This window comes from Bombus terrestris, chromosome 9, assembly GCF_910591885.1.
Source record: "Bombus terrestris chromosome 9, iyBomTerr1.2, whole genome shotgun sequence".
NCBI classification, from domain to species: domain Eukaryota; kingdom Metazoa; phylum Arthropoda; class Insecta; order Hymenoptera; family Apidae; genus Bombus; species Bombus terrestris.
In genome coordinates, this window is record NC_063277.1 from 8564871 (window position 1) to 9493171 (window position 928301).

The 928301-nt window shown below is 34.3% G+C and overlaps 6 protein-coding genes and 2 long non-coding RNA genes across 21 annotated transcripts; 4 read left to right on the forward strand and 4 right to left on the reverse strand.

Moving 5' to 3' along the window:
- Positions 1 to 11828: 11828 nt before the first annotated feature.
- Positions 11829 to 613486, reverse strand: LOC100645758 (autophagy-related protein 16-1). 3 transcript variants are annotated; one of them, XR_007225207.1, is made up of 14 exons: positions 613027 to 613486; positions 612586 to 612844; positions 612322 to 612484; positions 612111 to 612199; positions 609620 to 609673; positions 608919 to 609057; positions 606655 to 606760; positions 605051 to 605193; positions 48952 to 49072; positions 40884 to 41063; positions 39504 to 39588; positions 38940 to 39086; positions 25879 to 26050; positions 15403 to 15573 (listed from the first exon to the last, which is right to left on the reverse strand). XR_007225207.1 is itself a non-coding variant. In XM_020864349.2 (13 exons), exons 1-13 carry the CDS (start codon positions 613154 to 613156, stop codon positions 15477 to 15479), a joined length of 1713 nt encoding a protein of 570 aa, XP_020720008.1. In that variant the 5' UTR covers positions 613157 to 613486; the 3' UTR covers positions 11829 to 15476. The 3 variants fall into 3 exon arrangements, 2 of the variants coding, with proteins under 2 accessions (XP_020720008.1, XP_003397625.1); XM_020864349.2 differs by lacking the exon at positions 25879 to 26050 and having other exon boundaries at positions 11829 to 15573; XM_003397577.4 differs by lacking the exons at positions 25879 to 26050; positions 609620 to 609673 and having other exon boundaries at positions 11829 to 15573; positions 613027 to 613485.
- LOC100645878 lies at positions 242460 to 340282 on the forward strand. The gene is made up of 6 exons (XM_003397578.4): positions 242460 to 243060; positions 244870 to 245267; positions 272060 to 272261; positions 318847 to 319183; positions 321284 to 321949; positions 334555 to 340282. The coding sequence occupies exons 2-6, from the start codon at positions 244901 to 244903 to the stop codon at positions 335116 to 335118; spliced, it is 2136 nt and encodes a 711-aa protein (XP_003397626.1). The 5' UTR covers positions 242460 to 243060; positions 244870 to 244900; the 3' UTR covers positions 335119 to 340282.
- On the forward strand, positions 397473 to 398512 carry LOC125385679. Its single transcript, XR_007225208.1, has 2 exons — positions 397473 to 397639; positions 397735 to 398512. It is a non-coding gene; the product is annotated as an uncharacterized LOC125385679 (long non-coding RNA).
- Positions 613487 to 617853: 4367 nt separating the features above from the next.
- On the forward strand, positions 617854 to 884630 carry LOC100645564 (peripheral plasma membrane protein CASK). 10 transcript variants are annotated; one of them, XM_048408639.1, is made up of 22 exons: positions 617854 to 618681; positions 640312 to 640424; positions 642452 to 642557; positions 647031 to 647108; positions 652380 to 652555; positions 660452 to 660523; positions 666870 to 667045; positions 667196 to 667318; positions 669039 to 669228; positions 669738 to 669859; positions 671247 to 671426; positions 848553 to 848744; positions 849433 to 849597; positions 851181 to 851255; positions 867201 to 867230; positions 871530 to 871767; positions 874548 to 874604; positions 878776 to 878895; positions 879485 to 879601; positions 879915 to 880022; positions 880093 to 880268; positions 881118 to 884630. In XM_048408639.1, exons 1-22 carry the CDS (start codon positions 618623 to 618625, stop codon positions 881295 to 881297), a joined length of 2853 nt encoding a protein of 950 aa, XP_048264596.1. In that variant the 5' UTR covers positions 617854 to 618622; the 3' UTR covers positions 881298 to 884630. The 10 variants fall into 10 exon arrangements, with proteins under 10 accessions (XP_048264596.1, XP_048264593.1, XP_048264594.1 ...); XM_048408636.1 differs by lacking the exon at positions 660452 to 660523 and adding an exon at positions 661941 to 662027; XM_048408637.1 differs by lacking the exon at positions 660452 to 660523 and adding an exon at positions 661941 to 662027 and having other exon boundaries at positions 851181 to 851249.
- LOC125385641 lies at positions 669747 to 670936 on the reverse strand. The gene is made up of 3 exons (XR_007225129.1): positions 670677 to 670936; positions 670290 to 670585; positions 669747 to 669885 (listed from the first exon to the last, which is right to left on the reverse strand). It is a non-coding gene; the product is annotated as an uncharacterized LOC125385641 (long non-coding RNA).
- Positions 768050 to 769560, forward strand: LOC125384617. Its single transcript, XM_048408647.1, has 2 exons — positions 768050 to 768114; positions 768249 to 769560. The coding sequence occupies exon 2, from the start codon at positions 768312 to 768314 to the stop codon at positions 769350 to 769352; it is 1041 nt and encodes a 346-aa protein (XP_048264604.1). The 5' UTR covers positions 768050 to 768114; positions 768249 to 768311; the 3' UTR covers positions 769353 to 769560.
- On the reverse strand, positions 884538 to 892169 carry LOC100645452 (apolipoprotein D). Of its 2 annotated transcripts, XM_012311800.3 has the most exons (5): positions 891685 to 892169; positions 888294 to 888522; positions 886430 to 886601; positions 885711 to 885898; positions 884538 to 885628 (listed from the first exon to the last, which is right to left on the reverse strand). In XM_012311800.3, exons 1-4 carry the CDS (start codon positions 891841 to 891843, stop codon positions 885739 to 885741), a joined length of 720 nt encoding a protein of 239 aa, XP_012167190.1. In that variant the 5' UTR covers positions 891844 to 892169; the 3' UTR covers positions 884538 to 885628; positions 885711 to 885738. The 2 variants fall into 2 exon arrangements, with proteins under 2 accessions (XP_012167190.1, XP_003397622.1); XM_003397574.4 differs by having other exon boundaries at positions 884538 to 885898.
- A 2412-nt stretch (positions 892170 to 894581) lies between these two features.
- On the reverse strand, positions 894582 to 898707 carry LOC100648680 (probable DNA double-strand break repair Rad50 ATPase). Of its 2 annotated transcripts, none has more exons than XM_003397681.4 (7): positions 896874 to 898707; positions 896671 to 896779; positions 895673 to 896592; positions 895390 to 895592; positions 895073 to 895329; positions 894856 to 895014; positions 894582 to 894767 (listed from the first exon to the last, which is right to left on the reverse strand). In XM_003397681.4, the coding sequence occupies exons 1-7, from the start codon at positions 898367 to 898369 to the stop codon at positions 894678 to 894680; spliced, it is 3234 nt and encodes a 1077-aa protein (XP_003397729.2). In that variant the 5' UTR covers positions 898370 to 898707; the 3' UTR covers positions 894582 to 894677. The 2 variants fall into 2 exon arrangements, with proteins under 2 accessions (XP_003397729.2, XP_012167191.2); XM_012311801.3 differs by having other exon boundaries at positions 894852 to 895014.
- Positions 898708 to 928301: the final 29594 nt, after the last annotated feature.

Below are 928301 nucleotides of genomic sequence, written 5' to 3' on the forward strand. Positions count from 1 at the left end.
GGGATGTTAAGTTTCTCGAGAATGGGGGTGAAATACCAAGGGTAACGATAAATGGTTATAACGAATGCGTGTTCTTAAGAATTTAACGATTTGAAAATTAAGACTCACAAAATCCAATACTCACGATGATATATACCCACTCCCTATGTTAGATATCATGACACAAAAGTTTATTGATTATACATAATAAAATAAGATTTTGGTTGTGCATATTTATCGATTATAGCAATTTAAACATTCGTATTATTGTATTCTTTATGATATTTTATATTAGCTACTCTATTGTATTCTTTTTTTATAATATATTTTATATGTTGTTATGTAATTATGTGGCGCTTGTTCATTCGAAATTTTCAACGGGAAGAGAATTGTTCAAAGAATTCTGATTGTTACCACGTGGCCATTAATTCATTATTTTTGTCCAACTCTTGTAAATAATAGTTTTCACACATTCTTTCTTATTGTACTTTGTGCGTTACGTTATTCGAATCCAAACTTCAATTTGATTAATTCCTTTCTTAGTAATCTAGTACACATTTCATTGCTCTGGCGTATTAGTCAGAACACGCATTGACTATAACCATAGCCCTATTCGTATTGTAATTCTTGAGATTTGGATAGACTGACAGCGACGCATCATACATGGACATTTTGATCTATTGCTTCCGTTTATTTGTCAAGCGTATAGTAATCCTTGGAACGTGAAAATGAATGGGTCACGTACAGTGGAGATGTGATGTTTCATGTCTCTTTTTTTTTCAATTAGTACTGGAATATAGGTTTTAATGTTCTTATTTTTTGGGTATATAACAGGGGTTTGTTTTAATTGATATTTAAGAAGCAGCTATCACAATTGCGTTAGATAAAATTTGATTTTACGCAAATATAGTTTAAAATACATTTGTCACGTTATATATCTCTTATCTTTGTGAAATGAATTCTTTTTCAGTTTACTTTTTTGACAAGCTTCGATAACCTTTATAATCATATTGATTTTAACGTAATTTCTCGATGATCTGGTTAGTAAAACCGAAATTAGCTATTCAGAGCGAAATTACTAGGATAGATAGAAAATAGGAAAATATTGTACGCATCTTGCATTAAACGATCTTCAATTCTATAAGATAAAGCTAAACTTGGAGCTACATTTAAACATTATCTTAAATCTAATTATCGTTTGTCACGTCTGGAGCATAATTCGTGTGGGAACACGCAATGTTCGGACTTCCTTGCAGAACCGTTATGTGAATCTCACACGTCGTGGTATGTTTTATTTAAGTGATAACGTATGTAGGAAAATTTGATAATTTTCTACCAAACAAATAAAGTATACTTTGTGATAGATGTTTATTAGAATTACCAAATTTATCATCAAAATTTTTAACTTGATAATTATTTAAAACGCGCGAGAAAAATATGTAAGATATAATAATATCTTGTGAAATATATAAAATCTTCAAATTTATCAACAGTATCAAAATGTATATTAGGTGCACAAAATGCTCTTCATCACTTCCGAACATTTATACTCTCTCGCTTGAATGGATTGTTGTGCTGAATCAAGTCAACATCCGTATATAAGTTACGCCACAAATGTTGCTCATCAAGACGTTTCAAGATTATTTACGAGTACATTATCATGTTCTCAAGTCAAAGGTCATAAATTAAAAATCATAGAATTGCATTTAAAACAAACAGGTATCTTGAAAAATCAAAGTTAACTCTATCTATATATAAAAATATTTTGTCCACTATAAATGACGTACCACCCATGACCACGAAAGTTTCAGCAAATACTTTTTCGATATCGAAAAGCTTAAAATGTGGCAAGACGTTATGAAATTTCATAAAATTTATCATTGCTATGTTCGTTATATATTTTTCGAGATATCGATTCTGGATGTGTATTGTACGTATACTGTGAGTCCCTGGCTGTCTTTTTAAGGTAAGATGTTGATAGAATTTCTATCAAACTTGAAACTCTGAAACACGCTCGTACTTTTCCATCTCACCTCATTATTGTGCTGGATACAAACCGAGCAATCCGATTTAACCATGACAGAAGACAAAACAAATTACACGCTTACAGAGAAAGTTTACTAATATTATTTGCTTCGCTGATGTAGGATTTTTTTTGCAGAACATCAATCGGTTTCTTTAGAAAATTTATGGCGTAACTATTATAAGTAGATGCTGCATAAGATCAGCCTGCGGCCCTTAAACGTCTTTCAAGGAGGTAGATACGAATCGCCAGTTGAAGGTTCTTATTAACAAGCTGATCTACCTTCACTTCCACAAAAGAATATCTCGCAGCGCAGTTCGGTGAATTTTAAATCTCCTACCACCGATTGAACATTTGTATCTTGGATTTATATTGATACACAGTGGCTACTTTTTTAAATTTCGTCTGAATTACTGCTCTTCATTTAACGAGAAATTTTTCTACCGATATTGCTCATCTTTATTCAACAATCCTAGCAATTCAACGATCCTACGAGTCATTTGAAGCCACATTGATCGACTCTATATGTTGAAAATTTAATTCTAAAAATAATTTTTATAAATCGGGAACTTTGGAAATAAATATTCTATATATATAATATGCGTTCGAAATATTGTACGATATAGACTGATGTTATTTTACTTTCGATACTTGTCAACATTTTCGTACTGTATTTGTATAATATTTTATTGAAAATAATATTATGCGTCAGTGATTTTTAAAAGGAGAGAGATACGGGAATTTTTGTTAGCTCACATGATGCCAGAAAAGTGAAAACGTGTGCTCGATGGCGCGTTAAGAACAGCGACGTGAATTGCGTTTATAATGTCAACGTGACTTCTTCTCTATTTTCTCAACCAAGAATTTCAACGTGTTTTTTCCACAGCATCTTTAATTTGCTTGTTTAACGTTGAATACAATTCCAGATCTCGATCTGGAACAGCAAAAATTCTTTTTCATTTTTCAACGCAACCTAATTATGAATAATTGAGATTCAGAAAAAACGAGAAATTATTATCATAAAATCTATTTTCAGTTGTGACATGTATCACTAATATTTCCTCATTTTCAAAAATATCGCGGATATAGGTCAAACAGTTTGTCTAAAAATTTTAATCGAATAAAAGCGAATATTACAAACTGGTCATAAATATCAATTCATTACTATTTCAATTCATTTTCTATTTAATTTCAAGAATAGATATTTTTGTGTAATTAATTACAAATAAATAGGTTGGTTGATGCTCTTTAAGAAACGTATAATTAGTGAACACAATTATTATGTTCATTAAGCTCAGATGAATAACGCAAGATGACATCTGAACGGCCTTCAACTGCAATGCATATATTGTAGCATATCACATCTAATTAATCCGTGTTTGCCGATCATCATCGACAGATCACTGATTATAGATAACATGGTATTCAACTAAAGTGCATATGAAAATGAGAACAACATTTAACGATTCCTCTAGTTATTATAGATTAATGTATGCGATCAGTAGAAATTCTTCGAAAAAAATTGTAAAATATAATTGAATTTTAAATTAGAGACATTATATAACTTATTACTACGTAAAATTATTTATTTCCTTGAAATTAACACAGCAATGTACAATATTGTTAGATTGGTACAATTTTTAAATAAAATGCTAAACATTTATAGATTTATTAAAACAATTCAGATACTATTCGTTTAACTGTATGATTTAATTATAGTTCAGTATAGAAATATCGTACAAATTAATTTGCAATGTGTAAAAATTATTATAAAATAAAACGAAATAAAAAACCACAGAGAAGAGAAATAAACCTCAATAAAAAGAAAAGGATAATTATAATTTGTTTGATTCTTGTATCTATATTATTTCCAAGAGATTAATTACGATTAAAATATTATTTTGCTCGTAAAGTTAATTACAAATACATGCAAACATAAGAGAGTAAATAGTATATTCATGAGATTCTATAGACGCAGTGAGCGAACTATCATCAACTCGTAAGAATTCAATCTGTCACTTGCATTTCCTTTTTTCTACACTCAGGTTAAAAAAGTGAAAGATACTTATCTCTGGCTGATTTGGGAAAATCGTGATCATCGTGATAATCGTTCTCCACTTATCCGACTGGTTTGGCATAAATGAGTTAAGCTGATCTAAAAGAAATTTGGCAATCACGATCATATCATTTAAGAAGAAACAACTGTATATCACAAACAGTTAAGTTAATTAAGACCGGATGGATGAGTCATGTTCGAGTAAGTGACCTGGATTCAAGACAGGGTATTAGTCGAATCGAAGTATGATTGACGTTTACACGGCAATAGCATTTCATATGTAGCTATCTACATTTTATATTTTAAGTAGTATCATTGATCTTGTGTAAGATTTTCATAAGCTTATGTTACAAGAAGTTACCAATTAGTATAATATTTACTTATATCACATAATTGCGAAGAGCTTTTAAAAGGGTCCACAAGACAAAGTAGCGAATTGAATAAATTTTGAGGAAGCTTCAGTTCTAGTTTTTTAAATCTGATCGTGTTTAAAATGATATAGTTTTATGATGAGGTTTCTGAAGAGTTTTGTTCTCCTAGATTAAATGAAAACTGTTGTTTTAAAAAAATCAAGAAAAACTTCATAATATTTTAACTATTTGACTAAAAAATATCTCCACCACCTATAAATTTGTTCTGTTCTGGGAAAGCTTCTCGATTATTAACAGCATATATTTTAGAAATAGTACAAGTAATAAAACATATTATTTTATTATTAAGACTGTGTCTTTCGAAGTTCTTGTGAGGGGATATTATCTCAATTCTCATTACGACTATCATCTCGTCCTTTCTATTTGGCGCGTGAATAATTCTCTAGGAAGTGAGAATTACACTGTTAAGAAGTTACTTCGTTCCATTGTTTCAACTTCTTATTTAATCTAACGTTTTAAAATCATTTTCAAATCTCATAGACATTGAATATTATTCAAACTAATGTTTGAAACCAAGTTTCCAATTAAATTCTGACAAACATTGTTATTATTTCATAACTTCTCTGTGAACTATATGCTTCATAATTATATAGGGTTATGCCACCCTTATTTCACGTGTTATTAATTTATCTGTACATATGTATAATTGGTTTATTCCTATATAATATTTCTCGCGTTAACATAAATTTGATTAATTCTTTATCCATACTTTAGATTCACTAGAATTGTATTATAGGTCAGATCTGCTAAATATTATAAATTTATCTTCTTCTTAAAATTATGGCTATTAACAGGTTATATATTATAAAATAATAATAGTTTTGGTTTCATTGTTAAATTACTATAAAATGTTCATTTGCGCTAATAAAATACATTGAACATAATATATTAATACAAAATTTTAAATCCTCCTGCGTGTATTAAATACGGGAATGCGAACGATCATTGGTTAACTTATGAAATATTTTTGATATAAATTTCAACTAAAATTTATTCCGTTTAATTCTTTTATTCGACAATATTACTCGTATTTACGCGAGTTTTACTTCAAAAGTAAATGGATGATCCTGAAATACAGTTCGGCTATACTTGGTTACATAAACTAAATTTTAGGACGACCATGTTGGTCATATTAATTGCATGTTGAAACATTTCTTAAGGACGACTTCATCAAGAAAGGAAAAAAGGTAATTTTCTTTTGATAAAAATGTCAATATCGCGACACTGTTGATTTTAAACTCGAGTTATTTTTGAAAGACGAAGTTATTTGCGTTTTGTTATTTCAATTATACTAATTTATGTAAATCTTATATAAACGAGACCTTCGCGTATTTCAAATGCATTACACATTTTTATCATCCAATGATTACTTAAAACCGATTGGATTTAGTTTTTATTATCTCTCCGTAAATTATTTTTAGATATAGTTTAGTGATAAATTTTCATAACTGAAGGTGACAAAAGATTATTTCAGAATCTAGTGTCTCCAGTTGACAAATTTTGCAAACAAACAGGCTTATATTTCAAGAAGCTCAAATAATTAATGTCACCATGGAAACAAAATATGCTCGTTGAGCACAACACGATCTGTCGCCCACTAAAATATACTGCTTCGTTAACTTGTCTAGCAGACGTGCATAAAAAATATGAATTTCATTATTAACTAGTATTTTATATGTAGAAAAGGCACTTTAAAATCAAATCGATAATCTCAAATAAATCAAATCGTAAACCTAATAATGTGTGGCATTTTATGCAATACTCAATTAAAAATGTGGTTAAGATTTGTTTGTACAAATCATATCTTTTAAATAAAATAAATTATGTTAATTTATAAGATTAGGTTTATATGATTAGATTAGATGTATATTACAGTAATTAGATGTAATTTCATCCTTCATTTATTTCAATTATTTTGTCTGAACAGGAATGTATGGAGAGGTAGTTTAAAATGCAAATTTTATCTAGTAAGCCTATATTCATCTTACACAAATTAGGTTCAAGTGCGTTAAAAAAAGTTGTGATTGAAAAATCGAAACGTATAATGGAGTTCTAAGTGCAATAAATGCGTGTGTCATAGGATACTTCACCTTTTTATTTTTTAAAACTAATAATAAATTCACAAGCTCTGAAAGCATGAAATGCAACTTTTATCGTGCACTTTCCAACGATATTTCGCGTCGTATTAAACATGCTTCAAATAAATAACTGAACTGTTCTACATACGGACACATTTGATAATGTTATGTTGCCAGTACTCAAAATACTGATCATTTAATTCGTAATATTTCAACGGTAATTAAAAAATTTCCATAAAAATGTGTAAAACTCTTGTATTTTATAAAACCATACTCGTAACATGGATTACAAACCCGGCTTAATAAGAGCAGATTATATAATACGAGTACGTGAATTTGTAATAAAATTTAATTTAAATTCTAACTTCACTTTACTTCTACTCAGATCGAAGGTAGTTAAATATACATTATATTATATTTCAATACTACAATATGTTACGTCCGGAACACACAAAAGAACTACGTGAGATCTTTGTCGGCAAAGTTTATAGCACGTTCCTGTCGACGTCAAGGAATTAACAGAAACGGACATAATATCTTACGATATTTTGCAAGCTTTACTCTCTTTTTCATTCTTCAAAAATAACTATAAGCAACGAAAGTCTATCACAATAAATTGTTGTGAATCGTTGATGCTGAAATGGATAATTATTTTCCAGGAGCTATCGAACGTATCTTTTCCATCAAAAATATTTTTAATTTACATGATAATATTCGCTTTAATATCATTGTTCGTTATGTTGCCTATTATTTGCGCTAATTTTTCTTAAAACGAACCAGTAATATCATTTATAATTTGACAATTAAATTTTAAATAATTCAATGAACACAATGTATGCGCCACTAGTAGCGAACACACTAATTGACCGTATATTTTCCAATTTAATGAATGTATAATAAGCTATTTATTTTCCTTCAATTTAACAAATATATGGAACACTATTTAGTTTCTAGCAATCTAATAAACAATTTCCTAAACCAAATATTTCCAAATAAAGACCTAAATATTCGAACAAACTGAAATATTCAGTGACGACGTATTTACAGTTTATGCAGAGAAATTCCTGCTAAATCCAGTAGGAAGGAATCTTTTGCAAGAACACCCAAAGAGACACGTTCAGTCAAAATATCGAAGCAAAGGAGTTTGTACTTCCGTGTGATGGAACGCGAAAGCATTTCGGATCTCACAGAAGCTGATTCTATATCAGTGGACAAACATCGTGCTTAAACTTGCTCACGAGTCTCCTACCTGGCCCTGACGACCGACGTTTCCGTCGGATTTTCCGATAATGTTCGCAACCCCTCTGCCTCGAGACGAGACGAGGCTACTTGGATCTCACGAAGCTACGCCAAAGTGTGAGTCGCTCTTCTGATTCCTTTATACGGACCCTCTTTGCGTTTGAATTCCTAATCTCTTGCTCATTACGTTGGCGGCAAACTACCGCGAGCTGGAAGCGACATATAGACTTCGTGCAACAATAATCATGTTGTGGCATCTTTCTTCAGCAGTGTCACTCTGTATATTAAATATAATAAAATTACGGAGCACGTTTAATCACACGAAGATAGTATCAAGGGAAGTGGAAAATCAAGCTGATGTCGTTAAGTCTTTATAAAGTGTGTGAAGGGAAATAGAAAATGAAGTGTAGAAACGTACAGTGCTACATGTTGGTATAATAGGTGGTAAAAGTGAAAAACGTGGAGGTTGAGGTTTTCATATAATTTCTAACTTGTGTGCTTTCTGAATGGAAAATCTTTTGTTTTATTGGATTATACAGCTGTGAAATAATAAATATAATTTTTATAGGCAATACTGAAAGAGTTTTGACTTAATTTGTATTATAGGACCAAAAAAAATCTTTTTTCTTTTCAAATTCTCTATGTCTTATATTTTAAAGACCTACATATATATTAAAGGGAATCTCAAAGATAGTTATATATATATATCTCATCCTTCCTAGATCCATATTCAATCCCTTTAAACAAGGTGAAGTGATGCTTTAATAGCATAATGCAAAACTAACTTACACTTAATGTAGAACTAACGCGGTTCTAATCTTAACCCAACTCAAATCCAACTCATCATACTGTATAGTAAGTTTAAGCCAGCCTACATAGTATATACTTTGACTACAGCCAGCTTAACACATGCCTGTAAGAGTACAAGTCACCGTATCTACGTTCAGTAGTGTAGATCAACGATAATTCCAGTCAAATATCAATTTTCAAATTATCTTATCATAATCAGCTTTTATTCCTCCAAATTTCATCAATTCTTGTGTATCTTATACGATTATAATTCAATATAAGGAAACTACAAGCGAATCCAATCGTTCTCTTTTAAAAAAATAAGCAAGATTTAATCTTTAGTGTGATGGAATCGAATATTGAAACGAGAAGGGTATTTATTAACTCATCCCGTTATTATAGATTAATGTAGTTTAATGTAAGCAATTAGCAGAGATTCTTCGAAGAAAATTATGAAAATTCAGTGTATATTAAATTAAGGATATTGTACATCTTTTATTACTACAGACAGAAATATTTTTATTAGTCGTTCAAATGCTCGCTAAAATAGCTAAAAAGTTTTTTACCTTCCTTATGACCCCGAATATTGATATATGTGTTTTATGTATATTTTAAGATTTCCTTTTGTTAACTTTTAAATCTCCTCTGCAATTTTGAATAGGAGATAATATTTTTAAGTCTATATATCAAATTATATAATGATATTTTCTTTCTATTTTAACTTGTTTCCCAGGTAGATATTTATCGCAACAAAAGTATCTTTGCATTTATGTATCTTTTCTATTTGGCGCGATAGTAAAATTTGAATAAAACAATAAGTATTCTTTTCGGATATTTAATATATTATCCGTATTACGTACGGCCAAACACTTAAAGGATGCGTTACGAAGAAACGAGGTGCAATCTTTTGTCCGAATTCTTTCGATTCGAACTGTTTCGCCGAAGATTTACAATTGATTATAGTGTTTAGCCGGTAAACCACGGGAATCGAAGCTGGTATGCACTTTTGCGTACTCGTGTATCCTTTCGTGTGTATACACGGAGGGAAGCGAGGGCGAGAGAAAAATTTCGGTGGCCCCAGATGCGGCCGACCGATCGAACTTTAACGTCGTTTGCAAGCGGCTTCCCCTGGCCGCGGCGCCGCATTCTCACGTTCCATTGCGAAACTGTCGAAACTGTCGAATCGCGGACAAAGGGCGTATAATGCGAAAGTTAGAAACAGAGAGACGGTGAACGGTGCATGCGCAAGAGGACGCGCATTGCTCGCGCGATACGACACAGCGGAAGTTCTTCGACCGTATAATATTCCACGTACGAGTTGTCACTTCGCGACCGCATTTCAGTGACTAATGAGCGCTTTCGAAAGCACGTTAGGTACTGTCAGATACACGCTCTGTTATATCGTGGACCTCTGTGAAGGGATCTTGATACATGCGCACGTACGAGTACACACATCCTCAAGAGCGAGTACGCGATTTCTCCGTGTGTAGACTTATCATCCTTTTCGGCGAATACATACACGTACGTGCCGAAAGGGAATGATGGCATCGAGGACACGTATGTGTCGCCATTCTCTAGAGTGGAGTTAATTAAAAAGTAATGGACTGGTTTGACGAGGTGCGATTTTTAGGAACTTACGTTATGAGCGAAAAATTGAAGGTACTTCGGTGGAAAATATTTCTGGGCATGAATCTGTGGAAGACAATCTTATGATTTAGATTTCACGATAAAGATATTGGGATGTGGATTATTTACGTTTTTATCTGTTCGCAACTTTTTAAGATTTTTCTGCATATAAAAAGATACATAATAATATGAGATGGGATATGTGTAGGATATATTATGATCAGACTTTTATAAGAATTATTTCTAATTTTAAACGTAAAAAGATGTATTTTGATGTTTTTATACTTTGTAGTTTATTAATTTTAATGATCTGTATGTAATAAAACATTAATTTATTCTTTTTAATACTTCGTATATAATGAAACATCAGTTTGTTGAATTCGTATAAAGGAGTTTTGCATGTTATTCAGTACAGGAAGCATTATCAAAGAATTATTACAAATATGTATATCTTATTTCTTATAATATATATATATATTTATTTATTTATCATTACATATATATTATTTATTATAAATATGAAATATCTTTACATGAACATTTTTACGGATTTCTTACAATGTACAACGATACAACTCAGGTAGAATTAAGATAAATAATTATCACGTATTTAATAAATATTTAAAAAGGGCATTTCATTCATCGATATTATAATCATTGACCAATATATTTAGAAAGAACATTTTGTTACACACTTGATTCGATATTATGTTTGTTTAAACCGTATTTAAATAAAATTGAAGTTATGCTTCTAGAGATGCTCCGTGACATGGATTTTCGAAGTTTTATAATTTGTAAAAAATATCCCTTTGTTAAAAAACACGAGGGGGGAAACTACGCCGACTACAAACGACGGTCTATTTAAAATGTTGGTTGCTTATTTTGAAAGGGCGGGGAGGAAGGAGAGGAAAAAGACAAAAGATAAAGTATGATGCGGCTTGTCTCTTTAGTATGAAAGAACCTTTCATTTCGTGGTAAATCAAAGTTTTCTCGGAGTACAGATGGTGCATTTGGAATTTTTTAAAAGAAACAAGGAATGCGCTGCGCGCTCGGATCTTTGCTACTTATCCATAAACATCTTCAAATAAAAACTCTTTCCGCGAATCTTTGTCGTTCGTAACAAAGGAACCTTTTTCGCGCTGTGCAAATACCAAGTTGAGAAAGAATTGTATAAAATTCAGGCACGAAACCGCAATATTTCTAGAACTGTGTATTATTACTGAAATTAATATACATATACTTCGACATAGGGATTAGAATCCTTCTGCATGATAATATTCGCAAAAATTAACAGATTTTATAATTTTTCACCACATATTATAGGACAGTTCACTTGTAACAAGGTAATTTATTTAATACAATAACATAGGCAATCTATAAAATTTACTTGGAAAATTCCATTCATTTTATTATCAAACTCGTTGCTGTAAGGGTATTCACTGATACTTGCTATCTGTAACTTGCGGTTCATAACATTTTGCTAATTTAATTAGTAATAGATTGTGCGTGAAAGCTCAGGAAATTTTAATAATTTTAATGTAAAACCATTTATTTCATAATTTATCATCTAATATGGAGAATACGGATTTAATTAAAAATGCAACACATTTTAAAAAATACAAGAAGAAAACGTTTAATATATATAATATAATATATTGCGAGCAGTGTATACATTGTTTCCGCAGAAGTTGGTGTAGAAGAAAATGTGAATAATAATAACAGAATACATGTATGTCACTGTATTGCTTGTACAATAGGAAAAGAATTATGTAACAAGTTGGACGCAATTATAATAATTTGCTTCAACAACAGACTTACTTGAAAAATCAAACGTTATAAACGATGTAACCATTTGATGCTCATCGGTTTATCTCTATAGAAAAATATTAGCGGAGCAAACCGTTTGATCGATATTATTCTATGAACTATACACTTTTGAGATCAATGAGGTGGTTAATCAAAGCAGCAAACGTAATCGATGCTATTATATAAAATTTCAATTAGGTAAACCGATGAAATTATGAACAGTCACATCGAAATTAATCATATGTTCGAGTAGAGTAGCAACTTACAGTTTGCAAAACTTAAACGTTAGAAAATAATATCATGATGTATTGGTTATCTGTATAATAAAGAAGTACTAATAGTAATAATTCAATGCATATTATACCAAAATCTATATGTAACATCTAACTTATCCGCAGAATCTATTATTTTTTTCACTGTGTTAATATAGACTTATACTAAACAATGATCAAAGGACTCTGAGAAAAGAAAAATATTTAAAAACAGGTGAAAATATTTTAAACTGGTGAAACATGAAATAAGAGAGGAAAGAAATTTGTTATCGCGTTCGCGGTTTATTATATCAATGTCTCGTTTACTTGTGTATTCGAATTAACAAAAATACGTATCAAAAATATGAAAAGCTATACACGTTGGCATTTCGCATTTTACTGGCAAACTTTCCTTACAATTTATGACTCATAAATTCTTATAGTTACGCTATAGAAGCCCTTAGAGGCTAAATTATACTTAGAGCCCTTCGATCTTGGCCCTGTATACTCCTAAAAAGCATTCACTTACAAATCTTACAGCTATTGTGCAATTTACGGTCGCGACCAATTTCAAATTGTTGTGCACGAACTAAGGAGCAATAAGTAAACGCGTAAAATTGTGACACAAAAAGAGTGTTCGTAGTTGAAACGAAAACCACAAAAATACAATGTATGAGTCACTTCACGTGAAATTACATATATTTATTCCTTTTCAATTTTTTTTTTTTTATTTTTTATTGATAGAGTTCAGACTATAATTTGTATAAAATTCTATAAGTCTAGATAAAGCTTTCACGCTTAAAATGCAGTTTAAAATATAGCCTCTTACCAAACATTAAATTACCATGTAAAATTCCTATAATGTAGGAATAACATTATGATAAATATTTTTTATTGAACACAAGCTTTTTCTTCGTAGTACGATAGATTTAATTCAATATGTTCAGACTATATTTATAACTTTTTTAATGAATTTTCTGCAAAATTAAATAAAAATCTATAAAATTAAGATTAAAATTAAGGTTAAAAATACATAAGTAATAAGGTTTTGGATTAATTGAAAATTTCAGGAGAAAGAACTTTGTTCGAAGTAAGATAAGGTACCGTGCATATTTATTGTATTCATCTGGTTTCGAGATAGCTTGCTATTAAGTTCATGCTTTGAGAACAATTTTCAGATCGTTAAAGAAGAAACACGGAAAGCTTAAAAATCGTATACTAAATGGAAATACCAGAGAAAATCCACATTGTTAAATCGAGCCATTAACGAAAAAAGAATCAAAAACAGATAAAAAAAATTCATGGATCGATAAGAGATAATTCTGAATGATAAAAGTTTGTACTTAAAATTTTCAAATTGCAATACATAAGAAGCATTTTTTTTATCGATATCAGTCTATTTGCTTCATTTGATCTTTAAACCTAACACGTTACTTTAAGCTACGAAGTTGGAGCATTGAATAAACTATACAATTAAGTAGATTATTAACAAGTATTGCGAGTTTTTATATATTTTATGTGAAATGACTCATACAAATCAATAGATTCTTCACCATTATAATAAATCCGACGATTGAGACAAACGTAATATTGTTCGATACATTATCATCGATCGAATAAAAATTATATAATGTAATATACTCAGTATCAATATTAGAACTTTATTGTGCTTCTTCACTTAATGAGTACATCCTCTTTCATCCTACATCAGACTTACGATAAAAACGTTCGAAATTCGCTGACATTGGAGAACTTCGAGAAGACTCGATTTCACGGTTGCTTCGTCAATTAACAAGCTTCTTCTGTGACTTCACTTACAATGAGACTTTTTTAATTTTCTCTACTTGAAAAGAGAGATAGAGAAGGAGGAAGAGTGAGAGTGTATTGCACGTGACCTGTGATTAGTCATGAAGGCAAGATCGACTATAGACTATAGAAATCGACTATAGAAATTAAGCTGAAGTAAGAATTAACCGAGTAACAGTTTTCGTAATGAAAATAGCCCGACTAAAATATTAGATCTATGCATATGATATGTTTTCGTTTCGAAGCTCGAATATTTTCTAACTAACAATATCTATTAAATTTTGTTATGTCGTTGATTAAATCTGTCAGAAGCCAAACTAATCAACTTCATTTTTTAACAATTTCTCAATTTCATTACATAAGTACACGATTAATGTTCAATTCTGAAGAAACAAACGGCGTTCTTATAACTTCACTTGTTGCAAGAAGATGGCATAAATAATACTAAATTTTAAGATAAATTTAAAAAGTAATATTTTTAACGTTTCTCTACTTCTCTACTGATGAGATTGATCAACGTGGCACCTTGATTTGATGACTCAATTGGCGACCGCGTCAAAGAAAAATATACTGGTGATAGACTACGTGTATTGAGCATTAGAAAGATTTATAATAAAAACACTGAAACTTTAGTACTGTTACAGACATGACGCTTATGTTTATTCAAAATAACGAAAATTTGATCCCTGACAATCTTTCTAAATTTAAAACAATGAAATCAACTAATCACTGGGAAAGTGCATCAAGTCGCGTGAAACTTGCGTTGATTAAATAACATGTTTTGAACAAGTAATACGCGACTAGAATTGCATTTGATAAAACGAAATTTCGCATGCAGTAACTTAACAGAAACAGGAAAGAAACAACCGTGTTTTATCGTTTCTCGAAAACGTGATCCAACTTGAGCGATCGCGTCTGCCGGCACAGACGATTGAAACGCGAAAAATAGTCCTTTACAAGTAAAAGGAGTGTATCTAGCGAATCTTAAAGAGGATAACTACGATAATTTGTTCAATTTGTTGAAGAAAGGGCGACGGTCGTGGCGCGCGGGTATTACCCTAAAAAAGGAAATCTTTACAACCTTGGAGGGGCAACAATCAGGGCAGTTTTATGTACAATAATCTCTACCGTGGCTGAAATTTGCTTCATCGCCGGTAGCATCGCTTTGTACAATCTCAAAATGGTACTCTTTACAGCCTGCGCGCCCAAACCTACACCGTTGATTTTTAGTATCCTGCACACGCCGGATCGTGTCCTTTGTGATATTCCTCCTCTATGGCGCGTAAAGCTTGCATCTACATTTTTCAATTCCACAAACGTCCGTCTCGGCACAAAAGAACGCGCTGACCTTCGTACGTGAAACAATCGTCTATCCCGGGATTGTTTGTCCCGTTAAACATGGTCGCCCCAGACTGTCACCGTTTTTGCTTTGTCCACCGATGCGAGGTAGGCACCGTGCGGATGCCAAGAAACTGCTGTCACCACAGTTCTGAAAGACATAGTGTAACAGATTGATTAGATCAACGCAACTTTTTTGCAATTCGTCGTACATGACGGCTGCAATTTAGAGATTTCCGGATTTTACAATAGATTAAAGTCGGCGGAATTAGTAGCTTGTTTCTAAATTTAAAAACTTATATATATATATGTATATAGCCGGTGATAAAAATAAGTGGACATATAGTGGAATTAGATAATTATCAATGAAGTTTCGTTAAAAGCGTCTTGTTTATGCAAAAATATAAATATTAATTTCATTTACTTATTAAACGATCTCTATAAGAATATATGAGAAATAGACTTAAGTATATAATACTAGTAGTAGTTTTATTAAACTTCATTGATACTTCTATTACCTGTTCATTTATTTTTATCTCCGACTGTAATTCACAATATTAACAGTAAGGTTATCTGATTAAAGGTGCTGGAAAGTTGACAACGAGGTAAGAAGAATCACAAAGATTACACGAAACAACATGCAATGTATTAACTGACTGCTCCGAGGCGAGCGTCATTTTGAGGTCAATTGTGGATCTCAGATTGCGTTTTCAGATCGTAATAGCCTGATCGAATCGCTGCGACCACCGGCTAACTGTTATAAAAGAACACCGGTTTCCCATGACTGGTATATATCGGTAAGCGAACTGCGCACACGTTTCTCACTCGTCTGGTGAATTCCCTGTCTCTGGAGGCAGGAAAGCACACGCAAATATGTCCGACGTGGTTGATTCGAGTTGGCCACGGCATCCTTTGCGGTGCCGGTCATACCGTTTTCTCTGTTTTCTCGTTTCTATTGTTTTTGCGCGGTAGCATGCGGTAAATATGTGTTAGAGGATTGTCGTGGCTCCGTTCGTTTCATTCGCCGCTGTGAATCGACATAATGCGGTGAAGGACACGGTCTTAATTAGGATGACTGAATATCATTGTCTTTCACCAGTCTTGTCTCGTCAAATGAGAGAAAATGGAGAAACAGGCCGCTCGGATACCACGATATTCACAGGTAGATCTTCGCCTAATATGGATTTTTATCTGTTTACTGGTGAACTAGTTTGAAGATGCTGCTAATGATTATCGATAAATTACTTAGTAGATGATGATGAATTAATTAGTGTCGGTTTATGTTGAATATTTTCTGAAATAAACAAGAAATACTCTAACATTTTTAACTTAGAAGTTAAGAAATTGGAAGAAATTTTACCTCATTGTAAGTAATTTTATTTAGTTTATACAACAATAGAATCGAGCATAATGCATTTGTTTCATTATTATATAACATTATATGATTTTATTTATGTTATTTACATACGTATTTGAGCTTTTTTATTACCAGATACGTTCGAATTTCGAATATATCGTCGTCGAATTTAATTTCGTGGAAATGTTTCGTACTGGGGAAGTAACTTAAATACGAGACTTTAGTTCGTCGTTACTGCAGCCAAGTGTTACGCATATACATAAATGTTAGAACCTAACTGTTTCCCTTTTTCCACAGATTTAAAGCAAATGCCATTCTTAAGTAGACATAAGGCATGAAACTTGAATGTATTTCCTGCAACTTTTTTATTGTTAAATCCAATTTTTAAATGTACTGTCTGCTACAGCTCATCGTATTCTAAATTCACATGGAACATTATTAACTTGTTAGAATTTCCAAAGATGCAATCTGCCCTGAACAATAATTCTTATTAATCAACTTATACCAAGATTGTATTAGAATCTATTTTGTAATCCGTTCGATAACAATCTGTAGTGTTACATATATATTATAAAATCATATAAATATATATTGTATATATTATAATATTTACAAACATATATTATACAGTTAAAAAGAGTTCACTTAAAACCTTCTATTTTAGTTTTTGCGTTTCTTGATTCCTAAAACTCTATAAAATCCAAATCTCGAAATCAGCGAATGTCGATCATTTACCACAAAGAGAGCGCATTTTCTTTTGTCACATTTTTACGTTCCTACATATATCCTGCCAAAAACCTCTATCACATCATAAAACGAAAAAAGATATATCATTCCGTTGAATGAAAGAATAAACGTAACATTCACATCTCGAGAATACCGCCTATAAAGATATTATTACCGCAATACGATACTTTTCTCTTTGTGTATCTTTTGTTAAAGAAAAACTTTTGTTCTTGGAACCGCTAAGTTACGGAAGCATTAAAGCGACAACGGACCACCCTATACGCGAAAATCAACGATGACGTGCACCGCTTTCGCTAAAGATTTCATTTGAATGTGGAAATACACAGTGGCGCGTAATTTTCTGGTCCGAGCGGCTTTGCCCATGCAGCAAAAGGTCTATAAAACCTGAATTCCCGAGGGTGATTCACGGGGCTCCGTAGAATCGTAAAAGGGTGTTTCTATGCGAGGACAAACGTGCTGAAAATGACATACCTTTTGCGTCTCGAGTAAAACTTCGCCCGGAGATAGTGCGTCGAGAAACGGGTATAAAATGTCTGTATATTTGGAATACTATAAAGGTCAAGTACAAACGGAGAGAATGATGTGCTAAAGGCAAATTGGATTCGTAAAAGTATGATTAAAAAATTTATATGTCGATTGAGAAACTTTCTGGGAAAAATTTATGGTGGATATAAACGAACATTACAAAAGAAGAACGTGATAGATAAATTTTTCTTAATTTTCTGATATTAATGTCGCTGTATGATTAAACAAAAAAATTGTTAATATGACGTAATTCAAAGAAGAAATTAACTTGTAAGATTCACAGATATGTTAATTTATTGCCTTCAATATTACATAGTAGAAAAAGAATTATGTATCATAAATACCGAAAATATTCAAAGTAAATTCATATTTTTATAAATATACCTGATTGAAAGAAATGAAATCTAGAGAAAAGACTAAATATTATAGAGCGTACTACACTTTGGACATTTTACATATTTTTGTAAATTATGTGTAGTCTATGCATTTTTCACTTTCAAATTTCCCATAAATGCATAAAAATTTGCAGTGTAGTCATGATCTTTTACTCTGAACAATGATTAAGTTGTCGTATACATATATAAACCTACGAAACTATAGTCAAAGTAAAAATTTCGAGTTCAGTTGCTGACAACGTTCTGCATACTAAACCAGGTCACTTGCAATATGATGGATTGATGCTGCACCCTAGAAAAACTGACCAAGAGAAAAACATTCCAGTGTTATTTTTTGACATCCATATCATTTTTGCTTGTACTTATACGCTCTTATATTTCATTTATATTGTACGCAGCTGGCGAAAAGTTAATGATATTTATACATGTACTTCGAGTACTTCAAGTACTTCGTACTTTATAGTTAGAAGCTGTCATTTCTCAATCAACATTGATTTTGATTTTGATGAAATTATGATAAAGACTCTTCGACGGATATTGACATTGTAAAATAAATAAGTATTCTGATATTGCAATCATCGTTTAATTAATTTATCGATAATCCACATAATTTTATTTTTCGTTTACAACATTGCGTAATTTTATAGTCATAACAAAGAAGTTTATTAATTTCTTAGTAGACTTTAGATACATGTTAAATGCATATGCGAGCATGAATATACGCTTATATTCTTAAACATAAATATGCAGAAAATGCAAAATACACAACACACATTTTTATAATCTTCCTAGTCGAAAAACGAGTTAAAATTTAGATTTCCCTTGTCTATTTGCATTCTATAAAAATATGCATTTGCATGAACATGCGCTTGGTTCTAAATAGAAAGACAAAACGAAAATGTAGAATACCATTTTTTTTCACTTGAAACTTCATTTTTGAATAAATCGATATCGAAGTCACATCGAGTGCTGGCGTTTACGCGCGGACTCACTTATGCTTCGATCAGATATCGTTATAACTTACTTGTATTGGTGCTCGTAATCACATATCAAAGAATGAAAGATGAACAATAAAAGTTCTCTATTAATGCAAAAATCGTTGGGAATAACTCTCATTTCTCTACCAAAGTAATTGCGTCCTGCATACTATGCTCGTACGATTGCTTCCAAAAGTATTCTGTATTTTCATATTCCACGTATAATCATCTTCTTTCGAATTATACTCAGCAGTTCGGTGACATCATACATGGAAATATTAAATTAAATATTAATAATTTAATATTTAATTTAATATAATTTGTTACTTATTAAATTCGATTTGTATGAATTATGAAATTCCATGTAATAAAACGACGCCCTTACTAATTATTTATGGTATATGAATATTTTCTGTTGATACTGTAATCCACCTAATATTGGATAGCTTATGAAACGTGTACACATAAGCTAGAAATGCATAGTTGATGAAAATAGAAATTTACATTAAATAAAAAATAGAACAAGATACTAGACTTTGCATTTTATATTTCTAGGAACATATAAATCAATTGGTTCAAATGGGAGCATTTAAAGTTCCAGTGCTTTTGCTACAGAAATAGCGTACTTATTTTCTTTTCTAGTGTCTAATTAGGACATTAATTTCTATGTTATGGATAGCACAGTTAAATTTATGGAATCTTGTTTCCACATAAACTAGGATATTAAACATTCGCTCTTTGAATAAAAATGAAGTTTTATAACATTTCTTGCTTTTCCATCTTCTAATTAGTACATTAAGTGTTACATTATTTCAAATTGTGCATTAACACGTAGTATTTGCCGATCTATAGTGTCTGTAGTGAGAATAAAAAATGATACTCTTTCGAACATGGTCTTGCTACATGCGGCTATACTTTACGCGAATATTCACGTTTATCCGAGAGCGAAATAAAGAAAGAAACGTCGGTGATGCACATGTATGCATCGATAGTAAAAACAAGTAAATCCGGGCGAAAAATTGCGGATTAAGTAGAGGGCCAATAATTAAAGAAGTAAAATCGCTAAAAACCGCTAGAAATGTTTAATAAGTTTCAATGTAAGATAGATAGGTGGCAAATAGTTGATCCTACAAACGAGAAAAAAGAAAGAAGCAAATCGATTGTACATGGACGCTTGATAGATATACCTATGAGTAAGTAAACTTTGTTTCTGACAAGAAGGCGGATTCATATGGGAGGAAACAACAATGTCGAAGAGAGAAAAAGTGTTGGAGGAGAAACGTGCGTCGCGACGACCGCCCGTCGTGCACGGCGACCGCCGTCGTTACCGCAGGCAGTGCTACCATCCACGACAACCAGCAACGACAACCAACCACGACAACAACGATATTTTTCGAAGTGTCTCGGTTCCCTATCCAAGATACCTTTACGAAACCAGCTACCTACGTGGTGTGTATTGCGAGTGTGATAAAGGAGACCTATCCATTTTTGCCGAAGGAGTGTGGAAATAAGCTTTCTCGAACGACGTTTCCAACCGTTACTTTGCCTCTATGGCTGCCCCCTTTGTTTCTCTTTTCCTTTCATTGCATTGCATTTCGTTTGGTCGCCTATTTTTCCCCACCCACTTTCTATGGTGAGTGTGCTAGTGTTTAACCGAGAAAAAAATGGCTGGGAGAAACGCAAAAAAGATTGGTTAACCGAAGAGAAGGAAAAAGCCAAGTAATATCATCACAATTATTCAATCGACTCAGTTTAATTTCGCCAAGTGTTATTCTATAATTGCGCCTGTTTTTTAGGAAACTTCGCTAGTTATTTGCATTAGGATAAGAGAAAAGGAAAGCAAGACATTAATTAATTCTTTTATAATCTTTTTTCTTCTCTGGTACTATTTCTGGGTTTTTCTTTTATAAATTTTTTGATGATTTACTCGTAACAATAATGAATAAAATTTGTCTAATGTACTTAGTTCTGTTCCGACAATAACAACAACCAATCTTATCTTGATAGTGAAGTTTGCCTTATCTTTTAGTGATTGTTGAATAATTAAGAAAAAAATTCGATTTGTTAAGGATCAATGTGTAAACGTCGATAGACGATATTTTATAAAAACCAGTGTCAAATAATTGTAGGAGAATGAGGAAGGGAAGTGGTAAGTGAAACGTATTCGCTAGGAGAGCAACCAAGGATTTCAGATTTCAGCTTGGGGCAATGGATTATGCGGAGCGCAAGGATTGTAAGAAAGAGGATATTGTTGCCGGGGGATCACTTAAGGAAAGAAGAGCATCGGAAGAGCAGCGTCGCCTATTTTGTAGCATAAGTGCGCCTCATTTATCCGGCGGAACGCGAAATAATTAACAAAATTGCAGAGAATATTGTGACTTAGAGCTTCGAGTAAAAAATTCTAATTTACATAGTATAATATGAATTTATTATAAACACAAGTAGTTCTTTCCAATGTGTATTTAATATAGTGAAAAGCATAATATGGTACTATTTCAAGAAGTACACAGACGACTACGTTTTGGTTGTAGAAATGCAGTTTTTTTTTAGGAATTCTTTTATATTCGAGCGTATTGTCAAACTTTTATTCAGAACATTTTTTCTCAGATCATCGAGAGTGTCTAAAAAATCATGGCTTATCATTACACAAAAGGACTAAATATGCCACCACAGTTCACTGTAGTTAGAAATTCCGTACTGTAATTTGCATAAAAGAACTATATATTTATTATTATTCAGACACTAAAGACCTGTTACGATACAAAAGTGTAATACATAATCTAATGATCTGAAAACGCTGATAACATATTCATCTATTCGCTAAAACTTGTATCATAAATTTGGTTCTTACACAAAAACATAAGTATACAGGATACCGATAATATCCAGTTTCCCAACAGCTTTTTCATCGAAAATCTCTATAAATGTTATAAATCATAATAATTAACGAGCGAAAGCACCTATCTCTTCACGTTTCGGTATTTATAATTATTTTTAATTTTCATATTATAGGAACGATGAGTTATCACCAGTGGCTAACACCAAATTCATATGCAACCGCCAATTATTAAGTCGGCTGATTTACGCGCAACGTGTCGAGACGTGTATTAAAATGAATGATTGAAAAATATGATTTATCGCGCAGAAAGATTATCGAAACATTGTTTTATAAGTATTAAAGGCGAAGCAGGTTGACAGGCAGGAGCTGGTCAATTTACTCTTTGGCAATGCGTCTTTTATCATACTTAGCAGCTCCTTTGTAATATGTCAGTGCAAAATGATGAGCACCACCTGTTGACACAGTCGACGTAGGCGATGCCTTAAGGCGATAAATTTGCAGCACCGGCAAAATGAGAATCTTAACGCACCTAACCGTAAGATATAATCTTTCATTGCGCAGCAACATGTTGACGCGTTCGCACAATGTATTTTAGATTTTTATGAAAACACTGCATCTTAATATTTTTCAGTGTATTATATCATTAATGGCGGAATTGATCCAATTTGAAAATTATTCGAGTATTAATAAAGTAATACTGATTATCAATTTGTTTTTCAACGAATAATACAACTTTTAACACTCTAAGAAAAACCTTAGCATAAAATGATTGGTTCTCAATATTACTATGTAAATTTCATTTCTTGTTTCTAACTCTAAACTCAAAAAACATGTATATTATTTACCGTAATATAAAAAATAAATACGATGATTATATTAAATGGCTACAAATAAATTTACCTTGAAATGTAGAATAATATTCGTAATAAGTATATATGCCTATTTTATGTTATAAGATAAAGGACACCGTTTTATAGGCAGTAATTTATAAAAAGGAATCAATTTCACGATTCTATTTATGCACGTAATTCATCTACACTAGTACGTTGCCATTTAATCAGGATGAAAATGTTTGTTACATTATATGTGTATCACCGTGTTTATATAAGCTAAATGAGCTACGGTTATGTAGGCGGACAAAAAGCGCATAATTTCAAACATGATTCTGCTTCTACTAACAAATACACGGGGCGAAATTGGGATATTGTTGTACGGTATTAATGTTAGAAAAATTAGATATACACGTTTCATAGGTTTCGGTATCCTATTTAGAAAAATAGAAAATTTTGTCACAATTTAACTTTGAAGATGAATATAAAGATAATAATGAAATTAGAAATCTGTATTTAATTATTAACATTTGAAGTTCCCTTACGAATAACGTATTATTACTTAAAGTTAATTATTATCACTTCTTTTGTATTCATTCTGGTGTAAATTATCATTTAAATACTTTTTGCGATTTTATTTTTCGTCGCAAATATAAAAATACATATAATTATAATTAAATACATATAATTGTGTCGTATAATTATCGTATTTGGTAAAAGATACGGTATAAGAAATAACTACAAATTTCGAGATTAACCAACAAAGATGTCTTTGCAAATCGTATCGTAGTAAACATTCATGCTTAACTGAATGTGGAGCGTAAAGCGTTGCAGGGTTAACTACCTTTACGTCAGAATTAATTGATTCGGAAAGCTGTTGGATGCACGCCACAAATGAGTTTACAATGAATTTCAGCTTGATACGTTCTGTCATTTTAAGCAATTCAGTGATCAAAGATCTCGTATGATCGTAGCGGACACTTGCTTCAGTTTATCAATTAAAAAAATACCAAATAAAATTTATTTATATGTACATATCCAAAAAATTTTTTCGTAATAGCTTCCATTATCATTATACATTTTTGCTGTAAAAGTAAAGAATCTTAATTTATCTCGTTTAACTCGTAACTTGTACTTTCTTATCTTAATGATATAAACTTCACGAATTTTATAATCGGAAATCTTTAATATTCAATTTAAAAGTTGTATTTTGCGTTGTTCAAGAAATTCGTTATCTGCACTTTAAATATAACAAAATTATTTTAATCAGAAGCAATTATTTTGTGAAATAACTATTTTCAACATATTCTTTCACGTTTTCATCCACAACACGTAGATATATATCCTTCCATTAATACCAATTTACCAACGTCACGCCAAGAATAGCGATGTTATAGCATAACGAACTCTGCAATGTTTCATGCATTGAGTCATGAATCTCATTCTCGAGTGCTTCGTTTGATTTTCTTAAAACTTTCTTTTCTCTTTTCTATCAAATAATTCAAATTTTTCTTTGCTTTTTACTGTATACAATCTTTTTACAAAGAGAGATTGGCATGTCAACATATCCTTTGGTGAAAGTTAAGCGCTTCCTATTATTCAAATCGCTAATGACTGCTTTTCCTAATGGCGTACAGCTATGCAAATTTGCTTCCTTTAATCTACGGGCTACTGATTTTAAGAACATGCTTAAATCAAGCCTTTCAATTACCTGGTGACGTGTAATGGTAGGTTTATGTCGACAGTTCCTTACAATTCGTTTATCATTCTTTTTGTCGCATATACGATTTAGAACTAATGAAACGTATCTTGCTTCAAATTTTTTTTAAAACAAATTTTAATGTTTTATATTTTTCAGTACCATTTATATTATCAACCATTTTAAATCGCCAACTAATTTGTAGTATAAACTTTCGTCGTTTTTATCTGTTTAACGTGATTATGCATAATAATGGTCGAAAATATGTAACATTAAATTATCATCGAAAGATAAAGTTCGTTTTATCTGTCAGATAGATTGAAAGCGTCAAATAAAGATTATTCAAAAACAATATAATCTATTCCTATTCACTTATTTCGAATTACTACAATCGCTACGAAAATAATTTTCACATGCGTTTCACATTCACTTATTTTCTAATGAAACTTTCATCAATCATGTTCTACATTTTCTTCTGGTATTATCGAATTTTTAGAAGCTACATAAAAATACTATAAAATTCAATACGTTTAATATTAACTAATTGGCATATAAATGCCACAATAAAAACAATAGTACGTAAATGTTTTTTATAATACTCACTGTATATAAGAACCAGTAAATGCGCCAAATGCGTACATATATCAATAAGAAGATAAAACACGCGGGGCATCTGCATGATTCTATTATATGTCCGGCATGCAACGCAATCAAGGGAGCGGTGTAGAAAATCGAGTAAATCTAGCGTCGTATTGAAGCAAAGAAACGAACAGACCCGCGAACATCCGCGGAAGAGTTTGAATAGCGCGATGGCGATTACTTTCTCCGGTGTATTTAGCGGCGGAGTCACGGAAGTGAGCGATCGCGGGGAGCAATTCATAGACGCGTAGGAGTCGCGACAATTCTGCAAGGAATTCCGTCGGTTATCGAGACAATCGTGTATCTCTGCCATCAATCTACGTGGCCGCGAGCGACGCGTATCTGAATGCTTGCTCGGCCACGAACAGTGGCGCCTAATGGCGCGCTCATTGACGTACAGTTCCCGGTGACTCTACGGGCTGCAGGGTACGAGAATGACAATACGTACGATGATTAGATCGGCGTCGTTCTCACGGCAAATGACGCGAAACGTCGCCACAAACACTATCGTCGTAAAGAAGCAACGCCTGTGACACGTCATTGCGCTCGTAAGCAGCTTTCACAGGCTCCTCTTTTGTACCTTCGTTGCATACGCGAATGCGTACACGGCTCGGATAAACCTGTATGTGAAAGGCGGCTCATTATTATTACAGATATGTAGATTTATCGAATTATAAAATCGCTAGGTTTTTCGAGATACGACCGATAAGCGCGAACAGGATGTTCCTGTTTGGTGTCAAAGCGCCTTATCGACCAGATATATTGATAATCAACATCTTTTCCAGTATTCAGGATTCGCGGAAGCATTTCTGAGAGTGTTTCTCAGAAATTATTTCACCCGCAGGTTTATTATTATGTGTGGCTGCTGGTAGTAGTATAGGAATCTGATGAAATCAGAGAGTAGAGATACAGTGGATTATAAATGGTGTACTAGGAAGTATCTTTATGATTTAGATGTTTGCGGTTTTTCTAGTAAATGATGTGAAAATATTTTAAAAGAACGTTATATGTACATTTTACCGGTTATTCTCTATTTTGTTATTTAATTGGATATAATGTAATCCACTTGTCTGCATAATGTACTGTATGATGTAATCTAATCTATTTGTCGTTCTGCATTTATATACAATTTTTAATCAATTACAAGATTTCTTCTTTATATTCTGGAATTCGGATGCGTGAAGATATTTCTTCGCATACTTACAAGAAACTTTCATATTGTATTTCGATGCAGTAGATATTTCAATTAAACCACTATACAATTTAAAATGTATGCAATAATTCCACAATATACAAATGAAATCAAACATGGAAGCGCCGAATAACACGATTAAAACAAAGATTTCAATATCAATAAAAATTTAACGATTTATAATGAAAAGATTAAAATTGTCCTACTTATAAACGAAATAATATACAAATGTTGCGATTAAATCTATAATAAACGTAGCTATACACGGTACCTTAAGCAATGTATGTATCTGTGTGTTTAAGCGCTTTAGGTAGCGCTGTAACAGGAAAATCTGGAAGCACGAGGCAAACGTATACACGTTGCCATAAACGATCAAACGAAACGATCGTGACAATGAATTTCGCTGTAACACAAATTCTCTTACTTAACCCATGTTCGCGTTACGGTTACGAGTTCATATTTGATTCGAATTCACGCTTGGTCCCCCGAACGTTTTCTCGAGTGTATTGAACATACAGTTTTAGTAAACGGCAGCGAAATTCCACGCGGTTCTCCGTTAAAGTTTCGCACCGCTTGTGCGAAATTCTGCTTCACTTTCACCACCTATGTAAGGCTTCCTGGGTACATCAGCGGTAGTTGGGTGCAACGTTGAATCCCGTGAATACTTATACTCAAGATCGATGTGCTGCATCCTCGCACGGTGCTCCATTATTCCTACGTTAGAGTTAGTTCACCAGCGGTGGCAAGCAAACTTCCTGCTTTTTTTACCGTGCCCCTTTTTAATTCTTAACGTACGATACATGCTAAAAGGTCTATTTCCGTTCGGCAACCATCTATCTCCTTTTTCTAGTTTTATGCAAGGGGAGGAGAAGAAAAAAGAAATCAAAGCTGCAAATGGGACGGCTTGATAGAAGGAATGAGAGAAATTGAAGCAAATAAATTGCATAGGTACATTGAAGAACATTCCGGAAACGAAATTACTCTGTAAAATAAAACTCCATTTGTTGGAACAAGATTGTGATTAATGTCCGATTGACTGAATTTCTGCTTTGAATTCACGTATCTGAACGTGGCTTCTATTACGTGAACGAAAAATGATAGACAATGAGATAACTACAATACGTGAATTTCTATCATACGAACTCCAATAATATAAGCCATTTGACTCTCGAAAATTTTAGAATAAAATCAATAAATTTAGACTATAACATTTATGATTACACAGTTTTTAATATATCAAAATAGTAACGTACTTTATATACGTCTGACGTGTATTTAAAATAATTACAGAATGCTTGGAATTGATGACAGAACGATCTAGACTTTTTCTAGAGCTCCTATCTAGATCAATATTTCTTAGGAACAAAAAATTAAAGAATGAGGGAAATTCAATCATTAGACGAGCTTAGAGAGTTAACAGGAAGCGGAGATAAATCTATCGGTTAATAAAACTTCCTACTTGATTATTAAGTGCAACGACGTGCATCGGAAGGAGAGATTTATGCTAATCTGATAGGAATATAATATGAGGATATTGCATCGAATATGATAGAAATTAACTTGCCGTGATAGAGATAAGCATGTAAGAGTAGCCTTTTAACAGCTTTTTGTTTCGAAAAGCCCAAAATTAAGGTAAATTATAACGTGAAAAAGGGCCCCTTGGCGTTACTTCGGATGCAGCTGGTGCGTAACTTTCATCGATTTATGATGGTTGGAAGTCTCTACGTGAAAGATAAGTGAAATATATGTACCAGTACTTATGTACATACTAATAAATTTGCGGTGTCTATTAAGTATTAATATAAATAAATTTTCTGCAAGTTAATTATTTTATCAGTATGACAAATAAGTAGCAGCTTGTCTATATTTAGTTCAAAACAGATACTTCTGGAGGATAGCTAGAATTTCAGGAGAACTGTAACAGCTGTTTATATGGATTTAAAGCTGCTTAGTTATAGTATTTCCAGATTAAGGTACTCTTGAGCAACGTTATCCGATTAGAAAACTCTTGCGTAATGCAACTAATATTAGGGAAATTTTGCTAATTATTAAGTTATTAATTAACAAAGATAATGAATTTATAACACTTCTGACAAAATTTTTTTGAAATTACAGGCCAGATGACTGTTCCATCCGACGAAAATTTTTAAAGCTACTTGTGTAATAAAGTTTACTAGTAGCCAACTCTCAATTACTATTATTAGAGATATTTTACTACAAACGCTATCAATGATATTTATAGTAGCAACAAGTAATAAAAGTGAGGTTTACAAATTACGTGCTAATTGATTGTTTTATTCGATACAAAATTGTGAAAATGCTATATGTACAATAGAAGTCTCTAATAATCATCAATATTATTAATTAATAAATTATTGTGTAAGAATTCACTGATGTCTTTAATTAATAAATTGTTGTAAACAGAGACATCGACATCCACAGATCCCAGACATCCACCACATCTTCTCCTGTAAAGTTTATTGTCATACAATGGCCTAAAATATCTAATCATAAATACGACCACGTTATGAAAGATGCGCAACGACCTATTTAAAAAATATTAAACTGATGCCAGTAACCGCAAGAGAAAAGATCTATACTCGGTTGATAGAGAGGTTTTATCGAAAGCTGATCATCAATAGAAAAATATAACGAGCAAAAAGGAAAAGGGAGGATTGTTAAGGGTATGAAAGGGAGGGAAATACGAAGGAACGGGGGTGGAAGAGAAGGCACGAGGTTGAACTGACATGTATATCCGTACCAGCTGCCAGCTCCTGGCACGGAGGGACCTAGGAATGGGAAAAACAGATAAAGAGCTCACCGGTGCTTGCCTTTCCGAAGATACGACGAAGATAAATGACATAATATCGTGCCGGACTGGCCGATCATTGCCCCAGAAACGAAATCGAGTTAAGCGAAAAGAGTGTTACGGGGCAATTGATCTCTGACGATGCTTCGTTACGCTGGGCGACAATGAAATCCGTCTGATACTCATCAGGGAATGCCAGGAAGATTGCTTTCCTGGCTGATTCAAACGGTTAGGATACACGTGTACGGTACATGTATCGACACATTCAGCCAATATAATGTAATCCTTTTTTTCTTCATCCGACATGTTTACCGTCTATCTTCCATCTTCACTGTCCTGAAGGAAGAACTGCTGAGTATTCATTACGCCTTTTGGTCGCCGTATTCACTGACGGTTGTGTTTAATTCCTTGGTGATATTGATTCCTTACTTACAATTACTTGGGCACTGTCGATAAACGGAACGATAAAATATACGCCATTCGAAGAACTAACTTCACGAATCAAGCTAACCATCTGGATAAGGAAATACTTACTTTTGTAACAACAGCGTTACAATGATCACTGGACATCGTCATATTTCACAAAGAAGCATAATAATAATCGATCGGAGAAATTTATGAATACATCAACTAATTACTGTTGTTGAGTTTACGACATCTGTAAATATTTACTCGGCACGGTCGTAAACCATCGCCATAAATCATTGCCCCGTCTCGCTACCGCGACTTTCAGCATTATCGGCAGCATGCTTATTAAAGGACCAGCGGTTGAATAAGAGAGCAACGAGCGTTAAGGCGACTCACGGTATTTAGGTGTCCGGTGGTATATTATATCTGTATAATTAGGAAAACCTAATAATTTCGGCATGGCTAGGGGTACTCGATTAATACGAGGTCTAATATTAAACTGTTGATCGCAACCTCTACCTACCAATCAGAGAGGACTGTCTCAAAGTGGACAAGTTTCCAGAAACGGTATCAACCAGAATCTTGAATTTGCCTTATTAGGAAATTTTTGCAATTTGTTAAATTCATTCCGGCCACCGTATATTAAAGCAGTCTCAAGTTTTTAGTTACCTTGATGCATAGTCTATAACGTTTAACTTTGTAATTACTCGCTGCTGCGTGTGCTTGGATAATATATTATATACATACTTTTTTTTTTACGCATTCGTAGTTGAAGTATGGTATGCATAGCTTGCTGGAACGAAAAATATCAGGTTATCCCAGCGATATAACTTGCAAGAATCTTGAAATCGCTACTTAGATTTCTCCACTTATCACGAAGCCAGTTTATGTATGGAAGCACCTAATTTTCGTCTTCCGTTGATTTATCGTTTACCACTTATGATTTTGTTTTATCCTTGTAATCGCGGATTTATTCGAATATTTCAGGATGAATTATTGACTGGTATATTTAAGTAGAATTTTTCTGCTGTGGAGGTTAGATCTTCTTCGTTTCTTCTTCGTTCCTTCTTCTAGTATCTTCTTCGTTTATTTTGAATGAAATGAGATATTAACTTCTCTTTATTTATCTGAGACTGCTTTTATTCTGTATAGGTAAGCAGTTGTTGTGAAAAACGTTTTTCACAAATGGAAGTGAATGATATAAAAATAAATATATTCTCGGATGAGAATTATTTTATTAAATGTTCAAAATGATGTACCTGCATTTATAAAATCTTTCATGAATTTTTAATATCTAATAATAGATATTGATGGTATAAGCAAAATACACAGGTATTTTTTTTCCATTCGTTTCTTTATTATAGAAACAATAATCATTGTATTGTGTTCTATATAATGTCATAAGAACCACAGACTGTTCTTTTACTTGCTTTAGAAACTATTTATGTTATGCACTGTTTAATAGCAGCTGTTACTATATACGTACGACAAGGTATGATAATTATTTTCCTGATTATTACAAACGTTAAAGCTGCTCGATTCTGATAGACCTTGCTTACTAGGTACGAGTTAATTTCAAATAACGCACTAAAAATGAAAAATAGTTATTAACGTGCTATAAAGGTGGGGTTACTAGCATTATATCATCCCATATCGCACTGCTTATAGTAAATAGTTCATTTTATCATTTTCAGTGGGTATATGCGAAATGTACTCACGAATGCGTTATAAATATGCAAAACCATAGCCTTTGGCAATAATAACGGTAGAGGTATAAAGTAAATCTTCAGATAATGTTGCTGGCAAAGATTGAGATAGGAATTATTTACTTTATATTCATCTACTCTTCTTACACGTGTGGACATTTATGTATTAGAAATATTTCACGAGATATTTTAACATCGTTTGGTATTAAATATTTTCATTTGATTTATCGTTTCTGGTACTAGTTTTAGTTGGCAATCCACGCTTTAGAATTCCAATGACAAATGTGTATGTAATCTATCATGATTCATTAGCTGTTATAGGAGGTGTTTCTAGCGCTTCATGCCAAGGCCGATAAGTATTTGTTACTTATCCTTTATTCCAAAATCTTACGATCAACAAAGCACTATGAAACAATAATAGTTCCTGTTTAAAGAAAGAGTACAGAATTTAACCAAGAGCTGCAAGGGACTACCATAAACACGTATTGTTTACAGGTATAAACGATAAAAAGAGGTAAAAGTGCCCCATCTTTGTAGTCGAAGGACCGTGGTTGATACCAACACACGCGACGCGGGTTGTCGCAAGAGTATAGGAAAGAAGACACAAAATACTTGCAAAAACCCATGAAATACACTAATCGAACTACTTCCTTAGGGGTCCAGTTATACCCTCTAACTATCGCGGTGAGCCATCCACTCGTAAAGTACAAGACAAAATCGCCATAAATGCGTGCGTGACTGAAATATGGCGCAGTAATGTTTATGAGATGCTGTTACTTGTCAGTTACCGCTGAAAAGAATAATAACCCGTGCTGTTACCACGCCTGGCTACGCACTTATTTATTAATAACAAGTTACACAAATCAAGGTATCGCTGGCTTCGCGGCGGAATGATAGCCTTTATTCCCGCTGCTCTTCGTGCACGTGGGAAAACCATTGTGCTTTGGTTTGAGCACATCCTTCCATTTTCCGCATTCTGGTTGCTCGAGTTAACGACGTTTCGGGTTATTTTGCTTATCTATACTTTGCGTTAGCGCGTCCTTAGCTACGCGATTGATGCGATTTTTCTTCGATGGAACCAGTTATCACAAACCGCGTGTTAGCCGCGCCTAAGCGAGTTGCTTTATTTGAAATGTAAATAAGGATGTTATCAATTTTAGATCATTGATTATCGCACAGAACAAATTTCGATCGAACGGGAACGCGGCTATTGGTCTTTTTCTTTTTTTCAAAAACTTTTTACGTGTCCGATTTTATTGATGTAACAGTGAATGTATTCCGACAGAATTCGATAATTAAAAGATGAATGAGAATGGTTGTGAGACATTAGGTACTTTAATTTGTCTGAATTCTTCATTCCGATCATTATGGGAAATTATACGCGATTTAATTTGCTTAAATTACAAACATCCATATAACTCTTTATTAATAGCGAGGTACGTAGTGAGGTAGTAAGTTATGATACGAATTTAATTAGAAGAACATTATTGGCGTCGACTTATATTGTATTTATTACATCGCTTTATAGTTCATAAATTACTTAATTTAAAGCAGAAAGTCCTATTAATAATACTATGCACGTAAATTGTATTGGATCAAAAGATGGAAGTTGAATTATTTATTAATGTCGAGAAAATCGAAGATTGTACTATACCATAGTTAATTATATAAAACACTTAAGTATTAATGAAAACAGTCTCGGTGTATATCAAGGAAATTTTCAATTACAAAAGTATCTTAACAAAAACTCATGATCTTTTAAAGTCTTATACAGGGTATTTTATGTAGCTTTTTTCCCCTCTACATTTGAATATTTTACTACCGTGACACTTTACGCGTTTTTCTCCTTTATGACGTTACATCATTTTGCATAATATATCCTATGTTCTTCACCAGGAATTACCAACAATCGATGTTTTAATTTCATAACTTTAAGAATAACTCATTATATTTTAAGATCTACGAGATTTGAATAGGATGCCTGAGGGCTGCCCGACTAGCTTCTCGATTTCCTTGACAAGGAAAGCGAAATCGAGAAAGCTCGTTTTACTCTTGTAAAGCTTGTTTTACTCGAGTAAATCTTGTACAGCACTGCTTTAAATATATCTCTTACGAAACAGAAAATAATATTATGTTGATCTTCTATTATTATCTTCTCAGTAAAGATAATTTCGTAGTTCGTTTTATAGGTAAAGATTTTAAATAATGAATTAAAAAATATAGATAAATGTTTTTAATTAATGGAATTACTACGAGTCAAAAAATTTCCCAGAAAATATATAAAAGCTAAACTCAATAATAAATATTCGAAGATTAATTAACAGATTAGATAACGAAACTAAATAAATGTTAATTCCAGAATATAAAATTCACAGAAAAATATTATATTAACCCTAAACAACATCAAGTATTCCAAAATAACAGCTGCTATAAACGCGAATGTTCCTTTTCCAAACTAGGCTACATACTAAGAAGTAGAACGTTCAGCGAGAACACAGGAGGCAGTCTTGAATAACGAAGGAAAGGTTTTATATCTAACCATAACCCCTTGGTCTTTTATCAGGACTGGTTCGCTTGGTATTTTTCCTATCTCGGCGAGGCAAGCCAGATAGCCGACAAATAAGAAGAGTATCGCTCGCAGTAATCTGTTAACTTTGAATCTAACATGCAGTTACATATCCATTGCAAGGATGGTTTGCGTGTTATAGGATTTCGCGAAACGGCCGAATCTCACGCGTTATCCGTGATAGATACGACTACGTGTATCTGACTATCGAGAGCGCGCATTAAATACAGGATTGTAGAATCTTTGCGGAGCGTACGCGAAGCTTCGACGCGGACGAAGGAGACGGGAGGCGATTGTAAAAGGGCGAGGCGCTTATTAAGTTAGTGCCGGGGATTCCTGAGCGCGCGAGTACGCGCCACAACGTATGAATTACACGATCCAGCTTCGTACGTCCGACGATCATGAGAGAAAACGCGCAGGGAGGAGAATACGACAGAGAACGAAGGTGATGAGGACGACTGGAGGAGAAATGACGACGAAAGATGACGCTTCGACCGACCCCAGTCGCGGCCGCGCTTCGTCTATAGTGAAAGTAATAACAGTGAAACGTGCGCATACACCGGCAAAATCACGCACGCAGACCAACTCACTGGACCAGCTTCTACGTGACTGGTACTTAAGCTATTTTTCGATACGACCGGTACTTAGGTGCACGCCGGACTACACAACCGCCCGCTGGGCTCTCCCATAGAAACCACCACCGAAGATCTCCTAGCGTCCTTGGGAAGCTCGAGGAGGCCGAGGACGAAGCGGTCAACGACTAAGAAAGGGGAAGGAAGGAACGGATAATTGTAGAACGGGCCTCGCGATATATCTACCGTGAAATTCGAGTGAAAACGATCACACATGCGCGCCACCACTGAAGAAGAAGCGGATAGTCCGCTTTCGTTTTTCTCATAGTCCCCTTTCCTCTTCCTTATCGTGACTTTGTCTCGATGTTACATGTAAGGATTGTAGGATATGTGGTGGATGATGTTACGATATCGGCGGAGATTGTTTATAATTTTTTAGATTGAACCTGTTTAATAGACCGACAGAAAAAGCAAAGACATAATGGCAATGGACAGGAGGAATACGAAAGGAGAATTTCCTGTAGTGGATTATTTAATTGCGATCAGGCTATGTTTGAGACTATAAGTATAATTCGTTGAAATCTGAGTAAGTTAAAAGTTTTTTGTAGTATTTGCGCTATTAAATCTATTAAAAAACAAAGCATATTTACGAAACGCAATTGCAAATTTAATAATATTGTCAATATCTTTGTGTAGAAGCAAAAAGCTGCTATTTTATCAATAATATTCGTCTATACAATTATAATAGAGTGGCTACAAAAAGTATTCGCACACCATTGTATCTATTATAGCCTTCACATATCAATTTCGATTATGTTCAAGTATATTAAATTTCATATCACTCAATGGTATCTTCATATATACGTAAACATGAAAGAGCATGATAGAAAACCACTTCATTGGAAAATAAGGATACAAATGCAATATGTCATTATTTGATAAATAATTAACCCACACCTCCTATATTTTATACAACACATTTTTTGTTTTCAATCTCACGTACAAATTGTGGTACGGTGACTCCCTTATCACGCATATTTTATTATACGAAAAATGAATGTTCGTTCGATGCGACAGTTTGAATTGCGGGAGCCGACACGATGGCTTGAAGAAGTTGCTGGCATCCAAGCTACCGTATAAATTTGCGATATCGCGATGTATCCCCCATATATATGTGTGTGTGTGTGTGTGTGTGGTGTGTGTGCGCGCGCGCGCATGTGTGTACACGTATATACATATACATATAATAATATATAAAAATACTATGTGCACAGAGGGTCTAACGTAAAATGGGCGGGGAGTGTCCGCAGATATACATGTAAGTAGAGAAGTTGGAGAAGGAAATCGGGTCACGCCGAGATATTTTTCCGCGTCTTTCCACTTTACTAGGCGAAGGTTAGGGGATGTAAGCGTTCGAACGTGTATGCGCGTTCTGGACTAAAGAACATACATACACAATTTCCCTCATCGGCGATACGTATGCAAAGCACTGGAAGGTGCTTGCAATAATTATGAACGGTTTGGTGATTCTGCACGCAAGCTTAACGCGCATTCGAGTCGGGACGATCAGAACCGTTAGAGAAAAATGAGAAAAAGACAATTAAAAGGAGCTGAAGAATGATGCTATATACACGCCTTGATAGCTTCGAATAGAATGATTACGTGAAAATGATTTTTAGTTGAACGTTAATGTGATTTTAGGGCTTGCTTATTCAAATACTCTGCGTCTCATAAAAGAATTATGAAACCAATCTAAAATTTCCAATTAAACGTGTAAAGATTATATTATTATAACACATTTTTCACGAGAGATACTGTAACTAGTAGTGACAGCTTCAATAGAATTTCTTCTTCTTCAGTGGAGTTGTCAGTTTCTTGCACCGAAATTAAGACTAGACAAATGAAAATCTCTAAATACAGGTTTATTTATCAAGAAGCATACAAATAACGAAGATTATAAATTCAATATACGTAATATTCATTTACTATCTGTATCAGTTTGTGGATTTAAATTTGGACTAAGATTTTGACATCACAAGTCATTTTTCGGTATATGTTTTTGAACTAATGAAGAAACATCTTCTAATTTTGTTTTCATCTAATAGGTAACATCTTCTCTATAGACAATAAAAAGATAGCCGAACTTTTTTTTAGGCGAAAATTTGAAAAACATAAATCAGTACTGATGCTGCATTTTAGGAACTAAGTGATTTTTACATCTGGAAAACTACATTATCTCGACAATCAAAGGTGTCTTATTTTTGTAATTAGCAATGCGAGATATACGTAGTTAGAATTACTACTACATGAAAATCCAATCTTTGCAAAAAAAAAAAAGGAAAATAAAAAAGAAAATAGAGGCTCTTGCACCGAACCCTTCGATTCTTATGCAGTTACAGGTTCAAGATATTAGATCTAATAAGTTCATGACTCTCTGTTATGTAGAGTTCACAGCTTTGGTACTACATCCACTTCTCAGAATACCAATAGGCAATTAATTTAAAACATCGAATAAAATTTAATCTAAATAGTTACGAGTCAACAGTGTAGAAAATGGTGGAAAATTCAGACGTAATTTGCGAAGGTCCACAGCTTAAGGACTGGTTTAGTAGAACCGATCGATCGACAATAATTTTAGCGGCAAATTGTGTAACGGTATCGATACCAGTGCATGGCCTCCCGTAAAATAAACGCGCGATTATTTCTTAGTATGTTTAAATAACGTATGGAGGCGATTTACGAGTTTTCTGCTTCCAGAATGTAGTTTCTAGCATCTTCAAGTTGTCTTTATTACAACCATAAATTGGGTGCTATATAGAGTAGACTTACCAAAATCGTACCACTTAAAATATATTACGCTGTATCGCCCATTTAGTGTTAATTTTTATGCAAGCTAATGTTGGAAATTAGAGTTTAATGGTTGAAGATCCTGCTATTATATATGTTTAACTTCTTCCTAAGAGCGAATTAATTTTTTGCGAACAACCAATTTTCTAAAACTATTGATATTCAAACACGTGTTAAAAATATGTAGTTTGTGCTAAGAATATTATGCAAATAATAAATACAAAAATTATTCAGTACCTAAGAATTAATAAATATTAATATTTTTAATATTCCCTTACTATATCTAATAGTTTGAAATAAATGATGAAATATTTCATTTAGAAAGAGAAATGGCGAATATAATACTACCTATATTTTATAATACTAGTTTAATACTAATTATCCAAATAACTCAAGACTGAAAGTAGCCATTTAGTTGTTGTTGCCGAATTAACTTTTTGTACCGATAATATGAAAATTTATAAATTTTTCTTCGAGATAAGCTTTTGAAACAGTTATCTATCTTATACAGGAAACGGTAAATAGAGTAATGAATAAGATGGTGTAGAAACACAGTTGGTATGATTAATCGTAAACCTAAGTTCATTCGATTAAACCAAACACAATGAAATTAATGTAAGTGATTATACCGTACAGTTTGAATTGGTAGCATGAATCACCAATCGTTGCTTCAGGTCTGTGTTTGGTTAATACAAACGTACTTGTACGATTCAATTAGGTTCATTTCTGATTACGCGATTTGATATGAATGGTTGTAATCAATATAGGATTGTTACGGAATACTAATATTCTCAATGATACTGACTTCAGTTTTTAGTATATTTTAATATTACAGAAAAAAGGTACAAAACTATTTCTAAAGTTTATGAAGGTATCGTCAGAATTTTTCAAATAGTTCACATATTCACACAATACAGAGTGAAAAATACTTATTCAATATTCTATTACGTACGATGAGTGAGTTTAATTAACAAATTTTCTGACAAACGAATATCCACCATTCTAATATTCGTAATACAAGTATAAATAATGAGTATATAGTATAAACAGCGAAAAAAAGAGTGTTTTACATATTCCCATAAATTTCAATCACCTAAATTTTTATAACAAAATTGTAAATTTGACTGAACATGCATATCACTGTATTTCATGAATTATTAATTGAAAGATTTTATTTTGCTTAAAAATCGAACGGTACCGCATAAAATCATTAAATATTCTGTTACTTTGAAGTTATTGTATTTAATTGTATATTATTGCTTTTGTAACAGTTATGAATAATATAACTGAATTATTTTACAGCGTAATACTATTAAATAATTTCAAGTGAGGAATTAAAAAGAGATGCAACTAGATTTGAGTTAGTAGCATTGATTAGTCATTACTAATTATGTAGGAAAGTTACTTACGAATGGTTTTTCAGCACAGTTTCAATCATATTGGTAGTGACTGACCAAATGAAAACAGATCCATCCGAAGAACCAACAGCTATGTATTGGCCATCTGGACTGAAAGTTGCTCTCGTCCAATCAAAGCCGACTTTAAACCCATCAGCACTAAAAAATAAAGTAACGCACGTAATTAATTTCCTGTTCCATTCGGAAAGATACTTTAATGCATCGATTTCATCGAAATTAAATGTTTGTTGGAATGTATTTGTGATATTTGCGCACCAGAATATTATTAGATATTAGTGTATGTACGATATTACATTACTTTGCACATAACTATTAAATTGAATAGTTATCAATGAAACGTAAAAGGAATCAAACATTAAAATCTTTGAAATTCTATGAAACCGAATAAAAAATGTAAAATATATTTAACTGAAGATGCTTTGGTTCGAGTCTTGATAACTCAAATTATGTAAAATTGTACAAAATCGAACATGTAACAGGCCCGTTTCTCTACTTCTGCATTCCACTCTGTAAGTCGTGTAATGTTAAATAGATCCATAATAAAATTATACTCACCTAAATGATCCAATGATCTTCTTCATTCGTAAATCAATGAGTTTTAACGTATCGTCTCTGACACAGCTCAGAAGGTAATTTGCATCTGGAAACAAGCAGGTGCCGCTATTTGAATTTGCATGTCGTTAATGTTAAAGTTAAATTGGTTGTGCTAATACGGTTAGCAATACAACAGCTTGTCTATTCTGTTTGAATAAACATAATCGCTGATTATGTTCTGATTGCATTTACTTCATGCCGTGGTGAAGTTTCCGCGGTGTTGCTCTATTATTCTAATGGCGACAAAAAGAAGAAGTACGTAAGGAGAGGAAAAAATACGTTTACTACGGCTTGAAATGCACTGAGATGCTAAGTAAATAATTCCTTTTCGAGACGCATAAATCTTATGGGGAGGCGTTCGAGGAAGGTTTCATTGTGAATCTACCGACCACATTTCCTAAGAAATGGTACATTATACTTTAATGGAAGTATACATAATGTATTACGTTGAATGATAAAGGAAAACCATTAAACTGGCGCGATGTAATCGAGCAGAATTCTACAGTCTCTGGCAATATCGTTTCATTCGTGTTCTATTCCCGCTTTGCCGAAATTAATGAAACGCGAGCTGCATATTCCCAAAGAATTCTTTAATAAGTATGACAACGTAACAGATGTTTCTGGATATGAATATTTCAAATGTCATCATAGAGTATTCAGTGTTCATAGAACAGACAATTCTCAAGTATTCCCTCAACTAAAACTGTAACCGCACTCAGTTTCCTTAGAACATTTTACATTTAGTCAAAGTAAATTGTGCATGATTGCTTGTAGCTTTTTACCAATCAAGTAATTTCATTATTCAAAATTTATAAGAATCATTGTCAATTCTAGAATTAAGAAGTTTTTGGAATAGAATTGTCACAGTTTCTTTATTAATTTCAAATTTCTTTTAAAGTAATTTATGACAAAGTATTTTAAAAATTGGTTAGATAAAATAGATGCCTCTAACCTTTCTTGGATTTTATTCATGGGTCTTTTTTCAAATTTAAGCTTATATAAGAAAATCACACGAATATTCCAATTACGTATTTATGGTGTTAAATAATGATGTTTGGATATTTTTAGAAACCTTGTAAATGTTTGATGTGCATAATTCAGAAGGCTGGTATCCTTCTCAATGAAAAAAAATCTAACGAATTCGATTAAAATAGTCGCGTGATTATCAAGTAAAAAATATACTATATCTTTTCGGTGACTAATTAATAGCGAAATAATCACCGACTAAGCGTTAACAATAACAACGACGTTCGCTTCGTAGAAGCAATTTCAGGAATTAGGGGTGATAATTGCATGACAGGAAAGGAAAAATTATACGAAGTATCTGGGAAGGAAACTTACCACGAGATAAATCTAGCGACGTCACTTTCCCTTCCAATAAAATATCGTTCGAACTGGACTCGGCTCTGGTGTCCCAAAATCTAATTCTCTGATCGAAATGGCCACTAATTATAGTAGAACCAGCACCATCAGAAGTTACAAGATCGTTACAACTGGAACCCGCAAACTTTGTCTCTATACCTGTAAAACAAAATTCAACTTACATCAAGTATCTATATCGAAAATAAATTTTGTAAAACGTTTATTTGCTAGAAGTATTTTATTAGATTAATTATTCATATAAAAAAAAACTATTACACATATGATACACATTCGAATAACAATTTAACAACTGTACCTATGAATATTTACTAGACGATGACTTTTACTATTTTGTGAATCTATATTTGTGATTTTGTACGTTTCGTATTTTATTTAGAAGAATTAATGATTAAAAATTTGATTTTGCAATATTTGCTGCATATGTATATACATTGTAACGTATACTACAATACCCTAGAAAGAATAGACGCAATCGTTTCTACATCTGAAATTTCAATCAGATCGTGTATTTCTGTATTCACATAAAATCTGCTTACGTCGGTACACCTAAGTTGACGGGTATGATGCATCGCCATGAAGTAATTGGACCCAGTAATTCCATCTTCACAGGAAGCACAGTGCCTCAAGCGATATCAATAACCGACGCGACGTATCGTCGCGGTAAGTTCGACAAGCCAATTGATCGGCTAGTAAATCATCTTTGATTTAATATAGATCACCATTGACAACGTAAAACGGGCATTTCTATGTAAAATTTGCAATCGTACGAATGAACAGTTTGGGCATGGTCAGCTGTTTAACTTTATTCGTGATTTCCCTGTTCCAAACCCAATAATTGACCACTGAATTCTCGAATAATCTTTATCATAAGAGTTTATTATAGATATTTAAATGCAAATTTAGGTAAATTTTTTAAAAGAACGTATCGATGTCGTAAGTATAACACAATATATGTAAATACTTTGCTTATTTTCTTTGCCATATTTACTTTGAATTTTCCTATGCAAAATAAAAAAAGAATAGTAAATTTGAAAATATGTGTAGAAATACGTATATAAATTAATTAAGAGAAAAAGATGCAAAGAATAACTATACGTCGTAATAATAATAATAAGTATTAGATATTATATCCAAGAAAATATGGTATAATATAAAACTAGTACAATTAACAGTAGCAATTACATTTCCTTTGAGACATAGTGTTCAATTCATATAACAAATTTATTGAATATAAAAGTAATTTATAATCTCAATTGATTCTTTGATAACCTGCAATAGAAATTAGCTTATCTTATGTTTATTTTACTTCCTCCAGTGATATATAATTATAATTTACTTTGATAAAATCAACTGAACTCTAAATTCTTATTATTCAGTTACAGCATTCGCTGATGCGTAAGTATTAATTGCACGTTCGTATACATTTACACGAAGTTTATAGACACATTTTATGCCCTTTGTATCCGTTTCCTCCGTTACACGTTACAAACAGCAACAGTTTCCGGATTCGAGCAACTGAAGTACAGTCTAAAGTACCTAAGCGTTTCTCGTCGTCGATTCACTTTTCCTGCTGCTACCCGTATTAGCTGAGAAGGGTTCTCAATGGATTACAGTTAACTATAAACGCGAGTTTCCGAGCGCTTTCAATCTCGCGAACACGCTCTCTTTTGTGAGTTTTTGAGGCTAATCTACATTTCTAACGACTTGTGTCAAGCAATTCATCTGCCATAAAAGCATACATATGGCATAAAATGATTTCCAAGAATGAGTAATGGATCTTTCAGATATAACCATGAGCGAATCGCAAAAAGTTATTAAAACAGGAAACAAATTACTGTCTGCCGGCTAATGACGCCATTTATTATTATTCATCAATCGTCATTTATTAGAATATCTACGATAACTTAACTTAAAAATTAACGAGAACGAATTAATGAGTTTTAGTTTTTGTAAATAAAGATAGAATGATATAAATTTGCTATATAAATTTAAAGATAATATTGAGGAACCAGTAAGTTTCGAAATTGGTACTTTAAATAATGAATGAGCATTCCTAGAATTCCCTAACAGAGAAGATATAAAAAGTTGAGCACAGAATATACGATACAAAACTTGAATCCCTTATTTACACGAAATTACATTAGTCTCCGACTTTATGGTATATCAAATATTCTGAATGGAACAATTATTATAATCCATTTACCCATTATCCCAAAATTATTTAAGGCGAGGAAGATAAGAAAATGATACCACTTTAAGTGATAAATCTTCATCTCTCTTCCCAGATATTCTGGCTCTGCTAACTATTTGCTGTTTATAAACAGGAATACTCCAATTAAAATGGAAGAAACGCAGCAGTTGTACCCGTAAGCCGATGCAGCTGCGAAACATTAACAAAACGATAGGAAGAGTAGCGAAGAGGGATAGGTAATAATCCGATAGAAAACAGCTGATCCACTTTAAGCATCGGTTTTTGTCTTAAAGCGTCCTGGCTAAACAATAATTCACGCTTAAACGCGCTTTCAGCAACGCCGTTCTCCATTGTCCGCTCCTTGCGTAGCGAGATTTATTTGCGCTAAACTTTTGTACACCTCTTCCACCGTCGTCCGCCTTTCTGTGATAGCACCGGGCTTGGTTTTCACTATTTTGCCCGTCGGACCGCGTTCACAACAAAAGCGTGAGAACCCTGAACCAAAATGAATGTCCGGCTTGTGTCTGTGTGTATCAACCTGCCCCCGGTTCTTCTATCTCCGCCTATGTGAAATTAACTTGGATTTAACTCGTGAAAGCGTACAAATTTCGGCGAACGGTTCAAGTGTGTCCTACTGGATTTACTAAACCAGCTTTATATTTATACGTGTAAAGAATATATACGACAGAAAAGAAGAAAAAGGGGAACGTCGAATTGGAAGAGAAAAAAGAAGAGCCCGCGCTAGTACGCTTGCGCTGTTTTAGAAAAAAAAAAAAAAAAAAAAGGATTGAAGTTTCGCCTTTCCGCGTTTAGATTCATCGAGTGCTCGTATCCGCTTGGGACAACTTAGCAAAAGAACTCTACTTTTTGCGTTGAACGAGTACACGATCCTCCGTTCCAGTATCGCTGTACAGAGTGATTTCAGAATGACTGGGATTATCTGCAGAGTTTGAAAGTACACAGAGACAGCGGTCGTTGGACAAACGTGTACGTAATATGAGTGATATTCGCAGATTTGAGGAAAGATATAATAAGTCATAAAAAATAAAATAATAATAAAATAAGTAAAAATAAAATAATAAAATTCGATGAGTATTCAAATATTTTTACGAGCCGCGGTGTATTAAATCGAACTCGAGATCGAATTTGGGAATTGATATTCCAGAAATCGTGATCTCGCTCGTGTCAGTTTTATCGCATTGCCTCGATTCACCTTTATCGTAAAAAATTATTCATTCCTCCGTTATGCAATCTCACCGAAACACCTTATATTTCCAGGGAAATTATGTGGAATAGGATTTTTATTATCGGATTGATGATTTAGAAAGGGATAAGCCGATTATTTACAACCGTTCGAAACCGATCGTATCCCGAAAAAGAAATACAGATCGTAGCTGAAGATTCAGCGACGGTATATAGCTAGACCCTTGCACGTTTTCAAGCCGCGATCTTTACGTGATAAGCGGTGCTTTGAAGAAAGGGGCAAAAGTGATAATTTAGTGGCGGGGTGAAAGTGGCTATTCGCCGCCGCGAAGTACAGAGTAGGTGAGACTCTTTCAGCAAATAGAGGCGACTTTAAAGGGTACGAAAAGTAAATTGAACGAGGTGAATGGACATGATCAACCGATATGAAACGCGAACCAACGAAAGGCATGAATAGTTTGCAAATGTATGCAGGATTTACAATTCGATCCCTATGGACGGTTGACTAATCTCATGAAACCATATCATTCGAGGAACTCCGTTCGAGATATCGATTTACACTCTGGTCAACATTGCTACAGAGGTAGCCGAAGTTGTGGGTGATGTGCGGCCCCCAATGGTAGGTGGAGTTCTATTGACAAAGGATACACGATGTAGCCTGCCGTGGATGATAGTACACCGGTCGTATTAATTTGCAAGATTCGACTGAAGGATCATAGCGAAATTTACCCACAGTTGCCGAGATTGTTGCCACACAACCTGCCGACAGAGAACTTGTAGGTAAATAATCGAAAAGAGACTTAACTGTTACTGTGGAATACTCTATCCGTTATAAACATTATAATTTCGTTCTAAAATTAATTGCATGACGTAAAGTCTCGTCAACAATGGCTCGCAAAAATATTCGGACACCTGCAGAAACTTTTTATGAATATATTACGTGTTATACAAAATTATCCTTATACATAATGAGACAGAATTATCACGGTTGTGTTGGTAAGGTTTGAAACAAATCTGAAAACCAACATAGAAGCCACAGAGATCACGAAACAATGTAAAGAGATAAATGTATAAAAATTGTTTTAAAAATGAAATCTTTCGTGGAGTAGAAATAAAGAAGAATATGTAATCTCTTAAAACTTTGCAATGGGAAGATATATCAAATCGAGAGATAAGAGGTGATATTTAATAAAGAAAAAAAAATAAAAGGAATCATGTATTGAAAGCATTATTGAGCAGAATATTTCTCACCTAAACGGCTGACAATCGCCGCGTGTACACGAATTGATATTATAGATAGAAACTAACGGTTTTATTTCTATGCGATGGTGTTTTCTAAAATACTTCCGATATTTTTTAGCCATTGTAGGTAAATATTTGAATAATAAATATATTACGGCGAAGCATTTTCGTCGTTGCACCGCGGATATATTTCATAGTGATCCTCAATGAACGTGACGGGATCATAGCTTTTCACTATTCTCTTAATCGTTTTCTTTTTTTTTTTTTCTTGAACCGATAAAAAATTGTATTACTATCTTCTTTTGCAGAGATTTTATCTGAATATAGGAAAATTAGTGACCGTACAGTAAAGTATGCAATTCCTCTTTTTTGCAAATAAATTATACAAAAGTATCCACATAAACTTATGCACGCATCCAATACAATATCGTAAATTGTAATCATTTATACAAATTTGAATCTAGAACATGTATAAAACTTGACGTGGATGTTCGTATTTTTACAGCATCAAAAATCACGCAAATTTTTGTTACCTGATTACGTTGCTTTCATTCTTTAGAACAAAATATCAGGGAAAATTCAAAACCTCCTCGTTGCTTTAGGTGGAGAATAAAACATGAATATTAAAAATATTACGTGACGCTTCTTTTTAATACAGTTCGAAAGAAAAAAGAAGAAAATAAAAATCAAATTTCCTTGCCAACAACGACACGTATTATACATCTTCGTTAACGGTCTGTATACAAGCAATTTGCATTTCATTAAAATTTTCGCGCTAAAATATTCAGTTTAAGACACTAGGCGATTCGCCAAATAATCTATTCAAAAAACTTTGCAAACTTTTATATTAAAAGCGGTGGAACAGAATTAAGGCTGTCTCGTTACAAGCTGATCTAAATTAAATTTCTTCTTGTCGGAACTTCCGTTTAATCGTTCGTCCCATCTACCTTGAAAATGGGCGCATTCATCTCGCATGAATTTACCAATTTCTTATCGAGTCCTTTTTATCGAAAAACATCATCCGTTAGAGCCGTCACTGATCAAGAACAAAAGCTCGTCTCCCGACAAGAAAACTGCAGGTTGAAGCAACTTCGAAAAGATTTCGCTAACTGCTGATAAGAACGTTATCGTCTTAATTAATCTCACGAAGTGACGACGCAACGAAAGATCACTTTTATTCGATCCTTTTACGAACCAGTCATCTTCCAACCGAATATATTAAAAATCCTTAAGAAGATCTCAAAGTTCGAGCATTAAATTATAATCAGTGACGAACTACAAGCGAAATAAAAATAATATGACTCGACAACTATTATGGTCATTGTGGTGAAGTTTATATTTGCTTAAAAGCGTGTAAAAGTGTTTAATGAGATGGAAGATCGAAAAATACTTTTATGTAACAACTGAACATTAAGTTTATATTAGGTCTAGAAAAAATGTTTTGTATTTTTAATTCCACACTTTATGTATTTTATGAACAAAATGTATCGTCATTCCTAAAAGTTGAAATATTTCCAGTTGCTGGAGTATTCTCTGGTAACGTCAATAACTTTCTTTCCATTTTTCGACCGTTTTTGATTCAGTAATGTTTGTTGTTTCTGAACCTCGAACTTCTTGCAGTCACCGATACGTAGCCTGTGGACATTTTGGCTTAGAGCCAACGTCTCGTTTGAGAAATCTTTGGTATCACTTCTTACACGTGACATTGTTACTACTTGCAGGAATAAAATAATCTTAGCAGTATCAATAACATTTTTATGTATTTTTCACTATTTTTTGATTTTAAGTAATACCTGTAACCATAATGCTAGGCGCAAATCACGCTATAAATTAAATAAGAGCATTATAGACACGCTAAATGAAGCTCTTTTTATATTCAATAGGATTTTTTATTTTTTTACGTGAAATAATCTTTCTTTTATGTATCATAATCGGGCAAAGTTATCGCGCAACATCGTCGACGCTATTTTAGATTCCTCTATTACGACAACGTTATGCCTCCTGATGATTCGAATTAGGCGTGTAATGGCTTTACGGGCGCTCGTAAATAAGGGAAAGCAACGAGAAGATGCCAAGAATCGAATATAAAGGTGCAAGGAAATTGAACTACCCACTTGCAAAGAATTTTTTATATTAGTAACCTATTATATTAATATAACGAGACATTGTAATCTATTAAAACACGTAGAATTAATTCATTGTATCAATTTATCCATAGATTATTTAGGAATATTTTAAAATAATTCAATGTTATTATATACCTAAACTGAAAGTAACATTTCACTTTTATATAAAATATAAATATTAAAAATTATTAGATTACCTTATATATTCATAAACCATAAATTTAGACGCAAATACGTGGATACAGCAACTAGTACAAATTGTTATCTTGAGGATACTTTAAAACGCGTGTGATTAGAATATTAAACCGTAGAAGAATTTCAAACGAAAACAATGATAATAGTAGCTCTACATTCGCTCGTATTAATTTCACGCTTTAATGGTTGAAGAACGTATATGTATATATATAATGTTCAATTCTTTGACCTGTTCCACTTGTAGTGCCTTATTTTTATTCTACTACGGATTAAACTAATAAGATCTAGTTCACGTATCGATAACGAGGCAATATCGCAGTACTTCAAATGTAAAAAAAGAAAAAATACATAACTATTTAAGAAAGAAAATACGCAATTACGTAAAGAAAAAAAAAGAGACAAGCATTCATGGAGATACTACATGTTATAATTGTAATCGTAAAAATGAACTAGTTTCTTCAAATTACTACAAGATATTTCCACCTATCCATAGTTCTATCTACAGGTAGAACTATTTAACTAATTTAACTAATTGATAATATAAATAATGTATATAAGAACTAACTAAATATTAGTATATTATACGAATTATAATATAAATAATATAATTAATAGAGTGCACCCTATTAATTAATTCTATTGTCATTTATAGACTCTGTAATACGAGATAACAAATAATGGATTAAGCAATTCATCTCATGTTTCTACGCAAACCTACAACACAGTGATTGATTTTACAGTCATTAGTAAACTCTGTAACAGTCGTTCAATTTTCTTAAAACAATTCGTCCACGTACAGTACAGTTAAGGGTGGCCTCAAACTTATGGCTCGTAATAGGCGTACATACGAAGAGGCAGAGTCGCGCACCTTTTATTGTCCCACGACGCTAGTAAGTATATTAGCATTATTCATGACTAATGGCAATAATGAGGAGCGTGATTACCGGTAATGTCGTACATTATTTTCTGTCTATAGCGCAACAACGTTCTGGTTACGGTTAAGGATAAGAGTGCGCCAGTATACTGTGTACGCTAAACGCTTGCTATTTGTTTGGCACTGGTTACTTACACGCTTTGCTACGCAGGTCCCAAATTTTTAGGGTACGATCGTAACTGCCAGTAACTACTTTTGAAGGCTCGCCAAGAAACTTCGCCGCCATCACCTTCCCACAGTGGCCCGTTAGAGTGTGCTGAAACAGAAATGGGAATGTCGTTTTGGAACATTTACCAACTCGTTCCGCGTGATAATAGGATCATTTGTAATCTACGTGACGTATTAAAAATGATTCGTAGCAATTGGATGCTTGGATTCTACTGGCGAGCATATTGCTGTGGTTCTGAACTGTGAAAAGTTCTCTTGATAGCATGAATTATGAAAAGTTATCTATTAAATTCTGTAAAGGTACTTCTTTCAACATGGAATACTTGTAATTCTATGATTACGAAATTTTTATGTCGAAAAACTCGTAGCTTTTTCATATTAATGGTTTGATAAATCTATTAAATGCCAGCTTTTTTATATATATAAAACTTCTATATAATTCTATAGATTAGAATTCTCTTAATTCATTTTCTATTATGAGTCAGATTTTAGATTTTTTGTAGATTACATTTTACATAACATTCTTCAATTAAACTCACTTAAAACATATTTTTCGTTAATCGTTTGATTTAAAAAGGATCTTTATATTTGGGGATTGATACTACGAAATTTGTACAAATCTGTATGTAGAATACGTTGCTTATTAATATATGTGTTGCTTTATATAACTGCACAATAAATGAAAGTAAGATACAAAATGCAATTAAACTTAAATTTTGTGTAATTTTATTTCACGTGAAATAAGAAACATATATAAGTTATCGAAACTGTAATGTGAAATAGTTATGGTATGCACTGTATGCAAGGTACGATGTAATTTGTGTTGCAACCGAAGAGGTTTACAGTGTATACCAGGTTTCCTTTTCGAGGAAATTGAGTTTGAAAATCTTCTGAGTACATGCGACAAAGATGCCTCGGTGATTCTACATGTATGTCACTATTAGGCTTCGATGTAATATACTCTACACTCTGCCTGCATCAAGCTGATACATGTTAACAAGGAAAGCTATGAGTGATCAATTAATAAAGTCAATAATTTCTTAACGTGCTGGAATATGTTGTTAGGTACTAGGAATATAATGCATCGCTAACGTACTAAGAAATAATACAGATTATAAGGCCTATCACATTTATTAACTAAATAAAATAAGTAATTAAATAAAATCAAATAGAAATAGTATGAAATTAATAAATATGAATGAAACATATAAATTTTTTCTGCTAAAATAAATTGAATTTCTAGCTAGGATCGCGTTATTGACACAGATAGATATTTTGTATGTATTCTCAACATTTTACTGAATTCTATTTACACGTTAAAAAAATAAAACAAATATAGCATGTATATCGATTTCTGGAATTATATTAGAAGAGTGTGTGTAACTGAAATACGATCATTTTTATCAATATTAGAAAATTGGCTAATGTAAATATAATTGTTATAAGATTCTAATAATTAGTTGCTTCAGTTTAGATTTATTAGAATGAATGCAATAATAACCATCGTAATTCATAGTTTAGTCAATATAGACATTTATAACTTAAATAACAAAAATATATACGTATTTAAACGAAACGATAATATATAATACGAAAAAGTAATGCGAATATGGTTACAATATTTCAATTGTTAGTATATCCACGTCAACCTCAATTACCCAGTTACGTGACTTTGATTAAATCAATGAATACGCTTTGAAGTTACGTGTCAATATTCATATTAATTTCGGTTAGTATCCTAAAACATGATCTAAATGCAAAACGTATTGATCATTTTAATTTCAATATATTATTATCGCTTATTCCCTTGCATCGTAGAATGAAATATGTATTGAGGTATTTAAATGACGTGATGTGAATTTTCATTGTAAATTTTACTATATTATAATGCACCCAGATTGCTAGTAACATTGCTAAAGCAATCTTGAAAAAATTTTCATAGAATCACGACGCATCGTATTAAGAACCGGTATTTATAGATAACCAGTTTATAATGAGAGAAAATTATTATAACTACGGATAATATATATTTTATGCATTCAAATCTAGATGGCCTATATGTCTATATTTATATATATATATATTTCGTTTTACATAAATAGTACAGTACAAAATGGTGTACATAATTAACTTAATCTCATGAGAAATAGCCTCTCCGATAACTCAATTACGAAAATAGAATATTTTGACATTATCGATATATTAACGTTTATGAAATAATTAAAATGTAATAATAATACTAATGCATAATAATTTGGTAATTATGTTTATCAGTAATCACTATATAATCAATTCGTTCCTGTAAGTAAGAAATATCCCGGATATGAATGAATTATAAACACCAATTATTAATTCATTTTAGTCATAAATGTAATCAAATTAAATTGCTTGTTACTTTACTCGTGAGATACGATATATGTACATAACACTTTCATTTATATTATGACATTAATATATATTTTATATTACAACACTAAATTTTTCCAATCATCAAGAAGTAAATAATAAAATATCTTAATACACTAATTAATAACTCTAAATAGTACACTGAAAATATTTTTTAAAAAATTGAAAAAGATCAAGACATTAAAAGATAATACGTAAAGTGTTGTGTAAAATGTGGTACAACAATAGAGGGAGAAGCTTCCTCGAGTAAAATTCAGACAAAAATAGAATTGAGAATTTCTTCATGTACATAGTATACTATTTTAAGGAGTTGGAGAATGTGGAAGAAAAATGTTTATTTCAATCTGCTATTCTATAAAATATATCAACCCTGTGTCAAAAATCTTTTCACGCAATTCTGAATGAGTTTTCAAGTTCTTATGCATTCATTTCCCCGTCAATTTCTATTCTGATGTCTGACCATAATTGCCGTGACTAGTATTGACGCTTACCGGTTATATGTACCCCTTTCAGAAGCCAAATTGACTAATTTCACATTTTCTAAGTTTCACAACTTCAATATCTGGATACGTGACTAGTCTCGAGCTTTTCAAAAAAAGCAAATGATTTATTTCTATAAGCTTACTAGTTTTAAGAAAATGATAAACAAGGATAAATTCTAAGGGAATTATTACATTCAACGCAGTTTTCTTTACTCTTTAATTTATGAATCTAATAGATACAGCTCATATTATGTATTATAATCACATCCTTTCAAATAGCATATTCTAAAAAGTATCCAATTTATCGAACATGCATAATTGTAAAACGATCTCTAAGTTATCAAAGCGTACGCTTTACGAAAGCACTTTACTTTTTTCTCGCGTACTTTCATCCCACAGAACAGGTTATCCAGAACTTCCGATCGAGATAGATGCGTGAATTATAAATATAGTTTGCTCACTAATTCATTCGAGAACTTTGTCATCGTCCAATAAAAATGTCACCGTGTAAAAGTCGCGACAACGGTCGGCCACTATTTTCCATTGACGCCTCTAAACAATAAAAGAGCGAGATATACAGGCTAATAAAGTTATCCGACACACATGACCTGTCCTCTCTGCTTCGCCGTTTAATGGTGAAGAATTCAAGCGTAACGTCGACAAGGGAAACACGAACAACTCGAGGGCTGTTTCAGGGTACGGGGAGCCATGAAAAAGAAGAGTTCGCCAATTTTAAGGTACACGGGCGTTAGGAGCTCTTGAAAAATGTCCTAATGTAAATTAATGGGCCAGAAGTTTAGCCAGAAGGGCTGTAACTTGAAAGAAACACAGGTAGGAGGGCACTGGCACCCACCTACGTTATACGAGTCAAGAAAAGAACTTTTTCCACGGAAGGAGGGCAAAGGGAAAAGAGAGAGCGAACCGAAAGTATACTATAATCCCACGTCTCGAGAAGTTGGTCGAAAGTGCAGAGGTGAGTTCCCCGTTTCTTACAGGAGCATCAAACGATCCACTGGATTCTCTCTTCCGATTGTATCTTCCGCTCAATCAGATCCGAATTTACGATTGCACGCCCTTTTGCGATGTTTATCAGATTCAAATTTCTTTTATCGTCTTTCTTCTTCGATAGTGAATCAAATAGGCAAATTTTGAGGTAATCTCGAAAAAATCCAGAGTAGAAATTTATTGTCTTAGAAATTGACTGGTTCACTTTAAATTTTTCTGGAGATATATAAATTACATTTCTCAATGTATGGTTATGCAAAAGGTACAAAAAAATGAGAAACACATTAGGTAGACACTAAGATAAATAGAGATCTTAATTAATCGTGCATCACAATTATATCTGCAACAATGATTACGAAGCCATAAAATAAATTATTTTAAAAATAATCTTAGAATTTGTTTATAATTTATAAATACTTTGCAACCTGCATCAAGAAACATCTTTCTTGAAAAGAAGAAAATTTGACATAGGTATATACAAGTTTCAAAAAATATATTAATCTCATAGTAAGCTTATTGGTATATTTAGTGAAATCAGAGGATCGCGTGAAAGTCGCTAAAATTCAAAATGGCAATAAAAAATTTAAAGGACATACAAATTTATACACGTGCTTGCTTTTTTTAACATTTTTGAATAATAGAAAAAGACACAGTATAGTATAGGTACAAACAGTACAAGCAAAGAAGATATCAGTAATGTTCCGTATTAAACTAGTTGCTGAAGACACAAGTTCTACAAATAAAGAACTAAACGTAACTTTGTTTCAAACCCAAGAAAAACCACTAGAAAAGGTAAAATAAAATGCCGATTTCACGGTAAAACCACTGGTCTGCGAGAGGTTAACTTTATATATAAGAACATTACATGGCTTTTTCCAATCGCACGATTCAACGTTCGAAGTGATTTTCCTCTAAGAAAATCACAGGGCATCGGTGCAACGATTTGCCAACTGCTTTTATCGTTGCAGTTTTAACTTTAGTTCAATTCTTTTCCTGCACTGTGCATAAACATGAAAGAAGCGAAGAGGTATTCAAGCATATTGCATTCGAGTATTCTTCGCGTTTCTGTTTTGTTCATGTAGCAACAATACCTGTGTGACTTATACAACATTTCCATGTAACAATTAAAATACTTTTTATTTAATAATATTCTATCAACAGAAAGCAAGTGTCCAAATATTTTCGAGCGACGGTATACGTAAACTCCCTCTCTTTCTCTTCTTTACGCCTGAAAACACGAAATCACACGTTATACATCGTTCTTGGAAGATACAGACCAAGATTCACGAAATGTAGGTGATATCGTCTTTTTACGGCGAGCTTGAAACGGCAATGGAAGACGTGTACCAGATGCATCGTTGCAATAAAGGCATAAACTCTTTCGTAGAGTTCTGTCGGAGAGTGAACCGCCGGCAAGATTCGAAGCAGAAAGAGGAATACTGCGAAAGAGAAATAGATGGACCTTCTGAGTTGTACGAAGGTTCAATTAAAGTCGGTAAAAACAGCAAAGAAGAACCTGGTAACCTTCCTGGAAGTAACTAGCGACCTCAGTTTTACAACCAGTACGTTGTCTTCGTTTTTAAAGCCCACAACCGCGAGTTGTATTCGTGTTTTGCCACTGTAGGCACCTTTCAGGTTCTTCTTTTACATATAAAAGTACGTGTATACAAAGGTAATTATAGCGACAAATTGCTATTGTTGAGTAAACTTTGCACTTCATTTTCCTTTCTCTAAGATCGTGTTATTTAGACAATTGATGCTATGAATGCGTATTACAAATAAAATCCATGTTTTGCATTGCTGAATATATCATCGATATATTAGAAAAATGAATGATTCAATCAAGAAATTTAGAATTATTAGAATAATAATCAGTTGTATATAGAGACAGATCTGACAACTATTATTAGACTAACTATTATTCAGATGATATTAGTGAAGGAAGAATTTTTCTTTGTTGGTGTTTTGTATTAGTTTGACCAAGCAGTTTTTCGTTTATTTTAAATAAAGCTCCAATTTTTATGTATAAAAGGAAAACTCTGTTATACGATATATTAATTATTTTTTCCCACCATCTTTTATCATCTATCCAATAGATATGAATATTGTGTAATTTGTATATTTTGTATATTGTGCTTAGTTTTACTGAAGGAGATTAAGAAAATTACATTTCATACTTCGAATAAATCAAAGTAATATGATACGCAACAATGAATCAATTTCTTTATGGTTTAGGATTCATATCTTTAGGGATAATAAAGAAGATATTGTAGCACACAAATATGAAGACAAAAATGACATCGTACATTGTGAAACTAAATGAAAATAGAATTTTTTTTTATCTATTTCCTAACGACGATTCCCTTGCAATGGTTTATATTCCTAAATTTATACAATTTCTACAACATGTAAAAATTTCTGTAATATATAATTTCACCTTAATTTTACTAAAAATGTTTGGTTGGATGATATGAAATGCGATTTTTAAACTACTCTATCATTACAAGCTTGTTTATATTATGCTTTACTCTAATTATAAACATTATTGGTACTGATGTTCAAATTTAACATTTTGCGTACATAATAATATTATAAACTGGCGTAAATTGTGCATGTCGCCATTTAATATATGTATAGCATTAAAACTATCTCATAATTAAAATAGATATAAAGTTTCCATAATTTCCAAAATGTTATTGATTATGGAACAATTTCTCTTTTCATTCTACCAGCTATTTGATATAAATATATGAAACATATAAATACGAATTATAGTGAAATGTTTATAAAAATAACAAAATGTTGTCCGAACTAATTTATTATAACTTTGGCAATTATCATTGAAATAAATCATCCATGTCACAATTATTATTACTCTCACTTTAGAAAACCTTCTCGTACTTTATATAATACTTCTAAATAAAAATGATCAACTGTACTTTCATCGGTAATCAAAAAAGAAATCTAAACAACCTCACCAATTAACATAACACAAGATTTTCCACTAGAAATCGCAAGAAATCTACTGAGAAACAGATAGCGAAACGTAACTCAGCCGACTACGGGAATGCGTTAAGGATGTAACCGAATCCATTCTAGTTTTCCCAAAGCAAAAATATGCTTTACTCGACTGCACGGTTTTATCGTATCATGTATCGATTCACGTAAATCGGCTGTTGTTAGCTGCAAAACAAACATCGGCAACTTCCGCGGAAAACATCTCAGGTAAGACACGAAGGTTATATATGCGTTGCTCTAAGCAAAGTTTACACATACTGGAATACTAGGCAGGCGAGCGCCAAGCGACGGTTCTATAGCGTTCTCATCGTTTTTCACTGCCACTTCGTTAGTACAGCACGGCACAGAGTGTTTCCGCGAAGCGGAATTCCGCCGCCTTAACGTCCTATCCCATAATTACATCCAACTTGGCCGATGGTTTGGGTTTGATTGGCCGAAGGTTGTCGTAGCCACGCTCGATACTTGATGAGAAGACCGAAGGAGGAAGAATCGTGGCCGCTTGGCCGCGTGCAAAAAGATCCGATGTACACGTGACTTAGTGCGCCATCATGAAATGTCGACCAACGACACGAGATATCGCCGTTTTATTGGTTTTCCCGGCCGAAGATTATAGCATGTTAACCTGTTACATGGACTTTTACGCGGCAAAAACCGCCCGCTATAAAGTGACACCGTATAAACCGACAAGTGAATGGTGAATAGCGCACATAGTCAACTGGAAAATCAAATTAATTAGAGGGCAAGAGATGGGGTGGGGATCAAATTAATAACAGGATCGATAAATTTCCGTATGCGCGCGCGGTTATAGATATAATACATCCTACGAATTACTAAACATGACGTTTTAAAACACTTTATGCGCCGTAAATATTAGTGAAAAGATATTCGTACAGGTAATTATTCCAGACGTTTATACTGCAAATGTTAAATATCTGTTTGATAATTTATTGGATTTGTTGGCGTATGTGTTTCGGATTTTATTCAGTGTGTAATTTGGTATAAAAGGAAGAACGAGTCAATTTATTTATTTGATATATGTTTTTAAAAATTTTATTGAGAAAGGTTGAAAAAATTTGACGTATGCGTGCGTGCATATCGATATGTTGCTATTAATTGCATATATAATCACATATATCATGGATTTATTGCATTTAATATATAATTTGCAGGACTTTATGTTTAATGTATGTAAAAGAGGATTTATAGTTTGGCATTTGATGTTTGATAGAACAAAATCGAAATATCTTTGAAATTTTCTGGTACTGGATGGTAATACTGACTATTTGGCATTCTTGTATATACTAACTATTCTCATCGTATCCTCTCCTGCTAAGCCATGGTAGCAGAATCAATATTGACAACTGATTTCGATATAACATGATTACATTTCAACATAATGTATTGATTAATTATAATATTATACTAAACAAATTCAGATATTCCAAATCAGAGTATAATAGTATGTGCATATAAAATCATTTCATTTAATCATAGCTTTGTTTACCATTTCTTTATCAATTTCTATTTTCTCACATCCCTGAGTATTCGCATAAAACTAAATCATAAAATAAAAGTAAAATAGATGAATATTTAAAACAGCATCTAGATCAATCAGAATACCTTTTATAGTATTAACGAAGTCGTTACTAACCTAAGATTTATAAAACCAACATGAAGAGGAGCAAATCCCAACACAACGCAAACGTACATAATCAATAACTCAATTGTTCACTTATTAATTAAGCTGTCCTGTGTTAACGATACAATGATATATGCTTCATAATAATATCGTTTCGTCCAAAAGATCTATTAAGCCGTTATAATGTGGACTAGAAGGGGTTATATACAGCGGATTAACAGGGAACGTCATCTAGCAGCGTGTCCCTCCATAAAGCGATAAAATATGAACATTATTTCGAACATGTCTCAATATCCATTATCCCAAAATTTCTAAAATTTGCATTTACCACTTTATTGCACTTTCAAGCTCCTCAAAAATATTGCAATAAAAATCCCTATACTGACATTATTATCATTTGTATTTATGTATGCTGGATCCTTAAGCAAATAATATATTATACATCGAAAATCGTCGTTTCGTGAAAACCAGCTGGATCTATTGATGCACGTGAAACAGCCGCATGATAAAAAAGAAAGAATAAAGAAATCCAACTATACGTAACATAAAGATAAGTAAGTACTTGTTGGATGCTTTTATCGAAGACTATTTGGGTGCGACCCAGGTATTCAACTGCTTGACTACATCTTCAACATCTTTAGTTGCAGCCTAGCATCTATATTTTCAGAACTGTACTGGGAACACATGAAAAGCCATTTCCCTCCTTTACCACTCTTTCTTGACAGTTTTGTTTCCTATCTCTTTTCAACGATTCGATATTGGCCACTGGTCGTATTTTTCATCGAGATTATGGACGTTATATATTCGAAAAATAAGAGAGGATATCATGAAAAGGCAATAAATTACGGTTGTCGGGTAAACATTCCCGTTTAATTAATCCCATTAACGGACCGCCATTTACCGAAATTGAGACATCCCGTTCGTCCCAATTGGATTATCATAACGGAATTTTAATAAAAGCGTTACTGTTATAATTGCTGTAGTGAAGCGTGGATCCTTGAACGAAGCGATCTTAATAAATAGGTTAAATAAGGAACAAAGGATGCTTAGGCACAAGTGGATTTTTTACGATAGACCTAGAACAATGCTACTGCATTTCGCGAGCGTCCTTAAATAAAATTTCAACATTTTAAATATTACTTGCTTTTACCCAAACACTTGTTTCCAGTCATCTTTCGACATTTTCGGAAAATATACCTGCAACATATTGCTTTGTTTAAAGGAAAGAAATGAGAAATTATTTCAAAATACAGTTATTTCAAATACTAAAATTTTATCATGAACTCCACGCTTGAGAAATTCAACGGCGTTATTCTACTTGTAACCATCTTAAAAAATGTCCCCTTTGAAATGAACTTGAAATGACAAAATGATGAAATGATTCAACTTTTCCTTCGATAAACTCTTTTTACTATATCGGAAATAATAATAAGAAATAAGAATTAAATACTCTAAAGTTCATTTATATGCCCGTAGATAAATTATTTACTTTTACAATTTCGTACAGGCGCCACAGTGTCATTTTAGAACTAAAATCAGAAATGTTTTGTTAGATCTTCGTGTTAGATGAGAGTACAGCGTGGAGCTTGAGCCTAAACCAACATTACATCATTCTATGTCAGGCAAAAGTGATTTGTCCCATGTTTCATACGGTACGCGTGAAAAACACATCCTGAACTCACGTATGATTAAGCCTTAAATTACGCACGACTGCAATTATTCCCGGTAGTTTATGGTTGTAGTCGACGAATTCAGATGAAATGACTCTTTGATCTTCGTAATAACATAAATGGCTATAAGATGTAGCCCGGAGCGTAAGAGTCGGAGAATGTGAACTAATGTCGTTGCTGGTATTTTCTGGTCTCTGGTCGTTGCTGGTTTCGTAAATTGAATTGTGCATTAAATGTATTACTTAAATGTATTGCTTTGTGCGTGTCATTGCAATATAGTTAAAACGATGGACAAAAACTTCTCACTGTGATGAAAGTATAATTCTATTATAAAAATGAAACATAAATAAAATGCAGGTATCATTATTGCATTTATACTTCCACATATTTTTATATTTTTGCTACAGTATTATTACAGATACATTGAGATTAAATCATCATTTAATAGATTGAATTAAATAATTTTGTGTAACCGAATTGTTTACGATATCATTAGTGAATAAATTCTAGTCGAGCGCGAAATTCAAGTTATTTTCTTTTGTGAGTTTCAACTTAACTATTCTAAAGTGGAAGTTACTCTTAATATTAACAACGAACGTTTAATTTATTACTGATATTTCAAATATTAATTCATTTTCTAAAATCTAAGATAATGATATTCTACGAGAATAGTGCAGGAAATATTGTATCTCGATAGTAAAAGTATCAATCCCAACGATACGATATTTAAGCTGGCGAACTTAGTACAGTGAAAAGCAAAAGTTCAAATAATGAAAATAAACATTTACGTTTCTCGTGCTTTAGGTAACAAACAATTATTTACTCAATATATTTACTTATTTTATTCAATATAAATATTTGAAAATAGAGAACGTGGGAAACTAACCAAACTTGAGAATTTATTGTGAATATGAAATTTATAGTAACCATTTGATCACTGGCATCAGGCCACACGTTGCTTGGCGAACATGTCTCTCACGCATCAATGGAAACAAACGCTTACCGTTTCGTAGAAAACTTCGGCGAAGTACAAGGCGTAACGGAATCTTACGTGCTAAATATAGAGATGTCAACTAAACTCAGGGATGCTATGAACAGTTAGAAACAGAATGCATGATGTAAATACTGTTCTACTTAACATGTAAATACTGTTTTATCTATATATCGTAAATTAGGAAATTAACTCTATATGTATGCTTAGAAACGTGTGTGACGTGCGCTTGTTAAAAATACAAAAGAGGAAATTTAATCTACACACTAGAGAAACGACTTTTAGAGTGGCCTGAGACTATCAATATACAGGGTATCTATTTTACCTCGATACAGTTAAAGATATTTCACTGTATCGAGATAGAATAGACACCCTGTATATTGTCAATATTTCAAGGTTCTCAACTAAAAGGATCAATATCTATTGTCAATACACTATTGCCAATATTTATTGACATATCGAATTTACGTTTAGAACTTTCAAATATTGACGATATTATTGATTGTCAGAGGGAAATTGACATTCAATTACATCAATACTTCACATTAATTCATTTTACAGACATGACATTATGCACGCGCTTATTTATCAAGCTGTAGTTACTTCCAATCTTTCTAATTTTTTTGAGAATTACATCCTTTATAACATTTTATTTCTGTTTTTATATGTTACAAGCGAAACTTAAATGGAATATCTCTATATATTTATGTGTGTAACATAGTGTGCAACATTATAGGAGGAATTCATCGATCTATGTTCTATTAGTGTTTCAAGATCATTTAAAGTTTCCCTTCGTTAAACGGCTACAAGAGTTTCCATACTTTGAAACTTCGTAACTTCAAAATGAACTTCAAGTCTTGCAAGACGTTTCACTCGCTACCAGAGTACGGATGTGGTTTCAACATGATGATGCATCTGGTCATAACGACCGCAGGGTTCGAGAAACGCTGAACAACATGTTTTCTGGTCGTTGGATAGGAAGAGGACGTAGAATATCCTTTCCGAGATTCCCAGATTTCATGTTTTTACATTTTTTTTCTTGTGGCGTTTTGTAAAACATAAAGTTCGCTGAGAAAAATCTGCTGCTCGGATCACTGATGTCTGCCAACAAATTACCAGAAAAAGTTTCGAAGAGGTAGAACTATCAGTCAAGGACGAAAGGTAGCACCGCATTGATGCTGAAGGTCATTCAAGAGGAAAAACATCGGATGCATCGAATATTTTCTGGACGGTTTTTCACGATGAAATTGGCATTATTAGTTAGATTTTGTAAATTTAACATGTTTGTTACAAAGTTACAAGTTATCGGCATTAATAATTTCATAATAAAGCAATGAAAGTTTTACAAATAAATTTTACGAATTAACATAATTGATAATTGATCACTCTGTTAATGACTTTAACTTCTAACAAAAATCATTCATCTCTCAAGCTGTGTACAAATTTTGCACATGAAAGTTTAAAATGGGATAGCCTGTACGAAATTTATCAAAATTATCGATACTGTTTATTAATTAAGTTTGCGTTCGAAATCTGCTTTGAAAACAACTAGAGGATATGAGGATGAGAGAAACATATCGACGTAAGGTAGTACTTAAAATAATGGCTTAAAATAGATTAAGGCAATTCTCCAGCTTCGAAGCTATCTTTTTCTATTTCTCATAATTTCGATAGGATACTTTCGAGACGAATTGTTATTGCCCGGGGTAAAATTGGAGATTTACAATTAATTTGAAAACATGAAGATGCTCGTATCTATTAATTTCCCGATGTTGCAAAAACGTTGACCTTTGATATAGAGATAAATTGTAGGTTACGGAAAATATAATTATAGAGAGAAATGTCCATAATCGGAATTTTTCTTTTATTTATCATGGACTTGTACATTTCTAGCATCATTCACATCAGTTAAAACTTTCAGCTGGTTTTCAAAGTTTATTGGAATTCTTCGGGCTTGGTAAACATTTTCGCATTTTTCAGGCGTTTGAGTTCCCAAACGATACGCGGAGAAGACGTAAAATTTTAATCTCTCGTTCCAAAGGGCATAAAGTGTTCCGAGTGCACGGCTAATCACACTAAATCGCAAGACATGTTGGTTTTTTTTTCTTTTTACATAACGATCGCAATGAAGGTTCGCCTTGCGAACTTAAATCAAATTCGCTATATTATCATGGCGATTTCAACGTCAGGAGAGGAAAAAAAGGCAAGATTCGCGATGGCGTCTCTGTCAGTGGTACGTGTTCAAGTAGAACAGAGCGCATCGACACTCTCGTTTCGCCGTAGGTATTGCGTTAAAGGAGAGCGTTCATTGGAGAACCAGCGCGGTTCTCCTGTCGATATTCCTCCTAATTATTGGGTCCGGTGCCTATCGAAGACCCCAGGGACGTCATTTCGATGCGGCTGTTATCGGGAAAGCTGGCAGACGACCGTGAACATGACAAAGAAAATAAGAAGGTTGTCTAGGTAAATCTAAGCACTTGTTATTTAGTAGGAACCTCCAGCTTTGAGACGCGCCGGTACTCCAGAAGCGTGCGAGCCAAAGAAAGAAGAGTCCAACTCGAGGAAGAAGATGCTGAAGGTGGCGGAGAAGCAATAGAAGAGGAAGAGAAAGGAAACTGGATGGAGAGAGAGAGAAAGAGAGAGAGAGAGAGAGAGAGAGAAGAACCGGAGGAGGAAGCACTGGGAGGCACTTTACTAGGTGTACGTATACTGGGTGTTTCCTACCATAGAAAGTATCATAATACCATTACGATTCATAGAAATACGAAAAACAATTGTGCAAATGTATACGTCAAATATTAAGATATATAATATACTTTATATACTTTGAATTTTTATGTATTTTAAAATGTGGACGTTATAAAATCGAAATTTAGATTGTTACTTAATACTTATGTCATTTATAAATATGTATATTTATATACATCAAGTATATGTATGTATGTATATACATATTCAATATAGGTTTCTAATTACAATTTGCACGTGTCAACAATTTGTTCGGGAAATCGGACAAGCTATTACTTGAAAATAAAATAAAATAAAATAAAAACACACACGTGAATTAATACGAATCTCTTTCCTTTGTTACAATAAAAAAGTGCATTTGTAATTTACTTACTTGAGCTAATATGTAATTAGGATGTACTTATCTTGGTATTACCTTGGTACTTAGTTTACCTTGGTATTAAAGTTATAGGTAGATATGAAATAAACGAAACTCTATTTGTGCATCTACTGGAACGAAATCTTTCTTAGTGTCTGATTACATGATCTTCTGCCGACTGAATCTATTTATTTGAATATGAAGGAAAAACCATGGATAGTAAAGTGAATTAATGAATTTCTATCATATGAATTGTCTGTCTAATGACTTTATTCATATAACTGAACTACTAGAAATTATTTTACTATCCCAATAACAACTTCAACAACCGTACTTACTGTCTGATTAAATGAATTTTTGCGGACTGAATTCACTTATCTTAATATGAGCTCCTATTATATGAATGAAAATTCTTATTACAGAAACTGTTTATCCCCCTAATGAATTCACATAAATGAACTTCCAAAATGTAACTGAATTATGTATCTTTACTTGCCTTACTACTGTCCAATACAATCTAGCTCTATTAATATCCATTTAACTATTACTCTTCTTGCAATGACAGTTTCAACATACTTAGTGTCTGACCAAATGAACTTCTATCGACTGAATTTTCTTCTCTGAGCATACACTTCTACTATACGAACGAGAATTCTTATTGTACAAACCGTTTATCTAGCGAATGACTTCCAGAATGTAACTGAAACACCATGTATCTCCATCTGTACTGCTACTGTCCAATACTTTCTAACTCTATTAGTATCCATTTAACCATTACTCGCCTCTCAATGACTGTATATCCGTCCTGTACGAACACCATGCAATGTAAACAAACGGCAGTTTTTATGCTCGGTCATGGTACGCTTAAGCGATGCAGAGCATGACAGGAATAGCTGGCACGTATGAGGATACACCCTGTAGATCGTGGGCGCCTAGGCAGCGAGAGCAACGTCGACTGAATGGTAGGCTAGTACCTCCCATACGTACTTACGTTACGTACGTACGTACATACGTAGATCATGGTTGCGTTAGTAACATCGCTAACGTAGATACGTACGTGCGGGCTGAGCACAGCGCCGAAGGAGGTTCGTTGACCGCCTGTGAGACTTCTCTCTTGCTTTATCGCTCTATCTGTCGTACTGTCTCTCTCCGTCGTCGTCTATCCACCTTCCTTCCGTCTTCCTTTCTCCGTCAAGACTTCACCGCGACCTTGGCGATTCAATGCCCGCACCAGATAACTCCCCTTTCCAGATAATAGATTATTTCATACGTGTAACTAGTCGTTGGTAGCAGCCTCTCTCCTCCTCCCCTCCTCACCTCCAACACAACTCCTTCCAACGTGTATCGACTACTCTCTTTCGCTTTCTCCTTTCCCCTCTCGGCGGTTCTTCCTGATAACTCGCTTGCTGAACCGCGCGAACGAGCGACCAATGCTCAAGCATATAATACTATAATACTATACACACTCGATATGTACGTATACAGAAAACGACCTAAAAAGAAACTCTGGTATATTTTGGAGAAAAAATTACACGATTTCTTTTTTTTCGAGATTTTTGTTACTGCTCAAGACGTTGACACGAGTGTGTCGTCTGCTTTTTTTACTAAATATTTTATGTCGTCCTCGCATCTTTATAAAATAAAAGAAGAATATGTAAAAAAAAGAATGCCACGGCAATAGTTACTTGATGTCTTGAATCACTGAGTTTTTGACAAACTCGTTTGTTTAAATAATAATTCCCGATCAAGCTGTATGCCAAAAAGTTTCCGATGAAAAGATTATATGGTGAAAGATTGTATGATTATATGTCGCTCTTGAGGACAGAAAGTGAAATTTCAATAGTAGCAAAAACATTAAGAAAGAATTTTAATCGTCGAGTACGTGTGATTATAGTAATTAGACTCGCGTTTGGTGTAGACAATTTTTGTTGTGAACTTTTAATATACGCCTCTTCTGAGTATATAATGAAGGATTTAAAAGACATTTGAATTTTTGTTTCATTTGGCTGAAAATATTATTCTCGCTGTTCGTGTAGATTAGTACTTGTCTTATACAGGTTGAAGGAGCTCCCGCCAAGTGTTGTGATGCCTGTTAAGCTAACTTCTAATTAAGTGCGACGAGAACTGTTAAAGCAAGTTCAAGTTGCAGCTAAGCGCTATGAACACTATTAAACTATATACCAAAATCAAGCCCAATTTCTATTAAATAATATGTACGTAGCTATAAAATAATAATTTTGGCAGTCGTTCTTCGTTTCAATTAGAAGTAGAATAATTAACAGTATTTGATGGAAAATCGAATTAAATAAATAGGTATAAATTAAATAATTAAAAAATAATTGCAATTTAATTCTGTATATGTACGTAGATTAATATGTACACGAAAAATAATTATATTCTAAATGTTGCAGATGTCAACTAAATTTCGCTCATATTCATATTTGCCAATTTTAAATATGATATAATCTCAAGACCACAATCTACATCAAGTACCATAAATAATTTATACGTGGTTACTTGTTAGCGAAATAGTAAATGTATTGCGCGAAGAATCAGGTTCTATTTAAAACTGAGTGAGCGTGCCGAACACATTAATATCGTTATCGGATGTAACACGATTAAACGACTGGTTTACATTTTTTTCAATTCGAACGAGTTTTTGATTAGTTTTCCGTGTATTGTCGGACACCTCGATTAAGAAACTGAATGAGAAACGCATTTAGCCTCTGGTTTCTTATAAGGATTGGAAACAGGAATCTCTTGATTTACAGAAATAGAAGATTCAAGTTTATGATTCTAATGAGAGTTAAACGTTTATGTATACATTGGAAATGTGGATAAGAGAAACCTTGTCGTTTCTCCACATTTGGACACCTTCCCACGGTACGGTTAAGATAGGAATTATATTCAAATATTTAATATAACTTCTATCTTATTTAAAATTTATTAAATATTACTATTTACTTAAAACTAACTATTAATATTTACTTAAAAATAGAGATTATATCTTGAAAGACAAATAATTAAAAGAATTTAGAGAGTTTGTTATTAAGAAAATTGTGCTACGCTTTTCTCTAAATATAATTCATTTTGGAGGCATAAAGATTTCCACTGAAATGAAGATATCAAGAAGTAAAATATGTATCTTAGGACATTTTAATCAAGGACGGTAGTATCCTTCTTACATCTCTTACTTTCTTTTTCTTTTACTTTTCTCCTGTGGGATCTCGATTATGTCGACGTTTATCCGTCAAAAGTTATTCTGTCTAACTGGAAATAGCTGACGCCAATCGCTTGCATCAGGAATTTTTCATCATCGTTCGAACGTTCCACATGTGTAAAGAAGAATTCGACTTTCGTTATTTGTAGCTGATATTACTATGTTTCATATGTTATCGGATGTTTACGGCATTTTCAGATCGGCCATACGAGTGTATTAGATTTTCTATGTAGCTATGACGATCAAGCTGTTGTAAAATGTTATACTCTTTTCTCAGATTGAGTTATTATATTTCACGTTCTACAATTTCATTTCTATTGTTAATTGTTTATATTAACGGTTATTTATATTGTGATTTTGTAGGAAGAATTATTACATCGAATGAAATTGCTCAACATGCCAATATGTAAATTCCAATGTCACACTCTTCCAATTTGAATTACGCCACTTCTCTCATTCCGGTTAATGGTACGCATTAAGAGAAATATGTTTATAGTGTGCGTAAAGTTCTAATGAATTTGAATCTACAATTTCATGATTTAGTTCTCTGTTAATATATTTATAACAGTTATATCTCATAATCATATCAAATATCACATAATGGTATTTCTAATATAGATAATATATTATATAATAATATAATAATAAACCCTAAAATTTGTAAAGTTTGGTCTTATATAATATATATATTTTAAACAGATCAAAGTCATCGCATCAATAACTGAATACCTATAGAAATAAAATTTCTGTAACAGACTATGAGAATAGCTGATACCTAGTCGCTCGAGGAAAGAATTTTTCATCTTCCTCGAATACCTACGATTATACACATTTTTTAAATATGTCACATTATTGACTGTTTATGTATTATATATTATTATGTGTTATGTACTATTTATAATTTATTAAACTACTTATAAGCTAACAAACAAAAAGATGAACTAATTTATACTATTATGACTTAAGTCAAATGGCAGTATAACATTTCGTTGAATCAATAATTTTTTCAAATATATCCACTAAAATGTAGTTATATCTATCAAGACGAATGCGATTACGTAAGATGTTGGAAATTTAAGGAACTATTTATTCTTAAGTTAAATGTTACTCGAGACATTCCTCGATTCTATGCTAAAGGCGCTTCTAATTGTCTCGTCTGCGCAAACTTTGTATATGTCCGACACCTTTTACACTGTTGTTACGCTTCCGTGAATGCATTGCCTGCAAACTTATCGTGAAAACATCAAGACTAGACAAAGATATATAAACGAAATTTCCTGACGTGTCGCGTTTAATTATCTATCTTCTTCGTTAAAATTCTGGCAATGTTAGCATTTTTTATCACGTTAAGAAGGAAATAGATTTATTATATTATAAAAAGGAAATAAAATTGGATTGCATTTTTGTGTTTGTTATCGTAAACTTGATCCTGTTGATAAGATGGAATTATCCAAAGACGTATCAATTAGTTGATTAATTTAGTTATTTCAATTTCTTTACTCGATAATTAATAAAATGGAAGCATACATTAAAAGATTTGTTCCTTTATGAAAGGAAAATTATGAAAATAAAATATTCCTATTTCACTTTTAGCAAACAAAAACGGTTTATGGTATTCTGAGAAGATGTCAAACATGAAACTGAAACGAGAAATCATTCGTATCAATAAGAATATTTTCATATTTTATTCGCACTTGGAATATTTTTTAATGCTAGAAAAATATAACTGGATAGAAGATAATCGAAAGAATGTGGGGTTAAAAGTAATAAAATAATAAAAACTAAATCCTATAATAATAAAAGAAGAGTCCATGATAAACTATGTAGATAAAAAGAAGTAACGCTGATTGTCAGCGAACCGTGAATGTATTGCTTCAAGTGTAATATAATTACCCGATAATGCAGTTATACGTGGGTTTCAGGAGTCCACCGAAGTGTAACCATAATGTGCTATCCGTGGTCACAAATTGATTGTAAAACGTTTCCCGGGGTTTACGATAACTGTAAAGTGGTGGTCATTGTTTGGTAAATAAAAGCAGAATGGTTATGTAGCCTTGTGGTAATTGTCGCCACTTATTACATTGCTACGTGTTCGAAAAGGAAGTAATAAGACTTACGTGATTTGTAGCAAATTCTTTACGTAAAAGCAAAACGACCACCTTATACGGCGGAGAAAAAAAGCGGAGCAAAGCTTCGCTTCCACGTAATGCAGTCCATTCATATTATGCAAACGGTATGAATCGAACAGAGCTGAATAAAATTGACGTAAGATATCTTATTCCATCTTACTTTAGCCACGTAATGTATCGAAATGTATTCGTCGGAGAAAGATATTTCGTAGATATTTCCAAGGAAACTAATATCGAATATAAACATGGAATAATTCATCATTGAGAGCAAAGAAAATTGACGAGCTAAACTGGCCGCTTTATGTAAGAAATTCGAATGCACGATATGACATGAATCTACGTATATTTTCTTCGTACCATATTATAGTTGCTGACGAAAATATTCGAACGTTTGTCCAAACATTTTACAAACATATTATATGTGTTACACGAAACATCTTACGATTTTAATAATACCCAATTATATAAATGATATAACTAACTTTTCTTTTAACATAATAATATTTAACCATTGTCTTCTATGTCACTTTTGAAATATATGCGCTACGTCTTAAAAAATGAAAAAATGCTAAATAAGGGTTTTAATTAAGAAAAAGAGAGGGGAAGGGGTACGTAGATAGTTTCGGCCCCGTTTCATTGATCGTCACGTAACTGGCGGTGTAGACGACGGTCTGGAGGCGGCAGTCTCGCGGAAACCACACACCAAAGCCATGATCGCCTGCGGGGAAAACGTGGCAACGCGGAAAAACACGGTACAAGGAACCCGTGTGCAGTGTGCACCGACCTTAATGCAAATTCAGTGGCGGCGCTCTTTCTGTCTTCTTCATTCTCTATCTCTCTCTCTCTTTCTCTCTTTCTTTTCGTCATGCATCCTCTCGTTAGCCGATAGTACGAAACTGATCGCGCTGCAGGAACGAGACTACACGAGGATGAGAACGCGATTGAACGTCCGGAGTCACGGAGTTTCTTTCAACTCCTTCCGCCTCTTCCTTTTTCCGGCTTGCGTACATTCCTTGCGAATGTTCGCGCGAACGTCCTTGCCATACCGGCCGTTCATTCCTTTCTAGCAAGCATCACGATTGTGCCTTCATTTGTTTAATACCAAAACAGAAGCAGCACTCCGACCATTTTATTATTTTCATTGTTCATTCTGATAATTATGTGACTAGTAACTTTGTGCAAATTTTACCGTTTATCTTCAGCCTCCTTTTTTAGGAAACTTTATACTGTCTACAAAATCAATCGAGAGAGTTTGGAAAATTAATATACTTTTCATTATTTTATTAAGAAAACGATAAGTTTAACAATTTTTCCTTATGTCGTAAATATTTTGGAAAAAGGAGCTAAACTGCATAGGTAGTTTCTTAAGAAGTAAATTTTGTAAGCAATGCTTATTATGAACGTGTTTTATTACAATTTGTAGAAATTTTAAGTTTAGTCTTAATTACTCGAAATGTCTCAATTACATTCGAAATTTGACATGAAATTTATTAAGCGATATATTTAACTTTTACTTTAATCATGTCATATAGAGATGATTGTTTCTATGGTTATTCGGTTTGCAAATATATTTATAGTTAATACTTCCAGTTACATATCTGGATGACTGATCAGACATGATTTATGTTATTTTGAATTATTAAACTCGTTATGCAGAGATGCTGTACGCGAGATAGCAGAATGTAGCAAAGCTGGATGTTTGTAAAAAGAGATTTAAATTTAGCATCGCGTTTTCCCTTTCGGGCAGATAAATATATTTATATCTTCAGCTCGATAGTTTAACCTTGTTTAAGAATATTGAACGTATTACTATTGCTTAGTATATGTAAATACTTTATCTCACCTATATTTGACAATATACATATTATATAATATCCTATAGAATTAGCAACTTATTACTATAAATATCGTAATAAATATATATTTATTAACGTAACTATATATTTGCAAAAAGAATACTTTCATAATCAAATTACTTCAACAAATTAAAGTACCATACCATCATAGTGCTATATATTAAAAGCAGATTGTTCGATTCACTTCTCTTTTATTTCAAGAAAACGCGATGTTTCTGCCTTTAGTATCCTTCCTCGCGTCGGTTCATTAAACAGAGATTTATTTATTTACGCAACAGCTCATGAAGGTAGTAAAAGCATAAAAACATGACGATTCGTGCATTACCTAAATCAGATTTTCGCGCATCGCGAGAAAGTCTTTTCAATTTATTTTCCCCGATTATTATCTCATCGGATATTCTCCTCGGCTTGAATAAATTGTGAAACTTAATTGGACACCCTCGAATAATAATATCCTACGATTAATTATGCATTGAGTCGTCTCGTATACCTTCGTACGTGTACGCGAAATTATTCAGCAAATCGTCCAACCAACGAACAAATGCTTGTCCAGCCAGAGTGGAAATTGGCTCGAACCAGTTTTAATGATGAGTGCACACTGTTCTGCTGGTAATTTAGCATTCATAGAGTGGGAGCACAGGGAGTGTTCGTCCCTGGTAAGTCTTGAATTTTCGAAAAATGGATTTTCGTTGTTTCAAGCTGAACGATATCGGGCGTGTTTATAAAACACTTTTCTATTAACCATATAATGTTAATTGATTCGGTGATGCATATTTGTTGATAATGGCGATCCATCAATCAACCAGTACTTGATATATCTAGCGTAGTTTATGTAGAAAAAGTGCGTTCACTTTTCAAATTTGATGAAATGCACGAAGAAGGGAAAAACAGGTAGAAAATAGTTAATTGAGCGAATAATGGAAGAAGCTGCTCAATAGGTCGCAATGTTCGATGTGAAAACGGTGTGTAACGCGTGGAATTACTTGCGGAAGATTATGCTCGTTCCTTTCGACGCTAGTAACGAGTGCAGGTGCGTGACGATGCCTATGACTCTTGAAATTAGCTTCCTGATCTTTAGAATTTCATGAAGAGTTTCGAGCCGAGATGATTGTTCAGGTGGATGTCGCATAAAATACAATTATGAAGGAATGAAAAAGATGAAAATGATGCGAGATTATGGAACACGGTAATTTGATACGGTCAAAAAGCATTGAAAAGTTTATTAAGTGTGTAATTGACTCACTGAATGAGTTCAACGTGAAATGTCACGATATTACAGAATTTTTAACACGATGCAGAAAATAGTCCTTGAAAACTATTAATTGATTAGTTATCTAAGTTTGGAAAATTTTCTAAATTTCAAAATAAAACGGAGGAAACGAGCAAATAATTTATTATTTTTTAGTAAGTACTTTTCATTCCAAGTAACCGTAAAATTAATTATAATATCTCGCAATAGTATTTTCAGATGAATATCGCAGTTTATTACAACTGAATAGGGAATAAAATACAAATTTTGTTGCAGATATGTGGCAAATTGAATAAAATATTCGACTAATTGCGTTCCATACAAATAAGGAAGTAACATTCGCGTCTGCCTTATATAATAATAATAGCGCCATTCCCTATTGTTCTAGCACATAATTTAACACGAGTAACTATCACATGCTATTAAAAGAATTATACCATGTGAAGAACCTAGATGACCTTGATTTCTTCTCGGCGCCTATCTGGTGAATGAAAATAAATTCATGTGGCGCTTCATTATAAATGGATGTAGTTGTTGAGATATTACAAGTATGCACTTTTTAAATATTTATATATATGTAGGTACGACTATTACTAGAGAAAAGAAATTTATAAAGCGTTTGTAAAGCGTTTATAATCAGTTACAAAGTTTAATACTCATGATGATCTTAATAATATTTATAAATATTTTGTTTTGATTGTATTTATGATCACTTTTGGAACACGATATATAGACAATATTCTAAAATTAAATACTTGATTGGCACCAAATAGCTGCATACGATTTAACTTATATGTTAACAGACAAGCTATTAATTTTACGCGTCTGACTTCAACTGTCTAATACTACTTACGCTCTCCAGGTCTCAGAATTCCATCGTAGTTTTTCGTATTTAAACACACTTGTCTGTTTTTAAAATCATCCATGTAATTTCACATACCAAAGTATATACACTAACAATTGAAAACAACTATCTTCAGTTCAAACCTAACTACCTAATCATTTAACGTAAAACAATCACTGTGACCTTAAAGCTACCTCGATTTCACCAATCATCTCATATTCTTCGTAACCTAACAATAAGAAATAATGGAAGACACACGCTTAAACCAAGTACATCGTAACATGAAACGTGGTGAAGATGAAAAAAATGTCGAAGGAAATTATGACGCAAATAGAGAATGCAAATACGCTGCGGTTGAATATGGTTGTTTGAAACCAGCCTGTTCCTTCCGCAAACGGACAAGCTGTTCTCAGCGTCGTGTACAATGGTTGCGGCGTTTCGGTATCAGAGAGGCATGAAATTCTTCGCAGGGAAAAAAAAGTTTCGTTCCCGTTTGAAGTTTTGTTTCCGTACGGGATGCAAAATACGAGGCACGAGGCGAATAGATATTTCGTTCTACGGGAATGTCTCACTTCTAAGGAGCGGCCAGACAAAGATGCAAACCGTTTCCAATCGAAGAAACGTTAGAACACACTCTTCTAGGAAAACAAGGAACAAAACGCGGATTGTTTAGGAACATATAGGTAAAAGAATATCTATGCTGACCGATTTAGACAAACCAATAACAACGCGCTTTGTAAACGATGCTCTTATTGTTTACTGTTATTGTTTACTCTTACTGCTTACTCTTATTGTTACTGTATATGGAAACTGATAAGCTTTGTATATCTAATATCCTGATATGATTGTTTTAATGCTTCACAATATTGGTGCCATAGAGGTGCATGCGCATGTAGAATTTGAATCGGTGATTCTTAGAAAATGTACGCTTGCATTTTAAATATATCTTGCAACTTCTACATCTCTAAATAATCTACGTATACGTCTACAAATTGGTTTCAAAATTTACCAATGTAATCGCAATAATCGTCTCTTACTAACAATGAAATTTCAAAATGTTTCATATCGTTATACTTAATGCATACGTAAAAAGTTTGTACAAGAGTTCAACCACTTTCATAAACCACTGTATATAATATATACAAATGTAACATGTTAATAACTTCCGCAAAATATCTCCATTTGTCACTCGGAACGGTCAACTGTAATTTGTATATCGGAACAACGCGAGACCGATTTAGATATATATATTCTTATTGTTCGCATCTCTCGGTAGTGACGTTCATATTCCTCGACACAATGGCGGCAACGTGCCAGCAGACACAGTCAAATAACCGTCCTAAACGCGGCTACGAATAACTGTTTTGCATTTCGGAACGCTCGCAGACTTTACGGCTTCGAAGGCTGCTCGTAAGTTTACATCGGCATGCAGTGCCTCTCCCTTCTTTCGATCTTGCAAGAAATTGCTCATGTAACAATTCGATAACCCGTCAAATAGGGTCAATGGTGTAACCGCGGCCTTATACACGTGCCGTTACTCTTCGGCTACCGTTTTCGTTCAGCAAAACCAGTCCCTGTCTTGAAAAGACACTGGGTCAATGCCTGTGACTAATGGGTCAGAGGTCATGTGACTCGCACGTTCGCAGATACCATTTGATCCTTTTTTCTGGGCCTCTAGCTCATTTTCTACGCAGAATAAAGGCAGTTTGTGCTACATATTTCGATACGCTTCTGTGAGAAATAATACGTCGACTCTAAGGTAATATAAGATATTTGCGACAAAAGTGTGAATTATGCATGCTTACGGGATTTTAGAGGAGTACAGGTTCGTTTTGAGAATTTTAATAAGGCTTGATGCTCTTGGTCGTAGTTCGCCTAGCCTCGATTCTATTTGCGTGATTTTTACGCGGAAAAATCTGTTACTCTCGTAACTGTCGTTAACTAGTTTATGTGATTGGGTGGAAAAGTATATCAGTGGAAACATTCTTCAAATAGTTTTGGTAGAAACGAATGAGTGAATAGAGATATTAATTGTAAAGTAGTTGATACAATTGAAGAATTATAATTATTATTCTAAAGCCGTTTTCCAATTCAATTTGTAACATGTAAATCATTACCAAGTACAAGATAACCAGAATGTAAAATTACGACACTTGTTGCACGTTTAGGTACATGGTTAGAAAACCACAAACCGCTTTATGACTGAAAGTCTATGTGAGAATAAATGGGAAATATTTTTAATTGAAGGCAACACTTCTTTCTCCTTTTTTCTGAGGGAAGTATTAACTGAAGATTATTAACATTAAAAACCTACTTTAAATATTTTGATGGTAAAATAAAATACCACCAATAAAAGAACAATAAAAGAAAAACCAATAGTTCCTTTACAATAGTGTATTTAAATACAAAATACGATTGGTATTAAATATCAAAACTAAAAATAAGAAGGTTTATAAAATTCACACATTCTATGATCTCCTATGATTTCCTATCTAATTAGTGAATCCCCTTATTTTCATTTAATATCAGAATATTCGATTCTAAAAATTAAATGCCTCTATTGTTTGGCCATTTATTCTGTCACGCGTAATCATTAACGTACGTGCTGAAGCCGGGACAATTACCGCAAATTGCTAGGTTACCTGATACCTGACACAACGTTCGATGAAGTCCCACGTGAGACTAGACAGAAGACTATGCTCTCGTGGGACGGGAACCAGACGAAAATATATAATTTGCATTCAATGTCGAAGGTATTTATACTCACCTCTGTACAATATGTGTGCATAAAAATTGCTATGACGCTATTAACAGCGGCACGAAGGCCTATAAGTAACTATTCTATTCCTATAGCTCTAGAAGCTACCTGGAGGCAAGGCTTTATTAAGATTTTAGTCAAGGTCACATTGTTTGGTACGCTTTGATTTACTGCTCCTATCGATGAAGAATGGAGCAGTCCACCTACGGTATCGTGTGTAACGAGCCAGTGGATTCTGAAGAAGACGCAACGAATAAATTCAACAGAACCAACTGGAACGATGCCTTGGTTAACTGGTTTCCTGCACTCTGTCTGAATTTCTAATATCTTAACCAACTTCCGCCAGATTACGAAGAGATTAGACTAATTAGGACGAAACGATGTGTGGAAACACGATTTGTCTCGACCAGTTCACAAATAGAAATTTTATTGCAATAAGATTGATACATTGTCGAGTTGCAGCGTGATTTATTAATGCTACTATGGTTTTCGAATTTCTAGATCCTAATCTCATTCTTGTTTCAATAAGCAAACATCCAAGGAACAACTTTTTTACATATTTAATACAAGATGCATATCAAGAACAATTCTGTATTTTTCGTATATCCTGAAACATAAAAAATTCCCGGACAATAAAAGGAACACAATCGACTCTAAGATGTCCCAGAAAACGGAGTAGAGTTAAGACCAGAAATTTTAAGAAGAGAAATCTGCTCTTCGCCCATACGAATGCTATACTTAAATGCTACTACAGTTGAAATGAACCTCGTATAAGGTTCCGAACGCCCAATAAAGAAGAAAGATAGACGAAAAGTGATAGAAGACGGGAATCGAAAAGATGTGAAGGTTCTTGAAACGATGGTTCGATGTGCCGCTTCGGAGACTACAGATCTACGATATTGGCTACCCCTGGTACGCTGCTGTTCCTGCGGTCTCTGTCGCATCGAAGGTTGCAAGACCCTTGCTCCTACCAGCCAGGAAATGCTTGTTGAGAAATTGATTTGTCATTACTCCGTGTGTAAAGCGGAGCTATTGCGCTTCGCCGATATCATGGAACGTATTCATGAAACCTAGCACTACACACGGCCAGAATGCTCAGGGATTTTTAAGAGTTATGTCTCCGGGATATGTACGACTGTGTTATGTACGCGTGTGTACGTACATGCGTATGTTGATCGTACACGCCGTCTATGTACATACAGGAACCAGCGTGGCGAACTGTCTTTCCCTTTCTCTCTCACTCCGTCGCGTTCGAACGAGCAACACACGAGGGCCAAGTAGTTCGCCTACAAAGCACGTGATAAATCGATGCCATTGAAGCTTGATGCGGGAACGGAATAAGAATGTACCATGAGGCTCAGATTATTCTCGAGATTCCTTTCACGAGGAGGCAGGGCTCCTCGTATTCGCTCCCAGGAAAACGCAGTTCGGGAAGCGAGATTTTACGAGGATTATCGCACACAGGGTTCATTATACTTGAACGCGCTTGCTACTTTATCCGCACCTAGGATATACGAAGCTCGCGTGGAACCTTATTCCAGCCTCGCGTTCATTGCGTGCATGTCACTCGGTTCAATCTATCGACCTACAGGAATTTATTATTGCCACTGCTCCGTACTTCAATCATTCTTAACGTTCGGCTGGTAAAAACAGGATCGTTCAGCAGCAGGAAATATTACGACAATGATACGTTCGGTATCGTGAGACGCACGGGTTCAACTTAATATTAGACGGAGATAGTGAATAGCGGGTCATCGAGATATACCATGAAACAAACTATTGCACAGTCTTAGAAGTTCAGTACGGACGATTTGTATAAACTGACCTAGTTCGAGGATCCAGAACCTGCTGAGCAATGCCTTCTTACGAGCAGTGCTTCTTGTTTAACTGACAAATGTCTTTTTCATGCTTAGATATGTGCTATTTGGATTGTAAGATGGTTTTAGACGAATGTTGCAACTAAGAAATTTCTTGTCGGTGCTCAAATCGAAATTTAATTGTGGGAATGTCTACAATAGGTTACTGTGAATTCGTGTAAAAGTATTCTACTCGTTAATGCTACAAGGTTTACACGATTTGTAAAAGCAGCGAGTATGAGTTTTTATAAACATATAAATAATTGTAAGAATGTAATTCAACGTAATTGTTGCTTAAAAAGTAACCAATGTACATATTACAACGAATACTTTGCAGAAATCTATAACACAAATTAGAGACACGAAAAAGAATTTGTATCATTCAGTGCTACCATCATATGATCAGTAAAATCTGATACTATGTAAATGAAATAGAGTGCTTGATAAAAAAAACGCTCTTTTATCACAATAAAAGCTATACACATCTCTATCTTCATTATATGATTTTATACAAGCTTCTCCTATCGTTGTAGAAGGGAAGGATGCCTCGATTTGGCAATAGAAAAAATTTTTGAAAACTTGATTTGGAAGCGTCGTATACGAAAGAAAGAAGTACGGGATCGTAGAAGAATGAGACATTAATGAAAAAGTAGCATCATCCGCTACTTAGCCGGGCAGAATTTAGTCGGTGTAAATAAGGAAACGAGCGGCTCGACTCTCCGTAACGGAACTGCGTTAGTCATCGGTGAATTCGCCGACGAATGAGCCCACGCATACCCGAACGAGGCTACAAATTCTTCAAAGTGGCGGCGCACTTTAAGATGACGATAAGACTGGTTTAAAAATATTCTGCATAGCTTGGTAACGAAGCGTCTCCGCCGACAAGCGTGAACTCATCGCGAAAAATCACCACGTAGTACCAGCTTTGCGTGCACGTTAATAGGCAGATACTAATTCTTTTTTTTCCTCCGGTTGGTTCGAGTACACCTTTCAAGGTGTAGCATACTAGCGGTGCGTTCTTGATGTTCAGATAAATCTGGCGACACACAGATAAGATCTATCAAGGATAGGGGAAGGGAGTTATGCGGATTTTTCCACGAGGGGTTACAGCTTGAATGTCCGCTTTCCTCTGGCTTCTATCTCGGTGGGCTTATCAAGGAGACACCGTGTTTGCTGGCACCGGAACTGATGAGGTCTTTAGCTGCCGCTCTTGCTTGATGGATGAAGGGGTTTACGCTGCGCCTGTAAACCTTCCCTTTCATAAAGATCCATAAGCAGGATTACAAACAGACTCAATTAGGCTGCAACGCTCAGCGAGACATGGTCAAGATGCGAAAAAACCGTAAGAGATTACGTTTTTTTTATGAGCTCGCGATCCAGAATATCGCTTCTTCGACGAGATAAGGATCGACTTCTGATAGGTGTTGCATCGCTAGTCCTCGCGCCAGTAAAACGAACACATTATATTTGCGAACTATTATATTTGCGTTGAATTTTTATGCATTTTATGCATTTATAATATATCTGAACGTGTGCAATAGCATTAAATGCACATAATACGAACAAATACATAAAATATCCAAAGTATAAATAGTGCTATTTATATAATACTTGATACATAAACAAGTTTCCACCAAGGTTCTGAGTTTTTAATCATATTCTGAAGAATATGAATCTTGCATAAATATCAGCAGTCTATTCATCAACCCCATAGATTGAAAGTATTACAAAGTGGGTAAGAGATCGAAATTCAGGAAGGAGGAGAAAAAGAATGAAAAAGGGGGAAAGGGAGGAAAGTTAGAAGCGTATGATGTGATCGGTAAAGCCGGATGAAAATAAAAGATCCCAAACAAGCTTTATAAGCTGTAACGTAACGCGGTCACTAATCGCTTTTCACCTGTCGTAAAGTTAGAACGGCACTGAGGTAATTTATCGAGAGCACCAGTAAACGTGTAATTACTCATAAACAGCGGCTTTGTGACGAGTTCCATGGAAGGTTGCCTTTCTCTTTTAGTTTGCTTCGTAGCTAGTCACGTTCTACCCGTTGCAATTTGACAAGTGTCGAAAACGCGAAAACACAAAAGCATTCGAGCCAAGTTGTAATCGGATCGATACAAGAGAACAAGTGTACAGCGTTAGGTAGATACCTCGGTTGATTCGAGCTGTTATGGTTAATTATTCACACGGAAATTGTCACGCTGGTATCGCGCGCACCTGCGTTCTTTCTCATTTTCGAAATTCACGGTGTTTGCGAAATAGAAATTGGAAACCGACCGGCCGTGCGATCTTTGTGAAATTACAAATATAATAAATAAATGTGTGAATGCTGTTAATGCAAATTATTAACTTTTTCACTATGGCGTGTTACGTATATAACGAATTATTAATTAAATGATAAATGTATTTGCCTGTGGTAAAACTGGCTCTAATTTTACCGTACCATGTCGTATTCTACGAAAATAACGGAGGATATTGCTGTTATGTATATGTATGTTTCCATAATTGTTTCCATAATTAATAATAGGTAAAGAAGGTTTTTCTTCAAAACTCAGAAACATTCGGCCTTGAAACGATGAACTATTATTACACGTGAAATTCACAAATTCTGAATCAAGATCCAATGATAATGAACTTCCCATTTAATTATTTAAAACATCTTAATTCTCTTTAATCTGTGGCTATACAGAAATGATAAGTCTGCGAGAAGTGTTTATGGATATATTAAATGTAGGTTCTAGTTAAAAAAATATTGATTACACATCACAAACCACCAGGAAACTTGTAGATTTGACATAAACTATCGTTTAAAGCCCTATATTTCGTCGCGTTTAAAGCGTTCTAAATATGCGCCTGTGTGATGCTAGCGCATTTAGCGCTGGAATAGTTACCACGGTTTTGAATAGCTGCTATTAAATCGTGATACCAAACGTTTATATCCTGCTTTTACTGTTCCGCTTATTTTTTTACAGTTCCTAATCCTGGTAAACTTTTGGTACTTAAAATTATTTTAGAACCATTTATTTATTCTAAATTATATTCATCTTCGATGTCATTAACGTAATCGCTTCGATATTTCAATTAACGTTCATGAAATCGAAACACTTGTAAAGAATGAAAATGTTGTTGTAACTGTTATAAACAGGATCGGTTTTCGTTTATATCGGGTCTGTTTCACTACCTTTTTGAGGATCGCTTTCATATTGGCTCGATTCTCGTATCGTTTCTCCGACAACCGAAACCGCTATTGCCTGAGCCGTATTATTATTTACGACTGTAAGGGCATTTACAAGCACAAAATCCCGTTTCTAAGCCGAAGGATATTAGAAAAGGAAACGTTTCTTGTGTCGTTCTTTGCCACATGATTACTTCGGTTCTTTGTATTTATACTACTCGCGTCTGTTATTTATAGCAGCACCTGATCACTTAATTTATACTGCGTGACTAATTATGTATGAATTGTTCGTTTAGCCTAGTAAAGTTGCTAATACAATATTTATAAAAATCTCAATCGGAAAAGTAAAAAATATATGGAATATTCAATCAAGATTAAGAATACAAGAAGAGGAAAGAATACTCAAAATCCTTAAGTACAGACGTCCTCATTCTGATCCATTATCACAAACGTGTTGCCATGCAGAGATTATTTACTTGTTGATTTCATTTATCAAATCGTTATATCATAAAAGTGAATCTAACGTACTTATTTTACTTAGTAATGTGCATATGTTTCCCTGTAAAAATATTTTACGATTGAAGGCATTCAAAATTTACTTCATAATCTACATCTTCATTTCAATTCTCTAGAATTCTTACCGAAAGTAACGATTATATAAAATTTCAAAAATCGCAATCAATATTAAGATAATGTTTCATCCTCGGCGAAACATTTGTTGGATTATAAAATTACTTTATAGAAACTCACGACAATACACGCGTATATTTCCAACACGTAAAACAGCAATCATGCAAAAGTGTCTTTTTCTCTTTTTCCTTTTTTTGTTTCTTTTTTTTTTTTTTTAATCGGTTTTTGACAATTTCACGAGATCAATGGACACTGGTGTACGTCAAAGCTGAATAAAACTATTACATCGGATTCCGGCTGCTTTTTGTTGAATTACGCAGATAGGACGTATCAAGCAGGCGCTATATAAATGTACATAAAGCTTTGGTTCGGCAACATCAAAAACGTACGCGTCCACGCGAAAAGCGAACAGTGTTAGTACTACCCGACAAATCAATACTACACTCGGACAACACAATAGGCAAGTGTCACTGTATCGATAGTATGTGCCATGTGCCAACAAACTAATGAAAACAGGGCAGCCGGTTGTTGTACGAAAGTTAATGATGTTATAAACACCGCCGGCTTCAAAAGGCCTTGTTAGTCGACGGTTACTTTTTTTCTGCTGGTCCATTTTCTTTTTTTTTCTCGTTTTTATTTTCGTTCTTTTATTCCTATTCTAGTGGACAAATTTGATCGTCTGCACGTAAATATTGTCCCTCGCGTCGTTGTAAAGGGGAGCCGGGATCTGGGGTCTCGAATGTAAACTGGCCGAAAGAAATTCTATCGTCTTTCGATTTGTTTGGAAAAGAGTGGGCGTGTGCGATGGCTATTGTATCCCTTCGACTGTTCGCAATCAAGTGCCAGAAAATACAGAGGAATTGTAAATAGGGTTGACATAGTACCCACGATTGCAATACGGCTTTAACGGAAATCGGAAATCGGAAATCGAAAATGTTCGCTTCGTTTGAAATGAGATCTTTAATTTTATGTACATTGTGTTTTGAATATGTATTTTAATATTAAACAGATAATTGATAATACATATTTAAGAATATATAGCTGTCACTATAACAAGCTTAGAATGGAAGTAATTTTTGTATAGTGCTAGTAGCAGTTTCTGATAATTGGGAAAATATATTAAGCGTGAATATTTAAATACTTTGTGCAATATGATAAATTGTTGTATAACGACTCTAAGTTATAAGTAACGCGTACATATGCTTTTAACAAAGAATTAGTCGATATTTGCGACGCAGCGAAGGGATTAATATTATTAGCGTTTCATTGTAATTGTCTTAATCTTCCACCGAGGCTTAACCACTGAACGTAACAAAGCAACCCACATCTGATGTTCCATGTATTGTGATGTTTTAGAGAAAGAAGACGTGTTAATGATGACATTTCATTTTGTAATTATCGTTATTTAATATACTTGTGACAATTTTATAACGCCTGTAATTTTTGTTTCATAACTTTTTTATGGCTTCGTGGCTTTCATAAAGTAATAAAGATTCAACGACGATGATAAGTGAAATAAAATTCTATAATATCCTATCTTTGCCAAGTTTAAAAAGTGAAATCGTATAATTCAACAGAATGATACGAACGTGATTCAGAGAATATGTAAATCAGAAATGACCCAGGCATCATCATCCAGGAGCTTGTACGAAACATATTTATGATACGTTATAAGAAAATGGATTGTCACGATACAGGTGACTAATTGACTATGACTATGTCATCAACGTGCATTAACATGTCCATAAACAATTTTTCTCCTATAGAACGAGAGAAACTTTTCATATCCTTATTTTCGACGTAATTAATATAGAAAGAAAAGTTCGTATGTTGCCACTTGTTAACGCAATAATTGGCATTACTGTTCGCTGATGAGTGTTGTTCACTAGCCGACCTGGTATTATATTTATTACCAGGAAAGAAGAACATTTACGAGATACATATAGTACATCCTGTTAAAAGTGCACTAATGCATTATATCGCTGCTTCGTATTATAATACACCGTTTTAATAAAAGCTTTTCCCCATACGATTTCCAATTTTTTTACGGAATCAATGTGCTAATTATACGATTCGTGTCGACTGGTTAACGGTACTGTATCGGAGTAAAACAGCACTAAGTTAATTATAATATTGAGTCATACTTCTGACACATCAAGTTGCTCGAAACGAACCATATTGCTTATTTGTATAAGTATCGTATGTTCTTAATTGAGCTAAATAATCATATTTAGAATTGTGAATTTTTATTTAAATTTATATGAAAATGACAAGAGAGAAACACGATGAGTGCATTTTTATTAATTTTCTAATTTTTATGTCTTTTTGTCGTAAATAAAAATGAAAAGATCCTGTTAAATGTAAAAATGTAAGCCCCTTGAAAATAGCTTTTAATTAAAAGATTTGTTTTATTCTTGAAATTTTCAATATTGCGAACAGAATTTTACTTTGAACATTTTTTATATATTTTTGAATGTTATATGAATTTTCTAAAGATCCACAATCTAATTATACTAACAGCGAAAAATTTTATTCAACAGCACTGCTCAAAACAAACGAGTATTTCCCAGTCGTGAGAAATAAATGAAGGGGTTCAGACACTCATGGTAGATCTATGTGATTCGCTGATGAATTACTTGTTAAACAGTTTTAATATATAAATAGCATGTACTTTAATTAAAGCAGGAAATAGTTTCTATGAGAAAATTGCAGTTCATTTAGATTCATTCCGGTATTTATGTTGCATTTTAACATCATTCAAGTCGTTTTCTCTTTAACTAACAATGAAACGCTTGTTTAGTAGAACTTAATCAACATGTAATATATTCACCACTCAGTCAGTCATCGCTTAATATATTCAAATTGGGATGTAATTACTATTTAACCAGTCGGTCAATTATCTTATGTTGAGAGTTAATTATTTCATACTCGGGTTTCAATTCTATATTCAATAGTTTACATAGTATTTACTGTATGCACCGTTACGTCATGTAGTATACTGAATTATATTCCTAAATTGTTAATTATTTCCCATATATATCATGATAGATATCTTCGCATTTTATGTGCTGCTATCAAGAAAACAAATAAACAGGGAATATACTACGCACCACTATAAAAATATCTTAATGATGCGATGGCATCCTGAATTTTATGAAAGGAGTTTTATTCTATTTTGCAATTTTCACTTTCGTTTACAAATAACTTGTTCGGATTGTAATACATCGTTATAAGGCGAATTTATGGATATATGTATAAAGAATTCTATTTAAATAGATAAGTATAATACTATAATATAATAAATATAATATTCTACATAAATAAGTGTTTTTCAGTTACATATATGGTGACGCAGACAACATTAGAAATTACGATTTTTTTCTTATTACCATTCACCTTTCAAGATTATCAATTTATTTCACCCTATGCGAATTTCGCTTTAACATTATCGTCCTGTAACAATATCATCGCTGCAAGAAATCATTTTTCTACTCTTCAACTCGTATTGAATAAGAGCAAAACATTCAATTCCACTTGTTTGTTAGGTTTCTAATTTAAAAAGAATGCGCGGCTATGAACTAGCACTGTTACTGAAAAAGTCTTATAGACCTTAAGGATAAAAAAGAATTTTGCATATAAGAAAATGCAGAATTCAAAGAATACGACATCTTTCTCCAAGTACAACGACGTATGTATATTTAGGAGATGGAAAAAGAACAGATAAGGCTATATTGTACAATAATAGCTATGAACAGGTTCATGATGAGTGCAAGTACGCTGAGAATATTCGACTTTTTAATTTCTACGTATATAATTTGCCAATTTTTACAAAGCATCTCGGTTACTTGATTTAATACTACGTCGCAGCATTTGCATAGCACTTTTTCATGGAATTTTATATTATCCAAGGTGAAACGGGCAATGGCGTGCAAGGGGTTCTATCTAGAATGTTATATGGTGTTTTCTCTGAAAATTATTAAACATAGGAGCAAAATGTTGTCTCGTATGTAAGATTTACCGAGGTCTTTTACATGAAAAGTAGGGTGCTGCCAGCCAAGAAAGGATAAAATGGAAATACCCTTTTCAGTTTTTTTTTCTCAGTGATATGACACATAAATCAATACTTAAAGTATGTGATAATGAATATCGTTGTCCAACCGATAATTAGGTTCCAATGGTATGAAACAAAAATTACGCAATGCTTGAATAAATTACGCACCGTATTATAATAACATTGAAATTTGCAGTTACAAAGATAGTATACCATCCGATTCTGAACCTTTTCTTATTATTCTATCTTTAACATTTCAAAATTGAAAAACTCTGAACTTCAATTATTTTCTTTGTACTATTTGCTTCTCTTCGTTTAATTTAAGATCCAGTCGTTATTTCATAACGACCTGCAGAGTGTATAACTTTACTTAAAACGTTAAAAGCACGAGGAATTTTAAATACGTACTTCAAAATATCTTGAAAAATGGAAAAATGCTAAACAGAACATTTTAACCAAGGAGTGCAGTATTCCTCTCGATACCTCATTTGCATACCATCAGTTAGATAAATAGCAGCATAAATGTGATCGACAAGAAACAAATTACGATTATAAATGTCAGCCACTATCGTTAATCGGACTACTCGCTTTATGATGAAAATGTGATTGTGGGTTTGAGCGATAATTGCGTCAAAGTGCGTAACGAACTGTCACCAAGTTGTAATCGGTTGCTTATAGGATTCCAGCGGTGACATCAGAGCCCCGTTGGCTTTTTGCTGGAAACACTCGAGCTGGGTAACAATGCGAGACATTTATCTCCGACAGGTCGCGTTGCAAATTGCAGAACGTCCCTTCTAGTTGGTTTCAGAATGAGTCCTCTGGTCGTTAAACCGTACGTACATTTGTTACGCGCACCCTTAACAACGCGTTCATACATTTCCGCGTTCTAACCAGCCCCGCTTTATGCGATTATAGTCACAGTTATTCGTACGGTGTCGATTCGCGAATCGTTTGCGCTACCAATTTACATACGTACCAACATATCCTATTAAACGCCATAGTAAGTTTCAACGTACGTATACATTCGGACATATTGAACGTAGTTTGATATGCGGATAATAGAATAACAATTCTTTTCTGTATATGACGTGCTTGTCTTTCTAAGTCCATGCAAAAGCTCCATATCATACGATTACTTAGATGCAGTACTTACAAAGAATACGTATAACATTGTATTTATTGTAGACTTATCATACCAATCAATTAGTCCGTATGAAATTTCATATCATTTAATAATATTTCTTCATACGGATACAAAAATTTGATATGTAAATAAATTGTAGAAGCTGATAAAGGAAGAAAAGAAAGAAGTCTCATTGGAAAGTAAGGATATGTACGAATATTTTTTGTAGTCACTGCATGAAGATTATTTACACGAATTGGATAAAATTCGTGATTGCTTACGTGATCTGATCCTGATCTAAGACCCAGTGAATGTTTGGGGTCAATTCATACAATATAATTGAAGAATTGCATATGAAATATGCACGCTGTAATATATATAGAAAATATACTATAATATAGAAAAATAACAAACATAAATATAATCAAGAACATAGTAATATGAATGTCTAAAGAGATGTAGGCCACGAATATTTTGAAATGTACGTACTATGCACACTTGATTATTTTTGATAGGATGAAAATAAATGAACAGAGCAAAAGATAAATTTTCATTGAATATTACGACAAGTACTGTACATTTAATATTTTATATATTTTACCGTAGTATATACACTCAGTGCATGTTTGCACCTTTAAATTTCCCATAAATCCAAAAACATTTCCGAAACAATCAGTTTCGTAAAACAGAGATAAACGAGTTTTATGAGTCTAACAAATGAAATACAGTTTATAATCGTTTTAATCTGAACTAGTTAACATTTATGAATGTATTTCCCATTTCCCTAGGCATCAAATAAAATCACTGATACACTAGCGCATTTGTCATATCGCAATATTTATTTAGATTATCTACGCCTACGCATACGCGCGTGTGTGCTTTGATACGATTACAGCTACTTGTCATCTATGGTTGCAGCGCTGCACGAATAAGCAATCTACAGTCTACAGCCCGAGGGATTCCGCCGACGAATATATTAACCATATCGAGAAATAAGGTTTCTGATTTATTTGATATCCACTGATTCTTAACAATTGCACGAATCGTGCTCAGAATATAAAGAATATTTAAATTTATTTAAATACCTTATAATAAAAGTACCATTTTTGTATGTAAATCATCAGAAAATTAATGTTATTGGACAGTGAAGATTGGTGCACGTTAAATGCAACTTCTAACATCGCATAAAAAGAAGAAACTTCTTCAAGTAAGTGTTCTTTAGAAAATGTTTACAGCTTCGTAGAAAATGCTGTAACATTTGCCCCGTTTTATCGGAAGACTTATGACACTTTAGTTTTGTCTTTAGTACATTATTCACAACGTGCAATAGTGAATCTACAAAGATATGCTAACAATTTCTTCGTTCCTCACTGTTGACTTTGCATCACACCTTGTGTGAGACATTTTGTTATAAATTTCTAAAATTTAGAACTTTATTGTCCGTAGTGGAAATTTAAAAACAATGTGGCTCTTAGCTTGTAATATATATAACAGCTTCTCTGATTTTAATTATTTTATAGAAATATTTATAGAAGTGAACACTATTATATGTATAACAGTAACAAATATTTTCAAATTGAAATTCATTTTTCATTAGGTTTACAGTCTGTTTAATTTGACTTAACTGATATAATGAATTACTATGGTAAGGCAATTGCAAATTATGAATAAGATCCAGCTGCTATATTGTTTAATATAATTATTTATTGTCTTCTTCAATTCTACAATTGAAGTAGTTTGGGCTCAATGTATTTGTAACCAATTTTTAATGTATTTAGAACTAATTTATAATTAATGATAAAAATGCTTGTATTATTTTGTTTTCTGAACACTCATTTCTTCACCAGTACAAGTAAAGGATGTTTCAAATTCCAACATTGATTTTCCAATTTGTCTCATAAAAATTGAAAGTAACAATGATTACTGGATATTGTTCAGAAATTTGGCAATATCTCAAATGCCGTTATGACAATTAACAGTAAAATGCAGAACTCTTGAATCGGAAAAGAAAACGTTACGATTGACTAGTTTAACATGTCTCGAGCAAAAATAATAAAACAAAATATCAACACCCGTAATAGACTGCTTAACCACATTTCTGGTATCCTTAAAATAGTGTGTGAATATTCTAATATAATATACCGTAACATTTCTAAGCGAAACGTGCAGCCATTACTCTTGAACGTGGGTGCAAGAAAAGTTGGTGCAATAAGGAAATATCCAATAACGCCAACCCACACGTTCCACTAAGATTTTGTAAGAGCAAATTCTGAATTTTTCTATGCTCACCAATAAATACTATACAAGGCAACCATGATTCGTTAAAAATTGGACTTTATGCAATAATCAATAAAGTAAAATGTTAAATCCATGCGCATTATAAAAAGCAATGATCGATGCTTAAAAGTTAGATTTTATGAGATAAACGACAAAATAGAATTTTAACTGCATGCAATAATTATTCGAAAGATTTGTACTCGTTATATCTGATGAAGATGAAAGCGATCTTTCATGTAGTTGTATAGGATGTATTTAATTCTACTAGAAACTATCTCGTATCGTATCTTCCATCTTTTTAGCGTCTCTGATTACGTGATCTTCTGATGAAGGATATAACTAAATCAATCTTAGATAATTGCATTGCGTAAGAATTGTTTACTCCCTTTAAATTAGTAGACAAAGCTGAACCTACAGTTATCTAAGTGTCATCTCCAGAAATAAGAACAAAATTGGAGTAGAAGTATCAGCATTTTTCATCAGACATACTTTCCATTAATTTCTCTATATACATATAATATAATAAATATCAATTCTATCCTGGATGAAAGTAGCATATTATCTATCATATTGGCATATAAAATATCGTCTTAATTTATCAACGTTTAAATACATTTTGATTTAGCTCATAATTTCCTCCCAATATAAGTATCAATAAGCTGACATGAGTTTTCGTGTTATTAATTTTTCTTAACCAATAACATTGTATTTTAAAGAGAGTATAATTCTCATTTTATTTACAATCATTCACAGCAATATTAAACCAATAATCATAATTATAGTTCATCATTATAATTATAATTACAGTAATGAAGGATTCAGCTATAGCGTCATCGGTGTAAAATTAAAGAATCATATTGGTTAATGATTATATCCAATATATTTTTCCACGTTTCCATAGACAATACACGCAACTAATAACCCGTAATCCTACGTAAATTTCCATAAACTCATTTTACCCTCAAAGCATTCAAATTGCATTGCTTCTCCCAATATCTTATCCCAAAGGAATATCCACAAACAACGCACTCTCCTGGCAGCCCACCATGCGACATAAATTTTAATAAACCTATCAGCTAACTTCATTCGCCTCACACTGAAAGGATTCGAATCGTATTACTTGTCTTAAGCTCTGCGAAATTAATCGTAGTCCCTAAGAAGAGACTGGCTGCTAATAGAAATGCCCGTTAGAATGTTGGCTACGACGTGAAGCGTAACCAGTTCGAAACGCCGGAACGGAATCAAACGAACGCGCTGGCTACAAGTCCGAACTATTACGCTGTTCGCTTATATCTTGATAGCCTCTGTTACTTAACACATGGTTGTATCTTTAAAACGATGACGCGAATCTCATTGCTCCACATGTTCTCTGTGTGCTTGTTCCTCGATGACAGTTCCCAGGACTATTAAGTCGCTTGAACCTTCAAGGGGGGAAGGGATAATATCCAGCAGCCAAGAGCAGCACGATTTGCAAACGGTCAAGAGATCCATGACAATTCCTTGACGAGTGTGAGTCAAGTTCGTGGTAGCCAAGATTCAACGCGCATGAAAAGCTTCCGAACAGGTTGCTCGGACAAGATCCACTTGACGTTTTCCTGAACGTTTAACGTTAGCGCGATGTGTGCGCAGCCGCGAAGTAGCTCGAAGATTTATGGCATCCGTTTTACTACATTTTAATGCGGTATATACGCCGGGCTTAAAGAACGGGATCACGTTCGCCGGCAATCATTTGCGATATTATTTTACCCGATGATAATATCGGGACGCGCGGCGAATACGAGTATGGCAATTCATTCGACGTATTCTGCGTGTTACGCCATCTACGACCCATCCAGATCGCATCGAAACGTAATTATAGAATAGGAATGAGAAAGGATAAGACGTTCGTCAGCGTGTTTATGGTCAGAAGGCTCTCTCTCCCTCTCTCTCTCTTTCTCTTCCTTCCTTTGAGTGAGATACTTTGATATGATAAAGTACTATCGTGCGTTTTGGAAATTAACCCGCGAAGATTACCCGTGGAGAACAATTATATATTATAGATAATGTTGCGAACACGGAGGATATAATTGCCATGAGTTCTTTGACAGTTGATTGTTTCGTTACTTGTGAAAAGAATTTTTCAATTTAAATCTTGTGCTGATGGTATCTGTTCTTAATCTTAATAGCTCGTGTAATTTCTCTGTCTTCGTCGGATACGTTTATTAATACCGGAGAGAGAATATAATTAGAAGATACCTTGCAGAACTTGTACAATAAATAGGAGAATCAATTATTACTATCACGCAAGGAGTTTAAGGAAAGTAGTACAACTACAACTTTTTTTCAAAGACAAGGTAATTACAGGCGACGATATGTGATATAAGGTATTTACGATATCTACAAGATTTCATGAATTTACATGCTATTAAGACAACGTGTCTTGATATTTCGAGGCATACTATTAAAATTTACCATTACCATAGTTTTCTAAGATTAAATATTTTATCCTACTACTTTTCCACTAAAATCCTCATTTGAGAACTGCATACGAAAATTATATCAACTTCTTCTACTTCGAAAGTTGTCGACCGGGAAGTAATGCAAATACGTAGTTCGGCAAACGAAGTCGATGCTCAAGTCGTAAGCTTGTTAGGATCAACTTCCACGCGTTTAACTGGACAGAGAAAACTGGAATGATTATGGAAGATAAAGCAGTATTACATTGTAATAAATCAATCACGAGAAAACGTTCGTAATGCAGCCTATAGAAGTTCTATAATACACCCTGCGAGAGAACGATAAACCGGTGCGTATCGATTAAACTTTAGTGCAACTAATTGTAAATAATTGAACTATTAAGTTGAGTTATAAATAACTTCCACTGTGACTAAAGGAAATTTGTATTCTTGGAGAAACTTATGTGGCACATTGCAGGTAATATTTTTTCTATTTCTGTAATAAATACATGTTCGCAATTTTCTGGTCACTGATCTGAAGCTAATCAGCGTGTTTCAAGTGTGATTTCGAATTAAAAATAGTGGAAAACTTGAAAGTGAACACGTTCGTATGAGTCTCGGGGTATTCAAACAAGAGATTAACGACGACTGAAAAAGACATTTTAACGTGTATGATTAGGTGACGACATAATAACATCGGACAATGCGTAAATGGTTTTTAAAGTTTCATTCAAGAAATTTCAAAGATAAACTGGAATAAGATCATTTACTAGACACAACTGTAATTGCCAGTATAATAAAATGATAACGAATTCCAAATGAACGACAGAAAATAAATAAGACTCTAAATAACTGGTATCAAATACAACAAATAAATTTTTTCTATTGTTTATAAAATACAAATAGGTATTGATAATTGCATTAGTTATGATAACACTTACGATGTGAAATTTATACAAAAAGAATTAAGCTAAATCATTATTTAACCAAAACTTTCAATGACATGAAATTAAACGTTAAAAGAACATTATAATTAATGCAAAGTTTTAATACAACGTCATAAATGATACAATATAGAAGCTGTATATCCAATGAATGAATGCACATTCTTTGTCTAAGCGTCACTGTTTTCATCTTTTTAAAATGGGAAATTGCAGTGGCTACCAGGGAGATACTAATACAGATACTAATGGAAGAGATGTATCCTTGTAATTTGTAAAATTGAACGAAAATAAACCTGAAATCGTAACACGTACCTACATCCAGAAATTGGAATGAGTGCAGCAAAAACTTGAGGAAAGACGTTGTGCGCATATCAATTGCAAGGATGTGGTTCCATTGCATGATAATGCGCGACCGCATGTAGCAAAACTCACACGGCAATTGAATGGTCAGTTTTATCACATTCACCATATCCGCTGAACATCGTCTCTATAGATTACGATCTTCGTGTAAGGTTAAAAAATGCGTTAAATGGGAAAAAATTATAAAACACGAGAAAACATGGTATAGCAAGTTCTTTATAATTGCACAGAATGCATACAATGTGCAAGAATATATAAGATAATCAAAGTAGAGTACTCGTTTGAATATTTAATAGGTAAAACAAATTCCTACTTAAATTTTGTTTCTTTAATTGTGCCAATAAATATCCACAATTAAATTATAACAAATTAGTAAGAAGAAGAATAAAAATGAAAGTTATTTATGGTTCAAAAATTTGAAATTATTAATAGCGCTCGAAAGGACGTAGAAATTAAAAATTGACACTGTGTGTCATAAGTATGTTATGTTAACTGTAATTAAAGAAATAGTGAACCGTACATCATAATCTTCGAGTACCGTATTATCGCACTATTACATATTCCGACGTCTACGAACCATTTACCCAAAGTGCACGAGAAACTAACGGCAACGAAAACGGGTTGAAAGTAAATTTTAATTTCAAGTGCAATATTAAAGCAAGAAACGTGAAACGTTGTTTAGCTACAGCAAAAAAGAAAGGAAACCTCCTATTGGATATCCTCTTTAAGGATCTCTCTTATTTAGTCATTTTGCTATCTATGAAAATAATGACGACCATCAAACACCATTAAACAACAGGAAACAAAAACCAAATAACACAATAAAATTATAATTCCTATTCTTTTAAAGCACGTTATTTTCGTCAAGTGTTCCGGAAGCTCGAATTAAAAAGCGAAAAAAGCTTAATTTTCATTACATCAGATGTTTATACTAACTAACTATGTAATTGGCAATTATACGAGGTAAATTGAATCCGATAGAACGATCTTCAATGCTAAAAAATAGACGAGCTGCAAATGACTTTTATTGTTTCGCACGCGAATATGGCTACAAAAGGAATTTCAGCTGCTGATGAGGAAAATAATTGAAAAAATAATTAGTATCCGCTGACATGAGGAAGCGAGACGACGGGGATGATAAGTTGAGCGAGGCGTGTGAGGAACCAGCAATATTTAGCGTCCAAAGACCTTAAAAGCGAAGGCGGGCAAGGCCAGGAACCCAAAAGGCTCATTCCGCGAAACCGCGGAAGCGCAGTGCCGGTGAACGTACTTGAAATCACACGTTGAGTTGCCCGAATCGCGGGGGCCTTCCTCCCTTTAGTATCCCCTCCAGAGTATCGTTTCTTCTCCCCCCTCTACCTATCCAGGCAAACACACCACTATCTCCTCTTCTCCTTCTCCCTTTCCAGGACGTCCCGTCGCACTAATAATTCGTGAGTACGTTGCGGTGATGTTGAGCATTCCACCTGCCAACAGCAACCGGGCACATCCCCCCACCTGGTGGTACCGGCAGGAAAAGTGGCCGCACGCCTTGCAATCCCAGCATTTCTGTGTTGGTTGTGGCCGTGAACGGGGCTCAAGTCCAAGGGCACGCGAGGGAAAGAGCGAGAAAGCGAGAGAAAGAAGGAGAGATAGCAAAAGAGACAAATGAAGAAAGAGTAAAAGAGAGAAAGCCATTCGAGTGCTACGACAGTCTATCTCGCGTACGAGATCCACCACGTCTTGTCGTCGATCTACCCTGGTTCCATCAGCCAACCGTCCCAGTCAACGACACTCGACCAAGGTACGTAATTTCTCACGAATGACAGTTCCCTTGCCGTTTAGATCCTACCGCTCTAATTTATCGCTGTATTTCACGCGCGTTCGTTATTTTATTGTCACCGTCAAGTAGAGTCACGACAGAGTCAATCGCCCGCGACAGACACCCAGAGTTCAGTAGGTAGAGAAGATGAACAAGTGATCCTTTTAATTTCGTTCGATCGGGAGATTCGGTCTAGGGAATCGAATCTACCCTTTCCTCGGATGTAGCGCGAATGAAAAAAGCTGGTGATTTATCTCGCAGTCGACGTTCAAAGAAGCGTGGATTGAAAATTCCCATGAGAGAAGTGACGGTTTGTCGCGCGTTGAGGACCTCCTCATAGATCGTCGCGTCGCAAAACGTCGCCCCAGCGATGCTAGGGAAGTGCCTGTACCGAATGAAAACGATTCGAGGCTGTTGGGAGGTATCGAGCACCGGCAGAAATTCTAAATCGGATCCTTTCGAGAGGTTTGGCCCCTGCTGGTCCTCTTTTTTTCAATTAAACGCGAAAACTCTACTACTACCACCACTATCACCAGCCTGATCGGGCCAACCTGGCCTCAAATTTTTCCATTTCGCGTTTTCACGTCTCGCCGATTGCTGGACGAGGCATCTATCCCTCCATCCCAATCGCTCGGATCGTATTCCGACGAACCGCGCTGTATTCTCAATAAAATCGATAAGTCCAATCCGCGACGGTTATACCTATCCACTCTACGTATTGCGAATGGCGGCAAAACAATTTTCCACCTGGATGATTTCGCCCACTCGGAGGGAATTTTCGGTTCTTCCCTTGGTGCGCCTGCACACGCCGGATTTGGAATAATTGATCGCTGCGAGGAACGGAAGTGCGTACACACATGTACGACGTGTAAGACATTATCCTCATACTGGCGCGGACAGCTCTGTTCTCTTGTGCTTTCAATCAAAAAGCGTATTACCTTGTTACGACATCGTGGTGTAAATGAAAGGACTGCCGTTGACTAGATGTCGGTTGATTTCTACGATTGCCACGGTATACCACTCGAAAGGCAAGCAAAAAGGAAGCTCTTCGCAGCAGTTTGCTAGAAGGTGCTGGTGATTCGTTTCGAACCGTAAAAGGGTGGCCGCTCGATTGTTTTTGTGCTACACCTAGAGACGTAATTCGCTTCTATCTTTTTGACGGATGATCTCCCTCATTGTATTCTTATTTATGTTGAGATATAAATAAAATAATTTTCAAATAACAACACCGAAATCAGTATGTGCAATATATAAATAGGATTGTTGATAGGACATTAGGAAACAGGAATACCTAAGTGTTTCAAGGAGCGCGCGTTCGGTGTTCGGTATTCAGTAGCCGCGATCTTCCACACACTGATATTCAATTCCTGGTTGCGCGGTGGTATTTACGAGAAAATCGGTTCCTGTAATTACCCTAATGAATGGCAACAAAGGCAAGATCCTTATACCAAGCGATATTATGTTCTCTCTTGCATAGTCGGTCTTTCTTCTTCTTGTTCCTTTTTGGTCTAGCTGCAAACCTCGCGGCACTAAGACCGTTTCCTTCGCCATTACATTGTGGCGAACTGTTCGACTAACTTTGAAATAATTAGTCCGGATAATGAAGTTCAGCTGCACAATGGCCTTAGCTGCAGAGGGTAATGAGATTCACCCGCCGTCCCCCTGCTCGCAACTCCTCCGTTTTCGTGCGATATTGATTACTTAAAGCCCTTCAATGGTTTTACAAGAAGCTTAAGGGATAGGCGAATCAATCTTATCATCCTTGAGTGGAAACTACATCATTTCGCACCTCTCTCTGTACGTGACATGCCAGCGGTAATTCAGTCGTTAATTAAATACGAAGAAAGAAGCCAAGTCGCGTTGAGTGGCTCCGGCCGCGTCTTCATCAACAAAGTCACCTTTTAAGACTGACTAGCATAATTACTTCGCTCTTAGATTTATCATCGCTATCAATATTTCTTCGCGATTACACATCATGTGAAACTAAATCTTTGGACAGCTTCCAGTAACTGTCTCTTCGTGTCAGTTTGCATCATAATATAGCGTTTTCATTCGGAGAAATGAACTCGCAATCTTTTAAACAGTGTATAATGTATATATCGTTTTATAACACAGGAATAGTGTATCTGAGTAATCGTACGAAATTCAGTGAAACAGGTTGTGAAACAGACCGTGAAACGTGTTAAACAAAGCGCACGTTATATGTATGTCGCGATCATATTTCCCGTCTCTCTTTCTTTCTTTCTCTCTCTTCTCTCTCTTTCACACACACACTGTTCTAGTCGAAAGGAAATAGACGCTTAATGAATGAGAACATTTAATTTGCGAAAAGAGAGTAAACAAGTGTGGCGCATTTAAACTGGTCGTTCTGTACGAATTGTGTAGCTAATTGAGCGAGGGCGGAAGCAAACGTTGTTCGTACACTGTTCCAGAGATAACTGTTATCGATAACGTTCATCGCAGTGCTTAGGAGGATGATACTCCTCGCCGGTGGCGAGCGATTCTTGCGATTCGATATAAGGAAGACATTTTTTTCTTCTAACTTGAAGAACGATTTGCTCTCATTAAAATACGACGGAGTTGGAATTATACGTTCTCTTTTTTTTCAATAGAAGTGTCTTAATTTCAAATAGCAATAACTACTTTGAAGTAGTCATAATGAGCATTTTATCCCTTTGCTTTGTTTAATTGTTCAATGAATTTTCTTGAAAGTAGAAAAAAAAATGCAACAATCTCATCAGTAGCATTATTAAAATAATTGCTTTGATGCGCCGTGTTAAATAATAAAATAGTCTTATCGTTATTTATAAGAAAAATCTTTATCTGTGACGCGATACTCACGCTCTGATTCCATCGCTCATCGAAGAAAAATACAAGAAAGTGCCTTTCATTTATCTTTTAAGATAAAATATTTATAGACTTATTAGAAATCCTTTTTACTTTCATGTTTTCGGCCATGTAGACAGTCGACGTTAAAAAACGGCCCATTTTTATCAATTTGGCGTACGAGAAATATTCTATGATATGTAGTATTAATAGCTTTGCTCCACTTGCCTGTTCAATCGAATGCGAATAAAAAAAGTCAATCGACGCGATATGTTACGACTAGACTCGCAGTAACCGGAAAACATAATATTATCGTCGATAAACTTTTTATCAAATGAGTCAATGATGATTTTCTTCTGCTAGCAGTTACTTAAAAATACAAGGTACTAAAAGGATCTTGAGCGTAGGAAAATTTAATGAAATTTAACTTAACGAAGGGAAAAATCGTTCTAGTCCGGGAACATTCCAATTCGTTGGCTAATCGAGCAAAAGGGAAGAATTCAACTCAACGAATACTTGCGGTCCATTGTTTCAAGGTACTATGGCTATCGACAAAATTTGTTATTACAATAGCAATTTACTGAAATGATTAACGATTTATATAACTTCATAATTTTTAATTATAGTCGTGTATTTTATAATCACAATCTTCAATCACGATCGTTCATATTCACAGTCTTCTTGTAGTTCAAAGCAGTCCTCGAATAGAGTATTAAATCCAGGTATAATTATTACATAATAATTATTTTTAATATTTCTAATATTCATATGATTTGAAATCCTACAACTTGATCGGTTCTACGATGATAATTTTAGCAAGACATAAAGCAGACTTCCATAAGCACCAATCATTCAGAATCATTTATGAGTCGTAACAGTTTATTTGAAACAATCTTCTGCTATTTCTATTTCTTGAAACTTCTAAACTCTAGTCTATGATAAATCTGTAACTAAGCAGATAGTAAGCTACGCGAACTATAAATATTGTAGCTAAATCTTCAACGTGACAATTCAGAATGATGCACTGGCCGATTTGAGAGTGCATCAATAAAATATTAACGAGTACTGCGATATTACTTCCTCGCGAAAAAACATGCATCTAGCAGAAGGGTCGAACGTCACGTAATATTAACGCTGTGGCTAACAAGCCGTATAAATTGCGAACAAGACTAGTTTCCTTCGATGGCTTCGTAGAGTTCGTAAAGACCAGTGAAATCAATCTTATCGCCCTTGACCGGATGCAAACCCGCTGGTGACCTTAGAAACAGCGTAAGCTCCTAACAAGAGTGACATGATTGAAAATGATACAACAGGTTTCCTCCATTAATTTATTTGAAACTTGGTTTGATACGATAGAGTCTTGAAATAACGTTGCAGTATTGAAATGCTGCCATGCGTAATGGCAGTAATGGCTAATATTAAGTGGATATTAAATTTTTTAATTTCACTAGAATTTCTTATGATCATAGTAGAGAATGAAATAGATAAAATTGCGGTGGCTCTATATTTTCAAATCGTTCGAAGTATTAGTAGCATTTATAGATAGAAACCTGAAATTAAATTTAATTCTTCGAGGCAGATTCCCCTTTTAACAACGATATCAATAATGTAATAATATGGACTGCAGATTTACTGAAAGTTGAAAAAGTAGGTTAAGCATAATTTTCAGAATAGAATACCTATGTAATTTTATTCATCAAATTCAGGTACCAGCGATGTCAGAAAAATTATAATGATTTAGTAACTTTTTTAAAAGTTACTTTAGGACACGTTGTCCCATTAGTCTCCAAAGAGTTAAATTCACCTAGACATCCTTTTAGTATTATTTCTGAAATATTTCATTTTCACATATCGAGCACTAACATTGTAACCATTAATAAATTTCCTTAAAATAAATTTTATATAAAAATAAGAGACGATACAGATCAATGATAAATAAATTTTATCATAGATAACAAACGATGCTTTTAATTTTCGAATTGGAAGTTTTACTTTACACATTACGACAAACATCTAACGAGAATACACACTGCTCTATGAGCATAGTTCATCAGTGTAAAATTACTTTCGCGTACACAGTAATTGACTTTCCAAATATCGCAACGAATGTATACGGAATTATAGTAATCCCTGTTTCGCATGGTAAATTACAGTTGCTTTGAAATTAAATGTGATTGCATACGGATCGAACACGCGCAGCTAGGTGTTACTGAAGCGTAAAATGAAACATCCCTTGATGGCGAGGAACGAAACCATAGATACTTCTGGTTTGGCCGTCCTTGAGCTAGTAATCCGTCAGTGAAGTTTTGCTGGCAGGGGAACATCGAGAAACTTAGCAGTGACATAATCTGCAATCTGCAATGTTGCAGATATTCTCTTTCGGCACTGTTGAGTAATTGAACTAGTTTCCGGAGATAAGGCATTTGCCTGCGAGCTAGACGAGTTACTGGCTAGGATAATGAAACACTAAAGATATTTTTAAAGAAAGTTAGGGGCGTTTAGTATCTAGAGGCTAACGCACAGGATGCTCTCTTGGCGGATTTCAAGACACAAATCATTCTCTAACTATAATGAAAGATAGCATGTGAATATAGAGAGTTTATGTTGCTGGTTCGACTTCTTGCTTAGTATTTATTCAGAGAAGAAGATACATTTTATGATGTATGGTTGATTAAAGATAGATATGTTCGAAAAATATAAATGAATAAATAAGTTCCTATTATATCAAAATGATAATTAATCCTCTATATGCGTGATACAATAATCGATTTTAATAATGAAAATTAATCTTTATTCCAATTATAAATCTGATGTAGAGCCACGCTATACTGAATCACAGCATCAATTTCATGATTGAAATTTCTACGGTGAAATTATTATTACATAAGTATAAGTGTATATTGCCAGTTGTAAAAACGCTTTGCTTCAGTTGAACGTCAAAAAGCATTTGCTAAATAGACCTTGAACCAAGAACATAAATCTTCATATCATAAAATATTTTTCTCGTTTCTCGACTTTAAAACCGTTCTTAAAGTGCATGCATTTGAGAAAACATATCATATATTAATATTGACCCCTGGTTTATGTCAGTGGAAGTAATTAAGTGACTTTTATAATGTGTCGTAATTAGGGTTAGGATCTACAAGTAGGAATTGAACGTGTCAATTAAAGCTAGAACGATATATGCTTGTCAACTTGTGCACGATGCTGTGACTTTCATGAGATATACGATGCAGTAAATTAAATACTTGGTTGTGCGTAACCGAAGACATGCAATCACTTCGACTCGTTTTCGCGTTCGATCGATGAAAATTTATTGGTTAATTAGATGTACGGTACTGAAAGAACTATTTTCCTCGCTCAATCGGCGAATAGTGTTGGCTTTTAGTTCAATATTTATTACTCTTTAATGGATTTTATAGTTAGCTGTTAACGTCCGTTGAATTTGAATTAGCATCGAATTAATAACCAGCGTAACCTGCAACTATGCGCTTAGAATGTTAATTCTCCGAGCCTATAAAATTGAGAAAAAAGATTTTGATCTAGATAACCTGAATAGAAATATATATCTATTTTATGAAATATTTAACGCGTTCGATCAAATATGTCCATAAAATACATAAAATATTTCGCTCAATCAAACAGAGAGACTCTGTTGAATTAAATAATAATAATAGACAATCTTCCAAACGTTCTAGATCTTATTCTATTTTCCATTGGATTATTTCGCTGAAACTCGAACCACGTGTTGAATGTTCCAAGGGAAGGGACGTGGAATAGTCGGAAAAGGAGATGCTAAAAAGAATTTTTTGTTTTTTCATAAAGCTCTGTGTAGAACATCGGTGGTCTTGCACAAATTTACACACAAAGGAACGCGTTTGTATTCGATAGAAGGCATTAGCGTGCGGGAACGCGTGCGCGTGAATGCGTGCATTTGATTCCACGAATCCCAACGTACGATTAAGGCACCGTATCTTTTAAGTATTCGTTCTTAATGAGGTAACGAATGCTGCCAATTAATCGTTTTAACGCTGTAAGTCTACTACTGATATGCTCGCATTCCTGTGAACCAGAGATTGTTGATATAACAGAATGTAAGATAGTATATGTACAGTGTATACACGATAATTTCCCTGGGAACTAATACTGGATATCTTACGTTTTAGAATCAAAAAGAGAAACAAGTGTTTAACGAACATTAAGCCGATGTACTCTATAATTCCTTTTGTATTGTCTCGTTGTAATTGAGTCATTTTTTTTAATAGGTTAATATAACAAAGCGTATACGAGGAATTCTATACAGTTGGAATAAATTGTAGCTTTAGAATAGTTAGAAACGAAAGAGAATATGTTAAATGTCGTAGAATAAATATATTCTATAATTAATTTTTACGCGCTGGTGCATGATTTACATCTTCTTCTGCAATTTCTGCTCGTGTGTTTCGTATATATTAATAATAGGATGGAACATTTTTGTTTTTTAACATTTTTAAATCAACACTGTTTTATTAATAAATAATCGTAGAAAAAGCTTAAGTTACGTATTGAGTAATATGAAGGAAAGAATGGACATCTTCTGTATCGCTTAAACAAGAGGAGAAAGTTTACGTGGACACTGAAATAAGAGCTTATAAACATTTAGATCGACTATCGAGCACAATGATCTGAAATTACACTGAAAGAATGAGTCAAAAAGAAATCTGATGAACGCATTGTTTGTTTCTGAAACTCGATCTTCCGCAAACACAGCTTCCAAGGAAAGATGTCCAATAAAATGTAAAAATACTTCTGTACCCTTGGAATCGAGCGTCACCAGCCAGCTGAGAGGATTATAACCGCCTCGCTGTTATAACGGTACAACCATATGCGTACATATATACCTACTACAAGGATTCAGCTCCGAGCGAAATCGGAATAATATTCTTGGAACTCCTAGCAAATTTTCGCGCCACCTCGAACTCGTTTCTACGGAAGGAAGTGACCGTGTTCATTCGGTTACGAACTGCTAAGAAGCCGTAAAACTTCTTGGCTAAGAAACTTCTCATTAAGACGCGGAGAAGTAAAGAATTAACTCGATTACGATTGGTCACTCGAGTCGTTTTTCTCGAGTAGTCGAGAACGACGAGCCAAGAGAATTATATTTATCTGACTTGTTATGATTTCTATCAAGACATGTGCGATAATTTTAATTATTTTACTGTTGTTTAAAAATTCAATAAAGATATATATTAATACTTATAACATTTTTATGCACAAATTATTTTGCTACAAACTTGATCAGATTTTATTCGTCATAAGATTCTAACTAGTTGAATATCGTTATCTTACAAACAACTTAGTTCAACGAGATCAAACGAATTATTTTGAAATGATATTTCTTTCTTAGATAACATCTTCCAATAAGATAACGTTCAAGCTTGTTCTGCGAACTGTAGTACTGTCGAGTAAAGTGTGATTCTCCATAAAAAAAAAAAAAGAAAAAGAAATGTAAAGAATAAATGTTTCTAATGAGACTTCGTGTTTCAGAGAATCAATTTTGAAAACAACAGGTATAACTATGTATTTAACTCTGATATGAACATGCTGATACATATTTTTACATCGATAAAAATCCAGTAAGGTGATACATAATAAATTACAACGTCAACCATGCGTATAAAGGTAACCAAGAACTCCAAGGCCAATTCACTACCTGTTAGAAATGAAGTGCGTTGTACAAGATACGTTTTCGAAATCGATCTTCTGGAAGACGAAGACTTGTTTAAAAAATCTTATTCTTCACTTTCGACTTAATATCTTATAGGGGGTTACACCTATGTGTTTAATATGTTCATTATGGACTTTTTCGATCTCAACTAGCACGTACTTCAACGATATGTACGATAATGGCGATCTGAATGTAAAAGCCAGATTAAAAGTCATAAAATTTAGAAGGGAACTTTAAAACGATTCAAGCTTTTAGTACTAAAAATTATTTATGGTAGCATATAGTGCGTATAAAGTGTAATGTTAATTATTTGTACGTAAATTAGATCAATTTTTAAGACACCACAACGCTAGATCTACTATACTTAAATATAAACGACGTTACATTTCGACCTAAAGTCGTTCAAAGTGAACTGGAATAATCTAAAATGTACTTCTTCCTTCCCAATTACCGATAATGACATTATCTCAAAAATTTGTAATTATTCATCTTTCGTGCCCTCTTCAATCAAATTATATCCTTCGACATTTCTGCATGGTTTATTGCGAGTCACGGTTACAACGATTCAATTAAACGTGACCGTAATTGGATTAAACACATGGAACGGCGCCGTACGTCTCTCGTATCATTTTTACACAATCCGAGCTATATTTTTAGTTCGATATCTGCCCGATCTAATTAAGTCTCTGTTAAAATGAAATGCACGAAGATTGTCGATGGCTCCTTATGCGCGAACGATTTCATACTCTCTCTTTCTCTCTCTCTCTCTCTTTCTCGTTGCTTAGTGCTCTCGTTGATGGCTCAAACAGGTACTTCTCCATACCTTCTGACATCCGAGACAGATGATGGGAACGCGTTTGAACACGACCTTGCGGCAAGGAGAAGCCAACGATCCCGCAAACAGGCACTGGCTGTCGCTTCAATTTTCACGGAGTTTCGCGACTCCGCTAAAGCTGCTTTTTACCGCAGCGGTTTCTCATCAACTGCATTCTTTGATGCAACATCATTAAACTTCGTAATTTCGCTTCTCCATATCACCACAAATAATTGTTTTCCACCGGCTTCGCGCGGTTATTCTCTAACGATTAAGGTTACCGCTCGTGTAAAATTTCATTTAAATGCTTGTAACGCCAGAACACTATAATTGTATAAATAGAACGCCAGCTCAGACATCTTTGTGTAAGGCTTAAGTACATGGACATTGTTTTCATAGTTGATTGAAGGAAGCACGTTTCTCACTTTTACTTAGAAGAGTTGATCTAAGCTAGTTTGTAGCAATTAGTTCATCACTTAGTTTCATCGCCCTACGATGAAGTGCTGGCATATTTGATCGTAGATTAAATTGCATAAAATAAATTCGAAAATGAACTTGCACTACACACTCAAATTTCTGTCCCATGCTCCGCATGAATATATATAAACGTGTATAGTCAAGCCGCATTATAGAAATGCAATTTTATTTCTATCTATTGTAGCCGCGATTTTAGTAAATAGAAAATACAAATCAAGTGGTGAATTCAAAGATAAAATGATTTTCGAAGGAAAATAATTCGAACAACTTTGATGCGAAACATTAATTAAAACCATTTCCATGCTGACAAGCATAAAGGATAAGATTTTTCACGCACGTATTTCTTAAATAAAAGTATTCTTTACTGTCATACTCTATTAACTACACGAATTGTGCAGTATTGGATAAGAATAGCGTTATCGAAGTACAACAACATCATCAAAACATCAAATATTTAAATTAATAATATAGGAACACTTTTAAACAAATAACTATATTAAGAATTATTAGATCGCAACTCGTCGATGAGTATCACGATTGCCGAGCGGTATAATGGATCGCTTCGAATATCGATTACCATATCGATGAGCCAATGAGTTCTCTTGTATTACAAGATAATCACGGCACTGGCGTCATTCAGCTGAGAATTGTGGCATCGCGAAGCGCGGATGCGGCAACTCGTCGTACAAGTCGCTCAATTAGAAGACCACACGAAAGAGAACACACTCCCCCTTGGTTACCCTTATCTCTTAGTTGGAACTCTCTCCTCGTGCTTCTTCGGTTGTCTGTCTCCTTCTCCTACCCAGACTGAAATTCTGATAAGGATAGCGGCGGCCGGGGATGGAGAACGCAGCCACTTCCGCTTCTAGATCATTGTTTGCGAACGGTTAATAGCCCCCTGGGTACTCCTACCCGACCACTAGAAGTCTGGTCGCTCTCATGAAAGCGCAAATCATCTTCCATCTCTATTCTTCGACGCTGTTCTCTTCTATCTCTGTCTAGATACGCCAGTTTCCCTTCTTTTCACCTCTCTTGGTGTCTCTAGCTGTCTTTTTCCTTTATTCCTCCTCTTTCTTTGCCCCCCCCCCCACCAATGTTTCCAGTGATCGTCTCCTTTCTTTTTCTTTCTGCCTCTTCCTTACACGGTCTTCCTTCTCTCAATTTCCTTTCTTGCTTCCTTCTTAGTGTTCTCCGTTTCGGTTCCCTCGAAAAATTATGCGCTCTGGGAGGTGAACATCCGTTTTACATGAGACCAACAACGTACACGATGCGTGTTTCGCCCCTCTCCGCGTGTGATTGTGCGCGTGGACCTCGTGCGTGTACCACCACTGTTTTCCCTTCGAAAACGTATTGCTCACGCGCCGACACCACCGTTCACAGCGAGAACGTAATTGAAGACTTCGGGCTAGAATGGGAGTGCCACGTGGACGAGCGAAATTAATTGCCGTTGGCACCGTTACACCTATAGATCGTAGATGGCTCACCGTGAACCATGTGTATCGGCACGCTTCTCGGAAACAGAATAAAGGATTCCTTCGTGGTTCGTTGGATTCGCCAGATTCGCTGTGTTTTCATTTGTATCGATCGATATCTTGCATCAGATTTAGGGGTCGTGGAACGCCTCGATGGTTTTATTGTATATAAACCATTGAATTCATGACTTTTTCGAATGGTATAAAACACTTAAAAATTGGTGATTTATATGTCACGAAGGTATAGAAGGTTAATTTTGATAAAAAAAAACTTTTTTCGATTGTTACAAATTTTCAACTAGTGAAAAAAGTTTATTGCCAGATAATTTGAATAATTCGAAAGAGTGCTGAATATCGAGTAAAATGTCGAATATAAATGAAGTATATTTGTGAAAATATATGGATTTAAAAATCTATGGAATTAAATGGCTCTTCTGTACAATGTTCGTAGAAACTCCATTCGACGGTTGTTTTAATTTTCTTCGTACTTTCGATTCCTTTCAGAAAGTTTTCCAAATTTCCTCCCTTTTTTACATACTTAGTGTAGAATACCTTGCGAAAAGTTTCAAGAAAATTGATCAAAAGTAATTTTCATTGCATTTGTCAGCACTGGCGCGAATACATTTCCAAGAGAAAAGCATACCGGTAGTTTGCAAGTTTAAAGCGAAAAATTTGCATTCAACGGGTCACCACTAGTTTCGCAAGGTCATACGGTACTAACCTGATCGAGTCGAGAAATTAATGTCAACCACTTTTGAACGACGTCCTGACTGGTTTGGGACAAGCAACTACGTGATCTCCGGAAGAATTAAAATTCAGTATATAATTGCAGTGGAATGGAGTAAAAAGATGTATTCGATAGTTCATAAATAATTCAGCAAAGGTACGTGTATTTTATCAAGTTCACGATTAAAGTTAATTCCATGTCGAGAAATTCGATATAACGATACTATTTAGGGATAGCGATAAAAACTATAATTTTAGATATTTTTCTTTCAACATAACAAGATCTCACGAGGTTCTCCAATTAATTACATACGAAATTTAGTTTAGCTTAAGAATGCATTCTATATATACATATATACATATTTATGAAAGTATGATCCCTATGAGAAAAATCATCATTAAATGTAGAGCAAATACTAAAACAGGCGAAAAGATCGTTCTGATAAATTACTACATTTATTGTTTTGCATAAATCTACATGAATTCAATTTGACTGTGAAACGCTCGTGCATAGATCATCAAATATAATATGAAACATTACAAACTTCACTTTTAAATTTTACCATATACAATGCAATTATTATCATTTATTTTCTATGAAATTTCACATTATCTGTATTTGCGATCAGTAATGCGAGAAATCTTAACGATACAGAAATATTTCCTTTTTCTTTTTAAAATTTTAAACATCATCAAATAATATTGCAAATTAACTAAACTATCAGTTTTTCTGTCAATGTTAATAGAAACAAGGAATTGAAATATACAATAAATCTATTACTTGAACTGCAAGTTACGCCTACATATAATAGCACTATCTACAAGTGATAAAAATTAATAACACGGAATGTCTCGAGAAACGGTCTATCGATCTCTTTGCATAAATTAAAAAAACGCAAATACGTGCACGTATTCTCGTTCAATATACTTCTCGACTTGGTTAACGGTGCAAATGACTAACACCCAGCATCGGATTAGTTAATTCCATCATCTACGTGCGTGGGACTCGGTGCTTGTCTTCGAAAGGATTAACGGTTACGCGTCTTGATCGAGGAAAAAAAAAAGAAGAAAAAAGGCGGATTGAACGAGGAAATGATATTCGTTTCGATGTTCGATCGAAGGAGCACGCATTCACTCAGCGAAACGTTAAATGAACGGCACACGTCCGTTTAAAAATAATTGGCCAACCCTGGAGGCGTTCTACGACGATCACTGATACATGTATCATGGCCAGGAAGTAGTAACAGCCCCCGAAGCAGCGTTTGAACCGGCTGGACTTCCCCGAAATCGGCGATCGACCAGAGTACAGGGTGTTCCTGTTCAACCTTGCTGAACGATTATCTCCGATACCGTTGATTGTTCAAGGAACTGCCTCGGATCGTTTCCACGAGGAGGCATCGCATCGTCGCGATAACGCGACTTTGTTCTTGAATGATGAGACTTCTGGGATCCTAAACTTGTCCCCTTTGTTCCGATGAAGCTTTATCTGACCGCGTTCGAGCGAACTTCCTCCGTAACATGCAAAGTGTTTTCCAAGTTGTTTAAAGTGGAATTCCGAAAACGTGCTCGAACCACTTTTGTTTCCACGCTGATAGCTCGCAAGTGGTTCTTCGCATTTCTATTTCGAGCCACTGGTGATTCCATGAATCGTTTATCATTGTGAATTTAAGTAAACTAAAGGGACTTATGGTTTTATTAAGAGTTATACGTCATTATTTCTTTTCTGTTGAGAAATTTTATTCCGCAAGTTCCATTGCGAAGGAAATGATAATCGCGACGAATAACTTTAACAGAATAGTCAACGGGTTTCAAAACTATACGATCTTTGAAATAATACACTCTGCATACTTTTATACGATGAATCTGGCTTTCACGATGGTTTTGAGAAAATTGTATACGACGATTGCTATATCTAAAAAAAGATTGCTGGGACTACGGAGACGCGAGGTTAATTGGAACAACTTAACGAAGAATGAATTTGTGGGAAATAAACGAAATTGCCGAAAAAACGGCCGTTTGATACAAGAGATAACAGACGTATAAAACAAGGTATCTGATGCTGGTATACGATCGAATTAATTAAGTAATTACACGGCTTGAAATACATGTTCTCGACTTCCTGTATAACCGAAATGCTGATCTCCAGCTGTTTTACGTGGATTGCGACATCTTCGATCGCGATAATTGGGAGAACAATGTCCGGAAGCGCGCTTAATCAGAATCAAAAGTAGCTGGTACGTATTACTGGATAACGGTAGACATTAATTTGAAAGTCTGACTCGAACCGGAATGATCCGCGTATACGAAAGCAGGCAGGAAGCAAAGATGTAGATAAAGAGAATCAAAGCCACGAGATAACTGACGATCATGCTACATTTGGCTATACAACTACCCTAATTAGGTTTTATTCTCTTTGCTTCTGATGTTTCAAATGTTATTACTGTTAGTGACGCTTGAAAATCATTTTATAATATAGAATTGCAGGCAAAGTTTAAGAATAAAAAAATTATTGAATTACTTATATGATAATATCAATCGATATAAAATATTTTACAATGTATTGATATCTTCTCGTGAGTTTAATTCAATGTACAGAAATAGAAGACGAATTAAAAATTAGATTAAATTCAGAAAAGAAAGAGAAGAACAGAAAAGAAAGAAGATGCATATACGACAATTAATTAATATTTCTTTGTTCGACTTTATATCTAGGCGTTGTGTTACTTATAATTAGATACTGTTGTACTGCTAATATTTTTAACAATATACGTATAGATAACATGTGTCATTATATGCAACAAATTTTATAAAATAATTTATTGTCAACCTTATTTATAGTTATCGCTATCACATTTAATATGTGTTAATATTATAACATTAGTACTAACGAAGTTAGTTACTGGCAACTAATTTACTCTTAACCTTCAAAGATCAAAAAATAAGCTTGAAGCTAAAAAATTCTATATTTACTTTGGTTCAACTTTTAAGTTGAACTAATCGTTTGTAGTGTATCATAGTGGAAAATTTTTTTTTCTACCATAAAAAACCGTGTGACGAGACAAATTCAACCATGTGTGATAACATGGCGTTAAAAAAGCCAACAAAAATAACCTTCTATTATTGCAAAACTTCTATCTCTAGTTTCTGTATGGCGAAAACTAGAATCAATATTTTCTCCAAACATTTCGATTTTTATAGTTACAATGTACATTTTCGTTATTGACCAATCCACTTAACCTTCTCTATAGGTTATTTTCTTACATTTCACATGCCCAAACTAAGCCCATTTGTGCCCAAATCTAACTTTTTCACTATCTTACGTTCTCAAAAACACTAAAAAATATTGTGTGATATTTATCAACATTTTTCCCACGTTGTATAATCGTTCATTAAGTCGAATGTTTGAAACTTTTTCCAATAGGAATAAAGATTCGGAGGGAAAGAATTCAAGTATGAAATTTCTCTTAGGCCGTAAACAACCCAGTTTACCCATGGAGGATTAATTTTAATAAAAATGTACTGTTAGCTTTTACGATTATGACTCGTACGATCAAAGCACTATTCATTTCCTTCGTCTTCTCTTTTCCTCTTCGCTTCAGTTATAAATATAAGATAGTCTTGCAGATGTATAACGTAACAAATGCAACACAATGTAATTACAAAACAATGGCACGCTTTGGGTGGTACACTAGGCTTACTAATCTTTCCGGTAATGCGAGCAGAAAGAATGGAATCGACGTTTCTTATGGAATTCCCTTGAGGGTTCGACGATGTGGACGATGCAAGGCGTCGTACAACCACATGTACTTACGCGATCTACCGCTAACGAGCATGTAATATTTACATCAGCTGCAATAAACGAAGGTTGTTCACATCTCCTTCGCGTAATCGAGAGGCGAGAGTCCCGTAACAAGGTGCCGGACTTTGCTCATGCTTCTCAGCTATGGAAACGTATGTGCACGTTGTTTTTTCTTCTTCGCCTCTCCGATACCATCGTATTACCATTATTAACGCTATGCTACGTCGAACAATAAATTTCGTAAGGAAATATTTGTATCTGTGATGAATAACGAAGGAACATTCATCATTTTGAAAAATTATTATTTTCATCTTCTGTATTCTATGGTATCATAAGATTTGGAAGATAGATATAATACATATAATAGATAAATTTGTTCGTTTTCCGGTGTTATGATTATTTCAATATTTGGAACACTTTAGCAAGCAGAATCAAAAAATACACGTATTAGAATTTTCTGATAAAAGGTAAAATGTAACGATAGTTCTTTTAAGAAACAAATGTGAATAAATCTATAGATACTTGTAGATACTTTATATTTCTTAATAGATTCGTTGTTATAAAAAAATGCTTACTTCTTCTTACTATATCCTTTTTGATCAAAGATATCTCTAGTTTCAATAGTACTATTTGCTTTGAAATAGCAATATCATTTCAGAGAAATGTCTTTTTATTTGCTCCATAGACGAGGAATCAAACGTAAGTCGAAAAGGTTGAAGATAAGAATTTCTCAAATAGCGAAACAATTTCGTAGGATTTCATACCTACGACTACCAATTTTGTTGTAGTATATTATCTTATAGAAATCAATTTTATCTTATCAACATATTTCATGATACATCAATGTAGCAATAATAAGATTAAAAATCATAGTATATCCTTTAAACCGTAATTTTGTAATCTTTAACCTTGAACTTTGAACAAGCTCGTGTACACATGTTATAATATAAATTTCCATGTAATTTTATAATTTTCCTGGAAAATTCACAGGAAGGCAGTAGGAGTTTTTCTTGCGGTCAGGACCCGGGTTTGATGAGAAGTAACTGTTAATTTGAACCTTTTTAATTTTTATATCTCGGGGATCTCCGACATTTCCAAAGAACGTAGACACGTATCTAATAATCTACAACGCAGTTGTTTCGCTACGTCTGGAACATGGATTACGCATTAGAAATCCTTAGTAGAATATGCGGTTTTATTCCAGGGAGTGTAGTGGAAATCTGTTCGTCTTGACCTTTATCGTAGAATGAACATCTCTCCGGTATTTTATCATGATTATATGCCTGAAGGGTGTGGGAATTTAGAGATTTATAAATTACGGGAATTCGTTACAAAAGCTGATAATATTGACGGTGGGTGGATAGTAAATCTGTTTCTTGTAAAAATGGTTAACATTCTGAATCAAAATCTGCGATCCTTATCTATCTTTACGTTTGCGTGTTATACAATTTTTAGAATAAATACGATATAATAAAAGTAAAGCGAAATATAATAAAAGAAAAAGAGTATAAAAATATTAAGAATTAATTATAAAAGTAAATGTCCAACTGTTTTGTTTAAAATATCGCTTTCAACAAATTTGGAGCATTTCATATCTCCTCTTTATATAGTTCATTTGGTTAATTTAAATTTATATTCAACAACAGCTAAGTTAAGCTTAAATAACGATTTTTATATTGGTGCATCTATGTACTTTTAATGAGTTTCATAAAAAACGCTATTAATTCAATACACATTTTTAAAACAAGTAATCAAGAATGACTATAATTCCGATCTGACAGTTCGTTCTCAATACACATTTGACTAACGTGCGTGTATTATAATGCGGCGATGTGATGTGGCTTTCAATTTGTTTAATGGAAGGATAAAACTGCTCGATGGACGTCAAATTGGATTTTATAAGAGATGGGAGGAGCGATATTTATTTTCACGCCTCCTGGTATTTGCTTCATTTCTCGCGCTTCAGGAGAATGTATAAAAGTGGCTAACGCAATGAATTTCGACTTGAATATTCGTTCTAACGAGAAGTGAAATATTAATTAATATCATAAAATTGATTTTTCATACCAGCGATGAAGCAAAGACATTTGTGTGGACTTTCCTTAAAAAGCGTTAATGTATAATAAACAAATATCGAACGATAACGTGAGGTACCGTAGCTCGCAAAAATATTTACACGTTTATAGAGACTTTTCATCAATATATCATGTGTATATAAAACACTTTGAATTTTTATTTTCACTGTAACGAGACAGAATTATCATAATTATATTGATGACGTTGGAAACGAATCCGGAAATGTGCATATACAAAAGCTTCTAGATCTTTGTTGTAAACATACAATTTGTAGAAATCGTGAAATAGTGAATTATTCATTCGTATTAAGAATCTACGATATTTCGTAAGATCACTCTGAGTATTAATTATATATATATACAATAATATATATTTGAGATTACGTTTCATTCACTACATGATATGCATTAATTTTTCACGAATCGTATTTCATTATAGTACCAACGAAATGTTGAACAATTTTTTATAACACAAGTAGTAGATATGCATATATATGTTCTATGGCAAATGTTCAAATACCTTTTGCGAGTCACTGTATCATGTCAAAGATCGAATTTATTGATGTACTTCAAGTATAGTTCGATTTTGAAGAATATCGAAATAAAGTGCCGTACCGTACCGTGCGAATAGCTAGCGAGAAGAATTATCTACAGTTTTCCCTCATAACCATGGGACACGAGATTACTTGAAAACCAAGTTCTTCGATGGCGTCGTAAATGTCAGAAAACATTCTTCCTCGAGCCAGCTGCAAGAAACGTAATTCGAACGCTTAGCAGATTGAAAGCTGTTACGCTGATACGATGAAGTACTTCTTTGGAATACGTTTTTGTCCTACACAAAGTTTCCACACTTTTCTCTTAAACGCTTGGAAACTGAAGTATCGAGCAAGGAAGCTGGATAATACAGAATCAAATACCTGGAAATACTTGACTTACATTAATACCGTTGCTGGACGTTCTCAAGCGAGCTATAAGGTAGATTGAATGAAATTTCTTGGAACGGAAATGATTTCTTTTTTTAATACGTATGAAGCCACATTTTCCGGTATTAAAATTGCGCTATTTCGTGTATTAAGCTTCGCTTAAATACGATTTCCTTCAATACGATTTCCTCCAAGTTTCTGTAATGATTTATGTTGCACTTTGTAGCAGCTTGTAATTTTTGCATGAAAAGGTTAGCAAATCTCTTACGTTGATTTTTCCTTCCTCCTCCATCATTTTATTTATTCGCAAGTACGAAAACTGGAAAAACTGAACAAGGAATTTCGCATGAATTAAACGATATATAAATGATGATTTTGTTATTTTATGATGCAAAATACATCTTATATGTACCAAGTAGAGACAATTGCTCGTTAAAGACAAATATGCAAAACGCGTACCAAACCACTTCATTCGAACAAGATAATGACTGTTTGGTGGCCATCTGTAGAACTTACTCATTACAGTTTCTCACAACCTGAGGCTACAATTACAGCAGAAACATATTGCAAAATAGATGAAACGCATGTACAATTAATGACGAAACGGTTCTACATATGTTCTGCACATTCTATGAATAATCATTTATTTCAAACGTTGGCTTGTTAACAAAGGTTATCAACTTATAAAATTGTCAGGTTGTTTCAGAAGTAGTATGAATTTTGCAAAAAAATAATAACGATAAACTCATTCAATAGATCGTGTTAGGTCAGCATATAAATCTCTGATGTTCTCTCCACAGAGAATTCCGAACTGTAATCTTCCTTTTTTATATAAATTAGGGAAACCTTGTTTGTTATTTAGTAAACATAGATAGATAGATATAATAGATATAATAGATTATCAAATATTTAGAAGCCTGTATAAGAAAAAATTAACCTCTTTGTAACAGGACAAAGAAATTTTCCCAAAGATATATATAAAAAGAAGATAACAAAATATTTCGTAAAAACTAACAGTCTTCGTTACTATTTTACGAAAGAGAATCTGTATTATTTATAACATGACCTATTACAACACACTGCAACTTAATCGTGAGAACTGGGTCGCATACAAAATCGATTCAAGAACGTAAAACATCTTACGAAGAGATTTCTCGAAAATCCTGATAATATCAAGCGTATCGGTGGTTTTCTTCTGATCTGTTAAGTGTCGCGAATTGCAAATCACTGGCATGGAAGGACGAATAGGATTGAAATGCCTGAAGGTACACTGAGCGTCTCTTCCGGGAGGCAGCAGTCGACCGAAGAGGATTACAAATGACGTTTAGAGTTTGGAAGCGAACAGTACCTCTCGGGTAATCTACAAGATATTTCGTGTTCTGCCGTGATAGTTGGAAAAGTATCAGATTTTAATGTCCTATTTAATTTACGTACCTAGAACATACGGCGAGTAAAGATATTCCCAATGTATTACATTCCAGTTGATGCAGGAATTCTTTTGTGCCTGTAGATAGCGCGTAAATCATTCGGACATGCCAGAGTTAAACGTGAAATTTTCTTCCAATCAGGCCAGTTGCCAGGTTTCCGGCACGTAATTAAAGACACTCGAATCGCTACTTGGCGATAACGAGACAGCGAAGAAAAGTAGGCGGATAGCGAGCTGGACAGCTTTGAGGACCGTGACTAACAACTTCATAGATGAATATCACGTTCAATTTCAAATTAGTCTTGCAATTAAATTCTTACGACATAGTTTACGACATTTCTTAAGTACCATCTTAAAGATATTTCTTACACAAAGTTATCAAACGTATGGTTTCATGTATGGTCATAATTCCTCTTTCAAGTTAATTATTGAAAATTTGCGTTTGTCTGAAATTACTTATCTTCAAAACTATTTTCCCTTAATATTTGCAATATTTTATCATTTGACACGATTTCAAAGTAAATAAAAATGATGAAAATTAAATATCTATTTACGAGTGTAAATAACTTTCTCATACATAGCGGACCGAAAGTTTTAAAATACTGGAACAATAAAATATCAAATTTAACCAATATGACCGTGACAGTCGTGTCTCGTTACAGTACTGATAAAATTTCAAAATATTTTATATAGCACATACAATATGACCATAGAAGCGTTCAATGCTAAGCGTTGAAATACTTTCGTGAGCCAGTGCAGGTGTGTTTAATATTATTAGAGTCTGAGCGATATCCAAGAGGCTAAAGATAAAATGTCAAATATTTACGAAAGACCGGCATTCGAAACTGCAGCCACAGTTAAGTGAAGCTTGAAAATGAAATTTCAAGTGGATGTTACTCAGGTGGTCCCGTTACTCCCCCGTAAAGGAGTCGACGCGACAGTTTCAGAGGCACAAGTGGAAGCAAACGCCAGCCAGTATATTATACACATCTTTTTAACCTTCGCGCTCGGTTTCTACGCTTTGCAAATATTCAAATGACTCCGCTAATGGTCTCCCTTTCCAGCCATGTGCTTGGATCTTGCATCAAAGTGGCACAACGTGGAGCAACCGTTCCAAAAGGAACATGCATCTTCCCTTGACCCACCCAATGCAACTTCTGGAACCCAAAAATTACGGGCTAACGGAAAGTCTCCAACCATCTGGGGTTCCTTCTCTCGTCTTCTTTTTTCTTATTCTTTCTCTTCTTCCTCTTCTCCTTCTTTCATTCATTCTCTTCTTCGTTGTATCTCGAGTAGCCCCATTCTTTTACATTGGTCGTTGACTTCTCTGAGGGTCGATATACGAAATCAGTTGGGAGCCAGTTTTTACGTATCTTAAATTACATCGTTACCGCAAGACCTTTATGGATACTCGATATATGATACTCCTTTCGGCTCCTGTTTCATTCAGCAAAGCCAATATGGCGTGAAGTGTCCGTGTAATTCGGTTGTTTCGGGCAATTGTAGTAGACGTTGTACATAAAGTTTCTGAGGTAGTACTTGAGTTGGTAGACGTTTATTTGGTACAGAAAATCAATAGAAAAGTTTTATTGGATTTACGAGATAATACTTGTAATGTAAGAATGTTTGGAATGTTACGTGTTCATTTGATATTCTGATTAAAAATTTAATTTACCTCTGATATTTTTTTACTAGTAGGATTGCGAGAATATAGTATGCAAATTTGATTATATGGTCTAGAATTTTTCTGAACAAACAATCAGAGAATACTTCTTCAAGTAATTTGTTATATGCGTTTCTTGTTAATGATCTCAATATACTAAAGGCTGTTAAAGTTTCTCCACTTTATCAATTCAATTTTAAGTATATAATGTCCTAGTATAATAACTCCGTAACTTTTTACCATACTGTTCTCGCAATCATATATCTTATAATCCATTCTAAACTTCTTGATCTACATAGACATTGAAAAATTTCTTCGCGAGGTACATACATGAAGATATATTCAATACAAATTATTACAACACAAAAGATTCAACGTGTAACATTACTGAAATATATTTTCATTTCACGAATACAATTTCAAAATCAAGTCACTGTACATATAGGAAACATGGTAAGAAGTTCGATCCATTTGCGAGCGAATTTCAAACTAAACAATATAGTAGACCTATATTAAATAGGCTGTACAGTGTTGAAACGTTTGCTCTTCGCCGCATCACGGTCTCCCGGTACATGTAAAGTCCAGTAGCTAGTCGTGGAACACTTGTACCACCAAGAAAGCGAAATTTTGCGAAAGTGCACGCAACATGGCAGCTGCTGGGTAACAGTCAAACTTGCTCTAGGCCATTTAACGAAGTCGTCGAACTCTCCGTAGGAGTTCTATCGCTGGCAGCTTTGCACGAGAATACACCAACGCAGCGGTCCTTGGTATCGTGCGATAAGAATAACAATCGAATCGCGTTAGAGAAATGTAAAACGGGAAACTACCCACGCAAAAGCGGACAAAGTTGCCTCATGATTTCTCCGCTTGAGTCAGCGGAACGTCCGTCAATTTTTCTGTCGAAGAAAAGAAAGAACAAAGAAAATGATTATCAAACGCACGCATTCCATACAATTGTAATGCTCGTAAACTCTGCTTCGTTAAATCTTCCGTATAATCTTCAATTAGAGATTCTAGGCCGATGCTGCTCTCTCTCTCTCTCTGTCTCTCTGTGGATGAAGAGATAGGGCAAAAACTGGTCGATAAAAAGCGCTGCGGGCAATTTGCAAGATTAAGCAACGACGTCTACTCTCGTAGGCGTTTTTACAAACTTTTACTGTCACTATCATTCGCATACACTTTGGATGTATATAGAATTGCGTATAAAAACGCGAATATATCTTTTTTAACGTATACATCATAAATGATGAATTCGTAAAATCAAATTATCTTTGTGGTAATTGATAAGTCGAATTAATAATTGAGAATATTTCGGATGATACACAATACACTTATGTATAACAAAAAGTATTGAATGTCCATAATACAACAGCAATGCGATGTGTTATGGTCATCAAAAAATTACTTTCAATACTTTTTCGATGAACATATTTATTTACATAGTACATAATTAATTTGATTTTACAGATTTATCATATATGATGCATACATTATGCTACAAAATGAACTTTTATCATACTTTAATTCAACTTACATTTTATTACATGTAATTTAATGTCACATTTATTGAACTTTATACACCATTCCGTATCATATCTACATATTACGTTATAATGATATTCATTTACATATTATTGAACGGAATACACTTAGCTAAGAATTTTTCGCTGTGGAATATTGTTAAAATTCTAATTTCCATTTCAAGTTGTCAGTGCTCGTGCTCGTGCTCTTATATCTTTATCTTAAACAAGTTCCTTAACATCCAATTATATATAAGAGAAAACTTAATTTTTCTCGCTTTATTTAATAATTTTTCTTAAAATTTGTTTTGTAATTAACACGAACACCGAAGTATAACTCACCAACCAATTAAAGAGTAATTCTATGAATAATAATTCTCGTCCGTGCAATTTTTCGTTTTTAACCATGAAGCAGAAAACATTCGCAAGAAAAGAAAGAAATATTCGCATGAAGCCCGAGGGACGTGGCGCGGGAACAGGTGGCGAGGGAGTAAAAATGACTTTAGCAATTAACCGGGAACGTGACTGTTTCCTTGCTAATACGTTCGAAAGCTGGGCAAAGTGTTTTCGGGGGCAGGGGCGGTTTCCCTCCCATCGTTTACCGCGCACAAACAGGGAAACGTACAAAATTCTGCGCAGAGTTCAGGATACAAGCGTACGGTGAAAATAAAGGCGGGAGGGAAACGCTTGCGTTCGGTCCCGTTATGCAGTCTCTCTGGTACACACCGAAAATGGTTCTGCTTCAGTTGCCACTAAAACGATGGGAATTTCGCGTTACACGCGGCCAACGGCCAGATGAAAGGAGAAAGAGCGAAGCTGCTTCTGCGGTAACAGCAGTTACAGCGGTAATTTTACTTTACGCCGGGGCAATAAATGCGCTCCGCTCACGCACGCTTCCGCGATACCTGTGCCTTTCTTTCTCTCTTTTCCGCGGCGTCTGCCCTCATACCTCTTGCTACCTGTTCCTTAAAGTCCAGCGCCTATGGCGTGGCACGAGCCTTGAAAAAAGAATCAAAGAAAATCGACGATATACATCACAACTTGCCTCGTATTGCTCGCGTAAGATCTTTATTAGCGCGCTCATCGCGAATCGCGTTTCACTTCACTGCCCTGATTAAACGGTTCCCCTTGATAGGAGAGATTCGCGTTTTATTGGATGAATTTTCAAGCCGCCTGAGCACTGCTTACCTATTTACTTATATATCCAGTCGAATGGAAAGAAGACCCTTTAAACCGTGAAAAGGAAATCCTGTTGAAGGAGAGTTCCGAGGTGAGAGTAAAATGTTACGAGAATAGCTGTAAGTGTGGAAGATACGTAAGAATGTTTAGAGTGAGTTTCAGATATCTCTAGTGAGTCAACAGTTTGATTATTTAATGTAGAACGTTTTTGTGGATACATTATGTGCGTTGTACTAAATGTTTTGGAATTTCATTAACACTGCAATGAGGCACAACCGTTGTAACTATATTGGTAAAATTTGAATTAGATGTAGAAATGTACATAACAGTTACAAGACATTTTGTTGTAAACGTAATATTAATTTCGTTATTTACGGAAATCTTAATGTTACTTTGCGAGCACACATGTACACGCATGTATAGAAATGTTCAAACAAAGAAAGTATCCTGTTACTTTGATTTTTACATTCACCCTTACTGTCGAATATAAAAGATTATATTATTAAAACCATATTTACTGGTATCATATTATATCTTCCCCTTTGCTTCTTATATTGCATTGAAAAGCACTAACAAGGATTCACAAAATTTTTTGTTCTCACGACAGCAGAAAAATATGAATGAATTCTCTCAAATACGTTTCTGAGCGAAATATAAGAATAAATATTTGATATATTTAGCGTGATCCACGCGAAGCCAGCAATGAGTTATATTTCACGACGAACGGTTACTATTTTATGGAGAAGCAAGTGTCCATCGATTGTGCCCATCCGCCCTATCAATGTACAACCGCGAATTTCCAATTGCTTGCTGCCACTGGAATTAATTTACACGACTTTCGGTAAACTGAATCGCATAGGTCTCTCGTAATGAGAATGTGGATTGGTTCGGGCACTTGAAATTCTCCAACGTGTATATAATTAACCATTCGAATAGGAACAAAGAGACCATGTCACGAACTACTAGTTTTGTGGTTCACACAAGAGTCCTCTTGTAGTAAAGGAAATCTGGTTTTCGATACCATCGATTGCTTATACCAAATCGTAACACAATTAAGCAAATCTATTATGTTATTCGATGTGAGGCGAATCATTGATTGTACGTGATGTGCTAGTCTGCATAATTTAATGTTAATGTCAATTATGAGCGCTACCTTGACAGAATAACAGACGACCATATATGCTATTGCTATTAGTTGCTACACATAATAGGCAAGACAGAAATGTTCCGAGTATTGAAATCGAAATTAGATACATTAAATATTATATTTGATCTATAATTATAATTATATATTAATCATATATAATTATATGTTAGATAGTATATACTATCTATATCTATTAAACAAATTATGTAATATTTTAGTAATATACTAAACATTTAAATATATCAATAAATATTCTGTTCACATATATATGTAAATCGTGATTACTGAATTTGTAAAATTTATAAATTCACACATATACACACACAATATGAATAAATTGTATATAATATCCTCCGATATTAATTACTTACAATTCGATTGTAATTTGGATATATATAGAAATCATTACAACATTATCAAATTTTAAAGTTCGAGTATACATAAATTCATAATACCGAATTTCTTCAATCAGCTATATTAACGCAACGACATTAAAATCATTAAACAATAAATTCTTTTAGTCAATAGGATACATCAATTAATAATATTAATTAATTAATTATCAATTTTAGATAATTAAGCATCGTATTAATATTATACAAACTTTCATTGTGAACGCTTTTATTCAATTAATTTTACTACTAATACTTCGTTTCGATACGATTCTCTAGCGAATTCAATTAAATATGCGTTAATGACGCGATAGTTGCACTATCACTGTCGCTATCAGGATATCCGATCGTTTTCAGCATACGACCGCTTGACAGCACATAATTGTTCATCACATGAATGGGAAATAGATGTGTCAATCTCCTCAAGAATAGAAACCCCAAATCTGATCACTGGCATACAATAGTGCGATAGACAAATCGAAACATAACCGATATGTGTCAATATCTAGATTATTGGAAATTATATACAGTTAGCAAGATAACTAGACGATTAGTCAATTGAAACTGATATGATTTATCTAATACTTAAAACGATTAATTAATTAATCAGTTGTTAAATACGTAATTTGATTATTACATACAATCGTACTAAATATCTTCGACATTGCATTGACATATATTGTATTAAATGTCCATTACAGACTATGATATATATATATATAACACCATATATAATATTAGATATATACACTATGTATAATACACTATATATACAATACATAGATATATAAATAGAATACACTATATGTAATAATAGATTACATATGACGCATCAAATATAGTCAATTTAAATTACAAGCATTCGATGCATTTATTTGAAATGTATAAAAGTCGGAATACATGGTAACGATCCGTAACAGATCACAAGGAACTCCATTATTCTTAATATTCCCACCATCAATACATCAGAAGCTAATAAGACTAAGTTGTTAAAACGATAGCTACAGGCGACAAGAGTACTAAATCATTTTTACGATTCACTTTACGATTTGCCGATCATAATGTTTCAACAGGTAATTTTATAGAACCGTTAGACCTAAATTAGATATTAATAGAGGTAATGTACCAAAGATCCGCACAGTGACCACAACACGAACACCTTAAACTAAACTGTGTCATTCCTCAGCCCATTGACTTTGCTGCTCCATATCTAGCACTAATTAAATACCTTGCACTGGTCGATATACATACTGGTGACTATTATGAGATATAGTATAGTAGTTCCTCGATTAATCCATTCCAGTTACTGATGAAAAATTTGAATATGCAAACATTTACGAAGTACATATAGAATGTAAAAGTGTACATAATATCCAAAATAGAATACTGATTAGAATATCGGAAGCCTTGAATAAATCTTTATTTAACTCTAAGGTATTTTCCTTTTAACAATGAACGTAATAATATGACAGTACAGACTATAATACACTCAAATTTGAATTAAAAAATATATATGCATATATGTATATATACATTATACACACATATAGAGTCAAAGAATAATTTTTACATGATATTCATTCGTCATAATTTTACTGACATCGCCGAGACCTACATATTGGAATGTAGGATTCCATTTAAAATAACCATTTGTAGTGGTGCCAGGAAAATTATAATAAGCCAGTAATCTTTCTGTAAGTTCACTTGGAACGCATTATCCTATTAGTCTCGAAAGCATTGATTCGTATTCCATTTTCCCCATCATACTAACAGAGAAACAAAATTGTACAAGCATTCGTAACTTATCGATAAATCTTCCACCATAACTCCCATTTAACCATAAAAATGAATAAACCTTTAAACTTTTGCGTATTTGCTCCAGTTATCGTTACTGTTCGAAGCTAAAAAACAAACTCTGAAAACGTTATTTCTTCCGAACAAGGTGGTCAGGACGGAATCAAGCGGTGATGACGCGTAATTGCTTTTGCGGGTAAACAACCACGGTAGAGTTTCATCGAGCAAACCCTGAACACTCTTAGCGGGATGCTGGAAAGCGGAGAAAGGCGAGAGGGATAGTCCAGAAGGCGCGGCGTAACTCTCGGGCGCGCGTATCAAACTTTGTTTTGTCACGGGAGGAGTCGTTTGCCGCACGCCGACGTAACTTATCCCCGTGTTTACTAAACGCAGTTACGTCCTGACTCCACTACCTAGTGCACCCTCGTAGTCTCTTCCTCCACCCTCTTTTCTTCCTACCTCTATTTCTGTTTCCTGCTCATCTAGAATCTCTCTTTAGCTGTGTCTCGAACTGCCTACCGGCGGGTACAGTGGCTGCAGGATAAGCGCGCGCGCGCCTTTTCACCAGCCGCACAGGGGCACTTTATCCAGGGTGCACACGCCATTAATTCCCTCCCTCCATCCATTCTCCACCTAGTTCGCGTTTCTCGTGTGAGCGCAGAAATTTCAGATGTCTCTTTGTGAAATGGTGTATCCAGAACGTTCCTCCATTTACTCGGTTCTATCCACGGCGCCGCTGTCGACACCGCGTAGACAAGTGTGCTTGGAAATGGGGCGGGGTGCGGAAAAGGGAAGCTCGAGGAATGGGGGATGGTAGGCAAAGTGCTAGGACGTTTCGCGGCGCGTTTCGTGGGTACCGAAAGAAAAAGCCATGCCCGTGGAGAACGCGGCTAAATGACGAACAGAGAACCCAGAAACCAGACAAACGTTTCCACGGATGAACGTTTTTTTTCGGCTACTTTGATCTTTGTATTATTTCTGGCAGCTACTCGAAACGGTCCCTGTAATTGGTTGAAAGGTCTGTTGTTGGCGTGAACATTAGTACGATGATGTATAGGTAACTGCAAAGGTTAAAGATGCATTTGTAGAAGAATCGTCTTACAGAAGATACAATTTAAATTGTAAGCTGATATTTGCTATGTTGGTCGTAAGAGTAATTGAACGAAGTTTTTGGTTGATATAGTTCGTTCCTAGATTGTGAATGATATGTTTTCATAAATGCAAGTTCATTCGTAGATTGAGTATATATATTTTCCTCTCTAGAGATTGCTAATTAAACACATTACACGGATCCACATCGGATTCACCCCAAATATGTAATACAATGTGAAATAAGAAAGTGGAAATGTTTTTTAAAAGGTTTTAAATTGAGAATTTTTATCAAATATATGTACTTAAGATGATTGTCTGTTGGTATGAGAGTTAGATTGAATTTGAATAAATTGAAAAAAATGAATAAAATTTATGTGCATAGGAAACATCTACGAAGAAAGTGTATTACTTCTTGTAGACTTCAATATTCCCTTTGTTTAGTTTAAATGATTTATAATCTATGAAAATTGATATTTAATTAAAGTTTGCAATTAAGACATCTCGCGAAGTAATGTTTCGAAATCGTTAAAGCATGATGATAAGTTGGGTATTAGATAATTACAAATCAATCAGCATTTAGAAGTATTGAAAGCATTTAAGCTTTCAATTAATCATCAATTACTCGTCAGTTACTCGTCAGCTACTTGTCAGTCATGCGGAAACCTTAGAAGCAACCAGCTTTCTAACAGTTCGCCGAATTAATTACCAGTCAATTATTAGATTGAATCAAGTTGTTAATGTCTATATCAATAAGCAGATCAAACAAACGTTTTAATCAATTTAATATATAATTCAGATGTTTGTAATATGGTGTGGGGAAAATGTATTTATTAAAATTCATTTTAACGTTATTAATGATTTCTCATTTAAATTATATTACCCCATGAATTAGTAACAAGTGTGTTTTTAATTGGATATGGATTTGAATATGATATTTGATGATCATATGGTATATGCTATATTTGAATATAGAGCATCTAATTTTGTAACATGATAAACATGTTCTACATACAAAATTCTACATACAAAAATGTCGCAATGATAATAATTCGAACACAATTTCATAAGTTTATATCTAATATTCAATTCTCATCTAATATTCAGTAGTTGACAATTCATTTTTGATATCCATCAAATACAGCCTATATAGATATGGATGCCTGTTATTTCAGTAACCACAAACATACAGCGAGAACATTTAATTCCATCAATTACGAATATTAACGATCTCAATACATTTTCCTAAAACCTTTTAAACTGTCAACAGAAACTACTAATAAAAAATCAGATTCACGACTCAAGAAGTTCGATAAGGCACCTTATTATACACACACCTTAAGACGTTCAATAAATGACCAGTTCAATACCTCAACCAGGAAATCAGTCTTCATAGTTAATGCTTAACGCGTTAATTGCCAATAAATTTCCCGGAATCGTAATAACGAAAATCTACATGATCGAACGAACAGTTGACTCGGAGCAAGCGTATTGAATTGATTTTGAACGTGCCGTATTAAAACCACCACCGACTCATTTCTCAAGCAGCATCCCGCGTGCTAATGCAAAACGTAATTTATACACCGTCTGTGACACGAGATAAATAATTCCCAGCGAGTTTATTTGGCATGCGTTATTCGAATACATGAGCAGTTCACGCTGAAAAACGAATTGAAATCACTTAGCACGCACAGAGATTATGCAAGTGGGAAAAATTTGTTTTCAAACGAAGGTTAGTCGCCTTATCGTATCGCCTCTTGCGACAGTGTGAAGCTCGCTAGGAAGGAAAAATAGAGAAAATTCGGTTTACAAAACAGGAAGCTAGACCACGTTATAACACGGCATGTACCGTTTGCAAAACCGGCTTAATACGAGTTGCAGTACGGGTTATTTTTTCAAGTAAATGGAGTTTTGCACAGCGAATTATGCATACATGTCTTTTGATCGGCATTTAGATCCAGTTCATGAGTTGCCGGTGTTTTTCTTGGTCAAGGTTCGTGGGTCCCATTACATTAACGAATCCGTATTAAAATTCACGACTTACGTGTACTTACGTATACGGGGCTAATGGTATTATCGTGGAAAAATATTCGATAAAGTAAGCTTTACACAGTTATTTAAAACGCCTGGTTTTATCTTTCTATGCGTGGATAATGCAGGTGCATTTTAGTAATACTTTAGTAATTATGTGAAGTATTCATTTTTACAAGTTCATCTTAAATTTTTATTAGAAATATTATCGTTTCGTTAGATTTATCTGATATTTTAAACAACTAGTTAAGAGCAAAAATTCTATTTGTTTTTGTTGAAACACGCATTTAAATCTTATTATTTAATTAATACAACATTCAGAATAACATTATATACAGATAAATATGATAGAGTAATTATACGCGTAATCATCGTTACAAAACTCATAATAATATACACGTTACTCAAATAACCGGTATCTGTAATCTAAAATTTCATTCGGTTCGATAGCTTGTCTCACGAAAGTTTCTCCTAGGCTTAACACGCGAGGCAACATCTGCTTTGGTAGAAAATTCATCGTAAATTGTAGCACCACCGTGCTTCTATCCTTTCCACGTTTTCACAAGGGGGATTCAACGACAACACGCAAAGAGATCGCGTGCGAATTACAAGCCGCTATAATGCTTTGCGGTGTAAATCCTAGGGCGAGCATTGGCTAGTCGTTCAGCTCGTTCGTCCATCCGTATGTACGTTTAACGGGTTATCATCGGGAGCCCTCGTAATTCCGTGGCTGGTGTGACAGCTCAATGTACCACAAATAGGGCCCACCTAGGAGGAGGAGGATCGTCATCCATATTCAGCGTGTTGAGGATTCCGTAACGTGGAACGCGGCTATCGCGTCAGCACGATGTCACGCCGATTCAGATTTCACCGTAACGACGTTGCTACGTAGCGTGAAAATCGGCATGCGTCAACCCACGACATCTATTTTCGTCTCATCAGCCAATTCATGCGATTCTCCACGCTACTTGGTTATTTAATTACACCGTTACATTGTCCTGTTCCACGATCATCATTTAACGGGTATTGATAGTTAAGATTGATTAGAAACAGCTAACAACCGGTATCTACTACTGGAATGTACCGGTTGTCGATGTTCCTGGACACAGGTGCATAGAAAAGTAATTCCTGTAATTTGTGGACGGCGAATGTTTATGCAAATGTCTACTTTTATGAATGCAAGTAAAAACATGGAAAATGTTGTTTACCTACTGAATATCATAACAAGCATTCCTTTTTGAATATTTTATATATCTTTACGTGTTACACACATTCCATGCAATTTCACATCTTTACATTTCCCATAAATGTATGCATAAACGTATGCGATCTAGTTATGTGATTGATAATATAGAGTATTGATAAATAGTATATTTTTATTTGGTATGTAAATTCCGGGAATTAAGTCGAAGGAAAATTTTTTTAGTTTTCTAGTATTTCGAATATAAAGATTCTTATTCAATTTATATTCAGCAAACATATAATTTTCTGTATCCTTAAAAAATCCTATAATTAAATAGCAGTATTTAAGGATGTTCTTTAAGCGTCGTACGTATGGTATATCGATAACGAAATCGATTGTTTCCCAAACGCGCAACGGAGATACAAATGATCCAAACATCCAAAAGATGTCAAACGATCGAAGCGATGGTTTGAATAGTCGCATACACAAAAGGAGGACGAATTTGCCGCGAATGGTGTGAACAGTTTGGCCTGCGAGGAACGCCGACAGAGAGCTGTGAATCATCCCGCGGGCAAATAAGGTTGCAACGCGCATCCCGGTTCGCGATGCCCACGCGCCATACTATTCGTCCCACATACTGAACGAAATAACAGTACCGTTGTTTCGAGATCAAAGATTTTCGCGTTCGAATGAGGCAACGGCATTGAGAAACTCGTCTAAATGGTGAGAAATCGGTCGGTATCGCGAGCACTTAGCCGTTATAACGCCGCGATAATTGAGATATTCGAAGATATCGTGTGTGTTCGAACAACAATAGAACCTTGCAACGTGTTATTTTCCAAGCGATTTGTATGCGGTGATTGCATCGCGCGGTTCATCCTGTGCGCGACATCCTGCATGTCGCAATTCCGTCTACACCCGATTGATTGATTTAATATCAAATACGCGGACGTATCAGACGCGTCTCATTTTCTATGCGCGATTTGACCTTTCAGCTGCCTGTTAATAATTGTCTTTCGATGAAGTTTACTGACTTGTCTACCAGTCTTCAACGCCCATTCATACGTCCCACGATTGGAGCATCGTAAGCGAATATGTATATAGAATCCATATATATAGTATTTAAGAGACAGATTGGCACACTATGACTGGCCAAGTATAGCGAATTGCAGGTAGATCGTGTCAATGTCTAAGGAAAGCATCGATAAGAATTTGACAAGATTCGGTAACTTTCTTTTAAAGACCTTTCAATTTAAATCAGTCTCGCAGTTCGCTAATAAGTTCATAAGTTTGTACTTTACGTATTGTTGAAGATGACTGATAGAGGAACGAGTGGATGAATTTGTAATAGAAAAATATATTGAAATAAATAAAGGTATAAGTATCCAGATCCTCGCTCTTATAATGTTACAATACAATAGAAGCGATATAGAGCACGTTCATATATTTATAGCAAAGGACGTTAAGAAGAAAGTTAACCTTGTAACTCTAGCTGAAGGCAACAAGAAACAGCAATAGGAATCTACTTATAGCTCTTTTGTTTCTAGTCCTTGTAAGCCAAAACATAATTTATATTCAAGGGCACAATAATATGCACCTCTGCTTATTTCGAATTTTTTTGTTTCACTAAATTCTATTTTCTTCGTAACAGCGGCCTCCAGGTCACTAATATACAAAAGTAAAGATGTAGAGGTATAATTTAAAAGTCAAAAGTATCATTTACATAAGTTCTTATAATTTCATTCTCCCTTAATAATCCTATCGAATCTTTTCATAATTACAAACGCAAACGCTAGTGTCCTATCATCTCTGTCATAATAATATTAATTAATGTCATTTATTATTTGCTACCTCTGTAATACTACTATCAAATACATTCTTCCTCCTTTACAATTCATTTACACGAGCCAAAGACTCTTCCTTAAGGAGGGGAAGCCTCATTCCGACAAGCATCGAACGGTTGGAAGAATGTTAAAACCATGATGAGCGGTATCGATGGTAGGAAGCATATTGCAGCGTGACTTCCGGTAACGCATGGTGACACAGGGATGCAAGGGAATAAATTCCGCGGAACGCCATACTTAATCGAGCCGACGACAGGGCACAAGGGGATAATTGTACACGTCCGCGAATGTTCGCAATACGGTATACGAACGATTGTTCCCGGAACCCGATCTTGCGTCACCGGGATACTATCTTCCCGCACCGTGAACGATAAACTCTTTCACCTCCTCCCTTTTCCGTAGCTCCTCTCCCAGCCGAGACTTCGGTTCTCACGTAGAAGAGGAATTCACCAAGACGAATGCTCGACTACCGGACTGCAAGGGTTCTCGTGGAACGGCTAAGCCTCCAACCCGGTAATTAATGGCCGACTATTATAGTCTTTAATATCGCGCGCATGAAGTTCGCGCGTACGGTTTTCTGTTACAGCGAAACGTGCTGTGGGTTTTCGTAGCCGGCCACGCGATCAAACCGGTATCCATGTAACGAAACCATTTGTTAAAGGCGCTTACCACAGATTTTCGTTAATGCCAGGCTATTGTCAGAGTTAAAAAATATTCGTCTACTTCGATCTTCCTAAAGCAGATTTACTGGGGCTGTTAAAACGCGATTAGAAACGTTTCGATAGCACTTTAGCGGAAATTGTTCTATTCCGCGTAGTCGTAGAGGTCAGTTTCTCGGTGAATCGTACAATGGTTTTTATCGAAGGATCAAATTATTAGATTTAAGGTTTGTAGAATTATTAAAGGAATAGTGTTATTTTGAATCATGTGTTTAATCGCAAGTACACGGGACAAAGTAGTATAGCGAAAATAATTGCTACTTTTCATAATATAGTAATAGTATTGAGTTCTATGATGTGTTTACTATATCATTACGTTTTATTAATTGGTTTAAAGGAAAGATATAAGACATCAAATTTTTTACCTACAATTTTCCTAACTAAGAAGTTAAAATACTACTATGAAGTGTTCTATTTCTATTATATATTAACGAAGACGATCATTTAACAAAATGAATCTTGAAGTGACAAAGAAAGCGATCTAAACAACGATTGATAGTCTCCTCTACAAGGGAAAGATCCCAAATATATTTAGTTATTAGGTTTTTATATCTTGAAATAGCCGGACCTTAGTCCCTCTAACTATGACACATTTTCGTCACGCAATATTTCCCGCTATATCGCGCTATTATTTCTGATTTGTCGTCTCCCCGTCGATTATGACATTTAAATAATTCACCGCTTTCGATGCCACTGTCGGCGTTCAGCGGCGTCGAATTAATGAGATAGCCGTCGGGCGAACGACTAGAATAAATTCGAAATCACGGGCATGCGTAATAGATCGTATTTCCACGGGAACACCATGGGAACGTAGCTCGTGACAAGGGTGAACTCTCATAAAGCAAATTCGCCTTGACATTCCCGGATTTATGAAGATTTCCAAAGTATCTCGTAAAAAGTGTTTACTACGGGCAAGAATTCCAACGACCGCCGCTTACGAGAAAGTCGTGCACAAGCTTCCTCTCGGGTCGTAGGCTCGGTATCCTGGTACCAGAAGAGGAGAGGTCGATGCCCCAGGAAAATCTCGTGAGTCGCAAATCCTTCCGAGCGTCCGCGAACCGACGTCAGCGAGCGTGAAACGTCGTTAATCACGGTAGGATTCGGTATCGAGTTTCATCCCCCGCCCCCAGTCGCTATACTCCCAGCCACTATTCTGCGTTTTGAGTGTACTAGCTCGTTCCACTCGCTCACGAGCAAAGTATCAAAAGTTGAAACACGCTTTCTCGATGAGTTTCTCGCTCGTGCTCGAAATAGGTCTGGCTGGGGCTGTTTAAAGAACGTTCTAACTCCAACCTGATCGTTCGTTCCTCACGAAAGGGGATTCTATTGCAGGTAAAATATTTAGACGAGACTTATGCTGGTATTGAGATCTCTTTTTAAGAATGAATATGGCATAAATGTTTCGATGATGCGATCGTTTTATCGTATATTCGGGAGCAATGAAGATTTGTCACGTGCAACTAACCAGACAAATTATATTTGAAAATTTATCTCGTCATTTGAAACAATTCTGCTTCTTTCCATAAATGTAACTTATGCCAGACACAATGCGAGTATGTGTTTCGTTTAGATGACATTTCTAGAAAGATTGCTTTCGAGATTGGAAAATTGTTAGCGTTTTTAAAATCCATTATAGAGCGTAATATTATATATAAATGCGTAATATTATATATAAATATATTATATATATATATATATATATATATATATATATATATATATATATATATATATATATTGATGAGATATGTACATATTGATAGTATGGAAATATGTATTTAAAGAAAATATCTCATAAGCATCATCAAATTATTGGAAATTATAATATTACCATGATTGCTCGTTTACTGAAACGATCGGCACGTTAATTTATCTTTATTGATAATGTGAATAGCAGACGCATTAATAATTGACAAAAATAATTGTTAATATCGTCAGGAAAAGGCTTCACAGCGGAGGGTAGCTTAAATGCAGTATTTCACGTGATTACAATTACGTTGCGGTTCGAATTACTGTTCAGAAGTGTGATAATATTTTGTGTAAATAGTTATTATTATAATTTTTATGGAAAATAAAAATTTCAGTGTATATATGTGATCAGTAGAATATAGACATTTACGCAAATTGATATTTTCATTAATATAACTAACAAAATAGAACCTAAATGTTCACTGAACTCTAAATATTATTGTGACGAATATTTTACTTTGGATATTTTACATATTTTAGCATATTACGTAAATTTTGTATTTTTCTCATTTTTGCCCATATAAATTTTGCATAAATGCATAAATATTCGTAGTCTAGTGATTAGTTTATGTTATTTTAGCATATTTCATACATTGTATATTTTCTACGTTCTTATACATTTTTCCACATTTAAATATCACTTTTACAATATATGAGATATTTAAAAAATATTAACAAACTAGCAATCAATTTATATTATTTTTCTAATAAAAACAGATCTGCCTTCATAGTTATTGAGCAATTAATATTACTAACTTTCCAGCCCGACGTAAAAGTAATTTCTAACGAGATAAAGAACTGGATCAATATTGTAATTTCGAAATGCAATAAAACCAAAAGACGAATAGTAGATATTATATGTGTCATCAAAGTGGTCGTTGTGAAATATATAGGTTTATTAGATATGCATTGGACGTCATGTAGCACATGCACATCTGATAATTCATTTTTCAAAATAGTAGACCAAATAGAAATGTTATTTCCGGAAATATATCATTTCCTTTTTATACAGATAAGTGTAAGAGCAACGTTCAAATCTGATAATATGATTCCAATACGATTCAGCCGTTCAATCTTGTTTCGTACTTTAAATAGTGCGTGAAATCGTTTAATCGATTATGTTTAAATTCACGAATATTAACCGATAACGTCCGTGACGTTTCAGTCGACTGATTCCATCTCAAAAATTAGAACATTGAATTTTCTCTAGTCAATCTGTTTTGTTATGTTTAAACAGTAAACGACTCACAAACTTTTATTTTGTCACATTACTTAATAAACATAGTCGTTGAGCATGTTAGAATTATGGAATTTTACGTTAAAGTGAATTGAACAGATTGAGAAGATGATCATATGGAAATAATATAAGATAAAGCTTAATTCTCGTTATTTAGGAAAATTTATATAATAAATTTACATACGCAATTTTTAAGAGAATAATTTTATTGTAACATATTAATTAACTCATTTGATATCTTTTAATTCCACATAAAAGTTTATTAATTATCAATAGAATATGGATTTTTGCACGTTTATCAGATAACTTTGAAAATGTACAAAATGCTCATAATATGCAAAAGTATATAAAATATGAAAAATAAAATACTTATTATAATTTAGTGAACGAAACAAATTTCTGCTCAGGTTCCACTTTTCTAACGATAATATCAATTTACTAATACCCATATAGTTATATTTAACAAAGTTATTGCTTTAAAATTGCTTTCCTTTTTAACAAAATTTTCGATATCCGTTCGATCATAAAATAAGGTTGTTGACTGAATGGAACGTCGTTAATAACGCGAGGAACGAGATTTCGGATAACTGAGTGACACGCGAATGACACGCGCAGGAATTACATTGCACCTATTACGGTATGCCGCCGCAGGGTGCACGTGTTAGTTTCACGTTGTTTTGCTATGCGATACATTGCATCTGTGTTCTGGATATTCTGGCAAGTTTCGTTAATACAAGCGTATGCGTACGCGATCGAATACGCAGGCCATGTGATTCTGTTTTCACAGAAAGAACCATCCATCATGGTTAGCTTGAATCACAATACAAATAATAAACTTTCATCATGATAATCGCTAACGGCGAAGAGCAAAGTTTTACTAACGAAAGAGGTGAGACGCCGCCCTTGAGTTTCTCTGTGCACCGCCGAGTCAAAGGTCTCCGCCTTGAATAACGTCTAATTGGCCGCGCCGGGAATGCACTGTTCCAAATAGTGGTCTGACCCCTTGTGCCAATTCTACTTCCGTTCAAGCGGTCTGCTGTCGAAAATCAGCCGAAACTTTCCTATTCGTCGTCAATTATTCGTACATCAGCTAAGCAACTGTAAAAATTAATCGTACTCTTCAATGAAAGATGCAACTCGCAGCTTCCTTACGATCTAGTTACTGTTTGCCACAATGAAACTAATTAGTAGAATATCAAAGTTTGCGATGTAGTTTCTTTTCCGAACAAAGTTAGTCTATTGGGAAAATCAGTTTCAAAAGGTTTGTGATTACCTGTATAAATACTTCATTAGTTATTTCTTCTTTTAAAACAGTTCGATGATTCTAAACGTGTTAGTAATTTACTAAACTTCAAACGTGCTTTCTGATAACCGCTTAGAAGACTAGGCTCAAGGAATCAGAACTCCAAGGTTCTTTTTACAAACAATAGGTTTCATCACTTATTTATTAAAATATTTATATCGATTTATTGTATAACCTACGCTATGCTCATACGAATAAATCTCTCATCCTTTGATATACATACTTTTCCAACGCCACTATACCGTTACATAAACAACATAATCGACTATCACTTTCGTAACATCTCTGCCACGTCGAACTTTCTCGTCTTTATTACTCCACAAGCGACCAAATCGATGTTTAAAATGTTCGATCACGTCTTCCACTTTTTGCTAGCTTTCTGTTACTTCGTACTACTTGCTCCTTCGTCTATATAAATATGTCAACTGTCTATTTTAAGCTGTAAAATAAGAGCAATATATTTTCACTTTAAACGATTTCTTCCAAGTCCCGATTTTTTCTCGAGACTCGTTTGAAACGTTCCATCATCTATAGAATTTTACGTGGTCGATGCATTGTCTCTTGGCCGTTATCTCCTGTCGAGTGTGCCAGTGTATGTGTACGTACGTGTTGTCGCAAGATTCAGGTTCACAGACGATGACTACGCCCCGAAGACACTGTCGGAGCAGACAACCAGTCAGACAGCGGCGTAATAAATTGCTACCGTATTAATGACGCTCCCGCGCACCGACAGCCGAGGTTAGGTCATGACATCCTTTCGGCCTCTGTTAGCTCATGTGCACCGCTGTACCGTACCGCTGTCTTGCGGCCGCCTCTTCCCCAAGATTGACCACCAAGTGATTATCATCAGCTTGCTACGAAGCATATTGCTATCATTATCGCCTTAATATTCACCGTACGAAGCCATTTTCTGCTACAATGAATTTATTTTAGAGACTGCCTTACACCTTCACGAGTCATAAACGAGATGACACGTGGTGTTTAGCCGGTATTCACTTCCGTGACCGTGACGATCAATTTGATTTAAAGGGACTGAATAAACCGTGCATGGTGTAAACTATATATTAAGCACTTTGCAAGGGAACGAGCCTTGATATTTAATGGATGAAGAATTCCTTGAAACTGGGATAACGTGTTTTCGTTTAAGAAATAGAAAATGGGAGTGAAGTTATTGTTTTTTGTCACCTTTTCAATACGTAAATTGAACTTTTCAACTTTTTAAGATTTCATAGATCTATTTTACTTTATTACGGATGATTACGATTCTGATTTAACGAAGATAGAGATTACGTTTCGTTATTTTTAATAACAAGAAACATTGAATACAGATTATGTTTGATAACATAAATTGGCTGAAGGAAAATTGCAAAATAAATATTGATTCAATTAACTGCCCTAATATATTTATACCTCAACTTGATCAAATAATTAAAAATGTTGATAAGGAAAAAAAATGATATTTTTACGTATACATCGTGAAAACTGGAAAATTCCTGTCTCGATTATTCTTTTCTTGAAACATCGCGGTAAGAAGATTGAACTACGATTGAAAACACAGGTCGGATAACTCAAAGACGGATACACTGTATGAGGTTCGAATCAGGAAGAAAGATGATCGGATGGCAGCCTGGTGTGCTCATGCGGCGGTCGGTTTCGAGTCGATAAAAGATCGAGAAGAATCATTTAATTCTTCGCGGAGGCTCGGCCTGGGCGTACGTGATTTGTGTTCAAAGCAAAGGCCGTTCGTCATTGCAGGCACCGTTACGTCCCACGGGCTCTCGTGGCTCGAAAAGTCAAAGTTAAATTTAACGAGCTTAACCGATAACTCTTGCTCCGATCTCTGGCTCTCATTGCCTCCCTGTGTGTACCGGTACGGCTCTCTTCTCGTAGGTATCACGTGGAAATAGATGCCAGCGGCGAAGGCCCGCATCGCATCGCGTGTATCAAGCCATATGCCGTGGAGATTCGAACAGTGATCCTGTGTGTCAGTCGGCATATCAAATCGGGGCTGCATGTGTTTCTATTCCCAGGCGACGTTGCGTCTGTCGCTTGGAGGCTCCGCGCGCATTTAGTTTACCGGTCGCATGTAAACTCAGTGAAACGAGACAGCAGATAACGCGAGAATAGAAGGCAGAGAGCAGCCGCACCAGACTACGAGAGAAACATAGATATAGTTATACAGAGTGTGCCAGTAATCACGATGTAATTTGCAAGAGGCTGATATTACGTGGAAAAATAAATCGAAAATATGAAATAACATTTTTTTTCATACGGTTCTTCGTTCCTGATAAGATTTCATTTGAAAATTTTTCTTAGTATATGTAAATTTGCAATTCAATTAGTAGAAGCTTATTCTACACGCGAAAACGAGGCAAACGCGCAGAACGAACATTTTTCGTCTAAGGCCAGAGTTTTGGAGAAAGTAGAGGTAAAACGTGTTAAACACTGGCACGTATGTACTTGCCAAATGTTGAAATTGAATTTTCACCAAAATAAAGAGCCTTATAGAAAAATTGTATTCTACATTTTTGGTTTATTTTAACGCGTAGAATAATTTTCTGTTGATTTCATTTTATTTAAACCTGGCAAATTTTCTAGGTCGTTTATCTCGAAAACGAAACGTCACACGAAAAAATCTTGCTCTATATCTTCGACTTGTCCTTTCATAGACGATTGTCATTTTGTTGATCATATGGCGTTTACTCGGACACCTTATATGTATAGAAACCTCCATAACTGCGTGGTGTCTCGTCGGTTGTGTTCTGAATCCCACATGTAGCTTCGTCCCCGAACGAACAATGATATTACGGTTATTTTTCAAAGGCTGTACTGCCACCACTGACCCGCTATTACTGCAGATGCAATTCATTACGCGGCACTGCGCTAAAGTGTATAGTATTACGGTATGATTGATCGCGCCGCGTGATCCGCGGAACTGCCACGTCCCATCTGTCACCAATAAATATCCAATTTCATGTTGCAATGATATATAAGACGCTTTAACGTGAAGTTTTTCCTCCTGGCTTGTAATAGGATCATTTATTAAGGAAATTGGTCGTGGGCGATGTTGGTCCGCCCGATCTTCTTTACAACCTTTTAGTACTCGTCACGTCTTTGCCTTGGCCGGATGACGATGAGTTACCAGCTAGACGTGCCTTCGCTTCGCGTGGCTCCGTAACACACGAGCCGCTAAGTTTTTCTTCTTCGGGGGAAGGAAGTTGGTTCGGTGTTTCCCTCGTCGCGGTCTATAGACGACGACGAGGTTGGGTATAAAAGCACACACCATTTTTCACGGCTTTAGTCAACGCAAAACGAGTGGATTCTTTCGAAGGCGTGGCGTATGTGGTGGCTCCATGCGAGCAACTTGTCGATATGTCACGTTTGCCTCGGAATAAAACTGCCTGGGAAAACTATTTTCGACTTTACCGTTTCACTAGGCTACTCAGCTGGTATTCGATTCGCCGGAGGAACGTTACTCCTTTTGATCTTTAGCCTTATCCCCCGAACTACTGCAGCAGCCCTGTAATCTCCGTTTGCGGTTTCCTGTGCGCTGGGAACATTAGTTATCGCTTGTCGAAAGAAGAAAATATCAGCTTAGAAGTTTAGAGGAATTCAAATTTAAAATGTTTGAAATGGTAAATAATTATTTTCAATTCGTTTCGTGTTGCTTAACACGTTGACTGTCACAGTGGTCGTTGGTGATGCATGTTTGTTATTAAATGTTTTTAGTAAGTTCATTCGCTTGTCATTTTTGGAATTCATAAAGAAAGACGATAGTAAATTAGGTAGTCAAAAAATTGTACACTTATTACGCCAAATTTTACATATTTTTAGATATTTGGTTTTAATCGTTTTAATTAGTTTACAGTTGCATCAACCACTATGATAGGTTATCAATGACTTGGTTGATGTTAAAGGTTGAGTTTTATAATTGTGGGAGAGGATTGGTTTATCTAAAACGTTCTGACAGTCATAGAGTTTAATTACGAACAATAATTTATTTTTTTATAGAAAGTATGATCTAGCAAAGTAGATGCACGGAATAATGACTTTTTCAGTAGAAGATTCTCACTTTCACTTCTCTATTTCACCATTGCAAAATTCAATTAATAAACGCAATTAACGATACGCACAAATATATGCGGGCATAGTGACAAAGAAATTAAACGAAGCATACTCAGCGTAACTGATAAACATTGCATCTTATGCGAATATTGTGCACATGGCTAAATATGTTTGTTTGACGCTTCATACGTGTAAAGTAGTTGGACGACTTAATTCAAGTTCTTTCGATGCTGTTACACATACTTCGTATCAAATACGCGCATGCAATCTTCGACTAATCTTGACTAATAACATGGGCGTTAACGAACCAGTCACGCAAACAGAAAGGAAAATATAATTACATTTTTCTTGAAAATATCTCTCCGAGGCGATTATATGTTTTCTACGTAACTTCGGGTGCTTTGCACGAAATTATAGCGATAATAAAAGAACGTGTTAATTGCTTTTGCTATTCTACCATAATATTTCAACGATTAGAAAATCCACGGACATATATAAAGTTCAGATCTGGGAATTTGGTTTTTGCGATGATGAAACGAAACAGATGCTCGAGAGATCGATACTCAAAGGAAAGAACGTAGAACCGTAGATTTGTTTCGCTTTTATACCTCGTGTACTCGAACAAGTTGATGAAGAAGGCCAGTAAAAACTTCCAATCGTTGATCTTTGTTTGTTGCGTCCAGGCTCGAGTTTCCTGCGCTTCATGAACATTCTAACAATACCGTTCCGATGAATATCGAGAAATATGCAGGTAATTCTCAAGCGGAACATTAACCGAAGAACAGAAACTATAATCGTTATCCTTAGTCGAATAGTTTCAGCAAACCTGAATTCCAAATTACTTTTTGAAAGTCTTATTATGGAAAACTATTTCCATTGTATATTTTGTGTATATTGAAATATCTATTCTAATTATTAATTGGTGTCCTTTGGTAATTTTCGTAAATTCTCATTAGAGATGCATTTTATCTTTTAATCTTTAACTGGATTTATAGCGTTGGATTCGTTTTTGGGATTTATTTAGGGATCTATTTAGGGACTTCGTCAATTTATTTAGGGTTCTTTTTTTAAAATCACTTTAGAGCATTCGCTATAACAAGTAATAGAATGAAAACATTTTCCACAGCAATAAATATTAAACAATTAAAAATATTAGAGAAACGGGAATAAATATCAAAGAGTTCAAAAGAAATGGCCATGAACAATAATTTTTTCTCGCATCGTACTTGATCTCCGAGACTTCAATTAAATTTGTATTACGTACACCTGATAGATTTTAAATGATATCGTAAAATAACTAATACAAGTAAAAAAGGGAAAAATGGATATAATAAGTACGAGTACCAACGAGCACTCAATCGAACGTAACTAAAATCAATAACGTAATAACGAGGCGTAAAACTGTAATAATACTAAATACGAAACGTGAATAATAATAACAACGCATCAAGAAGATCGTTTCCAACATTTAAAATGCATTTCGCGTCGGTTGAAATAAAATGTGTCCCGCCATTTTTATCTGGTTCGCTTAAGAGGATATACATAGTCACAGTATAAAGCCGAGATTCAAAATAAGGATAGAAAAAAGCAAGAGCAGAGAGGAAAGAGAATGGTAGTTGTTAAATGAATAATACCGGAAGAATTGAAGTGTATAAGAGTACGACGCACGATTCTATTGAGTATAATTCTTGGCGATTGCGTCATTAACTCTGCAAGTAGAGGAAGGAACTGGTAAGAAAAGGAAGAAAAATGGGGATACACTGCGGATATTCCTTCGTAAAGAGCGAAATGTGCTACATAGTAAAACTGTTACAATGCACGGGATTATTTATCGGCTGATACAAATGAACTGTATATTGTACATTTGGGAAACAGCGCAAGTATGACTAAAACGCGTGTTTTTCAAATCTGTTACGTTTTAAAAGTTGTTACGTTTGTCAGGATTATCGCTTTCGATCTCTATTTTCTACATTTCAACGATATTTCAATTTTTAACGAAATATTTGCAACTGTAGGATCGAAAGACATTTTAGTTTCGAGTTATATAACAGTTTGTAACGTAAATTTTTTGGTAAAAAATATAAAATAGTTTCTATTATATGAAAAAAGCATGTCGAAAACGATTGGATAAAGCACACATATTGCGTTCGAGGATTATGCATAGGTATGGAGATGAAAATTGTGTGAAATGAAATATTCATGTTACAAGTGGAAATCCAGTTGAAATGTTACTATCATTTAATAATTAGTGAAAGTCACTTACTTGCTGCAAGTTTATTAAAGTATCATATGTATGTATCAGGAATGCGACTAAAATATTTCTTGAAAATTCTCGAGATATCTTGACTGTTTAAGAATTTAATATCTCGTTCGTCGTAATCTAATCGCTTATTTTTAGTTACTTATTCAGGCTATAACTGGCATCTAAGAATTTGCCGTATAAATGATCCAAAACTGTTTGTCAGAAAGTGTGTTATCGTTTAACTAGCTCGTATTTAACAATACATTACAACGTAACATAGTATTTGCAACTATACGTAGAAAATAAATATGAGCACAAAGTATTCAACGTAACGTCCAATTTCTTTATGTTATTTAGGTTTGATTTAAAAACAACGAGCTCCTACATCTTCATATTTTTGATACAGATTACTGGAATGAATTAATACTATAAATTCACATTCAGCAAGATTATAGCCCACTCCCATTTTCCTTCCAATAAGTCATATTATTCCTGTATATAGATTATACCCATCCGAGAATCGAAGGAACGTAGCAATATTATCTCGTGCTTTTCGACTGTGGAGCCTCTTAAACATCCGCAGCGTGCACGCTTATTACGTTATATCTATGTGCAATAATATAGAATTATCTATTGATTTAGTGAATGAGGGGGTGAAGGGAAACTGGTAGAGGCCTGGGGGATGACAGTGGCGTTGGCGACGGCGGGAGGGGCGTAGTTTAGAACTGGTATGCGCAGGAGAGCGCCGCCTTGAATGCGAGATTCAAAATTATCGCGACGATTCGGAACAGTTAGGTTCGTCTACCGGTCGAGAATGGCGCGCGAGAGAGAAGCGAAGAAAACGGAACTGCTTCACCCAGCAAATGTATGCGCACTCGCAGAGATAACACGAACGCGAGGAGCCCCTCTCTTTCTCTTCGTTTCAGCAACCACACACGCTCTTCCTTCACCTCTTTCCTTTTCGTTGGCATTAACGTGCTGATGCGGTCTCAAGCTTAGGTTAAGAGTAGAGGTTAACTCCAGTGTCCATCTTTCGCTCTACACGATGGATAATTCAGCGTAACTTAACCGTGTCTGCGAGCGGCAAAAGAAACGGCGACGGCGCTGTTAAATTGTTGCAGAATGACGACGGTCGGCTAGTTTATCTCCCGTTTCCATTGTCTCCGGGAATGTCGGTAAAGGTTCTTGTTCCGGGAGATTTTGCCTACCGAAAAAGATCGAATCCGCGTTGTATCGTAGAGCAGCATTAGTGTCCGCCCATGGAAATTGTTTATTCATCCTGAGGAAACTAGCTGGCAATAGCGTGCTGGCTTGTCGGTTTACTCTTACCACGTTCTAAAGGCTTTTAAAACCTCTGCTAGGAAAGATAAACGCTAGTTAAAGGCGAATTTACAATGGCTCACTTTGGTTGTACAATGTCGTTTATTCAACAGAATTGAAACAATGAAATTGAAAGGCGAGTATTTACACGTTTAAATTTCACATTTCCTCGCGAGAGAGCTCTCGAATATTTAGGTCGAATAAAAGTGACTTTACCTCGTTTCTCGATATGCTGATTTCTGTGTGTTTTAGTTCCGATTTTTGTTTTACAAATTCTAATGTTTTTTTGGACAACTTGTTAAATAATGGAATTTGCTTTTATCTACATTTATGTTATTCTCATTGCCTTTGGGAATGATTTTCTAGTAAGTCACATTTAAAAGCTTGAACCGAATTACATGTTTTCAGAGATTATGGAATTTAAGTTTTCTTTCATCTTTGAGACATTTTCCGTGTATTAATTTAGTAATAACAATGCAAGTAAATTCCCTGAAATTAAAACCGGCAAACAACAATAGGTTCGAAAAGTATTTTAATCTTTCCTCTATGTTCAAATCGTAGTTGGATTTACTTCAACAGCAACATAAATAACATGCATATCCAAGCCCAATAATTTTCTTCTTTATTCTATCCACGTTGCGGATAATGATAAATCCAAAATCGAAGAAAGTAATAAAACGCTATCTACATATTGTTACGTCATTCAAGATCCTCGTAATAAGCACTTTTCATACAGCTAGTAGTCGGAACAGAAATAAATCCTGACATCGGTGATGTTATCCACGAGTCGTTGGGGAATTATAATGATTGGCTTGTCTACTTCGTGGTAGCTTGTCTCTATTGTCTTCTTGAATGTCAGAAAACACATAGGTTTACAGGGCTTCAGTTTCGCGAAGATAACGATCGATGTTAAACTATGACAATAGAATCGAAGCCTGTAGGGGTTTATTGAAATTATTACATTGGAATAAAAATTTTATTACGATTGTATCGATCGTGGTCGATAAGACCAAGTAAGAAATACTGAAATGGCATAGTTGATTCGAAACTTTCAGCCATTCGTTAGCATCTAAGTTCTTCCTACATGGCGTCCTAGCTCCATGGAAAAAAATTGTTCGACCCTTCGTGATACTCCATCATGGGTGGTCTACCGATTCCGATAGCGATCTCCTTTAACGGTAATCTATACTTCAAGAAGCTGCATTACTAGCGGGAAGATAGTTATCTCATTCGATGAATATTGCCAATGATCCCAATATATCAATTGAAAACAGTTTTCTTAATTTCCACAGTTCTGTACGTGACTATAAAGCGTAGGTGTAATGATAATTTTTTTTTAATTCACTTAGTCAATTCAATAAAAATATACGTATTATACATGCATGTATGTAAATTAATTTGTAATACTAATTGTATGAATAGATTAGATTTTCTAGTAATCAACTATTAGATTACCATAAGGATTGAATATAAATCATATATTGTTTCTTGCATTTTTGTCTCAATATCTAAAATTTTTTCTTTTTTAACCAGTCACGTCAGTTATACGATATATCCATTTGTTTCGCAGCTTGAAGGTAAACGTAAATTTATCTGAAAGTGTCTGTTTTATGCGATTGGTAGCGAATGTATTATTACAACACATTCTGTTCTCTTCAAACATTTGTATCTAGTTACGCAAAGAAAATTGTTTTCGCTGTAACAACGGTAAAAACGTCGAAAGACTAACTGTATGCGATAAAAAAAAAACTCTCTTTTCTGACTTACTGAAGAATTGCTAAAACCCATCTCCCCTTTTGGCAGGAAAGATGAATTAGTGTACTAATGAAAGTAAAAGCTTAGGAAGAGGGAGAGATGGTAAAAAAAAATAAATGGTTTGAGCAAGGGGAGGATGCTATTAAAAACCAATTGTCAATCAATGCCTCGTCAGTAGCTGGTAAGCAATAGATAAATGAAGATTTTGTATGATATATGATGTCTCTATTCGCTAAAAGCGTTTTTAATCCACCATTTCTCAATGTACAGTTGTATCATTGTTGCGTACGTGTTATTCAAGTTATTTTCCAATCGTTTTCATTACCTTTCTTTATCTTGCCGTTTTCTTGCTCGTTCCATCGTGATTTACCTTCTCAACTTGTCTACTTTCTTCGTTCTTGTTATCTATCGTTTTATCTCACCCGTTTTCACAGTTGACTCGGTATAAAAGTCAATATTTGTCCTCAGATCCTTTTGGTGGTCACGATGTTCTCTGATTTCGCTCATGAAAATTGCTCGGACTGACCTCTTTGAAAAACACGCGCAAATCCTAGGCGCAGCTGCGGCCGAAAGCCTCTCCATTTGACACAAGCGTCAATACTGAAACATTAATGCTTGTACGGCACACGATACGACTCTGTGATGACTACTTGAAAAAGCAGATCCTTTGCTAGACGTTTTCATTAAATTTCCTTCCAAAGAGAATACATATTGACGTATGATAAAATTAAATAATGATGGAAAAGGTCACTTTTCATCTCTGCTTTCCTACACGGAGCTTCGAATGCGCTTTATACATAAATAAGACGTTTCTAATTCAGTTTGGAATCTTATGATTTCTAAAATTAAGAAAAGAATATCGTACAAAATCTCTGTCTCTAAAAGTTTTACATATTTTTAAATTACCGTCTATCCGTATCTTGGTGTTTACCCAAAAATACACAAAATGTGCCCACGATGCTCAAATATATATTAAATATTCAAATTATAGTGCTTCTTATAGTATTTAGTAAGTGAAGCAAATTTCCGTGTAATTTATATTTCTTTAGACGTGTGTTCACAAAAATATAAAAATACATACACAAATGTAAAGCTATAAAGATATAAAAAAGTAAAAGCATAGGAAATTGTAAAGAATTCGCAGTCCATTAATGAGAAGAGGAACAGTGGGCAATAAAGTGGAACTAGAGAGCTGAAAGTGTCGATCGAAACGTGCAGATGAAATAAGTATAGAGGGATACCGTTAGACGAAACCATGGCCTATCTCTTGACGTTTTCTATCATAAATTAGAATATCTCTCTGATCGACCACGAAGGACAGTATTTTCCAATAGGAAGCTGTCCAACCCCTTGAATCATTTGTTACATCGAAAATATAATTCTATGTAGCAAAAAGCGATGGACAACAAAGCAATGGAGGGCAGCAGAAGAGATACTAATCGAAATGTCGTACAAACGGAATGGAACCGATTTACTGTTATTCGAAGACCAGACGTGGTTCTATTTCACATGTCAGAATAAGGTTATATCGGTTTATCTAGACCTCGACATTCTTTGATAAGACCCGCATTAAATCTCGCTCGTGGATTCGTTCGCTCTCTATTCCAGGTTCCTAATACCTTCTTACTGGACTTTGCGGAGGATTCGCGGACTCAAAGCGGGGGAGCTCACGAGAGATCATGATAATTATTACGTTCGAGTTAACTGTGCTCTCCCTCTCTTCGATTGATTACTTTCTTCGATAGCTCGATAAACCTCTAATCATAACTGAACTGGAATTTGCACTCGTCAAATACAATACGTTGTAGTTGTTATTAAAGAATATCATATTAAATTAGCTAAGTGCACATTACTTAATTAAGTGTAACATTTTCTGTCGTCTGTATCTGTGTTGATTTTTCGAAATTATTATTGTTATTTAAATATAAAGTATCTAAGTTAGTAATTATGAATAAGTTAATATCCAATAAATAGTTGTTGAATTTATGATGTCTAAGTCTACCGTAATAGAAATTGCAGAAATACTGCTAGAAATAGAGTCTAGATAAAAATGTATCATCTTGTACATTTTTATATTCTTATAATCATTATAGACGTTTATTTCTCTCTATAACTGTATAGAAAATAAAATATGTTTCTTTCAACAAGGCAATCAAAATAATATAAGACAATTTATATATGTATATGTATACAATTGTTTAGATCCAGCTTTTTCTACACTTAAACAGTTATAGTCATTTATATGTACAACTGTTTATTTCATCATCACGCAATTACATAATGTTATTACATATATCAGTTATCAAGGACTTTTACTTTATTCTATACAAACGTGCAGAGAATAAATATGACGCGAAGATCTATTCGCGGAATTACATTACCCGGTCATCTTTTTTAATGCCTTTTAAGTCTGGGAACTTGCTTCTGAACGTTCTTGTATATATGTAACAGTCTATTAGAACGTACAACGAGAACAGAGAGATGCTGTCTAAGATGGTCGATTTATACTCTTGTGCTCAGAGTCTCGAGTAACGGACTGCAAAAGATAATTATTTTGGTGCCAAGGGTTCATCGTATATAATTGAGAACGTGGGTAAACACTTAAGTGACTTTACTTCAATTTTCCTCGTATATTCTTGCGGTGTACCTCATCATGTGCGCGGCGATCATGTGCCGTTTGACGACGATCATGATTCCGTTGATATCCGCTATTTCGAATTCACTTACATGAACCGGCAAAAATCGCAATACCAGCGGTATAATTTGAGGAACTAACACGGAAGTATAAATTCTGGTCCATTATTCAACTCGACACGTTATGGACTTTTTCTTTCGACAAAAACTGTTCTGAAGATTCCAAAATTATGGTTCCAGTAAACGTAGACTATATATACTTTAGTGTATGACTAGTCGGAATTTTAAAATTCTTTTTGTTCCAGAGAATTTATTCTGGAATTTTATAAGCTCCTCTTTTATACATTAAACTTGCGTTCTATGCTACGTGAAATGAAGTTATTTCAGAGAAAATAAGTGAAACAATGATGATATTAATGAATAGGTATCATTGATCATATACATGAGACTTTCTAAGCGTGTATTTATTAAAGCTGGCAATAGGACAATTACGTAGTCATTTAACTGCGTTTATTTCACATGGACACTTTTGCTCGTGCAAATGCCGGAATAATGACTAAAATGACTGCGTCACGGAAATGATAATAAAGGGAATTAATCTTTGTCATAGGAACGACCATGGTTTTCCGATGTCCTCGCTGTGTTATACTATTGCCGTAAAAGCCGGTTTAATGGTAGTTAAATCGTAATCTAGTGTGATGATATTATACTTCGGTAAATGTTTATCTCAAAAATGAAATTCGACAATAATATTAACGAACGCAGTTTAATCGTAAATTCAAAATTTGTATACATAATTTCGTGAATTTTATTCGACTTCAAAAAAAGACAATTATCTATATAACAATACGGTAATACTATTTCACAGCATTATACTTTTTCTTCTGAGCGTTATTGTTCCTCAGAAAACGTTTAATCAAAAAATCATGTTATCCAATTAATCAGTTATTAGATATTATGTATATATGTTATCAATTACGCACCTCTCGTCTCGATAATATTTCTCAAACATATTCCTCGTGTAAACACGAAGAAAATAACAGTTTTACTAGAGGTGAATAAATATTTGAATACGTTGCTTTCTCTAACACATTTGACCTATTTATTATTTAAGTCTATCTTTTCTGCAGTTTCCGAACAACAAAACAGTTCATATTTAATACGATACTCTAATACACGTATTGTACGTTCGAAAAAGGCCAATTGTTCAGGTTTCGTGCCATAACTTGATCAAAACGATCGACTCATTGTTCACGAAGAGGACCATATAGCTACTCGTAATTGCTATTGGCCCCGTTGTGTACATTCAGGTCGGGTCATAGGCGACGACAACACAAGGAGCAAGAGGTGAACGAGGAGGGTTGGCGGGGAGTTGCCGTAGGAGTGTGACCACGTATAGATACGACACAACGGTATAGATACGAGGTAACGGGAGGAAATTAGAGGTTGGACAGTGATCTCCGGGTCAGTACCATGCGACACTCCTGAGAGACCTCCACTCTCCTCTATGATATCGCTCGATTCTAATTAGGCGAACAGTATCGACATCACGTTAAGGAAATTAAAACTTTCGACAACACTCTAATCAAGATCGGTATACGCATATAATTCTTGTTTATCCAGTTAGTCCGGTTTACTTAGCTAGAGAAATTTCTCTTACTGGCCCACGCCTTTATCGATTCAGTTATACTTCATGAATATTATCCATATATATTAAGATTATTCCTCGCGCACTCAAGGAGCATTGGTTTGCATTTTCCGTATAAATAATCCTGATAATCTGGCTCCTCCTACTCGTAGGAACTAATCTCTACCAGCGAACTTGTTTATCGATTTGATAGCCTCGTAAACCAAGCGGCAAAGTTTCTCGTGGGACCAAACGTAACTACCAGGGTACCGTGGACGGTTCCAATCTGGCATGTACCGTTAAACCCGACGACGTTTGCCGAGTCAAGTCAGTTCGGTGCATACCGTGCGCTGCTATGCGCAAAAACGACAGGCGAGCTCCTTTCGCAGGTAGACCGGTTGCCTCGCGGCCTCAGATTCGTGACAAGAAAGTGGGACGCGTGAAATATGCGTCTGGTTAAAGCAGGCGCCAAAATAACACATAATACCTCGAAGCTTACATCCTAACCGGAAGGGGAGCTTGAACGTCGTAGTAAATAGCAGCGACGGAGATATGCGCACACGTAACTGGCTAGTTCGAATAAATAACACTATCTCCATATATGCTCTCCCATGTATGCATTTCGTGACAAATTTATCCTAACGAATATAGAGGCAGGGCGACGAAAGGAAACTAAGAAATATCGCGTTATCTAACGATCAACGGAAATCCAAGACGGCGTTTAAATGGCTGCGCAAAGAACGATCTCGATAAATGTCGTTACCATCTAGTTCCATTACCCGATTTATTGTCCCGCTGATTCAAACCCGCCACACTAAGATCGCCCGTATACGATAGAGAACATTATTAAATCAGCTGTATAATTATTTGTCACCCTGATAACGCCCGTCAGATAAATCCGGTTGGATACGTTTTCCACCATGTTCCATACACAGCCTCCGACAACATACGATTCATTTTCTAGTTTGGCCGAACCTCAACGTACGCGTAACAAACCCGATTTCATCGGTTGGATCGAAAAGGTCCTCGACCTTCATGACCTATACCCCATCGTAGTTGCAGCACGATACCTCCCACGCTCGGCATCAAAGAGCTTTCATCATCATCAAATATATCTGTCTCGTAAATTGCACGGTTGCGCAATAAATTTCATAGGATTTTTTCGACAACAAACATTACGAAAGCCTGCTCAATCTATCTATTCGACAGACTGGAATACCGATGTAATAACCGGCCCACTGTAATGTCTATTTAATTTACGATTTAAACGTTAATAACCCCGAATCGTTCGTTTGATATTTCCAATATCTTTTTTTAAAAAAAACTTGGTTTCGTGCGCGATATTCGTTTCAAACGTAACCTTTTGAAGTACGAGGTCACCGTGACATCGTTAGTTTTCTCTAGACCTTAACAGTTACGCCAGATATTTCATTAAGTACAGTAAAAAAAATTTCTTTAATCGGATATGTATAATTACACGTGTATACGTGTACACGATTGATTTATAGTAGATGATTATTTTCATAATTATCAACACTGAGGTAACTGCGATGTTTCTTATGAAACTTGATCATACATGATTGTATATTTCCAGCTATTTTTGAGGAATCAGTTTATCCGCCATTCTATTCCAAGATTTGCTTTCAAAATCTGTGAATTCATTTATATTCTCCACTCAACGCATGACATTCATAAGTAGGATGTGGCATTAGTCAGACCTACATTTCGTAACTCAATGGAAAAGTAATAAAAACTAAAATACAACATTCATGTCAGCAGCATTACCTAAATAATTGAATCGTCGTACCATATGAGTCATTAGTAGTAATTCTGCTACGACACAAATAACAGTAAATTACAAATCTCTATGCTGTTACTATGCATACTTGTTAAATTGGAGACAGCATTTTAGATAACTTTAAGCAATTTCTTCGCGTCTATAATGAGCCACATAAGCAGGAAAACGGAAATCATCATGGCGAATAGAGTTCGCCAAGAAGTCAATAAACCAACAATAGCGAACATTCAATTTGTCACATTCAAAAGTGGGACTCCCAAAAGGCAAGAAGCCAGAAAAAGCACGCAAAAGAATACCAGATATCTTCTCAAAGAGAATTTCCTATTTCTGCTCGTCGCTTTTACAGCTCCCACAGCAATTATAATAAACCACATCAACGTTCCGTCATTACAGTGCAAAGGTATTTTACATGTATATGGTCATTGGTGAACCGCAAGTGCAACGGGCTCGTTAACCTACTCGATAACGCTCACTAGCCTAAATGTCTAACTTTGGTTTGTCCCGTCTGACGAACTCTCGAGATCCCCTGGCTGAAACTGCTTTTCGCAAAGACCGTTACAGAAAGCGCGTACGAGTTGGCATACGAGCGAAACCACACGAGCCCACCTGTGCATTGGCCAAGTCAGCTTACAAGCACGTGGATCGTCACGGCGCCGTACAGTGGCTCGCGAAAGTATTTTGACACTTATCATAAACAAACTATATGTCCATATTACGTTCGACATTTATAAAATGTTGACATTTCATTAAAACTTTAACATTAATTTCATTAACACTGTAGCTATGACTGTGACAAGGTTATCGTGACTGCTTTGGTAATTCACGTATATAGAAATTACAAGGTAGTTGTTACAAACATATATTTAAAAAAATTAGTACATAACAGGAACAGCTATCTTAAGCATATAATAAGTGTCAAAGATCATTCCGAATATTAAGGATATTTACGAAATATTAGTTTCAAATTTTAAAACACACGATACACCTATTCATAAAATGTATCTACAAGTGTTCGAATACTTTTTTCACCAACTGTATTTCCATTCTGCGTTTCGTTTAAGTGTAACGAAGTGATCTCTATTGGCGTTAACCAGCTCCCACCCTCGCTTCCTCTTTTCCGCATGTACACGCGTGCGTGTCCATCGCGTACAACGATGACTCTCTCTCTCTCTCTCTCTCTCCCTCCCTCTCTCTCTCTCTTCTTGTCGCGCTCTTGTCCCTTTCCCCTGGCCTCTTTATTGTTCCAGGTACACGCTACTCAGCTGGCAATTTATGTAGGCTACTTATGCAACGGCTCGAGCTGGTTATCGGCTAGGTCAACGAATACGGGCATTGCTTGCACGCGGCAATCGCATACCAAGCCTGACCGCAACCTATATACTGCCCTCTCGGCGACTAATTAATATTTTTACAACCGGCTCGCCGTGACGCTACCGATCGATAAATCCTTCTCGATAAAGATCCGAGTTACAGGGATAAGAGGATACTTACTCGGGAGTTATTTCGACTCGATCGTTCGATCTGCGAGCGACAATGCAACTGATTACTCTTCCGTTTAGTAAGTTAAGCAGCTGGACGAGGCGAAACCGTTGTTATCGATGCTAGAGTGTGGACTCTGGTGTTTCCGTGAGAGAGTCGGGTCACTCGTAGAATTCTTGAAATTTATGACATTTGTCCGATTAAATATACATTAAAATTGATCGCTACGTTAATCGAAATCAATGCATATTTGTTACCTTTCCACTGATTCTCAGAATTTATGTCTGGCTAATGACACATTCCGCTTACAAACATCGCATATGTACCTGTCGCTCGTTGTTAGGAAATATACAGATTACTGAAATACGTATTAATGAAAAAGCTTGAAAATGATTTCTTACAAAAAAAAGATTGGAAGCCGATAATAGAAACTGAACGAAATCGTTTCATTCTTATTCGAAAGGTTCGTTCAATGTTAACATTTACAAAATATTACTCTAGAAACAAAATTATTCAACTATCCAAACAGCGTATGTCATGATTGCTTGGAATAACCAAGATTCTCTTCTATCTACTTGTTTTCCTATAATAATCATCTGCAACAGTATCTTGTAGAGGCAGCAGTGAATTTCAAGCTGAATTTCTTCTCTCTTGACATAAAAGCACCCGAAGCTTCAAGTCTAAAGTACATAGGGAGCATCTAACTTCTGCAAAATTTGAAATGTTGTTGAAGTATGCGTGTTTGGAAGACTGGGTCGGGCGACAGGCATTTTTGAATTCCATACGCGTCGCTGCACAGTTTCGTGACCGCCGTAGGGGCCTTCGTTCGCGAAATCGCAGGGAATGGGCACAGTTATGACCGGTCGTCTAGGTCGTTAGTTTGGTCGCGGGGAAATCAGAGCCCCGGACGATAAAACGTGAGGAAATTCGGGCGAATATTCGGTAGAGACGTGACTCGAGCAGGAAGGTTAATAGGAACTGCCGCACGTAGCTCATTCTACGGTTGCAGCAGGTGCATATTATTCACGTCTTGGCCGGATAGATCTCGCGCAAATTCATAAAGCAATCCTTTGTACGGATACTTCTGCGAGGTTCGGTGCTCTTTATGGAAATTTCCCGGGATGGTGGCTGCCTTATGAACAAGTCCAGAGGAAACCGTAATCGGTAGAGGTGAAACGACCGAGGGGACAGTCGACAGAGAAAGATAAAGAGAACTATTTCTAAAATTTTTCAAGAAAGACTTAAAATATTGTCGACCGCCTTCCGTGAAAAATTCTTTCCTCCATTTTATTTCTCTTCCTACTTTCTTTCACTTCTATATTTCTTTATTATTTTCTTTCGTTCTTTGAGTTTACCTCCCACGTGTCGAAGAATTCTTCATCGAGCGTTAACAGCGCTAAAGAGCGAGGGCGGCAAAAAATTGTTAACGATCTCCTTCGGAACAATCGATGGTTTAATCGAGTACAGTTTCACGGCCATTAATGATCGGCTAGCGAGGTAAAGTCGAGATCGGTTCCGCATCTTTTCCATCCTGTCGTTGCGAAGACATTCCCTGTTCTGTTGAAAAATCCACTCCCCATTCTTCTCTCCCCCTGGCCATTCTTTTCTAAACGATGACGTAACCAGAAGCTTGTTCGCCGGAGGAATTTAGTTTTACTCGGGACAAGTTGCCAAGACGTCCCACTAATTTTACGATCAACCGCCAACGTATACTTTGGCCGACAGTGTTGAGTCCGCAGCAGGTACAAAGCAGGTACCTAACAGTGTACTTTGCCCGATAACGATACTAAGACGCTTCCAAGGGATCACGTGACGTTAATTATCTTCGAAGTAGTTGCAAACTGTGGTAACGCAATAGAGTAGGGTTCGTGAATACTTTGTGTACCGGATCGTTCAATATTCTTTTGACTGTCTCTTTCCAAGGAAAATTGTTTTCTATCAAAGTTCCGGGTTGATGAGTGATGAAATCATGATGAAATCAAACTCGTTATCACTTGGCAACTAAAGAATAGGTTATCTCTGCATAATTTAGCAAACACCTAAGCGACTGCTATCGTTCGTTTTGTGGTTGAAACTAACGAAATATCGCATAAACTCGAGACGCAAGGCTATTTTTGATTCGCCAACAGCGTATTTCTTTCTATGACTGCAATGAATCCGAAAGTAGCGATAGACCGTGTTTGAAACAGAAGAAAATTTCTTCCTGTTCGATACTACCGGTCAGACATACGTCCCAATATACGAGCCACTTACCAGAGAACCACGTATGCGCATTCCTGCCTTTAGCGAGATAGGGATACATGCACAGTGTCTTTAATATGCGACAGACAAGTTGACCTCGCCCTTTTCGTGGCGGTACTTGTTTCAGACTATTATCCAAGTACGTAGCTACGTAGCAGCTACCTACTCCGCGGTTACTGCCAGAGAATTTATAATAACCAAGCTATGGAGTTACCACGAGACCGTGCCACGCTCATCGTCGCGAACAGCCACGTCGTGTGCCATCTTTGACCATATTCTATATCCAACATGCTGTACCGACAAATATACGCGATCCATTCGAATGACAAGGTGCTAACTTCGAACAGGAATTAGAAAAACACAAAGCTAGTATAACTAGAAATCATAAGTAGATGCAGAAGATTCTTTGTAAGATTCGCGAATTATTCGGTGGTATATCCTTAAATGGATCTTGATAATATCGTTTATTGATAAGTGGATGTAACGTTAGGACTAAAGTTGTTCAGTTTCCTTTATTCGATGTAGGAGATAATTCTTTGTAGCTCAAGCAATTTATATTTTGTTCTGAGTGGCTTGTACCAAATAAGTTGGTTCGATAATCTGCTCGTAATTTCGGTTTATTATATTTCTATTGCTTATTGATGTTGTAATCATTAATATATCTACAAGTTAAATTATAACATAAAAGAATAAACTTTATATATATTGGAATGGAAAAGAATTAAGCTACGGATTGATATAGGTCTGCAAATAAAATTATCGTCTTTAGTAACAATGATTACACATTCGTTACATATTTCACAGATTTAGTGCTACATTCATTAAAAATTACGCTTTTTATTTTACCTGACCTCTTTTAATTCGTAATATCCTTGATATCCTTTTAATCGAAGATGCTCAAGAATGGATCACGATTAGCGCCTATAGGCGACTTATAAATGCACAGAAATGGAATTTATATTGGACAATATCCATAAAAAGCATCGACTAGATATTAAAAATAAAATTAATAGAGGATACAGATTCGGCCATCACTGTCAACATAAATTACCACATCACGCAATTCAGTATTAAGAAAACAATTCTACGGAATATTATTTCGGTTTTAGTGCATGTTAACCAGCAAAATACATAATAAATCCGGATAATAAATGGATAATAAGTGCTAGTAAAGCCGATAGTTATAGCCAGACTATTGGTAGCGTCTATTCTGTTCAGCACATGATCGAGCAGACGGTAGGTAAGAAGGATTATAGCAAAATCAGATAATCCAAGAGGAAGCAGAGATTGGAAGAAAACATTAATGCAAAGCACCATTGACGGTGTGAAACTACGATGAAAACGATAATACGAAGGCGACTCATGCTAGGATTAGATGCTGATGGATTCTATAACCTCGGTCGTTTATTCGGCTATTCAAGAACTGGCCGTCTCTTCTGAACATATGTCATATAGCAAACGACGTTGTAAGTTCCTCCGGTGCACTTTGTGCTATAAACCATGCTCCATAATACTCTTTTCACTATTCTCTCTTTTCTTCGTTGGATTATCTGCGCGACGCGGCCGGTTTAGCAGCTGGTCTAGCTACTCTTACTGCTCTGTTACTCTTACTGCTATGAGCCACTGAATCTCTATTAGATAGGTCTGTCAACATGTTATATTTCAAGTGACGATGCAGATACTTAGAAAACTCTCGATCTATATTTGTAACCCATTTTCAATATCCTTCTTTCTTCTATTTGTACGTCTTCGTATTCTATAACATTGCTTGTGAGACTGGGAAGTATTCTTCAGACGTCGTGACTCATTAAAATTATTTGTAGATTTTATTACCTTGAAGTATAATTGTTTATTTCTTGATGATTGAACGATTAGATTCTGTAGATATTTATTGTTTTTCTATCTGTTTCTGTATGAAGTGATTATTGAAAATATTTATTACCTTGTGTTGACGTAATAAATGAGCATCAATTAAATGACATAATCGCATTGTGCGGCAAGACGACTGTCAGCCATCTGCCGGTTCGATAATCAAGACGAATGCGTATTCGTTGTCATGGAAGATTCTCCTATGATGCATGTCCTCTGATGAATCTGAGGCAAGCCCTTTGTAAATTGCTCATTGTGGTACGCAAGTCTATTAGTATGAAAGTATTACAACGTAATTTATGAATTGTCGTAGTCATATTTTATCTCATAAAACTAATTTTCCTTATGAATATTAATTTCTATATCTTATATTACTTACGTAGATAGTCTTACTTAGTAGCAATTCTAAAAATTATGTACCTACTATATAAATCATAATGAATCGTATCGAAAACTGAACCATTGTATGAGAAATATTCAATTTTGCTAAAATAAATTCAATTTATAATCATCGAACAGTATGTAAACATTCCATTATGATAGTTATATGGAATATAAATATAAAAAATGATCGATTAAATAGAAATAAAATAATGAAATAAACAGTGAAGAATCGAATATATTGATCGTAATTGCCAATCCATGAATGCGTAAAGCTTCTATAAAATTCACTACAGATAACGTTTCTAATAATAATAATAACAATAACAATAATAATAATAACTTCTAAAATACGTTAGAAAATTTTTAGAGAAAAATGTACCTATCAAACGAACAGAATCTTCACACGATTAAAATCTGATAATTGGTTGTCGCAAATTGCTACTTTGTCCAATGACACTCCGCGTGTGTATATCACCCTAAACATTATCTTCTGAGCTTAGGGACGAAAATCAGATTAGAACGGTAGTTGGACGATTTAATTAAAGGATCGAATGGCAGTAAAGTCGAAACAGACTCTTGACCTCGCGGCTGAGTGTTGGAACGACCAGACAGGGGCAAAAGCGTTGGCGTCTGCGCAAAGAGGAACAAATCGGCGGCAGTTGAAACAGTTGCACGCAGCAAGCTAGACAAATATGTGTATCTACGTATCTACGTATCTCCGTTGGAAATGCCCATTATCGGCAGATTAAACGGTACAATTTCAGATCTCGAGTGGTACTTGAGCCTCGATTCGCCGATTTATGTCGACTGTCGTATTAAACGATCGTACCGAGCTCTACGCAGTATCGTCTGTGACCGATGAAAAACCGAAGGATCGTTTCGATGAAATCGTATACACCGGGACCAGTAAATGCCTAATCGATCCTAAAGAAGAAAAAAGGCAAACAAGAAAGGACGAAAGAGGTGGGAAACACCGGAAGCATTGCTTTTACGATCCTTTTCAGTCGCATTAGTCACATGACAGCATGTTACACACTGTACGCTGGCTAATTATTAATGTTACGGTTATTACCGCTGCATTCGCCGCGGTTATGAGCCATAAAATAACGTTTTATCGATACGCAGAACGTGTTTCACAGGAATAGTTGATTGATCCTCTTACCGCTTTTAAATGCCGGCGACCCATGCCTAATGAAAAGTAACGTGTTTAGCAGGATACGTTGCATCAAAATTGAAAAAATATACATCTAGATATTAATAATCCATCACTTTGGTTTAATTGATTTTAGTTTCTAGCTGATCGACATATTGATTTGTCAATGAAGTAGAAACGTTAAAGATATATGTAGCAGAATTTCTGGATATTTCCAAAATGTATATATATTGAATCTTTCTGTAGCTTTGAGATATTTGGAAATAACTATTTTTGTATATAAAATATACAATTTTTGATAAATTATTGGTATAACCTCTGAATTTTTTCTATAGAACGATTTATATATAAGTGCTTCTAAAAAGTCACACACCAAGCAATATACTGCAGAGTTAAAGTTTATAATCAAAAACGGAGATAATTTATAAAGCAATTAGTTCAAATATAACAATAAATAGGACGTTTTGTTTTACTCTTCATGCGGACATCATACAACACCGAGTATACATTAATCGAGGAAACTATAATTGAATTTGAAAGATATTGCGAAAGGCTATAATAACTTTTACACACTTAATATTAATCTTACTCAGGTCATACGTGCAATATTTCCACGTGTAACACTTTCGCCAAGACAAATAATTAACTTTTGTCTAATCTCTCAATATTCCAAACTAATGTTGAAACCAAACTTACCTCATAAACGAAATCATCCATAGAAGCATACTGTAATCATTTAAAATAACAGTACAAGCCATAACAGTACTCGAAACACCATGCGTTATTTCACTGCTAAATTTGTTAAAAATTCCGCTATGAATTTCATCCACGCCTTTCAATTACCGTCGTCATTACGTGATTTACGATTCGAGTATTAAAATAACGAAGCGATTTCTCAATCAACGCCAGAATTATAAAATCAACATTAACCTCTGTTGTTTAAGAAATTACTACGTAATGCTATCACGCCATAATATTCGTACAATGAACGACCCGAATCTTTTTCGGCCATTGTGCCCGAGTCGTTCGATTTAAAAGTTTCACGCTGATAGATGTTATTAGCTGGAGGTCCGTGTTCATCCATTACCAGCTTTCATAGACGGAAATTTATTCGTCATCTCTACCTTCTTGACTCGGTCTCTCGCAAGCTCCGCTACTTGGAATATGAGAGCCACGTATAGTCGCACCTTCTTACAGGCAGGGCAAGAGAAAAACCTGGAATTAATATTTCTTTCTGCGCCCCCACCCTACCCACCCCTATCCACTCTTTTCCTCTTCGCTCGTTTTCTAAGGCGGATTCTCCGAGAAACTGTGAAAAGAATTTAAATTCCGTAGCCTGACTTCTTATAACGGCTGGTACGAAGGCTATGTGTCATATTAAAAAGTTCAGCGGAGGTCTTCCGCTGACGTTTATTTCTTAGACCCGGTGATAATACGACGCCAGAATTTTCATGGCTTTATCGCTGGTTTGACTTGGCCAGGTGTCTAACCAACCGCGAGATTATAATTCATGTAAAACCATCGAAGATACCTAGATTCGTGAGACTCGTTATTAGATCGTTATAAGATGCAGTGGATACTATTTATTCCTTAATCCGACCGTGAAACAATAACTCGCTTTCCTTTCCTTCGTAGTATACGCAGTGGAAAGGAGATCACAAGGAAAGGATTTAAACAGACTATGACGAGTGAAAATGGTTTCACTATTGTTGTGTCATAATTCAATCTTGCTATACACAGTGTGTCGAGTTTAGCTATGAATAGCCAATGTATCAAAAAATATGAATCAAACGAAATATTCTTAATAAAAATTGTACGATATCGATGATATCGATGTAAAGCTATCCAAAGAACGGAGATTCAAAGCAATTTTTCGATATTTCCAGCAGAAAATAAAAGAATTGTTAAATAAAATATAGACATTTTCTTAACACACACCACAACTAAGAAAACCTATCAATTCATTATGTTCCTGTCCTTTGAATCAACTTTACGACACGTCAATAATTCAAACCCGATATCTATTTTACCTACACACTTAACATCTATCATCGTTACATGATTCCTTCCAAGTTCTGGTCTATCAATTAATCACGTAATACAATTTATTGGAGATAGATAATTCACTTGTATTTGGATCTAACGTAGAACAGATTAAAATAAATGTTCTTCTTGTTGCATCGCAACACGTGTAGATAAGACTAGTTAATGCAACTAGAACACACTTCAAATAGACGTGATCGCTGGGAGGTAGTAGCGATTTTCATGGGGCTGATGCACGCATACCATTTCAATATTCACAAGCGTTTCGCGTCTCGCGTGCGATATTGCTAACTGTATTGCACGTGTCATTATAGTAGCACTAATAACTTACTGTAATGGTATTACGTGCCGTTCGGTATATTACTTGGAATGTCTTTATGCGAGAGCTATCCGCATGAAACGAGGTGTATGATCTATTCTTCGAATAAATCGATCCTCAAATAGACGGATATATCCAAGACATATTGAACACTTTACCATTAGAATCTGAAATTTCAAACCAGTGTGGTTTTATTTATGGAGCCATCTGAAATCAATGGCTTCAAAAGAATGAAAGTTATGTTACAAGTACAGCGATCAATTTTAGAAAAGTTACTGTAGTAGAGTTGTTCGAAATATACACCATGTATTTCGTCATTCTTGTTACATTATCTCATGATTTTACTTTCTTCAGAAATATACTTGTTCTATTAATTTAATATCATTTTTAATTGGAATATTTTTGTGTCTGTTTCAGAACTGGTTCAGAAGAGCCAACTATTGCGTTAATATTGGTAAGTAAACTATTTTATGTTTGATCGAAATTAATTTGTAATTGAATGATCATTACCAATAAACTAACGATAATTAGTTTAACGAAGCTAATAATATACGAATATTATGAAATATACTTTAAAATAAATGACAAATGCTAATGATAAACGCTATGCAAGCGTGAAAATAATAAATATTCATACGTTGCTAATGCATCGATCATTATTTGTCTTCTAAATTATTTGCGTTTTAATATTGTGCATAACTTATTGATAATTCATAACCTATTTCTTCAAAATAGACAGTTATTAAAGATAACAATGCAAATCATCTGTCTTTTATAAAAAAATCATATTTATTATTACAAAAATTATAATCGCAAAAACACGTCTCAACCACAGAATAAAATAAACATATCACATCATTGTTAGATATATAGCGGCACATGAGTCAATGGAAGATTTGAATCGGGAGAGACTCATATTGTTGTGCTTTGGAGTGTCAACATTGTGTTTGATTCGCTAGGTTCAAAGGTAAACGAACTCCTGACAAAACATTATCGCCGTTATTTATGATCGTCAACCGGAGTAACATTTGTACTTTTTACAATACCGCTCTATACAAATAGGCGAACATGCTCTCTAGGACAATCATTATAGCGGATCAATATAGCGAGTCATACAGTCGAATAGCGTAGAGTTGATCGGTAGCATTGAGCGAGCGACGATTTCGACCGTCATATACTATCTCTGTACTTGTATTTAAAGTGATTTTAATATACACTGACTATTACAATTTCTAATAAACCAACCAACACGTATAATAATAAACCAGCTCAGGTATAAAACTAAAATTAACCGAAGAACGAAATTAATTCAAATTCTTGAAATTTTTAGTTACATCACTATAATTTTTAGCTTTTCATATATTTGTTATCTCTGTTCCTTTCAGATGCAATTATTAAAGTTGAAAAATTTAATATCAGTACCCTGTAACGTTTCGTCGTAAAGATAAATGATAAAGAAGGCTCGTAATAAGCAGTTGGTGGTTTCTTCAATCTACGACTCTTCTTTGTTCTCTGTCGTGTCAACGCGAACTTACATCTTCTTTTCTCAAAATAAAGAAACGCTTTATCGCGACAGTAACTAAAGGGAATTTCTGTCATCCGGTGCGACATCTTGACATATGACTCCTTAAAGTTTACTCGCACGAAAGTGCAGTTTAGATTTCTCTCCCGACGCGAAGTCTCCTGACAGTCGTTGCAGTCCTTTCACCCGAACGGATTCACGTTATTCATTTTCTCATTCAATGGCTTTATACATTTGACAACCTATCGTCCACAAACTGTCAATAGCCATAAACCGAAGTATTTCAAATGGCCAAGTGAATGAAACCAATAAAATGATGTGTTAATATCTTCATCCCAATAAAAATTCATGAAAAAATATATATTAATATTTCTTTTTTCTTCAACCATTTAGTTTAGAATATATATGCATATTATAGCCATTGAACAATCAAAATCATATTTTAAATATTCAAATGTTTCTATACATCACTAATTTATTCTACGGACAACAGATCTTACAAAGCGGATTGTTATATTTAATATAATAAATATATTATAATTCAATTAAATTGACATTCAATTAGAATTGTTCTTTAACGTACAATGACTGACAAAAGAGTTTAAAATCGATACTCATGTAACTTTAGGAATGCTGGTAATCTTCATACTAAATATTTTTGTCATGTTAATAACGTTTAATTATTCTAAGATGTATATTATATCTGTTGACAAATAAATTCATTTTTGATAGTAAAATAAAATTATCTTATAAAGTGACTAGGCACGTACATTTCTAAGGATATTCTATAAGATTTGCTATAATTTTTTCCGCTATCTATTCTTCTAATAGTCTCTAACACTTGCCACCACTAGTGTGACTATTTCACTGACGAATTAAATTGCTTGCAGCGTAAAGTAGCGGAGATGTTAGATTGGTTTGATTTCAAGATACGCAAGGAGCTAATGATTCAGACGTTTCAACGATAAACCAAGTTATAGGACATGTAGCGTGTATAAATGCCACGTAAGCGTGCCACGCACGCTTCGATTGGCCCGAGTCGATACACGAGGAATTGTCAATTTGCTCCTTTTAATGAGGATTCAACTCGATTATGTAGGATGGGTCCGTTCCGCGAATGTAATCGATTTATTTGATCGTTGATCGAGTTTCCAGAATAATTACGCCACTGACAATTAGATATCAACCATGTATTAACGAATCATCAGCTTCTCTGGCTTTTGTTCGAGTAAAACGAAAACTTTTCTGCCTGCCACCGTTTAATGACGATTCGATGAAGTATCACATAAAACATGGACAACATTGTATGTGTATACGAGTTAAAATTAAATAGTCTAATTTAAATCTCATTTAAACTATAGTAACTACTTATGATCACAATTATACCAGTTAGAAGCTAAATACCAAAAAAGTGTTAGTATAATTCCAGTAAGAGTGCTGTTTATACTAATAAATCTGAAAATGATGTCCATTAGCGATGGTACGTTGTCTGAAAAGAGCAATCGCGGATTGCGATGGTGTTTCGATTATTGCCAGAGTAATAACAACGTAAGCTCTAATTATTTGATCCATTATGTCTTCTAGAATGATAGGTTATTGTCGGTAAACATCTTCTTTTAAATTTTCCCCGCAGAAAGAAGTCTAATAGTCTCAGATCTGGTACTTGCCATAATATACGTCCATTACGTCCGATCCAATCATAAACACGTGATTTGATAAACGTAACAGTACATTCAACGTTTACCAACCTAACGCTTCATGAAGCTGTGATAAATCGAATAATTAGAGCTCGTGCTGTTATTACGCGAGAAATAATCGAAAGAGCATCACGATTCTCGTTTTACACGATCTATTAACCACGATGAAAAATCATCTAGAACTCTTAATAACGTGAACAGCAAGTTCTCTCTTCATCTTAACACGGTTTTGAAGTTCGATCATCTCTTTTACAAGTGAAATTATCACATTCATATTTTTCACATATACATAAATTTTCCTTTTATTCTGTATTGATACTAAATCGAGTAAATTTTTTCGCATGACTTAAAATTACATACGTTTACTCATGATTGGCTAATAAATTAGTCTTTAAAAGGAATTATCGCCTATAAAATTAGAACAATAGATCACTAGTTATAGCCGTGATAATCGATGGTAAGAATAGATACCGAGAGATAAATTCCTCGGAGATATTACTTTATAAAAGTGAAATTAAATATTCAATTGATACACCGATACGTGTTCACGGTAAATATTCTTCTTTCGTGTTTCGTGATGCGATCGAAACGTCAATATATGCTCGATTACGTTCGTAATAATGCAGGCAATTAAATTATATTTACTTTCAATTTATATCGTTTACAGTTCAACCGACTCCCGGCAATCAAACTTGTCCTGTACCTCAATTACCCCGCGTTTGGCAGCTGCTGTACAAGTGCGTTCGTTAAACAGTGATTACCATGCAGCATATGTATGTTAATAATAAAAGTAAAACATTAATTTGAATGATGGCTGTACCTACGTTTATCCGTAAGATCGTAAATCAGTGATAACGGCATCACCTGCGAATAAATTTTTATCCTCCTATTTAGCAATTAATTGTAAATTATAACTGTCATAAATTTTCCTTTTGTACAGTCTATAGCAACACGTTAAACCAGTTGTTATTGGTCTTTTATGCTTTTTATTAAAAGCTGATAAAATCATTAAAAGATACTTATTATATTATATTTAGATGCTCCCGATTATTGAACTGAAATATACATTTATAGCATTCATAGAATATATAAGAAATACGATAATTGGTAAATGAAAATTCTGCACCCTTTATAAAATTGTACATATTAATACGTTTAAAATATTATAGAGATATATGGCAAGATTCGTACGACCACATTTTATTACATTAAATTCTAATTAACTATACAACGTACAAAACGTAAGCAACAATTATTTTCTATTTGAAGTATAACTGTTTCGTTCATAAAACGTACACAGCTGTATCGTGAAGGAAAAATCAACTTAATATCTGATTCATTCCCAGAAAGTTTCCATTTCGTATCACTAATGGACACATTATACCTTGAAAATGGCTCTTCGATTTAATTTCTAATTACTGTCGCGACCATTAGTCGAAATAATCATTAGCTTATCGGTGTCATTCGTAACTGCCACGCTGTAGCGCTCAACATTCTCGTTTGCACCACTGCTCGAAGAAGAGTTAGAGACGATTATAACGCGAGAGTTTAATGTTATACCAACTAGCATACGGCAGCTGTACATATACATATATAGAGGTAGAATAAGATAAGAGAAATGAGGGCAGGAGGATTGGCTGGTTAGCGAATAAGGGTAGAAAAAATCGTAGAAGAAAACGAAACAAAATCGGAACAGTGGTAAGAAAAAGATGGACGTGGAGAAGCGGTTCTGAACATCTCGTTTCCACCTGGTCAAAGATATCTCGAGTGGCTGTGTAACGCGGTAGGACGGCACGTAATTAACGCCTCATGTAGATGGTATCGTGTTGTGGACGATCCGCGTGACGACCAGTGATGTACGGTCTCAGTGCTGTAATGGAATATTATTATCGGTCAGCATCAACTCGTTGAGGTTGAATTAGCGACGGCGAAGGTACGTTGTTGGCAACGAAACGACGCTTCGAATTGCCTGATCCGAGTAAACTGACCAACGACGATAGCCGATGGTCCGTCGATGCAGCCGTGCGTTGCAAGCTACCACGCAACAGTGAATGGTTCCTTGGAAGTTAACCGCCAGAGACAAGCCAATTCATCTCGGAACTTTCGCTGTCCAGGTGCTCGATCATCCAGCAAGCGAGCGAAATACTGCATTCTGGAGATAGCTAGACTCGCGGAAGTGACTAAGGGATGAAGAATCTTAACGGGACTAGCGAGCGTGCCGATCCGTTCCAACAGAAAACAGGATTACTCCCGTGAGATATTGAATTTGGCGTGCACTGGGCGAAATGATGCACGACATTGAACCACTCGATGAGCAGAGGAGGGGCAGGGGGTCTTTGAGAGAAGAAAGTTTCCGATTAAGAAACTAGGAAATTATCAAACTTTGTTTTGACGAACTTCATTCTATCAGATCGATCTGCTTACCTTGTTATGCAGTTCTTTTTTCATCTTTCTTTCTTTCTTCATTTTTTTTTTTTTTTTTTAAACGAGCCTCAAGTTTCAAACTTAATTACGGACCCCGGCGCGACAGTAATTTCAAAACAATTTAACAAGCTCGCCTTGAAAACTTTATCTAGGACAATCGGCATAAAGGGCTCGGTATTGCCCAGCTTCTGGAGTTCCATGGCGAAGACGTTCGACGACGCGACGAAGACAATGGCTGAGCAGAAGATCGTTCTCCTCCCTCGAGAGAAACGAGGAATGAGAAAACGGCGGAAAGATCCGAGGCAGCCATTGTGCGAAAACTCGCTGTCGAACTTTGTTGACTTCTTAAAAAGTCGTAAAAGACGGGCCGAAGGTTCTGTCCACAACTGACGAGGATGTCCTTTCCGACACCCATCCACGTTGCCTGGAAAATTGACGTCGAGGACGTTTTTCCAGCCTCGTTTTTGTCACGTTGTCCGATACGCTTTAACGTACCCCCATTCCTCCTGTTTCCGCTGTCTTCTTTCATCCAACCGGTCTCCATCTTTTATTACGATTGCCTCTTCGAGCATGATTGATAGGTTTGCATCTAAACGCGTTTCTTAGCTCCAACAAATTGATTACCTAGACGAGCTCCACGGTTTTCTTTCTTTCTTCGACCGATAATCCGAACTTGAAATCCCGCCTTCGTGATTTATACGAAGATTTAGCTACTTCGCACACCGAGATACCATTTTCTTGAAACATTCTAGATATATTCCTGCTCCGATTCTTATGTGTCCTTTTTAGGTTGAATAGTTTTAGTTCCTCTTTTATTAGATTTTACAATCTTCCTTGAGGTATATATATAACTTCTCATAAAATTCGAAGATATTATTTGAATGTATTAATAATAAAGAATAATGCAATGCATGCTGCTTAAACTTATTTCATATTTAGATTGATTGCAAATAATTGCAACAGAATTATACTCGTCTTTAAGTCACGTTGCTTAAATTTATTTATAAAGAGGTTTGCAAGATTTAAATATAAGATTAGAGACTTATCTAATATAAATATTTGAAAAATTACTAAGAAAATTACACGTTATACGCTCAATACGGAACAATATTTTTAAGGATCAGAACTTGTTCACCACAGTTTCCTTATAAGAAAACGATACTCTTATTTCTACTGCGGACAATTACGAGACTTTAAAACCAGAAAATCAGAACACTTTCTCCCACCGCGATAAAATTTCAAGCGTCTAAAATTTCAAAGATCGAGCTCGATGTTATCTTTTACTCATCATCGCTCAAAGAGAAGTTCGTTCGACTAACGGTTTCGTATAGAGATTGTAGCGTGTCGAAAGCAGAAACGGCATCACGCCAGGGCGAAATTACAGAGAAGTGCCGTTGGATGCACAGCGAAGAGGAACTGCGACAAATCCAATTTTACTGCGATCAGTGCACGGTACTGTAGCGGAATTTCGAGAAGCATAGACGATTTGCATCGTTGGTCACCATTGCGGATAAGTGTTGCGGTCAATGGATGATCGTCAGAACGCTTTTGATTAGCACGAACGAAAGTGAAGAAGTTCTAATCTGTGGTCGACGCACGTCAGCCAATTAGAGTTCGTCGCGGATAGCTCATCGAAGTTAGATTGCCAAGACTCTCTGGCAAACTTAATGAGGAGATTTATATGATTTCCACGTCGAATAATCCTGTTTCGCCTCGGATCGCGTCTCTTCCGGATGGAATTCCAAATCGTAAGCCAAAACGTGAGAGATATCTTCCTTTGAAAGGAACTAGACTTCATTGAATCCCTGTTTGTTTCTTCAATTGTTATCTCTTGCGATTAAAAATTAAAAGAATTTCAGCTATGATAAGCTATTCTAATTGCTATAATATATATTCAGCTATAATTCCATTTTTCAACAATTTCTATTATTTCGAGTAAATAAATAGATATTCAATTTTTGAGATTCAAGTTGCTCTTTAAATATGAATTCATATGAGTTTGATATCGATGTCAACTAATTTTCTTTGAATATTATGGCCCTCCTTTATCTAGATCATTTAACTGTTACCCAATCTGAATTCACTCTATTATAAAACCAAAAATCATTTTACGTATTTTTATAGCGTCTTGTAGTCTATAATTCACAATTCATCATTTATATATAAATAAAGCTTGGTCCTTTTCGCAACTCAAGTATTATATTATCCTTTAAAGTGGGGCTGTCTTATTGCTGTTAACCATTCAATTCTTAAAGTCTGCACCATATTAAAAATACATCGAATATTATATTTATTCCTTAATCTTGCTCTTTTGATAATTTCACCTCTAAATGTTTTTGCATATATCTTCCAGTATATGCCAAACTACTAAACTAAACTTATATTGTACTGAACTATTCGCTTCCTCTGTGACGAGAAAATAGTGGCTTAGAAAGTTCGACGCTGCTATCACTGATTGTTTGAACGCGCGAACAAAATGCTCACAGGCTCTTCGTACAATATAGCAGGATTGTCGCTTTGTTTATAATTATTCAGCCTAAATATGTATGACTGAGTGCACGTCGCTTTCACGTGAGTGGTTATGCGCTCGTGCCTCGCTGAATATTTATACCTCGCATAGATATCCAGGCCGCAAGACGGAAGATGAAGCGAATCGAAACGGAATAGCGAATGGCTCGGAAGAATTCTATCATCATGGCCCGTTGTATCAAAACGAAATAAAGAGGAATCCTTTAAGGTGAATAGAGCAATCTTTTATTTCCTTGCTCGGCTTGCCTGTTTTCCCTCTCGATACGATCAGGATCAAACAGACGAGAGGATCCTTTATTGCAAAGAAAGGAGAAATTAATCCGAAAGGAGAAGGAAGCAGAGCATAACCGTTTATCTTTTATTGGCCGGGTACTCGTCAAACGAGAATAGTCAACGCAATTTTGGGGCCGAAATATTACGAAGGCTAAAAGTTATTTCCCTCTACAAAGCTCTTTGACTCGGCACACAATAACTGTTCCTCAGAACGCTTTATTGTCGTATTATCTAGCCTTCGAGAAGTTTATCCCTGTTAGAAGTTTCCTCGTGAAAAATTAGCATTATTGAGACTTGTCCTCTAATTGCTCTGCTCTCTTCGAAAGTAACCGAGTGTCTGATCCCAATCTAGCCAAAGTTGACACGAAGCATGTAATTATCCGTTCCCTCGAGGTGTTCATCCTCTAACCACGTTTTATCGAGTCTACGGGGATACGGTATCTCTCAAGATCGAAATGAAAAGATTTAACGTGCTCCAGGGGCAAGGAAAAGACCAATGAAACGACCTCACCGAGGCGAGAAGAGACCCAACGTTGCAGACGAAACGAAACGAAAGGAGAAGAACTACTTGCATTCCTTCACGCTTATTGGTTTCATCAGATTGCTTTGCTTCTATTAGGTGATGTTTATACGTATACCACGTACCGCCGACACGTTCTCTAATACCCGAAAGAATATCAAACAAATGGAACAGTGCGCTTATTTTACGTTCTGTCATTTTATTTTACTTCAAAGCCTTGCAGAAATCTATATATTCCTTTCGCTGATACTCGATCTCCATTATGTAACAGAGACATCAGTCTGCGTTAATATTTATAAATTCGTCATCTTGGACAAGTAGACCTCATATTCCTGTGTTTGCAGACCATAAATAGAACCGTAGACAGAACTATAGACACGTATTGCGTAACATGTTTCAAACGTATTATCTTAGCTTTATCGTAGTTCAATATTTTCTAATAGTAACTGGTAACAGTTCGAATCGAGAGAAAATTCTGGCTCATCCGTTAATATCGGCTACTGTTTACACAGTATAGTATGAACAATCGCTAGTGGCTACTCTATGACGTCGATGCTGCATGGAAGGAAAGAAAAAGAGGGCTAGCACGGGATAAAGAGGGTGGACATTGGATATCGCCCCGGGGTACAGCTAACAAACCTCAAAATGTAATAAAAGCCAGATTCTCGGTATATGAGTATGGGTCAGTGTAGGTGTGTTTTCCTTAGCAATATCCAAGCAACATCGTTCGTCCACGTTCTGATCCCAGAAATAAGTATCATATTCGATACCTACGAAAGAGGAGGACGGTTAAGAAATGAAAATCTGTCAAAGACACAATGAAACGTTGCATAGGTAAATGTATAGTCGTGCACCAACAGTTACTTTCGAAAGTATCGTATCGTAGGAGTTGACAGTCAGATACTTAAGTAGATTCAGTCTGCAGAAGACCGACACTAACTGGAATAAATTTGTTCCGATAAATGGAATTCTACCGCATAAAATTTTCTCCTATGCTTGGAAATTATGTACGTACATTTTTCTTCTTCGCTTAAAGATTGTGTATGTACAATACATATTTAGATTATATAAAAATTGGAAACATCTTGTACCATCAAATATTATCTCAGAAGTAGCGGGATTTTTAGAAAGCTGAGTGTGAAGTTTAAAATCTGTCTTATTATAGCGATAATAAAATTTCAAAATTTTCGATGATAGACATCCAAATACTTTCGTGAGCCACAGTACAGCAACCTTAGATGATTGTATAGATGTCTATTACATACAGAGGCACATATGTACGTGCGTATGTTTGCGTGGCAATTTAGAGACATTCGTTCTCGTTATTGATCACCATCCATCCTGTGGCCAAGGGTTTTCGAGAAAGGGTACGTTGACTGACGGGGAAAGGGAGGAGTAAACGTCCATTGTACCGTGGTCAGCCGCCGGAATATTACTGGCAAAACTGCCTACTGAGTTTACTCTTTGCCTATGGAGGCCGATCGATAACTACAATCTGCGGTCACCGTTAACGACGAAGGTCAATACTGACAACGAACACGAGTTACAACAATGACGAGGCACGGGACCCGCAATGATGACACCCATGAACTCGACGAGTATAATAATCCGTAAATTACGCGTTTAACAGGCTGTCGTCATCACGCGAACATTTCACCGAGATTTTACATGGCTCACGTACCTGCCTGCATTTCTTGTTTCATGTCCTTCATTCACGCGTCAACACGTGACTAGCCTTCATTTCTTTTCTACTGCTTTTTTTATGTTTACGCTCGTTTTCTTACTTTTGAATATTTTTGCCAACTTTTTGGATTTCGGAAACTATTAGAGTAAACAATAACATTATTCGAATTAATTAGGTACGAATATATAATTCAGTGACGAAAATTATGTTCATATGTCAATATGAAAGATGACAATAAATTATACTTTGCCTTTTAATCTGCTTTTTCAACGATGATGCTTTGAATGATGTAAAGTATTTCTTTTCTTTTATGAAATGTCAAATTATATCTAATAATGAACTCAAAGTGACGAGGCGATTAAACAATAATATATTAATACGCAGAAAATGTATTACAAGTATATGTAGAATATTGGTTTTCCATTATTGCCTTTATATTCCATTATTTTCTATTATCAAATAATATTATTCGAATAAGAAGTGTTCAAATAATAAAGATTCGGTTATTCCTTTCTTGTATATAATTTTTCCGCGGATCTGCTCAGGATTAGCTAATCATTCAGGTTTCCAAAATGATTTTATTTTAATCATTTACCGTGAGTAATTTTATTCGCATAAAGCTATCAGTATGAAGAACGGCTCATATGATCCAAACTCGAATGTCCGGAGCGGAAGTATAACATTCGTACACGTGGATAGAGGAGAGACCGATAACGAAGCTTCAACACTTTAAAACTTTAGTAAAGTTACGTTGACTCGAAAATTCGAGATCATCGTCGGAATATTCGTGGCTAATGTGTTAGGGAATGAGATGATCATCTCGAGAACGTGCGCATGAAATTCTAATACAGAATGATATTACAAACTTTTGCAACTAATTTACGCGTCTTCGATCATCATTATACGATCATAGAACAAGAGTGAATTTTCATCTAAAACGCAAAGTCCATAATTTTGTCTTGCTTCATGTTCTTAAATACTCATCCAAGATTTATGAAAGAAGAGACATTTTCAAGAATGGCTTCAGGTTATGTTCCATTCTTTTATGAAGAACGTCGCGTTGTCTGCGCAAACAAGTCTTGAATAGCATGGTGCAGCATTGTGCCCTCTACGACGCTTCATCGGTCTTGTTTTCGTGTACTTACAATTGTAATACAGCGTAGACCATTACCATATAATTATCAGTATTAGCAAGTTCACAAAGAGACGCATCATCGCGTTTTCGTTGCATACGCACTTTGCATAGTATTTCCGCGCAGTAGAAATATGGAAGAAAAAGCGGATATAATATTTCAACGAAGGGTATCAATAATTTAAAAAGATAAGTTATCACACACAACCAGTGATTATTGAGGAATATTAAAATGCACGTACATATCGTATTTATATTTAAAAAAAATTAAATTTTATGTATCAAATTAAACGTACGAATCTATTTATTTTATATGATAAGAATGTTGCAAAATAACAAATATGAAATTGTTGCAAAAAATTCTCAAAAACCTAATCTAAACCTATCGTATAACGAACTGAAACTACGTAAAAGATATTATCCTACAGATTTTCTTCTTTACAATATTCAACGAGCTACTTTTTACGAATTCAGTTATTTTTATTTATCAAAAATATTAGTAAATATTAAACGATATGAAATATTATATGATTAAAATACTTAGGGTGTACCGAGAAATAATATTCCGAGGAAAAAAAGTTAATTGCACCAACTTGGTGTCTAATGAATCACGTTCCACACGTTATACATTACAGCTCCTTCAGAAAGTTGCCGAAGGAATTTCAGATACATTGAACAGTTAAGTTCTTCGACCGACTGGAACCGGTAGGAAGTCGTTCATATGGATCCAAGTACGTTGTAATTACGAGTCGGACCAGTAAACAGGATCTTGCTCAGCTTTGTGGAAAGGTGGTTTCAGGTAATGAGAGGAGGCTTTTATTCGAGAAAATGCACATGTTACGTAAGAATACGTTTCAAGTTCTAAGCAGGTGTTAGTTCGGCATAAACGTTGCTCTTACGATCAGTTCTAAATAAATCCATCGTTCTCCCCGGTGAATCGTAACCATCCACCGCAAGGATATTTCCGACAGAACGATCGTAAACGATGTACGAGCAAGATTCCTGAGCCAGAGTCGAACGAGTTTCAATATAGTCAGCCTCGCGGAAAAATACTGAAACCTATATTGTTAATCAGGCAAAAATTTCCGCGGTTACGCTGGCACGAACGAAGAGAGAAGAGCTTTGGACAAGTGCCAATCTAGCATCAAGGCGCATAGCCGCAGCCAAGAGCTGCCACGGACGAATTGGTACATGATGCTTTCACAGGCCAGGTCGTCGAAATCGCGTATTTTTTATTTTTTCTACCCCGTTCTTTCGAAATCCATGCGCGCGAACTATGTTGAATTACTCGTGTTTCCTCGACCAAAGAAAAAGAAGAAAAACGATCCTTTGAATATGGCACCAAGGGTTCTTCCGCGAAGAAGAAAATTTCCAACACTCCGCGAAGTTGAAATCTCCAACTACGGTAGAATTTCATTTATTTGAATCCATTGGGAACGAACAGTTCATGTAACTGGAGTTCATATAATATAATAGAAAGTCACTGATTCTTTCTCCTACTAGCGATTCTTTGTTCATATAACAGGAATTCAGATTTAAATAAGCAGATTCAGACATCAGGAGTTCGTTCAATCAGACGGCAACTAAAATTTCTTACCAATGAATAGAGTCTTATTATACTTGCAATCTTTCGTTCATATAATAGAAGCTCGCGTTTAAATAAGTAGACTCAGAAAGTAGTAGAACGTTTAGTCAGACATTAACTAAAAATTTCTCCCCATAAATGAAGTTCTACCATGTAAGTATACTTTCGCCTCTTCGCTCTCCCGTCTGTCGTTCTACCGTTTCCTTCCGAACAACGGGATTTTGATTAAAAGAGGGAAGGCAGCGGCAACTGAGGGTAGCGTATATTGCTATACCTAGCCATGAAACAATGTTGCTGTCGCGATTTTCCGTGTTCGATTAGCAAAGTCTCTCGTGCTTGGAGCTTGAAAGGTAAACGAGGGCCTCCTATATACCTATCTCTGTATGCATCATCCGTTAGAAACCGCGACGCCGAGGTGAAAAGAGAATAGGATAAAACGATGGAAGAAGAAGGTCGAGGAAGGAGATCCTGGAGCCCTTCGGGAAGAAAGTGAAATACGTTACGATCTGTCTTAAGCCTCTCTTCCGCGGACGATACGTCGTGACTGCTCTCAATAATAGGACTCTCTTCGTGGCGCGGCAGCGGGTGGAATATAATACCAGCAAGCAGGTAGAGTGAGGGAAACATAAGATCGTCAAGGAACGAAGAGGGAGCTGGAAGAAGGAAGAGAGAAAGACGGAGGAACAGGAGATGAGACGAAGCTTTCCTCTGGGTACCGTTATTTCGCCAAGGTTCTTATTTACCTTTCTTTCCTTCTTGCCGTTCTTCCTTCTCTACACATCGTATATTTTCGGGGCGGAGGGCTCGATACCGACCCAACCACTTCGTGATCCACTGATCAACCTCGCGACGAGTCGTGAAACCTGGTCTTCCGGCGACTCACGTGGATGGAACGAGGATGCTTCGTGCCGTGCATACCGCGACTGCCCTTTGAACGATCTCACCACGTAACCTAATGAAAGCACTTCCGAAACTATTAGCTTATCCCAGAAGTAATGGCACATACGCGTAAGATAACTCACGGAAGTACTTCAATGCTTAGCATAGAACATTTTTACGTATATACTTATGTGTATTATATGAAACATTTTGAAATTTCATTGGCAGTACGATGAGTAGGGTTTTTATACGTTTGTGGGAAATTTTGAATGTGCAAATATGTGCAACAGAATGCATTTTGGAAACAAAGTATTTATACAACAGTCTACGTATCAACGAAGTCTCAGTATCTGAGCGAATAAACTTCAGTTATTGAATCTGTTTACCCTAAACTCTTATCATATGAACAAAAATCATACGTGGCAGATACAATCAGTGTGTAGATAGTTGTACGAACTGTCTGTTGTCCGATAGGTGCAAATATATGGAGTTTTACTGTAAACACTTTTTTATAAAGTTACATTCAAATAACGAACGCAGATCGAAATACGAGTTTCCACAACATTCGGGTATTGTATTTTGAAATGGGAGTTTAAGCAATTTAAACAATCGCTATTTCTAACAATAAACAATCTAAGTAAACATCACGCAAATATATAGAGCAGAGACGATGGTTTTTAGTCTGGAATACAAAATCTATATTTCAATTTATGTCCAATATTTGCTTATAACTTCGAAAAACGATTGCAACAAATATTTAAGTGACAGCTTTTCTTTATTTTCATTTGTAAATTACGCTCCTGTAGTTATAAAAACATTTCTACAATCGAGAACATCCTGTATAATTTTTTTTACGATCAGGTATACGGAACCGCGCGAGCCAACGGAACTTCTGATGAAACGACACTTTTTGCAGATTTTCAAGGTTTCGCACTTTTTCTTTCTTCCTCTCTCTCCCTCCCTCTTTGCCTCTTTCTCTTTCTCATTCCAGCTCATCCTTTTATGTTTAAAAACTCGTCTTGATCGAGTATGTAGCTAACAAGTTTCTGACTCGACAGTTTACCGTATCTGTCTGCACAGCTAACGAGGACAACCTAACAGCTCATGATTCTTGTTTCCTGTCTTACTTCGAACTATCATCGACCATGCAACACTCCCTCTATCCGGTGAATTTATGTAATTCTGCAAACGGTGTCTCGTTACGAGGCACGTGTAGGAAAGCTGACACGAAGGCGACGTTATAGCCACGTCGAGCCGATAGTTTCGGGCCAGTTCGATGTAGATATTGCTCGATAAATAGTCAGTGTATCCGCGACACGCGAAACACATAAACAACCGGACATGTCACCGCCACGAACACGTGAAATTGATCGTCACTTCGCGCCGCAAAATGTGAAACGCAGACCCTGTTGGTGCATCTCACGTCAAAATTAATAATGGCGATGGTTGAATTTCAAGAACGACGGATTATAGTACACATCCGAGCGTGTACGTTTGTGGTCTGAAGCGAAGGCCACGCCTAATCAAAGCTAAGAGCTTTGGTGCCCAGGATATTTCGAGGTAAAGTGGCTTTGATTCTATAACATAGATGCGCGGTGTTTCTGTTCTATGGGAATAATAATCCGATGAAGACTGACTTTGGTAGAATTTTATTGAGAGAAAATTCTAAACAGTACTGTTGAATCCCACGTTGTTCGAATGAATTCTTACAGAACCATATTTTTCTTTCTTTCTTTTAGAAATTAATCCTCTTTTTATATATTAATAGGCTTTTGTTCATGAATAGGCTCTTGATCTAAAGATGTGGGTAGAAAGGATTAATAGAAAAAGAGTGTTTGAAGAAGCGAATTTTTAGAGTTCTATTGCATGATGATTTCATTATTAGTGGGAGAAGGTTTATTGAACTAGAAGTATTCTCTTATTATGTCAGAGTGATGTAAGTATTTCACAATTGTACATTTCCGTCTTTTAATAATGGTAACTATCCATTCTTCTGTACTGTGTGTGTGTGTTTTTTTTTTAATGATGAAACTGCACTTTTACTCTTCTCAAGTTCCTTGGTTGTCTCCTTTAGTCGTTGCAATTAGCAATACGCGTTTCCGTCTCCGTGTCATTAAACTGCCATATGCTATACAAACGGTCCCAGGTAGATTCAAAGAGAATAATCTAAGTAAATACAACGTACGGATAATTGAGTGTTCCAATTGTGAGATGTTTGTATAACGGCATATCGTATAAGAAAGATTCTACTGCATTATCTTCGGAATAATTAACGTGGCACTTAAAATTCATCTACAGTTATCCTAAATTTTTCATGTTCTCAAATTTATTTTGCGATATTATTTATTTAGCGTTTGATATATTTTTACTTGTTACGATATAATGGCTGCTCTTACTTACATACAACCATACTTCATTATGCTCGTAATAAATCAATTTTACTTATATTAATATTTCTCATCTTTTCATCGAAACTACATCATTTTCGTTCTTTGAATATCATCTATCTGGAAAATATTCTTGCGATCGAAGTAGATCAGGTAATTCGAAAGATAAAAAGAACCAGACCGGACAATTATCATAAAAAGTATTATAAAAATATTCTATTACGATTCTCTTTTTATCGCTACTATTAAGGATAAATAATACTATAAATAATAAGGATAAAAATCAAGAAAATTGATAATTTAAAAAAGAATTTCAACCACGTTAAATGCTGTTCAATACTAATATGATAAACGAATGTGACTATTGCCTGATGCTAGGTGTTGTCTGATAGGTCCTTCCGGAGAACTTCCCTGTGCCAACGTGAAATGTCTCTTTTCGTCAGTTACAGTTCAAGGTTCACCGCGTGGCAAGGGAAACGTGTATATAATACCGAATTCGGTACACGAGCATGGGCGGAGTGAGATCGTAGATTCAACGAGTAACTAGCGCGCAGCTGGCGAGCCTTGCAAATTCACGATATTCGCGAATCGACGGAAGTTACCACGTATGTTCGGAAGGCGGGTTGGTTTAGGGGCACTTTGAACCAATGCCGAGGCTCTTGCCAAGCTCAGAGCCCAGCTTCCTCACTTCCATTCGACTCACGGTGAGGTTATTTCGGAATGGGAAAATTATTTCCCTCGGCATACAGGAACCTCCCTTGACGGGAGGAACAGCCGCAACTGATCTCGATGCCGCGTATTTCCGCTATATTTTAAATATGCCACGAGATCGGACCGAACGATACGCGTTCCAAACTTCCCACTGCCAAGTAGTCGGCTGGCTGCTTTACGCAACTGCTTCGACAAGTCGACAAGTATTGATCGTAGTTAAAATCGTAAAATAAATCTGATATCAGAGATATTAAGTAACATTTTGATGTCTATATTGTACTCAAAATTGATTTTGGTGTAGCTCTTTGCTAAAGCAGATGATATCTTTTAACTTGACGTGCATATTTAATATTCGCAGTTTGTTTACTTTTCTCGAGTCATGTCATTTTCTACTGTTATTGACTCGCAATCGATGCAAGGTAAAAGTCAATCAAATACTTTAGATTTTAAATTTTCACGGTGATTAAACGACATATTTATGATCCTTAGGGTTCCAATTGTGTTGTTAGTATTAGTTGTTAGTAGTTAGACGCAACTGATAACACGATTGAAACTCGAAAAATCATAAATATGTTAATATAATATGTTCTTTTAAGGGTCCGTCACAAGCAGAACACCACAAATCTTCCCTCTTCGTGTTACGTTGTCGATGAATGAAATTTTACACGAGGCAAACTTGACGGGTTGTATATCTCAATTACACAACAAGTTACTCTCGATGTAATTACAGAGAGTTAGGAGGGAAGGGAGAGGATACATTCGCAGAGGTACGGGAATGAAGGCGATGCGATGACGGTAATAGGAGGGTGGATGGAAAATCTAATTTTAAAGATGCTTGGCTGATGCGGCTCGGCACTTTAACGGCACTGCCTATGTGTCCCGGTAATATAATAATATTAAATTATGTCCCGACGCTTTGTACGCTTTACGAGTTACGCTAATATCAGGGTGATTAACGTGCGTGCCATACCCTAATATGACGTACGAAATTCCACAGGATCGCCAGAGCATAAAATCCCATAAGACGTATCAAAATTTTGAATCATTTAACTTGATACTCTGCTTTTGCGGTAATCGTAAAGTGTTCGAGGAATATTTATAGACTCGATTCTGTTCATCAGAACGAGGGAAAAGATCGATGTACAAAAAAGTCATTCGAGTCTTACTTTTCAAGTCGTAAACAATTTTATTTTACGCTAGAAATATACTTCAGAGAGAAATCTCATTTTTGGTGTTTCTTATTTTAATATCTATGAACCAACAAAAAATCACATAGGATGTGAATAGTATTTTGGCTGTCAGAATGTGAAATAACCATTGGCGTTAGTATCGATTACTGTTGTCCATGGAAATAGAAAAAAAGGTTTGGCAGCCACTGTGAAATAGAAATTTTATAATTTTTGTCTAATTTGAAAGATAAACTTCAGACGATATTCCTGTACATGAACTTTTTTCGTAATTTTCGTGCTCAGAATTGATCCTATAAATACACCGAGGGTATTTTGTAACAAACTATATATCCTTATATAGAATATATTAGCGTGAATGTTTTTTTCTTTTCATAAATGGAAGCGTATAAAGCTTACTCGTTCGCAAGATTTTTACTGCTTATTACTTGAGTTTCGGATATTCGCATAACAGAGCCACCGCCCGTTAAACCTCATCCCTTTTACCCAACGTTGGATCGGAGCATAAATTTCACTTTACCCAGGAATTCCTGATTTCGTCCCACGATCTTCAGGATAGTGGGTATCTCGCCTGATTAATGGATGGCTGATGGACGTTTTACGAGGTATTGGTTCTCGTGGATCCTCGTGGATTCGGAGGAAATCGATTGATCCTCTCATAGACGAATATTGGTAAAATAGAATCAATTTCAATAGCCAATCAATAATTTTCAGTGAATCGTAAACGGTTGAGAGAAAGGAATTATTAAACCTTTAAAAGCGAAGCTGTCAAATATATTACTATACCACTGTACATGAGCTTCTTCCAGAAGACAAATTCATTAAATCGATTAATGATCAAATGATTAATTACTATCAAAAAGCAAACGAATACATCGTCTATGAACTTGTACAATTTTACTCGTCGTTCATAGATTCTCTATTTTGATCCGAATGATAATGCCTATGGATCGCGGCTTCGAATGAAGAAACGTGCACGAAAACGAAAACGAGTACGTAACGCGCGATGCTCACAGTGAAAGGGAGGAAAGAGAGTGGTAGATCCGCGTTACTGGGTAATCTACTTTGAGACTGAAATATAGAACATAAAGTTCAGGCTGTATCAAAGACCAGGTGCGAAAATTTAATGCGCCGGTAAATTAGCATACTAACGAGGACAGTAGAAAAGTGGGAGGGAAAGGAACGGGCATATCCAAACCCTTGCCTATCACGTGCCGGCTAGGTCGGTGGAGCAGCTTTCCCTGTGATAGTAATCAAGCAAAATATTGTAGCAACGGCCGCAGGCACTTCTGTCGAGGTTCTTGACTCTCCTCCCGACTGTATCCCAGGTCCGTTGTACTGGTACCTTGGGAGATTATCGGACTTCTTTCTCTGCTTCTCCCTTCCTAACTTATCTTGCAGTATCCGTCCCCCACCTTCTTCTTCCGCTTCTTCGTCTTCCTCTCTCCATCTCTCCTTATTCTCTTTCTTATTCGCTTCATCTTTATTCTTTCTATGCTTTGGTCATGAATAAGTCGATACTTTCGTTACTTATGAGAGCGAGTACCGCGAAAGAGTGGATCTATGGACAAAGTAAATGAGACGAAGAAGGGCAGATTGGAAGAAAGATTAATAAGGAAGGGATTAAGAGACAGAACGAAAGAATGTAACGAGGGGAAGGGTAGAAATGGTGAAAGAGGAAGCGAACGAGGAGAAGGCTAGGTAGTTATACGATTCTATGGCACCACACTAACCGGAGTATGGACCAACCCATGGCTAAAAGTTGGGAGAAACTTCCTAATGTATGTAGGAGAGTCGGACGGGCGGTGGCTTGCATCCATTCTACGACCGGCCAGTCCAGGTCGTGACCTGCCAACTCTCCCTTCCTTCCAATCCTTACTTGCTTGCTTCAGATCTCCCTTGAATTTCAACGTCTCTTCTATACCCTTTATGTATTTCCTTCCCACTTTACCTCGATTCGGTATCGATATGCGCGTCCAACCGTACGTGTATCCAATTGCTAACCCCCTAACCTTCTTTTACTACATTCCTCGAATATAGTATTCTCGTGATGTTTAGTCATTTGAGAGACGTAAGGAAAATTAAGGAAATCTTTGATAAGGTAGATGTGGACCATTTTCTACAGTTGAATTAATATTATTAGCGAAAGTACTAGCGCGAAATTACAAGTTTCCGTATTAGTAAATACATTTGGATAACAGTAATAAGTTTGCTAATAGCATAAAGAAAATTTTACACGTAAATTAAAAAAATTACAGTTTATAGTTTTTAGAAGGTAATCACCTTATTTGACAAAAAATTATGAAACTGTAAATTATAAAAAGAATTGCAGAGCTTATAACCTACAATTTGTAACCTGTTAATTTATTAATGTCGTTAGTCAGATATCATCGGTAAATTATTGTGCAGGTCACTAATGTTTTTTTCAAACTGCACATCTTACGAGCACTGTTCGTGAATGTGTATACTAATGAGTATGCGCCTTTAAATCATTAACTTGGTATAAATACGCGTGTTCATTTATACGTTTTGCATATATACGTATTTAAACGGGATCCACTTGGTTTTTGTGCTACACATGAAACCAAAGAAATGCAGTTTAAGTAAGGTAAGGAAGATGCAAATTAAATGGCGTTCTTATTCTTGGCAATTCCTTCCTATCGATTCTATTGGATCTGAGCACGTGTTTAGTCTGCACTAAGTTTTTGCCTCCGCTAATTAGCTAATAACGAACCTGCTTATTTTATCTCGTATTTCTTCATTTTCCTTATGAGAAAAATATGTGACAGCAGGATACACGAGCAATGAGATCCTCGTGATGCTAGTTATCAAGTCCTGAATAATAGAAGGCCCATTACTTCTAACGTGTTAAGAGTTCTGATGATTTATACATGTGGATATTCTCAGTCTGTGTAATATTCGCGGCGACTTATCGACAAGTCTCGTATGATAATATCGAACGATTAGATTACTTGACAAGCAAGTGTTACAAAGCAGCAAAGATCGCGAAATTCAAATCCTTGCTTCTGATTTGTCTCGATTTATTCGAGATCTTCGTTGCGCTTCAACATTTGTCTCGGAGCTGTTATTTATGCATGTATTTCTCCCGAGCGACCGCAAACGCCTAATCGATCGTAGTTTGTTCGAAAAATATTTTAGGAGCATATATATCTGAGAAGTAATTTCTATCAAAAGTTATTTTTATGTGTCTCAAAATAATCCTAGAATAATACTTAGAAGTTATTATGGAAGTGATTTTTCATATTATGTCATTAAAATATATTTTGTTCCATATCGATATTATTCAATAAATTAGAATGTACATTTCGATGGTATTTCTGATTACCGATAAAATATTAAGAAAAAAAGAGAATGGTACATTGGTTATAATGTTACAGCAATATACCAAAGAGACCTTTTTTTGGTAGTTACTAGAACAACAGAAACTATAAGGGTTTTTCAAATGTTCTTTAAATATTCTTATCCTATTTAAAAAACGAACATAATTACATTTTAAATATAGAGGAGGTACATATCATTTAATTTTCTCTTATGACATATTTTTTTATCTTTAACCATTTTACGTGCTGTTTTAGCTCCGCCTAATTGCGTGAGTGTTCTTTATATTTAAATAAGTAAAAGTATTTATAGTTCGTATTCCATTTGATTTAATTTTTATTTGTGATTTATTTGGTTGATTAAATGCGATAAAAATACGGAAGGAACGGAGAAAAAAATAATAAGAGGAAGAAGTGAGGAACCTTTTAGTGGTCTACTTCTATTTCCATTCTTGGTATGCAAGAATTTTTCTCCTAAGAAATTCAGTTAGGAGAGAAAAATTCGAACTCGAGAGGAAATTTTCAGGTTTCACAGTTCTACGATTCTTTTATTTGTCTTCTTTATAGCATTTCGAACGTACGATTTCAAATCATTATCTAGACGCAAAAACTTTATTACGACTTTTGTTAGTCTCACTTTTTTCCGCTTTATTTATTCCACATTTCGTTTCACTTGTTTTAAATAAAACCTTTTATTCTGTATACGATTATCGACGATATCAACGATTTAGTCACGTTCTTTCGAGCTACGCACATTGCTTGAAAAAATATGGAACGTTCAAAAAATTTTGGTGTAACAATATGTAGCCGTAAAAAAGCTCCTAACGAATCGCGATGAATGAAAGAGTCTTTTGTTCTCGGATACAATAAAGGTTGCAATAAAAGTTATACATGATATACGAGCTCGTATAATTAAATTTAATAAAATTATGGTTTTGAAAGAAACCACCCTGCGATCAAAATTCCAGTTGCTAATAAAATTAGTATTAGCATTAAGCTGATAAAAAGTAAATGAATAAATAAATCTCGTTTGGTACGTATTCTATTAAAATATTGTAATTAATTATTCAACGCAGTCTTCCATAATAATGTTTTTACTTGCTTTATCGATGCACGTTTAATACCTATAAGAACATGAAACTAACTTTGCATATAAAAAGGAATTGTTGACTAGTCCTAAAAACTTTCAACTTAGTGAATACAGCATCCTGTATCGTAGAAAATAACCAACTAAATTTCTGTTCGCGATATTGTATCGACATCATCCGGTAAAAAACATTTCCTTTATACACTCATTAATAAATTTATGCACGTTATTTCATTGCTCTCTTTCATTTTACACGAGTAACAGTAAAAACCGCATAGTTGAGTGATCGCAAAACGCAAATGCGTTTTCAAAAGATCTCAATTGCTCGCCATAGGCCTCGTAACATTCGTTGAATACGTGTATAAAAACTAAATTCTACATAAATGTTTCCCATCTGTCGCGGTGCTTTTCTTTCTCGCGGTCTTACGGAAAGAGGGATAAAGGCGAGAAGTGAAACGACGACGAACTTTCCGTAGCCTTTATCCCCGTTTCTTATTGGACTCTCAGGTGCAAAAACTTGTACGGACTGGTACGTGTATTTCTGCTAAACATGAAAATATCCAGCTAGTTACATGCTGTTACAACAAATCGAAAAATTCTTACGTGTTCCGAAGCCTGTATCTCTCTCATCCGTACGTGTCAAACTAAATGCACCACTTACCTGCAACAAAAAGGAAATATGCAATTTAGCGTACTTTTAAAATAATTTACATGATTAACATTTTTTAGCTTTTCACTACATATCCGGGGTAAAACCCATCATATTTTATATTTATCTAATACATTACATATTTATTACATTTATTATTCGTTTATTATTGACCACAAAGATGAACTTTTATAACGTTATATTTTATTTAAAAAAGCGTTTTTAGCGAAATATGAAATAAATTTAATATAATGATAATCAGAAAATTTAACTCTATATGTCTAGAATGAATATCATTTTTATCATCATTAGAGTAAAATATGAAATAATGTCAGAATTTTAAACATATTTGATACAATGATATTTTAAAGTACATTTATGACAATATTAAGGATAAAACTAACGTATAAAACATATAGCAAGTATAACAATTTAAGATGAAAAGGAAGGGAATAGCGGTTATAGAAATGATTTACAACAAAAATTCGAAAGTAGGAAAATATCGCATTAAATTATTTCCATATCGTGAGATTTACAAAATTCGCGATTTACATCCTATTGTTGTTTCGACGCTAAATATTCGATTTAATTTTAATGTTAAACCGGGTACATTTCATAATCTCTCTTACAAAAGTAGTACTACAAAAAAGAAAATTCGAAACTACGCGTAATACAAGATAATTATGTAAATCCTTTATACTGGCAATTACTTCATGCATCAAATGGCAGGAAGGTTGTAACAGACTCATAACTCGATAAATATATTATGAAATTTTTTAAGCGGATTTCCAACTTTTCTCTGCAATTCTTCAAGTTTTTATAAATGCTGCGCGACACAGCCAGTGAAGGGTAATCGAATTTCTCGAGGTAAAACACAGAACCGGCGTCTGAAAACTGCGAGAGCGTAAACAAAATACTTTGCAAATAACGCAATAAGTAGCGGAGTATGTTGGAGAGTTAAATGAACCGACCTGAGAAACGTGCGAAGGGAGACAAATAAAAGAGACAGATGTGAAAAAGGCTGAAGCTCTGTTTGCCGTGTCAAAAATCAACACAAATTGAAATCACCGGCGCCCTGTGTTGACTGGAGAAAATCGACTTTATCCGTCTTGAGCTACCAGATTTTTCCACCATCTATCGTATTTTCCAGATTGGCCATTCGATGAGAAAAAAAGCGAGTCACTTTGAAATACGAAAAAGGTTTAAGAAAATTTCACATCAATGTCACGCTGGAAAGAGTATAACATTCCGCACAAAAAAAGAAAGACCATAGTATATAAAAAAGTTTATTCTCTACGAAAGAAGAAAATAAATCGAAACAGAAATCCTTTGTAGATGTTTCTGAAAAGTCAAAAGTAAATTTAATTGGATGCTCTTGATGAAATCTCGTTCACAACCATTATTAAGATTGCACGCGATGTTCATGCAACAAAGCACATAAACAGAAGTAATTAAATTCTCTTGTAATTTGGAAGGAATTATTTTCAAGAAGAGTAATTAAATTCTTTCTTAATTTCGAGAAAATTATTTTGGACAGCCAAACGATGGGAGAGAGAATGGAAGCACGGCTCGTCTTTTAAATAACGAAACAGAAAAGTTAAAGATCTGATCCTAAGATAATATCTTGCAATAATATTCTTAACAATTTGTTTAATTCTACATGATTTCAGCACGTATACATTATACTTTATTAAATTTTAAATAACTTCCATATCTACAATGATCAAATTTCCTACTTCGTTTACTTCAAGATATTATGTAGCAGCGAAACTGGTCATTCAAAGACTACACGTATTCTAAAAACTAATTACACAGGAAACTAAGAATAAAGTTAAACATCGAATTGAACGATAAACTTGGTGCATCCAGACAGGTTTGAAATTCTATTACGAAATATATTGTATCTTTCTTTTAACTAGATTATCGATCGACAATCCATTACTTCATTTCCAAAAAAAAAACAATGTCAACGTATAACGGAAAAATTTTTCATTTGCTATTCATTAGATTCGGTAAGCTTTTATTAAGAGAAACCATTTCATTTATAATCGTTCGTTTTTGTTACGTAACGTACAAGGTGTTGGTTCCTGTGCTCACTCATTATGTGTTTGGTGTGACGTAACCTTGACTGAAGATTGAAAATCTCGGATCGGGACTCTAATTGACTCTGCTCAGTGAAGAGGAAACGGAGAGCTCGAAGGGGAACGCTAGGTTTCAGGAATTGCTACCGGATGACGAAGCAAGCTTCTCCCCTTTCCCTAAATCAATAACCCTCCCCCTCGATCTTCGAGAAGATCTCGGCTAGATTACGTTTAACTTACGTGGATGATACGCGTAACGTGTACATCGTCCTCATTGCATCGCTGCTTCAATTAGAATTTGTTCCGTGTCGCGTCCTTCTGAATCATTCATGGATCAACATCGAAAAGCGATACAGAGGAAATCGCGGTGCATATAGAAGGGAATAAAAATCGATCAGATATACAGATGAATATTTACTAAGTATCCGGATTTCCATTTGCCACAAATTGAAGAAATTCTGTAAATACTTAGTTTAGTCGTAAATTACAAGCGTAGTGTTGTGACAGATATGTATATTAGGTGGTTGTAAAAAGTAGGATTTAAGCAAAATTTTAATGATGAAGAAAAAGATTCAAGATTGTTATTTGAAGTAATCGTTCTTTGCTTTGATACAAATTTGAAAATGACGTGATTAATCATTAGGACATGGACGGTATTTAAGGATATATGAATAGCTTCAAATTAGCGTATTTCTAACACGAATCCTTGATACAACATTTTCTAAATCACTCCTGTATTTTGCTATTTCGACGAATTTGTTATAAACTTTGATACCATAGACAAACGTATTCGACATTTTTCATAATTTCGATCATTGTTAGTGCAAGTACTTTAGACGTTATCATTTAAAAAATTGTCTATTTATTTCTACCAGAAAACATCTAATAGAATTGTAATATATAGCAGGACTACATACATAAAAAAGAATTATAGAGAAATAATTTATTGAAACAGTCGCTTTATACAGCTATTAAATAAGAAATATCTACAGTTTCTAATAGCTTGAAATAGATATACTTCTCTCGCAGTCAAGCAAGTAACAAAACACATAGATGTAGGGATTTCTCAAATTCTGTTTAATTGCAAACTGACTTCAAGAAACTTCAACAAGCAAAGTCCAAGTGTACTACCCAAGCTATCTTCAGTTCTGCTTACCCGCATCTCTCAACCCTCATCTTCTTGAAAACGTTCGTTGTCCAAAAAAATACAGATGGTACTTCCATATAACCTACTATCACCCTTAAACTTCTTAAACTTTCCTATAACCCAATATCTCCAGCACATTTCTTTATCCAATTGATATCGATATTATCGATTTCAACAGCAACGGGAGAAAGATTTATCAGTGTTAATTCTTACCCTAGAGCGTTATTTGCCTGAAGGGTAGCCTGTGACAGGTATAAATGACAACTTAGTAACGAGGCGGAAGCAAACAATATCGTTTAACGTTGCCGGTGTTTTCATCGAGGCGATCTTTGCGACCTTGGATGGTCGAGAATCGCATGGTTGATAATTAAAAGAGGCAGCGGGAGGTTCTAGGCGGCAGCATATTGATGGGGAAATTTCCCAGCGTGTAAAGCTGCCACGACTTCGGTATCCTCTCCCTTCGATTTCTAATCTGACCGGCGTAATGTCGTCCGTAATTAATACAAGTTGTAATCCCTGGCAGCATTCCGGTTTTGCGCCGGACAAGATATTAGTTGTGCCGTAGTTGTGCCGCAGTTGCACCACCAGGCAACCCGCCTGCACATAGATAGAGATCGGCATTAGAGGTAGCCTAGACCTCCAACTATCTTACTCGTTCCGTGCTTCGCTCTCCCAGCCCTCTCTTCGTTTCCTGTTACAGTTAATGGAAATTCAACAGCGGCACGGCTTCCTAGTTTGTGCAGTTTTCCTATTCAAGTGGAACGTTTTCGATGTTTTTCTCTGCTACAAGAACCGACACGACGTTGACATCTTGTTTTGAAAGAATACTTTGATCCTGAACGATACAGACGTATTCCGGTATCGTTATCGTTCGCGGTTTAGAAGAAAAAAGACTGGTTTAATAGAGATATAAAACATGAAATTCGTTGTCGGATATGGCAGCGCTGAACGGTTTTCGAATCGCTGGGAACATGAACCTTTAACATTTTCATGTGGTTGTTTTACGAGACAACTCTTCCTATGAATTTCCTATTTTTTGATTATATCGTTTCTTTATTTAAAGACCTTATATTGTACCTTCTAATGTATATCATATCAATGATAGCCGAATGTAACCGATCTATGTCAAATAAATATCTCTTAAATTGACTTTTAATGTACAAGAGAAATTCATGGTTTAGGAATAATCCGACTGATAGGTTAGTTGGGAAATATAGAATATGACGTAGAAATATATTGTGACAATTTTCTGTGTAATTTACGTGTAAACCTTATATGTATTGGAGTATGAATATATAGTTTAATAATAATCCTACATTTGACAATAACTAAAATTTACTCCTGTAGACTGACTAATAAATGTATATAATAATTTATTTTTCGTTTCGACTGGAATATATATATATAATGCTTATACAGATCGATGATAGATGTCTTAAAAAATGTTATCGCGATTATTTTCGCATTTCAGCGCAACGGCATAAAATTCTGAAAAGATGTATAAATACAAACCGATGCAAACCATACAAAATAAATAACTAGAAACTGAACTTCATTTAATGAAATTCGTCGTATACGATCATTTATCAAGCCCGTGCTCGTTTTTATTTGAGAATTTTCTACATTTAACAAAACATACGTAAAAATTGAACAGCGTGTAAAAAATTCATAACATCGTTATATTCTCGAAATAAATTTCGAACAACCAAAAGTTATATCTCGAACGTTCGAATATGTATCGTGAAATTCCATCGAAATTCAAATTTTCGGGCGCAGAAACTATTCTTTGTCGATCTACGTGTGTGTAAGTTGGAGTGAGAATACGATTTCGAAATTTCTATCAAACATGGGGCATGTGTGTGCGTGCCTCGGTAGATTAAGTTAAGCGTAGGGATGACGCACGCGATGACATCTCGGTGTTTTCCGTCTGAAATGCACTTCCGGCCTACGTGCCTGACTATCCGCTAGTTAAGAAAGCTTTATGGAAATATTCGTAATTTTCTCACGTAGCCGAGCATACGTTGCTCGACATAACTAAATCTATTTCCATGCATGAATATGGATGGGCTTTGTTTATGATTCAGTAGAGCCGTTTTCAGCCGAGGGATAATGGATTTGCTATTGGAATTTTTTTTCGAATGAGTATTTTCTCTGCCTGATATTTAACGGCGATTAAACGAAATATTTTGCACTCCAGTGCGTTTGCAATTAGTCTGTTTTATTTGTCGCTCTTATGCTTTTTATACCATTCGACGGAAACCTCAAGATAATGAGATATAATAGAAATCTTAATATGAACATAAATCGTCGTCATAAAAACACGTGGTAGATAGCAATGCCTGAAGAACGGAAATTTTTAACGTTTAAATCATGATAGAATTGTTTCGTCGTGAAGGACAGTTTCTTTTGTTACAGCTCATAATATGGAAAAATTGAAGTTTTATTGCGTGAATAAGGTAGACTATTCATAACATGAATACATTTGTGTGCGAACAGATTTTATTTTAAGTAAACTTTATTTAAGGACGACCACGAGTTTTGACGACACGACAGAATTTTAAATAAACAGAGTCATAAGACATACTACAAGCCACTGCTGTTTTCATAGAAAATATACTTCATACAAGTAAAGAATCTGTTTTTCTGACATGAAGAATATTCTTCACATTTTCTATACGAACTATATAATAGACTGACAAATTGATTATGTTGTACTAATACATTGATGATTGTTTTACAAACATCCTTATACGAAGAAACGTTTATTTGAAAAACAAACTCTGTTATTGTATATTGATGTATTTTATAGATTGTAACACACATTAGGTTCTTGATCTAGATCGCAACATAATTTATATAAATTTTTATTTGAAACTGTCGAACTTGTCAGATTCATCATTTTGTTAAAAATATCGGATTTTGTGTATGTCTTGTTTGAAATTTCGTTTCACAAAATCTAGAATAGAAATATTTTTCGAAAAAAGGTGATAGAAATATCGCATTTTTCTACTACAAGTATTTCGATTTGAAAGAAAGAGTATCTGCATTAAAAAGGAAAGGCTAATATTTTAAATCATGGTATTTTACTTGTAACTGTAATAATTACTATAAAAATGAAAATCACGATTCTCAGCCTATTTTGTCGGCCGTTCAAACACGTGTCAATCCCTACAACGAAAATTCATTACATTTGCGGTAGCCGGGGAATGAAATTATTCGATGGGCAGATAAATACGAGGGGAACCACCATGAACGCCGTAGGCTTAAAGAAATTATCCCTCCCCATGCCGCGCAATGACTAAGGTCGATCCCGCTGTGGTTTTACGCGTTAACGTTTGGCAGCGTGAATCATTTTTCTCGAGTGTGGCAACGATAAATTTCTCTTCGCAATTTTCGTGCCGAATTCGATACCACGATAATCTTGTTCGCGGTCAGCAGTGGCGTTGCAGACCCGTTGCAAAAAGCATCCCGCATCTTCCACCCGACGAGCCCGTACGATACTTTTTGCCGTAAACTTTTCCCTTTCTTAACCACATAGAATTCTTCATATAACAGGTATACGAAGAGAGAAAGAGGCTACCTAGAGCACAGAAGTAGATTTATCAAGTAACTTCTCCTTGATACGCGTAGAACTAGGGTATGTTAGATGGGAAGACGAACAGTCTTCGTAAAACCATCAACGACTCGCCAGAATGTAATCTGCTAGTCACTCCTATTCTGGCTTTTCTCCCGCGAAAAAAGATCTTTCCAGTTCGTATCGTGACAATCGTTTTATTCCCTGATGGAAAGTGGCGAGTTAGACGACGTTCAAGGGATGCGATCGCTGCTGAGGTTGAAATTCAATTTTGCACTGTCATGTCGGCTAGAGTGTCCGACCTGACAAGCAACACCGGTCCGTGTAAGTTCTAGTACGCCGATGTAGTCGAACGTTTTCGACGTAAATCTTTTCACGCTGCATACTGTAGTTTTTACAATTTTTTTTTTTTTTTTTTTGAGACTGTAGAGATTACACAGCATACGTTTACATTCTTTTTCTATATTGTAAAACTTCGTTTTGTTATATTATATTTTATAATCTTCGTATGGATTGTAGATTTAAATAATTAAATGCACAAAATTCCTGGAAGATCGTTTTAACTTTAGAAAACGTTCCAATAATTTTCATTTTACAACTTTTACGAAACATCGTAGTTTGAAATCTATCGTTCATTCTACTATTTTACGATAGTGATAACAACCCATGGGCATAGATAATTTAAATATTTAAACGCACAGAGTTCTAAAGAATTTTCTTAGAAAGGATGAGAAGGATCTACTAGATAATTTTTTCTACGATAGCCATTTGCTCCATACAATAAATACGTCTATCTTATAGCAGCAATACCAGCAATCTTGATTTCGCGGTATATGAAAATAACTGTAAGTCACACGATACAAATTACGTGTACGGTATGCAGTTGGTTACTCTAACGCTAAAATAGTAGTCCAATTTGCGATCAAAAATCGCGACAATCTCTGTGTCTGATTGAGCACACCGCAGGAGGCAGCGTCGATCTGGTCCAGCGATCTATCTAATACTCCCGAGCATCGCCTGACATTCGCGGTTTTTCAGAAGTCCGGTGCTTCTCTTGGATTCCTTTTTATCCCTATAGCTCCGTAGCCATCGTCTATCTGAGGCCGTGATCGGCGACTCGATGTTGTTGGAGGCTAGTGCCGCAAACGAGGAAGATGGAAAGGCGTAGGGAGGTCGATAGATAAAAGGACGAAGGGAGAAAGAAGAAAGAAAAGAGCAGCCGCGATAGAGAAGAGGGAGGGGGAAGAGGAAGGAAAAATCCACGGCAAAATAGCGTGGCTGTTATGGCCGCGGCACGAACTGTCACCCGTTTCCGCGTGTTTCTTACTCGCCGCGTTCCACAACTCCTTTATCCTCGGTGGCGACACGGCACTCGCTGTGTGTGCTCTTGCTGATGCTTCTCGCTACACACTTGCTGCTTTCTTCTTCCCTCCCCTTATCTTCCACTACCGCCCTCTCGTCCACCCCTTGTCGTTTCCTCCTTTTATCTCTCTATAGTCGTATGATGAACAACAATCGAGGCATAGTCGCATGGAATACGCCGTGGAAGCGTGTCCCATTGATCTACGAGCGAGACCACGCGCGTTCTCTCGACCACCATCGGATACTCTTCGTGGCTGATGCTATATGCTCACGTGCATACGTGGCCGCACACCGCGTGCACGCGCGCTCCTGCGTGCAGGTGAATACAGGAAGAGGCCAGATATGAAAGCTGCGTGCCATAACGCACGCATGTTGCATCTACCTGCCTTATTACCACAACTTCCCCTCTCTCCCCGTTCAAATTTGTGCGCAACATGTGCTTTATGATGTACTGGTTCAAAGACCGCGACCTGTTCTTTCGCGGTATTTAATCCGTTAAGGACCAAGCAATACCATAAATGTTTCAATTTCCTTATAGTTTGTAAGCTTATAGAATCTGGGTAGAAGTGATGGCGATGAAAAAGATAAGTAACCAATGCTCGGTATTCCCTCCCATGGATATAGCGTTAAAAAATGGAATTTAAGAAAATAAAGTAATAATTAGAAACGTTGGTAATGAAATGTGTTAACGCAATGTTGAACCTTGCAATTAGTGGGTTAAACGAATGTCTAGCTATGGGATTAGAAAGAAGTTGCGAAGCAGAACATAATCTCTTTATGTAAAGTAGAATTTGAGGTCGACAGTATTTGATTAAAATCTGTGTATTTAGATGGAAGATTATAGATACAAGGAGAATCACTAGTCCCAATTATGTGATAAATTAAGATAATCCACGTTTTAGCATCTTTTAGTTAGAATGATGAATGTTAAATTAATGTACAAGTTTAGCATTCACTCGGTAGCCTTCAAATAATTCGAATACAAGAAAAACTGAGTAAACGGATGAAAGGATTTGTGTAAAAAGGGCAATGAGACGTTGCATTCCTCGTTTTATCATTTCATCTGTTAGATTACTCGTAATCGAATTGTGGAATTACAGTTAGTAGACACAAAATCTCTAAACGGATTTTGAAACATCGTTTCAAATATCTCGAATATTCCATGGAAAACTGTTCTAAATCACGTAAATTTTAATTAAAAAGATACGAAATTAGATCTGACTTCTTTATTTTCTATCAAGATAGACCTGCTACATCCCATTTGAAACATGCCGTACGCGCTATAAGCGGAATAAGACGTTCGTAATTTTATTGACGTCGGTAAGATCAGAAGCACATATTAACATTCGTATACATTTCAGTACGTTGCGTTCAACGCGATAAGAATGAAAATCGTGTTCTAGATCAAGGCGTTAGAGCAGGAGCTGGATCCCGAACGGATGAAATCAGCTGAAATAACGAGGCACTAAAAATACTTGGATATTCTTTCACAGTTGAATGCTCGCGCGCATCTTCCCTAACACTGATAGAATAAAACTGATACGAGCCGAGGTAGGATTCAAACTAGCCCAGAGGTTCTTCTATTATCCAGTAAACAACCTTGTTGAAAGAATGGCTAGCGGCTCGTGAAGCGACTGTTCCCCACCCTAACCTAGACCATAAGCATGGTCAACCGATTATTATCGCTTTGGTTATATTCTTCGAGTATACAGTGCATCTTCGAGACTATCGAAGGTAGCCGGAAGGTAACTCCTTAAGTCCAAAGAGAGCCTTTGGAATCCTTTCGTTTCTACTTCGGTACCGATTCGATCTCACACGGTCTATCTCTAGCTTGTTTTACTGTTGCAACGCGACAAGAACTCGTTGCCCCGTTCGGCTCGATTCGCCCTTACGTTATCTGTCTCATTTTCCTCTCAAACAGTTCACGGCCATCTTCGGGTATCAGTGTCGGGTTCGTGAACCTTCGCTCGAGCTTGCTTTGGTACCAAAGTGAATGGAATGCGGACTAATACCGATCATCCGCCATCCATGTTTCCTCCAATAGATAGTTTTTTTTTTTTTATTTTACGACAAACAACTGAATATCGTACAATTGGAAATTTTTATTTAATTGGAATTGGAGTTGTTCGAATTTAAAGAACGAATAGGGAAGAGACGTTAAATTCCTATCGTTTTTTTTATTTTACAGGGAAAAAATTTTTAGCACAATTTTTCTTTTAAATCCTGATTTTAATTTACAACAATTTAATTTATTCTATCACGTTGGCCGACCTGAAAATTTGATCCTATTAATTTTTGTTTCATTTGGAAATGACATAAAGTAAAACGCGTTCTCTGCTACTAACCGATTTCTCCAGCCATTTTTCGAGCTTCATTCCAAAATGTAAAAGTTAATTCGAAACATTGCTCTGTATGTATAATAGCTTGAATCTATGAAATCCAAATTTTTCGGAGCTTTGACTGGAATTTAATTAATCTTCGTATGTATGTACCTTCCGAGCGATATCTGGTACGTGTTTCACTGTACATTTAACATTAAAAATATTCATTTCCACATCATTGCAATTGCATATTAGCAATTTGTATGTTCATAATACTTATTCCTCTTTTAACCCTTTGCTCAAGCTTTTATTTCGTTCCATTGATTGCATTAGTAATAAAATAGATTATTTTATATCAAAACATAATAGAAATAGACCACTGTTCATTAGTAGACTGCAAATTTTTATGTAAATTTATGTCTTTATAGATATAAATAAAGCAATGGGGATACTAAATAATGATTTGTTTTACCAACTAAATATAACAAGTATTTTGTGTATTTTATATACTTTTGCACATTATGTATATTCTGCACATTTTTGTGCCTTTAATAATATGAACATTCTTGTAAGTTACAAAAATGTATTACTATAGCCAAATTACAGCAGCCTTTGAATTTATCTTGTTAAATGTGGCTCAATTCCAATAAAATTTCAAATATAGAACCACAAAGTAATTATTAATATTACTCCTCGTATATTTCAAATATCATAAGAAGGGAACAAACATCGAATATTTACAGACAAATGAAATATTCTCCCCAAATTCGCTTCTCGAAACGGACTCGTCTTTTCGAAGGAAAATGCTTCATTTGAAAGGTAGATGTAATTTAAAGTATTTAATAATCGCCGATAAATATGACAATAGCGGGGATACCAACCTAACTGGTATCTTGTGTTGATGAAAAAGGAAAGAGGAAACGAACAAAAGTTGTTCTCTAGATGGGCTTTCAAAGCAGAAGGTGGGAACGATGGCAAGAGGGAGGGCGGCTCTTCTTATTGAAAGAGGAAATAATACTCTGCTACAAGATAACCGCATTACCCCTCTGTTCCTTTGGGTTCGCTATTCGCCTCCGTCGATCCACCATCCCCTTGCTTGACACGCTGCAAGCTACGACGACGAATACTAATTTGAAAGCGGAGACCACTAACCACGCCACCCCCGGAGGAATTCCCGTGATATCGAGTTCGATTGACAAATAAAATATGTGTGACGTGGGTCGACCGGAGAAAAGTATCTTTTCGTTTTACGAGAACACGTTCCTGTCCGAGTAACGTGATACTGGCCACATTTCTCCGTCGGAATGGTTATGATCTTCTTGGAAAATCTTTTCCCATTTTGATGTAAACTGGTTTCGAATTGTTTCGAATGATGATACTCTTAAGAACGTTGTGATTTTTGATAAATTCAATTTATACGTTTAATTTGAAATTATTTTTTTTTTTTATTTAGTAATAAATTGAAACAAGTTAAGAAAAGGACTAATTATAAGGAATTAATCGGATTCTACGATATTTTCTGCGATATAGTATAATCTTGAATTGTGATTGAATTTTGAAATAAAATCGTACCATTTCTTACTATGTATAAATGAAGTTATGAAACATCGATTCGGATATCTTCCTTCTTGCGAATATCAAAAATATTCATAAATGTATTATATATTTATATCAAATTTTTACGACTGGAATTATATTTTCTACGAGCTGAACTTTTGAAATTATTTGCTACGAACTAAGCAGAGAAATAAAAATATTCAGAAAATATGGAGGGTAACGTCATGTAACTTTTAACGAAACGTGACGTTGATCGTGTTTCACGTACGCGAAATCGTTATAATCTTCGCGCGAAATCCTTTACCATTTTTACGTAAGTTGGAAGGGAATGTGCACGCTACGGAACTTTTCCCAGCAGCCTTGTTATTTCTCCGATTCCTCCTATGGTATAACGTAGATCATTCCACGTTCGTGGAAAAATATGACGAAAGATTTTCTATTCTTTCTGAATGAATATTATCGGATTCGCCCCGTGAAATAGAAAACTAATGGGATTTGCATCGAATACGACGATGTAAAATGTGGTCAAGAATAAAACTAAAGTGTGATGTAATAAGAGGAAAGGTACAATGGAAAATTGATTCCTTTCAGTGGTGGATTTATTACGTTACCTTTATCGACTCTTTATTAGAGTGGAAGGAAACTGGAATATTTCAATAGACGACGTGGCCAATGTATACAATGAAATAACATTAAACTTATCAAATACAGAAATATTCTTCATATAAATGTGATTTGGTTGTATAAAAAAGCAATAGGGGATAAAATAAGAAATATTTGCTACTAGAAGGTGAAAATCGGTCAGAGTAAATGTTTATAAAAAGATTTAGAAAATATTGTTGTGGCTTCAGTTATTTAAATGTCGATAAAAATATTCTTGAATTTGATTAATATTTCATTGATGGATTTTTCTGTGAATTACTAAGATTATTAAAAATTAATCAAACGTTAACCAAGAATTAATTAAAACTCAGTGAAAAATAATTAAAAGTATCAAAGACTTTTGTTACTCTACTCTTTCGTCGTAATGACATTTCCAATATGAATACAAAATCAACAATAAAAACAGGAGAAATAAACCCTTAAAAGCGTCAGCAATTTTGTAAACGGAAGTAATACACGGAATTGACAGTTTGTAGCAAGATCAGTCAAACACAGGGTTAGTTAAATGCACGCGGTGAATTCAGTGAGCTCGCAAAATTCATTTTCATGAACATGAAGCTTTATACAAAATACGTGTATTTCAGTTTTTTGATTTATCGCTATACCAGAAACCAAGCCCTGCCCCATTCTAACATTCACCCGACCTCAATCTATATATTGTGTAACACACACTGTTGCAGGAAGTTTTGCAAAATTATTTAGTTCAAAATAGAAAACGTTTATCAGACAAACTGAGTGATAATATGCAATAACTAATAAACGTTGACTCGTAAAATTTCATTTTTATCGATATCAAGTTAGTTAGAAAATCCATCATAATCCGAATAGTTTTCAAGCTTGGTAAAACGAGAATCACTTTAACATTAAAGTTTCATTGAACGCGCCTTAGTTTAATAATAATGATAATGCAAATGCAAGACATGGCTTCGCAATTATGTACGTACGAGTTAGCAAGGAAGAACAAGAGTCCGTTCTAACATGCAAAATGATCATCTTCTAAGGCTCATGATAGAATTATACTTTCCAGCTCATGTAATACCACCATGCGAAGGATCATCGAGCCGTTTCATGTGGCAAGAGGTTAAGGGGCAACAATTTTGCCTGCGCGTTGTACCGCGGCGTATTATCGCGCTGCTATCGCGTATCCTTTTGATAAACGCGAATGGTGAATTCAGTCGTTACTAAGAAGCTAAGATCCTGCCGGTTTGCACGCGTGTGTGTAATTTTCTTATTCCATCGTCTGTTGCTTCCTCGTTTGTCCTTTTCGCTTTTCCTCGTGGCGCGCTGTGCTTCCTTTTCGAGAAATGTTCCTGACCGTAACTACCGGCCACGATGAATCGTTATATCGTGTATCGAAATACTCTTCGATTATGGTTGCAGCCGTAGATTGATCGGTGGCTATCTCGTGTCCTAACTAAAACGACGAAAACGAGGGAGAGAACGGGGATTTAAGTTGAAGGTGAACGTAACGAGGAAGAAGACGAAACTGAAGGTGAAGGTGAAGTCTCGGAGAAAGGAAGGTGAAGGTGAAGGTGAAGGTGAAGTCAAGGACGAACGACTAAGATGAAAGCAAAAGTAGAACAAGGATGGACAACGAAGCGTTTTCCATAAGGGACATCGATCGCGGCTCGCGAATACCAAGTCACGATTCGAGAAGAGCGATTGTCTTGAATATCGAGGACAGTCTTCAGTTGCTTCGTAGCTTCAGAACGGAATTACGGAACGGATATGAGACACAGGAGCAATACGATACGCAGTTACGTTTTCATCGTTGAGACACGTTTCGAGTATATAGTAAAATCCATTGTGAAAATACCAATCTTTGTTAACAAAGTCTGCACGTATCTCAGTCAATTGAGTAAAGATTTAACGCTACAGTGAAGAAGTTTGAGTATCTCTAGCGAATTCATCGCCGGCAGACCAAGATGTCTGAAGGTGTAGGTTTCTTCCTTTTTATCTCTCTGTTGCCTTCCTCGCTGAACTGTTCTTTCATATAATCGATGTATTAATCAAGCAGGCAAAGGCTCAGGTTAAGCGAGAACATAGAGAAACGGTATCCAACTAGTTGGAAAGGGTCAAGTATATCATAAACACCGTACGGGAGTAAGTTGATCTCGACGCGAGGGATGCTAGCTAGTTGTCGGGATAAACTACTGCGCCGATCGTCCGATGAGGCTTATCCGAAAGCATCTGTACGACAAATAATAATAAGCCTGGGTTATTAACGTGCCGCGTGCATCGTTGAAGCGAAGATCACACGAAAGATGCCGGCGATAAAGATTATTGGCTCGAGGAACGTATTATCATACTCGAAGAAGATCGTAGCCAAGCAACGATGCTGGCCGACTCTCGGTGTAGCGGAACCTATGTAGAAGAGAAGACAGTGTTGCGAGAGAAGAACAGAACTGAGCGCGCCCGCGCGCACACTCACCGAGGGGGTGAGACAAAGTGTATAGAGAGGGATCCATAATGGCGAAGCTTGGTCCATGGATCTCGTGGTAGGGACCACGTAGAACAGCAAGAGGCACGTAGAAAGACAGCACGGACAATGAGAGAAGAAGAAAAGTGGAGAACACGTTTGAAGAAGAGAATGGGACAGTATCGAAAGGGTGATGAGGGTGGGGGAGAAACAGGACAACGGCGGGCGCGGGCAGGTTTATAGAGAGGATTTAGATGCGAACGAACGAACGGTTCGAGGCATTGTTCGATATAAGACACGACTTCATTAAGCATTCAAGTAATGTTCAAACATTGTACATTGAATTGTACTTGCGTCCCCGTGGCCTCCTGGCCCTCTCTGTCCTTCTCTTCTCCTCGATATACAGCTACCCTCCCTTCTCCCCCGATACCGACGACTTCGGTTTTGCCCCGGCGTCTACGAACATTGTCCACCCAGGCCAGCTATGTATTGCTAAGTGCAGGCACAGCATACAATGAGAATATCGTCCTGGTGGAACTCGTGATGCCGCAATATCGAATAATGTATAACTATATCACCAGTCAAAGAAGGCGGAGCGAAGAGCAGGCCAGCAAACAGACGATGAAATGAAGAGAACCAGTGAAACAAGAAAGGGTTACGAGAACGGATATAAAGACGAAGAAGGCAACGTCGTTCCGTTGATACGATTCAACCATAGTGTGTCGGCAGGACCTAGATAATCCGATACATCTGGACTACGCGCACATGGAATACTTCACCGCATAAGCGAGACCCCTGTGGTCTCAGAGATTACCGGTTAGAGTGCCGTGATTCTTACGCTGTTTGATTCGTGGCAAACAAAAGAGCCGCCTCTTCTTGATGCCGCCGCTTTTTCTTTTTTTCGATTCGAATGCTATCGACATCTTGGATATTTAACGAAATTCGTTCGTCTCTTGACTCGTTATTGATTTCCTATAGGAAGCTTTCGTGTTTATATCAGGTGAATCTTTGCGATTCTTCTTTGGTGCAATAAAATTATACTGAAATAGAAGAACTGACCGTGTGATTTGCGAGAAAAGAATGCGAGAGTAATATCTTTGGATTCGTAAGGATGAAGGGAGGTTGTAATAATGAAATTAGAAAACGATTGGTAAACGATTGACAGAGAATTCTTATGCTCTTAAACTGTACACATAATTATAACAGTATTTCTGTTTCAAAGGAGTATAGCTTTTATCATAACTTGAGCTTGCTATTAATTTGCGATTATTGATTATAATAGTTTTGTTCAGTTTTATGGGATATAACATATTCTGGAATTTGAAAAATTTGAGGTATATAGGATCCACGAGCTTCATTCAATTTGGAATACTGAAATTATGTAACCGATAAAAGCTATTTTACAGAAAAGGGCCGCAAGTTATTTCGAATAGTACTCTATAGATTTTATGAGGATATAAAGTTGCTTCAGGGGCCATGGTTCTTGCTACGACAGCATTTTATGTTCTACATTCTTGATAAGACGCGTACCTTTTACATTCGGCTACAGTTTCAATCCGATTGCTTGTCGGCTAGCGATCGCAAATTCGAAAGAAAATTGTATACCGAATTTACCGTGGTGCTAATAGAATTTAAGATGTCGCTATTCGCGAACAATACTAAAAATATAAATTCTTAATAAAAGCAATATAATGTTGAAGACAATACTGAACATTCGTTTCGCTGAAAAACATAAAAAAGAAATTTGCAGCTTTTAAACTTAGAATATTTTGTTTCAAACACAAAACAATCTCATCATATTTTTGTTGAAACATATACGCGAAAATTGCCAAGTGAATTTATATAAATTGCAGCTTTTCTTTTGGTGCGTAGGCTGCATACTCGATATGCATGACTAAAATTAAACTCGCCGTTGAATTAACATTTTTTCTTCAACTATCTCACCTGTTTTTAAAAATACCATCCGATAATTTGAACGTGGAAAATTGAATATTCCCTCGCGCGACTTTACATGGCCTGTTCGTTTTCTTCGTGCGGTAATTTAACGAAATTACAGTCGAAATCCTTTCGCGCGAAATAATGCAGGACGCCAGCCACAGGGGCTGTCTTAACAACGAAGATGTATAACGTTGCCAAGGGAAACAATGACGATGTGGTTTACTGCGGCGTACGCGGAAAATTTTCACGATCCCAGGAAGGAGATCATTCCGGCTATCAGCACAGGGTTGAACACAAGGAGAGCTTGGAACATGCCAACAGCCTAGACTCTCCCTCTCTTTCTCTCTCTCTCTCTCTCTCCCTCTCTACATGCTGCCACAATGCTAACTTCAATGTAAGCCAGGTGTATTGAGTTTAAACGCGTTTTGCGTAATTGAAGGCGCACACACCGGTATGGAAACGTTTTGCCAGGAGAAACGGTAATAATATCTGTCTTGCGAAGAATTGTGACTGCAATTTTCGACTACCCAGAGCTCGGCCATCCCCCTTTTTCCTTTCCCCTACGGAAGAGCTACGCTTTTCTGCTTTCATCCGCGCGCGAGCTCAGCCTCCGAGCACCAGCAGGTCGTCGTGCCGGAGAAAATAAAAAATATCACGCCTCCGCGAACGTAACACGAACCTTAATGGCATTGTTAACATAATTCTCGCGCACGAGCTCGCGCATAACTTACCAGCTGCGCGGGCTACGACGAATTATTTCGGGGAAGATACCCCGTGACGGCTGAAATACATCACGCGACGTAACACCTTCGAAATGCTTTTATTCTCGACTATGCCATCCTACTTATCACAGTGAGATCATGATTTAATGGAATTCCTGGAATTGACATTCACGTGCTCTACGAAATTCCTGGAATCTACGTTCTAATCTAAGTTCTAACTAAATGTCTGTTCGAAAATTCCAATGTCTTCTAAAATCTCGAAGAAGCATTAGAGATTATCATGACTAGATTCTTCAGAAGATTTAAAAGATTGTACTTGGATTTTTAAGTCGATAAACAGGATCAATGTAATTCGATCCATGTGGTCGACATTCATGTATCAAGACGTTTTATTTGTCTTTTACCGTTCAAAACGTGTTTCAACGTGTGAAAGTACAATTAGGGCAGCTATCACACTATGCAATTATGTGTATAATATGAGCTAGTACGTTGTAAAGCGCGATGAGTATTTTCAGAATATTATAACGTCTACCATATAATTTTGGGTTAATAATCATAACGGAGAATTGATTCTTACTATTTGTTACATGAAGTGTCGAGATTACGCTTTGCAATATTCTGGTCGCTAATACTCAAATACCGTAAGCGGAAGATTAACAGGTTTTTTTAACATTTTGCGGTCGTAAAGTTTAAAACATTAATCTCTGTTTTAAATATCTTGTTACAGCATAAAGTTTTGGCCCATCTTCTTTTTTAATGTATGCTAATTATCCTATGACCGAGGTACTAGTCTCACATAAAAATTCGATTTCCTTTTATTGTTGTAGCACATATGTGTACGGCACATAAATCAACGAAAGATTCGAATCTAGAGAGACTTATATGGTTGTGTCTTGGAGCGTCAACGTTGTTTCAAAGGTAAACGAACCCCGGACAAAACATTATCGTCGTTATTTGTAATCGTCAACCAGAGCTACATTTGAACTTTTTACAATACCGCCGGTCGATACAAATAGACGAACGTGCTTTCTAGGACGGATTATTATATTCAGACAGTCGAATAGCGAGCGTAGAGTTGAGCAGTAGCATTGAGCGAGCGACAATTAGGACCGGCATACACTTTGTACTGGTATTTAAAGTGATATTAATATACATTGACTATTACAATTTTATCACTCGTCTCTTTAATAAACCAAGACGTATAATAAATCATCACAGATAATTCGTTTATTTCACTTACTTTATTGGCTAATTTAAAGATGGTTAATTATTGTGAACTAATTCTTCGTTTATTTATATGCCAATTATCGAAATCCAATCATCGTCCTGACTATGTGACAATTATATAGTCATAATAAAAAAAGTCTTCTTTCCAGAATTGCATACTTCTCAGAAGTAATAACAATACGTTGTTATACTCAATCAAGTCCTCTCTAGGTTTCCTATTACAGCAACAGATTTTGTAGATATTATCGTTTTAATATTAATATCGACTATTGTTTATAATCACTTCATTCTCTAGAATCGTCAATCACTTTTCAGAGTCTTACGGTACTTCATCTTTTTCAATACTTTTCTTGAGACTATTCATTTCTTGTCTCTTTTCGATGTATCATCTTTACTATATCCTTGACTACCTCGTAAAAGGCGTAAAGACCTCGCTAAAAGAATATGAACTTACACCATAGCGCTATATTAATAAACGCCATATTACGCTAGAACTGCGAATATCATGCAGTCTGCAGTATAACAAAATTTGTAATTTTCCTCAGTTTCATATCACTACAGGGATTAAATAAAATAAATGCAAAACTGTAAGACCAAACTTTTGCTGTCCTTTTGCAACAAAATAATTTTACATGGATACCTAATTTCGATCTATAATTATTACAGCTCCAATCGCTCGTTATTGGAGGATGCTTAATTATCAAAACGGAAATACGTTCTCCGATACAACGAAAGAAGACGTGAAAACAAAAACTAGTTTCTCCATGTACGCATCACCTCCATTTCCATACCTATCCATACGTTCCATTTTTGCATGACAGTAGTTAAAAACAGCTCTCAACGGAAGCATTTTCACGGCACCTTGTAAACGACATATCGTCGTATTAAATAAAGTATTTCTTTCATCTTTTTCATATTAATTCCACGTTGATGCGTCTATAAAAGTTATTCGTCGATCGCCCGAGGCTATACACCGCGCACAGTATCGAAGAAACACGAGACGAGAAAAAGATCTTTGGTTCGATACGACAAAAGATATTGAAGACTTTTAAATGAAGTCTTCACTTGTCAAGGCTAGTTCGTACGTAGAATGGCCGTCTTTATCCTTATTATGATCGTAAATTCACAGTCGTAACTAACCGCTGATTATTTTCATTAATGAGTTCTGGAAGTAATAATAAATCCGGTTCTGAATAGCCGGTAATACCCGCGCTATTGCCTGGTCATTTAATAAGACATTTCTTACCTCGAATAACTTTTCTACGTTTCTCTTACGCACATTTCGCTCGTAATAATATCTCGCGTAGCGAATTGTGCTTCATCCGCGGCATCGTTCATCGAACTTCGACGTAACATCTACTGTTCCACCAGGCTTAAGTTCATTATCATCTTCCTTTAATGGGATCAGCCTACGATAAACTGGATTTAGGCTACTGCCTGATAGTTTCGACATGAACATATCTGCGAAATTGAATTACACTATACGTCTATTTCTGTATCCCCCATTCTTTTTAATTTTATTCCTTTTAATCTAATTAAATTTCAAGTGTTTGTATTCACATAGATTTGAAATTTTAAAGGAAAATTTAATTTAAGTCGTTCCGTGTATTAGAATTGGCGTTTTAGGTTTTATATGGATTGAAATTTTTTATACAAATTCATATTTCGAATAGAACTAAAGAAGTGCAACTGATGTAAGCAAAGACTCGTTCATCCTCTAAATACTATAACAAGATATTGTATTTACTTTGGTAACTGTATAAATAAAGTTCTAAAAATCCGTAATATAAAATATCAACTTCTCAAATGAAACTTCAACAGCATACTACTACTATACTATAGATATACTATAGATAGATAGTACTATAAATATTACGTGTAGTTATCTAATCAAAGTAATTTTCACATGATTTATTACAGTTCCTCAAAGACTAGCTAGTTCAATTATTTTAGATTTACTAGACTTATCAGTTGTTTGATTATATTAAACCTATTATATTTCGAAGAGCTCATACATAGTTACAGAATCATTTGAAAAACAATATTTCATATAGGCTAATCTAATAATCAGATATATGGTAGCTATTTGAATACAAGATAAAATTACAATCAAAACGATTGTGGAAAAAATCTTTCATAACAATCCATATCGGATGTATATGCTAAACCTTATAAAGTAGACGGGTATTACATGAAAATAGCGTGTTAGCATACAACATTGTAGATAATGAAAATAGGATCGACAACAAACGAGACAAGTGAATTCTAATTTTTAATACACGATATTTCTTATACATAAGAAGGGATATAAATGAACTAGGATGAAGCTAATTTCTTGTGGGTAAAGTAATAAATAAGAAACTGGTAATTCCACTTATGTAATAGTAATAAAAATATATTTAACCTTCGCGGAACGTACAATCATCGCTATGAGGAAACCAGATGTTTTACAAGTGATTCTGAATAGATTAAATATTTTATAATTATAATAACATCGCCACAAAGGAAAAAACACGTGTGTAACAGCACGCGAGACAAAGACGGTAAAACGATAAAAAAAAGTAATTTAGCGGCACATGATACGTCGAAAAGGCGTACACGGTATTCGTCTATTATTACCTGCGCTCTTTTAAGGCGTCATCAGCTGGCAATAAAAAGATTCTACGACCGACTAACGCGGCTACATCTAGCTGTAGACTTAGCTATAATTCCGTATAAGGCTTTCGTGCGATTAACAGTTCGAGAATGCGGTGTATATATACGTTTATACAGAAGTGAAGGCATATGTAGTGTACAAAGGGACGTAATTATCGTTAAACTGTTCGAACACATAACAAGACACCTGGTTTCTTTCGTGTAATTGAAATTCCACGTGAATCCAGAAGCGTATGTACATTACCTCGGATATGGAATAAATTAGTACTTGTGTTTATTAATTGTTATATCATAGGTTCAATAATATATGACACGTTCTCGCGTTGTGATCTGATTAAATTGTATTATGGATGATTTAACACCAGCATTAACTGGTTATGCTGAAGAAACGATATTGCATTGAGCGATATTATGATTTAGTTAAGTGTTATTCATTTTTATTTGATATAAGATTAATGTAGTAATAGTCGTGTAACATAATTTGAGTATGATCCTTATTAGAAACCTTGATTATTTTTAAATGAGAAAGCGAGGATGGTAGGTAGAATTCAATTAAATAAACCATTTTAAAAAATCAATCAAATACAGATAGAAACCAATCAGATAAATAATTGACCTTTGCCCTGTGAAGTTAGCACTGACGATATTTTATCCTGAAATTCGTGTGAATTGTTTTTAACATTTTATAAAGATGATACTCATATCAAATTTATAGAAAGCAATTTAAACTTGTATTTAAAAATTGTTTCGAAAGTATAACGAAATATCAAAGACACAACAAGCAAGTAAAACATTTGCTGTATCGATGGTCGAATACAAAATGCAAAGCTACGTACATGATGAAATAATAGTTTTGGTTTACGTATAATAATACTGATCTTTAAAAAAGATTATTTCACGAGCGTTAAAGGAATAGTTATTATCAAAATGTAAATTAATGAACATTCGATTTATATCTTTAGCGTATTTACGCATAACAAAAGAAGCGTTTGCTAAAAAATTTGCTCTAAAACATAGCTGAAATCTATCTCCTTTGCTCGTTGCCTGCTAGGGCAACTCATTCTAGCAGAGAATTGGGAGAAATTTCAGCGCACAAGTCGTGCATATTAAATTTCAAGCGGACGTTGCAGACTGAAGCTAGTACCTTGCAATGTGCAGAATGTCAAACAAATCCTGATTTCATCAAAAACCGATATCGGTCTATCTGACCGTCCACTGGCATTGCGAATTTTGCCGCGCGATGGTCATCTCGTGTGTTGTTCCGCCCTAAATACACGAACGATGGAACAAAAACCAGATACCATAGGTTGTCGAATGGACAGCTAGCAAACTAGCCGAAAATGTGAAATCATTGTTACCGTATAATTCACACCGTCACGGCCACCATGGACCTTATTTCTTCCGACTTTTCCCCGAATCTCGGTTTTCTCTGAATACTTAACCAATTTTTTTCGAGACACTCCTTCGTATTCAGATAACAACACGTATCATTGTAACGTTGAAAATAAAATTATATCTTTAAAAACAAAGATATCATAGAAAAGATATTTTCGTATTTAATATTGTATATTTTTTAAATGATTTAACTCTGAAACGGGCGAATTTTCGCTTTCAACAACGAAATTTGTTCCATGCGATGCTCAGATTATTTCAATAGTTTCTGACGGGTTTATGAACAGTAATTAACATTATTTTACTGAAAGTTTGTTCTGCCCGACTTGTTTAACTCGCACGTCCTATGAAAACACGGAACTATTATACAGACCTAACCATACCATAGTATATCCACTGTTTATTATAAAATTTGCTTCTTCATTTTGATTATTTTGATAATACTGTATAATTTCTGATTCAACTATAAATTTCATGAAGATTAGAAAAATATCCAAACATTTCACTTCCATTACATTAGAAGCCTCAATATTCAATGGTACCATATTTGATATTTATTTCATATAATACGTATTATTAAATATTCTGTAATTTATATATACATTTTCAGACTGGTTTCGAATTCGATCAATATAATTCTTACTTGATCCTTATTTAATCCTTAATTCAACCAATAAATAGTAACCATTCAAATACTATCGTGGGTCAGTGCAAGATTATATAAGGTCAAAGGTTTATTAAAGATCAAAGAATGTATCGCACAAGATTAGCCGAACGATTATAATAAATTTCATTTCTTCCCATAAATAATAAACCAAAAGAAATACCTTAGTGTACAACCGAATAAGATATAATCTCACATAACTGTACTCGCACGAAGATACACATCGCGTTCGATTCAACGATTGCGACATCGGCAAAACTCTCGTTGGCAGAGTTTGAGAGACGTAAGGAGAGGATAATTTCATCGACAGGACGAACTTGTTTAAAATCGATGCGTGACACGACGGTATTTACATGCTTTCCATGTTTCACCTTTACACACCAGCCCGCTTAATCGAGATCACGTCAAGCTATAATTTCGTTTACGTCTATTCATCCATCATCTTGCCAGTGGCTGATCGTGACTTGCCAACGCTATGTATGCTATCGCGGTACCGCGAGTCGGCAAATATGCGAATGAACCTAAGCAATTGATTGAGTTACGTCACGCGTCATTGGCCGCGTATTTATGTAGGAAAGAGCGATGCGTCATTTTGACAGACTCCCTGATACACAGTTTAACACCTTAGTGAATGCTGCGTATCGGAAGAATGCAGGTAGCGTGGTTACCTCAGCCATTGGATTCGCTCGTAGTGAAGAATTCACGATTTTCAGATAAAGGTGAAACCGTCGGTGAAATTGCAACGTTATTTTCCGATCCCGTGAACGCATTCTTTAACTATAGTTTATCGGATATATCCTTTTAGAGTAAAAAGTAGAGTAGAGTTGAAAAATGAAGGGTTATAAAGATGTTAATTACTGATGTTATTATTATGATGTGATTATTATTACTGATATTGATCTGGGAAGTTTTGAGAAAAGAGTATATGAATTAAGAATTAATAATTTTTCATTGTATCATTGTCTATGTAAAATTGCAATTCAATTTGTTTGTATACATTTATATAGAGTATACATTTAGTGATATAGATGTTACATCAATATTGAGAATAATGATTAACGTGCCAATAATAATTATGTATACATTAATATCATGTATATAATAATGTATATATTAATTTATTATATTTCTAAAATTGTGAAAGAAAAGATCGTTGAAGATGTTTATTAATAGCATTAGATATTTATCAAATGCTTTTTATATTTAAATCTGCGTTATATTTTGAGCTACAATTTAAATTGAGATATTTAGATAACATCAAACTAATTCGAATTTTGTACATGAAATCTACGTCTAACAATCATTCTACTTACGAATCTTCATTTCGTTGTATGTCTATATTGTTTTGGAAATATTAATTTTTGTCCAAAATTATTTTGAATGCTTCATGAAATTTAGTGCTATAGGTATAGCAATTACAAAATAACGATTATTATCGGCTAGAAGTTGTACGAAGAAAAGAAGTAAACTAAGGAATGAAATTGGTAGTTTCTAAATGGGTCTCATTGTGAGAAGTCGATACAACAGCGCAAGTCTTGAGACTTGATAGTCTAAAGGAACTTGATTAGTTCAGAAACAGTTCGATCGTATATAACATCGATCTGAGGAAGTTTGTTCTCAGCGCTGATGAAGCTATTGCGCATTGTTGTATATATGTATAACGGAGAGGAATCTTGGAGTAACGCGTGTTAACGAGCCGTACGGATGTCACACCATAGGACTGTGTACCAACTTCTAATGTTCCGTATGAACATATACGTGTTCTCTACATGCAACTAAGAGAACAAGCCTAGGCACAGTACAACAATGATTAACTAAGCAAGAGGCTGCAATTCATAGAGAAATGGCAAACAGTGAGAAAGCATCTTTTTGTTGAATAATGGTTTAAATGGATGAATGCCATTTCTCACAAAGAAACACTTTATGTAGCTATCAAGATATAAACATATTTTATATCTTGTTTCATCTACAGAAACTAATTTATATGACTCTAAATTTTTAAGTTTTACTTTATTCATCTATCACTATATTCTTGTAGTATCCAAGCATGCACAGTAATATAATAAATGAAAACACAGAAGATTATCTAAATCAATATCTTCTCTTAAAGCTAGGTCCATTTCTTTTAATACAGAATTCTTTAGTGTGAAATTTTTCATTCTTTTAATATGCAAATGACAGCTAGAAGTTATATATTATATAAATATTACAATTCTAAGATATTCTAAAGAAATATTCAAATTACATTTTCTAAATAATCGTTATCAAATAGTTTCCATTATTAATATATAGGAACGACAAAGTATTCGCCAGTAGCATGATATATTAAAAAATGATCCATGAAGATACTACTTTTCTAGCACTCCAGGAGGGAAAACATATTACTCTCGTATAAACAGAGAGAGAGGAAACTTCTGAAAAGTAGCTAACGTCATATTCATAAAAGTCGATGTAATCTCTTATCCGTAGCCAAACTTTTATATAGGTGCAGCATAATCTGCTGACGATCGTGTACATCGGAACGAGGTATTTGGTGCCTCAACCGTATAAGTTGTATGTAAACACACCTGCATACTTTAGAGGCGATAGCTGATTGGATAAGAAGCTATAATCCAAGATTATGGGTATGATGCAACTTTAGTATAGAAAGGATAATGCATCTTTCTTCATTTCCCACATTAGGATAAGGAAATGAAGCAAATTAATGAAGTCGCCAAAATTATCGAAGCCTATCTGAATCTATAAACATACGAGTACATAATTACATTTTTTCTCACATTAGTTACCTTACCATTAGTAGTCGTGTTGATATGAAATTGTATTTTGCTACCATATTATAGTTTCCCATTTTCTTGATTTCGTGATAGAAGAACAAAATTTAATCTTGAATTAATTTTTGAAGTATACAATACATTTTAAAACTTGAGGTAGAAAATTCGAAATTGGAGGTTATTGTTATTCTTCCTACAGTCCATGACGATGGCGATTAAATAAACAGTACTTTTAACTGTTAAGTCAATTTATGATAATTTGGTCAATTGCTTAATCGATTTACATAGAAGCTCACTTAGTTGACTTATCTACACTGTGACACTTGAGTACAAAACCGGTAAGCATAAAACCCGATGTTATACCGAGAACAAACGTTGGTCAATGAAATGATGCCTACAATATTAATTAAATCAGACGCCAAGAAAATTATTCTTTTATTTCAGACACGGTTATATAAACAGGTCCGGACACTTGCTAGGGAAAAACATGCGAAGTTATTAATTAAAAAATATTTTAAATACTCTTGTGGCAATAATTCCTTACAACATAAAATTTCGCACTTATATCTCTTTGCTACTACTGTATTAGAGTTTATTATTAAATTCATAAGTTTTTATCTTTCTTAATTTAAAAAATATGCAACATTTCGTTTTACTAACAGGATTTATTATAATTATTTTAGTAATGAAAAATCTGAATAAAAGAATGACTATCTCGTCAATTTTAATTACTCGAAATAAACCACAGTTTGTCATGTGACCAACCACGTCTTACTTCGGTCGCCATCTTGATTTTCTTCAATTCTCTCTGTGGACACTTTCGTCTGTGCTTTCGGTATATATGTATGTATCCAGACTATTCCAGACCTGCTTATATGACCGTGATTTCCAACCTTACCTTATCGAAATACAGCAACTACAGTTGTCAACCCTGTCGTGAACGCTTCTATCGCGAAACCTAATCCAACAGCTAATGTCAATGCCCAGACGTGAACGGGGTAGGAGAACGTGAGAGAACCTGATGAGCCTCCGTCAGAACATCCCCTCCTCAGAAGATAATGTAAATACTCTACCTCGTCTTTATCTTCACATTATCTTCGTGTCTCTCCAAAGATCTTCACTGGGCACTGTTCTCTGATACAAAATCACGTCTATCATGGCACATTCGGAACCAATGCACACTACGGATTCACGTAAATGCGAACGTGGGCAGTCTGCTCATTAACTTTTCGTACACGAACGACACATTATACGGCTAATAAAAACAATACGATGCGCGATATATCCGTACTACAAGAATGCGTATATGAGAAAACGATGAGATTAATTCCGTTCGTCACGAACACACGCGTCACGCATTCAACCAAAACAAGGAGTAGCTCCCAACTCCGCGCCGCGGCGCATCGCTTCATCGACCGTTCTATCGATTATTGACATTGTGAACTGCATCGCAGACGAAATCGATATTCCTTTAGCACCCGATGCGCATCCTTGCCGCGCAGTCGAACTTTTGGCGGTTACAATTGAATTTCTATAGCCGCTTTGAATTTATCAAAAAATATTAAACATAACGTTTATAAACAATTTTTTATGAGAGGAATGGATTACGATCGATTAATTTTTTATTTTATTTTTGACTTTCATAAAATTTCATCAAATTATCAACTGCTTTTAAGAGATCTACAGTTTTTATTTTCTAATAATATGCCGTATTAAAATTCTCCTACTTAATAATGGGGCGAAAATCAACAAAAATGTAATAATAATAAAAATGTAATTAATAATTAAAAAATGTAAATCTTTATGAACAAAACTAAAAAAATGAAATCTGAAGATTAGTTACATCTAGTAAGTATAACAATAAGTAATCCACCTTTGATATTTTATATCCGAATTTCTATCTCTACACATTATATGCATTTTATAGAGTTTTTCATTGTTAAATTTCATAAAAATGTGAACACATCCGCAGTCTAATTATAGTAACGAGATCACTTGATGTTAATATCAAGAAAAATCAGTTACGATCGTATTAATCCAGAAAACCAATTTTTCCCTTCAGGGAGGAAAGATTGATTCGTAGCTGTAGTACCGAAAGTAGTATGCTACTCTTACTAGGTGAAAGTATTCTTTACTGTCCATTAATGTTCTTCCTCTCCGGTGAAAAACACGTTTCCTTAGGGAGTGTAAAGTGCAGGCAGGTCGGTACAACACGATTTCCATCGACGACACGGCAGAATGCACGTCGATAGGATCGCGCGATAACGCATACGGAATTCCACACGCCAGTTTACACGCGGTCGGGGAAAAACTTTTATCTAGCCGGAACGTGCGGAGGAAACGAACCCAGTTCACCATCCAAGCGACAGTTACTCGAGCTAGCGCCATTTCTCCAACTTTATACCGAACTTTCCACGAAATTATTTCCCTGATAAAAGTTTTCCAGGGTGTCACTGGAATCAAGGCCGATGTATAACCGGATATTACGCCCCTAAAAAGTCGCGTGAAGCGGTACTTACTGTTGAAGGTGATGAAAATGTTGCACGGAAGTTACGCCGCCGCTTTCATACTCGCTATTGACGCGAGGTGATATAACCCGTAATACCCCGTGAATGATCAAATCAAAAACAAAAGGAAGGAAATAATGATTCGACGTACATAGATACGACGTAAAAGACCGATGTTACAAACGGCCGTATGATCAATCACATTACGAGCATCGACTTCCTGCGAGGCATAGTTAACTCTACCGTGAAACGAGTTTTTACCTATTCGCCTTATATCAGACACAGTTTTTCACCGACTATGCTACGCAGTTCTTCTATTGTTGCATATTCATCATTCTTGACACTTACGGCTTTTATATTCGCGAAACGAGGCTACATTTTCTTTCCTCATGGAATATCGTTGTCGAGCTACTGAGAGTGACGTTACTTAACATTTCTTTAAGGGAAACCCCGTAGTAACACTCCGTGTACCAAGTGTTTCTACGCTGAGGGAGGTAAAATTGTAGAAAGTGTTCGAGATTAAAGGTAAATAATGAGAAAAAAACCGGAAATAGATCAACAAAATTTGATGCTTTTAGTGGAAAAATAAATAACGATTAAAGCTACATTTCGTTCCTTTTCGAAGAGTAGTGGTTTACTGGCGAGGAAGTTAAGAAAACGACGGGGTTATCGTTTAAACGGAATTAGAATTTCGAATGAATAAAGACGTTATTATGCAGCGGCGTGGTTAAGTGTTTCATCGCGGACGAAATATCGCGAACTTCGCTGACCGCCTTTTAGATGAGCCGGATGAAATATACTTGGCCCGTTGTGGGCGGCGGCCGACTCTCAAAGTTCCCCAGAAATTGCGTTAAACGTCTTCAGCAATTTCGCCAAGTGCTTTTATCCGCTGACAAGTGAATCACGGTTCAAGGAATTGTATAACGCTCGCATTTTGTTGGTTATACGATTTAAAATATACCATTCGCAGCAGTTTTTCCATTAATATTTTCTTCTGTTCTTTATAAGACTTGAAGTGGTATGATTTATAATAAGATTAGGACCATTTTTATTTTTTGGAAGATAAAGTATCTATTCTATTTGTTTCTAAACTTCTACTACCTGTACATGGAGATTCAGACAGAATGTAACTTACAACTTAGATCATATTCACCTTACTTTTTACAATAGCAAATATCCTGTTGTAAATTTTGGAAGGAACTTTCCAAAGATCTGAATAAATTCTTGACCACTCCTATAACAATGGACCTCTGTTCTTCTTTTAAAAATACAACGCATCTTGACGATATAATGGAAGAGAGGACATGAGGTCATAAAATGTTCAACAGTACATCGAGATACCACGTTGGGAATAGCCGCGAGATTCTCAAACAGAATTCATCAATAAACAATAAGTGACTTCTTCAATTGTGAACATTGGTTAAGTAAATAAACTTTCGTGGACCTTGTAAATTCATTTAAGCTCAAAGTTTATGCCAACTGAATGAACATTGCTAGAACCAATACCATCATGGTGAAAAGACCCGCATCTACCCATGAAACGTAACTTGGTTGATATCGTTGACACTGCAAATTGGTGTGGGTGACTCGTTCAAAGCCGCAGCCACTAAAGATAAAGCTAATTTTTCGATTCCAACCAACTCGTATCGTTGCAGGTGTTTGTACGATTCTCTTATCAGTGTCCTAACAAAAACGCACGGACAAAGACACGCGTCTCCATAGGAATTGTGAGTTTCAGTGTGGTCTTCTTTGAGTTCTCAATGTAAGCATTATATGTATAGCAACATAGGTGCCTTTTATTCTATATTTATAACAAAAATTATAAAATTCATGTCATTAGTAATATTAAAACTAAATAAAGTGATCAAAATGATCATTCGTAACGTATCATAAATTTAATATGCTGCACTTTTGGGGATTTGAATGAGTTTTTATGAAGAATACGGATAACTAGTTTAGTACAAAGTAGTTCTAATGTTAATTATTAATCCCTATTATGGGGTCCTGGAATACCTTTCAATTGTCACACTTTCGTTTTGAAATAACACATGACGCAAAATTTCATCAATCTGCAATTACATTGAACGTTGTAATTAATAAGCTGTAAATTAAGATTCAAATTTTCATATTGAAATACCTCAAAAACCCATCAGCTTCCACCTTCATTACAATTTTACAATAATTCCCAATAGCAACACCAAATCGTTCCCCAATTGATCCTCAACATAAGAAGCCACCTGATGTTTCGCGATTAATAACACGAAACTCCTCCGTGCTTATGGCGTACGCAAACAGCTGCATTCCTTTTTGCCATGGGACAAGGGGATATAAATGACTGTCGAAAATTCATGATAAACGCGAGGTCAGTTCTCCGTTCGAAACTTCGCTAGCAAAACGATAGTCCTCCCAGCCTATGTATACGTACAGTGGGTTCGCATAAAGTTTGCGCAATTGTGGAAACGGCTGACGTAATTTATGTGGATACAGGGCTCGCGGTTATATGATATTGTATAAGTACGGTGGGGAGAGTACGTATATGTACATTACGCCCATTAATTTTCGTCCAAGCTGGTTCGTAGCAGCGCGTCAGAAACAGCAATGTAGTCGTGAACCGCGAAAAAAGTTGCTCGATTAAACCGGATCCCACGGTATTCCCTCAAACCCTCGGCTGGATTAACAGCTTTGTTATTATCACTTGGTCGGTCACCGACTTTTTTTCCCGTTAACAGATTACGTATGAACTTTTTGATTTGCACACACCCGAAGACATTTATCCGATAATATGTATCCCGAGATATTAACGCTTGAATTACGGGGTTAAATCCGTTTAGCAGCCCTAGTATCCAATTTTCAACCAGGGGAGAAGGTATGCCGTTAAATTAACGCGATGTCGCCAATATGTTTCGCTTAACAATGCTTTTATTTTTATCTTTCCGAATGAAACTTCATTTGAAACAGATTACGCTGTAAGCTTATTACTTGGGCCAACGATTGTGATTGTTAAACATAGGTTTTATCGATTTCGTTGAGTGTCCGCGATGAACTAAATAGTAAGGTTATTATTTTTTTCACCATATTTATTATATTTATTATATTATTAAATTATTAAAACGGGAGGCTTCAAACAAATCGATTTTATTCTACGCTTTTTACTTATTTTTTCATATAGCTTGTTAGCTGTTCATTCGTATCCAATTGGGAATTACGTAATCACGTTGGCGCATATTACACTTAACTTTTCATATTCGATTTTGTCTGGAATGAAACCCCAAAAGAAAAAATTTGATTCTACGTTTTCAGCTTATTTTACCAGGTAGAGAAACTTTTTACCTAGAGAAATTTTTTATTTTCCAACTAAAAGTTATGTAATCAAGTTTGAATGTGTTTGATAAATTTTCAAATTTGATCTGCTTGAAACCGAAGCTTTCGATAGAAACGTTTTATTCCATATGTGTACAGGATAATTTTTCGTCTGATCGAAGCACGCATCTTGCGATATTTTTTGTAGCTAGTATAATATTTATGAATTTTATCAGCTTTTACTCTTACCTTAGGTTTTCAAAAACTTCTGTACTTCGTAAAAGAACGAACTATGTAAAACGATATTAATCAATTTAATCTAAATTTCAGTTGTTACCATCGTATTCGTAGATCCGTGGAAGCGAGAAGTGATAAATAATTCAACTGTCTCCCAGTATAACAACGTACTTTAGATAAATCACCCCAGATAAACACTCCTGCTATCAGATGTATCGCCGTACCTGTTCCCCTAAAAGAATTATATCCCTTCAGTATCTTAATCTGCTGGTCGTTCTGTCAACATTTAGATATCTATTCGCTACTTAATAGCGATTAAAAAATATTACACGGATCAATGTATCGACTTGTAACGTGAAAAATAGGTGTTTGCCTACGGGTAGTTTCCTAACGTAAACAAAGATTCTTATCTTTCCCAACCAAAGTAACGAAAAGCTGCTTCTCATGCTTACTAATAGATGTGTTTACATCGTAAAGATAACTTAAACAAAATAACTTTTTGAAACAGTATCGTGTATTTCTAACACTGAACATAAGAAATTAAGAGATAAATGTGTCAAGTTAAGCTGGATTACGTTAAATCCTGAATACATAATTTTTACGTTTGGTAATAGACAGCAGACGTAGGTATGAGCCACTCAGAAGCTAGATCGATAAACTCTAAAACGTTATTTTTTGAAAATTATGATTTAGTTTTTTCTATGCTATTTCGAACAAAGACAATAAGAGCCTTAAAATTTTTTAAATAACTTTTCCATTATACTGTAACACATAGATCAGCGTTTCCAAAAAATTATATATATCACTACTTTGCACGAAATTATCAAAAAATACATGAAACAATCCGATCCCACGTAAGAATATCTAGATACTGAGAGTTGCTAAAGGTCAAGCAACTAGGAAGATAAATTCCTCGAAGACCGAGCAGAATGTTCGATATAAAATGAAGTATGCAGTAGAAAGTGCTTCTATATCAACTTAAAGACACGAACGTCTTGCGCGTTACAACTCAATACATGGGCCAAGAAGGCAAGCTTGCTATACACGCGCGAACGGCGCTCGTTTCCCGAAACAAGGGTCTAGCTGGTATTGAGTTACGTTCGCGAGACCGCCACGCGAAACAATCCAGATATTTTATCGAACCATCCAAGTATATCACCAGGCTGCTTCGTGTACATTTCTATCCTTCGAAGGATTTCTAAGGTCGCCACCATTATACGTTCAACGCGGGCGTTTACGCGGTTACATCGACCGGAAACCCCAGTGTTCAATGCACGCGTACAGGAACACAAGCTAGGAAAAGGGGACAGAAGAGGGGGAGACGCCTATTGTACTTAACGTGGATGCAGATACCGCTTGTACAGGTGGACATAATCTCTAGTGCGACTGTAGAGCCTTCAGACCTCGAATGCCTATCGTAATCCGCGTTTCAGATCAGCCTTACCAAAGCACGATCAACTTGGAAAAATGTATGGACTCTCTATGAACTATGTTCTGTCGTACCGGTCTTTGCTTCTTTTCTTTGACTTCGATACAAGCTTTAGAATTGAGTATTTTTCTGATATTATTTAACCTCGATAAATATTACGTGTGGTGATTCCTGAAAGTATTTGAAAACTTAGAACAGAAAGCCTTTATGATTTTTTTTTTTTTTTTTGTATGTTCAAAACTAATTTTAAAAGTTACAAGACATTTGCTACGAAGAAAAACTATTTTTTATTTCCAACGTAAAGTTACATTCGATTATTATTTCTTAATATAGTATCTGCACGAATTTGTCATGAAATAATTTATAAATTGAGACTTCAAAGAATTTGCGGTTAGAAAATTGAGTATTCGTGTCATGGATCACGGAAACAACGTTGAAACCTGCTTTATGTAGATACAGATACACGTTAATATGCGGGTGTGACATAGTTTAATAGGTCAAACGCCTTTTTCTCGCATTCTCCGTCTTATCCGATGCTAACTAATATCGTATTTCCGGTATTCCAACGCCGCGATCTACATACCGCAGAGTACCGGTTGGGACTCTGGGAAACCGGTCGATCGTGCCTTTTATTGCCTTTATCCCTCTTTTTCTCAGCTATTCGCGGCATAACCTTAACCTTGAATTAGCTTGATACATTTTTTTTCTTCTTCTTTATACTGTGTATAATTTACGTTCGTTACGGAGTCATTGAAAAATTGCTACGTTCGCGAGTAAAGCAAATGGATACATGGACTTTGTAAATGCCGCTTCATCAGCTACTACGAGTCGGAATGGTCGTTTGAAATTCTCAAATAACAATTTACATTTTTCAAAGCGATGAAAGGATTAAAAAGTTTTAAAAATATAAGAACTTTTCTCTTATTGATTTATTTTCTTATTTATGTTCTACAGCAAGTATAAAATTACACCTAATTCCAGAAGAAAGTTCTATGCTCATTACACACTTTTTACCTCCATCACTAGGTAGCATAAACTCATAAACTTTAGGACCTTTATATTTTAGCACCAAATATAAAACTTTTTTCATCTCGTTCCTTGAAGAAGCTGGAGTAACATTTCAACAAAACATCAAAGTGAACTACACTCCGAAATATCTGACACCTATAGATCACTCGAAACCAAAGTTTCTTCGAACTAATGTCTATACTCTGAATCGTCTGCTGTGATTTATACCTTGGATCATTTAACGAGAAAGTTTGTCATAGTAAAAATTTACGGGTACGGTATACGGAAACACAGTGGAAAAGAGAGAGAGAGAGAGAGAGAGAGAGAGAGAGTGTGTGTGTGTGTGTGTGTGTGTGTGTGTAGATTTTTCGTGGCCGATATGTTCCTAGCAGACTTCGCATACTAACTGCAGAGTTAACGATCGCGGATCGATATCTGGTTTGAACGGCGAGACTTTACGACGCCGGGGCCGCGAAATTCGAGGGACCGAGTACGATTTTTGCCTCGGCCCGCGCTGTTTAATGCGAACGCCCCGTAAATCTTCCTTTCGCGAACGTACGAAACCTGTTTTGCATGCGCACGTCCGGTAACGATGTTGTCCATGCAAACACAATCATTGATGCAAGAAGAACGCATCGAATAGATTACACGTAACTTGCGGCAACGTAAATCATCGGGGCCAGCGCTAAGGCAGACGCGAAACGATGGATCCTGAAAATGACAATGAGTCGCGTCCGCAGCGTAAATCAGAACCGCGTTGATTTATCACCAGCTGCCTGCATCCGCGCAGTTTTAAATCCCACATTATAAAAGAAAATTATCATCGAAGCGATTTTCCGAGGAAATTATGCAAATTTACTATCGGCTTCGCGCGCACGACGATGTTCCGGGTTAATGGAAAAGGAATGACGTCATCAATGACGCAGCCTTTTGATGCTATTAATCGATGACTTTGTTGTGGTAGTTGGGACATATATGATATATTTATCATATGTCTATTTAGCTGAGAGCTTTGACTTTGAAAAAAATGTAGGTATTTGACAATTTTTCCGAAAAATGGAAAATCTTCCGAGGAATTGGTTTTAATGATATTTATTTTTGAAGCGATATTTATTTATTTTGATATTTATAATGATATTTAAACGAAGTACACTTACATTTAAAATGTGTTATTGCGTGAATGCGTAAGAAAATGAAAAACTTGATATGCAAAAGAAGTATATCAAAGGTTAAAAGCAGAAATTATAAAATATTCTAACCAGAGGATGCTTGACATATCAAAAGCAAGTATTACAGTATAATATTTTATAGTTTCTACTGTTAATTTTTAATATTTCTCTTTTCGTATCAAGTTCTTAATTTTCTTTTAAGTAACAAACAAAAAGCTAAGAAATCTCGTATCTGATGAATTTATGAGATAACATTTCTTAAAATTGTGTATACAAGTATTTCGCTGTTGTGGAAAAGAAGAAAAATTTTCATCTGATAACCGGGGCAACGTAATCGAGTTTGAAGAACAAAGTACAAAAGATAATGTAACACAGCCATTATTGAACAAGGACGTAAACGACTCCGCAGGAAATTTTCTTCAACAATTTTAAGAATGCTTTTACCGTGTCTGTTAAGGTATCTGAACTATTTCAATTGAAACTTACAATTCCGCCGAAGTTACGAAGTGAAACAACACAAATGTTCATTTTACATAGGCGAAGTTTTACAATTCGAGAAACTGAGACTTTCCATGAGAGCATCAATCTTTAAGGACATCTCGCGCTTTAAAACGTTTAAGGGAAGAGTAATCTAAATAACAATCCAATTGTTGTAATCATATAAAATGAAGAAGAACTTATTCCTTCTTGTAATCTTAATATTCTTATGCCCCAATCTTAATTTAATTGCAACAAATTAAAAAATTGTTTGATTCGCAATAAGTCAAATTTTCAAATCAATCGTCGATAATTCTTTCAAATTTTTCTCAAATTTAAGGACTCTTTTAACGATAAAATAGCATGATTGAGTAACAAAACTGTGGCAAAGAACGAAGAGCGAGGTTAAAATTTCGTTTCTCTTTTTCAATAAAATCGATCTACCTTGAAAATATGATTAAAACGTTAACTTCACGCGTGCTGGATACAAGCTTCTCCTTTTTGCACGAGCAAGTACCAGCAGATCGACATCGGGGACGGCCAAGCCGGGATTTAAGAGCGGATCGCCGTGGTTTTTCATGCAAACGATAGCTTGCGCACGTCCAGCCGCCACGCGAGGCATGATTTCTTTGGCCGACGCATTCGTCAACGTCGCACGGCCGAGTCGCAGAAATTTAACCCGCTCGAGAAATGGACGGCTTTGTGGCGTGCTATTCACGGCCAGACTATATCCACAGCACAAAACGTGGTCCATGAAAAGCTTCGATTTGTATCCCCGTCGTATAACCACCTGATCAGGTTATCCTTCCTTCGGAATTTTTATAAAAATTCGAACTTCCATTTCATGATTTGTTATCGCAATTCTGTATATTTTATATACTCTATATATCTCACTTATTCTATATAATCCTTATATCCTACGTATCCTATACACTTTACATGGATGATGTAATATTTTAAATCAATATACGACGTTTTGAATAAAAGATAGTGAAATAGTGGATTTGGAAAGGGTAGTTTTTTTTTAATTTTATCTTCATTTAAAAGATGCTTAAATGCAAAATGATATAATTTAAAGTACCACGAAAAAGTGCTGAATTTGTTATTTAAAAATGTAGAATTGCAGTTTCGCTCGTGCGCATGTTTGCTCATATAGTAGCCAATTTAAATATTTTAATCTGAAATCTATTTAGAAAACTGAAAAATTATATGTTTTTGTAAAATCTTTTATTGTATTCTGGCGATTCGATTTGGAATTAATCGCAATATTTTCGTAACGTATTATGTCCCTTCTCATCTCTTCATTATTTAACCAAACCTTACAATTATTTTTCCAATTAAACTATTATTCTCAACTGTGATGTTTTTAAAACATTTTCCTCATTTCCCTCTCAAAGAGAATACACCATAACTTTAAAATAAATTACTAAATATCTACTAATATTTCCTAGACGCCGAATTAAAAACTTACAATTTTGGACAACTGTTAGGAATTCTTTAATTTAGCATCAAATTGAATATTATTCTTTTAGTCGTTCATTATATCTACAAAGCATACGCTATAAAATATATGTAGATGGGGAATTTAAATGCATTAAATGCGTAAGTCTTCCTATCACAAAGTAGGATTTAATTCCTGATGTAGAGGGTATTTAAAAAAAGTTCCGGGTGAATTACACATAAAAATGATGTAATAAAAATCTGGCGTTTAAACGTAATTGTTTAAAAGTGAATATAGTTACAATTTATGAAAATATGTGTATCTTACACGTGCCATAACGTAAATCATCTCTTGTGGCAAGGATTCGTGTGCATTCGCTAAATAAATTACCACGGCTTTATACATGAATATTTAATCACCATTATCATTTATTCCACCGGTGCAGGATTCGCTACCATGAAAAAAACTTCCGTCAAACTCGATAAATTAACTAAACTCGCCGACTAAACGTTGATATCCTGACCCCCGCGAAACTTCCAACATCGTTTTCAGCATAAATGGTTGCACGCCCTCCGACGAAAGAGTAAATTTCTCGTTTCGCTCGCGTTCACCTGGTTATTTCGTTAAACCAATACGTTCGCACAGTTTTATCTTCGCACAAATTTTTAATCATATTATACTTGGATTAATTCTGTACCTCTATGCTGTTATGTTCATTGAGCCATATGCTGAAACGGTTTTTCACAATAATAATTATTTAGAGATATATATAATACCATTCTAAGATTTTATTGAAAATTTGTTTAAATCATTGTATAGTGATCAGAGAAAGTATTGATACACGTCCTTATTATCCAATTAAGCGTTCCTTTATCAGGTTCTACATTTTTTTCAAACCATCAAATTCTAATTGTTATATGAAAGTACTATTAATTCATACGTACTTTAATATAAGTGATGTTATACAGTTCTCATATTTGTAAAATAAAGAAATATTCAGTTAAAATACAGGTACTAACAAGATATATGGAAATATTTTCCTCATTTTGATATCTTCATTTATTTTATGTACTGTTCTTCAAAGTTTCGAATATAGTAGTAATAAGTTACTAATATATTCATTCTTTAAATAACTCGACAATTGGTGACTGAATGCGCAAATACTTTTCCGATCTACAGATATAAAGAAAAATTAAGTATCTGACAAAAGATGGTACTTTTATACAACAATAGAAACATCTCCACTTGTATAACCACCAATATAATTATTATAACGCAATTAATTTTGGAAGCTCACATGAGATAATTAGACATTGACAAGATCGAAAGACATCAAAGCTTTTTAACCAGATGATTTAAAGGGAAAATGGAAAGCGAAGGGGAAAGGGAAAAAATATAATAAGAATAAAGCTCTCATATGTGCGCAGACACATTAGTCCCCGCCTAAACCCTCGGAAGCCGGTCTAGTGGTCGTTCCTTGCGTCGGGTTTAATTTTATTCCGTTGAGCGAGAAAAGCGTCGCTCAGACGAGGGAAAAAGAAGGAAAAACATAGGAAACGAGGGTGGCCGGCCTCGTTCTCGGTGGTTTCGTTCCTTGCCGCTGTCACTGGCTCTAAAGGACGAATTAGATTACCTCCGACTCGATTAAACCGGCGTCATTCGAGGCTCGCCCAAGATAATCTCGGACGTTGCCTCGCCGTGGTTCGTGTTGTCGACACGTTCCACAGGAATCCGTGATTTTCGTGCGCGTATTACTAGCCAGCAACTTTTACGAAACCGTAATACCGCAGCGAAAACTATTCCTCGAAATAATTATCCGCGGATAATTATCAACAAGCAAGTTCTCTTGCGAAATATAAAATGCCGTATAATGAACGATAATTTTAATGCAACTTCTGCGTTCTTTCTCTCTCTCTTTCTCTCACTTTGTGATAAATTTATTCAACGCGAAATTTCGGTACGTGACGTTCAACGATTCCCCGGTTTCCAACCCGAGTTAAATATTTGTCGAATTCTTACAATTGAATGTCTGTGATTAGCATTTAATGTGCTCACAGACACGTTACGAGGGAATCTCATGAAATATATCTTCGATAGCGGATTTTGAACTTCGAAGAGAGAAAAATTAGGGATATATTTTATAATTTAACTCGTGGGCTGGATGTGATATAGTTTTTAAACTCCTCTTGAATTATCTATTTGTTCAATGATAAGCGGATCATTCATTTTTGAAAATCTTTTAAGGAAATAACATACTATAATTATAATTTGCGTCATAGTGTATATAATGTATTGCAAAGTAATTGCCTGAATATGCAGATGTAATATTACATTGGTCGTTATTTTTAAATTATCGTAACGTAAGTATAAGAAAAAAGGAACAATTTAGTATCCGAGAATAACCGTTGACAGCCCTGCATTAACTCGTTGAATGAATGTAATCAAAAGGGTTGTAACAGGAAGTATAGTGAGAATTAATAGCCTGAAAAAATTATAATTATTAATCCGACCTGTTAGCAATATAGTGCACTTACAAGATCTCGTAACAATAAAATTAATCGTATATCTTAGAAACAATTCATTAGTACCATAACGAAAGTAACAACCATCATAGATATAATTAAACGCCCAACGTTTAACAAATTAATTTTTCAACATTTATTAACGTTTTCCTAGTAGGATATTATAGATATATTTTTAACTAATGTAAGAACAGCTATATTCCCTTATTACGAATTTATTTGCATGACTGATTATTAATTATTGACTATTAGTTAGAAGCGATTGAACTCGGCCTGTATTAATGAAAGTACATAATGCCAGTTCGAATGCACGTCGACGTGTTTATATGATCGCTATTAAAGGATTTAAACGTAAGACCAGAATATTTAGGAGCTCAAATAGCTGTATAAATTTCTTGTAATAATTTAGAGTATTTTAATTTCGTTAAAAAAATGTTCCTCTTTTTATGTAAATATTCCTGTATTATTATAACTAATTGAAAGTAAATGTAAATAAAAGATTCTGGATATTCCATTTAATTTGCTGACAAGAACATGTCACAAGAGTGAGGTTGGTATCTATCATAAATCAATATTTTTTTACAAAATCGAGAGAAAAACAAACGAAAACGTTATTTCAAACAGTGCCAATGTCAACTACGATATTCATGCAAATATTCAATATTAAAATTTCGTAAACTCAGATCGATCTAGATTCACAGAAAAAGATTCATTCGTATAGAATATCTTAATTTTTCATAGTTTTAATTATGATTTGGTAAGCAAACTCCACAATACCTCTAGTATTTTTTGAATGTGTAGAGCAAAATAGAGCAACATTTTGTAATCATAATTTTACACCGAAAATATCACATACATATTTCTACATACACTTCGCATAACATATTAACGGGAGGAAAACGGTACCTTAATGAAACGATTCCTTTCACTTCTATCACTCTCGGTTTTCTCCACTCTCTCCTTTCTCCCGTTCGCTGTATACAAAACTATTAGTAATCAAAAACTTTCCTAGCTCACACTCTCATCTCAAGCTACATTTAAAAGCCCGTCATTCCCATAGAGATATTACACATCTAAAATATTGAAATTCTACGTGAAATACTCCTATATGATTTAATGTTTACATGTCACATATATTTTAAGAAAATAAATTCTTTAAGTTTGCCGTGCATACGAAATTTCTACAGAGACAGAATTCCAGCTCGGATAATGTACTTCGTTAGAGTGTTTTATCGCGCCAGGTTGGCGCGCGCGTGCTCGTAGATAGAAGGAAAAAATTCATACAAGAGAAGAGAGCCGGTGTAACGGTAAACTGGAGTGTAGCAATAGCAATCGAGATTCGACGGTACGTGGAATCACGCGATGCTATAACTTGTATACGCGTCGCGTATCTCGATTCTTAAATCGTGGTTGTTTTCCGTAGCCTAGGTTTCTCGAAGCCTCGAGCCAAGGGGGTTGTGCGTTATATCGTGCCGAATTGCGGTGTCTCGGCGATACGACGGTACTCTGCGTTTGTGTATGTATGTGTGTGTCTGTATGTTGGAGAAATCCCATGAAATAGGTGCGCACACACCGGTGGTACACGGTGTTGCAGAAGAGGGGAGCGATGCGACGCGGTACAGCGCGGCAGTAAACGTTAATTGAATGCGCTAATTCACTCTCTAATCTTGTGTAACCGTATTTACGCGTAATTGCAAAATACACGGCCGCGATATTGCCTCGCGGGGCGTGGTGCACTTCTGCGAGCTCGCGAAGGTCGTCGCATACAGAACCGGGATTTTCAGCCACCTACGGGAATATTAATTTACAGAGAGGAAGAGAAAGGGAGGGAGAGAGAGAGAGAGAGAAAGTTCGTTGGGACGCCGTGGCAAATACCTATAGCCGAATATCAAGCACGTAACGCGACGTACCGCGCTGGTCCCTGTACTCTCATTCCGAGTATGGCACTGGCGCGCACGAAACGTTCCCGTAATTACGTTCACCTACCAGAGGAGTTGCTGCTGGAAAATGGGCCGCTATACCGTTTGCAAAAACATTATTTACTGTTTGTTAGCGTAATCTGCGAACGATTCGCTAAGTAAACCGACGTTTTCCCTTATTGTTTTCCTGATATCTACGGTCTACTTCATTTCCTTCCTTCTCTTGAAAGATTGCTTTTTGAAATAGAACGTGGGACACTGTTTTTTGGGAATCATATCTTTTGCACGCGTTGAATGTCGAAAGCGTTTGATAACGTCTTTTGCGTTGGCGATTTGTTCGAGGTAATTTCCAAATTGCGATCGTTTTATAAATATAGTCGATAAGAATACAAGTTTATCTTATTTTCGTTAATAACGCTTTCTCTTTTAGAACCACAGAGTTAAAAGATAGAATTCGGTAACGTAAATTAATCGAGAAATAGGAAACGTAAATATTAGAAACAACTTTATCGAGCTGAATGCAAATCCGACTAACTTCCAAGTTATCCAACATTCTGCGGATATTTCACAGTATCTCTCTCGGAAGTAGATGAAACGGAAACAAGGTAAAAAGCGAAACGTGACTCTTGTATGCCGATAACGAGAGCAAACCTTATTCTCTCGAAATTGTTCTCATTGTATGCTCGTAACAAGTTTATGTCTATACCAGCGATTTTAACATTAAAATCGGTCTCTAAATGAAAATTGGAGCTCCTAATTTTTCCCGTTTAATGGACCTGTCGTTCGAGGAGTCTCGTTTCTCTCGAAATAGAAGTCATGGCTCTGCCAAGAGAAATCCAACTATTAACACTTCCACTCCGATTTCCCGTATATGCTAAACGACAAAGAAGGAATCAACGTTCGTTGGAGAGGAGAGAATCCGAAATAAACGAACAGACGAGCAAGAAAGGCTGATTAATACTCGAGGTATTGTTTTATGGAAATTTCCAGCAGCACTGGACACTTTTTATTCATCAGCTCTGCAGTCGTGTAACCCATTAGAGGCAAACCCGTGCTGCATTGTCATGCTAAGACACTGATTTTCTTTTACTCCTGATTACCTGCCTTAAATCTTGGGCCAGGTAGGCGGGTTGACCAAGGAGAAACTTGTGCTTTTTCTCCGCCGAAGGCCGGTTGGAACGAGTCAACCTCTTAGGACGGGATCCTTTGACTTAATTACGGACGAACAAAGCCGAGGAAATCACGCGGAGTTTGTAGAAAAAAAAAAAAAAAAGAAAAGGAGGAATTCCTACGAATTGCATCGGCAATCCTGCTCGCGTAACGAAATTACGAGATGGTCGTTTGCATTCGCACGAGTCGCTGATGGGCGTCCCGCGTTGAATTACGTAATTTCCTAATACGGTCAGAGGAGAAGTACAAAGAACGATCCATGGACCCTGAAATGGAATAGAATAGGAAAGGAACGGAATAGAATAGAACACGGAATACAATGAATATATAAAGTAGATCCGCGAACACCGAGTGTTATAGCCGGGACTAAAAGTAGCTCTACGAGAAGGTAAATCGTTATCCACGTGTATATACAGGTTTTTACTCGGTGGATCTCTTGCGTGCGGTGCCCATTAGCGTGACATATCACATTAAAACACCGGTCCTCTTTTTGCCTTCGATACCCGTGTGCAAAGTAGAACGCCGCCAGGTTTTTACGATTCCATAATGTGTAGAAAATTCGTAGGCATGAGCCAACGAACCGCGAGAGCAATGAACCATGGAGAAATTGATTTTACGTCGTTAAACCCTGATGAAGAATCGAACCACGGCTTAATGGTCGTTGAACTCGAAATAAATTAAAAATACTGTTAGTTTCTGCTTGAAAAAATAATTCGCCGACCACCAAACTGCGTACCTTTAATACGAATCGAGAGTGCACGAGACGAACGGTTTGATGAATACGTTTATATACTTCGGCATAAATATCTGGCCAATAACATTTGCAAACTATGTAGTTTTTTTTAATGAACAGGCTATTTCTTTGGCAAATATTGCTTTGCAATTGCTCGTGCACATTAGCTCGATGCAATTATCGATCTTCTTAATTGTAAGACAGTAATTTGTTTTCTAATTTGCTGGATTTATAGTGGAGTCTTATGTAACTTAGCATGATTGATTAGAGAACTTCGTTCACAATGACTAGGATATAGAAAAATAACAAACATTTTAATAGATGGAATAATTGGAGGTAAATTATGCTCTTCATTTTTTTAAGTAAAATAAATAAACAATAGGTTTTGCAATGTTTAATATCTTGAACAAACCTGGCATAGAAATAGCGTGTTAATAAGATACGATATCTTTTATGGATCAAATAAATGACATTTATACGTATAAGAAATTTTATTAAAAGAGTTGAATATGTAATACGATATTTTAATCCGTATTCGTTAGAAACCGATGTATTTATAAAATGATCCAATTTTAACAAATTGTTTTCGATTAAAACATCTGCCATTTATTCAATACTATTCAACATTCATTCAATATAATATTATCACATATTATCACACATTCGTTCAATATACTATTTTAATACTCAATTTTGAACCTCATTAATGCAACACCTATACCAATAAAATTCCAAATTACCAATTCACGTTCGAACTTAATTAAATAATTCAATCTATACCATAAAATAATCTCTATCTTCTTATTACGTTATCTTGTTTGTTACCACGAACGAATTTCTATATAATGTCAAGAGTTCCAATTCCCACCCTAAAGAGACGTAGCACCTCGTGACGACTTACAAGCTCATCCCTCCTCCAATACGCGTTTGTTGTCACGTAATGTTGACGGACGTTCGAATGGATGCTAATCTTGGTTCGTGGCCGGAGCAACGAAAGTAACAACGTCTCTCGAAAGTAAACGCGTACAAGGAACGATCTGTCTCCGTGGTAGGCGCAATAAAACTTTCGAGAATGATACATCGGGGTTTCAGCGGCAATGAGAATTATTCGCACGTGAGCGTGTGAACGTGCCTCCGTGGAACACGTGCATAGACGCGGTCTGTTGTTGGTCGACGTGAAAATATCATTTCCGTTCGGAGGAACTCTGCAGGATCTGTCTCTATTACTCGTAGTAACACAGGGTACGTTGAACGTGGTTGCCGGTATGCATTCTATCATATGCCACTGCGTATACGAGTGGATCATACGCGTAACCGTTTAAATTGCCGTGTTCTTAACCTTTTATCGTATCGTTCGTGCGTGTTAATTAATAATCTGCGAATACGACGAATGGTTCGGTTTGGTATGCGCGTTCCATTGATTTTGTCTCGAATTACTCTTCCTGGAATGTTGATGATCCTTTCTCTACCCTCGGGATCGTTGTAGGGAGTAGTGATTTTAATTGGCGGTCTGATAATTAACATTCTCAAAACACGATTTCGAAAGTTATTTCGAGTACGGCACGAAGTTCTTATCGGCTTAGTTTCTTTATTGGCAATCATAATTCCTATTTCTTTAATACTCTAAATTTAGCCGGGACCAGATACACATTTGGCGCAGGCCAATGAACCTATCCCGCCCATTGCGTGGCATCGTAATTTTTCTCCAACTCTTCTTTTTTCCACTACCCGCGCCAGCTCCGTTACAGGGCCGTACCCGTCTCATGGGATATTATCGATTTAACGACGGTGAATCTGCTCGACTTCCTTATTACAGATGGTTTCGAGACTCTCGAGCGTGCCTCGTTCCCGTATTCCGAGGAAACTATGATTGCGTACGCCTATTTTTTATAGTCGCGCCAACGATACCGTCGACCACTTAATGACAGCGTGAATCGCGTCGTATCGCATACGAAATGGATTTCCTTCGTTTCTGTACGACTCCGCGAAGTACACTTATCACCGTGCTACATCCAATTTAAATCATCCGAGGGCTATAGAACAGTGGAGACCACCAAAGTAACAAGGCTGTTTTATCATATCATTAAATTTAACGATTCCTTTAAACCTTCAAACATGATTACTTCCATAAATATTTTTTTAACAAAACAAAACAATTATGGAACAAGAATTTTTATAGAAGTCTTTAAGATCTTTATCGGGGATGCTAGAAATTAATCAGACATAAGGATGTTGAGGATCCAAATGAAAATGGTTCGAATTTCGCACGATAAATTTCGAATAACATTATAAAGACTTGGTAATTATTTTTATGGAGGCGATTAGATAAAGACTCGATATTTTCCAAAGAAGATTGTGTCCAGAAGACAAACGTCCACGCAGTAAAGTTTTATCGCGCGCTTTCGACTTGTTTTACCGTGAAGAATCGATTCCAGTTAGTTCGCTCACGCGAGTAGTATAACTTTTATTATACGCTTGAAAAATCTTCAACAGTCTCTCTTTCTTTTCCTTTTCTTTTTCTTTTCTTATCTATACCTACGCATTATGAAGCGGTGCTGATAGAAACAACGCCAAGGCCCTCTCTCGTTTAGTTTTAACGATTACTGACCGCCTAACTAGTTTTTCCAATATCCTGTATTATTAGGAATTTACATATTTATGTGCATGTAAAGCGGCCGCTTCTAGCATGTGATTTCATTCGGAGTCCTTTAATATAAACTTCAATGGCGGTTTCGCGTGATACATCTACAGGTTCTCGAGCGGAAAGTAACGGGCAAAGGGGACGGCTGCCTTGTTTACTATTATCATAAATACGATCTAGTAACTTCTTCCTGTCTTCTACGTCCGTGCGTTGCGAATCAATTTCCTTGGCGAAATCTTTAAAACGCGGCTGTAATGAAAGATCACCCTCGGTTCCCTCAATCGATAGGTTCCGAAACCTTGCAACGTTAAGCGGTACACTGGCCTATATTTAAGAATGCTTCGTAAAATCGAACGACGTACTATTGTCGTTAGAATCTTTTTGCGCGATTGCACGATTACCACTACTCGCTTTGAGACTAATGAGACAATACGTTTCAAAGTAATGTTGGGAAAGATTGGTAAATCGTTATATTTTTTGCGACATTACTGAAACCTATCTGAACAAATAGTTGCGTTTTTCAAACGGAAAGAAAAGTAACAATATTACAGATACTGTTTCTAAAATTTACCTTGGAATTTACCATCATTTAACAGTGAAAACAATTCCTCACAATATTAGAATAAAATAATTCCTCATAAAATTAGAATATTCCTCAGAATGGATTATCAATTGTGTACATATATAATGAAATTAAGAAATTGCTAAAAAATAAAGTTGATCGATCTGGCTTCTCAGAGATTTGATTAATAACATTTACATAAACTTATCGTGGTAGTAGAATCACGCGAAAACAAACTGCAATGTTATAGACCGATGTCTAGAAAGACCGAGAAAACGTTGGCAACGCGATCCTGCAACTCTGACATTCTAATGACGGTCGTTTTCTGTTGGCGAAAAATTTCACGTAGCGCCGATTAGCTGCCGCAAATATATTGTGCGTAACGCCATTGCCTTATACGCGAACGTAATTAGCCGCTCTTACAGCGGGACTGTCGCTAATGAAGGGTACCCGCACGCATTCACCGAGGCTACCGTGTACCCAACGATGAGTAATCCCCGCTTGTGTCTCGTTGACTGATCGTTATGACTCGGCTAACGACAGACACTGTTTCCTTTTCTTTTTCTTCCTTAACGAACGAGAAATCGACTAAGAGGAGAAAGACGAATAGGCGAACGAACGAACGTTCTAAAGAGGCAACGTACGTCCCTGGGAAACGTTTAACCCCGCGACAACGATAGAACCGATCGTGTCCGCATACCAGTCGAATTGACGGGGCCAGAGAGACGATGATAGACGATCGATCGTAGAGCTTTAATCACCGTCAGCGAATCTGTTCGTGCGGGAAGGGATCGTTCGTTCTGCTTGGCCACGAAGAAAGGGAGAGCCGAACATACCATAGATGTATCTGCGCACGCAAAGAAGATCGACGATCGCCCCGGGTCTGTGTTTCACTTATCTGAACCACGGTTGCACCGTATCGGAATTACACGCGTGATCTTCTTATTTCCCGCTGATGAAATTTGAATTATGATAAGAGATTACGGCAAAAGCCGTCGCGTATATATAGCAGGAGATAGCGAACACGATAAAAATGTCTCTCCATCGTCGCGGTGCTAAAGCGCCCGTGTACACGTGCTTCGAATACCGTAACGTTACCTTGAGTGCCCAACAATCCCGTCTCCACCCGATTCTTACCTCAATCCTTTCGTGCTCTATCTTGTTCGGTTAATCGGACCGTCTACATAAATTGGATTATCGCGAATTCTTCGATTAGCTATCGCACGGTCTGCACCTTAGACACGAATCGTCGACGCGCCGTTGTCGCGATTGCACCAAAGTGGATTCTTTAAAATCTTCGTGCATATAGTACGCTTAAATTATTATGGATATAATATCGTGCCGACTAACGGATTGCCTCCAAGCTTTTGATTATTTATTATTAACATTGAACAGTTTTGGATTTCAGATCTTTTTAATCGCGCAAGTACTGTTGAGCTCTTATGCATTTTAAATTAACATATAAAGCTATAGAAAATGCATACATCACAATGATTTTCATTATTTCAAATAGCGATAGTTCCATTTGCTCTTACTTTTCTTTCTTTCTTTAGTACAATTTATTTTATGAAAGAAATGTATCAAAGTAATATAACTTCTGTATCACGGAATTACCAGTAATACGTAAATTACTTTACTTCGTAGGGAAAGTAGAAATATTTGCCATTTGTGGATATGATACACAAGATCATACCAACGATTTAACTAGTTTCGCGAAAGTGGAGCGCGATAAGAACGAAGAATGGTAGGAATTCTTATTTCTTTCCAACCTTCAATTATCGTAAACGATAATGGGCACACCCGTGGGAATTTCAGCGTGAACGAAGATCTACGATTTCGTGGAGGTCTACCCAGTTTGGATAGAGCTTCGAGGTATGTTCACAGAAATAGGAAGTAACAACGCTACGGAAAACGACAGTAAACTGTAGATTTCCAGGCTGCATTCCGAGCTCTAGCATAACGAGTAATTGCATTTTCCTGGAAGTTCCATATTTTCCTGAGATACTCTACAAACATTCTTATCAAATATCTTTTCCCTTATTTAGAATAGGTTCGAGAAGATTATAGCGTTTTAGATAGTTGATTTATTACATATAGGAGAATCATTTGTTACTTATTTTTGAAAAATACTGTCTTCAGTTTCATCGAACGTACACTTATCGAATTAAGCAATTCAAAGTACATAGGGACTTCATTGGACAGATAAATATCTGTATTCAAATGCTAAGATCAGTTGATAGTCAGCCAATTATATCTACCATCATTTCGTCGTTATAGTAAAAGTTATCGATTAAACGTTGATTGCAAAAGTTTATCAAAAGAAATATAATATTGTTTAACGAAATACTAATTCGTATATAATACTAAACGTATTGTACAATATCTTTACATTTTTTCGAAATATCGTTTCAAACATTTTAAACCTTTCAGAACAGATACACACAGAAAATCATATTCTTAAATTAACATTCATTGTAAAACATTATCGGATTGTTTATACGAAGTATCAAATGCAAATAACATTTTATTATATATTAATATTTGAACACGAGAAGATGCACTGACAAACAAGGTACAATTTCGAAAGAGTGTCAAGGAGATAAAACTTAAACGCCCATTAAAAGTCGGGAGGAAAAGAAAGCTCTGCACTACGAGGCTTCTAGAAATTTATTTGGAAGGGAGCAAAATTACTGTTTGCGGTTTATGCAGATGAGCAAACACGGCCAGATTTACTTCCGCGTGACATCGTCGAGACGACTATCATCACGCAAAATTACACGGAGATATTTATATGGCAAATAGCTGCTTCGTCAATGTTCTTTCTCGCGAAGCGAAAGCTGCGAGAGAGGAAAAAGCAAGATTGCACGCCCCCGTTGGCAAAAGAGCCAAGTGCGGAGTGTACTTCCCCCGTGTCTAAGGACGAGAGATTCTGTTCGTGCTTATCGAGTAAAATTGAGTGGGTCGACGGAGAGTTACGGAAGGAAAAAGGAGAATTAATAAATTATTCAGTTCTCGGGCACGTTCGAACGTACTTGTCTCTTCTGGAATATTTGCCACTGACGCGCAATCGCAATGATCAAATGGAAGAGATAATAATTTCATCGTCGTTTCCCGCTAAAAGTGTATAACAATGAAACGTTTCGCGTAAAATATTCTAGGATGATTCGAATAATTAATTGCGACAATTAATTTAAATGACGATAGTTCAGGTGTGGTTTAATTTTAATTTCGTCAAATCAGCTGACAAACTTTTAAAGATGGAGGAAGAAAAATGGTAATGATGTATGACGATAAAATCATTTTTTAATATTTTTGCAGTTACAGTATTTTGTTTTAGTTATTTAAAATTATCTATTCATGCATTTTTTAATTACTTATTTCCCTTTCGAATGTTCAAAGTTATTACATTTTTTTAGAAACAACAAAAAGATCGATAATTTTGTCGAAATTATATAACGATAAAAGAATAAAGATTGAATTTATTTCGATAATAATTTATTTCACAAAATCGCAGATTATTATTCAGCTATTCCAATGACCTGAATCAAAGTACATAATGCTATAGCACCAGCGCATATCATCTATCAACACTCTCAATTCCCTCACAAATTTCTAACTCTATCTAACTACAGAAACTATTTCTATGTGAAATCTGTGAGTCAGATACGCACGTACTATCTCCGTGGGTATTAAAGCCAACAATTTTCCATTAGGTCGGACATATGTATGAATGTTGTAGGATCAAATAGATTCTACGGCATACACTATAATATATTAACACCGCTAATAGAGCTTTTCACAGTACGGATGCATTATTATTCAATCATTAACTGTGCGCCAATTTGACGTATAGCTACGCAACGCGTGTCACGTATTATTTGTTCAACCAGGATACGTCTAGAATTACGCTCGACTCCTGCGGATTTTTGTGGGATCGCGATGTGATTGATGCCGGTTATTAAAACGAACCTCAGTTATAACTAATAGTATTATAAAAGATCTACGGTTAATCCGTTATTTACGTCCATGTCATTTTCTGTTCGCGCAGATTTTCGTCGAGCTACGTTTTTCTTTTTTTCATTCGTTTTGTAATTTGCATCGCTGTGTGTGATATGCATATGGACAAGATTTGATACCATGCATTAATAAGTTGGAAATCACTGTTATTAACTACCCATAATAATTTTTAATAAATATTCAGAAATCTGTGTACACCAAACGTTGCATCCAGTTATTTGTGTTATACGTATACACACATACCTGTATGTATGTATGTAGTCGTGTTTTTAATAGCCTACAAATATCCTCAAGTAGTTTAATAAAAGAGGGAATGCGTCACCAATATTAACATGCAAATGAGATAAATTATTGTTTTCGAATTTATAATAGTACTTATATTACATATTATAAAATCCACTATTATATATCTGTATTAGTATGTAAGCATCAATGTCAAAACGTCATAGAAGATGCAATTTGCAATTTCATCGTCAAAATGGCAGTAGTCATTAATGCGCTTATGGAATATTGTTTCTATTTGGGAGCTAAAAGTTGTTTTCGAATACAGCACAAATCGTAGAATAATTTATGACCTAATTGCATCATTTAAAATTCTTATGCAGCAATCATTTTTGCATATGAACCAGTTACCAATTTCATGTTTCACGAAGTACCCGGTATATAAGTAATAAAACATTTGTTTTTAAATTTATTTGATGAGTTATATATTTAATAAATAACTTTGTAATTATTCTTTGCATTTTAATTTATGCAAGTATTGGAGTTGATCAACATGAGTTTTGTACTATCATGTGTAAAATCTAAAATACTATAACAGAGTTTATAAACTTCATCGACGTTGCGAAACTAACATCAAAGAAATCTGTTCTGTAAAATACTGATTGGCACTACATCGTTATTTCGCAATTCCTGGAGCGACTACTTCTTTTATCATAAATATAAAATATCTTCATTTATTTATCTCAATCCATAAATATAAGAAAAGCACCAAACACCAACCGAATAAATTAACCAATGTTATTAAATAATTTCGAATCTCACATATAATGTTTCGCATAAATCTTTGTAATAATTCATCATCACATCTTCATTTACTTAAAGAAAGAAGAAAAGAGAAACTTAGCTAAATTAGCTAACCCACACATACATAACATTTGTCATCTGGTAGCCTAAAACTTTTAATTAAAAGAATCGGCGAGTGCAACAAACAATCTACAAGTAATCCAAAGTCGTTGAGTTAAGAAACCCTCCCTTTAACGGTACACGGATCTTAAAGCAATAAGGTTCTACTAGAACCGCAACTGTTACTCTCGTCTCAGCAACACGAGTCAGGGAAAAGTTTCCAAAGAGACGAACGTGGCAGACATAGGCGGCAGGGGGTCGATTCTCTCCGAAGACTCCGAGCAACCACTGCTTAACTAAAGGATGGAAGTAGTGACTGAGTGGTAAATCGAGCGTAGGGAACGTAGGTTCTGCACGATCGAGAAAGTGTCCCTAGTTGTAGGATAGGGTATTGATAGTGGTGGTGGTGGTTGTCGTCGTCTTTCTCGACGAGATTTACGTTCGACGATCCGGCAGGCTTCCAGCAGGTTATCGATTGTACGCAAGGTGACTTAATTGTCGCCCTCGTCTTCCTGTCGTTCATTTCTTCGTACACTGTGTGGTTTTATTCCACGCTATATCCTTTAATTATGTTCTTACTGTGATTTCGCGAAACGGGACGGTGGAATAACCGTTTGAAACGTCGTGGGTGAACAGGAAGGAATTTTAAGACGAAGAAACGAGTGCAATCGCATAAAAGGACTTGGGCTATATTGTTTCTACTACAGAGGCTTTATCCCGTGATCAACGCTTTCCTGGAGCAAGCTAGTGGCTAGCGTGGTAAACCCACGCGGTGTTGTGCAAGCACGAAGCTGATGAACGCGGAAAGCAACGGTAATGACAATCAGAGAACGGTAGTCCCATTATACGCGGTTAACTCACTAGACACGCAAGTGTCTCACGACCTTGTGCGAACACCTTCCTCTGCTCGTTTTTCATACCACTTTTCTTATCGTTTCTGTATTTGTGCCGTATCGAACATAAGTCGTGTTCCTAAGTTATAGAAGATCGCACATTATGGTTTTTAGTCGTTCTGATGAACCGTTGGCACTTTAACCTGCACCAGTCTTTCGTAAATCATTGCGCACATATGTTGTGGCTCTTTAACCTGTTAACCGAGTCATCCTCTTAACAAGAAATTTCTATAATCGTAGAACTGAAAGATACAAAGAAAAGTTAGTTTTGGCAAATATGGTATGATTTATTTACAACAAAAATGAAATAATATATTTAGAAGAATAACTTCTTAAATAAAGAAATTTTATATTAATATCCAATAAATTGAGCTTTCCAATGACGAGTTATTATTAAAAAGTTTAGGGTCATTCGTTTAACGACGAGGAGATATAAATATTTTAGATATGAAAAAAAAATCAACAATATTGGGGATGATCCTAAGCCCTTGAACGATAGTATATAATATGCGTACATTACGCGTATATTACGCGTATATTATATATATATGTGTGTGTGTAAGAAACAGCATGCTTCAACATACTAAAATAGTATTCACTAGTGGCGGAGCCTCGTTAAAAGATAACGTCACAATTTTTCCGAGCAACACGTCACATCATTACGATAAAACTCCATCATTTGAATCAAACATTCGATAATGCAGAAGGGTAGCGATCCATATATAGACTGGCAACGTGTTACACGTTCGTACAGTTACACAAACTAACGAACGCGTCTCTGTCCGTTCAGAAGCACTCAGTACTCACACAGGTGAGCGCCATAGACACATCGAATGGCAGCATCAAAGAAAACTTATCCAACGATGGCGAATACATGATCCACATATCGGATCGAAAGAGTCGCCTACCAGCGACTCGTCGAAAAAGAGACAAAGAGTACGGTAGAGAGAAGTGGACGAGGCGAAAAATAAAGAAGTTATGAGAAGGCAGTAGCAGTAGGTACGCGGTGTCTAACCTTTATGCAAATAAACCGTTCTCGCGGCCGATAGAGACTCGAGCTTACGGATCGTAATGCCGTTCCGTGGCCCGTGACAAGATCTTTTATCGCGATTAAACGCACGAGTCGCAACACGCCACCTCTCCTGTACCGTCGCGATAACAGCCACTGATTCTTCGAGAGACAGTAAAACCAGAAAAGCTACGACAGGCCATATAGCTTGAGTAGGACAACGAAAGAGGCCTACAGAGTAAGGTGGTTCTTCTTCTTCGTCTTCTTCTACTCGAGAGTAAAGGAGGCTAGGGTGAAGCTACGATGTTGGACCACTATCAATCTCGCCATGACACTCTCGTGGTGGAGGACGCGTGAGGGATCGTGCTAGGGACAAGAGAAGCACACTGTAGGGTAAGGGGATGACTCGATGTAATACGACCAAAGTTTAATTACCACATTACTTTGGTACGCTTTATCCATCGTATCCCCGTCCGCTCATCCTTCTTCCACCAAATCCATCAGCAGTCAGGACGGCTGATTGCGAAATACACGGGGATCGTGTACAAGCAAATAGCCTCTTCTCGAAATTCTATACACTATTTTCCTTGAACTTCATCCTTCGGCTCAATCATCCCACCACCTTGACGCGTTCGTGATCGCGGGACTACGTGCAACGCCAAGGTAACCGCTTCTTTTCTCTGTCCCTATCGTTCGCCACTGTTCCATCTAATGGCCGCAGTCCAGCTTTATTTCGTTCCAGCCAATCCCCTCCTAAGTGTCTCTCTCTAACAGTATCCGTGAACGTGTAGCATCTATAGATGGTAGTGGGTAGCCACTTAGAGGCGCGGAGCGTAACCACGCATAAACCAGTTTCCTGGTTATCCGACTCCTCGCATTTTCCTGGTCGACGCACAGCGTGTCGAACCCGCACGGAACGTACCATTAACGGAGGCTCTGCTCGATTCCGCTGCGATCGCCGATCACCAGCAGCAACCTGGAAACCGGTGGTGTGCCGATGCCGCTGCTTAAAGGCCTTTGCTATCGTTTTAAAACGACCACTTCTAGACCACGTCCACGTCATGATACCGAGCATCGAATAATTACGTAACGAGCTATACCTTCGTCTTCTGACCGTGTTACACCCTATACGTACGATACCTGTGACGTTTAGAAGAAGAGGAAGACATTATCCCGTTCGATTGGTATGCAATCGATACGATAACGAATATTCCTAGAGAAACTAACTATTTTATATATTTAGAAAAAACCAAGTGGATTAGAATAATCTGTACCGTGCTTTTGTAGGATGATGATGTACTTGATGTAAAATGGTTATATATTTAGAATTCTGAATGACTATGATAATCGGTTTTCATGGAGTACTTGCCGTCGTTGGCAGAATTAACTTCCTATGTATTATACATGGACTGTATACGTGGCTGATCAACAATGGACGTATCTACTTACGCTACCGCTCCAGAGTATCCGGGCGCTTTACACGAATAGAATTGCTTGCTATTAAAAAGGAAAAAGTTAAATAGTTCCCTTCTAGTGCCAAAAGTTTGCAGATATTCTAAAATTGGTAGTTTTTGAGATACATAACTATTTTAGTAAAACCATTATACTAATAACAACAATGAATGCTAATAACTTTACTGAATGACGTTCGACCAAAGTTTTCTAGGTCATCCACTCGGTCACCTCCAAATTTTCCTAAATATCATAAAACGCGCAATACCTTTTTTCGTATTCTAAAAGTTATACACAGTCGAAGGAGTTTTACAATCGTAACGCGTCATATTTTTCGAGGACAACGGCGGCGCGGTTAAATTGACCTTGCGACCCGTAAGTTCGTGAAAGGAGGACGGATTCACGAGAACAAGTGGTCGCAAGAACGTTGTTAAACGAGAATAAAAGTTTCAGAAGGGATCGGCAAAGAAGAGTCACGAGTTAACTTTGTTTCTCGGCATCTCGTAGACGGGATTGGATGATAACGTTTAGCAATTTAACGTCGACTTAGAGCAATAAAGAGGGCGAGAGAGAAAGAAAGAGAGAGAGAGAGTGCTCACGTCTCTTTCTCCCTTTCACACGGATAAAGTGGTACGAATTAAATCAGCATGGAAGACTTTCTTTACGACGCGGGTAACATCCATAAATTTCGAGAGATCAGAGAGCCGAAGAGCGTATATCGCGGACAAGATATTCGAGTACACTCTTATAACCTTCTGCATAACTTTGAGAATCCGCTTGACCGAGAACCAGTATCGAGAACGGCCTTACGCCGTTATGCGATAAGTCGCGTGCCCGTTAAACGTTCGCACCAGTGATTCGTACGTTTCGTTTGTTGCACGTTCGCTTGTTTGGAATCACGGTTACGCTGCATGGTCGACAGTAAATTAAATCACGCGAACTAATGAATTAAAAGCGGCCGAATTAAGTTACATAACATAATTCAACGTAACGAACAATGATCCCCAACGAGCTTAAGTATTACTGCTAATCTGCTTTTCAACGTGGATTTTATGATGCCGCGTTGATAAGCGTGTAACGTGATACACGTTCGATATTCCAATGATTCTTACATTTCCATGCCATTGAATTACATAACAGACAGAGGAATCGTAAGTAATTTACTTACTTTCTAGTTGAAACATAAGTTAACAAAGTAATTATTGTCGAGCCAATTAATACAGGAATAACTTTTGCTAAAAGAGATATTAAGGAAGGAATTTTAGGAATTTAGTATATTGGTGGGATTTCGTGGAAGGATATTTTCATCTGCCGATACTCGTCGTAAAAATAAATCAATGACAATATATATATATATATACATTTAAATATTGTAACTTTTATAAGATAGAGACAAACATTGTAAAGTTACTGGGGAATTTTGTTCTTTTTTATCATTTAATATCGTTTAATTGTTTGTTGTCATTTATAACGTTAAAATAGTTACACTAAAAGATTTAAAAAATTAAAAGACCTTCCTATATATGTGAGAATATATCAACGAAAGTCTTTAAGCACGATAATACAAAAATACTAAATGTACAATATTAAAAAGATGTCTACTTAATATAATTTTTAACTATACATTCATAACTTCTTTTCAAACAATTTTCTTCCTGGATAACTCGAAATACATGTATAGAATCACAGAAAAAAATCGACATGTAGTAGGTGGGAAAGATTTTTAATTGGCTCACTCTAAAGTCATTACGAGAATGTAACAGTACAATTTCCATCCGGAATTACTGTCGTCTATTCAATTCAGTTAGTTCAAGGTATCACAGTACATATTGGTCGATACAGTCTGTTTTGTGGTCACTAAAATAATCCGATCGTATTAGCGACTGGCGCGAATATCAATTGGACTACTGCTTTGTACGCTCCTAACCTCTTTACATAGTCAAGTATTATTACGGTATCTTATTTACTCGACTGATATTGGATCGCATAAGAGAAACTTCAAGTAACTAGCAGTAATGCGGAAACATATCGCATTACGAAGAAATCTAGTGGCAACTGAAATTCATAACTTGAGAAATAACGTATCGTATAAGGGGCAGGTGAAACTACAAAATCTAAATACGTTTCTTATGTTCCTCACTGGCCTAAAATTCTCAATAAAATGCAAAAGGAACTATGATATTAGCTCATCCCATAAGTAGATGTGTTTTTCTGCGAGTTGAAACAATGTAGTTAGTGTTAAAGTTTTATAAAACTAGAATAAGGAATTAATAGAGAATAACTAAGAAAAGGTAAAGAACTATGAAAAGTGTATTATTTTATTTTCAATTTTTTATTCTCATCTAGTATTCGAAAACCAACGACCCCATAATATTACCGGTTTGACAAACGTTTTCAGACAGGAATCTTATACCATTCACTTTCTATAATATTTAAAATTTTAATATAACATTAAATCAATGCAATCTAACGTCCTCGTTCGACTCGTTTTACAAGTTCAGCTTCTGGTTAGACTAGTTTATCTAAATATATGAATAAACAAACCACGATGAAGCTGTTCGAATTACGGTTTAGTTACACATTAATTATATTAATAGTACCATATACAGACCAATATGGAATTTACGATTCATAATTAGGGGTTATGTCTAACTATCTATTTTGTAAACTTAGTTATACGACTAATTACTCCAACGTTAACCAGAATTTAAAATGTTTACAAATGAAGTCTACGATGATAAAGTACCTATTTTCGGTATTATTCTTTCAAACGCGTAACGTTCGCACCTTTATTGGATATTTGTGATTGAAGTTAAATACTTAGAAATCTGTAATTACTTATCAACTACATAGCCTCATCGATAACCTTTACATTAAGTTGAGAAATCATCGTTAATCACGAATATACGATAAACGACGATAAACCTACCTATGTCTATTATTATTTGTTTCAAAATGCAAATAAACGGAGATGTATACGAATTTTATTGAATATTAATGTCGAGCGATCAGAATTTCATCGTTTTGATCGATTGTCAACTGGAGGGATGAAACCTCGGTAAATATAACGATCGAAAGGCATAAACCAAACATGTTACGTAAAAGAGAGCAATTAAATGGGATGGCCGGAACGTGCGGCGTGGCTTTATTAGAAACGAGTCCGCAAGACACGCATCAGCGGATGAAACGATACGGCCAGGGGGCCATTGGGTCGATCGGTACTCAAGGGCGGACGAATAGCGGCCGCTCGTAAATCGACGAAGACAACGAAGACGACAAAACGGTCGTTTCCTTGCGAAATTCCGCGGCGGAAGATTGTCGATTGCGATTGAACCCGATGAGACATCCAGGCACCGTTATTCCAGCATGGTGACGCGATGGTATAGGCACCTGGTACGAGTGCTACGCGTCTCTCTTTCCATCGTTTGCGCGTTCATTCTCTTTCCACTCTTTCTCACCGGCTCGATGTTCGTTTCGCTTCTTCCACGTCGAACAGCCTCTAAGCACCGCGTGAATCGACCGAGTGTACGTACAGAGGGACACCGACGCGACGCCCGCTTAGGTCGCACTGTTCACACGTGCACCCGATTTTGCTCTCTTTGGGATCTCCTGCTTTTCCTGTTCCCCACCTTTCTTCTGCATCTTCCTACATTCTTCATCCGTTCTCGCCGCGGCGCCGCCGTGTGTACACTCGTCGTCATAATTATCATTAATTCGGTACGCAAATTCTGGGTTAGCTGTCGGCTAATCACATATTATGATCCACTTTTTGCTCCAATTGATTCGAATAAAGAATCCTTTCGCATATCTGTCCACAGTCTTATAATATCCATTATACACTTAATTGGACATTGCGCGATTTAATTATCTTTCCCGTTAGTACGTTCCCTGTTACATAGTTTGATATACCTACCTAGTTTTCAATATAGTTTTCATAGTAAAATCGTACGTATTTCGTGTTTCATGGAAATCTTAAATCACCTATCGTTTTATTAATCGAAATAAATAAAAGAAATTTTCCTCTCCTCGTAGCCATCATTAGTCAGACGTTGATCTTGAAAAAAACCGTAATACTACGTCAATGGCCGTTAACGTGTTAATTCAGGATGCGAAGAATCGTTGTGTACAAAATACACCGTATAACAAAATTACATAATTACTTTACACGGTAATTCAGAGTACTCGGTGAAGCTATGCGTGCAACGTTTCATGTAAAACACCGGTAGACATTTCAATAAATTTTCCACATTCACAATTGTCCACGTTCATGTAGCGTTCTCACGACTGGTACCCCTGGTTGTCCTCGTACTAATCCTACCGGATTCTGTTGCTCATTAATGTCATTCGCAATCACTGGTTCGCGAGAGTGTCGCCAAAGCAAAGTGCATTCGCGTGTACAAAATGAACCCTTACATTGCATTAGACGGCGAATTATTGTAACTTGTTCGGGGGGTATTTTCACAGTTTACAATATTGAAATTCGAAGGTGCAACGAAATAAATTTCATGGGTGTCCAGAGGCTACGAGTTACGTCAGAGCCAGGTCCCGAAAAACCGTTGCTTTCCGACTAAGAATAGAATTTCACCCGATCGCCTGGAAATACCTACGTGAACGAAATCGAGGTCTATCGGTACGTCGACCGGGGTCGAGGGGGGAGAAGAGAGTTAGAGTCGCGATCCCGATAAGAATACGAGGAAATAGCGGAATGGGGGAAGAATTCGGGTGGAGGCAATGGACACGCGAGAAAGGGAAGGAGAGAAAGAGGTTGGCTTGTTTTCAATGGTGTCGAAGCCTACGATCGAATTGTGCGTACCGTTCTGTCCTCCTTAGTCGGCAGCGGTCCCAGTGCCCCCTCCCCCTTCTCCTGTTCGGTCGAGGAAGAGTCGTGCGCCGCGGCTCAGCCAGGTGTACCCAGTGCCTAAGAGCCAGCCGGTCGACGTCGTTATACCCTGCAGCGCGGTGCTCGCGAGGTCCGTATTATCATTGCAAACCGTCGTTTAATTTCTTACGAGGTGGTAACGCGCGCGGCTCGATCTCGATAAATTAATCTTAAACGTTGGACGAATTTCTGTGATTTCGTTCGATTTTTTGGTGCATTCACCAGCGCGCGTTCTCCTATTGTGACCCCCGGGAACAACCAATCATTCTTCTCCACCGCCTTCGTCGTCGTCGATGTTTCTTGCATCGATTTCATCCTCGTGAAAAACGTCCTTGTGGTATTCCAAAGGAAAGAAGCGAAATACAAGAAACGCCGTTTGGCCTTTTGCCGACTGCTTCGAATTCGATATCGAGACGCGGAAGCGTTATCGATAATCTCGACAGGTATGTGCAACCCACGAATCACCGCGAATGGAAGCGTTTCGGTGTATCGAGCAAGTGCATCGGTGTAATTATTTCAACGTGTCGGGGCAAAATATTGTGCACGAATGGTTCGTTGTATTTGAACGTGGCCGTTCGTTCTACGGGTGCGATCGGAATTTTCGCAACTTTTTGCCACTTAAGCTTTTTCGTCCGTTTCGTTGAGCCACGCACGCGCGCGCGCGCCAATCTCGCGGACGCACGCGTTTGGTCGGCGATGTCGAAACCAAACTAATTGTTATTTAGTTTCGCATGACAAAAAACAACGCGATTGCAACAGAGGTGCGTAAAAACACGCCGTTATTTACGTACCTTTTTCCCGCGGTTGAAGCTACGTGTTTTGATAGAAAGAGGGATAGCCATATGAACGACACAGCTTCGAGAGATACAAATATTGCTGGAGAAACAATTTGTACCGTTGATCTTCAATTTCTGTGATGTAAAGATGGGAATGTGTACGGAAGAAAAGAATTGCTTGACTGAACTTCGTACATCTTCAGTGAAACTCGCGAATCCAGAAGCATTCGTAAAGTTTGAAATACGCGAGGAGTCTTACATTTTTGATTTTATGTTACTTAAAATAGATTAAAATGGACGTATAAGTTATTGGTTTAAACATTCGATCGTATATAATACAATTTTTTAAATTGAGATAAATAATATCGTTTTATATTAAAAAAGGTTACGTATATACCAAAAATAAATAATACTGTTCTATATATAAAATTATATATATTTATATCAAAATGAAAAATATGAATATCTGTCACTTAGGAAACCTTAAAGATCGTGTGAATCTTTCATGGTAACAAAATTTCAAAATTGGTATGACAGAAAAGATCACTTTCACGTAACAAACACCTGCTGATTACCGCCAATTGATAAAAATAGAAGTGTTCAACAACTTCCTGTTTTCAAATCATAGACTATACAGCATCTATTTCGCCATTTTAATCTTGTTAGTATGCAAATAAAACATATAACAACGCGATGAGAAAGAATTGTCGTTAATTTTACGTTACAAGATTTCTATAGAGTGCTTGGAAAACAGGTTGAACAAGTTGAAAAACGGATGCAAAGTGTCGAGACAAATTGAGATTCTTATAGATTCCAATAATGGTCTCTAACCTCATACCAGATTCTATTTTAAAGACTAGTTTATATTTAAACACCAATAACTCAGTACTTACTAGCTTAAGAATAAACTAGATAATTAATTTTCTCCTCCAATATCAAATATATTCTTCCTATAAATAGAAATTCAATATAAAATCCACTTTAAAGATGATTTAAAAAGTTATAAATTAATACCAGGACTACTAAATTATATAAAATGCACCAGATTATATAGGAATCTATAATCGTGGCCATAATCGTAATCATAAATTAACATAAGAACTACTAAATTGTCTAAAATACTCTACCTTACGTAGTAATACATAATCGTAACTTTTTATCCTTCCGACAACGATCGATGCATTAACGACTTATAAATGAGCACCTCAGAAGTCACACCGATCAACACCGCTTCCTATCAATTCCTCGACTTCATTACATATGTGTATGCGACCAACGTCTCATTCTCAAGGAGAACATGATTTTTGTGTATCTAAATGAGCATTCTATCATTGTCTTTCTCTACCTCTTTTAATTTGACGAGTTGATCAGTGCAGCCTGTGAATGGCTGAAACGACAAAAAAGCAAAGAAAAACAGGTATCTTCTGCGAAAGGAATTGGATCGATGAAGTAATCGTGTGTTTTTTCTGTTTACAGTTAAAGATTGCGAAACAGGTGGAGCGTCACGATGACAAGACTCATCACGGCGTTGTTGGTGCTGCAGGCTATCGCGAGGTTGGGTCGCGTGGCAGCCGCGGAGTCGACGCACGCGGCTGACCAGCAGCCAGTTCCTTCTGCGGTCCCATCGGGACTTTCTGGGCCAGATTACACCGGTCCATCTGCCGGTTCCGACGAGTGTGACCCAGAAATGGTGGGCTTCGAGCTGGTGACTGGGTACGTGTTCACCGCACCCACGAACATGCTCGAGTCCATACCGGGAACTCTGATGCTCACCGATTGCTTGGAGACCTGTCAAGCGAACGATTCCTGCCAGGCGGTCAACTACGAGACGGGTCTGTGCGTTCTGTTCAGCTCGAACGCCGACAGCAATCCAGGTAAGATTGAATCGTTATCGTATCGCCTCGCGTGGATGTTCCGTGTCGTGAAACTCGATCAACGCGCGATATCCTGTAAGACTGCAAACGTACCATGGGTCAAAAGACTAAAGCGTATAGCGTAGAGCCAGAACGATCAGTCTTTTTCCCGATTCGTCGACGTTGAACGGTGCCACGCATCCGCCGATCCTACATATATGTATGTTCCTGGACGAATAAGGGAATTCCACGAAGCGTGGAAGCGTACCGCAGAATGATTAAATGCCTAGAGACGATGGATAAAATAGACGTGTGTCTTTTCGTACGAGCCAGCCATCGCCGCTTTTATGCGGGACGTGAGCCGCCTCTCTGAGGACGTAACGGGTTTCCAGACGATATTCGGACGGTTGACGGCTATTTGCTTGTTCGATTGTGAAGAAAGTATGCGCTGAGGTAGGTCGGACCAAGATTGAGGTCAGCCTATGAATACGCTCGTACAATTGCTCTTATATCATCGAACCTCCATTTACCTTCAATTTTCGTGAACGGTACCCTCGTTTCTTTCCTATTTATACAGGGCTTTGTAGCTAATTTTTTTAGTTAATGGTGTAGAGCTTAGCAACACGTCAGATGTAAAATTATATGTTATTGAAATCTCGTTTGTCTCTAATCTTTGCGAAGATTATCTTTGTTTCGTTCGTATTGCAGCTTTTCAGTTGATCGTAAAGAGATTAAGAATGCATTTTAAATGTAAAATTTCGTTACATCAAAATACGATTTATCTTTAATTTTTATAAATGTCGACTTTACTTCGTTTCTATAGAACATTTTTAGTTAATTGTAAAGAAGCAAGGAATGTGTCTACCATGTTTCGTATTATCGAAATTCCGTTGGCCTTTAATTTGTGAAGGTCAGCTTTGTTTCATCTGTTTTATACAATCATGGAAAAGTTGTATGTAATACAACTTGGGGAAATGGGACAAGAAGAAAGAGAAACGTTTATTTATAATTGGCTTATCGGAAAACGTCGTAAGAGCGATGGTTCAAGTAAGAAGTTGCGTAGTTGTACTGTTGCTGTAATATCGTATTATAAATTTTAATATTGAAGTTTGAAATGTAAAGACCAATTAGAAATAATGGATCGTTACGATGGAATATTTTTTCTCAATTCTGAAATTGAGAATCCTCTAATTAGTCGTTACTGAGTGGAATTTTTTAGCTTTTACCGGAAACAAGTTGAAAGAATTCGCGTTTAACGTATAACGTATAAAATGTATAAAAATTTGGTTTATTAAATTCATTAGAGAAACGGCATTGTATATAAACGTGATTGAAATGATATTTAATAAGACTAATGGTTCTCAATTATCTTACCAGTTATATAATTACTAATTATGCATATAATCGTATGAATATTACGAATGAGTATTTTGAATGTATAAATCGTATGAATTCATGAAATATTGAAGGAATTAACAAATTTTCGTCCAGTGGTGGAATTAAAAAAAAATGGTAGGATTGCAAATCGGAAGAATTTATGCCTAAATGCTTAGCAAATCTGCAATTTAATCATGTTATTCGTTTGATAGAATTTTCTGATTCGTATTTCATTTTTCAAACGTACATATATATTCGGTCGTTATTAATCGTCCATTTCGCGGATTATACGTCCAGGTATCGCGTAATCCATGTTTGTCGATAGAATCGCAATATCCCACGTATCGATTTTGTACGCGCTGAAAAATCCACAAGCTTTTGAGCCCCTGGCTAACATCGGAAAGCATGCCCATTTTCCAAAATATCGTTGACTCGATGAACATTAAGCACATTTTCTCTTGAGGGAAAATTTGTCTTATTTTTACGGATTTAGATTACAAGATATTTTCGGCCAATTGCTTAAAAATAGTAAAGAAAAGAATTATACGCAAATTGTAGTACACTTAAAAAAAATATTTACCTTCCTTTTTCCATTATATTTTTTCGTATTTTACTTCGTGTAAATTATCTATTTTTTTCTTTCTTTTTAATTAATTTGCTTTAATTAACTTGACACTATAAGGAAATGTTACTTGACTATTTTTCTTTGCTTTGACTTCTTAATTATTTTTAAAAACTATTACTTTCCTTTCGTAGCATGAGAAATAAGATCTAACTTCAATGGCCGTAGAAAAATCATTTTTGATTATAAAATTTATGAACTAACGTTATAAATAATCCAAGTGAATTGACAATTAAAATAATGAAAATGCAATTATTGTTAAATGTAAATATACCAAGATATTGAATTAATGTGAAGTTAAATCAAAGTTAAAGTAAAATTCCATTTGGCAAAATTTATCAGAGCATCGAATACTTTCTCAGTTACACCAGTTTCCCCAAAATTATAATTTTAAATCGAAATACAAAAAGTTCCGCCAGGGGAAATATCGGAACAAAATTTTGCAGGTGGTAAATGTGACGCAAAATGTGTTAAATTCCGTGTGCTCTCGGTGATATTTGTACGTTTGAACACTTGACAACCACGGAATGGTATTGCCTGGAATATATATAGCCGGGAAGACACTTCGTCTCTGTAGAATCCCCCAGGTTAAAGAATTTGATTGAGCCACGTCGATTGAAAATCACCTTACGTGCTATCTGTCTTCGATTCCCCTCGATCTTATTTAAATTCTTGTAAAGTACGAAGCAACGTTCGCACTCCGCGGCACAGTTGATTTTTCTACAAAACGTTCGAGCGAAAAATCGAGAGCCAGGCGAAGGAGATTTGTCAAGCACTCCTCGACCTACTCCTTCGTCGCGAGGCGTCGAACCGAAGACAGTTTTAAGCCATTCCACGGAAGAGCGTCGCTCGGATTACGTGTTAAAGTTTCACTGTGTGTAGTCGCTCATTTTTACTGCCTCTTCCTTTTTCTCTCTCTCTCCCTCCTTCCCTCTCTCTCGCTCCCTGCTCTTTTTCGTCCCGTTTGAACGAGTTTTTCGTGTGAAAAAAACCGGCAGCGCGAATTTCTGCGCTACGCCGTCAATTCGCGCGTCGATTGCGCGTTGTGCACAGTTTCAAAAAGCAAAAGAAAACATCAGAGAGAGAGAGAGAGAGAGAGAGAGAGAAAGTCGACGTGGAAAAAAAAGAGCGGAGAGAATATTATTTTCACGACTGCTCTCGAACGGATGGAACTGAAGCTGAAACGCTCTAAAATATCTCGACAAAAGGGAAAAAAAATCGAGTGCTCAACAGCTGAAATTCGTTGCTTCGCGCGACCAAGTATTAGATTATATCGTCATCGAGGAGACTAGAATTGAAGCAAATTTACCAGGCAACCGATGTAAATACGGATCAAACTTTAAAACTTCTTGAATTTGATTAAACCGAAGGGCAGATTAACTCTCGCTAAAAGTTATAGTGGAAAGTTTGATCCCCGTTGGTTGGTAACATCTATTAAAAATACAATTTGCTTAAAAGTCGCGGCGGTTGTCGTTAATGTAATCAAAGATGCATCTACTTACAAAGTAAAATGTTAAAACGTGAGGCTTTGTAAAGAATATTTAAACACTTGAATTAAAGTCATGTTTTTCAAGGTATAATTAAAATAAATGATAATAAAAGACAGCAAGTAATAAATTTTAGCTTCTAAAATTATGGAAACACTTGTATGTATACGTATATGGATCAGCTTTCTCTGAATCCCTAAACTCATTTTTGTCATTTCTTACTGCAACCTCAATTTCAAGGCAATTCATAGGAATATTTTTTGCAGTACTTTAATTGCAAAAAGCCAGGAAGCCATAAATCGCATAAACCAGAATTACCAAGTGAGCGACATCAAATAAATCATACATTCAGCATTCAATATTATAATCCATTCATTTCGACGTTCATCCTAACTATACTAGTGCGAAGATGTGTGTATTACGTGTAACATTTCTCAACTGAGTTTAGAAAATTACGTGCACATTACCTAGCTCGAAGGCGGAGATTAAGATGTCATTAATATTCATACGATGAATAATATGAAAAGTGTGAAGTCAACGTATGATATGATAATGCAAAGTAGGACGTTAGAATAATTTTATATGAAACGCATAAGAGAAATAGGAATATTTTTCGAAATCATAAATTATATTTACACGGAAATGGAAATACATATAAATAAAATAACATGAGGAACTTAGGAGGAAATATTGTTTATGTGAGAGTAAAACATTATCACTGTATACACAAAGAAACGGAGCAAGGCATAAAGTTTTATTTCCCCTTTCGCAAGATAGAACTGTTTAATATTTGATACGCTTTCCCTTACATTTATTTAGACATAAGATTGTTTCAATTATGATTCAACGTGAATATATTTTTGATTCTTTTTCCCTCATTTCGCTTAGTGTTGTAAATTAAATTTCTGAAGAATCTTTAAAGGAAAATGATAAATTACATTTCATATCTTTTAAGCTACTTTCATATATTCATTGTGTATATTACATATGGCTATTACTTTGAATCCAATAAATTTTAATATAATGATATTTCGATAATTCGATAATTTAATAATTTCGATAGTTCCATATAATTCAATTTTCACGAGAAGAATGCCTTGATATCTGAAGAACTTGCCTTGATATCGTAGATATAATAAATGGAACATAAAACGAAATACCTATATACCGTACATATAATTCATTTCATAGTACCGTATGCTGCTTTCTCTTTAATGATTTAATGATTTGAATAAGAAGCAATAAACAGTGATATATGAGCAATGTATGAAATAATCGATATCTATATCGAAATTATTGTATTTTAATACTTTCTATGTCGTGGATTTATTCAGAAGCAGTATAAACTAAAATTAACTTCATGAGGGCATTATCAACAAAAAAAAAAAAAAGGAGTAATTCCTAACTCATATCAGATTCTTTCTTCTTCTTTCCATTCTAATACGAATTTATTCCTCTTCCAATATCGGACTACAGTAACATAATAATATGTTCTGTAATCCGCTCATATTTTAAAAAACAAGACAAGATAGTTTAAGTACGGTTATAAAATAAATATGAAATCTTAGCCCATCTTATAAAATCATATACATATTACGATAAGTCTCAATAATATCGAGAAAATAATTAGAGAGAATTTATTAAAACGATCTCCGATTATTTAAGAAAAAGTTAAAACAGATTACATAAAATTCATCTACTATACTGATCATACTTTAAGTGTTACTTCACTTTACATCAAAAAGCATGGATTTCATTAATGATAGGGCGAAGAACACGATGCTAAACACTTAACGGGTTAACGATTGCTCGATGTAACAAGCAAAATTCCCGGTAGCATTAACAATGAACCGCGAAAGAGGTTTTCATTAACGAGGCAATCTTACTAGTCGAGTGTTGCGCTGGATACATTTTCATCGACTGTCATGAACGAAAAAAAAGTTGTTACAACAATAGCCTGTAACGATCACATGCATTGTCAGGTAGCTTCACCGCGCCGGTTTCTCATGAATAATGGATACTGCTATAAGTAAGTGTAATGAGAAATGCACTAATTGAATCTTCCGGGGTGTAATTAATATAAACTATGCGTCCGTGGTTGGCCGACCTGTAAGCATTAATTAAATAGTAAATGAGTTAGGTACAACAACAGAAAAACGGCGTTATTCCGTGAAGAATTCCTTTGACTACTTGTTAGCATTTTCTATAATGATTACCTATTCATTGAGAGAAAAGAAATGCTCCTATTTATTACATCATTTATAACCTTTACAGTTGATGACTAACTACTAAGCCTTACACCTTTTTTTCTTCTATCTTGAAATTTATAATATCTCCGGATACAGGAAGTTTCCATTGGTCCCAATACGATCTACGAATATACAATTGAATTTGAACAATCGGCTGAAAAGAGTGGAGCACTTTTACAACAATGAAAACCAATTTCCTGCCGTTCCGTGTCGCGCGAATTCTCCTGGAAACGCGGCCGTGAATTCGGTATTTCGTAAGGAGGAGAATTATTCAAGAAGCCTCCTTTCGCGCGATCGTTCCCGCTGAAATACATAAATTTCCTACGAGTTGTGATAAACGCATGGCTCGTGCTTGCGAAAACATCGAGAAAATAGATCGGTGGATTGAACAAACGAATGATCCGCTCGTTTTATTCATTCGCAATCAGTTTTCACACGGGGGTCCGAAAACAACGTTAGCGAACTGGAGCGAGTTCGACTAAAAAAAGAAAAAAAAAAAAATACTATTTCACGGCAATCTATTTCCATTAGCATTGCCCTCTCCCCGAAAGGAATGGGATATTCTTTGTTCACGGATCAGGAATATTTCTCCATTCCGAATCGAGAATTCTATTCGAGAGTACGTTATTGTTAATTTCTGATCTCTTCAAATTCTAAAAACTTGCTTGTCTCTGAGCTATTATAGTCAGCTTATTCTTCTTTTGGCTATTTCTATAAGCGTTCTGTATTTTTAATCTCATAAAATTGTAGAAACTTCCTAACCAATTTTCGTTATTTATACTTTTTGGTCATTTTTACACTTTCTAAAATTATACTTTCCACCCATTAAAACGTCTACTTATTTTCATCAGCCGAGATAGTTATAATTCTTTAGTATAGTATTATTTCTCTGAGATTAGAATCGAATTGTAATCGAAAGGAAATGTAAATGCATACTACGCATATTATAAATCGATCACGGAGCTTCGTCGATAAATGATAATTTGAGAGGGAGGCGGGTAGATTCAGTGGACGATTATTTCGTAAGCACAGAATCAATTATCGACGATCTTTGCGTAACGAGGGCAGAAATTGACCATGCGCCGATCGTTGTTTCGTAATTAACGAAATGAAACGGAGGGAATATCTTCGTCGGCCTTACGCGTGTTTTTTGCCTCGGGACGATATCAGAAAAATTAAATCTCGAGGCACGCACATAATGATGATGACTACGAGTAAAAAGTTAGTACGGTGAGATTACAGGGACGGCGGGTGAAGCGAAGTCAAATAGGAGACGAGCAATAAACATGCAAAAGGTTCGAAGTGCCTCGCTCATTGGCGATCATTTACCTCAAACTTCTCGACTTCTCCAGTTGACATGCAGATATACTGCTTGTGACAGTTTGACGTCTACAAACTACATTTTTCCTCCTTTTAACATATCTGTTCTCTCCGCCTATTTCCTATGTCCCCATCTCTCTCTTTCTCTCCGTCTGTCATTCTCTCTAATTTCTACCTGTTTCTTTCCATTTTATTCTTTTACTTTTCATTCGATGGCATCTCGACAGTCGATGAAGCTCGAACGCGTACGAATTTACAGGCTAATTGCGTCACTTTGAGCGAGCACCGTAAAATCGGTCGCGTCAAGCGTGCTTGCCTCCACGGTATTTTCAAGCGATCAAGGAAAAAAGCAAAGAAACGGGAGAAGGAAAGTAAAAAACAAGAGGAAGAAGCATTCGAACGGTTTAAGATCGGCCAATCGGCCAGCGTGGTCTCGACGCCTCAAGGATGCAACTGACATGGTTACGCCTTGATGACTTCCTGATTCGGTGGCTTCTTGTAACAATGATCCACAAATAAAATGTCGTCTCCTAGCGGTGTCGCTGCTACGATCGAACGATCTTAACGCTTTTTGGTCTCTACGCTCGTTGCTTCTGTCATTGTTCAAAAGTACTGTGAGAAATCATAGTCGATACCTTTAGGGGTAATAAGACTTAAAATTCAAGAAATCTAGATTTATCACTTTGTCAATACAAAAATTTCTCCAAAGATTTGAAGTAAAAGATCTTTCCTACGTAACGCTACGATTCTAAACTAAGTTCAGAAACGCATGAAGCATCGATGAGGAAACAAAGATAAATATAATGAACTATAGCGTACAGAAGAAAAGAAGCACGAAAAGTACATACCATAAAAACGACAAAAATCTTTCTACAATTGAAGCTACAATTTCAAACCAAATTCAAGAATGCATAAGGCAGATGATGAGGAGACAAAGATAAATATAATGAATTATAAGACGTAAGGTAAAGGAAGCACGAAGTGTACTTCAATAAAGGGCCTCGCATAATTCTTGTTCCGTTTAAAGAGCGCTAGATCTAAAGTTACAAGCATTATTCATACTCGTGATACAACGAGTAGGTAAGATGTATGTACGATGATAAGAGACGAAGGCTCCATCGTACACATGGAAATTCCACGTAACATTTCGCCAGCGGGGGAACCAGCTTCTTCGTCAGAGAGGTTTTGCACGTTGAATATTTGTTTCTGTTCAAACGGGACCAGCGGTAGGTTCGCAGACTCCGTGTAACCGTGGTTCATGATCGACGATGGGACAATGACGACACAAGCGGCCCGCGTCACGATCACGAAATTTCTGTACCCGGACTCCGTTACTCGATGATAGGATCGTCTTACCAGCAACCTAACTGCTGTCTACTTTCCCATTTCTCCTCATTCGTCTATAAGCCGTCTCTCTACTCGCCACTATCGAAGAACCATTTACAGAATAGAGTATCTAGTATCGAGCACTGTTCGGTAATTAGTCTTCGGATAATGTATTCTAAGTAGCACGTGACCAGGCCAGTCAAACGATCTCTCCTTCCTTCTTTCGCCTGCAGTTACTCTTATTTCGCTATGCGCCGTTCAAAGTGGATTCGTGATGGATTTATTTGCGAAATTAATCTCTCAGCTTCTGGATACGATGTGCCTAGAGGTAGATTTTATTCGAATAACGTAGTTTTTCCTTTGGCTGGAATCGTGGCAAATGAACTATTTAAAAGTAAAGTATACGTTCGCTTGAAGTTAAGTTATTAAGGGATATAAAACTGAATTATATAGGAAAACTGAGCGTGATCTACGTGAGATTGAGACTCTTTCTTTTTTGGTAGTTTTTCTGCTTCCCTATAAAATAATTTAATCCGGCATGCGAAATCAAGGATATGTGTATATTGAGTTCTTTAGAAAATTCGTATTAACATTTGAGAAAAACTTGAAGATCGCATATTGTGTGTGTATGCGCGCGCGTGTGTGTGTGCGTCATAAAATTAATATTTTAGTGACTAATATGTAGAATGATATAAATTGTTTTAATGAAGAAAGAATCTTTAATTATCTTCCCTTTTCTGATCTCTTCTTTTTTAATTACGAATTCCTCCGAGTAGTTTTTGCAGGCTCTTAGAACATCTAATTTCTAGACATTAAGAAAGCTTTGTAAAAACTAAAATGATTGATATTGGGACTAGACTCTATCCGGTGAATGGAATGTCAGCCTTTATTATTTCCTTTTAATAAGCTGTTAACGACTTTAAATTACTTATTACCTACGAGACACGACAATATATTTTATCATTTATACACGTCTATATATTTTGTGGAAAATATTTTATTAATATAAATATAGCGGCATATGAGTAAACGGTAGATTCGAATCGGAAGAGACTCATATTGTTGTGCCTTGGAGTGCCAACATTGTTTTAGTTTGCTAGGTTCAAAGGTAAACGAACTCCGGACAAAACATTATCGCCGCTATTTGTAATCGTGAACCGGAGTTACATTTAAACTTTCTATAACAACACCGGTCGATATAAATAGACGGGCAATCATTATAGCGAGTCATACAGTCGAATAACGAGAGTGGAATTGAACAGTAGCATTGAGCGTACGAGCGATATACTGTCTCTGTACTTGTACTTGAAGTGATTTTAATATAATCAACAATTACGATTTTATCACTCGTCTGTTTAATAAACCAACAGATATAATTCACCTCATCAAAGTATTTTTCGTCCAACTTATGATTTAGAAATTATAGATAAAAACTTCATCAAGTAATAAAATAATGATACAAGATTTTACAATTACAGCTACCAGTTTTACATTGTCTTTTACAAACAAATTTAATCGTTGTAATATCATCTTGTCTTGATTAGCACACACATGTCTTGTTAAAAATAACCGAATGTCCAGATAGCTTCGAAAAATGTATCCAACTATAATTTCACTCTGGTATTGAATTTGTTACCACTTTCTCGCCTTTTTTAAAGTATTAGATATTACGTAAGGTAAAGATATTACAATCTCCAAATATGTCATAGAGATATCACACACATAGTAGCACATAAAGTGCAGATACACTGCAGTTATTCCGAAACATTATCGAAAGAAGGATATACATAGATGGGCATACATTATCGATACGTTTGCAGACCGATTTCTTACACTTTAGCAGCGCGTTCTAGCGCAATCAGTATTCAGAATTCCAGCGTTTTCTTTGTGGTTGATTCTCTTCACTGGGGCGTGCAAGTCTCGACAAAAGAGACAAAGGGGAGGCTCTGGTACAAGTCTTTCGAGGCACACAGTTGCTTCGTGAATATACGTATGTATAGTATGTATGTATATCCACTCGACACTCTTGAGCTTGCCAGCGAGTCATTTTTCACTCTTATCGGTCGGTGTCTTTATTTAAACGCGAATCGAGAGAGACTTTGGGTATAGGGAAGCTCGTAGAGAAAAAGAAAGAGAGAGAGAGAGAGAGAGAGAATGATAAAGAAAATCGCGACAATATCGTCGTCGAAACTTTCCCAACGATGTAGGTGGGATAAGTAGCTCGGACGAAGTGGGGGCTGGTCCCATCGAGTAAAAAGTTTTCCTCGCGCGTTTTGATGGAAAGTCGTGCAACTAACTGGGCCGATACCAAGTTAGCGCTCCTGGTGTCCGAGAGATTTAAACTTTGTTGTTGCATACTTTGGATATAAAGAGGTTATAGTGCGCTCTGGGCGAAGCCGCGAAGCTGAAACCGGAAACTGAAAAAGAAGGGCGGAGGGACCGACGCCCGTGGGAAATTGTTTATCAAACGTTTCGAGGCTGCCACACTTTGAATAAATAAAACTATCCGGTTGAAACCAAGTCGCGCGATATACTGTCCTTCTACTACGAGTAAAATTAATTTTACGATTTCCACAGAAACTGCCTCAAGTCACAGAGGGATAGTCTTGGCCTGTGTAGTTTAGGATCGTTATTTGGAAAATTGAAACCAACGATCTCGATTTCCAGGCGGGATACCACATGCATAAAATATTCCATGATTCGACTTGGCTTGGTTTCAGCTTTTAGCATTACCAGCTTCGAAACGTATGCGCCACGGTTAAATTCTAACTGCTGATCAAAGAGGATTATAAGCTTAAGTCAGTTTGCCTTGCAACAAACGAGGTTGACAACACCGGCAAAGGTCGGCTACGGAATCCGATAGAATTCCAAAGCTGGCTGCCGCTATCTCGTACCCGCTACCGGGTGAAACCAGAGAAAAATATAGGAACATCAAGAGAGATGGAAATGGAAGAAATGAAAAACTGTGAGAAATTGTAGCTTGAGATGATAAAGTAATATGAGTCAGTAGCATTCCAACGAATTCCTATGATATTGCGTACCATCGTTTTATTTCAATTCCTGTAATTTCATATGAGATACGCACGCGACATAGGAATGTTCAAACATATAATTAAACTTTCTCAGTCAGAATTAATTAAGTGAAATCGGTGTCACTATGGTTTATTTAAACCTGGCCTATTAGCTAAAAACGTTTATGTCCCTATAATAACGTTAGTACTTCTTTTAGTCGCATTATTCGTTCGTGTCATTCAACTGTTCGAAAAAGAAGTTTCAAGGATCCCCTAATTGCGGTTACGAGCGTTATCCGTATTAAACAACAAATTGTTTCATCTTGCTACGGATTGGATATTATCCGATAGAATGCATTCCAGAGCTGCAACCACACAGAACGAAAGCTCGGAAGGAATCACAGAAGCGTTAACGAAAGATCAAGGAAATGATTTCACGATCTGATTGTCCGGTTATTTACTGTCACTCGCTACGTTACGTCGGGTTATTCACCATCGAACCATCCTTGGATAACGGGGCCTGGCCGCATTCCAACGTCTGTGGCGGCGTTGCAACGCCATAACGCCGCACGTGCATAACGCTAGGGCCCCGATGCATAATAACGATTTTCAAAGGAAACGAAAAAACCGCACGAAGCCAACCGAAAGCATTTGCTGGCCGATATTAATATTTTTATGCGTGTCATCGAGCCACTATTTTACGCAATGATCGCAAGGGAGCTACCTTTTCATCCTTTGATAAGGATTTCTCATTCTGGAATAGATGAAACCCATTAGAAAGTAACGACGATCAATATTATACGGGTCTGCAACGACACGGCTAAAATGATTTTAAAATGGAAAAGATTGCTTTCAGCTATTTCCGTCTACGGCCACGTTGGTCAACTGGGTATCCAGAGTAGGGTTTCAAACGGACAATATTACCGTCGCAATTGCGTTGTAAAAATATTACGGCTTTTTATGCGATAAAATATCGTCGTGTAACCGAGAGCAGAGTTATTATTTTGCGCGAAACCGAGTCAAAGTCAAGTGGCTTGGTACATTTTTGGCTGTGAGCTTCAGCTTAATGAATTTTAGGTCGCTCTTGGATGTCTGGCGGACGTTGAATGAGTAAAACAAACGGTTACACGAGACTTTTGTCATGATTATACACATATATCTCGTCAATTTATAGCTGTTTGTACATCGAGGAAAATTTCATTTAGAATTGGATAATAATATTACTTTTCATTGTGGTGAAAAATATGCTCGATTGAAATAGCAGACAGTATACCACTGCTATGAATAATGCAATACGTGGCTTCTACGAGCCGCATTGTTTAACTTCATCCACCGAAGAATAGAGAGAAGCGATGACGAAAAATTTATAAAAATTAAAGTATCAATTCGCAATTAAAATTACCAATAGTAAGGTGATAATAGTACTTTGATTGATTTTTCACTAAAAAAATTCCCAAGCTGAATACATTTTCTTATCCCTCGGATTCTGTGGAAGACCTAGTAATTGCAAACTTTTGGCCAACAGTATGTGAACTAAAAGTTGATAAAGTGAGCGTAGTTTATGATACGTTGACATTTTATCTCTACTATTTTGTTGACTACTCTTGGTTGAATTTTTTAACGACACATCTGGTTGTTGAATCAAAGCAAGTTGCACAAATTTCCAAATTTATTATCTGCGAACACGCATTGTAACAGTTGCCGCATTCTTGAAATTGTCGTTTCGCCTAAGGTTAATTGCACAACACGGATGCCGTAGTCGAAGGGTGAGCTTCACGCGATGCGACATGCATGCAGGATCGTTTACGGTGGGCGCAGCCATCGGTATAACCGCGAAGTCGCGGCTCGGCGCCGCCAGCAGACTACTGTGACAAATTACACATAATTCACGAGTCAATTTCACACACGGTTGTCCTGCCAGGAGAGACAGCGCCGTTGAATACGAGCGTGCCAGGTTAATTCGAGGAACGAACGACTTGAACCGTGAACAGAAGTAAACACGCCAGCAACGATGATACGTGCAGATCTTCGTAACGAATGATTGGTTGCTTTGACGGGCGATAACGGTCGCTCTACGCAAATTGCTTGGTTTATTCTAATTCTAAGAAACAGGTGTCTTCGACAAATTGTATCGGTAATTCATATCGGTAATACCAGAAGTGGTATTCAAGGAAGAAACATGAAATATGAACTGCGATATTGAGCTATCTAAGAAATTCTTGCTGATTTTTATTGGTTGCATTTGAATACGTGGAAGTAAATGAAAGTCTATGAATACGATATATGGGATTCCTGTATCGTAGATATATTCAAATAGATGTTTAAAATTGGTATTTTTTTTATGTAATCCATAAATAAAACAAAACCTACTCTTGATAAATATTTGTTATTTTGCTATACAGTGATGATGTAATAATTGGAAAATAAAGATTATCTTTTCATTTTTAGCTGGAAAATGAGCAAGATTTATTAGTAAAATTATACATATTTCAAACGGATATGACACACTTAGGCAGATATTTTGTGACTGACTGCATACATAGTCTAAAGAGATTCGTTACAGTTGGTTAATTTCTCTGGACGTGATAATGTCTCAAACATAGAGAGAGATCAAATGTATCTCTGACGTTTGGAGTAGCTCATTCAATTGTATTGATTTTCCTGAATATGTTCATATAAATGAAAATAGGTGAAAACATATGAAATTCATATAACAATTTTAATTTAACAAATTTAATTATCTTCTCATATATCCTTTAAAACGAGGTTCGTTATAATTGGTTGATCTTTCTAGCAGCTATAGTAAATATATTAATGGCGAAGAGAGAAAATATTTAACGTTTTAGTGTTTGTGTAAACAATAGGAATAAAATATCAAATGTGATTTGAACCATCAAAGATCTTTATAAAGACAAAATCATTCCATGTTTCCTAGCTATAATTTCTATCTATCCTTGAAATCGGAAATTTAGTATAATTTAATAAATTATGCAAAAATATAACATATCAAGTTACCGTTAAATGTGTGTAGAAAGATCCGTTACTCGTCCCGAGATCGTCCAAATTTATGGCAAACTTATGTTATTAATTCGATATTGGATTGTAGCAACGTGTTTCACCTTATATATACAGTAGGCACATCAGGTGTTTAATAAACGTGTTTAATATGAATAGTAATTAACGAAGTATCTAACTGTACCGTATTTTAAGAAATTATCATGAAGGGATAGATCGATATCAGCATAAATCGAAGAAATAATAATTGCTTCTTGAATCTTACTAAACATGAGAATATTTATAAATATTATATTTACATCAATGCTTATCAACTTTACGATAAATTGTACTTACACTGTACCTATTTATACGTACAGTATACTAACGGATGAATAGGAATTAAAATTGAGATTAGTTTAATTAACTTTGTTGGTCATAAATGTATTTCTACTAAAGTTTCCTTTTGGATCCTACGTGGAAGAAATATCCATAGAATACAAGATTCTTCCGTGATAGCGTAACTGGTATGGAGTTATAACTTATAGCTTATGTAGCTCATCACGTGTCACCATTATCACATGCCATAGATTAGTACGTAATATAAGAGCTCCGGTAATACACATACGCTGTACTGTATTTAAATACCGGCTCTTAAGGAATAATAAATCCTTCGTGCTACCGTTACTCAAATCGTAAGAGGCAAGGTATTAGTTGAACCGTTTATTAGAGATTCAACTGTAAATGTAATTATTCAAACATCTCCAGTCTTCAGTCTAGATTGGTATCGTTGTGTCGCAGGTGAACCGGAACAGTTTAGGTTACGTTATATAATTTGCTGTGTACTTTGTTTTAATTCGTATTTCATATTTTATGTGGCACGGACTATCAATGATATTTATCGTGCAACATATAGAATACAAGTTAAAATGAAATATTTTAAAGCTAAATAGTGTGACTTAAATTTAGTCCAAACTATAGTTGATTATGATTAGATAACAACAAGTGGAGATTAAGATAATCGATAAGATTCAGCCACGAGTATATTCGTTCACAACTCTGCTGATCAAATTTTCCTTTCTTATTATATTAGTTAATGATGATAAATGATTTTATATAGCATTTGTTCATTATCCACATGTAATATATAACTTCTACATACATTCTCGCATGTATTTCAAATTATACAAACATAACGATCGTATCTCATCACGATAACCATTAAAATTTCAAAAGATTCCGTATAACGCACATAATATATCCACAAGAATTTTCCATAATAATAGTTCAAATATTTTCCGAGGCTACATTCCGTTACGAACCCAAATATCCCTCGGCAAACATGTGAAACCACCATTCTTTTACCCCCCATACAAGCTAAAACCTCTGAACATTCCACTTGTCGACGTCAAGGTATCGTTTTACTAGCATCGAGTCCACAAGACCGAGTTCAAAAACCTTAGCGATTAATACGGGCTGAGTCTGTTTTCGTGTGTCCAACGACAACGAACGCAGAGCATTGCGTGTCGAGTGATCGCGTCAGCGTTGAATACCGAAAGAGTGTACACAGTGGATTTGAAATAGCCGTGGGAAGTACCGTGGGTCCGATGCCTTTCGAATACTAAATACCCCCGGCAGTCGACTACACTTGGTACACGTAGGGAAAAGGTGGCAGGTAGCCTGCTCGATCGCTCGGAACCAAAGCGTTAAAGCGTTCGTTGTCGCAATACGGGTGCCCGCGCCTCTAGACACGCGCGTGTGCGTGCAAACGCGTGTATCGTCTCGCGGTTGTGGCCGCGGATATCCAGGTAAGTAAGGCATACGTAAGCGAATACCTTCCGTGTACGCTTACATCGCGGTAGTATATGTTCACGGTGTCGTCAAACGACCAGCCACGAATGCCACAACATAAACAGAGAGAGATAGAAAGAGAGAGAAAGGTTGAGATCATTCGTGTCCACCGGAATTTATGGGGTCCGTTCGAACAGCACCGCTACAGCTTGCTGCTGAATTTGCATAGAGTCGAACGCTAATAGTCGGAGATAACCGAGCCAGGAAGAGACACCTCCGACGATCGCCGGGGACGACGCCTTCGTGCCACGCGAACTTGTGTCGACAATCTTGACGAATGAATTTTGATTCTTCTTTTCAGAATATTGTTTCTCCCTTCTTTAATATATATTAATACGTTGAGTGCGGATGACTCAATGTCATCGACATTTAACATGCGAAGAAAACAAATTTCCCGGAGCTTTATTATGTAAAACTTTGACGATGAAATAAAAGCATGAAGAATATGAATATCGGTAGTAGTTTTATGGTATCTTCGATAAGAAATAAAAAATTGTTCAGAGAAATAGGTATTGAGCTGTAGGTATAGAAATAATATTAATATAGACTCTTAGCTATTGATATAGGTGTGGTTCTGCCACACTAGGATTAAGCAACTTCGATTAAGATTGAATTTTGCTGTGGTAGTGTTTTGAATAACGACTGATTGATATGTAGGTACGGGTGGTTAATAGTGGTTTAAATATTCGAATAGTACTTATGTCAAGTTGTAGTAGGGAGACTGAGTGGAAACTTGTTGCATTGAATATGTAGTAAACTAAGTGGAAAGCTAGTTAATGTTGATGCGTATCATTGCTTAATTTGAGCTTGGTTAATTACATCTTTCTTAGGCTTAATTCGTATTTGTAGTTTGAACTCATCTAATATGCATTTGAAATATTTAAAGAATATAAATATAAAATATATATACAGGAATATAAGTGAAGTAAAATAAAGTTTTTAAAAAATCAAAGATTTAAACAATATAAATAATTGATTTAGTTAATTCTATAACAAAGAATTGGATATTAAGGTGGAAGAATAAAGATCGGCTATTATCGAAATAACAATAATATATAGTTATAATACATAATTAAAATAAAAAGATTCTACTAAAAGAGTACTAATACTTCACAGAATTATAATCTATTAAAGAATTCATTAATATAATTCGTTAATATGTATTTATGGATACACAAATTATAATAAGGAAAAGATTTTTAAAGAATAAAATACGTATCTAAATCGTCTTTATTGAATTAGAATCTAAAAGAATAGATGTCTCCATTATTTAGATGGACAGACCCTCGTTCTGTTTATGGTTTCAGAATCTACAAACGACATACATCGAAGTCGTTTAGTCATCGTGCTCGGAGCAACTTCTCTGTAAGCTTCCGAATCGATTAATACCAATGTTGCATAGTCATTCGTAGTTCAAAGGTTACTGCTGGTCGTGAAGGTATAACCAGTAGTCATTGACTTCGTCATACCTGACCATTCGACTATTTATCTCATCTTACAGCTACCTGAGGTAGCCAATTGTGTTCGATAAAGCGTATTAAAGTCCTACACGTTGGAACTACCAAGTGGAGAATTACGTGTAGGAAGATCGTTCTTTAAAGGATTTTACCAACACATCATTACACGCTGAGATCGATGTATGCAAATACTGAACAGTTTAAAGATACTATAGAAGAGAGTGTAAAGCGTTTTCAGTGTTGAATTACCATAAGATAAGATCTCTGTTCAGAGATTGATGAAAATACGGGTGTTCAATAATTGTTTTATTGTTGAGATATACTTTTATTCTTTTAAATCGAGGGAAGATTATCAGATTAAATTTTTCTTAAATGCACAAAAAGAAAAGGTGTATTTACACATATGCTTAGAATTCGCTGTAGAATACCAAATGCGATTTAAATTTTGTTCAAGCCATTTTGTAGTCTTATCCTTTTTTTTAGTTCAAACAGTAGAGATTTCATAATAATAAACATTTTTAGTTCAAGAAATAACATTCTTCGCAATCGATTCATAGAATTAGAAAAAGAGATTAGAATAAAAAAGAAATTTAATCTCAGTTAAAATCACAATATTCAGACAATTCCAGTTTTGTCACATTATACAACGCTATATTTCGTATTACATAAATTCCTTTAAACATTACTAGCAATCTCAAAGTCATTACGCGTTAATTCCTCCAAGAATCTACTATCAGATCCATAGATTGACAGCGCCCAACCTTATGTATACATAATCAGTGGTCTTCATCGTCTATCCTCAACAGTAATATGCTCATGGCTTCCATTAAGCGATCTAGACAATCTATTCCACGGCTGATTTTCTCCTACGAGTAAAAAGTGTATCGAAAGGTAAAATCACAAGGTTACAAGCATATTGAATAGACAGGGCGTGCGTGCTCGAAGTGCGAACAGTTTCCGGCGAAGCAACGAAAGTAATTACGTTATTGGAACCGCTCCTCTGTTCAGTCGTGCAGATCTGGTCGCGTGCTCGTGACTCAGCTAGTACGTGGTGTTGTGCTTGAACGGCACCGGTTTGCATAGGTTGTGCTTTGTCTCTCTCTTTCTCTCTCTCTCTCTCTCTCTCTCCTTCTATCTCTCTCCATAGACCCAGCTAGGCGTGGTTTCGTGTATTAAATTCTTGCTGCGCCTGATGGGGTGCACGGTGCATGCACGCAAATTAGAAACATACCATCACAGATACACGGTCTGCGCCCTCGTGAAGCGTACTCGTTCTGACGACATTACGCGGCCTGAAAAAGTGACGAGCCAGTCCGCTGCGAGCTTCTGCCTTCAGCTCGCGTCGCGCTTACGTATTTACGACAATTATACAACAGCGAAATGCATATTTTCGTGTCTGAGGCAAGATGGTTCCCGTTGAAGGGGTGCGCGTGTTATCGCGTCCTCGTTGCGCCCGACAGCTTTACGTCGCGGTAACTTTGTTACGATTATCGTGGCTAGACTCTGCCTGAAAGGATGCTCATTTCATTTGCCGAGGAATTGGTTGAACTAGAAGGAACACGTGCTTGGAATATTGTATTCTCTGCGGCTGCGGACCACGCAGTCCCGTTTCGTGACACGTTTTAGGGAAGGTATTGCTACATTCAGCTAATTGTACTCACGTTTGGTGAAAATATTAAGGCGCGTTGGAAGTACACACTGAAATTTTGGATAAATAATTGCAGGAGATATGTTTACATTTATGAAATGTCCATTTTTCATTCGAAATGGTTGGCTTATTTTTTAGACTTATTTTTCAGATTAAAAAGTATATACATTTGGAATTTTAAAAATGTATTTTAAGTAAATCCATCAAACAGCAATTAAAGCATACAGAATTGTATAAAGATTTCGTTGTTGAAGAATTTGCTGAAATGCACATTCTGTGTTTATAATATGAGATCAACATATGTAAGAAATATACATTCAGAAATATATATATCGCATTCTTTTCTTATTACTTGTTTCCTTTCCAGTAACAATATTATTACAATAAATTAGTACCGGCAACAATACCAACATCTCGGTATCTTTATATTACAGAATGAAATAATTATAATACATTTATTGATAGGGAGAGAAACAATATTTCCAAAATGCTTCGAACGTTTCGAAATAATTCAACAGAATACGTAATGCAGCACGAAGGGCGAATGTCGCGACATTTTTGAAAGTAAAATTTCGAAGACACGCGGCTCTGGACGCATTATCCCCTGGCGTGTCACAGGGTGAAAAGAAAAAACAGCAAGGACGATGGAAAAGTGGAAAAAGAGAAGTGGTCGTGACGAGGAGGACAAGCACGACAGCCGAAGAATGTTAAAAGTACGAATGCATTCAATTCCTCGAATTGCATCACTGTCTGCCGAGCAGACAAGAAGGCGGAGAAAAAGAGAGCCTCTATCGAGTGCAAAGGGCGATTGAAAATGTTGGCGCTGATTCAACGAGAAGACTTTTCTTATTCAGACTTTGTATACATGCTAAACTTCAGCGTACGCTTCGTATTCGCTGTACGGACAAATTTGAACGAAGCAAAATATTCTATTCGAACATTAATCAATAGATGAATAACTATAACGAGACGATGCTAGACAAACAAAAAAATGGTCTTCGTTCTTCTTCAGATTCTTATAATTCAGGCGATTTAAGTTTAATTAATTTGATATCATACTATCAATATGAATACGTTATATATCTTCGAGTCGTTACGCTGAGTCAAATTACTTGTATTGAAAAATAATAAAATGTCACTTATCTGAAATTATAGGGGTACAAACTAGTTTATATAATAATGTATCCAGATATGCAATTAGAGTTCATATAATGAGAATTTGTTGCTTTCTTTCATTGCATTAGATTTTTCGTCCATTTAATAGGAGTTCACGTCCAGATAGAGGCGAGTAGATTTAGACGGTAGAAACTCATTTAATCAGACACTAACTAAAGCTTCGTTCCAATAAATGGAGTCCCACCGTAGCTTGAGACCACTTTAGTGATGTGCACCTATTATTTTACTTGACTTGAAATATCCTTCCTAATTTTAAGTTGAGGTTCTTTCAACTGACTTGACTTGAGAGAATTAACAGCTGCTATGTAAAGAAATGTTATTTCTAGTCTCATACTTGATATTACTTCCTTGATCTAGATCAACTTTTGTTATCTAGTTTGTATTAAGTCCTGTTCAAATTAATCAAATTGTTCAAATTCGAATAATTTATTATCGAGTAGTATCATTCGCACAATTCTGCAAGTTACTTCGTTTGAATTGAAGTCATGTAAATATCAAGCGAATATCGATGCCTGAAACGACATCAAACGAAAAGACGGGTGTCGCTTAAATTTACACGAACAAGAACTAAAGTTGAATTGGAGGAACTTAATTAATCCGAAGAGGCTCTAAACGGTTGATTGTTAATTAATATTAGAGTGAATTTCATTGAATATGTGAAAGCTGATGGCAAACAGTTTGGACAAAAATATTCAACACAAAGTACCAATACGAAATAAAATAAAACTCCTGCACGTATATTATATCGGTTTATTAATCGCCGGTTTATCGGTTTATTAAAGAAATGAAGAAAAACCGAGTTATTTCGATTGCGATTCTTTTGCAATCGTTTGCTCGGTCCGATTATTTGTCGTTTCTTCGTTTTATGGAGGCTGCGTCAACTCGTGAAAGCCAGTACAATTGCGCAACGTCCGGTTGGTGGCTACTTGAAAAACTGTGACTTTACACGGCACGTTAAACCCGCGTAACGACCGGCCACAATTATGCGCTGGGAAACGAACGTACAAGTACACGGCACAATCTTATTGCGGGTGGTCCGGCAACCATCGTTACCTTAAAAAAAAACTTATAGAAATGAAACTGTACATGAAAATTTGTGTAATGACAGCAGCCAAGATAAAAAAGGTTTTACTATAACAACGAATCTGCACTCTACACACGTGCTTATAGAAAATAATAATTATTAAGGAATTATAAATTGTAAGTGAAATGAAACTAGATTGGGGAAAAGTCTAATGCAAATGAGAGGCTTGCGTGACTTTATGCGCACTGATTTCTTCTCGAAAGTATTCGTACGAGTGCACTCTACTCTTAAACAATAACGTATTCTGTTCTGTGTAATATATCACGAACATGATACGTAACATTTAAAATCACGGTACTAGAGGGCTAAACGATAAACGTATAATTCATTGCATTAGACTTTTCTCCACTGAAACATCTGTAATTACAACTCTTCCCTTTGATCAGCTCTGTAGTATATAATCTAAATTAATTCAAACCTGAATAAGCTCAAAAGCTAATGCGGTAATTAAGCAGCTCGATTAAATAATTATTCACGGCAGTTAATGTAGCGTTGTTAAACATATTTACAGAGCGTGAAATAATAATTATTAAGAACAATTACTGGACAGAACAGACTTGGAAAAGTTTAGTCAGTTATCGAATGATGTGCTATTCAATTTCACTCTAATATTCAATTTGCAATAATATAGATGTTCACGCAATTTCTTACGGTTCGTTAAGTGCGAAGGTTATGTCGATGATGGTATAAGCTTCTACGATAGTCTTTACTTCTATCGAGTTGTATTTAGTTTACTTATGAGAAACGAGCTATACATAGATATTTGAAATATGATCGCATAGTAGAGCGGAGCACTGTTTATGATAATAGAAAATTATCTTGCAATGGATTAAATTAACTTCTTCCATGACTACCACCAATTAAAGAACAAAATTAAGGGACTTAATTTGTAGCGTGTAGCAAATCTAATTTATAAGAAATTATGATCATAGGGCGTGGTTTCCCCTATGGAAACCTTTATTATCATAATCAATTGCATCGTTGATTTGTTACAATACTAACGCAGCTAGATAAAGAAAATTTGTGGAAAACCGGTTTGTATCCGGATGTCTAATCTGTGATTTTTACAGATACAAGAACACAATCTTTAATACTTTCAAGACTGAATATTTTTTATTGAATGTTTTTTCTATTGATTATTAATAATAATAAATAGTAATTTTAATGAGACAAAATAGTATGAGAATGTTTATTGTGAAGCAATTATCACGTCAATAATTAATAATCAATTAATAATCCCACCACTTAACAGTGAAAAAATTTCTTTTTCTTCAAGAAATATTATCCGCATCTATCGTTTATTACTGACAAAAAAAGATTCAAAAGAGTCTCTAAATCACGAGATTCTGCCCTGGCTCGAGTGATCTCAGTAATATTCAAAGTGGAATGCTTAGCGAGACCACCGTGTATCGGAATGCGAGAAGAATCGCGGAAAGTCCACGTAAGGAAGGAGTTTCATTGCCTTTGTTCGCGAAAGGAAGAGAGCCGGAGGAACGCGACAGGCAGGAATAACAGCGGTTAGAAAAAGAAAGCGAGAAGAGAGAAAAGGGGTACCCGAGAGAAGATAAAGAAAACCAAGATTGTACATCAAGTTCACCGCGACGAGGAGTCCGAGGAAAGGGTTGGGACATTGGCGATGCCACTTGAGGTTGAACCGTATCTAAATGTAGCTCGTATATCAGAAATCGAACTATTCCACGGGTACCATGGAACACAGACGCTTTACTTGCATCATTTTGTGCGATCGCCGTTCCGTAATACCGACGCTGCAGATGCGGCCAGCCCTGGGCCGTTCCGCATTTCCCTCGATGTCGTGACAACTTACACGTGGAAGTTTCCTTTCTGTTACTTCCTTACCAGCCTCGCTCACAAAGAATCCCTCTGTCTCGATATATGAAATGATGTAGAATGTTGCGGTGGAACAGTGCACCGGTCGATAAATCTGTGCTAGATTTATGACGATATAAAGCTATTTCGTTTCGCTTAAGTACGGAGGCGCACGTCCTTCGGAAGCGGAAGATTTTTCCGTAGCGAAGTGGTCGGACGATAAGACCCGGCCCCGAGACGAATAACCCGCTGATAGAAATGAGCTCGATACGTTGCCGGAAAGTAGAGAAGCGTCCGGTTTTGCAAGGAGACGACGATAGCTTTCAAGGCAAGCACGTTAATCTCCCTACTATTCCACTTTCGTATCGTGACAGAAATTAAAAGATTTATGACTGTACGCAATCTTGCTTGGAATCTGCATTCCCAGCCGAAGAAATGGAAGTAGGAATGTAAGGGAAGCTGGACTAGCGCCAGAGCGTCGTGCTCTCAGAGATTGGCAGTTTCGATTCGACACGCTTATTGTTTTATTTCGCTTCATACGCTCAACGAGCAATTTGTATTCCTCCACGTTGATGGATAGCGTGCGACTTCCGTTACCAGTACGACTTACTAGATTTTATATATTGTAAGACGTACGACGAGGATTGGCACAATTAAATAGTCTACTATGCAAATTATAAGTTTTATTTGTTGAATATTAAACGGAATTTTTTAAATTCTTGCATTCTATAAAACGCATAATAGTTCCAAACTTTCGATCAATATATAAGTGTAAATATATAATTACGTATGTATGAGTGATATGAATAGTATAAGTGAAATTGAGTCAGACTTCGTGTCAAACACGATCACGTTATAATAAAAATAACCATCGTTTTATAAAATTATCATTTATTATTATTTGAACATTTGTCTTAAACGACACGGTAAGCAGAAATTCATACTGAACGAAACCTAGTGAAATAAATAACGAGCATCAACCGTTTCATGATAAAGTTAAATTTCCCTTCAAGAATTAGTCTTGCTCGGTACACTTAACGACTGGTATTTATCACGCATTTGGGCGTTCAGGTATTCCAACAGTAGTTTGCGGTATAGCAGGTACGGGAACGATATTTTTCATAGCGAAACGAGCGACGCGGAAGGGAGCTGGTTAAACGAACGATGAAAAATACGGAACGATAGCAGCGGTCAATACCACGGCCTACGTGTGACGCTTCTTTTCCGCAGTCCAGGTAGAAATGTTCTTTTCCTACGTGCACAACTACCAAATCGATTCAGCTGGCTGATTACTTGCCAGGACCATTCCCATGTTAAAAAACCGAGAACGGTTAATTGATAAATCGTGTTTTGTGTCAACTGAAGTCACAGTTCTACGGATTTTTAATTAACCACCGTCAAAGGTTATGAATCAGAGCTAAAAGAGAGCGCGATAATGCAAATAATTAAGGTGACCGTATTCTTTCCCCTTTAAAATATTCGTTCTTTCTCGCGTCTACGAATATTCCCTGTAATTTTCGCCAACATAGAAAAAACATGAAAATATGAAAATTTCCCATTTCGTATTTAATCATCCTTTGAAGAAGAACATTCGTTATAATACAATTTCTGTTATAATATATACTAGTATCTATAGGTGACTGAATATTTTACTAAGTTCGTGGTAGCGATAATTTTGTTAGTGTGAAACTCGATCAGTTCCATATTATCCATTATGATTTCTATAAATTTATTTATCATAACGAGATAGCACAAATAATGGTAAATTTCAGAAAAATGAAGGAAGATAATATCTATAATCGTCATTCTTCCAGCTATTTTAATTTATCAAGTTGATCAGCATAGCTTCTGAACGATTCGTATCTTGAAAAATGAAAAGATGCCAGATAGGACATTTAGTGGCTTCGATAGTGGGTTTCATGACATTTCCAATTTTTAGAAGGAAATTCAATCGAGAAGAATATTTGAAGTCCTATTATACGTTGCTTAGAGACGAAATACATGAGAATATATGAAACTATATAAAGCATACCCAATGGCTAACAGAGATGGTATTTTCTGATTAGTATAGGAGAAACGAGAGAAACGGTTGAGAACAATGTAAGAAGCATGGAAAGCTCTCCGATAAAATTCTCTGGGTGCCTGTAAAATATTTACGATCCGACGATGTTCCATTATCTGGTAATGCGGTAGCATTATAACGAGTAAATGGTACCTTGTCTTCTGCATATAGGCCCCCGGAAGTGGCCGTTGATTACTATAATGCGCTTATCCTTCGGCCCGTAACGAGTGAAGATCTTCCTACTATCCGACGTTCCACGAATGATTCGACATCGTAGATCGTGTCGAAGCCGCAGAACGAACGTTCGTTTAACGTTGCGGTTATCGTTGTGGTCTCTTGCCGACCATTAAAATTAGCTACAGTCATTAGTCCCGCGAAGCCTTCTAGAGCCAAGTAATTGAATATCTTTAGCGCCTGCTGGAAGATCGATGTTCCGTGTTTTGGCGAACCTGTTACCGCGTTAACTTGTTCTTCTCCCCGTGGCAGTCCCCCACTCCCTCTCTCTCTCTCTCTCTCTCTCTCTCTCTCTATCTATCTACCTATCTCTCTCTATCTCGCGGAAAACTTTTCGACGAATCACGATCGAAAATGCCCCACCTCTATCCGTCAAGTTTGCCGAGATTAATTATGATTTCGTAAAAGAGGGATGATGCGACAGCGACACTAGGGCGCAGAAATTATTCCACCACTTAACGCGGCCCCTGTCCTTCTCGACTCAACCATCGACAGGGAAAGAATAACGAGCTGCCCCGAGCGAGAGGTACTTTCATCCGCTCAGAGTATAACAGTCACTCATCCGCATCAATATCAACTTGCGAAGTTGAATTAGAACATTCGTAGCTTCGGCACTACGCGCCGTGCAATTTATAATTTTTAAAACATATTTTAATCAAGAAAAATATACACGCTGTGAGAATACACGCTGGTATTTTACAAAAATCAACGAATTATCTCCTTGTCTCGTATCGTGTCGTATTATTATTAGAAAATTGGGAAATTTAAAAACAAGTTTTCAAACAATGACATACACGTATCACCATGATCTAAAAAGTTATTTTTAGTAAAAATCAATAGTACTCCTTTAGACTAAAATTTTTACTCTTTTATATTATTCGACATATTTCAATATTTTAATCCAATTATTAAACGACGTGGCACCTTTAACGATAAAATTTGTAAATATCTAAAACCTTTCTTCCCCCTTTTACTGCATCTGTTTGTTTAAGAATATTCTCGTTTATGTTTCGGAAGCGATAAGAAGAGAAATCCAATTTTTATCGGCCTAAATGTGTAACCTGATTCGACGATTTCTGTTGTTCCAGGCGCTCTTTCACAATCCCAGTTTCCAGTATTCACGATTTACGCTCAGAAGAGCTGCTTGGCTGTGAAACCATGCGAACGTGCCTGGTGTATCGACAGGGTCCAGGGGCATCGTCTTCAGGGGCACACACGCAGAACTATGAATGCCTCCTCGCGACAGCACTGTTTGGAACTCTGTTTAGGCGAGAGAGACTTCCTGTGCCGGTGAGTATGAAACATGGCTATTTTTCGTTTGCTGCATCGCGAATCCTATTCAACGGACGGTCGTTTTCCGGCGACCTGGTTCTTTTTCCCGTCTTCGGTCGCGATATCCGCCTCCAGCGTTGCGGGTGGCAGAGGAGGCGGACGCACTCGCCTCGAGATTCAACGCGAATCGACACACGGCGCACAGGGCTCTTCTTCTCTCTTTTCGTCTTCCTCGAGTAGATCTTGGAGAATCGAAAGCACCTCTACACGCTCCGGTGCGTTTTCCAGTTATTGGGTTCCTCGATCGAGAAGGAGGACGTTACATCACGCCCCTACAGAGTCTGGAGTGTTTCTTGGTCATGAAGCGGCCATCCCCGACGTTTCATGCGAGCTGGAACATCGAAGGGAACGGTCGGGCTATCTTTCTGGAAAAGTTGCAGAGAAATAGCTGCGAGCCACCCAGATTCCTCGTATGTTTGTCATTTCACTGGATTTTTCCCTATTTCCAACTATAAAAAGTATTTGTTGTATGTGTTAGTGTTATGAGTTAGTTAGTGTTATAGGATGGAACGATATATAGGGGTAATATTTTCTTTCTTTGCCATTCGTGACTTCTGAAAGTGAACGAGAGAGAATAAACCCTCCTATAGCAGCGTTTAATCATTTCTATCGATTTTATGAATTTTTCGTGATTTTAGTAATTTACTTGCTGTTTCTAGCGAATTATATTTCTTTTACCCAATATTTGCTCGTTATATCACGAACATCATTTTATATATTCGCTCTAGAATATTAATAACAGGACTACAAACTACTATGCTGCAGTATGAAAAATTCGATACTGTGAAAATGAAGCGTATATAGAGTCCGATAAAAAAGACGGAGCTTTATTAGATAATAAGACTATGCGCAAATACTTTTTGTATTCACGGTACGACTCTTCTGCCCCTGTGCGCCAGCCAACGCAGAACGTCGATTTTGTTTAAATATTTTTCTCGCTAAATGTTTTGCCGCGCTACATTCCCGTGTCTGCACGCGCGCTGTTTTTCATCGCTGTCACTTTGCGTTCGCTCGAAGGCATTAGAGGAACGCTTTGATCGTGGCCGGACTAATTATGCCCGCGTCACTGCGTTTTCTCCTCTCCCCATAGAAAATACCACGAAAAAGGGAGAAATAAAAATTGGCACGATATCATGACTATGCTATAACTGCAATTATATATCGATGACGGTGAGTCGGATTTTAGAAAAATTGACGGGATCTCGATCGTTATAATGATCATTCGGTCTAATTTGTAATCGAGCTCGTTACCGTCAGTCGGATCGACTTTTCTTCCGCATTCATCTTTGAATACAAGGGTTTAGATATCGGCTCGAGTATACAGTTACCAGCCGGTTAAGTATATACATACATGTCATAAGATCTGGTTGATTTTATTCCAAAGACTATCGGAAATTGCGTAAGTAGATGCAGTAATGCATGTTAAAACCTTCTCATTATAGTTGCCCATAAAGGGGTGATCGGTGTAGGTTGAGTTAAGAGAATCAGGTGCCTCAGCGGTTAGATAAGAATTCGCGATTTTACAGATCCGTTATCTTCGTATCGTTGCAAACGACGATAATGCGTGCACGATTCGAGAAATTCTTCATTATGTTTGAATAAAGTGAAGTTTAAATCAGAATCTAAATTTAATTGAAATTAACTAATTGTTTAGTTGTAAGTTTGAAAATGTTCCTCATAGTAATTTTTATACGGTTTTTAACGAAGTTAGTTTCTAAGTAACAAATAAAAGAATTTTTTGGACAATTCCTACTCTCTACTAAAATGCGTTTAAATGAATTTATAATCTTTGTCTAATTTTTAAATATTTCGAAGAGAGAAGTGCGTGTTTTCAATTATTCCATGATTAAAAATTTACCATTTAGATTAAACATATTTTTTCTTTATTTCTTTATATTTGAAGCAAAGCTTTCCGCAAATAGTTACCGGGGAGATGTTTCTCTCCATATCAACGAAAAGCACGATCTTTTTTCAGTTATGCGGTTTATAGTTATCTGTTTTAAATGAACATTATTTATTCATACGCGTCGGTATTCTTACACTTAAGTCACAAAAAGACCGGTAGCTTTTATGCAAATATTTGCGAAACAAGTAAACTTAAACGGTTTTGAAGTTAAAAATATTTTAGTGTGGGAAATGGTAATAAAAAAGAAAAGAGTGGAAGGACGGAACAAAGAGAATATTCCAGCGTTTCAATTATATATCATCGACTCATTTTACTAATCGGATTTTTTCAGCCATAGGAGCGCACGAACGTCCTTTGACGCAAAACGATCGCATATTTAATTCTCTTTTTCAAATAGTCTATTCTCCTCTGCTATCTATTTAATTTCAAACATTTATGTCAAAGTCAGAATTTTTGAAACCTTTGTTGCTTAAAAAGTGGGAATATCACGGATATAATTCTCGAAGCAGATCTAGGGTACAATAAAATTGGTGCTTGATAATCGTATTGGAATTTCATGCATTTTTGGTCGAACATTCTTTTCTATAATACTTACAATAAAAGGTTTTATTTAAATTATTTTCATATAAGTGACATTTAGATAATAGCACGAGAAAAAGAATATTCTTTCGCATGAATGTATGAAAAGCTTCGTTTCTATTAGACCACAAAATTAAAATTTATGTGTCACAACCCGCAATGTTAGGAATCTAAGGTATACAGTTTAGACGTTCTAAATGCTTTTGATTGAATGCTGCGTTTACACACAAAAATTTCCCCTTATGTTTGTATTATAATATATAAAGAAAAAGAAACATACTTTAAAAAAATGTTCGACTATCGCATTCGCATTTGACATTAATAGGAAATTCTATTGGATGTTCAGTGGATCATCGGTTGTCATACGTTTAGTGGTTGGCTGTCCGTGGCTCGTTTGCAGCCAGTTGTTACCTGTCATGATTATGACATGGTTAGTTATTAATTAACCTTTATACGGGGGCGTTTGTCACGGTCCTGCTACTAGGAAATTTATACTGATACATCTGAACATTACAACGCAGTATAGTTTGTGCCAAGGGATTTATCATAGTGTATATATACTATACCTACTGTGTTGGAGCTAAGTGACAAATAATTTTAATTTTAAAAGTCAGAATATATTGCTACATTCTGCGGGTTGGAAATTTTCAAACGATGAGAAATACTTCGGAGAAATTATTTTAAATTAATTGTAATAATTAAACTGCATATCTTTATATATTTCTAGAAAATTGAGAGATACAAGAATGCGTAGAATGCATAGACATGCAAAAGTATCTAAAATATAATATTTATTAAGTAGAACAATTCTCTATATATCGAATATGAATTTGGATAAATATCTGTGATTTAATAATAATAAAATCATTATATAATAAGAGGAGATTATGACTCAAGAGAAGATTCAGTTGCGCTAATATACAATATTAGGTTGTCCGAAAAGTTTCTTTCGTTTCATAAGGTGATAATAGATGAAGAACAATTTCTGTTTTATATTATTTTGTTGAATTAGGTATGATCCATTTCGTTCTATCTCTATTATTATATTCGTGCACAATTCAATAAACTAATATAAAACAAAAAACATTGTGCGCCTATTATTTCTTTATAAAACGAAAGAAACTTCTCGGACAACCTAATAGATACGTACGTTTTAAGTTAATCAGGGATCTTACCTTCAGTAGTCCTTTTACAGTCAATTCGATAATTAAGAGACTTCAGGAAAGCGTTGATTCGAGGAATTTTAATCTATTAGCCGTGTGAAATATCGGGGTCCGGTAAGCATGCGGAAGAAGCGAGTTTCTTCCGATTTCGATAGAAACCGACGATGGAACGCACGTTTATGCGATATCACGCCGACACGTCAAGCTTCGCATTCGTGAGCAAGATTGAACGTGCACGTGCACACCTTGAAAGCACCTAAGCGAAAGGTCTCTGCCATCTGGTCGCCTCGCGACGACCCTCGAAGCGAAGCTTCGACCCGAGGCAGGGTCGAGAGGTCCTTGCCCAGCCGGAACCATATCAAAAGTGGCATAGCTATGCGTTCGTACCTCGGAAACCGTGGAAAGGGGAGCAAGGACTTGATCTCCAGAAGAACGAATGAAGTTCCGGATTGAAGACTCGTGCGTGGCTCGCGGACCCGACTCTATCATTCCGGAATTTCAGTTTGTTCAGCCGTGTATCAAATCGTCTTCCGCTTTCTTGCTATAGGAAAATATAAATGGAACCTTTCCTCCCGTGGTTTTATTTCCATGTTCGCCAGGTATTTTGTAGCTCGTTCGCAAGATCCTTCGTTTTATCTTAAAGTCGTTATTGTATATATAAAGGTATACTTATATATAGGTGTAGATTTAAAGTTATAGATAAGAACTGATTAGGTTTGATAATGCACACGATGCATGTGATATCAGGAAATGTATAAAATAATTCCCTATCTACGAAATATAGTACTTTATCTAAAGTAAAAAAAAAAATGTACAAATTTGTACATCAAAATCTTTTGATACAGACAATAAAGCATCTTCGCAATCTGCTATCTAAAAAATATAATTTCCTGCTTAAAATACAAAATTTATCTTCAAAAATTCAAATATTAAATTTCGCAAAAATCTTGTAAAAATCTAGTTGTCAATTAAAATTCCACTAAAAGATCCATTCTGAATTTAAAGTATTGTAAAATATTCACAAAAGAGAAAGAGAGAAAGAGAGAGAGAGAAAATTTATTGTCTCGAATGTTATATGTTTACGAGGAAAGGCACGATGTAAGGATCTGTAGAAACACGAGGGTTTGGTTTGGTATCACGCTCGCCGCTCGAAACGCGGAAGAGATAATGAGGAGGAAGCGAACGTCTCCATTAAAACTGAAAAGACCCTTAGACATGGAAAAGGCCCTCGTCCAAGAGTGTTTGATGGTCGGTGTTTGCGGATAATCGAAGGTAAGCCACCAGAACGGCGTTATTGCGCAACGATACGTGCGTGCGGCGGTGAAGTGGGTCGTCTTGGCGCTTAACTTGGCCTCGGTTGAGAATCGAGCCCCGCGGTTTCTAAGGATCGTCGGTGTAGATCGCATTAACATTCCATAGGAACGGTATTTCCTCGGCGCAATCGGCTGATTAGGCGTCCGCGGTTCTGACTAGCATCGTGTTCCGGCTTCTCCCGCATGATTGCCTCGATTTTCAAGCACGGATCCCGCCGGATCTGTTACATTTTGCTACACCAGCGAAATTCTACCCACTGTAATTTCGAACCGCGCCGGATCAAAAGAAGCATTCACGACATTACTCATGATGTATGACCTGTAGTTCGAACTAATCGATAAATTATGTTTTCTTTCAAGAATATTCGTCGGATTACGAAAGTACTTGAATACTTTACAGGAATATGTGTTAGACAAAATATTTCGAAATTTTGTCAGCACTATGACAATGTCTTAAAATTAAGTATCCTAATACAAGGAATATCAGTGAGGGGTTAATCTCTTGTAATTTTAACAACGTTGAAGCAATTACTTCAAGAAAAACTTTATACCTTTTCTTTTGTATATCCGTGACCTGGAAACCGCTGTTACGGAGGGAATAGAATTTAGTGAAACAAAAAGATTCGAAATAAGGAGATCTATTGTGCCCTTGAATATAAATTTTGTTTTGAGTTACAAGGTCTAGAAGCAAAAGAGCTATAAGTAGATTCCTATTGCTGTTTCTTGTTGCCTTCAGCTAGAGCTGCAAGGTTAACCCTTTTGGTAATATCCTTTGTTATAAATATATGAACGTGCTTCCTATAATGCTTTCCTATTGTATTGTAACACTGTAAGAGTAAGGCTCTGGATCAGCATACACTGTACCTATACTTATTTCAATATATTTTTTTATTACAAATTCCTCCACTCGTTCCTCTATCAGTTAACTTCAACAAACAAGATCCTTGGATTTTTATATCCTTATGATGTTTTCCTAACGAACAAAAAATTCATTGTTTAAGAAAAACATTGGCACGATAAGATCGAATAGCAAGTGTATAAAATTCAAGATTTACCTGAGATATATGCGATCACAAATGATAGCATGATAACAGTATAACGAACTAAAGTTAGCGATTAAATAATTTCATATTTCTGTAACACGCGATAATGATGATATGATAATAATTTTGAGAACAGTAATAGAAATCTTCCAATTCTTCTAATCTTTTTCCTTGAAAAAACACAAAACAACCAAAAGATTTTCATTTAAACAAACCGTCGAAATCGATACTTGGAGCGCAGCTTTCAAAAGTAAACAATGTTAATTATTATTCTCTCGTTTCAATTTATCATCGGCCCGACTCAAAGGATCACAATAAAGAAAATGGATCGGTTTAATCATTCAATCTCGTGACAAGATCCGCGGCAAACCCCTGGATCCGGTATATGCTGGAAGTGTACAAATAACGCAACGAAGCGTGGAACTCGCAGAGGCAGATTCAACGCGGTTCTCCGCTTTCGAAATGTTGGCGATTTGTTACGAGCAAATGGTAAAGATCGGATAAACTCCGAGCTGTGATGCGCTTCGTTCTGGAGTGTTTGAGCCAACGACGAAAGGTAGAGGACGTAATAGAACGAGAGCAAGCGAGAGAGAGAGAGAGAGAGAGAGAGAGAGAAAGAGAGAAGAATATAAAAAAAAAGAGCAACAGTTCCTGCAAAAGAGAAAGCAAGAGAAAGAGAAAGGGTTATAGCTGTGTAAGATGGAACGAGAACGAACTGACAGTTGTTGTGCACGAGGTTTTATGACCGTTGAGATCGGTCGAGGGATCGATCAAAAGCGAATCGGTCATTGGAGGATCATTGTACGCGCGCACAGGCTTGCGCCCAGGATCTAGCAACAGGAGAGATAGGTTATTACTGGCGGCGCGCCGTATCGACGTTCCTTGTTACCGGGTAATGAGTTTATTGTTTAAGAATCACGCCGCAGTTACATGTGCTGCAATCAATTACAATAATGTAATATAATCATAGCAAGGACCAGCGGCGCGCAGCCGTATAATGAGGTCCCTTCTCTAATGAGAGGATTGCTAGCGAATCGAGTTAAGCTTCGGTGTAGGCACATTCACCTACCGGTAAATCGTATCGATGTGTTGGTGCACTGAATCGGCCAGGTATTCTTAAGGTACGTGCATTCACGTAACGTCTCTCTGTGTACACTCTTGGGTTAGGTTCAGCCGGAAAGAAACGCGGTAGCGTTACTCCGTATATCAACGTCGCGTCGACGCGTATAACCTAAAAGAGTAGATGGGAGAAGACGAGGGAAGGGCGAAAGAGAGAAAAAGAGAGAGTATAAGCGGGCAGAGGAAAGTTGAATTCAGTTTCAGCCACGTCGCGACGAGATAAAAAGTTGAAAGTTCGTTGCCAGCCGAAATTTCACCGGAGATACAGCTTAGGAAGAACGCGCAAAAAGCCATTAACTTGTAGCGCGAAAGAGTTTTAGACGAAAATTCGCCGAGCCGCGAAAATTCTACTTATCCAGTTCTAGATATTCGCCCTCCGTACTTTCAAAGAACACCAACATCCGAGAGGGTTTAATCGCGCTAGAAAATCTAATGGCCCGTTACCGGTACATTTACCGAGTAGTACGTTGTCCGATGTTGCTCCTGATCGAGTTTCTCGAGCGGACAAATTACGATTTTCAACGGATTTTAGACGAAGGACGTATTGTGCTTACGTGTTGCGAATACGTGAAAATAGTGAAAGCAACCGAATACAGAATATATGGGACCCTGTTCCAAGCTGTATGCTTAAAGTTCTAGCCTTGGAATCTTTTAATTTATGAATCAAATTATGTAATCAAAATTGTATTTATAAAAAGTCTTCATAACGAACATAAAATAAATGAAACAGGATTGAGACGTTCAAATAGTATTCAGATTAACGATAAAATAAACTGTTATCTCTTTCCAATGTCTTGGTAAACTGAGAACTGCAAAAGAGTGATAACGTTAGAAACATTTCTAATCATTTGTTTCTCGTGAATTGAATATTAATAGTCCTCCTATGTAATGCAGTTAAGAAATTAACAAAATGACCAATTTGACTTCTGACAGACTACCCATATGATTTTATGGTATCTATACGGTTTTATACTGATTTCTCAGAAAGAATGTTCACGTTTTCAAACGAAACGATGTAAAGTGTACTAGACGATAAATGAATATACAAATGAAGTAGCGTTTCTGTAACGGAGAGTTGCCACGCAGCTAGTCACCGTGGGGTGACTTAGAAGAAAACTGCGACGAATTGACCTCGTGAAAATGTTCGCCTCATGCAAGAACCTATGATACCTTCTATCTTTTCGACTATACCATATTCAGGAAGAACGACACCAGCGAATTATGCGAGAGCTTCGCAACCAACGCTTCCGGTGCAGCACGGTGTTCGTGAACGCTTGGAAATTCACGCTATATCGTTGAATTCGGGGGTGGACGCGACGTGCAGGTTTCCGCTGGAAGGAAGCGAATGCTCGATGGAGGAAAATTTCACCGCACATAGAGAGAGAAAGAGGGAGACAGATAGACAGACAGACTGCGTTAGTTTTCAGCTTGCTTTGCCATGTAAATTTCCGCGAATATTTTTGTCTTGGGTCCCGCGATTCTCACTAATGTCGCGGCATTAAAGTAAAATTGTTCTTTCGTGCCAGTTTCGATTGAGGGATTTTATTATGAAGAAATTGCACGTTCTTAGTGTACTCGTATTTAATTTCTACACGACTGCTAGAAGGACCTATGATGACTCGTTATGAAATAAAAACTAAATTCCGAATAATAGAATACACTGCATAGGTAAAAATATATTAATTTCCATATGGTCATCCGAAAAGAACTCCCAAGTTTGTTGAATAGATCATTACACGAATGAATTGAGGATATAAATCGGACATACTATTATATAGATGCAGTGACGATATCTTAAAATTGAAGGTATGAACTGAAGACATAAATTCATACCTACATACACTACGTATTACATTGTAAGGATGAAATTATTAAGTACAAGAAAAAAAACTGTGTATTTTCATAAACAGAATATAGCTTAACTTTTATGAAGTTGAAATTCTTTCAATTATTCTAATGTTCTTCATTAAAGTCAATGAGTCCTTTTAATTTGTCCGATTCAAAGCTATTGAAAGTTAATCGAAGATCTGTAAGTAGAATCAATCGTTCGTAGTCAGACATGAAATCCCGCGATGTTTAGGAATAGAAATGTATTACAGATACGTATTTCGAATGAAGAATACATGGAACTACTACAATTAGGAATAAATCATTCTATATTAGTCCATGTTATAAAATTCAAAATGAAACATTATATGAAACGAGGAGGAATCTAAATAAAATGTTTCAAAAAACAGAAACCACCTACTGTACCAATGATAGTGAAGCGAATAAATGTCTATTAGGAAGTTCCATAATGCTTAAAAAGAAAAATGCGTTGTATATATTTAAATCGAAAAATATGAGGAGACATCGGGCAGGAATAAGTTTTGAATTGGTGTTAATAGCGTGCTGGTTGATCCAGTTCGGTTCGATGTTTGTCGAAACACGTGTTCGACGCATTAAGCAGTAACAGCACGTTCCCGGTGACAGTTATTGCGCTCTAGTTGGACTACAATTTCCTCTGTTTCCTCTGAAAGTAGGTTACTCTTCTCGGCCTGCGCTTCCCGTGCACTTACCATTAAGAGCACTGCCCGTAACAGCGACACATCCAATTATAAGTGCGAAATTCATTGTTCGGGGAAGCGGGCAGCGGTTCAGTGGCTGATCTTGTGCTCCGCGCGCTTGAACGACTGCCAACTTGGGCGAGATACCTCTTGGTAGAGTGTACCGGTGAACTACTCAGAGGCGCCAACAATCCCGGAGTCAAGGAGCTCCCTTGAGAAATCTTCTGTAGATGTGTGGCGAAGAGGAGAGAAGAAAGGAGCTCGCAGAAGGGAACCAAGAGGATTGAAAAGTATGAAAGCGAAGTGCACCGACAAGAAAAAAGGCTCTCTTGGAAATAGACAAGGTCCATCGATGGACCAAAGATTAATTCATTTACTTTCATCTTGATATGTCAGTCTGGTGATTCTCTAGATATTTTAAGAAGAAAATCTGTGTTGGATAAATACATATAACTATATTATGAATATCTTATAGAATGAAGAAACTTAGCTACATGTGTGTTATTAGTGTATTTAGTTGAATTTTAATTGGAAAAAATAATTAATCTTGTCGAATAAATAGGGACTATAATTACATTTTACTAAAATTATTCTAATATATTTTCTTCATCGTCTGAAGTACAAAATGAAATATTTCTTCATATTTTTAATAGTACTTTCTGAATTTATAGAAAGTACAACGCGAACTCTAAGACCTTAAGATGAGTATACGTACGTAAATCTATTGTAGAAGTTTGCAACATCAGCAAAAGAGAAATTAAGGTACGAGAGGACTAAATAGTGAGTTCCGTTGGAGAAAGCAAAAATAAGTAATCGTTTTATTTGCAGAATTATATAGATGGTAGACGAGGAAAAGCCCCGATCTTGATCAATAATTGTAACGATGCGCATTTCAAGAGTGAAACCCGGATTAATTTCCGGGCACAAAGAGAGGCAATCTCAATAATTCGTCGATAATGCTATTTGCGTACAAAGCTTATCATCGCAATGTATAATTCCATTTGTTCGAAAGCTAACTCGGCTCGCGACTCGTGAAGTACACTTTGTAGAGCACTTCGCCGATTATCGGTCGTAATTTCAGTTCACAACGAATACCGTTGCTCGTCATTGCCACTGAACCATGCTGGACGATTAGCATTCACAGCGATTCTCCCGATATTCTCCACGACAATGCATTCATTCGTTATCTCATTAAAGTACTCTATACAAGTACATTTATAATTTTAAGTATAACACTTCTTTTCTTTTTAATAAAATATTTATAAAGAGTTATATGGCACATAAAATTGTTAAAATAAATAATTATAAAATCTAGTATTTACAATAAGTAACTTTCTAATGTAATTTAGAAGTTACATACTCATAAATGCCTGCATTTATATTTTTTTAATTGTTTATATACTTATTAGTGTTTCATTGTATTTTACTAATTTATTTACAATAACTAGATTCCTAGATTCTACGTTGTAATAAAAGGCAGTGATTAAAATCGTAATATTTTTTCATAATTGAACAACGTTCTACTTGATAAGTTAAGCGAACAATCTATTTAAACGATAATTATAAATGAATTAATATTCTTAAAGAGCAGATTTTCTATAAAACGAAGCATTATAAATTTATTTATCTAATTTCTTATTTCTAATCAAGAAAGATATTCGTATATTTTGTTATACATTCTTCCCCTACAAACACAGTTTAGAAAAATTTTCACAAGAGAAATACATACATCCAATTCAAATAACAAACACAAGTTGCCATTAGATTTAAAGTTTAGTTAAAAAGTACTCAATGCATTTCGTGTAGACAAGCTTTACAATTCATTGACTCAATTTAATTAAAATCGTCTCTTCAAATTCAATTACATACTTTCTTTACTAACCATACCATTCAATATTATTCGCTGTACTTCTACCCATCAAATTATTTATCAGCAACTAAGGGACGTCAACAAGTAAATAAATATAGCGGGTAAAGAGACCGTTCAGCGAAGTAGCCTCTCGTCTAGCCACTTTTTCTCTGTTCGTCCCTAGTCGTGTAGCTGCGTGACCGGACGCTGCAGATAGCTGTCGATTGAAAACAAAGCCGTGAACTCTGTCCACCGAGCAGAAAGGCGATTCTTTTCTTAAAACATCCCGAACATCCGGTCTCGCGATATCAGGAATTGGAATCAAACACTTCTATGGTCGAGATGAAGAAAGATGAATAAACGGCATTTCTACGTAGCGTGCAATGAGCAATTATCGCAAAGCCTGAGTTAGATGTTCGTGCTCCACCATTTTCTCTGGTGGCTTATAGCTACGGGCGTATACAACATCGTGCAAAAGTGTTGAGCCATCTTGATTGCATAAATCTTGGCTTCGAATTACGTACGAGCTTCGTGTGTAATCCTCTTATGCAATACCGTTGAATATTCTCACGATAATGGAAGTGACTAATTTCTACGATTTCAGAAAAAAAAATACATTCTTGTGGAAGGTTAAGCATCGGGATTGTTTCATTTTGATCGAAGAAAAACGAGAAAATATATTTCTTGAATTTCTATGAAATAAAGAAAAATTCAAATTAGAAATGGAAGACTCTCCGTTAAGGTGTTTGGAAAATTTGTAGCGTTCTTGGCAACAGATGTGTTCGAAAAGGAAGGGAAATTCCTGGGAAATCCTTGACACGATGAAGGATACAATAAAATTCTATATTTATCGAAATACATTGTCTTTAAATGTTTCTTAAATCTGATATAGAAATAAAGAAACGAATAAAGATTAATGACATGAATAAATGATAATAAGTATATGAAAATAAGAAATTTGTATCCATATACTTCAAAGAAAAATCGTTCAAGTGCCCAAAACCGCATTGTTGCGAATCTCTTAAATTTCTGTTTAAAAAATTCTATAAATTCAGTATAATAAAATAATCTGAAACGAGTGCAAGGGATTCTGAGAATTTCGTAAAACTCTATACAACGATATAAAAGAGAATCGTGCCAAGATGTAGATAAGAACAGGAAAAGAAACGCGTCGTGTTTTTGTTGGCGCACGAAATTCGCGGACACTCGGCGTGCAAGAAAGTTGCGAAAAGCTGACACTATAATTACCGAGGTACGGCGATTTAATTCGCGAAAAAAGACAGATTATCACAAAGTGGTTAACCTGTCGAGGAATTTAATGAGTTAAGGATTGCTCGGGAAACACGTGCACGTATATAGTAATTTGATCAGCAAAGACTGACGTTTTAATTGCAGCCCGAGGATGTGATCCGAAGGATTGAAGAATAAAACGTATATTGAAAGAGGGTCTCGATGAACCAGAGACGTAGCAATTACTCGGGCGAATACTAATAACTAACTGGTACGACATGCGGCAAAGCAGGTGTCCTGAATCGAAAAAGGATCAAGAAGAATAAAAACGAAACAGGACAAAATTGGTAGAAAGGGCGTGAATCAAGGTGCAATGAGAGAACCATCGAATTAATTAAAACAATAATTTATTAAGTTTATTGAAACGAAGCCAGCGTTAGTTATAGGCTTATAAATTAAACATCTGTTATTGACGACAACGCTTACAAAATGAATAATTACGTAGAGAGAAATTGATTAGCATCGCCGACTAAGAATAAAGATAGAAGGAAGTATGAAATAGATAAGGATCAGCTACTATGTGGGTGGCATACTTGCTGCAAGAAAGTTTTAACATCGGCGAGCATCAAGCAATCAATCATCTGGTAAAGTTGTTTAATTCCTTCGGTAACTCGCAACATATATATACTACGTTATGGTCCAGAATATACGTAGTAACTTATATGGAAAGTGTATTGATCGGCGATTATTCGCAACGAAAACCTGCGTGATACATAGATGATAACTTGTGACGTAGCAACGAATACTATAACATCGAAACTTTCATTAAAATGTTCTTATCGATAGGGAAATCTGATATATTATTCGTACGCGGTCATTATCGTTGAGACTCGAAAATCCCTTTTTCAACTTTGATTAGATCGGAAGGCATTTTTCGCTATAGACGTACTAAACCATTATCAGGAAATTGTTCTGAATCCCTAGCAATTGCGTGCAATCCACCCGAACGTTCGCGAATCGATTCCAACAACTACACTCAACTTCTCTGTAAATCGAAGCACGCGATACGCTTCGTTTTCCTGTCGAAAAGCCTGGGACAAAAGACTTTGAATCGACAATGTGTCACTGAAAAACAATCAGTCCGACATACGGGGGGAAAAAGTTGTCTGGATTTTATACTATCATCTCGCTTTGCCAGCACGGATTTTAAAATAAATGACTCTTTGAACGATTAACATTGACGATAATTGTTAAAAATACGTCAAGTTATAGATATATATTTACAGTGATTCAAAGTAAGAGATCCTATTTAATGGAACAAAAAATAGAAATACAATTATTCATAACGTAATTTTATTAATTTAATTAATTTTTATCACATCGTTTTAGTTAGTTCTCATCCAATACTAAAATATTATTTTTCTAAATGTTAGAAGCTGTCCGAGTTTTTAAAACATCTATAACAAAAATTTGTATCATTAAATAGGGATAGAAAAGTGATTTGGACCGAAGTGAAATAAGAGACAAGATATATCATGTAATGATAAAAGCCTTGTATTCTAATAGCTGTATTATATCTCAGATATGTTCTACTTCAAATGGCTCAAGGAAAATAGTTCTACATCTAGGAGTCGTTTCTTTTCATTCCTTCATTGCCGTACGTTTCTCTTGCAGCCATCGATCTATCTTACATTGCTCTCCGACCCATCGCTGCCGGACACACAATTCTCTGCTTCATTCGATAGCTATTACCGCGAAACCACAGGCGTATCTTTCTTACTGACTGACTACACAGCTGTGCCGCTATAAAAATTACGCATACACACACTATGAAGCTGAAAACGTTGCGTTTTACTTTCGTCTTATTGTACGAAGCTTCCTATTCCCGTCGACAGTTGTATATACCATCTTGACTGCTTTATGTCATAGCTTTTAGAGAACAAGAATTTTAAAGCATAAACACAACAGCATTCTACTAATTAACACCTTGTCTGCGGCTAAAATTGCGAAAGAATTTTTGTTCAACGGGAATTCTTTTAAAATAAAATAAACATTTATGATATGTATGGCTATTGAAATAAAAGAACTTAATTATCAAAATCAAATTATTATAAATTATAAGAATGTAGAATTTTATTAACAATAAATTTCCGAAATACTACCACAGTATAATATTATACTTCTAGCAGATTTCTACTTATGCGTTTCAAAATAAAGATCGTTTAAAATTATCAAATCTTAAGTGCACATCGATTGATAAAACAACCTTCTATACAAAACGACAATAATAGAATATTTTTCCGAGCTGATAATTCTGAGAAATATCTCATAATGGATGAAAATCACAAAGATAATATAGCAGTAGTAAAAAAGAGTAAATCTTAACCATTCGTTTACAAAATTTCTATATGAATTCTCTTCGTTATTAAGATCATTTCTTTCTTTACAATTGAAATTTGAATAAAAGCCGAGCTTCGATAGCGTTCAGTGTAAGAAAAAAGAATAGGTCTTAACCTTTCATTTACAACATACCTCCTTCATCATGAACACCATTCTTTTACACCTTTTCTTCGCAGTATTTAAATTTGAATAAAAATCTACCTTCGACAACATTCAACGTAACTCTAACATACGATAGAATCATGAAACGTACGTTCGTTTTGAGAAAGCTTCGTGTTACCTATATGTAGAGAAACTCTTTGTCTTGCGTGCAGCGTATCCCTCGATCGACACTCCGCGAGCGCATAAACGAACGCTGAACAGTGATCGAGCTGAAAGGGCCGGAGTTGAACAGAGGACAAGCAGACAGTTCTCGCGAGTTGGATAATCGTCCGGACGTTGCGATCCGGTATTACTCGGCCCCTGGGGTTAAATTGCGATCAAGGGCTTAGCGGTGATTCCCGAAGGCCGATGGAAGTACGTGACTGATTTCTACGATTTATTCGCGTGCGCACACATTGACAGTCCACGGGGCCTCTGGCTATAATCGATTCTATTCGTCGTCGAATATCCACCGCGTGTATTCTACCATTAGAAAGGACGACTCGATGGTCACTCTAACTTTCAGCCCTGAACGAGTCTGGTCACACCTTCGAGCCACAATCCTCCAACGGTTGACATCGACCCGTTTAGGCGACATATCTGTGGTATGTAATTAAAGCGGGGATTAACTTTACTCGCTCGCCATCGAAAGAAGAGTTTATCCAATCGGTCCATATTGGTTTCCATCAGTCAACCTTTTTAAAAATTCCCTACGAAAAACGATGTTGATTCTTTCATTGGATCTCTCGTGTGATCTTTATATGATTTCATAATTTAGGCGAATATTTTTGATGGAAAAACGTAGAAAATATCGTGTAAAAGGAGGAGAGACGTAATGGAGTAGGTCAATTTAGTAGTATTTCAATTTCACTACGAAATTCTGTGTTAATTGTTTACCAACGCGCAGTGAGACTTTTCGATGATTTTATAATCTACACGAATTTATAGATTGCAAAAATATAAAAAATATTATATAGAGGTGCAAAGAAGCTCCTCACTCTACTGTACTGTTTCGTTAGTCTTCTTTTTAGCATAGCACAATTTTATCCTTGTTCCTCGATTTGTGTAGAGGTTGTTTCATCTTGTGAGTTCATTTGATCGTTGAATATATAATATATAGAATATACAATATTTAGTATAAATTATTCGATGCAAATTACTTAGTGTAAAAGTTGAATGTCCCAAGAACAATATGATTTTGCAATATCATGATTCAGGAAAAATTGAATGATTAAATAACACAGAAAAAGAACACGTCCAAAATGACACATTAATGTATCGCATACTACATTCACTCATACTTCACAATATATGTAGATTGATATATTGGTATAAAACATTTATTCGACCGAGAGTTTTTTAAAAAAAGATTTCGCTTTAGATAATAAAATGATAACCGTTAGATTGTCCACGAAAGACCATTCTGAAGCGACAATACACTGTAGACACAATCCATCATCATTCATTCAGGCCAATAAATCATGTTGGATATGGCACGACTAGGGGTCAAGGTCAGTGCACATATCTCTTCGACGAATTCCACCGAGCATTTACGAAACACGTATCTAATTGCAACGTAGCTAAAGGGGTTCAAGGCTGGCAATCTAATGTCACGAAATAATTACTCGAATTTCACGGGAAAGCAAATGTGTCATTAAAAGGATATATGACCGACGCAATTATGTAGCCGCTGGACGTGTTTCAGTCGATCTCATCCTTAGCGTGCCTGTGGACGGGGCACTTAAGACCGTGCACGAAATTAACGGCACTGGCCGTTCGCATAATCCAACCAGGCGAGTAACGGCGCTCGCGTTGCAATTAGCTCGCAGGAAACACATGGGCAAACGAATATTCGGAGCCGAGAACCAACCAGAGAGAAAGAGGGACGATTACACCCTCGACAAAGACACCGTTACCCAACGATGTGTCCGCTATACAACATCTACTGCACGACATGTCGTACCGAATCGTACACGCGCAATCAGCCTTCGTCTCTCCCTTCCGTTTTGCATGATCTCTATAAATAAGCCCGCGAAATGCAAAGCAAAGACGATCGTTGCTTACAATGAGTACCGATATACCGTGGGAGGTATAATGAAAGCTTGCCTCCAACCTTGCTATTGCTCTCAAACTGAAGAGCAAAAAGGATCGATCGATGATCGGGTCAAATCTATTTGCAAGCGAGATGCCACGATCTTCGGCCTATTGTTCTTCTATCGATCGAACGGTCGCTGGAACGATACAAGTGCCAATTTGCGGAACGATTATAACAGTACTATTACCCTGATTATCCTGGCATATTTGTATAGCGCAGAGATCTAAGTGTAGTTTGCTAGTCCTCCAGTTACCTGTCCCACTTTCGGGACGTGTTCCTTGTATATCTCGTTAGACAGCCACCCACGTGGCTCCGAAATAACCTACCAGTCCGGTGATGGGTAGCGTCGAGGTTCAGTCGGTGAGCTGGTGATGGTAAAGCAAGTGCATCGAGAGGAGTAGTAGGAAGCTGAGAGAACAGAGAACCGCGAGAAAGAGAGAGAGAGAGAAAGAGAAAGAGAGAGAGAGAGATACAGAGTAGGTAAATGGATGGATAGGTGGACACGGAGGGAGACAGAGAGAAGCCATCGTGGTAAGCGATGAGCACACGCCTGTCGGATCCGACATAGCTACTGAGAACAAGGTGGCATTGGGGGATACAGCCAGTCTCTCGATCGCAGTCGGCCGATAGCTGCCGCATGACAAGCCCAAGGGGTGTACGTAAACGGGTGAATCTACCTAGCCAGGCCTCTCCACTTCGTGCGGTGCAAGAAGACCCTTGTCCACTCTGTGTCTCTCCCTTAACCGTCCTTCTCCCTCTAACTCGCTGTAGGTCGGGTCTCTTGACTGGATTTGGTCGATAGCCTACATACCAGGTTCGCCTCTCTGGTACCTGTTACCATTTCGATAATTGTGTACGCAATGTCGTGGTATGGATAGAATGACGACGCCGCTGCTTGGGCTCTCGGGAGTAGGGCTTCTGAGGTTTCTAGGGACGCGGCATTGCTGCTCGAAAACAACGAGCACGAATACCATCGCAAGGCTGTTGGTTAAGTGTACACAGTAGTGGCAGACGATACCGTTTCTAGAGGGCTACTAGCTGATTAGCGATGCGCTGCGGACTCAAACGTCTCAGGACACGAAGAAGGAAAAGAGCAAGTGTACGATCGCAAGAATCCTACCGTCGTAAATACGCCACGAATCGTCCTATCGACTTAGGATCCCGATACACCGTCCTGGGAACGTACATCCTTTTCGTTCGACTCTTACTTTCTATTTCTCGTGGTCGTTTACCGGCAATCGTTATTTGAAGACGCACGCCGCTGAATCTCGCGACCCGATCGCCCGACCAAACACAAATCGAGTCAAAGAGAGGAGAAGAGACTTTGAGGGGGATTCGAGATGTTTCCATTGATGGAAGCAGAAAAGTATCTTACGTATAAAAAGAATAAATAGGTTCGTTTTAAATGTATGTTAAAATATTGTCTTATACAAAATTCTATAAAAGAACGTGTCATTCATATAGTCTTATAAAAGCTCAGTGGATTCTCTCAAACAAATCTTGCTTACAAGTTAAAGACAAAGAGATAACATAAAGCATCAGCTTGGTTAAGAAACTCACGACGACTCGCCTTGTTCTGTCTTCAAATATATATCTGTATCTATGTTTATGACTGGTTTCGCAAAATGACACACAGAGAAATAAAGAGTAACTGAGCTTCCCCGTTGTTTCTCTTGCACGGATGACGTCGCACATTCATATGTCAATACATAAGTTCAACAAAAATTAATAACCCACAAGTCCGACAGAATGTGCTTTTACCTTACCATCGTAATTTATAATAACTAAACATAGTAATTCTTGTCCCGCATATACTTTGCAACTATTGACAATACCTAAAGACACGAAATACCTTCACTTTCAATCATATCCATGGTTCTATAGAAAGCTTCTCCTCTAGAAGATGTTGCTGAAAGGGAGATAATCTGCTCACGGAAAATATGATTATGAAGTTTCCTCGTATATAGCGAACTTTTACTAAAGTATCTATGGATAAACACGAGCCTAGTCTTCCACGAAAGCTTTAATGCAAAATTCAGGTTTTCCTGTTTTGAATTTTCGAGTTAACCTCGTTCTCGATACGCTCACACCTACAGGGTGTCTGAGTAATTACGGTACAACCAATAAGGGGAGTAATTTCACCAGAGGAAATAAATACAACTAAATATAAATAATACAAATAAATAAAAACAAATATAAACTCGAACATTCATTTCAACATTTGTTCATACGGTGTCTCGTTCTCGATAAAATTGAAAATATTTTTAACATACGTGAATCAGACTAATTATCGACTGTGTGTGAGCAGGAGATTATTCCACGTGTGAAAATAATATTTAAAGAAAATAGAATTAAACGTAGTTAGTCGATAATTGGCCTGATACACGTACATTTGATAAATTTTCAAATTTAATGTTCTCAGAAACGGAGCGTCCTATGAAAAAATTTCATTCTACGTTATCGACTTATTTCCGCACGTATAATACTCTCCCGTGGATCATTCGTTTCTGTGCAGTCTTGAATTAGCTAAGCTCAAGTACACTTGACAAATTTTCAAACTCAATTTTCTCACAAACGAAGCGTCATACGAAAAAATGTTATTCGACGTTCTCACTATATTTTTACATGTAGAATTGTCCTCTTGTCGGTCGTACCGGATGATTACTGGAGCACCTTGCATGAGAACGAAAAAGAGAGAGAAATATCTGCTTCCTCTGTTCGTTTTCGTAGCAAGAATTAATATCCAGCGGACTGTGTAAGAGAGCATTCACTTTTACCTTGTCCGTTCAGCATCGTCCCACAATAAATTCTTCTCTCTTTCTTTCCTAACTCGACTCGGTAAATGCTGGCGTATGCGTGGCCGTGCACGTACGTGCAACCCTAACGACACTAAAGGAAATTTGTAATGAAACGTACAAGACATAATGGCGAAGGAGGCCGGGGGAAGCCACCGGAGCGATTTATCACGAACGCGATGTGATCGAGGCTCGCCTCTAGCGCTTGGACGTTAATAACGCTGGCTGCGAATCACGAAGTTCTATCCACCGCCACCTTCTTCTCCTTTCTCCGCCGTGTCTACCCCGATGCATACCTAATAAAGCAGCACAGCCGCATCCTCGACGTTTGCGCATCGCCTTTTCCGTACAACTGGATAAAAAGGCGTGTAGCAGCCGTGAAGACGACGGCGACGCAAAGGCGCTTGACGTTGACGGTGCCGCACAGTCTCGATGATTTGCCCCAAGCTAACTAATAAATATAGGATGCGCAATGAAAATTGTGTGACGCAAGAGAGTGCCAGGGATAATTCTCTTTTTCACGCCAATCCGCGACGTATATCTCGTGCCGCGTGATTGACAGTTTTAATCAAGATTGGTTGAGATTATCCGGGATATGCAGTTGAAGACACAAATTGAAGAGAATAACCTTGGAAGGTCGTAAATGTTTCTATAATCGAAAGTTTATATAGAGTGGAAGGTTACACAGAAGGTCGTCCAGTAATTGCTGGTACAACCGAGTAAGTGGTGATTCCTTATGGAAAAATAAATTGAGAATATAGAATGGAGTTTTTTAATCATAATAATCATTATAACCGTAAAATATAATCATATAAAAGAATGAAACGATCAATTCATGTAATTAATATTAATCAGTCGAAACAAAAACACGAGGACTACGTACAAATGATCCCAATACAAGGACATTTCTTAAACGTTCGAAATCACGATTCACAGATTTTTGCAGAAAGGTAGTGATGACATTCTGGTCGTTTGTCGGTAAACACCTACTTTCGAACGAAACGGTGCCGATAAACCTAATTCCAGCATCTTTCTGTGGTCAGCAGAAAATGCAGGTCACTCCCGCGTGACGCGTTCTAATCGGACAACTTTCAGGAAGAGAGTATTGGACGGTGGTAGTTGATCGTGGTCATTGTCGTCTTCTTTTAAACGACTATTTCTTTAAGGTCGGTTCGGAAAGGGCGTAATAGAGAATAGCACGAGTTCGCGTCCCAGTTGTCCAGTCATCCAGTTTTTTCTCTAGTTTGAACGAACGTTTAGGGGGCGGAAAACGCACGGTTGGTACGGACACTGAAAGTTCGTGCTCGGTATTCGTAGTAGCGGCAGTTGTACGCCGTGGAACGACGGGCTACGTGTATAGCGATTGAGTTAGTGATTGTGGTGGTCCGGAACTGTACGGACGGATGTATCCTGCCAACTAGATAGCTTCGGTACGGCTGAGCTGGCTAGAAGATGAGAAGAAGAGAATGGGCCTTTCGGAGGGAGACAGAGGCGATGTTGGTGAACGAGACACCGGTATGTGTAACAATCTGTGATTGCTGTACTGCCGGGTTCGACGTTCACCTTCAGGGTTCCTCTCTATCACCCTTTCCTTACCTTCATCTCCTCCCCTTCCCTCCTTTCTGCTTGCTCGCGTTTTATTTCTTGCTAAGCGTCCCTCTTTGCCTCCCTTCATCGATTCGCCGATCCGTTCGAACGAAACGACGGCAGGCTCTCTGTGTATGCTCTCTTCTACCACCACAAGAAGATACGAAGTAGCAGCGAAAACGGATAGATGTATATCAGAGGCTATGTCGGGGATATACGTTTGATGCAAAAGTGCAGAAACAAGCGAAGAAACGCGAATCGACGAAGCGAGGCAAAGAACCGAAACGTGCTAGCGAATCAGCCAACCAGTCATCCAGGTTAGAACTAGCCGAGGTAGCCACTATCGAGTTCGAGTCTCATTCAACGAGTTGGCAAACTGTTCCCAACGCTGCTCGTTCCCCGTTTCTCTGACCTCCGCTAGTATTACCACTTGAACAGAGAGGAGGAGGGATATACCCCAGGGAAGAGGGAGAGAAAAGGCTCGGTGCAACGCATTTCCTACCCTCTTGTAACTTTTATGATCCGCGTAAAGCAGCGATTTTCATCGGTTTTGCGCTCCCTACTGCCTCGCACCGCTGCTGCTGTTGGGTACTACCACTTTCTTCTTTCGCTTCTCTTTCTGTAGTCGTCACTGCGCGCGGCTCTAATTAATTCACGCTTTCCCCTCCAACCTATCTCTCGTTCGTTTCTACACGTACAACCAAGCTTCCCCGATGAACGTAATACCGAAACACAAGTGGATGCTCGCGGATAATAAAGAAAGTATGAATCTAGTCTTTCGATTCGCCTGCGCGCTCTTGTGGTTTTAAATCTACTTTATTCTATCGTTTTGTCCGTGGGAAAGATTTTGAAGCGGTGAATATTATACGCGAAACGCAATTTGTAAATTGTATTTTATTCCTATTATTAGTATTATTCATCCTTTCCTTTCCAAAACTAAATTCTTTGTGTAGTTTTATTTAGGTTACTCGATTCGATTTCGGTTTTTAAAGTGAGAATAAATATCTTGAAGATATTCCGTTCGTTCCACAATTTGCAAATGGCTCTAAAATCTAGCTTTTCTAAATTTGTTGCTCTATAATTCATGGAAAGATCAATACAAATAATAACATTTATTTCTTTGTATTGTAATGTTAAAAAATCTTCTTTCACGCATCTATACCATTATGTTTTCTGCTTCAAAATATTATCGAAGTATATTCAGTATCATGTAAACACCAGTAAATAAAGCATCAATTGACCTATTGTTCCAGCGATGTATATTTTGATCGTCACGAATACTTTCGCGATGGTGAAGGGGATAACCGGAGATATTAACATCGTGTTTACATCCATGTAAAGACAGGAACAAAGTAGAGAATCGTTTTTAACAGGCGGGTCGGAGACGGGAAAAATAATAGTGTCGTATTTGCGTAGCAAGTGTCATAGAGGAGCTTTACCATGCAAAGCTGACAGACGGCTCAACATTTCGAGCTTATGTTACAAGATGGAAACGAATACATCCGGATATACGTCACTACGTGCACGGATGCACGTACAGTTTAGTATCAGCCTGATTTTCCGACAAGTTAAAACCACCGATCCCTTCTACGTTCTTCTGCAACAAAAAACACACGCCACGATTACCTGGATAAACAACAGAAACTATAAAATTGATGAGTTTCGTACACGCAACGCGTTCAAGGCGTAGTGTATTTATTGGTTTGGTCGAAGCAACGCCGTTATTTTTATTCCTCGGGGCGGAACTTCTGCTCTAAAATCGATTTTATCACGGTGAATCGATTAAACATTTTTATTGCTCTCTATAGGAGGTGTGGCTCTGATCCTAATTACCCGAAATACCTGATTCCCTTTCCGAACCAGTTAACCCGGACCCTGAAATTAAACTTAATTCACGGTTTCCTTTGAGCTAGATGGTGGTACGTGATAATGAGGTTCAACCATTTATGTATAATCTAACCTTGAATCCCATTTATAGATACATTGCTAAAAATTAGTTCGACTAGCTATTAAGGAGTAAAAGATAACATCAATCGATACACCATTGTTTTGCTCACTATCGTTCTTTTATAAAATGAGCCTGACAGCGATTTAAATACGTAGAGCTTCTTCATTTCACTTTTCGCTTGGATAATTCTTTTCCATAACGGATAATTATAAGTTACACGTAGGTTTCAGATTTATTTAATTTGTCACGCGAAGGAACTTGAACAGTACTTTTTTTTAGAATAAAAAGGATGTATTTATGTGCACGAATCGAGCGTAAAATTTGCTTCGCTAGACGATGATTCTTCCTTCGTTTTAATTGCTAACAAATGAAAAATTATATAATACGTTTGGAAAGGAAACAATCTTTCATAAATTGCACGTCTGATTATTCCTCTTTGGTGACCCAGACTACTCAAAGGATATGAAATTCTGATTTTAATATTTTGCGGTGAAATGTTATTGATAGTAGCGGAGGATGAGGAAGCGGTATTAAAAGGCTAACGTTCCTTTGATTCCACTAGCGGTCGTTGCATTCTCTCATTTCATTCCCTTTTTCATTGATTCGAGACTTTAAATGGGCTGATTGGGACGAAACAGTTCTTGATGAAGACACGATCATACAATTTCAATTTATACATTTACTTCTCTGAGAAAAATATTGATTTCATAGCAATATTAAGTAACATCATGGTGCAACTAGTTACAAAATTCTTCCTATATTCTTTAAATTTTAAATATTATAACAAAGATGTTAGACTCGGTGTTTTGATTTTTGTATTGACATATTGTATTAATTGAATTTAGATAACATTTGAGCATAATTTATTGTACTTATTAAAGAGAAATAAAAAAAATACTAAACAGTTATGAGTAAAAAAAAGAAAAAAAATAGTACAATATATAGAATCTTTTCAACAATGATAAAATTAAAGATTTCCCAATTACTGGTGCAATTTCGTTCTAAGACTTTCGTAAGCTTAATAATTATCGTTTCTTAATTCGTTCTAACAAGATGTTAATACACTGAGTAAGTCTAGTCATAAAACATTTCATGCTGATACGTAAATGTAAAAGATTTTATCAACACTTTAAAGCAGAAATTAAAAGAATAAAATATTTCTACTTCGGCATATAAATACGGAAATTGCACAAAGACACGAAGAATATTTCTATGAAACCATTTTCTCCGTTGGAAAATCGTTCAAGTTGGCAACAATCGAAACAGAAATCGCAGGCCGGACAATCAAGTCACAGTAGGATTTCCGTGGAGAAAGAAATCCCTCAATTTTAGTTGGTTTCCAGTTGAAACGCGATAGGTGTGAAACGTTGTCGGAGGCGAGAAGTCGGTTGACGAGAATTTTTCCCTCGAGGGACGTTCGAGCGACCGGCGAACCGTATTCCTCTTACAAAGTCAGGGGAATACGGAAATTACGTATTCGCAAAGCACTCATTACCGAAGATATTTCGGAAACTTAGATGAACTTTCGCGTGTGCAAGTCGAAAGACAATGTTGCAAGTTCCAAAAACTACATCTTGCATGGATAGATTTCAAAACGAATACCGAGAAAATTACCCACCAGAAAATACCGCGTAATTTAATCTATAAAAAAGAAAGATTGAAACAAAGATTCTCAATTTCCAGCTACTCCATCATCATTTACCAAAATTAACTAAATTACTTATTCAAGATAAGTGGCGCCTCTGAAGTGCCTGCTGAGCTATTTGCACGTCCAATTACCACGTTGTGGTAATTACAAAAATTACGACAATTAGGAGTAAAAGACAGATTCCTAAATAATATTTTCCGCTAGTGCAAAGGTCAAGAAACGCAATCTTGGATATTAAGAATCAAATTTTTTCGAATTGGATATTACACCGCAGAGAGCCGAGCGGGCATAGCTGGTATTGCAGGTCACATTTTTCTTTGGCAGCATCGTCTTTCTTTTTCCCCGAATGTCACTCCATTTAGACTAACGACCGACAGCAGGCGACCGAATCAGCCACGAAGAATCTGGACTATCGTGCCAGAAAATCTGGAATGTCTAGTCTCGTGCGTCACGCCTATGCGACTATAGGGCTGCTAGCTTTTCAGCCGGCTCGATAGCCCAATATTTATTTCGCATTGTCTCTGCCCGCTATCGTTCCCCTCGGCTTCTTTTCGCCGTTCTCCGTACCAGGCGGAAGTCGTGAGCCGGTCTGCATGCATTGCATGCCGCGCGATGCGATGCGATGCGCAACAACGTCAAAGAGACCCCGCGATTTCCCTATGCAAATCGTCTGCTCTCCTCCACCGGGGCTACCAGGTGAATCAAGGACACCATGGAGGGGCAAAGGGTGAGCTGGTACACCGGCAATGGGACACACATCGACCAAGGGAAGAGGGAAGGGTGAATCAGCTAAAATAACCGCCGGGAATAATGCCATAGATTGGGAGGACGAGTTAGCGCGCGCATTGCGAGAAATGGACAATATATCGCTGGACCGGCCATTACAGGGGACCATTAGATAGTCGACACGTCGAGATAACGAGCATTAGCCACACAACGGCCACGTTAGGTAGGTGCTCGCTACGGTAGGAGTCGCGCCAACCCAGCAAGATCCATAGGCAGAGTATCACAGCTGATCATTCCTACGTTTCCTACCTCTTGTTTCCTGTTCTCGCTATTTTCAGTCACGTGTTCTCAGTTACCTTCACACGATCTCCTACTTTTTTAGATGTCTATTTTGTCAATAAAAAATCGTGTCGCGCACGTACTGTCTCATAAAGATATTTAAATTTATCATAAAAATTTTGCATGTTTATATCGTACGTGTTGTATGAAATATTTTGGAATTTTATTGGTACTATAATGAAACACGATTGTCATGATCCTATTGGTAAAATGTTCAGTCAGTCTGGAAATGTATATTGCAATTACAAGATATATATTGCAGACATGTATTTAATTAAAAAAAAGAAAAGAAATGAGTATGTAGCATGAATTCACATCATATATTCTTGTCCAACCGTTCAGCTTCGGTTCACAATCCAATGTTCTGAAATTTACTCATGCTGCTTGCACTAATGATGATTCGATTTGGATAGATGACTACTCGTGCACTCATGTGTACCGAGGTCTCTTAAATTGCGATGTAATCGGAGTAATTATTTGGAAAGATAGAGAAGATTGAGATCGTACCTTATTGAGTTTGATATCTATTATGGTTCATTCTTTGATTAACGTACTACTGAGCAAAAGTGTTTATATAGTTTTATGTTGCATGTTAAAGATTTTACGTTTAGTAAGAATTAATTTCAAAATTTGATTGGATCACTTTGAAGTTGTAATGGATTTAGATATTTTTGCTTATGATCGTTAACTCGATCATCATTTGACATTCCACCCTATAATCATAGAAAAATTCCTTAAAACCAATCGTCATCCAACACTGCCCAATAAAGCTAGATTCCGAATACCCATAAATCCCATAAACCTCTCAACGACATCAGATGTTCAATTATCCGAAGTAAAACCTTCCCTGGTCTTAAATTCCTGAAGACAATGAATTAACTGAATGCTCTTTCACCTTCGTTAAAGTGTACGTACTTCGAATGAGTCTCGGAGACGAAGAGAACAAATAGGACTCGTAATTTCAGATGGCTAGCGGAGGAGTTATAAAAGTGTTATTTAAAATCACGCGGGGAATAGTATAGGGAAGGCATTCAGGCCGAAGTACCCACGCTAGATCTCGTGTAAAGAGCAGACTTTGCGATGCAGGACGTTTCCTTTTCCGGCGAGGTAGATGTTGAGATCGACTCCGGCCCGTGTCCCCCGTCCCTCGTTTCGCCATCGTTCTCGTCCCATCACTAACGAAGAACAGAAACGCTCTCTCATGCGGATTTCTCTCGCGCTCTTGCATTATTGCACGCCTCCTGGTTCCGCTGCTACAGTTGAATAAAGAGGCTGCTAGGCTACGCCGGCAAAGAGGAAGCATACCACGACTCAGTGGCACGATACTGTGCGTAATTTCCTTTGTTTCTGCCGCGCCGTTAGTTTCCAAGTGATTTCAAGAACAGTTCGATTACCTTCGACAATTTCGCGGAGCAGCCAACGTCTATCTTCCTCTCGGCAGTTGGCAAGGTGAATGTGTAATCGTTGGAACGATGGAAGAAGCTTCCTTCGTTCGCAGGAGAGAAAAAAAAGGAAGAAAGGTTATGAGAAAGAAAAAGATAGAGACAAGACGAGCGAAGATCGAAGAGGGTTTATAGGACGAACAGTGCAAAGTAATTTTGACGTCTGCTAGACTAGATCGTCGAGGCTTTCTTACTGCACTGATTCGTTGAAATACAGAACTTTTCTTTATCACACGTTTTTACCGAGCTTCTCTTATTCCGTCAGCGACGACGTATAAGCCCGTCGAAATCTAATTTTCTACAAAATGATCGAAACGAAGGCAAAAGACAAAAAAGAAATTTTGTCGGCGCGCGTATCGATGTACCTCGTCTTTCGAAGGACTATTGCAAACAAGTACAGAGAACGATCGCTGAGATCCCTTATTTGAAGCAATGTTTTGGAATAAAAAATATTCCCAAATATGTTACGTGTCTATCAGAACATTGATATGTAGTTATTAGTATGTTCTTTCATTGTCTGACTACAAGTGAAAGTAGGACTATTCTACTTACAAAAGATCAGAAATTCCGATACGTATGAAAATTAGTATGAGAATATTGTATAGAATAAATAATAATATTCTTCTGAGAGAATTAGCAATTTCTCGCTTAAAAATAAATAAAAGTAACGAGAATAGAACCGAGTCGATTAACAAGAAGTGGCTTCCGGCTACCTTTCAATCTCGAAATTTCCTTTCGTATATTTAATCAAGGTTTCCAAATAAATTATCCTGACTTTGTCTCAAGGTCTCAACCTCGCATTTTCATTACCAGATCATCTATATTAAATTACTGGGTATGTATTAGGAAAGATAAGATCTCCCCATCTAACGATACGTAATTTTAGCACGCACATTACGAATCGCAGAAACTCGCGAAGAAGCGAACAAATTTATTAAACCTTTGTTTTTTTCCCGACTTACATGAAGAATTACTTCCGTTTTGATCGTATCACATTGTAACATCTTACTCTTTATAAATCACGTAGCGCATCCCTTAATCGAGGCGCCTCTAAACGACGCGGAGCATCATAATTTCCCGAGAAAAATCGGATAGGGCATCGTAAACGTCTTCATATGTAATTCCCCGGGGAAGAGATTTATCTGGACAGGAGGGAGCGGAGAGGAGGAGGGGGAAAGATAGCACGTCGGCATCGTTTGTATTAACCTTGGCTGGGCCATAATTTGCTGCTAATTAATGCTAAAAGCCGCACCGCGATTTGTCTTAGCCGGTCGGCGTTTACGATAATGATATCGTCGCAGGCAAGTAACGACTAAGTAGTTTAGTCACGTCCCACGCTGGAGAGAGTATACCTTTCTACGACGGACGAATCGTGGTGCTCGATCGATCAGGCTTTTCTACCGGTGTGTCCCAGAAGGCTAGCCCCATACAACGGCGAGAAAGGGGCACCTCGTTAGTTTCAAATCGGTCAACCGCACCGAATCCAGCAAAGGACCGAGCCCCAGAGTCGCGTCCAGTCCGAATTCCGCAATAGACATCGACTTTGCGTGCGTTCATGCGGAAACACCTCTTCTCCATGTGTGACCGTCACAAAGGGGGATTCTGGAACTGGTTGGTCGCAAAGAGGACCAACGATCGTTAGGCGAAGCTCTTCGGATCGCGCCCTCGAGACGCGCAACCGTCAAGACTCAAAAGGGAAGAAGCTAAGAGAGAAGGAAAGAAACGAGACGAGATAAAGAAACGATAGAACGAGATATGCGGAGAAGAAGAAGGATAGCTTAGTGGGAGGGTAAAAAGGAGAGACGGGAATGTGGTCGATATCGCAGATGATTGCGCCGTAATCAGACTAGTCTCTCTACCAATCTCTCGAGCAGTTGTCATACCGTCTTGCTTTCTCGTTACTCGAACCCCTGGTCCAAGGAAAAATCGTGTAACGAGCCGGATTCGCAAAGGAGAGGAAACAGACGGTAAATCGATAACGATCGATCCATTCACAAATAGACTGGCACGTTATAACAGTGTCCGAACCGCACCAGCTATTAAAATGTAAATTGATCGGCGTACGTTTGACTAAACAGTCACCAGGGGCTGCCGGACGTATAGCCATTCGATTGCATTGGTCCGGTTTGGCCCGCGATTCCCATTCCTATTATGCGGTGCATTCCATTTAATTCAAGAGCGAATACGGGCCACAGCTATTTCTAATGAATGACGAAAGACGTCGTTAGGATTCAGTTTCAAAGGAAACTGTGTATGGTTGTATTCGATGAATTCCGATTAATTTCGTCGCTGTTTTATGATACTGTGTTTCAGAAACTTGGTTTAATACATGTTCTTTTTCATCATCATGCTCATCAGATATGTTTTGTTTTAATTCAACATTCTATTTCATTCATTTTCAATCAATTCCTTGAGTTGATACTTATTAATTGTAGAGCACTTGGAAGGAATCTTCTAGATCCTCAAGGAATCCATGTTTGTAATTATTCTCTGCAATCTTAAATCGGTCACAAAATTAGCAGCACAATTCCTTTAGTAAGAAAATATACGATAAAATTTTAATATCATTTTATACTGATCTCATCGAAACTCTGAGAGTCGTCTATAAAGGTTAGGGAAATTCATCAAACGATTCAATAAAAGTGAACTATGTCCATATTGAAGTAACGAAACTAATGGCCGGTTATTCTGCTGTTACAATTGTAATCGTTTTACAAGAAACTCGACGTGCAGCAATAACGTATTCGCGGACACGCGATGAGAAATGACGGTAGTGGGCTTCACGAGAGAACAAGTTACGATAGCCTACGAATTACGGCAATTCAACGAGAGTAATGTTTTTCCATCACGTTCCAGCCGGTGGGTACACGACTTGGACAATCGTGGTACTCGTACGAGGCATTCATGTAACATTCATCCTCTAGACCGGCCGCTTCCGCGTCTATTGTCAACTCGTAGGTTAAATCTGGTCTCCCTTTCGTTTCAGAAAAGAGAGACGTATCCTCGACACGCGCGATAGTTATCATACTGATGGTTATGTGTCAAAGGGATTAAGTCGTTGTTGCGTTCGCGCCTCATTTATCATGCGATAAACGTCCGTGCCAGAAAATCGTTACTTGTTACCTTCGAGTTCAGACGTGGGCGTTACGCCGGATCTTCGTTTCAGATTCACTCAAACGCGCCTTCCTGATCGTCCCTCTAAGAAAGACTGATCCTACGTGGTCCCTGCAGCCACTTCTATAAATCATTTGGCATCAGTAGAACGTGCGTGTCTGAATTATATCAAGAGTCTAAACCATTTATATTTCGACCCTCAGCCAGGTATAGGCAGAACATATATACATAGCGAAGTCGTAAAATTGGTCAGTAGTCAAATATTACAAATCTCCCGAGGATCAAGAAATCAGAAATTTCAGACGTTTTGGCTGGCGCAAGTATCTAGATTCTTGTTTAAAAACTATCTATTATCTAAACATAATGTAGCAAGAAATTGTTACATTTTTGTCTCAAAGCTTTCGTATTCTTGTTTCATTGTAATATCTATAAAACGATTCAAAAGAAATAATCATTTCCGATCTCATGACTCGTAGAACTGCTGACGAAAAGCAGAACTTGATTCAGAAAACTAAATATCGGTGCTTGTTTGCGTGAAATATGTCCAGTTCTAAATCTACGAAATTAGACCAATCAAGTATCTTACTTCCTAATTGCTGTTCCTGCAACAGAGATAATCGACTACGAATTGCTGTTCATCTGTCGTGATAATGAAAGCCGATAATTCTTGGATTGGGATAATAAGAAAAGTTTGAAGGTAACGCCAAGGAGAAACCGTCGTCGTTAGAAGCATCAAAGCCGTACTGTGATATAATGGGTTGCATTTCGCGATAAACGTCATGAAGCAACGTTAATTGCATTCCGCGTGAATGATCTCGCGATCGGCGGATTTGAAGAGCAATCAGAATATTGAGAAATCCTAATCGAAAGCATAATAGCTCCTACTTCGTAAAATTCTTTAGAAAAGTTAAGTGGAAAAATCGCGCAACTACGAAAGATTAGAAGGACGCGGCGCGTCGCGACGTTTGGACTTTCGTGCAGATTCGAGAAGATATTTCCAAGGTTCTTGGACGAATCAGTTACACCGGTTTGCTCGAACAGGCATCTCCATGCTCGTTAATTAGCCGCGACATCCTTATTGTTTCTTTATACAAGAGTTTCAATTACCAGCAGCAAATCGAGCGATCGGCCCGATGTTAAGATTTGTACTCGTTGTGCGTATTATTCCGCGCACGGCCTCGATAATCGTATCGGGAACATTCATACCGTCTTTAATTAGTTGTCCAGCTCGCCTGCACCGATTTCCAATATCCATGGACTAACGAAGCTATTTATTGTTACTCGGGAATCCGTTCAAAGTTCTCGGATGAGATGATATTGGGTTTAGTCAAGGAAGAAGGCAACTGCAATAACGGAAACGGGTGGCCAATTATCGAACATTGTACCGAGGCACCGAGGACACGCCCAAAAATTTCTTCGTTAGAATCTTCGCAAATTCTCTTGGTTAGAAGCTTTTGTATGCGAGTGAATGGAGGTCGTATAAACACGAAGCTACGGAACTGAATTCGCGTTGTGTTGAATGTACGAGATAGCGGAAAGAGGGGCAGAGAAAGAGAAAGGAAGAAGGGATTTCCTGTGACATTTAAACGTACATTAGCCTGTCGTTCTGCGCTATTTCTTAAGTATTTATGAAGAGGGAAATTTACCGGGAAGTAAATGACAACGTGTATTTGCGACGTAACGACGCGGATCAAGAGGATATAAGAGACAGGGATAATAGACACAGGGCATTATAAACGATCTTTGCCAGGGAAGTAAAATTGCAGGAATCGAGCCTGTGTAAACTATTGGGTTAAACCTTTGCAGATAGGATGTACGCGTCGTTCTTAGCTATTAAAATACGATTATTATGCTACACGATTCTACCCCCTAATTAAAATTATATATTTGTATGTATGTACCTATATGTTATTTTGAATGACCAACTGATCGGAATATAAATGAGTAAGAAGATAATTAAAATTAAAAGCTGGGTTGATCTTAACATATACATTTAAAAGTTCTTCACTTAAAGTATTTTAGAGTTTGTTACTTTATGAGATAATATTTAAATAATGTTATTAATTGTCAAACTATATAAATAGTTTTTTAAGCAAATTTTACCATCACATTATTTTCATTCGACTCTTCGTTTCAATAAATAAACCTTTGTATAGAATTATGGTCATTGAGCTGTCAATGTACACAATGTACTTCATTATCTATTATTCCATTAACGAGGGGTCAAATATTCCGTCTTCATATATATATAGATCACTCAAAAATTATTTCTGACTGGATTCGTGCAATTACATGGTAAATAGTTTGACTCAAATATCCTATCAACTCAAACGATTCCACTTTATTTGATTATTCCATCCAAACCTGGACCTTGAATTTTAAGATGTTGGAGCTTAGCTGACCCAAATAACCCGATCTTTCTCCCTTACCCAAAAACCAATATTCGAAGAGTACATCAAATAAAGAAGATGCTTAAACCAACGGACGTGAAGTTACAGGTATCAATTACAGTCGCTCTTTCGATTCAAACGAAGGAGAACTAATACACGAATCAATTGCTCTATTAGTAATTGCAGAAAGAAAAGAACATGATCCAGTTCGATTCGATCCGCGAATGTAATTGAACCCAATAGACACGAGTGTATATTTTGTATCCTTTAAAACGCAAATGTAATACGCACAGCCTGCAATCAATTAGTCACCATATAAGGATCAGGCTGTACAGCGATATATCTGCGATGCAGTTGGTACGCGTTGAATGCAGCCAGTGCAGTAGGTGTACTGGCTGGTCAACCAGTAGTCCCGCAATCGTCGGTACTCATCTCGATGGGTAGAAACCCCGCTGGGCCCCGTCGTACCGCCCCCACTTTGCTGAGCCTGCACCTTGTACAACGACTTGATGGCAGTGACAGCGACCCAGGCAATCGCTACAGCAATACCAACTTACCTGGTTACGAGATGCATAGTGGCACGCGAAGACCAACCAGTATCCGTACGGGTATAGCGTTTGTTTAAACTAAACAGTGGCGAATCCAAGTAAATCATTCAAAGCTTGAGATGGGAGAATGTTAAGGACCGCCAGTTGTCAGTTTGATCTTTAATACGTATGGCATACCCGACTGTTTCGACCCTATGCCTGCCTCGTCCGTCTTTCTACCTGCCTGTTCAATCTATTCCTATGCTTGACTCGTCCGTCTCCGATACTTTTGCTTCTCCTCGCGAAACGACTTCCTTGAGTATAGGAAGATAGAAAAGATAGCAAAGTGCATGGGGGCACTGTGAGGTTTTGGAGAATTGTGGAATTTTCTGTATTACGATTTTTTAATTAGTACTTTGCTATTTTGTCTGTGTATGGAAATAATAGAACTATGATAATTGAATATTAGATTGATTTCAAATACATGAATGATTGAGATAATTTTTAATCTTCTACGGTGAAGTAGTAATTAGAAGTATACCTATGTAATTACATCTTTTAAATGTTGTTTTATTTAATGTCGCTATGTAATGATTAAAACCGTTTATTGCTTCAAATTTCCAAGTCAAGGAACAAAATTTGCAATCTATTTTCTTATAAATAATCAAGACTTCAATTAGAATTCTACAGGAATTAATTCTAGACGAAGATTATCGAAGTATAAACACCATTACTTTTTCTTCGAAGCTTAACCGAAGCGTAAAATTGCCGAATAAAACCAATACCAAAAGAAACTGTTAATGTAACACTGTAAAATTGCTTGCAGTAAGAGGAGCAAGTTGATAAGAAACGGGATCTGTGTGAACTACACAATACAATGTTCTAACCTCTTCTTTCCCTCTTCTTCCCCAAAGAAGTTATATCTATGCCAGTAGCAAGAACTTCGGTATACCTTTTACGCCGTCATGCATAAAAGTATGCAAAGGGTGCGTGATAGCGAACTCCTTCCCCGTTTTGATTTACATAATTCGTTATACGCGGCGGAGCATCGAAGGCATTGCCGCGAATATCATTGAAAAGAATTGTTACTACACGCGTCGCGCTCAGTAGAAATTGAATGAACGTTCGCGCACGCCAACATAACTAGAATAGAAGGTTTTTAGAAAGAAAGAAGGAGTCAGCCAGCAGGTGTAGAAGCGAACAACGACGAAAATGTCCCGTAGCTTTTACGGACGGGGTTAATGATCTTACAGTCGCGAGGCCAGGGATAAAATGTAGCAACGGTTAAAAGAACATTCGCTTTTAACGTGCATCCTTCTCGTCTATACCTTCGCCTCTTCGCTATTCCAGTTCTGGTATGCACTGCTCTCTATCTCCCCTCCACCCCTCAATCTTTTTCTCTCTCACTGTTTCTCTCTTCCCTACTAGCTCAACCCCCATTTTCCTGTTTGCATGACGTTCGTACGGGGTTGGTTGCGTCGTTACCGTGAAAGATAGGGACGTGCATGCGCGCAGAAATCCGACCATTAAAATATATCCTGTCAGTATGCACACCGCTGTGCACAGATCTCGACAGTGTGTACGTACAAACAGGCGTACAGAGCAACGTTGCTCCTGTCGTCGTACTGCTTGCTTGTTTGCTTGCTCGCTGCTGCTGACCGTACTATTCTTGCGTGTTCGTTCCTAGCGACTTGGGGAGAATTACGGCGAAGATAGCAATAAGAAAGATACGACTTTATCGCGACTCTGTTTCTATCTACGTACACCTCTGGTCCGGTGTTCTTCGCCAACATCGTACTACCCATTGCCGGGACGATCGACCCTCTTTTCTGCTCTGTGGACCCTTGTTCCATTTTCCTTTTATATCTTCGAACGTTATCAGATCATAGTCTGCTCGTAGCTCGCATTACGCACCATGAACCCGTGGCAGATTTTAACTTTGACGATGTCGGCTTTAGATACGCTCGACGGTGTTGTTGCTGTTCATTAGAGTTCGGACCGACGAGGGATCTCTCCGAATAAAAGGCATGGTAAATATATAATAGAGGCGTAAGTAACTTTGGTATAAACACCGACAACGTTAAGCGGATTATAACATGCTTATAATTTCGCGAGTTACAGACTGGATCGATATATGGTGTTTAAGTCGATAAAACGAAATACATATTGTTCAGATTACAATGTACTTTAGATAATTGAGTTAGAAATTTGTTTGGTATATATTCTTTATGATAACGAATTATTCTATGAATTTTTTACATCATACTTTTTTACACAGTTTATCTGCTAAAGATGTAAAGTTAATACTTTATTATAAAAACTAATCGCTGCATGAATAATTTTTCACTGAACCGTATAGTTTCAATATTATATACTTTATGCAAGTACAGTTAATATATTTTACTAAAAAGTGGTACTTGATGCCTTTATCATAAAAACATGTATTCGACAGAAATTTATTAAAAAAGTCTTCTATTAGCTACTTTGTTATAAATTTTAGCAAAGAAGCAAATTTATTTTATGATATTAACAAGAGAAAGATTTCTATCTTCAATTGCACTTGATCATCCTGCACCATGTATCAACGAAGAATTAAGAATTCCTAATAGATGTTCAACTAACTAAAAATTTCTCTTATAGAAGAGCCGCGTATTGAACGATCAGAACAAGCATGTACATAATGTCTATAAACGGGGCTATCGAGCGTCGTTAACATGAACTGTTACAAGAACTCCTGATAGAAACGAATTCCACGATAAGTGGAAGTTCGCTCTTTCTCTCTATCGTTTTATCGTTTGCCTATACAGGTTACACCAGCGATGATAGCAGGAAATTTCTTACCTCCAACCCTCGTCCCTTTTTCCTCTTTCGTTCTTGTTTCTCTATCTCTCTCGCAGTTTCTCCAAGTCTGCAACTCTGTTGCAGCGATTTGCATATGCAAATGGAAGCGATATAAGTAATTAATTCGCAATCAGACTAGCCTTACCGTGCTGCTATATGTATTCGCTATGATTAGAAACCACAATTCATTAGCCATAGAGATATTTATTAATTAGCATCGTGAATGTAGGCGTACACCTTCGATAGCAGATTCAATCCTCGTCATTAGTTACACTTTCTTTTGTTTCTTGCATGCCACCATCGAATCTATTCGTCCTTCGATCTTTAAAACCTTTTACGAGAGAATATTTGTTAATTATATAAAAAGCTACTCCAATCAATTACTGGTAATAGAAATATGTTATATTTTGTGATCCTCTTGTGAAAAATAATACTATATTAGAATTGGAATCATATTGCAATTCACAAATTTTCACGTAAAGTGTCAATCTATCTCTCGTTTCAATAAACAAAAATCTTTGTATGCTAAGGAAATCCTTAACATAAAATTGTGCATATTGACAATTCCTTTATATTCCCCTCAAATTTAAGAATCTAAGAATTATTTCATACTTCCTTCGCATTTAAGGAATTCCTTAACGATAGAAAAATACGATTAATGAACAATACGATAGAAAGTACGATAGAATGACGAAGTTAATACATCAAGATTGGTGATATTTTAAAGTACAATGTTGTTTATATATAATTCCAAATATAATATTCTTCCACACAATGAAAGGAACATAAAGATGGAATTTCTTCAGTTTTTATCAAAAGATGGAAACGTTAACACAGGCGACAATTCGTTCGAACGTCATCTACAACGTAAAAATTTGCCGTTGAGTCGAGTTTGCGAAGTTTTCGCGGCACCCTATTTCTAAGACACAGCTGGGCCCATATCTTAACTGCTTGCTTGCTGGCCGACAAAAGCGCTATACCGATGTTCTGAAACTCACAAGGTAGCACCTGTTACACCCAGAACGTCGTCGATCGACCTTAGAGCCAGCTGGGCCACCCGACACACCCTTACATTAACTTTATCGTAATTACATCGGGCGGCTGTACTGTACATATAAACGCTAATACCAACGAACGTAGGGACTGCGTGTGAGTTGCGTTCGTGTGTGCGCGCCCCCTAGACGTGTGTATCGTCGCTGTAACGTCTAATTCCTTGCACCTCAAGGTGCTTACCGAGTTCCGAGGAAGCAACTACGCAGCCTCTATGCTTTATTTTCTCGCAGCCAGGTAATTCAAGCATCGCGATTTCTCTTGAATCGTCGCCAAGAAATATCGCACACAGCTATGAGGTAACGTAAATGCTACCGCATGATTCCTTAGAGTTCCCTCAAGTGATTTCTCGAACCTTTACGATCAGTTCTTCGGCCTCTTTTTTTTCTTCGAATAACATGATACGAGAGCGCAAAGGTAGCAAATGCTCGAGATAAGATATATAATATATGTGCACACGTTGGTAGTAGGAAGTAGCAGCACCGCAGGCTTGATTCCTTGATACTTTGCACGATATAAGAGGCAAAGGGTTAATTCCGTGTTCCCTGACAATTAGCTTTGGTTTCTGCTACCAACGGCCATTTATATTCTTAAACGTTACCAACGCTTAATGCTTTCTTACTACTGTACGTTAGATTTATGTGGATAGAGATGTAGAAAGTTAAAGCGTGATACAGAATGAAAATAGAAAGAACTCTTAAGAAAAAAACTCTTAAAAAAATAAGGAAGAAAAATGGGTCTAATCCAATTACGAGACTATAAATTTATTTGAAACTTATGAAGGAAATATGAAACGCTTAAACCATTCGAGACCGATGACTCAGACGTTGAATCACGCAACCTATTTTTCACTAATTGCGAACTCAACGTCAGCACCATTTACGAAAGATTTACCGACCAATTCTTCCGTAACTAAAACAGTTAAATCGGAAAAACAAATCAGAAGTTAAGATAAAGAGATAAATCGTAGAATGAAGTGTCAAAAGCATAGCATACACGCTGATCCAAGAAACGAACTAAAATAGGAATATTAAATTCGTAAAAATGAATTACCAAAATACAAATTATAGTCGGAAAAGCTATTGTACTACTGAGAACAGCTTTATCGAGATACACGAATCTCCGATTCGTTAATGCTTAATAGAAATACAGTGAAAAAATCCCTGCACTCTTGAATTCCTAGATTACCCCGACAGCTTGGAAAAACCCTGATAAAGAATGTACCGTTTGCTCTTCGGAATAGTAGTTGTAGAAGCCAGAGTCGCCGAAACTTTTTCCCTGCCGGTGTCGTTTTTCGTCCCCAAGGCCAAGTGATCGAGATGGTGACGAGGGGAGGAAAGAATGGAGAGAAGAGAGAGCCAGAAGAGAACGAGACTGGCGAGATAGAAAGACGTAGATGCGGTATCGGATGCGAACATCGCCGGAAAACGGACGACTCGTAGTGGTGCACTTTGTTCGGCCGATAGATAGGTGGAGAGCGGAAGGGAAGCAGAGAAGTGGGATTGGAGAGAGGGTTGTGGAAGACGAGGGCAGCAGGGTGGGTTATGTATTGGCACATGAACGTAATTGTAGCTATTTGTCGGGAAAGCGAGAGACTGGAGAAACGCTAGCAGGGAAAGAGGGTGGTGAGTGCTGGTGCAACGGGGAAAAGTCGATGTACAGAGGGATGAAACGGATGGTAGAAAGAGAAAGAGAGGAAGAGGGAGAGAGAAAATTCGAAGCGTGGAAAGGGTGTCTCGTCCGGTAGTCGCGGCTGAACGCGCAATGCATCACGGGATTGCGTAGACGACGTATATCTCCGAGTAATAGCACATGGATACTGGGTGGGATACCGAGATCCCAGCTCGTGGCTGTTCGTAACTACCAAAATGTCCGTTCAAACTCTTCTTTCCTTCCATTGGTTATCTCCTTCGATCTTGACCTATCTTTTATCTTATAGCCTTTTACTCCTTTGCAGTACTTTCCCCGTTTTGTCTTATCCCGATTCTACCTATTATTTAACACGACTCGGCTTTTTAATACCTGGAAGAAGTATCGTCGAACGAATTAAATAAAATATTTATTGCGTCGATTGATACTGGTTGAAAAGCGAGATGATCGACCGTGGTTGATTTACGATTTTATTTAGTAAAGGTAGATATTTACAAACGATTTCGTTTCAACTACGGTATTCTCTGTATCAAAATTCTCGAGACATTTATGTCACCTGTGAAATATTTTTTAATCAAGAGCCCGAGAGAGAATCGGCTGCCTATTTCGCATAAAAGTCGGACGAATTTGATATTTCCAGGAAGCAGGCGAACAACGAGGTTCATTCCAGTGACGTATAGTTTTGATATACGTTTACGAGTAACGCATAAATGGAACGGTCGTTGTATGGTAGAGCATGGGCATACAATCTGGAGTTGATTAGTTTATTCCAAGCCGAGAAAAAATGGATGCAGATATGAAGCCGTTTCGGGTAGTTCGGTACAAAGAGCCGGGAATCGCCACTACCTTGTTTTTGCCAGACGATCATTAATATAACCGCTTATCCTCTCGGATTGTGTTCCGACGTCGAGTCGTGGGCGTAAAAAGGGACCACGAGGTTATAAAAGAGTAATGCAAATTAGCGTTTTTCAGCTCGTATACCGGTATACGAATGCCGGTGTGCACCATAAAGCGCAACACATGTGACGTGGAACAACGAATGTCGTATTGCACGGGATCAGTTATCCAATTCATAGTCGATCTGCCTTTTAGAACGTCTCCTCCTCGTTTCGCCCTTTATCGCCTATAGACTGTTAACGGATCAATTTAACTTTCGCAACGTTTCCTAGCACGGCTATTTTCGTCGAACTCTCCGCGGGCCAGATGACATCGACAAACGTAACGCAACGATGTTTCCACGTCCACAATATTTTATCGCTCCCGCAGGTTTGCAACGAAATTTTCCTCTTCGCCGCGACACGCCCGCGGAGATTTCATTGGTTCAGCTGGAAATATATAGTACTGTGTGTTCCAAGTGTGATCGAGGATAGAGATCGTTCGACTGCACGGTGAAGCTATAATCGTTTGCATTTTGATGCGCGAATTTGATTTTTAATAGACTGATCATTGGATATGATCTTTATAAACTAGCTCACCAGCTGGATACCTGCCATAGAAATCTTTTACGTCTATGCTGTGTGTGTCGTATGAAACGTTTTGAAATTTCATTAGCGCTGTTACGAGACACGATTGACATGACGACGTTGATCAAATTTAAAATCAATCTTAAAATGTATATAAAAATGACAAGATACACTATTCTTCTGGCAACTGACGCAGGAAAATTCGTTATATATCAAATTTCTGTTTTGTGTAAAAAAACAGAAGGAAGAGGAAGATTAATTCCATATTCATAACGACCTTCAAGCACGCCTTGAATTATTTACATTGAAAGATTTTTTAGCTTCTTTCAAATATAAGTTACGACGACGATATCCAACATGTAATTTCAATTCTAAGCAGTCGAATAAAATAAACCCAGTAACAGAAATAAATAAAATACTAGTCGACCAGTACTGGTGTAACTAACACAAAAATCTTAAAAATTCTTAACGAAATATACGCATATCAAATAAAATCTGGTACTAAAACCATGTTTTTTATTTCAACGAAGAAATCGGCCTTTTTAATACCTGAAATTACGTGAAATCCTTGCGTCTCTAGATGGCACGACGCCGGACGGGCGCACGGGAATGCCACTCGTGGTGCAAGTAGGAAATTTTTCTTCGAAAAAATTGCGTCAGGAAAGCGGCTTAAATACCGGTAGAAATTCAATTACGGTTGACAAGCCGCAAGGACTGTGTACGCCGTAAATGGTGCTCGTTGCGTTCCGCTAAAATTACGAAGGGAAATGCGTCTCTAATGCTCAAACACGTAAAAAGTCGCCTTCTCTCCCTCTCTCTCTCTCTTTCTTTCTCGCTCGTCTTCGTGGGGATCTCACTGAATCGCATTTACTTATTCGATTTATTTATTTGACCCGACCCGGTTGCCAGCCAAGCTTCATCGCCTTCGTTCCTCGTTCGCGGCTGGATGGAAATTTAATGCAAGTTAGATGCGTCGAACACAGTCGATTCGTTTGTATTGAAACGCCTCGTCCTGCCGCGCGACGAATAATTTGAGATTCATCGAGATGCAGCGGGCCGAGTCACTTGTAATTCTTTTCCGTCGTTGCCTCCAGCGCAGCGGCGCGTTTCCACCGTCCTGACTCGTCTTACTCCGCCCTAACCGCCCCTGATCCGCGCTGTCTTTTTTGTCTCGCCATTTGTTCGAAATAGTCCCGGCGTGGAAAGATGGTAGGTGGAATTACGATTGGCGAACGGAGCACGGAATGGGAGCAATTGTCCTAGGAGCTGAAGCAAGAGGGAAACAGTTCGGCTGGAAAAAAAGGGGATGAGGGTGTGGTCGATAGAGGGGGGTGAAACGGCACGCCCGGACATCGCTCTGTCGAAGTTAACTTCACATTTAACATCTGCCTGGGAGGTTAAAATTTCCCTCGAGGTTTTAAGTCGTACGGCAACGGTATATCTTTTGCCTCGATTCGAGAAAAGAAAAATCAGTGGCGACTTTATCGTTCGAAGAGACGGTTGTTCGCTGGTCAACTTCTTGCTTATGCACAGAACAAAGAATAGATAACGCTAAATGACAGTAAAAATTTGACTGTGCATTGAAATGTTTCATTATAGCGTTAATCAAATTTTTTAATGATTTATGAAACACACACATACAATGTGGATATGAAAGTTGTCTATGATAAGTGTTCGAATAATTTTGTGAACCCGTGTACATAGCAATTTCAAGAATTAAAAGGAAGATATTAAAAGAAGAGGATGTATTAAAAATGAATTTCAAACATGAAAAATCGAACTTAAAATTTGTTTAAATTTAATAAAATAAAATTTGATAGAATTTATGCAGCATCTAATTTAAAGAATGTAAGTGTTACAGGTGATCTATAAATATCTATCTACTGCTATAAGAAGCCTCCGGTTTCTGCATACTTTTTGACATGTCTACAGAATGAATATTAAATTTCAAACAAATGCTCAAAAAGCAAATGATCCACAAACAGCTATATTAATTTCGAGTTCTTGAATTAACTATTGTACGACAAAATCGATAGATATAAACGTACTTTATAAAAAACAGACGATTAGAAATTTTTAAAACATTTAGCAAGAAGTAAAATAAAATGACAAAACAAACAAAATCAAACCTACGTATATTTGAAAATAATAGCAGATTGACAGACAGACTTATGAAAAATGTATTCGTCGAAGGGGAAATAAAGAAGGCGTGTTTAATTTCTCCATTCGAATGGCAATATTGGTGGAGCGGCAATTTGCGCGAGGAAATATCGTTTGACGTTTCTATTAAAGATCGATGACGATCGGACCGATGCGTAGCCGCGCGTAAATCTTGTCGCGCCACAATCACAGACCGGATCAGCGAATCGGATAAAAGTAATTCGCGATAAAAGCGATTTCCCGAACCGCGTGCGCGGAATGAATAATAAACGCCGCTGGAACGCGCACATCGTGGTCCAATTATTCGAATCGCGAACAATTCTGCCGAAACTTGTTGATTTAACGAACAAACAGTCAACTAGATACGTCCGATTACGAAACCCTTCATTTCTGTTTGTGCTGTTTCATCAAACGATATCATTTGAATTTGATCAATTCGATTGTCACTGGATCGATAAAAACAGCGCAGCCACTGGCTTTCCGTTGAGACCACCGCGCAAACGATATGTTTGAGACGTCGCGTAGTTCTCTCAGTTAACTGCATTGTTCAACGACTTAGAGATAGGATTCGGGAGTTTCAATTGAGTTTTTCGTCGAAACGATTCACAGAAATGTTACGTCCCCGTTCCGAACTCTGTGAGAATACTTTCTAGCTTAAAACTAGTACTATACTATCATTCGATCTATCTACAATAGTATCCTAATAATAACCGTATAGCGAAATAAAAGTTGCCGAAACATTTAATTAAAAGAAAATTGATGGAACATTTTTATTAAAAATATTTGAAAACATTCTAAATCAGAATGAGTGGTATGTACCTTGAATTTGGTAGTTATTCGAATCCACTACACCTATTTGTGTTTAATTGAACATTGCGAAATTTTTTGTTAAAAAATATTTGAGATCAAAATGTGTAGAATGTTCAAGCGTAAACAACAACATTTTATAGTTTATTGGATTTACAATTATTTCAATCGTTTATACTTGGGCACCAGGCTCGATAGTCTTCTCTGAATTTTTTGACTCTGCTCTGTTTCTTTTTTTTTTTTCTCATCTTTTCTCTAAATTTATATTAAAATTACTATCGACCGTAACATTTTTCTGTTCTATTAAATAACTTCACCTTCAAAGAATCAAGTCACTCAGAATACGGATTGCCGAGTTGATAAGGAACGTCTCGTTGGCAAATACGATAAAAAGAAGGTCTACGATAATCGCGAGACCTGCAGACGATTCGATTATACGTTCGACTCAATGGCGGCGTTTATCGCGACGAACCGCATAAGGGCGCGGTGATTTTTCGACTTGGATTCCCTTGGACGAGAACTCTGAGAATATTGAAATCATAACGTACCAGCCATGAATATTATTCAGGTCTTAAGGCAATATAATCCAAAATCGATCGAGCGACGTGGAATACATTTGGCTCTCTGCTGCTCACTTTGAACCTGATGTTCGAGGAATGAGAGAAGCATCAACGTTCTAACCTAACTTTAGGTGGAAGACGATGATGATTTAGTACTTCAACTTTTCATAATCGAAACTTTCAAATTTCTTTGCTTTTAGTTTGATATATTATCTATTCCATTCTATTATAATGGAAACCGTTTTATTTAACAATTATTTGTAAATTATTAGAAATATAATATAAAAGATGAAAGAGCAAAAAACATAAAAGACTACTCTACTCGACTAATTAAAATTGCAATCAAAATTAATTTCGAATCATATTTGAATATAAAGGATTCAGCTATATAAAAATTTCGACAAAATTTGTTATTACTTGTATTCATAATTTGCAGGAATAAATTTTAATCATAAAAGTTATTCGTATTCCAATTATATCATATTACTATTAGTAGAAAATTTCATATTTTCATGAACACACAATTTAGGAAACAGAGCCTAATTTCTTATATGTACCGAGCATTTTCCTGAATATTTTCTATATTTATACATATTACCTGTATATCTTGTACATTTTTGCATCTGTAAATTTCCTAAAAATGCATAAACATTAGTGGCCTAATTAATGAAAGGTAAACAAGAATATCACTCTTCTTACTGCGTTTACATCTAAAATAGTGAAAAAGGGAAACTAAGGCCAAGCAATCAAAAACTAAATGTCTTTACTTCCGGAGAACTATACGTTCATTACACGCAAGCATTAACGAACATGGACAAAAACGAAGAAGAGATGGGAAACTGCTTAGTTGACTCCTCTGTAAACGCTGGTAAATTAGTGTTTTCGCAGTTGAACTATGCACTATTACGGGGCACTATTACTAGCTAGCATGTAATAATTGCTTCGACCTACGGGCGCCAGGCGTCTTTGAAAAATAGAAGAAAACCCACTTAATACGCTCGTATATTTTACCGTGACACGTTTAGAGAGTGAGCGGTTCTAAACGCAATATTTCTGTTTCACGCCATTAAAGACGGGTTTCTTGTTGATTAAACGCGTCATAGAACAATTTCGCTTCGTTTTACATTAACAGTCACTGATCTTCCGAGAAATATTAGTGCCGAGTCATGTACAATAGCTCATGAAAGTATTCGAACATTTGTAAAAACATTTTATAAATATCTTATTTGTTGAAATTTTGAAATTTTATTAACGCTGTGATAAGATTCGACTATCGTGATTATATATATTGCTGAAGTTTCAAACATATACACACAACATATTATTTAGTGCATGTAATGTGTTTTGCAGAAATCGTGAAATATTAATAAATTTCAACATTCGTCAGGACTATCGTTAACACTTTATTACATTTTAAACTGGCAGTCCATATAGTATATTGATTTTATATTAGATATGTTTGCAATAAATAATATTGTCTGCCAATAATATGATAAAGCTTTCTATGACAAGTGTTGAAGCACTGTAATGCACTATAGATGCAACGTAATTGTGTCTGCGTTCATATAAGCGTTGTAGTTCGTTTTAAAGACAAATTTGCGAGAAGCTACAGTGATTCGTTCAATTTGTGCTGTCGCAATATTTGGGAACGTAAAGCTCGCAGTTTTGTGGAAATCCATTAGTTAGCTTCTATTACAATTTCCCCTATGGACTCTGTGATTCCGCTTTGCGTCATTGAAACTTAATATAGTTACACACTGTTTCATCGGAATCCGGAGGTTTGCTTTCTCTGTTACTTACTCCGGCGGTTTCATGTATTAATAGTCGCAATAGCTTAATAGACATAGAAGGATTCTGGTCATTTTGTCAGATGTTGTGCAACAGGTCAATTCGTTTGACAGTTCGATGGAATACTGGGTTTTAGTGTGAAACACAGTCATTGAATATGGTTTGAAATGTCATTTCTAGACTAATGAAATTATTGATGCATTTGTATACGGATTTAGAAGATAAATATCAAAATTTTAAGTGAGCATATTTCTTCTTTTTATTCAATATATTCAACGTAGTCCAAGAAGTGGTAAAAAAATGTTTTTTTTCTTTTTGTTTCAGATCTGCCAACTACGCAAACGCAACGAAACAGTGTGAGCTTTCAGACATGGACCGGTTAACCGTTGCAGGATCAAGCGCTTTCCAATCTGCTAAAGATTTTGATTATCTAGAAAACCACTGTGTGGACGAACCGGTGAAACTTTGTGAATTCAAGAAGCTGTCTGGGCGTATCTTGAAAACTGTGGATTCCGTATATCAAGATGTTGGCAGTGCAGAAGAATGCCGAGAACTTTGCTTGAACTCGCCATTCCGTTGCCATTCTTACGACTATGGCGACACTGGTGATATGGTGTGCCGTCTTAGCCATCACTCCAGAGCTACTCTTTCGGATATTCAGGTAAAATATTATGCCAAATTATTATTTCCTTGACAAATCATTTTTAAACAACCTTCACTTGGATTTCTGCAAATCGCATTTGTCATTGCCTCTGTATTCTGTATTGCACCGGACGAACAAAAGCTTGAGCAATGGCTTAATTAATTAACCGCAACAACTCGCCATATTAATAGTAATATTGAAAGTCTGATCGATCGTAACCATAATCATTAAGTATTTAAAAAGATAGGACAAAAATTAAGCGAATAATATGGAGACAACTGAAGCTTAAAATAAATCCTACTTGAAACACATCTAACGATAATAAAATTTAGTACATCAACAAAGTATTAAATTTTTCTTCGACAACGAAATTTGTTTCATTTAGAATAAAGATACTAAATTAAACTAAAAAAAAAAAAAAAAAAATAACAATCTGCATCAAACTACATTTTAATTTTAAAGTTAATATTCTCAAAACTGGAACAGAATTGCTATTTTTTATTCAACCAAAATTTACAGCAGAATTTTTCTATTAGTCATTCATAAGAAGGAAAAAATAAATCGAGAACTATAACGCCACGTCACGTTTAATTCTCGCGGAACAACTGGCCGTTTGTTCGTTTGGTTCATGTTTAATAAAATGCTATTTCGCGACGTTCCTGCGCAATACCGTGGGACGCTGTTCGACAATGTGAGATTTCTCGTTACGTGAACTTACTTTAATTCATTTGGCACGACGAAGTAAAACAATTCAACGTCAATTCCGGGCATAGAATTCGCTTGGAAATCGTAGACCACACATTTCACCCGTTCTACCGTGCACCACGTACTCTTGAAAGGTCCGGTAGGGATTTTCTGTAAACGTGATTACATTGCACACGTGCAAACCAGGTCGAACAATTCGCCGAGAGCGCATTCATGGAAAATCGAGTTTCCATCGCAGATGCTTACCCTATCGAGCCTGTGGGTGGCTCTTCAGTTTGCGCATACGAGAGAACGGGTATCTCGTGGTCCTGAGAAAGTCAAGACAAAGACTTTTCTTCTCGCCAACCTGTTGAAGAATCGGTTCGCTCTATTTCCACTAGCGTTCTACTATGTCGAACTGAATCACTAGTACTTCTCCCTCTTTTTTTTTTTTTTTTTTTTTATAATACGTATCGTAAATCGCGTCACGGTTCTTATCGCGTCTTTATTTCTTCATCGATTTGATATACGAGAAGTCCTTTAAACCGCAGGAAAGAAAGGAAGTCGTCCATTTTGCCATTTAGAAGGATGTATCGATAATATAATATTGCGTGATATGTCACCATGGATAAAATATTGTTACGACCAGTGGTATTTTGGACGACGTACTCTGGCGACCTTCGGTCCCTTATTCGTGTCGTTAAAAAGAGCATAAACATTTAAACGTGGCAATTTGAAACTCGTTTCCTATATCATTACATGTCTTAAATAATACGTTATGGTAATTGTATAAAGAGGTGGTATCTCAGAGTTGATGCTATAATTTTGGTAATGAACGAGCAAAACCTGGCTTGATGCATTTAGCAATTTGTTAGGGGATAAAACGATAAACAAGAACACATTTGTGACAGTTTAAGTTCTGTAAATAGCAGGCAATTATAACACTGGTTAGCTATTCTAGTGGAAATATGCAAATTGTTATTACCCCATCGACACAGATTATCGTATTATCGAGAAGAATTGGCAAATTAGCATTACAAAATGACATACATATACTACTACAGTTATGAGATAATTTACTCGTGGAACGTATATCACAAACCACCATGATTTTTTATATAAGATAAAAAAATGTTTTTGACCATGTAATCACTTAGTACACGTCAATCTCGTATTCGAATAATTTAAATATTCTACCATTATAGTCGATACAAAATTACAAAATTACGCATCTCCTATACCACATAAGAAGTTATGATACGTCAAGTTAGCGTATAACATTTAGTAATAAATACAATCTCAGGTGGTTCGAACATTTCAGTAGTGATACACTAAAGCATCATGCAGAAATAATGGATTAAATTACAAACAAACAACAGAACTAGAGAGGTCATGATATAATGATAACAAAGGAAAATTCATGTTTAATTTCAGGAACCTTATCTTGACGTGCCTGAGGGCTCAACCTACGAATTAAGCTCTTGTTACAACGTAACGATCGATTGCCGTGCCGGCGACATGGTGACAAGAATCCAAACGAGCAAATTGTTCTACGGCAAGGTGTACGTGAAGGGTTCGCCCAATTCGTGCGTACAAGACGTAAAGGGCGCCTTGGAATTCGAGTTACGAATGGCTTACGACGATTTGGAGTGCAACATCAGACAACAGGGTTTGGGCCGATACTTAAACGACGTGGTGATCCAACACCACGACACCATTGTTACCAGCTCCGATCTTGGTTTGGCTGTCACCTGTCAATACGACCTGACCAATAAAACAGTGTCGAACGAAGTCGATCTCGGTGTACACGGTGAAATAACGCCCGCGTTGTCCGAGGAAGTGATCGTCGACTCGCCGAACGTCGCCATGAAGATCACCGATCGCAGTGGAAACGAAGCCATCCCATCAGCCGAAGTCGGTGATCCGTTGGCACTGAAGTTCGAGATCCTCGACCCTAACAGCCCGTACGAGATCTTTGTACGCGAGCTAGTGGCTATGGACGGCGTGGACTCCAGCGAGATAGTCTTAATTGACTCGGATGGCTGCCCCACCGATCACGTCATCATGGGTCCGCTCTACAAGTCCGCTACCACCGGCAAGGTAAGTTCCAGGCTAATGGTTATCATTTATCGTTAGCTGTAGCGCGATGTGAACCACAACGGCGCCACCATAAGCACGCCAACTTCTCGGTAGAGACTTTTTAACGAGATCGTAAACGGTTACGTACGGAATTAGTTTCTTTTTTCTTTCTTTTTTTTGTCTCTTTTTTAAGGAACACGTGTCTCGTTACCGTCGACACTCTTTAATGGTTTCGATCAAGCTTTTACTCCGCAAAAAGAAAATTGGGTGCTTCGAACGTATTCATAGAGCTGTTTATGGAGCAATAAGAGTTTATTATAGAGCGAATGCCAATACAAGTGGAGCTCCATCTATCTGAACATGACGAAGGACACGCAATTCACTTCGTATAATAGAGTTCTTGTAATATGAGGTCAAGAAATTTTCTCCCCTATCTACTAGTACTTGTCATTCACACGATAAGAGTACAAATCGAGGGACTTAATCGACGGATCTATTTAAAAGGCATTAATCAAAATTTCGTTTCAAATAACGTCCGAACTACTAAGTCAAAAAATATGAAGTTCGCAAATTACAAGTTCTGACATATTCTGTGCAACAGCTGAATTTGTTTGGCTATCGCAGGATCACGTTAAGTCCCGATCAAACTTAAGCGTTCCGAGGAATCCACTGTTCTAAAAATCCTCTAAATAACTTCTTTCAAAAACATTGTCGTCACGCAACACGATCATAAATCACTTAATACGACGTCGTTAATGAAACCACTAAAGACTACGAACGATACGTAACCAAGGAAGTATATGTTAGATAAGACTAGAAGACATCAGCTGTCACAACAAGAACTGTTATTACTCGCGTCGGTTTCAAGATGTTTGTAATTCCTCCTACACGTGTTTCTCGGAGTTAATGATAAAAACGGGGATAAAGACCGATTCTAATGTGACGAACATAGCGAGTCAGTCAACAAGGCAACTAATAGAGATGCTTGGTATCGATAATGTCGATACTTGGCCAACGACCGTTATAGGAACTTGTGTTACGTTGTTTCGCGTTCATAGGTACATTATATAAGGGTTAGAGGAAGGAAAAGGGGAGGGTTGGAAGAAATTGCGAGTCAACCAGTCAGTCCGACTGCATGCTAATCAATCACTCAAACGGATTTTACGACGGGAAGCAATTTGCTCGCGCCATAACAAGTCGTGCTATGGATGCACCGCCGCGCTGTCTTAGCTATAGCGCCGCATGATGCGTTGATAACAGCTTCGGGGGCTCGTTATTATTTTCACCGTGTAATGCTAGCTGTCGTCTGAAAATTTGGAAAGCAAACAGCTCTTCGTCACGGTTGACGTAGAACATGATACATGGGCATGTTATAAACGCAATTGTGCCTGCAAATTGGCAAGAATACTTGGTTATGCAGACAGCTTCTGATGAATGAAATACGTTACAGCGAAGTAAAAATTATTTGGTAATAAATAGACTGTGAATTTTTATACATTTATGAGCGTACTAATAATAGTACAATTTCCTATGTACGTTCCGTTTTTGAATTATATTCGTAAAAATATGAATTTACATAAATATTCAGTCCAGTAATAAAATAAATGTGATAGTACGAACACGATAATTTTCTACTGTAATTCTCATTCCTGATTTATTCAAAGATTCTCTTCTAGCTTCTCAAGTTTTTCCTGTGATTAAACTAGTGATGAATATTCGTATCTTAATTTGTAAATAATTCAAAATTTTTCTCTATTACGAAGACAACATGGAGATCATTATAATTATAGTATAGGACTGCCCACTATAACTATGTGGAAGGAAGATTTTATTGTTTCGTGGAGACAGAACGTGTAAAACAGATAGTAAGGTAGTGACGACGTAAATAAAACTCCCTCGGGTTACCTGAACCCATGTATTTCACTTACGAGTTAATGCAATATCACTTACCATATACCCTAGAGATATTTCCATTTTGATTTCTGCTTCTAAAGAAGGGAGAAATAAAGAACGAACGTTATGAAAATCAGGATCGTAAATTGCTTATTTTCCATTTTTTTCCCTCATATGTTATATTAACGTTGATAATATTTTACTCTCATATAAGAAAAAGTCCTTCCACTAACATGTCATCGTTTAAAAGAATTCTATGAACAGTTGCAATTTTGAATGATAAAATTGCAAAATTTATCTTCCTACGCAAATCGCCGAAATTTTTTTAAAAATTAACGGGAGCTAACGAAGATTCTCTCGTATTCAAGAATTATTAAACGTTCGTTGAAAATAAATCTTACTTCGACGTTTTGTTAAATTTCTCAACATATTTACAAGATGTTAAGGTATAAATAAAGTACGCGAAGGGAAAGGGGAAATATTGGATATGCTTCGATGTAGGTATCAAGACGTTGATCAATGATCGTACCACGCCCACTAACCAAATGGATGACATTATCGATGTAACAACGATTCAGACATTCGAGCGTGCATGTTATGGTGTCAAAACATCGCTGAATCATCGGCGAGACGTAATTCCACGCGTGGAGTGCAAAATCTCTCGAAGTGTCAGCGAACTGCAAAGAATAAATTAATTTCGTAATAACATTACTACCACGGTGAATCGCCATAGAATTTGCCCATTTACCCACATCACAGATCACGCATCGTAGAAACTAATTTGCATAATCTAAAAATTTTCATCGCTGTACGTATCAACCCTCTCGCTTAAGTATTATTTATCGTTCACCTCGTTTATTCCCCTATTTCTCTAACGAAATGCATTAATCATCGAAAGATTCTGTTATTAAATTCGGTTTAATGAAATAGAACGTTAAGTAGAATAAACGTACGTACGAGGTACGACACTCGAAATTAATTATAGTAATCAATTACATGCAGAATTTATATGATCTTGAAAATGTAAGGTATAACGTAATGAATCCTTCAGCAAATTGCAAATTTCAATTATACTCATCGACCGCTTGTTATGATTTTATATTGGACGTCAGATGAAAAGCTTCTTGAAAATAAAACACCAGAAAGATGATTCGCCTTAATCATCAAGAATGATGGCGCATAACTGTCTTAACATGATGTGAGAGATCGTTCTCTCCAGTAATGATCATTCCTTCCTCATGAGAAAGCGTAAAATTAGCCCCGCGATCGTGTTGACGAAGGAAGGATACAATTTGTTCGACAGAGCTAGATACCTAGGGAATGTTACAGCTGGCCGCTAACCATATTGGATAAATTGAATGTAACATATAGCAAATCTACCTTAGAAAATTAGAAACATTAGGTGCTTTAGACAGATCAAGAACACAGAGTAAATTAGATGGTTCGGGCGTCTAGATAAATGTATTATTTTCCACTAAACTTAAAATAAATTCTACGTATAATATATAAAGTCGCTTCTTTAAGACTTTCATTTAGAGAATTTACCTATAGTTTTGGTTAGTGTAATTCTCGTTTCATGATATAATTCGTTCGCGAAGTATCAAATATACGATATAATATAATATAAAAGACAAGGTTTAACAAAGAAGGAACCTCAAAATCGGTCTGCGAGGCAATAAATTTTCAGATGCAGTAGATTTCAGCTCGTTAACTTTTCGCTGTATGAATAGCCAGGCTATTCGTTAAAAATTAAAGCCGCATCGACGAATAATGACATACGACTATCTTAACGACGTGAAAGATTATTCGTCCAATAATGATCGTTCCTTCCGTGTGTACCGCATAAGGAAGCACAAAATTAGCTCCGGGACTCTTGCATTAGTACGTGGAAGACGGTCGATGTTCGCGAGCCCGAGCATCATTAATTCTTGCAAATTTTATCGGCATCCGATCGTCGCGTAAGATAAGAAACTTCACACGTCGTATGATTTAAGAGGTAGCCGTCATAGTCACGAATGATTTCAAGTTTTCTAACCACGATATAATTATGCTCCTTAAGTGAAGTTCGCGCGTACGAGATCCATCCGGCCCGATAAGCTCTTGAACCTTCGCCATTTTTTCCAATCGCTCCGAGTTCCTCATCAACTCGCGCAAATCTACCGATCGCCTCCGATAAATTAACAGTGTTCCACGCTTGCTAACGTTATGTAACCGAAATTTTTATCAAAGTGTTCAATTATCTTGGCGAAGCTGTCTATCGATCTTTAAGGTAGACGTGGATGATGAATCGCGCTGCCGGATAAACGTGATAATGTTTATTTAAACAGGAAAGATAACAGAGAGAGATTTTATACAGTGGAATAGCGAACGAAGAGAAACGAAGTACCTATATAGTTTAACCTCAAATATATGGTATTCCGATATTTTGCTATATACTTAATGATTTAGCAGGCATATAATATTTATATACTGAAGTATGTTCGAAAGTATTCATATTATTAAAGTAAACTAATAGAGATGTTTCCTTTGTACGCGAAGAAACTGTTAGTAATCTGAAATTTTGTTGTCTGATTATTTCTAGGTTCGGATATGTCATCATAATTGTTTTATTAAAAATATCTATTATCTTTATAATACGATTTTAATATATGGAAATCAAATAGTCTTATTAAGTTATCTTTCTATAGTCTCGTGATACATAAATTAACAGTTTCAAAGTATTTTATCATATTTAGAAAAGTCATGGATTCAAGGGTAAAAGATAGTAGTATTTTGCTAATTTTTCATTATCGTATTATACGAACAGCAGAACATCTGATTCCTTCCCGAATGTCTCAAAGATAAAAGTTCAAAATTTTCCTTCAGGATAACTTCTGAGTTTTATTACCAATTGTTTCGTATTATCAAAGCAATGGCTAATGGTTCACAGTAAATCTCACTTCATCGATTTCGAAGAACACGTTCACCGGTTTGAAGGTTGAACGTCCTACGAGATCTTGTACGCGATTGATGCTTCGGCTGTCGACGAGTAAAACAAACGGATCGTTACGATATAGTCGCAGGTAGAAAGAAGAATGCAAGGATGGGGGGTAAGGGGGAAGGGGGGAGAACAAGGGGCATACCGCCTCGTTAACTCTTCGTTCCACATCATTTGCTCGCGCGGGTGCGGGCGCGCCACGGAGCAATATCGCTTTATTAGAAAGTAATAACAGTCCCGGCTTGAAAGAAGGAGCAAATTTATATCCGCTAATTCAGGAAAGATGCGGCACATCGAGATATATCACCGAGTCGTGTACACCCTTGACACCCCTCCTCTGGCTGAGAAAGAGAAAGAGAAAGAGAGAAAGAGACCCGTTCCATTCGTACCATGATCTCGTCCCGCGCCGATTCCACAGATCACGCGAGCTAACCTCATTTCCTCCCGAGACTTGTCCAAGTAACGAGGCCTGGATCTACGAATAGCTGCTTGTACGTGCCCCCTCGTACACAGGAAATTACAATTCGTGGAACAAGAATCTGACTAGAAGAAGCCCCGCGAATAGCCAGACAGCGCTACATGGACACTTGTGATAGTCTTCTGAGTACATAGAGTGTTGCAAGAAACGACTCGAAGACTTTGTCAGCTTATAACGCTCGTTGAGAAGGAAAATATGTAACGTCCAAGCTACTAAGCTTCGATGGATAGCTAAACATAATGTGGACGTAGATGACTATAATGAAAGCGGTACGGTAAAAATAGATTGCCATTTGTAGAGATAGTGGCGAATTTATTCTTGAGCAGAATGTTTATAATTTGCATAAGTATTTATGTTGAGGTAGAAACTTGAAACACTCGTGTATTAAGATATAACCATTTAGGTTTTATCATGCCTTGAACTGTGATGGGTGCATCTATAGATAGGAAATATTTACGATACGAGGAAAATATCAGAGTGCCCTGTGCAGTCCAATAATTGGAACAAGAGTTTCTAACGCGCTGCGCATATAGTATATTAATTACATTTCTATCGTAATAAAATACAATAGTAATTTAGCTGGAAGCGCCTCGTCAATTTTTAGATACATAACAAAAATTAGAGTTTGAAAATCTAAGTGCTAATCGAAATAAATCCTAAAATTATCCCTTTAACGGAAAATATCAAACATTGGTCTTCGCATTTATAGTAATAAATAATCTCTTTCTCGAGTAAACAGCTGCTGAAACAATTTGAAGGAATTCTTGATGAAAAAATGACGGATGTAGTTTTTTCTAAAGGATCGTTGCTTAAGAATGCGTTAAGTGGCTGATTTTTATTGTATCGCTCGAACAAAGAGTAGTATACTTATCATGTTAACCATGGAACTAGGTTTTCCCAGACTACGAGTGAGTCCGATTTTTTTTTCGCTTTATCCATTCAACGACGTAACGTTACTCGTTAATAATTTCCGTTGCTTTTTACGGGCACAGAATTGAACGGAGGAAAGAGGGATCATTAACGCATAGAATGGTTGATTAAAGCCGTGGAAGAGATAGAATTGGAACTTTAGGATCAGTGAGAGACGAACGTCGAGACTAACAATTATAAGGATCGTTAGAAGCGTGTACGTTAAAGTAAAATAAGCGAATGAATTATTCGGTGAGAAATAATAAAGTATGTAGGAAGAATGCATAATATAAAGGAAAAGGACATTCCACAAAAGTATTTGAACAGTCAATTATTCATTATATGATTAAGCTGCAAATTTAATGAAATTATCTTCACGCATTAATTTTATATTTAAAACCAGTATTCACAGTGTACAATAATTTTTTATCAAGCGTATATTTACAGTAAATGTATGCTATAATTCTATAGTATATTTACAGTTGGCTTCTAATTTCTATATTTATATCTTCCGGATTGTATTGATATAATCACAATAGTCGTATTTCTTACTTGGAATTTCGTTCTTGGAATACATTTATGAAACATTTGAATGTGTAGAAATATTCATATAGCGTATACAGAATAAGCAATATGCAAAACCATAACATTTTCAAGCCAAACTCTTTCAAACTGATATTTAGAAAGTGAAATAAATTTCTATTCAAGTTTCATTTCTCTAATTGTGCCCATGTATCTGTATAAAAATCCACAGTCTACTCGCTACAATATCAATGAAATTTTAAAATATATTCATAAAGGTTTTCTATGATAAATGCTCAATTATTTTCGTGCATGAAAACTCCTGGAAACCATGAATTGCCGCTTGTGAACTTCTCACTAACTAGATAGCAGAACAACTTTTCACCCAAATAAACACACTGAGTTGAAACAAAAGAAAAAGAAGAAAAGGATAAAAAGAAGATTCTCTTATGAAAATAATCCTTCCCCTGATACCTCCCCCCTCTTTTACGGCCTTCTATGACGTGAAATGTTGCAGCACAGAAGAACAGTGGCAATTTTGTTAATTATAAATGCTTATTACAAAAAGAGTGAAAGAAAATAGGATATTAAAAAAAGATTGTGTTTAATATTTTCTATTTTATTTCAAACAAGACAAAAGCTTGAGAACAATACATTAAACAAAAAATTCTCATTATCTCTAAAATTTAAATCATCATTTAAAAAAGAACATTTCCTGCCAAATTATTAATATATAGGGTATTTCACATAACCTGGCAAAGTCATAGCTCTAGATCAACAAAACATAGACAAAAATTTTATTAGTCAAAATCATATGATTTTGAATGACGCATGAAAGATTACCTCAAGACTGGAAATATTTAAAAAATGTTAAGCTCATCTTTATGTCTTTTAAGCTGAATTATAAACTAACCGATGCATTTGTTTTTATTCTCTATACAAAGACATTAAGTCACTTAGCTCTGAAAATTCTTAGTTGAAAATATATTTAAAGCTTAATTTTGCGAAACTTAAGAAAGAAAACATAAAGCAGTAGTATGGCAGTTACATTTTCCTCATTTAATTTTATCTTTAATTGCTTTGAAACTGTTTTTCATTTACTTGCCTGGAACGTCTTGTATACATAGTGAATAATACAATACACACATATATTCGTAATATGATAATTGAAAAAATCCCATGAATATCATCAGAAGGTTTAATTCATTTACTCCATGAGGTTACCCATCGATGATTCGCTTCCTTTATTTGTAGCCTTCAGTAATTTGATTAACCTTGAAATAGCGAGAAATACGAGACATAGAAGAAACACTCGGTTGGACCTGAAAGGCCTGGCAAAAGGATTCGTCTCGTCTAACTAGGAATTTGCCAAAAGTCGGGTTTTCCGGTATGTCTGTCACGTAGCCAAGCCACGGTACCGGGGCTCTTCCATTTCACAACCGGTTTGAATGAAATTGGAAACATTTCTCAGCCGCCACACTCGCTTCTCTGTGTAGACACTGGTATAAACGTACAATATACAAGGTATTTCGTGACATATGAGTCCTACTTTGAGCGTACGTTTACGAATTAAAAGCAAACGTCTTCAAATTTTGGTTAATTTTTCCAGTTAGATTACTATTTGTTTCTGATCGTAAAAAGTAATATGCAAATTTAAATAGGAATTAAATAAATTGGATGCAACAGTACTTCCATTAATATGATTCAAAACTCTCTGAGTTGCCTTCCGGGTAAAATATACACCTCTTTCCCATCGTATTTTCCCTGTTTTCTCATTTTTCATTGTTTATGTAAGTAGTACCTCTACATAGAACATTTCAACAAGTTAGTTTTCTATTCATGTTAAAAAAAGGATAAGAAGCAAGATTATACAGATATATGCATTTAAATTTTAAGTTTTTAAGTGTTGTTAAGATAATTCTTAACATATTCGTAATATGTCCTTGTTTTGTTAAATGTGTTAAACCAATTATTTAATCTGGAAGAATATCTCACAATAGTTGTTTAATCTAGACATCCATTATTTCGCAAATCTTTTAAATACATAGGCAAGAAGATAATAATAAAGTACATTATGCACTCTCTAAATTCATACTTAAATGAGGAAAAACAGTTATTTATTTTAATACTATATAAAAATATAAAGCAAAACATATAACAAAGCTATAATTAGATTCAGACAGAAAACTTCACTGCTATTTAGCCTGGACGGTAATTCATTATCATTATTTCACCTACACATCCTAAATTTTGCTAATCTCTAAATAGTTAACCAATTTTCAAATTTATCCCCAGACAAGCCAAAAAGTATCACTTCAAAGACATCGTAACCAAATAAAGAGTGACGAAACAGCAATTCTAACTCAAGAGTAAAAATCCACTTTCCCAAATTACATTCGCGAATAAAACTACACATAGCGATCCATTTTAGCATACTGTCTCAAACTAATAGGATGAAGGATCAAGCGGAAGCGAGGACGAACCTGTACCTCACCGACGCGAAGTGATCCACGGCGTGGTACATTTATGACAGCTCCGTCTACTACGTTTTACGGGAGTACTGTCATCACTCTCGAGTTCGCTACTAAACGCAGTCGTGGTCGATGTCACGTTCGTCGACGGTTGCCGTGTATTCCGGTTGGTAAGGGACGTAGAAACAGCCCGTACCAGATGCCGCGGATACACCGTGCACTTCTTTCCTCGCGTTTTACTGACCTTCGTTCTCTAAGGCTTTCCGCCGGGCTCTCAGCGTCGGCTGACATGGAGTTAATAAAGTTCCGCTCGTTCCGCGAGACGCGTTCGCCAAAGAAACAGCTAAATGAAGCTGTACGTGGAATGAAGCATATTTTAATGTCTTACTTCTTACCCCTCCCGGAACCCTCTACCCCGATAATGTACGTGCTCGGTGTGTAAATACGGTGAACTTGGTAATGCGCCGCAGAAACCAGTTTCAAAGGAGCACACGCGCGTGGCGCTAAGCGCTTTATAACTAAAACCGATCGTGAATCGTGGAACGCGATTTCCAGTTCGATGAGGAATCAGTAAAAGTGAACGAAACAACCGATGAAACGAATTGATTTCCTATAGCGCCACAGATTAAACGCTTAGTAACGATAGGGAGCGAATAATGATACGCGAGACTGCCGTATTTTGTTGAGTTACTTAAGAATTTTATGGAATAAAGGAGGAGATAGGAAGTTTCTGTAATTAAAAAGCGAATACGAAAGAGTTTGGTTTCAAATAGCATGCTTTGCATCGCTTATTATTTTTAATTGGAATAAATAGAAGTTTTCTTTTATTAGGGTTATTAATAAACGATCTGTCTGAACCTTCTTGAATAACTGAAGTAATATTACTAGTGAAACTTTACAAGTCACAAGTTGCAAGTTACTCTGAACTACAGTAACAATATTGCTGATCACGTGAATAAAATTTATAACTCATCGATTCGTTCTTTAGTTTTCGTCCGTTATTACATATTTCTGTGTGACTAGTATATATTAGGTTGTCCGAAAAGTTTCTTTCGGTTTATAAGATGATAATAGATGAACAACAATTTCTGTTTTATATTATTTTATTGAGTTAGATATGATCCATTTTATTCTATTTATATTATTATGTTCGTGCATAATTCAATAAACTGATATAAAACAAAAAACATTGTGGGTCTACTATTTTCTTATAAAACGAATGAAACTATTCGGACATCCTAATAATATATTATTAATCCTTAGAACGAAGGGCAATAAATATTAACGGCATGTTAAATAAAGTACGTAGAAAGAGAGATGTAAGTAATGAATTCTTATCGTCGACAGGCTAACATTATCGAAGCAGTTTGACACTACCGACGAGTATAAAACATCTAAAAGAGAAAAGAAAAATTCAAACGGAGGATCCTAGGTACAGATGCTATTAATATCGAAATAGTTTCAATCTCTGGAGACTGGAAATTTTGTAACGACATAAAATCAGGGTAGCTAAATTGTTTTCCATCGCATAATTCTGTAATTGTCGTTATATGACTTTAGCTCTTAAAGAAGAAAAAAATTGGGACGCAGCTGGTATAAGGTGCGAAAACCAGTTTGCCACGATCTTCTATGACGCACATTGCGTGCGACGAGGAACGCCTGTACGTGTTATACGATACCTGTGTTCTACAACGCTTTCTGATTTTTTTATCAGCACGCGAACAAGGGCGAACGTAATTTCAGTGGACGCCCCGTAATTGACGGGATATTGAAATACTTTGACCAGAAGCACCTTACGTACGAGTTACGCCGGAGATAAATGGTTTTACCTTTCATTCGAAGAAACTTGATTGAATATCGATCGAGAAAGTACAAGCGTATGGAAATTGAATAAGTTCAAAGACCATAAACGGAGTGTTCGAGGAAATGTTCGGCAGATTTTTCAAATATTTTTCATTTCATCAAGTAGTTTCTAAAATCCTTCGTTTTTAATAAGTTTATTCATTGCAATGATTTCTTTTAAGCGAAATTCATTTTTTGAGACTTAATTATCCTCTTTCAATTTTTGAGATTATCATTTCACACATCATCCTGAGCGAAATCACGTAAAATTGTTACAACCCCGTTATCTCCCTATTGAAGCTCGTAAGGTACACAATGTAGGACATACATCTTTCACAGACGTTTCTCCAATCTAATTCCTACATTCTTGAAAACATTATTTTATTGTAGTATATACCACGCATTAAAGAATTGGGGTATCCTTGTGTTTGGAAATTTTATGTATTAAAAAGTGATCAGAGACCTACTAATTAGATGTTAATTACAAACAAAGATATGGGCTGTATTAATTGTAGACTTGCTGATTACAGTTTAACGTTCTTTACGTTATAAAGATAATATTTCGAAGCCCCACAATACATGTGTCGTGTCGTAAAATCGATGTTTGATGACATCGTAATTCGTCTATTGTACTAGATGAAAGCCATGAAAATTATGAAACATTGTGTTGTATTCAGTGAAGAAACAATTTAAGTTCACAATGAAGAATGAGGAGAAAGAAATGAACGCGGTCGTCAGTGCTTAACAGCATCCAGGCTATTTCTATGAATGGTAAATTGCATCAGAATACGCAAAAGTCTTTGTTGCGTCCGAAGAAGTTATTTGACACAGCTGTTGACGTATTATCTTAATGATGAATAACGGCACAAAACAATTCCTCACGTGACTTGCAAATCCTCCGGAAGTACAGCATTTTTGCCCCCTTGATTGTTTTCACAATTCAGAAAATCTTCAACGGTTCACGCGTACATATATCTTGATCTATTTTGACAACCGCGAAAATTTTGCGGAAGAAAAGGTATATATTCTACGGAACTTCTCGAATAACAATTTGAAATTAATTGTTTGACTGCGGATTTTTATACAGTTTCATGTTTTTAGAAATAGAATGATAGGAATGAAACCCACGTTAATCTGTTTTGCTTATTAAAAATTATAACGATTATTCCACTTTGAATATTATATTCGTTTCATGCATTTTTGCAATTTTCGAATCATTGCAAATGCATAAAAATCCGCAGACTATTAATTACATTAACAATTAATTTATTATAAAATGGAAGTTTTCATCATCTTTTTATAAGATATCTGATTATTGTCTTAATACTTCAACGTAACAGGTTCACTTAAGTTTGTAGTTGACTAATCTCTATAATATTTTATTTTAATCCATATCATGTAAAAGACAGAATACAAATTAAGGTAAAATACCTTTCGACTCATACAAAGATACTAATTGAGAGTTAAACTAATCTTTTGCACTCTACCTCTAAATTACCATTATAATCACGAATATGTCACTTCTTTATTTCAGATCCTCCTCTCGCACTTCGACGCCTTCAAATTCCCTAGCTCTGAGGTGGTGCAATTCCGTGCATTGGTGACACCTTGCATGCCTACTTGCGAGCCAGTGCAGTGCGATCAAGAGGAAGCCACCGGCGAGCTTCGTTCCGTCATATCCTACGGCAAACGTCGTCGTCGTCGTTCCACTGGCTCTTCCTCTCAAAGCCGCGACGATCTTCTTTTGGTACAATCCATTCAGATCACGGACAAGTTTGGATTCGAGCACGACAGCAAGACATCGAACGCCAGTTCGGCGACTAGAGACACCGTATTCGTGGAGAGCGAGGACATATCGTCAACGATGGGAATGTGCATTAACTTGGGCGAAGCTATCGTCGCTGGTACCGTCTTCCTCGTTGCCCAGATCGCTATCATCGCCGCGTGGACCTTCACCTGGCAAAGACGTCGTCAGATGCTCAAACATCAAGAAGCTCTTTCGGTCTCGGTTTCCGTTCCCGGAATGCATTCCGTTCCAGGACGCACCGACAGCCTCTGTAAGTTGTACGACACCGGATATTCAGCGCGCCGTTTTTGAATAGCCTTCGTTTCCTGCACCCGTCCTTCAATCTCGTCTTCCTCCGCTGCCGACGTCGTGAACCTCCAGACGACTTCTCAGAGATCTTTACGAGCAAACAAAACGCACGTAATCCCTTCGTTTTTTAAGCTTCCCAATATGCAAAATTAGGCTCGAATTCTTCAGAGTAAGAATTTTGCAAAATATTTCGGTTTCAGATTTGCGAAGTATTTAAAAACTAGTATTTTTTGCGTAGTACTTAGAAACGCCTGTAATTCAGACCCGAATAGAAATTTTGTAACGTCGAGAATCTCTGAAAGTACTGGAGGGATCTAATTGATAATGTTAATTCCTGGCGCAGCAGTTCGTTGCTTTGTAATCGGGATTTGTGCAAATTTAGAGTATTCGGTGAGGTTTCAAATCGATACACTGGGCAGATAGAAGAATTTTCTTTTGAATCGTAGGATGTCTGGATAAAAACTGCCCGTATGGTCGACGACACTTCGTGCTCTCTACTTTATAAGAATTATCGCGTGTATACCTTTCTTCCCTTTTCTCGAGGATAAACGATCGATCCTAAAAACAAAACTACTCCTTACCTCATTTTACTAACATCGATGGTAATAACTGATCAGGAAGTTGAAAAAATATCATTTAATCATGGCTGCAATTTCAATTAACGAGTATTCAGAGGAACAGAAATAAACGTAGCCTTCTATGATCGCTGATTTCTTTTTTAACTGTGTGAGGATGCATCGTTTATAACACCTTTTTCTATGATTCCTCTGTTGCGTGACGGACAACGTCAATTAATACGACACGTACAATTAAACATCGTGAAATGCATACAGGCAATAAACTCTCGAGCATAGATCATCGCAAATTAGAAGATGTTACTGACAACCCGCGTAGCTTTCTACTTAACTAATTTCACTAGAGAAAATCGTCGTGATAAAGCTCCGACTATAATTAAATATCGAATTAAAACAGAAGCTCGCAACAGTTGAACGAGGAATCTGGAGGAAACTAATTACACAGTAGCAGTTGGAAGCAATTATGCGATCAAAGGAGGCCGGCTCGATCGATTATCTTGCAGCTTCGTCATCCTTCGTTCATAATCGCGCATAATCTTCCTGCTTCCTTTGCGACATTTACTTCCTTCATTTTTTCTATCCCCGTTCTTTTTTCTTGTCGTGCGTGAAACGACAGGGATGAAATAAGCCGAAGCGGGATGAGGCGTGGTTCCGAAGGTGATGGAGGTCGACGTGTACTTGCTACATTGGATAGGGCACCGGTGCGGACTCTAATTAGCATTGGGAATCGAGCATGATTATGCAGATGCTCCAAGTGGGATATCAACAGGAGCAAGGGTGGGATAGAGAAGGTCAGAGGGTAGTGGTTGAAACGGAACGACTGGAAACAGTAAGAGACAACAGTAGGAACTGAAAGGGAGGAGGGGTGCAATGCGCGTCAAGGGGTTGGCGGAAGGTTAATTGCCTCTTGTGGCGTCTCGGGGTTAAGCTAAGCTTCGTGGGGTTAGACGAGAATTCGGGAGCAAGAAGGGTCGAGAAACGAGACAGCGAACGGCGTTGGGATCGCATCAAGGATAGCTACGTACAGCATACTGGGATCGTATAACCGCCATCCCTTTCCGACTTAACCTTAGAGCCAGGTTTCGGCCATCCGTGTCGGTCAGGTTAATTTACATCGCGACACGTGAGCTTATCGACGTGCTCCGATGGTTACGAGTCATGTCTAATCAACGGGATAAGTCTTTGATGTAGCGCCTAGAAGTATAGAGAGCAGTTCCTCGTTGTTTCTTTCCGGAGTTTATCGCACGGTGTACGCGCGTAAACAAAGTTATTAATATCGCGATGAAAGATTCTCGGGGTGAATAAACTTCTATATTGTGTTTTAAGATAGTTCTAGCTTATTGTTGGGAAACAACTGGCGTACACTAGGTTAATCGATTCAACAAAATAGCTTAAAGTTTCTGTTAAAATATTTAGTCGGGATATTGCTAGAGATATTTTCCGCGGTGAATTTCGAGATTACGAAAATTCAGTAACTGCTATTACGGTTGTGGGCGAACGTTTACGTTGGAGAAGTTACTTCGACATTTTCCTAGCTCCCGCGCGAATCCGAGTTCAAATATACCTGGGAAAGTTATAACGCGGAGTCGATCTTAACTTCGAAACATAGATCCAACGTGGAAACGTCGTCGGCACAATGCACAGGTCAGAGAGACAGCACGTTCGAATCGGTTACGTTTCGCTGTTTGGATTGCTGTTTAACATAACAAGCCTTACCGGTCGAACTTGCCAAAACTATGGATGGTGTCGAAGTTTCGTTACGCGAGCAAAATTTTACAGTGAGTCAAAACCAAAACCTACGATCGGGTAGGAGGGTTAGAACGGATCTATGACAGGGAATCCGGTTGTATATAGACTGGCGGAGGATGGTGAGGGCGCCCGCGATACGTTGGGTAAATTTAAATCGGTTAGCCGCCGTTGCCGTCGGGACTTCATCGATTTTGACGAGGCACAAAGGCTTCGGCATGGGATCGGGTTAATTGAGAAACTTGAAAATTTGAATATGCTCGTCAAGACAAATGGAGAGGATGGAAGGCCGAGCAAAAGCGAAAGATAAAGACGGGCAAAGTGTCAATCCTCGATTAGCATGGGACGTTTGCGTTTTAGTTAACCGAACTTGGGATCGTTTCTCTGTTCAACGTCTGTCTATCATCAGCAAACATGCTGCAAGCCATCTAGAGTTTCTCTCTGTCCATTTCTGATCGGTCTTAATGGTGATATCCCATAATGGTGATATCTTTTGTTTCTCGTTTCGTCCCTAAGTAACAAAATTGGTATAATTCGTAAGTTAAATATCTTATTACACGATATGATAGATGGGTGGTTTTCAATTGTACGGTCGTGATTTTACGGGTATAATTTTCAACGAATAACGGTGGAAACCGTATAACGGCGTCGTTTGTTTTTCGCGATAATCCGAGGTGTGACGCGACGCTGCTGGCGCAAAACGATAGTGAAACGTGAAAAAAAGAGTCATCAGTCGGAGATATCGAACTCGCGTTGAAAGGACGCGCGCTTTAATTATTGGTACTAATTGCCGTGGAGATTGCTAGGTTTTCGCTCAGTTGACACAATGGAAACGCGAAGCTAAATGGAATTTCTCTTTTGAATCGAATGGCATTGATTGAAAACATAGGATATGGGTGTGACGTAGTACTCTAGCCATTAGAGCACGTTAACTGGACCTATTGTGCGAACGTGCATCTGCAGGGAATGCACGCGAAATGACGCCGCTCCTCCCGCTTCGATGCTGACTATTCTATACATATAAATATCAATACACACATGTATACATACAATGATAAGATGCCAACGACGGTGCCTACATGCGTATCAATAAGCGGCGCGACTTTAACGACTTTATTTTATACTTACGAAATATACTAAGGATTTTTCGCTAACGCTGACGTAGTATAATCCAATTTGCTTGTGGTGAGAGGGTAGAGCCAATTTTTATACAACCGTTCGAGCAACCTAACTGTACGAACGATAAAATTGCGAGCCGCGAACGCGTATGCGCGCACGCGTGTGCGTGACTCGCCGCTCGCGATCTTTTAGAGGTATCATCCTAGCGCATATACGAAAGCATACGAGATGGTGCATGAAGAATGTCGTTCTTCCTCGCTTGACAACCTTAGAAAAAAAAAAAAAAAAAAAGAAAAGATAAAAAAGAAAGAACATTTCGAACGTTTCATTCTAGCATTTCTCGTAAACGTTGCTGTAGAGTCATCGTTTCCCGAGAATATTACAACGATGCGAGGGAGTCTGAGATTTTCTCGCGCCATCTTGTAGAAGAAACAGCATTTTCAAGTAGTTTTATAGAATGACGCTCGAGCACTTTTCATCGACTTGTTCGAACACACTTGATTATCTGCTAATAAGCGATAAATAAAACGTTCGATTCAAGTCAATGGAAACTGCATCGTTTCTACGTCGATAAGGTCTCTTATAAAGTAACCGTCCCACTATTAACGTGTATACGATGGAAGTAAAATCGTGCAAACATGTATCGTCATTTCATTATGTAATTAAGATTAAGTTAACGCGGACTGCGGGCGAACAAGTCGCAGAGCTGCGGTGGAACGATAATATTAGGCTCGAGGACGATCGCTCTCTCGATGATAACGCCGAGAAAATCACTTTTGCGTTAAACTCCGACGTTGGGGTACTCGGCGCTTTCGCGCGTAAGAAGTTTGCTTTTCCCACCCTTGTTTCCTTTTTTTCTTTACTTCCACGCTTCCTTCTTCTCGTCCTTCTTAATGAGCCTTATATTCGTAGCCTTGCCTACTTTATCGCGTGTGTTTACAAGTGTGCAGAGACGTCGGTGCTTGTCCTCGAGCCTGAGGTGCGCGCCTACTCCGTCGTAAGCTTGAAAAGCTCGAGTCTGTTCTGTACCCTGACAAGCGTGCATGTTTCCACTGCTTTTCACTCCTTCCCCTATCTTTTTCCCTCCGCCGTTTCTTTCGATCTCCTTTATCTCACGCCCCTTTTGTCCTATTTCTCTCGCTTGGAAGAAATCAGAAAAGCCGACTAAACGATCCTGATTCGCAATTACGCGAGTCACGTACAGAGCTTACCCGACGATCGAGCGTTTTTACATAACATGCGCACCAATCATAATGGCTTATTTATTTTTTACGTTTAACGTATATCGCTCTTCAAGAATACTCGTATCTTGTCACGTTTTATCATTCTGTTTTTTTTTCTCTCCCTTCTTTATTATTTTTTTTTTTTTTTATTTCTATTCTTTCGCCTTACGCGTCCACGTCTGACATATAGGCTAACCACGTTCTAACGACGTCCCCTTCATTTGGACGTGATGTAGCGTGCAGGCGCGTGCACGCTTGTGTACACGTATAAAGGCAGACAGTATCGAAACGAGCATGCGATTAAACGAATTAATCCGTCCAACGTGGAATTCGATGTGTACGCGCGTTTAATTAATTCCTCGTTATTTTTATCTCTATTCTTTTTTTATACCACAGTATCAAGATGTCACCCTTTGGCTAAACTTCGTATATTTCAGTACCGTAATACACATGTTGTACATAGCATATATGGTACAGAGAAAATAAACTCATTTTATAACGAAATGTTTTGTTGCGTTATTGTAACAATCTATCCCTTGATTCTTTATCATTTATATAATGGTTAACACTGCGTGATAACATTTCAGATATTTATTTAATATCTCAATAAAAGTGAAACATTTTTCTTCCCTTATAGAATATTTTATAAATCTAACAAATGCTATGCATATGAAAAAAAATTAAATAAAAAAAGGAATAATATAATAGTAAATATACATATATATATATATCTTCCCTCTTAAAATAACTTCAAATAAAAGGAACTGAAAGAGATTGACTGATCCGAATTTAATAATTCGTGTATGAATTAAACAGATTTAAAGCGAATAATTCTTCTTAAATACCATTCATTTGTTAAATCTTTCGTGCAAAATCTCACACCTCGAATCATTTTCCGCTATTATTGTTTTAAAATTCCTCCTCTCTTGTTCTGAATAGCTTCACAGGACGTGAAACGTGTACCTATTCAAAACCACGACTTAACCGCGCTACTATACGTGAATAGAATTGTACAACCTTTGTTTTTTATATATTATACGCCACTATATCCTGAAAATGACCATTCTTAAGCAGGTGAAAATAACGAATAATGATACAAACGGAACATAATAATAATAAAAATATATTTCACCAGTTATATTACATTACAAAATAAAATACTTTTACTGTGAAGAAACTATCAGAATTGTTACACCTATATTTCATTAAATAACAAGTTTGAAAATGTTATTGTTTTATACTAGGTATAAGCATTTTTGCGTAAACGTCAGCAGCTTCAATTAAAAATATTCCATTATTCAGAATAAAATGGAAATATCACAAAAATGATTTTATCAAATTATCGAAATATTTTTTATAGCGCTTCTTCACACCTTTGTTATTACCTTTTGATAAACGATGTTTTCAACTATGGATAAAATTTGTATAGGAACTTTTATAAGTTTAACATCCTGGAGAACAGTTAATTATCTCTTAATAAAAATAAATAATAAATATTAGAAAAAAGCGGCTATTTTAAGTAAATACATGTATTATCTTTCTACGAGCCTATATATTGTATACAATAAACAATAATAAAAATCTTGAATTCCATTAAATGTGGAACAACTTGATACAGTTTCAACGATAACAGCTTCGTATGTTTTTAAAATAGCTCGAGGCTTAATGGATGCTATTAGTTGTAAGAGGTAAGTGGCTGGAAGTTAGTCTTTAGCTTATGTATTAGCAATGACCAGGTTAATCTGAAGACCTGTTAGAAGCTTAAGTAGGTTTCCTGGTAACTTGCTGCTGCGGGACAGTTACATACAAACCATTTGAAGTCACTAGGAACGCTGCATTGAGGATAAGCGGCCATTCAGACGAGGCCTCTGAAACGAATCGTGCATCCCTAACGACAGTAGTTTGGCTCACGTACGTATCAATCAACGTATTATTATGCTAAATGTGACCGTGTCCTGCTTGTAAATGCGCTGAATTTCGAGCAAGACGAGACGCAAAGTTCATCGATTGAAATGCAGGTTCCCAGATGGCACGTTAGCAAGGGTCAAGTTATATGAATATTTCACTTATTTGTCATTTCTTAAATATGTAAGTCGCGGATAGAAAAACATACAAATGTTTCAATGTTTCTATATTTTAGGTACAATAATCTTTTAACTAGAGAAATATTTTTAATTCGTCTAACTAGGGAACAATTTTGTTTAATTTCAAAATGTATTACCATATTCATCGATATTATGAAACAACGTTAATAAACTGTGCGAAAATTCATGATATTGAAAGCCTCATTGCAATACAATATTAATAACAATTTTGATAATGATTTTTTTTATGTGACATGAGAAACATGAGTAATGTAGGGAAAGATATCTTAGCCTTGTGATTGCATTATTAATTACACTTGATGAATGAAAGCAACAATTAATCGTTTTTTAGCATTTTATTTCTATAAAAAAAATTACACATAATCTATATCATACAAAAACAAAAATAACAAGATTCACCAAAATAATACATTAATTTTTTGTAAGCGATGCACATAAAACTATCACGAAATTTTTAGATATTATTTACTCAAAGCATAGTTAAATATGTGCCCATAATGTATCTCGATTAAAATCGATAGCTCAATTGATTCTGAAAATGTAGTACTCTAATGTATAATAGACGTATCTCATTGTAAGCCTACAGAATTATGAATGACAGTCAGCAGCGGCCTGACCTACATCTTTTTCAGGAAATACGTATATTTAGTAGTAGTGAAGTAGTGCTAGTAAGAAAATGCTGACTCTGTCTGTCATTGACCAGCGCACTATCAACGAGCTAGTGATTGGTCACTAACGCGGTGCGGTCTAAGCATGTGAGGGAGTCAGTGACAGAGAATTATTGAAAAATTCGGGTTTCTTCAAACGACGATATCTCAACAGAAGAAGGTCGAATTAAAATGAAACTGAAATGGAAAGCGCTTTGCAGAAGAAGATGTACTCTTTTTGACGTCTCTAATTATTTCAAGATCTTCATTTATTTTCCAACAGTAATCGTTTAAACTTTCGGTAGTTTCAATAGATCAAAGATTTAATAGATGTTACTCGCGTATTTAAGGTTTGCTGGAATAAATGTGCATATTTTTTGAACAATCTCGTTTATAATCGTATTGTTAATAGTTTCTATATTCATTACGATGCAAAACTATGTGTGTTCTATAAAATTTCAAATAAACATTAGAGGTAATAAAATTCTCAATTATTCTCTTATTCCTTCACTTTGCGCGAGAGCTAACTATCGATATTTGCCATATAAGAAGAAAACTTGTGAAGTTTGTGAAAATTGCACGAATAAAATGCTAAGTAACATTATTGCATAATTTTATGAAAATAATAATTTCAAATTATAGTACTAACTTAATATTAAAAATACAAGATATCTATTTAAATAAGCACCTTTCCATAAATAGCCTATTCGATGCTTATCAAAAGGCGAGAGCTGTTTAACCAATCTTGAATTACCAATCATTATATTGTCCACGTATCGATCCAACAAGTATATTCTCAATTATATACCTTGAAATTGGGATTTCCACACATCGCGCCTATCTGAGCAAAGCTAATTGCAGCGAGCGAACGCGTATAGTGGATCGATACTTTTGCATTATACATTCAGCAAGCAGCGAACCCTCTGTCATGTTAGCGCGCAATGGCCGGCGAGCGGTCAATTGTCGAACGAGGAGACCAATTAAAATCGGGAGTTGATCGTGTCTGATAAAAAGCGTCGTGTTTCAAAAACCAAAGCTGAAACAGTCACGATGTTGTCGTTCACCGGGGTACATAATCAAGAGAAGCGGGATGACGAGAACGTTTTGGAGAATATCAAGTTTATCGTGCTGCACGAACGAAAAGTGGACCACGTAAGTATCCAAGATCATGGGTTTCCAGCATCCGTTAGCCGGATGATGGGCTACGCTCAATCAGCGTGGGAATCATGTTCAGTGACCCTGAGAACGAAATTTATGAGCACGATACCGTGGCAAAGGACGCCTTTGCCCGACAGTGAAAAATCAAGGAATGCTAATGGACCTGCCTTATCCTTTGATATCTAACCCTTGCTCGTAGTTCTAGTACCTGTCGCGTTCACTTCGACTAGTCGATTTACTGAAAAATTAATCCCCATTATCAAGGGAAGTACGTGTAAACAAGAGGCTTTATATCTACTCGTTAGAACTATTTAATACCTTCAGCGTAACAAGGAACGCGTTAGCTATACAATTTAGTCCTCGCCACTATACCCTTTCTCTTGATGAAAACTTTCGAATACAATATCTTGTGCTAACTAATCTAGTCTAGCGTTAAATCGAACAGGGTACGTTTCCTGTGGCGACACAGTTACAATCCAAGTATCAACGTAGTAGAGAGGTTATTTTATTCTTTGAAAATAGCGTCGCCTGACGCTATCTTAGACTGGGGCTGAATAAAGTGCAGGATTATCGCGTCGAGACTAGATCGAAGAGCTAGCGGGCGCAACTTATCGTGCATTAAACAAGAGCACAGACTCGGCTGGGAACGATTCGGTGAGACCATTCGACGGGTTGGCTATGTTAATGAACTGGATCGAGATAATCGCGTGCAGCACTCGTAGTTTACGGCTACGGTAACGCGGCAGGAAGTGCTAACCCGTGGCTACTGGGTGACAGGACATGCTTTCGTGATATCGACCCGTGGACCAAGATTTCTCTATTCGCATGCTGTAAAAAATCTTTCTGCTATTTCTAGATGCGTATAAGTACTTCGTCCTTCAGACGATGGCATTGCTTGTCGAGATACGATTTCCATTTAGACTCGATTATGGTGGACAGTATTTCAGAGATGTATTTTAATGAACGTGTTCTGTAAATTAATTAATAGGATAGGTATAATATGTTGTATATAAATACATTACAAAGCCGTTGTTAAACCTTTCATTATTTTAAGCAAGTTTCTTCACATGTATATAAATATATAAGTAAATATACATAAAACAGATGAAGAAACTTGCTTAAAATAGTATAAGGTTTGTTTTGAAAGAATATTATATTCAATGTGCATAATTGTTCAAGGCATGTTATATAATAACATGATTATTTATATTGGTGTTCTGTATATTATTTTTTGTATCAATCTGTTTAAAAAATACATATTAAAACATTTATAAATATATAAAAAATATAAAAATAAAGTTCTGGAAAGAGAAACATTGACGTTTCGCATAATAGTATTTTTTTGTTTTTTTGTTTTTTTGAAAATAGTAATGTGATGTCTTTCTCAGCTCTGTTTAAATACGCACTAAACAAACAAACGTATCAAAATACATGAACGTTAAATACTATTGAATACACGTTGAATAAACAGACGTATCAAGTTTTCTATCGAAATTAAAAATCGCGGAGATAGTTGGCAGAAGGATAATTATTGATGAGAGATATGAATATAAAGATATGAATTGCGATACAGCCACGAACATTCACTATTTGTTCATTCACTTCATTCGTTCGTTCGCGTGTACGATCGATCACCGGGGAATTAAACAACAACGTGTAAGATATAAATTGCGTAAGAAATTGGAAAGTAGTTTCTGTTAGAACAAAATAATATCTCAGGGGAGCAACGGTAACCACGACAGATCATCAGTCATCGTACATCATCTTCTATAAGGAAGCCACCTATAAGATATCAACTGCGAGCCATTTGTCAAAAGTCGAAACGGTCCTATCGAAATGTCTCTCCAGAATTATCTGGTTACGACGTCAGACCCAGGGAATTCCAGACAATCTGTCCCGCTCGAATTATCCGACATTAACCCCGGGATTATTGATCCCTCGATTTCGATGATCATGTTCGTTACTTCGTCGATCTTGAAATAATTTTCAGCAGAGACCGCGGCTTATCTTCTGATGAGCCCGAAGTTTTTATGGATTAAGGTAGACATAATGACGTGGGAATCTCCCATTATTGCCTTCGATGCAATTTATTTCCTGACTAAACATAAAGCTGAAGCATGGGAAGAAATAATTGTATGCATTAAGCAAATTTGAAAGGAATAAGTTCATGAAATAGTGTTCCTCGTTAAATAAGGCTTTAGCTTTTTGGTTTCTGATTTTTATAATAGGATTTAATACACGTATATCAGAAGAAGTTAAGTTAAAGTATTTCTGATGTTTTTCTAGTTATTTTTAGTTTCGTGGAAACATCTAACAGAACTTTTATGCTTGTGGTTCATATCATATATAGTCGAAAAGAATTTCTAGCGTAATTTGTGAATGTGTAAAAAAGGTTCTAGTCTTAGGAATAATTTTTCAGGATATTATCATCCAACAAGAAATAATTTTACTTGATACAATAAATTTGTAGTGTGAGATAACATCTATTGATTGAATATTCATTTGTGATTATAATACCACTCTAGAAAGTATATCAAAAAAAGACTTAATTGTGTTTCTCTTTTAGTTTCAATATCCTCGGAAAGCAAAATATTATTTTTCAACAGTTTAAATGAAGAAAAGGTGACACAATAATTTTAATCGTGAAAGAAACATGGCAGTAGAAATTTAAAAAATGTATCAGAAATCCACACCGCGATTATTGAAAAGAACAAATAAATAAGAATGTTTCATTAAATGTATTGTTTAACTTTAATTTGATTTAATTAAAATTGAAGGATCGATTTAATTATCTTATTCATTGTTTACGAAATAACAGAAAATAACAGTAACTTGCCTGAAAATTCGATTCAATCATACTTAGATTAATTACCACATTCTTGTCCTACGCATTATTCAATATTCATTTCGAAATATATAATATCATTTTCTCAAATGAATACTGCAAAACTGGATTTCGCAGTGTTCATCGTAGCATGAAGTTGCCAAAGTGAATTAATAACAACACATCAGAATATCGGAGAGCGAATTGTAAAATTTAATACAGAATATACGTTTCTCAATAAATATATAGAAGTACATACAACTCCATTTACTACATAATTGGAAGAAGCATTCACTACAAAAGATTGAAAGATATACACAGTTGCTAAATGCGATTCTAAAGCAAATAGAAGTTGCTACAACAGAAGATTTTTCTTCACGAGTTTAGATTATTTTCTTTTCTTTACTTATTTACATTTTGGAACAAAACTGATTTTCCAATATTAGAATCCGATTCTGTTTGTTAAAAATATAATAAATAATTATTCTTGTAACGTAAAAATTGTCTCCCTCCAATGTCTGACTAAATTTTGCTTGACGATTGAGTTACGAATAGAAAGAAAACTATTTTATTTGTAAATTCTCAATTATATCCAAAATCTTGTATTAGAATTCCAATAATTCCTCATGTATAAATTTTAGTACTGTTCCTATTCTATCACCGTCGAAACCGATAGGCCTCAAAAATGCAAATAAAACAATTAAAATTATAAAAATTAAAAAGTCGATATCACGGTTCCGCTCTGTGTACAATTACGTAGGACATTAACAAGAGCATTCGAAAACCTAAGAGCACGTAAGATAACAAAGATAAAGATAACAAGGGAACTCGTTATCGATAATGATAATATTTTGCTTGCACGCGACTAGCAGCGTAAAACGAGTCACGGCGCCAGGATAAATTCACATTTTATTCAAACAAAGACCAACGGTAAAAAATTAACCACAAGAAAATCCATAAAATAAAATCCCTCCTCTATATACAATCACACTGTCCTCTCAAATATTATGAGATGCTTATTCAGCAGTCTCCTGGTATTAACGCATTAAGTTATTGCTCTCACTCTTACAACGTCACATACATAATCCTACTCCGGGAGACAATTGTAGTTCGTCGCGTCGTTCTTTCGTCCTCGCGAAGCCGAAGCTAAGATGGTCGAGCCGGTGAAAAGCGGAAAGCTCGAACAAAGTGTGCACCAGCCACGAGGCCGAGGAGAAGTAGCCCCGGTGTAAGTAGCGGCTGGATTCTCGGCTGTTGGAACGGGCAAAGGGGGTCGAGTGGATGACTGACTGGAATGACGGGGTTGGCTAGTTCAGGTTCAGTTGGCTGGGGTTAGGTTGGGTGTCACCCAACGTAGCCAGAAGCCTGGGCAACAGGGAAAAAAGACGGGAAAGGAAAAGAGACGGGAGAAGAGACGCGAAGTCCGTGGTATGAAAGACGCCGTAGAAGGCAGAAATAAAGCAAGCAAGGGTGAAGGGGGAAGAGGAGAAAGGAAGAAGAGAGTCTGTTGTGAAGACGGAGGCCCACATTCCCGGGGGGCGGTCGAGCATACCGCAGGATGGGAGCAACTTTCCGCTTCGATCTGCTCGGTTATATCGGGGCAACGCGTGGTGTCACGTAAACCCAAAGAAAACACCTCCTCGTCTTTCTTCTTTTCGAGCTTTCGAGACGCTTCACCGTTCCGCAGTTACACTGGCTATCCACCGAGTATTTTCCACTCGCATTCTTCGCGGCCAATAGCTGGCATCGTTCACGCCGTCGCTATACTTCGTCGATAGGTGGGAATAAAAAGAGGGACCGTGGCGGAGGGATCACGGAACGAATCGGACAGATGAAGGAAATTCTTGATCCCCCTTCGATTTCGCTCAACTGCATTGATTGTGCGCTGTATCGTAGAGATAACAGGAAGTCTCGCGATAAATATTTATTGGATGAGCCATTTCGCTTTCCTATCGAAATAGATCTCTACAGTATCTTTGTAATGCCTTCTCCGGCTAGAATTATAAACAATAACATCTTTCCGCAGCATTTTATTTTGTTGATGTTAACCTCGATGATACGCGTGTCAAATTTGCAAAAGAATTCTCGCACGAGAATTTTAATTTTATTTTGCGATTATTTAGCATTATGCATATAACATTCGACATGCTTTTGTTCTCAAAAAGCCATCTTCTGAAAAATCAATGAACGATCAAGAATTTAATCAACGAATCTAATTTAGAACAGAGATAGAGCAACAATTCGAGCACGCTCGACTTAGCAGTGAAACAATCTTTAGGCTTCAATACTCTTTCGTATTTTCATATATGTTTTCAAATTACTCTCAAACTTGATCAATATGATAATCGAGTGTCATAGCAATTAATGAAATTTCGGAATGTGTCGTATAACGTACATATTATATTCATAAGAAATGCCTACAAGCGTTGGAATGTTTAGATGAGCCTGTGTATCTTCTGCGTTACAGGTGGCCCTACTATTATTTCCCTATTGCAGTTGAAATGTGACAAAGTTACAAACGCAGTCGAAGGAACAGCAAATCCGTATTTGAAATACGAACATTTCAATCAGCCGATCCCCTGGCATTTGTTCCACCTCCCTCGAACATCCTCCCGTTGAAATCCGTTATTTCTTCAATTCATCAATCGAATTAATCTTCCTCGATCGACAACGGCAGTCAAACAGGATTCCCAGGATAAAGTGGAAGTCGTTTAGTTAGAAAAGTGCTTTCGGATATTATTCCATCGTAGTAATCCAAGAGGGCGTACGAAATCCGACGGAACTGTTCCCAGTCAGTGAACACGCGGAAACCTTTTTGAATAAGGATCGCATGGTTGAAACTCGGAGGATACTTGAAGCTCGCCAGTGCAGCGAGAAGTTGGACGGATTGGCTGTTGGAACGACGCCTGGGAGACGGAAGCAGACGTTTCGATGTGGAGTAAACGAAGAAGAGAAACGAACGAACGAACGAAGGTATGGGAGAGGCATAAGTAGAGGAAGAAGAGGTCTGCTGCTCCTGGAGATTCACGAACCTTGAAATGAGAAAACGTTTGGGTTTCAACCTTCCGTTTCGGCGTTACGTTCCCCGAGCCTCTAATTAAAGAAGAAACCTAATAAGTTCGCGGCAAACAACGGGAAATATTTACGCGCGGCTGAATCGTTCGGACTTCGTTGTAATCCTGTATCTCATCCGCCCGTATTTCTACCTGCACAAGATGCTGTAATAAAATAATCTTGTTCCATCTGTGTTCAAACAGTTTGACATATATATATTTACGTAATTCTGGTATATATATATAGGGTGGTTGGTAACTGGTGGTACAAGCGGAAAGGGGGTGATTCTGCGCGAAAAAAGAAGTCGAAAATATAGAATAAAAATTTTTCGCTTGAGGCTTTGTTTTCGAGAAAATCGACTTTGAATTTTCGCTCGGTACGCGTGCACTTTATCACGTCTCGTTATAACAGATCTCACTGTAAATCGTTGTCTTGATGAATATTATCGCAGTTTAAGTTTGTTTTTGCCGTAACGGGAAATTAGGAATACATAATGACATAATATGAAGTAATCATAAAGTTTATTATTACAAAAATTGCTGAAAATGTTGCCCATTCTGCCGAACACATACTTCTGCTCTTCCAATTAAATTTCTATGAACACTTTCTAAGTCGATTTTCTCGAAAACAAAGCCTCAAACGAAAAATTTTTATTCTATATTTTCGACTTCTTTTTTCGCGTAGAATCACCCCCTTTCCGCTTGTACCACCAGTTACCAACCACCTTGTATATTACGTAAATAAACATACATATACATTATATTACATATCAATGAAAATATCGCTGTCGTATATACTTACTATTTATAATGATATAACTTATATACAATAAAGATTTAGTTAAGTACCTATATCTTTCTTAACAAGTAAAGTCAGTGAATGTAACAGGAAATTATCAATTATCCTTATACGACTTTCAATTATCCTTATTATTTTTTTGTTATGAATTCTTGACACATTTCATCAGGTCTTTCGTTATATGACGCATTATTACCAAATCTATTTTATTTTTCTTCGTCATTCATTCGAAAAGGTATGAGATATCCTCGTGGTATCTAAGTACTTTTACATTTTCTACTGACAAAACTCGATCATCGCAAACATCATAAATTTAATTATCCTCAGGAGCATGAAGAAAATAGCAGTAATACAAATATTATCGTACAATAAAAATCACGTTTATGAATCGTTTTAAAGCCGGAGAAAACGACCTAGAGGTAGTCGAAGAACGAGAAAAGTTTGCCATAAAGTGCTGTTGTCTATGAGGCGGAAATAATAACGTTATTAAAAGGCAGTTTCCTATGTGCGATGGCGTGTATAGGTCAAGATCCAATTATCCTAATGGCCTGTGGAAATTTGCGAAACTACATTAGTCCTCGCAAGTACTTGGTTAACTTTTGACTGATTTTGAAAATTCCCTTCTGCATTTTCTATCTTGAATATTTTCAGGCACTCAAAATAGCAGGATTTTTATTGTCTTAATAACGAAGGATATCTATATATTTATTATTGAACAAGAAAAAAGAAGAAGAAAAATACATTTTAATTAGCCATAATCACAATTACAATCTCTAAATGAACACATTTGTTCCAAGTTTGGTTGTTTCATAAAATTTATTCATTTAAAAACATGGTTCAAGTTAATCGAATCGGAGATTTCAAAAAATACAATTCATTATAATTTATCGTCAGAAAATTATACACTCATAGAATCGTATCATAAAGATATCTGAATATTTCATAAAATTCCTTAATAAAGAATAAAACAATATCATTGAACATCTTTCACATAAAAATACGCATTTATGTCACACTTATTACACTTTTAGAATTATTTAATTAACTTTTGATTGGTCAATGTTGAATTGTAAGAATATTCATCTCCCTGATTTCTAGTTATCCATGGCTGGGATTTCACATGTCTGTAACTGATAACGGTGCCAGTTGCGCGCGTCAATTATGAATATATCGTGGATCTCGCGAAACAAACTCGTAAAGGTTGCCACGTAGTTACGATAGGCTGTTCGATTAAAATGGCCATTGTCGCGAATTAACCACCACTTAAACCATTTTTCCCCATTTCTCGTCGTATCGCCGCGCTGTTATCTTCCTGTAATACCGGCTGGCTATGTTTCAGTTGCTTTTGCGCGGTTTCACCCGCGGTTGATAAAACGCGCACTGAGCTACCGTTAACGAGCTACCGAAACTTTTGTTTCTCCGGGCTTACAGGCGCAATTTAAAGTTAAACTTGCAATTATTTACGCAGCACGTGTGCCCGGTAACTTAACCGTCACTCCTGTTGTGTCGTCGTTGTTGTTCGACGAAACGTATTTGAAACGAAGACAATTAATACTTTAAGCTTTTCGTTTGGGGTCGAAGAATTTTCTCGGAAGCTGTTCTCTTGCGCCGGCTGATTTCCCACGGGATACTAATCCTATTGTGGACGGCTAACTTTTTGTTGGATACCTTCAACTAACCTAATATACTTCTAACCGGCGGTTGTGTTGAAAAATATCCGTGGGAATCATTGTCGCGGGATTTTCATCGTTGAAGAAAGAAACCAATGGTTGTTATTGAAACGAAGGAATTAGTATGATTATAATGTAGTCTTATAACTAAATTCTCTTGTTACAATGACAATGAATGATATTTCAAAAAGAATAAAGATAATATTAATAACAAATGATATTAATTAATGCAGTATACTAAAGTATTAAAAAAAGAGTAAGACCAAAAATATCAAACTAAAAAAGATATATAAAAGACATGTCGTTCAATTTTATCCACATACTTCGTAATACGAGATATTAAAAACCACTTTGATAATTTTAATCTTAACTAGGACCCTTTAATAACGTGCTAATACACTTTCCCATAAGTCCTCTGCAGGATAATGTAATAGAGCGCAGGGGTTATCCAGGAACAATCCATCGAATCGCTTGTAAAACCCAATTTAGCAACATAAACGTGATTCAGTTAGACGCGAGCTCACGAGCGTGTTGCTTTAAACGAGTTGCGGTTGCGAGTTATGATCGTTGCAAGTTCACGCTTCTTCACGGCGTCCTTCCCTCGGCCAGCGAATTATGCAAATACAAGAGCAGTCGCCGTCTAGCACGACAGCGATTCCTCTTTCCTTATTTTTCAACCGGATTGTTTGCAGCCGGAAGCTTCCCAACTCGTTTACGATGTCCACGAAACAGAGGAACGCTTTTCGAGTCGTGATAGGCGAAATAAGATCTTCGAAATATACGCGAAGTAGCGAGCAACTTCGCTTTCCTATTCGCGAGCAAGATCAAGCTATCTGTTGAGTTTTGAATTCAAAATCATCAGACGATGTAATTGAAAGTTTTTTTGTAAGAGGAACAAGCTGAATTACCGTTAAATGGTGGTCATTATATAATGGAATGGAATGTTGCTTTTCCAGTGTGACCAATTTGCATTAGCACCGTGAGGAAACAACTTTGAACATCGACACGAAGCTCTAATTATTTACCGTAATTATGTAACCATGTATTAACCTGTATTGTTTCACATTTTAATTATAACATAGTTACTTGGCGTTACAGTGATTGCAGTCGAATATGTAGATTCGACTCATCTTGCTATGGGAACTAACATACAGGGTATCATAGTTCTTTTTAGTTAAATTTTATATATACTTTGTGAGGATATGACTGAGAAAAAATTATTATATAAATGCAGATTGTCCAAGACATTATTGTGAAACAACAATAATAATAATAATGTGAAATAATAATAAGTATTTTTTAATATTAAAGATTTACTTATGGAGAACATGGGTAGAGAAATATATCAAATAGCCTTCTCTTGAGAGGAATAGCAAATATTTTTAATTGGGTCATAGAGATAATGTTTTCTATTAATTGGATTTTTATTGCCAATAAATCTTATTTCTATATTGTTAAATTTCATATATGTGCTTTACTTTAAATTATTTTAAACTGGTATGAAACTAGTCTTTTTTCTAATTTCGTGACATAATTTGCATCTTTCATCTAAATAAATATCATACATAAGTATATTGTATACATATGTGCCGACTTAGATCTCAGATGAATACGGGCAACATGTTCATACTTACTTTGTAACCACAAGTAACCATAAATTGTAAACGTATTCTTATCTTATATCTCAGTAACTGTAAATATATTATCGTTTGCATACAGCATTATCTTTACTTATGTTCATTGAAATATATAATAGATTTAATACAGTTTAGCTAAAAAATATTACTTGTATAAATCTAATACTATGGCAAATTATATTTTAATATTTAAAAAGATTAAAATATGAATATTATATTTTATTATTTCGAATAAATTATTACTGATAAATTATTTAATTGCCATCCAATAATATTTGAATTAATATATGTCATGCAAATAATGTTGAATGATTGCTGTTTTACTACTGGATTAGTTATCATATTGTACAAAACAGAATGATAATTATGTTTAATTATTAATATCAAATTAATAAATATCCAAAGCGTATAACCATATGACAATACAATAATATTTTATACATTGTATAATAATACAAAAGCTTAAAATTGCGTCTCATTTTTTAAATTTCATGTCATTACAGTTTCTACAATCTTCTATTTAAAACGACATAATTATATACTATCTCTTGGAATAAAAAAATGTAATTTAAGAACTATAAAAAATTTTTACCTCTTTTATCCGTCTACAAAAACACTTTACATCAAACCACAATGCATAAACGTTGTAATATCCACATTATAAATTTTTCATGGCAATTTCTTTGCTATGAAAAAAAAAAAAAACGAATCCTAAACCGGGGAGTATTACAATTCAAAGCGCGTTTAATAGGTAACTCAATTTGAGTCGTTTAAACGGTATTCGGGTTAAACAACCGCGAAATAAGAAGTTAGCAGAAACCCGTTGTTCCATCATACAAAAAAATCCAGCTCGCAACGCGTACGATTACATAACACAAAGAGAGGGAGCGCCTTTCTGCCGTGTCTGCCGGCTCTCTACAACAATAACAATCATAAATCGGTTAATTAAACTGTGTCGACGAGCTGGGGAGCCATTCAACTCGTTTCGCACGACATCGAAACAACGACTCTGGAGCCGAGAGGAACAAAACAGAGAAGAAGAGAAAAAACAAAAACAAAAATTCCGTATGGCCGCTTACCTGATCGAGTACAAACTCGAAAACAATCTCTCGTGATCGTTCTGACCTATAACTGGAGCACAAAAGCAGCTTGGGTCACGGTGTATACAGGGTGTTACAAAAAGTTGATGCCAAATATAAAAGAAAGTCTTAATAAGCAGGAATTCAAATGTCCATTGCTCTACAGCAATGTATAATATTTTATAAATTGTATATCTCAAAATATTATGTTTAATTTGCTATTGCAATTTACCATCATATTTCTTCTATATTTAATCACTTATTCAAAAATATTTTAAGTTTCAGTGCGTTAATATTCCTACACAACCTTCTATTTAAGATAAAATTATTATATTCAATACACAGGTTCGTGAAAATACTCGAACAGTTCTAAATGCTTTCCGAATATATTACGTGTGTTATACATATACAATAGAAAACATATTGAAATTTCCTCAGCACTATTATGAGATCCCAGTATCATAATTATATTTGTAAAATTCGAAATAAATCCAAACATATACATATAAGTCACAGAAGCTACTACATGTCATCAATCAATTATCCATCATAATAATACATGTCAACATTAGGTAGAATCATATTTGACATTTTTTACATGCTTAAGATATTGCTATCTTGAGGTATGTTATCCATGCCATAATACTAACTTTTTACTAAATATATGTTCACAATAAATACCTTCTAACTTCTATATACATTTTCAGACTAGTTTCAAATTGTACCCATATCATCATGATACTCGTGTCTTATTACAGTACCAATGGTATCTCAAAACGTTTTCCACGTAACACAACCAATATGAAAGCAAAAAGTTTCTATGATAAATGTTCAACCATTCTCGCGAGCCAGTGTAATAATACTAAAACTAATATTTTGCCCACAAAACGACTTATGAAGATTTTTCTGCTCGTTGTAACAAACATTAAATAGCCCTGAAGTTTGACACCAACTTTCTAAAACATCCTGTATACCCCCTCCCCTCAATTTCCGCAACATGGACGTCGTTTAATAAACGGCAACGATATCATTGAACGATATCATGGCCGACGTAAAAGAAATATGCAGCAACGTTCGTTAAGAATAATGCAATTTCCAAGCTCGTCGAACGCAATAATGATATATTGCCGAATGATAACATTCCGTTTCAGCCGTTTGCGGAAGGCTGAACGCTATACGCGTCAGCTAGCGGTGAGCTGGGAAGGGGATGCGATTCAGGAGGTGAAAGAGGGTTGGTGTGTGTATGTGAGAGAGAGAGAGAGAGAGAAAGAGAGAGAGAGAGGGACAGAATGAGTCGGGGTATGTGTAGCTCGACCAGGATGGAAGAGAGGCCGGACGGGAAGGGCAGTTGAAAACGGGAGCTCCGTAAACGTGGCAAGCGCCAATGCAGCATAACGACACAGCCAAATGGTTCGACCATTACCGCGCCAATATTACCTGCTCAACTGAATTATTGTGTCGAGCGGCCGCGCGAAATATCTGGCATCGATATTGAATCGGTGGCGGTCGCCGCGAGAGCGGCTCATAGAAACGGAGAACGAGGGTGATGAGGATGAGGACAGGTTCGACAGAGAGGTCGCGAACGCGTGAACAAATGAGAAAGGAAGCCAGGAATGGGGGCAGGGGATGGGGGGAGAATTTTTACGAGAACGAATCTCCCAGGCACAAAAGCTCGATTTCACGGAATAACTTTCAATAAATTCAAGCGTTCCGCAGCAATCGAGAATTAACCGATGTAAGTTGCATCGTTATTTTATTATCCTTTCAAGCTTCTAATTGTTGTGACGTTATGGCTGCGGCGTTTTTGGTGAACGACAGTTTCTGATTATCTTTTAGGTTGTACATTTATGTTATTGTAATAGAAATATTAATGATTTCCAGAGCGCTATGTACGAAATTATAATAATGGAAATGTTGTGGATTTTGAATTTCATCGTTTCACATCATAAATAACAGCTACTAACTACAATATTATACGATGTATCGTTAGTTAAAATTACACAAAATTACTACTCGAATTAAGGAGTCATTTATCTATTAGAGAATTTTATTCTTGGAAACGTCGTGCAAGAGCAGATCAGAGAATTCTAATTATAAATTATATGCATATAATATACTTATAAAATGTAATATATAATAAACTTGATATCAACATTTCCAAAGGATGTGATAAAAAACACAACAGCAAGAAAGTAGGTTAGTTTTCTGGCACTTGAAGTAGCAGGAAATAATTTTGGCGGATTTCGTTAGCCAACAGGCAAACAAACATATCGACGAGCGCGTAACTAACGCAACAGGATATTGTCGTAACTATCGGGGGCGAGCGTAGTCGAAATTGAATCGAGCATCAATTTGGTAAGTTAATTGCGCGTTTTGTCGACGACGAGACCTCCGTCTCAATTATCCGATTTCGTTCAGGGCTTTTCTACAGGCCACTCGATATAACGTTCAGTGGACACGAGTGGATTCCCAGGGAAATGACGGGGCAAACCGAATGAAAATCAGATTATTTGGTGCGTAATCATTTTCCACGGGACAGGGTTAAAGTTATTTGCGATGGTGCAACGAAGCATGCAGGCCGTCCGGTGCATTTACTTCGGATGCTACGATTCGCGAAATCGCAGTTTATGGACTATGCTCGGGCTCCCGCTAATGTTCATCGAATTCATTTTGTTGACGTCAATCAATTATGCGGCCGCGGATCGCTCCCTGGGGAGCCAAACGATGCAACACTTCGCTTCGCGGATATATTATTACGTGTTGCGTTTTCGATCGTCGATCGTTCACCTACAAGACGGTAATTCATTCATAAGGCTATATACGTACATATGCTATCCACCGGAACATGATTCTTCCTGCGGTCGACGAATTACCGTAATGTTTCCTGTTTAATGCAGACGATGATCGTCAGATTTCGGCAATTTCTATGTAAAATGTGTATAACAGATAATAGAGACAGATAATTACTTTGACGAACATAAGAAATAAATATACTTGGGAATAAGAATGTATTAAATCAATTCTAAAATATTCCATTCAGAAAGAAATTGTTAAATCCATTTGCCAAGCGTATGATTATTTCAAGTATTAATGTAAATAAAGGATAATTATTCCAAATATTAGATTTTTCATATATAATATTTCGCAATACATATACATATATCCCTCTCCATTAGCGTGAAATATTTCCTTTTCAAACAACTTGGTACTGAAATATTTTATCAGATTAATTAGTAAGAAAAGGTAGGAATGTAAGCATCTAGATTTAGATATCAGATAATACAAGATACTTGCTGTAAAAGCAAATATTGTTTAATGAGATAGAAATTGATAAAAACTGTTGGAAATCTTTGAGTCTGAATTCATTTGGTTTGCTTTGGTTAAAAAGTAATTTGTAAGTTAAATGAATCGTGCGACTTCATTAGAATGTTATAAACAACTGAGTTCAAAAGACGAACAGGACGGAACTTTTTTAAGTTTAGCATCGAATTAATCGTCATTTCTTATATAAATATCAAATCGAAGCGTAATTAGAGATACATAACAGCTTTATGGATTTATTACTTCAATTCACACAATATTTTCTTTGTGAAACATTTTTCTTAACAGATAATTTAAAATGTTGCAAATAATACACAGCTATTGATACATAGTAGTAAACGATAATCAAAGTCGGAATTAACAGTCTGTAAAGTTATGATTTTTAACACTGGCATAAAGACTGAATATGCTGAATGTGGATGCATTGGAAATATCTCTGTAAGTGGTCAATAAATTCTTTGAGGTAATAACAGGTGATTTGCTAATAGGTTCTGATAATAAATTTAACGATAAATTTTAGTAATTAACTTTCCTTCTCACTGATATATTATTGAAATAAAATACAAGGTAATATAAATTCCTGAAATGAAGACATTCCATATCCTGCGTAGAACTGAGTAATTTACAATGCTTACTTTGAAGCACGGTAAATAAAACGTGCATAATTTTCCAATTTTTATTTTGTGTAATAATTACGAATTAAATTAACTTTAACTTGTTACAACAACTTTTCCTATACTACACGTATACCCATTATAGTATATAATTTTCAACGTGAAATTATAAAGAATACAGCATTTAATTCTCCATCAATGTTGATGTCTAACAAAAAACGCTTCATACTCAAAAGGTTAATCTTATCAACAAGAACATTTCCTAGTCGCTTCTGTTAAGTGCTCTAAATTCAGACATTCAACGCTTCGTAACCATTGAAATTCGGGTAAGTAATTCGCCTAGGGAAAGTTCTCTCATTGTCAGTCTTGACGGACTCTCTTGAACCTGTCAACTAGCATCAAAGTAGTCAAAGAGCAACCGACACGTCAACTTCAAGGAGGGTTCATAAGTAAAACCAGATCCCTTGCAGCCCTCGGCCGGCTGTTGGCCAGCTAATGCGATTGTTATTACACGTATTATCTGTCCGTGAGTAATCATGTTTCACATTACCATGGCTCGTTCCTCGATCAAGCTGGAACCTCTGGTGGAATCGGTGCTCGTGGGGCAGCGTTAGAAACGCCCACTCGTACGCAAATCACCGTTCGCAAACATGTGTGCACTCTTTCGACATGTTCGTACGGAAACCGAGAGTGATCCGGCACGGTGTAATACACGGGCACACGATCTCGCCAACGGGCAAGAGAAACGCTGGCTGCCCTGTACGAATAGTTCCTGATCGCTCTACGAATAGTTTACATGGCACGGAGGCGTGGTACAGATGTACACCGGGGATCAGAATAATACGATACGGAATTCATGAAGGAAACCAGGCACCGTTGATAGAGTGGTTTCGTGCTGCGTTACACGCCGCTAGAAGGCTATCATTTAATCGTTCGATGCTCCAATATGAGCTCCCATCGTAAATAAACGCTTTCTTCGAATGTCCCGTTCGATCCTACGATCTAAATCTCGATCCAATCGTTATGGATCGAGCTGCATCCACTCCGGGGACTTTGCGAACGCTAAATCGTGCGATAAGCTCGGCCACATTTCTTAACGTGATTGCGGGCGGTATTACCCATGCTTCTATACGAGATTTCCTTGATTAATGAAGTATCCGACACCTTCTTCTCATGGATTTTATGAGCCTTCGAGTAATATATACCTTCTGTAATATACGCGTGTACGCTTTGCTATTGGGGTGTGTGTTAAATATTTTATCGCGCACGGTGTGTAATATATAAATAGGTGTCTCTTTTTATACATGTAGTCGTGTTTTAGGCGTTTTTGTACTTATATTTGATGAAAATAATTGATTTTATCTTGTCGTATGTAAATTGCGCTTGATTTGTTGAACAAATATTTTATTAGATTCTAGAATGACAAATCTTGTTATAAATCTTAGAAAGTTTAAGTATGTAATAGAATATAGTAAAAAGATATCTTTGCTTTTGTTATTCTAAAGGTTTAAGTATCTCACTCTCGTTTTACTTCCCCTTAATGAACTTTCATTTCTTCTAATAACTGTAACTTCTTAGACACTTTTTCAATGAACTGATTATTTGGAACTGAAACTAGAAGATGTAATAATAAATCATAAAATTTATTCTAAACTAAAAAATTATCTTCGGTTGACGATAAAACTAAACTATTAACCAAACGTTCACAAAAAATATATCTTCATAATTTCATGAAATAACTATTATATTTCATAATATATTTTGCATAACAAAGGATTAAAGAATCATACTACAGTGATTAAGTCAAATAAAATTACACGTCATAAAAGCATTTCAGTTCATTTAAATGTAAAGTACATAATTTGAACTTTTAGATCGGACGTATCTCATATTCAACCAATATATCTATTCTATTACTTTCAGACATTTTGCTTCTCAAGCGAGATAAATGAACAAGCATACCAAAGAATTTTAATGCTCTTAGGAATTTTAATTTTCTTATTAGAATGGAATACCTTCTGAGTAATAAGAAACGGAATTAACATAACTCACGCATGGCTAAGTGTATTCCTATGTAGATAAAGAGTGTTTCCGGCGATAATTCATAGAACGATACCTAGATTGTTTTTGATCGCAAGAACGAGAACTGACTCAGGAATGTATGCAGCACGTATGTTCGCTTCTCCCCATGGGCGAATACGTGCTTGGAACGTAACCATCTATCGAACATGATATTTTCAATATTCTACCCTCTCGTAACTATTCATAAAGCAAAAACTTTCCCAACCCTGTGAAATCCCTGTGAAAATGAATAAATTCGGAAATTGATATATTTGTTAAAAGTTTTTAAATTCAAAACGAAACGAAAGTTTCGGTTTTTACATCCTGTTTTCTTTTCAACTTTAATTATGTTATAGAGAAGTATGTATATACATTATATTCCTCCATATTTCTGATTTTATTTTTTTGATTCTACCTTCAACATCGGCTCTGTACTTCAATAAAATTGTATGTAATTATATTTGCGTTAGATACCTACATGTAATTTTAGATTACGGGACAATATTCTGTACAACTAAGATTGATGTTGTGTGAAAAATTCGTGTATCTAAAAAAAATCTAAATCGAATAATATAATACAATCAGATGATTTGTAGTTTGTAAAATTCCATCTGACTTATTAACAACGAAATTCACTAATACTAGCAATTTGTGACTTTATACAATTTTACTGGCAGTATTTGTTCAATTGTACAAAAGGTGCCAGAAAATTAATAAATTCCTAACAATTCTTAAAATATCTAACTTCGTCCCAAATTAAGAATACCAATCCACAAACAATATCAAATCTTTATCACACATTTCATCAATGCAAAAAAAGGAAGATGGATCTGGTGAAAGTAGGCATAATACGCAGACTGGTCGATTCAAGCATGCGAGTGGATGGAATAACGAGAAAAGATTACGCTATACAGCGAACTGTGTAATTTGTTTGACTGTAGAGTGCTATTAGGTAGATTAATCATTCAGTCTCGTTTCTTTTTTGCCAGACCTCGTATGTCATTAGTCGGCCGATAGATCATACTGCGAGTAACGATATGCGTTCTGCCTTCCATTTCAACACGCGCAACATGGCTGTATATGCAACTGAACGTGGCGTGTGCACACGCGATTCAAACGCGAATAAATCCTGGATACGGAACGTTACAGTCAAATTCGAATCGCGTGTTTCACCTGTGCAAACACAACTTAAAAAACTAATCCTCCCCGCTGGTAAACGAAAAGAAAGCTATAGACAGGACACGGTGTCTCGTATGGAGAGAGATAGAAAATATCGGTAGAGGGGGGTCAAGTGAATTTTCATTTTATCCACTGGGAACGATCTATCATTCGACTCTTTCGTCTTTTTCTCGATATCAAATCTCGCGTGGAGAGGTCCCATGGCAAAAAATACGAGCTTCGGAGCGGCGCCTGCTGGAATCTATATTTGTACGTTAGTGTGGCAGCTTAATTATCTATGCGGAGTTATCGGAGCGGCCTCAAGTAGAAGAGAGAAAGAGAATCGGGGATCGTATTTTCTCGCCGTTACATCCTATTACTATGCCAGAAGAAGCCGAGGCTATAAGGGAGGTAATGGAGTGGTGGTTGTAACAAGATTCAACCGGCTGAAGGAACGAATTCGAGCCGCGACACGGCCCAAGTGGATTTGAAAGAAAAAAAAGAAAGAAAAAAAGAAAAGGAGGAAAGGAAGGAAGAAGGGAAGGAAGAAGGGAAGGAAGAAAAGTTTTTCGGCTTTCGTCACACAGAGAGAACAGACTTGTTAGCAAGACACTCCTCGCACGAATAATTCAGCCGAAACGTCTAATTATGAAAGTCCTTCGTTAGTACCCTTTCCACGTAAAGGGAGTAGATAAGTAGATGCACGTTCTCGAATTCGAGTAAAAGCCAACCTCGGCCGCCGAGACGACTAACTTACCCTCTCTGACTCTTGGTAATTTACATTGCTCCAAATTTGATACGCAAGCAAAGAACGATTTTAAAACAAAGCGTAGTGTCTCAGATTACTCCATATCGGTTGATACGCTGAGGCTTTATCATGAAATTGTTCTTTTTCAACATTTAAATATCGTGTTTCAGTTGTTTTCTTGTTGCAATTATTAAGATACGTAGATGTTTCTGACGAAATTGATATCGAATTTTATTGAGATCGAGACATGATTAGGTATATATTCCTATTTTATTCTTATCGTCTAATTATGGTTATTTACATACAGTATATTCAAATACGTATTAGAGAATGATTGCTTTAACGAATCCCTTAGTGTACGTTTAGTTCATATTTTAGAATTCATTGTAAATAAATTATAGCGAAATAGAATGTATTTTATATACAGGATGATAAAAGAAATAATCTAGAACTTGAATAATTAATAATCATTATTGGCGGATATAAAAAGGATTTAATCGATATGGATTTTGATATCGATTTCTGATATAACGTAGATTTCGTGTTTCTTTATACAAGTATTGAAGGAAATTAATTTACTCGTTTATAATAAATAACGTTGCTGAATCACAACAACGAATAGGATGTGTATGTATACCGGATAATATATAACAGGTTAATTTGATAATGTATGGACGTCGATATATAATTTATACGTATTGTATAAGTATTGCAAATTAATAACTTTTAGTTGATATTATTATCATAATTTTCCATTATGATTGAAATACGACAATTGGTTCAGTACAGATAAATAAGAATATTAATTTTCAACTCAGTAGAATATTATATATTTTATCAGAAGTTAATTTTGACGCTTAATTTCGGAATAATCTTATCTCTGCATAGATGGAGGAACGGATAAGGCTAAAATATAATAGCCTTAATGAATTAACTTAATCCCATCACGAATGTATTTGTGTTTCTTGATACAAACATACAATCTCCTTATGCAAATGAACGACGTCAAACGTGACGACGAATGCTTAAAATCTAATTTAGCAAGAACAATTATACACGACTATCATATGAGAGAAAGCACATTGTTATTTTCTTGGTTTGTTTGTAAAAAGCTGAAGTTCTTTTATTAAACATATCAATTTATTAAACATTTTAAAATTGCTAATTTGAAAATCCATAAACATAATCAAATTGTGTATATTCTGAGAAATAAAAATCTTCCAAATGAAAATCGAAGTGATAACATTAAAACGAATCAAAATAAAATTTAAAAAAAGAGAATCCATCGTTAATAACCTCGCAATTGGTGCGACGTTAAATCTATATATATATATATATATATATATATAAAATAAAAAAAAAAATAATCTTGATTTCTAAATTAAAAGTAAATAAAAAATAAACGATGTAGTATATTCCTTTTTAGATATTAGAGATCAAAAATAATTCCCAGATACAAAATATTAAAAAATAATATTATATATGAGATAATATAAAATAGTATAATATATAAGATTCCTAAGTATAAATTATTATTATTGTATAAATTATTACAGAGTGAATAAAAACACAGACATATAAATATAACAGTTAAATCAAACAGATTAAAAGTATCGCTTGTACGTGAACCGCTACTGCATACAAGAAATGAATTTTTGTCTAGACGTGTAGCTAGTACAGTTAGTTCTACAGTCTACAACGTTAAATTAATAACGGTGCAGTGGTTTCGATGAGGTTAATGATCTATATGGGGTCGAGTCCAAGGAGCAAGCTTTCGATTGGTGATAAGAGGTTTAAAACTGAGCTAACTATCGATACACCAGGTTCTTTTGTACAGTTCACTTACGTGGGTGGAGCTAGATTAGCTTGTTGTTAATAAGAATTTTTTATATCTTGCCATCTTTCTTGAAAATGTTTAGAGGGTTAAGTGCTGGTATGGTGAGTTAAAGTGCCGTAAGGTGATCTTGTACAGCCTAGGCTTCTACTTGTAATCGTTAGGTCATAAATTTTATTGAGAGCACGATCACCGTTCTATACAGGAAGACTTCCGTATTAGTGAATCAGATGACATATAATATTATTTAAAAATATCTAGACGCTTGTTTATTTTACATAGGATGTATTTTTGTTAAAAAATCAGAAATAAATCGAATGACAATAATTTTTTGTATCAATTGTATCATTTTCATAATGATCGTAATTATGTATAATAGAAGACTATTAGACTGGACTAAATTGATTTTTAAAAGCTAATATTTCTTCGAGACGATCAACCTGTTAATCTATTATAAGACTGCGAATGTTCATAAAATTTCCTATTCTTATAAAAATAATTAGAGTAATGAATATAAATGTACATTAATCTTTCCAATTAAATGTACTAACTTTAGTGTGGAAATTTTATATATCATCTTTTATATTTTTGTGTATTCAACAAATTTCTCCACTTTTAAATTTTCTACGCACGTAGAAACTACAACTTATCAATTTAATTTGATCCGTATATATAGATTACAAAGTTCACCTTTTTCTATACATTGAACCAATTCAATTAATTTTACTTAATTAATTTATTCGTGAATTAATTTAGTTTAATCAATTTACAAACATTCGAATTACCCATTTCACAGAAGAAATTAGCAGTGAAAACAGGAAAATAGCACAACTGCAGAGGGAAAGAGAGAGAGAGAGAGAGAGAAAGAGAAAAAGAGAAAGAAACAACAAAATGGAAAAACGTTTGCTCAAAGGACAGTGGTAGCTCTGCCTGCCTTAATCTCGAAGAAGGAAGTTGGCGCGTACAAAGCAGAACGTTCTGGTGCTCTTGAGCCGAACTCGGAACGTCGAGTCGTACACGTAACACGATTCGTATTTCGTCGTCACAACGAGCTGTGCTTGCTCGATCGGAATGAATTCCATTCGACGAGGACCGAGTAAAGGCGACGACATTTCCGACATATAGGAAGTCGTAGCCGGCTACTTGTGCCCTCCTGCATGCTCCCGTAGCAGTGCCCGAGAAATTCCGACAAGAGGGCTCGTTAAAGATTCACCTACCCCACGTCGACCGTATTAAGGTCAGACGAACCCACTCTACGAATAGTGATTTTCCAAATGCATGTATACGTGTACGTCACATTTACGCTCTTCCACATCCATATTTCAAATGGGGAAGTCCATCTATACAGGGTGTGCCTAAAAATTAATCTAAATACCAGCAAAGTCGTTCTGTTTGCTGTAGCAACTGAGACATTTTTACCGTAGTATACTATAATTGTACATGTGCTCAAATATATACATCACATTTATCCTCTTAATCGTTCGTATCTTTTTAAATGAATAAGTTTATCTATATAAAATATTTGTAAGAATTAATTATAGCAGCAAAACGTTTTACTTTCTTCAGAGACGAAGGATCGTCAAGCGCCATTACATAGACGCTTGATACATAGGTTTTTGCATATTAATATTTGAAACAAGCAAAGTCTATTTATATAGAATGTTCCCAGAAATCAATCGTTGAAACGAATCGCTCCTATTATTACAGAAGAACCGTCACTGTTTGAGATATTTCGGTTGTACATAATTGCATAGGCACTTGCATATTCGAGGAAAATAGGGTGAGGTCGAAGAAGGAGGCACTGTCGAGAGTAGTGAGTCCAAGGACAAGCGTTTCTGCGCATTTTTTTAGATACTAACGTGGTAACCTAATTACACGTATAGCTGAAAAGTATGTGAAGTCGTGTGATAAATGACAAAAAAGAAAAAAAAAAGGAAAAGCGTTCGCCGCACTCTCGAGAACATCACTTTACACATTACTTGAGCACGCCTCGAGTGTCTTACTTCGTTCCTTCTACGAGATACTTGCCGTGACTTTTTTTCGGCCTATAACAAAGCGATATTAATACCATTAAAAAGATAGGAATTCATAGAAATATTCCGAAGAACAGTTTTTTTAGAAAAATTTTATAATATAATTGCAAATTATTGCATGATTAAAGATATGACTGCGAAATTTATAGTCGAATAATAGCTAACGTGTTGTCTTTTTCCATGTAATATTAGTTTCAATTGAGTCAAATCATTTGTGTATGACATTATCGAAATATAAATTCATTACTAGCGGATACCAGTAAATGTCGGTAATTAAAACCGAATAATAATTATTCTTATGAATAAATTGTCATATGAATAATACAAAAGATACGTTAGAGCTCATAAATTTAATAAATAAGTATTGAAATATTGCTCCTAGCCTAGTAATATGGCTCGTGTATGCAAATAAGCAATCATTCTAACTGGTCACAGTAATTTGTACGATAAGTAGCTTCGAAAATACTAGTTTAACAAATTCTCAACAAAAATGAATCGGAAATCCGGTTTCAAAGGACAAAATAAATTATACGCTCTATATATTCAATCTTCTTATACAGCTTTCTCGTGCATGCGCCGCATATCTTATTAGTCTACTATTAGTATAAAACGACGAGTAGCAACATTCGAGTTAATTGTAAAGTATCATCAATCTTGCATAATATGTTTTATGCCGCGTCCTTTTTTGCACGATTGTCGATTCAGGTTGCTTGTGTCGTGGATGATATACGGCTAGGCTAGAGCATTTGCTGTATATGCTTCAAATATGCATATACCTCACAATAAAATTAAAAATTGAATACTTCTTAAATAATATATGTAATACGATTATTCTTAAACATACGTGTCTAATTACACACGTATCGATTTATACTAATAAAATTAAAAGATAGAAAACAACATATAAGGATTGAAATGCGTGATTAAATGTAAATTCTGAAAATCTTGATTTATGTCATTATGATTTTCAAATTGTTAATTGTCGGGAATCTCTATCGAAGATCATTGAGTGAAAATATTTCTAAATCCTGTGAATCATTGGAAGGGTAAGGATTAAAATAATCTTGGGCACTTTGTTTGAAGATCACCCTGTAGATGAACGTGTAGGTTCCAGTGATAGCCGAGAACGCGTCGATAAATTTCTTATGCGCTAGCACCCTAGCACGCGCATACAAGCGACGACCCGTTTATCCATCGATTTATTTACCGCTTTGCAGACATCTCGAGCTTCTTTTTTGGTCACCAAAACGAATGGCCGAGACAGCGACAAAATGAAGGGGGGAAACGAATTTTTAGCAAAGGCTGCCACCACTACATGCGCGAGTCCGATGAAATATCGGGAGAAAAGAGCAAAGTCGTCGCTGAACAAGAAAAGGAAGAATCGCGATGGAAAAGTAATAATCGTACGTTTGCGTTCGGTAAAGAGGTAACGTGTAACGAGCCAGAGATTTTCTGTAAAAGCATCTGGAGAGTTCCATTGTCTTCGATACATAGGGAAGATTTAGGGGGAACTCCCTTGGAGAAGTATAATTCACATAGGACAAAAGTAACAACGTAAAAAATTATTCGCGTACGTGGTTCGTATCTTTCAACATCCTGTTTCGAAATGTACGACTGCTTTCAACGAAATAAAGGGTTAAGAGCATTCCTAGTAATTCTTTAGCTTTTTCTTTCCTTTCTTTCAATTTTAAACTAGAGATGAAGCGTTTACATACATTTAGAAAATTTTAAATGATAAATATTTAGAAATTCTCATATTGAAAGAAAAATTTTTCAGTGGAATATTTATTTATTCTATTTAATAGAATTATTAATAAACTTTAAAATGTTTCAAAGTCTGCTATCAAGATGTATAAATTATTTCTCGAGAAATAATATAAATATTATTCTATTTTATCTCTTTCATTCTTAATTAGAATAGAAAAACGATCCAAATTAAACTATCCCCGGCTGTAACAGGTTAAGAAAATGCACTTATCAAGTTGTTCGTTAAATGAAATTATTCGCAGAATCAGGTAATGCATTTTAGTATAAAACATAGTCTTATTTTAGTTAACATGGAAGATATAATCCCAATAATCCTGGTGAAGAATTTTTCTCTGTATTTTTCCATCCAAAAATTAAACAAACATGATGGATTCACCTTCTCTAAGACGATTATAAGGATGTAAAGTCGAGTCAAGCGGTTCAAACATATAAAACACTTAACAAACATATATTGCATTCAAATGCTAGGATCAACAGACAATCAGCTGATTATATCTACATCTACTTCGTCATCATGGTAAAATATAAATTGTGAAAGATTACCAGAAGAAACAGTACATAATATACAACATAATATACATATGTTCAGTGATATATTAATTCGATTAAGAAAGATACGATATCTTCAAATTCTTCCTAAATTCAAAATTTCCAAGATAAACCAGCAGAGAAAACTGACACTACGCGGGTTCGTTAACCTTAGTCGCCTAACGCGTTAACTTAAAGACAATGAAAGCAAACATAACATGCACGCCTTTCGTACACGCGTTACCAATTAGGGTGTTTAACAAAGCGCTAATATTAACACGTCGCATTCAAGACAGTAGACATCTATGTTTGCGTAAAGAGATGTAAAGAGAGAATCAGCCCGGTCGTATTATAAAGGAAAATAGTTTTCACGATTCTGTTACGGTGAAAAGTCACAGTGTCTTGCGCGACAGTTGCACGGGATGTCTGCCATACGAACAAAGTTCGACGAATTCTGTCTAATTGACCCCCGTACAAAGACAAAGTTTCGCCGAGCGGGGAGACGAAGTTTCAGAACGCTGTCTTCTATTTGACCTCACCACGTCTATCGTTCCGCTGCAGGAAACTGTACAGACAGAATTGGTTTCTTTGGCTTCGAAGAGAGAACACGGCTCTTTGTTAAAACGACACCTGACAGCGTGTGTAATTCTGACAAGGCGAAATTAATTAAATTACCCTCATGTTTGATTCGTTTAATTAAGACTATTTCGAAGTAGTTTCATTGTTATTTCCTCTCTCCTTCTATTTTCTTTTAGCAAATAAGATATGAAAACCACCGGGAAAAATATAGTAAATATTTTTGTTCACTGTCACGACTTGAATGTTACTCTATGGTTAAACACGGAAAATTTTAGTGTAACGTAATTGAAAATGGAAATAACCTGCTCGGTTGAAAAATATCCTTTAAAAATACTATGAGTTTACATAAAGGAGTTTCGCGGGAGTAAAAGATAATATAATTTTTAAGACAAACGATGTTTTAATATCTTCAGTTTTTTTATACTGTGGTATTATCAACATTTTGTAGGAGATTCAAAGCCCTCTAAAAGGACAATTTCGGTAAAATGAGATTGGTTAACGTTGTACTGAATTTTGAAGCTGTTTCCCGAAAAACAAGTAGCGAGTGTGATACATCATGTTCTTCTTTGTATTCTTCATATGTTCCTTCATTGCTTGAAGAAATTTGATCGTTAATACGAATATTGCAAAAAAATTATTGTAATTATATATTGGTTATAATAATCTTTCTACCGTATTAAACTTTATTGTAAATTTTTAAAATTCTTGTGAAAGAATGTGCTTTGCAGCTATTAATCCTCAATTTATCGTGATTAAATTTTATTGAGGTACTGTGTAAAGATTAACAAAATTAGATTATATTAACTCTAAGTGAAAAGGAAATTGCATTACGAAGGTACTTATTTCGAATATTGTGAAACTATATTAGATTACTGAATTATTAAGCTACTAAAATAAATCTTAAATATATTCATGGTGTGTTCAGAGGAGAATACTGTGAAAAGTGGCCAGTAATTTAATTTAATTTATTTATTCTCCGAAATTAAAGGAAGATCAAAGAAATCTCTACGGTGAATCACGCGAGAGACCTTGAAATGAGAGCGCGAATATGAAACCATCGTCAAAAGAGAAAGCTACTACATCCTTCTAAAATTACCACTAAGATCACAATGAATGCACTAAAAGAAGACAGTATCCTTTGTAAAGAACTTCGTATACCACTTTAATTAATCCCGTTAAATTAGTTCTTCCCTAAACTGAATGAACTGGAAAGAGAAAACCGTGAAGTGAATTAATATTTCGATACGACTTCACGGCAATATTAAATTTAACTGGAAGTATTTTTCAAAAATTTGTTTATTAAAAAATTCTAATTAAAATTTAGACCTTCATTGTTTTAATAATAAAGTTAGGATATTTTACGTGAAATTTAAAAATTTTAAATATCCAATGTTTTTTATAATAATAGTTCAAAGATCGTTAGAATTATTCAGTTTCCTTATTTTAATAATTCCAAACAATCTTTAAGTTTCACTGTACTATTAGAAATATAAAAAGAGTGTGAGTCTTCTGTCGAAACTCTCGTATGATTTTTTATACATTGAAATTTATTACAATAAAATCTATAAGATAAAATTACAATAAATCAAAGTAAAATTCTTCTATTTTCATACATTCCTGCCATCGGATGGATTAACAGGAAATCTAAAAATCTTGGTAGTAAATTTTATTTTAAACGCATACTGCAATTCATATGTGATCTCCTCTTATCGTTTTGTCCGAAACCAGTATTGCCACAGAGACAAACTATTAATCGATTTAATAGTTTCAACTTGGTCTAGATTGAGACGTTAGCGGCAGCTGGCGATAATTAAATCTCGTGCAACTCTCGAAAGACTGAAATTGACATTTCATTACCTAGGAAACGTTCCTCGATCGCTCGGATACAAATTACAATAATATCAATGATATTATTCGTATAATCTCAATGCATTAAACCATATAAATAGTAATACTTGTTAATATATTAAGCCAATACGGTTATAAATGCTAATATGAAATTTTATTATTCAATATGCTTCTTCACTATTTATTTGTTTGTCTGGTCGATGGTGAATATTAATATAAAAACTTTATTAACACGTGCAATCAATTTAAATACAGAAGACAAAGGAAATGATATTATTTTGTAAACTACATTTATGCAGAAATATTCAAATCCTATAAAAAGATAAGATACAAATATTCTTGAAACGGAATCAACATTCAAAGTAGGATTTCTATCATATTAAAGTCGTCCAAAAACAGTACTGATATATAAAAATGCGTCTCAAAGGACAAAGAGAAAGTCTAAGAATCGTATCTAAAAACTTCCAATTTCCAAGGAAGATTTCGCCATAAACAGTCAGTTTCGCCGCAAAATTCCGTTGAACTTGTACCATTCTGTTTCCACAGGGAAGTTCAGATACCCGGAGACTTGTAACCGCAATCACTCCTTAGATTACCTCGGCTTGAGCAGTTTATAATTTTGTCCCGCAATGGAAACGAACGTTTTCTTTCTCTGCCTCTTTCACCGATTCTCCCTCTCCATCTTCTCTCACCCTTTTCTGTTTTAGCTTATAGCCGGTTGCGCTAAGCATATTGTTATTCGGTATCAGCAAGAACGATCTAAACATCAGACTTCTGGCAAACCATTCGTTTTAATGTCTAAAAATGGTGTCCAGTTTGCTAACGTAGAAAGTTAGAGTACCCAGAAAGTTCTAGCTATTTAAAATGATTTTAAATGAAATTTTTATACGAAAATATCGTAAAAATTGACTTTTAATATTTGCTTAAGAAATTATATGTTTTTAGATTTTAAATAACGTTTATATGACCGGGAAATACTTGTCAGTAGATTTCACATATCCGGATATGCATTTATGGAAAATTGAAATTTAAATCTGTGGGAACATTTACAGAATGCAATAAATATAAAAGAAATATAAAAAATAGTATTCAAAGTAAAATATTCGTTATAGGATTTAACAAACGAAAGGAATCTCTATTTAAGTTTCGTTCACTCAGTTCTATTCATAAAAATATAAATTTATCATTACAGTTTCAACATGACAGAAAATTTCTTTTATAATAAAGTGTGGTGCTCTGAAATATATTTATCAGAGTTTCTATAACGTTTAAGTCATAATAGAAACTCGCGTTATAAAGCTTAAAGGAGGTTGGAAAATCAGTGAATGAAATTTGCATTTGGAGGAAGGTGTCAAGGTCACGGAAGTTGTTTCATTACCACAAAACTTTCATGTTCCTGCTAGCTACGTGCACTTCTAACGTCTTGCGTAACAGTAATTGATGCATCATAAACACAATATGGCTCTACTCCAATTGTAACCCGTGGGAACAGTTTCCGGCCATATAATATTCCATGTAGCAAGTCTACGGGTCACTTGCGGCGTAGCGTGCGACCACTGACTTCTCATATAACTAACCTTTTCGCGGATTTCAAGTGAAATTGTAAGAATATCATCATCCAACATATCAAGAGATCTGTGGATTATTTCTAATTACAAATAAATATGTAGTTCAATTAGAAGCTTCGCCTTAATAACAATTATTAACTTCTAATCCAAAATTTTATATTTCAATCTTGCTCATGATTGATCAAACAAAGAGGACTTTTAATATTCTAAGAAAATCTTCAGCGAAGAATAGGAATGAGCAGCTACACACAAATAGTAATTGTTTTGTATTTTTTTCAAGCTTGAGACATTTTTTAATGCTAAAAAATAGAATTAAATATGGAAAATAACTGAAAAAATATGGCAACTCTATTTGGATATATAATCACATTTAAATAGCAACACTTAATTAGTACTAAATTATACTTTCTAATAGTTCACAAAAATTATATAGTCTTTAATATTTCACAAAGTTCAAGGCTTGTCAGAGCTTTAAGGTTCTTGGAAATTTTGTATGACGTTATTTTCTTCTATAAACATCTTTGGAGCAACGAAATGTTCACTGTCCTAACCTTTCGCTTATATGATCGACTTATTATCCTTTCTACATAAGAGTAGTTTCTCGTGTATAAGTCAAGTATATGATCCAAAGAATGGGCAAAAATGATCAGAATGCGTGAAGTTTGTGCATGATAACGTTTTTTAGGGGATGGACTAGATCGACACGCTGTCTTATTTATACACGCCCACGTAGGTGAATACCAGTTCATGGACCAGCTTCTACGTTCTATCGATAGCGGCTGCTTGAATTATGGTACCACCCACCAGCAGCTTTCGACCGCATAAATTATTCAATAGCAGGCCGCACACCTGTAATGGAGCAAATCAGTTTCGCGTAAAAGTGACGGTCACGGTTGCAATTATTTCACACGGATCTTGCCCTGCGATTCCACGAAAGAACCTGAAGCGTTGCACGCAATTAATAAACCGGCCTGTCTATAGCGTTTTCGTTTTATTGCAATCCCATTAATGCGTCCTATACGTTCCCGAGCAAAATTGAATCGCGTTTATCTTCGGCTCGTTTCAACCGTTCACGCTTCTGCGTTCCCATTATTGCGCGTTCGTTTCAAATTGCCATTTCATAACTGTTTTTCGGTCTCATTACTGCGTTTATCACGCGACAAACTTGTGGCAACTGGCATTCCAAGGTCGAGTTTGTTCGAAAACTATTAAGAGAAATTTGAAAACACGAAATGATTTATGATATTGCTACATTATTCCTGTCAGTTTCAATTCAATCATGCATTTTTATTGTTACAAGAGACGTGTATTTCTGATATTGGAGAAAAATATTAAGGAATCGTATATGTGAATAATTCTATGTTTCAATTTTATGATAAAGTTCCTCTTGAAACATTAGGTTAATTTAAAGAACAACCATTCAATTGGTTTTAACTAACATTTAAATTCTTCAATGAAATAAAACAATTTCATTTAAAAGGGTATATTTTTATCAATCCTTCTGGGTAGATTTTTGACTGATGATTAATAGACATCAAAACTTCATATTTCAAAATATAATTATAATCTTGAAGTATTTTCAACTCTTTATTTCAAACAAATATTTATATTTATATTCGATATTTAAAATATTCGTAAAATCTAATCTTCAAATATTTTCACTGAAAACTTTCAGTCCATTTTTACTTTTCTTCCCTCATATCACAACAATATTAAAGATTTAATTTTTCATTCTATTAGTAATTATAATAAAGACGTATAAAGTCCTCGCATACAGTTACTCTTCCAGCGGGAGGAACAATTTCTTATCTCTAAAATATGATGTTGTTAGCAACGAGCAGAATCGAAAGGAAGGAAGGGCGATTGGAAACCGCAGAGCAAAGTTACCGCGGCCGAAAATTGCAACGCGTTACGTTCGGTCAGCTCGCAACACGAATTAATAGGAATCCAACGTGGCACATTTATTTTTGCCAGCCGGGCGAAATGTTACTCGGAAAACAATTCCGTGTCTGGCGTGCTTTCTCGCTCACGAGGTAGCGGTAATTTTTTTTCGCTGGTTGCCTCCCGCTACAAGTAAAACGGCGATCGACCGCGAATGCGCGTGTAATCGGTGACGGGCGTCTCACGTGGTGTTTTGCCCGCAGCCGAGCGAGCAGAATCGCGAGGGCTTTCACAGACACACCGAGCGAAACCAAAAGAGAGAAATAAAGACAGAGAGAAAGACAGCACGGGCGCTGTGAGAGCTGGTACGCATTCAATTTGCATCCGATAAATAAAAGGCGCGATTAACGACGGTGCATAGCGATGGACGATGAAGGGTGTAAACGAGGGAATCCGCAAAACCCATGTTCCAATAACAACGACTGCGGCTACAAGAAGTGACCGCAACTTCAATCCTATCCGACTTCATTTCCATCCCACTTGAGCCCAGCGTTCGCTTCTTCTTCTCTTTCATGGACACGCCCTTCCTGGTTCAGCCCACGACGTACCCTACGGTGGTGAGAGATGCCAAGGTTGAGTTTATTATGATTATAAGGAGAACGGAGGTGAGACTCACGACTTTCAAGACCGGCTTCCCTTCGATCCTTCTTTTTTTCTTCGTTCAACGTTCTTACTTCTCAATGCTGCGTAGTATGATAAAATGGCTGTCTGACCGAAAAAATCATGGGACACCGTGCAGATTAACATCGCCTAGCACTTTACCATTCAAGTTACTACGTATATTCGTTTGCTCACGTGGAAGCACTCTCTTACGAGAAATCCTGTATAAATAGTCGGCGAATGTATCAGATACAGTGTAGTACTTAAGTTTTGCAATAAAAAGATTACAATTTGACGATATTTTCGAATAGATAGACTAAGGAGATCGTTAATTTTTAAATGCACGTTACTTGGATTTTTAAGTAAAACTATATGGCTTGTTGCGAATTGATTAACATTTCGCTGCTTGCTATTTCTAATTTAGTTCTTTCGTTACGGTAAAAATTGAGCGTTATATTTTGCAGCCATTTTTTATATTTAATTTTTAAATTGATTTGCAAACGTTTTACACAAGAACGTGGCTTATTGCTTAATTACTTCTACCATATTATACTACATCTATAGGCTATCTATGAACTGCAGAAGATGTCTCGAAGAAGAAAGCGATTCTGTGTGAAAAAATAAATATGGTAGAGTATTTAAACGTTAAACAACATTAGTTTACCAATATTAACGTTTGATGTCTTTTCGCGGTCATATAACCATTTTAACATTATGTGTGCTTTTCTTTATTTCGAAAACGTGTCATCGCTTGGCTATCGAGAGCATATCAGCGCCGATCTTCCCAGCTCTTAAGTATTCTTTTCAGGCTGTGTCCCTCTCGTCCCGTTTGCCTTTCTATTCCACAGTTATCCGAAGTGAGCTTTCGACTGTGTGGCGCTAATCGTGAGAGGCGGCGCGAGATTCCGTGGAATCAAGAGTGAGGATGCGCCGCGACCACAGCTACTTCTTTCAATGAACGCTGCAGGCCTGCCGTCTGCGGTTCCGCTTTCAATGAGAACGCCCCGTAAAAACTTTTAAGTACTCCTTCCACGTTGCCGGAGGGAGAAGAAGGAATCGCGAACGGACTTTACCTTAGGAAGACGGTAGGCAGTTAGCAGACTCAAAGAGTAAACCTCAATCGAAAGGTGCAGAGGGAAGGGGAATGATGGCCAAACCGGAAACTGGCTTCAAGTTCTTACTGTCTGCTTTCACTACTTTTCGGTTCGTGCAAAAGCATCCAGCCGTGTACTTTAATTAAATCGTTGAGACTAGAGCCACGCCATGCATTTCGTAGACGGTCTTGTACCGCTGGACCGCGGAACTTCTTCGAGGCGAATAATTGTGTACGAAATTAAACGGGATCGTTTCCGTGGCAATTGAGACCAAGCTTCTTTGAAGTAACATGTATTGAAGATTTCTTATTGTTAGCCAATGTAGTGTTTGGAGAAGTTTCACAATTATCGCAATGAATACAATCTTGTATCGTATAAAAGAGATTTAATACAATAAGGAGGAGACTTTTTCATTGGTAATTATATAGCTAGATCGTTTTTGGTCGTATAATAATCTTGTTATCTATTGTACCGTAAATCATTATTAATATCACTTGAGAAACTGAAACTATTCATTTCGTCTGAAATACTTTCTCGTTCATTCATTTATTTTGTCCCTTATAGCTACCCTTAAACTTTCTAGAAGGTTAGATACTTTCCTAGGTACTTTCTGAACTTTGATATTCTTAATCAATTGTCATTTTATCATCAATAATCAATTTGTCATCACGTTATAAATCACAAAAGGGCTTCTTAATGCTGCTGTGGCTCATAATTGCTTTTGATTGATATACAGAAAATGCAAGATGTCTCATCAACAGTCTCCGACGGTGGAAAAGAAATACAAGATGTCTCGTCATCCATCCGTAATGAGATTTATCCTCTATCCGTTCTCTGTTAACAAGAACGACTCGTGATGAACCAAGAATAAAAGACTTATGGCGAAATGGCATTAAACGTTATGAGTAAATAAGAGTATATCTTCATTTTAAAAGGTCATTTGCTTTATCTTTCGATTCCTTTGTAAGATTCATTGTAACAAACTGGCTAGAATAATGAACAATAACGGTAGAAATGTAGAAAAACATTCAAAGAATTACTTCAATTTTTAATTTCAAATCGCAATACATATTAATGAAAATTTTTCTAGGAAAAGATGGATTCCAAAACATTTATATTTTAAACGTAGATATTCAAATGTCTAGAATTTTCTTATAACAGTTCGTCTTCGAGAAAATGTTCCATTTCGAAATTTATATCACTGTTTATTTTACTTTCAGTTCAAATTCTTCGCCTCTCTTCTCCTCAAATTGAAATTATTCAGTGCTTAACTTTCAAACTTCTACTCCTTATTCCCTTTAACCATTCATTGAACCTTTAAGTTCCTGAATATGTACTTGCTTCATAGATGTACTTTCGTGTATGTGTGCACAGACTTTTATATTTTCCATTCTGTTTCCTTAAGTGAAACTTTGCGGCAGTATGTAAGAAACCTCTCTAGTGTAAAAGCCAATATTTCCAGCAAATTTGAACAATCATAAAAACAAATTTGAAATAGAAAAGCAAGTGAGTTCCATTTATGAAATTTTTATCAAATTTATCTCTATTCTAGCGACGAGTGAAATGCCTTCCAAAAGATTTTGAAGCACACTGATAAAAGAATCGTCGTGTTTACTCACGTCGATAAATTATTCTACTTAGTAAGATTTTATGGACGTTCGGCGAAACAATGGAATGTTTCGCTGACCAACATATACCACATTTTAATAAATTTATCTCAGGATACGCTACACGCTTAACTAAATAAAAATATATAATTCCATTTAAAAGAGACTTTGAAACCGTAAAGAAACCCCCATCTAGAGAAGGTTTGCGTCCGTAGTAAAATGTCTCATTCGAAATACACCAACTTATATTCGAAATAAGTAGTTCAGTAGACACTTGCTTGAGAATATCATAATAGAGCATTATACATATATATTTTACAAAACCAATAATATTATCGAATACACTGTTGCATCTAACAAGCTTCAGCTTTAAATTATAATTTATGCATCCGGTTACAAGAAGGCCAAACATATTTTCTCCAGCTTCGATTCACCTGTTTTCTTCTTACTTACGGTTACCATTCCTGTTCCCATTAACATTCTTAGATTACGAAGCAACAGCGAAATCACAGAGCGCTGTGCACAAAAGACAGATAATCCATGGGCTTTGTGGAAGAAGTAACGATTCGATCTGTCATGACGGCTGACGTCTCTCGTTCTTTATCCATTTTGAAGGTTCAAGAAGTTCTAATCCATCGTGCAACTTCGTTCCTTAATGAAAAACCGTGATTGTGCGCGACCTTGCACAGCACATTGCCATAAAGTCAAAGAATAGCAGGTGCCGAGATCAGAATGATCGTTGTCACTTTCCATATCGAAATCGTCCGAGGAAAGATTTTGCGAAGGACGCGAAGGACGGCGAACTTAGTAGAACTGGACGTAATAAGACGAGTGATCGAGTGATCGAAGATGACGTTGCGGTTACACTGAAGAAAAATCGGGGACAGAGAAACGAAAGCGGCCCGTAACAGTAACTGGCGATTCTTCTCTTTTTCTGTTTTCTTTACTTTGTCTGCAGACTCATCGTTATAACGAGCCAACAGTATTAACGCGATACATTCGATGCAAGATGCATTATATAGCTTTGATGTAGTGATAGATGAAATATCTAATCAATGGAATCAGAGCATGCGATCCAATACATGTACCATCGTATCATGTAGTGTTTTGTTGGTTTTGTCAAGGATAGTGAGGATAAGGATAAATGTTTCACGCATGTCTTATGGATTGATTAAACAGCATGGAATTGGCCAGTTCGATTGAAATTGAGGAAGTGATAATAGTATTTTAATAGATCACGTTATTTTGCAATTGAAATGGAACGAGGACTTGATAAATTCATTAAACTGTGATATATTAAATATTTAATTCTCTTCATCCTTTTTTCAACAAATACTTTTATTTTTGTAGATGTATTATTTTGCATGTGTCATGTTTAAGCTGTAGATTTTCTTGTTTATATATGATCATAATTTTACTATTATTAATTTTTATATTGTTAAAGTTTATGAGCATATCTGTTTATATAAATAATAAAAAATCAAAACTATATATACAATTGGATATTTTATATATTGTAACTTAATAGCGACTTAAAGTTATAATAATTAACTTTGATAAATATATCTTTAATTCCAATATTAATATCACTTTGATGTTTCACGAATTCACCATAAATATCTCATTACTCCACCTTTCAACCACCACGGAAAGTTCGCTCAAAACCAGGCAATGGCCATTCATTTTCTCCCTCGTTCCTGTTTTCAATTTCCGGTGGTAGAGAGCTCGTCAAGACCGAGGAGCGGGATGAATCTGTGGCTTGCTACAGACACCTGCGGGATTTTGACAAACGTGTATCACGGCCAGTAGCAGTTTATCGATCCTGCCCTAATAAGACACAGCAGGGCAAAATGAGGCAAAGCTCCGTATGTACAACAGCCACACAGTGTAGGCACCGACAGGGCAAAGAAAAAGCATGTGATAGAGAGAGAGAGAGGTAGATGAGGATAGATCTGATTAACGCGCCGTCTTGTCCCATCCACCTACCCACGTCTTCGAGGCTTGATTGGGGGCGATAAGCAGTTTATGAAGCAGCTCGGCCAAGAGTAATAGATTAGCAAAAGACTGAGGCGTGAGACGATGTTAAAGGAAGAGGAAGAGACGGAGGATGAAGGAGCAAGGGCGGTCAGGGTCTATGGGGAGGAGAATGCAGTAAACAATGATGGGTAGCCTCCCGCGTTCAGTAACTGCCGCGATACTCTAACATGGGAACTCATTACGGGGTCTCGCGTGAGCGCATCCACCTATACTTGATTGCATTATAATATGGTCTGATCCCTCCCTGATCGTCAAGTGATTCTATTGCTAGAAGCTACATCGATGCGATCGATAATCTCTTTATACGTATTTGTTCGATATCGTTTCAGAATAAACAACATATTGGATCGAATTTTAATAAGGAAATGGTTAACAGGGAATGGACATGTAACAGATCGTTGATAAATGTAATATATTTCCTTTTACATCTCCCTTACTCTTTTTTATTTTTATTAGTGTTATATTTCTTAATTATTTTCATAAAAATATGAATATGAACTTAGTATTATTTATCCCTGAAAGAATGGATCACTTATATTGAGATAAGATATGAGAGGTATATTTGTCGATATCAACAATCTAAATCATATGACATTAGTTTAAAATTCATTAAAGTTAAAATTGATCCTTCTACTATATCGGATTTTTATATTCTTGGAATAAAATCGAAACGAGAAATCATATTTTACATCTTTCTTGGACTTAGAAGGTTTCTATAGCAATTTTTAATGAGAAAAATACGCAGATGACGTAAGAGATGTAGCAAGGTAAACTCCCTTTGAAGGATGCGGTTGGCGCGGATATGTTGATTCGCATACGTATAGTGGTACAGTGTATTATATGATGACATAGCACGGGTATTTTCTGTTTTACAGCAATGCTAGAATTCTTCTTATGTCGGACTAGATTAATGCGGTGCAGATTAAGTTCTGGAGCTTAAGAAAATTTTCCAAGATTACATCCGTTATTACGGCATAAGAAGCTGGTTAATGTTGCTTTATACGTCAGAAATAGGTATTAGAGGAGATGATTACTTCCTGCGAGAATGTGTTGATTCCTCAGGCCTTTGATGACGAGGTAGAAGGGAAAGAAAAAATTCGTGAAGAGAGAAAAATACCATAAGTGGCTCCACCCAGTAATAACAATGATCTAAGCACTCTGGATATTATTTAAAATCTATTAGACTGGTTGATAGGCGTCTGTACATTTTATTTGAAACTAAATAAAAAATAACAAGTTGGGGTAATAAATGTGTTTCAACTAATTCATCTTTATATTAAAAATGAATTGCAAAAGATAATTTGATTTTTTGTCAAGATTAGATGAACAATTTCCAAGTAAGTTTTTAATTTAGGTGGCACTTTCAAATAAAATAAGCAATGCGGAGATTCAAATGTTGCGTTTTGAAAACAATTTAATTATAAAACAATAAAACTAGCAACAGATTAATTTACAACAGAAGTATCTACATTCAAAATTGTTCTTATTTCAGCTATCTTTGAATAAGGCACTACATAATCTGCGCATTTGAGACACTGTAAGGAAATTTGTTCTTGGACATAACAGAATTATAATGACTATACTTTGAAGAATTTTTATTTCTGAATCTATTTATGGAAATAAAAAGTCAGATAGAAAATGATCTCACTTGATAGCCAAATAATGAATTAATAAAAAAAATCATTTTCATGTTTAAACGAATTAACATATACATAATTATATATTGTTCAAACAATATCCAAATCTGATTGAAACTAACGAAAGCTGATAGATAGTTCTCCTGAAATAAGTTAATCGCATCTTATAATTGTTTCCTGTTTAAAGTTTCAATTAAAATAGTGTAACGATACAAAACACGATAAAGTGCACATTAAATATCAAGCAAATGCGGCATAGTAGCGCTTCGAGAGAAATTTGTATCTTCCTCTTAACAAACAACGGTCTGAAATTGGAAAATTATAGCGAGCAAGAAACGTCAAACAATTTTACCGTGCATAATAACGTAACCACTTTAATGCATTTTGTTATCCAAGAGCGCGGGCAGAGACTAAAGTGTCGTTTAACATTCGTCGCTGGAGGCCAGAGGCAGTTAGAGGCCAGGACCTTGGGCGAAGGAGCTCCGCCGACAAATTATGAGTAATAGCTGTAGAATTGAAAGCTACAGAATATTTTGCGGTAATCTGGCGTCGAAGGAAATAGAATCCATCACGGAGGTGTCTACGAGGAACTCATAACCACGTAGCCAAGGTAAGATAGTGGATTGCATGCGAAATACTCGCGTTTGTCGAGGAATTGCCACACAGTGAAACAAATAAGGAGAGGGAAAGGACGAGCGGGTGGTTTGCTCGAAAGAAAAGGCGTGATAAAGAAAAGGGCCAATGTACGGGGTGGCCTCGATGCATCTTCGTGTACGCGACAGCAGAAGAAGAAGAGAAGATGAGGGAAAAAAGGAGCAACGAAGAGAAGAAAAAGGTAGAAGGAATCGAGTGGGAGAAAAGGAGCCCACGAGCGTGCTTTTCTTGTCGCCTCCATTCACGTGTCATCAGTCACGCGAGTAATGAGTGTCGGAAATACAAGGTTTCTTGAGTCAAACGGGGCTTTGCCCTTCTCTCTCGTTTACTCTATTCCCTCTATCGCGCAGCCGACTGCTCCCCTTTCTCCGTATTTATCTCCCTCCCGTTCTATCCTTCTGCCAGGCGAACTTCTCCACGCTATTTATTATGGTCTGTACGTGCATACGTGCGCGGAAAGTAAAGCGCACGTCTTCGGGACGACATCAACGTACCACGGGGTATACGTACCTACGTACAGGGAAGATGTTCGTCATATCTCGCGTAAGGATCTACTTGGGATGACTTCACCCGCTGCGTACTCATTCGTGCTTGACATAGCGACGCCTACTGAAAGACAAATGGTTAGATGAACGAACGGATACGAATAGTCACAGTGTAGACTATTTTCGCGACAGCTACCAACGTTCGAGATAAATGACGAGACAGTTTCGAGAATCGAGGGACTGCGAATCCGTACCTCCACCGTGCGTTGGCAGTGCCACAGAATCTACATGTGCATTCATAACGTTAATGATAGTCGAACGTAACGTTGATGTTGCAACATGAACTGATATATGCGTCAAGTTTCGATAAAAGTATTTTGCAATTAACGAGAAATGTTAATATCGATGCTTCGATTGATTAATAGACTGTGAATATCCATGTATTTGAATGCGTACATAAAAATATACAAAAATACTTTAAAAGCTTCAAAGCAAAACGTGAGGAGTTAAACGAATTTTTATTTAGATTCTGTTTCTGTAGTTTTAAATTCACAGAAATATGAATTCACATAAATATCCGCAACATACTAATGAAGATGAATTCGAATTAATAAAATTGTTTGTTATATTGTGGAGTAAAAAATAAATAAGGGCTGGCATAATGGAAATAGAAATTCGCGATTTGTATTGTAGTTCGTTTCACTTGGGCTGACCAATCAAATCTTAATCTACTTTATAAAACCACTCGGGTTAATTCTTAATTGTCATCGTGTTTGTTGACAAGTATGGAGAAATTTATTCTATGTTATTAATCAAGATCTAAAATTTAGTTATTTATTTCATCTCCTTGTAATAAATGAATTCGCTTTTATAAGTCATTTATTTCTTAAAAGTCGAACATAAATCATATACCTGGCTAATCAAATCTAAAAGTTTTACAAAAAACAGAGTCGATCGATTTAGCTTCTTAAAGATACATATACGAAAGAAAGAAATTTCCTAATTAAAAATTAACCAATATATTATTCTTCCTACATTAATTTCCATATTAACGTAAATCTGTCAGCAAATATATACTTAATAAAATAAACAGGAAATAACTCCGTAGCATAATTGCTTTACTCGTTTCACTGCAATCCTTCATATTCAGCATTATTTATAGATATTTAAACAGTTCGTATTAGTTTTATAGAATCGTTAAATATACTCTAAATGGATATAGAACGTACATCATAACGACTACAGTGAACATTCCTAGAATAAAATATGATTGATATCCCCCAGTTTATGAAGACGTGCAAGGTCATCTCAAAAGTCAAGTACAATTTATATTCTAGTTTTGATACGATTATTGATAAGCATTTCCGAAAAACAGTAGTCCATCATTTGTCGATTTAAGCGTGAACACGATCGCTCCTTGACAGTGATTGAGAATCGAGTTCGACCAAAATTGAATTAACATGGACGTGGCATTTATCATTTATGATTAGTTGCGAGATTTGTACGTGAAATGTTTTGAATTCCGTGCAAGCACATCTTCTTATACAGGATGCTATATATATCACTTCTACTATTAGCGATTTATGAAAGAAGACGTAATATAAAATAATTTAACTAGTTCTTATTTGTAGTCGCTAAAAATTCTTGTATACATGAGTTGTATATATATGAGTCGTTCAGACGTGATGCTGATCAAATCCATAAACTGAAATCACGACTACAAACATAACTTTCCAAAAATTTGCAACTTATAATTATTTATACCACCTACATACGATAAACAAATTTATAACAATAAGTCATTTGTGTTTTCAGATACTGATGAATATTAATTGTTCACTCGAACAATGAATTTAAGGAATTCATAGAAACTGGCGTTGGTCAGTTTGATTTCTGAAAATCTCACACATGAATTAACTATATTCGCGTAAAGATCTGGATATATATCCATCTGACCTAATTTTATCGTCAATCCAATTTCTTATCTCTGCTTACAAAAGAATTTTCGATATTTTATTGTGAGTACGTATAAGCAAGGATTTGGATAATTTTGGTAAAAAGAAACCTATGATCTGTATCGAAGGTAATGTGCAATGTGTATTGCATCCACCTGGTGGTTCGATATCAAATCTTTCGTCCGTTAATAACGTCGAACGACAAGCCTTCTCTGTTCGAAGAAGGCCAGAGAGAGCGAGTTCTTTGTTATCTCCGAGGAGGAGGCTATATCCGGCTAGTATCGGCTGAAGCAGTACGTGCTTCATTGTTACGGAATAAAATTTCATCGAGCGGACATTCCGTGCACCGGTTCGAGGATCAGCTTCTCCGGAATTCCATTTCGTTGGCCGAGAAACTAAGGATCTCTTCCTGCGTTCGTTAATAAAGAGTACTTTTATAACGATGTTTCATTACGCGGCGCGCGCCCCATCGTTCCTTTCCTCCGGTAAGCAATTTCCCATCTATTATATCCTTTTCGGCGCGATGGTGTTAAAATTGCCGCGAGACTCTTCGCTTTAAATTACCTTCTTGCAAGAACGACAAGGAGGGCCATCAGGAGCGAAAGGACGGTCTCGAGTGTCATATCGAGTCGAGAGAATCGAGGATTCTTCGAGGCAAAGTACCACTTTATATCTCCTCCTGTCGCTCGTTGCAGTCTACTTGCCCGAACGCAATTCCGCTACCTGACTATTCCTATGGAAAAGAACAAAAAATCGCCCGATTCCAATGGATATAAAGTTATCCTCATGAACGACTTTCTTGTATCGTCACTGTTTCGATATTAGTCGTAGCGACTGTGGCTGCAGCTGTAAGGAGCCACACTAACTTCCTACGAGCTCTTTCACGTAGTAATTTACTAATAATACTAGCAAACTGACAAGTTACAAGTTATTAATTATAGACTAGCATTGTTTGCGATAAGCATTTTCATTGAATTAAATGTGTACTAACTCGATTGTAAAAAGCTACGAATTCAACAGTGAATGATCATATCTTCGTTTACAAAATTTCTTTACAGAGAATGCCTCTTAGTTGCGGCTCAAATTTATCATCACGTGTTGCATAACTATGGCTATTTATTACAATGGTATGTTATTAAGCGATCGACAAAATTTTGTATTCACGAGTGATGCGAGAACTATATTAATTATACGTGTAATTGAAGCCTCGTGAAAAATGAATTTCAATGTTAAACGCAACGGGCATATTAATATGCTGCTTGAAGCGACTTCCACGTCGATCTGTCCGCGGATACCGACTGAATAATTCAAAGTCTTCTAAATATTTCCGGAAGGCACTTTCACGGTTTTAAAATATTCCTCGTGAATCCCCTTATTTCCACGAGACTTCCTTTAAAATTCGTACAGGACGATGTATTCAGAGAGAAAACTTTGCATCTTTCAATTGATAATGAATAAAGGAAATTCACCTGTGATGTAATTCCAATAACGTTTCTGAAATGTAATCACTCTTTGGAATATTGTGGTTGTTCAGAATCTAAACTTTTTATGTAGAAGAAGGATTCGATCGAAAAGAAAGAAAAAATAGAACGTATCCTATTAATCATGACCTTATTATTTATTATAATCCCGTTCTTTATAACGTTCATCGCTATGTTTTGTATTTTTACTTGCAAAATTGCATTAATCAGAATATTGTATATTTAATAAAATATTTAATGTATAAAAATAACATATTTAAAAATATGTCTTCTTCTTGTCTAATTTTTATTAATAACTTCACTAATTTTTATTTCGGTAAAAATACAATATCGAACAGCGTTAAACGTACATGTACGGTAATCTGCAAAGAAATCTTAATGACTGGCTCCGGGGTTAGTCTTCAGTATAATAATCCTAAACGTCCCAAGGTAGATGCTATTCCAGGCACCTAAATAAATGCTTTCGGAAATTAAGAAAAAATTCCAGAACTTTTTTTATTTTTCCCACAGAGTTTTATATAATAATAGTCTTCTCATCTTATATCTTTTCATAGACTTTTATCGTAGTGATTACTAGTCGCTGCTAAATAAAATATTTCGCTAATATTTTAATGTATACCTAACTAAACTGATCAAGTAGATCGTCGAGAACTGATCAAAAAGATCATATCGATTTACTATGGAAAATAACAATATTTGCCCGGCTTCTCTGAAAGAATCATCCAATAACATAACGTTGATTTATTAAAATAATTTACAGCAAAAAAGGATCTTACTCCCTGCATGACTTTCGAATATTATAATGTTACCTTCTCGTACAATTCATATCTTTCTACTCTACTGAAATGCTAGCAAAAAATAGCAGCGCTCGTTTTACAAGCTCCTTCTTCTTAACACACGAAGCAGCAAGAATAAAATAGATCGCAATTTCTCAAGAAAATCACGATTCACGGTTCGAAGAGTAGTAATAAAGGGATAAAAAGAAGACGAAGGGCAGCGTAAAGTGACAAGAAATTCAGTGATACACGAAACCTGATCCTTTAACACAAAGCCTCGTGTATTTTGCACAGGAACGTTTAACCTAGCTGTCATCGTGAAGGTTACAGGAGGATTTTCACGAAGGTAAATACGAGAAGTGTACGCAACAAAATCCTTGGACGCTTTTAATGAGGTCAGATTAATTACCGCGACGTATTATTAAATGCTGGTGGTGGCACCTCGGCAGTTTGAAGAGTGCGACTGGCGCCGCGAGCTATAATAACGGATAATTAAGAGTAAAAACAAAAGCAGGCTGATTTTCACTGTTCGACCCGGTTCGATGGAACGTTCCATGAAACGGATCGAGAAAATGAACAGGGCTGGGCTGCGCGATTCCGAATTATGATAACTGTAACGACGATCGTCCGGCCAATCGTATCTGAGCAACTAATCGCACCAACAAGGCCAAAAAGTACAACGTGCTTAATTAGCAGGCCGGTTATCGGGTCGAACGCGAGCACCTAACGTCAAACTGGTAACGAGCTACCGGGGGATGCCGGCAGCCCATTTAAATTGACTTGCATAACCGCGTTGCCAGAGAAAGAGAAAGACTAAGAGAAAGAGAGAGTGATGATGAAGAGGGGGAAGGGGGGAAGGAAACACGAGAAAGAGAGAGAGAGAGAGAGAGAGAGGAGGGGGAGAGAGAGAAAGGATGACTTTGCCTCCGCCCCTGGTCCTGGTGGAAAGCCAGTAAAAACACGCATCTATTTCCATATAACAAGTTTATATATTACGCCGTCACCGGCAGCACGTAGTTACATTTGAATACGATGTCCTAAAGCCGAGAGCAAGCGGCGGCTGGTTCAGCAGAGCCAGCAGAGGTACACATAGGTACATCGGCCACGAATTAGGTCCGTGTGCACGGCCGGGCGATGAGCACCCAGCGTCGATTGCACTCCACGAATTGCAAAATGCAACTTGGCACAGCACGAACGCTTAACTTTAGGTAATTAGCGTGGGACGTTGAAGTATTTCGCCGCGCCAAACTGCCAATTACCACGGGCCCTCCTTCGCTTTACGATCGTCACACCCTGGAACGGTTTAAATTTCTTCGGACAGCTCTCAATTTACGACGCTTTTACTGCCCTAATGAATCTCGAGACGCTTCGGAACGTGAATTTTTTTCCCTTTTCCTCCCCCATTTTTTTTTTTTTTTTTTTTTTTTTTTTTTTTTTTTTGTTTTCTTGTTGAAGTCTCTGTTGCGGGACCTCTATTATCCCAGCGAGCGCAAGTTCTTCCATCAAATCAATAGAGAGGCACACATACGTGCATTCACGTTCATAGGTATTAAAATACCTCACCAGTATTTAATCCAGTCTCATATGAAATACGATGACTAGATTAAATTATTATTAAGGAAACAGTCGATCATGATGTTGTATTGATGCAAGGTTCATGATTTAAAAATTTGTAAAAATTATTCACAAGACTTAGCTACAAGAGAGAGTGAACAGTCATTCATCGTATGTTTTCATACGTTAATGGTTTTAATAATTCTCGAATAATTTCTGAGTTTACCTTTACTTTACTTTACTTTTATAACTATCTTAATACTTATGAAAGAGAGTATATATACAGCGTGAAGCTATAGGTTGTAGGAATCAACGTCGCTATGGCTTGAAGATTCCTTGAGAAACACTATTTATAAAAAGTGGATAGTCACAGGCGGAGATGTAATGCGATGGTAATAGATTTTTTTCGCAAATACAGATGTAAAGAAGATTTCGAAGTACCTTCATCTCGCTTTCTTTTTTTTCTAAATGAAGCTATGTATGGAGTACTTATGTAGCTGTTTTTTATAGGTAGCGCCATAATAGCTATCTAGATGGCTTCAACGAGCTATAACGGCAGATGATTTGAGATAATGATTCTGGCATTACAAGTGATGCTGAAAGTGGTGACTGCTTCGTTGAAAAACGTGAAGGTAGCCGTAAAATTCCCTCTAAATCCCTACCCATAAAGAAACAATCTCTTGATTTATTGAGCCCCCCCAATTGATTTCTCTACATTAAAATGAAATAAATCAGTCGAAGCAAGGTAATCGCCCATCTTATATTTTTTTATACCGAGCATATTTTTAAAACGTTCTTTTAAACAAATTTAATGTAACTCCACTTGATTTATGATTTAAGTGATTAATAATGATAAATATATCTGTTTCTGATAAAACTGATCTTAAATTTTCATCTATTATATCTTCCTTATAACGACATAAAAAACGGCAAAACGTGTCTTACTATTAACAACTGATTAAAAAAAATTTTTTCCCATAGTTTAAGAAGAATTTGGTCCTGGAAGACTAATCTATTTTTGCACAAACGCTTCCAATTTTCTCGTTGGTAATAAAATACTGATAGTTTTTAATTTAACCTAATTTATAGTTATTAATTTATCTTAACTTATATTGAAGTAAGTACATAGTACGATTATTCTGTTGTTTTATACATTTCATTTCAACGTATCAAATTTCAGATACGAACTTTGTACGTATTAAATAACAAACTGGGGAATAACAATTTCATACACAGATATGTAAGAGAGAAAATTAACGATATTTCAGTGAAATATTTTACGGTGTTACAGGTAATTCACATGTTTCTGCTTACCATTTATTTCGAGAAAACAAAGAATTACCATTAGCAACGGAAAATTCTTGTATTTCTTATTTCACGTTTATTTTTAAAGCAGATATTCCCTATGCTTCCTCTTTTTTATAAAGCAAATACCTAAAAAGAATACTCTATCTGGGTTTATCATCCGGTTCTAATTTTATAAAATCTTATTTACCAAACCTGGATATAATACATCGCATCAAATATGCACCAAAGTCGGATTACCTCTCTGAAGTATCTGAATACAGGCGATTTAAATCTTAAACACGTTAACCAGAAAAAAAACGCGCAATGAGTATAAAACAAATATTAAAACTGGTCGTTAAACAAGAAAAGCCGATGTTATCGAACAAAAAGCTGATTGTTTCATCGCGTAAGCTGCTATTCACTTAAACGTGTTTCACATCCCTTTAAATGTATCAGCACTTTCAATTGCAATAAAACGTATTAGAAGCACATGTGTATAAAAATCAACATAGAAGCTACATGTAAGGCGGCTTATGGCGCTGGTCCGTAAAGCTGTCGGTAATCACGATCAAAGCGTAATGAATCAAGAAAGGATGTGCTGATGGTACGCAATTGGCTTAGTTCAATTATAAATAACACGACGGTGAATGGGCGAACGGGGAACTAGAAGACGTAATCACATCCGTTACAAGCGGAGGAGACGCGGGCCGAATTAATTATTATAAGGAAATACCTATGCCGCCTTATCGGCGATCGAGAAATTATGGATGGCTTGATTAAATACCTGCACAACGAATGCATAAAGACAACGAAAAACAACGCAGCGGGTTAGAGAGAGGATTCACGAGACTGGCCGTTGGTTTGCACCAACCACCGGGACAGTAGGGGGGCTGTAGTGGCCGTTCGAGGGTCACGGGTTGTTATTAGCGTTAAAACAAACGGCCGCAACGTAATTATCGGCCCCGTGCCGCAGCAGGTAACAAACGAGACCGTGCGATAGCGTAAATATTCCCAAAACGAAAAAGCTGAACAAAGAGGGTAAACGAAAGAGATTGGGTTGTATGCACGTGAAGCTTGTGTTGGGTATCGTTCGTTTATGAGCGACGGAGAGCAAAGATCAGAGAGAGAGCGCGCGAGAGAGAGAGGGTGAGAGAGAGGTGGGAGGAGAGAAACGAGCAGGATAATCGGAAAATAGATGAAGAAAGAACAAAGGGAAAGGTTGCTTTTGTCGACGGGTCTGGACATTGCCACAATGCCGTAGAGCCATGTTATAGAGAAGTTTCGGCCGACCACCGTGAACAAAGAGTATTTGCACGGCTACTGTGCTTTGTTTGTCGAATATTTTGCCCATAATCGAGACACGAGGAACCGTTTCGACGGAGAAATACGCGCACGGAGGCTAATAGAATTTGCAGAGGCAAAACCGAACTCGCGCCTCTCGCGCGCCGCGAATCTCGCGGCTATGATTCGTGGTTAATGTATCATAGCACCGATTCGCGAATGGACAACGCCGCCAACAGAACGCGCGCAAGCGCAATTTGATGTTTATTGTTCGTTTTGTAGCTTCGCGGCTAAAAGCGTTTGTTATAACGACAAGGAGGAAATAATCTGGGTGGTGTTGTACAACGATTTTGTCATTAGTCGACGAGCGCGAGTGTTTGTCGGCCATTCTACAATAGCTCCAAACGAAATGGAGCGCAAATTGTAAAGAGAAAATGTTTAATCGTATCGCGTTGTATTGAAAACCGTTCAATAGCTCATTATGGCCTCGAAAAATATTTTGCGAACGACCAGTGCATCGTTTGCTGATTGTTTCAGTTGTGTTAAAAATGTTACATGTATTGATAATACTATAGGTAACAAATGATTAAGAATTGTATGATCATAAAATTGTGAAGAAAGGACTAACAATTAAACGTATTGTTGTAAGAAATTTATTACTATTTTTATTTTGAAAATAGGATGACGCTTTATTCTTCGCGCTAATTGCGCATTTTTAATTAAAATGTAATTACAAAAGGTTTCATTTTTATGGAAAGGAAATCTAAAACTTCTTCTCTTACAAGAGTTAATTTTCAATTACTTTCGATTTAATCTTTTAGAAAGATTATTTTTTTTTAATTTGATGTTGAAACGAGCGTCGTATAATCCTACCAAAGTTGAAATATAAACGCACTAAAAAATATTTCAGAAACTAACGATTCAATTTCATGGATTACATAGATTTCCAGCATTAAGCAGATTTAAATATTCGCAAATTTAAAATTATTCATTTTTATCTTTAGATATATACTTGACAAATTATTATGAAATTTCGATAACTATATCCAAACAGATAACTCTTCCATTTCCGTGTAACCATAGTAGCTATACATTAATATAATTTAATTTATCTATAACAATTCAATTATTGTTAACATAATGATATATACTATTAAATGTGTACCTTTCATTTTACTTCCTTTCAAATAATACTATTTGCTTTTTATCTTTCTTCGCTTATCTTTCAAGCCCTACATTAATAGGTTATTACGATCACATAGAACATAGGCAGTAGATAAAACGCAGCAATTATGTAACACTTTTAAGATATAATTTCAGATAAATATAAATATAGAGATCAAAATGAATAAAAGTTAATATCTTCTGGAGTCTTAATCACCACGAGAGAAAACCAAAAAGGGAATAAAATTGTAGTAACAATATAAGAAATAAAATATTTCAGTTTCGATTTCTACATAAAACAAGTGGGAAAATTTCGTCGACGATTTAATTCCAGAAATTATTTTTCTATATTTTTAGAACTCATTTTACAGTAACTTGTAAACCAATGTTCGCAAGCTACGCTGCATAAACTATACACGCCCCTTTACTTGAAATTTTTTACCTTAATGAAACGTATTTAATACACGAATGTAGCTACACTGGGTCCGAAATATTAAATACATGCACGCACCTGTTTCGTATGCATATTTCATGAAACACCAAGGTGAAAGACCATTTATATTTTGAATTGCGCTTTAAACTGAAAAATAATAGAAAATATATTTTTCAGCAGCGCGGTGTATGTATGGTATTGTACAAAAGTCCTAAGCCATTTAGAATGGTTTTATAATTACAATTAATTGTATATTTTTATGAAATATGTCTACGATGGTTACATGGAGAAAATTTTTTAGACATTCTCCTTATGATTGTATTTATTCCTGGTCCTTCCTGCTTTATAAATTTTTAAAAAATAATTCAATAGATAAAGTCTTGAATTACATGTGTAGTTATAAATATTATAATGTTTACTCGTTATATTTATTAAAATTGAATTATACTAATTATATAAAAATTGTTTGAAGTGCTTGAAGCTTGAAATACCAACAATAAGATAGTAGATTCATCGAATGATTATTTAACTAGAGCTTCTAAGAAATTTTTCCTATCGAAAGGATAAATAACCACACAGAATATCATACCAAATTAATCAACATCTTTTTAACAAATTACCAATACTTCTTGAATTTAACACTTGTTAAGGGATAACAATAGATTCAAAATAGGACCAAGTATTTTTACATTTATTTATGGAATCAAATTCCGTTTCAGCATAGTACGGTATATACCAACTTGCGTGTGATGCTTTAAATAAGAATCTCATTGAATACAATCATCATAATCGTTCAACTCTATATTGGCAAACAATCGAACTGGTGGAGAAATCACCAAGATCGGATTCGAGTCGTGTAGCTCGTTAGCAAAGTTAGATGGTTCGAACATCGGGATCCACCGGTTTAAACCGAATAAGGTTCTGATGCCAGATTATTCAATAAAGCATCTTGTATCAATTGTAAACCATACTCTCTATGGATTAAATTGATCGGTACGTTAGCGCGCCTTAATGAATCCGTTCGTGACCATCCTCTGATTTCGCGTAATGAATAATACGAAGCTCCCTCGAACGGTGACGAATATCGTTGGCTATCGATTCAAGATCTACGTTCGATCACGGAAAGCAGTATAGCCTCTGCACTACGTGTGCATGCGGAGGCTCCTCCCGGTTCGAAGATAATGAGGATTTTCAAATTACCTTGGGACATCGTTATGATGTTCGGAGAATTAACGATGGGTGGATATCCTCTCCGTGTGGGGAACCGTGCGAACACACATTCCTCGGTATATTAGGTTTAGGTAAGCATGCGAGTTAATCACGTAGACACAAAATGCAATATGCAAAAGAAGAGACAGAGATATCTAAAGATAGAGAAAAGTGAGAAGGAAGAGAGGAACAAGGGGGAGGGAGAGAGAGAGAGAGAGAGATAAAGAGATAAAGGAGATTCTAACTCTGTACGATCAACGCTGCGGGAGCAGAGTAGATAGGTGCATCCTCCTGTTCCGAGTAAGAGTCGATAGATTGGACTTACTTCGTCTCTGCCTGTTTATGCTTCTCCTTCTTTCATTTTCTCCCATCTTTTCCCCTTTCGATTCAGTGATCTTCCCTTTCTCCCGTTCTCGTTCGCCAGGGCGACTGTAGCTCCGTTTCGTGAAGGACTCTTAAAATGAATGGTATAACATTAAGCGTATCGAGGATATAAGGCAGAAATTCTGCGAAGATTCGTTGAATTCTAGCAGAGATTCCCATTGAAAAGTTATAGCTTGGCCTGGGTACCGTGTATATGCTGATAATATAACAAGGATGTAGGGATATAGGATGGTATCGTATTTTAATTAGTTATACGAGAAATAAAATTTCTCGTATTTCCTTTATATATTTGTAACATATATATGTATATACTTATATTCCAAAATGTATTTATACGTACTTTTAATATTTTGTATAATATGATGGAAAATTAGAGATACTTTATATAAAAAGTTTTATACTACTAAAGAGTACTACTTATGATAATAAAGAAAACAACCTGTGCTTCATATAGCCAAAGATACAATAGCTGGTAATATGATTTAATATAAATAATCGTAATATAACTATTCTTCTATTTTGATATTATCAATCCTAACGCAGGAATTTTTATACAAAAATCGATACTATTAATTTCTAGTATAAGGATTTTCATGGAAAAGTACAATGCACATCTCATAATTCCTTTCCCAACAACCAACTGCTTCATCGCAATGTCCATCATCATTCTAAAATTTCCTATTTCTAGAATCAAAAAAGCATAAAATTGTAAGAAACGCGGAAGAAAGATCAGAATGATGTGTCAGTTTTCTATTCATGAGCTCTGGAAAGTGAGATCTCGCCACGTGACCGAAATGGCCGATGTCGAATTAGTTACGTAACACGGGTGTGAAAGAAGCGAGTGATTTACGCATCCACGGCAATAGCAGCGCTACGTTTGACTTCACGTTTTACCCCTCAGGCTCCCTTTAGCCCCGCTTCAAGTTCATGGTATCTCTCTCTCGGTATCCTTCCCGTCGAGCGTTCCACAGGAGCGTCACTCCCACTCCGCTACTTCCTCTTCTTCTGGCCGGTTTCTCATAGTTGCGACCTTGCAATGCTGCAGGAAGGCCTGCCGCTCACCGTTCCCCGGGCCTCATAGGTCGGCGTGTTGGACCGTTGCAGCTGCAGCAGAGGAACCAAGACGACGAGTCGATGATAGTATGTAGTGTTGGCCGATGGTGGTAGTGACCGATGGTGGTGGCGGTGGCGGCAGTGGCAATGGCAGCGAGCCACGAGGAGGCAGTTGCAGCAGCGCTGGTTCACCTCGTACTACGAGGACGAGACATTGGCCTACCACGCTCGACCTTGCCAGTTCGTTACTCTTTCCCGCTTCTCTTATGCATTATACGCGGCTATCCGGCTATGTTCGTGCCATCCCTTCCCTTCTGTCCTTCTTTCTACTCGCTCTTCCTTCTTCCCGCTTCGCCGCTTCCATTTAATGCCTCCCCTCTATCTCTTCCCCACTCTATTTCTATCATAGTTGCTTCGCTTCTCTCTAGTCGTCGTACAAACTCTTCTATACCTCGCAATTCTCTCTCTACCATCTTCCCGATCCGGCTTTCTTTTTATATATCCATATAACATACGTACACCTTCCTCCATCTGTCTCTTTCTTCTTTCTTACGTCGGTTGAACTGCTCACCGTGGAAGAAAAGCATGCGTAAGCCGCTTCGTCATCATCGCACGGTCTCATTTATCGTGACTACGTTTCCCTCGAGTCACGAAGCACGGATCAGAAGAAGGAATACGAAGAGAGTATTACGTTGTCGGCGGTGGTCGAGCTCCGTTGCTCCAGCTTCAAGGGGAATACCCTTCGCGACTCGAATTATAATTAATTAACAACAGTCGTGCGCCGCGCCATGGTCCGTGATAATATGTCGGCCGACTCCATCAAGCTTCGTTAACGCAGCGATTCTCCCAACAACCACGACCGCCACTCTCAGGGACTATAAATTTCGCAAATTACACCGATCGAGCGTTAAAACCAGTTCGAACAGTGAGAATCGGTTTCTTGTCGGGACAAAGTCCTCCGATGCTCTCTTCGACGAACCACATTTTACCAACTTTTTTTCCCAACCCTGATCGATTAAAAGGGCCGGCACATCGACGCATTTAATTGGCGATGAACGCTCAGAGTATCCAGAGGACAAACCAGCCGCGAATCAGAAAAAGAAAGATTCTCCTTTTACTGCAAACACTCCGTACGTTTGTCATTTTAATCGAATTTTAGAGACAGGAATTTTAATCGATTTTAACGTAATTTGATTTTAGGTGGTCTTTGACTTTTTGATAATGAAATTTTCTTAACTTTCAGGAATTTGTAAATAATATTTAAGATATTTTTATTCAATTAATATGATGATTTTATTATACCGAATCATACATTAATCGCTAAGTATCTAAATTCGCTTTTTGATATACGGTTGCTTTTAAAATATGAAATTTATAGCTGAGAAAAGAATATTATCAGACGATTCGCTTCCTTTCATAGTTTAATAAAATGCCACTGTATTTAAAAAATACAGTGCGTAGATATGTAATTTTCAAATCAATCATTCCCTTCGCAAAAATTTATAACAATAAAATATTGGACTATAGAAACATAAAAAATATAAAATGATATTTCGGAAGAATGTACGAGAAACGAATCTCGATAGTTCAAAACAAATCTCTAAACAATATTGTGTACATCTTCAAAAAACAAGTTTCTCAGAAATGCAGATGTTTAGGAGACAAGTATATCCATGTACAACCTTATTCACATTTCTATAAAATATGAGTGTACATACTTTCTCTATACGGTCGTTTAAACGCTCAATAGTGGAAGCTGTTAAGGACTCCACGCTAAATATAGCGTGACAATTACAAGGATGAGAAATGTCGACGTGTTAATCGAGGATTGAGTAACACCGTGAAATTTCCAAATGGCTTACCACCTGCAACGCGATGTATTAATGTAAATTAATGGCCCTTCGATTCGATCTCTTAAGACTTGCGGAGACGTCCCGACTTCTTGCTGGTCGGAAATCAGAGAACGGAGAGGGATATTCGAGGTTCAGACCAGGTGGACCAGGGATAGTACTTCTTGCGCATCGAGTTTGATCTGCACGTTCAAGGCGACAGCCGAGGATAATCGAGACGAATGTTTCGTTTAGAAGCGAGTCGATCGAATTCCTGTGGCTTTGAAACGGAGGATACGGAAAGAGAGACGTGGCCGATATGCAGTGAACGATCGAAATTTTTCTTCGGCTCGGACTTAACGGTGACAGGTACCTAGTCCATGTCAAATTGTAAGTCGATATCCGGTCGGCTAGTCTGTGTTCCTCCTTCTTCTTGCGCCAGAGTAACGTAGCATCTATTTCAGAGATATCTGTTGACTGAGAGGATGGATGTTAAAGCGACTCGCTGACTTGAACCGGGTACATTGAACTCAGCTGCCGCGCGCCGCCGCGCTGTAGTGCAACGTCGAACGCATCCTATGCTTATAAACCGTAACGACACGTGGAACTAACGGACTTTGCCTGCAGCCCATCTACACCCGCGGGAGCTGTTGCAGCTCTCTTCCTCTCTCACTCCACCGATGACTTCCGCCAACTTCATTTGGGGCTACGCGTGTACGCGCGAAATTGTGACCCAACATCGTATGATCTAGCCAGCAAAAGTCATTAACTCTCGATGGATGTTGTTATTACAGTCAGGTGCGAAGATGAAACGGAACGCGCCACAAACATCGGATCCTGTCACGCTTCGAACGACTAGCAATGGGCTTTGGCTTGTCTTCATTGCTATTCGGTAGTTAACGATACTGATGAAATGTCTACTTAGACGGATAATAAACCAGTTTCACGAACAACTGTGCTCACAGCCGTGTATATATTATATTACATAGAAATCTATCTCCTTTCAAATTACTGAGAATGACAGTAAAATTACGTCTCGTACTTTAAGATGCGCTATTTTGTGAGCTATGTGCACTCGATAAAGACTTTTATGTATTTTTTCGAGCATCGAAGATCAGAGAAATGTATCTATAGCTTCTAATGCTTTTCATTGAAGTTATTAATATTCGTGTGGTAAAAGAGACTTTTGGAGAGTAATAAATTAAAATTTTCAAAATAAAGTAGTAATAAATTTTGTAGTGTTCATCTTGGAAAAAAAATTAAGATAAAATAAAATAATTATTCTTTCGTTCATATTTCCGGAACATAAATTTCACGTTATGTATAATGCAAAATTAAATTCGTCGAATCTTTCTTATCGGTAGACTAAAGTATTAAAAATTGATTTCCTTTCGATAAAGCTATTTTATGATATTCCATGTTCTTTTTCCTCATCCGCCATACTAAAATTAATATACTAATAAGGTAAAAAGAAGAGTTGCTAGGTATTTAATATTTTTACCAATATTATTGAACAACGTATATTTACTTTCATATTTTGTTTCTATCAAAGTATATGCCACTACTTTGGAGTTCCAATTTTATAATAAATTAATTTAGATATTTACATGAAGCTAATCCATTATGTTGATCCAGACATCTCAAAACGCTTATAAACCTATGCTTATAAACCGTAACCTTCTATTTTAATATAAGAATAATTGATTGTGAAGGTAACGCACCCAATGTACTCCGGCTCCAGAGCGTCAAACAGAGTTGAACCCGATTTTAATTAAAACTTTCCATCGAGAACGTAAATCTGCGTGGCATTCGCGAAATTAAAACGGACTGTAAATAAACGGTGTAAAGATTTATTCTTCCTTTCAGAAAGCTTGTTTCTTATACCAGGAAACTCGTAAAAGCTTCAATCATTTCAATTGATATCAAAATTTTACAACTTTCTCAATCTAAATTTACATGAATATTTGTTTCGCTGGTACTTGAAATTTCTCTATTTTCATCTTCTGAAATATAAACGCAAAAAATCAGACCAACCTGCAGTGTCTTAGAGAAAGCGAACAAAGAGGAGAAAAAAGAGAGAAAAGGAATAAAGCAGATCTGATCATTTGACTGGAAAACTTCTGCAGAATGAAAATTTGATCGATTACTACTAAGCAAATACAGCGAAGCAATGCATCATCGTTTCGAAGTGAACACTTTGATCAATCGTGGTGCAGTCGAGTGTTTCCGCACTCCATCCCGTATCCTCTCTCGGTATTCCCGATGCACAACAAGTTCAAAGTACTTTTCGAACGCTATCTGCAATTCGAATTTCAATTTAAAATCGAAACCCTAGCAGTTAGGTATTGTTAGACGTAGTAACATGCATGTGCGATGCCAATGAGGACGACAGCTACTTCCTTGCACCTACTCATTTATACTCATTTATTCTCTCTATACTTAGTTATTCGTTCCATTTTCCCTATTAACCAAGTCGAATCGATCGGACGTATATATCGTAGCGATTAAATTAATAGGATACTGTTAAATCGTAGTTACATATTGAGTTGATATTTCAGAATGGACACGGCAGGTCTCATTAAAATCATTTCAGTCTGGGGTATACTTTCTTCGAAGCTGACCATCTTTGCCTGTAATGACGGATCTAATGACGACAGTAAATCTGATATTACAGGGACATTGGCAACCGAGTACACGAAATGTGGAATATTAGAACTGTGTTCTAAGTCGACATAGCACAATTATAGTGTATAGTGTTCTATGATATATAATTACGTAAATGTTACGGGAACTTTCCTATACTTTTTTGTGAAAAGCAAAGGTGGTAAAAGATTTCTTTGCAGTTAGATGTAAAAATATAGTAGACAGATGTGCTTTGGAAAATAACGTTTCGCTATTAGTATAAATAATAATAATAATAGACGCAGCTGCCAAGTATTAAATTATTAACTTTCTTCCTGGAATCTTTTGAAGAAAATCTCTTAGAAACGTAAATTGTACATATTATACACAGTAAGGTTAAAAAAATATATAATTTATTATACAAATACATAATATATCAAATATTTAATATATCAAACGAATAAAATTGATAATAGACATTCCTTAAACGAAGAAATAAAAGAAAATAAAGTAATCTGATGAAAAATCTGAAGAAAAATGAGGATGACGGATTAATGAAATTATTTCCTGGGACACAAAATGTGCGTCCATCGCTAGCCAACTGGAATGAAGAGATTCTCAAAGAAACAAGGGAGATATTGGCTTCTGCCTTCTCCCTTTTGTCCTAAGGGCAAGAACATGAAGTAGATTGATAGACGCATCAAAAAACTGTGATGTCTGTTCACAGACTTCCGACGAGCGCACGAAATGCCTCAATTATGAAGACATATTTTAAGAATACAATTTTGTGCCTAATAGGATTTCACTTTTGCCACTAAAAACGAACATTATTGTACCGTTACAAGTAAAATACATTCAATAAAATATTGTATTATTATGTTAAATTATTAACAGACTACGGATGTTCATGCAATTTCATATTATTTGTAAATGTAACCAAACAAATAAAACTTAAAGATTTGTTTCACATATTAAATATTATAGTGTGTGCTTTACCTCAAACATTTTATCTATTTTTGTGTGTTGTATGCGTTCTATATATTTTTGCGCTTTTAATTTTCCCATAGATGGATGAACTAATAATTCGTGGTTAGGAAATTTAAAAGTTATGCACTACAAACCGAAATTTTCGAAACATTACATGTAAACCCGAAAAGAAATTAACTTTTTATACTTTTCCCTACCGCCTCCCTTCAATATTCCTTATCTATTTGATCCATAGTAATCTCGTCCTCTATGTACTCTTTAGGAAGACGGATCACTACTTCAAGGAGATATTAATGTATGAACAGCAGTTATATCCTAGAACGCAATCGGGGTATGGGGTTGTTTGTAGAAGCTACTGTAAGCTCGAAGTGGCCTTTGGCACCATGATTATTCCCTTGCTTAGTATTCCAGTCATGTGTTTTAATATATAACCAGTAAAAGATCTTTCTACAGTAAATTAAGCGACTGATCATTTGGATGAAATCAAGTTATCGAATATATAGTAGTGGCATATCATGGAAAAACAAGTCAAAATTATTAGCTATATTCGACGCGCTATATATCAGTTAAATTCGAGTTAAATGCAATGTGAATCTTCTAACGCGATTATACATATAGTTTAACATACGACTAATCTCGATAAATTGATAATTATGCACGAGTTACATAGATCATCAACGTGAAAGCTTTAAATATAAGATACTAAATTTGATGAGTTTCCATCCGTAATAAATACAAATAACTTTCAGTAAGAATTTCTGTTGATCGGATCATCAGTAAGCTTGATGAATTTGAAATCCTGCAAATCTTTATCCGGATAATCGATATTTTACTGTATCCTCGTTAAGTTTTATACTAGTTATAACATTTATTGCTAGTTCTGATCAAAGCAATTTATCTTTATCCAGTGTTTCTGCTGAGCTTCTCAACTATAATCGAATGGCGAGTGATACGCCAACTACTTCATTACTCGAGTGTCATAACTTTCGTTGTTATTTGTAATGGCAATAAAATAAATTATTCTATCCATATATGAGTCGCAAACACTATTACATCTCACACATGCAATAAGTCTACTATTGTATATTTGACTCTAATATAGTAAGGAACATCAATCGCCACACGGATGTCTTTTGTTCTACTCCAAGATAATCTGTATATAATTAAATTGGCTCTAACGTCATCATGTTATCGCCGGGGGTATATTACGGTACCCACAAGAGTATCTGACATGTATATTTTGACATTCATTAACGAATATAAAAACAGAAGCACTTCTTTATTTAATAAAGAAGAACGGAATTTTGACAAGTTCTGTTAGAAGACAACTTAACATATGCAATAATGACAAAATGTATCTGTACACCACTATATTTATTATTAGATTTATATGCACACTAGTTAACTTCAGCCATAGCAAATTTCGTATCACTTAGTAATACTTTTATATTATTATAGAAATTTGATACTACATATGGAACTGAAACGTAGAATCTAATAATAATGAAACGCTTCATTAGAAAATAAGAGTGCAAATACTTTTTGCAGCCACTATAAATAATATAATCTAGACAGTATGCTGGTTCACAAAACAAAATAAAACAAAAAAAAAAAAAATCCAGAAATTTGTAAGCAATTAAAAAAAAATAAAAAGGGGAGTATTTCAGGAATTTTTATAAATATTTTTGCAAATCATAATACAAGTAAAACTTTTTAGGATTTAATAAACACTTCATAGATTTCAATAGTAGCGAATTAGTATCAATTCAGAGGCCAGAAGCCAGAATATACATTCAATAATAAAATTCACCAATTCGTTCATTTTTTCTCATCATAACAATATCCATGATCTACGATATCTTCGATGATAATTTCGAAACGGTGCGCTCGATATCATCTAGCGCGTTGTTAGAGTCACGAAGCTACGATGTGATCCAGCAGACAAGAAAGGAAACCGATCTTTCGGACTTGCTTTACCGATTGATTCCCTCTCCATGTCCGCAGCAAAGAGTTACCTGGCCGCCACTTAACGAGTACGTAGACATCACCATCACCGCGCTTTCCGAGGATCACCCAGCTGCTATGACTTATCAAATATATTCGATCGGCCGTCGATTCCGGGACGTTACCCCTGTATTTTCATATACGTGACTCGTTTCGCCTATGATACTCCCTCTTTTGCATATTCTTCTACACTCGTCGAACGATCTTCTCGTTTTGACGTAATACGCCAACGAGAGGTTAGTATACTACCTATTGAGAAAGTTGATTCCTTCTCAAGAACATTTTCATTTTTCCAAATGATGCTCGAAATTGGTGTAACACTACAACGCTGAATACGACCATCCATTTGCTGCTTTTTATTTCACGTTACTTTGCCGCCCTTAATCTCACAGTCTACGTCTTTATGTTGGTACTCCGTGATTCTTCATACCTTCCTTAGAATATCAGATAAACAAAACATTGTTTAAATTCTTTTCTGAGTAGTAAAATAAGTATATATAAAATGTAGAAAAGTATATATAAAATAAAAGTATATATAAAATGTAGAAAAAAAGAAATATAATTATTGCTCAATTTCTCAAAAAATGTATTTACTCCTACCACTAGTCTGTTTGTTGAAAAAAGATCGTAGAAATAATTGTAAATCCCAATGTGAATTTGAAAAAATAATGTTTATAGTGTTTTCATCCTTTTTGTTGTTTAATTTATGGAGTTGATCAATGTGACGTGTGCTGAGGTTAAATATTAATCTGAAGCCTGACAGTTTAATGGTTATTTTTTGTGTGTATATGTCTATAAGTAGTAGTATAAATTACAGTAAAGTATAAAATATCTTGGAAGAAGCCATTAAAAGGGAATAATATCACTGCTCGCAATTTTTTTAATAAACGCAGGTATTACATTATGTCTAAATATCTTCGTTCCAAGGAAATTTTCTTTATATAGAAAAAGCAATTCTTTCATTATTTGTAACTACTCATAAATCTCTCATAAAATCTCATTACATCTGTAATAGTAGTTCAAAATAATACGAGTTATTGCAACGTGCGTGTTATCCATTGTCAGTGAAAACGAAGCAAAACGAACAGAAGAAAAAAAAAATAAAGAACAAGAAGAATCAGGTACAATAATTAAACCCAGTAATTAGTAACAATTATACGATGGTAATTACGACGACTATAAAACTATAGCTCAATAAATTTCTGTTACAAAAGCAGTCGTATCGTATATCTGAAACTTTTAATTGTAGTTTTAATTGTAGTTTTAGCAAAAACATCAAAATTATATTCACCGCGGAGATACAGATACTGCAATAAATAGTAGAATTATGGAAAACCGCAAATCGCGGTGAACGAACTGCTGGCGAACTTAATTTATTTCGACGCGTGTATGGCAACAGAAATTAAACGTAATATCCTGGATAAACAATAATCGTACGGTCGAACGCATTACGACGTTTTGATCTGTTCACATTGTGGTCGAAAGTAAATATTCCGCGCGCGACGTTCTATCATTAATAAGCGGAATGCGTCGACGAGCGTGCATTCTGTGGAAGTTGGATGCGGTAGACATGGTAAACTATATAATCCGTCGAACGCGGAAATTTCGCGTTCGATCGCCAAAGTGAATTCGATGTGCATAACTATCCGTGAAAATGTCCGGACGCGCGTCTATTCAGGAACATAATAATTGCGAACCTGGAATGTAATATGTCATAGTAATCCTCAGTTTCGTGCACGGAAAACCTGAATTAAATTCGATGGCACATCCATTCACGTTTTCTATGCTCGTTTAATATACAGTTGTTCACAAAGGTACCGAACACTTGTAGATACTTTCTATAAATATGTTATGTGTCTCATGCGAAACATCTTGAGATGTTATTGGCACTATAATGACTATTATAATTATGTTGGTAAACTTTGAAACAAATCTGGAAATACACATAGAAACTACAAGATATTTAGTATAAATATATTACAAATATATATATATGTCATAGAGATCATAACAAGAGTTTAAACAGTCAATTATTCAAGATATAAATAAGTTTCAATATTCAATAGGATAAAGAAAGATCTTATATGGAAACGATGTACATTTTAATGGTGTTCTAATTTGATCAGTTGTTGATCATGTTCTTAAACAATCGTTAAGTGGAAGATTTAATTGATTTAGATTTTTTAAAATTTAGTTACGACTGATTAAATGATCATGGTAAAATGTCACAGTCATCATAATATATATATATATCATATCATAACATGTCTGGTATAGAATTAATATTCCAAATGATATAGATAATTTGCGTATATTACATTATCTACCAGTGTTTAGATATCATTAATATTATTGTGCAATAAAGTACCTTGATATTACGAGTAAATATCAACAATTCTAATTTTTCTAATAAGGGGTTCTTAAAATCAAGAAAAAAATTATTTATTTATTTATTGCATTCAATCTACCGTATCCACTAAAATATTTTGCAAATTAACAAGACTACGCACAATAACGAATAATATAGATGTATTTACTATTATCATACGTATTATACAAACAGTTTGTATTAACATCGTTCTGTTTCGGCATTTGCATATTTCTAATATTGCACACATTATCAAGCTTAATATATTCCTCGGTACATCACCACCACATCTTCATTCTTAAAAATAATATCTGTAATGTACTGAATCTCTCTATTATCTTTAATTAAAATCTTCTCTTCATAGCAAAAAAGATTTCTTTTTAAATAAACGCATTTATATAAAAGTACTTTATAGAACAGCCGGCGGAAGTCGATAATAAAACATAAAACTACCGTCTTACATTTGCCACGAGCCATTTCCTCCCATCTTTACGTTTTGTGGAGTATCAGAACACGGATTAACGATGATCTTCCTTAACAGTCGTGTATACAACAGCTATTATCATATCGCATACCGGTGCACAGAACGTTAAACATACAAATGATTTTACTTTTGGTTCCTACATTTCTCAGTATCAGGTAATAAACGTTACCCTTTATCGTACTTGTCCTAAACATTTCGCGGCCACTCATGACTTGAATACAAATGATACTTTGCTCGTACGATTCGGTATCGCTAGGACGAATGACAAAAGTCGATGTTACGAAGGACAGATGTTAAATTCATATTGAAATACATTGAAAAGATAATACCATCTTGACTATTAATTACGGACAGATGTTAATTCGTGGAGATTTATAAGCTTGGTTTATAAACCACTTTCGATGTTACATTCATGCAACTTTTAAATTATCTCAAAATTTTAATTAGATAATAACCATTAGTGATCATTAGTAATTAGACCAGACCATTAGTGACCATTAGTAATTAAATAAACCCGATAGTGATAGCCATAATTCGAGCACTGGAATGTGCTTCGAAACGTTGCTCTTATTAACGTTATCGTAGAAATTAGTATCCTCGTTCGAGTTAAAGGAATGTGAGCCCTAAGAACAATCTGAATCATAAGCACCGAACAGATTAGACGTTCTTCCGTTGTAGCGCTCCGATGCAGGAAATTACTTTATGGCAAGAATATTGATAGCGATAGCTAATGCTTATAGCTAATACCATGCTTTTAAATGTTAAGTAGGCAATTAAAGAATGCATTTGTAGTAAATTCCGTAATTTTAAGTTTTCAGAAATAAATAAAAAAGCAAATACAAATATTTCAATAATTTTGGTCAGAATTATTTTTACTTTTCGTACGAACAGGATAATTTACTTAGCCTATATTGTTTAAATAACTGATTTCATTCGAAATATTTTTCGTACATAAGTATGGAGAATATGGAGAGATATAACACGAATACAGCTCTTGTTACACCTCTATTTCACACATCATGAATTACAAGTACTTATCCATTTTACTTTTGATAGTCTATTTCATTGTCAGTAGAACTTTCCCTATTTTGATAATCATATGTAAAGACTGATGATATCTTCTGCATGAACGATAGATAATATAACGTTGAGATAAGTGTATTCGATTTAATACATGTTAATGCACATCGATATGTCATTCGGTATAATAATATTCAATATAAATCTATTGCTTTGATTTTATATTATACGTACAAAGCAGTTGATCATTTAATTAGTAATTCAATATTTAACGATTGATGATGTTTTCATTCAGAGCTCGATATTCTCTTACATTTGTATATCAATAGATTTTTTACTATTAAATAGGTTTAAATAAATAGTTAAAGTGTGTATATATCGGAAAACACTTCTCACAATAAATTAGGTTCACGAGATAAATACATCACGAATAAATAACAATAATACATTTAGATTTAGAAAGCGTTCGTATAGCATGTGCATTTATTTGTGGAACTGAGCCAATCAAATCCTATATCATGTCGACACGCGTCGGGTTTTAACAAGTGTCGATTCAGCGACGACTGGAACACGTACTACGATAGGTAAATAGTAAATAGATACGGAATCGTGCGCGACGAATTCTATATCAGCGACGTTATTTAGCCTTGTATTACTTGTGTGATTGTACGAACATCCAAATATACCTATTTCATACGTTATTACCAGTTTTCGTGGCCAGAATATACGCCAATAGAAATGCTTCTAATCAAATCAAAATACTCATTAAAATAATGAACTCAAATTCTTGTAAATAAACTCTTAATAGTATTATAAGTTCTATAAACTGCAGAGTTTTTATACAAATTTACACTCTGGATAAATTATATATTTTTTTATATGTACATCCATTTTAACGCATTTTTACACTTGTAAATGTCTCATATAACAATGTCACTATTTCCTGCATTAATAAACAAAATAAAAAGATCCGAAACACTAGAACAAAAATACACAAAGTTTCCTATTTTCTACGAGCACAAAGAGGTCTCTTTTTATGAATTCAGACTCTCTTTGTAACTTTCCTTGTCAGTTATCGTACCTGAATATCATTCTACGATTGCCATAACCATGACATTCAATTGAATAGGACAATTTATCAAGCCGATTGAAACTTCTGTAACGATATACGAATAGAAAAACAGAGTGATTCGTGTTAGCATCGAGACCGAAACTGGAGGGATAATCGAAAATATTTTCCAAGCGTCCTTACTCGCACGTGCGGCCCATTCGATTCACGTTTTTGCACATTCCTTCTCGACACTTTGCAGGCCCGTTGCAACGCAAAAGAAGCAATGATCCAAGACCAAGGGAAACGAAACGTTGGACGGGCGGAGAGCACGTGTCGACGGTGAGACGTGGAAGAAGAAGCATGGTAGATCAGTCACGATCGAAGAACATCGTAACCCGCTCGAGGAAATAATATCGCGAGACTAACGGCGTAAGAAAGGTTATTACGCTGGTAAAAAACCAGGCGGCATTAAATTTAATTTCTCGCCTCAGAGAAACTTTGTGTACGTGGCCTCTCGTGCTTGTGTTTCGCGTTTCTTGTCATTAGACCCGACGAATCTTTTTAAGCTGTTGTCAAGGATAACGTTCTATTCCGTTCTTTTTTAATTCGAATCTTTTTTGTAAGGTTATATAAGACACCTCAATTGAAAGTTTCATCAAATGCAATGCGACCCAGCTAGAAAAAGATATCGTTATAGGTGGTATAGATTATAATTGATGGATTTAATCTAGAAATTGAGCTGGAAATTTGTCGATTTTTTCTACGTTCTTTCATTTAAAAGTAGGTATAATACCAGTGGAAGTAATCTAGTTTGAAGAAATTTTTTTATTTTTTGCTTTAAAGTGACTACACTTCATGCTGATAACATCTACACCAGTAAAAGTGATTGACACGACATTATGTGGATAATGCTAAATAAATAATAGTAGAATTAAAATAGAAAGATTTTGTTCCTAATGTATGGAGAATGTAATATCTATAAGAATGTAATATAAGAATATCTCCCCATATCCCAAGGCATTTATTTCTATAGTATCAATATTTCTCCTAGGAAAAATCCATAGGAATGATCTACTTTTCCATGAAAATTCCTCTGTTAAAACATTTTTAAAATTGTTTGAAGTACTAATAAAAATCAACCTCTTAATTATTTGCCAATCAAATGTTTAACCTCATCATGTAAAGATATAAAATTCGAATTTTAATTCTAAATACCAAAATTCGATTTTCATAATGAGCTATGGAGCGTGTTCGCATCCTGTATGCCCCAGATAAAATATGAAAATTAATAATGCCTGAAATTGGCCAACAGTTAAAGCGACTATTCACAAACTTGCAAGTAAGTAATAAATCAGAAGTCACTTTGCACGCTTATAATAAAGTAATGGCTGTTGCATAACGGGTTCGTAATAACGATCGCACCTGATCGTATGACGTCCTCCCAACAAACATTAAATTCAAACTTCAAGTAGTTAAATTTTATTGCGTATACAAATTTAAACGAGAAATATATATTATAATATATGAAATAAAATTTTTTGATGAAAATTCTTTTTCTTTATCTTTGATTTATTGGTTGTAAAATCATTTTACTTCAAGTTGTATCAATCAACAAAACAGTAGCTCGCTGCGTGTACCTTGTAGAATAGTAATTGTTACATTCACTTTAAAGTGTCTGCATTAATACAACGCTTTGTTACAGAACACTCTTGAAGCTCTTGAGAAGGGTCGATTTTAATGGGACAACGTGCATGAAGGAGGGCAACGTGTGAGAAGCTCAAGTTTACCGACCACTGTCAAGGAGAATGTGAACTTGTACACGTTCCAAAGCGGATAAAGACATGTTTCCATGCCAGATGTCTATTCTAAAGAAATATATATGTAGAGTACGTTATTTCTGCAGCTTTACGAATTTGTTTTTCTTTATGAGACAGTAACACACACACATTGCGTTTTATATTCTTCTTTTAACTCTGTCGATTTTTTGTCGATATTGATATAGGGCATAAAAACAATTCATATCAAAAGGACCAATTAATGATTATGAAAAATATAGCATAGAATTTTCTTTTGATGATTGAATACAGGAAAAATATTCTTTATATAATTCTAGTAGTTCGATTTCCTGAATATTTTTTAATAAAATATAAAATATTGTTGGTTGCTTTTAGATACAAATGGAAATTTCTTCGTGTTTTTAAAAGATGGAACGATAGAAACGTTTTCATTTTTAGATACATTTAAAAATTATTTGCTGAAGGAAGAATACTATTCGCTTTCATTGAGGCGAATCATGGGTACCTTTGGATATTACTTAAGTTATTCCAAGCGTGTTTACAAACATTTCTTCTGTGTGTTTACTAACATAGGAGCTATTCTGAATATTTTACCATACTATTAGTTCGACAGAACGTTGGCTACTAGTATCCCGTGAGAGTATCATCTTCTGGTGTTTATCTAATACTACTTTATTTTTTTATAGGTATGTAATCCTATAGTGAAGACGAAATTAGGAATACTTATTAAGACGAATTAGGAATAGGATAACGAAAACTATACAGAAAGAATATATAACTATAAAAATGTTAATCAATATTTGGAAAAACATAAAATATAAGAAATGTAAATAATTTGATTTGAAATGTTAAATGAAAATTTTATGAAAATATTCAAAATCTGATAAAAATTCTTGTAAAATATCTCTGGAAGAAATTATATCTATTCTCGACACTAATCTGTTAAATAATGATAATAAATGATGAACAATTGGAATTAAACACGTATTATGATCAATCGTCTCTTCTGTATCGAACAGTTACTAATTAATTATTTTATATGTTTTACAGCAAGAACAGATCAAATCGAAAACGTTTCAGAAGATATCACAAACCAATGGCTGTCACATAATTACCGAATAACATTTCTATCACGCTGTCATATCTCACCTCTGATATCGAGCATTCTCAAATCACTCGTACGTTCTATCGTTGACAGGCGTTTCAATATAGAATCCTCGTTCAATTCATCGCTGTGTCAACATCGAAACAATTGCATAAAATAGCATAACGCAACTAAACGACGATAAACGAAGGAAAAGAAGACCAATGTGATTAAAAGTAACAGATTGGTCGATAAAATTCAATAACGTGATGATTTATCGAAAAGATTGAAGTTGCAAGATGAATCGAGAAGCCTATCGAGGTCACGATAAAAAAAGCGAAATTTCATGCTAATATCAGAATACTCTACTATCAGATGATGGTTGACAATGTTGTATACTTATAACTAGGCTGCGGGTATTTATGCATATTTATGTATCAAATAAAATATTTATTTCACTTGCTAAAAGTTATAACGAGCGATATACTTTGGATATTTAATATAGTTTTACATATTACACATCTGTGTATTTTTTCACCTTTAAATTTCGTATAAATGTATACAAATCCGTAGTATATTTATAATTTATGACTTGATCCAATGCGTTAATTTGGCCTGGAAGAATTCAATTTTATTATATGCATTGGGAAAGTTCGCACGATGAAATTTAGTAAAGACTGACATTGTACGTTAATAGAATTATCATGCCATTGAATCACAATATACACATTTCTTTCATAAACTTTTTATCGAATAGCTGTAGATAAATTGGTTTATTGTCAGCTGATCTTAGCATTTGAATATAGATATTTGTTCGTCGACTAACATCCTTATCTACTTGACTCTCTTGGCTCGATCAAGCATGCTCTATCCCCACGATTGTATTACGAAAGAGAAATCTATCGCGCAGTAGGAATATGAAATTTTGTTTTATCAGAGATTACATTTGGCGTGTGAACGTCATTCGTGAAAAGAACAAGGTCGAAGGACAAGCCCAAAACACTATCGAAGTCACGATAAAAAAAAGTTTCATTTTAACGTCGGGATACTCTATTATCTGATGAAGGTTTGCAGTGTTCCGTGCTTATAACTTATGACTTAATCCAGTGTTACGAACGTTATGTACTAAAGCGGGGGACGTAATGATCCCCCCGTACGGATGAACCACTTCCACGGCCGTAGCACGCACATAATGCATGAGAATCGAGCGTAAAGGGGATGCGTTACGTAAAGTGCACGGTCAGACGATATCGATCTCCGTTTCGATCGAATCTCACGGCTGAAACAAGGCTCCCACTCACCTCGAACAGACGCAGGAGTCTTCCGCAAGATAGGAGCATGTCGAGGCTTCGATACTCGCGTGCCCTGTGGCTAAGCGACTCGCTAAACCTCTCTTCGTAATTCGACGATTCACGATAAGGCATCGAGAAAGCTAGCAACCGACACAGTGTCGGCAAACGATCCTTTCCTTCTTCCATCGGAGGATCCTTATACCACGATACCAACGAGATCTCAGTAAAAACCGAAGAAAAACGTGTTCTTAAGGTTGGATTTCCTATAAGCGACCGATGCTTATACATTGATACAATGGAAAGGAATGCTTCTGGTTTCCTGAAAGCGATTTTCAACTGTTGCGTTCGTGTTGGACATGCTGTAATGCAGGAGGAATGCGGATCTGATTAGATAGCTATACTATCGAAGATAATAACTGATAATCTTTTTTCTTCAATATTTTGTATCTGAATATTTTAACTTTATCGTGCTCTTCGAACTTGTATCTGATTTTCAGTCTAGATTGAAACTGTGCATATCAATAACGACATTTCTCTTCCGTGAAATTTAGCTTTCTAACAGTAGAATGATACGATCTAGTCAGAAAAGAGCACAGCAGGTAAACAGTTGTTTCTCGATAAGGAAAGGAGTTTTCATACTTCGTTGAAAATTACGTGATAAATGTTTGATATTCATCAATATAATCAAACGATTCAATAATCAGTATATATTGATATATACGAATAAAACATACATAAAGACAGAATGCATATGATCGAGACAACCGATTCAAGTAGATAAGGATCTTACTCGTCAGACATATAGTGTATCTAAATACCGAAATCAATCAACTAAACCTGGTACCATTGTGTAGATACGAGACGTTTACTCTTACTCACGGAGGTGTGTATTAGCACTATGATCATCCACTCAAACTACATACCTGCACCTGCATACTATAACTATACCACTCTAAGCACGAATCACGAGATTTATCAAGAATAAAATACGGAATACGTACGTGCGAGCGCGCGAGGAAAGGGTAATAAGGCTAAATACACGTGTGTCAACGAGCAAAAGAACTTTAGAGAGGTGTACTGAAGTACACTTCAGCATACAAAATAAAGAAAGAAAGAAAATCAGATCAAGGTGTTGTAACGAGAAAATCGCGTGCCGGTGCGTTTTAATGGCATGATTCCTCGTACAATAATATTAATTCATCCGTCTATTCATCACTCAATTAAAATTTTTCAACCATCACAGTATACGACTGGTTGGCTAACCTGCGTTTCTAGATATATTAAGTCGCGGGTCTGTTAAGAAAATAAATCAATTTCTCTTTACAGCGCGGTACGTCGCGCACCTGTTACCTGACGTCGGCATTACCGGGCATAAAGAAGAGAGGCCGTGGCGATTGCAACGATGACAAAGCTTAGAAACGATATTAGTTCCCGTATCAATAATAGAGCCCCGTAGGCCGGTGGAATGGCGAGCAAGTGGCGCGTAATATAGTCGGTATTTACGGTGTCGCGAATGGCGCGCTGCGTGTCCGAACGACAGCCGAGTGCCCGCAGAGACCGCACGCAGTCGTAAACATTCGGAAACAATTTAGCCACGGCTGATAGTCGCTCTCGAGGCGCTTCAATAGCGCGCGAAGGTGGTACGTGTCCGACACGTATGCATTCTGCGCCATGGGGTGTGAGAGAATGGGAATGAGATGGGCACGGTCATTACGCCACCTAGCGTATAACGATTTATGCGGCTCGTCTTTCAGACTTTTCTCTGTTCCTATAATAGTAATACAATGTGTACTCTGTTTTCACCTCAACGGACTCATCATTTTTTAACGACATAGCAATCTAAGAATTTGATCGAAAGAATAAAATATCACTATGTGTGTGAATCTTTTATCGAAAATAAGAAAACGCGGTCTGTCTTCCATATTTCTTTTTGTTTCTATAATAGTAATGCATACAATGTGTCTTCACCTAGAAAAGTCAGAATTTTTTAAGAATATATCGAAAGCAATGGAACAATGAAATATCACACATATGTAAGCATTTCATTCGAAATAAAAAAATGAAATTTGCTTACATATTTAGATTTAAGATAATTCGTGTCGTTCATAAATAAAAGAACGCTAAGGATACACTGCTTTTTTTTACAGGCAACATGTCAAATTGATCCAAGTAACAAATAATACCTTTCCATCATATAGGAAGATACATAAGTACGAGATAGAGGTTTTTGAAATCTTCTGACAATGAGTTAATGAAGCGAAATGTCTCAACCTTTCAATTCCGCGACATAATACCGTAAACGAGTACCGTTCATATCTTAAAAAGCAAAAAGCATAATGAAGCCGAATCCGGTTACCTAGGTGGTCCATTCACAAAAACGACTGTGCCTGATCCACCGATAAGATCAACGTACGACAGAAAATGAGATTTCTTAGCCTGAAAATACCATCATCACCACTGTCACTAACGACCACTGTCGCCTTTCATGCCTCCAATTCCTCTACTTTCACGTTTCTACGTAGAAAACTATACGTTTGCACAAGCTACATTCATTCACAGATTGGACGGGAACACCTTGTACACGTCAATGTCTGATGGTTATACGTTTTCCTAGTGAATTTCACGTGCCACAGGAGAAAAGCTAGATATCGGTAAGTAATCATACGCTGGCTGAAACGCAATGACGTTACTATCAATATCGAGCTTATTGACATACGCTGCGTTATATACGCGGCATATATCGCGGAGGTGTAATCAATGTGGTCTTTTAAAGGTTCGCGCTGTCATTCTCGCCCGAGATGGATTAGATTATTACGCGATCCAGACGCGTGTTTAAGTCTTTCACACGAAACCTAATAAAATGACAAAGAATTCAGAATAGAGGATTTATAGAATACTTGCCTTTATATCGATAAGATTTCCTGTATTTCTGATATTAGACACGTAAAATTCAAATCTTCAATTTGTTACAGGAAATATATATATTAATCATCGTTATATGAAAAACATAGGAAAAGAATATGACGATAAAGATAGCCGGAAAGGAAACAACTTCTCAGGTTTACGAATAAAAGTTTCTTCAGAATATGTGAGAAATTTTGAAAACAATCAAATGCTGGGCCATTTTTAGATACCTATTATTACATGTCTTTAATCATTTTTAATCTAGTCAGTAGCGAATCATTGATATATTTGGTATACAATATGAAAACATAGATTTATCTGCGAGCGAGTAGCATCAAAATTAGGAAATCAACAAAACTGAATTTATTATGTTCGTATAGTCTTTACAATTTACCAATGACAATTTGCCAAAGGTTCTCTACTGCTATACAACGAAAGACTTAATCAAATGTTCCATTCCATCATTCGAGAATCCTTCTCTGATCCCCTGATACAAGATTTCGTTTGGATAATTCGACTTTGACATTTCTATTCACTATATCATCCTTTTCTGTGTTACTATTGTCGGTATGTTTACGTTTCATCGTACACTATGGTGATTCAAGCGCCACCAGTAGTTCGAGAATAGAGACGGAATGGGTAAAGTCATTACAGGATTCCGCGCGTAGTGTCGTGTAAGTGCAACGCCACATAATGTCAGGGCACCTCAACAACTATGCATTCTAGGTTGTCCAACCGAGTCGGATGGAATGTATTCACAGGAAAGTTTCCTGTACAATAACGCACTGTATGTAGACATGTTTTCTTACATGTACTTGGACACTATTGGTACTTCTGTCAAATGAGATCTTGCATGAAAATTACTGTGATAGTTCGTGGTTTTTTTCAAGATCGACTACTAAAATCCGATTACTACAGTTTTCAATAAAAGCGTCGATTGAAAATAGATTATAGAAATAGAAATAAACATTTTTCTGAATACACGTATAAGCCTTTGTTTTCGATAAAATTGATTTTGGAAATATACCAAGTACGTGTGCATCTAATTTAAAATATTAATTTGGTGGGTCATGCTGTACACTTTTCTTTCTTGTCGTGTTTACATCTATAAGCATCGCTAAGCGGTGTAATCTATTACTATCGATTATATGATAAGCTGTCTGTATCTATCGGTTTATTGTGTTTGGTCTATAAATATCACACGGATGCCTAATGCATTTTCAGAGTCAATTTTTTAAAAACGAATTATTTGGAAGAGTTTCACTCTTCATTATCAATTTATGTTTGACGCAAACTCGTACTCTGCTCGATAATATTGCACTCCATAAGACACAATATGTCAACAAAATACAATACCTAAAAAATACAGGTTTCACATAGATTTTATATGGTAATCAATCTTCCAACAAAATACTAGTGCAAATACAAAGATAAAAACACAAAAGATGCAGTGATTAACAAGGGTAGGTACTAAGGATAGATCCAACGTGGTCATAACAGTGTACTTCCTGAGTACATCAAACCAGGTAGAATCTCGTTTGCCTACACGTAAGTGAAAATCTCGTTTTCACCATAGCAAAAAAAAAAAAGACTACTGACAGTCGTTCCCATCGTTGATCATTAGGAACAGCCATTAAAGTCGATTTGCGTTGCACGAGTAAAACACTGAACGTTGCCTGGCTCGAAGGTACGTGTCATCATCACGGAGAATCGCACAAAATCCTCTAGCGAAAGACGAGAAGAAAAACAAAACGCAACAATGTTGATGACGTTACAGTTTGATGACAGATCATATTTTTAACAGTAGCCGCATCGGAAGTGCACACATTAGTTTCTGCAGTAAATACAAAATTGAAGTGACGATGTAATTTTATGCGAATGATTTTTCTTGCCACGTGCACTGACTGTCGGCTGGTAACACGAAATAGTTACCGCAGAAACGATTAAGAATAATTAACCGCGATATATTATTCAAACGCGTGAGACGCAGTAACTCGGTACAAGGGAATTCTTTATAATTCAGAGCATTTCTTTATCGCGATTTTTGTCACGAGACAAGAAACGTAGAAAGCCATTTTAACATTCCTCTTTTTTTCTTGCAATAATGGAACTCGTGTAATAAAGATTCTTATTAGAGTTTCAAGTGTGATCGCAAGTAAAATGCAGGGGACGGTTGCTACTTGTATAAGATTTATTTTAATGAGAAGCACAACATGGTATATTTTCTTTTATGTCGTAAAAATATCTGTTTTGGGAACAATCTTAATGGCTCATAATCGTTAATCGTTAAAAAAAAAAAATGTTTCATAAGATATTGAGATCTGCGTTCTTCAATATATTATTAGATTTCAAAAACGATATATTTCATTAAAAAGAACAAAGAAAAGTACTTGTGCATTATCTATAAAATATTAAAAATACTTATGTATAAATATTAATATTAAAAGATTAATGTATAAAATGTTAAAAGTGTTATAATTAATATTCGTCCTGATTGTTCTAAACCAATATTAAAGAATTGCTTCGCAGTTAAGGATCATTCCCAATACTAATTCTAATTAATCAAAATATAAATACATTATTTTTAGTATTCTTTCTAATAATAGCTTTATTTTTTTATGAACGGAATTTTGTTTGCTACTTTGTTTTTTAGTTTCTAGCTAACTTTTAGTTTCTTACTTTGATATGAGAATCGAGGAGGAAGATTATAATAAGAGGATTAAAATAATTATTAACTGATTACCCGAGAGCAGATTATCCTGATATGAGCATAAAATACATCGAGAGACTTACAATCAAATAAAATAAACTTTCTAAAAACAGACGTAGAATTAAGTAATGTCCAAGTTACATGATTTTATCGGAAACCAACAGCATGGAATTATATTCGGGATTAATAAATCAAAACCGATATCACGCAAGAGATTTGTGTAACTACAAAATGGTAGAAACGAAGTAGTCTTTGCGCTATCAACTACGATAATCCAGAAGAATGTAAATCTTAACTGGAACAAACAAACTGCATATAACACGAAGTATATCATCTTTGAACTGATAATTCATTGAATTTTGATGAATTATCGTTCGAGAAGGTTAAAGGAGAAGTATATTGGTTAACGAGAAGAGATTTCGAGTTTCGTGAAAAGGGTGCACTTTAGCGCGTCGTTTGGATCGAAGACATTTTGCTGTTCCGGGAAGTGGCTGCTCCTAACATTTACTTTCCATCGGCAAGTTCGACAATTGGCGACAAAGAGGTCGCTCCGCGTTATTTATTTCACTAAGTGCTCTCGATCGTTCGTTACTTGGCTCCAACTTCCTCGTTCCCTTGTGAAAATTTATGGTTGCAGGCTACGTGTAACTCACGGATCTTGTGAGCACGCGCGCGTACCCATGTTGTCCGACAAACCAATGGACTACGATGGAAACGGGAAAATTCTCGGCAGGCTAGGAAAAGCTGGTGAAAACAGAGAAAAGCGGCGGTGCTGGTTGTTAGCTCGCGATTAGACATGTCGCTCTACTATTTCGTTAGACGAGTCTTTTATGTTCGATTTCAGCTGTTTATTTTTACCAGACAAATCACAAGACCTTTGTAACATGACTGATTTTCCTAATGTTATGTTTTGTCTAAATGCTGGGTGGACAAATTTTGTTAGTAGGATTTTTGTTAAGTTAGAATGTTTAAGTAGGATCTTGCTGTGTAGCAATTTTCTAATTAATAATGTTAGCGAACTATGTGACACGTTATATGTTAATGTAATTTCGCAATATGCCAAATTGAGTTTCACTAAACGTTTGTACAGAGAATTGTGTTATTAGGATTTTTGATAGATAAATTTGAGAGGCACTCTCTAATACGATAATCTATTAATTAATAATATTAATATGTTAGGTAACAAGTGAAAGATCGTAGCGGTTTTCCACCGTTGCTGATTTGAATTTCAGTAAAACGCTGTTAGAGTGAAAATCCTATTACATAGTAGTGAATTATGTGACAAGTTATGGATTGTAGACTTCTATTGTACAAATAATTTATACTAATTTCATCTATACATCGAATAGACCAATCAGATGCATTTTTAAATGCAACTTATTACTTATTTCCTTATCAAAATTATTACTCTCATGTAACCTGTAGTAATATGATAACTTCTAAAATTTTACTAACAATATTGATCCAAATGTGCACGAAAATCAAATAATATCAGTAATTTCATCACAATTATAGCTTTAACATTTATACGATAATATAAAATGAGAGTAATAATATGCTTCAAGTATAGAAATTAAATATTTTATAATAATGCTTGAGTGATCAGTATAAATGAATTATATATATAATAATATGTTTTAAATTGCGACTACGAAGAGAAGCTTGTATCAAATACAATTTTCAATTGAGCAGAACATAAATTGCAGGCATTTCAATGGTCGAAATTCTATTATGCTTGCTGCGTAGGATGTACAACTCGGTTGTGCATATATTACCATCATTGTTACCGCACATAAATTATTATAACTACGGTAGAATTTCTGTTGTGTTCTATATATACAACATTCTTTCACGAGTTATCGCGAAACAGATATATTCCATGTTATATATTTTGCTTCGGACATATACTCTATCAGAAGTTTATTAATATTACTTCGGTCTTGCAAACTAATATTTACAACGTGAAATTTCCAAAGTGATAAGAATACAAAGATTTTACGAAATTCATGAAATTCCTTTACGAGAACAATATTATAATTTCATTATTACATGAAAAGCGTATTCTAGTGTAAATGATTATAAATCAACATACTTAACGTAATGTTAAAAAAGAGCTTTCAATGCCCAGGAATCTAAAGTGAAACCATAAATCACCTTCCAAATTGTCAAGTCTACTGTATCCTCTAATCGAATACACCTATTGTCCATTACTAGTAAAGCACACACATTTCTGGATCAATCATAAAGTCACATAACTCTAATTTAAGAAAACCTATAGATGGAATGAGGCCCTACTAACTTGTTTTTAAAAAAAAGAGCATGAACCACTATCACGCTGAACCCTTTATTGAAATTAATTTTTATGCATAACTTGTTAATGTGTAATTTAGTGTGTAAAGTAATTTTCTACCCCGCGCTTTAAGTAGTATTAATTTATTCACATTATTCAATAATACGCTGAATTATACAAAACCATTTTGTTTCTTAACGTTTACCGAAAAGTTTATAAGAATTAACACCGCGAAAGCATTTATCAGATTAACTTCATGCAAATGCATTAGCATTATTACTATAACTCATCAACAATCTTCAGAGTTCTGTATTCAAAAAATGATTTTGAATACGAAATGCCATATAATTATATAGTCATTACCAGTAAGAGAAACATATCATCAATCAAGATTCCTTCTACGTTGTCTACAATTATATCTACACGTAGCCACAGAAAAAATACCTTCTACTCACTTATTAACTGTAAATCTGGGAAATATAATTTTATCTTACAGTCTTTTAACGTGTCTAAAGCACTATGTAGTAAATTACTATCATCTAACCATTTCAATTGGATTTCAATATAAGTATTCGGTCGCTTTTCTCCTGTTTTACAAGGATGGGTACAAAGAATCAATTATCACGTCAGCTGTACCTAACAATTTTCTACCTAACAATCTTCCACCTTGTAACTACCTGTCATTTTAATTACATCACGTATACAGACTATAATTGGTGCTAATTTGTTATTGACAAATAATTTTCGTCATTTTTGTGTATAAACTAAAATAAAGCGAAACCTTATAATCAACGTGACAATGAAAAATGAATTTGAAAACAAACGTAATTATTGACTACACGTTTGAATATATAATACCACACGCGATCAAACTTTTAATTATGTCACAATCAAGTATCATTTACATCTTCTAAAACTCTTGTGTTTTACCTTCTTCAATTGCAAGAGCTTTACCGTTCTTAAAATCAATTATACTATGAAATACATAAGGAGATAGGTCGTTTTGAAATTATCTGTCTCCAAGTTCGTGGTGTTCATTTAAAAATAAAATATCGGCACTATGTTTTTTTACTAAACAGAAAATCTTAATCTTAGAAAATTGAAAAGATAGATCATTTTCGAAACATTTTAGCGATAAAACTAGCAACGAAGGTAATTATTAGTCTTCTAATGCTTTTAACAATAAAGAAATACGATTGTCCCAAAGAACTTTGAGTTAAATGAATAGCCCGGAAACTTTGTCCACGTTTGATAAAAATCGTACGAACCAAAAAATCCCTCGGTCTAGTAACGAGCTGGTTCACGTGAGTATTGGCCTGCACGCACACACCTGAAGGTACAACTTTGAAATCTCACCGACTACGTAATCGTATGCGAATGATAAATATCAGAATAACTGTACACGGGGGTACGGAAGCCGCGATTCGCAAACTGATATCCATACATGTATCCGCATGTAAATACGGGCGGCAGAGGCAGCGAGAGAATTCTATTAAACGGACCGAAAATTGGATCGCCTCGGGAGCGGAAAATATTACAGGGATGCCATTACAGTTTTCCCCTGGTTCGATGGCGCGATGGGTTCGGCGAGGCTGTGATCATAAAACGCGCGTCGAAATGGCCGCGATCACGCATATCAAATTTAATGGGCATTTTTCACATGTCCAGTTGCCGCGTGCAGATATCTGTGACGATCTTAACGAGAACGCGCCACGGTAAGCTGAGCCATGGGCCGTGAGCGGCACACGCGTGACACACGCGATTAGATCGAGCACGCGTTCTTCTCTGACCTCCGTGCCGGCTATTATCAGACCTGCAATGGCTCGCGTTCGTTCTAATGTGCGAATCGCACGCGCCCAACTCGCGAACCTCGACTAATGGGCCACAAGTGGCCTTTTAACGGCATCGCAGCCAACCTATTTCACGTAATACTAGGCGCCAAAGTCCTGATCTCCTCGGATGCCTTCTCTCTTCAGCAGCTATATTCGCGAACAATTCGTATGTTATATGAGATGATTTTCACACCGTAAATCTTGAATTTTAAATTGGAATAATTGACGATTCTTTATCGTATGAATGTTACAGAGGAAGAACAGAAAGATGAGTTACAATTTATGATACGTTTCTACTTTTTTACAGAGAACCAGTTTTAAGATCCAGTACATTGTCGATGATTCCCGTACTAGCAATTTTGCCTGTATACTTGGATTTGAGACTATATACGGTTTTTCATCTGCTTACAATTTTGGAAACTTCGAAACAATTTAAAAAATATTGTTCGTCACAATATTAGAATATCGAAGTTCTGCTTGCATGTTCTGTAATTTATCGAACGAAAAAAAGATATTCGAAGTCATTGAACTTTTTCATACGAAAATTCCTTATAACAGTTTTGAAGAAATTTGCATTTATATTATTTCGCGAGATTCATAACTTCTTACTTTAAGGGATGAATTGGTGCACAGGAGGTCTTATAGTGGCAACGGAAGAAGAGGGATGATTATACCTCGCAACAACGCGCCACCTCGGAGCGTGAAGATTACAAAGGAAACAATTTTTAATTTTGGTTAGAAAGTCCTGTCACACCAGAAGTATTCTGTAAACTTGGATTCAACCGACTCTTTTTATCTTGTTTCCTGAGTCATTATTTATGTGATATACAGTTTCAAATTAATGAAAATAAATTTCACCGAATTGAAATCGTAACTTCCTTTTCGACGAAATTCGGTGTTTGAGCGAAATTGGAGAAAATAATAAACATTGTTTTCCATACATAAAATTTGAAATTTTATTGTTTAAAAAAGCACTGAATTAATTTATATTTGACACGGATCTTTTAAACTTTAATTCAAAAAGTATAAAGCTTTGTACGTTTAATAGTAATTTACATATTTGTACATTTAGTAGCATTGTATGGATAATAAGTTTGATTAAACGAAACATAAATGCCAAAAATCATGTTTTAATTTTTAAAGTGCTTGATTCAATATAATTGTATAAAATATTATCCCATGGCATAATCTTTACCCTTGTGAATACTCTTCGATCTGTTTTGCTCGTTATTTTGTTGAAATAAAAATCGTTGCACAGTCTTTCAATGCAGATTTTAAAAGCATTCGTCATATAGAAGATTAATCTACCGATATACCTGTTATTTCGTGAGAATTTACTGCATCTTCTACGAAAGATTTTGTGCTACAATGGAATTATTCAATTTTCGCAATTGTCCTGTTCCTTTTTAAATATTTCTGATCTTCCGTTCCGATTTTTTTTATTTTTAACACGCTGTTCATTAAATTTCGTGATATTTTAAATTATTGCTACAGGATTTAGTAGTAACAATGATTCTCTTTTGAGCTCTTAATACAATATGTCATCTTAGATTATCTCGATATACTATGTTGATATAATATATGATGCGGATTTTTATAAAAATTGAAATATTCCTTTATAGAAGAAAAAAATAGAACTTATGGTATAAACGGAAGATAATAATATACTTCGGAACGTTAAAAATATAATAAAAGTGCTAATCGAGTTTAAGAGTGAGATAAGAAAGATGAAAATAATTGGCAACGTGAAAATTGATATTTCCGTTAGAAATATAGCATGCAATGTACTGGGTATAGATGCGACTAACCGTCATAAAAACGTTTATTACTGGATTTTCGAAAAAAAAAAACAGTGAATCAAGCAGAAATGTAACAGTATAGCAGAGTAAAAAAAGAAAGACACAATATAAGAGGTAGTTCCTGCAGAAATTATTACTACAAATAAAATAATTTGGTTCTGCTAATCATTGTGTTATTATATTATAGAAAATAACTGTACTATAATATACCTTTAAACCTTTTGATCTATAAAGAGCTATAGTATTCGCTATAAAGCGGAACATTATCATTGTCTACTTTAGATCAAATATAATATTACGTATAATGTGGTACATAATATTACTTTCTACAAAAGATAATAAAATTCCATGAATCCTCTTATAACTAGAATTTAGGTTTATTTGAGTGAAAATTCCAAATTGACTGACAAAACTAATGTAAGTACATCCGTATACAACAATAATACTGTGTGAAGTAATTATTTGAAACATTGGTAGAAATACTGTAAAATAATCTCTGTACGGAGATTCTAACTGTTCAATAGAATATATATATACATAGCTCAAAACAGATATCCAAATTGATTAAACAATTGCAAGGAGTCGGTCTTTCTTTTCGATCATAATTTATTCTGTAATTCTACTATAACTTTTGACTTACTTGTTTTATAAAAGTTGCAATATGGTTATATAAGAAGATAATATATCCAAATCGTAATTATTATAATTTCACCTCGTTGCTATAATCTTACTTTTACAAACCGATAATTGTTACGATTCGTCTTAATATTCGCAATTGAAATCTAAAATCCACCTTCGAAATCAAATTGTAAAACCGTTATAAAATGTAGATTGTCACTGTGAAAACATCGGACGAACCTCTTGAAAACACCGGCTGGAACAATCGTGTGTGCACAAACGGGTTGGTGCAGCCATAGTTCGAATGACGCTCGATAATTATGACCGTTCATTAAATTTCCGCGCTCCACGCATGTCTATCGTTTCATGGGTTTCCATTCAAGCGTATCGAGTGTGTCTGAGGGTCGGATAAAAAGTGCACGACTTAGCAGTTAGGAATCGCGATGTTATTGTATGCACGTCGTGCTCTGCCCTTTCCGATAACTTCTTTTCCCCCTCACTCGGTAATTTAAACCACTTGCAAGTCTGACCCCGGGTACCATTCATCTTCTAGTTCCGAGATTTGCGGCCCGTGGATGCATCCCGCGCGATAAATTTCATCCACTAAAATATCTGTTCAATTCTAGTTACGGTCAATGCAGAAATTAAACGCTTTGAAAAAGGGAAGAAGATCGAGGTGGTATTGCAGTGATGAGATAAATGATCGATACGATACTCGTGTTAATGTATGACTATTTATGCGCAAAATTCATATTCTGCCCGTGTGCTTCGTGCCGTACCAACAATATAAGTTAAAACTCCATAATATTTGTTCCATGGTGGTACTCGTCGAAAGAATTTGGTGATCGATGATAAGTAAAGTTAGGTGTTTGCAGTTTTAATTGATAGGTTCGTCCTAATGCAAATTCTAATTCTGCATGTACAAATTTATTTATTATAAATGAGGTTTCAAAATTTTGCATGAGAATTTGGTGATTGATGATAAGTAAAGTTAGGTGTCTGCAGTTTTAATTGATAGGTTCGTCCTAATGCAAATTCTAATTCTACATGTACAAATTTATTTATTATAAATGAGGTTTCAAAATTTTGCATGAGAATGTATAACTTGTCTGTATTATTCTTTTTGCGTCGATTTATGACTATCATAAAGTTAGTTCCTCAGAAAGGAAGTTATTACTTGAATCTTACTATTAGATACGGTTTTTATCTGTATTTTCAATTACCTGCATCATTTAGTAAGAAACTTCAAGTTTCTTTTTAACAATTAAAGTATTTTAACGACTACATTATCTTACTACTACTTTTACTATTACCATACTACCGTAGTAAAATCTCATGAAACTTGGAGCATATCAGATCCTTTTGGGATCACAACTTTACAATAAACTTTCTAGCACGAACATCTTACATTTTCATGGTGGACGACAATACTCCTTTCCAATTTATCAAAGGATACATACATAACCGAATATTGCCGATATCATCTTAGAATTCTAAAATTCTAAAAAAATAAGTACGTAATACAAAGACCGACATGTATTAACATTCTTAGTAAAACAGGAGACATTTCGATTGAAAAAGTGTCGTTCCCTTTCACGCATAGAAGCAACAGTATTCGAAACTAATTTACTAAATTTCTAAAAGAAAAATTTTGCTTTTAAAATTGGTGAATTTTTTAATTCTTATATGTTTCGCTCGGATTATTTAAAATAATCATATACGTTCCATCACGTAGCAGAAATATATCGGGGAATTTATGCACCATTATTCGTAGTGATTTTCCAAGGTGCGGCAAGATGCATCTTGGTATTAATCTGCGTTAATTAATCCGCAGTTGCAAGCCGCAAGTAATGGGCCGCGGTATTTCACGCGGCTCCAACGCAGACGCCTCGCAACGTCGAGGTGGCCTCGTATGAGGCATGGACCAATTTGTAACGCGTGGCCCTCGTACCAGAGAAAGAAAAAACGAGCGCCAACTGCAACGAATGGAGAGAAATCTGGAAAAGCGGAAGCCTGCGGTCCAATCGTGGTCGTACGTAGAAACTTTTACCCTGAAAATTCGCCAACGTGAATCTTGCTAGTCGTTAGTCGCGCGCTTGTGCGCTATTTCTCTCTTTCTCTCGCTCTCTCTCTTCTCTGTCTCTCCCACTTTCTCTCTTTCTCTCTTCATGGTTTAACGGTAAAGTATTCGCAGGACGATTTATAACAATTGTTTGAAAAGGATTGAACGTCCAGGTATGTTGAAAATCGAAGCATTTTTCGAAAGCTGGAAAAGGGGGTAGAAGAATTTCCCGTTAAGGAAATTTTCTTGCTTTTTCTCATTCCTTTACTCGAACTTTGTATTTTAAAGAAGAAAAAGGAAGTGGAAAAATCTTTGGAAGAATAGAAAGGAAAAAAAGCTCTTTGGAATACGTTCATTAAAAATACAACGTTTCAGAATGTAGAAAACGTGAAGCATTTTTTAAACGCATGGTACAATTTTTTGGCGAAAGAACTTCTCGTGAAGGATAATAGAATCCTTGTTATTCAAATTTTTGTTGGTTTGGTCCATTCGTTGAGCGAATATTGTAAATTTCTGTCACTATTAAAAATGAGAACATTTTACTAAATTTTTAATTCGTTTTTAATCCATGTTTAATTCAATAGTATAAAATATAATCCTTTATTTTAAAGTATTACGAATGTCAGGAATAATTGAAAGGTAGTTAAGCCTTTCGCTACTACAAGTGATAAACTACTCACTATTAAGCATAAAATGAGAATCATTTAACAAAATTCTATATATTGTACACTCTATGCCGAATATTTCTTTCGAAATTATTGTCCTCAATTCCTTATTTTCTTTTATTTTTTATAGTTCTTTAGAAATTTTTTTTATTTTCCTCACAAATCTACTGTTTAGAAAGAAATGCTAAGATTTAATAGAGTAAACACTTCACGTAATACTCAATTAAAAACCTTGTGAATAAAATGCGTACTTTCCTCGATAAATTGATTGAAATAAAGTTCTACCGCGCAACCACATTTCCATATCCCGTATGCAAGTAGCTACTGTCGAGAAGTTAAGCTCAAATAAATGCAAATAGCAGGATCCTTTATCAGACTCTACCGGGCAACTCACTTTTCAACCAAATCATAACATCGCATAAATTTATCTGACATTTGACTGACTTCGACTCATCTCAATAAACGCTATCATATTACAGATAAAAGAAATATAGAAAAAACGAAAGCTAACACGACCTTAATTCTAAAATGCATACCACGAGATAAAAGCATTCAAGAATTCACAAGAGCTGTTTTACGACAAATAAAACGTGAGAATCTGTTTCTTTGTTACTGTAGATAAAATGAAACTTGAAATGTTTCACTATCTCAACTTCATTCATATGTCACTAGATAAACCACGTAAGCAGTTCGTGTTATTGTACATAAATGTATGAGACTGTAGTCTATCGCCGTGAGAGTTAAGATCTTCTCTGCGCATGTATTCATAAAGAACAGTTGTTTGCATAATATAGTTTCTTCTTTTATATCATGCAATTTCTGTGGGGAAATTCTTGGCATCCTTAATTGTTTATGAAATATTACAGTAAGAAATATTGCCGACAAGCTAAACTATGTAGACGGTATTGCATAAAGTGTTATATGTTATTTCCCTCATAAGTAGTTCACATAATAGAAAGATTATTTTGATCATTTTTAGAATTTACTGGAGTCTCAAAGATGTTGCTAAAGTTGATTATTCTATTTTTTAATTATATGCTAGAGATGCGTATACGATTATTAGATTGCGATTTTCTATACGAATTCATATTTTTCTATACAAAATAAATGAAACCTACGTAAAAATTTGCATCGTCATTTAAATATTATAACGAGAAATTTGCTTTGAAAATTGTATAAAATTTTGAACATTTCAATTTTTCATAAACGCGTAACTATCCGCAAAGAGTTGACGTAAATTTAAAAAATTAATAGCTAAAATAATTTAATCTGAACAATTTGTACCGTAAAACTAAAATATAAAATATAAAAGAATCTTATGAACTACAATTAAAAAATATACAATTTATAAAATCGTGACCATCAGCTTATAAAAGCTTCTTTCAATTCTGCAAACAGCAACATTTTATATTATCTATATTTGTAAGTACATTTGAAGTATTATTAAGGATAATAAAGAAATGAAGAATCCTATAAAAATGATAGAATAATGAAACGAACACTGTTCTCGTAAATTTCGCTATTTCAAGATTATGGAAATATTGAAGAGAGAAAACTTGAAGAATCAAAGAGATTCACCTCGCTGGAGGATTTCCATGTAACGTTTTCAAATCAGTTCTAAAGGAATGCAAATAATTTTTGCTGATTTCGATCCTAGTTTGCCAATCAATAAAACTGTTCGTTTTAGTAGAATTTCAACAATTCTTTCCAGATCTATAAGACAGAAACTGAAAAATAGAGAATACGGAAGGCAGAAAGTTTTTCAGTGAAGAAGTGTTTAGTCAAGTTAATAAGTGCTTCGCACTTTTAAGATGCTTATGTACGGAACGAAGTATAAGGAAAACTCAACTAGAAGCATCTGAATTGTTATAGTAAGACGTAGATAATAGAAATAAGATGATTACAAAAAGATATCAGCTATAAGCTGAAAATAATTGCAGGTATTACGATGCGTTCAGCTTTTGCTAAGTACCTTGCATCAAAGTAAATATTTTTGCATAAATTCATATACTATTTTTGATTTATACGTGTCAACGTAAGTTCGATGTATAGACAACCGTAGTATATTTTAATAATCATAAACAAAATTTAAAAAATGATGGTTTCTTCAAAAACACAAATAAAATATACCAATTTTCAAGGAACTGCGTTAACAAATCCCAATTTGTTATACTCTATTAAAGTAGACTCAAATATCGTAGTGCGAGATTCGAAAATAATTTCGAGCCGACGCCGTATCGTGTGAATTTCAAAGGCATGCAAACACAATAAATTTACTGAACCATATATCATCGGAATGGGTGTACACTTGACGGAACTATCAGGTCACCTTCTCGCGAACACAAAGCTGAGCATGAAGAAACTTTACGATCCAATTTCGATTTACGCTTTCGCGTAGAAATCAAGCTTCTCCTAGACGTAGCGCAATTTTCACCACAACTTACAGAAACACGATGTTTTTCCCTTTTTTTTTCGAAAGGTAAGACGTTCTTTTACAGTTGCTGATGAAAGTATCCGCACACTTGTAGACACATTTTATGAATATGTTATGTGTGTTATAGTGAACGTTTGAAATTTTCATTAGCATTGCTATGAGACTCGTCTATAATAATTATGTTGATAAGGTTTGCAACAAATCTGAAAATAAAGACAGAATTTACAGCTTTATGTAACACACACAATGTAAAATATTCAAATACTTTCGTAAACGATAGCAGATTATGTTTAACAGGATTAAAATGTTGTAAAATTTTAAAGACACATACGCACTGATCTCTTGGGCATAATAGTAATAATTTGTTTATCTAAGCACATCCCATTTTTTCATGTATCGTTTCCTTTTTACTAGAAATTAATTAGATCATATTTACATCCTCAAGCATTAAAATACACCTAACTGAACTTGATTTGTATTTAATTTCATGATTATATAATAGATCTAAGCATCTTCCATATATATTGTCGAATCGCTTTCAAGTTTTACCAACATATTTATGATACTCGTATCTCATTATATTGTAATAAAATTTCAAAACGTGTTATATCATACACAAAATATATACGTAAATGTTTTCTATATTAAATCTTGAAATACTTTCGTGAACCACTGTACATGTCAAGATCGCGATGCAATCTTTCATCCATAGCTTTGAAGATGTTCGTTGCGTTGGCATCCTGCGAAATTCTACGAAGATCCATCGACACCGAGATGCGATCGTTTCCGGAACGTGACCTTTATTCGCCCTTGCCATTGGGAAAATCCTTGGCGCCCTCGAGGATTTCGGCCGCGCGTAAAGAGGCGAGAGGAAAATCCGGAAGAAGCAGCGTCGGAAAAGGATTCCCAATATTATTTCCCAGCAAGCAGGGTTTATAGGTTCGCGTTGATGGGACACGTCGGTGGCGCATCTACTCGCGCTAGTGTCGCTCGTATAAGATCTTCCCTTCCTCCTAAAACTCGCATCGTTCCTTCAGCGAACACGCCCCTGTGCATCGACATCTGTCGCAATCTCAAACGGGCATAGAAATCGCTCACGAGGCTACCAAGACCACGAGAAAAAAAAATGTCTTCGGTTAGATGACACTGTTCTACAGAAGCGAGGACATTGCCAGTATTACGGTTATGCGGTCAACCACCTTGTAATCCGGAAGTGTTACGCGGCCTGTGACGTTGGTTAGCCTAAAGTCGTGTGTGGCCTAGCGCAACGAATACCGCGACACATACTTAGGATAATTAAAGCAAGAATTTCTAATCACGATTCCGAATGAATAACCTTGCTACCGGTTAGTGAAATATTATCCTACTATTGAATGGACTTAGGTATGCACAGTTGGTGGTCGTAATATTTATTAAGTAACTGAGGAAGTCCTGTCGTTTCTTTTATGACAAAATGCGATAAGGTAGAAATAAATAAGACATATAATCTTATTTCCCTTATTTCGATAGTTCGTATTTTTTGCAATTTTATTTTCTCTTAGAATAAGAATAAATGACAGAATTTTCTTGGTTCCCTGATATACAAATGAATGCATTAATATGTGTAACAAATTTCAAAGAAAGTGCAGGTTCAGTGGGGAAATTTTGATTTTCACGGAAAATGTCCCGAAGCATAACTTAACAATAACACTCTAAATTGACAAATAGATCAATAACGCTATCGAATTATTATTTAATGTTGACAAATTGTTAGCGTGTTATATAAAGGTACATAACTAATTAAAAACGTTTCAATATGCACATGACTGCCGTTTGCGTGATAAATCCAGTGGAAATTATCGAAAATTGCACGAGAGAAAATATTTAGAATTATTTATTTCGGCAGGAATAAAAAATTTACGAACTGCCTGTACAGCAAAAACTCGTATTACGTTTCAACACGATACGTTCCTCACACGAAATATTTACTGTCACTTTATTCAACTCTAAAAGTAACCTTATGCTATATTTGTCGAAACATGTTGAAAAATACTGGCGTTTCTTTCGAAAGGGAATTCCTCATGAATAACTTTTTCGGGCACAGAAGTGTTCTAGAAATATACAAGAAATATCACTTAAATAATAAAATATTTTTTAAAGGGAAGTAGAAAACGTAGAGTTACAAAGAAGCAAAAGGACGAACGGAGTGACGGATATAGCGTAAAGTAATGTTACAACGTGGTCTGTACATAAGGCCACTCTTGCAAGAGACAGAATTTACGCCACATTCTTAAATTAAAATAGGAAAATGGTGCATAATTTATAGCCTGGAAGGTTATGCTTTTTTTACAGCTTCCTTTTTCCCAGTTTCTGTTGCAATATGTCGGAGATCTAATTTATCGCAGGGATATTTAAGTACTTTATTACAGTATACTTAAGCAATTGTATGTTTTTTTATCTTTTTCATAGGGAAAAGAATGAATATTACAAATACTCGAACTGTGTTATAAAAATTGTAAGGAGAAATATTAATAAGTGTTATAAATATTAAAAAGTATTATATATAATATATTACCATTTTAATCTTGACTTGTACATACACAGACTTGTACATACATACAATAGCGAATAAAAATAAGGAACAGCGTGAAAAATTGGTCATTTGTTACATATTGTAAGGACAGCACTTGGATCTTGAAACACAGTATTATCCACACGTACAGATTTCCATAGCAGCTTGCTTCAAATTTAACTGCATTTCCACGATAAAATTAGTAATGAAACGGAGGATGAAAGTAAATACTGCGCACAACGCTTCCTTTAAACTCCTCTGGCAGTAAACATAAACTAACCGTGAAACGATTCCTTGCCGTTGTAATCCCAACGACAATGGCTCTAACGATCAGTTGAATTTAACGTTATACCCAAGAGACCGCCACATTCCAACGAAAGATCATCGCCTAGCAATAAACAGAACAGTTTATTTATCCAATCGTTCTACTTTTAAATTAACGAGCTCACTCATTAACCGACCATTGATTTCACGAAGAAACTTGCCATCACGAAGATTATAAATATGGTGACCGGTCACCACTTCATGCGTAGTTGGTCGAACATACTTGTTCACATTTCATGCTAGCTTAGAGGCGAACGTCGGAGTAGCTATGGAAAAGAACTGTTCCCAAAGGGCGAAGCTGCATCAAGATAGTCGTAAAGGTAGCGTTACGGTTGCTAGGATAAGCAGCTTCCATCCTTGAAATACCTCCTAGATCAACGTCGGTATTTCTTCGCCTCTTTGTTCCAAACGATGAGTCGGGCGTAACAAGAGGAGAAGCCCTGAGATCGCTAACATTGAACGTTGAACGGTTGAACCCACACCAACGTGTAGACGCGATGTTGACACATTCTATGTAGGAGACGAACATGCTCAGTTTTGTATAGATAAATGACTTATCAACTGAGATAACATGTCCATCTTATTCTTAAGTTTAAATATGCTTCATATTTCTTCATATTTGGTGAATTCGTAAAATTTTTGTAGCCTGAAACTACCGTATGATCTCGTAAAAATCATTTTGAAAGAAAGAGAGTCTTAAAATAATTTCTGATTACAGGTACTTTTTACGTCGCAAGTTGTTGTGTTATTAATCATGCTTTATGTAAAAAGACCGGTTACTACATTCACAAGTTAACATAATCATAAGTTAACATTGAATATTATATTTCAAGGAAATATTAAGGTATGTATGTGATATCTGCGTTAATTTCGAACTGTAACAGTAAGTCGATGACACACCTGATGTGATGATGATATTTAATATCTCTCAAAAATAGCAAATTACTATAACCAATTACCAGATGTATCTTGTAAAAAAGTTTATAACATGTTTCGTATCGTTATAGTATATTTGTCGATTTTTTAATAAATCAAAATAACTCGACTGTTCTTTCTAGTGCTAAATGCACTTGCCACGTTATTGAGATAGTCGAACGTTTATCTTCGGTACCGACATACAGTCTAAGGTACTGGCTTCTATTCTCGGTGTACTTTACACTTCGAGCATCGAACCTCTTTCGTTCTCTGTACTCCTTGCGAGTTGTATGGAGGCAGGTCGTAAACCACAGTGGGCACCGTAAATACAATCGAGTGTATGGCCACTTTAACAAACATCGTATTAACCGATTCATTTTATTCTTTTTATAGATTTAACCGCAGATCGGGTAAGAACACTTCTGGTATGAGTACGATTTAAATTACAGCGGAGATGTTGTCCGAGAACTTGATGTTTTTTTATACTCGACTGTATGATATGTTTAACAGTGTTTGGAAGACGCTACTTAAGTAAAGATGTTTTCTGTGATTTACTATATATACCGGAGGAAATTATGCGATATGAACAATGGTTGAGAAGATTGATAAAAGATATTCTTTATGTTTTTATAGCTAACATCGTCTGACATCGAAGGAAATGGAAATTATCCATCCAGTAAAAAATACGTATCTTTATGCAATGATTTTGATATTTATCCTCAAAAATAAGTTTTTAGTGCAAGAAAATCACCAGTCCGATTAAACAGTTTTGTTGAAGTCTAGAAGTCATCTAATCCCATTGGTTAGTCATTCGCTATTTTTGGTAGATATTAAATGGCACATCTATTTGTTAGAACGAGTTTGAAATTCACTACTTCTTGATGTAATAAGACTGTAGCAAACACTTATGTACGTCCCAACTGTAAATACGAAAACACGTATTATCCTTACGAAAATATCCAATTTCCGACAAGAGCTTAACATATCTGCGGTAAATACCCTTTGTGAAAGCCCTTTAGTTTGTGGCAAAAGCCTTCGAGCATGCTATTATCGTTTTGATACGAGATCGAAAATGCAAGTATAACGAGGGTTAGAGGGCACCGTTTCCCAAGTGTGTCATGAGGTGAAAACGTTTGCTCTTGGGTTCACAATCCCGGCAATTATGGCTTTCGTAGAAGACACCCGTAGCGAAGTTTGTCCCGCGTTTCGATCTTTGCAGAAACCTTGCGTACAGTCGCTGAAGCAATTTATGTTACCGAACGATCCTTGCAACGCTAAAGTTCAGTTACATTTGAGGTTAAGCGGCGGGCTCTTAACGTGCATACCATCTTGCGACTACCAAGCAACTTTCTCGCCCCGAGGATTAACTCTTTGGACAATTTCTAGCATGGATAATCGTACGTTTTACGACTATTACGTAACTGCTGCTTCAGCTATAACTTGACGTACAATGCCCGATTGAAGACGCATCATTCGGAACGCTTAGAAACAGCCAGTCTATGTATAAGTTAATCATTTTTTAAAAATGATTTATGATGTGAAAATGCTCTATCGTCAAAAAACCTTCACAGAACAGTATAATGTAATGATTTTATAATTGGCGGACAAAGATCACAGTACTTTAAGTCGGGACTCGCGAATTTGAACTTTTTAGTTTCACAATTAATTAGGCCATAAATTTATTCTTTACTAGGATACGTTTTCATGAACAAGAACGTGTAATCAATCCTTTGTAATAATATATATAGAACACTATTTTATATCGCTAAGTCATTTTTAATGAGCGACTAACTTGCACTGATTGGTTTCTTAGTTTTCCACGTTATGTGTTGGTCAATACACATTGCGATTTAACCGCTCGAGTTTATGATATCTGGTACTGTCATTTTAGAGAATTTCTAAAATTGTAGTATTTAATCTCAAAACCAGAGGTCAATATGTAAATAGTACTTCCTCACTGCTGAATTCAACATCTGCGGATCGAATAAGTTGCTGTTGTCTGTTTAATAAATCAAATCAATCGAAATACGATTTGTACCATCGTATAGAGTTAATGCTTTATCTTATAATATCTCGAGATTGTAAATTCGCTTCTGTATCTCGCAAAGTTTGTTTTCATTTACCTTGATTAATTCGACTCGTTCAATAGACAATAAGCTTTCGCTTTAACACCCTCAACACGTGTTTTAAAAGTTAGGGATAATGCAAAACGTTATAATAAAGTTTTGTGAACATATCCTTATTTATTCATTTAATTGGCCCGAATGTCCTATAATCCTAAACATACAAAATTTTCACAGACTTTGTACTTTCCTTTATCCCAACTTTCATTTCCGAAGCCAATAAATTCCACATTTTGCTCAATTCTAAAGCTGAAACTCGGGGAAAGACGCTCGTAAAAGATCGAGTGTCTCGTAGAAGCACGATTTTTGTGCGACCTCATTGTAAATGCATTTTCGAAAGAATGCTATCTCGTTGGAATAGTCGAGAAGCGAAGTACGTGAACAGGAGCACAGTGTTAGAAAGTAACGCGAATACTTCAGTTTACTGGGACATGATGTAATAAAATCGTACAATCAGTTTCAACGAGCAGAAACTTATGTATTTGCCAGGATACTTCCGCGTAGTAAGAATTACCGTATTATTTTTCCCTTCTGCCGACTTCGTAAACATTTATTCTACTATGTTTGCTCATATCCAGTTATGAGTTCTGCTTAACACGCTGCACGCTCAACGAGAGAGATTCTTCGTTTACGTTTAAATCCACAAACGTGCAATGTGTTTAAGTGTGCTGGAAAATTTTCTTTTTATACGAAAACAAGCAGATTACGGTTGCTCGGTTATTTTTTAGGAAACAATCTGCTTTCAACAGGTTCAAAAGTTTAGTTTCCGTCTGTGTTGGTGAAACATAAAAAATACATCACTGAATAGGTGGTAATAAAAGCTGGGGAACTTCGTAATTTTTAGGAGAAACAGTCAGAAAACTATAAGGTGAAAGATATTCGTGAGCTTTCGGCAAACTTTTTCCTAGATATAACTAAGTAGCAGAGGAAAGCAAAAACTAACATGATACTGATTACTCACATGGTCTTGCGTATGAGATTCGAATTTGCAGAAAATGCATACCAAAATCAACTGACCTGAAACAAAATAAATATATATAGATTAGAAATTTGATAAGTGAAAGAACACAATGCGAAGATCAATAAAATCGATTTCCATGATTCCAAAATAAAAAAAAAAAGAGACGAGGACAAATATATTTTTTACATTTACCTGCAACGTAAATTTATAAGCTCACGCTACGTTTCACAATATTCCTTTGCAAACAGTTTTACAAATCGATTACACAGTTTTGTCGCAATTGATACGAAAGGGAAATTGCCCATAACTTTCGCAATAGTCGCATGTACACCAGTAAAAATAAATTGCATCGCTTGAATCACGGTCGTAATAAATACCGTGTACAAAAGTCAATGTTTAAACGCAAGCAAAAATAATAGGAAGAAGTAATAGTGGAAAAAAAAGTGTTAAAGAGAGTAAAGAGAAAGAAAGAGAAAACAGAGTCCAAATGTCAAACCAGCAAAAATATCGACCACAATTTTCGCTGGTTTTCAGGGCAAATGGGAGCATTCAGTGGTCTTTTGGCAATTCTAAACTCCAAGAATCGTCATGACGATAGATCATGGTTGGGGAGGGTCATGCGTGGACGCATTGGAGACACATTTAACAAACCACCGGCGGACGATTCGCAGGAAATAAATAGGGAAAGCATACGCGAGGGCAGGCCGCGTGAAAATTATGTGGTCGCCTGATATATTTCCCATTCACCTTGAATTAATGTATCGCCGATATTACCGCGATGCATCAAAAGCCTCCAACCCTTTTCCCACCAAACACTGCCTAAAAATTGGCCGGCGTTGATGCATTGAGAGCAGACCGTGGCGTGGGTACGAGTTGCGGATGAAATGTACCGGTTCGTATTGGTGGCCTGTTCATACGCGATCACATATACCTTTTTTTTTTGTTCCACCCTCAATTTGATGCCAGACTATGGAAAAAGTTGAACGAACATTCTCGTCGATGTCGGGTTGACGTGCCTCGTCGCTGTGCTAATAAAACATCAACGACACGATTGATTTCCCAGGGTACGATTATTATTAGTGCTGATCGATGCCCGATACCCGACGTGCTACTTTCAACGTGATTCGCTTCTATGAGACGCGTCTCGCTACACCAATTGATACACAAATGTTTCAGAATTGCTACATCTCTATGTGTCAGTGTAATAAATTTTATTTAGATATTATTTTAATCTGCGAAGATATTGTAATTGAAGTGCTTTTTAAAATAAGAACCTATAGGTCTATAGCAAATATTTTTTAGCTAAATAGTCCAATTATTATGAAAGTATTCGTTTTGTAAATATAAAAATAACAAAGTTCTTTCTAGAAGTTATTATGATTATCAAGTCAAACCTGGCTAACATTAAAAGACTAGAAGTAAAACTTCAAGAGCAATGTACTGATTTTATCAAGTGAATTCATTACTTCGTCTGTTGGATCCTTCCTGCAAAAAGATCCTCAATTTCTTTATTCAGACGTCCTCTAATCTTTTCGTACGTTATTCTATTTTTTCTGTCAAAAATAAATTGTATCATATCTATTTCTACTACGACTAAGATAGAGATAACTGAAATCGATTTGACCTTATTAATTTTTAATTCCAAATTAATTTTATGCTTTTCAGTAATGAAGATAATTTTGGTTAGTGTAAATAAGTAATCGCAATGAACTTTAAATGGATATAAATTAGTAGACTTCTTAATAATGACACCGAGTAGGAGGTGAAAGATAAATATATGTTGAAGGGCGAGAGTCGAAACGCGTCCAGCACGCATGCATTCATAAGCCGACATATTTTTTGAAATGCTGCCAATGATAGTGCGAAGAACAATTGCGGCGGTACTATTACACCGGTACCGATGCAATTTCTTTTTCACGGTTTCTGAAGTTGGCATGAAATAGAAAATTCCAGTCGAAATTCTGGCTAGGATTAAAAAAGTAGTTTGATCGAGAGCCCACGATTTTATGGCTTATTGTTCGTCGAGATCACAAATTTCTTCCCAACGAAAAGCGTGCACAAGACATTTATATAAATTTTTTTTACATGATCTATAAATTATTCTGAACATAAAATGTCACTTACACTATAGATCTGTTTCATTTCATGTCATTAGAAAAAATATACTCTTTACAATGATAACCTCAAATACAAAGATAAGGCATAAAGGCAAATTTAAGATTTGATATGATTAATAAATCAAATAAAATGTATTAGTAATATATTATGCACAGTAAGTGATATTTTTTATTTGGAAGAATCTACGGCATTGAAACAAGCTTAAAATACTTATATATTTATTATGAAGAATAAAGAAAAGATTCAATGTTGTCGAAATGAAAGTTCATGAATGAAAATTCAATTCTATTATGAATCAATCGTTCAATTTCACAGACACTATGTAGTATCTTTTTTCTTCGATTGCAATTCACTTAAAATTGTTTATTCTATATAGCTATTTTGATTGATCAAAACATCTTTAATATCGTTTCCATTCATTAAACTATTTAACAAAAAAAAAAAGACAAAAAGTCCATATAACCTAATAATGCACCTAGAACAAAATTTAACGTGAGGTTCCAACGGAAGGTCCATATATCTATCGAATCCACACTCGGAAAGCCAAATTCTTATCTCGATGTGGACGTTGAATGGAAAACATCAAAGGACAATCAAATTTCACTTTAGGAGAAATTCGAATGAATGAGGAAATCTAACACAGAATCGTTTGTGGTACTCATGATAGCTAACAAATTTGTACGCGTTTGTAGAACATATTTTTTTTTCTTTCCTTTTTTTTCCGTGGAACGTTGCCAAATGGAATTCTACAAGACAATTCCGTTATTGGTATCGCGGTAGACGTACAAACCGATTCGTCGATGAATTTGCGATTCCTTTGATCCGTCGCGTTCGCAATACCGGAGCAATTCAAAGCGGAGAGTTCTCTTTCGAGCGTAAAACCATGAAAAACTCGAAAATATTACTCTCTAACGGATCTACGTTCATGGACAGTTACTGCGGTCCCTCTAACTGCCCGAGAAAAACGTATTTGCTCATTCTAGTGGGAGCATGTCGACCCTCTTTTTACCCTTTCGCTCTATTTTCTAGAAATGCATATTTATCAGTTCGGCAAGTAGCTGCGAAAGGGGGTCTTAAGCTGAATGGGATTTTAAGGATATAGCTCGTTCTCTGCTCTTTATTCGTGGAATTTTGAAGCGAAACCTCCTCTTCTCAAAGCTTCCCTCTTTTCTTTACCTTTCCCTATTGATTCACCCTTGCTCGTGCATCTGCTGGCGCTAATCAAGCTAATTGTGGAAATTGTACTGCATTAGGACCGAGGCAAAAACATGTAGAAAAATGTACGTTTTATTTGCGTCCTCAATATTATATACGATTTCGTGTAGAAAATACGAAGAATTGTACATGAATGAAAATACTTTTCGAGCTACCTAAATCGTACATTTTCGTCTTTCGATGTTGAAATCCTCAAATTTATTGTCCTTTCGGTGTATACCTTACTGTTTTATATTTTTAGATTTTTATTTCGTTTCATTCAAATCGATTCCGTAATTGATAAAAAAAAGGCCATTTGATTCACACTTGTGTTATAATTCATGTACTTCTCTAGTACACATCCTCTATTTTAAATCTATTAATTAAAAAAGAAAGAAATGTTTATTAATCAGTAAGTTTTCTTTTTCGATTCGTATTATAATCTAAATTTGCAAGTATCTCTGTGTTAGTAGCACGTACAGAGTTTCCTCTTAGCAATAAACGTGCAAATTAAAAAAATTAGTAACGTAACAATCTCATTCCAGGAAGCTAGATATTTATTCAGATTAGTGTCGTGTTTTTAAAAAGACATAGTTGTTAAGAAAACATTCTCCTCTGAGGGACTGCATACGAAATTTTAAAAGCCACACGTTTCGTTGGAATTAATTAACACATCCCTCGGTCTTTTATTTTAATTACTTAACGACTTAATAAAGTTTATTACATTAATTATAAGTAGTGTATTTGCTTTTTATGATATATAGCAGCTCGTTTCAGAGAAACGGGCAAAACACTCGCAATTTATTACGTAGAACTTCTCATATTTTTACTCGTGTTTGTCCACTTATGTAGAAAGTATTTCACTGCACGTGGACTCTGCCATAACCGACACATGTGCAGAGCATTCAGTGAGTTTTCATTAAAACTTTATGAGGTCAACGTTCGCAAAAAATTCTCATATTACTTCTCTATACATAAATAATAAAGTTATTCTCTCGAGGCCTTCATTTCTTTTGTCCTACACATAAAGATAAACGAAATATAACAGGGATGTATGATGTGTTGTCGCGGTAATTTCTTCTTTATAAATTTGTTATTTCCAATTCAACCTCTGCAACACATGCATCTAACAAAGGCATTTATGTTTCCTAGCATATGACGATGCAAAAATGATTTTTGTAATGGTAAACGCTTAATCTTCGTTTATATGCATTTGAAATAAGATATTAAAGCTAAGAACTTAAAATTACTATAAACGTTGTATGGATAAATGAGAAATAAAATGAAGACACGAAGTTTGCTTCGATAGCTCGGTTTGGACAAATATTACTCTCAAATTCTAATCCATAACATAAGACATTGGAGGTTAATATTATTGATAACAATCGTATGTCGATTTTGAACTATATCTATATGAAATGTTTAAGGAATTAACTAGAAAAGAAACTGCGATATACTTAAGAGAATTTTTTCTATATAAATACGCCATTACTTTTTAATTTGGACTTCAAGAGGAAGAAGAGAAGCTAATAACAGAAAATTCCATTGGAACGGTCCATTTTTATAACGATATCAAAAACCACATGTGTGTCTTCATGGTCACATGGTCTCTTGGATTACACAATTTTCAATTGTACACACTCATAAGTAATATTAATAATAACGATAAGCAAAATTAAATTTCGTATTAAATTTATACAATATTAATAAAACAAGTTCATATTCTGCGTAATTCCAAATCATCGTGTATCGAATAGCAATTTGGAACATTACATTTCACCAATTAATGCGGAAAAACGCAACGTGTATATCGTTGAACATCGATTATCCCATTTTCTGCTCGATGGTTAGTAAATCCAATGCGAAAGAGACGCCTGGCAAAATCTGGCAATACATAACATCGCGTGTCATACGCACATATTGAATTATAACTCGGCGTTATCCATGGATCAACTGCAAAACACATTTAATACGCGTCGTTCGCCATTTGCGTAGATGTCGAGTAGAGTCGTACCAATTAAACGGAGCGAACAAGGGAGAAGAAAGAAGACGAAAATTACACGAAAATGAAGAATCAAATGAACGAAGACAAACAAATCCACCGGTAGAAATATATAACACAGGGTATACGTGGAGAAGAGAGATAAAATGAGAAAACAAAGGGTAAAGGTAGGTTGAATCAGAACGAGTAGTTATATAGAGGCAGCAGAATAATCAGTACGAAGTCAACGCATCTATAGCTCTATGGAATCGACCCCTTTCTGACAGGCCCAAATATAAACGATGAAACCTTCATGATGACCGATCGATTATGGTTCCAACGTTTTGATGCGTGTTAATATTTGCGGCAATGCTTAACGTGCTCCGATATTCCTCAATTATTATTGTCCGATCAATCGTGCTTTTCCTCGAGATCCCCCAGGATTCTCCCAGTGGGGAAATCGGGATGCTGATCATGAAATAACCTCGAAGGAACTTTGGTCCATTATCCTTTAAATTTTTATGTAACAGGTATTTTGACAAGTCAGACTGGTTAAATTGACTGTCAGTGGTGTAAGTCAGAATTGCGAATTTGGCACGTAGTGGGATACAATTTATAAACAAGACAAAAATTTTTTAAATGAACGACATGCTTAAGTAGTGTAATGAATATAATACGAAAATACAAATATTTTTAAGGATTGATTTTTAAATGTATTATATATATGGAAAAGTTAAATTAGTTTAATATGAAAAAAAGGAAAGCACGAAGATTGTCGTCCATTATTACAAAAACAGAATAATCAGGGAACATGACGTTACACAGTGCGGGAAATGTCATTTAGACGACAGAATGAAAAAATGAATATTATTGTAAAATGATAAATAGTATTCTATGTTTTCACTTATATTATCTAATTATTATCTTTTGCAATAAGGTTCCAGTGTCTTTACTATCTTATAAAATAAGAAATATAAATTATTATTGTTGTTAAAAGTGTAAATACATTGTTACTATCAAATATTATTTGTCAATCATAGTATATTTCCGAAATGATTTAAGAGACCTAAAATATTCATTTATAATATATAAACTTTAATACATGTATATATGTAGGTATAAAGATAATGTAGATCAGTAATATTTAAACATATTTCTCCAAACCTTCTGAATGCATAATATTAACTTGTGTAAATGCAAGTAATTTGTGTGCAAAATTACCATGATAATCACCATAAAGAGGTATCGAACAGATTTACCTGAATTACTTGTTAATCACTCATTATTTGCATTACAAGCTATTTAAGCTATGCATGCATTGTCAGCAACGCAGAGAGATCTGATATTCTTCTATTCTCATTTTCAACCAAACTTGCTAATGTATGCTATTAAATCATTAAAATCAAATATGCAAATATTAGTCGTAGAAGCATAACGGTGTGAATTATTTTCATTCCCCATTATCTTAAATTCTTATTTATCGTCGATCTGAATGGATGATAAAATATACAACTTATATTACTGTTTAAGTTGGTATAATATTATGAAAACAATTGGAAGATACAAATTTTATATTTTTATCACATCTTTATTTCAATAAACAACAAATTTACGATTATTTCTAAATGTTATTTATTTATAAGAAAAGAAATACCGATCAGTTTATAAATTGTGAATCGCGGGGTTTATTTAGTTTGCAAGAGTTTTAAATCGAATTTGTATAGTTTTAGTCTAAATGAAATTGTTCGAACAACACTGAAAGTAATCGCTTATTGGAACATTTCTATTTGCAATCGTTTTGTTTGTAAAAACCAGCGATGCAATGTTATACCAAGTTTAGTTTTGTTGATTCAGTTCGGACGGAATAAAATTGATATGACTGATAGAATGAAAAAGAAACAGGAACGAATATTTTCAATTACCATCAGGAACATGGATAAAAAAAGAGAATAGATTCTCTTTCTGTCTCGAAGAACGAGAGATTGATTTGACGCATTGGTTTCCTGTAATTTAATTTCAAGTTTCCGAAGTATTGGACATACAGCGCGTTACGAGGACATTGAAAATCAAACCTTAGATGGTGGATCGATAGATTATGCTTCCAAAGTTCAGCCAACGAAATACGAAAAGGACTTTAATAAATACTACGAAAAGTTTTTTAATGGTAAAACAGGAAATGGAACTTATGTACTTGACGCAGAAATCATTAGCTGTGCAAAACATCCCAATACAGCGAGATGTAAATCATGTCGAAGCAAACAACCGACACTGTAAATTTCCACTGTAAATTTATCCACTGACGCTAAATGAAATCGTAACTCTATCCTTCTTCAAATTATGTAAGAAAAATACGAAATACTGTAATCGCGTAAGTGAAAATTGGAATAAATATTTTTCACGAACTACAAACTTAAACTACATTAATTAAAAAACATATAATTTACATTTTAAACGTATAAAAATTAAACGTGTAAAATATTTCTGTTAACATTAAGATACAAAACGCTTCGTTTGTTCAAATAAGTAATTCCATACTTTAATAGAGCGCATAAAAATTATAACCCTACCTCCTTCATCTGTTTCCTAACAAACAAAATTTCATCACATCACACTCCATTAACCACCAATATCCATCTGAACAAGTTCGACCAATTCCACGCGCAAGGTTTACCTACTATCGCATTTACCTACTTCAAAAGTGCGGACTACAATGAACGTTATATAATCGGGTCATTTGAACATCGGCCCATGAATTATGTAAAGAATCGGATATTCGCGATAGAACGGAGTTAGCCAGGGGCGAACGAACTCGAATCTAATTTTCATTCGCGTAACGTATCTCGATCTCTTTAATCGGGCCGCTGAACAAAATTTAGGATTTTTCGAGCTAGCTGGGTACATCGGTTGCCAGGCAGTGTTTCAACGAATTGCGAATTACCCCGGCATTCGAGGGGTTGGCCGATGAGAGCGACAATTTTCAAACCGGGTGGAACGTTTCGTTTGGTCCGTCGCCCATTTGTTCTCCCTCATACTCCTTCTTTCTTAAGGACGAGGGAAAGGAATTAGAGATTCAAAAATAAGGGAGGGGGTCGTTTTCTCGTTAGCGAGTTTGGATCTCGGTGGAACGAGAACCGAGAAAGAATAGGGGCGAACCTTCCGCGGGCTGGACGCGGTGGAAGAAAGGGGAGCAGAGACTGTGAAATGGAACGAACACGCTGGAATTCAGGCATTCGTAGTTTATTCTCGTACTTTAATTACCTAGTTATCCCGCCAATTTACATAATGTACTTTGCCCGTCGTATCGGGCGTCGACTCCGCAAGCCAGAGTTTCCAATCGGTTCAACTCCCTCGTGGATACCTAATCGAGAGAAGGGTAGTAAGGGATGCTGTTCAGAGGGTATTAATTCCTTTAGGCTCTCGATCGTTATAACCCATTATTCCCTGCGGCATTCCCACCCAAGAACATCCCAGCGTTGACTGTAATTGCCCTTTAAAACACGTTCTCTTGCGCCATCACCTCATGATAACGAAAATAAAGATCAATTCTTTTCGTTTTAAAACAGCTTTCGAAGATTTGTGTATATCTGCTCTTGATTTATCAAGTTCCTGGAACTGTCGTTGGAATGGAAATGTAAAAATTTGACAGATGTTGTAGAACGAATAATATAGTATACGTAGAATAGGAATAAGTTGATATATACATAGATCAATTTGGAGAAATTTTTGGGAAACGTTTGCTGTAGTATATAGCTTAATATAACAGAGTGCATTCTTGAAACTGTCTGCAGACTCTACATATATATCTTTGAAGGATGATGAGAATGAGACATGGATTCACCATCAAGAATTAACTCGTCTCGTAGTGGGCTAAATTAATAAATCTTGATTGATTTAAAATGAATATCTTTTTCGTTCACGCTGTATTATAGTTTTTCGAATTTTATACTTGTACATATAAATAGAAGAATCTTTTATAATTATATTCTGAACTCGAATAAACATTCCAAAGATTCGAAAAGTGAAACTATATAGATTTTGTAAAATATTATACGGAACAATTTCCATTTCCTTCTTTCCATACAAAAGCAATCGGACCATCTTCTTTCTTTATCTATTCTCCATAACTATCATCTATCCGTCAAACGGTGCGCCAGTAACTGTAGCATTAGCCTTGAACCTTAACTAGGTTCAAAAATCTATTCTCCCAGGAAAGTTGTTTCTGAGGCAATCGTCGAAGACTCGCGCTCCTTTCACTACTGTCTGCATCTCCTGGAGAAAGAATCATTATGCATCTTGTACAGTTGCACGTTGATGTTCACAGTCGCGTTTTATGTTTACATCGATGCAAGACAAAACGGCGTACACGCAGCAGTTCTCGCGAAACCGAAGGCACGCGCGTGGGATAGCTCGGTGGCGAATCGCAAGATGAAAAAACGGAAAGGGAGAAAGAGGGGTCTAGTCTGTGGGTCTAGCTACATAGTATCCCACGCTGGTCGAAGAAATCGTGACTGGACGATCATAACTCGAAAGTAGTCGACGAACAACCCGCATGGAGCGGGTTAACGAGGCCAGGCTGGTAGGGTTAATGGGTTAACAGGACAGTGAAGCTGGTGTATCGTGGCCGCGTCGCCCTTAATTCACCGCTTGTGGGATCTACTCTAAGGAAAAAGGAGGAAACGGGCATGTACGCTCGTGTACATTCCTCTGTACCGGTCCTTAACATGTAGAAGAAGCGTGTTTGTATCGGCGCTTGTAGTTTAAGAAAGCAGGCGAAAAAGGGTCGCTGCATAAGGTGAGGTAGTTCCGATTGGATGATCCGGAGGATGAAAGAGCCAATTCGACGAAAAGCATTACGGAAGAAAGAGGAAACGACGATAAACGAAAGATACACGACGGGGGATGAAAAACGAAAGGAACGAAATGCTGAACGCTGGAAAACGAAAGGGGTTAGGTTATATACTGTAAATACGAAATGAAGCACGCCGAGCATCTGAGTCTTCTTCTCTCGAATCGAGTCGACGGAAGCTGGCGTAAGAGGTGACACAACTGACACCTCGTAATACCAGGACTTGGGCCGACGCCAGTTTGCATAAGAACTGCACATCCGGTGTGCAGCCGATGTGCTTGTACGTAACCAGTAACCATGTAGCAACCACCGTTTCCTCCGAGTGCAGCTTGCTATCTATTCGATAGTCAATATTACGTGACACAACACGCTGCTACGTGCGCACTCTCGGTGTGACAGCCAGCAGCGTCGTGTGGCGGTGCCACGGAGCCAAGGTAATGGAATATTGTCGTGTTGAATCTACGACGGATATCGCCTATGACTTTCCTATGCGCGACTACTCCTACTGGCGTTGGTAAACGTTACAGAAACCAGAACTATTCCAAAGGAAAATCGAACTACGTTTCACGGGGGAAGAATAATGCTCCGTGACAATACAGGAACTTAGCATGATCGTTTCGCTAATGTGAAAAAGAAATGAGTGGTTAACATGTCTGGAATACGTTACAACGTTTGCGAAAGGAAAGAACGAAACGGAGAAGAACTTTGCAAGGAACTTTAACGTTTATCAACTAATTCGAGGTGTTTTTACTTGTAAAAATTGTAGGATGAATGGAATGGATATGGAAAACAAGTCATCAATATCTGTGAATATTGATATTTATACAATACGTTAAGTTATATTTATACAGCGTACAGTAAGCATTTCGAGATGGACTTTTCTCTTGACAGCGAACACAATGACGTAATAGAACTGGTAGTTTGGAAAAATATAAGTTAGTTGTAATTTTTAAAATGATATTTTATGTTCCATTTATAAAGAGATATTTTACTTCGATAGATTTCAATGGTGTCAGAAAGATTAGATCAATCTTAGAATTTCGCTAACAATTATTTTCAGATTTACATTTAAATATGAATTATTTATTGAATACGTTCTTGGTTACTTTATAAAGACTACGGATAAACAATGGGTAGAATAATAAAAGTGTATTACACACAAATATTACGGACACCTTTCGTGACATACATTTACTGGACTATGAAGATATTTATTATTATGTTACTTGTTTATTATTGGTTGATATTTTGTTATTATGTTAATACAATTAAATTAACGTTCAAAAAGAAGATCGTAAAATTCAATTATTAACTAAAACTAAAGATCGCTGCTGGAATATTTGACACACACCAGAGAAGAGTCGATAGCGGGATTTCAAACAACATTCCCCATTTCCCAAACACGGAAAAATCAATATAGTAGCGATCAATCCGCTAATCCATCGAAAATCTCGGTAGACTGTGTAAAGAAAAAATGGTTTTCCTTCCGGGTGAAGTATCGATAGGGGCTTATATAGCTCCGGTAACCGAACTGCTGGAAGCGTAAAGTGATTTTACCTTGCGTTCTAACACTTAGGACGCGAGGCCGAGATGACGATGGGCGCGAGCAAGATCGTATTTATCTGCTGGTCGTAGCCAGCGCCGACTTCAGGCGGTACTCGGCGTACAAAGTACCGATTACAGAATTCACGGACCGTGTTATTTATCGACTATTGAATTTCAGATCGTAGATTTTGCTCTCTAATTCATATCTAACCGGCGATGCTTATAGCAGAAACAAATCCTTGCAATCACGGGGGCCGATTATCATAAGGGCTCCGGCTCGAGTTATGCTAGCCGAGTAACGGAAGGATCGATCTTATCTTCCACGCCGCTGTTACTCGTCCTGCCGGCCATTCGTTACTCCTGTCAATTGCCACTGTCAGTTGGAATTCTATAGCGACTTCGTTCTCTTCCGTGACTCCAGCAACAGCGCTATGCCGCGCATAGCGTGTTAGAATGGTCGTCTGACCTCGAAAAAGTCGTTGAGCGCTATGTAGACTAATATCGTCCAACGCTTAACTATTCCAGCTACCATATATTTATTTTTGCACGTAACATAGCTCTCTTACGAGATATACTCTGCATAGTCCATAGATATAGTATAATACAGTGATTGGAATAACTAAATACCAAGTGATATTATCGTGCAAATTGTTTACAACGTAGGCGGACTTTAAAATAAGATTATGAGAAAAGTTAAAAAACTTTTATACAAATCATAGAATTAAATTAGAATTATAAAATAATGGTGAAATTTTAAATAATCCATGCCAATATATATAGCTTTACCTAAAGAAACAATTTATACACATCCGAAAGATTTACTATTACTACTTAAAAAAAAATTAAGTAATAGAAAATGATCAAAATTGTGACTTTTTCCAAAACAGACAGTTGTTTTCGAACATTGCATCGCGTTACACGAGAAAAACGCGCCGGAAGCATACCACGGTGTAGTGTGTTTTTCTTGTGAATTGTTTTCAGACCAATTGGAAATTTCAGGCACGCGTCTCATTCCATGGCTAGTCACGATAACGAGAAACGGTCTGTAGTGGTTTTACAACCGTGGAAAAATTTCAATCGTAAACTTACAGCGGTCGAGGATTAAGTTTCGCTTTAGCTTTAGCCGACCCTTATATCTCAGCTTTTCGCATTAATGCCCGCAAAATGGAGAACGTGTTCTACGCATGCTACGCAGGCAGGAAATGGACTCTTACAACGAGGATGTAGCAGACTGAAATTTATATGAGATAGTTTGAGGGTGATGTTTTCGTGGAATGTTTCTCGATCTATCTAATCGACAGATAAATAGAAAGGATAAGAAATAAATAGAATGTAAAAGAAAGATTTTTAATCGACTATGAGGCTATGAGGAAAGTTATTAAACTCGATTTATCAACATACAGAAGGTGTTCAACACTAATATTTATATAGCTATTATAATATCAATAATAATTATTTCATTTACCTACATAGTAATAAAAATAATATCTATATAAATAATAAATAATTATTTTCATTATAATATTACTAATATTTATATATTTATAAATATGTATAAAATAAAATTAAGAAAATCGTAGACGTCCAAAGTAATGTAGCAGATGTTTTGCCTTGTACAACTAAAGCATGCAATTGAACATATTTTAAAATGTGATCTCACTTAGGATTCAATTTTCAATGAAACTTTTACCAAAGCAATGATGTCAGGGCGCCAAGTAGAGAGACGATAGAATGATAACAACCACGCGACGCAGCGTAATATACCGTATTGACGATTATCGATGCTGTGAAGATCGTATTACAAGGAATATTTAACGGATCATTAAGCCCGAATTGCGCGCACGTCTATAGATTTACGGTAGATCAATGGCTGGGGCTATCTCGTAGAACGAAGGAAAGGCTCGGATGTGCTTAAGGCCGCAAAGTCGAGCCAAGGCGTGGTGATTTTCTTGTATAAAGCAACGGGTAAATGCTTCCTGCTGATCAGTGCGGTACCATCAGTCGCGTCATTCCCGGTAAGATCTGATTTCCAGGGGCAAATCGGTCGCTGTGTGAGTCCAATGTCGACAGGAATGCGAGACGATTTACGTTTAAATAATAGGTATCGTTAAATGGGCGAGCGTGTGGTCGCGTGATCGCGAGCACATTCCCTTTTCTTCGTAATACCATATTTTAGCCGCAATCTTCGTACCAAACGTTGATAAGAGCTCGTTCCGCAACGCAGCTCGATAATATTAATTAACACGTAAACACATTACCTCTTTATGAGTTCATTTATCTCCCTAACATTTTACGATGCCGCATCATTATCCAGTTATAAGAAGAACGTGGATGCACGAAGGCGAGATTTCCATTGCCATGGTGAAATATCTCAATTTCAAAGCGGCTTGCGCTCATGCTATTCCTCCAAAGTGCGGGCCACTTGATTATTTTTGAGAGAATGTAATTTTCTTACGGAATTAAAAATGGGAAGGTTCGGGATGATTTTATCTTTTATTAGAGATACCGCGAAGTATTTTAACAGTAACACAACTTAATGGAGTTTTCCAAGAAAGGCGAAGAACTAGTTTGAAGCTTGTAAATAATTATTTATTAAATACATACATAATGGTTAAATAATGTCTTCGTAATTTTGCATTCTTAATCTTCGACTGAATGTTACTATTAACTACGGAAAAATGAATTGAATTATGTATCTATAAAGAGATTATTGTACTTGCGAGATATAAAAAGTAATAAATCGAAATTTAACTTTATACTCTTAAATTATACTGCGAAAGATGTTCTTCTTGATATGCAGAATATCTGTACGAGAAATCTGAAACGTTCAAACGGAGTATTCATATGTTACAAGCTAACACGTACTATACAGTGTTTGCTGAGACTTCATTAATCGCTGAAACTCTGTCGATATCATCGAATCTATCTTTTTGCAGGTTCGAAACGGGGCCAAAAACATTCAGAGACCTTCGTTCGTGTTGTAGAAGGAAAAAGTTAATTACGCCGATTTGAAATTTCCTCGACCCTAAGTTGGATACCATTAAGACTTGATCGTTTTCTACCGGAATTGCACACGTTCTACGATGTTACACGAAAGAATCGATTCCATGTACCGATCATAAAAAAAGCTACGTGTGCTGAATGTTCGTCAGCTGATCGATTCCAAATGATCCATCAATTTGAGACACTTCAAGTTCGGGTTATGGCAAAATGTAGTTAACGTACACATATAGTGATTTAATAATATCTTTGAAATTTGGGATTCGGAATATAATTATAAAGTATATATTACATAATGAAATATAATTTTAACATACTAATGTGTGTATATTCAATTCATTAATAAATAGCCAGTGTATACGTATGTAGGGCAAGTAACAACAATAACACGTATAATGTATGTAACAGTATAATGTCAGTATGAATATAGTAAAATCTTTTAACATATCTAATATGTTCTGTTGTATACAGTTCAGTTGTTCATTAAAATGTGGCGTGATGTCACAAATAAATATTGTTCACGACAATATAATTATTATTCTGGAAATCGATTTTATTAATCCTAGCAGAGGAAGATATTACATACTCATTCTTAATTGAACATTATTATCAAAGATTTAATATTAGAGAAAGAAAAATCCTTGTTCATTTCTAATTAAAAATTAGTATAGTTTCCCAACAGCATCACACAATTGTTCCATCACGATTGAAAAATATTCTAGTTGAAAATATTCTATTTTATTAAATTACAATATATTTTGACACAGCTACTAATCAAAAATTCCAACTCGGCAAACAAGAAAGCCAAACATCGTACATAAATATTCATCTTCTTCATTCTTTTGTTACAATTTACCACATTGAATGCAACAATGATCAAAATAAAACAATTCATTATTATGACTTCCTAACTATAAAAACACCAATAACTTCTCATTACAAAAGCGAGCTGTTCCAAGGAACAACCGCGAAGAGAATGCAGATCCTTTCAGCAGGAAAGGAAAACGGGAAGGAAAGGAGGAAAGGTAGAAAGAACGGGAACTCGTAGCCTCATAGTGCGGTGGCATAATTAATTATAACCGGTTCTCCACGTTTCAACGAAGTTACTCTGTTGCTGTTTTATTAAAATCCTATTAACTGAGATGAATTCGTGGAAATCAACTGAACTTTTTCCCATAGAATCACAGGGGCGGAGAAGCGCAACAGCGCGAGATGGAAGAGGAAGAAGACGAAAAGGAAGAAGTGAGAGTCCCCGGTAATAGCGCAACGTCTCCAGAAGACAAGGAAATTCCACTCGGCGTCTGTCGCAACGTTCTCCGTTTTCTCTGCGGAAATTTTATTATGCATCCGTGAGGGGTTCTTCACCGGTTGCGAAGCAGGATGAACAGTGCTCCGTTCGAGCACGCGACACAAAGGAAGGAAAAGCCGAAGGAAAAGCCCTCGAGCTTCTTTTGCACCTTCCGGCAACACACAGCATTAAACTCAGTATGCAGAAACGTATCGTGGCCCTCGTATCGATGGTTCGATCCAATAAACGGGACGCAGGATGGGTTTCGTTCGCTGTTAAGCGAGAAGTATCTGCCGCGCATCTCAAATCCTGCAAAGTTGATCATGCATAAAAGAACAAGAGTTTGATGTTTACGCGCGGAACACATGGCATTTAACCGCGGAGTCCCGTGAAATTATAAACGGAAATATTAGGTTGGGTAGTAAATTCCTTCGCGTTTAAAAAGCTCAAAGATTCTTACTTTTACATAAGACGATGTATGGATTAGCTGGTTCTATCGTCTTAAGTAAATGAAATGCGTAATCTTTTACCTCATTACTCAAAAGCTGTCCTTCAATAAAAAAAATTCAATACGTGTACTTTTACATTCTCTAAATTATTGAATTACCACCAGCGAATAAAGTTTTCCAAATATTGAAATAATTTATATCCCAATATTAGTAGTATGGTAAATATTCCAATAATCTCAAACGTCATAAATTGTATAAGAAACTATAATAATTTCTGCTATATCATAAAAAAATCTGAGTTGCATATGCAGAGCAAGATATTGTTTCATATATACTGAACATCAAGTTTGTAATGTTTTCGATGTATCAACGCGTGTAATATCTTTACTTCTAGAACGCATTATTATCTGAAAGATTGAAACAACTGTCGGGGGTAGTTTTTATTACAAACACCTGAATTTCATAGATATACAGCATAGATTGTTGATTCGTATCAAAGGCACACTTTATGCCAGGTAAATATTCAGTCTCTCTTGAAATATCGGGGAATGCTTGGGATCAAGTTTATGAAAAAAAAGAAAAAAAAATAGAAAAAGAAATAAAAACGATTTGGAGGGTAAATGGGCGTTACAAGATCGTTGGCACGCTTCCTACTGTGAACCGCGATATCTCAGAAACTTTTGAAGTTGTCTCGTTCCCTTGGGGCGAAGACGATTTTCCAGCTTTCGCGTAAGCAGTGATGAACATTCAATTCTTCCTTTCGTGAGTTTTCGAGCAGTTTCAGTCGTGTAAAGGATCGAATAGCTTTAAATATTACTCGAGTCTTAAGATGCTTGATAACGTTGAAAATCTCGAGGAACTTAACAGTTTCAATGAATTTAAAGGACTTCAAAGTCCCGTCACTCTTTTTCAATTTCTTGAAACTTTTGCGACTTTGATCTTCAGATATAGTAGCTATTTTGATAATTTTTTAAATTCAAAGATCCTTTTCATATATGTAAATATATTACAATTAAGTTTCTATCAGTATGTATGTAGGAATATTTTCGAAGAAAAAGAATATGTCCTACTTAAATGGAATTTCAAATAATTAGTGTAAGAATTTGTTTAGCTGTATCGTCACTTTCCAAATTATTCAGTTTTTGTTTTTCAATCTCTTGTATTTTTACTTCTGTTTACACGAAACATTAAATTAAATTGATTTTATTTCTTGATTGTTGTATTGACAAATAATGCCTAGAATCACATAACGAAACTTTATCTAGTATTAAGAGCACACACAAAATATATCTTTTGCTAATTATATAATAAAAACCTAAGACCTAATAAAAATTTCTCACAATACACAACCCAGATAGAATTTTAACAACAAATTTTTTAAAGATGTGGAAGCTACAGGTATCGCTTTTGGATATCTCCAAAAATCCATTGCAATCATAGATCCATTGCACGCAAAACGATAACAAAGGAACATCAAATCTACCAAACAATCTTAGATTTGAATTATATTCGTGAAATGCAAAACGCACGTATGGATCCATTCCAGGTTTACGACACGTATTTGTCGACGCGATATCGTTGAAACCAACCGATCACTCCTCGATCGTTTCATCACTTGTCGTGATCCCCTCATTACGAACCTACGTTCCGTTCTCTCCTGTCCCCTGGCAGATATTACTTCTCAGGATTTCCATAAAAACATTCGACCGAAGACGTTCGTCCGCTTCCTTGCTCCGACATTACCTTCATTCCTTCGATTGTTCGCCCCCTCCACTCGACTCTTAAACATATTTTTCAGTTCTTTTTATCACTTGTCGTTCCGAGTAAGTGCTTCCTTTTTATATTCTTTCAGCCAATGTGAACGTATTCGGAGCTATACCTAATTCAATGTCGCTCACCTCGCGCGCTGCTTTTTCTCTTTCGGCACAATCCATGAAAAGGTCTCACGAAAAACTTGTGTTTACGGGAATCTCAACCGGCGAGCCGAAGCGCGTATTGATCAACCGCGTTTCCTCTACAATAGATACATCATTGATAGACATTCCCTCACGGTAATATAATATACTTTTCACTGAGTAACGTACACTCGGACCTTTGATGTGACGCCGAATTATTCGTGGTAAAAGGAGAAGGCTGAATGAGCGTGAAGAAAGGGCACGAGAATTAACGAAGCTGAGGATAAATGGATAGATAAATAGTACTTGTTTATTGATTCGTCTATCACTTGTTTGGAGCTCTTTTCAATTTTTTCACGAAGATTACTACATAAATACCTTAACGACATGGGAAAAAATGGAGAATGGATGGTTTAGTAGAAATAAAAGTAGAAGATCTAAAAATGTAATATAAAAGTCCTATGAATGCAGTAAAAAATGCAATAATTTTTTAAGATGTGTCGTATGGGTTTTAAAGTAATTTCTTTAAAATGGTTAGAACCATTGATATCATATTATTGTTATAATTTCTTGAAACATAATTGTAGTTGTTTTTCAATTTTTTGTTACAGAAATAATTCAAGTAATCTTTTACTTTTGTGACAGGAAGATATTTATATTAATTTTATTAAAAATGTAAAGAAGAAAATAGAAGAATCCCGTCAGACGGTTCTAGAAGTATCTTCACAAATCATTGAAATTTGATTAACCGGGAGTACATCTTTTTAAAATGGAGAGGAAGTGAAAAGTTGACGTAAGAAACTTCGCAGATAAGAAGCACTTTATGGATCAATTATTAGTTGAAGGAACTACGAAGTTGCATACACTTTGGTAACTTACCATCTTCTTCCGTTTAAACTATGGTCGTGTTGTATAACAAAGATTATAGCTACATATTTCCGGGTACCAACACTGATATGGATCAAACTAGCGAAACGAAGTACACGCTGTTCCAATTTCCATAATTCTGATTTATTTACGAAGTTAGTTTCGTACAACGAAGTAACATATAAACTGTTATATAAATTTCAGTAAATAATTTAAATCTTTTATTCTAATTTCTGATTATAAAATCCTCTATTTATTTCTAATTATAGAGTCCTATGTAATGCATATTTACATATACAGTATTTATTAAAAAATGAAGAGGATAAATAAAAATAAGTATTTCTCCTATTAATTAAGAATGTTCTACACGAAAAAAATTCATCATATTTCAACGTACTATAAACTTATAGCCCACTATATTTAATAATTAGTTTCAACTAAACCTTTTTACTTTGTTATCAAGTAAAGTTTATTAAAATTATTGCGTTATCTAAATTATTCGATATTAAATATCCTTATCGTCTCATTTCTCCCTCCAATTTTATGTAAATAACTGAGCTCCACTAAATGTATGGGATTGCTCATAATGAATATTTAGCATAAAACAATAAACGTTGCAGTAGAAACTAACGTTGATTAAACCACGATGAAACGAAGAATAATCCGTCAACATTATCGAGATAGAACGAAACGAGACACAGGGGAAGGAAAACGACAGAGCGAATGAAGAAGAGTGTGTGATTTGGAATAAGATCGAGAAAAGTGGGAAGGTCCTCTTCCAACCATTAGAGGTCGCAGGAACACATATACCACACATATTTATCTCCCATCCAGCTCTCGAATGGCCAACGGAAGCGTGAAATTCCCAATTTCTTTTCCCAAGCAACGAGAATATCCAAGGTTCGCCTCCCTGTCTCTACCACTCTTTTACTACTTCAACCACATACTTCTTTCCCGCACTCACACATATGACGGCGAACATCGTTCTCGATCTTAGGGAACATAGACACACACACACAGGCAGAATGCATATACAAATACACATATGAAACGAACGTGCGCACAGGATGTCCGTTAGCTCTCGTCTTCTTCCGATACGAATCACGAATCCCGAATTGGACAGGCAACGGTAAAAGGAACAAAGAAAAGGGCCAAGGGGCGGCCGAGACAGTGGTACCAAGAGGAAATTCGTACCGTAATTTCTGCTATCCACCCCTAACTCTCAGAAGGATCTTTGTACACGGCCAGCGAGGAACATCTGTTTCTCGAATCTGTTCGAATTCCTAACATAAGGCGGTCTTGTCACGCGAATCGATACATGTCCGTGTTTATCGCGCTTCCAGATAGTCCACGGATGAACGTAGCTTAAGAGATCATTGGATGGATCAGGTGCGATACGTTATATACTATGAATATGAAAAACGTATCGCTTGCTTTCCCTCAATTTTGCATTTCTCTGCATTACATTTTCCATGCATTTGGTTACTTAATATTGAAGGAAAAAAGATTTATTTAAGAGAAATATGCAATGTTTATAAATCTAATGTTATAGGTGAGGGATAGCCCTTGGGATGTAAGAATTTCTTTTTTAGTTAGAAACTCTACTTTTTCATGTGTCGTATTTAATAAGTAAGTGATAAATAGATCGTGCTTGAAAGATCAATGTAGGAATAGGTGAAAAGTAATGGAACCCATTGATACCAATCGAGGTTCAAAAATCTCCCTTTACCTGCATTGTTTACTGTTTCATCTTACATAATAATTGAATTCGTTGATTCAATAATCCGACTGTGCAGAGAGAAACGCAATGCAATAATTCAAAGAATCCCAGACAACGATAATTACGCTAGAAACTTTCGATTACCGTGTTCGCAACTACTCCCAAGAGTTTCTGACTCGCCAACGGACTACCAGGACCAAGAGATTTCACCGAACTTGGCGAACTTGAATATCGATTTAGATCACGCTCGATGAACCTCTAAGACTCCCGCTGCCTTCGATTGAAACGTTCACCGTGGTGAGCAACCGCTTCAATTTGCGGCTGTCCTCAACTTCCTGCCTCGTGTGCTCTATTCTCTCTTCCACGCACTACCCTATACTTTCTAGTTCCCTCCCTCTCTCTCTCTCTTTGTCGTGATTTAACGATCAAGAGATCTACGAGATTAAACTTGAAAGAATTATGTTCGACTGTCCGTTTCGCGATACGATGTGTTCGAAACTACATACTCAAGAGTCAAGATTATAATATCTATAACAATTTATCACAATCGTAATAAACAAATTGAAAAGCTGCAAAAGATACTTTAGTACCTTCAGTTTCTGTTCAATATATCTCAATTTTCCTGGACGATACATTAACATTTGTGATTCTACGTTGCCAATCTTTAATGTAAATTTTTTGTAATGTACAAAAGTAAAAAGTAATGTTCGAAATTTAATATACTTGAACCTAATTAATTAATAAAGAAATGTTATAACGATGCGATATAAACAAGTATAATGGTTTAATGTAAAATGGTTTTCGTAGCCACTGTACATCTTTTTCTTATATCATCGATTCCATCGTACACTGGAGTCCCTCGTCTACGCATTACCTTATATTCTCTCGATCCAACGATCAAGCCCGTGAGATTTAACCCGAAAGACTTATGCTCAACAACTTATACTCTGTCGGTTCCGCAATACGCACACGTTAACTATCATAGTGTGTATAATCACATGTGTTTGCAAGCATACATCGAAAAGAGCCAAGTACATCCAGCGAAGATGCAGCTGTGGAAAAAGGGGGACCCGCGATGCGCGGAGTCAGCGAAGCATGGAACTGGAAGTGTATACCTAAGAGAAACTCAATGCGGTAGCAGAAGCCGAAGGTGAAAGAAGAGAAAACAAGCGATCAGAGGGGACAGCGATAAGGAACAAGGGGGAAAGAGAGGACCCAGAGAGGGCAGAAACGTGGAGAAGATAGGGTCATTGGGGCCATGGGACATCTCACGGTGCCGCGACGCAGGGATGCGGGTGCACTTAGTCCTCCACCTCTCTCTCGTGAAGATGTTATCTATCTCATACAAACACGCCGGGTACACGAGCGTGAAACGTGCAGAAGCTAAGCTGAACGATCTACTACGTCCTCTCGTTGTCAGCGTTTACGACTCCTCTCGTAACATATTAATTTGTCTAATCGGTTTTAAACGTCCGCCTCTGCTCTTCCCAATCTCCAAGTGCAAATCAACGAGGCCGAGCAATGGTCGACGATTCTCGAGGTTGATGAATGGGAAACGCGTGAAACTGAAATAAAAACGAGACACAAGAGGGGTGGATAGGCCGTTGTCACAGATCGAACAATGCTTCCAATAAAAAGAGAATATCGAAACGGCGTTTGGGAATTATTGCTGTTATCTGTTTACGCTCGGTGATTTTTAATCGAATCAATTTTCTATTGGACATATACACGTACAACGGTGATTCCGATATCGGCCATGTGAACGGCTTTGATATCTAATACTCGTATCACAGGGGATAGGATAACCTTTTAAAATAGGGATTCCCGTATTTAGGGAATAGAATATAGGAGAGAAGACAAACAATGTTTGATTGACATAGGTCTGCGTCAATGCCGACAGAGATAAACGCTTTGTTTTAAGTTAAACTATTAGGAAAAATTATCCGACAGATACTCATTCACTCTTATTGCTATATATTCAATATGTGATATTATATCAATATGTGAGATATATATATATGGATTTTAGATGTTTAAATCAATTTTCGTTTATTTAGTTGTAAGTAATTATTGGAAAATTACTGGTAAGTTATTTGCATTTTACAATAATCTATTAGTCAATTTCGAGCGAAAAATTGGCCTTAAATAAGTGTGATCTATATTCATTTTGATTAATATGTTAATGATAACCTGATAAATCTGAACATGTATAAGAAAAAAATACAAACCATCAAAATGTACTTTTTTGATAACAAATCAAATACAATATTTCATATGGACTAATTATTAGTGCGTATTAAATATTTTCTTAAGATTTCGAATAAAATATTGAAATAACGTGATTTTCAGTAGTCGATATATTGTATTGTATACTTGGTGAGATCGGAAATAATAATCGGAATAATCTATCAAATACCAAAATTCTGAATCTGAATAAAAATAACACATGGTTGAATTAATAAGAAAAATCTGGAATTTACCGATAAGAGGATTAAATTCCGAGTAATTTGAAAAACCGTTATTTAAAATGTTTATTTAACGAAATACTAATGAAATGTTAGGGCTATGAAGTTATCTCCTAAATTTGATTATGAATATTTCAAGCAATCTAGTTTTACATGAAAAAGTTAATATCTGTCCAGAAGTATTTGCAGAACCAATTTTTAGGAACAAACATATTATAGAAATTTTCAGAAAATGTATTTACATTCCGCACATCTACGTATATAAAATTTTAATCATGTTCACGCATGTATAGTATATAGAAGTTATATTATTAAATCATATTTAAATTACGTCCGAAGTAAGTTTGAATCGCAGACATGAAAACCATTAAATTATGACAATTAATGGTGCTCTGTGTATTCGGTAAAGTAAGTTGGAATTAAATGTATTAAGTCTGTGCTATGTTTGGTGAAATACGTAAGCTACACTGAATTTATGTATTATTAACAGGAATTTAGTATGTTTGCAAGTTGAATTTCAGTTATATTCATATCAAGCACACAAACGTGAGGTTGTTACAATTTATTAAATAAACTAGGGCTTTTATATTGATTTAACGTTGACAATTTGTGACAAATATTCAAATGTCTGTAAAATATTAATACGTTAGAAATGAATAACAGTAAAAAAAGAATAAAAAAGGAAAGAAGAAATCTGATTGATATTGAGAGTAGCGTGTAGAATGTAAAAGGTCAGCGTACGAAGAATATTTGCAGGCCCCGATTTTCATTACGTTTCCAATTCTCAGTTCCTGAATCTATTTTCTAAGTTACATCGTATCGAAAATTTCGTTGCTCGAATCAGAACACGTGCTTTACTAATAGAATTTTAGATGTCCAATCTTACAGAAATATTCAGTTGGAAATAAACGTACATCCTCAGTTAACTTGAAATTACGCCAAAGAATTTATTTCAAAAAAATTTAATGGTGAGCACACTGCAGGCGAGTAGAAGCTCGAAAATTGACCTACTAGTGAAAAAAATCTTAAAAATATACTTACTCTCTACTTCTTTCGATTTCTTTAAATATATTAATTTTTCCTTCATTCTCGCCTGTCTCTAATGTATTAATTGATCCAATGGATTATTGATAATCTGTATTTTCTCAAAGACTAACATTAAGAACTCTTTGAGCAGAAATAAAACGAAGAAAGCGAATTGACCTGGAAAAAAATTGTTAATTCTAAAAAGAAACCACAGTAGCGGAACTGCGGATTTAAACAACATTTCTGTTGGTGAATCTAGAACGAAAATAAACAGTCGAGCGTATGCAAGCATTTTTACGAATGTGTATTACTTGTAAAGAGATTCCACGTTGAAGTTTTCGGTAAACTGAAAACAGGCTTTGATTATGTGAAGTAGAAAATATATCTGGCATACTACGAAAGAAAGAGTGCACTAGAGTCCAGATTTATTTTTTTATATTTCAATTTCAACTGCTCTTTAACTCTTTTATTATAAATTCTTAACAACCTCCACATAACTATATGTTTAAATTTTACAAAAGTTAGATTGTTCCTATAAATTGGAAATAAAATAGAACAATTAAATTTTTCGATCCCAACATTCAAGTGTAACGTATAATGTTTGCGAAATTGGCTTACTTGCATATAGAAAAGTGAAGATTTATTTTATTAAATTATTAACAAAATAAATTTCCATAGCTAGTGCACGACACGCTGTTACTTACTTCGTCGCTTTCTTGCATTTCCTAAATATTAGCTACATACAAAAAAACGTATTAAATGTTTCAATGTCGATCGAAATAGCCTCTTACCAGAGTTAATAAAAAGCGTGTCTCGGATCTGGTTTCCTATGAACTGCACGTCACGTTGAATCAGTTCAAGGGAAGAACGAAAGAAGAAGACAAGGTAGACCACCATCAACGTATTAGGGTCTCGCGATTTAGCAAAGCGTTTACTACTTACACGGTGTGATAGCCGAGACGTGGTTTGCAAGGTAGACGTAATTAAGCATAACGTCATAGTCAAGTGCACGCAGTGGAACACCCTCGTTCCTATATCACCGTATCGCCGTTAAATTATCGTTTTTGCGCCGGTGTAGCCGTTGATGGACTCTACAAGCCGTGTAACGTCGTATCAAATTACCTTTTCTTCGTCGATATCCCAAAGTTCACTGGCAAAGAATTAAGAATTTAGATTTGCGGTTGCACGCTACTCGAATCACTTTCACAATTATCTCAAGTTTATAACATAGACGAAATATTTGTAATCTTTTAGAATTCTTATATCGATTAATATTTATTTTTAATTTGTAAAACATAAAGTTGTACTTTACACTTAGCATCGCTTATTACTCTTTCGGTTACAATCTGCATTTCTGTATGCAGACGACGAACAGTTTTCTGAAATTTGAATAATTCTGACATTTTGATCTAGTAAGTATTTAATATCTTGGAACGATAAAATAAAGATGAATGCCAAGCACTTTCATCCGATTAGAAGAATCCTAAACATTTGGAATTTCTATAAGTCTAATATCTTAATATACCTAAAAATCTGAACCGGTAAAAATAATAATTAAAAACGATTGTTTCGTTTATACCATACTTTCGTTCGCTGTGATAATCAATTTTACGAACATTGCTGAAGTCTACAACTCGGGAAGATCGTACGATCAGCAATGTTCCATCCTAAGCTGTTTATGGAATTAACCATGCCGTACAATCCATGCCAGTTTTCTTATCGTTTGAACATTCTTTACCTAAGAGCTACATAAGGAAGTTACTTCTTACATTCTGAAGCAAAGGAATTGGAGGTGGTGTACAAAATCGATAAGTTATAATGGATATCTGAGAGAAACGTAATTTTCCAGACTGTCTGGAATCGCAATGTTGCACAGAGAAGTGTAGTTTAAACTTTCTTGGAGAATTATCCTGAGCCCAGCTGCTACTGAACTAATTTAAAAACAGATAAACCGAAGGAGTATGTTAATTGGGTGGATTGTTTAAACTGCTCTCGATCCGAAAACAGATTCTTGTTGATTGGTAATTGTTCGCTAATTACCCCCGATGCGAAACAATGCCAGGAAGAAATTAGTTGAAACTAATTGAAAACGGAGTTTTAAAGTGTCCTGCTCTTGTTCTTATTATCTTTCAGATACTCCCTAGATTTAATCAAAGATAGAAGAAGGCAGAATTCTAATAATTCAAGATAATAAACCCAAGTCCCCCTAGCCAATCAGTACTTTACAGCTACGGATAAACGGGGTGAACCCTGTAACTGAGCCAACTCATAGCTTTAAAACTGTAAGGGATGGATGAAAATTTCATTAGGCAAACTTAAATCGTCTCAGATTTGTATCTGCTCCAGAAATGGAAATTTCAGTTTTAAAAATTTCAAAATCATCTTTCTTTGGTTAAAGCCAGCTGTATATCGTTTTATATCTAAACAAAACGTAATTTAATTCTTTTAAATCCTGTCAAAGACGATCAATTATCAAACGATGATTGCTAAAAGATTAAATTTTCAAGCTGAGTAGCCATGCAAACCTCACATAGATAGGCAACTTTAATAGAGTATAGGAAATAGAAGATACGCGTAAGTAAATCTAGATAATACGATTAGGTAATATTAAAGGCAGCACTAAATCAAGAACGACCCGTATCGGTTATTAGAAGGCCTTTTCATCGCGAAACGCACGATTCCGGGGGGAGATGCTATTTATCAGGGAGTAGAAATTTCCGCCGTAGAAACTGACCGAGTAATTTGATAAATTAACAAAAATTACCGGGCAAAATTGTTCTATGCATGGTCTGTAAACGTATTATATATTCCACGATGTTCGGTATGCCATATTATTATCGTGTACAACGTAGAAAAGTATGTATGCCGGATGATAACATAGCATACCGTGCTCTTACCACCTCCCGATGAGTTCCTATAGAGCGAATGGCAACTGGCAAAGCTTAGAATAAGAAGGCAACAAAGTAGAAAAGCGTGAATGTTGCGTTTATCACTGGGAAAGTGCCTTGCATCTTAAATAATACTGTTTTCTTAAATTGCGCTTATAGCTGTTGGTTACAAATAATGCCGAGTTGTAAAGCAAAAGTACGGAGATTATACTAAGCTTTCTTGTTCGAACATCTTTTTTATTCTTCACGTACAGCGCACTCAGCTGTTTCCTTCGATATTCTCCGAGCACTATCTACCTTCGTGGAAATCATTACAATTAGCGTGCAAAACTAGTGTGTTAGTTATGGCACAATCAATAGCATTACTGATCTTGCGAAATGATTCTAATATTTTCGAGGGAAATTCATTTATAGCTTTTGAATTATATTATAAATCTAAAAACGTACACGATTTGCAAAATGTATACTCGATTCATTTACATATAATAAGCTGCTTTTAAAAGCTGTTCTTTTTTTTTTATAATAAATAATGTGATGCGACACATTTCTATTAGATTGAATTATAAGACAGAAAAGAATATATTTTATTAAGCTAAAAATACGAAGAATTAAAAGCTATTATAAAATTTCATATATGATATTACAGAAAGAAATATTAACATCGTATCGATAGATTCTGTAATTATTTCTGCGTACAAAATGCTACATCAAGTTAAATTCAATTGATAATAGTTTTTTTAAATATCTACATTTAAAGCTTTTATGGATAGAACCAATTTTCAACAGCTTTTAGGTAGTTGTTTGTTGAATACGAAACATAATATTTATGGGAAATGATATGCAGCAGCATAGAATATTGTCAAAATGACCATCTTTTACTCGAATACATTCCGCAATACACCGGTCCATTGAATCCTTTCGAGGAAAACGGAAAAATAAGGTTTCCGAATTCACGAACATCTCTTCTGTACGAACGTACTATTCGTTGCTCTCGCGAATCGAATTTATACGACTGATAAATCTGATTCTTTAACCACAAACGAAAAATATTGTTACTCTCTAACAATATTTCAACATCGTAATATTATGATTATATTCCTAAAATGAAATATACGAACGTATCTATCACAATTTTACTTGCATAAATATTAATTTCTACTTTAAAATTTTTATTGCAATATACTGTTACATTCCAACAGCAAATTTATACAGTAGGAAAAACAATTGCATAGGTCTGAGAATTCGAATTTTCAACTATTGTTGCAAATGGTAGAAACATGCAATCAAAAATTAATTTCTGAGGTTTTCACATCTATGTACTTTCTGTTTGGAGTTCGACAAACCGTACGAAATATGCAGATAGAATAATCATTGTTATTTGGAAGTATTCTTTTTCTTTTTTGTAATAAATACAAATAGTACCTATACTACGTAGTTTTCTTTTATTAAATAATTTTATTTCTCCTATATTCCTCTTTCATAATTATATTTCTCTCATAATTCACTTCTTTAAATTTCATTTGTTGTTAAAATTTTGATACGTTTCATTAATTAAATTATTAACAAACAAAATTTACTAATTATTATACATATGTTCCGTAAATTATTAAATTACATGTCTAAATACACGGATAATCCTTTAAATAGAAAAACATTGCTACAAAACATGGTAATAATGAAAGAACTGCAATGCAATTTCGAGGGCATCAGAGTCATATTTCATCGATAAAAATGCATTTTAATCAGAGAACAAATGAGAAACGAAGTATGAATCCGAGTCACAACAGTTTAAAAATCCGAATGCCAATCAACCATTTATTTCTTATCAACCTAACATTTCTACGACAATAATTCGTCACGTGAACCATGATCGTATATTCATTTGACGTAAACAGAATTTACGCCTTCACGGGAATGAAAACGAACGGCAATACATGCATCGGGACAGCGGTTTTCTTCTACATTCACTATTGAATCACCTACCATCAATTTTAGCGCGTGACAAGAGGACACTTCGCGTTTCGTAACTCGCTAAAGAATATCACCAACTGACATTTCTTCTCTCTTTCTTCTAACTGTTGTAACATCATCGAAATAACGCTTCGTGAACATAGAAACTCGTGATACATCTTTTGTGTCGTTATGCACAGTTACATAAAAAAATATTTTTTAACTCTTTTGCAATTTTCATGTACGTATTTACGAATTTATTATGTATTAAATCATAATAGCGTATTAAATGTCTATATTTCTTGGTTAAAATAAATAATGTAAGATTGTTAATTGAAGTAAGTACTATGTCGTTGAAATCGAGTTTCCTATTTTCTATTTCTTTACTGTTCTACTCTCCAAATTTCCTAATTTTTCATTTTTCTATCTTTAATTTCCTAATCTTCTAATATTTTAATCTTCCAGTTTTGTGTTCCTCTATCCATCTCGTTCTTATTTTTCTAAGCTTCCAATTTTTGCATCTTTATACTTTTTACTACATACAGTAGCCTTGGCAATTATTCGAACAACACACCTTCTACATTTCACTGCACTTCAGCTATAAAAGCTAAATAAGATTTCTCTGTTGTTATTAACATATACGACTGTTTTATCCGAACAACGAATGCTATGGTCACAATTAGAAATCATACATGACGTACATTTAAAGCTACATTCAAACAATGTCCAACAACTATCGAAATCATTCGAATAGCTATGAGCGACACTATAGCTTTATAACAGTCCACTTTCGCCTGTGTAGAAGTCGATCCATGCTAATTCTATCCAAATAATAACAGATCGGCTCATCCGTTTGATTTCCGAGCAAATAGAAAAGCGGATAGATTAGAACGAAAGACGATGCTCGAAAGGAGAAGGACAGAGAAAACGAGTCGCAAGCGTGTAGTTAGTCGGAAACTGAGAGACAAGCGAGGAGAGGCGAGCAGAATTAGAAGCATTGCGAACTATGCGGTAGCGGGCAAACCACGTCTGGTCCATGGCTCGGAACTGGGATAACTCGATACACACCGGCGGGCACATACGTGCGGAGAACGGCCCTCGCACGTACATTGGGATATGCAATTTACCAACCACCGGGTCCGTGCGGTTGGTAAATACACGCATGTCAAAAGTTCCGTAAACAGCGAGCCAGCACGAGTGAAGTCGAGTTGAGTCCTGGGCCTGTATACGATCTTCTATAGAATACACACATAGAGAGAGGGAGAGAGAAAGAGAGAGAGAGAGAGAAACATAGTTCTTGGCACGCGAATGCGTTAATATAGCGTAAAAACTCGAGGAGCAAGCGTTCCGCAGTTTCTACCCGACCTCACCGGGGCGTCTTTGTGAATTTATCGCGACACAGTCCGTGATAATGACCATAATTATTGCGTGCATTAATACAGCATAGCGGTGAAAGTGAAAAGATGAATGCAAAAGCAGCTAGCTGCGCGTGCAAGCGTATCGCCACACTTCGCATAGTTCTTATCCCTCATAGGAAAATTTGGAAAATTTTCGCATTTGGGGTGTTGGACGATGTGAAATTAATTGATACTTGTGATGAATGTTGGAGAAATAGGTTACTGGGTGAATAATTGATTATTGGGTAATAACAAGTTTAGGGGAATTTCTTGATTGGTACAGAAATAAAAATATTTAAAGAGTAAAAACGAGAGTGAGAATGTAACAAGTAATAACGGTGGTATTAGAACAGTAAGAAATAGGCAGAAGTAGATAATATACAAATATAATAAGTTCGAGGAAAATTCAAGTGTAGTAAAGGATTATTATACTTTAGTAGCTTCTTCTTACTTTCTTCTTTTATAAGAAAATTGACATTGTTAGTTTAGCATGTTAAAGATTAAAGATATGCTGTTAAAAGGACGTCTCCAATTGTCATATTTAGTAAAATAAAACACGGTTATAAAAAATATATTTTCCAATTCCTTGTGTGAATATCAAATATTTATATATTTGATAAAGAATGTTATTCCATGATTAAATGTAGCTTTAAATCTAAAAATATGTAGTATAATTTACATAAATCAATTTTTTATATTCATGTGCTTCTACTAGTAATTTCAATGGAGGTCTTCTTCTGTACATTATCACATTTTGCACCGCAGTCACTAATAATTAAAGACATTTTCATTCACGTAGTTACACTTTGCAGCGCAAAAAATGCTTAAGGATGAATAAAAGCTTAAAGTTTCGTGTAAGGTCGTAATTTCTGGAATTCGATTTAAATTCAAATTATTCTAATTACAAACAAATATATACGGTGGTATGGACTTTTTGCGCGAAATTCTGCATAATTTTTTGCTGTACTTTGCATATCGAAGGAATCGCAAGAGCAAAATTGGTGTATACATATGATATGCATTTGGAGGCTCATCGTACTTTTTAATGTGTGGCACTTTACATACAGAAAGAGATTATTTGCATATCGTCCACAGTGCGATTTGTGTAGTAGTGACAAGTGTTTCCAAACAAAGATATTTCTAAAATTATATATATGGTTTTACAAATATATCAACTCAAATTCTATTTACTGCGAAGTAATTTACACCGTTTTATATTAATTATATACATTAGAATACTTAGTTTTATATCTGTAAAAATTGTTTAGAGCACTCAAGCATAGTATGCATTTCTAAAACTGTAATAAACATTTCTATACAATTTACGATCACCTCGCAAATGTGGTACAATTATGAAAAATTAAATTACAAAGACTTATAATAGAATGAAGTGTCAATAGAAATTTAGCTTAATTGAGCAGGTTAGTTAATAGAAATTATTTAATTTAATAGGCTAAAAAACATTTTTCAAGAATTGCGTCAAAATCTTTTATACAAATTCCAAACCATTTCGCATATTGTACGAGTAGTTCTGGTTTAATATTTGTCTGACGAACGTAAATAATTAAAATATAAAAAAACGGATTAAAATTAATAAACATCTAGTGAAATGAGCTTCTTATATCTAAAGGGAAAGCTCATGAGAGTTAAGCTTAATCGTGCAAAGACCGCGAAAATACATGTATTGTACTAAAAGCAGCAAGATGAGGTCGAGGAATAACACAGCGGTCGTGTATGACCTAACGCTAATTTCCTCAGCCAGCAGGATCCGAATAACCACGTAAATCCGACGGGTCAGATTTTGCCCAAGCTTGCTAAGTCGTGGATGGGTACATTAATTCTCCTTAAGCCCGGTGTTTATATTAATACCGGGCAATTAATAACGGTTAAAAGGCGTTCGTCCACGTGAATTGGCTCGTGGTAAAACCGGACTTTGTTCCAAAATTACCATGGTTACGATCTCGTGAACGAAAACCTACAAAGGAGTGAACCTCAAATTGCATGGGATACCGTGTACTTTGATACCACGTACTAGAATGGGTAGGAAAATGGTTTCTTATGGTGAGATAGATGAAAGTTGCAACACAGGTTCTTTCAGGCTTCATACAAATATCCTTTTCTATAGGGATGATATTGAGCTTGTTTGAATATATAAAATTGAATTAAAAATATATGCGTGCATTTGTCGTTTTTATGAATTGAATTTTATGAATTATTTCTGATGTATATTACGTAATTTTGTAATTATGTCATAAAACTGTAAGAACTACTGACAAGCCGATCCCACTCAAGTGATAATATAATATATTCTATTTATTCTTTGTAAGTTAATGTAACATACAATGATTTAATAATCCAATTTCTTATTAATAATAGTTTTATATATTGCCTTAATACTTTTGTATCCAAAATGTTAAAAGAGAAAAAACAAAAGATAAGAAGAACAAAAATAAAGTACTACAAGAATAAATATTTTCGGAACCATTGAATCTTTTACTTTATTGCTTTTTGATACCGGTAACTACGTAAAGTCCCCGTGTATATTGCATAAATCGCCCTATATAGATTCAAAGATTAATGAATCAAAAATAAAAAACGACTGAAAAATATCATCAAAGACAGGACTATTATAGGAAAGACGGGGACAAAAATTTGAAATGCACGCTAGGGTTGCTACGCAGGTATACATAGACGGTACAAATGGGCCTGCGGATACCGATGTAAGATTAAGTGCACGATACCGACCTCGTAATCCAGTCTGTATCTGATAGCGGGGTTACCGTATAAACAGACGTTCAAGATCGCCTTTGATAGCCATGGCCACTTTAGTCCTAGCTCTATGGGCCTGTACAAATAGACGAATGAATCGTATTACTACTTACTCGGCCAGCCCAAAGCTGCTTAGAATGTGTATAGTTTTGCCAGACATCGGCCAGATATCGAACATTCTGAATTGGATAAATAATAGCGAACAGCGCGGAAGTTAAAGCGTTTATATCCCTATCGAGTTACTGCCCGCGGCCGAAACACCTTGTTGATATTGCGGCCGATTTGTCGTTTTCATCTCTATGCGCAGTATATTATCGATACTATATCACTTATATCCTACGAGCCGCGCAACCTGAAAAGTATCCAGGCCTTCCGGTTGTTGCGTTCCACGATAGTTTTTGCTTCTCTATAGCTTGATAGATTAAAGGATTTGAATTATCTGAATTAATTGAAAGATATGCGTGTAACCTACCGATGTATCTCGCGATCGTGTTTCTTTGATGTACAGTTATTATCAATGATAATCGCCGGAACGCAAACAGTTTGTTTGATTTGTATTCGCAATAAGAATGTAGATAACTCTATTAGTTAGGGGGAATTAGTTAGAGTGGAATTTTTATGATGTATAATATATGGCGTATGGAAGTACGAAATAAATTTAATAGAAATAAATTTAAAAGAATAAATTTAAAAGAATAAATTTAATAATAAATTTAATATAAAGTGATTAAAACATTTTTTTCGTAAGTTTCTCGAGCTTTAAATATTTGTCTATTTCGATTTCTATTTGTAAATTGTTTAAAAATGTTCGATTATAATTGTATTACAAAAATATAATTGCTTATATTTTTTTCTCAAAGTAAATATGTACTGTATTATTATATTTCTTTAAATAATTTTATTTTGTACTTCCGTTTAATTCGAATTTATTGCATACGACATCACCTATAAAAATACTATGTATCATATTAACGATGAATAGTATTTTATAAAAGGACAAATACGAAACACACGTGTAAATTTTATAGAATAAAAAATGAGAAACTATTTTTCAAGTATGTCTTTGTACATATATGTAATTAATTATATATTTTATCTTGCTGGATCCTCTGACGTAACAAGAATATGTACAGGAAATAGTGACATGTCCAGTAAATCAATAGGCGTGATTTTTGTTACGGAACAATTTTTGTTTTCTGTATTGATATGTTCGCTGGCCTGGTACATGCGAAGCGTAGGTTTGCTATGCGGAAACATCGTTGAAAAATTGGACCCATGAATTACAAATCCGTTAGGGCCACCAAGTGCGCGTGCCGTGTCATGGGTTTACGATACGTCAATCGTAATTGACGAAGATAAAGGAAGAACGATGATCCTGCGGACGCAAACATGTGCAAAATTGTCGAATAACAAATCAATTTCTAGATTCGTCATTTTTTCGTTCGGACTGTGGAAACGTGGTTTGAAAACAGCAGTATTCCCCGTTTTCATATTCTAGGATATTTTATTTAAAAAGATTCTGATATTTACAAATTTTAATATACTTAAACCAACTTCATTCAACATATTCCTATTATTATATACATACTAAGAAAGTACAATTCTAATATTGATAATCAAACCAAATATCTCGTATAATTTTGTAATTTTTTCCCCAATCAAAGTTCTTATTTGAGAATTAAGAAAGAAATATTCGATGCTTTATCGAACATATCATATCGATGCATTTTTAACAGATGAAAAATCAGAAACGTCGAAGAAGAAAAGTACTCGATGCTTTATCAACCGAACGGTTCTTCATAATAATAATAATAATAATCAAGCATCACATACGTCATGTAATTTTGTGATTTTTATTGTGAACCAAAATTCTTATTTGAGAATTAAAAAAGGAATATTCGATGCTTGATCGACTACGTTACATCGATGTACCTTTAACCGATGAAAAATCAGAAACGTCAAAGAAGAGAAGTCGTCGATGCTTTATCAACCGAACGGTGCCACCTAATATTAATAATCAAGCATCATATATATCATGTAATTTTGTGATTTTTATTGCGAGACAAAATTCTTATCTGAGAGATAAAAAGAAATATTCGATGCTTGATCGACTATGTTACATTGATACATCTTTAACCGATGACAAATCAGGAATGTCGTAAATACTATCGAAACGCAATCGCATATCGAAGATTTTTCGAGCGGGGATTGAACTTGATCCTATCAAGGATCTCCTTTTCTCCATCGAAGACACGATAGAATCGTGAAATCGGTTGGCCCGTAAGGAAGTTCACCGAATTCGATTCTTCGTAATCATTCTATTGAGGGCATGGTATCCCGAACTTTCGAGCTGACCGCGATGGAAAGAGTGAAACTTTTTGAAATAAAAATTGATCTCGTTACCACAACCCATACATGTCGGCTTGAAAAGGTGATGAGAAGAGCGTTCCATTGGCCAGCTGCGCACATCTCCTCCCCGTTTCGATGTGGCCAAGCTTGGAATTGACCGAGGAAAGGAAACGCACCAAGAACAAAACAAACTCAGCAAGTCCGTTTCCATAGAGGAACTTTCAAAATTCCACCGCCGTCCTTGCTGCTCGCTAAAACTTGTATCGAAGCAGATTTTCCTGCACCACAGACTTTCCACCCTCCTATCCGAACCACATGTTTCTGTTTACTTTATTTCCGGCCGTCGTGGAATTTACCGAATTCCGTGAGTCGTTTGTAGCTAAAAGTATCCAGATAGAACGTTAGGAAATAAGGCGGAAAACGGCGAAATCCTTTCCCCATGGAATCCAAAAAGAGGTGAACCACGGATCCTTTGGTACGAGCAATTGGAAACGATTGGTATCTGAATTTTTCGCTGTTCCGATATCTAAGTTATTACTGGAAGTAATTATCACAGACAGCGATAAGTAGTGAGAAGAGTGGAAAGATATTTAGATTGATAATATTACAAATTTCTTTATTTTATATAAGTTTTAATGGAGAATAGTGTTTCATCAAAAGTGATGATTCTGTGTTACATATTTCGGTCACTGTGAACTACTTTATTTATTTCTTTTTACGTAGAAGTTATAATCTTTTGGAAATTTTAACACAAATGTTCATCGGAAAGCTATTATTTCCCCTACACAATGTCTGTGTGTGTGTATGTGAGCAAGAAAATTATAAATTATAATATTAAATATATTATTCTAAAATAATTGTAATCAATTTGAGTTTATTCAGTTTTATATCCATGATTCAAGCCTCTTTTTGCATTACCATAGTGTATTTTACTTTACTACTACATGAAATTTAAATACGAAATTAAGAAGTTAGCTCTAGAAGCGCGATATTCGGAGTTTCAAACAAAGACTCTTCATCGTTCGCGAACACTTTGGAAGTTAAGAATGTGATTCTTTGTCGGTGAGTTGCGATGTTAGCAAAAGTTTGGAAATCTTTCGGATTAGGTGGAAATAACGAGAGTAGCGAAGCAATTTAACGCGTCTGAAATTTGCGATAGGAAGTTCGAGTAATCGGAAACCTTTTTGAATAACTAAGACACTTGAAAATCGATCTTCCATTTTCGTCCTATAGTAAATGAAAACTATAGAATGATGCAACATTTTTCCCTGATCTAATTTATTTTCACCAACAATAAGAATAGTAATTGCAAGTAGAGTAAAAGCGTGATTAGTTCAGTAAAAATTAAGGGCAGTCTTTTATGGCAAAAATGTCAGTTCTCAAAGAAGAGGAAATGAAATGGGGTAGAAATAGAGTAAAAGAAAGATAGTTGAAATAGAGAAAGGAAACACGAGCACGAGGGAAAACTGGGAGAAAGCGGGTGGAACAATAGAGGATGAAGAAACAAAAGTTTCTCAGGGCTTGGTTACCAAGCAAAGGGTCCAAACGAAATCTTGAACGTTAGGAACGTTAGACGTTAGAAACAGAAAATACAAAGAAAATTCAGTAAAGTCGCTTGGAAAAAAACAGAAATGATGTGCAGGAACTACGGGATATAAAATCATAAGAAATATATATATATAGTTGAAAAATAGAAAAGAATTCCATAAACTTTCAAAACCTAGGACAAGAATTTTAAGAAACGTTTCTTTCGGATATAACAATAAATCATGAGAGATATTTAATTATAGAATTCTGCGCATTTTTCTTCTTTTAAATTTTCTGTATCTCATTCTTTTCTCTTTTCCTGCATCTACATTTGAAATATCCTACATTTCATCCATATAGTTCGTATATTTCATTTTTACACGTTCAAATTTCCCAGAAATGGATAGAGAAGCGCAGTCTGGTAATCAGAAAACATTACAGTGTCTTCGTTCTGTTCATTTACCGCGCTTGGTACCGTGTCAACAAATAGTTAAACTAACTTTTAGCAATTGCGTGGTCATTGGAAAGCAAGAATCGTGAGAACGACCAGGCAGAGGCGGGTTTATCGTAGAATGTATACATTGTCGGAAACGCGTAATGAGGCGTCGCATCGTTTGGCTTCGTCGTTAAAGTCTCGGGGCACGCAAGTTGTGCCAGCGATTACCGCCAGCGGTCACAAGGTTGACTTGTGTGGTCACCGAGCAATCAGTAAAACCTTACGATATATTTCTCTGCGTGTGTATTTCTGGACGACGATAAATATGCGCGCATCATTGGTAGTTCGCGTATGCATCGATAAACCACAAGGTATTCGCAACTTCCAAGAAAACGAAAGCGAGAGAGAGAGAGAGAGAACGAGAAGAGGAGGTTCCACCGTGATCTGACCATTCTGGACACGGCGCGGCGTGAGAGACCTTCGACTCGAATCAGGAGATATTCGAATGCGTTTTCAATCGAATCATGGCATCCGGAAGAGCACGACGAATATATTTCCCTGATTTCTCTGTGTAACGTGTGACATCTACTGAAACTAGAAATTCGATGCTCATAGCATAGCGTAACTCTACTGGCGATTTCCAGCAATTCTAGATCAAGTCACGGATGACGTGCTTCCGAGATGTTGTATGGTTATAAAGTCCGAAAAGTTTCTTTCGTTTTATAAGGAAATAATAGAGACACAATGTTTTTTTGTTTTATATTAGTTTATTGAATTATGCACGAATATAAGAATAGAAATATGACGAAATAGATCATACCTAATTCAATAAAATAATATAAAACAGAAATTGTTGTTCATTTATTATTACCTTATGAAAGGAAAGAAACTTTTCGGACAACCTAATAGATTACGAATATTTATGCTTTCATAGTAAATTTAAGATTGCAGAAATACGCATAATGTGATATAATGTATGAAATATTTGACGTAAAGTAGATACTTTTTATAATGTATATTTCTATCTAGGTTCCATTCCTTTAGTTATATTTATGAAAATATGAAATTGCATAAACATTTGCAGTCTAGATGTTAATAATTTGAAAATATATTGGATTGTTGGAGTTTAATCTGTCACGTTATTTTAGTATTTCCATACGATATGTCTTTCCAGTATGGTCCTCATCTACTTGAAAAATTTACATGAATTTACGTGTCTCCGTCAAGTTTATTCTATCATTATAATTGTATTAGAAAATGTGAGCACATTATACAATAGTACATACTGAGTAGTAAAACATATTATTACTATATTTTTTCCATAATTAATATTAATTCACTAATATGACTACAAAAAATATTGGTAGACCATACCTTATAGTATTTATATACTAATTAAATCGATCAAAGTAAATTTTATACGCATATGTAGTAGTAGTACCTTCACATATAACTATAAAAAATTGATCCCATAGAAATTTTAATTTCTGACAACGTTATCTCAGGTGTATTATACAGAAATCTTTATTAAAACTATTAATTAATGGTCTTCTTATTTGAATGTACTTTCCAGTATAGGAGAATTCATAAATAAACTGAACTACAAAAGCGTTTTGTTCGGCGATCAGCAGAAACATCCATATATAGCTGCAAGTTTTTCAGAAGTAACGTTCACCATCAAGCCATTTAAACGTCCCCACTTACAAAAAACGCTTACGCGCACTATGTAATTTCCTCTTTGAAACCATGATACTCGGCATGTATAAAAATTTGTCGTGCAGTCCATAATTTAAGAATTATTCAAAGTATGCAGGTGACGCGGATCATTCTGGTGATATCGAAGCAAAACATAAATAACAGGTGCTGAGAATAAAAGATCCACGTGAAAAAGTCTATTGAAATAGACGAGGCGATGGATAATTCCGTGAAATTGATGTCTATCAAAAGCTATTGCAACCGGTTAATTACTAGCATCAATGAGGAAACGTGTTGACAGTGGGCACGCAAAAATATATTCCTACCATTTATACGGTGTAACACGGTGCTTGATGAATAACTCGTCAAATAACTTAAGTGAAAGGCTCGTAAAACACTATCAACAGTTGGCTCTTATAATGAGCTTCTCTCGGCCGTGGAAATTTCGTGATCATTTCTTGTCCGACACTCGTTGAAAGAAGCCAGATGGTATCGTTGGGAATCGTGTGGCGAACGCTTTACGTTCCCTTGGCTTTTATTAATCACAGCACATGCATACCGCGCAATGCTGAACACGTAACGTAGAGAAATGCGAATCACGCAACATGTAGTGTTACGAGTTCATTCAGTCGACAAATATCAGATGTAATCGTGATTACTATTCGTTGCATTTTTTTCTACGAGGATTGTTTGATTCGTATCGCATCGTATTGGTCGTTAACCTCTAGCTTTGTAAATACCGAGACGGGCACGTGACGTAAATTACGATTCAAATGCGATATATGCACGATACTCCATTCGTGATGCAATTTCGCGTGTAATTTTATTTTCCTGATAAAATTACGAGCTGTCAAATAGGTGTATAATATATCAAGGTTCTGCCATCGATTTACCAAGAAATATTTAAATAAATTGTGTGATTAAAATTAAGAAGATATTTTATAGTAAATGTATGCACATAAAATCGAGTAAGATATTTTTATAATATAATATATTTGTAGTGGAATATTTAAACATAAATAGCGGGGAGTGAAGTAATAGGTGTCATTAGGATAATTGTAGGAGCCTTTCAGGGAACTACATAATCAGATCTTAATCGATAAAACAGCTACAGATAAAAGAGTATTAACGCAGCGTGTAATGAATAATAAATGTGTTAACGTATGTCGAATACATAATTAAGAGAAAAATGTGTCTATGGGAAAATTAAATACAAAAAGTATGATTTATGATATAACTCGTTACTTAAGAAAAAATTGTAAAATTCCATTAATAGTTTGCTTCCTTTCTTTTTCTCTTATGGATAAAATCATTCGCGAGTTATATGATTTTAAAACTTATTTAAATTCAACATTTTTACTGAAAGAATGCCTGGTAGTGGAAGAACGTAAATAAAGAAAAATTTTGAAAAAGTAGGATTTAAATAAAGGTGAGCTGGGAAACTTATAACTAGTTGACTTGCAAAGAATTTTATACAAAAAAAAAAAAAAAAAAGAAAGAAAGGAAAGGAAGGAAATGAAGAAAAATTGTAGCAAAAATTTTCCCTACTTTTTTCCATTTGATTAATTGAAACGTTTTAACATCACACATATTTTTGAAAAAATTCTCACCGATTGAAATCATTTATGCGAACATAGAATAGTAAATGTTTTACAACACGACCTTGCGGGATTATCAGAGTAATTCCATGACTTCACGATATTGCAAGAGTTTCCGGGTTTTATAAAATCGTAACAGCGATTTTAACAACATTATCAAATTGTTTTGACTCAAATATAATAAACGTTAATACATTTATTCGATGTTTCACATTCGTCTGATTTTAAAGTTTTCGGTTAGCTTTTTCAAATTGCAATCAATACACGTTCACATGTCGATACGCTTGTCCAATCGAAGGCAATAATTTTCCGATATTCTGGTTGCAAACTTCCTGTTTCCAGTATAATCATTAATTATCGAGGGTTTCGCCCTGGTTTCGAACTTCCCTGGACAAATACGTTCGGAAGTGCGTGTCCGCCGCGCATACACGCAAAATTGACCAAGTAGCACGGAAATTACAACCGCAATACGTATGGGATGTCCGTAGTATACGAAAACTTGGACCTGGCTTATAGTATATTCAAACTTGAATTATAGTTTCACAATAAAATTTGTGGGAAACAAGCAATAGTCAGGGAAAGGAAATTAAAATGGAAAGATTTATTATATTATCAGTTGCTGCCATTGGGTCGTAGGATTATTAAAAATTTGATTTAAAGTTAAAGTGAAAACTAAAGCGGAACTATGATTTAAAAAGTTGGATGCGATTATAAAAAGTTCTAAAAATGTAAAGGTGTTGAAAGTTATGATTATTTCTAATCAAAGAAAGTTATTAGAGAGAAAAATCTTGACAATTAATGTTTTTCTATAAAACCTGCCTGTTTAAACAATTTTACTTTGTTTTTGAACTTTGATTTCATTCGCGTCAACCATTATACCTACGAATTATGTTATTATTCGATCAGCAATTCTAACGAAATTTGCCAGTTTTTCCAAAAGAGGTCATCGATAGTGGAAATCGATCACTTCACTAAGTCCCATCTGAATCGCGATACACTTCAAGCATACACGGTCACTAGTTCGACTATTTCGAAAGACAGCTACAGACAAATGTCTTCCGTAGCACGCTTTCCTTGTAGACGTGTTTCGATGTATTTAATCTAATACTTCCTATCAGCTTCCTGAGTACGAGAATCGTTCGAAAGAAACGTTTCACATCCAACTAAGGATTATCCGGAAACTTGGCTGTCACTCGTATTATGTCTTGGATAGAAGAAGCTTCGATATCTGAAAACGATCTATTTGAATGAAAACGGCAGTATAATGGATCGAATAAGAAACTCTTTACGAATAACGGTTTCATTATGATGATCGAGGCATCTTCTTTTCCGAACAAGAAATTCATCAAAAAGGGAAAGGTCGTTGGAAGACGTATATCGAGAAAAATCCAGAGTAGAGAAACAGAGACAAAGAGACAGTAAAAAGGGTGACGGGGAGAAGGGGAAAGGCTGAAGGGAATTAGGGGCCGAATGTGTGGTCCAGTAAGCGGCAGTCTTCAATTCCGCGCTGTGGCGCGGCAGTGTAGCCCGCCATTTGCATATGAATCAGGATCAGAGAAGCGCACCGAGGTCCCAGAGCGTGTACGTAGCGGCCATGATACGGGGACAAACAATCGCTCGCAATTATGCAAATCCCGTTGCAGTTGTCTTGAAAAAAGAAGAAGAAAGGAGGAAAGGGATGAAAAAAAAGGGAAGAATCAGGGAGGAAGGAGACAACGAGCTCGTTCGTTTTATGGTGGATGGGCCGCGGGGACAACGCAACGAAGAAAGAAAACGTGAGGTCAGGAAGATAGTCGAAGGTTACGTGATCAAGAGTGGGATCGAGTATGGGTCTGGATATCGATTATCGACTCCTTTCTCGTTTTGATATCATTGTGCGTCTGTCTACGAGCCTCGTATCGACCCGTCCTGCTTGGAAACTGCCCTTCTGCATTACCAGTTCCCACTAAAAACCCTCTGCGTTGCCGAAATCTCACTAGCACACCCGGTCTACTCTCTTCTCTCTTTCTCTCTCCCTCTCTGTCTCTTCCTCACTTCTCTTTCGCATTTGCATATGAATCCGAATTGGGCGTGAGGGATGGTCGGCGGTTGGCCGCCGTTGCGGGAGATGATAGCACTGGACGAAGAGGAAGAGAAGCTCCCCTATAGAGAAATAGGTATACGTGTCGCGTATACACCAGCAGCCGCACTACAAATTAGCGTCACGAACAACTTCCTTATTTTTCATATTACAGAACATTTCGGGAATTGGTGAAATTTTTTTTACCGAGACGAAGAAGGAAGGTTTATTCTTTTATGAAATGACGCTGCAGGTGACAGGAGGACTTCGGTAATTTACAACGACACGACCTCGAAACATATACGGTACTCAAGGATTAACGTAGTATGTTACTCACTTCTGGCGAGAGTGCGTGTACGAAATGATGTCCGTTTATCTTGCAACAATTTCTTACACGATGAATGAACAAGCAATGAGCAGCCTTGGGGAGTGATTAATTGCCGCGTATGTAAGAATGATACATTGTTGTAAGCTTTGAAGCTACTGGTCCATATTCGTATGTAGTACCTTGTATAATGCGGAAGATGAATGCCAGGAAATTCAAACCTAAACCTTGACTTTTCCGAGCCGCGTCCTCTTTGTACTCGTATGATAATAAGTAGGACAATAAGTTTAAAATTAGTTCTACGTTACTATTAATGTTATTGAGCATATTATATCAGTGTTAGTTACAATAAGAATAAAATATTTCGTTCTCTATTAATTTAATCATCAATCGTCAAAAACGAAATTACGTTATGTGATCTTTTGTACGTAATTAAAAAAATATTATAAGAGAAATTTCAGAAATACTACCAGAATTAGTAAATATTCTTAGCAACAATTTCGTTACAAAAACAGGTAGAATTTTACAAATAAATCTTACAGATAAATCAGCCATTCTTTTATTCGATGAAAAATTATAAAACCCTAAAAAGATTATAACCTATAACATGTAAAAAAACTTAGTAATGTTTTTGTAAGAGTAATATAAATTACTAATAACTTGTCAATTAGCTAATGCTATTAATTGATAAATTATTATGTAAAAGGATCCTGCTAATAGCACTTCACATTTTAATTTTTGTATTAAATGAAGAACATTTACGTACTTTTGTTTGAATTACATTTTTACATTATTCGTATAATAAAATGAATAAATTGATTGATCATTAGTTACAAAACAGACAAGAAATGTGTAAATCTGTTGCACAGAGTCCTATAACAGAAATTCAGTGGTAAGAACCAACGATTTAGGCGTACGCAGATGGAACGGTGCTCAGTGATGGACTTTGGTCCATTTCTCGTCTGTATGGCGAAAGTTCTGAATCACTTTGAGTACTACTGAAAATCAGGAGTTCCCGAGAGCTTCAAAAGACTTAATAGGTTTAACGAAGTCAAATATAGTGGAAACCGCAAACCACTCAGATGTGATCTTTCTTTTGTCTATTTCGTTGATCAAAGGTGAATGTTGGCAAATTTGAAAACACATTTTTTGGAATAGTAAAAATAAACGACAAATGAACAGAAATATTCTCAAGCCTAAAGAGGATAAATTAAAGAAAATGAATTTTAAGACATCACACTTGTTAAAGTATCAAAATCGTAAAAGGAATTTTACACAAATATTTACAGACTGAGTCGAACAAACTAAGTAATTAAATTCTTAAATACCTGCAGATCAATTTTTCTAATTCCACATTTTTACTTTTACCTTTATTTTTACTTTTACTTTTATCAATCGAGTAATTTTGTGAATATTTTCGAAGACTTCGCAATTTAAAAGTTAAGAATGCACGTGCGAACTGCGGAGCAATAACTCGCAATTTTATAAAATATGCATAACTCTTTTAAAATTAATTTCTACTAAACTCAGCAAACATTTAACGTCTTCCTGTGCGATTTCTTTACTCGACAAAAAAGTATCCGGCTGAAGAATAGTTGCACAACGAGTTTTCAAGAGCAAAGAATTTGCGATAGCTAGAACCTCTCTTCCTGGATGATAGTAAACTATTATGCAGAGGTTAGTAACGCATTCATTCGTGCTATCCTAGAGCGCAATTTTCAAAGCGTTCTCTAGAGTCAGACGATACGTTGCAATTGCTGCATGCGTGTTAAAAGCGGAACTTACGAGATTATTATGCGAATCGTGTACATTAGGGAAACGTACTCTCGATATCGGCTCGATTGGGAACGTCACTGGCCATTATCAGTGAAATCTTGCAGCCTGAAAATTATTCTTTCCTAGCCACCCGACAAATTGCCATCTTTATTGCCATTATCGGGCTATGCTTATCGTAGGTGGTAAAATCGTGAGTGAAATCCCAGTACATTTAAGCGCGTTTAAATGCAAATGAGAGCCGCGGTTGCCCCCTTTCATCCTCGTACGATACGATGAATCCCAGGGAGCGATGACGTTTGAATAAAATCCTCAAGCTCTTTGGTGGAAACTTCCTACGTGACCTTGAATTTCATTCTTTTTCGACAGTCGCACAGAGAATTAATATTGGCACCAGTTACTGACAAATCTCAAATGATAAAAAAATATAAAGATTTTTTAAAGCATTTAATAACTATAACAATGGAGAACACTGGTTTCACTTCTAAAACATTTACAGAAAGGAGATAAAAAACCAGATTAAATAAAGCTTCACTTCATTTTTCACCCGTCAAGGGGATCAAAATTTGGATTTGAATTTTTCAAAATAAAGTCGGTGATTTCAGCGATAAAATTTTAATAATTTCACTTCACGCGACTTTCACGGGTTTTGCAGTGCGTAAAAGTGTATTAAATTCGTATTTCAATAATATCGTCATATCTATTATACTTTCGAAAATGTACCAAATATGTTCCAAAAAATAGGGAAAAAACACTTTAATCTTTAGGGCATGTTTTCAACCAAAAGGAGCAAGAAGCAGGAAAAAGATTGTTCGATATTTCTATTGACATCCTACGTAAACCAGAAAAGTTTCAAAAAATCGGAATTTTCGGACAACCAAAATTCCCTTGTAAGTAATGGTGCAATAGAAAACTTCAACATTGCGGTCGCGTACAAAAACATATTTGAGCTTCTGTATCCGCGAATTTCTCTGATATTGGATAACATCGATATACTATGACGGAAACATCCAATGATATATACGCCACGTAGGTGATACATCAACTATATAATTTCATATAATGGTTTGAGCAACCAGAATCTGAAACGTTTATTTGTTGGTCAGTCACGATGAATTTTCCTGTTAACAAGTATAATCCTTTAACGTTTATGCTATTCTACAGTAAAGCGAAATAACTATGTGGACTTCGTTGACGATATTTGAATTTTATCATGCATGTAAAAGTATGGTTAAGGTATTTTATATAGTAATTAATTTTAATATAATCTAATTTATACACGAAATTGTATAAATGTTTAGTTTAATTATATGTATTATCACATTGAATATATATCACCTTGGAATTATGGAACATGGGAGAAAACTGCACAATCTTATAGATTTCTAGAATAACGTAGTATGAGATCATTTCCTTTTAATTTTTAATTGATATCATTGAGTCATAACAGGCGATTCACAACAGTTTGAGATAAATTAGTCATTTTAGAATTTTATTCTGTATTTTACACTATCGAAATCACTAATTTAAATGTTTAGATCATATAATTTAAAAATCTAACTTATGATGATCTATGACTTAACGATATCGATTTAGGGTTAACATTGTAAAGCCACTTTAAATTCTATAGTTCATAGCTTTGAGCTTAAAACTAATATATAAGTATTTATTAGACATATATTAATAATATATTTCTAAACACTTTTTAAAATTTTCAACAATAGTTAAAAAACAAGTTGTTATAAGAGAATGGTTTTAAGTCAATTTAGTATAGTAGATTAAAAATACGAACACGTTTCAAAGTTGTATAACTACATTTAAGCAAAGCAGACTGACAGTGTCACTTATTTCGCCGAACAATTCTTGGAAAACGTGAACCCAATTTGTTAACCAAATAACGAGCTGGCTCGATATGAAGCGCAGAATGTTGAAGAATAAACTATTGTATTAAATCATTTCAGAATACAAAGTAAATTTTGTTTCTACAGATTCCGACTAGTATTACAAACATTATCAACGATTCGTTTAATTTTATATTTAACTCGTATCATCGGGAATGACTCTATTAAATCGCGTATTACAATTAAGATACGAACTACTTGAAAACTGGTGTTGAGAGAAGGATAATACGTATATCTTTAAGTATAAAACTAAGAAAGAAGTCTTAATGAAGCTCTTACTTTTGAGTAGAGTTATACCTGCCTTAAACTTTAGTAGTTTTATATACAAAGTAGCCACTTAAAGTATTAGGGAAGTTTTTACTTTAACTTAGTAAAAACAATAGTAAAATTTTCAATTTCGAATCATTCGTATTTTCAAGTCTACTAAAGACTTTATTACACGATATTAAAAAGGTTAAATATAAATTATCAGAAATATACTTTATTTCAAAATTGATAAATACTTATAAAATGCTTCTGATGGAAAGCAGTTTCTGTAGGATAAATGAAATAAAAACAAAAGATATTGGTACTTTGAAATTAAAAAGATACAATTAACTCAAAATTTTAAATTTATTATTTTTTTTTTTCATTAATATTTTGATTACTAGTTATTTCGAATAATCTTAAAATAAAATACATCCAGAAAAGAGCAAAAGACAATTTAATTTCTTAAACAGACGATTAATACTGTGTGAGTGATTTTATTATTATAAGAATAACTCATTTTCACGTCGAAAATTTGAATCCTAACATTCGGGTTAGTAAATATTCCGTTATAGTTCCACGAGCATAACACTGCATATAACTCCGCGATATATCTGAAAATACGATAAGCAGCAGCAACCTGCCGTTCGCTGCCAACAGCTGTCCACTAGATTTCATAAAGCTGACGTATGTTTTTCCCCTCTGATTCTCGAGAATTACTAACAGAAACGAGAGGGATAGAACAGCGGACTAGTATTTTTTTTCTGTGTAAAAATTTTTTTTCCGAAAGCTTCCTACTATTGTGGAAATTCTATCTATTATTTTCGCAAGATGTTTCTTTGCGTAAGAATTATTTGACAACGTGAAATAAAACAAAATAAAATATAAAACAAAATAAAGTAAAATAAAGATTCCATTTCGAAACGTGGATTTTCAACGCAAATAGATTAGTAAGAAGAAACATTTTTAAAATATTGTAAAATTTCCATACTTTTCAATAACTATGTAGGACTGATTTCTATTTTGGTCGTTGCAACACGTAGGAAATGTTTACAACATCTATAATTTAAATTTCTGTATAGATTTTTCAAATTTTAGTAGAAAATTTAATGTTGATTCAGGATATGTAAATTCTACACGTTAATTTATATGTATAAAATATTCTTGTCACCGGTTTAGACGAATACCATAAAAACTTGTTCAATAGAATCTACTAGAACTTGAATAACGGTTATGTCGTATAGGAATTACTTCAAAAGTAATTTCTTATAAACCTAATTATTAATAGAGATATTATCGATAAAATTTGCATAAACTTGCAAGTGTAATTACATGTATATATATATATACTTCCAGTTTGCTACATGCAGAACCTGTTCTTTCTAACTTATTCATATATTTTCTTTTGAGCTGTTAAATATATACAGCCTTGCTACATTATTTATTTAAATAATTTCCTAGTTGCAATTTAAGGTTTTATTGGCTGGGAAGTACATATTTTGATATATATGAAAGATTCACGACATAGCGGATAACGGATATACAATGGCGGACATATAACTTCCCATACATCAAGTTTTATTGTTTGTTATGTCATATAGGAAGGAGATAAATCAACTTCCACAGTGATTTTTCAACGGGAATTCATACACGATATTTCCTATATCTTACATGCTTCAATATTGCTAATTATTTTTAAGGGGAGGATTACTTTTATTCCTAATTACTTTTAATTTAATTAAAAAATTTACTTTTCCGAAACAAGAAATGTATAAAAGATACAAGTAAATGTAAATGTAAATGTATAAAATCAATTGATTTAAATTGACGAACACTGTAATTCATTATTATTATTATTTTCCCTCAAGCTTATTTTCTTCCTGAGTTTTAAAGCCAATTGACATTTTTTTACACCCCGTTTGATGCATTTTGTTATTCTCTCTAAAAGAATATTAAAATATTTGGGTTTGTGAATGAAAATATATTTTGAATTTAATTTTGTAAAATTTGTCGCATGAAAAACAATGAAACAATAAAAATAAAATAATATTTTGTATTTTTTCTTCCCTTAATTAAATATCTCACCTACATAACTGCATGTTTAACTATTACTCTAACCTATTTTAATCTAGAACTAGTATTAGTATTAAATTTCATTCTATCCTTTTTACACATTTTTCTATAGAAAATCATCTTCTGTTTTTTTATAAAGTACTTTGGCTGTATCCTATACTGTATAATTACACACGTAATTATAAACATAACACTATTACCGTACTCATAGACACAAGCAAAATTTCTTGTCCAGGAATAGGAAAATTGTCCAGGATATATAGAAATGATGGAACGCAATCATATGATTACACCAGAGATTACTTCCGGCTCTACTTCTGTACTCGCGTGTGAGCTTAAATTTGACTTTGCAAGAGATTTCACAGATTCTTTCAATCCTTGTTACCTGTAAAGCAATCACATCGCTTTTGTCTGCTGGAGTAAATTTCTACGCTGGCGAGGCGGATTGTAGCTGTGTCATGTGATTTCCCAGGGGCATGGCGTACCGACATTTTGCAAAACAACCGTATAACAGCTATGACCAAATATGTATTCACGTTTGTACACTGCAATAAAAGGAACTGTAAGAAAGCCACAGACCGGAGCAACAACATCAGATGAAAAATCTGAATCTGTGCCATGATAAATTAATCCTTCCTTTCTTACGGCTTCAACAGCTGCGGGTTTTGTAATTACCACTCCCCCCAACCCTTGTATCTTCTTCCTGTAGCGTGTCGTATATGTAACATTTTATATTAACAATAATTTCAATTCGAATGAATTATATTTACAAATCAACTTTTTAATTAATGCCTTCTTATGGTTATTCTTTAAAGGACTTTAGTTATAGATGAATTTATTATAGATTTTTTAATTAATATATAGGAAATTTATTCTTATTATTTTTGAGTATTTAAGTTCGATTTTATTGTCGGTCATTCTAATATTGATACGTGGATATGTTCTCACTATCTCGATTTTTTAAATCACTGCTTCAAAAAACATGTTTTTTATTTAATTTATGTGTGTTATACCGTATAAAAACACTATATAAAATATACACTAGGTGAAAACATGCATCTTCGAATAAAAATTATTACCGTGGCACAATAAACGAATTGAAAGCTTTTTAAAAAATGTCAACATCGAAAATATGAATGAAAATAAATCAATTCTCGGTATTAAAGCTGTTATTCAGGGGAAGCTAAAAAATATAGCAAATGGAAAGTAAATCTTGGTGTTTGCTAAAGGAAGACAGAAAGAGAAAGAGAGAGAAAGAGAGAGAGAGATACACACACGCACGCACACACACACACAAAACTATTCGCATTTTAAACGGAGGATTTAAATATATATGAAACTCTGACATTTCCAAAGTTACCTTGTTATCGATCATTTTGTTAATATCTACACCGATATGTCAAAAAGAAAAGGCAAGAAGAAGATCGAATTGATAAATCAAAACAAGAATATGACGCTTTCCATATATAGGAACATCCCGTACTACAGATCGCCTTTATAAAGCATTGAATCAACGAAGAAAATTATAGGAATTAGAGCAGAACTAATACGTCATATCACGACATATCTCCCTCTTAAATCAACGAACGTGTGCATTAAAGTCGGCAAATGTACATCAGCCTGTACGCGTACATTTTTCTAAAATAAAAACAGGAAAAAGAGAATTAATGCACGCAAGCGTTGTAAAAGGATGACAAATAAAAAGAGTCGAGAAGAAAAGAGGAGTTTCGGAAGAGAAGGATGAAGGAAGCGGTGCAAGAACCAGCGGAGAAAAAAGACGACGGTCGGAAATCGCTAGAGTACGCGACATTACGCGTAATTATAGCGGCAGCTAGAAGAGAACACGAGTTAAAAGTTATGATAATACGGTACACAGTGGGTAGCTTCTATAAATGTACAGATGTATATAACATTAAGTGTCCTGCTGTCTGTATCGCATCTTGCGCGCACTTGTGTGGTCACGAGTAACCTCTCTTCTGTTCTGCTGTTCTGGATAGAATCTCCTTACTGATCTCTTTGGCTCTTCTTTTTTGGTTTTCTACATCTAGGACAGGGCCATTAATGCTTCTCCAGCCGGTTCGTAAGACATCATATAATACATTGACTGCGACGCATGCAAAAAATTTCGTTATAAATCCTTGAAGAGACACTCTTCGTACAAGCGAACGTGAAGAGATTTTAAAATCGAGTGCGTGATAATGTGAAGGAGTTTGACGTTCAGGATGACTTTATAAAGAAAATTAGCGCGAATTTTGAGGAGTGTAATTTAAATGCATAAATGTTCGACTCGTTTAATAGTCTTAGTTCCCAGTAGAACATAATGTAAACTAAATTTAAGTAATAAAAATTGTGTATCTAAGTACGTTTACTAATTGTAAGTTACATTTTCTAAAAATTTAAAAACTATTAGTAACACGTTAATGAAGGATATAATTCTATTGCACATTGCTAGTTCTGTTAGGGCAGGAATGTTAATGCTTTTTAAATCAGTAGATAAGATATTTATATCGTATAATACATTTGAAAGAAAGCTTCTCTATAAATTCCATGGGAGAAGTATTTCAGGTAATTATAATATATTTTAAATAAACTTAAACAGTTCTTTAAGTCAATCACATCTCGATGTGAAAAAGTTTGACATTTATGTTGTAATGACTTTAGAGGTAGCAGGGCTTTTGAAGGGTCCTGACGATCTTACCGAAGTCAATTTAAAAGATAAGGAATTTATAGAGTTAATAGAAATTTTATATATATAACACCGAAGAATTTTATTTGCTATTTGAAGAGCTTCTCCTAATCTTTTTAATTAAGGATGAAAAAATTCTCTAAATAGGTAGAAAAACTACTGCAATTAATCCAAAGGGTGGTATTTCAAACGGATAATTTTTAAGTACATCAGTGAATATAGTACGTTACGCGTGTGGCAGCGCGATAGGTAATTCATAGATTTCATAAAAATCTAAAAAACTGCTTCTAGTCATCGACACATCATTAATATCTGTCTACACTTTGATAAAATTCCCTTAGCTCAAAGAAATGAATCAAGGTATACAAATATTTATGAGCGACAATGTATATTATCAACGAGTCTACTAACAGGTCTAGCAAGGAACAGGCACTCCATACATCTTTCGCCACAATTTTCCCACTCTTCCTTCTCATCCTTTGCTCCTGTCAGATCTCCACGCAATTTCCTATACTCGACGCGAAGTTGAACTTCAGTTCTCATGCGTGATTCCCTGCTTTAACAAGGCCGCATCTTGTTAGCCAAGAGTAGAGACAGTGCAATTAGATCATTTATGTCAGCGCCACATCACCGCGTCTTGACAATCCTCTTCAGACAAAGGGGACTCCACGCTGCCAGAGAACACGTTCTTGTTCCTCACTTTTCTTTTTTCGCTTAGTCACCAGTGTACGGTTCGTTTTCTGATTCGAATTGGTGGACGGATGTCGTAAACAGGTTGCGGAGAAAGCGTTCTGTCGTCAAACCGGATGACACGTTAAAGGGTCGGCAGGGTACCGCGAAGGCTGGCCGCTCGGACACTTTGCAGCCCAAGGGCCGTAAAACGACTTGGAGTGCGTGTTAAGGGCACTAAACGGCCGTCTTTTTCGAGAGGGCAGCTGGGAAGAATTGATAGCTCCGCGACTGCTGTTGATGGCGATCGATGCTCGCTCGTTATCGTAAGATTTGTTGCTGGCGCCGCGTACTACATTGCGACCGCTTGTTCGCACCTTGTTCAGCGGTGCGCGCCCTTTATGGCAGGACATAGTCAACCGTAATAAGATGCTTTATCGGTGAATCACCACGAACGAGTGCGCACAATCAATCAACCCGGACGCAACGCACTTTGGAACGCGAATTAATAGCACCTCGTTATGAACTGACCGAGTGGCTACACACGTTCTCTAGCTTTGACATTCAAGCACAATCGAGTACCACTGACGAACCCGCTAACTAACTTCGAAGATACTTCATCGAGGTTTTAGTAGTAGAATTATGAAATCTGATACGAATTCAGGTTATGGACCCTGATGTGGTTTCATTTTTAATATTTTTAGATATCCTTTGTAGGGTTTTCAGTTATTTATTTAGAACCTTATATGTTTTCAACCTCTTTCAAAGATTATCTTGTAAAAATTTCTTATGTAGCGCGATATCAAACTTTCTGCTTGTAACATAGAAATATCTCTTTTATCTTTAATGATATGTTAAATGTTTGAAATATAGTTTGAGTTGCCTCGAAGATAAAGTTTTTTCAAATTTTCTTCAAAGTTACTGACGTTGCATCTTTTGAGTATAAAGAAGATAGGCATCTGGCTGTGAGCTCGAGGAGCTGTAAAGAATCGAAACGATAATTGAGTTTATAGTCTACCAATTGCCAAGACCATTTTCCAAAATCACACAGGAAATGAAATTAAGAAGAATTAATTTCTCACAACGAATAAAATTAAACGAATTAAATTAAAGAACTTCTAAAATAGAAATTCTTCTCAAACCTAAAAATCCAATCACGATTAATTTTCACTAAACCTGGTGTAATTCCTAACCAATCGAATTCTCAACATTTTGAATTCTACCACAGTTCCTCACTGGTAAAAAAAAAAAAAGAAAAGAATGAATACAACAATTCCTTTCCAGCGACAATAGACGATCCAATAATTTTCCCTGCCTCTCTCGGGATCGAATGCATCATTACAGAGCTACGCACGCATCCAGCATTCTAATTTAAATAAAGCACCGTCGATCTAATTAGCGAATTCCTTTACACAAGCATCCTACCGGTTTACGCTAGTCCGTACAATCTTTCGTCTGGGAACCCTTGAACTGGTTGCATCCTTTGTATCCAGAAAAGAAGCAAATGAAGGATAGAACGCAAACAGTCCGATTAGGAATACCTGCTACTCGGAAACGAAGCTGCACCAGCGAGATAGAGGATCGCACGAAGACTGAAAGCGTCGATGTTTGGAGTTTCATCGACCAAGTTGCTTCGCTTTCGTGGAATTTAGCGTGAAACCAGCCAGTCTGTAGAGAGAGGGTTGTTAAGGGTTTGCTTTCGAAATTGATGGCCGAACCTCGCTACGACGAACTGGGAGTCAAGTTGATGGACCGAACGACGATAAGGTTACAGAAGGGTGATCCAGGATGGTTGAACGGAATACAAATTTTCCTCCAGATGAGTGATGTCGAGAAGTTTCCACTTCGTTATTCACTCTGCTGGGTCTCCGACCCTCCCCCGGGTGTCGCATCGGACCCGCGTCTCGAGACGCGTCGTTACGACGTCCCTCTACAAAATTGGAATCCGTGCAGCAAATTTGTTTCGTTTACCGGCGTGGCAGCAACGAAGGTGCAAAGTAAATCGATACCGGCGAGGGGAAAAAATATCACGGAAGCTTTCGTTTGAGCGATGCGCCACTGGCTTTGATAAGCCCGCGAAATAAATCGCGAGCAGACGAGCCGAATTTGTTTTGCGCTAACGCATATTTATTTTCGGAGAACTTTGTGCGAAATTCGAATGAAAATTCGATGTGTAATGCCCTTTTGAGAATTAAACACGGTAGTTTCGATGGTAAAAATAACCAGGAAGAAATATATTTACTTCGAATGATGTTTTGTTAAACGTATCGTTTAAATTGTAATAGCGTGGTTATACGCGCTGTTTACAATAATTAAAGGATTACTCTAAACAATTCTGTTGTATCTACTAAGTGAATAAAATCAGAGATATTCTATAGGTTTGATAAATCAACATGTTATTCATATAACACGTTATTCTGTGATAAAAATTCGCTTTAAGATAATGATAAATCCGTTGACCAATCCGAAAATCATCGAGATACGTAACTTCTACTGTATATAACATCTAATAGTTTTCAATCTTATGAACTAAAGTGGACTTTGAAATTGAAACGAAGATTTATGTTAAATGTAATTTTTATTCATATGTTCCATAACTTAATAAAATATTAAATGATGTATGTTTCTTGCAAATGCGTATTTCAAATGAACGAACGTAAGATTCACATGTTAAGAATAGTATTTCACCTGGCACGGATGCAAAATGAATAATTAGAACGGCGACGGCAACGTAATGAACAACGTGCATTGTTATCGCGACGCTAAATGCACCCTGGATTAACAATCACGTATTTCGTCAGTTAACCAATGAATTACGGATATGATTTGTAGTGAACTGCGGTATGACTTAATGAAGATCCATGCACGGAACAGAAAACCGCAGCATGATGTGTGTATACAATATATACATTTTGATGGAGTAACATTGGCGTGTAATTGAATCGAACATTGCGTAAATGCACGCTTCAGATACTTCAGATAGTTCGGAATTCCCTATTTTCTCACAGAAAGAGAATATATGCAATATTTAAAGAGTATGCTGAAATATCTATCGGATCTCTATAATAAATTTGCTAAAAATTTGATGGTAGATAAAAATAAAGACTGGAAACGTTTTTTAACATCTGTAATAATTATAAAAATATAGTTAATGCGATATTATAAACACAGATATTATTCCCCTGCTTTAATGTTCCACAAAAGAATAAAATAGAAATCGAATCGTAAAGATTAGAAAGTACAGTCTTCTAGAAAATAGGAACAGAAAAATAGTCAATAACCTACGAGTTGCGTTGTTCAGAAGCTTGCTACAATTTACGAGAGGGATACTGAAACGAATAAAAAAGTACTCCAAGTCCTACTAAGTCGTTCAGTAATAAAAAGAACAACCCTTCGTTCGTTCTTAGTCCTGAAGGCTCGACTATTAACCGACACGTCCCCGGTTTCCTTAATAGCCCAAAGTCCAGTGGCCAACGAAACAGAGGTACTCGTGCCAAGGAAGTTACTTCTCGTACACTTTATTCCATTCAACGTCCGGCTTTTGTCGCGTCTTCCGTTAATTACTCAACTGTTTCCTTTCGTCTGTGAACTTTGGTCAATTGTACGTTAGAACAAGAAAAAGCGTCATAAATATTCATAGCTTGTGACAAGAATTTTACCGATCGAATTAAGAAGTTTGTGCCACGTTATAAAGAGCATTCGACTATGATAAAAATAATGATAATTAAAGAACAGGTTATACATTTATTTGTATTAAAAAGATAGATTTTTTAAAAGAAGTACATAATATAAAGGAAAATAAAATTATTAATATTTTTATAAGACAATGTGAAAAATTTTTAAAATTGACGTTTTATTACTTTCACACGCTCATTGCATACGTATTGTATACGAGTAAAATATATATAGTTTTATAGCCAAATTTTGGAAACATTAAGTACTCCATAGAATTAATAAGAAGTCAACTTAGAATTTTATCTGATTAGAAAATGTCTCGGTAAAATGTTCTATCAATGTCATATTTTTCAAGAATCATGATATTTGAAAAAAAGCTTGCATAATAATAAATGATTTTATAATAGACCTTATAGATAGCAAATAGATTTATACCAAATTTTATAGTACAGAAATAGATTTATAAGATTATTTATTAGTATACAGTCATTTAAATTAAAAAATTAAAATTCAGCGAATATCACTCATATCAGTTATCATTATCCAAGTTTTTTGTAGAGGTAAATAGTAATCGATTGAAATTTGCAGATGTTATCTTATCTAATAGCGTTGTTTGAATTTGATGCAGAGCAAAAGTTGCACGAACAACTTGCAACGAACAGAAAAACTAGACTTACGTATATGCGATAAGATAATATTTTTAAGATGTAAATTTTGCTTATGGAGTAAATGCATTTGCAAGATACAGAGTTGCCATCAGCAATCTACGGTTTCGGAATTAATGTCCATTTTACGAGGTATTTCGCTTTACTTTGATATCCTTCTTCTTAAAGTTAAACCGGCAAAGGAATGTCACGGTAAATATACTTTTACTACCGGTAGCATTTATACGGCGATTAGCCTAAAATTTTCCTTCAACAGCAAATCCAACGTTCATCGGTGTCGCTTTTCATATTTTGCTTTCGAAACATCTGCAGACATTAATAAACGTTGCCGTATGCAACGTTTCATAAATTACACCGTAATATCGATTAATTATTAAGGGAGCAATCTTGTTTATTATCATTGCACGAGTTTCCTGGGAAAAGCGCGACGAAGCCAAGCAAGAGCGTTATCCGCGGAAGCGACGGGTCGAGATAGTTTCGTTATTTATAGAATTTAAGTTTTCCGAGGTTCTAAGACAGCGCAATATATTTAAAAGTTCGGCCAACTCTCAAAAAGTGCAAAGCACGATACAACTTATAACTCTAGTTTTTTCAGGAAAGCATTAAACGCTTTACACCTTTATCTTTCTACCTCTGTCTCGTCTACCCTCTCTTCTTCTCATGTACATAAACCACAATGAAATTTTTGGCTCAAGCTCAGAATGAATTTTATTCGACTTATATTTGGTACATTTTTGTCAGTCTGTCAGTGCAAATCCAAGACGATTTTCACGAAAAGGAAGTCTCGTATGAAAAGATTTATTGATTCCAAAATTTAATTTAATATTTGTATTTTAACAAGAAATCATACAGTGAGATGAAAAGTTTCTGGAAAACTTTCATGCGTTGTATAAAACATTTTGAAATTTCACTGACACTAATGAAATACGACCATCATGATTATACATATAACCATAAATAGTCGCGCCTCTTCTTACAATTTTAATAAAATTTCACAACACGTATTGTATAATATATATATCAATAAAAAAGATTCTATCATTCATCGCTAATCATTCCCATGCTTTCGTTTGTCACTAGATTTACACGGTGTCGGTATCGGTTGATTATTCGCTATTGAGCATATGAATACGTAATTACTCGACAAACTTCCATCATATTCGCCGTTTCCTACTATTCGATACCCGCCATAAACCTAGTTCGGTAAAAAGCTATCTTATCAAATATGGAAGCGATTTAGGAACGAGCGCAACTTTACTTCGGAATGTGTATTTCGTAAACCACGTCTACTTTCTTCCCTTTAATACTTCCGTCGAATGGCTGCTATTTTAAAGTGCATTATCCCATACGATGGATAAGCTACGAGTTTATTCTTGTCTTTCAGTCCGATCGAACGATTTCACCATCACTTTGCGATTTCATTTCGAAAATAAACATGCAGTGGCTGCACAAACTATTATCACTCCAATGTATTTGTTATAGCACTTACAAACTAATTAATTATAGATCCAAGTATATTAAATTTCCTATCATTTAATAGTACTTTTACACAACTATAAAAATTTTACACTATGAAGATGAAATGTAGAATCAAATATAAAAAACGCTTTGTTGAAATATGAGGGCAGATACGCATCTACCTATCGTAGAATGTAACATTGATACAGAATGCGTTAAATGAACTCGACGTTTATATAATTGACAATATCGATTTACCTCTTCATAACAAGAATTCCATCTGTGATGGAAAAAGATACCACTTAATTCACGTACCTATTAAGGATGCAGTTAGTAAAATTTCTGCTTAAGCGTTCTACTGGCGCTACGTTCCAAGTAATTTTCAGATGTGAAACACTAAGCTGAGTGGAACGTAGAATATGTTTGATATTACTACAGATAGTAATTTTATGTGCTTATTGTGGTTTTAATTGTGAACAGATCATTTTGTATTCATGTATATTTATGCGATTTTGGTTTGGTCAGGGTTGCAGGTATGCAATATTAATGAAATTCGTGAATGGCGAATTGTTTAAATTGATTTAAATTATTGTTTTAAACATTACAACAATTATCTTAAAGACATTTTAGAATAAGGATAATTTAGAATAATGGTAATTAAAGTGTGGAATTATCGTTAAAATCGGCAAATCTATCTTTAAATCGCAACAGGATAGAATTATAATGTTTTTCTGCCACTCAAGAAATATAATTCGCTGTAATCCTCTAAAATAGGAGCGGAATTACTAGCATACAATATCAAGCATGCGATAAAACGTGTCGTAAACGACAAAGTAATCGGTATCGGTTAACTAAAAAACTCATTTGGAACGATAAAGCGAGGGGTTACGGTTAATCGGAAATGCTGAAACGATATTTAAGCGTTAACTCTACAAATTACTCTGCGAAATGCTATTGCGCTTTCCCGATAGACAACTGTTAATTCAACTACCAAACATGTGGATTTTTCGAGCCGAGCAAATAATAAAAACAAATTCATAAAATTTGTTCATTTTACGATATCGGAATTTGTATTCTCTTAGAATATAAAAATACGTCGACCATTTTTTTTTTGCCTGTCAATAAAAACGAGCTGAATGGGATGATTTCGAAATTTGGACCAATAAAACAGCCTAGTCGAATAAATAACCAGGATCAAAAACTCGATGCGTGTGTACAGTTTTGCAATTAAACTTTGTTACAGTTAATGATTATGTTGCTTGTAAACCAATTTTTGTTTTACAGTATAATAATCGCAAATCTAAGACTATTCCCTTCATGTTTTCTATTTTTATATTATAACTTTTTAATTTAAGTGCTTTAAATGCCCTACATGAATTTACATTTTTCTATTATACCTATTACTTTATTTTGGGAAGATATTCAGCCGTTCACTTTATTTGTTCTTGCAGAACACTTCTTCGCTGATTTAAATCATTAAAACATTTCCTCCATTTTGATATTATTTTTTGATGGCTATAAATTTTTCTATTTTTCTATTATACCTATTACTTTATTTTGGGAAGATATTCAGTCGTTCACTTTATTTGTTCTTGCAGAACACTTCTTCGCTGATTTAAATCATTAAAACATTTCCTCCATTTTGATATTATTTTTTGATGGCTATACGATATTCTCGTATTTCCTTTCTCATTCGTCATACTGTGCATGATTTAAACAACATCTACCTTACCATATCGTTTCTTTGTTAAATGCCCACCATAGGATTTCACTATTAAATTCCGGAACGCCCTGTGCAGATCCCGTACAGACAACGGTCGAATAATTTCGAATCGAAACAACACATTCTTGAGGTATGTTGGTCAGCGTTACGTTTATTCGAACTGAAACAAAAAGTAACGCGTCCTCCTCTTCTCGGAAATTTATGAGCATTTTGATATAAGCCGTAGCACGTTTCGAGCTGATGGAAAACTGTATCCAATGTTGAACAAAATTGCGGAAACAATATATTCAGTGAACGACTGGATGAATAAACGGGCACGTGTATCGATTTTCAGATCGATAGGTAGGTACTGTTTCGTTTGCCTTCAATCCTCGTAAGGGGTCGAAGCGCAACCCTCTCACACACCCCGTCTCCGACAGTCTGCTCGTTTATTGGTTTCAGTCTAAAAACAATGCCCTTACGCAGCCGCATCGTTTCGCTCGCGATGGATGTAACGTACACTTGGCAAAATTGTGGCTCGGTCGTACGACCTAACGCAGTATTTCATCCGCCGATGACAGCAATATTTGCCCAATGCAAATTCATAAAACGGATATAGAGTGCGCCGTAATTCGTGCCACCGAAACCGAAGGACCGAGAGAAACGTATCGATCTTTCCAAATAAAACGAAGGCGAGCCCCGGTATTTTCTTTGAATTTGCCAGACAAACGAGTGGAAAAAATTATCAAGTGTAGGTATGTTCTGGTAAAAAAGGACTGGAATAATTTAGAAATTTGTTAAGTGAAAATGATTAAGATTTTGGTAAAGTAAATAATATGTTTATATCACTGTGAAAAGTTTTTATTTCAATACAATTTTTATTACTTTACTGTTGTTATGTTGTGTTGATTATTTTATGAAAACATTGGTAATTCGATTGAAATCGAATGTTTTTATCTCACATGATTTCTATAGTATAATGTCCAGTATACACTTTTTATTACCAGAAAGTTACAATACGAAATATGTGTTGTTGATTATGAACAATGCCTAGATCAAGAATTTGAAAGAAACGATCTCCTCAAGTATTTTGCGTTGCATTTATTTACAATACAATAATCTAAAATCATCTTTGAAAAGTAGTGGAAATCAAACGGTTGGTTTAAGTTGGTCACGCACAGCTTTAAATCTCAAAACGAGAAATATGTGACTTAGGCGACTTTCATAATCATCGGCACATATGATATTCGACTGAAACAGTAGGTATTGTCCGTTGAATAAATCGTTAAGCATTTATGTCATGTACAGGTACCACCAACAAATATTCAAAGATCGTTTTTCTGAAAAATAAATCTCGTTGGGAAAAAATTTATGGCGCAGTTTTAACTTATTTTCGAGACAGGAGTCACCGCGTATTACAAATTACGCTATTTCCTATATTCTTTGGAAAATGACTGAAGAATTATTGTTTGCGTAAATATCAGCACATGAATATCGTTAATTTAAAAGAAGAGCTCTTTTACACTTATCAAGTTTAAATATAATTATAACGCAAGAAGAAAATTGTAAAATGGTATTCGTAACGCTGGTTACGTACCACGAATAAAGCATAATTTTCCTAATTCAAAAACGATGGATGCAGTTTTCAATTAAATTTAAATTAAAAAAGAAAGGGAATGAACGAAAAAAATTCTCCGTATAAAAAGTCCCGTACATGTAGAGAAGATAAAATATTTTAATATCCGCGGAATCGTTTAAAACGATAAAAAAAGATATTAGGTGTTTTAGTAAAATACTATAAAAGCAATAATTAAGTATTAAATACAAATATTCTATAAAATTTCACATATTTTTATCCTTTAAATTATCTTGCATACCTTACATTGCAAATTACTTTTTATCCAAAATAACAATTTCATTGAAAAGTAACTATGTACAAGCAATTATCGAGTTTCGTTAAATGTGGTTTGCTAAGCGTAACGAAGTATCTGAATCCAACACTAGTGGACAAACTGGAAAGCAATTTAGGGGACGAATAACGTAGAAAGCAGTAGTTACGTGAAATCTCGAAGTGCGTACGTGAATTTGTTTACCATGGTGATCGAAAGAATTTGGATGAAAGAAGAATCTCGACCAGAAGCTGAAATAAATCCAAACTAGGGAAACATCGTGTTCACTGAATCCTTTTTCCATGTATGTACATAGATATAGTGAAGCAGATGGCAGGGCGGAGGAAACGCCGGTGAAACGACGCGACTGAGGTTAGGGTCAAAAAGGCGAAAAAATAGCCTTATTCAGTGTAAACCCACGTATCCCTTTGGACAAGTAAAGCACGGGGAAGGAAGTCAACGACGTGGGTTTTCGTGAATAAACTCAAGAATTGTATCGTAGCCAGAAATATCGCCACAAAGGAAACAAATCCCGCTAGCAAATTTGAATGCTCGAAACCCCTGCGCGTTCTACGTATTCCTGTTTACCGTATCAATTTGTAATTCGAATTTTACCACCTTGTTTAATTTTCTATATTACATTGAAGTTACTATCATGTTTTTTCGAAAATTATGATTTGTTTCGAATAATAATTTTATTGATTTTTTTTTTATATCATTCTTTCTTACTGCAGTCTTTTCTTTGTTTTACGAACAATTTCTTAAATGTTTTATCTATTTGTATAACACAAACGTATAATGTAAGGAATAGAAGGTATTTTTGCCGTGTGTATTTTTTATACAGATGGATATTAGTAATAATAAGAAATGACTCACGGAAAACCAGTGGTAATTGACTCAGACCCTTCACAGTACCCAACAGAACACCATCTTTCTTCACAACAACATAATACTTAAACATATGATTCTACGGCTCCGTTTATACCTAACCTACGTCAGTGAACCAACTCGATAGGCGATTTGAAACATATCCCTGGCCGTGTAAATTTTCATTAAACGTCATTTCCTTCCCCTTTTTGAAGGTCGACGTAAAGATATCAACACGCTCCCTAAGTGAAATTTCTCGAGCCGTGTGGGCGGCTGGTTCGACTAGCAGGAAACTTATTACGTCGAAACAATTTGGAGAAACAATATTGTATCGTAGCGGGTCAAAAGGGAGCGAACCGAATGAGCCAGCGCGGCTGTTTGAAATGGAACGTAGAAACGCGAAGTTGGACGACCTGATATCGGGAAACGGAAGTAACAGCAGATAGAAAGGGATCGGTGGATGCCAAGACGCGAACGAGTATAGCTTCCAGACTCCCATGGGATGGTTAGAGAGACGCTATCGGCCACTTCATTGCTCATCATGGCGTACCAGTTCCAGCCTGAACAAAGCTTTCGAGCAATGCTTTTCTTACGGCTCCCTAATCTGGCTTAGAGAAGACCGGACGACGCAATGCTATTCTCTTGCTTCCTTCCATCGCATCGCTTCAATTTACGTTGGCAGGGACCATATCATCCTAGTGCACCCGTGATATCTCAAGTAATGTGTGCGATTCTAGGCTACGATTGGTACCATTACGCTCGATTCTAATGATAGTGTAGACACGGAGGAAGTTGAGTTTCAGACACAAGAAACTGCAGACCTGAATTCCCTCAAGGAACTGGACTGGTATTTATAGTGGAATTTTACAAGTTACAAGGTAAAAGTTATCAGTGCTAAAATATAGCCTTGAACAATAAGAAAAGATCTCTTCATTTGTTGTATTAAAAGTAGGAAAGGAAAACGTGAAACTTGACAATTTAGTGATATTGCTGGTAAAATATTTGGTAAGCGAACAAGTGGTACAAATTGTATACTTTAAGGGATTTCGTTATTTGGTAGAAAATTATGTGATGGGAAAAGACAAGATGCTAATCTTCAATTTGTAACTTGTCAATGTACTATTGTTAACTACTATTATGTTAATTATAAATGTTAAGTACCATTGTATACAAGAATTTTGTAGTTAGAATATTGTAATTTACTGTACACGAGAGTGATTCTGAGAGATACTTGGGATTGTGATTTAGATACTACTGTTGAACAATTTGGAAAACATAATTCCAGTTACGCAATAAATGTAGCCAAAGGTGTTAGATATATTATAAATTAATAAAAGTATTAAAGATGTTCGTAGTGGTTGGTCATATTTTAAGACCAAGGCATAATGTACGTAATTGACAACACAAAATGAAATTACAAAAGTAGTAATTAACCAACTGTAAATGAAGAATTTTTTATATGGAAGTGATAAGTTGAGAGATTGTATAAAGGGCTGATTTATTATAGATTTTTCTACTGAAGCGTAAACTTCTACTGCAGAAAGAAAATGGCTTTTATCTTTACGAATATTAGAAGAATACATTTATTACCAAACAAAAATTATGACAAACATTTCATTCGAAATAAATATTGTTAACTCTTACATGATGAAATTGTTCTTCCAAATTATAGTTTTATTAAGATATTCCACAGTATCAAATATATGTATACTTTTTTAAAATGTGTACATTTTTCTACAAAATTTTGACGTCTTTTGCAGTCACATGCAATAGTATAACGATAGCAAATTGTTGAATATTCTACAATATTTCTTAATAAAAAAAGTCTTTTCAAATGTAATAAGATCAGAAAGCAACAAATTTGGTAAAAATACTTTAAAGACGTATCTGTACTGATTGTATAGTGATTATTTTGCAATAATCGTTAAAATTAAACAAAACACGTACTTGTGAATTTGAATTATAATTTAGAATAAAAAATTGTTGCAAGAAATATGTAGTAAATGATGTACCTCTGATAACAATTGTGCCGTGTACAATCTTAATTTTACAGTTCAAATTTTACATTATTCCTCACACAATGTCAAATTTCTTTCGTATTTAATATATTTTGGAGCTTCAATTTGATTATTTAAAGTTGTTCAAACTAATAATTTGGCATTTTTCAACTGCAAAAAGAAACATTAGTTACTATATTATTATATCCATCACCAGTTATCATTAAAGTTAATAATATTTAAGTTTGTCATTGGCATAGCTAGTTAATGATTCTTATTAACTATAACAGATGGAAAAGATTATGTTTAAAACTTGATATCAAATGTTAGCAGACAAGATGCGGTATAGATGTTGGTGTGATTAAAATACTATCACGGTTGAAAGAAAGCTAACTAAGCGTGAGACGATTCTACCCTTTTGAAGCGGATGAAAAAAATTTGACGAAATCTACGACTGCGTCAATTATCAGAGCGAGCAAAAGGTATCACAAAGGAAACAGCCAGAGCTGCGTCTCATCATTCGCAATCGCGTTTATACCGGAAAAATTGCAGAGAATCCATTTTACTTGAACCGAAGCACTTTGATGCGGTGGAAATTGCTTGAAATCCGTTTTGCTTGAACCGAGGCGCGCCTACAACCATGATATAATATCGAGAGAAAAATTCTGCTGTACCGATTAAACTGTTGGTACGTCAAAGGGACATTTTTCTATACGTTCATGTCAATCTGGCAAAAGAATGGGAAAAAAGTGAACGTTTTCCTACAGATTTACAGATCGAATCATACAACAAAACACGCATCGTGGCAATTCAAATTATATCGAATTTCATGAAAGCCATATAATTTGCACAAATTTATAATATTAACTGAAATTAAGTATTCCTAATTATGGAATTAATTGGAAGGTACGATAATATAGACGTAAAGCGATATCGAATATTATTTGCAAAATAATGGAAGTGATATTAATAACATGATTATGTTATACGAGTGCATATTGTGGAACTAGGATATTTTTTATCGAAATTAAAATATAAAAAAGCTATTTATTATAAAAGTATCTATTAAGCGTATTAATTATAATAATGGTATAATGACTAAACGTATTATTTATAAACATAAAAATAAGTTTATTAACACGAATTGATAACATTTACAAACATATAAAATTAATTAACATAAACAAGGGATGTTTCACTTAATATTGACGCAGTAAATAAACGGATAAAGTTACATTCTTTCACAACAATTTCTTCAACTTTTTGCCATTGGTCTCGGCATACAGTTGAATGCTTCCCTTCAAAGAATATCGTGGGTGTCCAAAGATATCATACTTAATTCTAAACAATATCTTATAGTTTTATATAGTCCTATAGGTAAATATATTTCGAGACAACTTTTCATTCCACAATCTATATATTCACAATAAAAAGATAATTACTACTATTTTTTCTGATAATAATAATTTCGGTAAATACAAATCATAATAAAAGACATTAAATCTCCTATAGGTAAACTGACTCGTTTATTGAAACAAAATTTCACTCTTGTATTTCTTTGCTTCAAATTTTCATTTCAATTGAAAAAAAAGGTCTCAAACGTTAAAATTAACGAACATATGTAGTAGAACCACATATAAGTAAATAGTTATAAGAGAGAACGACTGGTTCAAAATTTTTTTCTGAGAATTTATGGACCTAGATTTCTGAAAAGTTACGCTTGGGTATGAACGACCCAGTTAGCTTATTACTCAAATGCTAAAAAACATTTTCGGAGGGTTAAAAAAACGGTTTAAAAAGGAGCTTAAAAACGGTAAAAAAGTGGGTTAAACAAACGGGAAAAAAGCAAAAACCACGGTTCGCTTGAATATTTCTATTCCTTCGATAATTTCAATAACTCCGGCTATCTACCAAAATTCTGCGTCTCTATGTGCTTTTATATATTCCAACTTTTAATTTCGTACAACATTCGAAACAACCGGTGCGTTTAAAAGACTTGAGGGTAGGAGCGGACAATCCGCGAGCGATTGCAAACAACGGTGAACAGAAGGGTGCAAACGCGAGGGGTGAAAATATTTTTCTAATCGATCCCTGTTCCATTTCCCCTCGCTTAGGCAAAGGCAATTTTAGCAAACGTCGACGGTCATCGTGTCTTCCTCCGCCATCGACGTCATTCACAATTTGCAAAATGACTTTAATTAACTCGATTTAATCTGGCGGCAATGGAGGACGGCGCGGTGGAGCGAGGCAAAGCAGGTACAGAGAACAACGCGAAAGGGGAACAATAAAAAGCCAGAATGACTGTTCCGCTTCTCCGCGCCGAAATACGCGCGCCAGCGAACCGACGTGTCGGATCGTAATGATTACCCGCAGCACGCCTACCAGGTACAACACGACGACGGCTGGTGACGACATGTTAAACCATCATTCGAATTCGGTGGCCGACCCTTTGTTGTGCGCGTGCGAGTTCAATTACACGCGCCACGCACAGGTATTATCGTCCAGACTGACAACGGAATCACTGCCCGTACTGCCACCATTTTCCAAACAAAAGAAGCCACGAACATTAGCAGGTATTTGCTTGCAGTTTGTGACGAAGATACCGCGTCTTTCTTGTTGTTGCGGGATTTCGGTTTTCTAAGGGAATTTTGGTTTTTATTATGCAGCGTTATTAGCAGATCTACTATGTTGATTAGGATAATTAACGATAACGATAATAATAACGATCCAGAGTTTCGCTGAACAATAAACTTACTCGGCGTCCTAAGGTCCGCGTTTTGGAGCTCAAGTCGTAAAAACTATGCCCGAAGTGTAGTGGACGATCATAACGATTAAAGGGTCTTTACGTTTACGACCTAACATGAGTGAAGGATTTGAATGAATGAGTACTTGGTCTACATAAATTCTCTAGAATGTCAGAGCTATGGAAGATGAGTGTTAGATCAAAGATGGAAGTTACCGCAAAAAACTTACATTTATCAAAAATGTAGCTCTTAGTTATCGTAATTGGACAAATGACTCGATACAACAAGGCAAGGTGTTACGAGAGATACGGTTTATGGAAAGCTACGGTAAAGTTATAAATGATCGTGTTTACGAAATGTCTACATAATAATAGGACTTTACGAGTGACAAGGTTTAAGAAAGTATGATAAATGAAGTTCGCTGTTATTTCTCTCTCTCTATCTCACTCTATTTCTTTTTCATATAGATTATATTATTTTTCGCTTCAGCATAAATAAAGTCAGTCGTTCATTTTGAAAGAAAAAGAAAATTCGAAGGAAATTTCTGCACAAAGTCCTTTTTCTCAATAATTGCCGATGACCATTTTAGTTATTGAAATTTGTTTTCAGGAAACCCAGAGAAATATACTTTTCTAAAATATTGTATTTTTACATGGTTTAACTTTATCGTTTAATTTATCTTCAGCTATTGGTCAATCAAGCAAAATATTTCATAACTAATTTGACCCCATCTACATGAAAATTTCGACTGCAATTAATCTTGCTTAAAATCAGTAAAGTAAACAACCTTCATAAATCTAACCCATTTTAAAATACATCTTAAGAATTTTTTTTAACGTTTTGTAAACATTTTCTATTAGACGAGATTTATAATTGCAGTATATCACAAACTTTCATTATTAACAGCTATTTGTATTATTAGTCAAATATCTGTAAAAAGAACTTTTGCGACCCTTGAAGTTCAAATCCATAAACTTCAGAGAATTGCTAATATGACACAAAGGTTGCTTTTGTATAAAAAAGATTCTGAATATCAAAAATTAATACGCTGGAATATAAACTCTTAATATTTAACACTAGAACTACTTAGCGTAGTCAGTGTAACCAATTCACGATTCTACCAATGATCAATGAAAATTTTATGGATTTACAACGTGTATTTTTGGGAATTTGTATGATTTCCTGTAGAGAACATAATCAAATTTTTTTCTTCGAATTACATATTCTTTTATACGCTTTCCATTTTAATTCGTTTGATATAAGTTCAATCATTAGCTCGAACATTTAATAATTTATTAAATTGCATTGCAAATGTATTTGAATGACATACATTTCGAAACTAAAACTTCGCAAGAGACAAATTTATTTTGTAGAAAAACTCTAGTTTTTAAAGAAGCAGTGGCCCGTACTTCTATTCTCGGAAAATTTCGTCAGCATATTGTGCAGGGAAATGGTCGTGCAAATCCATCGCTGGTACACGACTTGCTTAAAATTTACGCAAAGTTTCTTGTCAGTTCTGCGAGAGGTAGGAAATTGAAGTTAGAGAGTGTCAAAGTCGTCACAAAGACCAAAACGTGTTTTCCACTATATGAGACTCGTTGATGCTACGCCATTGGTACGTCACTTGGAATAACTTGGCAAGTTACATTAATTAATATCAGGCCAAAGGAACTTTATTGAAAAAGAATTTATTAACTGTACTTTCGATACTCGTCTTTCGTCTTAATGAAAAAAGCTCTATAATAAATAAACGTTACCCGAGAAAAGGCACTTTTTTAATTAGTTTAAAGCAATACGTAGAAGCCTCGATTCAATAGCAAACCGAATGAAGAAAATTCTACAGACCTGTTACCAGGTAATTCATCGGTTGTGAAACTGAATTGTAAAAGTAGAGGACAAGTAAGAAAGAAAGAAGCATGCTTTTCACAACAGCCTTCGAGACAACCTTACTAACCAAAGTAGAGAGGATTGTCCATTGATTAAACGACTCTTCTGTAATAAAGAGATGTCTCCACCTTTTAACTCATTATTTCTGCGGCTAAAAATTATCCACAAAAGCCACGGGAAATTGTAACTTTCTTGATTAATCCTTGAAATATCCATCGTTTAAAGCTGCATTAAATCTTTCAACATCTAGCATATGCTCATTGAGTGAAGCAAGAGAAAAGCGAACAGACGAAGAAGAAGAAATGAAACGAAGACAAGAAACACGAAAGAAGAAAAAAGCAAGAGAAAACATGAACGGAGAAAAATAGTTTACTTTTTTCATGCACGAGAGCATCTTCCGTTTTTTCCAGGTTTCCATCCCTTTCATCAACCAGGCCGGGGAATAGAAAGAGGACGCGGTGGCCAGCAATAGGGAGGAACCGAGGTATCCGTCTGTTTCACTTGAAAAAGGCACTTTCCCGTAGCAGCACAATAACCAGGACCAGTTATGTACGTGCCTGAAATAAAACGGGACCTTCGTTCTTAAAGTGTTCCATCGCGCGCGCGTTGGAACGCGGGCCGAGAGAAAGAGAGACGCCATGTTTGGATAACAAAATCGATGGACCATAACGCACAGATCCCTTCGCAGATTGGATATTTTGCTGTATTTCTCTTCCGGCTTCACTCGGCAGCCGAGACTGTGCCTTCACGATGTTTATTTCATACCTGCCAATATCAGTGTTCGTCAAACGCGTTTGAAAACGGTACAGATAGAAGGATCTTCTCCTTTGTATCGGTTCGCCGTCATAAGACAACGTGTATGAAATTGAATATTTGTAGCAATCCTTCACTTCCCAAAAGGAATCGTCCAAATTGCTCGCTCGATAGTTGGAGACTGCATCGCCAATACGATCAGTGACTCTTTTTTCTCTTTCGTACGGTGAATAATTTTGGGAAGCAATGTATTATAGGATACAAATGCGGAAATATCTACTTGGAAAATATAATTGTTTAATATAATATTTTACGTATAAAAAGATATAACTTCTTAATGAAGTATTGATACTTCACAGTACTTTAAATATTTTAGATATAGAAAATGAAAATTAGTGTCTGATATTTTGATTTATAATTAAGAACATCGATGTAGAATAATATAAATCTTTGCATTCCAATAAAATAGAGAAAAAGTAAAAAAACATTTAGAAAACAAATTTCTATAATGTACATAGCTTGAAATTATGTACGTATATTGAAAAAATCTATATCTATGTTATCAAAAATCGAATAGTAAATTTCTAATTTTAATATACATTGTAACATTTTATTCCTTCCAGTATTTCCTTTTAATATCAAATATTGTAACAAAATGTATTTTATTCTCAATAACTCTTAATCTGTGCCAAGTGTATTTTATAAATAATGCAAACCGTTATTTAATCAGAAATTGTTGCACTTATTATTTTTATTACACTACATCACTGCATAAACGTAAAATATTTAAATTGAAATATTGCCTACTATTATATGTGCAGTAATCATTTTATTCACCTTTCATTAACAACAGTTTTGCGGTAATGCGCCATCAATGATATATAATCCTGGAAAACAATGTTATTACAGCGATTACGAAGAATTACGGCATGAACTGCTCGTTCCGACGAAATTCCAAATAAAATTGAATTAACGATCGACGACGAACGTGTTCGAGAAATTCGTTTTGTATGTTCGAAAAGATTATTGATTTACGAAAATTATTTCGGGTCGATCTTTCAAAACGTCCTTACTCAGATCAAATTACTTGTATGGATTAATTCACTAATATATTATCGCTTGAATGTCTGAAATCATTGATTTGATGAATGGAGAATCCATACTCTTTATTGGAAAAAATATGAGTGAATTTTTGAGCGTTCAAATTGAACTTAGTTATTATATTAACATAATTATTGCGAAGCAGTTAGATTAAAATTAATTATTAGTTTATATTAACTCAAACTTCTAATTCAAATAAAATTTGAATTCTGGATATCTTATTTCAAATTTTGCTAGAAAAAGTTTCAAACATTTACCTCAGCAAACGAATGTATAATATCATAAAGACGTTAATAAATAATCTAGAATTTTTAAAAATCTTTTTAGACTCTAGAATTGTAAAGATATTAAGCTTGAAAATAAAGAACTCAGTTTGCTTGCAAGAATTAAAATATTTTGAAAATTCGATCCCGAACCCAATACATACTTAATCGTATGTCATATATATCGTTGATCAAACAGAAACAATCTTCCTTTCATAAACCGTGAATATTAAAAATTGATTCCAAACTTTGAAGCTATATCTTTCACAGTCTGTTTTTCAAACCAATTTGTCGATTTTTTTTCTATTATTTTTTTTTTTCACTATTCATCCGTAAGAATCTAATGAGGCGAAATATATCGACGGCGTGCTTCAATGCGATAACGTAAACATCGACAAGAATGCAGCCTCTGACAAATTGGCCGGTGCAGTGGGATTATGATTAATAAGTCGTATCCCTTGAGGAATTAAAACGAAGCTGTGCTTGGCGTTCATGCATACGAGCATTATCATCTTTTATTGTCCGCCAAGCAGCAAGGAGAGGTAGAGGAATCGGTCGAGTCAGAACCTTAGACAACCGCGGCTCATTCTATTAAGCTGCTCGTTTCTCGGATTAAATTGAATCGTGCCCACAAACGAATTAATTTCCAGCAACACGGGCCAAAGGATGGGTAATGGAATGTAAAGGATAAAAGATCTTTCTCGCGAAAGCATTCGGCGCGAATCATTCCTTGTACCTGATACATAGAATTTCAAATAAGAACCATCATCCAATTCCGAATTCCGCGTGATACATTTTTCACTGTCAACCCACTGGTGTTTTCCTATAATCGTTTGTTCATTCTATCGCGTAATTTTTTGGCCATTCAGAAATACAACGTTGTACCGTGAAAATATATTGATAAAGTTAAACAAATATGTACAGAAGTGGTATTAATAAAGGAGAATAACTTATAAAAATCTGGATAATATTAAATATATCGCTGCAAACTTGAATAGATTAATAAAACAGAAACAAAGGATCATAGTAGATTAAATTACATATAATAATATCTAGTAAATTTTATAAGAATTTTGTTTCATTTCCTTTATTCTTCTTGGCCGTGTCATGCATAATTTTTTGCAATTCTGGTTTTGGTGCAGTACTTATTATTCAGTTTAGATTATATTACGTAATAATTGTCTAAATTATTAATATATTATTATTAACATATAATTATTAATATATATTTCTATCTTATAATTTACACATTAAAGTTAAGATATACTATACTAAAGTTAAGATTTAAACTACTAATTTATGGAAACTCGTAAACAAAATTGTAAATATAGAAGCAAAATAAAACTTTTCAATCGATATAATAATACTACAGATATTCTCAGACAGTCCAGATATTTTGAGCATAGTGTATGTATATATAACGTATAGAAGTATTGAGTATGAACAATATAAATTATCAAAATACTTTCGCACGAGGTTTAGAACCTAACTGTCAATATACAGTTCACTGTTATAAATAGAACGACGAGGAGCTACATTGCGACAGGTAGGGGTTAAAATTGCTCTTTCTTCCATTCTCCCTTTTTTGGTAAATACACACGCGAGAAAAAAAAGAACACACGACACCCTATAGAATCATTTATCTGGTTTCGAAGACAGGAGGGAGCCATTCACATACGCACATTTCGAACGAAAGGGAAACAAAACATTTTTTACTTTTACGTAATTTACTTTCACGCATGGAGCGTGAAGCAACCCTAAGGGGATCGATATTTCACGCTGAAACCCGACTCGACGAAAAGAACGCCGGCAATAGTCCCAGTTGGATGACGAAGTAAACTGCGCCGACGAGAGAATTATGCTTTCTGAGGTTGCTTTGTACCGTGAAAATAAAACGAAGCCAATGACAACCGATAGAAAATGATCATAGACAGCTCATTTGTAACGATTGTACGCTCCAAACAGGATTGTGAATAGCCTTGTGAACTTTTACGAGTGGCTGTAAGCTTCGTTTCACACGCGATGCTAACGCTACGATTAACACGACTAATGTGACCAATTTATATAATTCATTATAGAAATTTTACGAAGTTACAACAGTATAATTTTTTATAAAATATGTGACTAAAAGCTTATATTTCTTCTTCTATCATATGTTACCACTGGACCCATTATTCAATCGTAGAAAATTTGTGTATTATTAAATTTATAACTAAATTGCAAAATTAAATAATGAGTATATAAATCGAATAAGAATCGAATTGATATATTAACGTTTCGCCCGATACGAGAAGCTAAAAAATGATTTTGAAGACTTAATGGTCGATTTGATATTTCGAATTCCTTCTTTATGAAATTACAACTTTCTCATTTCATTCATCTTGTCCAATTCATCTAGTTATCCATTAAATAAAACAACTTAAAACAATGTACAAGTAAAAAGAAACTACCATCAACCATCCAAACTACAGTTTATACCATCCTAAAATCCTTTTCCCAACATCATTGGCTGCTCACTTGAGATCATCCTCTGGAAGATCTCTGTCTGGAAAAAGTCAGCGTCCTGGTTTCTGTATGGGAGCAGTTGGAGATAGAGTCGTAAGGTAAAAAGGCACGCCTAAACGCGAGCCCGGGCGAATTACAATGGAGGCGCAAAAGCAACTCGACGGAGGATTATTCTCGCACGATGTATTCTTGGGATCGCGATGCCGCAGCATCAGTCCGCTCAGAGGAGTGGTTTAAAGGTCGACACAGAGTTTCAGAAGTACCACATAGAAGAAGAAATATAGGTTGAGGAAGAAGACTCCGTTTGGAAGTCGATTTCAGAGTGTGCTGGAAAGTCCGTGTAACTACGTACGAGCTGTGTGTGACCTGTATTACCGTATACTCGCGAAAGAAACCCTTCTGCGGGCAGGTCTGTTCCGGAAGATTCCTCGAGTCACCGCATTTCGCTCGCTCAAGAACTCCACGGTCGAAGAACGTTGGTTGGGGAACGTTCGTACGGACAATTTTCCTTTAAATACAGCTGGCAAGAATGGCGGTCCTTTGGTAACGACTCGCCGCCTCCTCATCCCCATTCAGTCAGTCCACCCCTAAAAGACTTTTTCGGAAGACTACGACCACGTCTAACCTTAAAGAGACAAGGGGCGGACGACTTTCCATCTTACTACAAGATTTTTAGATCGTGCATCGATATTTCAACATCTTCCTCTCTCCTTCTCTCTCTCTCTCTATTTACCTATTTATTCGTTCATACATTTATTTCTTTACTCTATGTTCATGAGTAGAGAGCAAATTTTTATGCAATTCTTTTTTCTTATTCAAAAGATGGAATGAAAAAGTAAAATAATAAAGAGATGGATATTATTAAAGAAAAAAAAATAGAATCTCGATCGAGATTTGTTTTACACGCTGAACATTATAACAAATACTTTACTTTGGATATTTTGTGTATTATGTGGATTCTGTATTTTAGATCTTTAAACTTTCTTATAAACGTATGAACATTTAAAAATATTTGGATACATTGGTGAAATTCAAAAAAATGTAGAAAATTGTAAAAAGTGATATTCTACATAACTAACTTGTTTTTGAGTATCTCATATTCATGCAACTATCTATCTACATATTCCGTTTTCATTTTCTCTCTAACTTCATTTTACTACTTAAGTTTTTACTTTTCACCCTTTAAACTGAGGTGGCTGGTGACGTTTCAGTTCGATCCTTCTAGTTCTCTGCCTTCACCGTCCCTCCTCCGGCCGGGAAAGTCGCCACCCGACGCAAACCTTTGTCCTAAATGATAAACTTTCCCCACAGGGCACCACCGCGAAAACTTTCCTTATAAAACGTCCACCGATAGGGAAAACATTTCAAAACTTCACTTCCTACCTGGTACCGAACGCTCAATACGCTTCCCTCTCACTTCCCTCCGTAGATATTTCTATTTTTACTCTTCCCTCGATCGCGACCGATCGCTCTCTATCAAGTTTCAAAACTGTCGCTGTGGGACTGACCGCGAAACTAAAAAATAAATTCATATATAAACAATGCGATTATCTATGGAAAAGATCCAAAGATTAATGTACTATGATAACAACGGTATCATATTTATATTTGTCAACAAATAATAATTTGATTGATAATAATTTAGAATTGAAGAACTGCTGTAATAGAAAGGTAGTAGTACTACTACACTTTATAAATAATAGCCCAAAATCAATCAAAATTGAATTGCTTTCTCAAACGCACTATAAATCCATAGTTAATTAATATTAGTAGTAATAAACTTTTCAACTCTCGAATATGAAAATTATACCTTTCTTTCTCTTCTTGAATACAATTAAATGTCGGAGCTGTCTTCTTATTATCGCAAACCGTTCAATTACAGAGAGCGCCTTGCCAAAGTAGATTAGGAACCGACTAGTCAGCCCGAATGAAATGAGATATCACGAACTTTTTCTTTGATTTCTACGATGATTAATACATCCATTTTCAGCTCAGAACACATTTATTTAGGATAAATTTATATTTTTATAATTTGTAATTTGCATTTATGTAATATCATATTTTATATCTTTTACAAATAAAACTAAAAAAATGGAACCCAATTGAAGTTTGTTTCATCCATTAAATATCATAATAAATACTTCAGATATTTTATACATTTTTCGATATTATGTGCATTCTGTCTATTTCCGCACCTTTGAACTTTCCATAAATATATTTTGTTAATTCTTGACGGAAACAACCGATCACTAATGAATAGACTGTCGAATTTTATACATTTATGGGGAATCTAAAGATCTAAAAATATACATAATGTACAAAAATGTATAATGTTTAATAGATAGAACAAATTTTTGTTTACATGTATCCATAACGATGTGAATTTGTATATGTACCTAAAGTGTAATACTGGAAGTTACACTCGAAACTAGTCACAGTGTTAAGGATAACAAAAACCAAAAGCTAAAAACATTCGACAAATGTTAGTGAAATTTTCCTAACGTTTCGGATGGTTAATGCAAATGAAACCTGCAGAAGGGATCTGTTATGCAAACGCGATTATGTCGTCTCCATTAAACGATAACAAACTGCATGATATAAGAAAAAAATCTCCTGTAGCGATGGGGAAATAAAGAACAATTTCAGCGAGTTCTGCACAGCAGGTACTCCTTGAATGGTGACGGTTGAAACTCGCTGTGAACTTATGTAATCCGAACTGATGATATTTTACGTTTCTCGCAAATTAAAGGACAACAGCCCGAAAGAAAAATCTGGCTCTAATCTCGTCGACGAGATGGAACGAAAATAGACCTTTGCCGACTTATCTCGAAACCCAAGCACACGTTTTCTTAATTGAGACTACAGAGAAAGAATATAAATGTTCTGTTATTAAGTTAATTTCCGTGCGTAAAAGAAATACTAATTTTATTGTACTGTTTACTGTAAAAGCATTTCGTTTTTCCCATTTCAAAAGTAGAATATAGAGTGAAAGATACAAATGAGAACCCACAATTAAGTACATGAATACTTTAATAATTTTTTATATAAAATGGAAAATTATATCAATTAATTCATATAAGACAAGGTAAAGCTTCATTTTATATGGTGACTTAAATCATAAGTCCATATAATATTAAATAATTATGCTCGTCCATAAATAACAAAAAAATGATAACGTTGAAAATATAAATTAAGAAGTAAAACACTGAAATAGTGCGAGTATATGAAGTTATAAATAATCGTTCCTTACCTGAATGTAAATCCGCCATATAGGACTTGCTAATTATTCTCTTATGTCTGGATTAATTAATTAGATACCACCCCGTTAATTATACTAGACAAGGAGATTAAAAGATTTAAATCAGCTAAACGAAGTCATCGTAGAGGATCATTTTGCCCAAGCAATCTTTTCTCTCTGTAACCATTTCCTGTGTTATATACTATGCAATATCTTAACAACAGTCAATTAGACTATTACTTATTGGACCTTAGCTCTGTGAATAAAGCATAGCTTGCTATGATTCGAATAAGCAAAATAAATAGGAATTTAGAATATTTAACTCGTGTTTTTTGTGTTATTTAACTATTACAAAAATATTAATAATTTAATGAAACTTTTATATTGATATCGTGATTATTATAAGCAGGCTTAAATGTAAAAAGGATTGAAAAATCATAATGTGGTAGATATAAAAATATAAATTTGCACAGCAAGTGTAAATATTTAAAACACTACCATACAAATTATATTCGGGAACGTCATAAATATTTTGCTCATATATGTAATTTTAAAGATAAAAATTTTGTTAAAATAAATGAAAATTTGTCCGTATTAATTCTATAGAATAAAATGAATGACATATATACTTCGGAATTACACTTCTTTATTGTATCTAATACCATTTTTCCGTGTGCGATCTGGTACCGGTACCATGAAATAAAATTCTTTCCTATCCATTAATACTAATCGTATCTATATTAATATGATATTCATTGAATTGAAAAACTAAATACAAGATAATATTACATACAGCCACAATAATCTGGTCGAGATTAATGAGAATACTTTAACATGTCCAAGACAAGCGCGAGACCTAGTCATTTTACGCGACTTTCTTTCATTCTAAATTACTTTTCTCGAGGCGATCGAATACACAGAGAATGGGTAGAACACCCTTAATTGAAATCTGGGACTAAAATCTAGCAGCAAGATATACGCGAGAGGGCGGGGAAGCACGCGATATAACGCTCCTCTAATTTTCAGGCAGCGCTCGACGGTCTTCAGTAGGGCGCGAAATAAAAAGAGCCTGTGGAAGTAGACCGAATTAGCAGCGGCGCTCCGAGTAGGCGTAAATTGCTCGACGCACATCCGCGCACGTCACGGCCGGTAAAAGTGCGGCCAGAGGCAAGAGGAGAAGCTCGAGGATACACACACTTACGTGTGTGTACACGCGGCCCAGGTTAGAATACTCTTTAAACTTCTGTCCGTATTCGCGGAGAGAGAGCAAATCAATATGGGTGCGGATAGCATGCGCATTGCAACGCTGGACTTCGCAAACTGGCGCGCATGGAATTTATATTCCTGTGTTTTTGAGGGAAAACACGTAACTGGTGGGACGCGTCGCGGAAAACGTTTATCGTTGCTCCTTGTATTTAGAGAAGCCTTCGAACCGCGGCCGTGCCGGTTGCCGGTGTCGGAACAATTTACTCCACCGACCCGTAAGGGGGTTCGCCTGGAACAAAGAGTTCGTTACATTTCGAAGCGATCGCGCTACACGCGTTTCTGTTTATTCCACCCTATGAAAAGCAAGCCAGTTTTTAGTTTGCCATAGTACGCGATGCGAGACTTGGAAAATGTAATCGTAACTCGTACGATTAAAATCGATTAGGGTTCGATGTTGATTAATTGTAATCATGAAAACATTCATATTTGAAAGGCTAAGAGATGAGTATGAATGATTACATTTGTATTATTTGAACATTTCGTTATTAGTCTGCGGTTGTCGATGTATCTATGGAAAATATAAATTTGTAACAATACATGGCATTAATGTAAAGTGATGGTTATAGAATTTAAAGGGCGAAATTAACCGTTGTTTAGGTTCCATTTCTCTTTTTTGTTACATTTAGAGAAATATAAATTTGGTTAGACACATCCGTAGTCTGCTTACTATGTCATTCTGTAAATAAAAGAGTTAGATTATAAACATTTTCAAATATATGAAGTTATTTTGAACACAGCATTTAGCAATTTATGATGTAATTTACAACAGCAAAGATATTTAGTGTGGAATTTAATGAAATAATACGGACGAAAACAGAAGTCCTTGAACTTAAAGAAAGCAGATTGTTACCTTAATCACTGTCAACAAGGTAATAAAGATGGTTGTAAATAAAACTTTAAGATTGCGAGTCCAACACGCTGCTCGTAATACTGCGCACGGAAAACATATTGACGAGGAAACAATAAAACGAGTCTGTGTTTTATGTTATGGCTTAGAAGAATTGTTGCTTGAGACGATCGTAAGCAAATAAAAATGTAAGGAAAACCGATAATTTGTTGTCCAATACGTCTTATATAATAATGCTATAATTCAATCTAAAACGTTTTTTAAAACATAAAACAAATGAAATCTTTATTATTATTCACCCTCGAGAGAGAGAGAGAGAGAGTAATAAATGTTATTATGAAAATATTATTCGTATTATTTTCATAATGCTTTTTACGATTTAATGCTAGTAATATAATTTAAAGATCAGTCGATGAACTCTTGTTACGAAATAATTGAGTGCAAACGCAGAGTTTTCGCGTATCTTTCAAATTTAAATCAATTAAAAAATTATACGGGTTTAACACAATCACCGCCAAGTTCGATTGAAGTTCATGCCGGACACATTTACATTCGTTTCTGTACTCCCCGGACTCAGTTGGCGAACGCAATTAAAATTGGGAAGCGCATCAAATCAGCGAACCGTTGAATACTGTTTGGAAAGTAATGACAGAATCTGTAATTTTGCCTCGCGATATATCGAGAATATAAACGAATACAGAAAATTTTGTGCGACGACAAGTATTCAGGAGCGTGGAATTTTTCATTTACGTGACTGAACAAAACGAAACACGGTCGGTTCGCAAAAAATGATCATTCATTAACGCGATGTTACGTGCTTTTCTTTGTTCTATAACGAATAAATATACCCAAGCTGAAATAGTATTTAAAGAGTTTCCATTCTATCAATACAAGCGTAGGAAATTTATACGCGTATACATAGAAATATTGTTACTATGTTTGGTAAATTTAACTTTCGTGCATGTATATGAATTGTACTACACACAGTCAGGTGAATCCTGTACTAGAACAATAACTTTTTAATTTATAAACTAATTGTGTAATCAAAACCGTATTTCACGGGTTTCATATATTTCAGTCAACATGAAATAACAAAAATATAATGTGCAAGTTTGAATAAACTGTTGAATTTAATAATAAAACGAAACCTCCTTTTTTGCAATTTTACCCCACAGGATAGAAAATATCATATACATTATCGTATTTTAAATTTTTACTCATCTGTTTTTAGCTTTTAATTATAAAATCTAAACTTAAAAGATTAATTTATAAAGAGTTGTCTAAAATTTGGAAATTTAGTTTTTAGGATGTAATATATGTAATATTAAAGTTTTGGAAATTAGAGAAGGTGTATTTGACATGTTGGATTAACAAGAAGAATACCATGTAAGTGTACTAAAATAAGTAATACACAATAATAAATAAACAACTACAGTATTTCTTTCACTTTTATCGGCGCGTGCAGGGAAAACACTAAAAGCAAAAGAACTTAAATAGAAAAGCGATTATTTTAAGGTGAAATGACTGCACCGTGACCGCCACTTTCAAGATAACAGTAAAATGATGTTAAGTTCATATGGAAAGGGGAAATGCACCACATATGTAATGAACCGAGAAAAAAATGCTTTCGTTATTCTTTGAAATTTATCCTTCCTACTACGTGCATTATACCGAAAAGTTCCACAGGAATAATCTCTATACTAAAAATGTTTCTGTCAAAATTTTAATTAAAGAGCCACTTCTGGAACTACAAGATCAACTTTAGGGCAAATCTGCATGCACGTTCATGTTTTTATTTTTATTCACTAATTGCTTCTGTTCCTGAGTTACTTATTACTTATTTTCTTTTGAATAGTTTTTACATACATACATTCCATACTACAAGCATATGAAGTATATTAATAGATTTGAAATATTTTCAAATTATACGATGAGAAAATATTACCAGAGAAGGCTACGTTGTATAATAAAAATAGTACTGAACTATAACAGCTAAACCAATTTGCGTAGCATTTAGGAAATAAACGGAACGGTCAAGAGAAACAATTCTCTGTAAACATTACGAACTCGAAGAAACAAAAACCGAATGGATGCGTGTTGTTTTCCTATCCAGGGTAATCAGTAAAGAAAACGTTCGAAGATAAAAATCCCATTTCCCCAGGTGATTGCATCTAACGAAATTATTTGCCACTTTCGCCAGCAAAGAACCAATCCTGCGTCCTCAATTACACACTTTCTTACTTTCAAAGAAAGAAGAAATAGAAAGGAAGAAAAACAGATTGCAAATGAAACCCATAAACATAACCGGATGAGTACAATTAAATTTTGTATATTCAAAGATCTGTGTAATTTCGTCACTAATGGAAAGAAGATTTAATTACACGCAAGAAGTGAATGTAAAACGAAGCAAAAGAAGAGGAGGAGTGTTCTGGCACAAATTTAATTGAAAAGAATATCGAGCCCCGCCCGTGGAGGAATTCAAAGCGAGCAAACGTGTTTGTACATCCGCGCGTACCGCGAGAAACCGAGAACCGAGGGAAATCGATCGAGGAAGCTTTCTGGAGCTTTGCTTTTCCTCTGATTCCAGTTAAGTGTCCAACGTATCGCTCCCTCTACTTCGTCTCGAATTTTGCGGAAGGCTCGCCGTCCGAGCTTTAATTGAATCGGCTGAAATTAATTTCAGCTGTCGTGGCCCCGGAAGGTCGGCCAGCGCCGGGAGAAATCGAGAGCTTCCGGTCCAGAACGCGCGAATTGCTATCAGGATGAATATCATCCCTTAAACTTTAACACTCCATCGAATGTAACTGCACAACTTCCACACACACGTATGTACATAACATACCATATATACCATGCACTTTATATGTAATCCGGATGGATGTGTGCAGATGGGTGCGCGAATGTGGTTCCCAAGCTAGCAAGTCGTCCCGCCACGAATCACTCGGATGGAACTAAATGTTCGAAACACGAGACGGTGAATATCTGCCGACTTATAATTCGAATATCAATATTCAACGCCACTTCCAATGCATCGCTATAATTTACTTGCCGTTGAACGTTCCTTCGTACTGTTCCCCCGTTAATTCAGTTATCACGTATTTCGCGATCAAAAAAATCTTTCCGCCGTTCGAGCGTCGGTTTATGAGATGCATACGACTGTGACTTGCAAACGATATGTAGAAAACATTTGGGTGTATTTAAGTGTATATATGATTGAGATAGAAACGCGTCTCAAATTATACGTTTATCGATTACGTACCCCGTTTAGTTTTCATTTAACGTCATATAATTTACTCGTTTAATGCTTTATTTCATTTATGCTACTTAATTTATTCATACGACTCGATTACGTGCTTTGAATATGGTTTCGTGCGGAAATTAATACGTGTAAAATACGTTGGATCATCACTTTGAAAATTATACGAATATCGCTGTAAAATGCAAATTCCAGGTTAAAATTAAAAGCTGTTTTAAAGTATATGCGTTGTGGTATATACTCTTTTAAATATACATTTTTGTTTGTTCCAGATATTATATAACGTGCGACAAAAATTTGTTGAAACTTAATTATTACAGACATTCGATAAAATCGTAATTAAAAGGAAACATTCCGCGAAATTTTTAACTATATTCTACTAAAAAATGGCATATGAAATATAACGTATTTCAAATTTGTTACACGGTATACATAAAACATCATATTTATAATTATCAAAATTAATTATAACATGCTAATACCTACCAACTATCGCAATAAACATACCTATGTATATCTACGTATCTCCAACAGCAACACTAAGTACAGAGAAATATACTCTTCATGGTGTAAATATTATTAAAATAGCACTACAGTTATTAAATAGTACGTCTTCTTCATTTATCATTCGTATTAAAAAAATGTGCTGAAAATCACTTTGGAAAAAGTATTCGCTTAAATAAATTTACCTAACATCACCTATTAATATAAATCATTGCATCCAATACAAACCAATGCATAAAATAAACAGATACATAATTTACATTTGCACCGATGATACATTGATAAAAGAGAGAACCGTTCAGCTATCAGAAGAAAAGAATGAGCGCTGTGCGATATGGATATAGCATGATTCTCATAAAAAGAGGTCAGAGTGACAATTTCTGGACGAAAACCGTGGCACGTGAAGAACGACCCGTTTCGTTTTCCGATCGACAGACCGGAAGTTGTCGATGGCCGCGAATCGATTCGGCTTCTCGTTGAATCTCGTCCCCTCTACCATTTCCCCATCCCCACAACCGTTATCCATAGCGCGTGCGGGATTATAGTACAAAGATTTTCGAGCATTTACGTGGTTCGAATGTAAATCCTCATCCACCGACGTGTTTTGGAAAGGTACGCTATTTTTTGTCTCTCCTTTTTCTTTCTTTTGTTCTCTTGTCTATTTATTTATCAAGCTAAAATACTCTTTCTTCCAAATAAAAATAAAGATACTACAGCGACAGATTGTGTACGAGTTAAACGTTCGTTAGAACAGTTACTAAATATTTCCTGAAACGAAAATGGTAATGAGGAAAGTCCAGCTCTAGGATCCACTATCAAGCCCGCAATTGAGAGCAATTTATATGTAAAAATGGAGAAATGGAGAAATGGAGAAATATGTGCCGTTAGAACATCGTATACAGTATATAGATTGAAATTAAACACAGTCGATTTGATGGTGAACGAAACTAAATTAATCAAAGAAGTACGAAAGTTGAAAGTTTCTTAGAGATTGTAACTTTGGTAGTAGTATAAGAAGATAATGTATTGTAACTCTAATTTATTTGACGATTTATAATGCCTAAAGTAATGTAAAATAACCTCTTTATACAGGTTAAAATTACTTTCATGAAAAAGAAAAGAATTCTGATAATTATGGGGAATTACGTACTTGGATGTTAATGAAAAACTAAATTGTAATAATATAGATACTATTACGATGATAAGTCACTATAGACAATAAAAAATTTATTTAAAATATTCTATAATTTATAATGAGTTTCTAATAATAAAGATACTGAATCCCACAAGTTATAAGCCGGTTACACGAATTAAACCCAACGCTATCGCCGTAAGTTCTTACCATATTCTTATTTGTCCTCTTTAAGACGGCCTTAAACTTTTGTGTCACTCTAAAAGTCGCGAGGATTTGAATCAAATAGAGCGAACATAATAGGCATCTATTGGGCTTGTTCAAATTTCGATCTCTGATAATTTCTCACCGACGTATTTTAATTTTTATCTACTTATTGGAATTTTCACGTTTAATTATAAAAATCCCGTTTCTAGACGTACACAGCTGTATGGTTATCCAATGAATTTCGTGATCTAAGCGTTACACCGATAGACTCTCTTTGACGCGTGCTGATCTTCATTTCGTGACATTCACAGATTTTGCTCGTGGTGCTCGCAGCCTTGAAAAGAATCCGCACTACCGCGTTCAATGAAACGCTGTTTTAAAGAAATTCCAATACCGTAAGAGTACGTTTAGTGATTCAAGACGGCACGGCGTGGCTTTTCCTATTTATCCCGTGTATTGGCACAGAGAAACATAAAAAAAAAGATACCTAGCCGATTCAATGAAAGCATCAGTTCCTCCCTCTTTCTTACCTTCTTATTTTCTTCTTTCCTTTTTTACTTCATTTTGCTTTTCTACGTTGGCAAAAGCAACACACGTTGACGTTAGTAAGTGTATTAAACCCAAAATGTTAAACTAAAGATCGCGTGTTTTCCTAGATATGTAGTCAACATATGAGCAATAAACCCGCGAACTACAGGGTATCTCGTGACAGTTTCACATCGGCGATGCGAGAAGTTGCTTTAAAATCACAAGAAGATTACAATCCCTGAGAAATACCACGTGAATAATATGTCTTCTTCCTATATATGCAGTAAAGTTTCTAAGTCATGCTGTGAACATATTTTTAGTGCCTTTAGAGCGGTTCGATTTACGGGTATATTACGTATGAATATCGTATTTGTAAAGAAAAAATATATTTTTAAAGATCTGTTGGTGAATAAAAATAGTATCTATATATAAACGATATATTACTAGCTATTATTGTTTTTTAGTTATAAATCATTACAATATATTTTTCAGAATTCTGCTTGTAGTAATTCATATTTACTGTAGTTATAATAAAAATAATTAATTTATAAGATATAACATTTATAAAATACCGGAAGGCATTAAACTTATTCGCAGACACTCTACCTTTATGCTAAGAAAATACAAAATATCGTTTAACACTTAAGCTAAAAGAAACAGAGTATTATTCATAGCTTTATGGCGATTATACACTCTGTTTCTTTAGCTTCATTGTATGATATATCACAAAGACGAAACAATCATTATTATACGCTTCTTGATGCGATGCATATCCGTACTTTCGAAAATAATTTACACGCTCCTATGCAAATACGATGCATACACTCCATCGCCTGAAATGGAAAACCGAAACACATTTGCCAGAGGATCTGCATATTCACCAGATTTTCAAACTCAAGTTTCCGAAATAGAGACGTCGTCATATGAAGCGAAAGCACCGTATACCGACATAGTTACTGACTTACTTTCTGCCGAAAAAAATTATGTTCTGCTCGTGCGGTACACGCGCGTCATGCAACGCGTCACATTTTTACCTCTGATTGTTAAAAAAATAATAGAAGATCCAGAGACCTTGTGGATAGGCGAGGGTGTTATAATTTCACATTCATCGACACAGTTGTTTGCATGTACACCACCGTTCGCTTATTTCAAGTTGTTATACTTCAATGCTTTTTACTTGTTTTGAAATAACACTACTGAAGCTTGACCAAAGTGTATGTACAAATTCACGATGAATAAATAACTAAAAGTAACATTTAACACCAATTACCGACCTTTAACACAAGAAGTAAAATCGGTCAACTTGTCAGTAATTTTATAATTAAAATACATGTGTTATATAAAAGTAAGCAAATGTTGAGGTACTTTTGAACGTTGGTGTAATTTACGCGTTTAAAGGGGCGAAAAGGCGTGTTGGTTTCACGTGCATCCGAGGGCAAAGCGACGGACAGTCGCGACGTCGTGAATTTCGCGTGATGCTCGCGATTTTTCTCTGTATTTTTCTGTCGTTCCTTTAACCAAGCCAGACTCCCCTTTCGCTTTTACAGCAGCCCCTCCGCTATTCCCTTTTTGCCTCTTTCTCTCGACAGAGAGAAATCCGACCACGCCGTGTGCAAACCACAGATGACAAACACGAATGCAAACGGGGCGCAAATTTCAGCCGCCACACTGCCTAGATCGCTGAAAGTTAAGGCGACACTGTGAAAAAAATTTTTGAATAGCTCTCACGCTGCCTCGAATTCGTCTGACTTCGTTCCACGGATAATGCGTCCCAGTGAATGCGAGATTTTTTCTCGTCTCGTTTTGTGCTCGCCAGGCCGCAAAATGCGGTTGTAAATGTGCAGCAGAGGCCAAATTGTTTTCCCTAGACGTTTCGATTCTAATGAAATTCGCGTCACTGCAGTGTGTCAAATGGAGTAATAGTATTTAACACTACTGTCAATTAATAATTACGCATTTCAATTAAATTTGGCGTATGTCATATTAGAACATAACAAACGTTTAAGGATCGCACGGGAGAAATATAATAATTGTTGGATGTCCAAGCATAGTTGGGAAGAAGACTTGTTAAATCCAAAGATAGAAAAATCAGATAAAAAGAGAAATATTGATAACATGAGATTGATTAATAACGTGTTGAATTTCAAAATTGTTTTTCTGTAAAGATATGTTTTTCTCCTGTAATCTTCCATAGTTAAAGTTATACAGCAAATAAAATAAATTGACATATTAGCTTTGACCATCGAATAATCAATCTTCTGAGTAAATATTCTTAGCAATTGTATTCTAAAATAATTTTCTCCTAACAATGCATACACAAGTAGAATATTGATTCAAACTGAAATATATTATCTGTTCTACGATCTCCGAATCTCCCTCTGATTGCAACACAAACGTAAAATAAAGGGTGAACCTCAAAAATTCCCGAATCCGCAGAATGTTCTACTCCGCTTGAGAACTTTAACGGATCGCCATTGTCTGCCTAAGAAACGATTCTTAACCCCCGATTACTCCGTTCCGCCCTAAAGATTCAACGAGGGGTATTCGTTCTAAATTCCCTTTAAACGGTTTTCCAGCCCCGCGGAGAAAATGCTTTCGTCGCATCCAAGCAACAACGATAGCGATAAACCGGCGATAATGATGCCAATTTCGCGTGACATTCTCGCAGGAGAGATCGAGCAAGGTGGTGGCACAGTTTGAAAACCCAGCCGCGATCCGTACAGCTGTTCGTGAGGTAATTACGTTGGTGGCAGTCGTCGGTGCTGAGAAAAGCGTTGTCTTCGAACACTTATCGTTATTACCGCGATAAATCAGCTTAATCCTTCGGTCCCGTGCGAACGGGCCGTGTGTTCACGGAACCAAAGGAAAAGGGGTGCGCCATAATTTAAGCCTAGTCGTCTTCGTTTACTCTCCTTTTTTTCCCTCTTTTTCTCCCACCCTTTTTTCAGAGATACCGACCGCGATTTTTTGTCGAGCGGCTTCTTAGGAACGTAAAACGACCACGTGGCGCGGGTAATAGCACCGGAATGTCTCCAGCTAAGAAAATCCATCTTACGCGAGCAAAGAGCGTCTCATTCTTTTATCCAATTAGAAGTGAAAGCGTCGGTTCACGGAATGTGTGGCACGTTCGCTTCGCGAAGGAAAAGAAGAAAGAAAGCTGCCGCCACCGGCACAGCTCCAGCTCCACTGTTGCCCTGTGAATCTAGAACGATCGAGTGCCTGTTGTAATTCGAACAATCTAGCATATGTGCCACATACGTGAAACCACCAACGCTCCCGTTAATTAGCATTCTCTTGCGCCACCGCAATCTCTTCTCGTTTCTTCCTCTCGTTCGATCGGCAAATTATACATTCACATACCTCCGTGTCGAACACTGGCTGCTATTATTAGAATTTCATTGGAGTCTCTTCTGGAGAAAAAAGTAAGTGGATAGTGAGCGTCGCTAGTGTGTTTAATAGTGGAAGCATACTATATTGAAACGTAACGTTTGATTACAATTTAATTGCGTGTATTTACGCGTTTTGCGATAAGTTCAAGTATAAGTGGTATCGTAAAATTTGTGCTATAAAATTAAAAGAGATAATAGTGTGATTAGTCGACGAGTAATAGTAATTGTATGGTGTTTGATATTTTTGTCGAATTTCTTATTCAGAAAGCTATATATGTACACGGTGAGCATCTAGAACAAGTCATATCTCTTCTTCCAAGCGCCACGATGCATGTGCATTTTATAGTTGAAGTATTTCTTCCAAATGGAAACATTCTTCTTGTTTATTCAGGACACATTTGTGTATGATGTAACAATTTTAAATATCTAAATTTTACCGAACTACACTGCTTTTTTTCACAACCTATATTATTGAATCAGTATTTTAAATCCGTTTGCAAATATTCCTACACATAAAAACAGAGTTTTATTTCGTCCCTTCGTAAAACCTGCTGTCCGTGTTAACGCAAAATCGATAAAGTTACGTACATATATATTGAGAAGTCCTCAATTTATGATCCATGCTACACTTTAAATAAAGCGAAATACCGAAAAATCATAGATACAGTGTAGATTTTAGAACTTTTACGGTTGACATTCGAAAGTTTTTCCGATTTCAAGGCCAATTTACATTTTTTTATTGGAACGCTGCACGTCTACTTTTATAGTCATGAAAAAATTGTTTCGGTAAAATACTAGAAAGATTGTTATTTTATAGATATATACCTTTTCTTAATATATATATATATATTACGCCTACGAATATTAAACTACCTCTGAGAATCGACAGATTATTTTATTTAAAATTTAATTATCTTACTTTAGAAGCCACATATTATGTGGTTCGTGTTACGATAAAATCTCCACTAGAGCGGTTTATCGATATCTCATTCAGTTTAGGAGATATTGACACATCAACCATCCTGTGTTTATTAGTAAAAATCGATACAATGTAACGAGTTATAATATACGTAAAAATTGTTGTAAATAAAGTCGCTGCTTAATATTCTTAGCAAAATAAATATAATACACATTCGACAATATATATATAGAATACATATTTACTACATAATGGATCTTTTAATTTTTTGTTTACTTCTGTATCTCATTTGAAACATCTAAAATCGAGAAGCTATATTTATTTTTATTCCATTATTTGTAGAAATGCAATATAATTCTCATGTTTTTAAACGGAACTGAATGCGTTTATCAGATAAATTTTATTGAACGATAAAGTAACCACCCTGGACTAAAATGGAGATTATCGTGTGTTATTGGACAAAACAGCACGACACAAAACATTGGCATGCAACGGAAACATAGCTATGTTTCGAAATAACAGCTAAGAATCATTAATCTGTATCGTTTTATGCTAATACGATGATAAACATAATCCTAATGTTCATGAATATTTCATATTTTGTGACACAGACGATATTCAAAAATATTACCAAGATATTCATAGACTATAGGAAATACAAAATGATAATAAAAGTGCGGCTGTTTATAAAGATGATTGTAAAATCCACAATTTGAAAAAATAATAAGTATAGTATTGATTACAATATCTACCTACAAAATAAACGAGGAAAAATTTGACATGAAATGGGCGATTTTTCAATTGATATTGATAGTTAAAAATAAATGATAAGTGAAAAGTAGTTATAAATATTTTACAGACAGCAATAAACTCTGCAATATGTTAAATTGTCGTAACAAATATTACAGAAATTCTCAAAGAAAATAAAGATTATAATGTTTCGATTCAAATTTAAAAAAAACATTCTTTGAATTATTGATTATAATAATAGCCGATGCGATAAGTGAATAATAGATTAGAAATAATAAAGAGCTAATAACTGGACATAGTAACAGCATAAATTTAGAAGAAAAAGTTGCTTTCCTCTTAAGGCATTAATCTCAAGTGTGTAAAGATCAATACCCACAGCATTGACATGTTAGCTCTATCACCATTACTTCCCAAGTAGTTCTTAAACGACTAGCAGAAAAAGTTCTATGCCAAGATTATATTCAACGTTGATTTTATGCGATCGACTTTATTAAATCCTTTATTCATTAAACACATTCGCAACGACCTTAAAATATCAGGAAAGAATATCGATATCGTATCGATTCTTAATAGCATAATTCTTTAATTTTTCCTAAAGCGCTGTTTTATCGTGAAATATAATGAACGATTATCCTTATGGAGGGATTTACGGGTAATGAATACTTCTTCTTCAAGCTTTTATGCAATCAAACAAGTCATAACATATAAAATCTCTGTCATTGCAATTTAATTGGATTACAAATTAAAAACGAAATGTATTTTTCGTGTCACGTTGAGCACGTCAAACAGTTTTGCTGAAAGCAAAGATACTATGAAGAATACACACACGCTATTAAAAGCAAATGTAATAATGTAACTTGTTTTAATACAATGTAATGTATTGATTCTCCAAGCAGAATTTATTTTGTATTTTTATACAAGTATCTACTATTTAATATCGTTAAAACAGAAAATTTTAATTAAGTATCTTTTAAATTAAACGTACACTGAAAATACTACTTTAGACGTTTAATTAACTCGTTACAAGTCTGTATAAATACTAGTCTAGAACTCATGCTTTCTTTTATCGAAGAAGATCCCTTCTTCTAAGAGATGTAATAAATGCAAGAATATATTGAACTTGGAGGAAACGATAATGAAATGTCGGAATCGGTATACCAACGTATTGCCCTCTGCGTTCTACGAATAGTTACATCTCGAAAGCTCACGAGGATTATTCATTTCACCTCAACAACCCTTAAGGGAGTTCCTTCGACGACGAAGGAGTTGGTGTAAGGTGTATGTAGTTGGTACAAACCACAAATCCCGTGGCGACCATTTCAACCCTTACGATTCACAGTGCTAATTCACTATACCCATGAAATCATTGAAGGTCTAACACAATTCTGAAATAATGGATTATTAAATAATGGTTAGGGAACATCGATAAAATAAAATTAAATGCACTATATCCAAATCATCAAAAGGCAAACTTATCTAAATATTAATATTATCGATATTGAGAAGTAAGTAATTAATAGTAAATATAGCATCAAAAATAAGGATGATTAAATATTAAATAAAGCTCCATTGAGGTTTCAAATGCTAGAAAAAGAAGTTAACAAATAAAAATTACTAGCGTAAGAATACTAACGCAAGGAAGGTTTAGAAACATTTCCTGTGTGAAAATGTTTGTAAAGTGGCTTTGGGCACAGAAACTAACTTTTGTTTCCCAAAGGAGCACTCTTGAACCTCTTAAAAGAAAAAGTTAAAGTATTCCGTCTATTTATGCTGTTCACGATCTTTTAACTCTTGGTCAATGATTTTGGAAGTTTAATTTCTTTGAAAATTTCAGAAATTAGAGGATTTTATTAACTTCACTTTGTCTTGTACGAAAGTTTTGCGAAAAATTTAACTCTGGGCTGAAACAAATTTACATATTTAGGAAAGTAATTAACCACTTTAGAAGTTAATATAAGCTAATAATTAACTTGAATATATACGGCCTAAATTAGTATGACATAATTTTTAAGCGATCGAAGGATAAAATATTGTAAAAGCGGATCTCATTAAATGTTTTCCGAATTAAACTTGCAAATTAATCCTATGATAATTAGATTTATTTAAGGGAAGAATAAATTGAATGATTAAATAAGTCAGGAACTTTTAACGCGAATAACTTTTTGTTCTAATTACTTATAAGCCTGAAAAGTTTCTGGATCTAATTGATGATCTTGCCTGTTAATTGCTATTTGATTAATGATTTGTTAAAACTCGTAGACTAATTATTTAAAAGGTTTCTTTCAAAAAAGAGGTAGAACAACAGCCTGTAAGTAAATACGAGCCGTTATTTATCATATAATGCAACGAAGGACATCGTAGAAATAAATACAAAAATTTTATTTACAATTTGTATAAAACAAAAATATCTTGACAGTGAACATGATTTTCATACAATATTATTCTTAGTTATTACGAAAAGAATGCAAGTAATTATCTCCCTAGGTTGAATGTTTCATTTCTAGGTCACCAGCTTTAGTGTCCACTTTATTTAATCATAAATCTGATATAAAAGCTAGATTGTAGGAAAAAGTGGATAAAAATTCCAGAAATGTATTTAAAATGATTTTCTATTAATTTGAAGCTCACTACGAATATTTAGATGTATATATTTATCGACTAGAAGCTTGCTTTTTATGGAAAGAAATATATTTATGATGAGTGATCTGCATTGGATATGTAAGTATAATATTAAATCCCAAGATCTAATGGAAGTCATTAATTCTACCGTTTAGACATTTTAAATAACTAAGATATTTATAAAATAAATAAAAGTAAAAAGTTCGATTGGTATTTTTAATCTAAAATTTCAGTTTGTCTAAAAAAACCTGTATTTCCCTACAAATTCGATATTTAAATATTTTATTCCAAATTTAAAAATAGTTGAATGTTTGCTACGTTGCTACTGAAAGTGTTTTATAATTTCTTTATGTATAATGCAAAATTCTATAAAATTTTATAAAAATTTCTTTAATTATTCGATCAACCATTGTCATACTACGTTCTCACGTTATTACATTGCCCTGAAAGTAGTCGAAATCTCCAAAGACCATTTAATTCGAAAAGAGCACGACAGTAAGTTACTCAATCTGAGATTTACCCACTTGTTTGTTCATGGGAATTGAAACGTTGATGCGCGTCACGGTTCGTGCCGTATCGAATGTTCAGCGAGACGTCTTTTCAAACACCATAAACGTCTATCATGATTGTTCCCCGCGGAAAATAAAGTAATGCGCATAGAAGAGGATTCTCCACCTTACGTCACGTAGCATATTTTGTAAAATACAGGTATCTCAGGCGTGCAGAGACGCCAAGCTTTTGGAACCCGAAGAAGCCTCGCAGCTAGATACAGCCATATCGCTTTCAACGATATCTCATGCGCTCACCATGCACCTGCTTTCGAGATAGCAACAGAGTACTTCTCCACTGTCCTCCTGTTTCCCTACCTTCCCGCGTCACCTCTCGACACCTTACCAATGCATTTCTCACCCTTCTCTCGCTTCCTCCTCTGTTTCTCTCTCTCTCTCTCTCTCTCTTCTCAATTTATCTCGTTCAACCTTCCTCGTTTCAACCATTTCCCCTCTCTATCTCTTTCTCTCTCTACTGGTGCAAAGCAGATTGCCAAATATCCACAGGTTGTTGATTTTAGCGACTATGTGTTGCGAATAGCATATCACCGCACGTGTCAAGACGAATACAGACAAAGCTGAATGGAGTGTAAATGGAGTGTGTGCTGAGGTGAACAGCGGAGATTTCGATGGGCCCTTAAGCTATATTGTAGCTATAGGGGATGAACATCCACGAAATTTTACCGGGTAATAGGCTTTTTGTTTTACTATCGCGGTTGGGGTTGCGTATGAACGTAAGTACTACGTGTTATATGACGTGTTACGTGTTTGGAGTATATCATCTAATTATAGAGGAAGGTAGAATTTCGAGACTATGGAAGAAGAACATGGTATATCACATTTTCTATCTTTTACAGAAAAGCAGTAAACTTTTTAAGTTTACTACGTTGTCATATTGCCATAATCGTATTAGTATTTCGTATCAGAGCTAAACTTTTTAATTTCCTTCAGAGTTTTGAAAATATTGCTCGTTATAATAATTGTATATTCTACTTCCATAAATCTTCGTCAACTTATCAACTACTTTCAGAAGATATGCATGATTGGATCTAACGGGTTCAGGTTTCTTAAGATTATGTTTCAATATTTCTTATAATCAATATATACATTCAACAAACACATTATTTAACGTTGCTTGTAATTTACTCTAATTATACTATCATGCACAATAGCTTTATGTGAAATAATTTTAATTTTGAAATAATTCTAATTGAATACACGTTCCTTGATTATTAACATTTTCACGAACTCCGTACGATGTTAATTAACAATGTTTGAAATTGAACCAATAAAGCATTCATATACTTATAGCATGCATATCGAAATATGATTTGTACTGAATTTATAGCATGATTGTAGGATTACATAAAAAATTTTTTAATCATTATTGAAAATTGCTTTTCATATTTATATTCCTTTTTTACAGCGACAAATTTATATAACGAATCGTATTTTTATTTTATTACACTTTATCATACCCTAGTAAAAAATACTTTATAAACACAGATGAAATGGAATCATCTTTACGCAACCAATCCATCATCAACTGGATATTCCAAACGCGATTTTATCTTGTTTTTTCATCGATTGATAATCCGCTGACAGATTAAAATAGATCACCGTGTACACGGGTGACAGGGGCGATCAAAGCGTTAAAAGAACACATTACCGGCTGAGAGCTCGAAATGGAATTTGACGGGCGAAAAGCGTACGGAAAAGCACACAAAAAAAGGAGATAGGGAAAACGGTGGGAAAAAAGTGATCGTCAACACGCTCCAATAATTCGACTCGATTCTGCTCGTTAATTGGTGGCGTACGCGAGGCAAGATTGCGAACGGTTGAGCGTGATAGGCTTTCCCCGGATTCAAACATGATCGCGCTCGATGCGTCCAAGATCATCGACGAAATTCAATCACTTCGATATCGCGATTTCGGTGAATCGGCCAGAGGCAGGAAGTTGGAGGCGTTCGGGCGCCTTACCTTCCATATATAGGTTGCCTGGATCAGCCGCATCTGCTCTCAATGCAGCTCATATCTGAAGCCTTACGACGTCGAAGCTTGAGAAGGCGATAAGCGGTCGAGAGGGAGTTTCACGGGGATTCCATCGAGGATTCGAGTGATGTTCGGCTTGTCGTGCTAACCAAGAGAGCGCGGAACTACCAGTCGAGCGGTTTGCGAGGAAACCAGGGGAAGGTTAGAGGCGGAAGTAGGTACTTGGATATGGAAATGGGATGGCCCTGGTGCAAATGCAAAGCTCGAATCTATCAATTTCACTCTGCAGATAACCGCGATTCTCGGTGATTCTCGGTGATGCTGGAGAAACCAGCCAGCCTAGGTAATCCGCTGATTCGAACAGTAAACACAAAGACCCCCAAACTTGAACGGTTCTATCCATCGAAAGGGGGATGAAAAGTGAGAGAAGGAATACTATAGAGAAAGAAAGTCGGGAGAAAAAGAATTAACAGAAATTTCTTTATGGAAAAATGAAATAGGAAATACAAATTGAATGTTAATTGTATTACAAGATTGAAAATTTATTTACTCTAGTTTTCACTTCAACGCTATCAAATAGATATATGCATATACATACGTAGCTAGTTTCATACTGCCTTAAATTAATAACAGGATGGGTTAGCATTAACCCTTGACGATCGTTCATCACTCGCATACAAGTCCACATAACGATACGCGTTATACGAATGCTTTGATGTCTGTTGTTCGTAACGCAATGCGCAAATGTCATGTTGTTATGTCGTGTATAAGTTTGTCCCTCCTTCTCTTGCACTCTTGCACTGGTCGGTAACCATACGAACGATAACGAGCTTGTCGCGTGTATTTGATTCGCTGCGTCGCGTCGGCGGATACGAATCCAGTGAATTTCGCTGGGCCCGTGTCAATCGATACACAAAAGGATGCTCTTGATTTACGAGCATGTATGCAATTGTCTGCGAGCAAGTAATCACACAGTCAACATGCATTTCAAGGAATGCCATAAAGACGTTATTTATACAAACAATCAATTGATAAGGCATTAACGATTAAAACTGAGTCGTTTCATCTTCCTAACTACATGTACAATTAGAAATATAAAGAAAAAATTTCGAAGAGAAACGAATTGAAAAATCGACAAAGATTTAGCTAACAAAAGTCGTATAAAACATAATTATAGGAAGAAGGGAGCTTCGTGCAGATCTGTAGATAGCTCTTTATGGCGAGCGGCTCATCAGTACAAGACTATGCTACGCACGTAATCAGCAATATGTATATGCCGTGATTGATTGTGGAACGCATGGGTAATGTGAATGTTAAACAGGAGAGATATACATAGTACGGTATCTAGCAAAACATATGTCTGCATCGAATTGATTAAGGAGACTATTGCTCAGATCGTAGAATTATTTTTCTACATTGAAGCTTTTTCTGTCTTGAAGAGTATAAATAGACTGTGAACATTTATACACTTGTAGCAAACATAAAGGTATAAAGATAGGATTCAGAAAATTTCAAGATACAAATATGGGATATAGAAAATTTAAAGGTACAAAAATGCAAACGATATTGATAAATATATAAAATATATAACGAATGTTTAGTGGATGAAACATATCTCTTCTTAGACTCCATCCTTTTATCCTTGTGAAGTATAAACAATCGCAGTCTAATAATAAATTTTTGAAAGTTAAATATTAATGTAGTCACTATTGTATTATTTTATTTTTCATCGAATCAAAGCTTGTGTGCAACCCGACGCAGTTCTGCAGTAGTATTGTAATATACGTTAGCTAAAGTATCGCTTTTCTAGATTATAGTTCTTTTAATTAAGATGTTGGGCACATACCGGGCGCTTTATTGTTACGGAGTTTCCTGATTATTCCTGATACCTCTGCGGGAAAGTTAGTTTAGTAGGGTTAACTGGTGGGTTGTGAGGGAAATGCTCGTTAAGGAGCCCGTAGATGGTTACGTTAATTTGTACGATGAAGAAAGGGTTACAGAAAGCAGAGGATAGTATTGTATATGTTGCTGTAGAACGATGCAAGTATTTCAGCTCTGCCCTTTTCATTTTGAACGGTCGAATTATTACGCTGAAGAGGAGTTGTGGTTTATTAACTTGTAAAGATTAGAAAATTTACTCAGCTTCCATAGGTTATTTTCACATCTAATTTGTCATTTAATAATAAAACAATTTAAAGCTTATGATTTCATTGAAAATCACACAAATATTATTTAACTGTTAACCAAGCGAACAGATCTAAGAAAATCCAGAAGGCTTGATAGATTTATGTATTTTCGTGTGATGCTACGAAAAACATTGACTTTAAAACAATCATTAAATAGACACAAGGAATGCTATGAAAATCAAAATAACAGAAAACAATCCCTATTTTTAATAGGGCAACTTTAATCGTGGCATTTTAATATTCCTCTCCATCTTGTATTAAATGATTCAATTTATCAATGAAACTAACGGTTATATTTATCACACGAAATTATCTTGAAATTTTACCGAGTTACTGAATGAAACATGTAGCATTGTCAGAGTGCAATTCAAAATAATTGAGAATGATCTTTTCTGAAGGGAGAAACCGAGAAAGAATTTCGGTAACATTGTATGATAATGTCAGAAAGCTGGAGAGCAGAATGTTGGTCAGTGAGAATCTCATATCCATTATAGTGTCGTTATTTATCACTGCCCTGTTTGTCTCTGGTTTCTGTTGCGGAATACGTGTAGCAGTTATGGTGAACCTGATGCGACGAATGTCTCTTTTTGCTTGTTTCGACGAAAGTAGATGAATTTTGATTCTGGACACAGTAGGAACTGACTTTCACGTACTGTTTGTGATTTGCAGCACGGGATCTACATCCGTACAAACTGTAGTATATTTGATTACTGTCGCGTATGGATCTGTTGTACACATGAGCGCCGCTAATAACACTGCTAGAGACATTGACCCTAACAAAGTTTATCTATCCCATCTAACCTATGAGGTCAATTCATTTGTAAATTACATGAGTATGATACAACTCTCTAGTTGATAGTAGACACGATAATAGATATGTGGAAGACAATTATTAACTCCACATTCGTTTATAAGTATTATTGTACTTAGTGGTTTCATATAAAACGCGATAATTGATCTAAATCATTACGGAAGCGATTAACCGATCAGAATTTTGAACTTGAGCAAGATAACGATCTGAAATATACAATAAAAGTTCGCAGATACTACTTATAAGAATTAATATTTCATTTGTATACTATAATATCCTAACTTAATCCTATTTAAAAAAATTGTAAGTGAATTAGCTAAGAAATTCTGGTTCAAAGTTGAATCTGAGAAGTTTGTTTAGAATTTGAATCTTGTCTCAAAATTTAGGTTCTTCCTAATGTAAAATTGTAATGATCAATATTTTCTACATGCAAATAAATATTGATACCTATGAATTCATAGGTAAACATATTTAAACGGAAACTGTAAATAAAAATTAACGCTTTTGAAATGAAGCTCAAATATTCAAAATAATGTTTTCACTGGTCAAAATATCTTTTCAAAAATTTCTTTATACAGTACTGTTATCGATAGACAATAATCCTATGAATTTCAATTATCACGCCCATTATTTTCTTTACTACGTTTTGATACGTTTAATACGTATTTGTTTGATATGTTTTGATCAAAATAACGGGTATACAGAATTTTATGTTCTAATTGGACAGCTTTTCTCTAATAGAAGAACCAGATTGTAGAGTTATATTCAAAATTTTAAACACAGACATATCAAATCAATCAAGACATATGATTCATGTTTCTTTTGTATGCATGTCCAATAATCTATGCAATATTTAACAACAAAAGACCTGTTTTGCGAACTGACAGCTATCATGCATAAATTTCTGAAAGAAAATAATCCAACAACTTTTTAATCATGTGTCAATAGAGTTCTGTATTGATGTGTTGAAATACGCTTCATTTTTGTTAAATGTTTCTCTCTTGTTTCTTTTTAAAAATAGCGCTCGCTATTGAAATTCGAATATATCAGCTTTTTCTTAAAAATGCATATAAAAACCAGATATGATAGTATTAACGTAGAATGATTATCATTCGTATTTTGCAAACTATACTCTAAATATTCAAACATTTATATTATTTTATATTTAGAATATTATATTATTGACTGTATTATTTTATATTTAGAATATTGCATGGAAAACATTCTAACCAAAAGCTGTCGCTATTTCGCCATTTCAAATTTAGTTTAAAGGTAATGGTGCAACTATGATCATCGACGAAAGCAATTTGATAATGGCCGTAAAGCGACCGATAAGAGAGTTCTAACAATAAAGCTGGTTCAATTGCTGAAACAGACGTTATGGATAAGGAACATGAAAAAAATAAATAAATATGCGCGACGTGCATGATTATATGATAGCAATGATCCATTACTAAAGGATCATACGGTTAAGGAAATACGAAAAAGACGAATGAAAAACGAGTTATGTCAAATTGAAATATTTCCGGAAGATTTCGAAAATACAAACAGTGTCAATCATATGTTTCACGGGAAATATCAAAACACTGAACGCACGTAGAATTTTTATCAGTAAAAGTAGTGAAATTTATATAACAAAAAATGAAAAAAAAAAAGATGATTTCGCGTGGAAAGTTACAAATGTCCGATCGATTTTATGTTGCACGCTGCATTTGAAACTAATTGCTGCAAATAGGTATTTTCAATATGGCGAATTGATTTACGAGGGACTAATAAAATTGCGCACGGTATTAATAAATAGAAACATGTCAATGCCGCTACGTGATATTGTATAAAATGGTTGCATAATGCATAAGGGATCGCGTTCCATGCAAAAAGCAAATCAACTGTTCGCCCACGTAAAATGCACAAAGGAATGCATACTTTACAAAAGATGAATCGATTTTTCGGTCTATATTGCACAGAGAATTGTATATTCTACAAAAAAAAAAAAAAAAAAGAGAGAGAGAGAAAATGAATCAATTGAGTTTTCAAATATTACCATATTTCCTGTGCTTATCCGATCTCTCGTCTGCTGACTATCAATTTTTCAAATGGTTGGAACTTTAACTTCGTAGGCGTGAAACGGTTTCCGTTGTAAGTCCTTCAAAGTATTTTTAAAAAATTTTTTGGAATTATATTAACGAATTTATCAACTATTAATGCATACGTAAAAATAAAAAGAAATTTATTTTTCATTTTAAACGACTTAAAAGCCCTGGAATTTACCCATGGAATAAATAGAATTTAATTAAAAGTTACACAACTATAAATTTTATGCTACTTTTTTACCATTGTACTATCGTGATTTACTTACATATCTACATATCTACTTACATGTTTATTATATCATTATATTGGTATTGTGTTACTACAATAAACAACAGTCACAGAAATCTTCTGAATGTTTATTATAAGAGTTGCAAATCTATTGCAGTGATATGATATTCTGGCTATCGTTAAATTTTAAATCTTGATTTTATATCAGAAATGTGAATATATATGTATATATAAATCAGCAGTTTTAATTAAAATTTAAAAGGGACATAATTTTTTCTTACGCAAATTAAACATATCAAATGGAAATGCGATTTACGGATCAGTTTCTTAAATGAAAACCAAATAGCAGAAGTTGCAGAAAATTTTAGAGATTGTACTTATTAGCTTTTTCACAATTTTACCTACATTCGCAGTTCTTCAAGAATATTTCAAACGAGAAATTAAAACTCATTAAATATATCATTCTATGTTAACTGAAGAAACGAGAAGTGTTACTTGTAGGATACAGAAATTTTTAAAATTTTCTTCATTTTCGAAATTTCAATAAATTTTCTTTTTCAAAATAATTTTCGCGATATTCAATTGTTTGCTTTTATATATATATATTGTCGTCGAAGTTGGATAAAATATGTCGTACAAATATAGGATTAACTGCAGAGGATCGTTATCCACGAAGAGAATGAAATTTCATGTTATTACAGTTTAAGTTGACATTTTTCTTTTATTTTCAATAACTTTTATATAGAAGATTGAAACGACGAATTAAAATAGCGTGAATTAACTGGCAAAGTTTGCATTCGAAATTTAGGTCGTTCTTCAAATCCTACATTCGACCTGTTTCTTTTCATTTGATAAATGTTATGCATATCTTAAAATCTACGATATTTTGAAAAACGTGTATTAAATGCATATTACAAATTTCAGCACTTAGGATAAGAATATTTTTATCCGGGATTTTATACATATTTATCACGCGTATACATATATTTACAAAAAATTACAATATAAATGTAAACTATCAGGCAATAAATAATCTTTAAATTTAACAGTGTGTCCGAGTGTAGAAAATGGTATATTTTAAAACTTTAATTTGCTAAAGCAAAATGAACAATGGAAATACAAAGAGATGAAAAATGTATGTACTATCTTAATCTACGTGAAAAAACTTCCGCACAGTTTTTTAAAAAACGTCTAAAAAGACAAAAATAAAATGAAAATAAACAAAAATTGCACAGTATTTCTATAAATAAAGGAATAAATTTAAAAAGTTTATAAATTTTCAGAAATGAAACAGCCATGCGGCTTTAACATCGTTTTTATCATAAAAATAATTGCTTTTAATAAAACAATTATTTCCTCCATCAAAGATTGCAATTCATATAGTAGAAAAAATTAAATAAATAAACTAACTGACGCCATTAAGCTACTGAAATTTTTTTTGTTACGAGTTCATAACCGGTGAAAATTTCCAGTACCATGAATTTTGCATCGAAATTTGGCTGCGTAATCCTCTTCAGTATGCCATTTTCCATCGTACCAGGACACAGAAATATGTGATTACTGTTATTGCAATCATTATTGTCGCATTTATGCACGGTAAAAAACAGGAGAAATATTTTACACGGCCATTTCAAAATTTTAGCTGAACGCTTGATACGAGAAGCGAAAAACTTTTACGGATATTAAGCAAATAATTGCATAAATGATCTGTAAGCGCGTGCAGCACAAGTTAATGATAAAAAATTTTCAAAGGAAACTGTTGAACGTTACCTCGAAAAAATTTATTTTCCATTCATGCATCATCTTTTCAAGCTCCCAACATTTTTTCCTTGTGTAATGAATTAAAGCTCTATTCAGTTTACTTAGAAAGAGTTAAAGTTATGAAGATTAATGTACGCTGGCGAAGTTACCTAGGCCAATGCTAGCAATGTGCTAAAAAGGCAAAACGACTGACAAAACGAGATTCTATTCACTCGTAAACTGGTACACAAAGAAAAGGTAAATCCTTGTAATCATTTTAATGATAATTAAATTGTATACTTTGTGCCGTATATACAACTACGCCAAGAAAAATTCTTTCAAACATTAATAAAGCTACGAAAAAGAAGCGTAATTAAAAATATCATATATCTGAATACAAATAAATATAAAAATTTAACATTTTGTAATTCTTAAAATAATAAACATTTTATTAATTATAAATCAAAATGTTTCTCAGCTTTGATTAAATTAAAAGTAAATCTAAAATAATTTAATCTTTGATTCACTGTTGGATTCAAATGGAAAAATACAGTTCACAATTAAATTAATTAAAAATGGTATAAGAAATAAGATATTAGTTTCCATCACCGCGTTCGTTACAGATCAAATTCTATATTTCAATGGTGTAATTTGTAATTTGTAATTAATAAAATTCGTTAGTCAAATTCTTTAAGAACACATCCTCGTGCACGAAAGTTATCAAAAACGGGTATAATACTTGAATTAGCATATTCTGGACGCTGTTATGCGACTAAAAATTAAAATAAATTGTTCCAGTACGCACATACCTATTATCATTTTTTCACCGTGAACTTTCTTTTTATATTACAAAAAAGAGTCCTTTATATCCTTTTCGCGCTTAAATCGTTTACCATTTCAACATTTCAATCGTTCACGATGAAATTCGATTCCGTGCACATTGAATGAAAAAGAAAGGCGAGCTATTCAAGATCGTAGTAGATAAGCGGAAATAAAAAATAACGCTCATCAAACGAACAAGAACAAAGAAATATACACATCGTGCAAGTAAAGTCGCACACTCATCACTTCTGGTATTAATCACACATACCATCGTTGAAACGCGTTTAACGTGCGAAGAAATTAACAAGCCGCGATAAAACAAAAGTCAGATGAGAAGAACAACATGTAACGTCGTGTTTCATCGTACAGTGCTCCTCGAAAACTCCGTTGGCAACATATAGAACGGCAAACGAACCTTTCATCGTCGACGCATACACAAAAACGCGCAGATCCACTGTATCGAGATACGCTGCGCGCGTTAATTAGTACTCCATAAATCATGCGAACAGTACGCTTCCACCAGGCTGATCAACCAAGAGGATCTACCTGTGTTAATTTCGTCTAGACTACACCAGGATAATTCCAGCTACATTCGAGAAACTAAAGGATGGTTTGGTGACTTCTCCTCCTGTCGCTGGCTGACGATTATAAAATAATCTAACCATCTAAATGGTTAATTCGAAATTGTCTTAGAGAGCGGTTGTATGAAATACATAATATGTCTTAATTGATGACCATATAAATATGTAATTTGTGTTTTATGTAAATAGAAAACGTGTAAATACACCATTGCTGATAATGATATGAAAAATTATTAAATAATAATTTGTATCTTTATCTGTTTATTAATATCCAAAAATTTCAAGCTAGATATGTGTTGGAGAATTTTTCATAACATAAATGAATATTTTATATTTGTAGTAATAATATGAACTTACTTTCTTATAAAATATCCATAAGTCGATGGATAGTCATAAACCGATTTCATAGTCTCAAAAAATTCATAGCATAAGAAAACATTGGATTGTAGAATGGTAGCTGACGAAAGTTATTTCCTCTCCGATTCATGTTCCCTTCTTACAAAGAACTTTTTCTTATAAATAAACTCCTTTAGAAATATTTCAGAATATCATCAGTCAACGATATCTAAAAAGGTCAGCCATATAAGGGCACAGTAGCAATCAGAGTATTATAAAATAAAAGGATAAATAAAATGTAATCCACCGATTTATTACACATCTTTTTCTAGATTCTCATCCGAGTACTGAACACAATTCATGACCAAGATAGTTGAACATACACTGTAGAAATAGTGTGAAGGAGCGAACACTATTTTGCTGCTATTTGCCTCTTAGTAAGTAACCAATAAAGAGAATTTTTAAGAGAGAAATCGTGGTCGTTAAGCCGTCGCTTCGAGTATTTTATAGCTAACAACTATCTAAGCATTATATTTCACGTATTAAAATAGAATCAAAATGAAGGCATACACTATATATCGATCTAGATAACGTATATCTCATAGAGATATAGCACGGATTCGTTCCTCCCCCGTGATTTCTTGCCTCACGGCAGCGCGTGAAATAGACTCGATGTCGTCATCAGGAACGAGAACGTTCAGCTCGTACGTTCACGCTCCCATTTAGTCGTCCCCGCAATTAGAATTCCAATTAAAGCGTTATCAAAGCTTTCGTTCTAATTATGCGTGCCTTGACGAGCATTAATAATCCCGCGTCCTGATATCACCGGCGATACACAATTTTCTGCAACGTCTTATTAAATCTCGGCTTTTCGAATCATTACCAACGTGGACAGGTTCCTAAGCGGTTTTATATAAGTGCCTTAAAGATTCTGTCGTAATTAAGACTCGATTCAGATTTGTTTCTGTATCAACTTTTCCTTGTCCGGGATTAAACCAGCCAGATAGCTATTAAAGAGTGTACTTATACGATACTGCGAGACCGAACGATTTTTAATAGAATTTTGTAAAAATTCGAATTACACGAATAAAAACGGGCAGAAACAGATAATTTTTAATTAGTGGATACGCGTATCAGCTGTGGAGGATTGAAATATTTCGAAAAGATTAGTGAATTCATATCAGACGACGAAGCGACTTTATGATGGTACATTAAAGTGGAAATGCGTAAACAGAAATATGCAATGATGATATAAAAAGTATAAGAATTATACGCTGCACAAGAACATAAGAACGAAATGTTTATTATAGGAAAGTTAAGTTGCAGGCAGATTACCTCTTTCATTCAAACATTCTTAGCTTACTCGACAAAAATTCTTTAACTCTTCAACTATGATTTTAAAGAAAGGAATGATACATGATTAATATGTACTACTTTAAAGATATCTGTAGATCATTGATATTTCACTGCAGTTTAAGCTAAATTGTATAACTTTAAGATACTTTACATCGTACAAACTTTATGTCAAAGACGAAGCAGCGAATATCAATCATAGGTTACTGTTCCTTTCCTTTTCTCCAATCATAATGTACGAGTAATAGAATCGTTATCGCCCAATTCAGAAATTTTTAGATTAAAAGGATTACAATCTCCGAACAGCTTGTGTTTATACAGCTTTGATTATCCTAATAACTTTGACAAGGCGAGACGACAAGAACTGCAGGAAATATCTGAATAACCCAAGTGCAGAGAGCGAAGAGACAATACATTCTGCTGATGGGTGTATCGTTATGAACGAAGTTACGATAACTTACGTCAAAGTGATTTTTTTCGGAAAGTTCAATGTATCTCGTGACAAGTAACTACTACCAGCATTAAGTCACGTATATCCAATAGAAAATACAGTTGCGGTGAGAAGAACGCGGAAATGCTTTCTAGGTTCCCTGTCAAAGGCACCTTAACAGAAACCGTGGAATTATTCATGAGCACCTGCGAAAATCGTTATTTGTTTATTACCATTGGCAGAACGACGGCGAGTTATTTTTATAATGATGGCAATTCCATTTAAAAATGAAAAAAGTAATAATTCATCGAACGGAGTGATCACTGTGCAACGTATCATTTACGGCAAAATAGATACTATGCAGTAACTGGAACCAGTTACGAGGATGAATTATCACCGGCATTCAATACAAATATCGCAATTGTCGAATTCTGAAATAACAGATTATTGTTATACGTATTCCTTTGAAAGTTTTGCTTACTTTTAAATTCCTTTAGAAAAAATTTCAAACCGTATGAATAGCACTGAGCTAAATTTTGAAGTATAAATATAGCATCTATGAAATCAGCTATCAGTTTATGGTGTTGCTTGTCATTATATATACATGTGATACAAATGTATATCAAACATAATTTATTACTTGATCAATTATTGAAGATATTTCTGCATTGGTACAAGTTAAATACATTTATTTTCGTAACAGCTAATGAAACTGCATTAATGTTATTTGTGCAGAATAATCATATCTCAATTCGTTCCGAAGAGTAATTCAAATTTTATATCCATTGCGAATAGGATATTGAAGAACTTCCAACTTCTACCTCAAAAAAAAAAAACAAAAATAAAATATTATTTTTATATAAACCATATAGCAATAGTCTAGACAAATTTCTGACATAATCTAAATAAAAAATGTGCTTTATTCAGATAAATATCTTATATCTTACAATCTAATAACTACAAAAAATAACTAATTAAATACACATACCATAGATATATTTTATATGTGAAAATATCACATCAATTTCATATATTTCACAAGAGTAACATTCATTACTTTCAATCTAGTAATTACACAAAATATTTGTTGGTTAAATAAACGTATCATAAAACATTGTTTCATGTAGAAAAATATCATATCAATTTTCAATCTATATACCACTTAATTCTCACAAACATTCAGTATATTCAAAAGAACGCGGCACATTATTAATTTGCAAATGTCTAAATGACATCTCCACTGAACTGTCGGAGACGTCAGTACGTCCGGAATGAGTTCATTGTGAGTAGATGTGCAACGCAACCGATCGTTTCTCACGTGGCATATACGGCCCTGTGCGCAACCACATCTACCATTCCATTTTTACAGGCTCTAGGCAACGCTGGTTCAGGTTATGGAAATAGGACGACTAACGATTCGCTTCCTTAGCGACTATGTAGGAAACCACCTTCTACACATTGACAGCAGCAACGTTAGGAATTCGGGAAAAGTTCCGCTGGATAAAATTCCAAATGGTTAGAATACCTATCGTTTTCATCGAAATGTTGGATTACTGCATAGTGAAGACAGGAATGTAGGAAAATCAATATTCCAATTCGTGTAACTTTTCATTATTTTTGCGTTAGTTTATAATTTTATGAAAATTTGCACTTATGTATTAGGGTGTGTTTAACATGAACATAAATTTTATTATATACCCAGATAATATTCTTCGTACCAAATAATTTTTGCAGCATATTTTTAAAGCTTTACTTTCTTCCTAAATATTGCAGTTAAAACAAGTACGTTACATTTACTTCGTTATTAAAATCTATGCTTTCCCATTTCATTACATGTACTGTTGTTAGAATCGTCTTTCAACAGAAATTGGAGATTTTTCATTCAACGTTCTATTATATCCTCCACTGAAATATACACGTATCAGCAATTTTTTTCTGGTCTCATTATATTCTCCAATGTTCCATGAATAATGTTGCAAACAGTTTTTGTTTTTCATTTCTTTATCTGTTATTCTCTGGTTACTTGTTTTAATTGCGTTATTATTATGTTTAATCATACCTGTAATGAAATCGATGGAGTAGCAATACTATTACTTTCATCCATTTTATGAATGTAGAGTAAAAAAAGACAAATTGATAATTTAATTTTGACGTGAGAAATATGATACAGCTCAAATATTTCCTTTTTTAATTTAGAATCGATGCTACAAATATCAGTAATAATTTAATTTATTCTATTAAACGAATTTATTAAATGTTAAATAATTATTTGGCAATTATTAATTTATCATTTAATCATACTATAAATTACAGATCAAACAATTTACTTCTCAATTCAAAATCAATGTGTCACGGGTATTAATAATAATTTAAATTATTTTACTATATTCCTGCACTGAGAATCCTATGAAATAATTACGAAATTATACATTTGCTTTGAAGTGATTTCACTGTTTTGAACGCGTAATATTATAATTCGACACATATGGTTAACAGAGTAAATATGGAAAACGTGATGGTGACAATTATTAGAATTCATAACATATCGATCAGGGCCCTCTATGCGTTATATTTCACGTGGACATCGCTTTTTATTTTCTATCTATATGATTGATCGCCTACATGACTACCTGGCTGGTTAGCTGATTGGTTGTTTAGTTGGCTAGTTAATTAGCTGGTTCGCCGATTACTCAACTATTTCGATAGCAAACCGGTCAGTTAATTAGTAACGTGATTCAAGGGAATAGATCAGAACAAATGGCTACCGGTGAATCTAATCCTACGAGTTCGGAAGGTTCGAATCTACGGTGTCAAGACGACGTTAAACTAATTGAGGTGAGTCATAAAAAGACACAGAAATAACAGAAAATTCTTGTATACATAAAAAGCATATAGTAACCCTCTGAAGTGAATTTATAGAAATAACAACTTTCTTATGAACTTCCCGCATTAGAGTTTCCTTTATGAAATATGAAACTAGTGGATGATATTTTACATTTAAAACCATAAAATATTTCAATTAAGAAAATGGTTCTGCACAATTAAAAACACTGGTATTTCCGTCAATATCTAGATAAATGATAAAAATGAATTTCATACTACTACTTGTCGGAGTGTTACAGTATCAATATTTTGTGTAAAAATATTTGGAAACTACTTGTAACACATAGCTTGTAACAAATTTTGTTACGGGTTTCCAAAGAGTTTTAATTTTAAGAGAATTATTCAATACAAAACCTGACGTTATATTCTTCGTATTTGAATATAGATTTTAAAAATGTTAAATGGAATATATTAATTAATTAAAATCTACTAATTACTAAAGATCATAATATGAAATGTAATGTAATATAAGAATCGAAACGAGTAAGAATAATAAGAAATTTAACTTCTGATAAAATAATAGTAAACTATTTGAAATTCCATTTGAAATAATACTTGGCTCCTTGAAAAATACATAACTTGTTTTCAAAATGTTCAACTCATAAAACATAGTATATACGTTCCTCCTAAACAAGCAAAATTCTCTACATTCAAGCTACACTATGTAGCAAATGATACGAAAAAGGCGCATTACACTGCCATTTCGCTCCTCGCTATTCGAAAAGTTGTCGACCAACAAAATCCAAGATTCCAGCTCTTCAACAAGGAAGAAAAGACCCCTATACTTTCATCGGTGTAACAATCATCTTATTAAAGTACCTAACTCACACGAGGATTTCCCTGGATATTGGGAAACTGCAACGACGTTTTACCAAGATACGCGCAGGGATTTGCCAGGGAGAAAAGCAAACAAAGGTAGCCGTTTTTCCAGCGGTTAACGTTTGCCAGTTAGAAGCGCAAGAAAGAACGAGAATCCCAACAGTGGAGATAGCTAAACGTTTTCAAAAACGGTGAAAAGGGATGTCATCAGACTGAACAAAACTTGTCCTGGCACAGGAAGATGAATTCTGGCAAGACAACTTAATAACAGGAACGTGCAAACGCTTCGTGAATTATGTACTCGGGGAAACGAAGAAACGTTTCAGCCTGTCGTACGGTTACCCAATGCATTCTGTTAGAACGCGTCGGAACTAAAAACCACTCAATAGAGCTTGCGCACGGTTGGTCACATTCCTCTAGCTGACTAACCGAATTATTTCGTCTAATGGAAGTTACATAAATTTACAAGCAATCAGGGGCTCCGGGACTCGAGTGAAAAATATGCTGGCAAACAGCGCAGCCGACGGGAGAATGCATAGCTTTCAACAAGAAAGAACAAAAATGGGAATGGAATGGAGGTGCGAGAGAACCGCGAACAGGCAAGACAACGATGTGTAACAGGATTTCGACCAATGCAAGAAAAGTATTAAGAACCATTCACCTGATTACCTTTACACGTAATTCTGGGGAAAATATCACCGATGATTTAAAACAAATTTGACACAAGCTATTTAGAAAACAACATTAAGAGGCAAATACAGGAATGTGTAGCAGTGGAATTTCACCAAATTGTATAAATTAATGGTAAAATAATGTTTATAAAATCGGCAAACTTTATATCTAAATTATTTATTGAAGAATGTATTAATTGTAATTATACAAAAAATTTGCTGTAGGATGCAGTACATGAAAAGAAGGAAGATTTAAATAAATTAGTATTCTATAAATGGCTAATTTACAGAAAGGTAACAGATATCTACAATTTATTTTATAACGTAATGTTTATAGAGAATACATATTTCACATTAAGCTCATGTGGCTCGACAACTTAAACATTTATTAACTTTTATCTTTAACGAAAATGCCACTGGCAACGCGCAGAGAAAATAAGAAATTGTATTACTCGTTTTTTATAGTTTTATAACGAGATGAATGCACGATGCCAAGGACGGTGGGCTATGAAAAATGATGAGTGAAAAGAAAGAAGCCCATTTTCCTTCCGAGCTGCGAAGACCTCATCAAAAGAAAGATAGCATCATCAAACGAGAATTGTGTAAAAATACAAAAATACGTCGTAGTTGGAACAAAAGAATTTCGACTAGCGTTTCTCCTTTCGTTTAAGTGATACTCATCTATAATTTATCATTTCTACAAAGGAGAATATACTATAAAATATGTTAGAAATTGAGAGAGACAGAAATAATTAAAAATTTTGGAAAGATATAGAACTTGTTCTAGGAACTAAAAATATATTAGATATGTAAAATGACAAAGTCTTCAATTGATACAATAAACTACGACACATAAGAAAGACGTATTATATGATTGATTAATTCATTTCATTAAGCTATTAAGAAATGAAGGCTTCACAGGAAAAAGGGGGGTACGTCAAATTTTTACATTACTGAGAAAACCAGAATTTATTTTTCGATATATAACGCCACAACTTCATACTTACAACAACTCATAGTTATTATATCAAAATAAAACATTTTATTCTTCATTTTATTCTGCGTCGTTTTCAACTTTTACAATACATTAAATTATAAAAAACTGAGACGCGCGTTGTGCACCTCACTCTCTCGCAACTACTGTAAAACTGAGAAAATTCTAATTCAAATTAAAAGGACATAGTCAGTGATAAAGAGCACGCACAGGAGCATACGAAAAAATATTAAACTCAAAATTCGATCGATATCCGCTCTTTTTCTTGTGGGCCCTTTAAATATTCCAAAGTTATTAAAGACTCTTTTACTAAATTTGTACGTTTATTAACGCTTTGTAGAAACTAAAGCTAAACGCAAGGAAAAATTAAATCCAAACCAAGTAAGGTTGGTTTTAAGGTTCTTTCTCTTCCTTCGAGAAACTCTTACATTTTAAACCAATATTTTGTAGTCTTTTATTCAATGAGATGCAGGAAGAACATGATTATACCTGATGACACAATTCGAAGAAGAGAGGAAACTTTCAGAATTCTATCCAGAGTCAGTCACGTAACGGAAACTTGGCGATGAAAATTGTTTCAGACAAATATTGCATGATTCAAAGGGGAATATACAATGTTCTGCTCAACTTTCGTTTCAACACTAAAATTTTGAAGATTTTAAAACTACCATCAATTCTTTCTCGCTTGAATCATATTTTCTACAACTTGAAAACATTCTTCTGGAACACTGAAAACGTTCAAAACATAATTATAAGACATTCATAAAATAATTTTATAAAACATTCTAAGATATGCAATAACATAAGAAATTATTTTTCTAAGCTCAAAAACATTTATTTAGTTATTTGTTATCCGTGTTCCATAATCCTTGAAAATTTCTTCAGTTTCTTTTAAAGTTAATTTGCGTAAATTTGATTCACGGTAGTTTAAATGCTTTGCAATTAGATACGTATACATATAGATTTTTACATTTCTTCTTTGCTAAGCACTCTTCTTTGTTCGATTTCGATTCTTACACTAACTACTTTAATTAACGCTTTTCGATAAAATTCTGGTACACAGCTATTCGATACAATTTCCAGGGTCAGAATAAGACAAACAAAGCTTGAAATGAGCTGCTGAATCGTTAAAGCAAACCTGCTCCTTTGAATTTCCAAGTTTCAAGAAAACTGTAAGAACTCGTTTACAGTTATTGAAGTACAAATATCACCTGCAAAAAGTTTTTCTAATTTTTGTACGAGATGTGGTAAATTAAAAAGCGAAACTTCGTAGTAGCCGTACTATAAAATGATGACATTCTCAATGAATTTTCTAGCAAACAATTTCTGATCAATAGTTTCATTCTCGTGTCTTTTTCAGTTTAATAGAATTGACCTTGGAATTTAAGATATCTGTACTCTTTACTTTTTTTTAAATTCGAAGTATTTATCGTCATGTTATTCTTACTATACTGCAAAGCATTTCCTTAAACATCTAGTAATTAAAGAGAAAATACTCCTAATTAAAAAATATGAAAAACATCTCCGGCCTCCTCTATTTTAAAAATAGCGATGAATTCGACGCTTGAAGCTTTGATTTTAAAAGCTCCAGCACATCATTAATGGGAATTTATTCAAATTTCATATACAACTATTAGCAGATTATAGACATTTATAAAAATTCACATTTTTATGAAACCAATGAAATTGATGCGAGTGAACAGAGATTTCGCATATAATATATTTTCCAGATATCTTTGAATATCTAAATTTTCCATAAATGCAAGAATATTCACAGTCCAATTACTAAATCTTCAAATTATTCACGAAACGTTCAAATACGCCAAACATTTAATATACATTAAATATATGTATATAGCAAAAACCAATGGCAGAATATCCATTGCATTTTTCAAATCATTTATAAACATATATACGTAATATATACGATAATATTCTGGTATAGAATCTTGTACAGGTTTTCCAACCTATAAGCAACCAGAAACCACGTCCATTTACCCTGTTGGAATTGCCTTCCCTTGACAACAAAGTCATTTTATGCGTTACGTACGAGGGGGAAGACACCTTAATACGAAGAAGCGGTCGCCACGCGTGTCCGTTCCAAGGCCGACGATTTTATAGGCAGCATTTCATTCGGTGGCGTGTTTCATCCGCGTCGGACAGTATATTCTCAATTCGAAACGATCAATCGGCGATCAACCGGATACCGTGTAACAAGAAAGCGGAGGGGGCGATGTGGCGGCATTAAAGAAAATCGCATCGGCCAGTTCTACCGAGATAAATCAGCGGCGCGAGCAACAGATCGCTGTTTCTTTCGGTGGACACCAGATCCTGACAGATCTTGCCATATAAAGCGTGCTTTACACGTAGTCACTGCCTACGGATACATTGCGATCGCGCGACCGGAAAGTGGGTGATTCTGGTGATCGCGGGGAGGACACTGAAAAGAAGCGAATTCAAAGGGGAAGGGGGATGATAAAGCGCCGCGGGTTTATCGTGTTGTGAGTCGCTGCACGAGTCCACACGGACCGCCGCGCCACGCCGCCGAAGTGGTTTTCAACGATAATGCCGCTCAACGCACCGACAGCGTACGAAGTATCGCGCGCGAATCGATGCCTCGGCATTTCCTTCGAACCGCGTTCGATTCGACCGCTACCATTGCATATCTTAACGATACGTCCCCCGGTTTTCTCTCGTTTGCGGAAGAAGACGAGAATATATATTAGCGAATCATCTAGATTCCAGATCCCGGGATATAGGATATGGTTGAAAGTATTGTGCAGGAGGGCAGGAAGTGATTCCTTGTGGGAAAATAAATCAGAGGAATGGAATAAGGGTTTCTCGTTGAAGGTGTAGTCTTTGGGAAAATTGATTTATTGTATTTCGTACGCACATATGCACTTATACAGGCACATGGAAATATTGGAGCATTTATGTTTGCTACTTTTAGCAAGTGAAGTGTTTGAGATAACATTATACGATATTTATAGTAAAAATAAAGTTTCAACATTATACTAATTATGTTATGAGAGAATATATACATGTGTAGAAGATGTATAGTGTTTACAGTATATTTATTACAAGTGTGAAACAGTAATGGCCAACAAAAATGTTCGAATTTACTAAAATTTCTACACTTTAGAACTTGAGAATGAGGAATTTTCCCGTTTTCGATTTATTTATTATCTTCATGCAATTCTTCGCGCTATTGTTGAAACGGAAAGTCTTTGGTTGTAATAATATTTCTACCAAACCGATGTTTCATAATAGGACTTAACTTTCTCCTGACATACTATACGTGATATAATATCTATGTGCCTAACTTTGACAAACAGACGACTGCATAAGACTTTCATAACATTTCTAAAAGGCAAAAGTTCAAACTCAAAACTTCACGAACTTTTACATTTCCACTGATTAAAACTTTTGTAAGATATAATGAAAAAGATATAATAGATAATTAGAGCAGGAAAAAAGGCGCTTTCTGGACTTCGGGATTTTTCTTTTGGATCCTTTAAGAGTCTAGGAACCTTGAACTTTAACGTTTGAAGTAACTAACGTTTAAACTTCATGTCTGGGTCCACAACTGTGCAAAAAAAATTATAATATGTAAAAAATAGATCAAATAGTTGCGTTTATTATATCATAGAATATTTATAATACAACAGAGTTTATGTAGATGTAAAACACGAGAACTGAATAATTGAGAAATAAAGAATTTCCTTTCTTGAGCTTATAAAAATTTTCTTAGACCTTTAAAAATTTCCTTCTGAGCCATCAGGGAATGTTATTTTACATTTTTAAGAACTTCCCTTTTAGAGCTTTTTCCATCAATGTTTTTTTTTTTAAGTTTTTAAACATTTCTATTTTAACGTTTAGAAAACCTTTTTGTGAGACTGATAACTTTTTATTCTAATATTGAATAAAATGAACCGATGGTGTATAAAGTAAAACACAAACACATAGTAGATAAGCGGAAAATACTATTTTATCATTGACACCGTTTTAAAATTTTACGAAAGAGGGAAATGCAAAAGAATTGGTCTGCTTTGGTATATTATAGCGAGAAAAGGTTTAATCTTCCTGGTTTCAGATAAAAACCAAACACAGGAGAGAGGAAGAGGGATAGAAAAAGAGAAGCTTTTGTTCTACTAAAATGTGGAGGATATAGAAGACAAACGTTACTTGAAAGCCTCTTTGTAATAGATCGTTTTTAATCGTTTCACTGAAACCAAGGTTTGCTAACATAACTAGCAGCTTATAATTACAAGATTAAAAAGTTTTGTTACGTTTTACGTTATTTTACATAATACTCGTAAAACATTTCAGAATTAGAAAATTTATTTAATCAAAGTATTTGCCTAAAAAAGAAAAAGTAGCTTTATTCTCTTTTCTCTACAAATGCCCACCATTAAATTATTTCTTCATCTTCATTATCCTTTAAATATCTTCAATTAATTAAAACAATTCTTATCGAAAATGGGCTATAATATTACTGTACGTTCATCAATTTTATCTACAAAACATAAATACAAATTAAATAACATTATTTAAATTCGTAATAAATCGTTCTAATCATTTATCACTTACTGATTCCAATTAAATCACCGGGTATGCATATACATAGAGCATCCAAAATATTATACGAAATTGCAAAGCATTTATTAGTGCGTATAAACAATACATCTATAATAAGAATTAATGAAACAATCGCTTTATCTCCTCCACGTATCGAGTAATCAAATAAAATAAAATTGTATCCTACCAAAATACCAATCGAACACATTCAGAATACTTCTCTCCGGAATGTACCAGCAATTAATCTATTTATCGAGCAAAGAATAACACGCTGGAGGCGTATAAAACGGGAAATGGTTCGGGGCATTTCCGTGAAAGCAACGAATTAGTTGTTAACGCATCTGAAATTGCAATTAGAGGCCCGGGGGTGAAACAAGAAATCCAAACGCCAGAGGCGTTCGCTTTCTCTAGTCGAACACGTTCACGGTTAAAGCTACCATGCTGGATGCTGATTTTTCCAGCATGAATATTTACGCCGTACCGCGCTGGTAAATCAATATATGCGTAGCTGCCGGCCGATCCGACTGCCAGGGCATATTTAAGAAGCAGACTCCCATTTCGAAGTACCATGAATAAGACTTTACTCTTTTTTTTTCATTCTTTTCTTTCTTCATTCTTCCCCTTCTGGGGGATCAGGGAGATTGGCCCGTGCATCTGTTCTAGCTAATCCCAGAAGAAAACGCGACGGAAGAATAAGAAAGGAGGGGAATCGTAGCGAAAGCATGACGTAAACGCTCGTTTCTTCGCGTTCTACCACCTGGGTAACACGAGATCGTAATCCCGCGGAAATAATTCCTCGTTGCTTGGAATTCTTGCATTCTTCAAGAAGTCGTACCTCTTAGCCACGCTTGCGTATCGTCGTCGAATGTTTTCCCCAGGAACAAACAAAATTCATTAGCCCTCCAACGATAATCCTCAAGTAAAACACGATACGGATGCCAGTCGAAATTACGAAGAATAAACAGATAGCGAGTAGGAAATAGCGCATTAGGATGGCAACTGCCGCTTCTCAATTAAATAATAGTTAGATAGTTTGTGATCTACAGAATTGTAGACAGATTTTTTAATTGTGGTGGGATATGAGAATAAGATATAATAAGTATTTGAATATAGTACGAAGAACACAAGAGAAAGGTACAACACGTTCATTTTTATTCATTTTTTATGTCACATGGAAGGATTCAAAGGTGTATGATGCTTAAAAATAGACGATAAATCTGAAAATTAAATAAATTGACAATTTTGGAATTGATTATTAAGTTAAATTTAAGATTGGTTATCAGTGGATTGGTTAAGTTAGTTATCAATTTTTTTCTCTATGATCTTTATATATGAAATCATATGAATTTAAAAGGTCGTACTACCCAACTTCGATACAATTGTAATACTCATTACTTATATTATTGCTAAATGGGCCAGTCAGAAACCACATTGAATTAATTTTATAAATTGAAAAGTAGAAATAAGCGATATTACAAATATTATTTATTAAAATTTAATCCGTTGTTAGTAATAAATTACATTTTTCGCGTTGTGAGGTAGGTTGTTTCAACGAAAGATATGAATGTCTGATCTAAGAAATCTATTCTACGAATAAGTTAGGTTTAGGTGATAATCTGGATAAACTGGCGACTATTCTCTGATTTCTAAAGAAATTTTCATCTATATTCTCGGCATAAGAGAGATGATAAAGGAAGAAGAAAGATAAAGTGGATAAATTAAAGATATAGCCAAATTGATCGAATGTTCATTGCCATTAAAAATTTAATGCCAAAACAGCTATCTGCAATTTATTAAAAATTTGGAAGATAAAATTATAGGTAAATGTAATTCTGATTTATCAATAAAACTTCTTCCATTTACCTGCTATCGTATGTATACTTTGCATGGCCATGCATGGTGAACAACAATAACACAGATGACGACGATATACGATGACGTCAAAAAGCGTTCCGTGCGAATTCTATCGATCCCATATAATACATTTTTCCGCCATTACTTTCCATCGTCGATAAATACCCATCGAATATTTTTAGAGAAACCAGCTGGCTGTTGGCTGTTTGCTGTGGGTAGAATGATATTCATTTAAACGAAAAAGTGACGTAAAAGGGAAAAATGATAATCGTACGCAGAGTAAATAACCTGCTAGTAGAATTTAAATTATACACGGTGATCCCTTTAACTTGTCACTTAAAATATCTATGGTAATCGTAAAAATAAAGAACTATCAATGGAATTATTCGTTCCATGCGTTGGATATTACCTTGCTATTTTGTATGATATATTCAAGTCAAGAGCGACAATCTCAAACCCCTATTATTATAATAAGACAGACAGCAAATGATATATCTCTGCAAACATATCCAATCATAGATTCTATGTCGTTATATGCAAAGTGAGACTTTTCTGATGATTAAATTAAATGACAGGGGATCTTTTATCTCGAGAAAAATATACGAATAGAAAAAAATATATTTGCTCATCAAAATCTATTTGGTCCGGAGTTTATAAATTCTCGAGTAATAATTCCTGGAATTTTAAAAATAGTTCCTTGTCCAACACATTAATTAATTTTTATTTTTATTGTATCATGGCATGATACATTTTATAAACCTATATTACTTATCTAACATGAGTACCCTTTGGGTACACGCATTTAGCAAAAATACAAACATAATACAAAAATACTAATATTTCTATCACTACTGTAACCACCTAAAAAGTAAAGAGTCCCGTACGATGTTTATTCCAACGACATCGACGCACTTTTTCTACGAAGATTTTTCCCCACGACTTTCAGTTTAGCTTATGTACATGGACGAAAAAAACAGCGAATGAACTCTTAAATATTTCATGGCGGTCGAAAGATGTGAATTATCGGAAAGATAAGATGGGAGGATATGATAAGAGGTCGGAAGATGTGTATCCGACGGTAGTGAAACGCAGACGCTGGTCGAGGAATTGACAGAGAAAAGAGAAAAGAGCATAGAGTGGGGTAGAATCGGGGGAGGAAGAGGATGGTAAGGGCGCAGTTGGATATGTTGGATGTGGATGGTACGAGCGTGGTGCGGCATATTATGCCGTTAATACAGTGCATATCGGGATGCGAGCAGCTGGTGAGGAAATCACGACCTCCCCGCTACCCTTGCTCTCCCTCTTCCAACCCCCTTAAACTCCATCCCATTTTACCACGAACGAATCTGTACATACACCTTCGTCCTTATTAATATATGCCAGTGCCGCTCTCGGTACAAGTACCACTATTTTAGAATTACCAGGACTGAAAGTTACTCGAGTGTGAACACAGAACCCTTTTCCCACCAATCTCCTCGCCCGCTGACCGCACTTGCGTCTCCCTAGATTTGGAACACGATGAATACTGTTCGCTGAGCGCTACCGATAGCGCTGTGACCGAGCAAATGACGTACAGATACTTCCACCTTTCTCACCTTTGACCACGTAATTTCGACCAAGGCTAATGTAAACAGAGGAGAAATTAATGCTTGTTTCATGCGGTTCCTGTGGTAGAATGTAATTTAAGTTTCGGTGCCTGGATGGAGACGTTGGTATTTATTTCGTTATATATACTAAGGGAGTGGTTAAATTATTTAGTTAGTATGTATATAGTATGTTATCGTACGACAATTTTCTTTCTAATTCATTTAAGGGAATAAAATTCTGTTGTTTATTCGATTAAAAATTTAATTCATTTACCAAAAGAATATAATGTTGCGTATAAATTGCACTAACATTCGGTGAGAAATTTTTCTCTTTCTGCAGAGCTAACTAAACTGAAGAAAGAAAACCAACGTTTATAAAGATCTCTCACTTCCAGGTCTCATGACTCATCAGAATATTCATGTGATTCTTTGACTTCGTATTTAAAGAAGGTTACATAAACGTTTAAAGTTGATTCGTAGAATTTAAAAAATGATGTCGAGCTATTAGAAAATAAGCGAATGAAAATAGTTAATTATTGAAAAAATTACGTGGAAATTATTTTCTATCAAAATACAATATTTATAAAAGATCTACGTCTGTTTAACTAATTCAATTTATATCAAAAATCAACTAAAGAATAAACAATTGAAATTTTTAATAAATTAATTATCTTTTACAGAATATTTACGGTAACTACTTCTTATATAAATTTCGTCAAAATTTATGTCGGTTCGATACATCCTCCTACTAATGCCCTCCGATAAAAAGACTGCTAATTACAATTATAAATTATACATTACATATAGATGTGTTAAATCTATGTCAAATGTCTATGTGTTCAATTCAAATGTCTAGAAACAAATGCAACAATCATCGTACAAATTTCTTTTAGCTATACCAGATATGATCAGACAATATTCTATTTACTACAGTAAAGTTGATAATTCTATTTAAAGACGCAAAATAAAAAATTAAATTCTCCTATAATCTCCTTTAATTTGATTATACAATTTCGACTATTTTTCAATAACTACTATTGAGAATACATTTCACCACTACAGTAAGTAAAACAAATATCCTATGTTTCACTACAACTAGCGGTAGAATATACCTACCTATCCATTAAATTTCCAACTAATAATTTCTACAATCCACCATATATAAGAAACTATAGCTGTAATCGTATAGAAAATCGCGATCCTCTTTTACTCGAGTACTTGTTGAATTTAAGACGATTGAAAACTAAGCTCCCCGATTTCTTGAAATCGAGCGGAGTGCCGAGTGGGCGGATATTCCTCGGATGGAAGAAAAGAGGTTCTCGGGATCGTAATGCATTACATGGAGAAACGAGGTTTCGGCGCGTGAATTCGAGCGTGAAACCAATTATCGGCGGATACCATTGGAGCCTCGTTTACACCAACGCAGCATGCAATCGGACCCGTTCACTGGGAATATCGGAAATAATTGTCTCCGGTGATACGAGAGGAACGTTCGCGTGGCTAGTTCGGCCAATCAAGTTCCCTACGACTCCCAGACGGCTTCTAACATTTGGTTGGTTAATGAGGAACGAGAATTTCTACGATGAAAACGAAGACGAACGCGAATATCTGGGGCGGTGGCAAACTTCGAATAAGCTGTGCTTTGGTGTCCAGAGTTTCGTAAAGCCGGCATCCGACAATAAACCGTCAAATGAGAGAAGAAGAGGGAGAGAAACAGAGCCAAGTTTTCCCATTATCCATTAACCTAATTAGGCCGAATTTTGCATTATCGGCTGTTTGCTCGAGCACACCCCGGCAAAATACGCCCTGTTCATTTATTAACCGTATGTCACGTACTTTTATTTACTCGATGAAACTTATTTCACGTAGCAATTCGTTCCGCGTAAAGATCCGGTGAGCTGTTTATTGCCCCGCTTAAATTATCGGTTAATTAACGTGAAATTGTTGCCAGACGGCGCGACCTCGGTGCTCTAAGAACGATCGCAATTAATTTTGCTACATAGTCGACAGTGTTACCCGGCTTATCTCGTTGACGTCGTGAAAAAGAAAAGAAATTGAATGCTATTGAATTGATTTGTTAATGAAAATTAAATAGTAATACCAAGACGAATTAAAATATATTATAAATTGAGCACTCTGTATATTATCACTCGTTCCTCACATTATTTATATATTACGGATTCGTATGGTTACACTTCCCAATTTACAGCTCGTAAATTTCATAGTGACCGAAGTTACAACCACTTTCAATTTCCTTTCTTCTAAAACAAACTATAACAAGGAGCATAAACCAGGTTCGTTTAAGTATTCATCTACTCTACAAATCTTAACTAACGCATTTAATGTACCATTTCACGAAAAGCGAGGCTTATTTCCATTGTATTACCTTGTTAGTATACACTGCGCAACTTGCCAGTTATATACAAGGCGATCGTCTTAACTGCTTAATCCCATGCATTATGCTATATTTACCAGCCAGAACCTCGTACCTTCAAAGCCATTAATATATAAAGATATTGGTATCGTGTTTGAAAGGGGACGCAAATAAAATATAATATACATACACATACAATACATATGTCTCTATATTCTATACACTGCCATTCATAAATATCGGAATACATTGGTCAATTTGTAACATTATCTCAGCAATTATTTGAATTAATACTCGTAATTCGAAACATCGCTTACAATATTTTAATATTGTATTTTACTATATATTGTATACTAATATAATAACTATATAATAACTTATTTCTGTGTACTTTTTTCATTTATAATAATTTATTTATTACATATACCACAACAAATATTTACTATTTAAATATCGTTGCTTACATTAAGATTGGAAACTTCTTCATAAGTTTAGAATCACCTCCTTAATCCGATTTATAATTGGACTATGGATATGTATACACTTTTATATTTTTACGAGTATAATAAAAAACGTGAAACGCGATAGGTAGAGAATTGTTTTACCTACTTTCATAATAAATACTATACTTGGATTACTTATATTAGATTGTCCGAAAAGTTTCTTTCGTTTTATAAGGAAATAATAAACGCACAATGTTTTTTGTTTTATATTAGTTTATTGAATTATGCACGAATATAATAATAGAAATAGAACGAAATGGATCGTACCTAATCCAATAAAATACTATAAAACAGAAATTGTTGTTCATCTATTATCACCTTATGAAACGAAAGAAACTTTTCAGACAACCTAATATGTTCTTCCATATCGTAAATATAAAGGATCTTTAAGCAAAAAGTTCGTCAATTTAAAAAACAGTATTACAAGGTTTAACGATTACAAACGAGAATTTTATTATTATATATTGGCTGATTCATAATACTCATAATAAAATTGTCGTTGTTCGATATATCCATAATTTTGCAATTAAAATACACGTTGCAAACATGAACAACTGGCCAAATACTCTTAAACGACGGTGTATATCTGTTATGTACGACAGAATGGTATAGATGATGAAAATTGCTAAGTACGCGCTGAATGAATATGAATGCTCGTCTACGTCAAAATACAAAGACTATATATCCAGCGAGCGAACACGATATCGCTATCTGAAATGCAGGGAACATCCAAAAGTGCTCGTGGAATGACTGTTTCGTCGACTTCTTAATTAACAACTTCCGAAAAGCGATGAGAAGTCCCGCGGTTGAACGAAGGAGCGTCAAAACGTCCCCCCCGAATCTCCGTCTGTGGATAAAGCTAATTAAATTCTAGCACCGACCTTTGCTTGTACGAACTACCAAAGCGAACGTGACGAAAGCACGAGGAGGCGTTCACGTTTAAACGCAATTTGCATTTCATTAATTCGCCACGATCCCAGAGATTTTACCCGTCCGTCTTGACAGGATTCGCCCGTCCCTCGTAGGGACGTTCCACGTTTCTGCTTCCTGCTTCTTCCTTCTACCGCTCCCTCGATTCTCGACGTCTTTATCAAACATTCCCGGTCAACTAGGATTAGCTGGTTCTAATGTAATACTCATTGCACAGAACAAGTCTGCCGTGCAGAAATGGAATGCGTTTTTAAAAACTTGATCAGCACCTTATTCGTTAAGAAGTAGATTTTACTCGTAATTTCAGAAGTCTGAACTATGAGTTGAAAATGAATGATATTGTTTCATTTACGACACTAGAGAATGTTTTTATGGACATCAAATTTCACAAATGTAATAAATGTAAATTGAGTTGTATGAGGAACGACGTATTCCGATGTAAAAGTGAAATGTCTTATAAATTTAAAGAAAAACTCTGTTAATTAGGATGCTTTAACTATAGTAAAATTAGTCGGATGTATGCAAGTTGAAATATTGAAAGCTATTTGAAGACGAATCATCAATGATAAATGTTAATATTCTTCAAAGAATACGCAATTAATGTGTTTAAAATTAACCAAAATTACGAACTTCATTTATCATTTAGAATAATAATTATCTGAAAAGATCATTTAAATACGAATTACCTAAAAAACAGTTACCTCAAACTATTAATTTTTACACGATACTACACGCGATAAGTATACTGCACAAAAATTCAAATCACATCGCTCGAAATACCTTGTTAAACATACACACACTTCAATCCGATTAAATTCGTTTGAACAGAAACTGCAGTATTTTGCATAACGCAAAGTGTTATTCCGCGTATGCACGGTAGTTATTACGTTTGTTGTCTACATGGATGGGAAGAGGGGGCATTAAAAACATAAAGCACAGGGTAATACTTGGGCAATGAGTAAGAGAAGATCGGAGCGTGGTCCGCATATTACAGCTCCAAAATCCACGTGGCTGCCCCCTTATCTCCTTTGTGCTCTCACCATCCAGTCGCGAAATTTACTTCCACGAGCCGACTGACCCTGTGCCATTAGTATTTTTCATGGAGTCGGCTAACTATGTTCCCCGGGAAGCGGGCTGCTATTATGCTCAATCCCTTATCGTTACTAGCCGTGCCATATATCGTTGGAAACCGCTTCCTTTCTCCATCGCTTTTACTGACCAGGTTAGAATCGGACGTTACCTACGTACCGAAAATATGGAGGAACTGTACTTGTACATAGCCGATCCCGCCAGGTCTTTTGCCATCGTCTATTCTCGTGGTTGACCAAAGAGCCGCGGGCTAGTCTGTTCCTCGATAAACTTTTCTACGGTAGAACATAGTAGATAGAGGTTTACGGCTCGTTCCCGAGGCATGATCGATGATAAGTCGAGACGAAATTCGCGTTACCGAACACCCCGTCTCCGCCTTTTATTTTACAAGTTTTATCGATGAATAGAGCATACATGTCAAGGACATAATGATATATCCGAGGGGACAAAAAATTGTCTCTCACCGCGAGTCGCAGTGTATACGTAAGCAAGGCATCATCTCTTGATCAAATACCGGAGAGGAATAAGGATTACACCGGGTACGAGCAGGTTTTTTTTATCTCTCTTCTCTACGTCGATATTATAGGCTCGATGTACCTTTATCAAACCTTTCGGTCACGAGATCCATCATAATAGTCAACAATCTACGCTGACATCCATCTTGCCCCCTTTCAAAATCGGCGACACTATTATTAATGCGTTCAAATATCAAAAGTTCACTACGCTCTCACGTTTTCCAGGCATAACGGGGCAAAGGTGATAATTGAATTGGGTTCGAAAGCAAAGTTTCAACGTCATAAACAGAGAAATGGATTTGCGAGGTCGAATCCTAATTATTATTCGATGATAATGAATAAAGAGTCAAAATTGGTTCCGATAACGAATAAACAAACTGACGAGAAATATGGAGCAGAAAGAAGGAAGATAAAATCGTACCTTTAATCAATTTTTCCAAATATTTCCGAACAATGAGAACCACAATCTTTTCCAGGAACACGTTTGAAAATGATTCGACCTATCGAAATTTTAATTAACAAGACATAATATTATGCTATTTCTCAGCGAAGATAGAGACATAAGGCAACAGTTGGTAATTATGGACACGTCATGGTTTTCTATTAGTGAAGAGATATACGGAAGGCATTTCTTTGAAACGTCAAGACCCCAAGCTCGTTTCAAACAAACGGGGCACGTAGATAAGTTCCAAGGAAGATCGCACCTCGCCCAAACACCTGCTACGACGATTTGTCATCCATAACAGAGCTTTCGGATCCTGTGTGTTCCGGCTATGCGTCGGAACAGCTTTCAGCGAGCGCTTCAAAGTACAATTTGTCATCCATGCCGGACACCGGACTCTTCCGCGCATTCCAACGGCTTTTTCTAACAACGTTACACGACCTCGAAAAATTGATCCGCCAAATTTTTAATAACGTCTCTGGTCTGGCGTTAAAACTTCTTATACCGTGGCGTGTTCATTAAACCTTGGACCTGAAGTTGTTGTCGAGGTACACGACATCCTTCATGTTTCACCGGATAACTAATCTTCATTTTCAGGTCTTAAATCATTGTAACGTTTGATTGATAATTTATTTTGGACAGTTACTTTATGATACATTCTATAACGCTTGATCATAATGTTTGAAAATTGATATATGGTGAAGAGTATACAGGGTGACGATTAAATATTTCTGAAGTACATATAAGGTGAGTTATTATAATATTTCTGTAAAAGCTGTCTTTGAAAATCATACTGGAATATTCTGAAGATTTTATGTATATTTACATATAGACGACTGTATAATGCGTATGCATAAACATGACGAAGCTTACTACATTATTGTTTATACTTTAGAATCTACGTACAGATTATTTAACTGAAACACTGGACATTGAAGCACTGGAACTATTAAAATTAGTGAAAAATTAGAAGCGTTCCCTAAATTTAACCAACTGCTTAATTCGTATAAACGACTTACAATTAGATTTGAGCCTTCCCTTAAATCAAGCACCTTCTCCGCGTGCAAAATCTACTATTTCGTTGCGAATAAACTGTATATCCGTACACGATAGTCAACAAAAGGATTCATTTAATTTCAAAATACAGGTTAAATGTTAAAGTCTATTACCAAACTATATGTACCAAATTATATGACCTTTTTAACCAATATTATTCATATAACGTAACATAAGTTTTCAGTGTGTTTCAATATAATCCCGTTTCCGATATCGTGACATAAAACAAATCATATTTAAATATTTTTTTTTAACGAGATTGTTTTCCAAGCACAAAGCTGAGCGAAAAATTTAAAAAACCAGCGATTAAACATGTAATTGAACTCTGACATCGCGCTGTATACCGTTAGGCATGTGCCATTCAATTTTTTTATTTCTAACGCACATGCCTGGCGAATAGTTGTTAAAGTTCAATCAAGCCTATTCACACAAGGTGAAATTTGCCAAATGGATTGGCGTTGCGCGGTGAACCCGCTGCTGTCCGATATATTTTTTTTTTCTTTGTCCCCCTCTAAATGTTCATTTCACCCAGTTCGAAACATAGTTTAATGGGAGAACGAGAATAATGTTAGTGTGTGAAAAAATTTCATTTTTCGTGCAAACGTCTGGAATATCTCGGAATGTGGAATCCTGACAGGGATAATGAATGCAAGCAGATGTCACGCGCAAACGTGGCCCGCGTTAAGAGCGCCGACCGCAGAAAAGAAAAGAGCACGTGCAGGGATATACGAGACCCTTTAGAGGAATATAAATGGAGTTTCGCTAGTTTGGAACATTGTCACAAGAATGACTTAGTGAGAAGCTTGATTCAAAAGAAAGTTACAAAGGCTAAAGCAAAATATTTGTGCGTCTGCTTTTTTATATTCCGCGAAGAATATGGTCCGTTGTAAATGATGATAATTGAGTTAATTGAGACGTGTTACAATTATTAATTAATATTACCCTTTATTTCTCTTATATATAACTTGTATATCAGATATTGTATAAATAACGAAAAATAGGATGTTTGTTTTTATGATAAAGTTACATTTTTGTAATTTTGTTTACATATTAAAAAAAAAAAAAAAAAAAAACTATGACTGTAATATGCAACCATCTAGATAAAATGTGTTTTGCTAACCTGTTCCATGGTACTGCAAAATCACGTAGAAAATGGACATACGAATACAATTTCGCCTATGATAAAACATAGCAACACAGAATACATGTAGACGTGTACGTGTACGTATTCGTGATTGCCAAAAGAGGCTGAAGCAAATGATGAAGTTGGAAACCCTGCGAGTTTTCCCCAGCCAGCATTTCCTCTGCCAGTGATTCGCTTGCCTTTTGCTGTTTCGCATCGCAAGGCAATGCTGTCAAATCTTCCGTTCGGATGAGAAACGAAGCGGAAGAGCTGGTTTCTTTCTCCCCTTGCTTCCTAACGCCGCCCTTTTCTCCCTCTCTATCCTTCTCTCTCTCTCTGTTTCCCTTTCTATTCTCCTCATCTCTGCCTCGCTTCTCTTCCGTCAAAAGTTAGCGCGCGATGCAAAGTTTCGCGATTTTATTGATCGCAAAGTTCCGCTGGCTCGCTCGTTCCGTAGAATTTTCAAAAAAATTGCACTCTCCGTTCCGGCACGGTTTATACGGATATGAAATTCGTTGCGTACGTTTCGTACGCGAACTGGCAACGAACAAGAGGCCGATCTAACTTCGAAAATACATCTCTAATTTCCAATAGCAGCTTCTCGTTTATAATTTTACCTACGATCACGTCAATATTTTGGGCTCGCGGCTTGAAACTCACAAAATGTTTTATTGCTTGCTGATTTTGCTGCCAGGTATCGTTATTTTCCAAATAAATCGCTGTAATCTCCACGATTTCAAACGTCTCGTTCCTTTCTTTCGTCCTCCTTTCTTTAATTAAATTGATTTATATGAATACCAATATTCTCACATACTTCGAAACAAGAATATATGGATAATTACTTTCCTTTTTTTTAATTTTGAAACAAATATATCTATTATATGTAATAAATTCTGAGACTTAAGCGTACCACATAACTACGTCGTGAATTCGATAATAAGAGTTGCCTTATTTCCTTGAAAGCTTGAATAATGTTCCAAAAAATTCCAAAAATAGTGGGTCAAAAGAAGGGCAGACTTAATATTCTACGAAGCAATGAGCATACTTGCTTTTTCCAGTCGCAAGATCAAACGATTGCAGCAAATGCTCTTTCCGTCTGTGGTGTCATAAATAATAAACACGAATAACAATCTCGCGAGGGATGGGGAGCTTTTGCATTCTGTATACACAAAACTGAGTGGCAGAACCACCTGTACGACCGGATTCTTTTATTTCCCATAATTAAATTTGTAATTGAAACATAATATCGTTCTCAGAAGTTTCCCAACGAAGCAAGTTAAACAAAAGCTCCGGTTTAGGGATAGAGAACATTCATTCGGATTACAAGAGTGGTTTTAATACGGGCTTCAATTCATTCGTTCACGTTAATTTCTTTTTCCATATTCAAAGATTCTTGTATAATAAAATGGTGTTTGATTAACGTGTTCGTTCGTCGGGATTTAAAATGTAATTAAGTAATGACAATTATCCAACGGTTCCTGCCATTTACAGATTTTTCACTTCAATTTTGTTAACGCCTATATTATTAAATCGTATATTTAATCTTCCCGTATATGCACGCATATTGTAAAATAATAGACTGAAGAGAACAAGACGAGAGAAATGATTCGTCCTTCTTTATATTTCATATAAAGCGCATATATCGAAAATATGAGATCCTAAAAAAGAGAGGAATTCTATTATCGATATGTAAATGTTCCGAATTAAAAAACTGCAATAAAGGTATTTTGTTGGAATATAATGTATAATTAAAATGATTAAATAGTGATTATTTACAGTTTTAATTAGAATTTCTATAAAGCTGGAATATCAAATAGAGTGGAATCATCAAATGTGAAAATAATATGTAATATTTATACGGGTATAAATTCCTGGAAAAAGAAGATACGAATGCTTGTTGCAAAAATTCAATATTCAATAATATATCTAAAACGCCCTTTATAAATTTTATAGATTTTTACATTTCAAAGAGACTGCGCTCTCAGAAAGCAATCATAATTTTCAAAAGTAATTTTTACATTGTAATATAACTATTTTATATGAGTATTTTACATAAGTAGTAATTTCCTCATATAGATATTTTCTTATTTAACGCTGGAGCACCAACATCAAACAGATTTTAAAGAAACGGCGCAACTTTCAAAAAATATTTCATCAACTCGAAATTTATGATTTCATACTCTTTAAATAATATAAACTATTAGATTCTTTACTGTGGAAGACCTAAAAAATTGTACATGCAGATATCCCTCGATGCGATGCGGAGAGAGTTGAATAGAAAACGTGGAACGCTTCGTTAAATCGAGATTATTTATTTCGAGCTGTGCAGACAACTCGAAAAGCTTGAAAATGATGAGCTAGAACGTTGCTCACAGGAACATCCATAAATAAGACTACTCGCTTCGTAAGGCAGAGGATTCGTCGTCGACATTTTGCATCCCTTTATGCCGACAATGTAATGTGATTTCTATATTACAACACGACGTAGGCTGCTCAACGTTGAATACTGAATACTGTAAAGATTGTATCGTCATAAAGTATCCACATAACTTTCCACATAATCGGCCGTGATCTTATCGCGTACAAACATTTCTACAAGTAAAAATGTTTTATATTACGAAGGTAGATGCTGCGTTATTAAAATTTTATGTCGTCATACGAATGAACGGCAGACTTGAATAAAACACGTACAATAAAACTTCATATACTATTTTCGAGGTAGATTAAATATTAAATAACTAGCCTGCTGAAATTGCTTGCAGAAGGTTCATTTAGTAAAGTCATTTACTCAAATTGTGGCTAACGCTTGGAAAAATAAGACAAATAAGAGTCGATTAAAGATTTAGAATCATTCTTCCATGTCGTTTAAAGTTTTTGGAAACGGCGTAATAAATCGTGTGATAATGTTGTTTTCACGAAAGAACTTCTTCCTGAAGATCGCATTCCCTAGAATAAAAATTTTTATATTTTTCATCTTTTCTATTATTCCTGTACTGATGTCGCAGAAATATAAATTTAATTTCAGAACGACGAAAGCGTAGAAAAGGCAACACGATTCTTTGTTACACAAGAATTATTTCGCTCTGTATTTACTTCAAATCGCATTATAAACAAAAGAGAAATACACGAAACAGCAGGCATTAAGGATTATTCTTGTCAATTAAACAAATTATTTAAACCATCGATTGCATACTAACTAATATATCTGAGAGATATTATAAGTAAATTCAATAATAGTAAATATAAGTACATCTTATATTTATATATTAATAGATTTAACGGATTTACATAGAATTAAATATTAATCATACAAACATCAAGTAAAAATATCTTATTTTAATTTCGATAAATCAATTGCTCCATGGATTGGACCGTGTTAAACAATATTAAAGCAAAAAATACGCATGGAGGAAGGGTGAACGCATGGCATTAAAGATCAACAGGTTATAAATAAAACCAGTCTACCGGAAAAACTGGAAGGATTTGTTATCCTTAACGTTTTCATCGTGTTTTGTACTTGGCAACCACATCTATAACGGTGCATTTTGTTACCGTTTATTTGCATTTATGAATCCTGCTGGTTGGTAGCAATAATGGTCCGGTCATTTATCTGCATATATGGCAATCTTATTCTATGGCGAAACTTATTCTCGATCATGTTCAGTCTCATGGTAGAAACGACTGTTTCCGCATGCGTTAAGGAATCTGAATTCCAAGTTTCATGCAAGTAACATCAGCTCGTAAAGAAGACGAATAGAGGTGTATATCGTATAGAGAAGCGGTCGGCTTATTACGAAGGTGTATTCGAATGTATGATTTATGAAATCAAATCTTAGTCGAGGAAATTTCCACGTATACAATATATACACAGCGTTCATGTGGCTATCGTATGATATCTGTTCGACGAGCTAATTCAATCATTGATTAATTATACACGTTTCATCTTAACGATTTGTATTTCGAACAACAACCAACGTTAAACGTTTCTTCGATACATTTAAAAATGAAAGAAACGAAAGACGTATGATTTAATACTCTCATAAAGTACGTTTGCAAAAATTCTATAGAGTTTCTTGTTTCAAGTTATAGATCAAACGAAACACTGGCGAATTATCAATTTTTGCGTTGCTTCGCCGTAAAGTGTAATTAAATGTTTACGGTTCCGGTGCCACTTCCTACTTGTACGACTGTGAAATCTCATTGTGTAAAACAAAATCTCAAAAGAAATTAACGATTTCAAGAGAAACCAAACACAAACAATTTGAATTGCTAAATAAACGGATAGGTATTCGAGTCGTATCCAACATGTAAATCGGCTTTTTCTTCTTTTTTCTTTGTTCCTTCCTTCCTTTCTTGGTTTACGAGTCAGTGTGACAGATCAATTTGTAGGATAGTTGTAGTATCAGATTAAAATAGAACGAATTTAAGAATGTAAACGAAACAATAATGGGATTCAAAATAAAATCGTTTTGAAAGAATCGCTATTATACGTAAAGCTAAATATATTATCCTCGATATCGATCGACTTTTTCGATACGTTTTATCTTTATTTCGACTTCGTGCCGTTTACGATTGTCATATTTATAACTCGATGGAATACATGTGTACATACATACAGAAACGAGTTATTTTGCAATAACGTTAAAAGTACCTCTTTATTTATTCTCGCTAAAATGTACAATCTACTACAAAATTCTATATTTTATTTTGAAATATCAGATCGAAGACGATAATTATAAAAATTTCTTTTAACACCAAGAAAAATGTAAAAAGATATAGAACACAATGCGACAAAAATCTGTGTGACTAATAAGAAGTACATTTTTTAAATTAATTTCGTCATATTTTAAAAATGTGAATACCGCAGCCTTTATATTAATAATTCTTTTTGGTGCAATAACATAATGACTAAAGGGATACCAGGTAACCATCCAGAAAGATTGAAAAATCATAATGATCGGAAAATGAAAAATTACAAAAAGCGGCAGAAATATAATAATACACGAACTACAAAAGAAAAAGATACTCAGAGACTCTCTTAAAAAATACTCTTTAACGGATTATGATTAATTGTTTCTCTTTTCCATAATCTCGGATAAAACCCAGTAAACGAAACGCGATTGTTAATTTACAGGACGTGACGCGTATCTGGAAATTTGTGGAACGTCGTCATCACATAAAACATTGTACGCAACGTATATACACGGTACATAATGTAAAATGTAAAATGCATCGGTTGATGATAGCTTATCCAATCAGCGCACTGTCAGTTACAATCCGCCGGCTCTATTACTTATCGATTTATCTTAATGGAACGCGATCGTTATTTATCACTATTTTTCAGTCGCAATCGCCGCGACCGGCTCGATTTCGCTCTGGCTCGACCCCGGGTGCTCAGACGGGAATAAAAAACATTTTGTAGAAAGCGGAAAAAGGAAGAAAAAACTGAAAAATGCGGGAACGTAGGATGGATGGAAAAAAGAAATGAAAATTTCTACGTTTTGCTGGTCGGGGAATGGATTGTAAACGATCCTAGTGTACACGCAGATTGCACCGCTATTAGCTGAAATAGGTTTCGCCCGCGCGGTCTACCTTCGAATCGATGGATCAATTTCAGCTGTAATTCGAATTTCTTTTCCAAGTCGAAAATTTGGTATTCGATAAGCGTTACGCGTAATTACTTTAACGCGCCACGCTGAATTCCAACGATATATAAATCCGACGATCAGGTTCTTTCGGAATCTCATCGAGATAATTCTATTTCACTGTACTCGATAACTTATTCTGCTCTCCTAACTATTCTACGATCAATACGTCGAATACAATATCGTTCTATCATGAGCTGTTGATCAAGCGGATTGATTTCGTTTAGAAATTGAATTGTATACAGGTACGCATTCTTTTGATGCAACGCAAGCAATAAATCGTATTGCTAATTTTTTAATCAAGAAAATTGATAAGAAATGGCAGACGTATTAGATTAAAATTTAAGTTATGGTAAACGTGGAATAATCTCTGTACACTGCTTTCTACAGAGACCTCCACTTAGCCTTCCAGTTAACCTTAAACCTTTAGTTATCTAAGGTCAGCTTATAATAATGGTATAATGTATAGAATCACGCCTAGGAAATGTAAATGTGAGATATAATAGTAACACCGCCGAGTTCTCTAGGATTTCGCTTTAATCTACGAGACCTTTTTTTCTAATTTCAATATATAGTGAAATCTCAAGCATTCTATCGGCATGGAGAATGGAATACACATGTTCCAAGTTAAATCTTGCTTTCCATAGAAATCTTTCCTCTCTTCCATGTTAGTTTTATATCTCAAACATTGTAAATCTATTTATGGAACTTATAACCTAAGGAGAATTTACAATATGGGATATAAAAGAAATCATGAAATTTTTACCGATTATAGAAACGCGTATTTGCTTGCATCTAAATATCGAATCACGTTCAGCCAATCAGAAAAAGTACTGGTTATATTGTAACACAATTAATTGCACACATATTGTAACACATTATTGTAACACAATCATGAGCTGCAACTTGCTTTACTACGAACAATGTATCAGTTGCTCCACTTTCCCCAATAATTTCTATTAAAGATTAGATAATACGATAAAAAGCATAAATAAATAAAATTCATTATTAATAATCTAGGTATAACAATCTTTTACCCTCGTGCATTTTACATGTAAATTATTATACCTTCATAATGCTTATAATGCTTTAAATCGTTACCTCAACAACAGTAATAATTTGAAATTTGATATAGAAGATTCGTTTCATTTAAATATTTTAATTGATTCTGACATCACAAGGTAATCGACGTATTAATGAGACCAATAAATAACCAGACACCCGGTACAATCCGAACCAATCTTAACCCTTCCTCCCTAATATCTCACCAATATTCTCCAAGATCTAATTTTCTCATCTAACAGAATCCTACAACGATCGCAGGGACGCAGTTTATCGATGATAATCGATTAATATTCATCAACAGATTAACAGGGAGGTTTGCGGTGTGGAAGGTGCGAGCATCTGGTTCATCGTTGCACCGAGTACCTATAACGGTAGTTATTACTCTACCAGGAGGGACGCATTAATTTGCCGAGCGTCCCTTATCAGTGACGTTTCATTTGTCACCAGGTTGTACCATAAATGTCACCGAGGGCGACTGCCAGAGGCTTTGCATTCTATGCGCAAACTTGCGTCTTGCACAAAATCGTTGGTTAGGTGGTGACGGTAAGTCTACGCATAGAAGTTTACGTGTAAGAAGAGAGAGAGAGAAAGAGATAGGAAAGAAGCACTCTTGTCTACGTGGTAGACGTCTTAAAGCTGGTACAGTGCTTAAACGCAACTGGAGAATCTCTTTTTCATAACCCTACTTTACGCTGTACGCTGTCCTCTCTTCTATCAACCCTGGTTCAACCCCTCACCTCATCTGGAGAAATTTCAAAGTGTTTGGACACGCGAATGTTGGACTCGTCCACATAATTGTCAGACGTCTGTCAAATTTCGCAGAGAATTTTCTCATTGTCGGAAAAGGGAATACGCGAGTGATGTTTCGGCCTTTCTTTAAAAGATCATATGTGTAGCGAGAAAATTATTTTCATACATACCTGCGCTTTATCGAAGACTTTATGTGTGAGTCGTAGATAACAGTAGATAGATTAATATTTGAATTCAATGTTGGGCAAATTGAATACGAAGGAATTTATATGAGTGGAATGTGAAGAATCAAAGATTTGCTCCTCTATAAATTAATAGTTGAATTCAATATTTCTCAAATTGTTCCTAAAGGAATTCATATGAATAGAATGTGAGAAATTTAATTAAATTATAAATTAGAGACATGCTCCCCTGTGTTCAATTTCCTTCCCTTTTTGTTTTATGACAAATTTTATTCATTTATTTTTAGATTATGGATATCTATGTACTTATGAGGAATTTGAGAATGTAAAAATGTACAAAATGCACATAGTGTATAAAATATGTAAAATATTCAAAGTATACTTATAATATTTCATATAACAAATTTTTTGAGTTTTGTTTCTTCAGTTGCGTTCATAAAAGTATTTTATATTTGCACGATAATTCTACACATGTTTATATTCAAAAATTATAAAATGATTGAACATACCGGCACGAATATTTATTTCTTACTTTGTATTCGAATTAAAATCTCCTGGGATCATAACCTGCAATACGGAATGCTATAATTGCAACTAATTAAAAAATGAAAGTTTCTAAAGCATGCGTGTCTTTTCCCTCTGCCCTCGTATCAATACAGCAAGAAGCTTAAAATCTAAGATATTCAATTAAAACGTATTGCCCTTTTATTGAACTGAAATTTCTCCTTTCTCCTAGCATACTAACATCGTTCTATACTAAATTCCTTTTAAAATTAGTATCGCGTACGATATAAACGATATTTCTTAAAATATCTTCGAGTCAAAAGCACTCCGGGTGAAGTTTCTACGAAAAAGCAAACGATGCCATCCGAACAACACTATCAGAAATTCCAGAAACGAACAGCCGTAAACACAAGTTTGCATACTTCGAAACAGTGGAATTTACTATGCCGTTTCACGTAACTATTTCAGCAATGCAAACATACGTACTGTCTATCCCTCTTCTCGTTGCTTATCCAAGTGGTTGAAGTAATCTGAACTACGTGTTGCACGCTGCTCCACGCTCATCTCTCTTCCCGGCAAATACCATTAACCGCTACCTTCGTGTAGCAGGATCAAGATTTTCTATTTCCGAAACGAAACGTGCAATAATGTGCACCGTTACTTCATAATCCCTGCGGTCTCGTGCTCGTACAGATAAAAACTATGAGTAAATGCCGCTTATAGATTTTGCAGTTACGTCGGGGCCGGATAATTAACTGATACTCCGATTCGTGGAACCGGAGCCTAGCAGAGTCAGACCCCGGAAACCACTGCCGTCCGTGGCCGGAATCCAAACGCAATTAGTTACACGCGCGCTGGGTTAGCTGCAAGACCTGAGTTCCTATTCCTGTACATCCTCTCGTTACACACACCTACGTAATCCTACGTGGTATCACACGTTCCACGAGCCGATCGTCGAAAGTCTATCTCGGCAGCCTGGAAGCGGATCTTTTCGTATTTCCTCCTTTACGGTGTCTCGACCTTCCAGGCTCTTTCTTCAACCCTCTTAATTTCCTGGGCCAGTTAGGTAACGCAGCAGCGGCATATGATATCGTAAACATCGCGTGAAACACCGTACGCCGATCGTTAATAGCATAATGACGTTTTCCCTTTAATTTGTTTGCACTGCGTCCCTCGTGCCAGCTCGAACGGTTCACGTCGGCAAGTAATAACGTTACTACAATGGGGGTACTATGTAATTATCATTGACAACGTTTAAACGGATGTATACACCGTGGAATCGATTTCCCTCACGTACACGTCGAATTAACCATTTCAAAGGATCGCTACGAATACGTGTGGTAGAACAGTCGGCTGACACGCGAGAGGCTTTATTCTTCCCATTTTCACTCGATTTTCGATGATCTTGGCACGAACCTGTGCTAAAATAGAACCGAATACAGTATTAACCAGTTAACTGTGTTTGACGAATATACGCGTCAAACAAAAACTTCATTTCGTTGCGTTTGACGCGTATACTCGTCGTCGCTTGTATTTATTTTCGCACCCCACTGCCTAACCCCATGAGAGATTTCTAAAGCTAAATTCCACAAATTAACTGGTTAATTTGGAAGAACTCTGGGGTGGGGTTCTTGATAAATTGTTAATAAATTTCTTTTACTTACTAATTTACTCAAATAAGTTTGATTAAAATATGCGTGATCTTTCATCTCAATTTGAAGCCAGTTATTATTAAAAAAATTTTAAGTATTTTTATTCGTTGAAGCCAAAGTGAAATTGGAATATAAAATTTCGAGAGCTATAAAACGGTTTAAATACGAAACTTTATGTGTATTACATCGAAAGAGTTGACTTTAGAACTTACGTCGATTAAATACTTTTTACTGCTACCAACGCAGAGTCTTTTAATTAAACACTGTTAAAGGAAATTTAGTAAAAGACCAAATTTTCTGCACTTCGTTTGTCAATATATATTTTTATTAGTTTATCACCACGAATTGTATCTAAGTAATAATTAGATTCTTTTTCTTTTTAAAACAGTCTACCTGCCGTATCTTTTTCTTGACATTATCGTTGTAATTCAGGAGAATCTTTATCTAAGCCCAAGTCACTTTTATTTAAGACCCTTTCCATCGAACAGTATAAATGTTTCACGATCGCGTGCCAGCAACGGTTCATTTGGTAACATTCTTCGTCGACTAATCGTCGATCGATAATTTGATTTACGACGTTAACGTTATATGTCCCTATGGACTGTGAACGCGGAAATTGTAAAACCATATAGGCACACTATAGCAATCGACTTCCGAGGCTATTCAACCGAATCTTACGAGTGAAATTACTTTTCGTTTTAACGTACTACCCACCAAGTCGCGTTCGTTCCATTCGTGGCATTCGTGAAGTTCTGTCGCTGTAAGCGATGTCGAGACCTCACCCTATTGGGCGAGGCTACACCCCCGAATGCTTCATGGAGACCGGCAGCCTCGGCTAAGTGAATGCATAAATTTCTCAGCGTTTGTTTTAGGGCTCCACGCACCACCACGGAACGCAATAACCAGGCGTGTTTCTTTGAGCTTTATGGCTCTGACTCGGCTTCTACCATAAATGGGCTAATAAACAGACCGGGCCAATACCGACATAGGCTTTTACTTTTCTCTCCCGCTGAAATTCAAGGTGCCACTAACTGAATGAATGCTTAAAGGAACAAGGCTTGTTTGTTCCTTGGATATGAAACGATCTTCTGCTGTGTAAATTCTATTTGTAATAATTTTATAAATAAAATTTATATACGGACATTTTAGAGAAATAGATTTAAATAAAAATCTTTTATTTTTTTTTCTTTTTACTTTTAGAGCAAAATGTAAAAGTAAATTTCAAGAATTGTAATAAAGTTTCAAAAATCTATGTACATCTTACGAATAAACCTCCATTGAGATTTCATATAAAAAATAAACAAAATATAAAATAGTTTATTTCAGAAAATGTTTCTGAATATATATACTATAATTAATTAAGAAACAATATAGAAAGAATATTTAAGTGATACCAGTTTGTAAAATTTGTTTTTAGATTTGTTATATTTTTAATAGAACTATAAACTGTTCAATTTCATTTTTATAGAACCACCTACAATTTCAGCTATTTTAAATATAACACCTTTGATCTTCCTATTTCACTTTTTAGAAGTTTTTACGTGTGAAGTGTATATAAAAACTGTTATAGACGCAACATATTTGTCACGTAAAAATGAATCAAAGTCAATCCGAATAGTTTTGTACGAAGTTTTACTTTATATTGACAATTCTGAGGTTTGAAATATTTATTCATAGTTTCAACACAGATCCAACACAGTACGGGTCCGCAAATATTGATTTTATTTCTGCTGTTTCTCTACCGAACTTCGTAAATCGGAGAAAACCGTAGAGCAATCAAAAACTAGCTTCCGTAATTTTAATTCTACGAATTTTCGAGATAAATTTATTTGGATACACTAAATAATCTCATAAAAAATTACGATAATTTACAATGTTTGTAATTCAATTTCATTATCCGCGTTATTAAATAAACAAACTGGTTCATGACAAATTTATCAAAATGCTTTGTAAACAGCATAAAGAAAAATACACATTTTTATCGTATCATTAACCTAATAATTAAAATCTAGAAATCTATTTTACAATATATTGAAGACAGTAATTTAAATTGATTCTAAAATTTATAAATATAAAAGATCGTTACGCGAAGCAAATAACTACATAGAAACATAATTCTCTATTCATACAATTATTATGTCTCATCTATTTACACCTATATCAATCAAAATCCACATTTTACATTTCACGCTAGTATAATCTTTGCATTAAAAGAAAAGAAAAAAAAATGAAAAAAGGAAGAAGAAAAAGAAAGATTCATATTTCTCATTCCCTTCTCTTTGAATGTATATTTATCTCTCCGTACGAAAAACACAAATAGAAATTGCTTAAAAGAATAACCCAAGAAACAATATCGTGCAGCCTTGAATAATTGAAGGAAACACTCCACATAAAGGACATTTTGTTAAACACCGTATACATAAATTCACACTTCTCCCAATAATAATGCGTGAAAGTTTCAGCCTAGAAGTCGAGAAGAAAAGTTCCAATACTATAGAGCGTCGGGTAACCGCCGCTTCTCGTGCCAGCCAACTTCTTGCAGAGCCATTTTTCGATCTCTGCCAAGTTTGATATTATTCGCGCCTACGTCGTACATAAATTCAAACACTCTGCATGCATATATATCGGCCAATGCATATATGTATATACCTACGTTCCCAACGCCGAGTGGGTGTTATTAATTCGCCTCGTACATCACACGGTTTCTCGGATTGGTTTGGCCACCGAGTTACCGGTAACTTAGCAGGAGTTAAATGCCACGGCATAACTGATTACGAACTTCCAAGTATGAATGCGATAAAAATTGGCCTGATGTTAGGTAGCAGAAATGGCATGACGGTACTTTGTAAACAAGATAAGAATATGGATTACGTTTTGATTGCGGTGGGATGTATGAACTATCCCGCTGAGTGTAATGCTAACGGGCAGACTGCGATTCTTCATGGAAAGGATAGGAAATGGATAATGAAGAATAAAACTTGCTGGAATATTTTTTGCTACGGGAAGAATCCATTTTAGAGATCTAAAATATACTTTGTTGGTAAGGTTCCATTTCCAAATAAGAGACGTACTCCCTTTCCTAGAAGTACATATATGTATAAATCATTGACTAGTGTAGCTCCTAAAAGTTTTACATAAATACACCGTATATTAAGCGACGAAATAAATGTACAAGGTATGTACTTAACCCTTGCGAGACTGGCAGAACAACCAGTTTTAAAGTAACGTTTTAGAAAATTTCTGAGTTGCTATAATTCTTCTGACATCACTAACCTATTGGAATAGTGGCGTCGAAACTAACGAAAAGGACTAAATGTTTAAAAAGGAAGGTAAAAGGGAAGTACGTAACCACAAAAGATTTTGTAATGTGTCTTAAGAATTTCTGCGTACCTTTCCTTCATCAAATGGAAGAGATTCTCCAATAAAGAAAGAAAGAATGTATTAAACTAAATTACATAGAGGATACACGCGTAAAGTAGTAGTTGTAGTTATTGCAGACATTGAGAGTGAGAATTTTATATTGCACTGAAATTATAATTTTATATCAAACAGTATAGTTCAGGATTACATTGGGATTCCATTTATTCGAACCAACATCGTTAGAATGTTCAATTTTACCAATTTACCGAACTCGCCGTTAAGCTTCTATTTATGCGAACTAACTGCTCGCGGCATACTGCTTCTCCCAACTCATGACATCCTGATGATCAAACTTATTACCTCACCGTCTATACCGTATTGAAACATGCGAGTATAAATCCAGTTATATGAACATCAGCTCCTATTATACAAACGAAGAAACGATAGTAGAGAGGAGAGTTAGTGGATTCCTATTATCCGCACGATCCAGTTATCCGAATTATCTTCTCGAATCCCAAACGGTCCCGATAAATGGAGTATTGAATATATTTATTTATATTTTTATCGCTGTGTAAAACTTGCCCATCTTCTAATAAAAAATCTTACGATACGTTTAAACTTCAACTCTCGTCCCCCTAAACGTATTCAGAGCCATGACACCTCACCTTCGCGGTTTTATTTACGTGGAGAGCAAAACCGTGCGGAGGAATTTCTATTCGTTACATCCTAGCACATTCTATTAAGCCAATAGACCTGTGCGCGAACGAGGGTAGCATTTAAAAGCGAGGCGACATCGACTATCGATAGGGAAACTATCCCGACGAAAACGTGACTTAGCGCGGCCCTTGGTCTTCCGTATGCATCTGGCAACGCGGGGAATTCATTTACGCAGACCTCTAAGTGTTACGATGAAGATTGAGAGTGTCTAGCTGAAAATCGTTCGCGGTCGCCCAGGTATTTTCATCGAAAGACGACTCGTGCCACGGCAGATCTCAAGAGGATTCAACGATCCATCCTCTAAAGACAATTTGCATTTCACTGCTCGATGATGGGATACGACGAACCCCGACGATCGCTAAATTACTTACTGCCCCACGTTCTACCGCGATTACTGCTTTATCCGACACGAAACAACTGAATTATCGAATTAAGATTAATCACTCCTCTGGAGCACGAATAATAACCTTAAAATTGCGGACAAATGGGATCGACTTGCAGAAATTGCGTGAAGATACTAGATTATTCGGATAGTTTGTGAAGACATTGTATTTTCACGGAATTATCACCTTACTGAGCGATATTTCATTGAAATTTTTTTCGATAAGTGTTTGTGATCTATAGGTAACTCGTTACTTTAGAAAGTTAGTCATTTTTTTTAATAATGCTTCGAAAAGTATTTATACATACCTAGAATATTCCTTTTTTCCGCCATTAATAATACTTTAGACAGAATATTTTTAAGTCGTTCATACGTATACACGAAGGGAGTAATAACGGTTAGTAAATACAAAGAAGTTTCCAACTTAACTATACGTTTTGTCGCATTTGCCCGCAATAATCCCTAGATTTCGTCCACAGTCATGTACGAGTTTAAAGTAAACTCTCAGAGTTTAACTTTCAGATTAATATGAACTATACCTACTTCAAGTACTTCAGCCAAGTACATTTTTGGGCCAGAAATTGTTTCTACTTAGAGTAGAAATTAAATTTTCTTTAAACAAAAACTAACTTCTTTGAAATATAAATTAAACTGCCGTTTCGTATTAACTGTTAAAACAAGCCAATTCAACGAGATTCATTTTCTTACAAACGTGATTAAAGAAACGAAATCCAAAATAGAAACTTGTTTTATCCATTAAATATTATTGGACGCTTTGCTTCGCATATTCTGTACAATTTTGCATGTTATTTGAATTCTACACATTTGTACATTTTTAAATTTTCCAAATAAATACATCCAGTTCGTGGTCTACTAATTTCCTTTCAAATAAATTTCATTATTCATCATGATAGGAAAAGCTCAAAGACTTTAGGCATGAAGTATCACGACTACAAAGGATACATGGAAGTTTAAGTGATATTCAAGGCGCTTTCTGAATTCTTAGAAAAGCAGTTTCGAGTGATCCCGTTCTTGAAGAAAATCCTACAAAGTTTTCTTCTAGTCGAAGGTTGCATCATAAATCAGCTATTGAGTTCACACACTTAGGACGTGTATGGATCGATCGAAATTTATCTACATCGAATAGATCTCAAGCGATATTCTCTCTCTTTTTCTCTCCCTTTCTCTCTCTCTCTCTCTCTCTCTCTTTCGCATTAGATTCGTGCGATTCCAGTAATTCTAGTGATTCGTACAATTCGAATACGCGATATGCAAGCACGTTATACAGTTTCCACGACGTCGAACGAGCAAACGCTGCAAGCCTGGCCTCTTGGAACAATGCACACAAAATATAAAATTCAAATAGAAAGCGCGTTCACGGCGCATGGAAACCTCGTGAAATCGCAATTACTGTCACTGCGAACCGAAATGTCTATCCATCAGCGTTCGTACATTCCTATAATAAATATAATAATGCTTCCAATTTTATGCATTTAGACGGAGGATGATATGAAATAGATTAATTTTAATATTAAACAAGTTAAAACGGTCTCGGTTAATCTACTTTAACGATGCTCTCAATTCTATGAAACAATGATGGATAAAGATTGATTAAATTATATTGGGTTTTATGTTGAATAACATGAATCGAAGTAGATTAAGTTGGTTAAGGACATCTGTCATCTTTGTTCTTCGAAAAGAAAAAGTCAATTGTTTTATACTATTTCTTCTATCTGGCAATTTTTTTATATCGGGTCATAACATGAATTCGCCTTGTTCCTATATTTTTTATATAATGTCGACTATGTGTTGCGTTTTTCCTTTTCGATAGCAGAAGGACATAACGTGATGAAAAATTCCTGTATTTTTAACATGTTTAAAATTTCATAGAAGACCGCTGAAATAATACATATATAACACCTGTAGGTGTGAAATTGGTAGGGGATCAATAAAACGATATAAAACCAGCAGACGATGAAAATCAAATATTTAAAAGAATAAAATATTCTAGTCTTCATATCATCATTTATCGATTTAAATACTATGTAGCATATTCTGTTTGCCTTTCTGAAAACGTTATTTTTGCCGATATAATAAAAATATACCACGAATTTTCCTATTCTCTAGGAAATATATAAAATATAAGAAGAATTTCTGGATACCGAAATTCAGCTAAAATATTAATATGCAGCTGTTTTTTGTAAGGCTTAAATTTATGCTTGCTTAAAATTATATAGATACAAGAAGACGTTTAACTAACTCCAGTCGATTTACCTGGAAAACTCTATCAGGAATATCAAAAGTTTCTGATTTGAACAAATTGTACAGTCCGAGCGCGTTGTTGACGCCCGAGGCAATCGTGAAACTTCGATCGATGCAGCGACCATCGACGTTCCTCGAGTTTGAAATTTTCAACTTACGGTACAAGAGGAAACGCTGAGAAAAGATAACCACAAAGAAGAAGAGCAAAGAAAATTCGACGTGAGAAATGGGAACGGTGGTAAAGAATGTTAGAGAGAAAGAGAAAGAAGAGAGGAAGTTGATTACAGAACAGATCGTGTCACGCGAAAAAAGAAAGCAACCCTTCTTTCAGAGATGATAAGAGAAACAGGATACGACGAGTGGCAGCTCAATTTACCTCTTGTTGTACGGTTTGATCGAACGATAGCATCACGGGCTACATACTTGTTATCGATCGTGCCGATCCATGAACTTTCGTTTTCGTTCGCCTGGTCATCACTCATAAGTGACTCACTGCCGGTGACTTTAGGTTAAGGTCTGCGCATACCGTTCTATACCTCGAGAGAGCATTAAAAATATTTCTGACTGAGATGATTCGTCAGCTAAGGAAGGAAGGGGGCAAACAAGAATGCTGAGCAAATATTACATCACTGCAGGATGAAGGGTGGAAGGCGTATTACGTAGAAAAATTCACGATCAGGAAATCGAAGGGATCAAATTGAAGAGTCAAAGCTGTGGCTGTTGATTAGTATTAGATTGATAGGAAAGTTCGTACCGTTTTTAACGGCTGACACATTAAATTCTACGGAATATTTTGACTAGAGTTTTTTAGTAGTACATGATGGAATAATGCATTTTTTGTTAATGTAATAAAATTTACAACTTTCTTTTGATGTTTATTCAAAATATATACAATCACTCGTAAAATGTTTTTTATATACTCTGTAAAAACAAATTATTATTTTCTCACTATTTTGATTAAATTAAAATGCTACGAAATTCCATTACAGGGTTAGAGTATAGTTTATATAGGTGTCTATATTAGATGTATTATATCATATAATACTATATATGCTTCATTTACATAGAAATAGTCTCCTCGTAAGATATACGAAATGTTTTGCAATTAATTGTACATATATAATATTCCTTTTGTAAAATTTGGTTATTTTACTTGTAGACAATTAAATAACATCGATTCTTTAAAATATCGTGTTCTTTTACATATATGTTTTATTTATTTGCTGAAATAAAGTAATTATACGGCGAAGATATGGCCATTTGCTATTAGCAAATATTCTCTATTATTGAAATTATTCAACTGCTAAAGCACACGCATTATACACAATCATATTGCATGTATGTACGTGAATATATGACTAAAGAATATATCTGTGTTATGTAATACGATTATCGTTTGTTATCGGATTTGCTTCTAATACGGGATTTGAATACACTATTTATTAATGAAAATACGGAATATATCAGAATATGTATCAAATATCGTATTAGCACTGTATGGTGCAGTTTTAAGAGAAAATTATATTCGTGTTAATCGTTTCAGATAATGATTAGTCAATTACCACACCAATGAGTTCAAACTATTCGAACTATATAAAACAGGGAAATCAATCATCTATACTAGAAGAGATTTTTTACGCAGATTACAACGAGAAAAAATAATAAACTTTATTTACTTGATGATTAAATTTTATTTCATAATCCCATAATTAATCGTTTGTACTGTGAATTCTATTGATCATTTGCCCATGTCTCTATGAATATCTAATACTGTGCAAGATACCTCACGTTTTTACAGACAGTATGTTCAACAGTGTAAAATACATCTTTCTCGCCATACTAATTGTGTTTTCGGCAATAGTGATCCATTACTTACGTAGTATAATCATACGACAAAAAAGTCAACCAATAAAATGTCAATTTACGGAAACGACCAAAACCCATCGCTGTAGGAGTCAAAGTTCGAAAAAAGATCCATAAATCTAATAGGATTTCCTTCTTTCTCTACTCTCCGTTCACAAAATAATCTAAATTAAAAATAAGCTTATATTGGTGTGCGTAACATAGAATCCTTTAAGCCATAGAGCTTTGATTAGACAGCATAGATGCGCACTAAATTACCTACTATTACGAACCAAATTAAACACCAGCTCACATTAATATCCTCAAATTAGCCGTACCACTTAAAAAAAAAACTCTGCTTATTATTTCCCATATATCGAAACGTATATGATTACTGTTTAATAAAATATTAACTAATATATAATAATAATTGTGTGGGAATTACGTTTCTTCGATAGAGATTACTCATTCCAGTTACAACAGCCAGACGTATTTCCCATTTCACATACGCTCAAACATTCGTGATAGAGTTCAGAACGGTAAGACACACCCAAAGACGCATAAATTAACGTCGAGTGGCTGCAAAATTAACGAGCGTTAAATTACAGGCGATACGTGCGCATTATTTATTACCCACAGAGGAAACTTTCGATGCTAAATTAATGTCATTATACCCTACCGTAACTCCTTTCCTTTAGCTACGTATCTACGGCTACTCAGGCCAGCCATTATATTAATGACATTCTGTAACAGCGCAAAACAAAGATCTCATTCATGATGATGCATGCCAGAGTGCATCGACTTGGCATTCCATCCGATCGAGCACTGTACACTATGAAAACTGATCTCGCTAGGAAAATTAAAGATTATTCCTTCGAGAATTATCTATGAATCTGCGCGGCTGCATCTCTATCTACTAGCAGCAAGACACGGTTCTGACCAGAAATACTTTTCTCCTGTCCGGTACAGACAGAAGTTAATAAACAGAACTGCTCAGCGCGGATGCAAGAAGAAAACGTTTGCTTCTTTTTCCCAAGACCTTTCATCCTCACGGTAGAGTGTACAGTGATTCACGAAAATGGATACTCCAACACTTACCATAGGTTATTTCTATGAATATATTATATATGTTAGACGAAACTTTTTGAAATTTCATTAACGCTATGATGAAACACGACTGGCGTAATTGTATTCGTAAAATTTAAAATCGATGTGAAAACATATATAGAAATTACAAGATATTTATTGCAAGTATATGTTCACATAGTTATTTATTGATTGTGTTAGTAAGCCACGATAATTGATCAAGTTATAATTAACATTAACTTCTGTATAAATTTTCAGACTCGTTTCAAACTCTGCCAATATAATCATGACAGCCATGTCTCGTTAAAATACTAATGAAATTCAACAAAATATTTTTTATATATTCATAAAAAATTTGTTTTAGTGTCCAAATGCTTTCGCGAGCCACTGTATATGTTGTCTAGATAAAAAATCTTGAAAGTTCGCATCGTGAGCTACAGTCTTCGCCTTCTCTTCATTCTCTCTGATAGAGCTAAGCCATGCCGCGTTTCCTTTCTTAACTTTCGCGAGTTGACATCCAACCACATGACGATTTTATATCACCGAGTTGAGGCTGCGAACACATGACAGAAGTGTTTACGCCGCTGTGAGTTTCTACTCCCACAGAAAGCCGACACAACCACTAAGATGCACGCCGTCAAAGGAACACGCCTATTTGGAAATCTAACTGACGCTTTGGCCGTGGCGTAGACACGTGCATACGTTCACATACACGCTCTGTCAGCGGTGGATAGATGGATGCATGCATAATTGATGTGTCTATGTAGTGAACTTGTGTACATACATATGTGTGTACACACGTCTGTCACGTTTGCCCGCTAAATTGCGAGGCTTCCAGCCGAACTTGCCCAGCTTTTCATTCCGCCTAACCGTTTAAACGATTCTTCCAGGCTGAAAACCGCTAATTTATGCTGAATCTCCAAGGAGCGATTTCACCGTTTGTCCGAAGATACGGTAGCTTTCGCGCCGATAAACGGTTCATTCCTGGGAATTCCTATTCATTTTTAGATCATTCGTTCTGTTTTCTTTATACTCGTTAACAGCGATAAATATCTTCGCGAGGCAATTACTGTTAGATGAAGTTTTCGAAGAAACCAATGGTATGAATAGGTCTCTGATATGGTAAATAGATTTAGAAATTCCTATGAATGCATCCGTCGAAGAATACACGATTAATTATCCATGTGATCTTATGATACATAATGTGTTGCTTTGTTTCTAATTTTATCAGTTTATCATCAGACTAAGATCTTTGTGTCTTTGTAGAGCATTTAAAGCAAGGTATAATATTCGTTCTAATATCTAGTAGATGAAAGAAATCTTTGCTTGGATTCTATCTCTTGAATTGTATTTATGAAGATATAAGTTTGATTTTCAAGACAGTATTACTGTATTTTGTTATCACACCATTGTATCAACATCAAATCATTATTACTTTCCAAGTCTTAGATTAAAGAAAAAAGATTATAGCAAATTCTAATTCCCCTCTTCCATAAGCAGACAACATTTCAATTTGAAAATTGAGAAATAAATTTGGGCAAGTATCACCCTTGGAAGAAAACAAATAAAGCACACCGGCAAAATGATTAATATTACAGAGGAACAGAGCCAAACTGCAGACAAGAAATATATTCCTATCTATTCATTTATCTTAATGTCAAAACAAGATACTCTGTCTCTCTTGATCACAGAGAATAAATACTAATTGTGAATTCGACAAATACATAAATGAAGAACAATTTGTAAAATACCGTCATTTTATACGTGTTTTGCTAAATACGTAAGTCCAGGCAACAACTTTTTATCTTCTGGATGACATGTAATTTACGTAAAGAAGGAGGAAATTTAAGTGGCATCTGCAAATGACAAGATGGTATCTTAATTAAATTCTAATTATCTTATTCAAATAACGCAAATCAGATCTCAAAATATGTTCGACTATCTATAATCTTGACGATTACTGTATCAATTAATTAATATATATTTTAACATTTTTTAATCAAATGATTATTATTAATTATTCAATAATATATTCATTGAATATAAAAATTTTTCAGGTTAAATTTCAATCTGTAAAATACCATTATACCGTAAGAAGTTCATTTAATTAGACTACAGATGTAAAATTAATTTAATAGAAAAATGTAATATTTATTTTCATATCTTTAAAAAGGGAAGATGTAAAGAAATGTCCAAAGGAAAATCTAAATAAATAATTCAAATAATCTTGTGATTATTTTTACTAAAGGATTAATTGTTTGTAAACGTGTTGAAACTTTTACTCTCGTTTCAGCAACGCATCAAATTCATCTGCGTGTCTATAATTAACAATTAGTAGAAAATTGTTAACACAAATGATTATTCGGTATAAAACTCATTTCAATGTCGTAATAAATATGCCAAGCAATCAATTAGAATACATGCATCGAAATATTATTACTTATCTTCATTCAACCCTAGAACCATTGAAAAATATCTAGATCCAAGTCTTACAGCTGTAATTTATTCCTTAATGCGTCTCTAACTCCTAACAAAAGTATTTTTGCGGTGTGACGAAGAGTTTTGAGGTCAGAAACAGGAACAAAGAGCAGAGTTTTCCCTCGGTATTTATTAAAGCATTCTTTATTGTCTCTCTACAAATAGAACCCCATATATGTACATCATATAGAGCTTTAAGAGCTGAAGATAACCAAGGAAACGTGTACGACTACGGCTTGCGAATCACGTGCAGTAAAACTGATATGGGGACCACTTCATTGCACTTTAAGACTTACTCCCCTAAGAATGCTTCTAATAAACTACAATGTTTCTCTTCTGACACAAATACAAACGACTGTACAGTGACGCACGTAGCTTAAGGACTAAAGAAACGATATCGTGGTTACTACAGCTTGAGAAAATATTTTACATTTCTTCTAACAATCGACTATTTCTACATCTACCACTAATATTACTTTTGTACTTCGTTAAGAATTTGTTATTTACTATTGCAGATATAAAGAAAATCGAAAATATCTCTTTAAGTCGATATTTGAAATTGTAAATTCTTTAATATTTAAAAATTGTAAATTCTCGTATTGAACTGCCGATGTTTTTTGGTTGTCTGCATAAGGATTAATGATTAGAATGAAAGATATATAACACAATATGGTGAATAAAAATAATTAATGAAATATTATTGAAAGCGTTAATTTTAAAGTAAAAAAAATTGGATGATTTTGATTCTTGTGGTATTATTTTATTTATAAAACCCAGTTAAATTATAAAAATTAATCTAATTTAACTACTTTTCTTAATGAGACATATGTTTGTTTGTTGATTGTTTTACAATTGAAGTCGATTGAAGTTCCTTAAACTTCTCAGTAAATTATAGTAATGGAATAAAATATCAGACTCCATCCAGATACAAGTTATATACGGTTAAAGCTTAAAGAAAGTTTTGAAGAAAGCAACTTTCACTATACAGTCGCAATGAAAAGTAAGTGCATCAAAAAAATGATCGTTCTATTTAATATGACAATAAGTACAACGTAAAGATCTAGAATTAAAACAAATATCCTCTGTACCCGATTATTACGTACAATCAGCATTATGAAACTTTTCTTTTATCTGTATTATTGGGAGGTGTAGTAATAATTTGTGTCATAAATTTCAGACCAGAAATGACGGGATACCACATAGACTGCAATAACTTATGTCACACGGCAACTTAATCCTACATGATTAACGAGTACAATATGTGAAGTCTTTGCTGATGACGTTAGATAGCGCAATTACTATTGATGCAGCTTCTCGTGAGTTGTGTCAACGTCAACCGATCATTATCCATCTTATCAAGACAGCTGCCTGTTTTAAGATTTCGTGTGAGATATATTAGGATCTTTAGAATGAAGAGTATGAAGGAGAGAAAAATTTATTAAAAGAAAAAGGAGACTTTTATTTATATCTTTCTTAATACGATTCTAATTTATCAAAAACTGTTCATGATAAAAATTCAGTCTATAGTAATGCCAAATGTATATGTAATAATAACAAAGTTTTAAAAGAAGATTTAAAAGAAAAGAAGAAAAATTAGAAACTGTAGAATGTGAACGGTTCTTGTTTGAGTTGTAGGTTTATTATCCTTTAATTTATTATCTTTACATCGTAACATGAAATATATAAGAGAAAAAGAGATATAACAAAATTAAGAAAGTAGGATTGAAATTTATAATATGCTGAAGATTTATTAGATAAAAGGAATATATGGAAAGAGCAATTTTAGATGAATGGAGTCTAGAAATGACATTTCTTTGATGCTAACATACGATAAATTAAAAAATCCTTATGAAAAAGATGAAAAATATTGGATTATGTGATATAAATGAGCTACTATAACGAATAAGTACCTTCTTAAAATCTGTATTTCTCGAATAAACGTTACGTAGTCATTATTATTAAATCACGGAATAATCAATCACGTGATAAAATTAATTAAAATTAATGCTTCAAATATTTACTTTTTGCGATATTGGAAAATTGTTACATCGCAATATACAAAGCTTATTTAAATCAAACAATTCTTAATTTAATTCATATTTTTGTTACATATTAATTTACGTATATGACATTCACAATGCAAATTAAATGTTAAAAATCCAGAATTTCGAAGTGAAATGCTAATATTCACCTTGAATCTTCAATATTCATTCATTTAAATATTCTTTACACATGGAAGTACATATAGTTTCGAGTTTGAAACGGTAATCAATCAGCATAAGTAAATTTTTTTTCGATTTGTGAAGGTGTTCTCCGTGGATGGTCGATGAAGAAGATTTAACTCAAGAAAATTGTCGGAAATATTGCCGGCGGAGACGCACAAATTGCCCGTCACGACTGTAAGCAGTCGTACGTAGTTATGTGCCGTGAAATGGATCGAACTTTATTACGAATGGCACAAATCGTGTTGGTTGCGAGAACTTTTGAAATCGGTTTCCAAGAGAAACCGCTTCAGCAATGCGTGTTCAACGCCCAAGTACCTGATTATTAAGCCGAGTGGATAATCACGATCAACAAACTACCATTAATTACACTACCAATAATTGTCTCGGAATAACTAAACGCGATTAAAATAAAGCTATTCGCGGAAAGATATTTTCATCGCCGATTGTATTAGTGATATAAGCTTTATAATATACAGAATATGAAATAATACAAAAAATCGTTTATCACCAGAAATTAGCATAATATCTCGATAAATAGGAACGTAAATTTGCAATGTTGGTAAAAATATTTATTTCCTGTTATTATTGTTCCATTTTTCGTAAATTTCATTATTCAAAATTAATGTTCAATTCTTCAGAAACAGATGATTTATTTCCATAGATTCATTTATCACGACAAGTTAGAATAAATACCTAATGATAAACATCAAGAGAAATATTAAAAGATGTTTCTAACATATCATCATCTTTTTTACTTTTCAATTTATAGAGTTAGTCAATGTGACTTCTGAATTTATATTTGTATCTTAATTTAATATTTCTTGCTCTATCTCTTTCTTGCCTCAGATCGATCTAAACATGACTTTAACTTCACACACTAGATGATTAATTATTTTTTATCTATGTATTTCAGTGCGCAATATTATAAACAAATAATCTTTCATCACTAACTATCTCATTGAATCTACTACTATTCCTACTTCTCCAATGTATAATATACTTAATTCATTAGACTATCATGCGTTTTAAAGAAAATATATATACGAATACCGCGATGCATACTTTTTACCCTAAAACATATCTCCGTGTACAACAAACACGTAAAAATTCTTTTTAAATGCATTATTTGTTAAAACTGAGGTTCAAAAAGCTTGTTACTCTTTATAGAAGATTTTCTCTGAACAACACGGAATATTAAATTCATAAACAAGACGCGAAAGAAAAGGAAATCCTCTAAAATTTGTATCCTTAACGGGATTTAATACGCCTCAAGGATTTATCTCTGTTGAAATTCAAGGATATTCGATGGGAGTACAAACGTGATACAGTTATAACACGAGGCGAAATTTAATTAGCTGGATTTTCATGGTCACGGAAGACAAAAGAAAAACGAACGTTTTGAAGATGTATAGTAGAATGACAAGCGGTGCAATTGTGAGAGAATTCACTTTCACACGATAATTTAGTTACAAGTTATCATCTGTACCGCCACCGCGATGCGCGCAACACACGTTCACACCGAGCAAACGTGATTTCAACGCATAATATTCAACAGAGTTCAAGCCCATTCATCACGACGAATTGTGTTAAGCTACGCGGGTTCAGCAGCGCGAAAATACATAAAGTCCTCATAATGCTTGGATCCGCCTCGTGATTTATCATTTGCATTTCTTGAAGAAAACACCACCCACTTTCAGTTCTATACTTTCGAGGGGTCGAAGTTCGCGACAGTCATCAAAATCTCTCGGTGGAACCAGTTCTCTCTAATTTGAGCTGTGATAAGGCTGGTATTACAGTCGATTCAAGAATCGCCGGTAGTTGCGGAGGACGAAAACGCGGTCGTTCTTGAAGATCAACGCGAAATCTCCACTTAATTATACTTGAGCGAATCAACTAATTATCTTTTTCTCCCTTCTCACCTCCTTCCCTGACGTCGCAACATCGGTGCTGCCCAACCCTCTGGCCTCTCATCCCTCCCCCCTGATTCGTCTTCTTCCTTTCTTTATTCTCCTTGCTCGAACTTAACCGAGCGAATTGAGTGCGTCCGTCTAGTGCAGTTTCTCGGTCGATATTCCTGTCCGCTTTCATCGTAACTATAGCAACGGCGATTCACGAGGAGACCTTCCGAACTGGTCTATTCCGAATAAAGATTCGTCTTTAATTATAATCTTTGACCTAGCGAGGATCCTTTTGCCCCCATCCCGGCTATCACGGACGCACAGACACGTCTACTTTGGACATTATAATGATTCCTTTGTGTCTTGTAATCAGACGTCCTCCTTTTTACCCAGAGTATGTTCGTTCTTTCATAAGAGGCAATCCTAATTTGAAACGTCAATTTTTAACGAGTCGTTACGTCTTTATAGCCGGCGACCGGTATCCTTAATAGGTTGCAGATTGAACAATCATCTCGGTCATTATAGTCGTTTATGCATACAGAATGGATTGTTTTGTATCGCAGATAGTTTATTTTCTTTGGTAGAAGATGTTTGAAAGGAAAAAAAAGTCTCGAAGAACGAGTTACATGAATAATAGTCTTTTTTTAAAATACATAGTTTTATTTTTAGAAGAAACGATAAGGATTATATTCTTATAAAACTCATATAAGAAACTTATATTGTGTTAGATATTTTTTTTATGAAACTGTAAGTTGATTATATTTAATCAAATATATAAACCGATCTTAATATAATGTTAATGAATATGTATGAACATTGATTCTGATTGCGGTTCGATTTGTTGTAAAAAAATGTTTTAGTAAATTAAGAACTAGGTACACATTCTTGTGCAAACAATAGTTAATTAAAAGCTCGCAGATTTATAGATGGAGGTACAAGGGTTTATCAGAAGAACAAGAAAACATAAAAAATATATAAAATTCGAAAATAACAAAAATCACAACAATGGAATAACTTAGAAAAAAGTAGATATTTGTATTTACTTTAAGACCTTTTTATTACAAAATATTCTGTAGAACAACGCTATTCATATTTAACGTTTACCCTAATAACGATAGCCCGGAATTCTAAATTTCACTTGATATGATAATGACACGTTTTTTTTTTTTTTTAACTTTAAGATGAACAATTCAAACGTCATTCAAAACAGTACAGAAAAGAATAAACTGAAACATCAGAGAAGCACAGTTGTGAAGAAACAACCATACAAGCCGGAAGTGTTTGCAGTGCTTTAAAAAATTAATCTCTGCTCCGTAATACAAAGCGTTACATTCGTCACCTGTTAATCGTTGGTAAACTGAGCAAAATCCTCTGAACCAGCGTTATAATCGCCGTGTGTTATGTAAATCATTAGTAACTTATTCTGAAATTTACCGAGGACAAGAGAAGGTGGTTAAGAACATACCGTGTGTTTAGACAGATCCATGTTGCAATTTGAATGCAAATATCAATGAAGTACACTGCAGCTGTAACTTCAATATGCATAAACTTATGCCGATGAAGAGACATTTCGCGATTCGAGCTGTTATTGTCATCTTCGCAGTCATAGTTTTAAAAGAGAGAATAAAGCAAAAAATAAGTGAAAAACAACAGTCGATAACGAAATAAACATTTTTAATACGGTTCTGATTCATTGACAAATGTGACATCTATTGAGATAATAAACTTCGACCAAACGCATTTGCTCATTTGTGTTAATAATTTGTTATTAGAAAAGAAATATTTTGGAGTCATTTTGAAGATTAAAATGTTACTTTAAAAAAGTAGTATATTATACGAAAGAGGAGGAGAAAGAAAGAAAGAAAAGATGTTTATAATAAATCGTAAATACCAAGGAGACAGTTTTGGACTGATAAAAGTTGACCAACGTTACTTAACTTTAAGTCAATTTAATAGAGAATTAAAAATATAAGAATTTAAAAATACTCGATCTTTAATAGTTTGAGAAAGCATATCAATCTCTTAAACACTATATAGATTCAATATAAAAATCAATATATTAATTATTCAAAATTCAATACATTATTTTTTATCTGGTAATTAAATGTAATTCCATTCTTATGCCCTTCTCATATGTATGAAAAATTATTTTACGTGAAAACGTTTGATCCTGTTTTGTCCAGTACCTAACGAACCTCCAGTTTCCATTGAAACACTATTCAGAGCCATGCGCATTCATCACTCATTCCACACATGCAGCACACGAGAGTACAATGTGGTTGATCCTAATATATCAACATTTGTTTATACCACCAGAGAGATTGCTAGACTCGTCTAATTGAACCGTCACTGGTTCGCAGATAAGACCTCTGCAGACTCTATTTGAGGATACAATGGAGCTAGAACACTGCGTGCGAAATTATCTGACATTGTGCCATTATAGTCGGTAGTCGTCTCTCGATCTCACGACCCAACAAGGAACATCGTGGTGCTGAAGAGTAGGAGAGGACGCAAGGGGACAATCAGTGGAATAGGACAGGCACTGGCGAGACGCACAAGTTGAAATGATGGTAGGGGATTAGCTGTGTAAAAGCGTTGGAAGAGAAAGGAAGATAGAGATGCAAGGAAAACGAAGGTTTTACATTTATCTGTGGCAAAGATCCATCAACTAATTCCATTAACTTAAGACTTGGGATTAACGAATAACGCGCACGAGGGTCTCGCAAAGACAGTAATTAAATATCCCACTGAGAGAGCGATTTCGTCACGTAGATAGATTCGAACAAGTTTCGAAAACTTCCTGTAACGCGATGTGAGCCATTAATTTACGAACACAACTGTGAATTAGCGTCTAGGTTAAGATACATGTTGGAAGTTTATATGCGCGTAACAAATGAACCTCTCATAAGCCAAACTGGATCAACTCCATTTCTTTATCGATCTTTTAATTTTATTAATATTCGATTCTTACGAAACAAAAGAGTATGAATTTTTGCTCCTTTAAATAGAAGACCTATGCCTTTTTCTTCCGATAAATACAATTTAAATATTGAAGCTTTGTCCTTGTTGGTGAGAATCGTTCAATTATTGAATTAAAAACCGAAAAACGAAAAGGAAGATATACGAGAATATTTCAGTATTTTAGTTTTTAAATACGAAAATAGTTTTGCTTACAAAAGTATAGAGAACAGAAAACTGAAAGCACAAAACTTTGTCCACAGCTGGTGAACTATTTATTTCTCCAAATAAAACACCGTATTTGAAAATAATTTGTTGGTTGAATATTTCATTGAAATAACACGTAATTTGAATAGTTATTCAAAAAATATTCCATTCAAATACGAGCTTGATCCTATACAAATCTGAATCCGTATTAAATTTATATTCAAAAAACGACAAGCTATAAAATATTCACAGGTACGAAATGATATTTCCGATCGATCACATATTCCCGCTAAAATTCCATCCGTGAAATTAAAAGTCATCAATAATTATCGGGTATTACCATTCACTACGCCACAATTATCGCAGTAATCAGACTGTTCGAGATACAATACCCAAGATCTGCAATAAGCCAAGCTCCAGATTTAATTAGCTCAGAATTCAGGAGTTTGGTCGGGTTGGAATCTCCCCGTTAAAAGTTCTCGACACTTTTAATTTAAATCCGGTTCATATTTGGGGCAAAGGGTGCAGAGAAATGTTCGCGAGCAAGGAAGAGAATAAGTCGGATGGCACTGCGAATAACATCATACAAACCGTGTCCCATTAATTAAATTCCTTCCAAGGAGTTTTGCAACCCTGTCGGGATAGATACCGCGAATGAACGTGGCTGGTTCGTTAGATTCGAATGGCTGCGATATCGAAAATAGTTTCGTGCTCAATTTACGTTTAAAGCATGCCATGGAATGTCGGCTTTGTGTCAGCTGTGAAACATCGACTATAGAAATTGAAGAAAGATATAGAACGAGCGAAAAGCACAAGAGAAAAGAAGGGATAGCAGTGAGGATAGACGAATTGGAATTACCAGAACCATATTGGTTTATGCGTGGTATGCATAATTTTCTCTATAGAAAAAGATCAGATAGATCTCTTTCGATCCATACTTCAAATAATGCATAGAATGTAAACCTTAATACCTTGCTCATTTAAAATTGATTGGAATACATTTTTACCTTTATTTCTTCTTTTGTTGATATATTTTGGAAGTTTTGGAAAATTAAACGAGCCATTTTTGAGAAAATATCAGAATGTAATAATTCTGCAATAAATGATGCAATAGTGAAATAAATGAATTTTCAGAGAAAACAATTTCGAAGCTTGAATATCATGAGAAATATCAACAACGGCCAATGGATATCTGAAATAAATTTTTTTACAAATTTTAACCAGCGTTCTGACTCAGTAAATGAAAACTGTGAAACTTGATCATAATTTAGTTTTATAGATCTACTTGAATGAAAGAGTGACTTTCTTAATTATCTTATTATTTGTCTATGAAATGAAATAAGCTTGTATTTTAATATTTATCTAGATAAATATTTCCTGAAACAATAATTTCCGATTCCATTGTGTTAATTGTGTCAGAAATACGGATATCCCTGCCTCAAACACGTAGACTCATACAGTTACTATTCAAGTCCTCATTATTAAAATGGGAACAATTTTGAGGGCAAATGCTTTTACATAACATAATACAGCTCAAATATATGTGAAATATGTTACAATATTTAAAATTTAAATTATTTTATTTGAAAGTGTTTGAAAGTGATTCGCTTAATTTCGATATAAATTGAAGTCACTTTTCTAAGTAAAAGCTAATAAATTAATTCAAATAACTTCAGATTATTATTTCCTACTTTCATTTCAAATAACCTTGCACTTTTCATATGTCCGTCTTTATAAAAGTAATTTCAAAACTTGTTAATTTCATATACGTATATCTACCATAGTAGAAACGAATCGAAGCTACACAGAGAAAACACGTAGTTCCCGTGGAAAAGAAACCCGGCGCATTCCCCGTCGTTCTTTTATAACGAAAAAAGCAATTCCTCCGGCGGATTACAGGTAACGTCGTTAAGTAAAAAATTTTCGCACGTTGTGTTATTTCGCGATTAATCTCACGCCAATCAAGAAGACGCCCGCAATCACGAGGAAGAGAACAAAGGGTCACGTTGCATGGGAAACAATGGCGTTGTAACGAGAAATGTCAAAGAACGTTCACCTCACTCTCTTGTCGTTCCTTTTCTGCGCGCGCGGTCGCGTAGTTTCGCAGAAAAACAGCACACGCCTTCCACATTGTCACGCGATGCGTAATAGCACACGCACGATGTCGGTTCGAGAATAATGGATACAATAAATGCACAGTGTGCCGGCTCGAAAAGAGACGAGGCCCGTTGACTGAAGTCAAAAGTGTAAAAGCTTGCGCTTTCCAGCCGATTTCACCCTTTCGCTTTTAGCTGCAAATACAGAAGACCTACATACACGGTTCAGAGCACGTTTTAACTTGCAACTCGAGCCGCGCGTACGTGGTCAGAGCACACGAGTACCAAGCATTCGAAGAATGGCGACTTGAATTGAAGCTAAATCCGATTTAGATCGGAGGTAGTCATTGTGCTATATCTATAATCTCTTCTAAAGCGCTGAACACCGTAATTGGAGCGTGTCTAAGAAACTCCTCTTCCCCTTTCGTTCTCATCTTCTCTTTTTTCTTCCGTTTCGTCCCTCCTGCTTCCCCTCCTTTCTTCCTGTCAACCGTTCATTCAATTCTTTTCTGTATGCTTACGCTCCGACAGAAATGGATGGAATTAAATGGCGAGAAAGGTTTGGTCGCTGAATGATCCTCTAATAAAGTACCAGCCAGATCTAATTAAATTATTAAACGATTCCGATGAGATAAAGAAAATGGTTTCCAGTTATGTACGCTTCAATCGAATTATATTTTACTTTGTAATTGGTAATTATCGACCAACGTCGGCAACACCGACAAAATTATCTCTTTTGATTTTTCAATTATACCCGATGTCGTTGTTGTTCTGTTCGTGCGTAAAGACCCTCCGGTGGATAAATATTTAAACAAGCCGTAGTTTAATTCCTTTATATGAGGCTGATATTTAAGGATAAAATAATTTTGTCTTGTTGAATGAAAGCATGTTAATTAAGGGAAATGTCATTATAAAAAAAGAAAATATTTGAAATACTGATCACAATAAATAAATGCATGAAACAACGATAAGTGTATTTTGCATTTGCTAATAAAAGATCAATCCAATATTCTGGACTGATTGAACTCGTGATATGCGCTAATAACATTATACTGAATTTATTGACGAACGGCTGTGTATAATCAATTGCACGTTATTCGACTGTAGAATAATTAAAAACTAAATTTAAAATATAAAAATTGTAATATTTATTTTCATATATTTGTAAAAAAAATACAGTACTAACATGTTCTATCGATAAACTGTTATACATCAGACAAGAGTAACGAAAGTCAGACGAACTAAGATTTCGAGATAAAGATTTCAAACAATGTCAACCTCCACGACAAGCATGACTGGAAAAAGCGATGAAACTGTCGCAAACCTTATTTTAAGAACACCCAAGTTCTTTTTAGACATTACCTAACATGATATAAACGATGAAAGAACCAGTGAAGTCTAACTTAACACTTCGTCATCTTAACAATGAAAACGAGTTGTCGTCTTTAAATCTCGTTATGATTAATATCGACTGACATCTGAAATTCTAATGTGCATAGCAGCTCGATCGCAAAACATGTAACTGGCAATCATGGAGGCAAATTGCAAGCGTTCACAGTTCTCCATTAACGCTATTCAAGACGTGTCTGAAGCAGGGCATTAATTTCTAATTAACGGCTAACTCGTATAGGACATGACCTCTCTCTTTCTCTCTCTCTCTCTCTCTCTCTCTCTCTCTCTCTCTGTATATGTCCATCAGTGATGCCAGTTCCGTTTCTGTATTCGTGTTGAATTCCGCATGCACACACCACCGCCCGTTATTTGGGCATATGCTTTTATGAATCTTTCGGCGAAGTTCATGCTTCTCTGCATCACGCTGGGTTAAAACATGAAAGAAAGGAAGACACCGACGCTGTTTTTGAAAGTGGCGTAAATACTAATTACTTTCGCAGTCGTGGTTATGCGACTGAGGTCGAGGGCATCAATCGAGGTACGTACCGAGGACACAGAAAAAAAACGAATGAAAAATAGTGAAACGACGGTGGAAAGAACTGGCTTCTGCCTTCTTACGCTATAATATATATATACCTATAAAAGATGTTACAAAAAAATGAGAGATATTTGTAAAATATGATTCTAGATAATAAAGAAAGTTTGTGTATAAAGATGTCAGTCGAAAAATGTTAGCAGGTGTCGTGGTATATACATATTATATATGTATATATGTATATATCTCACCGCAAGTTCCACCAAGATTCTTATAGAAACCTAACACCCGTTTCGTAAACCAAGGGTTCACTTCGTCTCTTTCTCTACTCCCATTCGAGACATAGTTAGCTGGCCAAATATCTACAGGTTGTTCATTGTCCCGCGTGTGTTGTTCACTACAAACGTGCTGATTTCGTTAGGCGTGTCCCTGGCCAACGGCCAGAACATTTACACCATTCCACGACAGAGAATCTGCAAAAGTTTCCGATTCTGTCGTTTCCAAGTGTTGCGCGGAAACACAAACGGTTCCTAAATTGGAATTGGAAATAGACAACGCGGTATACTGATTTACACAAAATGGAGTTTAATAAGTAGCATGAGAACAGAATGTGAATTATTTCTGTTGTGAGCAGAATAGAAGTAATATTTATGGACGAGTGAATAGGAGTATTTTATAAAAGAATAATAATTGCAATATATTTGTTATAAAATAAAAATTGTCAACCAACCAGAAATTTGTAGCTATACAAAGAAATCTTATATGGATGAAAAATTCCTATGCGACCAAAGGAAACTAGAGAAGTCCTTCCATGAAGAAGAAAATATTTCAAATATTTTCCTATACATATAACTTTGAGAGATTCAAATGCAACAGAAAATTGTTTATGGACTTTCGCATATCGAACTCAAAATATTCTCTATTAGTAGGAAATTGCGAAACGTTAATTTGTGAGTATTAAAAGAAAAAAAAAAAAAATAACGAGAAATACGCAAATTATTAAAATTCCAAATAATTTGTAAAAGCTATAAAAGAGCCAAACATTTGCCATTTCCATATCATTTAAAATAAAAATATCTAAAATTTATCATAATTTAACAACATATTTAAAGAAAATTCGACAAAGATTTATTATAATTAGTACGAAAATGAACGTAAAATTTAAATCCTTCCCTCGTTGAAAACGCTGTACGATGTCCCAAAAAAATTTTGCGAGTGTACACGTAGAATATATATGTATTTGAAAACATACTCGCGTTGAATTCAGATCTCGTGTTTCGTCCTGCGTGAACTAAATACGCTGTCACTGGCTAAATATAAAAAATATAAAGAGGAAAGTAAAAGGGAAAAATGGTGTAGCATGTAAGGCCAAAGAAAACTCACGTGAGCAAGGGTGCTAATTTTCGTTCCTGCTTAACTGCATAACTCGACACGTACACGTACAATGAATACTATTCATAATATATGTGGTTTATATACCCTCAATAATGAGACAGGAAATAGGAAGAACCCGACTTTCACAAATTATAACGAATATCGATTGTCAGTGCATTCACCTCAAGTACGATGGTAAAATAATAATTTTATATTATAAAACAAAACACGCAGCAAAACTAAACATCAAACATTTTTTGATAATGACATATTTGAGTCAATTTTTTATTTCTCTTTTTTTTATTTGACTATCAATTGGTTCCTGCAATTTAGCACCAATTGCACCATCTTCTAATATATTACAGTAACGAAAAAGATTATGTAACAATTTCTTAACATGAAAGTATAACAAGCGATTAAGTATTTCATTGTAAACGCACTTGTTCACTTATCATGTGCGATGGAAATGGCAAAAAACTTGAACATACAAATTAATGCATAAAAATAAATACATAAAAATTTGCTGTACAAATTATCATCGTCCTTTCTTAATTTCTTAATTATTTGCCAAAAATATCTAATACTATATTATTCTGAAATAATTCAGAATATATATTTCACAATAAAAATATCAAAGAATAATAAATTGTTTTAAACGAACTGAAAATCCAATGTACATATATCGAAAAACGAACACCTTAAAGCGAGCAACTGGTCCCGAACATTTTTCCAGCCTTTCATAAATGGAATTGCTAGATAAACGAGGCAGAAGGTAAACGTTAATTCCGCTAGAAATTTGCAATCATCTAGAAATAAATCAATAAAAGATGGGAGGCAGCGTCTGGCCACATGGATTCTCCGCATGTACCGTTGGGATTTAATAGGTATTACGTGCAATCCAGCCTTAATTCGATAAAACTGATAGCCACCCGCTCCTTGTAGCCCCATCGATGAGCAACGGAAAATAAAAATGCCAGGAGGAAACAACGAGAAACGGCTCGTTCTCTTCAACACGCGGCGCAAGGACACTGCAAAGCCAGTGTTTAGATTAATTCCCTGCACTCTTTTTTCTCCCTCCGTGATATTCCCGCAGCGTACCTGACATTCCTACCTATATCCACCTATTCCTATTAGGGATGTAAATGCGGTAATTTTGCAAGGTAATTACTGAGCTCGGCTTGAAAGTAATGCCTTTGAACGAAGGGGACTACCATCGTGGTACCCAGTGCCCACCGTGTTACCCTGAAATTACTGGATGACGCCTGAGAGCACCTTCGTGTTTCCTGAATTAACGCTTCAGCCTTAGTCGAACCGGTTTATCCATCTTTTTTCTTCTTTTTCTTTTCGACTTGAATATGAACATTTGTCTAATTTCCATCTACCTCTCTAAAATCATTTTTACCTTTTCATCGTGAAGATTAAGAGAAATGAAGTTATTTCATTGCTTCACCTGTCATCTGTATTATTCAGAACTCATTACACTTGTTAAGGTGTTAAAATTTAGTTAAACATATAATGTAAATGCTAATAATTGGCATAATCTTTCATCTAAAAATTTATTATTACGTGCAACATTTCTGTTATTCTTCGAGACATGAGAAGGTATTATATTATAGAAATGCATATTATAGTTTCATAAATGTCACAGAATGCCAGTAATAATATTTTTATACGTACAAGTGATGCAATTTTATCTAATTTTGTTAAATATCACGTCATAGTCTCCTATTTCTGATACAATAAGTCGTCTTTGGACTTATAGCTTCGAAGATGCAGTGTAAGATCATTACATATAAAAAAAAGAAATAGTAATTCTTCTATTGGAAAATATTCTCCAAGTAATTACAAGCGTTTTACGCAAAAAGTAGCGAATAGCAAAATCATTGCAGCACATAATACAATCAAACAGACAAAATAAATGCTTCCGAGATTCAATGATTGTAATTTTGCGATGATGGAAGTGAACAGTACTTTCAGCAGCTCTCATAACGTAAAGATCTCTATTTTACCCTTTTCTTTGATATCTAATGACCTTGCGTTATGATTCATTAAAATTTTCTAAATGACAGCCATTGCACCGACATTGGAAAAAAAAAGGCAGAACGTATTATTTAAGAAAATTGAAGTAACTTTTCTGATACATTTCCGGAGAAAAAAGTTTATTATCAGCGTATTATAGCATCTTAACGCTATGCAACTTCCAAAACGAATACTTCCTTGGTATTTCTAAAGATAGAAGGGAAAATATTTCAAGTGCACGACGTTATAGCTTCACTCTGTACAAGGATATATTTTATATCGGCGATCAGAGGCTAGCAACGATCAAACAAAAAACTCATGTGTTCCAGCCAAAAGGAAATCGAGACATAAAGCAGCAATCAACGAGCCAGGCCTCGTTAGAACTTAGTCATCAGTTAATTGCGGAAGTGTATAGGCAAGTAGTAAAATATGCCTGTCTTTCGGTTCGTATTAGATACGTGCTTTAAATATCATATTTAAGTAGGATAAAACTCAATATTAAAGTACGTCTCGAATAATTAAAACCAATTGTAAAGGAACATGTTCGATGGCATTACTTATTAACTTGATTAGTCTTAATCATTTGTCTGCATCTTTACGTGCTTCCTGTATACGCTTCTTCTTAACAACGTAAATGGAAAACTTAAAATTCGTATGTCGTTATTTTACAGAATTATAAGAAAAATCGCTCACATTTAGTGAAAACTATAAATTAAAACCTCTCCTCAGAAACTATTTGGAAGAAGATAAAATCCAGAATTATATTACAAAACAGGGGATTTATATTTAATATAGCAGAATTTTATACGCATATAGAATTTTATTCAATTTGCTTTATATATATAATACATTTTATAGTGAGGTATAAAATGTATTACTCTGTACAGTAAAGTAGAATTATATTATAAAGTTTGATGGAATCCATATTTAATATAGTAAAATTTCCCATAGGTGTTAAATTTCTTTTATCGAAGAAAACAAATTACTCTATAAATTGGTATATTCCATTGCATCACTAGTAATAATTAAAACGAGAAAAAGCTCTTTCGTTTATTAAAAATAATTCACATATTAACACACGAATAAGAATTCTACCCAAACGTACCACTCAATTTTTGACAATGCATGATTTAGGTACAAATGCTTTTATAGTTAGTGGCGATTTGACAATTAAAGGGTATTCGTGTTATTGTTACGTGGCTGTTATTTACAATCGTGAACAAAGAACGGGACATGAAAAGGAACGCGAGAGCTTGCACCTCTATTGGAGAAAAGTGTAAAAGGTATGGCGATTTCACAATGGTGAACGACCAGGAAATCACTGAGGGCTTCGCCAGAGAATCGATACCGTGTCGGGACGTGAGAAATCCAAACGACTGGCGCCCTACTGCCGCGAAATTGAGTCCATTATCGCTCTGACCAGGTACCCTCCAATACCATCGATATTCGTTTAACGCATCGTTTCCCTGCCAGGAGGGTGACAAACAAGGGTCCTAGCGAGAAATATAAAATTTAGGAAGCGAGGTCAGCGACCAAAAAAAGGAAGAGACCATCCAAACCGCCATGAAGATCGGAATAGAGAGGGAAAGAAAGAAATGGATGACAACCCATGGCTTTCAATTCTACCGCTACTGTGAGAAACTCTTTTTCTTTCTTTCTCCATTTCCATCTCTCTTTCCCTTGTTAGAAAAAGCACTGTGAGCAAATAGAAAGAAAAAACTGAGAGAAAAGTAAAGGTACTTCTATGATTAAGGGAAAAACTTTATTCATGAATTCCATCGCATCTATTATACCCGCTCGAATAAAATCTATCCGCGAATGATCCTGCGTCTTACAGGAGCAATTCGTTCCTAGCGCAAATACTGAAATTCCGTAATTGCGCCTGCTTTTTCCAACTACTTTTTCACCGACTGACTTTGAATAATCGATGTGAAAGTAAATGTTATACGCACGCATTTCCTGAACGCGTCGCGTCGCCAAGACGAGAAACTGAATAAAGGGAACTATAATTTACAGAACGAGAGGCGTACTTACATATGCGTTGATACGAGTCAACTTCGCCGGGAATAGCAGTAAGAAACATTGGCTCGCTACGTAAGGAAATTGATCAAGGGTTCCTGTTCCGAGAATAACGTCTGAGAAACATTGTAGACCGTTGGAGACGAAGTAGAGGAGAATAAACATCAAGCGGTCAGTTCTCGCACCTTTCATCGTGAATAGCCGAGAGTGGCTTGGCTACGCCTCGAATCCCTCACAGTTCGCGTGTTTTCTTGTAAGTTTACGCGCCATTGGCCGCCAATCTTTAGAATGAAACTGCCGCTGCTGAGTGGATTCTCAACGCGACTTGCTTCGAGAACAAGACGCCAGGAAAAAATGCATCGAGTGAACAGTGAAAAAAGGGGGCTTGAAGGGAAGAGAAACGAGAGGAAGACCTCCGAGCGGATGAAATACCCGTATATAACAGTCACGATCCGAGGGCGACGAATAATCACATTTAACATGTCCAACGATACGCGAACAATACACTGACCGTCCTTCATACAGATATATTACACATTGTATTCCATTGGCAACGCCACAGCTATAAACGGCGATATTACCGCATAGCAAGCAGCCTGAAACCTTACAATGCATTTTAGAAACGCACTATGAAGTATGTCATGGAATTGTAGAGTCACGCTATCGTCCAATCTACCTTTCGTAGATACGCTCGCGCTTGTTACACGCTTACATATTGTCGACGACTAAGTCCTTCGTATGATTGTTCAACACAGACAAATTCGATTCTTTGCTCAACGCGTTATCCTGGTAAAGAAACGATAGGTTGTGTAAATGTTCTAGGTTCTTGTGAAAATAATTTGCTAGAGAGATGAGTACTTGTCCATGTTCGTTGTACGTACTATAAAGTTTCTGAATTTGTGCTAATTCCTTTCAGACTACTTTTACATATCTTCATAAATAAATAGTTATTTAGAACGTTGTATTTAAACAACTCATAACGTCGATTTATTTATGTTGAAATATAGTACCTCGTATAATAATTGGAAATACTAGGAAGCTTTTGAAAAAAGAATATTTTAGCCTAGAATAATATATTTCTTACGTTTCTTACGTCATTTTACAGTTTATATCGATTCAATCAATCCGATAAGAATATCGTACAAATAAATATTTTGCCTACAATAACACGTTAACCGATACCATTTCTGGTATCATACTCCTCCGAGTATGGAAAATAAGAGGACATCAAAGTGTGATAAAAACCTTGAACAATAACACAGCAGTCTTCACGCTAAATCTTTTTCTCCATCTCAAACCAGCTTATAAACTTCACGATAGTCGTCAGAAGTTATTCTACGACGTCACCGTAGACACGCAATCTTCACGATTTCATCAAAATAACAACATATAATAGCAAAAATACAATTACATATATGGTATCCGAGTCTAAAAGCAATTGATGCTTTTCATAAAAACTACGTATCTACGTGCTCAACGTATACGCACGTCTTTCATCTCAACGCAAGAAGCTCCACTGAACATGTAAAAAACAAAAATCATTCAACTGATGACTTCTTTCCTTTTAACGAGATCTGGCGAAGCAAGCACAAAGAGGAAGATAGTACACGCGAGGAAGATAACCACAAAACTTTCAGTTCCTTACCAATATGAAGAGTCGGTAGGGAACGAAACTAGGACAAACTTTAGATGAGAGAATATCGACATCATCGACGAAAGGAGACAGTATTATTCTTTTGTGAAAGATTATGGAAGCATCCAAGAAGTGTAGCTTATTTCAAGGAGACAAGGATGGCGTTGAAGATCCTTCGAATGATTTCACGGAACGATTCTGTTGGAATAGTTTTTGAGAATCGTCATTAGCTTTACGATCTCTCGACAGCAGATTTACATGAAACGCGGCATAATAGGTCGTCTAGAAAGGTGACGATAAATTTCATATTCTAGTGCTGGCAGATTCACAGACCATCTCGCCTTGGAATAGCTCTGTAATCTAATGCGCGTTTTGCTAAGCATCTGTTTATACACTTCCTAGGACACACTACAGAGCCAATCATATTTTCATAAGGAGAACATAGGGACGTCTCATTATCGTGCTTTCTTAGCCATTTACTCCTTTTTCATGGAAACCTTTCTTTATTCCTCAATGTAGCGTGATATATATACAACGATAAATAAAAATAAGATCTGCTGTTTTAATATATCCGCATTGTCATAATAATTCGGTAATAATTTATGTGCTTTTGCGTGATTTTGTGTGATCATTCGTCTATCGCGATATGTTAACTTATAATTAAAATCTGTCGCAATATGAAACGATATTGACAATCGATTGATGCGATAAACATTTTGCAATGGTAACATTATTGATAGGTATAAGGATTTTATATTCCGCGAACGAGACACCACGCATTATTATTACAGATATAAATATACAATGGAGAATATCAAATTCAATTTACTTTAGATTGTAATATAAACATTTGAAATATAATGATTCAAAGTAAAAGAAATAGATTCTTAAATTTGATATTATGCAAAAAAAAAATTGAAAATTACGAACGAACATTTCTCTATTTATATTTTCACTATTCTAGTTCTGAAATTATTTATTACCCAACTTCGAACAAATTATATTTAAATAATATTCAAACACATATATAAACATAATCTATGTAGCATACGCTATTTGAATACAAAAATTGCCACATGGAAAAGAACGAAGTACATCAACGATTGCTCGATGAGTAAAATACAAGCTACATATTTTTGCAAGATCAGCTGCATGCAAACTTTTCCACTTACCTTTAACCGGAAGTCATTGACGGTCCACACCCGGCTGGCGTAGTCGTTCGACGCTGCAAGCATCAGCGTTCCCGTAGAATCGAAATCGACGCACATCACCCCAGCGTTACTGCCAATAAGTACTCCTTTACTCTCTGACATACCTGAAACGTAATATATATCATAAATCTAAATTTGCAACGAATACAGCTTCAAAATACGACTAATTTGAATTATTTGTAATTTATTGCTTCTACATCGATTGTTTCCGATACCATTCGTTCTCCTATCTGCTATTAATCTCTTTTCAAATCATATCTTTTCCTTCCTGATCGATCGAATCAATCAAACTACGAAATTCAATGGAAACAGTGATGGTCATTGAATGGAATAAAAGAAACGAAGAAAATCGAAATGAATTAAAAATGAAAGATAAAGCGATATAGAAATGTGGAGAGAAGCAGAAGTCGAAGATTACGAGAGAAGCCGTCGAAGTGACGGGCTAAGCGGATATAACCCGAACAATAAGGACGGATGTTTCATCCAATTTGCAACATGGCGCGGAGATTACATTTAAGCACGTTATAGCACGTGTGATCGTTCGACCATAGCAGGGAAAACGTTTCTAGCGGCGGACAGGACTTTAATAAACGCCTGGTTGTAGCTCGGCCATCCACTAACGCATCGCAAGTAACCTGTTGATTCGTTAACATACTTCATTCAGACAGTGAAGAGAAAAGAACCTTTTGAGAACATGTCGCGATACGCTTCGCTTTGCGTGTCATCTCCTGTTCCTATTCGCCTGGCACCTGCCTGTTTTTGCTTACTCTTCTAATAGCTGGCCCATCTTATTATAATAATCGTCAATAAACTTGATAATAGAGCACGATAGAACTCCTCACAGAGTAAAACTGCTATGTAATAGCTGCATATAAATGTCATTCTAAGATGCTTTAATTTTTTAATAAAATTAATTATCGTAATAGCGCATGGCGAACACTGATTACATCCTACAGTTGGTTCTTTGTTGTGTGAAAGGGAAATCTCCAAAGCAAAAGATGGTAACGAAGTTTTAATTGGCCTATTATAGCAAGTTTTAATGAAATTTTAAAGTGACTTTCGTATCGCTTCATTGGCCTGCGTAGCCTCGTTAAGGAAATTTGATAGATATTAAGGTGATGCTAAATTACTGTGACAGAATCAACAGCAGGCATTATGATTGATTATTTAAATTTTCAAAGTTTCCAATTTCACATTGGCTTCGAGAGCGGTTAATGCAATGAGGCATCCCTACTGTTTGACATTACCGCGTTTAATTCTGGACTCTTGTGACGTTCAACGAATCCGACCGATAAACCCAGTGAGACTTGTGACTGAAACGAGAGTGGTGTAATAATTTACGCGATCTATTGCAGCTCGTTACAAATTTGAATAATAGCGGGACCACTAAATAGATTATACACATGGGGATCTCGATGCTTGGACGCAATATTTGCGTAGCAGGGGCCGTTCAAAGAATCGTTTACCTTGATTAATCGCTCGTTTATCTGTGACGCGCGTACTGTGACGAACATTTAAATAATAGACGACCGTTCCAATAGTACGATTTTGTTTCACTTAATCACCTTTTGAGATATTCCAAAGCTTCACCTTCCTGTCAGCTCCACCGGTGGCAAGCATCCTCTCGGCGGGAGACCATTTTACGGCATAAACTTCTCCGTCGTGTGCAGTCTGTAAGGGTTATTAAACACTTGACGTATAAATTTTGAAAACTTTTAAGTGCATGCATGAGGCAGTAATTAATAATAACAAGCTTATCGGATTGTAATTATGTTGTCAACTTGGATTACAACAAAGTGTTTAAAGTACAAATTTGTTTCGGGGAGATCATTATCGTTTAATATTTCATAAAACCCTGTGTAAAACCTTATTTACATTACCTAAACCGTCTACTAAATCGCGAGGACTTTAAAATTTATAAGACTGCTACTTTTTATAAGAAACTTCTATCTAAAGCAGTTACTAGTATATAAAATACACTCTTTTCTCCTTTGAAAATGCTGACAAAACGGCGGAAATACTTAAAAATATTGAACATTTGAAAACTAACAAAGCTAATATTATTTAACTATGAATTTCATTATCATTGCTTTCATTAATAGAAATTTTTCTATCATTAATAGCAATGTCCAATGAATGTAATATTCGACAAACAGGTCGTAGAATATGAAAAAATATTCCTACTAATAGCAAAATGCATTACATTTATAAATATCGAAATATATGTATAACAGGTTTCATGCATAAATCGCGCATTCTATCAATTTCATTGTGTATAAATATAATATTCCATGTAAAATGCTTTAGTACTGAAGATATGTAACTAAATACAACACATTAAACTTCGATGCTATTTATATAATAGACAACCCACACTCGTTAAAACTAAATGCAAAATGGTTCAAAAATTCATACAATTTTTATTAGAACAAATTGTATTGATAAACTATCATTTGCGAATTACACTGTGTGTTCTCATTTAAAATCGTAGTATAAATGGTATTAAAGTAAAGCATATAGATATATTACAAAATAGGTTTAATATCCACATCATTTTTCCCCTTTTAAATAATATAATAATTCAAATTGTAGTTTTTACTGTACTATATACTAACACCTTGATATATTTTTAAATGGAGAACAAACATACTTAACTAACTTAAATAACATGACATTGTAATATATTTAACCTGTCTATACTATAAATAATACATATTTCTTACATATACCCAAATAGAATATAACAAAAAATAGACTTTACGTGATTGTAAACACCGCTAAAATACATAATCGTATAATAATACGTACATTAATATTCTAGTAACATAACATGCATAAATGAGAAATACAAGTTCTATAAACAGTAATAATATATGTATTCAATAACTAAGTATATTCCCATTAAGTAGCTTATTGTTCTAGACACAAGGAACTAACTTAAACCAATCGATATTATCCTGATACCTAATTTTAGTAAATATAGTGATCGATATTCTTTCTATGAAATCACATCGTTATATAGAGAAAACTTATTAACACTGTCAGAATAACTATTTGTAAAAGATCCATATAAATACATATATCTGCTCTACCTATTTTTGAAAGAAACTAGACCTTTTAACAGCTAATCTGCTTATAAAAAGTAATAAAAATAGCGTATTTATTTTTCATTGATTTGTAGATACATAATATGTGGATAAATTATATCTATATAAGACATGTAAATTCATTAAACGAAAACGAATGTTACATATGCACGTCAATATGACAATATTTTCTAATTAAAAAGTGGTATGCAATTAATATCACTTTAGTTTCTTTTTAAGAAAAGAAAGAAAAATAATTTCTTTTGAATAAAAATTTTTTAAATCTTGATAAGGTTGCAAAGAATAAATGACATAATTTTGTACCATAAATAATTCTTCTCTCTATAAAAATATATATATATATATATATGTCATATCTTTTTAAAAAATACTTTAAGTATCCGATTTATAAATGTACCACGTATTCAAATCATTTCTGATGCATTACGTGGTTCCAATTCTTTTTCAATAATCTAAGAATGTTTAATTGAACATCTAAAATCATTGTATGATTATTAATAATATTAATGCAGGAGTAACAGGAAAACAGAATGCTCGTGTAATTGTTTGTGACATAAATTTTGCAAATATCAAGCATCGAGTTTTCATCCAACAACTTTCTTATTTTGTCATACAAAACATGCATTTTCGTGTTACAACGAATTAATAAACATTTGTACTAGAATTTCCACAGTAATAGCGTAATATAAAGTATTTCATAAATTAAAGTTTTGTCAACGTACAAACGTGACGGATACTTTTGTTGGGACCGCAGTAGGAAGACCAGAGATTCCTTCTTTTAAACTGGATCTATCGGGACTAACAGGTCGTGTGTCACGAGCCGCATCTTCCAACTCTTTCTGCATCTTTGCTTGCCTTTTTCTGAAAAAATATATACGCATGCCCACGATTTAATAATGATTCAATAACTATTAGAAATAAAATATTCTTGCATATAAATACCCAAAGATATCTGAAAGTTGCCCTTTCTCTTTGATCACTGTATTGTTATGTTTCATGCAGGGTAAAACAATTAGTAAAACCAACGTTTCGCTGTTATTATTTCTTCATATTAACAATAAATCTCCCAATTAATTGTTATTTTAAACGTTTATCTTATTATTTTCATTATTTACATTAGTTATATTTATTTGTATTTAATAATTATTAGGTTTATGTATTTATTTAGTAAAACATATGTTTCAGCATAATTGCTTTTTTTTAATTCTCTTCATTTATTTTAAATTCACTCGCTCACTTTAATTTTGTATATTAATTTGTATTATAATAATACATATATAATAACCATGAACACAAAAGCAAAAACAAACGAAAAGTATGGACATATGCGAACGTATGATATGATCAGCTTCCTTTAATAAACGACCCAAAGCTGTATTGAGCTATAAGCATAATTTTTGTCACGTCACTTGCACAAACTTACCCAAATTTTGATATGGTTTGCATCAAAAAGGCTGTCGGACTGGAAAAACTCTCACTGAAAATAAAATGTCAAGCATTGTGAAGTGCTAATGTAATTGCTACAATGATGGTATCTTGACGTATCCCTTCATTCTCTCGTTCTGTGAAAAGTTTAATATTTTGCATACTACCTTAAATGATTTGTAAATATTTGTAACCGACACGATTATTTTTAATTATTATGTTAGTTTTAATAAAATCTCATAATTTTTAATTAAACATATTAAAATGTATTGTATCAAGAAAATATAATCAATTATTCAAACATAATTTACATAAAATTCAAGAAATTGACATATAGTGTATAATAATATATCAAAAACATTTCAAAATATCCAAAGTCAAAAGAGATATGTATTTTTACACTTACTGGTCATAAAATCATAAAATTTGAAAATTCAGTTAACTGCAATAATCTTATCAAAAATAAAATTGAAATATAGCAAAAGATTACCCTGTACATATATTTTTCTTGTTCTATTAATTGAAAATACTGCTGTCACAATGTAAATTCTTTTTGTTCCAAATTTGAAAAAACCTCTCACTTTAAAAACCTCTCACTTTTAAAAAATATATGATACAAATGCATTATTTTGAAGTGATAAAAAACAATCTTAAAGAAAATATTCTATCTGCCTACAATAGATAGTGAAAATGGAACATGTGAACTTTATTAAACCATTAATAACAAAATACTTTCAGATTAGTATAGTACCATCATGCTAACAAAATTAATAATTCCAAATTTCGTGCATATGGCATTCGTAAATTTAAAACTATTGATAGAAAACATAATTGTTAAAAGGTATCAAAATTATATGCAAAACTTTCTATGATAATGTGGCAAAATATAAAATTTGACTTGATTTGTTAGTATAAAATATCTTCTTAGATTATTAATTCAATTTTATTATTATTAATATAAATTATGTATGTAATGAAAACAAATTTAAGAAACGATGAAAGAAACTATAATTGTATTACGAAATTCTTCGACAGAATTTTTGCTTCTTTATAAATATAAAAAATATAATATAAAAAATCTTAGTAATCTTAGTAAGTATACTTAGTAAGTATAATATAAAAAATCTATCTTAATATAAAAAATCTGTTTCATTTATATATTTTATACAATTGTATATTATATAGATGAAGCATATTGATAAACTTATTTTAAATCAGAAAATATCACGAAGTACAAATGTAACTTCATGTATGTACTACACGCTGATAACTGGGCGTATGTACGAGTCTATAAGATTTGAAAGATTAAAAATTATACATGTGCATATATAAATGTGTTTTATAAATATTAAATGTTTACCTCTTCTTTTCTATATTCATTTGGATAATTTTTGAAAAGACACATGTTTATTATATCTAATAGATATTATCTTTTCAAAATGTGAGAGTTTTTGCCGACAGACGGTACATAAAACATCGTATGCGATCGATAGCAAAAGTAAGTGCACATTTGCTATGATTTTTATTCATTACTACTACAATATATGTACAAAATGAAGCTTATGGCATATTAGAATAGTTACAAAAAAATTTAAGAATTCTACGATTTATTCCAGATATCTGAAGGATCCTGTCTTATTGCATTCTGAATAAAATATTCCCTATTTAGCTTATTTTAAACACAAAAATATATATGTAGTATAATATGCCAAACACATTACATGTATTTTAGTATCTCCAGAATGCAATTAACATATCATGCAATTATAGATAAATTATTACAATAATGAAAATATTTTATCACTAAGAAATAAAATGTCAGTAATTTTTAAATGCAAACAACATCTATCTATAAAAAATATAATTAGCCTAATATTCTTTCTTATTTAATGAGACGACTATACCATTAATATCTTCTGTATTAGTACAAATCTTACGAATTTTGGATAATGAGGATGGATGATGTAAATATATATGTTTCTTATGCAATAAAATTTGAAACTTATGGTAGTAATATTTAATTAAAGGGCTTCCAATTAAAAAAAGATTAGATGTCCTACATATTATATTCAAATACACAAACTGCAGCAATTAGTTAAGCATTTGAGGATAAATTATGAAAGGAAATATATAATAAGCAAGTAGAAGAGATCTAATCTATGCAAAATACAGCAATAAAAGATTAAGGATACAATACAGATATTATTGAAAATGATACTACCTTTGCATGAATATATGGTTTCAGAAAAAATATGATATGTACAATAAGTTACTATTTACAAAAATATACTAATTGTAATTATATTACATTTAGGTCAAAAGCCATCACATTTTCTGTTTAACAATACAAAATATGTGTAAGGAAACGATAATAATCTTACACAAAAATTTAAATTACTTGCTTTATATAAACAAAAAATTAATAGAAGGAGAAAGGACAATTAACAAAAACAAAACACTACCAAAAAAGAAATAAATATGGTACTCACTTCAGAAAATTGTCGTTTTCTTCGTTCACTTTCTCTGCATCTCGTGTTTTGTACTTAATCAAACGTTCTATTAATTGGCGATTTTCTTCCTATAAATGTTAAAAATATATTAGCATTTACAAATATAAATATATATTATGATCAAGCATGAATCATACAAATTATGATATTAGCGAAAAATATTTTACACTGTATATTATATTACAAATACCTGCGCTTTTCTAAGTTTTTCTTCTAAAGATGCAAAAGCAAGTTGCAAGGCTTGATGCTCATCCTTTAACATTTGATTAACACTTTCTAGCTCTCTTTCTCTGCTAAGACATTTTGATACTTCTAAACGTAAGTTGGCATTGAGCTCCATACTTTCTACTACACTGTAAATTTTACAAATATTATGAAATTAATTATTGAAACGTATAATACATATATGATTGGAAAAATTTGCAATTATGTTAATGAAAAAAGACATATATACCTTGCTTCCTTGATTTGAAGCTCCTTCAACATTTCCTGCATTTTGTTATTAAGATCTACTATTTGTTGCGTATGTTCTCCTTTTCTTTTATGTAATGTTGCTAATTCTTCTGCTTGCTTTAAAAGACGAGCTTCAAGATCAGCATTTACACTTAAACCAGGAGTTCCACTAGCTGCTTCTCGGCGAAGAGTTTCATTTGCTACGGTTAATTGTATATTTTCTCCACGTAATGTGTTTGCACTTTCAAACAATCTGTTATCTATAAAATAAAGATAGTATTGCACATCTATTAATTCAAAGAATGATATATGTACATTTCAATGGATATTAAAAAGATTGTAGCGCATCAAGTCAAAATATAATAATAATAACAAGTTGATAATATATCACTTAAGTTATTGGAACTAACTATATTAAGAACTACATGAAAAGAAATCTTACGTAAACTAATAAGATCTGCAAAACAATATGTTTGTTTCTTGTTTCTTTCTTGCAATTGTAAGATTAGATCTTTCCTCCAATTATTATCTTCCCTAGAATGTGATGATACACCTGATTCACTCGCGGCCATTTTCAGTGCATAAAATATCTCTTTACTATTGTTGTGATGTAAATTATTTGTCTTTTCTTATCAAAGTCGTATAAAAAACATTTGACAGCAGAACAGTTGGTAGATATTTTGGCAACCTTCGACATACACTGCTTTATCACGAAAAATTTATCTTAGACCAATAATGTTTCATTTGAACATTAATCACCATTAACATCGAAAAACGTCTTGCTAATCACATGACATTCAAATTTACCACGAATATTTTTAATTATGAAAATAGCTATCCTAACCTAAGTATACCAAACACTACACTGCTACCCTGAAATTGCCGGTTATTCGAAATGTCGATATGGGTGCTGTTCGAGATTTCGATACTTCAGTATTTGAATTTCAAACACAATTTCACTGAAGTCGGTAACAAATGATAAAATATTTTGCTGCAACTTCTATTCAGTAATCAATTACGTTATATATGAGTAGCATTGATAAATTAGAATAAACGCCTATTATTTACTCACAATTAAAATGGGATATATTTGAATATGAACGAAGTAAACTAATGTGCGGCAGATGATGAAACAGTTCGCTGCATCACGTTTTGTTCAGCCGATATCACATGCCATTTATCTAGGTTTGATATGTGTCTCCTTCAAAATCTTCAATAATTTTATTTTCGAAAATCACTAAAAACAAATTGTTCCATTTATTCTAAAACAAAATATACATTACTCTATGCTTAGTTTACATTTTGGATTCATCATTTTTAAACCAATATTTATATCATATTAATTACTATTGACTACCATATCTTTTAGTAGGATAGCAATCAAAATTGAGATGTAGAAACATATATTTTTTGGCTTGTCTTCCACGTTCGAAAAGTTTTGTTACTATGAAATACAGGAAAAGAAACGAACGATGTCACGAAAAGAAGTCAAATAAAAATACGGTTAACAAATTGGAATTAACTAACAGGTAAAAATATTTCTTTTAAATTATATGTAATTTTATATTAATTGATTGTTAAGTGCCAAGAATTGTTAAAAAATAAAAGAAAGTTTGGATAACTCAATCATAGAAATAGTAATCAAATAATTAAAAAGCGTCAAAGAAATCATGTCAGTAACCGACGTCAAGCTGGTCCAATGCAATATGTATTTTATGCCATACTTAATACCGATTTGCATATGAATCGAGGAACAGCAGCGGCAAATGTAAGCGTGATATAAATATAAATTATTTAATAATTGCCACAAAATAAATTTTAAAATATACATATTTGGTTTAAATAATGTAAATTATACTAATTAATTTTAGATAGCAGTTGGTTTAATGCTCCTTTATAATATAATAGACACTGACCAGGTGAAATGTCAATATATTGATAGCTGGACAAAGAATGGGTATTATATGCTATACTAATTTTTTTATATTGATAATTGTCTGTATCAACCTATGATATTGATTTTATATTTAACTTTTAACTTCTCTTACAAATAAGAAGGAAGATAAACGTGATACATAATTCATCTAATCTATTATGTAAAAACAGACAAAGAATAGTAATCTTGAAGGGATATGACCACAGACATTTGAAATACCTCCAACAGGAAGTACAATTTATAGCACTGGGAACGTACGCAGTTCGACAAAAGTGGCGACGGAATAAAGGAATCATAGCATTAACTGTGTTTGGACAAAAAGAAGATTTGGAAGACGTTTTCGAAGGATTAACATATTTACGATAATAAAAGTTAATAAAAAATAAATCCATAATTTTGAATATCAAAAAATAAAGTTCTTCCTTTAACTCGTCTTATGTATAAATATATGATATTTTGCTTTTATCACAGGTAAAGTGGTATGTGATATCAGTTAAACAAAACGTATTTGCAGCTCTATAATCTATATTAATTTAGAATCGACAATTTATAATCACATACAAGGTACAGATTCCATGTTTCTGATCCGCATACCATTTTCGTTTCACATGAAACGCTATCGATTCAGTATAATAGCGATTTGAAATAAAACTAAAGTCTTGTATGAAATCACAAATAAAGTGTATGGCAGAATGTCTTATGATCACAAATGAACTATGGAATTTTATACTATTACAATATCTCATAAATCTTCATTACGCGCTAGTGCAATTATTATTTTAATTACTTATGTTGCTTTATTTAACGAAACGTTACATCTGCTATACAGATATATGTACGTCTGTGCATATGTATATATATGTATATATATACTTAACTGTAGTGAGGTAGTGTGGAAGAAAAAGAATGATTAAGTGAATTCGATTATTATTCCTACTAATCGGAATAAAAATATAAACATAATATAATGTCCATGCCATTGAGAATTTCGAAAATGAAATTATTTATGTGGTTAGAATGTTAAAAAGTTAACAGCATACTAGGTTACCTTGAAAATGGCTGTTTCAATCGACGTTTATATAGATTATGCATAGACGCGTACTATAGATGCATGGAATTTTTTATTTTCTCTACAATAATGATGTGCAATTACCTAGTTCTACACAAATCCTTATAAATCGCGGAACACGAAAAATTATTTCATGTTACATCTAAAATGAGTTATTATTCGTGCTATCTCTTTACAAATTATATTCTTTTAATGCGAAATCCTAGAATTGTCTGAAAATTCTATTAACATCTAAGAATTTGTAGTAATATCAATTATTTTGTACCAAGAGAATATAATTCAAAAAGAAGTGGCAGGATGAAATACCTACTTAAATTACGTTCCTTAAAGTTTTACACATGCTTATGCATATTTACCTCAGAGAATAGGGTGTGGGTGTTGGATACAGATTGGGTATCGATTAGGCACGGATTGGACACGGATTGGATACGAATTAGGCATGAATTAGGCACGAATTAGGCACGAATTAGGCACGAATTAGACATGAATTAGGCACAAATTAGGCGCGATTTGGGCACAGATTGAGCACCGGGTCTTAAAAATTATAATTTAAAATTCGATTATAAGTGATTAATTAGATTGTGAATCACTAATAGTTTCTTTGATCTATCACTGACAGGACATAGATGGATCCTAGCAGACTCGAACGCCGCTTATTTATATTGAAACAAGTGCCTGTTTGGAAAATACATTGTCTACATATGCATGTAACAAGCACATATTTCTATCGAATTTTTTCTTATATTTATCACAAAGAATATTATTCTATGTATTGTAAGCAGAGGGCTTAATGGTTTCATTAATGATTTAAAAAAAAAAAGAAAAGAACGTGTCACAGTTCATTTACTTAGTTATTTAATGTAGTGAAGGCAACCGAAGCTTTGGATCTGGTTCTTTCGACATTTGCTCGGAAACTGACTCAAACCGATCAACGGTTCAGTGTCGGAGAATGTTTAGATTATCGGCACATGGTCGTCGCGATCACTGACGACTGACACGGGTCCTCGAGAAAGGTTTCCACGTTTATCGCGTACAATATAAATAAAATGTATATCTAACTAAAATGTCTTTAGAGATCTAAAAGAACATACCATTCTCTTCTTGGTGATTTAATTGCGAATATGTAATATTTTTACATACAATTCATTTGCCAATTAACGTCAAATTGAAAATCACTGTAAGAAACAATTCAGACAAGTGTCAGTCCCCCTCTATCACACCCGCTTCATACCAGCATTAGCTCCGCCCGCAACACGCCCGGTTAGTTTAAATATTGCTTCGCAATAATTCAGGTACGTGAACTAGATTTAGTTCGAACATTTTCGTGAGCTTCGATACTTTATATTTTGAGTGAACTGAGGTGCCAGACAATCGAATGAAGTTTGAGTCTATCAAAGCCTGCCGATATTCTTTATTCTTTATTGAATTGCGAGTAACTGACACGTACCTCATAATAATTGAATTAAATATAATTTCTCTATTCGCCATATCAAATCCCAAAGAACATAAGAAACACTCTGATTTTGTTCTAGTCGGTATTTCAGAATCCGAGAAACGAAGTTCTAATTTGATATCATGTCTACCGTCTGTTCTTAGTCAATGATATAACTGAAGTTCATATAATAACAGCTTAATGATTCTGTTTATTATATACGTTTTCTCGTTCATATAATAATAATTTACATTGAAATAAATTAATTTTGTTCAAATAAATGGAACACGTTCAAACGAATTAATCGTACTCGACATGATATTATAAATTGTAGAGGGTGTAATAAAACCTCCAAATGGTCGGTATTACAGAATGTGTGGCATTGTCACAGATGAGACGTATGTACCGTAGATATGACGCAAAGTGCATCTTTATCGCTTTCTACAATTGAGTTATATTATAGACGTATAGTTGAACTTTAACCAATGTTCATATAATATCAGCACAGATGTGTATTTAGATGATGATCCTATATTTTTAAAATTGAGCTCCTTCGATGGATTGCAGGATTTATCATTGGAGTAATTTTGGATGTCGGTATTTCATGCGCCTGGTTGAACATCAACGAATATTGCAGGCATGCTCGATCGTAGCGTTGCATACGATTGGCGAATATTGCAGTCGAGGGGGAAGAAACAAAAAACAGAACTGTTAAAGCGCCAAAGGTTGCACGCGAAGCGGCGCCACGCCCGCCCCACCATATGGGACTTTTATTCAGAGGGGTCAGAGGGGAGGCAGTTGGTTGGCGCAGTCGCTCGCCGCGTTTTATGCAACCAGTCTTGCTTCGGAGCGAGTGAGTCTACTCCAGCCTTTGACAGACGAGGAAAGTGTGTGTAGTGACATCGGTGTCTGTCTGGTCGCTTCTCGCTGATCGCTCTTGTTAATTGCACGACCGACTGTTCCGTCGAGACAACCGATTCGGCTAGATCCGGTTTTCTTCGTAGTTGAGTCAGGACACGATCGTGTAAACGTCCGTATTACGTATATTTTCGTCAGTTGTGTATACTGTCTTTGCCGGCAACAGCAAGGCAAGGTTTAAAGGCGGTGTCGGTTGTGTATTTGGCACCCTTGGCCATCCTGCGAAATTTCACCTACTGTCTACTAATATAGCTGAGAGGTATACGGGTTGCGGACTCGCGTGTACCGATCGGAGTGCCAGTGCGACGACAATCGGGCGTGCTAACACGGGTGTATTATCCACGGCTGTGTACATATATTATATGTGTGTATGTACGTAACGTGCGCGTAGAGGAAAACGAATTGGCCGCTGTCGGTGGAAAGAAAGGGATAGAACGCGAGAAGAGGGTGGGAGAACGAAGGCGGCCGTGAATCCACTATACGCGGCTACGTTCACGCCGCCGCGTATTTCACACGGCACGACACGAAACAACAGCACACCGTCGGCCCAGGCCTACTGAGGAGAGAGACGAAGCGCATCTGAATACCGAACGAATTATTACGAATTCGTATAGCATTGACGCGCCTTTTGGCGCGTATAGCCTCCTCATTCGGTCGACTTCTTCGACCTCCCCGTTGCTACTATGGCGGACGACGAAGTTCTCTTCGACGAAGTTTACGAGCTCTGCGAGATTATCGGCAAGTGAGTAACGATTTCGTGAGAAAGAATGAGACAGCTGCGCTAGTACTATGTAGTATGAGTCATTACTAGGGAGAGGGAGCAAGTGTCAAAATGCGAAACAATTCAAAGGAAAGGGTAAAGAAGTATAAGATACTGTACTTTGACAGGCGAACGATACGTGAATGCCTGTGTTACACGTTAATTCTTTGATATGCGTACCGTGTGTATAGCATAGGTTATGCGTGTTCGTATTGAATCTGGGGACAGTTGCGCGCGCGTAAGCATGTACCGCGTGTAGAAACGATGACGTATATTTGTTGACTCAAAAGGGGCGAATGGGTAAGTAACAATGCAAATGCAAGGAAAAGGTGCGTGTTGAATAAGAAGTCTGGTCTACGTACCTATTCATGCAAGTTTTATTTCAAGTCTTCACAGGTTGTCTCTAGCAACGTGACCCACCCTTTCGATGAAAACCCATGAACCATACTTTTACCTTTAAACTTGAATATCGTGTACGCAAGAAATAAAATGCTGTCCTTATATTTTATTGATGTTCTCACTAGCAGTTAATCGTTCATATAAATATTTCAACAATGCGCTTACATGATACGCCCAATGTTCTGTTTATATGTGGGTAGTATTTAGCATTTACGAAGAAAAGCGAATTTTAAACTACATTTAATGGTAGAAAACAAGTATTTTATACTGCGTACTTTTAAAAGTTCCGTTCTATGAATGGAAAGTAACGTAATAGCATCTTATCATCGTATCAGTTGTATAAGTACGCACTCTGAAATGCTACTGATAAAAATACCACTGTAACGATACGACTAATACATGAATATCATACATTAATATTTATATACGTTTTTTCTAGTGAAAAAACTTAAAAGCCTCCATTTTATAACTTATATAATATTTTTCTAAGAGTGATAAATATAGGATAAAAAATTTAGCAGTTAGTTCTCATTTCCTTAAATTTCACAACTTTTTAAAAGTATAAAATGCCGAGATTTATATAAAACAAAATCTTCAAAAGAATAACTTTTGGAATATTTGCTTATCTTTGTGTTCTTTTACGATATAAACTTTTTATTTTATATTACAGAGTTTATAGTATTCGTTACAAAGTGAAAGTAACAAATTTATAGATTAAGTCTGACTTTGTACATTTTGTTTTTTTATAATTTACGATATATTGTAAATTAACTTTTTAAAGATGGAAAAGTAAAAAACAAAATATTATAGATAGTTATTTGTTTGTATGTAAACAGAGATTCAGTATCGTTAAGTGTGGAAAAGTGATTTTGATATATTTTCTATATTTTTTATGCTAAAAAACAAAGTAAGCTTTTAGTATATTAAACCTTTATTAAAACATTTATGTTAAGAATAAAGTCTTAAGAAAAAAAGATGTGAATTGTTTATATAATGAAACAATGAAAAATATTAAGTTATGTCGGAGGAAAGAAATAGAAACAGATGTAATTCCAATATTTGCAATTCATATTCATCTGTCCGTACATAACAATTTATAATTCACGTACATAGCATCTGTCCCTGCGTTAATAAAATTTTCATTTTGTGATCGACGCTTTATATTACACAATATCATTCACATTTTTTTATTTCAATGCTTGAAGTTACGCAGTTTTGTCTCAATGAAATGTAACGAAAGAAAAAGGGCATAAAACAAGCTCAGTAATAAAATACGTACCTACATAGAACTGCACATTGCCCTGAAACTTTATATTATTTTTCAAATGTGATATACCGAATTATATATAGGCTACGTGCAATACTGTCACATGTTTATAGATAACACGTTAGTTTCAACTTCACTCTCGTTCGATGGAACATTTCAAGAGCTTCAGATCGTGTAAAATCCTGTGACGAACATGCTATTTCGAAATCCTCGTTACATGACCATAAATCCTCTAACAAGTAAATTCACATTACCTTCCATTAATTCCCTTTGCTTTCTTTTTCTTTTCCGTGGCACATGAATTTTAATGTTGATTAAAAATTCGATTTATCCGAGTGAACACTTTGACGAAAAAAAATTGGAATTTCAAGAGCTTCGACTGGCGTAAAATTCCGCGATGAACGCGTTATTTTGAAGTTCTTGTTGCACGACCACTAGTCTTCTAACGCTAACTGTTATAAATTTGAGTGAACTTCCATCTATCGCTTATTATAATTTCATTTCTCATTTCTTTTGACTGTATGTGAATTTTAATGTTGATTAAAAGTCCAATTTATTTGAGTGAATGCATTGACGAGAAGAAATTGGAAATGTGTATCTGAGAGGCAGGGGGAGGGGAAAAAAGCGTGGAAATGTTGCAGCACATACGTTTCCCTGGGCTCGATCGAGCGACCCCGGAAGAGAAGAGTTCCAATAAATACACGAAATTGCAGTAGCAAGCCTTAACGCTGGCACATACCAGGTAAAATGCAACTTGGCCAACACTTCTTTTACGATGCTCGCCCTACTTTTCATCCCCCTCGTAACTCAGTCGTCGAGGGTCGTGCATACAACGGCTCTGTCTACATGTTTTCTGAGAAGTTAGAGTAAATTCTTGATGATGGAATTTGCCCTTGAACTTAATTGCAGCCGGTTGTCCAGCATGTTGGACTTAGGAAGTAGCGGAAGCAATCGTTATCATACGTTTCTCTTGATGCGTTTGATATGGCACGTATACTTTTTCTTCAATGGATTTGTTGGTTGAGCAAATATCAAGCTCAAACGATCAAGTTCAATGTAATGAGATACTGGACAAGGAAAAGATCGAGGTCGAAGTGGTCGGTACGCGATAGGAATTATATATGAGAGAACACGCACTCTTGGCAACATTATATTTATAATTCGAAAGTTTCTATATTTGTAGTATAATGGAGAGACAGACTGCGCGATGTTGTAGCGTTATTTTTTCAGTTTCATGCGATTTTTAAAAACAGCACCAAATTGTATATCGTCGAAAATATTATTTGGTATTTGCAATATTTTCTAATATTTTAACATACTGGAAGTTTAATTTTCTTTGTCAAAATCATGAAATATAGTGAAGTTATACGTGGAATACATGGAATATGATTGTTAAATACCATATTTTATCATTATTAATTCCATGAATGCTCCTGTGGAGGATTGATCGAGGATAGATATTGCGAAATAACAAGAGCGAGATATTGCTGTCGCAATCTGTCAAATATATTTCGAATGAATAAATAAATAAATTAATTTACAGCCGTATACGTGAGTCGTTAGTACAAAGTATAAATCGCGCAATAAATACTCGTTAATGTTCGTCGCGTAACTCGATAAATACTTGGAGATACTCTGTAGATACTATTCGATACTTTTCGATACTCTATCGCTCGCGATCGCGACCGTTTATTTATACTGGTCGGGGAAGAATCGGAAAATTCAAATTCATCTTCATTCGACGGTTGCCTGTAGCGGCGATATTGTTTTGCTCGAAGTCTATTTGTTCTTACATTACTTGTAACCTAACGGTCTTGATACTCCGAGGCAAAACAACAACATGATTTGAATTGTCCTCTGACTCATGTGCCGCTACACTCCGTTTTATTTAATAAGTTTCTTGTGATATCAGACGATACCCTATATATAATATTACGTTACGTAATTTTGCAGAATTATTTTTTACAATGTCTTCGCACAGAGATATTTCTCTTACGTAAATCTTTCTGTATAGCGATACGATAGGTTGTATTAAAATATTTTCTACGTTACAGGTACATATGTACTTAACGTTTGTGCATTGTGCATTCATCACAGAGCGTACCTTCGAGCGCTCTATAAATACAAAGCCGTTTTAATGGGTTTTCCCTTCTAAAGGATTATTTGTATCAAGCAGTTTCCTCCCCAAAGTGCAAATTTCTCGCCAAAGTTTCTCATCATTTGGGTTATCCGAATAGGTACTCTACATAAGTTCTATAATTATATCTAAAAGCAAAGTAGAACAGCAAAGATTATAGAATTTCAATCCAAAATAATTAATTTTTTCCATTATGTTATCACATATCAAATTATTTATTTTTCTATTGAAAAGAGACTTTTAAAGTTATACCAAAAAATTCGAAAAAATTATTCATTTCGATTTTTCTAGAAATATCTTTTGCTAGTATCAGCTTAAAGCACATCATATTTACAAAAACGTGTTAGATGCTATTTTATGAAAATCTAAGATAAGATATAAGTAATTAATTTTTGTCTACAAAAAATTATTTATTAAATGTAACTTTTCAAGAAATCTGTCTGGCCTTCTTATTTATTCTTTTTATGTACATTATACAAGTAATTTATTTAGTACCATAGCAATAGATGCACTATTTGTTTCTTACATGTATGTAGCTCTTTGGCATATTGCCAATTGTTTCCGATGATGTGAAGTTGGATTCTGCTTAATAGAAACGAAGTGTCATCGATCCTAATGAATCGTGTCTAAAATGGAACGATACAAAGTCGACATTAGCTAAATGTTTGCGAAATGTTTTTGTCGCAATATATTTTGCGCTTTACATTTTCTAAATGTATCTTAAATAACAACATTTATATATACCTTTTTATTTATTACGTTATTAAATATATATCGTTAACATTACGCTATTATTACTTTTTTGAAATACAATGTGATTATAGAAAGAAGTAGAGTAAAAACCATAGTTTAATAAACAAGATATGAAAAACACAAAATTCTTTTAAAACTCTGGTGTTAATATCTAATAAAGTGTCAGAAATGTATCTGAGATCAACTTGCTAGGAAGTTTTTACTTGATATTGGTCAAGTATTTCCCTTTTAAGCACTCATACCCTTCCTGTTGATATATCGTGGAGTCCAATATAGTTCCATTAAAATATCGACCACATCCGACTTCGATAGCCTGGGAATTGATGCTTGAAGATTATAACAGACCAGAACGAGATTTCCCAAGTGATGTCGCATTAATATCATTGCTGTCAATCGGTTCTTGAATGCATGTTTTAAAATAAATAGTCGTTTAAGATAATCGACGGTACAAAATAGTGGTCGAATTTCATGAATTTCTCAAGTACTATACATCCTACAGAGATTTTCTAAAGAGTTTAAGGATAAATAATCGACTTGCCCTTTGCCATTACCATCTTTGAACAGAATATTGATTGTATGCTGGTTTACCACTATCCGCTGTGGTCATTAGCCCATGAATGACTGTATAAACTTCGATGTCCTAAGAATAGTTTAGAACGAAACTTCTATGTTCACCTCTCTATCTACCTCCATTGACGGTATTCCATTGAGGAACAGCATTTAAGTACGAGCAGCTAGTGTTATATTGGACATTACATAGCTACGTTTGATCGACATGGTTAAAAAAGAAAGAAACTATGTTCTAAAGTAGTATAACTTCTTATGATATCTGAAAATTGAAAAAATTGCAGTAATAGTTGCAATTCCTTGAAGTTTAGAATTGCTACATAGCTTAGTTTAGACAAAATTGTGTTGCATTGTCTTTTTTCCTTTTCTTTTTATTTAGTCGAAACGTATGATTTAATGACACAGCGATGGTTGTAGTTATATCTGACCCAGTTTTTTGTGAGAGGATACCTATATTAATGAAAAGTTGCAAATATTTCGTGTATCCGGAGCAACTGTTCGTGAGTGAAACGCTGAAAGTGGTTTTCTTTGTTTTCGTACGTTATAAATAGAGAATATAACGGGTATTTGTGGAAAGCAATCGTATTTATCGCGGATCTCATACACGGTATCAATTCCCCGAGGATTTTTATTCTAAAATATTGATAGGTTCGGATGACTGGTCGGTGTGAACAGTTTTAAATCATCGTAATTCTTATACCTATACTGTGTTTATAACTATCTTTACTAGAGCTACATGATGAATACGTTTTTAAAAAATATATAAAGTTGTTGATTTATTATTTTCCCAAACAAGCCTGAGATAAAAATGTTTGATGGATGTTATTAACGATGAAGATTGAAATGCAAATGACTGTTATCCATCCTTGGAATCATTAAATTTGTCAGAACGTATCAAATATGTAAATAAATTCAGTACAAATAATTTCAGCAAATGTTTGTTGTTATTAATATATGTAAATGAATTCTGCGATACGTTCTATTCAAATTGATAGGTCATATTTTCTTATGAAAACAGATTTATAATTTTTGAAATAGGCTATAAATTAAGAAATATAGATTGCTGTGAAAAATGTCCAAAAATATAAATAAATATTACATTATTCTTTTGTTAGGCAATTAATATGTCTAATAATGTATTTTAGGTGATTCAATAACCTGTAAATAATTTGATCTTTGTATTCATCGATATTATTCCCTTTTTGTTTGAATCGCTTTTTTAATTCGTTCGCCTGTTTGTAATGTATTGATGTTCTGTTCACTTCACGATCGAATTAATTTTTCATTCGTAGTAGAATTCAAATCCAGTAGCTACAAAGATACGTCTGTGCGTGTTTTAAATCGTTGATAAATAATAGTTTTACACAGTTTGTATTTTGTATATAGGATTAATTTATTTGTTAAATATAAAGATTTACAAATTTTCATAATTTGCATACTTTAATAAATCATACGCATTTCTCATAAAAATTAGTTTTGCATTAGAAAGAAGTTAATTATCTTAGTCGTTCGTAACATCTAAAATACCTACTTTGTAAACTCAGATTCTACATATAGTTTGATATAGTTTGATAATTGTTCCATTTACAATTCACGTAATCTTTCGATTTTATCAATACTATCCACCATTACTTAGATTCATAGATTTCTAGTAGATTTTATTAATAGAATTACCTACACATTTCAATTCTACAGTAGTACCTATCCTGAATCAATTTTCGCCAATATCTAATGGTAATGATTTCCTACTGAGTGCTACAGAGTGCTCATAATAGAACTACACATTAATCCTACACTAATTATTTCGTAGAATGTTCGAGACATACGATGGTAACTAGAAATGATAAAGATATTGACGGTTTCAAGGTGTTAACAGCAATAGGAGCTTACTGTACAATGCTTTATTTAATGTACGTCAGTTATTTAATGTATATCAAGGGCAAAATGTATTTTTGTCCTGTACGTGAAGGATGACAGACTTTAGAGCTAGGTCGATGCGAGCGTGTAGTCGAGGATACTGAAGTGAGAAAGTTTGATCCTCTTCAGTTCAGAAGTGGTATTGAATTGCTTAAATCTTCTTGGCAGATCACGGGAAAGATCACTATAGATGCAACCTGACATTCCATTGTACCAAATAAATTTTGAATTTTACACTTTCTATGTCAGGTGTCAAAATTTTCCAGATTTTTAAGCCAGTAAAGTAACTATGTATATTAGTTAGTTATGAGAATTGAAGATTGTGATTTTCATTTTTTTTTTTTTTTTTTTTTTTAATAGAATAATACGGTGAATCATTCCCTTTAATGAGTAACAACAATTAGTACAAAGAATTAATTCAAGGATTCATTTTGCTTTCAAAACTTCCAATATCGTTACGCTGGTTTATAACACACTTGGAAAAAAAATGATGCAAATAAGTATAATGAATTTATGTATGAAAGAATATATTCTTAGAGTCATGTTGACAGTATTTACTATGAATATCTATGATATATTTGGATATATGAGCGCAATTGCGGTTCAGATAGGAGCAATTGATATTTCAGTATTAAAGATAAAAGACCTCCGCATAATCGTATGGTAATACAAACGTAGATTTCCCATTGGCATTCTAATTTCGAGAGAATAATATAATTCTCCTTTTCGGCGTGTAATATAACAAATTGGCAGAGGATTTATTAAGAACGGGAACACCATCTAAACTATTTATCGCGTTTTGCATATGCCTTGGATCCAACTTGGCTAATTTTTACGATATGCATGTGATACTGATTTAGATGCAGAATATATTATAGCGCCGGTTTAGTAGAAGAATCATTAGAAAATCGTAAATTTGAATATATCTGTAAAAATTAACTTCAACAATTTACTACTTTGTGGATAGTGATAACAGAAATATCATTATTTTACCCAATAAAGTTACACTATTTAACGAAAGAAATGGCACAATTTATAGAATTGTTTCAACCATCTTGTTAATAGAACAATATTTTGTTAGATACTCCGAGAATCTAAGACTATTATTTACATTGCAAAAGAGCATTTTTCTATTAACCCTTAAACTGTAAAATGGATATTCCATGCTATTTCGGGCTATTTCGACATTAATTACTAATTTCGATATTAAGTTTCTCACAAGGGAATAGGTAGAAAACCCTTTTTTCTCCCCGCTTAAAAAGTGTTATTTGGCGAACATTTTACGATAACTTTAATTTAGAATGTTTGAAGATGTTATACGAATCTTTTGGATTGTCTTAACATATGTTGCATACTGAAAAATGCATTGAACATAAAAGACTCACGTTTACAGTTTGATGGTACCGTAGAAAACGTTTACAGCTTAAAGGTTAACAAATGATTGTATTATTAATCGCTCTTTGTTTCAAATCGATATTCCTGAAAAGTTTCCTCTATAGTTCTATATCACTCTTTTACAAGTGTGCTTAAGATCTTAGGATCTATAGTTATTTGAAGGAAGAATTGTGCAAATGTTTTTCTATGACGCTAGTGACTCTAATATAATGTTTTAATGTTATGAACATACAAAGATTTTTTTATTATATTTTTCTTAGCTAACGTTATGTACTCTTCAACAAGGTCTCGAGCTTTGTAATGTCTATATATCTGAAATTGCCGTTTCGCTTCTTAAAACATGTAAGCTTTAATGCCTGACCGACTTTATGACTTCACTATATCTTTCCTACCTACGGGTAAGCGTTTCTCAGCTGCCTCCAACATTTATGCAAAACTAGATACGCTCACATCCTCGAAGCTTCTTTATAGCTTCTCTATTTCATAATACATGATAAGTTTCACTAATAATTATATTCGTAAATTGCAACTCATTATCTCTACTACTTCTCGATTCTGACTAGCTAACCCGTAATTTATATGAATTCAATAACGCGGAAACAAGTGAGAATCATTGTCGATACGGCGTGGCTTCGACGATGTACTTCATCGAGCATCCTTTCTGTCTTCTCAAATTCGCCTCACCTCATTCTGTTGCAATTCAGTCTGTGGTTTTGCACAATTTCTTGTTTAATTGTGTGTCCATTGTTATTTAATATCTATTCTGTTATCAATTTTGTTACAATAAACAGGAACTCTGAATTATGATTCAGGTTTGTCTTATCAATCTTACTGTAGCAAATAATTGGTTCTTTATTTGTTTAATAGTGTGGAAACTTCTTTGTTTTTAGAATTTACAAATTTTGAGACATAGCTCGGATAAAGAGATCAACTGATAGAAAGGCTATCAAACTTATCTCAAAAAATAATATGTATTATATAGGCAATAACGTATATTTTATGTTATATATTAGATATATCGATAACTCAATCATTGTAAAAAGAAGTTAGTCTTGGTAAGATCTTAGTAAGTGATTTAAATTTATAGTCTACTGATTTTGTAAGGAGCTTGGAGATACTACTTTTAATCGATGAGTCTCACCCATCCCTCACTTTTCCAATTTAATTTGTCTCTTGGTGTGCAATTGACATAATGGTAAAAAATTAACATAATGAAAGAATAAATTATTTTATGTAAAACAAAGGATCAAGATTCGTATGTAAATTCAAATATAAATTAATATAAGGAACAGATTAGGATTAATTTTCCATTAATATGTATATTTTAATATGTCGAAAAATTTAACGAAATATCCGGAATAATCCGAATATTTATAAGCAATAGTATAAAACAGGTTAGAAATTGCTATAGTTGCTAAAAGATTTAATGATTTCCGTATAAATTAAGCAAGTATAAATAAAAATTAAATTATAAATAAAAATAAGCGCATATGGTATTCTGCGTTAGATAGTATTGTGTGTGAATGTATTGTGTATGTGTATGAAAATGAAATGGACAGCAACGAGGCGATAACTGTTGTCAAAAATTTGTGCGATGCTTCCAGGTAGAATCGTATAACTACCCATACATACCGACAGTAGTTTGTAAAATTTCGATCGGACGCTTGGAGTCCTGCATGACAATCATGCATTGGATGTTCTACGCATGGTTCCGACAACTAGTGATGAATGTTAAAAAAATGCTTTAAATTGAACATCTGTCAATATAGAATGTGAGATATATATGGTAACTCTGAATATGTAATATCGAACTTTTGGTTTTATTTTAAAATACGATATATATACGTAGTGTATATCTATACGTATATACTATATATGAGAACTATTTTAACCGAGTAACATAGTATATTTTCGTTTATTTTATTAATAGAATTTGTTTTATAAATAGAATATATCTGTCTTATACTTGTTAGATAATTACAATCATTTTGAACATTCACTATTACACGTTACTGCACCATTACAGTTACTGAACAAAATTCATAATATTTCAACAGTCATCTTTTCAATATAATCTTCTCGTTCCTAAATATTTTAAGATACAAATTATTCTATTTAATGTGAAATTGTGGTATTACATTGTTATAGTTATTATATAACTATAACAAATTTAATGTAAAAACATAAAATTACAAATCTATAACTTTTATTTTGCCAATTTAACGATGTTTGTGAGTTAGTAAATTATTGTACAAGAGGATCTATTGAATCGAATCAATTAATCAAGGTATTGGAAATAGTTATTTCAAAATAAGCTGTCAATAATAATCCACTATTCGGGACGTAAGTCTTTCGAGAACAGTCATACGAAATAGTTCAGTGTATGGGATAACAACGCTAGTAGTCCATCGTTCAGAACGAAGCATACAGTGAATTGTCATCCACTTGCTCTTTATGTCCAACCAGTTGTCCAATATTAATTTGGCGAGCGACCTTTGTGAGAGAATTGGTACCAGAAAGGTTGTCTCGGGATTTACAATACTGAGAAAGAGATAATCCATGCGGTTTAATCGTAACGACATATATACATTATACACACACACATGTGGTATATAAACGGTATTATTCTGCAAATAAAGAAGTCAAATGATGGAGATAAAATATTTCACTGTATTATTATATTTTTATTATTAGATTACTGGACATGAAATTCTTTTTTAAATATAGTTGATCACATTTAATTAAAATAATTCCAATGCACTTTGTCAATAATTAACTAATTTCGTTATTCTACTATCACACGAAAATTCTATTTATTTTTGATACAATTAATAATATTTTTATTATAAATCTTTTTACCACTTAGTATATTTACGTAATTTATAGAAAGTGAATTCTTCTTTGATGTGATTGGCCTGACAAATTCAAAACCAATAATATCGTACATACGTATAATATAAAATAAATTAATTTAATATTATATTCTTTTACATTTATCGTTTCTTTTATAGCTAATTTGTACAATACGTTCTGATGAAAAATTGTACTTAACTACAATTTTTTCTTGTGAGCTAACAACCATCCAGTTATGGAAGATTAATTCAGTACTCAGGTATAATTAATTGGCAATTTCTGCCAAGAAAGCTGTTATCACGTGTTAAGGATGGTATATAACAGTTCTGAAATGATTTAGATATTGCAATATACCCGGGATATGATTCTACAGCGTAACCATAGATTTCTTTCATTTTATGAATTTTTTATTGATTAAATTAGGTGTCGAAGATATTCCGTTTATTACTAACAGATCCGGAAAGATTTTCTCGTTTTAATCTACTCATACCTAATCGTGATAAAATAAGGAATATAATTACTTAATTTTTAGTAATGTTCATTAATGAAAGCTAAAAGTCACTAGCGTTAGAATGCTTTAAAAGAATTATTCTCCATTTCTCACGAGAAATACAACATTAGTGCAATTTTGAATGAAAACTACTTTTTAAGGATTTACTTTTTTTCGAGAGGTAACTATACTTCTACTCTACAAATTATATTGTGGCATAAATCATAGAAGTAAAAAAAATAGGCTTAAGAAGCGATTAAAGCTTGAACGTGTGCATATATTATCATTATAATTACCGTAAATTGTTTAAAGCCGTAGGTATTCCAGAACGCAAATATAGATAATAATACCAAATAATATATATTAGAGCGTTACGATTCGTATTAAGAATGTGCCCAGATATACGTTTATTTTTCGAATTCTTATATTACTATTTGTTGTAATTGAAGCTTTTGATGAGAGGGGTCACATTTTACTTTTTAAATTTATGTTTCAATTTATTTTCCAAAAGCATTTTTTGTCATTTAATTGACAATAAACGAGGAAGATGTTTTTCAATATTGGAATGATATTGAAAATTGATGTAAATAATTGCAGTCATTTTTGTGCAATACTAGCGAAGCAGTAATCGATTGTTGGCCCTATTCTCATATTTTAAAATATTTGTAGCGTTTTTACTAAAGTAATATTACAACATTTTAACGATGCAATTTTTCCAATGATTCTATATTTGAATGTAGTACTGGGTCATTTTTAACGTGAAATTTTCTATATTAATAACATTTCTCATTTAATATTTCTCATGTTTTAAACGTTTGTACCGTTCTTATTAGATTGTTAGTAGCTGAATATTTCTAAGAATTTACTGTTGAATTTTAAACTAGTTTATTCTGAGCATTGAGTTTTTTCCATTTTCATAATATTTCTCATTGATGTCTCCCGTTATACGTTTTAAATATTCTACCATCTTTATTAAATAAATATAATATTTTAATAACTGAATATTTCATGCGACTTACTATTACAATTTTAATTAGGTAACTAGGTTATTTTTAATAACAGATTTTTTACTCATGTTTATCATATTGGTATTCGATATTAAATTTCAGTATCCGGTATGAAATTCTTAGACTAGTTTTTTTTTTTAATAAATAACTTAACTGCTAAAATACGGCGTGAAAAATATTTCTGACAGGCATAGTTTCGCCATTAATTGAAAAAAGAGGGATTAAATTGAGTTTGCTGTTAAAAGGTAGCAAATTTAGAAAAGGGTAATTGTTACAGCAAACATACAAAGTAGTTTGAACAAGAATAGAGTATCGAAAGTAGATAACAGATGTTTACGCATACAAAGTATTAAAAACATGCAAAGTCATGTATGTCAAACATCTGTGTTATATGGGCAGAGCTTATGCAGAACATATGCAAAATGTATGTAAAGTTAAAAGGGATGCAAGCAATTTAAAGACTTTAAAATTTTTTACAAGCATTCCAGGAGCTTCAAGATGGCTGCTTTAGTTGTTAAGGTTAAATTCGCATGGGTATTTAAAATATTATAGTAAAATAAGTACAAACAAAAAATGTAGACGATTCTCAGATAACGAATACTGAGTTACGCGATATAGAAATAATGAAGTCGAAATGAAAATGATTATTTAATGAAAATAGTTACTTTACATAATATGTTATCATTAAGGTTATAATTTGTTAATTAGATGATATAACATATTTACGTAAGTATTTGTACAGTATCTACTTAAGTATCTGTATAATTATATTGTACAAAATGTTCGATAAAATTCTGCAATTTTTTCTTTTTGTAAAAGATCAAATTAAGAGCGTTTATATGTCCTATTAAAATAATTCTTTGTATGATTAAAGATTTTACAAAAGATTTTAAAGATTTTATTTAAGAAACACTAAATAGAAATGGCACGTTAAAAGCAAAGATGTGTTTCAGTCATGCTTGAATTACTCGGAATGAGCGTGTAACTTATAGCAGTAAACGTGTGAAGTTCAATTACGATAGCCTGAGCTTTAATTTACAAGCCACGATAGGGTTAAATATGATAATTTCTGCCGTCGATACGAATACTTCAATTGCAATCTGTTTACAAAGTATATAATTTGTTTAACGAGGCAACGAAACGTTATTTTTTAAATAAACGTTACATGACATTGTAAAATGATGTTCACGAGTCCAGTTCAAATTATATCAAAATATAATTTTTATTGAAAGACTATATAATGGTTAAATTATTGATCATTATTTCTGCTCCATTAATTTCTGAACTTCATTATTGAATCGTTATTTTAATAGTCACCTCATTAGGTTAATACCCTTAACAATTTATAAGTTAATGTACTTAATACAGTATACATGTATTACATTATGTATTATATTCCGTAAAACTATTCCAGTAAAATATATGTTGACATTCTTCTCATCGTAACGAAGATCGACAAAATCACAGCCTTAATAAGGCATCTCCCATAAATGGGATATGGGCGAGGTATAAAGTTTACTGTATAAAGTAATGATATGGATGGAGCTTTTGGGATTTCATTGTTCGTGAAACCGAACTCTGACTGATGCCATATTCATCCGCTGTTTCAGGCTGGGGTATTGTATGCTTTTACTATGCTTATACTTATACGTACATTTACCCCTTGTGATCCCACATCGAATTTAGTGTTCGTGTTCTATTTCGTTCGACATTTTTCAGTTTGCATATATAGAACAAATTTTATCGTGTTATAAAGTTGATTCAATAGAAAAACATTAGTACATTTCTATATATAAAGAAAGATCCATTTAATTTACCGAGAAAAATTATGTCAGGATTAAGCTGATTAAAAGTTAATAAATCATCACTAAAAGATCATTTCTTCGATTTAGATGATACGTAGAGTACAATCAATATTTTATTATGCCCTCTTTTATACATAATGCATTATAGAATATATAAAAGAGTTTCATTGACGATTCTGTCTTGATTAATTGACGTTTCCGCCTAGGAAGTTCTGCTAGTCTTCTGTTCCTTTTTAAATGAATTCAAGTTTTCTACTCTACGCTCACAGTAACACAATTTAAATTATGCACTTTTGTCGAACGTACGACTACAATTACTTTGTGCATGTCCTTATTCTATTTTCTCACTTTTTTTCTCAAGCGTGCAACGAATTTGTAAATCATAAGTACTACATTGTTTCGCATAGATTTCCATAGATATTGGTACTCTTTAGCTTGAGCTCATTTTCTTGGTTATTTTCTTTTTCATGACTATATAGGTATATTTCGCAATACATTATGTCGAACACTAGCTATGTTTAGAATAATTTAATTGTCGAACGAAATCTATATATTAATGTATCATTTTGTCAGCAAATCTGAATTTTAATTTATGAATTTAAACAAATTTCTCATATCTGCTGCATCCCTTACGTCTGTCACTAATTATTATTAACGAATATTTGGGAGTCATATAAATATTTAATGTGTCAAGTATCATGGATTTATAAATATAACACACAGTACTGTGCAAATTAATACATCATTTAATTCTCACGAACAGTATTATTTTTTTAAATGTTTCACATCCTCTTCAAATTTAGACACTTTATTTATCTATATACATTAATAAGACAAGTTGTGAGATACAAGTTCATCGCAACGCACATTACTCAAAGAACTAATTCCACCCGGTATCTATCTCGTAATTACTTCGTTAACGAGGCTTGTCCCTGTTGTAACAAATGAATAATTTTAGCTATTCAAACATCACGACTGTTATTTTGTATAAAACAAGAACTCTCTTTAATTAATGTATCTGTTTACTTTACCTCATCAACGTGTACTTCTCTAAATACCCACAAATTAGTGACGCTTTACTACTTTATTTTATACATATAAGTAGAATGATCTTTGGCATTAAATCAAGTCGACCGTACTCTAATGATGCAACTAAACAAATCTTCTTTTAATTTTCAAACTGTTGTACTTTAACCTCTGAATGAATCCTTTGCAGAAACACGACTAGTGTACAGAATATTCATGTTAAAACTCCCCTTACACAATCATTACAGCAGTCTATTTGATATTTACTAAATAAACTCCCAGTATTAATTTGTCATATAACAGGGAGCAGCGAGAGCTTCTATCTAGATTCTGAATTGCACAAGGAAATTGGACGTGTATTTATACGTCTACGTATGGTATACATTTTGTGTGATTCTGTCTCTCTCTAGATAAATTACTCCTAAACATTTGATTATGCGTTGAAATGTATGAAATTAAAAGATATACAATCAAACTGTTTGTGCAATTTTAATGTTTTATTAAATTTTATTAAGTCCGGAGATAGATTATATAAAAATAGAAGAATGTATAAATTTTCTTATTTTCCGTAGTATGTTACTTTAGGACGTAATTTGAATAATTTTCTAATTAAAAAATCGGATGAATCTTCATTTTTGATTAGAGGGTCAGCCGAAATTTTTTAAGATAATAAAGCATCTGTGTTTTTAGTTTGTTAACTTAGTAATTGTTTAACATAATATGACGTTGTTTTGCCTTTCATTATATGTAAAATCATTTTCACGTAAAATCAGTTTCCGTCTTTATAAATATGATCTTTGAAGATGTGTTAATTATAAACATAGGCCACTACTTAAGAAATGTCTCCTCTTATAATCTCTCTTTTTATAGCTCGTTTTCTTACGATATATTACTTCCACTTATCTTGGTTATACATCTTCAGAGAATGCTATACATCCCTTTCATTAAAAACGATTTCTTCAATACAATCTTTCTTGTTATAATATTATATTCGTTACAAATATATATATATATAATATGATTTTATATCTTGGTATAAATTAATAAATTTTGCAAATAAAACATTTATTACTCAGTTTTTGAATTAAGAAATATTTAATTGAAATTTTAAACTATACGTTAAAAATTTGCGAGCACATAATTACATTTAATCGAGAAGCGGCGATAATAAAAGAAGTAATCATATGTTGAATATGAAAAAATAAAGAAAGCCGATCGTTTGTAGAGTACAATGCTTTGACTCTCAATAGCAATTGACGTATTATATACCCGGAGTTAAATAAACTTTTGATTAAACCTTTTAATGGGTCACTGTAAAGCAATCGTCGGCTTTTTCTTCTCTTTTATTAGCTTTGTCCATGCATTTCTGGGAGTCGCTGAATTAACCGTTGTATGCAACACAGTGTGCGAAAATTTAAAAATCGGAAAAGGTCAGTTCACAAACTCGCGCATCAACTTTTGATTGGCGTTTTAATTACTACCACTTAAACTTCAATTCTCGTGACAAGTCGCGTAGGGAAAAGCCTAGTTTTTTCTTCCACGGTTGAGTCAATGGCTTTAGTTGGCAGATCCACTATATTCTAGAAAATCGCTTTCCGCAAACTCGTTAAATCCATCGATTTTAATATTTAAAGGGAAAGGTAAACTTTTAACCAAATATTTTATAAAAAATCATTTAAGAAATGGATCGTTGTAAATTTGTAAAATTTTAATTTCGAATTGATTCTTATGAATAGCCTTGCGTATACTTTGATTATACTATTATTTGATTATATTATTTGATTATACTATTTGATTTGCAAATATTGGAATTGTTTGAAATTTTAGAGCCTACAATATATCTTTCTCTTTTCTTCTTTAATTATATCCTGTCGTTTTATTAAGAACTTAACACTGGCTGGATACTGTAATTAAATGAAGGCAAAACTGCAATTACTACTACTAAAACTATGCTAGTCTTCTAATGCAAAAATTGTTAATTAGCTGTATGGATATCAATCTATTTGGCCTCTCGTTTATTCGAGAATAAAGAAATATTATACATTTATATAATTCCTTGCATTTTTTAGCTTTTTTCTTGTAAACAGTTTTATACATCTACTGCTGCAATATGCAGAATTCGTAGCACAAAGCAAACGAACTACATTTACCTACTTAATGCTGTCTGAATACAAAATATTTTTTAAGTTTAAATACAAAGTATAATAGGAACGTTTCAGACATAAATCATATAAAATGGTGTATATAAGGCTGACTGTAAAACCTCGGTGACGTGCAATAATAGCTTGGTATATTAAAGTTGAAGATCTACGAAATTCTTGTCGATAGTTACAGCAAGCAAAAATAAAGCTTCCAATTTGTGTTTGAGTAGAGAGAAGAAGAAGTTGCTATATACGCTCGTTCCCATCGTTCTCTGGTCCTACATTCCTACATGGTATCTTCGGTTAAGACGCTTTCCTTTGATTCCTCTCATTGACCTAATTGACTGTGATCCCAGAGGTCTCACTTTACAATTGGCCGATTGTCGGTTGAAGATACCTTAAAAGCCTCTATTTCTCACTTTTTTACATTAAATCTTTCTAGAAACTTGATTTTTGTTCACTACAATTATACAGATTTGCAGGGTGAGTCTTCTAAAACTAAAATTTGAGATATGTATTGTTAAAATTCTTAATTATGCGGGAGGATGATTTAGACAACAATTAAATGCTTAGTATAATTTCATGTGATTTTTTATTGATTGAGGTGTAGAGATTGTATTTAACATTAAAACATTATTAAGCCATTCGTTTAGGTGATATTTTCATTAAACAACGAGGAAACGTTAGTATATAATATAATTATGTAGGGTGATGCTTTTTTAAATTAAACGTAATTTTTTTCCAGAAAATCACGGAAAGTTTTACCTTTCTGGTAATATTTTCTCAATATTTTACTAGAAGATATTTACAGGAATATTTCTTTTATGTTCTTCTATGTATTTAACGAAGATCGGAAAATGACTTTCTGTCTCGTTCCAACGAAACTGGGAAGCAGAAATTAAAATTCTAGCAAATTCTCGAAACCGTACGCGAATGCAGATGAACATAATAAGTATTAAAGAGATGCGTTCAAACCGAAAAATACGGTCGAGTGCACATCTAAATATTTGATGAATTTCCAGGCTCCAATTTATTAAAAATGGAGCTTTTGATGAATGAAATTTTATTCTATTCTTTTTTCAACGTGGGCACTTTTTGCGATGATTTTCTATTAAAATTAATTAAATTAAAAAGTTATTTCATAAATATTAATTCTACTTGGACTATTTACGAGGAAAATGTACGCACTTTATTAATTCATGTAGTTTACTATAGCAAATTTTTCGTTAAATATTTCTTTTTAGGACAACATCACAAATAGTCTTCTGACAGGCAATTTACTATGTAAGTTATTGTTATCTCGTTAAATATGTGAAATTTTGTACTATAGCATAGCTTTCGAACTATATTCGTATGTTTAAGATAAAAGTACTGCATGTAATGTGACACTTATATCCTTAATGTAACAGATTTTACTTTGTCGTCACGGAAAATCTTTATTTTTACTCTTCCTGTTTATGCTACTTAATGTTCCATACTTATTTACTTAATAATTTTTTTTTTGGTAACACTTCTTTGTAAAAAGATTACGATACTCGAAAGTTAATTTAAAGCGTCACAATGTTTGCCATTAATCGATAGCTGTTAAGTAACAACGAGGTGTCGATAATTTCTTGTAAAAAGTGGGACACGAACAAGCACACTTTCTTATTGGGTTATTGCGGTTGAAGATTGTCGAATTACTGCGCTTTTACCGACGAAAGTTGAAGCATGTCATTTTGCATAATCCATTTAATAACAGAAGGTGTGAAAAGAATGGAAAAGTGCCAACTGTTTGAGATTTCCATTCTTGAAAATGGAAATGTTTTCATTGTATATCGAGATATTTATAACCACGATACTTAATCACTTACAGAAAATTTAAGTGTAGCAAAACGTACAGAAATCCTTAGCAAATTGCAAGTAAATTTTACTTGGTTTTACATATTTTTCCAAAGTAAAGGAGCTTTCTAAATGTTTGTATTTTGATATCTTTCATATTGTTTGACATTGTTTGCAAAGTAAAGCATTTCTTTTATAGTATTCTGGTTATATTTATTTATAATATTTCGAGATATTTTCTTATTCACAGAATAGAAGGGAAAGTAACGGAGGAATTTCATTGTACAATTGTACACTGTTGTATCGAAGATACAATGGAATGTAAAGCTTGATCCTGTCGATGATATCGTAAGATATGTTGAAGTTGAAGTCAGGTTCTGCTCAGTTATCGTCTCCTTGGTTCTTGACACGAATCTTCGAGTACCTAGGTATGAGCTTTTTCACGGTGGAGCATTTATGTGAGAATACTTGTTGCTCAATGGAACAGTTTATAATCCATTTAAATGAGACGGACTTTAATCTTTTGTAAACATGAGTGTCTGGATTTTGTTTTACCCGATTTGCTCTGCACGACTACTCACGATCTAGATTGTAGCTACACGTGAAATAAATACCACATAAGATTTCATAAATCTTGATTGAAGATTATATTATATCACTGTGAAAAGATTTGTAATCCAGGGATAATTAGGTACATGTTGTTATTATTACTTATTAACTTATTTGCATGTTCCATTATGGATCAGTGAAAGTAATTAAATTTGATTTGCATTGGCTTGGTATTATAAATGCAAATAGTTGCCAGCATACAATGATTGGAAATCAGAAACAAATTGATTAGATATTACGAGAATATTAATAGTTGCTGTAGCTGTAAAATTTACATCTATGTATAATTTAATATATATTTTTTACCAAATACCAAATACATAAAACACGAAATTGGAATAAGAAAAAATATTCTTTGCAACATGTTTATTCTTTCTAGAATTCTTCTTGTAAAATTCCTCGTGAAATATTTTTCCTAATCCCAAAGCTGAATCATTTCACGATATCATGTTTTATATGAAACACACTGTGTTATTTACATATACATATATGTATGTATACCTATGATTTGCACGTCGAATTTAATCAAAATCGGTGACCTAGATATTCGGCAATCCTCTTATAAATGCATGCATACATATTTTGGATGAACCGATTACATAACTTGGTTACTTAGCGAACTTAAAGGGTCAGCGTGCTCGAGACAGATTGCATCGCAGTAATGCGTGGCCAGTTCGATCGCCGGATAGACATCGTTCGATGCATTATGGTTTTCGCGAATTCGATGAATGCGCGCGTGGTTAACATACGGCAAATTAGCCTGATCGATATCGGCACGAATACACCTTATTCGCTGACGTTCGAATGCTAATTCAGTCATCGCGTTTATAACTGCACAATGGACATTAAGCCTTCAACACAATGAATTGAATTAATCGAAAGGTTAGACGTGAAGATTTTCAATACGGAAATGAGTTTCGAAAAATTGTTCACTGTATAACTTCTATATGTGTATTATATTGTCTTTACTTTTGTGCTTTGATATAGAAACAAAATAACTGCTCTTGTGTCCCATATTTAACAGATATTATTCAGTTTATCGAAATATATTTTCACGATTCGAATAAAATCTACGAGTCATTATAACTGATTTAGCATATACTTAGAAATAATAATTTTTTAATGTCTGTAACAAGTGACATAAATGATGAATGAATAGTTTTAAGGTTTTTAGATCAATCAATATAATTTGTATCAAACTTGAGAAATTACTCGAACCAGAATATACTTCATATACGAAATAATAATATGTGTCAACAGATTTCTCAGCATACAGCATTGTTAAATTTCAATATTTTTCTATATATCATATTTACTAATGTCTAAAATAAATTAAGCATTTAATCTAAAAAATAACCACAAACGTAACATAATTTAGGATGAGTAAAACGTGAATGACATTTGGTGGTCGTGTTCTTGTTTCAGGGGACCATTCAGCGTGGTTAGGAAATGCATCCACCGGCAGACAGGGCAGACGTTCGCGGTAAAAATCGTGGACGTGGCAAAGTTCACATCCAGTCCCGGTCTAAGCACGAACGGTAAGTTCTCGGAGAATCAGAACGCGTGCATACGCTTTGGTGTTTCGCCATTAATTTCCGCCGCCTATCCTGCTCGAAACAAACGTATTCTCTGTGCTCGATTTCATGTTTACGCGCTGATTCGAAGTCACGAATTCGCCCGATCCATTGTGTCATTCGGTTGAAATTGTATTCGTTCTCCTGAACTTAGTCTCCTGGATTTTAATGTGGAACACGTGCGGCAAATTTTCGAAATTAGGTATAAATCCTGCACTAGGTATTTGTATGCTTTGCTCTCGAATTTTCCGAGCGTAAGATTTTATTTTGCTCCGATTGAGAACTTATTGCTAGCGAAAAATATGATGCAGCAATTGTTTGAATATTTTTGTTGTCTGTGGATTATTTTTAATTGTTTAATGAATTCCAATAGATGATAAAGCTTATCGCCTTCCACGATATCTTTAATTATTTTAACTATTAATATTGTTCAAGTATTTGTGTGAAACACGTTATACTCTAAAAAGATTCTGATTATATGATTCACATATATGCGCATAATACTTATATTGCAAATTGTATATATTTTTAGACATACGTAGACATGCGTATATGTATAGATGCCTTTGGCCACGTGGAGTTGGTTCTCCTGATAGCAAGCAAAAATAACCTCATTCTGGACTGACATATTGTAATGTGGATAAAGATTAGCTGCATGATTATTTAATAGTATTTAAAGTTTAAGCTTTTGACATTAATATTATTAACCGTGGAAGTTATATATAAGATATGCTGGAAAGGTGATTTCTTTTTTTATAGCTAAGTGAAAATATATCTCATCATAGCTTTAGAGAGAAACGAGATCTTTTATTTGGTTCGCTGAAAGAAAGAAATGTATTATTTGTTTATGAGAAAACAAACAATGAGAAACAAAACAAACAGAAACGACTATCAGAATACTTCATAGAAGTGTATATTTGTTGCATGTCTAATAATAAAAATCATCTTTTTTACATACGTACGTCTAAGAGGTACATAGTTCTAATAATAGGTAAAAAGGAGATGCATCGCTTTAAAGGTTAATAATATTATAAAAATGCGTCATAGTTAGAACGTAATGTTAAGAGAATGTTCGAACGTCACAATAGTGATAAAAATCAATTTTATCAGATCCGGTTCCTATGGCAAGTAATGTTCAATGTGTTTCCAATATTTGTCGTAACGTTTCGCTGTGACCATTTCATATCGACTTTTTTCAATCCTGCAATACTCGCGGCTGTAATAGCATGCCGAATAATAATTTTTAACTGTGAAAGAATTTCTATTGGCAATCTCTCTGATTTATTCGTGTCATATAATTAGTAATTGTATAAAGTTTATCAATTCAATGGTGAATGTAAAATAGACTTTTTATGAGGAAAATTAAGATGGTATCCATGGAAATTTAGTGATGTATATTAAAATAGTCACTAAATTACTTTTTTAAATATTCTACTAATTTGAAGCTTCTGTGATTTCAAAAAATACAAGCGAGTAAGAAGAACGAATGATTGTGATACTATACGAATATTTTTTAAATTACGTATTATTAAACCGGACCAATTTTCCTCGAAGTTATTACTTACAGAGTTATCAAAGTGATTCCGGTTACGTGCTCCGTATACAAATGGTTTAATGTTGTAACAGTGCGCATAGTTTAGAATACAGAATTGTGATCAAAATCTGAAGCAGTCGTTCAATTATTTATTCAATTCCCAAGTACTTTACGATACTAACGGAGAAGTTTAGAAATACTTGCAAGCGCTATTTATTTTTTAGTTATAGTCGGACGAACACTTAATTACATTAACTACGAATTGATTTCGATAGGTTTATTATGTTTCCATCTTGTGCTTAATTTTTCTAGGAGAAATCTTCTTTTGACGTAACAGAATGAGAATAAATTTTTTACACTTTATGATCAGTTTTTCTTTTATCTTTTATTACATTTTCGTATGTATTATTGGAACATGTAAAAAATGAGAAATGTCATAAGTATACGATTGTTGCAGATTTGAAACGAGAAGCCACGATATGTCACATGTTAAAACATCCCCATATCGTAGAGTTATTGGAAACATACAGCTCGGAGGGTATGCTCTATATGGTATTCGAATAGTAAGTACAACTATATTTAATTTATTTCTTTTTTCGAAGGATTTTGAAGTAGTTGTGTAAAACTCAACGAAGTGTGTTTTCAACCGACATCCCGTTCGTTTCGACTTTCGCTTCTTGCGCGTGATTTTAATAATTCATCAATGGGGACAGAAATACGATTTCGTCATGATTTGATCTTTAGATTCTACTGGAATTCTCGGGATTTCATAAAACGTTCGTTTAGACCGCTGTAGAATTTGTAGACCGCATTTGAAACGTTTTAAACATGGGAAGAAAAGTGGAATGAAATGAGAGCCGAGCGATGTCTTGGTTACGCATTTATCTGAATTTGTTCATAATTCCTTAAAAGACCCCCTTTTGAATATGCTTGTCGGCAACAGCGTTTTTCACGCACCTCTCTTTCGACCTTTGTTTTTCATTTTTTCAACTTTTCGAGTTAAATGATTTTCTAAGTGGAAGACTACGCTTTTTCAGAGCAATTAGAAGTGTGATGACATGAAAAGATCCATGATGTATCATAACTAAATTTATACCACATTGCATTGAACTTTTTGAAATGTTCGTAGTAACAAGTAGGAAAAATTTAAAAGTGACGTCTTTAGAAAAGCAGCATTTTGTAAAATGTGCATTTTGTAAATATGTACCCTCACTTTCTAACTTCTCTAATATAACTTTTTGTTAGTTATTTGGCAGCTTTATGATGCCTTTCCCGGAAATTTGTCCTTTTTAGTAATGAATTTAGTAGTAAATTTTTGAGATAGTTTTTATAAGCTTCAAAAGTACTCAGCTTTTCTATCGCGAGGAAAATGTTTTATAAACATCAAACTAAATGTTAGCAGGATGAGAGAAATTTTTGATGAGCGTTGCACATTTCGAATTTACAAATTACTATTTTTTATATTTTTATATTATTATATTTATTATATTCTTTATAGTGAGAGTTTGTCTCCATTAACGTGAAATTATTGAAGTCAGAATTTTTATCCGTATAGCGTTTAATAGTACGTATATACCTACGTCAATTTCTGGAGTACCGCAATTAGTTTTTCTCGATACTCTAAGCCGCAACTTTATTGAGCCAGTTACTAACCATGTGTTGTATGTTTCCCTTTCATGCAACATAATTATTGGAACTTATCCTGTAGTATTTATAATAATGTAATTTGAAGCGAATTAATTGCTTAAAACAAGTATTAAAGATTTGATGTTTGTAATTTACAATAATCTTCTGAGTATATAATTTTCAATTTGTGGTAAATCGTGAAATCGTTTACATTATAATTTTTACAAATTTGAGAACTTAGTAACCTTCGAATAAAATTTATTTGGTTTATCTAAAATTGCAATGAAGATTACTTGAATTCCTTCAAGACAAGGACTTTTTATTTAATATACTTTTAAACCGCACCTTCCTCGTCACTCTATAACACACATATTGTGAAATACAGCTGTATTAAAATAAAAAATAAGTAAATTGGGATGGCAAATTCATACATGTTTGACGACATACCACTTTATTCAGCTACACATTTCTCGGTACAACATTCGACTCTCGAGAGATCAATTATTTTAAAGTATGTGTGTGTACAGAGAAATGAAATGAAAGAAATATCAATGCCGTCGTAATATTAAAAAGCTAAATATTTTTGAAGCTGAATATTTATTTCTAGAACGTGTAATTGAAAGAAAAATAAATGTATTTTAGATACGTACAATATGTATGTATATTGTCGAAAAACAATATATATTTTGTAATACCTGAACTCATATCGCTTGATGTTTGTCAGAGAACAAACAAAACAATATATTTTATAGAAAGGATTTCAAGATAAAAAGTGGATCTGTTAGGATAATCCTTAGCGAAAAAAAGGCCGAGAATATGTAGATTCTAAAAAGCAAACCATATCCACGTTCTATTAACATACATATACATACATACATGAAAACAAGGCTTTAAAACCGAGAAGTGGAACCGTTGCTATGGAATGTTATAGCAACGAATTAAATCGTTTGCAGTTAGTTTTAGGCGAGAAAAAGCTGTTTGATAGCTAAACGCCACCATTGCATAGCAATGCTCGGTTCTACACGTTCCTTCACTAAAGTAAACGATAATAGGACTTAAGATAAAAAGTTTTAATGTATTCAATCTATTTTGCGGTTCAGCTGGTTATCCTATATTTAGATTCATGAAGTAGAATGCTATTACTTGCAAATGCAATTATGAAATGTTGCTAGTAATGAAAAATGGACGGTTTAATTAACTTAAAATTTCAAACCTTTTATGACGTAGTAGAAGAAATATTAAATATTAAATCATTAAATATCAAATATTAAATATTAGGAAATATACTAAATATATACTCTTAACATTATGCGATATAATGCGATATATAAAAAAAATTGTCGAAGATAAAAATAATAGACGATGCAGAGTATTTTCATTTCTAATATATACGCTGGTTTACTTCATTTAATTGATTTTAAATTATATATCAACAGTACTGTTTAAGTACATAATCTTCTTCGCTTTTTCGTTCTGTATCTCCAGAAAATACTGAATTATAAATAAATAACTATTATTTAATCGAAACAAATCAAAGCAACGAAGTTTAGAATAGAGAATCCATATAGCATTTGTTTGCTTAATTCTCAAATTCAAACACGAAACGTTTATGAACGTGACCGGATATGCTCGAAGTTATTGCTACGCAAACTAAAATCTGTAGAAGATATTTACATAGGTTTGTATGATTGCAATCACCAGTGATTGTGGCAAGGATCCGTACCGATGAAATTTTTGTATTTAATAGTGAAAAGCGATATACAATCCTCGTTCATAGCATATGCGAGGAAAATTCTGTGGCAAAAAAAGTATATGTCGTACCTACGTTTAAAAAACGTAATTAATTTTCAAATTGACAGGCAATATTTTGTGAGCACTATTTATATGTGAAAAATTATCTAAATGAATTTTTCAGTCAATGAGGCATTTGCAAACCATATACTATAATAATTATTTATTTAATTTGCAATAATGCTCTTTGGAATAGCAAGATCAATGTTGTATGCCCCGTTTAAATAAATTTAATAAAATAGTAAAGTAGAAAAAAAATGATTATTCTATGTTAATATTACAACTATTAACATATGACTCGTGATATCTTGTAATGTGTTGTTCGCAAAACCTATACGAGCTATTTGCATTGTTGAGAAACTTTAACCTAACTGTTTAAGTAAATAATGTATTTGTAATACATACTTTATCTTGTAACGAAGAATCGAGAAGCTATTGCAAAATAATCTATTTATGGAGATTGAAACTGTATTAATAAAAGAAAACAGAAATAAATAGATAATAAAGTCGTCATCGTAGAATGAAATAAGCTTCTATGTCAGCAGTTGTTCTAATTGGATACTTAGTATTTACGAAGCAGCGTGTGACACATCATATGAGTTAGCCACGCGTTTTAATAGACATACATGTCAAGAAGCATGCAAAGTTCTTAAATGGTAGATTCACGTGACGTACCGTCGTACTTTACCATTATGTCAAAGTATTATATATTACGAAAGATTCTCTGTAAAATATTACCACTCATTAAAATTTACGTCATACAAATGTCATTACGTTCCTTTATGTGAAAATATTTTTATGAGAAAAACTTCTTCAATTACTATTGTTTGAATTTGTCTGTCACGTACTAACCCCCTCATAGAAAGTTTACGTCATTATGAATCGACCTAATTAGTATTGAATGAATCCGCCATAATTGGGACACATCGTGTTATAGCAGGGAACTTCGTTACGATTGTTAACATAATCAAGTCAGACAACATTGCCGATTACTGATTGTCAATGTGGTTTGTTAACTTAAATTGTGTTTATTTCTTATAATCACTACGCACTACGCATGCATTTTGTTGGCAGCTTAAAAACGTACACTTAGTACGTAGTAACCAATAATTCTATATATCTGTCTCGTAAATATCGAGATTCGAACAATTTGTACAATTTTTTGCAGAGAACGCAGTTTGAAATAGCAGGATTCGTACTCTTGTTTATTTCGCAATTTCCATTGTACGAGAAAAGTTATTGAATTGTATTTTCGTATGAAAAGAAGAATGTTATGCTTTTTCATTATCCCGAATAAATAAATAAAATAAAAATTTGTCGATACGTTACGTGATGTATCTGTGTACAGTACTTCAGAAAAGTATTTGAATATTGGTAGAAACATTTCGAAGTATCATTAACGCTATTCATGTGCATAACATTCATATCCAAAAAGTTTTCTATGTTAACTGTCTACGAACCACTGTATATATTTGGTTTAAGATCATTATGTTTTATTATGCAGTCCTTCGAAATACGTGTCCGTATTGAAGGTGGAGCAAAACACGATTTTTTTTCCGATGCTCCCATAAATTGTTACACCTTGTAAATTATGCATTAATGTCGTGCTTCTGTTTCAGTATGGATGGCTCTGATTTATGCTTCGAGGTCGTTCGGAGAGCAACTGCTGGATTCGTGTACAGTGAAGCGGTAGCCAGGTAAGAAGATCTTTACATTGTGCAAAGGTTGTATTTCAGGCATAAAAGATATCCCTTTTGTTTCGAATGTACCATCTGAGCACAGCGCTATCTTTTACAATTTAATAAAAGAAAAAATATTTACCCTAGACCATCTGAATTGCAACAGCTTTTTATTATGTATATCAGTGATGTCGTATCACAGTGACAAGAGTTTACGACATACTTTACACGGGGGTTCACTTGATATTATTAAAAGACATGCTATTTATCTCGAAACAATACTGCAGTTATTAATCTCATTATGATCCTTACGTTTTCCTTTCGTCGTCCAGTCTTCGTGTTCTCATTTATATAACACCATTTCTCCATTTCGAGAAACGATGTTAATGTCTGTTTTTCATGAATAATGCTATTCCAGAAGTTTATTCCTATTGGTATTAAACAATCTTTTCCGTTTAAATCAGTATTAAACTACAAAAATCCGAGCTTAAATCCTCATTTAGCTAGTTGTTGGAAAAGTATTGTTAGAATCATAAAGAAGATTTATAAATTGCAAAATAAAACTTGTACGATTTGTATTAATCGAACGATTAATATAAAAATCACATCTACATTTTGCAAATACTACTCGTTTCAAATATTAGATTTATGGAAGAAAACTTCCCAAAAATTTAAATTTGTATTTCTAAACAGAAACTTCGTGCAAAAATGTTTCTTTTTAATGTTTCCTATATCCTAAAAGAATAAACTATCAAAGTGAACCGATAAAAGTTATCGCGATAACGAAAGTTTTCGTTTCAATCACGGATTATCGAATATATTTAGAATATTGAATTGTTCTCTGCTTATCTATACACCGTTGTTTAACTGTGTAGTATGGTCATTAAGATTTCGGAAGCAGATGATGTTTACTTATGAAAGTTTTAGTCGCCAGTTTGCTGAATCTATCTACGTCAAGTAGCGGTAGATTAACCAGCAGAATGATGGACAGTGTAGGTACATGTCACGTCCAAAACTGTCTCTGAAATGCGTTTGCTCTCTTCATGGTCGTTTGTAAGCTCACGTCGTACCTCATAGCTATCACTTTTGAACGTCTGTAGCGAGTACAGTTAGCGAATCTTTTTATTCTCTCGATTAAAAATCCGCGTATTTTTACGTGTTTTGACTATGACAGAGTCCCGTAGATTTTAAGGTTACAGGTAAATAGAGAATGAGAAATATCCCGTAGCGATATAAACATTCATAACTAATTTTAATTTTAATGCACTATTAGTAAATTCTCAAAGAAGTAATTGAAATTAATATGAACAATTTGACCACATAAGGATATGATAAATAATATATTTAGTTGTATGAACTTTAATGGTGTATATTAATATATGTATTATTAGTAACAATTGTTAATAACAAGTAACCACAAATTGATTAAAATGGCCGGATTGAATCCTTCCAATTATTTGGAAGTATGTAAATTCAATGATAATTAGTAAACAATTTCAGCGAACTTCTGATATAATCTATGATATTTAGAAGAGGTAAAAAATTATTTAGATATTTATGTAGTTCTTCTTAAAATATATGTATGTATATATCCTTTTTTCGGTTGTCCAAACTCAAATATTCTCTCGAGTCGTACTATGTTAGCAACATTGATGTTTGATATTTCACGTTGAAAGAAAGAATTTCAATAGTGCACTAAACACAAACCTCTGGAGACATAACTTATATAAGTTATGGATGTGCAACCTTCTCGACTCACAAGTTCGGAGTTATAGATATGTTAGACCTGCGAGATGCATTAAACCTAGTTACAAAGTTATTATTCGACACCATCGAAAATCCACTTTGCTCGGAAACAATAGCAAAAGTCAATCTCCATTTTGACATTAATAAATTATTTCTTACGCTTTCGCTATATCCCGAAAGTAATCAAAAGTTACGATCACTAGTCAAATACAGGTTAGTAAAATTAGCAACTACATTTAATATTTTAGATATTAAGAATACTTAAGAGTACGTACGTTAAGATAGTTTCTAAATTCGGAGAAATTTTGTTGTTATAACTACTTACTAAAGTAATCAGAGTAATTTTACACATTTAGTACGATGTATTTTTTAAGATTTGAAGAATTTTTTATAATTTTTGCAACTGTTTCATATATGTTTCTTACATTACATATCTTCCTTTCTCCTTCTTTTTCTATTTTTTACATTTTTATTCCTTTCTTATTTTTATTTTCACTTTTATTTTTATAGAAAATATAATAAAAAAAAACTTTGTAACATAAAAATATGTTTTACATGTTTCCTACAAGATGAACAATCAACTTCACGAATTGTTTGAAACATTCCAATATTTAAAACATATAAATCACGAAAAGAGAGAGAAAGAGGAAATGTACGAATCTATTACATTTAACAAACTTTTATGGGGCACTAATTCGTATTAGCCAGTGGTTTATATCAACGAAAACAATGTTTCACAGGTGAACTTAATTTATTGATATTACGAAAAGGTCGCGTTATTTTCTAACGGGTGGATAAAATAAATTTTCACATATTGCTGAAGTAAATATGTAAAACATTGGACATGTCGTATCTTTTCTGTTCATCGTTGATATTTAGGATTCCATATATTATACAAAATGCAGTTATTAAACGCTTATCGTTTCGTTTCCATTCGATATCAATATAAAGTAGTATATGTACATATATATTTTCGAACATTCGATTCGGCTGTTTATATCGTATCGAACACTCGATAGTCGATAACTCGATTGAAATATTTACCTGTTAATCAACTTGGAAATATCTTACAAGTACATGAAAGGGGATAAACTGTTGTATTAACGAATTGTATCCGGCAACCGTTTCGCCCTTAACAGAAAGTCGATTGAACTGACGTTATCTAGACAGTATAACGAATATGCAATAAATACACGAGAGCCGAGCGCTTTGACCATCGTTTTTTATATCTCGGTCAACCTTCAATAATCCCTGTATCTCATTCCTTTAACATTTTCCTTAATCGCCTGACCTATACGGTTAAGAAGCATAGACATTTTTACGCTATTTAAACCCGAGTTAATTTTACTTTGACCATTTTAATCCACAGTCGTTGTGTTTTCAGAATCGACGCGCCTTCTTTGAATTTTATGCTTAAAACGTCGAAAGCTTTTCTGTTTGTTGATACCATAACGAGAAATTCGAGAATCGTAACAGGATTTCAAAAATCTGTTGAGGTCACAGTGATAGTATATAATACTATTTTTATTGCATACGATTATTCTCAATATTAATTTACCAATTGTTTAAATTATACGTCCATAATTCGTTAATAATTGAAAATAATAAATACCTAACAGATTTGAAAGCATTTATGAATTAAAATCTTTTTTTTTCCTCAAATAATCGCCGCTGCACCGCAATACGCAGGCACATATGCATTTCTATTTTAATATAAAACCAATTCTATTATTCCTATTGCTCGTGCTTACAATTATCTGCGTACATTAAACTGTATCCCGAATAGCGTTCAACTGTTGTAATATAGTGAAAGCCTAAATAACATTGTGCATGATACTTCATAAGGTACAAAGTGCGGGCGTGCATATCAACGTATAAAAGTATCTGACCTCGTTTCGAAGTTATACCGTTTTTCGTTTTTATCATTTGTTCACTTGTCTTAACAGAAAATGTTACTAGGAACTTTCGACATCCGTTGCTTTTATCCACAGATAGAACTCGTACGCGGTACAACTCGCAAGATATTTCGGGAACATGTATATGATAACAATTCGCGAGAGAATGCAGGAAACGTTAGACAGTAATTACAAAGATCTAAATGAAATTGTTTGAGATCAGTTCGTTTGAAATTAATTACTTCGATTTGACATTGATAATAATTTTGGTAAATATTCAATATATTGGAAATATTATCAGACGAAAATTACATTCATAGATGATAGTCTTTTTATGTAGACATAGAACTTCGAAAGACAAGCAGAAATAGGTAAATAACGTATAAAATTTAATGGGTTTCGCTTTTACACTATCAGATCGAGAAAAATTTGCTATAAGGTACATGTGTTTTTTTTTCGTAACCAGTTTTTCTCATAAAATTTTGTTTATGCATCATTAATCTATATTTTTATCTTTTTAATTTTTATCATATTGCAACTCTGTAAAATAACTTTGATTAATGGATCTCACGAGACGGGAATTCGATATTTTTGTCGCAGTAAAAGATATACTGTTCGCAAGAAACGTTACACCATATCATAGTTTGAGATTTATTGTTTAACGATGAAAAATAAAAGTTTCTTATGAAAACTTATAACTGGGTCTAATAGCATTATATAATGTTATTTTGAAATGGTCGTGGACGAAACCTGAAAAATATACGCTATTTAGTTGAAGTGAAATAATAGGAAGGACAGTAGTAAAAATGTTCATCTGTTACTGCGGAATCTTATTATAACAAATTAAATCAGTTATTCTTGAATATAAGATAATTTAATACCGATTGACGTCCTTTTTTACATTTTTGTATATTAACACTCAATACTCGTTGGTTGAGAGAATAAAGATATCTATATTTTATATAAAATTCGGCTCAGTTATTTACCAATTACTTTATCAAGCAGTTCAATCAATATATATCTGATTTACCGTTAGTAACAGTAAATAGACTGGTGTTATATATGGATGTACTAACATATATGCTGTATCGAATTAACATAGATGCTTTTTCTTCTATTTAAGAGAATACGGAGATGTTTTTCGATGGAAGGAACTCGCCAAATTTAACTTCAGGACATAATGTAGTAATAATTCAACTGCTATATATACTTGATCGTCCATATATTTAAAAATTTGGACAGCCAAGAGCAATTGATCATTGACATAGTTTCATCAATGGTAAAAATAATTTGCCATGACATAGTGTTGTAGTTAAAAAATGAAGGTGATCCTAATTTGATGACCAAATACTATACGAACCACTTACAAATCATAAAATGCTCAATTCCAAAATCGAAAAGTATGAAAATAGTGACAATGTTACAGACATTATTCTTTAAAATCTATCTTAGAATTTATTATTTATCGTATTTTTGCTGTAAGCTCGCTAAATCTTTGATCATTGTTTCTCACATTCTACTATATATATCTCGATAAGACTGAAGATTTTCATTCATCGAGATGAATAGACAACGCGTGTATATATTTTTCAGCCGCCTCATCTCCCGTAGGATAGCAATACCTATAACAGCAGCTTTCGTTTTCCAGCCATTACATGCGACAGATCCTGGAGGCGTTGCGATACTGCCACGAGAACGACATAATTCATCGTGATCTAAAGCCGCAATGCGCTCTCCTGGCAGGCAAGGAAAATTCCGCACCGGTGAAGCTACGCGGCTTCAGCGTCGCCGTGCAACTTCAGTCGTCCCAGGCAAACGGCGTCGGTATGTTTTAACACTTTTCCTTCTTCGTTCTCTCACGTTCTATCTGCGTGCATAGCCGTTCTACAGAACTTACTCTTTCCTGCGCATTCTCCAGGGAAACACCGCTACGGCGTTAGCTCTCTTCGCCAACACTTTCGCGTTCGTTTTACTTGTCCTTTCGCCGATTTCAAACATGTGCACACCACTGTGCAACGGTAACAATACAATGATCGCTACCACTGAACCGAACCGACTACTTCTTTTTTCCACGGAAAATCATAATTTATGATTGTACCCACCCGGACAAAGTGGGGAACTGATGGCGCTGTCGTGTTGTTGCTACTGATACAGTGTATCCTATGCTGCATGAATTTTCAACGTTATAAACAACGTCTTTGAATATTAGGAGTTCTCATAGAGAAGAAGATTTATCGTCGAATATAAGGAGTTCTGTTAGAGATAAAGACGTATGAAGTAATGTCTTCTGGTAACATTTCAGGGATATTATAGATTAAGTACAACAGAAATTGAAAGGGACGGGTAAATTAATCTTTTGTAGAAATCATTACTTTGAGCTGTATAAAGTGAAACTCCATTTCGATTTACTTCTTGTTATTATCTGTGTATATTACAATACTTTTGGATTTGTGTTAAATATTCGTAAATACCATAAAAACTTTAATTAAATATCATTAATTTCATAAATGTTAATGAATGTCGAATTAATATATTCATGTTCTCTTCAATCTTCGTAAATATTAAAACATTGGGAAATATATATATAAAGTAGATACTATATTTTGTGCGATATTGACGTTCCATTTTTGAGATATTGGTCGATTGTAAAACATATCCGAGATGAAAACAAAAGAAACGAAAGAATGTTTATAATGACATTACATGCAAGCATACATATAAGTTTGAAAATTCTTTACGAATTATTACTTTTGATCCTACAAAATGTACCGTGTTCAAAGAATACTTAAAAGTCAAAGTCCAAGTGTTTTTTATAATTTTCATTATCTTTCCATAAAGGAAGACGTATAATCTTATTGTGGATATCCCGAAGCAATTAAACGTTATTCCCAATGAGATGTATTAACGTGAAGCCGTGGAATAATTAAAACAATGAAAATTTCACTGTTCGGTTGTTCAAGTTATTTCGAAATCGAGCGTTGCTTGCTCAACGATTAATTTTATACGTATGGTGCGGTTTCCACCATGGGCCACCACAAAGGATCCAGTTATCAAAGCAGTTACATATGTAAATTCATATGTAGTATGCTGATACCGGAAAGGTTTCGTTATAGCTGTTCCGTGATGTGTGAATGACAATAAATTACTGGCTCCTCTGTGCATAAAGCAAGCAAACTCGTTTATCCAGGGAAGTGTAAAGGTGAAAGGGTACCATAACGCTTCTTAGGTTTGCTGTTAGTTCTAGAAGAGAGCTAACACCGTTCGGACATTAACATGACGACTTTTGGTCGCCCTTATTTAAGAGTACTAGTATATTAATTTTACAACAGAATCGTTTTAATATCGAAACACATACGTAATACGCTTCTAATATTTTTTGTAAACATTGGAGAGGCAGCATTCCATATTAATTTGCACATTATTATATTAAGTTTCTTTTTTTTATATATATATTTTTTTAATACTGTTTGGGACGTAGCAAATACCGTGGTAGCTTGTGTCGATTAAACTGCAAATCGAATTCGATCTTGGTAGTATAATATTTGGTAGTTATATATTAACTCTCGCACGTTCTATTAGTGGGTAAATATAGTTTGCGATAATCAGTTTGCTGTTGCGTTATATAATAATATTGCATACTTCTGCATCGATATCAGATCAGATTAAAAACCGAAAAAACGGAAATATTATTCTGTTGGTATGTTTATTTTTGTGGCGTTCTATTTATTTTCACTTAGTAGATTTGAAAGTCACTGGCGAAAATGGAAAACTTATTTTCCGATCGATGATATAGAGTTGCGTTACTACCGAAAGCCGTGGGTCGAACAATTTTAGTATACAAAAAGGGTAGAGTAATTAAACACGAATTTTAGTGGGAGTTGGAAACTTATAAAGTTTCTTAATAGAAAACTTTGACTCGTTTCCGAGAAATGACCGAGTTTCAGCGTTTTTCAGTCAGTGAGAGGTATCCCTGGGAAAGCTGTTTTCCAAAGAGAAATAATTTTTCAAGAGAGAAAAAGAAAGAAGATAAACAGAAGATTATACAACTTAAAATATTTAAATATTTGCAAGTAGTAAGTGTAATTGAATATTTTCTTTGCGTTGCTCGCGTGTTCTTGTCTTGGAATCGCGTCCAAATTTCGACGCGTTAAGAGATACATATTTATTTACATGCGATATTACAGAAGCTTGCTAATTTTTCATTACACCGTTGAAAGGGACAGTGTTTGAATGTGTGCAGAGTGGAATCCATTATTTACTAGAACGATCTTAACGAATGTCGTTGAGGTACGCGACCTCCTTTTCACTAGACAGCGTTATAGGTACTGCCTTAAAAGATTCAGAGGCAAGGAGATGAGCTTACCCTAAGGGTTAGGACATTATTGCTGCCGGCAGAGTGACATATTTGTAGACAAAGCTGATTAACGTCTTTGCAAATGAAAAGCGCCACTTAATTACTCGAGAAGACGATTCTTTGGTGTTGAATCGACGAGAAAAGGAAGAGACTTTCGTTTCTAGTCACTTGAGTATTACAAAGAATTCGGCCGATTAAAAGATGAGTCGAATATAAAATCATGGATTGAATGCTGCCTCTTCACAATCTCCAACGACATATATATATTATAAATATATGTATGTATATTTCTTTTTCTTTCCTACATACACCGAAACGAAGTGTGTTTTTTGAACATTCGTTAAGAATACTTTTAAAAAGACACTTGGTATTTTTGTATCGTCTCTCTGCTGTATGCCCTATTCTTCACTATTGGCTGGCTTGGTCGATGATTGGCAGTCGTATTCGAAATTTCTCGATGTTTAATGTGCAGAATGCAACGGCTTTTATCGGTTCTTTTTCTTCCAAAGAATATCTCCTCGTTACTTTCTCAACGATTATCTTCGTTGGTGTCCGTTTTACTTATGACGATCCTCTCTGTTGCTTCGATATCGCATGATCTGACGGTAAGTAGAGTTTTATACCTGATCAAGGCTTCGATGTATATCACGACGATAAAATTTATATACACCCGATCGGGTTTCTAGTTTATACGATCTGAACCTCTTGTTACTTTTTACCTACGGTAGAACCTCGATTATTCGAAGCAGTTAATATTCATGAACGCTTTCTTGTATGAAAAGCGTATATTATGCAGCAGTATGTAATCGCGTTAATTTATCGACTAAATCTGTGGTTAGGCATAATGTTTACAAAGCAACTTATTTCGAAAATTTGTATGGATTTTATCGGTTTTTCATTCTTTGAATGAATATTTTGAACAGTAAATGTTTCAAGACTACGTGGATAATGATATTTTTGAAATCATATTTTTCGTATCTCGTTTAATTCATTCTGTTACATTCGACCCGTGATTCAGAATACAGTTAAATGAATGTATAAGTTAAAAAGGTAATTTATTGTAGAGATAAGCGGAGAAAATATATGAAGCAAGCAGAATTTCATAATTTTATTTTGCTTCATATGTTAAACAGTAGTCATGTGCCACAAATATTAATCAGTTTTTAATTTTATATGAAAGATGTAATTTTATCTTTTTATAATGTCATTTTCTATCAACAACTTTTTCCTCTAAAAACATTTCACAAATTATATTAAAAGTGTAATTGCTTTTTAAATATCGGTAAACAAAAGAGGGTTTAAAAATTAAAAATTAATCGTTTGAGAATTTTCTTTTTATTAATCTAAAGACCTTAAGCTCATTCTACCTGTTAACCCATCACTCGATACATAAAATACATTTTTTATTAACATGTATTAATATAATATTTAGCAAAAATAGTTAATTGTCTATACTTGTTTCCAATAGTTTTATGAAAAAATTTATTTACGAAAATTTTATAAACCAATTTGAGCGAAACGAAAGAAAAGGATATCGGATCCATTTTCAACAATTCATACAATATACTAGGGCAACAATTCTCCGGTAATAACCGTCGTCATAACTCTGAAACTAAACTGTTACTGTATTTCTGTTACATCATGCACATACATCTCGCACTAAATTTTATTTTATCATTCAAAATAAACTTGTTTACTCATGGCAAGAAAAATTTATTTTCTCGGAATAAAAACCATTGTAAATTGTAAACACAGCAAGGGCGACGAAACGTTATCTCAGTAGATACTTTTAATTTTGGAAAAATTGCAAAAATACACTAAAGACGATACTACATTTCTCAACTAAGATTTAATATATCCTTCCGGTTATTAAACTTTCAATAAGAAGCTTCGTCTTCTTGAACTGCAGAAAATACAATTTGAAATGATATTTAGTTTTTGTCACTTCTGCACTTGGATACGTCCCTTCGTAATTAGTAAGAAAGTAATAAGGCCTAATCAGTCTTCCGTAGACAGTTCTATTTTTGAGGAAGGAAGTAGCATCTAATGAAGAAAAGTATACCTTGACGAGACTAGGTCTTGGATTATACGGTTGCGAACTTACAACTACTACAGCTCGGTTATTATCTTCCTCGAAAGAAGTACAGCATCGTGGATCTATTGACACGGCAGTGTATGAAACTCGATTCCTGTTATTAAATATTTCATGAACTCACGAGTGTCTACACAAGTGAAGAAATATATTGTACAAATGATTAATAATAGGCAGCTAAACTTTTGAATATAATGTTTTGTTTTAATTGATATAAAATGTCTGTGTGTAGCTCTTTCAGTAATTTTCCGAGTCCTGCGGTGACGCTGTTCACATGATTTCTCTAAATATCGCATATTAGTGTACATTAGTAGCGTATGTTATGTTAATTTAATAATATTGTTAATTAGTACATCGTTGAGAATATACTTCCCAGATGTTGTAATTACACAAACAAATTTAGTCATAAATGAGGCCAATATATTGTTATAAATATATATTTCTTTTTCTTTCTAAGCAAATGACTTTTCATTGGATTACTTCATTATTTAACCATTAAATGATATAATTTTATACTTTATTCTATACCTCAAAATCTCGATTCCTGTTGTTAAATATTCATTTGTCTTCATTCAAATATTTATTATTCTATTAATTATTATTGATTCAAATCATGAAATGATAGGAAATAGTGTATTCTTTGAAGCATTTTTGCTTCTGAAAACTTTTTGTTCTTCTCCTCAGAAAAAGATGTCCTTTTCAGAGGTGTTGGAGCTAGAGCTAGCTTCATTAGAGATTTGATGACGCGCCGATGTCAATTTGTACGCTTGAACACTATTTGAGAAAGACGTGATTTACAGGGCGGAACTCTGAGGCAGGATTAACTCAGGTCTGTGAAGATGTCAAAGGTTTCAATATTCACACAGATTAAGGACTTTCTACGTATCGTCGAATAAACAACCTGTAATCCACTGGCAATTGCGCTACTTCGTTTCGACGAATTCAATTTTCTATAAGCCAACGAGCATTTATATAAATGACAAAAATAAATGAAATAGATTTTACTAATCGAGATTATGTCAGAAGAAAGCTTTCAAGGGGGAAAGGGAAATTTCTATGAAAAGATTATCATTCACAATAAATTTAATTTCTCTTACGAAAAGTCATCCATTTCTAAATTCTTGAAATCCACAATTTACGTATTATATTCCTGTCATCAGTATTGTATGATGTAAATTTATACAGGAAATGCGTTTTGTAATTCCGCTTAAGCTCAGGTATTGAGATTGTTTGGTAATTGAACGCTCGGATAATCGGATACGTGAATAATCGAGGTTCGATCGTAGTATTAATTTCAGCCTCTTCGTTGCTGCCGCAACCAATACACATTAACGAATTATGAACATTATTTTTTGTATATTCATTATTTAGGAAAATCTCCTCTATTTTTTTACTATTTTTCCACCCCTTTTATTGCCCTAAATCTATTTTTATGATAATCGTAGGACGATTCGTCGCGCCATATTTGATTGTATCGCCGTTAAGAGCCGTTGATAAAATGCACTTTATTATAGCAATCGATCCACTTCACTCGATGCTCATGCGTAAGTGGCCGGACCTTCATTCATGCTCTGTGATTCGTTTAAAATCAATGAATCATTCCATAAGATCAATGATTCTGCACCCCTCTCCTGTTCCTGTCTGACTAGTAGTGAAATTTATTTTTAATGCAGCCGGCATTATATTATTCTTCGCCGTTGGAAACTGACTGAAACGCAGAAACAGATACCACGATACATTTTTCCTAGAAGATGTGGAGTATTGATCCGGTTGTTTGTGAAAGAATGTTACCGAGAATCTAAACAAGCACACTACATCTCGTAACTTAGACTTGGGCACATTATACAATTTAAGAATCGAATACCTGTTAAAATCATCGTTAAAAAAGGATTTGCCTATGAAAAACGTGGATGAACAAATATTTTCTTTTTAAATAATAGCTTTCCAACCTTCAAATGATTTGTTCATTTTCTGAAATCTTCGTTTTTTCTACTTCTATGTCATATCCCATATAAAATCGTAAATTTTTATATAACTTATTTTTGTACTTTTTCCAACGAGTTTTTCTCAATAATTTGTATTTTTCTAATATCTTATTTCAATTTTACAATAATAGTTTAATTAGACAAGTTCTTTCGATGCTATTCATAAGATAGACGAAATGTATTGAAATCAAAGTTAGAAAATTCTGATGAGGATTTATGTATTTCAAACGGTAAATATTTCAAACTTTTTTTAATAAACGCACATTTTAGCGGACTGCGCAACTTTGTCGAGACTCTACATAGTAACTGTGTATGTAATAATAATTTAAAAGTGGGGGAAAACGATTTTTCGTGTTATCATTGGGAAAAGTTAACAACCCTGAAGCAGATGTTAAATCCGTTGCAAAATGTGTCCGTTATTTAATCTTCTAACTTTCGGAACTAATTTTAGCTATCGAACAATAAGAAGTACGCAAATTTTAAAGAGAAAAGTACATCTAAAAGTGGAGCAGCAAACTTTGTATCTTCGAAAACTGAATCTTCTTGGATTCATGAGTTTCTGAGTGAACTCGGTTTAACGAATATCAGAAAACTCCAAGTTATACGTCTCGTGTCTTTCGCGCAAGTGCAGTTCAGATTTCCCAATATTAAAATTAATAGCTTCTATGTATTCATATTGCTTCGACGAGAACCAATAACGATGTGTGATTAAAAGTATTGTTATCGTGTCGATCAAATAATAGAGAAAAGGAGAGAGTTCGGTGTTGTTACCTGGAACAGCCTTTCTGTTTAATTTTCCGCTTCTCACGTACTGAACATAAATCTTTAGCATCTCCCGCAATTATTTTACAGTTACTTTCTAGTTTCTTTTGCAATTGTTTACGCTTGAAAATATAATGAAACGCTGGTAGTATCAAATAAATTATTATTATTTCAAGAAGCTCGTAATGGTAATTATTAAAAGCGTTAAAATACAGCGGAATTTAAAACTTTGATTATAGAAAGAAATTCAGAGTATGAAATTAAGATTTTATAAACATTTCAATTCGAATGATTAAAATTTCATAAAATCTCGGGCATAGAAATTTTCTCTGCTGCGCTATTGAAAATGCTTGGAAACATTTCATGTTACATTAGAATGCGTGGAAATATTGACCGCGGTCTGCTTGAAAAAGTTCCAAAAAAGAGAAAAAGAAAGATTTATTACGCACGTTTAATGGCTACGCGAGGAAAGAGCATCGCATAATTACAAAATTTGATAACTTGAAATTTGGTTTGAATGAATACAGAATGTTACACGACCGAGTATCGGCAGTGTCTGAGCCCAAAGGGGCAGCTCTACTTGAAGGCCGACAACGAGGGTAAGCCTGACCTAACCTTTAATCATCACTTCCGCAGGAGCCTTGTATCATCATGCCATATGTATCACACAACTCACACACACGTCCAGAACACATTCACATATACACCACACATTATGCTACCATCTTAACCCGATCCGTGTGTCCCTCTCACGTTACTGTACTTCTAGAAGCTGCCACTGCTTGCTTGCTTGCTTTTTCCGCGTTCAGATTTCGACCACGAGTCTCAAACGAGTCGTTTCGATGCGCGCCGAGCTCGAACATTTTCGTGTTGGAAATCCATTCGGTGTTTTATCGAACCTACGCCAGGAAACGAATTCGTGTTGAAAGAAAGCCCCTTGATGAAAATTCCATTTTACCATTCCCTCACATCGTTCAGTCATCCCTCTACCTTTCATCATTGTTATATTGTTCGATGTGATTTTCAGTGTAGATGATTATATAGGGTGTTCCGTGATTCTGTATAGATGAATAGATCTTACGCGTGAGTTAGTGTTTCTCAGCACGAAGCTTCGTTCCTTCCTTTTCTTTATTTAGAAGATTAATCTCGTCAAGGTACATTCATCTCTTTTCGTCCATTAATTTGTATTTTATTTTTGAGATATGGATGTATGAAAAAAATACGTAAAATTGAGAGAGCAGCCTTCAACTTATTTTTCTTAAAAACGAAGCTTCGTACCTCGTACTAATTATAAGAGATTACACTCTATATTTTCAACTTATTTGTTACGATGCACTTGAATTTAACGATTCCACTATATTAGTGTTATTAATGTCGTAGATTCCATTGCTGTACCATATGTACTACATCAATATTTTTATTCATAAATGGAGTAGCTACATATTTCAGTGTTATTTAGTCCATTGTTAGACCAGAGAACGAGAGAGATAGTACAACTGCGTAGCAATAAATTGAAAAGCGGATCTCACGATAAATTTTTAGTAGCTACTATGCAAAGACCTAATTAAACTTCACTTTTTTTATCGTCTATAATAAGACACCACAATGTCCAAAGGAAGTCGTTCGAAAGCAAACGAGGGACAACAAACTTATTGCCAATGGTAGTGAATAGAGAAAGAGGGAGGAAGAGAGAGAGAGAGAGAGAGGAGAGAGAAAACTCCCTTTATCTTCAACGACCAAACGAGTCAACGAGATTAACATTCGATTGTTCCGACAGAGGCACACTTTTGCTAAAGAATCGCTTAGAAAATCGTTTTTCTCGGGCCTCGACCTCAACTCTGGCCCGTACTAAAACTCGATTCTTTGATACAATGACACAAACACAGGTCTGTCTTCCTCTACGAATAACGGCGATGACGATAAGGTTCTTATCGTCGATGATGGCAGATGCTGCACACCCTGACATTACTCCGCCGATAACGATCCTTGTCCTATTTGTCTGTGTTCTTTCGATAGGGCTGACGTCTCCGAGCTGCAATTTCCCTTTCGAGGACCTGACCGACGCCGAGGATTCGCTAGTGAGCGATACGGAGGACAATATCGGTACTCGTATGCCTGCCACATCCGCATAATAACGAGAACCGGGGGTAGACACGACAGGCAAGAAAAAAAAAAGAAGAAAAAAATAGAAGGAAAGAATAAAATTTTGAATAGAAAGAACCTTCGATTTCCTTTTTAAAAAATGTCGTCGAGCCCATATGTCCAATCATTTAGTTCGAATTAGAACACGAGAAACTAACATATCGATGGCTCGATGGGTTACAGATAAAAAAGACTGTTCGATTTCTGTCTCGACTCATCGCGACGTCCTATCGACAAGTACTATCGTTATGCTTTCGAACTAACATGGCGATCAATTAAAATGTTCCTCGGTTGCTTGTTTTCGATGCAATGACACGCATATTCGTTCTACCCCCGTGTCGTTCAATTATGTCAGCTTCAGAACAACACGTAGTGTCTGCGTAGACACTCCACTTGACCTACGTGCGGTAGTTTGTTCCTGTAAAATCGTTGTGCAGGCTCGCGTAGTGACAGATACACGTTGTGTCGTCGAGCTGCCTAATATCTCAAGAACAAGACAGAAAGACCCGTTCTTTCTTTTTTTTCTCGTTCCTTCTTTTTTTTATCTCTTTCCTTTAGTTTGTTTCCCGTTCGTCGACGTGTCCCGTTTTTTTTGTAGCGTGTACGAATGAATCGACTTCTGCTTCATCGTTATAGGGGTCCCACGATTGAAGGGTTCATTACGACTTTTTGTTATCTCGTTTACAATCACAAGTAATTTCCTCCGTGAATATTTTTAAGATTCAAATGTCTAAATATAGAACTTAATAATATCCAAATACTAATGTTAAATTCCCTTTCGTCCATGACTATAAACAGAAGATAACGAAGAAGAATAAGACGAAAACTAATCATCTGGTTTAACATAAACACATTCCCTTGTTTGCTACATTTCTATTTATACAGTTATGCGTAAGTACATGTACGTATACCTATCACGTACGTACGTGTATATTTTATAATAAGTATCAGAAATATCTAAGAAAATGATCTTTTCATTATCACCTATCATACGTAATAAACTCTTCAATGTTTTCCTTGTTTGTTGGTCTGATGCGTTCAAAAATTGCCCGATTTTTTGGGCTTGTTTGTGTCGTCATTGTTCGTAGCGGTAGACTAGCCTATCTTTATGTGTCTGTCTATATGTATGCCTTTGTGTTTGTCGTATCGTATGTTATCTGTGGTGAACTGTCGTACGTTACATCGTGAATATTTTCTAGCAGTTTTTAAGAATTTATCGTGCAAGTGATATTCGAACGTAAGTAAGTGTCTAGATCTAAATGCAGATGAACGTTCTACACATAGATGCAATTCATCATCATGCTATGTTTCTAACAACGCATCACTGTCATAATAATCACATATATTTTGAAAATATCATCAACGTTGAATGTTACAAATAATAATTAAGAAATCATCTCCATAACAATCATTATTGTCATAAATCATGTCTAACACTGAGAAATCAATTTTAATATTTCTATTTATAGAAACTAATCTTTTCTTGAAAGTAACGTAAAGAGACAGCTTAAAGTAAACATAGGAAATAAAATTCTAATTACTTCGAATATCATTAATTAAGCAATTGAAATAAGTAAAAAAAAGATCGAGTAAACAAAGTCAAGCGGTACGTGTCAGTACAATTTGTAAGATTTTCATCATCGAGAGTTAGATCAAGCGAATAGCTCTGCGTGAAAGTAATTGTCGCGTAACACCCTCCGTTCGTGATAAAAATTTTAACGCATCAATAAAGGTAAAAATTTACGAACGCGATAAAATTATGCTGTAGAAAGTGCTACGTTCGTTTCGAACGATGATATCTTATTTCTAGCGTCGATTTCAGATTAAATATAATTTATGTTATTTGTTTAATCTGCAATATGCGAGCGAGGATAAAACTGCTCTATAATTTTTTCTAGCCTTACGGGTAACAGGAAAATACCCCAAAGCAACAGTAAAAATTCACTTTCAGCTACTGCACAGCTTCACGGACATGTAATTTTGCATTCGTATTTATTCACATACACTCGCTAAAATTTAATGCACTAACACACAATCATATGCATTTATGTCGCGTGATGAGCTATTTGTTATTTTTTGCTATTCATATCGCTGATATATATTTATAGAAAACACGATATTTATTTTATTTATTTATTCTTTCGAACGATAAAAATAAAGAAGATACGTTGAATATTAATTATACTTGAAATAATGCTATCGGATCCCTATCTTTAGTTTCACTTGTTTATTTGTTTAAAAAGAAAACGTTAAAACTAAAGAATATGAACAAAATGCTATCTGTCAAATAATGCAATGAATTTCAATAGAAAATTTCGATCGATAACATTTCATTCCATGATTACTCGCAGAATTCATAAAGAGAAACATATTCGATATTACGCATGCACGTTTCATATTGCATAATTCTTATTCCCTTTGATATCGACAATTACACGCATAAACGTAATATCCTTTTTATATTACTTTGATGCTCAATTTAAAACTTCAAGCTCTATATTATCATCTCCATTTCGTTGTACACTTTCTTTTTTTCTCTACTTGTTAATGTATGACTCGTATGATAGTTTAATGTATTTTCCCTTCATACATTTTTTCATGTTTTCGTATTTCGCGCTATATATATTGTATATTTCACACTTTCTGTGTATTCTAATTTTGACCTACTTTGAGGCATTTTCGCATAATTCCGGTAGATGTAATTCGAAGAGATGGACGAAATCTCCTTTAGCTAATATATATGCTAATTAGCTTTTTCTCTTGCCTTTCTTTTACGTAAACAACATTTACCTTTTACTAAAAGATTTTCGTAAATAGCATATGCTGATTTGCAAATTTGCTTCTAAAATTTTCATCATATCAAAAGCATTGTACATATTGTTCTTTATGTCATTTACAAAGAAAGTAAATATCTCACTACACGTACACTGAATTGTCAATGTGAATGATCTTCGAATTAAACATTCTGCTTATATGAATGTATGTTTTTCTATATATGTATGGCATTTATATCACATGTAGGTATATCATATTTTTTAAGAGGCGATTTATTAGAAACAGAAACCTAATTACCCGTTTTTGTCTCGGCAGATACTGAAATTGACAAAATTGTTATATCACTACCGTGATTAAGAGCACATTAAATAATTGTAAATAGAGCACAAGCATTTATTTAGTTGTTTAAATTAAATGAAACGTTCATTAATTTTAATACTATGTTAATAATAGTATAAAACCTATAATAATCTTCTAACTTAAATTCTTCATTGCCTTATCTTATAATATCTAGTATCACATAAATTAATACAAGATATTTAAAGTATGGCATAATCAAACAGTTAATTAATAAATTACGTCGTAGCTTCATAAACCTATTTAACGTCTTAAAAAAATATAAGAAACCCGAATTTTATTTTTTTGAAATCTCCGAAATACAGATTTGAATTTCTAATACGAAATAGGATAGTTAGGTATTCTGTTTCAAGCTGAACGTATTTAAAATGTTATGATAATGATACAAACAGTTGTAATAAAGATGTTTCCCGCGTTTGTCTTGATGTTTGCTTTGTCTTGACAAGTGTATTGTCTGTCGTTCTTGTAAACATGAATGTTAACTTCTTAATGGTCTACATATTTGCAGCACGATATCTCGTTTCTGCAACTTCCATCAATCCTAGATATTATTGATGTTTATACATTTATACGTTTGACTAGCACGCTGCTATTTGCAAAATATGCATACCGTGCTTGTAAGTACTGTGTGTTAAACGCGGCAATGCGTTTCTCTCGTCTCACCGAATGTTTCATTTATTTCGCATTTAATATACTACACATTCGTTTGTCGGCATTACCTACACAAACTCAGCTCCGGTCCAGTCGATCTAACATTCACGGGATAACGAGCGGTTCTTTTTTCTTTCTTTTTGTTCATCGAGCCTCGATCGTTAACGCTTTCTTAGCGTCGCAATAAAATTCTCCGGAAGCTCTTAACCCTCAAACGCCGAACCGCAGACGGCAATGACTCGGTCATTTCCAAACCATATAATATGTATAGAATTTTAATTTTGCACGAAATTTTACTACCGCATACAGAGGGAAATTATACATCATAAAATTTCGGCAATTTTAAAATTATAGATATTACATATTGTACTGAAATTCCTTTGGAATCGTAAAATTATACTGATTATATCATATAATAAAAATTATGTACTCTCTTCTTTGAGAAATATTACAATCTATTACACTAGAAATGCATCCCTTTGTTTCATTCAATGCTTGAATTCCAAAAGGCCGAATCATAGCCCAAAGAGGGTTAAATTAATTATTCAGAATACAGATTACCCGCTTTTTATTTGTCATCGCAGCTTCCCTTTTTCTCCGTTTCTTTTCTTTTTTTTTTCTTCTTCTTCAATATCAAACGACCGGGCGCGTACCTCTTTTCTCAAGATGTTATTAGTTTCCGATAAAAATCGTCGATCGACGTTGATCATATACGCGACATTGAACGTGTTCTTAACAGAAGCTGCAGTTAATCAACGTGAGAAAAGTATTCGTGGAACGCGATACGAGAAGCGGGTCGTTGTTTACGAATCGTTGATGACCGAGAGGTGAGAAGTTTGCGGGAAATGTTGAAACTTCTCATTTGGAACTTACCGATGAAGTTTCGGTCGGTTCTAAAAGTTTCTTCGAACGTGTAACGATCGACTGTGGACTCTCGAAGCAATCACTGCCGGCTCGCTTCCACCATGCCGAATATGTCGGTTATTTTACATGTTTCTGATGGTGTTCTTGGTCGTGCAGGTCGTGTTGGATGTCCACACTTCATGGCGCCGGAAGTGGTCCAGCGCAGACAGTACGGGAAGCCTGGTGACGTCTGGTCAGCCGGAGTACTACTTCATGTCCTATTAACTGGTACACTTCCATTCGTCGGCTCTCGAGATAGACTGCGAGAAGCAATTTGCAGAGGACGAGTACAGGTAGAAATTGACCAGACATTACATTTTTTCTGTTTTTACAAAGCGCGCAAGAAAGATAATCATGTTTTGATGTGCATTTACCTCTGACGAGCACGCTTCCATGTCTGTCATAAGTATAATAAATGCATAAGGTATTCGTAAAAATTGTAGATGGGATCGCCATTATGGGACAATATCAGCGAGTCAGCCAAGGATCTCATACAAAGAATGCTTACAACGGATGTAAATCACAGGATTACCATACAGGAAGTGCTGAACCACAAATGGCTCAGAGTAAGTCGTCTTTCATTTAATCTGTTTTAACGTCATTTCCATATTTAACGTCATGTTCAAAATGTTTTCTTTTATGTTTCAAAGGAAATCAGAGTTTTCGAGCGTTCAAAAATCTAATTGATACATATGAAGTAAACTCTTGGGAGCTTAAAGCTTCCATCGTGAAAATCTGAAAGAACTTTCGAAAGATAATCGTGTCATCTTCGCGAGATAGATATTCAGAATTCGGGTATTAAAGTACTTAGATATAGTTAGTACTAAATTAATGAAGATCAAAGTGGTGAAATTGTGAAATTTTTAAGAGCAGAGATATCTTGGGATTTTGAAGCAGTACGTACGTTTAGTAGAGATGGGTTCGAATACACTTGTATAGTGTAATTTTACACTAGTTCAAATTTGATTGAGAAAAACTTACGTGTACTACTAAAAATGGTAGAAAACGATATTTTTAGATCATATAGCTTTGCGACTCTTTATCTGCACTCTGGGAAATGTAAGTGGAACTTTAATATAATCGAACCTAGGCCAGGTGGATTGGGATCGAGAACCTTCTATTCTCTGTGTAAATCTTTCAAACGATAGCTTTTTGTTTGCAATACGAAATTCGATTGAAATCGGAGTATACGCTGTGTGTAATATTTATACCTAGTAACACAGTTTCTTGCCTTGTAAAGTTTGAATATAATTTTCGCGACTCTATATTTGATGCAAATATCAAAGTAAAATCTACAAGGGCCCATTCTGAAGTTCGATACTAACTTAGTCAATATAGAAAATGAAAAATTCTCTGTTAAAGTAAATTTAATAGAAATCGACTCTTACGAAGTGAGATTTTTGCATCAAAATCGATTTGAATTCGTGAGTGCGTATTGAAACTGATTCTATCCTTAGTGTTGAGCCATTTGTGTTAACAACTTCTATTTAATAGATGCTGCAAGCGCATCTGGTTCTTTTTATATCGTATCAGGTTTTCGATAAACGGCCTCATTTTCTGTTATTATATCCGGTGAATGTACGTGCGCATGTCCATGGCATATGGTGTAATAAAGTAAGAATATACTTATATGATACGACAGTTAGCCAGTGACCTAAGGTAGCGAAGCTTGGAGTCACCCCATATATCGATGCAATACACGTGCAACTGGGCTATCGATCGCTATAGCAGGGGCAAAGTTCCACCGGTTAATGAAAATAACTGTAGCGGTGTATATTTTTCCCTGTACTAGTTACAGTTTTTTGAACGTGACTGCACATTCGCTGAAGTCCTAAGAACTTCATAGAAACGCGCCTTAATGATCGTCCTTTTTTCGTTAAGAAGAAATTGCCCGACACAGGAGTTTTTTCAAAGCGAACATTTTTCTACTCGAACGTGTAGATTGTTTCCTACAGTGTATACAAATACATGTGTGTATATTTGTTTACTTCTACTGATTTATCTTATTTTAAATAATGAATATTTATTTTTGTTGAATATATACTCGCTAAATAAAAAGGATATTGATATTTCTGTGATTGATAAATATGGGAAATTTGATTCGTTCATGATCGATGAAATTAATGAGAAGTAATTAATACGAGGCGTTCGTTCGATGCTCTAATTTCACTAAGAACTTTCTCAAGTGATTTATCATACATATCATGGCGTAGCATTAATATTAAGTTCATTATTCATTATGACAATATTGAAGTTGCATAATCTCTAAACAAACTATATTTGTAGGATCGTGATAAGGGCGTGGCTCGAATACATTTAGGCGAAACTATAGAAGAGCTTAAGAAATTCAATGCTAGACGAAAATTGAAGGAATCTGTAAAAGTGGCGATCTCGTCGTCGAAATGGCACATTCCGTATTCGGAAATTAACGGCGACAGTTTTTTCGACATAGGCGATGATGAAGTTATAACCACAGGTATAAATATTTTTAATATCTATTTTTAATGTATATATTGGTTAGTTAATTATGAATAAGTAGGAAGGAAACAAATAATTGAACCATTAATCTTTATATAAAACTGAACGAATTAAGGAAGTAAGTGTCATTAAATAAATTCTTGAAAAGTTTTCAATTTTAATTACCATTAAAACATCATAATTTGTTGATGTATTATCTTTTGTTTATTTCAACGTTGCTTAGAGTTGCAAATAATACGTGATATGATCTAATATTAAATCAGTTGTTTAAGTTAGTTCCAGTTCTAATTAAATGAGTGGTTATTTTTCTACTTTAATATCGTTTAAATTATTGAGATTTATAAATTCGTTTCATCTATATATTCTTTTTATTACACTTCTGAAATTTTTCGTTAATTGGAATTATAGGAACTAGTACATATTATCGAGAATGATTCAATGTATCAATTGTGTATTACTTATTACGTACTATCATGTGTATCTTCTAAAGACGAAATTAATTTTTAGGTGCTGTAGCTGAAATTTTAGACTCTCTGGATGATATTGAAGTACTTCAAGAGAGTGGAAGACTGACACGTGCTGAGATACTTAATGCAGTTGACGATTATCGTCTTCGAGCCATTTTAGAGGTAAGAATATGTATATTAAAGATACCCTAAAAATGATTTATGTATCAACTTTTCTGACTATATGCATACATATATTTCATATTTCGTAAGAAGGTATATGAAATGCAGTTCCCACGTTATCTTAAAATATTCTATATACGTAATGATACTATCGTTCGTTCCCTCTGTTAAAAATTATGTTGTACATCAGAAAAGAAATTTAATGAAAATTTTTATTTCTCACGCATAAATAACTCTAATTTATTCACTTATTGAGTGTCGATAATATAACGACTAGAATGATAAAGAATATCGTTTGAAGTCAATTATTACGAATTTATACGACTATATACTCATGTGTCCTTTTCCAACATAATTTTTATTGATATAAATTTTCATTATTGGGTATATCTGAAAATGCAAACACACACACTCACATACTCATACGCACTTCTAGAGTTCCTTCTTTACCAATACGCAGAACGGCAGTTTCCGTCATTCGTGGCGCCACCGTTAGTTTCTGTCGGTTTCAATTTACGCCAGTTACGCGTCCTCATTTGACGTGGGAAAGAGCGCAAGCGCTCGAAGTTCGTTTATTAAGATGGCTGACGTGCTGGTCTGATAAACAAAATGCTATACAGGATTGAAATGGCGCCGTATTTCGTCTTCCATCGCATAGATGTTTACGTGCATCTCTTTTGTGTTATATAAACGATCGCGTGGGATCGAATAGCCCACGTGTTAAAACTGGAAACGAAAGTAAACAATGATGCGGCTTTGTCAATTAATATATGTCGGCGAGGTCGAATTGGTCGGTGACCTGCTCGAATTTGCCTACCTCTTGGTGAGTAAATCGATTTTGAACAAAAACGCGGGTAATCGTCCCTCCGTTGGTTTTCTCTTTTTCTTTCGTCGGTAATGTAAACAATATCGTCGCTCCATCCACACACGAACCAATCGCTGTAACGTGATGAGACATCTAAAGGTTCCGTGATGAACTAGCGTATTTTGCCGCGAATACGATTAGTACATGGCTGACAGACGTGACAAGCGGATGTGTAGAAAATAAGCACCTTTTATTGTAAGTTTATTTAAACGTTTGGACGAAATTGATCTTATATTTGTTCAAGTATTATTGTCTCTATTTCCTCTATGTCAATGTTCTCGATACGTTAATGATTATTAACGATTTCAAGACATTTATGGGAATTGTATTTCACGATATACAAAACGAAATAACTTGAAACGTATTTATGAGATATGTAACATTCTGTAATATTATACGTATATAAGCGATACTATTGATAATTAGATCATAAGCGTGTAATTGTTATTTGTAGTTGAAGTATTGTTATATCTTTAGTTTGGAAAGTTAAATAGAATGATTAATATGGTTATTGTTCTTTAGCTTTACGATAGAATCTCGACCAGAGTTCCAACGCCATGCCGAGCGCCACAAACAGATGCAGTTCAGCGTGCGCGAGAAGTCGAGGAACTACTTCGAGAAATAGAGCATTCAGCGATACGAAACATCGATAGGGCGGATCTTCGGGAACTCCATGAACTTCTCGTCCAGCCGCATATGAGGGTAAGTCTTCGAGAAATTTATTTAAATTTTGATCGATTCGTCGATAATGATTTTGGCGCGAACTACAATTTAAACAAAGCTTACTGTATGTATGTATAATCTCGTGGCACTATACTAATCAAACAATAAATTGATTCTTGAAATTTTATGTAATTAAATGTACATAATAATATATAAATATATATTATATATATATTTTTATTATATTTTATATATATTATATACATAATATGGAAAAGTAAAGAATGTGGAACGAATATAATTTTTGGAGGAAGTATAAATTGTATTTGAGTATAAAATATATAGGGCTATAAATTATAGTCGTGTTTATGAGGAGGACAAATGATACACTCTCTTACACAAAGAAATATTTCACTTTTAAATAACAGATTGTATCAGAAACAATATGCAGTTAAATCAATTTAAGATTGTAAACGTTATACATTAAAAAAAAGACTAGACTCTTTATAAAATATATTTCTCAATTAATTGTAATGAATAGGAGGTTTACGGTGTGTTTATTGGATACAAACTATATATATTATCAATAGATATAAATTTACTTGTATATCAACCTAAATAACGATGGGAAGAAACTATTAAATTAGATTTTTCTATTGAAATCTAAATAGTCATTGGAAGAATATTTATTGAAAGTTTCTAGAAAGAAGAACTGTTCATATTCTGTTCTTTTACTTTTTCTGTTAGAATTGCATACAATTATTATGCATTCACTATTTATCGATACAGAGTTTCAATTCCAATCGTATATTTCTCTATTAATTATACGAAATAGGATTTCTAACTAATTCTAGATAAATTTATCTTATTTCAACGCGGACATATGGTTGACACGACTTTGTTCCAGGTGGAAGCATTTTCGAGATTTTAAGGTCCTCTCCGCTTCTTATGCGACGACACGTCCAACGACCTATAATCTATCGTTTACTTAAATTCACTCAGAGTCATTTGCTATCGCTTAATGTTACATTATATGTGTACAATTATTAAATGCCTCCATGTGGAACCAATTCGTTCGTACACAATATTCTCCTCTCGAAACTTGTTAAATTTCATATAAAATATCTCTTGTATTATCACAATGAATTAGCTATATATATTTTAAAAGTAAACTATATAAGGCATCATAAGACACCATAAAAGGCCCTAAAACCCCCTGCGTCTATCTACTCTATCCACTTTCACAAAGACTGTGTAATCTCGGAAGAAGCAAAAATGTATTGGAACTGGGTCGACAAATTGCTAATCGTTACAATACCGTTTCCTTTCTCTCTTGTTTCCCGTTTTTGGTTGAGGCATCAATGCGAAGGGGTCTTGCGGCGTACTCGCAATTACATCGTTCTTCCTTTCCGTCGTGGCAGTCGTCGCTGGTGGTAGTATATTTATCGCGGTGTTTGACATTGCATGCGATACACCGTAAATAGGGCACAGAAATGTAGGTCGATCGTTAAAATTCTCATTTAAAAATCCCGTAGCTGTAGTGAGAGAAACACGTAAAGAGGGGAAAAAGATAGTACGAAAGAGCAGGACAAATATGGAGGAAGAAGAGAAAAAGACAAATAGAGCTGGACTAAAAGAACGATAGGGCTGTTACTGTGAAAAGAACGAGTTCTGATAGTCGACTGGGTCTACGTACCATCGTGAGAGACGACTTATTAATTATTCTTTTCACGCTGAATGTTATACACGTTCGTTATACTCTTACTTTTCTGGAAAATTAGGTTGTCCGATTCTGGTTCGATTAGCGTTATGGAAATTTATTACTAGCCCGAAGCGTTTGCGGGCTCGTCGTTTGGAAGGAAAAATTTTGCGTGCCATTTTGAGCTTGAGGAAAATTCATTACTCATTTCTGATGATATCGAATAGTATAATTATGTATTCGTTGGTCAATAATTACAATTTCCGTAGATAATGAAATGCTTTTATTTCGTTCGACTGTCGCTTTTTACTGAAAATGTATATGCCAGGTTTCATAGAATTTCTACGTTCCTATATTCATATAATAAGGGCAGCTTTTTTAAAAGAAGTGATTAGTATTTATTATTGAGATAGTTAATTTTGTGATAATAAATATGTACTTCTGACAATTCATAAAAGGGAAGATTAAATGTTTTCTTATAGGTTCAACCATAAGTTGTATAATAACTGGGAAATTTATATGCAAGTTAATTTGTAAAATGATCCACAAACTTGCTATATTTTATATTAAATATCGTGTAGACTAACACACCCTGCAAATATCAAATATTTTTTTAACGAGGAAGTCTTGCTATTCCATTTATATTTAACGAAATTTAAATTACTATAAATTGAAAATTAAGTACAATTAGATTAATTTTGATAATTTTACATTTCGTTTTGATGATATATAGAAGTCGTATTGGACATAAAATTCCACGTATTGTGCTGTAAATTAGTGAGGGGAGGTCAATTATTTCATTATATGAAAATGGCATTGTTTGTATACATATAGCATTCTTTTCTGAAAGATATATATGTAGTTTAAATATATACATTGTCTTAGCTATCATACATCATCTTTACCATTATTGCTAATGCTACTATTCTTATAATTAACACATTAAATGCAGTTATCTATATTTTAAATAACTCATATTTGTAAATACAGAGTATTTTTGTATATCCATATGAAACAAATATTAATTATAAATGAATGTAAAATGTCAGACTTTTGTTGGTGGATACCTTCAATTATAGAATTTATACATATATACTTCGTTTTCAAGTGACCATGTTATTTTAAATGAAATTGACAGTTCAAAAAAGGTTTAGTATCTTCCGAATAATTTTAAAAAGTTGTCGTATATAAGTGCATGTCAGAAGATGCGAATAATGGATCCTTTCCAGGACTGTATTAACGCTTCCTGGTAGAGCTTGGAAATATCCAAGAGTGAAATTGCAGTTGCAGGAATAATGAAATATAACTACTGTTCGAGCGTTCCAGAGTTACGATACGAGTTTCAATACGATTTCGTCCGTACGAGTCAGTTAGAGAAGCGAAGCTGGCTTGATATACCTGTCGCAGTAAAAAGAAAAAAAAAAGAAAAGAAAAACAAATCAGCCTCGACTAAAGTTCGCCACTTGTTTGCGTATCAACTTTCAATCTATTGTGCTTTACGTACCTATTGTTTCAAATTTGATTTTTACGTAGATCTTTTCTTTTCGAATATATTCACTTTCGTGTTATCTCACATTTTACATTTTAATTTTATACTATTTTAAATAATTAAATAATAATTTCGTTCTATGAAATATCAACATCTATAATAAAAATTAATAGAGATACTGGGACAAATTTTTATTGTAGCTTTTTCGGTGTACTAGGGACAAAAATTTTATGCAGTTTTCATATCACATCTTTTGTATTGTATCATATATGTATTTATACATTTTAGTATTTTATTATCAACAAATATATGGTAAATAATGATCATAATACGAAGTAAAAAATACTATAATTACAAAATAGGAATAGTATATCTTACGGAGGTATAATGATTATTTTATTAATAAGAAAATTAGGCTAATATCAAGTGAGTCATGCAAAGGTATTCTATGTTATGCTTTTATAGTCAATAGTTCTTTTATTCTCTTTTCATATGAAAAATATTCAGTTTCAAACATTGAAAAATACAGAAAGGGGAAGATATCATGTTCAAAGCTTCATGAATAATATCGAATTTCAAGATATTTCATTCAAGAAATCGAATAGGTAAATATTTGCGCGTGGAATATCTCGTCCGTGGATATCAAAGGTATAACAATGCCAAACATAGGATACGTTATATTTTTCACATTAATGTCTTTTTCTAGTTTTCCTTTACATGTAAATACCAAACGATAAGGAAAATTATGAAATATCTTGTTCAAAATATACGAACGGCATCGAATGTCGAGAAATCTTGTTGGAATAGGTATTTGTACCTTGGATATTTCCTTTGCGAATACCAAGTCTAATGTTGCATCATCGAGTAGTTTCGTCGAAGCGACTTGCCTACAGCTCGTTCTGGAAGCAATACTTCAGAGAAAATGTTTGTCAACAGCTTTCTAACTGTTGCATCAGACGTGTTCTGAATGTTTCATAGTGTTTACAATCGATCAATCGCACTCAAGACTACTCAGAGGAAGAGAGAGAATGGTGGAAACGAAGGAATTTGGTAAAAAACTGACTTCTCTTTTGGTACTCGTTCGATAGAAAACAAAGTGGTTGACGAATTTAAAGCGAACATTTTGACAGATATATGCGCATAAATATTCGATCGACTTCGAGATCGTGCAGGTCGACAGGTCGACAGAACAGTACTTGCAAATAGAACAGACAGTTAGTTATTCAGATCTTTTTTCTCGAATATCGTCCTGTCGAGCCATCGAAGTGACCACGATCAAAGTTGAATAACGTGCAGTTTATTATCGTAACGAATGTATGTATAATTTATTGACTAGTTAAACATTGATAGACGTGTAGATTAAATAATTGAAATGTTAGAAATGGCTTTTATCTTCTATGAAAGAATTTAATGAAAAAAAGAAAGCTTGAAAAAAGCTTTCTCTAAAGAAACTGTTCGTAAGTTGAATATAATTTTGTAATTTATACGCATAAAATTTGTTTGAAATATATTTTTATTAGTAAGCTAGGAAAATTGATTACGAATAATTGCGTTATTATTTTTGAGGAAAATTTGTTCCCTTTCCACTATTAGAATATTTTGAAATGTAATTCTGTTGTATAATATTTTCATTTGTCTTTTTTCTTTTACCATCTTGGTATCTATTTTATGTCCTTATACATATATATATATCGCGAATATATTCGCTGTTTGACGCGAATGTCGTGTTATTTCAAAGCAATTTGTTGCTTGTGTATTTAGTAGGACAACTGCAACTGGCTATTTCGGGCTTGTGTATACGTACTGCCTATTCAGGTGGTTTATATATAGGTAGAAACTATTCAAGAGGGTTGAGGATTGATCAATTAGCTCGTGTTATACTTTCTCTGGTACATTTTGATCCCTACTATTTTTTAGCATTCAATGGATTAGTTGGCTAACACGCATCGGGGTCAACTAGAAACTTCAGGCGAGGTAGAAAAGATCAACCATGTCCAATTTCGCACTATGAAATAAATTCACTCTACTACACGTAATCAAGTGTTTTTAAGGGACAGGACGAATTTTTTAATTCAATTCCCGTGACACTTCTCACGCCATTTATATACAACGATGAATTGAATTAGTATCAGTTAGAGAGTTATATATTATTTTTGAAACTGTGTATATAGAGATACTAATAAAAAAGCTACTAAAAGTAGCAAAAGGAATCAAGATTAAAAATACGCCATAAAAAATATCTATACTTCATAAAATATAAAGTTTACAATAAATGAAAGACGAAGTTGTTCATTTTTTGTTTTACATATTACATTAGTATCCGGATCTGTGTATTCCACTTATACCAAAATTCTGCGTACAAGATGTTTTTTGACGAATTTGATAACTTCTGGATTATAAAAAAGCTAGTAACAAAATGATATGTTATTCTGATTTCAACCACTGAATATTCTATATTATATTATACAAAACATAATATATTTTAGATTATAGGAAAAATCTGATTAATTACAAATAACAAATTAAATTTCTTTCATTCTAACATTCATATTATTATACTGTATTTTGCATTTTTCACTCATTGGTTCCGTGCATTTTATGACATAAATGAGACGCGATTGTTCTAGCAAACTGTCTACACTATTTTATCTTTTCTTTTAACGCGACAAACCTATTACATTCCTAATACGCCCCTAATACCTTCTAAGAGCATTAAAACAATTTCAGTCAACTCATCTCGTATAGCGCGTTTCGCATTTCAGCGATCAAACAACAGTCGCCGTAGCTAAAATTTTTCCAACAATCACATGAAATATATTATTCTTCTAGCAAACCAATAATATTATCTTCCATTAATTACACAGTCTCGTTACAGATAAAATTGAGAACCTTGTTGCATTCCTAATACATTCTTAGCAGCACTAAAACAATGTTAGTCAGCTTATCCTCTTATTACATTCCTAATACAATCCTAGCAGCATTGGAATAATACCGATCAGCTTATTCTTTTTCTCACACGCCTATCAATGGCTTCTATTATTTCCGGAAAAAGCAAATACCTCGACTCGAACGTGCCAACATAGCCAGCCTCGTCAAGCATCGATACGCGCGCGAAACAGAAGAAACGATTCTTAAAGTTGGGTCACGATTGATTCACGTTCTATCTTTCAGTAGCACCGGGACGATGGTCGAGACTGCTCTAGACCAATCGGCAGTTGCTGGCGTTGACGGTACTGCGAAAACGTCGGTTCCTCGACGCGGGGGTTGCTGGTCGCGTCGCGCGTTAGACCAGGGAAGCCGAGGGTGAGATGGCTGGCAAGAGCTGAAGGGTATGAGGGTGGGGGATGCTCGTTGGAGAAAGGGGAGTTGATGCCGGCCGAGGGTGGTGGGCGTCAGGCTACGAAAGCTAGTATGTCGCAGAACGTAGATCGCGAGCGACGCGTTCCGCTTCCCCTAATTCACGGTTTCGTCGACAACTGTACGTCCCCTGGGGTCGATCGTGTTGCTGGAACACGTGGAGATGATTACCGTTCGGTGACAGTTCGCGTACGATCGGTCCACAGTTTCCCTTATCATTGGTGAGACGTGCTACGAAACCATCCACCGGCGAAGAGCGCTAATTTCTGGCAACGTTTTCTCGCGCTGCCTGTAAACACCCGGCAGTCCACACGGTTCGAGACGACCTCTCGCGAGCGTCACGTATTTCTACCTCTTGCGTTCTTCGATATTGTGTTTTATCATTGTGATCAACACGACGTACTTCGCTGATGGAAGTGTGTTGTTATACCGGAGTTTCCTGATTCGGTAAATCCACCAGTAGATCATCCAAAACGGCAGATATCCTACCGACCGCTGACCAAGCGTTTCCTTCTCATCCTCTATTCACGTTTCGCCCGTTCATTCACGAGTAGCCCACTTCGAGCTCGAACGTTTGATTATATGGAGAACGCAATTGGTTCGAGCTCGATAGTAATGGAACTCGCGTTTAGTCGCTCAATTGTTTTTATTTTGATCTAGTTGTTACGAACGTTTCTTTGAGCTAAACACTTCGCCAAGAAATAAGCATGAAACTCGAGAAAGGAGACAGGGTAAATAAAGCATTTGTTTACGTACTTTCGATCACGCGACTAAAGTTCGAGACTAGTTCGTTGTTGAACTACTTGGATCGCAGCTGTACGTATCGTGTTTTCTCGTATTTCCCTAGCGATTTGTTACTTTTACGTGGGTGTATCTAATTTCCAGAAGTATCTACAAATACTAACTTCGGTTTTCAAGGGTGGAGCGCTGAGCTCTGGCTCGTTGAATGAAATAGAGCGAAGCTTTCGACGTATCGGTTATTTGGAACGTTCGAATTTACGAAAAAGATGGGTCGCGTTTCCTGCCAGTGTAAAAGAATCTCGTGTAGTATGTCGCAGGGCGTTGATCTCTCGGGCGGTCACTGCGTGCAAAAAGCCGTCGAATGTCTTTCGTCGTGAATAAGCACACGTTTCTTATGTAAGCTTAACCCGATGGATACAAAGAAGCACGAAAAAGTAATGCGGAGGAGTAATATTCTCGAGAATCGTCTACACAGTACTCTACAGTGACGCAAATATTGGCTGGTCTGGATGAAAACAGAAACGGCTGATTAGGCAGGGGATACATTAATACACGAGCTGATATTTTAGGATCATCGGTAGTTTTCGAAAGACCTTGACTTTTCTAAATTTCTTGATAATTTTCCTATTAAATGTCACCGATAACTCCTTAGTTTTTTTATTCTTTAATGATGCTTATTTACTATCGTCAAGTTCCTCTCAACTCTTCTTCTTTTTTTTCTAATTCGGGAAATTCGTATCTGTTTAAAATGCGAAATATTTAAATACACGACAAATTGATTTATTTATACGTAAAGAGGAATTATGTACAAGGATGTATTTATACGTTAGCGAATATGTATTTCGTATGATAATTTATTCCTTTAGTTGGCATTAAAATATTTTATTCGTCGAGACGGCAGAATTATCAGTTAATTAATAATAAGATTAATTAATTTTGCTATACGAAATAAACCTATCGATATTTCGTTAAATGCGGTACGCTGTGAGCGATAATGATTTTAATTCTCGATCGATCGAAAGCCAATAATTTTGCGGTTTTCCTTGGATAATTTAGCAACGTTCTCCGATCGGTGCGGTAGATTCCGCTGGTTACTACCATATTTCACACTGGATCCTATCCCTGTCATAATCGGTTCATCTTACCACCAAGAAGTGGCTCTTTTCTATCATCTGATCTTTGCTCCTAGGGTATACGGGGTGAACCTCGTATCTCAGACAGGTTGTCTGACTCAGCTGTTAAGAACTTGTGGCATCGATGAAAGCCGGTTTCGGAAGCTGAAATGCCACATATATCGGACACTTGCCGCAATCGTCTTGTATTTTAAAATGCCATACCAGTGTCTTATTGGATTTTTATCGGCTTTTCTATCGCTGCAATCGATAATCCTTTAGGGATTTCTTGAAAACTTACAAAGAATATTTCAGGGATTCCTGTGTTTCCCCTTGAATCGTTTCGATGTAAACGCCTACGCTTTACTCTTACCAATACTACGATGTTTCATCGAACGTGTCTCGATGAAATACATACATATTCTTTTTATTAAAGAGCCTCGGAGCAATTTATTACATTGTCTACTGCGTACGTGCGCGCGCGCGTGTGTGCGTCCTTATATTGGATTAAAAAAATATATTTCGAGCTTTAATATGGTACTTCATTTCGCTGTAGGCGTCATTTTATTTCACTTTGCGGTTCTTTACATCCTGTACGGCCCTATTTTTTTCTCAGAGAAACATGAAATTGTTCTTTAAATGTAGCGTTTTCTATTGGTCATAATCTAATTAGAAAGTTGCTGCCGAAAGAGTTGTTCTCATTTCCATGCTCGTTAAAACTTTTCCGTGGTACAGCTGCGAATACCATCTAACAGTATCTACCGCTATGTATTCGTGATCCATATTGAATTATATTGAATGATAAAATTGATGCCAGTTCAGAAGGTAAACAAATGAATAGTTCGTATTAAGCATTTCCCCAATATGAAGTGTGTACGTTTGGTATATTTGAAATGGATATTTGAAATAGAAGTGGTTCGTCACATGGCAATCAAATTTGTTGAAGAACTAATCGTAATGGCAGAATATCGTTTAATAGCGTCTACAGATTTAACGTGTATGTTTCGTTCCATGTGAATTTTAAATTGTGTATACGCTTGATAAGATTTTGAGATTGATATTCATTAAAGTTTTACTTATCTCTTCCGATTATAGGTTACTTTGCTTAAGTTGTCTGACTAATTTTACGGAGGTTAAGAAAAATCTATGTACAATATGTATGTACATTCGAATCTAAATTTGAAGTTAATTAAGTAACCAGGTGGCTGGTAGAAACGAGAGTACATTTTGTTTAAAAATTAATCAGAATTATGGTAAATTTCATTACAGACAGAGTTACTTATTTGATGAAGTTTGTAATTCGAAAGTTCATCAGTCTCTATCCTTTTTTCATTGAATGAGCCTGTCCCGCGAAAATTTGTCTCGCCCGAGGTTACACTTGATTCCGTCTTGAAAATTCCGTGAATACTTTGGTAATAAGGTTTTACATAGTTCCGTCCTAGAAATTCCGTACATAGTCTAGGTAGTTTTAAAAGCGCAAGTGTAGTTTATACATACCTGCTTCGATACACATATTCTATTGTGTAGTACTACCACAGCGGTGCTGTAAAACAAAGTGGCTGTGTAAAGAGAGATATTCGAGAAGCAGTAAAATTGATGTAGCTGTTGTAGCTTCCATAAAAAAATAAGTGTTTTAAAATCATAAACAAGGAGTTTATAACGTCATCATTTTTTTCGTGTTTCATGCAATTTCATAATTTTCTTTAGTTTACTTTGTCTTTTTAATAAATGTCTCGATAATGTGAAAAGTCGTTCTTATTTTCAAGTATCAAGTTTGGTGATCGAATGTATTTTTAAAATCATAATTCACAAATTGCTTTTATTTTAAAATTTGTCTACTTATTATATGGAAGGAGCGTTTGTACTAAATGTAATAATGTTTTACTTATATACAGTGTCTATAAATCAAATTACAACGTTGCTGAAAGTTAAATATAAATAAAATGAAATATCGAATGTTCCATCTTTATCGATGATACATAATTATAATTGAAACAAAAATTCTCTTTCAAGAAGAATGTGTTCAAATCAGGGAATTAAAAGTACAATTTCGCGTGTAAAATAATTTATAGAATTATTTTTCATAATTGCTTAAAGTTCTAATGCTTCTATATCGTATTTAAAATTAACTGTTATCATAAATTCTCATTAAAATTATAAATATTTTGTGTATTCTTTTTTGCGTATTATAAATATTTTGTGTATTATAAATATAATAAAAATTGTCGTACATTTATTCAGGATCTATATATTTATACATTCAGGAATGAGAGAAAAATATCTTTTCAGGGAATTTTGTATTTACGCTAGATTGAACAAAAATTTGAAATCTATTGTAAAAGTCGACAGCAAGTTAATTACACATTAATATTACTGTTCTTTATGTATTATCAGTATTTTGCAAACGTATCGACGCATCATTCAATAGAATATGCGTAGCTATCGAGTATGCAAATAACGGTAAACACATTTAATAACGATACATACTATTGTAAAAGAAAATTAACATGTCTTCACATAGCAGTATGTTAAATTTCACGCTGATTTTCAACCGTTCCAAGGTATTTTCGTGCAAGTTATCGCGTCATCAATCGATTCTTTTATTAATTTGGCACAGCGTCCCCGTAAGTTCGATGTTCAATAAAGTCTAAATTATTAGGGCATCCTCGATTACAATTTTGGTAAAACGCACGTATGTAAAACTTTGGGTCAGCTCCACGTGTGCGTGGTTGAGCTTCCGCGGTTAGCTCAATAAGTTCCACAATGGTGCAACGTATATCTGGCAAGCCTCTGATTTTTTACTTGTTGCCAAATTAATGAGTGGTCGATAGCGATTTGTCACTGTACAACATAGCTTTCTTGTGGATCTATCGGCCCGTAATTCAATGGAAACGAATTTTTCGTAATTCGTTAACGATACGACTTTCGAGGATGACCGTTTCTACAAAATTCAGCCCAATAATTATCCGAACAAAAGATCGCGTATCTTTAAAATTCAATACGTGTATCTCATTTTCTCCTTTTTAATTTGATTTTGATTCCTTCGTTACGTTTCTTTTAATGAAACTAGAATCATGCGAATACGAAATGATTTTTATTATACATTTCTCTGTTCAAACTTAATTTTCTATAACATTACACAATTCAAAAATTACATATTCGTATGTTTACGTTTTTAAAATCATACATTCCTTAGCTATTTTTGTATTATGTTAAAGATATGTCAATAACAAATTTTTATTAAATTATTTTTTATTCAAATGTTTATTTATCAAATTAAAATGATAAAATATAATTAATTGCAATCTATCTTCGATTAGATAAATAAAATTCTGGTTATAAGATATCATAAAAGGAAAGAAGCTACAAACGTATAAACGTATTTGAACTAAAGGCGTAATATCGTATTTAACGTTTTTATATCCGTGGCCGAGACATATCATATCACAGTATCACGTGTCTTTTCATTAAAACATCGTTCAGGTATTCCGGTAAAAGATATTTTACTAACAATCGTAAATGAACTTACGTTTTTTTTTCATAAAATATATATAAATCTTATACGAGAAACATTAATCGTTGTACAATACGTAGTGCATACCGAAAGATAAACGCGTTCATTCATAGGGTCGCGTGAACGCGTATAAATACGAGAAAGTTAAAAAGAACCTCAACAAAAAGTGTCTGATGGTACCTACCCTTCTATGACGATAACAACACATATTAGTGTAACACAACGAAACAAAATTACTATCCTATACCACTACATCCAGTCTCCAACTTCTTGCGTCAAAGAGGAGCAATGAACGCCATCGATGAACAAGCATAACCAACCACCTCGTTGCTTCGAAAAAAAAACCCACGGCAGTTTACACAACCCCATAGCGTACGATTACAATTTCTTCCTTCGAATGTTCGCGCGATAAGCACACGTTGATTTCCTTCGGAAGAAACGGAGCAAAAAGCAGGAAAAAAAAAAGAAAAGGAAAAGGAAAGAAAGAAAGAAAAGGGATGCAAAGCAGCGAAGTCTGCACAGTCGTAGGAGACCTGCGCGTTAGCGCATTGATTGAATTTTGTACAGGCAGGCTGACGGGGGAGAGGGAAACCATGGAACGACAGAGGGATGGGCTGGCGGAGGATTGCTAGATTTTTGAGAGTGGGGAAGGATCGAGCGGGGATTCGAAGCGGCGGGTCGTCGGGTCGGCGGGTCGACGAAATTGTCGAGGGTGGGAGGACGCGGCGAAGCTAACGGCGCGACCCGTCTTACCGAATCTCTTCACTACCTCTTCGCTTTAAATCTCGTCGTCGCGTCGCCAAAGTTGCGGTGAGACCTTCTTCCCGTCTCCCTTCTACACGGTGTCCAAGTAATAATACGATAATCTTACAAGGGGTAATTGTGTGTGAAGGAATAAGCCGATAATATAAAATAAGATTTTTTTTATATAGCGCTCCGTTTTCGAGAAAATAGAGTTCGAATATGTTGAGATAAGAACTGGTCTGTTACACCCGCACTTGATAAATTTTTCAATTCAATTTTCTCGAAAACGAGGCGTTCTACGAATAAATTTTATTGTCGATTTATTTTCACACGTGGGATAACCTCTTGCCGATTATTCACTTCTATTCGGTCATCAACTTCAATTCGGAATCAAGTAAAGTTGAAGCATATGGTTCAGTATTTGTCAAATATATTTGACAAGTGTTCGAACACGATTTTCTCGAAAACGAAGCGTTTCGCATGAAAAAATCTTGTTCTTTATTTCCGACCTATCTTTTCACGTAGAATCACCAGCTAACCGATTATTGTACTATGATCGCTGTGACACCCCGTATATCCTTCCCTATTCCTCTCGTGTTTTCTTTTCCTCTCGTCTGATTCGGCCCCACTTGTCATTTCGTTCTACCTCTGCGTCTGGTCCACGCGCTCGCCTATCTTGACACTGTCAACAGTTAAAACTCGAATGTTCGTCGAGATTGCCGAGATCGGCTGAAACTTTCAGATACGATCCATGAACTTTAACATTACGGACGATTTGTGGCGCGTTCGACGGAAACAATTCGAAGAAATGGATCGGTGCGCGAGAGAGTGAAAGATTATTACCCTGGTCTTATCGATGATGAACGTTATTTGGACGTCTCTTTTTCCGAGAATGTCGTATATCGTTACGTTCTATGTTGCAATCATTGGAACGTGAAAGAGAAATATAGGTTATGCAGGGTTAAATGTGGTACTTGGAAAGGGAAATATTTTTGCTGCAAATACGGAAGTACGATTATAAAGATAACTGTAATCTTAACATTTCAATTCATGTAATCGTTTTATATCTGCGTTAAATTTTATCTTTTTTTAATTTAGATGTACAATCTTTTTAAATTTATAATTCTAAATATTTAATAAAAAATGGTTATTTTTTTGCAGAAGATTATTGCAAAATACATAGACAGCATTTCACCGATGTTTAAAACCCTTGATTAAATGTACGTTTGTATCCTTCTCTAAAATTGACGAATGGACAGATCGATACCAGTAATCAGACATATTCATTTTTATTATTAAATCGTTTAAATCTCTCTTTCACACACACGTCCAGTTATTTTCTACGAATGAGAGAGATGCACAGATTTATGTATATTATATTTTCAGTTCATTTTGAATTCACAAGTATGGAATTTAGTACGATTCTAAATCGTACGACCAAATAATATTTAAATAATTGATATTCTTGAGTGGAATTTGATATTTAATTACCTTTTCCCCGTAATAATTATGACTGATTACGAGGATTTGGTGAATCCATGGAAATGACTTACTTTTGTTCTCTTTTTCTGATGAAAGTTTACAATGATAGCCGTGGAAAGGAATTCTTATTTCGGCCGAAATAATAGAAAGAGCAACGAAGAAATCTTAACCGCTAAAGAGTATGACAGACTTAAAGAAAAGTGATGGTCCCCAGGTATTCACCATCTGCCTTGAAATTAGTATCAACACAATAAAAACGAGTAGAACAATTTCCCCATCAGATAGGGATTTATCATCGGGAGAAACAGTAGATAGCACATAAGAGTGTTATGTAAGAATGTATTTTTCGTGCCTTCTTTCTTTTTTCAAGTTAAACGATCTCGTAGGAGAAACAGTTTCGGACATTAAATTATTGCAATTTCATTTTATTTGTATATATAAATAAATTTATGATACGATTAAAAAATCGGGGAATAGACTCTTTAAAGTAAAATAAATAAAAATGGCGAAGTTTCCTCAGTCTTTTCCTCAATGGTAGAAGTAATATTTTTCTCCGAATGCTTTTTATATGACGATCTTGATTTTTTCTAAATTTCCATTTTTATGTTATCTCGTGTTTGAAATAGCCCATAAAAGGAAGATACGTCAGTTTAACCAGTGAAACAGTATGGCTTTGGTAGAAACCAGTAAAAAGTACCGGAAGAAAACAAGGTAGCTGATTGTTCGGAGTCAAACGCGCATATATCAATGGTTTCGCAATTTCTCGGCCACAGTAGCCTGTAAAAATCAATTAGCAGAGTCGGGTCTTGCACTAAACAAGAAGAATGAGACTGGTTAGCCAGAAAATTACAAGCCTGAATACATAATGAGGTCCGTATTTCTCTCCACCTAAACTGCTATTCGACTGAATTTCCAAGGGTTCTTGATATATATGTACCAATGTTTTCCTGTTTTCATTATAGAGAAGACACGCGTTCGCAAGCTCATCTGTGTGCTGATACTTTGTCAATTAAATCCTCCACAAATCGGGTATTTTTCCGATAAATCGTAGAGCTAGTGGGGAATTTAAGATTCCTTCGTATCACGTGATCAGTCCCCTGAGGGAATTCGGTGATATTACTAGTTCTTGTGTTTCCTACGGACGAGCATTCAGGCTATGCTGGTTTTGTCATCGAGTCTCTTTGTTTGCGTTCGAGCATGAAAACGCGCTCATTCCACGCTCATCTCTCTCTCCTAACTTCCACAGCATGATACTGTTTTTGATTTAGTACTGGTGCAACGTGTGTACGTGCATATTCTTCCTTCATCGTCATTCCTCGCGCCCATTGACAATACCGAATGAGGATTTTTTTCTTTCATGGGTTTCTGTATTGTGTTTGCACAGGGACTTTGTCTTTGGCATTCACACCCCTCGTTACGTCTAATATTCTTCGAATAATATTCGAATTAGAAACAAGGTTCTTTACCGGTAAATCTAAGCTATTGATCGATAATTAGATGCGCGATAAGAAAGATCACAATTGTGTTAGTTGATTTCAATGAAATCTATAGAATTGAATTAATAATCGAGACAAATGTGCACGAGTAGATTTTTATCATTATATTGATTATTCACAGAATTATATTCAAATCCGAAAAAAGGGTCATTTTTTGATGATTAGTTAGGTACCTGCAGAGAAAAGTTGCGATACTAAAATTGGTTTAAATCAAATCATTCATAGTGTATCATATGTAATTATGCATTATATAATAATATATAACTTTTATTATTAAAAATATTTATTATACGTAATAATGAGGAGATATATACATATCTATATGAATGAATTTAACTTTCTTAAAACTAAATATTTTTTCTGCAAATAAAACGTATATTTGATGTTACATTTGAGAGGATGTGACTTCGTTTAATTTAAATTTTTTAATAGCGTCATTACTAGTATCGTTTTATAGTTTTTTTCTCTTATTGAATGGAAATGCAAGGATTCGAGTAATTCCGATGGATTCGATGCCAAGCAAATGTAGGACGATTTTCTAGTACACGTAGAAACTTCTTTTTTTTCATAAGAGGGATGTATTTCAACGCTGCAATACGATCCTCAAACATATTTTTCCATCTACCCTCGGATAATACGATCAGTTAGCGACCTCGCTTGGATCGAGCTCGGATTAAAATTATCTTTGAATGAGCGCCAAGATATTCTTCTAGCGTCGAACATTTTATCATGTCAGATATCGAGCATCTACCCAATGCATCCGATGGTTTGTACGATTTTACGACTTTACGGTTTCTTTTCATTTGTATCAGACGCCTGCAGTAAATCGGTACTGATATATACTCTACGAGATTAAGATATTTGTTGCAACGTTAAGATGTTTAATATCGTACTGTTACGATGAGAATCATTTACATTGATTTTACGAAATTGAGCAGTAGTATTATGAAATTCATTGGAAAATAATACCTATATTTCGTAACTGTTTAACAATGAAAAATGTTTTTTAAACCTTTCTTTGATTATATAATTGTAGAACTACATAGTTAGATATTCAATTAATAGTGTTTATGTACATTTAAATTCATGTGCCTATACAATTCATATAACTATATCGACGCGACATGTATCGATCATATCGATTAGATAGGTGCATTTGTTTCGCAGGTTGCCAGGAATTAATAACTAAATAACAAGTTTACAAATATTTCAGACACTAGTACCCACATATATTTGTCGGTTACATCATTTACTACTTCAAAATATTTGAACAGAATATTACAAATATTCTGTTTTTACAGATTTCAACGTGAGAGAATTTTTGCAAATATCGATTACTTTCTTCTTTAGTCTTTACGTTAATTAACGCATCTTACGATGGAACAGGTGGATTTTATATACACGTGGCAAAGATATTTGATGTTACATTACGCGTTATCAGTAATTTCGGCTTCGCATGTTTATTCGCAGTTTATGATCATATGAAGGGAGTCATCAAGTTACTCATTAAAATGAAAGAAGAAAGAAATAAGTAGACTAAAAAGTCAACGTAAATTTTAATTCTCATCTTGTTTTATTAAGTCATTGGTAAACTTCAGTTAGATTACATAAATTTTCTTTTACATGACGAGCGCTATGTATGGTTTTTATCGTTTACAAAACACAATATACGAACGAACACGAAATACTCTAAAATATCCGAATAGAAGCTTATCTAACATAGCATATTACTAAAAGGTAACTACAAGTGTTCGAATATTTATGCGAGCTCGTACGTATCTATATATATTATTCATGTCTTTCTATAACACAGATGGTAAAGGAGAAAAGTCGTAATGCTGGAAGGAGACGTTATTTCTCAAAGACGCAGTCTAAGCGCCGTCTAGACGCAAGTGCATTAGCCGGTACCATTATTTGTACAATTATTTCGTGTTTCCTTGGTTATCTCGGTGCAGTCAGGCGTTCGCTTGCGTACAAAGACGAAGATGGAAGGGAAAGGATAACGTTTTTGAAATATTGCCAATCCTCTCAGGAGGCTGCAGATCGAAGTTACACACCCCTCCACTGAGTCCTTCGGGGCGGAAAGCCTGTCGTAGAAATAAGAGTTTAAGGAAATGGAAATGCAGAGGGACGTACATGCGAGTGCATAGAAAAGAAGGAAGAGAGAACGAGGTTGAGAAAATGTGCGCCGTAGGGAAAGTTTCGGCGCCGGTTTAAAGAGGAAGAAGAGCAGGGACAGAAAGACTGCGAAAGAATGACTTTTAGACGAAAGCGCTTCACGCACGTGTTACTCGTTTTATAACGTGCTGCCTCATCTCCTATCTCCTATTTCGGACGGAGTGCTTACGTAAACAGAAAATATTTGGAAAAATCAGAATACGTTTTGGAACATGTATTAGATACATTTATAACCGCGGTGCCAGACCGAAAGGCGCCTTTTGATTTACGCTCACCGCTTTCCGCCTCTTTCCTCTCGGGTTCTCCCTGTAGTCCAATTTAACTGTGTATATAGGTCTTTAACTAATACATTGATCTTTAGGTTAAAACATATCAATATGATAATTGAAAGATATAAGAAGCGATTAGTCGATGTAGAACGTAAAATTTATGTGTTGAAGTCTGAATTGAAATTTCGTATACGTGTGAGGTCACCTGTTTCTAATAAATTTCAAGTCAAACGAGCTTCATATTTGCATAAACAACACTGATTGCGTTTCTACTGGTTGGATTCCAAGGGAACGATGTAGGTCGTATTTTCAAAGCAGTTGCCCTCTGCACTTGCATTCTTTCATCACAAAGGTAAACTACGTCGAACAAAAGCAACCTTAATACGTTTAATCGGCACGAAGTTTCCTCCGCTTCTTCTTGACGTTCTATTTCTCCAGCAGAAACTCGAAGGAAGCTAGCACAGCTGCTAGAAATCAGATTTCCTCTCTTCTCACGAACGGTTCTGGTTGATCGACACAGATTTAATAGTTTGGCCGAGCTTTGATTGATTTATTTTCCAGAAAATAAGAGAGATCCTTCAAGAATAGCGAATCTTTGAAGTTTTCAAATTTCTGAACGAAAGATGACGCATTTTACGGACCGTGAAAGAAAGCATCGTCTGTTGTATCATCCTGTATTATATTCACGACCACGAACCGCTTCGTTTGCCATACTTAACCTTCTTTTTACTTACAAAGAACTTCAATCACACGCGAAGTCGATAGTCTTGCATGTCGCTATTCGGAAAAAATTGGTGGGCCCTAATAATCCTTCGCTCTGGCAAAATTTACTGCGTGATATGCGTTATAAAGTATATTTTGATGAGATTCGAATAATCTGGAAGAATTATATTGCATGTATATGTATAGAGCAAATTATATAACCTTATGTATGTAAATGAGCAATATAATAAAGTTGAGAAAATTGTGGCTCAGAAGTATAAAATTGTATATAGATATCGAATTTTATCAAATTTACTTTATATGATAAATTATTCTAAGGTATACGTCTAGATATATTTCTAAGGTATATTTCTAAGTAACATTTCTAAGGTAGAAGGTATAAGGTATATAAAGTAATATATGAATTGTAGTATTTGAAAGTAAAGAATAAGAAATTCTTGTTGAAGATTTAAAGATAGAAGGGTTGTATTATTTTTATAATTCGCGAAGTCTTTAAATGATTTTAATTCATTTAATCTTCATAACATTTTGAATATAATTTCAATAAACGCAGGATGAATTATATCGTATTTGTTTTATACATCGTTTCATTATATTAGAAATATATTTTATCATAATTAATGTAAGATCAAAAATATGATAGGAATTTTTGAAGAAATTTTCAAAGTTAGTTGAAAGCTTTGAGCTTGCATTAGGAAGTTAACTTTAGTATTTAAAATCCTTTCGTATGTCTGACCAATACCATACTGTTCTACTTCATTTAGACATTTTCGCGTTAAATCAACGCATCGTTTTGCTAATTATGTAATAGCGTTATATATGAGAAATTAATTTTAGTAATTATCGATATGACTAGCTTGTCATTTCCATTTTATTAAAATTGTTCACTTTGAATGTCTCATTTTATGTAACATTCAATTATAATGCATAAGACAAACAACTTTTTCTTTACATGTTTCTTCTTATGCAAGTAATATCACACTCATCCTAAGGTATAATATGACAGAAAAAATTAATTACTTCTGAATAGTGTCTTATTCGTATCGATATCGTTGCCCATACTTTCCTTTAGTAAAAGGAACTGGTTCTTTGCGTAAGCTTCAAATTGCAATGCAAAAGGTTCTCAAACACTTCTCGTTCTTTGTCTCGGCTTCCTCTGTGTATTCTTTGTGTCTTTGATAAGGTGTTGTTTCCTAGATTTTTCTATCTTCTGTATAAGGTACCCTTATATGGAATTATTCCGTTTAATCATTTGATTCAATTTTCTTTGACATCACTGAGATATACGTATTTACGACAGTACTACGAAAGTTCCGTTTACAGGCACGAATATCCTCGGCGCGTTTCTTTGTCGATAAACAGTTTCACAAGTCGCTGATACCGCCAGAAAAATTAATTTTTCTATGACATTAATTTTTCTATTTCTTTCTCCTTTTCGATATTGAGATGTAGCGAAAGTAATAAGCGAGTTACGAATATAAGATATTCATTTTAATGATTCTAGAACGGTACGAATAAATATCTTTTTGTCTTTTTGTATAATTGAAGTAAAATTTTGCAAGTCGTAAGTTAAGCTAAGTGTAAAAAGCTCGAGATTTAATAATTTCTTATAATTTTAACAATTTCACATTGTCATATTAAGTATGACAAAACGTTGCACAAAGTTCACGCAGTTTCTTGAAAGCTACACTTAGTTCCGTGTCAAGTATGAATCACATTTACAACTTTCCACAGCATCATCTTCTTTGTACTGTTCTTATTCATACTCATATGAGCTTCAAATCTTTCTTTTCCTCAAGGTGACACGATTTCCTCCTACCGCAAATCCTCTGTGGATGTGAACACGTGAGGAATATTACAAGTTGCTGCGTGCCACCTGGTGCTCACTTTATTAACGCCAGGTTGAAACACGACGTTCAAAACTAGACAGACCACAGTGACACAAAATCAACAAATTTTCATCTCTTTCAATCTCACAGCTTCTTTCTAAATAATTAAGGGATTCAATTCACGTTTCAAATAATAAGGTTTACGAAATCTCTTCTTATAGCGAGACACGAAAATATCTGTACCCTGGTAATACATTGAATTCGTACGATTAATAATCTTAAACTTGAATATCATCAAGATGTCTGTCAATGTATTTTCTGAACGATTTAATTAAGCATTTGCTCGGCATATCATTTATTGAAAAACACTAATCAATCATAATATAAATGAAAACTTAAACAAATCGTCTTTGATGCGACAAAAGTATTCTTCCTCGTGCGTGTGGTTTAGCCTAACATGAATCGAATTTTCTTTCCCAATTCCAAACGCTTCCCCTAAACCTCTTCATCGAATCGGACGTAACCCCATAGGGTTTCTCTGAATGAAAACCAATCTCCTCTCCACCGTATTCTCAACTAATCAGTGCACGAGCGATGTAAGTGAATACTTGGATGAGAAACCTGGACATTTAGTGAATCGCGTTTGCGTGTGACGATCGTCGAAAGCGAAAAGAAAAGAAAAAAGAAATGATGTAGCCGTGAATGTAAAGAGAAGTTGGCGCATAGGTGTGGTTACTGGAAGAGGAAAGCCAGGATTCTTGATGCAATGTGAAGTTCGTCATGAACCACCCTGCGACCAGGGATCCGCTTGGCTCCAGGTCGCCGGGATGCTGCTACCACTCGTGGAACCCGCAGGTGTATCCACCGTGCAGGGTGTGTCAGAGGCCGGTATTAACGCTGCAGCAGTGCACTGTACGTCATCCTGCGTCCTATGTACGCCCTTCTTATCCAGAACCAGGGCAGCAAGAGGAACGCCCGCGACGTCAGCGATCTGCCGAGACACCGTCGCCACGGAGGCACGTCGATATCATCGACAGGCGGCCACCCTCTAACCCGTATTATCACACACATCCACCGCCAAGCTCGTCCTCTGGACATCATCTGAGTAAGTCGGTTAGCGCGGCTAGGCTCGGGTCGCCGGGTGGATCGCTCGGTCAACGTTCTCCTGGTACTCGAGCACAGAAACCACCGGCACTCGAAACGCCACACAGATGGATCGGAGAGGAGACCAAGAAGTCATTACCATCACACGTTTATAAATACTACCTCGCTCATACCAAGGAATATCGTCGTCAGAATATCAAGGTAATTCTTTGGGAGCTTTATGTACTGCGAAGAATCGAAAAGAATTCGTCTGAGACAGGGAAGGAACAAGCAATGCATTCCCCTCTCTTGTTCACCTTCTGTCACGTTATGCTATCTTATTTGTACGTAATCTTATTTGTAGGTGTGAAATTTCTAGCTAATAGGGGTGCTTATTTTTATGATTGCAAATATCGGATTTATCTATGATTTCAAGTGTCTTCTTCTCTGAGCAGCATGAAAACAAGAGATCATCTTTTTGAAATATTGAAAATATAACGAGGGAAAGAGCACAAAATATGAATTATTTCGAGTCAAACATTTGTTACTAATCATTAATTTTCGGATGAAATACTTTTTAAGAAATAACGTCCTAATAAAAGTCCTAATAAAATATACTATTATAAATATTTTTATCACTTTTTCGTAACACCATATTTTTTAGAATTGCTGTAAAAAATGCAGAGTAATTAATTGCCGTAAATCTTGCGGGTGTTAAAATTATATTAATAGTGGAGGATATTTGCTGAGAAATGTGTTTAGTCCGAATTAATATGTCTTAGCCGAGACAGAATTATTGTATAACATTTACATTTTACAGGCATACATTACTCATAATTAAGAGTGTATAATGCTGTGTTATCGTACAGCTATTATACATGGTTGTGTTTAATAAACATATTTCACGATGGCTTATGTGTAGAAAGGTGGAAGGATCGTAGCATGAAGCACGTAAGCAGCTATACGTACAACATTAATAAAAATAAAAGTGTGCAAAGCTTCCGTTAGTTTATAAAGACGTATGGCAACAGAATACAACATATTTGGATATTCTGTGCGAGACACCGGAACGTGTCTTGCTGTACAACAAGGATTGCTTCCATAAATGTGTGCGTCAGTAACGTTTTGATAAAAAATGCACTATAGTCAGAGATTTGTGAAATAGCAGAGCGTTCCACATAAATGTAAACGTGATACAATGTTATTTCCATAATATTGCCAACGTCCAAATAATTTTACATTGTATTTCGCACGGAATTTATGCAAGTGCTTTATGGAAACTTTAGGCATCGTTCTTGATACATGATAATAATTATATTATTATTATATAATAAAAGGATATAAATACAATTATAATAATATATAAATGAAAGAAATATAATTTTTAGAAAGCTAGTTATCCAACTAATTTCGTTTAAATTGTATAGAAAAATTACTTTGTTTTCTAGCATTGTTTTTTTTTTATGATTTTTAATTATTTTCAATTATATCTTAATACTTAAAAAATTAATTATTTTTAATTAGGGTAATATTAATAAAACGATTAACATGTTATGCATATAAAAAGAACTGTCAGTTATAGAAGGTAAAATGTTTGTAGCGTAAATTGCATCGCAGATTCTGACGAATCTGTTAATATAGTTATATACAGGTTTTGAACGTAATTAGCTCTTTCAAGAATTCCAAACTTTTCGCGTTAACTCAGTGAATTGCCTAACTTTAGTGAATTTCTACGTGGAAATCATCATTTCGCCTAAACTTTCGAATTTTATTAGCTTTTACGAAAACTGAGGAAAGGAGGGACATTTGTCTCTTAATGTTCCGGTTAAAAAACTAGTAAACTTTTTTCATATATTTACTTGTATATTTACTTGTATATTTATATATTTACATATATTGGACTTGAGTAAATTTTTTATATATTTTTTAGTCGACAAGAATTTAAATCACATTTCAGGAAAAAGAAATTGTATGCGTAATTGTTTTACATTAACTTGTACTACTTTTCGTTACTTTTCGGTAGACCTCCAACTATGTAACTGCACAAAAATTACACTTAATAGCTTAATAATATGCGCGGCGACAATTAACGTTATTTCTTAGGCTGCCATAAGTTACTAGTGTACTTATGAAATTGTGCATTTTTACAGCTCACGAGAAATATGAATTTTATTTTGATTATTCCCAACGAATGAATGAAATACCAACAAGCATTGCAAAAAGCACAGATTTGTATCGAAATATCGACGAACGCATATATCGTATAGTTTTAATTCGATTTTGTTGAATTAAAGGGAAATTAAAAAGTCGATTAAGTTAATTAATTGACATCGATTGAATATCGAGTAGTGCGCGTAATTTGATTCAGATATATTAATCGGTTTGATGATTTCAAGTATAAAAACGTAATTTACATTGCATCTCCAAGAATGCACATTGCAACTGCAACTGCGATTGATTGTCGATAGTTGACGGCAGATGGCAGCATTCGTTTCCTCTGTCTTTTCATTTACGTTTAACATATATATATATAGATTTCTTTTGTCAAGTCATTATATTGCAATTTTCTTTGATCTTTTATAAATTTGAAGTATTTATATACGAATTAATTGAAATATTAAATTATAATGATTAATTTGATTTAGAAATTCAAAATTAAATTTGCTGAAGGATCAGGAGACTTTCCTTATGTTTATTAGTACGACGACAAGTATATATATATATATATATATATAGATTTCTTTTGTCAAGTCATTATATTGCAATTTTCTTTGATCTTTTATAAATTTGAAGTATTTATATACGAATTAATTGAAATATTAAATTATAATGATTGATTTAGGAATTCAAAATTAAATTTGCTGAAGGATCAGGAGACTTTCCTTACGTTTATTAGTATGACGACAAGTATTGCGATAAACATTAAAGCAATTATTGAATTTTTATAGTTTATAATTATTGTAATTTCCAAGGAACAGAGGTGTTATTCAGAAATAAAATTAATCAGTATCGGGACATTTTTTCAATGAGTTAAATAAAGAAAAGTTTCCTGACCAATCTGCGGAGATAAACGTCAAATCATTTTGGATGACCTGCGGAAACCCACATGTCGTAGGTTAATGAACTCGTGTCAAGTTGTCTCAAGACAAGGGGAATATATATACATAGATGTGGGGTGAACAGCATACCTAGTCAAAAGAAAATACGCGGTTCCATTAAAAAAAAAAAAACTTCCTTTGAAGTCTCAAAAGCCCCTTCGTGTAAAAAGAAACTATCCTCTTCATATAAATTTCCTCTTTAAATTGGAACAAATTTTATCTAACGCATTTTTTGTTTTTGTTTATTATAATTATACGTTATCCGCGTATCGTCGATTAAAACGAAAGATTCTGTATATCAATAAAGATCACCCCTTACGACTTCATATATTTTTATCATTCTCGTTCAACCTAATGTATGTAATTACACATATTATACATGTATGCGTGACATTATAACAAAACTGGTTCTTTTAAAACACGGTTTTTCATTTGTATTCGCGAAGATTAAACTACGTATACGGTATAAATTTACCCAATAATTGCAGTTACGATAAAACATCTCTTCGATCTCGATAATAAATGCAGTTTCTTTCTAAAATGCCTCTTCGATAAAAATAAAGCGATTGAATCAACGTTCGCTCGACGCTAACGAAAAAGTTCTCATCGAGATGATATTATCATACGCTCTTTTTGCAGTAAATATTATGAAAATGAAATCCCAATAATTTCCCGGGCGAAGCGCTTCTTCTTTTACGTTCAAGTGACAGCCAGAAAACTGGGTCAATTAACCTGATTCGCGCTAGCATACGAGTACGATGAAAATAAGATGAAAATAATCTTCTTCTGCCATGTATCGTATTATTATTCGTGTTTCGCAGAAAGCATCATTTCATTCATAGGGAATACCTGGTAACGAGGGGATTGTTAAAAGGCGAATAGAATGTGATTTCCTGGAATCGATTAGACGTTAGTTGCATTTATTGACGCCATTTTATCGAACGGTTGACATTCACGTTGCTCACATGCACTCGCACAGAAACTCGCGAAAATGCGCGACTAATTACGCGCGTGCGACGATAACAGCATCCGTTGTTATGAATGTATGTAAGTAATTACCGTGCAGGTAAAAATTAATTAAGGGCCAGACTGAAAAGCTATAGGACCACTATACACCAGCATCGTATGCAAACTGTATTGTAAATATAAAATGTCCGAACCTCCGGCTGTGTTACGAATGCCGATTTCAATCAATATTGACGCACAACCCTCTACGTGAACGTAAATAAGCCATAATGTTCTTCCTGCACACAAAACACTATTCTCAATTATTGATTCGCGGATATTTGACGGTATGGGGGTAACGAGTGATATAATTAGAGGAAATTTCATGTGAAGAAATATAATGATTAGTTCTTTCTTTTGATTATCTAGAGAGCAAAAGTTTATTTGATGTATAAGATAGTCGTATTTTTGTCGCGTGACCTTTTGAAAATATGAAGAGATTTGGCGATATGAATATCACCATATGCTTTTTCAACGCCACTTTCTATGAATTTTTCAATTTCAATAATGAATATTGAATACTTCGATACTGAATTATATAATTAATATTTGGCGTTTGAAGAAACGATTGATTTGTATCAGACAAATAATCCTAAATTTCAGAGTAAATTTAGAAAAATGATCGTAACTGTCATTTTTCCAAAATAATTCAAGCATAATTTTTAAACCGGATATATTTCCATTTATCGTGGAGTTGTATATCCTATTCAATTACATTGATATTATAAAATTATAGTAATTTTGAGGTTTTTTGAAGTTATTTTGGTACATATAAATCAATTAACTTCGAAAAAGATAACTTCTGTGCGAGTATGACGTAAAAAGAATTTTTTTTTGATAGAGATCTTTCCGAGGATATAGGATTTGAAGATTTACCAGATACGTAGGTACCGACATTTTTGTTGCATGATCCATTTTTTCCATTTATCGATAAAATCGGAAAAATAACGCGTTGCTTGTTATCGATTGTGCCACTTTATCACACCACAGAATAAATGGATTCTTTAATCCGATATTTTCTTTTGCAAACGAAGGTGCGTATGAAAGAATATTGGCCTCCTGTATTTTCGAGTTTTTTTCACTCGAAGCTGGGTCGTAACTGGTCCACTTGGTTCCAGCATTTGCAACGTATGACGCGTGATACAGCATAATGTGAATCAACCAAAATTTTTCTCTTTGAACCTCTAATTATGAAAGATGAATATGCAGATACGCTCTTAAAAAATCGTGCATTTATCATGACTGTATGCACATGGCTAGTAAATTTTGTTTAATATAATATATTTCTTTTGAAACTCGCATAATTTTAAGGAAATGTACTAGCAACTGTTGCGTGATCCTTCAAAGATGATTTGTACTAAAGAAGGTTATAAAGCTTAAGAAGATTAACCATTTTGGAAAGCATAGCATGAAAGTGTGTACGTACATTTTTTAAATGATTAACAAAATTTCTTAATCTGGCACGAGACATCAAGATAGAAGCATCTACATTAGTAAAAAATACAGAGACAGATGTAACACGATCGATATGAATTTGTGCAAACTATTCTTTTTATCTTGGCAATATTATCATGCATATGTCTATGAATGTATATTTATTTGTCGATATATTAATATTAAAGAAATAATTTTCAATACAATGTAGATTCAGAAATATTTATATGAGGAAATTGATGAGTTTGGTTAAAGTCATTATATATTCGGAATTTTAAATACATCAATCATGGACTTTAATTAATACAAACATTGGTATTAATTAATTTCTTCGCTGATATTACTTGCCATATGTAATATGTAATATGTATATCCAACATGTACAATACAAGAAATATAAACTTTTCCAACGAATTTATTCAGCTCTTTTAAACAAGTTATACTAATATAACACGTTATTTGAAAGTTTGATAACTAAAGGACGGTAAATATACCTCAACGTCCGTTTCTTCGTTTCTCTTTTTCGTAGCTATGTTTCACCAAAATATATAGGAAAATAAATCCATTCTACTCGGCAATAAATGGCAAACGATATTAATCATTCTCCAAATTTACAACGTGAATTTTCCGCGATTATTACAATCTTGGTTACAACAGTATCGTAGATTTCTAGAATATTATGATTTACTATACGATCAGTCATTCGTGATTCATTTAACGTGATCTACACGATATATTTTAATTCGTTTAATGCATTAAGAAGTTTCAATGTCCCAATGTTCCAAAACCTTAGATTTAGTGGTTCGTTTAGCATGGTTTAACAAGAATATTATCTGGACCCACCGACGAATATAAGCAGGATGGTATCTGGGTCATTTTGTGGTAAAGAAAACTATTTATCTATGATTAATTTTTTCTGTTATCCCTTGTACATATAATACATTTTTAACACATCTTTTCTCTTTGTATTAAATAGCACTCGTGTTATAATTTAACTCCCAAGCGTTTGTCATTCAATGAAAATAAATTGTAGGGTTTATGCCAAGAATGACCCTTGTTCATATTCGTGTTCAACTTTTGTCATTTTCCAATAGAATATTTGAGCACCCTCAATTTTTGTCGAATACATCTCAAGTCTTATTATATCAAATATTCATCATATTAATTTTCTCACATGTATCTGGATTTACATTGCAGAAGATCTATGTCCAATTAAATTATGAAGTTATTTTTAAGGTTGTTACGGAACCAGTTAATTTTCATTTGTCATTATGTTATTTTCATTTTAATATGTCAAAATACATATCACTTTTTAAAATACGTATATACCTTGTTAGATATTAAGGACAAGGATCGACCCTCAATTTTACGATATGTAAAAAAGAATACTATTAATGATACCAAAACTTAACTACCTTTATCGTATACCAGCTACTTCATACATTTCAAACTTTCCATCCAACGCTACCACATTATTACTATATTGCGTTAATATACATTCGCAAATCATTATATCAATAAAAATGCGATACATACCGATGATCGAAAGAAACATCAGATAGAATAATGTAGTATCACGAATAAACAACAAGATTTTTTAAAACCGTCCTCGTTTTAAAACTCTCAAATCCAGTGAAAGCTATCAGGAGCTCACAAAGGGATTCAATGCCTCGAACGAAGCTAATTTTGTGGAGTAGAAAGCTGAATAACGACACGACACAACCGTTCCGTTCGTTCGAAAGGACTTACGGACTATTTGATATTCAAGGGCAGTACTGTACCGCGTTTAGATATTCGTTACGTGAAACTACCTTAGATACGGCGTTATATCGTTTCGACGACTGGCACATGAGCCATTCACAACATATTGCGTACACGCGAACTGCACCGACCTCAGTTTCGCTACCAATTCGAGGGACACCTAAATGTTCCTATTATGAGCACATTTATTCCCATTATAGCTCTGTTTAAAAGCTAATAATTTATACGTTAATTCATGTGATCCGAATTTATGATACGGCCTTAGTTTCTCTTCCGTTTGAAGATCATGGAAAAAATACACCATAGATACGTTTCTGTCGATTTGGTAAATTTTGGTACCACATTTAATGTTACTGATAATGTACTGAATTTTAGAATTTCTTCGTACGAAAATGGAAAATGTTACTTATCCTGTTCTCCCCCCATAGTTTTCATTTGTGAGATAAATAAGTTTTCTAGATTTTTAATTTTATCGTTTATAGGAGGAAAAAATTCTAAACTTAAAATGATACTTGAGGAGAGAATTCTTTTCTATATTTTAAGAATCATGGATCACGAAATTGTAGAAATGCTATACTATTATATGAACTTAGAGACTTCCCTGAGACATGTGCATTATTCTACAAATAAATTTATGCATAGTCACATCAATACAATCAGTCGAAATCATTACGTAATTACATTAAATACGAAGTTATGTTAAATTGCTCAAATTTTATGAAAGATTGATTTGGTTTCAAAATGTTAATTTAGTTACAATTTTACGCGCATTTTAAAATCGAGTTTCAGGTGGTGAGAGTACACATGCTTAAAACATCGATCCGTTATCATCAACGTTAAACTCTGTTCTCCGAAACAGAATGTTAGTTTTATGATTTTCATCTAGTTAGGTTCTTTGTAGCTGTCGTAGTTTAAAGTTTAAAGTGTTCTACAATGAAGATATTTATTTCCAGTCGATGTAGGCTTCAAGTGGAGAACTTTTAGTGTTTTACAACTACATATCTATGCAACCAGCTAGTTTAGTAATGTTGCCAATGTACGATAAAACATAAAATGTTAAAGTTTACAAATAATATGTTTAGCTTCTCATTTATCATCCTACAGTTTTAGAATATTTACGAAAGTTTCCAGTTATACGTATGGTAAGAGTATAAATTTTACAAAGAAAAATTCAATGGAACTTTATGCATTTCCTCGAAAGTTTATTAAAGTTTCAATAACGTAATTTATACCAAAAATTCTGAGTTTTTTTCGCAAACGTGTATCGTGAAAATCAAAACTCAATCTAATGTCTAATACATGAAATACGCAGAATATGGAAAATCACGTTGTGGTTGCGTTATTTGTTTATTTTTCACGCAACATTCATTTTCTTCTATTTATTAGTGGTTGAAAAAACCAGTGCTCTATACATGATATTTATATTATACAAATACGTGCTTGGTAGTCTTTCGAACAATATCATTCGACTAATACTCACATGTGTACCAATCTATTTGCATAGAAACGCTACAGTAAAAAACGATCAGTGCAGTTGCAATAAATTCGCTTCCATGATATTTTATATATTTTAACAAATATTGAAATTCTAGTAACATATATAGATGTTGTTATATTTACAAGCAAAATCAGTAGAAAGCGGAAATATCCATACAGGTGCGCTGGAGAATAAAGTGAGAATGAAAAAGAAACGAATTCTTGCAGACCTATAAGTAAAGGTGACTTAACAAATGCAACTCGTTGAAGAAGTCTTTAAGAAAAAGTAAAATATATTGCGAGACTCGTTCTTTAGAGTTTCTGTGACGAATGACGGTAATGATCATTTATTTTGTTTGCTATGTATTCATTTTATAATCTTTGGAACGAATCAATTTGTAATAAGAAAAATTTCTCTTAAAATAAAACTCTGTAAAGTAATTTAGATTTATTATATTTATTTTACATATTGCAAGAACGTAATTAAAATAATTCTAAGTAGTTCTTTCTTTCTTTATGTTTCAGGTAAGTGACTTCAATTGTTATACAGTAATACTGTTATCCAATATTAACATTCCTCAAGGTGGTAAGTTTTTTATAAATTTTTTATTGTAATTAATATTAATATTTACAAATAATATTTGAAAATAGTTGCGCATATAATATGAAACCGAAAGAGATGTACTATTTATATTTTTTAATCTTTTATATCATATGATTACATTAAATTAATCAGCAAATAACAGTTCTCATTTATAACATTCAGCTTTCCTTCAAAATACTATTGAATTAGGGAAAGCATTTTATTCACAAATTAAATTCTACCTTCATTCTCATATCAGCCCCTAAATTTGATTTTTTTCTATTATGGTGATATAATATTAGAGAAAGCAATAAAATCTCTGCAATTTTTCTGTACTTTATATGTAGGTAGATTACTTTAATTTAAAAAAATATTTTTATTAGCTTTGAGAGAAACTAATATTAGATACTTTATTTACGTTTTGCAGATTATAAACTCTTGGAAAATATTTAGAGTAAAACTCAATAACGTTAAATAATATCTTGTCATTTTTGCACTCAAGTGTAATTCGTTGCCATACTAATGTGAAGTTAAATTATGGTGACTAAAATACAAACGACAATAAATTTCACAGGTTTTTCCTTGATCTTATAATAATATTATATTCTTAAAGTATAAAATATATTGTAATTGTATAGTTCGAACTTTTTTCAGAAACAAATGCATTGATGCACGATTTTTCAAATATAAATTGATTCTCTCTAAATTTTTATTCACGGAGATATGTCGGGACGTTCACTTATGGCATTGACGCACACAATGTGGGAATTCTCTATAGTTTTATTTTTTTCGTAGAGACAAATTCAGAATGAGAATTTTCGAACAATTTTAACCATAAAATCGCATATCGCGAGGCATATCATATCGAGTAATCTTTAGGACCGGAGAAAATATCGACAATTTAAAAAAGAGTCGTTTTCAGCTATAGAAATTATTCACTTCAACATCTCTGATAATATGGCAAAAATAGATAGCCAATAAAATTTGTTTGCATTAAATAACTACTAATAAATAAGTAGCAATAAGTTAAATATGTAAATAATTACATAACGCTATAATTAAAAAGATTGATTTTCTCATTACAAAATAATTGATAAAATAATATAAGCGTAATTAACGTAAACGAAAGATCAAAAATTGAATCACAGATTCCTTGAATTCTTCAAATTTCTACAAATTTTCTTCCTGCCATTTACATAAATTAACATATGATTCTCATTTATTCCTAGAGAGAATGCAACATTTGTCATGCCACATAATCATTCGAATTCTTGAATCATAGATACATAAAATCACAGAATCAAACATTACAATATCTGCAAAACAAATATTACACATAAAAGGTAATAATATAGGAAAATGACAAGATTTATAAAATGAATGTTACGCACAAAAATATGTTACTAATAGATATAGAAAAATAAGGATATTTGGAAATTAATATGATAAAGAATAACGCGAAGAATTAATAAACGCGAATTTTTGAGCTTCTATGGGAGATTTAAAAATGTAAAAATGAACTCATATAATACGAAAAAATATATAAATCACGCGAAATGGAACACTCAGTATATTTAGTAGGTAAAATAATTTTCTCTACAGGTTTCAGTTCTCTAATTATATTCATAATTTATGTAAATATTCGTAGTTTAATTATTAGGATTCATTTTAGACATTTTAATATACCATTTTAATGTATCTGTAACAACTAAAAAAAAAAAATAATGATAATAAAAATAACAGTATTGAGAAGTCACTATAACTGATGCTGATAATATGCAATGTAGTAATAAACATTTTGCAATTATGTACAATTATAGATACCTTCTGGATGCAATATTTACATGTACATTCGTGTTAGCGAGTTTATTTGAGTTATCGTAATCGTAATCAGACGATTAACGCGTATACCAGTCGCATTGATTTTTGGCAACCAACTGCATATGCATGAGCTGTAAATCTTTTAATACGCGTACCGTTAAAATTTCGTGACTTTCATCAGCATGACAAATGAGCTATCAATTTCATGAGCATAACACGTATAGCGATTATTCGGCACTCCAAGTATTCATTATCGTCGATTCTAGTTTTTACAGCTGTCGACTAACGGAGGAACAATTTTCAACGCTACGATTCTGTATACTGCATGAAATGGTTCCACAATACGTTGGGTGTACTAAATTGAAATTGCAATTTGCGTTAAAGGTCCTTTATCGGGTACTATGGATTGACAACGAAACAGTTTCTAAAATTGAAATAGTTCCGTCTAACAATTTTAACACGTTCTCCAGTTTTCTGTCTGTAAAATAATTATTGGTAAAATGAGATCTAAATTTAAAATTGACGCATCTGTAACTAATTACAAAATTTCTTAATTACAAAAATTTAAATTCAAGAGATATAAATGATACTTATTTTATTTACATAAAAATTTCTTTCGTGCTAAGAATCATTTGTACATTTATTTTCAAAATATAAATAAATATAATTACGTTGCTTTTATTTGTTGTATAACAAAAGTATGACGCGACAATAATGCATTTTTAGTGTTATGTAATTTTATAATTTTATATATATATGTATAAATTTTTATTATCTTATATATATTTATATATAGTTAATACAAACTAATCATTTTGTTATCAGGTAAATTCGTCAATTTAAGTACACGTGGATAGAACAATAGTTTGTAGAATAAAATGTAGTTTTATTAAAAAAATGCTCTTTTTGAAATATCCACGTCCAAGTTTTTCCAGTCATGCAGAGACATGGTTTTCGAACTAGTTTTCTCCATGAATATAAATTTGACTTTGACACCAGGTTTTCACGAAAATGAAATCAAGGACCTATACAATGGCGAAAATGTATTGATTCCATCGTATAGAGTGGTTTTTCACTTTTTAATAAAAAATTTTCGTTTTGAGATTGAAATTCACTCGTTCAAACTTTTCATCTCAAAAACGACATTTATTATATGTCGACCTAATACAATAATTTCGCCTTTTATAATTTATTCGTGTTCATATGTTTTATTCGGTATAATATCGAAATAATATCGTGTAATCTATTATATGAAATCTGTCTTTATTTAAAAGTAATATTGAAAAGTGAGCTATTAACTTTTAAAAATCTACAATTGACAATTAAAAGATTTAAGGCATTGCCACATACTAATTTTAAATAATCTTTATATGCATGGTAGGAGTGTGTTAAACAAAAGAATTTTTTAATTAGGAAACTTGCGATGCGATATTCAAATATTACCGACCAATTTCATTTAGTTTGTTTGTTGACAATTTAAAAAAACTGCGACTTCGCAAAGGTGGTAATTAGAGAATTTTCGCGAAAGTTTCGTTCGCGTTACTTTTCTTACGTTACTTGGGATAGTGAAAATTATCTTACTTCTAAAGGAAACCATCCGTTTCTTCTATAACAAAAATCTTCTTTCACAGTGGAACTTCCGTCTTCGGATTGCCCGTAAAGTTAACTTGTCTCTTACGCTTTTTCTCTTACGTGCTTGGTAAATCCCTTTTCAAGCAACATAGTGTTTTATTCCATTTACAAGCGACCAACACCAGTCGCGTTACAATGGTTACATTGGCGTATCCAGTTTGCAAGAACGGATAGACCAGTGCAAGAAGAAGAAATCGTAGAATTGCGTACCTTTTGCAAGATATCGCCTAACCCTCCCGATACGGATTGTTTCTTATGCCACACTTCACATCGAAGGGTAAGCCATGTTCGTGACCTGAATACGTTTTAGCCTCTTTGGAAATACTGTGAACAAATAATGCAATAGCAACTTTCAAAGATAGGATTCTGATCATTCGACCATTTTCATCATTTACCAGTTCTGTCGATTTTACGACTTGAAATATATATACACATATAATATATGTACACATATGTGTACATATTAATTAAAGGATAAACATTTTCCAAATTGTAGAAAAACATTCAATCCTTCAACTAGAAAAAGAAAAGGGCTTGAGAGCTAAATGCAAAATAAAATTAAACAAAACACGTTTTCGTTATAAAAGGAAGCTATTAGATGTTATTGGATGCATATAAGTATTCACAAAACATAACAATGAATTTCTATGTGTTGAATATATTGTGTTGATAGAGGTTGCAGCTAAACTTCAAATGCATCCATTAAAAGAAATATAGAAGATATGGAGACAAAAATCATGTTTGCTTCGATGAGTGCTCCTGAAGTTTGAGCACAATATCTGTCAACAATCTGTATATGTATGTGTTTTTACGAAACTACATAGTGAAACTTTAGTCATAAATATCTTGAAAAATATCGGGCATCTGATCGTACAATGTGGTATTTCTATAAACAATGATGAAACCTACCATGATGAAAAGTTTCAGCTAGATCAATTATCCAAAATTCTTACATTTTCCTCGTTAAACCGAAAGACAGGGTCATCCTTAACACGTAGAACTGTTCCTAAGATAAAAGACGTTGAACTATATATTTTTACAAATTGGTTTAACTACTTCTGTAATTTCAACTGCTATTCATCATTCTCTTTCAATAAAATTAACTCGATATTAGCTGTCCACTTGACATGTCAGAGTCAACGTTTACGAAGAAACAGACCGAATTAAAATTTAATTACTTGGAGCAATTTCCTTACCCTTGAGAAAACATGGCTTCCAATCGCGTCTTTGTCTCTCCTCGTTGGAAAAATGTTTACGAGCAAATAACGGCGGTAGGACTCATCTTTCATTATCATTTTTCTCCAAGTAAACTAAAGTGTGCGGGATCGATGTTGCGTCAAGTCGTTTATCTTCGGTAGCGTAGCCATGGCATCGCTCTCTTTGCTAGTTTCCAGAGAAACACATTTTCTGTACATGCACACTTCTGTTCTCCTTTCCGGACACAATCGTTCTTCTCTTAACCGAACAGCTTTCTCCGCTACCCGCCATTGACACCGCACTGTATAAATTTATTTGTAGTCGCCATTTACGTACACCACTTTGTCAATGTGCGTTATACGACCTATTTGCAACGAGAAATAATGGGCTTGTCGGTCTCAACAAGAACTATTACTTTTCCGGCTGTTTGTATTGTTTTAACTGGTTGAATTTTGCTGCGCTATTTGAGTTTTCGTTTCATTCCACTCTCATCTCAATTAATGAGAAGATATCTAACACTAGGACTATCGATCTTTAATATGCACTTGTACTTATGCACTGCACACAGTTGAATATAATTCAAGCAATATAACGAGAATAAATAATTATAAATAAATGTGCATGCGTAATCGTGTTTGTGTTTCGATAGAAATAATTATTGATATTATCAAAAACACATTTGTACGTTTTTAATAATTATGAAAGCAAAAAGTCCGATAGCCAGTCATTTTGACCAGTTTCATAGTTTTAGTGTCAATTTACTGAGAAAATCTTTGATTATCACTTTACTTTCTTCGTAGTATCCATTTAATTTTCAAACTTGAGAAACTGTTGAACGATAAAAACAGCACGATTATATCGAAAATGACCCATAGAGAGCAGCAGGTTTAAAGGAATTTGCATATTTAGAGGCAGTACGATATGCAAAACGATATGAGATGTATGGAAATTTCAGTAATAAAAGTTTTCAAGCGTTCGATAGTTAAATCAAAGGGAAAATAAAATGACAGATAGGTATGTTAACATTGACTGAAGGTTTTATTAAAACGCTCGTTTAAAATGCATTGTAATTTGTTCGAGTTAATTAAGAATTAATCCCTTCCTTAGAATTTCTTCATGGTGCTTTTATTGGTTTTAGATACATTTAAGATAGAGGGTAACTTTGTGCTCGTTTCCTCTGTAAAGGAAACTATGAGATGGGAGCAAAGGTAGAGTAAAAAAGCATAAGATAGAGTAACAGTTTGGCTAAACGATGTAGTAGTATTCATTCCTTCATGGCCCTGAGCAACCAATTGATTTTAAGCGAACTTCGGCGTTTCTATAATGGATTCTGTTAGCTGACTTAAATTTTAAAGAAATATTTCAAGCTGTAACTGCAATCAAGTTTCAGTATCGTTCCGCTGATAATTCTGTTCTACTTGAAATACCATGTTTGTTTTTAAAGTTCGAAATTTGGAAATCCGAGGTTCATATAGTAACGCGAAAAAATCAGAAAAACTGACAAAACTTTCAAACTTAATTTAGTTTAAATCTGGAATTCTTTAAAATTTTTTAGTTGCTCATCAGTTGATTTTCAAAATATAATTTTTGTAATTATATAAAAGATATTTTCTACAATTTTCTTTGTTGGTAAGGTAAAATGTATTTCGCATAGAATAAAATGGATTCATAAAAGAAATAAGTCGGCAATGAACAATTGTTTATATTTAAAACAGGCTTACCAAAGATTTGTCGCAACCTGTTTGTGAAAAGGTTCAAAGGTTTTTCTCTGCTCTGGTTACTTTTTCGCAAAATTTTCATTTCAGCTTCTTAACTATATTGTTTTGTTTCTTGAAAAAAATTATAGGACTTGGGATTATAATCTGCTATTGTTACAAATACAAGCAAATGTTCATGTTCTTTTCAAAAGTCAAAAGTTATATTATAAATGTCTGCACTTTTTAGTGACTAGTAGTAAATTTTTCTAAAGTTTCATCCTTTTCTTCTAAATTTTTCTTTCGAATTTCGTTTGAAATTCGTACAATAAAAGATGGTTAAAAATGATAAATGTTCTGTCAATTTTTTGTTACAAAGTTGTACAAGTGAAATACACATGATTTAAAAAATTATTCTTTATAAGGATGATCTAATTATTGCTTATGAAGTTTATAAATAATGTAAGAAAGAAGGAAAAGTTCAATAAAGACATTTATTTTTAACATTTACGTAGACGAAGGAGAAACAAAAATAGAAATACCTTCTTCGTTATATTAAAAACGATGATGTAGGAGTTATATGTCAAGAATGTATGTCAGAAAGTACAAAACTATTTTTCACACCTTTGGTATACAAATAAATGATCATATAATAAATTTACGAGAAATAGAAATGTCATAATTGTGACAAAACTATTTTTTGTAATTGGAATAATAAATTTTATGTTTATTCATGTCTAACCACAGCATACTTTATATTTACTAATAGTTGCTAACCAGGTCACACCCTACGTAAGACACAAGATCGTATGATAAAGTCTGAAGTAGTTTAAAGTTCCAAAAAGATGAATATGTCTGTACAGACATAATCAGATTGGTTAATGGCTTGGTAGTTTTACATCTTATTACAAAGCGGATCTAAATTAGTTTGATATCGCCGAAAATTCAAGTAATTAGTTAGGTAATTACTAGCTAAGTACACACACCTGCTTAGCAGCAGGTTTCTCTGTCTAAACTTAAGTAATTAAGAACAGGTCCAAAGTGTTACTATGGCAGAACTTTTAAGTAACGTACAGTGACCGCCTTACATTATATTTTAAGTTTAGTACTTAATACATTGATCGTCTAATTTCACCATATTATAGCAGTATACATATTATCGATTTCAAATAAAAAATTATTCACTGTAATAAAATGATTAGATTAAAACATATAAACGAAGTACTCAAATAGGAATACGCACTTGAAGGATTTAAATAAGTCGTTTCTTCTTGTTTTAGGTACTAAAATCATTACAAATATCTAAGAATAATAGTTAACAATTAAAATGTACAGCTTTAGATAGAAGATTCTATTTCAATATTTAATACTAATTTTACTGTTAAAATCAATATAGTTTCTCAATTCTGCAATTTATAGCGATTATAAAAGAGAATACTTGATCTTGGATGATTTCCACGAATCTAGGAACAAACATTCTTCGTTTCGTTGGTACTTTTCTGTAGATTTAAAGTCGAGCGTCTGACTTTCTAGGAATTTAATATTCTCGTGAACGATCTCAACACGAAAGCGGGAAAAGCACTCTTATCTGACGAGTTACAGTGTTAACGAGAATTGAAAAGAATCGTTTACGAGGTTCAACCATTCTGTTCTTCCAAAAATCTGGATTTATGTTTCCTACGTGTACTATATGCGAAACTTCCCTCGTTAGTACGTGCCAAGAACATTAGATATCACAGATTTATCGTTTCCAAGAGTTCCCTTTGCCTAATCAGTTCGATATAAAAACCAAAAAGACATTATTTCTTTTTTATTTATTAATAATAAAGATAGTTACAATACATGCGACATATGATCTTCTATATATTATTCTTATCACATTCTTATTACATTCTTATTATATTCATTAATAGAAAATTTTGCGTTAATAATACTAAGTATATCCAGTAATTACAATTCGAATCTGAAAGAATTTACGCATGTTAATAAGACGTGACCTTTTGTACCTTCTGCCATTTCCATATTCACGGTCAAAGAGTAAAGTATCGATAGAAATTGTTTAAGGTTGTTCTCACATGACCTTAACGACGGTGAAAGTGTATTTACCGTTTGTGACATAAATGATGGATCTTTATAATGCTTATGAACGTCGAAACAGGCGTTGATACGTCGTACATGATACAGCGTCTGCGTAAATATTATATTTTCTTATAGTATACGTAGGCATAGGCGTCGTTGTATAAAGTTACTAAAGTTCAATGTTACAGAGATGAAGCTAACGAAAACGCAAAAATAGATTTTATTATTATACTGCTTAACAGTAAATGACATGTCTTCGAGGCTTCTGCAAAAAAGGGACGAGTAAAAGTTAGCTAGATATCAAATACGTTTGAAATTAATAAGCTTGTATGTCACCTATGAAATACGATACATGTGAAAACAACTTGTAACTAGAAACATGAGTAATATCATCTCGAAGAAAACACATACACGAGATACAAAAGTCTCCATTAACCTACAAACATGAGAGCCGACTCGGATGACTTAATTTAATCAAACAATTTCCTCACAAATTAATTGAAGAAATAATCTTGCGTATATAACTTTACAATAAATATAATTACTCGAGTCAAATAATAGTTCCGAGAATAAAACTTTTTACAGTTACTTATATGCGAAACAATATGAACTACAATTGGCATATTGAAACTCGTTGTTAAGCCTTCCGTAGATATCGATTTATGCGCAGATCTACCCTCACGGTAGAACTATTCGCACATCTATGCATAGATATCTGCTATGTTACTTTCTCTTCGAGAAAAAAAAAGTAAAAAGAGAAAGAGAGGGAAATAGTGAATCCTCATTCGCAAGGATTGAAAAAACAACTAGCAGCGAGCACTTTAAAATGGAAGCACGCGTCTTTTGGTGAAATGTTCTCGCGGCTCAAGGCATCAACAATGGTGACATTTTCAAAGATCCTTCAACAACAATAGACCGGTATTTCGCCTTGAAACGTATACAGTGTTCCTTTATGTCTGTGGCACAATGCTTTTCGATCGTTCTCGAAGGGTACTCAAATCTCGAAGACCGATCATCCCTTCAGGTGTGTGGGACTCAGTAAGGATACGAATGCCAATTTTTGTAGAACGCGCGAATATATACTAGGGGAAACTGGTCCAAGGTGAATCCGTTGAGAATTGTTTCGTGCGTACAGACCAGACCAGGCACACAGATGTACACAATTCTGCTAGAGTTGTTTGGTTACGTGCGTGCAACTAGGAAACCGTGTCCTGGAAATGCTGAGATTAATGTAGGTCAACACTCACTCCTAAACTTTAAACATGGTTCCGCTCGTGTGTATTCGTTCGACGAACAAGCGTGTATAATGTATGAAAAATAACCAGTGAAAGCAATATAGGTAGAGAATCACGTGTCTGATTAGGAAAATTAGCCTACTCCCAGGTTTCTCGTATGGTTACAGGCTTAATTTTAACGGTTAAACTACGTTGACGTTGACTGACGTGTGCTATATAATTCAACGCTTCGGTTATAATGAATGAATCGCTCCTTCTCCCTTCGCGTTTTCGCGTCGCGCAGTCTCCACTTTGACGCATCTACTCTGAGCTCTGGAGATACGTGTATATAGTGGATTATGCGGTTCGTAACTTAAACGGAATCGAACGCGTTTTATCTGTCTCGTTGACGATGGAACTGAAAGGCGATTAGAGGTAGATCGATAACAGTTGCTACCATCAAGTGTCGAGAAATCTTACCATCCAAACGATCCGTCAATAAACGTCAGCCTATGGTGAAATGTGGATACGTCACCGGTGCGAAAAAGATCGAGTGGAAATAAGATTATTTTTGCACTAACTCGACAGAGTTTATGATTTATGATATTTGTTTAACGGATTCTCTTTCCTCCTCTTTCTTTCTTTGAATTTATCCGTCGGGAAATATATGTGTATATTTTGAGGATTCTGTGTTAGATTGAAAGTCTTATCATTCTTATTCTTTGTAAGGAAAAAAGTCAACTGCTTCAATTGAAGTTTTTATTAAATATTCTTCACTATCATGTTCATCCACCTATTTACCGATGCATTTATTCCATGGTCGTATGTTTTACATTTGTTGTCAGACTTAAAATATTGAACACTTTTCTTGATGTAAACTTTTATAAATATCTAAACAAATTAACAATCAATCTAACAAAGACTATCTCTAAGCTGTATCTTATAACAGAATAATGTATTGAGCAAATTTTGGGCAGTAGATAATGTCTTCAACAATATTGCCCTTCCGAATATTTCTTCCTTTCGTGTTCTCTTCTCTGTATCCTGATAAATGATTTTCTGAATCTCTCATTCTAATTCTGAATCAGAGCCATTAATAAATGTACCTATCATCACAATGTTTCAAAAAATTAATCTTTTCAATTATTTTAATCCATTGTTTCAATTGCTGAATATGCAGAATGTAAGAAATTGAAAAATAATGCCTACGTTGGCAGAATAAGATTATCATTCATCATTTTTAAAATATGTTTTTATGCAACGTGTAACATTTTCTCTAGAACAATCATAAAAATGTACATTCAATTTAATCTTAATAGTTAATAGTATAGTACTCGGCCTATGATTTATATAGATTCATAGCATATAAATTGTTTCAATGATTTCAGAGAAAATGGGTCACGAATTTCAGAAATATTTCCCACAAGATTACATGTCTTCTTCTTTTCTTTTAAACAAATTCTTTTAAATTCTTTTTATAAATTCTTTTAAGATTCTTTTAAACAAATATCTCCTTAAACATATTATTTTGAGATATCAAATGAAGAAACTATGAATATTAAATGTACAATTATTTCTACATATATCTAAATCAATATAAGAAATCAATAATTCGTGAAATGAGAATATATTTATTCTCTTATATGCAAAGTATCTCGCGGTGGCTAAGCTTCAATCTCAAGGTGCAATACAATTTCGGATGATTATGAAAGCAGATTTGATAGACCAAGGTTCATCACGGAGGATCAATCATTTAAGAACATGAGTAACTTTGCAAAGCAAATTCTATTACGCGGAGAGCATGGGAGATTTATCAGTGCATACGTTGCGTCGCATTGTTCGATAACTTTTGCAAAATTGATTATGATCTATAAACTCCATCGCCTGCGCAGGCTGACGCTTTCCAAGAGAATACGAAGTATGGAAACAATCTGTATCTATTAGCCTACTGGGTATAAGCGCAGCCTATTTGTCCTTTATCGAGGAAAGGGAAACAATAGCAACGACGCTTGTTCTTCCTGAAACAGCAATGCACGGATGCATAATCGAATTCAAACACTTGAACGTAATCAGCCCGCTTTAGAGATATCAGGTCGATCCTGAATGTAGCCGAGAATCGAGGTTACTATGTACAATGATGATGCGATATCACGAGAGCCACCTAGCGTGGAACGATCGATTGTGTTTTTCATTCACGCGGTTTTAACGTGCGCGACACATACATATCGGCACCCCAGTTTCGACCCCTCTAGCAAGGCTATTTCCGGAGTGGACAGGAAGCCCCTGGCTGAATCGAACCATCAATCGCCTTTTTCTCTGGCACGAACTTGCGACACTCTGAAACTGAAGTTAACGTACCTCGAAATGAACCGTCGAAACACTCTCGACGACAGACCGTGGAGAAAAATGTTTCTGAATTGAACGGGAACAGAATTGTTTCACGGCAGGAACAGAAAACGATCGAATGGTATAGTAGTACGTGAAGAAAGTAGCATATAAGATGGAGATAAATAGGAAACGGACAAGGGAAGAGGAATCGAAGGAGAAAAGTGTGTGACTCGACGATAGGGCCAGAGATTGTCCGTGGAATAGAAAGAAGGAAAAGGACAAGAGTAAAGTAGGAAAGTGGGGGTTGGAGAGACATACGATGGGAGAAGGACACAGGGGAGTGTTGCCAGAGACGGTGGGCGAACATTGCGGTCCAGAGGGATGAGGGAGAGGCTTTACTGGCAGTGAGGGCTAGCGATACTAGCGTATGAGAGAACGGGGATGGACGGTATACCAGTATGGCGGGGAAGAGTGGATAGTTAGGTGGTGGGTGGATAGTCGGGGTAGTGGGTCGGTTGGTTGGTTTGCGTGGAGAAACTGCGCGGCAGTCGAGGCCGCGAGGTTCAGTGCTAGGGAGCGCGGCGTCGCGATGCGTCGGCTTCAGCCTGCTGCCGCACTCGCTAACGGCTTTTCTCCTCGTTCAAACGTTCTCTTTCTACCTACCGTTACTCTCGAGTGACACAACGTGCGTTTCTTCCTCCTTTTATCTTCATCTTCTTCGTCTTCTCTTTTATTTTTTCGTCGCGTTTAATTTCCAAGCACAGTTTATTTCTCGGATTCGTCCACGTCCACGCAGTTACGCGTTCATTTTCCAGTAATTTTATACGAATCTAGATATCGTTGATCAACCGCGTGTCTTCCGCGAGTGCGGTTTCGCGTGTGTTATCCAGTGCGTGTAACCACGTCGCATCGAAACAATGACGTGCTTGTCGGTCGACATGAACGCGAGAATAATCGAACCGGTCAGAACCATGTGGCGACAGGAATGGTAATGTGGTAGAGGAGCGGCTTCGGTTCTCTCTACGAAATGGAAATGGATCCGTACGCGGTCGGTTGGCCGCCTCAAGGTCATGGTGTCGGCAGTGCTACCGGAGGTGTCGCTGCCAGTGCCAATAGTGGTAACGTGAGCGACGGTGCGAACACCATACCGCGATGCTGGAGCAGACCGTGCAGATCGACCGATCCGTCGCCGATGCGACCGATCGAGCATAGCATGCGTTCGACTGAGGCGATGAGATCGATGGAATCGATGAGATCGATCGATTCGGTGATACGTCAACCATCGGCTGATCCCATGCGGGCTTCTGTAGAGCATCATCAGTCAAGCAGATCTTTGGAGGCTATGGGCAGACCGATCGAACAACAGATTCGCACGGAACAGCCAAGATCCGCCGTTGACCATCCCGCCACGTCTTCCTCTATGTCTTCCACGCCGATGAGAAGCGGCATCGAACATCACGCGATGCGCGCCATTGAACATCCCTGTAGACTGAAAGATCACGCGAGTTACATGCACGATCATCACTTTGCCCGAATGCATGATCACGGCTGTAGATCTGTCGAACACGTATCGCGGATGCTAGAGCATCGACTTCACGAGCAGCATCCCGGTAGACCGCCGATCGAACAGACACCTTGTCGGTCAATCGAACATCCTCCTGTGCGACCCTCGCCCGTTAACTATTCCTGTCGGCCTCTCGATCACGCTCCTGGAAGACCTATGCCGATGGACTGTGTCATCTATGGTCCGCATTCTCATCCACCGCCAAGGTTACCAAGCGAAAGCCCGTTTCGCGTCAACTGCCCCGTGCATAGTCCCTTCCGATATAGATTCCCGAACGGCGCTGTCGATTATCACTCGCAACATCAGGTAAGATAGCAGTTTCCTTCATGCGGTATTGGATAAATTGGCTAATCGTTGATGTTACGAAGTTTACAGTTTCTTCTTTCAATAACTTGAAAATTCTATATTTTTGCTTATTATTCTGATTGGCGATGAATTGAGAATATTTATTATTAATATGAAAAAAATGTGTTTAATTACGAAGAATATAACTTACATTTAAGTAATTGAACGGTATTAACACTGTCGTAGTAATTAACGTTTAGTCAATATTATATGGAATAATATTACGACGTGAAGCTCACACATATAAAAATTGTATATATCTTTGAAAATCGAACTGGTGGAACGGAGAATATATGTATATATGTATGAAAAGTCAAGGAAGGGATATATTTCCAGTTGATAGTGACTTTCAGCACATCACATTTTTTGCAATATGTAAAACTTACTTCATTATACATTCTGTCCGCTGGTTCGAAAATTTAGTTTCGATATGGTGATGTCGTTGAAACAGAAAATTCATTCGGGAAGTTATACATGATACTACACACATATAAAATAAAATGTCGACAGTCTCAAGAAATATTGCGTATTTGAGAAAATCTTTTTACCTTTTTTCCGACAAATATTCACGATACTTGTAAAAATATTTGTTATCAAATATATAAATATATAAAGCTTCAAACGAACAGTATAATCAAACGAAAATATAACATTTCAATTTTATATCTTCATTTCCTCCTCTCTTTGCTAATACAACTCTTTTATAGTAATCACAGATGGGTAAAGATTTGCTGTAAAATTATTATTGCGTTTGCAATTCCTCAAAAGAAACGAATTACCTGTACAATTTTCGTGGCGAAATAATTTTTTCAGTTGCTCGATGAAAAAAATTTCGCCAACGACGAAAATCATTTTTACCACGGAAATGATCATCCAAGCAATGAAAGCCTCTTGTCACTCGCGTCAACGATATCACATTCTGCTTTCAAAATGAAATAATGTCGCGACGCAGCATAAACGCGCTGTGTCTTTATGAATTCCAATGTTTAGCACCAGATTCATATTACCCCGACGTAATTAGTTTCTTTTATATGTTGCGGTTTCTTTGAGGCTCTCGTAAATAAGATTACCAAGCCGTTCGCAATGATATGTTTGTGAGCGTGGCCACGAGAGGACTGTATAGCTGCGTCTATGTCGATAGGTTCTGTGCACTTCTCACTTTGGGAATGTCGTAGAGTAGTGCTTTAAAAGATTTGTTCAAAATGGTTTTCATGTTGCAGAAGAAAATGTAATTGAAGTTTGTGAAATATAGTTTTCGATGCTTTGGACGTTTTCGGTGATATTGCAGTGTTATAACTTAACAAAATAATACTTGCATTAGTTTCTATTCGTGGTCGTAGAAATTTAAGTTTGCGTAAATTATCAATAGATGAAAAGTCTTTCCAGTTTTTAGTTTATAGAAATTATCGATATAAGTTTATTCGGGTTAAAAATTGATGAATGTAGAGGATTTAGGAAAATTAAAATTAAAATGTAATATTTTATGTTTTATACGTTTCGTTCGTATCGTCATTTTTTTTTTTAAATACTTTACTTTTGATTTTTATAAATTCGATGAAATATTTTTTGAATTTGATATTAAAATGAAGGTTTCATAATGTCCGAAGAAATAGTGTAGACAGCAAGGTCTCTCTGATAACAGATATAAGAAAGATTACTATCAGAAGAACTATAAAGCCACAAACGTGGACTGTATGAGGTAATATTTGTCCTGCTATGATGAAGATATTGATTTTTATATTTGCATAACTAACTATTTCAATTATAATTTTTTTCTACGAAAACATTCTGAAAGAATTTCTGAAATAATTTTGGCAAATTTTGTACATGTTTTTATAAATATTTGACCAAACTAAACAAATGTACATATTTTATCATAGAGAGAAATTGTTGTCCTATTATTGTGATACATAAGAGAACAAGTAATTCGGTTGGATATAAATCATTTTTTACGAATGAAAAATAGGCTTTTTAATTTATGAATGCCTGATGATTGTATTACAAAAGATATATAAAAATACAAGATGCTGTATAGAACATTAATATCATCTGTTTACGCGTATATCTAATTTGTTTTACAATGAGGTCATAATCTAGAGAAGCTTAATTGTGCACTTTTTTAACGTTAAGGTGAAAACTAGCTTGCTTGGAAACTCGTTTAAGATTGTGTTAGAAAAGTACGAAGAACACGATGAGTTTCGTTTTCCTTGGTAATTAGTACTAATTGCCACGACAATTTTAGACTGTACAAAGATTTTTTTGTGTAATATTTTGTTTCATTTCCATTTGTTTAATTGAGGAAAAACTTTTTTTTTAATATCTATAACAATCTCAAAGATTATATTGATTTAGCATGTTTTTTAATCTGATAAAAAATCGAACAAAAGATAATAAACGCTGTGTTGTTTGCTCTTATTATTCCGTTTGCTTTACGGGAAGAATTTTATAGAATTACGAACGAGAGTTTCGTGTTTTCACATTTTATTTTGCTCTCGTTTTTTATTATTTATATTTCATATATACCATCGACTCATTAATAATTGTTGTTACGTAGCGTTTATGCATTTATTTAAAGAGTACACAGTAATCTTAATTTAACTAATAACAATACTGTTCTGAAAATGTCTAATTGTTTCTTACAATCTAATTTATCCGTTGATTAAAAGAAATAACTTTATCGATGTTTTGTCACATATAATATCGATCGACCTCATAAAACTTTTATAGCCATGTTCATTAAAAAATAAAGCCAAGATTAGGTAGACTCTTGTAGACTAACAAGTCCACGAAATATTAAAAAAGTTTTGCTTATTTAAACCGACATGGAATTACTTTCATCGTCTTTCCTTCGGTAGAGTTTCGAAAATTGAAGATTAATTTCTTTTTTTTTCGCTACAGCGTGCGTGTTTGTTCCAAACAACGTTGAAGTAACAAAAAAAAATTTGGTGTGGGTAAAGGCAATAATTTCTCGTAAAGAAATTAGATTTTAACGAGCAAACTGATTTATATATTAGTATTTTCTATATTTTAACAGTAAGACAAAAATAGGCTTTTAATTTTAAATATTATATACATATATTACATTATTTACAATATTCTTTGATAAAAATCAATTCTAAAATATTATTTGCGCACTAACTATAAATATATTTATTTATATATTCAATATAGATAGCATTAAATTAAATATTTGGCAGACATTGATTGTAACAGTTCGGTAGGTGTATATTTTAAGAAAAATCTAATCGAAGAAAATTGTAAGAATTCAAGGGATTTTCCCGAAGCCACGTATTTCATATCACCGGCGTATCGTACACAGATCGAATTTTCATCAAAAATAAAGCTATTCTTTCTTGGAAGAACACAATACGTTTCTATTGAAACCGGAATCGGCAAGAATAAAATCGCTCGCGCCCCGTCTCTTAGACTCAGTTTTACGAAAGAAATCAGTTCGTTGCGAATCGCGGCACGATTCTTACCATACTCTCTATCGGAAGTTCTATCTATCAGGAGTTTTAGTTGGAGTAACATCTGAATTTGCTTCTCTCCGTATCCTCCGTATTTTTCCAGACAATTCTGAAAGGAACGCTCTTCGATAGTTCGGCCGTTACGCGTTTACAATCCCCTCGTCTACGTTTACGTGCCCGAAATACAAAAGGACACCGGATAAAAAGGGGGTAGCCTACCGATTTCACAAGTTTCACCGATTTTCAGGAAGGATAGATACCGTACCGTATGCGCTGTTCTGGGAGCTGCTTGTCGTACAGATCCACTCTAACATGCAAATTCGAGTCGTTTGTGCAACTGGAAACGTGACTCGCCATCGATCGATATCACATCGAGCGGCGATTTAAGCCGCTGATCTCCCCAAAATATCTTTCTCTACAGTGAAACGCGATAACGTTTCGCGTTTCAATTCCACTGATATGAGGCTGTGCTTACTTCGTGAATCACGGTTCGTCGTTTCATTCATGCGTATCCAGCAAAGTATTCGAGTTCAACATCAGCGAAGAATATACGTTATTAATATTATATAATAAGTGAAGCGAAATGATCGGACGCCTGCTTGAACTCGATACTCTGTGCGTATACGATAATGACTTGCAGCGTGTGCTTCGCTAAGATAGGTCGTTTTATTGTGTAAGTATTAGGGTTTGGTGAATACGCTGCTAGCTAAAGTTCCACATTATCTGATGTAACTCCTTGACATTGGCCTTCCTGTCTTATATGGATCGAACATTTATGTATAATAATACGAGTTATTTGTTTAATTCATTCTCAGAATTATCAATCGAAATATTGAAACATCATAGATATTAATCCAAGAAATATTTTTGTCAACTCCTAAACGTAAGGATCGCCTCTACTTAAAAGGAAACGTCAAATAGTAAAATACTTTCATGTAATAGTGTTCTTCGATTTTTGTATCGAAGAAAGTAATCATACTTCTTCGACATTATGATTTACATTTTATTCGTTCGATGGCTAAGATTTCTTCATGCTTGAGAAATTATTTGTTGCTCCAAATAGAATTTGAAACCTTTTCTTAGAAATTGAATGTTTCTTATCTTTGTAAAACAAGAAGTTTAATTTGTCTTATGTGTTGAATGAGATCTCGAACGATGAAGCGTATAACATGATATCATACAATATACCAATGGTGTATAATATGATAGTTCGATTACATTTACCTGATGCATTGGTAACCAATTCATGGTGATAGTAAGATTGTTTCAGTGGAAAATGATCGGCCAGCGTAATGTAATTGCCTGTAATATGAACGTATCACTCTGTTTTAGCCTGTTGTGATTTCCTGCTGATCCTTTCATTAACGTGTGCGTATAAAGGATTCACGAGGTACTAATAATACTAGTAATTACTAATTACGAATACGATCCATGATAGTATAGAGAATGCATTGTATTATGGTTTAACAGTATCTTTTTCCGTGTTTGGATTACATTGAAAATATTGTTATGTTTGTTATTATTTTGTTTGTTTAGCAAAAATAATAATTTAATTTGATAGTAATATTAATATAAGAAATAACCGTCATATAAAATCTTTATCTGATCGACGAGTATATTCGCTTCTGCAAATAGAACGAAAATTTCGACGTAGATACGCAATGAAATATTATTACCGCAAGTTTGAACGTAATCTCACCATTTTCTGTTTTTATTTCAGCGAAATCAAGATTACTTGATGAAATAAAAACAGTGAGACGTAGGTACTGTAAAGAGCAGGAAGGTTTTTATCGAGATTATCGTAAACTTTCTGCACGGTATTTGCAAATGACATGATTAAAATCCAACAGATAAGAGTCTGCAGATATTCCCTCTCAAAGCGAGCTTCGAGAAATTCAAGATTACGAATAACCAAGAATATCCGTGTAACGAAGGCTTTCAAGATCTTTCGCAGAATTTGTTATTCGTCAATTTACTCGTAAATCTGCGAGATAAATGTGTGTTGCCAGAAATGATTTATTTTAGGAAAACGAGAACACTAAAGACAAATATCTAATGCTAAATGTGCTTGTAAATTGTTGTGTTAAACATTCGTCGCGTTGCCAATATTGATATTTTCGATTTTGTTGCTTTCATAAATTAATATATCACATGGTGTAGGGTTGCATGGTAATTATATTTTTCAATCAAGTCCTTATGTATGAATTTTAGAATTAGTCGTTTTCTAAGTATAGGGATTTGCATAATATATTGAGTATACAATATTTTTGTTTGTTATAATTAAAAAAAAGTTTTATTAACTTCATATAGAAAATGTTATATGATGGATTCTTTATCTTTTTATTCTTATCTTGTTTATTTTATTTATTATTATCCTTTATTATTTTTTCCTTTTTATTCATTCTCACATCATAAACTTGAAAGTGAAGAAATAACGACTATGATCAATGAAATATCGCGTGGATTATTCCAATATATCATATATCACGTTGATAAGCTTTATGCAGTCATGCTGAGAAACGAGGCCTATGTTAGCATGATTTCGGTTAGTATAGGTTTAGTGTGTATATTTCAAGATTGGAAAGTTGGTGTTGGATTTTCTCAAACATTATTATTCTACGGGATGAGTTATGGAAAGCTATACGTACAGGATTTCGAGTACGAAGATAGGTAGAAAGCAAGAAAAAGAAATAGATGTTCTTGAAAGCGGTACATCAATAGACATTGACATTTTGTATATCATACTGATTGGATTTATAACTTAGTGTGTTCTCAAGTTTGAAGTGTCTCTTGTAAATAGGATCTTTTTTAAATAAATGTTAAAATATTTTTTATCCAGTTATTGAGTTATTCGTACTGTAATAAGTTAATATTTTTCTTCTGATTGCTCGTTCAACGTGTAATTATCATGACGATAGACAATGATTATATTCTTTATAATTTTTAATGAGATAAATCACAGGCTACCATAAATTTAGTAATTAAAAACTAATTAAAGACTTATCATACTTGTTGAAGTGATTACATCAAGAAAAACTCTACACCTTTTCTTTTGTATATCCGTGAGCTGAAGACTGCTGTTACGAAGAGAATGGAATTTAATGAAACAAAAAATGAATAAGAAGAGGCCATATTATTGTGCTTTTGAATATAAATTTTATTTTGGGTTACAAGGTTTAAAAACAAAAAAGCTGTAAATATATGAACGTGCTCCCTATTAACTTCCTATTGTATTGTAACATTGTAAGAGTGAGGATCTGGATCAGCATACACTATATTTATACTTATACTTATATCTCTACTTATTTCAATATATTCTTCTATTACAAATTCATCCACTCGTTACTTTATCAATCAACCTCAATAATAATACTTTTTAAGGATCCGAATAAGCAAAGCTTATAAATTTTTGGAAATATTAATGAGTTGTAAATACAAAATGAGATATAAATATTAAAGAAATACGCTATTATGTAAAATTTCCTGTAGTGAATATTTGAGGTCATCGGGGTAAAATGTGATATTATTACAAGTTCATAGTATACAGAATATAAATTGGGGTTTAATAAATGCAAATGTGCATCGCAGAGATGATAAGGTGAAAAAATTCAGGAACTAAACGGGCGGAAACTTGGAAACTTTCGGCACACGTGTGGAATATCGGTATCCGGTGAGTCAAAGAAACCATAACCACACATTATCGCGTAACAGTAATAGTGGAGGAACTTTAATTTCCAACGTAATTTCGATTTAAGTCATTTCATTTCATTTGAAATACTCGCTAAGTGCGTTTCTATTGCAGTCCTCATACAAATTTCGATTTCCTAATACATCTTTATCTATATCTAACATTGATTTAATACATTCAGTTTAATCAAATATAATATGATTTGTATAATATATCAAAAGGCATAAAATAGGCATAGAATAACCTATTCTTGATGCTGTATGAACATTTTTCCCTATTATTCTGAATTCTGAAATATCGATGAATGTCGTTTTAACAAGTCTAAAAATTTTTTAATTTTCTATTATCCCGCTCTTATTATGCATAGTGTTTGAAGCGACATTCATTCAGAGTAACTGTATTAACATAAAATTGCACCGAATATATTAAACTGCCTTAAGATATGAGCATGTAAATGAATAATAATTTTGTCTTCGAAATTAGGTATTGATATACGATAATTTTTTTTTCTTTTTTAATAAATTAACACTAGGAGATATGAAATTTTAGACGAACTTCGATATGACCACGAAGTAAACATTTTTATAGGTTTAGAGATATTTTTATATTTTATGTGTATTTAGATATATTTTAGATATTTTGCTTTATTTTTATCATTAGTTTTCGTGTTACACTACTGTACGAAATATTGTTGAAAAATTACCATACAGGAATATAAGACAACATATATGAAAATATTTTTAAAACGCGGCTTATTTTGACTGCAACTTTAAGATCTTATCTATTTATTTCTAATTACATGCATAAAGTGAATTTTTCTACTTAGAAACACATAACTCGGCCACTGTGTTTAATTTACCGTGTACTTTTTATTTTGAAATTACGTTATGTAATCCTGTTAAGAATGCAATAAGGTGCTCGAAATAAAAGTTACAATGGGATAACGTTGAATCATTGAGATAGAAGAATATATAGTGTTAATTTATACTCAGGATACATCTAACACGCGCCAGATGTAGTCTAATCTTACTCGTTTGTACTCCTTTGATTCTTCTTTTTTTTTTTTTTTTTTTAACATAAAGGTTTAATCGATGACCGACTTTTATGCACCTGAACAGCTTTCGGATATACTTTGTAGGCACTGTAAGAAGCACGGTTCGTTGCATGTTCTCCTTTTCGTTCGATTCTGAGTACGTATGAAATTCAATTTAATATACATTAGATAGCTTTATCGGACATCTAAAGCAATAAATCCACCTTCATGACTACCAAGGGATGAACTTTCTTCGATCTTAGCCCATGACTTCAATTTTCTTCTACGTATTGATGTGTCTATTTGATTATTCTTTCAGAACTCTGTCTTTTGATCATATAGTCAGTTCTGAATAGAACATAATCTGATCATCAAGTTCGTAAATGCTTGATAGGATATTTATCAATTGTATATTAATTACTGATAATAAGAATACGTGTTTTTCTAGTCTAAATAATTTTACATAAATTTCGAAGTTCCCTTGTGTATTATAAAAGAAATTCTTTAAAGTATTTCATATTTAAAAATAAAATTAAGTATATTATTTTACGCCGAAGTTGTTTGACGTCAACGAGAAATGTATTTTTTACGATCACGTTTATTTTTATGTGAATATGTTAAAAACATTGTTTTGCTTCCAATCGTGAATTCGTAATGAAACTTTCCAATATAAATAAATTCGTGGAGAAATTTCTAAACATAGATAATCTGCTACAAAGTTTCAATAGTATAAAATTACGTTTATTTATAACATACATACTTTTCTGCCTCTCTAAATGTCACAGATATTATTAACATCATAAAATATTTGTTACCAAACACATATGCGCTGACCACACTGTGCCAGATATGAAAATGAATAAATAAAGGCAAAAGAATTTTAATCTAAAATGCTTTTTTACAATAAGCAAATATAACACTTGAAACAAATATACACATGTATATCTGTAGGAAACCGTCATTCGCTCGTTGAGTTTCAAGCTTCGTTGAATACTTCGTGTGTGAACAGAAAAGTTCCGTTTGAAAAGCTGAAGTTTACATTATGCTTGCAGAATGTGAAATTTCACTTCATCGTTAAACGTAAATTGATAAGAAAAGAAAATGTTTATTGTTCTTGCTTGCTCTGTTCATTTCTTTCCCCTAAGCTGATTCCTAGGAGAAAGGAGTGTCTGTTTCCTGGAATTCGTGCGAGCGAGCAGTGAAAAACGGTGAAAAACCAGGGAACGTGTTCGCGAAGAAAAATTAAACGAAACAGGCGGGAAAAAATCTCCTTCCTTTGATAACGTCGTTCATTCGTGTTACCACCCTCTTTTACTTTAGCTTAACTGCACGCGTAATAAGTAACTGCAGCAAGGCACCCTATAATACACGTACATCACATAAAAGGCTAGATGGTGAAACTTGCCTATAGCAATGGAAAAGAAAAAAGGACAACGGAATCATGGAACACGTTCGTGGGAATGGAGAAGCAACGTTAAGCTTTCTGAATTGATGACTTTTTATGCCCGAGCTATTCTTTTTTTCTCGAGCAACAGAAGAGTCACGGATCGGAACTGTTGAGAGGATCCTCTTTCTGTTCTCTGAACCTGCTTAACATCATGATTTATTGAGCTGTGTAATTTACAACCGTATTCATTATCCGCCTTTACCAGCAAGAAAGAATTATATCGTCATTTTTTGTCGAGTTTTACCGACTGTTTAAAGATTGTTCCACTTCAAGCTAGGATAAATTGCACATCTGCAGGGAGAGTTTATCAGATAGATCATCTAGTTAGTAGATGTCAGAGCTTTCCCAGCAGAGCTTCGATCACGTCCTTAACAAAATTTATGACCAAACGACCACCGCAGCAAGTCCACAGCTTGGATAAATCCGCCTTGCGGCCTTCCGACTCGGAGGTATACGTCTTATGTTAGTCACTTTTTAAAGGAGATGACATGATTTAGAAACATAAGAAATAAATCCACATATACTCTACAAAAGACTGACATGCGTACATTTTGTCGAATCAAACATTTTCGCAATGTATAAATATCTGGAATGTAATATTTTTCTGCCTTTTTAAATTGAATATAGCAGTATTTGCAAAGATAAGGTAACAATTAAAGTAGTGTAAATTATCACAACATTCACACATACAGATTTATTGTTATACATTTAAATTATCCTATTTTTACTATTTAATCGTATTGCCCCAACTGCATCAATCATGAAAACTGAATTTAATCAGCTTTAACAATCAATAATTTGTGGACATCAGTATGCAAATCAGTAAATATGCAATCATATATTCGAATATTACAACAATATGTAGCTATTTGTACAATACGTTGATATATTCTCGTTATGTGGTTCGTATTGGGTAGAAGAAATATAACCAGCTTGTAAAGCCGGCCACACGCGACACTTTAACTGTTCGAGCATTTCGACGAGGAGATTATAAGAATCTTGAAAAAATATAAAATGTCGAAAGTTTAGTGCCGATTCTATAAAATTTACGCAGTAAAATGGTATATATTTCTATCTCTGTCAATTCCACGTCAAAGAATAGGTGTGACCATGAGATGAAAGAAAATTAGATAATTACAAAATTTATTTAGTTCTATGACATTATCAAATACAAATAAAAAACTTACAGACCTAAAGTTACTATACATTATACATGTTACAATTTAAAAAATTAACAAATTTATGTTACAAAAAATTTGTATATCTCTATGAATGGAATTTTTAAAAATATTTTCCTTATAAATTTAAATTTTTAGTTGCATTACTATCAGTGTCGACGGGATGTTTTTCTAAACTTATATTCTTCTTTCTATGTGTGAAATTCGCAATTGAAATTATGTCCACAGATTATGAAACCTCGTACAATAAAATCCAATTACGTACACGAGGCCAAAGATGTTTCTGTTTGTTCTTTCCGTTGATTTCTGAAAATTTAATCGATCTAGCTGAATCTAAACGCGGTTGTTTGCTCGGTTGAATGAAACGCGCTATTATCTCGTTAAGTGCTCGCTTTACAATTGACAAATCTTTAACAAGAATGCAGACCATCTTCCCCAGTTTTATCTCATACAACATGTTTTCTCTCGGAGAATTTGTCATTTAAAATGTCCACAACCTACCACAAACCTACCGCTTTCGTGAAATTAAATACGATATTAGACGAAGAATTTCGCGGGGTTGTACAAATAACAACGTTATAATCGGGCAGCATGGATAATGGTCTATGAAACGATGTTATTACGCTAGAAGGAGGGATTACGGGTCGCTATATAACCCAGAAATTACTTGTGCCGCATTGACCTCGATAGCAACGCGACTGATCTTCAATATGTCCCCTTGAAACGATGATTTCGGCTTACTGACTGTTTAATCTCTTGTCCCTCGAGGTAAAATTTACCCAATAGGCCAGACGACCGCTTCTACGATTCCTCCAGTGACTTTTTTTCTTACTGATTAATTCCCTAACCTATTTTTGAAAATGCAATCTCGGGCAGTGAATCGAGGACAATGCGGACGTTTGCCTCCTTCGCCTTGTTCTTCCGATTGGCTAACGTACTTAAACTTTTCAACTTTTCTCTTCCCCCTTTTCTTTTTCTTTTCTTCGTATTTTTTCTTTTTTCTTTTTTTTTTTTTGTTCCCGACTAAAGCGCGTGTTTAACGATCATCAAGCTTGAATTACTTTACGCAGAGGCCAGTATCTTGCCTTTCTCGACTCTCGTGTTCTATTTCGTTCGCCTTATCCGAGTATTCCAGGATGAGTTAATTATCTTACAAGGTACGAGCGCAGCGGTGAGTCGGCGATTTTTAATCAAATATTTTCTGCTGAAGTCCGGAGAATGAATGTAATTCTGAAATGAATGTGATTCTACCGGATGTAGGATACAGTACTACTAGTATCGCGGTATTACGTTTCATTAATTGCTATGGTTAAGGCATGTCCTTTTCTTCGTTAAAAAAAATTTGGTAAAATGTATTAACGTAAAACTTTTTATCTGACTAGTTACCTCTACAATTACTGTATTATTATGTTATCCTGTAGGTAATACCATAGAATAATGTGTGATCTGTTATTCTTTACATCTTTGTTCCAATTTTACATGTATATAAATAATATTTACAAATAAACAGTATATAGCTTTTTTACATTACAAAAACATATAACTATTCTTCTACATGTTTCAAATATTTACTTAACTTGCCGATTCATATTATACACTGCAGTTTGGTAAAGGGCTGATTCTTTCATGATTCCATTCAATTCACCGGTTATAATTGGCTTCTCACATTCTTGTAACAGCGATTTCTATACTTTTGCAATATTTGCTCCTTCTGTTTTTCCTATAAAGCTTCCTTTATTTGTGGAATTTTTAACTCCGTTTCTATAATACGCGGAATCGAGGCAATGATTCGCCCGAATACACTGGCCGGGTTCGAGTGGCGAAGTTTAGTGGCTCATTCTCTATCACTTCTCATTTTCTCGTTAGCGCGCTGCCGGGAACACCAATTTCAGAAACAGTCTACGAGGTCAGCAATTAAGCACTTCCCGTCGTTTATCGTTTTCCCTCGAGGGATAATTATTGTTCACACGAACTAACTATTTCGATATATACAGGCTACGAGAATTCATCGTACCGTACAATAATTATACTTATTCCACCGTCGATAAGTTGCAACTAGACAAATACGGCTTTTTCCCCTCGTGGCAAAACTGTGAACGATATAGTTTTCGTTGGTCGGGATTGAGTTTATATTTTTTCCCTTTTGCAAACTTCAAACTTTTTATTTCTCCGCAATTTTATTGGATTGTTGGCATAGAAAATTGCTACCAGTGGCAATTTTCACGGCGATTTGTTGTCGTTCCTTTTTTTCTGTTTTTTTTTTAGCTCACGGCTGGAATATAATAACAGTTTAAGCGTAGAGGGAAAAATACGGAATGTTCATTTTTAGCGATTTCACGCGATATATAGCGCATTTTGTTGGTGATAAGGGGGACTACAGAACTTTCCAATTGTAAGAGGTTGCCGAATGAAGATGTTAGAGAGAATTTATTTACTGGTTTAAAACCAGTAAATAAACCAATAAACCAATATTCATCGTCTACTTACACGAAACAAATATTATTCTCGTTCCTTGTACTTCCACTATTTCCGACTAATGAAAGACTTCTCACTTCTAATCTTAGAGGTAATAGATCGTTTCTCTTTTTAACTGCATTGAAATACTTTATTTGTCCAAGTAGTAGCTGAATTAGGAAATTAACAAAATTATAGTTACTGTATTTCTCTCTCCCTTTCTCTCCCCTTCTATCTCTCCCTCTTTCTCTTTTCCTCTGTGATCATCAACTGCTGGCGTTGAATTTCATAAATAACAGAAGAAATTCATTCTTCAGTTTGTAGAAAGAAATTAGGGAGGTTAGAACAATTATGTTCCATTATCATATATGAGCCATTTAAAAGCCAGATTGATTAACTCCATAAAATAAAACGTAGGAAATAGTGGTCACGTTATAAACTTCATTTCTTCCTGTACTTGTGCAATAAAATTGACAAATTGACAAAAAAGTGGAGTTGGTCACTTTAGCTTCTTAGATGTTCATATATTGTTATTACATTTTATTGTAGTATATATATTTATATAGGTATCGTTATAATGTAGATTTACATAATGCTGAAGCACCGAGATACGTAAATGATCCCACAATAGTAAGAGCTATCTCCGGAAGTACTGTCAGAAATTGGTTTGACAATTTCCGTTTCGATATGCAAAATCTCGGAAATGGAGAACGTGATCAACCAAATAGTTTATTGGATTCTAAAGTTTCGCGACAGTTGGTAGAATCTGATGTTCGCCAAGCGACTCGAGAGATGTTACGCAAACTTAGTGTTTGTCACGCAACAGTTATAAGCGGATTGCGGAAAATTGGTAAAGTCAAGAAACTTTATGGTGGGTACTGCAAAAACAAACAAGTTGAATAATCCTTTAATAACGTCTTTTTATATTCAGTATCAGTAAATTAGCATTCCCTCGATGTGTTAATTGTATAGCTGTAATTTTGATAGCTAAATTGTATAGCTTTAATTTTTTTGTAGAGCTGTAATTTTTCAGAAAAGTATAAGTCAATAGACACCTTTGTTTTTTTAAGATGAAACGCCGTATCTGTAGGAATTTTATTATGACACAGAAAAATATGGAACGTTACGAGATAGACTTAATGCACGAATAAATCTGTAAGTATAGTATTTTTAACTATACAACGCATTAAAATTCAATGCAAACTGACAACATGTATGCACATGAATATCTGGAATATTATTAACAAAACGTAAAAATATAGTAATGAAAAGATACTAAGAAACAAAAGTACCTATATCATTAAGTAAAATAATTATAGTAGATCAACCTCTATAACATTATCATTTTAAAATTATCAAAATTGTCAAGTAATTTCAGAGACTACATGTCTATGATAATAACAGGAATCTGAATGTAAAGTTAAGCATTAATATTTATGCAACTTGGGAAGTTTACAACCCTAACAGAATTTCGCTCGTGAATCTTTATTGAAAAATAAAAATTTTCCTGAGGAACCTTTTAAATATTTAGGGGTTTGAAAATATGCAATTTATACGAAATACTTCCAGTTATTCAATGTTGTACGGATAACTATGATATTCAAAGCGTGCCCGTGTACATGCCTGGTACGTGTTTTCGATATAGTGGCATGTGAAATCCTTTATGTGCGAGTAATGATACCAAGGATGATCATCTACATAACTTGAACCGGCTCGTGGAACTGTTTCATCTACGAGGTATAGCAACCGTGACGTTCAATCGATACCTGTACAATTAACGATGATTGTCATCATGGCTATTATACATTTTGAAAGGGACGCGAAAGGACTCGTTTTAGTTAATGCATCTCGTCTAGTCTGCACGTGAATTGAATGGTCGAGGAGCGGAAACTTACATTTCCATAATCAATACGCGCGCTCTTAAGTGTTTCGAAGATTTCCGTTACGATTAGACAATAGCGCACAAAAATCCATCGCCTTTACAAGAAAGATGATGTCCAAGAAGTTGAGATACTTCGATGGTTCTTTGATAGGGCTATAATGTAGTAGACGAAAAATTTCCAGGAAAATTTCGATATTGAGAAATTGTAAATAGGGTTTTTTAGGTTTTAGGTTCTTTTAGGCTAAATGATATCAAATCAGTTCAAATATTCTGTAACAATAAAAAGAAAATAATAATTAGTTATATAGTATCATTGTACTAACACGGAAAATTCATTACAGAATTTATCATTAGAACAAATTGTGTTAGAAATGTTCACTGTAATTTAGTTCGCGTTGGGATTACGAATAATTGGATTGCGGGTGTTTATGTTAATTTAGACTTTGATGAACGTTGTTTATATAATGAGACAAATGCAACCTAAAGTGAGTTTTGTTCCATTCTATAAATATTAGAATGAGTACTTTGGATATTTCGTATACTCTTGAATATTATGCGCATTCTGTACATTTTGGTATTTTTAATTTCTCCTATATGCATAAATAACCTAAAATTCAAATGCAATTGTAAAAGTGAACATATAAATCTACTATTTCCAAAGAGTAATATTTCAGTTATCGATATAGACTGTTAACAATAGCAAAACCGAATATCATATTTTTCACTGATCTGAAAAAATCGTACAGTTATTTAAAAAAACAAATTATTCAAAATTATATTCATGTATATATGAAAGTATAGAAACGTATATAGTTTCATGCATTACTAATAAAAGCTATGGAATATTTCAATTTCAAAAAATAACAAATAATGATACGAATGATCAAAATAACGAAATTAATTCTACAGATATACTATTTATCTATAATATCTATATAATAATAATTTATTTTATTTTAATAACTTTTCGAGGCAAAAATTCTCGAAAATAGTAAGATTTAACTGACTTTTTTTTAAAGTCTTGGATGAATTCGTATGTATGTATGTAATGTATTGTTACGTGCCTTCTGACTCGTGAAACAGCATAGCCGTAAACTCCTAGTCCTAAAAGACACCCGTGACGATCGTTACTGTCAATTCTCGAAATTGAACGACGTACCTGAAACTGCGTTCGTGTTTCCGTCGTGATTGAGATACAGCCTAGTACTTGTGTGTGTTTCACAGAAACTAATCGATAAGTTCCCTCTAGAATTTTCATTCCTGAACTGTCGACATCTCAGGATACAAATATTCAAAGTTTCGTTGGCGATTTGTTGTGTTCACATTTATTGAGTTCTTGATCAATAACTTCTTCCAAAATGAATTTTATTATAATTAATATTATAACACGTAATATTTTTTATAAAAATAGATTTGAGATCTAAAATAAAGAAGATAATCAAAGAAATACAAAAAACATCTGAAATGTTATAGGAGTACGGATTAATAGTTCAGATGCTAAATTAGTTGCAATCGTAATTTTTAAAATGGTTTAACGTTTATCGTAGATCAGAATTATTACTTATGAACTCATCAAGTAGCTAATTACGGGTGCTGGCCTATGAGTTCATAATACATCAAATGCCACTTAGAATGTGCAAGACGCTTGAAGTGCCACTAATTGATAGAAACGAGAGTGCTACTTTGATGATGGCTCAAGCTCTAGCTACGTGTCTCTTTGTTTCATCGTAAAGCAAATTATATAATCCATAAAATAACTGACAGCTTGAAATTACAAATAATTTAAGTGTTAAAAAAATAATTGCTCATCTTTTTTGAAGAAGAAGATGCAAATTTCATGCAGAATATAACTTAAAAAGTTATAAATGTTAGACATCAGCACATGAACGTTATAAATACTAATTTGGTTTAAACTAAATTTAAATTAATACTAATTTCTTGTAATATTACATTAATATTAGAAATTTAAGAAATAACGTAATCCTCCTCAATGTAAAATTCTCAAAAACTGCAAGTGTAAAGCCTTGGTATCGTAACTTTACTTCCCAAAAAGATTTAACACCCACGATGTACACCAACATGTAATACTATGTTCTACAAGATGTAACATCATCTGTAACATTACCTATAATTTCTGATAAGACCCAACATGGTTAATACTCCTTACTGTCTAATTGTAAGTCGGATTTAACTATACTTACAGTAATAAACGTACATAGAAGCAAAATTTTATATAATATTTTTGACACGAAAACGAAGTAGACCGTGCAACTCTAATTACTCAAGCTTCTTACAATTTGAAATTGAAAGTTTACTCTCTCTACAAAGTTTCATGACATTTCAAACTACACGATTTTTAAATAGGAGTATCTGGTATTTGCATCTTACTGAAAGGATGGGAAGATTTCTTTTTTCTTCGCAAGAACGACGTTCTTCGTTTACCTAGGATGGTTGAGTAAATAGCGCGAGATCGGACGTTTCTTTCATTTTGAAACACCTTGAAATATAACTGTCGGAATAAAACTTCCAATAATCGTTATAGTTTCTTCGTCTGTTAACGAGATAGGATGTTTAAGGAAAAAATTCCTTTTCGTCGTTTCTTTTATTTCGGCTCGCTTAGCAAAATAAATTACTGAAGCGACATTTTGAAGCAATAAAATATACAGTCTTCATTATAATGATCGACAGAAACCACGCTGGTATAAATTTGGTATCTTGGTTGAGAAACGTTTTCTTTATTTTCCTTAGATATCATGTCATCCATATTTTTATAAAATCAATCCTGGGTAAAGGTTAACGAATGTAACAATGTTTGTTTCAAAATTTCCTTCAACGATGAATAAGGTTGAAATTATACTGGAACGTGTAATACGCTGTTAAAGTTGTTCAAACATTTGGTATCATCTAGAAATATATACGCAAGCAAACTGTAACAATTTCGTTGCGTCACGTTCTCACCATAAATTAATGTCGCGAGAGAGTCACTGAATCAGAACTGAGTTTTTTTCATGACTTATATTTACAAGCAATTTTGTACAAAACTGTAATTTGCTCAAAACAAGTTGTACGTTTAACATAAATTGAAGAAGTCGTAACAAGTAGATTTGAATCTTTATTGAACAAAATATTTACTACATAATATAATTGCACTACCATATTAGAACATTTTGCACGGAATAAACGAAAATTCCATTGGAATATATCGTCACCTAAATCATTAACTTCGACCATCCTTGTTTTCATCGTAATTCCCTGAATTGTTTAAAACATACTTCAAATTCTTCCTCAAAACTACATTCTACCTACCAACCACAATATTGTTCATAAAATTAAAGTAACTAGATATAGCCGATATAGGCCTTCCCTAGTTTGAATATGCAACGTGGACTTAATCGTTTTGACCAAATCGATCTTCAGAATTGCAAGTGGTACAAACCAAGTAATTTGGCACGAGGAAAACAGTCGCGTCCTAGCAGGTTCAGGATTGCGAAGGCCAACGGCCATTATTTAAAATACGGGGAGGTTGTTGGGTTACTAGCTCCGGTCAGCCTCAATGGAATACATTAGCGTTATGCAAAGTGGAAGAGAATTTCGCAGAAACCGCTTCACAGTAGCTCGTCGTGTATCAAGCTTCGTGTAATCTCTCCGCGTGTCCCTCTTTCTCGTTCTCTTTGCCAGTTTCTCAGCCTCCTCTTCTATACTGGTTCTGGTCTAGCTAGCTGGTGGCGCGAGCACCAGCAAGTAGTATGTGTATGCGCGTAGTCATCCAACGCTGCAAGAAGTTGCATGCTGCGACCAGACCACCAAGCGTTTCCGTCCTTTTCACCGTTGCGGTTCACGGCTATTCTACAATCTCGGGCACGATAAGTGGGTGGCTCGTTGCTTTTTGATCAATATTTAAAAGCTACGCGTCACCTGAAATTGCGTCGCTAAGTTTCTTGACCTCTAACGATCGTTCCACTAACTGAAACCCTAGTCAACCGAGATTGTCTGGGATAGCTTTCGTGGACGGCTTGGACTTTCGACCACATGTTATGCAGTTTTGGAACACCTGTGTTCCCTGCTCTACTGATTGCAATTAAATATACACTGTCGTGAAAGTTTCGGAATCCATTCGATTTGTACTGCAGTGTTCGTGGTCTATGAAATAAAATAAAATAGGGAATTATTTAGTTCTGTGGTCAATTGTTAGAGCGATATTGTGATCGATATTGAATAAATAATTTTAAAGTTTCCGATGGTAGTACATGTTTGGAAATGGTTTTCAAGTGATCTCACGAAAGTAGATTTATTAGTTTTAGTGTTTTTAGTATACGTTTCAAAAAACTATTCATTTATGGTTTGAAAAGTATCGAATTTTATAGTAGACGGTCTCTTAAATATTGAATATACAGACGCTAGGTTTTGATTATTATAGTTTATAATCCAGTGAAGTTTAAATACCTACTTGTATAATGAAAATTCTTTTACTATATAACTATTATTACTATACTATTACTATACTTACTATTTACTATATGATGTAAAGAGAAATTATTAACATCCTCAATTATAAATTCGCTAAATTATTCCTATCGCGTCTATAAATTTTAATTGATAATTACGACTTTAGAAGTCACGAAACTGTAAAAGTAGGGCGTTGAGCATATGTAACCGACAGTTGGACTATGTGAATTGTTTTTAAATCAGTAAACTTTTACAGTATAGCGAAGCAGGCAATGTTTCTTTTTTGTTTTGCCGTGTCTTTTCAACTTTTTCACTCTGCCTTTCTTTCCTCCTCTTTCTTAATTGCAAGTGATATGTAATATCAGAAATTTGCTTTTAAATTTCTGTGTTAAGTTCGTACATATTTCTATAGAAATTAAAGCACCATTGATTTAAGTATAACAAAATTTAAAAAATATAAATTTTGGAAGTGAAAATTATTAATTAATTTTTTTCATATAACACAAATTATTTAAAAATAGGTACAAAATCAGATGGTACACTGGATTTAAAATGAAATCGATAATAGTGCGTTATATTGTGTAAAATGCAAGTTTATCGAATTCTGGATATGTATATGTATTCAGGTTACGACCCTGCACCGCGTAAAACTATCGGAAACGAGATACATAGGGACAAGATACAAACTTTACAATGTTCCTCGATACAGTTATGTATTTCCACGCGAACCTGATTCTCATAGTTTCCTATGTGGATGAATTAAAAGGGGAAACGCAATTCACGATGCTCTAACAATTCTTCGTTAACGGTAGCTAATTTGCTATGAAAATTAATTGGCAGGCAATAGACTTGTCGATTATTGGACTAAACAAAATTCCAGAATTTTCGCATCGATTTTGTTGCTATGACGAACTAATTGTCAACTACTATGTTTTCCATTTAATAATCGGTTAATGTTCACTTCGATTTTGTTTTGAAAAACATATCTTTCTTGTTACATTGTATATAATATTACTTGTTTTATATCAAACAATGAATATTTAAAAAATAAGGCTATTTTCAAAATATTATATATTCCGATGAATTAATTCCAATACCGGGTAAAATTGAATTTCCAGCAACAATTTTCAAATTCATAATTAACCTGATTATCAAATAATATACCACAACTTGATCTGTTACTTCCAAATAATAAATCTTATTAATATCGTCTAAAATTGAAGTTTATATTTCACATTAAAGTCCACATTATTTTAGATTCGAATCAGCTGAGGCTAGTGTATTTCACGAATAAATCATGCGAGCTAATATTTTCATTCACGATACTGTTAACGTTAACCGCCAAAAATTCATAGACCATGTACCGATTATTTTCACTCAATTACTGAAAGATTCATCTCGGCCCTGTTGTTTATGACATCCATCTTTCACGATTCATTCGGCTGAATGAACTAGGTTGTTTATTACTTCGTGGCCATTAAACGCTCTTGCGCATCGGGACGCGATCTTTTAACCTCCAGCCATCGCCAAATCGCTAATCGATACGAAAGACAGCGCTCGAGAGATGCGAGCCGTATGAACGCTTCGTCGAACGCCTCTCGATATCGAATATGGATTATGCATGCGGGCACTACAATGTTCCAGCACGAATCTAAGTCGCGTTGAACCACGATAAGCGCCTGGATATTTTCCAGCTATGAATAGCGTAATGCCTCGTTATCGTTTCAGTGTGTATAACAAACTACTCGTTAATACGAAATTGTCGAAAAATTTTAATTCCTACAAGGTAGGCGCACCGATCATTTCCGTTATCTATGTGAATAATGCTCAATTGTTCAATATTTCTAATCACAAAAATATAAATGGGATAACAGAAGATAACAGAAATAATTCTATGATTATTTTTCATTTGATATAAGGTTAAAAATTATTCTTTTTCTAGATTATTTGAGTTTCATGTTTTATTATAATGTACAGGTATGGTTAGGTATATACAGTGTTTTGTGAAGGCTTTGGAATATTTATATCGATAGTCTTGTAGTGGATAATTAAGTGCACCTTTAAGAGCTGCTTCAACTTATTTTTATGCGGAAATAAATGATGTATTCTCTTCATGGTGCTGGTTATTTACTGTTCTAGCTAGTTCACAAATTTGAAAAAATGCTATAACAATACAGTCTACATTAAGTATTGTGAAATTTAATAATGTTTACAGTAATATAATGTGTCATTCTTTCATTCTTTGAATATTATATGTCCAATTTTCAAAATAACATACAAATAAATTTAATTGCCGCAGTTTGTCGTTTAGCTCAGCAATTTAATTTTTTTCGGATGGATAAAAGAACGTGCTCGTAGCTCTTTGAAAATTTAGTTATTCGGCAGGCTGTTATTTAGCTGCAGAAATAGGCGAACTTTGGACTACTTAAAATGCTAGATAAAGCCAGGTCAGAAAAGTTAGATGAAATACAAGGTCATTCTGCTGGTCTTTTTGTCCCTATATTGATCTGCGAAAGAATTTTGTAGCACAGTGACACGTGTAGAGCAGCATAATTCCGAATTATCATTGATTTCGAAGATTTTTTTTAATTTTTTTAATTTTTCCTCATTTGCAACGACCACATCCTCTAGACTTCATTCGCACTTGATTAATATTGATTTCATATTACTAACATGGCATGGGTTCTCAATATTTGTGACGGAAGCTACTTGAAGATGATAACGAATGCATAAAAAGGAACAATAAAAAGAAACAAAGGTTAATGGGAAGAAAGGGAAAAGAAGATTTAACGTAAAACACTTCTAGAGCAAGTTCAATTCAGAGTGAAGTGAAAACGAAATAGACGCTATTTATTTTTATCGCGAGGACCGTACATTCCATTTCTCGAGAGTGTATAGGACGGGCAAAACTCTTCAAGCTACTTTCGTTTGCATTTCGTATTTATTCAAAGTCGAGCATTCATATAATATTACGTTTAACTCAATTCACGGACAAGTGACACTTTTCATGAAAAGGCTAAGTATCAAATTTGTTTGCACAAAAACCCAGCATGAAAATTGCTTTTAAACCTTAAACTTCTTCTTTGTGCGATTGTTCAAAGCTTTTTCGTAAAATTATGTGCATTCTTTTGAAGATATAACTTGGAAAAATATGTACTTCAGGTGTAAAAACGAACTTTTTTTGAATATCCAAATATTTTTAATTACCATGACACCATTTCATTGTAATATGTGCATTCTATTTTTGTCAAATCATCGATATCAATATATAGCTACCAGAATAATATAATTAAATTGATCTTTGTTTATAATTGATGAAAGCGACAATTTAATTAATGTTAATATTGTGTGTAACGCGAGTGTCTCATGAATAATATAATAATGTGTGGAAATAGTGACTGCACGTGCTGTCTAGTTATTTTATAGATTTACGAAGAATTAACTTATTCGAGAGAAGATCGTGTAACATAATTTGATATCTTTTACTTTTTTTAGTAAATAATATCAATATCATAATAAATGAATTTTATTTTGTCCGAACTTGATCGAAACTGAAATTTCTATAATAATGCTGATATTATGTTAATGATAATATAATAATAATAATTATTATTAATATATAATATAATAATAATAATTATTATTATATAGTACTATATCACAAATATATTACATTAATATAATATAATAATATTGATATTAATGAATCCAATTTATAACGTAAAATGTTAAACACTTTTCAAACTGCAGAACGACGTTATCTTTGCATCAATAATTTAACATCCGTAGAACGTAAGCTCTAAAATACTAGACCGGCAACGTCGCGTGAAATTCGTCTAAATCCTGTTTGCCTGAAGAGACAAAGTAATTAGCAAATCCTTATGTCGTTGCTTTAATTAGCACACAATTATTTACTTTTCAAAGTAGCGACGCCGCATACTTAAGTTTATTCGGTTGAATGCTAGTTTCCCTAAGCCTTTTCGTGGTGCATCAAATCTGTAAGCTTTATTGACAGGAAATCATTACCAGCGGTCTACTTAACAGCGAAATGTTCTTCCTGATGTCTGTCTACTTACGAATTAACCAAGTTCCATAACTGTCTTATTATTCCACATTACGTTACTTCAGATTAATATTGAAAGTCAAGAACAGATATAATAGTACGAGGGCCGTACGATAACGAGATGCATTGCTTATAGACGTTTGTGCTTTGATATTGTAAGCATTAAATATACATACATATTATATGTGACGCTGAAGTTTATTGCGAAACGAAAATTGAATTTGCCTTACTATCATAATATATAATATAATAATATAATAATATAATATAATAATTTCAATCATACTCATGAACAAAATATGTTATTCGTCTAATATAATAATTGTATATTATTGAATTTTGTTTATGTGAGATAGGAAGGACTTAGTTGATCAGAAGATGATCGAATTGCTACATTTATTTTATTTATCATATGTGTTACAATTAGAGAAAAAATTAAGAACAAGGAAATGCATCATTGATAAATTTCTTTTCATCATAATCATTTTAATTCAGAATTACTGCACACATTTCTTTTCATCATAATCATTTTAATTCAGAATTACTGCACACATCATACACTTCTGTTATAAATAACTTAAATTTGCTTATAGAGGAAACTGAAATTTATATTTATTTATGTGAAATTTGAGCAGGCACACTGACGAAGGTTTAATCTATCGGCAATGCATGGCTTTCTAAACCTAATCGATATAACTTAACTATAGAGAAATGGCTTTATCTGGCACGGCCTAAAGCGATTCATCTGCGTTTAGGGACGACGTATTACCTATAGGCGGATCTAACACCATTTCTCAAGCCATCCACCGATAATCTAGTCCCCTCGAGATGGGGACCATGCCGTTTGTTCGAAAATATAAAAGAGCACTTCGACCTTATCCAAAGATCACTTCTAGATTATCTTGTCAGTTTCTTCAGTAGGTCTTCACCTTTCATCTATGTTAATGGGACATTCGGGTGATATATCACACGTATAAGAAATGTTAAACAAATTCTCTCGATAGGGTTAATTATTTATCTTTTATCTGACTGAATCTCATGAAACCAAAGACACTCGTTTCTTTCTTTTTAAAATAAAAAATTTGCAAATAATCATACTTATTAATGAAAATAACGACTGTCGCCGTTTGATGGATCAAAATAGGCCAATAGGTGTTGCCACGTTAAAGTACAGATAAAAAGATGTTGATAAAAAGTTCACTTGTAGACGAAGGGGAGTATTCTATTACCAACTCCGACATTTCCAATTCCTTCCGTTCACAGTCAGGAAAGACAAGGTTAGTTGATTAGGTGGGGTCGAGACTATTTAATCAAGGAGTCCAGCTTTCGAAGCGAGGTTCTTGGAATGAACGAGCAAGTTTATCCTAACCGGAGATTTTCTCGTAATCCAGGTATTTTATTAAGTCTTCAGAAATCCGGTAGCGGTACTACTATATTTTATACAATTCACATATAGCCATCGTATTTTCATTATTGTATGACAAAGGAATTTTCTCCAGCTTTTCATGTATATTGCACAATGTTTCTTTATTCAGTTTAATGATCTCAATCAATTTAAATTTAAATCAATATCTGTATTGTGGATACAGATTTATTCAGTTCAATGAGTTCAGTCAATTTTAAATAATAAATACGATATAAGAAGAGGAGTTTCGTCCATTTCTTTTTTTTATCAGTTAATCGTTTATTTCAAGTGGTAGAAAAATAAAGTGTAGAAATGAGAAGTGTCTGAAGTTAGACTGTGAAAGAAGAGTGCGTGACTATTCAAAATTTTGAATGGATGTATATTTTCGAATGTAGAATAACCTCCCATCGATAGTCTAGTCATATACAAGAGGGAATTGGCTAAACTCACTACTCGATTCTTTCATATATAATACAACAAACATGACACAAGTTATTCATAAAACGTTATTGTGGCGATCGAACTAGGATATCTGTTAAATTTGCCATCTCAGGTACATTGATTGCATTGGAAATATTAAACACGTCGCAGATTAGATTCATGTTACGTTAATCGTATAATTTAATTGAAATGTAAGTTAGGCATACTCTGGTGCCTAGAGTGTTAAGATGGTTTAGTTAGACCTTGACTTAGTTAGATCGACCAGTTCTAAATTAGTTAGTTATGTTTGGGTTGGGATGTAGTTAGGATTGAATAGATCCCTCGACTCGGAAGCAAGGGAGCGAGTACTCATCGTTGGTCCACTTCCTGGCAATGGCCATAAACGTGCTTCACAGGGAGAGGATATTCTACGTCCAAAATCAATTGTATATCTAAAACTGGTGCTGCAATTCCGAACAATTCCGTGGTTAATGTCTCTCATAATTACATTCGTCATGATTGTTATAATTAGACAAATTTGAAAATGATCTGAAAATATCTGCACATAAATATTGCAAGATAATTATTGCAAATGTATACGTGTTTAGTAAAAAGTTAGTACACAGCACTAATAGCTATCTTGAGCATATAATAAGCGTTAGATATGGTTCCACTGTAACCATAACAGTCAAATCTCATCCGAATGAAATTTCAAAATGTTTTGTATAACGCATAATGTATTCATAATAGGTGTCTACGAGTTTGAATTCTTTTATGCGCCTGTGTATACCTCTTGCGGATTAATTTGTTTAACCAACAAAATATATATACTTGGCCTGGATCTCGGTGCCTCTCTGATCCCAATTAGATAGCGAGTCATTCCAATGCACCATAACACCTAACCTAAATCGAGTATACAGCCCACGCCAGTCCAGGAGCAACGTGTTTTGCGGGTACACTTCTGTTATTTATGCAACCAGCCTAGCTCATTATGCGACTCGCTGGCAAGTGTATTCATGAACGGAGCGCGTTAAGGTACGTGAGGTGGTCGCATGTTGCACGTACGAGGTCTCGTTCAAGAAAATCGCATGCGTCGGAACGTATCATGGTTGTCAGTCATATTAATAGGACAGTTAATGAAGCCGACACGCTGATGAAAATATGCTAAATAGCATAAGCCTTTTCGAAGCTTGAAACTGCCAGCATATAATACAGAGAATATCATCTGATTTGAAGTATAACACGTCCTTATTTTTTGAGTTTTCCATTTATATCTGTTTCAACATTAAATTCACATTACTTATTTGAAAGATATATTCTTCTTTTCAGTATCATTTAATGACTAATTCTTTTTGACAGAATTAATCTCCTATTATTGTAAACCTTCGTTAAATACAATATAAGACATGTAATTAGGATAATATGGAGAATAAAATTTAATTAATCTGATTTTAGGTATGTCATCATTGAGCTTCGTTTGATTTTGCGAGTATCATGTAACTACTGTCCGAAGGACGAACTTTCTAATTAAAAGAGTCGTGAATGATGGTTGTACGCGTTATCGCTATAGTGGCCTACCTATTGTCAAATTTCAAGCTAACTAAGCTACAGTGACACAGTAGCTCGTTACCAGACATGAAACTTTTAAATTGAAATGGAATCAATGTTCGTAACTGCGATTACCAATGTGCATGAGATCCTCTTCAAAATAGCGTTGTATTTACATGTTTACAAAGTTTCAACTTTTGTGTAACTGTTTCATACATCTAAGGCGTCAGACGATTGTACGAACGAATTTACTGATCCTAGAAAGTCGAAATGTAATTTTGCTTCTAACAATTATAAACATCACCTTTAAACAAAGTCAATTTGGTAAAAAGTACGTAATTTGTAATTCGACTAAAATTGTAAAGGAACTTAAAATTCTGAAATTCTTTAAGCTCTACAAAGTGCCTGGAAGCTCGTAAAATTCATTAAGTTTAAAATTCAATAATCCTACGAAGTTTGATAATACTAGTGTTCCTATAATTTTAAAAAGTCCATGAATTCTTAAAATTCATGAATGCTTGAATAATCTTAGAGGTCAGAGAGTTTTAACACAAAATCTACATCGTTATCTTTAGAACCTAATCCTATTTTAAATAAAACGCTTTAGTTAAAATGAACTTGCAGTAAACGACTTGCGAGGATAACAAAATAATTATCACGGATAATCTAGATTAAGTTCTCTGTATTTTTATCTTACGATTAAACAGTGAATTAGAATTACTGGTTGCTTTAATTAAATATCGTGGCAACGCAGTTTCATTACACATACAGAACACGCGTACTTTAGTTTTATTTCCCGAAATTTCGGGTCTCATGCTTGAAATAGTTCCGTGCGTGATACGAAATCAGAGAAATCCCCAGAATTGTAATTCAGAAGTCCTCTGTTTGCCTTTTGTTTTACATGTATATATATGTGTATATGTACGTTGCATCATCTATAATTCCATGTCTCTAGATATTACGCAAGTTCTGGCAGGATAGACGAATTCGAAATGAATTCAAGTCCCCCGTGTAGTGAGCTCAGATGTTTCAATGAAAATGTAATCTGTAGCGGAAGTACACTTATCAAGTGGAATGCTTTCCATGTGGAGAATCCGCGTCATTTCGAGAACTTCTAACACGATCCACGGGATTGGTCGTTCTATAGATTCGCTTTTATTGTATGTTACGGAATAGGTACTCTCCTTACAAAATTCACATGCTCATCTATACGCTTATAGTTGCAGGCATTTGGCCAACATCCAAGTGTGTTTCATTAATAAATGCATCTAATGACGCCCATCCAGCGAATATGACAACATATGATTTCGCATGTCATCGAACATTTCTCTCGTTTTTACGTGGAGCTTTCTTCAGTTAGGATGAAATATAAAATTATCATGGATTATTATATTTTACGTTAAAACAAGTAAAATTACAATAAAATATATAAAATCACTTTTATAAAACGTAATTTACGGTGGTCCAGATATTGCATGAGCTTAAGTCCTGGCTGTGACCCAATATGTGTATGTCTTCATAATCTCAGAGACTTAGAGAGAAAGAAAGGGAGAATGTGATCGATATCGAAATGTGGTTTGGACCGAAACGGCAACTTCTGTGAGCCATTGCTCTCCTCGTTGCTATCTATGCCTCAACTGGCTGGTAGTAACCAGTTCAATATGCACCAGCGAACATCGATCGATTCGATCGCTCAGCACATGGTTCCCGTTAGTTTGATGAACTTACGAAATACTTGGTGTCGTGGCAGAATGGGAACCAACCCGTAGAAACTTAACAATGGTTCCATAAATGCTTCGCATTTAGCAAGCGTCAAACTAACCTGAACTGAGGCGAAGTTCGTTGCAGAAACTGTCATCCAAGGTAATTTCTTACTCCCGTGATTTTGGGCGACGATGCTTCCCGCGAATTGCGCTCTCAATCGGAAAATTGTTATGACGGTCATGTTTCATAGAAATGAAGAGTCCTTAGGTTTTTCTGGAATTTTTTTAAACCTACATTGTCCGTGAATACTTGTGGAATTTGTGAAGTTGAATTGGTAAACGTGAAATATATATGTGTTTCATACGAAAGTATGGAAAGGTTGAAAATTTGTTTATAGGGTTAGCGTTAATTATATGATTAATATATTTCATTCCGGATAGAAAATTTTCGTTATGCTGTTACTAGATATTCTTTGTTAAAACGTCAATATCAATATCATAAATATGAATAATAAGATGAGAAAAAGTATATAAAGAATACTAAAGAATTACTTATTACAAAATAGAATTAGTTTATTTACCATAAATAAATTAGTATAGTCTTGTTATTAATATTAGTCATCAAAATATTATGTGAATTAAGTATATACGTGCATCAATTTCAGAGTATCTATTTAATTGTTAATGTACCTCGAGATATTTGTGCTTATACTCCCGAGAATGCTATTTATCGTATGCTTGCCTTCATCATCACCATTGTTATTCTACTGCAAAGAACAAACAGTGTGTAATTCCCCTATTATTTTACACTTCACGTAGCTTAAAAACTAAACATAAAATATTATAGCAATATTTTCGTCAAATCTAACATACAAAACTAACAGCAATCACTAATAAAGTTTGCTAAGCAATTTTATTCTATGTATACGTATATACATCTAGATAAAAAGGCATATATGCATAATTTAACTCGCCAATCAATTGTCAATTATTAATAATTATCAATTATATTAATAATTAATTTACCTTACTCTGAAAAACATCATACAATAAAATTTTTTAATCTAGGCTAAGTGAATATTATCAATAGATCAGCATTATTCTTACATAACATAGAACCCCATATCTTACACACAAATTTCCTACATATATATTTATAAATAACAAATAAAATTATTGTCTACGCATGTAACTCTTGGTCAATATATTATTCTATAAGATGGAACTGCTTAAAGTTCCATAATGCTCAGAGAATCTGATTTTCTAAATCTGATATTTATCTCAGTATTTATGTGATTCATCAAATTCCTTAATGTTATCCAACCCTGAAATTCAGTATCTCGGATCTTTAGTAATTGTCAAAGCCAGGGTATCATTTTAGCGGTCCTTGTCACATGAGCATGTAGGATCTAGAGATGGTAATTAGTAAGTTCATTAGTAAGTTTGAGAGAAACGTATAGTTAGATGTAAAAACAGAGGTACTGCGGAGAATGACAAAGTTTAATTGAAAGTTTAATTGGAATATTTGCTTCGTAACTTCTATGCTGTATATAAAGTGTATATTTCTGGCGAATATAAAACGTAAGAAAATTGTTAAGAGAGCTGTAATATTTTAGTGAAATTAAATGTTGAACTGTTATGAAAATTGTTAAGAATTATTGAGACTTATTCAGAATTATTGAGAATTATTCAGAGGTCGTTGTGCCGTTATTAGAATTTTTCATGCAAAATTTGGTTTGATGTACATATTGTGCAAGTATGAAACGAGGGTAGTATCAGGTCATCGTAATTTATGAAGTTGTACCTTACTAATAATATTCAATATTGAAAGAGAGGGTAATGGTGAAATATTAAATTTTAATGCTGCGATGGGTGAACGGTTATTTAGAACCTCAGAAGTATATGTAATATATTATAATATATTATAGTATCCCTGGTGTAATTCGACAGATTTTTTAACAGTAGAAAAATACGATTGGATCGAGAATGACCAAAAGAACGCAACAGAAATATATGAAATGTATGATGTACATTCTAGCTCTTTACTTCTGTTTATGAAAATATGAATTTACATGAATATCCAAAATTTAGTAATTTTCCAAGATCTTTTCTCTTAATAATTTTATAATTCAAAGGTTCGATCTATCAAAGAATCATTCTGCATTCAACACTATTACAAATAATATAAAAAATAATACATACATCCTACATAGTATTACGCAACGCAATACTACGTAACGAAGCATTACACTCCAAATGAAGAGATTTCATTAGCATATCGTTGGATAATCGTCGAACATGGCACATATAGTAACACGATCGAACACATATGCATACATAGACTAAATTGTATCGCGGGAATCTTTATGTGGCCAATTTTGGAATTAAGGCCTAGTATCGGTCAAGTGATCGTCGTCACATCGATCCTTTCGATCAGGTTTGCGGCCACGGTAACATTGTTTGCAGATGGTCGGACTATCGACTAGACCGCCAAACCCATTGCGGCTATACAGGAAGGTTCATCTGCTATGTACGCACGTCACGACCACGAAATGATTTAATTCATTATACCACTGAGTACTGTAGCGATCGCTGATTGAGATATCAAATATTGATGTAGTACAAGCTCATACGCGCATGAGTCGTGTCGTTTTTTATTCGAATGTTCCGCGATCGAATTTTTCTTTTGATCGAAATGAAACGACGGTGATTGAGAGGCTTCGTGAAAAAGAGACACGATTTCATTGACTTTTGGTTTTTGTACCTTCTATTCCTACAATAGTGTCCATTCCATTACCTTTGGACACCGTCACATTTATGATGTAACGTATGAGATATTTGACTATGAACGATTCATATTATTTTACTGAATATACTATGCAAGATATAAATGATTATATGCGTAAAAATTAGAACAGTTAAACACATATATGCTTTTGGAACTATGGCATATATTAGAATATAACATATGACATACCTGACTATTAACGGCTAATACTAGTTCACTGAATACCAAATAAAATATAGATGTTTTTACATAGAGAAGTTAAAAAATTAAAATCATGTATTGACGAAAGCTCTTAGTTTTAAAATGATGTACAAGAAAGAAGGTAAATCTCTTAGATTCAAAATGATACACGAGATGATCTGCAAAGATAAAAAGATTTATGGAAAAATGAAGTTTCATGCATTTCTTCGTTATATTACAGTGATATAAATTTGTAAAAAAGATCAATGGTTTTTCAATTGCACGCGTAAGATTCATTAAAATCTCTTCTACTATATATTAAAAGAATTGTATCGTGTACCTGTCTTTCACAGGTAACCTTAATGATTTAAATTTATCATTGGTCCAAGGATTTAAAGTTTATCATTAGTGCAATGTTATCGTTTCAAGTTTCTTTTCTTCCAGTGAATGTCAGTTGCGCGTAATTAATCTCCATTGAAAGACTCTATGCAATTTTCAGTTCTTTAATTTCTTTTGTCCGAGTTAAATAGAATTTGCACGGAAAAAGTCTCAGTAAAAAATTTTTCGTGCTCCGTGCATCGACTAAATTGAAGAATCAGGGCTACATACTCGACACCGTCGTGCATCCGTCGAACGTTTTGTGCGCGAAGTGCAATCGAGTCGTTGGCGATGCGTTTCGCTTGTGTCAGAGTTAATCACTCGCGATTAAAATAAATTGCAAGAGATAATGGCTACCGGATACGTGAGATGCGAATGGGATTTAAATGTAAATTTTCTTTGTTTTCCGCAACTATTTCTGAAATCATTTCCATGGCACAAACGTGTTTCGTTTTTCTCTTTAGCCCCTGCCAAACATTTCCATTGTTGTTTTATTATCTATGTTCCTTTTTGTTGCTTTTTCGAATCATTACTCGATAAAAGAGGTTTTACGTTCAGCATTAACTTGTTCGAAAAAGAATACTGGAGTGAAATGCTGTGCAATGCTAATAAGTAGCTGTATGTATGTCTAACATTACAACTATCAAAATAATCGAAATGACCCATTTGTAAGTATTTGTTTGTATATTTACATTAGTAGAATGTAGAATGTGTTTATGCATTTGTGAGAAATTGAAGTGTATATAACTGTATACAGTGCATATAATGGGAAAAGGAAGTCGTGTAAATTCATTTATGGATACGAGAAAATTACAATGCCTTATTATTTAAAAGCCAAATTGAAAGTTCATTGATCTAGTTATTGCAGCAGAATAATTTACGTTTAATTGACGACGCAATTTCAAATATAAAACTACTTCTTTACTGTTCAATAATGCATTTAGGAATTCAATACATTAAACATGTCTTTGTGCAAACTGTAAACTCATAAACCACGAACGCTATGAACATTCCATAAGTACATCAAATGGTCGTTTTACGTTATTTCATGGTTGTTTTATAATACACCTAATGTTGAAAGTGAATTCAGTGTATTTATTACGATGCTATCCTAGTCGTCCTTGCGATAACAATATGCTCGTTTCTCTCTCCAGTGTCGTCTTTTGCTTTAAATCCAAGATAGAGAAAGAGGAAAGTTTTATTAGATCTGCTGATCTCTTTTTGATGCGTCTTTTTTTCTCTAACGACGACGAACGGAGATAAAATCGTATAAAATAGACTCCATCTGCATGCAGAGTAACTGCGTTAGTACTATCCATGGCAAATGAGAATTGTGATTTCTAAAAATGTATGACCTTGGAAGCTTGGAAATTTTTTTTTATAAATATTCCATCAAGCTATCGTTATTGAAATTGACAACAGTCATACGATGTTAAGAGTTTGTACTAATTCGTTACAGTAGTTGACAATTTTGGTGTATGTAGTACTTGTCTCCTCTCAATTATTTTTCTGGCTTTTAAATTCATATTAATGCGTATTTTTTATATAATTCAATGTTAATTACATATAATATTATTGAAACACACGTAAACAGTTGATTTGTCTGTGTCAAGTCTAATAACATTATTACATTGCGATAAAAACATATTAAGGAAGAAGGAGAGGTATGAATCAGAACCTATAAGTAGTAGTGTATCGTATACGGTCAGACGCACATTCTCTTAAACGAAAATGCTATATTAAGGAATAAAGGTATGTTGACGGAGAAGGAAGAGAATAAATCAGATAGTGTAAGTAGTAGTAGATCTTGTATAACCAGACATTCTCCTAAATGGAAATATCAAGGAATAAAGGTATGTTAAGGGAGCAGAAGGAGAATAAATCACGTAGTGCGAGCAGCAGTTGATTGTATATGGACAGATGTACGTTTTCCTAAAGGTATATAGATAACAATAACGTTATAATCGTTAATTACACTTCAATATAGTACACTATTAAGCATTAATAACATCTATAGATCTATCAATATTATTAATACTACTATTTCTATGTGTGTACCTCTATCTGTTTTTCTACTGTTATTGATATTTTCATTAAAAATATAAATATTTCTCTCTTTCTCTCACACATACACACACATAGTGTTATTTATATGTCTCTATAAACATTCATATTTTGTTTCACCAGAGTTAGACGATAAACGGAATTGTGCGAAATTTATCGAACTTAATGGCTGTATGAATAATGAATAATCTTATTAGAACAATTTTTTTGTTCAATTGCCGTAACAACTATAGAATAAGCGATATGAAATTAAAGTGGGAAAAACAATATATAACAATCTTTATTTGTCTCTTTTTTTTATTATTATACTCAAATTTGTAATTTAGGTCGGTACGTATATCTCTGTTTCGAAATTTCCCATATGAAACTATGTTATTGTGAATTCGAGAACATGGGCTTTGATACATTTGCGATAAATTGTAAATTTGTGGCTCGCGTGTCCTCAATAACTGCGTGTCCCCAATAATATGTCCAACTCTGTCTCATCGAAGGGATTAAAATGTTGTATTTATACATTGAACACAATTTCACTGTATAAAATTACATTTTCTTATTTATTCGTGTACAATTCGTGGTACAAGTCAGGTACGAAAAATTTTGTCGTACGAAGTTTCGGCTTCTATAAAAATATAATCGAAATTGGATCGACCATACATGTGCCTAACTGACCCTTCGTGTAATTGCTTTTATTACTATACATATTTTTGCATTCGAGATGGAATGAGGCCTTTGTCATTGACTCGCTACATATTAATTCAATGAAGACTGTTTAATTATCTAAGTGGAACACGGTTATTAAGTAGAGATAATCGTACAATAATCGAAAATTCTAATGAAATGGAACAATATACGATAAAAAATTAGTATGTCATTTTGACTTATTTTGACAAAATCTCTCATTTTTTAAGTATACGTTCTCTGCATTCTTTCATTCACGAATTAAAAGTCATCCACTTTAACTATGTTGAAGTTTTACTCAAAATTCAGCCCAGCAGGTTTTACTGCATTGACATATATATAGTACGATAAGGTATAGGATTACTGTCTAAATCAAAGAATCGAAATTGCAAAATACTGTTTTCTGTATTCGGGTTCCGACTGTGGAAACGAACATGGCAGATAATACATACAGGCCATACATCTATTGAAAGTATAAACCAGGTTTTTCGAGTCAGACTCGGCTTTCGAGATATTGAAACTGTAAAATATATACTTGCATCTATCTAATGAACTACTAAAACTTTTAAAATGTATGCAGATTTTAATCATCGTGTGTTCCATTTTCGTTGAGGCAATTAAATTCCAAGTAGAATTGTTTCTCATTTGTGTTTTTTTCTGTACATGTAATAAGAGAAAGAATTCTATATGAGAAAAATTCCATATGGAGGAATTCTATTTTTTGATTCTATTTCTTTAATTTCATATTTGCCATCTTAATAGTAACGAAAAAAAAAAATAAATAAATTAGAGATATAAGAGATCTGAGAGTATATAACGCATTATTATCTAATGAGAATATCGATATATTCATAATATTACAGGAATAATAAGCAAAGCTTTTGACAACTTCCTAATATATATTGAACTTCTTTGTCAATTATCATTGAAGACTTTTAAATATGCTTAAAATATATAGTTAAGAATGTTCGAGAGAAAAGAAAACTTATGAATGTGTTTGTAAATTTATTTGTACATCAATCTTCTCTCTATCATCTTGCATTGGTATAATCAATAAGAAGCAATTTTCATATTATCAGCGTTATCGTATGGATTCCATTGACATATGAAAGAGTTAAAATCGAAGTTTTAACACGACAAAATCTCTGCAACAATCCACCAATCCAATAACTTCACACTCTATAGTAACAAGCATTTATAGATATCCTGCACCAACCTGTGATCTTCTTATTCCATTCGATCGGATCTCATTAAAGTTTCTTCATTAAGTTTCTCGTAATAAAAGCCATAAGTGACGCTCATCTGAAGGTCGTACTTGATCTCGCGGTGCATGTCAGAGAACGAATTTAGAGCGGAGTTTGTAAGAGTCATGACCGCGAGAAGAGTGGTTGCATCGCGTTCTTTTTATGCCTGTATCCCCGGTTGCCATTCCGCTTTCTGCAATTAAAACTTGTCGCGTACATGTATACTGGTTTCCGAGGAGCAGCAGCCGTTCCAGCGAGGGTTGCAGCTGGATCACCGAGTGTTGCACGGCTGCGACCGTAATTAATACGTAGCGAGAGCACGAGTGGCTGTTTATCTGTCTTCCGAAACGGCGTTACGTTTTAAGGGAGAAGCCGTGATAGTTCTCATGATAAACAGCGAAAAGAGGATACGAGCCTCTTCCTCCCCGTTCCCTCGTACATCTTCTGAATGATACTTTACAAGATCGAGGCTGGTTCTAGGGAAGCTCAAAACTCCTTCTTCGTGGGTCGGTGTTAAATTGTTGCTGAAGATTTAGTAATACGCGCGCTACTTATTAAGCTAAATTCATGGAATGGAACGTTTAGCAATAATGAGGTTATGTAGTTCATGTTAAGAATTGTCATATCGAGAAATATAATAGTTTACGAATAGCTAGTCGAAATTTATAAATGGGATATTCGTGTATAATACTTTTTAAATTATATATCAAAGTATACCACAGAGGTCATTCGTTGAGCAACATATAATTAATAATACATTTGGAAGCGAAAAAGAATGGGAGAAACATAAACCACGTAATCTAAGTAGTATTAAACCATATATAGCTAGACATCTCTTAAATGCATATAAGCAATATTTCATCTGTATTTCTATTGAAAATAATTAATTCCAATTGTATAATGGTTTTTTACCTAATGCATATCGTAAGACATGATAATATAGTAATATAATTATTTATTGGTACATTTAAGATTGAGAGAAATGTCAGGAAAGAAGGAAAGAATAAATTAGATGTTCTAAATAGTAGCAGCTCGTATATGGTCAGACATACGTTTTCCGACATGGGTATCAGCAACGTTACATATATATGGTTTCATAAACCACATTCAGAAAAAGAAATGTGTCCAAATCAGTTATTTCCTATGCACATATTTATGTATTCCTACATACATATTAGAATATTCAGATTTTAGATGCAGATATCTTTGCAGGAATTCTTTTTATACTTTGGAATTATTCTAATCAATGGAAAATAATGTCAAGAGATTATAAGCCGATCGGATAAAAGTACAAAATTCTTGAAATTTACATGCATATAGTAATGTTCATAACTCTGCTGCTGTCTTGAATTTTATACAAAAATTCGTTATTAATGCAACTGATATTTTGTCATTGGATACCTGTATGTTATTAGAAAGTCTGTTTCGATTGTTAATATTCGAACAATTGTTTTACTTTTATTTGAAGAGATAATACAACAAAATTCTTTCTATGATGTAGAAATAAATTAATTTTTTAAGTAAATGTTGTAAAAACGTCCTTTCTGGCTTTTTAACTTCATATGTTGATTTTTTCAAACACTCAAAAATGGTTTACACATTGTAAATAGATGTTGGAAATTTGTTGCTCGTAGAATATGCTATGAAGATAAACGAGTTTGTATGTGGTACACAGATAAATATTTAAGGACAGATTGGTTTTATGATATCAGTTCACCCCAATAATATGTTGGAATTTTATTTCACCCAACTTTTCAATTAATTTTTTATGAACCATTTACAACAAAAGGGTTCTCCACTCAATTTAATGCACCTTTATAGGATATTAATAAAAGTTGCTTACCCTGCGTGAAGTATTTCAGATACAGTTACGTTATATAATTCTTGAAATATTGATATTTATACATGCAACGTAGTACTTCGTGAGATTTAATTTTGTAATTCCCAATATTAATATAATTTTAGCAGTAAGTTACGAAAATCTTATAAAAATGATTCATATATAGTATGACAAATGACTAATAGTTTCCATACGCAAGAAGTTTTGAAACTTTTCCATAATATTTTTTTAAATTGAGTCTTCCAGTTTCATAAAAAAATAGAACTATTCATATTGATAATAGAAATAATGGAAAAATATAATCTACTAAATGATAATGAAAAAAGTATCAATTATCTATCAACAATGTAAAGTTTCGTACGTAACACTTCGATATGTACCTAAATTGACCATTCCATCTAACAAGACACGTATTAATAATTCAAGACTACCGCGTGTATCGTTTCAATAACTTGAAAATCAAAAATGTCATGGAAAAAGCTCACCGTTTATCTTCAACATCGGATAACGGGAGTTGAGAAGAGAAAGCTGAGCGTGACTGGTAATTCGGCGAGAAGAAACGCGGGTAAAATAAATTTGGTGGGTGGTAAAAAGGAGGACGAAGGCTTCGAGGGTATGGAAACAGTGTTATCTCCCCCCAAACAAAATAACATGCGACCCAGCCGAACAGCAGAACATCGTAAAAAACCAAATGTTCGCGTTCTATCTTCTCCGCGGTACTTCCTACATCTCATCAGCTTTACTTCGTTTCCTTCTTGTTCTTCCGTCTTTTCTTTTTTTACAGATTTTTCCCTACCATCGTTTCGGTGTTGCTTTTCAGATGTTTCAGATGTTTTTCTCGTCACTTTTTTTCTCTATTTTTACATTCGTGTGACTGTCCCGGGTTTCCTATTCATACCGCCACGTAGAAGTTGCTCCTTCATGCGGATGCAGTGATCACAAGAATACTGCATTAACCACTATAGGTTGTTCCACAATGTTTATCTAGTCTCCACTACGAAAATGGAGTGAATTTGAATGCGACCACTACAGTAGCCGTGAAATCTAGTGCTTGTGATACTTAACACGCTAACGAGCTTTAGAGTCAATTGTACGCGGTACTTGATATCTGAACGTTTCGCGGTTCATCCAATTTGCAGTAAAATATATCGATTTTAGTTAGTTTTCCTTGCGTCACACAAAAAAGTGATTTTGATTGATCATAGGAATTGAAGTTAATGTTTTGATGGTCGAAAGAAGTAACTTTAAACATTTTGATGGATAGAGAGATTTAGGATCTTCTTTAAAGCTATACGACGTCAAGTTGAAGCTATCTCTTTGTCTTCCGAAAGTAACTGGAACAATATTATTATAAAACATCTTATAAAAAGCATTAGTAACCAATGATTTCTTTTCTGATGTTCAATTCATTCTCTTCTTTAGTTTCTATTAATTTTAACAATTAATTAATCTTCTATTCATAAGTTTAATATTGTAGAGACACAAAATAAGCTTTTCAGATTGTTTCAAAGGAGGATGCCCTTATATTATTTCTTTACTAGCCAACTTTCTGGTCGTGAATCGTACATCGTATATTATTATACTATATACTGTACCACTGCTGTTTTATTTATTTCCCCATCTATAAAAATATGATACATGTGGAAGAACGATAAAGCAAATCAAACAACTGGAATAATTGATATGAAAGATGATGAGAATCAAAAATAAAACAGAAAAAAAGCTGATGAATTTGTCACGCTGCAGCTAAATAACTTAACCGACTCGATTCTAATTGAATTATCTCGTTAAGCTTGGTATATTTAATCTACACAGTTCAGTTTAATGAACGTAATTCGCGTCAAATTTACTTAACTCAGCGTATCCCTCGCAGAATTTCCCTAACTTATTTTATTCGATCGAATCTGACTCCCAGCTTATTTCATTCATTTACACGGTACCTTTGTAACGCGTCTAATCCAGTCCTAATCATTATATTTAACCTAAACTGTAGCCAATCTAGCAACAAGATTAGCACACACATCCAGAACACATCTAACCCACATAACTCAGTTGGACCTATCTAACTGACGTATCCTGTGCCAAATCAACTTAACCCGCTAACCTATATCGAGGAACGGCTCAGACGTCGGTTACTTAATTTAATTTAACCCATCTAATTGGGTTCATAGGATAACTAACCTAGATTCAACCACAATTGCCGTAAATCGCCCAACTTTCGGCGACGGTGCAATAAATCCTAAATCGCGCATAAAACATCCAATGTTGAATTTCTGACGATTTTGCCACTGCTGTTTTCACCGGAAAACGGGGCGACATTACACAACGGCTCACTAAATTACTCGAATACTTGCCATGGAAATTTTTTTATGAAATTTTATTAGCACCACTGCCATGACTGTATTGACCAAATTGGAAACCAATCTGATGGCGTATATGAATAGGATATTTACTGTAAACATATATTTAGTAAGATGTTAGTACAATTTTAATAATATAATCGTATCTCATTACAGTGCTGACAGAATTATAAAATGTTTCGTGCAATATATTCATAAAAAGGTTCTTCGGTAAGTATTCGAATACTTTCGCGATCTATTATAGTCTGATAGCGTGAGGAACTTCTGAATTTACGCTATAACTCGGTCGCCGGAATATCCTTTGATAAATTGAATTAAAGACGACCAGCCAAGCTCTCGAACTTGTCGATAGACCCGATGATGAACGCGGTGAAGCACGATTTGCTCCTTAATTTTCAGCAGTCGCTCCTGAAGAATGTTTGGGACGAAAAACTAGCTTGGAAGGTGCAGAGGGGAATAGTAAAAATATTGGAAGATTTATAGGAACGCCGGAATTTAGGTTCCCTTTTGGTATTGTAGGATATTGATTTATTTCATAGCTGATAGGATTCCTGTCGAGTGATGAAAGAACCAGTTGTTTCTGAATATTTCCTGGTCTGACGTTTTTACAATAGAATTGTTTATGACGGTATAATTGAAATCGTTAGGGAAGTGAAAATAATGGAATTTACGAATGAAGTAAATTGAAAATTAATTATGATGCGTCCAATTGCTTTTAAGATATTGACAGGATAAAAATCCTATTATTTTCTCTCCTATAATAGGTACTTTACCTTTTTTTTTCTTTAGAGCATGATATGAAATTACGAAAAATCGTTATGAAGTTAATCATCAAACTTATTCTTTCTCGCTTCAGAAGCTGATAATTCCAATGACTCATAAATTGTAATAGCTGAGAAATGAATTTCATGTATAAACCTCTTCCATCTGTAGTGAATAATTATCATTCAAGTATGTACAATCTTCCTAATCCCACAAGTTTCTTATTATAAGTACAAATTCCATTAAAAATACATATCAATCTGGTAATATCAGAATTGTAGAGATAAAAGATAATGTGGTGGTATTATTCTCGAGCAAGGTTAAATTCCTCTCCAATCCATCCCATCAAAACATCCCAACAAATTCGAACCGTCAAACATTCCGAACAATGGAAGATAATACGAGTGAATGGTCTCTAAATCCGTAGACATCCTGATATTCGATAAGAGCTATTCTGTCAAAATTCCCAGTAAATAGCTTTATCATCTTTCCACTCCTCGAACTGTGTTCTGAGCTCTTAGATTAAATCGACACGAGTCAAAAGCACTGTCTCTTTCCTAATTGACACACGGTCGAAGGGATCGTGACAAATACCAGGGATGAAGTTTGGAAGAAAAGGTGAAAAGTAGCCATCTTTGCGACGGTTGTACCGGACAAGCATGACTCTTTTACGTCCCCCGAGTATCTGTAGCAGCCGAGCATCATTTATGATTATCTTTTGTGCCGTTAGTGTCCCCTGTTACGTGTGACCTTTTCCATTTTCTCCCTTCTTCTCGGTTTCTTCGATAAAACCGGTCACGGTAATCCTTTTCCGCGGCGAACCAGCGTCAGAATTATTGATACACGGACCAGAATGTCATTTGTTCTATAGCTTTTTGTGCATCAGACTGCTGCGCGAACGTTGTTTACACACGACGATAGGTCGCGTTTGAACTCACGAGGAGCCTCGAAATCATCAATGACAGCGTGTAATTTTACGTTTCCGACCGACAAGTAATGTGTGGCGGCACTCGACAAGCCAAATACCACCTTTCGACACTAACTAGTGTCGGACGACGGCAGCGCAGTGGTTAGCACCTTAGGTCACCGAAATGTCCTGTTTTTGTGACCAAGCTTTCAGGACAGAAGTGGAAAAAAAAATGTAATATTGTATGGCTATGTCGTACCGTCGCGTATCGGTACTTTTGCCTGAACCACCCTACAACCAGAATTCATCGTTTATTATGGAAAATACAAATATGTAATACAAAAAATCTGGTAATAACAAACAAAAAAAAAGCACCTTAGGTTACGAACATTCGGAACCCGGGTTCGAATCCCGGCGACTGGAGTCCGATTTTTCCTCCACGCACTAAAAAACGGAGGAAAAATCAGCAGTACCCCAGCAGTGACATCTACAGCCCTTAGCGACAATTACTCCGGACGAGGCCCAGCAACTACAACTATCACGGACAACATATATCGAACCTCGGCTTATACGGAAGATGAACGATTTCTGCGTTCAACGTCGTTGCTTCTAGTTGAGATTACCGCTGATCCACGTTGTGTACATTGCTTTACGGTTGTGCAAACGTTCCAGCAAGTCACGTTTTGAGTTAGCTTTCTGTTATTCTTGTGGGTCGCGGTCGATGTATACTTCGAATTGAAATTGAATTTTCTGCTGCTATCTGTTGACCGGAGAATTGATTTTTGCGAGCTTCTTCGAAATTGACTTAACTCTACTGCGGTTCTTCGATTTTCAGAACTCAATCTCACTCTTGTTTTGACAAGAAAATAGATTTAACATTTTAGGAAAAGCTTTGATATAATATTATAATGAGAAGACACACATGTTAACAAAGGTTCTTCCGTATTTTACTTAAATGTAAGAAATTTATTTACTACAGAAGAACGATTGGATTGAAAATGATCGATTTATATCCATTCTGGCCGTGATATTTAGGTCTTTGACATACCATTGATCAGGCTGAGTATACCCGTAATTGATCTATTGTACACACAATAATGTACTCATCAATTATAAAAATATAAGATCATGTTGTCATGATAGCATCGTTTATTGTATACATCGAGTACAATATTCTATAGGGTGCCCCAATTTTTTTACCACGATAACAAAAAAATGTCATGTAAACATATGTCATTGGAGGCATTGTTAAAAAGTTAGAACTATCTTTAGCAGCCAGAAGTTATCATATTGACAAAAATGGTGAACATTTCCAGATTTTCTGATTACTACTATATATAAGATATATTGACAAGGTTTGGTCGGGAAAAAACTGGGACATCCTGTATGTTATGTCGAAATTTTCAATCGACATTTATACGCTGTAAAAACACTAATAAGAGTAACTTATTTCATTTATTTTGTATTTTCGTCCATTTACTCGTTTCACGCAATATAATTTCAATGGATTGGAAAAGCTGTTGTATATTATCTTAAAATTTATAACTGAAAAGCAATTTGATTTTATAAGCGCACGCTGCATTTTCGTTTTCAAATTATTATTTTTTTATTTATATTCAAATTTATATGTATTGAGATATTCAATTATTATCGTTAGCGTACTGTACGTATGTGGTGTACGTTAAAAACTATGCCCATGTGATTTTTGCAGGCGTACATTTACATTAAATTAAGCAACTGTATTATGCTGTAACAATCAGTAGAATTGTCAGTTGGAATGAATTTTTGAACACCTGAACTTTCCGGCGAATAATTTATCTTGTGCATTTTTTAATGCACCCGTTAAATGTGAATCGAAACTTAATTTTACGGCGCAACGTGTATTGCATTAGCGAAGTATTAACAAACATGCTACGGCTGTTATTATCTGCATATTATAAATCTAAAACAAGATGCACAGACGCAAAATGAATTTCGAAATGCATATGTAAATGTAATATCGTATAACCTCAATTTTCGACGCGTTATTTTTTGGTCAATAATTGTTTGGTGAATATAAAATATTTTTATCAAACATCGTCACTATTTTCCATTTTTTTAGTTTTTCAAGTCATAGTAAATATTTCTTATTTCTGGTCAGTGATTTTCGAATTTTCAACAAGTATGACAAGATTTGTTCTTGTTTTGTGTTTATTGTGGTAATTATTTTTAGGAACTTCATAACGTTCTGGTTATCTTCTGGATAAGTAGAATATCTATCGATAGAATTAAATTTCACGAAAAATGAATAATTCGTCAGTTTATTAGATAATAATTTATCACATTTATTTTTAGAAGAATAATACTTTTTTATCGCATATTTCTACTGTAAAGCAGGTATTTTAAAAAACGATACATAGCATTTGTGTGCTCCGTAATATAATTCCTTCTGACCACACCATCTGTCTTATCGATTTTTCGCAAACCCACGAGATTCATTATTTTCTCTCATTTAAATCCTAGCGAGTGTAATTACATGAAACGTTCCTTATTTAATTATTCCCTCAGACCATATGTTATTTAAACACATATACTTATATTTTAATAATAGAATATAAAAATTCTCTTCAAACTACATACTTTTATTTCAGATGTCAAATAAATAAAAGTGTAATTATGCCAATCCAACTATCATATTCAATAATAAATATTTTCTGATTTATATTGAAGGAAATTTGTATTGAGAACAGCTTCAACTGCAATACTGTACAAAGATGTTTTCACACACATGACTAATTTTATTTCTAAACTATTTTTTATATTTTTAAACCAATTTTTTAACGTTATGAAGAACATTAAGCTGAAAAGAAATATTACATTCCACAGTTGCATCAAATTATATTTGCTGAACTGCAAATGAATGTATTCATAAATGTTGAAGATCATTATTGTTGGATAATGACGAAATTATGTACAATATTGTGCCAAACAACAAATGAATAAATCAAAATGAACGAAATTGCTCGAATATTCCCATAATAAAGCCTTTCAATTTTTAAGGATAATCTGTCAAAAATATTCTGCAATTTCTGAAGAATTAAAAACGATTATTTAACAAATAGAAAATACAGGTTCCCCTTAACTCTTTAACGATGGAGTATGTTAATTGTTGTCCTAACGTAATTAATCTAGAATCATTAATATCTTTAGAGAACACCAGTCGGTATCGCAAGTGAAACAATCACATTGCAACATAAATCTTAATGTACAACATAAATCTTAAAGCTCCAAAAGCCATTGGTTCCTAAAAACAATTCACTTTTTAATTCACTTATTCGTTAAAAATTCACTTATTAGTAATTCAATAATGTCCGAAAAAATGTATGGAAGGTTACTTAATAATTCTTATCTATAAATCATTCGGCATTTAACGAAATGTGTCCTATCAATAAAGTGATAAAATCATTTTGTTCTATCATCGCGAAGTGATTAGTACAAGCACAATAGTACAAAAAAAAAAAAAAAAGAAAGAAGCAAGACCGTTGAGTCGACAAGGTTTAAAAAATGAATGATTAAAGGAGTGGAAGAGGATGGAGCACGCGGGGGAACACCCGGTATGTAGCTGGTCTGTGAATTCACCCCCGATAGTCCGCAATGCGGAATTTCTGGTTCGAACGTGCACGCGCGAAAGAAGCAAAGGAACTTCCGCGAAAATTCACATGGGTGTCCCTTGAAATCGCATTAAATCTTTCCTGTGGCCACGTTCGGTCGACTTCCTCTAAGTAGATCGAATTAACACCAGGCTAACTGCGAACTTCTTGCCCTCCGTTTCCTGCACATGATTTAACGTACGAACATTTCGTCACGCGGCTAACCAACTTTCGTCTTTTTTATGTTTCAGGTAAGTCTGGAATTCGAGTGTTCACTTATGTTACGAGTTATCTCTGTGCAATCAGGTAAATATGTCGTCGAAATAATTTTTAAATTAATCCACTTCGATTTTTATGAATTTCTTTATTTCATTAGCTGGATACATGATCACTATATAATTTTTTTTACAAATAAATTACTTACTTCAATAAGTTTATTCGATGCAGGAAGATATATAAGTAAACGTAAATTAAATCACATGTAACATAATTACTTATCCCTCCTTCTACTTAAGTGTAGAGTTGATTAGTATGGGTTCTGGGGGCTCATATATATGGTTTTACTAAACATTCGTAAGGAGTGAATTTTTTATAGTATTCTGCTTTTGATTAGGACTGTTTTTAGTTATAGGAATCTGTTGATGTTTTATATTCATTCCTATCTTTCTTTTGCTGATGTTATATATTACTTTTTACGCGTTATTATTTTATTAAAAAACTTGTTAAGAACGAAAAGCATGAGCCTACCAGCTCTATCCTCTATCCCTTAATTTATTCTCTGAATCAAATTGCAATATATGGATTACATCCCCAAATTAATTTCAATAATTACGAAGATATGTGTTTATAATTTTCATCTTTACAATCCATAAATTAATTTATATATAGGATTATTACACTGCAAGTTTCAATTTTTTTCAAAGCTGTATATAAATATGTACATACATGTATACATTTTGAGTGAAGTATAATTCTATCTAGTTTAATCACAGTCTTTCCATATGGGCAACTAGTTTATATTTTATGAACTACGAAAGAGGTAGGAAATGAATACTAGTCACGAACTAAACATAAATCACTCATTGTCTGAAACGGTTAATTTATTCTAAACTGCTACTGATAGCAGCTACTTTACAAATTTATGATGATCACAGATCCCCTACGATTAACGAGATCGCTCATTAGCTCGCATCATCATTCATAATGCACCTTTCTTTACGTATTACATCAATTTCTGGGAATTTTATTTTCCAGCAATATGAGTATTATCGTGTGTTTAATAATTATACATTCGCTAGATATAAATTAACTCATTTATTATTTATTGATCTTATTTATTATAAATTATTTATTTTATCATATTACAATTTATATTATTATTCATATTATTTAATTTCATGTATTAATTTTAAATTTTTTGAATTTATAATTTAATTAATGTTGTATATTAGATATGTTGTTTTATTAATATCAAATTATTCAGCACGTTCTCTATGATTTAAGATGTTTTACATGAATACAACGAAAACTAATACTATAATAATGTATTAGATTATTTAAAACAATTTATCGTGTATGTGCCTTAATCAGATTAACTGATGCAATTAATCACATACAACATGTCCAATATATTAGTACCTAAAAGATCAAAGTACACGAACTAGAAGATAGTATATAACCGACCACCTAACCAACTAGTAAATCTACCTAACCGTCTTACTATATTTGACTTATACTTTAACTAAACTGGTAAATCTACCTAACCGCACGACCTGCTATATTTAAGTTATAATTTAGCTTGAACCGTATGTACTGTAAAGCCAAAGTCGTCCTTCACGCCCGGGGTTATTCTACTGTATGTTCACCAACACTTAAATATATATTTTCAGATATTTCTTTCTCTTTACGGAATACAACTTATATAGAATTAATAATAAAAGGACTAAGAAGAATTTTTTGAATAGATATACGAATTTACTACTGCTTTTACTTCTTTTGCACGAAATATTCATATGAAAATGTATTGATTGATAGGAAAATTTACATTTTCTCAATTAAATAAAATATGATCTATATCAATATATCTATATATTAATTTTAGATGAATTCCAGTGAAAATACATCGATTCATAGGAAGAATGATATTTTCTTAATTAACAAAAAATAATTCACATTAATATAGGTACTTAATGTTTCTATATTTAACATTTAAATTATTCACATGTTATGTTTAACCATCTTCTGAGATTAGAGTGAGAATAAATATTATAAGTAATATTGCCTTTAGCAACAGTTAATTTATCATTCATTTCTGCATTTTAATATTATTTTTGCATATTTTTATGAAAAATCAAGAAAAACATTCGAACATTTATGAGCGATTGCGTAAATAATGAGCTAAGATTATACAAGATATACGTGGTGTAATATGCTATCTAATGGTACAGATCATTCGATGTTCTACAGACGAAACAGATCTACTCAACGTACCACGACCGTTCTACTAAATTAACTTGTTACTGAACCTCATAGTTCACTGTATACTTAGGAATCACATCACTTTAAGGGGTTTCAAATTGACTTGATAATATATTGATGATAAAAGCAATATGCAGTATTGAATGAACTTCCTGTATATTCAATTTATTTAAATATTTGGCGGATTCATACAGATGCATATTATGGTAAATCGTATCCTTATTTTTTAGAGAGATTTTTATTCGATATATGAACGTATAAAATAAATGCAACATGCCTATCAATATGTAAATATTCAAATATCATAGTAATCACTCTCACAAATATTACTTTTATAAATGTATCTTAGTATTTGTTATTATTTATGGCCTTTTTTATGGTAAATCAACTTACGCAAATACAATAAGTCAACTGTTTCTTGAGAATTGAACGTTGATTGTATTGCCTACATAATGGAATTAAGAAATTGCCAAAAATTGCTCAATTTGACTTTTGTGAAACTCGCATAGTAATAACTTAATAATGATTATTATTATAATTATCAATAGTAATTTTTATTATTAATAATAATTCGTTCAATCAGTCATGTGATCAGAAATGAAATCGCGCTAATTGTAAATTTGCTTGCAGGAAAGGTTAAACATATTTGATATACATCTTGCCTTACTTGATTGATTTTGATTAATCAAAAGAAATTATTATTCTCGTAAATAAAACAAATATTTGTAATACTGAAATTGAAGATGGCATGTTCATTAGGACATGGAATTCGTTAAAGTTAATAGAATTGTTGATAAACTTGGATGTAGTGGAAAGGTAACTGTTGTATTGGCATTTAATAAATGTTTTCGCGTGGAATAACTTGCTATAGGCGTTTTGATTGTGTCACGAGAGTCAGGAGTTGTTTATAGAGTGTCACTATGGAAAATTTAGTAGGACAAAGGCATCAGGGTAATCGTTGTCATTCCGCTTTCCATTTGCACAAAGCCTCTACCGCGCAGCCAATTGCCTCGTTGATAGATACTCTGCAACCTGCATCGAGGCTTTAACGACCTACTCGCTTGCCTCTTTTGATGCTTCATCAAGGATTCATTAAAACCCTTTCTACTTTAATCTCTCTCGTTGTCACTTGTGAATTTACTCAAAAACATTCTATGGCAATGTCCATCTTATTTCAATTACGCTGTAGATACTAAAGTCTAAATTAAAACATAGAAAAATTCTGTATTTCTTTGTATTTTTGTAAGTTGCAACTTTTATATTTTGTAAGTTTTATTTATAATGCGACTACAACCAAAGTAAGTGAAGCCTGATAAATTCGCTTTCTTGAAATTTGATTAATTGGCTGCGTTTAAGACACAGAATTTAATTAGTATTTAAATTTGTGATTCCATTTCTTTTAATTTTATTAAATAATTAGAATAGTAAGCTTTGTATATTAATTAAAAGTGACAAAAATAAAAGTTCGTCCCTTTCCACTGATAATTAACAAGACATCGTAAATTTACAAGAATGCCTGACTGAATCTGAAAGGTACGAAATTAGAGGCTACATTTATGGTAAGGATCATTTCTACATTACATATCTGCAGAGTTCACGCAACGTGTTTATGCATGGCGTGTACACTATTCAGCATATACGAAAGGTCCTCATTGGTATTCTCAGATTTCTTCTCAAGTCTGCTTTTTCGTCCAACAACTCTCTTCAGAAATATCGTAACAGGAAGTTTGACTTCCAAAATAACTTTACATGAATCTTTACAGTGTGCTGTTTAAATTTTGACGACCTAATTTCTCAGCCCTTTGCATTTTCGAACATCTCGATTCAAGTGCTGAGAACTTTCAAAATTACAAATTCAAAAGTTTCTGTTTACGAACTCGAACTTTTCATACTATTAATCCTTTATAAACGCAATTTGGTTTGCTTATGAAAGGAAGAAACTATATCTCATTAGAGACTTGTCCTTATATACCGCAATTCAAAAATTCATAATTCTTGCAAAGTAGTCATTTGGTGTTTAGTATAAAGAAACACTAATGAATGAATAAAATTAAATTTTTCAAGTTCATAAACATATAAAATTCTAAAATTGTGTTGATATAAAATTGGAAGATCGTAAGTATCATTTCTATAACTTACAACTTGGCAATTAATCAATATTATTAATTAATAATTTATTATAGAAAAGAACTATCCTACTTTCAGTAACAGCATCTAATATCTAACCTAATTTCATTGACAGGTTCAGAACTCGACGTATATATATAGTTCGAAATATATATAGTTGGTTGAGTATTCTAAGTACGCTCGATTATACATTCGATAGATTCCTCTTCGTTCTAGTTTAACGGTTTAAGTTACCATTAATCGAAAATTTCATCGCAATTAACGGTGTTGCACAGGCTTCATAGATGGAGATATGCCAGCTTGATAAGTTCATTAGCGAGGTATTCTATGGAGAGGGCACGGTATCTCAAGTGATCTTTTCATCCAACACTTCGTTCCAATGAATGATACCGTTATCTAGGGCTGTTAGTGATTGGATATTTCAAGTAGAGCTATGTCTTCTGCAAGCTTGTAAAGAATTCCGAAATTAATCTGTTCTAAATCATCCGTAATAAATATTTAATTTTATCATCGTTTCTATGAAATAAATCTTTGATTAGAAGTTAAGTAATTGGATTATTTGTAATAATATAAATGCTGTGCTTGTTTCTAATAAATCGCGCTGTTAGCTATAAAATATTTAGAACTGAGCAAAAGTTACCATGTTAAAAAATTTTGAGAACACTTTCAGCAGCGTAGGTGCACAGAGTTTCACTAAAAGTGTTACCGATAAATATCTCTAAAAATATAAAAGTTGGAGGCTCGCAAACTTTTCACGCGTTGCATATTTAGTGCGAAACACGTTGACAATGTAAACAAACATTCCATTTTTATTCTCTAACAACCTATACACTTTTTGGTTATAAATAACAACCTAGTTATTTTTAAAGAATGCATCACTTTAAAAAAATGATTCGTATATAGAAATTCGTAAGGATTGGAAACGAAATTTTGCTTTTTCGTGAATTTCTTTTGCTGTGTAACATTGGTTTTTACATGTCACACATATAATCCATTCCTCGGCATTCTTTATTTTCCTTTCACCTTTCCTAATGTACCGTTTTTAATAATATCTCTTAAAACGTATCTTTTGAGCTTCCTGTTGGTTCACTTTCTAATGAAAGATGTACAGTTTCGTATATCAGAAACCAGCCCCGAATCATCCAAAAATTTACATAATCTTTCTCAAGTGCTAGGTTAATGTTTGCAGTAATTTTTTCGTTTTTAATTTTGCTTTAAATGTATATTTTGATTCCATTTCCTTAATAGCGTCTATAGAAATATTAATTTTTATACAAATATTCGCAGTTTGTATATCATAGATATATCATACAAATATATATATATATGTATGTAAACTCCCTAGAGTTCATGTAGAATAGGGATTTTTTTTGTTTTACGGATAGCACGACAGGCTGTGTTTGACGGACAGAGCGATCTTCCTTTGTTGTACGGACGACCATTTGAAGAAGCACGTGTTCCCCAGACGGACGGACAGAGAGTTACATTAGAGAGACAGACGAGGTTATAGAATAGTTGTTTAAGATTTTAAAGACTGAAGATTTAAGATTTAAAGACTGAAGAAGAAAGATCGGTAGCTCAGGACGTTGAAAATCGATTCTCGATTTTCAGGTAAACATTGCAACAAAGACTTATAATTTCCCGTTTAGATAATCATCGTTATTGATTATTATAGACGCATATTAATTGTTGTTCATTTTTGTATTTTATCAAATCACTTCATAATAAAAAATCTCGGATTTCAGACTTCAGAATCGATCGCTGAATTATCCAATTATTGAACCATATAAATCGATTTTCCCCACGCCATGCCGCTGAAAGTTAACCTAAGCGTCGTCATGACCGAGAACGCGAAAGGGGAGAAGATAGAAAGTATAGAATCTATCAGAAGACCAGAAGACGAAATGTGCTATATTTTCCCCCCGGAATATCAAGAAAGAAAGTACCATCAACAATTATTCAGTTTACCAACAGTGAAAAAGACCGCAAACAGCCTAACCAAGGTAGGCCAATATAGAAATATTGAACTCACAATAGACGATGAGACAGCAGCATTGTATATCGATACAGATTCAAACTTCGTATTCCGAGACATTGTCTTAGAGGAAGCAGAAATAACCTCCACAAGAAAAACAAAGACGGAAATCAAGAAACCCAACCTGGACATGGAAAAACTTCTAGAGACCTTCCAAAGAGGAGATAAGAGGGAAATAGAGGAAATAAACTTCAATATAGAACAATTTGAAGGAACTCAGAAAGCCACAAAGTGGATATCAGAGTATGAAAAGAAATGCAAAAAATACAAAATAAAAAGCGATGAGGAAAAAGTCAAAGGTTTAAGAAAGTATTTAGGAAAAACAGCAGAAAGATGGTACCAAACAAATCTACTGGAAGCTGGAGGACATAACTGGGAAGATTGGAAAGAAGCATTCCTCAAAACCTTTAAGAATAAAAGTTGGCCAGCAATACGATATGCTTATAACTTTAAATACCTTTCAGGTTCGTTCATAGAATATGCAATAGAGAAAGAACGACTAATATTGGAAGTAAAAAGGGACATGCATGAAGATGTGAGGATACATCTGATTGTCATTGGATTACCTATTGAAGTCCAGGACAAAATTGAAAGGGAAAATATACAGACAACAAATGACCTAATGGGAATTTTGGGACAATATGAAGACTGGAGAAAAAGGAAAGAAACACAAGAAAGAAAGATAGACCTGGTTAAAAAGGTACACCCACCATTCAAAAAAAAACCGTGCACAATCTGTGAAGCACTGAACTTCCCGGGCCGATTCCACCCAGTGGAATTATGTAGAAATAGAGACAGAAACCCAAACAAATAAATTCACTGGAGGTATTCACATCAGAAAATGAAATAGCAGGAACACCGGATGGGACGGAAGAAGTATATGCACATACTCAAAAATCACTTTTCAAGGGCTGTTTTTATGTCCACATCGAAAACACAACGCGCGGAAGATATCATAAAACTTATAAGCTCGACAGGAGAAACTGATTCCATAAAAATTGTCCTTGCAGACCGATAGCCAGCAATGACATCCAAAGAAATTCAAGAGTATGCGAGAGAGAAAAACATTAAATTAATTTTCACCTCGACAGACTGTCCATCCTCCAATGGACTAAACGAGAGAGTAAATCAAACATTAGTAAACAGGATCAGATGCAAGATCAATTCGGAAAAAAAAAAGAGAAACTGGACAAAGATCGCAAAAAAAGCGTAGAAGAGTACAATAATACCAGACACAGTGTAACAGGATTTGCCCCAAATCACTTACTGTATGGAAAAATGATCGAAATCATCCCTAAGGGAATAACGGAGAATAAGATAAATCTAAAAAGAGACAGAGAAGAAGCATTCAAAAATTCAGCAAGAAATTTCGAAATCAACAAACAAAAATACGACAAAAAAAGACGAGAACGCGAATTTAAAATTGGTGATATGGTCTTCACCCACAACGGAAACAGAATGAATAGAAATAAGCTGGAAGAAATTAGGAAAGGACCTTTCAAAATTCTAAGAAAGATTTCAAACTATATATGAAGTGGATAACGGTAACCGGAGATCTGAAGGGAATTTCTTCCACTCGAGTAAGCTGATTCCTTATAGAGAAGACAATTAACGATGTAATTGTCAGCACCAGGAGGGGAGGTGTAAACTCCCTAGAATTCATGTAGGATAGGGATTCTTTTTGTTTTACGGGTAGTACGACAGGCTGTGTTTGACGGACAGAGCGATCTTCCTTTGTTGTACGGACAACCATTTGAAAAAGCACGTGTTCCCCAGACGGACGGACAGAGAGTTACATTAGAGAGACAGACGAGGTTATAGAATAGTTGTTTAAGATTTTAAAGACTGAAGATTTAAGATTTAAAGACTGAAGAAGAAAGATCGGTAGCTCAGGACGTTGAAAATTGAGAATCGATTTTCAGGTAAACATTGCACCAAAGACTTATAATTTCCCGTTTAGATAATCATCGTTATTGATTGTTATAGACGCATATTAATTGTTGTTCATTTTTGTATTTTATCAAATCACTTCATAATAAAAAAATCTCGATTTTCAGACTTCAGAATCTATCCCTGAATTATCCAATTATTGAACCTTATATGTATGCTATGATATATAAAATATAAATATAAAAGAGCAATACAGAATTGTAAAACATATCACCATCTAAGCTTGACCTGTAAAATATTTCTCCATCTGGAATCATTTCGAAGATACGTGTCCATCGAATCGCGTGACACAGGCCGTACGTCAAGCACGTTCAGGATATGCGATAGGGAACAAATAGATTTATCCGTTGTAACGATGAATCGGATCACAGGATTTCGTGAGCGAGACGTGCAAATTACGGAGCTACTGTCGGCGTTTCTAGCGTAAAGTTCAATTTTCTGTGGACGCTCAATAGCCCGGTTCCGCATTTATTCTATTTTCAGGGCTCGAGTTTTTCCTTATCGTGAGCAATCACAATATCTCCTCGGGCGATGCGAGGCGTCTCGTGCTTTGGGTACGTTCCACGGAATACTTCTCTTATTTCTATTTGCACACTTTGCGAGGATGCAGGAACAAGAATCCGTAACGCGACGCGAACCTTTCACACGAACATAAAGAACCTCGCTGGCGTGCAACGTAAACCGATCGTAAAAACTTAATACTTCCTGGCCATGTAACGTGGCTGACGCGCATTTTCCGTATCGAGAAACCGTTTTTACTTTCACACGACGCGACGTATCTCCATTTTTCGCCGCCTCTTTATTTCTATGAGATTAAAGTTCCGACTAAAATTTGTTGACGTTTGTTTTAATACCATTAGCCGATCGTGTTATACCCAGATGATGTTAACGCTGTATTTTTTTTCGAGATTGGTTGCTTTTAAAGGTTGATTTAATTCCCTTTAATGGCGCCATAGTTCAGATGAATTGAGTTGTTAGATTGTCAATGTGGAATGGGATTTGTTATTCTTTTTCCCTGTATTTGTAAAATTCGTTTCAAGCTGAGTTGTTTTTTAATAATGAAATTGAAGAGTTTGCAACGATAAGGAAGCACTTACAAAATTTACATCGTTATTGAAAAAGAAAGAAAATTGTAATAATGTAGGTTTCATATTCAATAAAAGTTTGTTATTAGGAATATTAGTTAACTGTGAATTTATAACATGTTTGAGAAAAGTACTTGATTTTTAGTTGACTTATGTTGGTTTGTCCAAATTATCAGAAAATAGAGCTGCCTCTTTATTGCAACAGCCTTATCACTGTGATATGTATAGTGATATAAACTAATGTAGAAATTTGGTTGTGTCTGTTAATTAATGTATATCAGACGAACATTATTTGAGTTACATAATCCAAAGTATTTAAGTTATTCATATGTAGAAAATCAATTTTAGGTTTTATGTTTATTAATCATTTTTATTAACCATTTACTTAATGTTTATTAATAATTTACTCTGTAAATATTGTAAGCTCACAAAGCATTAAACCTTTGAGTTTTAACACTATACCTTATACTAGAACATTCTCTGCCTTTCTCTATTTTACAATTCCTTTTGCTCAACCTAGACAAACGACTAACATACCCCCAAGGAACGTCCGATCACGTTCGGCCAAAACTCTGAGTAACCTTATACTCTTTTACACTCCAGTTTCCAGTAGTACACACAACTAGCCTTCTCTAGCATTCCCAACACGCGAAACTCAGTCTCTTGTTATAAACATTTACACAAAACTGCCTCTCCCAATAGTATTGGTTAAAAATTGTCATGAAAGTTGATTAAATTGATGTGATAAAATGTGTCTGTTTCGTAGTGAGAGATGAAACTAATGGAATTTGTGTTAGGCGATAGGTTAACTAGTTTTTACGTATTTCCATTTCTATGTCATTCGTTTTGTTACAGTATTGTACAGTTAATCACTCTGTGCGTTTTTTCGAATGCTTCTTCGATTATTTTTGTATGCTGTTGTGTAGTATGATTGACAAGCAACGAATACTTCGCTTATATTGCCGAGGCAATTATCCTTCGAATAGAATAACTTGCCTTTCAATAAATATTCCAGGTAACTGCTACTCACAACATTCATAGATAAATATTTTAAATATTATTTAGATCGTAGGAAATTTCACGACGTTTGGATAGTTTTAATATTTGAAGACAAACTTTCGAAAGAAGGATTTATGAAACAGTACTTATGATTAATGAAGTTATATCTAACCCTCGTTAATTTAATATATTGTAATTATGTAAAAAATCGAAAGAACTATGTGATATTTGCATCTTCCATGAAGATTTTCTAACATTCGTTCATCTTTAATAAAGTTGTGTGACAAAGACAACTATCTGACAAAATAGATACAGAAAATAAAACGACATATATCAATCGTTAATCTTGTCATTATTTTATTTCAATGCATCATAACAGTTTGATCGTATGAAAGTTCCGAGATCAGAAGCAAATCTTACAGATCAAAATTTCCTGTTACCATCATTAAAATTGTACAGCAAACAGCGTTGTACATCTTGGCGCGTAACTTACTGTTCATAATTGTTAAAACTTTAAAGGAAGTTATTTACCAGCTGGAGTCGGTTCTTCTCACGATCCATTAAAGTTCGTAATTAGTTCTGTTCGTAAGGAGTTTCTTTCCAGAATACTCGCCAGACTTCTGGCAAAAGTCTTTTAGGAAGACTTCGATATCCGGTTCGCGTATTGTTTTATTTACGAAAGCCAGGTGCGTTACATCCTCTAGTGCATCATTAGATCGACTCGTTTCCCCATGATTTATCACGTTGCGTTAATTGGAAGGAATGTTCTCCAGGTATTCCCCTGTTTCGCACGCGACACGGAAACCCTTTCTTGACGTACGAATAACAATCATAATTCCAATGTGTCGTCTTCAATGTAAAAGTCGTCGATATGGAAGAACATTCTTAGAAAACTGGGACGCGTCATAACGCAACAATCTGCTTTTCTTGATAAAGCGCTCGTGAAATCGTCTGCTTAAATTTCGAGTATAGGAAAGCCGCGATTATAGCTGATCCAAATGCACATTGCTTAATTGAATAACACAATCGAGTGTATGATTAATGGGAATAGGATATTTTACAGAAAAAAAGGAATACAATATATATATATATATATATATATATGTGTGTATATATATATTTATGGTTTATTTTATTGTATTTTAATTCTATTCTAATTAATTCGATTTATTTTACATCTATTCTATTTAATTCTTAATTTGTAAGCTCTAAGTACGTAGATATTGTTCTTCTTTTTATTCTATTTCGTTGAATTTTATTTCAATTAGTATTATTTATTTTAGATCCATTCAATTCATAATTTTTATTGTATTTCGTCATTATTATTTTGCGAATTTAGTCGATTTATTTATTAGCTTGTTGATATTTGTTAAGGAAATAATATAACAAAGTTTATGTTTTTATGATTATATGTTAAACTTATTGGAATAAAGGCTTACTGGTCTAGATATCTGATTTAGGCCATGTGAAATGTGGGCTAAGGATATCGTTCGAGCGAATGATAAATCGTTCGAATTTTTATCATAATGAAGATCATTTGGTATAGAAGGATAATTCTGATTAAATCGTTCGGAATATTTTTGCTAGGATTTAGGTTTATCTGATAGTCTAAAAAATTTGTTTTTATGTCTGTTGTACCGTGTATTTGCAAGAGATTTTATATTACATTTTCCAATGAATTGTTTTTAAGGTACCACGAATCTATGGAATATTTAACTCTTCATTCACTATGTTCGATATTTTTATTTTATGCATAAAAAACTGCATTTTTTCTATATTTATCAAAACTTTGTGATTATATTCATTCCATATAAAAGAACAACTAACTTGCTTCAACTAACCGAAGAACAAACTTTTTTTAAAGATACTATAGACATAGAATGATTCAGAATCTTTCAATTAATAACCGTACAGTATAAATATAAGTGGCTGAAGATCTGGGGAGTTCACAACAAAATAGAATTCATGCCAGTGACCCTAAATTTATAAATAACGAAGTGTGTGTGTAACCGAGTAGCGAGGTCAGCAAAGGAATAATTTATGTGCCTCCCGGGACACATTTTCAACATAGCACCAGAGGATACCGTACGTTCGATTATCACAGAATTTTCGAACAGAATGATATTCCGTTGGAATCTTTAAACTACACAAAAATGTAAATTCGCAATTTCGTAATCCCTGTTGTTAAAAATCAGCTTGGAATTGAGTAACTTCGATTTTACTTCGAAATAATCAGATCCAATTGGGGATCTTTCGAGCATCGCTACATTTACACCCGCTGTGACGTTCCTTCAACATCTATCATTTACACATTTAGCCATATGTCGCGTTGCATATCGATTTCAAGCGTTTCTTTTCAGTATATAAATAAATTTTATAATCTTTAAATTATATTCTCTATGTTGTAGCACGCTTCATTGTTTGATTATTCTTAATTAATACTTTCTTTTTTTATTGACATTTGATAATTTTATGAAATTCCGAAAAATTGATTTAAGAAATTTTTCTTTCGGATCATTTATCGTTTGACGAAATAATATATAAGATACGATAGAACCTCCATTATTGAAACACCGATTAACGGAAGACTAATTATCAGAGCATCGATTAGTCGAAAATATGGAGTTGGTTCTTCCAATATTGGATAATAAGTATAGAAATTAGGACAAATAACATTTCTATTCAAAAGTTTTTATTTGTATTTGATATTAACGTTCATAAAATAGTTCAAAGATATGAGTTAGTTATTTCAGTATCAAAATAATGTGTGTTGTAATTAATTTAAATAATCCAGTTTCTATTACACCTTATCTAATTTTTTCAATGATGTTACATATCTTTTATGCATTATTTCACTTCTTGATCTTTAATAAAAAGTGGATGAAGAGCCGAGAAAACGAACAATGTCTTTCGGTGAGCCATTCCGTTAATTTCCGAATTTTTTAGCTTTAAATATTTCGAAGATGATTCTACATTCCTCTTAAAGTTTGTTGACTCCATAATACGGATTTAGATCTCCAACGACAAAAACTAGAGAAACGAAAGGATTGTTAATTTGCAAAATTACCCGCCATCTTAGCAACCGGTGCCACAAGCATGTATTTCATAGCTTCGCTAAAACGTCTAAGTGTTCTTAAGATCAGGACCTTCGTTATATTGCTCTTTTTGGACCCTTCATTCCTTTGCCTGTCATTTTTCTTCTCAATGAATTGTGACTCTGTCTGGATAATAAATAGTCCACTTACTCCAAGGATATTTCCCTTCTATCGTCTCGTGTCGCGGAATTTTCATCGGTAATCGTAATCCAGGCATCGCTGCTTGCACAACGATAAATTCATCCCGAACACAAACCGCGAAATTTAATATTCCAAACATTTTACTTTCAATAACAATGTAATTGTTACGCGTAACAAGCCTGTTGCTAGCTCGAAATTTATTAAATTTCATAAGGTAGATGCCATCTACATGCTTCATCAACTGTTTTCTAAAAATATTAGTTATGATATTTATATTATTTAGACCATTGGCTATATTAGATGGAAGGAGATGTAAGGCTTAGGATAGTTGCTGATAAATTGAATTCTTTAGTTACTTTATCATAAATTTATTATTTCATCTGCATCAAGTTGCTCTTATGATTTAAGATACTAAACAAAGTAAAATTTGTTACAGTTTTCCAACAAATAGGCATTTTAAACCACTAATGATTTACGTTGAATTAATACAACATTTCATTCGCAATATTTTTCAATCCATTTACACTCTCAAACTTTATTTTTTAAGTTTATGACTATGAAAGGAAACTCTATGGATTTGTCTTATATTTGTTACATTGTAAGTGCAAAAATTAGAAAATGTTGTTGTTTTATCATATAATATTCTACATACCAATTAGAACACGGTGAATTTTGACTATGTTAGTGGAAAAAATAGAAAATTTTCTAATGCATTTGGATTATCGTATACTTCAGATCATGTAATAATCAAAACAAATCAAATTTCGAAAATAATTTTAAGTCGGAGAAGCTTGTCTCTCTCCTAAAAAAAATTAATGTTCGGCACTTGCAGTGTTGTCTACAAGAAGTCTTCAATTATCTTACGAAATTTTTAAAGAATTGAATTCTGAATGATTTAATATTTATTGTCTGTATTGTAAATTTACGAGAGTAAGTGTTTATAGCTTTGTTTTATAATATTAAAACATGACAAATTACGCTAGTTTCATAAAATACTTATTATTTGTCACAGCCCGTCAAAGCGTTTTATGATCACTTTCCTAAAAACGTGGACGTTAGGTTGCCACGTGTCGTAAGAATAACCGAAGGGAGACTTTCTGCAATAAAGATACTGTTTTCTGATCGAACACACGAACACGATATCAGAAAATTTATTGCTAATAACTTCCCTTACGAGACTTGAGAACCTTCGCGCTCAAAATGCCATATACACGCCAATCAAAAAACCCAATATCCGCCATTTAGTATACCACCAACAAAACGCAAACCATGTTAATAAAAATCCAAATTCTGTTAGGATCAGCATATTTCAACGAGATTTGGACAACAATTCGCCCATACACTTCACGTAACATCCATCATGCGCATTCATCGCTTCGTTGAGTTCTAAAATATAACGCAAAGATCACGTACGATCATCGGTTATGATGCATTCGTTTTCAATTAGATTTGCACAATTAACTTTACACAACTTTTCATTCACAAAATTTTACACACACGACTCCGAAAAATTCAAAAGTTACTGAGTACGTGGCCTGTAACGTTATCAAATCTTCAAAGAAGCAATCTAAAATTGTAAAAAATAGTTATATCCTATTATACATATATTTTTCTAATTCTCAGAAATAATTACACCTTAGAAAACTCTCTGTGACCCGCAAAGAACCAAGAGTTATCAAATTTAGCTTCGTACCAATACTGTGCCCCAATTCCCTTGAAATCACGTCCCTCGCAAAAATACTAAGATACCTGGGGCACTTAAATGTCGAGGTTTCATAATGGACAGCGATTGTGGCGCCCTATCGATATTCGATACGACATAGGGTCAGAAAAGTGGAAGAAAAGAGTGGAGAGGAGGAGTCACCAAAAACGAGACCCTAGTTGACGAAATGGAACTATACACCGACAACCATACCATGCTCTCTCATACTCATTATCACCTTTGCCACTCGTAATCGTTTGTAATGGCGATGTGGTAGGCCAATAGTCGCGTTTAACCTCCTGTCGTTTCACATCCCTATCGATCGTTTGGATTTATACGAAAGCAATTAATCGAGAGCACGAGGAACGAGCTATGTATCGATAGTATGGTTGGTAGCGCGGAGGAGGGAAGAAATTCGATGCTGGAGCTCGCGGGGCTTGCGGACCAAACATTCCAGAGACGTTCAAACATACTGCAACGCCTGCTAGAGCCAATTGGTCTGAGTTGCTTGGACGACAGCCAAGTACGCTATCCTGTCTGCAGACGCATATCTCGGAATCTCGACCAACGAAAGACAGAGATAGCTCAGGGACGGATAGATAAAGAGAAATCGGAAGTGGGGAAAGTCTCGACTAGGAAAGTACGAGAGCAGAAGGATCCCACTTTTCGGTACATCATCGGAAATGGGAGTAACCAGAGGCCACCAACTTTACTCGTTACTTTGCTCCGGCAAAAAGAGGATATATGTATCTCGCCTTAATGAATTGCCGTGAACATCTTGCCGAGAGTTCTTCGCAACTACGTTCGAAACTAGTTCCTCCTCCTTTACTGCTCTATTTTCACCGTTCCTCTTTTCGAGCGCTATAATGAGAAACTATACTAGCGCGGTCTTTGTATTATTAGGTCACTATCTTACGCGATACGAACTGCCAAGGATAGTTTCTTTCCCTTTCTTTCGCTTTCTTTTCCTTATCTAATTCATTGGAATTGAATTATTTCCTTCTCATTCTTGTATAAAATTGAATCCTCGTATCGATGCATCGGTAACGCAAGTCTCTCTATCGGAGAATTCCCGCAATATCCTTTATCGATACTAACAGTCACCTGGTTAACAGATATTGGTAGGATATCTTCAACATTCGTGTCTATTATACGACCGTAACGTTTCAGTTACGTGAACCTTGCACAATACACGTGTTGCCTGTTCCTTTTCTTCCTTTTTCTACTAGCCCGCACAGCGTACACCTTCGTGAACGATCATTGAACGCTCTCTGTATCATCAGCAGTTCCGGCCCTCTTTTTTCACACAATGGTGTTTCTTTCATATGTGAAATAGCTCCGGGAGATATTTCGTTTCGAGAATATCTAGTCAGCTCTGGGAAGAAAAGAAAAGTCAACGAGAAGAGAACGCATTTGCCAGGACTTGGTGGCACGTTTCCATGAGAAGATTCGAAAATGACAGTCGCACATGCCGCCTCCATTATATCCTTTTAGAATTCGACCTATCCTTTGCTTTGTCTCACGGGAACAGCGATGGCTTCAAAGCTGGTAACGTTAGGTTTTTTCCTCCGATTCTCGTGACTTTTCTCTGTTACTGACTTTCTGGATTTTTATTTCTACTCTTGTCACTATGCCACGAGAGATGTCGTTATTGATGTATAGTCAAAGAAACGAAGCGGAGAAAGAGACGATTTTCTTCGACGATTTATCACGCACGCAGGAAGTCGCGTAGTAGGTATATCATAGTTGGAACGTTAACTGCTTCGAAAGCACGATACACTTCTCTGATCGTAACGACTTTTGGCAAGCGTACAACGAGTAAATTACGTCATTTTACTTAATTGGAATTTTTATTCCCCTTTGAACACTGGTTCCGACTCAATTTGTCTTCAATTGTCACATATTTCATTTTACTCGCTTATCGAATGTATTACTTGAACTATTTCCGCTTGTGGAATGCCACGTACAAATTACATACAAATCACTCGACATTTTGGTGTTCGTTATGAAGAATGGCAATTGGATTTTTCAGTGGTTTATCTTTGTACGTAAATGTAACGCGGTAGTGATATAGTGTCATTAATTGTGATTAACATTGTGTTGGTTCACTTTTCATTTGGATTGATTGACCATTAATCGAGCAAAATTTTTAATAAAATGCATAAATATTTGCATTAAATTGATACCTTCCGTTTGCTCTTGTATGGTGAAATAATATCAGTTATTCAAGTTATTCAAGTTATACTTTACGCTACATAAGCTATATACATGTACATGTATAACACAAACCTAATTTTTATACAATAGAAATAAAATATTGCTATTATTTCACATATAAATTTGTTAAATTCAACGTCATTTAGATTAAAATTTATTCTTATACGGTTCGCGGAGAAATCGATGAATGTGAACTATTTGAATTAATATTAATTAAGTGAAATTCGATAAAAAATAATTAAAAATTCCTATGGAATTGAAATTAAGCAATTGAATTTAGAGCTATTGAATTTCACAGTTTAGAAGTGGTTGGATAGACAAAATTATTTCGAAATCTATGTGTCGTATTGATTAATTTGATCATTGTTACATCATTTGCAAGACATCATATTCGTGTGTCTACGTGTATGATTTCGTTTTGGTCGAGCGGTATGAATTACGTTACGCCGAGGTAGATGCACCCTGCGAATGCATAGTTAGATTATAGCCATTGTATCAATAATACATCGAGCAGAAATTATATATTCAACGATATTTTATAGTAAATCGTGTAAGTGACGTGTTTTGAAAATTAATGTCACGATGCGTCAAATAGATAAATCGTATTTCGTGCCATATTAAACGCTTTTAAACACCCAGAGTACTCTATCAAATTTGATCGGTGTATAATGTTATTCAATGTACAACTATTTATGTGTGTCTGTGTTGGCATTATTGGTAAGATTAACGCAATTTGTTTTTTAATTGTTAGTTGCTTATGAATTCTAGTTAAAGGTAAAATTATGTACTCAATATAATACAGATTTTTTTTTCAAATGTGATATATAAAATATGAATTAATTTCTTTACAAACATAATACTAATCACTATAAAGTCACGCGAATGAACTATTTTATTCATTTACTGTATTTAAAAACCTGTCTTTTCCTTTATGTTTCTTCGATATATGTATAGACATCCCACAACATTCTGATTATAAAAATAGATTATCTTTGGTGCAATCTCAGTTGAAAATATGGAATAATATTTTCCCACATAGAAGTGCTTTATTTCTAAGAAAAACAGCTTTAAAAATCCTGTTTCGAAGATTTCGAAAAGATGTACAATATTCGTAAAGAGTGCAGAGATCGCTGATGCCTCTTTAAAATAATTAAATCAACAGTTTTGTGAATATTTTATGAAATTTAAATGTAAATTCTCTACGAATTAAAATATTAGTTATTCATGTAGATTGATTTTATCTCGAATAAATAGATTTTTTATTTTAAATTTTGATACCAATTAGTCCAATTAGGTACCAATTAGATATTTAGTAATATACCTTAATTGGTGGAATTCATTTGATGACATATCATTCTTCTATATGATCCTTAGCATTGTACTCTTAGACGACGGATATTGCAATGCTTGTCTTGTTCTTGATATACGAAACTTTGCTAACAACATGGAATTTCCTTTAGTTCGTGATGTCTCAGTCCACAATGTTGGTCCCTCCGGTTCTCTAGACTCTAGACTGACACAATTAACTCCTAATTCATGAACTATTAAATTTATGTCATATCTTCATATAACTTAAAACTGAAGAAACAATCTTCCGAAACGTTTCAACAATAGATGTAAGTGTTTTTCTACTATACGTAACAAATTAAATATCTCAATCTACATTCAGACTAGTCTAATTTAATAGTAAACACATTTTGGATTATTGATAATAATGAAATTTAATATTATAATATTTCTCAAATGATATAATGCCCTTGTTATTAGATTAGAGTACCAAAATGATACAAATAATAGGGATAATCAACATATTAAAATAAAAATGTATCTTATAATATATTTAATAACACATGGAAAATAAGTAATATAGATACAACGGCATTGATTATTTCATAATTAAATTAATAATATTCTGCACGAAATAGTGATAAAGATTTTATTAGAAGTAGAAGGAAATGAAAGAAGAATCTTTCTTTCATTCAAAATTTCACAAATCTTTTCTTTATTTATACCACGCGTTTATGCACATCTACGCATGTGTTAAAAAAGATCGATTATTACGCACGACGTTACGTTACGTGGGCAGGAAAGTCAAAGAAGCAGCATACCGTGTGACCTCATGCATTTTACAAGAAGATTATCAATCAAGGTTCGCTTGAACTGATAGAAAGCAATTTTCAGGGTGATGCTGGAAGCTGACATCAGCATCATCACCAACTTCTTCGTCAATATATCGTTAGATACTTACCAAGAAGATACGATACCGTGTGGAGGTTTAAATCATGTTCTCTTTTCGTGTAAAGGTTGCCAAGGGAGTAAACATCGTGAAGAAGGCTTAATGGCTATAACGATACTCTCGGGAACCTCGATTTAGTGCGGCCTTTCCCTACTTAATTAACAGATAATTAAGTCTGCCCTTCTCTGATGACCTTTCACTTTCCTTCTCACCACTTAATCGATTACACGTACGATCGATATTGTTACACAGCATTACTCATCTTTTTCTATACTCTTTATGAATTACGTATGTTAATGTATTAGTTTCCATTAAATGGCTTGTTTAAATTTTAAATTTTAAGTTTTGTAATTATCATTAGTTTCAACCATCTCTGAAGAACTACTATCATTAATTTCTTGTGAGGAAGAAATATAAAACGCTGATTTCCCTACATACTTTCAGTTTGCATCACAATGTGTGTTCAAAAGTTAATAATAATATTTTTGTTATGTTGATGGAGGAAAATCGTTTTTTTTTAAATTATATGTCCTCTCATATCAAATAGTTTCTGAAATACGAAGAGCGTTTTTGCATTTTTTGTTTTGGAAATAACTTCTGTTTGATTCTGTTCGATTCTTCAAAGATTGCATGAATTATTATATTATATTGTAAGAAGAAACCTCTTTCTGTACAAATATTTTACTTTCAAACTTATTAAAATTGTCTTAGTAAATAAAATTCTTTCCGTATTAAAATGTGTATGAAAGCTTTTATGAAATAGATGAAGAAATTAGATAGTGAAAATATTATTAAAAAAATATTATTTATATTAAATGTTTATATTTACCTTACCTTGCCTTTATATTTACCTTATATAAAGGTGAAATATTAAAGTGTAAAATATCGGAATGTAAATAGTAAGCTTTCTGCATTTTTATTATTTTCGAAAGACACCTAAATCCTTAATTGCAAAAGTTTATTGCCATTCGCCATTTGCCATTTCTTATTTCAAGTTTCGCTATGCATGGACCATGTTTCCTATTTCCAGAAAAGAAGATTAAGTCTTCGAGAATAGAATTCTCTCTGACAGCAGCGTTATTGGAAAGTGTATACTTCGTGAAACTTTGTAAATTTAACGTATTAACGTTTTCTCGTTGAAGTCCTATTTCATAAACTCTTTCTCTGAATTGATAACGAATAGAAATGGAACTGGTCATCCTTCATCCTGCCTTTCTTTTACTGCATTATTTAATCCATTGGATATTAAGAAAATATGGAAACATATGCCTAGTCATTAATCATATAATCATATAACTGATAGGAACATATTATCAAAAATAAGGAAAGTTTTTAGTATATGTGAATCTAACACTAATTCTACTAATTGTCATCTACTAATTATTAAATATTGATATATTAATATCTACTAATTAAAAAATATACTGCGTTTATGAATCGACCAAATTGTATAACTATATAAATATTAATAGCCAAATAATAGAATCAATAAAAAGCCATTTATATCTTCAGAATACTGTTTAAATTTTTCCTGAAGAAGTCAATACATACTAATATATCGGAAAATGTATTGAATACAGGTCATTTAGAAACTTGTACAAAATTCAAGATACCATTGATAATGCACGATGTGCTGAGCTAGTAGATATACGAATATTCTCCAAGAAAAATTCTTTCTTCCATCAAAGTTTGAGAGTTATGTTATAAATTATACAATTATACTAAATTATTAATTATACAGTCCACTATCTTATTTAAGAATCCATAATTTTTCACAATTATACTAACATACAATAATATGCAATAACTAACTATAATACGAGTTGAATGCAAATTTTCACGATGCTTATCCTATAAATTTTATCATCTTATTATATCACAACACCGCCAATGAAATGCGTTTCCAATAACCTATTTCTTCACTACATTTAAACATGTAATATCATTACGTAGAATATTTTATATAATATAATTTCCCTAGTTAATTTTACGCTGAATATTCGACTCTCCAACTGTCAAAGGTAAAATCGCAGGTCAATATAACATCGATCGAGCGGTCGGTGGCAAATGATTGTGCTCGCGATTCAATACGTTCAATCTAAAATTCAATCAACATTCCTTTAACCATCTTTTCAAAAAAGAAAAAGAAAAAATGACGGGAGATTAGAAACAAAGGAATCCATCGAGTCTTTGTCACGGAGCCACGGCGCTCCAATAACGATTGTTTATCGAGGCAATAATCGATGCATTTAGTCGATTCAGGCCTGACCAGTCTAGACCTTCGCGTTTCATAATAACCTACATTAAGCTGATTTACGCGATCGGAAGCCGAAAAAGGAAGCCAGTTTCACTGATTTTAATCGGATTAATGGCCGACCCAAATCCATTTCCAGTGATCCATTCCGGTTGAAAGTATCGCCGCACACGGAATCGTATCCCCGCTTCCATAGCAATATTGTATCCACGCATCAGTTGCTCTTTCCAAACGGAAATGAACGATCAGGCGTGCACGATTCCACGTATTATAACGTCCCCTTGACTTCTGTCAAAAACAACGTATCTGCTTCTGTGCATCGTTATTCGTCGATAATTTTTGGCCGTCCATGATGCCCGAGTTTTCATTTCACTCGCTCTCTTTTTCAGCACTCGCGTATCGTCTTCCTTTTTAGGAGCCGATGTCATATCGTTGCGTTGGCTTTGTAGAAGAACGGCATAGCTACGAAAAGCTAAATTTTTCAAAAGTCGGTTTGAAGTAGAAAATTGACATACAGTAGCTACTAAAAGGTACATAATTGGTACATTTTCCAATGAAACTTTTTATTAAGTTTTGTATTTCATTTTCATAGTATCGAATTTTTGCAATTACATAAAAGTACTGTTAAAGATACGAAATTCGATACACTCGGATCTAATTAATTAGTATATAAATGCTGTAATAAATAAAATGGCGTGTCCAGTACTTTTTATAGTCATTTTATTTGTGATACTTCGGGTTTCAAGTACGAGTTACTAGTACGTTGCGTTTTGTTCTGACAAAAACTTTTGTTCGGTGAACATTTCAGTTCGTTTCTTCAGAGCAAATCTGGAAATGAGGGTTTCGGGTCTCAGTAACGCTATTTGTATTCTTGCCGTGCACATAGTTCGCCAATCAGATACAGGAAATGTGGGAACAAAGGGAACGACGTACCAACAACGCGATTGAAACTCGGAAAATCACTATTCATTGTGAAAGTGTAACATCTGAAAAAGTAGAAAATTATTAATAATTTCAGCAAATTTATTTCTATTTGGAAAATTGATAAGTATTCTTGCATCGTAGTTAAATATGACGCATCTAGTTCCAGTAAAAAAAAATCTTTCCCTGTGGAAAATACCGAATTTTCAATATTCAGAGAAACACGAGTCAGCTTGCTGCTTCTATATTTCATTCTGTTGCGCAATCAAATAAATTGATGCATTTGCGAATGTTACAGTTATGCAATTCGTTTGATTCGTACCGATGCGCAAATACATTTCAATCCATTGAGATCCGTGTGCGAAGAACATTAAAAATTAGCGATACATTTTAGGTCGTTATGTCACCTGTGATGCGAATTTTTATTGAAAACAGTTAGTTAACTCAGACCTGACGTCCACGATTGAATTACGCTAAATGTGATTCAGTCTCCTGAAGAAGATACGTTTTAACTTTCCCTATCGTAGGGATACTAAGATTTCTATTTAATTGCGTTAATAAGATTCGTATAAACGCTCTTCATCGATACGTAATATTTAACACTAAACAACTTGTCGATGAATGATACTTTTTTTACGAATTATACGTTGTTATATTTATTTTTCTTTGAATTATTACGTTAAATTAAATCCAGTAAAAATACTGTTTATCCAAACCCAGAGAAACTTCAAATAGTCCTTTGTCGATCTTATGAAATAAATAGCATAACGTAATGCTCTGGGAATGAGAGAATTCTCATGTAAGACGAGAGTGTTTGGAACACGAAAATGGACATGAGAAGAACGTGCTGTTGGTCTAAGATGATGGATATACGAAAGAAGAATGTTCGGACCAAAGTACTTGATATCATCGTGAGACTAAAGTGTGCGTGGTCGCTCAAGATTTTTGGAGGATATGACGGAAATGCTTCCTTGGGACAAGCGTACAACTCGGAGCGTATAACAAGTGTATTTGAACTGACGAGAGTGAAAAAGGCAGAGAAATAGACACAATATACTGTCAGAAGAACATAGCGTTAGTGTCGCGAATTAAAACGTTGATAGAAAATAATTTCGACAATTTTTGGACGGTTAAACAAAATTCGTTATTAATTACGGTTTAAACATGTATATAATACATGGTGTTCCACCGTTGTTTTGAGTGAAATAGAAAAAGGTGATTTGTCCCTTAATTCACTGATCTACTAGAGTATCTCTAACGTAAAATTAAATTATTTATTGCTTGAGAAATAATACTCGAACACTTTTGTACTTGAATTTATTTCACTGGCTTAATGTCTAGAATCGCATCTCCCTAAATATCGCTCATTTTTTTGAACACCCTGTATACTTATCACATAACAAAAGCACGGTAAATTACACTTTATTCCGTAATTCTGTCGTAGCGCGTTCGTGTCAAAGGTTGCCTTTTGATTTTCTTCTGATATATTCAAAATGAATTTATATCGTTTTTATCGCGGATTTTACGTGCACGTGCTTCACCATGTTGTCGCAAGAGACATCAAAGTGTACGGGAAGCATTCTATTCCATACAGGAAACAAATCATTCCTTTGTTTGACATTTCTCTATTTTTAAACCTCTCCGAATGCATTTCTGTATCAAACGCGTGGAAGAATGTTTCTTAGGAAAGTTCAAGGAAAAATGCTGTGCATTAAGGTTATAAAATTGTTGTTACGTAATATGAATTACTGGCACAAGATAGGCTATCATGTATTTTCTCGCCTTACTCTGCGATATCGTGTGTGATTTTATATACGATATTTTAATACGTTTCTCACTGAACGTGAATATTTGATAAATACAATAAAATGGGATGTATGGCATAAGTAGTTAAATAATGAAGTGAATGTTTATACGACAAAATATTTCACGAAGTTGGTGAATTGAATTGTTTCTTCATTCGTGTCCATATCTTCGATTAAAACACATTTAATTAATTAATAGCTACGTATATATAAATGCATAGCGAAAGTACTTGAGAACTTTATTATTAGACAGTTGTGTTATATTCTCATACAAATAAATAAATATCTCACTTTCTTAATATCCTTAATTATTTTATTGGAATGATTACAAAAAAACTTAATTTCAGATTCTTTAATCTTTCATTTGTATATAATCATTATGTATTTAATCTGCGATTAAAAATTTGGTCCTTTCATTAAAAAATAGCGTTTATACAGATAATTATAGGAATAATAAAATAATTCAATAAGATAATGATATGAAAGTAACATAGTAGATGAATTTTTTAAGTTTTATGGGAATAAAACACAACCTTTTAATTTTAGTAGATACATATAGGGACTTTAACAAGTGTCCATGAATTATTTGCAAATAGCATATTTGAACACGAAAATTACGCACGCCGCTCCTAATTCTGTTATATACAAATTAACATAGGTGTTAAATGGTACAGTATTTTATTAATACAATTCCGTTGTTCTTTCGCAATAAGAAATATTACTAGTGGATACGCATATTGAAGCTTTCAACGGAGATGATCGATTACACGTTCATCATTCTTCTCGAGAATAATGTCAATCCTGGCTATCTAAACTAATATGCCACGTTGTTTGGAAGTAAAATGGATCGTTCCCAATTTAAATTGTTCATGCTTTTATTTCTGTCACATAAACTACGCAAAATTGTTGAGTTTCACTTCTGTACGTTACAAAATGGTAAAAAATTTAAAACCATAAAAAAAAGTGTGGTAAAAACGACGATGTGTTACATATTTTTTTTATTTTTAAACAGCATAACAATATTCTGAACTTTAAAAGTTAAGTTCTTCCAGTACATGTTTATTTTTGATACATAATATTTTCAATGAATGAAATTTTAGTACGATATTTTGGTTTGAAAAATGTGAAAATTCTTTATAATGTGAGATATTTACAGCCAAGTTCTTTCAAATAAAGCGTCGCATCAAAGCTCAAATATAAATGTAAAGTAACACGAAACTAGCCTGTTCTAAAAACGAATGAAAAATCAGTGGGTGGATAAATCAACTTTATTTTTCATCGTTACGTTGCATCGAAAGGCTGCATTAATTGCTTCCACATCAATCAACGCACTCGTCTAACAAACAGTACGGTTTTCCCGAAAATCAATTTTAGAAATGATGCTTTGGTTCACGTGAACGAGAATTGGCGTGTAATCGTGTATAAGGTATTGTTTTGATTGGTAACACGAATATTTCTTCGTAACGACAAGAAATAAATATCCAATCATATCACATTGTTTTTCGCTGTTATTGTCAACTTTTATGTTTTTTTCGGTTTTGAGTCCGATAAAAAAATTGCATCGAATAGCTGATGATAAAGCTGTTAACAACACAATCTCATTCAATCTCAATCCTCAAAATTTAAATTCGTAAAAACTTAATACAAATATAACAATAACGGACCTGCAGAATGAAATTATCATCGACACAATTAAAACAAATCATCATATACAATTAATTAAATTTATTTATAAATAATGATTTCATAGATCAATTGTACTTCCTATTTTCTTAAAATGTGGAGAAAATTATTGCGTTACAAAATTTCGAGTTATTTTTTATGAATAGCGTCTCAGACATCTCAACGATTGAAATGTATAATAAACCCAAAAAATCGTTGTAAAAGGTTTTCACATTTATGAAAAAGGAATTTCGTTCTTCTTGCGTAGTAAGTCTATTGAGTAATATACTTCTAATAAAATTTCATGAAAGTAAAACACCTTCAATCTATAGACAAAATCGTAAAACAAAAGAATATCAAATATTTGAACTATTCCATATGATTCTTAACTAGAATACAAGTTTATGTACAATTTCCATGTACAATATGTTTTGTTGCACAGTTGCACCGTAAAATAGTATCTTAGGCGCATCTGAATTTCTCCAATATTGTTATTGCCAGCGATAAGGAATATATATTTTCAATAAATACGTAAATTTAATTCGCTCGCGTCTTCTCAACGATCTAAATTTATAATAAAACCAAAATATCTCAGATATTTCAGGTATAGATCAGCAATTTCCACTGTCAATTTTAGAAAATAGTTATTTACGAATTGAGTAGCTGCACTCTTTTATAAACTTTTCTCTTTATGTCGTTTCAAAGACAGCAATCGAGAGACCGTACCCCCAGCCACATTTTCTGTATTGCTTCACCCAAGTAATTTCGCGAGCTGCTGAATAAGCAGACCTTTATACAATTTCGATCATGGCCGGTGTTTTCATGAATTTCTAAAACAATCTCCAACTGTCTTTCACAACCTACCTACTTGAAATATACTATTTTTTCCACCGATATCTGCAAATCTTGTTATTTCTTCTCCACTTATTCGTAGCTCTTTAAAAAATATTCTACACATTTTCGATTCCGTGCACAATTTCGTTCATAAATATTAGTGTATTTGGAAAAAGTTCTTAGAACTTTATCTCGTATAAATGTAAAATTCTGGTCGATTGATCATTTTCCCACTAATTTGGATGGACTACTATATCTCGTATGAAGTCCGAGGTTGTGTCGTAATACTTATTAGATTAATTAACTTATCAATTATAGATAAATATATATTTCGTACGAATGCAAAATTCTGATCGTTTTATCGTTTTTCCGCCAACATGCGGACATTACATCAATTATGATATCTCGCATGAAGTTCCAGAATATGTCCTGATATTTATAAACGCGCATGTAATCGCTACAGTAGTTATGTAAAGCGAGTGGCAGTACGAAAACCAGGATAACGATCGAGCAATTGCTCGAGGGATCATTGAACATAGAAACGCGTCAATAGGGCGGAAACGGATTCCTAACGTTGCGGAAACATCGACGTCAATGCGCGGGAGAGGGCGGAAGACAGTGGCATTGGCAGGAATCGTGCCGTGAGAAATATTCAACCCAGCGCGTAGCGAGAGCTAGAGCATGCTCTGACTGGTGAAGGGATGGCGAGGGACGTTTTCGATAAAAGGTAATTCAATTCAGTGGTTCGGCTTAACCTGAGCCTAACCCGCCGTGAATTCTGCGCTACCGTTGCCGGGGCAATCACAGAGAGCTGCGGCGACTGACGAAAAGTCAACGGTCACAATTCAGCGCGGACCTGCGTCATCCCTTCTTTTTTTCTCTCTTTCTCTTCTTTTACGTCCTGATTCCTGGTTTATCGCCAGCATGTGACGAGCGGACACGAAACGAGACGGCGCGGTGGCGGGTGACGCATTTATCGATTCGTCTATCGCTTTAATTTCACGTCCCTTCTCACTGACAAGAAACCGAACAGGCGCATATCCGATTGAGACTGCTGGACCGAATGCATTAAATTTATATAGGGCGTCTCCATAATCGCAGTATAAATGGTTAGAGGATTTCTATGTGGAAAAATAAGTCGGAAGTAAGTGGAATAAAGTTTGTGCCTATGAAGCTCTGAAGTTTTCGAAAGAAATGATTTTTAAGTTTGCATTTATCGATCCAGACCTGGTAGTTCGGTAGTTAGTTAGCAAGTTGTATTTTTTGAGATAAATTATCATTCATAAGTCACGAGACTTTTAGTATGCTTAGAATAGGTATAAATAGACGTCGTAATTTTAAAGTGAAGTTGACATTTAATAGGTAATCACGTGTACTATAAGAAAAATTAAATTTTACTATTAAGATTATATCTTGTGATAAAAGCACTATTTAACTGAGATTGGCATTATGACAATCTTCCTCTACTATCGCTGATATTATCCTTTTCGTTATAATACGATTACAGAGATATCCTGCGTTTATTGAGAAAAGCAGTTCTGAAATGAATGCACGTCGAATTTAACTGGGAACGAAGTGTGCGTTTGACGTGTTCGTTAACGCTGTACCGAGACGTTTTGCTGCAACCACGGAACTGGAGAATCTTCTGTTCGTCAACTTTGTTGGATTTTATTTCAGAAGCTGGTCTATTATGCCTGGCAACCAACTATACCTTTGTTTTGTAGTTGGCAGTGAATTTTGTCGAGAAACTCTGAAAACGTGTCCTAGGAAAAAGCGAATCTTCAAGTTTCTCGCGGAGTATGAAACAGGAAGTGTTCCTATTTTTCCTCCAGCAATTCCATAAATGAGAACTGCACTCTGCTTTTTCTTATTTCTTGGCGAATTTTGGAAAGTTCTTCTCGCGAATCCGCGTGTGGTCACGTTTGTTTTTGCCAGTCGAAGTTCTTCTTTCCCATTGTCGATGTCATACTTGCCAGAGTACTTGACGACGCCTCAAAACTAGCAGTTTCCTTTGAAAATCGAGTATAAGCCATGACATCGATGATAAATGTTGCAGGAATTACCGAATGAGGTACAGCTGAATTTATTTATTTATTTTTTTAATGCAGAAGATAAAATAGTTATAATAATAATATTTTATGTTAACATTCGGTTTCACAAATACATGTAGGTAAAAATAAGCTATATGTTAATTCGTTTAAATTATTATACGTTATTATTTTTCATGTTCTAAAAAGAGGTATACAATTTTAACCGTAGCTAACGATAAACGTAGAAGATGAAATAGACTTCTAATTTTGTTCAGTGTTGCATGAAACAATATTTCATACATAGATACATATATCCATGTAGTTCCCAGTTTCATGAAAAATATCATGAAACTTTATATAGGGCGTTAACGTTGCCCTCTCTCGTACATACATGATATACCTTTACGATGACATATATGTAGTGACGTTGAGCGTCAATGAAACGCCCTTACATTGTCGAGCAATGAGGATACTAAAAGAATGCAACTGTGTACACGTGAATGAGAGTGTCAAGAGCTAAAATTACCTTACGCGTAACGAGCGTGTAGGCAAAATAATGTAAAGTAAAAGGCCTCGTAGCAAGCCTTCTTCTCTTGACCTTCTTAACGACATTTTTCTGTGATAAATATGAACGAAATACCAAGTAGTTTTTACATTATATAATACATATATGTATTGTATGATTCTAAATTTCTCAATTACTTTTTCTTTCTACTTTCTCTCTTAGTTGAATTTTGTTCAAGACATTCTGTACGTATAATTTTTATACAAGAGTAATTTATGTATTTGTCGAACGAAACGTTTAGATTTGACAAATAGAACAATGGGCGAACGTCAAGAACAAGCAAGGACCGAAAAAACTACTTGTCAACAGAGCAAGTTTTATCGATTTAGTCAGGAAGGAAGAGCACGTTCTCTCCCTCAGTGAGTTGTTCTGTTATCAATAGAATTTTCATTGAGCCCCGTGTAACCGTACAGAGAGTCCTTCATCCTCTTCTCGCGCAATTCTCTTATCGGAAACGTTTCAGTCAGGTGTCCCGATCGATAAAAAACGAAGTTAGCTGGCTCTTAAGGGTGCTTCAGCGCCCGAAATCGATTCGTTTCTCCTTGAAATGTGTTACCAAGCACCAGAACTCTGATAAGCGCATGACTTCCGTTTTATTAATTTAACAAATGATTTTCGTTTTTCGAATTCATGTAAGTTTTCTGTCGATAAAATATTTAATTCGTGATAATAACAAATAAAAGTTTCTGTTTCAAATATTGGCAGAGATATATTTCTAAATAAATAAATATATATTTAAATATTTTACACATTTACGTTAATGTACGAATTATTTTCATGATTAAATCGACACGTCGTTTAAAAGCGGCATAAAATAATTAAAATGTAATGTCATGTACAAAGATTATATCATAATTATTCATTAAGCTTTAATTATTTTCAATCATTTTATTCATTTGTAATTCAGAATTCTTTAATCATTCTATACGACAGCACAGTTGGTACTTATCTTCTCGAATCAATCTTCATCTGGGATTAAATAAGTTTTACGGTGAAAATCTACAGTTCTTTACAGATTTCCTTGAAAGTTTGACATCTGTAGATCGCGCGAAGAGAAAAATAGGAATGATTAATTACTCATGAATTCGGAACGTGGCTTCTAAAAGATCATTTATTAACGTGTATCATCCTTTCCCGCGAGGAATATTATTATATCGTCCCGTTTCCCATCCAGATGATAGTTTCAGTTCCAATTTCTCTTCTATTAAATTTTCATGGCATTCATCCGTAGGCTAACAATATCTAATGTGTCGACGCGCATGCTAGAATAATTTCACGGATTCACCATGTCACAAGCAGATACAAACCAGCTGCATTTTTTCCTTATTTAGATTTCCGGCCCCGTTCACAACAGCATTTCTTAGTTTTACTGACGCAACCAAACATGGATTTCTCGGTCTTTATGCTGCTCCTTACAGCCAGAGAAAACTTCCTCTCCCTCTTTGTCTCATCCATTTTTCTTCCGAAAGAAGTTATGAATTTACGAAATAGATTTCACGTTGTTTAGCTCCTTTTTCCTTGCATCATATTTCGTTGGAATTTCGTAACACTTGTTTCTATTGTAGTATCTTTCTTAAAATTATTTTTCTTTTCTTTCTTAGCTATATATAATAATGTGCAAAAAAATGGTTGCTAATTAAAATTGATTTGTGTTGAGGAGAAAATCTGTAGCGATAATAAATACTTTTAAAGTGTTTTTCCTTCGTCATGAATTCAAAATAATATTACGTTTTTCTAATAGAAAAATATGTATAATAATTATTGACATATTCTACGAGGTTAATTACAAGTTACTTATTAACAATTATACGATCCGTTGAATGTATGTTATAGTTTGATCGATCGAATTATGCTAATTTTTACAATGTGAAAAATTAATAATAGTAACTTCAAAAATATATATCGCGTAATATAACGAAAGTTATTGCTGTTTGTTCGTATTAACTGGCAACAGCTTCTACAATTTCTAGTTGGAAACTAACCGTTTTAAGTGGAATTTCAAATTACTGTTGCTAACACTACACGGAACACGTAAGACAATTAACTATTTCAGTGCCAATCCTACTCATGCAACTTAGCTTCAACCAACAACCTGGAAACTAATACCTTGTACATAGTAAAGTAGCCTTCGTAGTAGAGTAAGTTATTTATTTTTGTAAAATTAATTAGCTTTGCTTTTTTGTATATCACAAAGGATATAGTTAATAAAATGCAATTATTTACTATAATAAGAATAGGATATTTTTTGAGTCATGTTAATTTTATAGACGATTCTCATAATTATGACGATTTTAGATACTTAGATACTTTCTGGTGATTTTATGCAAGTAGACCATTCGAAATAGTTGGTAACTTTCTTGACATCTGAACATAATTTCATGAAAGTGTTTACGACTTAATACATATTTCAAATATAGGGCTCTGCACTATATATTCATTCTGAAATTGTAAACGCGAAGTCGCGTTTTTTAATGACTCCTTATCAGGACGTAAATAATAACTTTTAGTTCTGGATGTTAAATGAGTATTAAGTTTTTATGGTAAAACATAAACTTCAATGCGGAAGTAACCAAAGTAAAAATACGAATGGTTAAGGTTCGAAGTTTCAAAATGCCCTCGATAATAAAAGCCATAAACTCGTTATTTTTTATTATTTACAGTATGGCGGTCTAGCGTAAGATATTGTAATCTTTTTTTCAAATATCATCTTTGAAGTCCGTACGTAAATGAGAGGGTTCTTCTGCAAAAACAGGTTTTCAGTGATCTTAATCTTAAATGTCAAACAGATAATATCAACAAGGAAAATATATACACAATTTTTTATCTTGAATATAACAAAGAAGTAACAATCGTGTTATAAATCGATTTTCTATTATTATTTAATTATACTATTTAATTTCTAACGAAGTTGGTGAAAGATATCCGCAATATGTTATCGATCAGTATCTATTAATATCTGTGTGTATCAAAGAAAAATATGTTTCCACCATTTATTTAGATGTATTTCTAATTAAACATTAAACAGGAAAATATGTACTTAATTTACTCTGATTATGCATATATCCTGTAATCGTAAATTGGAAATCTACTAAACTTTGTATGTTTTCCTATAATACAATTTATATTTGTCATAGATATGAACGATTCGATGCTTCAGAGCATAAATAAACATCTGCTTCATGTAATTTACTTGTTAAAACATAGTCTATATAATATAATATGATATATTACAGAATTTGATTTTATTTATTATTTTAAAATATTCATATTATTCGACAGTTTATATTACAACCGTTCATCCTATCTGAAATGTTACTTAGCAAAAAATAATACGTACTATTACTTGAAGAAATCATATATTCTATAAAATACATAAAACGTAATCGTGGAAGAGTGCATTCAAGTCATTCATCGAGTGATTTTGAATGGAAAACTTCATTCGGCTGAATCTGAGGTGACATAAGAAATAGGTCACGTTTTATGCGACGTATTTGCGTTTAATATACTCGGCAACGAATTTTTGCACATAGTCCTTGTAAGTCGATTGCCCGAGGCCTTCGCTTTGCCGCGATGATCAAGCGGTTTCAATCCCAACTCACCCCGGATGTCATTATGCTTTATTTACGACCTGGTAACAATATATGGAGGTGGAAACTGGGTAGCGACTGCTAGGTATATATACTTATCTCCATCCTCTCCTGATGCGGCTTTGTTTCAATTAGACGAACCTTGTATCGCTTCTCGTAGTTTGTTATATAGTTCTCTGCTTATCCTGATTAAATATATTAATTAGAATTTCGGATAATGACGATCGAATTTCACCTATTGAATTTATGATCAATCAATGGACGAAGAAACATGATTGGAAATTTCTACTCCTATTAAGATTTTATAAATTTCTTTTAATACTTCTTGTCAGAAATCATGGAATAGTTAATGTATTATGTAAGTGGAGAAATTAATTTCTTTACTTGGAGCTCTCTTTAAGTAGGTTCATCGTTTATTTATCGATTTTACTTTTAAGGTTTTTAATTAATAATTTTAATAAATAACAGATTAACAGAATAACAGTTATTTTTAATAAATAACAGATTGAGTTCTCAATTGAAAAGCGAATATGACGCCGCCAGCGTGCATATTAACGTCTTCTGAGGAAAATGCATTATGTCATTAATGTAAATGTTGTGATCGATATTTTAAGGTTTCAGAATAGTACGAAAATATTAAAATTTAAAATAGATTTAAGTAACAATAAGTATGATTAGTAAATCATACTTGGATATTTTTTGCGCCGCAATTTCTGCTAATACTTTAAGTATTAAAGCTTAACTTATACGAATAATCGCTTCGGTGTTTAAGGCATATATAGTCGTTTAGGTATCGATCATTTTCAATGTATCCTTGACCCTTTATGGTGCACTTAGGTTTTGTCTGAAGCCAAGCAGCTGTAGTTCTTTAGAGGAAATAAGCACGGAGGAATTGCTCGGAGATTGTAAATTGCCTTCGAAGTCTTTCGTTAGCTCACCATACTAGCTTATCGTAAACTCTTTGAATTCCATGAGAAATTGCAGAAAGTTCGAAGCCTGCTTTCGATCTAATCTAACTCACATCAATTCAAAGATATGTATCGAAAATCTATAAATTCGATTTGCAAGGCTACACATTCATTTTTCTTCAATTTCCAAATAAGAAAATACAGCCATATAAATGGGATTAGTTTTCAACTAATTAATTTGAAATGTACATAGGTCGGATTAAAAAACTTTTTCTTATTTTTTTGGTATAATATGAATATGAGCAGACTAAATTGCTGTGTAAAATTTCAATCCTCGCTTTCTGAGAAGAGAATGATCTTGACCCAGTGGTCGCAGAGAGATCGATGTTTCAGGGCCGAACCCCACTTTTCCTGTAGTATTTAGACTCTACAAAGAAGATTTAAGTTGCAATAGGCTTCCCTTTTTCAGAACATTTTAGGGAGAGGTTATAGGTTTCTTTTAGTAGAACTTTCATTTTCCTCATGCTCTGCAAATGTTCTTTTTCGCTTCTCGCTTATTTGTTTATTTAGATATATTTGTAATATAATTATTATTTTAGAGTATTGAGAATTTCACTTGCATTATTTGTAACATCATTACTATTTAACATAATGTTTAATATAATATAACATACAAATTTAATTTAATTTAGTTCAATATTATTATATAGTTAATACATTCAAAATAAAAATATCTCTTTGTCTTATGCTATAGTTGTGTAAAATTCATTGTGTATTAGTTCACTATCTGTATGATAATTTTTTAATGTACGTAAGTATGGCGATTGAATTTTAAAGATTCCTTCTCACGTAACGTTAGGCTCCAGAATACATGTCAATCGTAATTCATGATCGAAGTAATAACGTCGAAGTGGAACTCTTCGTCAGTAATTTCACTCTCGAAACTTGTCTCATAACAACCGTGCTTTATATGCTATCATAGTGAAACTAGTTACACAGATCTGCATTCTCGGTTTCTAACGCCCTGGCCCTACTAAGATTAGTTCTTTGGAAAGTTCGGTTATTGGTTCAGTTGTTGGTTCTGTTGTCTATTTAGGGCAAGTTAAAGAGGTATTTCTATTCTTATTTTCGAATCTTGTTATTTACGCTTTAAATACCTATTTTCATCATTCATTTTACTTTAATTTCATAGAATTGAAGTTACTATATAGTACAGTATGTTTGCATTCTCAAATCTACCACAAATTGATGAATTTTTGGAAATATCTTGAAATTGAAATTTTATAAAATATATAAACTTATTTGACTTTTACTCCTTCGGAATTAGAAATAAAAATATTATTTTAATTCATTATACATGTACATCTACATCCGAAAATTTTAACTTGCAAATACAAGGTTCCTCGCAATTTCAAAATCACGTAAATTCACCATACTTTCAGAAACGAAACATTTCTGCTCGCAGTTAACAGCGATTATAGTACCATCTACCAAAAAGCAATAGTTCCTCCAAGTTCCGTTTGGTCTTGCAATTATTCGACACCTCTGAACTCAAGTCGTCGTACTCGTTAGTGCACAAATAAGTGACGATTTGTTTAACAAGAGTAGTTACCATAGGAGCTTACCAGTGTCGGTGTATTCGATACAATCTCCTTTTGTCTGTATTTCTTTTTCTTTTTTGTTTCTCATTTTATGCCAGTTTCTTCACGTTTCCACCATATATATTCTTACCCTAAAATCGTAGAACCTCGAACATCTTGAAGAAACAGGGAACGAGTTTTCCAGGCAGTAAAGCGATAACTTTTCATTTTCTCCGACTCTTAACGAATTCGTGGCTGAGTGCCTTTCAATCTAGACGCGAATATTTTTCCAATGACCGCAGTTCGTCTAACTCGATCCAATGAATAATAACTACCTGAAATGCACGATCGGGCGATAACTCTAAAACTTTTTTCGAAAATTGACAATGGTTTGATTTTATTGTCCATTAATAGCAATTGATGAAGATTTTTATGTAAATTCATATTTTTGTGAATACTAGTAAAGAAATGAAACATAGATAGTGATTTGTCTTATTTGTAAATATTATAAATTTCAATGAAAGAGGATTAGAAATAATTTATTCCAAAGGATTCGGAATCCTAAGATTTTGTTTTACGATTTTATTTTGCTATTTTTGACACAATTCCTGGCACATAATTTTATTCCTTTGTTTGGATGGTTCTTACCTAGTTTCGTGGGAAACTAGATCACAGTTTAATTAGTTTCTTCAAATTAGATCTCAAGTAGAGAGAAAGTGGCATCATTTTGAAGAATTTACGGAAAATTTTCAAATAACATATTCCAATAATAATAACAGATAGTTCTTCTCTAACGTAATCAAATATTCGATAATCATTTATATGAATTACAAATAACCTATTCTATAGAACAACGAGAAAGGAACGAAAGGAGTATAATTTTCTTGATATCAGCTTTTAGCTCATCCAAAACGACGAAATCCGAGAGTGAATTTATGGCCTGTCGTGCATGCAGCTATTTCAAAGTTTTATACGCTGCGGTAGAGGGGGTTAACGTATTACAGTGAAGCGACGTGCTAAAATCTTATTACGTTCACGCAAATTCGGGCAGATTCGGCAAAGTGGTATCTAGTCTGGAAAACCACGAGCTCCGTAGATCGTGAAATAGGGGAAAAGTTGGGAGGAAATTCGATGTTAGGTAAGGATTGAGGGTAGAGGTCAAAGAGGGAATAGCGGCAGACACAGAACACGGGGGTGAAGCTAAACGGGGGAGGGAAGAAAACCCGCATCCAACTTTTCGGGAACAACTAACGCTCCCTGTGCATTTTTTGGCACGAAGCCAAACTTACCCTCGCCGCAAGTGGTAGACATCAGAGTCGCGTTCACGGTGCTTTTAACGGATTAATCTTATGAGCAAATTTTATACCTTCGCCGCCCCCCATCCGGAAGAAAGTTTTCAGCGTTCTTCAATTATCTCGCTCAGTCTGCGCCCCCGGCCTACTTTCCACCGGTGGAATTCGTGTCATTAATTATCAATCTGTCAGCACCCTCCCCAATCGTATGTTAAGTGAATCGCAAATGCAGTCCACGATCTTGAAAAAAATGCTGCTTTAGATGCAATCTCAAGGAGTGTAAATAGCTGTGGCAAGGACGGCGTTTAGAGAACACCGTTGCGTATAAATTACATAATAATGCACAGTTTGCGCTTTATCCGCTCCCACTTGGCCAATTATGGACACTTTTTAAATAAATTAATGAGATAGAAGGGCATTAGGGTAATTAAGATGTATATCTGTGCGGAGCAGTTTTATTTATTAGAAAAGTTACTGTGGTTGGAAATTTAGGTTTTTAGGTGGATTATAATGCGGTTGTTGTTCTTAATTCGTGTATTTACAGTATTGTCTATTATTTATTGCGTTGATTGTTTTTCTTCAAGTTTGAGAAAGATAAATAAGTATAAAGTGGGTAATACTATCTTAGAAATTATGTAATCTCTAAGACATTAATTTATAAGTAATTATATGATTAGCTAATACACGTTAGATCGCTGTAAGATTACATGAAAATCTAGTTACATTAGAAAATCTAGATTAAATGAACGTTACTGGCTAAATAAGCACTGATCTTCTTCTACTACTTTTCGAGCAAGATTAATTTCTACATGAAATCTTCTTATTGCTCGTCTTTATATATTTTAATATATAGAAATACTATTGAACAGATATTTCATATTAATTACAAAAGCCATTGTGTGATAATGAACTGGAAAGATAATTGTATAAATTGCAGAAATTAGTAGAAAATATGGTTAGGAATAAATATTTGTATTTAATAATCAATTTTATCCTGCCAATTTTTATTTGAAATTTTATTCTAAGTAGGAAGAGTTCTGTATTAAGAAAATTTAACTTTCAGATTTGAGAACTTTTTCTAGTCGTCGAGCAAAACAGTGGGGAGAGCTCGGATTAAACTTTCCGAAGTTAGTTAAATCGCGAGATTTCCTTAACGGATTAATTTCGGAGAATGAAATACGCATGATTCCTAAATGAAAATTGGGCAAAGCTAGCAACGTCTTTGTTCAAAGTTCATTATATAAATTTCCCATGAAATAACAGATTCGAAAGTCAGTATTTTCATTGCTATATCCAATAAAATCGAGCTGAATTGAAATTTAATCTGAAAATTGAAAAATTTACATACGTACACGTATGAATTAAGATCTTTTGCAAGTTCTTCTTAAATATCAAAACTTCGCAATATTTTCTCATTATTAGTTTGATAAACACTTTATTAAAAGCTTACGCTCTTGTCAGGTGTATTATACAAATTTTTGTAGAGCCAGTGATGTTAGCGAATCGTTAAGGATATTTTTATATTTTGGAGATCCTGGTGAGACATACATACATTTGAAAGGTTGAAATAAAAAGTGAACTTCCAATAACATTTTATATTTTCAGCATATACCTTACCTTAATTATATGGAAATGTTAGAATTTTAGTTAAAAACTCTGGAATATTCCTGAAATTTATTTTGATCATTTAATGTCACTTGGAAGGATAAACATTACGTAACTGATATATAATTTCTTTTGTGTAAATATCTTACGAACAAAATATTTGTAACATCATTGTCGACAAATTATAAATTGAATCCATTTAATTTCAATTGAATTATCCATTTGTCGAATATTGCAGGCGTATGGAATGAATAAGAAATACGTCATCTATTGAAATAAGGGAGAACGTATTGATGAAATAAGCTGCATTTAATAGTGACATTTATATAATCGCATTAGATTTTGATTAATTCTCGAATTATAACTCGTACAAATATTCGGAGGACGAGTGAACGTATTGTAAAGCTTCCCTTTCATATGATCTACCATTAAACCACGATCTCTGATGGATTGCAAAGTAGATATTCGTAACGAAGAGAATAAAAGATGTTCTTTAGGCTATACATTGAATATTTCTTAAGTAGTATATTGGTAAAAGAAATATATATATACCTGATCTTAGAAGTATTATGATAAATAATTTTCGCTTTGATATCCTAATATGAGAATTTATATTATTAATTATTTAATTAAATTCTATGAACTACTAGAAGAAAATTGTAATATTTTAATATTATTAAAATCTCTACTATATACAAGTAATGTTAATACTAATTAATATATTATTATATGATATTATATAATTGTATATTTTTCAATTTATAAAATACATATGTCTAGCGTATCTTGAAATAATGGAATATTAATATATTCTTCTTTATCTGTCTTATTATAAAAATATGATGTATCGCATTGTTTGAAACTGTTTTGCTACATTAATTGTTGCTCAAAGTCTCTTTACAATAATTTAGAATCATGTTCAGCTCGGAATACCTATGTCAAAGTTACTTCTAAGATTCCTCTTGGCATTTCGAAACTTAGGATCATCCTTCATAAGATGTCAACTTCAGACAGTTACCTGCCAAACCATACGACAGCTAATTTAGCGATAAGACAAATATTTTCTAAGAAATAATTGATGACAATTTAATGCGCTATCGTTGGTCGCTAATTTCGTACCAAGCAGCTATAAGAAAATATCTTATAAATGAAACGATTAATATTAATTTTTATGTCAGATCTAATATTTCGTATCCATATGAGTTATTTTAACTATATTTGAATCAGAAATTACTTTAGAAATTATTTCACAAAACATTTATTCAAATTCGAACTATTTGTTCAATAGGTAAAGAAATAATACAAAACAAATAATTCCCTTATCCAAATAAACTAATGTATCCAAATAAACACATCATTAATCATTTTATAAGTAGAAATATTTTTATTTATGCGATAAATAATCACTTTCTAATATTTTATTCTATCCAATATTTAAACAATACCCAAGCTTATTTTGCTGCATAGTAATTGTACGAAAATGGAACAAAGATATTCCTGTTACTAGCGTCTATCGATTGGACAAGTTTTAACAACATTTCTCGGACAACTATCAAAGCTTGCGATCCTAATATGGATTCGCTAGCGTTCTCCGTAACTATTTGATTACAGTAGCCTGGTGTACATATAGCTACGTAACGAGAGAAAAAATGTTTAGGACAAGGACGTGCGGGGGCTAGAAGGAGGAAAATAGTTAACGAGAATGCGTTCGTAAACGTTTGCAGAGAACTCCCCGCAAAATGACAGAAATCACATTGGTCGCTATAGAACTTTGCCTTTGTTAGCTGGCCCGCAACACTAGCGCCAGCTGACCTATTTCATTGCAGTGCAATATCAAAGAGTCTATGAATTGACTCGGTATCCCGCTTCAGTCTTGCAACTTCGGAAGGACCAATTAAATATTTCATCTTGACTGCGTCACTTTGCCGGCACAAACGCTTCACAGAACAATTAATAGCACATTAACAGTGTTTCCTTAACCTTTACTAGCAGGACATGCTTACACTCGCATGTATATAATGGACTTGATGGAAAAGAATCGTAGTCTATATTAAATAAAAATTTCAATTTTACCATCGTATGTGTATCAAAATAGTGTTAACTATAAATTTACCTACTATAATAACAAGAAATTTACTTAAATACAACTTAAATTATGGAATGACGGAATTTATATCTATCCTCATATTACAATAAATTTTATTTTTTCTTTATTTCTATACAAAAATGATCGATGAGTTTTATAACGTTGATTAAAGTAATGCGAGTTTTTAGTGAAATTTATATAGTAGAAACAAACAGAGAAGATGAAATATAAGTTGATATATGAAAAAGGTCGAATTTTTAAATTCATTGGTTACATGTATGATTAAATATGGCTAACATGACTGTGCAGTGTGAATTATCTCTATTTAGCGTTGCAGATATTAATAGTAATATACGCATGCTCCTCAATGACGTTGTAATATTCCAATATTCACGTTTTCCAAGTATTACTTTGCTATTATAGCACGTGCATATGATACGTAGCAAACGATTTATTATTTGAATTGTAGTTATTTCTGATACAGAAGCTGGTATCTCTGTACCTTCTAAATCCACAAATTTGTTGTGTATTTATGTGCTAAATACATACAATTTTTATTTTCTGTTCAAACTATTGTTTATATACTGAGCAATACTGCTATCTTAAACTATGCACGTTTGCAAGGATACTGTTCACTGTATCTGTGAAATTTCATTCGAGACATTTTCGACTAACTTAAACTCGAGAAGTTTGAACAGCATCAATATTTGTGTTACACGTTTGTAGCGTTACTTTGGGTTTCCGGTTGACAATGATTTACCTCGGATTAAACTTTTAAATTAGATTGAGAATTCGAGTGAACTGCTGCTAGATGCTTGGATAGATTGATGTCTTTAAGCAATTAAAAGTTCTGATACTCATTATGATGACAATAAATTTGCAAACGATTATTTCACAAAATAACAAGTTTCTTCTTATAGATGGAATATTCTATAATGACAGAAATATTAATCGAAGGCGAAATAAATTAAAAATAGATAAATTTGTATTAAAACTAACTACCGCAAAGTTTTTTATTCTCGCTCTTATTCTTACTTTTGAAGAAGTCCTTTAATCCAGTTAGATTAATCCTGAATTTATTAGCATATTACTTTAGGTATTGTTAAAGATAAGTTCTTTACAAGTTAGGTGATATTCTTCAAAACAAAAAAACTTCAGATAGATATCTTGTTTAATGTGATAAAAATAGGAGGCTTTGAATTTTGGATTATAGTTAATAAAATATCATTGCCATTGATTAAAGACATTTCCAGTGACTTTAATAACTCCAATGACTTTACATGTCGTGAAATAAAAATTATATACACTGATTACTTTTTACTTTTGCAAAGAATATATATTTTAACTTACTGAAATTGCAATTTAATTGCTTCCAAAAATTGTTTCTACTGAGCAATATCTTTAGTTTATTGACATCAAACATGTTTTTTATAATTGTTGAACAAACGTCGAATATTTAACTTTCCTCAAGTTGTACTTGACTGTATTGAAAACAAAAAATATTTCACTTGCATTTACAACAGAGATATTTGAAAAAATATTTTGCTCTACAAAAGTTGTATAATATATCACGAATGACTATTTATGATGCATGATGTTGCAGAGGTATTTCACCAATAGTTGTTTTCTCATAAATTTCACGATTTAAATTGTGGGATGCTTTCATGGATTTCGAAACAATTTCGCTGTAGAATCTAAAAATAAGGGAAGCACCAAAATTTGTATTCATGAAATGTTTACGGAAGTGCATTAGGTATTCCTGTTTACGTTTTTTAACAATTCATATTTACTTGGTTTTACGTTTGAAAAAATGTGAAGCAAGATATTAAAAAAAAATGTTACTGTTTTGTCCTAAATCTTAATTTATATAAAATATGTAGCAAATTATATAGGAAAGATATAGCGACACATCTGTTTTGACATTTTATTAGGTCTTTATAGCATATATAAATATTATCTCACTTGCAATAAATATCGGATATCTTATTAGACCTTCCATTATTTTTTAAATATATTCATTTCGATCAAAATACATATAAAAAAGAGAGAGATAATATACTTTACTTACTTCATTGAAAGTCAACAAAAATCATTAAATTTTTTTTATTTTTCATTTTTACTCGTAGAACAGTAAACGCAAGCACATAGTTGGAAGCGCGATAGTTATTTTCCATTGATATTTTAATATATTTCCAATGTTTTTGAGAGGATAGGAACATCGAAATATAATATTTTATATAGAAGCAGCAAGATGAAACCAATGATTGGTTAAACATTTCTATGTTATTGTTATAACATTCTATATACAAGTTAGAGTATTTAAGCGTCAGTATATTAGAAAACACAATTCAATTTTCATATTTTAAAGATAAAATGATAGAAATAAGAAATTGGTGTGACTGAATATTTTCTATCTTCGATATTTTTTAGTATTTTTTATTTTACTGCCTTTGTTGTCATCTCATGTTGTTGTCTTTTTTTCTGATTTTTAGAAAAATGCTATACAGCTGACTTGAGCAGCTAAGCGGCATAAAACATAAGCCAGTCTAAATCTGAAATTTCCAAAAGCCTAACAAATCATCGTAATAAATCAGTCAACCATTCTCAACTTATTCCAACTACGATGCTCACCTTTCCTAGGTTTTTCGTCTCTTTTATTTTATAAACCTTCCATTTTCCACATTCCCTTTTTATATAATTTAGACACTCTTCATCTAACTTGTTTTTTATTTTTTTTTTTTTTTTGCCCATATCAACTGACTATAAATTAAAATGTGTTAGCAGTCCACGTATTCTTGTATCATATATTTTGTATCAATTTTATCATAATGATTTATATTTCTCAGAATTAAAAAATTTTACGATGAAACTAATATCTAATTGTATCGATGAAACTCTGAGATAGGATTAAAATTAAGAAATATTAATTATATCAGTAGTAAAGAAATATTATTTATAAAAAGTATCCTTCGTTTCAAAGCAGTGAGTGTGCTTTATTTTTCTTCAAATACAAACATACTTGTACGGATATTAATTGCTTGTCGTCATTATTAGTCATGTTTTTATAGTTGTTTTTTGTATATATTACGAATATCGATGTTTCTTAATGGTACAATCGTAATTTTCAAAGTTCCCGTTATTTATAAAGTGCTATTTATCCCCTGCGAATTGTTCCTTTCAACGGGCCCGATAACGACTTCGCTTAACTTTTATTTCCCAGCAATAGCGATGATGTGAAACGATAAAAACAGAACGTACTCATCGCGTGAATACACTGCTGGGAGTGTTCTTTCGGTTTTTATATGGCGATTGCTACGAGAAGAACCAAATACGAAATAAACAATCGTTCTGTACAACCCGATAACAACACATCGCTGCATTTCACAATGCATTTATTCCTCTAGAGAAATTTTATGGCCTACCATTTCGTTAGGTTTCATAATGAGGCATGAAATTATACAAAGTGAGTAGAAATATTACATTATATAAACAAATGCATAATGAAATTAAATTAGAATATTTTTCCTATATCGTTAAATTCAGTACAAGAAAGTTTTGAAATTATGAACTTTCAATTATGGAAATTATCTAAAAAATTTACATATTTAATAAGAAGAGTGAAACATCGCTAATACAAAGGAATATTTTAGTCACTAAGTAGGTTCACCTCACGCTATATGTTAAAAAAACTCAAAAATTTCAAATCCGTTCGCAGTCGTATTATACTGATATAATAGCTTCTGCTAATTTTATTATTAATTTGAAATTAATTTTACAGGCATTACTAATAATCTTTTTTGCTTCAATTGACTTTTGACAAATAAATTTTCTAAGGTGACAATATTCTAAATTGATTTTCTCGTGTTCCTGGTTTCTATAGGACACGTTCCAAGTATGTAATATTAATTCTTACTCCGTAAATCGAGATCTTTTATGTCCAAACAAATTAAAACATTTTGTAGCTTTCTCGCAAAAAAGAAGACAGGCAATGGATCTTTAGTCCGCTCGCTAAAAAAATTGTCGAATGATGGGTAACCTTAAGGATCACAATTTAGAAGATTTGATACTAGATACTATACTACTAAGTACCACTAAGATACTAGATACTAAGAAGATACTATATGAATTTTTCCAAACTTTTTCGAAGACTTCTATCCACTGAAAAAGTACCGCGCATAGATAAACTTCGTTTACGGAGTAGGAGTTTAATTTTTGGTTAATAGTATACACGTAGCAACAACGAATGTTTACCATAACAGGTACATATTTTAGCGTTTAAGTATTAAATAGTTATATAGAAATTTAAATATTACTAATCGTAAGCACATATCCTCGTAGATTTCTAAATTCATATTTACACGTACATTACGAACGTTTGCGGCGAAAACAATTAGCAGATATTACACCAACATGATTCATTGACAGAGCTTATGACAAATAGCATCAATGTGTTAGACCGGTCTCTCTGGTTACATAGAACCAGATTTCGCTTCCAAATTCATTGTAATATCCTATACATTGTCACCACGGGCCTACTAACTTTCAACCAAACTATGGTTAATGACACGATAGACATTCCTTGCTATATCTGACTGTTTCGCGCACTTGTGCCAAGCCAAATATGCTCGTTTATCGTTTCTGCACAATTACATCATAGCGACCCTAAAATCCGTATAATGAAAATTCAGTGATTAATTACATTCATGCGGTGATCGGCTAATCTGTTCCTGTTGACTTACATTTGCATTGGTACAACGCAGATTCATGGTGGAGAAATTATCGTACGTAAACTAGATTGTTTAATAGAAATTACGAAGACAGATATACGATAGAATATACGAAGGAATGTAATTTACTAGCTGGGTTATTAGTAATTAGAAAATTCTCATAGTACACTTGTAATTGTGCAAATGTAATAGTGTACTATGTAATTAGTAATTAGAAAATTCTCTGAAGACAGCATGAAGAAATTATAAATATTATTATATACGCAGCATGTATGTCAAAAGTTACAAGAATTATCGACGGAAGTTCATAAGAGGAAACGAATATTTTACCAATATAAACTCAACAGTGGCGAAGTAAATATTTTTTTAAACAGAGAATCCCTGACTTTAAGTAGTATTACAAAAGATAGAAGCGACAGTAGAAATAGACGCTCATATAAATGGAGAAACTAAAAGAAAAAGAAAATTGGAGAAAAATACCGACGTACTTCTGCAAATTTGTATATAATACACGCACATTCAAGGCAATACGAGGAGATAGAGAAAATTCCCGAAAGTAGTCAGACAAGTGAACAAACAAATAAAAATTCCTAAAAGGATGTAGAAAGAAAAAGCCTGAAAGAAGAAATAGTAAAGGCTTTTCACAGAAGCACGCTAAATTATGATTAAGAAGTTTAACCTCTTTCGTTTCAAAGACATGTACTTTCTAGAATCGTAAAGATCCACGAAGCATGATAACGTGGGCTCGTTCAAAAGAACGAATAACTAAGTCACTGCGCGTAATTTCGCTCGAATGCCTTCATATATGTCTTCAGAAGAGAAAACTATAAAAGTCAGGGACGTAGGTGAAACGTCTTAGAACTGTTTCAAGTTGAACGTGCAGTGATATGTGATCCAAAGTGAGAATGTTAATTCAACTGTTGTAATTCGGCTATAGAAATCCAGGTGTAGCGTTTGTTCAGACGAAAACGTGATTATTTCTGCATTATACGATAATCTGTATAATTACGAGTAAATGCTTTCGAAACTTTGTTCCTTGATATCGTGTAAATTTATTCATTTTTTCGTTACTAGATGAAATAACTTTTTGTCAAAATATTTGAAAATTACGTTTTTCATATTCATTCAAATTGACTACCTTTTAGGAATGTTTGATAAATGGTATTAAACTTTTGGCAATTTTCAGATATTTTGCATTTGATATTGCTCATATTCTGTTTCATATACACGAATAAAAATTAACCGGAAATTTAATTTCAGCATTAAATATTTCAGAATCGTTAAATGAATTTGGCTCTTTTAATAAAAATATGTATATCTCCTTTATGTTTTTTTTAAAGAAGATAACGCAATAAAATTTCAAATTATTTTTTACCAAAACTAAATATCGATATCACTTAATTTATTAATGATCTGTTAAAGTGTACTATGTTGCGTATATGTAACAACAAATTTTATTCAAAACTTTTCTTTCCTTTTTATAATCACAAAACATCTTCGTTTGATTTCATCGTTAAATAGCGGGCAAGAATTTATGAATCTTAAGTGTAATTAGTTTTCGTGAGTTCTTTAATATATATATGCGTTAATGAGTATTAAGAAATGAATAAGAAATATCATGAATTGCTGACACGGTACTTACCCTCACAATTTTATTTAAGTATATACGTAGGTACAGGATTTTAGGAAAATGAAGAGCTTTAAATTATGTGCACCGATGCGTGAACCTAGAAGACATCCTCGACCTTCGTGCTCTTCTAATTTCTCTAATTACAGTGTACAGTTACGTATTAGCATCTCTTGTTTCGGATGATGCACATCCCTTTCGGTACAAGGTGACTCGACAAAAACTGTTCTGTAGAAACAAATTTTTCTGTAAATGAATTTTTAGAAAAGCTCAACATTTGTCAAGTTGATAGTTAGACTGTGAATGTTTATGAATTTATGGGAAATTTAAATACACCATACACGTAATATGGAGAAATCTACAGGAATATTTAAAGAATAATGTAACATTTTATTTAAGTTTCATTTCGTTAGTTGTGTTAATAAAAATATGAATCTGTGTAAACATGTGTAGCGTAGTAAATATACGATATACGAAACTCAGTTACTATCTAGAAACGTCTATCTCGAATTTAAATAAGAAGAATATCACATATCACATTTTAAGTTTGAAGATATATTTTTGTGTTCTTTATTATCTTTGCATTTTATAACTCCAAAATTAACTTTAAGACCTTCGATAAAATATTTCTTGTTCCCCTTGCTAGATATATAGCCTTAAAACTTCAGATGCTTCTTCTTTTATCACTCTGTATATTTTAGAATTCTCACCTCGCGGGTTAAGCTAAGTGGGCTGTCAGGCAGAATTTTCTTTGCGCCATGTTGCTAGCAAAAATAACAATATTTTTCCTCATCTTCCCTTTGCTAAATAATTTAAGTAAATAAGTATGTAACTGTTTATTATTTGATCAAATTTAGTAATAAATAATCCTCCCTAATTCTATCATAATTGCATAATTGTCAAAAATATTACGAAATTTCTGAACAACCTAAGAGTAAAAAATTCAAACTTATCTTTTAAATGCTATTATCCATAAGCTCTAGACAAAGATAGATAAGATACCCATGTTCCAGGATGTCTTCCAGAGATAAAACTTTCAAAAAATCTATTTCTTGATAGTTGCAGTTATGCGTATCTTAAATCTAAATTATTCGAATAATTTCCATTCACTATTAATCTTTCGATTAATCATAAATAACAGTATTTGGCTATGTGTTAAATTTATGTTTATTAATATTTATATATTTCTCTATAATTAGAAAATTGAGTTGACCATACATTATCCGTAATAACATCAAGCTCAAAGTAGCTGGTTGAGCTTGCATAAACTAACCGGCATCTTGTAACGTTTGGCTTAAAAGTTTGCCGCGATCGCTGCTCTTAATTAACGTTACAAATTGAGCATACAATACGGCTCTTTGATGAAAGCATTCCCGTGTTTCCTGTGTGGCCGTGTGTGTTTAAATTCGAGAGGATACTTCGTGCATTCGAGGTCGTGTCAAGGTTTCACTTGCAACGAGCTGGTTCGTGCTATGGTGACGTGCTGAGAAAAGCGAATTAGGTCACAGTGTACCACGGAATTTCGTGACAGTCGGAGCTCGTAATTTCGCAATCTACAAAATTGTTGAATAGTGTGTCCTCCCTCAAGTTGGAAATTATACCGTTATTGTCCAGGTGTGTTCTAGCTACTTTTTCGCTAAAGAAGTACGTCACTAGAATTCTTTATCACGTCGTTTGAGTCATTAACGATAACATCATCACCTCTGTGTCATTTTCTCGCAATGTTATTAAGCAGAAGGTAATAAAGCTACCTGTCCTCATTATTTTTCTCCTCTTGTATTTGCATGTTGAACTTCTCGTACAAGTTCGTTTTACGTTGTTACATTTTATTCGAGACGTTAGTATTTCATTTAGTTAATGTTACAAGAACAAATTCTCTCGCGATAATTTTATTAATTTCGCGATAATTTTTTATATTTCTAATTAGAATTTATAGTAAAAAAGAAGTTAATGTAATTTTCGTATATAAATACCTTTTTTGTATAAAAATACCGATGTATATATTTTTGATATTCGATTAATATATTTATATTTTTATTTAGATGGTTTTATAAATATTCACAAAGATAATACTCTAAATGTATCCTAAAAAAATGATGGAAAGATCCAGAAATCGACATTGTTTCCTCTCCATATTTAACACCCCTTTCGCAGAGAAATAAGTAGAATGTAACTTTAGTTACGTAAACCGGTCTTTATGTTCAAAAGAAATATACAAATCAATAGAAAATATTTTTAAAAATAATATTTACGATGAAACGTCCCATTATTATATACTCAGAACAAGTGATAAAATATTGAAAAATCGGATGAAAATATCCAGCTGTTATTAGAGTGTATTTTACGTTTAATTGAAATTATTGATTAAAAACTGGCTATTGGATAAATCGAAGTTGTTATTATCTGAAGTTATTATCTTTTCGATTTCCACGATAATTTTAATTTTGAAATCGAATAAACGAACGAACGTGAAAATATGTGTTAACGTCCAATTTATAAAATCCATACGTAGTGTATGATAAAATTAAAATTTTAATTAACACGGACTAACTCATCCGGTTGTTGATAATTACTCAACTTATTTAACTATTACAAAAAAGAATCGTGAGTCGGGAAAGTTTAGGAAATATTTTTCTAAACTAAACATCCTTCATTTGTGTTCAAGAATATTTAAAATATTAATACCGCTGCGTTCTTTTCTACACAGTTATATTTTTCTGACTTTAATAAATCTCTCAAAATTTGGTACTTCTCAAGAAATGTAGTAATCATTGTTAATAGTGTGATTCTTTGTTCCAATGTTCTACTCTAGATTTAATTGCAATAATAAATGTGTTCTTATCTATAAAAATGCGAGCGAAATTTAGATATAAAAAAGGAAGAAATATTAGTAGAGTACAAAGCAGAGAGGAGAACGTTTGAGACAATGTTTCGGAAGGTATTAATCAACTCGAAAGAAAAATTCAGTTGTGACGCTGCTATGGAAAGAAAAATTTTTCTTCCTGTTATGGTAACGAGACTGCTCTGAATTTAGGAAAATCTGATTACGCGGATTATAATAAATTAACACAAGTTGAGTAAACGTGAATGTTCGGCACGTCGTCGGTGGAGTTTCGCATTCTGAAATGGTAGAACTTCGACGATAGCTGCCGCTACGGCTCTTCTATCTACTGCCAAAACTTTCCTTATTACAAATGCAGCCATGTAACGTCGATTGAGAACTTTATATAACTAAGCATTCTTTTTTATGTTAGAAGAAATTATCGAGCAAATTTTTGATCAAGATTTCCAGCACAATTTGTTAAAATCCACTATTTTGTGAGATTTCTATAAAAACTTTCTTATGCGCTGATAAAAAGTTTTAATGAAATTTTATGAAAATTATTCAAGAATTTTAAATAATAAAGATAATGCGAATACACGGTATTTTATAATATATGGTAAAATTACGAAACAAATAATTTTACGTTAAGTCTATTATATTATGAATGTTAAATGATATTTCGCGAGAAATTTCATTTCTGAGCAAATTTAATTACGTAATATGTTGTATCCAAGATATTTTACATTTAATTTCGAAATCAGAGAAGAAACCATATTCCACTAACTTTGAAAAAGAGAAAGAACATCCAACGGAATTTATTCAACTTGCTAATTTGCCTCATGGGCCATTTTCCCAGAAATCTCAAGTATAATATTACAGAAATACGCGATCAGTTTAAACGAACTCATTCACGCTAAAGCTATAATTATAAATACTTGCAAGATCGATTTGATATCATCGTTTCGTCTCTTGAGCGTGTAACACATACCTATGCCATTTCTAGTTCAACATTTTTATTCAAATCCGTAGGTTGTTAGGGATCCTATTTATTTTAAGGAACTAACGAGCCGTTGGCGTTTTAATTTGTACTTGCGATTTCGTGTAACGAATAAACTTAACTGAATGGTACGCTGACGAGCGAAAACACCGTCTAAGAAATTGCACGTCGTCAACCTCATTTTGTTGTGCGCGCGCGGAATGAAAATAAGCGTCGCATTATAAAACGCGAAGAATCGCGTTGTCTACGCCTGACATGCTTACCTCCATATTTAGTTCGTTTCACCTCCCTCTAACCAGTTGTCGTTGTTCAACGTAATCGTTTCTTTACCACCTTTAAACCGTTGCTTCTCAACTCGTGCTGTAATTGTTCTGTATAGCCGGGCTATTCCGTATTCAAGGTCCTATCTTTCGTGAAAGACTATTTTTACAAATATTCGATGATTAAGAAGAAAAGCAAGGTGCAGTTTGTAGGGGAAATATATAAGATACTTGTATATAATTGTGTAATGGCTATTTTTGTGTTGGTACTATTCCGTAGTAATAGATGTAGAAAATATAAGGCATAGCTTAAATGTTGTAAGAATTAATTAATCTTGTAGAAATTTTTATTGCTTTATTTTTCTTTCAAGCTTTGAAATTTTCGAACTTTTAGACGGAGGTAAAAAGTACGCTAATTAATTAATTCGTTAAATGTTTCCGAAACTGCCTCCATTCACACAAACTCTAGAAAACTGACCCTTCGAACTCTCGGTTTGCAAACTTTCCTTTAAAACTTTCATGCATATGGAAGGTCACATTTTCCCGGTCACGCTCCTGCAGGAGAATTTGCTGAAAATAAATTCCTCCTTAAAACGATTTACGTCAAGTTAATTCCACGTGCGAATACACGTGCTTGATTTCTAATTATATTGAAAGTGCCATATATCGCAACGCTTTTATTTGTAGTTTTAGAATAGAAAAGCGAAGTAATTGGCGATGAGTTAACAATTCTGATTTCGTCAGTTTGATTTTCGCAAGTTTTCAATATTTTATGCAGGTATAATTTGGGAAATACGAAGAGCATCATAAAAGAAGTTATCTTTGATTTTATAAAATGCGAAAGCACCGTTACGTTATTTTGATAATACACATCGATTTTCCAAATTTTTCGTATTTCTTTCTTTATTTTTCTGTTTTACAATCAGAAACTAATACAGCATTGCGTGTAAATTAATTCCTGGCTTTTTATTTTTTTCAACTCCTGAATAATATAATAAATGATATATACAAGAATATTATGTGTCAATCAACTTTTTACGTCTATTTCAAAATACGGATCACGTATGAAAGATACAAATTTAATTGAATCTGAAAATGTATGAAATAACAATCATAATACTCGAAAACCTATTTTACGTTTGTAAAGATTTTAAATGGAATTTTTATAAAATAAATGTTATATATCTATTTTCAATTGTATCCTTGTTTTATTTGTATAGATTATTCGTATAAAATTATAAATAATGATTTTTTTCAATTTATACTTACTTAAAATATGTAAAATTCATACCATGTTACAGCGCTTAAAAACAAAATTTATTTGTGACTTATAAATTTTGTTACTAGACATTATCTCATTATAATAGGTTACTAAATATGTACAGTGATAAGGAGACAACTGACATATCACTACTTTTAAAGGCATACGGTTTATGAAAAAATGGAAAAATGTAAGTATCATCAATGTAAGTAAAAAGAATGTTTGAGTAATTTAAAAGTTATCCCTGCAATGACTAGTCATTTCTGGTAAATAACCGGGTGATCTCACGAGATATCTCGATGGTAAAAAGATTCTAGGGATTTTCTGTAAGTTGCCGCGCCATCAGCCGGTAAACAGTGGAAGCTCTACTCTAGCTACTCTGCGGAAAAGAGGAATGGACGCTCTCCGTGAAAATACGTAGCTCGCGATTACCCCCGTGATATCAGGAATGTACATTTACCGACCAAGCCTCTTCACCGATGTGAACCATTGACTAAATCAGGATAGACCTGCCGTTATATGAGACCTCGTGTCTCAGGTTCTGAAATACCGACCACGAAAAAATATCACAATGTTTCTTACACCGTCTTCAATTCGTTACAGCGAACATAGGAGTTATATCAATTTAATTATCGAAAGCGATAAAACCAATAAGTTATGAAAAGATCTTCATTTAGTAAACTTTCGAAAGAAAGTCTGTCATACTGCGTTATTGATTATAACACCTGTTTGAAACGATAATTTCTGGTTTGGTTTAAATAAATGCACATTATTATTATTTTGTGAAATATTCTTTATTCTTAAACTATCAAAAATGCAAGAAGATATTTCATAAGAGAAGAAACCTCAATATCAACGTAATTTTTTTAAATAGAACTACATGTTTTCATTGTTATCAATTTGTTATTCCAAGACATGTGACATTGCCATTTTCAATACGACTATATATCCAATGACGTAATGCGTACAGATGCACAACTTTGTCATTAGAAATAAAAACCTGTCAAATTACAATTGTTTACTTACATCAGGCCTTAGACCGCTGACAGTCCAAATCTGTAATTGAAACATATTTCGTTCATTGTATGTATATTTATACACTGATATACGTATACATGTAAAAATTCAGCTGGGCATAAAATTAAAGTAGCAATACTATATCAACTAAATTATAACATATTCTAAGTATCGACTTAGTGAAACGATGGTTTGATAGCTTGATAAATTTTGAAAAAATTTCAGAAGAAGTAAACTTGGACCTGACGTTATCGAGGTAGCCTGCCGTAAAAACGTGGTAGTGACGTTTCACTAAATATTGAACGCGATACTCGGAGGTGCGTATAAAAACCTGAAAGAAGATTCCGTTCCATATCTTACTTAAAATTTTAAATGGCGAAATGAATTCGAGCCGAGATGCTCCAACTTATCCGTGATTTTATACCATTTCCCTCAATTTCACACTTTTATGGGAAAATATTTCGATTTTCCGCTACGTCTTTGAAAGTTACAATATACTACGTTAAAATCGCCACTGAATTATTTTTTTTTACGTAAATAAATCTGTACCAAAATAAAACTTTATGCATAGAATATATGAATTAAGGTATCTATCAGATAAGGGTAGCACCCATCATGTATGCATACACGTGCAATTAAAAATGAAAAAAAGAACGTCACGTCATTTATTTCATTTTATATTAGAATTTGCCATCGCACTGGATTTTGCATTGCCAGAATTTGATTGCATATAAAGATAACACCCATTAATCTCGAATACAAATGAGTGATGGAATAACGAAACAAATGAAGAGTTGCGAAATATACAAATTCGACCAACTGCCGGTTTGGCGTGAAGTAGGAAAATGAACAAATGTCGACTGGTAGTTGAGAACCAACTATTCTTGAGAAGTTCCATTTCTAAAATATAATAAAAAGGACATTTTTCAACTGTTCAACCTTATTTTATTTCTTATATTACCAGCATAGGGCTATTAACTATATAGTTATTAGAGCTGTAATTACTTAGAATTCCACGTTGTCCTTCTCTATTATTCTTATTCTTACGAATAATTTTTACCATAGGCTAAAATATTGCAGGAACGTGGGAAATTAAAAAAAATTTATATGTTATTCTAAGCAACGGTTGGTTCTGCATACGACGAGGGCAACTCAAAGCACAACCAAGAAAAAAATTTTCTTTTACGTGTTTGACTGGCTTTATATCGCATACTATTAGTATTCACGATGTGTCCTGAATATATTTTTCAGCGTTACTAAGTTAGACGTCAAGCATCGGAGCTTTTTAAAGAAATTCTAACGAGCCTGCTTCTTTATAAAACGTGAAATCATATCAGCTAAAAGGTACGGATATTTTAATGAAAAAAGAAGGACAAAATTGAAGGTAACCACTTTCGTTAATAACTTCATTAAATGTTCCTTGATATAGAATGAAACGAAGGAAGCTGTTTGTACGCTGAATCCCATAAACGTTCTTCCTACGATTTATTTTTAACGATATCTTTAAAATCTCGCGCATTGTTGCTTGAGGATTTATGGTGAAGTATAAAAAAATGTGGCTTTTTGTGAGATAAGATATTGCATATTGCGTAGATATTACATTTCGGTAACGTTAGAACAAAGATAATTGAGACATAAATCTATCGCACAAAAGATTTATTAACGTGCATTATTAGCTAGAAAATATCTTTCAAACTGATTAATCGATAGCGCAGCGGATACGTGCATCAAGTTTTTAATTGAAAACTCGAAATATATTTTGTTTTGATATGGAGATTAAATATCCTTATCGATGGTTCATGATGATTTCATGATTTATGCTACTATTTTACTAACTATTGTATTCGTTACTGTTATAGTCTTATTATTATTAGGTTCTTCGTTCTTACAAAGGTTCTTAGGCTTTTTATCGTACAAATAATATATTCATCTGATATTGTATCATTATTAACGTTGGTCGTATGAAAATTTTTATAAGAACTTTACCTTCAAGATTTTATAACGGATTTATTCTAATAGCGTTATCAAATAAATATCTACTTCATTATCTTCATATTTTCACTTCTATTTAATTAACAATTATTCGTACCTTATTAAATTTACTCATTATATTTCATTTCTATTATTAATAAGTCTTAAATTGATCACATTAATTATTAAATTAATCTCTCATAAATAACATATAACAATTGTTCATTCCTCTTTGTCTTCCTCCTTTCTTCTTTCTGTGTTCAATATTATTACATTTGTAATAAATAACTACATTTTCACTTAACGATTATTCGTTTATGAAATTTATTGGATCTCCACACGCCCTTCATAAAAATAAATTAAAAAAAAAAAGAAAAAAACGAAATTGTCGAACCATACTCCATATCGTCGATCGACGAATTTTCGATTAAACAATTCATTTTGCATACCATCTTGTTCTTGTTTTTACACATTCAGTTGCGAGTCTACAGCAATTAACAGTGCGGCATTTAATGTTTTGCACAGTGCAGCAGCGTTGCTTAAAAGCCCGATCGCAGACAGACTGTGACGCGGTGTAAGTGGAAAAACTCGTATATAGTCAGCCGTCAGTGGACGGTCAAGTAGTAGCGATGCGTAAAGGGGTAAACTCGGGAAGAGGTTCTCTTTAGCGAAACATATTTGATTCATGGCCGATTAACTTTTGCGCATACGCGTGCACACAGCCGTAGCAGAGCTCTATGAAAATGTGAAACACGGTTTAGCAATGTGAATTTTGTGTATGCTACGACAACGACCGTGCTCTACCGTATGAAGCCTGCAAATAGCGTGGTGAATTTACCGCGACGAACGTCGAATTTCGAACGTTACGGTAAATGCGAAAAATAAGAGAGGAAAACACCGTAATAACGTGAAATTGTACATGTCATTTATGCCCTTACGACTGGAGTACAAGTAATTGTTTGAATTTAACAGCCATTCGCAAACAAGAAATTTATCTAGTTGTGCAAATATTCTTTTCTTTCTCTATTTTTCAGGAGCATTAAATTATTCTGTTGTTCCTGTTGTTCGTACAGAGCAACTCGTAAGTTATGTAAGCTTACTCGAAACGTGAAAATTTTAAATGTCTTTTATACCTATAAATTAAAGCGGATATTCTCTCGGTGTTATTAGCGATCAATTCGTATCGTTTAGTTGAAATAAAAGGGTTTCGATGAGTTGCGATAATTTGACTGATACAATTTTATCAACTTCATATCATAAAATGCATTTAAATTATTATAAAAAATTGCTGTAATATGAAAATTGTAAATATGCTACTTTAAATCTATTTTAACAAATTATGTGCTATATAAGAAACGATTCAGAAGGACACGACCAAAATTGTATCATTCCTTGTGATTTAAGAAGTATAATTCAACACGTCAAATATAACGAAGATATTATTTTAAAATATTAAGGATTGTACTCGTTATCGAAGATAAGAATTTAGTAGATAAAATGGCGAAAGAAGTCGCTAATCTTATAGTAACACCTCAAGACCTGCTCTTAATGAGGCATAACTTCATTTCCCGGATAAAACTGAAAACACTGGGTTATTGGAACAAGGAATGGAAATCTACAGGTCTCTTGAGTAAATGAACGATAATTATTATATAACTTTCAGGAAAACAACCGTTTCAAGAGTCACGTTCGATACACAATATAAAAATTATTATGACCATTCCATTCTATATCGTAACAAATTTTTCATTATTTTTTACTTTTCACGACATTGACAATATGTAAACTATTATTTGCTTTTGCTTTCGTTTGCATTAAATGAAAGAAGTAAGGACGCTGCTGTGTAGAAATAAAAGTTTGTAGATACTTATGTTTCTTTTCGAAATATTATTTTTGGTTTCGAAATGTTTCGCCGTTAAAGTATGTTGAAGTTGTTGAACAAGCAATTTTCGGAATGTAAACTGAAAACAAGCCAATCTGTTCCATAAATTATGAAATTCGATCCATGGTTTCGGCTGAGTGGTTTAGAATACTGGTTAATACAAGTATAAACAATCAATTTAAAATAAATCATGAGTTTATCAATCTTTTCATAATATAACTAAAAAGATTTATTACTTCGTACGTCCTTAACATTTTCAGAATTTCCACATAAGACAAATTTATGTTGATACGTGCTGCGTTTAAGGTTCTAAATTTTTTAAAAAGATTTATTCACTCATTTTTCTTTTGTGACGTAATAATTGCACAATGGCGACGAAAATGTCACGACAAATCGTGACGCTTAAGCGTTGTATAATGCAAGAAGAGTATCATAATGGTGGCTCGATGGCACGCTATGCCGGGACGATATAAATTAACGCGAAAAATAAAAGTGTTTCGTGCAGGCTACGATCACTATGGAAAATGCTGTTGGTCGATTAACGTACGTAAATGCACGCACATGTTCGCACGAAGGAAAATAAGTACAAACAGAGTGTGTAAGTTTAGCGACTTCGAAGCACGTACGGACATACATGCAGAGGTGAAAGAGACGTGAGTGGAGAAAAGGAAGGAACTGGCAATATACGAGCTCGCATGATATGGAGGAACATACACAAACAAGAAGAATAAGCTAACAAATTTCGTGGTGGCACGAAACGTGAATTATCATTATTATTTCATTGCATTGCGGCGAAAAACGGAGAAAAGAGAACTCCGTGAAACCGAGTTCTACTACCGCCAATTGCGAGGACGAAATTTTCTACGTGGAAAAGCTTTATCACAATTTTAAAAGTTCTAATGGCTGTATATTTGACATCTGAATCATACACGCGTTGATGGTACAATTACTTTTTATTTCTATAGTGTCAGCATAAATAAAAGTTAATAAAATACTCAAATTCGAAATCTATATTTAGGTCATTACTATTGTTATTCGTATTACGTTGTATATCTTAATGTTATATATCTTGAATTTATATACTAGACATGCTTTATTTTTCTATCGCTGACTTTTAATAATTGTTATATCAGTACATTTATTAGTAACAAAATCATTGGAAACATTTCTATAATCATTATTTAAATGTAAAATTATTTCAAAAACCTAAAATTAAAATGTAATTAAAATAATATTAAAAATTAATTTGCTAAGTAAAATACTACTACTACTCATGGTATATTCAACATTTCTAATCTCCCATAAAAATGTCGGCAGTTGAAATCACCCTATACGTACTGATAAATTAACGTCGATAGTAGCAAAGTGCTAATGCTTGTAGCTCTTGAACGTGTAGATGCATTCGTAATTAGAAACGTAGCAGCGTTAAACATTTGTTTATACTTTATACAACAGTCTTCCACCATTTTACCTTTATTTTATTCACCCTGTATAATCTATCTTTTATGTTTTTTACGCGAAACATAAATAAATTTTCATCCGACAAACTATAGACACTACGTAACTTTGTAACTCCATTATATATTTCGTAACAGATACAAATCATGGAATGTCTCTCACGATTTGCCGACTTTGCGCGTGCTAATCGAAGTTCAACGAAGAAGTAAGTTTCCTCTTTAGGAAGAGAAAAGTTTTACCGGACAGAGAAGTAGCCAGGGGCAATATGGTAGGATGTCCATTTTTCGCAGGTTCGAGTGCCACAAAACAGTACGTCGGTTATCGTGCAAGTTACAAGACATTCTTATACTGCAGTGCTAGGTAAAAGTGGAGTATTGGACTTGAAAAGTGCTTCGTCAAGCTGATGGAAATTCGTTACTCTTCACTTAGCTACCAGCTAAAACGCTTAAAGAGCCTTCACCATTGTAAATTCCACCTAGTGTCCTGAAACTGTGAAACGACGACGACAAAAATTCAATTTCGAGGAAATTACGAATAATTGAGACCTACTCGAACTACACTCGAACTTTCTTACCGCACTTGTCCTTTAAATATTTGTCGGGACACGGTTTGGCAATTAACTACTCCGTTCGTAGTTCGTTATTTCAGTTTGTTGTGCTTTGTCGCGATCTTTTTTCGTACGAGGTGACGGCCGTTGCTTAAGAAACTTTTTAAGCTGTCTGTTGTCCCTAAAGACCCCTGTAAATATAATAAAGATCGCGAAAGAAAGGGAAGGAAAAAAAGATTGTTCGAAAGAAAGTTATAGTTTACACATCTCGTAGTCTCGATACAAAGGGTGCCTGCCCCCACTGTCTTCGAAAGTTTTCTTTCGTCCTTTCGTACAAAGCAAAACTTGCAGAAAATTTCAGTTCGTCGCAACAATAACCGCTCGACCCAGTTTCCACAGGAAAGTGTGATTTGTTTTCAGTGTTTTCCGAAACATTAACGGAAACAGGAAAACAGGCGTTAATATTCAAGGTATAACGTTCGCTCTCAGAAATTAGAAGTACACAGCTTATTATTCGCAATGCGGTTTCCTATGAATCGCTGAAATTTTTAAAACTTAAGGATCTCTGTCAAAATTATCTCATTCATTTTTCAAGATTTTGTATCTTCTCTTAATTAAGGAAATTGTAAGAGATTAAGTTCTTTGTGTCATTTCTTGAAATTTTTGGATTACAAATGTTCAAAAATGGAGAAACGAGTTTGCAAATTGCTTCTCTAGGTTTCCAGAGTAAAACATCGTATTATAATGAAAGAAAGTTCTCAGAGTACTGGAATAAGATTTGAATACAGTGACTCGGGACTTCCAGTAATTTATGTAATAGAGAGCTCTGTATTTATGAATTTCGATGTGTTACGAATAATCCAATTATTATTATAATTTTTATTAAATTAGTTATTTAATAAGTTATTTAATAAGTTAGTTATTTATTAAGGAAATTAGTTATTTCAGTCTGCGTTGATTAAAACCTGCAATTAGGAAAATTTGATCTCCAAAAAGGTACAGAAATAATAAATCTTTAAACTTCCTAGTTTTGAAGTTGTATCATTACGTCATGTTGTTACTTAGATTATCGAAGTTCCTTGAAAAATAACTAAGGAACCTATAGCATAGTTTGTGTTTTAAACCATTAAGCTATTAAATTTTATTAATGGGATACCATAATCCCGAAGAACGTGCATGTATTAATTAATTCGTTCGCTTCTTTGCACGATTCTTTTACGACCTCGAAGTCCATGCAGTCTGTGGTTTCCTTCTTCTATAAAACGTCGTTTTTTACTTATCTCCTTTTCAGTGGATCTGCTCTATAAACACGGTGTTATTTTTCATCGTTGGCGCACAGCGAAGAACGCTTCGGTTTACAATTTTTACTATTTATTCAGTTGGCTAGTCTTTTTAAGGTTATTCGCTGCATTGTCTAATCCAAGCGATTTCCCGGTTTCAGTGCTTTCGGTCCTGATAAAACCTTCGCAGGAATAACTGTTGAGCGCGTATCGATTCGTTCCACGCTGTTTTCTATCGCGTTACTTCGTTTCTGTTCGCGAACTTTCAATAACCAAGTATGCACTGCACTCAAGGAGTCCACAAAATGGATCATAAATGATTCACACAGTGCTGTGTACTGAATCTCGAATTTTTTAAAGCTTTCGCGCAGTGTTTATTATTCATACAGAGTCATAGGTTTTTACATGATTTCGATAACTGAAATACATATCGTCAACTACAAACAGAATGAAAAATGGTAAAATTAACGAAACGAAGAAAATGATGATTTAAGTTATCGTACAATTTTGAGTTCTTAAACAGAATATTCTTTTTTATTTTATGTAGATAATTTGATTTAATCTAAGACCGCAAAAGGCCCAAAAATACTTGGATTTTCTGCCTTAATCATAAAAATTGAAAAAACGTCGATGTGAGAAACAGAGTAGTAACTCAGTTATAACGATCAGTTTCCGTACAATTTATTGTGATGATAAATTCTCTAGTCAGTTTTTTTTATTAAAGTAGCATAGGAGTTGATTGCCACTACCACAATGATGGAAGAATATTCTTCCTTTAATGAAGCCATATTCTTGAATTATATTTCCAGTGTATAATTTATTTTTAGCGCTTCGTATATATTAAAATAAAGGAAAAATCAAAGATCAAAATTAATCAACATTCTGGATGGGAAAATATTCAACTATTTCTAATATAGGCACGGTAATCGTGAAGTCGAACTCATGATATATTTTTATATCAAAGTTCAAAGAATATCAGTTAAATAGTAAATGGAAATATTTCTTTCATTGTTAAGTGATAATATAAATTTTCTACTTGAAATTTTCTATTTCAAACCGATCTCACGAGAACTTTAATTCTCCTAATTGTACAACTTTTCCAATTTTTTAAACAGTCGATAAATAAACCTTAACAAAAGACAATAAAAATAAGGAAATATTGTAAAATATAATAGTAATAATGAAAAAGAAATTACTACCAATAACGATAATTTTATAAAAAGTTCGTCTACTTTACAACCATATGTCTACTTAATATATTTTAATTATAATATTTTAATCGTGCCTTTAGTAAATAAACTTTATGAGAAACGTAAAAGAAATTTTTCCACTTCAGAAAGTATAAAAGCTTCGCCTGGGAATTCTTATAGCGATCATTACATAGCCGACCGTAACTCTCAACGATTCTTAAACATATGTTATTAAGGTACAATAGCGGACTGTGTATACCTCTGAAAAGATTCTGTACGGCACGTATTTGAAGCTCGAGTATATTTGCTAAGTGGCGACTGCCGGTGTGGTTTATAATGCTTGGATGAGATTGCCAGCTTCGAAGGGTTGAATAATCTCCATGAACTCTGAACGATATATTACAAGTTCGAGAAGAAGTGGCGTTAAAAGAGATCGTGTTTCCAGTTGGGTGGTGGACTACGTTGCTCCTTTGAGATAGCAACTATATGACTTGGTACAGATGTACCGCGTTTTTCTCATAAATAACAAGTGCCCGCAGCTCAGTTAATTTGTTTCGTATATATAATCGAGTTAAATTAAAGGAGAAAATTAATTATATTCAGTTTCTTTTATTGTTATGTCAGAATATAAAATGGTTAATGTTAAATGGAGAAGTATCTTTTTAGATTAGCATAAAATAGAAGTAACCTGTGTTTGATTTTTTAAGTTTGAATTGTAAGTAGATAATTTAATCGAGATTTTAGAACATTAATAGCTTTAATCCCTGCTTTGACAAAGTGACGATCGAACGCCTGCTGTGTTATATTTGAGAAATCCAATGGAACAGCAAGATAAATCCCAAAAATGGTATATCAAACTAGTTATAAGATTCCAAATCTTTATAACGCGTACTATACGTAACTTTTAATAATACATGAAGTCATATAAAACTTTGTCCACATTAACTTCCTCCAGTCAAGAATTTCACTTCCATCGCTTCTCTAAATCTGCGCTAATACTATCTATCTTACACCGTACTACCATTATCAACTATTATACATCCAACGCGCATAGGAATACCATCTTCGCGCTAAAACGAAGTCCGAAATCTCAAACTAAACAAACTCTCCCACGAGGGAGTCTAAAGTCTCAGAATCAACGCAAATTCTCCGAAGTTCAACGATCAAGAATTTAATCCGATGATCGTAACTTCGCTTAGTCTAGGATATCACGAATACGACGAAGTATCAACATCGTAAGTTACAAAGATGGACAGTTCGTTGTTCTATTCGCTACGCCCGTTTATTCATCCCGTTGTTCGACAAGAATCTCAATTGGAGCTTCTCACCTTGAGACCATCCATCGCGACCAGTTCCTTGTCGCGAGTCTCGTTTCTTAATCACGATCAGCATAATTCTATTCCATCAAGGCTGACCCCCTTTTTGAACCGGAGGGATGCATTCGCGGTACGGGGGAAAAGATTGAAGCAGCGTCGAGTAACAGGGAGATTGGCGGGAAGTCGAACTCCAAAGCGCCAACAGCAGAGCGCGCACAGTCAGTGTTCGACCAACCGTCTTCACGTACGCTCCTGCCAGCATAAACGCTCCGATTCTTTCCTATTTGCGCGAGTGACACTCGTTCCTTCATAAACTGGTTGGCACCCAGCTTTTCCAGCTTTGATAAGAAAGTGATAGGCGATACGTGACAACGATTGGTCAATGTAAATCGATAGCTGTTTTTTTTTTTTTTTCTTGAAGGGTTGGTTGCTTGAAGAGCCGAGAGACGACGATGTTGTGTTACGTGAGTCATCCTGTTGATTCGAATTTTTATATTTTTTCTTTCTTTCGTCGAGATTTTGGTTGATAGAATTTAGTTCAAGGTTAAGAATAAGTAATGGTTTTGTTTAATAATAATGTAATAAGTGGTGGTTCGTTTTGCTAAAAAATTTGCTAATTTGATTTGACAAATACGTAGTTGAGTATCCAGATATTTTGATCGATCGGGGACTTTAGACGAAAAGTGGTTACAAATAGATTTCTTTTGGGAAGTGAAAGGTTAATAGGGAACGGGTGTAATACACGGAAATGTATGAAACATCCGAATTGCTGGTTATAATATTTAATAGATTCAATTCTTTGATTTCTGTTCATAAAAATATGATACTACATAAACGTTCGTTGTCTGAAAAGAGATACAGGAGCCGGTATATAAGATTCGCGTTTATTTCGAAAATTTTGTTAATGAATAATTTTAGTTGGTATAGTACTTTATCAGTACATATAGAAATGTGTCTTATATTTGCAAGCGTATAAATTTTAGAGATTTCAGTTTATATACGATTTTCTAAAATTAAAAATTTTGTCTCTTTTGTACCACTTTTCCTCTGATAATGAGCCAAATTGAATAGCATCTATTGTACTGTATAAATTATGAATGATGTAATGGGGGGATATAATGGGAAATAAATAAAGTGGGTATAATGATACCCACAATAAATACTACTAAAATGTATGACCAACTACTACTTATTCTTAGACTTCTATAAATTAGTTACTAAAATATGAATATGCGACACAAAACTAAAATGGATATTTGCCATATTTTTATAAAATCAACAAATTGTAAGTTTGAATTAAATACTCATCTGAAATAACAGAATATATTAGGTAGAGATAATAAAGTAGATTAATAAATTGCAATTTGCCGTTGTTCTCATCGACGTTCTTCATTTGAAGTATAGCTGCTTGAATTAATTAATACATCATGTTCATAAATTTAGAAGATATCATTTTATTTGGTCGATATATTAAAAATGAAACAATCTAAAGACAAAGAACGTTTCAAATAACAATATTAAAGTTTAACGGTCTTATGGAAAGAATGTGGAAGTCTTCATTCTCCTCGATATCCGAGTCATGTTAAAAGTTCCTAAATCATGTTGCGGCTTTAAGTATAACATACATCCGTTGGAACTTCGTATCCGATTTTAAGACACAGTATATCCCCGCTTCACGGGTTCCTTTGAAAGCGTTACAAAACACTTCTTCGTGTTCTACAAGAGACAACTCGTTTACTATATCGAAAACTTTATTTGATTTATCTCCATTAAATGCATGTACGTTTGACAAAACTCAAATATGGCTAGCTGTCATTTAATAGTATTATAATTATAAATAATGCAAATTTATACGCGACAATTTAATTTTTCCTTATAAAATAAATATCGCAGTCGTCGATGGAAAAGACGTAATACATTTTTATATTGCTAGGCTGGACGAAAGAATTTGTAATATTGAAAAAATTTTCATTGATTTGTTCGGTATTTAAAATTCAATAATCGGATATTACTAAAATGTTCTTCACTGCTTTTTTGTCGTATCTCTTCAATTTTCGTAATACTGGATTTCCTTTGCTTATTCAATGTATTGCTGTAATGGTATTTTGTCAAATAATCACTACAGAATAGTTATAAAAGATTTCTTTTCAGCGCACATATTTGAATCGCTGATCCCATAATCCAGTGGTTTCCTGAATGAGTTTGGAAAGTAATCGACATACATTGAGATTCGATCGTTTTCTTCTTCTTTTGCAGTAAAGCAACATATTGTAATTCTTTAGAATATTTCAATTTATACACATACATATTCAAATGAAGTATTTAATATTTTGAAATTCAAATAAAATTTTGGATTATCTCCTTAGACGTTAAAAAGCGGTTTTCATTCGACGACAGAGATGAGTATAGAAGAATGGTTTTACGTATATCATTCGTCTTTCATTTAAAACAGTAACATTAATTACATAAAAATATATAAAAGCTCTAGTTTTATATATATCGATACCTACAATATTATTAAATACGATATCTTTTCCATTCAATAAGTCTTTTAATTGAATTTAGTATCTTCTCGCAAAAATTAATTAAAAGCTTAATTTTCTGTTTATAAAATACGATTAGCCATTGGATAATAATCATTACCAATGTTATGAAATGTTATTCGAAGTATATTGAATATTGTTACTTATTTGAAGTTTTAAATGCTTGAAAATTAATGTAAATAAAACTGGACGGTAGTATTTACTTTTGATGTTATCTCATATTTTTCTTTTTATATTTTATTATTTTTACTCCATCCACGTTATCTAAAATAATTTTACCAGTTTAAAGATTCCCTGCAATTACGTACATACGCATTTAAAATGACCTAATTAAACAGAAGCTTTCTTCATCTACTTCTCAGAATATATTAAATCATCCTTTCGACATGAATGCATTAAACTCTTCGTGTATCTTTGCGAACAAAAATTTAAGACTAAAGCAAATCCACTCATCCGGCTGGTATATTATATCTCATTTAGACATCGTTTGCTTACCCTTAACTACCCTGAAAATATTGCTATATTGAAGCTTTATAAAGTGAGCCAGCGAAAGGAAAATTAATTAAATATTTCAACCTATTTTTATTCATTATATCCTTGGGCTCTTTATATCCTTAAATCTAGGCTACTAGACGAACTTTTTCGTAGCTTGTTTAAAAAAAAAGAAAGGAAAAAACATAATGCCTGGACAAATTTTCCAATTTTACGGAAACACAATTAAACAGGGGAGAAAATTAAACAACGCGAAAAGTTTGAATTTCTTAATATTTTGCGATATTCATAACCTTTTTTAATGTTTTAATCTTCCTTTTGGTCTTTTTATTACAAACGTTAGTTTCATACTGCATCTAGTTGAAACGGAAATATTCATAGTTTTCCTGATATTTGCATTTCCTTTACGGTTTTTTTAGCATTACATTTTTTTATATGTTTGATTTGGTTGAAAGAAAATTATTTACTGTGAATGTTCGTCGAATAACGAACTTTTGGACAGACATTTCTGTTTAAATCTATTAAACGGAGAAATTAAAAAGAGACATTCGGTATCGGTTAATAAAACGTAAATCCATTTCTCAACGAGATAAAGTTGAATATCAGGCATCGATGAAAGATAGACAAAAACGGTTAAACACTAGCTGATACGTCGTATTATCCGCCTCATTCGCCGAATATAGCACTGTACTATTATCATTTATTCCAGTCTTCAGAAAACTTTTTTAATAACAAGGAATTGGATACATTACTGCCTCGTAAAAAATATTTATCGGAATTCATCGCTGAAGAGGATGAAAAGTTTTTCGAAAAAGAAATCAGGATGATAACCTATGAATAGTGAAAAATCACTAAAGACAGGCGGTGCATACATTATTCAATAAGATTCTAATTCTATGCAAATATCGGCCTTTGAATTTTCCTCAAATTTCATTACAAACGTTCAATGTATCACATTTTTAATAAGTTATAAAAGTACTAATTAATTTATTTTCACATTAAAACGATGAAAACGTCAGTTATCAGGTTACTCCAAAAGTTTATTTCGTTTTATAAAGAAATAATAGGTGCACAACATTCTTTGTTTTATATTATTTTATTGAACTATGTATGATCCATTTTGGTTTTGTTCCATTAGAACAAAATGTTATTTATATTTATATAATGACTTGTAAAAAAATTTTTTAAGTATGTTATTGTGAATTAAAATAACTTTTACAAGAAATTCTAAACAAATCATTTAAAGTAGTGAAAAGTCAAATTAGATCATTTTGATACATTAATGGATCAACAGAATATTTTACTTGAAAAAGTAATTAGTATTTCTGTGTTTTGTTTAAATTAGGTCGAGCAAATTGTTCTTTGATGAATGTTTTTAAATTATAAAGAGAAAAATATCATACAGGGAAGTTTGCTATTTCTAATATTAACTGTAATAGTTATAACGAGAAGATGAACACTCTTTCGAAAAAGAGGAAAATAAAGATACTAAAAGACTATATTCTATTGCCAAGGAACTAAGTTAATTAAGAAATTATATAGGTTGAATTTCTTTCTTCCATTATCACCTGGCGCTTTATTCTTCAAACTTATTGTGGCGACACCTAATCTGATTTATCCCTTTCTTAAAAATTGTATGCCAATAAAACAAGAAAATAATATATTATAAATAATCTCTTAAGTAATCTCCCTAAAAAGTTGCTTCAATAAAGAAAATAACAGAACTAATTTTTAAATATAATAAAAAGAAAGTTTAGAGACAAGAGAAGAGAAACACGAAAGTACAGAGAAGTGATACAAACAAGCAGAATATTGCGACTGACAATGTAAATTCGTAAAAAGTTTGCACGAGCGCGTTGCAAGGTTTGGGAGCCCCTTTTCATTGAATCAACGAACCTGAAAATTAAAGATCGGTTCAAGGTCGACGAATCGATTTCAGTGAGTAACTCGTTGGAACGTTTTGCACCGTTGAACTTGCTGGCAGGGAACTTGGTCCTTCTGTAAGAGGGAAAATCTAATTTAAAAGATAAGCGGCCGCAATGCACCTGGATGCCCAAGTGGTTTAGCGCATACTTATCGCGAGATCTGCTCTGGATACTAATGCCAATTTCGAATGCTTGAGCCTTTGCACCGATGCGAACACGCGTATAATAGAATTGAATCGCAGTATGATAGGAAAAAGGTTAAAAATCAGCCACTTGGGCAGAATTTTTGGAGCGGGCTTCCTATTGTAGAAACTGAACTACATCTGACATATCGTCATGAATCTCATGATTAATGCTCCTTAATTTTACATTACAATTCTGCAATGCATTAAATACATCGATGTACACTATCATTCGTATCCTTCGACTTGTGGCAACTAATAGCAATATTACATGAATTTCATCAAACTTTACAAGTCATTAATGAATTATCGATTACAAGAAGTTTCTTCCTAGGGAGAAAGCTATCGGTTTTCATTATTTATTGAGAAGCTTAGCTATTACGTGAATGAATGTATCTTGTTCTGAAATTAAATTTAAATATGCGATTTGTCGATATCGAATGATGGCATCCATTAATTCTATAATTAATTGTATCATTTTATTATTATGAATTTTATTTATAATTTTATAATTTTTCTATCAAGGACAAGCAAATATATATGTTTATTTGATTGAAAAATTTCTTTGATCCTTTGATACATTTAAAATGAAACATCATCCGATACAATGAAATGTCGTTCGAATTATTCGAACGAATTTTGATATACAGGGAATCAATTATAATCTATAACTATAATTAAGTATTTACAAACGATAGAAGTTTATGGAATGTTATGCACGTAATCGCGAATGAATAATATTATACGAATTGAACACGTGATTTAAGACGAGTCTAATCTAAATATGATACATATCTAAGTTAGGTCTGACATGCTTAAGCTTACAATATATCTAACCCAAGTTTAATTTAGTTAAATCAAACGTGATTTATCGATGTATAAATGCACATAACACTACGAAATAACATACCGAGACTCGAAATACGTTCAACAAGATAGTTTTAGGTGGAATTTAAACTATGTTAGATATCCTCATTTAAATAATCCAAAATTTAATGCATATCTGATCAGATTCATTTTAAGCGGAAGATCGCAGGTTCATGACAAAATATAACAAAAATTTATTAAATTACAGTAAGTGAATTATTGTGGATACAATCTCGCTTAAATTTCGATAATAATTATATGCTATATTTTTAAACTTCTACTTCTTAATGAAATTTCCACGATACTAACAAGTAATTTCTAAAAAAAACTAGGATCTTTCAATATTCCATTAAGTCATTACTATCCATTGTCTAAAAGTTTAATTTTAAATTTAATATTAAATGAAGAGATAATTGGCAAATACAGAAAATATTTTCGAGATCAAATAGATATCGTTATTTCATCCTGTTTACATGCCGTTTATAAAATAACATGCTGAAAAATGTCCACTCCAACGTACAGTAATTACGAACATAAAATTCCTTAATAGTCTATTTCAATTATAAATTTAAATTTAACTATAAATAATATATAAATAAATAATAAATAAAATTTAATTATAAATTTATTTGTGCATCGATCGTGTTTTAAAATCAATACGAACATTAATTGCGTTATTAAGCTTCCTCGCAAATTTTAGCGATTTTAAACTGCAAGTAAAATTACCAGAGAGATCTTAAACAACAAACAAGAATACTAATATATCGATAGAAAATTCACTTTTAATTATGGCTCAAGTGAAAAGTCGCATATCGATCATCATTTTATCGCAATTTTATTATTTCAACATTATTGTGTACGCATTGAAGTGAATTATCACCCTATGAACGATTGCTGTACAAATTTACATCTACTTACTTGTCGTGACGACAACGGTAAACACGAAAATTTCAAATTGATTTTAATGCCGAATTGATTGAACACGTTGATTAGATACGGGCGTATTAAACGAACGAACGGATAATCTAACGTCCTGCGTGACGAAATTGCAGAAGGTACATCAGCCTAACAAACAGCATCGATGCTGGTGGCTAAACCTATTCCGCTAACGGTACGTTTGGAGCACGATGATAAGGTCAATTTCATATTTTTCACGATATAACAAAAAAGCACGATCCAAAACAAAGTTCTTTAGGAATGAAAACACCAGATTAGAGCCTGTTACTGCTTTTGTACAATAAAACTTTATTTGCCTAAACCTATTCGGGGACGAACAATTCTTAATAACAGAAACGTCACAGTAAATTTAACGTTTATTTTTATCAACTAAGATTTTTTATTTATACGGTAGGGGCGGTGTATATGTATCTATGTTTGTATTTATACATAGCAATTAGACGAATGAATTTGAATCGACAAAGATTCATTTAATGGGCGGACGCTAATTAAAATTTCGTTTCAATAAATGGAACTCTATCGCATTTATTGTGTTTGGACGAGTTATCTCGCCACAAAATGTTTAACGCTTTGAACGAAATATCTGGCAATATAACCTCCTTTATGAGGGTTTTTGGAGGAGATATCACGCATGTGATAAATTCGAACAAAAATCCAATGGAAAATGTTATATAAATTTGTAGAGCATGTTATACTTTCTACTCCTTCGTTTACTATAGATATTTAGTATAAATAATAAACAATTGAGGAAAATTGTGTAACTGAATAGAAAGAATAAGTTCATCAGAAACCTTCCTGCAATGCAATACAATTCAATATTTCGACGATTTCTATATTTTCCATAGGATACAATGCGCGCAAATGGAAAATTGTTAACGTCTAAAGATATATCATTTGCAATTCTCCGGAACAAAAGAAGGGCTAAAAATGCTACAATTCTTTAAACTTTTCTTTCACACGGAATGTAAATTGTAGATATCAAAAATTAAAGACACCAGATATCTGATTCAAAATATTACACGAACGACGTCGCGTTACGAGAGATCTCATCCCTAGCGTCGCATCAACGAAATTGCATCGCGAAATGTCTCGTTCACAGCACGAAGGGTGTAAGATTGGTCTCAGTTCGGACAAAGGTACTTAATATTTATATTATCAATCCATGTTCAGTAACGTCAAATATGAGAATAATATTTCTTCATCTCCTAGGCTATCGTTTTATAATGTTCTTACATATATAAAAGAATTCATCCTGCGTACTAGTACTATTAAACGAAGATAAAAGAGATGTTCATTATGCTGCCCACGGAGGATTAGATTTTGCTTAAGGAAGCAACGATTGATGAAAAATGATTTGTGCAATGTTTTTAGGTTCTGTCCATATGATTTCAATATTTTATGTCATACCATATCATACAAACAATCCACTTTACTTGCACAGAACAATGCTTGCCTGAACAGGACTATTCCATTATCACTTCTTGTCTGAACACGTAATATAAACCAATCTTAATATGAGGTTCAATCCTGAAACTCATTCAACTTTCAACAAGTAGATTACAGGTCTTCAATATCGTTAAAATTTCCAAAATTACTCGAATTCACTGAACCCGGTGGTAATCCAAACGAAGTTTAATGCGTATAATCGTAAGAACTTGAAAAGATATTTCAAATGAACTATATAACATATATTCAAAATCCACATTGATAAAGTCACTTCGAATTCCTTAAATTCACCTAACTTGATAAATATTCACAAAAGGGACACAGTATCATCTGCCAACTGTAACCTCGTTAAGAAATTTTCCCAGTTTCTACATTTTTCCAATGACGCGGTACATTTCTCATTTTCTTCAACGAACGAACGAAACGCGGAGCAAAGTAAACGAGCATAAAGAGCACGACACATACTCCGGCTTCTCGGAACGAGTTCGTACAAATTACGAACTATCCTACGGTTTTAAAGATGCGAGTCAGAAATAATCGACGTGACACGCATTATGCGGTTTCCAGGACGGCGTCTCGTCGAGCGAGCGCTTCAAGAGGATAACATTAACATAAAAGCGTGCGGCGGCAACCTGAGAATACCGGGACGTCGATGAATCGTAATGGTATAAAAGCAGTGAAACTAGAGCAGGACACGCGACGCGGTATCGTTTTAGCGGAATTAATTGAAATTTACGGTAACCCGTTGTTACCCGATTGATCGTTGAACGCTAACAATGGTCTCCAGCTAGTGCCTATTTATGGTTTTGTAATTCTAGATCGTAGAGGTGGAGTTTCTGTCTCATACGGATGCGTTTTACATATGTGCATATTATGATGCTTTGTAGTGGTTAGAAAATGGGAAATGGAAAATGGATAAGATATATCGGTAATGGTACACGGTAATACATAATGTAAAGGATTTTGGAATGTGTAGCAAACGGATAAAATATATCCGCCGGGAAGCAACCGATCACGCTGGCAGAATCGTGAGTAATATCTTATGTCGTTTAAAAATGCAAGAATTATATATATATATATACATATATATGTGTGTGAGTTATTTTATACTAGCATTTAAATCAGCTATGCTGTTATTATTTTTGTACCTTCGTAATGTGTCAGAATTTTTTGACAGAAGAATTTATGGTCCAATAAAATTTATGTAGGGTATTAGACAAGCTATTAAAACGTTTTACGATGTGTCTAGAAATATCATATTGACAAATGAACTAATTTAGTAATTTATTTAATAATATATACTATGTACATAGAAATATGGATGGATCATATAAACTTTTCAAAAATTTTCAATCTCGGAATGACTATAATTTTTTTAATAACAATCGCAAAATAATCTAACGCGGCTCATTTTAGAAGGCTAAGCCTCTACTTTCTTCTTGCTAATGTGAAGATGGATTTTTCTCGATAATTTAAAAAAGTCATAGCTATACAGGGTATAATAAATACTTTTCGCAACTTGGATTACTATGAATTTGGAGATCGAAGGCACCCTTTACAATAATTTTTTATAAAATCGGTGTACGACCTTTTGTCGCTGCTATGTTGCTCTATTAATGAACAGTGTGGTGATACCATCAGAAAGATCCAAGGTACACTATGAGGAAGTTTTATTATTTTAGCTTTATTATTATTTTATACTAGCCCAAAATTAATTCATTTACGCTATATATTTTAAAGTCACTTTTAATATTCAAGTAATAACAAAGATAATACTTCGTTAATTGATTAGACTTTAATACAAAGGACTTTTATCGGAATATATTTTACATTTCCAATATAATAGAATATAATGTACATCTAGATAATATTGCTACAGGTCAAAGTCCAACAATATCAAAGTACTACAATAGTAATCATCTTGAAACAAATTAATCATCTTAATGCATCTATATGAAGTATTGGATAAAAGCTCTGTTCGTCAATGCAATATATACATCAATGAAAACCTCGATGTCTCAATAGTTGACAAAGGAGCTATGTCATTTGCATATGAAAGCTCACTAAATTACCAAACATAAACTAATGCATTACTTCTTCAAAGCTTTGCATGATAAAATGGGGCATTGTTCCTAACTGGGCTGGTACTTAACAAAATTCTAAAGCTTATTACCTCGCGGGACAAACACCCTACATGAAAGAAAAAATCTGTTTTGTAGTTTCACCTCGCGCTCGGTTGCGTTTTATCCTCAATTACGTTGCCATCCTGTAGTAAAGTAAAATTAATCTACAGTGTCTTGGGTTGCGTTTGAGGTTCTTCCGTGTAGTGCTACCTATCTACGGGAAATTGTGTCAGCGCAACGAATGAATAAAGCCTTTCCATTAAGAGAAACATAGTGAAGCGTGTACGCTGCGAAAAGAAGGAACGCGGAGGAAGAAGAAATTGGCTCACGAGAACGCAGCCGTGCAAATTACGAAAGTACAAGTAGAAGAAACTTTAAGTAGTGTTCTGTAATTTCATTTACCTTGTTACCTTCCTTTCTTGACGATTCTTCGATAGATATCAAATTGCCAATTAATCGGTGTAGTGGATACTAATAGACGTTGTTACATTATCTCTTCAGCAGCAACACTCTACGGATTGGATATTCTATATCATTCAAGTTTTCTTCAGCTTAAATATGTAAAGCATAACATATTCTTTTGTGTTATAACTAAGTCATGAATGTTCATACATTAATAGGAAATTTAAAGATGTCAAAATGTGTTGTATGCACACGATATTCAGAAGCATATAAAATATCTATAGACAGTACTTGCAATACCTCAATGAAATGAAAATCCTTCTAAAAATGTCCACTTATGTTCCATTCCTTTAAATACATTTTTAAAGATCTGAATTTCCATCACCATCCATAATTTAACTATAATTTATTGTTAGTTTCATAGAAATACGTCAACTTCGATTGGCTGTTGGTTTCCAAAATAAAAAACTATAGTTGAAGTATGAACATTTATTTACGTACGTTCATTACATAAGATCCAGTTGAAATACGATTTAAATCGTGATATTTTTCGAGTGTCCTTCGATATATTCCAGAAGGAAACAGAAGTTAATCATACGATATTAACTGGTTAGCTGTTGCTGCCTCTTTAAAAAATGTCTACCTATAATGTGTCGCAAAAGGTAAGCGATGACAGGTGTACTCGTCAAAAACAGCTAGCTGGTTAATAATTTCGATTAGTAATATGACCGTGATAATATAAAAGATATTTCCATTCTGACAATGTGAATCTAGAAAAATTTCATCTTCACCGCTGAATGTTTCATTTGCTAAGCCAGTTTTCGCTCGAGCTGAAGCCCCGAGAAACGAAAACAATGAGCATTCACAGCCATGGTCCAGCCTGTTCTTCCTAGTCTTTGTTTTAGACTGCTTCCTGCTCCGTCCATTCTTTCGGCCGGGACTCCGTTTATAATTGTTCGCCATTAAGTAAGCCCATGGTTACCGGTTGAGAAGTGTATATGCAGCAACGAAGATCAACTCTCGTAACTTGGTCCGCACTGTACACTGTTCGCCACCACCACTCTATCTCTTCTTCCGCCTTTCCTAGTTATCATCTGCATAATTTTCGCGACTACCGGTGCTTGCACAATCGCGGTACACAAAACCGAACGGTGAATGTACTATCGAGACAACGGGGTTAAGCGTTGTACAGAATCGCGGATATGGAAAATTGATTCGATATTTACTGCAGGCAGGAAGAGTAAGCAGAGATTTTTGATATGCACTCCGAGATTTTTGAATATTTTCGATAACAGTAAAGGTTGATTGAATAGCTAAATGATTTTATATACTATATGATATATTCTATGGAATATACGAAATCGATCAACTCTACTTTTTATAAATTTCACAATTTCATTACACGAATACACGATCAATGTTCAATTTTTTCCACATATATCTTACTCCCATAAATTTATTTAGCGCAAAAAGCAATCTCGAAGTTCAAGGCAAATTTATGAAAATAGTAACATCATCGCTCTTCCTGGTTTTTAATTTATTTAGTTGATCAGTATGACTTCTGAGTAACTCGTATGAAGTTTCCATTTGCTTTTTTATTAAATCTAATTTTCCTTTTTGAAAAGAACAATACTCGAAGCGAATGTAGTTTTCTTTTCATAAAATGATGTCAACATATTCTACGAGTAAAAATAGTAAAAAATGTCACATACCGAACGAGCGTTGCCCTATGAAATACATGGGTTAAGAAAGACACCACAATATATTGATGCTACACATCGATCTTTTACGTATGGAAAATTTTCAAATAGAAAGAAGAATTAATGTAAAATATTCGTAATTCATTCATTAGAATGAAAGGAAACCAACAAAACGTTCTCCATAAATTAATGGAATGGATCAATAATGGATTTCATCTTTAACATTTCAGCGCTTTAAAATAAAGCTAACATGAATATCATTACTTTTAATCTTTAATGTTTATCTTCATCGAACAAAAGTCCCTTGTTATTTTATACTTTCACTATAATTTTCATAGTTCCCTTCCTATAATCATAACGCAAAATCGTCTTGCATGAAAACGATCGTTAACCAATATGAGAGAAACAGAAATTCACGTTGTCAAAGTAATAATTACATGCACACATACCCAGTTCTATTTTACCATGAACATGTTAAACTACGTTGATTATTCTGTTTTGATCGAGAAAGGAAAAATTCAATATCGAGAAAATGTAATTACGTCGTTCCAAAGAGCGGTTTTGAATGCTGCCAATGAACATTGTTTCGTCCAACTTGAAAATAAAGGACTTCTCAGAAGGACTTTGTATTCGTGCTTGCTAAGAGAACAGAACATTTTCGTGGCTTTATGTGGATAAAGGGTGAGCGGGTAGGTGAAAAAGTTCGTACGAACGGAATCGCAAATACCCTTTGTAATGGATTCAGTAGTTAGGGTGGAGCATAAAACCGACCAAGTTGTCCGATGTAATCGACGCTGTCGACGTAAAATCGTAGGCGATTATGTAAAGCGGGTCGTGTTATGTAATGACTCCGAGCTAATTTGTGCATACATTAATTCCGACTTCTGCAGCGGATGATCTTTCATGCCTGGAGTACGAATGTTTTATTGAGTTGACTGTTCTCTGACGTCCTGCGAGCGACAAAATTGAGTAAAAAGTTGGGAAACTTAGTTGTCTACGGAATTAAATGAAATGATATATAGATGTCTAATTATAATAAATAATGTAGAAATGATTCTATATTCTCATATCAACGAAATTTGTTTATTTTTAAATTTATTTACCAAAAAAGAATGATATTTTATATAAATTTGAATGTAAAAATCCTTTTCTAAGAATAGAAATCACGATAATTACTTCGGAATGTTTTAATATTTTACAATTGTTAAAATCACTAAAGTTGTATAATAATACTTTACGATTTATATAAAAAATATTCCTAATTTTCAATTGTCAAAACGATTAGGGAGTGTGGATTATTTAGGTCTTATTTTTTGAATTGCAATAGATCAAGATAAGTTTTTATAATACAATTGAAATTTAAAATGTATTTTTATTTTCTAAATTATGAAATTGCTTATACCTTTTTTCGTGAATAATATCAAACGAGTCGTCATTCTTAAAAAAATTATAAAAAAAAAAACGGATTTAAATTTGGGTTTAACTCAATACAAGTTTCATATAATGAGTAAATATTTAAATATTCTTTTCTGTTTATTATACGCTGACAAATAACGTGAATATCCTATTAAGTACATTTTTTTATTTTCAGTTCTAGATTTATGTACCTACATTCCCACCAATATTGATCTATAATTAAAACTGAATGAAGTTTGCTCTATACATCATGGATCAATATCACTAATTTGTTATTTATATAACTTTGTTACCTTATTATATAAAATGACTGTAAATAATTAAGCGATGATATTGATTATCTGCGAATATAACGAATGATTTTGAATAAAAGGTATCAAGCGTGAGAAAATAATTAACGAGAAAATTATCGTCAAGCCCATTTCATCGATGATATTATGCGACTATAATATATATTATCTATTTTCGAAGACAATAGGTATATAATAATATGCCTCTTTTTCGTTTTACGATAATGCATCAACGAAATTATGTTCATTTTATCTAATATTAAATGTGAAATTTTATATATGCACTTGTGTACCAGTTCACGAATCTTATATGAATGTTAATAATTTCTTTTTTCGAATGAAATAAATAATAGATTAAAAAAAAAGTGAATTCATAATTATAAAAAATCTGATTTTCTACGATAAAAATACCTGGGAAATGCAGAAGTAAATCTTTGCGTAAAATTTGCTTTGAAATATCGATTCTGCAATTAAATTAAAGAAGAGTGGTCACCGTTATATAAAACGTAAATGTACTAGGTCATAGAATGATAAAGTTCATAGTATATTTGACCGTCATTTAAGATAAAAAGGAAGGGAAAAGAAAAGAAAGGGAAGGAAAAAAGGAAAGAAGAAGGTATGTGTTTCGTCTGGATCTTGGAGACTTGCTACTGAACTTATTATTAAGGTTTTTTATCAACCTCGTGTCTGACTACAGAAATAGTAAAGGTTGGGTCGGAGGGCATGTATGGTGACAATTAAGCGAGAATTTTATAGTTTTGTTATACATTTTTATTTATTTTTTATTTATATAAATTTCTCGTGTCATGCGACTTTCATGATCATTTCACTTATCTTTCCTAGATTGAAAAATAAAAATATACTATGTTGAAATTTGAACTTTTTTTCTACACTAATATTAGTATCATAATTGTAGTTATTAGTATAGACACAGCCCTTTTTTTTTTTATCAAAATTGGCGAATTATATAAATTCACGTGGCATATCAAAGCATATCAAATGCCATGGCGAATATTATATAAATTGACTGTTATTTATATTTGCTCGTTTCCCTTTTTTCACAACAATTTGTAGCAATATTTCTCTGATTCTACTTATAGAGCGTACTGGCACAGTTTGGTTGAAAAATTTTGGCCATTCTTTGTAACTGCTATCTCTATCTGCAGCCCCTGCTTCATTCATAGTTTGGCCGTGTAACTGTGTCACATACAGATATTCGCCAGCTATGGCACGTGTACATTGGTTCTTCCGCCATCCCTGATACATCCAAAGGCACCATTCCTTTCACCACTTCTTACCCCCGGCCTCTTTGAGCGGAGCTTCAGCTCGGGGCAGAAATTCTCCTAGATTTTTTTTCGTTTTCATGTATCTATTTCTCAAGCAGCCGCTGCATCCCCTTTTTATCGGGCATACAAATTATATGAGAATTTCACAAGCTTTTTAGGTATCTCTATTCACATTACGTGTTTATTATATATACATATTATTTTACATTATACAGTGTGTTTGTCTTTAAGCATATTTGTTTTATTCTTTACAATTATGAAACATTCTGGTACAGAAATTGAGTATAGTATCCATTTCTCGAATGATATTATGTAATAATACACCAATATTATTGAACATTTAATTCGTCGCATATCCTTTATATTCCGATATTTAGTTCTAATTACTCGATAATTCTGCATATTGTCATTTAATACAAAATTTACTTTACCATTTTCATATATAGTTCTGGTCAATGACAGAATTGAACTGAACGTGTGCGAACAAATACAATACAATGGTCAACGAACAATTGATCTTATAATCAATTATTGTAACCAAAATTGTATATTTTTATTAAATCAAATGTTCTTTTAAAGTGAAACGAGGACTTTAATTAAACTACATAAAATATAAAACTAATAATTAATTGTTTACAACTAATCAAGTATTTGTTATTCTATATTTTATGTATAGTTTCTTATATTTTATCTAATTTCAATAAAGTTTAAGTTTATTATGTATCAAATACACGTGTGTATACATATAAAACGTATAGAACATAATTAAATTATAAAGAAATAAATCAAGAGAAATCAGTGGATTTAGGTAAGATATATTATATTCATTCGTTTCGAAGAATACAAGTGCCATTTTTACGCATAAAATGAGACCATCCCATCACATGGTTCCCACCTCGAAATTGCCCTACAACGATATTGCATGGCATCTTGGCCAATATTGCTGTTCATTTTTCATGGTTTTCCTTCATGAAGGCATTGCTCCCTTTCTCATTTTGCTGATTTGTGCGCAATGAGTTCTTTTAAAATACGAATGAGATTTTCCACACAATGGGTTTTTCAAAGTACAAACAGCAAAGTAATCGCCTGCTTTAGAAAATTATTCCCTTATTTACCATGAAATTATATTGCTTTTATCGTTTATACATATATGATACAATGACGTAAAGAAGTTAAGACAAATAGATCTTTATTTAGAGCCATTCATATAAAGTATTTTCACAAATTTATAGATAATTGATAATAAAAACTGCAAGTAAAAATAATTATATAATCCTTTTAAAAGTAATTAAATATGTATCATTTTTTCTAACTTGTTCCTGAGTCTATTTTCTAACTTGACCTTTTGTCTACTATTTTTTTTTTTTTGTATTTTTTTTTTTTTATTTCTAATGGATTATGTTCATTGAAATAAACACTAAAAGACTTAATCATTAAATTACAATAAAACAGAGACAACAACTAATCCAAGGATCCAGTAGGCAGGATTGTCGGTAGGATGCGTTAGTTTTCGATTACAGGATACTAACACACTTGATATACCGTGCCAAAATTTGCATGGAGCAATATTATTTTACCCTCGAAACCGCTAACTGGCTCATCGACGTGCAAATGTGGTCACAAACGGTTGAGGTTTAGCTGGTCGTAATACCTTTTAACGTTCACTGGAATTAAGATAATTTATACCTTTAATGCTACTTAGGTTTACTTCGAAAACCGCGACAGAGATTACTCACTTATTTCAACTCTGTTTTAGACCAATTGATTTATTTTATATATCTTCTTAAGTAATTACAGTATATTTTCATAACCTAATTTAATTTTAGTTTGATTACCATAATAGAAGTTGCACTATTGTGCCATTTCTGCACTTCTGTTTTAAGCTATCGAAATGCTTAGTATTTTATATATTTTATTTTATAGAGTAAATTTGACATTACGAATGTTAGATACTTTCAAGATTACGTAATTCTTTTGAAAAAATACTTTTTAAAAATCTAATAGAGAAAATATATGTATTTATGATATTGTATTTTCTATTATTTGTTAACATATTTTATCAACTTTTGCACGTAATTCTAACATTGAATATGTTATCTATCTCGTTTCATTATTTTGTCTATATGTCTCTAATCTTCATTCTTTAATATTGTATATTCTGTACCTTTCACAATGTTTTATATTCCTATGACCTGAAAGTTTCAATGCGTTATGTATATCACATAAGATATTACAACGGAGAATAAACTTTATTAAAAAGATTGCATGCTCATTGAATTTAATTTCTTTACGAACATTCTATATAAATTTATCGTTATGAATTGAACGAAAAATATTATTATGGTATTTACTGAATAAGCCTTTAAATTTTGGCAAACCCGTTGACATACTTCTCTGGCAATTACTCCAACTACGTTTCGTTTTGAATATTCTCGTTCAACTACAGCAGACTAGCGTTGGAGTTTTCGTAAACTCGACTTCTAAAGAAATTGCATAAGCAAAAGTCAAGTGGAGCAAAATGGAGATCTTTAAAAGAGCGAGCAATGTCACCATGTCTTAAAATTAATCTTCCGTATCTAAAGTGTCGTAATGTCATTAAAATTGTCAAAGAAACAATTACAATTCAATTAATTTACATTATCGTGCAATTAAACATTTATAGTAACCGCGAATTATTATACACGTATAAATTCTTTGAAATAAAATAAAGTAAAATGTTTTGAAATACAAATTTTTCATACAGATTTTCTATTGCACGAGAAATTTTGAAATCGTAGAATAGTATTTCTTTTGTTTCCCTTCTATCGTAAAAATATTATCTTACTGATGCATTTGTCGAAATGAAAATAAATCTTGTTACTGCTGATGATAAAATCGTTAAATCGCAGCAGTATAGTATAATTCAGATACAATTTATTGCAAATTTTCATACCTGTAAAATAAATACCTACCATAAATAAAATTCTTAATTAAAAATCATAAAGACTATATAAATAATAACTCGTTTATATACTATTTTATACAGCTGCGCAAAAATTATTGGTTTTCCTCGATATGTAAACATGTTGCTTCCAAGTACGATTAAATTTTTCGCAACTCTTTCACTAAACAAGTTTCATACCCTTTGAAAAGTATAAATATTTATTATTCCCTGAAATATCTTGCGTTTCTAAAACTTTAAATCCTTCGTCTGTATTTACTTTGTGCTTCGTATTCTGTTTAATTTAGGGAACAAATTACTATAATGGAGGAGTTAGGAATATGAAATTTGTTTCAGAAACGGAAAAAGATTTTTTTCTAATTTTGCAAAAGAATTGCTGAAGATTTCTTTTTCAACGTAATTAAATGAGATTGCTGTTCATTGTTCCCCTGCTTTCGTTCGGTTATCAAACTAGACAAATTTCTTCAGAACAAACGTGTTTCCCTGACGAGCGAGCAGTCTCTAATTAATGAATATCCGATGAGATAACGTAATTAATGACGTTAATGTCGTTGGGAATGCTATCAAAATGGACGATACGAAATTTCCTACTTTTAATAGCAAATAAACGAACGACGAATAAACATCTCGATGAACAATATAAACATTTCAATAATCAGAAACAAATCCGACACAATGGTTATTCATGAAACAAAAATACGTATGAAGTAATATAACAGAGCTTGAAGTTTTTTACGTGGTACGTTGGGAAATTTCGTACTGAATGATTGGCACTGCAGCTACGAAAATGGTTATCCTGAGAATATATATGCTGAAAAAATTATTTTTGGAAGAAATTATTTTAAAACAAGATTTATTCACTGAACCAGTTTGTTATTTATGTCAGTCCATGATCACACTTGATTATAGTTACGCAGTTATTTAAAGTTCCTGATGTGAGGCTTTGTCCGTGAATTTGTCGACAGAGCCTGAATGAAAGGACACGTCAAACGAATGAAACATTTCATCGTTTTCTCTTTGCTTTTCTTCGCTCCAACGTCACATTTAAATATACATACTTCGGACTCTGTTAATCTGTAAGCTAATGTAATATTTGTAATTTGTGCACACACAAAAATTGAAAAGAGTCTCACCAATGAAAAAGGTAGTAAAATATCCTATCCTCGATACAAATGATTTATAATCAGTGAAATTACCGTAAAAGAACAATAGCTGTAAAAATGGTTAATGATCAACGTTTCGGTTTTTACTTATAGATAGTAACCGAATCTATACAAAGATGAAATTGCTGCAGTAAAAGAATGCTCTACTAAAATAAATGACTTACAATTACAAATCATTGCATTTTAAACATCGAAATTAGCAAACATATATATAAATTGTCAAAAATGAACGTGTTATCTTTCTATTTCAATAATTTACAATGAATTATTATAAATTGTGGAAATATTTGAATTTCCATTATTCTCCCGATACTCAATAATATCTCGTGATATATCCAGAGAAACACAAACAATCGTATCAGTTTGTGAATAAAATTTTCGATAAGCACGTAAATTCCACTAGTCTCGCCTATTTCCTATCCGATATGTGGCGAATCCGGCGCTTTCGAAAATTATGGTTAAAATTGTAGCGATATCTTCACATTTTCGCGCGTTACATACGCGTAAACACGCGTGCAAGCAAGGAGGATTTACATATAGATTAGACGGATGTTCACGGCACACGGGAAATAGAAACGTGGTACGGCTATCAATGCGAGTCATGCGACGATTTTGGCTCGATTTCAAGCAAACCGGTTCCAGACGCGAATGAATTTCGTACACTCGTATTTCCTCTGTTCTCGCCAATCGCCTTGTCTACTATTGGCTTCCGTTCCTCTTCGCTTCCACACGTGTGAATTTGCTTTATATAGTTGCTTGCAAAAGTATTTCAACGCATATATACCGCAACCATATTAGTTAAATTTGAAACCAATTTAAATATGTATATGGAACATTATAAGATATTTAATGTCTACGTATAGTGAGCAGTCTAGACTTGCTAGCCTGTATGTAGTACAAAATTAGCATACAATATTGATAGCAATCTTTAACATATATTAACTGTTAAACATGATTGCACTGAATATTCAAGCTAAGTCTATACTGACAGACAGTGTTCCCGGCACGTGGCCAATTGTCTGTCAGTATAGACTTAGCTTAAGGGTTATTGATGTGACGGGTAATTGACTATTTAAATACTTTTCTGATCTCTGCAAAATATATACTTTCACTAAATATCGTGTACCTTCTATATAAATTTTTAGATTTCCTTTAAACTTTTCCAATACAATGATGATAATCTTATCTCATAAAAGTGGCCATGAAATTGTAAAATATTTCGTGTGACACGCGTAATGTGTATTTGTTCACTTTTATAAATATTCGAATACCTTTTTAGTTAATACAAGCTACTATACATATGTTCGACAAAATTTTCCCTAACTCCGGACATTAACGCATAAATTCGAACGCGGCTATTTCGGCATTGAACGAAACAGCTCTTCACAGACACTGGCACCTATCCAACGAATTGTACCGGCACTCTGAAAACGGTAGCATTTCACACGACATGCCGTATCGTACGTCGCGAAACAAGCTGTCTCCACTTTTGCCTCTTGGTCTTTTTTCTTCCGCTTTTCAAACCGTCCGACGTGGCTCTTCTCTCATTACATAGCTTGAAAAAGGTTCGGTGGACCATTGAACGTGTCGATGTCGAGACGTTGGGAATCGATCACGGAAGAGTCAACGACATTTTCTACTCGCTTTCGTACCACTATTTTTCGAGAGGTTCTCGATGCTCATACGTCTTTGAGAGGAATGCCGTATAGAGGATTTTATGTTAGAAGGTTTATCGTTCCATCGTTCTGAACGAGTTGTGTCAGAGGAGATTTAACACTAAAACTACCAGTCTGAAATATCTATCTAAATGTTCTATATACATATATATATGTGTGTAAAACCTTGCTCAAAAGTAATGGGATAGTTATTATATTTGCTTGCAAAATAGTTTAATCTATATTTGGTACTTTATAGGACAAAGAAAATATATATTACTAATTATATATCAAAAAATGCATGTAATTTAAAATTCATAGTGTACGCTAAATGCCAAAAATTGATATATCTTAGCATAAAATTTACAAGTTCGTCGATTTATGTTTAACCAAAAACCCTTTTGTCTATACATTTGATTATGTAAGAATATTTATAACCAATATTATTGTCATAATTTAATGATATTCTTGGACAAAAATAACATAGATGAGCTTTAATATTTGATAAAATCGCAAAAATTTCATTTTATTCAATTTAAAATACCGACAAAGGAAAACAACAAAGCGGTTAATTTTCAGCGTAATCACAATATTTCAATATTAGATTATTTACGAATAATAATCGTGTTTGGTAACGTGAAATATCATAAATTACGTGCTCGTGAACGCTTTATACGCCATATTGTGTAAATTACGATTCGGGTTATGAATTTAACGAATGTTCTCCGTGTAAAAAATTGGGTATGTTTCCAACATACAGCCCGCAAAGTATGTAAAAACAATTGTTGCATAAACTGCAATGTTTCGGCGGTACGTTGTACAACTATTTTCGTATTTCAATTATTCAGTCAGCGCAGTTTCAACTTTGTACCATTAAATACGAAACCGCAACCTCTGCGAAATTTATTTTTAATGAATTCAGAGTTGCTTACAATATTACAACCACTTCGTATTCAACCGCTTTAACGAATCTGATGGTTTGTTATACGAAAACTTTATCGGCTGTTTTTGTATTTACAACAAATTTTTGTTCTCTTTTTTAGGAATGTTACGATCAAAATTGGTTCTAATAAAATTAAATTAAAAAATTGAGATAAATGAGCTTGAAGTAACGAGATACGGTACCAAACTATTAAATTAGTGCACATGTAATGTTTTGTCAAATAGAATTTCTCCAAAATCTCTGAATATGTTTAACATAATCAAATAGAGCTGATAATTATAGATCTAATACCCCGGTGAAATTATGTTGCTAAAATTTTATTTGAACAAAAGACAATTCATCTGCAGCAACCGAATTTTTCTTTTAGAATATGAGTTACTTAAACATTAAACTGATCAACTCCACTTTTTATGAAATTTTGAATTTCGAGACATAATATTTAAATTCCATGTACTAAAGTTCGAAAGCTTTTTTTATTATTTCCTTTCAAGTGCCAACGTTCACTCACGATCAATAAAACAAACTCCTCACCCTTATCTGCTTCGCATAGACGAAAAAAGCCTGACGGTAGACTGCAATATCCCGAAATTTTGTGAACTCGAAAAACAAAGGTATTTGTGTGTTTACGGACAGCCGTCTATTCAGGGGCTACGCAATATTGCGTCTATGATACCAAAATAGCGTGACTACCAGTTGTTTTATTTCGTTCAGTTCTATGGCAACCGATATTTGACTGGTGTTTCATTTCCCCTCGTTTGATCTTCTGTTTCAGGCGCTTTTGCAAGCACATGACGTAGCGGGACATGAAGTTTATGGCGAAGAAGCGACCAGAGTTACACCGCCGCCTCTTCTTCCCTATCTAAACGGAGGCGATGATCTCGAGGGTCAAAATGGTGATTTGGACCTCGAGAATGTAACACGCGTCAGGCTGGTCCAATTCCAGAAGAACACCGATGAACCGATGGTAAGATAATAATATAATACGATAATATATTATTATACTATACTATACATTTAACTTATTAGCTCATTTCATAAATTTTGCCTTTCTTTTAATGAGAAACTTTTGACATGAAATTATGAAAGAGTATTATGAGCGAATAATTCATAGATGCAACACATGTAATAAATAGATCACTGAATCTTCAAAATTTATATTTTTATAAATATAATTATAACAACTGGAATCTGCATAAAATATTATTTTAACTGCCACATATCATGCAGAGTTACTATACGTTAATTTTATTAAATAAATTTCATCACGCGAGTAAATTTTGAATATTTTAATAACTCTAGTATAATGGAAATTTTATCAAATTTTTTAATGCTTCCCGAGCTGTATTTTTCTGCAGTTTCTTTTGTTCAATATGATGGAGATGGAGACATCATTTAATGAATATTTTTTCCAATTTTGTTTAATTCATCTTTTTCGTCAATCAAATTCTTTTGAGATGTAACATGTAATTATGCATGGCTTAATATTTTGAATTTGACCCTTTCATTCAAGAACCTCGTTACTTTTTCCATTAAAAGATTACATTGATATTCATATACTTTATGCTTTGCTAGTCTTTCATGATTAGAATATATGTACATTGATATATAAAAAAAGCACAATGAAAACGCACCGTTATTTATTTTGCTTGCAGGGAATTACTTTAAAAATGAACGAAGATGGGAAATGCGTTGTAGCAAGAATTATGCACGGTGGTATGATACACAGACAAGCAACTCTTCATGTGGGTGACGAGATCAGAGAAATTAATGGAATTCCGGTGGCTAATCAATCTGTCAATGCCTTGCAAAAGATACTCGTGAGTACAATACGAACTATAAATCACAAACTACGATGAATTCATAAAATTAAAATTAAGACGAAAATTAGAATTAAAATCTATATAAATTACGTTTTATTTAGTTTCACAAACACATCACATATTTGAAAATCCTTTAATTTTGTTTGTTTAAGTAATTCTGTGCAGACTGAGTCGCATAATTGAAATAGGCTATATCTCGTGTTTCGACAAATACCTAACAAAACGAATCACACGATAAAAATGAAATTGTGTAATGAAATCTATCTTTTTATTTTAAGAAATTAACTTACGTATTATTTTCGTAATTGCAGGTATACATTTTATGATAGTAAATATTCAAACATTAATATTCCTTTTATCTTATGATTTCAATATATTATTCCAACATATTATTTATATTCGTCATTTTAAAGAAATAACATTTTTAATTCGTCGGCTGTCTACAACAGCTCATAATAATAAATAATAATAAAATTCACGACAATAAAATGTTGAAAAGTCCAATTCTCTTCAAAACACCTTACTCTAATTTATTAACACGCAAAATGTTCATCAAAATAGATTGATATCAAAAAACAAAATGGTACTTTTACGGAAAACTTGAAAAACCAATGTACAAGCACTTTCGTAGATCAAAGTCTCTCCAATGTTCAATTATTAGATACTTTACGACCTGATATTCATACATCACGCAACGTGTGGCGTTCAAATGTCAATGGCCGTCATAAATTAGTGGGATTTTTAACATCATTTCTCCTCTAGTATTGAGTGGTTCTGCCACATTTTTAAACAGCTAATACTATTTTTTCCAATAACGATTTCCATCGTAATATCAACGACGGGAACATCTTTTACTATCAAACAGGTGTAAATTATCAGCAAGATGTAAAAAATAGTATACGCAAATAAAATATTAAAAATAAGGAAAAATGTGTGGTTAACATAGACTTTAAATACTATAGATAAAAGGTATTACAACTATAATGGATTAATATTTCTTTTTAACGACGATGGAGATATACTACTATAATAGTTGTCCTCGAAAAGGAAGAGACAATTGTGAGACAATATTGATGAGTCGACAACAAAACACATACAGCGAGTTATACAATCTCACCGATATCCCTGTCTTTTGATTTTCGATCTCTTATATGGCCAATAAAATCTTCCATCATTTTGATATGCACGTCAGATTTATCGTCAGTTTCGAAGACCTGACAATGAATGCAACAATAAACCGAAACGTATACGGAATTCCCTGTGATTTATATAGAAGGGTATACATAAAAATTCTGAAGATGATGTTTATGTATCGCAGTATTCTCTATACCATTTAATTTAAACAAGAAATAAGCTATCAAAAGAATATTAGTACAAATTTTGTGAAAAACTGAATCCATAAAAAGAACCATTTTTTTTTTTACACAATGCAATCTTTTAGTGTTTTCGATAAACCACGGATACAACCTACCTCAATTATGTGACGTACTTAAACACGTGTACGACGTATCTAAATGCGCTGTAACATGAACGATCTATCCACGAAATTATTACTTTAACAATTCTGCTTTCTGTTGCAGCGAGAAGCACGAGGTTCGGTGACCTTCAAAATCGTGCCGTCTTATAGGAGCGCACCACCCCCCTGTGAGGTACAAGTAAGCCCTAAAACCCAAATCCAAACCCAATCCCAGAACCCAAGTACAGCAAATAAACCCGTGGCCGCGGCAGTGTCAACGAGTACCGGCTCGGCCACTGCCGCGAGCAAATCCGGCAAATCAGTGAAAACCTCCTCGACCACCAATAGCAAGGAAAAAAATAAATCTAAGTCTTCTAAAAACAAAAGCGGTTCCTCGTCAACCGATAGCACGCCTAAACGACGGCTCAACCCATTATCGGCTCTCAGGTCGCGAAAATCCTAAACGTGAAGAGTCTTTGATAAGTTGATCCGGCATATTCTTATAGTTTTATTAGCGCCAGTTCAGATAGAAATAGTTTCCAGTTCGATTTCGTTCAATTGGTCTTCTGTAACGATCAATCTGGCTTTCGATTACAATCGCTTGGAAAATATCAAAGTATTTTCTTATAACGCGTAAATAGGTTAAATAACGATATTTAAGATATTAATAGGTAATTCATATATTGGCAATGAAATTGATATTCGTTGAATTTGTATTCTTAGATTCTTTGATGGTGAGTGAAGGATTGTTAGTCTAGTTCGGTTATTCATGTTGCTGTTTCTTATGTGAATATTGTTGCTATGTTCCTTGAGCTTTTGTGTATTAGCTCTTTCACGTTAAATTATGTTTCTGAAACATTGCAAAATTCTGAAACCTAACGTTTAACTTTATTCAAAATGATATTAATCGAAATATGAACCATCAAATTTAATAAACTTTAATTATTGTGAGACAAAATTATGATTTTTATGATTGTACTAATGAATACCGCAATAGTACATAGTTAATAGTAATTAGTTATTTTTGCTTAAAACATATGAATGGATTCTCCAGTCTTTATATATTTGTTGAAAGATTTTGTTTATTTGTGAAATTAGATAGTTTATGTACAACAAACTAATATTTCAATTTTAAGATAATATAGATGATGTTGTATAGTTTGTTTTTGTGTCTATATATCTATTGAGAAATTATTTTATTTGCTTTAGATTTGATTATATTGAGAAACAGTTCTATCAATATAATCGTACGTTAGAGAAGTTAAAGGCGAGTGAGATTTGTAGATTTTTCATTAACGAATTGTTTCGATAAGCGTTTATTACCGGTCTACATGAAACAATACTCATAAAACAAGCGTAATTGCGAATAGCTATATAACGTCACTAATTACCAAATATAAAATTTCAAATAAATTAAATCTTAGATTATGTAAAATTGTCGTAGGTATATTGAAATGTCCAAGGAATATTGAAAACCAAATTATTGAAGCGTACTTCGGTTTTACACTTTCGTTACATATTCACAAAAAATTCTACAGTTTTTTTCATTTGTTAAAGAAAGATTATATCGTCATTACGTGACGCAGTGCCAACAAGTCCTTGTCATTTAACATTTTGAATATTTGTCTTGCTATCTTCATTAACGTCGAACGTTAGTCAGATGTAGATGTACAATTACTTTAGTTTAGTTGATTACATATTTCGGGAACACGGTATACATATAACTTAATTAAAAAATTTGAAGTTGATATGAACTCATGTTTTCACCTACATACTTTCGACTTACTACATAATATTAATTTTATGTCTGCTAACGGTACGAAAATTAAATCGTAGATATAGTTCACAGCCTGCGCGATAATTAAACTCATTTAAAAGACAGGTACACGTAGTTTCTATAGGTATACACACTTGTCGCATTATAAACTATGTTACCGTAAATAACTGTTTCATCTCGTGTCACTGTGATCATAGAAATTAATTGTCTGATATTTAGTTATACAGTTTGATAGCTTGCAGTTCACCTATATAGGCTGACGTTAAATAAGAGGATGCGATATAACTTGAAATTAAATAAGGAATTCCATCTTAAAGCACGGCTTAAGATAATTTTGAGAAGTTTATTACTGAAAGCGCTCGAATTTGGTACAAATTATTTCTAGTCAATTTGTATTCTTTTCTTTTCTTATTTGTCCTAAGTTTATTCATAATACGTATTTCTACAAACGCAAGATTTGTATTTTACAATGTTTTAATATTATATAAAAACGAATAATATTCGTGGATATTTTAATTACATTATGATTAAAGATTGTCTAGTTACTTTCAGTGCCATTTAAAAGAATAATTTTCGTAAATATTTTAATATTATTTAAAACCTTCTAATTACTATTTATCGCTAAAGTGAATAGCTAAAGTTTCCTTTTTGTATTTAGTCTCGTATCACGCGTTTAATTTTCTGTAGAAGATTGAGCATGATTTGAATAGAATTACAATGGAACTTGGGAAGTTCCTCCGGTAGTCGCTAGTTTATACATAGTTACACACCAAGTTTCACGAAAGGATAAACGTGGAAAGAGGCGATTCGTATAGTGGATTACGGTGTACCTTGTGTACTCGCATCCGTCGTGTTTTGATTCCACATGGAATACATCTGGTGTTACGCAGTTAAACAACTAGAGAGCTTCTGCGAAGCGTTAAAGCTGTGAGCATTAACTTTGCGTTCTGAATTGAAATTCTGATTGCAATTTCACTTCTTGAAATCATTGCGTTTAATTTTATGCGTTTCAAAATTAGATTGGACATTTCATCGTGAAATTAATATTTGTGATCACAAAATAAAAGTATAGCCCATCGATGTTTATTAGCTAATAGTATTGCATATTTCTATAAGAAAGAAATTGAAATTAATTCGAGTGTTTTTTGAAACACAGGTACCAAAGATTGTGAACATTGATATTAACTTAGAATTTGAGATAGTTTTCTATAGTTTATGTCAGTATTTAAGCTACTAAAAAAAAAAAAAATAAATACATAAATGAGATTATTTAAGAAATTAAAATTTAAAAAGTAGCTTAAGAAATTTTTATTTACATTTTGCAAGATCTGATTAATTATACAATTTTAATTATACGTCGTTACAAACATTTCTTCCATTATTTTACTAAATTATATTTTAAATTGTTTACATACATTCTTTATGTGATATTAAATATTTTCATTTTGTTGTCAAAGTTAAGGGACAAATTTATTCAGAATGATTAAACTGATAAATATGTCTCTACTTTACATATAAATTGATGTAATTAAGTATGAGTTACTGAAAACGATATTTTCTTTTTAATTAGTGCGATTTTTACGTATATCCTGATATCGCGTGTTGTATACAACATGTTAGGAATTAAAGTGTAGGTTACGTTGAATAATGGTATCTACATAATAGTTTACGCGAATATCTAGTTGCTTAATAAACCTAGATTCTAAGAAAAGTGAATCGATTAGGAAAACATAATTTATTTGTAGATGTAGCGATGTAATTGCAAAATATTTCTCAATATATGGAAAGTATTAAAATGTAGAATCGCAGTTCTCGAAAGTAAGAAGAAAGATATATATATATATATATGTGCATATATAACTTCTAATATATCTTTCATTATAAAGTTTCAATATAATCTCTATATATTCGTACCTGAACATTAGAATTGACTAATTTTGTTCTTCGATTTAAACAAAATTTATATATATGACATTTCTTTTTATTATTTTTAGAATGTTGGTGTAAAGTTGTCTCTAGAGTTAGGTGAACTATCAAGTAATTTCCAATGTCATCAATGGAAATGCATTTTTCCAATCCGCACTCATTAAATTCTTTTGCCACAATATAGACATAGCAAGCATTTAAGATAAGCAAACCGACTCGTTTTTTCTAAAAATGTTCGCAAGCAGGGTAAAATAGCTTTTTAATGATATTTGAAAATAAAGTCAATCCTTTCTAAAAAATATTCGTCCGTCCAATAGTTTTGATAATGACTTAATATCTAGTTCGCATTAGAATATGGAAACTATAGTATTACATAACGTTTGTATCATAATTTTGCCTACTTTATGTGAATTAATTTCTTTTCGTCTTTATTTTTTTTTTTTTTTTTTTAATAATAACTGTATTATACTAACGAATAATCGATGCATTAGTTGACTGTGAGATAAGTTAATTGGAAATTACTTATGGTTTCGCCTAATACTTTCGTTGACGTTAGAAATCCATAGACATTAACGCTCTATACTTAAGTAAAATTCAGAGAGTAGAACAATAAATGTGAATTTCATGAACCAATAGCCATTAAGAAATGATAGAATTTCATCGAATTTCAATGTACTGGAAATTGAATTGCTAAAAGAATCGAAACTAGGTCAAATGTGGAGGTTTAATGCAAAAGATTGCTGTTCAATTTTGATATCTCCAAAGTTTTTTTTATGTGCAAATTATTAAATGTAGTTATCTGAAATGATATCTGATACTTTCGCGAATTCTTTGTAATATATAACATTACTATCTAAAATGAGATATATAGTAATTATATTAAAATTAAATTATGATCTATTTTCTCTTTTTAATTAAACGATATATTACATTGACAAACAACTCATATTTTAGAAAATATTCTAAAAACAATGGTTTTATTAAAATTTTATACCTACACGAAAATACATTTTTTTCATTAATTTTTTCATTAATTAATTTCCAAACTAATTTTTATGAAATTGTATGTTCGAAACTAATGAAATATATGGATTTTGTTTCCAATAAACCGGGAAAGTACCGGAAAAGAGAATAATCTCATATTAGAAAATTACGTTTATGAAATCAATATATATACATATAGTAACTCTACTTCACACATACAGAGTGAAATTAATGTTAAAATGAGGTATCTAATACGGAGTACGAGATAACGTTATAAATTCATTATGAACGGTGCGCGGGAAGCAGCAAGCAAAATGCAGATTTTTTTAATGAGGCTAACTAGGATTTAATTGAGCCATTTCTTCTCCCTCTACAAATGAGGTTTTCAGTCATCTGCTAACGAACTATGAAAAGAACGGGCTTGAATAGGTACAATGTTCTTTCTATACCAACTGTCGCTTCCACTAGAAAATAGCGTAATTTTCGTCCACCATTGCAAATGTATTTGTCCAAACTAAATTCACTTTGACGTGTAAGCGTAAACTGAATGAATTATTCAGTGAAGCTGTTAAACGGAGGTTTTCACTGATTTCCTTAAAGGCATACAGATACACACGCATAAACATATACACTTATTACATTGTCTACTTTCAAAATATTATTTAAACATAAAAAACACTTAAATCCATTACACATTCGATCAATTTTTTATAGCAAGCTTGTTTTACCGTTTCACATATCGGAGAGAGAAATTTAAATTTAAAATGATCACAATACTTATTCACATTATCAAATGATATTAATTTATCACGTTTCGCAAATTGTTTGGTATGCTTTGTTCGATAATTCGAGTTCCGGTTTCTTTCTCTATATGTGAACCGTAAAATGTATGAAAACAAGAAATATTCACTTTTCAGATTAATATAGATAGATGTTATTTCAGTACCCAATGACCTCTCATCAACAGAGATTCAAAGTTTTACGATTCGATATATCGTTGAGTAATTTGTTTTCTCACGTGATTTATCTTTGTGATGATTAGGTTTAACGCAAAGTGAAACATACTTTGCTACTACGAATTTCCCACGATGCTTTCGATTAATCACGTCGTGATTATCGATCTGCAAAATTACGCGTTATCTATGCTATTCAGCTATATTGGAATAGCACACACATGCAAAATCGTGAATTTATCAGTTGGTTGAATAGTATTTCGCGAAATTAGAAGGAATTTTTCTCGCAAACATGAAATGCCATTCGATTTCAGCTTACATGTGATTTTTTAACTAAAACGTTTGATTACTACGTTCATCCTTGTTTTGCGCAATTAGAAATTAGAGATATACAATTCGATTTACATAGAGTATACATATTATAACGCAGGATTTTGAACATACATATATACACATACATATAAACACGAATATTTTCCCTTCCCTTTTCTGCTTCAAATATACATATACTTACGTATGTATGTATACAATATTTATACATTTGTTATTTAACTGCTTCATTTCAAATAGAGTACGGAGGAAAGTAATTTTGCGATGAAAAAATATGTAAGGGAAAGACGAACTTTCCTCTTCTCTTAAAAGTTTGATTATAACTCAATGTCGATTCTGGGTAGATGGATATTTATTATACGTCACAGTGCAGACAATATTAATTGTTAACTAGTCTGAGTGAGTGTTGAAGTATTAAATATACAAAGCATATGATTACATACTTTTTAAATATTTCTGATCGTTTATAATAATTATTTAGTTCTTATATATATTTGTTTTAAAATGCATTGTAATGCTTGTTTCGACTATACATTTTTTCGAACCTAATGCAAACAATTTCCGAGGTAATTATACCACACAATCACATTCGAAAATGAATGTGGAACTATGTCCGTGAAATTTTATATTATTTTTTAATGCAGAGTTTGTTTTCCACGTATAGAGACGACATAATTAAAATTTCTGGGAAATGTTGAAAAATATGAGCTTAATAGAAGTAATACCCAGCATCGCATAACATACGTTATCTTGCAAGTTATTCTACGCTAAATTTCATATTCAAATATCTCATGGTTTTCTTAGTTTCGTTTCACATTTCTAACATTTATTGGTAATTTCGAGAACCTAATTTATACAAAAAAATTTTGTTAATTACTGTGCGAACAATTAATTACATTTAGCATAAATATAAGAGGAATTAAATTATTCAGAATTTTTTATAAAAATTTAGATTCATAATTATTAATAAATATTACATTTATTTATCTATATAAATTGAATTGGCACAAAATAAAAGAGCTGAGACTTATTAGTATTAATCTTTATTTCTTTATATCTACCAGATTTGTTAAATTTTACTGCTCGTAATAATGATCTATCTCTCATTTTCGTTTCGTTAAAAATATTATTTTATTATTAAAAATTTTAAATAGACTTGATTTAAATTTCGTAAGAATTAAATTTCTACAAGTTGTCGGTAAATGCTGCAATCTTGAAGAACACCAAGAAAACTATGGCACCAAATAAACCGATGATTTATCGTAGAATAACTGTGCAAACAGGGGGCGACGTGATTCATCGTATACGTATACAAAGGGTGATTTTTCTAAAAATAAGTGGAAAGTGTACGAAACTTTTTATTTACGTGAAACTTCCTTTTTAAAAAAATTGACTTTTGTTGGATCATTTTTATCAATTTTCTCCGCAAAGTATCATCATATTTCGTTCTAATAAACGAGCAATGGGTTGCATTTAACAAAGTAGTAGTCTGGCACACTTTTCCAAGCTTAATGGTAGCTTTGATTCGGTAATAAATAATGCAATACATCTTGAGGCGTCAATATTTATTGCTTACTGAAGCAGTTCCATTTTTAGTACACGAAGTTGTGACAAATTACTTCTTTAAACAGCACATCCAATTCAGTCAAAATATAGCAATATTGCCTTCCTCAATTAAAATGACTTATCCACCTAAAAAAAATATCTTATTTGAAAACAAAACTAGAGCTTAATTTTCATTGCGTCATCTCTATCCTTCTCCATTCAATTTAAAATATTTCGTCATTATTTCATAGCAGCCTGTATAATATAACTTTGCTCGAAGGATTTCAAACATACAGGGAATTGCAAATATTTCAACATATTAATCATTCAGAAATCACACCGATCGACTTCGCGAATTAAAAAATACACAAAACTGATAATATTAGAAACACAACTTTCTAAATTTATCCTAGAATTTATTATTATTTATCTTATTGACTATTATCATCTTATAAGAATAAAATAAATTTACTTATAATAAGTAAGTTATTTGTTTCTCAACTATCGAACATTAATCACATGTGTATCAAAATTGAGAAACTGAGAAATTGACAAAAAGTGAACTTTATCACTTTAGCGCTTATATTTGTATATTGAAGACTGAAAAGATTCTAGATAAGTCACTTTAAAACAAGAAGGTTAACGTTGATCGTCCGAACAAGAACTTATCGAAGATTTGTCTATCGATGTTCTAAAAACTAGACTTTAAGAAACATTAGTCCTGTTCTACATTTTAGACTTATTTTATCACAGAAAAATCACTGTTTGAAAAAGGTATCACGAAATACGTCTCGCCCTGTTGAGGAAGATACACAGAACGCATATATAGATGTGCAGACAGAAAAATCGCGAACGTAGATGTCTGTCTCATAACTGGCCATGAGTCGACTATTCATGAGCACCATATAGAGATAACGTCGAGGCAGTTTGATACGAGCGTTTCAGTATTTCAACATGGACGCAGAGTCCTGAATCGCGGCCGACGAATTCCGAATTTTGCGCCTTGTTTCGTTTCGTGATTACATATATTCACGTGCAAAGCAGCGAAACGACGAAACAGGGGCGAGTCCCATTTTCACTGATAGAAGATAATTAAGTGCGATCCCGCAATCCGTACCTGTGAAATTCGAAATGAAAAAAAAAACGAGGAAGAAGAAGAGCAGAAAGCAATGATGAATAGAAACGCAGACGAAAACAGGCGAAAAGAAGGCAAAGTTCAATAGTCGAGCGGTGTAACAAAACGCTTTGGTCGGCGCTTTCGAGTCCACGGCGCGTTTGCATGTTTCTCTCTTTCGATCCCTTCTATATATTTCTCTCGTTCTCTGTTCTCTATCTCTACGTATTTACCGGTGCGTTCCATTTCACGTGACCATCCTAAATACCTTTGTCACTGCTCTCATTCGAGGGATATATTTCCGAAACAGTATTAAAGTTGCGTAATTATCGCAGTACGTGATCTAATGGATTAAAAGAAGGAGAATGAAACGTTTCTTTGAAATTTTAATTTTTTGAGCAGTTATTTCGAAAGCTATCGAACGTTGAATCTCTTATAAGCAAATCTATACATCACTGATTACACAATTTTAAATAACATCATTTATTTCTCTTCGACTAATATAAAATTTACCCAAATGATTATTCATTGTTCTTCTAAATGTACAGACTAAATAATTTAAAATGAAATTAGTCAAGTAAAGTGGGACAATCTGCCTTCACTCCTTCTCATTCTGTTTTCTGTTTGAGTAATATTTTCTCTTCTCATCTTTATCTTTATTATTCTTTCTGTCTGCCTTTATAATCTTTTCCTCTCTCTGTTTTTATTTTGTCTCTTATTCCATAACGTCGGGTTGATCATATTCGTTTTGGTAGACAGTAATATTATTGCGGACAAGTTTCGTAAGGAATGCACCTTTCGTTACAACATGTGTTGGAATGTTGTTTGTTGTTTTTTGTCGTAAAGAAGCTTTTGTTACACCCCTCATTATACCCTCACCTGCATGAAGGATATCTTTGCAAACGTTGAGAGCTTTCCTTTCTGACCGGTATATATTATATACTATAGTTTTCTTGCATCATGATTTTAATTAATTTATACTGTGCGATTTCTCTCGATCTTGATCGTTCGAACGATTTTATTCGATCGCGTGAATTACATTTGGACACTCCCGATCATTTTCATTTCCTGCACGACGCGATGCATTCTCGAATCGGTGATTGAATTTATTTATATGTAAGAAACTATTCTTTTTAAATCGTTAGTTTATGCAGCTATGGATCTGCATGTTTCAGATCCAAGCAAGAGAGAATTTCTACGCCATTTATAAAATATTTCTTGAATAAAATTAAGCATTAATTGTTAATGACTTCTCTTAGCTGCAATTGAAAAAAAATGAGAAATACGAATATCGTATATATGGATGTGTAATTTCGCAAGTAGTTATTCTGAAATCTGAATTGGAAAAAGTAAAAATTCTAGGATTATTTGGGAATTTATAAATTCTGAAATTTGATTGATAAAGTTTTATATGAAATCCGGAGGAATTATTTATGTGGCAATGGTACAATATATGTATAGTACAATTTTATACCGACGATTATAATGTAGAAACTAAAGATCATAAAAATTTCAATATTTTAATATGTTTGAAGTCAACAACGCCATATATGCTTGAAATAAATTTCAATATTAAGCTAATGAACTAATCGTATAAAAATAACATGGTGGAATATAAAAATGAAAAGTAACACTTCGAAATATAGCTACCTCTGAACCAGCTTGCACAATTGAATTAATATTACTAATGAAACTTTGGAAATCGTAAATTACAATACAAGTTATCAGCATTAATAGATACGAACTTGGTGATAAAATAAATCAAATTTTACAGAAATAAATTTGACAAATTGCGAGTCATCTGATGATCAATCACCGATCCGAGCAAGTAGTGCGATTTGATTTTTTCTTGGTATAAACACGCGAGTATCGTAGAAATATCATTGTTATACCTGAAGTCATGGCAACACGCGTTTCAATCATAATCATCTCGCATCCTCAACACGAGCGGATTCTCCTTACTTAGAAATGTCCAGATGAAGGTCACTGAATGTGCAAACATCTGCAAACATGCAGCTGAGGGTAGCCAATCTTACGATGAGTTTTACGTTCTCTATCAGCACCGATTTAAGTTTCGTAAATTTGCATTTTAACACAATCTCAGGGGATTCTATCAGTTTTGCGAACAACAATAATGACGATTTGCTGTAAACGAATGATTGTAATGTAAAAGCTCCTACGTTTCTCGTACCTAAAGGACGGAACGCATCAATACAGATCGTTTACGTGATCCAATGATTCAGACAATAGTTTCTTGATCGATTGTCACGCGAATTACAATTCTTTTAATTTCCTTTTGATTTTAGTTTACACGAGCATGAAATAAATATAACGCGAGATCATTGTTTTATAGGAGAACTTAGATAATTTGTGAATTCTTATGTTTCTTACACCTCGCTGGTTCGCGACGGAATTCGATACGAATGTTAGGTGAATTTTCATTTTCTGGCGATAAGATGCGTTGAAAGATTGTTCGAAAAATATTAGACGTTTGCTATAAAAGTCGTTGCTCTTCATTGGTTAAAGGTAGATAATATTTTCTTATTCTAAATTCGATGATTTATACGTCGAATATGTTCAATAATATTACCTTTAAAAAAGTAAAGGTAATACTCCAATGTATTTTTATTTTTTAGAGTAGTTTATCTTTAAAAATACTGCTTATATCATTTGCTACTCATATCTTCAAACATACGGACTATAACGCAAAATTGGAAAGTAAATGTCATTGAATTAAACAATATCAACTATGGTATTTTATTATTCAGTGAATTATTCAATTTTAAATGTATAAACTAAACGTTTAACATATAACATAAATCAGATATTGTGTCCAAGATCGAGATCTCTTTTTTATAATCCATGAAAAGTATTCCTACACACCCAATATAAATATTCTTGCTTGCAATATCCTTTTCATTCTTCTTTTTTCATTATATTTCCGAAACCCTTTCACCTTTCGAAAAATTTAAAGAATGTAGATTAGAATCAAAAATTGCCTGATATTTACCGAATTCCATAACGAACTAGTCGAGCCTTCAAAAAAAAAAGAGTATTGGGATTTTGTTATTTATCGACGTTCCCTCGACAGACAGTACGATTAAAATCCTAATTTCGCGGCTACAAGCGTGATGTTTTATGTCTCGATTTTTGTACATAGTTTGTACATGTATATAGCTCTATGTCGTTTCGATGTTTGATCCAGCGATCCTGTTTCATTATCCAACATGAAGAGATTGCAATATCACCACGAGGTGAGGCCATGTCATCTACATGTGTACAGACGGCTTGATTGAGATAGATTTTGTAAAGCATTGTAAATTGTGTCGAAAAGTACTATATATACATATACATACATATATAAATGTTACACGAAATTCGAAAGTTTATCGATTATTACATGTGTAAGTAAAACCTGCTGATGTAATGGATTCTATTATGTAAGATTTATCTCGATTATTATGTCGTTCCGATCATACTAAATGGACCAGCACAAAACAGGCAAACGTTCAAATACTCCAATTGATCACCAACTTTATTTTTCAATTACTGAACTTATAAATTCTTCACGCTTGTAATCAAATTTATTCAAAATAATTTTTAAATTGATTTAATAAAATTTAATTTTTAATCTAAGCTGTTTAAAGATTTATGTAATTATTTCATAAATGAAAATAGTGAAACGCAAGAAAGAAAAGTGACGTTCGATGTTCGAAACGAATCTTAACTACTTTCTAACACTTAATCGTTCCTGTTTTGTGCAACAACATGTTACTCACACTTAACCAAGTCGCAGTTTTTAAGCAATCGCGCTTACAATATCGATCTGTATTTTTACGAAACCCCTAACGATCCATGCATATAGCCGCTTGTAATACGCTTAAGTCTGTGTCAGTCTCTGAGTCCCAGAGATACCAATATCAATGGTGGACCTCGTTCAGCTGGCATAGCGCAAAAAAGAAAAACGTAAGTGTCCCTGGTCGTTTGTACCGGTGGACATCTCTCTCTCGTGTTAACGATAAGAAAACGAATTGTACCACACGTTGTATCTGGGAAGTGATCTTTCTCTGTTACGTATAGTGTCGGACGCGAAAGCAGAGGCCCGTCATCGGCGGCGACAAAACGAACAGCGGTATTATTGCGGCGGTGCATTGTACGAAGATATAATAAAGCACGAACTGCTGGAACATCATGATTCGTCGCACGTCACCTCCAACGTGATTTCTCTTCTCTCTGTTTGTCGTAGATGTATATATAGACGACGACCACTGTGCGCGGACTCCGATCCCTCTCGCACACACACACATATATATATATATATTATTACCTGAAATTTATGATTACTCGTGTTGTTCTCCCTGTGCACCGATCTATTGTCCATGGTTATCACTACGGGTTACGGCAATATCTCTTAAATCTAAGATTTTATTTACAATAGCGAGCATATAAATAGAGCAGATCAATTTAATTTAACATTTTTTTTATTTAAACATAGAAATTTGAAATTATATTTTCTTTTAGTCTATATTTTATATTTTACATTCTATATTTTACGTTTATAATTTTCCAAAATACAAGAAACGTTTTTTTAACTCCCATATTATCGACGAAAGGGAAAATGAATTTTTTCACGATGCAATTAGTTGATTTTACGAATGATAATTTCCCTATTTATACGTTCGCCATTATAATCGAAGATCTGACAAGACGGTGAGAAGGACCTGCCAATCGAGATGAAAGAAGGAAAGTGAAAAATTGAGAGATTTATTTTTAGAGTTCGATACTGCTAAAGCATTTATTATTTTGTATTAATTTTTCCTTTCGTTAATTCGATCGCTATATACAAATTTGGATTTTACGAATCATTCGGTGCCGTAAGCTCGTTAAAAGTTTCCTGTTCTACACATTAACTTACGATCCTTTGTAAATTGCCAATCCCACACAAATTGTTGCAGTATGCGTGGACCAAATTAGGTAACTGTTACGTCTCTGTGTCTTTAGCCTATTCTCCTTATCCATCGCGTCAACATTATTATCTTACGTGTGTACAGCTTGAACCTCTGAACGATAGCAACCCGAAGGGACGTACCGCAAAGAAACAGTGAACGAAATTACGAACGTTGGATCAGTGATGAAAATTTTCACTATTAAAATCTATACATCGAATTTGGCTTGGAAATGAAAAATACCTAGAACAATGTAAAATATGCCTTTCTCGGTGTTAATCCACCTTGTAAATGGAGCTTTTAGTTCGAAACTTACAGCACTCGATATTTGTCATTTCCACACCAGTAATTAGAATCCCTCGTGGAACCGGGATGCAAGAAATTCGTATCACGATTTCTGAACATATTTCACGCCAATTATGTAGAAGTACATACGACTTTTTCATATTTTTATTTAACCATCGATTACATAAAAATATATTTGCTACGTAGCAGATTGAAACTAGTTCAAAATCAATCGAAATCGCATCATTTTCAACAATCGCAAACTTTTTTACAATTTTAATATAAAGTCTATACTTTCCTTTTTCCTCCGGTAAATATATTTTATATATTGGAATTGCAAATTCTCCAATTTCGATTTTTAGAAATATCATCCCCCTAGTTTGAAAATCAATTAAATCACGCGGGTATGTGAACTAAATTTTAATATTATAACTTATGTACCTTTCATAACGATAAACATGCTCCTTTATGAAAAATAGTAATGGCCTTTCGCCACTATGATTCTCAATTCTCTAATATAAAAATATTGTATTTTGATTCAAAATTACTCTTAGAAAAGATCCCTATAAGAAGATACTATAAAACTCTAAAAGAATACCAATTAGAAAAGGCGTATTTTTAGGTGATCAGTGGTTAAACAAGACTAACATGAAAAAGATGTACATTCTACGTGACCAGTGTGAAACGTGTTAAGATAGTTCGATGTTTTGCTTGATGGTGCGCGTCCTATTTCTTTGCATTCGCACATACGAGATGCAAGGCCAAGAATATCGTTACCCTAATAAGGAACCCTCTGGCTAGACACTCGATGGTAGAGTGCAGTTCCAATGGAAATCAAGCAGAGAGAATTCAACAGCGTCAGCAGCAGTCAGTCCACCAGACGAGTTGTCGATAGTGCAGTACCTGCTATGTCACTGTGTAGAAGTTGTCGTGTTCCCTTTCTTCCCGGATCCCCATTATTTACCTATCATTCGTCAACTATTCTTTCCTGATCCATTTTCTTTTTAGCTCTGTTTAAAGTAGAACATAGCTTCCGATGCACGCCGGCAGCCATTCGACCATCATTTCTCCGTGCACTATCCTTCGAGAACGTTGTTAAGAGATCGGGCGAGGCCATACTCGCAGTGACTTTTCTAGAACAGTGCGGCTTGAACTCCTGAGACTCCTTGCCCTCATCGATGGTTCCTCACAGACCAGTTTCATGTTCATATACTACTATTTGAATAATATCGAATAGTTTGCGTGATACAACGAAGTGCGATGATTCATTACGAATAAAGTGTATATGAAAATAGAAAATGATTTTTCTTATGAAACTGGTCTTTATAGAATGCCTTCATTGTCTGTCTATCTTTATGCTTCACCGTCTCACGTACATACATACACTAGCCGTTTAATGTTTCCTCTTTTTTCTATAGAAGTATATGTGTATGGTAGACATTGTCATTTTTTTCATTTTTTTTGTCTCGTTAGAAGTACTTGTACAGTCTAAAAAAAAAAAGAAACCGTGTTTGAACGAGTGATTATTCAACAGGCCGCATTGTAACTGTAAAGTCTTTGCGGAGATGAGCCGCAAAGAGCGTGACTAACCGCCCAATATCGTAGCTTCGAACGTGAGTAAACTGTGACGTTGCTCGACGCTTGTCAAAACGGACATTGCTCGATCGTTGCTGGAAAATCGATTATAAATCTCAACTACTACGTCGAGATACATTTTATCTGTCGTGTCTTTCAACTTTAGATCTGTAGCGATTGCCGGGTCAACAGACTTTTATAGAAACTGAATCAAAAAATGTTTCGATAACTCTCGACGATGTAACGAAGAAGAATCGATTTTTCCTACGAAACGACGAAAAGTACCGTAGTCTTTGGTTCTCCAGCTCGCATCTTGGTGACGCTTTTGATTGTTGCGAAGCTACGAGCTCGATCATTTTCGTATAATCGAAAAAATCGATTATACGAAGTTTCACGGCTCGACAAGTTCGAGGGGAGAGCTAGAAGGGATACTGCATGTGTCACAGCAATGCGCACCGTGAATCTCGGAAGCGTTGACGCGCGCGACATCCCAACAGTAGGTGTTCTTTCTTTTCTTTTCGTTTTCTTTTTTTTCTTTTTCTTGCGTCTGTTCTTAATTATACCAGAAAGGAAAGAGAGAGAAAGAGAAAGATAAAAGAAAAATGACAAGAAAACAAAAACTAGAATTCGAACATTCAGCCTGAGATCAAGTTTTGATGAACATGTTAATTAATCGATCTTCCTTTTTTCTGTTTCTTCAACGCTCTAGTTGTTCAGGATTAAGCCTCTGCCAGTGTTAGTAAGTACCGCCACTTGATCTGGTGTGATTGGACTGCTGTAGTTAGAAGGCTATGCGTTTATCATACATATATACATATCCACATTACATATTACGTTTGAACACACGCATATTGTGTACCGTGTGCGGTGTGAGTCTGAGTAAATAAGTTCTGAACGATACGTCAATGCTAAACGCTCCGAAAGTGGAGGCAATGCTCGTGAGTTAATCGTGTGTTTAATCATTTTCCTTCGTGAGTTTGGTTTTCTTTTCTTGCTATAATCTTAGCGTGCCATTTAACAACTAATCAACATAGTCACATATATCTGTTTATTGATTGTGCATTTTGAAATAAATAATTATGTATAATATACGTGCAATACCGGTACGCTTGATATTGAGTTTTCAAAGAAAATATTTTATTAGAAGATATTAAAAATGTTTTTCGCAGCGAAATATTAGGATTCATATATGTGGATTAACAATTTCTTTGAAAGTCTGAAATTTACCCAGACCCAAGCTGCACGATCATTCGATCATCATACCATATGCAATGGCAAGACAGTAGGCTTCCATTTACTTCATTCGTTCCCTGCATTTTTCAGTTCTTCGTTTTATATAGTTCAATATCTTTCTAGGTTCCTGGATGTGATTTAAATGAAAAAAAGAACGTTTCGAGCGCGTATTACATTCATGAAAGAAACCCTTATCTCTTTTTCCTTTTCACCTTTCCATGTCCATCTTTCTCTTTCGTCTAGTACACCTGAACACGAGAGTCTTCCTTTTTACTGCTAATGCAACGAAACACTGTTATGGCGAGCCTCGTAGTCACTGAGAGGCGTAGATGATTGCGCGACCATTGAACCATCACATTAGATTTAGCTATAGAGACTAGGCCTGTACGAATATACCTATCTCTTCTGACTTTTTTTCACTCTTCAACTTTCATCTAGACTATCTTATATGCTTCACGCTTAATCCTCGGTCTCTTTCCAATCTCTAATTTTATAGCGAACATAAAAATATACAAAATTTATGAACTTTCCTACAAAATTTTTCTCCTATGAAATCTCTCAAACCTATCGGTCATGTAAGAAAATCTTTGTAATTTTGAACGTAACTCTCGAGAGTTATAAAATACTATTCAACGAATACGAGAAATGAGTAAAGTTTCTCGACTGAAAGTTTCAGAATTATTTCGCGTAATTTCATGCAAGATACATATTGTTTGAACGATGAATTACCCGTCTGTCATAAATTCGTTTAAGTTTTTAATAGGTAGAATTTGATTTAAATGACATCGATTTAATTAATTGCTTCTCGAGGTTCTGTGTTTTATTAAAAACATCATGTTATTCTTCATTTAGCGCTAGCCAGCTTTCGTTGTTGTGACCATTGTGTTATGCACCACATATATCATTTTCTAAAAATTAATAAAAGGATACGTATGAAGATTTTCGTTAATATTTAAACTCATAAAAATTACATAAATGATCCAAACGAATTGTATAATGAGTGTTTAACTGTTTTAATTCTACAGATATGTAGCATGAATTCTTGATCAATTGTTTCTTTTCAACTTATCGATTTATCAATGCATTTATAATTAATGATAATTATAAAAATTTTCTATGTGAACATCTATAACCAAAAACATTATTTGTTCTGTAAACATCTTCAAATTAATAGAATATGCATGATTATCATATATCAGTAGTTTTCACCCACGTATACACTGAAGGGACTCACATAATTCGTATCGTAAACCATATAAAGGGTTCATATTTTCCATCAAATAAGCATCATTTAAAAAGATGCATTCAACGAACAGCTGAAAAGACTTTCTCGTTAATTGACTATAGATCCATTGATAATTCGACTAGTTCGATGCTTCAGTCACTCAAATGCTTTCCATCCGCCAAAATAAAAAAAGAGAAAAACAAAAATGCCAAAACATTGTCAATGGTCGAAATTCATGCAATTAATTCGTACAGAGCCGCGCTAGAATTATGGTAGATGACCTGAAAAACTATTTTTTCGGAAGCAGAGATATTCGTGCAGGGCTGGTTTCTCATATAAACACACGAATTTCATTGCTCCACTATACATACCACCGTCCTTTTGAATTCATTATGAATCATCGTCGGTATATTTTTCGATTGCAAATGATACGCGCCGCAAGTCAGATGCCATTTTTATTGTCACTCAGCATTATTATTCTATTCCTTCGTATGCCGTATGTCTTACTCGCACATTTTAACGTAGAGTCCGAATGCATATTCTGCATATCGCGCATTTTTCAAGCGTGTACGTATGCGTATGTGGCGTGCGTGTGTGTGTCGGTGTGCTGTGTACGTACTACTGTGCAGCATCTAGTGCTTCAGCTTATTGTCGAAGATAAAAAGAAAAAAGAAAAAAAAGAGAATGAATGTACAGAAATAAAAGAAGCGAGTCACTTTGTTCATATATATGCATCGCTAGATGAACGATCGTTGCACTGATTTTAATACGATTTAATAATGACAACGAGAATCGTATAACTGTCATTCTAGTGTCGTTCAACTTTTTGATCCGACCCACTATCTGCGAATGTACGTGTAAATATAGGATGACAGCTTTTTTAATCAATCGATCATTTCTGGTCACTAATAGACTTTCATAATCTGACAGACTTTCAATGCGATTTAATAGATTTTTCTTCTGTTCTTAATGGGTTGTTAATAATTATGAATTAATGCCGCGTGTTATTACTATACAAACGCTTTACGAACAGAGATTTATGCTTCTGCAATAATTAAAGATGTGAAAGTGGAATTTATTGTAAGTTCACGTTCGTGTAATTATTCATAATCATTGTAAAATGTATTTAATAGAGAGATGTTATTTGGATATGATAACTTTGTAATATAATCTACGAGCAAAGATGAAAGAAAAATTTGATTAAAAAATTATCGTTAAGCTTTGAAACGTGCTGTGTCGTTGCTCAAATCGGATAAAAATGTTTGCAATAATTCGCACACGAATTAAAAAAATATTAATTTTTTTACTTGTTTTTTGATCAATATAAGTTAAATTCGTATTTGGAATTTAATTTTCATATATTTATTGAATACATAAAAATACAGAAATCGGCCTGCGAAAACCATTTTGATTGAACAAATTTAATAAAATTTTAATTCTCGTGAAATTGCAACGTTTCATTAATTAAAAATACACACTAGAATTTTATGTTTGCTTTTTCGCAATATGTAATCAATATGTTATTTATATGGAAAGAATTTATTATTAATCCTACTAAAATATTTTTATACCTACTACAGATATGCATATAGATTGAATGAAATATGTTACTCTTATTTTACTTTAACTCGCAGATTGCATTACCAAAATTGCAGAAGTATCCGAATATTTTATTATCGAATGTCTTTCATAATACTCATGATAACACTACACTGTAATTTAAAGGTAAACTTTTTACTATATTGAATCAAGTATTGAAACCCTTCACTCCCGTCATGTTCATAAGGAAGCAATGAAAAATCCTCTTTCGTAAAGTGTTTTTCGATGCTTCAAAGGTGTGAATGATTCGTGCTACGCATCGATCGCTGATAGCAATTCAAGCTGAATACAAAATCTCGTTGTAAATGCCTATGTCGCGTTGCGCTTACTCGCTGTAAACGCATCAAACGCTATCAAACTAGATCGAAGAAAGAAATGGAGGAATGGTATTCACCAACAATAATAATCTAACAAACTAGTTATTTCATTAAAACGAAATGTACATGCTGTCTGCAAGAACTATCGCCAGCGCCAAATCGCTTAGCGTTTGTCGCATTCTCCGCTTATTTTTCGCAGTGGTTCGATTAATTTGCGATAGCATAACCTGGGCTAACGTAAGTAGCATCGACACAGCGATCGATAACATCGTAGAACGAACGTTTCGCCGACGCGTTTTAGGCCAACGATTAATTTATCTTTGATGTGATTCTCTATTAACCTAAATGGTGTCGGTGATCTGAGTGCGAAAATTGTCAAGTGTCACCCCACCACCACTCACAATTTGTACGATTACCATGTCACGATACCAATTTTCTGCACCGTTAAACTGTTGTTATCATCTCTTTTTTTTATTTTTCTTTCATTTTGTTTCCTCTCTGTCTCCCTTTTCGCGTCACAGTAACATTTTTGAGCAGTGTCAAGAACTCTCGATGTCATTTCACCGATTTCATATAGGATCACTGATACAGCAACCAATCGAAAATGATCTCGTTGAATAATGCGACAAATACAGCTAATAGTTGAATCTTTCTGCACCGACAGATATTCGTTCGAGCACAATTCGACTATGATCCGTTGGAAGATGAGCTGATACCGTGCGCACAAGCTGGAATCGCGTTTAAAACCGGCGATATACTGCAGATCATCAGCAAGGACGATCATTATTGGTGGCAGGCGCAGAAGGATAACGCGGCCGGTTCCGCGGGATTGATTCCTTCGCCTGAACTTCAGGAACGACGTATCGCTTACATGGCAATGGAAAAGAACAAGCAAGAACAAGGTAACAATTGAATAATTGGTGTGGTCAACTTTATTCGTAGATGAGCACATAAGCTAGTTGTTTTTTAAGAGAATATTACTTTTACTTGTAACAGACCAAATGTCCAATGATTCATACTTCAATGAATGCTAAAAAAAAGATTCGTTTATATGTATGTATAAGTCGAAAAATTAAAATTTTATATATATGTCAGTATAGTAGTTAAACTGACCAATTTCTTCGAGGTGATCGCTTGCTTCCTGAAAATGAGACTAAACCATTAGATATATACAATACATATTTTAATAAAGTTATCAGTTTTCCAAGAATTTGAAAGAGAAAATTCATAGCTTTAAGATGATATATAAAATGATTTACAAAGATAAAAATAACTACTATAAGAAAACGTATAGAAAAGTAATATAACAGAATTGGGCATTTCATTTGTTACGCTATAATAAAATGAATATTTAATAATTATCATCAGAAATGTAGTTTTTGGGTTAATCTTTTTATGTTTGAAATTAACCTGCAGCGGCTATCATACAATTTTCTGTTGATTTATAGCTTATAAGTACATGTTTGATATAGAGACATCTTTTCTTTACATTTATATTATTTTTTTATACACAAAATATGGTCTTTTTATCTATTTAAAATATATACTATTTTTGATCATGGTCCATTATGAATAGCGTAATTTCATTCTCAAAAATTTAGTTGTTGTTGAAACGAATTAAAATAAATTCTTTACCCTTTATTTCAATGATTTTTTGGACGATCTCAAACAGGAAAATTTATATGTATTCTCATGTGTTCTGTAATTTTCTAATTATACCGTCTAAAGAAGTAGTTACTGAGGGTTCATAATATAGTAGTGCATTATAACGACGTTTAATATCATAATTAATAAACATGAATTTACTAATAGGTCTAAAGTATTCATCATGTTGCTTGTATGTTATCAAATCGTACAAAATTTATTTCCACTTAATTCTGTTACTTAAAACGACAGTATAAATAATTTCATCCTGTTAACATCAAATTTAAATATTTTCTGAAATACACATATTTTCACCAATTTTCCCTGGCTATCTCGTAACGAGATCAAACCTGACTGTCAAGAGGATTTGATCGCATGAAGGATAAAACACGGAAAGCAGCCGTAATTAACTTCTGTGATATGACTGCAGCAGTAAAAGAACGTTCTGTTTTTTTTCTCTCTCTCATCATGTAGTCTAGCATCGAACGAGTTCAGGGTAATTATAGGTTCCAGCAGATCGCATTCTGTCTGATATTCAGAACGGAAAACGAAATATTTTCGCCGCGTTTTTACCATTGCCTTACTGTATCCATTATCAAACCCTGTCACGTTTGATTCTCCGATTAATCTCCACTACTCTCGCTGCTGCCATGAAACAAATGTGCTGGTGAATATGATGTCATGTATGTGTTGTTAGATGTGCGCAGATTTTCAATGGAGCATGTAGTATCGTTCGATGTCAGTCATGTCTATCGTGCGATACTGGTTCACGAGAAATCTACCAAGTTCATTCTGCGTGTTTTTTTCTCTGTTTCTTTCTTTCTCTCTTCATCTCTCCAACGATGGAACGAATGATTACGAAAGTTGAGTGTTTCAATGATTGATCGTGCGTGGTTACAAATAATGAAATTGCAATTTTCAATCGAACGAGCCCACGCAGTTCGATTCGCGAAACTTTTTGTAGAACCAATTTTGTATAATGGAGGATTGTTTTATTCATTTTGACGTGTAATGTACTTCTTCTGAACGTTTTGTTCCACGACGTGATACAGAAATATTCCAGCCTTCCTCTATGTTTAGGATAGTTTGCTGTAAAAGATTATAACATACAATAACATAACAATATAACATAAAAATTACAATGCGTACGAAAATTATTGTATGAAATGATAATGCGAAGGGTAAGGAGAAGGAAAAACGTTACAAAATAATTTTATCTAAAAAAAAAAAACAAGTTTTGATACTTTACATCGATAGAAAGGCGTGGTTCGATAAAATCAACTACATCGTTTATTACTGTTCACGGTATCGAGCTCGTGTATTTTCATTAGGTAGGTATTTGGAAAGATGTGAGCAAACACACACACGAATAATCGCTCTGCATTATTGTAATTTCGTTAAATTGAATACTGTAGAATGTAGAATATTGGAACAAAGCACAAAATATCCACTCTTAATATCATTAGCCAGTCTCCAATATTTCAAATTACATCCTCTTTAATTATTAAGTATATGCATGAATTTTTATTACTCCTAATATAATGCAGACTTTGATTAATTAAAAATGGTGAAAGTAGGAAAAAAGAGGAGATTCGAATTATTCAATCTCCCTAATCAGGGGAAAAAGTTAAAAATAAGATAAGGATAGAGATAAGGTTAACACTTTTAACTTTATCTGATATCAATATTTTTGCCTTGTAATCCTTCCTGACTCGACAGTTCTATGGCCCCAATGACCACCAACATAATATACCATACACCATCCAAAATGTAAAAATACTAAAAATAAGCATTTCTTATTTCTCCTCGTATCCTTTCTATTTACTGTAAATAGAAGTGTACATATCTTTACTATCAAAAATAATGACCAAATAAGAATAGAAGAAATTACTAGAATACAGAAAATAAAAGAAGGAGAAACCTTTGAAAAATATGATTGCGGAACCGTGCGTCGTGATTAGCAGAGCAGAATGATAGGTCGAAAAATAAATGATTAGCTTCAGTGATACAGCTGTTATTTTGTGTTGTGCGGGGCTAGATGCTGAAGGAGAAGGAGGATGTTCTTCTCACACCGAAGGCTGCGACGGTTCGACAGGTATGACTCTGCCTTCAGGTAGACAACGCGTAGAGTCACGTAGAACCGTGTAGTCCGCATGAAATACAAAATATACTCGTTCCGTGCTTTCAAACACACGCATTAATTTGACGAGAATAAAAGGAAACACTATTTTTCTGGGGAAACTAACCTTCAGGAAATTAACTTGGCGCTATATCTTTTCTTTTTTTTTAAAAAGAAAGAGCGAATGGCTTTGAGTCTCATCAATGAAAATGATCGATCGAAAATCAGAGATCTTTGTGCTTATGATAATTTCATTTAAATGTTCTCAATATATACATGTATATTTTCTTTCGTACGTATCGAATCATGCAATAGATATCATCATCACGAGTCGTTAAACATCTGGGGCAACATAAATAGTTGGGCTGACATGAATAGTTTTGTACGAATGTTTACATTTCAAAACCACAGGTCAGTGAAATAACGAATAACAGGGAATGATGGAAGGAATATTTTCTGTTTAATAAATTTTATGTCCAACCTTGCTGTATTTTTAACAAGAAAGCTTTAAAAATATTGTTTTGCTTGCCTACTAATACGAATACATTACTCACTTCCCTGGAGTTTTATTGAAGTTTCAAACAACAAATTACATATTGTTTCTGCCACATGGAGGTTATATTGTTCTGTCAGATGCAGTTTTGCACTAAGTAAATCAGCGAATTATATGGAACACAAAATAATGCGTACTGGAAAATAAAATCGGAACGAAGGTAATTTATTATTTTACTATATGACTAAAACTTTGTCATCCAATACAATTAGCTAGCTTCATTAATAAGATGTAAAAATAAAATTATTTAACCTTCATATCAAACAATATATAATTTCTTATTTAAAACCTATGAAACACTATATATGAGAACAACTTATGATTCGTCAGTAAAGGCTCACAAACTCTAAAGTTTTATTATTAAAAAATTGAATGAGAATGGATATATATATTTATTCCCTCCAAAAGATGTCCTTTCATCATCCCCTACATCATCACCTCCTATTTGATTAACATTGTACGTACTCTTTTTTTTTAAGTTTTCAAATCTTGTACGGTTTTAACTCTGATACATCTGGTACTTAATATGCAGTTAAAAATTTGAGACTTTTTGTTATTGTTAATACAATATATAATCTAGGATCTATATAACTTTGAAATGCTAAATTAAATTGGATCAGAAAATTACTATTATTAACAGACAGTCTTGATGTCAGTTTCGATCTTAACTTAAAGCAATTATTATAAAATCAAACTTTAAAGCAATAATTCTGAAAATTCTATTATAATTTAAGTATGTAGCAATTTACAATTCTTCTATCTTATAATCTTTTATCATTCATATGTATACGCTACAACTTATAGTTTTTGTAAGAAATAGTTTGTAATTGATACAACATATAGAACATAAAATTTTCTATGAAAATTCTTTATAAAAAGAAACAAGTGTTCATTGGAAATATTATTTAAATGTTCTGTGTGTTGTAATATACCTAACAGAAGGCAAATAATATTATTAATTGAAGTTACTACATTGGATTATATTATATAGGGTAATAAGAACACTTTATTCCATCGAGTTTTCACAAACTAGTAGATCCTTTTCTATCTTGTTATTTTACTTTAGTATTATACTCTGTACAGCGAGTTACTCTACGTAATACAGAACATGCTTTCACATGGCGTGCTTCGATGCATGCTTTCGCTAAACGTTTCACGCACTTACGCTTGTTTCGCACGACACCACTCGCAAGCACATCGTCGCAGCATTATTATGTTGAGATTTTGAACGAACATAATTCAACCTTCACTTTCAACGTTACTATCTATTGAATTTATTTCTCTCGTGAGAACGATTATAGAGTGTAAATTACTTATAAAAATTTTATATCACTATAATAAAATGAATAAATGACATAAAAAATGACACAGTTGACAGAAAAAAACATAACAAGATGATATATAGAGTGTTTCGAAAAGATTGGACAAGCTTATATAGAAGTTCTATGTGTTGAAGCGAGAGAAAGGATTCATATAAACAAATGTTTCAATGCGTTTTATAATGCGTTTTATAATGCGTATTATAATGCGTAGCATATATTATGCAGTATATACATATATCATACACACGAATATATTATAATATTATAGTAATATAATCGAAAAATCTTTTTGAATGAATTTGGCAATCTGTGACAAGATCTGTTTAAATCATGTATCGAATCTTATAGAAGAGACTACAAATATCTATTTTGACATTATCTATTCTTGCTGCTATTATTCATTTATCGACATATATTTGTATGAATTGTATTTTTTGAATATGACTTGAATATTTGTACTTTTTTTTATTCTACATCTTTAAATTTGTGATCCACCTTTTTGAAATAACCCTCTCTTAACTTCTCAAAATTATTCGTATAATCCGTATTTATTTATATTTCGGATTAAGTACTAAAGAAAAGCATTATTATATTCGCACTTCATTGTATTTCCAACATTCCAACCCGAAGAGGAAGTGACTAATAGTATCCAAATACTATTACTAAATTATTACAATTTCAATTGCCCATAAATGATCTATCATTTCTAAAATCGTTCAAACTCGTCATAATCATGCTCTGATCGTGACACCGATTCTCAAAGATCTCACACATACATACACACATATACACAGAGAAACCACTCGAGGATATGCCCTTAAACTTTCATCTTGTGACCTGCTGGAACACCCATCTCAGTGGGAATCCCACGCCCTCCTTTATGGTTATGGCTTCTATGTAAAACTGGCTGATTGAATGAAATCTCTTTACCATTAGAGAGAATATGCTTACACAGTGATTGACATTTACTGAAGTAGTTCTTCACTTCTATTGCGCGTAAAATGCTCATTCGGGCATTCCAGGAGAATGCTAATTAGCGATAATAGACTTTGCTGCGTGTTTCGATTACAGCCTACACGTTACACTATGAACGAATTTCAAGGAACGTACATACGTTTATGAATGGCATAGCAGTTGATAATGAGTTATTCTTCTATATTTATTTATTTTCATCTTGAAACGAAGTAATTTTCTATCGTTGATCATGTATTGTATTACCCGCTGGGACTGTTTTTCTCGTTGTATGCAGGTTGTTTTTTAATATGAGACGTAAATTGCCACGAAACGTCGGAATTTTATATTCAAATATAAGGAAGCTTTAACTAACTTGTTCGATATAACTTTAATATATAGTAATAATAAAATAATGAAAAGAAGAATTATTAGTTTGAATATTGAGTTAATTGTGGAATGATTTACACGTTGGAAATTATTGTAATTTGGAATACTAAAGCTAGGAATTGATGTCAAAAAGTCAAGAAGTGTTAAACGGACTAATTAATTATTTGCATCATATAATTCCCGTTAATTTTCCTACCAACAAATTATTATTTGCAACGTATGGTCAATGTGTACCTATTTAAAACAAATTTATCAATATTTAAACATCCCATAGATATACTTGACATATCGTGCAATCTATAATAAACTCGTGTTCTGAAACAATTATTCGAATTAAACTAAATTGTTTGAAGCATTGGGTTTGAATTTAATAAATTAAAAATGCAGAAAGAGCAATCTCTGGTTAATCTCTTTCTGCGACTTTATGATATAAAAGTACTTTCATGTTATGAAATAGCCTGCACAGAAAAGAACTTCAGCGCTAGATAATTATTTGGATTGAATCAATCTCATAGCGATCTTGTATGTTGAAATAATCAATTTCTTTAACTATCCAACGAATTTATTCAATTTATTGAAAGACCAATTCTCTTTCCATTTAACGAAGTCAATAATTCCTTTCTTTTTTCCAAGAATAAATTTTCATTTTATTTTTATCTCAGTTCGCGGAAATGAAAATCGTCTTGTTTACAAATTGATCCACGTATTGCTGTTGATGAATAAGAGATACGAACTTAATAAGTTCAAATATATTCTTCTATTAGTTACACTCTTTAATAATAACGCAAAATCCTCGATCTCTATAAAGAATTGATTATTGATTTAACATACAGGAGTCAGAAGTAATTCTTTTACAGGATATACGATTTCAAGTGGTTCTGTGAAGATATTTACTTCAACTGTTCGACTAATCAATTTTTTGCATTTCCAGTGAATTGCTCAATATTTGGCCGGAAAAAGAAGCAGTACAAGGATAAGTATCTCGCGAAACACAACGCAGTCTTTGATCAGCTGGATCTGGTCACCTACGAAGAGGTCGTTAAGCTTCCTTGTAAGTATCCGCGTGACAATTTATTCTTCTGTGTAGATTATATCTTAATCTTAATTTTAGTCTTAATTAAGACCTTTATTGATTTTCAATGTAATTAAATTTTTTAAGATTAAAATTCGCTTAGGATTAATAAATCTTAAAAATAAAACAGTATGCGATAAAAGGATCTTTTAAACTATTCAACAATAAAAATTTACTAGTGGAAATTAATATCATTTGGTTACGAACTTCTGTATGTGCGTTAGAATGAATGATTCGGGTAATTGGGTTACAAGTTACAAGTGGAGTTACGAAGTTGGAAATTGAATGAACATTTGTATTAAAATTGAGTAGAGAGCGATAACCAGTAGAGAAGAGAACGACTTAAAGGATACACGTGAAAATAACTTGAATACTACAATCTTTTAAAATTAATTTCTGTTTTTGTGATTATCTCAAAAGATAAAAGATAAACATTTTATTTAAGTAAAACGTAGTTTTCTATGGGAGAAATGAATGAAGATGTATCTTGTGTTTTTAAATAATCAACTTAAATATTTAAATATTTCTTTAAGCATTTCTTATTAATGTTTCTGATAATTTTTTTCAGATCCTGCATTCCAACGGAAAACGTTAGTGTTACTGGGAGCACATGGTGTCGGTCGTCGTCAGATAAAAAATACCATTATCGCGAAGCATCCTGACAAATATGCCTATCCTATTCCACGTAAGTATACAAAATTTTCGTTTCAACTTACATTTCTTAAAAATATCCAATATTAAATATTCTAATAGCATCAAATTTATATACAAACATTTCTTATGTGGAACTAATGGACACTTGTAGTTTTATTACTTTATAACACCATTGTTAAACATTCCAAACACGAAATGTTTCGTGTTCGCAATTTACCAACTACAAAATTTCATGTTCCAATTCATTAACAAAATCCAATGCTAAAAGTCAATTTGCAAACGTAGATCAAAACACATCTACTAAAAAAATAGTGAATTAAAATGAAAATTGCCTGATTTTTTAGATACAACGAGGCCTCCACGGAACGACGAAGAGAACGGTCGCAATTATTATTTCATATCGCACGATGAAATGATGGCTGACATCGCTGCCAATGAATACCTCGAATATGGTAACTAAATCATTGTCAAGTCCTTTTACATTTTACATAAAGAATTTTCTAACTTAAATCTTTCCCATAGGTACGCACGAAAACGCTATGTATGGAACGAAACTCGAAACGATCCGCAAAATACACGAAGAAGGCAAGGTGGCGATATTGGACGTCGAGCCTCAAGCCTTGAAAGTGTTGCGTACGGCGGAGTTCGCACCTTATGTAGTTTTCATCGCAGCTCCGGTATTCCCAAATATGCCTGATGTAAGTAGAATATTGATCGTTAATATCTTCCTGAGGGAATCGAGCTAACTACCGTCGCGAGCTTAACTATCAACTAATTGAGCAATTAATTGCCCGTTGACGAGATTACGAAACTTGAACGCTTGCGTTTAATTGAATTCACTAGGATCGAGAATTGCGTGGGTAGTTAAATAAATATATATAGTAGAAGTAAATAATTCAAAATATATGAATTGCACAAAAGTAATGGAAAAAAGTGACACGAGTGTATTAAATTACAGGAGCAATAAGAAATAAAATATTTAAAATTCATTAAGACATTTGTATTATGTAGACCGAAAATGTAGTTTGTGTTAGGGACGTGAAAAATAGTTGACAGTGAACAATAGCTTCAAGAAGGATAATTTTTAATTTATGTTCTTCGAAAACTGATATTAAATCCTGATGTAGGTAAGATGATTCTTGAATTTATAATGTGTATACTTTTCGGCAAAATGGAAGCTACACAATAAAGTTAATATCACCATTACATGAATATTAGTATTACCAAAAACATAACAAATATACAATATTCTAGTAAAATGCATTCATGAATGCCATTTATTATAGATGATAAGTTAAAGCATTAATGGTTTCATCATTACTCGTAAATCGTAGCAAATGTGAAAAATCACAAAAAGAGGGAAACTTTGCCCTCTTCTATTTTCTTTACAAAACGCTTGCAAAAAGAACACCGAGAACTAACAATGTGAATACCCTGTATCATCTCTTCTATAAAGTTAATTTTCTTGACTCGTTCTATTGTAATAAATCCTCAACGTACTTTTCCATGTTTGGAAATGTTGAAGCAATTTTTAATACGTGTTTCAGTGCGACGGAAGCCTGGAAAGACTGGCGAAAGAATCGGATTCACTGAAGCAAGCGTACGGTCACTTTTTCGACCTGACCATCGTCAACAACGAGATCGATGAGACGATCGCACAATTAGAGGCAGCCATCGAGCGGGTTCATACGACACCGCAATGGGTACCTGTGTCCTGGGTCTACTGACAGCGAACCTCGCCAATTCGTCAGATCACTAACTGTAATGGCTCATCGAATGTGAAACAGTGATCATCGAATCGCGATCTACCGAACGACCGGTCCGTTTGCGATCGTTTTACTGCGGCCAACGACAAATATTCTCAACGTCGTACGCCTGTAAGAATTCGCGGTGTTCGTGGGGAATTATCGTAATGTGATAATGATGATAAATCGTAAATAGCCGATTCGTAAAGCAAGACAAGCCGCGTATAAATACGTCGGACCAATCGAACGAACGAATTTACCGTCAATTCTTCGATCGATCCACAGCACGATATCGACTGGAATGCGTGACTTTGGCCGTGTGTTCATTGACTTTTTTCATTACTAATTGAATTATTCTATAATTATTATTGAATCGTCGTTATCGTTGTAATCCGCGGGTAGAGGCGAAGAGACAAAACTGTTGACGTTATCGCGAGGCGCAGAATACGACAATCAAAAAAGCAGAGAGAACATACGTTTCCATTTTTCGATATATAAGTTCCATAGGACTGTAATTATTACTTCCTCGATAAATATAAGCAATACGATTTTTCACGTATCCTTCGATATATATCGTCTCGGTTAATGGATCAATTCAACGAGTCGTCATGTAAACGAACGATATTAATTTCCTCACGATTATTTTAATCGTGCAGTTTTCTCTCTTTCTCTCCTCGCGCGTTTTCACTTCTCTCTCTCTCTCTCTCTCTCTCTCATTCTCACTCTCACTCTCACTTTATTCATTTCCTCTTCGCCTGTCTCTTCGTTCCGTGATCTTGTTTCTTGCATTTTCTCTCCAGACATTCCTCGCGCTACGTTTAACGCGCGTTACACGAATTTATCGCTATACATATAGTTTTCGTTAGTCTGGTACGGTCTGTACGATAGCGATGCAGAAAATGGTAAACGACGCGAGTATTACCAAATAGAAGCGAAGATTCAGCAAGACTGTTTTGCTCTTCGAAGATTACATTCTATCGAAGAGGATCAAAATGGGGAACGGTCGTTCGAACTGTTCGTGAATGTTGACCGAGTGGACACGCTTGTACCGTTCTTTGAAAAAAAATCTGTCAATCGACTATCCGTAACCTGTAATTGCCTCTTATCGTACTCTCTTATAACTACTTACACAAAGTGAAATAAAAAAAAAAAAAAAAACACTAGGACCGCGCTGTCCGATAGTCCGCCACCGATATCCCACCGTAATAGTCAATCTTTGTCTGTTCAAGTTTGAAGGAAAACCGGACTATCGACAGTTAGTCGTTTACCTGTAACTTTAAGCAGTAGAGAAACTTCGCCGATTTCGTCTAGTACTTCTAACATCTAATACAAAGTTCATCCGTTGTCGTGAGACTCGCGATGAACCTTCGTACGTGTATATGCGCGAGCGCTATTCTTTAACCGTATCGTTTTGTTTCCTTCTCTCCTGACTCGAGCGTTTTAGTACAGTTCCTGAAACTTTCCTGTGCTGCGTTTTGATTTTTCGCCGAATCTAGGACGTCGAATCGCGTACATTTCTTCATCGTCATCATATATTTTCTTTTTCTCGTTCTTCTCAAGCAAAGATGTCAGAAAACATTTACCCGAATATCGATCTACAAGATCTATTTAACGCTATCTATCGGTGTTGCTTTTGGTTCGAGTGACGCGTATCGAACGAACGTCTTAGAACCGGCGTTGATCTCAGCAAAACTACTTCCACAGGATTACGTTGGATATACGATACACATGTACAATGTACACACATCTCAAATGTAATATCACTCGGTTCGCATTGCACCCTCGTACAAAGCGCATAATCGAATGACGAAGTAACTGAACGCGGTTTACTATACGATATTTATAACACGTAAACTCAAGTAAATAGATAGTCTACCAAACTATATGAAATAATACTAAACACCGTTTCGCATTAAAGAAAAATGAAAAAAAATACGTTGTATAATGATAAAAAATACAAAAGTCTAGAACACGTACACACACAGTGACACGTGCATACACGTAGACGCTTATATGAACATAACGCGACGTTACATACACATAATGCAAACATGTACACGTAATATATATACATATTTATGTATATAATATATATATATGTATATATATATATATATATATATATATATATATATATTATAATACATATAATATATAATATATATATTATATACAGAATTACACATGGACATAAAATACAGATACGTACACGGACAAGTAACGCGGATTCACGAGAAACAGATTTAACGACTAGTTAATTAATTAAAAGCGATTAAATAAATTAATTGTGTAACTAATTAATACTAAATTACTAGAAGACTAATAGGAAATTTGCATATACAGCCCGTAGAGCGAAGGAGTGAATGCGTGTACGTACGGGTATGGTGTGAATTTCTTGCATTCGCGATCTACATTGTGATCGACCCTCACGCGGCTTTGTTCAGAATTTGTTCAATTACAGCTCAACTATTTATAAAGATCTCGAGAGGAACATACGCACACATAATACACGCAACAGCACATATGTACATGCATACTAAAAAATAAAAAAACATACGTAAGTACACGTATACATAACAATTGCAAACACGTACAACATGCGTACACATACTACTAGGTTTTACTACATTCTTCCTATTCAACACACGATATTAGTCATCGAGCGTGTAATTATCCTTTATTAAACGCGATACTTCGATAATAGAATTATATAAAAAAGAAAAAAAAGAGAAAGGAAGACCGATGCACGTTCTACTGTTCTATCTATACTTTGCGGAGAAATATCATTTCTTCGAGCAGCAAGTCCACCAAATACACGAAGACAAGTCTGAAATCGTTGAAAAAAACCGGAAAAAGATGAAAAATAAAAAGGAAATGTCGCGTGAAACTTCAAGGAAAGCTCGTGTCGGTATGATCGTTTATGTGTGAATGAGAAACTGTCGAAACGCAAGAAGAACGAATCTTCAGTGATTTTGTAATATTTCTTATAAGTTGTAGCTGCCATATCCAGTAAAATTAAGTACTAGGTGCGCTGGGTGATTATATGACGACGACTGTTACGATAACGATTCTAATGGTAATGATGGTAGTGATGGTGATGATGACGATGATAATGATGATGATCATAATGATCCTACGTGCTCCTGCAAGTGTGTGTCCGCGACTTTGGATGAGTTACGCTAAGATGTTGAAAGACGACGGGTCTAAAAAAAACAATAACAGTTCATTACAATTATGTAATTATAAGTAAGAGAAAGAGACGAAGAGTATTATAACACGTTGTTAATTGAATTAATAAAACTAGCCCAAAGTGTCTACGTAGCTTTTGCTTAATCGCCTTCCTTGTTGATCTGTTAATTATACGTGGAATATAATTATACGTATAATGCATGGAATTTCATCATAATGTATATCCAATCTTTTTTATGTTGAAACTCCAATTTTTTTTGTTATATTTAATATTTGTATAACCAACTTAGTAATTCCGATCCTATCCTTAACCAGATACTTTTATAATTAAGTAATGAGGAGTTAATAACGACGAATCAATTTTGGGTAGATCGATTTTAATCCTAGGAAATGTTAATATGACATAATTTATTATATATTTATTATTATATAAAATATTAACAAAGGTAATAAAAAAAATAAAATATAAAACCTATTGAAATAGAATCATCTGTTTTTAAATATTATTAAGCCTCAAGTAAAAATTATTGTTTGTTTTATAATGTAGAAAATATAAACTATTTCTTTTAAACGTTGTATTAAATACTCTTATTAACTACAAATGTACATATTTTATAACATTATATACAATTGTTCTCTGCAATCACACAATATATTAATATATTACTTCAATAGAAGTGGCAGCATGAAAGTATAATTTGCAATTATCAAAATGTTAAATCGACGATTAATATCCGAGCATAAAATTACTAATTCATAATTTCACGTTTTTAATCACTTTTCTCGAAAATTTATGAAATATATACTACATGCTTTATGATGTGGCGTGCTTCAATAACAACGCAGAAGTTCGTTAGAGTTTTAAGTACCTAGACTGATCACATAATTTAATCGCAAGTCTATCTATATTTATTATTTACTTATTATGAACTGCTTCGCGTTTAAAAATACGCATATCTAATATTTTAATATTTTAATTTATTTAATATCATGAGCATCTGCAAAGAAAGTTTACTGTACTAAATTTTTACATAATTATTCACAGTTCCAGAGGAACTTTAGCCGTATCTATTTTTCATCTTTAAAGGAGGAGCTGTTCCTCTTTCTTAGTCATCTTTTCATTGCTGTAATTTAAACGACGTTTGGACTGAAATGATATTCTTAATGCATCATATTTACGCTACTAACCGTATTATAATATCCTACCTATTTAAACAACAATTCTATGTTAAATTCAAATACGTCGATGCTTCCTTTTCAGTGGATGTTTCCGTGTCATGTTATTTCTTTTAAGTATTATCGAAGGTGGGAGAAGCAGGTCCATTCCGGAAGTTTCTGTCTTGTTACACTGATTCTGGTCCATAGCAAACATGTACTCCAGATCGATATCATACCTTTGTAAAAAAACGTATAAAAAAATTAATTTGATGATACTTTAAAAGACTTTCCTTCGACAAAATTTATTGAGTGTTACTTTGTACAGTTATGATTCAAATCTAATTCAATCTCAAATCTAACATGAAACAACCGATGATAGAATAAAAGATTATTTTATAACAAAATTTAACGATATTGATTTTATTCGATTTTTCAATGCACAGCTGTGTATTCAAGTCTACTTGTATCAGTGACAAGTATTCCAAGAAACCATAAGCTAAATAATCTAAAAGCTAAGTCTAAAGTATTCTATATCATAGACATACACATATGTAATTACTTCATAAATAAATACGTTTAATAAAACAATCGAATAAACTTTCCAGTCTCTTCCAAACTGTCGTGCACCTGGAAGAGCCTGGATTCTAGTGGGATAAATATTTCATGAGTCTGCGGTGTTAGATATCCACCGTATTAATTAAATCCTCACATAGGCTCAGTCATTAGTTATCCGTGTCCAAGAGAAATAAAACCATGTCGTTACTCACCTGGGCAATTTCTCGCGAAGATAAGAAATAACGTTAGCTCCAAGACTTGGCTCTCGACTCATAATGAAGCTCGATAAATATCGGGGACTTTTGCTCTGTTCCGCGCAATGCATTAGTAATGCCCACGATTTGTAGTCCGAATCAAGTACGTATGTATTGTACACGCCCTCATCTACGAAATACGAATAGGAATGAGAATTCAGAACTTTGAATGTTGTTCAAGAGTTAAGTTAATTCATAAATTACATGGTATTGCTATTTGGCAATATGTGTATCTATAGGATGACTCATACAATGTATCACCTTAGATTATTTTATTATTGGTGAACCAATCGAAAATAATTTTGTTTGGTATTTTCTTTTTCAAAGTCTTCAAAATTACCTTTGTATGGGTAAATCTATAACCCTTCTTCATTCATTTTTTAGTGAATGTTTGAAACAAATACGAAAGAACTTACTGTAATACATACATGATATTTATTGTATCATATACTCGAATGTATCTATACTATGTATCAGGTATAAAATATCGACGTAAGCGAATGAATGGAACAAATGTATGAGATCAATTTTTGCTTCTCTTATCATATATTGTCGTAATAAGTAAAATCGGACAAAACAATTATTACTAAAGTCAAATTTTTTGACTTACATTTATTAACATTCTGAAGCTTTATTCACGAGTAATATAGACTTTCCACAGTCTTCATTTATCATTAGTGAAATCAGTAGCCTAATTCGTGTTTGGTACAAATATTGCTTGAGATTCGTATTCCTAATACAAAAAGGAACATTCAAGTATCGCGAACCTCTATTATACAAAATATTTTTAGAAGATAATCAAACATGATACCTACTAAATCGATTGAATAGGAAACGAAGAGTTGTATGTCTGTAGAGAACAGAAAAGGGGGAAAAGTGGGTGACCTACGCTTCTCGTGAAAAGTAGCGATTGTGAGCTAGATAAGTATAACGTATGGTCGAAGTAAAAATCAGAAGTTATATTGGTACATAGCATTAAAATAATTTATGAAGATATCTGTAGCTTCCGGTTGTCAAGCATATCTTTCTCACAAAACACACTTCGTCAGTGCTAAAATTAGTGCTTCCGTTGTTTAAAATACAAATCGTTCTCTTTACAATACTTAAAATTAGAGAAATATCTATAATTGTATATAATTATAACCTATAATTTAATGGTAATCTTTCATCGAAAATGAATATTAATAAAAATTTGTCTGTAAACAATTCTTACTTTTCAACCGTTCCTCTATATAATATATGAATGAGCGAAGTTGATTTCTTATCTTTCAGAAAAGTAATCTATCTGGTTGAGATACATCCTTTTTTTGGTGAAAGATAATAATACTACCGTTTTTCCTCTGGAAACTAAATCTATCTACGAAATAATAATTAGAACTCTGCTTCTATAAGGTTATCAACATCGCTTTTTGTGTCAGAACGTTAACGAATCCTTGAAACATTTAATATTTGAAATATTTAACACCATTTCCAACGGAATATAACGCTTAATTTTATTCTACTATATATTTCATTAATTTAATTCAAATAAATGAATTATTGTTTCCAATTGAAATTAGAAAATCATTGTATTGATTGTCCATTTTAGCATAGTGAAATGGCAATTATCGACTGACACTGATTGTTGATAGGAAACCAAAGAATACTTTAAATGCTTAATTAAAATTCCTCGTACTAAATAATTAGTACACTAATAATTACTAAAGTCATTGCTTTAAATCCATTCGATTATTAATGTATCATAAATTCACTACAATCAGAGCAATTTATTAGATTCGTTAAAAAATTTCATTAAATATTTACGCAAGTTCTTGATACTTACACGGATATTCAGCGTGTACCCAATGAGCAGGTAATTCTGGAGAAGGAATCTTCCAAGTGATGTTGCCAACAAGTTGCTCATTAATCGGATCATCGGTGAAACTGTAAGTGAAATTCATGGTAACCTCTGTGCTTTCAGGCGAAATTGACAATTCGGCTCGCATGCATCTATATGCGAGTGCTTCCTCCGAGCTCGCATAATACTGCACTATGTACCACGATCCAAGAAACTGCAAAAAAAATTTAATTTCTTTATTAGTACAGCACAGAACGTGTCTTCACTGGTAATCCATGGAGCTGTTCGCGTCTAATACTCGTTTTGTTATTCGCGCTGTGATGTTAATCGAAACGCTAACCTCTCTAACGGACTACAGAGAAGAAAGTAAGTTCTCGACGTAAGTGCATGGGACGTTTAATAAGCGAAAATATTATATTAAGCGTGAAAATAAATTTCAGAATTTACATAATTCTATCGATAACAGGAGACGTGTGTTTATCGTTAAATGTTGTTCTCTTATTTCATGAATATAGGCTTTGGAGAAGAAGTGATATAAATGATATGTTAAATCCTAAAGCTTAGAAAATAATAGATTACTAGTATTTTGAACAAAGTTATGAAAAATATGTCTATGTGAGCACCATTTTTCCTATGAATAACACTTCTACAACTTCTTATTAAGGCCTTCAAATATTCTTCAAAAAATTGCACATAGAATTTGCATGAACACAAGTTTTAAAAATTTCTACAAAAAATAATAAATTATTTTAATCACTTTGGTAGTTCCACTGTGAATGTAACCTTGGTGAAAAAATTTTGGTTGAAAAAGATTTCCTGGTTCTAAAATATTCACTATTTCGAATTGAATATACTTAATTCTTCGAAGCAGCATTTCGTGTCGTCAAAAATAATGTACATATTTTTGACTATCGCGATAGATGGTCTATTCTACAGATGATTTATGCGAGAGTGGAAAATTCGGTATCCCAGTCTCGTGTAAACGGTGCAGAGAGGCTCGTCGGTGTTTACGTGAGGCAGGTCGTGCAATCGTTGCCGTGGACTGTCATTTAGTTCGGCATGCAATGCAAAACTGTCCCCCTTCTGCCTCCCGTGCATTCATCTCCTGTAGAACATCCATCCATCTCTCTGTCTTGATTATCATTATTTCAACTGCACGTCGATATTTACACACCGTGAACAAAGAAGGAAAATTCGTATTTCATTCGTAGTTGATCCTTTTTTTAGCATCGAGCATTCACAGTGTTTCTTTTCTTTTTAATTCTTTCCTTAATTCTTTTCTTTCTCGATTGATGCAATTCAAAGATGGTAAAATTAACCGTAAGATATTTTCGTAATTATCTTGTAACGGTAGTGTTATAGAATTTTTATATAAATATTAAAGCTTTTCAATTTTGCTGGTTTTAAAATACACTCTTTTCTCAAATAGGATTTTGAATTATACAACGATTGAGATTAACGAGGCAATGAACGCTTGAAGCTCAAAATTTAAAACTTATGCTATTTGTGGTTAACTAGTCACGAAGGAAAATGTCACGTAACATGTATAGCTCGTTGCTTCCCGAAGTGAAGAGATTATAGTAGCTATTCCCGTTATCAGTTCCGTCTAAGACCCACGAAGAACAGTAAGTACTATACTTTCGTGAGCTGAGAGCCATAACTTTATAAATACTTCGTTATTGTTTGTCGATTTTAAGAATTCACAATATGAATTCGTATGTAAATAGACATACAAACATTTATGTGGATTAAGGAAATCCAATTTAAATCCAATTGTGAAATATAAAACTAACAACATAAAATAACAATAATTCATTATAAATTACACGAGGGTAATACAGCTCATGCATAAAATTAGTTCTGCCATCAAATTACAAACAGATAACAGGAATGAAATAATGAACATCTGGAGTTTGAAAATGTCATTGTCTAAAAATAAATATCGCGTCAATATTTTTTGTGTTATCAATGGAGCTAACCGATTCAGTTCATTGCCTATTTAAATAGAGAATTCCAAGATTAACCTCTTAAAAGGAAAGCTGATTATCTCATGTATTACTAGTGGTTATCGAATAAGCAAATAATACAAATAATACAAATATCAATATAATGAGAAGTAAATTCAATATTATTTTCGGAGGCAAAAAAAGAGTAAGAGAAAACGATGATCGAATTTTCTCTTAATTTTATCATTTCCTATTGACATAGATGTATTGTGAAATAACAACTGAAATGGATAAAGTAACTGATCGTAGATCACATAAATCATACGTGAAAATGTAATAATAAGAAACGTAAATATTAATAAAATTCTAAAGCCAAACTGTTTAATCCGAGAGCACACAAAGGTGTTCAATGAAATGAAGTAGTTTTAAATGCACGCAAGGTACATATGTCCGAAATAGCCTTCCCTTAAACACGCATAAAGTTCCAAAAATAAGTTGCTCGAAGTCTTCCTTTGAAAGAAGATTCGCGATATTTTACGCAAGTCCTTGTCTACTATATAAATCGTACTGCGTCGAAAAATTTCAAAATTTCGAGTCAGTTATAAACACAACGCATCTCTTACAATATTTTAACTACTATCGAACCGCAATATCATGAGGAAATTGTAATTTCTGTTATCGCGTCCGTATACGATCGGGAGTATTCAACAAACGCGGTCCAATTGCGCTCCCCCGCAATTATTATTATATATTCAAAGTACATATTGATCGGCAATCCGTCGTGATCGTCTATTTATGAAATCAGAACATCAACGAGAGATGTGTAACTCGATGTTTAACGATTCTGTTCTATGTAGCAATTAGGGAAAATTCAGCGGCTGATTATCAGCATTAACGTATCGCCAAGTTACCATGTTTGATAATGCTTCACATTAAAAGAAGATATTGTATCAACAAGATGTTAATAACGTCTCTTTCCTAAAGATTTTATATTGTACAAGTATTTTCATTGTAAATTGTGTTTGGATCTATGTAACTTAAAAGTGTCTTTAGATTATTGTAATTCTTTTGTACCGAATTTTAGTAAAGTTATTCTGCTTATTTTCCATATAATTCGATTCGCATTGATTTACAATCAAATGAATCATTCGAGCATCAAATTAATTAATTAGATCCTCTGAAAATTTCTTAATTTTACCATCCAGTAGAGTATACGATTACTGTTTAATTTTTCGGAAACCAAATGGTCAACATCAACAGAACCAATCGATTTATCTTTCATACAGCATAAATCTAAGATGAATCCAACATATATCTTCTACGATACTAAATAAATCAAAGTATCTGAAATTTAGATTCGAACACAGCATTCACAGAGCACCAAGGATTTTCGTCAAACAAGCGATAATCAAAGGTGACACGAAACGTACCTCGGATATGTCAAAATTTCGTATGCCCTTTACTTTGGGACACTTGGTCTTGTCCTCCCGCCTTTTCCACGTAGCGGCAGTACAGTCGATCAAACATAGGAACAACAGTAGCACTATTATCGGCGAATAGAATCTCTCGCGTCTCGTTCCGGGCTGCATTCTCGGTCACATTCAAGCTTCTATCCGCTTGGTACACGCGGAGAGTCTTCTTACTTCTTCGCTCGATAGGTTTGCCTGGTCGACTAAAGGCCACCGAGTCGGTCAGAATGAAGAGCGGACGCGCTCATGACTACCACTATCTGTACAAACGAAGAGGGGGTGGTCACTATCACGTTCCTCCCTTTGCATTCTTGCTACTCTTTCGTTTTCAATCGGCAACTTGTTCTGCGCGTCGCGCGTACGATCCTCGTAACTGGCGCCAGCTTAGCTCAGGACTTCTGATCGTAGGCGTGATCGTCGTCACGGCTAAAGAAGGGCATCGACTGTTAGACCACCTCGTCCCGCTTACTCTCTTACATCCGACTCGTATCTTCGCCGTCTTTTTACAGCTCGTATACCGCTTCGTGTTCAAGGTAACGGCGAACAATGTTCGACGAAGCTCTATGTCCTCAACGAGCGATCGATGAATGTTATAATTAGTCATTCAATCGAATGAATAATACCATATACGAATGGTACTAGAATACCAAGCATTTGTTTCTTAGGTTTCTTATTTGAGGATAATCTAGCGATTCATATCTTCACTGTTTTGTATAACCCTATACTATAGGATGTTCCACGTCTCTATACTAAATTGTACTAGTATATTATGAATATAGGATACGCTGTGTATGTCAATAAATCAGTTTCATACGAAGAATTGCTACAAAAATTTGTTTCAAAAGTTTGTGGTCTTTAATTTATGTTTTGCAGCCTAGTCAACATCATCATGCACATCGTAAAACGATGTGTACTTAGATCCGAAAAACTTGAATCTAGGATTATGTATTTGAATTCAAAAGCTGTTAATTTTGAAAAAAACGTTGGAAAAGTTTGATTATTTAGGTTTGTTGCAGAAAAGAAACTTATACATTAATTTCGCTTATATCAACACATTTGTTCATGATTTAAGAAATTTTCAATAAAACCCTATTATTTTAGCAAAATGTATTGGGCAATAGAATAATAATAATCAATAACAATATGAAATATTGCCTTTGAAAGGCTGTCGGATAAAGAACAAAATTTAATTTGTACGTGATTGCAATAGTTCGTATAAATAAACTAATAATACGCCAAAGTTGTAGTGGCACAAGTAATATCTCATTTTCCTTTTATGATTAGGTCATTAATCTACAACGAGAAAATTCATATAAACGGTGTTCGCGTGATCGATATCCTATTTCAACGAAGTTCATGCTTCCCTACTTTACTTTTAGATGTTATAAATCATAATTATTTTGATCCTGAAACCCTTTAATTAATAAATTTCAATTTGACTAAATATAGAAAAATTAAGTTTGCTTCGTATCTCGTTTCCTGTATAGATACCGTATAATAGGAGTAGAATAACAACACGTCAGTATCCAATAATCAAGCAGACCTGAATTTTAAATAATAAATTTCATATTTAAAATAGCGGAAGATATTGACAATACCGTAAATGAAAATGATATTAGTCATAATGTGCATGAAATATTTATAACACAAAAGTATCGATTGTTCAGAATTTTAATTAGTCAGATTTAATATTATATTTGCATAATGTAGATTTTCTTTCATACATTAGCAATATCATCAATTATGCAATTGAAGTTTATTTTTCATTTTAAATTTATTTTTCATTATTTACTTTTATTTTAAAAAATCATAATATAATATAATAGTATAATAGATGTTCATGAAATTGGCTTAATATTAACAACTACATAATAAATTAATTTTAACATATAACTACGTTAATGAAATTATGTAACTTAACTGTAATTTATTACATCAAGCGGAATTAAAGAATCCATTAAATCCATCAAACGCATCATTACTCGTAATACTCTTAATTTTCATTGAGATGAATGTACTGCGATTAAATTGATGTACACTTAATTAATATGCGCCTTTAGATGCGTTGTATACCGCATGTTCTTCTTCGCGATCACTATTCAAGAACCGTTGTCGATAAACAATTCAGTAACAGTTCTGTGAATAACTTCGACATGCCATCTCGTCGTACGAAAACGTGTTCAAAATAAATAATTTGTCATTTTCTTCATGATTCACGGTATGTATGACACAGTATTACAAATATCCTTTTAAATACATTATATTTAATGGTTCACATGAAAAACCCCTATATCTATGTTTCTGTCCCAAAAATGGTTTCTTTTCTATAAAGAATAGCTATGAGTCATAACACAGCGTGATTGAAATCTTTTGTTAGTGTTTAAACAACCTTAACTTTCATTTACTATGATGACTAATTTTTTTCGAATTCAAAAGTGATGACAATTACTTCATTGTTGATTGGTTATAGTCCTAACCTTATAGGATAATAGTGTTTAAACTGACCACATATGATTTGTTTATTATGTTAAGAACAAACATTTTATTGATAATTTATATTATTTTTATGCAAAAAGTAAAATGTTTCATTCAAGTGTATACGTACATATAATGTAATAGTAACGTAGTCATTTCAAAACGATTCTAAGGGGGGCGTATATAAATTAACACTGATCTGACGAAAGAGATACGTACGTTATCGTTTATATTTCTTTATCGGACATCCTTTTCCTCTACATAGTAGTCGGAATAAAATAATTAATGCTAAAACGAAATTTCGGAAATAAAAAGTTATATCGCGTATAAAATTATTATTCGAGGAAAAGATAGAATAATTAAAAATAGTATTTATTTACTAATTATTATATGTAAAATATATTTTATTTAAGTAAAAAATATTTATTGTACATATTTTAATAATAAACTTATTATGATCCACTTATAAATACCATAAATTATTTCCATGGTGGTTTTACCTTTTGTTGTTCTCCCTTTGTAGATATCTTCTGTGAAATTGGAATAAATTCACTGTTTTCTTGAGTAATCTAGGAATGTAAAATATAGTATATATTAATGAAATTTTACCTAAATTATAATATTTTAAAATAATATGAAGTAGACCTATGTACCTACTTCTGATACAGGCTGCCACACAATATTATCCTCATCTCTAATACTTGGTTCCTTTTTTAAATAATGTTTCCTTGGTACTTCTCTGCATAGTAAAGGTGAACTTGAAATACCTCCCGTAATTTTTGAAAATTCTTCCTTTGCTTGTTGCATCTCATCAATCTAGGAAATATCAAATCTTATTTTACAGATATAGATATTAAAATCAACTAGAACTTACCAGCCTCACATATTTTCGGAGATCATCCTTAGATATTTTCCTGCTAGCTACTGGAGTTTCATCCAGTGATGTCATGGTACATTCACTTTGATCACGAAAATTTTGTGCATCAGTTACGTACGACATTAACTTTGTTGGTTCCTGGGAAATCTTTGTATAGCAGTTTGGCATTGATTCAGACTTTTTTGGACCTCTTGATTCAAATAATTTTTCAGCATGAATTTTTTCGAGAGGAGTCAAATTTTCCATATTTTCCCCTATAAATCAATATAAATTATATTATGAGTAAACAATAAGTTACAATATAATAATTCTACCTGATATAATTCGTAAAGCTTGTTGCCATTGTTTCTGCATCACTGAATGAAGTTGTTCTGCAAGTTGAGATTTAGTAGCACGTTGAGAATTAAGTTGCGCTTCCAAAAAGGATGATTTCTGTAAAGCTTCTGCTAACTGAAGCTCACATAATCTTTTCTCTTCTTTATGTTTTTCTTCTAGTAAATTTATTTCTAATTTATGCCTGAATAAATTATTATTAATAATTATATAGTTATTGGTTTTCTTCAAATGACTTGAAATATACTTAAAAGAAATACATACTTATCTATAATGTCTTTAATTTTTCTAGCTGCACATTCAGCAATAACCTGTTGTCTAGTTTTTAATTCCTCGACAAATTCTGATTCAGCAGCATCAAGTTGAGTTTGAAATTCTTGTAATTTAGCTTTTACTACCTCATCAACTTGTTTCTGGTAAATTTCTTGTAATTCAGATCTAATTTTTTCCTTTTGCTCTACGAGATATCTAGTTTCATCTTTGGCTAATTTCTCGGCTTTTTTGGCGTCGTCAAGAGTTGAAAGCAGCGAAGTATTTTTTTGTTCTAGAATTAAATTTCTGTTATTTTCTTCTTTTAATTTTAGTTGTAAATTTTCTTTTTCTTGTTTGAGTACAGTCAATTCGGCTTCACAAGTATCTAGAGCTTTATGAATGACATCCATTTCGTTTCTAACTTCTCCACCTTTTAATCGTTCTTTGCCTAACTCTTTTTGAAGAGTCTTTAATGATTCTTCAGATTGTTGATGTTTTTCTACTAATTTATTATATTCTACTTTCAATTTTTCGTACCTATTTTCTGCTTCTTGTACAAATGATTTATAATTTTCCAATTCATCAGCATGATTTTTCAATAACTCTACCTTTTCCTTTGTGGCAATGTCATTTTTTTCTTTATATCCAGCTGCAAGGTCTAAAGCTTTCGATAATTCACCTTCAAAACGTTTTATCTGTGATTGAAATTCTGAAATCTCTAATTGATGTTTTTCTGTTACATTCTTAAGATTTGTTTGCAAAGCACTGTGTTCAATTTCTAACACATGCACTTGTTGCTTTAATTTGGACCATGCATTGTGAAATTGTGTTATCAATTCATTTTTTTCATTATCTACTCTAAGTGCTACTGCTACCTTTTCTTGTTGTTCTAGCAATCGTTTTTGGAGTTCTTGAATTAAGTGTTCACAATGCTGTAAAAAGTTTCCTATTATTCAATGGAATAATTTATTTAAAATATACAAAAATTGACAAAATAAATTTTTATATACCTCTCGTCGGAATTTTTCTTCTTCTAATTTAATTCTGTGTAGTTCTTCTTGTGTTTTAGTACCATTATTTTCCCAGAAATCTGATAATGACAAAAGCCGTTGAGATTTTCTAGAATAAAAGTAAAATTATATTACTCCCGAAACTAAATTTTTTATTAAACACACACATACAGATATATAATTTTGTTTATAACAAAAATTACCTTGGAAAATATTCTGTATTTGTTGATGCATGAGCAATATTCTTAATAAGTGGTATATCATGTGTTTGCTTTATATATTGCACATTTCCATTATGTTCTAAACTTTTGTAAGGTTCTGGCAAATATAATGCATTACATTCTGTACCTTTTGTTGCAGTATTACTTTGTATTAATTCATTATGCAATGAAGTATCTAACTTTTTATGAGTGCTATGTGTTTGAGTATTATGCATATTAGTTATACTATTTACATTGTCTACATTTAAAGGGATTTGTTGAGTAATTGGTTCCCTCTTTTGTGTATCAGCTGCTTTAACAACTGACTTATCAATACTGCTTGAATTCATCGATTTATCTATACTTTCTACCTCTTCAGTCTTTGACACTTGATTTTGCATACTTTGTCCCCATGTTTTAAATTCTGAGATCATTTTATCAGTCTCATTCATATGAAATGAATCAATATATGGCAAGGATATATCAGCAAAAACATCAGACTTTTTGTTAGATTTCAATAACAAAATATCATGACATTCACTTGACTCATGTGGCTTAAATTCTAATTTTCGATTAACAGATTGTCTATGTGCAGTCCTATAGTCTTTACTTCCAAGACTATTGCTACTCTCATTAGATAATATACCATTTTGTTCCTTAAGATAATTATGCATGGAAACCCTGTTTATCCTTTTTGATAATTCTAGTTCAGTAGCTTCCATCTCTTGAAGTAGTTCATCAACATCAGAGATCTCCATTTCTGGTATGTTAGTTTTAGAATGCGACTGTGGTTCTTCTGTTGTGCTAAGTAAAGTTGAGGTAGATGGCATTGAATGCAATTGATTGGAAGGAGATTTAATACATATATTATTTGTATGTTTACAATTGGCTGGATGAGAATGAAATTTCCCTCCTGGAGAAGTAACCGTAACATGCGGAAAACCCACATTGCAAGCAGTAGGGGAAACCACCACAGAGGACTGGGACGTTAGAGAGTCATGGTTATTTTCATCGTGTTCATTAGCATTAGTTGCATTAGTACCCATAGACACAGAGAGACGATTCCCCAAGTTTATGTCATTCTGATGAGAATTATAGATATGGTTTGGTAATGAGTGACCATTAGGGGTTGGTGGAACAGACAAGGATTGACGAGGTTTTACAGGTGTATTTTGTAAGCTACAATTTTCACTCACAGAAAATCTAGTTTTGGGTAATGTTTGCCTAAACTTGGCAACTGAATTACTCTGAATTTGTGATTCCAATGAATTATTTAGCAAAGTAGCATCTAAGCTAGTATCTTTGGATTCGATAGCACAAACTCTGCTTTCTAATGATTGCATATGCTCCACAAGTTCGGATATTACTCCAGTTTTTTTATTACTATAACAATCTTTCATTCGATCAGAATTAACATCAGATTCTGAAGATGACGACACAAGGAATAGATCAGGTGGAATTAAGAGCAAAACATCTGTATCATCAGAATCACTCATCATCCATTTAAATTTCCTTTCACCAAAGCAAATCAAATCCAATTATCGTATGTTCCCAAAAAATTCGTATGTACACAGTATTTACACAATATTTTATACATCCCTCCAAAACAGTAAAAAGTGTAAACAAAAGATTGAATTCACTACCTTATTCATTTAATACTAAAAGATGGTTATAAACCTCGATAGTATAGACAATTTAGAAGTGTTCTTAAACGATTGTCACTCATTTTCTATTTTCCACCAAAAAATTTCATTATGATACACATATTTTAAAAAATCCGTAAACTAACCAAACAAATATTCGAACAGATGCATCCGCATCATGTTTTAACTAAAAATACGTTGATGCCATCGACAGATGGCAGCACAATGCACTTTAAATTCTTTAAATTAATGTTTTTTATAATATAATTTATTTTCAATTCTTTTCTTTAATCGTATATATAAAAAAGTAAAAAAAGTTGTTAAATAATTTACATATCGAATTTATTAAGTTTGTTGTCGAAATCAATATGACATGATTTATAACTGAACTTTCAACTGAATATTTAATCCTTTTATTCATAAAGCTTTATCGTTTTCCGTTCTCCATTTATATTAGATATATATTTTATTTCCACTTTCCACTTTTCATTTTTCATTTTGTCACAAAAATGAAATATAAATTTATGCTACGTTCTATCCTTATGAAATCTATATGATATGTATGTGTAGAAATATACGAACTGGTCGTGAGAACTATGCATCCCCTGAAATTGGTATTGTATTAGAAGAAAATGTTATGTTATTACAAGAAAAAGATGTCGAAAGAAATCTAATTATACTTCTTTGTATTCCAATATACCACATATAAGAAACTAAAGGAAATAAGGAAATGAGATACTAAATTTTAAATTAATTGTTTGTTTATTTTATTTTACGTGCTGAAGAAATACAACTTATTTCGGTCGTTATAATTATATTAAAAACGTTGATCACACGGAGCTAAACTAAATCATTTTCCTTTATTTCACTTGAATATAGAAGAACACTGAAAAAAAATGAATGTTCGAAAAATTCTTTTTAAGAACTTTGAATGTTTGGTGATAACATAAAATTACTCTATCCAGCGCAACGTACATCCGTACGGAGTCATTATGCTGGCTTTCCAGAATATAAAGCCGGAAACAATACGAAGTCCAATCATTCAACAAATTGTTGACGTTATTGTTTGCGATTCAAGAACGATAATCTTCGTGTTCGGTGTACGTTTTGCGACAATATTGTGGGGAACATCGAAGATGATCTCTCTGAAAAAAAACGCAGATTACGCGATTCTGAACGTTCGAGAACGAGCTTCGGATCCATTTGGAAGTTCAGTACGTGGTGTAGAATTCCGAGGTTGCGTGGAATATTACTTTACGATTAGGTATCGAGTTCGGTGGCATGATTCGATTCCGGGGTTGAACGCGGTTTGCTGAAGCTGTAACAGCCATTAACCTCATTTACTAACGAACTATAGCGATAATAAAGTGCTAATCCTTTCTTTCCATTCCTGTTCTCTAAACGAACGAGAATAAGGGACGGAGTGAAAGCATAAACGACATTCTTATGATATACCTATATAGGTTGACAACGATATACCTACATAGCCTGGCAACGATCAATTTACACGAATACAGCTAACGAGTTTCGTATCAAATTCGCTCGTAATTAACTCGAGTTAGTTACTAAAAAGTTATATCATATTTCGATCATTTCATTTTAGAAACTTACGTACCTGCGTAATGACGGGTTCTTTTAATTCTTCGTTTGCTTTCCATGATTCTCACTACTACAACTCTTGTAAATGCTAATAAAATTTGATACTTCTTACACGGTATTAATAATCTCTCCTTTGTGTGTTTAATATATGGTAAACGTAGTTCGCATAGGTATATCTATATAGTGCAAACAATCCCACGTCCTCTTCCATATCCCTGATATCGTTCTTAGTCGTTTAGTTTCCCCGGCGATGCGAAGAACGGTATGCGGGTCAATCGACCCGATCAACTGCTTCAACTTTTGTTATACGTTAATGTTTCTTCAAGTTTCTGAAGTTGTCATTCGTCGTATCTCTTGAATTATTGATTCTACGACTAAAAGATGGTGGCTAGGAATGGAGACAATTTCACTCGATCAACTGTTTCGCGATCTCTGCTTAATAAAATAATAAAAAGTATTTTTCAACGATTGGCAACTTCTTAAAATAGTATCGAAGTTCTCAGCTCAAGAAATAGATTATCTGTTGAACAATTGCGTGGCAAGAATTTTTTAAGACCCCTAAATTATTTATGCATATGTATATTTTGGCAGGGACCAAGTAGCTATGTGATACATTACAATTTGAATACTCTAAACTTACAAATTCTTATTTATTTGAACAGAAATTAATTTCGACGAACACTGTTTTCACTGTTAATCATAACAGACTACCTAGTACCATCGGTCGATTGGTCTACAACTATTGGTCTCCAATGTGTATTTATATGTTTTATACATTGATAGTCAGAATTATAGTGACAATGAAGGCAATGACAAAAATATAAATTTAATTCTAATTCACAAAACAAAAATACAATTTTGATAATCTTCATTTATCTTTGACTATCCTTTAATTTTAACTATCCTTTTATCTAAAGACCACAGGAGTATCCTATTATAGAACATTTAGATACCTACTTTTCTACTATCTAGATTTCGGAGTCCACTTAGTATAAATTATCGATAGAAACGTAATTCTCTCCGTTTATCGAACCGTAAACAGCTAATGCCTCGATTAATGGACGCTTCCTCCATTGAGCTGTAACACGCCATCTTGTTTCCACAATCTTAGCCCTAGATCTCTTTATAGCTTATTTTAAGAATAAATTGCGTCAGTTATCCAAATTAGATACAAGAGAATAATCGGTATGTTTCGCATGAAAGGACGCAGCGCATGGAAGGAGCGTAGTTGAACTCGAGGCACAGTCGTCCGTGCTCCCGTTGACCAAGATTCGGTGGATCAACATTTCGCTGTGTTTACTAAAGCGGAAGATGACGCATTTCAGAGGCACTCGAGTACGATTGGTTTACACTTAACCTGACAATTTCGCGAACTGGAGTTGTTCCGTTGGTCGATCGTTTCCTATCACGATCGTTGCTATGAATTTCCAATGCACGTCGACGAATTTACACTTTTACGCTTTCGATGCGCATCGCAAATGATTCATCCACGGTGAACGTGAAATGTGAAAGCTGAACTATTTGTTACAGTATACTTGTCCGATAATCGAATTTTGCTAATTTTCAAAATATCAGCGACTGAAGTAATGAATGTTGCCCTGAAATATCGGAAGAGCGAAGGAAACCTGCTACGAATGAATCATCGATTCAGTTCATCAAAAAACAGAGATTGGCTTCATTTTGTTCACTGCTCGCTTTGGATAAAATGTAGACGAAAACTATCTTTGCATCTTTCGTTATAGATGAAGATGACAGTTATACGATACTGGTGAAGCAAACAGATACCGAACAGGACAAGTAGTGGAAACAAGGATTCCGTGGAATCGGGCAGACGCGACGAAATTTGACGAGGATCACTAGGCTTGAAGTATCTTTGATCTGCGACAGTGTGCAATAGTCAGCAGACACCACCGTACAGAGAGGGAGAACAAGTTCGAAAGTACAATCAATAAGTTCGTTGGCTGATCTTCTTTCCGGGGATAACTACCACTCTGTTTCCTGCTGGACGAGCAGTCTACTAGAAGTGACCCCGGTGCCAGGAATCTTCCGAACGGTCGATCAATAACCTGGACCAAGGAGAGGAGAACATTGACAACGCCGTGGGAATCGGCTGATAACTAATAACTCGGGCCTAACGATCCCTGTGGACCTGTGGCTGGAGAAGGAGTTGCATGTTCGAAGAAAAGCAAATTTAACCCTTTATACTCTGCCGATCGTCCAGTCGAATGGTACATCTACTCACGGTCACTGGAATTGAATGCGTGCTTTGCCCGTTCCCATTGTCTGCGGCTGTGACTGGCTACAAAGAACATATCGCTGTTTCCTTGTTTTCCTTTTAAATTCTGTATACACACGTTGCACACGATGCAATGTTTATTCAAGTCGGCTATCGGAGCGTATCTGTCGAAAAATGTTTCTTTGCTCGTGCTCAGCTAAATATTGTATTTCGCGTATGGCTCTCGCTCTGTAACGATAGATCTTCCCGGTGGAAATGGAGCGTGTTAATTTTTTGTATGCGAGAATTAATTATATTTCTTTTGCTCCACGGAGGATAAAATAGGAGAGTTAGGACAACTGGTAGAGATAGATCATTGAGAGAAATGGATCAGGTACTTCTCGAATTATCTGTCAAATATGTTACACCATTTTTACTTCTACCGTAATTAGACATATGTCTATGAAGTTTATATTACATTCCCGTAGAATTTCGAAAAATCAATATTTTAATTGTTGATGAAAATAATACTCTTTTGTAATCAAAAGGATCATATCCTTTATGGTTAGAAAATGACATTTCGTCATAAAAATTATAGTCATAAAAACGATAGTTTCGAAACCAATGCAATGAAGCAATGTAATAAACGAAAGCATAACTTTTTTTAAATTGGCTTAAGCAATATGAGAAGAAGTTTACAATAAAATAATCTCACAAATCTTATTCAGTCGAAACATTTGTTGCTTATTTTATGATATAATCGGTCTGAGAGTTTAAACGAAATAATAAAAGAGAACGACATGCATCTTTTTCACTGCATATATCATTTCCAATTGGACATTAAGATATATTCAAAAGGGTACTTTTCTGCGTAAGCAACATCCATGTTTTAATATACAATAAATTAATATTGTAGAAAGAAAGAGAGAGAGAGATTCCAATTTATTATGTTTGATATAATAAACGTTAAACGTTACAGAAATTTTATTGTAAGAGGACTATTATAAATGTTTAACAACGAAATCTACCAACTTATAATTTTGTTGAAATACATCGTAATATATTTCTTACTTAAATATATTTTTACATGTTAAACCTTCATTTTCTTACGTTGTATTGTTTTAAGTGCTTACCTTTTTCCTTCCAAGAAATTTTAGATACGAAAGTAACAATTCTCTTTGTCGCTGAAGTGATGCTATGCCTTAGAACGTGACACCAAGAGTAAACAGAGTATGTAAAGGTGCTGGTCTAAAATTTGCCTACACGTGAATGCAGAAGAACGAAGGAACTTCAAAGTAGTACGCTTCAAGGAATATGCATAAAGTACTTTGAAAATTGTATTATACTCGGAATGATGATAATTCTTCTTGTCGACGTAAAATAATAATTTCTTCTTGTGTAAAACTTTATCTTCCGACGTTTCATATTATTCGAAAAAGAAAATATTATCGTAGACAAAGAAAAGTTTTAAGGATTATTTGACGTACAAGTATTTTAATCATTTGCAAATAGTAATACATATATTTTTTAGTTTAATAACATTGGAAATAATGGAATTTTAGATAATTTGACATTTTTATATTTTTAATCGTTTTATCTGCTTAATAATTAATTCTATATTTATATATTTAGAAATGCAGCAATTGCTTGTTTCCAAGTTCTCGTTTTTTCACTTTTTGTGTAATCGTTATTGATATTGTTCAAAGTATCTCTTTATTATCAAACGCAATATTTCACAATCTATAGGAATATTTCGTGCAAAAAGGATAATTGATAAGATAATATAATAGCTGTTGAATACGAAATTTAACCGAAAAAATGCAGAATATTAAATTATTCGATAAAATGACAAATTAAATGTTCCGTAATATGTTTTATACAACTTGATACTCGCATCAAAAATTATTTCACGTATTGCCTTCTGATGCTATATTGTTTTATGTATTTATTTTACATGATGTACTACTGGGAATTTTAAATGAATATTATCTGTATTTTATTAAAATGTAGTTGACAACGGTAGAATTAAGTGGAACTAGATTAAGTAGAACTAGATCGGTTAACGTAGCTTTAGAATTCTTAAAATGATTCATTCCAGAGTTTAATAGTATATTTACACTATTTACTGACACACTAGAGGAATATTCCATTTTTATTTTACTTTTCGGTATCTGAAATATGACTGCTACAATATAAAGATAACGTTTCGTTTGCTAAAAGAAAAGTAATTATTTTTGAACTGTGCAGAAAAGGGAGCTGTCTTCGTATATAAGAAATACAAATCAATAAATAACCATAACTAAAATTAAATCAGGCCTGTCTTCAATATTATATATTTCTATCTATTTTCTAGAAATTGATATTGTAATTAATTATTCCCAATCAAATTTCAAAATTCTGAACCCTACTGAAAAAAAAAAAAAAAATAACTAAAGGAATGCTGCAGAGTTGAAAACAAACATATCCATAGACGAAATTAATTGCTTTCAACAATAAAGCAGTCAGCTTTTTATACACGAATATTCTCGTTCTCCTTGTTGAATGGCAGACAGGTTCGAAAACGTGGTCGCACGCGAACATTATGCAGGATACAAAATAGGTTTTTGGTGGCATGATAGATTGTCGTGTAACTACGCGAAAAGGGCGTTATCGAAAGCTGCGTTGGGCAAGGCTCTTGACACCACTGAAAGATAACCAGCAGCCGAATAGCCTCGAGTCTGACGGCCCGCCAACCGGATGAAACTTAGATCACTTCCCTGCCGTTCCTGAAGATAAACTCTCGGAGATAAACTCGAGGATCTTGGAAAACCGCGGCAAGACCGATGGCTATGCTGTCTCTGCAGTGCATCGGGACCCGATTCTCCCTTTCGCTCTCTTCCAATTCCCTCGCCGCTGGCTTCTGGCTTCTGCACCCTCGTGTCTTCTGTTCTCTTCTCGAGACGGCATCCGTATCTCTTCACATGTATCCATCCGGAGCATTCACGGTATATCGTTCTGCTCTGCGTCAGCCTTACCCAGCCGTGAAAACTACCTCAACTAATCTCTTCGATTATTTTATTATATTTATCGCTATGACCGAGCTTGCTTCTGCGATAAAGCTACGAGCAATGGAAAAGTCAACAAATATATATCCAACAAAATTATACTACGATGTATACTATTTTCAAGGGTATTGATTTTTAAATATAATACCAAAACTTGATAAATATATTTCTGTTATCATTTATAACTATTATTTTATGACTATACCAAAACTTGATAAATATATTTCTGTTATCATTTATAACTATTATTTTATGACTATATTGTTATTATTTTATAACTATCATCTTCCTTTTCAGGTGATCGAAAGATACGAAAGTCTAAAATATCTACGATTTCAAGAGGAATCTATCAGGAGCGTCATATTTTGGAGAAAAATTAAAATGAAAAATTGCTTTGGTGTAGGTACGTTAGAAATTTCTATCAACCTAAATATAAGAAACATTTATAAGAACCAGTCTGAAATACTCGCACGTTCTAGAAATTTAAAAACTTAGCTATCTTACCGGTTATTTATTATAATTTTTTAAATGTTTATTTTCCATTACTCTTTGCCATGTGATTCTTTTTCTTCCGTTTTATTAACTTCCTATTAAATATTAATGTGTATTATTCATTTATATACATACGCTATTTCATTTGGTATCCTGTAGTGAATTTATCGTATTGAAAATAGTGCTTCATAATTTATAATGAAGTATTTACGTGTCATTTTCATATAACTAGAAAGCACGATCGTATTGGAACCAATTTTGATCTCGAACAAAACTGAATGATGTTCGATGATTCATTCTCGAGATCATTTCACTTGTACGGTAAAGATCGAATAAATTTCGTCTTTGTAATATCGCAGATAGAATCGGAGTCAATCGTTTTGGACGCTCAGTCGGCAGTAAACTCGAAATGGTTCTCGTCGCAAAGTACGCTATAAGCTCGATCGATCTTTGCATTTACCGCGACGTTTTACCTCGTTCTTCAGAATTATTTATTCCTTCTGAAGACGTTTGGACGAACGTCGATCCCGCGAAGTAGCCAGCCGCGCGTAAACCTACGTATTTTAGAAAGATAAAGAAACGAATATACGATCCATTGAACAGAGCATACGAGTTGTTATAATATGAAAAAGAACAATAAAAATGTTACCGGAGAATTCTCTACTTTAGGAATCTAATAAAGAAAAACGTAGTTACACAGTCTGCTGAGTTTGAATGTCTTGTTCCATAATAGAACTGTTCTAACTTCATCAGCCGATAGAAGGATTTTCTTTTCCAATTTTATCAATTAGAAAATGGATATATACATATATGTTTTTATATGTATTTTTATTTTATAATTTTATTTTATTCTTCGCAGTTACTATACTTACGCATATAACATGTTAATACTACATCATTGATAAATATTATAGAAATTCAAATTCTGGATCTTCTTTTGTTTTATCACGACTAGCAATATATTTGATATTATGAAGATAGTGGAAAAATTCAGGTTCGGCTATAAAAAAATAGAAATTGCGACTTATCGAGTTCTCCTGTAAGTCTTCATATTTTATATATTTTTGAATATTGTCTGGATTCTATGAATTATGCACCTGCGAATTTTCCATAAATGTAGTGTACTAATAACTACACTTATTTATGATACAATAAACCGTTTCCTCGGTCCTCGTCACGGTGACCACTAACTCTTAACAATATCCGTGATTTTGTTTGTGGATGTTAGAAGTCGAATACCGAGTTTGGCAGCGGCAGTAAACGTTAAACATCGATTAAGGTAATTGGCGGGTCGCGTTCGTTGCGGCTATTATACGAACGGGAACCGCAGCCGCATAAGCGAGCAAATTCATGGCTGTATATACGTTAAATAATCCGTTTAACGATCGACGCGGTTCAGCGAAGGCTTACCATCGATATAAAACGATCCTGGTTTTATTAAGCCACGTGACGCCAATTCATCCAGTATTTCTCTTCTAAGCTTTTTATCGCAACATATATCCAGTTGTTATTAATTATTCGACTTGCAATAAAAACAGCTACGTCACGTTGTTGCCGTTCGAGTGATCCGATATGTTTCCGGTTCGGTTTCCACGCCAGTATTAATCGAAGTGTCGCAAAGAGAAAGGAAAAAAAGAACGATTCTTGTGGAAGAAAATAATAGAGCGAGTAAAATTGTTGACAAATGTACGCGTATTGATAACAGTTAAAAAATGGCGAAATGATTATTAGCGAGAAATTTGTTATTTGTTTTGGTCGATTGGGCATTTGCAATTGGGTTGAAAGTAGAAAAAGAGGCGGAAATTGGAAAATTCGAACGAAATAGATTGGCAAAAGATATGTATCCTCATGAAAATATTGGAACACTTGTGGGAACTCATTTGGAATATACTGTGTTATACAGAACATTTTGTATAAGATGCGGCATGATACAATTAACATGATTATATTGGTAAAGTTTAAAACAAATCAGACAATATACATATATTGACGTTATAAGATATTTATTACATTTTAGAAAAGTCAACTTTTTAGTCACTTTTTACAAAATTATTGAGACACATTTGTTGAATAATTGAAGTCAATTACCCATTATATCAGTAAGCTTTATGTACAACTGAAATGTCAAATTTTTTTTTTATATAACGCAGAGAATATATTCATAAAAATGTTCTATGTCAAATGTTTGAATACTTTTGTGAGTCATGGTGTATGTATATCTAATGTATACGAGGATCATATTAGGTGAGACCATTTATTTCGATTTTATGTTAAAGTTTTTCTTAAAACATTACAAGACTTTTTATTTTCGACACGGGAACGAGATTGAGATATAAAATTCGAGGATCGTAGCAGTATTAAAATTCTCCCTTTGTAGTATTCTGCAGCTGGATTTTATATGTTTAATCTCTCATCATAAGTACAAAAATATGATCTCTTTCTGAGAAATAATTTTTAATATAATTTTACAAATATTAATGTGCTAAAATAATAAAGTTTTATTCCGGTACATTTTTTTGAGATTTAGTAATTTCTTAAGAGATTAACAGCGAGGAAATGAATTAATTTCTTTTGGAAAATCGTGTCTTTCTATTTAAACGGAGAATATAATGTAGAAAAAGAAGAAAGTGGAAAAAGAAAGAAGTCAGCGATGATTAAAATTCTTCATATCGCTCCGAGATTGCGAAATAACTTTTAAATGACTTTATAGGTGCCAAGCATTCTTCGAGCACCCGATTAATGTTAAGAAATCAAAACGTTGGTATTTGAAAGATTTTTAAACATTTCGATATGCTATTAAATAGTAACATTCCACGTATTTAATGGCAATTGCAATTTCCAAGAATGCACATATATGTACATATATCGGCCAGACATTTCACATATGGCGTTATCTGATAATAATAGCTTAGCTTTAAAGCGGTGAATAATGATAGAACTGATATCATGATAATACAAGCGGGAATCTGGCTTTAACCGCTGAATACTTTTCATCGGTATTGTTCCTTCCTCTTTTTGAGCGGGTACAGTTCTACGAAATATCAAAGTACTTGAAGAGATAATTTGACGTTAATTAGTGAATTATTATCGTGAAAAACATGCAAAGCAAGCAAGTAGCTGCTTGTTGCTGATAGATATTCGCTCAAATATGCACAAAGGATAGATAGAGAAACTGTATTCCGTTGTTATTGATTCAATGATATTCAAAGGTAATTCAAAGATAGTTTGAAGGAAGAGAATCATGATTTGTATTGAAACGAATAAGATCTAACCATTTTTAAACATCTTTCATACACATTAACAAGACAGAACATTAACAAGTATATTTGAAACGTTAAAATGCTACAATTAAATACATATAAGAGGTGATAAAAAAAAGAAAAGTTTCAAGAGAAAATCGATTAATGTTATACTGTGTTTACTAAACAGTTGTTTCAGTAAAAGTGTTGCATTATTTTTATTATATGATGCAACGTTAAAATAAAGAATTGTATTATTATATCGTCTCTCGAGGTAAATTGATTCGAACTGATCAGATTTTTATACTTTTTTTACGAAATTTAGATAATTTTATTTACAATAGGTAATTTAAAACTAGAAAATGAAAAATTTGGAATTAAATTAAGAATATTTGATAGAATATAAAATGTCGTTCTTTTAATCTAATTAATTTAATAATTTAAGCTAATTAATTGACTGACGCGTATTGATTAAATTTCTTACTGCTAAATTATCAAATAACACTCTTTCTAAACAATGCTTTCGCGATATTCTGTTGTTTTGTAAGCGAAATAACAATGGAACTGGTTTATAAACAGCAAAATGAAATTTCATGACATTTTTAAATTACCTGCCTGTCTACACCTTTCGCTTATTTATAATACTTCGTGAAAAGCCGAAAGAAAATACTAAACAAGTAATTTAGGTAACGAGAAAATTAAATTAACAATTAGCATATGACATAATTTCACTTCTGTGAATTGAGTTTCCAAGAAGCTAAATTAATTTCCGTCTTCTCACATACTTTATTTTAGAAATGTTTTTAACGATTTGTCGACAAACGACGGAAGCAAAGCGACAACATAAGCTTATTATTCTAAAAATAGAAACTAGGCTTTACAAAACGGAGGTTTTTTTAAAATGGAATTATACATTCTTTTAATTATAATTTGTTAATTAAACGTAAATCGATGTCATATGCAAGAAATCATCAGTTTTGAAAATATTTTAACTTCAACAGATCAAGTATTCTAAATACAGTTAAAAACTTTCCATTAAAGCTAGACAACAACGATGTCAGAATGATCAATTCTTAATTTTTCTAGATACACATGACCCCTTTTTTGGTATTTGAAAGGCTTTTGTTCAATTTATCAGTAAAATCTTGTTGTTCTCTTCGCATTACCCATCCTTCAATTTTAATTTCTTTAAAAAAAGTCTTATACGCTGGTTGTTTGCTTTAGATATTAGTTTTAGTATCAACATTGTCGACACATTAATACGGTCACAAATGTCCTGGAAAATATCTATTACACGAAGTTCCTTAAACGGAACAATCCACCATGTGCAATAAGACAAAGCATTTTACAAGTGAATGCTCATACGGCGCTATAGTTTATTTGACGAATTTTTAGTCGAGATCTAGAAATATATAATATGAAAATCGATCGCTTCGAAGATGTCATACGATCCGAAGATTTAATTTATACGACGGAGAAGCATGCAAAGCTTTGTGGACGAGTGCGCCACGAAACGAATTACGCGCGGCGAGTATATAACACCAGCAAACAGAACTGAATTTCAATATTGTGTCGTGAAACGGACCAGTAAGAGAAAATCACGAGAGATTCTCGGAAACTGAACATACCCGTTTTATCGTTCTTCGTCGCTGATCCTGGAGTATACAGGGATGCGTAATAGGAATTTCTCCAACGCGACAAGCGTGCCTTTGTTCGAGAAATTTTTTTCACGAATATATCCACCTTCCTGAAGTTTAGACATGCATTCGATTTCAGCTACCGATAAACTCATGCAATCGAACATAATCCGCGTACTCTGATGTGATTGATTGAGCGTTATTTATTGATTTTGTGTGCGCTTTTGTATTAATTCTCAATGTCTATTTTAATCCAGGAAGTAGATTAGATTTTCATGTCCAGAATATTAAAGGATATATAAGCTTTTCAATTTTGTTATCCAGGTGCAAAATCAATTTTCAATTCTTAAAAAAGAATTATTTACTTTAATAACTTCGTTTAACACTGGAAGGTTAAATAACATTTAAAAACGTATTTGTATTATATACATTATCGCTGTTCTTTAATTTATGAAGTTGATTAATATGGCTTCTGATAGATTCATATAACAGTAATCAGACGTGAATATAATAAGTACCTATTTAATTTTTATTAGCTTGTATAAAACTTCTTGAGAGATTTTACAATTTAATGATAAAATGGAAAATAAATTAAATGCTATTGCATTACATTTTTATTAATTCTAAGAAATAATTTCTAGAAGCAAGAATTTTGTAATATACCAGTGTTAGATATTTTGAAAATTTTCGAATATTTAATCATATTCATTAATTGAAAAATATGAACAACTCCTATTAATAAAATTAATAATTCATTCTGTCAAACAACATTAAAAAATAATGAATACTTTTTTTTAATAAAAAGTTCATATTAATACATGATATATTCGCATCAGAGTTTCTCATATTAATACTAGACTAACTTCACCGCAAAAGTATTAAAAATCATTTTCACTCAAATTTATCGTATTCCCTTGCAAACTAGCATTAACTGTAAGTTTGTTCGTTCTTTTTCACGAACCGAAGTGGAACAAACAGAATTTCATTTTGAAGCGTTTCATCACAAACTTCGTTTTCTACCGTTAACGAGATAAAACGTTCGAGGGCCGGCAACCAACTGCATTCTTCATTTTCAAAGACATTAATCATTTTAAAGCGTTTTCGCTGGAACCGATTTTCAGATCGTCTCGAATATCAGAGACGTAAAACCGGTACTTTTACGTGGACAACAGGTCTTGTAAACAGCATTGCCCTGTTATTCGTCTATTTTATCTTTCTTAAAAGCTTCTCGTACAATATCAAGAGCGGAAGAGAGAAAGAGAGAGAGAGAGAGAGAGAAAATTCCGTATGAATCGTTTGGTGGATTACGTTCATTTCAAACGGAACAATAATATCGTTGAGCAATGTCAATTTATAAAGAATCAATATCCCTTCAAAGCAATTATAACGAAGCAATATGTTAGTAAAATAAAGGGGGAAAAAACTGAATATTCGTTATCGAGATACGATTTTAATTTATCGAATTAATCAAAAATTGCACATTAAGTATATATTTAAGTATTAGATTCAATATTTCAAATTATTATTGTGATAATATCTTATAAGGAGATAAATACCAGATATTAAGAGATGTACGTAAATACACGATAGATTTATAGAAGGTCAACGATATATATATATATAGTATAACACGTAATACGTATGTATGTTACATTTCTCAATATTATCACCGGCGGTGGTCAACTTGAGGCTCTACTGAATCTGAATTCCCTGAAAAATACAATATTCCGAATGTAACGACACGATAGAATGGATGGATGCTCATATCGTTTGAACCTTTGACCCGATGAAGTTAGCTTTTCAATCGCGCATGTAACAGAATGCTCCGCCTATTTCCATACATACATACGTTACGTACGGATTTTTTTTATCAACGCAAACTGCTCGAAAACTAAGGCTGGGTCAGTTATTCAGCGTACCTGTTGCCTGCAGCAATCCACTTTCACAATTCTCTGATCACTGAAAGGTATAAAATCAAACTATCGTTCCGGCTTTTGGGTCGTTAGAAACGGATCTATACTTTTTTGCGAACGCACTCTTGTTTCCACGCAGAGAATTCTTGAAACAATCCTGGTTTTCGTTCTATGAATTCAATTCATTCATCTCCTCGAAAAAATTCCTACGAATTGCTACCTCAGAGAGTTGAAAGCTTCGATTTTCTTTGTATCGAAGTTTGGAAAAGAACTGTTTCAGAACGATGTTTTTGTTTGGATGATTTGAACGGTATTAAAAATTGAAGTTTCAAAATGTCGACTCATACGGTTGAGAAATACGTTTTAGTTATAATATATTACCTACGTAAAGATAATAAGATTTCAAAGCTTCGTAAAGATAATACTGTTCGTAGAAAAAATAGATGATCCATTATATTAGCAGCCAACGTTTGTTGGTTATTATTTAAAAATCGAATCAGTCGTTTCGTCGCTTCATGTATATTGCTTTAAAAGTATTATTTTTATTATAATGTACCAACTTATCCACGAAGTCTACATTACATAGGATTTCCTCCCTCTCTACTAAAATAATTTCAGGAAAGAAGAACAAGAGATTCAAAAAATAAAATAATACAAGATTAAGTTTTAAACGACATATAAATTAACACTATAAATGAATAAAACTATGATCGAAGGTACCGCTATCGTCGTAAGGAGTTGCGACGATAAATATACTCTTCTAGCTGTGTGTACATCCGGATTAAGTGGTATATTCAAAAGGAGTCGGATCTCGGTTATTATTAATGCAGCAAATTACTCAGCGAGTTCTGTTACGTCTCCGAACCCCTTCTTTTCATGGTATTCACTATTTCCACGCGCATCTTTCTCTCGGGGTATAGCATAAATTTATAGCGGTGCAAAAGGCTCGTCGAGACGAACACGATCGTAGAAGAGAAGAATCCTCCGCTCGTTTCGCATAATATCTGGCGAAGTGAGCGCGCGTAAACCGGCGTTGCTCATCGCTCAAACGATGACAAGTGATGCTGACTGATGTTCGCCGCGGTGCGGCACCCCAATCGCCTCTTCTTCCTTCTGGCGCCCGACGCTCTCGATCTTCGTGAGAGGAACGGCTCCTAATGGACTGTGTTGGGAAAAAAACGCGTCCAGACCATAGTCCAAGCTGTAGACGCGACATCATTTTAACGGTGTGCACAAGTTCTCGGTTAAAAGGGAAAGCCTATGACCTGAGGACTCTCCAAGACGCATACATATGATTTTGATCTCAAATATTGATAGATATGAATGAAATGGTTGTTGAATATGTTAGGGATAGTATACAACACGATCCTGTATAACGAGTAAGTTTCTATGAATTTACTGAATACTGAAATATTTCTTCGATTATTATTGTTTTAAGAAGTATATTATTTTCCCAAATCGCATTGCACAGGGCCAACTTTTTGATCGTATTATGCATGTTTCTATTGTATTAGGGACATCTTAGAATTTTTATATACAGTATTCGTTTGCACGAATGCTACAATGCTATTTGGAAAAGATTATAGTAAGCACCCGAATATATATGATTCGAATCTTAGAAATTCATAGATATGTATAAAATCATTGTTGAATATATTAAAGATAATATAAATATTAGTGACACATTGGAATTTTTATATACGCTAGAACTTTGTTTACGTGAACTCCATTTATTTGAACGAAGTTATAGTTAGTGTCTAATTAAATGAATTAATATTGGCTGAATTCACTTATTCGAATGTAAACTCCTATTATATGGGCAAACAGTGATGAGAGATATTAGTATTAAGAGAGTTCAATGAAATTCTTAGAATTATAGTATTAATATTTTTATCACATCACATAGCTGATATTCAAAAGACTCACTTATTACGCAGTTTAAAGAATCGTCAAATTTGAATGATTTCAAAGTTGAATTAATTTACTGCACAGCTAACAATTAAGATTCATCTTAAAGTAGATAACGCAAAGAACAAATTTTCTTCAGAAGAATGTAAGATAAAGAAGGACGAGTTTATAATCTACAACGAATGACGTTGCAGGATAAAATCCTGCTATTACGTCGCCGATTCTTTCGTAGTTCGTACAATTGTTTATTCGATGTTCCATTATCTATCTTGACAGTAAAAAGAGTCTATATTGTTGAACTGGATGCTACAGTCCGATTCTGCATCGACGTAGCACGATTCGTTCTTTTTCTTCTCTTTTCTCTTCTTCTTTTTCCTCTCTACAGCCCCGTTCTCGTTTCTCTTAGCTCATATTCGAGAACCAGGGCACAGGGAGGCTGGGAGGGCCTGCTATTATTCCGGGGAATCACTTTATTCCGATTATTTCCAATCTGCCGGCGATAGGTGGCGTTTTATGTGGTCATGGAGCCAGCTGACTCGATTGCTAGGATGGTTACTGGCTCTGCTCGTTGGCTGAGTTGTTAGGCAAGGAAAAGGGTTCATATTGGTAGAGTCAACGGATAGTGAAGTTAGTGGAGTGAAATCTTTCTTCTTCTTGCGAATGGTAACGATTGGTAATGAAATAGTTACAAATGATATTGTAGATATTCATGAAGAATTAAGGGAGTTTACTCAGTTTATATCATCCACGCTTGTGAATGGGGAATAGACTCTACTTTGTCTTCGCTTTATCTTCTCATAGTACAGATCGTTAGGGAAATCAAGACCCTAGTGAACTAGAATATTGTACCCCTAATAAGGAGAAATCATAAATGAAGAACAAGTTTGTAATACAATTTTACAATTTGATGATTTTATTAAATAGGCTTTAAAGTTCCAAGATAAAATTAATTCCATTATCTCTCTCTTAATTAAAAAAATCTACGTAGTTCCACTATTTTTTAAATATCTATATTTTTCATAGTTTAATCAGAAGCAATTCGGCTTGATAAGTAAAAATGTCAAAATTTTTACAAAACAAGATTGGTTCGTAAACGAATGCAACCATTCGTATGCTTTTGCGAACGTTGACTGTAACTGGACCCACTTCAGCACCTCCGCAAATATTGATTTTAGCGAAAATTGGTTCGGACGAACGTTGCACGATTCAAAATGAGCTATTTAAATTTTTTTACCACTTGTCATTTGATCAATCTACGTTTAATCGAAAAGCACAATTTTTTAATAAAAATTTTTACTCTTTCGTAGTATTATTAAATTTAACATTATTAAATATCTTTATAATAATTTATACAAATGTGTCATATATATATGTTACTATGTATGTTATCATATACGTATGTACTATCACTGAAAAGTTTATAATCACTTTTAATATTTACGATTTGCCACAGAAAATAAAATAAAAATTAATATAAAATAACGTATTCTGTTATTTTATACTTTTAGTAGGTTTATTAAAAGATCTATTGTATATTTTACACCTGATTTTTAGTTTCGATTCCATGAATTATAGAATTTTCCAATTTGAAATTATTTTAACATACCTTACGATTTATAGTATTGATACCATAATCAAATAACCAAATTCACTTTACACATACAAACATTATCGATACCTTTAAAATTCTTTACTAATCTTTACACACTACGTGTTGCGCAAAAATCACTTCATATAACAGAAATACTCTATTCACACTCATAAAACCTGACATATTTATTGTAATTGGTTTAATTCAAAAGTTAAGACTTTAAAAGCGTGCAACGAACAGTAAAATTTACTTGAAAATTCATTGAAAAATTCCGTGTGTACCAGCATCGTAATTAATTTCAATGAAATATTAACATAAAATCTTCCAGTGATAAATTCAATTGAAATATTCCATACTCATTACTCTAAATATCATACCCTACACTTATCGTGTATTTAAATTTAAAACTATTTTAGAAAGCAGAAAACTCTCGTTTATTTAACCATACACAGGGTGTTCCTTGCAAGTGAACCAAGTTATACGTATGTAAAGCAAGACGTAATGCCACTACCTTCGCGCGCATTTCTCTTTTACCCTTTATACAAGTTCGATAAAATTGAAATTAAAATATCTTTCAAGCTAATCTATCGTGACCCCAATCTCATTTTTAAAAGCTTTATTTTATTGCTGAAATAAAAAATAAATTGAGAATCTCGGAAAACTAATGTGCTTTTTATTATTTTAGTAAAGAAGCTTTAAATTTAAAGAAGAAAATTAAATTTAAAGAAGTCAAATAGTTAAAATTGAAAAAAATCTCTAATTTTCTCTGATCAGCGAAGTAAGCCGAGCCACTGTTTCCTGAGAGCGTTCTTCCAGAAGCGCAAGTCACAGCAATTGTTGCATCGTTGTTATTCATGTTCGAACGCGAAAACACCGTATCGCTGAAAGAAACAAAGTCGTTGTTCGAATAACGTTACGAACGGGCGCGTAAGTATCCGACGGGCGCGTACTGTTCACGGCGCTACCCGAAATCGATATATCTTTTTTCGTTGAATTGCTAGTTTCCGAGGCTTTATGTACTTTATCCAATGCTGGAATTTCGCAACCGCGAGATTCGAGCCGAGAGAATCGACGATTCTATGCTGGCGAACACTGAACATCTTCCGGCCAAGGGCTGATTCAGTAGTAAAGTTCGAAGCCACAGTCGTGAAAGAAGTATACAAGGAACGAAGATCCCCTTCCCACCCACGGAGCCGACCAGTCTGATCCATGAAAAGGGCCAACTCCTCGTTGAAACGAGGCTTCTTACGAACTCCCGTTACGGACCTTCGTGTAGTTCCTCGGGCTTCTTTCACGGCCAGTGAAAAACAATTCGTCTCGTATAAAACGACTCGCCATTTCTAAAGCACATTGCTAGGCTCGGTCGCCTACGAATAGAAACATACTTGCCTGTTTTTCCTTCGACGCTGAATCGTGGGCTTCTTTTAGCACGATCGATTTGCACACGTTTCGGAATTGAGCGCTGAAACGTTTAACACGCATCGGAATAAAGAGGATAGTGCGTATATGGGGTGCCCTGTATGAAATGACATATTGTTCTGGTTGTATATTAAAATTGTGAGTTCCTATTTCTTCTTAGAAATTGTCAACGAAGTGTAAATGAAGTGTCTTTGATTATGACACTCGATAAGAGTTATGTTTTCATTTGGAAACAAATATATGGATCAATAATGTCACGCATGTCTTTCGGAAATTTTAATTACATTGAGATTGAAATGATTATTAATGTTGTTGAATTCGTTTTTCTATGCTAAATAGAAGTAGACAAAAATATTGTTAGATGTTCATGTAAATAAGTACTGATGATTGAGATGTACCGTTGATTGAAATCTTTTTAAGAGATGACCGTGAACAAAGATTTTATCCGACATTATATGTGCCCTTTGAAATAGTACCAGTTCCCGAGAAATGTTTTCATATAATATCAAACAACAAGAGATACATGTATTTAAGTAATCCTATTTATGTGTAGGTTTAACTTTATTCTAGATAATTGATGCAAAAGTACATAATTTTATTCTACATTATCGAATATACATAGGTGTTAGAGCATTTAATTTTATTACACACAGTTTATAAATGTTTAATTAATAAATATCAGGATAAATCAAGTATTCTAGTCTACAGCCTATAATCTATAGCCCTATAATAATAAGTTGGAATTTATAAATTTTTTAATAATTTTTCAAGTTTATATTTCAGAACAAGTAATTCTTATAAATTAGGCTAAAGGAGTGGGTGAATAACTCTAACCCTAACCTTAACAATATCTTAAATATGTATTTCTAAAAAAAAATGAATTTAGTATTTTCTTAACATTATGATACTGTACCTTTTTAAATCGAAGAAGCAACACCTAAATACTTCTATTGAAGAAGTTAATGGCATATCGCTGAACAGGAAAAGATGTACAGAGTAGAGTGTTTATTCGTTTTCACTCTATTCACACTGTAATAGGCAGCTGGTCCAATGGCATCGATTATCCGATAGCTTCGTAGAGTTGAAAAAATCAGTGACTCGAGAAATCGTGTGACCATGATCTGATTTGGAATTCTCAAACGGCTTTCTGTCCGATTCACGCCGCAGCTTTTGATGCTTTTTCTCAAAGTGTACCCGTCACAGGTTGGCATCGTTGGTTTGCATTAACCGTACCTTTGATTCATGGCTAATTAAAGCTTGAGAAGTGCTCGCCCGCGTCGACCATTGCTTCATCTTGTTTCTCTTCCTCTATTGCCTCCTTATATATATATATATATGATGCATATTATATTATATATAATATAAATCTTCGATAATTATATATAACATAATATAATATAAATCTTCGATAATTTTACCAGAAGCATTCGCATTATATATCTTTGCAAAATAAAAAGTGTAGATCTAATTTCATAGTTCCGGTGTTTTAGAGAATATACCATTCTTAACCGAGTCCCACAACGTTATAAAATATCTCGAGTTTGAGCAGAATATTTTTGCATTGTATGATTTCTCGTTTCAATACTATTGAAAGATCTTGTTAGAATAACGAACGCTTTCTTTTGCTCGGTAAAACGAGAACAAAATTGAAATATAAAAATTCAAGGATCGCAGGAAGATTAAGGCGAATATCTTTTCATACAAAATATTCAGCTGATGTTCCATCTCTTTCCATCCACTTGTATCCTGTTCTACACATGCATCGCTTTACCTAGCAGAAACGAGTTTTCGGAGCACTATACGCATAACACAGAACATATACGCCAGCGTGCACCACCGTTCGATTAGCGTGAGAAATTTGAAGGCAGAATATCAGCGCAGCAAGGTTTCCGGTAGGCAAGAGACACGACGATTTATACTGTGGCTTGACGGCGGAGCGTGGCGTCGGTCGGAGGCCATTGAGGAAAGCTTTCGAGGTGATCGAAGCTCGTTGTAGCAACGATATATTCTAGCCAGTTCGATGCTTCTCCCACCTCTATTCCTCGCCGTCGTCGAAATACGATCGGGACGTTACGATCGAGAATCGAGGGTGAAAACCGACTTCGGGTATACTTGCTACGCCGTAAAATGTATGTGAGCTCATCCACGTGAATGTGCGCTTGAATATCTATAGGGTGTCTCGTTTTAATCTACGCAATTATAAGAGTAATTCTCAGATCGAGAATTTTTATGCAGATTTATATTTTTATGAACGCGTATGACGTTCACTCGTTAAATATAGTAACGAGTATCGTACCATTTGAATATTTGATGTATTTTTCCATATTTGTGCATCTTTTAAATTTTCTATAAGTGCACAGGCATCTGCAGTCCATTAATTACGAAACTAACGAGGGATATCAGCGAAATGTGATACGTCGATCTTGATGAAACTTTGAATATTCATAGTTTGTAATATATCTTTTTTATCGGTAATCATTCATATTTAGGGGATGGAAATGAACCTTAAAGTTGGAGGTTGAGAGCATACTTTCTGGAATGTCTTGTGAAGTATTAGAAGAATTGTGTCAGTGGGTAAATTTTGTAGTTTTGAATGATGAGTATCGTGGTTGAAAAGTTGGCTGGCGAATTTATGTGATTGGTTTTAATATAGTAAGATCATCTTTGTTTAATACAATTTTAAATATAGAGTACACCAATCTTTGTTATTGGCCGAAGTAGTCGTATTTACAAATCGGTCATCCAATTAATTTATTTTATATATTTATATTACAATTTCTCTTCCTCGAAATGGAATAAATTTTATTTCAAATAACTAATAGTTTAAAGTGAGACACCCTATGTATCATTGCATCCAGTCGAATTCTGACCGAAAGGACACTTCTCGTCGAGTAACGTGATTTCACGAAACTGATTATCGCCGTGACAATTGCGGCACGAAGATACGGACCGGCAGAGAAAATAGAATCGATTTAAGAGCTCGAACATGCGCTGACTCGGCAGCTATAATTTATGTTCTACACGGATGGTTGAAAGTTAGAGAGCGATGGTCACCTACGGATTCGAATCGTTTGAATAATTGAATTGGAATATGGCGAGTTTTAAACGCCGTTCAGAGTTTGGATTTCTATGTGACTTTTTTTTAGAAACAAGCGAACGATTCAGGAGTTTGTTTCCAGATGAAATTATAGATATTAAAAATTGGTAAATATTGCGATTAATATTTTAAGGGTTTTTTGATCGAATTAATTTTAAAAATATCTTTATAAATAAATTAACGATTTGCAAATTCATGGAGGTTTTCAGCTGTCACGAAATATTGATGAAAATTGTAGTTATAAAATATGATGTTAAAAATTATAGGATTTGGTATAAGCAAATTTATTCTCGGATGAATTAATTTTAAAGGACATATTTCTTTAAAAGATTTTGTTGAAAGGAGTTTTAGTGAAATATAAATTACGTTATATTTATTCCATTGATTGACATACTTTTGATTTTAATTTGTTCAACCTGTTTTGCTTACAAATTGCATTTATCAAATTTTTATTTCATTTAAAATGCTAAAATTATTCGGGGAGATTATTCGTCGATTAAACGTTCGTATTCAAAAGGGCGATTTTCAATCATGTTTGTAAGCTTTAAAATTGTGATAAATAATTCTTCATAATGAAAACGATTTAAACGTATAATTAAATTTTTGCGAATATTTGGAATAAGAATAGCTTTCAAGCTTGTTGCTTGATGATGACTGAGGTTTAGTTTTTAAAAATTTGTTAAATTAATAATACAACATGACATTTGGAAAATTTAAATTTATTGTAAACGAATAACTGTAAAATTATACTTTCACAAGATTCTAATAACATAAATTTTCTACCTATACTATTCCATACTTCATCTTCGTAAATCTTGCAGAAATAATTCTAAACATGTAATGGATACAATATTTATTTTTTATTTCTCTCTTTATCCGTAGCATATGTAAAATGTATTTTATAAGCATTCTCCTTATATTAACCGTAAAACATGTTGAAACAATACATTTATAAATTATACATTCAAAATATTACATAAATTATTTTACATTTATCAAGTAGGTACATTTCAATTAATCGTGCACTTATAGTCAAATTTGATATACATATATCTTAAATATGAATAAAAAAGAAGCCAATATATTTTCATATGCGTTTCTATTTCTTCTACGCACTCTAACGTGAAATAAAGTCTATGCATTCTCGTAGACTTATCAAAAAATAAATGAAAATTACATGTACATTTCTAACTCGGTGTAAACTATACATTTGTCTTACATGTACATATCTGTGTATATACATATAATTGCACCGGAGAAACGATCTCTTTGCACTCCGAATATATTTTTGCATGAAATGACTATCGTTCTACTTCCGTGGTGTCCAACAATTGTGTACATCGCGATTTAAAAAAGTTATAAGACACGTTTCGGTGTTGAACGAAGTAGAAGTAAAACAATGTCAAATACGTCGTATGCGATTTATAATATGGAAAATGATTACATATCTAATAAAATAAAATTTCGAAAGTTATGCCAGCTGGAAATGTATAAAAATCCAAAGTCTATTGATAACTTAGTAAGAAGTAGAAGAAATAGAAGAAATTTTAATTTTCAGACATTTTTATATCTTGATAGTATTTAAGTTCGCACTATCGCCTACAAAATTCCAAACAAGTAAAAAGTGTTTGTTACATCGATCAAATAAATCAATGAAAATAAATGAAAAGCATAAGCCGAAAATTCTGATGAATTTCAATGATCATCATACGTTTGTAAATTCATCCTCTATATGCAATATAAGTGCAATATTTTCTAAATTCGGAGTGCAAAGTGGAATGAAACGTTATCTCTCTACAAATACTAAGCGTGTATCGGTACAAGTATACATACGTGTTCACGTGCTATTCACAGAAAGAAAAATTGGAACTTCGATCGAATCACAGAGATCGCGTGAACCTAAGAAACGCGTGGGGAAATCAGATCGCCACGTTTCTCTAGCCCAAGGAACTTCTCTAATTCCTTGGAATCCAACGAAGCGAATAAAGATTAAAGGGTTTTCTGTTCGACGTTATTCATCATTCGACAAAGACGAGAAGTGTCGTCGAGCGCATTGCAACTTGAAATTTGACGTTTCACGATTGAAACCATCGTCGTCGTTTCTGCTGATATGGAGACATTGTTCTCGGAATTTGTGGTGGAAAAGTGGACGTGGTTCTTGTAAATACTCACATACATGTAGACGTGTGGACCGTAGTCGGGTAACCGTGAGCATGTGCAAATTTACATTGAGAACCAGGTGGAAGAGCTATTACGCTCTTTTCCGTATGGCTCGGACGTCGCGGTGTACGATGCTCGTGTACACGAGCACACAACGCCGCGAGATGCGCAAAGAAACGAATCTACGTGTAAACTCAATGTGGCTTGCTCGCCACGGGAAAACGCCGGGATAGAAAAATAAGAGGAAATGATGAAAGGAGAACGGTACAAAGCGTAGCTGGAATTCGATTGCCCGGAGAACGTTAGAACGGAGTATTGTTACACTGAAAAACGATTCGAGTATGTGGTTCAGGGAGACTTTGAATTACTTCTGACAAACTGATATCGTGCGCCATTAAGTTAAAGAATTAGAAGGTGAGAGAGTCTTTTGTAGGCAGAGACTGAATTATTGTCTGCGGACTGTCGTTGAATTTTGTAACGTTGTGAGTTGAAATGAGTTGAAATTGTATGTTTCTATAATGTTTTAGAAAGGAATTTATATGTATAAATATATACTTGATATATAATTCAAATTATAATAGATTCAAAACTAAAAAAAAAAGATCTAAAGTGTTAGGAGCTTATATCTAACTTTAATTGTAGAACCCAGAACCAATCTCAGAGTAAGATGTGACCTCGGATTTACAACTAACTAAAATATTTTTCTTAACAATGCAATAATTATAAATGGAGAAAGCAATTTGAGATTAGCTTGTAATTTGTAGGACAAGTTTAAGGAAATTTACCAATTAAATAAATTATATTACCTCCAAATATTACCATAAATATAAAAAGAACAAATTATAATATTACAATCAAATCTTTATGTTTCTTTTGCCGGAGATGTTTGATATTTAGTATTCCTCTTTCATCTTAAGACAGCAACAATATATGTAAATTATGAATCATATGTATATTTTCAAATGCCTTGTTCCAGATTGTCTGATATATATTTTCCACATATTGTCGTAATTCAATTATGTATTATGGCCGAATAAATTAAGTTTGTCCGTATCTGTACGAGAAGATCAGAATTACATTTTACACCGAAAGTACTGATTTTAGAATTTATGTAAATTGAACATTGTTGAACTTTTCTTTAAATCCTATATAAGATCATTGTGGAGATTATTCTTTATATACAAAAAATTTTTAAATGTAAAATAACGTTTATTGAAAGAAATTAAAATCGCAATTAAGTGGAATGAAATTTGTAGTAAAGTAAACTACCAATTCATTATTTACACCGATTCATTGTTTATACTAATTAATTAAGCAACTGTTGAAATTACCGTTATCGCATTTTGTGTAGAAAGCTTCATTCACCATTCAACTGCAGCTGAACCATTGATACCGTAAGTTCTCAATGCGGAAACAACATGTTAGTGTATTTATAGTCGTATCGTGCTGTATCGTAATATCACTGTAGCTTCGTTAATACCAATGATGCAAATTAATGGTAACTAAGATAACGCAAATGGTAGAAGACAATAGTAAACTGTTATTGCTTATGAACATCAGAATATTCAAAACTAATAATGTACTTATAATATACAAAAGTTTGTTACTTCGAAGAGATATTATGTGTACACCTGTGTCTTCATAATAACCAATATTATTAGTGATTTAGCAAGTTGTATGTTTTATACGAATGTTACTATTTCATTCTGTTTCTATTTCATTTCAATCCCCAATCTTCCTTGTGAGGGATTATCCCTAAAATTTCCAATAAACGATATTCCAATAATCGATCGTTCTGTTAATCGGCGTTCTGATAATTGAGATTTTGACTAACTTGTAGAATGTCATCAATAATATTGATCTAATCGCGTGAAATCCTCAACAAAATACAGTTAAATGAAATAATATCAAAGAAGAAAATTAAAATGTCGTAGCAATCGCAAGCCTATACGTCATGAACGAATATATTACGCTATTATTCCTGAAATGTATTAAATACTCTTAAATTCGCTTTTTAAACTCAGTTTACTGAAAAATAAATCACTTTACTTGCGTATAGAAACCAAGGAAAGTTATTTTATGTTTCTCACATTCCATTGCTATCCTTGGCACAGATTTCACATTTCAATGTTACCAAGGAGAAATATATTTTTGCGTACATAACGGAGCGATAACACAAAAGAATTCAAGTTGCACACTCTTAACCTATTTCAGCTACCAGTGGTTGTCGATCCTTTCTCGTACGTTACCACGATAAAATTGTTTGAAAAATTTACGAGAAGCCAAGGTAAATAGCCGTCGAACGCGCGAACCAGTTAGTCAAGAAAGAAAGGTGTTCCGGGTAAGGGAAGAAAAATAAGAGAACCTTGGTGAGAAGGGTGTGCTTTGCGACCAATATAAATTCATTCTATTATACGATCTGTACTTCAGAATTGTCTGTAACACACGGTAACTCGATGAATTACAAATGTAACAGCGTCATATTAAATTTCCATAGGTATCCACTTAACTCTAGCCTTGACTGGCTAGTTCACCTGACTTTGCTATTTCAATATCGAATGCATAGTTACGTATTGTTTAATAGGAGACAAAATAATTTGTAATGAAATACTCTTATCTGTCGATTGGCTAGTTGAATTTTTCAGGAGCTAAATCAATTGTCTACATTTTAACATTTCATTAGATACATGATTAATAGACTCTGGATGTACGTGTAAATTATCCAAGGTAGAATTAATTACATCAATCTTTAATCGTCGAAAGATTGAATTGTTAAGTCACCAATTTGACTGATTTTCTACACGCTAATAACATACCCGGTAGTACATTAGTTATCCAAGTAAATTAGTTCAGTAATACAAGTTGAATTACGTTAATAGACAGGATGTAATGTACATTCCAGGGAAACATAATTGCGGCTAATATACCTATGGCATTACTGTGGTTTACCTGGTATGCGTGCGTACCTAATAAGTTTTACAAATCAAACTTCGTGAAAAGGAAATCTAACGAAAATAAAATATACTTTCGATATTCCACTTATTTCCAATTAAAAATTCGGAGGGTAAAATCTGAAAGAAGGAAGTCGATATAATTTTTTCTCTATTCGCTTAAATGTCGAAACGATTGATTCCGTTTTCTGAAAATTTCCTAATTTCAGTGTCAAAGTACATAATTAACGTTCAATTTTTTAGAAATCAAACGATTAACCTTGATAGAATTGATCAATTTGATTTCTGCATGGCTCGTGTATGAAGAAAGAATCTGTTCGGATTCAATATCTGAAAGCAATCAACTTTAAAAAAAGATGATTTCCGTACATGAACAGTAAAGCTCCGATAATTCGTAACATTCCACTGCTGCCGTTCGAGAAATGAAAGCAAACGATGCTCTTCTATAAGAGTTGAAACAATACACGGTGATTGATATTCGAAATTCCCCAGCGAATGTTGGATTTCCACGAATCACTAAATCTTCCTTTATTCTTTTCTGTTCTCACTTTGCAGCACGAATGGTACCTATAAACGGTGCTTAAATGCTTGCCTTTCTTTGTCATTATATAATCACATGTATTTAATTCATTGATTCTCGATACTTTCCCTTTCAAAGTAATGGTAGTTATATCGTGAAAGAAATTATTCTTCTATTTTATGAAGGTCTATTGTGTTTATTTGAATAAGAGATAAAGCTAGCTTACAATAAAAAAATGAATAAAAATTGTTTTGGGTCCTTATACTATCATATACCCGGATGAAATAAGTACACATTGACGTCAAACAGTGTTGGATATCGATCAATTACATGTTTTTATCTAATTGAATTATCAGTATTGAAGAAATTAGTTGTTATTTATTAATCAGCAATCGCCAATCGTCGATTCTTATAGTACAATAGCTTTTTAATTCAAATTTAATCAAAGTTCTATTCAATGTATACGAATGTATATTGTATTAAATGAATACTAACTCGTAGTTAACTACACACACAGATCCAAACATCAATTTCATGTTAAAGAGAATTTTAATAGTTAATCGTTAATTCAATTGATGATTAAGTGATTAATCGTTGGTTCAATTGACGATTAAATACCTGTTATACTTGTTAATCACTATGAATAATCATACATTCCAATTGCAATCGTTAATCGTTAATTGCATTAAATATTATCCAACACTGACGTTTAGCATATTTTTACAATAAGAAACGTTCTTAGCCAAGCAGTACTTCCCGCTACAAAGTAATATAATTAAAATAAAAGAAAAACTCACCCCTCAGTCTTCTCCGATACATGAGAATACAATGTACACATAAAAAGAGGGATTTCATCATCGACAAACATACAATGTATATACGTTTATTTCAATCTTTCGAAATTCATCGAACAACAAACGATTATTGACATTTGATAATTTCATATCGAATATCTCGTCCAGGGAATCGAACGATTCTCGTTCGTAACGCATAAATAAAAATACTCTCTTTTTATTTTAGCTGTTCGTCAATCTCGGCCATCAATTGAAAGGATTAATCGCGACGCTTAAAAAGGTATCCTCGAAGGATTAATGAGATCCTTCGCGAGCCGGTCTGCGTTTCAGCCCACTAAGAGGGCTTAGGTTGCAATGTTACTACGTGCACACACGATCTTCCATTACAGAACCGGGCGCGCTTCTAATCGGAGAGAAGCTTTTCCGCTACGATCTTTCTCTCGTACAAACAGCTTGAGCAAATGTTCGCTCGGCGTAGTATCAATTCACAGCGGGTTAGTCGTTGCGTCCGCGACGGAAGTATCTTTCGAGTCGTTTCCGGGAGGATCGCTCGTTGAGAACGAGGCATAAAGTAGCTAAAGTCCATTACTCTGTCTCAGTGAATCGGCATCTGGAGCAAAGATCGCGCGCGCGACCTAATGCCAATCGTCTTTCTTCCGGCTAATGCGGTGCTTTGCGCGAAATAATGTTCATGGCACGCGTCCTTGAACACGGAAAACAATTCCAACTGCCGTATAAAACTTCGTTCGGAATGCGTTTCTGATGTTTTCGTCGTTGTGAAACTCCAATTCGAGATTTGCTCCGCGTTACGTCGCCCCGAATGGAAACCTCCTTGAAATTATTGGTAAATTACTCTAGTTCCTACTTCATCCGATCGAATCTTTGGAGAAAATTTATTAATCGGTTAATTTGTCGGTTTTCTTATTTAGAGCGACAGTTTTTTGGTCTGATTCGAAGATATCTGATGATTTTACAGCTTCATTGGTGTAGAACGCACGTATTGAACATGAGCTTCGTCTCTCTGTAATATCTTTAGGGTTAGTTATATAAAATGATCCAAAAAATTTGTTAAATAGGCTTGCGACCCCATTACTGTGGTACATGATAATTCGAGTAAAAATTGCCTCTCTATACGATGGTTCAATCGCAATGGCGGTATGTTTTTATATTATTTACGTTATTTCATCAAATACGATAACAATCCTTGAG

Bases quoted from the DNA above. Each gene is read 5' to 3' on its own strand.
- LOC100645878 (XM_003397578.4), top strand. From the start codon at position 244,901: ATGACAAGACTCATCACGGCGTTGTTGGTGCTGCAGGCTATCGCGAGG. The intron at 272,262-318,846 runs GTGAGTATGAAA...TTTTTGTTTCAG, and splicing joins GAGAGAGACTTCCTGTGCCG to ATCTGCCAACTACGCAAACG. The intron at 321,950-334,554 runs GTAAGTTCCAGG...TCTTTATTTCAG, and splicing joins AGTCCGCTACCACCGGCAAG to ATCCTCCTCTCGCACTTCGA.
- LOC100645758 (XM_020864349.2), bottom strand. From the start codon at position 613,156: ATGGCCGCGAGTGAATCAGGTGTATCATCACATTCTAGGGAAGATAAT. The intron at 609,674-612,110 runs GTGAGTACCATA...TTTTATTTTCAG, and splicing joins GAAAACGACAATTTTCTGAA to TGAGAGTTTTTCCAGTCCGA. The intron at 49,073-605,050 runs GTAAGTGGAAAA...TTTCTGTTTCAG, and splicing joins TCAATGACTTCCGGTTAAAG to CACACTCTAACGGGCCACTG.
- LOC100645564 (XM_048408636.1), top strand. From the start codon at position 618,623: ATGGCGGACGACGAAGTTCTCTTCGACGAAGTTTACGAGCTCTGCGAG. The intron at 874,605-878,775 runs GTATGACTCTGC...TTGCATTTCCAG, and splicing joins AGGCTGCGACGGTTCGACAG to TGAATTGCTCAATATTTGGC. The intron at 879,602-879,914 runs GTAAGTATACAA...CTGATTTTTTAG, and splicing joins ATATGCCTATCCTATTCCAC to ATACAACGAGGCCTCCACGG.
- LOC125384617 (XM_048408647.1), top strand. From the start codon at position 768,312: ATGCCGCTGAAAGTTAACCTAAGCGTCGTCATGACCGAGAACGCGAAA.
- LOC100645452 (XM_012311800.3), bottom strand. From the start codon at position 891,843: ATGCAGCCCGGAACGAGACGCGAGAGATTCTATTCGCCGATAATAGTG. The intron at 888,523-891,684 runs GTACGTTTCGTG...TTTTTTTTGCAG, and splicing joins GAAATTTTGACATATCCGAG to TTTCTTGGATCGTGGTACAT. The intron at 886,602-888,293 runs GTAAGTATCAAG...CGTATTTCGTAG, and splicing joins GGTACACGCTGAATATCCGT to ATGAGGGCGTGTACAATACA.
- LOC100648680 (XM_003397681.4), bottom strand. From the start codon at position 898,369: ATGATGAGTGATTCTGATGATACAGATGTTTTGCTCTTAATTCCACCT. The intron at 895,593-895,672 runs GTATGTATTTCT...TAATTTATTCAG, and splicing joins ATTAAAGACATTATAGATAA to GCATAAATTAGAAATAAATT. The intron at 894,768-894,855 runs GTAGGTACATAG...TTACATTCCTAG, and splicing joins TGTGGCAGCCTGTATCAGAA to ATTACTCAAGAAAACAGTGA.